Source organism: Triturus cristatus, chromosome 2_1 (genome assembly GCF_964204655.1).
Source record: "Triturus cristatus chromosome 2_1, aTriCri1.1, whole genome shotgun sequence".
NCBI classification, from domain to species: domain Eukaryota; kingdom Metazoa; phylum Chordata; class Amphibia; order Caudata; family Salamandridae; genus Triturus; species Triturus cristatus.
The window spans coordinates 327,017,800-328,171,232 of NC_140581.1; the positions used below are offsets into that span (position 1 = coordinate 327,017,800).

At 43.2% G+C, this 1,153,433-nt stretch overlaps 1 protein-coding gene across 2 annotated transcripts; it reads right to left on the bottom strand.

Annotated features, from left to right (window-relative positions):
- Positions 1 to 19,312: 19,312 nt before the first annotated feature.
- HCN1 (hyperpolarization activated cyclic nucleotide gated potassium channel 1) lies at positions 19,313 to 912,671 on the bottom strand. 2 transcript variants are annotated; one of them, XM_085631227.1, is made up of 10 exons: positions 912,083 to 912,671; positions 663,229 to 663,652; positions 350,524 to 350,685; positions 281,164 to 281,382; positions 236,415 to 236,561; positions 186,331 to 186,571; positions 139,352 to 139,516; positions 86,472 to 86,513; positions 81,751 to 81,781; positions 22,521 to 22,801 (listed from the first exon to the last, which is right to left on the bottom strand). In XM_085631227.1, exons 1-10 carry the CDS (start codon positions 912,436 to 912,438, stop codon positions 22,666 to 22,668), a joined length of 1,923 nt encoding a protein of 640 aa, XP_085487353.1. In that variant the 5' UTR covers positions 912,439 to 912,671; the 3' UTR covers positions 22,521 to 22,665. The 2 variants fall into 2 exon arrangements, with proteins under 2 accessions (XP_085487352.1, XP_085487353.1); XM_085631226.1 differs by lacking the exons at positions 81,751 to 81,781; positions 86,472 to 86,513 and having other exon boundaries at positions 19,313 to 22,801.
- Between the last annotated feature and the right edge of the window lie 240,762 nt (positions 912,672 to 1,153,433).

The following is a 1,153,433-nucleotide window of genomic DNA, read 5'->3' on the forward strand; positions in this document are numbered from 1 at the left end:
AGCGATCAACTGTCGAGACGCTGCAATATGTAATAGAAACAACCACGGGCCATTTTATCAAGGAACGGCGATAACATTATCGCTGCTTTAGCGGCAGGAAACTGCTGCTAAAGCGGCGATAATGGGCTTGATAATATGCCCTTGTGAATTCCCATAGAAGCCCAGGTTCTGTTGTGAGCCTGGGCTTCTATGTGAATTCACATGGGCATATTATCAAGCCCATTATCGCCGCTTTAGCGGCAGTTTTCGGCCGCTAAAGCAGCGATAATGTTATCGCCGTTCCTTGATAATATGGACCCACATTGTTTCTTCATTATGCCTCCGTACCAAACCCAGATTGTATGTAAGCAAACTAAAAAAGAAATACAAAAATACATTGTGAATCTTCACGAGAAATCATTAAATATAGCAGCATGTTTAAGAGCTACAATGAAATGGATGACCGCGGACCGTAAATGTTTAAATACCTGCATAACTGTAATTTTTCCAGGTACTTAACAAGCTAGCTCAGTCTTCTCGTAAATTCAGTTTGGCTTATCTCTCGAACCTGTGTAGATGTTTAGAAATGTGGAAGTCCTTTCTGACTTTGCTGTATCCTTTCACTCTCAATCGCAGTTAATTAATAGTCACCTGTTACAGTTAGCGCTCAGCGATCGGCATTGCGCGACTGGCGCTCACGTCGACGGACGTGAGAGTGTATATATAAATAAAGGGGCGGGCGAACTCTCGGCAGTTCGCGCCCAACCGCAATACCGCGTCTGTCTATTATTGACGCGCTGCGTGCGCGGGGCCCCGATAACGCAACTCGGCCCTCCCCCGCCCCCTTACTGTCGAGCAGAGGTGTGCAACAGAACACTGGCGACGAAGGTGGGCCCCTGCCCTCCTTTCATGCAGGGAAATAGCTGATCGGCACGTCCCCTGGCTGCAGAGACAAGAAGGCACACAATACCCTCATGGGGACCCACACCACGGGCCACAGTGCAACACACCCTGCAGGTAGGGTCACCTGGCAGTGGAACGGGGCGAAGCAGCCTGAAAAGTGGCACTAAGGACCAGTGGCACACAGAACACTTTTGCTGATGCAGCAGGCACGTGGTCCCGCGCCACCATGAGCGACGATGAACGGCCCGACCCAGCGAGGGTGCTGCCTCATCACCCCCCTTCAGGGGTGCCACCCCCATTCAGCAAAGCCGCTGACCCCACGATAGCTGCGCTGCGATGGCAGACCTGGCTAGGCAGACTGGAAAACTACTTTATCGGATCCCGGGAGACGGATGGGGCGGTGAAAAGGTCCCTCCTCCTACACTATGCAGGGGAAGAAGTATATCTCCTATTCAAACACCTGCCGAACACGGGGAACCCCGACGACTACACGGCGGCGGTGGCGGCCCTGAACGCGCACTTTGACCCCCAGGTCAATCCAGACTACGAGCATTTTAAATTCCGCCAAGCAAAGCAGCGCGAAGGTGAGTCTGTGGATGCCTTCCACACGAGGCTAAGAGCCCTCGTAGACACCCACCTACTAGGGGACAGGGCCAAGGAAGTAATCAGGGCACAGCTGATACTGGGAATTCGGAGCAAGACGCTACGAGGATTAATACTCCGTCAACCTAACATCCCGTTGAATGATATCCTCGTCCTAGCCAGGAAACATGACCTATCAGTGGCGAGAGCTGAAGAAATGGACCTGGCCTTGGTAAGAGGGACAGACAAGAGCGTTGAGGTGAAAACGGAGAAGACGGATGTGGTGCGAGTGAAGGAAAGACCACAGAGACCCCGTGACCGGCTACCCCCAGCACAAGCCAGGCAGTATGGCTACTGCGGGTATGAAGATCACCCAATCAAAGCATGCCCAGCGAGAGAAAAGACATGCACGAACTGTGGCATTGACAACTATTTCGCGTCTGTCTGCCGGAGGAAGACGCAGAAAAGCGGGAATGGACGGGACAGACCGCTGAGGAAGATGGTGAGGCAACTGTCGCACATGTCGCTTTCATCACAGCCAAAGTCAAGAAGTGAGAAGACCAGAGACTACCAAGACTCTGATACAGACACTGACGATGATGGGGAAACATACCTAATATCGTTCACCAAAGCCCTAAAGAGCACTAGGTGACCGCAGCCACGATGTGACATACTCGTAGCGGGGTCAGAAGTAAGCGCAGTGATTGACACGGGCGCGTCAATAACGGTGATGGGCGTACAGCAATACAACCGTCTCAGTCCAAGACCGGAACTCCGACACTCCAAGGCCAAAATCTACGCCTACAGGAGCGACACGCCGCTACCTCTGAAAGGCAAGATGACAGTAGCAGTGCGTTTAGAAAAGTCGGAAATTGTCATTGACATCCACGTCATAGATCAAGAAGTAGACACACTACTCAGCGGACACGCGGCGGAGGATCTAGGACTAATTGCGTTCCTCAGGAAAGTCCAGGACAAACAAGTCAAAGACCTGCTGGAGACATTCAAAAGCCTATTCTCAGGGCTGGGGAAGATCAAAAGGCCGCCAATACGCCTCCACATTGACCCCTCAGTAACACCAACAGCCCTCCGACACAGGCGGATACCGTTCCACCTACGCCCGTTAGTAGAGGAAGAGCTCCAGAGGCTAGAGGAACAGAGAGTAATCGAGAAGGTTACAGGACCCACACCATGGGTATCGCCAATGGTGATCGCCGAGAAACCCCGCCAGCCCGGGAAGATCCGGCTGTGTATTGATATGCGCCTCCCAAATAAGGCCATCAAACGGGAAAGGTATATCACGCCTACCATGGATGATATCGTATCCGATCTAAACGGAGCCAGATGGTTTTCAAAATTAGACTTAAACGCCAGATACCACCAGCTCACCTTAGCAACAGAAAGCCGATACATCACCACATTTAGCACGCATCTGGGATTGAGACGATACAAGCGGCAAAATTTCGGAATCTCATCGGCAGCAGAGATTTTCCAAAACACCATCAAAGACATTCTGCTCGGCCTGCCTGGTGTCTTAAATGTGAGCGACGAAATCCTCATATACTCCAAGACGGTGGATGAACATTACAAGCACATCCGGGCCACACTGTCACGTCTGCAGGAACATGGCATCACCCTACACCGAGATAAGTGTCAGCTGTTTCAGCAAACAATCGAATTCTTCGGCTATGTCTTCACCAAGGAAGGCATCCAAATGGACCCCCGGAAGTCTCACGCCATCAAAGCGGCCGCAGCCCCAGCATCAGTGGCGGAGGTCCGCAGCTTTCTGGGTATGGCCACTTACTGTGGACGGTTGATCCTGAACCTGGCCACCCTTGCCGAACCTCTCAGACACCTCACCAAGACAGATGTGATGTGGCAATGGACAGTCGCAGAAGAGACAGCATTCCAAGCGATCAAGGAAGCTCTCCTAGACCAGACAACACTGGTCTACTTTGACCTGGGCAAGAGAACCGAGATCCTAGTGGACGCCAGCCCCGTAGGGCTAGGAGCGGTCCTGATGCAAGAGCAAGGACCAGGGCAGTGGGCAGCTCTAGCGTACGCCAGCAAGGCCCTAACGGACACGGAGAAACGCTACTCACAAATCGAGCGTGAAGCTCTGGCAATCCGATGGAGCTGACGCCACTTCCACCTGTATGTGTGCGGGCACCCGTTCACTGTAGTGACAAACCATCAACCGCTAGTACCACTCTTCCGAGGGACAGCGCCCCACCCACCTCCACGGATAGAGCGATGGGCCATCAACCTCCAACAGTACCACCTGAGCGTGGTATACAGGCCAGGATCCAGAAATCCGTCAGACTTCCTGTCCCGGCACCCTGAGACCAGTAGCAAACCTACGCCAATGGATGAAGAAGAGGAGGCCGAAGGTCATTTGGACATGGTGGCTGCCCTGACGTGTCCCCGGGTGTTGACGCTAGAGGAGATCTTGGAAACAGCCAGACGAGACCCAGTAATGGTCAAGGTCAAAAACACAATCTTAGAAGGAACCTGGCAGCAGTTCCTACAAACAGCTAACTCATGGACCAGCGAAGAGAGGAATGACCTCCAGCACATGTGGAGGATACGGCATGAGCTGAGTGTGACCAGAGGGGGCTCATCCTACGAGGCTCCAGAATTGTTATTCCGGCCGCCCTCAGGACAAGGGCAACGCAGCTGGCACACAAAGGACATCAAGGGACAGAAAAGATGAAAGCTCGAATGAGGGAGAAAGTCTGGTTCCCGAGCATGGATGAGTGCGTAGACGATGCAGTTCGCAGCTGCCAGCCATGCCAGATAACCAGTGGAGCCCAGCCGCCAGCCCCCATCATAACCGAGGAACATGGACGATGTCCGTGGGAGAAAATCAGTGTGGACTTCGGGAGCCTGCCCAACGGGCGAGTCATGCTAGTGATCATCAACAGCTACTCGTAGTACCCGATAGCCGAAGCATTGCCGTCCACCTCCTTCACGCACGTAGGCCCAGCCCTGGAAAAGGTGTTTGGAATGTTCGGGTGCCCAGAAGAACTGAGGAGCGACAACGGGCCCCCGTTCCAAGGACACGAATTCGAAGAATTTTTTTAATCACACGGCATCCGCCATCGGCGCATCACCCCTCAGTGGCCACAAGCCAATGGAGAGGTAGAGCGGCTCATGCGCACCATCAATAAAACACTGCGCATCGCTGTGTACGAACAGTTAGACCCTGAGCGAGAATTGCAGCGGTTTCTGGGAGAGTATCGCAGCACCCCCCATTTATCAACCCGTCAAGCACCATGGACTTTGATGTTCAATGGAACTCATAGAGATGGGCTACCAGTCGCTCCAGGCTGGACAGCCCCGCCCTTCAACGAGGAGAGGGCGTTCCAGAGGCGCCAAGAGCGAAACGACAAAGTCAGTAAGGCGCGGAGAGCCGCGCCCAGAGAGGTCCAAGCCGGAGATACAGTAATTCTAGGAAAACGACGGTCCGGGGGAAAATTCAAGACAAGATACGAAAAGGGCCACTGGAGAGTGGTCGACCGGCAAGGAACCATGGTGACGGCACGACGAGGAGGAGTACTGGTCACCCGGAACATATCGTGGTTCAAAGTGGTGAGGAGCCCCGTGGACGACTATGGAACCACTGAGGTCGAAGAAGAACACAACCCTGGGGCCCTCCCAGCCGGCATACCCAGCCCCGTCTCCCAGGGCGCCCCTGGGTCAGACCCGAATGAGACCGAGAGTCCGGATGGTGAACCAGGGCAAAGGGCAACACCAACAACTCAAAGCCCGGCCCCTCGGGGGACCTCGAGGTATGTGCTGAGAGAGAACCCCAGGCCCAGCAGCCGGTTGAGAGACTTTGCGTGCCAAGTAAGTGACGCCGCGAAATAATGTTTGAACTGTTGTCAAGGACCGAGTTATAGAAGGATGTTACAGTTAGCGCTCTAGCCTCCGGCTAGAGCGCGATCGGCATTGCGCGACTGGCGCTCACGTCGACGGACGTGAGCGCGTATATATAAATAAAGGAGCGGGCGAACTCTCGGCAGTTCGCGCCCAACCGCAATACCGCGTCTGTCTATTATTTACGAGCTGCGCGCGCGGGGCCCCGATAACGCAACTCGGCCCTCCCCGTCCCCTTACTGTCGAGCAGAGGTGTGCAACAGAACAGTCACCCACCAAAAGAATCCTTTCTATGCCCAACCACTCGCTTTCTTTCTTTAACGATTGCAGTGTTTCTCTAGGCCTCTTCAGTGTCAGTGTGTACCTCAGTGCTTTACAGCTATAACTTCTGCAAATAGCAAACTGCTCAAAATAGGGTGACCAAGATTGTGTATAGTCTTGGGGGGGGAAAAGTGATTCCACCAGCCATGGAACTCCGTGTAATTTCACAGATTTCTCTGGTAACTCTGTGAAGATCCGCGGAGTAGGACTACTCTAGCTCTGCCCAGAGTTAGTTATAGACTCCCATTTCTCCTCCTTCATTGCTAATTTTCTACTCTTTATAGCTAACTGGTAGGACTTTCTGCAGGCTAAAATAACACTTTGATCTTTAGTAGATTGCTTTAAGGCCCTACGTAGCGATTTATTTGCTGCTCTACATTCGTTATCAAACCATGATTTGGCCTCTGGGTCTGGCTGGATAACAGGTTTAGAAAGCGTCTCTTTTATCTACAATAAAAGGTCTGTAAAATAAATCAAGGAAAAAGCTGGATTATAAATAACAGGGTTGCAGCTATTTACCAATGCCGTACTATTGCAGATTAAGTGTGACATAATCTATGACAGGTTCGCAGAATGCCACACCACTCTGCACCCGGCATCCTTGCTAAATTAAACCAGGGGAGGCATTGGCTTACACTTATGTCGCGCAAGAAGGGATCATTAATTGCGCAAAAATAGGGTTATGGTCACTATAGATCTGAGTGATGACCTCAATTTTTTTTTATAATTGGGGACATGCTCGAGGAAATAAAGATATAATCTGTAGTAGTCCCAACACCGCTCCCTATGAAGGTGGGAATGTCACAGCCAGCATGGTTAAGAACCTTGTTAGCCATACCCCATTCGGCCAACAGGGAAAATAGTGCCCACCCCCTAGTATCCATTACATTGCAATCAGCTTCACAGTCAGATGGTTCAGAAAAGTTTGATAATAGGGACAGCGAGTGTCCCAATTTGGCATAAAAGTTGCCTGTCACCAGCCTCGATTTCCACTAGCATATCAATTACTGCAAAAAGACACTGAAAATTACAATCACCTTTACAGGTGAAATTGTTATTTAAAAATTACCCATATAAATCTTACAATTATCATGCCAGCTGAGACAAAAAACCTGTGCCTCCCCCTGATCCAAGAAAAGAGAAATAGAGCAACTAATATTTCTTGTAAACCAAAAGGTCATCCCCCCTAAATCCATCAAAGGCTATCTTCTTCTGGTCCCAGGTTTCCTGCATATGAGCTATCTCATGATTTAGAATAAAAGATTGCCAGCCTTCAATCAGTATTTTTAAAGCTTGAACTGTAACATTCCAGCTTAAAAAGTTAAAACTTGCAAAGTCTGCGACACTTTCTGCCATTGATCCACTTGCTATTATCCATTCAGCGGGATAATTCTGGGCTGGGTTGGTAGTCGCTTGTGCAACGGAAGTCGTACCAGAGGCTTCCCCACCCTTTTCCAGAACACTGGCACAGTCATGCTCTTTACTGCACCATCAATCGTTATCCTCCAATCCAGATAAAACAGTAAATCTATTTTTCAGGGGTACTGTTGGCTGAAGGGAAGGTCTATAGGATACACTCTTTAAATCACTTGGCCCATCAATGTTATAGAATGGAGTGGCAAAACGTTTATAAAAGAACCAAAGGGGCAATATCTTGACCATGCTGATCTTAACCATTCCTACACTAGCTTTACACAATATATCTTGAACAACCATAGGGTTGTGTAAATTAACCACAATATCATCACCATTGTAACCTTTACCCATCCCATTAATTCCCCCACACGTCTAGCCAACAGTAACTCTTATATATATCCCAGTGACTAATTACATTAGCTTTCAGCCAGTGTTTAGTTTTATTCATGAGTCCCCTTGTGGTTCCGTGCTGCCAGCGGTAACGCTAGGAACATTCATCAGCACAATGACATAGGGAGCACATCAGATGCAGGGGGTAGATCAATCATGGGAAAGGAAACCAAACTGGGATCACTTTTTTCTAGTCGTTTGACACATTTTTTATCCATGGGATACACCTCGTTACTCCGAGCAGCTTTATTTGGAGCCAAACTAAGGTCTGGTACAGAGGCTTGATTTACTGCTCAACCCTGTGGGTAAAGTTCTGATTTGGGGAGGGATGAAGGTGCACTGTCTCTCCTGGGAGCAAGTAATTGCTAGACAATCAATAATGGGTCGTAATTTAGAATCCAATAGCTCGCCTATACGACTGCTTAGTTGATTCCAAGTTTCTTCAGTAATTCCTCATTGCTATGCCTATTTCGAGGTGCCGGTATACCCTTGGCAATATTTGGCGTAGTTTTTGCAATTTTTCTCCTACATTTGGGTTTAGGACTGCTCCCTGGATCCAGGCCACAGTTTTGGTCGCTAAGGTCAACTCCCTTTCCTATTGCTGGTAAATGTGACACCCTCCCGGACAGGCCATCTCTACATTAGTAACGTTAGTAACTTGGGCCATTTCCCGTGTGTGTACATATTTGTTTAGGCCAGGTGTACTCGACCGTGGGGGCTCTGAAGGACTTTGATTGTTAGTTTGGGGCTGGGGCAAGGGTCGAGCATGGTCCACTGTAGTAAATAAAAGGCGGCACTCTACCAATCTTATTTCATTTGAGACCATATCCACAGCCCGGTTTATATAATTATCGATAGTGGAGCACATGGCAGTGGTGGCGCTTGGGCACCAGGAGTTCCCTTCCTTTTGCCCATGCTCATGTATTGCAGTGGGTCTGGTCTGCAATTGTAATGCTAAAAACAACAGTAGTCCATAGGCCTAAAAAAAAAAACAACACACCAAACAGAAGATGGATAGTACCTCAAATGTTCTTGCAGATCCCCAACGGCAAACTTTTGGAGGGAGGCCTAGCCCAGCCTCTTCCCGACAATGAAGGGCTAAGACGGGCCCATCTTGGCCCTGTCTTGGCTTGGGCCAAGCCTGGACATGTCCAACGCTGTGGGATGCCTTACTTGCTTTTATGGCACTCTGGCACCTGTAGAGTCAGTTATAGCCCCTCACGGCCCCTCCTCTGGGCTGGCAAGGAAAAGATCAGCTGGTTAAGGCAAGACAAGTAAAAGAGCCATTAGCTATGTTGGTATTTTACATCTATTGTGCACTGTTGTGGTACTTCGCTGTTGTGAACTTGCTAAAAAGGCACCACCAGTACAAGGGTTTCATCATAATCTGCTCGACAGTGGTAGCACAACCCTGACAGCATTGGAGTCCCTATCTGCAACATTTTGGACCACCGCAGCCCATAAAAATGCTCCTCTGACTTCCGCAGACCATATGGAGAACACTCCGACCACCACAGTTGGCATGCATGCATGCATCGTAATACAGTGGGGGTAAGATTGGGGTCTGGGCGATCGGAATCAGACCAGGGCAATGGAGGTCAGCCGGTCGGTCCGACCAGCATTGTAATCAGCCCCTAATCTCTGATCGATGACCAGCTCTTAGCACCAACAATGATTTCCTTGTGGTGCCCCGCCAACGTGAAGCTCCGACTGAGGCTCTGTCTGTGGTACTGGGCTAAGGGACTGATTTAAATCTTGGCGGGACTCCTGTTGTCACTCCCTGGCAGAGTTCACAAGTACTCCGTCAAGCTGTTGGATTCCCGCCTGCCGTATTTAGCTGTGGGCTGGCTGATCATCTGTCAGCTTTGACAGAGTGTTTTCTGTCAGAGTGTTTTCTGTCAGGTAAGCAAAAGACACACAAATGATGAACAGAATTTGGAAGTCAAGAGATCTGGGTTAAATTTTCCTTTCCTTACCAGATCAACCCTGTTAAGACCCAGCCATATGCAAATCAGTGTTGAGCCTGCTTCTCATGGGAACAGTTCAGCCTGAACTGCCAAGCCAGGTCCTCCCTGGACCAGAAAAAAGCATCCTGGAACTGGTTTTGGTGTATTACCACCCATCAGTCAGGCTAGCTTGAATCCAGTGGCCAAGACCCACGTCTCGGCATACCAGGTGAACTTAGGGTGAGAAAGCAAAAAATGCACAAATGATGGATGGAATGCCGAAAAATCAAACATTCATCACTCCATCTTTTTTTGCACGTTATGCCAAGCCAGTTTGGACCCAGTCGTATGTAAATCAGTCACCCTTCATCAGCCAGGCTGGGGCGATACCCCGAAACCGGTCCCAGGATGCTTGTTTATGATTCCAGGGAGGATCTGGCCTGGAAGTTCCAGCTGGACTGTTCACATGGTGTAATATATAGACCTGACAAAAGCTCTAGCCAGGTCGGAACTGCAGTTTAAAGCTTTACTACAAGCTGCTTAAGAAGGTAGATTTGAAATGGCTACTTTAGTGAGTGGCTCCCCACTGGCAGCATTTAATTTACAGGCCCTGGGTACATGTAGTACCATTTACTTGGGTACATGTAGTACCATTTACTTGGAAGTTACAAGTAAAATAAATGTGCCCAATTTTGCAATTTTCTAAGGAAAGAGAGCACATGGCACTTTAGCACTAGTTAGCAAGGGTAAAGTGCTCCGAGTCCAAATGCCAACAAAAACGAGTTTAGCAAAAATCAGGGAGTGAAGGAAAAAGTATGGGGGAATACCATGCCAAAGATGTCAGGCCTAGCATTTTACCATCTGCTACACCTCCTCGGCTATGAATATTACACTCTAGCTCCAATCGAATTCAGTTCTTATCATCTGTTTTCCTCCCTATCCTTCTCTACTCCTCTGGGTATTTTATTGAAAACAAGTTTATATTCAAATTTCCATGGAAAATTAGTGAGGAAATAAGGTTTTAACTTTGCTGACCAGCTGTGTAGCCCAAATTCAGCACAGTACCTAGAATCCAGATGTAACCTTGATCTGCCTGGTTGGGAGAATAATTGCTGTGCTTCCCAAGTGGCAGATCAAATGCCCTTTAGGCAATAGTTTGACTCCAGGGGAGATTGTCATCTGCTGCTGGAGGAAGGGGCTTGTTAGAGCTCAGACTTAGCGTTTTCATTTGTAGGGGGCATTATAATCATAGGCAGTTCTCACCGCCATATAATCCTTTATTGTTTTAACGTGAGGTCATTAGAAAGTGAACTGTAATAACCTGAAAGGTGATGTGTTAGAGATATTTCAATGTAAACATGAAGAAATTAAGGTTGCAACTATATGTGGTTGGACGAAAATATTAACGTGCAGAATTCATACATGATGCTGACCATTATACTCATATTTGATGGGCTTATGTAACTTGTTAACTCAGATGTGCTCAGTAATAATGTTCATTTTATATGTGAGATCATGAGGCTATTGTGCCATTTCTTATATTGACCTAGTTCTGTAGGCCTGAATTGTATTTATCCCTCTGGAAGATCTCGATATTAGATTTGATAGTTGAATTTAATATGCATTTTGCATTTGTTCTTTCTCACATTTCTGTTGCAGGTGGAGAAATTCAACCTTGTTAGCAAGAATAATGTCCTTGTTTTAGGAGTTAGGCTTAGGGCGGAGAGGATACATTGAACGGTGATACTGATAATAAGGAACTGTTGTATTTTCTCATCGTAGCAAGCCTGGAAATCAAGGTCATCTCGCCAAGGCCTGGGAGCATCGCTGCCATGTGGAAAGTTACCTACAAGGAGGTGGCTTGATGGTGTAATGTCGTAATGTATCTTGGGATTCATTTGCAAAGTGGAGTATCTAAGTTAGGGACTGTGTCTGGGGATTTCTGCACTTGTCTTAGAGCATCTTAGAACAAGCTCTGTAGCTTTATGCTACTTGACCCATCTAACGTGAAGAGACGTCTTAGGAAGACTTCACGCGCTGACACCTTTATGGGATCTTGCCTTGGGAAATGCTAAGTAGGGATGCCATGTAAGTGGTAGAGTAGGGACAGATTAATGCTTTATACCTACGAACCTCCAATGAAGGGGAATCTTGATGTTGGTGCCATAATCTTCTGTATCCTGATTCTTGGACTGATTATTCTGTGCATGTTGCACCTCCTTAATTTCCCCATAGGTTCGGCTTTGTATTAGTTCCAATGTATTTCTACACCCCCATTTTGAGGCACTTGTATATCCAATTGTTCTTGGCTTTGTAATGAACTAACCAAACTCAATTGGGAGATGTGATTATTCAGAGTCGCAGTTCATTGGAACAGTAATGATTAATTGGATAACGATTTTCCTCCCGCCACGCTTTCATGCTGACAAAAAGAGACATCGGCCTGGGGTTCCAGAGTAGACCTAGAACGTGGAATCCAGCTCCTTCAGTTGGTAGCAGTGTTGGATGGTTGTCACATGAAGTGAGGGGGTTATCTAGAAAACTCTAGAAAAGACCTAGATCCCTAGAACCCCAAAATAAAGCCCACGGACTGAGAGTGGAGAACGACACACTTTGGCGGAGACTTACGGAGATTGATGATGCGGCAAGAAAGTGGCGAATGGCGGAGTGAGTATCAATAAGGATGCGTTGTGTGTTAAATTGCAGGAGTGTGTTGGTTGCTTGATGTCTGACAGACTTTGTGAGAAAGTTGAGTGAATGTGGTTTGGGCTGGACATGGTCCAAGAGTTTTGTTTTGAGGTTCAGGCCCCAAAGTGGCCTGAAGATGAGTAAAAAAATTAAAGCATATCAGGATGCGCGACGATATGCACAACTAAAGAGACGTAGAGTAGACACCATTGAGGGAGAGAGGTTGTACCCATTACTAGTGAAAGAGGGAGATACTTAGAATAGGAATGGATGAGAAAGTGGAAACGATGAAAGCTTGTTGGATAGATTATTGGCAGAGCATCCTCCACCTTATAATCCACATTTAGAAGAAGGAAGGTGAGAACTCGCAAATGCAGCTAGTGTGGAAAGACTCGTAACAGCACAGACAGGCCCTAGTACAGGTATGGTGGGAAGAATTTCAGTAGGAGTAGATGGGAGAGGGATACCAGTTTTGGGAGGTGCAGAGTCAAGTGGAGTCAACGCTGCTTTACAGTTGCCGGACGCCCTTACAGTACAGGTCACCATCAGACCTGTAATCTCTGTGCATGACCCGAGTTTAGTGGACAACGCTAGTCAACTATAGCCTGGGTTAGAAGAAAGGGTCAGCTCAGGGGAAATGTGACGGGAACAACCCATTTCTGGTGCCTGTAGAAGCTAGTACCCCATTGCCACCAACTGCAGATTCTTTGATAGTATGAGTTGGGACTTGTACCATATGATCTGTGTCATTAGAGAACTCAAATTCGGATTTGAGAATGTGGGAAGCTCCAGTCAGGGTACCCATGTGAAGGATACTAGAAGTAGGGACAGGTCAGGGAATCTCTGGAACCCAGCATATCTCGCAGACCTCGACTTCAGAAAATCAGGGTACCATGAAAGCTGCAGTACAGGCAAAATTGCTAGATGTAGTGAGATTGAATGCAGAGATGGATGAAATAACCAGTGGTAATTTGCCTTTGGAAAGGATAGAACTTTATGAACTTGATGAACTGTTATTTGTGGCGAAGGATGTCACACATAAAGCGAGATGAGCACATGAGAAATTTACAGAACTGGCCCAGAAATATGATGTAGACTTGTCTAAAACAAAAATGTCACTGGAAAACCATAGGTAGAATTACAATGAACAAGAATTAGAAGAGAAGAGGGTAACAGGCTTGAAAACACACATTCAAAGGTTTATCATGGGGATACGTGCAGAACCCAGGAATCCAAAGAATCAGTACATGCCTACTACGAATGACTGTTACAAGCCTTCAAGCAGTACAGTGGGTTAGATACTCTTGACCCCAAATGATAATATGGCCCTGAGTGTTCAACAGTGCTGTACTTATATCCCAGACCATAGTAAGAATTTGAGGAAGTATTAAGGAACATCACTGAGATACTTCATGAGATCCATGATTTGGCAACTGAGGGAGTTTGGAGCAAAGTTGGAAAGGGATTTTGAAATGTTAGAAGTTGGAAAAGCCTTGGAAAAGGAATCATTGGCCATATCTTGAAACCAATAGTGACAGTTGTGGTTTCTATAATCTTCTTGATGGGAACAGTGAAGGCTTACCAGTGGCATCAGTTGAAACAGGTTGAGAATTTTCTTAGAGAGTGAGAGAGGAGACTGGAGAGACTGCAGGACAGTCACTATGAGAATCCCAAGAACTTAGAAAGATTCCAGCAGGGGAGACTGGCTACAACGTCTGTTTAGGTCAGTTGCATTGGTTTCATCTAGTTGGCTCATTTAACTTTCCTATACCCCAATTGTACATGGAGCAAGAAACGTATAAGTGGCATAAAGGCTAGATATCACATGTGGTGGTGTAGTGTGTATTTACACTAAATATATAAATGACAAATATGTATGCCTTTAAAGGAAAATCATGGTGCTCTTACCGGCTGTGGTTTGAAAGCAGTTCAAAGACATACAACAAAGAAAAGTACATTTGCCATGTAGAGAAACTATTTTTATTTTAGATACATCATCCCTACATTTTGACTCATAAGCCCACAGAGCAGGTTTAATGCATAAAAAAGTGACATATTAGCTCTTGAGGAAAGTGTGGAATCACGGTGAAGAATGTCCAAAAAAGCTGTTTTAACTGTGTAGGTAAAACTGTATTTTCCATGATCAGGCTTATATATGATGAAAATCGCTTTTTAATATCCAAGCCTGAAAATTCTAGAGTGATGTTTAAAAGTTATTGTTTGATAAGTTTCAAAAATGTCATTCAATGTTTGAAACTGAGTTTTGATAGAGATAGTGGAAATTTAAATGAAAAAATGTGAAGCCTGGGAGAAAAGTGGATTAGAACTGATATGCCTGCACCAGAGACCCAGTAACATTCTTGATGGCTGACTTGCTTATCCTCTTCCTGAAGGATACCGGCTTGCCCTCTGGCAGTAGGAAGGTAGTAATGTTGTCTGTAACTGGCCACTTAGCAGAGATTAGTCATTTGTGTGGAGGACAGGACAAAATTGTGGAATAGAACAGCTGTGAAGGTTCTTCCTTTGCCTTGGAAGTACCACATGGGGCAGTCAGGAATTGTTTGCATACGTTGCAGGAGCCACCATAGACTTTCAAGCTTCACCCAGAGCAGGAAGGAAAACTTGTTCTGGCCCAAGAGGGGAGGGCACCTTATTTCCTTAGGGGAGTGCTTAGAGGAAGGACCAGAGGTACTGCAGGTGAAGGCTGACTAGATCCTTAAACAAACAAGTGCACAACAAATAAATTCTCAGTTTATATCGCATCATGTAATGATGTGATTTACAGTTTAAAGTAAGCCATCTTGTTTAGATACATTTATTGTGTACCCAAATACCAGCTCTTCCTATCAATCCAAATTCTTAAATAGTTTTTACATATCCAAATACCAGATGTCAAATCCCAAATGCCAACATGTGTGGCGCAATTCCTACTATCAATTCCTAAGGGTATCCATATTATCATAACTTCATCCTTAATATATATCGGTATATCAAAGCAGAAACAGTTTTTTGTGACTCTCAAAACATGTTTATACCAGTCCAGTTTGTGCTCATAGTGTTTTCAAAACCTTGTAAGGTCACAGTACAGGGCCTGCTGTCAAATGTATTCTGTGGGCCACATGTTGCCCTTCCAGGAGTCATGTAGGACAAACAAGATTGAACTTTAAACATCTTGATTGGGGATCCTGGGAAGGTGTGCAGTAAATCAGGAGATGAATGTGGAAAAGTAAACAATTGTATTGGGTGTAGGGAATCCTCCAATCACGAGCAAGTAAAGAGGATTGCACTGGCACTTCACCATTACCTTCTGGGAACACTCATAGACCTGGGAAGGAAACATCTTGCAAAAAGAAAACTTTGCCTGATAGCTGGTAGAAAGAAGAACCATAGACTGTTGACTTTTGACTTCTGGCACCAGAGACTGGAAGTCCTTCCTAAGGTCAATTGATGGCCTTCTGCACCTGATCCGGCCATGCAAAAAGCAGACGGTGTGCTGACTTCAAGAAGGCCCAGCTAACCACTGAGGGCTGTACCTTGCAAGAGCCTTTATTTGAGAGAGACCAAGTACCTAGAGGCTTGCCCTAAGGTCCTGAGGGATGCAGGAGTGACCAGGAAGAACTTTTAGAGCACTTACAAAAAAGTGTTGCTTCATCATATTTACTATGTTTGAAGTATCATACAGCACACATACAATGAGGGAAAAGTTTTAAAGTATGTCTAAGCATAGTATTGTGTACTGGGGGAGTACTGTTTTAGTTCAAAAGCTATGCTAGACATCAAGAACATATCATTGAACTATGGTGCAAGAAGATGTATGTGGGGCTAGGCAGGCTTAAAGATGGTGCAAGGGTGTGTATGTGGCACCAGGCAGGCTGCAAGAGCATCAGTGTAGGGGAGAGAGAAACAGCATCCTATCTTAGTAGATATGTCAGTGTTCTTCTCTCTCCCTTTAATGCAAGGTACCTTTCATAAATTGCTAGTAAATCTACCTACTTGTGCTTTTTGTCTCAAAACTTCCAAAATGCATATCTCCACTTCCCATTATTCTATTTTGATTATCTTAGTCTGTTTTTGCTTTTTAAATTGCTCTGTATTTTTTGTATATTGCTATGTGAAATGTATTGAGTTGTTTTTGTAACTATCATTTTAGTTACTGCCTCTTTTGTGATGAAATGCCTTATACGTGTGCCACAGAAACCAGGAGTTCAGCAGTGCTTCTCTTCGTACAGAGGCCTACCAGGGTGGGGTGTTAAGGTACGAAGGAATATCCTTTTCAAATTAGTTTCCCACTCTCTGATGAAGGAGATTAAGACTCACCTGCAGGAAAAAGGGGTGAGGTTGGAATCTCCATAATCTGAAACTGCCTAATAATTAAGGAGAGATAAGAATCCAGATGTTAACAATGGGGAAGGCTCATAGTTAGTTCTCTGGATGCTGCTAGCAGTACTTCCTATAAAAGAGTTTTGTAGAGAAGAGGTAGGTCTGAGTCGGCAAAGGGCTCGGATCAAAATGTGCCCTGAATTTAGATGAAGTTGCCATATTGTATTTTAACCAGAATGCTTTACAGGCATGGGACATGCAGTGGGCTGGCTACTTGAGTGCATGTAGAGGTAGGGGGATAATGCGGCATCATTGGACTGGGTGGGTGCTTCAACAATATTTGAAATCTCAACCTTACTTCTAAAACTCTTTAGCAGGATTGGGAAACACAGGAAGAGCCTGAAAAGGACAATGTAATATTCACTACAAACATTTGCTCTTGCCAGGAGTTTGGCAGGGCATCCACTTTTGATTTGTACTCCAGACGTCGATTCTCTCTATGATTGGTGGCACCAGCGCACGGACGGTCTACAAGAACCAGTGAAGAGTGGACTTCCTGGGGACCCTGAAATTGGTGGCATAGTGTACTTCTGTGTGGTTGATCATGTTGTGGTGTCTGAAGGATGAGAACTATTGACTCTTGCTTTTGCACGTTGTCATGGTGCACAAAACTAGTAATTACCTTGAGCAGGTGGTTTCCAGTGCTCAGCACCGGCAAATTGTAAGCACTGGCATTTATTACAGTCTGCCACGTGGTTGCATTGTTTATATAATTTAGAGATGGGCAGAACAACAGTTGAGTATTAATTCCTTAACCATTAAAAATGACTAATTCCTGCCGCCCAGGCCATTCTTCTCGATTTGGGGGCCTGGAATAGTCTGAATTGTCACACTTGTAGAAGTGTGACAGTTAATAGTTGTGTTTGTGGTTTATTAGCAGTGCTGGCAGGGGTAATAGGTGGTGCAAGCTTTAGTGATCTCCTGAAGAGGGCTCTGACACTTATGTTTTACAAAATGAAACAGGTCTTGTACAGCAGAGGAGAGCAGACAAGAAGAGTAGTCTGCCAGGGAGGACCTTTAGAGAGGGTGAATGAAGGCCCCAGCCCAACAGATCACCAGGGCCGGGCAGGAGGAAAAGCCCAAAGGTCTACAGATAAACTGATTGGTGAAGAAACAACAGATGATACATTCAATGAAAATCTGAGAGTCAGATGACACTGGTTGATGGGCCTGCATCAGAACAATGGAAACACTGCTGAAATGTGTTTGTCTGGCTTTAGGTAGTTTAAAATATAGTTGCCGCTCATGTTCTGCATTTTTTTAGTTCCAACAAATGCCTTTGAGCTGAAGGTATCCAATGACCTCACAAGATCTTGTGTGTAACATTGTGAAGCAAAGTTGATGTCCAGTGAACTGGGCGCTAGAATATACAAGCACCATGAATAGCCTAAAGAAAAACTGCCCTCATGGCAGCTGTCATCCCAGGCGACTGGGCGTTCAGCTGGCATTCTCAGCAGTGAGAGCTGTTGCGCCACAGATCAGACAAGTAGGCTTTCACAGGCAGAGCCTCGGGCCTTGACTGAATTGCTTTCCGCACTGAAGCCTATACGGGTCAGATTTCCAAGACAAGAGCAATGCAGTTGCTAAACGCTCCCATGTGGAGTGCTGCACACCACCCATGCGGATGGGTAGGGAAACAACTGGGGCAACTTGTATTAAAAATAAGTGAAGTGAAAATGTTAACAGACGGAAATAGTAAAATTGCAGCTTCATCAAAGACAGCAGCTCCCTCTGGAAGTACTAGACATTTGGGTTGCTATGCAGAGAAAAGCTATGAGTTAGCAGAATCAAGACTTGCTGGACTGTAGACTTAGATTGTTAATTTCACATTATTGTTTGCAAATAAACACTGTCTCTCTACAATAAGACCTCAAGTCTATGACAAAGTGTGTAGGATAATTTTTAAAAGTGGGCAAATAAGGTGACAAGGTCAGTAAGCTTTTCTTTTTGTAAAATCAATTGAGAAAGCCTGCAGGCTTAACCTTGAAAATTAGACCCTGGGTCACAGTGCTAATACCTGCTTGTATACAAAAATGTGACATGATAGCTTCACAAATAGCACAAAAAGATGAGGTTTTTGTGTGATCTGCCCCTGTGAGAAATATTAAGCTATGTGATTTGCTCCCTCATTAATCTGTGAGGGCTCTTCTTAAGAGGATCCATCCTTGTAATTCCAGTCTTCACATGGTGCACCCAGATAATGGAACACCACAGAGCAAACCAGGACCATGCACCTCAGTATTGGTCAGGAGATCAAGAACCAGAAATCACTTGATTAAGAGATGACATGTTTTGTGTCCATAGTCATAGTAGTGTTGGCAATTATCTAAATTTTGTTGTCCTGAATATGTGATTATAATTTTGTACATTTAGAAAAGAGATCTGTCACAGAGAAGTCTGTTATGCAAGAAAACTGACTTGCAAAAAATTCATTGACATAAAGGGATGCGCATATATTTATTGTAAAGCATAAGGACGTTCCTGGGGATACACTGAAGATCATTCTTCACCAGCTGCACTCCACAATCTCTGGTTTTACCCCATCTGTAACAGAATTGTGGCCTGCTGGGAAACAATAGGAGTGACGTTATCCTTAAAATGAACACAGTAAAATACTTTGAAATGCAGTGAATGAAATATAGCTCAATAAATAAGAAAATATACATGTTCTCTGTCTCTTGAAACGATAAAAGATTAATGAAGCATGCTAGTTATCAGACACCAAGAAGGCAAAATTCCTGTTTCAGGAAAGAAGGTAAGTGATTATAAACATGTTTTATGCCACATTAAATAAAATAGTCTAGATCAGGGCTGCATTTTCTGTTCAATTTATTATTAATCATTTGTATATATTATGGCTTTGAGTAAAGACAAAATCTAACTTCTTACTGATCATACAGTTGCTGTAAGGATCAGTGCACATATTGTTCCTCACAGCAGCGTTAAGATCCACCTTTTTCATATTACATGTTTCCTGTACAGATGTGAAATTCCATATGTATGTACTTACTTATGTACAGAGAAAATAAGTCAGTTCTTCAACTAACAATGGACCTTTATATTACAGGAATGTGAATCATTATTTTGAACATAAGTATATATATACATTCATACATATATATAGGCATATAATTTGTATACCCTGTACCATTTTTATGGTTTTTTCAACATTTTAACAGACAATGATACAAACCCTAGATTTGCTCCACTTTAAAAATTAATTAGAAATTCGTGTTATGGTTCCACTGAAAGACCAAGAAATGTGCAAGTCAATCATAATCATTAGTCAGAAAACTGAAAATTAAAAAAAGAAAGTTTAGAAAAATATTTCAATTTTAATCTCACTCAGACTAATGAATGTAAATCATAGACAGTTCAAAGGGTCAAAACATCATACGCATAATGGTTTCAAAAGGAGAAGATGACATGGTTTCTACTTTTAAATGGTCTTGCAGCATAGCCATAACTCTTAACCTTTTGTTTTATAGCTCATGATTAACCTTTTGTTTTATAGCTCATGATTAATATTTTTCCAGACCACTCAATAACATATCAGCAACATGTTAATGGCATAATTGGACTGACTTTTTTGGTGGTTGGGACGAGTTGAGAGGCATTATAAATACTATTTTTGATATTGGATTTCAGTAAAAGGCATATAGCAGCCTGGGATCTGGAACACCCAGCTGTAGAACATGTACTCTGTGTACTTTACACTTTTTTGTTGGGTTGCTCTTTTAGTTTTCGATAACCTACCTATTTTATAGCAGCAGCACTTAAAAAAAACAAGGATTCTCTTGTGTTCTATGTCAATAACTAGGGTTTGTTTTTCAGGAAATAAATATAAGCTTGGTATACAGTACATAATGCTGTTTATCGATATTACTTTCCTTATGACTTTTTTGATTTTTAATACATATTTACTGCGACAAGTTAGGCACAAATGATTACTAGGTAACTTCCATTGAGAAGAAGTTACTTGACTACAGTAGTTCACAAGAACACATAAAGATCTGAACAAATGAAAGAGGTGTTTACAAAACAGAATGCTTTCATCCTGCTTTCTTTTGTCAATTTCTCCTTACGGTAAAGACACTTAATACACCTCATATCTATGGGCTATGTTTGACACTACATGCCTTAGGATATACTGATCCATTTAGTAACATTATACAGAGAGCAAATCGTGCATTTCCAGACAGATTTGATGCTTTAGTATTTCTTTAAATGAACACCACAGTCAGCTACAAATCTACAGTGGAGACACAGAAAGCACTTGAAAGCTCAAATCAAGTTATGGTTTCACAAATAACATTTCAAATTCAAAATCTCTTTTGCTACGAAAACCAGAGATTCAAAATCGACAGTATGGCATTTGTTTTTAGGGATGTATGAGTTTTGTGTATTTTTTTGACATTTCTAAAATCTAAAGCACCCTGTGGTGCCCCGCATCAAAATGACTGACCCTACATTTCTTTAAAAGAATGAGCATGCAGGGAAAATGTGCATGTACTGCTAATGGCAAGGAAGAACCATAACGATATCAGTGAAATGCAAACACATTCCATGATCAAGCTTACCATTTTGCATTTTAACACTGCGTGTAAAAAAATAACATTGTAAGTATCTAAGATGATGCAATTACACTTGTTCTGCGTTTAAACCGAACCACTAAACTTTAATGTGAACAGACAAAAAAACTATATTTCAAAACAAAAGCTTTGCAATGATACACCACACAGACACTATCTTTGTTCGGGTCTAGAAAGTTATTTACAATTGACATAGTCTTGTTAATAGTCTTTCGCATATTGAACATGCACGACGAGTCCACAAAGAGTCAATAAAACAATAGGAATGACAACAGGATGTGATGTTTGACGAACCATTGCGATTTTGTAAGGTGTCCTATGTATGTGAGTTGTATTCTTCTGACATACCTGCTTCCAAGAACCAAGTGTTTTAATGTCAATAATTTCAACATATGGCATGGAGTGAAAGTTTCAGAACAATGCACCATATTTGTGCAGGAATATGGTGGCATAACACATTGAATGGTTATGTCCTTGGTGCAGCTTCTCACTTAGAGATTCCATAGAGTGACTTGTTTTCAAATTGTAACATTCTTGAACCTTCAACCACACTCTTCTAAAACCTACTATGTGAAGAGTTGCGTTTTTACTGCTTGTTTGTTAGTGAAGTTGAGTTTTGTACTCAAAACAGAGAGAAACAGAAAGAAAATGCACAGGAAAGTGTAGATTTCTTTTGCCATAAAAAGAAAGGAAGACTTTATTTATATAACAATTAAATCTAAAGAGTTTTTTTCAAACTTCTCTTTTTGGATCCTCTTTCTTTACATTCTTTGTGTAAGATTGAGCCATCTAAAATATTTCTCCATAATATACTTTAGGGCTTCATTGGGTAATAGATTAAAAATAGTTTCTGGGGATGGTCTCAGTTTATAACAGTGTCTAGATTTTACAGTGTTAATAAGGATCATAAATTTGAAGAGTATCGTGGTTTGTCTGATTCTTGGTCTGCATTTAAGACTGTAGTTGAATCCCTGTTTGAAGATGGAGCTGGTGGCGGTGGCGGAGGTGGTGGTGGTGCCCCTCGAACAGGGGGCAGTGCACCTGATGACATCTGCCGGAATAGTGACACCCTTTGTGGAACAGTACCTCTGCTCCCAGACTGAATGCCTGAACTTTGCACACCAGAGATGGGATGTGGAAGGGAGGCTAAAGACTCTCCTACTGTTGGATGAGGTCTAGAAATCAAAGTAGAGATCTCATGAGGCAATGAAGGTTGTGAGGCAGAAAGGGGCCTCACTTCTCTTGTCAGGTTTGTGTTGTGAAGAGCCTGCGTACTCTTGTGTGCTTCATTTTTGTGTGATGACCCCACAGACTGCTGCTGGTGCTGCATCAGTGACAACTGTGAAGCTGTTGGGGAGCCATATTGAAAAGTTCGCCCTGCTAGTGGGCTTTGTACTGGTGGGCTGCAAACTGCAGTTGTATAGGAGGATGGTGAGAGAATGGTTGCTTGTTGAGGTGTCTGCAGGCTTGGAGTAGGAGAATTTAGGTTTCCATGAGACCGGCTGGTGGCAGTATACACAGGTGGGGAGCGTGTCCTGCTTCTTAATGATGAAGTGGTAGTAGAATTGAGAGCCGGCATTTGCTGGTAGCTAGCTGAGGCAATGGCTTCCACCATCTCCCTGTCTTGTTTCACTATCTGCTTCAGAATCTCGCTCTCCTGATTGTTGAAGACTCCCGTGTTGAGATCCTTTTGAAACCTTTGCAGAAGAATCGAGTTCTTCTTCCCTGTCAAAGAAAATGTAACAATTTAGCAATCAATATACTGGTGATCAACTACTGTTGTATTGTATGGTAGTTCACTAACCAATAACAACAAAGCGTTATTCATAAAGTCACGAGACAACAGCCTTTAACTCTGAGTGGTGTCACAGACTAGATACTATTAGTGTTTTAGCAAAAATAAAAAATAAAAAACACCTCTAATCTGTATGTTGGAAAATTGGATTTTCAGGCATTGTTTTAATTTTATAATCAGGTATAGAAAGGGAAATGTATAAATATCACACATAATCTAGCAGCTTCCATTTTGAGACTTTTTTATTCATTGCAATTCATAGAAAGTGGACAGTAACTCATTCAATAATACCCAACTAAGCTACGTTTTGTATGTTTGAACATAACGCTTGAACACTAGGAAATGGTTCCCTGATGAACGTATCTATCTTTCTTTCAGTATGTCACTAGTCATGCCTGACAGTTCTCAAGAGCAACACCACACCACATCAGCATGACCTCAAGAGTAAATTGATCAATAACACCACTGAACTAAGACGTTTTGTGAATATTTACTTTATGAGTATTCATTGCTGAAATCATGACTGACAAGCAATTCAACCCTTGTGAACTATCAACGCATAGCCATTGTGTATTTTATTTCTATATGTAACTGTTGGACTTAAAGTAACTTTATAGTCAAAAGTTAATCAAATAAAATCAAACCATATTCAATAGGAAAAACACTTAGTTAATATGAAGTTACATTTTCAATGTAAAATGTCGAGAAATATCAAACTTGTGTCAAGTAAACATTTTTAAGTGCCTCTCAAAAGAAGGAATCCTTGTTTAAGATAAAATTGCAATGTTAACCTCTTAATAAACTTTGCTCATGATCTCATATATAACAAGTACCATTATAAATTACATAATACAAGATTAATGATGCATGCAATACATTTGCAGGAGGTTTCTTTAGATAGGCTACTGTTAACAATGATAACCTTGAGCGGTACTGGGAATAAATAGCAGGTTAAATGCCCATAGATTTGATTCTCACTGTAGGACATTGGGAACTGTACAGGATTGACTCAACTCCACATTCAGCCACAGCATATTCAAAACAGATCTTTCTGCCTCTATAATCGTGGCCTATTGCATGGTATAGATGTCATAAATTATTTTTCGAACAGGACAAAAAAGAGACCAGAGACCAATGGCTAATGCCTATAATGCTCCCCTAAGACGTCTATTTTCAGTCACCAATACTGTATATAGGCTCAGTAACTGAGCAGAAATTACAGCAAGGTATTGAAGGCAAGTAACATTAAAAAGGATTAGGAAATGTGACAAATGCTATGTGTCTATGCTTTTTATCAAACTGTGGAACTTAAGAGATTGGCTAATTGCTAATTGTGTCCATCGCTAAAACTATACCATTCTAATACAGTGCATTGTAGCAGCTCAAAGGTTGCAGTTGATTAATTACTACTTCCAGATGTTTTTCTTGCCTGGTTAACCTTTAGCAAGCTACCATAGTATAACAAACATTGAAAATGCAATAGATCTCGCATTTGCTTGAGTTACAACTATTGGCATTGTAAATGACAATGTATTTTACCTATGTGTTATGGAGTGTATGAATGTTGTGTGTAGTGGAATTATGTGGATTTGAATTGTTAGTTGTGGAAGTGTGTGGTGTGGATTTTTGTTATGGAATTATGTGGCATGGTGTGCAGTGGAATTATGTGGATAGTAATTATGTGGTATTAAGTATACGAGGAATTATGTAGAATGGGATTGTTTATTATGGAGTGTAATTATGTGGTATGCAGTGACAATTATTAGAATTTTGTAGCATGATGTGGAATTTTGTGGTGTGGGTTGGATGCACTGGGTTGTGTAATTCTGTTGATGGGGTGTGTGGTTTGGTGTTGAATTGTGTGGTGTGGATTGGAAATGTTTGGAATTGAATTGTGTGGTATGGAAGAATGTGGATAGCTTTGGCTTTTTGGTGGGAAAAAACAAATAGGTAGGCAGCATCAGAAGAGCTAGCCATTAAGAAAGGCAGTGTAGCATATGGGAGATGTGCTGTAACACACATGCACACAATTCCAACCCCCGGTATGCGGTCTGTTATGCAGTAAAGTCATCACCTGCAGTATATGCCACCTGGCCAAATTCTTACACTGTGCAGGATGTATCAATGCTGCACAATGCAGATTCCATTTATAAACATTTGCAAAAATAATGGCAGTACTGTAAACAACTGCCATCGCATAGATGGGGACATGCAAGGGACATTAGAGCACGACTGCCTTTACAAAATGCCTCTATTGCGAAAACAGCTGCCTTGAAGAAATGTGACCACAATACCTACCAAAAAGGGCACATTGTTAAGTGGACATACAGGGGAGCATGCAGTGATTCATGAAATTTCTGTATGTTCTCCCATGTCGACAATAGACAACAGTAAAATGTGTCAAGCTTCCACTTTGAAAATGCTTAGTGTCTGAGAAGAGCACTTGATAAATGTTAAAAGATGTTAAAACACTTTGTACATTTCCTTGCACTTTCTTCCATTCAGTGTTGTTTCTAGCCCCCACCAGTCTAATTTCACAATATCATGGGCTTCAGATCCTCAACCTGTATACAGATGTAGCCTACAGTGAATCTCGCATGGACAAACTAGAACATAAACTAGGAAACCTTGCAAATTTCATGAATTGTAAAATTAGGGAACATCACAAAATTTCACAGACCTACAGATAACACTGAAGAGGTTCTGCCATGTGGGAGAAAGTGCACAGGTGCAAGAAGCATCTCATTGGTGATCCCAGAGGAGTGTCAGGGGAGTGGCAAAGCGCTTATATGTACAGTGACATATGTAGCCATCCATGTCATTTTTTTAAATAAGGGGAACATTCAGGCCTTTTCCTAAAGGTAGACCTGCATCATTGTGCAGTAGAAGGAAATCCAATCTCTCGAAGTAATCACTGGTGCTTTCAAAATCCTCGGCCCTTTGTAGCACATCCTCTCTCCAGGATGGGTGAGGACGATTTAGGCTAACACGCTGAGGGCCCACACTTGCCAAGTAAGTCTATGAGCGATTGTTGTGTTGTTTCATTTTCCGCTGCTGCTAAACTCTATTGCAGTGCAATCACTGTTAAAAAATGCCCCTCTTGAAGAGTAACATTTACTCTGAACGTCTCCCCATCAGTCTCGGTAGATTAAACTTGCTTAATGTGTATGTTTTAATGATATTAAGTACCCTTTTACTTAGATAAAGATATACCTATCCCCTTATATCTGTTTCAAAGAAAACAAATTAAAAAAAACAATGCTGGAACATAAAGCACGGACTCCCTGAAACGGGCTTTTAACACAGAGTGGGAGGGAGAATCCAAACTAAACAAGCAGTGACTGGAAGAAAGCAAAATGTGAAAAAAAGAGTTCTGCCAACTAACACATAAAGAATGCTAGTACATGGAAACTGAAATTGGCCGGTGCTCCTCACCCTTAAACGGAAGCGAGGTATCGGCTGCAGGATCCAGTTAGGAGGCAGCAAAGAAGAGCTACGCTGCAGTGAGCCTATGGTAAGCAGCAGGCAGGAATAGAGTAGTAGTATCGGTACCAGCAGGTCTTGCAGACAATGCATGCACGCTGCCTAGGCTTGACCTAAAAAATTATATCCTTCCTGTTTTCATGTGTTGTTAGACTTGCCCTCTTCAATCAACAATAAACATGGCTAGGCACAAGAGTGTAGAATCAATTATTGAGCTTAGCTATTCTTAACATTAAAGGTATTTTCATAAGTCAAAATGTTAAATATTTAATTAACGGACATTTGAACTGTCCTTTAACTTCAACCACTAACTGCAAACATTTCAAAATATTACTTAGTTCCATTTACTCCAAATCTTTCAATAGCTTCTGGGGGTAGGAAAGTCAGGGGAGACAGAGGCATTGGCTAATATGTGACATTCCTAGAGATATAACTCCGGAGATATAGCATAGCTGACTCATCGTTTTTCCAGAACTGTTTCAACTGGGGTTAATTCTTACTGTCGCCAACAATATTGAGAGCTATGCAAACTAAGAGGCAGCTCTCTTGTCTCAGTCATAGCTGTGTAACCCAATTCAATATCTTAATAATTATCCAGAGATGTGTAACCAAACAGATATTTCAGGTAGTACCCTAGGCATATTTGTCCTTTTAAACATCTTATGAGACTTAAGTATTTTTTCTTTACTCAAGAGAAATCTCACGTAATTCTTGGTTGTTGCATTTCATCTATTTTGCATGACTTTATAGCTCTTGTTACTTTTTTTGCATACCTTTTACTCGCAGGAAACTGGTTAGAACAGAAAGTGGCTCATAGGAAACTGATGCTCATTGCAAGTGTTTTTCTGCTCTAACCAGTGTCCCACGTATTGCTTAATTTGAGCCGATGGCTGCTGGTGTGGCCCAGCTGCACTCATTCTTACAGTCCAGCACTTATTTTCTTTCATCAAGACATTGCCCAAGAACAAGAGAGTAAACAACACACAGAAAAAGAAAGAGAGTAAGATAAAAGGACAATCGATGTCTAGAAGTGGACTAAAGGGGTCTGAGGTGCATTCAAGAAAGTGCAGCCTTGGTATTCGGCATGCTGACGTTCAGCAGTGCCGGCCAAGGGCTTCTGGGCAGAGCCTGGGGCAACCGGCACTCATTCTTTTGCAAATTAAGCATTGCTCTCACTGATAGTTAGTGTGATTATTGTATCTGAGATATACCATTGGATAGTACTTTTTAACAGGGCTAATTTTTCTTAAAAGATGACCATTTCCTGAGAGGAAAAATCATAATTTCATCCTCCCCTAGTATGTGCAATCTGGACAATACCTCTGCCTTCTTCATATTTTTATGTCTCTAGTACAAGGGGAACCCTGAATTCAATAGGGACCTGGAATAATTAATGATATCAAGAGAACAGTGGTCCCTATGCTAACAATAATGCTTAACCAATAGCAAAATTATCAAATCAAAACAATATTTTAATCATAAAAAATATAGCGCATACAATATGTACAAAAAAGAATAATAGTGAAGTCGGGTGTGGTGGGGTGAGAAAACCGGCATGGCGCTCAGGCATCTTTGTAAGTTATGCAATGTTATGCAATGTCTGTATCACAATTTACATAGTATATATACAGCCCATTTCTTAAAAAATGTTATTATGTGAGCTGGTCTGTATTATTTATCGTGGGTGTTTCCATACTTATAAATGTAGGATCACCATCAGGACAGCTGCTGGAAGCCTAGTGCTTTGTAAAATAACAGCGTCCAACAAGGTATCGATCAAAATTCATATACAACATTTTGAGATAGGTAATCATTGTTCTCAATACACAATACATATGGCAACATGTAACAACTTTACAAGGCATGTAACCAAAGAACTATTCAGGAAAATGAGCCATGCATCTTTATATGCGACAGAGTGAGTCTATTAAATAAACAACAAATGAAAGTAGATGTGCTCAAAGTGTAGGGTGAACACACGGTGCTAGTGCTGCAAACTACAAACTGGTAGCCTGAAACTGTGATCAAGAAGTAAATGGAACAGCAGCAGACAATATACACAGTGCTTTAAAGAACATAGTTTCAGTAATAAAGTCCACAATATACACTTCTTTTTTCTCTTATGCTCTATGTTGTGTGAGTTCTTAAGGATATCTTTTTAGTCATAAGTGTCGATAGAATTTTGATTGTAAAGCAAATCACAGGATCACCATTGAGACAAGAACAAATCGTCAGAGCAATGTAGTAGTCCTATGTCATTATAACATAAGGGTTAATGAGTATGCAAGACCAAGTTATATCTAGCCTGTGGTCACATGGTAAAAAGGTAGAAACATTAGACTTAAACAGAGGTACCTAATATCTAAAGGAAGACAGATAAAGGAATGAGTTGGTAAGGAAAACACAATTGTGGAGAACATGCTTGTGCAGCATCACATGATGTGAAAAACACAAGATAGCCTACAAGGTGGTTTATGGGCTAAATCTACTCTTGTAGGGACATAACAATCTATCAAGTGCCTGCACTTGATTCATGAAAGAAATACAAGAAGGGATCATTCAGAACAGACATCAAGTTTTAAGTTAGAAGGAATCTTGGAGGGTGGCAAGAATTGAATTGGGGCATACTGTATACAGCAAAGATGGTCCCATGATTGGAAAGAAATTCCAAAAGCATGACGGAACTAATCCTGTCTAGGTGGGAAAGATCTGAAGTGACAAGCAGTACACAAAATGTTTTATGGGGCAAAGAAGGAAAGTCCCAGGGAAACCCCGGAAAAACGGAAAAACAGAAGCAGTGAATGGTGTGAATTTATGTCACTCATAGGATAGAAGCCCATCCATATGGCCCTTATTGCTGTTTCGATGTCAGTCGAGGAGGAAATATGGTGGCAGGTCAGTACACTGCTGTGGTTGTTGCTCACGCTCCCTCTCCTGATGTGACAAGCATAGATAGGATGACACTCTCCCTACCCACTTTGTCTTTCTTTTTCTAGCCTTAGGATCCATCAGAATGGCAATAATAATGCTAATATAAAAGTATATTAAGGAGAAAGATCAAAACTCTGGAGGCCCGTGCAGTGGTGGCCATATGCAAAGATAGGGCAACGGTTCACACCTGCAGGGGGCTAGAGGGCTAGAGCGCCTGAGGCAGCAAGGGCAGGACAAACAAAATGGTCCCAGGATAAGGCCCTCCTCGGAAGAGAGGAGTGGAAGGGGTGCAAAAAGATCCAAACTAAGAAGAAATGGTGTTAAACACCAGTGGCCAATGGGGGCACCCGGCAGCAGACTGTAAAAAAAAGGCTGTGGGTACAGCCACAAGCGGGATAAAGAGAAGAATAAATAGCACAATTAAAGGCACGGCCAGGGAGCCGAAGGGAGGTGAAGTTGGCTATGGTACCCATAAATATTCACAGGCTCAGAAAACTAGCCAACGAGTATGATTAAAAAGAGGATGCAAGGATATTGAGCGAAGAATTGACACAAGGTTTCAGACTCCCCTTCAAAGGGGTCATAACTTACAAAAAGCCAAAGAACCTTCAATCGGAAGGTGAGCACCCAGAGAAAGAAAGAAAATCAAGAAGGAGAAGAAGCTGGGGAGAGTGCAGGGCCTCTTAGGGAACAGCATCCCACAAGACATGGTCATCTCACCACTTGGCATAGTGCCCAAAAAAGAGCCAGGTTAATTCAGACTAATCCACCACTTCTCATTCCTAAAAGGGGGTCAGGGAATGATGGAATCAACCCCGAAGACTGTTCGGTGGGGTAGGCCTCCATGGAGGATGTGATAGAGATTGTGTGCACAATGGGGTGCGGGGCCTGATGGCAAAGGTAGACATTGAGTCTGCACTCAGGCTACTCCCAGTACACCCAGAAGGCTACCATCTCATGGGCTTTTAGGTTGGAGGGGTCACGTATTTTAAAAAAGTGTTATCCATGGGATGCTCAATATCTTTTGCCTATCTTGAGCATTTCAGAATCTTCCTGGAGTGGACACTACACAAGAGGCCCCCAAATGGAGGGAAACTACACTATCTGGATTATTTCCTGTGTGTACGTAAGCCTGTGGGGGTCAGAGTATGAGGAATTAATGGGAGCTTTTAAACACCTAGTGGCAGCGTTTGGTGTCCCCCTGGCAGGAGACAAGACAGTGGGACCAGCTACAAAGCGGGTATTCTTAAGCATTGAGTTGGACTCAACGGCAGTCACGTCCTGTATGCTGGTGGATAACATGCATGATATTAAAAAAGACATCAAAACATGGGTAGAAAAGGAGAAGGCCATGGTAACTCATTGGTAAACGGAACTTCGCCGCATGAGTTATCCCAACAGGGAGGGTGTTTGCCAGGACACTCATGGAATTGACAAGGGGGTGCAGAAAAATCACCATCGCACAAGGCTAGGGCTAGGGCCAGAGGTAAAAAATCACCTACAAATTTGGCTAAAATTCCTGGAAGATTTTAATTGGATCCGCATCTGGAGAGAGGACTGGGTGTCAGACAGGCAGTTAGAACTGTGCTTAGAATCATCATGCAGCCTTGGTTTCGGGTCTATGCTTAAGAGCAATTGGTGCACACATAAATGGCCCCAGGAGTGAGCAAGGACAGGCTTCACCAGAAACATTGCACTCTTGGAATTGTTCTCCATAATGGTGTTGCTAACAATATGGCAAGAGCAGCTAGAGGACATGAAGATCACGTTATGGTAAGACAACCAAGCAGTTGTACACTCCATTATCAAGGGGGCAGCAAGGTCATGCAAGTATTAAAATTACTCCAGTACTTGGTAAAAATGCAACTAGCAAGCAACCTAGACGTAAAAGCATGGCATGTCCCTCGGGGGAATGATGGTCAAGCAGATCCACTCTCTTGCTTCCAGGTGGGCAAATTCAGAACGTTGGCACCAGAAACAGAGCAGCAGATGATAGCATTGCCAAACAGCTTGTGGTCATTAATCAATGTGACCTGCATTAAATGTAAATGTCAAGGTACTTATAGAGCGCACTGTCACCAGACGGCCACCTTGCGGTGTCGCCTTTGCGGTTTCCTGGCGCTGATACTCATACCGCTGTGGAACCCCTCCTGCTTTCCCTGTGAAGTGTCCACTCCTGGGCACCCCCAGGGTGAAGCCAGGCATCCTTAGCGCTGTTGGGGCCGGTGTGGAGGCTAAGCAAGCTATTGCCCAGAGTTGCAGCGTGGGGCCCATGATTAGAATAGGCACCGAGGCGAGAATAGACAGGTCCGAGGAAATTGAGCCCGAGCCCCGCCGAGGCGGGAATCGAACCCTGGTCCCTGGCCAGAACTCTGCTTCAGGGTCTGCCGCTCTAACCATTGAGCCACACTCCTCCACCATTAGTCCAAATGCTATGCAGTATATGCTGAAACAGTCCAAAATGTGACAGGGCTAGTGACGTTCGACAATCACAAAGCACAAGGCAGGGCAACTGAGAGGTTTATACAATGTGCGTTCAACCAAAAGAAGTCAAAAATCATGGGCACAAACCCACATAATTGCAGTGGCACATTTTTGCAAAAAACTATCCACATACTTTGATGTGTTCTCCAGCAAGCTGTCACATGATGACACTATGGGTCACCCTGGTGGTTTACAAGTTGAGAAAAAAGAACTACTTAGGTTTATCACTAGATATAACAGTCAAGCCTGGGAGGTCAGAAAGAGTCTTAAAAAGTTTTGGGAGGTGCTTCGAAATGATGATGATCTGAGAGAAGATGTGGAGGAATATCCATCTCTTACATTCAGAAAACCCCTATCACTGCGAGATAGTTTGAGCAGGAATATGTTGCCAGGCAAGGATAAACGCAATGATATCAAGGGGTTTTTCACTTGTAATCAATGTAAGCCTTGCAGGTTCAGTACTAGTTGCAAATCAATCAAACTCTGCAATGAGAAGGCCCCCTTTATGATAAAAAAACATGTCAACTGCAACACTGAATATGCAGTTTATGCATTAAGGTGCCCTTGTAATAGATTTTATATAGGGAACACCATTCACAAAGGGAAAAAGAGAGTGTTAGAACACCTTAGGGCGATAAAGAAAAATGACAAAACGTATCCTGGCTGTCGCCCAACACTTTAGTGAGCACCACAATCAAAATGCTAATCTTCTAAAATTCTGTGTCCTTGACTGTGTTCCATCAAGGTTAAGGGGTGGGGGGGGACAGAACCATGGAACTTAGGAGATTAGAATCTACTATGATTATTAAGTACAACACCTGAGGGGCTTAACCTTGATGAAGAAATGTCCGTACATCTCTGATGTTTTCTTGTGTATGAACTTTGATTATTTTATCTCCTGCATTGTCTTTTAAGAATTTGTGTTCAATTTAATTTATGGTTAGTGCACTTGATTATTGGTTTTAATATCATCATCTTTGTTTTTTACAGATGACGAGTGGGAATGATGAGAAGCATGAATTTGAATTTTCTTACACGTGTTGATTTGCTAAAAATGATTTTTGGGCTCACTGAAGAATGACCCCTTTATGATTTATTGTGACAAGGTATCATTATGTTTGTTTTTAGATGGCATAGACAACAATGGCTCATATTGAATGCTGAGTTTGTCTTTCAGATGTTTTGTTTTTCTTTGATTAATTGATCCATTGCTGGTCTAGCCCACTAGGGCCTTAATGATAGTCAAACAAGTGTGTAGGCTGTACAAGTTTGTAAATTGTACATTATCAGCCCACTGGGGCAGTACGAATTAATGTATTAAGAAGCAGAGCCACGGAGCCGGACTAATATAAAGCCGAACTTATTTGCAAAATGTGAGCGCGAGTATTGCGCGATGTGGCCTTAAACTCTGTTACAATTAACTGCGAGGCTTTAAGACGTTGTATTTTACTTTATCAACATGTTTTTGTTTGATTAATTACGTTTGCTTTCATCTATGCCACTACAACTTTATTAGATAGGATGATGAACAACAGTATGTATTCTATGTTGATTGCACGTAACTAGCACTGGTGCTTTAAAAGAAACTGACAATGCACTTTTTCTTGCCCCTGATAAAGGAGTGAAGGAAACTCCGAAACGCGTCAGACCTAGTCGTTGTCAAAAAAAACACACTTTGGAAATTGTGGCCACGGCTCCTTTGTTGGTTTCTGCTGTAACTGACGAGCAACGCATTGGATTTTTTGTGGATATATATATATGTATCTATATAAATCTATATATATATATACACATCTATATATGTGTATATATATATATATATATATATATATATATATATATATATTCACTGAAAAAACCATAGGTTTCACACATGTTATAGTTAGCTGGACATTTTACTGATAAAAAACCAATGAAATTCCCCCGTTATAGTTACTGTAGGCAACTATAACTCACGCGACCGCAATCCTCTGCTGATGCTAATACTGTATTTAGACACTTATTTGCCCATGTCTTCTTCCATTAAATTTTAGCTATACATATATTACAAATATTCTTTTTTCATAAAGACACATATGTCATCAGCAGAGGATTACGGTCGCGTGAGTTATAATTGCCTACAGTAACTATAACGGGGGAATTTCATTGGTTTTTTATCAGTAAAATGTCCAGCTAACTATAACATGTGTGAAACCTATGGTTTTTTCAGTGAATTAGCAAGGTTTTTTAAATGCTAATTCCTAACTATAACGTGTGTGAAACCTATGGTTTTTTCAGTGAATTTGTACGGTTTTTTAAATGCTAATTTATTTATGTATTATTTTTTATATATTTATTTTACAATAAACTACGTATTAAAAATTATTATTATTTTTTTTTTTGGTTTTCACCCTGCGAATTATTATTTTTTTTTAGCAAAAAAAAAAATTTTTTTTTTGTGTGTTTTTCAGGGTGCGCGCACTGTGCGCGCACCCCGCGATTTTTAAAAAAAAAAATTTTTTTTTTTGCCTTCGGGGTCCTTCAGGGACCCCCTGACAAAGGCTAGGGCGTCAGGAACTCTCTACCCTGCCCCCTTTTCACGTTCGCCACCTTCCTTTTTCACTCTCGCACTGAAAACAAACAAAATGGCGGCCGACACTTCCTGATTTCGACCGATTCGAACGTTGACTAACATGTAACCACCAATCAGAATTACGCTCGCGCACGTTAGGGTGCTCGCACGGTGCTCGCACGGTGCGCGCACCCTGCGCGCATATATATATATATATGCTTTTAAATGCTATTTTCTCCGGAAATACTGAACAGATTTACACCAGACCTACAAAAGGCACTTCCTTGACCTAGGGACTACCTCTCTGCCAAATTTTGAGTAATTCTGTTCAGCCGTTCGGGCTGTAGCTCGTTCTAAAGGTCCTATGGAAAAATGCATGGGAAAAACGCGTTTTGGGACCCCCCTTTTATCTCAGCCCCCGCTTGACGGATCCCCCCGAGACTTTCAGGGTAGGAGCGGAGCGTAGCGCCCCACCTATTTTGAGAAATTCGCGAGGATTCGTCGACCGGCGCCAAAGTTATTCAAAATAGAATGTTGAGGTTTTCCTATGGAAACGTGGTCCTAACTATAACTACCTACTGGCGACCGCCAGTAGGTAATATATAAATATATATATATTGTCCCCAATAAAGATGTCACATCAGGGGGGGTTTGTAGCACAAACACCTGTGGCAGTGGCAGTGCAAGCGGAATCCCTAGCCTCCAATCTGCAAGTTTGTCCAAACGTGTTTCAAGCCGTAGCCCTTGTTCACTGGCTTTCAAATAGTAGACAGAGGCAGCATTACGTTTACAAGACACCTTTATTGAATTACTCAGTCCCGCTCCAGTGGGTGTCAGCAGGCATGGCATTATGGATCTTGCAGTCCGTGTGCCTGCTGAAACTGAAAGTTCCATCTAAACCCCAGTGGGTGTTGCTTCCTCCATTATCAAATCTGTAAATGTAATGCTGCCTCTGTCTACTATTTGCAAGCCAGTGAACAAGGGCTACGACTTGAAGCGCGTTTGGACAAACTTACAATTTGGAGGCTGGGGATTTCGGTTGTGCTACCACTGCCACAGGTGTTGTGTATATATCAAAATATATATATCATGTGTCTTATAGAGTGCACAGCTACTCAGTGAGTGTCCTGCCGCTAGCTAGGCCTGTAGACAGATCATGCACAAGAAGTTACCTAAATGCATTTTCAAACAACCAAATCTTTAAATGCCTTTTTAAGGGGAGTCTGTTGAGCAAAGCTGGGGAGGGAAGGAGAGTTACGGGTGGTCTCTGCGAGAAACGAAAAGGATTAACCATCCCACTTTTTCTACTTTGTCCAAGGGACCAGTGCTAACAGGGCATCTATAGAGCGCAAAGGGTGGTCCGGATGGTACAGCTAAATCCTTTCTATGAGATACTGAGGCCCAGAGTGGTAGAAGGCTCTGTGGTCAGGACAAGTCCCTTGAACTTCACTCTATCTTTGATGGAAAGCCAATGTTGCTCCTTAAGATGCTGTCACATATGCCTTCTTTTAGGCACTTTTAAAAGAAGCTGAACTACCACGTTCTGGATGACCTGCAGTCTTTACAGTTGGTATGCTGGTAGGCCCAAGTAAAGAGCATTCACATAATCAAATTGAGACATGATGAGAGCATGAACTATCCTTTTATGATAATGTCCAGGTAGAAGATGAAGGAATTTCTTCAAGGATTTTAGAAGATTTTAGAATGCTCCTACAACAGCACTGTCCTGTGTGTTCAAATTGATTTTATTATCAAATTTTTGCCCGCAGATTTCTTGCAGTAGCAGTAGGGACAGGTGGAGGAGGAATGTGGCTAGGCCAACAATACCCGTCCCATATCGGGAGGTGAATCGAACAGGAATATTTTGGTTTTACTGGTGTTGCATTGCAAATTGCTCCTGTGCATCCACTGAAACACAGCAGACAGGCAGGTAGTAAGTGGATTATGGAATTGGGAGCATTTATTTCTCATGTGAGAACAATCTGACTGTCATCAGCGTATGATGATCTTGTAGGTCAAAGGTGTTGACTACCACCACAAGTGGTGTCATGTAAAAGTCAAACAAAGTAGGGCTCAAAGCCAACCTTTGGGGAACGTCGAACTCTAAGGGCTTAGGTTCTGATGAGTAGTGCACCATTCAGACTGCCTAACTGCAGTCCGAAAGGAAGGAGTGAAGGCAATGCACTGACACCAATGTTTCCTAATTGATGCAGTAGGGTGGAGTGAGACACAGTATCAAAAGCAGCTGATAGATCCAGGAGTAGCAGTGCCACTTTCTTCACATGGACCACCGCCAACTTAATGGTATCCGAAACATCAAACAGAGTGGACTCTGTGCTGAATCTTGGTCTGAATCCAGATTGGGTGGGCTGTAGTAACTGATGTTGTTAAAGGTAATCGGAGAGTTGCATGTTAACCCACTTCTCCAGAATCTTGGAAAAGGCCAGTAACAGTAAGATTGGATGGAAATTAGCCAATACCAACCTGCTGATGATTTCTTCATCAGGGGAACAGGTTTTGCCTGCTCCTGACATATGGGAAATGTAGCCGAGCTAAACAAACTATTTAGGAGAAAGTTGAGGGTGGGGTAAATAGATTCACAGTTGCCCGCCAGAATATGTGGTGGGCACGGATCAGGTGATCCAAATTTAGAGTTTTTCAGCACTAGTTCAGAATCATATTGACAAAAGGGACTGAACTCAGGTAGGGAACAAGCCAAAGCTTTAGAGGTTATGAGCGTCAGCTCTTTCACCCCGACGAGTCTATGGGGCTATTTGTTCCTGAGAGTGCCTCCAAAATGCCACTAATTTTGTTGTTGAAGAAGTCTGATAGCTGCGAGCAAAGCTTTGGAGAAGGTTTGATGGGTATTTTAAGTGCATCTGGATTAGTGAATTGTTCTACTTTTTAAAGACATCTCTGTGTCTACAGTCCGAGTCTGCCACCTTACTGGTCAACTTGAGTCCTTTAATAGCCAGATGATAGTCTTTCAGTGCACATTTGTAAAGTTCTTTGTCTGCTAATTGTTAGGCTTTCCTCCAACTTCTTTCTAGTCTTTTGCAGAGCTTACACTGAGTCCTAAGTACATCATTGAACCAAGGGTTCAATGGCTCCATAAATTTGGAATAAAAAAACACAGGGCAAATTGTTGTGTTGCCTTACTTTGTGCAAGGAAGGCATTCAAAGGGTGATGCAAAGGTACTCCGTCCCAACTCCTATGGTGTTTGACGCTTTCCAGGATTTACCAGATCTGGTAAATCTGGGAAAGCACCAAAATGATAAGCCTTACCAGGAGAGGTGTAACAAGGAGAAATATCATATACTTCTTCATGTTGCTTCCTCTTTCTATGTGTGCTGAATGCAGCACACATAGAAAGATGAATATGACTCTCAGGATTGTTATTGTGCAGGAGGTTGTCCCTTCCTGCACAAAAACAATCATGCATGCAATTCAGGCACCCTTGCACCATGGTGCAAGACTGCATGCATTGGAGCTAGGTTGCCAAAAGGACACCAGCTCAGGGTAAAAGGCAGATATGCACCGTAATGCCTTAAATACGGCACATTCTGCCCTTTCTCTGGCATGCAGTGCAGCGCAACAAGGTGCTTTGCTGTGCTGCACTGTCTGACAAGTTCATAAATCTATAAAATATATCATTACATTGCCAGTGTTCTTACGTGTACCTTTCCATAATAAAAGATGGTTTAAGTTTCATTAGCATCTCATTTATATACTGCTCATTGGTTTGAGAGGTAGCTGCAATCAAACTAGCTTTCTGTCTCGGGGTGACACATTGACAAAGTCCTTAGTGCCAGTGAATCTAGAAAGTCTATTTCTGGACTGTGTGAAAGCATATCATTTCGTCCCCTGTGTGGGGCATGTTCTCATAGAACTTTGAGTAATTGTGGATGACAGAGTCAGTATACTAAATTATTACTAATAGGGGAGATGCCCATTGTAAGATTATTTTCCTCCTTCAGTACACATAGGTGCTCAATCTCTGCTGTAGGCTTGTCAGGCGCTTTACTTTGAAATGTTTATTCCCCATTTTCATTTAAATTGTTGAATCTCATGTTTTGAATCTGTTTTATATTAGTGGAACTTATTCGGATAGGGGTACATTTCTGGGCACCAGTTACAAAACCTCTCTTTTTTTAGGGGGTTTCCCTAACACTGAGTGTAGAGTAACTTTCATTGTATATGCACTTGCTACATACCCTTTTGAAATATTTTACTCCAGGATCAAGTTTTATGCTGTAGATATGAAAACCGTTTATGCACACAGGGCTACTGCTGTCCTGGCTATTTATGAACCCCACTGCAACTTCGTTCTGATAGCTTGGTAGGTGATCAAGAACATTGAGCATGGTATGGTGGCAAATTACCTCATATGTTTCAAAATAATAAAATGGGCCCCTTAAGTAATGAATGGGCTACATGGTCTATATGAACCCTGTATGCACTATATACTGATGTAACAAATCTGTCAGTTGCAAAATAAAATCACATACAAAACCAGATAGTGACCATTTATAGGTGACTACAACAGTATATTTGATAATCAACTGCTATTAGAGCATTTGTTCAAAGCCCTGAACAACGAGCTCATACCACTGTGCAGGCCATAAGTCCAGAAACTATTAATGTAATTATGGGCACAGTTCCTAAAAAAGAGATGAGATTCTGTTCTGGATTGTTCTCAAAACTAACCGGCTGGAAGTAGGTTATCCTCATAAAATACCCAGGAAAGACACAGGATGTTAAATAGGTAGGGTACCACCTTTGGAAGTCTGTAACTCTCGGGGATCAATATTTGTGATTATTTAGACTACTATGCATGACACGCACTCATTAGCGGTGTTATCAGGCAGTTTTAAAACAAGTATAATAAGAGCATGGAGCTGCATTTGCTCTAGATTTAGGAATTCAATTGATCGGTAATTATGAGACAGTTTCTTCAACAATTTTGAGTAATATTCAAGGAGAAACTGCACTTCTGGCTTTGTGTCAGTTGGCAGTGGTCCCCTACAAGATCATAGACAGGAACTTCTGAAGATTATTTCAGAAGCTTACACCTCTAGGAGCTGTGATGTCCTTAATACTTACTGGTCTACAGGATTTAAAACTTCAACTGAAAGCAAAGAAGGAGAATGATGGCTCTGGTAAGGAGAAAGATGCACTGGAGACTAAGAAAAAGAAGAAGGTTAAACATACAAGCAGAATTTGATCTTCTGTAATGCAGGAAACCAGTATGGGTGGATATAACTTGAAGGATCATGATAAAATCAGACAGCTAGGTAGAAATCAGTATTCTAACAGCTATACTTCCGTTTCTTTGCAGGACTGTGGGTGCAGTAAAAAAGACTGAAGGAAGTGGAGAGACGCACTCATGCTGTACAAAATGCTCACCATAATGGATTAATGACTAAAATGGATAGGAAAAACAGTAAAACAACATGTATCTAATAGATCTAACAGATTCGTAAATCAAAATATGGCACCTGAATCCTCTTTTTTAATCAGTGGTTTTGCATATGCTTATAGAAGATTGCCCTGGGTATCAGAACAACCCTGGACATTTTGCAGCATGGATTATGGAGATTTTACAAGAATATCCTATCATATTTTGACGACATCTATATTACACATGATGACTTGACTGAACCCCTGGTTAGGGTGGACGGGGTAGAAACACTTTTATCTTGTCATGGAAAAACAAATCAATTTAAAGAAATCTAAAATTGGATAGCATGCTCATTGTCCTCAGTGGAATTCCAGAAATGTACTATTCTGCAACATCTAAACACATTGCGGAAGTCACAAGCCCTCACTGGGTTTCCTAACTTCGGCAGAGTTTACTTGATACATTATGCTGAGCCATTTAGGCCTCTATGTAAATTAATTATTTCAATGTTTTCTGAAAATAATTAGATGAAAACACGCAGCTATGTTATGTGGGCTGCAAGTGACACAACAGAGAATAAATATTTACCGACACAGGACAACAAGACAAACCTATTAACTACTGTTGCTCGTAGCAGTTCATGCTACAAGTAGATGTACAGGCAGGGAAAGACTTCTCCAATAGCCTACAGATCAAATATTCCTCTTCTGAAGACCAATTTACTCCCACTGAGAAAATTCTCATTGCAATACAGACAGCGATATTGAAGGAGCTTCCTTTAGCACTGGGAACAGTAATCATTATAGTTTCCCCATACTTACACTAGAAACAATAGCCAAAGCTAGATTTCCTAATGTTCACACAATATGCCTTTTGGTGGGTGTGGTGAGCATCTTCTTTGAATGCTACTTATGTAAAATTTGAATATGATATTATGCTTTTCACTCAATAGGTTTTTGCAATACACATAAATTATTTCACAAATTCCAGAGGTTTTACCCATACTTGGGTATAAGAGTGTGGTCTACATAGATGCCTCTGCTTGGAGGTGGTTGGCAGTAAACAAAAATACGCTGTGGCTTATGGTGCAGTGCAGGGAACTTTTGAAGATGGTGAAATCAAGGCGTTACACCTGTACACTAACATTTTTGGTGATTCTATTGCATAGCTAGCAGAAATGCATGCCCTGCCATTTGACCTGCAAAAGGCTGATTCATCAGTACCTACACTTATTGTGTCACATTCAGTTTTTTGGGTATAATATTTTGAATGTTTACTACATTAGGTAATTACATGGATTCAGAGATTCAAAGTGGAAATCAATAATAATTAATCAACTTATGGAAAAGGTAGCTGCTCCTCAGGGCAATCTTCCTTTGGTCAATGTACAACACCCCGTGTCCAATAAAAGTGATCAAATTCACACTAAAAGGAACTGTGCAGCACATTTACCTGTAAAGACAGCAGTAGAAACCTACAAGGTGGCTGCTGTAATGCAGTGTCAAACTAAGGTCGATGTAGATACTTTAGTGGTGATAGCAACATTGAAAGAGGAAAAACCTTCTGATGATTTTCGCCCTAGATATTCTACACCATCATCAAAGATAATGTTTTCATGGTTTTCATATTGGAGAAGGAGATAGATGCCTCCCTAATAATGGGGCTAGATTAGATCTAATGTTGATGTTTATGAGGGGGAAGCCTTGGCACATGCTGTTATCAGTGCTATGGTATCAATGCTACAGCAGAGATACAGGTGGCCATATTTCCCAAAGTTTAGAGAAAATATGTGCAGTAATACGATATCTGTCAACAAATAAAACATTCAGCTGTGTACAACCAGCGTAGACTTCCCATGCTTTCTCCGGTAAATCATTTGGGGGAATTTTCTTCAATCATATCAGGCCACTTCCAATTGTTAATCAATATAAATCAATTCATGATAAGATTCCTTAGGATTTGGCCACAAAAGACTGCCACTGCTCAAGTGGTTATTAAAGGCTTGCAGGGCCTAGCAGCAATGGGAGCAGGTTATACCTTTTGTATAGACAGTGGTCCGCTGCTAAGGCGTTGATAGATGCTACATCTGCTCTGGTATTACGACTGCTATATTCACAACTATTCCAGTAGAATGAGCTAACGGTATGCTCAAACAAGCCTTGACCACTGAAGTATTGGATACAGGATTGGCATGACTACATACCCTTTAAGGGTTCAGAGAGTGCTAAATAACTTGCCTAGAGTAGTATTAGTTAGTCAAACACCATATGGGTTACTCTTCATTGTACCAATGTATGTACCTGATCTAGATGTCCCTTGAAGGGTGGTATTGTTGAAAACACCTGATGATCTATCCCACTTCAATCTGTTGCAGACTGTGCATGAATTTTGAGCTAAATTGTCCAAGATGAAGAATTCAGATTCTGCCACCAGCAAAGATAAAATTGCTAAAGCTGCTGTTCATGGATGACACCCCAAAGTGGGAGAGCTAGTTCAGGATAAAGTCCTTGATAAGCAAGTGTTTGGCCCCTTGTACCGATCACCTGTTCCAATTCTTGGGGTGAAAGGCACTTGGACAGTAATGTTGTTGCCACTTCCTGGTGTAAAAAATAATTGGAAAATAATGATCAATCACATTAAGAAACATTATGGGCTCGATTAAGAGTGTTGCCTCTGGGCCATGGGCATGGGGCAACTCCATGTGACCCCCGTGTGCATGCACCCCAGTTCCTGCACAGCATGGACTTTACAGTCCATGCTGTGTGGGTGCTGTTTTTGGCATTCCCTTGCGGTGACCATTTTCTGAGCCACTGCAGTGGGAATGTCAAATACCAGCCCACCAGGTAGGAGGAAAGTCCTAATCTGGCGGATGGCCCAACCACGACTTTGGCACTACGGAAGCATGGCAGTGGAATACCCCCCTCCTGCTGCATCAAAAGACGTAATCGGGCCTACGGTGTCAGTTTCAATGAGCAAACCTGATGCTGCTATAAAGGGAATTTCAGCCTTTTCCCCAATAGTTTATTACAACCCACCAACGGAACCATCATCAGATCAATTAAAATGATCCCACTGCAAAAAATTGTGCAATAGAAGAATGACACTGGACCAGACTTTGAAAGAAGAGAAATATTCATCCCTCGTCCAGTCAATCCATGATACAGATACAGGGAACTGCCTTGCTGTTAGTTCTTTGACAGATACCGTTTTCCACCATAGTCATACAATAAGATCACCACTGGGGCCTTATCCATTGTATTATGGATTATAATGTTAGTTACAATTTCACTTTTAGCATTTGAGAACTATGGGTCTGATTATGATGTCCGTGGAACCGCCATCGACATCCAGCATAGCGTTATGATGTGATCGGTCAGACAGCAGTGGTCGGAGAGACCAACCAGCGCTTTTGACAGGCTCAGGGAGCTCATCGGGGCATTGGCCGGATTGTAATCCCTACTATAAAGGTGGTGCCTGTGCAGGCACTGACGTTGGGATTTCGAGGTCTCTTTACAACAGCCTTTCCAGGGTGGTCTGACCACCATGGAAAAGCGGTCAGAAAGGGACTTTGGGGGGCCCCTAGCAGGGCCCCTGTCCCTGGGATCACCTGTGCTGCCCCCAGAAACATCCATGCACCGTGTGCAGGTACCACATGGTGCCTGAAGCACAGTGCAAGGATGTTTAAACAATATGCTCTTTACCATTGCAGCTTGTGCAGTGTCTCTTTTCTTGGGCCACAGCCCAAGCCTGAATTGTAAACAGCACTTTACAACTGCCTCCACAGCTGTCACAACGTAATTAGGCTGTTGGGACCGCCGACTCCTTGTTAGATGGTCCTGTGCCCGAAATGAATGAGGTCATTTTATGTGGTTCAATAATTGCAGCTGCATTCTTTTTTCACAGTGCCCACGGGATTATCAGTCTGTGGACATCATTGTGTATTCTGGGCTGGATGGTGTTATCTAGGAAAAGGTTCCTTCTCAAATCCTGTGTCCAGCAGAAATTATTTCATTATGTTTTGAAAGTATCCTTAGAAAACATAATTCCAGGCCCTTTTGCATAAATGTCGCGATTTAGGTTCTAATGCCTTTTTAGAGAATTAAGATCTTTATGTAAATGTGTAAATCATAAGGAGCTCGTTTGTTTTGATAACTATGAACATAATTACATTCACAAATCAAACAGCTACCAAGAAATATATAATTATATGCAGTGGGAGCATTTCCAGGCCCTGCCAGATGCATCCAGGAAAGATTACTTTAATAGGGATGAAAAGTCTGACCCATCTGCCTTTCACTATTCCCAAAAACCAGAAAAATTGAAAAAAGAACATAATTACTAATCACAGGTTTATTTATTCTACATAGTTGATTGATGCACTTACAGTCCAGAGTTATGCATACTGGAAAGAAAATACAAATCGAAAAACTGTGTGGCGAACCAAGTTTTGGCAAGTTATTGGCATAAATGCTATATTTAGTGGGTGTATGATTTCCAGAAAAGTAATATTTCTGAACAAAATAGTAATGCAAAGAACATGCAGGAGCTGTGCATCTTTTGGAGCTTGAAAGTCAACATCAATTGCAAAAATATTTTGACACTTTTCAGCCTTAGAATGGAAAGAACACATTACTGATAATGAACTGACTGAGATGGGCCAGAATGGAACATATAATTCAACTGTATTCAGTTCAGATGGTCTAGCAATATGATCAATAGATACTGACGTGTGTATGAACAGGTTTCTTTCCAAAGTTGTTGGTACATTAGCAAACAGACCAGATCCCTGATATAGCATATTTTCACATGTAGTGTTGACAAACTATGCCAGCAATGGTTAGCTTAGAGAACCAATGCTGTAAAACAACTTCTGTCAACACGTGGTGAAGACATGGATGTGAGAAATTTCCTCCTGTGGACATACCATCTAAAAAGTACTTAATTTTATCTTCCTTGATGTATTGTAATTGTAAATTGTATTTATATGCTGCCTACTATCCCTGTCAAGGAGTTAAATCCCTTTACAGACAATAGTACTCTGAATCTGGACCCAAAAATGAGAGTCTAATAGTTAGTGAATTAATAATATGAGCGTTCTTTTTTTCTTGTGTATTAGTTGTATTAAGTTTGTGCTCTTGATTGTTTAGTAGAGTTTAGAGTTTGAATTGACTGATGGCAATGTATTAGAAAAGGGGGAGTAATAAGTTGTTTTTGTAAGTAGTGGTCGTGTGTGCTTGTTAATTAGGTGAATTGGCTAAAAAAGGAGGGGGAAGTTTGATAATGACAATTGGGACTTCATAGCAGTCAGAAAGATTTGGGATCAGTCTGATAGTGGAGGGATGGGACAAAAGGTAAAGGCATGGACATAATTTACGGGTTGCCAGGGGTCACGGCTGTGACCCCTGGCTTGCCTCTTGCGACACCTTGATACTACCTGTGTAACCCCTGGCCTCAGAGGTGGCAAAATCAATGCCAGGAACACAGGAGTGACTTATCTTTATGGATGTTGGTTGGGGCTCCACTTTTTTTTGTTTTCTTTCATTTTTCTTTTATTACACCAGTAGAGAACAATGCTACATTATTCACTATTGGTGTGATCAATAAAGGAGTACAACTATCTGGAATTTGACTCTCCCTGGCAGCTGAGGTGGGTGAGAGCGTGTTTATGTGAGAGCCATTGTGTGTATATGTGAACGTGTGGATATGTGTAATTGTGTGATCATAGGGAGTGTGATGTCACTTCCGCTACCCCAGGCATTTTGGTGAATTAAAATCCAAGAGTTAAGGGAGTATATTTTTGTTTGTAATAAAAATGAAATGAACCTATACATACATATATACACATGACTCTTTGTAATGTTTTAGTGGCTGGAGTAAACCCCTCTATAAAATACCGATATGTACAAAGAAGCAACAACATTTACTCTTCTCCATACAATAAAGAGAAACAAGCATATTCTGGAAAAGAAGCTTCAAAAAGAATTAGAGAAACTGACAGACAAATTATACAGACCACAATTAGGTTATTGACTATTCCAAAAACTGTCAAAATGAATATACACAATTTCAATAATTATTTCTTCTGCCCTCAATCTCTCAAAAGAAAATTTGAATCTACTGCAACATGGGCAGGCTCAGATGGGAGCAGTAACACAACTGAATTGGGCTTTACTAACTTTGAAAATGTATAAAGTGCCTCGAAAACACATAATCAAATGTGCCATGTTTAATCCTTATCATTTGACCTCAAGGCAGATAACAGCCAGGAAAAAGAAGCATCATATACTCTTTTAAATATAGGAGAGATAAACAGCATCCCATTTTCTTTAGCAGAAGTCCTGCATCTTATGCGGCTCTTACTTGGAGTAATTTTATTGCCATTTACTGTCTTTAATCTTTAGACTGGTATGAAGAAATACATGAAGACTTCCTATACCAGACCTGAAAATTCCCTTTTGAATTCCAATGTTGGACAAAAGACAATCCCATATTACTAACCCACTGGGACTCTCACTCCTCTGTAATTCTATCACTTTGCAAGGGTCTTGTCACCATTTGAAGCCTGGCCTTGCTTGTAAATTACATGCATCAGCTGTTCCGTTCATTCCTTTTTATCATTCCTTCATAGATAATGGTTCTTATCTAATCGAACAAATGAAATTTGATGTGGGTTGATTCACAGTTACATTTTTATGTTTGCTGTCCAAAAACGAGTAAAATATTGTGACAATATATTTATTCAACTTCAAAGAAGTTGTTTCAAAGTGCTCCCTGGCCAAAAATACACATAATAAAAATACACTTTGATAAGTTGAATTCACTTGCTACCACCTTAAACATAGAAGGAGGGGCTTTAACTTCTGTGGCAGAAACATTTGCCACACAAACAGCCCGCTCTGCAACAAAAATGCAACAGCTTCCCCAGACAAAATGCCAAACTAATTTTGCTGATATATTGCACACCATTTTTCATGTATCAAATGCAAAAGGCATAGTCAAAGTTGTCAAGACATTTGGATATGGCCTATTGACAGGCTTCAAGACTATTTTTTTATTAATTCCTTCCTTCTTCAGTTTGTTGTTTTTTTTTTAATATGATTGGTGGAGTTTCAACTACACTTCTGATAATTGGTTGTGGAAGTGTCATTTTCTTCTTAGTGATAAAACAAAGCCAGAATAATTGCTACTATGAATGAAGGGAACATCTACTCCACTGAATAAAAATGTTGTGAAACAATGGCTTTCTACTTCATAGGAAAATTAATGAATAAGATAAGTGAAAATTGAGCCTTGACATTTGGCAAATTTCAAGCTCCTCAAGTAAGACCTGTCTTTTGGTGCATGAACTACTTTGCAACAATTTACTTGGCTGCGCCAATAGAGCAACCAGCATAAGTTGCATTTAGCATGAGTGAGGTGATTAAACCAAAGATAAAATATCAAACATAGTTAACTGCAATCTAATTAGTAATTGTTAGAAAGCCACATATGATGATACACCAGTGCTGACGGTCGATGCCAACTCTGGTGAGAAATGGATAAACAAAAGTCTCTTCCTTCTCTGATTCAATTGATGTCGCCATGGAAAATGGGCCCATGGACACTCATTAGGGCTGTGCTGTCAGACCCAGTTAGTGGGGTTCTGCAAGCGATTACAGCTTCATCTTTATCATCATTATCAATTATACAATTTTCACCAATGATCTTGACTGGCTCATTTTTTTAGAGACTTATGGAAACCACAGCATCATCGACAGCTGGAGAAAACAGACGAGACTGCACCAAAATTTTGGAACACTTGTTCCATGATGAAGAAACCATCATGGGCCTGATTCACAAAGCGCCTCCACATTCGTGGGGCAGGTCTCGCAGACGTAGGGGAGTCTCTGCACTGGGGTGGAATCCTTGCAATGAGAGTTCCCATTGAGGAGATTCCACCCTCAGTGCATATACTCCCCAACGACTGCAGGATCTTCTCCATGAGTGTGGAGGCCTTTTGTGAATCTGGCCTCATGTATTTAAAATAAAAATGATTTAAAATGGGACAATTTGCAGCTTTTACTTCCATTTTTTTTAAGTAGGTGATGTACCCAGACATTTATTTTGCCCACGTACACACTTCCATCATCTTTCTGGCGATGTTATAATTATCATGTATTTTCTTTTTAGGCATTTTTCCTTTTTTGAGGCATGTTATTATTTAATACAACATGATAATGTAATCAAGTCAGCTTGAATATATATTAATGTTATTTTGTAAATATCAAATTCTCGTGGGTGTGTCCAAGATGGCACCCATGCGGGAAAGACTGAGTTGGCCTCTGCCGCCCACTCCTGACTAACAGTGGTCATGGTGCACGAGTTGCTACCCTGCTGCTGGATTCTGTCAGTGGGAGCAAAGGTGGCACCAGGCAATACTTTGTTCAGCCTCTGGCACCCTTGGGTAGCACGGAACGTCGACACTTCAATGCCATGAGGCCTGGCACCTCGGCCCAGATGTCAGCGCTCCTTGGACTGCTTGGAGGTGAAAACTGCAGAAATGAGGGGCTGGAGGCATGCCCACCGGGTGATGGCGGGAGAGGGACCCTTTACAATAGCCTCCTCCCAAACCCCTGCCTTGGGGTGTGCAAACACTATATCCAGGCTCTCTCCCTCTGGGAGGCATGGTGCATCAGAACCATGACACAACAGGGTCCAACGCTGTGGCCCAAGATAGCAGCCAAATAGTTGATCCCATCCAGTCAGCCCCACCTGGAGGCGGCTGCTGCAATGATGATACAGGAGGCGTGCCATCTGGGTTGCAGTCGGACTCCCTGAATCAGCCTCACTACCGGCCCCCCATATGGGATTGAGTGTTCCAGCGCTTGAGACCAGACATCTCCACAGCGTGGCATGTGCGCCATTCAGGAGGCCCCAGACCGCTAGAGCCCCAGACAAGCACTGCATGCAACATCACATTGGAAGGCAGGCAGGAATCCCCGCCTGACCTGACACTATGCAGGTGTTTACAGAGCCTTGAGCAGATAGTCATTAAACAATAAGGAGAGAGGGCCTGGGCACTTCAGATTGGGTCACCTCCACACTGGCCATACAGACAAGTCCTCCCAGAACCTTTAGAGATCATCATAAGATCTTGCAATGCAGTGAGTGTTAGGGTGTGACTGCCACAGACATTGCCAATGCACCAAAGTTTCACTGGCAGTGGTAGGGGTCGCCTATTAGGGCCAGAGAAGAACTCAGAGAGAGACACTCAGCACGTGAGCTACACAGAGTTGTGGATCGATAACAGGGAGGCAGCTAACTGGGGAGTCTGAGATGACTATAGCCTAAGCAGCAGAACACCGCCTCCCCCTCCGAATCCCAGAGTAAGGGCTTGTGTGACACCTGAAACCCAGGCCAGGCGTCCCTCTGTTACAAACAGCTCTAGCGCTGCCTGGGCAAGGAAAGGAAGCAACATACCCTGCCTACCAGCCTCTAAAGTGCAGCACTATAGGCCATGGTCACATAAATGGCAACACACAGGTCCAAGAATGACAATACATTAAAAGGCATGGTCACCAAGGCTTCCACTAAAAAGCTAGATCACAGCCAGGATATCTACCCGGCACCACACTCATCCCTGACAGCACAAGCCAAGAATGCTGGATGGGCAATCCAATTATCCACGCCTTCATAAAGTTCCTCTTTATCTCTATCTGCAATGACATAGCAGTGCTGCAGGAAAAAGTCGCTAAGGATGTCAAAGAACTTAAAAGGGATGTAACAGACATAGGCCAGTGAGTGGCCATGCTGGAACAAACCAAATCATGTTATAAGGGAGGAACTCAGTAACCACAGAAGGGTACTCTTGGAGCTGCAGGATCAGAACATGGATCTGCAACTTGACTTAGAAGACTTTGAAAATAGATCCCACCGTTCTGACATAAGAATCAAGGGCATTCCATCAATGTGGACTCTCGCAATCTCTAAAGTTATGACCTCCACCTACTCCGACACATACTACCTGAATTTGCCGAGAAGGAAATCATCATAGACAGCACGCACAGAGCTTGAAGACCATCGCCTGGAACAACAGAGCACACATGTGGTCTCGCCATGCCACATCACTGATGAATGCATTGTTGAACAATGTCAAACATTCACCCCAGTACAGAGATCTGGGCCTAAATCCATTGTTTCTTTGCTCCCCATGCCATTCCAGTTTAAACCAAGCTCTATACAAATCAGTCTTGACCCTGTTCCCTATGGCAACAGCACAGCCCGAACTGCAGACCAGTTCCTCCCTGGACCTGAAACAAGCATCCTGGGACCGGTTTCAGGGTTTCACCCCTCATCAGCCAGGCTAGCTTGACTCCAATGGCATGGAGAGCACAGGACCCATGTCTGAGCACACCCATCCCACTCTGGATGACAAATGCAAAAAGAACAATTGATGGACAGAATGTTGAACAGTGTCAAACATTCACCCCAGTGCAGAGTACTGGACCTAAATCCATCATTTCTTTGCTCCCCATTCAATTCCAGTTTAAACCCAGCCATATGCAAATCAGTCTTGACCCTGCTCTGCATGGCAACAGTCCTGCCAGGCTAGGTCCCCCCTGAACCGGAAACAAGCATCCTGAGACCGGTTTCGGGGTTTCACCCCTCATCAGCCAGGTAGCTTAACTCCAGTGGTATGGAGAGCACGGACCCACGTCTGGGCATAGCCATCCCACTCATGGTGACAAATGCAAAAAGAACAATTGGTAGACAGAATGTTGAACAATGCCAAACATTTATCCCAGTAGAGAGATCTGGGCCTAAATCCATTGTTTCTTTGCTCCCCATGCCAATTCATTTTAAGCCCAGCCATATGCAAATCAGTATTGACCCTGCTCCCCATGGCAACAGTCCAGCTCGAACTGACAGGCCAGGTCCTCCCTGGATGGGTAACAAGCCCTGGTAGAAGAATGGGGCTAACCCGCTCAAACGCCATGCACATAAACCTTCAGCAAATAAAAGCCATCGCAAATGAACAGCTCTTCTCAGCCGGCTTCAGAACTAAGAAATTACCCCGGACCATGAATCTTCAACAACTCTTCATCCAGGACTGGAGGCATCAGAAATCTGAACCCTCATGACCCATCCAGTGGTACATATTCCTGACTCGGGGGGGCCTGGCCCTAGCACCAGGCAACCTACATCATACGATCTTGATATGCTTTGGGGTGAAGTGGCAAAGACCAACCCACCCGCTTCACCGCCATTCTACACAGACCCCCTGGTCTCTGACTTTCGACATTCCCATGGAGGCAGTGCATTGGACATTTGTTCATCTCCATTTCTTTGTATCTCCCAGCCCGATGGCTGGGAGGTACACAACTTTCCCATCAATTTATGATTAAGATTGTGAGCCTAAACAATTGCGGCCTAAATGCCCCAGCAAAGCGGCTGGACCTCCTTAACATGCTCCGAGACTCACAATGTGACACATGCCTCATACAAGAAACCCATCTCCTTAAAGGAAACTCAAATCACATGCGGTCCTGCTTTTTCAATAGACAATACTTGTCACCCACCCTATCAAACAGCCAGAGGTGGGGATCTTGTTTGCCAACTCCTTCCAAGGCCAGGTTCTTCAGACAGAGGCAGAGCTTCCCAGTAGACTCCTCTCATTAAGGGTTTCCATTAACATATACTCCTTTACACTGGCCACTCTCTAAGCCTCAAAGGAACGGCAAGAACAATTCGGCCTTAACACTTTGGAAATGCTTCCAATGATGCTGACCTACTGATTGGTGGTGACTTAAATCTAGTCCCGGATACCATGCTTGGCTGCAAAGTGCACAGAACAGGCCAGGCGGGAGATCTCACTCCAGAAGGCTTGCATTGGGTCCTAGACACAGTCCTGGTAGATGTGTGGTGGGTATATAATCTCTCAAGAATGGACTACACTTTCTTCTCTGCTTCCCATCAGAGCTATGCCTGTATTGACTATTTCTTGATCTACTCCTGACTGCAGGAGCACACCACAGATACATAAATTGGGGTAGCAGTACTTGCAGACCACTTCCCCATAGCTCTCTCACTGCACGTCCCAGGTCTTACAACACCACACAGGCAATGGTGCCTCAAATCCAAACTATTAACTTTCGACACCACAAAACAAGAAATCAAAGATGTGATTAGCACCTTCTTAAGCACCAATGACACTCCAAAAACCTCCCTGGCACTACTGTATAAAATGCTAAAGGTGATCCTCAGAGGTGTCTTGACAGCCATCCAGGTAAAGACTAATAGGGAGGGAATTAAAGGAGTCACTTAAGCGCTCAAGTTCCCATAAAGAGAGGCAACAACTAACGATAGGCAGAAAGCAACTCATTTGGAAAAGTGAGGTCCTCTCAGCCATAACATGCATCTAGTCGGGCAAGGCACCGGGCCAAGATAGATTCCCACCAGCTTTCTTTAAGACCTTATCCCCATAGTTGGCGCCCATTCTTGCCACCCTTGACACCATGAGGGAAGTGATCATCACTGAGATCCCCAAGCCTGGGAACAACCGCAGCCTGTGTTCCTCCTACCTCCACATACCCATCCTGAATATAGATGCCAAGCTTTTCACAGGCATACTTGCAGTGTACCTCAACCCATATATGCAGGGCTCAGTTGATCCCAACCAGGCAGGATTTATCCCAAAACGGAACTGTAGCGACACCAAATGACTGATGCTTCTTATTGGAAAAGTGTCTCCGTCCCAGACTCCACAGGCTCTCGTCTTCAAAGTCAGTATACAACGTCACTAGAGCTCAACCTCACCGAATCCATGGCTCATGCGAGAGTCAATGGGCTCACCTCACATGCATTTTCCATAACCAGAGGCACGAGGCAGGGATGCCCTCTGTCCCCTCGTTTGTTCATCCTATATATTGAACCACTGGGAAAACAGATTTGGACACACAAGCAGATCAAGGGCTTCCTCTTTGGCCATCAAAAGCACAGAATCATGTTCTATGAGGATGATGTTATGATTGTACTCACCCAACCCTGCAAGTCTGTGTCACCGCTCCTTCAGGAGCTATAGGCATTTGGTAGAGCATCAGGCTTCAAAGTCAATATACAAAGTCACAAGCGCTCAACCTCACAAAAACCCCAAACCGAGAAGGCCCTATTAGAGTGTCTGTTCCCCTTTTCTTGGACAACACAGTGGGTTCCATACTTAGGCCTAAAAATATACCCCACATTGGAAAAGATGGCGGAACACAACTACACAGATTTGTTGGCAGGGGCAGCCACCAACTTTAAAAATGTGTGGCACAGGAGCATATCAATGGTGGGTAGAATTGCTGCAATAAAAATGACCCTTCTCCCAAGGATACTATATTTAATGCAGACCCTGCCATTAAAGCCCCAATTTACCCCTTAGGGAAATGGCAAAAACTTAGGGAGACATATATATGGTAGGATAGAAAACAATGGCTTGCTAGGAAGGACGCCTTCCTCCCGGTGTTAAAGGTAGGTCTGGATATACCTATACCAGTATTACAAGGCATTCCATCTATGCTACCTGGTAGAATGCGGTCAACCCCTCACGGAGAAGCATTTGTGGTTTATCGACCAGGCCATCGCTGGGATATATGAAAGATTCAATGGCTTTCCAAAAAACAATGCTCTCCGGGAATATATGTCTCACCATTCGTTCGGGCAACAATCAGAACCTGGGACAGGATTAAGTCAGCAAAAAGGCTATCAACATACATCGCTCCATACATTGCACAATGGAAACCTTACACAGAGGACAGCTGCTGGTGTCACTGCGTCCTTGCAGGCATACTAACCTACCTTCTATAGTGGTGCCCCAAGCTTAAATGATACTGAGAGCAGGTAATCACTGATGTCAACGAGATCTACAACAGAGAAATAACCAGCATACCCTACATCCCACTAGGCATTCCCAGAGCTTTAACCTATCCCCTTCGCTCCTGCAGATATGAAGTCATCACATTAGCATTAGGTGCATCCAAGCATGTGATCATATCCAAATGGGGCACTGAAACCGCACTAACCCACACCAACTGGATACTCAAATTGTGGAATCTTCTTGGCATGGAACAACTGACCGCCTCTCTAGACATCAACATGCCACAATTTGATAAAATCTGGGGCCCATACATTCAATTGCGGTCACAGAACTTCAGAAGCTTTCTTGACCCACCTACCTCTGAGTACTGCATCTGCCAGAACCCGAAAACAACACAGCAGTGGCTCTTGGAGCTTGTCCCCAGATAGACTAACCCCACTCTCACCTAACTATGCAACTTTACATACCCTACACCAAAGATGCCATTGAGAGTCGGGCCATCTAACCCATATCCCTCCTAGCCCTTTAACCCCTTCAGTGCCACGCCCTTTCCCCACCCTGTGCCGGCCGTTGCATTAGCGGGCGGGGTTCATGACCAGATAGTCTCGTCATGGGCACAGCGCAACCGGGCTGGGCACTGAAGAGGTTAGTACCCGGCTTTGTTATTCCTCCTCCCCTTCCTCCCCAAGTTAACCCTCACCTGTATGTTGGTTGTAGGTGACAATTGATGTTGCTGTTATATTTCTTCAAACAATTCAATTAAAAGACATGAACCATTAACCAAATTCTCTGTTCTTGTGAGTGTTTTTATTAGTGAACAATGTTCAATAGAAGCTGTTAACTTTCCTTCTCACTAATTGTTGTTAAAACAAAGACATATTTCCACAGAAAGTTAGTGAAAGTATACCAGGGCATTTTCTGTAATTGTTTATTCTCTACAATGATCAGATGTGTTATACAAGCTAAGAGCAGAGTGTGATAGTGAGGAACTTCGTGGATGCGATTGAAGCTATAGCAAATGGCCATCTTGTGAGTGGTAAACCCCAGATATTTGTCCTATCTGTTTTTGATGGCTGTAGAATGCTGCATACTTTACCCTTGCCAACTAAAGTGCATATGCCCCCCTTCAACATGATGAAATATGCATACCCCCTAATAGGGATATTTAATTTACCTATACATTCTTAGTATATGGAACAACGCATACCCATAGCGTGTAAGTTTAATGTCAGCAGTGAAAAACATGACTTCAGGTGTACCATTGTTGTGTGATCAAAGCAGCTTTTAAACTGCAATTTGACCTGCCAAAATAAACCCTTTTGACAGATCTAAATCTTCAGTTTAAATATTAATAAGTGACCCCTAAGTAGACATCGCTGTCCGTGAAACAGGCTGGATGGTATTCAAAAGTAGGGTATAGTGAAATTTAATGTTAAACATGTAATTACAGTGAATAGCCCCTCAAAGCTATTTTCAATGTAGCAAGGATGGCTGTTCCATAGAGAAACACTAGGGATGCATTTGTAAGTTGTAATGCTATCTCCTGCTAGAAAACAGAAATATTTTGTATTCTTTTATTTAGTGTGGTATTGAAGAAACCCCCAATTCACTGCTAAAGTCAGAATTGTATTAAATATTACGGAAAAAGTACCTTTAGAAAAGTAACTGTTTCCCTTCCTTAAAGCTTCCGGAGACTAATTTGCATTAGTTTCTAGTTTCTAGTTGCAACATTATGAGTGCTTAAGCCTGAAATAAGTGTGAAAAATGCTCTGAGAGCAAGAGACAGAGACTTGGGTGTGGGGTGGTGTTTCTGTTCTTCTAGCAGCATAGACATTTAGGCAGTGCCCTAGAATCTAATTATCTTCAATAGTGCCTCCCCATCACAGGCAGATGTCAGATGACACCAGTAAAGGACATTTCCTTGTTCCCTCAGCCAACCAGGGTCTAATCACAGTGAAAAAGGAGCTGACCCTAGGACTGGTTTGTAGTGAAGCTAATTCCCCTCAGTGGGCACACCCTGGATTTAGATGGAGACAGGGCACTGTGGGATTTTATGTATTAGGGCAGTGGTTCCCAAACTGGGGTCCGCGGACCCCCAGGGGTCCGTGACACATTCCTAGGGGGTCCGCAGGCAGCAGTTTTAAAAGCACTGAAAAGTTCTGTGTATAATCAGCAGTTTTTGGGCAGCAATAAAAGTGTCAAGATAACTTGGGTGATTAATGTACCTGCTGTAGAGAGATGGAGGTTTTGTCCAGTGGCAGCTTTGACTCATCTTACGAAGTTGCTGGTGGTTAATATGCCTACTGTAAAGAATGTCTACCACGCATTTTTTTAAAAGCTGCATTTTGTTTTGTGCATAGCTCATTGGGTTCCTGCTTTTGCCACAGAGATTCTTTTGTTATTGTGCAGTTCACAAATTCCAATCGTAGTCTAGCACAGTGAGCTATGAACTGCCATCAAAGAGCTGCATTCAAACTGCAGGGTACGAGTTAGTAAGTTATGTTTTTTCCCAGTCTTTCATTATCCCGATGCTGCTAAAAAGGTTTGTTTGGGTAGAAATAAATCATTATTAAGGTCAGTGCTAACCCCTGGGTTATGTTCTGAATCCTGAGTATGTGCTTCTCCAGACCAAGCACTCTTAAAAAATGCCTACTAGTATTGATGACATGTGAATCCTACACCTTGTAGTCCCCTTTGCCTTATGTAACATTTTTTATTCACTGATTTGAAAGCAATCAATCATTTGTAGAGCGCACTACTCACCCGTGACGGTCTCAAGGCGCTGAGGGGAGAGGAGGGGGTGCAGCTACTGCTCGAACAGCCAGGTCTTGAGTCGTCTCCTGAAGGTGAGCAGGTCCTGAGTCTGCCGCAGGTTGGTGGGGAGGGTGTTCCATGTCTTGGCGGCGAGGTAGGAGAAATATCTGCCACCGGTGGTCGACCTGTGGATGCGTGGGACGTTGGCGAGGGCACGGTCAGAGGAGCGAAGCTGGCGGTTCGGGGTGTAGAAGGTGAGACGGTTGTTGAGGTATACTGGTCCGGTGTCGTGGAGTGCTTTGTGAGCGTGGGTGAGGAGCTTGAAGGTGATCCTCTTGTTGATTGGGAGCCAGTGCAGGTCTCAGGTGAGCTATGATGTGGGGCGGCAGGGGATGTCGAGGACAAGTCATGCGGAGGCGTTCTGTATGCGTTGTAGTCTTTTCTGAAGTTTGGCTATGGTTCCAGCGTAGAGGGCGTTGCCGTAGTCCAGTCTACTGCTGACGAGGGCCTGTGTGACTGTCCTCCTGGTTTTGGAGGGCATCCATCTGTAGATCTTGCGAAGCATGCGGAGGGTGTTGAAGCAGGAGGAGGAGACGGCGTTGACTTGCTGGGTCATTGAGAGTGATGAGTTCAGGATGAACCCCAGGTGGCATGCGTGGTCAGAGTATCGGTGCTGCTCCCAGTGAAGTCGGCCACAAAGAGTCCTCCCGGGCAGAGGGGGTGGAGCAGAGGATGAGTACCTCGGTCTTGTCAGAGTTCAGTTTCAGGCGACTGTTCATCACCCACTCGGCGACGGCCTTAATTTCTTCATGGAGGTTGGTTTTGGCGGTGGCAGGGTCCATGGTGAGGGAGAGAATCAGCTGGGTGTCGTCGGCGTAAGAGATGATGTTGAGGTTGTGTGATCGGACGATGTTGGAGAGCGGTGCCATGTAGACGTATATGATTCCTTGTCTCTAAGTGTGTGATGTAAAAGTGCTCTGACACCTATAGTGGTATGAGAGGTGCTATAAAACAAATTAAATACATGTGACAGAGGGGCAATGGAGAGATGAGAGGCACTGTTGGAAGGTAGTAGTGAGGGAATCATTGAAGATTGTCAATCACTGAAGATTGACAAAATATTGTTGTATCCTGGTGCATAGTAAGGTCATTGTTTACTATGCTTTAAAAGCTAATACAATGTAATATATAATGACAAATGTGTTGTAATATGCACCATTTTCCCACATATTTACGTGGGGGAGAGCTCCCCGAAGCCCCCTTTATAGTGGTCAGGCTCGCTCGCTGCACTTGGTGTGCGCTGTACGCGGACTGGTCTGACAACATTAGCCAGAGCAGCATTAGGTTTCCAGTCCAGCTTTGGCAGGAGCAGTAGCCTTGGGCTGCTAAATAAAACCAAACAATGAAAAGTTAATTGCAAGATACAGCACCAACATTCCCATTAGGATTTTTCAATTTTTGAAATATTTTTTAATGTAAAAATACTAAACTTTATAGTAATTCAAGTCTAGTCTTTGTTTGATGTGCACACGTGTGTGTTTGTTTTCTTCGAATTACAGTTTTGTTTGAGATTTAAATCATACAAATTGCTTGGGGGTCCCCGGATTCCAGTAGTGACTCAATGGGGGTCCTCAGGAGTGAAAAGTTTGGGAACCACTGTATTAGGGTGTGAGAGGCTGGCTCAGTATGTGATGTACACTTATGTAATGGACTCCTTGCACTGATCCAGGCAACCCTAATGGTGTTTTTAATGGTCTTAGACAACCTTAGAAAGCTCTCTAAGTGGTAGCTGTGGAGAACAGCCTTCAGGCTTAGTCCAGAAGAAGTGCCAAGCAGCTTGTTTTACCAGAACATAATCTTATAGGTATAGATTAAGTGAAAAAGAACCACACAGTGTAATTACAAAAATATGTATCTATTATATGCCACTCACTAACACATACAGATATCTCCTAGCCGGAGATATATACAATACACACAATACCTTGCCACAGAAACAGGTAAGTAGCACAGAATACACAGTCGTCTCCAGTGTGAGACCAAACCATATACTAAAATAGTGGTATGCAAACCACAAATTGAGTCAAGACAGTACTCAGCGGGCGTAGAAGTGCTGGGGACCCAAGGAACCACCCAAAGTGAGTATCTAGGAGCCACAAGGAGGTGGTGTGCAGTGTAGAAACACAACCGCGTTCTCCGTACAAATCAACATGTAAGTCGCGGTTGCAATTTTTCAAAGAAAGAGGACCCTTCCCAGTGGACCCTGTAGAAACCCCATGGAAGACAAGAGGTTGAAGGGTCACTCCACCTGTGGATACCCCTGGAACCAGGTTACCTGCACCAGGGAAGCCAAGTGCATAGGAATGAAGTGGTGTCAGAAACCATTGTCAAACTCAATGGAAGACTTCAGGAAGATGCTGCTGCTGGAGAAGGGGAAAGTTTCCGGTAGAATCCAAAGGTGGATTTAAGGTGGAGAGTACCTGCAAGCAGAGGAGACAGAGTCTAGGTCCCTCAGGGGTGACTGGGGACACGGAAGACGAGTGCCCACGATGACGCGTGCTGCAGGGAAGATGACGGTGACCTTAGAGCTGCAGCTTTGAGGACCAGGCGATGCTGTGGAAGACCAGGAGCTGTTCATGATCTGTCCCACGTCAGATTTCAGGAGTTGAGGGTTGGTGTCCATCGGAAGCAGTAACACACCTTAGCAACTGCAAACAATTTGGAAAGCAAAGAAGGTGCAGTGTTGGGACCAGTAAGGTCCAGGAGACTCACCATGAGTAGGGGAGTCAGGGAAGTCCCAGAGCAATCAGGGAAACCCAAAGAATTTAATGGATTCACAGTCCGGAGGCACTGTAGTCGCAAGAAGACCTCGAGCAGCTCACCCAAAATGCAAGCCCACGATGCAGGTTATGCGTTGAGGATGAACATCTTGGTCACTGAAGATGCTTGAGTTTGGGGCTACATGGAGCCGGAAAATCTTCTTGAAAGCAAGCCAACAAGCCTTTGCAATGGCAAGTCGACAGGGTGCACAGTGTTTTGGTTCCTGTGAAAACCCACCACTTGTGTTGCTGAGCCTTTCGGAGTCCGTGGGATCCCTGGATCAGCAGATGCAGGGAAGTGACTCCTTCACTTCAAGGGAGATTCCTCCAGTTGTCTTGGAGGCCCACAGGCCTTGGAAGGTTTCCTGAATGGAGCACAGGCACAGATGTTGCAGCAGACAAGCAGGGCGAAGAGATCAGGAGCAGCAGGATTCTTCCCGGTTGCAGCCTTGATGCCCAGAGCAAAGTCCAGTGAAGTCAAGAGTGCCCATATGGTCGAAGTTGAAGTGGTGTCTGAAATGAATCATGTACCACAACGAATCTAGGTACCCACCCTCAGGTAAGCCTTTAAGTACCCTAAGGAAAGGGTTGGGATGATTCAGGGTTCCCTCCCAGGGGAGGGGTTGGACAGTGGGAAGGATTCAACCATTTCCTTTGTCCAGTTACATGCCAGAGTGGGAGCCAACGACTCCCTGAGCTGGTTTGACCTGGACTATGCAAGGAGGGCTCCAAATATGCCCTTCAAGCAGACTGAGTGGTGCTGGCAAGCACTCCCACCTGGCCCCAATACACTAAACCCTGTCTGAGAGGTGGTTTCACCTCCCTGTGACAGGATACCTATTGTTTTGACTTCCTCTCCTCGAGATTGGCTCAGCAACAGGAGTGCAGAATCATTTCTTTGGTTGGCAGCAGCCATGTTGAGCTGTCCGGGTCTAGAAGACTGGTACAGTGAGGACTGAGGGCCTAATGAAGGGCCTTTACAGTGCTTGGAATCATGCCACCCACCCCTTTTATGGTGTTGTGGTATGATTCCAACATGTTTGATACCAAACATGACAGGGTTCGTTACAGCCAGTTTCGAGTTGGTCATTTCGTAATGACGCGGTGCAACTCTATATGTTCTATGGCTGTCTCACTTACAACCCAGGTGAATGGACTCTGTAGGTTATAGGGGTGTCCTGCTCATGCAGGGGCACTCTCACACTTAGAAGCGAGCACCATGCCTTCAGGATTGAAAGGCCTGCTTTAGGGGTGACTTATAGGTTTTAGGTGCAGTGACCTTAGATATAGGGAAACCTATATCTTTTGCAAGTGGTGCTAGCACCAGCTTTTAGAGGCTGCAATGGCAGGTCTGTAGTTACAAATTGAGTGGTCCCCCATGGGTGGCATAATACATGCTTCAGCCCATGGGGGACCCCCGGTGTACCTGTGCCCTGGGTACCTTAGTACCACATACTACGGACAGATAAGGTTACACCAGTGTCCAATCTGGGATGTACCTAAGTACTTACCAAGCCAATTTAGGGGAGAAAGAAGAGAGACAGGGGTCCTTATTAGCAGGATCCCAGTCAAATTAGTCAGAAACCATCTCAGCACCAGGCAAAAAGTAGGGTTAACCATGCAGAATGATCCTACCTTCCTACATAGGATACACATGGAATGCTGCAAATCTGTTATTGATGAGCTTGGAATCAACCCCACCCACAGGCTGGTGCTATTTTCTTTAAACTAATCAATTAAAAGAAATTAACCATAAACCAAATTCTCTGTTCTTGTGAGTGTTTTTATTAGTGAACAAGGTTTAATAGAAGCTGTTAACTTTCCTTCTCATTTATTGTTGTTAAACCCTGGATCTAGACAGAGAAGGGCACTGTGGGATTTTATGTATTAGGGTACACATGGAATACTACAAATGTGTGTTCCCTTGGGTACTTTCAAACCATTGGTTAGGGATGAGCTAGGAGTCGACCCCACCCACAGGCCGGTACTAGCCATAAATTTGGCCTCCCTAGTAAAATCCTCAACACACTTTCTTAACATGAGGAAGATCAGAAGATAAATGAACCTGCAGTCTGAGATCTGAGAAAAACAATAGAATGTTCTCTTCCTTATGACTGATCTCCTGTTGAAGCTAGAGGGACACAACAAGCTACAAGAGGCCTTTTCCTATAACGGCTCAACTGACTAGTTCCAAATGAACCTGCCCTCAGCCCTGCTGGTGGTTTCTGCTGGATTGAGATCTGACCCTAAGGACTGTTTTTCAAGTCCTGGAACCCTCTGCTGTATCAGAATATACTCCTCCAAACATCCTAAGAAACCTGAGACAGAACTTTTTCACTCCAAAGTCCTCCGGAGACCAGGGCAAACCTGCCAAGCTGATCCCATGATGCTTGGTTACTGCTAGGCTGAGATTCACGTTTCCCCTGGTCTGAGGTTTTCAACAGTGGCAAATCTGTGATTTAGTGCTCGTGGAGAGGATATATGGCGTTGTGGAGCCCTCTTTTACTAAAGCCAGCAGCTATGTTATGATGGAGGAATCTGAGCTCCAAAAATGTGACTATCAACAAATGTAAAATCTTCACTGGTCAAAGGCGCCACAAGTTTGTGGTTAGCGAAGGACTTTCTGTTGGAGCAAATTTTGCGCCAAAAGTCAACAGGTGCACTGGGACCTTGTGCAACGGGCATCCGACCTTGTGGATCCCCTTCTTGGCCACAGCTGGCTGCCGTGCCCCACTGAAGATTTTGGACTTCCATCGCGGTCGGCCTCAATCCCACCTAGGTGGCGGTCTTTTGGGACTAGTTGACTGCGTTTGGTGTTTAAAACCTTTTGTGAATATTTATATTTAAAACCTGAAAAATCCAAATCAGCCATTTCCCTTATTGCATTTCTGTCATTTTGTAGTCATTTTACTTATTAAAATTCGACTCAATTTTTCTAAATTGGTTTTGAATTTTTGAAGTGTTAATATTTGACCTTGGAATGTCTGCTCTGTGCCATAGGTACCAGGGGGTTGAGGTTAGGTTAATTTAGTGGCTTTAGTATCACCCTAACATGGATTGATGTTAGTAACCCAAAGTTCTTACTGAAACCATACAGAGCAATATTATCTTTCATTGCTGAAGGCCATCAAGAGTCACATTTATCCTTTGCTCAGTAGGATTATCAGTCTGCCCTCTGGCATAGTCAAGAATAGCAGATATCTATATACATTCCATTAAGGACTTGCACTTTAAAAAATAGCCTTGGAGTGCCGGGTTTCCTTTCCTAAAGTGAAGGAGGAATATTGAAAGTGGGATCTATCTATCTATCTATCTATCTATCTATCTATCTATCTATCTATCTATCTATCTATCTATCTATCTATCTATCTATCTATCTATCTATCTATCTATCTATCTATCTATCTATCTATCTATCTATCTATCTATCTATCTATCTATCTATCTATCTATCTATCTATCTATCTATCTATCTATATATATCTATCTATCTATGAATAAAACGTCATCATAATTAGATTATTTCACATTGTTTCCAATGGGGTGTAACTTTAAGTCACTATTTCTATTATTTTCTATTGGAGTGTTTTGCAGTGCCTATGAATGGCTTTGGGTGTCGCTAGACTTACTTCAATGCTGGGCTGCAGCACAGTGACCACTGGTTTTGTGAGCTTTAGGGATGTAATCATTTTAGAAGTGTAGCTTAATAATAGCAGTAGCCTTACTCTTTTGTGGGTGGGTGTTTGTATTAGCATGCCCCTACCTTAACTCCTCCCTACCCCTTCTAACCCTTCCTTAAATTTCCCTAAACCCTTCAATGTAGCTGTCAATATTGCCTGTTTTCAAGCCACTTCGCCTGGGCCCTCAAATATTTGATGCAAAAACAGACACCTATAAGTGCAGAGATCTCCGCCACATTGGTGGAAATTTCCCCAAATATAGGATAAGAGAGGCGGAGACTGAGGTCTCCACATGTAGGTTTGTGAACAGCATGTTGCAGTACATGAGTAGTGCCACTGTAGTACTCGTTCACATACCACAAAATGCCGTTTGTCAGTAGACCCCCAAATGATTAAAATATCCCAAACATATCGGAGTAAGCACTCAGTCAAATGAGACACAGAAAGATCTCAAAATGTAAGCCAGTCGGATGTGTTAGACTGAGATGCACTTTCTGAGGCTGACTAGCAATGGAGCATCTTCGAATAGAAGTTGGTAGTAGTTCCCAGCCAAAATGCTGATTTTCGAACTCATAAAAAATCTTGAGGTCAACATCTTCAGCAGAGCAAAGCTGGAAGCTGTAACTATGGCAATCCAAGGTATAATTCTTCTTTTTCACTGTCCTAAAGTACCTGCAAACTTCACAGAGCAGGATAATCCACCTAAACATAGCTCAGACAACTGTGTCTTTATGGATAGGCCTGGCATCTTGTCCTTTTATGGGGCCATATTATCAAGGAACATGGGCTTCTATGGGAATTCACAAGGGCATATTATCAAGCTCATTATCGCCGCTTTAGCAGCAGTTTCCTGCCGCTAAAGCGGTGATAATGTTATCGCCGTTCCTTGATAATATGGCCCTTGCTTGTTGTCTTCCGGTTGGACACTTCTCAAACCTCAGCAAAAAAAGTCTGCTGTGGAAAAATCCTTTTTGGGGTCGGACTTCGTTATTTCCCTTAGGCTTTGAAGCAGGTTTACTGTTTCGGGGGATTCAATATAGAGCAGGAGACTAAATCCCCGCCACAATTCACTATCAGGAGGATGGTGATTCATTCTTAAAGAAAGTTTACCTTTTCTGTTTCTGCAGGTACTTAGCTTTCAAGAGTTTTCAGACATCGGTGTTTAAGACATAAACGTAGTCAGTGATTTTTTTTATCAACCCCTGTACAAATAAAACTAAAGTTCTTGCTGCTTAAGGTTTAGAAATATTACTTTTTGTTAAAAGTGTCTTTCCTGCAACAGCTATTCCAAAATACTTTGTGTCAAATACAATAGCAATTCCAGAGTCCTTTGCACCACAGCTAACAACTATGGAAGAACTTTGATTACCTTCTATTACTCTTCAGCTGTTCAATTCTCTCCAAACGCCATCCAGTATTTTAATGCAGATTCTTAACATCCAATATTTCTACACATCTTGTAATACTGAGTTATCTGCAATTTTAGATTTTTCCTAACAAAAGTAAGACAGATAGGGTTACAGCCAAATGTCACATTTTAAAACAGCCACCTCTGCAGCCAGTGTACAGACCTCTGCCTTAAAGCACATGCTATCTGTATAGATGTTTAAGTGGGAAAACACCTTATTCAAGGTCACATGCCAATTTAAACCTTGTGCGGCTGTATAAAACAAATGAACACATTTACAGCTGACGTACCACAGAGTCAAAAATATAATTAGAGGACTAAACTGTTTCTAATTTTTCGGGAATAACTCATTCTGTTGCGATCAAAAATCAGGACAAAAGCAAACATGTCCTAAAATAACGACTTTACAAAAGAAAATAACCTCTGCAGACACAATGGACTACGAAAATTTGGAATTGATATATGATCTAATACTGTAACCATACCTAGAGTAAATGCAGCACAAGACTCAACTGGAGACAGGAATAACCCTCACATTACCCATTCAATGCTAAGAATTGACATAACTAAAACACATCCTCCTTCATTGTGCTTTGTATGATGGGTGAGGAAAAGGCAATTTGCCACAGGGCTGTGATCCAAAGACTTCACTAGCGACATGTAGCAATAACTACAAACCATCAATAGGACCTAGAAATCTTCCAAACAAATGAGGTGTTAATTTCCTTTCAACATCCAAGTCAGTCCTCATACCCTTGCCTATGGCAGAACTGTAACTGAAGCAATTACAACCTCCGCGTCTATAATGTACTTAGGAGCCTAAATCAGAGTATTCATATGTTATATTCTTTCTTTTATTTCTTTTGTAGTTTCCTTTGTTCCCTTCCCTCAGCTTGGAACATAGAACATAGTACCTGCGTGTGCATTTTATGTTCTATGTTCCAGCTTCGACAGTTGAACTGTTTTGATCTGGTTTTCTTTGCTGTGTGCTGTGCCTCATCTACTCTCCACTAATAAACCACTTATTGCTGATCTGACAATGTCCAGCGCATTTACTTTACAAATTTGGCGACAAGCGGAAGAAGACTCCTATCTCCATGTTTCTGAGGCACAGGTTATTGGAGTTTTCTGGACCCGCATTCACCTGTGTGAAGGTATACCATTAAAGAGTACTGGATGTGTTGCGGTACCTTTTTGGCGAAATCCCGAGTTTCCACTCATTTTCTCCGAGTTGTGAGGAAATTTCTCGTGTTTCACGAGTTTTATACTGGTTTCGTGGTTGCTGCAGACGTCATCAAGGTCAACATCAACGAGGTTGCTGAGATATGACAAGCGACGCAAGCTTTGTGGGTGTTGTAGACGTCATCTCCTGGGCAACGAGGTTGCTGAGATACTAGAAGCGACGTGAAATTCGTAGTGATTGTGAACGTCAAGGATTCTAGTCCTCCTATTGGCTGCGTTTTGCATCATCACGCGGGCGTCCATTTTAAAAAAAAACAAAGGAAGTGTTCCGAGTTGCAGCGGTGAATCGCTGTTCGTGATTTTGTTTAGCAAGATCCTGGTTATCAAGCAAGGGAAGTTTGGCATCATTTGCGACACCTGTGGTAAAATTCATTCTTACAATTGTTACAGCGGCGATATCTTTAGCGCAAGCAGTGATTTTAATAGCGCTATACCCGAGTAACTAAGTGCAGTAAATCTGGTGGAAGTTTCTGCAGACGGCGGTAAAAGATCGAAATATGTATCAGTGATAGTGACTATGACTTTGATCAAACTCATTAATTGAATTTACCACAGTAGATAACTGAAGCAACTCCATCGGAATCTCCACTCTTTCTAGCTGATATGCTGAGAGCGTGAATAACTGTCCCTGGGATGCTGGAAGCAGAATTATTTTGTTCACATTTGCTTGGTTCGTGTAATGTTTCAATTTGTGTACATCATTACACAAATTGATATACTTTCGTGATACACCTATTTCAGATGTCAATGGCAGTATTATCTTTTTCAAATGTGCTATTGTAGTATGCATTATTTCAAAAGATGTTTTGAGAAGAATAAGTTTGTAAGTTGGTGATAGGCATTCTTGGAATATCTGGATTTACTACTTTACTGTGGGTGCGTATATGCACTGATTTCTATTTTTGACTTCGTAAGTTTATAGTATTACGATGCAATTTGATCCTCCTTCTAAATTTTTACAATCCAAAGGGGAACCACCTATTCCATGGGCAAGATGGAAAAAGGAGTTTTTCACATTTCTTAAAGCCATTGATGGTGAACGAATGTCTGCTGAAAGGAAAAAAAATATTTTTCTTCATTCCTTAGGTTCTGAAGGCCAACTTGTGTATAGGACTCTTCCTCCAGTTAGATTTGGTGGGGATCATAATGTTTACGATGAAGCTGTTCTACGTATTGAAGGTAGGTTTAAGCCTACCACTAGTGTGGCACTCAACAGGTTCAAATTTTACACTAGAGCACAAGATGAAAATGAAAGCTTTGATGAGTTCTTAACAGCTCTCCGTGCATTATCTCTACATTGCAATTTTGGCTTAATGACAGACGAAATGATCAGGGATCAAATAATTGTTCATGTTAAAAGTAAGAAAGTTCAAGAGCAGTTGTGGATTTTGGGGGATCCAAGTTTAGAAGTAGCCATTAGTACAGCCAAAGCTTTAGAACAATCCGATAAATGGATTAAATCTCTTAACAAAGATGTTAAATCTGGCACATCTAATGAGATTAGTGTTGTAAATCCTAGCACGTCAAAACCTATGTTCAATAGTAAGAATAGTGTTAAACCTAAACAGTTATATTGTTACAGATGTGGTAATCCCGATCATATTGCTTCGTTTCCACATTGTCCTGCAATGGGGAAAGAATGCAATAAGTGTGGACGCACAGGGCATTTTTCAAAAATGTGTAAGATTGTACCCAAGTTTGGTTCAACAAAAAATGTTCAATCTTCATTTTCTGTTCCAAATAAGGGTAAAGTTTCTTATGTTTCTCATGATGTCTCGGTGGATGATAAATCTCAAAGTAGTATGGAGTCTGGTATTGTTGTTTCAATTCAAGACAACTGTGAAGATTCTGAGATTGACAGAATTTCTTCACCCAAATGTAGAGTTTATGTCATGGGAAAACAGTTGGAACTTATGGCAGACTCTGGATCACCTTGGACCATAATTACAAAAGATTATTGCTATGAATGTTTTGGGGAGTTGATTAATTGTGACTCTCTCTGCAAACCTGATATCATTGCGTTCAATTTTGAGGGTTCAAAAATTGATTTTATAGGATTTAAGGTTGTACCTATTAAATTCAGAGGGAATTCTACTATCATGAAACTGTATGTAACCTTCAAAGGTGTCAATGTTTTAGGTTGGCGTGATCAAGCTAAGTTGAGCATTGTTTTAAATCCGAGGTGCAAAGAACCAGTGTCAGTACTTGCAGTATCATTATCTGGAACAGAGATTATGAAGTTATATCCTCAAGTATTTTCAGATAAGTTAGGTAAACTTGTTGGTTTTAGCCATAGGATCAAAGTTAAGGCAAATGCTGTTCCAATAAGACAAAAGTTGAGGGGTGTTCCCATTAGTGTTAGAGCGGAACTTAAGGTGATGCTGGATGCTATGGTTAAGGATGATATCATTGAAGAGGTTGAGTCATCTGAATGGGTTTCTCCCATTGTTTTGGCTCGTAAACCTGATAATAGCATTCGTCTATGTGTTGATTTGAGGGCGTTAAATTCTAGTTTGATTACTGACTGTCATCCTCTTCCCAACATCAATGAAATGATATGCATGTTAGATGGTGCTTGTATTTTTTCTACTTTAGATCTGCGGTCTGCTTATCACGAAATTGATCTAACAGATGATTCTAAACATTTCACGGCGTTTATCACACCCCATGGGTTGTTCCAGTTTAAAAGAATGCCTTTTGGCCTAGCTTCAGCTGCATCTGTGTTTCAGAGAGCAATGTATCATATTTTTAAGGATGTGAACATGTTTGTCAAATGTTTTCAAGATGATATACTCATATTTTCTAAAAATATGGATGAACATGTTATTAATTTAAATGAGGTATGTTCTAGGTTGAGTAGATCTGGTTTAACACTTAAGGCTTTGAAATGCAAATTTTTTTGCAAATCTGTTGAGTATCTTGGTCATACTCTTTCTGGTGAAGGTGCGGTACCGAAAAAAGCTTTGGTTGATGCGATTGTAAAGGCTCCTGCTCCTGATAATAAGGAAAAACTTCTTTCGTTTGCTGGTCTTTGTGAATACAATAGCAAGTTTATACAAAACTTTGCTAATAAAATGGAGCCTCTTAGAGAGTTAACTAGGAAATCGTCTGATTTTATTTGGACTGATGTACAAGAAATGGCTTTCAGAGATATCAAAAAGGAGATTGTCAATGCACCTACTCTTAAATCTTTTTGCCTTAATAAAAAGTGCATTATCACGGTTGATGCCAGTCTTTATGGACTGGGTGGTGTTCTCAGTCAGTGCTCTGTGAAAGATGAGTGGTGTGAAGCCTTTGCTTCCAGAACCTTGTCTGCTATGGAAAGAAGGTATGCGGTAATTGAGAAGGAATTACTTGCATGCATTTGGGCTATTGAACATTTTCGTAACTACGTATGGGGTAGCAGGTTCCTACTCAGGACTGATCATAAACCTCTTGTTGGTATTCTATCTCCTGGGGGTGGGTGGAACTCCACGGCCCGCATAGCCCGTCTTACCTCCCGTTTACAAGAATATGATTTTGAGGTAGTGTATGTTCCAGGCAGGAATAAAGTCACAGCTGATTTTCTCTCTAGGCTACCATGCTCTGATGGGTGTGTGTCCACTATTGCACAAGATGTGGACATTATTGCCACTATAAAAGATTTTGTTTCTCATGAGTTTGTAAATCTGTCCGAAAGTGAGTGGTCTAGAGAAGTGGATGATGATGTTTTGTGTCAACAGATTTTTGAATTCATAAAAAAGGGATGGCCCAAGGAAAGGCTTGTGTCCGCGGAAATTGCTCCATATTGTCGTATTTCTGCTGAAATTGAAGAAAGTGGTGGTTTACTTTTTAAAGGAGGAAAAAATTATTCCTCCTGCTAAGTTGCAGAAAAAGATTTTGTTTCTTTCCCATCAAGGACATTTGGGTATGTCGTCAATGAAACGACTAATTAGGGAAAATTTCTGGTGGCCTGGTCTTGATAACATGGTTGACAAAACAGTTAGGGAATGTCCTGAATGCATAAGTAGTGATAAGATGCTCCAGGTTTCTTCTGCCCCTCTCAATCCAGTGAGTTGGCCAGTTCATCCTTGGCAGAAAGTGGCTTTTGATATTTCTGGGCCTTTCAAGCAATTACCTCTAAATGCTCGTTTTGCATTAGTCATTATGGATTATCACTCTAAATGGCCTGAGGTTAAATTTGTTGCAAGCATTTCATCTGAGGTGATCATTACCTTTTTGAAAGAGGTTTTTGCCAGTGAGGGAGCACCAGAAGTGTTGGTGACTGATAATGGGGTTCAACTCGTTTCACAGGAAATGAAAGAGTTTCTTTTACAGTGTAACATTAAACATCATACCACGTCTCTATACGAACCAAGAGAAAACGGTCTAGTAGAACGTTTCAATCGTGTTCTTAAAGAAGGCATTCAGTTGATTAATGGATCTTCTGACCCGTGGATGGAGATAGTGAGGAGGAAGTTATGGATGTATCGCATCACTCCTCACTCTGTAACTGGTGTTAGTCCTTTTAGACTATTGAAGGGTAGAGAACCTTCTTCTGATATCTGTCCTTGGTGGATTAAAAAAATTTACTCTAATAACAACATGTTTGATATTGATGTTGTTGCCAAACGTGTGGAAGAAAAACAAAACAAAATGAAATCTGTGTTCGATTCAAAAATGAAAGTCAAAGATCATGATTTTGTTGTAGGAGAATGGGTCAGAATCAAAAAAACTGTTTTTTTGATAAAAGGTCGTTCTAAATTCTACCAACCTATTAAGATTGTGAAGGTTTGTAAGAGTAGTATTATCACTCAAGATGGTAGGGTTTGGAATAGGAGAAGGGTTGCTAAATGCAAGGTTTTAAATAATGCTGGCTCATCTCCATTATGCAATTCTGAGAAAGTTTCTGCTGATGCTCTAGTGCATACGCAATCTGTTGCGTCAAGAGTTAAAGAAAATGTCCGTCCTAGAATTTTACCTGGTAGATATTTAACTTGATCATTACGATTTATGTTATTTTATGTTAGAAAGGAGATGTGTTATATTCTTTCTTTTATTTCTTTTGTAGTTTCCTTTGTTCCCTTCCCTCAGCTTGGAACATAGAACATAGTACCTGCGTGTGCATTTTATGTTCTATGTTCCAGCTTCGACAGTTGAACTGTTTTGATCTGGTTTTCTTTGCTGTGTGCTGTGCCTCATCTACTCTCCACTAATAAACCACTTATTGCTGATCTGACAATCTCCAGCGCATTAACTTTACATCATATTATCAAGCTCAACTGTGTTCAGCTCAGTCTGAGAATACATGCTGTATTTATTGGAATAACATTTTGAATTCAAATACAATCATTGACGGTTTAATTTTTGTATTTATATCAAGGGCTGAACTGTTGTAAATGCTATTTTAGGTAAATTGACACCTTGCTTTAATGGTATAAATACTGACATTCTAAATATTAGTTGAGACAAGAGACGAAGCAGAAACCTTTCTCATTACTGCCTCTCTTATGGGCAAAATGCAAACACTAAACAGTTTTGGGGAGTCAACTCAAAATCAGTGTGTTAATAAGAGCAGGTATTGTTGTTTCAGAGCCTTAAATGTTATAGGCAAACTGAAGCCCATGCTCATCCTAGAACCTGAGCATTAATATTCTCAAAGCTGGAACACTCAAACAGCCTTCTCAGATTCTCTAGCCTTCAAAAACTGCAACAAATTAAAGGCCTGGGTGCTAGATTAATTTGCTGTAATGGGAAAATATTTCTGCAGTTGACCTTAGCTATGCTGGCTATTCATTAGAACATGGATCCATTTCAAATACTTATGTCTAAATGGTAATACACTTAGGACACACCCAAGACTTAACATGCTCACTTACAGTTGAAGCAGCTAGCCTTAATTATTGCCCTGCCTGGAGACTAATAAACATGTTTCAGTTTAAATAAGGAAGCTACAAAGTGTTTAAACTACTATATAATGTTTCCGTTGCTTAGCTTTGTATTTAGGAGAATAGTTTTAAAATATCAAAATGCAGGTCTGACGTTAAATGCAAACTCATATTTTTGTAAAACAATCAACATACACCAAAACAATCCTAGCTAAACAACACGTCAACGCCCGATTTCTGAGTAAAATCTGCTCTCATTGCTAAACCAGGGCTCTTTGCAATCCCATACAACAACTAGAATTGGACAGCATCTCAATTGACACCCATTAAAAGTCAAACTTGCCTTAATGATATCCAGGCCTTAAATAAAAAAGGCAGCCAAAGTGCCACTCTGGTCTTTGCACCAATGCTCATTAACAGCAAGTCTTTTAACATGGAAATTTCACTGCAGTATCAATACCTCCTATGCAACAATTATACCTTCTGAACCAAGCCTGGGCTTTACACAGCCTCGCGCTCTGTCCAGAGACCCCATTGGTCACACAACCGTTGCACGTCATGTCTGGTGAAATGACCTCCGAACAAAATGAAATGCAATACCAACATTTGTAAAGCGCACAGCTACCTCCATAGAGGGGTCCCAGCGTTGGGGTCCGTAAGGAAGATTAAGCGAACCCCGTGGTCCGGAGTTAGGCACACTGGCCGCTGCACCAGACCTCTTCCACTTACATCTGGTAGTTCTTACCCCACTGTGTTTCCTGCCATGTCAACTGTCAGTGGTGGCTTTTGACATTTGAAAGTGGTTGGGCGTAAACTTTCTGTCGGAGTGCACCGTAGCGATCGAGCGCAGCAAGTGAGCACAAACATCTTAAGAGGCGTTGGGTGGCGTTCTCCTCCCCAAGAACATTTTGAAAAAAGAGTGGGTAAATGGTGCATCTTCAAGCAAACTTGAGAAGCAAGAAGGTTAAGGAATTGTGAAAATGCAGTTCTTACATTAATAAAGGGATGCCATATAACAACATGTAGATTCTACCACAAAGTATATAGCACAATTAATCAAATAAATTGGCTTGAAGCCATACAATATTCAGTCAGGTCTATGGGGGACAGCATGTAATATTGCAATAATTCAGGGTCTGCTACATTACCTAGGAGCTATACATTTCCAAAGCGGAAAATCATCTGCTTATAAAAATGTAGTGCCAAATACACAAATGGATGCAAAGTGGTGGCGCATTGGTGCCACAGAAAATGCAGTGCCGGCCTAGTTGCATCTCAAAAGTTGGAAACTTTGTGCCAGTATCTAATGCCCAACATTTTACATGTGCATTAAGAACGTGGGGCCCCATTCACAGAGCTAACTTAAGACAAAATCCTAAGCTTACTACCATTTTGGTATTCACAGAAGGCACTTACTCATTTTGGTATTCACAGAAGGCACTTACTCATTGATGCAGCAGTACCTCTTCATCTTCAAGCGCTATGTGGAATCCTTCCTGTGAGGTGCAGTTCACGCGGTATCCCTTCGAGAGCTATCCGCAGAATCACGGGCTTCGCTACTGCTTTGGTGGGAGTGGGTCACTACTGTGAGAATACACCAAAACCCCAAATGGAGTGGTCTCCCCTTGAAGAAATTGCATTCCACAAATATTCAGACCGGGGTCCCCGCTGGTGCCCACCCGGCCACTGCTGCCAGGTTCAGCCGTTCCCGTCATGTGGTAGCAGTGAACACGAGGTGTGTCTGCCTCGAGGAGGCATGCTCGCTCCTGGCTGGCTGGCAAGTACCGCGTGCATCTCAGCTAATCCAGACGCTGCTCCAGCAGCACCAAGATTGGCTTTAGCAGTCATACTTGCCGCTCATTAGGAGACCGGGGACTGCATCATGGAACAACCCTCGCTCTTCCAATAAGCAGCCTAGTGCGCATGTTCGGGCTGGTCGCAAATTTTTTAAGCCCTAAACAGAACATGCGCACTCTTGCTGTGCGCTCCGCCTACCATCTTATACAGATTATCGATGCCTGTCATCAGACACTGAACTCCTGCTGCCCCGCCCCCTTCTGAGCCGACTGCCTCGGGCGGCCTGGGATTGCAAATATGAGTGAGTGACGGCAACGCTTATTACTCGAGTGCCTCAAATTAATTAGTGGGCAATGCCCAAGCACCCTAATGAACGCACCAACACTGTCAACTGTTCTAAAAAGACATTCCAAGGCTACAAAACCTCCTTGCTTTTTAGAACAGATTGTGTACACATAAGCGGACAGACCCACTGAGACACACATTAATCGATAAACCTGCAATATTTTCCTACCCTGCGAGCTGCTTATAAAAGACATTGCAATCCCCCAATGCTGAAACATGGCGGCTGTTGAGTGTGAGTGAATTCACATAGCCTGATCAGACCACATAGCCTCATATAAACCAATTAGGATTGTACACAGAGTGTCTTGCTCTTTCAATTTATCTTGTGTACTCCCATGCAGCCCTTCATGTGAATCCAAGGCTAAAAGGAGACAAGACAAAATCTTCTGTTTGCTCCTGTTTTAGCCGAGGGCCAGAAAACCTTATTACCACACAAATTAACCTACTATCATGTACCTTCTGTCTTATTATACCCCAAAAATAATTTGCAGACATATTAGCAGATTAGCCACAGAGCATACCCACACATCAATTCCCATAAACCTCATGTACATCCTACTCACATCACCATGCTCATTATTGCACAGCAAACTATGTTAAATAAATCTCACACATCATTACCACACATTAACTAGATAGAATGTTAATCATTGCAACATGGTTCACCCACTTGCATGCACATCCCAGGCTTCCTCATTCCCACAGGCTACAACATGCAGCACATCTAAATTACACGATAATGATGGTGGCCTCATTGTCATTCACAGGCTAGCCTGGATATGCATACTTCAGGAACTTTTTCTCCGGGTCCTCTTCAATTTTCACTTACTGCTCAGCAACACAGATAATGTACTACTTGTTTGAAAATGTACTTTGGGGTGTCATCCAGGGAATTAAGTTATACATACAAATAGTGCTGCAATGCAATGCAATCTAAAGACCCCTCTAAATGTGTCCTAGTTTATGGATTAAATATTAGACCAATGTCTTGTCAAAGGACCTCAACCTCCCTGGCTGGAAATGCATCTATCAATGCCATGGTGAATGCAGAAGACAAAGACTCACCAAAGGAACTCTTTCCAAAGTCAAATTGTTCTCCTCAATTAACTTTCATGATACCTGCTGTAAGCTAGTACTTTTTATCATTGGACTTGAATGAGAATGCTGAAATCCCAGTAACACACCACGGATAGTCTACATCCACTTAAAGGAAAAGTAATTGTTCAAAGGCTTTCTCAACAACAATCTAATCAAAAACCTCTTCAGGCTAGCATAACTGATTATCCCCACAATTGTCACTGAGTTCTTCCTGAGCATGCTGAGAACCAAATCCAATATTCATGACCCTTAAAACTACTGTTACCAAAATGTCTGCTAATCCTTGAAACCCGGTACATCCAAGAAACCAGCAGCAGCAAATGAGCCATAAACAAACAAAAAAGAGAAGAGGACCTCGCAACCTTGTTTACTCTCCACTGCATCTAGCCTAAGGCCAACAGGTCCTTTTCATCTAGAAAACCCTCCACCTCACATGCAGGAGTTTCATCACAACAGCCAAAGGTATAATTCCTCTTTCACAGAAGAGTCAGACAGAAGAGCAAATGCTTATTTTGATTAGGGGCGGCTGGGTGTGTGATGAATTCTGCTCCGCTGGCAGAGTTGGCAGAGCTTTGGCCACGCCGCATTACGGTTCTAAAGCAGAGTTCCTGTCAAATTCCACCAAGTGCCACGGGGCAGAGTTTTTTCTTGCGTGTGGCTCACCAATGGCAAGTTGGCAAGCGCAAGCAATAATTGGTGTCCTGCAGCATCATTTTCAGGCCCTAGGAGGGCACCCAGTGAGATTTTGCCAACGCGGGCAGTCGCAACCATTTGCGGAGAGAAAGCTGCTACTCAAGTAGAAAATCTACTTGTGCTGCAGCAAAGAAGCAGTGCCCTCTGTCATGCAGCGTGGTGCCATTTGCACTGATTTTTCAGTGAAGAACAAGCTCCCCGTGTTAAAACTCAGCATGAGCAGCAAGCTATTCTGATTTCCATTGTTCACAAAACACCATGGAATCACGCTGAGTTTTCATGTATCTCTGTGGAATTCCACAGTGAAACTACGCAAGTTCTGCACACCCCTAATTTAGATCAGTTGAACACTGTTCAGCTCTAGATACGATTATCTGCTGCAATAGTTCCAAAAGAGTAAGGGCTTTAATGTGTGTATGTTTACATATATAATATGAGGGTTGATGTTGTTTCAGATGCCATGTAGATTAGGAGATGGCCATTGTATGCAGATTAGAAAAATTAGCTCTATGGTACTGCTGACTGTAATGCTAGAAACAGATGTTGGGGCAAGGATAAGACAGCTGGTATGATGCAAGCTCTAAGTGGCATAAAGTATGTATTACTGCTACCCTGCTCAACCACCAGCAGTACACATTAATTTGAAATCCGGATGATGATTCTAAAGTGATTTTGATGTTGTCATAGCTGTCAAGTAGTATGTTATTGGATACACTGTTTTGCTAATACAAATAAGACATGTAGAACTCCAGAAAACAATAGGAACCTTTAGTAGGACTACACTCCAAGTAGAGTAAGAGCTGACATCTGAAAAGCAGTGTGTCCTAATTACCTTTGTCTTTTCTGGTCATTTACAGTCTACTCTCTCATTTCAAGGATTCCTTACAAAACCAGCCAACCCACTCTTTATGGAAATGCTGACAATATTGGGACAGTGACTCTGTTTACATTGACATCATGTCCATTTAGCAAAAATTAGAATATATCAATAAAAAGAGAACAAGAGAGAAGACAAAAGTATTAAACAGCAGCATTTCTAAAAGATAAGATCATAATCTATTTTTGTGAATAATAGCAGGAATAGCAGCAATGGGTGAATAATGAATAGCTGCACAGAACAGTAGCAAGTACACAACTGGATGAGGGTGTAAAAGCATGAAAGAAGGCATACATAAAATTTGCAGGGAGAATTTTCTTAAGAAAGCACTGCATTTATATAAAAAGAATCAAGCTACAACAGCTGAGGAAAGCATGCCCACTTCCGGAACCAAACAATTTGATTCTTGATTCTTAAAGAACTAATGTACTATATTGTAAGTATGATGCTCAACAGAAGGAAGAGCTAATTTATTGGATTATTTCACAGTCACTAGGAGCAGTAAAATATTTCATATTCCTACAGTAGTTTGACAGCCATGGTAGGGAGATGGCTGAATTTTTTAGATCTAAAGATCAGATAACTGGCGAGAAAAAGTCTAAAATCCTTAGCATATGAAACTAAGGATTTTTTCACTCTTTTCAGAATATTGAAGATGGTGACTTTCGAATTAGGATTAGTACTAAAATACTCAGCTTGCTCATATGTGTGGCAAATACCTCAAGTGTCACCAATAACTATTATCAGTCCTAATGGACGGACAATGAATGGAGAGAGTGCAATATTTTGATCTTAGTTCACTAACTGCTTAGCATTATTTAGTTTGCGTAAATTCCAGACACACTTATATACTGATTATAGATTATCCATTATTTTGTTGATGGTACGTGAGTCGTCTGAGTTCATTGGAAAAGGAAGACATCTTGACCCCCACAGATAGCACAGTATCGATAGATTGTGCACATTAACTGAACGTGCTTGCATCAACTGTAGTAGTTTGCAATTTTTATTCACTCATCAGCACAATATCACTGAGAACACTAATGCGAGGAACATCAAATGTCACTTCCAAGATTTTTCAATTGCAGCCATATACCAAACAATGAAATGAGTGCTTCGCTACTGTAAAGCCAATATAGAACACAATGTCAGTTATTGCCAATGGGCCAAAATACAAAATACAATTACATATCTGTATTTAGGATATCACTTTAGATGTTGAAACGTTCAATACAAACTGCACTTAAATGATTTTAAGGAATTACAAGTTTCTAAATTAGAATAGAATTCTGAATGTATATATAGATTTAACTCAATATAAGATGATTTAATATTTCTGTAAGTTATAATGTGGCCTAATTAAGTACATTAATTAGATGTGCTTTTCATGATTGGTCAAAAAGTGTTTGTTTCATCAAAAAATTAAATTGTATTTTATGAATTACTGGGTCTGATTTCATATTATAGCAAAGTATGGATCATAAATGTATGAGTAGCAGCACAATGACTTTACAAAGTATCTTTATGGTACACTTGTAAATCCCTGCTGCTTGAAACATTAAACATTTGCAATGTTAATAATTTAACTTGAGTAAATAGACACATTTATAATAACTTGGAAGCAAGTGTACAGAAGATTACAATGGTATGCATAGATTTAAATTTGTATTTGCATTTAAATGACTTTACAGTACTGCTAAATACCATAAACCTAGTCTCAACATTAATTGAGGTTTATAGAGGCATAGGGCTGTTAAGTTATTTGATATAATTGATATATTTGTACACCTATAATTTGTCAAAATATTTGTGAAGTAGATTTTCTATTGCGAAAAACTTATATTTCATATCTCTGTTGGTACAAGCAGCTAGAGTGGAGATTTTTAATTACAGATTCCACACCAGCATACTTTGATTGGAACGAGAGAAGCTACATACCAATACATTTAATTGACAGCATCTTCAGCAATATCACCTACTTCTTAGCCCTTGTGGGCTAATATATGTGTCTCGTCATGAGAGGTCGAGATTACTTGATTAATTATTAAAACACTTATCTTGCCACAGTCTGTTTATATTATGTCTACACTGAGGTGCTCATACTGTCACTTAAAAAGGTGCTAAAACAGCATTCTTTAACATTGAAATGCCATATATTCACTGAATGGGGCTGCAATGCTATGACATGCATTAGATTGGAACATTTTAACTCAGAGTCCAGATTTAAAACATAAAAGAAACTTTTAAAATGATACCCTGGCTAATGCTAAATCATAACTTGTGCTATGTTTACACCGGAAGGAGGCAAAATGCACAAGAATTTCTCACGCTTAGGACAATTAAGACATTTGTATTATGTGGTGTGGTGACATTAAAAATAGAAAAATGCTATGACCTCAGAAAACATGATGGGGCCTTATTATATATTGAAATCTAAGCACTTTTGAAAATCTTTATGGAGTCCCATTTGTAGACATTTTCAGAGCCTATCATGAAGACAAAAACATATGTTTTATAGACAGATATTTTCTACCAAAGCAGTGTCTTACAATGTAGCCTTCTTAAGGCTAACAGATTAATTTGAGTGTTTCTAGAAAATGCACTTCTTATGCATGCTCACAGCAGATATTTTGCCTTTGTAGCTATTAGGACTGTGTGGCATGTGACACAAGTAATCAGTGATGGAATGTGTGTGTGCTGGCACTAAAATGGTAGTGGCAACATTGATTTCAGCCAAGGTCAGTGAAAAGATACACCTATGGTGTGCAAATTAAATGTTGTTTTTGGGCTGCAGTGTGTATTTTCATTAGCCACACACACGAAAAACAAATATATGTGTTCCAGGAGGCACAATGTGCTCTGTCCGATCTGTCTTTTACATGCACTGCAGTGACATATGGCAAGGAAAAGTGCCTTTTCCATGTTGGAAAAGACAATTCATAAGTCACCGCTAAAGTGTGTCTTGTAAGCCCATGGAGCGGCGTGCTGATATGTGAAGATAGGGCACACTACATATTGGGGTTAGTGAGCTCTCACACTGAAATAAAATATAAAAGACATTTAACTGTGTAAGCCTAGGTAGGCTTTCTCATGGATAGCCCTAGTTGGAATTACCGATTAAGGAAATGCTACATAAATACTTCAAAGTCATTTCCTACTTCATATTATAAATCCGATTTAGTAAGGAATCATATTATTGAGAACTTAAGTCAACATTAATTTAAAAAGGTACTTTAGGCTGTCTGAGCCCTAGCTGGCCTAAAACCAATTCTGCACAACATCACATCTCTAGGAGATAGAATATGAATTCTTGAGTGGGAGTATTAACTCAGCGAACAATAGCTGCAACTGAGCACAGAAAGAACTAATGGGAGCAGACAGGAACAGCTGATAGCACAATGGGCAGCATTAACACTAACCCTTTTGACTTGGAGATGCCAGGGAGGTCTTTTCCTAGTCATGCACAAGAACATGCTAAACAGCCAGGCTCTAGTTAAAGTGGAGGAGAAGACCAGTTCTGACAATATACCACCACATTGAAACATATAGTCCTGGGCAATCTTACAGTACTACAACAAGGAAGTGCTAAAAAAAGAAGGAGGGGGACTGTAAGAAAATACTTAGGATTGGGTAGAAGCATTTCGGCAAACACTGGCTAGTGTGTAGAATACATATGGCACCTCAACAGCACTTCACTGAATATTCCTATACCACAGAAGACTCCATATGTAGAAGAGCTCCCTGATGGAAGAACACTCCTGACTCTTGCAGGAAAAAAAGCACTCCCTTAAAGAATCTTACTGGCACCTTCAGATTAGAACTGCGCTCCAGTGGTCTGTACTTCAAGGGGCAAGTAGTTGGCCCCCACTTTGCCTTTTACAGGGACAAGAAACGTAACTCTGGCAGGGTCTGGCAGCTCAGTTGAATAATGCATCTACTTCAGAAAGATATGTTTAACTTTGTGATCATGGGTTCAAATATTCTTCTGGGTCCACTCGGCATTTCATTCTTCTGAGATCAATAAAATGGGTACCATTGAGTTAGGTAACAATAAACATCTGTTATTCAGTGCCACAATGCACTTTACGAATACATGTGTTTTGCTGACTTCAAGAGGACCCATTTGACCACAGAGGACTGGACCCTGCAGGAGGTATGGCTAGAGAAACTTGCAGTCCAAATGCCTGCCCTGAGGTATTAGGTTTGGTAGGACTGACTACAAGGAACTTTCCCAGTAGTTGGACATCAGGTGTTAAGAGAAAACCTCAACATCCTCTCCATCACTGTTGGCCTGAAAGTGAACCTGGGTCCCAGTCAACTGTGAACTGATCTTTTTCAATTTCACATTTTTTTTTTAGGTGACGTTTTCTATAACATGTCATAGCTTTCTATTTTTGGCTTCCCTAAACCCATTTTATTGATCATTTTATCTTTTTATTCTATAGTTTTTTTTTTTTTTTCTAGATTGGTTTGGGACTTGTATTGTCTTGTGTTCTTTGAAATTTTCGGTTTGGTACTGCTGATCTTAGCATGCACTTCTCTGGAGATTGCCTGCTGCTTGTGCCACAGCTACCAGAGGTTGAGCAGAGATTCTATCAGAACTGTGTTTTCAACCAAACAATGTGGGTTCATTGAGTTGAGTGGTATACTACCGTGGAAATTAAAACCCTCATCCTGCCAGTATCTATATTTAAAGGTAAAATTATTGAACATTTCCTAATTGTCTTCAATTGTTCAAAACTGTTCTCCTATGATTTATTTCTGCTTTCTGGGGTTTTAGTCAGCAATGTGGAGTTTCCTTCTGTATGTGCATTTGGAAACACTCTACTAAAACATAAAAGTCTTAGAATGCTTTAGAGTATGGTTGATTCTTTGTGTGTCTTACATTGTACTATTAGTGTAAGCCCCTCAACCCATGGACTATTGCTACTCTTTAGTTTCTCACAAACATTCTCTTTATTATAATTTGTGTGTATTTAATTCCTTTAAAGTGCTCTGATGTCTTTTGGATGAAGAAGCACCATACTGTAAATTGTACTGTAGTGTAAATTGTGAAAGTAGAGACATAGCATTTGTGCTGTGGATGATAAGAAACATGTGTAACTCACGTTCAGGAAGTGCTTTGCTCTTTGGAATTAAGTGTCTGGTCTTTAACTTAAAATGCACAAGGGAATTTCAAAATCCTACATCCCTGCAGATCCGACATCTTAGAGCAGTTCTCCAACTTAATAAATAAACATTGGAATAGGATGTGAAGAATTGTGCAAGGATAGATCTAATTTGCTGGGGCTATATTCAAAGTGAGAGTTATGAAGTGAGTTATGAGTTTCAGTCAAATTGTTGATAACCATACAGCAGTGACTTGCTAGGTTTTCTGTGCTTTTCATTTGGATAATCCGGGATACTTGCTTTCTGTCATTGACCATTGTTCTGTTTATATTTTCTCCAAATGCTTTCTATAATATTCAGTATTGAATACTACAACTGGCAGTAAGCAGACATAATGGCATCAGGAGGGCAACTTTATGAATTGTGCTTATGTAACACAGCAATAACAAGAAAAACTAATGCTTTTGGCTATTGCAAAGCTCAGAGGAAGACAAAAACAAACCTGCATTTCTTTTCCGACTGCTGTCTGAAGCCTGAATGCAAATTGCAATAAAAAATAAAAGTTATGAAATTGAACATATTTTAAAAGTTTTCAAAAAAAATTCTGTAGTGCAGAAAACACAATTGACTTTGTGGTGCTGTATATTCAGCAACAATAGATAGTAAAACTCCTGGTGGGAGTTCGATATATTTGGGGTGGATTCAAAATTTTGAATATTTTAAAAGTGTAAATGGATTACTTGGTCAATAAGGTTCATTCCAATCAGCATATATAGCTATGCTATCAGAACAGCAAAATGCCAACATAAAATGATTGTTTGGAATGAAGCATGGATCTTGTGACACTGTCCACCTACTCCTCAAAACAGCCCCTCAGAAGTATCTACAATCCCTCAGAAGGTAGTATTCGTATGGCCCAGTACCTCCTCTTTTGCTATAAATTCAAATTCCATTGATCCACATATTTAGTTAAAGTAAGAAACATTTTATCTAATTTCTTCACATGCATCAATCGCATCATGCAGACCTCAAGCCATAAATATATATTACACTATAAATGTCTGTGCATTCTTTTATTAATTTAACTGAAATGTTGGTTTTAAAAAACTTAAAAATAAATGAAGACAATTTAAAAGACAAACTGATATTTGATTTATCTAGTTATATAATGAATATACACTACCCAGAACTCAATCGGCACCAACATAAAAACTACCTGATGTACTCTAGCAGTGAGTGACCAGGACCTAAGTTTGTGTCAAAACCCTCCCTAATTATAAGATGAGTTTTGAAGGCCTTTCTACCTAATAGATGGGTCTGTGTTAATCTAAGGGAACTCATTTCACATTTTAGGAACCAAATATCTGAAGGATCTGTCTCAACACTGTGCAGTCTGTGCAGTCTTTATTTTGGATGATCTCCATGAGAAAATTATATTTTTGAACTTTTTTGCATCATGCACAGTATTTTGAACATGGCCCTTTGAGCCACAAAACAGTCAAACACTATAAATGTGCTGGAGCCTGGTCATTGGGTCATGTGGTCACATTAAATACAAAGAGTTGCAATAGTGCAAACAAATACATGCAGAAATAAAAGCATCATAAGAATCCTGCAGATGGAAATGAAAAATGTTCTTACGTTTTTATCTTCAGTTATCTTAAACAACTGCCCACCACTGCAGACACATGGTGGTCAAAGGTCAGACTGTCATCAATGGTCACTCACTGCCAGGATTTGACCTTATACAGATATTTAACTGCCATTTCCCCAAAATTAAAAGCTCTACCTTACTGACACCCAGATTTAATAAGTTGTACCCATCCATTGTTGAAGTCCTGCTAAGCAGTCATGGAGAGTAATAGCAGAAGTAAGTGCTGAATAATTTAAGCAGACCACAATCAGAAAGTTGCCAGTATTAGAAAAGGCATGAAAGCCATCAATGATTGCATATAAAGATTGAATAGCATAGAAGAGAGAAACAAGCCCTGTGGCACTTCATACATAATCAGGGCACAGGAAGATTTAAACGTGGCATATCTAAGAGACTGAAACTAATAGAGAACAATCAGATAATATTTACAGTTTAAGTATAGACAAATACATTATTAAAAAGGCTGATCAAATGAGTCTCAGTGCCTCTCTGCATTTTAAGGTACACAATCTTGAAATACTCATAACTAAATATTACACAACTTACTTGTGCTATCAAAATTGGAATTCCTGTGATATATTGTGACTAGTTCAATTTCTATAATAACTGTGCTGGATTTAGTCTTCTTTAAGCTTGATAAATTTGAAAATATTAGGTGTAGGTCTAAATTTGTCTCATATGTAATACTCTTCAGGCACCTACAGGGCACATTAGATTGTGGAGCAAAATAAAAATGAGTTTACTGTACGCTGAATCTTTCTCCTAAACAAGAAAGATTTCAACCTTTTGCAGATTAGTCACAGTAGGCATATTACAACTAGCCTAATAAACCCATCTACTTTTAATTTTAAGAAAGATTTACTATCACTCAAAAGTCCTCAGGCCAATCTTTGGGTGTCTGCAATAATTTCTCCAATATAGATTAAAAAATCTGAGTCAACACTGGGACCAAAACTGGAGTCCATAATTCGGACTCAGTAAAACGTAAGCCTGCTAGATGCAGAGGTTTCTGTAGGATCCAAGATGCATCACATTTCTCACACTTTCTTTTTGATATAGCTACAACCACTGTAGCATTGATTAGATATCAACAACAAAGATTTTAAAATGCACACAGATAGCCCACATATTCCTCTTAAAACAGGGAACACGAAATGCATTGGCAACATCTATAGTTATAGGAAAGGAAATTAGCTTTGCATTCATAAATTCAAAAGTGAGGTACTTTTAATAGGTCATGGTACGGGCAGCATATTACTGTTGACTTATCCTAGAACCGGAAAAATACTTCAACCTGGGCACCAAAGAAAATGGATTGAAAGTAGTTCTTAAATTATATCATCCCTCCTTCCTCAAGTCAATACACTGGTTAAATACACCTATTACCAATTACCAGTATTTCAAAGTGATGTTCCTGTCTTACAAAGCAACCTTTGTGTGTGATAGGACCTTGCCCTAATCATGATCTGACTGATCTACTACATAGTACAATATACTCTAAAAAGGCCTCTGCAAAACACCACAGAGAGTCTATGAACAGTACAAGGCCATCATGGAATTTCCACCATGCCCATGGCCACCAAGTAATCCATCACTGCACAACAGGGCCAGACCAAGTAATGAAAAGAGCTATGATTAAACACACCCCACAACCCTGAATCCTATTCATATTTCGATTACATCCAACCTTACTGATTGTGGATATTCTTCTCTAATTCTTTTATTTTTATTTTCATAATTCAATGCAAATGCCATCGAAGAGGAATTAAATAAAAAAATGCACTGAGTGCAACAACAGGTGTTTAGACTACATCTCAAGGTTAAACAACAAAGTCCTCACTAGAAGAAGCTACTTGTGAAATACGGAATAAAATTCAAAAACCAATTCCACCATGATAAATGTATTGAGCAACAATACATTACAGAAGTTATCTTTATTCCACAATGACGAAAATTTCAATTTAAGTTACACCATACCTGTTTGGAAAGCCAATTTCAAGCAGTTTAAATGGTGGCACAAGCATGACAGCACCACATGGACGTTCAAGAAACTTCTAAAATCATACTTGCAGCAGCTAAACCTTTGACTGCCAATATTCCACAAGAATCAGTGCTTGAGGCATGCATGATTGGATGGCCTAGTTCTTTCTGCTCTCCTTTTTCACCTAACTGTTATGAGTTAAGCTAATCTTTACTTAATAGAGTTATTTGACGTAGTCACATGGTGACATGTTTGGTACTTACAAAATAATAAGAATAAACATGTTTGAAATTGGATGCCTGGAGAAAAGAAACAATGCCCAAAAAAAAATTGTGTTGTATCAAGTTAGAAACACTTTCAAATAAATGTATAACCATAAATGTTTGCACTGAACAAAAAGTATATTTGTTGAAATTATGTAAGACAAAACTTTTCTCCCAATGAAACAATCAGGAGTTTATGATTCTGAATAAAGATGTGTAAAATGATGTGCTGGACATCTTTACCACTGTTGAATATTCTTGATGTCCCTTTGATGCATGAATGGCATGGATATGTGAATGTTGAAAATGTTGAGAGATGTATTGTTTGGCATTTTCTGTTACTTTTTCAATCGTAGTAAATAATGTACGTGGTGAATCTGCACTTCAGAAGTCACAAGCATAACCACATTTGTGTTACCTTCAAAGGGTGCATTTGTACATTCAGTATGTGCCCTTTAAAGCTATACACTAGAATCAACATTTGATAACATGTGCAATGAATGTGTTAAAAGTGGTACGTGCACTTTCGCAAATGATGCATCTCTATATACATCCCTTGAATTGAACCGATCTAAATTTAAACTCTTGTGCATATTTACAGGGATTCTACAATTCATTGAACATTTTGAGAGAAATTTTCTCATTTTACACATCTTTATCTCATGACTTGTCCAGAACACCTCTCATACAGAAGAAATGTCAAATACCTGCTGGGAATTTAGAATTTAAAACACAATTGTTTCTCAGTATAAGAAATTCATATGCTTGTTAAATTCTTCTTAGTCTTTTTTGGTCTGTAAAAAATCAGCATGGTGATATTATAAAGAGGAATAGTAAATATTAAGCAACAGCTCAATGCATGCTACAAAAATGAATGAGTTAGGTATTTCCAGTTGTGAAAGCAGCAGAAAAGTGTAACATGCAATATATTTGGATTATAAATTGGTGAAGCAAGGCAAATCTAATTCAGTATGTACATATGTTTTTCATTTTACTTGGCTAAATTGTCTTTACTCTTGAGTGTAAGTTTTCAGAAAATTGGTAGTGTCTAGGATGCCTGAATGGAGAGCTTTTTTTATAATTCTAAATTGTACTTTAAAATCAGACTCGAAATTTTTATGTAGGCACATAATTCCACATTTATCTTTGCAAATAACAAATGTGGATGCTATCATATTTATGTGTATTCTTTAACCAAGCTCCCACTTTGTCAGGCTTAGAGCTTACTACAACCACTGTGTTACAAAAGGTACTTGGAGCCACACAAAAGAGTGTATTTTCCAAATTAAATTTGCCTTTTAAGTATCTCTTCTGGTGTGTCTGACCTGCTTTTCCCAGAGGATGTCTACGGATGGGAAAACTGAGACCTGCAGGTAGTAGATCAGTCCCAGATTATTAACAGAGCAATATTTTGGGTGAGAAACAATTCTTTACAATTCTTATGCAGACAAAATAAGAGAAATAGTAGTGTCAAGTGTGATGGGTAGATATTAAGAAAAGATTAACTATGACCATTGTTAGCCTAACAGTAAAATAGTCTGAATTGAAATCTACTACCTATAAACTTGTCCCAATCAACCTCATTTTGAACATCTGGAAATCCTCATTGATAAATGCCAGGTACCTCTACTTTTGATCTTTTTTTATCATTTTGTTTTCTAGCTGTCACTTTTTTCTAAATTACAGAAGACGTTGTAATTTGGGATCTAGAGAGTAGGCTAAAAAATGTGCTTTGTTTTTTATTGAATATAGTGTATGCATTTTGCAAAGAAAGTCACAGCACAGTTACCATATGCACAATTTTTCTGCTGTGCTCTTTTGCTAATACAAACTTGAACAAATATGTACTACTGTCAGACTAATTAAATAAAAACTTTGTGTCAAGGCACAAATGGATTAACCTTTTTTTTACCATATATTGCCATATTTGGGGATAGAGCAAAATGATATTCCATTTTAGCCCCATCTTGCAAATGGAAAAACTTTATGAATACCTGGGTTTGTAGCATTTTGTATCATCATAATTAATATATCAATTACACATGTACATACATAACAGCATTTTAAAACCTTTTAGTAGACTGAGAGATGAGAAATATTTCAATTCTCTTTAAATTAATTTTAGCATTTTAAGAAATTATAGTGTTGCTATTTGCGGGATGTCTCGTAGTATTTTTTGCACAATCAGAAAGTAATGTTTGAATGAATTACACACCTATACTGATATTTTCTGTAGCATATGGAAATATTGTGTTGGTTTTTATTAACTTAAAACAATAAATTATTCCTCCAGGGTTATGGTCATGGAAAATGGTATGCATTTTAATATGGATCAAACAATTTGTTTGCTCCTTTTTTATCATACAAGCCATAAAAATGATCTACTTTACAGCACCTTTTTCCTCAGTTATAAAATTTGTTTAAAATGCCCCAGAACAACTGTAGCCCTTTCTTAAATGTCACATTTTATCATAAACTGTGCAGGGCCACCCTTGTGTAAATGTTAGATTAAACCAAAACCCATACTATGGCTTGTTTCTATAGCAAGGACTCCTTCTATAATGCCAAATTCTCTTCAGCTGTTCTTAGAGAGGCATATTGTGAATAGGGAACCATTTGGTTTACGAAGGGTATCTGCTGTTTACAAAGGGAAGTGCTCCAGCTTAGCCCAATGAAAGAGTCGCTAAAGAACAAATCCATTTTGTAGTACAATAAGGGATGAAGATATAGAATGTCTAAAGTTTTCCAAATTTCGCCAAAATTCTGATGAGAACACTGAGAGGCAACAATAAGAATTATGATGCTCAGTTACCTCCCACATGTGGCATGCCTTTAAATATCAATTTCCACCAAGGTTGAGGGTCCTGGCAATTTTTCAAATTTGTGATGCGGATCAATATCATAGAGATAGGTAATGTACTGAGTAAAGTGGTATGACAGCACCAGTGCCTATTGCACATGCCAATTCCGATGGTTCCAATGAAGTGGAATTTAATGAGGGTATTCTATGGCTGTGCCTATTCTCATTGCTAACATCAACCCCCACCCCCACCCCCACCCCAAAAATGAGTTTGTAATTTTATCTGCTTGCCACACTAAATCCCTGGGTTAAAACCAAGGCTGACCCTTACATAAGCCAAGGTAAGGAACAGCCTTTGGGTGTGACCTAGTGGTAGTGCTAAACAACAAGAAGTATCTGATGCATTTATGTTAACTTTCATGTAGTGTACTCAAATGCAAGCTAGAATTTTGTCTGGAGAGCTGAAATTCCTTCTGACTAAATCAGCTCTCTTTCTTTGCCATGCCATCCACTGCACAGTTGCAGGTCTCCTGATGTTTTGCAAACCTTCAGAGTGAAGGAAGCAGCAAATGGCAAGTGAGAATCTGCTGAGCCTGCCGCTGTCACTCACGTGCTTACTAAAATATGACTTCTGAGGTCTATGAATGAGTAGCTATGCTATGGATGCCTCTATATATTAGTAATGCTGCCATGAATATAGTAATTACAATGTTCCCTGATATTATAGCTGCGCAGAATGAAAATTGCTTTTTAAGCTGTTTCTTTATTTTTCAGGTTTGCATTCATAACAGTAGGTTACAAAAAAACATTTAGTATTGTCATCAGCAGTTAGTCCAAAGAGAACACACAAGAACATATTTGTTTGGGCATTTTAGGGAGACAAAACCAGTATGCCTCAAGGCTTGAATGTCTGAACCTTGTTTGTAAGTCCATGCATTTATAGAGCGAGGATTTGGGGGGGGGGAATGCTGGGTTTGATTGTTTCCCTAAGGTCCAGCATATGTCCAGCAGATGAGTTAAGTGCAGGAATGGAGAATGTTATAAGCAAGCTTTAATAAATATAAATGATGTCATGTCTTCTTGGCTATGATACTCTATGTTGATGAAAGCATTAAGAAGGCTTTCCCACCAGGGAATAAAGGATAATGATAAATATGTTCCTACAAGTGTCACTGGAAAACCTGTTCTACAAATTAATGGATTGGGCTTTCTAGATGTAGCAATATCAAGCATTTGCAGAATTAGTGGATAAACTACTTCTACAGTAGCTAACTGGATGTATATTTATTGAGTACAGGGAAGTAATATTCTGTATGGAACATTATCAACAGGAACCAGAAAGGAACATACTGTTTTCTTGGTGTGAATTAGGTATATTCTTATAATTGATTAATTCATTCTTCAGTGTCACTTTTCATGTCTTCCTTTGCAAGGAGGTTAAATGTTCACTATTTCCCTGCATAATAATTTGAACCATACAACCTGAAAATATTGATATCCCATACCATTATTGGAAATTATTTGGTTATGGACAGAAAGAGGATTTCTTCAGAATGTTAGATGCCCCAAAGGCCTGTGATATTTTGCAAAGACCAATGCCTAGATTGTGCTTTAATCAACATTTTAACAACTACAAACTAATGTGCTGCTTTTTGCATTTTTTAATTGACAGTGCCAAGCAAATACTAACATAGGGCTGTGTGCCCAAGTTTACTACATATTAGGACTCCAGATACTTGGTCTGTGACTGAAAGTTGCTATTCTAAGTCTCCTTCACTTTTGAGTAGATGTGCACAAGCAGTCAGAAATTTGCTCAAGTGAGGTGGTGTAGGGTGAGTCAAATTTAAATGAATAGGTTGCATTACAAATCGAATGAAGTATTCAATACACAATAAAGTACTAATACAAAACAGTGGTAAAACAAGGTCCCCTTGCTATGAACACAGTATACTTTTCAAGATCTATACATGATTCTGAACATTAGCACAATCCTAAAAAATGAAAACACAACAACAACAACACAAATTTTATAACACTGGAATGATCCAACAATGTTCAATAATGTTCATGAATAGATAATTACCATAACTTAGGCAATCACAAACTGTAAAATTGAGGATTTACAATACTCTTTGCATAACAGAGATACTCTGTAACATGTTCTCTTTATTATTTATAATCCTACTTCTGCAAAACACCACAAACATTATGAAATGGATAAAGCACGATGAAGGCCAACAAGCATGGCTTAACAACCTGCAAAATGAAGGGATAGAGTTAGAGAAAATGTTAGAAAGTGCCCTTGTGGCGTGACCAACTCCACCTTTTGTCATGATGCAGCTGTTTTTCGTCTCTGTACTGTGGTTTTAAAAGTGGGTCATGTACAAATTTAGGGGCGTATCTACAAGGGCGTTGAACCAAAGTGGCGTTAAGCCACAAAAGCGGCTTAATACCACTTTGTAAATATGATGCAGGGCAATGTCACTTTTACCAACATTAGGGTGGTGCAATGCCCTGCATCATATTTACAAAGTGGTATTAAGCCGCTTTTGTGGCTTAACGCCACTTTGTAATTATAGTACCCTTTCATGCAGGTATCTCTGCATGAAAGGGGTGTGCAATGGGTTTTGCTGTGGGCGTTCCACCGCAATACCCATTGATTTTGGATTCTGCCCTAGATTTACAAGCATATGTACATCTGGGGCAATGCTAAAAACTAATGCCATGCAATAGCAGGCATTAGAATTGCGCAACAATGAGAAATAGTATTATTCCTCGTTATTTTTACTTTTTCTATGTGTGCTGCATTCTGCAGCACACATAGAAAGAACAAAATGCTGTTAATGAATGTTTATGTGCAGGAAGGTTTTCCTTCCTGCACATAAACAATCATTAAATAATGGCGATTTGCTACTTCTGTGTGTACTCCATTCTGGTATAGTTCCAGGACTTTTAGGAAAAGGCATTGTAATTCAGCTATTGAAAAATACCAATCTTGATCCTCTCCTAACTTCTAGTTATCACCCTTTTACTTGGCACCTTCTTGCACCTTCTAAGCTTTTAAAAGCAAAGGTAGCAAAACAATTATATGCAGAAATCTCATTCTAGATGATTCCCATGTACTATTCTTTGCTTTTGGAAGCACAGAATTAACCCTTTTTGCAGTTGTTAATATTCTTTGTCAGGCAGAAGATGAGAACACTCCTTATGTTCTAATTCTTCTTGATCTCTCTGATGGATTTTACACCATTGATCATCCCTTTTTATAAAACAACAATAGACACAGAGGAGCCAAGTTCGATGTCGCTCAAAAAGCATCTGACCGCTAGTCGGAAGCTTTCCAACTGGGGTCGGAGGCTTTCTGACCGACACGGTCAGTTTGCGGTCCCACCACCCAATTATGATGTTGGTGATTGAAGCATAAACCGGACGGTCATTCTGACTTGGTTCCGACCGGTTTTAGGAGTCTTCCAGCCGATCAGAACTGCACCGTAATACCCTATGGTCAGGATTACGATGTTGGTTTCCCACATCCTTCTGTGCTGCCCTTTTCGAAATGGAAAGGCTGTCAGAAAGCAACTTTGGGGGCCCCTAGCAGGGCCTCCTTGCCTCCACGGTCTACAGTTGGTGGTCGAGGGAAAGCCTCAGACCGCAGTCAGAAAGCTTCCGACTAGCGATCGGAGGCTTTCCGACCGACATCGTAATCGGCCCCAAAGTATTGATGGCGCTATACTGAATTCGTTACATCACTTTTTTAGGTGTTTTTTGGCCAAAGTTTATATTCCTCAAAACATTTGTCCTGCAGGGTACCTCAAGGTTCCTCTGAATCACCTCATTAGGGTAACATCTATATGATATTATCAGCTACAATAGTCAATTTTTCTTGTCTAAAACTTTCCACCCATGCTGATGATTTTAAGCTTTTACTCAAACTCAGTTCTAATCCTATGGATTCTTCCTATGAAAAGGCATACTACTGACCATGTTAGGATGAGCCAGCCCTGGTAAAAAGCTCAAACAACAATTGATGGACAGAATGCAGAACAATGTCATACATTCACCCCAGTACAGAGATCTGGGCCTAAATCCATCGTTTTTTTGCTCACCATGCCATTCCAGTTTGAACCCAGCCATATGCAAATCAGTCTTGACCCTGTGCCCCATGGGAACAGTCCAGCCCGAACTGCCAAGCCAGGTCCTCCCTGGACTGGAAACAAGCATCCTAGGACCGGTTTCGGGCTTTCAGCCCTCGTCAGCCAGGATAGCTTGATTCCAGTGGCATGGAGAGCAAGGGACTCACGTCTGAGCATACCCTTCCCACTCGGGGTGACAAATGCAAAAACAACAATTGATGGACAGAATGCAGAACAATGTCATACATTCACCCCAGTACAGAGATCTGGGCCTAAATCCATCGTTTTTTTGCTCACCATGCCATTCCAGTTTGAACCCAGCCATATGCAAATCAGTCTTGACCCTGTGCCCCATGGGAACAGTCCAGCCCGAACTGCCAAGCCAGGTCCTCCCTGGTAAAAAGCTCAACATGAACAAAACCGAGATTCTTATCTCTGGTGCTAGCACTCTGATATGGCAAACTCCTTAATTACCAGACACAAAGTGCACATGTCCTCCACTCTCCAAACGGAAGAAGAGATTTGGAGTGAAAACTAATGCACCTTTGCAACTGGACTGGCAAGTATTGACAGTAGTATCAACATACACTTCTGGTTTCTGATATCTGGATTTCCGTCTGACTGCTTCTGCCTGTGTGTAGCGAGGTGGTCTCCGTGCTCTCCTTGTGCACCACTCTGATTCATGCTCTGTTCCTGTTTTGATCTGAAGCCTGCGAGGCTATCCCGCCATCCCACTTCCCAGTTACTGTCTGCCGCATCTCATCCACCCTAGGTACTCAGGGAAATAGGGTAGCTATTTCAAACCATACCGCCTCCGCCACGGAGCTCCGTGCGACAGTGAGGAATCTGAAATCGGGCATCATCGGATTATACCAGACAGCAGGAGACAGCAGTCTATCATCATCAGGGAATCAGTTGTGGATCAGTAAGATGGCATCGAGAGCACCCTGCATTGGATTCAGGCCATGTACCACTTGGGCTAGCGTACGCTCCCCCCCTTAAATACTTTCCTCAAAGACCTGGATGCTGAAGAGGCAACCCAGGGCAAACAAGTGTTAACCACGGTAACCAAGACAACAAAGGTGTGTACGTGCTGGGTATGTTCCCTGGCTCTGAAAGACAGCAACATTGCCACAGCTTGTTTGTACTGCACTACTCCAGCGGTCTCTCTGGGGACCCCCAGCCTGGACATTGTTGGAGCATAACCAAAGCCTCAGGGTTTAAAGTCCCACCATTTAGCCAACAAGATGTTCAATCACCGTGGCAGGCTAGGCCATGGCTAGGTGCAGACTAGTGGCAAATGTAGCACAAGGTGAGATAAAGGCCCCGGTTTCACTTTCAGCCCTGCCTATTGGCCTCTGTGCTCATTGTGCAGCCCTTGCCTGTGCTGTACTGCTGCTATTGCTGCTCAGTCCAGCCTTGTCTTGCTTATCCGCATATGACAGCTTCTTCATCAGTATGGTGCAAAGGTGACTCTTATTTCGGCCACTTTATCAAAATCGAGCAGTTTTGCAAGCATCAACAGCATTGAATTACCATCAACCATCAACAGCTTGCAGCACATCTAAAAATGAATGTGCACCCGAAGTTCACTATTACTGCTAAACAATACGAGCACTGTAAGAAAATAGAAAGCAGGTGCCAAAAAGTGTTGAAAAAATCTTAACCGCGACGGTGCTGATTTTGAAAAAAAGACCTTGATAAACTCCCCTCTCCCAGGACACTGGGATGAACAATTCAGAGCTTGATCAATCAAAGGTGACAACTAGCCAAGGCATGACCAATAAACCATAATTAAAATGTAAGATAGCAAAGGTGAATCCTACGGGAGACAGCCAGCTTCTTCCTGCCCTCATAGATTTCGATTTCAATGATGATTTACTATAAAACTTAACTTAGTTCTCCCAACTCCACTAACAACAAAATTAGTTACATTTGCTTACTACAAGTCAGTAGATGACAGGATATTACCAGTGGACAAGATAGCTGACAGTATCATCTGCTGATGTGAACGGCAGAGGAAAGTGACACATGAGTTCCTGTAGTTAAGACCATCAATGCAAGCATGTTAGCCGTGGCTCAGGATTACTGCAGGCCTTTAGCTGATAGAGTGACTGCAGACACTGTCTTTTGTCTTGAGACCGCCTGAAGAGACTCTGCTTCTTTACCTTATTCAACACCTCAGAAATTTAATTTAATTAATTTTTGTGATTTTAGTGCGGTAGCGTGTTGTGGAATTATAGGGGTATAGGGTGGGAAGTAATTTAATTATAATGTATTATTGATTATTTTGCATTTAATATTATTGATAATAGTTATGCTATTTGTGCTATGTAAATTTTATGTGCGAGTTGTCGGGATTATGAGGGTAAAGGGTGGGAAGTAATTTATTTTTAATTAATAATTAGTTGTCCATTTATATTAATTAATTAATTGATAATTAATTATGTTAATTGTGTAATTTTCATTTTTTTAGGTGAGGATTGTGGGGTTTATACAGGTAACTTGGTTCGAAAAGCATCTGACCGCTAGTCGGAAGCTTTCCAACTGAGGTCGGAGGCTTTCCGACCGACATGGTCAGATTGCGGTCCGACCACCCAATTACAATGTTGGTGGTCGAAACGTTAACCGGACGGTCATTCTGACTTGTTTCCGACCGGTTTTAGGAGTCTTCCAGCCGGTCAGAACCACACCGTAATACCCTATGGTCAGGATTACGATGTTGATTTCCCACATCCTTCCGTGCTGGCCTTTTCAACAAGGAAAGGCTGTCAGAAAGCAACTTTGGGGGCCCCTAGCAGGGCCCCCTTGCCTCCACGGTCTACAGTTGGTGGTCGAGGGAAAGCCTCAGACCGCAGTCAGAAAGCTTCCAACTAGCAATCGGAGGTTTGCCGACCGACATCGTAATCGGCTCCAAAGTATTGGTGGCGCTATTCTGAATTGGTTACATCTCTTATTCAGGTGTTTTTTAGCCAAAGTTTATATTCCTCAAAACATTTGTCCTGCAGGGTACCTCAAGGTTCCTCTCAATCACCTCATTAGGGTAACATATATAGGATATTATCAGCTACAATAGTCAATTTTTCTTGGCTAAAACTTTCCACCCATGCTGATGATGCATGCACGTGCAAGCAGTACTGGAACTTTTTTGCTGTTCCAATTCCGCTGCCTGTTTTCCAGGCACCGCCATGGGAATAGCAAAGAACTGTCAAATGCATTACGAGTTGAACATTTGCAACATTTGCAACTCGTAATACGGTTGGCGGTGCTTGTGCGACTTTGGCACAGCGGAGGCCACATTGCGCCTTCACCGCTGAGCCACAGTTGTAATCAGGCCCTTAATTTTTTAACATCGACATTTTGGTCTAGATATTTTGGCATGGGGATATCTTGAGGGTCGATATTTTGTCAGTGAACTGACTACCATAACTCCAGGTCTCTGCAGCAGGAGCTGGCAGAGGGAAGGTAGTGGAATTGAAAATAGGACGCCGTAATCCAGGTTAACAACTGTTGTAAGACCTGCAATGCAAAATTAGAAGGACCAGAGGAGTCAAATGATGCTCCTACTGCACCTACTGCTGCCGATCAAACAGGTGAAGGAAAGGTACTGTTGGTTAGGGGGGCAAGTGAGGCATTATAAGATAGTCGTATCCGAACCCATAGATACTGATGTGGTATGGTGACTCAGCCTCTACATGCTGATGTTCAATGGTCCCAAGCATAGTTCTGTTCCTGAGCAGAATCCCTTCAAAGGGCTATGGAGCAACACAACCATATGGCTGCAATGCTCCTAAGGGCTCACAATTATTATTAAGGGAAAATAAACAATATTAAATAAAATTTAAAAAAACTAGTGAAAAAACTTAGCAAAAAGTAGGTGCAGAGTGTCGGTTCTGGGCAAAATGTGTTCCCTGTATTCACCACAGTAGGGTTGACTTGTGGTCATTTTACTAACTCTACTTCCATTATAAACATTAATTCTATGAATAGTCTAGGTGAGAATGTGACCTCTGCACCAACTACACAGACTGGGTCTATACAAAGATCTGAGGACCAAGTGCTCCTGATTATCCAATCCAAAAACAGACTTGAGCGGGCAGCATCTCGAAAATTGAATTCACTAACCAATAACAAAGAACAATATTCACCTGCAGCCCTACCCGACCAATCCCCTCGTCCTTGAAAGCTGCTGAGGGTGTCACAACCCAAAAGTCAGGAAACAATTGAAGGTACTGCTGCAAATTGTGCCAGGCATAACAAACAGATCATTGGCAAGATCATGCACCATCAAAAGAAGTGGAGCCCACCCTATAGGCAGGCCACAGTCAAACAAGTTTGCCAGATAGTACAATTCAGCCAGATCACTTGTTCACCGTCAGCCAACCTACACATGATCCACCATGCATGAGCAAGGTAGAAAGTGCAACACATGTTGAAAGGCTGCACGCAGACACCCTTACTTCCCTGTTTGTCTCTGCTGGCAGAAGTCAGTCTCCGATCATGGTCCAATCATGTATACATAGCTGTGTGGCTACTCGAAATTTCCACAGAGCACTGAGCCAAAACAGCATGATCCACATTGCACAGCCATTTTAACACTATGAATCAATATTTTGATTTAGGGTATTGCCTCATAAAACTTCATGCAGAAAAAGAAAAGGAAAAAAATATATACATCCGAATTATAGCACACATATAATACAGTAAAAAACGTAAAACAGTAAAGTGCATACTTCAAATGGAAATCTCATTAAATGTCACACGCGGGTGCTTGGTGTCATAGTTTTACACAGGAATTCATTAAAAAAATACTGAAGGTTAAAAGAGATCTCCAACAGAACAAAAGTCTATAATAAAAATTACTTCACATATCATAAGGATAAAGTGTAGAATTTTTATAGCAGTGGGATAGACTAGTTGGTGCACGAAGTTAAGCATGAAGTGTCCAGTAGGCAAACTGATCTATTGCACCCAGGTGACTGAGAACAGTAATCCCTGCTTCTTCCTATGAAGTCAAACTGCATAACTATAGTAGGGCTAGAGTTCATCTGAAGAATCCAGAGACCTGCTTTATATTGTCACACACCTCACACTAGGCATTGTGGCCTTATCCATGACCTTCTTGGTCTATGATATATCGGATAGAAGAAAAGTATATTTTCATCATCCTATATGTAATCTGCGCAAAATATGCAATAAGACAAATTTGTAATGTTGGGCTTCCAATTTAGAGTAACCTTATAATCCAGCAAAATGCCAAACTGAAATTTAATTTCCAGTGTTCGGCATGGCTAGGCGTGATTGCATCCAGGTGGGGCGCCAGGGGGGATGGTATTTATTATATAAAAACTCCTCTGTGAGTCCTCCATTTATGGAATCACTATGGTAAGACTCGATCTTGCAATCCTAAAAAGCTTTTCTACCATAGCCTTAGTGCCTAGTTGATGTGGGTTCGCTCCAACAATATTGCTCAAAAACTGTTAAATGTGTTGAAACCTCCTTGGTGCATTTTTCCAGTGTTTATCATTTCTGTTATATCAGACCTGAAATGTAGCAGTTCAGGAGTAGACCACAATCTAACTGAATGGAAGAGAGGTTACAAGACGTTAGGTCTCATACTCTTTTAAAAAGAAAAGAATGAGGGAATTAGAATGCTGCTTTGAGGCAAGCTAATTAAAGAACTAACAAAGCTATTTTCCCTGTAGGAAATATTCCCCACTCCCCAAGCGACAGCCCCGTACAGAGCCGTGTTTTGTGCCTTTCCACGATGCACCTCTATGGCTGGGGAGACATATCTGGGGGTAGTAGCTTTGTATCGTTTAATAATAGCAGATGCACTTTGTTGGAGAATCAATTTGTAATTGTGATATCCATACATGTGAATTGTCTATTCTAACACCCCAATAATAAAAATTGTAAACACCATTCACTTCTAAACTTCGAGCTACACAAAAGTCATGAAAGCAGGTTCTGTAGGCCGATTGGGGTACGAGAGATCAGCAGGTTGTCATCTGCAAATAACAAAGCTATAACAAGGATGCTTCCTATCTTGGGTGGAATCATGCGTACAGTTTCATAGATATTTTATAACTTTATATATGTAAAGAGAGAATAAGGTGGTGGCCAGCACGCATCCTTGACGCACCCCCATGCTCAACAGGTATGCAGTCCGTGAGCTCACCCCCTCTTACTCACCTTACTTGGGCAAAGTTTCTCTTGCGAAGTCTCATCAAAATACCTAGCAAAACTGGAGTGACACCCATTGAGACAAAGGTAGAGGAAAGGGAAAGCCTAGGGAATACATCAAAAGACTTTCTTTAATTCACAATGGCCACATACATGAGAACTTTCGATAATTTCATTTACTTCCACAAGATGAGATTAAAATGAAGATCGGATCATTTGGGCTCACCACGGGGCAGATGCCTGCCTACAGGAGTGCGAAGATTTGAAATTCCACTACCTAATCCAGCAGTTTATCTAGAACTTGGTGGCCGAACACTTTTTGTAGATTGTGAATAAGATTGATGGGCCGGTAGTTACTTAGAATGTTCTTGTCACATTTCTTAAATATCAGTATGACCTCAGCACCCCACCATGAATCAGGGATACTCTCCCCTGCCATGTCCTTTTTAGACAATACATTAATATATATTGTTTTGTTTAAGAAATTTTTATTGAGTTTTTAGAAGAGGTAAAACACAAAAAATACAAAAGGAATACAATCAAATAAGAAACCAAAATCGTACTTACAAATTATAGTAAACCAGTTAATGAGAAGCAATATACAAAGAAAAACCCATAGAATGATCAAACAATAGCGGAAAAGAAGAAAAGAAAAAGAACTAAAGAGAGAAAAGGAAGAAAAGTAAAAGGAGAGAAAAGATTAAAGCAATAGAGAACATAAATCATAGAATATGAATCAAAGAATAGCAAATGTCCTGAGACCATATAAGATATCAGAAAAAAGAACCAAATTAGGGAAGAGGAGCATGTGAAGAGAGATAAGATGTAAAAGGTCGCCAGAGAAGATCAGATTTAATTTTTTGGGAAATGACAGAAGAAGAGACACTGGCAATCCGATGTTCATCGCAAATAAAATTCCACCACATTAATGAAGATATTTTCGAATTGTCTTTCCAGGAAGATAAAATGACTTTAAATGCTAATGCAATAAAAAGATCAAACAATAAAGAGACAGGTGTGGAATCATCCAAATCAGGTGATGAAGAACCTAAAAAAACATTATGAAATGACAAACTTAGATTACAATCAAAAATTATCATACATTTTGACCAAACTGATTTCCAAAAAGTCAACACATTAGAACAGTCATAAAGGAGATGTCTCAAAGTGCCGGTATGTTCAGAACAAGACCATCAAAGTGGGGACGCGGACGGTGAGAACTTGGATATACAAACAGGAGTAATAACAGCTCTATTATAAATAAAATACAAGGATTGAGTTATGCGAGCAGCCGCAGAGACTTTAAATAACTTGGACCATAATTTATCCCAAACATCTATAGTAAATGAAAGAGATAAATCTACTTCCCAAGCTAGCTCAGAAGAGGACTTAGATCTCTCGGTTGTATGTGACAACAATAGTTTATAGACAAGAGCGGCTTTAGGTTTATGCAAAGAAAATAGACTGCACAATGGTGTTGGGGGAGTAAGGGATGGTGCGGGTGTAGAAGAGTCAAAAGAGGCTAACTGTGTTTGTATAGCAGCTGAGACTAAAAGATACTCGGTAAGAGAGGTGTCAGGTAATTGGAATCGTATTTGCAAATCCAGGAAAGGAATAACAGAGTGTTGAAAAATTAATTGATGAACAAAAATAATGCCCTTCTCCTTCCAGTGTTTGTAATAAAAAGATTTGCCCTTGTATCGAAGAAATTTGTTATACCAGATAGTGGAAGATAGGAAGCATTGAAAAGGAGTTAAACCTTTAGTAAATGTATTGTATAATACATTTTGGGAATATTTTATAATAGGGTTAGTAGAGATGAAAGAACAATTAGACATGTAAAGCACATTCTGAAAAGAAAAATCCTTTAAAGAGGAACGCTCAAAAACAATCCACCATGGTACAGGAGTATCAGCAAAATCAAAGGATAGAGCAAAGGACTGTTTAATTATAAAAGCTGAGTGAAAAGCCTTAAAATCAGGAAAACGTACTCCACCTTCAGACTTAGGGCGTTTAAGTCTGATAAGGGAAATACGTGGATGTTTCTTATTCCATAAAAGTTTTACACAAATGGAATTAATTTGTGAGAGGTAGGAGATGGGAATGCGAATACGCAACATAGACAATATATAAAGGACATGAGGTACATTTATAGTGTCTAATCTACCCCACCAGGAAAGGTATAATGGGGACCAGATAAGAAGCAAAGATTGTATTTTAGTGATTAATGCAGCAAATGTAAATTTAATTGTGGCAGATAGGGACGCGGAGAACCAAACTGCAAGGTATTTAATTTTCGTGCGGCACCATGTAAAATTAGTATCATTAAACATATATTGATAACATAACGAATTCAGGGGTAAAACTTCTGTCTTAGAGAGATTCAACTTATAACCAGAAATGCTGGAGTATAACCGAACCTCATCCATGAAGGGGGGAAGGGATGTAATTGGATTAGCCATTTATACCAATATATCATCAGCATATGCGGATAATTTAATTTCTAATGAGTTATATGTAAAGCCAGATATATGAGGATTGACCCGAATATGCTCAAGGAAGGGTTCGAGACACAGGGCAAATTACAAAGGGGAGAGAGGACATCCCTGGCATGCACCACGAGACAAAGAAAAAGATTTAGAAAAGTGATTATTTACAAAAATACTGGCTCGGGGACAAGAGTACAGTAGTTTAACATATGAAATGAAGGATGGACCAAAACCAAACCATTGGAGGGATCTAAACATAAATTGCCAATTAATACGGTCAAATGCCTTTTCGGCATCAAGAGACAGTGCTGCAAGAGGAGATTTAATTTTTTTTGCATTAGATATAATATTAGCAAACATTTGAGCATTATCTGCTGCTAATCTACCCTTAATAAAACCAACTTGATCAGTCTTAACCAATAATGGAAGAAGACTGTCAAGACGACTAGCAAGAATCTTTGCAAATATCTTACAGTCATAGTTAATTAATGAAATAGGGTGATCATTTTTGCACAGGGAATGATCTTTGTCAGGTTTGGGAATGATAATTATTAGAGCGTCCATAAAGGAGCCAGAGGCCTTTGCATCATTAATAAAGGAATTAAACAGTGTCAGCAGCTTAGGGACAAAAAGCGAGGTAAAGGTAGAGTAAAACTCGACCGAAAAGCCATCTGGTCCAGGGGCCTTAGATTTTTTTAAGGATTTAATGGCATCAACAATCTCTTGGGCACTAACCGCAACCTCCAATGAATCAAATTCACTAGGTAAGGAAGGGGGAGAAGGAAGGCCAGAAAAAAAGCTATCTAAATTTTGATTGGAAGGATTGGTGTCATCAGAGTATAGGGCCTCATAATAGTCATGAAAGATATTTGCAATGTCGTCATCTGAGGACATTAACCGGTTAGTAGATTCGTCTAAAATGGGACCAATGTTTTTACGTTCAGATTTGACCTTTAAATAATTGGCTAACATCTTGCCAGCTTTATTTTGGCCCCCATGATATTTAGACTTAATTTTGAGAAGAATATTACAGGCTTCCACAGTTTACTAAGTTCAGATTCAGCTTTAATGAGCTCTTGCAGAGCCGAGGGTGATTTGGAGGTAAAATAATTATGCTCTAATAATTTAAGCTTTTGAAGAGAAGCTAGATACTTGTTCCTAACAATTTTCTTTTTCTTAGACACATAAGAAATAGTAAATGCCCAAAAGGAGGCCTTAAAAGCATCCCAATTATTAGAAACAGAGGTTGCTAAAGGATTATTAAACATGAAAAACTCTTTGACAAAGGCAGTGGCTTCTGTAATGAAAGTAGTGTCTGATAATAGAGCATTATTAAGCTTCCAACGACTAGATTTTTGGAGGCTTAATGAGAGATCCAAAACAGTAAGAACTGGTGCATGGTCAGAAATAAAAATTGACCCAATTTCCAAGGATTGAATCGATGGAAGTAGGGATTTGCTAACTAAAATATAATCAATCCTGGATCTCGTAAGATGTACATTGGAAAAAAAACGTGAATTCAAGAGAGTCCGGGTTGCATGTTTTCCAAACATCAAATAGAGGACGAGAGGTAATGGCCGATTGAAAAGCCTTGTGAGACTTGTCTGGTTGGAATTTGGACTTAGATTGTCTATCAGAAAAGGGGTCAATCCATTGGTTAAAATCACCAGCGATAATAATGTTGGGACAATCAAAGGTGGAAAGCAGAACCTTAATATCATGCCAAAATTTGGGGTCAGGTTTAACCGGACCATAAATATTCAATAATATCAAATCCTTGCCCTGTACCACAACCTTGGCCATTACCCATCTTCCATCATCATCATGCTGCGTAGAGACAATTTGCACAGACAACGATTTGTAAAACAATATAGCAACACCCCCTTTCTTACAAGAGGCAGGAGAGTGGACAACATGACCTACCCATTGTCTTTTCAACTTAAGAGATTCTTCTTCATTACAATGAGTTTCTTGAATGAAAGATATTTGAGAGATCATTTTGGATAAATGAGAAAGTACCTTCTGACATTTGACGGGGTTGCCCAGACCACGAACATTCCATGTAACAAACTTACACATACTGGAGGAACGGAGGGGTACAATATGGAAGGAGTTGAGACACTTCAGGAAAACAAATACATTAATATATGACCACCACAGGCCAAGTTCTGAACGGTTTAAATCACCAGAAACCTTATCTGGGCTTGGGGCTTTCCCTGCCTTTAATGGTTTTATAGCCCTGATAGTTTACACTAAAGTAAATTGGACTGAATCAGGACTGACTGGTTGATTGATGGTCTTAATTGAGGGGCAATTTAAATTACAAGTTCCTGCAGTAACTGCTGGTAGGATGCCAGATTCTACATTTTTGGGGGCATTCTTCTCTGTCAAATGATCCACTCCTTGTTGAGACTTTACAAAGAACTCAATTGGACTGCCAGAACATTTTGATGTCTTTTTGTCTAGAGACCACAACAAAAGCATTCCAGCTGGAGTCTATCCAACCCTGCTTAGCAAAAGCAACTATACACTTATGCTGGGAGCATGCATACTTTAGTGCTGCTCTACCTCTTGATTTAAATGCTTCAATTAAAATAATTCTGATGATAAAGCAATCATCTGCAAACCAGGGGCAAGACTGGCAGGTAATTAGTGTAGTAATAGTAGCTTTCTTTGTACATAAATTCTTTAATTTCCTAAACAGAGGGGCATGTAGGTCAAGTATAGGGATCATATTAGGCAGGAAGTTCTCAAAGGGTCTTTATTAAATTCTTTATAAATCTGCAATAAAAGTTTGGTTTTACTGATTAAATGTAACCATTTCACTGTTCTCATATTATTCCTGAAGGACATGACCATCGCTGATCGATTATATACATTTATTTTGTCTGAAAAAAAATACCTTCCAACAGTAGTTTTAGAGCTGTATGATCACTGTCAGCATTGGGTATTACTTCAAAATCCAATATAGTATGAATAAGTCAGTGTTCAAGATCATATAGTCAATACAACTCTTATAATTACCTATGTGTCTGTCAGATTTGAATCTTCGATTACAAGCATATAAATTATGTGTTGCAGTAAGGGACAATAGTTGGAGTGCGGAATCGGGCCAGGAGCATATGGTTTCTACATCGAGCTTCTGAATTCCCTGTGCTGCGTCTTCCATCACTAAGATAGATGAGACACTGTATAGGGGCTCGAATGTGACTTTAAAGTCTCCTGCGATCAGGAGAAAAGATATCTCAGATATACTGGCAAGATGTTTCCTAAGTGGGTTTAATGTAGGAGATTCAGTTTTTCTATACTTTCTAACAACCTTCCAGAAAGGCAACCAGCTCTAGACGGAATTGCATTGACGCTATAGTTTGTGAACCATGTTTTAAGTATGGGTTCCAATACCCATGTCTTATGCATTAAAAGGAAATCAAATTGGTCAACAAATGATCCCAATTTTGGTGTTGTAATGTTCCCTTGTAATCGTGCCACATTCCATATTAAAAACTGAATGAAGGGCAGGCATGCTGCCCTTGTAGAAAGTGACTGGTTCTGGCGGGGACGTGTACAGCTCAATGCAGATTTATGTGGATCATGGCTGATGGGCTACCACTGTTCCTGGTCTCGGGAACAGGGTCTACGGGAGGGTGTTTAGTGGTCTAGTGAAGAGATGGTCCAGCTTTTGATGATTGGGTGGGCAATGTAAAAAGGGTGTGAGCACCAATACACTTCTTTCTGACTTTGTCGGTATACAGTCAATCAACCTCTTCAAGGGAGTATAATCTGCACTCCTCTGGATGCTTGGCTTTTGTGACAGATAATTTTTTACCAAGCCTAATGTGCTAGAGGAGTCACAGGAGGGCAGTTGTGGCTAGATTCCTATGTGTGTAAATACCTTCTGGAAGCGCGGGTCTGCAGGGGTTGGGAATCTTAGATTATTTTTTAATTGGTTTTTAGAGCCAAAGGGTGGAATGGGATGCACTTTCAGGGCCAGTAGCCCATCCATTAGCTTAGGGTCTCTCAAAATTAAATTAATGGCAGGTGAATTAATGGTGCAGGTGCTACACGCTTCGCATAAACAATGGATTTGGGAAAAACAATGGCACTGGATGCATATCCAATGGATCATCTTATTTATTAGTGTCTCAGTGGTTTCTCTATGCCCTTCCCTAAGCTTTAGAATGTTAACCATGTAAATTAGGGGCTCTCTGGTGCCATGTGTGAAGGGGACAGGTAATTTATATTGTACTGAGGGTGAAATACCCTGATTGTATGCACCTGGTCATCCAGTGTGTTGTTTCGCGAGTTCAAGCATGTTAGATCTATGTGGGATTGGTTTAAATGATACTCTAGTGCAATTAAAATGTAAACATATCATCTTTGTTGTTTTCATGGCATCCTATTATTCAAATCTCAGGTGCCCGTTTGCTCTTGGCAGTTATTGCCCGTGATGTCCTGGGGTAGAAGAAAAACAGGGGGTTGCGAGGACAAGTCTCTTTTTCCAATGTCACTGTGGCCTAGTCAATTATCATCATAATTAGCTGGACTTAGGTTACAATTGATGTATTCCCGGTGACAGACAAGGTTTCACAAGTCTGATGGTTTGAGTGTTTCTTGTTTGGGCTTTTGTAGGGTGCCGGATTATTTATTAGCCATATAAAGATTCACTGTAATAAAATCAGTTCTCAAGCTATCCAAATGGCTTTAATGTAATATAAAGTTATAGCCTTGGGGGGCGTGGCCAGCCATTGTGGCCGTGAGGATGTAACTCTGCTCGGCTCTGCAGTGAGCCCCATGAGTTCGCTGATTGCACTGCTCAATTCCCTGTGAAAGCGCTCTGAAATGCTGGGACTGGGTGTGTGACACTGAGAGAACACCTCTGAATGCTCCCGATTTGGGAATGAAGACCAGCAGCGGCCCCCTGATGACCACGGCGAGCAGCGCTGCTGAGTCAAAATGGCGGCCGTTTACGGCTGATCCTAGTGCCGCAGTGGGAAACCCGTAGATAGACAAACCCTGCAATGGTGTGCTCCCCTGAGCTGAGATGGGTGGCATGAGGGAAAGTTTCTCCCTCTTCGTGAAAGAGGGATCCCGCCCAGCATAAGAGAGGCGATGCTGCCAGCGGAGAAGTGCATGGTCGGAAAGGGTGGCCCTCCCCGTAGTGCTCGTACCGTGAGAGAGTGATTCCGGGGGAATATTCTGATGATGCAGGCACGGTGGTGCACCCGCAATGACCCTCCCAGGTGGTTGCGAGCACCCACTTCAGTAAAGAACACCAAGAGTATCACCGGGGCCTGTGCCTGACTTCAAGATGGCCCCTGTTGCGATTGAATATGGATTCCTCTGTGAAGCCTGCGAAAAGGACTAGTGAGATGCATTGACTGTCCCAGGCATCTAGGTTGATGAAAAGTAGGCCCTAGAAATCTCACCCCATGACCAGACTGAAAGGTCTCCAATAAACACTTCTCCCCTGCTCCCTCTGTTGTGACAGAGTGTGACACTCCCAGTGCCCACACCCCAGCACCTGACCAACAGCTCACGCGACGTGCCTCTATGCCACCAAAAAAAGTGCAACCCAACAAGGTCTCCAGCTTCTTTGGGTCATCAAAACTGGGTAGGGGAGAAGAGGAAGAAGGAAATACAGACGTGGGAAGGATGGCGCTCACTCAAGAGGATCTTCTAGCAACCTTGAATTAGTTCAAAAGAGGACTGCGGGAAGACATCAAGGCAGACATGAGGGCCTCATTTGAGAGATGGGGACAAAAATAGTCACTCTTCAGGCAGGTCGATTGAGATGCGCACCCTGGATTTGGAAGCGAAATGTCAGGAACTGGAGGGCCGACTCCAATCTCTGGAAGAGGGTGCGGATTCTCTCACTGCCAAGCTGAACTCAGCTCTACTCAAATGTGAGAATTTGGAAAATCACTCTTGAAGAGACAATATTAGAGTGCGGGCCTGAAAGAAGGAAGAGAAGGATCAGATTTGGATGCCTACATGGTGGGCCTCTTCTCTAGTGTGCTGGGAGAGGACGCGGCTGAGGTACGACTGGAATGTGTGCACAAGGTGGGCCCTGCGCAACACGGAGAGAGCAGACACCCGAGAACCCGAAAGATATCCTGGCAAAATTCAACTCCTTCAGAGTCAAGAAACTGATCCTTCGGAAGGAGAGAACCAGGGCTTCTGTGGAGTATCAGGGGGAATTCTGTGCTTTCTCTTAAGATTTGGCCCAGGCCACACTCACTAGGCATCAACAATTCTGTCTTATCACAACGAACCTACGGGAGCGTCAGATAAAATAACGCTGGTCTTATCCATTTGGAATAGCCTTTTCCCCCAATAATAAACGGCATCACTTCATGGAGATTGAGGGGGCGGCGGTCCTCCTTGGCCTCAGGAGGTTGACTCCACAGCAGGAAGCAACAGCAGGGGACACAAGAATGGAACGGCCCTCTGGGTGGGAGGCCCCTGTTCCCTGGCAGACACCCAAGAGGAGTAGCATGACGGTGCCATGCTAATGACGGCAACACCTCCTTATCTAGATATTGATCAAAGGAGTAGCGCATCTATAACTACACCATAGAGGGACATGATAATGAGAGGAGGCTACATTTACAGAGGAACTGAGCTCTAGGTGCTCCAAAGTTCTGTGAAGCGGATACTGGGAAGGCCCTCTCGTCCTTTCTCTTCAATAGGAAAAATTTGCCTGCGATCATTCACCACCTATTTGACAAGGGCTCCCATTGGGATCACGCCAGAAAATGTGTCCAAAATTAACACTTGCGGGCCTCTGGGAGTGGGAATGGTCTTGCCCCAGAAGACGCCAGCAGATAAAGTCCATTTGGGAGTTTGCGGACTTCCGAACTTTTTCTTTTTTTTTTGGTTCAATTGGTTGTTAATGTTCTGTCCAGGGTGGCCACTATGACGATCGCATGGGGGGTGGGGAAATGGATGGGTAGACGGGGGGAGTTTCGGGCGAAGAGGTAGGACGACTTGGAACGGGGACCCTCAATGGGGTATCAAGCCGTGCCACTATAAATGGTAGTGAAACATATGTGTTGGAATGTTAGGGGTCTCAACTCCCCTAACAAACGGCAATGCCTGTGGACATTTTTGGGGGTTCAGCAAGCACAAATGGTGGCCTTGCAGGAGACTCATCTCAAGAAAAGGGATGATCATAGGCTTAAGCACAGGCAATATCCCATTATTCATCGGTCCACTAATCTGAAGAAACAGAATGGGGTGGCGCTATTGTTTCACTCTTCAATATCGTTTCAGGCTGAGGACACCAAATCATGTGGGGAGGGGAGATTCCTCATGGTTCAGAAGGAGCTGATGGGTCGCCCCTGCACTATTGCCACAGTCTATGCTCTTAATACTGGGCTGGCAGGCTTTCTTCTCTCTTTTCTTTGCAACACTGGAGGGATTTGCTTCAGGTGATATTATTTTAATGGGGGACTTTAACCTTATTTGGGACCCAAAGTTGGATACCGCTCACCCAAAGAGAGCTATGGGAGGAGTCTTTAGTAAAATGCTGAAATCATCCCTGCAACAAATGTGGCTGCTTGATGTCTGGATGGCCCTTAACCCCTTCACATAGGGTTATTCCTTCTTCTCTCACACCCATAGATCATACTCCAGGATAGATCAAGCCTTTATTAGTCAATCACTCCTACAAGTTTGCACGGATTCCCTCTTCCTCACCATTAGTCTCTCGGACCATGCTCCCTTGACTTGTCTACTAAACTGGCCGGCGCCATGGTCTAAGCTGACCAGATGGTACTTTCCCAATGTATTGTGTCGAGATAGGCTACATAGAGACGATCTACGGAAATCGATTGAGGATTTCTTCATTAGAAATGTCCCTGCCGATACCTCCTTCGTAAATTATTGGGATGCCTTCAAAGCCTTTATACGAGGGCAATGTATTGCACTCACTACCTCCTTGAAAAAACTCCAGACTAAGGAAAGGTTATCGCTAGAAAAGGAGCAGAAAAATCCCACAAAGGCTCTCCATCAGTCCCGTCTCTGAGGAAAGTCATGGCCCTCAGGGGTAAGCTTTCAGCCATCTACACCAATAGGGCAGAGAAAACAATTCTGAGGCTCCAGGCATGTCGATATGAAGTGAAACATCTAGCATGACAAATTAGGGCAAAACAGGAAAGGGAATATGTCAAACAGGTCATCGATGGGAAGGGGGATATACATAGAAGCGAAACGGGGAAGACAGGAGCATTCTATGATTTTTATAGTGCCCTCTATACGGCCCCGCTAGCTTCAGGTCAGACTAAGTATTTGGACTCAACAGTGCTCCCTCAGGTCTCCACAGCTGCCAACGAGTAACTAGGTCACCCCATAACTCAAGAAGAAGTCCAGGCAGCGATTGATGGCCTCATGAAACATAAAGCCGCAGGCCCTGATGGGCTCAAGGCGGAGTTCTGCTGAACTTTTGCCACCGAGCTAACCCCCGACATACTGATCTTTTTAATGATATTACAATGAATCAATCTGCATCCCCCTCCATGGGGGAGGCTCTAATCACGATAATCTCAAAGGCAGGGAAAGATCCCCAAGAATGTGCCTTCTACAGACCTATCACCCAGTTAAATTTAGATGCTAAACTATACTCTAGAGTCTTAGCTAATAGACTGGAAGAGGTCCTGCCCAATCTCATTCGCCCTGATCAGTTGGGCTTCATCAAGGGGCGCCAGACCCATGATAATCTTCGTAGGGTGTTCCACCTCATAGACAAGGTCCAGAATAAACATATACCCGCGGCCCTCCTATTCCTAGATGAGGAGAAGGCCTTCGACCGTGTCGATAGGTCCTTCTTGCTACATACTATACGCCAATTCGGGTTTTGCAAGACCTTCTTGAGGATGGTGAAAGCTAACTACAGTACCCCAAAGTCCAGGCTTTTGGCGAATGGGGTTGCCTCTGACTTTTTTAGGCTGGCACGGGGCACTAGACAGGGCTGCCCCTTATCCCCAATGCTCTTTGCCCTTAGTATAAAAACATTTGCAGCAAGGATAAGATCAAATCCAGAGATTAGTGGCATTGAGTTTGGATCTGATGAACATAAAATTTCACTGTTCGCATACGATGTCCTATTGCTAGTTACAATTCTCACCGACTCCCTAGCGGCGGCACAACTCAAATTGGAGCAGTTTGAATGAGTATTGGGGTTCAAGGTCAACTTTTCTAAATCCTTTCTTTTAAGTTTGACATTGACCCCATACATGCAGGAAGACATTGAGAGGTCATCCCCCTTCTGCTGTGCACCTAAGGCAATCACGTATTTAGCCATCCATATCACCCCCAAACTAGGTGACCTATACAGGGCTTACATCCCCCCCCCTGCTGCAACAACTCAAAGCCGATATTAAGAGATGAAGCTCAGCATATCTATCATGGATAGGACGAATCAATGCCATAAAAATGAATGTCCTTCCCCGCCTTCTCTACCTCTTTCAAGGCCTCCCTATCATGCTTGAGAAAGACCTATTTAAAGAGCTACAAACTATGATAATAAAATTCATTTCGCTGGACCAGGGGGGCACGTCTCCCCTAACGCTTTCTGATGAGACCGAGATCAGTAGGGTGGTTGGCTCTTCCAGATTTTCTGCGATATTACACAACTTCGGGTCCTGGGTGAATGGTCACTTAAGGCTTCGGAGAAACTGCGGCGCCACATGGATAGACAGGTGGTGGGTAGAAATATCTGGGATTTACCGTGGAAGCAACCCTGCCTTCCCCCCGGCGCTCGGCGAAGGGTCCTTTGATAGATGGAGAAAGGAAGGGTGCCTTATGGTATCGGACCTCTTCCTCAAGGGAGAGATGCGGACATTCACTGACTGGGCAGCCCGGTTCCAACTCTAACCCACTGAAGAGAATTAATATGTCCAGTTAAAGCACTGGGTTCAGTAGGCACACATGCGACAGGCAGCCACCAGAGAACTGCTCCCGATAGAAAGATTTGTTCAAACTGACACTACAGCTAAGGGCTGCATCTCCTTCTTATACACCGTCTTGCTCTCCCTTACCCCCTATCATACTCCACGTCACAAGACATTTTGAGAAGGTATCCTACAGACCCCACCTTTGGAGAAACAATGGAAGTCCTCTATAGAGTTATTACTAAGCACAATCGCTCCATGTTCTTAAGGGAAGCACTATCTTTCCCGATACTTCTGACCGATGCTGGTGGGGATACGGGCAATTAGGAGACTTCTGACATATTTGGTGGGATTGTCCATCTATCCAACCCTTCTGGAGAGAAATCCTATCCCAAATTAAACAAATTTTGGGCTACCCAATTGCTGACTCTCCAGAACACGTGCTCCTAGGTATCCGAGATCCTAGCCTTAAATAATAAACTCAAGGGGATCACTCCATTATGTGGCTGTGTTTGGGGGCAGCCAAAATGGCCATATCAGCAGCCTGGAAGAAACCGGAGGCCCCCTCACTTACTCAATGTCATGCACGTCTGTGGTGCGCACTGGCCCTTGAGCGGATAACAAATGTTATTGAAGACTCACGAAAAGGTTTTGACTATATTTGGAACCCCTTGGTGAGCTATCTGTCAGAAGGGCTGCCACTGTTTGCCTGTGGACCTCGGTTGAGAGCCATCCACCTTTTCTTGATATAACTGCAAGGAGCTCCCTTTGGGGCTGTGAATACTGACCCCCCCCCCCAGGCCTTCTCACGCAGGTCGTGGGAGGCGTTCGCCCCACCCCGCTCCTCCATATGGTACTGACGCAACTATGACACCCTGGAAATGTTTATTTTCTTTTTAGTTTTTCCTTTTTCTTTCTTCTTAATGTTCATGTTTCTCTGTTAAAAAGAATGGGGGCTATGCCCACTCCTTGAGGGGAGGTGTCTTCGCAATTGGAGATAGGGATGAGAACCTACTGTCGGATAATATGTGATATGTGATATGTTGTAAGAAGCTACGGTTTGGATAAGGCTTCTCATTCCTGTTAGAATTGCTATAGGGAAGCTTGAAAATTGTGTATAAACTGTACACATTCTTTAGCTATCTAATGCTCTGGCTATGTACTTGTGGGACGAGTTGAACGCAGTTGTGATTTCAATGTTTGCATCTTTGAAGATATTCAATAAAAAGATTTTGACATAAAGTTATAACCTTTGACAAAGGCTTGGGGGTGGGTGCCCAATTCATTTAGTTGTTTAAACCTTCAAGGGGTATGTAGCAATTTGAGCAAACTACAAGTAACATACATGTAGGGTGATCATTCACAGGGGCTGTTGATTGGAACTGGCCCTTTGTAGGAGATATCTGTGCGTCGTGCGTTAAAGCAGATCATACAGTTCTTTTCTCCTCATATGTTATTATATTAGCATGGGTACTTCCATAATGCGATTGCCAATGTCCTGCAAGGTAAAATTTTCAGATGCATGTCTCATTGGGTGCTTAAGTTCCTTTCGGGCGACCAGTAGGTGGTCAGCTGCCTTCCTCTACCATTAGTTAGGACCCACCTGGATGCAAATAATATAGTAAAGTACTTGATGGCAAAGCTGGTCTCATGGTGCCCTTATATGCTGTTGCAATAAAAAATAATCAATTAAATGGAAGCATACGCTAGGGTTTGTTTAAACAGAAGACTTTTAGCTGGTGACAAACACTCTAAAGACTCCAACAAGAAAGGAAGTCCTAGCAACTCAGTCCATAACGTAGAGCCAAGGAGGGTGGACCTGCCCAATCTCTTCCTGGCACGGAGAGGCATGGGTGGGGCCCCATGCCCTTGGCCCAGTCTTTGCCCGAGAATTGTCCATGCGCATCCTGCACAGCAAAAGGTATGCGAGTGCTTAGTAGAGCTGGGGGTAACAGGCTCACCTTCCCCTCCTCACAGACCCACAATGGTGCTTTCAGGGACAGTGGCAGCTGGGCCCTGGAGACCCCCTGCACAGCAATGGTGTCCCCAGTCTGACACTATAACCTGAACATGCTTCACAAGGGAATTAATACATATTGAGTAGCGGAAACTGTTTTCAGCAATACCAAACTTGGCAAATATTACCTCCAACGATATTGATTTCAAAGCTTTTATATCAGGCACAACAGGGGAAGTGAATGAAAGAACAGAAATACAATTTGTGAACTGAAGCATTGCAGCATAAAAACACAGGCTTGAAGAATAGAGCAAAAGAATCATTGACTTATTTAGAACCAAGTATCCAATGATTTTTGACATCACAAACCAGCAATAAGCTGATAGGTATAATGCTAGGACAGCCTCAATGAGATACAGCGATTGGTCTATTGGATAGTACACCTTGAATTCCGCAGAACAATCTAACAAAGTGCACAGACATTGCATTGGGTAGAAGGAAGTGCTTATTTCCAAATGCGATGGGAAAGAACTGTGCTTGGATATCGGAGTTTATCCATAATCAACCCTGATGTAAGCCCAAGACAGAACCCTGCTCTGCCTACTATGAATTCTTGGAACATCATGGGCTATGAAAGTTTGAGCTCCTCATCCGATTACTTACAATATGCATGAACCTTCAATATAGTTTGCCTAAAGAAAACATGGCAAATCATCCCAAATCCTTATTATACTGATTATAAATTGGCAGATTTAATGTCAGCTAAGGACGGCTGACCTTCGGGCAGTGTATCAATGTATGTTTAAAAACAACTTGGGCTATCAGTAAACATTCTGACTAAATCTAATGGTTAAGTCATTATACAAAAGCTCAAAACACATACTGAGTCACATGATGAAGATTGGCTTGACATGGTGAATCAACAATGGGGAATCCCACAGATAGTTTCTACTTTATCAACTAAAAGCACTATAGATTGTTCAAGACTAAACTCGACTTTGAACTATCTAGGATTCTGAAAGCTTAACGGAAAAAGCCATGCAAGCAAGATGCCTCCTACATTCACATGCACATCAGAGGCTGGCAATGCTTGTCTACCGGTAGGTATAATGTCAGCATTTTGACTGGTTTAGCAATTGAGCACACGCTAATCAGCGATCATGCCATCCTGTCATGCTCATTTCCCTTGGCAGCGGCTCGTTTGCAGAAAGAGTCCATAACTGGCAAACAAGAGGAGATTGAACCATTCGGAAGACTTCGCTGGGATGGTGAGATTAATGATCGCAAGCTAAACAAATAGAAAGCCCTTTTGTTTTCTCCACCAAATGTAAGTCCACATACCATTGACAGCTGGTCAGGCTTTGCCAGGGAGCATCTTAATTCTCTGGTCACCACCAAATCAGGCCAGCAGAAACATCACTGCTATCCATGCCCAAGCAAAGAAAATCATGAGCTTCTACTCCTAAAAAAGCAACTAAACAAGACAATAAGAGGGGTGAATAAAGATAAAACCAACTGCGCCCTGAAAGATTAATTCAAAAAGTACAGAAAGGGTACCGTCATCATCGCTATGAAGAAAACCTGCATGCAACATATGAGCAATGGATTGCCATATTTGCAGCAATCAAATCTAAAAAACCCTAGAAATGGTGGCAAATGGTAACAAAATGATTAGGACATTCATCAAGAGAATTGACTTATCTTGCTATGCTACATGTTGATTCTTCCATCTATCTGGCCAACCCAGTGTCCACTCATGCATCAGTCAGGAAGGGCAATTGTCACCCTGCATCTGAGCTGCTATCAGATGAGACGGTAGCTGACACATGGGTCAAGATGAAATCTGCAAGTGCCTCTGGTCCAAATCGTCTTCCAACAAGTCTTTTCAAGGAAGCAAGAACAGAGTGGTTATTCCATCTTACCCTACTGTTCAATGAATGCATGGCTAAGAACCAGGCCCTGGAGAGCTGGAGAGACTCTCATTTAGTCCCACTCCACAGAAAGGGATCCTATGACAAGCCAGAGAACTTCTGTCTAATTGCTGTACTTGACGTGGAGAGACAGTGCTTTGCAAAATTCTTGAATAAAGAATTCGAAGAAAGGGTGTCCGACTAGAAAATTATTCCCTCCTCGAAACAGGTTTTCAAAGGGGAAATGGGACTGAGGTTAACCTCTTATGCCTATCTGCACTTGTAGACCATGCCACAACAAAGTGGGCAAAGTCTTTATTTTGTGCATTCATTGACTTCGCAACAGCTATTTACTAGGTGGACAGAGAGTGACTGTGGGCCAAGCTGGAAGCCTCAGTCTTCCCCGAGCTACTTCTGTCCACCATTGTAAGCCTTTACTCAAATACACGGGTAAAGGTGAGAGTCTGAAGCAAATGGGCAATTTAGGCAAAGATCGACACCAACACATTTCTGGCATTTTGGGCAATGTGCTCTCAAACTTAGAACTGGCAGATATGAATGGTCATCTGAGTTCAGACAAAGTGTTCCCAACAAAAATCGATGGCACCAGCTTTTACAGTATGCAGAGGACACCATCCTATTGGACCAAACTGCAATAGGGTTACAACAAAATCTGCCTGCGCTAGCAGACTACTGCAAAGTCAATAAGCGTAGCATTAAGACAAAAAAACCAAAAAATTTATTTTTGAGACAAAGGAAAATCAAGTATCGTGCTTGGATTATGAATGATCGGAAAATCGAAAGAGTTGGCTCAATAAAGTATTTAAGGGTGAGGCTAAATAGTCGTGGCCATCGAGCCTCACAGATTGAAATCATTGGAGAATACTCTTACCTTCGCCTTCCAGTTTCCTTCTCAGCACCCTTTTGGGCCCAGACCTGTGCGCAATCTGCAAAGTTATTAAAAGCAAATTGATGCCTACCTTGACATATGGATCTTTTGTGTACAAAAATCACCTAGTACCTTGGCTGGCACGCAGTAAATTCCGTTGCTTCAGATGCCTTTTCCAACGGCCACTATGTATGTCGCAGGCTCAAATTGATCCTTACATGCCAGGTTTACAATGGCTGAGCACTGTTCCATTCTCTTTGTGCAAAAAGGAGAATCGCTGATCATGGTACACTTAAGCAGATTCTAGGGAGCATTATACAAGAGAAGGACTTTGATCTGCACAAAATGTATTTGGACGTGATCAACGGGCTCCTAATCAATGACTTGATGCAATTGTCCCACTCATAGAAATTGCTAGCAAGATTCTTTCGAAACAGGCAAGGCTCACGCCCATGGCGACCTGGAGGCAATTTGTGCTAGAGTTCACGCCATGCCATCAATCGTCCTGTATCGGCCTCTATCGCTGCCATCTTATTTATCTTGCCCTTCTAAATTGTCTATAAAAACTCAACTGCTCCGCTTGCGTCTTGGGCTGATCCCACAGACAGCATACAAATACAGCCGCTTGACAGGAAATCAGGATACTCCATGTAGAGGCTGTGGCTCATCAGTAGAGTCTCTTCTGTCTATTATCTGTATGTGCCCTACATTTATTACATCGAGACCCTACTGGCTTGTACGAATCCTTAGATGGATGAACATCAGAATTTGTAAAGTTGCGGTGGAGGAATGCTTAAAAGGGAAGTCTTTCCAACTACAGACAAGATTTTTAAAATACATGAAGGTGGCTGTAAAAATGTTGAATGCTGTGGCAAAATAGCAAAGCATTTTCACCAGTTGTTTTACAGCAGTGTGTGGCTGTCTTTATGCATCAGCACTTTAAGAAATCGGAGTGATCAGGGTAGTGGATGTTTCGTTGAATTTGCACTTTTACCAAAAAACAGGCTTCAATACATTTGCAGATGCTTATCATGACAAGGTTGAATGATTGCTTATCAAGCTGCTGGAGACGAGTTTGTTTTTAACATGCACTTCCTTAATTTAATCAGCATTGAAACAGTACCTCGATGGGCAGTATTGTACACCCCCTGACTGAGCTCATGTCCAGAGATCTACATTACTATGCAAGGCTTGTGTTAGTTGTAAATTATTACCTTCAGATGAACTTGAGGGGAACAGGTTCCCATTGTACTTTAAAACCCTTGGATGTGGACCATTTTATCCACCCACAATTTATTTGATTACCAAAAGAATGAGAGTTTTTTTCTGTATTTACACTTTAAATGGGCTGCCTGACATTTACATCACCAGCATCTTAGACTGAAAAAGGTATGATATTTTGTTTTGCTATCTTCTCTGCTGCTTTGCACTGACAACAGTTGCACGTTTTTTCAGGTGAAGGATGATGAGACCGCGTTCATTACTTGCACTTTTACCAGATAAGTGTCTAAAGGCCACACAGTTTGTTATCTTGATGTGTATAGTATTGGTTTTTAAAGGCTGCTGATATCAAATCGTATGTTCTTTTGATATATTTCCTTCCATTTTAACCAATTGTATCTGATGATTTGCAATAATTCGGATTAATCGTGCACAAATAAAGGAAGATACACTTTCCATCTGCACTAATTGCATTCGATTCTGCCTTACTTAACAACTGAGAGCAGATTTATAGCCATCAATGCCATCATGGAATAGAGATTGCACTACTGAAACAGACTGTACCTCAATATAAAAAGATCTGTTCTTCACCAGTTGTAATCTGTGATTAGCTGGATCGAATTGTTGTCCACAACAGGTAATACAGGCACTATCCTGTTAGGTGTAGTCAAAGGTTTCAATACCTTAAACATTAGCTCAACCCTTAAGAGGTATGGCATGAGCAGACAGACTTAACTTAGGGAACATGTGTAAAGCATTTAAAAGGACCAAAACACTTAAAAAGTTCAATTGATTTAAAAAAAAAAAACACAGGGGCATATCAACAACAACCGGCGATAATTATCTCTAAGCGCACTTAGTGCTAGGATAATTATCGCCGGCTAGCGTGAATTTTTATCGCTGAGATAGCGTGCTATTAGCAACGCTTATCTCAATAGCGATAAAAATCCTCACGCTAACAGGCTAACGTGAGATTATCGCTGGAAACCCAGCGATAATCTCGCGTTACCTTGTTGATAGGGACGGGCAAACTTAGCCGTGATATCCTCGTCCCATAGGATATCATGGCTAAGTCAGGAAAATACCAGACGTAAAAAAGCAGCGTTATGAGAGCAGCTCTCATTAGAGATGCAAGGGGAAGCGTAGAGTAAAAGGGTGCTAACATGCGAATTTGCATGTTAGCACCCTGTTGTTGATAGGGCGCTAGTTTTATCTCTGCTTTTTTGGCTTTTAAAGCCAAAAAACCAGAGATAAAGCCCTTGTTGATATGCCCCACAGTAAGTAAAATAAGACCAAAACAAGAGAAATCCAGTAAGGGGGAACTGAGGTATGAACTCCCACTTCAATTTTTAAAAAGAAAACATAATAAAAAAATAAGACCCAAACAACAGAAATCTGGTAAGGGAGAAATGAGGTATGCATTTTTAAAGATTTTAAGTGGCTAAAGCACCAAGGGGCATATCAACAACAACCGGCGATAATTATCGCTCAGCGCTCTTAGCGTGAGGATAATTATCGCCGGCTAGCGTGAATTTTTATCGCTGAGATAGCGTGCGATTAGCAACGCTTATCTCAATAGTGATAAAAATCTACACGCTAACAGGCTAACGTGAGATTATCGCTGGAAACCCAGCGATAATCACACGTTACCTTGTTGATAGGGACAGGCAAACTTAGCCATGATATCCTCCTTCCATAGGATATCATGGCTAAGTCTGAAAATTAGCAGACGTAAAAAAGCAGCGTTAACCGCGGTTAGCGCTGCTTTTTTTGTCTCTAACAGGGTTAGCGACATTCTTGATAATAGGAGAAATGTCGCTTAGCGACATTTCTCCTATTATTTTACTCTGGAACGCCCCCTTTGCATCTCATTAGAGATGCAAGGGGAAGCGTAGAGTAAACGGGTGCTAACATGCAAATTTGCGTGTTAGCACCCTGTTGTTGATAGGGCGCTAGTTTTATCTCTGCTTTTTTGGCTTTTAAAGCCAAAAAGGCAGAGATAAATCCCTTGTTGATATGCCCCCAAGAAGTGCAACGCACCAATGGTAGATGATTGTTGCATTAGACAGAGACCTAGGCGTCGTTTGAGGCAATACAGCTGGGAATGGATACACCAGTAGAGAAGTTGGAAAAAAGCTTTTAAGTCCCAATCTGAAAAGGTCATGTTTCTGACAAAAATCTCTTCTTCACATGGGACAAACCTGAAATTCAAACCGACGTCATGGAATTACGAGTAAGATACTTTTCACACTTGGTCCCCCTGAAAGTCTGGAGTTTTGGAGCAAAGGGTTTTTAAAAAGTTCCCAAACTACTTTTGCCAAAAGAGTGCACTTCTGAAGCCCTCGGGAGAGCCTTAGAGACTCGCAGGGAAAGTCCTCTTCACCTTCTTTATGTTCCTGCAGCCACAAGTGGAAGAGATCCAACATCCTCAGGTCTTTCTCACAAGTCACAAATGCCAAATTAAATCAGGTTCATTCTCCCTGGCATCCTTTTACCAGTCCAGCAGTGTTCTGATAATGGATTCTTGAGGTGCTATGGTTGTGCTTGGCACAAGCTAATGGTTGGGATTGACTTTTGGGCACTACTGAACCAATAGGGTAAATGTTCTCAGGGACAACACTACCCAGTGTTCCAGTAGTTCCTGTGTAATGCACTGTAAACAAGCCAAAAATGCAATGCATCAGGGCTAATCCAGGATTTAGAAGAATCAATCAATCAATCAGGGGTTTTTGAAGCGCGCTATTCACTCGTGAGGGTCTCAAGGCGCTGGGGGGGTGGTGTGCAGCTCCAGGTCAGTCGAAGGGCCAGGTCTTGAGGCTTTTCCTGAAGGTGTGGGGGGCATCTGATGTTGATTGGGAGCTCGTTCCAGGTCTTTGCTGCAACGTAGGAGAAAGCTCTTCCACCTGCTCTGGTTCTGCGTATACATGGGGTCTCTGCCAGGGTGAGGGCAACGAAGCAGAGGTTCCTTTTGGGTCTGTGGAAGGAGACTCTATTGTTGAGGTATTTGGGTCCGATGTTGTAGAGGGCCTTGTAGGCGTGGGTGAGTAGCTTGAATGTTACTCTCTTCTTAATGAGGAGCCAGTGAAGGTCTCGTAGGTGCTGGGTCATGTGCTCGTGTCACCGGTTTCCGAGGACGAGTCTGGCTGCGGTGTTCTGGATCGTTTGGAGCTTGTGTAGCAGGGTTTTGTTGATTCAGGCGTAGAGGGCATTTCTGTAGTCCAGTCTGCTAGTTATGAGTGCGTGGGTGATGTTCTTTCTACTTTCAGGGAGGATCCACTTGAAGGTCTTGTGGAGGATGCGGAGGAAGTTGAAGTAGGTGGAGGCAATGGCGTTGATCTGGCCAGTCAAGGTGAGGGAGGAGTCTAAAATGATGCTGAGGTTCCGGGTGTGGTCAGTCGGGGTGGATTTTATGTGCTGGTGGTATTCATTCATGGTGTTCCTGTAGTTGTTCTGTTCTTCAGGGGTTTTCCTGTTCCGCCAGTTTATCGAGGTGTCTGCAAGAGCGCCTGGCTTCTTGGAGGTCGGTGGTGAACCAGGCAGCCTTTAGGGAGCTCTGTTTGGCAGGGTGGCAGAGGAGTGCGGGCTTGTCAACCCAGCCGGAGATTCAGCGGTGTAGTTCTTTGGCTGTGGAGTTGGCGTCGGTTGTGGCGGAAGGGGAGTGGAGGAGGAGGGTGGTGAGTTGTTTCTCTGTGATCTTGCTCTAGTTCCTTCGTGGCGGGCGCGGGCCAGGTTTGGCTGCGGTGGTGGTGATGAAGAAGAACACACTAAACCTGCGCTACTGGAAGTGTGACTTAGGTATGTTGCTTTGCGAGCTATTCTAATCCCAGCATTCTCCTACATCAAGCATTACAATCCAGTTTGAAGCAGGCACTGTGCCCACAACAAATCCAGGGATATATAGTAATAGCAGGGCCCTTCAGCAAATAGTCATGGCATATATAAGAATTGTCATGACATCCTTTTCGCTCCCGTTAAAGTGCACTAACGTGTTACATGTGGGCAAACTGCCAGAATGTGACACTGTGGTGTCAACAGAATGCCACAGTCCCCATTGTGCAAATTCTATGGAGCTCAGAGGAGTCATCTCTGTCCATTTGGGTCAGCCTATTGTGTGCTTCTGGAAGACATTTCACATCTCTTTCACTGCTCTTCCTGGACTGAGCACAGACTGGGAATTGGCAGGTGCTAATGCTGAATACCCATCTGACTATTTAGACAGGTAAAGGGTAACATCCTAATGTTACATTTCCTTAACAAAGTTTAAAAATCCGACCTCACGATGGAAATGGATTTATAATAACTATTAAAAATAGTGGTTTAATTATTTTTCTAGTTGGTTCTCTAGATAAGAGTATTAGTATGTTAATCTGTATTCTGGGTTTCTACATAGGACTTCCAGCAATGTCACAGTGAAAATGGCTTTCTGTGACTTGTCACCATAGGTATATGTTAACATTAATATTCAATATGTCTCAATTTTAAATACCATGCATTCTACCTTGTGTGCTGCAACGTTTACATGGTGTATCTTACTAACATACAAAAGGTAGTTTTTTGTGTGCTAAAAAGGGTTATTTTAACAGATCGCATTGCAGTATTCAGGCTACAATGGCAGGCCTGAAGCCATGCTTACCTAGTGGATAGCACTATGTATGCAGCAGGTGCAATTTCCTGTGCCATAGGTTCAATTTCTGCACCCTATACTATGGCTTTATAAGAAAGTAAAATTAGGAAATCAGGCATGAACCAATTTCTATATGTGTTAGTGGGCGGAGAACACACATCTGGGCACTGAACAGCAGTGCTCCAGTGAGCAGAGCCTACAAACCATCAATATAATTCAGCAAAAAGTGGAATGACCACACAAACAGGTGCATTTTCTCACACAATCCATACAAATTGAAACTGCCAAATTGGTGCTGGGTAATCCTAGGTTTAGTCCCTCCCCTTCTAGTCGAAAAGAACCTCATTGGCTTCCAATCCAAAAATGTATAAAATTCTAAAGTTCTTTGTATAGTACGGTGTATTGTGTATGGAACTACATCCAATTTCACATCCAAGTAGATTAAAATATATTTACCTACTACACCTCTATTGTTCTTTGAATGGTTTGTTTTAAATGTTCCTAAATTTTATAAATCTTAGACCGAAGGGCACTTCTCTTCAGTCTACGTGCCTCAAGTCTGGAACAAAGCGACGGTTGCCTTGTTCAAATCACCTTTCAAAACTGAAGAAAACTAAAAACTTTGGGGTAGATTTACAAGAACTGATGCATCTCTGCATATCAGCAGAGATGCGTCAGTTAATTTGCGTCACGCAAAAGAAACCTTGCACCACCATGGATGCGTTGCATTTACAATGCAGTGCACCATGGCGCAAGCGCAACGCAACTCCAGCAATGCTCAGGGGCGGCCTATATTTATTGTGCTGCATCACTCCTTACGCCTGCTTCAAGCAGGCTTAAGGTTTTGATGCAGTGGTATCGTAAAAGTGATTCCGTGAAATCTTATAGATTTCATTGCGTCACTTTGACAAGGCTTTCATACGTGGGAACGCCCGCCCTGCATACATTAAACTTGATGCAGGTATAATGTGACGCAGGGCTTTACAACATCCCTAGATGCGTTAAGTTGCCAATGTGGCGCAATGTGGCGCATTGTTTAGGACGCCGCTGTATCATAAATGTGACACAACTACGGCGTTAAAGTGTCGCAAGGGGCTAGTAAATCTGCCACTATACTTTTAAAATAATTTCCTCATACGTTTAGCTTCTTAGTGCTCTTTTGGTAGCACTGGAGGCCATCAAGTGACAATGCGCTTTATAAATACACCTAATACAACACAACTAACCACTGCTTCCAGTCACTATATTTTGCTTTGTAAAAACAGAAGTAAACTAACAAACTGAAACAAAAATAACACACTTATTCTTCAGTGGTAGATCTATGTAAATAGTTAGAAAATCCTACAATGCCTTGAAAAATAAGGGGCATATTAGCAAGGGCGGGCGATAATTATCGCTCAGCGCTCTTAGCGTGAGGATAATTATCGCCGGCCAACTCTGAATTTAATCGCGGAGATAGCGTGCTATTAGCAACGCTTATCTCCAAAGCGATAAAATTCAGAGCGCAAGCTGCCAAATGTGTGATTATCGTTGGAAATCCAGCGATAATCACACAACTTTTGGCGATAGCTTGCTGATAGGGCCTCACATACTTAGCCATGATATCCACCTTACATAGGATATCATGGTTAAGTCAGTTTCAAAGCAGGCATAAGGAAAGTAGCGATAACAGAGGTTACCGCTACTTTTCTTGTCGCTATGCTGCTTTGCATGAGGCTTGAAAATAGGAGAAATGTCGCTTAGCGACATTTCTCCTGTTATCCTGGGGAGGAACGCCCACTTTGCATCTCATTAGAGATGCAAAGATAGGCGTTAAGGGAAATGGAGATCAGGCAAGGTTTCACACGATAGCGTGACCAAGCTGATCAGGCGATAAAATTATCGCCGCTTTTTGTCCGAAAACGGACGCAAAAGCGGCGATAATTTTTTATCACCTGCTTGCTGATATGCCCCCTTATCTTTAATATAAAAAATTGTCTTATGCTTTGCCTATGCTCAAAACAGATATCACGGTCATTTTAAACAGAGGTTTAAAAACACAGAAACAAGTGGCAAATGCTATTAAGATGTATGCTACAGATATAGGCAAAACACTTGACACGATAAATCAATGCTACATTTAGTGCCATCTTAGCTTTGGTATAGACCTTTGGAACCTGTAGAAAGTACTGAAGAAGGTCAAATGAACTGGAAACAAAAGTTTGAAGAGATTTCACGCATACTAAAAAATGTAACACTCTATATCCAACTTAAAACATATATACTGTATGGTTTCAAATGGTAAATTGTGTGTTTAGCATCCAATTTGTTGTAGAGTTCAGCACAATTTAAGACAAACAGTAACTAAATTGATTACTGCAGGAAAAATTGCACTAGATCTATCCTATGCTCTACATGAAGAAAGGATCACCCAAATTGAAGCATCTCTAGACATGAGAGAGATGAAAAATATATACAACCTTTTCATCTACATAAATGCACTCTGTATTCAATGTTGAAGATTTGAAAGCATTTCTAAATAAAAATGTAGTCCTTTTGTTAAATGAGCTAAACTCAATTCAGTGAACAGAGGTTTTCATGCCATCTTTTCCTTTTTTCAGCATTGGTTGTTTTGTATATATCAACCTCTGCAAGGGCTTGACTGCATTGATTTCCCATTTATTCAAATTATTGCTTGGACATTAATAATTTCTCACAGGTGACAAACAACATATACCCAATAATTGAAGGAATCTTTTCAAAAACGATTCAAACTAAGATGGATGTGGAAAATAAGCTTATGTCAATTTGGCTGAGACTTGTCCTGTTTGAGTCAGCTCTGTTAGTATGGGATAAACAAGATAAAAGACAAATGTTCCACCGCCCAATGGGGTTGATGATCCCAAAGCATGGGCCCAATAAGGGTGGCCCAGCATCTTCTGAACAATGAACGATGAAGGGTGAAGTGCAAAGTGCAGGGTAGTCCCGTCTCCTCCTCCCCCTCTCTTCTGACTTCTAGGCGCTTCTGTGGTCCGTAGTCCCCAAACACAGTCTCTTTGTCTATTATGCTGGAGGAGTATCAATGACACTCTATAGCCATAACTGCAGGGTAACACCGCCTCCTCATCCCCTTCTCTCCTGCGGGATCCTGGGGCCTGAAGTCCCCACACTGGGGGCCCTATTTATCTACGGGCTATGCTGTTTTTGCATCATGCCACCTCATGCATGCACGATGCAACCATAAAACGTGATTTAGCAAGCCACACATGGCCACTTGCGTGGCCCTGAGTGGCTTGATAAATCCAGAGAAAGGCACTGCAGTGCAAATCACTGAATTGCAATACTCTGACCCAGGGAAGCATTGCATGGGCATTTCATGGGTGTTCTTATGCAACACCCATCGATTTTGATGCATTCCAAGATTTACCATTGCTGATAGACCTGGGAATGCTCCAAAATGCGTTGCTTTCCCAGGTGATGTGTAACTAGGAGAAATATCTTTATTTATTTCACCAAAACAATCTTGCATGTTTATTAAAATTTTCTCTATTTTTATGAATTGGAGTTGTATTGTGTTGTGTTGTGTCTTCAACTTTTTAACTGTTTTGGTACTTCTAAATGGTTTTCACATTTTCTCCAGTTAAAACGTTTTGCTCTGTTTCGTAGCTACCAGGAACTGAGCTCAGGTTTAAATTATTGAATCCTTTACTGGACCTATCAAGAATCCACCCCAAGTAATAATCCACTTTCTTACATGTTCCTTGAGGGGGAGTCTGGCATCCAGGATGAGTTCAAGTGACTTGGAATTTTGTGAAAGTTGAGTTGAGAGCCATCAAGGTTTGAGCAATTGATCCATGATTGTACTATTGTGTGCTTGGTGAATAACAGGAATTCTGTCTTGGTGGAGTTCAGCTTCAGGTATGTGGTGGCCATCCAGGTTTGGATGACATGCCAACAGTGTATGAGAGGTTGGATGACTGGATTAGATGAGTCTTTAGAGTAGAGTATCATCAGCATATTGGTGAATTGTGATACTTTTATTTGTAAGTAAAGCCCAAAAGAGCTCCACGTAGAGGCTAAGGATGACAGGGGACAGATGTCAATCCTGAGAACTCTGCAGGTAATAGGGATTTTTGGGACCTGGAGGTGAACAAACTGTTTCCAGGTAAGAGGAGAACCTGTCAAGGAGATTGTCAGGGATTCTGATATGAGACTCCATGGTCATGGCGGTACAGTTGATTGTGCCAAAGGCAGCTGAGATGAACAACCATATTAGGCAGCAGGGTTCATCTTTATCTGTGGTCGGGAGGGCATTGCCTACAATGTGTAAGATAACTGTCTCTGTGATGTAGCATTATATGAAGCAGGACAGAGGTAGATTGTTTGGTGGTCCGTGGATGTCACGACTCCTAAGCTAGCCATCTCTTGAGTCAGTCACTGTAAGGAGCCTGAAGATATTGTTCCTGTAACCCTGTTACACTATGCAGACACACTACCCTCTCATATTTAATTTCAATCTCAGAGACAATGAGAGTCTGCCCAGTAACAGAGACACTACAATAGCCTACAGGACATCCGGAGACATTATGGGCAGTGACAGAGACACTACAATAATCTACAATGCATCCAGAGACACTACAATAGCCTGCAAGGCATCCGAAGGTGCAACTCTTTATCGTTAAAGAACCATGTCCTGCCGCCTCTGGTATCTGGACATCAACGATGTACCTGGGACTAAGGCAGGAAGTATGTCAGTTTTGGTTACACTTATTAAAAGCCCATCTCACAGACTGTCATTGTGGTGCAGCATATATGCAGTATGCATGCTTTTCTCCTTTATTGTTTAAACCATGTTCTAATTCACAGATTGCAATGTTATACCATTACTTCAAATTGTAATAATGAATAATATGGAATTAATAATGTATTTTTCAGTTAGTTAAAACTTACAATCTGAGACAGGTAAAACAAATCTTGTATAAATATCATTTTAAAAAAAACAAAAAACTAAAGTGCAATTAAAACCATCATGATCTTTTAAAGCTTCAGGCTTAAAAATGGTGTAAAACACACAAGATGATGGACGGAATGTTGCACATTGGCAAAACATTCACCCCCAATCACAGATCTGGGTTTAATCCATCGGTATTTTGCTCACCACGCCACCCCAGTTCAGACATGGCCATATGCAAATCAGTCTTGACCCTGTGCCTCATGGGAACAGTCCAGCCCGAACTGCCAAGCCATGTCTTCCCTGGACCGGAATCAAGCATCCTAGGACCGGTTTCAGGGTTTCACCCCTCTTCAGCCAGGATATCTTGACTCCAGTGGCCTAGTGAGCACGGGATCCACGTCTGGGCATACCCTTCCCAAATAGGGCGAACAGCAAAACACACAAGATGATGGACGGAATGTTAAAAATGGTGTAAAACACACAAGATGATGGACGGAATGTTGCACATTGGCAAAACATTCACCCCCAGTCACAGATCTGGGTTTAATCCATCGGTATTTTGCTCACCACGCCACCCCAGTTCAGACATGGCCATATGCAAATCAGCCTTGACCCCGTGCCTCATGGGAACAGTCCAGCCCGAACTGCCAAGCCATGTCTTCCCTGGACCGGAATCAAGCATCCTAGGACCGATTTCGGGGTTTCACCCCTCTTCAGCCAGGATAGCTTGACTCCAGTGGCGTAGTGAGCACGGGACCCACGTCTGGGCATACCCTTCCCACATAGGACGAACAGCAAAACACACAAGATGATGGACGGAATGTTGCACATTGGCAAAACATTCACCCCCAGTCACAGATCTGGGTTTAATCCATTGTTATTTTGCTCATCACGCCACCCCAGTTCAGACATGGCCATATGCATATCAGTCTTGACCCTGTGCCTCATGTGAACAGTCCAGCCCAAACTGCCAAGCCATGTTTTCCCTGGACCGGAATCAAGCAGCCTAGGACTGGTTTCGGGGTTTCACCCCTCTTCAGCCAGGATAGCTTGACTCCAGTGGCGTAGTGAGCACGGGACCCACGTCTGGTCATACCCTTCCCACATAGGGCGAATAGCAAAACACATAAGATGATGGATGGAATGTTGCACATTGGCAAAACATTCACCCCCAGTCACAGATCTGGGTTTAATCCATCGTTATTTTGCTCACCACGCCACCCCAGTTCAGACATGGCCATATGCAAATCAGTCTTGACCCTGTGCCTCATGGGAACAGTCCAGCCCCAACTGCCAAGCCATGTCTTCCCTGGACCGGAATCAAGCATTCCAGGACCGGTTTCGGGGTTTTACCCCTCTTCAGCCAGGATAGCTTGACTCCAGTGGCGTAGTGAGCACGGGACCCACGGTCCTAGGATGCTTGTTTCCAGTCCAGGGAGGACCTGGCTTGGCAGTTCGGGCTGGACTGTTCCCATGAGGCATAGGGTCAAGACTGATTTGCATATGGCTGGGTTCAAACTGGAACGGCATGGTGAGCAAAAAAATGATGGATTTAGGCCCAGGTCTCTGTACTGGGGTGAATGTATGACATTGTTCTGCATTCTGTCCATCAACTGTTGTTTTTGCATTTAAAAATGGTGTAAGACACAATCTACGATAGTTTCATCTCATAGGTCTTATTGCACATAATTGGCTGCGCAAATTAATTAATATGCAACATGTTTTTTGTAAAAGCGTTCAGTTCCTCATGCAACGTATTGGTAAAAATCCATCCTATTTAATCATATGTCGGGAAAAGCCAAGAGAAAAGAAAAAACTGCATTGAAATTATACAATATTGCATTTCGTTAACCTGTTACCCATTGATTAATACGGTGCACCTAGAGTCTGATCCTGGAATAGATGGACAAGAATATAATTTACACAGAAAATTAAAGTGTAACGTACCATCTATAAAATCATTTCTCAATTTAACACTAAGAGTTGGTAAAAAACCTATGTCAAAAAGAGCCAATTAGAAGATAGAACCACTCCGTACATTTATACCTCATACAGTTTACTAACGTCCCTGTCAGTAGGTATTACTGTTTACATTTTACAAGTTTTCCCTCAGCTATGGACATATATTTTAAGAATTTCCCAGAAAAAATTAGGTCCTCTCCCTGGTGACCAGCAATGACTGCTTGATGACATGTACATATAGTGTTCAGGTGAAAGTACTTTCTCAACAAGCCTTTTAGATCTTCTGCTAGAGCTTGGCAACTGGAGACAATATGACAAATGTCTTCTTTACAATATTTACATAGATGGCATGATATTTCATTACTCTGCCTATCCAGGCTGGTAAATGACAGCAAAATTGGAAATTACCTATCCGAAAAATGCAAGAGCATTAGTTTTGCATCTAATCAATTCAAGCCGCCCAGGTTATTATAGGGTTTTAATGGGCTGTAAGTGACAATAACCATCCATTTTTTAGCTCTTTTTGCAAACACCTCTCTATCCATTAAAGATGAGACCTTTTTACTAATTGCATTGTTATATGATATGCACAAGACTTACCTTATATAGGCCACCACAGGCTAGAGTTAGTATACTCACCCTGATCACTCGTCTGTTGTTAATTAATTTGTGTCATATAGAGCTACATATTTTAAACGTTTTTAGTAAAAGCGACCATCTCTGTGGTTAAATATTGTGCTAAGTTAAGTCAATTGTGTAACTCCTTTCTCACCTATTTCATTAACAACAATGTTTTCTGCTTTTTGCATTAATGTCATAGGTTATCACTAACTATGATACCAGTTGAGAGGTAGGCCCTCTGTTTATATCTAAGCCCACCCAGCACTTATGAATTGTAGTGTAGGGGGCATAGTCACGGCCCTGATGAATGCCTTTGACCCACTGCTGATTAGTGGCAGAAACATGTTTGTACACTGACACATACAGTTCATTACATCTAAGTATGCCTCTTGTATTTACCCCTTGGCGATCTTTAGTGGATTATCCAATCATTTTTTAAAGTCATAAACTGGACCTAAATCATTGTCCTGAAAGAAGAAATATCTAAGAACTCCCTCAGAAAAGCCCCATTCTGAGGTTAAGTCCACCATAGTAGTAAAATCTTACCAGACTGGAACTAGGTGGCAAATGGTGAAGCATGTTATATTATGTGAGTGAACCATCCTCATCGAATTCTTGGAATTGCCTTGAATTTAGGTAACAAACAACTAGCAGAACACAGAGAACTCACTGGGTCTCTGGTACTAACTGCTGACTTGCTGATTAAGCAAAGAGCATTTCTCTGAGGATATCACGCCAATCTTTGGGTTTGTTTGAGTTAATAAGGGCATTCATGAGCCCTCTAATGCCCATCTTGTCTCCCCTTTGTGATAGTATACCGTTTTACTAATACCATTAATAACTCTATTAAAAGCAGTTTGTGAAAGGGAAAGAGCCCGAAGTTCCTCCGCTTTAAAAGTAGAAGCAGCCAATTTGAAATATTCATGTGCTGCAATATTTCTAAGATCATTTATGGCCTCCCATACTGTTGTGCTAAATGTTGTGCTAAGTGTGGATCATGTGCAGTTTTTTATTTCATGACAAAGTTTCTAGTATGCAACTTATATTTTGTCTCCCAAGGCCAAATTCTAATCGAATTTGAGCTGGTGAGGCCTGCAGTGGCAAATTAAAAAGACGAGGATAAGTTCATACCATGAGGCTATCTAAGGTTTTCAGCTTTCCCTCTTAATACCTCCACACTGTATGCCAAGAAAGGAGAATGTTTGGCTGGCATTATTTGCAAAAGTAGTTTAAGGGACAAGCCTTATAAGGTGTTCCATAATGAGGCAAACGCTACTACTGTGAAATATTCCTTCTTGAAATTGGAGCACACTGATTCTTGAATGAACCGTTAAAGTCAAATATCACCCCCAAATATTTGAACTCTGTTACTGATACCAACACTTTCCCTTCTATACAAAATATTGGGTGAGAAACTGTTCCCCTTGAAACAAGCATGGTTTTAGTTTTGCTTAAATTGACTTTCACCTGTGATCTGCAGCACACTGTACAGTTGTGTTTATTAAATGCTGAGGCCTCACTTATTGTATAACTAGTCAAAACAATATCATACAGTAGATGGGAAACATTAAAACCAGCCACAGTCGAGGATTGCAAATTATTTCTGTTCAAACCTGAGGTAATATCCAAAAGTTATAAATTAAAAAAGGGGGGCCAGGACACAGCCTTGTTTTAAACCGTTCATTACAGGAATTTGTTTTGAAACTGTTGAGTCACAACCCAGTCTTACTCTCATCCAAGCATTGGTGCACAGAAATTGGATCGCTGTGAGAAGAGAGGGAGAAATATTCCAGTTCCTCAGCTTTACCACCAAAATCTTTCCTCTTACAGTGACAAATGCTAAATGAAAGTCAACATAATGCAGGTGAAGTTTAGTTGAGCATTGCATTGCTTGTTCTATTGTTAGGGACAACATCTGAATGTTAGTAGATGAGTCAATTTCCATTATAAAATCAGTCTGTTTTTTTATAACCAAATCGTTGGATTCCACCCCGATCGTAAGGTCGGCAAGGAGGCATTTGGCAAAGAACTTTGTCTCACCATCCATTAAGGCTATCAGTCTATAACTGAAGGGTAAAAAGGTTTGGTCTGCTTTGTGTATAGGGGCCAATATTGATCTCCTCCAGCTATTTCTTGAGTGAGGAGGACATGATTGAGTAAAGTAACCAACTTGCCTGCCCAGAATTGCGGATTATGTTTATAGAGCACTTGCGGAAGCCCATTTGGTCCCGGGGCCTTTTCTCGTCGACTTTCACTGATGATTTTTTCCACTGAACCGGTTCAGAATGCTGTAAATGCGACCTCCCAAACATTTGTTTGGTTGCCAACCTGTGGAGGTATCTTTATTGCAGCCATGCCCCTGTACATCTCTGCCAGATAATTTAACACGTGTCTTCTGAAATGATCGATGATGGAAATTGAGTTTTCCAGCTATTAGGTTGATTCACTAATTTCCAGAATTCTCTGGCATCTTTACACTTGGAGGCTAGTAGAATTTTGCACCAATACTGGTCTACCTCTGTTTTCAAACTGGTCTATACATCTTTTTTATATAGTGCTCTTAATTTTGGTAGAAATTCACTCCGTATACTTGAGTTTGAATTGTTTCTTAAGTTTCTTTTTTGCTATTTTGAGTTGGGCTGATGTTTTGCTAGGCAGGAGGGTCACCAAGTTGGTTATGATACCGGCTCTGTGAAGACCAACTTTATTCTCTAATATAAGCTTTGAAAATTGCACCTAATGGTCCAAAGGGTTGTGAGTCGATTCGCTTGAATTTTCCCATTGAATTCTGGCTTGATGTTCCACTTTGTCGATGCACATTACTGACCAACCCAGTTTTTTATAATTAGATGTTGTGGAGTGATCGATTTTAGGTGGGGAATGTTCATGCGATGTAACCTTCAGATTTAATCTAATCATTTGCGGTTGGCGATCGCTATTCAACCTATTTCCCAGTTTGTAATTTGTCACCATATGGACAAAAAGGCAGAGACACTAAAGTAAAATAATAAATGCCTTCGACTATTCTGAGTAATGCTTCAAATTATAGATTTGCAATGAAAGACTGAAGTTGCACTTCCAATTTGTTAAACTCCCTGTTAAAAGACGTGCTGTAGTGCTCTGTGATGTCTAAAAAGAGCGAGATCTCGTGAGAGAACACCATGGCAAGATTTCGCAAGATTTTCCAAATCTCGGCTGCCATCTTGAAAGACTTCCACTATAAATATTGGCCTCACCCGGAATCGGTAACTTGAAGGAATCCTGCTGCTGATGATATTCACCTGAGTCACAGCAGGAGCTAATGAACCTGGTAGGGGCTAATGAACTTGGTAATACTTGCTAATCTGACTCTGAAAGTAAATGGCTTTAGAAGTACCCCTGATGATGTATTCAATAAAAAATATATAGTTGTAAATACAATTAGTAGTACATTTATGTGTTTATGAAGAGGTTTGTATTTAATCTTAAATTATTTGTAATTTAAAATTATTCACTACATGCAGGTTGCTAGTAAAGAGTGTGACTTAAAAAAGTTACTCTGTGTGAATGAGGAATATATTCATAGTCATAGCCAGTAATCCACAAATAAATGAGTGAGTCAGTGATGTGGTATTGAATGCACATTATATTGAAACTTGTGAATTAAATGTAATAGCATGGAAGTAGCACAGTGAAGTGTCAGCATGGTATCTGTGGGGATGCTAAAGTCCACCATTCATTATTAACTGAATATTGTCCATCCACCATGATGTAGCAACCAAAGTAGCAGCTCAGTTGGAAAATCAGGGGCGAAACTTGGTCAGTTAGATTGGTAGGGTGTGAACATCAAATTTTCCAAACAATCAAGCAAGGCATGAGGGGAGGCTTAAGGGGCAGCCGTATTGCTAGACACAATATTTTTCAAACAAACCAACATTTTTTAAGACCTTCAAAACAGTCAAGAGAGTGAGTGTGTGTGTGTTTTTGTCTCTGTGTATGTAAAATTCCCAGGTGAAATCCGACAGGCAACTCACTCATACCTGACTGAAAGCACTTGTATTCAACTACTACAACATAATACATTTTTTAAGGGGGGTAACACCCCAAACACTCCCCTAAAGTTATGTCCCGTTGGAAAATGAGGCCACTAGATGGTCACACACCTGCAGAACCTAATCTTTGTTCTGTCCCACTCTGGACACCTGGATGGGGCTATGGTCCCGGGGTAAGATTTACATGTAAGCCCTATTTTATGGAAATGTTGTGCAACATGCATCAAGCAACAATAAAGATGTGCTCAATGATGGCTCACGGACGTATGCATACATTTATTACCTCTGATGTGTTTGAATAATGGAAGGGATGAAGAAGAGAAGTGGAGAGAGGGCATACCTGGCATCAGCTGCAACAAACACATTTATTATTTGATACAATGTGGTCCCCTACAGAATGTAACTTACAATCTACACATGCATGCAATCAATATTTTTGTTATGGGTGTGCATTGTAAATAGTTTAAGATATGAGTGAAATGTGTTTGTGATGCAATTCTCTTGATATACATACAGTGGCAGTCACATAATGTCGTTGTTGTAAGTGCTCCCATGAAACACACCATACACAACATTGAAAAAGTGGCTGGCATTGTAGACAGCTTCACATGATATAAGGCCAGTGATTTCTATTGCAATACTGGTGTTCCTAAGGACAAGGCGTCTGAAGTGCCATGTGAGTGCAATTTATTGCACCACATATCTGAGGGAAATGTGTAGTAAAGGGCAAGAAGCACCATTGCAAACTATTGCCTACTGCAATGTCCCTATTGCCTATTGCCTAGCGACTAGTGACCCTGGCATGGTGATAAACTGGTGCATGCATCTGAGTTCCAGTTGCACAGTGTGATTGGTTGACTTATGAGATGCCCATTGTTGGACATGAACCTTTTTGCAGGGTCACCCCCAAACATTTTGCCTTTGCCCTCCACGTTTTAGTGACCTCATTTTTGCTGGCCTTAGGACTCTGAGCATTCTACCACTGCTAACCAGTGCTAACGTGCTTGTGCTCTCTTCCCTAAACCTGGTAACATTGGCTTATACCCAATTGGCATATTTAATTTTCTTATAAGTTCCTAGTAAAGTGACACTACATGTGCCCAGGGCCTTTACATTAAATGCTCATAGTGGGTCTTCAACAGTGATTGTGCCACCCACTTAACTAGCCCTTTAAAATATGTCTAAGACCTGGCATTGCAGGATATGTGTGCAGTTCAAACTGCCATTTCAACCTGACAAAATAAATCTTTTGCAAAACCAAAACATTCCTTTTTTAAGTCACCTCTAGGGTATGCCTTGACATCACAGAGAGCAGGGTGAAATGTATTTGAAAAGTTGGACATGCAATTTTAAGTGTTACATATCCTGGTAGTGAAAAACTTTATTACAGTTTATAAGTGTAATTTCCAAATAGGAATAGGCAACTAGTGTATCTGTGGTGTCTCTGGAATCACAATTTAAAATCCTTACTTGGGGTGACTGGATGGGCCATAACAGGCAGGATGGGTGGGATGAGCTGGGGTCAGCCCCATTTAACACTTGAACAGGCTGTGTCCAGTCTCCAAACAAAGGGCTACATACCCTCTATAGTTAGTCTGGAGCCAGTGCAAGAAAGGCAGGGTATCTGTACACTTCAAATGGATGCCTCTAGTAGTTTCTCCTCACTTCAAAGGCACAAGTGTGCATACATTCTAGACCTCAGACACCAACTCTTCATTACACTTCTGGATCTGTGGATACTCTGCAAGGAACACGGACTGCTTTTCAGCTACAGGGCAGCCACTCTGCTGGACTGCTGCTCTAAAGGAATTTCAGACTTTTTGTGCTGACCTTTTGCCTGCTGCCCTCTTGCCTGGGGAAGAACTTGACCTGCAACTTCATCTTGATCCCAGGACCCCAGAGTGAGTCCAAGGGCTAATCTGCTAGCCTCCTGATATGAGCATCAAGGACATGAAAGGCCCCCCAACAAGCTCCTGGACCCAGTTCCAGCAGATTTCTGACCCCTAAGTTCCCCTAAGGTCCTGGACACTTGGTGTGGCTCAGTGAGCTTAAATCAAGCTTTTGGGATCTTCGTGACCGCAAACGAGTCAATTTGCACCCATGCTACCCATGCTACTCACATCCAAAACCAGTGTTAGCCTCTGCCAGCCTGTCTCTTCACAATGCAATATTGACACTCGCAGGGGATCACCAATGCACAGCTCCAGCCCACCTGTCCGTGACATCTGGCCTCCTCTTTGTGGCACACTGACAACCTCCTGTGACACTGTCCTAGCTCCTTACAGTCCTCTCCAACGTGAATGGGACACCTGCCACAACACCTGAGAAGGTAACCCTTCAGCAGGACTACTCTGGGACTGTATCCAGCCTGCAGTCCATTGCAATTGACCTAAACTTTTGACTTTGACCCGGTCCAGTGCGACCAGATAGCTGCATTTGGCGCTCTTTGCTTTTAGGTGCAATATTATACTTTATTCTTTAAAAAATCATAATTACTGTTCTACAGATTGGATCTTTGTTGTTTTGGTCGATGTTTCTAAGTTGGTGTGGGATATTTTTCTGTGGTGTTTTCTCTGTTTTACTGTTTGAAGTGTTGCCCAAATACTTTACACATTGCCTCCAAGTTTAGCCTGATTGCTCTGTGCCAATCTATCAGTGGGTTAAGCAAAAGTTATTTTGGGCTTCACTTCAGCCTTACCGTGACAAGGATTGTGGTTGCTACTTGACAGGTGCTCACACCCCAGTCATCCAATAACCCAATTTCTCACACCCATGGTGTCCCAACTGACCTTCTGGAAAGATCCAGTATGCAGGAAATGGATTGCTGCCATCATTTTGATATGTGCGGGTGTGGTCGGGGAGTGGGTTTTCGATGTAATATGCTCATGCTCTCAGTCTGCAACCATTTCCAATTCACATCAAGTAAGAAAGGGTATTTATAAATAATTGGTTTCCTGAACATGTTAATGTTGTTCTCTGTTTGTAAATCCAACATAAGGTATGCCTTTTGCTTTCGTATGCAGGCAGGCTTGGTGTGACTGGTTATTGTACTAGTGATTGTTCACTTCCGACCCTCTATAGTAGCAAGTGTATTGAATGAGAATTTAAAGTGGTCTCATTGTTGTGATATGTGCTCACTATTATTTGAAGACATTGTTATGTTGCATTGAAACAAACAATGAACATATTTATTTTAACTTTAAAAATACATTCATGTTCCTGGTTTTCCTAATGCCGATTTGCCCCTATGCGATATTGGTGTTGTTTCCAGTGGGGTTTGCAGTATCAGTGATTGGTCATGTGGTGTCTGTGACTTAATCCAAGGGCTGGCTGACTAGGTAAGGTTTGAGCATTTTTTTGTCTGTAGAAGATGTTAGTGCAACTTTGATGAACAGCAATGATCTTACTCTTCTGTGGGTGTGTTTTAGTATTTGTGTGTCTCCTTGAACCCCTACCTGCTTTTTCTCTTACATACACCCATTTAATAGTAGATATTCCCCAATTTGCTGTCACTCTCCCTTGTCCATTCCATATTCACTACTAAAATGGAGAACTACAAATGAGGACATGTACACACTTGTGGTGGATTCCACACATAAGTGATAGAGCAGGCATAGCAAAGGGCTCAAACTGGAGATTTTAGAATAGTATTTGCAAGTATGTACTAGAGATTGGCCACTAGACAATAGTTCTAAGCACTCAAAAATGCTTTTGTGAATAGACCCCAAAATACGTAAATGAAGAATCATCCATAGGACCATGCACAAACCAGTCAAAAATGAACAAACACAAATCAAGGCTATTTTCAACGTCACCTATTTGTTCTGAAAATCTGCTCCATTATGTACAATTTGCACAGTGTCATTATCTGTATCCATCAACACTGTTCAGCCCTTTGATCCCCTTTTATCACTACCATATTGATGGGTGTTTTTGTGTTCTCACTACCACAGTGGTGATAGGTTGTCATGCGTTTTTCACTGACTAAAGCAGGTTAATGCATCCATGGTTAGTAACCTACTCTGTCACTAATGCTTATAAATCCAAAGTGGAGGATTCTCTACTCATCTAACCCAAATCTGAAACATCAGGGCACTTCTACACAATGGTGCAGAATCACATAGCACTTGTTGTAGCATAATTTTCACTTCCATCTGGAAAGTGTCATATGTTAGGCATATGCTGCTTATCGCTACTTCACAAAACATGACGCATGTGTGACTGAACACAATTTACGTGTGCCTACACTAGACATAATCTTTGTGACTAATTTTGATCTTGGCAGAGGGGAATACTCTGTCACAAACCTGACAGATATGCACCGTCTTATGATCGCATTATATCCTATGGGGATCGTAATATGGAGGACGTGATGTCCGTCATGTTTGTGATGGAGTATTCCATCCGCCGAGATCCAAATAAGGCCCTTAGTTTTTAACTCACTGCCTAAAGTCCCAGAAAATGCATCAATAGTTTTAAAAGCATAAGTAATATGTAGTAAGGGATGTTCTCTATCGTGCAAATATTGCAAATGTATTAAAAAAGTAATCAAAGAGTCTTTAAATGAATCCCTCAGTTTTCCTAACCTTGTGCATGTGTATTGCAAGCAATGCTGTGAATGCATGGATAAAGGAATAGGTACAAGGGAGCCATGTATAACTGAATGCACTTAAGGTCTTACATCCCAATATTCATGATTCACAAATGCCATGGTCCCTATTGTTTGTTAATACACAAACAACTGTAGATTGCTATCACAATGACATACATGATGCATTCACATACTAACAGACTATGTTGTAAAAGGGATGCCATGTTTTACTGAACCCATCTGCCCATTACATCCCAGTGCCACCAGCTCCTTCTCGGTCTATCAGCTTCCAAAACAGTCTGAGCAGATCCCTATTGGCTGAGACTTTCAGTTCCTCGTGTTCACAGTCCCTAGATACCCTGCTTTCTATGTTCACAAATCTAAGAGGTGATAACCCGTGAGATCATCAGCAGCAGCATACGTGCATGACTCAAACTGTTGAAAACAAGATGAGAACAAGATGTAATAGCTTGACTATGTTCAAGTAAGGCAGACTTATGCTACAAAATGTGCACTATAAAACACACAAGGCCAATTCACAAAAGCATGTATGTATCTGTGAATAATAACTTCAGTAACACTCTGTAATGTGCTTTTAAATTCCTTTGTGAATGGACCCCATAATGTTTTCAATGCTGAAGAAATCCTTGAACATCGAAATCAATAAATATCTTTGGCTCAGCAAGCTGCAGTGGTGGCAGCTAGCACTAAGGTGATATATTAAACAGGATCATATAAGGACCAGCCACTCCTATATGACACAACAACAATTAGAGCAAAAAATGCACATGAAACAGTACAGAGACCTGGAAAGAAAAAGCAGTGAGCGAAATGGAAATGGAATTTACAGCAATGCAGGCATTCAAAAAGCAAGAGACATTAGGGGAAAGGGAAACCAGAAAAGTGCAAGTTCATTACTAACAGAGTTATGTTCTTTTTTGCATCGACTACTGTTACATTATGGATTACTTCATATTAAACAGATAGAGGATGATTCACTATGGTAAACATACACTTTTGTGTATGTTTACAATTTTTGGGTATTCACAAACTACAGGCCTCATTATGGCATTACTCATGATTTATGAGGTCACCCAAAGCCTCTCAGGGTGGCTCTGCCTGGCTTAATACATCTTGATGAGAGCCCGGCATCATACATGTACCACCTTACGTGGTACAAAAGTGACGCAGGACTTTTATAAATAAGCCCCGACGAGTTTAATTTTACTAGTAGTAATTTTACGACTGCAGAGACTCCGCTATCTGGAAGGAGAAATCCACACATGAAAAGATAGGGCAAGCCTATCTTTTTATGTGAGGATGTTTCCACAGTTGTAAAATTACCATCAGTAAAATGTAATTGGTGGTTTGTGGATACATAAAAAATAGCAAACCTACACAAAAGTGTAAGTTTCGTTTGTGAATCAGACCCATAATAAATGAACATTATATTGCTGCTGCACATAACTGGCTGGCATAGTTATATGCACATTTTGACTTGAGATCATATTAACAGTATTTAGCCATTTTGAAAGGAGGGCACATATTACATATTATAGAAAATGTGAGAGTAGAGCAGAATAATGTGCACCTAATTCCAATGATGTTGTGTAATCCTTGAATTAGACGAAGACAAGCAATGATTTCTTAACCTATCACATAATGTACATAAATATGTGGATATATACATTTTTGAACTCTGATCATACGCTGTTTCATAACACACAGTAGTGGTTCCTGGGAAATAATACTATAGCACAAGCAATATTCTTTTTCGGTTTCTTAATTATCTTCAGGCACATATTGCTAAATCCATCCATCCATCCATCCATCCATTCATCCATCCATCCTTCTATCCATCCATCGTTTTTTTGGAAAAAGTATTTTAAACCTGTAAAACGCAACAGTGTAAATAATAATGTGAACAACATTAGAAAACTGAATGCATAAATAAAATGAAAACAATACCTATCCTATCTAGTCTGTCGATCGCCACCGTTTCAAAAGCCCTTCTCATCATTGGGTACTCTTCCAGCACTTCGTTGAAATTGTCCACTGAGAGGGAATACAGGCGACAATACGTGTCTGCCCGAACACTGGCGGTGCGACGGCCCTTTGTCAGGAGACAAATTTCTGAAATTGAAAAACAAGGAAAACAGTCAAACAGTCATCGTCAATTAGGTGCCCAGAACGGCATAATAACTTTTAGATTACACAGTGCATATATGACCACTAGATTCTATGTCTTCTGCACTTCCTATGTAAATTGCAAAGCCATGTTGAGCAACTAGTAAAAGAAAGAAAAAATATATATTTTTTGCTCTTGTGACTAAGGGTAATTCGTTATGTGCCAAATGATTGAGGCTTTGACTGTTTGGGATTCAACATGCTCTCTTTAAATATGTATTTAATACTATATCATGAGGTTGGGATAAACACTCTGGGACATATTTGCTATTATTTCTTCATACAATGCAGAGCGGCAACCAAAGTTGTGATGCATTTCGTGAAAGGGAGAGAGCTGGACAGCGCCATATGGCGCAACTGCACTCTTAACAAGAGCTGGTGCACAATCAGGCTGTCGGGCGCCAGGCACAACTCTTTGCACCATACTGCAAAGGTGTATGCTAGGGTTTAGCATAGGGTAGGTACTGGTAGACTACACTTCCAGTACAAAATGCTATGCTTACACTAACTTTAAACCTGCTCTCACATCGGATCAGATTACAAGTTTGTTGGAACAAAATGAGTGCACGCTTTCTACATTAATTTCGCTCCACCTGATTACTGTTGAATTGATTCGGGTATTCCGCACCCAGTTTTCGGGGCGGTGGAAGCACCTGACCCCATTTTTCCAGCTGGGAAAGCTGGCAAAAAAAATTGCATGAAATTTTGGCTGCAGCAAGATCCAAGCGCTAGATTTACTAAGCCTTTTTGAGGTCGCAATTGGCCCAATTTGCAGAATTGGGCCATTTGTGAACGCAAAAAAGCATTCCCATACCTACAAATACCTAATTGCTATTAGGTAACCTGTTACCGAATCGCTATTTGGGTTTGCAAATCGATATTTGAAAGGGATGTGTTTACGGCATCCCTTAAAAATACAGAATTGCATTGGTATGTATGAATGTTTTTGACCGAAATGTGGCTGCAAAACATTCACACTTTACCACCAACTCAAAGTTGGTGGTAGCCCATTCGCATATTGAAAGGGTCCCCAAGGGACCCCTTCCCCTTTGAGAACGGATGAAAATATATATTTCAAGAGCAGGCAGTGGTCCAAAGAACCATTGCCTACTCTTAAAAAATTAAACTTAAACATTCCTTTGTTTCTCTTTTTGAATGTATTCCGTTTTCTTTTAGGAAAAACGGGCTACATTTAAAAAAAAAAAGAAAGGTTGCTTCATTTAAAAGCAATCACAGCATGGTGGTCTATTGATCCCAGGAGGACACCATCCCTGTGATAGCAGCGAATCATAGTGGGTCACCAATTGTGATCTACCTCATTAATTTTCTTCAGTTAGGTCAATTTGCTGCTCACTACAAATCACTATTTAGAGAACAGAGAACAAAATAACCCCTTTGTTCATTAGTAATAGTGATTACCAAATAGCGATTCACACAAAAATCACAATTGGGTAATCTCAACTACTATTATTCTTACATCTAGCCCCAAATATTATTTCACTTTATTGTTCTTACAGGAAAAAGTGAACAACGCTTCTACCACTGCAAAAATCCTTTTCATTCCCTCCCCTATTTCCTCACAACTCTCTCAAACCACACCAGACTATGCAGCGACCCCATCGCACATTTATTACCTGGTAGGAGCAGGTGGTAAATGTCTGCAACATAAGTGCATCTCATATGGGATTCTGTGTGGCTTTATGTCTAGATAAATCAGTCCCACACAAGTAGTTCCCAATTCCATGGAGTTTTAATCATAATTGCAAGATACTGGGATACTTGTACCGGGTGGAAATGTTAAAACTGCACACAGTTTTGCCGTGGACCCGGTACCGTGCCACTCAGAATCAAATCCCTTGTATGCATGCTCAAAAGTTTGGAAAATAACAACAATTTCCCCTCCTGTATGCATTAAAAACCAGGGGTGTCAGCTTTGGAATTCCAATGCAATACTCATGGGATGCGTCCTGGACACAGAGTAATGGAAAGTAGCGCAATCCACGGCTAAGTTGTTAAGTGAATAACAATTCAATACTTTCCACTGGTGGCATCACTTCTGGTGACTTTGTACTAGGACAAAGCATTGACAAAGCTGGTTCTGCATTCATTTTGAGAAGTGCAAGCTATGGAGTGGGGGGCTGGTATTTGTGAATCTAAACAAAATGTCTGTAAATTAAATATAGAGTGAAGCTTCATTTGACCTTTTACATATACCGTGGATACGGAGAGTTGTAAAAGACGTTCTTTCAGCCTGTCTGGAGTATTCTTTCCAAAGACGTTGTCTACATTACTTTCTTCACCGTCTTTGTAGAAAGTTTGCTATTATCACAGTATAGCTGCACAACACTGATTAAATGGTGAGAATTAATATTTAGCTAGTGCTAGCCAGAGGCAACTGCCATAAAACAAAAGTGAGGGGGCGGGAGACAGAAGGACGGGGGGACGAGCGAGGAAAATAATACTTTTTTTTTAAATTACCTTTTCTTTTGCTACTGCTGAATCTGTGCTCTCCCAGCAGTCTCTGGGAAAGCATGCTCCCTACCCAATCCAGATGCCGCTCTCATGCTTTGAGAGCAGCACCAGGATTGGTCTGAACGGCCTGGTCTGCCACTCAGACAGTCCGTGGAAGCCTGCGGCTTTTCTCCAACCCGCCTGTGAACAAGTCTGTGTTTGAGAAATATAAATGTCCATTAATAAATCAATCAATCAGTGTTCTTGTAAAGTGCGACTACCCACCCAAGAGGGTCTCAAGGCACTAGGAGAGGATGGGGAGTGGGTCTGCATTCAGTCGAAAAGCTGCGTCTTGAGGTCCTTTCTGATTGATTCGGTGCAGTAGCAGGGAGTTCCAGGTCTTCACAGCAAGGTAGGAGAGGGATATTCCTGTAGCTGTAGTCTGGCAAATCCATGAGATAGTGGCCAGGGCCAGTTGGGCGGAGCAGAGATGTCTGGTGGGAGTGTAGAAGGAGAGGTGGTGACTGAGGTATGTAGGTCCGGCAATGTGGAGGGCTTTGTAGTCGTGTGTGAGAAGCTTGAAGGGGATTCTCTTGTTGACAGGAAGTCAGTGAAGGTCTCTCAGGTAGCCAGCTATGTGGTTGTGGCATGGGATGAGTCTGGGGGAGGCATTCTGAATGGTCTCTAGTTTTTCGTGGAGTGTTTGGGTGGTGCCGGCATAGAGTGTGTTGCCGTAGTCGAGTCTGTTACTGACAAGCATATGGGTGACAGTTTTCCTGGGCTCTGTGGGGATCCACTTGAAGATCCTACAAAGGAGGTGGAGCATATGGAAGCAGGAGAATTAAATAGCGTTGATTTGGTGGTTCTTTGAGAGCGAGGAATCCAGGATGATGCCTAGGCTTTGTGCGTGGTCCATGGCTGTGAGGGAGATTCCGAGCACTGCTCTGATGAGGCGGTGGTGTGTGGTGACAGTGGATTTGAAGGCTGCATGGCCTGCCATGATCTTGCTGCTCCTTCATCTTTTCTCGAGCCATCTGCAGGTGAGCCTCAACTCTTGGTGGTCAGGGGAGAACCAGCTGGCTTTCTTGGTGCGCTGCTTGACTGAGGGCTTCCTGTGGGGGGGACAGTGTGTTGGTGCAGTCGGAGCTCCAGCTGTGGAGGTTGCGTGCTGAGGTGTTGGCATCCATGGATGTCTGTGGTGGGGTCTTTCTGAGGGAGGCTGTAAGCTGGTCTTCAGTGAACTTGTTCCTGCTTCTGTGATGATTGCAGTGGGTGTGGTGGCGTACGGTGGGTTTGGTGAAGGAGAAGTGGATCTAGTGGTGGTCAGCCCAGTGTGGCTCAGAGATGTGGCTGATGGAGATGTTGATGCTTGCTGGGAAGATGGGGTTAAGCAGATGTCCTGCTGAGTGGGTTGGCATTCTGACCAGTTCTTTGAGTCCGATGGTGACAAGGTTCTCAACTAGGGATGAGGTGCTGTGGTCTTCAGGTTGTCCAGGTGGAAATTGAGGTCATCGAGGAGCACGTAGTCCGTTAAGGCAAGAGCGTAGTGAGCGATTAAGTCGGGTATGGCTTCACTGAAGGAGGGTGGGGTCCAGGAGGTCTGTAGACAAGGGTGCCACGGAGGGTAGCATTCGGGTTGGTTTGCATCTGGAAGTGGAAGTTCTCCATTTTGGATCAGAGGTCGTAGGAGCTGGTTGTGAGGCGGAGAGTGTCTTTGTGTATGATGTCGATGCCAGCTCCCGGTTGGTTGACGTGGTCATTGTGGATGATTTTGTATTCGTCGGGGATAGCACTTGCGATGTCCGGGGCTGAACTGGAGTTCATTCAGGTTTCTGTGAAGAAGTTGATATTGGGGGAGATGAAGTTGAGCAGGTCCCAGATATCTATGGTGTGTCTGTTAAGGGAGCGGGTGTTGAGTAGGATACAGCTGATGTGGTCAGGTAAAGTTCTTGAGGGTCGTGCGGTCGGTGAATTTGGTGTGCGGAGGCTGGCAAATTTGTAGGTGCGGCAGATGAACGGAACTTGAGTGTTCTTCAGCAACACGCGGTGCCAGGCTCAGTGGCATCCAGTGTTGAGGGCATGGAGGGTGCTGGTGTCATGGCAGTGGATGGTCCAAGGACCAGGGTTCATGGTGCTGGGCATAGTCCAGATGTGGATGGGTGCATACGGACTTGCACCAGCGGCATGCCTGCTGCGTGTGCCTACTGCATGAGATGGACAGCTGGGAGGCAGAAAGAGGGAAGCAGGAAAGCCGCACTGGAGGGGGGTGCGGGACTAGCAGCAGCGAGGGACAGGGAGAAAAAAGGCCCAAAAATAGAAAAAAGTGCAGAAAGGGAATGAAAGTGATAGAAAAGCAGAAAAATAAAAGTAAGGAAAAAGAGAGATCAGATGAGAAAAGGCAGAAAGCAGAGAGACAGAGGGCAGAGCAGCACCAGAGCAGAGATGATCCCCACTGGACCACAAGGGATGAGGTGCAGCTGGGTGCCTGTGGGTGGAGAAGGGCCTCGAACTCGCAGACCTGCAAGGGTCAGGGGCAGCAGCTACCTGGCGGAGCAATGTAGGAAGGGAAGCAGTGAACTGACAAGGTCAGTGAGATTGCATGTCTGTTTGGCCGGCCTAAAACTTACATGTGCACTTCTAAGTCCCCAGCACTCCTCCCTGGCCTGCCCCGCCCTGCACAAATGCCTAAACCAGTCATAGAAAAATAAAATGATGTTGTTTTATTATCATTTTATTTTTCTGTCACCTACTCTTATGAGTGAGGCGATGCGCCTCCGCCATTATGGACGCGCCGCCGCTAGTACTAGCTGGTTTTGAGAAGCATCTGACACCTTTGAATTTTATCACTAAATATATATTTGAGCAATAGGAAGATTATCTCTTTTCACATTTGTATTTATGATATAAAGAGTAATTAGTTGTTGCTGCAACCTGCTCTTTGGTAAATGAGTTGACCTTCTCATGCGTTTTTTACTAGGTGTTCAAATTGGAAATCTTTGCCCACCACAACAGAAATTATTTTCCTAAACTATTAATCCAAAATATATAGGACTCTTTGCAAGAAATCCTGAGATCATTTGAGTTGTCATAATCATGTCCTTTACATTTTAAGGTATAGCTAGCTGGAGTTAATGAAGTTATTGCACATTAGAAACATGTGATCACTAGAGAATATACAATTCTATTGTTTAATGATAATCAAGTTGTTGGACCGGATTTTTGTTATTGTAGTGTCATTTTATTTATTAAAATTTACTTTTTCTAAATTGGTTTGAGGTTTTTCCTGTGTTGTGTTTTTACACTGTTACTATTTGAGTGTTCAATACATTCTTTACACATTGCCTCTAAGTTAAGCAAGACTGCTTTGTGCCAAGCTACCAGAGGGTTAAGAACAGGTTTTTATTTAGTGACTTTTGTGACCCTGATAAGGCGTGTGTTTATTACTTGAGTCACTTCCACCCCTCTCAACTAATAACCACATTTTTTACACAGTTAAATCGAAAACTAAATCATTCAAGTTTGGAAAGCATGAGGAAGAACTTGTGTCGGAGATGTCAGTAAGCCTTACCTTAAAAAACTCTGTGTGAAGCAAGACACATGTCCTCCTCCAAGTTTACATGATTTATAAATACACCCAATTGGATGCTTACATGGGTGGGTTCTTTACGAACAGTGCTTAACAACTAGAGGAACACATTTAGGAATATTGAGGCTTTATTGAAAACACACCTTTCTCTAAAATATTCACCCTTCTATCATGTGGTGGAAAATATTCTGCCTGCTTATCAATTTACAAGTGCGAAGATGATACCCTATCCTAAACGTAGCCCTTACATCTCTGGAGACATTTAGCAACGTTTTCCTCTCTATTTTGGGGGGTGGAGGGTTTGTACAGACTTGATAAATAGTACTTTGATGATATTATGGATTTTTCATTAGAATAGGGGTTTATCCAATTTTATTAAATCTTAATGTCGTTAGTATGTGCTTTATGTAAAACCTCGTCATTAATTCTTCAAAAAGGTACAGTAAGAAATATACATAAAGAGTGGGTAGTCTTTGGGTCATCCTCCTTTTTAACGACAGGTTTTCATGTGTTGAGCATGGTGTGCCATCACATAGATGGACTGTCCTTTTAGTGAAGGGTGCATTGTCTGATTTGAGTTGTCATTAGCTTATTGTGATAGAGTGTCATGTAATTCTGTCGATAGATTGCCTATGCAAAATGACATGTAGCTTGTAATTTAATCGGTGTGTAGATTTACTTTTCTATTGTGACAAATTTTTTTTGTCGTAAACAGTTTTTATTGTCTTTTATATATGTCATTATACACATGGGTCCAGCATTACAACACATTGTTTTAGGCATGTGCCTTTGTCATAGCTTACAGCAATTTTGGCTGCAAAACTTTACCATGAAATCAGTATCATTTAACGCACAATGCTACTAATTTTTCCACTCTAGTCATGTACTGTCGAATCCCTCCACCCCCAACTTTCCCCAACTACCCTCCACCCTCCTGTGCTGCTGTCAACTATGGTGTTGCACTACCTTCCTCTGGGTTTGGCTATGGGCAGATAGCTGGAGCATCGGTGGTGCTTACGAATGCCAAACCCTTCATGTGTATCTTAGTCATTGTGCACTTTTCTCTCTGGACGCTCGTCCATCCTGATCCCGGTTCCCGGGGCTCCTGTGCCAAGATGGTTCTATGAGGGTATTGGGCTCAGATCTCTGGTCCACATTTTTCAATTCCTCCACCAGCGCCTCCCAAGCTTGCGCCCTCTTAGCTCTACCTATAACCCTTCTCGCACTCCTAAGCAGTATTCTACCTTCGCAACTTGTCCATTTCACCAGCTCTCATTTCCATATATGGATACTGGGGCCAGCTGGTGCTTTCCATTTGCTGGTTATTTCCCACTTCACCAGTATGAAGGAAAGGTCTTGAAATCTAGCAGTAACCTTAGACTTAGCCGAGTGAGAAAACCCATTTAGTAATACATGTTCTGGCATGGACGGCACTATCCGCCCTAGTTGTGACAAATTGTTAATGGCTGGATTATGTTTTTTTGTTTAGTGTAGGAACTGATTGTTCTTTAAAGTGCTATTCACTTATCATTTCTACACGGTCATTTATTGTATTTTGCTGTCATATCAAGTTGCTAACACTTACAGTTTTTTTGTTCATAAAATAAAGATATGCAAACACATCAGCTTTCTCAAAGATACAATGGAAATACTGTCCCTTTTTAAAAATATGCCACTGCAAATGCTTTTTGCAATGCAAATATCATCTTTGGACTCCTGTTCCTAGCTTTCTTCTTTAAGGGTACAGAATTTGCTTCCTTATATAATTTTCATCATAGAACAGCTGGCTGTGAAAGTCAAGCTATCCTTTAGAACTCTATGTGGGACTAAGGCATGTACACATGTATTAGCATTCCTGCTTAAGTGGCCAACCTTTCTTTCAAGTGCACATCGCACTGCTAATAGGACAGAGGCCTAACATATAACTGATGCAGATACAAATAATTTCTCTGAATTAAGGCTACATCTATTTAATGTGACTGGTGCATGCGAATTGCTACTGTTGACTAAGACTTGGGAGAAATGTTCAGCTCTTCATACCAATTGGTCTAAGCCTTCTTAAGAATCATTACAAGAATACAGCTGAATCACAAGAGATTCTTTTTAATTTACAGTTATTTACAGCAACATGTTTTTCGTTCACAACATTAGCATGTTGAATTTACAACCATGAATTTGGCAAATTTGCTCTGTCCCTGGCCCGTTGTTAAATGTTGTATAAGCTGATGAGGAATTCATTGCTCATATTTTTATAATATCGTTAGTCAATGATTTTATCATATTTTTATTCAGAGTTTCCATCTTTTGTATGTAACCATTAAAGCTGAAAGCCACAGTACAATAGCATTGATTAAATGTACCCAACAGTTCACAAACTGTTTTTCCTTCAATGTTTATTAAAGAAATAAAGGGATCTGAGTTTAACTGTTTGGGGTTTCGTCCTTCTCATACACTCTGTGGATGTGACTTCCTCACAGGTTTCTAGACCTACCTGCTGTGTAGTTACACAGTAACACTCTTGTAAGATAAGATGCTAAAACTGAGGCACAGAGGTGGGGAACCACATGGTCATGAAGCATTCATTAATTTTGAATAAAGAATGACCAAAGCACATTGTCCAGTTTACAAGTGCATTCCATTTCGACAACAAACACATTAGTTTTATTGGCTTAAAAGTAGGTCTGTTTTTGGACTAGAGAATAATACTGTGAAGTAAACATCCCTTCCATACTCAATGGAACCAGACCCAATAGTTTTTTACCACACAATGGGGCATATTAACAAGACAGGCGATAAAATTATCGCCGCTTTAGCGGCAGGAAACTGCCGCTAAAGCGGCGATAATGGGCTTGATAATATGCTCTATGGAATTCCAATTGAAGCCCATGTTAGAGACCTTCACATTTAACATGGGTTTCAATTGGAATTCCATAGAGCATATTATCAAGCCCATTTTCGTCGCTTTAGCGGCAGATTCCTACCGCTAAAGCGGCGATAATTTTATCGCCTGGCTTGTTAATATGCCCCTATGTAACTTGCTTATTTGATTCATAAGAAACTACCATTACTACCCAAGATCCTCAAGGTGCGGCTTTCACGCATCTTATTTTTACGTCTCTTTAGTGCCAGTCTATCCATTCTGATATGCCTTCATAAAATTCAAATGTGTTTTACAGCTCTGACTTTTTAAACTCTAAGCTACGAAAATACTGTTTTATGGGTTGCCTTATTATAAGTTAAGTCGGCTCCAGCAGATGTGAGGATACAACTCCCCAACAGGCTTTGCGGTACTGGGTCCTATTATTGCAATGAACCCTTTTCAATGTAGTGCATTTTTTCAAGGCCTCCTACAATTTAGTACAAGTTTGATCATTTACAAATATTGTCATAAGCTCTTCATTCAATTCAAATAGGCTAATTCCTGTCATGGACATGGAACCAGCAAGTACATAGTGTTCTAGATAATTAGCAAAGACACTAACATTACTCTTTTTTTCACAAGACGTTCATGCACGAATGTATTTTCAGGGATATTGTTTGTAATCATGTATTACCGATTATTCTATATTAGAAGTATAGTTGGGTTTTTATTGTATTATCGATTATTCTATTAAAAAGTATAGCTGGGTTTTTGTTGTATTATGTAATAAATTCTTGGTAACTAAATTATATCACAACGCAATTGACACTAAGTTGCATTAACATAAGGTGTATTTGAAAAACACATGTTCACCCAGAAGAGTATCTTAACACTATGTAACAGATGCTTATTGTTGCCCAACTCAATAGTACTAATTTTTTCGACCTCAAATGGGTGAGTGGATCAGCCGTGATTTGAACCTGTGACCATGAGGTCAAACAGAGGCCCATACAGTGGATTGATTAGTCCACAAAGTAACCGGATCCGGACACATTAAACATGTGATTGTTCAGAGCATTGAAGACAATGGAGCAGCAGTGGCCAATAACAACTGGTATAGGCCCTCTGCTCTCAGTCTCGACATTTCAAAGAACTAACAAACAGCCACTGCCTTTCTCTTTCCCCTGCCTTTACAAAATACATGGAGTGGGCAGGGGAAGTGAAAGGTTGTGCTGCAAGGCACACCAGAGCCTTCTCCCTCACTCCTCCCTAGCTCAGAGTCACTTGTGCCACAGAGGGAGAGAGGGGGAATGCTGCTCAGCTCCTGTGTCTATCTGGCTCAGTTGAATGGGAAAAGGCAGTTTAGACAAGCTGGGGAGAACCAGGGGCTGACTTCAGCCCCTTTTAACAGTTCTTGCTGTGAATGTTGAACAGCTAATAGCCACGGCTCCCAAAATCACTCGCAGTTTGAGAGCAGTGGCAACACTGATTTGCATCAAACCTTAACCATCTGTCCTTTTCTTCTCAAATGTCCATATTCCAATTTTTCCTTCATTTTCTCACGCATTCGCCTCCATTCTCTTTCCCATTTCTTGTCCTTTCCCCTCCTTCCCTTCCATCTTTTCTGCTCCTTCCTGTTCCCATTTCTCTCCTTTTCCTCCCCACTTTTAACCTCCTTTGCAATTCAACCTCTGCTCTTTTCTTTATGCACATTTTTTCTTCTTTCACCCCTTTCTCGATCATTCCCCTTTTTTAATTATTCTTTCCGGCACACTCTGACTGTTTTACTCCCCTTCCCAGTCTCCTCTTGCTTCTTCTCTCAATTCCTTTTCTTTCTTCCCTCTCCTCTTTCCATTCTTTTCCTTCTCCACAGTCCTACTTCTTCTGATGCTTTTCTCTTTCTGTACTCTCTTATCTTCTGTGCTCCTTCCTTTACTTCTTTTCAATCCTCCTTTTACTAATTTTCCTTTAGTCATCTATTCCTTTGTGCTAAAATATACTCATGCCTAGCCTGGATTTGTGCAATTCTTCTCTTTTGAGGTAAGGTTGTTGTTGTGGTATGCAAAGGGCACAAACCAGTAGTGCCTACAGTACTCAGCACAACACTATGACACTAACATGACCCTCAGTTCATATCCTGTGCACTGTCAACACATAGAATGCACGTGATAGCCTTGAGTCTGTGTAGAGCCATTGGTCACTCACCCGATATTCACTGATGCTCAGAAGCATAGGGGTACATGTACTCCACTGTATTTTATCGGCATCAATGAAAAGAGATCTAAAGTATCTTAATGTGGGCTAAGTTTATGAGGCAAATCAGCAAAAAACTGATACTCTCGCAAAGATTCTATTTCCTAGCTTTTTCACTGACCTTAAAAGTGTCCTTGTGCCAGGGAAATCAGTACAGCTGGAAGAAATGTGGCTGCCTTATGCCAACGGGGTCTCTTCTTGTGGCAACAGTGAAGAGCTGGATTTCAAATCATCTGAAACTATGTTCTAAATTGTCATTGCCGATTCCTCGCCTGCATGTCTGAGGTGCATGTAGCCCTATTCTTGTACCTGTATTTATCTATTTGGCTGCTCCTACACAAGATACATACTTAGTTAACTGGAGAGCCACACAAGATCCTTTTGCTGCAATGGTGCTGCAACCATTATTCTAAACAGCATAGTGGCTGGGGAGTAATTAATAGATGTGTTATTGTTTGCTCTGTATTACTGAGGAATTTAAATATTGCTAGATCAAGATCAGCATTCTCCATACACTTTCCCCAAAATGTTGGTCCTGTGCAACCAATTTTGTGTAAGTAATTAATTCTTTATTTATCACCCAAATAAAACAAAGAAGAACACCGAAAGGAATGACAACATATCAAAATCAATTAATGCAAATTCAAGTAAAATATGAGGAGAGTCGTGGCCTGGCTGATTTGAAGATGGCCAGCATGATTTGGAGCTCTTGCCACCCATCGCCTTTCTATAAATACCTGCACCTGCACAGTGCCTAGACAGATGCCCAGCTGCCAGGAGTCTGCGGGAGACCTTTGGATGTGCACCCCATGTCCAAGGGTGAGACAGGATAAGGAGTATAGTTGGCAGTGAGCCCCTGTGCCATGCAGCCTACTGCTGAGTACTGAAGCAGCAGCTGCCTCAAATGACCATGCCCCCCAGAGTCATGTCAAAGAAAAATCTGTCAGACCATCCCAAGGATCTCCTTCCATTTGCCTTCACAGCCCCAGTCTACAGACCAGAGGCAGCCAATATCTCTACATGTTCTAAAGCTAAGGACCTGGAGCTAAGTGACACCATAAAATGTGTTATATGCCTTTTCACAAGAAACCACTGTGAAACACATAACATCACTGACTCTGCACCCCTTGGTTCACAAATGGGAAATGGGACCTGAGGTGTAGATTCTTGGAGCTGGAATTGATGGTTCTGACAACTGATGGCAGAGATAAGAAATTCTGAAACTTGAAGACTTAGAAGGATTCCTAGAATCACTGGAGACCTCAGCAATGAAAACTTCTGTGCACCATACTAAAGCAGAGGTGAATGGACTTGGAATGAGCAGAGGTGACGAGGCTTCAGAAAGCACACACAGCCGCCCAACGGCTGAAGGAGAGAGACTGACAGTAATTGCTAGAAAACTGGGAGGGCGAGAGAAACACAAAGTGGACCCTACTTCCACAGCATAACCATACCAGTAACCCACTCATTCTTCCATCCATTGTTTAGATGACTCCTTGCTATTGGAACTCTTCTAGAGAATGTAGAACACGTGAATGCACTCCTACGTTCTGAAGTCTTAGGCCAGCTCTCCTTGTACTGCATCCCTTAATTTTGAGCAAACTCATTATCATTGTACAATTACCTGGGGACACTTTTGCTCATAGCTGTCTCCATCTGTTTCTAATCATATTGCTCAGCTTGCCTCCCAGCCGTTCGTTTCTTGATTCAAGCACTTTTTCATAATGTCCCTACCATGTAGCGCTTATCGGCCAATCCCTGTGCTATGAAGTCTGGAGGACACGGGTGCAGTATCTCACCAGTTAGGAATGTAACGAGTATGCAGAGTAGGAAGACCTAGGGGGCTTGGCTTGCCATTAAACATTTTAAAAAGGTTAATTTAGTGCCAATACAGTTGATAGGTTATCTCCCTCTTTTTCTATGTATCTTAGACTTGTTCCTTCCATAAGGATAGGCTCTGTTCACAGGTGACATAGTCTGACCAGTCCCAGAGAGTCGTCCTTTTTTGGCTTCTATTGCCCGGCAAACAGTCTTTACAATGAGGTCTTTACCTCGTGGTGCCTTTACCGTGCATTTTTTAGGATGCATATTTTTACCACATGAATGCCTTTACAACGCATGCCTTTACCACGCATTTAAGGTAAGTTAGGGAAGTGGGGAGTCTCCCCCCACAAATACATTGTTTTTATATATAAAAACAATGCGTGGTAATGGCATGCGTTGTAAAGGCTTGTCCATGGTAAAAACATGCGTTGTAAAAAATGAGTGGTAAAGGCATACAATGTCTATACCTGCGTTGTACCGTCGTACAACCCTATTGGCCCATCTACTCTGTCTTGCTACTAATATAATGGTGTCACAACCTTTCATAGTGACATTCCTGTTGTACCCGCTATCCACACAATCTGTGGTTCCTCCTAATGTCAATGCCATGTTCTTTTATATAAAATTAAAAAGAGTTCTTTACTATTTCGCCACTAATTTAGCGGCTGAGTCAGAAAAACTGGAGAGGGGCTGCATGGGGAAGAAGATCAGCAGGAGTACAAAACAACACCAGGATAGCCCCACTCATGATTTGCCATTCCTTCATCCTCAAACACATCTTTCGAAAATCTTTGGAATACACTATACAAAGGATATGGGATGACCCAAATGGGAGAAATGCATTTGCCAAACTACACACCTGGAGCATTGTACTTGCAATGCGATCCATGGGGCATATTTGAAATAAATTGTCGGAGCGCGGAGCTGCGCCAAATTTGGCAGCGCCGCAGTCCAACATTTTAAAAACACGAGGGTGAACTGCATTTCACAAGAATGTAGTACACCCCGTGTTTCACCAGGCGCGGGCACAAGAAAATGCTCCAGAGCGCCAGAACAGGCCACTATGTTGCAAGGGTGCGTGCACTGCAGGGACAATTGTTTATGTGCAAGAAGGATTACCTTCCTGCACATAAACAATCAATTATGGTGATTTGCTCATTCAATGTGTGCTGCAGCATGTAGCACACATTGAAAGACCAAAAAATGAGGAGAAATTAATATTTTCTCCTCGATCTCGATTTTAACACCTGGTATTCCATGAACAACGCATGCCTGAACCACATGGTTTCAACCATGACCACATCTTTAACACTCAAGCCTTAACCACGCATGCCTTTACTATGCAATTTTGTGGTAGAGCCATGACTGGTAAACGGACATGTGTGCTAAAGATTATACCCCTGCCCCAAGACCTCAAAACTTTTCCATCTGCCCTAAGCCCTAAAAATCAACCTCATATCCTCAAAACTACCCCTACTCCAGACCCCTCCCTCCATGAGTCCTAAAAACGGTCCCCTACATCCCTAAAGTGCCCCGACCCAGTCCCCCCACCTTGAGGCCTAAATCTGCCCTCAACCCTTAAAACTGTCCCTTTTCCCCCACCCTGCCCTGAGCTCTAAACACTGTCCACACACCCTCAAAACGACCCCGAAATCAGTCCTAAAAACTGTCCCCTACATCCCTAAAGTACGCTGACCTAGCCCATCCCGTCCTGAGACCTAAAACTGCCCCACTTCACCTGCCCGCCCTGTACCATACAAAATATGGAAAATAGCGCTACGCGACGGGAGCATCAAAAAAGTAACGCTTCGGTTGCTATACAGGCTTGTTAATATGCCCCATGTATCCAAATTTAGAAGTGAATATATAAAATCAATTGTGTGCCTTCAGGTGAGTGAGAGTACATAAGGTTGCATAATTATAAACTACACAAATTCACTAATTAAGCAGAACTTTGTGCTGATTCGTCGATTTATATTTTTCAAAATTTACATTTTAACATTGCTCTACGAATGCTAACACCGCAAACATTTTTTGATACCAGAGGCTAAGACCGGTAAACAGTGCCAAAGAAGTTGACAAAATATTAAAGTGAGCAAAATAATGCATAACTTATTTTTATTTTATGTTATTTCCCCCGAAAATTAATTCAGTTGCTTTAAAATTGCAATTTTGAGCTTGTACTGTTTTGCTCAGCAAGCTCACACAGTGGATATTCTAAGGGGCATATTAACAACGGCAGGCGATAATTATCGCTGACCGTTCTTAGCGATAATTATATTATCGCAGGCTATCTCTGGTATTTATCGCCCTGGTAGCACGTTATTAACCACGCGTTACTCCAGGGCGATAACATTTCCAGAGATAACGAGGCTATCGCCCTTTTGCAGGGAACATCGCTGGTTTTCCAGCGATGTTCCCTGCAAAAGGGCGATAACCTTGCTGTTACGATCCACAGGGTCGTATCAACCTAATCCACCCCCTATGTTAGGGATGGCTAAATCAGGATTATAGCAGACGTTAGGTTTTGGCAAAAACGGCCGTTGTCGCCAAAATCTAATGTGTGCTAAAATCATGTGGGCTGCCTTGTAAATATTGCGATGTAAACATCAGCGATATTTGCAAGGTAGTCCATCTTGGGTACGCCCAGTAACGCCCACTTTGCATCTCATTGGAGATGCAAAGTGAGGCGTTGGGAAAAAGGGTGCTAACATGCGATTATGCATGTTAGCACCCTCTTGTAAATAGGGCGCTGGTTTTATCTCTGCTTTTTTGGCTTTGTAAGCCAAAAAAGCAGAGATAAAGCCCATGTAAATATGCCCCACAGTTTGTTTAACTAACAATCTAAGGTCACTCGATTGTAAAATGGGAGCAGGATCGAGATTTTTGTGAAACATAGGGGCATATTAGCAACGAAATGCGATAATTATCGCAATCCTCGTTTAGCGAGGTTTTTATTATCGCTGGATTACGTCACCCTGTTAGCGGCGTATTATCAACACGCCGCCAGTGGGCGATGTTAAATCCAGCGATAGGGGTGATAACCTGCGATAGCGGGAGAAATCCTGCGATAAAAATATAGCGATATGAAAAAGATTGCTAATATGCAAGTGTGGACTTAACCCATCAATCCACCTCCCATTGGAAAGATGGTTAAGTCAGGTTTTCAACAGGAGTTAAATTTCTGTGATAACCGCGGTTAGCGCGAGTTTTATTATCGCTTCGCAGGTCAGGGGCCGCATTGATAATAGGGCGATGTTGAGTTTGCGACTATTTTCATGGAGTTTAAGTAAGGAACGCCTACCTTGCATGTCATTACCGATAAATATCGCTGACATGCAAGGCGATGGAAAAAGTGTCTGAAAGCTTGCGCTAACGCATGTTAGCGCAGGCTTGCGAATAGGGCGATAAAAATAGCGCCACTTTTTCTGCAAAAAGGGGCATATTTACAAGCTGGCGAAAAAAATTATCTCCGCTTTTGCGGCCGTTTTCGGCCGAAAAGCGGCGATAATTTTATCGCCTAATTAGCATGGCCACGCTAACGCATGAAACCTTGCTTTAGCGTCAGGGTTCCTAACGCCCAGTTTTGCATTTCTATGAGATGCAAAGTGGGCGTTCCTGACCTAACATGACAGGAGAAATGTCGCTAAGCGACATTTCTCCTATCATCAAGCCCCACGCTATGAAGCATAGCGTCAGAAAAAGTAGCGATAACCCCTGTTATCGCTACTTTCCTTACGCCTGCTTCAGGACTGACTTAGCCATGATATTCTATGAAAGGTGGATATCATGGCTAAGTTTGTGAGTCCCTATCAGCAAGCTAACGCCACACTACGTGAGATTATCGCTGGGTTTCCAGCAATAATCTCACGTTAGGCAGTTAGCGTGAGGATTTTTATCGCTGAGGAGAAAAGCGTTGATAATAGCACGCTATCTCAGCGATAAAAATCCACGTTAGCCGGCGATAATTATCCTCACGCTAAGAGCGCTGAGCGATAATTATCACCGGTTGTTGCTGATATGCCCCAAAGTGCCGCAAAAGCGGCGATATTGCCCTTGATAATATGCCCCACAAATTCCTGCAGGCCTGTTTGAAGACCCATCATCGGTTGACAGAAGCACCGAGGGGCATATTATCAAGCCAGGCGATAAAATTATCGCTGCTTTAGCGACAGAAAACTGCCGCTAAAAAGGCGATAATGGGCTTGATAATATGCTCTATGGAATTCCAGTTGAAGCCCATGTTAGATGTGAAGGACATCTAACATGGGCTTCAATTGGAATTCCATAGAGCATATTATCGCGCCCATTATCGCTGTTTTAGCGGCAGTTTTGTGCCGCTAAAGCGGCGAAAATTTTATCATCTGGCTTGATAATATGCCCCCACGTGTGGACAATACTTTTGTTCTGAAATAATATTAAATAATCTTACTTGGAAGATAGTAACACACCACTAATAAAAGTGTCACTTTTCTAGTAATTCACCATCTCAATATTGCATTTAACAAAACATTTCAATTAACTGGTGTGTCTGTGCATCTAGACGTTAAGATGGTTGACTTCTGATACAAACAGATAAAGTAATTTAGAATATACACACAGGGAAGCTTTCAAGCGTGAATTAAGCCTCCTCTCTCGGTTCCATGCCAGTGAACATCAAATTCTTTGGCTGAAATGATGCTGTCCCAGTGAACTCAGACCCAGAAAGCTCAGTTCAAATGAGTCTTTAAATCAGTCTGCACATATCCGGGCCAAGATATGAAAGAATCAGCCACTCAAGCTGCAGCACAAGTCGTGACTTCAAGAGTCATTTGCAGTCCGGCAGCTCTATTCCCGTCTTTGAAACTTTCAGCCGTAATTCGCCGTGACACCCTGCGCGCTGGGGCCGCTCCTCTCCATGCGCGGGGCTGCGCTCTCTGCTGCCTCTGCGGTACGTCGAACGCGAAGGGATGCGCATGAGGTGGATAAAAGCCACGGCGGAGTCAGACGCCAACTACAGAATCGCTCGAGTTAAAACTATTTCCTTTTCCTTACATTGGAATTCTGTAATTATATCGCTATGTTATATTATTTTTATTTAAAAAAAATATGTATATGGAAGTACTTTCAATATTTAATTGACGCCGTTACTTTCATTCTATAGTTTTAAAAGTTAAATATAGATTGTCAAACCTTGAAAAAAAATATTTGAAGTCACCTCAGACAGGGACATTTATACCTGCTTCTACAATTTTCTTCTTTTTTTGTCTCTAATTTCAAGCAGCACTATGATCACAAACACATGTTTTCCCAGCGCCTAGTTTATGGAAAGCAAACTCGACTGCCCGGCATAAAATTTTATGCCATTCCCTTACAGTAGGCTCTCATGTAGGTAAGGGTCGCTGAAGACTACCACGTGCCTCTTTCTTTCACTATCATACACTTACTTTTCTTACTTTCCTCTCGTTGATTTTTTCCCCCATGCTTTCTCCCTTTCTAACTGTTTTCCCACCTGACTTTTCTTTAAAATGCGTTAGCTTGTCTTGCTCTGGATCAAAGTCTGATGATGAAAAGTGGAGTCTCAAAAAAAAGTCTTGTGCCCTCTACTTGCATCCGCTCGATTTGACAATTCAACCATGCTTTTTTTTTCTTTGAGATTATTTTACACCGCGAACTAGACCCGAAGATATCAGGTATCAGAGCACTTTACACGAGCACCAGTTTTTGTTACACAAGGACACATTCATTTTTTTTAGGCACGGGGAGAATACGTGATTTGCCCAGAATCACCGGATTTTGAGCATCGTTGCCGAGACTCAAACCCGCTTCCCCAGCCTTGAGGTCGACCACCCTAGCCGTAATGCCACATCGTCGCCCCACTCCAGTTAAAATCCCCTGTACAGCAGGCACATACAATCAGGGGCGTTGCTTAGTAAGTAACACTTGGGGGTGCAGATCTGTTGAGATGACCAAGCTTTGGGATAGATTGTTTCCATGAGGAACAGGATCAATACTCATTTACATTAGGTGGCATCCTCTTTCTAGAGTGGCACACTAGGCAAAAAAGGATGGGTTTATTTATTTATTGATTTGGAGTTTTATATAGCGCTATCTAGACCCGGAGGTATCAGAGCGCTTTACATAAGGAAACTGTGTGTTACCAGTTACAGAAATTTCACATTAATTACAGAAAAATTGCAAATTCAATACAGGTGTTATTGGCAAGACGAGTGTCAGGATCAAAAAGAACAGGGGAAGCTGGGAGTCCATTGGAAGGAGACAGCGGTGGAGAAAATGTCGAGACATATGTCCGAAGTCCGGCTGGGTAGGTGACGGCCAAAGCGGTGTGCCAGTGCCAATCTCCCCTATAGCTATCGGTGCAGCTCCACCAGGAATCGGCCATGATGTCCGGGCCTCTCCTTCAAAACCCAAGCTAGGAAGACGGTCGCCTTATGCTAAGGCCTGCTTAAAATGATCCATAAAGTACTCCCCTTACTCCCTTTCCCAGCAAAAAAGCTACTGATACACGCTCTGATCCTATCCAGGATAGATTTTGGCAACGCCCTTTATCTGGGAGCCCCAATGCAGTGGTCGCAAGACTTCAGATAGTTCAGAACACGGGGTCAAGACAGCTTACTGGTACTGGCCATCGCTGGTCTGCTAAGCCCGCACTGCGCTCCCTGCACTGGCTCCCAGTGCAGGAGAGAATCAATTTCAAAGCCCTCTGCGTGGGCCACATGTCTCTGGAAGGGAACGGACCACCCATCATCAAAGCCTTGATCTGTTCATATAAAGCCTCCAGAAGTCTTCGCTCCAATATGCTTCATCTGGCAGAACTTCCCAGAATCAAGAGAGCCAGAAGCGGGGGCAGGCTTTTTTCATACAATGCCGTCAAACTCTGGAATGCTCTCCCACTTCACCTCCGTAGGGAACCTATCCACTCAATCTTCCGAAAGCATTTGAACACCTGGCTCTACCCATAATTTCTGGTCGCTCACTCTGTTTTCCGCACAGCGCTGGGATGCTTCCGAGTAGCCATGCACTTTACAAAAACCCATTCCATTCCATATATATATATACACATATGTGTTTGTGTTTATATAAGCATATATTTATTATATAGTATTAAATATGAATGGACTTTATTTAATTTACATTACATTAAATGTATATCTTAAAATATTGGACATTTACTACTTTAAGCTCTATTTCTATATAAAAAATATAGATATTTGTACTTTTTTGTGAGATATTAGTGTGAACAACTTATATTTTTTGGATACATTGGCACGATATTGTGGTAAATGATATTTTGGACACAAAGCTAAGAATTATATAGTGAGTATGATTAAAACATTGTTTGGGTGAGAAGATTTGATGTGGCTCACACCATTCCCTCCTTTTGGTGGTTCCTCATGCTAGCCCTTTGCATTGTGGTACTACACCCAGAAGTCAAGATAATGATGTTAGCTCTCTATCCCACTCCAAGCTATGAGGAAGATGGAGTGAGGTGACACAAGCATGTTGTGGCACTCATGGAATAAGAAGGAGGAAAAAACAGTAGGTCATAACTCTAAAATCTGATCTTCAATTGCGAATTATCATCATTGACTTTAAAAAGCACACAACTCCTTAAGTGTTTATCTTGAACTCGCATGTGTAGTCAGAACATTGAATTTCCAAACACCTCAAAAATGTTCCCTTGCCTGTGATCATCATTTTGTTCCCCTTTCACATTAAACATTGGACCGGCATGTAGTATCCTAGTAACCTTGCTACTGTGTCTGTAGCCCAGTGATGGTTGCCAGCCCTCCAGTGTTTTGGAAGACTGGACTTCACTTGGCGGGGGGTTGGTGCAGATGAAGACATGCCCAGGGGTTGCTCCCATGTTACTCATTAAAGATATTTTTACCCTGATCACTTCTTAAAAGTGGCGACGAGAATGGCATCGGCGAAGGCAGATTAGACTGATGTGGACGGTCAATAGTCTGCTTACATCATGAATCGGGCAACCCCTGGCTGTAGAGAAGACCAAGTCTTGAGTGGCACTTTTACGTACAGAGTGCCTTGTAGGTCAGTGCCAGTGTTGGGCCCAGCATCGGGACATGCTCTTTATTGTGTGGTACACCTGAGGTTAGTGGCAAAGTGTTCGAGTGAGAGTACTTTGATTGCACCAGCGCAGGGTGTGGTGCACGGTGATTGCACGATGGATGTGCTCTGATAGCACCAGCGGCAGAGTGTGGCCAGAGTTTGTGCTGAGAGCGGTGGCCAGAATTTGAATCACCAGGAACTTGTTAAGCGGCTAGCTGCTGTGCTGTGTGAGACGTGCCGGGTGCATGTTATTATTTAAATGCACTCACCGGCAGTCCATTGATCTGTGCGAGGTGCATCTATGGCTGAGCAGTCCCCTTGTTTGTGATTAACAATTATTTACTAATTAGCTAATTTTTTCTTGATATGCTAATGGGCAAACTAATTCATCTACAGAAGGTCGAGCTCAAAGGCTTCATTCTGCCATAGGAGAAATGAGGTAAAGTAATAAAAAAGCACCACTGTAATTTATAAATTAACTCAAGGTCTTATTAAGAGAATTTATCACAATATTCTTCCATTTTAGAGAATAAGTTAGAAGGTAAAACTTCTGACTAGGATGAACTTGGTGTCTGCTCCATGGCAGTCAGCTTTTAGTCTTGCCTAGGTCCAATTCCGACCATCATTTTTTTGTATGCTTTAGTGTGTTTCTAAAGTAGGACGGAAATGCCCAGACTTCGGTCCCATGCACACTGTATCACTGGAACGAAGATGCACCTGGCTCATGAGCCCATAACTAGGGTGAAACCAGCCCTGGGTTGCTTACATTCTGGTTCAGGGAGGACCTGGCTTGGCATTTCAGGCTCAATTGTTCTGATGGGAGCGCAGTCAAGATTGATTTGCAAATAGCTGGGTCCAAACTGAGGTGACAAGTGATTGGGATGTGACTCTGAGTAAATACCAGTGGCTGAGATTTATTCAAGAATTCAATCCTTCATTTTTATGTATGGTTTATTAGGTCTCAGTCAAGGGCAACCAGATGACAACAGTTGGCACTTTATGCCTTTTGGGGCTATATTTATTTCTATCTCAGGTTCACTTATATCCCATCAGATATTTTCAGAGTTGAACCTTTTAAATTCTAATCATTCACAATAAAATACATTGTTGTTACTCATTTATATGATACTGCTAAAAAGCACTGACAAAGCCAATAGGTTTGGCTTGCTTTTAGGTGCATGTCCATTACTGTGTGATATATCTTTACGAAACAACAAAAACCTCGCAGAAAGAAACCAAAATATTGGTTGATACGCTATGGAAAACACTGAACTTTAGTTTACATTTGTTAAGTCATGTCCTTAATTAAATAGATTCCAAGTTACACTTCTTAGGACACACCCCTTTGAGAGACCCCTCCCCCACCTTTTGAAATCCCAGTTAAAGCCCTGGGTCTAGTTATCAAAATTACTAAGAAATGACAAAAACTGTTCATGCTTGCCCTACACCATTTTTTGTGCAAAACGTCAAATCGAGGCAAACCAGCCAAGTTGCTAATAGTCCTGTGAGAATTAGTGTTTCGATTGGATCTACAGTCTAAGGGCCAGATGTACTAACATTAGAAATATCGATTTCCTAATTGAGATTATCTCTAAATCGCAATTAGGAAACTGGCATTCCTAATGTATGAACCTTTCTTATTTTCAAATAGCGATTCCCAGTAGGTGAACAAATTGACCTACCTCATGAATATTAACAACGTATTTATCAATTTGTGACCCATTCATAATAGCAGCAATCACAGGGATGGTGGCCTATTGGGTTCAGCATGTCTGTGATTGCTTTTACATAAATCAATTTTAATCCTTTTGAAAGCCGTCTGTTTTTCTGAAAGGAAAATGGGATGTGTTTAAAGAAAGAAAATGAAATGTTTAAGTCTCATTTTTGAAGAGGCAGATGTGGTCTGTTGGACCACTCACTGCCTGCTCTTAAAAATATTTCTTTTTACATTCTCATATGAGAAGGGGTACTATGGGGCCCATCCTGTTTATGAATGGGTTAAAACCAATTTGGAATTGCTGGTAAAGTATTACTATTTTGTTACCGGAATTGGGTTGCACAACAGTAATACATACTGTCAGAAATTGGATAGCTGGTTAATTGGGGGATTAACCCTGAACAAGCAGCAACCACAATCCTTGTCAGGGTAAGGCACAAGCAAACCCCATATTAACCTGTACTCATTCCCTTGGTAGCTTGACACAGAGCAGTCAGGCCTAACTTCAAGGTAATGTGTGAAGTATTTGTGCAACACTTCAAACAGTAAAACGGTGTAACACCTCACATGGAGCCCACAACAGATTTAGACAAATTGAGTCATCTTAAATAAAAAAAACAAGACCAAAATTACAAAAATCCAATTAGTAGAATCAGAGATATTGAATGTTACATTCTTTTGTGAAAACTGCCAACAAAGTTTTTAAACTGAGACATGTAAAGGGCTACTTAAGTGGGTGGCATCAGTGCTGCAGGCCCACTGGTAGTATTTTATTTACAGAGCCTGGGCACATGTAGTAACACTTTACTATGGACTTACAAATAAATAAATGTCAATTGGGTGTAACCCAATTCTACGATGTTTAAGGAATGGAGCAAAAAACTTTAGAACTAGTTAGCAGTGGTAAAGTCTGCAGAGTCCTAAAGGCCAATGAAACAAGTTTAGAAAACAGGAGGTAAAGGAAAAAAGACTGGGGTTAAATCTGCAGAGAGGGCCAAGTCCAAAAACTCTTAAATGACATCTCAAAGAACATTATTGATGACATCACTGATAATATCAAAATCATATACAAGATAGAGTTACAGACTGTAAACGTGTGGATCTATAGAAACATGTCTATGTCACTTTACCCATTGTTTTTCTAATTATCTATCTGTACTTATTTATATTCACTGAAAAAACCAAAGGTTACAGGTACGTTATAGTCAGGTTCACATTTTAGTCAGACGAAACAATGCCACACTCACCTAGCCATCTAATGGTCTTGGGACCCTATTCCCTGGAAAATGAGTTCAACTCCCTGCCTACAGTCTTCCAGGCAGGGAACACAAGTTTGCTCCCACTTGGCAGGTGGAGAATTGAAAGCTAATACCACCAGGTGGGAGCAAACAAATCCAGAAAATTACCCCTGCACCTGCCATAGGTGCAAACAGTGGAGCCGGTAGGGCTTTGGTGACTCCTGAGGCCCAAAGCCCTGTCACTACTCTGTGTGTCCCAGGTGGGACCGGGGAACCCATAAAATTTATCGTTGAGACCCAGAGTGATGGAGTTCAAGGGGCAACATAATGGCTCAGGGAGAGAGTCCCCATGCCCCATCCCTTTAAATAATAATGTGAACTTAAGGAGACGGGTACCCGGGACCATGTAACGTCTTGAAGAGGAGGGACACATGCCCCATATACTTTAAATAATGATGCATAATGGCTTATGGAGGGGGCAGCATGTCCTCTCCCCTAAAATACAAAATCAGCAACCCACCAGCGGAATGAAAATGGCCGGAGCCCATCCTTTTTTTTTTACAGTACAGTGGATTCTCATATAAATTTTAAATCTATTTTGGCCACCAGGTGAAGAGGGTCCCGCCCTGTTTCACTATCTATTTTTTTCCTTCTTAATTGAGAGGGGACTGAGTCCCTGAGTCCTAAAATGGATGCTGCAACATCATTGGTGATGTTGTGACAGTCAATCAGATCTCATCTTTTGATCGGTTTTCTCTGTCAATCCTCCACGGCCTGAAATATATGTCAATTCTTAACCTTCAACTCTTAAAAATGACTAAACGTATTTACACCAAATCACAAAAAGCATGAATTCTGCATCAAGAACTAGCTTTCTGCCAAATTTTGTGTCATTTGTTAAGCCATTTTTGCGGTATTGCTGTTAAGTTTTGCTATGGAAAACTGCATGGGAAAACACGTTTAGGACCCCTTTTTCTCAACCCCCGCTTGACAGATGAAACTTCCCAGGAATTAGCAGATGAGATTGAGACTTTTTTGGGAGAGTTTTGTGAAGATTTGTCAAAAGCTGGCCTATCAAAAATCTATTTCCATTTCATATTTTATTTACTTGGGGAGGGGGCATGAGCACCCCTCCCCTCTCTGAGCCTTTCAAAGGCACTAGTACCCTATTTCTGGTGTGTTAGTCCCCTACCCAAGTCTTTTCAATTACCCAGGGATCTTATCCTCCAGAGCCGAAGTATTGTTTTCATTTGTGGAAGGGTGTGACCACCCTCACAGCTCCATATAATGGAGTACCCGGGTCTAACGGCAGCAGTGTCCCTGGGACATCCTCCCCCGGGCACTGAGTTGTTCCCTGTCTGTGAGGCAGGGAGACGTTCAACTTCCAGCCTGCACTCTCCCAGGCAGGGAACAGAGGTTTGCTCCCACCCGGCAGGAGAACCATGGAAAGCTGCCCCTGCCTGCCTGGAGCAAACAAATGCAGATGGCCCCCTGTGCACCTTGCATAGGTGCTGGCAGAGGAGCTCGAAGGACTTTGGTGACTCCGTGGCTCCTCCAGTCTCCCCAAGGCCTGTCATTGCTGTGGGTGTCCTGGGTAGGACCGGAGCACCCACAGCAATTTTGTATTTGTTTAGGCCCTGGGTGATGGCATTCCTGGGGCAATATAATGGGAAACAACCTTTACAACGCAATCTTTACAACTCACTACCTTTACAACGCAGTCATTACATCGCAACATCCTTTACATCGCATGCCATTACAAGGCAGCCATTACAACGCATGTCACTACAATCCATGCCATTACAACACATTCCATTACAACGCATAGATGTTACCCCTACACTATCCAACACTTACCCTACTGTTGCATTGTAATGGATGTTGCAATGTAAAAACTGCGTTGTAATGGCATGCGTTGTAAATGTTTGCGTTGTAACGTCATACATTCCAATATAATGGCTCAGAAAGGAGGGCAACATGCCTTCCTCCTCTTTAAATAATGTTTTGGTCACAGGGAATGCTACTTTGTAAATATTTGAAATCGTGTGCAGAAGACAATGATTTTATTTAGTGTTATTCAATGTCTTGCTTAATTTTGAGTTGCTAGCTCACTGCGCCTAATTGAACTAGCACTTCCAGCTCACTGCGCCTACTTGAACTAGAACTAAATTGTCCTGCCTTGCTACTTTGAGAGTCAAGTGATAAAAGTGGTACTTTTTCTAGGGTTTCACAGTATGGGGGACCCCAGGACACCAGAGTTCACACAATTGAGTCCTACAAACCTCCTGACTAAGATTTCTGACTGGAATTACATGGACCTAAGGAACCTGATGAACAATTTGTATTCACAAACCAGGGATGTGGTATGTGAATGTGAATGCAGTTTCAGATGCAACCTATGTACTAATAAGTCAGATAGCAAATTGTACATTTGCACAGGTCACAAAACTACCTGCCTACTTTGCAAATCAGATACCACCCCATTTAAGGATTCAGTTTCTGAGTAGAGGCCAAATGCACAAGCAGGCCAGAGATATTAGAGCTAAAAAGTGCTCAACCCAACCCCAATGAGAATTCCCAGCTTCAGATTTATTTTTCCATTTTTCCACATTCCCATCAAATCCTCTTTCAACAGTTTCCTTAAACATGTTGTCTTGAGTTTTGTCATTGACAGATAATTCCTGGACCCTATCTTTTCATTGTGCCTTTTATGCCTCATCTTTCCAAAATGTGATAACTTTCTTATATCTCTGTGAAATCATCTTGATTGTATTGCAGTTATCCTTGCCAGCATTCAGGGACATAACATTTTTCTGCAGATTGGTGTCTTGTGATGACTAGCCATACATCCACTATCTGCGTTGTATAGAACCATGGGTGGTAATTTTGAGAAAATATTTTATCTTGCAACCTGTCAGGTGATCCAAATGGACAGGATGTTTCTACAAATTCTCTAATCGCATGGCGTCTTCAAATTCAACCAGCAAAATCGTTCAACATGGTTTGCAGTATTTCCCATCCAATGCAGACAAAGTGCTCCATGATCACTAGTGCACATATGATCTAAAGAAGTTGCTAAATGGATTATTCAATACTGTCCAGACAGACAAAATGACTGACTATCACCTTGTCTCATCGTGTATTCTGGGTACAGAGTGGCTGTTATATTTTAGTGTATATCCCACTGGATGATATAAAGATTAAACATATTTTCAATATTTTTTGTGTGTGTAGTCGATTGCTCCTTCTTGTTACTACAATAAGGGAGATTTGCACTGAACTGTGTGAGCAAGTTCTGTCAATGAACACAAAGCGCTGCAGTCAATATTAGCTATCGAGCAATTGTGTGTCGCAATGTCGGATTGGGACAAAAAATAAACCAAGGACCAAAAAAAATTGTAGCTCCCATTAGCAAATCAGATTGTTATTATAGTGGCCTACATTTGCAAATCAATGCAGTTTTGAACTTACTTGTGAAGACATGTTATATTGTAATTTTCAGTGCTTAATTTGCATAAGAATAAGTGCCAGGCCCAACATTTTGTTCATAAGCCCGAAGCCAGTGCAATCGAAAGTTGGGATTCTGAAGACCAAGACAAGGTAGTCTTTGTTCCACCCCATGCCTCTTTAATCAACCAACAGACAATCTCTGTCCCTTTATCTCACTCTTGTAGGGTCTTTTTCATCCCTGCTTTCTCCCTTTATCACTGTTTTCCCATCTTTCCTTTCACCCTTCTTTGTGTTTTTCTGCCTCTTGCTTTTAGTCAGAGGTCACATGAGGAAAAGTACGCGCCGTTCCCCACAAATGATTGCTGGTGGGCCTCACCTGCAATCACCGGTTCAATTTAAGCACTGGGGATTTTGCATGTTATGGGACACTGTATGTATTTGTGTTTTCTGGATGCAATGTTTGTGTTATCAGGGAAATCAACATTAAAAACTGACCAACCAGAGCATAAAGGAAATCCATTAAAAAGCTAACAAATTGGCCTAGATACCAATCTTTCAGACCAGCCCTTGTGGCACAGCCAGACTGCCCTCTAGGCAGGTCCTAACCTGTGATATATCTCGAAATGCATTTCAGCTGGTGAGCTCTCAGTGCAAACAAATGATAAAATAGGAAGTGATGCATTACTTCTCTCTGGACTGTCCGCCTTGATATTGATTTAAGGCGCAGTGGCATGTGGGAGCCTGACAAGAGTTAAGCTGTTAGAAGAGCCCCAGATATTCTTGGGGGCAGGTCAGAGCATGTTTCCCTAATTGCCCCTCACTCGGGAGAAGGCCCGAGATGCAATAACAACATTTAACAAGTTCAAATGTAGGTAGTGCACTTAATGTGAAGCTGCGCTCAATTACATTGATCTTGAACTGTCAAGGAACAGAATCCATAACTTCATTCTCACTGCCGAGCTATTTTTACACATCTGCTGAAATACTTTTATATGACTCATTAATGTGCTTGTCTGCTCCATTTTCTTAGATATCCTGTAACAGAGGCATCTACAGAATCAATCTCACATTCCATGTACCAATAACGAGAGGCCTTTCAATAACATGCAGCTGATGCTGTGTCAGCTATCCTCATTTAGAAATAAGCTTGTGTTAGAAATTGGGTTTCTAGTTGGGAGAGGTATGCACCCTGTCCAAGCAGGAACCCCAATCCTAGGCAGGGTAGGTCACAAACACACCATAAAATTACTTGTGCTCATTCTCTGGTAGCTTGTCATAGAGCAGTCAGGCTTAACTCAGGAGGCAATAGACCCGATTCACAAAGGTAAAGTGAGACGAAAGTCTAACTTTACAAATTTCAGTATTCACAAAGGGCATTTACTACTCATAAATGCCTTTTGTGAATACTGAAAGTCGCAAAGTTTGACATTCGGTATTCACAAAGAGCATTCACGAGTAGTAAATGTCCTTTATGAATACCAAAAGTCGTAAAGTTAGACGTTGGTCTAACTTTACCTCTGTGAATCGGGCCCAATCTGTAAAGTATTTGTGCAACACATCAAACAGTAACACAGTGAAAACACAACAAAAAGGCTCCACACAGTTTCGAAAAATAGAGAATAGGTTTATGAATAAAGCAAGATCAAAACAATAAAAGTAAAATCAATGTAATTCGAGATATGAATTTTTAAAGGTTTAATGCAAAAATAGCAGTTAGAAGCAGCAAGCGCTTAAAGAGTTAAATGGTCGCACTGGACCACAACAAAATCCAGAGTTCAAGCTGACCGTGATGGAGGATGGGCCGGATATAGTACCCACGCAAGCCGGCGGAACAAAAGTACCTTGATTCTGGTTGCAAACAATGAGATATGAGGTGCAGCCGAGCAAGTGACGGTGATCCCCACGCAGTTGGGGTGATGCGCTGGATATCTGCATGCAATGGCGATGATGCATTGGTTCTGTGAGAAAAGCACCAGTTTTGAGGTGCAGCGGTTCTGAATGTGAAGCACTGGGTTTCTCCATGCTGTAGAGGGGATGCATCGATCTTCTCCAAACAGTGCCAGTGATGCATCAGTTCCGAAGGAGTGGTTCCGGAGTCGATGCAGCGGTTCCAAGTGTGATGTGTCAATATGGTTCTCGCAATGGCATTGATGCGTCAGTTCCGATCTGCGCAGCAGTGTCAATGCTGGGGTTCTGCCAGATTCAGCACTTTATGTAGAATTCCTACATCTGGATATATTATTTGTGACCGAAACATGGGCTTCGGCGGACTGTGCGATGGAACTCGGTTGGGCTTGCCCACCGGGCTACCTCATAAGACACACTCCTCGAGCCTCTGGTAGAGGGGGTGGAATAGGCTACATTTTTTGAGATTCAATCTACCTTTTGGAACTTGCGGTATAAGAGGAGTTCGGGTTTCAGTTTATGGGCTTTTCTATCACGGCCCAGAGCGGTACCTTGATGGCAGGTCTTTTATGCTACAGACCTCCTTTCTCGACCACAACAGGTCTTCAGTCCCTGGTCGATTTGATCTATGACCTCTCAAACTCTCATGTAAAACTTTTAGTATGGGGTGATTTTAACCTCTGGCCCTCTGGCCCTCAAGATCTGGCCTATAGGGAACTTTGCCAAGCTTGTAGCAATATTCAACTTACACAGCTGGTCCTGTTACCCACGCATGTTAAGGGGCACACCTTAGACCTGGTATTCGCTGAGAAGGAATTGGTTGTAGTGAAAGAAGTCATGGATCAGTGCTGGACAGATCATTCATTGATCAATATGTCCATTGCTTTGCCTGCTCCGCTAAAATCAAGCAACCCGGGCGGCACTAAGTTTAATCGACAATGGGCTCGCCTTCTAAGGGAGCCGATTCAACCTACTTTGCTGCCTAGGGCTTTTCTGGTGGAGGATAGTGTGGACAAGAGCTATGCTGCCCTTTGTCAGCAAATTCTGACATCTTTGGACGAGTTGGCCCCTTTGTGAAGGGTGAGGGACAGACCTAGAGGAGCCAATGCTTGGTTCACTGATGATCTTGGACAGCACAAGCTCCGCTGTAAACAGGCTGAGCGCACCTGGAGGAGAGGATATAAGGAGCTGGATAGGGCAGCATATAAAGTGGCCCTGCAGGTATATAAGTACCAGCTAAAAAGTGCTAAAGCTAAGTTCTTAGAAGACACTTTGGCGAAGGCTTCCAATAAATCGCAGACTCTTTTCAAGCTGGTTAATAACCTATCTAACCCGTCTTGCACAGTACCAGCCATTCCGGCTTCTCAGGAACTCTGCTATTCTTTGGCCCTCGCGTTCGAGGAGAAAATTAGGACCATTTTGAATGGACTCTCAGTATCCGGACAGTCTGTGCCGTCTTTAACTCCCCCCTTGGATTTCCCTGGCCATTTGGTGCCCGTGTGGGATAACAACAAGGTAGACTCCTCTCAGATGTCCTGTTTTCCTATTTTCTCGTTAGAGGAATTCTGTGCCTTGGCCAATGGCGTATCCTCAGGTTCACCACTTGATCCAATGCCTCATAAGATCTGGAAGGCATTTCAAGATGAGTTGTTTCCTCCACTCTATTCCATCTGCTGTCAGTCATTGACGACAGCGCAAGTTCCAGACAGCTGGAAGTTGGCAATAGTAACACCATTGCTAAAAAAGGCTTCTCTAGACCCTCTATGCTTGGCTAATTATAGACCCATCTCGCTTCTACCATTTGCGATAAAAATTCTCGAGAGGAGGGTCACGAGAGCCCTGTCCAACATCCTGGAAACAAACTTCTGTCTGGATGCAGCCCAATTTGGCTTCAGACCGGCCCACGGCACTGAGACCGCATTGGTTACCGTGTTGGACGATCTTCGAACGCGTGTCGACAGGGGTAAGTCAGCATTCTTAGTGCTGCTTGACATGTCGGCCGCGTTCGACACGGTGGACCATGAGGTTCTCTTGGGCCGTCTTCAAAGCGTGGGAGTAAACGGTCTGGCTCTAAGTTGGTTAACATCTTATCTCTGCAATAGACAGCAAGCTGTGGCATTACCACCATTTCGATCAGCCATACGACAGGTGAATCAGGGTGTCCCCCAAGGGTCAGCGATCAGTCCGATTCTTTTTAATCTATATCTCCGACCCCTGATAGATCTGATCAAGTCATTCGGCATATCAGTCATCAACTATGCCGATGACACTCAATTGATTTTTTCATTTGAGGGAACTGAGACAGTTTCGAGGGACACCTTTCACCGTTGCATGTCGGCCACAGCAGAATGGCTGCGAGCTAACTCTCTTCAATTTAATGGATCGAAAACGGAGGTACTCCATTGTTCCCTAGACCATCTCCCTCGCGTGCTACCGGATGACTTTTGGCCAACCTCTATTCCGGGCTCAGTGGAAGCCGCAGAATCGGCTCGTAATTTAGGAGTCTTGTTTGAACCTAGTTTACAGCTGGATGCTTCCGTAAATAAGACTGCGGCGACCTGCATGGGCCTGCTCCGTGCCCTACGTAAACTTCTACCAATATTGCCGCGGAGAGCCAGAGCAGAGATAGTGTGTAGTTCTATTCTCAGTAGGTTAGACTACTGCAACGCACTACTTCTGGGAGCTCCTAAGATCTTGATCCTAAAGTTGCAGAGGATCCAGAACATGGCTGCGAAATTGGCTCTATCTCGGCCGTGCTCTGCTTCTTCATCTGCAGCACTAGTCGATCTGCATTGGTTGCAGGTCCAGCAGAGGATTGCCTTCAAGGCGATATGCCTTGTATTTAGGGCTCTGCATGGACTAGGACCAATTCCACTCCAAAATCTTTTTTCTTGGTATCAAGCTGCCAGACCTTTGAGATCCTCCTCGGCGTTCCTGGTGAGGATTCCCAGGATTAATAGAGTGAGGATGGGCGGCCGCGCTTTTAGTCATACGGCCGCCACATTATGGAATACTCTACCTCTGACATTGAGGAGTAGTCAAGATCTGCTCTCCTTTAGAAGGGATCTTAAGACCTACCTGTTCCCAAGAGCAATGTAATACACCTTCCTGATGGTTAGATATGGTCTCAGCGCCAGGATACCCTTTCGGGTGACAGTTGCGCTTAACAAGCATTAAATACATACATACATACATATATTCACCACCAAGGGCCTAGGTCTGGGTTAGCACCACTTGGCAGGGCAAGACTTGCATCAGGCAAAGTCCAGATGCTGTTTTAAGTTGAAAATATTATTTGATATTCTTGAGACTTCAGAACAGGAGGCAAGCCAACAAGCCCTAGGAGATACTTAGGTTGTGGGGTATAGAGATGCAGGTCCAGTCCTTTTCACTCTCAGGCAAGAGGACAGCAGGCCAGCACAAAAAAACAGTCTAGCAGAGTGACAGTCCCTTCAGCAGCACAGCAGCCATTCTTCCTGGTAGAATGTCCTCAGTTCCAGAAGTGTTCTGAGTTGGTGATGTTCAGTACGTATACCTAGTTGGGCCATTGCAGTGGGGGAGACTTCTGAGAGATGTTTTTGAAGTGCAAAAGTCCCTGGCTTTCCTTCCTTGGCTCAAGACTCACTATAGGGGCATGCATCTGTTTGTGTGGGGGAAGGACGCTGCCCTTTCAGGTATAAGTGTCAGCTCCTCACTTACGTCCTGCCCAGGCTAGCCCATCAGGATGTAGATGACCCATCAGTTACACCTAAGCTCCCTCTGTGTGTGGCTGTATAAAGGGAATGCGCGAAGCCAGCTTTCACCCACCCCAGACATGCATTTAGAGACAGGCAGAAGGCACCAAATGGTTACAATAAGAAAATGGCAACTTTCTAAAAGTGGCATTTTCAGAATTGCAATTTAAAATCCAACTTTACTATAAATTGTGTTTTTAAATTGTTATTCCAGAGGCGCCAACTTTTTCGGTCCCATCTCTTCCCAATTGGAAATAACACTCATAAAATTCAATAAGGCAATCCCAATTTTATCCTATGAAAGATATAGTATTTCACCACCATGACATGTAAAACTTAAAAATACATGTCCTACTTTTTAAATACTCTGCATCCTGCCCATCAGCTGTCCGGGCCTACCTTAGGGGTGTCCTGTGTGTACTAAAAAGGAAGGGTTGGTCCTGGCAAGTGAGTTAACTTGTCAGGTTGATATGGCAGTTTACAACTGCCCACAAAGACTCTGCAGTGGCAGGCCTGAGACATGTTTAAAGGGTTACTTAAGTGGGTGGCACAATCAAATATGCCAACTTTGCATGAGCCAATTTTACCATGTTTTAAGTATAGAGCACATGCACTTTAGCACTGATTAGCAGTGGTAAAGTACCCATATTCCTAATGTCAGCAAACACAGAGTCACCAAAAATAGTAAAAACAGGAGCTCTGAATGCAAAATGTCAGGGGAAACCACGTCTAACAGTTGTTTTCATGAAGAAAGAATTACTTTTTTCAAAATTATAAATTATTTGCAAAGTAAATCAATATCTCATTATAAGTGTCACTCATAAAGTATTTGCAGTCCAGCAGTGTGATATACTATTAAGAGTATAAAACATTCATCTGATAGCTCTGAGTCTTCTGTACAGTGCTATGGGGTATGAATCTATCCTCCTAGTGGACAATTTTACTGTAGCATTGGAATTCAATAAACTACTATTTGAGGGGTAGTGGTTAGAAACTAGAAACATGTTTTTTGGACAGTATTCTATACAACTGGATTGTACAGGTCGACACCACAATTCCAAACACAGGGCGATAAGAGGGCCAGGATTAGAACCAAGTTCATCTGATTTCAAGGTCATCAACATTACATACCTGCCCTCTTTCACCCATTAACAGTATGGTATATTGAACTCATGCAAAAGGTGTTCGGAATTGAAAATACGTTAACAAATCGGGTCACAGTATAATATGGCTGTAATACCAATTTAGCTAGATGGTGGACCTTGTTAGAAAAAGGCATTTAATTGAGGGAAGACAAATAAAAAGAAAAACATACATGAGAACATAATGCCAAAAACGTATATCGAGTGAGAAGTCAAACAACAGAACAGTATATAAAGAGCTGTATGTGGGGGAAGGCAAGCTAGCTGAGCAAACATGTTTTAGGAATTATTCCTCTGTCTGCCATACAAAGTGACGGAAAACTCTAGAGTGATTGCTGGGCACCAGAGGGAAACCATGTGAAGCAAGTAAGAGAGACCCTCAGTGCCCATGGGTAACGAGAGACTAGTACCTCCTATAGCTGGAGGGTTGGCCCGCCCGATATTTTATTTTAGTCGAAAAAGAAAGTGCAGAAAATAATAAGCATAGGCAAATGACCCATGACACACATAGTCATAGGCCCTTCAAATCATGCAAGGTGTGTGGTGTTCTTAAGGAGCAAAGTAGAGTTTCCATTATGGTGGTTAAAGAGTTCTGTGCTGAAGAAATTGCTAGACACAATATTAGAACATTTGAGTGTTGGGAACTCATTATATTGGCAGTCACTGGCTATGAACCGTCCAAAAGCTCTAATCCAAAGCCTTTGCTGTCCCTTATGTTATGTTATGTGTATTTGTATAGCACACAACTCACCCGGGAGGGTATCCTGGCACTGGAAATATGGATATATATGGTTCTGGATGTCTAGAGTTTTGTTTGGGACATGAGAATTTCAGAAGCTGTTGTTATGGAAAGAATATGAGGTTTTACTTTCTTCCTAACCAAGTCTACGGACTCCTTCAGTCACTGACTCTGCTACACCGTGTCTGTGGGAGCTGTGGAGGAAGGAGTGGGATGCCTCAGTGGCTCTTGCTCCTCTCTGTGACAACATGAATGAGTGAAACTGTTTGACTTTAAAGAGGGAGAGGCCTGGGCTGAAAATACTTCATCCTTCTTTCTTCTGTTCCTCCCACTGTCTGTCAGATAATTACAGATCTATGTCAACCAATCATCCAGATGTACACCTACCCAGTAGAAACTGCTATTGGCAGCCATGACAGAAGGTAGGAAGAGTTGTAGGATTTTATTAACAACCCTATGCCCTTGCATATTGCTTCAATTAAAACACTCAGCTCTCAGGTTTTCTAAATCCATGTAGTCTCCCACAGAATGTTATCATGTCCAACACGATGCTGTTTAGTTGGTTTTTGGTATCATCTCGATTGTGGGCCACAAAACTATATTAGCTTATATATCAAGTATCTATGTGCATTACTTTTAAATTGTAGTACATATTTATCCCCTCTTTTCAGCATTGCAAGATCCCTGTATGTAAAATCCTTGCATTTAATTAGTCAAATAATAATGTTAGACCAGTCATCTTTAGGGTGGTCATCTCCCCAAACTTTTTGCCTTCCCATTTTGCTGAATCTTTGTGCTGGCCTTAGGACTCTCAGCACTTTACCACTGCTGACCAGTGCTAAAGTGCATGTGCTTCTTCCAGAAACCTATGCGTAATTTGGTGTATACATGATTGCCATATTTAATTTACCTGTAAGTCCCTTGTAAAGTGACATACCTTACACCCAGGGTCTGTACGTTAAATGATACAGTGGGCTTGCAGCACTGATTGTACCACTCACAATAGTAGCCCTTCAAACCTGTCTCTGGTCTGCCACTGAGTGTCTGTGTGTGCAATTTACTTCCCCTTTGACTTTGCCTTTTAAAACTCTTTGCAAAGCCTTAAACTCCCTTGTGCTTACACATAAGCCACCCCTAAAGTAGGCCCTAGGTAGCTCTAATGGCAGGGTGCTGTGTAAGTAAAAGGTAGGAAATGTACTTTTAAGTTTTGTTTGTCCTGGTAGTGACAAACAGCTAAATTTGATTTTTCACTACTGTGAGGCCTACCCTTCTCTTAGGTTAACATTGGGAACTGCTTAATACACATTTAAGCTGTAATTCCTAATTAGAGAGGAGTAACTAGTACATGTTTTATATGTTTGGAATAGTAATGATACATCTTCCTTGCAGGTGAAGTTGGATTTAACATTACTGTTTTAGAAATGCCACTTTTAGAAAGTGGCCATTTCTCTGTATTTACTGCTCTGTGTCTTGCAGCCTGTCTCCAATTTCTGTGTGGGGTGGATGACAGCTACACTTTGTGCATTCCCTCTAGACATCCACAAACACAGGAAGGCTAGGTGTATCCGAGTACCCAACTACATACATCTCCCTTTTGATGGTCCTGCCTGAGCAAGTTAGAAGGGAGGGACTGAGACTTCACTCAATAGGTAGGGTCCTGTCCCAACACAAAGGGATGATTAAACCCCTCCATAGAAAGCTACTCAAATCCTACTTCAAAGGCACATTTAGGTATAAGTACCGAGTCTCTGACCCCCTAAAATCAGACATTACTGGACTTGTCACTGAAGATCTGCCAGAAGACCTACAGTGCTGCTTAAAGGACTCAACTGGACTGCTGATCTGGAAGGCCTGTTTTTCTGTTTGTTGCCCGCTGCTTTCTGGCACTGCTGAAGGAGAGTTGGATGCTGCCTTTTCTCTAAGTGTGCCCCAGGGCTTGTTGGCTTGCCTATTGTTGCTTAAGACTCAGGGATATCAAAGTTTCTACCCCTGCTCCTGTGCCTGGTTCACTGAAAGTGGACTCTGATACTTGCAAAATGGACATCAACACATCTCCTGCCCGTGTGTAGCAGAACAGGTGCATCCACCAGTTGTAAGAGTAAAATCGGCGTGCCGCTAACAGAACCAATGCAGTGCTTTGAGGGCTCGACACACTGGAACCGGCATCACTGCCAGAGCAGCTTGGAGAGATTAACGCATCCCTTGACTGCGTGGAGAAACCTGGTGCATCACTCTACGGAACCGAATCTCAGCCTGGTGTCTCGCATTCAGAACCAACGCATCACCATCCTTGCGTGGAGAAGAATTGACCCATCCTTGACCTGCGGGATCAACATCAACACATCTCCTGATGCATCACGTAGTTGCAACCGGGAATGGTAGTTTGTTCACCGTTGCCTACGTGGGACCTGTAGCTGGCCGGTGCTCCATGGAGGTGAGCCCATACTTTTGATTTTGGTCATAAGTACCTCAAGTAACCCCTAAAGCGCTATTTGCTTCGAAGTGCTATTTTTCACTTATTCCTCTAAAATTCATGTCTCAACTTCTATACTTTGGAATTTTGTCATTTGGTCTAGAATTTAATAATCTTTTTTTTTTAAACTGTGTGGAGTCAGAGGGGTATTCATTGTGTTACTATTTGTGAGTGTTGCACAAATGCTTTACACATCACAGTTTTACATAAGATTTACTGCTCTGTGCCAAGCTATCAGAGATTGAGCACAGGCTATCTTTTAGTATGTACTTAGCTTACCTTGACTAGAGTGGTGGTTCCTGTCTGGCCTGGGCATATACCTCAGTCAACAAGGAATCCCAGTTCTTACAATAATATTAACCAAATGTATAATTTCAAAAGTTTACAATTAACATCTTCTTCCAGCACCTGCTAATTAGCATTCACCGGTGAGTCTGTGTATTGAAAAGACATCTGTATGTTAATAGCAACCCCTTTGAAATATCAAACAGAGAAATCTTAGGAGGAAGCACCATCAAATGTCCAATTAAGCCAGATGGTGAGGTGTGTTGTTCCCAGATCTAACCACAGAAGACCAGAAGGCTTCTCCTGCCTTTGCAGTAACTTTTCATAGGGATTCTCATTTGACAATTTTGCCACTCACTTTTGTACTGTGACATAATTCCTGATAAATAACTCCTGCCCAGGTTTGCTCAGAATACAACATATTGTTCCTTCCCTGTTGGAGCGCCCCTACTACTTTGAGATACCCCTGATGTAAAATCAGGCCCCTAGGATGACAATGAGAGGTGTCATATAATATATGGGTCACAATGCAAACCAATTGTAGATGTACGAGGTGACACATACATTTCCAGCTTAGAACATTAATCTCCCATATGAACAAAGCTTAGTTAAGCTAAATTTATCAATATACATTAGTTCTAATGAATAATGAGAATATCTGAGGAATTAGTTAGTGTCAGGATTCTCTGATATTTGAGATGTGAGGCAGGAATTCATATACAAGTTCACATATCCTCTTTTCAGTGGGATCTACTCAAACCAGAAAATGCACGAGTGTTCATTTGCAATTCCACCATGGAAAATGGGGGTAAGAGTAATAGAAGAGACCCAAACAGTGGTTCCAGCTCTGCTCTCTGGCTTTGATACCCAAGACTCCCTCTGGGCATCTTCTGTAAGAGGCTCATAAAGAGTCTCTGTTGTTTTATAAACCTCATGGTGTTAACACTATTCTACACACAGATAGCCCATATGAAATTTAGAAAACAATGAGGGTTATTGATTTATCTCTGCAAAATTATTTGATATATCACAACTTAGTATTCTCTCCCCTTACTCCACAATATAGCTGGAGACTAGTTCTAGAATGTACTAGTAATCCTGATATCCCAATTCGGGGAGTATTGAGAAGTCATAAGGAGTCTCTCGAAACAAGGACTGGAATACAAAAGGAATGAAGAAGCAATGCATTCAAGTAAGTTAACTTCTGCATCAGCTGGAAGCGAAACTGGTCCAAAGGGAATGGAAATAAATCAATGACGTGCAAGGGCACCTAACAGTGAAAAACACAAATGTCAGCGGGAACCTTACAATCAGTGAAAATTGTGAGTTATCACTCTCTTCCCTCTGGCTCCACTAACACTGCTCCAGAAGTACCTAATCCTCTTGAGGTTGATGCACCCTGACCAATCACTGCGCCCCCAACATCCTGCATGTGGCTACAGCACCCCAGATGCTGCAGACTGATCCTCCACACCATTCAGCTGACCTGGCTCTGTCTGGGATTAAGTGACTGTTCCCCTTAGCTCTGTCTCTCTACTCTCCTCATGTCTGTCCGCATCTTCATGATCTTGTACAGATTCTAACAGATAGCTTTTTCTGAAACGCACAAAGCAGTAGGTCGGATATCTAATTTATATATTTAAATATTACAATTTGAAATGCTAATATTTGCTTCAGCCAGAGATGAATGCCATGAATAATGGTATCTCCTGGGCTGTAGGTAAACTCAATAAGCTTGCATTCGTATCCCAGCTGTGAGCACTGTGAGCAATGCAAGTCCCACAGTTAAAAGGGTTCCCTGAACATGTTGGTAGACCTTTGGCTCATAGTCTTTTTACAGAACCTGCCACCTAGTATCTTGTAGGAGGTCCAGCCTGTTCGCCTGACTAGGATGGATTAATGTATTTTCTCGTTTGGAGGGCTGGTCTGGTTTCTGTGGGAGGAGTAAAGGAAGAGATCAGGCTTTGTAGAGAGCCCTGCATTGCTCTTCAGAAATGTTTCTTTGAAAAGTGCTCTGGACAACTGGTTGCTTCTAACCACTCTGTCAGAAAAGGAGCACCATCACCCCATATTGAAGGTTGAATGGTCAAGTGTCAGAATTTGTTCATCATAGGGCAGTATCGTTTACCAGGATTTTGATTTAAAATCTCCTTTATGCTTTTTCAGTCGCTTTCGATGCTTGCAATTCTGCTCCATGAAGAGACCCACAACTGGCTGAGTTAGTTTCCTGATTTGGACTATAAAAAGCCTTGTGTTGAAAGAGATGTAAAGGCCTGTTCATAAGTGTTAAGTATGGGCATACACAGTGGAGTGGTATTGGGAAGATTCTGTGAGGAAAGCTTGAAGACAATAGGAAGACTTCGTAGTCAACTTGTATGCAGGAAGGATGTCTGCGGACATGGCTTCAATGGAATTGAGGGCTATTTGTACATGACCTGAATATTCCTAGAAGAAAAACATCTAGGAATATTTATTTTTCTTTGGAGAGTTTGTTTCAATGGACATTTGCAGTTTTGTGACATAATATGTTTCTCTTTGTAGGTTCTGGACCAGCATAAACCAGGAAAAACTATTCCTCAAGGAGAGAAATGTATCACATAGTAGCACTGCCGTGCTCTGCTTGAAGCTTTTCAAAGTGCACAAAAAGTGTTTACCGGATCTGCCATAAATTTAGAATGTTCTTTTGGAGCCCTTAGTAGAAACTGTCTTTGACTTTATCCCACTGACCCTCAGGATCTCGAGAAAAATGTAAAAGCTCTAGCCAGAGAGAACCAGTATATTCAGGCTGCCACATACACTCGAGTGTTGGCATTGCATGGACCTTGCCCACTCAGTTAAGTACATTTCAGAAAAGACTCCTACAACACGACTCCTCTAACCACCCTAAAACACCATTTGGATATAGTTTCTACGTTAGCCTTACTGGATATGTTTTATTTTCTTTTGACATTTCTAAGTATGAAAGAAGAATCGTTCACTAGAACAAGCATGCAACTTTTGATCAGCCGTGTGAACGCACAGATACTCCTTCAGGGGTTTTTAAGTCCTGGACACCTCTATGAATGAGGGTCATTATTTTTCTTTATATATTGTATATAATGTTATTTTCCCAATGATTTTCATTGGTACCATATTTCTCTAATGTGGTTTGTAACTTTTGAGCTACTTTTCTATTTTTCTTAATCTTGCAATGGTTTGTTGTTAAAGTTTTGTATTGGTGCTTAATTTTGATATGGACTTTTAATCTCCTACATCCAGAATGAAGCCTTTTTTCGGGTTGCAAATGCCTTTTAATATGTACAAACTACAAATTGCAATTCGGTAACATGTTACAGAATCACAATTTGAGTATGCAACCGAAGTACGCACTAGGATTTGAAACGGGCATAGTTAGGGCATCCCTTCCAAATATCGAATCGTAGTGATATGTATTAATTTTATGCAACTGAAGTTTGGTCTCTAAACATTATTCCTTGACTGATTACTGAAAGGTAGTGGTAAGGCATTCTCAAACGGGAAGGGGACACTAAAGGGCCCATTTCTCATGGAGATTTTTTTTAAGAGTAGGCTGTGTTTCCATGGACCACTACCTAGTCTTAAACAAATGTAGTGAAACATTTCATTTTTATTTAAAAGCAGCCCATTTTTTAGCTAGTTTTCCTTTAAGGAAAACAAGCTGAATTTAGCGTAAAACAAAAGCTTTATTTAAAAGCACACATACATGGTGGCCTGCTGACCCCAGCAGACCACCATCCCAGTGATGGCAGCGATTCATAGTGGGTTGCAATTTACAACCAAACTCTTTATGATTCATGAGTTAAGTCCAATTGTGACCCACTACGATTTTCATTTTTGCAAACCGATCTACTATTACATAGGTCAGTTCACAAAAACAGAATGGATTCAGTAAAAGTCAGGGCATAATTTGCGGCCACTTTTATTGACTCCATTCTTCCTACAACTGGTCCTTTATTTTTTAACTGTATCAGGGTTGGTTTGTTTTTACAGATAACACCTTCACACATTTTCTCTGGTGGATCACCACAAAGCTCAGGCTAAACTACCACAGGTAAGCCATGGTTACACTAATCGAAATCTGTTCACATATGAAGGTCCTCGTGGCAGTCCTATTTGGCAGTTTGGAAACACCACATCAATCACTGGATAAGAAGGACCTCAATCGTCTGTGTCCTGGAAGATGGATTCCCTTTACCTCTTTCTCATTTTATGAACCACATGAGCAGAGTCTTTCTCAAGAAGAGAATCGAAGAATCATCCTTACACTAAGAGCATGATTATGATGATAGCTGGTTGAGCCACCTACCGCTGCTGCGGCAGTCAGGAGTCCACCAACAAGCCGCAGTGAAAAAAAGCACTTTGTGGTGCCTGGCACACGGTGCATTGATGTATGGGTGGGGCACTACATGTGTCCCTATGGGCAACTTTGCAGTGTCCCACGGGGGGATAGGGCTCTGTTTGGGGTTGCCAATGTCCCTTTCCAGCTGTCTTTTCATGGAGGTCGGACTGAAGTCAGAAAGGTACATCCTCATCCCTACGGCGGTGCCTGCGCAGTCATTGTTTCCATGGAAGGGATAGGATTTCGACTCCCACCCCGACAGGATCTTGAATCCTGTCAGAGGAAGCGGTCTTTACCCCGACCTCTGCTGTCCGACCGCCTGCATTGTAATGTGGTGGTCGGACCGATGGCCTGTATTGTATGTCTGTGGGACTGCCAATGACAGCCTGCCGGTGGTGGTCCCACTGACATCGTTATCTGGCCTTTACAATTTTAAAATTGCACCAACAGGCTAAAGTGGTAGGCCTTCAGTCATGTTTTGTTCTGTCACTCTAGCAGTGGAACAATGTGTATTAAAATCCACTAGTGACATTTAACCAACAGATCCTGCATACACTTGTACCATAGCTTGTTTATAGGGGTCATAGCATATGCAGTGGGGTCTGGTTAACAGAGTCCCAGCAGCATCAAGCTAAAAATATGGGAGGGATCATTCAAAAAGAGGCATTTTCCTACAGTGTTCCTTATTTCTCTCAACAAACATATCTTTACACATGAATAAAAACACTGGTAACATATATTGAAATGGTTTCATTGGGAACACTGTTTTAAATGATATATTCAGTTCCTACTGGGTAACTTTGTCATACACAAGATGAGCTTCACCCTTCACTAAGTGGAACAGACAACTGAGATCCTTCTTAGACTTAAGGTCTGATTTACTATTCGAGAGGGACAGTACTTCGTTTATCATGGTGAAGGAGGACATTACCTGGTCTCTTAAATTCAGAGATGAATGCTGGCCCAGCGGTCATCTCCGTACATTGAAAGGAGCCACAGTGACAGCAGTCCCTCTCAATACACAAAAAGTTTGATGGACAGCTACAGCTTGCTTTGACAGCCATTCGTCAAACCTTTCAAAATTACAATTTTTCAGAAACAAACTCCCAAAGTGAGAGTTTGTTTAAAAAAAGGAATGACCTCTACACTCTGGGAGTTATTTTCCAGTGCGTGGGGATCACCATTTGTTTTCTATCTCCCGAAAAAGGACAGATTATGTAATGTTCTTCTTCGATGACCCCTCCTCCATTTCGCCGCAGGAGGAAATTTTCCATTAACACAGTCAATGGGGGATTTGTCAACTGAAAACATAAGGTTCACCAGTCTCTAAATGAGGAATGTGATCCGAAGGTTTGGCAGACAGGGTACTCCGAAGTATTTGCAACAGAATACCCTGCCTGCCAGACTCTAAATAGGACCTTTGGTGAGTTACAGATCTGAGTTCCACTTTAGACTAAGGGCATTATTATGAGTTTGGCAGTCCATATGACTGCCAAACCCGTGGTGGTGATCCGCCCACCGCCACACAGTGGGATCACCTACTATATTAGGATTGCAGTGGTCAGACTGCCACAAGACCACCGGCACCGCCGGGATCAAGGATCCCACTGGGCTGGCGGCCTGCAACCACACTGCCGAGCATATTATGAGTTGCATTTTCATCGCTCTTTTCATGGTGGTGATCCCGCCATGAAAAGGGTGGAGGAAAAGCAACAAAGGGGGCCCTAAAGGGTTCTCTGCCAGATTTGTACCGGGGGTGCATGTGGGGGGGCTCATGAGGTGCCCCCCTGTTTTTGCACCCCCACTTCCTGCACGATGTGGCAGTTGGCTGCTGCATTATAGGCTCTTCTATGAGCCCTACAGACCCCCGCAGTCAGGCCAACGCCGCAACACCACCCACCAGACCAGGTGTCACCACAGGTTTGGCAGTCGTACAGAGGAAGGTGGAGGACCTCTGCTGCTGCAGGACCACTAAACTCGTAATCAGGCCCTAAGTGAGTCAGACAATTCTCCCATGCTTTTAACCATAACATCGAGCACAAGTTTCACAATAAAAGATTTCACTTCCTCAGGGGTGCACATTCTTTATCAGTAATGAATGTAGTGAATATGTATTGCTTTTAAGCATGGTTCAGTCCCTAAAGGGAAAATCCAATTCAGTTCCTCTGCCATTTAAAGAGATTAATTCAAACGGTTTTGCATGTAGACTTCACTAGATATTTATTTATATAGCGCCTGAATCGACCCCCAAAGGGGTACCTCTGCGCTTCGAATGGATGGCATAGACACAGAACTGCTACTACAACTGAATCAGAGACACAAAAGGGCAGTCTTCAGTCACTTCCCAAACTGTAGGTGGTCTGAACATTGTCTCTAGTGCAGAGGGAGCTCATTCCAGTAGCGGGGGCCAAGATAGGAGAGGGCCTTCCCCCCTAGTCTGGCCTTCCTGACTCGTGGAACCAGAAGAAGATGTTTGGAACTTGAACGGAGAGACCTGAGAGGTAGGTAAGGTGTAAATTTCTCAGAGAAATAGGTGGGACCAAGATTCAATAGTGCCTTATGGATAGTGCAGCAAACTTTACATTTTACCAGCTGGTGTATTGGCAGCCAATGGAGCTGGGAGAGAAAAGGACGGGAAGGAGTACTAAAAGAGGCATTGAGGACCGATTGCGCCGTCATATTCTGGACTACCTGCAGTCTGCTGAGCATAGCCTCATTTGCGGAGATCAGCAGATCATTGCAGTAGTCCACACGGCTTAGTATAAAAACCTGAGTAAGGGTAACCTGAGTAAGGATATAGTATTCATTTAATGTAAGAAAGAACCAATTCATTTTGCCTCTAGGAGACGAACATGAGCTAATGCACAAGCCTCCTCTTGCTATATATTGCCCATCCTACGTTTTTTAAAGATTTTTAATATAGGTCTCGCACAGTAAGAAGAATCATACAGATTCAACCTGTACCTCACTTATAAGGGTCAGATTTGCAATTCTCTTTGTTCTCATTCAGAGAGAACATGTTGACATCCAAGCTAAACTGCTCATTTTTAGGGTGGGACCAAGGCTTATTTGTATAACCTTGGTACTTTCCTCCATAGTCATAATTATCATGATGCAGTGTAAATCTCTGAGGGCAATGGCAGTGGTCTTGATTAATTCAAGCACTCTATTATATTTCTTGTTCTTCTTAGAAGTTATATCACACCCAACTTGTGGTTCAATGTATAATTTGTTTTGTACTGTCAGAACAAAAAATCAAAGCATGTCGACTTATACCATGCATTGGCAAAACCAATATTTCTGATTTGAATGTATTCACACATGCAAAATTAGCACTTTAGAGCGAGACACAGGAAGGGACTAACAGAGGCGACAGTGAGCTACAGCTAAGTAGCCCCTCAAGCATTTCAATGCAAACTGATAGAATCAGAGAGCCAATAGCATGAGGTGATAGGTAATACTTCACTAGGCTGAGCCAAGGTATGAACTACAAATTCCCAAGTCAAAGGCTGAAAGAGACAGGTAGAAAAAAAACGTAGTGGAAAGGGTCAGACCCACAGCCCACTCAAAGTATTAAGGGGCATATTATCAAGCCAGGCGATAAAATTATCGCCGCTTTGGCGGCAGAAAACTGCCACTAAAACGGCGATAATGGGCATGATAATATGCTCTATGGAATTCCAATTGAAGCTCAGGTTAGATGTCCTTCACATTTAACATGGGCTTCAATTGGAATTCTATAGAGCATATTATCAAGCCCATTGTCGCTGTTTTAGCGGCAGTTTTCTGCCGCTAAAGCAGCGATAATTGTATCGCCTGGCTTGATAATATGCCCCATAGTTCGCAATAGGTGTGTTCCGGATCGAATAACGAATTAATGGCTTGTCGCAGAGAGACAAAAACGCCCTGAATAACACCAAAATTGTACAAAGCACTCAACAAGAAGTTCTCTACTTAGGTGACATATTTCTGAGGGTATTATTGGAGGGTAAAACATTATTCATCTTACTTTGGGGCATATCAGCAACAACCGGCGATAATTATCGCTAAGTGCACTTAGGGCTAGGATAATTATCGCCGGCTAGCGTGGATTTTTATCGCTGAGAAAGCGTGTTATTAGCAACGCTTATCTCAAAAGCGATAAAAATCCTCACGCTAACTGCCAAACGTGAGATTATCGCTTGAAACCCAGCGATAATCTCACGCAATGTGGCGTTAGCTTGATGATAGGGGAACACAAACTTAGCCATGATATCCACCTTCCATAGGATATCATGGCTAAGTCAGTCCTGAAGCAGGCGTAAGGAAAGTAGCGATAACAGGGGTTATCGCTACTTTTCTTGCCGCTATGCTTCATAGCGTGGGGCTTGATGATAGGAGAAATGCCACTTAGCGACATTTCTCCTGTCATGTCAGGTCAGGAACGTTCACTTTTGCATCTCATTAGATCTGCAAAGATGGGCATTTGGAATTCCTACGCTATCGCAAGTTTTCACGCGTTAGCGTGAGCTTGCTAATTAGGCGATAAAATTATCGCCGCTTTTCGGCTGAAAACGGCCGCAAAAGCGGCAATAATTCTATCGCCTCCCCTTTCTGATATGCCCCTCTGTTTTTCCAAGAAACAGGCTTCTGCCTTTACCACCACAATCCATGCCTTTCGGCTTTTAATCACTAACCTCCAAAGTAAGAGCCGTCTGTCAGCTTCATTTCCCTGCTGGATTTCGTAATGACACCAGCGACTCCATGTTGTATGAAATACATCTTTTTCCCCACAGCTCCTTCACGAATGATGTAATCGCCAGGCTGGAAGACCTCGAAGCGCAGCTTGCTAAGCATGGCTGTGACAAAGTTCGGGTCTGCGTTGGCAAAAAGAGGCATTGTGGCGACTAGCTTTCTGCAGTTGAAGTTGACTATTTCCTAAAGAGAACAAAATGAAAGTAGATAGTTACACGTCTTATATTGACTACTTACTGTCATAAAAATGCATGAAAAATTAGGGAGTGGAAAAAATGACAAAATTAGTATATCAGTTACAAGACCAATGCATTTACATTTTCAGGTATAGCATTTTTGAAAATGCCTATTAGGCATACTCCAACCATTTCACATAGAAACAATTTGAAAGGAACGTTTCCTTCCACATATGCGTGGTTTCAGTTCAGAAGGAACGCGCAGGAAAAGGTTATATATTGAACAAGGGTTTGCATACACTTTCAATCATAAACCTTGTAATTTGGGTACCCGTCTCAGCCACCGAACTTGTTCTAGGATTTAATGCAACATTTAAGTTTTTTTTACACATGGCAGTAGGCCATGCATGCATATCTTTTATATCTTGAGGTAAAATAGCACCAGAAGCATGGCACTGAGAAATTTTTCTCCTCACTGTACTTTTGAGTGACGCTTCACCTGTGAAAATCACGAAATCATATTTATGAAGTCACGCAAAGCCACTTTATGTGACTTTGAATGCTCTCATAGATATGGAGTAAGGCAAGACAGCGAAAATCATGCAAGGGTCCCTGCACTGCGGGGAAAGGATAGGAATGCACCGTATTCTATAAATATGGTGCATTCCTGCCCTTTCACTTTTACTTTGAAGAAAATTGTTATCACTTTGGCCCTGATTAGGAGTCTGACGGTATGAGAATCGCCAGACTTGCATGTGACCAGTAGTGACTATCCAGCCACTTCCGCACCGGTGGTCCAATTACCCCATTATGAGTTGGGTGGTCGAACTGCCCGGGACCCCTGCCGCCACCAGGGAACCGCCATTTCCTGGTGGTGTTGTGGCAGTCATAAGCCGCAGTATGCGGCCGTCCTGCCAAGCATATTACGAATTTCCTCGCCGCATCAGGGGGTCATGGAGGGTCCGCCTCCATGCACACCATGGCAGAGAGAAAACAAAGGGGGGCCCACAAGGCACCCTGTGCCTTCCCCACATGTGGATGCACACAGGGGGGCATGACATGTGTTTCCCTGTGTGCATGCACACCAGTTCCTGCACAGCATGGACTTCCGAGTCCATGCGGTGCAGGAACCTTGTTGTGCAGTCCCATTTGAAAGAGGCACCGCTGCGGGACTGCCACAGTGTCCACCCGCCATAACACTTTTAAGTCGTAATCTGGGTGGCAGTGGGTCTCTGTGGTTACGGGGTGTAGCGGTGGCATACCGCCCGCTCCTGCACCACCAAAACACGTAGTCGGGCAGTTTGTAATTTTGCTAGTAGGTGTGTTTCTTTGGTGGCAATCAAGGTCCTGGACATGTGTGAGAGAGATGATTTATGTTGCAATGCAGATGATAATTTTCCCCAACGGATGTAGTGCTCAGGACAAAGCAAAATGCACTGAGTACGTCAGTCTCCTGCCTCCCCCTAGGCCTACGACAGTGCCATCAACAGTGGACAGAGTGACCATTGAGACTTTTGTGCCAGAACTGCAGGTTCTCTTCGTCTATTGGTACAGCTATATTCATTCATGGAATTGGCTTGAGGGTCCTTTTCAGTTCAAAAAGATGAAAGGGTCTGATACCACCACTATTGACTTGTGTGTACCTCAAGCACTGGAACATTTGTGAATAACCACAGAGTAACTACTGCGTGTTTGTATACCTTATTTACATTACATTTTCCTGACCGCTTCACCTAATTTTAATCTGAGAATACCTACTTTTTAAATAAAAAACAAAACTATGTGTGATTGTTCATGCAATGCAGAGACAGTGCTCGATTGACAAACTAAATCTTTTGAATATATAAAGTAGTACTACGGTACTTCAACTCACATACTAAAAAATGCAACTCACAAACGTAAGGCAGGAGACCTCTACCTCTCCTACCCAAGTAGCTACACTGCTTTATAGTAAATGTAGGAGGGACAAGGTTACAGGGACATTATAGTTAGGTTCACATTTCACTCACACTAAACCATTGAAACTCATCAGTTATAGTTACCTGAGCTAACTATAATTTACGCCCCCTGCAATGCACTGCTTATGACCTCAAATATTACATCACTCATGACATCTCAAATCACATCACTGATAACAGCATCCAGGAAAGTAAACTTCAATACACTTAATAAAATACTATTTCGAAAAGTAGGAAGAAGACAGGACACTGTGCTCGTTTTTTCTTTCAAGTTTCGCCAAATTCGGGACTCTGTCTGGTTTTTTGGCACAAATATTTTAAAAAAGGTGGACTCCAGGACCAGACTTAGTGGGTTAGGGTATTCCTACTCTGCCCCTTTTATTTTTTTTGTAACACTTTTTGGGGAATCGGCTGAAGGCGAAATGGCTGCCTACACTTCCTAGTTGAAGAATTCCCAGCCTATCAGATCTCTGCGCAAGATCGGCAGGGTTTCGTCGATAGATATACAAATTTGGATTTATTTTAATAACTCTAAAATTACTGAACGGATTTACACCATATAAGAAAAAGGGTGCTTTCTTAACCAAGACCTACCTTTCTGCCAAAGTTGGTGTAATTCCATTCAGCGGTTCGGGCTATAGTCGGGTTCAAAATCCCTATGGTAATTAACATGGGAGGGTCATTTTTTGCCCCCCACCACTTTTTCTCGGCCCCCACTTGACAGATCGGCCCAAAACTTTCCATGCATAGCTAGAATCAATCACGGGCACACTTGTTTTGGAAAATTTCATTAGGATTTGTCAAACGATGCCAAAGTTATAGGCAAGTAAAAAAATGCTTTTCCTATGGAAACTAGGTCCTACGATAGCTATCAACATATAACTAACTACTTATATATGTGTGTGTGTGTATAGTCATATGTCTATTTATACATGTATAAAACGTATATGTTGGGCCTCATTTACAAACTTTGGATGCACTGCAGGTGCAAGGCATGCAAGGGCAGCACTTACAAACGAGAGTACTTACATGTGGGAATTGCGATGCAAATTACCCAGCGACTAGACACTGGGCAAGAGCACATAACAAAAATGCTGATTTACTATCTTATTTTGGAATTGACAGGGTGCAGAAGAGTGCACGAGGACGAGACAGGGAGAAGAGACTCACGGTGTTGGAGTCAGAGTTCATTATTCCTCTTGTGAGCAAATCCCCTGTAGGACTGAAAGAAGACAAGGAATTGCACATCCATATCAGCTCACATGGGCCCAGTGGTTTGAGTTCTCTGGATCTATTAATTTTTCGCTGCAGCATTTTGTGTTGCAGGGGTTCTGTTTGATTGTGAAACTAACAACCTGATATGCTGTCTGGTTCACTTGTAGTTGTAACTAAAGGAATGTCATTCTGTCACGGAGCTTGGGGTGTAAGAAAATAGGAGATTTGAAGGGTGATAGACATTATGTATTTCTGTGCCAGTACTTTGTGAGGGCTGTAAGGCTAATGGCACTAGGACATTTTGCAAGCCAGTAGGTTTCTGTGATTGATTTGTCTACTGATTATAAACTTTCATTATTCATAATTTCTTTAGATTGTATGCAGCTGGCATGTGCAACTGGCCTTTTATCTAAGCAAGAAGAGAGAAAAAGAACCTCTCCCACATCATATGGCACTAGCACTGCCTTCCCCATAATTTGATAATTTATTCTTGTGTTTTCTTCATTTACCTAATAGTTTCTTGGAAATTATAGTGAACACACAAATACGACAGCCTGTTTTTTTCTATCAGAGCGAACTACTTCGCCACTTTCATCCATTTGACATATCCTTCCTGTTGGATATGAACTGACACCAGGAGAAAAATGCACTGGCATTCTCTAGTGGTTTGGGTGAACGATATATAATGGGACGTTATGCATTCCTTGCCATTCACAACATTTTGCTCTTTCAGCATCTTTCCTCTCTTGCATATACACATCATGCTGTTCACCTAAAAGTATGTATGCATGTACCACTTCTTGATTGTCTGTATTATCATGAATCATTTATTTATATATTCTTTCTCTTGCGAAATCAACAATATGCAATATTAAGATGAAGTTTGTAATGTAACTTACTGACATGATCGGTACTCTCTTTTTGTTCTTTTTGATTTTTAGTATGTCTATGAGATCATGAGATTTCCCCTCTTTCTAAAGGTGATGGGGCAGAGTGCAATTGTATTCAGGCCGAGCCCCAAGGGGGTGAAACGCGTTGCTGCAATAAATCCCTGTGGAATTGGAATCTGAGGTGTGTGAGTCATTTCGGAAACCTTTATCAGTTGACTCCATCTAATTGGATATTTAAAATGGGTCCTGCACCCATGTACTTGCACTGATCCTGATTGGTGGGCATGGTCGGGCTGCTGCAGGACCTTTGCTGAAACGCATTTACTTGTGGCAATAAATTGATGGAAGTCTACCCGCGAGTGCTCCGTGTCGTCCCTTGGGACAAGTATGTCAAATTCAAAAACGAATCCAGGTGGAAACTTGGAGTTGTGTTTAATTGTACAGTTCTAGACCCGCCATTCTTCATGTTGGAAGGCGCACCCCTGGACGCAGGAGGGTAGAAGACACAATATTTCTGGGGGGGGACACGGACAACATTGCAAGCTCGTGTATGTGTGCCCCTGTGTGTGCATGTGTGTCCATGTGTGCTTGCATGTATATGTGGGTGCATGCATGTGTGTGTGTTTTGAGGATGCTAGCTGCAAGAGTGGTGAAGCAACTAGGTAAATACTATATTTTCCCAAATCTCCTTACTTTACTTCTTCAAATCTTACTGCTGCCTTCAGCCCTGGGTCTTCAAGGCGGCAGGTAGAGTAGGGCTGAGGAGGGGCAGTATCAGACAGCAATCAAAAAGGAGCTCTCTTCTTTGGTTCTCAGAAGTGCAGACTACAGGCAGCTGTGGCTGAGATTATAAATAATTGCTGGAGGGTTGCAGTGCAATAAAAGTGTAGGGGGCTGGTGGCCTCTGTGACTGCCGGTTTAGTCACATGTAACTGGAGGCTGGTCACAGGTCATGGGCAGTCAGGGCAGCCTTTAGAGCTGGGCCCAGGCGCTGGGCACCAATTTTCCGCGGGCCGCATGGAGCTTTGTGCATCTGACTCCATGTATGACCTTCTCCATTTCCTCTCAGCCTGTTTGCATTTTTTATGCATCAATTTCAACTCCTCACTATACCAAAGGGCTGAGGGTTTCTTCCTGTTCTTCAGTCTTTTTACGGGGACAAACAGGTCCAGGGTATGATTTATATAATTACAGTACGTTTGATAGTTTTTCCCTACTGTTTCATTAGGGGCAAAGAGATTCTGATCTGTGAATGTCGGGTGTAATCTGTTTTTTACTAACTTGGCCCATTCTCTTCCCGTACGATAGGTCAGCGACCGATTCATATTATTCAACAGTCTACGCAGTGTTATCCTGAATTAGGAAATGGTCGGTCCAGCTTTGGGGCAGGACATCAATCACCTCTGTCTCATTCTGATTAGCAAACAGGAGGTCTAGGGTATGCCCTTCTTGAAGGGTTGGCTGATGTACCAGTTGGTGTAGGCTAAGGCTTTCGCAAGTTCGCCTCAGATCTCTCAGATGGGGTCCTAGATTCCCGTTATCGCAGAGATTAAACCCCCCTAGTATAACCATTCTTGAGTGTGTTAGGGTCAATGCGGCGATAGTGTCGAACAGTACTTGATATTGGGTATCTAGACCTGGGGGTCTATAACAGACTACTCCTGTTAGTAGCCTTCCTCTTGCAATGAAAAGCCCAATAATTCAATACCTTCGACGTCGTCAACATGTAGTGAAGTAAAATCCCATTTTTCTTTGAAGATCACCCCGACCCCCCTCCTCTTCTGGAAGACCATGGCTTATGGAAAATGTTATACCCTCCTGGACAAGCAAAGCCCAACTCTACAGAGGAGTCGGTGCTAGTCCAGGTCTCTGTTAGGAATTGCGCATCTAAGTCCATGCACTCTAACAAATTGGACACCTCCTGGTGGTGCTTCATCAAAGACCTGCTGTTAATCAGGCCACACTTTAATATATCACTGTTATTGGTCAAGGCTACTTGTTTCCCCCTAGCAACCCTCTCACCGATGTAGAGAAGTTGTTCCCTAGAGTAGCCTATTCTGCCATGTCCTTGACTGGAACGAACAGCATGGCTGGAGCTGAGCGCGACCGGAGCTCGGACGGGCGCAGACGGGCTTGCCTCTGGCGCACCTCCGGCGCGCCATTGGCGTGCCCGCTACGCGCGTGCGCTATGTGCTTGCATCGCCCTTCCTAAATAGGGAGGCGTATGCTAAGCGGCCAACCACTACAACGCTGACCAAAATGGCGCTGATTGGGGATGCGAGTGTCACTAATTCCCGCTAAACAGCGAGATGTAGGGTAGTTTTTAAAGTGCAGGTAAGTGGTCTAATTGGTGTTTATTTTAAAAGAATTAAAAGCTACTATCAGAAGTAAAAAACAATTTTATCATCCCCACTATTCCCAAACTCACATATCAGCCACAAACAGAATACTAACAGTTTTTAAAAATGCTTTCCAGCAGAATCGAGCGAGCAGCAAGTAGCGTATTGTGCTAAAGTCCATGGTGTTCTAGGTTTGTGCATGCTTGCATCGCCCTTCCTATTTGCGGCCAACCACTAGAGCGCTGACCAAAATGGCGCTGATTGGGGATGCGAGTGTCACTAATTTCCGCTAAACAGCGAGATGCAGGGTAGTTTTTAAAGTGCGGGTTACTGGTCTAATTGGTGTGTATTTTAAAAGGATTAAAAGCTACTATCAGCAGTAAAAAACAATGTTATCATCCCCACTATTCTCAACCTCACGTATCAGCAGCAAACAAAATACTAACAGTTTTTAAAAATGCTTTCCAGCAGAATCGAGCGAGCAGCAAGTAGCATATTGTGCTAAAGTCTATGGTGTTCTAGGTTTGTGAGACTGTGACACAAAAAACTCACCATTTTTTGCAGCTAATATCAAAAAGCACCAGTATTTCCATTTGTCTATGAAAGGCTTGATGATTCATTAGTGATCTGAGACTACATCGGACATTTATACATGTGAAATGCGGGTACCGACATTTGTTTTTCACCATGTTTAAATTGCTTGGGGGTCCCCGGCTTCCAGTAGTGACTCAATGGAGGTCCTCAGGAGTCAAAAGTTTGGGAACCAGTGATTTACATATATGTCTGTTGGAAGTAATAGGTATATAACGTGATGGCAGTAGTCCTCTCACACTGACTCTGAAAACACCCTCCAATGGGAGTACAGTATTTGCATTTAAAAATCGTTGTGCTTTTGATGTGCCACTGACAAGTACTGAAGAAGGCGAAATGCTAAAACTTGTGGCAATAAATTGATGGAAGTCTCCCCGCGAGTGCTCCGTGTCGTCCCTTGGGACAAGTATGTCAAATCGAAAGCGAGTCCACATTCGCATTACGGAGAAAGCACCCACCCTGAATTCAGCGAGTCACTAGGTGGAAACTTAATAATATATAATCGCTTTATATATATTTATATTTACATACTCAGCTCACCACAGAGCGAACAGACCAGCAGTCCAGGGGTTATGTCAATTCATTTATTTCCTAATCGAATAATGGTGCACAGTAATGTCAAGACGACATGTTGCACAGCCTTACTCATGGTGATAGCCATCATGTTTCAGATCAAAAGAAATACAAAGCTTAGTCTTTATGTCAAATTTGAGGGAAGAGTAAGAAAGAAAGAAAGAAAGAAAGAAAGAAAGAAAGAAAGAAAGAAAGAAAGAAAGAAAGAAAGAAAGAAAGAAAGAAAAAAGTAAATAATGTTTCTTGTAACTGAGGTCACAAACCCTCCTGGTAAATATATCAGAAGGTTTGCTACTACTACTACTACACTAAACCCATTTGGCAAACTAGAATATTTGTCTGAACGACTAAATGGGGTTAGGAATGTTTCTGAACCACTATTAGGAAATGGCATGTTTTGGGCACCCCTTCCAACAGTGTTTTGCACCACTGTGTATCAATGGGTACTGACCGTTTTGTATAATATGGACAATTTCAAATCTGAAACATGGTTTAATGTAACTGCAATTTCACTGTGTCTTGTTCTATAGCACTACTCTAAATGTTTCTCCTCCTCTATCCATCCTCCACCCAAGGACAGGCAACTTCCCTGAGCATGAAAAAATCATGTATTCTGATGCCAAGAAGTGAGGAGCATCTCTGTGTCTTTAAAATTCCTTCCTTGCAAAGGCAACACATATAATGACTCTTAATAACACACAGGCCTGGTGTGGATCTTGGCTAAATTACCAGAAAGGAAATTGTTCTGAGAAGTCTTTGAAGGTTGTTAGTTCAAGGATGATGAGGTGTGAAGGGCAGCAATTAGCTCTGAACCATGGGATGCTCTGCTAGAGGAGAAGTATTAAGTGGTCTGCTAACACTGACAAAAAATTATGGCAGTAACATGAAAGCATTTTAAAGCGATTTCGCTCAGGTACATAATTAAAACCAACTTTCCATTGCAGTTATTAAATTTAACTAGTAAGCCCCTATCAAAATCATGTCTGTAGTTAGTTCCTATGAGAGATTAGAGACAAAATGTGTTTATACATAAATGTTACTTTAAAGCTACAGCCGCTGCTAGTACTTGCACAAAATAGGGCTTGTAAGTCCATGTTCAATCAATCAGTCAAACAGTAATTGAATAGAGCGTCATTGTCACCCCTAGAGGTATATGGGCACTGAGGAAGCCGTGTCTCAGTCCAAAAGCTTGGTCTTGAGTGTCTTTTTGAAGTCCACCAGGGAGGGTGCAATACAGAGGTAGAGGGGTAGGTCGTTCCAGGTCTTAGCTGCGATGCAGGAGAAGGAATGGCTGCAGCTGTGTGAGGCATAGAGATGATGAGCAAAGGTGACTGGAAGGCTGATGGAATCTCAGTCAATGTTTGATGTAGGATGGTCCATGGCCCTGGAGGGTGTGCGTGAGGATCTTGAACTGGCATCTCTCTTGGATAGGGATCCAGTGAAGGTTTTTGAGGTGGGGGTGATGTGGGACATTTTGGGGAAGGCCAGGATGAGACTGGCAGCAGCATTCTGTATGTTCTGGAGTCTCTTAAGGAGCTGGGTGAAGATGCCGGCATAAAGAACATTGCCATGGTTGAGGCAGCTGATAACAAGGACCTGAGTGACATCTTTCTGGTATCGACTGGGATCCTTCTGAAGAATGAGTGGAAGCAGGAGGTGAACACAGTGACTTGTTGTTCTATGGATAGTTGGCTGTCGAACATGAACGCCTGATCTGTTGCTGGGGGTGGGTCCCAGTTCGGCTGGCCACACACTGTGGCCCCAGGCGGATGTGGAGTTTCCGAAGCTCAGTACTTTTCTCTTGTCACAATTGAGTCTAAGGCAGTTGTCTCATTACCAGTTGGCTACGTTGGTCATGGTGTTGGAGAAGTTGAGTCTGGCGTTGTCGGGATCCTCGGTGAGCAAGAGCATATGTTGAGTGTCCTCTGCATAGGAGATTATGTTGAGGCTGTGGTATCTGATGACATCTTCAAGGGAGGTCATGTAGGTGTTGAACAGGGCAGGGATGAGAGAAGGTCCTTGGGGTACACCACATATGATGTTCTTGGTTACTGAGGTGAAGGGAGGCAGCTGGATGCGATCCACTTGACGGAGTCTTGCTGTATGCTGATGCTGTAGAGTCTGTTGATTAGGGTGTTGTGGGAGATGGTGTCAAAAGCTGCAGAGAGGTCAAGGAAGATCAGAGCCACAATTTCTCCCCGGTCAAGGAGAGTACTGATGTCCTCCTACGCAGACCCAGGACCTACTGACCTTCAGGAGGCTACTCAAGACCTGGCTTTTCGAGTAGTAGCAGCACCCCTCCCCCCCCAGTGCTTTGAGACCCTCACGGGTGAGTAGTGCGCTTTACAAATTTCTTGATTGATTGATGTCATCTGTGGCGGAGGTCAGCGTGGTCTCAGTGCTGTGGTCGGCCCGGCATCCAGTAGATGGTTTTGTTCCAGGAATTTGGTTGGCTGTTGGTTGATGGGTTTCTCCAGTACTTTGCCCAGGTAGGGGAGCAGGGAGATCAGTCAATAGTTTTTGAGGTAAGTGGGGTCAGCGGTGGGTTTCTATAGGAGTGTCCGATCTTTGCATGTTTCCATTTGTCCTGGAAAGTTGCTGTGGAGATGGAGGTGTTAAGGATGCTTGTGAGTTCTGTGCTAATTCGGATTGCACCAGGGTTGAAGAGGTGGTGGGGCAGGGGTCTGTGGGCACCTCGGAGTGGATTTAAGTCATGATGGCTGTGGTGGTCAGGATGGTTAGCAGAGAACAGGTGTAAATTGTTTAGCTGGTATGCACTGGTTGGTTGAGGTTGTGGAGAACGAGGGGGGTGGAAGGTGGCAATCCTGTTGTGGAAGTAGTCTGGAAGGGTGTCACAGAGATCTTGGAGGGGTGGATGGTGTTCTCTGTGGCAGTTGGTTAGTATTCAGATTTAACCACAATGCATAACTTTCTAATGCAGATTTTCTGCTGAAATACTGTGAGAAAGTGAACTAATAATTGGGGTGGATTTTAATCAACTACAAGTAAATATTTTAATATTTTTGTAAGGTCATGTGAATGTTTCAGTAATTTAAATCTGAGCTTAACCCTTGGTATTTGAGCTCAACTATGGCACAGAGCAGTCGGGCTCAACTTAAGAACATGTGTATAGAATTTAGAAGTACTAAAACATTTAAAAAGACAAAAACACGGGGGCGTGGCCAAGCCGAGGGCTAAGATGGCCGCACGGCGTTGAAGCTCCGCCATCGACCCGGCGCAAACCCTGCTTTCCTCGCCCTCCTGATGCGGGCGCGGGACGCCAGACGCTGCCGCTGACCCTACTAAGACCCCGGAGTGCGCTGGGATACAGAGCGGACCTCCCGGGCCGCGGGGGCGCCCGGAGATGAGCACACCATCCTGAGGCCCAAGATGGCGGGCTGATCCGGGATCGGGGGACTCGAGTGCGAGGAGGGCGGGCGGCCGAGAGACAGGTACCCGGGGGGCTCGGAGGGGGGGGCATTGAGCACCGGGGTGCTGGCTGGCGGGGGCCCGCTTCTTTCTCCCTACGCCGTTGCGGGCCGGGGTGCGACCGGGCGCACGGCTCTGGCCCTGCGCTCCGGCCGCGGCCTCACTCGTTGTCTCCTCCCTGGGGCCCCGGACTAATCCGGTCGGGGAGCCTGGGAGGTGTGGCGGGACGGCCTGCTGGCGGTGGGGGGGGGGCGGTTGGGGCCCTGCGCTGGGCCCGACGCCCGGGTTGTCTCGGCCTCGTCGCTTGGGCCCTCTCGGGTTTTGCCATGTGCTCCGCGGCTGGTTGTTGCGTTCCTCCCTTGCCCCTCCCGGCGGCGCCGAATCGTGGCTGCTGACCACATCGCGATGGCGCACTTGATGTTCCATTGGGGCCCTGCTGGCTACACGGAGTCGTGGCTCTTGCCTGCTGCGCAGTGAGGACGTGATCTGTCCGGTGCCCGGTGGGCCCACCATCATCAGTGGTCCAGACCAGATTGGCTCCATCGCACCATTGCCTCCCTTGCGCTCCACACGTCTGGCGGTTGTGAGAATGGGTCGCAAGGACCCCAAACAGAAAACGCTGCAATTCGAGAAACTGTCTGAGCAGCCCACGGATAACCCCCCTGACATGCCGGACCCGGCTGATGGGGCAACCGGCGGCGCGACGACCCAGGCTCCGGCCCCGGACTGGCTACAGGAGATGCGTGCCGGCTTCAGGGCCCTGGATGGTCGCTTTGACGCCCTAAATAAGACGCTGGAAACTATGGGGGCCAAAATCCAGGCCCATGACAAGCGTTTGGGAGAGGCTGAGGCCCGGATCTCGGCAGTGGAGGATAAATCGGTACAGGAGATCAAAAGGGTGGACAGATTGGAGCGCATACTGAAGGAAGTGGCCAGCAAAAACGAAGATTTGGAATCGCGCAGTCGGCGAAACAATGTACGGATTATTGGGGTTCCGGAGTCCACGGCCACGGGCCGGCTGGATGTTTTTGTGGAACAACTGTTGGCTGATATCTTTGGGAGAGACTCCTTCACTCCTGGCTTCGTGGTGGAGCGTGCCCACCGCTCCCTGGGGCCGAGGCCTAACCCGGGGCTCCCACCTCGCCCCCTGATTGCCCGCATTATGAACTTCCGAGACCGTGACACGGCCTTGCGGCTTGCCAGAGAGAAGGGCGAGATTACTTGGCAAGGTGCAAGACTCTCATTCTACCCAGACTTCACCGCCATGGTCCAGGAGGCCAGGCGTAAGTATGCGGGGGTGAAGGCGGCGCTCCGGAACCTGGGCCTTAAATATGGCATGCTCTATCCGGCCCGGCTCCGGGTCGAGGTTGATGGCCGAGCTCGGCTATTTGACAATCCCGCTGCGGTGCAGGAGTTTTGCCGTACCTACAAGCCGCGCGGGGGCCCGCCGGGGGGAGATGAGGGTGGACGGTCTCCCCCTGGTAGTGGGTCTGCGGGCAGCCAGGACCTGTTCTCATCCTCCGGTGTCGGCTGAGACTGCGCCCGTTACTGAACTTTGCACTGTTTGGACTTTGGTTATTTGAGGACGTACTAACATTTGGAGTATATTGGTTCTGCAGCGCTGGGTTGATTGCGGATCGTTGTCACCCCCCTTTGGTTGAAACCGCTGGGATCGTTTTCTGTTACGATGCTCTACTTTTTGTTGTTTGGTTACACTGGGTATTCCTGCCTAGAGCTATGTTCTTCTTTTTTTCCAGAATTGGGATTGCCTCACGTTTGCGTGGTTTGGCTGGGCGGGGGGAGGGGGGTTGGGGTAAGCAATTTTGATTCTACTACTACGGCTATGTGTGAACGAACTTTATTGATACACAGTGACATCCTGATTTTGCTGCTCCCATCACTTGCTGACTGGCATCAATGGCCCACATAGGTTTGAATGAAGCTCCTCTCAATCTATCGTTAATGACTTGGAATGTCCGGGGCCTGAACAACCGGAGTAAATGCAAACAAGTACTGCATTACTTAAATCGGCATCAGGTGGACATTGCTTTTCTCCAAGAGACTCATCTGCATGGCCCCATGCCCTCCCGCTTTGCGGCTTCCTGGGGCGCTCACCGATACTTCGCTAATTATAGTAATTACGCCAGAGGCACTGCGGTGCTGATCCATAAGAGAGTCGCGTTTCAATGCCAAACGTTCCTAGGGGACAGGGAGGGGCGCTACTGTATTGTACAGGGGGTCTTGATGGGCCATGTTGTTACTCTTGTCTGTGTGTATGCCCCCAACACTGATTCCCCGGATTTTTTCAATGCGCTTGCGGCCCATCTGGTAACCCTGGCGCCGGCTGGCGTTTTGCTGGGCGGCGACCTAAACATGTTGCTGGATGTGGGGCTGGATAGCACCTCTGGGGCCACAGACTCTAAGCCTAGGGCAAGGCGCGCATTCCAGGACCTTTGCCGTCGATTCCTGTTGACGGATATATGGCGCAGGCGACACCCAAACACTACTGACTACACACACTTTTCAGGGCAGCACAACACTTGGACCAGAATTGACTACTGGCTCCTCTCCCCGGGCCTGTCCCCTTGGTTCCGCACGTTGAGGACGTTCCCGAGAACGTACTCGGACCACTCTCCAGTCCTACTTGGCTTAGACGTTCCTCGACCTGAGGGGTTTGAGCGGCAGTGGCGCTTCCCTGGGAGGGCGCTGCTGGATGACCTTTTTGTGCATGAGGTTTCCGAGGCGATAGAGGACTACTTCACCATAAATACTGGCTCGGTGGACTCGTGGGCAGTGCTCTGGGATGGGTTCAAGGCATACATCAGAGGGGTCTGCATTGCTAAGCACGCGGGGGTCCTAAAAGTATTGCGCGCCACAATAACACAACTGGAGACACAGCTAGACGCGCTAGACACTGAGGCGCAGCAAGCACCCGCGGACGAGGTATTTACCAGGCGCTTACGACTGTTATCTGACTTCCGGGAGGCCGCGGACAGGGAGATCCTCTATCTGGGGAAATACCAGGTTGCGCGTAGATATGGAGAGGGGGACAGACCAGGGCGCACGCTAGCGCAGGCCTTGCGACCACCATACAGCAAGTCCCTGATCGCCGAGGTGCGGGGCACGGACGGGGAGCTCCGCACGACGCCCGCTGAGATCCGGGACGAGTTCCTGGCCTACTACACAGATCTATACACCACCAAGTTGGGTGACTCCGCGGCCGCGCGTGCGGCCTATTTATCTGAAATCGCTCTGGTGTTCCTGGATAAGGGCATGCAGGAGTTCATGGCGGAACCTAGAACGGTGGCGGAGGTGCGGGGGGCGATCAAGGTGCTCCGGGGCTCTTCTGCCCCGGGCCTTGATGGCTTCTCCGCTGACTTCTACAAGGCCTTTTCGGATCTGCTGGCGCCCAAGCTAATAGAAGTGTATGCGGAGGCCTTGGAACGTGGCTCCCTCCCGTCAACTCTTAGTGAGGCGGTCATTGTGCTGCTCCCGAAGCCGAATAAGGACCCTACATTGTGTGGGTCGTACAGGCCCCTCTCCCTCTTAAACACTGACTATAAGATCTTGGCCAAAATAGTGGCCAACAGGCTTTCCCAGCTGGTGGAATTCATTATATCGCCCGCACAGTCCGGGTTTGTCCCCCGCCGCTCGACGCCGCTTAATTTGCGAACGCTCTTCACGGTTCTGCACAGAATTAACCCGACCACTCCGGCTGCCGCGATCCTCCTAGACACCGAAAAAGCGTTCGATTCTTTGGAGTAGTCTTTCTTTCTTTCCGTCATGGAGCGCATGGGCATGCCCATGAACTTCCTGGCGACCGTCAGACTCCTTTATAGTCGCCCTACGGCCCGTTTGCGTCTCAACGGCACGCTCTCTCGCCCATTCTCACTCACGCGCGGTACGCGGCAGGGTTGCCCGCTTTCACCGCTCTTGTTCATTTTGGCTATGGACCCCCTGATTCGGCATTTCCAAGAGCGGCACCTCCACAGGGGTCTCCAGTTTCGGACGGGCCCATTGCTGGCCTCTCTTTATGCCGATGACACAATCCTGTATGTCAGGGAGCCGCAGGCCAACCTGGCCCCCTTGATACAGGAGATCCTTCGTTTCGGTAGCCATTCGGGCCTGGGCATAAACTGGCATAAGTCCATCATCTTCCCACTGACTATCGGCACCTCCCCATGGCAATGTGAGTTCCCTCTTGAGTGGTGCTCAGACTCGGTGCGATACTTGGGCATACAAATACATTTGAACACGGACGAAATCATCCGCCTCAACTATGGCTGCGCGGTTGCGCGGCTGGAGACTCAGGTGGATGGGTGGTTGCGGCTCCCGCTCTCTATGTCCGCCAGGATAGCTATTCTTAAAATGATAGTGCTCCCCGAATTCTTGTATCTTTTCAATAACATCCCTATCCCTCTGACCCGGGCCTTCTTCTCCACACTGCGGTCCCTCATGATTAGGCTGGTCTGGGGCGGGAAACACCCCCGGATCCGCTGGGCGACCCTCACACTCCCACAAGATCGTGGCGGCCTTGGAGTGCCGGATTTATATTTATACTATTTAGTCGCTCAGTGTGCCCATGCCTATGCCTGGTATCGCCCTGATGCTCGGATCCCATTCCTTCGCCCAGAGGCGGACTTTGTCCTCCCGGGTCGCCTGTCGACGGTGTTGCCCAAAGGTGTCCCCAGGGACCCAAAGGACATTCAAACCGTGTCTACCGCCAGCTGGGCATGGAACAGGCTCTCGCGCTATTTGGCTCAGCCTCTGCTGTATTCGTCTTCCCTCCCGATACCCAACCCGGGGCTGTTGCCTGGCACGGATGAAGCACTGGTGCGACGAACGTTGACGAAATTTGACCTCACCAGGATCGGGGACTTGTACCCGGGTGGGCACATTTTCTCGGCGTCAGAGGACGCGCGATTAAGTGACGCTACATTCATGGACCGGTTCGTTCTTCGCCGGCTCTATTGCGCCGCCCGGGCGGAGATTCAGGGATTCCCCCTCGAGCCGGCCTCCCTTGAACCTCTCACCATCCTGATTGACGCCGATACGGGGGCACATATTGTTTCCAAGCTGTACAGGGCGTGCGCGGCGCGGGTCCCCTGTGCGGATGATCGTGCGCGGGAGGAGTGGGGGACAGACCTTGGTAGGCCTATCACGGATGAACAATGGACGGCATGTTGCAAGGTCACCGACACAGTGTCATTGAATAGCCGTCACAAACTCCTACATTATAAATTCCTACGCCGTTGGTATATGACCCCGGTTAGACTCCACGCCATTGATCCCGCGCGGCCGCACGCCTGCTGGAAATGCGCTGCACCACATGCCGATTTTGCACACATGGCCTGGACGTGTCCGAGACTGCAGACATTCTGGGCTCAGGTTCACAAGATCCTAGAAGAGATGCTAGGGCTTACACTCATTCCCACTCCTGAGGTCGCACTGCTGGGTTATACGGTCAATTTCCCAAAGAATGTCCGTAAACTGGCCTCTCTAGGGCTTCTTCTGGCCAAGCGGGAGATAGCAAAGCACTGGGGGAGGAAGACAGCTCCCACGTCCAAGACATGGCTTACAGCCATGGCTTTCTGCAGCACGAATAGCGAGATCTACTCTAGTCTCCTCCCAACGATAGCGCGTCCTAGGGACATCTGGGGCCCTTATAAAACATACATTGCAGGCTTGCCTGACTCGACCCCGCCATCCCCGAATCCCGGAATAGCTCCCACTGGAGTGGGGTAGGTCGTGCCAACCCACTATTACGAAGATGTAGGGGTCCTGCTGGGGTGTTGACGCGGGGATATTGAGCTCCTGGGGTCGGGTACTGTACACCGCGTGGCGTTTTTCCCATGTTAGAAATGAGGGCAGGGGAGGGGGACGTCTTTAGTACCCTGGAGACAGCTCACGGGTCAGGGATCCCCCTGGTTCAGGTTCGGGCAGGTGTTGATGATGGATTGGCAGATGGGGTCTTGTTGTCGGTTGCATTCATGGTGTGGTATTGTTTATTTCAGGACCGGAAATGTCACAGTGCTGCTACTGATTGGTTATTTGTGTATCGCACAGCCGCAAAATCTGTATTATTTGATTTGCCTAATTTCAATAAAAACTTTAAAAAAAAAAAAAAAAAAAAGACAAAAACACAACACAATAAAAAATACCATTCCAGCAGCTTGGCAGGTTGATCCTGGTCTTCTGCCAGTTCTCCTGGTAAATACCCTTTAAAAAGGTTTCTAAGTCCCAGGTTTTAGTGTTAGGAAGGAAGAGTATAGCCTGACACCAGCTAAGGAATCCATGACCTCGTGAACAGCACTTGGTATCAGAACAGAAGCCACCAGCAGGGTCTAAGGCAGATCCAGTTGAAAATGGATAGCTGGACTCTTTCAGGAAAGTGGGCTTCATGCAGCTTTTGTATCACTATGGCTTAAGGGGAGGAGAGCCAGCTGGCCCTCTGAATCCACTTAATGTTCCTGGGTATATGTGGGAGCAAGTACAGTATTTACGGTTCTCCTCACAGGTCTCAACAGCAGGTGTCATACTTCGTCTGTCTTACAAAGGTCCAGCAGTGTTCTGAAGAGGGTGCCCAGGAGTACCTTATTTATGCTAGGCACTAGCTTGTGGGTGAGGGTGACTACTTGCCCCTACCTACCCAAAATGGAAAAAGATCCCAGGGGTAGCACTACCCACTTGTGCAGCAGTTCCTGTTTGTGCTCTTGCAAACATTCCCATAGTGCCCCTCTCTACCTAGAGCCAAGAGGGCAAACACTTTATTCACTTCTGCAGAGCATATGTGCCCATTTCAGATGTGTTGCCAGGAAAATGAATCACCCCTTCTCTGTGGCCACTCAAAATAAGTTCTGGGGGCAGCTGCTCTCCGTCTGGGATTGGTGCTTGGGTGGCTTAAAAGACAAAAGAGGGATCAAGCCCAGATGTTAGCCGCATCTGTATGTGACCAGGTAGGCCTCTTTGAAGCTAATTGGGTTTCTGGGCCCTGCCAAGATGTTTATCCTGTGAGAGGGACAGAACATTTTTCCCACATCCAAAGCCTTTGTATCAGCTCACAGAGCAAGTTCACAACTCATCAAAGGCTATTCAGTTCCTTCAAATTGGCTTCAGCAGGCTTTAGGCAGGCAAAAGAGTAACTTTATTTAGTTCAAATATGACTTAACCAGTGAATTGGATTTGGAATAAATATTTTAAAAAGTCCAAGCATTAGATTTTTCCCTGATTCCTAGGTGGAGATAACATTATTTAATTTTAAATGTGACTCCTAATGCTTTATTATGGGAGAGCTATACCTGATACAATGAGAAAAATCTTTGGGAACTTGTCACTGTAAGGACATGTTACACACCAAACCTTTACATGTCCCCTGCTTCATTTGGCTTTAAGGCTTACTTAGGGGTGACTTAATAGTGCTTAAAAGTAAGGTTTAGGCCTGGCAAAAGGGGTTATTTTGGCATGCTGAATTGGTGGCTGGCCTGCAGTCATGTTTTGCATTGTCACTTAAGTGGTGGCACAATATGTGCTGCAGTACACTGGTAACATTTAACTTATAGACCCCCGGTACCCTTTGAACCATAAACTAGGGAAAAACACACTGAATGGCATTACCTTGCATTAATTGTCCATGCACAATTTCCACAAGTGCCTACTGTGGGGCATTTAACTTAACCTGTTTGTGCTGTGAAGCTGAACCGCTGAGACTTTGAGCATAAAATGTACTAATTGAAAAAACTCATCTTCCCCATTTACATGTTGTTAATGCTGCTAAAACCAATTTTAAACACGCCCAGATTAGTTTAGAAATGCACAACCAGACTAAAGGCATTCGGGCCTGATATCAGGATTTTCATGACTAGAGCATATGAGCTTTTAATGCTGGGCTCAGACAGTAGTCAGCCCTCCTGTGTGAACATGACTGGGGATTTAAGAAGACCCTCTGTTACCATCGGGGCAATACTAGCTCATTCATCGTGTGCTAATCCTGTCTGCTTCTTAAAAGGTCATTCATTCCTTCACAGCTTTGCTTTATATAATGCAGGCTTTTTAAAATGCTGCACACAGAGATTACCAAGCTCCCCGCTTTGTAGGTGTAATTTTCACAAGAACCTAGACTGCAAGCCTGAAATAGCTATCTGAAATGGGGGCTCATATGAATTGTGAACACTCCAGCAGGAGTTAGCTAGATTAGCCTGCAGTAAAAGAGCATAAGAAATACTCCTTTATCAAATGTTTAACTCATCATCGGTATCATCTTTGGCGGTGCGCCGGCTCCCTAAACAAAAAAATCCAATCTTTCATTCTATGTTGACATTTCTAATTTAGCTTCCGCATTAATTCTTTATTTTAGGACCGCTGTCCACTGTATTTTATATCACAGCTATTAAATATTATGCAAGACGGTAAGAGCAGATAAAAAGAAGGAGCGGGTCAGGGTGACAGGAACTAAGGGATATGTTTGCAATGAAATTATGCAGTGCTGCGCTGCAAGCAAATCTGCTGCGCCAAGCTGCGTCATTTAAATAATGCATGGATGCACCGTATTTACAAGAACACTGCACACCCCTCTATTTTCCCTTGTGCTGGTGTAAAGAAAAGTTGTCTAGCGCCAACACAGACAACCTTGCGCCATAGTGCAAAAGTGCCAGCATTGCAGGAAATCCTCCCTGCAAGGCCGGCATCGTTGCACTATGGTGCAAGGTGTCTGTGTTGCAAGGAATGACTGTTTATGTGTAGAAAGGGACACCTTCCTGCAGCTAAACAGTGCCCCTTATTTATGAGGCTTTGGCACTAGGCAGCGCCGCAAGGAATCTTGCCCCGTTGCCCTACATCAAAACAAAATGGCAGGAATACGCCACATCTATGAGATACCGCACATTCCTGTCGTTTCCACCTGCGCCGGCCAACAATGGGCTGCCATGGTGCAAGGGTGCCTGCATGGCGAGGCTGATTGATTTTGTGCAGGTATGGACACCTTCTTGCGCAAAATCAATCTATTCAGGCGATTTCCTCTTTCAGTGTGTGCTGCAGAATCCCGCTCACATAGAAAAAGAAAAAAAAAGGAGAAATGCAAACATTTCTCCTCGTTCTGCCTCCCAAATATGACACCTGGGGTGGCGTTAGATTGTGAGCCATTCCCAGGTTTACATTTTCGTGGGAATCTTTAGATTCCATGAGTGTTGCGTGGGAACACCCACAACAACACCCATGGAATGCCCCTTTCACACAGTATTCTCTGTGAAAGGGGCACGTATATTTACAAGGCCATGAAAAGCCATGAAAAGTGGCTTCACATGGCCTTGTAAATATGCAGCGGCAAGGAACGTCAAAAAAGTGACATTTCGGCAGTGCAAAAGTGCTGCAATAGGCCTCATAAAAGAGGCCCACAATCTTTAACTGAGATTTGCTCTTTCTATGTGTGAAAAAATGAGGAGAAATAAAAGTATTTCTTCTCGTTGCGCCAATGGCGTTAGGTTTTGGTGCTTTCACAGATTTACACATCTTTGTAAATCAGGGGCAGCGTCAAAAAGCAATAATAATCCACATTTGTAAAGCACGAACAATCACCCGTAAGGGTCTCTAGGTGCTGGGGGCCGTCGGGAAGATTAAGCAAGCTATTGCCCAGAGTCACATGGTGCTGGGCTAATCTGCCGCCGGGGATCGAACCGTGATCCCCAGATTCCGGAGTCAGTCGCCCTGACCGCGGCACCACACCTCTTCCTTGGGGTAGAATGCCCACAGCAGCACCCATTGCATGACCATTTCACTCAGATATCTGCATGAAAGGGTATCATAATTATAAAGCATTGTTAAGCCACACAAAGTGGCTTAACGCCGCTTTGTAAATATGAAGCAGAGCATTTCGCACCGGAATTTTAAAAAAAGTGATGTTCCGGTCGCATAATCCCCTTGTAAATATGCCCATAAGATTAATATATTTCATGCACAATCTAGATACAGATGCACCACATGTGAGGTAACTTTCATAAAATGGTCTACCTGTTTTCCCTTTGAACTACTTTTCTGATAGCAATCCTGTCTTTCATATCATGTACTCTGCACACCCTCAGGAAGAGCCTCAAAACCCGGCTTTTCGGCTGGCCCAGAGGTGCTACCCCCCAGCGCCTTGAGACCCTCACGGGTGAGTAGCGTGCTTTAAAAGCCCCTGATTAATTTATTGATTGTGAGAACTCCTACTTACATACACCTCGGTGTAGTTACTTGTCAAATGTAATACTCCACATTTTTATCATTTCTGGGGTTCTAACTCTCCAGAGGTGGATACCAGAAGGGCCTCTTTTTTGTGAGCTGCAAACACTTTGGGGGATATGTACAGGAAAATATTGGCGCTTGGTGTAACGCAAAATTTGACTATGCCGCACACTGACAATTTTAAAACGCAGGGATGCACCATATTTACAAAAATATGGCGCACCCTTGCATTTTCCCTAGTGCTGGTGCTAAAAAAGCTGCCTAGTGCCACAGGGGTAATTGTTTATGTGCACAATACATTTTTGCCTCCATTCTACCATTACCGCTCCTTGAAAAATGAAGGGAAGGATCGTATTAGGGGCTGCGGTAGGCGTATACAAGTTAAGCTTATTGAGGCCCAGTCGTCTTTTAAACTGCGTCAAGACCCTTAATACAGCCTTCAAGACTTTGCTTTTTGTTTTTTATGGTAACTTGGCTCAATGTTTTTTATCTCATAGTTTTCAGCTTTTTTCGCTAAAAGCATTTCATAGATTTTTGGGGTCGCAGCTTTAACTATATCCTCTCCCCCAGTTATTAAGATTGACATATTGAGTGAAATGCAATCCCAGTAATAGAAGGTAACATTGGGAACTACTAGCCCTTCCTGAACCCCTGGCAAGGTCATAAATCTTTCTGCCCTCCTAGCTCTTTTATACCACTGAACAAATCTAAAACATATGGGGGCAGATTTATGAGCCCCGTGCACCACATTTGTGCCGCCGTTTCGTCACTTCTGTGACGCAGCCTTGTCGTAAACCATGCGCCACGTTGCGCCCTATTTACAACGTGATGCATCTAGGGAGATGCGTCACGTTGTAAAGCCCTGCGCCACATGAAACCTGCGTCAGGTTTCATGTGGGCGTTCTGGCGCGGGGGGGCGTTCCGTCACAGGAACGCCTCGGAAAAGAGACTGAGTGAAATCTACAAGATTTCCCTCAGTCGCATTTCCGACGCTGCTGCGTCAAAACCTTGCGCCTGCTTGAAGCAGGCGTAAGGCATGACGCACCATGTTGAGGATAGGCCAGGTTGGAACAGTGCACCAGCACTGCGCCAACCTTACGCCGGCAGATGAGACACACATCTGTTTATCCTTGCACCATGATATGCCGTATTGTGTAAATGCAGCGCATCTGTGGTGGCGCAAGGGTAAACTTGCGTCACGTATCTTTCCTGGCGCATGCCTGCTGATTTGCAGGTATGCGCCAGGAAACATAAATCTGCCCCTTGGATTCTAACTTCATTAGGCATTTTTCATCAATCAATAATGGAACAGAACGAAATATATACAAAACCTTAGGAAGGACATTCATCTTCAATACATTAGATCTCCCTATTAGTGAAAGATGCAGATGATTGATCCTATCCAAGTCAGATCATATTTTATCAATCACGAGCCCTAAATTAATCTCAACCAAGCGATTTAAAACAGCTGTGATTCTTATCCCCAAATAAGTTGCCTCTGCTACAACCAGCTGATCTTCAAAATGAGGATGCTCTGTGCAAACTATCTGTATCTTAGCGCTATTCAGTTTGTATCCTGAGTTCATTCCAAACTGCTCAGCTAGCTTTTCTATTTCTGGCGGGGCAGTTGTTAAGTCTTGGGTTGCTACCGCCACATCGTCAGCATACATAAAAGCCTTATAATCTATTCCATTTTGACTTACTGGTTTAATAATCGTACTGCTCTCCAACTGAGTTAAAAATAAATTAGTATAAAGTGCAAATAATAATAGGGAGGAGGGGCATCCTTGTCTAGTCCCTCTAGAAATCACAGTCTTCTCCAACTCTATGCAGCTTTACCTTTATTCTAGCAGTATGTGTTTTATATAGACTCCCAAGAGCCTAAATGAACGCTTTCCTGAACCCTTTCTCTTTCAAAACCTCCCACAGATAAGCCCATGCCAGCCAGTCAAACACTTTTCTAGCGTCCCGTAAAATAATTGCAAGTAGCATCCTAAGGGCTGCTGCTCATAGAAAAGTGTGATAACTCTATGTATGTGGATTTGGTCCACAATTCCCCTTCCTGGGATAAACCCATGCTGTTTAGGTAAGACCAGAGGAGTTATAACTCTGCTCATTCTATTTGCCAGAACTTTAGCGTATATTTAGCCATCATAATTTAACAAAGATATAGGTCTATATGAGCTTGGTAACAAGGGAGATTTGTCTCTCTTAACAAAAACTGTTATGCTTGCCTCCTCCTACGAGGGAGGGGTAAAGCACTATTGTACCTCCCTGAATGTCAGCAACACTTCTTCCCGTAATTCAGAAAATAGCACCTTAAGGAATTCTAGTGATAGGGTACAGGATCCTGCAGCTTTTCCAGAGGCCAAAGAGCTTATGGCATCTAAAATCTCTTGCAGAGATATCAATAGATCTAACGCTATCCAATCTTCCTCGCTCACCTTGCATTCCCATTGCCCACAATAAGGGTATACCTTTAATAAGCAATCTATCTCTTCTGCATAGAGTTTTGCATAATAGCCCTCAAATACTTAAATGCTCTCTGCTGATGTTGCTACAATTTTGTTTTCCGAGTTTTCAATCGCTTTTGTACATCCTTTTCCCCACTTAACTCTAATATGTTTAGCTAGTAGCCTACCTGTGGCTTCTCCATACTCATAGCATTTTGTTTTATAGGGATGGTATTTCAGCGCAACTTCTTTACTACAATAGTGCTTTGTTTTTGCTTTCCTCTTAGGTATTTCCTGCTGGATATCATGACAATCCTGTCCATTCCTTATATTTTTAATCAATTTCTCTTCAACTTCCACCGCCCCACTCCAATACCACAAAAGCCTTTAGAAACCGTCCACCAGATTACGACTTTAGTTTTTTTGTCTCTGGCGGGTGGTTCTGTGGTGGTCTCACTACGGTGCCTATGAAAAAGGCACCACAATGGGAGTGACAAAGTCAGTTCCTGTATGGCAGGGACTGCCAAGTCCATGCCCTGCAGGAACTGGGGGTGCATGCATACAGGGGGGCACGCCATGTGTCGCCCTGCATGCAACTCCTGGTGCAGAGGTAACAGGGGGCCCTGGGGGGACCCCTTTGTTTTCTCATCATCACATTTTCCATGGCGGGCTCACAGCCACGAAAACAATGACAGTGAGGAAACTCCTAATATCCTTGGCGGTACCACAGTGACACCACCAGCATATTAGGGGCCTCATACTAGCAGGGCCACCTTGGATCCCTGGCAGCAGCAGTGGTCCCATGGCAGTCCAACTGCCCTACTTGTAATAAGGTGGTCGGACCACCAGCGTAGCAAAAGCTGCACAGTGGGTTTGGTGATCCATCGGACCACTAAATTCATAATAAGTCCCATAGACCAGTGTGTTCTAGCTTTTCACTTCTGATGTATTGCAACTCTGTCGTGGTGAGGACAAACAAATGGTTATGCCTGTAAAACCATGGAACAGTTTTTAAAAAAGTACCTTAACCTAGTTCTAATGGGCGTCAGCAAACAGCCTCTGCTTTTCACACCTCAGGAGAGCTGATCTGTGATGGGCTTCTATTTACACTAGGGTGCCACATTGGCAAAGTACATTTTTGGAGTCCTGAAAGATCTTCTTGGCAGTTCTTGAAAAGTTAGGAATCAAGAACCCTTTCCTTTTAGGACTTAGGGGCATATTATCAAGAAACTGCGTTTAAATTATCGCCGCTTTAGCGGCAGAAAACTGCCGCTAAAGCGGCGATAATGGGCTTGATAATATACCCTTGAGAATTCCAATAGAAGCTCATGTTCTGGTGTGAGCATGGGCTTCTATTGGAATTCTCTGCGGCATATTATCAAGCCCATTATCGCCGCTTTAGCGGCAGTTTTCTGCCGGTAAAACAGCGATAATTTAAACGCCGTGCTTGATAATATGCCCCTTAGGTTGCTATTTTGGTGAAAAAGAGCAGTTAGTTCTCAAGGGAAATCTGTTCTATTATATACTATATGAATACCTGGTTAGTGGAATTTAATTGGAGTGAGCAAGGTTGGATGACGTCACCACATAATCAGCAATTCACATAAACCACTTGCAAGAAATTGGGTTATTAGTTGAAAGTAGTGGAGCCCCACTCAAATATTAAACACAATCTTTGTCAAGGTACACCACAAAAGTCACTAAATTAACCTATGCTTAACCCTTTTGTTAGCTTGGCACAAAAGCAGTCTGGCTTCACTTAAAGGCAAATGTGTAAAGTATTTATGTACACAAAAAGTAATAAAGTGAAAAAAGAATACAAAAAAATCCGTAACCAATTTAGAAAAAAGACTTGTTTTTATTAAATAAACTGTCACCAAAACATATTAAATCAAATCTGTAGAACCGGAGTTATGATTTTTAAAAAAAATTCTGAAATCTAGCACCCAAAAGGTCAAAGCTTCAAATGTAGATATCTGGCCGCGCAACATCGGGTAAAAGTCAAATGTTAAGGCTGACCGTGATAGAGCACAGGTCGATTCAAGGAATGGGTTGGGCCATCTCCTGACTTACCTTCAGAAATTCTTGAAGGAAAGTTTTTGAAAAAGTAGAGTTCAGTGAGGTAAGGTGGTAGGCTTTGTCTGAGGATGAGCCATCAACACCAGAAAGCCACTGCATGAAGTCTCAGTGAAGCCATTGATGAGGGCAAGAAAAGCTCCTGGTGGGAAAAGCTGGATTCCCAGGCAGAGGAGGTTGTGGTTTTTAATGGGGAGCTGGTCATCATCGCGATCAGTGTAAATTTGTATCTTTTTAGTTTTTCTGGCAGTCAGAAACACCCTTTGGGACAAGGCTGCAGTTCGTAACTGAAGAGATATCCATGGAGCCAGATACCTTCACCAAGAGGTCCAGCTGAAGAGGATTTTATGCTACGGAGAAGAAAGCATCGGGAGCTTGTGTGAAATCATTCAAACCGGAGATGCACCCTGGGTGGATACGCTTGCAGGCATGTCCCAGTCTTCTGATGGCACCCCAGGCAGTATTTCTTGAATATTTCTTTAAGCCCCAGGTTTTAGGGTTAGACAGGAACACTACCACCAGCACCACATCCAGGTATCCAGGAGCTGGGTTCACTACCTGAGGGGTTAGGACTCAATCCACCAGAGAACAGCTGCAGGGTTTAAGGCCTCAGGAGCTTGTATGTCTCTGTTATTCAAACAGGAGGCCAGTGGAGTCACTCTGGTGGTCCTGCCTTTAAGGAGCTGGTCCTGTTATCCTTCAGGCAGCAAGGCAGTCCTTCAAGCACCAGGGCAGTCCTTCAGGCAGCAGGGTAGATCTTCTGAATCTTACACAGGTGCAGAGGTGCACTGAGGAGCTGTTCTGAGGGTCCAATATTTATACTTGGTGCCAGCCTTTGTGTGTGGGGGACACACTGTCCTACCCTCACATCTGGCTCTGGAAAAGTATTCCTATCCCCTGTGAATGCTCCAAGAAGCCTGGGTGACAAACAGCTTGTGTCAGGTTCCTTGGTATGTGTGCTGGAGGCAAGCCCTTTAAAGTGCAAGTGGGGTAGGGAACAACTCCGCTCCCAATCATCCCGGCAGGGTGACCCAACTTGCTCATATCTAGTACCCTTTGGGGAGTGTTTAGAAGCAGTTCCTTGCCCGCAATTGTTTGGGTGGGCACATAGGCCAGTTTCTAAGATATCTTAGAAACTGTCCCACTGTAGAGACATTTACACAGCAATCTGAAGATCTTTGAATCAAATTTGGAACGGCAGTCAGATATCTGACGCGTTGTCGCGTACTTTGGCTTTTAATTGTAATATGGTGCACCTGAGGGAAACGGAGGCGCTGCACGATATTCCTCACCTTGGCTAAGTAGTTGAAATGGAAATATGATACCTCATGTAGTATCCCGTAAAGTATCCGGTATTACAACAAGGGGTACAGTGATGATTTACGATGATCTAAGACGTGCATTATCTAAGAAGAGAGATTGAAACTGCACGTATGAGATTTATTGAGGAAATGGGGGCTACGGTAGCTAAAGCATGAATGAATATATGATGGCACGACCAGAGGTATGAATAAGGAGTGTGATCTACCTCTCAGCAAGAAAATGTCTTATGAGGCATGGGACTCATTTTTATATTGAGAATTTGTAGCAAGCACACATGATCACGGTATATGTCTCCACAGGTACAACAAAAAGCAACAGAAGTGCTTTATAAAGGGGAAAGTCTGATAAATACAACCCCCTGTGGTATGTTGGCAGCCGGTACAAATGCCCTTGGCTCCCACATGGTAAATCCAGATTGAGCTTGATTAAGGCTGTGTGTTATAAATGAAATTTATTGATTGACACTGTGCTGCTCTGTTTGTGTTTTTATCAGCCAATCCGCATCACAAGGTTTACTGTCCAGTAAGGCGAATATCAAACCTCGTCTGGACGTAATGGATGCAGAATTAGTGGCACTAAAGGCTCCTTTACCACAGGCCACAGGGGACAAACACCCGCTTACCACAGAACCAATGCATCCAATTACACAGGTTAGGTCCAACAAAAACCTGTTGACTCAAGCCTCATGCCTGCTTAAAACATAACATACCAGAGTACTGCAGGCAATTCAGGGCAAGCCCGAAGCAACACAGGGGCTTAGCAAATAGAAGGAAGACGGAAGTTTAACTCAGACCCTTGTCTTAGCAGAGCTCCAATTGCCTCCTGAGTGTACCCCTATTTGCTAGTCCTTTGGTATGTTGCAGTAATACCCAGAATGCAAATGAAGACTTTGGGGCTTTAAAAAACAGTCTACTGGCTAAAAACAGACGTATAATGGATCCAAGACTTATCCCAAGAAAAGATATTGGTAAGAAGATCTTCATGTCTAGGCATCCACCCCAAAGAAACATGGGGATTGTGTTTTAGTGAACTTCAAGTCCCCTCTAATTTAAGAATTACTTTTACAGCGATTAAACAAGATGACATCATTAGCAAGTCGAATAAGGGTCCTTCTTCTTGGGTATTTAGATAGACCACTCGCCTTCTCCTCTTCTAGCAGACAGGCACCCTAGGTTGATGGATCTTCTGGTAACTTTGGCCAAACAACAACTTTTAACATAGTCACAAAAAACTCTTTTGAACACTTATCACTTCTGGCTGATTTAGATGGACAGTGTTCGAACCAGGCCCCTGGTACATCAGGAACACTACTGGAAATGGGAGCTCAACAGAATGATTCTGTCAATATGTTGGCAGTCAACCTATATCTGGGGCATTTAGCAACAGAGCAGATTTACTCCCTCCTATAAACCTTGCTTCAGAAGGCAGTGAACTGCAACCAGGAATAGAAGGCCATCATATTGTCTTCGATAATGTTATGCTAGAAGCCCAAACCTGGTCCTAGAAAGCTCACTGCCCATGTTGGACCATCTTTTCCAACAAGCTCTCCTGAAAGCCACGCAGATTTGGTCACAGAATTTTCACACATTGGCGAACTATACAGTGGTACTGATATAACCAGACTCCTCTCCTGGAATGTAGCTGGCATCAAGCCCAAAGTGCTGGCATTGGATTGGTGGGAATACACAAAAATAACAACATATGTATGTATCAAGAGACTTGGGCAACTGAACCTTTGTTAAAAACTGGTTATACTACTTACCACGGAAATGCCTTGCCATCTGTCCATGGCAGGGCATTGGGGGGAGGGGAGGCTTTATGATTTGGATCAGAATCGATTTCAACAACCGCTCTGAAGTAATTAATGTTGACTTGTTGGATGTTTTGGTGCTAAAAATCCATCTATGTATCTATATATTATTTATTTCACGTCCAGAAGTAGAAGTGTGGAATCACCAGCTTTAACTATCTTGCAGAAGTTTGTTAGTTCGCTCAACTATAAGGATATGATTTTTAGAAGTGGTGACTTCAATATTAATTTTGAAGCTATATATGGATATGACCTGATAGAAGAAGAAGAGGATGAGAAGAAGAGGGCATACCCTCTCTTAGGTCTAAATATTATGTCCTGTGCTCACTGGCTACCATGCACCTTGACCTCATTACAACATCAAATGGATTGAGGGCATGTAACAGCAGGTCATTCTCCGAAAAACAGGGAGATCCAACATACAGAAGAAGTTCAATAGGATCTAAAATCGATTATATCCTGATCAGAGTCCCAATTTGGGACAGATGGGAGTACTACAAAATAGATCAGAGAGTAGGGCGTGATCACTACCCCTTATATCTTAACCTTCTGTGATGCCAATCTAGCAAACCGCCCGCCCTTGTAACAACTACTATAGCACCAATATTGGGGAATAACCAAAAGTCTCTCAAATGGCCTTCAATTTTGGGGACTGTGGAGACCCTGACTAAGCTATATAACCTCTTTGCAGATACCTTATCTGCATTATCTATTTCTGTCTCTCTGGGGTCCCTCATATCTGACACTCACACCATTCTGGCTGCATCCTTTAAATCGATCATGATACAACCCACTACTAGGAATTCTGAGTCCAGGGCCCAAAACGCTGATAGTGATCCGTGATACACAAAGGACTTCAGGAAGAGAAAAAAAAAGCTCTGGTGTACTCTCTAAAAAATGAAAAGTCAGGTGAGGTCTGTGTAGCAAGGAATACATATAAAATGAAATTAAGAACTGCACAGCACAAATGGGAGCAAGCTACTTGGAATGATCTAGTGGTGGTTGCTGGGTCCGGCGACAACAGGTCATTCTGGAAAATAATTGTCCATTGGAGTAGATGTTCTAATATGCAGATAGACTGCCATTTGAATTCAGGGGTCTAGGAAACCCATTTTACTAAACTATATGAGCTGGTCCCCATTGAGGTCACTTCAGCCACCTACCCCCTTTAGATTTCATCCCCCCAACTTTACGCTTGAGGAAACTAAGCAGCTATCAATGCTATCAAAGCAGGTAAGGCTCCAGGGCCAGATAAAATTCCTGGTGAATTATTCTGCCACAACATGTCAGTATGGGTGTCATGCATTAACTGTTTGAGTAACGATATTGCTTTGGGTGCCCCGTTCCCAGATACATGGAAAGGGGCAGAAATGGTCATGATTTGTAAAAAATGAAATCAAGGACGTCCTGGCAACTATAGGCCAATAAGCCTTCTGGTCAGTCTGCAGAAAATCTCTGCAAGACAGCTGCTAAACAAATTAAATGATTGGATTGAGGAAACTGACATTTTGACCCCTTATCAAGCCCGATTTAGACACAAGACCAGCACTATTGACCGAGTTCTGAGGTTGCTTGTTATAATTTGGATGTAGACAAAGTTTAATCTTTATATATCTTTCATTGACCTCAAAGTAGCCTTTCAGTTGGTCCCTAGGGGACTGCTTTGGGCATCATTAAAGAATGTAGGGGTCCCCAAAGTCATTCTTGGCCAGTTCATAAGATTTCATTACGATAACTATGCTCAAGTGCGATGGGATCGCTAAGGGCAACTTACAGCCCATATTCTAATATGTAGATGGGTTAGGCATGGGTGCGTACTGGCTTCTGCTATTTTCTCCATATTTAAAAATGATGTAGTTGAGGCCTTCAGCCATTGGAACATAGATGCTCCCAAACTAGAAGGAACTAGTGTCTCTGTTCTTTTATTCGCAGATGACCCTCTGCTAATCTCCCAGACACCTATGAGCCTGCAGCAATTAATGGACAATTATGATTCTTACTGCTTGGCCAGGGAACTGGAGATTAACATTACAAAGACAAAGTTAATGGTTGTCAGACCCCATAGATCATTAAGAAATGCATTTTTCTTGGGCAATGAGATGATTGAGTGTACCTTTAGTTAGAATATTTGGGGGTCATGCTGGATAGCAGGGTCTCGTGGTCTCCCTGCATTCACAAAAGAAGGGTGGTACTCCAGCACTAAGCTTCAGTTATCTATTACAAATTTCAGGGTATCACCACTAGAGCCTTACTACTGGCTATTGGGCTATACAAATTATAGGCCCAATCAGCAGCCTTATATGGGTTAAACTTTGGGGCCACGCAAATACAGACCCACTCAGTTTAAGTGAAAATAAATGTATCCACTCTCTTCGCACTCTGCCCAAAGGCACCCCGTTAATACCCATGTTCCTTGATGTAGCGCTCAAATGGTTGGGAGAAATTGCACTGCTAAGGCCAATAGTATACTTGGTAAGGATCTGGACAACGGAGGAGCTTAAGCCATATTGGAATATTGTGGAGGAACTGTTGTCATCTGACAAAGGTCTTTCCTTTCCATTGTTTAGTCCAATCATGGCTGAAAATGCTGGGCCTTGGATCTTTTACCCATGGGAGTCTGACAAATCAATTCTTGCTCATTAAAGATAGCTCATCATATGAAGCATTTTTAGACATCCCCCAACAACAATTGGCAAAAGTTTTGTTATGGTACACTTGTGCTAGGATCTTTTAACTCTGTGTTGAACCCTTAATAACAGCTGCCTAATGTGTTGTTTGCAAGCAGAAGAAAGCATAAGCCATGTCTTGTTTTTCTGCCCTGCTTATAATATTTACAGACATAAAAGGATCCGTCCACTTTATAATCACTTCGGCATCAGGAGGCATTTTGAAGCCCTAAGAGGGCTGAAGAGTCACACGTCTCTTTATATGGTGGTTGCCCTAAGTAAATGTCTATTTGCAGTGGACTTGAAAAGGAAAGAAAAAGGCCTAAGACTTTAAACTTCGATACTATGGGCATTTGAGGAGCATAATATAACACACTTGTCATAGCTGCTTCATCCTCAAGATAAATCAGGGGAAGAATGAATTGCTTTGCCAACTAAAACTTTGCTAACCTTAGGCGAAGGCTATTTCCCCATATGGAAGATTGACTTTTAAGAGAATTTTAATAAAAACCCAAATAGGATGCCTTTCATAAATTTACCAGTGCATAACTTGTATATCTATTTACTCTCCTCTGATTAGCTTCTTGGAAGCAAGCATAAGATTGCATAGGAGAGAAGTTTGTACATGGCGTGTTGTTTCTAATCATTTTTATCAGATTTTAAAGGAAATACACATAGGGGCTGATTCACAGAACTAATCTGAGATAAAATCCTAAATTTACTACTTTTGGTATTGACAGAAGGCATTTAGTAGAGTAAAGTTAGGAGTCCTAACTTTGCTACTACTAAATGCCTCCTGTCAATACCAAAAGTAGTAAGTTTAAGAATCTATCTCCGTTTAGTAGTAGTAAAGATAGGAGTCCTAACTTTACTACTACTAAATACCTTCTGTAAATACCACAAGTAGCAAGTTTAGAATTTTATCTCAGAATAGTTCTGTGAATCGGCCTCATAGTAGTTATAGCTACTTCAATCTAAAGCCCTTGCAAGCACTTTATCACATGTTAAAAAGAAACATATTATTGCAGCTAGTTTATGACGTGAGTTATGTAGAGGTTAGTCTGCTTTAATATATGTGTTAATACTTTTGAGAATGTCAAATCAAGAAATGTGCGCTAGTCGCCTTCAGTAGACAGTCCTTTGAAGGCAGAAGCCTGATAACGAATCATTTTATTTACTACTGTTGCACATGTTTTCTAATTCGGACGAAATCAGATTTTAATATTCTAACTTAAGTATGTCTGTATTTAAATATGAAATGTGTTTCTATGTGTATGGTTTATGGAGTGTAAATTACATCTTTTTTTAACTAGTCCCTTTTGGGAGGAATACACATTCCCCGACAGCAGAGCCATTCACAGTCATGTGACCCAGAATACTGGCAGAAGGCACAAATGATTAGAATAAGAAAATACCAACTTTGCAAAATTGCTGTTTTAATAATTGTGACTTAAAACCCCACTTTACAATTAAATAGGATTTTAAAGAACAATTAATATAAGTCTAAATTGCATATCTCTAGCTGCTCAGAAGCCAACGTTGACACCTAAATGCAATAAGGTAACCGAGTGTTAGAAAATGGGTCTTAAAGTAACAAAAGATTACTTTAGGAGTATTTCACTACCAGGACACGCAAAATGTAAGTACACATGTCCTACTATTCGAATACCATGCATCCAGGCCAATGGGCTTTTGGGGCCTACTTTATAAGTATTAAAAAGGAAGGTTTAGGCCTGGAAAAATGTTAATTTTGCTAGGTCAAAAAGGAAATTTAAACCTGCACTACAGGCTGCAGTGGCAGTCCTAAGACATTTTTTAAGGTGCTACTTGAGTGGGTGGCACAATGAGTGCTGCAAGCCCGCTAGTAGTATTACAGGCCCATGGTACCTTAAATACCATATACAAGGGATTTACAAGTAATCTAAATCATGTGTAAGCCAGTGGTGAAATGTTTTAGGGAGGGAACACAAGCAAGTGCACAGAGTACTAAAGCCAACAAAAACAAATCCAGCAAAACTGGATGGGTGAAGGCAAAACGTTTGAGGGAAAACCACGTCAAGGATGTCAAATCTAACCCACTTATTGATACATGTCTTTGAGGATAAGGAAATTAGCTCAAAAAAAAAATAAGTTTCACTGGTCCTCTGGGTTCCATAACAACTAAAATCCCATAACTTAAAGGTAAGTCCAAAAGCAGGTGTCTATCACTCACTCTTTTTATACCAACAAAGTGTAACAATTATTCCAAGTTCTACTTTGCTTCAGCATCTTTTTGCAGCAGTTCATTACATATCAAACTGAATTTCCACAAAATAACATCAAGAAATCAGATCCAGTGTCTCTCACTACCCTTTGGGTACCCTGAATGCCAATCCTGCAATGCACACAATATATGATACTGCCTGTAAAATAATGCCTCTTTTTGAGTGGTCACCTCAATTTTTATGCGCGGTTTGTCAGTTGCTTTTTAACTCTGCACACTGGGACACTGTTATCCAGTGCTCTGAATTCATATACACCTAGTTGGCATATATAACTTACCTATAAGCCCCTAGTATATGGTAAAAAGTGTACCCAGGGCCTGGGTTAAATGTAAGTAGTGGACTGCAGCACACATTTTGCCACCACTAAAGTGACAGCACAAAACATGACGGCAGGATTGCCACCAAAACACTCCTTTTGACAGGCCTAATACTTCTTTTAAATATGAATAATTCGCCCCTAATTAGGTCTTAAATGCCCATACGGTAGAGTGCATGAAATTGAAAAGTAGGACATGTAAAAAAGGAATGTTTAACATGTGGCTAAAGTGACAAAGACTTAAATGCTATTTTCACTGTAACAGGGTTGGTCGTTCCATAGCAAAGCATTTGGAGTTAATAGTAAAAATTAATTAATTTTACCTCTGCTTAATAACCAGCTGCAAACTTCATTCTTGGTTTTCTAAAAATATTTATTTCACAGCGAATTCACTGGTAATGTCAGATTTGTAACAAATATTTTACAAAACATATTAAAAAAATATATACCTTTATCCTGCCTAAAGCCTCTGGAATCCATTTGGGTGCACTTCCCGCTGTAAACCAGGTGCTGAAAAGCTACTTGATTAGGTGCAAATTGGCCCTCAGAGCTTAGACAAAGATCTGTGTGTGGGATAAAGTTGACTTTCCTTGACTGGAGGACCTAGGGGCTGTGCCAAGCTCCTTGCATATCTTCAAAGGATGCCTAGTGCACCCTGTTACTGGCAGATGCAACTCAGTCCTGGGTCTGCCTCCCTTTGTCTACCAATCCCAGTGGGAGATGAGCAGCCCCCAAAACCAGTTTTGAGTGCCCAAACTGGAGGGTCTGTTAATTTTCCTGTCCGCACCTCTAGGGTGGGCACAGGAGCTCTACATAAGGGAGGAAAGGCTCTGCCATGTTTCATGCAGGTAGAGAGGTACACATGGATGTCAATTAACCAAAATGCCAGGGGTAGCAGAAATGACATCACGTGCCATTTGACTTTTACTTACATTCACACTTACAAACACATTCAAACACACACACACAGGCACACACACACACACACACAAACATACCTCACACACTGTCTCTCGCATAAACACACTTTCACCCGAATGTACACATGCAATATACATTTAAAAGCATTTTTACTTACATCAGCTGCCAGGGAGGGTCATATTCCAGCCAATTGTACACCATTTTTTATCACACTAATAGTGAATACATATTATTCACTATCAGAGTAATACAAAATTGAAAGAAAACAAAGAAAGTAGAGCCCCAACCAACACCCAGATGGATGAGTTGCCCCTGTGTTACTGACACTGAATTTGCTACCTCTGAGGCCAGGGTTCTCAAAGGCAGTGCCAGGGGTCACAAGGAGTCGCAGCTTTGGCCCCTGATAACCCCTAAATGGCATCCATGGAGGGCACTGTGGGACTGTTTGAAGTAGGGAACACAGAACTGCTACAAAAGTGCATAGGGATACTCTTGGGGACTTTTTTCCTTTTGGTTAGGGAAAAGCCAGAAGCCACCTCCTCCCATAGGCTAATGCCAGCATAAATGTGACAACCCTGGGCACCCTCTTCAGAACACTACTGGACCTCTGGATGACAGAAGAATGACTGCACCTGCGGTTGTGAAGAGTGAGGAGAACCCTGGATGATATTTACCAGGAGAACCAACAGAAGATCTGGACCAATATGGCAAGCCTGTCCACAAAGGGAATATTACCGGTGGGTCTGCCTTCACCCCATTTCCCCGCTACATTCTTCTCTGCAGCAGCAAATCCGATACCTTGTGCCTGATGGCAACTTGCATTCATTGATGTTGAACCCTCTCTGGCTACTTGCCTGCAGCCTTGCCCCACTGAAGGGATCCAACAATCCAGAAAAGAGTCTAAGTCCGAAGTTAGACATCTTCACTGGACCCGATGCCGAGCTGCTTCGCATCAACATCAACGGCTTCATAACTGTAAACTTTGCACTTTTCCCCCCTTGAAGCTTTTCCCACCTTTGTTGATGGCTTCACTGAGACCTCGTCCTTCGGTACTCCGTCATTGATGACCCAGTCTTCGAATCCAGCTTGCTGCCTCGCCCTGGGAAGGACTCTTCACGAGGTAATTCTTTGGCCGAGACCAACCTAGTACTTGTATCTGACGCACAGTTCATTGTGGTCGGCCTTAAAAAGTTACATTTGCTGTGGTATAGCATGACCAGTTGCCCGCGGTTGGACCTTTAGGCTTTTTCGGTGCTATTTTTATTTAAAGCTTTAAAAATTAATATCTCCAGTTCCCCTCTATTGGATTTTGTTTTGTTTTGGTGTCATTTCGTTCATTAAAATATTCTCTATTTCGATTAAATTTAAGTAGGATTATTACTGGTTTGTGTTTTCATCTTCATCACTGTTTTGGTGCTTATAAATGCTTTGCACATTCTTTCAAGTTAGGCCTGTCTGCTTTGTGCTATAGCTACTAGGGGGTTGAGCTCAGATTTAAATTACTAACATTTTTACTGGACCTCACAACAACGGTGACATTATTATTTGTGGTGGACTCCTTGCCGCTCCAACTAATAATCCTCTTTCTCTCACTGCCTAAGCAGCAAATGTAAAAAATAAATGCATTCTGTGCTAAGCAATGTGAAAATCAAGCTCATTTTACTTCCATGCCCTTGAATGAGTTTACAGAGAGGAGATTAAACAATTAAGCTGATTAAAGGGAAGTCTGCATAAACTAGCATAAATTTGTACAGTGATTTATACTACTGCGGAATACATATATAACATTTTTAAAAGTCTTTATTAAAAGAAATGGTGGTGGAGGAGAAGATGGAGGTTCCTAACAACAATTAGCACAATTAGTTATTTACTAATAATGATGCATGGACACAAAGTAATAAGCCTAAATATACATGTAAGTAACCTGGCACTCTAGTGTATCAGAATTAGTATTAAGGACTGAGCAATATATTATCAAACATATTAGCAGTGTGTAAAAGACCAAAGAACAGGAGCCCATAGCATGACGAAACTCAAACCGCTACTATTTCCGAGTTCCTATGTTACACTAAAAACAGGGACACAAGCTTCAAGTTTGTGTTTACACTCAGGAAAAGTAAGCATCCACTTTAGCCAGAATCCGGTGGAAGCATTATGTGATGCTACTCATCTTACCTCCCTGCAGCATAACTTTCATGCCGTCTACAAATCTAAATGATAAAGGGCATAAAGAAACCCTCTGAAGTGAAGATTGAACTCTGTGGACCTAAATTAGAATTACAGTACATTTGACAAAAAGTGGTAGATGTGCTCCTTCATCGAGTGCTACTGGAATCATTGACTTCTTAATTCGGAGGACTGGACATCTCCCAGGTTTTGATTTATGCCCCACATCACCCATTTCTATATAACACCTAGTAGGTCTTGACGAAGATCAAGGCCTTCTTTACTAGAGTTACAGTAATATCAGGAGGTAAATTGACCAGAGACCTATTGATACTTGAGGTTTTGTTTTTCAGGTGTTGCATTACCTCCCCATTCATAGCTCTGTGACTAGGAATGGTAACTAACATGAAAAGGACGCAGTTTTCCTCTGTTCAAATCTCAGAATCTTGTGTTCTTCTCCCAACAGGTACTTTATTAAGTTACATCTCATCAGATTTGTGTGGGGAGAAACATGGAGTCGGTGTCGTGTTTGTGCACCACTTGTAATACAGATTTTGATGAAAATGAGTAACTCATAACTCACAATTTAAGCCTCACAAGAGATAACAAACGTTTTGTGTGAATACAAATGCAATGCAAAAACTAAATCCTTTCAAGGATTGATGTAGGACTACATAAAAAAACTTGCTGTCATACCCCGCTGGGGGGGGCACGGGGTACATAGGGGCTACTGGGCCACAGAGGCTGGCGCCATTTGCCTCTGATGCCCCATCGTCTATGCTACATGGCTGCAGGGCCGGGCTGGGAACCAAAACCGGCCCTGACAAAGTGCTCGGCCGGCCCCACAGGGGGTTGGGGGTGCGGCCGAGCTCTTTGTCAGGGCCGGTTTTCGGCCGATTTTGTTACAGGGCCGATTTTGCAGCTCTGCTGCAAAAACGGCCCTGTAACAAAAATGGCCCCAGGGAGCCAAAACCGGCCCCCACCCGTGCGGCACACTGGGGGATTGCCTGGTGCCCGCTACAGCCAGTCCGGCCCTGCATGGCTGTGCACATCTTAGTCAAGTGCAGCCCCGTCAGCACTTGACTCTCAGTGCTAGCGATGGCGAGCAGTCACACGCTTCTCAGACAGGTAGTTTGGAGTTGCTTAAGCTCAGAACTCAACAATCACCCTTCAGCACATTCACTTGTTGCACAGCTTTACCTTAGTAAAGAAAGGTGATTTAATACACACAGAAAACTCAGTACTTGAGAGATCAGGTTACGGGTACAAATGCTTCACTATCACTGGGACAAATATACCTGGGGTCCTCTGTCACCCGCCCCTGGGTGCCCAGCCTAAGTACATTAGGTGGGTGCCTCCTTTATAGGTTTGAATTCTTTCTGTCCAGATATCAAGGACTTGATACAGATTAACCTTGTTTCACTAATTCATGCAATTTGCTAGCTCAGTAGTGCCTAAGTGCTATTTCTCAACGTCGTGGAGTCACTCTTTCATTCTTGGACATCCAGCGCGAATGGGTAGCATATACGTCTGGTCACTCCCTCTTCCGAGAGTAGATGTGCTGGTTGGAGGTTTCCTGCACTCAGTCCAAGACAGCAGCAGCCAGCAGTGGAGGCCTCTGGTCAAAGTCTGTGTGTTCATGCAGGGCTCTGGCATTGACGCAGGCCTACAGCTGATGAAGAGCTCACTTTTGAGCTTCAGTGGAATGGGGATTTGGGTTGTGTGGCCAAAGGTCAAGGTCTCCTTGGTGCAGTCTCTGGGGCAGGGCAAGAACCCCATGGGCACCGTTCTTTGATGGAGTGGCACAGTTCATTGTTATAGTAGCACACTATGCCCAGGCACAGTTCATTGTTGCAGCAGCTTAGTCAATACAGATACAGTTTGTTGTTACATTGGCACAGCCATTCAGGCCAAGTTAATTATTGCAGTAGCACTGTCTCCTCTGGCACAGTACATTGTTGCTTCAGTTCCTGAATGGCACTACTCAGCCAGAGAGATGGTACTCATGTTTCCTTAAGGTTTCGATGGACTCTAAAATAACTTCACTCAAGCTGCTTCTGAATTTCCTTGGATAGTCACACATGTAAAAGGGTTGTCAGTCTTCCCTGTCCCAACAGGCATGTTGGATTCTAAGCACTTCAGGGCAGCTTTTTCTCAATGTCAGATTCTAGGAATGTCCTCTCAACACACAGCAGTCATCTGAGTATTCTGCAGAGCACTCTCTACCATTGTCAAATATGATTTAGAACTAGAACAGAAATTGGGTCAGTGGCTCTCACTTTTATATAGTTAAAGTAAACAAAAGACGTGGAGTCTCTGTCTGTCTTTTCAGAACCAGTTTGGGGTGGTTCATCCTTTAGATGGGCTCTCTAGGTTGTTTCCCCAGGCACGGTCTTTGTGTAGACTAATGTTCCTCAGAGCAGGGTAGTCTTTTGCCTTGAGTACCCACAACAGAGTAACATTAGAGTTGTGAGCTCTATGCACCTGGGTATCAACAGCCGTACTGAACAGTGATCAGGAAAGAGACAAAAGACAGGCTTCACCGAAAAGACCCGTCTCAACCTCAGCAAGTCCCTCTCTTCACCCCACCATTTCCTAAATGAGAGTGCTCAGGAACACGAATCAGCCTTTTCAGCAAAGAGAACCTATTGACATTTCTAGAGAAGCCTTTTTCTCTCTTCCCCCAGTTCAGTGTCTAGATCTCCTCCCTCCAACTTCAGAAATGCCAACAATACTCTTTCCACTTATCTCCATCATAATATGCACTTGGAATGTTAGCACTAGGAATGCTAATGCTTGAAATGTTCGGGCAAGAATACACTTGAAAAGTTAGCGTATAGAGGTGGTACTTTAAACAAATGGGACAGTGAGCATCCACTTCAGTAAAGGGCTGGTCACAACTACTGATTAACAAAACAGAATACACTGCCACCACCACTCTATATACAAATCTCACAACAGGTATTGTCAGTTAAAAAAGGACACAGTTGGTGTGCCCCTCCAGGTCTCTGGGCAGTTCCAGAACCTCACTCATGTCAATAAAGGGTCTATATCTTCACACAAACACTAGATTGCTCTTATGATGGGGCCAGAATAAGAAACCAGTATACCAGAAACTCTCAGTGGGTCACTCAGGGCAAGGGGACACATCCGGGAACCACGGAGAGGACATTCCTGTCCCACCACTTGTCCTAACAGATATCGCTAAGGGCGGAAAGGCGGAAAGGAATCCATCACCTTAGATTGATTAATTTCCTAAATCAGAATCCAACTAGCTGGTCTCCAAGGTAGCACCAGTGCACCAGTTGCTCGCATAGGGAAGCCGGCCACAGTCTCAGTACCAAACTCTTGAACTGGGAAAGGATGCCAGCTTGAACAAAAGAGAAATAGTATAGAAGCTGTGACCCACACTTGGCATTAGAAGGGTCAACTAAGCTGAACTTCAGTGTGAAGAAACAACCCCCCTCTCCACACTGACTGACTTCATGAACTCTTGTTCTCAGACTGCTCCTTCAGGTTGAGAGCAAAAGCGTTCATGAAACCATATCCTCATACAGAACCATCAGAACTAGTGCCTCTCACAAACACAACCACAAGACGTCCCACACTACAAGGAAGTAATACATTCTTCCACTCAATAACAAATGAAGTAGTGACGCCTGTTTTATATACTGTCGCCTATAAACAAAAAACTAAATCAGGGATTGGCAGGCACTCTGATCAATCGTATATGGAATCATCCTACGCATCTTTGGCTGCAGCCAGTCATGTAACCGGAAGAATCATACACAAATCCATTCCAGTTTCTTCCCATTCCTAAGTGCAGGTGACATCACATATTTTTCTATATAGTTAACGCATGCAGACAGACTGCACAAGCACACTACAGTACCAATGTGAGTGGCATACATACTCCAATGTTAACTATGGTGTAAACTGCTGCTTATTGAGAATAACATGTTAAGACCGCTCGAACAGGGCAGTCATCTAAATACACTCTCTAAATGTAAAAAAAGAATCAATGCACTCATTTATCCACTATTAACTAAATCTATCCTTCTGAACAACTGCCATGATATTGCGCTGAAATAAGAAAAGAAAAAAAAGAAAAAAATGTTGACACATTTTTTGAAAATAATGTTATCTTTGAATACATCTCCCCAAATATAATTTAGAATGCAATGGATAAACTAAAATAGTATGGAAATGTGATCCGCGTCATATGATAAACCTTCAGTAAAATGTCTGATTGTGCAAACCTGTTGGGAGGATACATAGAAACTGTCAGTGTTGGATCTAACGTGGGAAATAAACTCTGGCTTCTCTCATGGGTAATTTGTTCAGGCTGGAAATAAATCTTCCGGCCCACATTAATCAGTGGGTCAGCTTACAGTTGAGTTACAATGCAATTATCTTTCTGTCAAAGCACACACAATAAATCCACTTACATATGAGGAACACAATGTAACAAAATAGATGTACCATGCAGACATCATGCTTACAGGTTTCATGTAGTGTGTGGATTTAGACTCTGCTATTAAGAAATACAATTCTTTTTACCAGTGACTACCAGATGCATGCAAACAACAGAGTAAAACAAACTTCACATTTTGATTCAATACAGTATAAATATTAATATATGAAGGCATAGGTTTTGAAACATCCATACACGCCAAGCCATCTGTAGTCATTGCATTTATCTAAAATGTACAAAAACTATTTTTTTCTCAGTAATCGTACAAAAAGCCCCTTTTTAACTAATCGAGTTACTAAATAGAAATATAGACGTGTATTCCAGAATTTCAAGAAAAAATACAGTTGGTTTGTGGGCACGTACTTAATAAAATATTACAAAAAAAGCGGCACAAAAACAACATGAAAGTTGCAGTTCCACCTAAAACTAAGGGGCATATTTAGGAGCCCCATTGCTTCGCTCTTGCACAACGTAACGTGGTGATGCAAGAACGATGCAACTCAAAAAAGAGATTTATGAAGCCTCAAGGCCACCTTGTGGCCCTGAGTTGCTTCATATATCTCGAGTAACGCAACAAAGCACAAATCGCTGCTTTGCCTTACTCTGCACCAGAGAGCCATTGCATGGGCATTTCATGGTTGTTCCCACGCAACTCCCATGGTTTTTGATGTATTCCAAGATTTACCAGAACTGGTAAACCTGGGAATGCACCGTAAAAGATACACATCCCCGGATAAAGCATAACGAGGAGAAATATCCTTATTTCTCCTGGTTACTTCCTTTTTCTATGCTATGTGTGCTGTATTCTGCATCACACATAGAAAGAGGAATTTGCCTCTCAGGATTGTTTTTGTACAGGAAGATGTCTAAGAAGATCGATGAACAGTGGGTTGCTCAGGTGTGTTTGTACACCGGTTTTCAGAGTCGGTGTAAATTACCCATTCTTCTGTAGTTTGTTTTTTTCTTCTTGCATGTTCGGCATGCTGTCGTCTGTTCCATTTGTGTGATCTGTCCCACTGCTTGATGCTTCTACAGAATAATCTGGAAAGTTTGATGAATGACTCCTTGAAGTTATTTCAGTTTGTCTGTCACAATCCCAGATTGTCCCGGTCTTTTGTTTGCCATCCTCCACTGCCGATTGTATTGTTGAATCTGAGTATTTCATGTCACTTTGTCTATTGTGATATCTTGTCTCTGGTCTGCCTTTGCCTTCACTCTTTCTGGCTCTTTTGGTCTCTTGGACTTTACTCACTGATATGAGAAAAATCTAATTTCTCTTGTCTTCCTATCTTGCATTGAGGTGCAATTCTCTTGCTTTGGCCCGCTCTCGAGCTTCAGCCCCCCTGATGATTTCCTTTAGTGAAAGCTGCTTTTGAAGGATCTTGCACTTCGTGTCTGGTATTGAACTGCCCTCAATTACCCTGAGTCAAATTGCTTCCTCATTTGTGAATGTATTGAAATTGCAGTATTGTACCAGACTTTATAACAACATTTGTTAATGGTTCACCAGGTTCCTGCCGCGCTGCGTTGAAGATGAGGCGTTCGTGATCCACGTCTTTCTTTGTGTTGAAATGGGCACGTAGTGTCTCCTTGAGTTTTTCATATGTCTCTGCATCCTTTGTTGAAAATGTTCTGATTAGGCATCGGCCTTCATGCCCCACCAGCTGAAGTAGTAGTAGCAGATGTTTTTCGTCTCTTTACTCACCGGCTGTTGCTAGAAATTCATCCAGCGAGTTCAGCCACTGGTTCCATTTGGGACCCAAACGCCTGACTTCAAGATGGCCACCCCATAGACTTCAATGGACTGTCCCTCAACTTGCCTGACTTTAAAATGGCCGCCACTTGGCTGCAGCATGCATGGCTTGTAGCTCAGAGAATTTCTGCTTTTCTTCAATGCTGCATGCTAGCTGCAGGTAATTTGTGCTTCCTCAGCACTGGTACTTTCTTATGTTACTTGCCTCCCTTATCTGAAGACGTGATCTTCGATCCCACCCTCGTCACCAGTTGTTCTGTTCTGGATTGGTTTCTCTTCACAGCACTGGCAAGCATAACACTCTGCATAAAAGACAGCACCTGGTATAAGGCTATTAAGTCATCTTCATACATTTCTCAGCTTTTATACATGGCCTACTGATGTGGAGCTACTCTTCTCCACACGTCCTCTTCTCTCTGCTTCCCTCAATGTAGTGAGAGGGAAAACTAGTACTTCCTGTCTCCACCCAGGACGTTGCTGGCATCTCACCTCTGTCTGAACCAGCTAGACCGCTGACCTACTTATATAACAATGTCCTTTCCTGGAGGACATTACAAATGGGATATCCATATCCTTTGTGACATAACCTGTTTGCCAAATTCTAAATCAGGCCATCGATGTGCTGTGAAAGTAGGAGGAGCTGATCCAAGTAATTCTGGAGGTGCAGACTTGCTAACCTACATGGTCCACTTTCCATAAAACAGTTGCTTTTATGAGTTCTTCTACTGTGTTGCAGCCACTGACGTCAGACACTGCCACAGTTGGAGCTGGAGAGCTGGTGAGGCAAGGCTAGATGGGTGCTCAGAGCTTGGAGCACATTGAGTGCTGGGATTAGGGGAGCTGAGTCACCGCTGAGACATCCTTTCATGAATTACGGTAAGGGGTGGCCCTGCATTGCCCAGTGCAGTGGCCGCAGTGAAGCGCTGGCTTAATTGGAACAAACCATTGCTGCCCGCTATTTCACTGAACTGCTACATTGCTGTGTGCTATATCGGGTTCCTCCAGCATGTTCGCTTGCTCGCCCAACCCATCCCTTGCTAGCTTTGCCTTTCTGCCCTTTCTGATTGTCCTGTCCTGTTCTGGGCTGGCTGACCACATCTCCTCCACAAAGCCCTCAGAAACTTTGAAGGCCCCATGCTCAAGGAGCAAGTCCAGGGCAAGCGGATTCACAGTCCAAAGAGAAGACTTAAAGAAGACCAAGACAAGTTGAGCCCTAGAAGGCACTAGAAGGCTGAAACTGTGAGGCAGCTGTGGCAAATGAGGAACTTCAGCAAGAGTAAGTTCAGTCAGAGAGAGCGTGGTGGCGGTGTTAGAGCCAAAACCCCAGGGTAGAGTCAGAGTGGTGAGGAGGGAGGCGGGCTAGGTCTCGGTGCAGCATGTATCACTCTGCACACTCCTCCACCCCATACCAACATTCTGCAGATAGTAAGTTGGAACCTAATTAATTTTCTCCTGCTAGTAACTACAGTGAAGGATTGTTCATACGTGGCCAGTGGGAAAGAGTCTGAGCAGAGTGAGCTTGGTTAGTACTGGCTTCAAAACTCTTGAATGGGAGAAGACTGGGGAAAGCAGATTCAACTGTTAAGTGCTGTTATCTTTTTCTAATACAAAGATCCCAATGTATTTAATGAGATCTGGTGAAGAACCTTTGTAGGATCCTGAAAGTAATTTTCATAATTCCTTATATGGTAAGAACACTGCAGAGACACTCAAGATACTTTCTTGCTCTTTCTCGATATCAATATAGGCCCAATTGTTAAATAGCATCCCATACAAGGCACTCTGGGTTTAGATCCACCTGCGTGACTGCATGAGAAAAGCCAGGAAATGTAACAGTAGGATTACCCCAAAGATGCCTCCTGAATAGTAGAATATACTCTACCAGGGAAATCGCTGTTTAAAGCTGTCTCTTCTGCATCAAGTAAAAGTATCCCAGAAATATATATACGCCTTTAAAAGATAAAGAGAGCATCAATGGAACTTTTTTGTATTCTTTTGCCAGGGCTTAATCTATCTGAGGCATCAGAATGATCGTTTAATCCATCAGTGAGCGCCCGGTGACTATGTTTGCTTCTTTGGTACTCTTCAATGTCTTGAGAGAGTTCTGTTCTCCATTACGCAATTGTTGAAAATAACAACTGACAGCTCAGATCATTTTCAGGACATTCAAATTGTAATTCTGAAAGATCCCCCAGTCTCCCAAAGAAATCTGAGGGAGTCAACATATGCGTTGGACAAGCAGATTGTTCAAGTTAATGCCATTTAAAAGAATGATATTGGACTTCAAATGAGTTGTCCCACATCAAAATTGCCAACAATTACAGTTAAATCAAAGCTGGAGGTGATCTATCTTCATAAGAGCTTTTCTTCTAGGAGAAGGACTCTTCTCTCCAAGCAACACCAAAGGCATCTTAAGGCAAATATAACTCTTCTTCAGTACAATCCATGGGATTGGATGATTAGTAGTTTTTCCAATTTTTAAAACAAAAGGATAAAGGAAATGGCAGTTGAAAAGCCACTGATAGGTACAACTCCCAAAAAATTAAAGATCAGTAAAAGCTAACAGAAAGCTAAGAAGAGCTAGAAAAATAAAATTCTCTGAGGAAACTTCTTCTACTATATCCTCAACAGACCCTGAGGAAAGGGTGCAATCTACTATAAGGTTTGAGAATCCACAGACCATGGTTGCTTCCAAGAACCTCTGTTTTCCACGTAGGGTTATACGATCAAAGGAGCTGGAGTCAGTGATTAAAAACCATACTATCTTAGATAAGGAGGCAGAAAAGATGTCCTTTGATACGAAGATCTTTGTACCATCTGCTTATTCACATTGGGACTCACAAGACTTAACAAAGGAAATAATGTCCCCATCAGTTGTTCCATCTTGAAGCCTCTGTTGGTCATTGCTCTTTGTGCAGTGGTTGTGATGTTGACAGTGAAAATGTACAGTAGATATAAGGCAACGAAAGGAATATCCTGGAAAGGAGAAGATATAGCGTTGGAGAAAAATCTGAGTGATTAATGTGATGAAATTAAATGTTTGGAGGAATTCAGACGAAATGCAATTGCCAGAACAAGTAATTAGATAGGTTCATCTGATAAAATAAAAAGATGAGGTTAAGAGATTAGGTGATGGCTTGATACACCATCTGAGGGGGATTGGAGCAGCGTACTTTTGATTCCATCCTATGATACTGTAGAAGAGCATTCTAATCATGTGTCATCAGCACTCAAATATATTCTGTGTGATTAAAGTTACTAATGGAATATGGAGTATTGTATATTTAGGGTACTCCATGTGAAAACTCATGGGAAATATAAACTGTGCGCCTAGAAATGTGATCACTAGAGTTTTCTGCAAAACTTATATATTAATACTCCGAGAGAAAACTAAATGTGTCTCAGTGTAAAGTTTACAGTATGATATGTATGTGCAGACTAGTGTTTAGATGTTTATGCATGTAACAAGAAATTATATTCATGATGGTGTATTTTGAACTGACATCTTTTCGTAATCTTTTGCATTTTATTCTTTCATTGAGGGACTTTTGCAGTATCAGGGATAGATTCCGCACAAGCTTACGTTTAAGTCTAACATTTAATTTGTATTTAACTTTCAATCTAGAATGTGTTTGCTTACATTTCTGTTCCCACTGCAGGTGTAGACAAGGCTTCATTATTTGGTATAGAAGAGTTTGTGTTTTAGTTGGATCGCAAGGCATGAGTAGATGGATCTTGGCAAGGAGAAACATGGTAAAGAGCAAGGAGGTGAGTTCCCATTGAGGAGGAGTAGAATGGCGAAGGACGAATGGAGTAGCAACTTATCGATGTGGGAAAGGTGGTGCCAGAAACCAATTTGTGCTGGAATCGTGGAAAGTTACTAAGAGATGTTCACGTGTTTTACCTTGAATGCAACTAATGTCTTATGCTGTAATGTAGTGAGGGTCAGAGAGACATCTTAGGACTTCATGTGGTGGAGACCTCTACTTCTGCTTTGTGTGGCTTCATGCTTCTTGACCCTTAGTTGAGGTTTCTTCTACTTATGACTCTAACAGCTGACACCATTCTATTTCTCATTTTACTTATGCTTTTTGGTTTTGGGTTGTCCCTTTTAAGGCATTGTAAGGAGAGTTACTGTGCTGAAGCGTACCTTTCAATATTATTTGATGCAATTTAATGTTTAATTCTTTTCTCTTATTATTTGCATCATCATAACTAAATTAGTTGTATGTTTTTTGTTATATAGGGTAAATCTCTTTGGACTCATTTTGTTTGTCCTGTATTTTATACTGTGATGCTGAGACTGATGTATATCAATCTATTTTTGATTTTATTAAACCTTAGTAATCTCAGATCTAGGGCACGATTACAATGTCGAGCAGACCAACACCGACAGGCTATCGGTGGTGTACCACCCGACATCCAGGGCCATAGTCCGACTGCCAGATTATAATGTCAGCGATCAGAGCTCTGCAGTCAGGGGGAAACACCGCCACCTCCGACAGCATAAGAGATCCCTTTGGGGTGATTGTCGGACTAGTCATCCCTGAATGGTGGCGGTGCCTATCAAGGCACGTCTGTTGGAATTATGATGTCCCTTTCTGACAGCCTTTCAATGTTAGTCTGACCGCCATAGAAAGGCTGTCGGAAAGGGACATTGGGGACTCCTAGAAGGGCCCATGTCCCCCTGGGCCTCAGCTAAAAAGCCCGGGGGGCAACCCTGGTGGCCCCCGAACATCCCTGTCCTGTGTGCCAGGCACAATGTGGTAACTGGCACACAGGGTAGGGATGTTTGTAAACATTCCTTTTGCTATTGGGTCTTGTGCTGTGGCCCTTTTCGGGTTGCTGCACAAGCCTCAGGGGCAAAGGGCATGTTTCCAACTGCCTACATGGCAGTTGGATCGTATTTTGGCAGGCAGGACTGCCGCCTACCTGTCAGCCGGTCCCGATCCCACCACAAAGAAATTCCGGCGTCTCATTCAACGGGCGTAGAAAGGTACCATAAAAGAAGCCATTGCCAGCACATGTTTTACTTTTAAGAATTCAAATGACACCAGCTAGTGTTTCCATGTCTCTGAGACTAAACTTTCAGTTGGTTGGAAGATGCAAGTGGCACACAAAATGGCCATTAGCTTGAACGGAGACATGCAATATAAACTTTTTTCGCATAGCTTGGATACAAACCTCCCTGCAGCATGCTGCATCATAAAAGTACATGAATCATAATTGTGCCGCTCATTCTTTTCCCTGATTATTGAATGCTTCTTAATGATGTATTCAGCTACAGAATTCTCCTTGAATTGTATTTATAGTAGAAACCATGAGTGTGAATAGAATGTGGATGCTGAGAGGAGTCGGACCAACTTAAACATCCCTACTCAACCAAATGGTCTTTTTAGCTGCTTGAGAGGTAAGAGGGAGAAAACAATCACAATTTAAGTTTCAATACAGTGTAACCAATTGAGTCACACATTAACCCACTCAACAACTAAGGCCCTCATTGCGATGCCAGTCAGACCTATTGGATTGCAAATGCTTGTCATGACAGTCTTATCTAGTGCCTAAACCACAGAGAAATGTATTGGGCTCCCCATCCTCCAGACCCGTACCACATTCAGGACTAGTTGCATTATACAAGGGTGCCAGCATGAACTGAAGACATTTTCCCTCATATTCACTTAAAAAAAACAGACAGTCTTTGGGGAAGAAACCGAAGTATATTTCTATACTTTAAATGCGTGAACCTGTGTATGAAACCTCTCCACTGCTTGTGTGAATTCTTCAATAAAACTGTTGTAGGCACATTCAAATGTGAATATTAAAGCGTGAAAATTGTAATAAAAATTGCCTACCATGGCACATCTTGGTGACTCACAAGACACTACATTTTATCATAAAAATGGAATATGCCAAAATAAATTTGACAAAGTAATTGTCACATGAAGACAGAATACTGAGTGAAAGGAAAGAAGACTGATACAAAACGATGACAAAGATACAAGGAAAAGAGCTACAGACAGACACAGATGGTAAAATCTGTATAAGACACTGTGAGTGAGTGAGAGAGTAAGTGAGTCTGTGCATGGAATTACAGGATAATATTTTGCATTCCATAGCAGCTTAATTAGCTCTATATTTCATATTTAAAGATTATTTGGTGCAGTAGGGCTCAATGACACTAGAATTGCCTGACTTTAAAAAAGCAGTACATTTTAGGCAGTATAATCTTCTAGTCTAGCCAGTCATCATGACTCGACAGCAGAAGGTTTTTGATTTCCTCACTGAGGTGGAGTTACAATCTTTGCATATGAGAGCTGCATGAGACCTGATCCTAACCTTTAGCAGAAGAATATGTTCATGACATAAAAATAACTTGCTGATCACGCACAAATCTCATAATTCATAGCACTCGTCTTACCTCCCTCAGTGGGTCATTGAGCTCGCTGAGAATATTATCCTCGTCGAAGATCTTGCCTTGGTATCGGTGCTCATAGTAGTCATGGATCTTCTGCCGCATGTCTGAAGGTAACTTATGGAATGACATGTACTGTTCGACTTGTTTATACTATAAAGAGAGGAACATGTTAGAAGTCCATTATCAATGAAAGACAGTGATATATCCTAATGCACAGTCAAACAATTACTGTGAACATGATGTAACTCCGACAAAGCAGGGATTAAAAAACAAGCATATAAATTGGGTGAGTTCATGCTTAGTTTAATAAATCTAATTTCTTCAATCATATACAAGCAGCATCACTATATATGTCTTCATTGCACTCATATGCAGTGTGATTGTTCCTGGCATAACAGAAATAAAAACTGGACTTTTCCCCCTTTCATGGTCCTAATTTATAAATCACAATGGGTGATAGTCCTTATGCTCAGAATGTGTTCCAACTTTTGCAGGTGTACAGAGGCATATACTTTAGTGGAGACTCAAAGAAAAAAACAATACTGCATATATTCACAGAGGAGACAAGGGTAGAGTGGACCACAATCCTCCCACCAAAAATGGAATATTGCATTTTCTATGATATACCCTCAGATTGGTTGGAGATAAACACATAAAATACTGATCACATCAGTTGTGTAATATGCTCCTATAGCACCTTGCGTTTTTGCCAGAAGCCCTTAATTGGACCATAGTACACAGGTACCTGGTATGTACTCATACCTGTACATATGAAAAATTACTGACATTTGGCAGTTATGGTTAGCTCAGCAATCCATAACTCACACAACAGTTATGAGCTCTTTTAAGGCAGTTATGGTAATCAAATCCCAGAAATAAAACCATTTATGGTTAGTTTTACCGACTGTAGCATGTACACCTGCCATGAAATTCATAACTCATTCCCCAAATGCAATGCTTATCTCACCTTTGATGTACCAGATGATGTCACAAAATATGTAAAAGATCTCGCTAGTAACATGACATTATGAAAGAGACAACTATAAGCACACTATGATCTCATTGTAAACGTGTTGTACTTTTTAAATACGGTGTGAAGTTCACTTATTCATTGTTATAAATATTGTGAGATCATTAATGGTCACAGTAACAGTAACAGTAATGCGGAGTTCATACTGTCAAATGTCGCTGAAAGGCAGTATGATCCAGAAATGTTTTTTTTATTGATAGTGATGTATTTTAAGCATTGTGGTAAACCCCTGACAAAGCCAGTGGGTCTGTGTATTGTATTTGTTGCATTTTGTGTGCAGCACATAAGGGTGGATTTTTTTTATATAGTTCGGGACCTTCTGGTGCACAGGCGGTTAGTGGTGCACCGAGTACAGGAGTGCAGAATACAGTTGAGGGGTTCCCTGATCTTTTTTTAGGGTGCACCTGCTGTGTAACCATATAAAGCATGTAGGCATTTGTGCCTGCCATTTTTATACATATTTGGACATGTATGTGTAAGATTAAGTGGCGCATGTAATGAGCAAAAGCACTGCCTGTGCAGTGATTTTTTAAGTATTGTTTGTAGCATTGCTGAGTGGCGAGATTGTAGCTCACGGCACATCCCCGAGAAAGCCTCAGACTACTCTGCCTCAGTACTCTGACAGCAAGGTGCATGAAAATATGACGGTCCCAGTTCAGATCTGTGACTGGGGATGAGCGTCTGAAAAGTTTTGGCTCTCTGTCCATCACCTCGTTGTGTTTGCTTTGTTTGCCCTGGGTTTGCAGGGTATGTCCAGACGTGGGTCCCTTTGCCACTGGATTCAAGCTGGCCTGGCTGATGAGGGGTGTTACCCCGAAACCAGTCCCAGGATGCTTGTTTACAGTCCAGGGAAGACCTGGCTTGGCATTTCGGGCCGGACTGTACCCACGAGTCACTGGGTCAAGACTGATTTGCATATGCCTGAGTCTGAACTGGGTTGGTGACCTGAGCTAAAGAATGATGATGGATTCAACCCATGTCTCTGAGACTAAACTTTCAGTTGGTTGGAAGATGCAAGTGGCACACAAAATGGCCATTAGCTTGAACGGAGACATGCAATATAAACTTTTTTCGCACATCTGTGACTGGGGGTGAGTGTCTAATAAGTTTCAGTGCTCCATCCATCATCTCCTTGTGTTTCCTTTGTTCGCCCTGGGTTGGCAGGGTATGCCTTTCTCACTTTGCCACTGGATTCAAGCTAACCTGGCTGATGAGGGGTGCTACTCCAAAACCGGTCCCAGGATGCTTGTTTCCAGTCCAGGGAAGACCTGTGTTGACAGTTTCGGGCTGAACTGTGCCCATGAGGCACATGGTCTAGACTTTGCAAAGTTTAAAAGATTTACAATGTTCGCGAATGTTTGCATTATTGCATTTTGCATATTTTTTTAGTTATTTTTTTGCTCACAGATTTAATAAGGAGTTGCATTGTCCTTATGTCACACAAGGTGACGTAAACAGTGCAATACCTCAATTCAGCCTTGCAAAGCCACTCAAAAGGTGCATTGCGCCACCTTGCATGGATTTGTACACAAAAAAAACAGAACAGAGCTCCTTGAGCTACGTTATGTTAGATTTTGAACTTGGAGGTGTCCATGTCTAAAGCATGGGCATTCATGTGCATCTACCCATGGATTTGAAGCAATTCTAGATTTACACACGTTTGTAAACCTGGGTTAGTGTCAAATCTGTACGCCACTCAGATAATGGTGTAACAAGCAGAAAAATCATTTTTTCCCCTCGTTATTTCCTCTTTGGGTTGTTTTTGTGCGTGAAGGTACACATTCCGACACAAAAATAATCCTACCCATAACGCAGGCACTCTTGCACTCTGGTGCAAGGGTGTCTACGCAAGTGCTAGGCAGCACACAGTGTACCAGCACACAGAGAGAGCAGAAATGCTCCATAACTTTGTAAATATGGAGCATTTCTGCTTTCTCCCTTTCAGGCAATACAGTATAGCAAGTTCCCTGGCTGCGGAACGTTGCGTAAAATAATAGTAAATGTGCCCTAAGATGCAGTGCCAAGAGACATTATTTTCTTGAACCAGTCTCCAGTTAGGATTTCATCTTAAATAACAAAACAACCTTTTTGTTTTTAAAGTAATGACATTAAAAGCTTCTTTGCAATAGCTCCAAGGTGACTGGGACATGCAGAGAGCATCTAAAACAAATCTATACATAGTGAGCAGGTGAATCACACGGGACTTTTAATAAATGACTTCTGGCAAGACAAATGACAGCAGCCTCCTGCAAATAGAGCTGAAAAAAGTCATGAAAGCTAAGCATTTTTCTGCACCTGCGAAGTTTGCAATGTTATTTGAAAATGATGAGAATAAAATGTTCAGGATATTTTTAAAAAATAAGAGCAATAACAAGTCAAGGTAAACCATTTGACTTTGTCTAGAACACACAACCGCATCATGGCCGCACAACCTTCTGCAGGCAGGGCAACTGCACTGGGAAGATAAGGCTTATCTGCAAAGAACTTCCGCTGCGCCAATGATCTCATCCTGACCTAATGGCAGAATTATGCTGTTTAAGTGAAAGTGCGCAACCAGTCTGAAAGAATTATCCCGGCCTTTGATGTGTCTCTTTCAAGGAAAGCGAGATGTTTGTAAGGTTGCAAAAAGTATGATTTAGAAATAAAATACATGCAATAAAACGACAGAAACAGAACAGAGAAAAGAGAATTGAAGCGAAAGTTTTAATTAAATGACGCAACTAAAAATGTTTTAAATGTCCTTAAGAAACCAGAAGCCTAAACTGAAAGTTGCTTTATATATAGTTATTCATGTATGCATCTCAGGGGTGACATTTCCTCGGTCAGTTTATTTTTGAAGTACATTCAGTATTGTGTATTAAAACAGATTCCTAGCCCCAGGCATTTGTTTGAAAATAGGTTTTTACATGAATGGGGTGAATATGAATACCCTTCGAAAGAAGCAACCACAATCCCCATCAGGGTGGACAACAAAAGTCACTAAATTGACCTGTGATTAATCCTCTGGCAGCTTGCCACAAAAGCAGTCAGGCGAATTTAGAGGCAATGTGTAAATAATTTATGCAGCATACAAACAGAAACAAAGTGAAAACACAAGGAAAATCCCACACCAATTTAGAAAAATAGTGTAAAATTTGATAACTTAAATAAGACTACACCGACAAAAGTAGAAACGCAGTTTGAAAGAATTAGTTAAGCGTAGTGCCCAAAGCAGAAGCGTCATTCCCAGTTATCTGGCCGCACTACACTGGGGCAAAGTCACCAGTTCAGCTTGAGTGTGATTGAATTTGGGCCATATACAGAGGACAGGTTAGTCCTGCTAAAAAGTTACCTTTTCAAAGTCTGGCATGAAGAGTCTAGTTACAGTGGATGAGGCCGCAAGAAACACATAGAACTTGCAGATGGTTGTCGCAGTAGCGTGAAGAGCAGGCTGGACGCTGTGGAAGTTCTTCACTAGAACTTCATTTTGATGGTCATGGCGGGCTATTGAATGCTGTAGCACAAAGTACACATCTTGCATTGGCGGTCATTGTGAGCGGCAAGATCTCGGCACAAACGGGCCTATTCGTGGTTTCAAAAATCCCCAAACTTCAGGATTTCTCCTTTTCTTCTCAGGAGGTGTTCAATGGATGTCAGCCCAGGTTTCAGGACCTGGAAAGGCATTTCTTGAGGGGTCAGGAACTCACTCCAGCAGAAGTCAGCATGGCCCAGGCAAGTCCAGCTGCAGGTTCAGGCAGGGCCAGTGCATCAGGTCAGCAGCACAGTTGCAGAGAGGTCTCTGGAGCTTGCTGTGTACTTGTAGCTCAGAACATGAGTCTGCCACATTGTTAAAAAAAAAACGTCTGACCCCTCCACCCCTAGCTACAGTGACTTTTTATTTTTCTACATTTCTACAGGGACTTAACCAAGGCTCTAGCAAGACTTTTAGTAATTTTGAAAACAAAATGCCAATTTGAAAAATCTGAATTCTAAAGGCAATTTAAGAGTTCTGATATGTGATCAAGTGGTAACCATGTAGTCCAACAGATGAAAGTTTTACATCTCACCGCTGATCCACCAATGTAGGAAGCTGGCTCTGTATATACTATACCAAAGTGAGGTATAGTGTACACAGAGTCCAGTGGAACCCCAAAGGTAGGCAGAGGTAAAGTTAGATAGCACCTCACTCTCTATTTGTGGTAGTGTGGTCGAGCAGTAAGGACGTATCAAAGGACAGTGTTAAGCATTTGTTGTACACACTCAGTCAGCAAATGAATTCACACACTAAAAGACTGAATTTCAGACCAATTGTTTTTGTATAAAAATATTCTTTGAGTTATTTTATTTTCTAGAACCAAGCAAGCCTGGCACAGGTAAGTGATAAGTATTTTGCATTAAATATACAGTTGTAATACAGTTTGGATTTGTAACAGTATATGCACTTTGTTTTGTCTTACAGTATGGTTTCAGAGAAATGCAATACTTTGTAAATACAGTACATAGACTTGAATGGGTTTTTCAGTAAAATTACAGGTAAATTGCTTTTGAGATTACTTTTCTTACTCAGAGTAGTATACCTGGATTTTACTCTGGGACATTTCCTCAAACAGGTAAGTAAAATCGTTTTTGTTAGTTAGTGCAATTTTAAATAATTTCTTTGGGTTTAGCAGGAGCCCAGAGCACACTCAGACAAATTACATCAGCAATTCAGCAAAACATGGGGGCAACCATGCAGAAAGAGGGCACTTTCTCACATGAAGTATTTGTGCAACTCTTCAAATAGTAATATAGGGAAAACACACCACAAAAGGAACCCCTCCAGTCTATAAAAACAGGGCAGTTTTTAATAAATAAAACAAGACCAAACCAACAAAAATCCAATCAGTAGAACCAGAGATATGCAGGTTCAATGCTTTTAGTAACAATAGTGCCAAAAGGCATAAAATGGCAACTGTGGATATCTGGTCGCACCGGGACAAAGTCACAAGTTCAGGCCAACCACGATGGAGAATGGGCCGGCTATAGGGACCCAGTTAGGCCCTCTGAAAAAAGTACCTAAAATCCTGGTTTGCGGAGGTTGTGAGGATCCGCGTTGAGGATGCGTTTTGCAGCTGAGGGGATGCACTGGTTCTGAGATCCAGCAAGGCTGAGATGCCAGGTCCTGCATCATCATTGAGGATCCCGTCAATGAGAGCTTACGATGCAAAGTCCGGCATCGAAGAGATGTGTTGCGCAATCGGGGCAATGGGTCGGTTCCATGGAGCTGTGAGCTGCGATACAGAGTCTTTTGTCATCGTCAGGCTGCTGTTGATGAGGGATGCCAGGGCCTGCTTCGAGAATGCCTCATGCAGCTGCAGTTGAAATGAGGTGATGGGCTTTGATGCAATGCAGGTCTTTGTGACAATTCTGAGCCACACAGCATCAGCGATGCATCGTTTCTGTGTAGGGTTGCGCCACACAGCAGAGGAGATGCTTTGGTTCTGCTGAATCCACAGAGACTGGCTGACCACCTTGGGCCCAGTTCCTAGGGCCCAGGACTGGACTGACCACTTAGAAGGGTAGACTCACAAATGACAGAGTCCAGATGCTGGGACATAGATTTGGAGCCTTCTGTCCCTGAGGCTAACCAACTAACCCTTGGAGTTACTTTGGAATCATCGGTTCAACAGATGCAGGTCCAGTCCTTCTCACCAAGGTAAGAGGGCAGCAGGCCAGCACAACAGGATAGCAGTCCTTCAGAGCAGCAGTCCAGCAGAGTGGGATTTCCTTCATCAGCACAGCAGCCCTTCTTCCTGGCAGAGTCTCCACAGGCCTAGCAGTGCATACGGAGGAGGGGATGTCTGTGGTCCAATATTTATACCTTGTGTCCTTCTTTTGAAAGAAGGTGGTAGAAGCTTCAAGAAATTCCCTTTGAAGTCCCCATATGTGTACTTGCTCCAGGCTAATTACAGGGGGTATGCAACCCTTTGTATGGAGACAGGACACATCCTATTCAAGTGTAAGTAGGGCTAGTCCAGCTCCACCCTCCCAACTTTCTAAAGGTGTCATTTTCCAAATTGTAAGTTTAAATCTGACTTTATCATGAGAGAGGATTTTTCATTACATTTCCAAAGCCATCAAACATGAACTAGGTACCTGCTCGCTTTTGGATATTACAGCTTATTAAACGTTAATTAGGTAACTCCAATGTGATACCTGTGGGAGAGGCAGGCCTTTTTAAAATATACTGCACCCTACCCTCAGGGCTGCTGAAGGCCTACCCTAGGGATGACTTATATTTTATTTATTTCATTCTATTTTGAAGGTTTTACACAGCGCAAACATGACCCTTGCGGGTATCAGAGCGCTTTACAAGGGAAGAAAGATGAACAAAAGAACATTGTATGCCATAATTATGTCCTGCTACACAAACATCCCTTATGAGGCTTAGATACATTGTTCATGTGAGTTAACTCATGAGTAGAGGCTTTACTTCTTTCTTGAAAGAGGCAGTAGAGGGATTCAGTCTGGTTTCGGGGGGCAGTGCATTCCAGATCCCTGGAGCGATTCCAGAGAGGGCCAGTTTGTATGTTTTCTTTTTGGCAAATCGTTTTGGTTTCAGAAGAAGATTGCTGGAACTTCTGGAGAATCTGTTACCACACAAGAGCTCCAGTTTCTGGGCCAGATAACTTGTGGTATTGTGATGAAGGGCTTTGTGAGTCATGCAAGCGTTTTTTAGTTGAATTCTTGCTTCGAATGGTAGCCAGTTACGAGCTTTAAGGTCGGGGGAAATGTTGCAGTTTCTTTTAGAACCCATGATGAGCCTGGCCGCTGAATTGAGTGAGGCTCTTAGAGGCGCCATTGTAGATCTGGTCAGTCCATAGAGAGTTGCACTCCTGTGGTCTAGTCTGGGGATACTAGTGCTTGTACTGCCAATTTGAAGTCATTTGCGGGAAGGAAGGGTTTTAATTTTCTCATAATGTTCATCTGTATCTTTGCTCCTTTTGTTGCAGCACAGATATGTTTCTGCATGCTTAGATTCCTGTCACGTCTTAATCCCAATGATTTCGCTGAGTCGATAATTTGAGGTTGGCCGTTGAGCGCTGTTAATTGTTTAAGCTGTGGAAATATGGATTTTTCTGGTCAGTTATGTCCCCTATCTTGGACCCCAACGGTTCTATGTGCATATCACAAGTACATGTATGTTCCCTCCAGTTCCAGTTATGAAGACGCAAATACATGTGCGTCCAAGGTCAACATGTCCTCTGTCAGATCCGCCATGAATAGGCCGGATATTCCATTCCTAAATATGAAAGGCCACCAGCTTTATATGGTTCACTTATGCCATTTTACAGTCCAGGCAAGCAGGCCCTGATTCTGTCATCAAAACTCTTCTTGCTTTCTGCCTCTAAAAGCTCCAGTCTGAGCCTGCATCTGTGACCATGAACTTTGTCTCATTCTCTGCGCGGCTCACGAAGCCTGACATCAGCCTATTCTCTGCCAAGAACTGTATTTCACCTTCGAATTATCTGCTTCCCCCTCAGCCGATGCATTCCTGCCTAGTAGTTTAAGTAAACATTCTTCCAGTTACCGAGCAAAAGGCCCGGCTTCTCTGCCCTTATGCAAGTAATTCATAGCCCTGTCACCATGGAATATTCCTACCCCCTCGCATTCAGTGTAGACACTTAGACGCTTGTACACGCACGCACAGTCAGTATAGAATAGATTCTGTCCGAGAGTCCTTCTTTCTTGGATAACATAGTTCTTTAAACATAGGATGTTAGATATGATTTGGGACTAGGTTGACTTGACCCCCCAGACTTTTTGTCTCCACATGTAGAGCTAAATGTCAAGTCCCCTTCACCCCCTAGTTACACGTCAATTACACGTCATACTGCTGCGCGCGCATCTAGGCCAAGTATTATCTTATAGATCCACCTATATATGACATCATAACCAATTATGTTCCTTTTTACGCCTTATTACACCCATTTCTGGTTACGCAGAACAAATCGTCATTTTCTTTATCAATTGTTACGCCTTCTGCATTCACTTCATTGTCATGTATGTACTATAAAAGTCATTTCTTGTCAATAAAGTATGTACTTCACTTCCTGAACCCCCGTGGTGATGGAACTTGGAGCAACCGATTATAATCGAGCACTGGAATAAAGCCCATTCCGAAACTCTAATATCACGGATTCTGCCTCTCATTTTACTGAGCTATTTTATAATGTTTCTGTATCAAATTCAGTCCCGGTAAAGGAATTTTATTTACCACATGATGGCGCCCGAACAGGGACACTTTCTCATCTCACGCGCCGGCGGTGAGTTGCAGGCCCGGTCTCCTGCCACAGCTGGACGGACAATAACGCGTACCAGCAGGATTTCCTGTATCTCCCTCCGGTCAAGCGGGGGCGACTGAGACTGCGATCAACACCCAGACGAGGCGGTGAGAAGTGCGAAGTATCCCGACCAGAGCCTAGCTGAGAGAGCAAGATCCGAGGTATACAGAGACCCACCAGTTCGAAGTCAAGCCCAGTTTCCGACGAGTCGAGTCCAGTCCGGTTCAAGTTCAAGTTACCGAGGCCTTCCGTTTCCGAAGCTACCCGGTGAGTACCATTACTGGGGAGGCATTTCTGACGTGCACATAGGTTGTGCCGGTCAAGACGGGTTTGGGTACACAAATCCGGTCTGCACTGTTTTAGCAGTGTATCTGTACTGTTTAGCAGTATATCAAGTATTCCGAAGTATCTAGTTATTGTCAAAAATTAAGCTTGGTGATTAGTTATGCAGACGATCATCATTGTTGTTTCAGTTAAAGGTTTAATGTTTAATGTTTAATGTGTTTAAAAAACGTCCTGCATATTGTGGTATGAATGACTGTTCATTATCGTGTTTATTGTATTAAGTCTGTTCAAATTCAAGTATCAGGTCAGTTGGTCAAAATCAAGTATAAGGTCAGTTCTCAATATGCCGCTCTTTTCGAAATTAAGACAGATCACGACTAGAAAAGGGGTTCTCGAAGAAGCCGTCCCTATTCCTCCTAGGGACACTCCAGGGCACTTCATGTATCACAAACATGGCTTAGACGCTATATTATTTCTTGATTTATGGGTAGACTATACCAAGGGATTACCAGAAAGTCAGAGGTGGCCAGCAGCGGGGACCTGGGATGCAGAGTGCATCATGAAAGTCGAGGAAGAGTTATGGAAAAGGAAAGTCAGACAGTCACAGAAGGACGCCGTTGAGTTATGGCGTAAAGAATCTCATAGACGTACAGAAAAAGCACGTAGACAGGAAGAAAGGAATAAAGAAAGTTCAAATAAAGTTCAAGGAAATCTATTAATTGAGGAAGGTATCCGAGTGAAATCAGAACAAGTAGACAGACAAAGAAATGCCCTTATGAATGGTATGTATCCCCTTCTGGCCGAAGGATTACCTAAGGCTACTCCAGAGATACCGAAAGACTTGCCACCCCCATTATTCCCAATCAAGGTACATCCTAAGGGGCATCCTAGAACCGCAGAAGATGTTTTTCTTTCCTCATATTTAGATGACGCAGCTCCCGAGTATGCTAATTCCGCTCCACATAGACCGCATATCAGGGAGGTCCTACGCCAAGATCCAGTACCCGTATCCCTACAGCAACAAATCGAGTCACAAGTTCCGGCAAGCACATCTGTTTCTGTATCTGTTCCTACAGCTACTTCTATAGCTGTGTCCACACCTATAGTTGCTGTGTCACGTTCAACGAATCCTTTCACACCCGACGCCCCAGATGGGGCCACGGGAGGTGCTACCAATATCTTTTCTACGCCACCTAGAATAAATAAACTTACTTTTCAAGAGTCAGCGCATTCACGTACACCCAAATTCGTAAGTGCTCGTGCACTTAAAGAACTTCTCGTAGATTGTAGATATGACCCGGTGCCCGGTATAGAGGACGAAATGACCCTGGCCTCATTGCGTATCAGACGAGCCGCAGTGTATTTAGCGAAGTTACCAGGAATGACTGCGCATCTAGACGAAATATATCATTTTGTCCAAACAGGGCGAGATCCAGAATGTATTAACAGAGCTATGGAATACCAGAAAGTAGAGATACAGGGGGAACTGTTACGTTTCCTCATAAACTGTGTGATCAGAAATGTAGACCGACCGGGGGTAGACCCGGAAGCAATGAAAATTCTTACCAGATGGAGTCAGAATATATCAGAAGGGAGACATGACAAACAAAATTGTATAGTAGCCATGTGCCGAAAGATCCGTAAAGAAATAGAACGCCTACACGAAGAGAGATTAGAGGCAGACGAGTTCGAACAAAACGAGGAAGAAGGGTCAGGACTGCCCGCAGGACAGTCGGACACCATAGCCTATGTAGGTAGAGGAAGATCTTGTAATAGGAATCAGACTAGATGTCATACTGACTCAATACATCCGATATGTCCAGATAATAACAGGAATTTTCAAATACCTATAATTAATATAAGGTCTAACGAGCATTCGTTCCAAACCGCCGACAAACTACTCCGAGAACGAAGGGGTTATCATTTTCTCGATTCTATGGACGAACAAGATTTAGCCAGGGCAGCTGTCCATTGGGTGGACAGTCCCGGAAAATATAGTGATGATACAGTAGTACGCACATTTTTGAATCTCACCCCAGATGAACAGAGGTTAGCTGGGATTTATATGATTCAACAACTCATTATACTATATCGGAGTCAGCATTCGGACCCTGGTCCCTTACCTGACATACTGACTGAATTGCTTATGAATAAATGGAGAGGTCCAGGTACTAAATTAATTAAAGAAATTCTAGAATCAAGAAAGCAGTATATTGTTTTTGTATGCTCAGAGCATGTTTCATTGCCCGTCAAGGAAAGAACCACGTATCACATGGATAGACAGAATCCCTTACGAGAAGTGCACCCAATAAGAGGCGAGGACAACGAGTTTAGGCGCGTATTTGTATATACGCCCATATCAAAAATAGAATTGTTACAAATGAAGAAAGTGGTACCCAGTCATGACAAAGATCCAGCGGGTTTTCACCGAGAAATTAAAGACATGTTACTCATGGGAGAGTATACCTATCCTGACATTATGACAATATTAAAGGTATTGATGCCTGCTGGCATTTATGAAAAACTCAAGGAAAAAGAGTGGGAGGTAGGTGACCAAAAGATAGAATGGTCAGTGTTAGAAGCGGAAGAAAAGGCCCGAACTGCAGGAGCAGGACTTGGGGATAAAACTAAAGCATTACCAGGTTTACTAGTACAGGTACTGCCACGTTTATTAACTACGAAAAAGGAAGATTGGGGAACGATTTCAGCCTGTAAGCAGAAGCAAGATGAAGACACTAGTGATTACTATGCCCGATTTGAAAAATGTTTTGGTATAAATAGTGGCATAAAAGCCAGTAGCGAATCATACCCGCATCTGTTTGTAACAAAATTAGTAGAAAATGCCCTGCCCCCAGTAAAGAATAGAGTATTAAAATTCGAGAGTACCTGGCAAGGTAACACTCCATCACAAATGTTACAAATGCTACAGTACCATCACAATAGAATTAGAGAGGAACAAGAACATGAACACAGACGCATGAAAGACACGAAAATGAAAATGCTAGTTTCCCAGACAGTTCCAGCGGAAGGACATAAAAAGGGTATGACACATTCCGATTCAGCAGGACCTGTAAAAGGGACATGCAATTATTGTAAAAAGCCAGGTCATTACGTACACGATTGTCCAGTTTTAAAACATAATATCGCCATAGGTAAAACACAAGAAAGATCACGGCCACTCAGACAAGATCAGAATGAACAAGGAGCTATGCAACATGCCCAGGCCATGCCAGCCGCACAACAGCCAATACAGTTTGTGCCAGCTGCACCACCGTTGCCTGTTACTGCCACACAGACAACAACACGACAAATGTATCAGACCGCACAGTATGAATATCCCGAGTATCAGCGTTACGCATGAACAAGCCTAGAGAGGGAAGTTGATTTACCCCTTATCGAGATTCCTGTAGATCAAGAAGGACCTTATGTACATAGTGAATTATTAGGCCAAGATAGGAAATTTTTACTCGATACAGGGGCAAGTCGAACAACTATAAAACGTAGTGAAGTTCCAGGGGCACCCCTCTCAGGCTCTCAGAATATTTCCCTTGGTTTTTCAGGAAAACCTATTGTTAATGAAGTGTCACAACCACTGCCACTTACGATAGGACCTCTGACCCGAACTACAGATTTATTGCTTACTAAATCATGTCCAGAAAATCTGTTAGGAATTAAAACCCTGAAAGCTCTAGGAGCCATAATATGTTGTTCTCCGGAAGGTGTAAGGTTGTTTTTGCGTGATTTTAAAGGTCACTATGTGTCTAGAGACATGGATCCCCGACTGCAGACTTTACCTACACGTCTATGGGCACAAGGCCCTACTGATGTTGGATGCATGAATATTACACCATATAGAGTAACATTAAAGGCAGGAGTGGTGCTACCACGAATGCGACAATACAAGTTACCACCAGATGCTGTAGTGGCTTTACTACAAATCATTGACGAGCTCATTGCCCAAGGAGTAGTTGTGGAAACAGACTCCAATGTATGTAATTCACCGATAATTCCGATTCTTAAACGAACAGATCCAAAGGCCCCGCCAGTATATCGATTGGTTATTGATCTGCGCGAATTAAACAAGTGCATTGTGCCACAATTCCCTGTGGTCCCAGATATCTCGTCATTACTGACAGCCATTGATTCCGAAGCAACATTCTTTACTGTAATTGATCTCAAGAATGCCTTTTTCAGCGTCCCAATAGATCCGGAAAGCCAATATTTGTTCGGATTTAGTTTAAATGGACGTAGCTTTAAATTCTCACGCGCACCTCAAGGATTTACAGAAAGCCCCAGCATCTATAGCCAAGCACTGAAACGAGAACTCGATAGTATCCACATGCCAGTTAACACTGTTCTGCTTCAATACGTCGATGATCTGCTGATCACCGCAAGAAGCGAACCGGAATGTGAAAAAGCATCACTGACAGTTTTACAATTTCTAGCCGAAAAGGGGCACAAGGTGTCCCCTTCTAAGCTGCAATTCTGTGTCCAGCGAGTTGTTTATCTTGGACACTCGCTGTCCAAGGAGGGAAGGCAGCTTACACCCGACCGCATTCAGTTAATAGCTAACATGCCTATACCCAAGACACAAAAGGAGGTACGAGCTTTCATAGGCCTCACTTCATATTGTAGGCAGTGGATCCCTCAGTATGCATTTCTAGCAAAACCACTCATTCAGTTAACTACACAGGAGGCAGCCACATCGACTGTTCTCCCTTGGACTCAAGAACATACACAAGCTTTTGAAAGCCTAAAGAAAGCTTTATGCCAAGCACCTGTTTTAGCAACACCATGTTACAGAAAACAGTTTACACTCTTTGTTACAGAACGCGAAGGTACTGCCTTGTCAGTACTCACACAGGATCAAGCAGGAGCACACAAACCATGTGCTTATTTTTCTAGTACATTAGATCCCGTAGCTCAGGCTTTGCCTGCATGCCTGAAATCAGTGGCAGCAACAGCTTTAGCAATCAGACAAAGCGATGCCATAGTATTAGGACATCCATTGACAGTTCAAGTACCACACGCAGTAGAGGTTCTTGTAAATAGAACACAAACACAACACTTGACTATAGCGCGACTTACAGGGTACGAACTTACATTGTTTCAGCCACATATAGAAATCAGACGCTGTAACACATTGAATCCTGCCACACTTTTGCCAGTAACCGGAACAGACCCACTAGCTCATGACTGTATTGAAGTTATTACTGTAACGACAAAACCCAGACAAGACTTGACCGATGTTCCATTGTCCGATCCAGACCTGACGTTGTATGTAGATGGTTCATGTATGAGAACAAGTGCAGGAGAATTAGTGGCCGCTTACGCAGTCACAACAGACACTGAAGTCATTGAAACTAATCGTATAAATACTTTGTCAGCTCAAGCCGCAGAGCTCATCGCTCTGACACAAGCCTGTATTCAAGCCACGAATAAAAAAGTCAACATATACACTGATTCACGTTATGCATTCGGAGTTGTACACGACTTCGGCGTGCTGTGGCGAGAGAGAGGTTATTTAACTTCCCACGGTGCCCACATTCAGAACGGACCCCTCATTCATGCCTTATTAGATGCGATACATCTACCCACTGCAATATCAATTATGAAATGTAAGGCTCATACGAAGATTACTGATATCATTTCCCAAGGCAATGATCTAGCCGACAGAACAGCTAAACAGACTGCTCAAACTCAAACCCCCGACATGACAAAGACAATAGTCCCGACACCGACACATTGTATGACAGTTAAAGATCCTACTCTTGACGTAATTGACATACAGACACATGCTACACCAGACGAAATAAAGACATGGACTGAATTAGGAGGGATCCAAACGGACCAAGGATGGATGATGAAGGAAAAGTCTGTGTGGTTCCTTCCTGATTCAATGGTCCAAGTTATAATTAACACTATACATAGTCCAGCACATCTAGGAGAAAAAGCTATGCTAGACAGCATTCAACACATTTGGTTCAATAAACATTTACGAGCAGCAGCCAAACAAAAGGTCCGTACCTGTATGATCTGTTGCCAGTTTAACCCAGGAAAAAGCGTTCCCGTAGAACAGGGTGGATTTCATCCTCCTAATAATCCTTTTGAAGTACTCCAGATGGACTATATCCAGATGGAACGATGTCGAGGATTCAAATATGTTCTCGTAGTTGTCTGCGCTCTGTCCCGTTGGACAGAGGCGTACCCGGTTTCAGATTACACTGCCCCGACTACTGCCAAACAGTTGGTTCGAGAATTCTTCCCACGATACGGTTTACCACGTGTTGTTCACTCAGATAACGGCCAGCCGTTCTCATCCGAATTAATGAAACACGTTTCACTTCTGTTAGGTTATCAGTGGAAATTCCACTGTGTCCGACACCCCGAGGCAGCAGGTCTCGTAGAAAGACATAACCAGATACTGAAAATCAGATTGTCCAAAATATGCAGAGAGAAAGGTGTCGACTGGATAGTAGCGTTACCAGTTGCACTCTTTTACATGAGAATGGTAGCACACTCTCGAACAGGGCTATCCCCGTATGAGGTGATCTTCGGTAGGCCACCAAATATGTGGGGGACGCCCGTACCACGCAAAATAACTGATGTTGACTGTAATATGCTGACAGATTACTTGGCTTCCTTGATGTCTGCACTACAATCTTGTCGTTCACAGGTAGCTGCAGCCTTTCCCGACAACACTGAGGTGAAACCCCATGACGTAGTTCCGGGGGATCTCGTCTGTGTGAGGAATTTCGACCGAAAGACTCAGCTGGAGCCCAGGTGGAAAGCACCCAAGTTGGTCCTGCTGACCACAAGGACAGCCGTGAAGATCGAGGGCCGCAAGGGCTGGATTCATTCAAGTCATATCAAGAAATTTCATGGACTATCCTCGGATATAGACATTGTGCCCTGCACTCCCTCACAGACTGATTCAAAACTTCCTTTGGTTGAAAAAACTGAAACCGAACTTTACAAACTAAAGCTTAGGCCCAACAAGTCGAGCAATTTGATTGTTTAAGTCCTCTCCAAGGTGAAGCGGTTGAATTGTCTCCGACATGTATCCCTTGGACCTGAGTAGAGAAAATAGCCGGAAAATATTGAAACGACAGGCGTATTGTAAATCACTGCGTAGCCACTGCATAGTGACATTATTAATTCTGTTTTTATTAAGTCTTTTAATAATTATTACAAGTATGTTGTTGCACATATACTACCCTATTTCTAGACATGTTTATAATGTTGCTGCTGAACATTCTTTTAGTGACTTACCTCCACATGAATTGTCTTATAGACTTGCGCTGCGCAATAACACTTTCATTAGTATGTTACATCATTCCCATCAGACTAGTAATGCTACTAATTGTTGGGTGTGTGGTCGGCTCCCTCCCTATCAGAATTATGAAGGAGTCCTGCCATTCTTTCCACACCCATTTACACACAATGGCTCCTGTGGAGCATGGTTTAGTTTAATCAATTCCATAGACTCAGACACAGCAGTTTACCAAGATCATTGGGTATGGGGAAACCTGAACCTAGTTTTACTCAAGGTCTGCTACCCTGACAAGGAGGGTCGCCCCAAAAGAACAGGAACTGATCTAGAAAATGAAGTATATGGATTAGGTAATTTTACACCTAATCTCATGATTCTAAATGTCGTATCCGAAATTGAACTAGTCTTACCCACCATGTCAGTATTTCCAGCGAAGGGTGAATTGTGTGTAAGAAAGGTTGGTTCCATACATATGGGCCATAGTAAATGCACTACTATAGTAGAATTCAGTGATCAAGGCAAATCTTCATTTAGAGCTTCTCGCCATTCCTACTTTGTATGTGGTCAGACTGCATATATGCGTTTACCTCTAGATTGGGATGGTACCTGCTACATTGCATTCCTTTTGCCACCTGTTTTCCTAGCTCCTCCTGATTATTACAGAAATATTCATTTAGTACACAACAGAGAGCGGAGAGATCTCCCCATTGTCGATTACACTGAGACGGCATGGGACAAGTATGTAGATTTTAATAAAGGCATTTTTCCCTACATAGGTACCGTTACTAATAGTAAGCTGATACGTAGATTAACTAGAACCCTTGAAGCAGTAGTGAATGAGACTATTTCCGCCTTAGGCAATTTAACAGAAGAGCAGTCTGCTATGCGGATTGTTGTGCTTCAAAATCGTCTTGTCCTTGACGTCATCCTGGCTGATAGGGGCGGAGCTTGTAGGGTCATCGGATCAAGCTGCTGCGTATTCATACCAGAAAATTCGCCATCTGTATATAAAGCCATCACTCGCCTTCATAAGATTGTAAGCCAGATACACCAGAACCCAGGCACTTGGACTTGGTCCAGTTGGTTTTGGAATGTGATGTCAGCCTGGGGATGGAGAGTTTTATCCTTCCTAGGTATTGGCCTTCTCATACTATTCAGTTGCTGTCTATGTCTACAATGTGGACCAGCGATTTGTGGTCTGTGTGCCACATCGTGTATTCCACCACCAAGATTTCATTCGTCACGGAAGAAGAAAGAAGAACAAATGATGCTATATGAACAGATCAATGGATTAATGAAGATTGATATCTCTTGAAGGGCAAGTAGGGGACAAGGAGGGAATGTGGAAATATGGATTTTTCTGGTCAGTTATGTCCCCTATCTTGGACCCCAACGGTTCTATGTGCATATCACAAGTACATGTATGTTCCCTCCAGTTCCAGTTATGAAGACGCAAATACATGTGCGTCCAACGTCAACATGTCCTCTGTCAGATCCGCCATGAATAGGCCGGATATTCCATTCCTAAATATGAAAGGCCACCAGCTTTATATGGTTCACTTATGCCATTTTACAGTCCAGGCAAGCAGGCCCTGATTCTGTCATCAAAACTCTTCTTGCTTTCTGCCTCTAAAAGCTCCAGTCTGAGCCTGCATCTGTGACCATGAACTTTGTCTCATTCTCTGCGCGGCTCACGAAGCCTGACATCAGCCTATTCTCTGCCAAGAACTGTATTTCACCTTCGAATTATCTGCTTCCCCCTCAGCCGATGCATTCCTGCCTAGTAGTTTAAGTAAACATTCTTCCAGTTACCGAGCAAAAGGCCCGGCTTCTCTGCCCTTATGCAAGTAATTCATAGCCCTGTCACCATGGAATATTCCTACCCCCTCGCATTCAGTGTAGACACTTAGACGCTTGTACACGCACGCACAGTCAGTATAGAATAGATTCTGTCCGAGAGTCCTTCTTTCTTGGATAACATAGTTCTTTAAACATAGGATGTTAGATATGATTTGGGACTAGGTTGACTTGACCCCCCAGACTTTTTGTCTCCACATGTAGAGCTAAATGTCAAGTCCCCTTCACCCCCTAGTTACACGTCAATTACACGTCATACTGCTGCGCGCGCATCTAGGCCAAGTATTATCTTATAGATCCACCTATATATGACATCATAACCAATTATGTTCCTTTTTACGCCTTATTACACCCATTTCTGGTTACGCAGAACAAATCGTCATTTTCTTTATCAATTGTTACGCCTACTGCATTCACTTCATTGTCATGTATGTACTATAAAAGTCATTTCTTGTCAATAAAGTATGTACTTCACTTCCTGAACCCCCGTGGTGATGGAACTTGGAGCAACCGATTATAATCGAGCACTGGAATAAAGCCCATTCCGAAACTCTAATATCACGGATTCTGCCTCTCATTTTACTGAGCTATTTTATAATGTTTCTGTATCAAATTCAGTCCCGGTAAAGGAATTTTATTTACCACAAAGCCATTCTTCTATGATGGTTGTTTGGTTGGGTGGAACGATTAGGAGGAATTCAGTCTTGAGGGTGTTTAGTTTCAGGTGGTTTTCAGCCAGCCAAATCTGTGTTTTTTGTAGAGTTAAATTAAGAGATCTGATACCCTGCAGAGAAGTGACCTTTAAGTACAATTGTATATCGTCTGCGTTCAGGTGATAATGGATGTTGGAGGAGCTGAGAATTTCAGTGAGGGGTTCCATGATTAGGTTGAAAAGTGTAGGTGAAATGAAGGAGCCCTGTGGGACTCCTAATTTACTGTGATGGACATGGATAAGGATTGATTGACCTTAAATCTTTGGGATCTATTTTGGAGGTAAGAGGGGAACCAATTTAGTACAGATCCTGAGCCCATTCTATATTTCAAGAGGTCCAGAAGATTGTCATGTTTGATGGTGTCAAATGCCGAAGATAGGTCGAGCAGGTTTAGCAGACAGGCTTTGTTTTGGTCTAGGATTTTTAGTGCATCATCCACTATGTGGGTCATAGCCGACTCACTACTGTGCCCTGTGCAAAAGCCGGATTGGTATTGGTTGAGCAGGTTGAAATGGTCGATGTGGTTGCCCAGCTGGATGTGTACACATTTTTCTAGGAGTTTAGCCAGAGTTCTGATGTTAGAGATTGGGCAGTAATTATTTAAGTCTCTGAGGTCTAGGTATATGTAGTAAAAGGAAGGTTTGGCCCTGGCAAAAGGTTTATTTTGCCAAGTAAAAATGGCAGTTTAAAAACGGCACCCACAGGTCTGAGGCATGTTTAAAGGGCTACTTAAGGAGGTGGCCCACTAGTAGGATTTAAATTCCAGGCCCTAGGCACATGTAGTACCACTTTACAAGGGACTTATAAGTAAATTAAAATGCCAAATGGGGATAAGCCATGTTTTAATTAGCGAACACATGCACTTTAGAACTGGTCAAGTGTGCAGAGTCCTATGGCCAGCAAAAGCAAGATCAGTAAAAATGGAGGAAGAAGGCAAAAGGTTTGGGGGAAGACCACCCTAAGGCTGACAGGTCTAACAAGGAGCAACCAACCACTGCCTACGCCCCTGAGGCTGCCCAACACGTTTTCCAAAGGACACTAGAGTTAAGGTTACATTTTCCCCAATTCCATAAAGTGTTTTTGTAATGTATGTATGTATTCCTTCATCTTACTATTTAAATTAGTAACACTCACATGTATCATATTTTATAAATAAGAACAAAGAATTGTTACTTTGGTCACATCTTCATACCACAGAAAACATCCCCCCCCCACTGCCTGTGTTGAGTGAAGATTAAGAGAAAGGATCACATAATTTACAGGATAGCCATTATTATTAATCTATTTAATTTGAGTTTTAATTTGCACTAACCAGGTCCAAAAGTATAGGGGGGCAGGTTACATAGGAGTGTGATGTTCCATTAGATAAACAGTAAACAGCAGAGGGCACTGCAAAACCAAATCATTATGAAGTTACACATCAGCCCAGTAGGTATAGTGCTACTGGGTAAAAGCTTGTAAATACAGAAGTTGATATCAACCAATGTTGTTTTTAAATTGGATTTAACCAGAAGGGAATATATGATAGTTATCATATTAATCTCTGATGTCTCTTCAACGATAAACAATCTAGAATTGATTTCAGTTTCATGGAAATGAGACTAGGCATGGAATCGATCTTACCTACAGAGAAGAGAGTTTCTTGACTTCTTTGCTATTGGTCACTAATACGTGGTGAGTATATGTTTCTATATTTGTGTATGATTTATTTAGCACAGTACACTTGAAACTCTATGTACAATGATGTCCGCGATCGTTTCCTGACATACTCCTTTTTAAAATGCACGTTTAAGCTATGCACTGTCACTATGAACTTTTATATTTACCCAATTGCCAAGAAATGTTTCTTTCATTAATTCTTTGAAAGAATTTGAATTGCATTGTTCTTTTATATAGCTTTTTAGGTGTAATAGTTTTTATTACCAATACACTTTGATAATTTGATAATAAAAATGAATTAAATCATCACAGCTCAGTGCTTAATTTGAGCCAGTGTTCGCCGGAAAGGGCCACCAGCACTCGTTTTTAGGTATCAGCACTTATGTTTCCTCATCAGATGTTTCTCGACAGCAAGAGAGGAAAAACACACATAGTGGAACGATGGAGGTAGAAGAAAATGGAAAAATTATCAGAAAGAGAGAAAGAAGGAACCTGCAAGTGTGTGATGAAGGGCCAGCGAGTGTCTTGTACTGGATTATAGATGCGTCAGGTGGAATGAAGACTATGCAGATATTTAACAGCGCCAGCTGCAGACTTCTGAGCAGAGCTTTGGGCATTGGCACGCATTCTTTTACAAATTAAACACTGGCATGGCTGTCACCTGAATGTTACTTAGTGCCCATATTGAGCTGTGGAATGTCTGTAATGATGGTTTCAGCAATTGAGTGAAGACTTAACTTTGAGAACAATTGTTTAATATTTACTCTATTTGTAGCTGAAGAATAATTTTAATTGGAAGATAGTTCTTTTCCATATTCTATCTATTGTGTTTTTTGTAGACTTTACAAATAAGGGGCATATTATCAAGAAACAGCGTTAAAATTATCGCCGCTTTAGCGGCAGAAAACTGCCGCTAAAGCGGCGATAATGGGCTTGATAATATGCCCTTGAGAATTCCCATAGAAGCCCATGTTCTGGTGTCAACATTGGCTTCTATTGGAATTCTTTGCGGCATATTATCAAGCCCATTATCGCTGCTTTAGCTGCAGTTTTCTGCCGCCAAAGCGGAGATAATTTTAACGCCATCCTTGATAATATGCCCCTAAGATTTTTGTTTTATTGAACTTGCTTATGACTCTTCATTATTTGGAGTGTCATTTTAGAAAAGTTTAAGGAATGTTTGTATTGGCAACAGAGAACTGACATTGTTGTTGAAGGAATTAGCCTCTGCGAAGAAACTCCTTAGTTGCTCTTAGCATATATTTAAGAAGTAGTGTTCATCGTAGGTAATGAATCTTGTATTTGTACGCCTAAATAAGTGAAGGCAGTGTACTTTTGTGCCTATATCTGTATGAAGATGTATTATTCGAACAACAATTCTCAGAAGAAGCCATTTTAGAATTTACACTAGAGTCAGCTATTTTATATGTCAAGTTTCTAAAAGCACAGTGGTTAGTTACATTACTATTTCCCACAAACTAATTTCCTGGTCTTGGGCCTCTGACCTTCCATTGAAGAGAGCAGATGAATGGGAATGGAAAGACTCAGATATAGAGCAATGAATTAATCAAGCATTTGTAAAGCGCAGCAAATTACCCATGAGGTTCTCGAGGCGCTGGAGATGTTAGCTGCTACGAGGTGCAATGTTCATTCAAACATCCAGGTCTTAAATTCTCTCCTGAACTGTTGGAGCAATGGTGCGGTCCTGAAGTGCAGTGGAAGGTTGTTCCATGCTTTATCTGCCAGGTGCAAGAAGAAGCACCCTCTCCTATTGGTTCGGTAGATCAGGGGGTGTCTGCTAGGGAGTGATAAGAAGATTGAAGGTGTATAGTCTATGGGTGGAAGGTGAGGCGTTTGTTGATATATGCTGATCACTCATTGTGCAGGGCTTTGGAAGTATGGGTTAGCATCTTGAACTGGCATCTCTTCTGGATTTGGAACCAGTGTAGTTACTTGAGGTGGGGTGTGATGTGGGTCCTTCTAGGGAGGTCGAAGATGAGTCTATCCACTGAGTTTTTTTTTCTGGAGTCTCTTCAGGAGGCATGCAGTGATTCCAATGTAGGGTGGGTTTCCGTAATCCAGTCTGCTGGTGATGAGAGCCTGCGTGACGGTCCTTCTGGTGGTGATCGGTAGCCACCTGATGATCTTGTGGAGCATGCAAAGGGTGTGGGAGCGGGTGGATGAGACTGCGTTGACTTGTTTCTACATAGATAACTTGCTGTCCAGGATGATGCTGAGGTTGCGAGCATAGCCTGTGAGGGGTCGAGTTCAACAGGCCACCATGCATTGTTCCATGGTGAGGTATTGTTCCTGAAGATGAGGGCTTTGGTCTTGCCCGTGTTAAGTTTGAGGCAGTCGTCCGCACCACCAGCGGGAAAAAGCTAAGTGTATTTGTCAGTTGTCACACCTCAAAATAAATCAGAAGATTGTGCTGCATGCCGTCTGAGAATTAGACAACACGTAAAGGCTGTAAAGATAGTTGTTGCAAATTCATAGCATGCTGGAAAACTGCATAAGTACATGGAGCATTTTATTTAAGGTTGGCATTATACTATTCCCCTATGAAAACCAGATGAATCCCAATCTGAAGGGAAATTGTTTTATCGTGTGGCAACCAAATACCTACATAATTTTTATGAGCCACTGATAATTAACCACACTCATGTGAATGAAAAAATATTGAACAATAAAACATGGTCATCTAAGCTATCAAAGAGAGCTGAGCTAAATAAGTTTTCATGGGTGCAGCTACCAAAAGTGCAGCAGGGGTAGTGGCACTATGAACCCTGGGTGTTGGTGGCCCATTGCACTCTAATTACGTGTCTCTTTTACTGCACAACTGAGGGATATTGGGCCCATTTCCCTGATTGGCACCCTCTTTATGCCACAAGGCGGATTTAGCATTACACCACATTTGCACTGAGGAATGCTAGTTTGCAATACATCCAGTCCATTAGAGTACTGTATCTTCAATGTAAAATGAATGCAGCATTTAGGTCAGCTACAAATGATTCCTGTAGACTGATCCTTTAACACTGGCAACTCATGTGAGATATCCATACCATGCAACTATTTTCTCCTGGTTGGGAGAACATGTCTATTTATACTACGGGTAGATCCATTAATCCAATAATCCATTAGTATGCCTTTCGTTATGTTGTAGGTCCTCAAGCTGCAGGATGTCCTGCTGAAGTGTTTAATCTCCTGCTGCAGAGTTTACGCACTTACAGCATATGTTAATACCCTGACCCGAGGTAACAGCGTAGGGATCAGAATGCTTGCTCAAGCAGTCCAGGCCCAGACTTAAGCTTTCCAAATGATGTAATTAGGTCTTATTTCACCTTTCAAGTTGAGTGTTACAATCGAGGGTATATTTACACTGCCAAGATCCAAAATAAATGTAAAGCTTGTGATGACTTTGTCTTTGACAACTGAGTAAGTGAGAATGGACTGTAACTTTTCTCCTAATATGTTTCTTAAAATTTTGCTTATCCATAACCAGGTATTTAAAAATATTCTAAATGAGAGCAAGAACTCTATTCAGCGGCAGAAAACTACTTTCAAGGGACACGTGGTGTAAGTATGGAAAGCGAAGAGCTGGCTTAAATGGAATAATACCACTAGCAAGCAGCCAAAAGGGTTGCAGATTTTAATATGGTTAGCAAGAAAAGCTACATGAAATAGGCTAAAATGTATGTGAATTATGAGTATGAATAAACATGCCCCATCTATGTCACCAAAGTGAGGCAAACAGCAGTGCATGAGGGTGCGCTAGAGATTTTGTACAGGGCCGGACTGGCCTTAGCGGGCACCGGGCGTTTCCCCGGTGGGCCGATAGGGTGGGGGCCGGTTTTGTGTCCCTGGGGGGACCGTTTTTTTTACAGGGTCGTTTTGCAGCATAGCTGCAACCTCAGGCCCTGTAACAAAACCGGCAGAAACCGGCCCGGGCAAACAGCTGGGCCTCACCCTGAACCTCTCGGGGGTCCGGCCGAGCACTTTGCCAGGGCCAGTTTTGGTTCCCAGTCCGGCCCTGATTTTGTAGGTTCCACTGAAACTAAAAGAAACTTCAGTGATTCGAGAAGCTGACAGTAAAGAAACAAAACAATCAGTTAATGTTGTCAATTGTCCAGTTTGGAGTGGAAAAAGTCAAACAAAACTGGTAATGAAAAAAGAGGGGATTTATTGGGAAAAGTAAATACATCATAAAAAATAGAAAGAAGCCGTAATCATGCAGCAGAGGCATCAGTGCTTTCCAGCTACTGCGGACAGAAATGAATGTGGATGTGGCATCGATGAAGGTTAGGATTAGGAAATCATGGCAGCCACACTACGGTCTGTGAATGAAGTATATGAACTTGAGATCCTATCCGAGCCATAAACTAAGTGTTTGCTCTTTTCCTTTGGATTTCTGTTGGAGCATAATTCTGTCTGTAATTTCAATTGTTTGTCATATATGGGGATATTGTCACGTCATGTTTTGACGCGATACCAAAGCTGATGAAGACACACAAAGCCTCAAGAGACTGTGTGAGCGGTGGAAGTCTGTGGAAAGGGGGGCGCGAGAGCTTTCAGGCACACTGTCAGATGTTGCATGAAGGAGAGCTTCCACATTCAGGGGTCAGTGCATACAAGGATCAACCTCCTAAGTAAGATTTTCCAGTTGAGAGATCTGGTTTTGTGGACCTCTGGAGTAGCTTAGGTCTGCTGAACAAGCCTCAGCTAGCTTTTTTTGGCTTAAAGTTGTCATACCTGCTTCTTTTGTAAATCGGCTATATTTGCAAAAAAAACACTGTAGAGCTGTGCAAAGTGTAGCTATGAAGTGTTGGAATGTAAAAAAAAAAAAACTTTTCCACTGGGTCCTAAAACGTAATATAGTCTTTTGTTTATTTTGGAAAGGCTTTTTTTGTGAGTGCGTGTCTGTACAGAAAGGCTTCATAAACCGTTTTCAATACAGAACATGTATGAAATCTCTTGTTTGGTAAGGTATGAAAGAAGAGTGAGATTAAAGCCAAATACCATAAACCAACAAAGGAAGACCAATGCAGTAATCAGATTCCTATAATACAAACATATATACAGACTATAAGAGGACATCTTTACGACACTTTAGCGTCACTTCTGTGATGCAGCGGCGTCGTAAACAATGCACCACCATGCAACATATTTACAATGTGACGCATCTAGGAAGATGCGCCACGTTGTAAAGCCCTGCGCTACATTATACTTGCGTCAGGTATAATGTATGCAGCGTGGGTGTTGCGTCGCAAGGAAGCCTCATAAAAGTGACGCAGTGAAATCTGCAAGACTTCACAGAGTCACTTTTACAACCCCGCTGCGTCAAAACCTTACGCCAGGTTGTAGCACAGCAAGCAGCCCCAGAGCAGTGCTGGAGTTGCGTCGCACTTGCGACGCGACCCTAGCACTGCGTCACCTTTACACCGACAGATACGCCACGCATCTGTCTATCTTTGCGCCACGGTGTGCCGCATCCATGGTGGCATAAGGCTATTTTTCATCACTAACAAAGTGCTTAGACTAATTTGCCAAGTTCAGGGACGGTGGCTGGTTGCTTCTTCTTTTTAACACATAATTATAAGATCTAGGCTACTTAAAAGGATGCCCATAAAAGTGTCCCATCAATGAGGGAGATGACCTTCTAGTCATTCAGGTAAATGCACCCAGGAGAAGCTCTTCCAGTGCGCTCTGTGGGCGTGAACAGCAGTAAGAGGTGTTTTCCTGCATGAACTAGAGGACACAAATGATCTTGAAGTATTGGTGAATTTGGAGTTAAGAAATCGAAGTTGTGAAACCCTTCTAATAGCCAGTGCTTAATTTGAGCCAGTGGTTTCCGATGCTCAGCACCTGCACTTAATCACCAACACTGGCGCTTTTCATGAGCATCAGTTAAGGACACCTTCATTTACGGTGAGATTTAGTGATGTGCTTAGAATCACAGGAAGTTGAGCCAACGTCGAGACTCAAACCTGGTTTCCTAGTTGCGAAGTCGGCATCTCTGGCCATTACGCCACATCCTCTCCCCACTTTCATGGTTAGTAGTTGGGTCTGTTTTAGGCTGCGCTAACAGGAGAAATGGGCTGGTGCAAGCCGCCTCCTGATGAGTGCCACGGCTTTTTTTTTCACAAATAAACCACTGTTAACCCCTTGCGTGCTCATGACGGAACCACGCCGTAATTTATTCACTGTATTTCTTTCCTTTTATTGAAAATTTAAAGTGCTTTATCCCTTAAAAGAACCGTTGCTTTGTTTTATTCGTCCACATGTACTGCTGGAATATCTGCAAAGGTTGAGCCAGGTATTCCTCACAGAAATCACTTAATCTTTGGGGAATAAGATTATTTGTATTTCTTGGAGTTCAGTCCCAGCTCATACGAAAAGTGTGATTGTTCTTTAATAACTTCAAAGAATCCGATTTACTATTGTCACGTAGCTCAAGGGAATGATGGAGCACTACATATGAATATAGATCAACCAGTTAGAGTGCAGTTGTTAGAAATTGGGTTACTGGTTGACCGGTGTGTGAGCCCTGGTCAAGCAGCAACCACAAGCCTAGGCATGGTAAGGCACAAACAACCCCAAATTAACCTGTGCTCAACCCCTTGGTACATAGCAGTCAGGCTTAACTTAGAGGCAATGTGTAAATTATTTGTGCAACACTTCAAACAGTAAAACAGTGAAAATACCACTGTGTTCCATTTCAGGGAAGACCTGGCTTGACAGTTAGGACTGGACTGCTCTCATTGGATCAGGATCAAGACTGATTTGCATATAGCTGGTTCCAAACTGAGGTGACATGGCGTACAAAATATGGGGTGTGACCCAACTAATTACCAGTGGTTGAGATTAATTCAAGCATTCCATCCATCACTTTTTGCATACTTTAGTATGTCCTCCTAATTTAAACAGGTATGCTCAGACGTGGGTCCTGTGCACATTGTCACTGAAACTAAGCTATACTTGGCTGATAAGCTGATAAGAAGGACAAAACAGGTCCTGAGTTGCTTGTGTTCTGGTTCAGGTAGAAATTCGCATGACAGTTCAGGCTGGTCTGTTTCCACTGGAGAGGGGCAAGCCTGATTAGACTATAGCTGGGTCCAAATTGAGGTGGCATGCTAAGCAAAATAAAATGAGGGACTGGGATGCAGCCCTCAGTAATTACCAGTGGCTGAGATGAATTCAAGCATTCCATCCATCATTGTTTTGTATACATTGGTGGAACTTTATAAAAATGGCATTTTCAGATTTGCAATTTAAAATACGATTTCATCATATGTTGTGATTTTAAATTAGGATTATGGAGACATCAACCATGAACTGGTTATTTCCTCCCCTTTGGAAATGACACTTATAATATGTAATAAGGCAATACCGTTGTTATACTATGTGAGAGAAAGGCCTTGTAATAGTGAAAAACATACTTAAGAGTTTTTAAGTACATGTCCTACTTTTTAAATACATTGCATTCTGCCCTCTGGGCTGTCCGGGACCTACCCTAGAGGTGGCTTATATGCATTCAAAAGTAAGGTTTGAACCTTGCTAAAGGTTTATTTTGCCAAGTCGAAATGGCAGCTTAAAACGCACACACAGTGTTGAAAGCTGGCTCTCTATCTAGTGTACCACAACGAAGAGCACTATGCAGGGAGTCCAGTAGGTCCCCAATTGATTTAAAGAGGGTAAAGAGACAATACTAACGATCTCTTTTGTAGTAGTGTGGGCTAGCAGTTAGGCTTTTCAGAGGGGTAGTGCTAAGCATTTGTTGTACTCACAGAGGCAATAAATGAGACACACACTCAAAGAATGAATCCGAGATCGAATTAGAAAAACGTTCAAACCTGTGAGCTTTTACACACAATACAAAAAGGAAAAGTCAAAGATGCATAAAGGAAGATACAGTTGGTTTTAGGGGTTCCCCTTCAGGGTTCGTAGTTGTAGTGGGCCAAGGTCCAAAGTACTACCAGCAGTTCTTCGGCAACCACTCGTGTTCTATCGGGACATGTGTGCTGGTGAGGCTGATAGCTAGGCAGCTACGGTGAAAGAGTGCCACCCAAACACTGCACAGGGGGACTGTTGGTCAAGTCTGAGTGCTCCCAAACAGGGGCTTGGTTTACAAGGGGTCTCAGAGATTGGGGGCACAGCTGATTCGTCGGGACCTGGGCAGGGCGGGTCAAGTGCAGAGAGGTTTGGCCAGCTGGGCTGTGTGCGTAAAGATGCACCTCGCGGTCAGGAACAAACAGCTGGAAGAGGAGAATTCAAAGCAGTTGGGCCACTCTTGACGAGGGTCTCAGTGATTCTGATGTTTCTTGGTCCTGCTGCAGTGACTCTCACTGTTGGAACTGCATGGCTCCAGTTGGTCCTGGTCACACTCAGTAATGAGTAAGAAGATAGAGCTGACTTTCTAGAGCACAACTACCTTCTCCTGGTCGTCTGCGGTGTCGGTCGGGCTGGAGAGTTGCAAGGCAATGGACCGTACTCTGCTTATCGGTGTCTGCAGACTGCAGGGAAGTAGCACCTCTACTCCAAGGGACACTGTAGGTAATTTTTGAAGTGCTGGCAAGCTACCCAAGGCATTGGTAGGTATCCAGCTTGCAGGACAAGTCCCTCTGTCGTGATTGTCGAGTGTTGGCTAAGGACGGTAGGGTTTGAGACCAAAGTCTACATGTCTGCTGCAGTTCTTGCGAGGAAGTGACTATTCTTTGTCCCTCTTCTCTTGATTCATCAAATCTGAGTTCTTGGGTTCAGGGGTGGTGTTAAAAATGGGATTTCTGGTTGGCTAAGGCTTGCGCCACAGCCAGGCAGAAACCACCACTCTAGTCAGGGCAAGGGAGTTACACACTGAAGATAACCCCTGCTCACACCCTTGGTAGCTTGGCACGAGCAGTCAGGCTTATCCCAGAGGCAATGTGTAAAGCATTTGCACAACACACACACACAGCAGCAACACACTAGGCACACCACAAAAGAAACTCCACACAAGGTTATATAAAAATAGACTTTATATTATCCAAAACACATTAGAATCATAACCACCCATATACACTGTGCCAACTGGCACTGGGCAATATTCACAGGGGATTATATACATGACAGGGCCAATCGGGCCACTGTCAGAACCATCACAATCACAAGTAGTAAAAATATCACAACCAGTAACTACTGGCAAAATAATGTACTCAGCATTATCACAGCATTTGGGCATAATCATCAGCATAACCACATTATGCAATCTCTGTAGGCATACACACATTATACATAAACATCCTAAGCATAACACATTATGTCATAGGCATCACAGTAGGAATAGACACATTAGGAATAAACCACATTGGGAATAAACACATTATGCCTAAAACATGAGTTCTGCACCCCAGTACCACAGTTAAAGTGCACACAGCACCTTTAGCATATACTCTGAAATGACCCCAGGCCAACTGGCCTTCTCTAGGGCTCAAATGCCCTTTGTCCAAAATGTCAGGGCGCGATCCTAGGGCTCTCCAAGTGCCCCTTTTGCTGCCAATGCAGCCATAGCAAAGTGCGCAATGCGCTGGGGCAGAGGAGTGTATCTCACTCCTTTATCATTATGGAAACAAAATGCCCCCATGTTGCAGCTGCCCATTCTCTCTTGCGGTGCAGCTGGAAATCAGGCCTGGTACCACTGTGCCTTTTGAGCCCCACTCCGGGACTCTTAAATACAAACTTGCCCCCACGGTGCAGCTGTCCGCAACTGCGGCGCACCTGAGGAAATCCGCACCAACAGGCACTGCACTATGCCCAAAAAGAACACAGCCCCCACGGTGCATCTCTCTGTGCACCAAATGTGCTGTGCATATAGCCCTTGCAGCTCTGGACGAACCCCTCCTCTGCGGCGTCACTCATCCTGCACTCGCCAGACTCCTCCGGCCCCCTCCAACACGGGGGGGAGCTCGGCGGCGTCTATCGTCCGAGCAGGTGCGCGGTGCTTCTCCTTCTTCACACGGGGAGTTCCGGCCTACCATCCACGCGTGGGGCTCTCTGGCCACGGTGACGAGAGCCCCGCCTCGGTACAGGCAACCTTTTCCTGTTTGCTGCTTCCGGGGCTTTAGGTCACAACCCCAACCAGGCAAGATGCCTGACTTCCGGGCGGCGGTGGTGCCTTTCGGTGGCTCCTTTCTTCGAGGCAAAGTGCGGGTGGGCTCCCACCATAAAATAAAACACTAACGCGGGGTAGGCTCCTGCTGTGGAACACCAAATGTGGAGGGGGTCCTGCTGTAAAATACAACAAGTGGGGTGGGCTCCTGCCTCCTTGCCGGCAATGCAGGGGATTCCCCACATCGGGAGTCCCTCGGAATCGATTGCAGCTCAGCGCTGCAGAGGCACAGGCACTCCTCCTGTCCTGAAGCCACCGACAGTCAACGTGCAGCGCTCATGAGCCAGGCAGGCCAGCACACAGGGCCCTCCAGCAGGGAGTCAGTCCCTTGTGGTGGTTCCTCCTGGGGCTCAGCAGCAACAGGTCCGAAGGAAGCACACGAAGCACAACATTTTTATGGGGTCATAACCCCAATATTTATATACCACTTTTTCTTTGTCTGCCCTGGCACAGGGCTTGGGGAAATCCAGCCTCAACTGGTTTTGAGGGGTGTGGAGCAATTTGTTTACGGGGCTCCCACCCTCTTTTTTCAGGTTGGGCCTCGGTCATCAGACACACCACAGGGGGCGGAGCCAGCATTCACCTAGGCAGGCTCAGACCTATTCCGGGTCAGGGGACTACTCCTCTCAATACTCCAAATGCAGATCTCCCATTCAGCCTAGCGCTGACTCACCCTGCCCTCCCTGGAGACACACACACCTCACCAGTTCCTGTCACTCCAAAGCCAGAGATGCAAATCACATCAGGCAGGCATACACATAGCACACAGAAATGTCAACTTCTAAAAGTGGCATTTCTAAAATAGTGATAATAAATCTGCACACACCATTGCGCAGCATTTATTATTACTATTCCAACCATACCAGACTTGACCACGCTGCTCCTCTCATAACAGGAATTACCACTGAAACACTTATCAGGGAATCCACAATGCATTCCGATGGGAGGGCAGCCTCACAGCAGTGAGAAACCAAAACGGAGGTTTGTCACTACCAGGACATGTCACACACTTAAGGTACATGTCCTCCCTTTTCCCTACAATGCACCCTGCCCATAGGGCGACTAGGGCCTACCTTAGGGGTGACTAACATGAAGTAAAAAGGGGGGTTCTCAGACAAGGAACACACTTTAGGTGCCACGTCACAGCTGCAGTAACATTGCACGCACAGGCCCTACAAAGACAGAGGTGTGAGACAGGTTTGAAATGCTACTTTGGTGGGTGGCACAATCAGCGCAGCAAGCCCACCAGTAGCATTTAATTTACCAGCCCCGGTTATATGAGATACCACTTTACGAGGGACTGACAGGTAAATTAAATATGTCAAACAGGTGTAGACCTGTCTTACCATGTTTATCACAGAGAGCACACGCACTTTACACAGGACAGCAGTGCTAAAGTGTCCAGAGTCCAAGAACCACCAACACCATGTCAGAAAAAAGGCCAGGAGGAAAGAAAAAGGTTCAGGGATGACCCTGCAAAAAGGGCCAAGTCCAACAGGTGGCATCTAAATACTCAATTTAGGGGCATTTAAGGAGAGTGACGGGAAGTAGCAAATGGGCTACTTACCTTTTGTGTGTCTACACCCTCTATATGATCACTTCCTGTGGGAAGCGGGCAAAACTCTGACCCTAAAATGATAATTCCAATCAAAACAGGATGGAGGAATGTGAAAAGTGGGGTCTACATCAGCTGGCCCACCCTAGGGGTGGTGCTGTTTGAATGTGGACACACCTTCTTATCTTACTAATTTCCCCCTGTCTTGCTGCCAAAAAGTGGGGTCCAGACAGGGGGGTGGGCATCTCCACTATCCAAAGGCCTTGCATAACAAAGGCGGCAGGGCCTTTGAAGCTTCCTGCCCTGGAATGCACATTCTGCTTTGAGAAGATGTGAACATCTCAACGTAGAGCAGGCTTTGTTCCTGGCCTCCGACAGTTAAGGCTCTCAACTAGGGAGGTCAGAAACCTGTCTATGGTGGCTGGCTGGTCGAGACCAGTCAGTCAACACACTAGAAGTCAGTAGGTTTTCAGGGGGCACCTCTAAGGTGCTCTCTGGGTATATCTATTCATAAATCCAGCACTGGCATCAGTGTGGGTTTATTAAGATGAGGTGGTTGGTACCAAACACCTTGGGGTACAGGGAAGCCATCATGTAGCTAGGGAACTTGTAATCATGAGTGTACAGTCCATGTACTCGTCCTGGCTTTCCTGTGCACTCATAATATCTAAGGAGAAACTTAGATGTTCCAGGAACACAACCACTCCTGCATATATGCTCACACATGGGTACTGTGCATGCTGCCTTCAGGCTGTAAGGCCTGCTGTAGGAGTGACCTAAGTATACCTCATACAGTATTTTGCTGGCATGGTACAGAAAGGTGTGTGCATGTCGACTCTTCGGTTTTCTCTGCCCAAGCCACGCATGATGCAATGGCAGTTTGAGTGAGCTTGGTGAGAGGTCCCTTAGGGTGGCATAATTTGTGCTGAAGATCTTATGAGCCTTCTTTAGATTCAGGGCCCTAGGTGCCAGGGGTACTACTTACTAGGGACTTACAAGGATCTGAAAGGGATGCCAATTGTTGAACAATCGTACAGTTTAGGGAAGGAATCTTGGTACTGGGGACCTGGTAAGCAGGAACCCAGTACACTTTAGTCAAAGTTACACCAGATACCAGGCAAAAAGTGGGGGGGTAGCCATGTCGAAAGGGACACCTTCCTACACACAGGCTCTGCAACTGCAGACCTGAGACATGTTGAAATTGCTACTGGGTGGCACAACGACTGCTGCAGGCCCACTAATAGCTTTTAATTTACAGGCCCTAGGCACATCTAGTACCACTTGACTAGGGACTTACAAGTGAATGAAATAAGCCAATTGGGTATATGAGTCTAACATGTTTTAAGCAGAGAGCACACACACACACATTGGTACTGGTTAGCACTAGCAGTTACAAAGTGCACAGAGTCCTAAGGCCAACAAAAACGAATTCAGAAAATAGTGGAGGTCTGAAGGAAAAAGGTTTGGGGATGACCCTGAAGAAAGGGCCAAGTCCAACAGCAGTCTACATTTACAGTGACTATCACGGCTAAGACAAATCTCTGAAAACAAGCACAGCAGGCTGATTGCAGAGAATGATTTTGTAGTCAGTAAAGTTTGCGATGACTGACATATGAGTGTCGGCTGGTAGGTATTCTTAAATAAAAAGATCTTTTAGCAAATCAAAAACTCCCCATTTGTGTTTATCGTTAAAGGCTTTGTAAATGAGAAATTATGCTTTTGCCCACATTTTGTGGATAGAGGATCTACTTTTACTGCAAATTCATCTGATGCAGGATATGTGCCGGGGGTCCTGTGTTGTTAGAGGACAGACAGACAGATACAGAGAACCATGGAGATTGATGTATTAGTCTTCTGTAATTCATTTTTACCAAACTTCTAACATCTGCAGTGAAGGAATGTAGGCTTATCAAATAATGTTTCAAGTTAGGGTACAAAAGCTGAGCAATTGAGGAATAGCATGCCTGCCTAATTCCTCTTTCTGTTACATGCAGAAGCATAGGAGCTTGCATTAAGCATACCACTGGGCAATCTAAGCGCTGAAGCATGGACATGGTGGATACAGCAAATCTTCTACTTTTGTATGGTCACTCGATATTATTTGTCACATTAACCTGGGCCCTATTTTTGCTGGCTCTAGAATTATTTGCCTTTTGCCTCTGCTAAACAGTAGTAAAGTCCCAGTGCTTCCTCTCTAAAACCTATTCTGTAAATTGGATTGTCCCATTTGGCCTATTTAACTGGCCTATTTAACATTGTAAATTGTGCCTAAAGCTCATTATACCAAAGAAAGTTAAATTTCATACGTGGGCTGCAGTGTGCATTTACACCAACCACATAACACAAATATATATCTAGAATGAGCACCACTGTGTTCGGGGTAGGCTACAGTTTTAATGCAGTGATACATGGGAGGTAAAAATACACTAGAAATTTCTGAAAAAGGCTATTTTATATATTTGTTAGCTCTAGAGTGTGCCACGTAAGCCCAAAGGGGGTAAAGTATTTGTTGGCAATGGCCCTTTCAAGGGTGTTTTCCCTCGACATTTTGCTTTTGTTCCTCCTGGGTTTTTCACTGATCTATGTGCTAGCCTTAGAACTTTGAGTGCTTTTGACACTGCCATCCAGTGCCAAAGTACTGTACTTGTTATGTACATACTGGTGATTGATGTTTGACTGAGTTAGCTGCAAGTCCCTTGTCTAGGGGTAAGACATATACCTATGGCATGTAACTCAAATGCTCCTCCGTGGGCCTGCAGCACTGGTTGCGCCACCCACGGAGGTAGATCTTGAAATGTGCCACAGGTTTGCCCTGTGGGTATAACTACTGGGGATTTGTTAGAGTGAGAGGCTCTTTTGAAATTGGAACCATACTACGCTGGTTTGATACTAAGACATCGAAAAGAAGAACCATTGAGGCAGGAGGGAATGCAACTGGATTATCCGTAGGCTTGTGGTAGCCTAGGGCTTGTTGGCTCCAGGAAGGGGACTATCACTTAGTGGATTTTTCCTGGCTGTTGCTGGACTGCAATTAAACAAACAGGGGTAACCCTATAACCCAAGGAACCTGGGCTTTATCAACAAAAAATGAACAATGGTTCCGGAAGGGAGAAGTAATTATTTATACTAGAAAGAAATCAAATTTCATAGAACACAGCATAAGTAGATCAAAAGAAAGAATCAATCAATATTACGCAATGGATAACATTTGCAAAAAACCAAATAATTTATTTATGGAGATTCATTTTGATGTCAACTCAGTTATCAATTCATTGGAAAATGAACGAAACATAGAGAAGGCTGTATATACAAGAATTGACAAAAAAGCGACGCAGTGACAAAGTGAATAAGGTGACTAAGTGTAAATGTGAAGTTGCAAGTATTTACAATATATATAAGTGATAATTAATAAAATACACAAAGAGTTTTTGCAGAGATTCGCAAAAAACGTCCTCCGTTTGGTTATAGAGATAGGAGAAACCTTGTAAGCCACATGTCCTAATTGTTTTATAATACAAGGAGTTCCAATTGGTACAGTCCTGTACCAATTGGAACTCCTTGTATTATAAAACAATTAGGACATGTGGCTTACAAGGTTTCTCCTATCTCTATAACCAAACGGAGGACGTTTTTTGCGAATCTCTGCAAAAACTCTTTGTGTATTTTATTAATTATCACGTATATATATTGTAAATACTTGCAACTTCACATTTACACTTAGTCACCTTATTCACTTTGTCACTGCGTCGCTTTTTTGTCAATTCTTGTATATACAGCCTTCTCTATGTTTCGTTCATTTTCCAATGAATTGATAACTGAGTTGACATCAAAATGAATCTCCATAAATAAATTATTTGGTTTTTTGCAAATGTTATCCATTGCGTAATATTGATTGATTCTTTCTTTTGATCTACTTATGCTGTGTTCTATGAAATTTGATTTCTTTCTAGTATAAATAATTACTTCTCCCTTCCGGAACCATTGTTCATTTTTTGTTGTTGCTGGACTGCAGCTAATTGCCAACTGTCGTGGCCCAGGTCCATAAGCACTCTCCAAGGGTCAGTTGGCTGGCCTCCTGGCCACAAGATCCCAGAACGGAAAGGATATCCCCATTTCCACGTGATCAAAAGGATCGCACAGGGTGCATAGGAAACTGGTGGAAGTGATTGTGGTTTGGGACAAGGTCCGTTCTAACGTAAGCCATACTCACACTGTGCAGAGGAGTGTGCTCATAAAAAAGATCAGCGGCCCACCTGTGGTGCCAAAATTAGAGAAGTTCAAGGAGTGCTGGGGAAGATTGCAGAGTCCAAGGGACCAGTGCTTCCAGGTGGAAACCTGTGCTAGCTAGCACTCTGTAGTGTGTGGTGTCTGAGGTGTGTTAGGGGACATTTACCAAGTCCATGGGACCCGAGCTGGAAGCCTGGACTGTCTTCGACCTCCAGATCGGGAGGACGACGGTGCTCAACATTGCAGCCTCCATCTGAGGTCGCTGGCTCCCTCTACCCGGACCCATGCCACAAGGTAACCTTTTGTTGAGACTATCGTGACTGGACCTGGGGGCTCTCGTCATGCCTTGTGTGCACCCATGGCTGACTACCATGATCAACTGCAGCTCGCACCTCATCCTGAGGTAAAACATTTCTCGAATTGGGAAGTGCACCAGATTCCAGCCTCACAACCCTTTGCCTATGGAGCGATAGTGATCCCACACTTGTGAAGGTGCCACTGAGTGCCTGAAGGCCTAATCTGGAGGGAGAAAACCAAGTACTGTTTCCATTCACTATAGGTGGTCCCAGCAATCCAATCAAAGAGATGCCAGCAGGTGCAATGTGGCTGGTGTAGTTTGAGTGGCTGGATCACGAGGCATAGTCAAAACCTGTGATTTCTTGACCATTACAACTGTAAGGGGTATGCGATATTGGGAATGTTGTGTTTTATTCTAATTTTTGATCAGGCAAATGGAATGCCTCTGAACATCCTGCATATATGTTTCCATCACTTTTGATTTGGGAGGTATAGCTTGGATCGTGAACACCTCTGGGAAGTACACACATGGGTTTATGTTGCTTACGAGGCTGAGGGGATAACAGTGCAAGTGAATTCCTATGACTAGTAAATTTATGTTCATGCCGTTCTGCTGCTAATCAGAGAGTTTGACAATTGCATGTAACTGTAAAGTATATATCCAATTTGTATGTCATTTTGATTTCAATGTGTGCGTAGTATAAAGACCAGTGTTTTATGCATACGGCGCAGAGTCTTTTTGTAGTGTACTCAGTGTGTTGTGAGGGTGGTGTTGTACCAATACATTACATTTTGACCCTCAGGATAAGCCAGACTGCTCTGTGCCAAGGTACCCAATGGTGAGCACAGGTTATCGGACAAGTGGGTCATACTCATCCTATCTAGAACGGTGGATTCTGTCTGGCTTCAATACATCCCAGCCAGCCAGAAACAACTGGGTCTAACAGTGTAAATATAGAAGCTTTACATGAGCACTAGTTGCGTTACAGATGGACATATTAATTTTGTTAGGCGAGGGGAGATTAAGTGATTTGCCCAGAATCACAGGATGTTGGGCGTCCCTGCCCAGACTCAAACCTGATTCCCCAGCATCAAGAACGACCACTCTAGCCATTAGGCCACATCCTCATATATATGTATAACATATATAACATATAACAAACTCCGTGTTACACGTTATCCTTTCTTTGATCTGCACCGTAAGTCCATACATTATATGATAACTCTTGCTATTTACACCTTATTTACACGCTTTACATGAGTTGCACTTCGCAAAGCCTTCCTGGTTCCTTAATAACCATGATCCTATTCCTTTTATTAATATAGTGACGTGAGGTCAAAATATTTCACAAGTATCGTACTTTTTTTTATGTGACTTGTAGGCCTTTTTCAAACATTTCAGTCAGATGTTCATCATTCTTTATAACACACCAGTGTTTTGTTAGAACCTTCTTGATGCTGGGCTGTGCCAACCTATAGCAAACACAAGGAGATGATGGACAGAGTGCTGAAACTTCAGACACTCACCCCCAGTCACAGATCTGGGTTGAATCCATCCTTGTTTTTTAGCTCACTTCGCCACCCAAGTTCAGACATAGCTATATGCAAATCAGTCTTGAACCTGTGCCTCATGGGATCAGTCCAGCCCGAACTGCCAAGCCCTGTCTTTCTTGGACTTGGACTGGAAACAAGCATCCTGGCACCAGTTTCAGGCTAACAGCCCTCATCAGCCAGGCTAGCTTGAATCCAGTGGAGCAATGGACCCACTTCTAGGCATACCCTGCCAACTTAGGGCGTACAAAGGAAACACAAGGAGATGATCGATGGAGCGCTGAAACCTTTAGGACACTCATCCCCAGTTACAGATCTGGGTTGAATGAATTATAGTTCTTTAGCTCACTTCGCAACCCCAGTTCAGACACAGCTACATGCAAATCAGTCTTGACCCTGTGCCTCATGGGAACAGTTCAGTCCGAACTCTCAAGCCATGCCTTTCCTGGACCGGTAACAAGCATCCTGGGACCGGTTGTGGGCTAACAGCCCTCATCTAAGAAGAGTCTCTTGACGGCGTAGCTGTTCTCCTACTGAATCAAAGCAGGGGATAGAGAGACTCCTTTCTTGTGTTTTCTTTGGACCTATATATATATATCCACTACAATCGTTATTTCACCATACCAGAAAAGACGATGCCACAGCCACGTATTTCTTTTCAAAGCGTGTTTATTTGATTTCGTTTAGCCAGTGACTGGCTGAACGAAATCAAATAAACATGCTTTGAAAAGGAATAAGTGGCTGTGGCATCGTCTTTTCTGGTATGGTGAAATTACGATTGTGGTGGAGATTAGCCAACAACCAACAGCTTTGGAGGGAGCTTTGACAATGACGTATAAAACTTCAGGTGGCCCTTGCCTGAAACAGTTTTTGACTTGACCCCCTGGAAGATCTCAGCTTCCATAAAAAAGACGAAATCTAAAACTTTGACCTTGATGACCTAATTCGTGTGTAGGACCTCCACTCCATTTTAGTCGGCCTGATATCACTCTGACTTTTGATTGGTGCTTACTTTTCCTTGGTTTTATGCCCTAGAACTTTAAAAATTCATATCTCTGCTTCTTCTTAAACTCTTGTGATTACCTTGGAGCTTTTTTGCCCATTGATCTTTTCTCTATTTTTCCAAATTGGTTTCAAAATGTTATTGTGTTGTGTTCTTTACTTCAAAATTGTTGTCAGTGCTTGATCTTCGCACACAAGTATCTGGAGATTGCTGTTAGAAATGGTGGTTCTGGTTGGCTAGGTTAGGCACCTAAGCCAGGCAGAACCCAGCACTCTAGTCAGGGTAAGAGAGTTACACACCCAAGATAAACCCTGCTCACCCCCTTGGTAGCTTGGCAGAGCAGTCAGGCTTGTCCCAGAGGCAACGTGTAAAGTGTTTGCGCAACACATACACACACACACACACACACACACCAGTGACACAATAAATACACCACAAAAGAGACTCCACACATAAAAATACCTATCTGTATTGCATATACACATAGACCAAAACAACATAAACCAATAATCACTTATATTTATATATTGCACACAACATAATAAGATCACGAAAGGCACCATTACTGGGCATATCATAGCATCGCATTATATGTTACTTGTTACACTGACTATGCAAGGTATAAAACTACATATCACTGTGAACATCAATTACAGTGTGTAATGAAACACGAATCATCTCTACTGAGCATGTCTGTAAAATTAATTCACCCAAATATACATCATTACAACAGGAAATAAAAAGGCATTAGTTAGATACAGAGCATAGTGAGTCACCAAAGCACCATCAGATACACATGAATATCAATAGTCTCACGATCGAGCTGCACGGCACAGTGCTCCTGTGCTCATATCAGGTAGTATACGTTAATCCCAGATTCCTAACGTAGAGTTCAGGAACACCTGCCCTCCTATTAGGGACAAAACAATAAGGGCGCACAGCTCCTGGATTTAAACCACGGGGGTCTCCGCTGAGGCTCCCGGAATGCTCGCTAATGAACAACTAGTGCCCCTGAAATATGCCAACACTGGGCAGATACACATGGCAAGAATGAGCAGAGAGACCGCATTGAGTCTCTTGTGTGCAAGGGGAATCCAAGGCAACTACCCGTGAGCATGTGGTGCAGCTGCTGCAGGCACCATCTAACAGGAGCCTCTCCTAGTAAAGGGATTCCCTCTCAGCTGTAGGAGGGGCAATCCAGGTGAGATCCTTAGGTTTGGCCGCACACCCAACTGGAATGTGGCTTTGGGGGCACGATGGCTTTCAAGCAGCGGTGCTCCTCCACGGGGCACAAGCGGGTTGGGGCTGCCTGCCGGGGGTCTCTTTTGCACCCTATACATTGCGGTACCCTGTGGAAAAGGGCCGCACCAAGTACAAACACCGGGATCGGAAATGCTTAGATTCACACTACTGGGGGAGACGAGCTGCGCTCATCCTGCACTGGCGAAGGACTCCCTCAGAGCAATACCCACACTTGTCTGAAAAAACATTTGGGCAACAGCACAGCACCTTAAACGCACTTCCTTAAAATAGGGGCGCTTACCATGCACTCCCCTTTAGTGTAACAGAAAGTCCCCCTTGCAGCATTCCTCCAAACATGAGCACAGAGCTCAACACCTGCTAAGGGGAGAAAGGTTGGTGGCAGCTGGACTACGCGTCCCATGGCCAGTTCGGGGATGCCTTGCAAACCCCACAGAAACAGGGAGGCAGTCAACATTCTTGTGAGAACACTAGGAAGCATGCGCATGCAGCGGGCCGGCACACTGGTTTCCTCAGCAAAGTGGCATATCCTTTAGCAGCCAAGCAGGCAAGCAGGTCAGCACAACAAAGCAAAGTCCAAGTGGTGGTCTTCCTGGCAGTACAGCAATCCTCTGGTGCAATATACAGAGCCAGCAGCACATGGTTACAAGTCTCACGCAGGATCTGAAATCATGGGGTTAGAGCCCCTGTACTTATACTCAAAATGTCTTTGATGTAGAGGTTACTTCAGAGGTGCAGAACACCCCCATGTAATCCCAGCCCTGATTCCAGACACACTAAAGGGGGGGGAGACAGCATTGTGAGAGGACAGGCACTGGCCTATTCAGGTGTCAGTGACAACTCCTCCCACCACTCTAGCACAGGAAGACCCCTCAGCCTTGTGATGGGCCATCAGTATATGCAGGGCACACCTACGCTCCCTTTGTGTAACTGTCTAGAGTGAATGCACAAACAGGCCCCTGTCTGTCTAAACCAGACAATGATTGGAGTCGGGCTGCAAAGCACAAAGAGTCATAAGCACATAGAAATGCCCACTTTTCAAAAGTGGCCTTTCTAAAATAGATGTAAAATTCACCTTCACCAATAAGCAGGATTCATCACCACTATTCCAAACATACCAAACATGGCAATGCTACTCCTTCCAGATCAGAAATTACCACTGAAAATCATATTTGGGAATTCGCAATGCAAACCCATGAGAGGAAGAGCACACACATTAGTGAGAAACCAAATAGGCAACTTTGTCACTACCAGGACATGCCACACAATGAAGGCACATGTCCTAACTTTTACCTACAAAGCACCCTGCCCATAGGGCTACCTAGGGCCTACCCTAGAGCTGACCTATATGTAGTAAAAGGGTAGTTTCAGGCTTGGTAAGTAACTTCACATGCAAAGTCAATGTGACAGTAAACTGCACACAGGCCCTGCAGTGGCAGGCCTGAAACAAGTTTGAAAGGCTACTTCTGTGGGTGGTGCAAGCAGCGCTGCCAACTCACTAGTACCATTTAATTTACCGGTCCTCGGTATATGGGATACCACTGTACAATGGACATACAGGTAAATTAAATATGCCAGACAGGTGTAGCCCAATCATACCATGTTTAAAGGAGAGAGTACATGCACTTCAGCAATGATTTGCAGTGGTAAAGTGACCAGAATCCTAAAGCCAACAAATACAGGTAAGAAAAAAATACAGGACGAAGGCAAAAAGCTTGGGGATAACCCTGCAAAAAGGGCCAGGTCCAACAATTGCATTATGCTTGACCCATAGCTATCAATGTTAGAATAGGGATGCTCTAAGAACTGAGATTTTACCTGAACTAGGTGTGTTTATTGAGTTGGCAAAGATACTGCCTTTTCAAATTAATAGCCCCATTTCTTACCACGGGTAGGATGACTGACATCCATTTCATTGAGTCATTTAAGGTCAAAGTGAGGGACAAGCAGCTAGAAATTACTGACCATAATAAAATAAATGTGCAGATTCTCTGCTGCTGTCACAGCTAAAGACTGCACATATACAGCAGAGAGAAATTGAAAGACAAAAGAGGGTTGCAACATGGGTTACGCAGTTATTATCCTAGAGTATGTGATTGTGGCTACCCAATAGCCATCAATGCTGCAATTACGAGTGGGCAAAAGTTAGGTGAGGGGATACCATGTCATACCTGCACCTAAACCTCACAGAATGGCGATAACCACATGGGCCTTTTTGTCAGGGCCAAATTACACATGGAATTCCTGATTCCATAAAAGTTAACACTCTCATAAGCCTCATGTGATTTCACTGGCTGTATTTGTTTTTAAATCAGTCCCTGTGATCCCCAGGCAGGAAATTTGGTGCGAAACACCAGGCCAATTGTAATCAGTCGGGCAGTATTTAACTTGGAAATGCTGCACCTGCTTACTTGGAATTGGAGTCCAAGTGGAATGACAGATTTAAAAAGTGCATTTCTTTTTCTTGGTTTGGCAGTAGATCTACAATATATCTCAATTAAATAATAATTATAATTGTGATTAGAACATTATACTCAAAAACGTCTAAAAAAGTAATGAATATATGTTATGCAAATTATTTACTCTAAAGAAAATCTATGCATACTGGGTAGAATACTTCTTATCTGCATTGCATTAATTACTTAATTACATCTGCTGTGTTGGTCTTTCTGCACTAGTGTATGTGGCTAATCGTATACTCTGATATAAACAAGTTTTAACCCACAAAAATCTAGAAAATCTCATAATCTTTACATAGCAGCCTTTAATATTTGCACACCATGATACACCACTTGTGTAACTTGAACAAAAACTACAGGTCCTTTTTTACTAGGCCTGGGTGAAATTTTGACTCGCGTAAATTCAGTAACTACGCATTACTCTTGTGATGGAAAATTACCAAAATTACGCAACTGTGCCAACTTGAGTAATTAAGAGTAATTTGGGGCAAAAATCCAACCACAGGAATACAGAAACAACGAACTAAGAGAGTGAGTGACTGTGAGATACTGCTGTTTGTGTCTTTTAGGATTTAGTGCTGTTTTCTTAGCACAAAATGCACCCTCTGACCAGTTTTGAACGCAAGGGTGCCTTTTGCACAAAAATAGTGCTAAAAGCTGGATTGCATTTCTCACATAATTACGCACAATTACGAGTAATTTTGCAGTAATTACGACTAATTATGCTAGAGAGAGTTATGCCAGTTGCACCCACCTCTATTTTTTACCATGCCAATGGGCAAGCTCATCGGTCCAGTGTTTCTTGAATGGCCCATGGACCACTTCAATTGGTAGTGCCTCATTCCAGCCTGGCAGAACTCATGTATTTAATGCACCCGAGGCAACTTTTTAACTAGTTTGCAAAAATGCCAGGTTTGAAAAGCTAAACTGTAGAAATTATTTTTTAGAGCACCAGTGTCTTGTCATTTGCCCTGCTGATGTTGTCACTGATAGTTACTGGAGCTCAGAAAGAGATCAAAAGATTATATAAAAACAAAAAAGAACAATTGAACTCAAAAGAGGAAAAGCGTGACTCATGACAGAAACTGTAACTATAGCATGCAGAAAATAACACTTGTATCAAAGTTGAATATAGTAACCTTTTCTTGATATTGCCGCCGAGATGAATCCAAAGACTGTATCAAGGCCGTGGCATGTCCCACAAACATGGCATAACAGGTGGCCCCCACAATCATGCTCAGCATGGTAATCCAGAGGTCTGACATGCTTACTGGGGCACGCGCTCCGTACCCGATGCACAGCATGTGGCTCATGGCTTTGAAGAGCGCATATGAGTACTGCTTCCCCCAGGAGTCATTCTGAAAGAAAAGAAACCGAAAGTGACTGGGTCTGAAAAGATGCAGTGCACACGTCACGCTGCTATGTTCAAGAGGATCTTTAAAGAGGACTGTATATGGGGCTATCCAGCCAGCAATTTTCAATATTGTATTTATATAATGCCTCAATAAAACGGATCACACTTGCCTGAGCTGAGTAATATGAGAAACTGTTTGGACAAATGCTTTAAATATAAGTTTGATAATACCATCAAGTCCGTTGTGTTTTAAGGCTCTGTAGATGTTGAACAGAGCTTGAAACTCCAACTGTGTGCCTTCACTTGTTTTTAACATAATGTTGATGCATGGCTCATGCTCTTAACGGTCCTTCCATTTATTTTTGCTAGAAAGGCTTAATCCTAAAATCTTCCAAAATGTAGCCATGCCATTTAAGTAAGTATACCTTATGAAGATCAAACTTTATATTTTAAATTGTAATGTATTGTCATGTGAAAGCTCAGTCTACCAGTATGAATCCATAGGCCCCTGGAAATCTCTCAAGATTGCTTCTTCTGAATAATGTTAAACTAAAGGCGGGCACAGAGTGGATGCACCCTCAGAATGTGTCTCTGGGATTCTCATGAGCTTTGTATCCAAATCTCTATTTTAGACCAGGAGGAGTGTCGTCTAGAAAATACATTTTTGTACCACAGAGCAAGAAAAACTACAGTTCTTCCACATAATACTAAGAAATCTGATACAATATATAATGTATATATCAATAGAGTACTGGATAAAAAATGTGTAACAGAACATTGTGAATTCGTTGGAATGTCATAATCAAGAATTCACGGTGGGACAATATATTCTGCTTTCGTTATCTTGCTATTAAAAACGGAATGCTTCTTAATTTCTGAACCTGTCTATGTAATTGTGCTGGATATGACGGACGTATGACGTTACCATTACGTAATCTGCCGCTTGCAAGATTGCATTCATGGAGACATCTTTTGAGTTCATTTTATCTATACTCATCCAGGGGGAAATCCACAGAAGTGGGTTCTCTAGAAGCGAATTTAAGGAGGCACACACTGGGCCAGAGATAGTACCTGTGGGGCCATCTAAAAGACTATATATATATAAGGAGAAAGAGAGAGTGTGGGACATATTTACAACAAAATGTCCGGGTGCGGAGCTGCACCAAATCTGGCAGCGACGCGCTCCGACATTTCCAATAAGCAGGGATGCGCCGTATTTACACAACAATATGGCACACCCCTGTGTTTTTCCTAGCGCTGTCTCTAAAATTAGCTGCCTAGCGCAAACACAGGCACCCCTGCACCACAGTGCAAGGGTGCCTGCGTTGCAGGGAATGATTGTTTATGTGCAGGAAGGTGCCTCTTCCTGTGCATAAACAATCCATAATGGCGATTTGTTACTTCTATGTGTGCTGCATAGAAGTAGCAAATAGTCATTCTTTAATGATTGTTTATGGACAGGAAGGGACACCTTCCTGCACATAAACAATAATTTATGGTGTTTTGCTCTTTGTATGTGTGCTGTGCAGCACATATAGAAAAAGCAAAAAACGAGGAGAACGAGGAGAAATAAAAGCTCCTGCTCTTGCATGGCGTTAGTTTTTGATGCTGCTTCAGATTTACACATACTTGTAAATCCGAGGCAGCTTAAAAAATCAATGGGTGATGCGGTGGAATGCCAACAGCAACACCCATTGCACGCGCCTTTCACACTAACTGATGTGTCGAACGGAGCTGGATTTACAAGGCGGTATTAAGCAACAGAAAGTGGCTTACTGCCTCTTTGTAAATATTGAGAAGGGCATAGCGCCAGCAGAACGTCCCTAAAAGTGACGTTCTGGTGGTGCAATCCCCTTGTAAGTATACCCCTGTGTGTGTTGGTGGTATTGTAGGGCACTCCATTCAAAGGATCTGCTCTCCACCTAATCTTGGGAACAACCCAGAGTTACTAGTTTGCTTTATTGCATGATAAAATGATTTTAGAATATAGAATTTAAAGGAGTTGAGGATTGATGAGACATGGTGTGAACAATAGGAGAAAACTTGACATGAATGTTACAGCCATTCAGTATTGTCAATGAATATGCACTTCAATACTTGTGTTGTGCACATTGTGCATCTATTGCAGTTGCACTTTAGATTTGATTTAGAGATCATTAGCACTTGCACTTGAATGTCTATGTACGTGATAATTGTGCCTCCATTGCAAATGCACCTTAAAATATAGTGTTTTTGCACATATAAATGCACACTGTTTACAATCGGGACATAGGGCGAGCATTTGCACTTTATGACTTGAATATATATATATATTGCATTTGCACTTTAGTATAATGTATTTGTACAGAAAACTGCCAAGATGGGGAAATGTAATACTATCTGTCCTTCTTCTCCTTGTTGCCTGTAAATCAATTTGTGTATCAACTTTTAACATCTTTCTATTATTTTATCGTTTCATACATATTGCACGGGCACCTTGGATCTAATTATTTGAACATTTTTAATGCCTATAACAAATAACGAGCGGATACATCCTCCCCATTTTTCTTTGAATTTCTTTCTTTTTCTGATTTTTCCATCTTGAATGATGGAGGGTTGACTCTCATATAGCAAATAATGCCCCTTGCCTTTTAAGAAATTTTGAAATTAGGAGTTCCTCGGTATGAATTATGTTGAAATATCTGTTTTAATCACGTATCGCATGATATTTAGTATTTTACTATGATTTATGTTAAAAGATTTGTTTCAACTGGCCAACAAAACTGAAAAAAAAGGTATAAAACAAAAACAAATGCTACTATCTCTGCAAGGCATGCACACCGTCATTGAAGAGTACAAAATGTCATCTAAACACAGCATTTTCTCTATGACACAATTCAACATAAAAAATGTAAATAAATAAAGGGTTAAGCACTGTTCAGGTGCTAATGAGAGTACAAGATGGGCCTCTCGATTCCTCTTGCAGGGATAAAGTGAAAATCCTGACTACGGTACTCTCAATTACTCATATTTTATTAAGAATATAAGTGGTGTTAGAGCCATCTAATTGGTCATGGTGGACTTTCATTAGATCTGGGGATCAGTTGTAATAGCAGTGTGTCTCAATATCATAACCTTTAAGTTTCCACCCCATCTCCTGTAAAGTGACGAATATATTTAATTTGCTGATGTTACCCACTTGTGGAACGTGAATGCCATGTGGTTGTGCTAGGTACTTGTAGGTAGGGCTATCAGTCTTTTGTTCGTTTTACTAACAAGGCCAAGTAAAAAAATCTATGGCTGGCTCTCTCAGCTTTGGAGCTGTCGGAATAGGCAGATCTTAGGGTTACACAAAACATGTTTACTTACAAGTACAGTTACTATGTCTGTCACCGCCAACCAAAAGACCGGAAGTAAAGGAGAGGTCCAAACCATATGAAAGAAAGCAGCCTCGTCTTCTCCATGTCTGGGGCAGGAAATGTATCGTTGCTTTATGGGGCTATTGCTTTGCTGGAACTTACATAGAAACTCTCTGTTGTTTCACAATTATAAACACATGTGAATAATGCAGTAGTTAAATATCTCACAAATGTAATCCTGTCCAATAATTAACATTTATAAATTAGTTATGGAACATGCTAAAAATACCTTTTCTAAAAAGTAAATCTTAGCAAAATGGCAATGTGTAGAAAAATATATAAAAAAGCTAGCCATATCTGAGACCTATGATTCTTCTATGGACTCTAAAGAACGAATACTCCCTGCACAGTACAGCAAACTAAACAGGATGGAAAAGTGGGATTTAAGACTTAGGGTACAGGTTGGGGAAGGAGCAGCTAACACTCCGTACCAGAAAGAAGCAGGTTTGGATAGCTACCTGTGCATTTGATTAGGTTTAGTTTCTGTTTTCTTTTTCATTGCAAGCAACTGCAATCTATATGAAATTTTGATTTTTTAAAAATCATTTTCGTTTAGCAAAAAACAATCAAGAAACATGTTTTGCATAATATTTTCCTCAGAAACATAGGTGTTAATTTAGAATTTGGCTGAGTGCGTTCTCTGTTGCAACAGTGACAGAGTACTCTCTCCACCAACACGAAGGTGCACCCACCTGATTTACAGTCTGGCAGACCTTAAGTATGTTTCCAATGGAGACTATTCCATCTCTGTTGCTGATATACTCATCGACAGCTCAACAGAGTAAGGGCCATTGGAGGTTTGACAATTCGACTGCCTGAGTGATTTAAAGTGGACAGTCAAAGGGCCAGTTTTTACTCTTCCTTACAACTGTGACAAATGTAGTGGTAAGCACAGCAAAATATTTTACATGGCCCGCACACACTGGGAGAAAACTCCTATGCCCTCGGGTTTATTATTATTTTTTTTCAAAAACAAAATCCTGCTTTAGGATTTTGTTTTTGCAGAAACAGAAACTTGTTAAAAGTTTGTCAGGTGGCCGTCATGTTTTACGGAGCCTTTCATCAAACTTTTAACTCATTAACTGGAACCTCAGTGATTGGCACAGTACAATACTTACATCGAAGTCAAATGAGGCCCATGGATGGGTGTTCTGATAGCAGCCCAGACAAGCACATCAGAGACAGAGAGGTTTAAAAGCTCAGTGGAAAAACATGATGTACGCTTGACTTTTCTAAATGTTGGTGTACATTGGGCTTGGAGATCTTATGTCATTCAATCTTCTTCCATAAATTATTTTCTACTTAGTAAGGTTAGTTTTGGGCAGTACAAAGCATAATAATAACTGGTTATGAAACCAGCTTTAGCAGCCTTACAGGTTTTATGTAACCAATGCGCCCTCATGCATACCTTCCATTTATGAACATCTTAAAGTATATGTGCATCATGTGCAGTTGGCTTCATCAGCAAATACTTTGTATCTTCAATGACGTCAACCCTTTCATCCACTTCAAAGGAAGCTAATTTTTGTTCCAAAATGCGTCAGATGTTAACAGTTCAATAAAACATTTAAAATTCCTTTTCTTTATAGCAGAGAAGATAAACACTTCCTGCTCACTCTCTCACTTGACAAGATTTAGCTGTTCATAGCACATGCATATATCTACAATAGATCAACACATAGTAGCGCAAGGCTATCTAATGACTTTCAACCATTACTCTAGAGGAACTCTGGACCCCTCACTTTGATGGTGCATTGGTACATATACCTTAATCTTTACGTAAAACCATTAAAAAAAATCCCAGTTGGCCATATGGATCTTTGTTGGTTGACTTTAAGCTCTGTAAGGGCGAAGACATCAGAAATATATTTCTGACATGTGAAACCAATGTGACTCCACAATAAAAGCCAGGATTCACCAGTTATGATTTAGGGGAATTTTATTTTAGGGTATTAGTCAACCCAGTATAGAAGCAACATTTGAATATGTTCACAAGATACAACAATACAGCTCGTAACCTGAAACATCTCAATAGATTAAGCCGTGATAAAATGAGATATAAAATAGTGACAGTCACAATGCTAAAAATTTTTTTGTACATAGGTGTTTCATAAAGAAACTTCACCTCTCTTCTAAAGAGAGGTTGACTACAAGATCATCGAACCATAATTTCTATTTTGGGATCCTAGAAGGTGTCAGTAAAGCATAGAATCTTGTGGCAGTCTGGGAAAAATGAAAATTAGTTTTTAGCATAAAGCGTCACACTCTATGGAAAGCTCATCAAGAGGACTGTTTTCTCTCAGAATCTAGAATGAATCTGACTAGCTAACTGTGGAAACAGCAATTAAAATAACAGAATCTTCAAAATTATCCTTATCTCTACTTATACCGTCAGGAGGCAGCCAAATTGTTAACTGAGAGGAGCATCTGCACTCTCCCTTAAGTGGCACAACTCATTGAAACTGAGACTGTAGACCACAACCTTGAGCGCCCCATCATCCTGGCACCTGATAAACAGAAGGCCTCTTTTGACAATTATTTCACTAAGTTTGTTGCCAGGCTCCTCCCTGCAGGCCTCACTATCGACAGTCTAATGCAACCAATAAGCCTTTCTCTAGCTAAGGAGAAGCATGATAACGCACCTACAAAAGAAAAAAAATAACACACTGGCAAGGATAAACACATTTCAATTGAGGGCTGTGGTCAGGCTATGTTAACTCAGTAGTCAACCTATACTTCGAATACATGGTTATGCATACACACGTTTACATTGAAAAATAAATGCAAATGCGAATAACATGATTACATGATTCGGTTGAATATTTGTGCACTTGTATGTAAATCCCTAGTCTCTACAAAGATTACATTCTATCAACAGACCTAAATGCACCACACATATTAAGGAAATCAAGTCACACAGTGAATATAATGTTGTATATGAATATATAATTCTATAATTGTGGCATATAATGGATGAAGTTTAAATTGTGCTACTCCAAATTTAGTCTATTTTTAATTAGCTAGGAGTCAGTAAAGATAGCTTATAGTTGAAAATCGGTCGCCATATCTTTACAAAATCGGAAAAAAATGGGCACATTTAAATATTTTTTCCTTCATCGCTTTGATTTCACTACTTCGATAACGGCCTGGGCGGGTGGGTTTTCTCTGATGTTAGTGTGGGCCATGAACAAGATGGATAGTTATATCCTCATATATACTTGTAGGAATCATTAATTACAATCAAAGGACAATGTCGTTTCAACTTAATGGTTGCCCAGGGATCCACATGTAGTTCATGCCACTATGATAGCCTGAACGTTCTTATTTTCTCCAAACAGAGATGTCTTTCAATTCTACACAAAATATATAATTAGAATCAGATTTTGCTACATATTGTGCTTTAGCTTACTATCCCGTATCCAACCTATGCAATCCAACAGAGTTAGAGGAAATTGCATTAGGGAGCATTTTGGTATTTTAACCACTAATGTCCGACCAATTATACAAGTGAGAATTGTGAGGGCAGGACAAATAAGGCAGACCAGGGCAGAGGGAGGGAGAGAAACAGAGGGTGGGAGGAAGGCAGAAAGAAACGTAGAGAGACAGAACAAGAATAAGACGGAGAAAGTAAATAGATGGCATAGCGAGAAATGTGGAAGGTGCTCACATGCAAATATGCTAATTAAGTGTAGATAGTACATGACCTACTTAATGGATACACTGCCTCATTGTATTATGAGCAGTTACAATGTTTAGTTTACTATGCTCCCTAGAATGCATTAGCTCATCTCTAGCTTTATTCCAAAAGGCCTCCACCAATACACGACCATGTCATTAAAGTAATCTTACTCTAACTTGTTGTCACAAGTATCCCACAGAATTGCCAATTTAAGGCATATATATCAAAATACTAGACTACTGCAATGTATCATATATTGTTTTTCTCAAGATATATTATAAAGCTCTTGCGGCTCAGGAATTCTGATGCTTGTCTTCTTTAAGTCTGAACATAATGTATTTTCCTGGCCTCCATTCAATGTCTTCGCATTCCAAGTGATCAACTACAACGTTTTCTCTAGAGCAAAAGACAAGCTACAGTATGGAACCTCCTCTTTAGCACCCACAATTTCAGGACCATTCCCATTTTCCACTTGACCTTTACATTTGTCAATTCCATCTTTCAAGAAAGTCTGACATAGTGGAAGCTTGTTCTAAATCCACAAGGGCTTCACCAGGGCCTAAGGCCCTCATTTATGGGGATTTGTCCTAGGGTAGTGCAGCAAGTGCCCTATGCCAAAGTGAAAGGGCAAGAATGCACAGTATTTAAGCAATAGAGTGCATTCCTTTCCCCTGCACTGGCGTCATATCGGCAGCCTATCCCCATCGCAGGCACACTTGCACCATGGTTCAGCGGTGCCTGTGTTGTTAACAGGATTGTTTTTGTGCAGGAAGGTGCCCCTAAGAGGCGTTTCCTCTTTCTGTGTGTGCTGCTAGCAGTGCACATAGAAAGAGGAAAAAACGGGGAGAAATAAAGTTATTTCTCCTTGTTACACCTCACCTCAGGAGACATAACGATTTGGCCCGACCCCATGTTTACATGCTCTTGGAAATCTGGGGAAGTATCAAAATCTATGGGTGTTGCGTCTGAAAACCCACTGCAACGACCATGGAAGGCCTCCCGAGCGCAGAGTAAGGCAAAGCAGCAATTTGCACTGCCTTGCCTTTCTCTATATCTATGAGGCGATTCAAAGCCAAGTATAGTGGCTTTGTGTGGCCTCATAGATATGATTTTGTGATTTGTACCAACTAGAACTTCTCAAAAAGTGATGCTGAAGTGGTGCATGGGGCTCATATAAACCTCTATGTAACAACCCACTTCCAAACTATTTGTGACCCTCTGAAATTTAAAGAAGCCCTAAAACATGGCTGTATCTCCATTGATGTGATCCTGATCATCATATTCTAGAGCTCCGAGATGTCCTTGGAAAATAGTTTGCTCCCATACATAGGTGCAAGTGCGGGTCTTAATGCCGATCAATTTCAGATTATCAATTACATTTAAATGTAGAAGTGTAAAACTTTCTTTTTTAAGAGTAAGCACAATCAACTCATTTTTCAAATAAGTAGGTATACTATAGGTATACTATAGACATGCCTACGCAAATGATACATTGCATTCGTGGAGAGAATGCACTGCATAAGGCACAGTAGAAAAAGTCAAGGAACGTGGGCCCATAATTAGCATATCTTTGCATTAACAGAAGGAGACATTACAGAGAAGAGACATTAAGCACCACAGGTAAAACTGCGGCAACCCCACAACAGTAAATAACTAACAATGGTGTCAGAAGAGGGAAAACAATAACAAACGTGTATATCATCAGAATACTGGATGATATCTACACATATCAAATCTACAGAAGACATTGTCATCCAACCCATTGTAGGGAAATGTGCCTACAGTAAATACACATTTGGCAGATGATGTGTTGCAGGATTCAAATGAAGGATGGATGGAGTGGGATAAGACGTTAGGGTTAAACTGTAAAAGGTAGAATGTCACGTAAGAGTTTCTGATAAGATTCAAGAGGGATACAGTGTGAAAGAATAGGAAGTAATAACAGAATGATCAGGTGTGAGAACAGTATTAAAGTCTATAATAATAACATATGGTCCTGGGCACTGTCAGCAGCATAACATAGAATGTAATTAAGAGTTGAGGTATTGGTGTAAATGTGCTGACCATATAATCATCAACAGGATGCCCATGATGCGTGGAAATCCAGTGCTGAGTGAGTGAGCTGTAGGAGTGATAAAGGAGGAAACAAGAACAAGCATACAGATTGGTTGAATGAGCAAACAGCCAATTTACCATCACCATCTACATAGCAAACTGTAGACATAGGGGCATATTTATAAGGGCTTTGTGTCATGCTTCAACCATGCAATGTGGTACACGCACAACGCAAACCTCTCAGTCATATTTATGTGTGGCTTTGAACGGCTTCACAAATATGTAGAAATGCAATGCACTGCATACCGCAGCGTTGTCTTACTCTGAGCAAGGGAGATGTTCTATGGTTATTCCCATGCAACTCCCATAGTGTTTGAAGCATTCCCACATTTACAAGACCTTGTAAACCTGGGAATGCAACAAAATCCTACTCCTCCCCAGGTGAGTTATGCAGCACACATAGAAAATGTATGGATTGTGCTGGAAGGTGCCTCTCACTGCACAACAACAATCCTGCCTGTAACACAGGCACCCTTGCACAAGGGTTCACAGGTGCCTGCATTGGTGCTACCGAAACCAGCACAGGCGAAAAGGACGCGAATGCACTCTGTTGGATAAAAGTGTGCATTCCTGCCCTTTCCCTATAATGCAGGGCAGTGCAGAAAAGTAACTTGCTGCACTGCGATGCACCACTATTCAAGTAAATATGCCCCCTAGTGCATGCACTGGCCTGTAATGAAAGCATTTTTTTTGGTGTGGGATATTGCAGCCAAACAAAGACTACAGGATATGTAGTAGCAGCACTAAAAATTGTGTTTTTCTTTAAAGTGTAAAAACAAGCCTTGTGCAGGCAGAATGTTTAGGACAGTCAATGTATCTCAATAGAAAGTCAACACATGTGGGCAGTGCTTCATGTGTAACATAATGAGTGCTGGGGCACAAAGATTGCTCAGAAGCCAGTGGCCAGTGCTACTGAAGGTCGGGGTGCCAAATGCCAAGGCTGTTTAGTCTTGGTTCCACCTCATGCTTCTTTAATACACCACCTCTGTATCTACAATTGAAGGTACTTTTTCCTTCCTGCTTTCTCCTTTTTGTACGATTTTGTGTTTTTCTCTCTCTTGCTCTGGGCCAAAGTGTGTTAAGGAAAAAAAAGTAATGATCCCCAAAAATGAGTGCCAATGCACCTGAAGTGCTACCACTGGCTCAAATGAGGCACTTTATGTGGGCAACCCAGTCAAAAATTAAGAGGGAAACTGCCCATTACATCCAAGGTACCGGAACGTGAGACCAAATTGCCCAACTAAGGGCATCTTGAGCAAATTGCCCAACTAAGGGCACCTTGTCCCACTGACTCAATTCAATGAGAAGGGCAGAGACATGCTTACCCCATAAGGAAAAGATGAGCCGCTGCATAAGCTACAGAGACATAGCTCACTAAAATAGTTTTACGGCAAGTAACACATTTGGAAGTTGAAATGAAATACAAGTTATTTGTGGAACGTAACTTGCTAATGTGAAAACATTGAGTCAGTGAAGTTTAGGCTGCACAAAATATCTTACAAAGCCTTCCACAATGCCGGCCCTGCATACCTCAACCACCGCCTCTCCTTCAACACTCCCACCAGACTTCTCTGCTCCGTCCAACTGGCCCTGACCACTGGCCCATGGATCTGCAAGACCCCGGATAGTGGAAAATCCTTCTCCTAGTTCGCTACACCTGGAACTGCCTGCCTCTGCACCTCATGCAATCACCATCGCTTGTGCATTTCAGGAAGGACCTCAAGACCTGGCTCTTTGACGGAACAAAAGACACCCATCACCCCTCCACCACAGCGCCTTGTGAGTAGTCACACTTTATAAGAAACTGATTGATTGATTGATTGAAATGTTGGAGGCAACCAGACATTTCACGCTTCTAAGTAGCTCCTGTTTCTGCCAGATGTATGCACAAAGATACTTTATTTGACAGTATTAGATATATCAACACCATTTCTAAAATACATTATTAGCATTAAAAGACTGTATTCTTTGCAAGTACTGTTCTTGCGGTTTAGCGAAATAAAAGGCAGCTTTTCAGAAGATGGATTAGCTAGGCCTCGCAATACAATCCGAAAAATGTCATCTCCTGCCACTCTTGACCTTTTTAGTGTATGCAGCCACTATAATCTCTGTTGGATTACAGGATTACAGCTCTGATACATGCGAGTCATTTCACATTTGTCAAGATTGTTGTCTCACATTTTCTCCAACCGTTTCATGATGAACAGATTTGTGACACCTTTGCTTTTCAACCACCAAAATGCAATGACTCCTCTTTGAAATGCTCTGTATCCTGAACGTTGCTGATCCACTGCAGCCTGAAACACTGGTGATCAGGTGAACAGCATGACACTGAAAACTTTGAACCTTAGTGCTGCATGTGTTTCACAATATGACACGAGGGCCATTTCTCTCAGTACAACCTTATCGTTTGGGAGTCTGCAGCAGCCGTGAGGGCATCTGCAGTGCACTCTGATCTGTGCTACAGACAGGATTTTGATCGTCATAATATATGATTTGACAGAATGCATCTTTGTACACCAAGACCAGTGACACCTATTGCTCCAGAGAATCGCATGAGAAACTGAAACACTGTCTAGAAAAAACATTGAACAGACTGAAAACAAGACACCTTTTGTGTTGTAGTTGATATGTTGTTTATTTTTAATTTTGAACCGACTCCAATAGGAATATTAACCCCTTCGCCGCGGCGGGAATTCCGCCGCGGCGCTGGGGGGTGCGGGGGGGCAGCGCGGTGGCGCTGTGCTCATGACGGAGCCGCTCCGTCATGAGCCACAGTTGAGCTGTGCTCATGACGGAACGGTTCCGTCATGACTCCGCCCAGTTGCGTTGTCCCCCCGCACAGGCGGGGAAACAGCGCCGCGTGGGCGGAGCGGCCGCCAACGGTCGTGTCATGACGGAACCGTTCCGTCATGAGCACACGGCAACCGTGGCTCATGACGGAGCGGTTCCGTCATGAGCGGGGAAGGGGTTAATTGTTACCGCTCTGCTATCCATCACTTTCCCTACTGTTGCACTCATTGGAGTGAGAATAGTAATTTTTACCCCTCCGCTATCCAACACATTCCCTACTGTTGCACTCACTGGTGTGGGAATAGTAATTTTTACCTCTCTGCGATCCAACACTTTCTCTTCTGTTGCACTCACTGGAGTGGGAATACGTTTTACCTCTCCGCTATGCAACACTTTCCCTACTGTTGCACTCACTGGAGTGGGAATAGTAATTGTTACTCCTCGCTATCCAACATTTTCCTTACTGTTGCACTCACTGGAGTGGCCATAGTAGGTTTTACCCCTCCGCTATCCAACACTTTCCCTACAGTTGCACTCATTGTATTGGGAATAGTAATTTTTACCCCTCTACTATCCAACACTTTCTCTACTGTTGCACTCACTGGAGTGGTAATCGTAATTTTTACCCCTCCGCTATCCAACACTTTCCCTACTGTTGCACCTACTGGAGTGGGAATAGTAATTTTTATTCCTCCGCTATCCAACACTTTCCATACTGTTGCACTCACTGGATTGGGAATATTAATTCTCACCCCTCCCCTAACCAACACTTTCCCTACTGTTGCACTCACTGGAGTGGGAATAATACTTTTTACCCCTCCGCTATTCAACACTTTGCCTACTGTTGCACTCACTGGAGTGGGAATAGTATTTTTTACCCCTTTGCTATCCAACATTTTCCCTACTGTTGCACTCACTGGTGTGGGAATAGTTATTTTTACCCCTCCGCTATCCAACACTTTCCCTACTGTTGCACTCAATGGAGTGCAAACTTTAAATGTAAAGACTATTAAATATTTTAATGTTTTAATTTATAATATAATTTTGTTATTAGATTTTATGATATAGGTGTATATATATATACATATACATTATATATATATATATATACATTTTATATATGTATGTTTACCTTTTTTAAATTAAATTTATATCTTATATATGTTAAAATGTATATTAAATCCAAATCATTTTTTTAAAGTTACGTTTATTATTTAATATATTTAACATTATTTTTTACATAAAAAATAAAACAATATTTGGTCCAACGATATTTTTTCCATCAATATTTTTTTCGATATTTTTATACTTACCACTGTAAATATAGGATGTCAATATTTTTGACATTGATATTTATGATTCGATATTTGGGTATGGGGATATTTTGGGTGTTGATATTCTATCAGTGAACTGTGCAGCTGCTGTTTCAAAGCTCAGAGGCCCAGGGCCATAATTGGGATCTGTTGTTGGAATAAAACTGCCTTACAAATAAATATGATTCAAACCCATTTACAGCATTTATAGTTTTGTGCTAAAAAAGTACCCATTAAGGTACAAAATCTACCCAAAATGCTGCTCGTGTTAAAAGAATTACCCAAATTGTTCACCAGGCATCAAAATTTCTCTCAGAAATTACGCAACGTGTCATAATGGCATAATCTCGTCAATCGTGTGCAAATTGCACTACACGAAATTACCAAATTTATGCAAATTACTCCATCGCAAAAAAATAATTCCCCAAGCCTACTTTTGAGTTAAATATGAAAAAGTGATCATCGTGAAATGATTGACATAAGGACTGAAATGAAATGAGTGAGAACCTCTGCAAGTACATGTAAGTGATTTTTTATGTATACACTACAATAGTACCAATAAAATACTACTACTAATTTTTCTTACCGCATGCACACACAGCAAATAGCTCCACACATAAACTAAAACTATAGTTGCATGCAGAATGTAAAGTCAATATTGTGCTTGGGAATTTCACATGCCTCTGTTTGTCATCATTTTTGTGTGTCTGCTTGTTTTAAAAATGCTGATAGGGAAACATAATTTAAAAAAACTACAAGCAGACTAACGATACTGTATGATGCCTATTTTAATCAAGCATACACTGGACAACACATTTTATTGCATTTCTTTGTGTGCTTTCTATTAAACAGTCGTTTATTAAGGCAGCAATTTCTTCCATTAAAGAAGATATTGATGGCAATCAAGGAGCGATTATTATACTACCTTGAACCTAGAATGTTGCCATCTAATAGCCAAGACTCAGCTTATTGTAGGGCAACGTGTTCCTTTCAAACAACAATTAGAATTAATGAAACAATCAAGTAGGCACCTAAACTGAGCTGTATAAATCAGCAAGACTGAAAAATACAAATTGATACCTTAGGGGTGGTATCTGTGTGTGACTAACATTAGGGGTGTGGAAACCTTTTCATTTTATGAGTGAAATGTTGCATTATTTCCGAATAATGAGTTACCCACCATTTACCGTATTTCTGGGTATCTCCACTGTTCAAATAATTTTGCGCTTATAGGGGGTTGGTTCAAGAGAAAAATGTTTTGTGGGACCAGTGGAACAAAATCTGTGTTGCCATTACATGGGCAGCTCTAGCAACATTGTAACTCTAGAAATGTTATAGGCGATAAATGTTGCTGGTATCTTGCATGAATTTTGTATGTGAGAGCCTATCCTACATACAATTTGTATATAGGTGACGTGTAAAATGTGGAACTTTAGCAAGATTTCTGTACATTAATTGGGAAAACGAATTACAATTTCCCCCAGCCCTCCTGGAAGTCACATCTATTGGACCTATATCACCTGTGCGTATGCAGGTAAAGATGACGTGCTCAATTAAGCATTTGGTGATTCACATGGCATCAAAATATAAACACAAAGTTTATTTATTTAGAGCTTGAAAGATGCAGGACGTCATTCCTATTTAGAGTGGCGATTTTTGGCACACATCATACACCCGCCAAACTCGACATATCTCCCAAGTAAACAGCTTCTGTGATCTCTGGATTGGCACTGAGACAGAGGAGTCACAATGCGCAGCATCCCAGCTTAGAAACATCTTCTGTCTCATTAGAGACACACTCCAACGAAACCTAAACTGAAGTCAAGCTTGGTCACAATATCCCAAAATGGAAACCAGTGTTTACAGGCAAACCTCAAGTTGCCCATTTAGTCATACACTAAAGGCATTTTACCCACATACTGAGTCAATGATATTGATATGCCCAAACCGCAACATGTAGAGGAATACCAGTCAACCAATTATTCAGCATTTGCATTGCGCAACACTGTCACTGCTAGGCATATCTGGGCGCTCTGGGTGCGAAGTTTAAATCAAAGAGCCAGGTCCTGAGTTTCTTCCTAAAGTCCGCCAGGGAGGGTGCTGTTTGAAGATATGAGGTAGGTCATTTCAGGTCTTGGTGGTGATGTAGGAGAAGGAGCGGCCCCCACTGTGACTGTGACGGATGCAGGGGGTGCGCACAGGCTAGTGAGGAGGAGCGCAGGTGTCTTGCAGGTAGATAGAGGTTCAGTCGTTGGTTGATGTAGACCACTGGTCCTTGATCATGCAGAGCTTTGTAGATGTGGGTGAGGACCTTAAACTGCCATCTCTTCTGCATGGGTTTCTGAGGTTGGAGGGTGATGGGGGTCCATTTGGGAGGTCCAGGATGAGTCTGACTGCAACATCCTGTCTAAAGTTTTTTGAGGAGCTGGGTGGAGATTCTGGCGTAGAGAGTGTTGCTGTAGTCGAGGCGGCTGGTGATGAGAGCCTGAGTGACGGTCCTTCTGGTGTTGACTGGGATCCATCGGAAGATTCTGTGAAGCATGCAAAGGGCGTAGGAGGAGGAGACTGTGTTGACTTGTCGTTTCATGGTCAGATCACTGCCGAGGACGATGTCTAGGTTGTGAGCACGGTCTGTAGGTGTGGGATTTTGTCCGAGTTCTGCAGTTGTGTTCTTCCCGTAAATCAGGACTTCTGTCTAGTCGGAGTTGAGTCTTGTCGGAGTTAAGCCGGATGCTCTTTGTGCATCTTGTGAGCAAAGAGGCGATCCACTTGAGGATGTTTTGAAGAATGCCTTTGTTGTAGAGTCTGTACCTGAGGGTGTGGTCAGAAACGGTATCAAAAGCAGAAGAGAGGTCGAAGAGGGTCAGGCCCACAGTCTCTCTGTGGTCGAGGAGGGTTCTGATGTCGTCTGTGACAGTAATCAGGGCAGCCTCAATGCTGTGGTTGGCATGGTATCCTTGTTGGGTGGCATCAAGTAGGTGGTTTTGTTCCGGGTATTCAGTAAACTGTTTGTAGATTGCCCTCTAGAGTACTGTGGCCCGGTAGGGGATCAGGGAAACCGGTTGGTCATTTTGGAGTTTGCTGGGGTCGATGGAGGGTTTCTTTAGGAGGGGTCTGACCTCTGCGTGTTTACGTTTGTCAAGGAAGGCTGCTGTGATGATGGAGGTGTTGATGAAGCTGGTGAGTTCTGTGCTGTTCGTGTTGGTTCCAAGGTTGGGACAGGGGTAGATGGGTGCCCCAGAGTGAATGGATGACACGATGGACATGGTAGTCTGAGTGGTGAGCGGAGACCAAGTGGTGATTGCTTGGCTCGTGTGTGCTGAATGGTCGAGACTGTTGAGACTGAGAAGAGTTGGTTGGGGGTTGAAGTCGTTGTAGATAGTGGCAATCTTGATGTGGAAGGAGTCCAAGAGGGTGTTGCAGAGTCCTTGTGTTCTCTGCGGCTGCTGGGTTGGAGAATTCTTTGACTATTTTGAAGAGTTCTTTCGTATGGTTGGCCACTGTATCGATGTGGGCTGTGATGGCTGTGCTCTTGGCTTCCTTGATGCACTGATGGTAGTTGCTGAGGGCTGCTTTGTGAGCGGCTCTTACAGTGCGATTCCTTTTGTCGCTCCACTGTTTCTAGAGTCAGTAACAGTTGTGCTTGGTGGTTCTGAGCTCTGGGGTGTACCAGCTGGCTTGTTGGTTTTTGCAGGTTTCATGGTGGCGACTCTGCCTGTGTATTTGGTGATCCATGCAGAGAAGCTCGACAGCCTGGTCAAGGTTTGATGAAGCCTCTGGTTGGGTGGCACTGACGGCCTGTATCCACTGTGTTTCAGTCACCTTGCTCCAACTTCGGTGGGAGGTGCTGAAATGCTTGGTGTGCTGAGCATCGGAGATGATGAAGTGAATGGTGGCATGGTCGGTCGAGGTGAGTTCTGTGACATGGTTGAATTTGATTCTGTCACTGGAGGTGAAAATGGAGTTGAGTGTGTGTCTGGCTTTGTGTGTGGGTTCAATAACCAACATGAGTGAGGCCGATGTTGTTCAGGTTCTCCAGGAGGGCAGTGGAGTCGACATCATTGGGGTCATTGACATGGAAATTTAGGTCGCCATGTAGGAGGTAGATGTAGGAGTGGATGGCTAGAGGAGCGATGAGGTTAGAGATGGCATCACATAAAGTCAGTCGGAGTCCTGGTGGTCTGTATACAAGGTTGCCTCTAATCATGGTCTTGTCATTGGTCTGTAGTTGGAAGTTGGGGTTTTTCATGCACACATCGGATGGTTTCCTTGAAGATGATGGTGATGTCCCTGCCATGTTTGATGATGGCGGCAATGTGGTAAGTGCAAGGTAAGTGGTTTTATTCTTTTTTAAATTTCGTTTTCCCTATTCCATCATCTGTTGACTTCCCCCATCCTGTCCCACCTCTCTTACCTGCACTGGCCACACCTGCAGCAGAGGGTAACGGCTGCGAACAAGCTGGACAGGAGACTGACTCAGGGAGAACTGGCACGAAGACCTGCTCAATGGGGTTGCACTGCGCTCTCCATTAAGTAGGTCCTGGGGGAGGGCAAGGTGCTGGGTGGGCGGAGGAGCGAAATGGCAGAAGGAGGAAAAAAGTGGGACTAGGGAAGACATTAGCAGAAACAGGCAAAGTTAAGGGCAGAAAAGGCAAGGTAAGGAACATAAAACAAGCAGAAAAGGCAAAACAGAGAGCAGGAAAATGAGCAGAAATGCAAAACAGAGAGCAGAAAAACGAGCAGAAAGGGAAAACAGAGGGCAGAAAATGAAGGCAAATCAGAGGGCAGAAAAACAAGCAGAATAGGCACAACAGAAGGAAGGGAAATGAGCAGAGAAAGGCAAAACAGAGGGCAAATCAACAAGTAGAGGAGGCAAACACAGAGGGCAGCAGGTAGACAGGCAGCAGAGGGTAGCAGGCTAAGGGCAAGCTGGACAGGAGAGTGTTACAGGGGGAGTTGGCACGAGAACTTGCTCCAGTACACACAACATTGAATGAACCAGTCAATCTTACAACTACATGTAGGGGAAAATATCAAAGAAAACCCACTCGCTTTCTTCTAAAAGTAAGTAAATATAGAAACAGAATTCTGTTAACGAACAGTTCCACATTTTCTTGTCTGACCATGATCTCGCTGCATGATAATGTTATCCTTTCCTGCAGCGAAATGACTCATAAATATGTATAGTTCTTTATGGCTCTCTGGCACAGTTGCACATGTCAGCTCTCTGCTCAAAAATTGTTCTGATCTTACAAATTTTTACCTCACTTTTATTTATTTCATGTAGTCAATGTTTTGTCTTACGATTTAGTTCAGGAGGCACTATTACTTTTTCAATATATCTTTTTCAGTGATTACTGTTGCAGGGATTCTGCTCAGGAACAGAACTATGCTTGAGACCACAGAACATTGGCATGTAGGGACTGATACACCATACTACCTCAGTATCTATGAGCCTGTGTTTGACTAGCTATAGTGCCACAGTTAACCTCCTAACCTTTCCAGAGAAACAAGTGAGTTGGCACCCCAGAAAAAAAAGACTCTCGATCCTCCCAGGGATGGCAGGATCAGAACACACCCTTTTGCTCTCTCACTCATACTTGTACACATTAAGATAAACAAGAGGCACGTAGGAAGTTTAGAATATTGATTTAAACTATTGTGTCCTACGATGCAATAATTGTGCCACAATTAGAAGCAAAATGGTTAGCAAAACAATCGCTAGTATGCTTAACAAACCATATACCATAAAAAAGCTCTGTCATGTTATAAAACAGATTAGAATACCCCTTGCCCCCCTTTCCAACTGAAACTAAATGATTATTTATCAAACATTTCTGGGATCACTGGTGGAACCCGTACCTTAGCATACCTACTTGGATGTTCTACATCTCAGCTGATGCAGTAATCTTGCCTCAGGACCTTTACTCAATGTGTGTCGTTCAAAACTCCTGTCCTCAGTTATATGACAGCACGTGTTTGCTCACAAACAGCTATGGTGTTCAGACTAAATCACAGGAAAAGAACAGAACACATAAAATATACAGGTTCTGTGTGAAAATAAAATGTGGCGCAAAAAGAGAGTGTGCTTCTGTAGTAATGTTTGGAAAAGAAATGCAGCCTACAACCTGTACCACTAGGCTAACATAGGGAAAACAACATTGGGCCATGCAGGAAACACACAAGAACTGCTTTAGCCCTGCATATGGGAGGGCAGGATTGAGGTGAAATACTTACTGCACCTGGTAAACAAGACCACAAAAGTGTGAGGTATAAGATCCATTTCCAACTTGTTCAATTGTAAATGAGGCTACACAGTTGGAATTGGAGTGTACACTTCAAATTACACGTTTTGTCTTTTTAGGGGCCATTTCTCTTACACAGTTTGGCAGGTTTGACCTGCTGACACCAGTCAAGGAACATGGAGAGGCTGGGGTAACTTCACACATCTTCGAATTCTGATCCCAAAACAAAGTCCTGTTGGCATGCTATTAGAACTTTAATCAAGCTCTTAGTCATGGACTTTATTCTAATCTTCCACGGTGCTTTCTTCGATCATTACATTCCTTCCTATTATTTATAATTTATTTGCTAAAACATGTAAGCCTAATTTGGATAGTTACACCATTTTGTTTTCCTTTTGCTTGTCCTTATTTTTACTGGTTTTAGAGCTTCCTGCACATATCCTTGATAACAGAAGTAAAGTGCCTGAACCCCCCTCATAATTAGCATTCAATTGGCTTTTCCCTGACTGGCACACATAACGTGCCTTTAAGTCCCTAGTATAGGTTGTAAAAATAGTCTAAATAGTCTAAAAACTGCAGTAAGACCTTTTAAAATGTCTCTCTCAAGCAAGTTAAGAGCCCCATTTTAAATATTAATAAGTCGCCCCTATGTAGGCCTTGTAGTGAGTAAGGCAGTGTTCATGGTATTTAAAATAGGACATGCAGAAACTTAATATTACCTTGTCCCTACATTGACAAGATATCAACAGATATTTTTACTGTGGCAAGCCTAGCTGTTTTATGTCAAAAACCACAGTACAGATTAAAATATTAATGCTGTGTGCCGGGAATAGTAACAGCTAGAAAACTAAAGAAACCACTATTTTTAAAACCACGATATTGAATGGTGGAGTCTGATTTTTAATTAATACTAAGGAATACTAACTTTTAGAAAGTTACCTTTAGCCTTCCTGGAGTTAATTTGCATGAACTCTTCAGCAACTCCCACCGGTCCTCTGCTTGAATGAGGGGACAAAGAGGTATAAAATTCAACCAAGGAGCTACACAGTATATCTCGTGGATGACAGATTGACCAGAATGGAAAGGGATGACTCCTCAGGGACAGGGTTGTGGCCATCCTTTGGCACAACAGTCTTAATTCCTGCCTGACACTTCTGTCAGAAGAACAAGTAGCACTTTGGTGCACATGAATGGATGCCAAGACAATTTATGTTTATGCCCTGTCTGGTTGCGGAAAGACTCTGCTCTTGTCCTATCAGACTTCTGTTTCCTGGTTTGTTTGGGGTACAGGGCCCAATTCAAACTTGATTTTAGTGTTATTTGTGAGTGGATACGGGAGATTTCCCTCATCGACTCCCCTACACACCCCCAGCCCTCAGAGCCCAAGTTTAGTGTGGCCAAAGACTTTCAACACATTAATAGTTTGGGGGCTTTTTTGCTGTAAATCAAACAGGAAATACTGAAGGAGGGGTAGGGCTGCCCCTTGGAACCTATACCGCATTGGTTGGGGGTGTCCAGCAGTCCCCCCACCCACTAGTGAGAGCTAGAATCTCACGGCATTCTTCTCAGAACACTTTTATTGCCTGTAGAACAACAGAAGAGGTATGTACCTACTGTATGTGACCTGTGAGGAGCTTTGAAGGACTGGACCAGCTCCCCCTTGTATCCAGGAAAAAGACATGGACTTTGAGGGTCAGTGGTCTGGCCTGCTGTGTGTCTACAGGGACACAACTAGCTTAAATAGGCTTTTTCCTAACATGTCCAGCGGACCAGGAGTAGCTGGACTTCGCTGATGACTTCTGTCTGATACCCTAAGAATCTTTATGTGCTCTACTCTAAGGTACTAGCATCTGTATATTTTAACACCTATTGTTATTTTGGACCAGAGGACAATTTGAAAACACTGATAAACGTTTGCACTAGAGCTTAAGCTAAAAGTATCTGATCTGCAATTCCACAGTGTAGGATTGAATTTAAGCTTTGACCCGCACGAACATCTCCACATCAATGGAAAAAACAGCAAAGTCTCTTTCTGCATAAGGATTTAGATTTTTTTTTAAATAAAATCTTGAAATGCTCGAGGTCATCTGTGAAGTAAGCCTGCTTCAAGCATCTGAATTGCAGTTCAGTGGCAGTGACTACAGTTTCAGCCTTCACCCACGCAGACAGGATTTTTAACTGAATGAATTTACTAAGGCCATTTTTTAATTGGGATTTAGAACTTTTGTTTATCTTTTCAACTTCCAGGCTTCAGAGGGATTGATATGCTTGTTGTAACTGACCAGTGGTCCATTGCAGTTGATTTCAAATCATGCCTTTGTACAGGTCAACCACCACCAAAGACTATCACCGCCAATTTACGGCCACTTTGCACTTTTTGGTGCTATTTCTACTTAAAACTTTGAAACTTCATATCTTCAATTTCTACTTTTGGGTTTTTGTCATTTTGGTGTAATTTTGTTTATTACATTTGTATCTATTTGGTTTAGGAATTTTATTGCTTGGTGTTTAAACTTTATTAATGTTTTGATACTGCATAAATACTTTATACATTGCCCTACGTTAAGCCTGTCTGCCCTGTGCCATACTTATCAGGGGTTGAGCTCTGGTTAATTTATTGACTTTGAGGATTTGCTTTTACAAGAGTTGTGATTATTGCTTGAAATAATAATCAAACTTACTTACACTTATTATTAGGAAGCTTTTCGATTTTGCCCAAAGTACTATTTGACACTATTGGTTCTATATTTACTGTCAATACCCCTTTTTTCGTGCAGTCTCCGTACTAGGATCTCTGTGCATGCTTTAGCAGCTGTGTTCTGAGACTGCTCACTGCAACAAGGGGTGGCTACTTTTTCACATATTTTATCCCCTAGGCGTACCTTAGTAAGTGACATAAAGGTGAGGCTGAGAATTCCCAACAATCACTGTGACATTCTCCAATTACACAATGAAGAGAGGGAAAGGGATAGGAGTTGTCAGAGTATGTGCCCTGAAGTAGGTAAATACCGAAGCCACAGGAAACTCTTAATTAGAGTGAGGTCATGGACCCTAATAATCTAAAGGTATTCAGTCTGCAACAAAATCAGGGGTCACTTAGGTGCCCTTCACTCTCTGGGCTGACGTGGAAAAGCAGTCCAAGGCTTACAACAAAGTAATCAAGGTAACAGTATAATGTAAATATCCAGCCAAGGGTTTTGTGTACACAACACTTTTAATAATAACTCATACTTGATAAACATATTTACAGTTTAAACAATATTATATCAGATGGAAAGCAAACCTATCACAAAACTGCAAAATGCTTACCGCAATACCAAATGCCATTCAGAATGGCACAATGAGTCAGAGATCTTGTTACAGGACAGGCAAGCCCTAATATGGTCCATAGGCACAATCAGAGCTGATGTAAAGCACAATACTATACATTTTAAAACCAGAACCACTGACTAACCACTACATAATGTTCACACTTACAATTATCATGAAGCCGTATCATTCGCCTAACTTAGGGGCATATTATCAAGCACAGCGTTAAAATTATCGCTGCTTTGGCGACAGAAAACTGCTGCTAAAGCGGAGATAATGGGCATGATAATATGCCTGTCAGAATTCCAATAGAAGCCCATGTTGACACCAGAACGGCCGGATGAAGTGTAATCAATGGGCCCAAATACAATTTTTTTCAGAAAGGAACATTAGGAATGTGTGATAAATGGTAGAGGAGGTCCTGAAAATCATTTTGGGCACGGAAAAGGGTGTGGCAGGACATATCCCAGAAACGTTTGCTCCTTTGCATCATGGTACATGTAGTCCAAACACCTCTAACATTTATCGCACATTGTTAATGTTACTTTTTGAAAAACTATTTGAACCCTGTTTTCTGTTCATGATACAGGACTATTTTATTGCTGAATAGTGATTCCAATCATTTCCATACAACTTGCTGAACCTCTGCATAAACAATTAGTTGAGTAATTGTATTCAGATCAACAAGAAGAATTTAGCAGGGGTTGTCAACTGAACATGAATGCATATAGCGGCATGGCTTGGATGACTAACAATATGGCCGCATAGCTGCGGAGCTCTGCGTCAACGGTCTTGACAAGATTACGTTTTCAATGTAGAGGGGCATATTTTCCCACTGGTGGCACAGGAACTGGCTTTTGAAGGATAACGGTGAGTGTTTGAGCTCATTACTTGTCATGTTCGGATTGTTTTCATTGATTTTGGAGTTACACTCTGTTTTGTTCACATGAAAGCCACCATTTTGTGTTGTTTGCGCCGTGTCATTTCCAGGCCCTAACTATGAACTAAGAATAGCATAAAAATTATTAAAAATGTTAACACCAGAACAACAAAATTCAAATCAGTAGAACCAGAGATATGTATTTTCAAAGGAGTTAGGCAAGTACGGCACCTAAAAGCACAAAGCGCCACACATGGTCAACTTGTCATGCTAGACCATGGGAAAGTCACAAGATCAGACTGACCATGATGGAGCATCTTCATGTGCTCTTTTTCAGATATATCGGGGATCGTCCACCCTTGCCTTTGGGGGCTCGCCACCCACTATTTTTACTTTGTTTTGGATCTTCCTTGGCTCTGGCGCTTTGAATATCTGATCCCTGCACCTAGTTGATGCCCTGCAGGATCTATTTCTCACTCACACTGTAAATTGGTTTCACGTCAGTCAGCAAACACCTGATTTTGCGTTGGGGGATGTAAGGTTTCTTTCTTTCCTTCTATGCACGTCCCCGCTCATGCATATCCTCATGGAAGTTTTGCTTGTTCACTCCCACTTAATGCCCAGTGTTGCTTTCTCATGATGGCGAGGCCACGGCTTAAAAAAAAATATATTGTTTCCCTTCTAGGAATCCCATGCACCCGCAGTTTATTCTGCCTCTTTTCCCTCTGTGCCCTGAAGAAGGTGTGACCCACATGCTGCATCGTACACCGAAATGAGCGCTGGTGTCCCCTGATCTCTATGTCTCCTCTAATGCCATCATGTTGTGGACTCCTTTGAGGTTCACATGAAATAAATCACTATCTTCACCAAATGGAAATATATGTTGAAATGGTGACTTTATGACAAAATGGAAGAACTATAGAACACTTTGAGGTTCACTCTGTGTACAACATCCTCAAAGACCTTCCTGGGGAGATTATTGATTATTGGTTGGTTGATGCAGTGGACCCTTTGAGAATATTGTGATAGCTTGAATGATTGAGTATGATTCTGTTGAGTGCATGAGTTGGTAATGAGTATGTGTGTTGCGCCTGGGTTTCCATTATACATGTAAGTATGTGTCTGACTATATATTGTATCTTGTGGGGTATTTATTGAAGAATTATTAAATGTTTACTTATATAAATTGAGAATTGTTACAATAAACTTGATATATTTGTTATAATAACTATGGTCTCAGAGTAATAAAGTTTGAACGTTTGCTGCCTTTTGGCTGTTAGCACACTGTAATTTTGCTTATGGGGAAGTGAATTTGCAGTTCTTTTCTCTTATCCTTGATGTATAGCTTCTCCTTCAATTATCTTCAGGCAGTGGGCTTCCCTTATTGATTACTCATGATGGAGCATGGGCCAGATACAGGGACCAGGCTAGCTAGGCTGAAAAAGTCAACTTCTCAAAGCCCGGCGCAAAGAGTACTGTTCACGGTAGAGGAGGCTGCGGCGAGCAGGGAGAGCATCTTGGAGGATCATCTCTGTAGAGTGATGGGCAGGTCGGGCATCATGGACGGTCATTGCTGTAGTACGAAGATCCTGTCAGGTGTCACTTAAGGTCATTGCTGGAGCTTCAAGTTAGTGTTCACCACGGGCTGTCGATGCAGTAGCACGAAGTGCAGATCTCGTTTTGCTGGTCCCTGCTGACGGTCACTGTAGGACAAAGTCGGGTTCACCACTGCTTCACGTTATTGACCAGCATGGGTGGCAAGATCTTGGCACAAACAGGCCTGCTTGTGGTTGCAAGAGCCCAAAACATCAGCAATTGTGTGTTTCTTTCAGGAGGAGCTCAAATGATGCCCCATAAAGCATACAGGACCTAGGAGGCACCTCTTCGGGACCAGGGAACTCACGCTAGCAGATGACCAGCAGGGCTCAGGCAGATCCAGTTGCTGGTCCAGGCCAGTCCAGCAAAGCAGGTCAGCTGGGCAGTTACAGGGAGGCCTCTGCAGCTTGTTATGTCCCTGTAGCTCTGAACATGTCAGACAGCTGACACTCGGAGTCACGCCAGGTAGCCTGAGATGAAGGGAGCAAGTCCAGTCTTCCTTGTCAGGGCAGGCCTCAGGCAGCATTGTAGTCCTTAGGGCAGTCCTTCTGCTATAGTATCCACAAATCCAGGAGTGGACTAAAAAATTGGTCTAAGGGCCTAATATTTATATTTCATGCAAGCTTTGAAGCGGGAGAAACTTCTAGGCATTCCCCATTTCTTTCTTTCCCTCCCCCTGTGTCTGAGGGATGTGACAATAGACTAGTGTGAAGTCCTTTGTGAGTGTGCTGAGGCAGCCCCTTTCGAAGTGCAAGTGCGGTAAGTGACTGCTCTGCCCTTCTCATCAGGTCAGGATGGCCCAGCTTACTAACACCCAGTCCCCCATTGTGATATTGTCTAGGGAGGAATGCACAAAGGCCAACTATACCTAGACATGTGACTCAGGAACCAGGCCTCAGGCACCAAGGGCCTGATGTAGGTGGCCTGGCATTTACCACTTCATAAATACCGAATCATACCGATTCGGTATTTATGAAGTGGTAAATGCTATGTAGGTATTTATGCGGTAAAAATTACCGATTCGTAGAAATTCGGTAATTACCTAATCGGTATTTACCGATTCGGTAATGAGGCATACCTTCCCATTGATGGGAAGGTATGCCTCATTACCGATTCGGTAAATACCGATTCGGTAATGGGGGGACCACATGCAAGGGTGGCAGGGTGTCACATTGACACCCTGTTGCACCCCTGATTCGGCCATGTGTGCACATGTGGCGCACATACATGCCCTAAGGGCATGTATGTCTGCCACATTGCACACTTAAACGTGCACAAAAATGCTTTTTTACACCTATTCGTCATTTACCACCAACCTTTAGTTGGTGGTAAATAACGAATACCCACACCCACCACACACTCCCCCTACATCTCATTTCATGATTCGGTATTTACCGAATCGGTAAATACCGAATCATGAAATGATCCCCCTACATCTCAAAAGCCTAAATACCGGTCGGTAACGGTATATTTACCGAAAATCGGCCGTTACCGACCGGTATTAGGCTTCCTACATGAGGCCCCAAATGGTTAAGGCAAGAAAAGGCCAACTTTCTAACAGTACCATTTTCAGAATTGTGACTTTAAATGGAGGGTTTTAAATTATGATTCATTTGAGATCAAACTTCACATTCCTACCTGCTCCGAATCAAACGTATCACTTACTAAAAGTAATATGATGATCCAATGTTATTCTATGGGAGAGGTAGGCCTTGCAGTAATGAAAAACGAATTTAAGAGGTTATCACTACCAGGACGTGTAAAACCTAAAATATATATCCAACTTTTTAAATCCACTGCACTCTTCTTTTTAGAGACTAGGCTAGGGGTGACTCATATGTATTAAGAAGGGAGGTTTTGATCACCTGGCAAAAGGGTTATTTTGCCAGGTCAAAAAGACAGTTGAAAATTGCACACAGGCTGCCATCACAGGCCTGATACATGATTTAAAGGGCTACTTCAGTGGTTGTCACAATAATTACTGCCAGCCCACTAGTAGCATTTAATTTACAGGCCCTGGGTACATGTAGTACCACTTTAATAAGGACTCACAAATACATGTAATATACCAAATGGGTGTGGGTTAATTGTACTATGTTTAAAGGAGAGAACACAAGCACTTTAGCATTGGTTAGCTGTGTTAAACTGCACAGAGTCCTAATGCCAACAAAAAAGCAAAACAGGAGGGGTGAAGACAAAATGTTTGGGGGTTAGCCTGCAGAGAGGGCCAAGTCCAACATATGCTATTATACATTTATTTATAAAGATCACCAATTGCAGAGCTTCATGAGGAAGTAGTCATGCCACACGAAACCTAATGGGATGTCCAAGGGACCCTTCTTAGATATTTCATTGCTCCAACACCATCTACATCATATTTAACTGCATTGTACTTTCACAGTACCTTCACAATGATTATTATTTGAGGGTCTTTGTGGCCTATTACCTAGTACTAAAGTGAAATCTTTATCGTACAGCTGCTCAAAGTTTACACGGGCCTCACACTATGCAAAACATCAGCCATTTTGTTTTTAGGTTGGGCCTGCAGCATGCACGCGCTGTCTGCAAGACCTGCTGTAACAAGCAAAACCACTTTATTCCCTATTCACCATAGACTCACTCCCGCGTTGCTCTTCTTTGCTGGCTCCTTACCCGTTCACTCAGCTGATAGATCACTTCAGTTAAAGGCTGAGGAGCACCGGCCAAGTACAGTTTTCTTCTGCTCACATTCTTTATCTGTCATGTCAATCTCTTCTTCTCCCCGATTCACTTATGTTTGCCTGCACCTTTAAATCGGGCTGCAGTCACTCTCTTCCTCTCCCCCACCAGCTTGTGTTTGCCTGTGTCTTTAAATTGGCGATACAATGATTGGCTATGATTTTTTGTGGTGGTGTGTTTCCTGCACCCTCCTTCCCAGCATTCCTGCAGGGGTACTTAATCTCCCTTTGGCGATCCCCGAGTGCAACAGTCGGTCACTGGTCCAGCCGGTAGGAGTTTACTTGCATTGTGCTCGTTGACACCCATTGTGCGGACTCACTACCCAGTGGTCAGAAAACTTGGCTGTCTCTGTTCCCTTCATACAAGTACAAGAGCCATTGTCTAGGGGAACCTGACATGGAGACAGTGCACTACACAAAAAGAGAGAGTAGAGTTTCATCATTTGTCCATTAGCCTTTTATTTAAAGAACCATGGCTATGATTCTGTGACCTAATGCTCGCCGCTTTTAGTTTCTGTGATCTGCAGGTCTTGAGCCTCCCCCGCTTCCCTCCATAAGGTGGAGGCAGCTTTCCAAATTACCGAGCTACAGCGGAAATGAAGGGATCTTTTCGATGCAAATGACTTGAGCATTCTTACATAGATTTCTGTAAAGTCTACCAATCGTGCTTTATGCGAATAGTAACCGCACGTTCGTAAAGAGCTTTTGCAACCAAATTTTAATTTTGGCGTGTCTATTAGGGCTGCTTGCTGAGGTCTGTTGCAGTCTATAGCCATGCACGGTTCTGGTTAGTGGCATACTTAGAATGTTCTCTTAATTAAGTATTTCACTCTTTCAAAACTAGATGATGGCTGAGCGTTGTCGCTGTTTCTTACCGTTGAGAAAGCCAGCCACCATGTATCACAAATAGCAGAGACATGTCAGCACATGAAGAGGCTAAAACTGGTTCGTCACTCTCTAAAACTGTCATGATCAGCCTTAGTCACTTCTTTTTAATCAAGGCAGAAAAAGCTATAACTGTGGACAACTTCCCCATAACTGGTCTGTAACCCGAGTTGCAAGGTGCCAGTCTCTGACTAACAGAGCAAACTGAACGCGAATACTCGAACCAGGAGGCAATAAACAATATAAAAAAAAAAACAACGTGGCAGGGTCACGATGGAGGATGGCAAGGTTTATGACAGGGAAGGAGGTTTACTTTTATGGCTCAAAGGTCAATTCCCATTCATACATAAACATTGACAAGAATGTACATCCAATTAGTGTAATGTTCTGCTATGTAAGCAAAGGAACAATTTTAATTTTGTCACAAAATCAGTTTATCATGTTCATGCCAATGCTTACACGTCCCTCTTCCTCATCACAGCCCTTGAAAATGAAGTGAATTCCACTTCTAAAATAGGAGACTAAGATGACAGAGGGCTAGAAATTCTATCAGAAGTCCCACAGTTCACATCCTTGTGACATCTGAAGTTGTGTTAACTACTCACATTGATAAAGCCTTTGGCGAGGAAGGTGTGTTAATGTACCTCAGCTGTTACCATGACTGGGCATAAGCATTAGAAATGGCTCTACTGAAAAGAACAGTGAACTACCCTTTTATAGAGACTAAGAACATGAACAGTTGGCTTAGGTGTTAGCTAAAAAAAGAAAGAACAACAACCTTCAAAAATGTACAATACAAGCAGAGCAGATCAATTAAACTGTAGTTGTGAATGAATTATCTCCCACGAGCTGCACCATTCCACCCATCTCCCAACCCCTATATCCCATTCACAATTTCTTTTATAAAGGGCTAAATCTGCTTCACGGCATTGGACCAATTTCCAATTCAAGTACTGGGAACAACAAGAGGTTTTTTCTTCAGAATGAAATGCATTGTATTATGTTATGTTACTACTCCTTTTATGTTTTTGGTTTATAACCTGTGTGCAGCATGGCTGTTAGCTGTCTTCAATATGTTTCGCAGCACTACTCTGTGCTGCCTGAACTGAGGGTTGCTGCATGGTTCTCCTATGCACACTCACATTAAGTGAGGATCAGTGTGCAAGGGTTATAATAGTGGAGTTGTATCCGTTATTGAACTCAATAACACAATAACACAACAACATACATCCAATCCACACCACAAAGTTCCACATCATGCCACTAAATTCAACAGCACATCACATAATTAAACTCCACTACATACCACACCCCAAATTCCATTCCACATAATTACACTCCATAAAACATAATCCCACTCCACTCAATTCCATTACACTCAATACCACATAATTACTATCCACATAACTCTACTGCATACCATGCAACATAATTCCACTACACAAAGCCACTTGACACTGTACAATTCCACAACTAACAACTCTGGTCCAATCCACATAATTCCACTACACACCACATACATACAATCCGTAACATATAGGTAAAAGATATTGGGGCAGATTTATGTTCCCTGGCGCATCCCTGCAAATCAGCAGGGATGCGCCAGGGAAGATGCGTCACGCAAGTTTACCCTTGCGCCACCACAGATGCGCCGCATTTACAATGCAGCGCATCGTGGCGCAAGGATAAACAGATGCGTGACGCATCTGATGGGGTAAGGGCGGCGCATTGCTAGAGTCGTGTCGCAAGCACGACGCAACTCCAGCAATGTTTAGGGGCTGCTCATACCTATCATGCTGCGTCATGCCTTACGCCTGCTTCAAGCAGGCGCAAGGTTTTGACGCAGAAGCGTCGTAAAAGTGACTGAGTGAAATCTTATAGATTTTACTGCGTCACTTTTCCGAGGCTTTTGCCGATGGAACGCCCACCCTGCATACATTAAACCTGACGCAGGTTTAATGTGGCGCAGGGCTTTACACCGTGACGCATCTCCATAGATGCGTCATGATGTAAATAGGGCGCAACGTGGCGCAGGGTTTACGCCGCCGCTGCGTCACGAAAGTGACGCAACGGCGGCGTAAAAGGGGCGCAAGTCCCACATAAATCTGCCCCATTGTCATTTACAATGCCAATAGCTCTAACGCAATCAAATGCGAGACCTATTGCATTTATGACATGGTATGACAACAGGAATCTTTTAAATATAAAGCCTCTAACCACTGCAATTGATCAAACAATTTCAATACATTAGGATTATACTCCTTCATTGACATGATGAGGCAGCTTTGGTTATGACTTGAACGTGTTCCCGCCTGTCTCAACCAGGACCTGAATTGTATAAAGAGGCTTCACTTTAGAAAATTACAGATGAAGCCACACATAACATATACCTATTAGACAAAATGTTTTATTTAACGAATAGGAAGATAAATACACATATACACATGTAATGAATTGAGAATGTCAGTCTGCACAACAATTCCATGTTTATGAAGGTTTGAATGCGTGGAGGTTTGTGGAGCCGTGGCTCTCCGTTGAGTTTGATGTTTTTTGTGCAGTTAGCGACATGCCTCGCTCGACGCTTCTTGGATGAAACACATGCCCGGACAGGCCTCCTTCCTGCACTCTCCAGCAGCATCTAATCCGCTAATCTCTGTTTAACAGCTTCTAATGTACTGCCAGGGACGTCAAGCACGACATGTTTATCACGATAATTAAGATCGTTAGAGGCCTCCAGACATTCTTTTCTATCAAGTAGCAGAACCCGGAAAACAAGTCAGGAATCAAAGGGCGAGGGTCTCGAACGCGACCCTATAGAAATGTTAAGAGTTTGTAGGGAGTTTAAGCGCCCAAACCATCTGTGCGGTTCGACTCGCTGGAATTAGGAAGGGTTTCAGCTTTGCTGGTGTACAGACGACTGTTCCGACGAGGGAATCTCGTGATCGGACTAATCAATGCTTCTTCTGCGCCGCACCTCTCTCCCGCGAGGCAAATGTTACCTCCAGTCAGCCGCACCTCGGCATCCAGACATACATTGATTCAGAAAACTTGGAGCGGGCAGGGTATTTAACCAAACGCTCCAGAGGATTTCTACCGCGTTCAGTTCTCCTTATAATATATGAATTCCGACTTATATTCGGCTGCAAAGAATACTTTGCAATTCATTTTAAATTTCCTCCTGTATTCACTAGTGGGGAGCAGCACAATGCTTATTAATGTAATGAGAAATGCAACTAGAAACTGAAAAAAATAACATCGGTTTTTTTTAGGTTTTTTTGTTTCAGGGTTTTGGCATGCACCTACCCCACAGCCTTTTCAGAGCACTACAAGAAAATGAAGGGAAGAAAGCCAGGTATGTCTATCAGGTAGTAATTCTGAGAACCCGCTAAATCCTAAATCACAACGAGGAAGGCGGGCAATAAACTAAGGAGAACAGGAGTGATTTCAGCCTTGAATGGATCTTCCAGCCTGGGAGAAGCGGAAGCAATACAAGAATGAAGGGGCATATCATCAAGGGACCGCGATATAATTATCGCCGCATTAGCATCACTTTTCAGGCGAAAAGCGGTGATAATTATATCGCACTATCATCAAGGTCTCCTTAGCGTGTGAATTCATGCCTCAGCGCCCGTTTTCTGAATGCCAAGCATCGCAACGCCAATGAGATGCAAAGTGGGCGTATCTCTATGAAATTACGTGAGAAATGTCACTAACACGACTTTCTCCTATCATCAATGTAGCGGCTAACTCGCTTAGCGATGACAAAAGTAGCGCTAACCGCGCTTATCGCTCCTTTCTTTATGCCTGCTTTCAAGTCGACTTAGCCATGATACCCTATGTGAGGTGGATTGTGAGGATGCATCCACCCTGCCCTACGATCAACGATTCGCCTAGCGCTGTGCGATTTAAGCGAACATTTTGCAGCTATCGCTGGATTCTATAATGCATTGGAGATAAGCATTGCTGATAGCACCCTATCTCAGCGATATAACCCAGCGATAATTATCCCCGCGCTAAGCGCGCCTAGCGCGCTTGGCGCGCTTAGCGATAATTATCGCTGGCTGTTGCTGATATGCCCCGAAGTGCCTTGTAGCTAGAGTGAACTAGACAAAACCTTTATACTCACTCGACAAGGTGGGGTTTAGACGACTGACCAAGGGCGTCATTTCAAAGGCTAACATTTACAGTGGAAGCAGATAAAAAGTAAAGTTTACTTGTTATGGTTCAGGAAGATTACAAACTTTTAACTTCTCAAAAATAACAAAAATCTTGAAAGAATTTTTATATAAATGGGGCTCTGTTGAAGTTTCCTGGTCTCAGCAGGTCCTGTTTCCTCAGTAAGGGTATCTCCTGCAAATGGTAGGCATGGAAATTAGTCCTTGGGTGGGCTGCAGAGGTAGGAGGCTGTGTGGAAGGGAGTAGAGTGCTACATGCATTGCACGCCCCTGAGCAGCAGCAGAGGCTGCACGAGGCAGAGCCCCAGACCGGGAGGTGACTTTTGTGCTTGGGAAGCTGAGTAAAGCTTCTCAGTCACTCTGTTACTGAGAGCTGCCTGGGCACAGCTTTCTGACAATACTATGGTCGTTTTTAAATGTGTGGCAGACATACTCATGGGATCCATGTAGAGCATTCTAAGAAGGACTAACTTTTCGGTGGTCTCTTGTTTTCAGATAATTGTTTCTAAAATCAGAAAGGTACAAAAAAATGAATTAAGTGGCCCATCTGGCAAATAAGGAGAATTCCCCTACTCTTAAAAAAAGGACTGCGTCAGCATGTTCATTTCCGAGCCAAGCTAGGAGAGATATGAAATAAAATGAAATCAAATATATATTACCTTCAGATGGTTCAGTTAGTAGTCTGTGTTCTTCCTGTGGCTTGCTTAAAATCCAACTAGCCAGGGGGCATATCAACAAGGGCTTTATCTCTGCTTTTTTGGCTTTAAAAGCCAAAAAAGGAGAGATAAAACTAGCGCCCTATCAACAACAGGGTGCTAACATGCAAATTTGCATGTTAGCACCCTTTTACTCTACACTTCCCCTTGCATCTCTAATGAGATGCAAAGGGGGCGTTCCAGAGTAAAATATTAGGAGAAATGTCGCTAAGCGACATTTCTCCTATTATCAAGAATGTCGCTAACCCTGTTAGAGACAAAAAAAGCAGCGCTAACCGCAGTTAACGCTGCGTTTTTACGTCTGGTATTTTTCTGACTTAGCCATGATATCCTATGGAAGGAGGATATCATGGCTAAGTTTGCCTGTCCCTATCAACAAGGTAACGTGAGATTATCGCTGGGTTTCCAGCAATAATCTCACGTTAGCCTGTTAGCGTGAGGATTTTTATCGCTATTGAGATAAGCGTTGCTAATAGCACGCTATCTCAGCGATAAAAATTCACGCTAGCCGGCGATAATTATCCGAGCGCTAAGTGCGCTTAGAGATAATTATCGCCGGTTGTTGTTGATATGCCCCCAAGTTCTCTACTGCAACCACCACAACCTTTTGCTGACTCTGATTTGTCACTTTCAGTTTTTGTATGGTGTTTCTTGAGCTTCTTTCACCGTAACGTGAAAGAATGCAGAAGTGGGCAAGTATACCCCCAAGGACCTACAGAAGCACATTTTAATAAAGGAATTTGCCAGGCGATCCTTTCCAGACAAACCCATAAATCCGATCGACACACTCAGCTGCTGTAACCAAATAAATTTGCTTACATCACAGGCTGACCTTCACCATTTATTGATTTTCCTATTGGATGTACCAAACTGTGACTGAGACCTTCAATCCTGAAATGCCTTTTCTGTGTTATTTATATGCTTATGTTTTGTGTTTACAACATCTGTGTAATATACTTAAAGTTGTCTCTACCCAGACCAACTTAGCATTAGGAAATTTAGGTCTATTGTGCCAGATCGAAATTGCAGTTTAAAACTGCACACAGATGCTGCAATGGCAGACCTGAGACATGTTTAAAAGGCAAGTTAAGTGGGTGGCACAATAAGTTCTACGGGGCTACTAGTAGCATTTAATTTACAGGTCCAGGGCACGTGTAGTACCACTTTACACGGGACTTCCAAGTAAATGAAATATGCCGATTCGGTTTGAGCCAATGTTGCCATCTTCAAAGGAGAGAACACAAGCTCCTTAGCACTGGTTAACAGCTGTAAACAGCGTAGAGACTAAATCGAGAAAAGATGAAGTCAGCAAAAAGAGGAGATGAAGGGAAGAGGCAAAAACATGCAAAGAACATCAAGTCAACAAATATACTTAAAAAATGACTAATACCTGCCGCCCCAACCATTCTTATAGTATTGGGCACCTGAATAGTTTGAATTGTCACACTTGTAGGAGTGTGATGGTTAGTAGTTGTGTTGGTACTGTTATTGGCAGAGCTGACAGGGGCAATGGATGTTGTGGCCTCCTGATGAGCGCCCTGGCACTTATTTTGCTACAAATTTAGCGCTGGGCAGGCCGTATAGCGCTGATTGGCAATGGTTATATCACTGCAACACTTTATCAGTTTTTGAACATACCAATCCGGCTACCTTTTCAATCTTTTGGCCTAAAATATTTTTATTTTCTGTCTGCGTATATTTGAACAGTATACTATGGGTCTTTTAGACAATATTTTACCGTAGGGCATCGCCGCAAGCCTTCCTGCTCCGCTGCCCTACAGCAAAAAAAAGGACAGAAATGCACCATATCTATCAGATGCAGTGCATCCCTGCACTGGCATTCAATTCGCTGCTATGTGCCAACGCAGGCACTCTTGCACCATGGTGCAAGGGTGTCTGTGTTGTAGGGGTGATTGTTTCTGTGTAGAAAGGGAAACCCTCCTGCACAAAAACAATCAATAGAGGTGATTTCCTCTTTCTTTGTGTGCTGTGGAATGCAGCACACATAGAAAGATGACAAAACAAGAGGAAATAATGTGATTTCTCCTCATTGCGCATCCCCTATAGACTTTTGGTGCATTCCCAGGTTTACAACTTGCTGTAAATCTGGAAATGTGTCAAATGCCATTGGTGTTACGTTGGAACACCCACCATAACTCCCATGGCACACCTCCCTATTGCAGTATGAGCAACACAGCGACTTGCACTGCATTGCCTCCCTCCATATCTTCAGAGCCATGAAAAGCCATGCAGGGTGGCTTTACGTGGCCTTGTAGATATGGCTGGGCCCTGTGAGCAAAGAGTGATGTTCCAGAGGCACACAGGGCTTGTAAATGAGCCCCATCTTTGCCATGATGGAATGGTGACGAACAGGCTATGTACTAATGTTCAATAACAGTTTTTATGGGTAGCAAGGAAAGTGACACGTTTAAACAGGACACAACTACACTTTATTCTTCCTTGAATTCTCATGCTTTATGGAGAGAAGCATGTAATTTGCTAGGAGTTAGACCCCTTTTATATATGTTTTATATTTATCCAGGAGCATTTTTTACAAAGGCAATCTATTCATATTCACACTAACCTTTTTCTTCATATAAATGCATTCTGCAGATGTTGGAAGGCTATGGAACCAGTGCCATGGTTATTATCCACTGATTCCTGCAGTTTGTTGCGTTGTCGGCCTCATTACATCATTCTGTTTTATGAACTCTAGCAAGGAATATACTGTTTTTACCAAAACCTCTTGAGCCTTGAGATGCTCCTGCTGGTATGAAAATGTTCTCATTGTGACACTGCAGTTTCCTTGCAGCTAAATTGATTCTACATATCAAATACTAAGTTAAAAATTAGCACAACCTTGAGATCGCCCACACATGCATGCACCAATGCACATCTGTCTCACCATGTTGGAAACTGACTTTAAAGTGGACTCACAAAGATCATTGCAGCAGATGCTCAAACTTGTGAATTGTGGAATTCGAAACTATAAACTGCATGTAATACAATGTCTAGATCATGGGCCTAAATACCAATCAGATAAATCAGTTTACATAAATATCAGTAAAGGCATGGTTAGAGTGAAAAAATAATGAAAAAACATCAAGCGTGTTCCCTAAAAGAAATAGTCCCTGTTTTAAGTCACTAAGATTCAGAATTTATATAGAACCCATAAAGAGTTCTTGAAAAGAGTGAGATCAGTGGAGCATTTAAGAAGTCGAATTCACTATAAAGAGCAGTTCAGAAATACTCAGCGGAGTCTCCCTATGAGAACAGGTGCGGCAGGAGCCACACCCTATAGTCATAAAGAATGTTGAATCAGTAAAAAGTAATTGCCAAAGTGGCAGAAATAAAATCCTTTCAGCAGTAGCTTACAGCAAGTCTCAGAAAATCCCCAGTAGGAGAGTCCAGGGGAAAGCATGCCAGGAGTGTAATATGGGAATGCATTGCTCTAACTGGGAAACACACCCTAATATAAAACACAGGCAGATGTATCCATCCATTTCGGTTTTAGATCATCTCAAGCCAACGAAAAGCAATCGTCTGATTGCCAGCAGCTGTCAACAAGGTACAATCTAAATGTCAGCAGTCTCTAAACAATTGACCACTAATTCTTCCACTGTGTAACAATGAACTACTCTAAAGACAGAACTATTTTATTTGCAACATCCTGGTTAAATCATGGGATGCACGTCTTCATGTAAACATTATTGTTTTAAATATACTTTTCTCTATTCAGCATTGTATGAATATGCCGAAACTAAATCTAAAGCTAAACATAATGGGAGCATGTATTTGATAAAGAAGAAATACATTTTATAAAGTCAACACATTCTACAGCAATGACAAGTTTAAGCAAGCCAAGTTTAGGTCATCTAACGAAGACATTTGTGCATTGGTTCAGCACTCCTAAAAGGCATTTATTTATTAAAAGGAAAACAGGAAAATTAGACAAAGACGAGGGCCAGTCTGGCCCTTAGCTTATGAAAGTACAATACAAATGAACGCACAGTGTAAATAAACAAATGACGCGTTAATTAAGCATGTCTTTTTTTAAGGCGCATTTTCTTACATGTTACTCTGCAAAGTGGTTTCACGTTAATGTCTAGCTAAACTTTTGGTTATATAATTAGATTTATTTAAGCTAAATTTCCCTGCTCTATCACACACTGCAACCCGTTGGATATGTTCTTACCATCCGGGTCTGGTGGCTCAGTGGACAAATGCATCCACTGCAGGGTCCTGTGTTTGACCTCATGGTCACAGGCTCAAATCCCAGCAGGTCCACTCAGCCATTCATCCATCTGTGGTTGATAAAAGGAGTACCATTGAGTTGGGTAACAATAAACATCTGTAATTCAGCGCCAAGAGACCTATGGGTGAACGTGCCCTTTACAAATACATATGTTATGTTATATGTTCTTAAACTTCTGATTGTGGCTGCCTCTTGAGTAACTTAGTCAATATTTGTCACAGAAACTAAACAACATTATACACTAACAAGACAGATAACTAATTCCGGCTCTCGGCTCCTGTCCTTGAGTATGTACATTTCCACGCAAGAGGAGAGATTATAGAGTGGTTTAGCAGCAGGGGAAAAATGGGAAACAGAGCTAAAATTGACACTTATTAATGATCTGTGGGAATACTGCTGTCCTCAATCTTGTGAAATATCATAGAATAGTCAGAACAGATTCGCAGACTAGAATTTTTTACATAGCGCCTACTACACCCCTAACGATCAGTGAGAATATGAACTCAGGGAGGACACAACATACAAATGACTCCATGCCTCAGCTATGTTTTTTGAAATTTTACACCTGGCCTGACTATGCCTAACTGTTGCAGCCTAATGTGATGTGATGTTCAGTGATTTATCCCTTGTGATGAACTGACACTGTACCAAACTGTTTTATTAGCCATTCTTGGACAGAGTAGTGATATCCCATGCTAGAACATGCATCTTTGGCATGGTTTTCCCGGACTATTTGCCTTCTGATGTCCTCTTTTTGCTGACCTCATTTTTATTGGCCTTAGAATTCAAGGCACTTTACCTCTGCTAACCAGTGCTAATGTGCACATGCTTTTTCTCTAAAACATGGTAACATTGGCTTATCCACAATTAGCATATTTAATTTACTGATAACTCCCTAATAAAGGCAGTACATGTGTCCAGGGCCTGTACATTAACTTCTACTAGTGGGCCTGCAGCACTGATTGTTCTACCCACTCAAGTAGTTCTTTAAACATATCTCACACCTGCCATTGCAGAGCCTTTGTGTGCAGTTTTAAACTGCTATCTTGACATTTAAAGTTAACCCTCTTGCTAGGCATATACCTTCCTTTTTAATACACATGAGTCACCCCTAACGTAGGCCCTGGACAGCCCCAAGGGCAGGGTGCACTGTATTTAAAAAGTTGGAAATGTACTTTTAAGTTTTATATGCCCAGGTAGTAAAAAACTCCTACATTTGTTTTTCACTGCTGCAAGGTCTATCACTATTATAAGATTATAAGTGTAATTTCCAATTAGAAAAAGGTATATATTTTGATTTTGGTGTCTCTGGACTCACAAATTAAAATCACAACTTTTGGTAAATTTGGATTTTAGGTTTAGGTTTGCACGTCTGAAAATACCACTTTTAGAAAGTTGGCATTTTCTGACTTTAACCATTCTGTACCTCTGCCTGTCTCTGAATACATGTCTGGAGTGGTGACAGCTGTGCTTTTGTGCATGCCCTCTAGATAACCGTATACAAAAAGAGCCTAGATGTGCCTGATTGGCCATTCACATCCCGATGGGCCATCACCAGGCTGATGGGCCAACTTGGGCAGAATGGGAGGGAGGAGCTGACACTTGCAACTGAATAGGGCTTTGCCTATACCCACACAAAGAGATGCATACTCCTATGTAGTGAGTCTGGAGTCAGGGCAGGAAGGGCGGGGACTTTGTGAACTTAAAAGGCCTCACTTTGAAGTCTCCCTCACTTCAAAGTCACAACTGGGTACACGTACTTGACCCCTGTCCCCATCAACTCAGTACACTTCTGGACCTGAGGACATTCTATTAGGAAGAAGGTCTGCTGCGCTGCTGAAAGGACTGTCACTCTACTGGACTTTGCAGGGCTCCTGCATTGTTGTGCCTACCCTGCTGCCTTCCTTGCCTGAGAGAAGGACTGGACCTGCTTCTCCACATCCCGAGAACCAAAGTGACTCCAAGGGCTTGCTTGCCTGCCTCCTGTTCTGGAGTCTCAGCAACATCAAAGACTTCCAACAACCCTGCTACAGCTTCTGGACTCTGCCAACTGTGAGACCTGTACTGCCAAGTGGTGCCAATCCAGTCCTGAGCCATTGGAGGTGGGTTTTTCTGGATCTTGTCCTTCAAAATCCATGCATCGCCATCGCTACACTGGTCAAAACTGCCGCATTTCCCTTTGACACTGACACATCACTCCAGAGGACAAAGACATTGAATCGCCGGCTGCGTGGCTAGACAATGATGCAGTGCCTTCATTGAGAGGGGCTTGATGACGACGCATCTCTGACTGTACAGATCAGAACCGACTCATCGCCTACATCCAGCCGGATCAACACAATGCATCGCCTCCTCTGTTCCTTGCATCGGATCTTCGAGGACAACGCATCCTCCATCCAAAGAAACTTTTTAGCGTCTGTTAATCCTTGTATCAGACCCCCGCTCCATCACGGTTGGCGTGAACCTTTGGATTTGCCCCAGTAAAGTGCAACCAGATGCATCTGGTTAGAGCTTTATGCTTTAAAGCACTATATTTGAATTAATTTTATTTTAATTCATAACTCTGGTCCTACTTATTGGATTTTTGTCATTTTTGCCTTGTTTTGTTCATTAAATTAAGCTCTAGGTTTCTAACCTGGTGTGGATTATTTTTGTGTGGTGTTCCCACTGTTTTACCGTCTTAAGTGTTGCACAAATAGTTTACATGTTGCCTTTTAAGTTAAGCCTGCCTCATCTGTTCTAAGCTACCAGAGGGTGAACACAGGTTAATTTAGGGTGTGTATCTGACTTACCCTAACTAGGATTGTGATCCCTACTTAGACAGGGTGCATACCTCTGCTAACTACAGACCCAATTTTTAATATTCCATTAGAAATGAGCAAATGCACACTACTTTTGGAGAAGCCATATAAGCCAATATATTGGGCTTAAGGGCTAGGCCCTTTGGCCCCAAAACAGCAGAAAGATCTCATGTATTACAACAAGACCATAGAATTGTATGTACATTTTCGTCCACACATGGCTAGATCAATAGATATGTAGAGCCCGCCGCAAAATGTCCTTGTCATTTGAGACATAGACTAGGATCCTATTCATCCCTCATAAAAGATAATAAACGGTGAATGGGAACTGGGCATAATGTGATGTTTCTTGAATGACTGTCATATTGTAGTCTGTTACCTGCTGGAATACCTTTTGTGGTCCAACCTTTTATACGAGACAATAAGAGTTGATTAGAGTTCATGATTGGATAGAAGCTGTTTTCTGGGGCGGTGTATTGGATTTGGGCCATGTACCTATCAACAAGATATGGAAATTATCAAAGAGCATAGGGGATGTATGACTGCATGAATTGTAGTCATGTTTCTTATCTTTTTGTATTTGTACATGCAGTAAAACTAAATAGATACAAACACCAAAAATAAATGCTGCAAAGTGTTCAGTTAGTGCCACATGAATTAGCTTTACATTGCCACATAATTTACTAAACCCTGTGGCACAAATTAGTCTGCCAATGATGTTTAATTCCGAGGTCCTGGATATGATGGCATATTAAAGATGTTAGGTATGTTATTACAACTTCAATATTGCAGACATAATAATATATATATATATATATATATATATATATATATATATATATATATATATATATATATATATATATATATATATATATATATATATATATATATATATATCTTATGTGTGTTTGAATGGCGCACAACTCACCCAGGATGGTGTAATGGCCCAGAAGCAAGTGCTTCAAGAGCCAGGGTCGGTGCTAGGTGAAAATCCAGGCCTTCAGTTTCTTGTGGATTTCAAAAACTGAGGAGGAGACTCTCATGTACAAGGGTAGGTCACCCATACTTTAGGAGTTAGGTAGGAGAAGGCACAGCTGCAGGATCTGGTTCTGCTTATGCGGGGTGAGAGTAGGGGGCTGGCTGAGCAGAGGTGCCTGTTAGGTTTTTGGGAGTTTATGTGATTGTTGAAGTATGTGGGGTCAAAAAAGCTTTGTAGGTGTGCATAAGGAGTTTGAAGAGTGCTTGTTTGTGGATTGCGAGCCAATGGAGCTCTTTGAGGTGAGGTGTAATGTGAGTGCGGGGTGGGAGGTGGAGGGTGATCCTGGAAAGTAGGTGGTAGGATTCACAGATGAGAGGGTGCTTTTCTGCTTTTCAGAGGAGTTCTAGAATGGTATGCTGAGTGGAGTTTGGAAGCATACCAATTTTAAAAGTTTGGGGCTAACAAGTCTAAGTATGTTTTAAAAAAGTCAGGACCATATTTACTAAGGGCTCACGTTGCCCTTCCATGATGCAAGTCATTGCAAGCCAATGCAAGTCCTTTAGTGGGATTTACTAAGCCCCGCAAAGCCACCTTGCATGACTCTGTGTGATTTAATAAATCCAAAGTAATGCATGGCAGTGCATATTACTCCCTTGCAATACCTTGCGAAAAGTAGGAATCCCATGAGTGGAGTATGGGAGTTCCCATGCATCACTCATGTATTTTGGCACATTGCCAGATTTAAAAAGAGTTGTAAATTTGTGAATGTGTCAAAATGGTATGTTTCCCAGGCCCTGGCACAATAAGGAGAAATATCTTTATTTCTCCATGTTATTTATTCTTTTCATGTGTGATACATTCTGCATCACACATAGAATAAGGAAAGTGCCTTTAAGGATTGTTTTGGTGCAGGAAGGTGTTACTTTCTGAATGAAACAATCCTATCAGTAACACAGGCACCTTTTCACCATGGTGCAGAGATGCAACCATTTTTGCTAGGCAGCACTCAATGCGTCAGCGCAAGAAGTCAGCAGAAATGCTACGTATCTTTTTCAGACATGGTGCATTTCTGGTGTCTCCCTTTCATGAAACAAAGCGAATTGCTGCATTGCATTGTGTGAAATGTTAATAAGTCTGGTCCAAAATTCGTAACTCGTTCCTACCACTGACTTGCTTGTGCACAATTAGTGTTCTCTTTACCTCATGTCTGCTTCATCCAACGGGGATTCCATGTATTCCCAGGAGCATTTGGTCAACCTGAGAGCCTTGCTTTATGCAGAAGCTCTGATATCCTGTCAGTGTCAATCTGAATTAGCTGCACGTATAATTCCTGATTGAAGATCTCACATTTCTGAATAATCTCAAACTAATCTGTGATTAGCTTCTGTCTTACCCCCTTCATTTGTTCGCCATCCAAGTTGGCCCCATGATATAACACTCATAATACTGTTTTGGAGCGTATGCAATATTTTCCCACAAAACTCCCAAAATTGCTTTTGCTAAAGCCAAAGACCTCTGCATCACAGGCTCCCAGGTGTCTTTTCTCGAATCTCTTAGGGGCATATTCTCAAGCCCCTATCGCCATGGATACGCCACTTTTTATGACGTTCCCATGGTGATAGGGTTAGCACCTTATTCTCAAGGCAGCGTTAACTCAATTAACGTGGCTTTAAGCCACGTTAAGTGGCTTAACGCTGCCTTGAGAATAAGGCGCCTTTCATGCTAAATTTAGCACGAAAGGGGCATGCAGTGGGTGTTGCGGTGGGCATTCCACCACAACATCCATTGTGATTGATGCTGTCACCTATTATCAAGGGCGGCGATAATACGTGCAGTGCCGAACTTAAGACCAGAAAAATCCTGTAAAATTGTAACTTTGATGTGTGCTGCACGAAGCAGCACACATGAAAGTTACAAAATGGTAGTTTAGGATTGTTTCTGTGCAGGAAGTGGCACCTTCCTGTGCATAAAGAACCCTCCCCTGCACACAGACACCCTTGCACTCTGGTGCAAGGATGTCTGCGTTGGCGCTAAGTCGTGAAACTTAGCGCCATCACAGGGGGAAACGCCAGGCTGCACCACATTCTTGAGAATAGGGTGCAGCCTCGCATTTCTGAAGTGCAGTGAGAGGCGTTAAGTCAAGGAGGTTAACGCCTCTCACCGCCACTTCCTTGAGAATAACCCCCTTAATTTTACCCTAAAGAGATCATGTTCAAAAAGTCAAGAAATGACTAACTCGTGGCCTAACAAAATGCCAGTGCACTAACAATCCAGTCTGCTTGTGCAGGTCAGCCAGACAAACATCAGCAAAGGATGATCTGAAAATTTCATTTCCAAGCACTCCTCCTTCAGAAGCTTATGTATATGATTGGTTTTCACCCTTGCAAAATCAATACATGAAAATGTGTCATGGTGAACAAAAGAAGACCTACGCCACAGAGACTCCCGGGGCGGCTGCCTCCGGTCCTGAGCCTCGCGTGGCAGAATTTAGCGAAATCTTGCCTATTTGCACAATATCGCCTATTTGCCTATTTTGCACAAACTGCGCGCTGCTTCTAGTGCTTTTAATCTAATTTTATCTCATTGTTTTGTATTGTATTTTTTTGTATATGTCCTAGCGTCCTTTGCACTTAGCACTTTGTCTTCTTTCTCCTGAGGCGGAAAGCCGGGAGACTCTCGCTGTACTTTCTATTGTGGCTGGGGATCTCGGCTCTTACCGGAGGGGCTCTGGAGCATCTTGTTGGTGCTCCAGGGGTCTCGTCCTTGGTCCCACGCCTTCCTTTCTTCCTCAGCGCTGCCCGGGCGTCTCGTGCATTGCAGACTCGTGAATCGGGTCGGACGCTCGCGTCGCGGCCATCTTGGGTGAGGCAGGCTTGCCAGTCCGCGGACTAGGCTTGCTGCCTCACGGGCGGGAGCTATAAAGTGATACGGGGATGCCTCCGCGCAGCGGACGCGTTCAGCGGAAGCGCCTTTCCCGCGCCAAAGGAGCGCCTAAGGAAAGCCCGTCTGCGCCCGTCAGCGTCCCGGATGCGGACGGATGCGGGCGGGGCCGGGTTTTAGAGAGTCAACAACATGAGCATACCTTAGTCTACTCCGCCCAACAGCTTCTTGCTCTTGGGCAACACAGTGACAGCGGGTGCTGTACCTTTGACCCTGCTACTCGGCTTAGACATCACTGCACTAGCTGTGGCTGGTCACTGAGGGGTAGGTCGACGGATACAGAGGGTGCAAAGTCTAGCCATTCTAGAAACGCATCAACAGAGCTGGCCTCTGCAGCCCGTTCTTTCAGCTGTGCCCTTTTGAACACACGGTCTATGAGCAAACATGCTCTGGACCTGTTTAACTTCCTTGCCGATGCTAAGCCCGCCTGCCTGTTCCTCACAGAAACATGGCTCGGCGAAGCGTCTGGCCCAGATATAGCCAACGCCCTGCCCGCAAACTATTTCATATTAAGGAAGGACCGGAGCACAGGCAAAGGGGGAGGAGTGGCTTTGGTAATAGACAGACGCTTTGAGTGTTCTATTATACCTACTGACGACATTCGAGGGGCGGAAGCACTCGGCTTCTGTCTTACACTCTCCCCCGGCCAATCTTGTGTTGGTCTCTTGGTCTATAGACCCCCTGGCCCGGTTGGATCTTTTAATGAGGAGCTGGACGCTGTAATCTCAGGCATGACCGTTCAATTTAAGCATTTTATTCTCCTGGGTGATTTTAATATCCACTTTGATAAGACGGAGGCGTCTGATACTATCAAAATTCTGGATATTACTAGCCCACTAGGCCTTTTTCCCTATGTCATGCTGCCCACCCACAACAAAGGTCACACCCTGGATCAGATTTTTTCTACCACTTTTGTGACAGTTGTGCCCCCTCTCCCAGTGTTATGGTCTGACCATCTTCTGGTGGCCTTTAATATCCAGGCACAAGCCAGTAAGTCTAGCAGAGATGCGGGATGTCTAGCCCTGCGGTCGCGTCCTTTCCACTTAGTAACCGTGGAAATGATCGATCAGTATCGACAAACCCACCCCTGCTCTCTCATGGGCAATCTAGAATCAGACCTCGCGTGCTTTCAAGAATGGCTTGTACGGTGCCTAGAGGCTTTAGCCCCGCCTAGGCAGCTGTCAAAAAAATCCCAACGTGCATCAGCCCCATGGTTTACACCAGCGCTTAACTCTAGTAGAAGGCTCTGCAAAAAAGCAGAAAGAGCTTGGCGAGCAAAGTATCTGGACCCGCTGAAGGAGGCATACAGAAGTTGCGCCAGGGCCTATCATAAGGATATTTTCCTAGCCAAAAAAACCTATTTCGCTCATCGGATTGAGGAGGCTGCTAACACCAGCAAAGAAATCTTCACAATTGTGAAAGAATTTACCTCTCCAGTGGCTATTACACCTAGGCGCTCTTTCTCGGACCCCTGGGTTCGGCAATTAGCAAGTTTTTTTGCGGATAAAATTAAAAGCATTCAGGCTACCTTCTCTGCTCTCGCACGGGGAGGAGCCCTTGGTCCTGAAACTAAGGCCGCTACCTCGGACCTGGTAAATCCTAGTCTGGTGAGCTTCCCACCAATTGCACCCCAATCTTCACTGGAACTCCTTGCCAAAATAAGATCTGGTTCTCCTCTGGACCCATGTCCCGCAAAGTTTTTAGCTAAAATAGCTTGTGCTATTATCCCCCTGGTGAACCCTATTCTAAATTGTTCATTGCTTACAGGGACTGTGCCGTCTGCCTGGAAACAGGCAATGGTCATTCCGCTCCTGAAAAAACCGTCATTGGATCGGGATGTCCATGCTAACTATCGTCCTATTTCTTTACGCCCTGCTTTGGCTAAAGTGACAGAAAAGCACGTCCAGTCTGTCCTTTCGCACTCGGCGACAGTGCCGCCTTTGGATGTAGGAGTTCCTCAAGGATCTATACTAAGTCCGATCCTTTTTAATATTTATATGTCCCCTCCGGCGGCACTGGTCGAGTCTTTTGGAGCCCAGATTGTCTCTTACGCCGATGACACTCAGCTTCTTTTCACGTGCAGCAAAAATATGGATTTCAATGGAGACCGTATTAAGAGCTGCCTGGCTGCGGTCTTTACATGGTTCCATTGCAATCAGCTAAAATGTAACTGACAAATCGGAGGTTCTTTTCTTTGGCTGCCCTCCTGATCCGTGTTGGAGGTCTTGGTGGCCTGCTGACATGTTTCCCCCTGCGGATGTGGCCTTGGTGGCCAAAAATCTCGGCGTTAAGTTGGACAATTGTCTCACCTTGAAACCGCAGATCCAGAGTCTAGTTGGCCAATGCTTCGGCATTTTAAAAATGCTAAGAAAATTTCTTCCTGTTCTGTCCATCGCTCACAGGAAGATCACGGTGCAGGCCTTGATAGGCTCCAGGCTGGACTACGCCAATGTCCTGTACCTGGGTCTCCCTAAGTGCCTTCTCTCGCGCTTACAAGTCGTGCAGAATTCGGCCGCGTGAGCTATTTTCGGCCTTAGCCATCGCCCGCATGCCACGGGACTACTGCAATCCCTGCACTGGCTCCCCATTAAGAAGCGTATTGAATTCAAGGCACTTACCATGACATTTAAAACGCTTCATGGCATTGGCCCTCTCTATATGAGAAAGAGGATCAGTTTCTATCGACCCACCAGATCCTTGCGCTCTGCGTCATTGTTCCTCACTGTGGTCCCAGCAACTAGGCGTGCCCGGATCGGTGGGCGTTCCTTTAAATACCTAGCGCCACTCGCCTGGAATGCCCTCCCTTTGGCGTTAAGAAAGTGTGATAACTTGACGACCTTTAGAAAGAAGCTCAAAACTCGGCTTTTCGGCATGTAAGTCCTCCTCTCTGTTGAAGCTTTGTGGTCTAGGGTCTGTCAGCGCCGGGACACTCTGTCTGAGTAGCTGAGCGCTTAACAAAACTCTGGATAACATAACATAACATAACAAGAAACCATTTGCGGTCATGTTCAGCCCTCTCCACATCTTCAAAAGGCTTGCCTGCTTGATCACATATTGATATACTCACACGTTTTATCTGGTAGGAATTCAAAGAAATAGAAACCATTTACATTCACAGTACAAGTACATACAAAAAACTTCAGATGACCTCAAGATGTGGCCTTAAGGCTAGAGCGTTCGACCTCGAAGTTGGAGAACCATGTTTGTCTCTCGGCAGCAACGCTCTCAACATCCTGTGATTCTGGGCAAATCACTTAATCGCCCGGTGCCTAACAAAATGAATGTGTCCATCTGTAATGCAACTGGTGCTCATGTAAAGCACTCCTGAAACCTTCAGGTTGAGTTAGCGCTATATAAAACACAGAAAAAAAATTCTCCTTAGCAGAATCACATTATAGCGCCATGCAAAAAGATTTGATGTATATGCAATGGAATAGTTGGCTCATCATAAGGAAAAACACTTAGGGAGGAGGAAGTGAAAGTGAAATATCATCTGTTTCCACCACATTTTCTACTCGGTGTTGTCATGTTTCTTATCCACCATTTGTGATTCCTTTGTCATGGCTATTTTTGCACCAATACTAAATATAAACAGATCACACCATCGATGACCTTAGAATTCTAAGAAATTATATTGTGAGTCACAATCCCTAATGTTCATGCGAACGTTGGATGCCACACTACTACGCCGGCCGAGATACCACTCTGAAAGTTACAAATGGGATAACACGAATGATACTGTTGCCATTGGACAGGTTATTTATACCAACAACCTGCCTCATGACGAAAAATTAATTGATTTAATCGTCTTTTAGACTGTTCAGCACAACAGATAAATTTGCAAACTACTTAAAAATAGAAGGAGACACTGTGCAACGCTATAATCCTACTCAGGATAGAAAACAGAGTGTTTTGGTTTACCCTGAAGAAGTCCGCGAGGACGAAACGCGTTGGCTACGGTTTTACCTTGTCAGAAAAAAAAGAAGTCATCAATAAAGAATTTAAAGAACAACTCTGCTGAATTGCCCTTTTGTCTAAATATGAGATTTAAACATGTAAAATGAATGTTTAAGCTATGTCAAGGCTTACTTCTGTGTAACCAATGCATATTAACTTGAGAACCTGAATTAGGAGTGCTGAACCATTGTGTGGTTTTGGAATTGAGAGATTTTGTGCATCTCTGGAGGCTTAGGGGTATTGAGTGTCCGGTCCCTAGCACCTAGTACATCTCGATATAAATTACTCCACTAAAAAATAGGTACAATCTGCTTTGCCTCAGTCCCATCAAAATTTGCATTGTAGATCTACTCACAGTCAGTAATTAGTGTACCCTTTTAGAAGAACCTTACAATGAAGTTCTATGCAGTAGCCTACAATGCATAGAACGAATTATGCTTTGCTTTGACTTCGTAACCACTTTACCCTTTGTATGCGCTACCAATCTCAGAGCAAAAAACTTTTTGAAGACCAACCGGCACATGTTTTTTTGTCTTATTCTTGTGGTCCATGACTCACAAGGAATAAGCATAAGCATATTCAGTCAGTCAGTTACAAAACCTTTATTCAGCCAAATGTGCCCATAAAAGTACAGAGGATAAAAATATTTAATAAATAAAAAGAGCAGCATTACAAGGTTCAGGACACATCCAGGAGTATTGCAGTTATGTTCAAGAATGAAACTACATAGGGTGAATGCCTATGATAAGATACATAAAACTTATATAAAAGGGCTAGTGGGTTTCAAGTTAAAAACAAAAAAGTTTGAAAGAGTTAAAAAAAATTAGATCAGTTCCTAACATACCAATATCATAAGGGTGGGGTAGTTATATTGAGCCATATTTGTTTCTACCCCCCACTGACAAAATTTCCCACTGCCACGCACATTTTTTCATTCTCTAGCCTTTGTAATCACTCAAAATCCTCCTTATGGGAGTTCGTATTAAAGGAGTAAAAAATAAGGCACAAAACTCCTTTCCTAGCATGAGCATTCAAAGTGCAGAATACAATAAAGTACAATGTGCTTTGAGTGGCAGTATTATTGCAAGCGTAAGGAACTAGAGCAAAATGTTCTAGACAGGGAATGCACTACTTATGAAACTCAGAAAATGAGTAAAAGACAAGTAAAACATCATTGTCAATTTAACCCAACAGGGAATAAAGTACAACATATAAACATCTATGAGTTATCCGAAAATCAAACGAGTGAATCTTCTTTTGTTCTTGTAGCAGTGTTGATTTATTCACACTTCTATCAAAATCAAAGCGCAATTAAAGATGCATATATACAACGTAATGTATTACAAGTGGTATAGCTCAAATTTCATATTTTCCCAATGCATTTCGGGCGTGATGTTCGCCCTTCTTCAGGGGATATTATTGCAAGGGCATCAAGGCAGTGGTTCTCCCCAGACTATATTCCAAGGTAACTCTCATAAGCATATTAACATTACATAAACCACCAACCAAACTTTGATCCAAGCTATAATTCAGAATCCAGCACAAAATAGGAGACTTGATTACAAGTTGCTTTGCATTTCCGATGAAGGTGGAAACAGATGTTTTCCTACAGAATTGGAATGACAAGTGCATTTATATCAGGCAGTTGTTTTTATCTCTTGAGGCAAAGCTGCAATTCCTGATTAGAAAGGAGTAGTTAAACCCATGTTTCATATCTTTGGAATGGTAATGATAAATCCTCTTTAGTCGTAAAGTTGGATTTGACACTACTATTTTAAAAATGCCACTTTTAGAAAGTGGACATTTCTCTGCTCTTAACTTAGCTCTGTGTGCCTGCAGACTATCTTCAATACACATCTGGGCTGGGTGACTACACTTTTTGCATTCCCTCTAGACAGCCACAAACACATGTGGGTGTAACAGAGGACTTATCTCCATTCATTCGCATTCTGTTGGTCTTTCTGGGAAGAAAGGGGTAGTGGGAGCTAACAATTACGTCTGAATAAGCCAGTGTCCTGTGTCCCACACAAAGGGCTGATTACCTCCCCCCCCACAGATAGTCTGGCAGATAGGGCTAGGATGAAAGCTGACATGTACACTTCAAGGAGCTGCTTTAAAGTCACACCCCACTTCAAAGGCACATTTGGGTATAAGTACTGGGGCTCTGACTCTACCAAATCAGTACACTTCTGGACATGGGAAGAACTCTGCTGGAGTAATGATTGCTGTCCTGTAAGGACTGCCACTTTTCCTTGACTGACTGTCCTGAGGAACTCCTTCTCTGCTTTGCAGAGCTGCCCTGTTCTCTGCTGATCTTTGCCCTGCTGAGGGCAAGGACTGGACCCATCTTACTTGAACCCAGCATGCCTCCAATGGCTTGCTGGCTTGCTTCCTGTTTGCTAAAGTCAGGGACACAAAATACTTCTTCCAATCCTGCTAGTGCTCCTGGACTCTGCCATCTGTGAGTCCTACCATTGCCTGACGTGCCCCCTCCAGTCCTGGGCCTCAGAAGTAGGTTCTGCAGACGTTTTGCTACAAAACAGATGCATCTCAAGCTTAGCACAGACAAGAAAAGACGTTCTCAACATCAGGAAAGGCAAGGACACCCTATGGAACAACAAATGGTAGCCACCTAAGCTAGGCCCTACCCAAACCAACTGATCATGCCCGCAATCTTGGCATCATCCTTGACCACCAGCTATCCATTAAGAAGCAGGTGAGTTCCATCTCCTCCACTTGCTTTCTCACCCTCCAAATGCTCAGGTAGGTCTTCAGATGGCTCCTGCCCAACACCAGGTGAACTGTCACGCAAGCTCTTGTCACTAGCAGACTCAACTACAGCAACTCCCTCTACATAGGAATCACCACCCAACTCTTGATGAAACTCAAGACCATCCAGAACACAGCAGCCAGGCTCATCCTCGACCTCCCCAGACAGACTCACAGCACCCCTCACCTCAGGAAACTGCATTGGCTACCAGTCACCAAGAGATGCCAGTTCAAGCTGATCACCCATGCTTACAGAGTACTACTCAATGAAGGACCAGTGTACCTCAACAAATGAGTGAATTTCCCCCTACCTACCAGGGAACTCTGTTCCAGAGCCATCTCCCTAGCAGCTTCCCAGCACATCCGCCTGTCCTTCTCTCACCTGGCTGCAATGACCTAGAAAACCCTCCCCCTGCACCTCAGAGCAGCACCGTCGCTCCAACAGTTCAGGAAGGACTTCAAGACCTGGATGTTCAACCAACAGGAACAGGCAGTGTGATCCATTAGCAGGAACCCAGAGCACCTTGAGACCCTCACAGGTGAAGCATACAAATCCTGATTGATTGTTACCCTTGTGCAGATCGGAACTGATGCATCGCCTGCTGACTCAGAGGCTGCTCGATGCCAGCAGTTCTACAGCCTGCGTGGCTCGATGATGGTGTGCTGTCTTGTAACTTACAGGTACTCGTATCCCGCCTATTACTCTTTATATACCTGAAAGTTACTACCTGTGCCTTAGTAAACATTAGCATACCAATGTATCCCTTTTAACATTTATATTGTATTTAACCACTCCGTTGAAACTTTAAGAAAGCAACTTTATATTTTGTGAACTGCTGACTAGTCCATACTATATATAACTATTGAATAAAATGAATAAATATATGTATGATTTATCTAGGGTGAATTACATCCCTATATTATTCTAATATGCACCAAAGCATTTTAGATAGCTATTCATTGCATAATATAAGGTGTTCTACAATGTTCTATTCATTTTTGCAGCAGTCTGATTTGCTAAAAGAGACACTAAAGAATCAGGACCGATTGAAGTACAGAATACAAAATGTGCTGAAAGATGTCAAATTCCATGGGGCTTTTCAGGAATGCTACCCGGGAATGTCTTGTGACTTTTTCCGAAACTGATATTTCTATAATACATTGGGGGAATCAAAAGGCTATGTTCATCCCACATGTTTTCTTTATTCTTTTTTTCACTTGGAGAAACCCCTTTCACTGCACACCTACTCCCCCGGAAATGGATTTGTTCCAGTCCTTTGCAGGAGCAAAACTATGACATTTCCAAGGTGGGAAAGAGACGAAGGTGCTTATTTATGAGAGCCTAGCATCACTTTTGCAACACGAAAGTGGTACCTCCATGACATAGGGCTCTCCATTTGATTTTTGAGGCCACGCAAAGCCACCCTGCATTGCTATGAGTGGTCTCATATATCATGAGTAAGGCGACTCAGCTTTGAGTTGCCTCATAAATCATGTGTAAGGCAAGGCAGCTCAAATTGTTGCGTTACATTACTATGTGCCCAGGAGGTGTCCCATGGACAAGGTGGGTTTGCTGCTCCAGAATTACATAGTGATGTAAACCTGGGGAAGGGCCAAATCCATTTGCTTCCCAATCTGAGGCATAACGAGGAGAAATATGTTTATTTCTCTTTGTTTTTCCACTTTACATTTGTAGCATTTTCTGCAGCACACATAGGAAGAGGTAAACACCTCTTAGGATTGGTTTTGTGCAGGAAGGTGCCCCGTGCCCCTTCCTGCACAAAAACAATCCTGCATGCAATGGAGGCACTTTTGCACCAAGGTTCAAGGGTGCCTATGTTGGCCCTAGGCTGCTGAAAAGGCTCCAGCTCAGGGAGAAAGGACAGGAATCAGGGCCGGAATGGGAACACAAAGCAGCCCTTGCAATTTTTTCAGATCTGCTCCTGGGGATGGGGAGGAGGGTGGGGGGGAGACAAGTATGAAGCACTGGTGCTTTTGTTACTGTTGCAAAACTGACTCCCAGTAACAAAACCAGCCCCTGGCACTGTAAAACCAGCCCCCACCCTTCAAGCCTCACGCCCGATGCCCGCTACAGCTAGTCCAGCCCTTCCAGGAATGCACCGTATCGCTTGAATAGGGTGCATTCCTGCCCTTTCACTTTGGCATAGGGCAGCGCAGCAGGGTGCCTTGTTGTTCTGGCCAAACCCCAAAATCTCATAAATTAGCCCGTGTTTGTCAATACTCACCAGCTCGCACATTTGTATGTGTTCATGAATCATGGGGCTTATTTACAAGCCCCTTGTGCCGCCTGTGCGTCACTGGCACAAATTGACGTATTGACGGCGCATGTGACCTGTAATTAAGACCCCTACACTGGGAATGCCTATATGCCCCCATTGCATGGGATTGAGAACTGAAGTAATTAGACACAATTGTTGACGATCCGCGGCCGGACATCATGTTGTTTATGATCATAAACTGAAGCTTTTAGCTCAAAAGGTCTTTGTAAATGTAGCCATCGGTGTGTTTTTTGGGAACGACTGTAATCAAAAATAATGACTACCTTGTAAAAAGCACAATTTTATATTTCTCCGCAGATGGTACATTTGGTGTGTGAAGGTGGGCTAAAAGAGAGGCAGTGAACACCGCAGCATAAGACATGGGGTGAAAAATCCATTGTAAAGAATCGTCTACTAAAACTGAAAATAATAATTAAGCAGGAAAAAGAATGTAGAAGAAAATAAAGCCAAACGTACATCACTCAATGTCATGCATAAGATGCACAAACTCATCGCATTTACCAATTTTCTAAAGGTGCCTATCTTTTTGTGAGCGAGAGAGAGAGGACGAGACCATGGGGCTGGATGAAATTGCTTTCAGTCAACAATGTAGGAGGGGAGGAACAGCCGCCAGCACGGGAGAAGCTAACGCTTGCAATTTCTGATTGATGTTTTTATGACGAGAGGTGGCAACATGTGGCATTTTCATACGTGCCCGTATTTCTGATGAGAATTCGCAAGACACCGAGGCTGAAAATAACAGGAGGGAGGGAGGCGATCTCCCTAAACTATGAAAACACACTAAACAGCTGGGCATCATCAGAAATAAAAACGCCGGTGGCATTTGTTAGAATAAATGGTGTGCGCTGACATTCAGAGAGGAATCCGAGAATTCACAACCTGCAAGGCCCCAAGAAACCGAGCAACTGCTATGAATTCATGTGCCCCTGCCGCAAAGAGGACTGCTGGCTGATCACGGAAACAGAAAGCCCCGGGGTAAACCCAGAAGGCGTTTTGGAATTGAATCCCTTATCTATCACCCAGGAAAGTCACAAAAAGATGTATGTGTGTGTTTGCATGCCTGCATTTTAAACGCTACTTGCAGTCACTTCAATGCAATACAGCTAAATGTAATTTCACCTGAAACGCTCAATCACTTGGTCATATTTAGACTATTTCAATGTTGTGACATTAGTGACATGGGTTATTATTTTTACCTTACATGAGGACTTCTCACTGCTGCGTCACATCTCTGCCCTGACAGCGCAGTTTCACCTGACATGGAACTATGGTCTTCGTGGAAGAAAAGACGTGTGCCCAAGTTTCACAGTATAGACACAGAGTGCCCCCCAGAGTGGAGGGCGGTGACCTACTGCATCGAGCCGATTACATGTGGCTTTGGTGGTTGTCGTCCCATATGTTGGACAGGCAAGCGTGACATATTCATCCCATCCACCCAATCCACCATTTCCTGCTCCATGTGGGACATGAATTATCTGGAAATGAATGCACACTCCGCCCCTTCCCGCTGAATGCGGGGAGAGGCTGGGGAGGGATGGCCATAGGGAAATCTGCAAAATCTGCTTCTGGCTTTCATATGCACGCATGCGTACTTCTAAAACCTAACACCGACCTGCCTGGGGATAGCCTTGAGCCCTCGAATTACTCCCATAGATGATCCAGAGAACACTTAGCCTGCCAAGATCTCAATCTAGCCAAAGAAAAACATTTCAAAACAAGCTGCACTGCATTCGGGAGCATGTGATTGAGAGACCTCACCTTTTCTTAAACTAAAGGGCGTTGCACCAACTCTCATCTAATCACACAGGATAGTGTTTCCTTTATAAACATAAAGTAGAAATCAGCAGTGCAAAAAATAGTCATGCCATCTACTCTGATGTGGGCTAATAATGGTTTTCCATAAATAGGAAATAGCTTTTCTTGCACCTAGAAGAAATGATGGTTCATCAGAAACGCCTTACTCAAGGACATCTTCATTCACAAAGTACCATTACGCTATTAAAGGAACTTTATGTTGATGAAATGACATCAACTCACCAGATTCCTCATTCAAATGCCTGCGCTTGTCATGGTAAAATACCCCTATCATGTTAATAGCATTGTTGCATTATAATCCCTCTCAGGACTGAAGGCTGTTTAGAACTGGGAGGAGGGAGGGCTCGAAATGTAGTCTTGAGTGACCTCAGTCTAGTAGCAAGTGGCTGGTGTTTGTGAGGTTCCCCTTCTTCCCTAGTCTTCAGGCTTTGGAGATTATGACCATCCAAATATGTTGGTCTTTGTTAGAAGAGCAAAAAAAAGAGAGTCCAGTGGCCTTTTTGCCAGAGTGAGTATATTCTACAGTTCAAAAAAATCGGGTTGGCACTCAAAAACTCATTTTCTGATTTTTAATATTTGGTGATAAATCAACAGTTTGCAAACTTTGATCATCATCTGAGAAAACGCTATAGATCCCAGCCTGGTATACCAAAACTTTACCAGAAAACCATTACACCAGGGACAGTTTTAGGGATCCTTGGTGGCCATATACATATGTCTTAACAATTTCTGCTCCACAAGAAAGACCCAGTAAGAAGATAGCTTTCCCCAGACACTCCAGGATCTACTAAAACACGACTAGGACCCAATCAGTTCTAAAATTGATTTATTAAGAGTACATTGGTTTATTAAGAGTTTCATCCTTAATTGAGTCTTTTAATCTGACCATAGATATTCATGGGCTCTCAGCATAAACCTTTAATACTGAATCCCTTCCAGCAGTTTATTCTGATAGCTACCCCATTCAGCTCCTTGTTAGTGTTATTGCTACTTTTGAGTTATTTATATTTATTTAGTTCCTTATTTAGGGAAAGTCACAGGTTGCGGCCTTCAAACAGAGAAAAGCCCATACTCACCTTAAATCACTTCAAATATATATGAGTTTTTAAGGTAGGGAGCGGGGATTGTGACGATCTCAAGAAACTTGCTGTCCCTTCAATTGGAAGGGAATGGCATGAAACATGGGTTCAGGGAAGGCGCAGAGGCGGACGTAACACAATAAAGAGGAAAGGAGGACTAGGCAGGCTAGAAAGAAGATGACTTTAATTAAAATTAACATTCTCTCTGTAATGTGAATGATCTGGATAATAGAAGATAAATCAACTTGATCCTCTCATATATGGAAATAAGTGCTCCATGGCCTCACATACTCAACAATGACAGCCTTAAGGGCACCCCACACCACTCACTATGTCTCATCCAGGGCCTGAAGAAATATAATCACATAACCCCCCTCCTAATGGAACTCCATTTGCTGCCCTTGCTGGCCCAAACCGTTTCAAAACTAGCTACATCATTTTGAAATCCATCACGAGTGGCACCCCAGTTTAGCTTACCATCTCAGGTGTTTCTCTGCACACCCACATCCAAAACACCATCAAACTGCAGACAGAGAAGTGTAAAAAAAACAACAACAAAAAAACAAGACAGCAGGCTTGCTTTTTCCATCTATGCACCCAGGATCGGGGAAAACATTCCTGTGTTCATCAAAATCGCCCCAACGCAGCCCCTATGTAGGGAAGAGTTAAAGACTACATCATCTCTTTAACCCCTTCGGTGCTCATGACGGAACGGTTCCGTCATGAGCCACGGTTGAGCTGTGCTCATGACGGAACCGTTCCGTCATGACCACGCCCGCGCAAGAATCCGTCAGCACAGCGGCGGAATTTGCGCAGCATGGAAGGGGTTAAAGAACTCTACAACACAATGCATTAACTGTACACAATCCAGCTTACTCTCCTATTACTTGTTGACTTTATGTTTGTCTTTGACCATGGTTCGTGCTTTAGAAATACCACTTACATACATTGACAGTGCTCAGCTATATTGCTCCATATTTAAAGAAACGTCTTTAAGGGATAAATCAGTAAATCAATATTTTATGTGGAAGAAAACTGGATTACATCAAACAGCAATGCAACCGATTACACCTTTGCTCAAACAATACAGCTTACACACTATGGTAGATTACTTTGGATATTAGTGGACTGGTTCTCTTTCATACAAGAGAAGAAATGAGAAGAGAAAATTTGTAATTTAGCAAGAAAAATTGAAACCATGACTGGTTAGCTGGTTAAGTGTTTAATATAATAACGTGGGTTATACCCTGACCTAAAAACATATGTATGTGAGGATCAAAAAAGAGGTACGATTCCTGGGATTACTATACAGAAGTGAAGTGATTACAGTTTGATTGGTAGAATAGATGTTCATACCATTGGACCTATAGCAGAACCCCACAAGACTGAATATGAATAGCTGGGATTTTTTAAAATAATAATTTGGATCAGAGTGCTAATCTCATTAGGATTAATCTATTTTTTGGATACTCATCAGTTTTAATGAAGCCCATATATCATTATTTATTGCCATCATATTGTGATAGAAAATAGCTATTTTCTATCACAATATATAATTCACTGTGTTCATTATTATCTAAGAGGGAATGCCTAGAGGATGGCCTGTGTAATTATGAGAACACCTGGGGAAAAACTCACTCTCTCTCTTGAAAATCTTCATCTCAAATATTCAAAATGAGACTACCATGCACATTTTAATGAACAATCATAATGCTTTTGCTACCCGGCAAGGTCTCTACCATAAGCCTATTGAAATGTTGAAGCTCATTTCAATTACTTTATTTATGATGTGTAACAGTTACCAGTGCAGTTTATTGATCACCCAATTGGAGCCTTGAATGAAGACAAAAACCTTATATGGAATTTTGGTAACTCAAATGTCCATGGGGAAAGTTTTACCATCAGAGCATGTTTTATACCAACATGGACCATCTTGATAGTCTTGAAGGACTTTGAGTAATGGTGATAGGTCTGTACCAGAAATGCAATTGAAGTTCATAATTTCCATGGTTGTTTTGATGAGCTAAAAACGTACAGTAAATGCAATACTGGATGAGCATGCAGAATTACCACCAGTCACTTTGCCACTCACTCCACAACTACACATAACTACCATTAACAAACGTAGGACTGATTGCAGGTGTTGTTAAAATAAATACTGCTTGACAATTATGCATTGTCAGTAGTGAAAATATAGTAAACCTGAGTTAAAACTTACAAAGAGCAGTTATGAAGTAGACCCTGTTTGATACCTCGGCAGTACAGGAACATTACTAGTAAATAGGGACATTGCCCGCCCTGCCCCCTTCTTGGAAACCCCTTTAATTAACATTCTATAGCCATTAAAACTACATGCTACCTGTAGGGACCTAGTCAATATGTGAAGTTTAACTTCCAATGACTCATGTCATAAATTGCACTTCATCCTTATCCTCTTTCACAACAAAACCCCCTGTAAATATTTGATTCGCTGTCATCCCTTCTTCCTCTTGGCATGCTCTGATCTGCATGAGAAGTTGCACTAACCTCTCCACTACAAACATGATGGGCCCCCTGCTCAAATGAAAATTCCAACAGACTAAATAGATGTTCACCTTCAACTTTTACTATGCTTCCTATGATGATGACACAATCACTGATGCAATTAAATTAATCTTTGATCCCCTGCATTCTCACCATGCCTTTGAAACATTTGCCCCAAGACAAAATTAAAAGGAAAATCACTCAAAACTTAACTCACTTCATCAAGTGGCGGATGACTCCCATTTAGAATTATTTTAGGACTTGTAAGAATGGGATGACGTACATGGGAATCCCTCCACATTAACTAGACCTCAGCTCACCTTAAAACAACACTGCGTTAACTCTAAAACTCAATAAAGCCTGTCAACCTTGCATCCTATTTGTCTTCTATAATTTCTGTAATCAAGAATACTCACAGTACCTCCCTCACAATCCGTCCTCTTATTTTCCACTCACATCTTCTCACTCTGTCCCTCAACACTCTCCTCACTTTCCCTCCTTCTCACCCCTGCTCAATTGAAATCATTTCATACTCAAATCCACTGAACCCAGTGCATCACCCTTAATTGTGCCCTAACGTCATTAGGTTTAATGCACCTTCTTTCAGGGTATTCTCCTGCCTTTCACTCTTTCTTTCACATTATCTTTAGTCGCCATTAAAAAGATACATTATTTATAAAAAAACAACATCACAAAAAAGTCTTTAAAATGATTGCCACATACATAGTTGAGACCGGTTGTGTCTACTCTCATTGTATCTCACATGGGCCCCAATATCATTGCCAGTCCATCCGAGTTTAATACCAAACCATAAAATGATCTGCTCTAACAATAAAACAACAGCTAATGGTGCAGAGTGATAATCATTCCTCTAGACTTCGCACCCCCCTCGTAAATCTTAACTTTATGGCAGCTCTTAAAAAATTTGAAACACAGAAAAGTGTAAAAACATCTGATGACAACTTTAAAAACAGCAAGGCTACACATGCCTGCCTGAATCTACCACTTCTCAACAGGCCTTTCAGGAAAATCTTTCTGGGGTAGGTATAATATGGGCAAAGCAGGACAAAATGTAGGGTGTCCAGTGGAGACCTGTTGTCGCATCCACAGGGCACTCTATCTTCTGTGTTCCTGATAAAACCTGCAGGTACCGCCAATAAATGATGAATGAGGTTTAATCTAAAATGGGTATTTAAAAATCTATCATGCGCACTGGTTATTAATGTTAGGTATGGTTCTATACCTTGAGTTGACTTAACTAACATATGTGCTCTCACCGTGTGTTTAGAGAGTTCTTTAGCTTCTCTGTACGCCATGGTGTACTTAAAGTAGAGTTCTTTAGTAGCTGTCTTATCCTGGGTTCTCATTTTATCCGGTTTGAAGAACAGATCTACATGCCCTATTTGGAAAAATGACTCCTTGACATATTTTAACCAGGGAATTTTGAGCGCGTGATCTAAGGAAAGACAATCCTGGATAACCAGCCTACTCAAATCCGCCTCTGTATTTGACCATACCTTCTCCCAACAGAGTAGGGGTTTAACTGCCACCAGGTTGACGATATATTTAAGCCCAATTTCTTCATGAACAATGAACTCCAAGCTACTATGATGAAACTTTCAATAAACGCTTGAGATATTTGTTCTCTTCCCTTTGCAGACTGTTAGCGTTAAAACCTTAGAACAACAAATTGAATTATATAACTTTAAAATCATTCCTGGAGTCCAATATCCTAATCTTTTTGCATAATTAGCAATAGATCCTATGGTCCTGGTCAGGGCCAGGCACTTCTCCTCTAAGGAATGTTTAAAATTCAAACGTCCATAAAATAAAATACCTAGATAGGAGAAGGCTGGGACTTTCTCTAGAATGTGTGAGCCTATAGTGTAAGTGTGGGTTTTGCTTGGCTTCTTCCCCATTTCCATAATATATGATTTTGTGAGGTTGGGGGACATATACATCTTTCCATAAAAGTCACAAAGCCATCAATTAAAAAAGCTGCAAACCCTTTGGAGTGGGTGCAATGAGTACCGCATCGTCTGCGTAAAGCAGAACCGTAACGCCCTTGTACCTATACTCGGGGTGTCTGCTTTAATAGCACTCAGGGTAGAATCTAGGCCATTAATATATAAAGTAAACAGGAACGGCGCTAGTATACAACCCTGCCTAACCCCACCTGAGCACGTAAAATAGTCTGTTACCTTCCCTTCCTGTGTGTATCTAACAGCCACCGAAGTGTTAAAATGTAACCTCTTTAAAATATCAATTATTCCTGGGTCCACCCCCAACTCACTCATTATTAACCACAATTTACAGCGATACACACTGTCGAAGGCCGCCGTGAGATCCATAAAAGCTAAATACAGCGCCCCTGATTTACCTACTGTATATTTTGCGGCGATAAGATACAAATTGAGGCATTGATCTATAGTGGATTCCCCCGGTCAGAACCCATATTGGACGTCAGTAATACTGTGTCTAACCTCTGCCCATTCTAGCAACCTGTTTAGAGTCACCTGCCCCAAAACCATCACTGAAACGTCAATAAGTGATATGGGGTGATAACAGTATGGGCTATCCCTATCCCCTTTCTTAAAGGTGGGCATGTTAACAGCGATGGACCAGGATGCTGGCATTACCAAATTTATTGCCGTGTTCAATACCTTAGTTAAAAACGGGGCCCAGACCTCTGTATTATAACGAAAGAGGTCTGGTGGGATCCCATCTGGTCCCGGTGCCTTGTTCCTCGTGAGTCCCTCAATTCCTATTCTCACCTCCTCCAGCGAAAAGGTAATAGAGATGCGATATTGTACAGGAAATGGGGTCTGCAGGTGTTCCATTCTATGTGAGTGATTATACAGACCCTGAAAATGCTGTTGCCATTGGTCTGGTGACATGTTATTGCTTAACCCAGGTTTGTTCCAGTCCTTGAAACAGGAGTTATTCAACTCCGCGGCCTCTGTGAGCACCTCCCATGCTTTCCGCTGTAGTTGACCCTTTCTTCCTTTGACGGCTTGCATATAGTTTAAACGGCAAGTCACCACCTGTTCCCTGTCCCATGGGGTATGCTTAAGGGCCACTTTTAGCTCTCTTAGGGCCCTTGAGCATTGGCTATCAAACCATCTGGGGTCACCCTGACTGGGCGCATGTGCGGGGGATTTCAGAAGACTATCCGCTAGTTTCGCTATATTCCTGAAAGCATCTACTAATTCAGCCCCTTTCACTTCTGGATCTAAACATTTCAGGATATCCTGCATGCCTCTACTAAACAGGGCAGTATTGAAACCAAGAGTATCAACCTGGGACCAAAGCAACCTCCTGCCTTGGTCCGTTACAGCAATCGCCTTTCCCTCAGCAAATCTATTTGGAACTGAGGAGTAGTATGTTCCAACAAGAGATAAAATAAGTGGGTTATGCTCACTAAACACACTATGTTGAATATAAAATTTGAAATACACCTTTTTAATATAAAAGAAACAAAAATAAAATCAATATATGATTTACAACCTCTCCATTTAAAAGTCTGATGGGTCGCAAAACCATTCTTATTGATGATCAAGCCCATCGTATGGGTTAACCCATAAGTATGTAATAGACTACTCAATTCCATCCCCACCTGGGTGTGCTCCATATGTGGACCCTTACTTACTGTGCAGGATGGCCACTTACCCTGGGCCACCCTCAAATTTGGGCACAAATGGCAATTAAAATCACCAACTAAAATCAGTTGTGATTGTGACAGCCCTCTCTGTCGTATGTGCTCCAGTCATTTGTTTAGTTCTTGGAGACTGTCCAAACCCTGCACATTTGGCAATGCATTATAAAAATGTATCAAAACTAGCCTATAGATGCTATTCGAGAATTTGAGCCATTGGACGACATTCGAGTCCTATGCCAAGTTCTTCCGGCTTCCCTTAATTCTCAAGTCTATGAACACAATTAGACCTCCCTTTGCTCGGCCAGAGACAGATCTTACTGCTGGGCAAGCAAATGTTTTATATCCTCCAAGAAAGAAATTATTCCCTATCTCCCACGTTTCCTGAAGCCATATAATATGAAACTTCCTCACGTAGCTGAGCCACTGCTCATCCCTAAATTTGCTGGACAAGCCTGCTATATTCCAGAAAATAATTTTTATATCTCCTCCAATAAGCCATTCCCTAGAGTCCACAAGCACGGTACTATTAAGCCTGGCGACAACCCTGTCTGTGTTATCTGTCCCCCGGTTACTAGATTCCTGCACTCAATTGGGGTTTGTAATGTTATCCCAAGAAGGGGCTCCTCTCTCCTTCCTACTAAGCCCGTGTTAACCAGAGGAATCTCGCTAACTCTGCCCACACCCTCCCCTTGATGTAGTCAGTCAATATCATTCAAATCCCTCAATGGGGCAAATGTATTGCTTAGAGACAGAGGCCTACCACCCCACACTGTTCCCTCCTCCTGTCCTACACAACGTTGTGGGAAATTGAAACTGGGCGGCGGCCTATAGAAAAAGCCCAACGGCACTGGCTTAATGCCTAACTCTAATGCAAATAAATTAGCTGAGTGTGAGAGGATCCTATGCGCTAAGTCAGGGTATCTAAATTTAACAATTACACTATATCCTGACCACACTTTCCTCGACCTGCCAATCCATGAAACCCTCCTGGCCATCAAAATTTGCCGATGCTCTGAGATGTTAAATCCAGCATGCTTGCACATCCAGTGAGCCGCTTTATTAATTAACTGTACAGTGGATTCTTCATTTGTATTGTTATGTCCTGGCACACCTGTCAAGACCACTGTATATGGGCAGCAAGCTGCTGGGAGGTCTATTACTGGTAAATTGTGACTATTTGGGGCAGCTAGGGTATATTCCCCACTCAATTGTTGTGATTGTACACTTTGATCCCTTGGGGGCCTTTGATAGCCCTCCTGTTGCAACTTATCCATCCCCACCTCCACTGTCGTAACGTCCATTAGCCCCGTAATCCTCACCTGGGCCTTGGGGCGTGTTGCCACAGAGTTGAGTTGGGGGGTATGGATTACCGTAGCCACATGGTGTAATTTATAACTCCCTGCAGATGATGTCCCTTGCACCGGGCCTCTCACCTCAGGGGGGTCGGGAGCCTTTGGGGCCACATCTGGTACTTGATCTAGATAGTTACAATGACATACCCCTGTGTTGAGTGGAATAGGTGGGTTAGGTGGTGCACTATTTAACCATTCAATCTGCGACAATCTCTCCTCAATGAGCTGTAATTTACATAATTGAGGGTTCAAAAGCACCAACACCAATGTTTCAAGTCTTTTCCACTGGTCAGTATTACAATCGGAAACCAGCGGAATGTGTCTGGTGCTAGCCGGCATAGGCTTCTGTGTTGTCCCTTGTGTGCCATCTGGAGCCATGGTTAATAATTTAGATGGCTGCTGCTTTGATTTGGGGTTTTGCTTTTGCTTTTGCACAGTACCTCCCCTACTCCGCTTGGCAGGGGTTCATTAATGACTGCTACTGTCGATCCTGTCAGGCTGCCCCTAGGGCTACCCCTTTCATGTTTTTTGGATCTGGTAGAAACCTTGCTGATACCAGAATCTATTACCGTTAATGTTATGGGGGAAGCAGGAGAAATAATGGGCACGGTAGACAAGACCACTGAAGGAGAAGCAGCTGATTGCACTGGCACTACATCACTCCCCATTTGAGCAGGGACCATAAAAACAGAATCTTCTAAGGTAACAGAGACAGAGTCTGCTGGCAATGGTGGCAGATCCACTGGCCCCTCGAGTCTAACCGCTCTTACGGCCTCATCGTGCGGGTTCTCAAGTTCGGGAGGCTACTGGGGATTTAGCCAAACTTATATCTACCAGAAAAGATTGTTTTAAGGTGACAAAAGTGTCCAAGGAGAGTCTTTTTTCTGTGCGCTGTATTTCATGTGTCAGGATCGACTCGTGTTAGGAAAGCATCAAGGGTCCCCACGATTCCACCCCCAGCGGGCGTATGGGTATCCTTCCGCTTCTCCAGCCTTTTAGACATTCAACAGTTGATAAAGCAGAGAAGGAATAAGATGACTGGTACCTTAGATGTGTAGGTCCTATGCCTCGACTCAGATGTCAAGGGGGGGCCCTGCCCAGCCTTTGACAGGCTCAGACATGCCCGCCCATCAATCTTTATTTGCCTTCTTTCCTTTGGTATATATCTCTAGTGCTTTAAGTCTTTATTGATTTTTCACTACTTAACAAAACAATGTGTGAGCGCTTCTCTCCTTCCAAGAATTGTCCTGTGTTTAGCTCTCTTTTTTCTCTATAATGTTCTTGAATATCTGTTGTTCAACAAGCCCACACTATAACTACTTCCATTATTGCATTAAGCTCATTGCAGTATTGATTTGACTATCTTCACCATAGTGAGCAGAAGGTTAATTAATTCATTCACCTGTCCACCAAAATAATTTTACTTTATATTCTCCCCTCAGAAGCATTTGATATAGTCAGCTGCCCCCACTGCTATCTACTCCACTGTCACATTCTTAGGCACCACTTGAAATAAAAACTGATCATCCTCAGTTACTCTTTCTCTTCATGTTTCTTTTTTGTCAATTGGTGCTCCATGCTTGGGGTTCCAATTGGGAATCCTCCTTTCCCTCTCTATACCAACCTACTTGATGGCCTTAATTCTTCATAAAAAAATGATACCCCCATCTTGTCAGGTCCCTAATCAACACCTATGTTAACAAGCTTGATTACGGCATCATCTTATTGATTATACTCTCCTTGTATTCCCCTTCTCTTTTGAACAAAATTACCTACTTCACAGTCAACACACTTTTATTAACTCCTAACATATATATTCTTGCCTATTTTTGTAGTACTTTGGTTTGCATCCGTCAAACAAAGGACACTCTTCAAACTCCTAATTCTTATGTTTAAGGAATAAGACAATACAAGACTTCATACAGTCTCTTCTAGAACCTCTTGATTCTTATCAGTATAAGGAGCATTCTATGCAACCTCATCAATCATTCTGTCTACAAACCACCCTGCCCATGTCTCTGCCACTTCCTTCCCAGGGAACTTTGGGATAAATCCTCTCTCTTAAACCCACACTCAAAGTTTACCTCTTTCTATTTCTGTGGTCTCTTTAGGGATTACATTTCACAGGCCTTAGTATTGCACCTCACAAATCTGTACAATATTTTGCATATCAACAATAAGTATTATTAAATAAAAGTCTATGTACCTTTCCACACCAATAATCTTCAGCACCAGTGTATTGTGTGTGACAAATTATCTACAATTAAATAAAATTCACTGTACCATTAAAGTTCAATTATCCTCGGAACCCATCCATTGTGTGTATGTTCTTACGTGAGGTCATGATACTGAGTAGAGTATTTCTGCTCACTGTCTTGAATTTCTAAAATGTAATGAACAATGAAATATGCTGGGTCTGGTGGCTTAGTGGACTAATGCATCAACTGTAGGGGACTATGTTTGATTTTCTAGTCACAGGTTCAATTCCCATAGGGTCAGCTTAGCCTTTCATTCTACTGAGTTTTAAACAATGAATACCATTGAGTTGGGTAACAATAAACATCTGCTATTCAGCGCCATGCGTGATATGTGCACTTTACAAATACACATATTATGTTAAATAAAAATACATAAATAATGAAAGTTCATTAGGGATAATAAAAAACATAGTGATATTAATATTGGTCTCATTCTTTTATATGGTAGCTGACCATCAGTGACTTGTAATATCATTTTAATGTACAGTAGGGGTTCATTATGCACTACATTATGATATAGTATACATATAATGCATTGAACTAATAACAGTAACATATGCACATTAGAGATTTTTACATTTTACACCTGATGTAATCCGTTAACATGTATCAATTGTAATCTGTATAATTAGTCCCATATTCTAAAATTATTCCATTTTAATTACTGGCCCATAAGCCTTAATGTATTCAGAGATAGAGTTTCTACTAGTACTGCTATGCAAATGACATTAAAGAATTATAATCATTAACTAAAAGGGTTCATCACTTTTTCTAAGGTGGTAAATTTGATGAGTTCATTGCCGAATCATTTATCCTAACATAAGCATATCCTTTCCAAGTCCAAAAGATTAATTTTTTTCATCTGTCAAAACAGGCTTTTAGTCCCACTAAATGTGAAGTAGCTTAGTTCTATAATATTAAAAAGATCATTGAAAAATAACTGTGTGTCTCCTATAATGAAACTTATCACTTCCATCACTAAATTCCAAAAAGCAGAGGTTTCAAGAAGATCCAATACTATATGGCTATAACTCCCAATACTCTTGCTACACTTTCAACAAATGTCTGATTCAAGGAATTGTACTCCTGTCCAATACAACCTATGAGAATGATTTAGCTGGGTTAGTCTCACGAATATGTCCACTTGTAACTTTCATATTCCAGTTAATTTCCCCTACCTTTCCTTCTCCAACATATGTGTCCAATTAATTAGCCCAGCATCTTTGAAACTTTCAAAATACATCCAATGCAGTCAATCCTATGTAGTTATATCTAAAAGAAACCAAGCAGTTTTACATCATCCTTAAATATTCCACCTTAGATTGAAGTAATGTTGTTGTGTCACCAGTCCACCCACACAATGACAGAAAACTCATCACTGAACACTCAGGGATGGTGTAAATTGAACTTTGTGATCAAATCTCCTATCCTAGTCTGCCCTTTATCAATTCAGACTAGGAAGAACTTCTTACATAGTATTTTAATTCTTGGTTATTTAATATCAGTGAATATTTGCTTTTTCTCATTATGTCTCTACTATGTAGATTTAATCTCTAAAACACCTTTCTAGTTAACATTGATTTTGGGATTGTCACTAAAGTTGTTATACTTAATTTCCTAAACAAACATGATCCCTTCTTTCCTGGAGTCTGTAGATGTGAAATTGATATCTGCTGTTACTTCCCAGCTCATAACAGATCAAATATAGTTCTTTCAAATTTCAAATTGAAGCGTGTTGTTAAAGCTATGTTATTTTAGGGAGAAGTATCATCTTTATAATGTTTATGTTACTAGCGATTTTCTTTTTGTCTCTCTTTATTGTTATTCCAAGAAAAGTTATACTCTCTTTTCTTCTACCATAATTACCAATTTTGTTTTCTCCAATCTCTAGCTAATGTTAGAAACAGAAAAAATGAAATCTTACTTTAATTCATTATGTATCCTGAAATGTTGCTAAACCTGGGAACCACCTCTAAAATCCCTGGCACTGAATTGTCTCGATCGGATAGAGGCATATCACCTGCATATAATAATATGTTAATATGCTTTTTAAAACAAAAAGCTCCTTGAAAATCTTCACAATCTCAAATTTGTCACCACAGGCTCTATGCCAGTGTTGAACCCTCATGGGGACAATGAGCAGCCATACTTAGTGTTTTTTTGTTGTACTTCCATTGCTCAACTACACCTGTGTTCCTTAACCCAAACATAAAGACATGCATAATTCAAGTTTATGTCAGCAATATCCTTTTTAGTATTACTAGAAATTGAAAGAGAAATTGAAAGAGATTGGTCACCCTCTTTCAAATTATTTCTGAAAGTAGTGGGAAGCATATGATTTTATCTTGGCTAGATTTGTTCTAAATAATCCTACTTGATCACTGCAGACTACTTTCCTTATAATTGTTTAAAGAATGTATTTCACTGCCTGTTCAACACATACATTATTATTATTACAGATGAAAACAGAAAAGCAGACAGACAGAGAAAGAAACTTTACATTTGCAATCCAACACTTATTTAAATGTTGACTGTTAATGTATCTCTTTCCACACAGTCAGTTAAGTGCATTTATCACATCAATACAATGTAAGCATAATTTTTGAAAACACAATGAAAAATGAACAATACTTACAACCATACCATTTAGGGACACCCAGCAATCTGGTGGGAAGTCTTGAAGCAATGGTACTAGAAATTGAAGACAGCCATCCCAATGGCAAAGCAGAAGCATCATTCCAATCAGATTAAAAATTCTCACCACTGCGCTGGCTAGATCATACGTCATGTGGAAAATCTAGGAATGAAATAATAGATTTGAAATATTAACATTTGATTACATTTTCAAACATGTCTTATTTAAGTTATAGTTTTGCTGACTGAGAAGCAAAGAATTTCAAACACCACATCATGGTACAATACACACAGGTTAGGACTGGGAGCTAAACTCCATAGTGCTCCAATTTCAGCAATTTGGGGGGTTTCCTGCATTTTCCTCTTCTGATCTGTGGGTTTTCTCCTCCTACATTTTTATTTTTACATAACCAAATGATTATTTTGGAAGCACAACTGACCAAATATATTTACTTATGATGTCATTTTGCAGCCAGTTCTGAAGAGTAACTCATGACATATTTCAGTATTGCTATGTCTGGCACAGCACCAGAAATTATTTTCTCTGCAGCCGCAATCATATATGTGCCTAAAGACAATGAATTGTTTCCATCTAGGCCATTTTCAGCATGGTCAGCATCCCACAGTCCAGCAACCTCCTAAACGTTATTCCTGTCTCTTTTCATGGACTTCATTTAGGGGTCAACAGGCATTGCAGCTGCGATCCATTGTTTGACCCCTGAAACCACTGGCACTGCCACTGCCTTTGAGACACCTAGCCTTAGAGGTGGAAAATCAGTGCCAGGAACACAGGGGCAGCTCACTTTATGGACAGCAGTTCGGGTTCCACTTTTCTCGTTTTCAGTCACTTTTTTTAACTACTCTTATAGTGAATAATATTCTATTATTCACTATTAGTGTAATAAAAATATAGTAAAGTTATCTGGAATTTGACCCTATCTAGCAGCTGAGGTAAATAAAAAAATGATTTTAGATGTATGATGTATGCTTGCTAGTGGGTGAGAGTGTGCTTATATAAGAGAGAATGTGTGTATGAGTGAATGTGTGTCTATGTGCAAGCGTGTGAGTGTGAGTGAAAGCAAAGGTCAAATGGTGTGTGTAGGAGCTGTCCCTCTCTTCAGGCACACTCTCAAACCTTTTGCCTTTTCCTCTCCATTTTTGCTGAATTTGTTTTTGTGGCCTTAGACTCTCTGTACTTTACCACTGCTAACCAGTGCTAAAGTGCTTGTGCTCACTCCCCTAAAACATGGTTACATTGGCTTATAACCAACTGGCACACTTAATTTACTTATAGGTCCCAAGTTGAGTAATATAACAGATATATAGGGCCCATAAATTAAATGCTACCAGTGGGGCTGCAGAACGTATTGTGCCACCCACTTAAGTAGCACCTTAAAACATGTCTCAGGACTGCCCTTGCAGCCAAAATGCAGTTTTAAACTGCCATGTTGACTTGGCATTTAAATCCCATTGCTAAGCCTTTAACTCCCCTTTCATTACACATAAATCACCCCCAAGGTAGTCCCTAGATAGCCCATAGGGCAGTGTGCTGTCTAATTAAAAGGTTGCACATGTCCATTTAAGTTTTACATATCCAGGTAGTGGAAAACTCCCCAAAAAATGTTCTACCCCTCGCATAGCATAGCATTGGGAATTACTTATTATATTTAATAATCTGTAATTTCTAATTGGGATCATGTAGGTATCCCAGGATTGGTGTCCTTGGACTTGTTGTGAAAATCCTTCTTTAATGGTAAAGCTGGGTTTTTTATCACGATTTTAAGAATGACATTTTGGAAAGTTGCAAAAACAACAGTTGATGTACAGAATGCAGAACAATGTCATACATTAACCCCAGTACAGAGATCTGGGCCTAAATTCATTGTTTTTTTGCTCACCATGCCATTCCAGTTTGAAGCTTTGATTCCAGTGGCATGGAGAGCATGGGACCCACGTCTGGGCATACCCGTCCCACTCGGGGTGACAAATGCAAAAAGTTAGCATTTTCCTGCCCTCAGTTCTTTTGTGCCTGCAGCCTGGCCTGGGTCACAGGACTGGGTGTAACTGACAGACTTTGTGAATTCCTCCCAGATAGTGACACAATGGAGGGAAAAGGTGTACCTCAATGGGCCATCTGGTGGCACAATGGGGGGGTGGGGTGGTGTTGGAGCTGAGCTCAGCCCCACTTGCAACTGAATACAAAACTAGAGAGGGTAGTGATGGTTTATTGGCCGCACCTTTGGCATGTGCTAATATCTTTGTAGAGAGAATGACGATTTTCCAATTACTATGCAGAGAGAATCTTGATTTCATTAAAGACAATGGAGGCTAACAGTATGCATATACTTTTATTTGCTGCCCAAACATGCAGCCCTTTAAAGAACACTGAACACATCACAAAGTAAAAGAATGTTTAGACAAGCAGTATAAGTATCCTTTGCACTGCATCATCTTTCTCTTTTATTAGCTGCCCATCAAGATATGTACATCAGCTCTACTCCTCATTTTGGAATATCTTTAATTTGTTTTATTATACTTAAACCTTGATATAGTTTATTTATTTTCACTATATAAGTGTTGTACTCTATTGCTTTTATCTATGGTTGTTTTTATTACTTGATTAGATTGATGTTATTTCTTTTATCTAATACAACCGTTTTATTCATATATGATGTGCTGTGTTATTTGTGCCTTGTTTTTGTAAAATAGGGCCAGGTAGGTCACTTCGCTTCACTCAATGAAGGGTATATTCCTAGGCAATTACATTAGATATCAGCCACTAGGTCAGGTGATATAAAACTGAAAACGTTAGAAAAGCTGTTAATGAAAACCAGTGTACCATACAATAGTGAAGATTAAAACATTTTTTTATTTATTATTGACAATATAAAATCATATTTTGTGTTTAAATCAACGAAAAACTTAGACACAATTCAATTTCTAAAAATGTACATAAGTTTTAAAAAAAGGGAACAAGACTTTAACCAAATATCAATAAGAGTACAGACACAATGACATAAAAAACCTATTCAATAAACACAATGTAAAATAATAAGAGTGAATCAGAATATGGACATTCAAAATATATGAAGTTGCGGCAATGGATTATCTTCGACGCGCGTTTCGGCGCAATGGCGCCTTCGTCAGGAAAGCCACACAATGTTTCCTGAAAAATCAAAGGTACACTGGCTTAACATACAGAACAATTTAAATTTTATTGATGTCGGGATGACATAGTTGCCAAAGAGATTGGCTGTGGGGTTAAAATTAGCTCTTCCGAGTACAACAACTACGTACTGAAGTAGATGTGAGAAAATGAACCACATAGTAAGGATTAGATGATAGTGGTGACTAAATATAGACGTGAAAAGTAAGGGATACTTTGAATAGAATGTCTAAAGTGAACAGGGTGGATTAACCATAATCGTGACGATAGAATTCTTATAGGACTTGCGATAGATTGACCTATTTAGCAAAGAATAGTTTGAAGATCCCAAGAGTGAGTGGTGAGCACCATTGGTGCAAGAAGTGATAACCACAGACTGACCATCAAAGAGAAGAAGGGAAACTTACTCAGAAAAACAGTGAGAATGAGAAGATCGAAAGAAGTTGGGATTTGGTACTTGCTGATAAAGTAGTCACTGAAAAGTAATTTAGAGAATAGAGAACAAAGTTTATTCGAGTTAGAAACTAATGAAATAGTAATTATGTTTTTAAGTCTGGGTTTACACGTATCGATGAATTACCTTTTAGCTGATATTTTTCTCAGCTCTCGCACTATGGTAGCTGGGATATCTTAAACAGGTAACTGATGAAGCAACTGTTGCATCGATGGTTTCTATGAAGATATAATTATAAATGTAGGTGTAATTTAGCTTATTGATCACAATGTTTGTGCAGTTCATCAATATAAAATAGAAGGCGATAGTGCATACCCAGTTGAATTTGGCGACAAGGGTAGAGGGTAGTTCGTGATATATAGTTCTAATTTCTTTGACGTGCAGAAGTATATCTTCTTTCTTGGTTACTTTCTTTCTGTTTGTATCTTATTTTCTTTCCGCCAAGAGGTCTAAGTAATGGAGTATAGACGGGTAAATTGTATGATATTTTTAGTTTTTGGCAAAAAGATTCAGAGCGATTTAGCCTAGCAATGTGTCTTAAATAATGGCTTCGGTGATATCATTACACATTATCGTATTTCCCTAATGGCAGTAAGCAAGAATTATGCATTGTCATTCCTTCCTGATTACAGCACGCAAAACTATTTGACCGAGGAGATGATGATCGTGACGGATACGGGTCAACTATGTTGTAAATATTTGGCGGTGGAGTTTTAAATTCAAAGATATCTATAGCGAGCAGGTAAAAAAGCTAATGGGCTCCGTAACAGTAGCCTATGAATATGGAGCTATTAATTTCAATTTTCATGCATTACTGACGGCACGATAGAGAGCCGAGGGGTTCCGCAAAACGCTTACCTATTGATAGAAGATCCTCATAGAGGTTTGGGCGTATCTCACTGCCTTCTTCGCTAGCACATTCGTTACGCAAGCGACGTACCACCCTATTGGTTAAAATCCCTCTCTCCGTCCACCTGACATCAATGGCGGAAATTTTTCGAGAGTGGCGAAGAAGGCAGTGAGATACGCCCAAACCTCTATGAGGATCTTCTATCAATAGGTAAGCGTTTTGCGGAACCCCTCGGCTCTCTATCGTGCCGTCAGTAATGCATGAAAATTGAAATTAATAGCTCCATATTCATAGGCTACTGTTACGGAGCCCATTAGCTTTTTTACCTGCTCGCTATAGATATCTTTGAATTTAAAACTCCACCGCCAAATATTTACAACATAGTTGACCCGTATCCGTCACGATCATCATCTCCTCGGTCAAATAGTTTTGCGTGCTGTAATCAGGAAGGAATGACAATGCATAATTCTTGCTTACTGCCATTAGGGAAATACGATAATGTGTAATGATATCACCGAAGCCATTATTTAAGACACATTGCTAGGCTAAATCGCTCTGAATCTTTTTGCCAAAAACTAAAAATATCATACAATTTACCCGTCTATACTCCATTACTTAGACCTCTTGGCGGAAAGAAAATAAGATACAAACAGAAAGAAAGTAACCAAGAAAGAAGATATACTTCTGCACGTCAAAGAAATTAGAACTATATATCACGAACTACCCTCTACCCTTGTCGCCAAATTCAACTGGGTATGCACTATCGCCTTCTATTTTATATTGATGAACTGCACAAACATTGTGATCAATAAGCTAAATTACACCTACATTTATAATTATATCTTCATAGAAACCATCGATGCAACAGTTGCTTCATCAGTTACCTGTTTAAGATATCCCAGCTACCATAGTGCGAGAGCTGAGAAAAATATCAGCTAAAAGGTAATTCATCGATACGTGTAAACCCAGACTTAAAAACATAATTACTATTTCATTAGTTTCTAACTCGAATAAACTTTGTTCTCTATTCTCTAAATTACTTTTCAGTGACTACTTTATCAGCAAGTACCAAATCCCAACTTCTTTCGATCTTCTCATTCTCACTGTTTTTCTGAGTAAGTTTCCCTTCTTCTCTTTGATGGTCAGTCTGTGGTTATCACTTCTTGCACCAATGGTGCTCACCACTCACTCTTGGGATCTTCAAACTATTCTTTGCTAAATAGGTCAATCTATCGCAAGTCCTATAAGAATTCTATCGTCACGATTATGGTTAATCCACCCTGTTCACTTTAGACATTCTATTCAAAGTATCCCTTACTTTTCACGTCTATATTTAGTCACCACTATCATCTAATCCTTACTATGTGGTTCATTTTCTCACATCTACTTCAGTACGTAGTTGTTGTACTCGGAAGAGCTAATTTTAACCCCACAGCCAATCTCTTTGGCAACTATGTCATCCCGACATCAATAAAATTTAAATTGTTCTGTATGTTAAGCCAGTGTACCTTTGATTTTTCAGGAAACATTGTGTGGCTTTCCTGACGAAGGCGCCATTGCGCCGAAACGCGCGTCGAAGATAATCCATTGCCGCAACTTCATATATTTTGAATGTCCATATTCTGATTCACTCTTATTATTTTACATTGTGTTTATTGAATAGGTTTTTTATGTCATTGTGTCTGTACTCTTATTGATATTTGGTTAAAGTCTTGTTCCCTTTTTTTAAAACTTATGTACATTTTTAGAAATTGAATTGTGTCTAAGTTTTTCGTTGATTTAAACACAAAATATGATTTTATATTGTCAATAATAAATAAAAAAATGTTTTAATCTTCACTATTGTATGGTACACTGGTTTTCATTAACAGCTTTTCTAACGTTTTCAGTTTTATATCACCTGACCTAGTGGCTGATATCTAATGTAATTGCCTAGGAATATACCCTTCATTGTGTCTGTTGCCCTGTCCTAGGAATTTACCTAAACATTTACAGGGGGTCCTTTATACTTTCAAAAGATTTACCCACAGCCTGTCTGTGCGGGACTGTTGTTGTGTTTCTTTATCCCCACTTGTCAACCTTATATTGTAAAAAATCAGCTCTTCCCACTATCACAAGTTTTCCTCTTTTCTATTCTACATTTTGAAATAAGCTGTCTAATCTATACATTCTAACGGTTATCTCCCAACTTTTCTTAGACAACTAACTTTTTCCAACAGTAAGGGACTATCTTGATCCTATAGTAGCCATGGACAAGCTTAGAACTTTCGGATTCTCAGACGAAGATTTCGCTGCACTTGTGGGCAGCAGTAATACTTTCAGTAACAGCACGAATATTAATATGCAAAATAATGATGACATCTTAATAATTTCCAACCTAAAGAAAAAAATAAAAAGGATGGAAGCGCATGGAGAATTCATGATAGAATACCTTAGAGCTGGAATTATTCCCCAGGGGCTCCGTGTTCGTAACATTCCGGGCCTCTTTATCCAACACAAACCTTTTCTAGAAAAATGGAGCATGATAGCCAGTAGATGTTCAAGAGATCTGATGATCCTAATAATAGAGACAGCAAAAGAACTAGTAGCGACCCTAAAATTAGAACTCCTAGAATTAGAAGACAAAATAAAAAAAATGTAACAGCCTAGAGGACGCAAAAAAGAAATTAGAGGAATCGGAAAAAGAGTTAGCATCCTTTGCCGAGTATCTAAATAAACGTAAAACAGAGAAACTAACAAAAGATAAAAGGTTTTACTCAATAGAGAGAACCTATCCATATCTTGGAGAGCACTTTTATAAAGCCAATCAATACATAAATGAGAACACCTCCAAAAGCCAAAAAGTTAGGACCTTCTCTGACACGACCGACTCAGAAGGAGAAAATAATTCAAACTATTATGAGTCAGATGGTAGATACAATCCCTCTAATCAAACCACACGCAAGCCTTTTTTGGGACAGCGCGGGAACAACAGGGGTCGCCAGAGAGTCAGATTCCAACCACAGTCCAGAGAGACATACCAGAATTACCATCACCAAGCAGACCCTCAACCATTTCTAGAGACTCGCAACAAACAATACTGGAGATAAAAGAAACCATTCCCATCTTTAACCTATCATCCCACACATTAGATCCTACAACCAATACGGTATTATCAAAGGGACTCTCCTTCGTTCCCCACGCCTCTGTCAACAAATTTGAACTCTACAAAGATATTTTTTCGTTTTTTCGAAAGATTAGGTTGAAGAAGTTCTTCAATGAAGAAAAAGGTCCCTCCGAAGATTTAAATACCGTAAAAGAACTATCACTACCCTCTACCTTTCTTCCGTCTTTAGACCAAATTGGCCCTGAAGTCGCAATCTTCGAACATGTAGTTTTAAAAAGATTAGATCAAGCCACTCGCTTCATCCCTAAACCACTATATAATTTGAACAAAGAAGAATTCCTTTCTTTAAAAGCATTAGCAAATAACAAGGATATTGTTGTAAAAAGTTGTGACAAAGGAGGGGGAATTGTGATCACTGACACTGACAACTATAAATTAAAGATGCAAGCCATGCTTAATGACTACAAATTCTACAAAAAAATAACATCCAACCCAATGACGAAAGTAAGCCAAGAGATACAAACATACACAATGGCCGCCCTAGAAGCTGGCCACATTAGCAAAAAAGAATTCGATTTTTTAAACTCCTCAGATAAAAAAACTCCTTGCATCTATGGGGTCCCAAAAACACACAAAAACATCCACGACCCCCCATACAGACCCATTGTGTCCACTATTGGTTCGGTCACTGAACCAATATCAAAATTTCTAGATCACAAAATCAGACCATTTGTCTGCCAAATTCCCTCATTTGTGCAAGATACTTGTGATATCATCAATAAAGTAGAGAACCTCCATTTTAATCCAGCCACTGATATCCTAGTAACTTTGGATGTAGAATCCTTATATAGTAATATCCCTCAAAAAGAAGCGTTGGAATCGGTTCTCTGGTTTATTGATGAGTACAACATCCCTTGCTCTAAGCCTTTCCTCACAAAATGCTTACAGACCGTCTTGACAGAAAATATATTTGAATTTGACCAACAATTATATCACCAAACGAAAGGAGTCAGTATGGGAGCTTCAGTTGCTCCCACAATAGCCAACATTTACATGGCCCTATTCGAGAAGAAGTTCATATACAATGAAGTGGCTCCATTTTTTGAGTCTGTTTCCCATTGGTCCAGATACATTGACGACATCTTTTTGATCTGGACCGATGGGGAAGCTACCCTTGGGGAATTTCTTCTGTGGATAAACCTAACAGACCCAAATCTCAAATTTACAGCTCACACTAGTACACAACAGGTAGAATTTTTGGATATTCTAATAAAACATAAATCTGGTATATTAGAAGTTGAGTTATTCACCAAACCAACAGCAAAAAACACTCTTCTCCACTTTAATAGTTTCCATCCACGGTCCCAAAAAAATAGCATTCCCTTCTCACAATTTCTCAGAGTTCGCCGCAACTGCACTAACCTGGCAGATTTTGATATCCAAGCAGAAAAAATGAAAGAAAAATTCCTACTCCGTGGGTATCCACGGAGACTAATCAGAGAATCTTATAAACGAGCACGCTTCTTTGATAGAGACCATCTGCTTACAAATAACACACGCAAAAAGAAAGACCAACTAGTCTGTATCACGAGACATTCCACTCTAAACGCCACCGTGAAGCAAATAATAAACGCCAACTGGCATATCTTAAACAGCCACCCTGAATCAAAAAACAAGATTGCCAAACCTTTCTTTGCACACCGGAGAAATAAAAACCTTAAGGACATGATCGTGCATTCTAGGTTTAAGTCAGACATTCCTTTCATCCAAAAAACCATTGATGGCAAGAAACCGGTCAAAGGCACCGTGAGATGCTCCGCATGTAAATCATGCGCTCAGGTTTCAGAAGGTGAAACCTTAATACATAACAACTACAAGATTCAAGCATCACAGCTATGGAATTGTAAGACACAAAATGTGATTTATCTCATTTTGTGTCCTTGCAATCTGGGCTATGTCGGTGAAACTTCTAGAGCAGCCCATATCCGCATAGCTGAACATCGCTCTGCTATCCGTAATGAAAAAGTGTCTGCACCTTTGGTTAAACATTATATGGATGCAGGACACAAACCAGAAGAAATCAAATGGAGAATCCTAGAAAAAATTCATATCCCGGATAACAATGGTGGCGACAAGATACGCAAAAAAGAGAAGTATTCTGGATTTTTGTTCTGAACACATTCCAATGCGGCCTTAACAACGAATTGCCATGGGAAAATGCCATAGGATAGGGCCTCCCCCCATATTGTCAAATTACACCTTCAGTTTCTAACATTACACATTAAAGATGATCATTACTCTTATATAAAGTGAACGCCCCGCTTGCTATATGTATATAGACTACATATACTATATGTCATCAAAAATATAAGTAGTAATTAACCTTCCCTCAATACCTGCATTATAGGGCTTTTACTCATAAACCAGTATGCTAAATTTAAAAATATCCACTGAATATACAACACCCTTGCTAGGTTTTAGAAATAATGAATCACGATACATATTTCTTTATTGTATCAATTTTTCAACTATCTCTAGATACACTTTATATCCATATATTCAATACACTAACTATATAAACATCTTCTAATGAAGTATAGATAGAACATATTGCCAAACAAATAAAGATTTACATAATTCGGAAAAGGAAAAAAAATCTTATAAAAAAAAGTTTTAACAAAAAACCAACGTCGATTTTTAAGAGACATATTTGCTCCCTCCAGATCCAAACCTGCATATACTTCGCTGAAATTATTGATAAAATGTGCTTATATCGCTTCTCTGATAAAATTAAATTAAGTGCACAAAAGCGAATATTCACAAAATCAGGGAACGTTTTTCGTTGTCCCGTGATGTATAATATACATCTCCAAGTCATTATGTATTCTTTCGTCCATTCCGGACGTGTCCGTACTAGCACATTCGTTACGCAAGCGACGTACCACCCTATTGGTTAAAATCCCTCTCTCCGTCCACCTGACATCAATGGCGGAAATTTTTCGAGAGTGGCGAAGAAGGCAGTGAGATACGCCCAAACCTCTATGAGGATCTTCTATCAATAGGTAAGCGTTTTGTGGAACCCCTCGGCTCTCTATCGTGCCGTCAGTAATGCATGAAAATTGAAATTAATAGCTCCATATTCATAGGCTACTGTTACGGAGCCCATTAGCTTTTTTACCTGCTCGCTATAGATATCTTTGAATTTAAAACTCCACCGCCAAATATTTACAACATAGTTGACCCGTATCCGTCACGATCATCATCTCCTCGGTCAAATAGTTTTGCGTGCTGTAATCAGGAAGGAATGACAATGCATAATTCTTGCTTACTGCCATTAGGGAAATACGATAATGTGTAATGATATCACCGAAGCCATTATTTAAGACACATTGCTAGGCTAAATCGCTCTGAATCTTTTTGCCAAAAACTAAAAATATCATACAATTTACCCGTCTATACTCCATTACTTAGACCTCTTGGCGGAAAGAAAATAAGATACAAACAGAAAGAAAGTAACCAAGAAAGAAGATATACTTCTGCACGTCAAAGAAATTAGAACTATATATCACGAACTACCCTCTACCCTTGTCGCCAAATTCAACTGGGTATGCACTATCGCCTTCTATTTTATATTGATGAACTGCACAAACATTGTGATCAATAAGCTAAATTACACCTACATTTATAATTATATCTTCATAGAAACCATCGATGCAACAGTTGCTTCATCAGTTACCTGTTTAAGATATCCCAGCTACCATAGTGCGAGAGCTGAGAAAAATATCAGCTAAAAGGTAATTCATCGATACGTGTAAACCCAGACTTAAAAACATAATTACTATTTCATTAGTTTCTAACTCGAATAAACTTTGTTCTCTATTCTCTAAATTACTTTTCAGTGACTACTTTATCAGCAAGTACCAAATCCCAACTTCTTTCGATCTTCTCATTCTCACTGTTTTTCTGAGTAAGTTTCCCTTCTTCTCTTTGATGGTCAGTCTGTGGTTATCACTTCTTGCACCAATGGTGCTCACCACTCACTCTTGGGATCTTCAAACTATTCTTTGCTAAATAGGTCAATCTATCGCAAGTCCTATAAGAATTCTATCGTCACGATTATGGTTAATCCACCCTGTTCACTTTAGACATTCTATTCAAAGTATCCCTTACTTTTCACGTCTATATTTAGTCACCACTATCATCTAATCCTTACTATGTGGTTCATTTTCTCACATCTACTTCAGTACGTAGTTGTTGTACTCGGAAGAGCTAATTTTAACCCCACAGCCAATCTCTTTGGCAACTATGTCATCCCGACATCAATAAAATTTAAATTGTTCTGTATGTTAAGCCAGTGTACCTTTGATTTTTCAGGAAACATTGTGTGGCTTTCCTGACGAAGGCGCCATTGCGCCGAAACGCGCGTCGAAGATAATCCATTGCCGCAACTTCATATATTTTGAATGTCCATATTCTGATTCACTCTTATTATTTTACATTGTGTTTATTGAATAGGTTTTTTATGTCATTGTGTCTGTACTCTTATTGATATTTGGTTAAAGTCTTGTTCCCTTTTTTTAAAACTTATGTACATTTTTAGAAATTGAATTGTGTCTAAGTTTTTCGTTGATTTAAACACAAAATATGATTTTATATTGTCAATAATAAATAAAAAAATGTTTTAATCTTCACTATTGTATGGTACACTGGTTTTCATTAACAGCTTTTCTAACGTTTTCAGTTTTATATCACCTGACCTAGTGGCTGATATCTAATGTAATTGCCTAGGAATATACCCTTCATTGTGTCTGTTGCCCTGTCCTAGGAATTTACCTAAACATTTACAGGGGGTCCTTTATACTTTCAAAACACTTCGCTTCACTCTACAAACGTTTTATTGCACTTTCTCCCTTTTGACTTAATAGTTATGGTGCTTCAGTTTAATACTTCCTTGTTTCAAGGTTTATATGCCCCGATTTTAGGCCAACAATTCATTTGTCCTTAGCGAGGGCCCGATCGCAACATTTGTTTTGTTGCACGCCCTCGTTAACATCACAACAATTAAAAATATGCCGCATCTCAAACACTTACCTGTAACCGGGCAATGCTCCCCAGCAACAGAAAACTCTATTGTGCGCGTTCCGACCGGAGTGTCTCTTCTGGAAGGCAGATCCTTCCTCTTTGCTGACACTCTGTGCGGGAGGTTACCTCGCGCACGGGCTGTTTTTTTGTCAGTACGATCCCACCTTCACTGGAGCAGTCGGTGATAGATACTTTAATAATATTTAAAGCGTATGGCTCCCCCTTTTGGTGACTTACTCTTTTTAAGGAAGGAAAAGCATCCTCCTCAAGTGAGTGATATTTCATTAACCTCCCTTTTTCTCACCCATGCCTGTTATTTGGGGCACATTAAATATTATATTTTTTCTTATCATGGACTCTGATCCTATTATCCCTCAGAACAGGGGTACCATGGGGGAAAATATAAAAAAATTAATTGACGAGGAGCTCAGATCCTCGGTTAAGGAGGTGGTGGACACCACATTAGCCAACAGAAGGAGGGTGAGCCCCCCTGAGGAGATTTTTTCTCCCGCTCAGATGGGGACTCCCCTTCTACCTCTAAACCCCGTAAAAGGGAGAAGGATTCCCAAAAGAGGAAGCACCTTGATCAGGCCTCTGACCATGGCTTGGACTCTTGTAGCCTCCGTGCTACAACAGATTTTGGTGCTCCTTTCAGCACAATAGCGAAAGGCCACCTTTCAGGGGCCCCTAGAAAAGTTGCCTATAGCGGCATAATGGATGGAAGTGACTCTTGTGGCACAAGAGAGAAATGTGATGCCCCTGACTACCTCAACGACTCTCAATTAGATGAGTTCATTTTTGATCCATAAGATACCCTGGATACCTCTGATACCTTGGACCATGATTTTGAACAAGCGTCTCTCCTCTGGGATCAAATATCCCTTTGGGAGAGAGATGTTTGATCCTACAACCTTCAGGCACCCTCGGAGTGCCGAACAGTGGCCCATGGACCACATAGCTAAATTCCTAAATCAGTGGGCAAGGAAAGGTTTGGACAAGGACACCAGTAATTTAATGAGTAATGAATGCCCCAGACCCTCTATTGAGGGTAAAGTCTGTGAGACTCCCAATCTGGACCCGGAACTAATCATGTTCCTTTTCAAATATGGGAAAGATCCCAGAAAAGGCATTGAGAAATACCTCAAACAGGGCCAAGATAAACTCCTGGATGTATTCGGCCCGATCACTCGCATCCTGGATATGGCCGAAGAGGCGAGGGGAAACAACACCCATGTTAACATTGACCTCCTGAGAGTTTGGTCTCAACGTGCAATATGCCTTTTAGGCAATGCGCCTAAAGGTGGGGTCCAAACTTAAGTGGCATGGTGAGCAAAGTAATGATGGGTTTGGATGCTACCCCGAGCAATTTCAAGTGGTAAGACAAATTGCAAGCATTCCTCCCATCATTTTTTGTGTGGTTCATGTAATTTCCACAAATATTCCAATATTGTAGTTATGAATAGAAAATGATCTGGTCCTTGAAAATATTTGGGGGGTTAAATTAAAAGTCCCTAAACATTTGGAATTGGTTTTATTTTGTAATCATAACTTTTGTTTTAGAACATTTATGGATACAGAGGTTGATTTCCATAGATATTTAAGGATAGTTCTATGTATTATTTCTGGATTATGTTTTATACTATTTTAGGGCCAGGGCAGGTAGGTGATATATACTAAATTTGCTAAATGTGCATTTTGAAGATTTAGGTGAATTTTGATTACTGGTATTGATATAAAAGAAATGTATTTGGTGTCGAGTCATATTTGTAAAGTAACTGTAATAGACCACATATTACGAAAGGTCCACATGCAATTATCAATTATGTTCCGATATAATATGCGTGATATGCGTTGGAAAAGTGCATGCATTTGCCATAAATGGAAGCAAATCAGCCACAAGTACTGAAAACCCTTTGTCTCATGTGGTTCTATAAATTGATTAGAAAAGCCTTAATAACTATTTTATCTTCTAGATATTCCCCTTTCTGTTTAACGTAAACAAATTTTAAGGAGTTTTAAGATTAACAAAATATAAATTTTAAAAAAGGCAGTGATGTGCCAAACATGGTAGTACATTACCAGATTAAATAGGAAAAGTAATGGATTAAATTTCAAAACAATTATTTCAAACTCTTATTTTCATTTTCCATGAGATATCTTGCTGCATTACTTTTCAAATGCTTTTTGGTTACCATTCACTTTTTAAGCACTAGGTTAGGATGTTAAATAATAATAAATATTTTTAAATCTATTTCCCATTTATTAGTGCCATTCTTGAATGTGTTATCCATTAACGAAAGAGGGTTTGGAATTCCACTGTGTCCCTGGGACTGATCATTGCCAAGAAATGCTCAATGGGCTGTGCATGGGTTGCAGGGCAACTGGATTTCTAATCTGTATTGGCACCTTGACTAAATCCTTATGCCAGGGAGTTAGAAATCTGCTCCTTGTGACTCTGGTGCAGTACCACTCAAGCTTATTTCAGAGAAATGGAGGTTCTTGGCAGGCTTAACCATGTCAATTGTCAAGTGTAGCACTATTCAACTGCCTACAACAAAAGTCCCTACAGCATTAAAGAAAGGCTTGGTGTCTTCAGGCCCAGAATAATTAGGACACACGTATAGACTAGATAATTTCAGGCCTGAAGGCATTTAGAAATTAAGGGCTGTCGAATTTCATCTGGCGTTATCGCTGTGGGTGGAATCCCACCACTCACAATGAGGGCCTTTAAAGTCAAGAAATGGGACATTAATGCTGCCTTTATTGTTCAGCTGGCTGCAACACTTTCAAATCTAGCTAAATCAATTCAGTCACCACCCATCTATTAACACATTTGTCAGTCATCAACACCTACTCAGCAAAAACAGTGCTTCAAACCAGGACTCCTGGATAAATGTTTTTCATTATAGGCTATTGGTATCCCTTCACACAATATCCCTGGCTTCTAAATTCATGCTTTCTGCCCCATTTTCTCAACCATGGGTATCCTTTACAAATGCCACACATTTTGCATGGCATTTTATTATTGCATGGAAAATAGTGCTGTTAAATATTTTGCGAACAAAAATGATTTATTGAATAATCTTTGGGCAGACAAAACAAGTGTTTTGTTTGACAGGTTTGTATGAGGGAGATAATGTCGACAACAAGCCAGAGAACAAAGTTGTGGACTACTGGTAGTTGACTTTTGGGTTGCCCAGAAGGAAGCAAAGATTTACAAACAAAGAAACATAAGTGAAAATCAATGGATTGCTTGGAGGTAACCATCCTGACCCAGGCAGGGCAGAGAGGGGCATAGTTACAGAGAAGTGACGGAGCGCGCTGTTAGTCTGCTTGGCTTGACGCTGTGCTTCGCCACTTCTGAAACGCATGGCTGCACCGTATTTACACAACAATGTAGTGCAGCCCTGCGTTTCTCCCTGCACTGGTGCTATGTTTAGCCACCTAGCGCCAGCGCAGTCACCCTTGCACCATAGTGCAAAGGTGCCTGCGTTGTGCGGAATGATTGTTTATATGCAGGAAGGTGTCCCTTCCTGCACATAAACAATCTTAAATGGTGATTTGCAACTTATATGTGTGCTGCTTTGTGCATTAAGCATAGAAGTTGCAACTCATCATTTTTAAAATGATTGTTTATGTGCAGGAAGGTACACCATCCTGCACATAAACAATCATGCATGGCGTTTTGCTGTTTTTAGGTGTGCTGCACAATGAAGCAAAAATAAAAACAGCGACAACGTTGAGAAATAAAGCATTTCTCCTTGTTGCGCCCTGTTAAGACCAGGTTTTCCCTGGTCTTAATTTTGGTGCTGCCCCATATTTACGCCTCTCTTGTAAATATGGGGTAGCATCAAAAGCAGTGGATGTTGCAGCGTAACACTCACTGTAGCACCCATTGCCCATCCCTTTCACGCTAAGTATAGCGTGAAAGGGTGTCTTATTAACAAGGAGCATTAATCTATGTTAAGTGGCTTAACAATGCCTTGTAAATAAGGCGCAGCCTGTATCACCACCACAACATCAAAAATTGACGTTCTAGTGACAATGGGGGTTGTAAATATGATTCAGTGTGACTACTTACAGGAAAGGACAAACGTTGTTTAAAACACTATGAGCCTCATTTATGGCATTTTGGCATAGAGCAGCGCAACAAGGCACCCTGCTGTATTGCCCTACGCCAAAATCAGAGGGTATGAATGCACCATATTTAAGCATTTCTGTCCCTTCTGCCTGCGCTGGCATTGTTTTGGCAGCACAGCGCCAATGTAGGCGCAATTGCACTATGGTGCAAGGGTGCCTCCAATGTGCAGGAAGGGGCTCCTTCTTGCACAAAACAATCCTATGAGGCATTTGCCTCTTTCTATATGTGCTGCAGAATGCAGCACACATGGAAAGACAAAAAAAGAGGTAGAAATACACATATTTCTCCTGGTTACGCCTCACCTCGAGAGGCATACAGGTTTGACGCTTTCCCAGGTTTACATCACTTTGTAAATCTGGTGCAGCGTCAAATTCTATGGGAATTGCATGGGAAAACTCAAGACAACACTCATGGAACACCTCCTGGCACAGATTAAGGTGATGCAGTGATTTGCGCTTCGATGCGTTACTCATAATTTATGAGACCACTCAGAATCATGCAGGGTGGCTTTGCGTGGCTTCATAAATCTTTCTGAGACCCATATGTCACACATGTTCCACTTTATGGAAGAGGAAACAGGCACTTAAAGGGGAAAACTATGTAAAATGTGCAAGGACAACTGTGAAACTAAGGACCTAATTTGCAATGAATTGGTGTAGAGCAGCGCCGTAAGTGTTTTTGCAGCGCTGCCCTACACCAATTCGAAAGGGCAGGAATGCACCATATTCACAAGATGCTGTGAATTCCTGTCCATTCTGCCTGAGTCGATGCACAACTTGGTGCCGAGCACTAAATCAGGCACCGTTGAACCATGGTGCAAGCGTGTCTGGATTGTTGCAGGATTGTTTTGTGCAGGAAGGGACACCTTCCTGCACAAAAACAATTAATTGAGGCTTTTTCCTCTGTACATGTGTGCTGCAAAATGCAGCACACATTGAAAGAGGAAGAAACGAGGAGAAATTAAAATATTTTTCCTCTTCACTCCTTTCCTGGAGAGGCGTACAGTTTGGATGCATTCCAAGGTGTACAGATCCCTGTAAATCTGGGAATGTGTCAAAACCCATGGGTGTTGCATGAGAAAACCCATCGCAATGCCCATGGAACACCCCCTGACGCAGTGTAAGGCAACATAGCAAATTGCACTACATTGTCTTACACCATATTTACGAGGCCATGAAAAGCCACGTAAAGTGGCTTTGCGAGGTCTTGCATATATGGGTCTGCACTCTGCTCCACCGGAGCATCATAAAATTGACGCACTAGTGCCAAAAGAGGCTTGTAAACAAGCCACTTAATTTTCCACTGACAAAAAAATGTAATTATTGCAAACAAAATTAATTGCCCAATACATTTGATTGTTAGACTATGTACAATAAGAATGATGCATGGAATCCTTTTCTAGACGATCCTCGTGGAAATAGATTATCTTGAGTGATAACTATAGAACCACATTTGTAATTCTCAAGAAATATACCAAAAGTGTTCACTAGTAGATCACTATTTTTAGCCAGTAATTGTATTCACTGCAGGAAACAAATGTCAGATTTATACATCTGGCAGTCTGGAAAGCACAAAAGACTGGCACTGGTGAGTGACTTCAGTTGTATTAGTCACGTCACAGCAAATAGTTTTCGCACAAATATATATTTTAAACGTTAAAAAAATGTACCCATGCTATTTATTTTTCTGGCATTGAACAGCTGGTAGTAAAGATAGCTTCTCTCCTTAAAATACCATACCAAGTATGAGGACAAAAGAAAACACTTTAGTAAGATGTGTAACATTATATTTAATGGGCATTCACTTCAGCTACAAACAGAGAGCTTTTTATTTCATGACCTTTTCAAATCGGTTGCTTTATTTCTGTGGCCAAGCTGACATTTTCTTTCATCAAACTGGCGTAATTGATTCATTTCTGGGGGCGTTTGAATCAGGAAGCCTCCATATTACTTAAGCACACTATATAGTAAAGTGTTTCCAAAAGCTTATGAAGAAAATAAATAAAACATAATACGCCAACAATACAAGTGCGGAAAGGAAATGTGTCGCCCAAGGAAATATTATTTCTTCAATGAAATCAGGTAAATTGTGGATTTTGAAAGGTAGGATTTTAAAGCTCATCCTACAAAAAGTTCTTTTATCAACCACATGGGTGGCGAGATTGACGTATATTCATGTCAGCCATCCCTCCACACACATGGCTCCCAGCCCTTCCACAGATGGGCTCCTCAAAGGTCTCTTGTCCTGCACACACGTGGATACTTTATCAAATCCCAGCTCTCCCTTTGCATGGAACCATGAGCAGGTCCCAGCTCTGCACACACATGGATGCTTAAGCAGGACTCTAGCCATACCACACGTATGACTATGCCAATGTCTAAGGACCCGATTCACAGAACTAATTTAAGACAAAATCCTAAACTTACTACCATTTACTCATTTTGGTATTCACAAAAGGCACTTACTCATTGATGAGTTGTCTAAGCAGGGCGGATAAGCACAGCTCTGTACTTGCTGTCTAGAACACTTGCAACAGACTATACCCATTTGTTGTGTTTATGATGGCAGAGTGTGAATCACAGACATGTGACCGGATCTTTGAAAGAAGGACCATGATAAGAAGAATTACTTAACAAGCTATTAGGAAAATAAATAGGAAGCACTCCCAATGGGATAAAACAGAGTCAACAATCCATTATTATGCTTCAAGTACTATAATTGTAATGCCTATTAAAGGTGAAAGAGATACTCAGCATATAGCTATGTGTCTAAATGAGTTTTTAAAGCACACAACTCAGTGTTGAACAGTAAATTGTCAGATCCCGGAGTAGCAGTGGTGAAGAAAACACAATCAAATACTTTCATAGCTATAGTTAATAGAGAGCGTCTGCTGGAAATGTCACAATAAGATGATGGACGTGCATTTTTATGCTTCAAGCAAAGGTGTTTTCAATAAAGGCTGGTAAAACCCTCAGCAGATGACATAGCAGAGTGGATATTTTACTACTATCTGGGGCACTCATTTTGAATAACCAGAAGCAAAACAGGCATTTTTATAGCAAAAGAGTGCACATTGCTTGTGGGAAAAAATATCCGAGTCATTCAGGGACAGGCATAATTTGTTCACTAGGGACTGGTAAGCAGGTCAACAGCTACGTTTGGATGGGGCTCTCAGTAATTTATGATGTATTTCCTTGTTCATATTATTTTAAACCTTGTAATCAAATAAACTGAACACAATCACATCATATCTTTGCATTTTCTTTCATTTACTGATGCTAGCTATATATGGTTTTACTAAATCTGGAAAATAACACTGAAAATAATATCACACATCCTATTGTATTGTTATTCTTGTCTCTCTATGAGATCTAGGACTACTAAATCTGAATTTATGGTTAGAGAAATGATATGCAGCGATCATTTATTAAAAATAGATATTCTTTCCATGGACACCAGTGTATGAAATAAGCAGCAAGGGTGAGAATGTGCTGAATTGAGCTACTTTACATTTGGAAGGTTGAAAGAGAAGCATGGCAGATGGTGTTCTGTCCATTGAATTCCACCTATTACTACATGAGGTATAGTGTAAAATATTTATATTGTATTACATACTCTGCCACTTGAATGGCAGAACTAGTGCATACTAGGCCTGGGCGTAAAATCCCCCTCCGCTTGTGGAGTTTGTGGAGTTTTGCCCAAACCATGCTTCTGAGCATAGTTTTTCTCTCGCACAGCTTGCTAGTGTTAAGCTGCCAAGCGCAAGCGAGGAAAATCATACGCTAGACCACCTCTTGGCGACATTTCTCTATGTGGGCGGTCACAGCAGGTCACTGCCGCTTGCTTTGAGACCTGCTGCTCGTGTTGAGGAAGCTGCGACTCAAGTATAATATTGACTCGAGTGGCAAAAAGAAGCAACGCCCTCTTGTTCTGCCCACGGTGTTGTTCGCGCTGATTTTTACAGCACTGAACAAACTCCTTGTTGTCTATTTTTTGACAATATTTGTGTCAGCGATATTTTATTCTGATATTTTTGTACTTACCATTGTAAGTATAGGAGCACAATATTGGGGCTCATTACGATGTCGGTACACCGTAGCAGTCTGGAACTGCCCAACATTCGGTCAGCATTTCCGACCTCAGTATTAGGATGCAACTGCCCTTAGGGTGATTGGAAACATCCATTTTAATATGGGAGCTTGTGCGGCGGTCAGGAAAAAGGCTAGCAGCACAAGCTAGCATAGTAAAATGGATGTTTGGAAACATCCCTGCACCGTTTGGCAGGCACAGAGCCAGCCACACAGTACTGGGATGTTTAGGGCCAGAGCCTGACATCAGAACCAGCCCCTATTTGGTAAATTATATTTTTTATACAATATTTTTGTCAACGATATTGTTTACCACAATATTATGTCAGTGATCCAGTGGATACATCTGGGGAGGACAAGGATGCTATTCGAAATTCCCCCTCAAGTACAGTGGCCCCGTGAGATAGGAAGCTACAGCCACCAGTACAACCAACCACCCTCATAAATAGTCCAACAATACACAAATGTATAAGTCACCTCTGATGCAGATTTTCAACACTTCAAACACTCACTACATCAGACTTGAGTTTTCAGCACCTGCCTGAAGATGAATGCCAACAAGACAGAATTCCTGTTACATTCCATAAACAACAATAAGAAATAAACATGGATCAATGGCCTGGACCTCATTGCTGCCAACCTCAACTTTCTACCAATATTAATCCGCTTTAATTCATCCTGAACACCAACCTCCACTTCAAGGAAACAATTTCCAAGATAACAAATGCAGCCACCGGGCTTTTCTAGTGATCTCTACTAGAAAGAAAATGCATAACCCCTCATCGCAGGACCCAAATTCAGAACTGCTGTTCAAGTCTTCATACTTTAAGATCTGAATGGGGAAACACTCTTATCCATTGCTTCTCAGACTTCACACTGGCCCTATTTAAGGGCATCCTTTATACCGCAGCACTTTTTATCAAGGACGTGAAGAAAACTTACCACATCTCCCCCATTATGTTTGCAACTTCACTAACTCCCCTTGCCAGCTCACACCATCTTCAAAACTAGCGGAATCATTTCTAAAGTAATCAAAACCAATACCCCTGACTTTCTGACTTACAAGCTCATAATATCTGATGGGTGTTGATGCACCAGCAGAAAGGACACCATTTGACTGGAGAAAGAGAAGTGCAACGAAAGATTGAACATGACAGTAGGCCTTTTTCGTCTATGCTCCGAGGATCTGGAACAACAACCCTGTATCGATCCATATCACCTCTGTAAAGACACCTGCATCATGCTGCAGTAACAGTACACTTCTGCGCAAAGAAACCAGCTATCTCTCTAATCAGTCATTGACTGTAACTTCAGCTGCCCTTCTGCTAGATTTGTTTGTGCTATGCAAATAACCCATACATACATACACATCCATGGACCCATTCTTTATTCACACTCCTGCTTTATTGGCTACAGTCCTGGCAGGAACTCATAGACCTTCAACATAAACAAAGAAGACTGTATCTATGTATTTTCAGTGCTAAAAAATATTGGTGGGGGAAAGTCACACTGTGGGTATAAAATGTTTTACAAAATGAAATTTAGAAGCCACTAACTAGAGATCATATATGTATAATAGGAACAGATATTGTACAAAGATTATCATCTTGAAACAATTTCCCAGTGCTAAGCAAACCTTTCAGGACTACATTTCTGGCTCAAAAACACTTGGGTATGAAAAACCTGGCAGGAAAAAAGGGTTATAAATAATCAAAAGTTGGGGGAGAGAAGATCAGTTTAGATCCCCCAACTTCCCTTAAATGGCCGTATTTAAACCACAACGAATGGTCCCCTACGAGTCCTGTCCATCTGGGTGGTACGTGAGTGATTTTTACTATAAAACTCTCACCCTTCAGTAAATCCTGAAGGCATGCTTCATCATAGAGTTTTCACAATGGAGTCTAATACTTCCTCAGCAGGCTTCAACGTGACCTCTTTCAGGGCACACGTACAGATATTTCAAGGGATCCTAGCAGTAAATTGTTAAAAGGCTGTCTGAGGCACACCTGCAACAAGCTTTATTATCAGAATTTTGCCTTGGCATGGTTAAAAACACATGTGTACACTATGTAGGGTCTAATTACCCAAGTATCCTTCCTCACAGTCTGCATGTTTCAGCCTTCCTAGAAGATACTGAGGCTTTAGTCAGGACCAGTATTTCAAGGATCCCTGTGGGTTGCCTAATCCTTTCTGGGTCAAACAAGTGGTGAATTACCCCTACTGGCCATTCATACCATGCATAGACATTATGTTTATGTTCCAACTGGCCAAAATTATTGGTGGCGGTCTGTAGAGAGATAAGAAATATCACAACACCATTTTATGCTATTTTACTTAGTGTAAATCTACATAGACCACTTGTCTCTTGCTTAAACCTTCCACCAAACACCTGTATATAGTGTCAGACTGCATAGCCTACAGGTGAATATAGCTACGAGCTCCTGATGAGTTTATTTATTCATTTATTTATTTAGAAGTTTATATAGCGCTCAGCTACCCCCAACGGGGGGGTCCCGGCGCTCCGGACGGTTAGCAGTTGTAAATATTACTGAGCGGCTAAGGGTTAGTGAACAGCCAGGTCTTTAGATTGCATCGAAATAAGCATTCCGATTCTGTCATGCGCAGGGACAGTGGTAAGCTGTTCCAAGATTGAGCAGTAATGACTGCAAAAGCTCTGTCCCCCATTCTAGATCGACGAAACCGGGGAGTCCACAAGAGACGGAGATGATTTGATCTTAGTGATCGGTTGGACTGAGCATGCTTAAGTCTTGCTCTGAGATATGCAAGACCCTGATCCTGCATTGCTCTATACGCCAGGACCAGAGATTTAAACTGAATGCGCCTAGTCATAGGCAGCCAGTGTAACTTGTTTAAGTGTGGTGAGCTTGGGTGACGATATGGAATGTTACATATCATTCGAGCCGTTGCATTCTGCACAATCTGTAGGCGTTTGACCAGGTAAGCTGGCGCTCCGACATACATGCTGATCGCATAGTCTAGTTGTGATGTTATAAGGGCATGAATAATGGTCCGGCGAGAGTCCAAAGGAAGAAAAAGGAGAATTTTCCGGACCATGCGTAGTTTACTAAAACACGCAGATGAGACCCTATTTATTTACGCCTTTCAGTATAATTCATTGTCAAATCGGAATCCAAGATTCCTGGCTGATTCCACTGGAACCGGGGGGGGGGGGGGATTCAGCTCAGGCAGCCACCAAAGTAGGGGCAGAGGAGGATTGGTTTGTTTAAAAAACAACACCTCGGTTTTATCCGAGTTAAGCCTGAGAGTGTTGAGTGACATCCAGGTGAAGGTGTTGCTAAGACAGCGTCTAAAGTTAGAAAAGTTGGCGTCAGAGTGATCTTTAAATGAAAACACTAGTTGTGTGTCGTCTGACCCCACAGGATTCTGCCACTGTGGCCAACGGAGACCGATAGACATTAAAAACCAGTGGGCTCAGGGTAGAGCCCTGAGGAACTCCACAACTGAGTGGTTTCTTCTCCGAGACAAAAGGTTGAAGGGAGACCTGTTGGGTGCGACTGCCCAGAAAAGATCTGATCCAGGAGAAGGGGGAGCCCTGAATCCTAAGACTATGTAGTCTCTCAAACAGTATGGCATGAGAGACCGTATTGAATGCCGCGGAGAGGTCGAGGAGCAGTAGCATTGCAGCGTCACCTGCGTCCACTCATCTGCAACCTCCAAGAGTGCAGTCTCTGTACTATAGCCGGATCTGAAACCGGATTGCGAATCGTGGAGAAGTTGTCTGGACTCAAGGTAATTTTAGAGTTGTTCTTGAACTACTTTCTCCAGAATTTTTGCTGGTTTAGGTAAAAGGGAAATGGGCTAATTGCTAAAAACAGATGGTCGGCATCAGGTTTTTTAAAAATGGGAATTAACATGGCCTGTTTCCAAGTCGAAGGGAAGACACCAGTTTGTTAGGAGGTGTTCCAGATCAGGTTCAGTGGGTAAATAATAAGAGGGGCGAGCAAACTAAATAGTTGTGCCGAACATGGGTCCATGGGGGAGCCTGATTTGCATGCCAACAATTTTTGAGATGAGGTTTCAATAGAGATGGGTTCAAAATACATAAGTGCCTCCACCTTAGTTTCCCTACAGTCAAGAATCGGGGAAGCCGTGGAAGGGCTAAACGTGGAGAAAATGTCTAAGATTTTGTCATGAAAAAAGTCAGCTAGACCATCACAGATCCGTGGCTGGGGGGGTTGAACTGGATAGTGCAGGTGGGTTGGAAAACTCCTTCACTATTTTTAACAAAGTTTTTGAGGAGTTGTCAGCGGAGTTGACTTTCTTAATAAAGTACTCTCTCATTACCATACGTTTAAGTTTGTGGAATTTCTCAATGGCCGCTCTATAGGTAGATTTTGCCTCTGGATCATATGATTGTCTCCAGCTCCGTTCAAGTTTTTTGCAGAGGCTCTTCTTAGTATGCAGGGCGGGGGAGAACCAAGGAGCTGAGGGTGTTTGTCTAGAAGAGACCAACGGTCGCATAGGGGCAATAGTGTTTATTTCTGAGTTCTGATACTGGCCCACAATCCATGATAGTTCTAGGTAACCACTGTGACTTGCTGTTTCCATATCATTAGTAAGGTGGTTCTGCATCCCATATGCAGTCTCTAAACACACTCCTAACTGATATATTTACTCTTCACTCCCATCGACGAGGTAGGGTCATCTTTCTTATAGGCACACTCCAATTTTGTGTCGGAGGAAATGAAAAAAGAGAAATATTAATGGGATTTTATATTGGTTTATCACTACTGTTCTCTGTAAAACACAACTATGTCTTCTTGAAGATACAGTTGTTACCTCCATCACCTGTGTCTGTAATCTGTGCCCATGTTCCCTACTAAAAGGGTTAACATTGGCAATTCTAGGAGATTCCTTGAACTCTACCCTATGGCTGCTAATGTGGCATTTATGATGATAAGATTTAAACTGAATGAAAAAAAAGCAAGAAAGGTTTAGGAAATGTAGTCTCTGGAACCTTATTAAACCCCTATGTAAAAAAACGTGTAACAATAATTAAAAGCCAGTAAATATTTAACATTAAATAGGAAATTTATATTACAATCCATACAATGACACACGTGTTAGAAACTTCAAAATATAGTAGGTTGATTTGCAAGCTCTAGTGCAACTAATAAAGGTAATCAATTAACCAAATGCAGAAAGAAGTGATCTTGTCCAAATTAAATTGTGTGACTTGCAGGTGGAAGCAGATATCACAACCAAGCGTTTAACACACTGAGCAACCTTGCCAGCATGCATGAGGCTGCTGGTAAAGAAGTAATTAGTTTAAATGGCAATCAGTAGGAAGCAATTGTCTATGACAAAAAGTACACAAAAAGGCTCTTCTACTTAAATCCAGATGATAGATATGATGTGAACAAAGGCACCATGTTTCTGGTCCACACTTTAATTTAACAAGCAAAATCCTTCTGGTATTTGCATTTACAATTCATCACAGTTCTACGAACTGAATTAATGACCTTATTAAAACCCTGACGGGATGTAGCCTGCCCCACCATGGCAGTGGAAGCAAAGTATTTTGTTTTACAAATACAGACTCCCAAAGCGGGAGTTTGAATTTTGTAAATCAAAAGACAAAGGCATCTGACACAATCTGGCCCAAGTGTCTACAAGCTAATATTGTTTGATTGATAATATTAATTGACTACCAACAGTGGTTTCCTCTGCCTGAATGTTTTTAGAATGTATGTATTGGTCTTTGAATGATTTATGGACAAATATGCATTTGTTTTAGATTGTTTTATGGACAATTGTCCCAATACAATCATTGCTATTTCTCTCCCTTTGTACGAGATGGTGTTCCACATTTTGGTTTGATAAAAAAATGCTACATTCACTTAACATGTTTCACTTTCCAGTAAGGCCATGCTATGCTGCCTGCCATAGGACACGTAGCAGCAGCATGGAATGTGAATGTCATATGTGAGCTGTGGTGTATATTTATACCTCCAAAATGTATGGAAAAATGTCTGGCTCAAGGGGAACACCACTGTATCCTTGCTGTTGGCAGTTTTAAATCACTTTAAAAAAAATACTCTCATTAAGGAACATCGATGTTTATATAATATTTCAGTCACCCATATGTGTACTGTTAGACCTGCCACCATTGGCGTGGGTCTCCCTTCCATTTTTTGCTGTTGCCTCCTGTATTTTTGCTACGTGTTTTGCTGGTCTAGATGATTTGGGCACTGTGCCACTGCTATTCAGTGCCACAGTGCAAGTGCTCTCTATTGTAAAGTGTTGTATTTGATTAGTGACTCCATGATTAGTTCATTTGATTTACTTGTCAGACCCTAGTACAGTGCACCATGTGTGCCCAGGGCCTGTGAATCAAATGCTGCTGGTGAGCTTGCAGCACTGCTTGTGCCACTCACAAAAGCAACTTGCAAAGTGTGTCTCAGGCCTGCCATTGCAGAGCCTGTGTGCAGCCTGGGGCTGCCATGTCGACTTGGCCAGTGAATCCACTTGCCAGTCCCTAAACCTTACCTTTTCTACATTTTAGTCACCCCTAAAGACGGCCCAAGGGCAGGGTGCATTGTATATAAAAAGTAGGACATGCCCTGATGTGTGTAGCATGTCCTGATAGTGAATTACAGCCAATTTCATTTTTCACTATTGCAAGGCTACCTGTTCCCATAGGCCAGAATAGGCTCAGGGAACTGGGTAGAAATTCGAGTTTAGTATGTCTGAACTCAGAATGATAAAATACATCATTTAGTGAAGTTGGTTTTAACATTCTATGTTTGAAAATACCACTTTTAGAAAGTAGGTATTTTCTTGCCTAAACCTCCAAGCCTGCCTCTGCTAGGTTGTGTATTCCATGTCTGGTTTGTGAATGATAGGGGCTGGGGTGGCTCTAGGATACAGGGTAAGTCAGCACAAGGCTGAATAGACCTATCTGCATGAGGAGTGGGGGGAGGAGTAGCACCTGGGCCTGAATAGGGCTGTGCCTGCCTTCCACAATGCTGGCTCCACCTCCTGTGGTGTGTCTGAGGACCCTGGCCGACACTGACACAGGAAGAAGTTGTGCACTGGCAGAATGCACCCAGAACTGGTTTGGACTATGTACAGACACTCTCTGCCTTCAGAGACAACGGATTTTTGTGTATAAAAAGGGGGACCCAGACCCCAGAACTTTAGATCACTTCTGGGAATCAAGACAACCCTTTGCCAAGGAGAAGAACCAAGGAAACTGAAGGAGGAGACTGCCCCTGTGCTGTGCTGTTGGGATTGGACTGCAGTGGTTACTTTATTGCCAAGGAAAGGAGAAAAGGAACTTTGTGTATACTTTCACAATCTTGAAGAAGAATCTCCAAGGGCTTGAACTGTGCTTGCCTCCTGCCTGAAGTCTCATGGATACAATACTTCACCAAAAGCTCCCCTGAATTCCCTTGCTGAGGAATTCTGCCTGCAGAGAGGTGCCTACTGTTGTTTGGGCCCTCTGAAAAGACTGCGAGTCGCTTGGAGCTGGAAGCGCGACGCAACGAGGAGAAGCGTGTCGCCGTTGCAGCAGTTGCCGTCGCATCGCCGAAGAAGCATGCTGCCGCTGCAGCTGTTCGCTGTCGCATCGTCGACGAAGCTTGTCGCATCACCGGAGAAGCTTGTCGCCGCAGCAGAGGTCGCCATTGCATCACCAGAGATGCGTGTCGCAGGGCCTGTTGCAGCTCAGAAGTTACCAAGTTTACCGCAAGGCCATCGGGTGTGCACGCATCACATCCAACGTTGTCGCAACTCATCGAGACGCCATTTTCTCGCATCGCACCGGATTGTCTCATCGCATCGAGGCACCATCTTGTCGCATCTCACCGGATCACAGTAAGAAACTGACGCATCACCTCCTTCCTCTCCGGTAAGGAATCGACGCATCACCTCCCCTGCACTGCAGTAAGGAACTGACGCATCACCTTCCCCGAAGCAAGGAACAGACGCATCACCTTCCCTGCGACCCTTTTGTTTGTATTGCATGACGCATCCAAGGTACTTTGAGAGTAAAGTGTTGCATTTACCATCTACATTAAACTAAGCTATTTCTACCATTTTAAAGTCTATTTTTGATTACAGTATTGTGGATTTTTGTCGTTTGGTCTTGTGTTAAGTCTAGTAAAGATTACTTATTTTTCTAAACTGGTATGGTGTCCATTTGTAGTGTTTTCACTGTATTACTGTATGTGTTCACAAATGCTTTACACACTGCCTCTGAGATAAGCCTGTCTGCTCATGCCAAGCTACCAAGGGGGTGAGTAGGGGTTATTTTAGAAGTGTACCCCCTTACTCTAACTAGAAGCAAGGGTCCCTATTTGGTATAAGGTACCTACCTCTGCCAACTAGAGACCCCCATGTAAGCCAACATGGATGGCTGTTTAATATATATAAGTGGGATTCATTTGGAAGCGGACATGGTCAAATGCCATCACAAAGGGTGATAGCTTCCATTTCACATGAAGATCCAAGATGGGACTTGGGTGGGATTCATAGAGAGAGATCTTATAAGCAATTGTCTCTGCCCACATCAGGAGGGAAAACAGATCAGTAAGAGGGCATGGTTCCAAGTTTGGGACAGGACTGAGAGCACTTGAGGTGCAAATCTATCTTCAGTCAATTTGAATAGAAGCTTTGCATTTAGACGTAACAGAAAGTATGGAAAAAGGACTTGAGTTCTGATGGAATTTCGACAAGTATTTGTCCTAGGGAGATATCCAATCACTAGCTAGATAATAAGTGTAAACCACCAACTCCTGAGAACCACCATGGACCTGTTAGAGATTCTGAGATATCTGCTGCCGGAAAGAAGCCTGAAGGGTGCACTTACACAGCACTTACACTTCAGTCTAATGATCATCTGGTCAACCTCTTGGTTTCTACCTAAGGGACATTAAATTCTGAAACTGGGTTTCATCCTGTGTGGAAATATTTGCTGCCAAGTTTGAGTTTACTGCACTGGACACTGAGGAGGCCCTGACTGGAGAAACATGGACCTTAAGAGCCCACTCTAAGTATCTGGAGCTGCTGCTCTTCTACAGAAATGAACGTTCTTAGCATCCAGAAGTACTGGGACTTAGTTCTTTTTCTGAGTTCTGAAGGCCTGGGACAAGGAACCAAAGCTCTCAGTGATAGGACTCTGGACCAAGGCAGAGATGCGGCCCTCATCCTGCTTGATCTCTCAGCAGCTTTTGACACAATCGATCACGGTCTGCTGTTAAAACATCTGCGTGAAATTAATGTCACAGGCGATTCCCTGGGACGTATTGATATCATTCCTGTCAAACAGAGAAAAGTCAATCAGGCTGGATGATATCACCTCTCATCCTTTTTCCTTTTCATGAGGGGTCCCTCAGGGGTCCTCGCTTAGTCTAACCTTATTCAATATATACATCACACTCTTAGGTGAGGTAAGCAAAGGTTTTGACTTCTCCCTGAACTCCTAAGCAGATTACACCTAGATTGTCATCTCACTGAGCAAGGAGGATTCAGGAATTTCTTCAAAATTCTCCAACTGCATGTTGGCAGTCAGTGCACAGATGAGCGGTCATTGTCTTAAACCTAATTCAGGAAAAACAGAAGTGATGTTATTCAGAGAACAAACGTCCTTCTGGTCCGTCATGTTGGCAAGCAGAGATGGGCTCTCTCATGACTCCAGTCAACAAGATCTGGAACCTGGGAATTTTGATAGACAACAAACGGTGCTTTTCCAATCACGTCAGCGTCTTATCATCGTCTACGTTTTTCACTTTGAAAATGCTAAAAAGGATTCTTATGTTCATTCCAGTCTATCTTTAAAAAACTCTTATCACTACACTCATAATGTCCAAATTGGACTACTCCAATGACCTATTACTGACCGCACAGCAATACATCCTCAACAGATTGCAAATTCTACAAAACACAGTGGCAGGACGTTTGCTAAAATTTTCAAGACACCACTTGGTAGCCTCTGGAATTAGGCACCTTCATTGGCTTCCTATCAGACAGTGCATCACTTTCAAGGTACTCTGCATTGTTTACAAGGCACTTCATAGCTCAGGGATGCACTTTTTTGCAAACTGACTTTGAAATAGTATACCCAAGGTCGTACCTTGCGCTCCTCCATGGCCAAATACGTTATTACTCCCAAATTTAAACGCTTCACCTGGGGAAGCAGAAGCTTCCTCTTGGGAGAAATAGCTACTTGGAACACCCTACTACCCCACATTAAGAGTACACCCAATCTTATCTTCTTCAGGAGACTCATGAAAACCTGGCTCTTTAATGCCTGCCAATACTCTAGATCTTCCTGCTTGGCTCCTCTCCTGTATCATAGCTAGCACCAATACACCCTTGGGTAATTGAGCACTTTAGAAATATTTTTCATATAACATAACAGGAGTAACCTAGCCAGTTACACATTGACAATGCTCATCTGGTCTTCAAAAATACTGCAGGAATGCTAAAAAGAAGTATCTAGTCATGAAGAACTCTGGTTGGCTACAGTCTCTTGCTTTGCCCCAGTGGAGAAAATAAAGGGGTGAAAAGAGGATAAGTACAGATAGGACTTGGAGCCAAGGCGAGGTGATGAATTCATCCAAGGTGCAAGGAGACGTTGACAGCTACATAATCCAGCTTTGTCCTATTTTACATTTTTAACACTAAACCTGAAGGTTTCAGTGAGAGCTCAATGGCAGTGCATCTGACTTTGAGGGACAATTTCCAGCTTAAGCATCCTGGCTTGACCCGATGGAAGAAACTGAGAATCAAAAAAGTAACAATGTCTCAAGGTAAAGATTTTTTACTGACTAGACACACAAAGTTACCTCAATCCCAACTATGTCATGGTTGACCTGAATTCATACCCAAATCATGGCCTACTGTGAACAGTGACTTTTATAGTTCTTTTGCCATTTCTTGATGTTCTGCATTAACATTTTCAAACTGTCATCTTAAGCAAGAGATAGGGCAAACATTAATGTGAGCTGTGTATGAGCACTCAAACTGTCCAAATTGGAGAACCTGCAGAGGCAATCAAATCTGAATGAGTGCATTGTTTGCACACTTAGAGTGGTTTGATCTGAGAATCTGGGATATGTGACCTGGATGTAAGCACAAGACAAGTGTATTGTTGTACAACGACTAACAGTCCCATCTGTGTTTAAGGCTTGAAACCATATATAGTGAGATTCATGAATGTATTTGTGATTCTGGCTTTATGCATTGGCCTGAAAAATACTTTGAGCATCATGTCAGTTGCACCTTCAGATCCCAAGTTGGGACTGGCATTCTATTGGCTGGTAATGTGATTTCAAACCGTTTAAGAATGTCACGTATAATTAGTTCCATACACAGAAAGACACTCTATCATCAGAGTTTCCAATTTCACTCTATCATATGAACCGTTTGACCTGTTCCATATGTTATTAAGGGTAGTAGGTACATTAGATTGATTTGAACTATACAACCTTTCATTGATATATATGTTTTTTCACTTTCATTTTATTCAAATATGTCTCATGAAGAAAACATAGTACTATCACAAAGAAAATGTTTCAAAAAAGTGCTCGCTGAGATTGGGATTCCTCTTTTTATTGCAAGTGCTACATATCTATCTCTGGTGCTGCAGCTTTCGCAACAGTTGTTCACAATGAGGACCTCCCTCCCATGGCTTGTCATATCTGCCTCTTATTTTATTTTTCTAATGCCTCCAAAATGTATTTCCTGAACAAGGTATATTGATTAAAGGGCAAGTTCTAAACCTCTGCAGAGACATGGAGGCAGAACCCAGGAACTCATAGGGGCATATTCTCAAGAATGTGTGATAACCATCACAAAAGTTACTTAACACAACCTACAACATCGCAGTCCATCACGGGAATTGTACGCCGTGTTAACCAGGTATTCACAACAAGGCAGCACCATGGGATACTCACCAGATAACGTGTCAACTGTCCGTGTAATAAAAATCAATGCCACGCCGCAAAAATGCGAACGCCAAAAAAGCTGCGATGAGGCCAAGCTCCATACAAAAAGCTGCGAAAACCAGCCACAGGCCTGCAAATCCCACACGTCTGGTGGGAAAATGCAACATAAAAGCAGAGTAAACAAACCACGAGATGACAACATGCGAGCACAACCCCACAGCTGTGAAGCAGAACAAATGACCATTGTCCCAATCACATAGGCATTTCCCCACAAACAGTCACAATGCACATAGACATGGATTCAGTATGTAACCTGCACCAATCCAGAAAGAAACATGGTACACACTGTGAAACTACGAAAAGTACCCCCTTGTTACCTCTTTTTGGGATCTTGACTTGAAAACTCTACAGGATACAGCTTATTTGCGCCCATTGCTGTATTGGCGTAGGGTATGGACTACTGAGGAGCTCAAGCACTATGCTTTGGGTTTGAAGGAAATTATGGAAAAGGACTCCTTTCATAAGATAGACTGGCTGAGGTCTATAAGATCGCTACTGGACAGATTGGGAATGAGGGACCTTAGGGAAGATCCTCAAAACGCGGTTTTCCCTCCAAAAGAGACTATGAAAGCCAAATACTGGGAAATGATCTGTTTGGAATTATTCTCTAAGGGATGCTCATTCCATCTTACAGGCAGATTTTTGGAATTTAAGGCCTATCCTAAACCCGGAATTGTATTGGGGCTTGATTGAAATACCATGTGATCGCAAGCTCTACTTCCAGTTTAGGATAGGCACGCTCCCGATTCGATCATTTACATCCAAATGGGTCGAAGGGTCCCAAGATAAATGCCCAAAGTGCAGGGACAAGAATGAATCTCTGAGTCACTTCGTGTTTTCTTGTCCCCTTTACATTCTCCCATGTAAGAAATGGGTATTACCCATTTGCCGTCTAATTGGAACTCGAAGGCACGAAGAGGCTATGAGAATTTTGTGTTCGGACCCAAGCCCGACAATTGCAATAGCTATGGCAAAATACATAAAATGGGCTTGGGTAATTCGGTCAAAACAAATTAATCCCAAAGTGCCCAACGAATAGGTGCTCATATATAATTTTTAGGTTAGGATGTTCTGCTGTCTAATTATCTAAATCAGGGGAGGGCGGCATATTGCTGCATAAATATGAAATGTGCCTGTTTTATATCTGGATGTAAAGGCATTAGTCTATTTATTATAAATGGAGTATAACCTTGTCCTAGGCATATACGTACAAACCTATATTGATAATTGTATTTTAATTTGCATTTATGTAAATGGTTTTTATATGTTACTTTTATGACTTAATTGTCGAATAACGTTTTTTTGAATGAATGAAACTACGAAGAGTGGGATACCCTAACAACTTTGACACACAGAACTGGCAGTTAGAATATGTGACACCATAAACTGCCTCACTGCACAGAGGTGACACGCCCACAATCCATCAACAAATCCCTCAATTGAAAGCACAACATGTCGCACCCACACTTTTCTGTGTGAAGTGCCTGTACAGATAAGTGACATGCATGCAGGGATTGTGTATCGGAATGCTTTTATTAGCACATGCAGTGCCTGTGGCAGGCAACGTACTGTGGCAGTACTGAGAAGGACCCACACAATGTGAGGTCGACCAGAGAAGAAACTGTCAATGATGTAGTCCTAACGGGCAAATCCTGCTGTGGCTGCAGGGGGTGTGGTCCACCTGCCTCATCTTCATCATCATCGCCCGGTGCATCTGGCACTCGTATCCATGGGGCTTTGCTGTGTGCACATATATTGTGCAACACACAACATGCAACGATCTTCTTGCACACGAGGTCTGGGCTGTACAGGAGCTTTCCACCTGTGACATCCAGGCACCTGAAACTTGACTTCAACATGCCAAATGTGCGCTCCACGATGCCGCTGGTGCGTTTGTGGGCCAAATTGTACTGCCTCTGGGCCTGTGTGTATCAGGGCTCGGAGGGGTGTCATCATCCAAGCGCAGAGTGCATATCCTTGGTCACCTGTGACAGTGCAGAGAGACATGAGTCACGACTACATACCGCATGTTGTGTTGGCAGGCTCACTGGTTCATTGGTATGTGATATGTGGAACTTTGTGAATCCTGTATGACATTTACTGTGTGTTACAAATGAGCTGCATCACTGTACCATGTAGCCTCACTGCTGCAGCCCTCCGAGCACATTCACCAGTGTGCGCAGCGCAATCACATCTCATGCACCCCTACGGCACACCATAGACATGTCTGTCTGTGCATTTCTACAGGCCAGAGTACGACACAGTCATGATGCTGCGCCACGTGTGTGTAGACCCATTGCAAGGACAGTGCTGGAACAGATGTAGAACTCAACATGCAGTTGAGGGTACATCTTTGGCTCATGCTGCGCTAATAGCAACACACACAACAGTTGGCATGTGTGATCCCTGAGCCCGAGCAGGCATGCCCTCCCCCATGCACCCCTTCAGCCGACCACACACACAGGGGACATGCCACATAGCAACATTGTCGATTGTGTGACGGGTGGCACAGACACTGCAAAAGAGACACATGCATCAGCCACATCCTTGGCAAGGTCCACACTGAACCACACCCAGATCCACATGTGTAGGAGCCACACCCGTATGCAGTACTGTCATACGCTGGGACAGCCAACTCAGCTCACGCTTACGGGGGGCATAAAAGGCTACATTTCCCGGATCTTGCTCACAGGCTGGGGTGACATGGTTTCGTCCACTGTCCACTACACTACATACACCAGCGGTGTATGTTGACATAGATATGTGTGTGGTCTGCATACTCAAATCAGGCCAGCCCATCCACGCCACACTTAGCATTGTGTACATGCTTATTTATGGGTCACTTGCCTCCTTCGCACATGCCTTGTTCCCACCTCACCCTACAATTTGCTATTGTGTGGCTGATGTACCATGCCATTGATGGCTCATGTACATGGCTAGCCCAGGATACCACTGTAAGTTGTGCTGTTGTGTCTGGTAGGTGGGCATGTTGTTTGGCATGTTGCTTGTGAGTTTGTAATGTGTGCATTCCCAGAGTTGTGAGTTGCACAATTGTGGTGTTGAGGTGTGTGGTGTGTTTATTTGGTACTTACCGACGAGCAGGGCATTTCCGTAGGTGCCATCCTGGAAGCGCCGGTTGATGATGGACTGTCGGAAGATATAGGAATCATGCACACTGCCTGGGTAGTTGGCGACAACATTTGTGAAGAGTACCCGGTGGTCTACTTTTGCCTGCACATCGATGGAATGCATGTGCTTTCTGTTGCTGTAGTTGTGTGCAGTGTCGGCAGGGGGCACAAGTAGGACATGTGAGCAGTTGATTGCCCCCAACACGTGTGGGAATGCAGCTATGGTGTAGAAGCCTTGCTTGCTCTCCAGCTGTTCCTGCACAGTGTATGGGAAGTATAGATACAGGGGTACCAAGCTGAGGATGGCATCCAGGACAGGTTTGAGGAATTTTGATAGGGCTGGCTGTGAGACCCCTCTGATTCTGGCGATTGTTGGTTGGAATGTCCCAGAGGCCAACAGGTGCAGCACAGCCAGCAGCTTTGTCTGAGGTGGGATGTTGGTTATCCGCTGTGTTGGTACCATCAGCCTGTGGGCGATGATGTTCAGGATGCGGAGGATGGTTGTCCTTTTGGGCCTGTAGTGGGTAATGACATACTCAGGTGTCATGTCTGTGAGGCCGGTGCGTTTTCCGAAGGTCCGCTGTCTGTGTCTGCGCTGCCTCTGTGGTGGTCCGGGGGTGGTGCGGGGGATGTCCGGGGGTGGTGGCAGGCCTGGGGTTTGTGGTGGTGGTGGTGGGTGTTGTGGGCCTGTTGGGGCTCCGAGCTGCACGATGAGTAGCTCTGTGGCATCTGTTATTTTTCAGGTGTGGCTGTGGGCTGGGCTCACTTTTGTGGTGCCGGCTGCAGTCCGACGTTTTCCTGCTGCTAACGTGCCTTATCGAATGTTTTGTGGTCGTATCGCCGATGTGGCCGATCATTGAGAATGTTGTGGAGTGTTGTTGTGGCTTTTTGCACAGGTGCGCCTATTCTGCATCTCATTAGCGATAGTTGTGGGGGTCATCTGTGGTGTTGTTTTTTTAGGCTGCTATCGCAGGTAAACTGGTGCTATGGGCTGTTGGCACCAGCTTGTGAATGGGGTGGTAAATTTATCACAACTTTGGCTGCGATATAGTGCAGGTAACTCGGAGATAGCTCCTTGAGAATATGGCCCATAGTCTTATACAAGGATCTGGATTAACAGATGTACGCAGATACTACCTAATATGCTGTGCAAGTGGAGAGAATGACAGTGAACATAATTTACTGATTTCCTATTAGATGCTCAAAGATAACTGCAGCAGAGTATGCTGATTATTGCTAGGTGAAAACAAAATTCCTAAAAGTGATCAACTGACCTGAGTCTCTGGGTCCAGCACCACCAGCATATTTGGCAGTGAAGTGTTGGAGATTTTGCTTTCTGGAAGAAGTAATTGCTTTTTGTTTTCACTTTTAACATGCAAATGCTTTTTCTGAATTTTTGTGCTAGAATGACTTTAACCTGAACCACACATTTTGAATATGGAAAGGCACCACATTCAGGCTGTTTGATATATGCCTTTACAACTGGTGCAGTACAGCATAGTGAGAGGTATACGCAAGCTGAATTAATTAACCTTGGTATCACTGATATAGTAAAACCCCCACTGCAGCAGCTAAAGGCTAAGGCTGGGGCATACTACAAGTCTAATTAATATTTTATGGATCCTATTCTAATGTGGACGAGGCTTTTTGGAAAGTTTTGTGAAGATTCCTTAAATGGCGTCACAGTTATAAGCAAACAAAAAAAGGCTTTTCCTATGGAAATGGAGAGCTACCTATAACTACCCAGTGGCAAATGCCATACTTGTTTTAAAATTATTTGAGCATTGGAATGTTGAGAGCTCCATTTAAGACAATAGAGTAGCTTCGGGTTTATAATAGCTGGTCTAAGCCTGGGGCTCCAACATTCCAATGTTTGTCTTTATATTTCTCCATCTTTAATGTAGAATATTCCACCCTAAGTGAGTGGAATATTTTAGTAGCCTTATAGCCCTTCTGCCTTGGGCTATACCGGTTTTTAAAGTCCCTCACCCTCGTTATAGACCCTTGCCTGCAGCTCGGGCCTAGTACTAGAGTTACGGGCCTTTAACAACCGGTGTAGCCCTCGTCAGCAGGCTATACTAATAAACTTAATTTAAAAATAAATTAAACTTTCATTAAAACTTAAAAAGAATTGAAATTAGTTGAACCTGAATTTTAAGCATAAAGTACTACATATCAACAATTAATAAAAATAAAAAATGTGGAAAGGAATATTTGAATATAATGTATAAAAATAAACTCATTTATTTAGATGTATTATTTATATAATACAAGTTTAACTGGATTAGTTAATGTGCTGTAACATTTTATTTTATTAATTCTAGGTAAGAATTAGGAGAAAAAATTAATTAACGTCTAAATTGTACAATAAAATATTTTAAACACATTTTATAAGAAATAATACATTTCTTTATACTTTCTCATAGGGAGATTTCTGGTCACAATGACAAAGATCCTCACCTATGTGAGAAACTTACTAATAGTAATTATGATGTGGGAGTTGAGAAATATAAGTCCGTAGTTAGATGTAAATTTAAAACCAGAAATGGTGGGGGGTACAAACGTGTTGAGTCACACCTAAGTGTAGTAATAAATGTGCATGTGAGTAAACGCACACGTCTATATTTACCTTTGTGAATAGTCCCCCAAGTGTTTATACATTTCATTGGTTTAGATGAAAATAAATGCAATTTTGAATGCCACGAATGATCTTTTGCTGTCCAGTAAATCTCTTCTTAAGGAGGCAATGACATACCAGAAACATACAGAGGTGAGCTAAGCACTCTCTGCTGACAGTAACTGTACACATTTAGCCTCAGTCTATCTGTAATGCCAACATATTGAGGGATATTTATATCTTATGCAACTGGTCTTTGTCAAAACCCACAAAGCTGTTGGAATTTAATAAGTTCAGATAGAGGATCCTGCCTGGTGAATGCACGTCTACATCCTTTCGTTAATTAATATAGTGGAAACGTTTTTTATATCTATATATTTTACACCTGTGTGTGTGAAAATATGTTCTTATTCAGCTATTTTAGTCCTTAAGCAGTTATTTTTGAATGTCTTCTAAAGAAAGAATCTCTAGGAGCTCAAAAGCTTAAGCTGTATACCATTTTATTTCCAATCATTCCAAAAAAAACATAAATGCATGGCGAGTTTTAGAATGAGCACTGCTCTCAAACTTTCTTTGCACATACTTTGACCTATTTAGACGTTTGGATTTGGAAAATACAACCTGGTGGTGTTACTTGTCCTAGGGCTTTTTGAATATTTGATGAAACATATTGCACCCTCGATGCCAGTGCACTTGCGTGGAGAGCAGTTGGCTCAATATGTGCAGCTTGCTCAGGAAAAATAGGAGTTGCCAATGTTTTCCTCAATTTGGCCACCTCCCTTTAGTACAATTAATTGACTCACTACACCCGATATTGCAGTAGTAACCAGCCATATGCTGAAAAGAGTAACTAAATAACGCATCTTGCACCGGCAGATGGTGTATTTGGCATTCTTTGTGGCCTATAGCCATGTTGGAATTTTTCCCTCATATGGTAGGATTTAATGGAGGCATACATTGTTACTGTCGTGCTGCAACTGGAAGAGAGCAAACGGAAGAAATGCTTTATTATTATTTATTTTTTTAATGGAGGAAGTTATTGAAAGGAAAGGACATAATGCAGGGAAGTAAAAAAAAAGCAATTTACCCTCATTGTCTGCAAAGAGAATAGTCATTTGCTGCAAAACAAGAACAGAAAAATAAGCATTTCACAATGTGCTTTTTGCAGTGTGTTGCTGACACTGAGTTGCAGAGAGCGCATGCTTCCTATATTGGCTTGACCTTCCAGGCTATCCCTATTTTTTCCCAATTGGTTAGGGAGGGGGGTAGGAGGCAGCCTATCCACAGGCTACTGCCAAGCGTAAATGCACGGGGCACTCTCCTCAGAACAGTACTAGACATGTGAAAGACAGAAGAAGGACTGCATCTTCTGATGAGACCTGTGAGGGGACCACAAAGGCTGGACCTGCCCCAACATGTACCCAGAAAAAAGATGTGGACTCCAGCGGTAAGTTGGCTGACCTCCTGTTAAGTTACAGGGACACAACAAGCTGCCAGAAGTCCTTTTCTAGAAGAGTCCTGCTGATCAGTTTTAACTGAACCTGCCATGGACTTTGTTGGTGGCTTTTGCTTGAGCGAGTCTTGACCCCCAGTTGCTGTTCCTGAGGTCCTAGAACCCTTGACTGTGTCAATGTGTTCTCCTAACATCCTCAAAAACATGGGACTTCCATCAACATTAAATCAATTTCAGAGGGGTGTTGTGGCGAGTGTACCTGGCCTCTTGGAGCCCTTCTCAGCTACACCTTGTTGCCTTGCCCCTTTCAGGAATTTTGATTTCTATTTCATAGTTTTAGTCTGCAGCTAAAACATCCGACCGGCGTGAACCTGGTTTCTGTATTTCACACAGAAACAGTCCTGTAAACTATCTTGATTGTCTTAGATTTCCAGGAGTATTTCAAGCTCATGAAATGTAGTAACTCGAGAGGAATTTTGATTTGCACATGTAACACCTTTTTTAATTCCCAAATGGAAAATTACTTTGCCTGTGGTGAAATATATTCTGCTATATTCCTACATTTGAAAGTCACACTTTCCTGTCTTTGAGAGATGTACATTTGCTTGCTAGGAGTACATTTGTTTTCACAGTCGTTAACTATCAATTTGAGAACACCGCATTATGTTTGGTTATAGCCATAAGCAAGTTTTGCTAGTGATTTCTCCAAAAGATTATGGGGCATATCTACAAGGCGGCGATATGAAATTATCACCGCTTTTGCGGCCGTTTTCGACCGTAAAGCGCGATAATTTTATCCCTATATTAGCAAGATCACGCTATCGCGTGAAACGTTGTCTTAGCGCCTGAATTCCTAACGCCCATCTTTGCATCTCTAACGAGATGCAAAGTGGGCATTTCTCCCCAGAATAACGGGAGAAATGTCGCTAGGCGACATTTCTCCTATTATCAAGCCTCACGCAAAGCAGCATAGCGACAAGAAAAGTAGTGATAACCTCTGTTATCGCTACTTTCCTTATGCCTGCTTTGAAACTGATTTAGCCATGATAGCCTATGTAAGGTGGATATCATGGCTAAGTATTTGAGGCCCTATCAGCAAGCTATCGCCAAACTTCGTGGGATTATCGATGGGTTTCCAGCGATAATCTCACGTTTGGCAGTTAGCGCTAGGATTTTTATCGCTTTTGAGATAAGCGTTGCTAATAGCACGTTATCTCAGTGAAAAAAATCCACACTAGCCGGCGATAATTATCCTAGTGCTAAGTGCGCTTAGCGATAATTATCGCCGGTTGTTGCTTATATGCCCCAAAGATTTTTAGTTGCTTGCTGTATCATGCAGGGCCACTCCTATGAATACTTCATTCTTATCCATAATCCTAAACTAATGAAGGATGACAGATTTGTCATCACTAGAAGTGCAATAATTAAATAAATAAATAAAGTCCACAAGGTAAACATTTAAAATCTGTTATCACACATCCAAGTAACACTTAGGCCAAAAAATACTTATTGTCATGTAACGCAGCTCAGTATCCAAATTTGCTGCAGTGCTTTGCACCAGGGGGATAACATAGCATAGAGCTGTACTAAGTTTGCCATGCTGCTGGTGTCAAAACGGTCCCAGGATGCTTGTTTCCATTCCAAGAAGGGCCTGGCCTGGCAGTTCAGGCTGGACGGCTCCTATGGGGGGCAGGGGCAAGACTGATTTGCATATGGCTGGGTTCAAATTCGGGTGGTGCAATGAGCAAAGAAACGATATATTAAACCCAAATCTGTGAATGTTTTGTTTATTCAACATTCTGTCCATCAACTGTTCTTTTTGCTGGTGTCATCTCAGGCCTGGTGCTCAAACTTGGCTGACTTGCATGATGTACAACCTCGCTGCAGATGTGAGTGTGCACTGTCTAGCATAGCATTTGTACTGGAGGCATACCATAGCAGTACAAATTCCTATGCATCAAAAAACTAAGAGGAATGTCACACATGTTCACTAGTCAGCACACATGCAATGTCTATTTTTTTTAACTATAAACATTTCCCATTATTTACGCTGGTTTGAAGTAGGTGCTAGTGTTTGCAAAGTCTCGTTTGCCTGTCCTAGTAGATCAGACTGTGCGCACAAACCTAATGGTGCTTGCATTGATTAACCCCAGCAACATCCAATTAACACAAGAGAAACAGGCATCACAAACAATTGTTCACGCCGAGAAAATCGCACGTTTGCAGCGCCAAACATTGGTGCTGGGTAAAGAATAGTGTGCATTGCTTTGCATCTTCCTAGCGCTCATGAAAAGGATGTGAATCCAGGCCTTGGGTGTGAAACATTTTTGGGGACCTGGGCACACGTGATCACACTGCCTATATTCACTTTTTTTTTTAAAGAGGGCAGTAGAACCTCTGAACAATTCCATCACTTTCAAACATCTTGCTCATTTATTTAGAGAGTATATGACGCACACAAAAGCAGGTGATGCAAGCCGAGCTAGACCTACTACACTGGTAATTACTCATCCTGTCAGACGACTGTAGGCTCTGTTTTGTCAGTGATTAAAGAATGTTCCTGCGCCCAATGTCTGGGAATGACACTGGGAGATTCATTCACCTGTCTGCTAGCCACGAAATGAACAGGGAATGTAGGGCACCTTCAATGCTGGGCAACCTTCCGGACAAAACAAACAGTTCTGTTTCTTACAAAACCCTATAGTGCAGCGTATACGTGACCCCACCGCCCCACCGACTAGTTATTTATCACGCCTTATGAAGAAAACACAGATTTCAAAATTAAATGTGTGTATCATGAATATATGTATTGTATTCTTTTTTAACTATAGCTATTTCTACTGGAGAGCAATGTGATTGCTTGATGCTCATTCGTTCCTAACGTATGTCCCTGGGAAGCCGCGCCTTTAGATCTGCCAAAATGCACAAACATCAAGCCTCCTTCACCTGAGTTGTACATTACTCAGACCCACATTTCTCTTCAATTAGTCTAAAATAGCAGATACCTGAGACAAGGGAATAAACCCAACAAGGGCTATCTTAATATACCTTTATTTTAAAATGTATCAATAAATGATCAGGTACTATGAAAAAAACTGTCTACCCCAAAAATATATTTTACATACTTACTTTGCAAAAGACGATGAAAAGGTGGCTGTATATTTACCATGCTATGGGCCTAATGCGGGTCCTTTAGTTGTGCACTCTGTGGTTATTGAGCAGTATACTTTGTGGACACTGTTATCTCCCAGTGTCAGTACCTTATAGTTTGCTTTGTTTATCTTAGATTGCACCTTGATTTCTCGTCCTCACTAACTTTGAGACATGAGTAATCAAAAGGAATTCTAATGGTTCAATGGTAATGAGGTTCAGAGTTTAAACTGACACTTTACTGAACTCTTTTTTGGGTCACAATGAGCTAGAGGTCCAAGCAACACTAAGGGTGTCCTGCAAAAGACCTTCTATTGGCCCTTTCCTAGGTAAACTGCATGCCACTGATATGTATGTAATTACAAATTGCTGTTGGCTTTCTACCTTCTCTCATTTGGATGAGGATCCACCCCATTCTGATAAAGGACCTCTTTCGTATGAATGAAATGCACCGCTGCAGCGGGGCGTGGCCAAGCCGTCGACCAACATGGCCCCGCGGCATTGAAGCTCCGCCAGTTATACGCAGACCGGCAGCGATATCCTGCTACCAAACGAGCTACCGCCGCTTCACTCGGCTTCAGAGGGGGCCCCATTATGTGGGGTACACATTGATATGCCTGGACTATGATTTCGTTGAAGCGCAGTGAGGCTCCGATTACCTGAAGAGATGGGGGAGGAGCGCGCCTACGCCGAAGACTCTGCCGGCCTCTGACGACCTGCCAGGAGCAGAGACACATGCTGGAGTTGAATTCCCGATCCTCATACCTACCACACTGGGAGCTGAGTCTGCTGGGTGCGAGAGGCTGTTTGAGATCTCCCCCCCTCCTGGGCCCATTTATCTGCCGCCATGTCCCAGCCTGAGCAGACGTGCAGGCCTGCACTCTCTGCACCTCGCTTCCATCGGCCCCGCGGGGACAGGGCCTGCGGCGGGCCTAGACAGCGAGGAGCGCGTCCTTGAGGTGTGCAGACGGAGTGGTTGGGGGGGTTGAGCCGCCGCTTCCGCTACCTAGCAGTTCCCATGCCGAGGAGGGCGGCTGGCTGACCTGGAGCCCTACAATAAAAGGTGCGGCCCGAGGCCATTACCGTTCACCCGATGCTACAATTGAGATTCCCCGGTGGCATCTACGCTCATCTGTTGCCCGCCTCGCCGCTTGCTCGCCGTTGGGATGCTGAGGATCACGGGGAGAGGCGGCACTCTCACAGCACGCCCCCCACACTAGGCCTGTTACCGGTGGCCCCATTACATTCTGCCTCACCAGCGGTTGGCCCTGGAGTAAGTTGTTCTGCCCATCGCTGCAGTGCTCCACTCAGAGACATTGGTGTGGCCCGCTTTCTGGGCCGGCCCCGCTCTGACCAGCCCGCATTTCTATTTGATCGGTTTGTGCCTGTGCCTGTGAAGGGTGAGAGCCTGCTTCCCCACTGCCCCACTATACGGCACTTACCAGCGCCGCAACAACTACGCCAGGCCCATCCTGTTGGCAAGCGCCCACCCCACCATCTGCATATCAGAGGGCCCTGACCAGCTGATGGCGGGAGTCCTTACACTGGCCCAACAGACTTGAGCATCATCCAACACCAGCAGTATCTATCCAAGGCCAAATCAGAGCACGTAGATTGGCCTAGCGTCATAATAGCTTCCTCCACCCGACCCCACAGCGGCATGGGCCATTAGGACCCCAAACAAAAGACCCTGCTGTTTGAAAAAATCACAGAAAATGGGCGCGACAATGAATCCACCATGGCAGAGAGTAGTTTGGGCGCATATGGTACACAGGCTCTCACTGCGCAGACATCTACACTGCTCCTGAAAATGAAGGCAGGCTTTCGTGCGCTTAATGGGCGATTCAATGTGCTGGACAAACGCCTGGACGATATGGGGGCCAAAATGCAATCGCATGGTCGGCAATTAGATGTGGCAGAAGCAAGAATTTCTGACATCGAAGACGGAACGGCACAATCCCTCAAACGGCTGGAACAATTGGAGCGCATCCTTAAAGACGTAGCCATGAAGAACAAAGACATTGAGGCACGCAGTCGGCGCAATAACATTCGCCTCTTTGGGGTTCCGGGGACTACATCAACAGGCCGCCTGGGCCTCTTCATCGAGAATCTGCTGGCAGACATGTTTGGAAGGGAGTTCTTCACCCCGGGTTTTGTGATAGAGCGTGCTCACCGGGCCCCCGGCCGAATCCAGGACTTCCCCGCGGCCCATCATTGCCCGCATAATGAACTTTCGCGACCGTGACAATTGCTCTGCGCCTTGCCAGAGAAAAAGGAGACACTGACTGGCAGGGCTCTAAAATTGTGCTGTACCCAGACTTCACTCTCATGGTACAGGAAACCCGCCACAAGTTCAACGGGGTCAAGGCCACTCTCAGAAACCTACCCTGCAAGGCTGAAAGTTGTTGTCAACGGCTGTGCGTGCATCTTCGACACCCCGACTAAAGCGCAGGAATTTTGCCGCACCTTCAAGCAGAATAATACCTGCCCTGGGGTAGACGGGAAAAGATCTTCACCCTTGGGAAGCGGCTCAAACACAAGCATGGAACTGTTTTCCAGTGCGGGCACAGGCTTATCGGCACACCCTACTGGAGACTGTCTAATGGCATTATTAAGTTGGGATATTTATGTTCAGTTCATCAGTATGGTTTTAATGTTTGCTTGACTGGCGTGGCGTTGCCACCCCCAATGGTGTACACCCTTGGTTTCTTTCTTGGTACTTGCATATACCTTGGTGGGGTTCCTGCAATTGCAGCGCTAAGTCTATTGGTATATTGGGCTACGCTTCAAGTTTGGGGATATGTTTCCTTCCCATTTGGAAGAGGCTGGATGGGAGGTGATGGGGGTTATTGCGGATTTGTTACACAGTAGTTTACAGGGCTTGTCCCTCATGTCCTGGAACGTTAGGGCCCGAAACGACAATCGTAAAAGGAGGCATGTTCTTCATTACCTCATTAGGCATAACGTGGATGTGGCTTATATACAGGAAACACATTTATCCCAGATGGACCCACTCTGATTTGCTGAAAGTTGGGGCTCACACCGATATTTTGCCAACTTTAGTAACTATGCCAGGGGAACGGCCATACTTATTCACAAACGATGCCCCCTTTAGCTTAGGCTCTGCCGTCAGGGACAAAAAAGGTAGATACGTTCTAGTCACGGGATTACTCATGGGACATAGGGTGGCATTGGTGTGTGTTTACGCTCCGAACACAGATTCGCCTGAATTTTATCATGCACTACAAGCCCAGCAACTAAAACTCGACCCCTGCCTGTTCCTGATTGGGGGGGATTTTAATCTACTCCTTAATCCTACACTAGATAGCACGGCCTCCATCCCTGACACTAAACCGCGCTCCTGATGCGCTCTCACGGCCCTCTGTGACCAGCTTTCCCTAATAGACATCTGGCACCAGCGCAATCCCACCTGCACTGATTACACGAATTACGCTGGACAACACAACACCTGGACGAGAATTGACTATTGACTAGTTTCCCTGGCTATTTCCAACTGGTTTCAGGCTCTTGAGACGCTCCCTCGAACTTACTCACACCACTCGCCGGTTCAGCTTCATCTGAAGATTCCTTGTCCGGAGGGGTTTGAACGCCAATGGCGCTTCCTGAGCCAAGTGCTCCATGATGATCTTTTTAAAGAAGAAGTGCGCGAAGCAATTGAAGATTACTACACTATAAACACTGGGTCGGTAGACTCTCAGGTGGTCCTGTGGAAAAGGCTTTAAGGCAAATATAAAGGGAGTATGCATAGCCAAACACTATGGTGTACTGAAAAGTCTCCGCACCACCATTTCCCGTATTGGACGTGAACTCGCTGCTTTGGACGACGACACATTACACTCCTCAATCCCTGACACAACAGGTCGTTGGTTAGCTCTGCTGATCAAATTCTGTGATGCCACGGTCCGTGAGATCATATACTTAGGTAAATACCAAACAGCTAGACGGTACGGAGGGGGCGAACATCCGGGCAGGGTATATGCGCAGATGTTGAGGCCTCCATACAGCAGAGCTTGCATTACTGAGATACACTCTTCTTCCGATCAGACACTCACCTCCACTTCGAAAATTCGTGAGGAGTTCTTAGACTACTTCACTGCCTTGTAGTCCAATAGAACGGGGGGGACCTTTCGGCGCAGGAGGCTTATTTGTTAGATATGGCTTTGGTGTATCTGGAAAAAGACATGCAAGATTTCCTCCCTGAACCGATAACCGAATCCAAGGTTCTTGGTGCCATTGCCACCCTCTGTTGTTCCCCGGCCCCAGGTCTTGACGGCTTGACGAGGGACTTTTATAAGACTTATAAAGATTTGCTGGCCACGCAGCTGATTGAGGTATATGTGGAGGCCCTCGAGAAGCAGATGCTGCCCCCTACGCTTAGGGAAGCGGTTGTGATTCTTCTCCCCAAACCTTGAAAAGAGCCAACGTCATGGGGTTTGTATAGGCCCTTGTCCCTCTTGAACTTAGACTATAAAATACTAGCCAAAGTAGTGGCCAATCACCTTTCCCAGCAGATGGAATTCATCATTTCTCTGGCCCTATCTAGGTTTGTCCCCACCGATCCACTTCTTTAAATCTTAGAACACTCTTCTCGGTCCTCCACAGAATCGATCCTGCGGTTCTGGCGGCTGCCATCCTATTGGATACCGAGAAGGTCTTTGATTCTTTAGAATGGCCCTTCTTCCTCTTGATTATGCGCCGCATGGGCATGCTGATAGGCTTCATGTACACCACCGCCCTACTGTACAGTGGCCCCACAGCTCGGTTTCACATAAACAAAACCCTATCTCGTCCTTTCTCCCGCTCCCGCGGCACGCGACAGGGCTGCCCCCTTTCACCCTTGTTTTTTATTTTGGCCATGGATCCCATGAACCGTCACTTTCAGGAAAGACATCTACAAAGGGGCTTACAATTCAACACTGGCCCCCTTCTAGTTCCTCTATATGCGGATGACACCATCCTCTACGTTAGAGACCCCGGGTTAACTTAGAGCCCCTCATCAGAGAAATACTCTGGTTTGGCCTCTTCTCCGGCCTAGGCATAAACTGGCGTAAGTCAGTGATCTTCCCGTTAACCCCCAGCACGACCCCCAGGGAGTGCGAATTCCCTTTGGAATGGTGCACTGATTCCGTCAAATACCTGGGCATTCATATACATCTTGATACTGCTCAGATCCTTCGACCCAACTAAGGTCAAGCAATCACCACACTCGAATCTCAGATTGAGAGATGGCTACACTTGCCCTTGTCCATAGCTGGCCTAGTAGCAACTCTTAAAATGATAGTATTGCCCACATTTTTTTATTTTTTCAACAATATTCCTATCCCCCTCACTAATGTATTTTTTTTACAATTGCACAAACTCCTTATAAGACTGGTGTGGGGTGGTAAACAAGCTCGCATTCCGCTGGCCAATTCTTACCCTACCATACGATAGAGGTGGCTATGGCGTACCAGATTTCTAAATGTAGTATTTAGTGGCTCAATGCTGCTATGCCTACGCGTGGTTCCACCCAGATGTGCGGATCCCCTATCTTCGTTCAGAGCCAGATATTGTCCTTCCTTAACGGTTATCGACCGTGCTGCCCAAGGGAGTTCCCAGAGACCCTACTGACATACAGACAGTCTCCACCACTAGCTGGGCCTGGGATAAGCTGCGATGGGTCATCGCTGCTGCCATACAATACTCCTCCAACCTGCCAGTCCCAAATGCTCGTTGGTTTCCAATCACTGGCAAAAAGTTGATCCAGCGCACCTTAACCAAGTTTGACATTACTACATTTCGGGACTTATATCCTGAGGGGCATATTTTTTCCCCGTCGGAAGATGCCCGTTTTCAGGACGCACGTTCATGGACAGCTTCATACTGAGTCGGATCCGTTCTGCACTGCGAGCTGCTCTGCCCGGCTTCCCCCTGGAGCCGCAATCTTTCCCTCCCTTAACACTCATAATAGAAAACCCTACTGGGGCACATCTCATCTCTAAACTATACAAATCCTGCGTGTACTATGGCCCGTTCATGACGATAAAGTCCGCCGAGACTGGGAGGCAGATCTGGGCCACCCTATCACGGACGATCAGTGGGCTAAGTGCTGTGCAGTGACACAGGACATCTCACTCAACAGTAGACATAAGCTGATACATTACAAGTTCCTGCGTCAAATTTATTTCACCCCAGCTAAAGCACACAGACTGGACCCGACTAGACCGCACACATGCTGCAAATGTGCAGCCCCAGACGCTGCTGTCGCTCACCTCTCATGGACTTGCCCCAAGCTCCACACATAGTGGGAAGAAGTGCACAGCACATTAGGTGCCATGACGAAGTTGACCCTTACCCCCATCCCGCAAGTAGCGCTACTGGGATATACCGTCAACATCCCCAAAAATGTCAGACGTTTTGCATCCCTCAGTTTATTGTTAGCTAAACGCGAAATTGCTCTATTGTGAGGTCGCAGGACCGCTCCCACCCTGGCAGGCTGGTTACGCAGCCTGGCTTATTGCAATACAAATTGCGAGGTATATGCTGGTCTACTGCCCGGGACTTCTCGTCCTAAAGACATCTGGGGCTCCTACAGACTGTACGCAAACAATCTACAGCAAGATTCTAGCTCTCAGCTACACCACGGCATAGTCCCAGAAGTCCTCAAACATCCTTTGTCGGATATGTTCTATTTTAACAACACAAACGGTGTATCAGGAAGGTTTTATGACCTACGGTATCTGTGGATATTTAAATGAGTTTGAATCTTAGCTATTCAACGCTAATCAATGGGGAGTGCAGATGTGGGTTGGTCTGGAGGACTATCCTTTCTTTGCAATATAATATTGTTCAGCAGGGTATTAACAGCTTATGACTAGGCCTGGGCGAAGCACTACGCTACGCTCGCGTAGTTTGCGAAGTTCGCGCTACTTCGCACTACGCGAACTGCACGTAGCACAGTGCGAACACGCGTAGCGTAGTGTTGCGTAGTGCTGCGGCCATTTTTTGCTTGCTCGCGGTCCTCAACGTCAAGTTGGCGACCGCGAGCAAGCAAAATGACATCCTGGCGAGACTTTTTCCTTGTTCGCGATCGCGAGCATGGAAAATAAACCTCCCGGCGAGATTCCCAACGCGAGAAGGTCAGGTTTCTCATTGCGAGGGGTCGCGTATGCTCGCGACCGCTCGCGATGAGAAACTACCAGTTCGCGTTGAGAAAGCTGCAGCTCGAGTAAAAATCTACTCGAGCAGCAGAAAACTACAGCTCGCACTGTGCAAGATGCCATTTTCAATGATTGCACAGTGCCGGTTGCTTGTCCGCACTGTGCAATCATTGAAAACAACATCTTGCACAGTGCGAACATGTTACTTCGCAGTTCGCGAAGTGCTACGCGTAGCTCGCGTAGTGCGAACTTCACTTTGCGTAGCTTCGCGAAGTGCTACTTCGCGAACTACGCCCACCCTTACTTATGACATGTCTGTTTTATGGTAATAATGTGACACACATTCTAAATGTTTTCTCTTTCAATACTTATTTTTAATGCCATGATGTTGTCAATGACCATATATGCCTGCACTAACTTATCTCTTGCCAAAATGATAAATAAAGATTTTTTTTAAAATGCACCGCTGCAGCAATACTATTATGTGCCTAATGCCCCAAAAGTCTGGTAAGCCACTGTTCTTATGCCTGGTACCCAATACATAGTTATACATGGTAAATCAAGGTTTAATTTACAAAACTGCTTTTAGTTTTATTTTTCTGCTGTTTTGTAGCATTCTCAAGGTAGAAACCTATGACAAGTGACCCTTTCCTATTTGTTCATTCTTTAGAGGGACAGTTATTTAATGGTAAACAAAAGGAGGTTGAGAACAGGCTGCCACACATTCCAACACTCAGTTCACTCTAAAGCATTAGGGTAAATACAGTACATGATAACACTGACTTCTGTTACAGTCTTTAGTTTTTCACACATGTTGGTGCAACCAAAAATACAGAAATCCATTGAAGAAAATCAAAGGATAAAATGACATTATAGTTAGGTATGGTAATAAGATCTTAATTTAACTTATGTTAAAAAACCCACAAAAATACACTGAAAAAAAACCAAGAGTTAAAGTGATGTTATTGTTAGGTGTTAAAATGATAAGAACTAGTGTTTGAAAAACTGACACCCCTATCATGCACTGCTTATGACATCACAAATTACATCATTTATGGCATGTTAAATTAAATCATTGATGGCATCACTGGCGAAATCATTGATGACATCACTGATGTTATCTTAAATGACATTATCAATGATACTGCTATTTGAGCCGCCGCTTAGAGCCCTATGTATAGTGGACACAGCACTTGTGAGCTCCTGTCTAGCCGATGAAAAACACTGCTTAATCTGGCACCCGGTGCTCATGAACACCGGAAAGCTGACCCCCAAGAGGAGGGTGGTCTGGTTAGAGGCGGTCAGTGCCTGTTGGTGGTGAGAAACAGTGAGGCATAGTCCATGAAGATGGCAAAGACAAAATGACAACCACTCACCATCAGTGAACTAGCAGCAGCCGAGGACCTGGAGTGGTCGAGTTGTTGACTTGCCTCAGACGGGAATTGCCTGGTGCCTGGATTCTCATGGCCATCTGCCTTGGGAAAGAGAAGCCAGTGGGTGTCCAAGATCGGGCCTGCGCCCAAGTAGCAAGCGGGATGTGCAGACTGGAAGAATTGCAAGCACCCACAAACTCATAGGCTGAGGTGAGGAGGGAAGGGGCGTTATCGGCCCACACAATAGGCAGGACCATATCAAAGTGGTTGAGGCTGGGGATCATAACAGAGCACTGGGGAGGCCCTAGCTACTGCCCCCGTGACTGTAGAATGAAGACCCAAATAAGCACAACACATTACCATCTCAAAAGCGCTGAGAAGACCGGTGAGGAGGACATACCATGTGTGAGACCCTGCAGCGAGGGGCTGCCCTCCCTGAAGTGGCAGTGCAGTGACCAGGGAGCTGAGATTGAAATATTAACCCACTATACTCAGACTGCGAGCCCCGAAAAAAGGACTGACCACACCTTTACCTCACCCTGTAGGATCAGCTGCCACCGTCCACACTGACCTGGAAGAGGCATCTGCCCCCCAAGCCGTAGATAGATCACCTGCTACCCGGTCTGCGGGCGGTTCTAAGCCAAGATGAGTGCTAGGCAGAAGGGAAAGCTGCCTAGGGTCATGCCAGCCAAGACAGGACACGACCCCAGATGCCCATAGCAGGATGGGAATCTAGACACACACCAGTCCCATGAACTAAAGGCAGATAAATCTCATTGTAAAGTAGACAAGCTGGATAAAATGCTGGCTCTCATAGAGAGTTTCAGAGAGACCCTAAAAGTGAAAATAGACGCTGTTGTTGTGGATGTTGAGCTCTTGCCCTAGGACCAGAGGAACCGTGTCAAAAAGTAGCAAGGGCATGGAACAGACCTAACTACACGTGGCCCATATAGACACTGCGGTGGCGTACCTTTTGAAGCAGCTATCCATCTTGGAACCAAGACTGGATGATGCAGAAGGGTGTAACTGCTGGAATAACATATGAATCTTGGGGATGCCCTAAGGTGTAAAAGGCAGGGCATGGTATGTTATCTGAAAGCTTGGCTAACAGAGAAAGTGGCCCACCCAGGGCCCACTGGGTCCTTACTCGCCACCCCCACCAGGCACCCTGCCAATGCTGGTGGTGGCCCACCTACTGCAATATAGGGATGGGGAGATTGGCTGACCCACTAATGACAAAGAATAACAAAGAATTCATATTTCCAGTTACACTCTGTGACAAAAAAACAGTGTTCTTTGCTGCAGTGAAAAGTGCTCTTTAAGAGCATGGTATTCAATAGGCTTTGCTGTGCCCGGTCACACTAAAGACCATGTGGGAAGGCAAAATGAACTTCTTCACAGACTGTACAGTTGCATTGGACTGGCTAGAGGCTTATAAAACCGAATAGGGAGGACGCACATCATGCCCCCAAAAGACAACGGGCCTCGAGACAAAGGCGAAAGAATGACAAACCTCCCACAAAGGAACATATAGGAAAGAGGTGGGAGCCAGCCTTGCCTGCAGTGCTGATTCTCAGTTATAGAAGCTCTAGAGGAGACTCCAAAACACCTGAGTCTTCCATAGATGACTCAGCACAGGAATAAAGAGATGATGGAGGAATCTACCCTGCAAGCTTTTACACCTAGATCAGTGGATACCTTTGACATTATGTATGAGAACAATAAGCTGAAGTACTATGAGAGCTGCCATTATAATAACAATTGACTGAAAGGGGGTGCCTAAGTGGTGAGACGAGGCATGAAATAGGGTTGGTGCCTCTTGCTTGTATGGTTACTACATCTTCATCTCTTCTCCACAATTATGATGGGGAGGAACTGAACGTACTTAATCTTCAAAAAGCATTAGTTATGGATGGGTAGTTATTGTTGCCTGTCCTGGGGATCGAGAGTTGCTGGGAATTTGTCAAGTTGTTAAATTATCACTTACTGGACAAGATCAAATGGGAGACTTCTGCAGGTGGATGGGGACACACACAGTACACACATGATGAAGGGCTGGGAATATCAGCCTCATCAGCCTCACCACAGTAACAGAGGATGAGATATGTACACCTTGATGTTCTAGCCCAAATTATACACTATTAATAAGAAAAGAAATGTTAAGGGCCTGTGTTCAGTAATGAAAAGGTTCAAGGTTCACACCTACCTAAAGAGGAGGGAAGCCCATATCGAATTCCTCCAAGAAACTCATTTGGCAATGCAGGAAGCAGTAATGTTACAAAGACCTTGAGAGGTCAATTGTGCACCATCAGTTACTCCTCCTATGCCAGTGGGGTGCTAATAAGGGTCAGGCCAGGTGACCCATTCCAGGCTACTGAGATTGATAAGGACCCAGAGGGCAGCTACGTGCTGGTCTTGGGTCAGCTGCTAGATGGACAGGGCCTTTCACTTGGGTGTGTATATGCTCCTAATGTGGACCAACAGAATTTCTCTGGACAATTGACCACTCCTGCCCACCTTTGCCACTCGCTACAATGACCAGAATAGAACAAATATTCGCAAAATAGCTGCAGTATTGGAACCTAGATGACCTCTGAAGGACGTGTCATGCTCAAAGCTGGGAATATTGATTTTACTCGGCGCCACATGATCTGCATGTCCAAGCGGATCAGTTCTTAACATCTAGACCAGAGGTCTTGAAACTGTGGGGCGAGCCCCCCTGTGGGGGCGTTGATGGGTTCCCAGGGGGGCGCAAATGCCTCTGCGAGTACATGTAAAGGAAAATGGCCTGGAAGTGTGGCGATGTTTATTTGCTGCATTTCCAGGCTGTCTTCATTTACACCGAGCCGAGCCGTTGAAGTGAAAGTGAGAACTGTTATCGGAGTGCGGTGGGGGCAGGGGGCAGTGAGTGTGCTGGCAGGGTCAAAGAGGTTGCTAAAAAACTTAAAACTAAAAAACGTTTTGTGTTTTCACAGTAATTTAAGTGTATGTAAAATAATGCAATAATAGCTTAATTTAAAAATAAATGCAAGTTAAACTAACCTGTGATAAATGCACTTTTTTAGGTTATGAAACCTCAGTGAGGAACTATCATCCCTGCAGATGTCTGTGTGTGTGTGTGTGATAAAGCTGAGAGACACATAATTAACCCTAGTTGGCGCAGGGGAATGGTGACCTTTGTATTTATAGTCAGGGCAACTTGAATTGCGCAATTGTGCGGGTTTGGCATTTTGCTCATCGTTATGGATTTCTTGCATTTGCCACATAATTCATTTAACCCCCAAAAATTGTTTCTATCTCAAACAGATCAAAAGTAACTAAAAAATGCAGCAACACGTTACCTTTCAGCGAAAGGCCCTTTTTAAAGGTTGACTGGTCACTTTTCTGTTGCTTATTGATATATGTGGGTGTTAAAGTGGTACTTTTCAGGAGAAATATATGCCAGAACAGTGTTAACAAGTGTAAAAATGGTAAAATAATGCCGTAATGCTATCACAAAATATGCAGCACTATGCAGCATAATTCGCTTTTGCTTGCTGCATAATTTAATCAACCCTGCTGCATAATTTGGCTGTCTCCTGCTGCATAATTCCAGTGGTCCTCTTTATAGTGCTATGAGGTCCCAACCTGTGGCAGAAAGCATTATGAATATGTAAGTAATTAATTTAAAATAGTATTCACATAGTAGCTGCTGCAAAATGATGCAGTGATTGAGATAAAACAAGTTCTTTCAAAATATACTTTTTCGTAATAAGTAATCAAACTGTATCTAATGCAGACATTTTTGTAAGTGTCTCCGCTATTCCAGATCTCAACTTTGACACCCCTACATTACATCTCAAAAAGAATACATCTTTGCCACCATGAATTTTTAAGCAGAGCTGCTGGAATAATTCAGCAGGAGAGGACAACATTATGCCACAGAGTTGAATAAATTATGCAGCAAGAACTGGTAAATTATACGGCACAATGCGCCACATTTTATGGTTAGCATTACTACATTATTTTGTCATTTTAATTCATGGTAAAGATGTCAAGGGAAATATTTCACGTCATTAGTACCAGTTTAACATCCAAATACAGCAGTAAGCAACTACAGTATTACCATTCAAGCTTTGCGAAGGGCCTTTCACTGCACCGAGACACTTTGCCACGTTTTAAATAACATTTGTTCCATTTGAGCTAGAATTAAGGGCCATATTATCAAGACAGGCGATAAAATTATCGCCGCTTTAGCGGCAGAAAACTGCCGCTAAAATGGCGATAATGGGCTTGATAATATGCTCTATGGAATTCCAATAGAAGCTCAGGTTAGATGTCCTTCACATCTAACATGGGCTTCAATTGGAATTCCATAGAGCATATTATCAAGCCCATTATCGCCGTTTTAGCAGCAGTTTTCTGCCGCTAAAGCGGCGATAATTTTATCGCTTGTCTTGATAATATGCCCCCAAGTTTTTTTGTTGGAATCTGCAGATTATGGATTATGTAACAAATGTGGTGAACTCATAATTATGTGGAAAACGCTGCTGCTGCAGAAACCTATAATTCCAGTGGTCCTGGCTTTACGGGACTTAATCAATTAACGGCTCAAGAAGACTGGTTTGTTCTTTAACTTTCTGCACTACCACCACACCTTTCACTTTCAGGAAGAGGCTCCTCAAAATCAGCATTAACCATTCAGGGGCAGTTTCTTTGTGAAAGCTGAGTCCATGGGCTTGCAGGTAGAATTCCAGCAGGGTGGCATTCAGATGCATAGCCCTAATCCTCTCGACCCCTGGAGCCTCACAGTATTGGTCCATGAGACAGAGGAAAGGATTGAGATTCATATATTGTCAAAGAGAAGGCCCAGAATAGGGAGCACTGTATGGTGACTCATTTTTATGTTTATAAATTGCCAGAGACAGCTTCTTCAGAGAGATACCCCAAAGAAGGGGACAATATAAGTGGTCTCTGTTTTTTTTAAAGGGCTATTCATTAATGAAGCTGGTACTGCTGCCAGGTGTGTAAGTGGCCACTGCTGGTTATTATTAGGAAGCAGATGAAGCAGGACTGGGGCCCAGGGGTCTGAGGGGCCCACTGCATCACAATTATGACTGTCTACCTTTAAAAAAGGGGCATGGCAGCTTATTTTCTTTTCTAGCATTAGGACCGAGGTGATAGAAAGTCATGGTGTAGAAGAGGTAAAAGATGCAGAGGAGATAGCCTGTTACTCAGGACTGAAGTTATGATTAGTGCAGCAGGTGTAGTTGCATTGGGGTTCAAGAGTGTGAGGGGCTCATAACAACCCAATTACGGGGATAAGTATGTTTAGGATAATACATGTTTTTGTTTGATGCATTTTCTGTTTTATAAGTCTCATATTTAGTACGGTTTATAAGCTATAGAAAAAGTACTCCTGAAATCATCTCATAAACCCTTCCCCACGCACGCAGTCATGTGCCTCCTTCTCCCCAAATTCTTGCCATAAAGTTTTGGAGGGTGGCCCGACCTCAACATATTTTGCTTAGGTGGGGGTGCTGAGCAAAAATGTTTGAAGACCTCTGATCTAGACTAATATCCCTGATGATCACACATACTGAATACCTGGGAAAGACAATATCAGCCCATAATGTCTTCTTAATACATATGTAGTGGGGGAAACCACATCCTCCAACACCCATGTGGAGACTACAAAGCGCAATGCTCTTGGACATTGTTTTCTGGGAGGAACTGAGGCAAGTAATAAGTAAATGTTTGGAGGAAAATCAGGGCACAGCCTCCTCCCTAGGGGTTGAATGGGAGACATTTAAGGTGATGGTGTGGAGCCACTGCATCGGAGCAATAGTGAGGGGTACGAAAAACCATTAAAAACCATAAAAAGGGAATTGACAGCTCTGAAGAACAATCTGAGACAGCTGGAGAGGGAGGTTTTCACCAACCTGGAGAGCATCACACACTATAATACCGAAAGGCACTCTTAACATGATATCAATAAAATGTTCCTCGGCTACCTTCAGAACGTCTATAAGTAAGGCTCGCCAGCCTCTGACGCAGATATTCTGGACTTGTCCCGATGCCAGTTCTCATAGCAGAACAGAGAGGCAGTTTAGGCAGGACTATTTTGGAAGTGGAGGGTAAAACCGCCATAGACAATCTGGGGAAGGGCAAAACCCTGAGTATGGATGGGCTGCCAGCCAAATTCTGTAAAATGTATACACACATTCTCACCCCGCACCTCACCAGAGACTATGCAACTGCAAAAGCAGAAGGCCTGTTAACACTGACCCTGAGACAGGCCCTAGTGGCATCACTCCAGAAGGCGCACAGAGATCCAACTGATTTGACCTCATTTTTTTTTTTTTTTGTTTAAAATATTTTTATTGCAGGAATCCGTAAATCGTTACATAACCGGCCAACATTATATATCACGCCCGATCAATGAGACGCAACCCTCCGTTCCCCCACCGTAAGTTACTTACACAGCCATTCAGCCCACAACCCTAGGGTCGGGCGGCGAAATTCAATGGGGGCTCAGGAGGATGTCGAAGCTGGCCCGGAGAACCCGCTGTCCGTCATCTGCTTTTCCAAACAAACCCATAAACCCAAAATAACACCCCACTCTTAAAACACCCCAAACCCAGGTAAACCCTCCCCCCGCCATCAGCGCGCGGCACCAACCGCCGCAGGATCTCCAAAAGGACCCACGGGGAAAGCAATAGATCTGAAAAGTGCAATCGTCTATCGGGACTCAGGGCGAGCCTCTTCCTCAAGCTCAGAGTCGCTGGGGGCGCCATAATCCCTAAGGGCCTGCACCAATATCTCCCATTCCAGCGCTGCCTCCTGTGCCTTCTCATTACGCTGCCTCCAAGCTAGCTGGTATCTGAGCGTACTCTCCCCCGCCGCCCACTTCAAAAATTCGCTGCGCCACCGGCTTCCCGTCGGACCAGCTCGTGCCTTCCAGTTCCTGGTCACCTCCCGTTTAGCAAGGAGTAGCCCCAGATCAATGAACTTGCTAGAAATTTTATTTTTGGGGGTATGAGGGAACCAGTGCAGGAGGCCCACCGCCGCGTCAAGCGATAAAGATCTCCCCGTCGTCTCCTCCAGGGTCTTCCCCACTTCCTCCCAATAGGATGACAATCCCGGGCAGGCCCACAGCATATGGAGGAGGTCCGCCTCCCGGGCCGGGCACCTGGGGCATTCCGCCGAAGTCGTACCAAAATATCGCCTGATTTTCACCGGGGTCAAATAGGCTCTATGGAGCACGTAGTAGTGGACCAATTGAAAGCGGGCGTGGCGTGTGCCCTTCCAGGCCCTCCGCACTAGCTGGGCCCAGGTCGTTTCCGGGATCTCCCTGCCAATGTCCTCCTCCCAGCGGTTTCTCAAAGTGGTGAGGGGAGCCATCCCCTCATTGATCAGTCTGCCGTAAAGGCAAGTGACCGCCTTCACCGTGCCCGCAGACATCATCACGTATTGGCATACTGGGGATAAAGGAGGTTCCTCCTGCCCGCGTCTCCAGTGCGCCTGGATCGCTCGAACAAGGGCCGAGTGCAGCAAAAAGTCGCCGCGGGGAATCCCGAAGCGCTCGATGAGCTCCTGGAAGGGCAAGAGCGACCCGTCCTCGTATAGATCCCCGATTAGCTGCAAACCGGCGTCCTCCCAGGTCGCCAGCCGCGACCAATCACCCCCATGGGGCAGAGCCGTTAGCATCCCCAGCGGTATTTCAGGCGCGTACGGTGTTCGCAGGTGGCCCCGGGCGTGAGCTCGGTTCCAGCACAGGCGGATAGTCCGCTCCTCCATTGACAAGTCCTGCAAGGCCAACCGTTGTCTCATCGCTATGAAGGAGAGAACATGCCTGGCCATGCCCGTTCCCCTCTTTTCTTCGGGGCCCCGGAACTCCCGGGCGATCTCCTGGGTGAAGGCCTGGAGCTGCGCCGCTAAATAATACTTTTCGAAGTCCGGCACCGCAAGCCCACCCTCCTCCTTCGGCCTCAGTAGGGTCCTGAGGGCCACCCGCCGGCGGCCCGAACCCCAAAGGAATCCGACAATCATGGATCGTAAAAGTCGAAACGTGGTCGGTGGGACCCAGATCGGTAGTGTCCGGAAATAATATAGCAACCGGGGGAGCGCCACCATTTTAAGCAAAGCAATCCTCCCAGCCACCGAGAGCGGTAGCGTGGCCCAAAAGCCCACACTGCCTCGAAGTGCTCGAATGCCCCGGGCAATGTTCCCATCCAGGAGGCCAGAAGGTTCATGATAGACATACACCCCTAGATACTTAAAGCAGTCGGGTTCCCATCTAATCTCCCTACTCAGAGTAGGGGTAGGAGTGCCCCTGCGGACCGGGAAAAGACAGGTCTTAGTCCAATTCACTCGGAGGCCCGAGACCTCCCCAAACTCCGTGAGCGCCGTCGCAGCCCCATGTAGGGCATCTAGCGGGTCTTCTAGGAAGAGCAACAGGTCGTCTGCATACAGTGAGATGTAATGCGGGCCCGAAGGAGTCCACAGGCCCGTGTAATGGGCTCCCGACCGGAGATGCAGCGCAAGAGGTTCCACTGCCAGCGCAAAGAGCAGAGGGGATAACGAGCATCCCTGCCTCGTGCCTCGTTCCACCGGATATTGTGAGGATATCAGCGGTCCCGCCCGAACCCTGGCCGACGCCGAGGCGTACAGAACCCTGGTCCACCTGATGAAGCCCTCCCCGAGGCCGAACCTCCGCAACACAGTACAAAGGTAGTCCCATTCCAGGCTATCAAAAGCCTTCTCTAAATCCACTGAGAGGACAACCGGGCACGGGGCGTCCACAAGCGGTTCCCCTAGCAAGCGGAACAACCGGCGAATATTCATGGTCGTGTTACGCCTGGGGATAAAGCCAGCCTGGTCCTCATGTACCAAGGAGCTCATGTGGCCGAGCAGCCTCGAGGCCAGGATGCTGCTCAGTATTTTATAATCCACCGTCAGCATCGATAAGGGACGGTACGACCCCGGATCGGAGGAATCCCTTCCAGGCTTGAGGAGCGGGACCACCAATGCCTCACACATCGAGCCTGGGAGACGCCCAAGCCTCTTCGCCTCCCTGTATACTACCAACAATCTAGGGGCTAGGAGATCGGCATAGGCCGCATAGAACTCCACAGGAAGACCGTCCAGGCCCGGGGTCTTATTTCTCGCCATCTTTTTGATGGCGCTACGGATCTCTCCCAATTCTATGTCGGACCCCAAGGCTTTCGCCACGTCTCGCTCCATTGTTCGGATCTCTAAAGGCCGCAAATAGTTATCGAGCAGGTCCGGGTCTCGGACCGAGCGACTGCGGTATAAGCGCTCGTAATATTGCCGGTAGCAGCTCAGAATCGCAGGCTGGGTGTACACCTGGGTTCCGTCTGCCCTGCGCATGGACGTCGTCAGTGAGGACTGCCGCGTAGGGTTGGCCAGCCATGCCAACAGCGCGCTCGACCTATCCCCCTCTGCGATGGACCGAACCGTATAGGCCTTATAGTCAAAACAGCGGAGCCGTTCGACCTCCGCCGCCACCGCCTCCTTCGCCTCCGCCGTGCGCGCCTGCAATTCGGGCGCCCGGGGCGGCGTAACTCCAACTCGCGGAGTTTTCGATCCGCTGCCTCTAGGTCGGCGAGGATACTTCGCCTCACGCCGACCTGTTTAGAAATGCAGTACCCCCTCACCACCACCTTAAAAGCGTCCCACTCTAACGCTCTCGAGCTCGCGGTGCCACGGTTGGACGCAAAGTACTCTGAAATCGTATCACCTAGGTCCGCCTTGAAGACACTGTCCTCAAGGATCTCGGGCCGTAATTTCCAGGTGGGCACCGCCGGCACCCCGGGAAACCAGCCAAGGTCCAACAGGAGGGGGTTATGGTCAGAAATGGTCCTGGTCAAATATTCAGACCGGACCGCTGCTGAAACCAGTTCGGGCGAGCCAAGAAATCCGTCCAGTCGAACGTGCAATTCATGGAGGCTTGAGAAGTAGGAGTAATCCCTGGTTGTGGGGTGTTGCGCCCTCCAAATATCCGTTAGACCCCAGTGAGTCTGCCAGTCCCGACGATCCCTAGCCGAGCGACGAACCGGAGAATCGGGGAGGGGTGGATGCGAACGGTCAATATCTACATCCACTACTGAGTTGAAATCTCCACCGAGCAGGAGGGGTCCGGAGAGGCAATGGGCCAACGAGCCCGATAACCTGGAAAGGAAGGCAGTCTGGTCTACATTAGGAGCATACACACAGCAAACGTTTAGGTCTCTCCCTCCCAAAGTCCCCGAAATAGCCACGTAACGCCCCTCTGGATCTATCACTGTGTTCGTGACCTGGAAGGGAACCCCAGCCCTAACCCAGATCAGCGCCCCTCTGGCATACGCAGAGTACGAAGTGCAAAAGACCTGCCCCCTCCACCTACGCTGTAAGGCCGCCCCTTCCGCCTTGTTCAGATGAGTCTCCTGCAGCAGCGCCATTTGTATTCCCCTACGCACTAAGTAAGCGTGGACCTTGTGGCGCCTGGACATAGTGTGAAGCCCCCGTACGTTCCAAGTAACACATTTCAGATTAGCTACCTCAGCCATTGTCCCATATTGTTCTCGCAAAGTCTCCCCATCCGGGTCCCAACAATAACAGGACATCGATCCTCACAGCACTGATGGCGGCCATTTTCCCCAACCATAACTTAACAACCCAAATATGAATCAACTCCCCATCCACCCTCCCCAGAACAGGACCCAAATAGCACCATCTAGTTCCCATCCAAACCATATTCTCCAACTATACCCTACTAATCCTGCAGTCGCCACCGCAGGAAGGCCTTAAGGGCCAGGTGCAGGCCGGGCGGAGGCAGTGGGCCCTCGACGCTCAGGCCACCAGGACTAACCGAAGCCCAAAACAGTGTCACAAATAAACCCCCTCGGGGCAAATCCAGGGCACCCCACCCTCCCTACCCCGGTAGACAGCATCTCTGATCGACACCCGCCACCCCCTCGCCGGGCCCCCACCCAAAGTGAAGAAGCTCACCCCGTTACCCCTGCCCATCCAGAAGGTCCTCCGCCGATTGCGGTATGATCACCGGCGTATGGTCACTGTCAGGCACGGATTCCTCGGAGTCCGTTGGACCCTCCTCGTCCTCAGGGACCGCTTCCTCCGCAATGGCAGCGTCCCGTGAACCAGACAGCACTGATAACACCTCTAGTACTCCCTTCCGCTCTGTCGATGTCTCTACAGTTGAGGGACCCCCCGAGCGGCCACGGCGACCCCGAATCCTCCTGGATCTCCGTCTCTGCTCCGGCTCCGCCACCTGTCGAGGCGAAGAGCCGGATCCACCTTTCCCCGCTCTATATAGTTCGAGCCAGTGACAAACGTCCTCTGGGGTATCGAAGAACTGAGTTTTGTCATCGACAATTATGCGGAGCCTCGCAGGATAGAAGAGCGAGTATTGGATACCCTCGCTCCGGAGCTCGCGCTTGACCGCCAGGAAGGAAAACCGTCTGCGTTGAGTTTCATAGGTGTAATCCGGGAAGATGTTCACCTGGCTGTTCGCCACTTTAAATGGCCCATTATGTCTGGCGACATTGAGGATGAAGTCTCTGTCCCTGAAGTGCAATAATCGCGCCACCACCGGTCGTGGGGCACGTCCCTGCTGCGGTGGCCTCGCCGGGACCCGATGGGCCCGCTCCAGGGTGTAGAAGGAGGATAGCTGATTTGACCTCATACCACCCTTTGTCTATGTCCAGTATTGATACAAAATACTATGCAAAATATTGGCTGACTGCCTTCTTCCCATTATACCCCTAGTAAGTCACCCAGATCAATAACTGGGTGCAACACAGCAACAGCCCTGTCCATAGAGTTTAATACGCTAAATTGGCAGTTCCTACAGGCAGTCCTACAGAAACTAAACATGGGCGAAAGATGGTCCAAATTGATAATCCTGTTATATACTAAGCCTATTGACCAGGTGCATACAGGCTGAATAATATCTGGGTTCAGTGCAACTCTTTGCCGCCATAGTCAGGATGGAGCATGCCTCGAAAGGCGTGAAGTTGGCAGATGGGATACACTCCATCTCCCTCTACGCAGACAATTTGATAATCTACTTTAGAGATGGCCAGACAGATCTGGTTAAAACAGTGCTGTTACGGGAAGAATAGGGGAAAGTTTCTGGGCTCTTCGCGATCTGGCAAAAGAACATTGCATTTCCATTGGACCCACAGAGTGGGGTGGCACCGGAAGGCACTAGCAGATAGGGACCACACTTCTGATATCTTAATGTCAGGGTGTATCATGGAGATGACGACATTCAGAAGGGCAATCTGGGGAAGGTGTTGTAATCCTTGAAAGTCAGCATGAAGTTTTGGAAGGCGCTCCCTCTCTCATTGATGGGCCGGGTGGCGCTGACCAAGCTGATTATGCTGCCATAATTGTTGTACTATTTTGCCAAACTACCTGTGTGGGTTGGATCTTGCTAGTTTTGCGACATTAATAAAATCCAGCAAGATTTTGTAAAGGGAGTGGGGAGACATACGTTGATCTTGGCTGTGCTCAAGGCATCATTAGAGGGCGGAAGTCTAGGCGTACCCGATTTTGAAGCCTATTACTTAGCTTCCCAGCTACAGTTGGTGGCCAGAAGAATGGAGAATCAAAACCTGTCTGAACTAGTGGCTTTGAGGAGTAATACACTACCCAGAGACCTGTTACTCCTGCTGTTAAGATGTAAACAGGGCATGGGCAGCTTTCCACAGCTAGGGGCCACTGCTGTGAAATGTTGGAGCAAGTTTTGATATAAAATGAACAGGCGCACTCTATACTCCACTATCCCACTCAAAGACCTATGCTGACATGGTCTGAGAACCCAGCAGCTATACCGAGTGAGTGAGAGGACCTGGACAATCTCAAAATAGGAGAATGTTACAATAATGGGCAGTATTTCACTGGTGAGGAGATGGCAGAAGTCCTTGGGCTCCCTAGCATGCATTTTCTCTAATATGGGAAGATACCAAGTGCAGTGCAGGAGATGTGGGGTTCAGGACAAGCCTAGCCTGACACACACACCTGACACACACACAAAGCCTTACAACTAATGCTTACTATGGGAGAGGGAGCGATTATTTTCAGGGTTCTACAAAATACTACTTTACATGTTCACCCCACCATTGCGCACCCTTAGACCTAAATAGGAAACTGGCATGCAGAAAAAGCTTACAGAGAAACAGAGACTCATTTATGTGCAATTCAATTACCTCCATGCAACCAAAAGGCTCATGCGAATGTCCTCTGACAATGTACACAATGTATACAGCTGCCCGAGATGTGAGCTTGTGGAACCTGACTTTATGCACATTGTATGGGACTGTGAGGTGATAGGTGAGCTTTGGAGGGCATCTTTGGAAAACATTGACAAGGTGCTGGGGAGGGAAATGCCATGTATCTCCAAAATATGTCTACTTGGACTCACTCACTTGAAGGCAAAAGTGCAGGTTCCTCACACTTGCAATAACTTTGGCCAAAAGGCACATAGTCATGAATTGGAAGGCTCAACAGGCCACGCCCACTATGCAATGGAGGAGAGATGAGGTCCAATGGGCGCGGAGTGAAATTGTGGGGCTGAAATTAGAGGAGAGCAAGGGATGCAGGAAATACTCCATTGCAGAGACCTGGGGAGAACTCCAGGGGCTATTTGATCATCCAGACACAATACCACAGTCTGATTGAACCTCATAAGAGTAGACTATCAGTGCGTTGCCCCCCTGGTTAGAGCCCAGCACATGGGGTAACATTTACCAATATTTTGTATGATGTGCTTAGTTTGGCAAATTGGCGAGTTGATAAAGTTACATTGCAAAATATGGTCTGTAGCAGCTGTCAATCCAGAAACAAGTTACAAAGTGCAAAGATCTAGATGCATAAGAAAAGTCAAATAACCTATGTGGAAACTAATACTCTATACCAGATATCCCATTTTAGGACAATGTTCTCTTTTTTCTTTGTGGAGGTGTAATGTCAGTAAAAGCAATACATTGAACGAAAATAAATCAATAATACTGCTGTTCACATTACTTCATAAAGCCTTACATCATTTTGAAAATAAAGATGTTAATAAAGGGCCTATATATACAGCATACAATTACTGAGTGTACAGTTGTGGGTGCATAGAATGAAAAATAGCGTGAGCCCGTGACACTAGTGTAGTTGTGCATTTTGTAGGTTATACCGTGCACAGTTTACAAGTAGAGTTGTGGCTGCAGGCACTACTTCATGTTACATAAGGTAAACAATGCGCAACCTGCTGTGCATTAGACTGTTCCAGTGATTTGTTTTCCATGTAGTACCAAGGGTTTCAACAGTTTACAATTGATCTGGGAGTCCGAAGAATCAAGACTCTTTATGATAGCCAACCAACATGTTCAGATCCCCAGTTCGTTGAAAATGGATTTCAGCAGTAAATTCTGTGGCTTCTCTAAAGATGGGCATATGCAAACCAGATGTATAATATATTCCTTCGGGGGACCACATAATCTGCATGAACATTTGTATTTCCATGCTGGTTGATCAGCAAAAAATGACAAGACCCAAAACCTGATAGCCAACGATTTCCTCTCTAGATGCGCTGGATATGCCATGCTGAGCAGTGCTGCTGGTTTTAAAATTTTATACGATTGTATAGCCATCCAACAGCAGTGGATCAGTGCAAAATAAAGGAGAGAATTAGAAATAAAATAATAAAAAGCTTAAATGTAGACAGCAATAATTTATCAACCAATAAATCTTTTTTAATTAAAAAAAGTTAATGAAAATGCTATCTTTACAATGAACAATGTGAGTGATATAACAACACAGGGAGCCCTTAATATCATGAGGTGACTCGTAAAAATAAAAGTATAAGTAATCTTAGTACCCTGACAATATTCCACCCAAGTTAGGGCTCACTCAAACAATTAATACCGGAAGCACTCATTTATGACTTGCAGAAAGTCCAATAGGAGGGTGAGAGGCCTATTCTACACAAGTGCATCAGGAGTGCATGCATCCACCTTTTCGGAAAATTGTACTTTCTACAGAGCATACTGTAGTAATGACGTCCATGGCCAGGATGTAATTTCAAGTAGATTTATTAAGTTGTAGTCACAAGGTGTGTAGATCCAGTGGAACAGCCCCACCAGGAGCAGCCTCCCTGCTGCTCAGCCCATCTTCAACTGTCAACACTCAAACCTGGCACCCAAGCATTCCACAGAAGTCTATCACACCAACATTCCACACAGAACACTCACACTGGCTGAGCAGCTAGGAACAGTATAAACAAAACAACAGGATATTACACATACACATATTCATTAAAAGTATGAGTTAGTGCATGATCTGCTAACAGCCCAGAGTGGAAATGTGGCATGGTACATTCCTCCATGTATTTGAACTGTACTGTGTGCAGCACAGGAACTAACAGGTACAGTAACCAAGTCAACATATTTGGATTTGAGAAGCCTTTAAATATAGGAGCATGGCTCTTATGTGCTTGCACAGAAGGTCAGCATGATGCTGCTCTACAAGCTATCTTATTCCTAGGCACTGGGGGCAGGGGGATGGGTTGCTTTCTTTTCATACATCCTTCCAACAACAATTCTACTCTCATCCTGTTTGATACTCTCAGTTGTGTTTTTTGGCAGTTCAGATATGTAAGTGGTGAAATAAATATTGGAAACCATAACAGAAGTTGATCATTCAATTAATATACTAAGATAGTAGTTGACTAAAAGATTAGAAAATGATTTTTATGCAGCCTATTTATTTGGTTTGATTCATTGCTGTTATTTTATACAGTTTCTGGTATATTGGCAGAAGTCAATTTAAAATGGTTGAGTTGAGGCCAGCCCAGGTGAGACAAAGGTCTGTAGCTGCAAGGTAGAAAAGTACTTAACAGGCTTGGAGTTCTAATGGACAGTTTTGGGATGAAAAAGAATGTTCTTCACCAGCCTTCTGATCTTCAGGAGGTCAGATTTGAATGAAACACTGTTGGGAAGAGTTCTGAGAGTTTTAGAGATAAGAATCTTGGTATGGGAGAGATTCACAACAAAATGAATATACTTTGGCCATCGCAAAGACAATGTCAGTCTGACAAATTTGTAATTTGGGGCTCTCAAGAGAGTTATTAGGGAGCCCTCAATGCAACTATTTAGAGGATAGGGCATGGACCTTGAACAAAAAGGCAATCTAATACTAAAGGGGCCATCCAGAGTAGAAAGAAAAATTCCTTTCTCCCAGCACCACATCTCCAACAATCACCTACAGTAGTAATTTTAGAATACTGCTTTGATTGATGATGCCAGCGGTTTTGAGATATACTGTAACATCAGGGCAGAAGTCGGGGGTACACACGGGTGGACAGTGTCTACTCACTTTTTTCACAGGCTGGATCCCACCCCCCCTTGCCAAGAAGTTGGGCCCCAGTAAAATATGCTGAACTTGATCAGAGTATTTTTCTGACACAGGCACATGCTCAGCTGCGCCTGTATGTTGTCTGCTCTCTGTTGCGAGCAGCAATGTGCAGGCGGTGAGGGGCTTTCTTATTTTTACCTCCAGCAGGGCCCAAAACAAAGAAAGGTCCATGAGCCCTAATTTGGTTTGTTCAAGTACCATCATGGCTGAGAGCTATCTGGAGCCTAACACCTAGATGCCAGAGCAATAGAGGAGAACACACACGCACAGATTTTTTTCACTTTACTGGTACAATCTATGATTTGGAAGCAAGCTTTTGACTTTGTTCAATCCCTATATAAAAACGATATGCATGCACTGGAATATTAGATGCATTGTTATGTCTGACGACTGCCATGAATAATAATTTAAAATGCCACATGTTTTACTTAATTTGATTTCATAGTGCTACTCATCCCATCATAGGGTGTCAGAGCATTTTATATCACATGCACCTGTTATATATTGACAATAAATCATACAAGTGTGCAAATCAATGTGCAATATGTCTTATATGAGACCTTCACAGCTCATTGTGCTAGCTTATATGGATTGCAATGAATGAACTAAAAATAGCAAAAGGATCTCTGTTTTAAAAGCAGCAACCCAGTTACCAAGCTACATAAAATAAAATCTGTCATCTACATGATACGAATTGTAGTTTGAAGGAGACACATTAACCCTCTATGCTACTTTGAGTCCAAACTGTGACTAGACAAAACAAGGATCTCTCCGGCAAATGCATTAACCACCATAGCTATCTCACCATTATTATTCTCAGTGATTAGCTGGGTACACAAATATCTCTACAACAGGTGCCTTCACCTCATAAGATATTCTAAAATGTTCAATAAACGTATGAGTTGACTGACAGACTGCTTTCCATGACCCAGCCCCTCATGACTCCACCCTCAATGGTTTCCACAAATTCCCAATTTATGTGTTCCTGGAGAAAGGTTTTTCCAATTCCAACACTGCTGTAAGGATCACACACAGGGCAGGAGGAAGGCTGGAAATCCATTTCAAGTCTGCCTTGTTTCTGTACCTGTGAAGTTTCCCAGCATGCCCTGTTTGGGAAGCCGACAAGAAATAAGCAGGAAAGAACATAGAAAATGTCCAACTTGGGATTCTAACAAGATTCTCACAAAATTCAGAGTGCCAGGAAATCTTAAGATCAACCACTGATCTGACTGACAAGTTTAAAAATATTTTCTGCAATTATTAAAGTCTCACTCCAGTCCAAGTTCAGTATCTTCATTCAGATTAATCAGAATCCATAAAAGCAAAAAACATAAAACAACATTCATCAATTTATAAAAGAATCTGATTTCTGTAAAGTGCAAAATAGCGACTTAAAGTGTAAATTTACAGTTCATACAGTATTTTAGAAACGTCATATTAATCTCAGTGCAACTAATAAATCTCAAGTTTAGATAATTTAGACACACTTATAAAACCTCTCTAAAATCCATCATAAAAACGTTTTTTTAAATAAAAACGAGTGTGTGCATAACAAACACCAGGGATTTTACTCTGTCTCAAGACCTGCTAGTTTATCAGAATTTCCAATGACATGAAATTTAAAAACAGCTTTTTAAGTTTAAACATCATTGAAACCATAAATACAACCTAGACGGGGTACACAAAATGTCTCAAAGTAACATAAATACATTGGGGCATATCAACAAGGGCTTTATCTCTCCTTTTTTGGCTTTAAAAGCCAAAAAAGCAGAGATAAAACTAGCGCCCTATCAGCAACAGGGTGCTAACACGCAAATTTGCATGTTAGCACCCTTTTATTCTACGCTTCCCCTTGCATCTCTAATGAGATGCAAAGGGGGCGTTCCAGAGTAAAATATTAGGAGAAATGTCGCTAAGCGACATTTCTCCTATTATCAAGAATGTCGCTAACCCTGTTAGAGACAAAAAAAGCAGCGCTAACCGCGGTTAACGCTGCTTTTTTACGTCTGCTAATTTTCAGACTTAGCCATGATATCCTATGGAAGGAGGATATCATGGCTAAGTTTGCCTGTCCCTATCAACAAGGTAACGTGTGATTATCGCTGGGTTTCCAGCGATAATCTCACGTTAGCCTGTTAGCGTGTAGATTTTTATCGCTATTGAGATAAGCATTGCTAATAGCACGCTATCTCAGCGATAAAAATTCACGCTAGCCGGCGATAATTATCCTCACGCTAAGAGCGCTGAGCGATAATTATCGCCGGTTGTTGTTGATATGCCCCATTGTGTCATAAATAGAGCAATATAAGTATTAAAAAGACCCAACCCCCCCTTCAGCAGCACAGCTTTTGTTCCTTATTCTTAACGCACCTGACAAAAAAACAAGCCATATTAAAACACACTGCAGGGGTTTGCAACATTTACAGGTAACTCAAGGCTGTTTTCACCTGCACAAAACCTTTCCCTCTAAGTAATGTTAAAATGTAGCACTGCCACAAGGTACTGTAATTGTGAAAAAAAAGATAACATGAATAAGATGTTGGGTTGAGAAATTATCACAAGAACATGGCCTCTGATTTTCCAAGTTATGATCGCTTGAGTTTATGCTAAAAGCCAATGTAAAGGATTTAATCTAAAGTGATTTAAAAGAAAATGGTGTTGAGATGAAGTCACCCCACTCAGGTAGGAGTCCGCAGCCACGTTCACTGTCAGTGGTATGTAAACCCTAACCATAGGCGTTTTGAATTTTGTTTTCCTCCCTCTCGCTTTTGGCTCTAGTGAGGAACTGCTTTTTAATCCAGGGTATGTCTTTTTTCTTAATTTGCTCTTGCGCCCTAAAAAAATGTGGCACAGTCTATTTTATCCAAAGAGGATTTAATCTGCCCTGCCCCAGTAGGCAGAATGCCTACTAGAATACATCAGGGATTTAAAAAAAATAAAGCAAAATAACATGGGGTGTTCTATTTTTTCCAGCTAACTTTCATTAGTTTTTTATTTAAACAATTCGTTTCTTTGGGGAAATCAAGAGTGATCAATGTAAATGGTCCACTGCTGAATTCAGAATTATGTCTACTTTTCTCGGGAATGTGTAACTTTTAAGATTCACCCATAGGTTTCACGTATCACAAGCTACAAGTAGATAGAAAAGGTAAACAAAGGAAATATCGACTTCCTCTTAGAAAATTGAACAAACTTTGGTGAGTAAATTACTTTTTACAACTCTTGTTTTTCCTGAAGCTAGGAAGATGACAATCTTAGCAGAACTTTCATTCAACTTATGCAATTTTCGTTAGTTTAAAAAACAATATTTTCTTTCCCAGAACCTTTTCCTAATTTTTCCATAAAAATACAATTTTTTTCATTTCAGATAATTTCTTGCTGCCCTTGGGAAATTAAAAAACCTTGCTTACCATTAGAGTCATTTACATAAGTGAAAAAGGAGCAGGAACTAACCCAAAATATAAAAAAAAGACTTCAGCATTGGAGCAAAAATGCCTCAGTGCTCAAAGGGTTAAATTAGTTTCAAGCCAGCTATCAAGTTAAATATTGACAGTTTCAGGCTAAAGACAATGGGGCAGATTACAAGAAACTATCGCAGTGTGGTGCCGCAAGTCATTTTGCTGCGCTAGTTTCGAAGCACAGGGATGCGACATATTTACAATAATATGATGCATTACTTTGCTTCCCCCTGCGCTGGTGCAAAAACTGCTGCCATGCGCCTGGGCAGGCACCCTTGCACCATGGTGCAAGGATGCCAGTGTCATGAGGAGATTGTTTTTGTGCAAGAAGGGGTACCTTCCAACAATCAATTGAGATGATTTCCTCTTCCAATGTGTGCTGTAGAATGCAGCATGCTTTGAAAGAGGAAAACAACGAGTAGAAAAGAAAACATTTCTCTTTGTTGCACCTCGCTACTGACGCATTTCCAGATTTACAATTCCTCGTAAATCTGGAAATGCATCAGTGGACATGGGTGTTGCGCGGGAAAACCCATAGCAACACCGACGTCATGCCCCTAACACGCAAAATGTGGCATGAAAATGGGTGACATTTAAAAGTACATGCTAAGTCCCGCAGGGTGGCGTTACGTGTGCATGAAAATAACACTCAGCAGGTTGCGCCGCCGGTGCATCACACAATGTGGCTCACCGGCGGCGCAAGGGGCTTGTAAATTTGCCCCAACATTTTTGGCTGGTGCTAATTCATGTCCTTGATGGTAAGTAGGCATGGCTTGGTACAAACACCCATTGTCACATTATTATGAAAGTGGATTTCTGGAGGTGGTAATGTGTGACAAGAATGTTTGTACATATTTCTTGTGCTGCATTTTGTTGTGGTGGTGTGTTATGTTGTCTCTTTGCTGTTCTATACTTGTGCTTACGTATTGCATTGTGTTGTTTTATTTTACAGTGGTTGTTGTGTTGCATTCTGTTTTGGCTGATTTTCTGTGTGACGCCCTGTTATCTTTTAGTTATGTTGATATATTCATTTGTGTTCTGTTATGTTCTGTTGTTTGCTTGTGAGATGTCAACATATGCTCATGTATTTCCAGCCAAAACCAGCACATTCCTTTAAAGTTCCAGTCACAAATAATCAGTTAACATTGTCTAAGGATGCAAAATACTGTTGCTCCAGCTCTTCTAATGTATAAGATATCTGTTGGGCTAAAAGTGTGGCAGACACCTGTAGTACATTAGAGCTCCCAGTAGGTGTCGACATGCCAATCAAAGCGCAATGACATCTAAGTGCTCTGACAAGTGACTCACACTGTCGATTTCTGGTGATCGTGATGCATATAATAATTAGTGAAAATCCTAAATATCGTGAGGTTGAGACTTCATCATTGAGGAGTACCACGAAGTACTGCAAGTGCTCATTAATTAATTCTGTATACAGCTACAGTCTAATTTTAACACCGCTCAATCCTGCTTGTGTTTTCTTTTTAGCTATGTTGCCAGGGAACTGATCTTGTTCATCTTTCATGTCAGAATCACACATCTCATTTCCATATGGAAGCAAAATTTGGGTGGTAGACTCTGTCGAACAAACTGAACAAAAGAAAGGGGGGAGTCGCAAGAGGGGGTCTTTTGGAGTCATATAAGTTTGCAGCAACATAGGTGTGGGGTGGCATGTCACAGGCAGCTTGATCGGCCGCCCAGGCACTAGCACATCAATCAAGAGATATGAACAGAGCTTGAGCCAATCTAGAGTGAGATAAGGACCAGAGTGGTCTATTTAAGGAGCACTTAGCAATCACAAGGGCCACCTATTAAACACTAAGAGGTGCAACTTGAGATTTCATACCGCAGGGCAATGACAAGTAAGTGTTCCAGAGGCCTAACCTCATTAGAATCAATCGGGTTCTACCTCCCTCCATCCACACTGTTTGCTTGGCGAGACAAAGAAACAGCTCTATCGCAAGCCTCTCATTGTAGCCACTGATTTCTTTTGAATACCTTGTTAACACTGAAACCTTGAAATAATGCAAAATGTCTTAAACAGTGATTACTGTGGTGCTGGACAGTCTGTGGAACATTTACACAGCAAAAGTCCTCACTGTTGCTCCAAGTTGAAACAAGTAGCTATTATTTACATGCACATGGCACATTAGGGCAAAGAATATTAACACAAACAGCGTATAATTTAATAGTGTTTAATTCTGTTTTTCAAAAATAGATTTAAGGGGTCATTTAGACCCTGGGTCCACGAGGAAGATTGAGGCCATGGCCGCTGCCACTATGCTGTAGGATTGTCCGCCCGATTCAGAAATCCCACTCGCCTGGCTATATCGCTGTGCTGTGATGAATGATGCTGGTGATGTTGGGGATTAAAAGGGGATTCTTATGATTGACATAATGCTGTTGTCCATAATAGGGAACAACACTCCTTCCACATATACATGATTGGTACCATAGAGTCTCAGGGATATCTTGGGAATAGCCTAGGGAAGGTCGTATATGACATTAGGGGCTTCGGACGCTAGTCTCAAACGGTGGTTGTCGCTTTTGCTCTGTTTTCCAACAGATCACAAGGGCTCATGTGTCCAAGGACATTGAGGACTGTGCAAATTGTACCGATATGAACCAAACTGGTTATTACACACCTTGGGAACTACATTGTAAAAGTATCCAGGAACCTCTGTCAGCCTGTGCGCCTCATGCATGATGAGGGCAGGATGCTACTGAGGAGAAAGGAGAAAAATAAATATTTTCTTTATTAAATGCTGATGTTCATAACTAAAAGCAAGTAGAATTAATTGTATCTTAAAGCTTCTGATTGACAAACATTTTTGTTTAGACAAAAGAAACTACCAAAGTGGGAGTTTGTTTCTTCTAAACAAAATGAAATGGGCCCAAGACACAGGAAGTTTCCCTCCTGCACCTTGTGGGGATTTTGCATATTTTCTGCCCATGTCCACCATGCATCACATGGTGGACATAAACAAAGAAAATGAGAGTCAGTAGCCCTGCCCACGATAGGGTGGGATGACCATCTCTGTGACTTAGCAGCCCCTTGGCATCAGATCAGGGGTGGGCGGAATGTTTACTTCCGCCAACAGAATTGGCAGAATTCATGTTACTCTTTTAATATGGCATTCCACCCACATTCCGCCATTCGACGTGTTGCAGAACGTTTTGTCTGTGAGGCTCCAGAAAATTCAAGCTGCAAGGGAAATTTAATGTCCCCTAGTGTGATTTTCAAACGCAGGAGGTTGTGAGCGATCGTGGTCAGAGAGCTGCTTCTAGAGTAGATTTGCTGCATTTTGAATAGATGTTATACTTGACTGCCATCAAACTGAACTCAAATGACTGCATGCTCTTGGTGCCATTCACGCAGATTTTTCAGTGCTATTGCAGGGCGAGCAGCACAATGTGCATATTTCCGACCGTTGGCGGAACCCATCAGAATCCCATAGACTTTTAACTTTGTAACTGCAGAATTCTGCAGAGTGAAACTCTGTGAATTCCTCCCACCTCTACAAGAATTTTACACTGAGCAGACCAACAGATGATCCACTGATTAAATAGAGTTCGGGTACCAATGGATTAGGGGGCAGGAGCACTAGAAAGTGATGCATCTTTAGAGATGCGTCACTTTCCCTGTGCCACCATGAGAAACCCTTACGCCACCAAGGGTGCGCCGTATTTACAATACGGCGCACCATGGCGCATGTTTTGACAGATGCGTCAGAAATTCTGTTGGGGCAAAAGTCACGCATTGCTGGAGTCATGTCGCAAGCATGACGCAACTCCACTAATGCATGGGGAGGCTTAGTCCCACTACCCTGCGTCACTTCTTACGCCTGCTTCTAGCAGGCGTAAGGTTTTGATGCAGTGGCATCCTAAACGTGACGCAGAATTCACTTTGTCAATTTTACAAGGCTTTCCTGCATGGTAACGCCTACTCTGCATACATTATGCCTGATGCCGGTATAATATGACGCAGGGCTTTACAACTTGATGAATCTCCATAGATGCAGCATGTTGTAAATTGGCCGCATTTTGTATTCCGCCGCTGAGTCACAAAAGTGACGCAACGACGGCGCAAAAGAGTTGCAAAGGGCTTGGAAAATGGTCCCTAAGCCTTTATTCATTAGAGAAACTTCATATTCTACACATGAGTTTACTTTATAAACATTTTCATCTGCAATATAAGGACTAGGGTATACATCACACATGCTGCAACCTCAACAACATTTTTTACCACAGAGCTTTTTTTTTAGTGGGGGGGTCGCTTCTTACTGGAAAAGGGCACCAAGGACCTGTTTGTAACACTTATCATGTGCACTCCTCATGCAAGTCAGGACATTCGTTTTCCTGTAGTGCAAACTCCCATTATGAAAGCACGAAAAGAGCTCCGAGGGGCAGGCTGCATGTGCAGTCGGTGAGGTAGTAGGCACACAGATCACCCACAGAACTTGGCTTTTGATTTGGGGCAGGAACATCTGGTGATGCTCCAGAACATTCTTAGAAGGACTGTGATGAATGAATGAATTGGCAAGTATACAATCTGCACTCTTGCTTTTTTAGGGGGGCCCTCAGGCTCCCTCAATTAATGGTGTGGCTGACAGCACACCTGTCACGTGCTCCCCTGTACCGTTGTGTGGATGGCCTACACGCACTCCCACAGGACTATCTACATCTGCTCTCATGGCGGAGTATGCTGACAGTTAAGGCACACTGCTACTGTTTGCGCGCACATGCGCATGCCATCACACTGCATACCTCTTGATAGCAGGCTGTTCATTGATTAATGTTTATCTTTCGGGATGAAGTTTATAAGTACACATTAAATGATGAGTAATTGGTTGCAGTGTTACTTCTGTCATGCTGATGCTTACTATAAATGCGCATTGGGTTACCTAATGGCTTAGATTATATCTGCAATTTAAAGAATACATACAGGGGCATATTATCAAGGGCCTTATCTCATAGCATTAAAGTGGAGATAATCTTTTCGCCCTATTTACAAGGCAGTGCTAACATGCATTAGCGCATGTTAGCAGCCGTTTTCCTGACGCCTCGCTTTGCATCTCTAATGAGATGCAAAGTGGGCGTCACTGGGCGTACGTCACACAGAAAGACATGTAAAATATCGCTAAGTGCACATCACGATATTTACAAGGCAGCCCACAGCATTTTATCAGACGTTAGTTTTTGGCAAAAACCGCGGTTTTCGCCAAAAACTAACGTCTGATAAAATTCTGACTTACCTTAGTTACCCTATGGCAGGTGGATCATAAGGCTAAGTGCACCTTAGCCTATTAACAACGTTTTCGCCATCTATGGAGTAATTCCGGTTGATTTCCAGCGATATCCCCTCGATAAAGCCGCTATCACTGGAATTGTTATCACCTCGGTGATACGCGTTGTTAATAACGCGTTAACCAGGCGATAAATTCCAGCGATAGACGGCGATAAATCAAAAAGCGCTAAGCGCGCTTTGCGATATTTATCGCCATCTATTGATAATATACCCCATAGACTTGTTTCTTGTTTTCGTTCTTGTTGAATATAAATATTTGGTAGCTTGCCACAATTTCTTGTTGGAACTTAAAACTGTGCGGTTCAATACATTTTTTCTGAATCTGAACACTTCGCACAAGTGAATGCTAACTTTTTTTATGACAAGATTCCATTTCGATAGGGTAATCTATAAACCATTGCTGTTGCTGTTAAATTTATTGTACTTGAAAATCAATTATATTTCCTGAGAAGGGCTGAACTTTGGGGAATCTTCTATTTATCATTTGTGCTTTGGAGAAATATCTACCTTCTCCTTAAAAACAACAAACAATACATGATCAACAGACCAGCGAAGGCAGCCAAAAAACATCCTATAGAAAACACACACTGTGAACAGGAAATTAACCCTCGCGAAGGCTTTATACAGATTAGATGTCGCGTGAGCCGGTTACACGCCAAGTAAAATCAATAAATGTTTGCATCGGAAGGCACAGTTTGCTAACGACCTGCTGTTGAGTCGTGCTATGTTAGCAGACTGGAATTAGCATTTTCTGTTACAAAGAGTGCTGCATGTGGTTCGTATTACAGAGGAACTGTAAACAGCCGGATTACAGGATCCTGTACTTGAACATTCACAGCGGTAATGACGTCAGTGGGCTAAAGTGGTGTTTCAACAAATGAGCATATGGGCAAAATGCAAAGTAATCAGGAATCTATAAGGAAAACAAACAGTTTCTAGGCGGAAACTTCACATGCTCATAATTTAGATCCGTGTTTTAACGAATTCACAGGGAAATAGCAGTTTCTGTTCAGATTTAATGAAGGCTGAGAGCAGTATTGGCAGCATCTCCAAATTCAAGATGTTACATTCTTTGGAAGAAGGACAAACATCCTGAAACAGGTTTCTAGAGATTCACTGCACTGGCTGCACCATTAATGGTGACTGGTATTATCCACCACATTTACCACACTATGGGCCATATGTAGGTAGCCTCACATTTACCGATTCATAAATACCGAATTTTACCGATTCGGTATTTATGAATCGGTAAATGTGATGTAGGTAATGATTCGGTAAAGTTTACCGAATCGGAAAAATTCGGTAATTATGAATCGGTATTTACCGATTCGGTAATGAGGCATACCTTCCCATGGATTCCTATGGGCCTGGAGGCCCATAGGAATCAATGGGAAGGTATGCCTCATTACCGAATCGGTAAATACCGATTCGGTAATGGGGGGAGCATATACAAGGGTGGCAGGGTGTCACATTGACACCCTGTTGCACCCCTGAATCTTGCATGTGTGCACATGTGGCGCACATACATGCCCTAAGGGCATGTATGTCTGCCACATAGCACTCTTAATTCTGCAAAAAATTGCTTTTTGCAAGGTATTCGTTATTTATCACCAACCTGAATTTCTAATACTAATTTTCACTCTTTAGAGTGCTCCCTACATCTGATTTCAGGATTCGGTATTTACCGAATCGGTATTTTACCGATTTCTTAATTTCCGATTCGGTAAATACCAAATCCAGAAATCAGCCCCCTACATCGCAAAAGCCTAAATACCGGTCGGTATCGGGATATTTACCGAATTTCGGCCGTTACCAACCGGTATTTGGCTTCCTACATGAGCCCCAAATCTGGGCGTGTTGTTGCTGGTATGCTTGGCAGTTTTCTTACCCAGTGTAATAGCTAAACACAGGCCTTCATCTACCATGCTGATCAAGTACTCAAACTGGGCACAGCAGCATCACTTTATCTGGATTATTTAGTTCCCTCTTTGCTTGGAGCTCTTCTCCATGCAAAGCTGTGCTTCTGCATGTGTAAGGGCCATTATGCTGCATGCATTGAACACTGGGGGCAGTGCACCTCGCTTATGGGATACAGATGCCCACCAAGTTCGGGGAGGAAGAGGTTGCAATTTTGTGTTTTACAACTCAGCTGAATGTTTATGGAAAACTTACAAACTTCGAGATATAAGTTTGTTTTTGTCTTTGACACACCAATGTTGTACTTTTTGCAACAAATTACTATCACATATCTATCTTTAACATTAACAAATCAGTTCCGCTTGAAAACAGATCTGAGGTCATTCCAAGTTTGTTAGGCAAAATGCCAAACCGCTGTGCCCATCCTCCATCCACTCTATGGCAGGACCTCTGCATATTACAATCTTCCCACTAAATCTGGCAAAGTAAATGCACTTTGAGCAAACATTTAATTCAAGACGGGCTGCCATGTGATAGTGATCCATTCTACATATTATTTATTTTTTGGGAGCAACCACCTGAAGTGGGCTTTTGTTCCTGATTAGAAAAATGTCCCTGACGAGCTAGAAGATCTCTTCCCATTCATATGCTACATATCTGTGTTTTTTATGCTGAAGACCACAATGCTTTGCATGATGCTCATAAAGATGAAAGAGCCCAATTTAAAGAGCCATATAAATCAGCAGGCCAATATACTGTTGCCAGTATAGCCAGCACCCCTGTGGCAGACGTGTCACCAGCTGAGGGCTTCTCTGGTAGTCAGAGTTAGAAGATGTGCCAGTGTCAGAACCAAATTGTAAATAAGGCAGGAAAACTTTGGGTTTACCAAAACCAAATTTACCGGAGAAATATGCATATATATTGCAGCTTGTTTTAGTTTGATTAAAATGAAAACCTGCTGCTACACAGTGAAAAGAAGTTGTGTGGGGGATCGCAAAGGTAAGCTTCACAAACGTAATCAACAGTTACATTCTACACATCTCAATTAGAAGCCTTGTACTCTTTGGTTTTATTATATTTAGTGTGGGATTTTAGTCTACTCTTTCAACTTTTTTCTAATCATTCTCTGTCAGCCAATCTCTTGAGACTTTGTCGATAACATCTTGACCCAGCCCAAAGGAGCATTGCTTGCTCCCCTAATTTCATTATCTGTTTGTGTACATTCTCCCACCTCTAGTGGATGCTTCCAAAGCAATGCACAAATGTATCAGGTTTACCATGTGGCTGGGACGATTAAGACAGGGCTGAAGCAAGATTAGAAACAAGGTTCCCCCAAGTGCTTTCACAAAATTATATGAATCCGCTATTATCTTTGAAACATGCTTGCTTTCTTGCAGTTGCAGATTCTGCCCGTCGGTGTTAGTGATGTCTTCCATAGTGGTTCAGCTTGTTGACAGGAGTAGCGCAATTTAGGCTCCACCCTTATATCTCACAATTTTACAATGATATACTAATAATTGACATTATTTTCACTGTGTGCCTTAATTTTATTAATGTTGTGAAACATTTAAATGTCTTAAGGATTTGGAATCATTGTAGACACTAAAGGTTTACACACGTGCACACTATTGTTCAGTTTAAACATGTAATCATGTACTTTTATTCAAATTTTATATTTATTCTTGAAGATACACTTGCACATGTATAATAATGTATTCAAATTCATGCTAGTTGCTAACTTAACTTAGCCTGACTGCAGGCCTCAATTGAAATGCATTTTGCCTAGCTAGCATATTCTCTCTTTCTTTGCAGGTGTTTTATCATGATTCTCTTTAGTCAGCGAAATACTTATTGCTTATGTGAGGCCTGGAGGGAAGAACTTGGTAGTAAACGTGGAGAATTAATGATCGAAAGAGGCCTTCTGTTTATCATGTTCCCGGACAGAGAGATGTTCCTGGTTGAGAATTACAGTCCAAGTTTTGACACAGTGGGAAACTTAAGGGATGTTGCAGATGCACTGGAGTGATGATTTGGTTGGTTCCTGGTGGTGCGAAAGGAGATAAGGACGTTTCTAAATCTTCTGTTAATTTTTAATTGGTGATCTCACAGAGAGAAGGATGATGTTCCCCATACACTTCAGAAGGTACAGACCTCTCTGCTAGCCTTATTCTTGCAAGTGTGAGGATTTATGCAAAGTACTTTTTTACCTTTTTCCAAGATTTCTCCTGAAGACTGATCATGCTGACAACTTCGATGCTCCTTAAATTGAGACCCTTGGTAGATGATCCTATATTTGACTTAGTTTTAGGAGAGAGAAGGGATGTTTATTTATGGAGCACCTGTTTGCCTTTACCTGTTTCTTTATTGTTGGGGTTCAACCTACTGAGATATTTCAACTTATCTGCTGTATTGTTGTAATTATTGAACTCATTCTTGATTTACATATGTCCTGGAGTGATTGGTAAATCAAATTAACACCCTTTATCCAAATTTGGTGATCCCTGGTCCTCATTGTGGAGTCACATTGTTTTCACAAAATAAAAATGTATTATTGATTTTTCTCCCTTTCAATGCTTAACGTCAACCAACAAAGGTCTATACGACCAATGTGGAAAAATCTTTACGGACATTACAAATATATTGTGGTGTAAGTGCCTAAGCTCTTTTAGACATGACAGCTTACCTCCCCAGCATCTTTGCTGCCTTCCAGACATGCATGCTTTTTTCTGCATTGTTGGCAGCATCTGTACTGCTTCTCCACACAATCTAACACCTTTCCTCCTGCAGGCTGCCACCACCATCTCTACAAGTACCTTACACTCTTGCACAACATCCATTAATATCTTCTGATCTTAATACGGCTGCCAGAGGAGACCAACACCCACACTGTCAGACATTCCCTGACCCTGACCCACTCCTACAACAGTAAGCACAAATGTCTAGGATTCAAAGCAATTTTGCTTTTTAACTCACCTACTCTGGAATTATATTTATTTTGAGAGATGGGAGGTAAATATATATGTATTTGAATATTTTTCATACAAAACTGAGAATATGAAATCTAAATAACTAGAGTTGTGAAACATTGTCACATTTCCATTTTCACTGTGTTGCGAAATGTTTCTTCTCTCTTCTTTCTTTACATTTCTGATACTTGTTAGTTTACTTCCTTTTCTATTTCTGTGAACTGTGTGTGTATTCTGTAGTCTTGCATCTTTTTCCATACCAACAGACATTGGTTTGGACACACCATGTGAGACAAGTTGTCAAAAAATCTCCCTTTAGTTTTCAAATATTTTGTAAATTGAGTTTTTTTCTGATTCCATGGACTAAAGGTAACTCAACAATCTCTCTCTATTTCCATAAGCATACGTTTTCAGTTAGGCACGAGACAGGCGATATGCTACAGAAAACTAATGCCCGAAGGTGCAATTCTTTGAGTTTGAGGTGCCCTATTTTTTAGCAATCTATTTCTTGTACTGAGGAACCATATTACTATTGGGGTCAGCTAGACATTGTGGCACCTCATTCATAATATATGCTAATTGCCTTTGTCATGTGAGGGAGACAATTAAAAACGTATTTGTGTTCTTTAGAGGTGAATCTCATTGTAAGGGCCAGTGGATTTATGTGCAAGGACAGAGTCAAATGGTGCGTCAGAGTTGAGTAAATTATGCGGCAAGAAAAGGCAAATGTTGCTGTCTAATGCGGGACATTTTGTGATTGTATTACTTTGTTATTTTGTAATTTTTAAACTTGTTAACACTGTCTGTACATTGTATGCACCTCATTAGTACCAGAAACCCCAAGCCCCAAATATAGCAATATGTAAAAGAAAGGTGATCATTCCCCCTTTTCAAAGGGCCTTCCACTGTGCAGAAACATGTTAGTGCATTTTTTGTAACGTTTGAACCATTTAAGGTAGAAACTACTTTTTTCTTAAAATCTGCACATTATGCAGCAGAATATGGATTCTATGGCAAATGTGGCAAGTCTGTAATTATGTGAAAAACGCCGCAGCCACAAAAGTTGCATACTTCCATCTCATTGTGATGTGAAACATGGATCTCACCTGCATATACTAACTGAGCTAACTATTTCATGTGATTATTTTATAGAACAACAATAATCAGCTATACAGAATGGTCAAAAACAAGTTGATTTGAAACCCCGGGAAACACTCCTTTTATTTCAACAATATTGTAACCAATTTTACATTGAGCCTATTACTTCAACGTTTGTAAAGCGAGAAATATATTGCCAATGGATCAACATTAAAAACTGTCCATAAGAAAAGGCTGCAGCATTAGAACAATCCACTAGTTTAGCGGATGACAGGAGCTATTAATGCTCACCTAAATGGCAAAGCATGTGGCAATGACTCCATACCGACTGAACTATAGGCTTTCTTTTCTAAAAACCCAGAATATGTTTAACTAGAATTTGTTAAAAAAATAACTCTGGGAATGCCACTGCCCACATCATGAAAGGTACAAAAATTGGTATACTTCATAAAAAAAAGGAACATTTAAATTGAAGCGAGGATCTTATAGACCTATATCATTAATAATTCCTGATGTTAAGATCTATTGTAAAATACCTGAAAGTCGATAGACCAAAATCATATCCGGCATATCACAAGAACAAAAAGGCCTTGTGGCACTTTGAGACACAACTAGCCATGTCAATATGACTATCACATTATTTGATGCTGCCAAAATTCTGCCAAAAGATATAGTCATGATTTTATTGGATATTGAAAAAGCATTTGATAGGGAATCATGGCAATAGTGATAGGTGCAATAAGTTGGCATTGGTCACAATTTATCATATGGCTATATACGCTAATCCCCAATCCAGAGTTATCATTGATGACTGCTCTTTTCACCAGGGGTACTTGGCAAGGATGCACTATATCGCCCTTGTAAATCATTTCTTTATCTAGAACCATATTTAAGAAAGTTAATTGGCAATTTGTCTATAGGTCCTGCTGTATTTAACGGGTGTCATATAAAACCATCAGCATTTACACAAATGATGTAAGAATAGCCATGTATGACTTTAAACATTACTGACATGTGGAAGATTCCTTTTCTCTCCCTTATAACTAACAGGTGCAACTGTTACCAATTTTGGTGACCTTGGACATGTGGAAGATTGAATGTGCATCATCTTAACATATTGAAATCACAAATAGTTATGAATAACGAACTAGATACCATACTATTAAGCAAACTTGTTAAAAAAACTATTTGCAGAGGTGTACACATTTGTAGTGATATTACCTCGATTAGAAAAAAGAACTATGAAAAACTTAATATTGACTGTGTCAAGCAGATGGAAACATGGCATTGACAAACAATTAGTGTTAGTGGGTGATGCAACTTAATTGAATTGAAAATGTCACTCAAGTTTTTATAGTTGTTAAAATCTGAACCATTATATGTTCCATATGTTAATTTACAAAAATTAGAATCAGCAGTTAATAGTTTCATCTGGGCATATAAGAAAGTTGAACGGCAATACAGTTCTTAAAACTACCTGTATGCAAAGGTAGATTGACACTACTAGATTTTTAATGTACTTTTGGGCATCCATAGGGAAGAGAATGGCAACTCTATGTACTGACCAGTTATAGGGAGAAGAACGATTCATATATCATAATATGTTTAGGTAAAATTGCTAAGGACTACTTTCTGTAAAAGCTTTGATACAAAATACTACAAGAAAGACAAATTCAATGTAATTAGAGATAGTTAGATCTAAACTACAGATTTTGTAAAGCTGGAAGCAAATGCTACAGGTGACCATCATTATTTAATACACATTTAGGTAGAGAATCTACGTTTCCAGATGTTTTTTATATCAATGATGACAACTTTGGGTAAAGTAAGGACTCTTACTTGTGTGGGAGCTTTATATAACCAAAGACATTTGAAATCCTTTGATGAAATTCAGGCTATGTTTCAGTTACCAGGAACAAGTTTTTTCAAATATTTGCTAATTAGAGCAAAACTAATATTGGATCTGGGAACATCGATCTTAAAGAAAATTCTATGATGTAATTTCTTGTATGCAGTATTCATTGAAACATGCCAAGATGGCCTGGAAAACATATAAGCTAGTTTGAGTCACAATTTAGGTTTACAGAGTACAGAGTGGTGATAATGTATTCTGGTCAGCCAAATTAAGACATCACCATTATACATCAATCTACAGACTATAGAGACTACAAGCCAGTAAAGAGCTTAAGAGTAGTGTCAAATGTTAGTTCTCAGAGCAAGCGTGTCGAAGTTCCATAGTTCCACCTCAGAAACTGTCAAATCACCAATGTGAACAGCCAATGGACAAAAGTGATCGTTGAATTGTGAAAATAAAGATAATAAGGATGGAGAAGCAAAAGTTTTTTAGTGCTGAGTGCATGCCAGGCTTCTCACTGCGATATTCTGATCAAAACATAAAGCCTTCAAGTGACAAGCTACACTATCCCCAATAAATTAAATCTTACTAACCAAAAGTTTCTGTCAAAGACAACCTTGAGTACAACGTCCATTCTTAATTGCTAGTGCCTCCTTTTATCCAAAACTGACCAAATAATATTTGATAATCCAAACCTAACCAATGGTCCAAAACTAATGTATATAATTGCCAATATCGACTTCTTACCAGATCTTTCACTGTGGCTGCCATCCGTATATCAGGCAATTCTTCCAATTAAAAATATGTATATCCTTCTCTAACAAAGTAATTACTTCATAGCAGCAATCTCGGCATAACTATCACCATTATGTCAACAGGTCATGCTGTTAGTATGCAATCGATCCTTTCCTTTACTTAAAAAAACTCCATCACATACACAGCGACATGTTGATAAACTCTCGCTACATTATCTGTATGTGTATTCAGGAGACACTCCTCCCATAAGATGGCAGCCACAGTGAAAGATCTGGTAAGAAGTTGATATTGGCAATTATATACATTAGTTTTGGACCATTGGTTAAGTTTGGATTATCAAATATTATCTGGCCAGTTTTGGATAAAGGGAGGCACTAGCAATTAAGAATGAACGTTGTACTCAAGGTTGTCTTTGACAGAAACTTTTGGTTAGTAAGATTTAATTTATTGGGGATAGTGTAGCTTGTCACTTGAAGGCTTTATGTTTTGACTTTTGATCAGAATATTGCGGCGAGAAGCCTGGCATGCACTCAGCACTAAAAAACTTTTGCTTCTCCATCCTTATTATCTTTATTTTCACAATTCAGCAATCACTTTTGTCCATTGGCAGTTTACACTGGTGATTTGACAGTTTCTGAGGTGGAACTGTGGCACTCCGACAAACTTGCACTAAGAACTAACATTGACACTACTCCTAAGCTCTTTTCTGGCTTGTGTCTGCTTTGGCCACTTATGGTCCCAATCACTGTGGTGATAATCATAATTGGGTTCTAATGGCAATGTAAGTAAATAGGGTTAATTATTATTAATTTTGTAGCCCTGATTAAGTCAGTGGTGTACCTACCATAGACGAAACACGTGTTTGCTACATTTTCCTGTTGGAATTGTTGGACACATATGAATTTTGAAAATAAAGTGGAGCTTGCACCTACTTCAATTTTTCAGGACACTCGTAATTTGGACATTAGGGCTCAGGATAATTTTTAATGTAATTAGAGGGCAGCTCGTCTTCTGCTTGGAAGCATAGAGTGGCTGCTTAGTATCAGAAAGTAGACTACTGAAGATAGAACAATGCTGGTCTCATGTTTTGAAAACATATGTGCTTTAAAAAGGAATTTAAAAAACTACAAGACAGTGGAGTAATTGATGATTTAAATATATTTGGGGATTACTCAACCATTGTTTAAACAATTTGAAAATACTTGAATGCATAGTTACATGTGGTTGAGAGTTCAATATATATATACATTGACTAATATGGTAATGATGAAATAACAAATTAGTCGAAGTCTTGCAAATGATTTCATTTATCATATTGCAATTCATCAGGTGTAAAGAAAAGAATAAATTTGGTATTATACGGAATTTGAATCAGATTGTTAGTTGAATGCCAGATTTTTTCAATAAAAAAAGAACAATGTTAATGTGGACTGCTAATACAGGGTATGCCAACTTTATAATAATTGTTCTGCCATAAAATTAATTAACACCCACCCTGCTAAAGAAGAAACTGTAAAGTTTGCTGAAAGGACGTTTATACAGATTGTGTGTCATCCACTATCCACACACAGGCCACTCATCCAATCAGGAACCACCTCCAAACAGCAATTGCATGGCTGCAACATGAAGACTGTGCTTGTAATTTATTTTGGTTTAACAATATACATTTATGTCACGAAAACAGTTGCAGGCAGTAAAATCTCAAAAGTATTAATGCTGCCCAGGGTTGAGAATGTGCTTGTTGTGGAAACCTGCTGCAAGGCATGAAAGCAGAACCAAATAGCCTATCTCTTGTTTCTTGTCAGATAGGCAGCTTACATGACAGATGTAAGCAAATAACATTTGTAGACATGTTTGGCACAATCTTTCTTCAAAAATAAAGTCCAGAAAAAGTGTCCTGTCACACATCATTAAACCCCGTTTAAGACTCCATGCTGCACAGAAGCAAAGTATCAGCTGGCAATGTGCAATTTGAAGGCTAATGTTTACAGAAATCGTAATAAAAAATTACTTTTCTGAATATATTGCTTCCTGTTCAGGCACTTCTTCGATTTCTCGACCTTGTAACTAACACTATCTCTATTACCAATTTTGGTGAAATTAGAAAGAAGAAAGCCTCTTCGAGTTTTGGGTGACCTGCAACTGCAAAATCATTCCCATGGTATCTGGTGAACTACAACTGCATTAACATTCCAGTATGTAGGGCCATTGCAGAACTGCACCTATACTGATACAGTTACATTACATTCTAGAACACATGCCACCTAAAATACCCACCCCAGACCAAGGGTTGTATTTCCAAATATGCATTCACAGAGAATATGTATTTAAGAGCAATTGGTCTGGTTTTAATTTAATAATGGCTGCAAACACAGCCACAAATATTTCTACATGCCTCTATTTCTATCCATTAGCACTTTGTACCGAGACCTATTCAGTTTGTCAATGATTCTTGAGTGTGGCTGACAGTATTGATGCAGGCTATCATGCTTTACATGACACATAAACCAATATTGAGAGCGAAAACACAAATGTTCACTTTTAACAGATCTAGAAAAATTATACTGAAACTGAGAAAAGTTGAAGTAACGGCACCATAAAAGTGTGCTTGAGTATGTAAAAACAGTAAGATTAGTAAAATAATGAATTTAACATGTTTAAATAACTGATTACCTAATATCTTCACAAAGTCGTCATGAAAATTTAATAATGAAACTTAACATTTCTATTAACTTCATTGTAAAGCACCATAACAAACTCAACAATGGTGCAATTCATGTACGCAATGTGTTATATGACTGAAAGTTTCAGTATAACTGCTTAACATTATGAAGATCTTTTAACCATAGAAGCAAATTTATTTTCATGATTTTTACAAATAATTTACTTGCAGCTACTTTTTGAAGTTGTGGAAGTAGGCCATAATTGAAGTTGATAATTTTTGTCTAATAATCACTGACAACTTTATAAGAATTTTCATATAGGATATATTAAATTTATTTAATTACTCTTGAAGTTAATTTGGAGTTTATTTACTAAATAAGAAATGCTAAATTTAAAATGTATTTGAATTGACCTTTCTCCTTAGGCTGCATTATTTTATAACCTGATGTAATAGGCATTTGATACGTTTCCTTAAATGTTGCTTTATTTGTTCTGTTCATGGGACATTCCTTAGGCGACAATTGACTTTTTCAGTATTTCTTTGTGTGCGAATTGATGGGAACCTGACCTTTGGACTATATACATGAAGAGCAGCAAAGTAAATAAGTTCTTTGTCAACTTACCTGTAAGGAAGGAATGGACAATCGTTTTTCATGATGAGCATGGAAATGTATGTTGGATTATCATTTTGTACCTGGAGAAGAGAAGTATGGTCACTTGATGGTCAGACCATTGTATGGTGACTACTGATGTCACAAATGAAAAATATGAAGTATGAGAAGTGACTTTCTTAAGAGGAGGGAGTGAGCCCTTTCATCATTCCCCTCTCCTCACTTGTGGACTGCCTGCAGGACTATCTTTTCCTGCCCCTTACAATTTCTCCTTGCTAATTAACTTGCCTACTGGACAATTTGGTGGTGTCTGATGAGAAACCAGACTTAAACTTTCCTGAATGATGCTGCATTCCCCTTGCCCATGCCCTAGTGGACTTTAACCTGATCCCTTTGCTCATACTAAGAGAACTCTTGTGAAACATCCTCCTGCCTTTTGGTGGTATTTCGAGCTGTTAGATTTATGACAGAGCTTCTTAAAATGGTACTTATAATATATGCATTGATTTTGGATCGTTTACAAAATGTTGTTGTGTCTTAATGTTCATTTTACAGAAATGATGCCTACAATTATCTGATTTCTAAATTCATGATAGAGAAAGTCCTAGATTTTTTTTCAGAAACTCAGATTCTTTTGATCTCGTTTCTGTAGCCACAGAAGAGCTATTGGTTTGTATGATAATTGTCATTCTGAACTTCTTTAGGAGGTTGGGTCTTCCTGTGGAAATCCTCTATTTTTATAGCACGGTTTTGAGAGTAATATATTTGAACCTGATCCCAAACTTGTGAATTGAATGCTAATTATTGACCCTCATTGGGTGGTCGACAGCTGGACATCCTTATTTCTCACCCATCACTACAATGAAGAAAGGTCGATCAGAGGACCATCACCTCGGTGGGTGAAATATAGAATCCGAGAGTAAATATTTACTCATATAGGCCCAGTTCTAAGAGTGAACCCAATTTATTGCTTATGCTGCAACAGTGTATTTCTATTAATCAGCATGTAAGCCCACACAAGAGAAGTATTTCTTACATTAGGCCCAGTGTGAAGCCAACATTATGTCAGTTTGAAATGATTTCATTGTGTTTACATTATCTTATCTTAATGTGTTTGTATTGTCTTGTTGTATTATCGTGCCCCTGAATGAGAAGTCTCGAATTTGATAAACTGATTAATATATAGTGTCCCTGAAAGAGCTCTGGGGTAGATTTCAACAATCACATGAGGCATCTGGGACAGGAGAGGAGACCACAGGTTAATTTTGACTATATCAGAATAGTGACATTTTCGTTGTGTTTAAAGTATGGACAAATACCTAACAATTGTGACTTTTGTAGTGTTCCAATATAGGGAGAAAACCCTAACTACTTGTTAGAGTGTTTGTAGCTGCTTTGCTAGCAGGGCCCCTGCACATAGCCATAAGGTTTTTACCTATTTTACAGGTAAAAAGCAGTGGGTCAGTAAAATGGCCACTGGTTTTTAAAATGGACTAATGGTTTCTGATTATTTTTGTAACCCTTTTGGTACGAGTATTGAACATAGTAACACAGGAAAGACAAGTGTTTTTAGGTCATTCCTGTGGAGTGAGCAGAGTTTCACAGGGGCAGTACCATGCCCGTTTCAAATACTCACATACAAGGCTTTTCGGGCACCCCTTCTATATAAATTTGGTGTAAAGAATGGCTGCTTGTCTATAGGAATCATTATACAATTCATAATACCTACGTATACATAGATATGGTCCAAAAGGTAACATATCTCTGAGGCTTCTAGGTTGACTACTTGTGTACAGTAAATATGGATTACGCTTCTTAGGTGCATGATACAAAGTGGTTCCCAGTTTACCTTTGAATACTTTATTATTGAGATCCAAAAAGGGTAAGGTACATTTTCTAATTCACATGTGTTGGAAAGTGGGTTATTGGTAGGGGCAAATGTAGGTCTGCCACTCGCAATAAGGCCACTAACACATGATAGGACTCAGCATAGGTCTTAGGAAATTATTCCTATGCTTAACCCTTGGTAACGTGGCTGTGAGCAGACAGGCTTAACTTCAAAGACAGGTATGTAAAGCATTTAAAAACACTATTTCAGTGAATACTTAAGACACAACACATAATAAAAATCCAACACCACTTTATAAAAATAGGAATTATTTTTATCTTTAAAATGACACCAAAATGACGAAAATTCAATGTAGGGAACTGGAGATATGAATTTTCAAAGATTTAGCAAAATATAGCACTTAGAAGATTATAAGCACCATATTGTGATACCTGCTCCAGATAGACCGGGTCAAAGTCAAAGTTTCAGGCCGACCGGGATGGAGCCCTGGGCGGCTACAGCTTGCGGCAGGTCCCGGTCTCAGTTTCTACCTTCACACTTTGAAACTTTCTAGAGCTTTTCTTCCCAAGGGTCCTCAAAGCTCCCAGCCAGTCCGGATCTGGTGAGGGTTCACTGGATTGACATGTGACGAGGTCCCGGTCAACTTCCCTGGAGCAGACTTAGAATATTTTCCTTTAACGCTTCAGGGGGGCAACCCAAGAATCCAGGCCGACAAACAACGGAAGGCAGGCTTCTTGGCTTTTGTGGTTGCTCCCTGTCACCTTTTCTACGAGCGCACTTAGAACGTTTTTTCTGGAGCTTTTTCTCGCGGGGTCTCTCGATGTTCCTCATGGAGCCGGATCCGGTGAGGGTTCGCCGACTTAAGTTTTCTTCTAGTCCCGGTCATACTCTGGAAGTTGGACCCATGGAGCTTTTAGCGGGACGAACCTGGATGGCATGGCTGGCTCGCAGTTGAGGGCATGCGGCCTGGCTGACCAGGTTGAGTTGGTCCCTCTATGGAGATTTTTTCCAAAGTTGCTCCAAAGTTCTCCAAACTTCTTCCTGAAGTTCCTCAAGGAGTCCCAAAGTGTCTCAAACTCACTCTAAAGGTCTGGAAGCTCCAAGATTGGTCCTTGAAAGTTGAGGACTTCAGTCTCACAATCCACTGGTACAAAACCCTTACAAATCCATTGGTTGTTCTCCAAGGTGTAGATTTAGTTGGTGATGTTCCAGATGAGATCTTTTAACCTGTAGCTTTCAGGGAGTCCACTCTTTAGTTATTTTTCAGCAAAATAAACCACAGGGCTGTAGTTTAAGATGGTGCAGTTTTCAGAGGTCTGGCCTTGGAAATCTTTGCACAGCAAAACTTCTCAGCTTGGCAATGTCTTGGTTCAGTAAGTTTCAAGCAGCAGATCTGAGAGGCTCTGCCCTCTCAGATACTTATTCCATGTTCTCTGGGTCATGCAGGAGGTCACCTCTGACCAATGAGAGCAGGGTAACTCCTCAAAGATATCACCACATCCTGTAGAGTGTGGCATTATTTTGTCCCTGAGTGCATCAAATCTTCCAAATCCATAATGGCTGATTTTCAAGCAAGGAGGTAAGAGCTGGCTAAACACACCCCTAGGATGACTATTTACTTAGACTCTCCTCCCTGCATCTGTTCATACCTTCCTTAATTCTACCATCTGCCTAAGGTGGCAAGTTCAGAGGTGTAAATGACACTGGTCTCTGCTTTCCTCCTTGAAGAACATAGTTTACGACTCCTCCCCCTGGCCTGGCATTCCTATGGAACAGCACACTGCCCTACCAGCAGAGCTGGTTAACACCAGGGGCTCTTTTTAACACCTCTACAAGTCAGCCTGGTTAATCCAATTAACTCTGACCAATCAGGACAGACCACTGGAAGACTGAATTTGGACTTACAAACAAGAAAGTCTTATAACTTCTTTTATGTACACTTTATGGGAAATTAAAAAATATGATATTGTTGGATTTATGAATACCATTCTGGGAAGTCTTTGAATGGCATTTCTAGCCCTCTCCTATCAAGAGTTATTAATCCATAACTTCCTACCATGTTAACCTATGTAGGAGGGGATTTGCAATGGGAAAAATGACTTGGGCCATTTTTCCAGCACCAGGACTTACAAAAACATATTGTATAAGTACTTTTCTTATATCTACAGGACCCCCACCCCATGTGCAACTAGGGCAAACTTTACGGGTTCTGAATCAGTAGAAATATTGCAGATCCTCCCTCGACAGTGCTCCTAGCATCAAAGTCGAATTTGAGCAGCACTTTACCACAATGTGGGGAGTGAAATGTGAAATTTCACTTTACCCAGGTATAAAAAAAACTCATTTTTATAAGGGTGTACCTTATAAATACCTGACCCACACCCCTGGGATACCTAGGGGAGACCCTGGGGTCCCTAATATGCCAAATAATTGAAGGTTATCCATTCTCAAGTGCCCCAAACCCCAAAGTCGAGTTTGGGCACAATTTACTTTTTCAAAGTAGTCCTGGCACCCAGTGCTGCTTTTAAACTGACCTCAGGCTTCAGCAGTGAGCACATGCAAGTGCAAAAAGAGCTGCTGGCCTCTAAACTGCCATGCCCCAGGTACTAGGGACTTCTAGGTAGTTTCAATCTCCTGCCCTATTATATACTAGGGGCTTATAGGGTAGGTCATGTCAGTCACAGGGGTACCCCACCATACCATTGTGCACCCTAGTGTATGTAGGTGTTTTAACTGTATTCTAATGTGTCTCTTAAAGCATAGCACTGGCCCTGGGCCTTGTTATAGTCAGTTACCACCAGTATCAGTCAGCAAAAATGTTGGGGTTGCCTAGGGCACAGGATGACTTTGCAACAACATGTGAAAGTCAAGTGTTGATATGTGGCTTTCAACCAACCAAGCTAGTCAAGAAATCAGCACTGTCTCCCCAGATAAGTAAAACATCATCAATATATCAATTACAAAAACAAATGTTTGGGAAATAAGGATTTATGGGCATCAATATTTGACTAGACTCAAAGTTGTCTACATAGAGAATGGCAACATTTGAGGCAAAGCATGCTCCAATTGAGACACCCCTTTTCTGAAATAAAATGTATCCTACAGCAAAAAGTAGTTTCTGGTAAGAGCTATTTCTAAATGTTTGTTTAGAAAGAGAGAAGGTACTCACATGAGGTTTGATCAAGAGTTTAGTAACTTCATAATTATATTTAGGCCTTCCTGCTGAAGAATGTTTGTATATAAGGTTTCTATGTCCAGGCCAACTAGTAAGTCGGTATTTGTGTCATTATCCAGATTTTAAAAAGTGAGATCAGATACACTACCTCTTCCAGGGGACATTTGTGTAAATGTACACACACCAAAGGTATTTATCTTGCTTTTAGTCTTTTATGCCTTTTGAAACTTTCCATATCACTTATGACTAAACTTTCAACATCTCTGCCTAATGTTGGCCACATAAAATCACACAGCAACCTTCCTTTGTTTTTTTTCCCACTCCTGAATACCTTTCACTGGCAAAATGTAACATTTGTTTTTAAACATTTCTCGAGGTAGTAGTCTGGTTCCCCTTAGTAAAAGCCCTTTATCAATAGCTAAATCATTCCTTAGCAGCCATCATGAGTTTGAATATACCTACAACCTATAACTTATCATCTTCTCCTTTAGAAATTATTTGAATTACTCTTTTCAAAACAGCATCTTTGTCAATCCCTTGTCTCCACTCATCTACAGACTCCACACACTCCATGATAAGGCACACTTATTTCTTCACCTTCCCATCCTTGTTCAACACATTCACTGGAAAAGATAGTCTTTTCCACTTCTTCATTTTTAGCGTCAAATGGAGACAGCCCAACTGCAGAGTAATTGTATACCCAGGTATGTATTTTATAAAAAAAATATTTTCCTGTAAGCTTATTATCCATCTGTGAATTCTTTATGAAACGCAATGTAGTCCTTTTTTAAACTTCTACTAATGGTTTGTGGCCAGTTAACACAAATTTTGTTCCACTGACAAAATTCCGGAATCAATGAGTGTCCACTATACTGCTGAAACCTTCTGTCTATGAATGAGTTATAGTCAGCACCACAAAGAGCTCGAGAGGAGCAATCAAAAAGTAGCACTTGGCCTTCTTTTTTGTATTAATAATACGCCCAAACTAATTGTGCGAGGATGTGTAACAGTACATGTATCTTCACCTGGATTATACACTTGTAAGCAGGAGGCTTGCCCAGCTCTTCTTTCAGCACCACACAGTCTTTTCCTTATTCTTTTTCCCTGTGGAAATTTGCTCTTTTGTTCAATTATTTACTCATAAGTGCAGTTTTTCCTGAAAAGTCTTTGATAAACTTTCTGTAACATTTCGCAACACCGTGAAACTATAATAACTCTTCGTTACTAAATGGTTCACTTAATAAATTAATAGTCTTTACTATTTCTTTCTTAGGGCGTACTCTTTCTTCAGTAACTAGATATCCTAGGTAGTTCTCCTCTTTGCACCAAACTTCCACTTCTCAGCTTTCAAAATTACACCTGCCTTTTATAATATCACTAGTTCTACACAAACTCTTCTGTGATGTCCTTTCAAGTTTTTTCCAAAAACAAACATATCAGCCGGATAGCATTTAACTTCCTGACCACCCTTCAATACTGACATCATGATTCTGAAAAACAAAGGCTGCCGAAAATAAACCAACTGGCATTTATCTGAACTCAAATGCTTACATAACATAACGTGTATTTGTAAAGTGCATGTTCAACCCAAACTTAATCTTGATGCTGAATAAAAGATGTTTATTGTTACCCAACTCAATGGTACTCAAAGCTTTAAAAGGTATTATGAATGCTATCGGTTCATTACTTTGTGTGAGCAAGTAGTCTATGAAGATAAACATGATTCACAAATTGATAGTTTCATATTTTGACTATGGGTGGGCGTAACACATGTAAAATGGGTGTGAGAATTCATTTTGCACCAAGAAATAGCGCTAAATGCTACCGAACAGGAATAGTGGGTTCAGGGTGCTGCTCGCGCTAGCTAAATGTGCTCTTAGGGTAAGATTTTTCTCCCAACTAACTCCCCTTACTCCCTGCATTTAGCGCTATTTTCTTAGAACAAAATGCCGCCTCACCTCCAAAAAGGGCAAGAATACATTTTGTGCTAAGAAATAATGTTAAATGTGCTCGTGCAATAGGATTTACCCCCCCCCCCCCAAAAAATTATTTATAATTATGCAGCCTAGAGTAATTGTGTAATTATCAGTAATTCTGCTTTCAATGGTAATGCTGGATTACCAAATTACTCTGATTACTCTAGCATAATTGAAACTACACTCAGGTCTAATTTTGACGACAGCTTGTCCTATTCATTGAAATAATGATGACATACATATTCACTTTCCCCAACTGACTTCTGTGGTTGGAAGAGTTTTTAAATTCCCCTGAATGTTTGGTGATTTCTGTGTATTTTGAGAAAGTACATGTATCCTTTCAACTACAAAAAACTTACTAAACATGGACAATGTAAAATTGTAGACATTTCTTTAGGCAGCTTATTTAAAAAGAAATTTGTTGGCGACACTTGGCAAAAAGTAGAAAGCAGATCATGACTCTACTGCACAAGTCCTATATTAGCTGCCCCAATATTTTTTCATTTGGATTAAACTATGGCATAATTAACTCTGATTATGATTAACTGTTTTAAAGTATCTCCATTACGTTTCCTGACTCAAACTTAAACCTCTCCACAATCTGTTTGTTAATGTCTCCCTCAATATTGTATTTTGTTATTAAATGTGTGGAAAAATTATCTCTCCAATTGACCTCAAATTTGTATTCATATTTTAGAAACAAACCAGCAAAAAATGACATAGTAGTTAAAAAAGTGCGTCGTGTTGTGGATAATTTCTTCTTCACACATTTATGACTGGTTGCCTCCTGCGTCAATTCCTGCTGGTAACTATCGAACTGTGTAGCTGGTTCGTTGCCTAGCAACTATGCAGAACTCTCCATATGTAATTGTGTGTTTTTCTATAATGGCTTTGTGTATTGCTGCTTTAAATGGCAAGCATCCTCTACTTTACAATTCAACAATTACTGTGTGGTTGCAGCAATCCTGCCAATCAATGTCTGCACCAGTGCTAGCTATCCATTAACTTACATCGTAATTATGTTGTAAGAAATTCCACCTTTGCAGGGAGTTTGTCCAGATGTTTTGCTTCTGTACACCCAGAAGAGTATTTGATCTTTGCTGTGCTCTCTGAATTGGTGACTGGACCATAGAATGGTCCAGACAGCAGTTCAAAATGGCGCTCCCTGATCTCCCACTTGTGCTTTTCGCCAATCAGTGCGAAATGCCCCACATGCCTCTTTTTGGCACATTCAGCTGGACAACTTTAAATACAGTACAGCCTCGTTTTTTAAAACGTATTGGATCCAGAAATGTGCGCAGTGCTGATGCAGCCAATTTCATGAATTTCAAAAGGTTTAATTTATCTGTATCTGTTAATTTTTTATGAGTGGTACACACCTTCTAAATATGTCCTGCCAGAGTGGCTAAGGCTTAATTATACACTTGGAATGGAAAGGAAAGTGATAACCCAGGTGATTTATTGGGAAGCATCTGCCATTCCTGGCTTCAAAGGACATTTTACCAAACACTTGGAATTAAATGGTGGCTTTATTGTGATGAGAAAGAGGCCTTGCTCTGGGAAAAACACCTCAAGCATATTGATTTAGACAGGAAGTAATAGATCGTGCGACAGAGAATGTGTATTGAACATTTTGGCGCGCTTAACACAGATTATCGTGCTCTGCCACACAACTGCGTTCCATCTCAAAATGGCCGCCTCCTGCCAACGGGGATCAATTACATCGACAAAGAGATTCCAAATGCAGCTTTAGTGTATTTTAGGACCTTTGACGATCTGATCTAATTAACTAATAGAGGAGTCCCGTTTATAGTCATTAGATGATTCAAAATCCGTTCTTAATCATGAGGGCGATAGCAAGAGCACAACCGTTAAATATTTTGGGGCAGATTTATGTTTCCTGGCGCATCCCTGCAAATCAGCAAGGATGGGCCAGGAATGATGCTTCACGCAAGTTTACCCTTGCGCCACACATGATGCGCCGCATTTACAATGCGGCGCATCATGGCGCAGGAATAAACAGATGCGTGACGCATCCGATGGCGTAAGGTTGGCGCAGTGCTTCAGTTGCGTCGCAAGCGCGACGCAACTCCAGCACTGTTCCAACCCACCCTATCCCTAACATGGTGCGTCAAGCCTTACGCCTGCTTCAAGCAGGCGCAGGGTTTTGGCGCATCAGCGTTGGGAAAGTGACTCAGTCAAATCTTATAGATTTGACTGAGTCACTTTTCAGGGGCGTTCCTGCGACGGAACGCCCCCCCCTCTGTCGACACGCCCACGTGAAACCTGACGCAGGTTTTATGTGGCACAGGGCTTTACATCGTGATGCATCTCCATAGATGCGTCACAATGTAAATATGGCGCAACGTGGCGCAGGGTTTACACCGCCGCTGCGTCACAAAAGTGACGCGAAGGGCGGCGTAAAAGTGGCGCATCACCAATATAGATCTTCCCCTTTAAACGTCCCGCAGTTACTAGCTTTAGCAGGAGTAATTCTGTATGTCCTCTTCCTGGAAAATGACATAAACTGAGGAGCAGTGTACCATGTCGATTTTCATCATTTCACTAAGGAACATATACACTAGTTTGCTTTTTAAAATGACGGCATGCTAGAAAAATAAAGGAATTGCAGCTACACATAATTTTATTTTTTTTCTCTCTCACTTTTGTGATGACAAGAATCCATATTCCATAATGTCCTCCTTCAATATTTACGCAAAGTATAGCAGAGAAGAAGCTGTACTGAGGTATCTCGCCATCGTTTTTGGGATAGACAGGGACATAGGCAGGAGCTAGAGGTAGAGGTAGGGAGAGTTAAGCCTCGTTTCAGATACAATGGTTTTATACAGATTGCACCAATGATAAGTAATGGGCTAGTTCTCCTAGTATTCCCTTCTATAGAAGAAGCACATGCTTATGTCCTTTCATCTTCTTTGGTTTGAGGGTAAATGGCTCCAACATGAATTTCTTAAGAGGGAAGACTAATTTGTCATTAGTTGCTATAAATGAAGCAACCACTTGCTGTACTTAAAGTCTTCCATCCTGGTTTTCTTTGTGATCGATGTACCTCTAAGACTCTGACAATTGAGCTATGGGGAGTGGGTCCTTGCTGTTTACTTCTTGTCCAGCTGTCAAAATAGACAGACCCTAAGGAGAAAATGCTCATCATATGTGCTTTATAAATATTTCTGTTTAATCAATGGTGGACGAACCCAAGTATGTGTGGGATGATCACTGCTGTGCAGTGTTTGGGAACCCACTGGGTTGGTTAAAAGACCCCTCACACACCAACCTGGTTGGTGTCATGCTTCATCATTGGGGTCCCAATCGGGTGGCCGAATGCTCCCCGGTTGTGCTACGCCGCCTGATTACAGCGGAGCTGGTGTGGTGCAAAAGTGTGATGTGGTGTGGATTAAAAACACCTCTGAGAATCCTTGCCGTTCTAATTATATTACTGGTGGCTCAGGATATGGTTAAAACTTTATACGTGATGCAACTAAGAAAGAAATAATTATCTTATAGTTGTATGTGTGGTGGGTCTACATGTTTCAGCCCGCAAGGAAATCTATGTGGGGCTTCCTTCAGAACCAGAGAAAGTGGTGAGTGGCAAAGTGAGTAGTGCCACGTGAGAAGTGAAAAAATGAAAAAAATGTTTATACCTACACACTCGCTAAGGTGTGTGGAATGGGTGTCTACGTACTTGCGGACACCGAAGCGGGACCACGGTAGACCGAAATAGGTACAAGACGGATGCAGCTCTGAAACCAAAGTTTGACTGAGGAGCACACTCCTCCCGAACCCCGATCAGTGATCAAGCTCAGCAGTAGTGTCTTTTTCGCTTCGGTGTCCGCAAGTACGTAGACACCCATTCCACACACCTTAACGAGTAAAGTTTTAACCATATCCTGAGCCGCCAGTAATAAAATTAGAATGGCAAGGATTCTCAGAGGTATTTTTAATCCACACAACATCACACTTTTGCACCACACCAGCTCCACTGTAATCAGGCGTCGTAGCACAACCGCGGGGCATTCAGCCACCCGGTTGGGACCCCAATGATGAAGCATGACACCAACCAGGTTGGTGTGTGAGGGGTCTTTTAACCAACCCAGTGGGTTCCCAAACACTGCACAGCAGTGATCATCCCACACATACTTGGGTTCGTCCACCATTGATTAAACCTACATTATAACAGGGGATACGGACGCACCCTCTTCCTTTCCCTAGCTCTCTCATTGTTTTTTGACTTATAAATATTTTCCTCATCTTTGTTAAAGGAATGTTGGTTCATCTGCTACCATTAGCATGGTAATCTCCATCTACACAAGCAACACAGAGAAAATACTGTGATATCTACACAAATGTAGGTAGACACATCATTCAAACAACAATTGGAACACTGTAGAATGTCAAACACTAATAACTCCACTCTTCAATAGAAAGGATTGTGGATGAAACAAGAATTGTGGATGAATCACTACTGATCCCCGGGGGGGGGGGGGGGGGGGGGGGAGGGTTCCAAAGATGTCAATGAGAATGGTAGTGCAACTGGAGTTGTCCTTAACACTCTTATGGCACAATTCACAAAAATATTCTGATGGTAGTTGTATCTTACTGCTGTATCAGGTGTATCAGAAATGAATGTACGGTAGTTATTGTTATTCCAGATTCTGTTGGCATTTACTCATACATTTCCAGGAGTACAAATGCCTTATCATAGACCTGGTTAACAAAGCTTAAGTGAGTAATTCCAAACATCTAGGTCTAGGAGCTAACTGGGGAACCAAAAGCACTTCTGGCAAAAATGATCAAATTGACACCACTCCTTCCACTTCTCACTCTTTTTCTCTCCCCATCAATCCATTCTCCTTCCTTCCTTCTTTCCTCTCTTTCTTCTCCCTCTCCTTAATATCTCACTCTCTTGCCACACCTCTCACTCTCACTTTGCTTTTGTTATTCTTTTCTCTGAGTTATGTATTCTTCTAACATGCCTCCATTTACCTACTGTAGATTTCAAATCTTGGGAAAGGTAAACAAAGTATTTATCTACAGCAATCTTCTCCAATGAGTAGCTTGTAAGCTACTGGTAGCTCTCCCGCTACCTGTATGTTGCTTGCCTGTGTGCACCCCAGCCTGCAAAATGAGAAGCTTATGCTTGGATGGACCTAGCATATGTATCCCAAAATTGAAAAGCGTGTATTCGAGATAACAATGTGTGTATTTTCAGAAATCATAAGCTGATGTTTAAAGAAAAATGGATGGATTTCTAGCATATATTGAAGGTGATATTTGAGTGATAAATCATGAAGACATGTGGAAACGTATTACTAAAATTATACCTACTGTGCTAGGGGCATTACAGGTGTCAGGTATTAACCATGTAGAGTTGGCATTTCAAATTGATAAAGCCTTCTTCACATTACTGCTGGCACCCCTGCCCAATGCACTGAAGTGTTCGCTGCTGGCAATTTTGAATGTCGTGGCCACTAGAGTAACCCTGCATGATTTGGTCACTATTAGCACTCTAATAATATTATTAGCTCAGTATGATTTTCATTGAAAATGAGTAGCTCTTATTACAGAAAAGGTTGGATACCCCTGATCTACGGTGTGGAAAATATGGAGGTTGCTGTAATCTAATTCATTGTTTGGCATTAATTTACGCAGGCAGTTCGACTTGAACATATCAACATTTCTGAGTAGATCTTTAGTTTGTGTAGGGAGAGCTATCCATTTTTAGGTCATTTTTGAGTCTGCAGTCCAGCCCTCTAATGTTACTGGGGGTCAGGTATCTTAAGATAATCTAAATAGTTTGTTTTCAGTAATTTAGTAAAGTATGAAAAGTCTTACGCTGCCATCAGGGCTGGTAGGAGACCTTCCTACAGCTCTGGGTCCTGTACTTTCAATGATCATGCCATGTGCTCAGGCAAGATTTGAACTGTGGTGGACAGCTTGTTCCTGGGTCAGATGAGAGGTATACAAAGTTGCAAAATATTTCTATCACAAACTTCCAATAATTATGTGTAGGTGACTACATTTCCTGCATATAATGATTCATGTTAGAATTGGGATTGCCATACGCAGATGTTGTAAACAAAAATAAGGCAAGATTCAGTATCATAGGGTCAAGGAAAACTGTGTGAAAGTTCTCAGAAAATGGCACATCCATTTTGATTGCAAAATAGCACTCATGAGGAAATATTGGGGCCCATGCATCAATGTAGGCATTTGCGACTTCTTAATTGCGATTATTAAGGAATCGCAATTAAGGAATTGCAAAAGCCTATGCATGTAGGAATCGCTATAAAATTAGCTATTCCCAAACATTCCTTAATTGCGAGTCGCAAATTGCGAGTCGCAAATTGCGAGTCGCAATTAAGGAATGCCTCCCCATTCAGTCCTTAGGAATGAATGGAAGATTGCATGCGCAATTTGCGAGTGCCAATAGGTACTCGCAAATTGCACATGCAATTTCACGGGTGCAAGGGTGTCAAAAGGACAAAAGGACACCCTGTTGTACCCCTGAAATTGAACTGTGCACACATGTTGCGCACACACATGCCCCAAGGTCGTGTGTGTGTAACCTACAACTTTGGAAAATGCACTTAAGTGCATTTTTCAAAGTTTTTGCAAATTACCATCAAGTTCAAATTGATGGTAATTTGCGCCCCCATTTGGAAAATTTCTATTTGCGATTTCATCATGCATTGTATTTAAGAAATCGCAATTTGCGATTCCTTAAATGCAATCTCAATTTAAGAAATCACAATAAATTGCGTTTTCTGAAATTGCCAGAGCCTTTCGGTGTCATGCATCGCAGAGGCCCTTTTTGCGGGCGCAAACAGCCGATTTTTGTGAATCGCACTATTTACGCTCGCAAAAAAGGTTGATGCATGTGCCTGATTGTCTCTTACGAGGACATTTTGCTAGTTTGTGATGAAACCCTCGAAGGTGCTTATTTTTAGCAAAAGTCTCAATGTTCACGTCCTAAAAGTAAACAATAATCAAGAACTACGTTAGATTATGCTAGCCTAATAATATCTTCCCATTCCCCTAGTTTTAAAGCATGGCTCGTGGCATATCAGGTTGTATCCTGTACCCAGTCTCCAGAATGCTATGTGCATGGTGCATACAACGCTACGTTTGTGCTAATCTGTGATTCTACAGAGAACCCTAAGTGCACGGTTGACGTTGCCGCATCAGAGAAGACGCCGGTGTCAGTCGCCTCCAGATACCAGGACTCAGGGAGGCTTAACTCCGCTTCACGCAGCTCTGCAGCAGACATCAGCACTAGGGCGAAGGCTATTGGGTATGTATTTTTAATACCATGTTTTGCAGAAATCTCGGAAATATATATTTCTGGCAAAGGCCTAGATTCATGGGATACAACAGAGCATATTTATGTGTAGATTTTAATATTGAACAATATGGCGGAGTCATTTTTGCACACACTGCTGCAGATCAGCCGTGCACCGATAATGGGCGTGCGATTTCTCCGCTGCCTCTACCCTCTCTTCCCATCAAGCAAGGGGATGGTGTTGAAATGATTATTGTGGTAATGAGAAGAGACGTGCTGCGCGGGCTCCTAATCTCTTGTGGAGCAGAAACACGGCCCTCAAGAGCTTCTTGCCTGGTGACAGAGAGAACAATTTTGCTCATGGAATTATTTCAGTAACTTGCTTTTTTTTATATAAACTTCATCATCTTTCACTAAAATGTGAATTTACTGAAAATGACCTCTAAAAATGTAAACTCTGGCTTTTTGAATTATCCGAGGTAGCAGCAGCGCAGATTGCAGTGTATTGAAAATAAAATGTTGGACTGGTGAAATAAAAGGAGGTGACATAAAATGATTCACTACAAAAACATAAGAGCAAACTAACTACACAGGGAGCTCGATTAGAAGTATGAAGATAAAACGAAGATGAATGAAATAGTGATATTGCTTCGTAGGTGCACCCTCTTGGGCCGTCAGTTGCACAGCAGGGTCACGAATGGGCGCATCTTCCTGAAATATACAAAGCAGAAGCAATGGGAGCAGCCCTTTCTAAATGCATGAAAGGTTTTCTTCGAAAAGAAAGGCCCTCTGTGCCAGTGGGAAAACTGTGAGTATCCTACTCTTCAGGTGGCGGCTCCTGTAGGTAGACGGCCTTGATTTGCACTGTGAATGCTTGGTAATGTGGGTAGCCCAGTAGTGCAGGTGGTGGAGACGTTCGGTCCTTGGTGCGTGGTTTTCACCAGCACCATCCTTCAATTCTGCTGTAGGTTGACTTGCTCCTCATTGCCTCTAGGTAGGAGGGGCAACATTTTGTTTCTGCCAGGAAAGGGAACTCCTGTCTTGTTATTGACTATGGGTTTTTAGACCATCTACCCCCGCATCCTGCGTTTGTGCACACTACTGCGTGTGTATTAACACAACATATTTTTTCATGATTCCTCTCTCATGTGACTTATCAGTGCCTAATTGAAATGCTTTCTTGCTTAAGCAACTATTGAATATGCAAGCCTTTAATTAAGTCTCACTGAGTCTGCTACTAGTGACTTAGCCAAATAAACTATTGATCTATCATCTCATAACTCAGTGAAACTTCATTGGGCTAACTAGTAAAACACAACTTCATGCCTACAAGTGTAGAAGGACTCTTGCATCTTCTAAACCTACAGACAGATCTGCGAAAATATACACATTTTAACAGGAGGGAAACCCTTCTTTTAATATTAAGAAAGTTACCAAATTAGTAAGCCTTGTAGCCCAAAAGGTGTGCTAAGATGCCTGGTATTTAAAAGGGGAACATGTAAGTATTTAATGTTTGAATGTTCTTACAGTGAGCAGCCCCAAAATCTATTCTCACGGTTAGGGTTGTAGAAGGTGCTAAAAAGAAAAAGCGAAACTACAATTATTATAGTAATCACTTGTCTGGGATTTGGAATAAGCTACGGAGAAGGTTAAATCAGTTTCAATATTTTATTCAAAATCCAACTCAAAGGTTAAGTTGAATTTTTGATAAATGTATAGGGAAAGTAACTTTTAAAAATATACAATTTTCCTGCGTGAAAGCCCCTACTGGCTAATTAGCATAAGCCTGCCTGCAGCTGGCCTGTCAGTGCTGCTTTGATGAGGTGTGAAATACTGTGCTCTGAGCACAGACAATGGCTTGTGCCTAGCAGGATGGCTCAGGTGAGGGTGGGTAAGCCTGGAGGATAGGAGTCTTTAGATCACAAAGCACACTTTAGCCCCCTGGCCTTAGCTTCAGTGAATGACGGCGCTGGCCCCAAAACTAGTTTAGAGTGGTCAAGTGGGAAGGGGCTGCTGATTACCTTAAACACACCCCTAAGTATACCACAGGCTCTCTCAAGGGGAAAACAGATTTTGCGCTGCTGAATTCTATTGTTATTCCTAAGATGAAAACAGGATGCATATGAAAAAAATAGAAAATATTTACAAACTTAGGCAATAGTCACCAGGACCTCTGTCTACTCTTACAAATATTTTTTTGCCATTCACAAAGGGGGGAGGTCTCCTGGGGACTCTTTCCTGTTTGAGGATGTGTTACCACCTCCTTTGAGTTGGTGGTAAAATATTAATGTTTTGCAACCGATATTCAGGATGCACATTGAATGGCCGACCTGTCTAAATGCACCACAACTCTTTTAATTTCCACTAGATTTTGCTTGAGGTGACAGGCTGAGTCTGAATGGGCCCGAACAACCCAATTACTCATGACCACCAACTTAGTGGCCCAATACGACTGCCACCCATAATCCACCTACATAGACTAATTGGATACATATATCGAAGTCGATTCTTGACTGTTCGCCAGCCCATATAAAATTTCAGGCACAGGCCTGTATTTGATCAAAGACCTGCTAGGAGATTTTATTGGGGTAGTTTAGAAGTCCATGGAGGATCTTGGGAAAAAGGATTGTTTCATGTAAGGCCAGCATTCCAAGTTCAGGTATCGGAAGCCTATTTAAACCACAATTTTGCTTATCCTCCCACCAGCTGTGTCGTATTATGATGCTATCATAGTTTCTCCATTAAAGAATTAAAAACACTGAGGTATCTAAATCCAAGCATCAAGTCTGGAAACTTGGGGCCTGAATTAGAGTAGGACAGATGGAAACTCCATTACAAACATGAAAGTCCACTTTATTACAAGGGCATTATCTTAATTCACATGTAAAAGGTGGATCACATTAATGATGGAATATTTATCCAAACTCTAAATCAGGCCATTGGTTTTGCCAAGTATCCACCTGGCAATTGCCTCAAATAGGGACGAAGGCTAATTTGCTCTAGCTTATCCTTAGCCCGGAGGTCTCACTGTATTGGTCTAGGATTTCAATCAATCTCTTTCCTGTCTATTGGCGATAATGTAGAAAAAAGAGCATATCGTCAGCATAAAAACATATGCAATCTTCCATGTCACCATCCTGTGCATCAAAGTCGATCCAAGCCCCAAAAGTTCCAGTGGTAGTACAATTAATAAGGGAAACAGCGGGCATCCTTGGCCAGTGCTTCTCCCAAAAGGAAAGAGGAAACAGGGTGCCGTTGACATCGATTATAAATTGTGGGTTTTATATAATAGTTAGGTATAGGATGGAAATTGAGAGCAAGATTTCATTTTTTGAAGTTCCTGTCACAGGATGTTCCAGCCAATTGAGTCAAACGATTTATAGAAATTTACTAGCATCAATGTGCATGACCTGGTCAGTTCATGTATTCAGGCTAGGGTCATTTGAACTTGCCCGATGCAATATCTTTTGCTTCAACTTCCTTGGATACATTTTGGTCTGGGTGCACAAGCGTGTGAGTCACTTTGAGCAACTGGTTCGCCAATTCCTTCTCAAGGATTTTAATTTCAACGTTGATCACTGAGATTGGGCAGTATGATTCTCTTTGATCAAAGGGTATTCTACCCTTAGTTATAACGAAATTGTTGCTAATTCTAAGTTTCTTGCAGAGTCTTTTCTTGTCTGGCCTCCTCAAACATAGGTATAGGGAAAGGGTAGATGGCAAGTGTTCAAAGAACTTCAAAGGAAACCCGTCGGGTCTTGATGTCTTCCTGGACTGTATCTTAGATAAGGCCTTTAGGAGTTCCAAGGGGCTTCAGCACATCTTTATACTTGTCACTCAGCATCTACACTAGTAGATCCTCTATCAAAGGTGAAACAATCGCCCTTGTGAGCTTTCACTGCTCCTACAAGGAGTGGTATTAAATACCTAATATATATTTAGTCTGGTGTCCAGAGTGCCAAAAGTGCTTACCTTCAAACTAACCATTATGGAGATTATAAATTTGTAGTGGGTCAAGCCTGAAAAGTGTAGCTAAGAGGGCATCAATGGGCAGATACATTCAGTGAGCAGTGTTCCCTGCCATAGCCTTGAACTTCCTACCAAAAGATTCAGCGTGCCAAAGCTGCTAAGTTGAAGCTGAGGTTGCATCTTTTTTGGGTAAGTTTGACACCAATAGGGTATTTTTCAGAGTCTAATCTGTTTTAAGTCCTGGTAGCAGCATCTAATCTTTAGGCCTGTCTTTGAGAATTCAGTCGAAATTTCTCAATTGTATGATGGTTCCCACACCTCACCTTTTATCCTCACAGGAAAATCCAGTTCCAATAGTTCACTTTAATTCTCTCACTTTGATTCTAGCAGCCAGACAACAACTCCTGTATTTCAGGACAGTATGCATCCTTGAGCCAGAGAAAGGAGGTTTGACTTAGGCAGGACCTTCGCTCCCATTAGCCTTCTGGGTAAGGAGGTGACTGACATCTTGATTCATCAAGCCTTTGTTTAGACAGAGTAGAATTTTGCTAGTATTGAGAGTTTGATTCATGCCAGAATTCCAACGTAGCTGATTCCAGTTTAATTCATGCAAAAGGGATGCTGTCTAACGGGGAGTTAGATCATCCTGCAGGGATTAGGTAGATTCACTCACCATAGACATGATAGGTTAGAATGTGCTAGGTAGGAGTGCAATATATTACAGGACTTGTATGCATGCATATATTCTCTGTAATAAGCAAAATGATTGAACTGTTTATCTTTTTCACCATTCTCGTAATGCTAATCACATTATCCTGTTTCCTTCTAGTGTTTATTGCAGCACAAGTATTTTACTCAAGAATCACAATGGTTCAATAAATAATGAACCGCTTTACTATGTATTTCTTGTGTATCTCTTTGGGTATGTATAAGTAACTAAGTGAAACAGCTCAAGATCTGCTGCCACAATTTCCTTGGGGAGTCAGTGTTGTCATGTTCTGAGTTTGACCAATCTCCTTGTTACCCTGTCAGGGTACAGATGGTGCAGTGTGAACTAGCAGGACTTCGAGCAACATATTTGGACGTTGTGCTAGGACTCAGTCTTGCACAATTCTGATGGTTATATTGTCCAACAAATGCAGTTTTACTTTGGAAATTATAAGCCATACAACACTGTAAGATTTGACAATTGGTACTTACAGGATGTAAATTGAAGTACTGGGTATTTTAAGCCCAGCGGTGCAGGGGAACACACCCTATGACTTCGGGGTTCTTCCTGTTTCAGACCTACAGAAACACAGAGTCTTCTGGGTGAAGTCAAAGATCAGTTTATTGGCTGCAGACCAATTACAGGTATCCTAGAAGTACAACAGCGTGTATGTTCTCAGGAGACTGCTGAAAATCACAGAAACGGGCTTCTTCTTAAATACAGAATATCCTGCCTCAGGCATACATTCCTAGGTTTATGGCATGGTCATTTAAAGTATACATTACAAAACGAAAATGCAGAGTCATGATGACCATCCCACATTCCAGTTAAGCCAGCCCGCAATTATTTACCCAGCAAGGCTCAGATCCCACATCAGATATCGATAGGCCCCAATAAACATGAGCATCTCCTGTTTTGGGAAACAAGCCATAAAGCAGGAACAGTCAGGTGTGAAAGAGATTAGCTGGAGGCTTGTGTAGGATGAAAAGACTTTATGGTGTGTCAAGCCCTGATGCTAATCACAGGTGGCCAGAGGACGGGGAACTCGTGAGACCAGTTTGACCTGGGGCAGCGGAGCCAAGCTGCCCAGGTCACAGAAAAGTCAAAGAAAGGCACATGTGCTCTGAAAGGCCCGTTTTCGCTTCATGCTATATAGCCTATGTGAGGGCAACCATAAGATGGCCACTGATACAAAATGGAACCCACGTAGTGATGTGAAATAGCGTATACACAGTGCATTCATAGCTAAAACATTACAAAAAGCACTTGTACATACCGCATTAACCATTCGCGGTTCACTAATACCGGGATAGACAGGGGTAGGGCCCTGCCTCCTACGCGGTCCCAAATTCTAAAGTACGACAAAATAATTTATAATCCAGCAAGAGAATGGAAAAATATCTGTGCTCATCTTTCTGGGAGGTTATCACATTTGAGATGCTGACATCAATTACTGGAACACACATACAAGTATAACTTGTACATATTTTGCCTTGACCAAAACACTTTAATTTAATGTTATTATCTCAATTTTGCACAATGCAGGTAATTTGGTGGCCTATACCTAGAGAGGGTACACATGTACTCTATGCTTTCATAGTTTTTATACATACTTTACAATTGTTTGCACATATTTACGTCAAACGGTGCTATTGTTAGACAGAAAAAGACAATCACTATAATTTATACAAACCGCGTGTTTTGGTCAAGTGGGGAAGTTGGGATCAGAATCAAAATTACTGAGCTTTAAGTCTAGCCATTTAAGCCAATACACAAAATCTCCACATATGTATAAGCATGACCATAATATTAAATACATAACTGGCAACAAGTTCTTGAGTGGTTCTCACTGTGCCATATGTACTGTACATTTACACAGTCGTACAATAAAAAAAGAACACCAAAATAAATGCAGAACTGTCTCTCCCCCTGCACTGTGGCTCTCCATGGCCACCCTATACTGATATCATTTAATAATTAATTCATTTGGGCTACAATTCATATGGCCCCAATAGTAAACATAGTTTAGAAACCATCCTGAAAGAACCACTGTTCTTGACTCTGAACTCTACACTTCCTTATATTTTCCAGGCACACATGCTGTCTTGTATCTAGACACTATTTTTCCCTCTGATTCCTTTCACAAGATGCCTGACTTCATCACGTTCTCACCTGACATATGACTTATTGCTATTCATTCTGTGATTGCCTCCCACATGTATGGTAAGGGAAAACTAAGGCCATCTGTTAAGGAAGCAGGCAGTTCAGTTTTTGTTATGAATCATTCATTGAATCCTAGACATGAAATATGTTCTTTTCCTCACACTTTCTGAGAAATGTCCATTTGTATCTTTCTACTTTGTTAGATATTTTCTTTCTAATTAAGATTATAAATAGGAACATCTCAAATTAATTTAAAAAATATATAATATTGCGGTTCGTAAGAGCAGTTTATGGAGTGCATCCAAAAACTGCGCTCTGCATTAATTATGAATAAGTTTGTGGGGTTCACCAAAGAACTGACAATTGATTTTAGAGGCATGCTCCATTCTTGCCTAGTTCTTGCACTAGTTAAACACTAATTTATATTTAGTTAAGTGAGCATAACCGATAAATGCTCTCAAAACATGGAACAGAGGAACACCTGGTAAGGACCGATTTGCTCTATGAATAAACACACTTATGATTATGAATCAGAGTGGAGGGAACTTAATCCAAAAGTTGTTCATGCTGTGCATTTTAGTCACTCCTTTCTTGCTAGAAATTGGTTTCCACCAATATCATTGTTCATGGAGTTCAGGGGCCTGAGCTTCTCATCATTTTAACAGGCAACTCATTGGGAAGGGGTGCCCTAGTACCTGGACATCAGGCCAATTGGGAAGTGGAGCGGGGCGACTCTCGCATACTGGCAGGTGGCGTTTGGCTAGAAGGTCAAGTTGGCATTCAACAGTGACATGTTTTAATTGTCCTTCCATTTTCATGTTTCTACTTCCGGGTCACAAGTGATGATATCAGTACTTAAGACACCAGTAAGCAGCTGCTCCTTGCTTGGTGTGATTGTGTGGATTTCTTTGCACACTGAGATCATACGTAGACTTTTCTTCCCTGTAGGTTTGTTTTTTCTCTCTGTTGGCTCTCTGTTAGGCTACCGTGGCTGCGTGCTCTTCCTTCTAACTTTGCAAGTCTTCACTCACGTGCCAGCCTCCTCCAGTTTCCACAGGATATGGGGTTTGTTCCTCCTATTTTGTAGATTTTGCACAGGTGTTGTCCATATCTTATTTCGAGCCAGCGGTTGTAGGTGGGCCCCATGGGACTTATTTTTGGGGACCAGCACTTATTTTTTGCAATTCAACCCAGAGCAAGAAAGAGAAAAACACACAAGAGGAAAGAAGGAGGAAAAGAAAGACGCCAAATCAGTAATAAAAGGGAGAAAGCAAGGATGAGAAGGAACCTTAAAGCCTAGAATAAAGAACAGTGGATTGCCTGGTGGTGGATTAAAGAGTCATAGGGGTGGAATCAAGCAGATGTAGACTTGGTATTAGGCACTTGAGCAACAGCTTCCTCTGCATGATTTTTAATACAACCTTGGGAACCTGCACTTATTACTTTACAAATGAAGCCCTGCCCTGTCTAGGAAAGGTGTAGAAACACTTGCATAAAAGATTATTGCATTGGTATTGTACAGTGCTGTTTACCTTTTGAGAATTGTTTTCTCTCGTAGGTTGCTGTTCCCAGAAGCCTATGCAGTTCATTGGCCAATAAAAGAAGCCTTTAGCATATCGATGCCCAGCTGAATGGTCTTCGTTCTGATATTTGTTTCTCTCCCTTCCCTCTTATAATCTCAAACTTGCACCTACTACCGGCATTGTGTGCAACCCCCCCATATTGGTGTAGGTTTAGATGAAAGGTCAGTGCTACATCGTGTTCACTGCCATTTCACCACGATTCCGACATAACCCCACATTGGGGAAACAGTCAGAACACCGCGGTCTGAACCACAAGTGTTCCGACTACACAAGCTATACCATGCATAACTTAACTACTCATATGCCTTAACCATGCATATGCGTGGTTAAGGCAGTGCACGGTCTAGCTGCAGGAAGACGGAAGCAGGAAGACGCCACGGTGAGGAAAGTTGTGCTGTTTTTTGTTAAAGGCTAGGAGGGACTTGTGCCAGGTTTTAGGACAGTGGAAGGGGTTGGGGTAGTTTAAGGGACAGCACAGGGGGGGGTGAGGGGCCAGTTTAGTGCAAGTTTGGGTGCAGGGTTTTAGGCCTTAGGGCAGTGGGAGGGGAGTGGGTAGTTGGGTTAGTTTTTAGGGCGGGGTTCGGGTAGGTTTTAGGGCAGTGGATGGAGTTGGAGTAGTTTAAAGGACAGCGTGGGAGGCAGGGGGTCGGGGTAGTGTAAGTTAGTGTGCATGGTTTTAGGCCTTAGGGCAGTGGGAAGGAAATGGATAGAGGGGTTCTTTTTTAGGGCAGTGAGGCCAGGGTAGGTTTTAAGGCAGTGGAAGGGGTTAGGGCAGTTTATGGGACTACAGGGGCAGGGGGTTCGGGTAGTGTAGGGTTTTAGGCTTTAGGGCAGTGAGATTGAATGGTTAGTTGGGGTAGTTTTTAGTGTTGGGGGTTGGGATAGGTTTTAGGGCAGTGGAAGTGGTTGGGGTAGTTTAAGGGACAGTGTGGGGGGGCAGTTTAGTGTAAGTTAAGATGCAGGATTTTAGGCCTTATGGCAGTGGGAGGGGAATGGTAGTTGGGTTAATTCTCAGGCACACATACCCCTTTACCGTTCATACCCATACAACGAAATTTTGTGGTAAAGGCATGCGTGGTAAAGGAATGCATGGTTAAGACGCATTCATGGTTGGGCTGTGTGGTAGAGACACGCGTGGTAAAACCATTCGTGCTTCTATCATACAACCCCCACATTAAGAATACATTTGAAATTAAAATTGTTTGAGTGTTATATGGATAGAAAATAAACATTTGTATTTTCTTTACAATAAACAAAAAACCACATCAGGGCCAGTTATAAAAAAATCAACACACATCTGATGTTTAGCAATATAATTAAATATGTGCAATCTTTCTTTTTATAATGGCATATAACCTGTTTAGTCTAGTCATAAACATCTTTTTTGTGGGTTTATTTTACGATTTTATTAAAACTGACATGATAATAGCAATGAATAACGATTAGAGCTCGAACAAATTCACGAAAAAAAACAAAAAATTCATAAATGAAGAATAAAAAAAATTAAGAAACAAGAACCAGCACCACCGGCAAGAAAAATATTGCTATGAATCTCTTTCTTGCATTCGTGCTCATTAAGAATACAGGAGCATCACGTAATCTTCTTTATTCCATTACAATGAACGTCTCTAAATCCGGAAGATGTTCTGAATGGGTTCAGATAATGTATTTTGTGAATGAACACCTTCCCATAGACTACAGAATCCTATATTTTACTAACCCATTTTGTGGAGCGCTTTCCAAACACTGTTGACACATTTCCATTTGGTTTTATAATGCTGCTGTGCTGCCGGCATCAGCTGTTTTGTTGTCTCTGAACACTATTAGAGTCACTGCTGAGGTACAGCAGCATCCTGTGAATGAGACAATACAGATACAGCGTTCACTCCTGAGGGACTGAGCTCTGAATACAGCATCATCTTCAGGCTCAGAGGACTACTGCAAAGAAAACAGCCTCCAAGGCTCCAGGAACACCTGAACGCATAGTATGTCACCTTCAGCCCTCGTCCCATCCCTAATTACATCACATTTGCCACTCAGTCCGTGCTTCCCCGATTGCAGACTCACTCCCTCTTTTTATTTCGTGTCTTTCATATCCCTACACTTTCCACCTATCACCTCACTTTGACTTCTCTCCTGTGCGCTCTTTCTTCCTTTCTCTTCAGCTTTCTCTCTCTCAATATTCACTCTCTCTTCCTTGTTTCCCACCTAAATATTTTCGCCCATCACCCCTTACCAAGGGGCATATTAACAACGGGCAGCGATAATTATCGCTGGCCGTGCTTAGCGATAATTATATTATCGCAGGCTATCTCTGGTATTTATCTGGTAGAGCGTCATTCACAACGCGTTACTCCAGGGGGATAAAAATTCCAGAGATAGTGAGGTTATCGCCCTTTTGCAGGGAACATCGCTGGTTTTCCTGCGATGTTCCCTGCAAAAGGGCGTTAACCTTGCTGATACGACCCACTGGGTCGTATCAGCATAATCCACCCCCTATGTTAGGGATGGCTAAGTCAGGATTTTAGAAGACGATAACGGCCATTTTCGCCAAAATCTAATGTGTGCTAAAATCATGTGGGCTGCCTTGTAAATATCGCGATGTAAACATCAGCGATATTTGCAAGGTAGTCCATCTTGGGTACGCCCAGTAACTCCCACTTTGCATCTCATTGGAGATGCAAAGTGAGGCGTTGGGAAAAAGGGTGCTAACATGCGATTATGCATGTTAGCACCCTCTTGTAAATAGGGCGCTGGTTTTATCTCTGCTTTTTTGGCTTTGTAAGCCAAAACAGCGGAGATAAAGCCCTTGTAAATATGCCCCCAACTTCCCTGTCTGTCTGAGTTTCTATCTCTCTCTTCAGCCCTTTTTGAAAAATCTTTTTATTACAAGTGTTCGTTGAATGTAAAACGTGCATAGATCGCATCAATATGCCGAGGCTGTGGAAATGACGAGTGTTGTATCATGAATCATGAATCCACGCAAAGATCGCATCCGTTATCACTCATGTGCTATAGCATCTTTCAGTCCCAGTTCTATGAGGGGAGCGGTTCCAATGGCAAACCAGTGATATCTCGATTAACATCCCTCCCAACCCCACCCAATAAATTCCTCAACATTACCAAGAAAAACAGCTGAGTAGACAAAACAAAACAAACCAAAGGGAAGCGGAGGTGGCAGGTGCACTGATTCCATACATGGGAAACATAGATATCAGAAAGATGCAGGTGGGACCTTCTCCAATGCAGGTCTCACCTAGAGGTGCAGAGAGTATTTTTTGCCATCTCCTGGGCAATCTGTAGCAGGTAGTTCAAGGGTCATTTCCCCACTAATTCCATATTGTGGATCAGTTGGAGGCATCTAAGTCAGGTGGATGGAAAGCAAATTAATTCTGGTCTTGTCATATCATTAATAAGAGGTCGCCGAGAGCCATTGAATTTCTTTTCAGTGTATGAAATTCTGTGTGAGAATCACTCCCTTGACAATGTGAGCCAGAGCCTATGAACCGCAGCGAGATGGCAGCTGCTTCATTCTTCATCCAAAAAAGGGAAATAAGTTGTGTAACCACTCCAACTCTACTGAATACCAGCTTCTCGTCAGCATGTGTCATGGCTTTCAGGTCTGATTGCCATAATCCTAGGATCAAGATGCGAGGGTCAGCCGCCACCAGGTGACCCAGGGTTCCCCTGATAAGTTCCAGGATTCATGATGCACTTTAGGTATATTAGATCAGATACCTTCCATTGTTTGCCTGGATTTTGTACCCTCAAGTCAGTCTCCCAGTGGATCTAATATGGGTGTTCAACCAGTGTCTTTGAATCTTGGATAATGCAGGAGGTTTTGGAGATAAGGCCTTTTATGCCCTCAAATGAATAAACTAGTTTTTCAAATGATGTTAGCTGTCTTGTAGCTGCCATTGCACTTGGTGGATGCAGTGTCCAATCTCTAAGCTGGCAGTACTGAGGGCACGTTTTTTCAGAGATAAGAAAGTCCTTTTTACATTGCTCAGAGGATTTGACTTGCTCTCCCATGAATAGATTGCCCAATGTCCTGCAGTCGCCTTCTCCTACCCAGGGAACGAGTCAGGGGATGATGCACGCATGAATTCTGGATTTTTTGCGATAGGTGTGTTTGGAGATGGTGATGATGTAAAACCCCTCCGGATCGCAGACTAATCTCAAATACCACTCACTGTCCCAGTGGGCATGGCTATTTATGCACTTTTGCATCAATTATAGTGAGGAAGCCCAGCCAGGTACAATAATGATCGACACTACAGTGCGGTCCGTATGGAACCAAGGGTTTTGCACTCTTAGAACTACCCATTCTGATAAGTAGTGTTGATATGCCACCCAATAGTATTCCAACAGATTAGGGCAAGCAAGACCTCTGTCTCTCTGAAGCATAAGAAATATATTTACTATACTAGGTCTTTTACCTCCAAATGAATGCTCAAAGTTTATTCTGAAGGGGTGTAATATTGACTATGAAGATAGGGGTGGGAAGTATTTGGAAGAGACAAAGTATTCTAGGTTGTACATTCAATTTAATAATGTTTATACACCCTAACTTTGATGCATTTAGGCGGTGTCACCTTCTAGAGTCTTCCAGTATATTTTTTCCGATATTCAGTTTAAATGGCATTGATCGAACCCTCTAGGCAATTAGTTATATTAAGGCCAAGATATCGGATGGCAGGTGTTGCATATTGGAAGGAGGGTAGGGACTTTATATACATATCTCATGGGACGGAATGGCTAAGTTAAGGATCTGGTATTTTACCTTACTTATTTTAAAGCTTCAAACCCATCCAGGGCTCCAACCACTCAATGAAGTGATTCTGATAGGTCGGTTATTGTGAGAAGCCAGTCATCAGCAAATCAACTGCTTTGTTGGGACGTTCCATCAAAGGGGATCTCAGCTATCTTGTGGGAGCACCTTAAGTTTATAACCAATGGGTCAACTACTATGGCGAATAGGAGGGGGCGTATGCTGCCATGATCTCATTTGTCATAGGACAGAGTTGAACCTTATAAGGATGGCTTGAAGGAAAGTTCAACCAACTCGGACAAACACCAGCGGCAGCGCCTGTATAAGAGTGGAAGGGCACTGACTCACTGCTTTGATCCACCACGCACCTAGTGCATTTATGAACCTCATGTCTGGTGGGGCATCATACTGCGTCAGTGCTGGGCTGCAATTACTTGATTTTTTTGTTGCCATCACAAAGGGACGAAGCATAGCTGTTGCAATTGAGAGCTGTGGTGCTGTGTAGTTAAAGTGCTCATGATAGACTGACCAGTTTCTTGACTCAGCCAGTCTGACACGCATACATCAGGCTTCTCATTACAGATCCACTCTGCATTGAGGCCATGGGCTGGGACAGCAAATGCAGCCCTCTGTGTCGTCATTGAACTGCTGTGTTGCCTTGCCTAACCAATGCCAGCACAGCTTTCATGCTATTTTAATACATTTCATAATAGCTGCTTCTGGATTGGCTCTTGACTTTAACACAAAGCAACCCCAAGCTCGTGCACAGTGGCTTTAGAAAGCAAGGGGGCGGAAAAACATACAACATGGCTAACTATAATGTCATTTTCAGTGGTAAATGTAGGTGGGATTTGAGGGGAAAGGCATTCCCATACTTTTTTAAAATTAAGACAAACAGTTTACCTACTTTTTGTGGCAAGTCAACTGTCCTGGGACAATTAATTCTGACAGTTGAAATGCTTCAGCTGAAGTGCAAAGCAGGGAGCCGCCTGTGCTGTGAAACCAAGGGAGAGGCTGACAGCTAAACAATCTTTCTTGCCAGAGTATCCGCTTGCCTGAAAGAAATGTAAATGTGCATATTCGGTCAATCTGCAAATGTAAAGGGTGCTTGGAAGCCATTATTGGCTTTAATTGATGGAATCACTTGAAGTTTCTATTTGAAACTGTTTTATTCATCTTGAGTGGGAATGCAAGGGAGTTATCAGCTGAGCTGTGAAGTGTGTGCATTTAAAAGACAATAAAAAAAAAATCTGGGTATTACTAAAATCTATATTTTGGAAGCACTTTCTTATCTTTAACCTTTTAGCGCATTTTGTATCAGCCTATCATACTTATACTGTTGTGTAATGTAAGGTTAAAATAATGACTTACATATTCACAGAGCTTTCTGTTACAGACTGGGACCTCATAGCATTAAACACACACAAGTCACTATTCTACACTGACCCAACCAGGATTCACTTCTGTGGCTCTCTGGTTACAGACGTAGACCTCTGCAGTGCATTAACTACTAGAGGTTTCATATTGTATGATAGGGCATTCCCCACTCATTACCTCATTCTTCCAGAAACAAAGATCTAAGGCAATAAGAGGATGTGGCATTATGGCCAGGGCTGTAGACTTTGGACCTGGGGAACCAGGTTGGGGTCTCAGTGTTGACCTGTAATTCTGGGAAAATCGCATCACCCCATACCTAAAGAAAATAATGAATGTGTCCGTCTGTAATGTAACTGGTGCGTATGTAAAGTGCTTCAATACCCTTTAGTCGAGTTTGCACTATGTAAGTTGAAAGATGTTCCTTTTATCCAATGCAATTGTCTTTAAAATAAGGTGCTATATTTCAGACTTTAAACACTGTTGCCCCGCTATAGTATAATAAAACCACGGGAGAGAGTTCTAATGGAATTCTCTGATCACTTCACATATCATTGCTATCTCCTAATTGTATCCATATGTCTCATATATTCATTGTGTGGGCCACAAAAACAATTGGGTAATGCACAATTAAATAGGTCGCATCAAAGATGCATGCCTGGGAAAGTGTTCAGTGAAAAATGGGGTTGCTGCTAGAAATGTGCATGGCAAGAAGAGCTGTTATAATGTGCTGTGCTATTTCACAAATAGAGGGAACATGGTTGGTTGAACCACAAAACCCCTCGTGAAATACAGAATGTATAAGTTTCTTTCCAATGAATGACAATGCGTGTGTGAGGTTCCTCACCGAACACATGTGCATGTTTTGCTTGCCTTTCTTGTAAGGTTTCTGTGCGGTTACCCTGTATACAAGTAAAGCTCTTGCAGTCCCAGTACCAAACTAACACACAGTGCCAAGCTAGTATGCAATGACTGTGTAAGCGAAAGGACACTATTGTATGCATGTATTAACTGGGTAAATTATGACAAAGGGCTAAATGTAATCCATCACTGTTATACCTGTCAGCCTAAGGGTGGTCTTCTCCTCAACTTTTGCCTACCTCCTCCATTTTTTCTAATATCGTTTTTGCTGGCCTTAGAACTCTGCACCCTCTACCACTGCTTACTGATGCTAAAGTGCATGTGCTCACTCCTCAAAACCTGGTAATGCTGGCTTATCCCCAATTGGCAAATGCAATGTACTTATAAATCCCTAGTAAAGAGGTGCTACATGTACTTAGGGCCTGTAAATTAAATGCTACTAGTGGGTCTGCAGCACTGATTGTGACACGCAATTAAGTAACCTTTTGTCCACAGTTAAAAACTGCAATGTCGACTTAGCAAAATAAACTTTTTGCCAGGCCTATAAATACATATGTCACCCTCGCGTAGGCCCAGGACAGACCAGAGGGTAAGGTGCAGCTTATTTGAAAAGTTGGAAATGTACTTTTAAGTTGTACATGTCCTAGTAGTGAAAAACCCCTAAAGTCATTTATCACTACTGCAAGGCCTACCTCTCCCATAGGATAACATTGGAATTACCTTTTAACATTTTATAAATATAATTTCCAAGAAGGAATAGGTGGCCAGTTCATGTTTGGTGCCTCTGGAATCATAATCTAAAATCCTAAGTTATGGTGAAGTTGGATTTTACAATTACAATTTTGAAAATGCCAATGGCATTTTCCTGCCTTATCTCTTTAGTGCCTGTTGGCTGTAACTGGGTCACATGACTGGGTGATCTGACTGTTGAACTTTGTGAATTCCTCCTAGAGAGCCACACACAATAGGGAGCTTAGATGTGCTTGAATGGGCCTTCACTGGCAGGAAGGGAGGGAGGAACAGGGCACAGCCCCACTTACAGTTGAATAGGATATGTCCTGCCTCCTCACAAAGGGCTGAATTACCCCTGTAGTAAGTCTGGAGCCAGGACAGGGAAGGCAGGACCCCTGGGGACTTCACAAGGAAACTTCCAGAAGTTTCTCCTCCACTACAACTGGGTATACATACTGGACTCAGACACCAACTTTTCAGTACACTTCTGGACCTTTGGACACTGTGCCTAGGAAGAAGGACTGCTGTGCTGCTACAAGGACTGCCACTCTGCTGGACTGCTGCTATAAAGGAACTGATGTTGCTCCAACTATTGGGAGAGTCATCTATCAGTGGCTCTGGTTCCCTTTGAGTTGGGGAGTCCTCAGAGTCTTTAAAAGTAGCTGTGATCCTTGTCATGCCTGTAGATTGTCTGTTGGGCAATGATATGGAACACACTATCTGTAGGGAGGTAGAGCTCAGATCACACATGAAGATGTTGGGGTTGCCGGAGTGGGTCTGTATGACCACACAGTCCATTGCTGCTCTGGAACGGGGTCAAGGGCACCTGGGGCAATGGCTCAGGCAGCTGCCAAGAAGAGTAAGGGCAAGGAAAGCGACAAACCAGCTCCTGAAGTTCCCAAGGTCAAGTTTGATGAGGCATCTGAGGGGGATGCCCATGAGTCAACCAGGGAGGGCCTTGCCACCCTGGGTGACCTGCCTGAGCTTGCTGGTTGACAAGTTAAGGGTGGGCCCCCCAGGGAGGAGTTTTGCCAAGCACAGAAAGAGTGCCACACTCTACAGGGCTTGAGGTGGCAAGCTGCTGCCCATGCAACAGATGACACCTCTGGTGATCACCTGATCTATTGGGAGAATGACCTCTTCGGTAGCGAGCCTAAGGTTCCTGGATCTCAGGTCGTGCATGTACTGGAAGTCCACCAATGTTACAGGACCTTCCTAGAGTGTTTGGTTCATGACATTCCCCAATGGGAACATCTAGGGCAAGACAAGACCTTCAACAGGCTTGTTGCCCACTTCTATTTGCCCCGTATATAGAGGGCCTCAGATATATTCCCACGCCAGTGGGAAGTCAGGGAAAAAGCTCAAAGCTCCCTTGACGCCATTACCTGTCGTTGGCACTGCCTTTGAGAGGGTAGGCATCGACATTGTTGTACCTGTGGATTCCAAGACAACTTTCCGTCCTGTTCTTGGTTGACCCCAGAGGCAATCCGTCTGAGGTCAGTGATGTCACCTATGGTGGCCAGGGCCCTGATGGTGATTTTTACCCGTGTCGGGTCCCCCAAAGAAGTAGTGGCTGACAGAGGCACTTCCATGTGCGATGAGTGTGGTGTAACTAATAAGTTCTCTACACTCTATTACCCACAAACCAACATACTTGTGGAGCGATTCAAGAAGACCTCAAAGGACATTATAATGGGCCTACCTGAACTCATGTGGTTGAAGTGTGATGTCCTCCTGCCAAGCCTTCTTATTGCCTACAGAGAGGTGCCAGAGAAAGGGGTTGGTTTAGCCACTTCGAACTAATCTATTGCTACCCAGATAGGGGACCTCTTAGCCTTGTGAGAGCAGGGTGGGAGCAAACTGCCAGGAAACCCGCCTCAAGATGTGGTGAGCTACATGCTGGCCCTCTGCAAGCAGATGCACTGCTTCTGGAAAAAGGCGAAAAGCAACCTTGAGATCAGTCTACAGGCTTTGAAACTCTGGTATAATCTGAAGGCCACTCTGGTAGAGTTTCAACCTGGCCAGAAGGTGTGAATTATGAAGCCTGTGGAGCACAGGGCTCTCTAGCATTGCTAGACAGGCCCATAAGAGATGAAGTGGCTCTCAAGACCCTTAGTAACCCCTTAAGAGTGCTCCACATGAATCGCCTCATACCACACTTTGGGGCATATTATCAAGAGACGGCATTAAAATTATCGCCGCTTTAGCGGCAGAAAACTGCCGCTAGTGCGGCGATAATGGGCTTGATAATATGCCGCAGAGAATTCCAATAGAACCCCATGTTCTGGTGTAAAAAAAAAGCGGGTTTAATTTTAACGCCGTGCTTGATAATATGCCCCTCTGAGAGGTCTGAAATGAGTCTGCTCCTGGTGACAGATGAGGGAGTGGAAGAGGGGAGCGAGCCTTTCTCGGACGTCCTGTCTGCCCAGCAAAATGTTGTGTCAGTGGAGGGTATCAACCTCTCCCCTACTCTGGACCCAGAATAGCAGAGCGACTGTCATCATTTAGTTGAACCCTTCTTCTCTCTTTTCTCCCTCATCCCTGGACTCACACACCTGTGCATCCATGACATAGACCTGGGGATAGTCCACCTGTTAAAAATAAGATTTACAGTTTATCAGACAAGGTGAGGGCCAGAACCAAGGAGGAGGTCTCCAAGATGCTGGTGTTAGGGGTGATTGAACCCTCCAACAGTCCCTGGTCCAGTCATATGGTGTTGGTACCCAAGGCTTCTCCACCGGGTGGCACTATAGAACTTAAGTTCTGTGTGGACTATAGTGGCTTCAATTCCGTCATGAAGACTGACGCACACCTCATCCCCCAAGCTGATGAGCTCATAGACAGGCTGGGCACTGCCAAATTTCTCAGTACTTTTGATTTGACATCAGGGAACTGGCAGATCACTCTGACTGAATGGGCAAAGGAGAGGTCAGCATTCTCAACCCCAAAGGGCTACTTCCTACTTATGGTGATACCCTTTGGTTTGACAAATGCCCCTGACACATTTCAGAGGTTGATCAACAGGTTCCTAGCTGAGAATGATGCCTTCTGTGCTGCCTACCTAGACAACATAGCTGTCTACTGCTCCAACTAACAGGAACACCTGCACCACCTCCAGGAGGGGCTTCAGGCCCTGCAGCGGGGGGGGGGGGGGACTGTCAAGTCTAGTAAATGACAGATAGGGCAGGGTCCCGAGGTTTATCAGCGATCACTTATTAGATGGTGTTTTTTTTTTTTTATATAGCGCAAACTCGACCCAAAGGGTTTAGACAGACCACAGGCCCCTCAGATGGCTCATGCAGATGAGGGGAGAAAATGCCAAACTGTTGAGGTGATCCATTTCCCTACAGGGAATCAGACTTTATGGTGAAACACCGTCCTGGGTCAGACCATGGCAAAGCTGATGGTGTATCCAGGTTATTCTGCCTTAGTGATGAGAACTCCCAAGAAGTTGGGCATCTCTACCCACTTTCAACATTGGGACACACATGCTGCTCTAAAGGAACTGCTGCCCTGTTGTGCTCACCTGCTTCCCTCTTGCCTGTGTGGAAGAGCTGGACTGGTAACTTCATCTAGAACCCAGGATCCAAGAATAACTCCAAGGGCTAGTCTGCTGGCCTCTTGATCTGAACCTCAGGGACATAAAGGCTCCCCTCCAGCTCCTGGATCCAACTGAAGCGAGCTCCTGACCTCCAAGTGGTGCACCTCAGGTCCTATTCTATTCTATGAGCATTTATATAACACATAGCTACCCATAGGCATCCCATCACCGCCAGAGACAAAAAGAAGTTATCTATGGGTCCTACTGAATAACCAAGTTTTTAGTTGTTTCCTGAATGCAAGTTCATTCTTTTCTGCCTGAAGGGCAAATGGAAGGTCATTCCACATTCTAGCCACAATATATGAGAACGCCCATCCTCCGTATTTAACTTTTTGTATGCGAGGGAGCTTAGCATAGTAGGAAGAGTGCAATGTTCTCCTAGGTATGTAAGGAATTTAAGTGACCAAGAGATCATAGGTCCTCTGACTGGAAGTGACCCATGTGCAATACAAAGGGACTTGAATGTTATGCTCTTAGAGACAGCGAGCCAATGAAGAAGGCATAGAGATTGTCGGTAGGTTGATATCTAAGGATGTTGTAAAGCAACCGGGCAGTGGCGTTCTATACCACCTGCGGCTTTTATATGGTCACTTTAGGTGCTCCCAGATAAAGCAAATTGCATAGTCCAACTGAGAATGAATAAGGGCCTGGACAACCAAACGTTTTTCAATCTCCGGGAGAAGGGGAACAATCTTCATCAACACCCTTAGCCAGCCAAAACACTTGGCTGTTAGTTTGACGGCTTAGCATTCAAAACTGAGAAGCTGGTCGAGACACATTCCGAGGCCCTTTACGGACGATTTTGAGGTCTTGGACCTTTTGTGTGGCTCAGTGTTCTTAAAATCAAGCTTTTGGGATCTTTGTGAAGGGGCCAGTTCTTAAAGAGATCATGCCCATTGCACGAAAATTAGCAAGAGCCACTGCCAGCCCATCTCTTTGCACTGGCGACCACTAACGCAAAGCTCCAGCCCACCAGTCTGTGATGCCCGGCCTGCTCTTCGAGTAACAATGATCCTCTCCTTGCTCCTCATGACCCTCTCAACACGAACGGGACACTTAGCACAAAACTTGAGAGGGTAAAACTTCGGAGGGACTCATCTGGGACTGTATCCAACCTGGGGTCCATCACAGTCAGCCTGAACCTTTGACTTTCATCCAGTTCAGCATTCCTTCTCTCGAATGTAGCGTGCACTTTACGGTGCCCCTGGGGCACAATCAGGGACTGACTAGAGTGCTCCTGCATCAGCACGCACTCTATGCCACCCTCTCATGCTACAAGCAGGATCCACTCAAGCGCACCTTTGTATCTGGGAAAACCCAAATCATTTTCCAGGCAGGGAAAGGGAATGGCTTTCTCAATGTTAAAATAGCTTTCTCACAGAGGAAAGTTTGATAAAAATGTGCTGATGCACAATTAAATAGTTTAAAAAAAAAAAAGCAAATATGAAAAAAGCATATTTCCTAAAACTCTTGGAGGAGTACAAATAGAAGTGTGCAACTGGTTAGACATCACTAGACTTTAATCCAAATATTGTGCTTACATAATATATTTCAATTCAACATGCACGAACTCAACCAGAATGTTGTATCTTTAGCCCTCTTCAGAGCCCATAAAATGATTGCAGAATCATAAAATCTGCTAAAGTTAAATATCTTCATCAGCTACTACTTAAGGGACAAATTAGGTACACCGAGTATCTCCATCACAAACAGCTTTATCATAGCAATCAAACAAGGAAGAGAGCATTTATTTTTTATCATTTTGTATTCAATTTATCTCCAATCGGTACCTTGATTTATGGGCACAGTCAAGTATATTAATTGCACATCACTCAGTTAATTAAATATAGAACAGGTCAGGTATATGTCCTTTTTAGCTATTTACCAACCCAAAGCAGAGAACCAGACGACAAACCTAGTTGGTCAAAGACAGCTCAATGGAATTGCACAATGTTAATGACATCAATTATGGTGTTCACCAATCCGCAGACAAACAGGAAAAACTGGTTACATTCGATAGACGGTCTGATTACATGGCCCCGAACTCTGTGGCAAGGATGCTGTATAGGCTTGCGAGGCAGACCGTGGCCGAGGGTTTTCTATGGGACCTGCACTGGCTCCCAATTGAGAAACACATTCAGTTTAAGACCCTGTGCTATGGGTCCAGAGCAAAAGCTGGCGTTGATCCGTGCGATTTGCAGGATGTTGTTAAAGCTCTAGTCACTTATCCCTGTGTGTGGTCTCGACAATAAAACAGTCAATCATAGGAGGAGTTCTCTTTGCTTATCAGGGCTCCAAATTATGGAATTCCCTTCCAGAACAACTGAGACAATGTCCCTCACTAACAATTTTTCGTAAGCAGCAGAAAACATTTATTTTCTGAGTTCAGGTCCTGATGATCCCTTGCCTGACATATAGTCATTCTGGCTGTCTTCCGGCGGGCACAGAAAGCTGTCCTGTAATCTCGAGGGCATCTCTTTCCACCCTTGAGATTACGATCATGGTTTCTGACATGGTTTACATACCAGTCTGTCTGAAATGGAAACCATGTTGGTAAGCCTGTTTGGGGGCCCACAGCAGGGCCCCCTTTGGTGCACAGCCTCCGTATGGAGGCCCTATAGGTGCCCTCATTTTGATTCCTGCACCGTGTGGAAGGCACCTTGAGGTGCCTGCCACAGGGTACAGGGATGAAGCAAACCTCCCATTTCACCAGGGGAGCATGTGTTACAGCCAGTTTACGGTTGTAATGCATGCTCCCATAGTGAAATATAGGAATGCAACCGAACAGTGTTCAGTCGCATCCTAATGAGGCGGTCGGGACCCATGACCGAGTCAGTGTTGGGCGGAAGTAATTCCGCCCGACATCATAATAAGCCCCAAAGTGTTTTGTCCAGAATCACAGGATGTTGAGCGTCCCTGCCGAAGCTCGAATGCGGTTCCCCAGCTTCGAGGTCAACCTCGCTAGCCGTTAGGCCACATCCTCTCCCCCATTTTAACTTGTTGACATTAAAAACATCCTATAAATTACCAAGCACTCTCCATAACGGGGAGGGAAATTGTATGACTTATTGCAATGCCTGCGGCTGATTTCCAGCCACCTCCGCATGTCATCTCTTAAAGATTCGAATTACAGGAACCTGGGGCAATGGTCTTTATAAACAACGCTTACACTGGCTATGTAGCTCGACAGATCAGAAGACGCCTATTCCTGTAGGTGATGAGCGACCTTATGTTTCAGTATAAATCTTGCTTCTTTTTATCAATCACTGCTGTACTGGATTTTTTTTTAATTGTTTAGATGCTATAAACATGGTGGATTCATTTTAACTTTCTTTAAATGGTTGTTGTCATGCTTGAATACACTTGTATAAGAGAAAATGAATAAAACGTGAGTTTAATAAAACTATAATCCCATGCTCTTGTGCAATACCATATTTATGTATTTTTATTCTACACCTATTTATGAATTTGAAAGAATTATCTGACTGTACTTTCATTATTCATAATCATTTAATTTTAAGGTCACAGTGGGCTCCAAGAGATTTTTTTTACATCTATAAAGTATTTACTGAGAACATCCCTGTAGGTCTATAGTTCTGTGATGTACCCTAGGATGAGTTGAATGCATGCCACTATCTTCATTACTAATCACATCTGTTATCATAATTTCATTCTTCTAGTGTTCTAGGGATTCAATGTCCAAAATAAAAGCTGCATCCCAACTAACAATGTCACCAGTAAGTCCAAGAAGGGCCTCTGACACAGACACTGTCAGCAACCATGGGCATCTCCTGGTGAGCACCTCCGGAGTACTCCACGCAGCCTGGGAAAGGCCTGCTCACTGGGTTAGGCCGGGAGCAGGCAGCCATTCCTTGTTGATAGGAAAACTATGGCAAGAGTTAGAATTAAATAAAATACAAATATGGTAGAAAGCTTGCCCACAGAAGATGTAATGTGAATGGGTAGCATCAGCCCCCGGTGTTAGCTGCAGGAATTACGATGACGCACATGCGCAGCATGGATGCACCCAGACTGGGGGACCCGGAACTTAAAACTCCTTCCTAAATCTCTTAGAAGTAATCAATGAAGATGCAATGAGAGGTCACTCAGCAGGTTTATTCGGCAATGTAAAGAAATGTTCTTACTCTCTACTAGAAAGCATGATTTTATTTATACCACTGTCAATAAACTCGCTCGTTTTTGGAAGATGTTTTATGCCTTTGACGAAATTAACCATATATTGGAATGTTGCATAAAAACAGTAGTCTTCGGAGGATTTATCTTCTTTTCCTAGAAGGACTGATGTCCTATGTAGTTGGGTTTCTTAAGCTGCAGATGCTCAATGCTTCTGCATTAATGTTGTATTTATGTCTAAAACTCCAGAGAATAATATTTCTCTCTTACAACAGCTGTTGAATGTAGTACTGGTCAAAGACCTGTGAAAACTCTACTACTCAACAGCTCTGCAGACTACGAATGGATAGCTGGAGGGCAGGCGTTCTGCCTCGGCAGCGGCAGGAGCCGCGCCGCCAAGACCTGGCCTATAAATAGAAATTGACCTGTTTTTTGCGATACTCATGAAATATTCACCAAGTTAGCAATTTTGATACAACCAGCTGCCTTCGGTAGCCTCTTCTCTACAAATAGCTGACAATCAGCGGTGGATACACAGTGGCAGAAACACAGGCACGACAAACTGCTTACAGGTCCGGCCCTAAACTTGTGCAACTCCAGAGTTTGCGAAAACAGAAAAGTTTCTCCCTTCCTATGATTCCTGCTGGAAGAGGGAAAACATTTCAGTAACTGGACAAACGTCCAGATGTAACCTACATCTGTGCAGCAAATCCACAGAATATTCCTTATTCTGGCCTTTAAAACTCCTAATGGAATGTGAGAAACACCTTCGGGCAAAATGAAACCAAGATGTAATATTATTTTCCCGCAGCGGGTTTTACACCGCAAAAGTACTGCAGAAGTGAAATCAGCCTGCAACAGGCTATGGAAGTTGGAGGTAAGGTCCTCGTGAGAGGAGCATCATTTATGGCATGAGATGAAACCGATTAAAAATCACAGTGTGAATATTGTGAAACATAGGGGCAGATTTATGTTAGACTTGCGCCACTTTTACGCCGCCGTTGCGTCACTTTTGTGACGCAGCGGCGGCGTAAACCATGCGCCATGTTGCGCCTTATTTACAACGTGACGCATCTAGGGAGATGCGTCACGTTGTAAAGCCCTGCGCTACATTAAACCTGCGTCAGGTTTAATGTATGCAGGGTGGGCGTTCCATCGGAAAAAGCCTCGGAAAAGTGATGCAGTGAAATAAATCTACAAGGCATGACGCAGCATGTTAGGTATGGGCAGCCCCTAAACATTGCTGGAGTTACGTCGTGCTTGCGACTCCAGCAATGCGCCGCCCTTACGCCATCAGATGCGTCACGCATCTGTTTATCCCTGCGCCACGATGCGCTGTATTGTAAATGTGGCGCATCTGTGGTGGCGCAAGGGTAAACTTGCGTGACGCATCTTTCCTAGCGCATCCCTGCTGATTTGCAGGGATGCGCCAGGAAACATAAATCTGCCCCGGTATTATTTAAACTGATAAATCTACAACTCTAGGTCACATGTTCGGCAGCATGGCAAAGCCTTTATTTTATTTTAGTAAGGTACAATTGTGAGGTGCAGCTGTCTCTGCATTTAGCCTACCTCACAGTGCTATGCAGTCAAAAGAACATGTAAAGGGTTATATAAGTGAACTGTGATCCGAATGTTTAGATTCAAGATGACTGAGCTGTACTATTCGCAGAAGAGGACATTCTTCGGGACTTTTTTGGGCACGAATTCTGATATAGGGTGACGTTTTCAGAGGAAAGAAAGCCAAAGGACAGAGCCCTGTGAATGAGGGTTGATACAGGTTGGGGAGCAAAGGCGCTTTGTCCTGTATTAGTTTCATCAGGTAGTCAACATGACAGTGAAATGAACTGAGTACGGGGAGCAACGTTTTCGATGGAACACCCTTCTTCACCAGTAGCTGATGATGGGATCTCTAGCATGATGTGGTAACTCGACATTTACACACAGAGTGGGCACATCGAATGAGTCTGTGGTGTAACTAGTGAAAAAAAAATCTGCAGCGGTGTAAGCGAGAAAGAGAAAGCATCAGAAATAATATTATCAATGTCAAAATGTTGTATTTTGTGAATGTAACACACACCGCCCTACAATACTATTAGTGGTATGAGAAAGCTTAGGTTTCATTGTATTAAACACATCGCCCCTACTTACACCCCAGATACAATTGTGTGTGCAAACTGAACAAACACCTGCTAATTCTTTTTTGGTTGTGAGAAGATCCTTATTTTGAGAGATAACCCCATTTGTTTTTCTGGTTCAGATAATTATAGCATATATGGTCTCGGGGAATAATATTTCGGATAAGGAGACCGAAACGTCGATGCCTATGACACTGTTTTGATGCAATGAAATGCCATTTGATGTTCATATATGCTATAATTATCTGAACCAGTGGTTTGTGTCTTATGACCAATTAATAGTGGTGCATATCCATACAAAAAGTGTCAATAACTACTGTCAAGGTTCTACATTGTAACAGTAGTCTTGAGTTGCCAGTGTTCAAATTTTCTTTGGAAATTAACGAAATCTTTCAAAAATTAATTTCTCATAAAAATTTTACAAAAGAATGAACTATGTCTTCTGTATATTGTATTGTCTATGTCTGAGTATTATGGTAATTTCACTATATAAGAACACCAAAATAAATAAAATAACATAAAAAAATAAACGATTTCACAATATCACCAGATGCCCAATTCGCTGTAATCTCTACAGACAGCCACGCCCATACTGAAACTACGGTGATATGAAAAATGTTGGACCCTGGACATTCTATTTTATAAAGACAATGTAGAGAACCTTGAACCTGACACCTTTGGCTTCAGGAAAAAATTGCAGGCTAGTGTGGTTGGGAGAGGTATGCTGGAATACCCTTTCCAGGAAATGGAGTCACTTTTTACTGAAACGTCTGAATGCTTTCCATGTGCGTATCAGGTTTTGAACATCATACGCTGAGGGTACTGTATGAACAAGAGCCAACTTCTCAAGTTGCATCATATCTACAAAGTTGGATACTACATTGATGCTGTGGTCTCTGACTATGTTCGAGAGGGGCGTCGTATAGACATTGAAGAGTGCTGGGCTGAGCGATGACCCTTGAGGGACTCCGAAGATGAGTTTCTTGGATTCTGAGGTGTAGTGGTAAACCTTAATTTTTAAGATTAAATTTTTTGCATTTCTCTGCCAAATAGGGGTGGTAGTGAGGTCAAGTCATAAAAAATGACCAATGGGCTTTTCCTCTCCTCCGAGAACAGAGTTACTGTCATGATCCACTGAAGACAGCTTACACATTTGCAGTGTATAGCTGTTAGAATCATTACAAAAAGTCTCAACCCCACAGAGTATCAAATTCAAGGTCCACAGAGATGAACATGAAGTTTGTCAATAGAGTCCACTGTTTTGATTGTTATTTTTCAATTTCCTCCCATACCTTGACTGCATGTTTTCTCACAAAATGTATATTCGGGCCAATAGCAAGGTCCCAGCAACTTTGAAAAGGGCTGGTAACGCTCTTATAGCCCCCATCTAGGACTTAAAGGCCCACGCACATCTACAGGCCAATGTATTTCACTCTGGGACTCTACCTGCTGAAAGCAGCTGTAATCGACACGTGAACATGAGTGGGGAAATGAGGAATTACCAGATTCCGTGTTTACCATTTGATTCCTCATTTCACAGTGGAACCTCAGGCAGGGCCAGACTGGCCGCTGCGGGCATCGGGTGTTTTCCTGGTGGACTGGAAGGGTGGGGTCGGTATTGGAAATGGGGGGGCATTTTTTGTTACTGGTTTTGCAGCAGTGCTGCAATATCGGCCCGTGTAACAAAAGAAGTAGCAGTGTTTTACACTATAACCTCCCACCCCCCCCTCAGGGCTGGTCAGACTTAATTGCTTGGGCTGGTTTGTGTTCCCAGTCTGGCCCCAACCTCACCTGTAAGCCCTGTTAAGTCCACCGCAGGAGTTATCAATAACCCCAGTAATGGTACCTCTAGTGGGAAGGCACATCAGAGTCTGAAACAAGGACTTTATAATGGTGCCCTAAATGTTTTGAAATGCCCCACTTGTATGCTAATCCTGCTTTCCCAATGAATCAAAAAATGCTTATGAGAGTTTTTGGTTTGTCTGAATATTTTTATGTCATGACAATTACTCATACATTAAGGTACAGTGTAAGATAGAATAAATCCTATAAAACATGGAAAGAAAAAAAAGCCTCTTGTGATTGATTTTGTGCCGGAATGTTTCCCCTCCTGCACAAAAATAATCATTCCCGTAAAGCAGGCACCCTTGCACCACGGTGCAAAGGTGCCAGCGTTGGCGCACGCCAGCCCATTGTGTACCGCGGCAGCGGAAAAGGACAGGAATGTGCTTTATCTGCATTCCTGCCCTTTTCTTTTGCCATAGGACAGTGCAGCAGCAAGACCTGTTGCACTGCCCTATGGCAAAATAACCATAAATGAGGCCCAAAGTGTTTACTTCTGAAACTGCAGTGAATGGAATTTCTTTGGGGACTATAGAAGGGATTAAATATTCTGTCAACTGACGACACAGGAAGCACAAGCTCTACCCGGTTAGGCAAGGCTTATTAGTGCTTTTCTTACCTCTTTAGCGTGGACATCAATAAATGTACACACACTGTGGTGGCTGGGTTCATAGTGTGCCACAATATCATATTCATTTTAGGGGTTTTCACTTCCAATAAAGGTTTATATCAAATGTATAATACCAACAATGAGCTGCCACCTTTTCACTCAAACCTTGTGTCATTTGACGTGTGATGTGATGTGACTCTATATTTCTACAAGTTTCGTTTTTTAGGTCGAGCATTTGAGACCTCTTGTATATACTTTAGTATATACTCATATGTATATGTACTTTGTGGGCTCTGGAGATCAGCCCTAGGACTTGTCTGTTTCCGCTTAAGGACGTTTTTTTCTGTTCAACTGCCTCTATTTAACTGTCTTGATATAAAACGACCAGTAGAGGCCAGTAAAATACCAGAAGTGCTTTCTGTTGAGGTACTTTATTGTTTTTATTTTTCTGGAAACTGCCTCTATTTATCTTTCTTTATAGAAAACAACCAGCAGAGGTCAGAAAAATACCAGAATCACTTTAGCATTCTCTAGATTCCAGTCCATAGAAATTGTCTTCCACAAGCACCCGTAGACAATAATATTTTTTTTAAATCTTGTATTTTCAGTAATATGACCACTGAAGGCCCTGATTTTATATGAAAAACATAGCTTTGGACTATACCATTGCTGGCTGAAATGCAATATTTCTCTACATGTGTTCCCTAAACTGGCGTGTCACGCTGTTTGGTGCCTACTTTCCCTTCATGTTAAAGGACAGTAGATGTTTCAGAATCCAGGCTAATGTGCTCCATAGCTAAATACATTTAAGGTCCCAAAGGGGAGACCGATTGCATTGCAAATACTTGTCTACCTTGAGGAGCATATGCTGCACCAGTAGCAAAGAAAAGAAACGCCTGAGCTGCGTAGAACCAAAACGTGTTGAGGTATAAATACATGGCAGGAAAAAATGAAGGGGCATATTATCAAGGGCAATATTTCCGCTTTAGCGGCACTTTTTGCGGCTAAAGCGGCGATATTTTTAACTCCCTATTAGCAAGCTGTTGCTAACAGCTGGTAGCGACAGTTTACTGGCACTAGCGCCTGTTTTTTCGCCGCTTTTCATGTCAGCGATATTTATCGCTAATAATATGCAAAGTAGGAGTTCCTCACTAAAAGTAAATGGAAACAGTCGCAAAGACAAGTTCTGCCTATTATCAATGCCCGCATGGCGATAAACAAAGTCGCGCTAACCGCGATTATTGCTGTAAGCTAACGTCTGCAAAAATCCAGACTCAGCTATACATATAATGGGAGGTGGATTCTATGGCTGAATCCACATCTCCCTATCATCAAGGTTTTCCCTATTGCTGTAGGAATATCGTTGGATTTTCAGCGATAATCCTGCATTTAGCCGCTATCGCTGGATTTGCTATCGCCTTGGAGATAAGCGTTGATAATAAAGCGCTATCTCGGCAATGTACTCCAGCGATAGCCGGCGATAAATAAACTTGCGGTAAGCGCGCTTAGCGATAATTATCGCTGGCCGTTGATAATATGCCCCGAAATACCTAGAGAATGAGCAGACAGAAAAGGGCGGGGCCAGTGCATAACGAAAGTTTGAGGGGCACCCCTGCAATGGACACAGAGGGGCCCCTGCTCCGGATTTAATCCGGATCGCTTAGGCCCGAGTACTGTGCTCAGGGGGCCCCCTGAAGCTAGGGCCCCCGCCCCGCACCGCAGGGGATGGGGGGGCCTGTGTTACGCCCCTGGGGCTCTCAGCACTCCAACTTTAAAAGTAGTGCAGCTGATCAAGGCCTGCTGTTCCTGCAAGATGTACTTTGCCCTGTTGGCCTGTATTTTGCAGCAGAGGCTGGTTCTGTAACACAGCAAGCAATCAATGAAAAGCTTTCAAAAATCATCACAACAGCTTTCAAGTCGACCAGAGTTCACGCAATCAGTTTGTTCTTTCCTCTTCTTTCTGGCCTACTACAGATAACAGGAACTTGATTATAAATGTTCCTGGGTAAGTAGGACACAACAAGTATTGGCGGGAGAAAAATCGAGTACACTTAACACTTTGAAATGAAGGAGCGCGTGGCACTTCAATAACATCGACTTCCGCTTCCCTGGACTGTCGTCACGTCCACATTTGCTTTGTCTTGGATCAGAAAACAAAGTCGGTAGTTGAAAAGGGCACCCAATAGAATTGTTTTATTTTTCATTTACTATTTCTAAGGGAATTCCGCTCTTTTATTCTGGAGAATGCTCGTCCTGTCCATGACTTTTTGAATTCATGTTTATTTATACTCGCGAGTCAGTGTTTCTGCCACGGATGAGGTATTCATTTGTGTTCTTACCAGCAGAGGGCAGTATGAACCTCTCTCGAAGCAAGAGTGAAAAGGGTTACTTCGAATACATTTAACATCGCCTTGCAGCTGAATAATAATATGAAAAAAACATTTTTAGGATTTACAGATGTTGAAGTAACAACATTCGAATTATAGAAACGCCTTTTTGTGATTTTCTAAACCTGTTTATAGTTTTAAACAGATACACTCACCAAAAACTGCATAATCACATACAGCCATCCAGTTGAAGCTGGAAGGTCACTAACATTTACTAAGCTACCTCCAATAGGACCCGAGCACCTCCCGCCAATACATAAATAACTGTGGACAAGGACATGCAGGTAGATAACGTCTGCGATCAGTGCCAGACATCTGTGACATTCAGGGTTGAATTGATGAGAGGTCCCTGGCGGTGTGTGTTGTGGAATTCTGTCATTGTAAAGAATTCCGAAGGTTTAGAAAGCTTGACCAAATCAGGCTGACACAGCTTCATTTTGGAGAAATGATACAATGATGTACCTTTTACACAAATCTAGAATGCTTTCATGGAAAGCATACTCTTGGCCTGGGATTGAATTGCAGGACCCAAAACAAATTCTTATAGCTCCTTATTATAGAGAAATGTTAAGAATTAATGGTCATGTAGGTCATTTTTTTGTGTCTACCACATTCAAGTAGTTAAAAAAGCACAAAGGAAAATAGACGCTGACAGTGAAGTGAAGGTAAGAAATGAAAAGGGGATGGGATTCATGGGTGGGGGTAATGTTGATAGAGTGGGGGAGGTAATTAGGATGTAAAAAAACAAGAGACATCCAGTAGTACACCGAGCAGCAAAAAGGGGGTTTGAAGATAGGGCGAGGAAAAAAGGATTGGGGATGTGGTTTTAGGGGGGAATCAGCCATTAAAAGAGAAAAAAGAGAGGCCACTTCTATTGCCAGAGTGTGTGACCATCTTTCGCCCAGGGCACCGACTGCATGTGGGAGATACTGTGGACTTCTCAACTGAGAGTGGCTGTCTCTAGGCCCACAGCGTGGTCCAGGGCTGGCTACTCCCCCGCAGCCCAGAAACATTCGCCGGGGAGGCAGGACTTGGCCTCTGTGCCGGTGCCATTGTCTCTCATGAGACGCAGGCGACAAATGCAGAAAAGAAGATGGTGGGCCCAGGGGTGCACAGAGATACAGACGATTTGAGTGGTGCACCTCTGAGAGCATTGATATAGCCTGATGGTGTGAGCTATGCCTGTTCTCTACTCCTGCTGTGCCTGATCCCTGGAGCCGCAATTACGCCCTTCCATGAGTGGACGTTTGACCTAATTAGGAGGCCGCGCTGGAGGAGGGCCAGGTCTTGGTGCATTCTGTGCCTCCCCCAACTCCACTTCTGGGCCTCTCGGCCATTCCCATGTGCCTTCGTGGAGGGACTTTGTTGCCTCAAACGAAGAGGGCTTGGAATTTCACTGCTCATGCCGCCTCCCACTCTAGGCTGCGGTGCCAGTCAGGTAAGTCAATTGTTGTGCTCCATAATGAGATGACAAAGCAGCTGTGTCTCCTGCCAACCTCTTCATCATGGCCAAAGACAAGGCTCCCCCCTGTACCAAACAAAGTAAACTCAACAAATACGCTCAGCCATGGGGGTCCTTCTCTCTCGCTGGGGCGTGCGGACAGAATGCTCCTACTCCAGATAATGCTGCACTCCTGGCATGTGACATCATAAGGAGGCTGCGCTGGAGGAGGGCCAGGTCACGTCTTGGTGCAGTCTGCAATGGTGTCCCCCACTCCACTTCTGGGTCACTTGGCCATTCCTTTGTGTCTTCGTGGAGGGCCTATGTTGCCTCAAATGAAGAGCGCCTTGGTTTTTGCCTGAACATGCCGCCTCCCACTCTAGGCTGCAGTGAGGGTCAGGCGGGTCAAATTTGGTGCTCCATAATGAGATGACAAAGCAGCTGTGTCCCCTGCCACCTCATCATCATGGCCTGTTAGAAATAGGATCTCTGGTTGGCTAAGGCTTGCGCCACCACCACCAAACTCGACCCTGCACTCCTCTCACACCAGGAACTACCAGGGACACACATATCCCCCATGCATTCCTATGGAAGGGCAGGCCCATCTCACCACACATACACAGAGAGCACACGCACTTTACACTGGACCCCAGTGCTAAAGTGCTCAGAGGCCTAAAATCACCAACACCAGGTTACAGAAAAAGGCTAGGAGAACGCAACAAGTTTTGGGGTGAACCTGCCAAAAGGGCCAAGTCCAACATGGCCAAAGAAAAGGCTCCCCCGGTACCAAAAAAAGCAAACAATAGCCCAGCCCGGGGGTCCTCCTCTCTCGCTGGGGCATGCAGACATAATGCTCTGACTCCAGATAATGCTGCACTTCCGCCAGCTATCACTCAGTTGCGTGACATGCTTGTTGCTAAAATTTGAGCGGTAGGCATCAATGATACATTGATCCGCTAAGATCTATGGAAATCTGCTGAGGAGATTACAGAAACCGAAACGAGTGTCTCTGGGGTGGAAGACTCAGTTAACTCCTTGCAACAGACGGTGACCAATCCTACTGCTGTGAATAAGGACCTGGTGTCAAGAGTGGAGACTTGGACGGCAGGGCTAAAAGCAGGAACTTAAGGTTTGTGGGCTTCTCTAAGGGGTGTGAGGGTTCCTCTATGGAGCACTTTCTGGACCAATGGCTTTTTCCCCTGATGCCCTTGGAGACCCTGTCCTCCTGCTTCATTGTTGAGCAGTCCCACAGAACTTTTGGTGCGGCGCTCTCCTCCCAGGACTTGGCACAACCTGTTATTGCAAAACTCCTAAATTATATGGAGAGAGACGCTATCCTCAAACATGCCCGGCTCCAAGATAAAATTGTGTATCAGTCTCGCCCCATCATGATCCTCCTAGATTACACCAGTATCGTACACCAGCAACGTCAATCCTTCCTGGCTGCAAAACAGCAGGTCTATGATTTAAATATTAAGTACAAGCTATTTTACCCAGCTAAGTTGAAGGTCATGTATCAGTCCCAGATGCCTTTCTTTGAAACACCTATCGAGGTCTTTCATTGGACTGAAGAGAGAGTTTGCTTAAAGCCAAACACTCCCCCGCGCATGGATTCTGACTCATCCCAAAGGGACAGGAGAAAACCCCAGTAAACGGTACAACATGTTTCGTTCCTCATGGAGGAGCTCCAGGCAGTATGAGGGGACCTTGAGTGCAGGTGGTGACCCCCCAGAATTTCAGATGTCAACCACATTACCTCCTTAATAGTGGGGGAGCTAGCTCCTTGAGTTACTTCCAAAGAACTTAGATGTGCTCCACAATATTCATGACCCCAGGACTTTGAGAGTGGTATATTTGACTTCCCCAGTTGACTGTTCATGTTGGGTATGGAAATCCATTGGGATGGGCCTCCCGGGGTTCCCTGTTGGAGCCTAGCAATGGTCTCCCTCATGACAGATACTTCCTGTACTCAAAGTATGAGGGGTAATTGGGGGGTTTTGTTTACATTGTTGCTATTATTATCATTGTCATTTTTGTCATTTTTGTTTTGCATGCCTGCCGTGTGCCACTCTCATTGCTCAACCCACCTACTGGGAACATGGCACTGACACAATATGTGTGACCCAACAATGGATGGCCCCACAGACCAGCCTTATGTGGTGTTGTGGATCATGAATGGCTTACTTGATATGATTAAAAAGGGCCTATTCTGAAACATGCTACAAGGGTGTGGGCAGATGTTTTGCTACTTCATGAGATCCACCTCCCAGGCTTGCCCCAGGTTCGGTTTCACTCATGTATTTCACTCTGGTTTCATGAGGGGATTCAGGGGTACAAGCATTCTGATAAAAAATACTGTTTCTTTCCAGCATATTAATACATGGGTGGACCAGCATGAAAGACAACTATGAAGGTAGTGTTATAAGGTGAGTCTCTAACATTTCTCAGTTTCTATGCCCCACACTCCTCAGCCAGTGTTTTGTGGACCTGATGACAAGATTATGGGACGAACTCCCCAGGGGGTTCACTGTGGTGGAGTGAGATTGGGATGGCTTTACGGACCATTCCGTGGACCACTGGTGTCCACATGGACCACCTCCAGCGTCAGGGAAATTCCACCTGTATTCTTTTGCAACTGCTTTGGGTTTGGTCGATGTCTGAGGGATGCACCATTCATCTAGGGGGCGTTATACATTTCTTTCCTCTGTATATGGTTCCTTTTCCTGCATTGACTCTGTTTTTGTCCCGCAATCCTACCTGCATAGAGTCTCTGATGCTAACGTCTTGGTGCAGCGACGTTCTGATCACTCCCCAGTGACCAGTCAGCTCCATGTAGGCTGTTACCACCCGGCTCTCTACTGGCGCCTTCCACCCTGGGATCTACAAGACCCAGGATATTGGTTACATATAGAGCACTCCATTGAGGATTATTGTACACGTAATGTTGGCTCAGTAACATCCCCAGTGATGCTGTGGGATGCTTTGAAACCCACGCGGCAGGGAGCAGACATTAGCAATTCTACGGGGGAGAGACGGTGTCGATACATGGTTTTGATTGGAGGGATGGACTCATGGATAGAATAGTATTACATTCTGATTATTTCCTCTTCTTCCTAACTGCACCTGATGACTCGTGCCCCATATCCTACAAATCGTGTATTTATTTGGGTGAAGCTTCGGCTCTGTGCATTAACACATCTAAATCTACAGTGTTTTCGGCTGGTAATTGACCACAGGATTCCTGTTGAGCGTTGGGATTGCAGTTTGCCTGAGGTGGGTTAAAGTATCTGGGTGTCTTTGTTTCCCCTGATGAGACATAGGTGTGGTCACGTAATTTGGAGCATGTGTTGGCTCGTCTGCAGGAGGATATTAGGGTCTGGTCGGTCTTACCTTTGCCCTGACTGGTAGGTCTGCCATCTTTAAGATGGTGTCATTGCCCCAGTTTCTGTAACAATAGCAGAATTTTCCATATGCTATTCCCCTGCACTGGTTCCGCAAATTGAATTGTATCCTCACTACTTTTCTTTGGGAGGGCAGAACCCCTAATCTTGACCTCAGCAAACGCTTTCAATCCATTTATTTTGGGGGTATCGCTGCGGCGGATATCAAATTATTATCCTGCGTCGCATCTGCTGATCATCAATGACTGGTGGTATGACCTCAAAGGCGACCCCACTGATAACTCTAAGAATTTGGCAATGGAGGACACCTTTCTTAACTCGTATCTGTATGATGGGGGCAGAAGTGGTGATCTTCCTTAGGTGACTGGAATGGTCCTGAATCAATGGCAATGTTCTCTCAGACAGATGGGATGGTTGGTGAGGCTGACGGAGTGGACTCAGCTTTGGTGAGGCCTTCTGCTACTGCAGGTAGGTACATTGGTGGACTTTCTGAAATGGGACTTAATAGGCATCTCTACTCTGGGTGATGTTATGAGCGGTACGGTTCTCAAGTCCTTTCAGGCCCTACAGGTAGAATACTTCTGGGTGATGTTATGAGTGGTACAGTTGTCAAGTCCTTTCAGGCCCTACAGGTAGAATACCAGCTCCATTGTAGCTAGTTCCATTGTTACCTTCAGCTCTGCCATGCGCTGACCCCTTACATTATAGCCCTATCTAACTCCCAGAATTGAGTCCACTGGAAGGCATACTTCTTATGCATGACCTGGGTGACCACAAGGTTGAAAGGATATACCAGATGCCTATTTTCAACCATCCTGACACACTTAGTGTTCTACGGGGGCGTGGAAGGCTGATGTTCGGATTTTTGGAAAACCTGGATTGGACTGAAGCATTGAGGGCTCATCGAGTGGCAGCTTTTGCAGCCAGGCTAAGTTTGATTCAGGTTAAGTATCTTCACAGGGTGTATTCACCCTGTGGCAGATGGGGGGATTGCCTCCCCGACTTGCCTTAGATGTGATGTGGAGAACGTATATTTCTCCATATGGTTTGGAACTGTCCTGCATTAGTCTGGATTTGCCATGGGGTGACTTCCTGTCTGGGCGGGGCCCTGTCCTTGTGGTTTTGATGACCAGTAACATACTCTTCTGCATATCACTGACTCAATAACAAAAGTAACAGATACAAACTATCATTATTATTTCTGGTTCTGACTCTGGCAAAACGAGATATAACACGGGAGTGGAAGGCCAAGCCCCTTGTCCCTGGTGGTGTGGAAGCAAGGGATGGATCACTGTATGGGCTTGGAGGTGGCGTTATACAAGGTTTGTGGTTGTTATACAATGAATTACCACAAGGTGTGGCAGGTGTGGGAAGATTTTCGGGTCATTGAATTGGAACCTGTTCGTTCTATGTGTCAAATTGTTCAGGATGAAGTTTGAACGTTCATGGGACGAGGTCGGGTTGGGAGGGTGCGGTACAAGTGAGCTAATAGCTGGACCTGTTATGTGTCTTATTTCCGGAACGTGGGTGTTGGATTGGGAAATGATTGAATGTGCAGGTACTTGCTTTTGTTTCTACCCTTCTTTCCTTATGTGTTTTTTTTATTGCATATCAGCATTGCAGTCCATGTTTGCATTTTAAAATTACTTTCAATAAAATTTGTTTAAAAAAAAAATGGCCTAGCATGTGTCTGAGGTCTTCACTCCAGTCTCATTCTCCCATTCCCTACTCTCCTACCGTTTGTCATTTTGTACAGTTTGGCCACTATCAAAGACCTTTATCATATATGACAGTTGTACATACTCAAAGGGTTCTGTAGGGTAGTAAAATCAGCTTGTTTGCAGCACATCTCAACTGGTCAAAGTGATGATACTCGCCTTGTACATGAGTCACATCTGTGTAATTCTGCCGTACCCAGGGATCACGTAACTGATGCTTCAGCAGTGATAGGGATCACTAATTTACCTCCTAGATGTAGTGGAGAGTAAAGCCTACCCTTCTCTACAGGGGCCATCTGTTCATATGATGCTCAAGTCAAAGTTCTCACTGTGTCTATAAATCTCCTCTTAACATGCATTGTAGTTGGTAATACCCTCTGTAGTTTTTCTCAATCAGTGTTGTCATGATCTGCCACCACATGCGGTATAACAAAGAAAGGAGGTAGCTAGAAGACTGTTAACCCAGCAAACCCTCATCTTAGAGCAGTGCAAGTATGCCCCATTGTATTCCCAGCTGTTTCTTACCCAAAATCAGGTGGGTCTTCTGCAACTTGAGAAAAGTAAAACAGTACCCAAACAGGCACATGCATCAAGCATGCCATTTGCGATTCCTTATGAGCGAAAAATAAGGATTCGCTAATAAGGAAGCGCAAATGCCTATGCATGTAGGAATCGCTGAGAAAATAGCGATTCCTACAAATTCCTTAATTGCGAGTCGCAAATTGCGAGTCGCAATTAAGCAATCACTCCTAGGAATGAATAGGAGATTGCATGCACAATTTGCGAGTACCAATAGGTACTCGCAATCCGCGCATGCAATTTCAAGGGGGCAAGGGTGTCAAAATGACACCCTGTTGCACCCCTGAAATAGTGATGTGCACCCATGTTGCGTACACACATGCCTCAAGGGCATGTGTGTGCGCAACATTAAACTTTGAAAAATGCACTAAAGTGCATTTTTCAAAGTTTTTGCAAATTACCATAAAGTTCAAGTTCATGGTAATTTACGCCCACTATTAGTGAAATCGTTATTCTAAAGTGGTTCTTGCATTGCATTATAGGAATCGCAAATTGCGAATCCTTAAATGTAATTGCAATTTGAGAAATCGCAAATAATTGCGAATTCTCAAATTGCGAGTGCATTGAACCTTGATACATCGCAAATGCCCTTTTTGTGGGTGCAAACGGACGATTTTTGCGAATCGCACCGTTTGCGCTCGACAAAATGGTTAATGCATGTGCCTGTAAGAGTGGTAGAAGAAAATTAATAGATGTTACCACTTTGGAAATACAGCCAATGTTATAATGGCTATCATGCATGCTATTGACAGGGGCAGTCCTATCAATCTATTTGCACAGATTGATTCTCTAGGATTGGGCTTTAATTGTCTGCAATTACTATTTCTCGTAATCTATGAACCTTCATCGCTAAGTTTCAGGCAGAGTCAGAGCACCATTGAAATAGCTATTCAAATAGGGCAGGGGAAATGGCATTTGTCAAGGAAAACACTGTTGATGTACTCCAATTAATACATATTTCAGTATTTATACCAAATTTCACATCTGCTTAACACCAATATGTCATCAGCATATATGGATGGATATCAACAGTTGGTGTTCCCTATGAGAATGAAACTCACATAGTCCTTATTCCAAATGGCAAGGTCCTGGGGCCACAGTAAAATTGCATGCAATTTTACCGTTACCATGCTGCAAGCCTGCCCCAGTACTGTGGGAGTATAAGTTAAATAGCATTTAATGGAGACATACCATATGGGAATGATTTTTCAGGTTGAAAAACTACACAGAATTCCAGATCTGTGGGGTTTTTCACATACATTTATCACCTTAGTAGGTTTCGGAGTGAAGGATGAGGGGTGGGGGGAGTAGGGGAAGGAAAGGAAAGGTATTTTCTGGAAAGGGGGAGCATAAAATGTCAGAAACATAAACGGGGAATGGGGCTTGAGTGCTGCTGCAGCCAGAGCTTCCCTCGATTTTACTGTGCAGTCTAACCATACAGTAAAATCAGGCCTGGTTCCCCCAGAACCGGAGAAACCTACTGTGTAAAAAACTGATTTGGAATCAGGCAGAGCAGAACTCCATGAGGTAATTCCACTCCGCCTATCTCAAAATGAGGGCCCAAGTTATGAATGTGCCCCTTCCCACCCATGTACTCAAGTCTAAGTAATTTGAAATTCTTCTACTTACAAAGCATCCATTCCAGATCTAGCTTAATGAAACAAGAGCAGGGAACAGCATTTATGGCTCTGGGAAATGTAATAGATATCCAAAGGAATATAAAAATTATTCACTACTTCTAGTTTGTCTAATTTTAATATTTAACTCAATATTGAAGCTGACATTGGACTTATTGGATAAGTGAAAGAAAGAAAATCAATAATACACTTATAAGGCGGGCGTGGCTTGATGCAGATTGGTGGTGGCAGTGTTCCTCTGAGGCTCCGAGGGACGGCGCTCAAAGTGGCACAGTGAATACGCCATCCTCGATGTCTATATCTGCCTGCAGCTCTGTCTACGGTACGTAAGTAAGCAGGATGCTGCAGCTTTCATTTTTTTCATCAGGAGCACATAATTCTTTGTTTTTTGGTAAATAGTGTTTCTCTCCTCACTCGGGGGCCACCATTTTCTGTTTTGTTTGGGCAGAGAGACGCTTTTCAGTACAAAAAAAGGAAAAGAAAGGAAAACAGCAAATCACTCCATGCCAGCCAGTCTTCTCCTCAACTGTGAGAAGTTCATAACAGTTTTTATACCCATGACTCTCTTCCGACTGCAGCTTCTCTTTAGTGTGGTACTCTTTTCTCCTGGCCGGACTTGTGGCAATATAAAATGCTCAACTAATGCATGCCTCCCATTTCTACTATGCTTTCTCACAGCTGAATTATGTTTTTATTTCCTGCAAGCACGTTTTATATTGAAGCATGTTTTAAAGGGTCACCTATTGTTAGCAGGGATATTTGAAGTTTTCTTTTCAGCAATTCTTTTCTCTCCTGTTGGGCAGATTAAAAAGTCAAAAGTTTCAAATTAGACTCTCTTCAAGCAATCCTTCTAAATTCCCCTCTGGCATAACTTCAAAATGAAGGACTTTGTATCACATTAAAAATCACTACTGCTTCTTCCTCCTTGACTACATCCACCAATGGTGTACAGCCCAGTGCTGCTAAGACGTCCACTAAAAGCCTCAAGAAAGATCAACTGTCATCTTCTAAAACTTCTTCCGATGCTTCCCTCGACTTACTATTGGAGGAAATAAGGGTGTTGCATCCCTTCATGGAGGAGAGTAATGCCAAACTATAGAATCTCTCAAATAGGTGGTCACATATGGAAGAACAAGTCTCTACAGTGGAGCAGCAAATATTTGTTTTTTAAAGGACACTCCTATGCTGAATCTCCTTCAGGAACAAGTAATCACTTTGCGTAAACAAGTTGAAGACTTGGAGAATCGCAACAGAATAAATAACCTGCACATTTATGGTCTACTGGAAGGTATGGAAAGATCAAATCCTATCTCTTTTTTCAAAACTTTCCTGTCACAGGTCTTGAACCTGCCTGATAACCTGCCACTTAATATACGGTAAGCTTATAGACTTCTTCCACAAGTTTGACTACATCTAAGAAATGACCAGAAGTCATTTTATACTTTCTGGAATATACAGAACTAATGATGGTCATCTCAACTGCCAGACAACTCAAATGTAGATCCTGGTCTGGGCGTAATTTATTCTTCTCTCAGGATTATGCTAAGAGCACTGCGGATAGACGAAGAGAGTTCCTCAATATGAGACCAATGCTTCACTCTCTTGGTGCTCATTTTGGACTCTTTCAACCTTATCTCTTCAAAGTCATGTATAATAACATAATGACAGCATATAAAGACCCATCTCGTCTGACAGATGTTCTTGCAATCCACAAGCCAGGGAATAACGATTTTGTTACATCAGTTCACGCGTCATGATTACATTATGCTCTTAACATTTTACACTTCAGTTCTGCATTTGTTTCTCTCTAGATTCACATGAATCTGCTCGTCTCACATGTTGTGACTGTTTCTACTTTGTTCCTTTCTCTTAAGTATTATTGAACAATGTTCTTTTAACATATTTATTGACGCTTATGTTTTACTAATTACAACTTTTCTTGCAGGAAAATGCCTATATTGTTCCATGTCCCTGCCTCCCGTCTTTTGTCATATTACCCTTTGTGTTCCTCCCTCCCCTTTGAAGGTTGACGTCCATCTTCTCCTGTAGTCTCCCCACCTTAGCTTCATCAACGACACTCATAGGTATGCTTATTTTTATTGTTGTCTCTCTTTTTTAAATATTTTTTCTTGTTATTTAATTCCACCTTTTTCTCTTTCTCTTACCGTTCTACTCTTGTTTCATTTCTTTCATCCCCTTTTCTTTCCCGTACTACAGAATTCTTATTGTTCTGTTACATTTCTCTTTCATTGTTATTTGCTTTATCATTTGCAAATACTTGTATGTTGTTTTATATTTTCCTTACTATTTGGTCTGATTCCATCAAATGTCTGCCATATCTCTTATGACTTTAACAGTGGTTTCCTGGAATGTCAGGAGTGTAAGCTCCCCCATCAAAAGCCAAAGAGTTTTAACCCACTTGTCAAAACTCACTGCTCACATTGCTTGTCTACACAAATCTCATTTAAAAGAACATGAATGTTTGAAATTGTGTAAGAGTTGGGTTGGAGGGGTCTTTTTTCACCTGATAATGGTAAAAACAATGTTGTTATGTATTTAAAAGTGCAACTGATTTCACAAGAAATAGATATGGAAGGGATATGGTTAATCGTCAAATTATTGATCAGCAAAGTTCCTCTTGCTGTGTTCAATATATATGGTCCTACTGGTGCTGATTGTTACTTCTGGTCCAATTATTGCACAGAAACTCCTACAATTTTGGGATGATCATTTTATACTAGCAGGTGACTGTAATCATTTCATTGATTCCTTTATGAACAGACTTACAACTTTTCATAATTTTCCAAATAAATTGCAAAAGGCATATCTACATGCTATTCCCAAAACATCATTTGACTGATTGCTTGGTGCTCATGTAATTCTTGCCTGAGGTAGTACACCTATTTTTCCCCAGGACATCATACACAGTCTAGGATAGATTATATTTTTATTTCACACCACCTAACTCAGTCTCTACATGCTGCAGACAATGGTTCAATTCTAATTTTTTATCACACTCAGGTCTCAATCCAATTGGACTTATAACCTATATGTGCCTTTCCTAAGAGATGGAGATATAATAATTACTTGTTACTCGATAATAATTTTACTTCTTCCTTTACTTCCTTTTCCATGATTATTTTCAGTTCAACCTTTCGGATAACATTCTCTTTCATACTGTCTGGGATGCTTTTAAAGCTTCCGCTTTTGATCGCATAGTTAATTTTGCTTCTAAGAAAAAGAAATGTTACCAGGACCAATCTACAATGGTGCTTGAAGATATCAAATGTCTTGAACACACTTACTACACCTCATGAACACAACTCTCCTTACAACATCTCATTAATGCTAAACTACATTTTTAATAAGGTGTCTACAGACTCTGCCTCATCTTACCTTCTTAAATCTAGTGCTAAATATTATGGCGGTCAAAATAACTTGTTGTCAAATGACCTCAAAATTAAACAAAACAAGGTATTTATTGAATCAATTATTGAAGACAATGACCAGACTCATTCTAAAGAGATTTAGACATTGTAGAACAATTTGGTAATTTTTAAATTAACTTATACACACCCGAGCATACTCCATCAAACCTGGATATATTACAGTATTGCTCCTCTATCCAAAAAACGGATCTCCATCAAACTGATTTTGCATCTTCAGAGGAAAGCATATCTTCTATAGAACTGAATTTAGCTATGCTTTTCCTTAAAAAAGACAAAGCTCCAGGCCTTGATGGATTCACAGTGGAATTATATATTCACTTTTCTGAACTTCTTTTACCTAAACTAACTCCTCTCATTTACTCATTCTCCGATTCCTCTACTGCCTCTGGATCCTTTCTCGAAGCACTCATTTGTCTTATCTCAAACAAGGGTAAGAATTTGCGATATCGTAGGATCATAGGCCGATCTCTTTGGTAAACTTAAATTATAAAATCTTTGCTAAATCTTTGGCTTCTAGACTAGAATCATTCCTTCCCAAACTTTTAGGAAAGGAACAATCAGGTTTTGTGCCTGGCGGATTTCTCTCAGATTATACCTCCCTGTGAGACCGGCCTCACGGCGTTGCCATCTCCATCATCCAGCCAACCTGCAACCACCCTCAAGACACGACATCTCCGACTCCGGCCACCCCAGCCACCCCCGATCCGCGGGCCGGCCAGAGGCCTGACAGACTCAACACCCTACCACGCATGCCCAACCGAGGGAGCGGGAACCCTCGAGCCAGACCCAGAGGCGCCAGCCCAGTCACACCTCGGGTCGCCTTCCCCGGGAGGACTCAATCGGCCACCAGGCCCCTGGGGAGCAGGCGCCTCCCCTACCGAGCGTCTGGGGTCCCTCCCAGACCCACCTGAAAAGACCAAAGAAGTGAGCGGCAGGAAATCCCGCCGGACCCCCTCCGTCACCCCAGTCCCCCCTCTGCGAGCACTCCGGACTTCAAAGAACCAGCGGAGTATAACAAGGGGTGCCGGAGAAACAAGGACAGAGAAGACCTGGAACCATCTGAGCCTGCTGACGCTGTCGCGGCTCCTGAACGCTGAAGTCACCTGGGCCTGCTGAGTGACTCGCGGCCTCTCGCTATCGAACCATCTGAGCCCTGCGGACGAAGTCGCGGCTCCCGAACACTGAACCACCTAGGCCTGCTAAGTGACTCGCGGCCCCCAGCTATTGAACCATCGGAGCCCTGCTGACGGAATCGCGGCTCCCGAACTCCGACCACCTGTGCCTGCTGAGAGACTCGCGGCGCTCCCCTTGAGGACGACTCGGTAAGAGATCGCCCAGAGACACGACACCCTCCAGCTCGAGGATTGTGAGCTTCCGCAGGGTATTTCGCAGAGACACTATCTTGAAAGACTGTCCCGCTACCCCCATGCCCCACGACTGATTTGTGGTACGCTGTGCCACTGCTGTACTACTTGCCTTTTGGATCATAAAGATCCCTTGAAATCATCGATAAAAGAACCTATCGTCCTACAAAGAATACGTGTGGTGTCACTCTGTTCGTAGTGCATCTCAGGGTGTGCGCGCCTGGTTCGGCTTACTTGGGAGAGGTGGGTCAAAGGGGTGGGCAAGACGTGTATCGAACCCCCCTCCGGCGAACGCCTTTCCAACATTTGGTGGCAGCGACGGGATCCGAGCCGACACCGAAAGAGAGCGTGCAGTGAACGACTGACGCACTACCAAACAGAGATGGAAGGAGAAACCTCCCTGGGTGCCGCAGGTACCGAAGTAAGCTCACCGTTCCGAGAGGATCAATTGGACTATTACACGCATAGAGAATTAAAACAGTTTTGCAAAGACCTTGGCATCGCTACCACCGGACTAAGCACAAAGGAAGACTTCCAGAAAGTACTGAAAGCCTGGGTCGAGACGGGGGCGCCCCCGACCCAAACGGAAGGGGATTCTACCCATGAACCACCAAGCATCCCGGCGAGAAACAACGGGCCAGAGGGGAACCTGTCCCCCGAGGAACTAGCGGACCGAGAGAGAAGCCGCAACCACAAACTTGAACTGGCAAAACAAAAAATCGAGGGAGAGATAAAACTGGCAGAGAAGAAGTTAGCCGTCGAGCAGTTACGGCTACAAGGGGAACTCGAAGAGAAGAGACTCCAAAGGGAGCACGACGAAAAGAAACTCCAGCTAGAACATGAACGCGGCCTGAAGGAGATTGAGTGGCGGGCTAGAAACGAAAAGTCACAGCCACCCGGGAATCCACCGTCTGCTCCCACCGGGGAAACCAAAGTTCACATCCCCAAGGATGTGGTAAAGGAGTATTATAAGAACGATGATATCCAGCAGTGGTTTAAGGCCTACGAAGTCGCCATGACCTCTCACCGAGTCCCGCAAAAGGATTGGGGGGCTGGCCTATGGGGCCGGTTCTTAAGCGAAGGAAGAGACACTCTGCTAGATCTGCCCTCCACGGTCATGAACTCCTACAGCCACATGAAGGAAGCCCTCGTGGGCCGGTACGGACTCACCCCCGAAATGTACCAACAACGGTTCCGAGATTGCAAGAAGATACCGGGCACCACGTGGGTAGAATACGTGAACTTTTACAGCCGAGCCTTGGACGGGTGGATCAAGGGCAGCAAGGTCTCCACCTTCGAAGAACTGTTCGATCTGATTGCCTGGGAACATTTAGCGGCCAATTGCTTTATAGAACTGCGCCAGCATCTCCTGGACAGTAAACTCACCGACCCTCGGAAGCTGGCCGCTGAGGCTGATCGTTGGGTGAACACCCGGGCCACCCGGGGCCCCGTGGGGGACTACGGCCGCCACAGTCAGGGTCCCTCCCGCCAGAGGGGCGGAGGGAACCACGGCCGACCAAGAGACTTCCCCGGGGGGTCCTCAACCAGCCCCCCCAGCAGCCCACCAGCGGCGGGTTCAGCACAGTCCCCAGCAAGCACCGGAGCCCCAGGACGACCAGGTCCACGAGCTAAGATCACCTGCTTCCGCTGCCAGCAGCCCGGACACTACGCCAATGACCCACAGTGTCCCCAGTATCAGCGAACCACAACGACCAACCCCACGGCCCGGCAGATGGCCTCCGTGGCTCTGGGGGAAGAGATGGAAGACTCCGAGGAATGGGAACCGGCGGCCAAGGCCCTGGTCTCCCTTGGTGATCGGGAAATGGTCCCCGGGACACCCTTGCCCGCCAACACAGAAAAATACCGACAGCGGATGACCATCAACGGCCACCGAGTCGAGGGCCTTCGCGACACCGGGGCGAGTGTCACTGCGGTCCACCGCAGCCTAATTTCAGAAGACCAGATCCTAACCGGGGCCCTCTGTCCGGTCGTATCCTCCGACAATTCTGAGAGCCTCTACCAGATGGCGCTGGTGCCCTTCGAGTGGGGAGGGTTCTCCGGAGAACTGAAGGTAGCGGTCCGGACCTCGCAGCCCGTAGACTGCCTCCTGGGCAACGACCTGGAGAGTTCCCCGTGGGGGCAAGTAGAACGAAGAGCCCACCTGGAGATGATAGGCCTACCAGAATGGGTCTGCGCCACCACGCGCTCCATGACCGCACGAGTGCCTCCCTCCAAGGGCGGTGAAGCCCTCTTACCGAACACTATCCCCGAGAGCCGGGACCCCCTACCAGAAGCAGACAACCCTCCTTCCGAGGGAGAAGGAAACACTAACCCAGGAGAAGGACCGGAACCTTCCGCCCCAGAGGCCCCGACGGAACTCGAAGAACTGCCCGAGTTGGCCCAGTGGCGCTGCGAAGGGGGGCCCTCCCGCGAAGAGTTCTGCCAGGAACAGACCACCTGCCCCTCCCTCGAGGGACTTAGACAACAAGCCGAAGCCCAGGCCGCCGGTGACCGAACCGGAACCCATTGGATCTATTGGGACAATGGCCTCCTATACAGCGAGCAAAAGTCCGCCGAGCTAGGCGCAGCACGAGTACTGGTGGTACCCCTGCGGTTCCGGAACCTCCTCCTGGGCCTGGCCCACGATGTACCCTTGGCAGGACACTTAGGCCAAGACAAGACATACCAGCGATTGGTGACCCACTTCTATTGGCCCAAGATGCGAGCGAATGTAGAAGCACACTGCAAGTCCTGCCTCACGTGCCAGGGCAGTGGGAAGAGTGGCGGAAAACGCAAAGCTCCCTTACAACCGTTCCCCGTTGTGAGTACCCCGTTCGAGCGGGTCGGCATCGACATCATGGGACCCCTGGATCCGAAGACCGCCCAGGGCCACAGATTCATCCTTGTCCTGGTGGACCATGCCACCCGCTACCCCGAGGCCATCCCCCTCTGCACCGTGACGGCTCCCGTGGTGGGCCGGGCTCTCATGGGGATCTTCTCCCGTGTCGGATTTCCCCGCGAGGTTGTGAGTGATCGCGGCACTAACTTTATATCCCGCTACATGAAGTCCCTGTGGCAGCAGTGCGGAGTCACGTATAAGTTCACGACCCCCTACCACCCCCAGGGCAACGGCCTAGTGGAACGCTTCAACCGAACCCTGAAGGGAATGATCCTGGGCCTCGAAGAGCCCCTGCGCCGGAAATGGGACGTCCTCCTCCCTTGCCTCCTGTTCGCATACCGAGAAGTCCCCCAAAAGTCTCTGGGGTTCAGCCCCTTCGAACTACTGTACAGACATCCCGTCCGAGGGCCCCTGAGCCTGGTCAAAGAGGGCTGGGAGACAAGCCCCCGGGGACACCCCCTGATGTGTTCCGCTACATCCTGGCGCTCCGCAACCAGACGAGGAAGTTTAGAGAACTTGCAGAGGCTAACCTCGAGGCCAGCCAAGAAGAAATGAAGCGCTGGTATGACCAGAACGCAACCCTGGTCGAGTTCCAGCCGGGCCAGCAGGTTTGGGTCATGGCTCCGGTGAAACCCTGCGCCCTACAAGACAAATGGACTGGTCCCTTCAAGGTGGTCGAGCGGAAGAGCCAGGTCACGTACCTGGTCGACGTACAGTCCCCACGGAACCCCCTCCGGGTCCTCCACGTGAACCGTCTCAAGCCCCACTTTGTAAGGACGGAATTAAGTTTGCTACTGGCCACCGATGATGGGGCGGAAGAGGGCACCGAACCCCTGCCCGATCCCCTGTGCACGAAAGAACTGGACGGTTCCGTGGAGGGAGTGAAACTGTCGACCACCCTCACTCCCCAGCAGGCCGACGACTGCCGCCAGCTGCTCAGACAATTCGCAGACCTCTTCTCTCTCATTCCAAGGGTTACCGACTGGTGTGTCCACAACGTGGACACCGGCGACAGCCCGCCTGTGAGACACCGAGCCTACCGGGTGCCTGACCGGGTCCGCACCTGCATCAAGACCGAGGTACAGAAGATGCTCACCCTGGGAGTAATCGAACCCTCCGACAGCCCCTGGGCCAGCCCGGTGGTTCTGGTCCCGAAGGCGGCTTCCCCAGGGGTCGCCCCCGAACTAAGATTCTGTGTGGACTATCGGGGGCTCAATGCGGTCACCCGCGAAGACGCTCACCCTATTCCCCGAGCCGACGAGCTCATCGACCGCCTGGGGGCCGCCCGGTTCCTCAGCACTTTCGACCTGACCTGCGGATACTGGCAGATTGCTCTCACGGAAGGAGCGAAAGAGCGTTCTGCCTTCTCCACGCCAGATGGCCACTACCGCTTCAGGGTCATGCCGTTCGGGATGAAAAACGCCCCAGCCACGTTCCAGCGGTTGGTGAACAAGGTCCTGGCCGGACTCGAGGAGTTCAGCGCAGCGTACCTTGACGACATCGCCGTATTCAGCTCTCAATGGCACGAGCATCTCCAGCACCTCCGACAAGTACTAATGGCCCTGCGCCAAGCAGGCCTAACAGTGAAAGCCAGCAAATGCCAGCTCGGGCAAGGCTCCGTGGTCTACCTGGGGCATCAGGTGGGCAGCGGCCAGGTCGCCCCTCTCCAGCCGAAGATCGACGCCATCAAGTCCTGGGAGCCCCCCACCACGCAGACAGAGGTTCGGGCCTTCCTGGGCCTTACGGGGTACTACCGGAGGTTCATTAAAAATTATGGTAGTATCGCAGGGCCCCTCACAGAGTTGACCTCCAAAAAGCTCCCGCAGAAGGTGCAGTGGACCACCCCGTGCCAGCAGGCGTTCGACGCCTTGAAAACCGCCATGTGCACCGCTCCCGTACTCAAGGCCCCCGACTACTCCCAAGAGTTTGTGGTCCAGACCGACGCATCCGAACACGGCATCGGGGCCGTACTCTCGCAGTTCGACGACAAGGGCATTGATCAGCCCATAGCCTTCATCAGCCGAAGGCTGCTGCCGAGAGAGCAGCGTTGGAGTACTATAGAGCGAGAGACCTTTGCCGTAGTCTGGGCCCTCAAGAAACTGCGGCCCTACTTGTTCGGAACCCATTTTCGAGTACAGACGGACCACCGGCCCTTGCAGTGGCTAATGCGGATGAGGGGGGAGAACCCCAAGCTGCTACGATGGTCCATCTCTCTCCAAGGGATGGATTTCACTGTCGAACATCGCCCCGGGACGGATCATGCCAATGCCGACGGCCTGTCCCGGTTCTTCCGCTTCGGCGAGGAGAACCCCCCAGTGGATGGGTAGTTCTCCACGCCTTTCAGCTGGGGGGGACGCGTGTGAGACCGGCCTCACGGCGTTGCCCTCTCCATCATCCAGCCAACCTGCAACCACCCTCAAGACCCGACATCTCCGACTCCGGCCGCCCCAGCCACCCCCGATCCGCGGGCCGGCCAGAGGCCTGACAGACTCAACACCCTACCACGCATGCCCAACCGAGGGAGCGGGAACCCTCGAGCCAGACCCAGAGGCGCCAGCCCAGTCACACCTCGGGTCGCCTTCCCCGGGAGGACTCAATCGGCCACCAGGCCCCTGGGGAGCAGGCGCCTCCCCTACCGAGCGTCTGGGGTCCCTCCCAGACCCACCTGAAAAGACCAAAGAAGTGAGCGGCAGGAAATCCCGCCGGACCCCCTCCGTCACCCCAGTCCCCCCTCTGCGAGCACTCCGGACTTCAAAGAACCAGCGGAGTATAACAAGGGGTGCCGGAGAAACAAGGACAGAGGAGACCTGGAACCATCTGAGCCTGCTGACGCTGTCGCGGCTCCTGAACGCTGAAGTCACCTGGGCCTGCTGAGTGACTCGCGGCCTCTCGCTATCGAACCATCTGAGCCCTGCGGACGAAGTCGCGGCTCCCGAACACTGAACCACCTAGGCCTGCTGAGTGACTCGCGGCCCCCAGCTATTGAACCATCGGAGCCCTGCTGACGGAATCGCGGCTCCCGAACTCCGACCACCTGTGCCTGCTGAGAGACTCGCGGCGCTCCCCTTGAGGACGACTCGGTAAGAGATCGCCCAGAGACACGACACCCTCCAGCTCGAGGATTGTGAGCTTCCGCAGGGTATTTCGCAGAGACACTATCTTGAAAGACTGTCCCGCTACCCCCATGCCCCACGACTGATTTGTGGTACGCTGTGCCACTGCTGTACTACTTGCCTTTTGGATCATAAAGATCCCTTGAAATCATCGATAAAAGAACCTATCATCCTACAAAGAATACGTGTGGTGTCACTCTGTTCGTAGTGCATCTCAGGGTGTGCGCGCCTGGTTCGGCTTACTTGGGAGAGGTGGGTCAAAGGGGTGGGCAAGACGTGTATCGAACCCCCCTCCGGCGAACGCCTTTCCAACACTCCCTGTTTGTTTATATTATTCTGAAGTCCTCTAATCTACCTGAACCCTTGGCAGCCATTGCTTTAGATGCTGAAAAGGCGTTTGATTGTGTAAACTGGTCTTTTATGTTTTATACCCTTAATTGGTTCGGCTTGGGTCCTAAAACTTTTCATTTAATATCCCTTCTCTACTCGTCTCCCAAAGCTGTCATTTGTACCGAATGAATAATCTCTGCTTATTTTACCTTGCATAGAGGAGTACAGCAAGGCTGTCTTCTTTCTCCATTTCTGTTTAGGTTAGCTTTAGAACCATTCTTAACTAAAATTAGAAAAAATGCTCTTATTCACGGTTGTATACATACAATACTCAACAAATTCAATTAGCTGCATGTGCTGATGACCTTTTATTATTTATATCAAAACCTTCTGTTTCACTTCCAGCTTTTTTATCTGCAGTTGTATCTTATGCTTTAATTTCTGGATATAAATTAAATAATCATAAATGTGAAATCTTACCCATAAACAAATTTACTTTTAGAAATGATTTTTCTTTCTCGAATTTTAAATGGCAAACTAATCAAATTATGTACCTTGGTCTTCAATTTACTTAGTCCCTTAATTCTTCTATTATTCTTAATTTAGATGCTTGTATTTATAAGATTACATCAATAACAAATAGATGGTGGGGTTGGTTGGAAACTAATAAAATGATATTAGTTCCTATTATTCTTTTCACTATATCCAAAATCCTGTTATAAATTCCGCTCAAATTGTACAAGAACAGTTACTTAATTATTTCCAATTTTCTGTGGAACAACTCCCCAACGTGGAGGCATACTACTGGGCGGAACATCTCGCACCAATAAATGATTGGTTACATGCCCCGGCAGATCACCCCACGTATAGATTGGAAAGGGTGAAATGAGACCGTTGTACATGCCTGCACTATATATATGGAGGGAAGGGGAAGGCAGCACTATTATCGATAACAAGGGTGACCGTAGAGCTCTGGGATAGGGCGACAAGATGAATAAGATGGCGGCACAAACCGTCGAGACAAACCCCAATCTGGAAATGTGCATGGTTACGGGAATTACATAAGCTGAAAGGCCTCCGGCGGTGGGTCGATATTGGCATTTCCGTGTTGGGTGACCTCCAGCGCCGGGGAGCCTTGAAGTCCTTCCAGGAATTAAGGGCAGAGTACGGCCTGCACTTCTCTCAGTTCCTAAAGTATGCGCAAATACGCCACGCTTGGCAGGCAGAAGAGGCACTGTCGGACCCCTTGCCGGAATATGCTCCGCTGGAGGGCCGCCTACTACAGGACCAGGTTCAGGCCAGGCTAGTTTCCTTGACTTATAAAACCCTACTTAACAACATGCCGGACGGACTGGTGAAACTGAAGTGTGTGTGGGAATCGAATCTAGGGGAGAGGGACACGCTTGATTGGGAAACTGCCCTGATGCACCCTAGGGAAGTGGCAATAAAATCTCGACTCTGACTCATCCAATTCAAGATCCTCCACAGAGTCTACTATGATCGCCTACACCGGATGGGGCGGGCCACCGACCCTAGCTGTTTGCGGTGTGGAAATGCCGAGGGTAACTTTTACCACATCATTTGGGAGTGTGGGGTCCTCCAAAATTACTTGGCCAGTATAATGAGAGAACTCGGGGAAATACTTGAAGTGTCCCTACCCCTGGAGCCCAAATTAGTTTTACTGGGGATAACGAACGATATAGAGCTGACTCAACCCCATCTCATCTTCCTGAAATTAGCATTAGTGGTGGCCAAGAGGGATGTGTCACGGGAATGGGGAGCCCCGAACCCCCGAAGCTTGACGAATGGAGGAGGGGGATGGACATATATATGACGGCTGAAAGAGTTACAAAGCGAGGGGCTGCCCGAAGAAATTTTCCAGAGTGTGGGGGAAATGGCGACGTTATTATGGCCTGGATGGGGGGCTCTGAGGGGGTAGAGAGGGTTATTCTGGCAGCCTTATTGCATATGGGAGGGACTTGGATGCAGCTAATTTCCTACATGGATGGTGGGTTCTTCTATATCAATGCATTGATATGTTTTGCGCTATGCTGGGGGAGGTGGGCGGCGGGTGGTGGTAGGGTAGAAGGTGGTGGACGATTCAATGTGACATGCTTATTGTGTTTTGTGTTGGAAATGCAAATAAAAATAATAAACATAAATAAATAATAATTTTCTGTGGAACAAAAAAAAGCGTTGCATGTCTTTACTTGAATTTAAACATTCTAAGGCAGAAGGAGCAGTACATTTCCCAGATTTCGTTAATTATCACAAAGCCTTTCTGTTAAAACTATCTGCACACTGGATTATGTCTTCAATCTCTTTTACTCCCATTCTGGTTGATTTAGAATGCAAGTTTATATCTCCTTTCTCGGTTTGCAAACTTGTCACTTTTAAGCGAAACCCCCAATACCACGTACCCCAATTTTTCGATACACCTGTGAATTATTGGCTTCTGGCTATAAGGTCATGTGGTCACAATCATGAATATTTTCAATCTCGTTAAGTGCACAGAACTCAACAAATATACACTGGCAATTTACATATCAATGGTAATTTCAATTAAAGGTATACATTTTATAAATAATAAAGTCTGCTTAGCAATATGACTACGAAAATGTCATTTGAGTACAATATGTTTACGTAGGGAGAGCAATAAGTGATTTAAAGAGACCAGATTAGAACTTTTGCCTTCTGTGGTTCTCGTTGACATATTCTGCATCTGTCTGTTGTTGAACTCAATAAATTAAATTTGCATCTTACATTTATTAATATCATCCCCTTTTTCCTAATTTCTCATCCCCATTTAAGAAATTGTCCAATCTAGTGTTTAGGTATTACTTAGCTAAACAATAATATTACTGGCAAATTAGTCGTTGAGTGAAAGTGTTGTGGCAATACCGTGCAACTTTGTGTATTAATTTGCAAATGTACTATGTCATGCTTCTACCCTACTTTCTCTATTTTTTTTTTTTAATAAGTGGGAGTGAAAAGCACTAGTCAAAACACATTAGTAGGAAACTCACTCCATAGTCAAGGTATGAGAAATTTCTAAGTTTATGTATGAACACTTTGACATAAAATTTCAATCCTTGACTTTAATTCTGAATGTAGCTGAAAGTGAGCCATCGCTGACAGAAGCAGGTAATTTGAGATGTCATTAGTGATGTTATCAATAATGACATTTAAATATCAGGAGTAATTTAATATATGCAGGTTATGTTGGGAGTGCAAATTATAGTCAGTTCAGTAAACTAACCAGTAAATGTCACGTCTTTTTTTAAACATTACTCTTTATCTCATTTCACCACCTAACGGTAACTTCACTTTAACCTTTAATTTTTTTCTGTGAATTTCTTTTTTTTTTAAAGGTAAGATAAAGTTGTATCCTCACTATAAAGTCACTTTGACCTTTGATTTTTCAGTGAATTATGTTCTTTTTATCATATACACATTTAAGCATAGACCCAACCCCTTCCTGGGCAAACTATAGCCAATACCCCTGCTGTGCACGGTATTTCACAGTGCGCAGGGTGGGTGTTAGCCGGAGAACCTGCTATGGACATCCAACCTATGCTGTGTATAGTGTCAGCTATGTGCAGCAATGGGTTGGCTGAAGGCCTACTACACCCAACCCTGCTGCAGGCACACCAGCTCTCCATGACGCTCTTGCCAGACCCTGCACCCAACTCTGTTCCGGATGGCCAAACCTCTATTGCGCGTGGCCTCTGGCCAAGCCATTTGCCTAACTCCATCCCAGCCTCGCAACCACCTGCTGCACACAGACTTTGTCTGCACACAGTAGCGGGGGTTCTTTGCAGGGCCTGACCTCTGGCCAGGTCATGACTCCAAACATGCTGCAGCAGACCTCACTATTAACTGCCTATGCCTTTCATATTACAACATTCATGATGTGTTCTATGACATAATTGATAACATCACTGATGACAACTGAAAGAATATATGACGTTACATCGCGGACTTCACACCGCGATATGTTTACAACACAGGCATTACAATGCAAGTCGTTACAATGATTTGCGCTGGAGGGCGCTGGTCTTAGGAATAGTATGATTTACTATTTCAACTCCAGCCTACGTAACAGTAGGGAAGGTGTTGGAATAGTATACTATTCCTTAGTGTATAGCGCCATCCAGCGCAAGTTGTTCTAACGACTTGTGTTGAAAGGCCTGCGTTGTAAACGTGTTGCGGTGTGAAGACCACGATGTAACGGATGTCTCCCCAATTGAAATTACATAATTGATGACAAAACTGTACATGGCGAGGTTGCAAGTTTTTCAGTGATATTTATATACAGTATGGTTCAACATCGCTATTGAGTTGTTCTGGTGAAATCATAAACCATAAGGTTGAATGCAGAGTGGCGTTTAACTGTCTTGTAACCAGCTCACTAATGAGACCATTAATATCATTTGTGAAGTCACCTGTTACATCAACAGAATTTCTATAGCCATTGCAATTGCTCAGCTATTGGTCAGTCCACAGATGGCATGTAGCTACAGTGTGATTGATTGAGCACCATTTTTTCTATTTCTATCTTTGCACCATTCAAACAAAAACCTCAAGTTGCCACCTGAAAATAGAAATCTACATCAGGGACTCCCTATCCCCATTCCTAATGGATATTAGCAAATGCTTAACAATGATTTTCTGGGTTTTCCCCAATAGAAATAGTCACTACTCTTTGGATGCCCCTTAGCATCCCTAACAGAATTATTAAGAGATGTGTTTGAAAGAAAGATAGAATTATTGGAAGAGTGGAGATTATCAGGGCAGCTAACTTTATGGAACATCAGCATACTTTGGAATGCCATTTCTGTCTCTTGCACCAGAGGAAGGTGGATAAGCTGAATTATCTTATGCATGGAAAAAGACAGGTGAATCCTTGAGAAATGGTTCTATAAGTTGACTTCGAGGGACATTAGTTGCTTAGGCTCAAGTTTATATCCCTAGAGTTGTCAAAATAAGCATGTTCGAATATTGAAGGTTTATTTTTTAGACACACAGCTACTGATATTTTCTACCTCTGACATGAGTGGGTATGGAGTGCTGTGACTCTATAAGGGACACAATTGAATCTTCTGCATGCAGAGGTAATTTAAATTTATTTCACAGCATTGTGCCCAACATTCTGCTTGACATGATTCAGTAGCAGACTCATTGTGAAAGAAAATAAGATAGGTATCCTTCTCTTTTTTCCCTACCAAATTTGAGTGGGTTGAACAGTAACTTACATGTTCTAATTTTTACTTCTGGAGCCTATCCAGCTAGGTGTCATGCCCTAAAATTGTCTCCCATCCTGACTGCCATCATTGTTTTCCCTAGAAATTGTTAATCCACATTGTCAAGTGCAGTTTCTTGACTTAATATGATTAGGATCCACTATATGCAGCAGTTTCATGTATTCTACTCTGTTTCTGCATGAATGATGCTGACATCCAGATTCTGGAAGGAAATTATGTAATGTTGGTTACATAATTCAAGGATCTCCCTAGACTTTACAAGAACAAAATCATAGAATCTCACACTACGTTGGTTACTGATAATGTTGTCAGAGGTGTTGTGAATAGTTCTGGGAGCATGCAGGCACATATCTGCTCAAATATGTTTTTAAGACTTTGCTCAATGCCTAATGGCCCATGACTTACACAATCTTGAGTTTCCGTTTTCCTGAGTAACTTCTCTCTATGGATTGGCATTCCAAGGGATCCAACTTGAGGTGTAGTCAACTCTTGCATGTGGGTTTCTTCTATATATATATCTGTGAAGCTTTCAGGTCAATCACTCACCATAATGTAATGTTCTTGTTAGAATTTTCCGACCTCATCTTCTCAGTGATGGTCATCTATCACCAACATCTAGTCTTCCTTCTCTATCATGTCAACACCGAAATGTATTACTGCCCTTTACTTAAAATGCTATGTGACCCCCTGACTTTTCTGTCTCGTTAAACGCAATAGTCCTTTAGTGTACATGAATTTCTAGAACCTTCCGTCTAGTGTAACCTTGTTGCGAGCGTCTACTTGTCTAAGCTCCAATTATATCTTATTCTAGACAGTTGCCCTCATCTGATAGAGATGCAATGGTCGTTCCATAAACTGACCCCCTATTTAGGGATATCTGTGAATTACATAAATATCCTCATTAACATTCTTGAGAAAGATATTCAAGATACTTTTACTAATATCCCTTAGGGCAGTTTTATCCTGCATCAGGGAATTGTTCCGCCACCATATGTTGAGATTTTTGCTGGATATTATTTTCATTAACCATCAGGATTATTGGATAATGGTCCAAGAAAATAACCCAACCCAAATATTGCAAATCTTCCCTGGCTTGTAGACACATACTTAGCATGAATTGAACTAGACAGATGTGAAACCTCTGATCTTCAAATCAAAAGGTCTTTCACTCTTGCTTCTGCCTGCTAATGACTACAGGGCCTATGGATTGCAAACTTTGTGTTCTTTCTTCTACTCCCTGAATCACAACAAACATTTAAATCAACATCACTATCAGTTTTCCTTCATTCAGCCTAAAAAACTACAAAAGAGTGTCCTGCCGGAACTACTCATGGTTTGAATTAAGTGTATAGACAATAGATTATGTATATTTGGCCCCAATCTCCATAACCACCATCACACAGTATGATTCTTATCTAATTTGGTCAAACTACTCTCCCAAATTAAACTTAGAGCTCAGGATAGCTACCCTACATTTATTGGCCTTATTTGAGGCCATGAACTTCTGCGCAAACAACTTTGAATGGAGCCACCACCAGTACCTCTTCAACTGATGAAACTGCTGTAGAAGACAAGTCTCGACATTGGTGTGTTTCAATAGCTTCTGCACACTTAGGCCCCCATTAGGATGGCCTGTGGATCGCCACCGCCGGCCCGGTGGTGGCGATCGGCCCGCCAGATGGCCCTGTATCACCCCCTGCCATATTAAAATGGCAAGGGGCACTGCGGCAGATGGAAATACCGTCCACCGCTTTTCCGCCGGTCGTATTCCCGACCGGGCGGAAAAGGCCCTTGATATGGTGGCGGTGCCTTGTAGGCACCGCCATCCATATTAGGATGTTGCATTTACAAGGCATTTCCATGAAAGGCATGCAGATTCCGCTTCGGGGGCCCATTACGGGCCCCCAGGGGGGTGTTGGGCTGCACTTGGGGGGAACCTATGGTACCCCTCAACATTGGTATGGCACAAGGTGGCAGGCGGGTGCTGCTTGAAGCGCCACACGCCACAATGTTCAATATGTGGGATACAACCGCCAGGGTGGCGGTCGCATCTTTGATAGGCACAGCGGGACTGCCCCAACCATGGCGGGCGGTCCCGCACACCGTTACAGTGGCGGGCAGACTTTGTCCGCCCACCATCATAATAGTGCCCTTAATCTTTTTAGCGCAGTGTTATGGCCCTTTGCATTAAAACTAATGATATGGTAATAATATGTACCATAACAGCTCTGAAAGAGTTTTCAGATTTTCGTCATTACTCACAAATTTTTACAAGAACTTAACGTAAACCTCAACTCAGAACTTCCAAAGAGGGTAGCAAAATATCTATTTTCTGGGCAGAGATGTTTTTCTGATGGTGAATAACTATAGACATTTATTGATTTAATTATTTGCTATCATGTGCCACACACATGCACTCTTATGAAAATGCACTTGCTCTTCTCCAGGTTGTCATCCTCCCTTCTAGTTTGGACAACACTTCCACTTCTGAAATCGGCATTACATTTAGCTTTTGCTATCTCATTACTTTTCAATAAGGTCAACCAGAAACCTGGCAATCCCACATTGCTCAGCATGTCATTTACCTTAAAAGTAAACAGCTGTTAGTGTTAAAGGAACGACTTAGTCATGTAAGTTAATAGTTACTAATGAAGCTAATGAATATGCTAGTTTAATCCAGATGCATTATGCGACATTAATATGGCCTGTGAGGCGACTCAGTAAGACTACAGGATTCTCAACATCTAAAGGATCCATAATATTCAAAACCTGAAGGGTCTAGTTTCTGACAGCTTTTCTAATCGTTAAATGCTCCTTTCAGTTAGGTACAGACCCAGGTTTAATGGAAATACAGGCCCTCATTTACAGGATTTTGGCGTAGGGCAGTGCAGCAAGGCACCTTGCTACGCTGCCCTTAGTGAAAGCAAAAGTGGAAGAATGCACCATCTTTATGCAATATGGTGCATTCCTGTCCTTTCTTCCGCTTTATTGCATGAGAATTGTTTTTGAGCAGGAAGGGGCTCCTTCCTGCACAAAACAATCCTAAGAGGCATTTTTCTCTTCTGTGTGTGCTGCATTCTGCAGCACACATAGAAAGAGAAAAAACGAGAATAAATACAAATATTTCTCCTCCTTACACCTCACCTGGGGAGGATAGGGAATTGACACTTCCCTAAGTTTACATGATTTTGTAAATCTGGGCAGCATCAAAATCCATGGGTGTTGCTTGGGAAAACCCACTGCAAAGTCCATGGAACGGCTCCCGGACACAGAGTAAGCTGACGCAGTGATTTGCGCTGTGTTTCCTTAGTCATAATTTATGGGGCCACTCGAAGCCACGCAGGGTGGCTTGGCTTGGCTTCACAAATCTGATTGAGAGCCCTGTGTCATTCATGAACCACTTTCCGTGATTCAAAAGTGATGCAGGGCTCTACTGAATAAGCCCTACAATTTGTAACAAATACTTCCCCACAAAAGTGGGCCACATGCTCTTCCAGAATGTAGGGGAGTCAAAAGGATAACATCCCTGTCTCTCAAGACTGAAGTGTGCTGAAAGGACACCACCTGTGTAACTTTTACCTCTTAGAACCATCTTATGAGTGCTAATTTGTTCCAGATTCATGCACAAACAACTATATACACCTCCTACAATATTCCCAGGTGAGTTTTTGCACATTAAACCTGGTGACATTTACAAAGAGAAAATGCTGCCCAACATTGCAGTGTTAACCTTGGAATAGGTGTTAATTTTCGCACATTAGTTTCCGGGATATTAGATTGTAACGTTTGACAAATGCTACGATTATCGGATTCATGGCACTGGTATTGAATCTCTTAGTGAACAGCAGAAAAAGTTAACTGTCTACTTCTTTTTCATTATATTGTCTTTTTCTGCCTGTATCACAGGTGTTACAATGCATTCAGGCATTATCAGCGTACATGTGTTGAGCACAAACCATGGTGTTCTGTATCAACACATTGGCATTCTCTTCAAACTTTTATTCTATTTTGTTAACTTTCACTATTGTGAGAGATGAAGTGCCCCGGAGGTGGGCCTTCATGAACATTTATTTGATAAAACACTACTTAATGTTGAGCATGATATTATGAGGGACTCATCTGTTGAGAATTAAGTACACATACAAAGCCTTGATTTGTCACCCAGCCAAAAGATTTGTATCTGGTACAATGCCCACATTCCAATCTGGAAATTCAATCAGTTCAACAGACACATTAACCACTGTGTATCCCATTGCTAAGCTGTGTCAATCTCTTTCCACATACTCTGCAAACATGTTCCTCTATGGCTGGCAATAATCGAAATCTATCAGTGTCTCATTCCTCAAGGTCTTACAATGTGAACATGGATTCTGCCATTCTTGGATGGACCCAAAGTGCACAATCGGCACAAAAGTTAGATCCCAGATAATCAACAGAAATTAGTGCATGACCATTGTGGAAGTAAAAGGAGTACACACATCTACTTCTCTAACTATTCAACCCCCTCTTCCTGTTCTGCCCTCAGAAGCTGCTCTGTACAATCCAATTTCTTCTGGCCCACCACTGTTGGACTGTTGCCTCAGAGGCAGAAGTCACTATGCATGTCTAGAAAGGGATCCTTTGTTCATATAAATGAAATGAAAGATTAAGACTGATTTCTGAGTCTTATCATAATTATGATTAACTTACCCCCAAAAGAGAAACTGGCTAAGGCAAATTAATAGTTTGAAGTGAAGGCAGTATCCTGACATCAAAAAACAACATCATGGTCTTGTGACACACAGGCCAATCATTTGAGAATCACTATAATAATAGTGATATGATCATTTGGTGTGAAATAAATAAACAAAGCAGACAATGGACAATACCAGAGGTACTAGGACGAATTAAAAACTGATGTATAAACAACAACTAAAGTCTGCAGAGAAATCAACACACCCAGTGTCCTTATCATGCCATGTAAATCAAGACAGAAATTAGGCAGTTAACATCATTGTAAAGGAGACACACACCGTAGAGAAATGCCTCTTTTTGCATGATAACCTCCTATGTTTTTGGATAGATGCTGCTTGTTTTTTGACTCTGTATTTGCACAGAGTCCTGCCAAACAGGTCTCAGTACCAGTTCTCTGACACTAAAAAGTCATATGTCTAATTGGCTTACCTTCAATTGGCATACATTAACTTAATTATGAGTCCCTAGTTTATGGTTCCTGGGGTACCCATAGCCTGTAAGTTAAAGTGTCCCTCGTGGACTGAAGTACTTGTTGTGCCACAACGAGTGTGACAAAGCGAAGCATGTCTCCCAGCCCACCACTACTGACTGGCAAAGCAGTTTTTAAACTGCTAACTCCACTTTGCCATTTAAATCAATGGCAAACTCAAGGCCTTCCTTTTTAATATTTGTAAGTCAACCCTAAGGTAGGCCTACCAATGGACATGTATTTTATTAACTTTTTATGTACTGACAGTAAAAAGCCTGCATTACTGATTTTACTGTGGAAAGGACAACTCCGCAGTGCTAAATTCCAAATGGGACTAATAAACATGATACTTCAAGGTATCAAACAAACATTAAACTAAACCCAACTTATTGCCCAGTTCAGATTTAACATAACTTTTATTCAAATGTCAACTTTAGAAAGTTACCACTTTGTTGACCAAAGTTTACAGTAGCCATTTATGGTCGCACACAAGCTGTCATCTTCAAGACAGCCTTCTGCACTCCACAGAAGGGATGAGAACAACTCAGGAAAAGGAACAAAGGATCTGCCAGGGGTAGAGGTGTGACCTCCTCCAGGCGGGATGGCCAGTTTGGGTGTGAGCCCTTACTGTAAGCTTCATAGGGGAAGTCCCCTTTGAAGAGCAATTGGTAGTCACACACAAGAGGGGCTGCTCTTTTGATTAAACAGAATGGGAAGTGGGAAGAATGGTGCAAGCTAGATGTACCACTTCACAGGAAGTCATCATCAGGCGGTAAGGGACCTAGTAGCCCATTGACTAGTTATACTCCACACCCCATAAGCTCATAATGGGCATAAATGTGGCACCCCTGACATCAAGATCTCATATCAAGTCTCTACTGGTGGGAGGACTGAAGAAAGACTGCCCTGATTTTCCTGTGACCACGCAAAGAGAGGCTTAACTAAAGGGTGGCATGCACCTGCTGCATCTTGACCTAGGAAAGAAATGACCGTGTTTGTGCCCCACTCATGGAAAAGTTATTCTCGAACCACAGACAGAGAAGGTGACTCTAAGGTGACTCTAAAAGTCAGTTGGCTGACTCTTATTACAACCACACAGCCATAAAAACTGAGACGCGTATTCCCTTGGGAGTCAAGGACCAGGAAGCCTGATAGCCACCGGGCGCCATTGCACTGCTTGAGAGAATGAGTTCTAACCCTCAAATGTTACAACTGAGTCTGCTTGACCTGGAAGAGGCTGTCAGGGTACAGTTTGGGTCATCAAGCACAGAAGTTACTGCAAGTTGCAGGGAACCGCTGGTTTTGCTGTAACAGGAGACCATTATACCAGTGGCAACTGGTTTTCTGCTGGACTTCACTTGGGCTTCGTGGGACCCCAGAGGACAAAGTCACCCACCGATTCTCATTGACCAATGAGTGTCCACAGGAAAACACCGGACACTCTCTAAGCATATGCAGCATACTTGAGCATCTTCCGCATCCTGCATTGCTTGCATCAGAACCATTTCATAGACTTCTGTGATGGTTCACCTGTAGGACCTGGACCTGGACTGGAGACTATCAGAGGTAACTACTCAGCTGGACCTGACTAGTTCCTGTTACTAGCTCCCTTTCAGAGTTGGACCCCATAAAAATGCCCTAATAGCCATTATCAAGATACTTGCTAACCTGAAACCACAAGTCGATGTAGATTACAGCCTTCTATTGCCTTAAGTGACAAGCTGTGATTTATTGTGTCTTTAAAAATTCATATCTCCAGAACCCTCTGTTGAATTTTAGTTTTTGAGAGGTGAATTTAAGATAACAATACAACCTACTTGTATAAATTGGTGTCAGATTTTTATTTTGTTGCATTTTCTATTTATTCAATTGTTCCGGTACTTGTTAATGCTTTACACTTCCTCCTTTGATAAAGCCAGACTGCTCTGAGCCACGGCTATGGAGGACTGAGCTAAGGTTTTACAAACACCCCTGACTGGACTTAATACAGAATTGTGTCTTCACTACACAGTGAAGTTTATCTCTTCATAGTTGGAGCTAGCTGAGAGAAAGAGAAGGAGGAGCACAATTGGAGCTGCAGGCGCTCCCTTAGCAGCAATAGCAAGCAATAGAAGACCCAGGTATTGTAGGGAAATCATACAAAGATAAAGCAAGCATTGCAGAGCTCAAAGAAGGTAGATTTCATTTCATTTGAACTCTCAGGTTTCACACATGCACAATTCCATTTCTATGTGATCTGGGGACTTAGTGTACTATATTTATAAAGTCATAAACTGAAGTGCAAGTGCCAGAATGCATAGACAAAAAAACAGAACTGGATGAAGAATTAAATGGTCTAGAGTTCTTCTGACCCTTGTTACTGCTCTGCTTATAGTTTGCAGGCATCCATATAGGACCACTCAATTCATTAAGTTTGTGTTTGATCCTCTGTAATAGACTTTCTTGGGCCTTCTCACCTGAAACTCCCTACCTTCAGTCTCAATTGTCGAACTATCTATGAATTAAAATAAACATGTTTCTTAAATTGAATTCACATTTAAGTAGAGTAGTAAGGTATCAGACTTCTCATGTTTCACAGGTTCATGCTCTCCACCTACGTTTTATCCTTATTTTCTGGTACTTGTAACTCTCATATATGTGGTAAAGTATCCCCTGCCGTCCATTGTAAGAACACTGTAAGTCACTGAGGAGTTCCATGACCATATAGAGGGAAGAGGCTGAAGGTCAAGTTCCTTTATAAGGGCTTGCAATGTGCTTATCATGTATGGTATGAGGTATTTTATTCCTTATAAGACATGGTCACACCATCACCTTTCCCACATACCACTTACATTTTTGGTGCGTAGCTCTTTCATACGAAAGAGAGAGGGCATGTTTGCAACCATGAAGAATAAATATAATCTCTAGTGCACAATTAAACACATCAAAAAGCTGTTAGATAGTTGGTGCAAGAAAGCTATTAGAAGAAGTTTGATATGTCAGTCCTTTTTAAAGAAAAATGACCCATAGAAAAATGCAGAAAGATTCTAACTTCTATGATTTTCTAAGGAGTGCAAAAAATAAACATATTGCCATAAATGTCTCTTTTCTGCTTGTCATTATAAAGCCATTGAAGAAAGAAAAGCACATTTTTATGTTCCTTCTTTAAACAGCTGCTTTAATAATGCTGTGATTGGAACCTGCCTTTCCCCTCTGCTGCTGTCTCTGGCAGCATGCATTGTGATGTCTGAGCTCAACTGCAATAAGTTATTACAGTTGAGTTCTGGCAAACTTTCTTTATAATAGACGACTCAATGTGTCACAAATTGCCTAATATAGGGAAATCAGAGACAGGCATTTAAAATAGGGATTGTAGAATCCCATGTATTATAGCCCTATTATGAACCTAGAAATACAAGTACAAAATTGCCAAGCGATCTTTCATATACTCCACGCTGCTTGCACACTTACTCATGTATCCCTTAATGCATTACAAAAAGCACTTCTTACTACCCTATATAGAAATGGCATGAACATGCCCATAATTTGAAAAAAAGACCACTGCTTTATATTTTCTCAAATCAACCTGCACATGTTGCTATGTTTCAATGTTTTAAGCATCTTGCCCGTCGTCCTATGATGGTAAAAGTGCTTTCACACAGTCAAGATTAGACATGCTCACTTCTCCACATAGGGTCTCTGCCTCTATTTATTACACTCTCTCTGTCTATGGAAGTTGGTGATCTCTCAGCTACCTGCGCGCTTTCCCTTGCCACGATGTATTCTTGGATCCCGAGCCCACACTTTGACTGTATGGCTGTCAAACGAGTTGGCAGAGTAATTATTCAAGGCTTACTAGAGAGATTAATTGATTATAGAACAGAACTTTTAGGAGGTGAATGAATAACCGTGTTTATTATAGGGCATTTTCTTGAATGCTAGATGGAGGATCGTCAGCTTCCGATGAACACAGTGTTGCTGAGTAAATGTAAAGACGTAGGGGCATATTATCAAGCACGGCGTTAAAATTATCGCCGCTTTAGCGGCAGAAAACTGCCGCTAAAGTGGCGATAATGGGCTTGATAATATATGCCGCAGAGAATTCCAATAGAAGCCCATGTTGACACCAGAACATGGGCTTCCATGGGAATTCTCAAGGGCATATTATCAAGCCCATTATCGCTGCTTTAGCGTCAGTTTTCTGCTGCTAAAGCGGCGATAATTTTAGCGCCGTTTCTTGATAATATGCCCCTAAATGAGGCACACATGTGAGAATGAGTGATTTGATATGAGAATTAGACAAATAAGATGAATAAATGAATGGAAAAGTTAATAATTAGAAAAGGACATGAACAGGAAGATTAGAATGTGAATAATTAAATTGGTGAGTGAATGTAAAGTAAGCTGAAAGGGAGAGTGAGATGGGATAGTGAGAGAATCAGGGAATGGTTGAAGGCTAGTGAGTGGTTGAGGTTGAAGTGGGTTGGGTAATTGAGTAACGCATTTAGTGGTGGTGACTCAATGTGAGTTTGATGGAATGGAAGATATTTGTGGAGAAGCATATGAATGATGAAGTCTGTGAATGCCTTAGTGAGAAAGAGAGTGTAAGGGAGAATTGAAGGACATACACATTCTTCAGTATCCAGTATAATAGCAAATCTTCATTTACCCACGTAGGGATTTCTGGCATGAAAATACAGCCCGAAAATGTTAGGGGGTACTTCACATGTGTACCAAAGCCAGGCCAATGTACCTGGCATCTGAGAGGGATGGTGTGAGGAAGGACAGGCTAAGTAGTCAGTGGCAGTTATAGCAGCAAAGTGGCCCATGTCATATATCATCCTCAGCCAGTACCGGCCTTTTATCTAAACAAATATTCTATACTAACACTTAGGGGCATATTCTCAAGGACCTATCGCAGAGTTAGCGGCACTTTATCGCTGCCAAAGTGGCGATAAATTCATCGCACCATTCTCAGTCTGGTACTAACAGCCGATATCACCAGTTTTCCGGCGATAGCAGCAGCCAAAAACATCGCCACAGATGACACCAGCTACTAATGCTAATGAGATGCAGAGTAGGCGTTACCGTGCAAAAATCCGCAACAACACCACTTTGCAACATTCTCAACGACCATCCAGATCGGCGATAGGTACACAAAACATGTGATAAGGCGCGTTAGCAGCAGGGATTTAACACCTGCTCCTACCTGGTGTTAAGTCGGACGACAACCTGCACCATGAAAGGTAGCCCAGCCCAGAGCCATACCTGCAGAATGAAATGACAGATGCCATGGAGCCACTGATCATGGAGCTCGGAGCCCCAAGAGGGCCACAACACCCACCGCAACCACCCCCAGGACACCACCCCCCGCAGGCACGAAATCCTGAACAAAACAATTTGCCTGATGTCACGCAATCACAACAATCAACAATCATGTGTGGTCGGAAAAAGGCGAATCAGTCATTCATCTTTGAATTTCAAAACAAAGCAATTTATTCAAATTAAACAAATACAACTATGTGGAAGAGTCATGGCGGGTCTTCTCTGGACAATCTGTAAGTCACAGCCTTCAAGGCAAAAATTAAAGATGAGAAGGTGTGTCATGCGCTCATCCAAGGACAGAGAGCGAGAGAAAGAGAGTGAACGTGAAAGGGAGAGAGAGAGAGAGAGAGTGAAAGGAAGAGAGGAAGAGAGAGAGAGAGAGAAAGAGAGAGAAAGAGAAAGAGAGAGCGAGAAAGAGAAAGAGAAAGAGAGAGAGAAAGAGCAAGAAAGAGAATGAGAGAGAGAAAGAGAAAGAGGAAGAGCGAGAAAGAGATAGAGAAAGAGCGACGGAAAGAGCGAGAAAGAGCGAGACAGTGAAAGAGGGAGAGAGTGTGCCGACACTGTGGACCCCAGCCTCACTGCTCACCTGCTGCCACCGGTGTGTCTCCAACCACGTGCCGGTACACACTGCAGTTCACCAGGTCTCTTATCTGAAACAGATTCCCAAATCATGAATGGCAGAGTCTACATCATTGCACATGTCAATAGTGCTTGCCCGCACCTGCGCACACAGTCTGCTGCACACCAACCCCTCCCGAAGCCCAGCGTTGATTGCGCAACCAGGCTTCGCAAGCTCCAAGCCCGGGTACCGCGACCTTGGCAGCCTCCACATCATGCAGCCCCGCACCGCGGGTCACAAGGTCACACACCTGATTCTGGGTCTTGATTACACAATGGCAGAGATCATATCAGTGCAAAGGCATCATCGCAGGCTGCACACCCGCCCAGCTCTTTAGGTGCCACTAACTCTGTGAACTGCGATGCAATGCCACGTGGCGGTAGGCCCGCACTGCCCCCGACTCAGGCCTCCACTGCGGTCCAGCAGAGCTCACACAAATCCTTCGCAGTCCGGACCGCCAGGACGCTGCATCATTGCAGGCTGCACACCCGCTCAGCACTTACGGTGCCCCTACCTCAGTGCACCGAAAGTCACCATCCCGTGGCGGTAGGCCCGTGCCGGCAGCAGTGTATCCGGTGCCACCAACTCTGTGCAACGCAAGTCATGGACCCTCTATGATTGAGTTCAATAATATGCCAGGCAGACGCAGCCATGTTACCTCCGGCAGTGGGGAAGAACTGGGACACGTAGCGACATCGTCCCCCCCCTTTATATGTAAGCCGAGTGGGCTGGGTCAGCGTACGCCAGGCCAGCATAGGGGTGTGAATAATTATCCCTGGGCTCTGGGCGTGATTCATTTCTGGGATGGACAGGAAACCAACTTATGAGTGTGTCTCTGTCGCAGTGTCGGCGCCATACGGCCTGCAATCCACAATGTTGCAATTTTGTATGCACCCAGAGGGCGGGCGCACATGAAGGGAATGTACAAGGAGAGCAAGCCCGCTCGGGCTCTTGGATCATACATGCCAACATTGTGTATATTTCACCATTAGTGCACCATAAGCCTAAGGCCTAGCCTCATTTGCAGCACAAAAGCCACATCACATTTCCAGAATGCAAGCAGTTGTCAGACTAACATTAGGAATGAAAGCACCTTTGTCCCAAAACATAATGCGGAAGGACATCTGCACCTCCGTCCTTGATTTTTCATGCTGCCGGCACCCCCTGTGAGAGATACCATAGCAGGTGATGACAACTCCCACACTACGCACAGCGCAAATGAAAGAGCAACGTATCCACACCCCACACACAGAAGTCCTGGCTTGAGGTACTCTTGCATTGAATGCCCTTGACCCTTATGTACACAACTACCCGTACATCCAAACGTTGCACGCACACATGACTCATTGCACCGAGCTGTGGCATTTCATCCACATAACTGCCACAGGACTGAGGAGTGCCGGTCATACGAGAGCCAACAATGCACCGTCCGAACATCCCAGGCACATGCACAACGACTGTCACATGGATCTGTACCGTGACTGAATGATGCCTGTTAGTGTCTGATGCATTGGTCTGCATGTTGTGGCCCTTGTCTTGCACGTTCTGACACGCACATGCTAATGAAGTATACGCAACTTCACTAGTGTTAAATTGTGATGAGTGTTAATTGGAACAACAAATCATGTGCCTCAATGAGCATTGTCTGTACACAGTGAGGGACTGACTGACGCATTTCACTGAGGGGTGAGTCCCCATTGCCAGCTCCACCTCTGTGCGCCAGACATTGTGGTTGGGATAGTTTCTGATAGACCTGTGCTCCTACGTGTCTTCAGCAAAATGAGTATGGTGTCCAACTTCTTGCCATGTGGATCTATGTGATCCATCACTACAGGCTGTGTCCACCCAGTTGTGTGTGAGTTAGTATGCAAAGAGATGTTCTGTTGTCAAATGTGATGGGGGACACTACTTTAGGCCTGCCAACGACTTAGACATTACACACACAGCCTTATTTCTAACATTGCGTTGGGCAAAGTTGTGAAAGTGCGCGAGTGTTGTTTTTGTGCATTGAGGCCACAGCTAGTGCACACATTCCCAGTCATGTCACTGCCTATGTGTGTCATGGTCACACATGCGCATTGCTTTCCTTTCCCAGGGAGTACCTTTTTGTTCAATCAATGTCCTTACATTCATCCATACTTTCAAACTTGATCGATTATGGACATGACACCTCTCTGTCAATTTGAACGTTTTATTCACATTCATTGGGGTTGTCGAAGCTGGAGCAGTACATGGCCATGCAAACACCACATTACATTGTAGACCAGGATAGGGCCAGCCAGAGTCATTTAGGGATTGACAAGTACATCGGAAGAGGTGGAGGACAGTCCGCAGTGTGATTGTTGTGTCATTGTAGAGCAAACAGAACATGGCAGTCCATGTCGAGGTCCAAGGTGAGTGTCGCGGAGTGTTTCAGGGGACAGTGGGAGGTGTTGTTACAGGGCATGATGCAGAGGGCAGCACCAAGATGAAACAGGACATATGGCGGAGAGGATTGCTACTGTCTCCTTCTCACTACACAGGTGGAATCACCCGCATCCTCGTCCTCTCTGTCATCTGTCTGACATGTGGGTGTTTTTGTTTGGTTTGCAGCCCTGTGTGCCACTGACACATCAGGGGCCGGAGATGTGTGTGTGGAAGTACCAGCAGCATTCATCTACGACTGCCTTCGTGGCAGCAATGCCATGATGAGATTCTGCAGGGCATGGAAGATCCCAACAACTTTTCGCTGGTGTTCATCTGTGGCAGCCATTCTTTCCACATGCATATGCTCCATGTTCTCCATCATCCTCATCATCTGTGCCAACTCTCGGCTGACATCGCTGAGGCCACTCTGAGTAGGCAGTTGTTCTCTCAGAGGCATGACTCCAGTGGTGTCGGCCATGGATTGTTGGACATCATGGTGCAAACTGTGGGTGTCTGTTAGTGAGTGTAACTGGTCCCTGATGTGACTCAGAGACCCACGTATGTCATCCAGTTTGGCTGTCAGGTTGGCGAACCCCACCCGCACATGTTCAGTCATCTCCTTCTGGCAGTCTAACACCTGGCCTTGGAATGTAATGTGTTCTTGGGCGAGGTGCTGGGAGCCAGCCGTGGTGGTGGGTGCTTCCTGCTCTGTGGTCTTTGTAGGGGGTGGGGTCACCTCGGTGCAGCTGGGCTGCACTGCTGCTGGGGATGGGGTGCGAAGGGTGTCCACAAGCCGTTGGAGGCTGTCGGGGCAAATGTCCAGGGGGTCCTCTTCATCATCACTGAAGAGATGTCTGGTCTGCTCTGCAGGAGGTGTTGATTTTCCCTCTGCAATGTAAAGGGGAGATGCTGGTTGACAGTGTGTTCCATGTATGTTGACGCATTGTACATGTTTACATACAGACTGCATGACAATGTATATACTGACTGTTTGGGAGTAGCTGACTACTTCATGCTGGACAGTGGACATTTGAACTACATCAGGGATGTGAGGTTGTACACGTACACTCCCATCTCACAGTTTCCTGCTATGCCAGGTGTGATTGACCAGTTTCTACGCACAAGCGGAACCAGTTGTGTCCTCTGTTCTGCAGTGAAAGTGTTGTACTTCGTACCACATTGTCGTCAATGTTGATGTGCTGTTATTGCTATGTGTGTGTGCTGCATTGTGGGTGAGTCGCCTCTGCAGCTGTGATTTTGCTGTCACTTATCCCTTTGGGGCGGTGTGCCTTTGACTTCTGTGCTTCTATGTTGCAGACTTGGCTGATTTGGGCTCTTGGGCATGGTTTATCTGCAGATGTGTTGTTGCCGTCAGGGGTTGTGTGTGCACGTGGATGTGTCAGGGAGTGACCTGCTCCTTTATGGATGTGTTCCACACTCAGTCATCTCAGTGTTGTGGTGTGCAGCATGTCGTTATAATTGGACTGCAGCCATGCTATTCGTCATGCAGTGTCACTTGCATTGTCAGTGTGGCTCTCAGACACGCAGATTTGCTGGTTTTCACACGTGTGCATGGGTTGGTTGTGGTATTGGTGGTGTGGAGGGGACAGCTTTATGCTTATAGTGGACGTGGGCCTACTTGCTGTTTGTATGTGTGCTGCAGTGTGCCAAGGGGATCAGGGACATGCTCAAGAGTCATTGTGGGTGTGCAGTGTGCTCTACTTAATTGTGCATGTGTGCCATTGTGCCCATGTCCCTCCGTCCCCCCCAGTCCCTGTTCAGTACTCACCCTGGTGCTATTGTGTCAGGTCATGTTGTGCAGTGTCCGGACCCCCAACTCCTGCCACCGTTTCCCCACTGATGACTGTGGACAACATTCCTCCATCTCATCCAGCTCTTGGTGTTCAGCTGGACTGCCACTTCCAGTCTGCATTGCTGCTGATGGTTGTCAGCGAGTTTCTTCTTGGTTTTCCGCTTCGCATTATTCCAGCGCCTCTTGACCTCTCCAAATTTCCTCTTCCTCACTCCGACTGCATTCACCTTGTTCAGGATGACCTGCCATATTGCATTTTTATTGCCAATGGCATGTTGGAGGTGACGAACAGTTGTTGGTGGTGTTCTATCACCTCTGTGATGATGATCCTGTTTTCCTGCGGACTGAACCTCGTCTTTCTCGTCTTCTTCTCCTTGCCCTTCCATGATCCCGAGGTCCCAGACGGGTCCTCCTAGGGGCTTGTGGGGTTCTGGTCGTCCTCTGTACTTTCTCCAGCTTCCCCCATGGTGCTACGCAGTTTGTATTATTTTGTTTGTGTTTTTCGGTGTTTTTATAGTGCATTTTCCCGCATGAAACGTGGGAATTGCAGGCCTGTCGCTGGTTATAGCAGATTTTTGTAACGCGATTGGCCACATTGCAACTTTTTCAGCATTCGTGTTTTGCGTTTTTTAGGCGTCGCGTTTGATTTAACGTGGTCATTTGGCGCGTTATTGTGAGACTATCGCATTGTGGTAAATAATTTAGTTACCGGGACTTAATTTGATACAGAACATAATAAAAATAGCTCAATAAATAAGAGGCAGAATCCGTGGTATTAGAGGTTAAGAACGGGCTTTATTCCAATGGACGATTTCGAAATCGTGGACTCCAGGTTCCATCACCACGGAGGCTCAGGAAGTGAAGTACATACATTATTGATAATTAATAACTTATATACAATAGGCATTACAGCGAAGCAAATGCAAGAGGCGTAACAATTGATAGCAAAGATAACATTTCACATGCGTAGCTGAAGGAGGCGTAATTGGGAGTAACAAGGAAACGTCATTGGTTGTGATGTTACATATGGGTGGACCTGTGAAATAATTTCGCAATGTCAGCAGAAATACTTTGCAGAGATGCGCGCGCAGCAGCATGACGTGTGATTGACGTGCAGCTAGGGGGTGAAGGGGACTTGACATTTAGCTCTACATGTGGCGACAGATGTCTGGAGGGTCAAGTCAACCTAATCCTAAATCATATCTAACATCCTATGTTTAAAGAACTATGTTATCCAAAAGAGAGGCCTTCTTGGAGTAGAATCTTATTCTATACTGACTATACTGACTGTTAGTGCGTGTACAAGCGTCTAAGTGTCTACACTAGATGCGAGGGCAGGAATCTTCCATAGTAACAGGGCTATGAATTACTTGCATAAAGACAGAGAAGCCGGGCCTTTGCTCGGTAGCTGGCAGAATGTTTACTTAAGCTACTAGACAGGAATGCATTGGGCAGGGAGCGGAGCAGATAATTTCCGAAGGTGAAATACAGTTCTTGGCAGGCAGCAAGCTAATGTCAGGCATCGTGAGCCGCACAGAGGATGAGACAAAGTTCATGGTCACAGATGCAGGCTCGGACTGGAGCTTCAGAGATAGAAAGCAAGAAAAGCTTGATGACAGAATCAGGGCCTACTTGCCTGGACTGTAAAATGGCATAAGTGAACCATATAAAGGCGGTGGCCTTTCGTACTTAGGAATGGAATATCCGGCCCATTCATGGCGGATCTGAAAGAGGACATGTTAACGGTGGACGCACATGTATTTGCGTCTTCATAACTGGAACTGGAGGGAACATACATGTACTTGTAACATGCACATAGAACCGTTGGGGTCCAAGATAGGGGACATAATTGACCAGAAAAATCCATATTTCCACATTCCCTTCTTGTCCCCTACTTGCCCGTCAAGAGATATCAATCTTCATTAATCCATTGATCTGTTCATATAGCATCATTTGTTCTTCTTTCTTCTTCCGGGATCTTGAATGAAAATCTTGATGTGGAATGCACGATGTGGCACACAGACCACAAATCGCTGGTCCACATTGCAGGCATAAGCAGCAACTGAATAGTATGAGAAGGCCAATACCTAGGAAGGATAGAACTCTCCATCCCCAGGCTGATAACACGCTCCAAAACCAACCGGACCAAGTCCAGGTGCCTGGATTCTGGTGTATCTGGCTTACAATCTTATGAAGGTGGGTTATGGCTTTATATACAGATGGCGAATTTTCTGGTATGAATACGCAGCAGCTTGATCCGATGACCCTACAAGCTCCGCCCCTATCGGCCAGGATGACGTCAAGGACAAGACGATTTTGAAGCACAACAATCCGCATAGCAGACTGCTCTTCTGTTAAATTGCCTAAGGCGGAAATAGTTTCGTTCACTACTGCTTCAAGGGTTCTAGTCAATCTACGTATCAGCTTACTATTAGTAACGGTACCTATATAGGGAAAGAGACCTTTATTGAAATCTGTGTATTTTTCCCATGCTGTTTCAGTGTAATCGACTATTGGGAGATCTCTCCTTTCTCTATTGTGTACTAAATGAGTATTTCTGTGATAATCAGGAGGAGCTAGAAAAACAGGTGGCAAAAGGAATCCAATGTAGCAGGTACCATCCCAATCTAGAGGCAAACGTACATATGCCGTCTGACCACATATAAAATAGGAATGGCGGGAAGCTCTAAATGTCGACTTGCCTTGATCACTGAATTCTATTACAGTTGTGCATCTACTATGGCCCATATTTATGGAGCCATTCTTTCTTACACATAATTCACCTTTTACTGGAAATACTGACATGGCGGGCAAAATTGGAGTAGCTTCGGATTCGATATTTAGGATCATAAGATTAAGCGTAAAATTACCTAATCCATATACTTCATTTTCTAGATCAGTTCCTGTTCTTTTGGGAAGTCCCTCCTTGTTGGGGTGGCAGACTTTAAGTAAAACTAAGTTCAGATTTCCCCATACCCAGTTGTCTTGATAAACTGCAGAATTTGAATCTAAGGAATTAATTAAACTAAACCATGCTCCACAGGAGCCGTTGTGTGTGAACGGGTATGGAAAAAGGGGTAGAATTCCTTTATAGTTCTGATAGGGAGGGAGTCGGCCACATATCCAACAATTTGTAGCATTGCTAACCTGATGGGAATGATGTAACATACTAATAAAAGTGTTATTGCGCAGCGCAAATCTGTATGACAATTCATGCGGAGGTAATTCACTAAAAGAATGTTCAGCAGTAATATTATAAACATGTCTAGAAATAGGATAATATATATGCAAAAATATACTTGCAATAATTATTAAAAGACTTAAGAAAAACAAAATTAATAACGTCACTGTGCAATGACTACGCAGTGATTTACAGTATGCATGTTGTTTCAACATTTTTCGGGTTTTTCCTCTATTCAGATCTAAGGGATACATGTCGGAGACAAATTCAACCGCTTCACCTTGGAGAGGACTTAAACAATCAAATTTCCTGACTGATTAGATCTGAGTTTTAGTTTATAATGTTCGTGACTACCTGAGTCAACCAAAGGAAGTTTTGAGTCAATGGGTGAAGACACACGAGGTGTAGTTTTTATATCTGATGGTAGTCCATAAAATTTCTTGATATGACTTGAATGTACCCAGCCTTTTCTGCCTTCGATCTTCACGGCTGTCCTTGTGGTGAGCAAGACCAATTGAGGCGACTTCCACCTAGGATCCAGCTGAGTCTTTCGATCAAAGTTCCTCACTAAAACGAGATCCCCCGGAATTACGTCATGGGGTTTCACCTCAGTGTTGTCAGGAAAAGCTGCAGCTACCTGTGAACGACAAGATTGTAGTGCAGACATCAAGGAAGCCAAATAATCTGTCAGCATATTACAGTCAATATCAGTTATTTTACGTGGTATAGGCGTCCCCCACATATTAGGTGGTCTGCCAAAGATCACCTCATACGGGGATAGCCCTGTTCGAGAGTGTGCTACCATTCTCATGTAAAAGAGTGCAACTGGTAATGCTACTACCCAGTCGACACCTTTCTCCCTGCATATTTTGGACAATCTAATTTTCAGGGTCTGATTATGTCTTTCCACGAGACCTGCTGCCTCGGGGTGTCGGACACAGTGGAATTTCCACTGATAACCTAACAAAAGTGAAACGTGTTTCATTAGTTCGGATGAGAACGGCTGGCCGTTATCTGAGTAGACAGCACGTGGTAAACCGTATCGTGGGAAGAATTCTCGAACTAATTGTTTGGCAGTAGTCGGGGCAGTGTAATCTGAAACCGGGTACGCCTCTGTCCAACGGGAGAGAGCACAGACAACTACGAGAACATATTTGAATCCTCGACATCGTTCCATCTGGATATAATCCATCTGGAGGATTTCAAAAGGGTGATCAGGAGGCTGAAATCCACCCTGCTCTACGGGGATGCTTTTTCCTGGGTTAAACTGACAACAGATCATACAGGTACGAACTTTTTGTTTCGCTGCTGCTCGTAAATGCTTGTTGAACCAAATATGTTGAATGCTGTCTAGCATAGCTTTCTCTCCTAGATGCGCTGGACTATGGACAGTGTTAATAATGACTTGGACCATTGAATCAGGAAGGAACCACACAGATTTTTCCTTCGTCATCCATCCTTGATCCGTTTGGATCCCTCCTGATTCAGTCCATTCCCTTATTTCGTCTGGAGTAGCATGTGTCTGTATGTCCATTACATCAAGAGCGGGATCCTTAACCATCATGCAATGTGTTGGTGTCTGGACTATTGTCTTTGTCATGTCGGATGTTTGAGTTTGAGCAGTCTGTTTAGCTGTTCTGTCAGCTAGATCATTGCCTTGAGAAATGATATCAGTAATTTTCGTATGAGCTTTACATTTCATAATCGATATTGCAATGGGTAGATGTATTGCATCTAATAAGGCATGAATGAGGGGTCCGTGCTGAATGTGGGCACCGTGAGAAGTTAAATAACCTCTCTCTCGCCACAGCACGCCGAAGTCATGTACAACTCCGAATGCATAACGTGAATCAGTGTATATGTTGACTTTTTTATTTGTGGCTTGAATACAGGCCTGTGTCAGAGCGACGAGCTCTGCTGCTTGAGCGGACAAGGTATTTATACACTTGGTTTCAATAATTTCAGTGTCTGTTGTGACTGCGTAAGCGGCCACTAACTCTCCTGTACCTGTTCTCATACATGAACCATCTACATACAACGTCAGGTCTGGATCTGACAATGGGACATCTGTCAAGTCTTGTCTGGGTTTCGTCGTTATTGTAATAACATCAATACAATCATGAGCTAGTGGGTCTGTTCCATTTACAGGTAAAAGTGTGGCAGGATTCAATGTGTTACAACGTCTGATTTCTATATGTGGCTGAAACAATGTTAATTCGTAACCTGTAAGTCGCGCTATAGTCAAGTGTTGTGTTTGCGTTTGATTCACAAGAACCTCTACTGCATGTGGTACTTGGACTGTCAATAGATGTCCTAACACTATGGCATCGCTTTGTCTGATTGCTAAAGCTGTCGCTGCCACTGATTTCAGGCACGCAGGCAGAGCCTGAGCTACGGGATCTAATGTACTAGAAAAATAAGCACACGGTTTGTGTGATCCTGCTTGCTCCTGTGTGAGTACTGACAAGGCAGTACCTTCTCGTTCTGTAACAAAGAGTGTAAAATGTTTTCTGTAACATGGTGTTGCTAAAACAGGTGCTTGGCATAGAGCTTTCTTTAAGCTTTCAAAAGCTAGTGTGTGTTCCTGAGTCCAAGGGAGGACAGTCGATGTGGCTGCCTCCTGTGTTGTTAATTGAATGAGTGGTTTTGCTAGAAATGCATACTGAGGGATCCACTGCCTACAATATGAAGTGAGGCCTATGAAAGCCCGCACCTCCTTTTGTGTCTTGGGTATTGGCATATTTGCAATTAGCTGGATACGATCTGGTGTAAGCTGCCTTCCCTCCTTGGACAGCGAGTGACCAAGGTAAATAACTCGCTGGACACAGAATTGCAGCTTAGAAGGGGACACCTTGTGCCCCTTTTCGGCTAGAAATTGTAAAACCGTCAGTGATGCTTTTTCACATTCAGGTTCGCTTCGGGCGGTGATCAGCAGATCATCGACATATTGAAGCAGAGCAGTGTTGACTGGCATGTGTATACTGTCAAGTTCTCGTTTCAGTGCTTGGCTATAGATGCTGGGGCTTTCTGTAAATCCTTGAGGTGCGCGTGTGAATTTAAAGCTACGTCCATTTAAACTGAATCCGAACAAGTATTGACTTTCTGGATCTATTGGGACGCTGAAAAAGGCATTCTTGAGATCAATTACAGTAAAGAACGTTGCTTCGGAATCAATAGCTGTCAGTAATGAAGAGATGTCTGGAACTACGGGGTATTGTGGTACAATACATTTATTTAATTCGCGCAGATCAATAACCAATCGATATACTGGGGGAGCCTTTGGATCAGTTCGTTTAAGAATCGGAATTATCGGTGAATTACATACATTGGAGTCGGTCTCCACAACCACTCCTTGGCCGATAAGTTCGTCAATGATTTGCAGTAAAGCCATTACAGCATCTGGGGGTAACTTATATTGTCGCATTCGTGGTAGTACCACTCCTGCCTTTAGTGTGACTCGATATGGCGTAATGTTCATGCAACCAACATCTGTAGGGCCTTGTGCCCATAAATGTGTGGGCAAATTCTGCAGTCGGGAATCCATGTCTCGAGACACATAATGACCTTTGAAATCACGTAAAAACAATCTTACTCCTTCCGGAGAACAACATATTATAGCTCCTAGAGCTTTCATTGTTTTTATACCTAACAAGTTTTCTGGACATGATTTAGTAAGCAATAAATCTGTAGTTCTGGTCAAGGGTCCTATCGTAAGTGGAAGAGGCTGTGATACTTCATTAACAATAGGTTTTCCTGAAAAACCAAGGGAAATATTCTGTGAGCCTGAGAGGGGTGCCCCTGGAACTTCACTACGTTTTATAGTTGTTCGACTTGCCCCTGTATCAAGTAAAAATTTTCTATCTTGGCCTAATAATTCACTATGTACATAAGGTCCTTCTTGGTCTACAGGGACCTCGATAAGGGGTAAGTCAACTTCCCTCTCTAGGCTGGTTCATGCATATCGTTGATAATCAGGATAGTCATACTGTGCGGTCTGGTACAGCTGCCGTGTCGTGGTTTGTGTGGCAGCAGCAGGCAACGCTGGTGCGGCTGGCACAAACTGTATAGACTGTTGTGGAGCTGGCATGGCCTGTGCATGCTGCGGTGCTCCTTGTTCATTCTGATCCTGTCTAAGTGGCCGTGGTCTTTCTTTTGTAATACCTGTGGCGATATTACGCTTCAGGACTGGGCAATCGTGTATGTAATGTCCTGGCTGTTTACAATAGTTGCATGTCCCTTTTACAGGTCCTGCTGAATCACCGGACTGTGTCGTACCCTTTTTATGACCTTCAGCTGGAACTGTCTGGGAGACTAGCATTTTCATTTTCGTGTCTTTCATGCGTCTTTGTTCATGTTCTTGTTCTTCTCTAATTCTATTGTAATGGTACTGTAACATTTGTAACATTTGTGATGGGGTATTACCTTGCCAGGTACTCTCGAATTTTAATACTCTATTCTTCACTTGGGGCAAGGAATTTTCAACTAATTTTGTCACAAACAGATGTGGGTATGACTCGCTACTTGCTTTTATACCACTATTTATACCAAAACATTTTTCGAATCGGGCATAGAAATCACTAGTGTCTTCATCTTGCTTTTGTTTACAGGCTGAGATTGCACCCCAGTCTTCCTTTTTCGTAGTTAATAAACGTGGCAGTACCTGTACTAATAAACCTGGTAGTGCTTTAGTTTTGTCCCCAAGCCCCGAACCTGGACCTCGGGCCTTTTCTTCATTTTCTAATGCTGTCCAATCTATCTTTTGGTCTCCTACCTCCCACTCTTTTTCCTTGAGTTTTTCATAAATGCCAGCAGGCATTAATACCTTTAATATTGTCATAATGTCGGGATAGGTATACTCTCCCATGAGTAACATGTCTTTAATTTCTCGGTGGAAACCCGCTGGGTCTTTGTCATGACTGGGTACCACTTTCTTCATTTCTAACAATTCTATTTTCGATATGGGCGTATATACATATACACGTTTAAACTGATTGTCCTCGCCCTTTATTGGGTGCACTTCTCGTAAGGGATTCTGTCTGTCCATGTAATACATCGGTCTTTCCTTGATGGGCAATGAAACATGTTCTGGACATACAAAAAGAATGTACTGCTTTCTGGATTCTAGTATTTCCTTAATTAACTTAGTACCTGAACCTCTCCATCTGTTCGTGAGTAATTCAGTCAATATATCAGGTAAGGGACCAGGATCTGAATGTTGGCTTTTATATAGTATAAGAAGTTGTTGAATCATATAAATCCCAGCTAAACGCTGTTCATCTGGGGTGAGGTTCAAAAATGTGTGTGCTACTGTATCATCACCATATTTTCCGGGACTGTCAACCCAATGAACGGCTGACCTGGCTAATTCTTGTTCATCCATAGAATCGAGTAAATGATAACCCCTTCGTTCTCGCAGTAATTTGTCAGCGGCTTGGAACGAATGCTCGGGGGACCTCATATTTATTATAGGTGCTTGGAAATTCCTGTTATTATCTGGACATATCGGACGTATTGGGTCAGTAAAGTATCTAGTATTATTACAAGATCTTCCTCTACCTACATAGGCTATCGTTTCTGACTGTCCTGTGGACGGTCCTGATCCTTCTTCCTCCTCGTTTTGTTCAAACTGGTCTACCGCTAATCTTTCTTCGTGTAGGCGTTCTATTTCTTTTCGGATCTTTCTGCACATGGCTATTATACATTTTTGCCTATCATGTCTCCCTTCTGGCTCCATCTGGTAAGAGTTTCCATTGTTTCCGGGTCTACCCCCGGTCGGTCTTGATTTCTGATCACACAATTTATGAGGAAACGTAACAGTTCCCCCTGTATCTCCACTTTCTGGTATTCCATAGCTCTGTTAATACTTTCAGAATCTCGCCCTGTTTGGACAAAATGATATATATTATCTAGATGCACAGTCATTCCTGGTAACTTCCCTAAATACACCGCGGCTCGTCTGATACGTAATGATGCCATGATCATTTCGTCCTCTTTGCCGGGCACAGGGTCATATCTACAATCTACCAGAAGTTCCTTAAGCGTGCGGGCATTTATGAGTTTGGGGGTACGCGGATGTGCTGACTCTTGAAAGGTAAGTTTATTTACTCTGGGTGGCGTAGAGAAAATGTTGGTAGCACCTCCAGTAACCCCGTCTGGAGTATCGGGCGTGAAAGGATTCGTAGAACGCGATACAGCAACTATAGGTGTGGACACAGCTATAGAAGTAGCTGTAGGAACAGATGTGGAAACGGACGTGCTTGCCGGAACTTGTGTCAGGATTTGATGCTGTAAGGATACAGATACAGGATCTTGGCGTTGAACCTCCCCGGCCAACGGTCTATGTGGGGCGGGGTTAGCATACTCGGGAGCTGCGTCATCTAAATATGAGGAAAGAAAAACATCTTCTGCGGTTCTAGGATGCCCCTTAGGATGTACTTTTATTGGAAATAATGGGGGTGGCAAGTCTTTTGGTATCCCCTGAGTAGCCTTAGGTAATCCCTCGGCCAGAAGGGGATACATACCCTTCATAAGGGCATGTCTTTGTCTGTCTACTTGTTCTGATTTCACTCGTGTACCTTCTTCAATTAATAGATTTTCTTGAACTTTATTTGAATTCTCTTTACTCTTCTCTTCCTGTCTACGTGCTTTTTCTGTACGTCTATACGATTCTTTACGCCATAATTCAATGGCGTCTTTCTGTGATTGTCTAGCTTTCTTTTTCCATAATTCTTCCTCTACTTTCACGATGCACTCTGCATCCCAGGTCCCAGCTGCGGGCCACCTCTGACTTTCTGGTAATTCCTTAGTGTAGTCTACCCATAGATCAAGAAATAATATAGCGTCTAGGCCGTGTTTATGATACATGAAGTACCCTGGAGTGTCCCTAGGAGGAATAGGAACAGCTTCTTCGAGTACCCCTTTTCTAGTTGTGATCTGTCTTAGTTTCGAAAAGAGCGGCATATTGAGAACTGGTCTGATACTTGGTCTTGAACAAACTTAATACAATAAACCACGATAATGAACAGTCATTCACACCACAATATGCAGGACGTATTAATACATTTAACATTTAACATTTTTAAATGAGCAACAATGAAGATGACGATCTAAGAAAACTTAATCATAAAACGTAATTCTCGACATTAAACGGAATTATTCTGATTTTATATACTTGATATACTAGATATACTGCTAAACAGTACAGATACACTGCTAAAACAGTGCAGACCGGATTTGTGTACCCAAACCCGTCTGGACCGGCACAACTTATGTGCACGCCAGAACGCCTCCCCAGTAATGGTACTCACCGGGTAGCTCGGAACGGAAGGCCTCGGAACGGAACTGAACTGAACTGGACCGGACTGGACTCGACTCGACAACTTCGGACACTTCAGGACATCGGAAACCTGGTGGGCCTCTGTATACCTCGGATCTTGCTCTCTCAGCTAGGCTCTGGTCGGGATACTTCGCACTTCTCACCGCCTCGTCTGGGTGTTGATCGCAGCCTCAGTCGCCCCCGCTAGACCGGAGGGAGATACAGGAAATCCTGCTGGTACGCGTTGTTGTCCATCCAGCTGTGGCAGGAGACCGGGCCTGCAACGCACCGCCGGCGCGTGAGATGAGAAAGTGTCCCTGTTCGGGCGCCATTTATGTGGTAAATAATTTAATTACCGGGACTTAATTTGATACAGAACATAATAAAAATAGCTCAATAAATAAGAGGCAGAATCCGTGGTATTAGAGGTTAAGAACGGGCTTTATTCCAATTGACGATTTCGAAATCGTGGACTCCAGGTTCCATCACCACGGAGGCTCAGGAAGTGAAGTACATACATTATTGATAATTAATAACTTTTATACAATAGGCATTACAGCGAAGCAAATGCAAGAGGCGTAACAATTGATAGCAAAGATAACATTTCACATGCGTAGCTGAAGGAGGCGTAATTGGGAGTAACAAGGAAACGTCATTGGTTGTGATGTTACATATGGGTGGACCTATGAAATAATTTCGCAATGTCAGCAGAAATACTTTGCAGAGATGCGCGCGCAGCAGCATGACGTGTGATTGACGTGCAGCTAGGGGGTGAAGGGGACTTGACATTTAGCTCTACATGTGGCGACAGATGTCTGGAGGGTCAAGTCAACCTAATCCTAAATCATATCTAACATCCTATGTTTAAAGAACTATGTTATCCAAAAGAGAGGCCTTCTTGGAGTAGAATCTTATTCTATACTGACTATACTGACTGTTAGTGCGTGTACAAGCGTCTAAGTGTCTACACTAGATGCGAGGGCAGGAATCTTCCATAGTAACAGGGCTATGAATTACTTGCATAAAGACAGAGAAGCCGGGCCTTTGCTCGGTAGCTGGCAGAATGTTTACTTAAGCTACTAGACAGGAATGCATTGGGCAGGGAGCGGAGCAGATAATTTCCGAAGGTGAAATACAGTTCTTGGCAGGCAGCAAGCTAATGTCAGGCATCGTGAGCCGCACAGAGGATGAGACAAAGTTCATGGTCACAGATGCAGGCTCGGACTGGAGCTTCAGAGATAGAAAGCAAGAAAAGCTTGATGACAGAATCAGGGCCTACTTGCCTGGACTGTAAAATGGCATAAGTGAACCATATAAAGGCGGTGGCCTTTCGTACTTAGGAATGGAATATCCGGCCCATTCATGGCGGATCTGAAAGAGGACATGTTAACGGTGGACGCACATGTATTTGCGTCTTCATAACTGGAACTGGAGGGAACATACATGTACTTGTAACATGCACATAGAACCGTTGGGGTCCAAGATAGGGGACATAATTGACCAGAAAAATCCATATTTCCACAGCATGATGCCACCAGGTTGAGAGTACAACGTTAACACAGTGTTATTTTCCCACCATAGACTGCGATGTGCAAAGTTGCGTTAAGCTAATTTTGCGATAATTAACACACATTCTTGAGAATATCCCCCTTAATTTTGTATGCTATTTGTGGTTTTTGTAGAGCACAAATGGCCTTTTACAGTGCCCTAAGAGTGTTTTAGTTAGAAAGGAAACCTATAAAAGGCAAGGAAAGTAGCAACACAATACATTTGCAAATCCTGATGGTGAAATCAGTCAATCCTTTGAAAAGAGTTTTGCGGGAGTCTAGATGAAGGAGACAAAGCTAGCCACAGGTCTCGAAGTTACAGGCCCTTAACCATTATGGGTCATTCAACATTTTAAATCCCAGCAACCACAGGTGCTGTTGGCTCACAGGCTGGGTGGAGAAGCGGCACGGGCAGGGATATGCCTTTGAATTGTGCTTGAACTCACGCCCATTTGCTTTTCTTGCATTAGAGTCCATGGCAATCTTGCTATGTCACTACTTGCATTTAGAAGAATATTTCCCTAGCACAACATTCCCATGGAGGGCAAAATGTGTATGGGAACTGTAATTCAAAAACTGATTTGTAACATTCTGATGATTCTAAAAGAATACGCCTTGGCAGTGATCACAACACAGTTAAAGGAAGAACGCACTGTTAAATTCACCCGTAGAGAATGTATTTATGGAAAATGCTAACAACATTTGAAATTTGAACAACAGCAACTCTGAACGCACCAGAAACTGTTAGTCTCATCTCCAGCACACAGAACAATGCCCAATAGCGAACACAATCACTCACCCTCCTCCCTAAATCCTGCACCATGCCCAATCGCTCTCTCTACTGGCCCTTTACACAGCCACCGAGCAAAACACCAACCAAAGGCTCTTCACACTCACACATAACATGACTCGCACTGGTCCTCACCCAGTCCCATTATTCTTGTTCTTGCTGTTCTTGCCCTGGCTTAACCTGCAAACAATACAAGGTACAGAGCACCACCAACAACTGGATGCTGGAGAAACACACGTTTCTTGCATGAACTTTAAAACAATATCTATAACCACAGAATAATACCAAAGGAAATCTGTCTCTTTACTGCTGTTTTAACGCTACGTATATATTGTGCAGATCGTTCAGATCTGGCCTCGATCGACAGATACAAAGAAGGACTGACATGTCCTCTCTGGCGTCCACGGATCTCAACTGTAGTTCCTGATTCTTAGCCCTGTCCTGTTCTGATCCTGTTTGGGTTCCTGGCTCCCACTCCCTGGTACTGCCCACGCACGGCCGCCAGACCTACCCTTTCAATCACTGATGGGCTGACACCCAAACATGGAGCTGATAACAGGAGACACGCGCGTCAGACTCCTTCTCAAAGGCTCTCCTCGCAGACCCCGAGGCAGATGTGTCGCTATCAGCCTGGGAGTCTCAAGGAATGTGTGAAGAAGGGGAAACAGAAAGCAAAACAGACAGGAGGCAGATAGCGTGGGGGTGCCAGCAGGGCAACAATGACACCAACTCCAAGAATGTGATGTAACAGACAGAACAGCAAGAAAGAAACATGATTCAAGGAGAAGGAGGCTTCTCTACGGGGATGTTAATATTCTCAATTGAATTGCAGAAATAATAATGTAGAACCTTGTGCATTGCTGAAATGAAAGACAGAACGCGATGCAAATGTTTGCTGCTGGGCTTCAATTTGTGTATGCACAAAGAATAGCTTGGAGTTTGCTCCACAATGACTTTTTAACATATTTTATTAATTTTCTTGATATTGTAACCTCCTTATTCACTGATATACATCATTTTAAATCCACATTGATATTCCACACAATAGCAGCATAATGATGAACAGCCATGCCAGTGACTGTCAACTACCAGCAGCACTATACTTTCAATGTCCATCGAAATGTCTTTGGTACATGCATGCAGTGCAATATTAAAATGATACTAAACTAAACAACCCGCCACCCCACCCAAACACAAACCAACAATATCCCACCCCTCTTCTAAGCTTATCTCTGTTTACGTTGGACAGTCAGCATAGCAATGCGTACATTTATACTCCGTACCACAAATACAGCAAACAATTCCCAGATATGGCAGATGTATGTCCTCGATGCCACGCCTCAGACGCCAATGTACTACACATGTTACGGATGTGTCCACGGCTGACATATTACTGGTCAACGGTGCAAACAATACTGAATGGAGTGGCGCCAGGGGGAGGCGGAAACCCGTCAGAATATTGCATACTGGGATCAATCCTCGGAAAAAGAAATTTGGCCTTGATATTAGCAAAGCGTACAATTACCACAAGATGGAAAACAGATATGAGGCAGAACATTTAATCCATGGGACAGCTAGCTATATCTTTCAGATTAACACGGGTCCGGCCAATCAACGATGCCCACGTAGAGAGCCAGATTAGACAATACAAATGTGCACAAAATGTCTAGGACCACCACAGTATATTTGTTGGGGTGCAGCAGATTAGATACGAAATTAAAGAAACGGCTGGTAAAATGTAATTCTTTCAGTCCCACACTGTCCAAAGAGTTCCAGTCAGTATAGGGTCAAACATGCAGGGCCCAAATCCTACAAACGTAAACTGGTGCCCAGAATCATACAATGTTAAGCCAAGCTCTAAGGCTTGGGTTCGAATCTGGGTCTACATGTTTCAATGTCTGCAGCTCTAGCCACTGAGCCACATCTCAACCCGGATAAAGCATTTTAGATTTCATTTTTTGCGGTTTTTACTCGTTAGAAATCAAGGGGATGTTTTGAACAAATAAACAAGGAATTCGGTTTAGGTATCACAGAAAGGGACAGGATTTTTAAACGAATGGGTTGTATGTGGAAGATATATTGAAAAACTGTAACTTACATTGTACAAATTCGATATGCTGTGTGTGCATTTTATTTTAGAGTTGACGATTTTGATATTAATACTTTTCAGTTCTGATAGTGTTTTTAACAATATCAAATCATAAAATCACCTCCGTTAACCCACATTTCGCCTCCTTAGGTGATGAATTTCGGAAAGCAAAGCTACAATCAGAGAATGAATCAAGGAGGGTGGAACTGGGTTCTGCGAGGGAAGGTGCACTATTTACTTGTTCCAATGTAGTGTTCCTGAGGAAGGGTAGGGGAGGTCCTGATGGGGATGGAGATGTTCTTCCAGATACTTGTTGTGTCGGACGTAGAAGGTTTTGGCCTGTTTTGTTCTTTCTTGCAGCTCTTTGTCTGCAGTCCTGGCTGGAGGGTGTGCCGAGAGCCACCCAGTAAAGATGAGCAGCCCCTGTTGTAATTACAGTGATAAAGATGACCACCTCTTTGCCTCTAAGAGGGACAGTAGATGCATATAGAGGAGTAAAAAACAAAGTGAGGCGATATTGGGGTGCATGAAACAGCATAGAGTTACTGCATATACAACAAGCATTGGCATAGCCAATAGGTCTCGCTTTTGGGACCTTATAAGTATTTAGTTATGCAGCACAATATCCTTGGTGCAACAACACCAACCGTTGCATAGCTAAACACTTATAAGGTCCCAAAGGCGAGACCTATTGGCTATGCCAATGCTTGTTAAGCATTGCTGTGGTCTGCAGATAAGATTAAACTCTTGAGATAAAACGTAAAAGCTTAAAAAAATGCGATGACATGGATTTATGCTGGGTCAAGCTGCATTGTTTTGGAGCATTGATAACACAAATTGAATAGATCTTAAAATAGATCTGTGCATCATGCATATCAGTGTATTGCAACACCTGACTCCGCTATCAACATTCTGGGTGCTTCAATAGAGTCATTGAACAGCACAGGCACTAGAACAGACTCCTTAGGAACACCACTCATGACGGGGCTAGGCTCGAGGGTGACGCTACCAAAACTGACCAGATGCATTTGGTTTGCCAGGAAGGAGAACTAGCTCAGAACTTTGCTCATAATGTATATGAGGGTCTGAAGGACTGGAAGAGTCTATGGTGATCAACGTTATCGACAAATCAAGGAGAATCAAAAGACTGGCATCACCATTGTCTAAAATACTAGTGCATGTCATATACTTTTTATTTTTAGATTAATTAATTTATTGCACGATTACTTAAAATCATCAAAAGAATTGCACATCATGATAAATCTCAGCAATAAAAATATTTCAATATACATTATTAATACATTAGCAAATTATGTTTAAAAAAATCCAACTATATTTTAAAATCAATTATTTCAATCAAAGGTCCATACGGGGGTCATAGAGAATTTTTAGGATGCAGTTTCCGTGCTGCAGCCTATGTAGATGCTGATTAGATGGTGCTAATAACAAGTTATATTTCGTGAGAGTAGCAAGTGTATTAGCCGCACATTCCAAACACTTTGGCCAGCTATGGTACATTTGACAGCAGCCGATGGTTAGATGCTGACAAATACTTTATCATGGGCTCATTTGACCTGTTTTTTCGGGAATCCAGAAATATACCTTCTTTTAGAGAGTAATTTATTAGTTGGCACCACAAACAACACAACAGTTTAAATAATGTTTAACCATGGAGACTGGTACAAAATTTTAGTGATAGAAAGCTGCATTTAGTTTTTTCATTGTTTTGACAAATGTTCCTCAAAGAGAGGGGCATGAATTGACAAGCACTTTGGAATACAGTGGTATCAGATGAGTTTCCTATTGTGATAGGTCTCTTGTGAAGATGGATTTCCTGATTAAAGTAAACTTGTTATTGAAATACTCCATGCATTGGGCTTTCACAGAAATCACTTCAAACTTGCACTTCTTCCTAGCTGATTTTAAAGTTTATAAATAAATTAAATTTTTACTCTACACGTATATATACGTTTTACTTTACCGTCAATGCAGTTTACTCTCTTGTTCCACAGTCCATATTTATGCATTCATGCTTGTGTTGTTTTTTTCTAAACAATTTTTATTGTGCATGCTTTACACTCTATAAGCCCTCGTTACTGTACAGAGAATTGTTACTGGGAACAGAGCTGTTACTGTACGTAACCTGTGCTCTTTTCTACTATCTGCTCTAATACACAATTTTGTTTACCTTTGACAATTGCGTTACTGTACACACAGTAGTTATACTGCACAAACTGTCTGTCTGGCTGTTGTGTCTACACACTGTGGATCTCATGCATGAGAGATGTTCACACGAGAGTGCTGGAAGTCAAAGTTCTCCATGGCAGTGTGACATACCTCACCCTGCCGTCACACAGGATTCTCAGCTGTTCTAATGGGTGAAAGGTAGTTGTGCTGGGACAGTGGAATTTATGCACTGCACAAATATTTACATTTAAGAAAGAAACACTTTAGGTGCAACATTACTACTCAATAAAGGTGGCAAGAGAGAATTTTATGGAAAGCACGTAGCACTTTCATCCATCTTGTGAAAACTCCCCTCGTATACAAAGAACATGTACAGCATAGAGTGAAGCAGACCAACACAAACACAGAACAACAGAAATGATCCTTTGCCCACAGAAATGATACAGCATAGGCAACAGCGGTGTAGTATCTGACAAGTAGAATACGTACGGCATGGGGATTAGAAGTGAAAGCTTCTCTTACACACAAACACATGAAGCAACAATGCAGACTTTCCTTGCACACACTTAACAGATGCAAAATTAGCAATATCAGCATTAGAGTCTCTCACAAACAGAATAAAGGCAGAAATCGAAGCACTACAGTCACAGAGGATGTCAGCTGCATAGAAACCAAAAGAGTAAGGTGTTCTCAAACAAAAGACAAAAAAGAACAGGCAAGAAGCAGTGCAAGTTTCTTTGTGCAAAGAAGAGAAACAACACGGACATCAGAAGACCAAGTTTCCATCATACACACACATATACACTTACATCACAAGCACAGTAGTGAAAGCTTCCCCCTCACACACAAAGAGGGGATACAGCAGTATACTCTTTCTTCATACATACAAATCAGGTACAGCAATAGTCACACTTATACAAAACAGACATAGCCTGGGAAGCAGCTGCATCCGTTTTCCTGGCAAACACAACACAGGCACCGGAAATATAAGCTTCACTTACACACAGACACAAGTGCAACCTACAGAGCTCCAGAGCAAGCTTGCACCACAAAACGGGTACAGCAAGGGCAAGAGAAATGCAATCTGCCCTCAAACAAAAGCAAATAACAGTGACTTATCCGCAGCAGTGCCGGCTTCCTCTCACACACAGAAGAGGCAGAGCATGTGCAGCAGTGGTGTAAGCTTCACTTGCAGTACAGGTGTACGTCATTTCAGTCAGCATTAGCCCAAGGTTCACTTGGACAGACAAAATATATAGAGCACACGCAACAACAGTACAAACTTGCCTCACAGCAGAAGCGTTTGAGAGGCATGTAGTTGACCGGAATCACATCATTATTGTGCTGTATTGTGGAATAGATCCCGGGAATCACGGGGCCAGAGATTTAAAACTATAACACAAAATGTCTGCCTGTATTCCCAGAATTTATAGGTTTGATGTTGGGCTCTCAAATCCCAGCTTCAGGCTGCTACCGGAGTAAAAAGACATGCTAACTGAGAGCATAACTCGTGAAAGACTGTTTTCTGAACGCTCCACCCCCAGGGATTCTGCAATTGTGACTGTACTCTTTCCAAGCGCTGGTACTAACACATGGACCAGTATCTAACGTGTGCTTGTGCTGAGGCACCAGAATTACACCCTCTATGGGGACTCAGACTTCTTTTCCATCCCCAGTCTTCGACCCAGCAAAAGAGAAAAGGGCAGATTAGGGAGCATGAAGGGAAAAGCGGAAGACAGGAAAACAGTGACAAAAAAAGGAATCGGGCCAAAACAAAACCTACAAGAGTGTGGGAAGGAAACAGGAAGTGCAGGGTGGCAGGAGAAAAAGGCGTGACGTGGTCTCGAGTTGGCAGCAGTGTGCTCCTACGGAAAACATTGGGCGCTTGCACTTATTTGTCTCTATCGAGAGAGAGAGAGACATTACAAAAACCAAAGGCAAATGAAGGTGGGTAGTGGGTACATTTGACCACGAGAGTCTGAAAGGAAAGCGAGGATGGAGGCATCTGAGGAGTCTGTTACCTGCCGTCATGTGCAGGGGCCGCTGCTTGGGTCATCATCTCCGACTCCTGCTCTCCTAGCGGTGGAATATAATAACATCAAAGCGGCCGCGAAAGTGATCGCGATAAAACATCACAGCGGCCGTGCGGCCGCGAACGTGAAAGTAAACGCGATCAATCGCGGCGCGCGCGCCCGCGCACATGCACTGTAGCTCTAGGCTGGCCATGGTAGCACTTTTTGGAGCCCTCACAAAATGTCTCGCCAGACCAGCGCATGCGCAGGATCAGGCGAGACCTAAAAATCATTGGTGGAGAGTTACAATTTGGGGCCACCTTCATGCTGCTGCTCTCTCTATGTCCTACTAGGGGGACCAGTATAGAATCCCTAAAAATAACAGTGGGGGGGCACTTGCATCTAACCTTAACTTATGCTTTGATTACCTGTCCTGGTACTCATGGGACGACTGCCACACAATGCTATTCTAGCATTGGCATATATATTTGCTGTAGAATGTGAAGGTGGCTGACCTTTCCCTTTAACAACCAGTCAATGTGCTTGTAATAGGGAAAAAAACACTACTACCCTATCGTCATTTATTACAAGGCAGAAGTGGCTTTATAGTGCCAGTTGGTAAGCAGCCTCCTATTGCTAGGCACACACCGGCAATCAGCCCCCTCTCCTGTTCCCCTAAAATGAGATTGTAGTGAAGGCAGGATAGGAAATGCAAGCCATGGAGTGTCGGTGGTAAGTGGATAAGATTCCCGCAACTCGTGGTGGACCTCACTTTCTCTACCTGCCTACAAGCCATAGCAGTCTGAGGGCTGGGAATGCTGGGTGAGCGGGGCCTGTGAGCAGCTGCGAACAGGGATAAAAGACACCATACACGTCTCTTTCCCACCTTCCAAGACAAGCAGCTATGTGCTCTGCATGAGAACTCAGGCTGAGTAGGGTCAATGAATATTGTGGTACAGTCTTACAGTGTGCCATGCTCCAAGGATACATGGCCTAAAACACACTAAAAGAGAAGACCTGTTTCTAAGGTTGTGGTATTTGTTGTATCCACAAGTAAACTACTCAAAATATGACATGTTATCCTTTTTCCCATGACTGCATTTAGTGGAGTTTCATGTCGTGTGTTACATACTAAGATATTTCACATTTTAATCTGGCTCCCATTTACAGGGATCTTGCAGCTTGGATTTTCCATTATCACTAATGGTCTACAAATCCCAGAATACAAAGTGCCATGCTTTAAATTGTCTAGACTGGTTGAACAGCCCTGAGGCCCTTTATCAGTTTTGAACCCACCTGCTACAATGAAAGCATGAACTCACATTTTTGTCACAAGGGATATTGTAATCATACACAGGAGAAATCAGTTTGTAGAACTGGGCCTCGAATAGGTTAAACTACTCCGTTCTGACTGACAGTATCCTTATAATGTAAAATTAGGGGCTGTTCAACCCATGTATGGTTAATTACCTTACATAGGGCCATATCAGCAACGATAATTATCGCTGGCCGTGCTTAGCGATAATTTTCTTATCGCTGGCTATCTCTGCTTTTTATCGCCCTGGTACGCGTTATCATCAACGCGCTGCTCCAGGGCGATAAAAATTCCAGAGATAGCGATGTTATCGCCGTTTTGCAGGGAACATCGCTGGCTTCCCAGCGATGTTCCCTGCAAAAGGGCGATAACATCGCTGATACGATCCTGTGGTCGTATCAGCATAATCCACCCCCAATGTGAGGGGTGGCTTAGTCAGGATTTTAGCAGACGTTAGTTTTTGGAAAAAACAGCAGTTTTCTCCAAAAACGAACGTCTGTTAAAATGCAAGGGCATCATTGCTGATAGCGCAAAGACGCGTTATTGCTCTCCTGACATGTAGTGTATGTCAGGAACGCCCACTTTGCATCTCACTAGAGATACAAAGGTAGGCGTAGTGTAAAAGGGTGCTAACACGCGAATACACATGTTAGCACCCTCTTGCTGATAGAGCTTTGGTTTTATTTCCGCTTTTCTGGCTTTTAAAGCCAGAAAAGCGGAGCTAAAGCCCTTGATGATATGCCCCACAGTATTTTATCCACAAATCACCTTTAGCATTAGACCTGTCTTTAATGTTTATTGAAATGCTCTTTTCTCCTCGTTAGAGGTGACTCATTTTATTTTACTAGAGTACATGCAGACCTGATCGCTTCTAATTGCCAACCAGGGCTTCCATGCTTTGGTGAACTTAAAAGATCTCCGCTTTGTTTAGAGGTTAAAACATAGACCTGTTCATCGTTCCTCAGACGTTTCTCAATCTATCGAGAAATAGTGGAAACTCAACACAGTTACAAAGAGTGGTGTATCATTTTATTGGTTTGCATTATAGCAGCATTATTTCTAACATATGATTTGATACAGAGAACAATATGATGCCTGTTGTTGGGTTAAGACACCAGAACCCATAACATCTAACAGATGTAATGTCCTTGATAGCGCAACAGCACAACTGGTGAGCCAGACGCAAGCAGGGAAAGTGCCCCCTATTACAATCAATGCACTTCCCCCCAGGGCAGCTGCAAACTCAAGACAACTCTGGGTGCAGTACAGTAGTGAAAGGCAGAGTGGCTGATTGTAGCTGTCACACCATCTTTCACTCACCTGGAGGCACCCACCCATACCTCAAAGACCCCTTCAAGCAGGTACAGTCAGTGACATCACCCACCTGTAGCCGGATCCCTGTAGCGTCCGTAGGGCACTCTTTTCCAGCTCCAGGAGGCACGCTCATAGTGCACCACCTCTCTCTGATGCACCCCGTGCCTACATGAATAACACAGCAGGGGCACAGAGGCAAAGTGCAGAAGTAAAGTATTTCCTTCATTTGCATGGGTCACACACGCTGAAGATACCGCTGTGCTAAACAAGCACAGGTGCTTTCAGTAGTAAAGTTGCAGCTGCACAAGCGTGTGCTGCCCCTTCTGCAATACAACTGTGCTCTAGGGTCAGAAAACAGGCGCACTCACCTTTTGTGCCCCAGGGCACTGTGTGTAATGAGGCCCCTGGTTGTGATGGAGGCAGCAAAGGATGCAATTCATGCTGCACTACATAAGAGGCCATTTCTTCAGTTACCAAGGTCACTTAGCCACAACCATATCCCATTCATCTGCAGAAACCTGGTGTTGAGACATTTCTATTTTTGGTTGAGAGAATGATTTAATGAATCAATCTTTGGGATTAATCAAATACACATTTTAGGTGTTGACACAGCACAAGTCTAGCTCCAAAGAGCAGAGGAGCTCTTTACAAAGAACATTTATTGAAATAGGAGTATGTCAAACAAGAGGTGCGGAAATTAGCCATTAAAACATATATCACCCTCTTGCATTAGTTTAAATATTGAATATTGTATCTGTAACAACAGTATTCAATGACTTAGCTGTCTTCAGTGACAGAAGATGCTTATCTACAACGGCTGCTAAGGTTTTACCATGTATGCAGATCTCATTTTAATATAACAATAATAATCACATGTACACCACTTATATGGACATATTGTCAGAGCCTGGATGACACAGACCTGCAGCACACACTCGACGCAGTACACTAAATGTGCCTTAAATGAGAGGCCACTGAACAAGGGAGTTATAATCAAAGGGCCTATGAGGATTGCGATGTCAACTTCTCTGATGACATCACGAGCACAGACCAAAAAGAAAAGGAGCTCGGGCTCCTGCGCTTCTTTTCAAGGAAGGTCTTGGGTGGGCCAAATCCCGGAAGCACTGCTTTTTAATTATGCAGGTGGTATACTTGCTGCACCCCCATGGCCTAGGTACCACCACCTTCCAGGGGAAGGCAATAGTAAAACATTCCCGGAGCCAACAAGGACCGCCACCTTCCCAGGGCAAACAGTGGTAATAATGCGGGGGGCCCACACGGCACTCTGCAACCTAGGGGACAGCCACTTTCCCAGGGCTTTATTTGAAATCATAAGCAGTGCATTGCCGGGGCGCAAGTTATAGTTAGCTCAGCTAGCTATAACTGCTGAATTTCACTGGTTTTGTCGGAGTGAAACCTGAGCCTAACTATAACTATATCAGCTGGCTGCTTCATAATACAACATTTTGTGGCTGCCATCACAAGAAATAAGGAATCGGTCTCTGTGTCCTCAAAATGTAAATAGAATAAGATAGTAGGGGCAGCTTAGACCCCCTTGCCTTTATGGGGAGGGGGCCTAAATCAAAAAATCATTCAGAATAATATCCTTACCATGAAGAAAGCTTTTTTGATGGCTATCACCTCAGCAAGGAGATCAGGAGAATTTGGTGTGATTTTAAGTGGGCTTCCATTTCTTACTTTCTATGAGGGTACAGTTGTTTTGAGACAAGAGCCTTCATTTTTCTTGAAGATGGCTTCTTCTTTCCAGAAGGATTAGTAAGTATTTCTATGAAAGGTTTTTGATAAACCAGTAATGACGATTACCTGTAAGTTATAAGGGCAGCATATATTCACATCACTTTATGCTGAATTGTAATTAATTCTCTGTACAAGCTACCAAATACATTGCAACAGAATTATAACAGAAACGCTCCATACAAAACAACAAAAAACAAGTAGAAGTGGCAATGAAATGCACGGAAAAGTGAACGATATTCAAGGTCAATAGATGTATTTTGGCAAACAAGTGTAGAATATCCCATCAGGTCACATTCAGCACTACCAGAGAGGAGGATACCTCAAACCAAACATGTGGAGACAATTGTTCTGTTGTTTACACATCATTTCAGTCAATTCTTAGGTTCTTTTTACATTTGTTAATAATTGGAGAAATTAAAAATATTGGCAACGTAATAAACCTTGCTATACTGCACATATGATACTAGGTGTATTAACAATAAAATGCCAAACCTAATAAAACTTGTTGAAGAGTGCTGTCCTGAAAAGATACCAATAAATGTCAAGGCTTGTACATTTGTGAGGCAGGGCATTTTATTTTTGTGAAATAAATTCCACCTATATGCAGCCACGTATCTCATCATTATGATAGCATTTCATCTCCAACGAGTAGCTTGTGAGCTACTGGTAGCTCTCCAGCCTCCTGTAAGTAGCTCTCCTGTATGCAGCCCAGGCTATTCAAATAGAAACTTTTGCTTGGTTGAATTAATATATGTATACCAAATATTGAAAAAGGTGTACACAATATAAAATGCTTGTATTTTGAGAACACATAAGCAGATGTATGAAGAAAAATGACTGTATTTCCAAAATGTATTTGAGTGATAAATTATGTAGCATTAGAAAGGCTTATTTCCAATATGATTACCTTGGTGCCTGGGAAACTGCCCTATGGCTGTTATGTATTACCCATGTGGAGACATTTCAAATTGATACCAACCTTCTTGATTCACAGATGTGATCACTACTGACAATCTAGGATGAATGGTCACTACTACACCATTAATGTTAGTGACTCAACATGATTTTCATTGAACAAAAGTAGCTCTTAGTACAGAGGAGGTTGGAGACCCATGGTCTACAGCATGTCACAAACAGCAAAACAATTTTGCTACAGCTGCACATAGACCTGGTTATGAAGCATAAACTCACCTGTTGCTCTTTCTGTTGGAAGTACCTATTAGGACTCATCTAAGACAGCAATGATTGTTGCATGACATATTGTTAGCTTGAAGTCGGTTTACACCCTACCCATTGCTTACCATTGGCTGCCACTCACATCTGTTAGTTTATTATCATTCACCAAATTGCATGGGGTTTCCTTCTTCTTCTGGTGTTACTCTATTGCCTGGAGCATGGACCCATAACTTTTGTCCATCGGGGCTCAATTTTCAGGTGCTGTATTTTTCTACCAGCTTAAGCGCTCTATGTAAATACTTGTGGTTTCCAGCTATATCCCTTGTGTACTTTGTGTTACTCTTTGTTGCCCTGTGTTTCTCTCCTCACCCTCCCTTCCTCACTTGCTAGTCTTGTGTCTTCCCCGATGGCTCACCTTCTGTTGCTGTTCATGCTTCACCACCCACCCTCAGTTGTCCGTGTGCCATCCCATCCACCTCTATTGTCCATTTGCTTCCCCATAATCCATTGTCTGTTTGCTTCCCCATAGGCCACTGCTCCATGATTGATTTGCTTTCCCACCCCGGCCGCAGTCTGTTGTCTATGTCTTTCCCTATCCCCACCCTCCCTCCTTTGCCTTTGTTCTTAACCCTGTATTTCCATAGTTATCCACCCACCCTCTGTTGTCCAGTTGCTTCCCCATCCCTGCCCACCTACCGTCCATTGACCGTTGCTATTCAGCATGACTAAGAATCATTGCCAAAGCCAACAGGTCTAACTCGTGAGACCTATTGGCTTTTCCAATGCTTGATTGCACAAAGAATCAAACACTAGAATGCCCCTATGAGTCATGGGGCAGAGGGTGGCTCTACCTTGAATCACAACTCATCTTCCAGTGATAACTGGGATACGCCACATGAAGAGCAATCTGTCAAATAACAAATTCAATCACAACTGAAAGGGAGAGAATGTAGATTGACTCACTGGCATTGAAGTTCCTACCACCTCACACCTTAACACAATTATGATAATACATTGTAATATTTTCAATCTACTATTGCTTTAAGAAATGCCAGGACGATTTTCAAATGTAAAGGATCTATATGCATACTGCATTCATGTGATGCATGAAGGTTGTTTGTCTGGTAACATGAAAGAAAGAGGAGTTCTACCTTGCTATGGTTTTTGTTTCCTGGCTTTGAATGCAATTAGTACTTCATTGCACTTAGAAATCAAGTGGAAAAGGTGCAAGATGCTTACACTGTGATGGGTGATGTGACACTTCTTGGTGAGGCCACTTAAACCTTTTCCACAAAGACAATACTAATATAGACTTTCCTTACTGTGTCTACACTAGAAGGTGTGGTGTGGTGTATGGTAAGGTGTGGTTTATGCCTTAAAGCAGTGGCTATGGGGCTTCTGGGCTCTTTAAAAGTTAAAATAGGGGGAAAAGTTACAGTTATTTTCTCTAAACCGACACATTTTCCCACAAGTCTCTGGTATCAATAGGGACAGTTTTCTGTGTGGGTGATGATGAAAGGGACTATTTTCTGTGTGGGTGATGATTTGTGCTGGAGAGAATGCCATCACTTTTACAGAAGAGAACAAAGGGGCATATCAACAAGCAGGCAATGAAAAATTATCGCGGCTTTTGCGGCCGTTTTCGGCCGAAAAGCGGCAAAAATGTTATCACCTAATCAGCAAGGTCACGCTAACGTGTGAAACCTTGCTTTAGCGTCAGGATTCCTAACGCCCAGCTTTGCATCTCTAATGAGATGCAAAGTGGGCGTTCCTGACCTGGCATGACAGGAGAAATGTCGCTAAGCGACATTTCTCCTATCAGCAAGCCTAACGCTATGAATCATAGCGTCAGGAAAAGTAGCGAAAACCCCGATTATCGCTACCTTCCTTACGCCTGCTTCAGGACTGACTTAGCCATGATATCCTATGGAAGGTGGATATCATGGCTAAGTTTGTGAGTCCCTATCAACTAGCTAACGTGAGATTATCGCTGGGTTTCCAGTGATAATCTCACGTTAGCCATTTAGCGCTAGGATTTTTATCGCTGATGAGAAAAGCGTTGCTAATAGCACGCTATCTCAGCGATAAAAATCGGCGCTAGCCGGCGATAATTATCCGAGCGCTAAGTGCGCTCAGAGATAATTATCGCCGGTTGTTGTTGATATGCCCCAAATAGCCTAAGTGTGCTGAACCATTGCTCAATGCTGTTTGCTGCTGTGGGCAGATGAGAAATGTGGATGATTCTACAACAGACTAATGGATGTTGAGGGATGATTGTAAGGCCCTTTGTGTAAGTATTTGTATGGGGTATATACATTTGTTTTGTTAAACTCAGAGCAGAGAACTCCCCACATGAAAAGATGGGACAGGAATATTGTTTCATGAGTGGAGGCTTTGCCATTAGTGCGGAGGCTCCACAGCTGTAAAACGACTATTAGTAAAATCAAACTTGTAGTTTGTGAATACCAAAAATATAGTAAACTTACACAAAAGGGTAAGTTTTCCTTTGTGAATCAGTCACATCCACTTTTGCAACTGACACTTTTGCATTAAGTCCCTACTTTCATTATTTTTTAAAAAGGGCATTGCATTACAAATGGTTGCCCATGTGTGGTGCTGGACGTACTAGAAATGTGTGAGTTACTAAAAAAGTGAAGCTTGTGAAAAGTAGTAAACTTATTAAAACAAAGTTACCTTTGTGAAATTTAGGGACATTTTCTGGCCAATTAAAACGCAGGGGGCTTTGTGACTCAGTCTTTTAATTGCCCAGAAAATGTCCCAAAATAACAAATTAATGTAAGGGCTTCAAACTGCTTCTTTGTCATGCAAAACCTAATAAATATTGTGTCTTTTGTACCACAGATAAACACTCAGTTTTCATGACCACTTTCATTCTATCTAGATCGGACTGACTGCTGAAACAGCCTCTACTTAGACATGTCCAGCTATATTCCTCTGAAACCGCAACATATTCACAGAATCTGGCGTAAGATTGAACAAGTTTCAACTGCTTGGTAGAAGATTCACTGGCTGGCAGTGAAAGAAAGAGTGCAGCTCTAGCCCTATGCTTTACACACAGGGCTTTTCAATGGACTGGAAACATTGGAAACTATTTCTAAACTACTATCAAACACATTAACCTAGTCTTTAAATTCTGAGCATCAGTTGCTACAGTGTGTGAACCAAATGACTATGACCCAGCTTGGCATCACTCTTTACACCAACCAGCATCCAAACTCTGGAATAACTACTACAATCTAGAAAATAGGAAACTGAGTAACCGTGTGGTGTTTAGAAGAGCTTTGAAGAGTTTCCTATTTGGCTAACTTGTACATTCTTTTCCTCTTCCCCTCTTGTACCTATCAGTTTTAGCACAGAAAATCAATTTTTGCTTTTAGTGTGCTTTAGAAATAAGAACAGATTAATAATAAACTTGGGCACATTTGTGAGTATTTTAGCAATTTTTCTGTTGATTAATGTAGATATGTTTTACCTCCTCAATAATTATACGAAGCATATTTGAAAACTTTGTTTTATGTAAAAAGGAATTTGGGGGCATATGATCAAGCAAGGTGATAAAATTATCGCCGCTTTAGCGGCAGAAAACTGCAGCTAAAACGGCGATAATGGGCTTGATAATATGCTCTATGGAATTCCAATTGAAGCCCATGTTAGATGTGAAGGATATCTAACATGGGCTTCAATTGGAAATCCATAGAGCATATTATCAAGCCCATTATCGCCGTTTTAGCTGCAGTTTTCTGCCTCTAAAGCGGCGATAATTGTATCGCCTGGCTTGATAATATGCCCCTAAGAGCTGTATATTACGTTAAAGTCCTATTACTTACCTGTAATCTTCATTACTTCTGATCCTGTTGTCCTCATCCCATTCATCACAAGTGAGAAATCCTATCTTACCACACAGAAAAGAGCACAGAGGAATACCAGTATATACTGCCCCACCCCCTCCTACAGGAAGATACTTGAGCAGCAACTACCAAGCATTCATCCTAAACCACCAAGCCCCCACCATATGAAGGCTGGTCATCCATGAGGGAAGGAGGGGCGTAATGAATGGGACAAGGGGCCAGGAGTGATGCAGATTACCGGTAATAAATAGGATATTACCACCAGGTCCCTCTTGTCCTCATCCCTCATCACAAGTAAGAATACCCAAGCCAAGCAACCTGGCATTCATAGGGAAAGAAGCAAAGCACTCAAGGACACCAACACAAATTGGAGCACCCATAGTGATTTATTCATACAGACAGTCGGGCAATTTTTAAGGCCTAGGCACAGCTCGCGAAGTTTCACTCCTCTGAATTGCGCCAAGTAGACAAAAAACTCAGCCGCATTCGGTGGAGTTCCGTGAGTAGGCAGAGTATTGCTCGGCCACCCCTAATGAAGTCCCCTTGGCTGCTGAGGGTCATTGGGGGCCAATATCCGCTATTGCAACAACTAAGTCCCTCAACAGCCGGATTCGTGAGACGATGTCGTCGGCCCCACCCACCTCTCTCAACCACTCTTCACAGGAGCCTCCTGGCGCACTACTAGGTGGGGGATGAAGTCCCCTTACCCGCTGAAGGTTGCTGGGAGCCAAGAACCCTATTGTTGCAACAAGTAAGTCCCCCACAGCTGGATTTCTCAGACATTGTTGGAGGCCCGGCCTCCTTTCTCAACCACTCTGCACAGGGGCCTCCTGGCGCTCTACTGGTTGGGGGAGGAAGTCTTCTTGGCTGCTGAGTGTCATTGGGGCCAAGACCCCAATTGTTGCGACAAGTAAGTCCTGCTCAGCTGCACTGCTGAGATGTCGTGAGACACCCCGCCCCTTGTCACAACCACTCTGTGCAGGAGTCTCCAGGCTCAATACTGGTTGGGCGATGAAGTTCCTTTGGCTGCCGAGGGTCATTGTGGGCTAAATGCTATTGCGGCAACTAGCCCCCTACAGCTGGATAGCCAAGACGTTGCCGGAGGCCCAGCCCCCTTTACCCAACCACTCTGCACAGGGGCCTCCTGCTACACTATTGGTTGGGAGGTGAAGTTTCCTTGGCTGCTGAAGGTTGCAGGGGGCCAAGAACCCCTGTTGTTGCAACAAGTAAGTCCCCAACAGCCGGATTGCTGATATGTCATAGGAGGCCCCCTTCCCCTTTCTCAACCACTCTGTACAGGGCCCTCCTAGGTCACTACTGGTTGGGGGATGAAGTCCCCTTGGCTGCTGAGGGTTGTGGAGGGCCAAGAACCCTTATTGTTGTGACAAGTAAGTCCCTCACTGCCTTATTGCTGAGATATCGTCAGAGGCCCACCCCCTTTCTCAACCACTCTGAAAAGGGGCCTCATAGTGCACTACTGGTTGAGGGATGAAGTACCCTTGGCTACTGAGGGTCGCGGGGGACCAAGACCTCTATTGTTGCAACAAATAAGTCCTCCACAGCCGGGTTGCTGTGAAGTTGTTGGAGGCCCTGCCCCCTTTCTCAACCACTCACCCTTGGCTGATGATGGTTGTTGGGGGCCAAGTGCTACACATCTCGGACACCCATTTCATTTCTGCCCAGATAGCAGTGACACCTCGGGTGAACCTCCCTTGAATCCTTGTAGGAGAAGGAGTCCCAGACAAAGAATAAGCCAGAGAAATAAACTGCTTTATCCATCTACTGATGGACAAAGAGAAAGTTTTATCACCCCGAGAAGAGGGACCAAAAGAAACAAACAACGAATCTGTCTTTCGAAAAGGACTTATTCTTATTCAGACCAATCAATCAATCAATCAATCACTCAAAACTTCTAGAAAGTGGCTATTCACTTGTGAGGGTATCCAGGCATTGAGGATCTTTCCGCAGTGGCTCAGTCGACAGCCAGATCTTGATACCCTTCCTGAATTCCAGCAGCGAGGGCGAGGTCCGGAGTGGAAGAGGGAGGTCATTTCAGGCCCTGGCCACAAGGTAGGAGAAGCTAACCCCCACTGTGGCTTTGGCATATGCAAGAAGTGAGAGCGAGGTGAAGGGAGACGGAGCACAGGTGTCTTGAGAGTTGATGGAAGTTTAGGCGGTGGTTGATGTTTGCAGGTTCTTGATTGTGCAAGGGTTTGTATGTGTGGATAGGCATCTTGAGGTGCCATCCCTGAATGCGAAGCCAGTGGAGTTTCCTGAGTTGGGGGTGATGTGGGTTTGCTTGGGGAGGTAGAGGATGAGTCTGGCCGTGGGATGCTTTATGGTCTGGAGTCTCCTCAGGAGGTGTGAGGTAGTTCCTGCTTAGAGTATGTTGCTGCAGTCCAGCTAGCTGGCGACTAGGGCTTGGGTGATGGTACAACTTAGGTTAACTGGGAGCCATTTGAAGATCTTGCGGAGCATGTGAATGGTGAGGAAGCAGGAGGAGACCGCATTGATCTGGTTCTTCAAGGTGAGCTTGCTGTCTAGTATGATGCTATGGTTGTGGAGTCATTCCACTGGGTGATGTGGTTCCTGAAGATCAATGTTTCCATTTTATCTGTGTTGAGATTTATGCAATTGTCTTTCATTCAATGGGCAATGCTCATCATAAACATGTGGAAGTTGGCCCCATGGTGGAAATCTCTTCTGACAGTGAGAGGATGAGCTGGGTCTCATCAGCATAGGAAATTATGTTTAGTCCATGGATTCTGACTATGTCGGCCATGTGTTGAACAGGGAGGAGCTGAGGGATGCGCCTTGGGGACGCCTCAGATGATGCTGTTGTGTTTGGAGGTGTAGAGAGGAAGGCAGAATTTCCTGTGTTCTTCTGGTGCAGAAGGAGGTGATCCATCTAAGGGTGTTTCCTTGAATTCAGTTGTGGTGGAGTCTCTTGATAAAGGTGTGGTGGGATATGGTGTTCAATGCTGCTGAGAAGTCAAGGAGGATCAGAGCTGCCATTTCACCTTCAGTCAAAGAGGCCTCTGATGTTAGTGGCAGCGATGAGGGCCGTTTTGGTGCTGTGGTTGGCGTGGAACCGAGTTTGGGAGAAATCCAAAAGGTTGTTGCTTTCCAGGTGATCTATGAGTTGGCAGCTGCAGGCTTTTTCAAGGACCTTGGTGGGGAAAGTGAGCAGACAGATTGGACGGGAGTTCTTCAGATCGCTGGGATCGGCAGAATGTTTCTAGAGAAGGGGTTTGACTTCATCGTTTTTCCATTCATTGGGGAGGGTGGCTGAGATGATGGATGTGTTGAGGATGGTGTTGAGTTCATTGCTGATAGAAGGTTGAAGATGCGATGGGGACAGGGGTCATTGGTGCTCGTCAGTGGCGGAGTTTATGGTAACAGTGCTGTTTTGGGTGGTGAGCAGATCCAAGGGGGTTAGCAGGGGATCTGGGTTTGCTTCTGTGAGGGCGGTGAGGCTGAGGAAGTTGGCAATGGTAGGTTGGGGCTCAATGTTTTTGTCGAAGATCTTGTCATGAAAGAAGTTCACCAGGGTGTTGCAGGATTCCTAGGAGGAGGAGATTACATTTTAGGAGACTGAGGTGTTGGAGAACTCTGACATTGTTTAATAGTTCTTTACTGCGGTTGGCACTGGCCTCGATGCAGTTGACAAGGGATCTTCATTTTGTCTTATTCAGGAGTTCATGGTATTCGTTAAGCGTGGTTCTGTCGGATGCTCAGTCTGTGGTGTCCTTGCTGGTGTGCCACCTTCTTTCAAGTTGCTTGCATATGTGTTTTGTGGTTCCATGATGTACCAGCTGATCTGTTTGGAGGGTCTCTTTGGTTTTGTGACCTTGTTGGGGGTGACACTGTTGTTGCAATCAGTGATACAGGTGGAGAGGTTCTTGACAGCTTGTCCTAGGTTGGTTGCGCTCTCCGGTTGAAAGGTTGTTCCAGCTTTGGTGAAATGTGCTGGCTGGTTTGGTGGTGGTGCCATGGGGAACTCTGATGGTGAAGTGGACAATGGCGTTGTCTGTCTAGGTGAGTTCGGTGACGTGGCTGCAATGAATTCTGTCGCTGGCTGTGAAGATGGGGTTGAGTGTGTGTCCTGCGATGTGCATGAGGTGGATGACTAGTTGAGTAAGGCCGATGGTGTTCATGCTTTCGTGGAGGTTAGCAGTGTGTTGTCAGGGTTTTTGGGTGGAAATTGAGAACTGCGAGTAGGGTGCAGTCCGGGGAGTTGATGGCGAACAGGGCGTTGAAATCGGGGATGGCGTCACAGAAGCTGTGGCAAGGTCCTGGAAGTCTGAAGGTGAACGTGGCTCTTGATGGTGGTTTTGTCATTGGTGTGGAGTTGGAAGTTGAGATGCTCAATGATTGGGGTGGCTTAGTCTGTGGTGGTGGTGCAGTGGATGGCTTTCTTTTGGATAAATGATATCCCGGCACCGTGTTTGTTGATGCGGTCTCTATGAGTTATCTTCTAGCAATCGTGGGTTGCTAAATTGATGTCTGGTGCGGGGTTGAGCCAGGTCTCGGTGAGGAAGATGGTGTCAAGGGTGAGGGAGGAAATTGTGTTCCAGATCTCAGTGTCATGTTTGCAGAGAGATCTTGCATTGAGCAGGAGGTAGTGGAGATATACTAGGGTGGTAGTGGCAGGCGTGGTAGTTGTACAAGTGGCTGCTCTGGTATTGCAAGCGAAGCAGCAGTGCTGGCAGGTTAAAGTCCTGCTGTAGATAGAGGTGAGAGTCCAGGGCTTAGTGACGGTGTAGCTTTGGATAGCAGGAGAGCGTATGTTCCTTGCGCTGGGCGCAGTTCAGGTGCAGACTGGTGCAGACGGACTTGCCTTTGGCACACCTGCTTCTGCCTTGATTGAGTTGGTCCTGGGATGGGGAGGGGCGCAGGTAAGCGGCCAAGGATCGGGCAACATGGCGGGAAGTGGCAGGAAAAGGCAGTAACAGAAAAAGGCAAACAACAGGTGAAGCAGCTATGAGAGGCCAAGATATAACAGTAAAACATGTTATAGCAAAGTACAGAAGGAGCCTGTGCGATACAAAGATTGGTTATACAGGCAGAAATGAGATACAGTGTTACAGTGAAAGGCTATACAGACAATAGATAGCGATAGCGATATTACAGTGTGAAATGCAGGAAACAGTTAGCTCGAGGTGAGGGGTAGCTGGCATCGAGGCCCATCAAAAACCTCTTCACATCCAACAACGACCACTAGTCCTCCGAGGGAGAACCAGGCTCAGCGCAAAGACTGGAAAAATCGCTTCTTGTTTGCTATGAAATTGAGATGCCACTTTCTGCACAAAAGAAGAATCCAAATGAAGAACCACACCATTATCTGAAAAGGACAGAAAAGGTTCCCGAGCCATCAAAGACCCCAATTCACCAATGCTGTGGGCAGAGGTTATGGCCACCAGAAACACAACTTTGAAAGTTACAAAGTTAATATCCAACACCTCAAAAGGCTCAAAGGGAGAAGAAACAAAGGCTTTTCAAACCAACGGCAAATGTTACAAAGGAAACAATGGTTTCACCAGAGGGCATGAAAGAGAAAAGCTGCGTAACAATCGTGCCACCAAATCTTCCACATCTGCCAAGTTCCCCAGAGCGGACCTAAAAGCCTTACTAGCCGCCCACTGGTCTCGCAGGGTAGGAATCACCAGACATTTCTGAAACCCTTCCCACAAAAACTGCTGAACCTCATTCAGGTGACAGTTAAGCGGAGACAGCTGGTGAGGCCCACACCAATGTTGAAAACAACCCCAATGCGACCATAAGATTTCAAGGTAGATGGTTTACAGGATTCCTGACTAGCCTCAGCTAAATGTCGGGGCAGTCCCTTGCTCTGCAACACTCTTCTATCAACTTTCAAAACGAGAGAAGCAGCCACTGCAGGAACAGGATGTGGCATGACCTGAGAGGGGAGGGAGAACAAGGACTTATCCACGGACCCTGGATCTCCAAAAACATGAGCCTGGGGAACCATGAGCACCTGAGCCAAAACAGCACTGCCACCACCATTAATCTTGCTTCCCCCAACAATTTTGCTAGCAACTTAGGAATGAGTAGAGCAAGTGGAAACACATACCGGCCATGGAAGGGTCAATGCATCCACTCCCAATACCCTCTTGTGGACTGAACAGAACAGAACCTGGGAACATGAGCAAGGAGTCAGGAAGCAAAGAGGTCCAGAAAAGGCACAACAAACCCACAATACAGCTGAAGAAAGACACCCTGGTTAGAGACTTTTTCTGGGAAGGAGGAAAGAACCAGCTGAGAGTATCCACCCACCATTATCCACTCCTCTGAAGTGGACCGCCACCACGGACTGCAAGTGTACCTCCCCCGACTGAAACAGCAGGGTAGCAACAGCATACAGGGAACTGGACCAGCTCACCCATTGATTGTTCAGGTAGGCTATCATGACCTGGTTGTCTGATTGCACCACCAGATTGCAACCCATAGGAAGTTGCCGGAACCCCATCACTTCCCTGTAAACTGCCATTAGTTCTCGCCAATTGGAGGAGTGCCTGCCCTCCTGCAGGGACCATCTTGCCTGCAGTGACCTGTCCCCTAGTGTGGCTCCCCAATGAAAGGAATGGCATCCGTCGTTAGAACCAATGAATGATCCTGCTGTAACGCCATGCCTTTGGAGAGAGAGCCTGGCAGAGTCCACTACTTCAGGATGTCGATGACCCCTGTAGTCCCTGAAACCACACAGTCAAATTTCACTGACATTGGGTCCCAGAATGAATGAAGATAGGATCATAGTGGATAAAGATGAAACTGAGCCCAAGGAACCATGAAAACAGCCGCTGCCATGTGGCCCAGCAATGTCAACCATTGACGAACAGGGTAGGGTTGCAACCGATCATTCTCATGGCCAGAGAATTCAAGATTGCAGTCCTGGGAGCTGGAAGGGAAACCCCTGTGCAGATCCATATGCAACCTGGCCACTATAAAAATCAGATCTCTGGAAGAAACCAACTAGCAAGTCTCTCGATTAAGCAGAAATCTAGGAGCCTGAATCTGCAAGCAGACAAAGGCCAGATTGTGAAGGAGCTGTCACTCTGTGGAAGCATGGATAAGTCAATCGTCCAAGTACAGATACAGGTGACTTCCTAGATGAATACATGCCACCAAGGGTGCTACCATCTTCGTGAATACCCTGGGCACCGACTTGAGGCTGAACGGCAGCACCCTGATCTGAAAATGCTTCTCGTGAATGCAAAATCTGAGAGACTGTTGATGCTGAGGATGAATCCGGACATGGTAATATGCATCTTGGAGATCCAACGTGCATATCAGATGCCCCTTGATAACCAATGGAAGAGCTCTTTGCAGAGTTTTTAATTTAAAGGGCAGGGATTGCACACATCAGTTGAGAGCTTTCAAGTCCAATACATTCCTGAAACCCCCTGTTGACTTTGCCATGAGAAAGATGATGGAATAAAAGCCACTGCCCCACTCTGTCCAATGAACTTCCGGAATTGCTGCCTTCTGAAGAAGAGTAGATGCCCTGAGCCAGAGGCAGCCTCTTTAATGGCCAAGGAGTTGGCTGGACTCCTGATGGATGAGGCAGGTCCTAAATTTGTATCCAGTACCCTTCTCAGAGAACACTCAACACGCAAGTGTCTGAAGTAGATGTCTCCCACACCTAGATAAACTGCTGGATCCGACCGCCTACTGCAGTACGCATAGAAAGAGGAAAAACCGAAGAGAAATAAACGTATTTCTCCTGGTTATGCCACTCCTATGCCTCCCTTGGGGAGCCGTAGGATTCTGACACATTCCCAACTTTACAAAATGTCACAAATCTGGGAATGTGTCAGGTTCCATGGATATTGTGTGGGAACACTCATAGCAATACCAATGGACCTCTCCTTTCACACTGTCTAATGCGTGAAAGGGGCCCACATTTATAAGGCCATGAAAAGTCAAGAAGGATGACTTTACGCAGCCTTGCAAATATGGGCAAGCCCATTGCACCATCGCTGTATTTAAAAAAGTGATGCACCGGTGGCATAATGGGCTTGTAAATGAGGCCCTTGGTCTTTTGACTTTTGATCCCTGGAAATACCCACAACAAAGAAAAGGATTGGGAACTGTAAATCAGGCCAGACAGAAGATCTCAAAAACAACATTGCAGAGAGTCTGCTACAGACCCAAAGCCACCACTTACAGATGACAGCTGCAAACACCATAACAGTACCAATAGCCCAGGTAACTGCTGAATGCTGTGCTACACAAAACACTAATCAAGCAATCAAAACAAAATACAAGCTTCACTTGTGAAGCAAGAAGATAAGTGTGCAATCAAATAGATGCATTTGATGTAACTGTAAAAAACAATACTTCCATGTTTGGTGAGTTTGCATGTTCTCTAAATTTTGTTCGATGTTGTATAGACCTTACATGTAAGGCAGCTTAGAATAAGCTGAAGGTTGAGCTGTGTTCCTCTTGTGCTGAAAGCATTCTTCTGCATGTTATTCTCCACGGTAAAAAGAAAGGAACAATATGTGCAGCACCAGGTCAATGGCTTCAAATTGTTTATTCATAAACCAGACTCTAATGCCAATTTATGTTTTCTGGAAGGACACAACAGATGTAAACATTTTCCGGAATACTGTGGAAGCTTTGTGTTGGCATATTTAAAAACAGCACTGAAGCATAATGTAATTTATTCATGGCGGTAAATGTGCTTTTCCGTTGCTAAAGAAAGTTTCTAAAATTGCTATAATTTTCACCATACTGGAGAAGCCTATGTATATGAGTAAACACTGTAATAACACGATTTAAAATCACTGTTTATTGGTGTTTAGTCATTAAATAATCTTCAGAAATATTTTATATTTCTTATTTTTAACATGTCATAATTAAATAACAATTGAAAAACAAGTCATTACTTCTATTTCGCTTCTGCTTTCGAAACTTTTTGAAACCTGTCTTTTTCAGTGGAAGTAGCTGAATAATTTTAAACCAGAAATAGGGATAACATAGTATGTTACATTTGACTTGATTATTACTTAGCATTATTCATTCTAAAATATTGTCACTAAAACAAGCACTGACGAAGCAAAAAATAATCATCAGACTTTTTCATAAGGTGCCTCTTTGTAGACTGATACGTTTTCATCTGTGATTCTGTGGATGAGTGAGTGGGCGATCCGAGATTGATGAAATGTTTGGCACCATAGATGTGGAAGAGCATGGAAGGTTGATCAAAGAGATGTGTTTGTTATTTTTAAACAGCCAGGGGGCATGTTTTACCATTTACACACCATAATGCGAAAGACATCTATCTGTTCTAGAACCGACTAAATATTGTAACAAACCACCAAACACAGATTTATATACATGTCATGTTGCCAGGCGCGGCCGGCACAGGTTAGAGCGGTGATCGGGTGGGGTGAGGGTGGAGGAAGTTGACAGACAAGTGGATATGTAAAATTAGATAAAATAATAAATAAAACGATTTACCTTGCGCTTGCCACATCGCCAATGTGAGGAGCATAAGGTAAGGGGTTTGATTTATTTAATTTTACCCATCCCACCATCTGCAGACTTCCCCCACCCCGCCCTGCCGTCCCACTGCTGCACCTGCATGTTGCAGTTAGTGCAGGCCAGTGGATGCACCCATGCCCGCAAATAATTACAACTAGAAAGTCAGGCCTAGTAATAAGTCAAGAAGAGGTACCATCATGTACAAAATGCCCAAAATAAAGCCATCCTTTAGGACCATCATTATGGAAGAAACTGGTGTTACCATTTTGTGGGTGGCATCAATACGCCAATGATGATGAGCATTATGCCTAGGCCGGCATTGTGGTAAGGGGAGGCACCATACTGCCATGGAAGCCCACTTCACACCAAGAATTATGATCATTATGACGCTAATTATTACTTGCTACCCCACTGCTGAGTCCAGTGGCAGGCCACCTACAACTGTCCCTCCTGTTGAAAGCTGGGTGGTGGGTTCTGCATATTGGGATTTGCTTTCATGTTCCCCATTGCCTTGACCATTTGGAGTTGTAGGAGGGAGCTGCAAGTGTTCAGAGTGCATGGACCTATAAATACCAATGATTAACAATGCATGTGTTTGCAACAAGAGTAGCTCAGGCAGGTGATGCTGCATGAAGAACCACTTTCTGATCATGTCTGCCTTCTGCTGGTTCCTAACAGTCTCCTCGTAACTTTGGAATCTCCGTCATCATTGCAGAAGGCGGCAGAGATGCTGCTGATCTTCCATGGAGGGATGATGGTGGTGACTCCAGCCTCACAATCTGGCACAGTGGCTCCCTGGAGGCATAGTGTATGGGGGCATTTCAGTGTCTTAGGAGACAGTGTTCACCCTATATACAGGTGCTCTGCCAATGAAAATGCTGTATGACCATAAAATGATGATTGACAGTTAAATTACCGATGGTTGAATATTTGATGAATGTGGGCTGCCTAACAGGTGAACAGCACTTATTACAAGTTGCTGAAAGGGTTGACATGTTGCACCTCTCTCTGTGCATCGCTGCTGTAAGCAGTGTGAGACAGTTAAAGATGTCTGTTGCTAGACCTAACAAGTCTTTGAATCTTCTCTCGTGATGAAGGCAGCCTATTTAAATAGACGCAAATAGCAATAATTGAAACACATATGAGTTTTCACTTTTATTGTTTTTAAACAATAAATAACTCAATAGCAATAATAATTGACTCTTTTCTTTTCAGTTGTTCTATAAATTGATTTACAAAGGAACATCCTCATCTCCAACGTGGCTCCTTAGTACCTACCTTTGTAGTTTTGTAGTTTATGTGTCTTGTAGCAGTGGTTTCTAGTCAGTCACATACATTCCATGGAGGTGAGAATTTATGTGTAGCTCTCTACATCTATTGTAAACGGTTCTTAAAATATGAAAATGCCCATGCTCCATCTTACTTTGCCCCATGCTGTTGATGGAGCGGGTAGTTCCAAATTTTGTATACCCCCCTATTGCATGCCTATACTAATTAGAATAATCTATTAATTATAATGTTATTCATGTGTTTGCATGATGTTTAATCAACATTACTAATGTACGAAATACACGTGGGATTTGCATTTTGCATGGCTAAAATAATTGGTAATTAAAATATGCATGCATACTAACACTAGAAAATAGAATATCGCATGATATATGTTGCTTTGTGACGTTTTCGTAATGTTGCACCAGATGACATCAAATAGGTGAATATAAACGCTTTAAATGTCGCTATACGCTAGATAATTACAAGCACATAGGGGAATTAGTGAGGGTTTAACATTTTATTCATTATTTCTATGTATTAATTACTCTTTTATGTTTGTTTCGCTTAAGTTGTCCTTTGGGCCTAAAGCAAAGATGGCCCCCATTCCATGAGGTTTCGGGCGAAGTGCGCATGCGCTACAATTTGTTCCTGTGGCCTCGTCCTGACCCTAGTCGTACTGTGCTCAAGCAAGGACACGGTGGGAAGCCCGCCAAGTACACTAACATTGGACAGATGCAAGGAACCGGAAAGATCATGTACAGTGACATAACCTCCTGAACTGTGAGAAACCTCACCGGACGATCACAATCGACCAATGGGATAAGGTCAAATTTTGCAAAATGTAACTTCTTGACATTACTTTTATTATAAAAATTATGGTAGAATAGTGAGGGGCGATGCGTGTTTTCCTTTTGCTGACGGTGACGCTACGTGACTGCTGTGTTCCTGAATCTTTGACAGACTGAATTGTTACCCATTTCTTTGATGAACTGAGAACTTCCTAAAATCTATGGGCACTGATAGATGCTTGCACGTCTCTGGTCCTTGTCCATCCTTAGGACTGTAGCGTGCTGCATGAAGAACTTTCGAATTCCGACTGATTGACGACTAAATTTGATGACGACCAATAGCCAGATTAGGTAAATAGGATGTTCTGTGGTTTAATAAAATTTAATAAATGGAACTAAAATTCTTGCGATAATTAGATAAACAAATATTGATTAACAAGAAAATGCGTTTTGTCATTTATTGAGGGAGGTAAAGATCAAGATATTAAATGTGTTTTTAGCTGGTCTAAATCACCTTACTGATCCAACTAAATGATCCATTGATCACGTGGGAGGAGTATCTTGATAATTAGGATTAAGATCTATAGGCGTGAGGATATTCATGTATAGTTATGTAATATAATATTTTTGTTACAGGTTATAAGTAGGGGTGGGCGGAATTTGCGTAATTGCGTTACGCAAATCTCCGCAAAACGGTAACAAATCTCCGCGAACATGCAGAAATTCCACGAACACGCGGAATTGCTTGTTCGCGATGCTTTTTTCCTGTTCACAGTTGCTGTTTGCGTGCTCGGGGAGAAATATCTCACAAACACGCATTTTGAGAACGCGAACAAGAAAAAATTTCGCGAAGCCGCGGAAAGCAGAATTTTGGGCAATTTCGCGTTCTCCGCGGAACGCGAAATTACCGAAATTCCGCAAATTCCACGAGCGGAACGGAATTTACCGCCCAGGCCTAGTTATAAGATATTCCTTTCATGTCAGCGCTTGGAACATTCCTCTCTCCTGTAAGTGCAGACCAGTGTGAAGTGAAGTGAATGTTGGTGTTATGGGCCCCACCAATGATTGCATGTGTGAAAGCGTTAGTGTGATATTTGGTCTGTGAAGAAGGGAGGATATTTGGTACGGAGTTTTTGTACTGATTCCCGTTACCCAGGTTCCGTGCTACAACACTGTCCTGGTGGACATCTTGATACCAGCATTTTCTGATTGTGAATAGGATTCATTTACACCAAACAAGTACGGGGTGTGTGTTCACTTGATGACTCTATAGACCCTTACATTTGGACTATTTGCTACACCTCCAATTACATTTGTTATATTTGTTATGTAACTAATACATATTAGTTTTGTTTGATGGATCATTATGAAGTTGTGTTTGTTTAGATATTGATAATGTCCATGTTGTTGTAAATTAATCTTTCCATTCTCTGGCTAGCTGCAACATCATAGTCACTGCATAGCTTCCAGTTCTTTCTTTGGTCTAATACTATAGACATAGCTAGACATTGACATATGGCCAAACGCTAATTCCATGCACTCTACAACACCATAAACTCTACTTTGTTTCCAGATCTGTCTTTACCCTCCCACTATGCTAACAGTGTATATATGTAGATATGGTGGGATACGGATAAGTAAGAAATGAAGACAAGTCATAAATCACAAATAAATGATCCCGTTCTTTTAATACCATAGAATATATTAGGTCACCATTTCTATATTTGCTGTCATTCCACAAGGCTGAGATCAACCATTCACCACACTTACAGGGTTTTTTAGAGTCTGGTAAGTGGCCCATTGCCACACCAGGCCAGTAGACGTTATGCTCCTTATGAAATGTTAAGTGATCCATACCTCCATGGCAGGGATCTCTTTGCGAGCTGTCACTGTCAAAGAGCCACTTAAGGAGCTGATTTTTGCTGCATGGACACCACCTTTGAGGCACTTACTCATCACAGTATTTTGTGGTGGAAGAATAAAATCTACCAGCTCTTCACATCTGTAGGATATTGGGTTACTGGTTGAGGGCGGTGAAACACTATTCAAGCAGCAACCACAATTACAGTCAGGTTGAAACACAAGCAAACCCCACATTAACCTGTGCTCAACCATCTGGAGCCATTTTACATAAAGCACCCCAGAGGCACAATAGGCATTTGTGGCTGCTTTACATGCCCCCGGGGGCACTTTGGTATTACAGAAGGGGACACAGATGCTTGTGCGGCCCCTACTGTAATACCTGTAGTGCTGGCGCTATCTTCAGGGGGGTGTTCCCTCATTTGCATGGGGGCGTGCCTCATGCAAATGAGTGAATCCCTTTGCATCTGGGCCTGCTCCGTGTTACCGATGTGGTGGCTATGGGGGTCCTATGGACACCCCAGACATCCCCTTGCAGGTGGGTGCAGTCACTGTCTGCACCTGCCTGCAAGGGGATCTCTATTTGCCTTTGAAAGTGCGGGAGGGTTATCGTATGCACAGTGAACTGTGGAGCATCTGTAAAGCAGCCACTCCTTATTTCACGTGAATGCACTGCCCCCAGGGCAGCAGGCGTTTGTGGCTGCCCTGGGGGTAGGGCATTCCCCATAATGTGATGCTGTTTCCTTCATTGCGCCAGGCGCACCTTTATAAAGGCACAATGAAGGAAAATGTGCCGTATATGTAATGCGGCACCTGGTAGCTTGGTTTAAAAGCAGTCAGGCTTAAACTAGAGGCAGCGTGTAAAGTATTTATGCAGTACTTCAAACAGCAATAAAGGGAATAAACAATACACCAATTTGGAACAACAGAATAAATGCAATAAATGTTTTGAAACCAAAATGACAAAAATCCAATTGGTAGAGCTGGAGATATGCAATTTTAAAGATTTCAGGTATGTATAGATCCAAAAAGCATAAAGCAACCCTTGCGGGTATCTGGTCATGCGAGTCTGGGTGAAAGTTGCACATTCAGGCTGACCAAGATAGAGTGCACCCCAGATACAGGGATTAGCTTAGTCCCGCTGAAAGAGTTACCTTCAAAGTCCAGCAGAAGAGTTCTGTTCGCAATGAAAGGGGTGGTGAGAAATGGGAGAGCATCGTGGCTAGTTTTTGATGTAGCATGAAGAGCAGGCCAAGCGTCATGGTTGATCGTCACTGTAGAGCAAAAATCAATTGAGCATCATTGACAGTCGTTGCTGGGGCTTCGTGCTGGTTCAAGCTGTTGATGCTGTAACTCGAAGTGCAGCTATCATGTTGCCGAGTGTCGGTGACGGTTTCTGTGGTACAAAGAGTCAGGTTGACTGGAGCTTTGCATTGGTGAGCAGCGCAGACAAAAAGATATTGGCACAAACTGGCCCATTCACATTTGCAAAGATACCAAAACTTCAGGATTTTTTCTTTTCTTTGGAGAGTAGCTCTGCTGATGCCACACCAAGGGTCCAGAACTTGAGGTTCACCTTATGGGGGCCAGTAACTCACTCAGGCACGTCCAGTTGTAGGGAGCTTCTGCAGCTTGTTATGCCCCTGTAGCTCACAATGTTACTTTGGATTCACTTCAGCCTGGGATCAATGGTGCAGGTGGAGTCTTCCTTCTCCGCAAGCAGGGTAGCAGTCAACAGAGCATCAGAGTAAGCAGGGCAGTAGGGCAGAAGGGCTACACAGTGGGTGTCCTTCTAGCAGCAAATCAGCACAGCTGTCCTTCTGTAGCAACCACAGGTCAAGTAGTGTACTGAAAAGTTGGGTCTGAGGGTCCTTTACTTATACCTGGTGCCTACTTTGAAGTAGGGGAAGTTTCTAGGGAATTACGTATAAAGTGTTTGAAGTTTCCTGCCTTCCCTGCTTAGTGGTGCTGGAACAATATTTATAGTGGGGCGCTGCCATTAATATTATATCACTGAACGCTTAGGGACCGAAAAATCAAAACGTCAAGCAAAAATACTATTGTAGAAAATGTGTCATGCCAATTCACCAGGAAAGTGGTAAGGCTGCGGTATGTACACAGTCAGCACATTTTCCATTGAAATGATCAGTACATTTGCACAGATATGTAGTTTTACTGATAGAACTATATAGTGCAAAAATGCTAACATGTGGAAATTGGGTTTCAGTTAATATTTATCATTTTCTCTTCACAAATACTGTCTTGATTTGTTTTGATCCTAATAAAATGTGTCTTTCCGTAACACTTCAACATTAGAAAACATGTCATAATTTGTGCTTTCCTTATTGCTTAAATGTTGTTGTGTGTTACAAAATAACAACACGCTACAGCCTTTCTTTTTGTTTCCTGTACCCAAGAAGGATTGTCCCCTAAATCGCTTTTACATAATCTTCTCACTTTGCAGTCAGAGAAATAAAAGTACACTCCAGTTTTCGAATGAGCAGCAGTTTCTCAGAAGACATAGCCTAATATTTGAGCTTTGTCTTTGAATGTGCAGCAAATGTGACATGGTAAACACAGAAATTAAAGGCATGTTTACTGCTCATTCACGTTCTGTACTCCAGATGGTTATTTCTGGGGGTGGTGCAGCACACCTAGCACCCTAACTTACAGCGGCCTTGCCCCTCCCCTGACTCCAAGTTGGCTGCATGAACAATGCAGTGGTGCCAAGTCCTTTGTGCAAAGGCAGAGCACAGGCTATTCAGTTGTATGTGGGGCTGTACCCAGCCCAGTCCCCTCTATCCTACCAGTTGATGGCTCACCCGGGCACACCAAATCCCTCTATTTTGCGGCTATCTGGGAGGAATAGACAAAGTGCAACTGTTAACTACACCCAGTCATGTGACCCATGAACAGGCTGCAGGCACCAAATGGTTAGGGTAGGACAATGCCATCATTCTAAAAGTATCATTTCCAAAATTGTTGCTTAAAATCTGGCTTTTTCCACTAATGAGGATTTTTAATTACAATTTCGCAGACACCAAACATGAAATGTTCACTTGTTCCCAATCAAATGTTAGCACTTATTAAATGTAATAAGGAAGCACAATGTTATCCTACGGGAGAAGGAAGCCTTGCAGCAGTGAAAAATAATTGTAAGGTTTTTTAACTACCAGGACATGTAAAAGTTAAAAGTGCATATCCAACTTTTATATACACTGCGCTATACCCTACGGGCTTTTTAGGGCCTACCCCATGGGTGACTTGTATGTATTAAAAAAGGAAGCTTTGGGTCAAGCAAAAGTTTTATTTTGCTAGGTCAAAATGGCAGTTTAAATTGCACACAGAGGCTGCATTGGCAGGCCTGAGACATGTTTAAAGGGCTACTCAAGTGAATGGCACAATGAGTGCTGCAGGCCCACTAGTAGCATTTACGTTACAGACCCTGGGTATATGCAGTACCACTTTACTATGGACTTACAAACTTACAAGGAAACTGAATGTGCCAATTGGGTGTAGTCCAATTTCACCATATTTAGAGGAGAGAGCACAAACATTTTAGCACTGGATAGCAGTGGTGAAGTGTACAGAGTCCTAATGCCAACATAAGCGAGATCAGCAAAAATGGCAGGGTAAGGCAAAATGTTTGGGGGTAAGACCACCAAGGCTGATTGGTCAATCAACATCTAAATATGACTTTTCTCTGTTTCAGCTCAGTGAGTATTTTTAATCTCCTTCAGGCTACAACAGTAAGATCAAGAGTATCACACGATTCAGCCATTTCAACACGTTTTAATCATTTACTTTCGCCACTTTATTTATTAGGAAAGCTTTAACTACCTATGTACATGAGTCTATTGTTACAAATAAAATTTGCCTAGAGTGAGCTTTGGGTCAGCATCTTGCTCATGACTGGAAAGCTTGTTTTCTCACCAAGGTAAATGGTCTCCCAGTGCTGTGATTGGACGGGTTGTATCTGTTCATTGTTGACTTGATGGGGCTCAAATCTTTGTATTTAGCTCTTCAATGGAGTGCATGTTTTTCCTTGCTGTCTTTCTGCTTTTTTCTTTGGCCCTACATCCTATATTTTTTCATTTGTATATTTGTGAGGGCTCAGCAGCTGCAAAGTACCGATGGGTTGCTTGTTTCCTTTTGCTAACGAATGAGGGCAATATTCTTTTCATTATTTTACTTGTAATCTACCGGTTTAACATTAATGCCTGCCATATTAGATTGGTAAATTAAACATGGCCATTATGCGTCACTACGCAAACATGCATCAAGATATTCACACATCTGTGGCCATCTTGTAATGTGTTTTCCTTAAACGACAACCCATTGCAAAATTGACAGTCATGCATTCACATGCACCAATACGCACATGGTTGTGTGAGCCATGATGCATGTATTGACATGCTGGTAATAATAGCTTGATCTTTTAGAGCTGGGATCTTTTAGGCAATGCCTGCTACATTTGGCTGTCGGTAATCCAGCTGCATTGCGACTACTTACTACAGAAGAAATACTCAACTACTACTACACTTTCAAAGACAACCATCTGTTTCAATTGAAGGTTTTCATGGAAATTAAATTGTAGATATCTCTATGAATCTTAAGGCTGAATCCAACTAAATAAAGATTTTGTTATGCTCCACAGACTCTTCTTACTAGTGGAATTGTCTATGGCCACCAAACCTCTCACACATCTCTTCACCAGTCGCTCATCCATTTATCTGATCACGCGTTCACTTTTTTTTAGAGTTTTATATAGCGCAAACTCGACCCTAAGTTATCAGGTATCAGGGCACTTTACATGGGCACCAGTTTCGTGCAGATGAACACATTCATTTTGTTAGGCACGGGGAGATTAAGTGATTTACCCAGATTCACAGGATGTTGAGCGTCCCTGCCGAGACTCAAACCCGGGGGAGATTAAGTGATTTACCCAGAATCACAGGATGTTGAGCGTCCTTGCCGAGACTCAAACCCGGTTCCCCAGCTTCAAGGTCGAGTGCTCAGGCCATAAGCCTACATCCTCTCACTTGCTCACATCGACACACACATGCACCCAAACGCCTACTTCACCCTCAGCTTTTTACAGAATACAATGCTTGTTTTTGTGTTTGATTTTCTCCTTTTGTTGCTAATACTGAACTGTGGCCCTATTTGTGTCAGGATGTTCCTTCTTTTTTGTCCGTTAAATCCTCCTTCCACTCTTAGCAGTGACCTGACTCTCAGCATCTGTGGCGGCTTCTTTGCCACATTGTTGTTCTCTGTCTCCATTCTCTCTCCCATGTTATTTTATGAAGGTTGGTAGCACACAGGATGTTATAAAGTAAAACTAAGTCCAAGGGAATTCTGCGGAGAGCAACAATACTGTCGTTCTTCTTTAAGACATTTTTTATTTTAGGTTGTTACTGTGTTCAGATAAAAGCTTACTGAAGCTATAACCAGAAACAAGACGATTAAGTTACTAAGGGATTCCATGACCTCAGACCGCATGAGTTCAGCGAAGATGTTCTCCGGTGTCACCGAGTCCAGAGGCGGCTTCTTACAGTTCATCGTGTACCTGCTGGGCCCTTTCATCTGTGCTTAAGTTGTGGTGCAGCACAATGCTCACTTCTCTCCACCTTCCCCTTATGCTCGTGCTCCTCATCTCCCTTCCTTGCTAGCACATCATGCTAATGTCGTCTTTGTCTTTCCCTAAGTAATAACTTACAAAATGTTGTTTGTAATATGCAATTGGCCGTGGTACCTACTGATCTACAGTGATAGCATTCACCTGAATGATGCAGCGCTCATTGTTCTGTTCATCGATAAAACAACGAAATAGAGAAAAGTGTTAATAACATTCAGTTTGTCTTCTATGCAGTCAAGGCTGCCCAGCATGTGGCACATTTAGCAGATGTTCCAAATTTAAAAGCGTTTACCAAGTCCGCTGTAGTTTTCTTTGGAATTGTGTCGACTTAGGGAAAGTTGTTCATTTGATTTGCATCCGTGTGTTTTTTGTTGATTCATTTTAGTTCCTTCCAAACTCCCCGCGGTGCTCTGTGCCACACACTCTAATGCTCTCGTGGTATCTTAGGGCAGCCAAACATGGCAGGGAAAGTATCAGTGGTAAAGCCCCCTGCAGAGGCGACAAGACCGCTGTGGCACACTATGTGTCAGGGGCTCAAGCTAAGACTCCATGTCACCACGGATGCGGTGCTCTAGTGATGTGGTACTTTATTAATCTACTGCATTCTGGAAGCTGTGGTCCTAGTTCACTTAGCTGATCCAAAAGAACTGACACCTAAAAATAATGATTTGTTAAAGAAAAAGTAAGGACCGAAGCATTGCATTCTTGGTGACTGAGGGGCAGAGGTATTGTTTTATAGTTTCTTAAAGAACTCACACCTGTGGCCCTATTATTTAAAGGGTGCATTTTCCCTGATTGCACCCTACGCACCTTAAAACAGGTGCACGGGACGCAAACAGGGAAAGTGTGACCTGTTACATGGAATGCACTGCCCCCAGAGCAGCCGTAAACTCGCGCATCCCTGGTGGCAGCGCATTCAAGTGAAAAAGGGAGTGGAAGCCGCTCCATGTTTCACAGTGAAGGCGGTAACCCTCTTGCACTTTTAAGGGGGATTAGAAACCCCTTGAAAGCGGGTACAGTGAATGACTACACCCGCCTGCAAGGGGATGACTCGGGGTGCCCTCCAGAGGGATGCCATCAGGGAGGCGCACTGACAGTGCACCTCCTGACAGCTTCTATGCCTCTGCGCACGTGTCTATAATATGGCATGGACACAGAGACAGAGGGTTTCCCACATTTGGATGGGGCCACGCCCCATGCACATGAGGGAACGCCATCTGAAGATAGTGCTGGCGCTTTATGTGCACCAGTGCTATTGATATTACAGAAGGGGACACACAAGCGTCTGCGGTCCCTTATGTAATACCAAAATACCATGGGGCAAGCAAACTGGGAGCAAACACCCATTGAGCCCTGCAGCACTTCAATAATAAGGCCCATGGTGACCTGCCTCCAGTTTCGGAACATTTTGCATAGTAGAGTACACCTTGCCATCTCCTACCACAGTAGCCATGAGTTAAAAAAAAAATGAGAAAGCAAACTGAGTGATATCTGAAATTACCGTTTTTTGGTTACTGTTTACACCTTCTTAAATAATAAACTGCACGGTGGTGCTAACATCCACAGTGGTGCTATTTAGTTCCAAATTACATGCTATAAGAATTTCAATTTGTGCCATCACTGGTTGGACGGTAACTACAGATTTGTAGCAACAAAGTTTGATCTTTGTGACTGCAAATAATTGGTTAATGCAAAAAGAAATGGAACAAATTAGCCCCATCCGGCAAATTTATGTATCATGGCCCCAGTTATTTTATCAACATACTTTGTACTAAAACAGAATGCAGATTTTTTAGTGTATTGCAATACTTCAAAGATTGCAAAACTATCAATGCACTTCTGTTTGTTCATTTAAAGTGGCTTACGTATAGAACTGAATAATACTAATGCAAAACACCCTCAAGTGCATGACCTTCCAGCCTTCTCTTAGCCTTTCCTCTGTATAAGCATTCTTCTTCCCTCCGCTTTAGCTACCATTTGGTGCTCATTATTCTACAGGAGAATGTATCTCATGGAGTCCTGGCAGCAAATCTTATCACTCGTTCACCACTTGCTCGGACACATGGCAAGAAAAAAGGTAAATACAAATGAAATAAATAGATAACTTTTCAGTTTTCACATAGTATCCATTTCATTGCATTACATATAGGCGGGCAAGTAATTCTGTTGATGACACGTTTCTATATATGAAATTCTCTATGATCCATTTATGATCCTTGTATGAGATTGCTATACTAAGTGCTTGTTAGACCTGGCTTGTCCAGTGGGTTTATCCCTAGACTTTTTGCTTTATTGGCCTCTTGTTTCTGACCTGTTTTTGTTGGTTTTATGACTGTGGGCACTTTACCACTGCTGATCTGTGCTAAAGTGTATATGCTCTCCCGTAAATTGTTATGATGGATTGGTGATTCCATGATTGGCATTTTTGATGTACTAGTCAGTCCCTAGTACAGTGCACTATGTGTGCCCAGGGCCTGTAAATCAAATGCTGCTAGTGGGCCTGCAGCACTGATTGTGCCACCCACATAAGAAGCCTGTAAATGTAACTCAGGTCTGCCATTGCAGTGCCTGGGTGTAGTCTAATACTGTCATGTGGACCTGGCCAGTGCACCCACTTGCCAGGCACTAACCTTCCATTTTCTTACATGTGAGTCGTCCCTAAGGTAGGCCCTAGGTACCCCTGTGGGCAGGGTGCAGTGTATGTGAAAGGTAGGGCATGCCCTGATGTGTGTGGCATATCCTGATACTGAAATACTGCCAATTTCATTTCTCGCTATTGCAAGGCTATCTGTTCCCATAAGATAGAATGGGGAGTTTGCTCATAACATCTTATGAGCCTGACTACCCCTGGAAACAAGGTAGGAAAGTAATGTTTAGTATTTCTGAGCTCAGAATGTTGAAGTACATCTTTTAGTGAGGGTGATTTTTACATTCTGTGTTTCAAAATACCACTTTTAGAAAGTAGGTATTTTCTTGCTTAGCCAGCTAGTGTGCCTCTGCTAGGATGTGTATTGACTGTCTGGCTTTGGAGTGACATGGGCTAGGGATGTGCAATGGCTCCAGAGAGTCTGGATGAGTCGGTGCTAGGCTGAATGGGCCTGGTCTGCATTTGGAGTGGTGGGAGGAGTAGCACCAGCACCTGCTGTGCTTGCCTTCCACGATGATGGCTCCGCCCCCATGTGGTGTGTCTGGAGCCAGGGCTCACACTGACAATGGAGGTTGTTGTGTACTTGCAAAGTGCCCCCCAGAACTGGTTTGGACTGGGCTCAGAGGCCTGGGCCAGGAGAGAACAAAGAGATTTACTGTATAAAAAGAGGGGCCCAGACCCTAGACTTTTAGATAACTTCTGGCAAATCAACCTTAGCCAAGAAGAAGAGCTGGAAAAATTGAGGAGGAATAAAACCCCTGTGCTGTTTGCAGTCTGGGCTTGGCCTGTAGTGGCTACTTTCTGCCAAGGAAAGGGAAAATTACTTTGCTATTTGCTGTGTCCCCTGCTTGAGGAAGATCTCTAAGGGCTTGAAACTGAGCTTGCCTCCTGTTCTGAAGTCTTACGGACACAAAGAGTTCACCCCCAGCTCCCCTGAACTACTTCCTTGCTGGGAGTTCTGACCTGCCAAGACATACCTGTAGCTATTCTGGGCCTCTGGAGGTTGTTCTGGCTGTTGGGAGCTGGAAAAGCAATGCAAAAATGAGAAGCATGACGCATCCGCACCTGTTTCCGACGCATCACCGCAGAAATCCTCGCAGCGCCTGCCTGCAGCTCGAGAAATCGCGGCACACCGCATTAAGTGCACCGATCTCCGAAGTCAGAGTTCACCGCACCGATTCCAACGCAAGCCCTGCTGTGCGGCTGCAAGAACCCACATATCATCCTGGATCATCGCATCACATTAAGGCGCCAGGTCCGTCACATCATTGGGAGATGCAGTAAGAAACCAATATATCACCTCCCCACGCAGTAAGAAACTGGCACATCACCTCTGCCAACTAGAGATCCCCATTTCTAACAGTGCTCAAATGGGCATAATGGGCAATGCAAACATATTGGTTATTTTGTAAACCATGTATGGCTCCTAAATATTTATTACCAATTCTGGACATATGATCCATATTGATCCATATTAACCAAGAGTTGTAATCTGAAGTATCAGGGACACTGTCACAGGAACATTCTTAGCATCCAAAGCTTATAGTCAAAGCTCCTGCAGCTCCTATAGCCACATTTATGGGGGGTGATCTTGGAAAAACCTATACATATACATGTATATATGTATTAAAATGTAAAGAAATCTCTAAATATACCTACTTATATTATACAAATAAACTGGGGGTTGGAAGGTTACTCTCCAAAAAAGAGAATGATAATTTTAAAAACAAAGGGGGTTAGGTGATAGGGAGAGAGAAATGTTGAGATAAAAACAGGGGAGGTTTGGAGGGAGTTGTCATTATAAAGCGTCATGAGGAACGCTAGCACAGACATAAATTTAAAGTCTAGCTGAAAGGATTGTTCAGGCCACCACATCCAATAAATTAACATAAATGTTGTGCAACTGATTGTCCAGCCAGATTGTATTCTAAGACAGTTCTGGAATAATATTAGCAAATATGACTAGGGCTATGGTAAGTACATCTTATCAGTGTAATGTAACTAGTGAACACTATTGCCTTTTCTCATTCTGGTATTTATTTTTGTTATCTAATCAAATGCTAATGAAACAATGCAAATGTAACTCTTGAGAGTAGAAATCTACAAACATTTGATTTTTTTTTTCAATGCCAACATTTATATCTGCTGTAATAATAATTACAGTCTACTGTTTAGGCACAAAGGCAAGTCAAAGTAGCAACTGTGAGCCTCATTATTGAGAACTGGTGCATCACTGTGGGAAAGCAATGATGCAACACTTCTCAGTGCTCCCTCCTTGCGACACCAATGATGTGTCATATTTACAGTATGACGCATCATGTCGCAAGGAATGACAGATACGTCAATACTACTGACGCATTTGTTGGCGCAAAAGTGGCGCATTGCTAGAGCTGTGTCGGAAGCGTGATGCAACTCCAGCAATGTTTCTTTCACATAGGGCTTGCCCATTCGTACGCCAGCCATGAGGCAGGCGTAAGGTTTTGACGCATTGGTGTCCTAGAAGTGGCGCAGTAAAATCTCATAGGTTTCGCTGCACCACTCCTACGACCCTATCTTGCGGGGAAATGCCCACCCTGCATACATTATACCTGACGCAGGTATAATGTAGCGCAGGGGTTTTCAAAGTGAAGAATCTGCCTAGATGCGTCACTTCATAAATATGGAACAACATGGTGCATTATTTTCGCCGCCGCTGCATCACTAAAAGTGACGCAACGGCGGTGCAAAAGTGATGCAGGCCTTCATAAATAAGGCCCTGTGTTTGTAGCTAGCAACCAATAGTATCGGGTTGTTTTACCTGGTATTATGCAAGATTATCTCAACTTATACCTCTTTGCCTGCATAAAATGACATTGAAACTTAAATGTGCAATACTGCCTGAAAATATTCACATGAATGTACAGGAAATTGATCCATCATTGAACAAGAGTGTCCAGCAAAGGTCCAGTATGACAAAATGCGGGCCACATTTTGAGCACAACCTATTGTTGATTATGTAAATACGTTCTATTTATATTAATTGTCTGCACATTTATCGCTTGTGGTTATCCTGTAAATATTACATGGATTTGGCCCATCTAATAGTTCTTTTGAAAAGCTGAGTCGCATCAAAGCATCAATTTATTCCATTTTCGCATCTTCCATAATAATAAACCTGACAAGTATTTAGGGTTCTTAGACTCCTAGCAAGGAGCTGGGGATCACAATACAAATATTTGCTTTGACAAAATAGGTAGTAACCTTCAAATATGTTCAGGAGGCCATCTGCACCGAAAAAGAATTATAGTTTACAGTGGAGTGGGAAAGGTGCCTGCTGGACTTGGTATTGCCTCACCATACTCCTGTTATGTTATGTTATGTTATGTTATGTTACCCATTTTTATATAGCGCACAGCTGCCTCAGCGAGGAGGCGTACCTGCGCTGGCAGCAGTATCATTAAAGAAACCAGGGACTAAGCCACAGGAAAAAGATAGGTTTTAGCAGCCTTTCGGAATGTCAGCAGGCTTTCCAGACACCGAATCTGATATGGTAGGGAGTTCCACAATTTGGCCGCTAAGCAGCGAAAGGACCGTCCCCTGGCTCAGAGACGCTTCACTCGAGGGACCGTAACCAAATGTTGTCTCGCAGAGCGTAGCCGGCATGTAGGTATATTCGGTATCAACAAATTAGACAAGATCTCAGGGGGTGAAAGTTTAAAAATCTTAAAAGTCAAACAAAGGATTTTAAATTCGATCCTTTTGGTCATAGGCCATCAATGCAGACGTCGGATAGCCCCAGTCGCAGAGCAACTTCTAGGAAGCCTAAGCAAGACCCGAGCTGCCGCATTCTGGACTTGCTGCAGACAAATCACCTCTGCCTTGTTAGCCCCTAGAAGTAGCAAATTTGCATAGTCCAGTCTGGACAGAATAGCCACCTGAACTATCATCTGGTGGGTAGAAGGATCAAAAATCCCCAGCAAGGGCCCTAGTCCCCGAAGCAGGCCAAAGCACGTGCCTGCTACTTTCTTCGTGTGCTCCTGAAACCTGCGAGAGGAATCCATCCATATACCGAGGTTTTTTACTACCGGCTTGGGGATGAGAGCACTACCCAGAGTCTTTGGCAACCATTGCTCACTCCAAAGTCCCTGATCTCTCCCCACCAACAACACCTCAGACTTATTGGCACTGAGCTGAAGGCAGTTGGTGATCGTCCACTTCATGACGGCCGTCAGGCCGCTCTGAAATCTGGAGGCACCCCGCGTAGGGTCGCTGGAGAGGGCCACCACCAACTACGTATCTTCGGCATACGAGACCATGGTCAGACCATTGTCCCTGGCCACAGCGGCTAGGGGTTGCACGTACAGATTGAACAGTACGGGGCCCAGGGCCGAGCCCTGAGGAACACCCTGCCCGATGGACTGGGCGCGGGAGAGAAAGGGGGGGCAGATTCTTGGAATGTTTTGTCTGACAGGAAGGATCTAAACCATTCCAAGGCTAAGCCAACGACCCCGGCCTCCTCCAGACGATGTAAAAGGATTCGGTGGGAGACCGTGTCGAACGCGGCTCTAAGGTCAAGCAGTATCAGGGCTGCGGTGTGCCCAGCATCCAGAATGGACCGCCAGTGGAGAAAATCCAAATCTGAAGAACACCGCAGGAAATATCAACAACTTCATTTAACTTATATTAATAATATTAAATCCTCAAAAAAGGCCTCCCTTAGACAGCGCATTAACAACGCGGCCCATTCTAGTAAAGAATTATTTAAAATACTAAAGGAATTCACCATTCCCACGGTTAAACAATCCTCCTGCGTGCCCACTCAGGAGTGGGTTGAGTCTATCTCAGTTTTTTGACAACAAGATCAAAACAATTTACGCCTCTTTTTTGCCTCCAGAACCCATCCTGAGTGACCCTACGATCAATACCAGTGAACTTCCCCTATCCATTGAACTCACTAGCCCTCTCTTCCTTACTGAATTTGATCGGATAACAAGTTGTGAAGTTTCTGAAAGCCTAGGTAGGATTAAATCTGGCTCCCCTGCCGACCCTGTTCCTCCCCGTGCCTGTGCCAAAATTTTACCTTTATTTGTCGATGTCCTTACATCAGTCTTTAACCTATCTCTGGATCAAGCTACCTTCCCTCGTAAATGGAAATATGCACTGGTTAAGCCTATACTTAAAAAGCCTTGAGCGGACCCAAGTTTGCCTGTTAGTTATCGTCCCATCTCTCTGCTCCCTTATTTTGGGAAGGTCTTGGAACTGCTAGTGAATAAACGCTTGACAGCATTTCTTGAGACAAACAGGCTTCTTGATCCCTCCCAGTCTGGTTTCCGTGCGTCTCATAGTACTGAGACTGCTGTTGTTGAAGTAGTGGACAATATCAGGTTAGCTCTGGACCATCAAGAATCTGCAATTCTAGTCCTTTTTGACTTATCTGCAGCTTTCGATACCATCTCCCACAGCATCCTTACACACCGGCTGTGGTAGGTGGGTATCAGAGGGAAGGCCCTTAAGTCGTTTGAGAACTATCTGGCTGACCGTTTTACTATGGTATCTGTTAACGGTATTGCCTCTAAAACTCACCCATTTGCAATCGGGGTTCCGCAGGGTTCTATTCTTAGCCAATGTTATTTAATGTCTATCTAACCCCTCTTGCCGACATCATTAGGACTTACGGATTTGAAACAATTTCCTACGCTGATGATACTCAGCTGCTTGTTACCTGCAAGTCGGATCTAACGGATGTGCAAGCCCGTTTCAAAAACTGTCTGATCCGTATAAATGACTGGATGAATGAGAACAAGCTTCAACTAAACGGTAGCAAGACAGAGGTCATCCTATTCGGAAAAGCGGAACAGCTTTGGTCCAGTGATTGGTGGCCGGAGGAGTTGGGTATCTGTCTGCAGCCTAAGCAATCAGTGCGTAATCTCGGCATCATGATTGATAAGTCTCTGTCTTTGAAGACTCATATAAATCAGGTGCTTGGGACCTGCTTCGGGATTATGCAAATGCTGCAGAAGATTTTCAAGTGGCTACCCCCGGAATCAAGGAAACCTCTGGTTCAGGGTCTTATAATTAGCCGCCTGGATTATGGTAATGCCCTATTCACTGGGCTTAACCAGGATCTGCTTTGTAAACTTCAGATCCTACAAAATACGGCCGCCAGACTGGTTCTTGATCTTCCCCCTCGGTCCCCCTCCACCCCCACTCTCAAAACACTGCATTGGTTACCTGTCCGCCTAAGAGGGCGTTTTAAAATTCTCAGTCTTGCCCACAAGGTAATGTATGGAGCTGGTCCATTGTATCTTGCTAAGAAGCTGTGATGGTATGTCCCTGGACGCTCTCTGCGATCTAGTTCTAGATTTTCTCTCGCCTAGCCACGTATCCGTACGGTACGTAATGGAGGTCGATCCTTTTCCTATCTTGCCCCTTTTTGGTGGAATCAACTTCCTGTGGAACTAACCTCTATAACTAACCATCTACTTTTTTGCAGAAAGCTTAAGACCTGGCTTTTTGCTCTCTAATTTAGGCTGTGCTCTCAGTTTGATGTTCTTTTACCCTTTTGTCTTTGGCTGCAAAGCGCCCTGAGACCGTTTGGTGATATGCGCGCTATATAAAAATATCTGACATTGACATTGACATTGACCGCAGATGTTTGGTCACAGCTAGGAGAGCAGTCTCATGCTGTGACCAGGGCAGAAGCCATTCTGGGACAGATCCTAAAAGGCACTATTATTCAAGAAGCACGTGAGGATATTATTATTATGTGCCTCAGCGATTTTATCTACCCACGGCAACAATGATATAGGGTGGAAATTTTCCAATTTAGCTGGATCGAGTGAGGGTTTCTTGAATAGAGGGACCACCCTTGCCTGCTTCCACAGCCTAGGGACAACTGCTGTGGTAAGGGAGATGTTAATTACCTGGCACAATGGTGCAGGAAGCACACCCTGAAATGGGCCGGTTTCAGAGGATCTGTCAGGGAGACAAATTTAACTTTCCTACTTAACAAAATAAACTAATCCTGAGTGATGGGAGGAATGGCTGCCAGAGTATAAATAGGGGAAGGGCCATGCAAAACAGCCGGACCAATAATGTCCACTGGGAAAGATCTATAAATGGCTTCCACCTTTTTAACAAAAAAAGTAGCCAGGTCCTCACACTGCTGCCCAGACGTAATCACAGAGGTAGAGGAATCTTTCCTGCTTTTAAGGTCATTAAGTATTTTAAAAATGCATTTAGCTGGATTGTTACTGGCCTTAAATTAATTGGTGAAATGAGCCACCCTTGCAGAGTGTATGGCCTTATGGTAGCTCTTGATTGCACCTTGGTAGCATTTTTGGCCCCAAGGTCATAGTCCCTTCTCCAGACCCGTTACAGTCTCTTACAGGATTTACGCATGGTGGCCAAAGAGTAATTGAACCACATATTTGAATTAGAACAAAGGCCCTTAGACCATTTGGCTGGGATCAGGGAGTCTAATGCATGTAGAATCCAGTCACAAAGTGTTTTATACACCAGATCAGGATCACCAACCAGAGTAGGAGGGCCAAGTAAATCCTCCAAATTCAACCTATGCAAACGTCTAAATGAAGCCTTTGGGTCAGCTCTATATGTGGGCTCAGACAATGGAAGGAACACGCAGACCAGAAAGTGGTCAGACAAGCATAAACTAACAGTCCTGTCATGGTAGAGTGAGTGCTAAAAGAAATACTGAAGCGAGCGCATTCGCAGCAAGCCACATCCTCCTTAACAAATGAGCAGCGGTAGCAAGATTTAAAAATAACAGCGATGCCTCCGCCTCTGGATTCCCGATTTAAAGTCAGAATGCTGAAACCACGTTCAGCCACCATAGCATCAGAAAGCCAGGTTTCAGTTAGGAAGAAAACGCCAGGTGATTCATCCTGTACTAGGTCATACATCTCCATATAGTGTTTAGCCAGAGATCGGACATTAAGATGCAAAATGTTCATAGAGGGCCTAGACAAGGACACAGGACGATAGGGGAGCTGCCCAGGATAAGAATCGAAACCACAGCAAGAACAGCAAAAGGAACCTTCCACAAACCCCACCGATGGCTTACATGGGCTTACTAGCCTGCTGATAAACAACAATTACTCTCTGGTGCAAGATGGCATAGAGGACTCAACCCTGCCAGCATTTCTGGCATCTGGCGACGTCCAGGCGCGGACGGGCGCAGACGGGCTTGCCTTAGGTGCGCCTTCGGTGCGCCGCTGGTGCTCCCGCGCCATGAGCAATTTAAATATGGTGTGGGCGAAGGTTCGCAGAGAGACTAGACCACTATCCCACAAAAATGGCGGCAGAGAGACGACCCGCCAGAAGTGGGTTCCTCCGGCAGTGGCTGTGCAGTACTCCCTCCACACAAACAGCCTGCTAAGACTGCGATGGACCGGGAAGGTGAGCAGCCTAAACAAATACACACTGCTTCCAAAAAAAATCAAAAAAATCTGCTTTTGCAGCCAGCATTAAATAAATAAAAGTACTATTTCTAGCAAAACACTAGTATTTGCATTATGTGATTAATGTTGTTGATACAACAGAAATAGTATCGTCTACATTTCTTATGGTATATATTCTATTATGTTTAGCACAACAGACATAATAGAGATGCCTCATTGCACAAGATAGTTTTTGTGTTACCTCTATAGCCATATAGACATAAGGGAAATTCTGTATTTTACAGTTTACCAATGGTTAGCAGGAATAAAGAGTCATATGGCCAACAAATACGGATTCAGTTTACAAAGGCAAAAATCGGGGGGAATACCACCCCAAAAATTGTTAATTACCAGCAACATATTATTATGCATTAGGGTATTTCATTTGTATTGGAGTATCGAAGAGCAAAAGAGAGCTTCACACGTTCACTGCTAGACCAAGCCATAATACATGCCCGGCAGTGAGTGGGCATAAACCTACCTGGATTAGGAAAGTTTATTGGTGCTCTAATCCTGGATGGTGTATTTTGGAAAATCTTCCTCTTGTGTAGTTGCACGTTGCTGGATGTTGGCCATCCCTGGGAAGGGGCACCAGAAGCCCACTTGCTTAGGAGATACAGTCACCACATGCTGGCTCGTCATTTCCATCCCAGCTATTCCCTGTACCGACATGTGAAAATTACTCTGAAGATATAAAAAAAAATGGGCACTCAACACTTTTTACCATCAAATGTCCTTTCCTGCCCAGTGGTCATGTTTACTGCTTCTACGCCTCTGCAATAAATGTTAAGTGTGTTATATCAAGAGCCTCTTCTAACATAGTAGGGCACTCAACACTTTTTATCATCAAATGTCCTTTCCTGCCCAGTGGACATGTTTACTGCTTCTACGCCTCTGCAATAAATGTTAAGTGTGATATATCAAGAGCCTCTTCCCACATATTTCCTCATCCCAAAAAGAAATGTTTTTTAGATATTTCGAACTGTTCTGTTTCTGAGCTTTGATCCTCATGCATACGTTCTGTGTATTTGTACCCACAGTTAGTGAAAATAGAGGCCCTACACTTTCCAATACTGAAATATTATAGTTTGCCCTTTGCTATTGACTTTGTTAACTAACTGATGGGAAATTGATATTGTACGCAATGCTGAAAAGGTTACCACACAAAGGGCCATATTCTCAAGGAAGTGGCGGAGAGAGGCATTAGCCTTCTTGGCTTAACGCCTCTCTACGCCACTTTGGAAACGCAAGGCTGCACCCTATTCTCAAGGATAAGGTGCAGCCTCGCGTTTCCTGCTGCGACGGTTCTAAGTTTCACAACTTAGCGCCAACGCAGGCACTCTTGCACCAGAGTGCAAGGGTGTCTGCAAGCTGAGAGGTTTGTTTATGTAAAGGAAGGTGTCCCTTCCTGCACATTAACAAACCTTAAATGCCAGTTTGTAACTTACACGTGTGCTGCTTCATGCAGCACACATGTAAGTTACTTAACGGCATTTTTAAAAAAAGATGTGTTTATGTATAGGAAGGGACACCTTCCTGTACATAAACAAACCATGGCATTTTGCTTTTTCCATGTGTGCTGCACAAGGCAGCACACATCGTGGAAAACCAGCGATGTTCCATGGAAAACATTGCTATTGCTAGAATAATTATCGCCATTGGGCTGAGCGTTGTTAATATAGCGCTAGCATGGCGATAATTATCTGCGATAAGAGCGGCCAGCGATAATTAACGCTGGCCATTGATAATATGCCCCTAAATCTTTCAGATACTGTGTCATTACATAAACATAAATACCCTGCACACCCATAAAACATTTATTGATTGGCCTTTTTTTAAATCGCATTTTAAGTGCATTACAGTTTTTCTGTAATTGCCCCAGCACAGAGTTGAAATTACTAACCCACCTACATTACTGTGGATGCTTTTTATATTTAAAGTTTTTAAGTGCACTTTCTACATTGTGAGAGCCTCTTTAGTTGTATTCTTCACCAATGCTTGTTTCTCAGTCTGATATTACTAGTTCAAGGAAGTTATGGTACAAATGACTGTCTACCAAGGCACGATGCATTGGAAGTCTGAATTGGAAAGTGTAGCCTTCACAGAGGCTCACTTAACCTTCATGAAGATTTACATTAGCGGTGCAATAAAGCTTGTAAATCTTTACAGTAGCTGGGCTTTGGTCCAAGGATAGAGACAATCCTGAATGATAAAATCGCACTTGAAGTCACTTTAACCTTCAGTATGTTCCTGAAAGTGTTGTGGAATCCTATAGATCTTATTCATGTGTCTTGCACAGAAGGTGACCTTCGTGTATGTATGTAGTGACTCAATAATATTAACAGAATTCTAATTTACAAAATGGAATGTGTTCCTATCATACATCTGATAAAGTGACCTGGGTTCTATGTAGTTGAGGCAGTACACACACAAATTAGACTGTTTAAAGGCTGAAAAGGTTTAAACAAAAATGTTAAATAGAAAGCAATATAAATTGAGATGGAGAGCTATAGCAGAAAAATATGTTTATGCCAAGGAATAAACCCTTTATCAAAATTAGAATTTGAAAGGAAGACAAAATGGAACTGGAATAATACATACAGCAGTAACCTCATTCAGCAAGCTGGGAATGAGCCACTGGGCGACTATGAACAAGACCCTCATGAATGCACAAACCCCTATGGCTGGGCACAGCTGAGGGGACAAATAAGCGGAAGAGAATCGCTTGTGGTTCTTCTCTCAGACAACATACCAGGTGTCCACCGTCCTCATTTTGGTCCCTCCGTATGAGTGTGCCAAATTACTGGCTGGGCTACTGTGGGCTTACAATCGTCGATGACCACCCAACCTGTCACTGGGACTGCCCTGCTTCCATGGAGGTGTTCCTGCTCTTCAGGGTGTGCTGAATCCACTGGTGCCACCAAGGAGTGGAACTCAAGCCATGCTCAGCTGGCGGCTGACAGTCCTCCTGATGCACAAGGCCTGTCGGCCCCTGAGATACACTTTGAACAACTGTTCTTCTGGTTGCGCAGACTCTTCATTCACAAGGCCCATGGCAGCAGTGAGCCATGGTGCCTCGAGACCATGGTGACAGCACAGGTCCACTTGTCAGGCAGGAAGAGAGCCCCACATAGTTGTTACACATGAAATACCTTCTACGATCACAGAAGACTATGAATGATCATGCATGGTTGAAGAAACCTAACTGAAATCTATATCGAGACACCCCTACGTCTCCCTCTGAGCAATTGGATGCCCTGCACGGTACCAGGAGACATGAAAAGAGAAGTGGGAGAAAGGAGACAAAAATATTTTTAACCAACAATTGCGCTGTGAGTACACGGTGCATGCCCACTTTACCAGATACAAAGTAATATTAGTCCACATTATGGACATTATGGACAGTCAGCAGTGCCTGTGCCCCTCACTGGACCCCGCCCCCCAGGCGGGTTGGAGCCTCAATGCATGCATCCTTGGTCAAATTACCCCCATTCAGGGAGCTGGTGGATCCAGCCACCGCAGATCCCCTATGGAAGACTCGGGTTGCCGGTCTTAATTATTTCCAACCCACAAGGGAAATGGATGGTACAGTGAAATGTTCACTAATATTGCACTACAGGGGAGGAGGTTAGAAGCTATTGGAGAACCTTCCAGGCAGAGGGGCTGACCATGATTATGCCCTCAGGTCACATTTTGACCAATTGGAACAGTCCTTTGGGTGAATTTAATGTTGGCAGGCCTGACAAAAGGATAGTGAGCCGATGACGACCACTGCAAAGAAGTCAGTGCTCAAATAATATAGAAGTGCAAGACATCTGTACTACGGAGGCTGAATCCGCATCATCCAGGGATAAACCTCAAAGACATACTCACACTTGTAAGTTCGCCTCAGTTCTTCGATAGCAGGACAGATAAGAAGTGGCCCTTTGGCAAAACCCGAGCAATGTGAGTGCACTGAAGGTGAACACAATCAGAAGCAAACTTTCACCCAGACAAATGACAGAGGCACTAAAAGATATGTCACCAACATGTGGCAATTGTGGCTTGGAGGGCAGACCTGCTCAAAGTGATGACACTTAATCATTTTCTCTGAGTGTGTAGGCAGGAAAAGCAAAAAAGAAGAACCCTTGGATGCTCCCGTGCCAACTCAAAGTTATGCCATTTTGCTATTGAAGAGGACCAGCAGCCATAATCCCCATAAAACAGAGCACATAAGCAGCATAACCCATACAAGGACTCAGAAGTGGACATTATTTTGGCTTGCTTCACCAGCAAAGCAGTGGGACAGGGTGACCATAACCTATGTGTGAAGTCAAGATTATGACTACGATGGTGAACATGCTGATTGACATAAGGACATCAGCCAACAACAGGACCATACAGCAACATAAAACTCTTGCACCTTGACTGCCACTGGCCCCAGCAAACACTCTACTGTATGGGGTACCAACCCCTCAAAATGGCAGGCAGGATGGAAGATATTGAATGTCACAGCTGTCTTGGGACTCTAAATAGATTTAATGTCAGAGGGAAAAGGAACACTGCTAAGCTTCTTTACAGCAGAGGATCTAAGCTTGTTTGTGTGTACACATTTCTGATATCATTGTGATCTGGGGTGCACCCAATAAATGTGTGGTATTGAATCATAATGATTGCTAGTGTGGGCCTAGTCCTGACAACGTTTTGCACAACAAAAGGGTTGCTAGGGTTAAAGTAGGACCTTTCCCAGATGTGCATACTACTGATGTAATTTTAACACGGTTGGTCTTAGAACTGCTAATCAAATGTAATTTATGCCAGAAATACATGATGTTTTTGTTGTGTTAATTATTGTGTGTTGAGTTCAAACTTTATTTATGCACCACATGTGAAGAATCTTTTGTGATGATCAGTGTGTTTATTGTGTGAGAGTGCTGGGCCAATGCTTTACACATTGCCTCTGTGATAAGCCTGACTGCTCAGTACCAAGCCACCCAAGAGTGAGCACAGGTTATACAGTAAAAGTAACCACCAACCCCTGACGGAAGTGGTAGGTTCGGCCTGCCTAGGGCGCAGCCCCAGTCAACCACAAAGTACCAGTTCCAAAAGCCACTGCACCCATTTCTCAGAAAAAAGGGGCCTGTCTTTAAGGCTCCTAGTAATATAAAACGTTGACAAACAAATCCCACGAGTAATTAAATGAATGTAAAATAGAGGAAAAGGAATCCTAAAAAATAAGTTTGCCTCGGATTCTTAGAGAAGCTATAGATCGTATGACGAATGTCATGAGTGTATATCGCTCTCCTACCATGTTCAATGTGAAGACATCAAACGTCTAATACAAACTGAGGGAGACGGGCTGTACCAGCTAACACTGCTTCAGATGTGGCAAATCCATTATATATAATCCCATTAATAAGTGCTTGAGAAAGCGACGGTGATTGGAACAAAAACTCTAAAAAAAAGTATGTTACCAGTTGGATTGTATATCTCCTAATTATATTTTCGTAAGAAAAGGGATGCCTAAACGAAATAAGAATGATGTGATGAGGTGTCCATACCACCCTTGGTACATGAACAAACCTGTAAGCCACAGTCCACATAATGTACACTATGAGCCCAGGAACTCACTGAAGGAAACGTGAAAAATGTTCCCAAACTCTAGGCTTTGCACATGGACTTCACTCCCACATGTGACTCGTAGCCATGGCAGTATGCAGTCATGGAGTATGGGCACGACTGCTCTCTTAAAGAGCGACAGGACTACTGTAGGCTTAACCAAAGGGAAGGAGGGAAAGCAAGGGAGGGCAGGCCGATTTATTGAACCACTAATTGTGGGTCATGATAACTCCTTGACCCTATATTGTGAGTCTCCTGAATACTGACATAGACGCTGGAATCGTATCTCTGTTAGAGATGCCTCCCCACGCTTCAGATTTTTAGATTTAGTATAAAAATGGAATACCCGGTACACACAGGGAATGCAGAAAAACTGTTACAGGAAAATTCTATCTTCTAGGGGAGCAGTCCCACAGAAGATCCTGGTGCTTTTTCTTCCCTTCGAACTGCTATCAGAACAATCTTAAATTATCCCTTTAATGATGGAATACAGGTTGAAATACATATTATTGTATTGGTAACTGGAGAAGATTCACTGTCATATTTCATTACTTTTATTTGCAAAATAAAACAATGCTACTTATTTGAAATACTGCCTAGTATGTTGATGCATCACACCATGAAAATGAGGCAGAAAAGGCTCTGCTCTCTAAAGGGAAATTAGTAAATTAAAAGACGAAAGTTGACTTTTAGAGGCCAATATGATGCTCCCAAAATAAGTAGATGTGATGAAATCAGGGAGATGCAGTATTGGCTTCTAAATATAGAACGACTGCTCAGGGCACAGAGAGGAGAAATGGATAAAAGGTCATCTAGATATTGCAGCTAAAGATTGAGCTTTTTATATGGATGGGTCAGTTGACAAAGAGAAAATAAGTTTTGAGAAAGGCTCCCAAGACGTGTCTGGTACCCATAGTCTATTAGTCTGTTAGAGGCTGTGTTAGATTTGGGGGTCTCTAGTTGGCAATGGTATACACCTTTGTCCAAATAGGGACCCTTGCTTCTAGTCAGGGAAAGGGGGATACACTCCTGAATAACCCCAGTGCACCCCCTTGGTAGCTTGGCACGAGCAGACAGGCTTATCTCAGAGGCAGTGTGTAAAGCATTTGTGAACACATGCAGTAATACAGCGAAAACACTACAAATGGACACACCAGTTTAGAAAAATAAGTAATCTTTACTAGACTTAACACAAGACCAAACGACAAAAATCCACAATACTGTAATAAAAATATGACTTTAAAATGGTAAAAATAGCTTAGTTCAATGTAGATGGTAAATACGACACTTTACTCTCAAAGTACCTTGGATGCGTCACGCAAAACAAATAAGAGGGTCGCAGGGAAGGTGATGCGTCGGTTCCTTGCTTCGGGGGAGGTGATGCGTAGGTTCCTTACTGCAACGCAGGGGAGGTAGTGCGTTGTTTCCTTACCGGAGAGGAGGTGATGCGCCGGTTTCTTACTGTGATCCGGTGTGATGCAACAAGATGGTGTCTCGATGTGATGCGACGATCCGGTGCAATGCGACAAAATGGTGTCTTTTATGCGATGCGACAATGTGGATGCTATGCGTGCATGACCGACGGCCGTGCGGCAAAATCGGTGATCTTTGGAGCCGCTGTCCAGTGTAAAGTGCGTGTGCTTTCTGTGTTAAATATGTTAAGGAGTGGTCTACACCTGTTTGGCATATTTAACTTACCTGTCAGTCCCTTGTAAAGTGGTATCTCATATACCCGGGGCTGGTAAAATAAATGCTACTGATGGGCATGCACCCACCAAAGTAGCTTTTCAAACCTGTCTCAGGCCTCTGTCATTGCAGGGCCTGTGCATGCAGTGTTACTGCCTCTGTGATGTGGCATCTAAAGTGCGTGCCATGTCTGTGACCCCCCTTTTACTGCATGTCAGTCACCCCTAAGGTAGGCCCTAGCTAGTCCTATGGGCAGGGTGCATTGTAGGTAAAAGGTAGGACATGTACGTTAAGTGTGTGACATGTGCTGGTAGTGACAAACGGCCATTTTGGTTTCTCACTGCTGTGAGGCTGCCCTCCCATAGGAATGCATTTGGGATTCCCTGATAAGTGTTTCTGATGTAAATCCTGAAATGAGAGGAGTAGCGTGGTCAAGTTTGGTATGGTTAGAATAGTAATAATAAATGCTGCGCAATAGTGGGCGTAGATGTATCATCACTATTCTAGAAATGCCACTTTTAGAAGTGGGCATTTCTGTGTGCTATGTTTCTGCCTGCCTGATGTGGATTGCATCTCTGGCTTTTTAGTGGCAGGGGCTGGTGAGGTGTGTGTGGCTCCAGGAGGGACAGGGTGAGTCAGCACTAGGCTGAATAGGGCATCTGCATTTGGAGTAGTGGGTGGAGTAGTCCCCTGACCCTGAATAATTCTATACCTGCCCATGTGAATGCTGGCTCCGCCTCCCTGTGGTGTGTCTGATGACAGAGCCCCAACCTGACAAAGGGGAAGAGGAGCCCTGTAAACAAAGTGCTCCACACTCCCCAGAACCAGTTAGGACACCAGTTGTGAGCTGGCCTGGCTTGGCCCAGCCTTGTGCCACTAGAACTTTGCTTGCTGGAGCTGTGGCTCTTAGCGCCTCGTGCTATTTCCAGCCCAAGAGGAGAGCTGGTGCCTGGCAGAGTGCTGCTGCAAGGACTGCTGGGGGAATCCCGGCATGGGGACCCCGTGCTTCTGTGGGGCCAAGCGGGAGCCCGTCCAGCATTTGTGCTATTTATTTAGCGGATGCCCACCCCGCGTTGTGCCAATCGAGCGGAAGCCCACCCCGTCATTGTGGTGTGCCTTTGCGGGAGCCCACCCTGCAATGTGCGCTGCTTGGTATTTTTGCGGTGGGAGCCCACCCCGCAATTGCAGCCACATTTGTATTTTGGTTTTTTTAAGCGGGTGCCCACCCCGCATGTGTCCTCGTAAAGCAGGAGCCCACCATGCATTGCCCAGGAATCACCGCCGCAGCCCGAGACAAAGGAGAGAGAGCCGCCGCCACCACAAGCGACCTGGAAGCCAGGCAGAGGTGCGCCTGACTGTGGGCGGGGCGGGCAGCAACTACGAAGCCTTGTGGGCTCCCTCTCTGCCTCCTTTGGCCTCGTAGAGGCAGCCCAGCGGTTGCGGTCAGAGAAGTAAGGAGAGGCCCCGGGAGCGGGACCAGCCGAGGCACACTGTTGGTGCCTTCCCGCCAACAAGGAGAGGAGTCCTCAGCCAGTCCGGTGAGTGGGGGCAGAACGAGAAAGCTGAGTTGGTGCTCCCTGGGGCACCGTGGTGCCGGTGTCACTTTCTGCACAGCTGCCCTGCCTGTTGGCAGGCTGCTGCACTGCGGGGGCAATCTTTCGGCCTTAAAAGTCCTAGTGGGGGTTCAGGAGGCCCTACCAGGCCAATGGTGATTACACAGCTGCCCCAAGAGTGAGCGGGCAGCTGCTACGAGAGGTCCCGATGGAGGAGGATCTTCCGAAGAATGTTTAGTGCCAGTGCCTAAGTTGCGGTGCAGTGATTAGGTGTCAATTGAGGGCACCCAGAGGAGCCCAGAAAGGAAGAGCCCCCAAGGCACTGTAAGTGCCTGTGCTGATTTCATTTGGGAGCAATTGTGTATATAGGAGTCCCAGAGGGGGGCTACAGAGGTACGTTAGTGCCAGCTCCTGTTTTTGCTTTCCAGCTGCACCGTGAGACATTCATTTTGGTTTGCATGAGAAAGGAGTGAGATACACGCCCCTACACCCTGCACATTGCGCACTTTTGCTTTAGCTGTAAGTGGCAGCTTAGCACCCTGACATTCTGGACAGAGGGCTGTTTGAGCCCAAGTAAAACGCCAGTTGGCCTGGGGTCAGTTTGCAAGGTGATGAATGCACTTGGTCAGTGTACTGTGGTGCACTGTGTTTTATTGCAAAATGTGTTTATGCTTGTGATGCCTAATGTCATGCTATGATGTTTTAGGATGATGTCAATTGCGTAATGTGTTTATGCTAATGAGGTTTGGGCCTAATGTGTTTCATGCCAAATGTGATAATTCTGAGGTCATTATTATACCAGTAGTTACTGGTTGTGTTTTATGTTTACTACCTGCATTCTGATGGTTCTGACCATGGCCCGATTGGCCTGGTCCTATATATAATCCCCTGTGAATATTGCCCAGTGCCAGTTGGCACAGTGCATATTGTGTGATTACGATCTAATGTGTTTTGGATAATACAAAGGCTATTGTTTTATATAACCTTGTGTGGAGTCTCTTTTGTGGGGTGCCTAGTGTGTTGCTGCTGTGTGTGTGTGTTGCGCAAACGCTTTACACATTGCCTCTGGGATAAGCCTGACTGCTTGTGCCAAGCTACCTAGGGGGTGAGCAGGGGTTATTTTCAGCGTGTAACTCCCTTGCCCTGACTGGAGTCGTGGTTTCTGGCTGGCTTAGGCGCAAGCCCTAGCCAACCAGAAATCCATTTCTAGCAACGTGGCTGTCCCTCCTACCTTGGAAGAGACAATGATATATTAACTATTGCTGAGTATGAACAACATAGGACATAAGGCCCAGAACCTCCTTATTTTTCAACAGTGTATTTTGATTATGGGTGGACTGAATTTGCGTAGTCGCGCTACGCAAAGCTCCGCGAAATGGTAAAAAATCTCCGTGAGCACACTGAAATTCTGCAAACATGCGAAATTGTTTGTTCCGCCCGTTCGCAATGCTTTTTTCATGTTCGCGAACGCTGTTTGCGTGCTTGGGGGGAAATATCTCGTGAACACGCATTTTGAAAGAGCGAACAAGCAAAAAATTCCGCAAATCCGTGGATCGCGGAATTTTTGGCAATTTTGCGTTCTCCGCGGAACGCAAAATTACCCAAATTCCGCAAATTCCGCGAGCGGAACGGAATTGACCACCCAGGCCTAATTTTAATGTAAGGCATTCCTCCAAGGATTCCTCCCAGATCCCAGTGTCTGTTGCAAAGAACATGGTGTTTGTTTTTCACATCTTGATGCTGGGATGGATCTGTTGAGGAGTTTTGGTGCCTTTTCAGTGCTGCATTCTTAATCTTTAGTTAGTACCTTTGAATGAATGATTGCTTGGTATTTGATCATGAGGCTCACACGAGCCTTTGCTGTATGCCATCAGTCTGAGAAGCTCATATATTAGACTAGAATGGATTGACTGTCTTAGAGAAGAAAGATCAATTTCATCTAGGAAGTCTGCGCCTTCCAGGTATGTCCTAAGACTGACTAGGCTACTTTATTTGTTGCGTATAATTTTGAAAATGCTATCCCTGCCAGTCTGTTAGGATGGACGTATGTCCCAATATCTGATGAGTCCTGTGAATTCCTCCTGCCACTCAGCATCTTCTTGGTCTCTCTTTCTCCAGCCAGTCTGTCCCTTCCTTAACCAGTGACCCCTGCGGCAGCTGCATGTTTCAGTTGCAAGCCATTCCTAATCACCAGGCTAACTACCGGGTGATGCCGTGGATGAGTCAGTTATATTGTTTCACACTCTGCCTCTACTCTTCACCATTTCGCTTTAGTGGGGTGATTCATTCTTTCTAAAATCTGCCATATTCCATGGGTTTGACTTAACCAACAATAAGCAGTTATGTTATAAAAAAGTATTATGTTATATTTTGTTATGAAGTAAGAGAGGTAGGGATAAGGCAAAACTGAAAGAGATTTTACAACAAACAGACGGTTAAATAAGCATGTAAAGGGGAAGGAAAGTTGAATGACAAAAGGTGACATAAAAACATTGGCCATAGACGTGCGAAGATGCAGGAAGAGACATGGTAGGGAAATTGAAGGCTACAGAAGGGGAGATTAGAGAATTTAAAATTAATATCAGCTTGTGTAACCCTACAATATCGCACGATAGGATCAATCAATTGATCTAACTATCTAAGTGGAGACCACTTGGGTGCCATGCTGTAGGGTTGCAGACCGCTCTTAAACTGTAATTCCCATCCTAGATAGTTTTGGTGTGCAGCATTTGGCAGGCAACAAGCGTAAACTCTTGAGGTAGAATGACATGTTACACAGAGTGGGAATGCTATTGAAGAACTGCAGTTCCCATTAACCTCACCGGTGAGCAAAAGGGGGTAGCCTGAAAAATAAAATAGCCCCCACTTTAAACCATACCGCAAAAGATATTGGGCAATCTAGTTAGCTGTGTAGTCATTCATCAGGTTACTCTAATGCCCTCACATAGGGTGCACATGAAATTTCCTTTTTTCCCACGATCCTTCTTTCTGTGTTTTTCCCTTCTCACATTCCTTATTGTTGTCTTATTTCATCTTTCTTTCCTTCCTCCTGTCTCTACATCAGTCCATTATTCTTTCTTTCTTTCCAATCTTTTGTCTCATTCATCCACCTTTCCTTCCTTCTTTCTTTAAATCTATCGGCTTAGCTTCCCTTTCATCCATTCATCCATCTCTTAGTCCATTCATTCCTCTCTGTGCCCATTCCCTCTTCTTCCCATCCATCTGCCATTGATCCTTCCCTCCAACTCTCCATCCTTCCATCACTCGAGCCTTCTCTCAGCCCTACCGCCCTTTCTTCTTTCTTTTCATGCTCTCTTGTTCCACGTGTTGCCCCACCTTCATACTGGCCTGTTGCAGTGGTATTTATGAGCCTCAGCTTAGAGACCATAGGACTCCCATCAAAGTCAAAAGAAGCTGTAAGCAAACATGCAAAGGTTTTATACTGTTCAGAATTACTTACTGACCCCACCCTGGCTGAAACTGGAAAAATAGGGGGTTCATAACACCTCAGCACAGTCATGTGCATGACTGTGAGGAAGATGAAACTTTTGCGCAAATATCACCAAATCATATAGAAACGCCCTAAATAGTAAAACTGAAAATGCTTAATAGGTTGAAACATTAGAAAACGTGCTTTTATTTAAAGCATAAATGTGAAAAATGTTGTTTATTTTATTCAGAAAGCTTTAATTTCTATTGTTCTCCACTTGCTAGGCTACGCTATTTTTATTCTGATCTGTCTCTTTAAAAAAATGAATACTTTTCATAAAATAGTGATTTAACAATATAATTGAACTGTAGGGCTTGCCTTTTTGTGAAATGTGCTCTTACTTAAAAAATGTATTCCTTCTTGTTTTCTCACACCCTATGACTTCACTGTATTTAGATAGTATTCTTTGTCACATATACATAATGAACAAGTATTAATAAAAAGACAATGCTTGCTGAAGCTTACATCTTGTGATCTAACCAGGACATATCAGAATGTGAATGTTCCATTCTAGAGAGTAGCTCATTTTTATACAATGAGACACTAGACAGCTGACAGAGTAGGATAGCAAAAGGTTTGCATGAGAAAATTCATAGATGTAACTTTTTGTAATATGTTGTAGCCATTCTAACTGTCTTCATGCTGGTGTGGACGTTTACCAAGGCAACTGTGGACAAAGACGACAAATCATCCCAAGACCTCTCACCACTGGATGACGACGACACATTCACCCGTTTTTGCAACATGTTTAGCTGCTTTCTATACGGTACGTGTTTCTAGCGAGAGAGCTCGATTCCATTCCATGCATCCCGACTTTGCCATGCCCCTCTGCACTTTGCTGTGATCGCCAGACTTGCCATTGGCTACTTCTTAAGGTGATTTCTTTGTTTTGCTTACACTTTGTGAGGAGATTTTGTGTTTTATACTGAACATAGCTACAACTGTGCGTTTTTTCTTCTCACCTGCATAGACCCTTAATGGGGAGTTCAATCTTCCTTTTGTTATTCGATTTAGCTCCGAAATCCACACGCTCTTATCCAGAAAGATCTTGCTATGATAGGATAGGTCCTTTAGTTTACAATAGGGACTATACTCTGAATGGAGCACATTGTTTTAATTCTCTATACTTGTTGTAACCAATCTTATTTCTTATTACTTTGCTAATCGATTTTCCACTAATTTGAATAAGAAGATCGATCATACTGACCAGTCTAATGAAATGAGAAAATAAACTTTTAAAGCTTCACAAACTCTCTCTTCACTGACTGAACGTTAAAGGCAATGATTAATGCCATTGTTGTGTAAAGCTCTATTCTAAAACCGTGGCTAAGATTCATCAGCTGAAAAAGGCGCAGAACTTCCAGTTTCTCCAAGTACGTTTTAAGGCTGCATCATTTGTGGAAATGGTTAAATGCTTTCCGCGCTCGCAAATGCTTCCTGCAGGATAGCCGTCTGCTGGCTCTCTGGCGGTGTTAAATGAAGGAGCACTGAAGTTTGCGTCAGACGCAGGCTTGATGTGTGACTTTGCATTGTGCAAAGGAGAGTATCAGGATAGCCCTCGACTGCCTCATAATTTACTATCTGCCGCTTGTTGGAGGGATGCTGCGTTGCTTTGATTTTTATGATTGTCTGTGCAGGAAGGATCCTGGAGGGCCATCTTGACATTTTTCTATTACTTTGTGCCTGTACTTGATCCATCTTGCTACCTAGTGCTCTATGCAGGACACTTGCTTTCAGGAGACATGTGGGTTGCTACCCTCCCTCCCCACAAATGTCCTTCTTGTGTTTCCCTATGCCAGGGTGGACTGTGCAGTGATATATTTGAAATGTTATATATGAGTGGCAGGTTAAGCGATGGTAAAGCCTGTGCACACGGGGGACGCCGACTGGAACAGGCATTGACATCTCACACACCCCATCATATAAAAGGTGACTGCCCTCTGTATGTGGATTTCCTCTGTCCCTGTTCTAAAAAGCAGCACTGCATACATGAAATACGTTTTAAATATGTGCACAACCGTGTTTGTTTTTCTGTATTTCGTAGAAGAATTGCTTCAATCTGCGTCCAAATGGCACCTACATTTCAAAAGAGAATTCCTCTTCGAATGTTATGGAAAGCCCTTTCTTCCCTTCCCAAGAAGGTTAATTGCCGTAATGTGTTTATCTAGTTCCCTAACAGTAATGCCCTATGTCACATGGCAATATCACTTTAAAAATAGAGGCGATTACACAAAGCTCTTTACTTACCACATAAAAATAGCTTTAGTGGTTTAAAGATGTGCCGTGTGCTGGTGACTTTGGATCTCTGCCACTGATGAGTTTCCTCCATTCCAGTAATGCTATTTCAGAGCCTTCCTCGCGATGCCTCGTCGTGTTTCTACCAGTGTGGCGAGGCTCTGCCAGCGGCGGCTGGGAGATAACCTCACCGCGAACCAATGCCTTCAGGGGCCACCCAATGCAGCTTAATGAGATGTATGGAGGGATGTTCAAGCACAGATCAGCCGTTTAGTGCGCAAGTTATTTTACAATACGCTGGCCCAAATCAGGGACAAAGGTATCGGGAGGGAATCTGATTATGCTCGAAGGAATGGCCTTTCATTTTACTTTAAAAGGGTTCTGGCCTTTCTGTTTATGAATCTAAAAGCAGAGCGTGCTCTGTCAGTGTATCACTCTTAGAACAGACAAGATGGGAGTTAAAGAACATTCCGAGGACCTCTGTTCACATTAATCCGAGCTCTCCTTTGGAATGTCGCTCCGCTCTCAGTGGGAGCAGGCATGTGTGCTGTTCTTTTGTCCTTTCAAGTACTTCACATCATTATAAGGGCTGAGGCAGGAAGGAGGACCGAGCGGTTCATGTCTGACGATAACCTTATGCGTTCTGAAGTCTTGCGAGCGCAGCAGCACTCAAAGCTTGAAGTTCAGCCTCCAAAATCAATGGAGAGGAGGCACCGGGAGCCCTCCAACCAATTACCAGGCGGCGGGAGCAGGCTCGCAGGAGTCCCTCGCCTCCTAGAAGCCGAGCTAGGGTTGCTGGGTAACAGCTGCCGCGTGCAGGTTGAGGGCAGCGCGCGCTACGCCCGCAGACGCTGAGTCACATCCCAGCAGGTGGATGGATGCACTAGTTAAAAGCGAGCATCAGTGCGGAAGTTCCAGGAGTAGTCCTTCCAAGAAATTCTGAGCGTTGAGGTATTTAAAGACACGCGTAGTACACGCTCATGTGAGCGCATCTTTTCAGCACCTACAGAAACCTTTCAACAACTTTGACTTCCAGACTATTTGCAGCCCGGAACATGCTGCTCAGACACGTCATGCACTTAAAGGTGTGCGACAGTTAAAATCTGCCCAAAAGGTATTGCAGACTTAAGAAACTTTAAACTTCGTGAGGACTGTCGAGCTTTTCAGTTTTCAGCCTCACAAAATGTGGACTGTGAGCGAAAATACCCTTCCAAAACTGTTTTGCAAAATAATATCATGATAGATTTCTCCTACCAGAAGGGGGTACTTGATGGCTTTTTTTCTGCGAAAGGTTACTTTTTTACTTTTGATAATGTTTATTTTGGCTTGAAACTAAGTAGGTGCATTGTACATATTAGCAAAGTATGTACATAAAATCAAATTAATGACCATAATATAGTTTTAAACTCTTTTTAGGTTTCATCAATAAAAGAAAAAAGCTATTAGTAATCTGATGGTTAGAGAACTTAAACTTCGTATCCAACTACATGCTTAGGCATTTCAGTATAAGTGACTAAAACATGATGTATAGTTTTTACAGCTGAATCATTATGATGACATATGTTATGTCCATATGCTACTCAAAAAAGAAAGAGGAGCCCGCATCAGATCTGCATGGATTTGCTGGCCTGAATGGAACATCTCAAAACATCATTGTTACCAAGATAGTGTACCACATTAAAAAGGTCACAATGTGGTAACAAGATTGCTTTCCTCAAAGTGCGAATTTATCAGCTTAAATTAACCTTTTTTTTTAATGACCAACAAAATAATTCAAAGGTAATGTGTAGTCAACTGATGCCTGTTCGAGCTTTAAATAGGCCAAACAGTTTTTGCAAAAACTGACATATTTCTTTAATCGCTAACAGGAAAATGGGACAAGCTAAATCTACCCTTCAGGCACAACTATCACTACAAACTAGTAGTTAGTGGAATAACTGTGTTTTGAAAAAGATATGTTTTGGAAAAGTGGTTTATACCTAGTTAGGTCACTTTAAATGACTCCCTGCATTTTAGGCTCTTGCCTCCTAATGCATCGTAAGTCCCAGTCTATCTACAGAGAAACAATTCAGGATGTAGCCTTACGGCTACAGCAGTCGACTTAGGACCTGGGGAACCGGGTTCGAGTCTCAGCAACGATGCTCAACATCCTGTGATTCTGGGCAAGTCACTTAATCTCCCCGTGCCTAATAAAAATGAATGTGTTCATCTGTAACAAAACTGGTGCTCATGTAAAGCGCTCTGATACCCGATGTCTCAGGTCTAGTTCGTGCTATATAAAACAAAAACAAAAAAAGATAAAGTGTGTATGAGTGTCCATTTCGTGGCTACTGAGACATAGACTAGAGATAGACACCATGGGCCTCTAAAAGCCTCTTGCAAGGGCAATAGCTCGAAGTCCGATTAGCTTCACCCACAGATTCTTCTTATAAAGGCTAGATGTCTTTTATGAACCCACCATTTGGCCAGTCAAAGGAGTAGACTTTGACTGGTGACTGAGTGGACTCACCTCCCGTGTAAGTTTTATATAACACCTACAATAACACTACAAAAATATAATCTAATGCAAGACATTTACCCAATTATTCAGGTTGTATGCAACAGCCTGGTTAAGACAAATTATTGTGGTTACCTCAAAGATTTTATATCATTTTAGTAACTCTTAATGAAATATGTCATTGGTTAGTTTCTGTGCTCTCATAGCAACATATGTCCTATGCATTCATCAGGACATTTGAATTCAAATAATATTATGAGTACATTAAAACCTGGTTATAAAGGAAAGACAACCCGTGCTAACAGAAATATCCCCCCCCCAGCCATGCACTGTACTTAGGTAGTCTTGTTCACAGCCTCCAGTCAGTGAGGGTAATTCATAGACAGTCAAAACAATATTCTTAGTGCAGCAATTAGACCCAATCCCAATTCTGCCAAATTATATTTCTCAACTATGATGCAAAGAATCTGCAGCAGCCGACAAGAGTTAATACACTGTCCAGCATCAAAGGATCAGTTTCTACTTTGGCCAATACAAAAGATGTAACCTTAAATTTATTGGATTTCTTTTCCTGTAAATAAAAATGTGCAACATTCTTAAAATTTTAAGAAGATTGTAGAGCAATGTATGCAAAACATAGTTGAATTTCCTCGCTAATCATCTTCAGTTATGAAAGAAATGGCCAAATCAAATTCTTTCACTGTTACTAGAACTTATCTCCTCCTTGGATAGTCATAACATTAGGACTACGGGCCAATGTACGAAGCATTTTACCAGTCGCAAACAGCCCAATGGCTTTTTGTCATGTACCAAACCTATTATCGGCTCACACAATAGGATTTGCAAGTCGCTTTTAGGAAGGGGCGTCTTAAGGCAGTCCCTTCCTAATAGCGAGTCGCTCTGGAATGTAGGAATGTTTTGGGCCCGGGAATGCAGTTGCAAAACATTCACAGTTACCACCAACTTCAAGTAGGTGGTAAACCATTTGCAAATGGGAATGGGAAAGGAACAACTTTTTTTAAGAGCATGCAGTGGACCCACAGACCACTGCCTACTCTTAAACAAGCATTTGCAATGCAATAGGTCTCGCAATTGCGAGATACTGAGCTATTGGCATTGTAAATAACAATGCCTTTTATTTATTTTACAAAACCTGAAGTAATAAAAGGCTTTGTCGTTTACAATACCAATAGGTTCAAGTTTAGAAAATGTGAGACCTATTGCATTGCAAATGCTTGTTTACCAAAAACCTCGAGGTCGGCATTAACCCTTCAGATAAAGTTGCGTTCTGTACCAAAAAGTGGTGGGAAGGCATGTTGTGCTGATCGATTCTGCCCATTTGAACCACTGACTTTGTTTTATCTATAATAGATGAATAAGGCCGGGCCACTGTGTTTGGTTTGATTACCTACGTAAATTTCACAGGATTGTGAGCAACACCCTGCTGGTGCACATTTGCTTGACTCCCTGCCAGGACAGTGGTGTGGTGCAGCTTTGGCAGTTTTCATTTTTGGCCCTCAAATGCGCTCTCACCTTTGACACTCAAATGCACCCGTAGCTTTGGCACTCTAATGCACCCTCAGCATTCACACTCGAATGCGCCCTCAGCTTTGCCACCCAAAAACACCCTTGGCATTTAAATGCACCCTCAACCCCCGCTTTGGCACTAGACTGCACCCCAACCTCAGCCTTGGCACTCAAATGCACCCTCGGAATTTAAATGCACCCTCAGCCTTAGCTTTGACACTGGAATTCACCCTCAGCATTTAAATGCACCCTCAACCTCCGCTTTGGCACTAAAATTCACCCTCAACCTCAGCTTTGGCACTCGAATGCACCCCCAAACTCAGTTTTGGAACTCAAATGCACCCCCAACCTCAGCTTTGACACTCAAATGCACCCCAACCTCTGTTTTGGCACTCATATGTACCTTCAGGTTCCATTATACCCAGTGCTTCAAATGTGCAGGCACTGTCCGGTGCTGTGTACCTGCACTTTTTCAATTTGAAAGAGCGAGTACCAGCACTTCAGCACTGCTGCAATACATTTAATGGAAAGTACCGGCACTTCTCAGGAGCAAGCAGGCACTCTAAAGAGTGAATACCTGCAATTGTCCTGTTCCATCTAAAGCAGTGAATGACCACAGTGTTACAATCTGAATCTCACCTGAAACATACAATGGGACCACGCTGACGCATCACGAACCACGCTTAGGCACAGAGGCTTAACGTAAAATGGCGGGGCCCACCTGCCTCTCCCTAATATCCACCCGTTAGAGCGTATGGGATCCAAGGATGGTGGGAGTGACCTCACGGCGTGCTGCCCATCAACCCCACCCCGGCGTGCGTTATCCCTGCAGGCACTGTTAAAACCCACACGTGCACCACAATACTCCCCAAAACACAGCATTACTCCACAAAGTTCAGTTCCCCACACTAACCTACCTTTATGGTTGGCTAACGCGCGGTTGTGTAATCGTGTCCCACTAGCACACGCAGGCTGAGCTAAAATATGATAAAAAGTACACATTTACACGCCCCTACGGCAGACAGCGAACGTAGAACAATTTAACAAAAGGTGTGACGGACATAATTATGTTACAACATGTTAGTTTTGTAGGTAAGATTCAGATCTTACCTCCCACACAATAAAGGAAGTAGTAAACAAAGTGCTGCACGGCATGTGTGACATATTTAAAAAGAAACAATGCCACTGGCGAGATTCGTCGAGATGCAGCGAAATACAAAAGTGAAACCGATACATCTAACCCAATTAACGAAGCCCTGTCGAGTCCACCGTGAGAAAAAGAGACAACGTGCACATGCACAACTCCTGTTCGGGCAGGCACGGCAAACAGGAGACAGGGAGGGAACAAACATGACTCCCTTGCAATCAAAGGCGAGCATTTTTGTCGCACGCCAATGAAAAGCATGGGTGGAGTTTCCACCTTGCTTCCGAAGCAAAACCGCGGACAATAGTCTCGCAAGCAAGCATCGCATGCGCTGCGTCGCTAGGCGAGACCTAAAAATGAAAAGGTAGCTTTTTATTTTTATTTTTGAAATGCATCCCGCTTTACTTTAAGGAAAACGGGCTGCATTACAAAAAAATTTGCTTTATTTAAAAAGCAATCACAAACATGGTGACCTACGGACCCAAGCAGGCCACCGTGCTTATGAGTGCAGCCCATTCCCAATTGGTTGCAAAGCAAGACCTACCTCTTGAATTTTAACGAGGTAGGTCTATTTGCCACTGTTATAAATGGGATTTCTGGTTGGCTAAGGCTTGCGCCAAAGCCAAGCAGAAACCACCACTCTAGTCAGGGCAAGGAAGTTACATGCCAAAGATAACCCCTGCTCACCCCCTTGGTAGCTTGGCACGAGCAGTCAGGCTTATCCCGGAGGCAATGTGTAAAGCGTTTGCGCACGCACACAGCAACAACACCCCAGGCACACCACAAAAGGAACTCCACACAAGGTTATCTATAAAAATAGCCTTTGTATTATAATAAACACATTAGATCATAATCACATAATATACACTGTGCCAACTGGCACTGGGCAGTATCTACAGGGGATTATATACACACGACAGGACCACTGGGCCACTGTCCTAATCATCACAAATCACCAATTGTAAATATAGCACAAATAATAAATTTAGAGGACCACCAGTAACCACTGGTAAAAGGTAGGAACACACTATGCAATGATAATCACATTAGGCATAAAACATATTAGGCCTAAAAAGCCTTAGAATAACCATATTACGCACAAACATCATAACCATAAACATCATTAGAGGCATAGATCAGGGCATAAAGGCATTGCGCAGTAGATATCACATTTAGGCATAACCACAGTGTGCCCCAAGCGGTGGCACAACACATGAAAACTGTCCCCAGGCCAACTGGCCTCTCACAGGGCTCCTGGCCCTATGTCCAACAGTGTCAGGGCTGGCTGCGCATGCAGCAAATGCATTTCATTTTCATTTTCATTTGTCTTTATTATCGAATGTTTCATCAAAAAAGACAGATTAAAAAGGATTACAATCAAGATAAGTAATAAGAGCAAGTTCAGTTGACACATTTAAAATCAAGAATTAACAGTACACTAAAAACTAAGGCCTCCTATTTCTAATGACCCAAACCCAACCCAGAAATTTGGCCACAGCAACTACGACACATTCGCTTGTGTCAGATCTCAGAATTCTTAGTGCTACGAACCCCAGTCTAGTTCCCAATGTGCGGCAAATAGGTTTAAGCCATTTGGCCCGGGGGGCAGCATATGCCAGGCAAGCGAAAAATATGTGGCCCACTGAGTCAACACAATCAGAACACCAGCTGCAGGAATCGCTGGACACTCCCTTCCATTTTTTTGTAAAAGAGTTAGTTGGTAGGGTGCCAACCCTAAATTGATGGTAGAGTTTCCTGTCGCTGGGCCTGGTAATTGTGTCCCAGTAAGCTTCTAAAAAGGGTACTTTTTTAAACTCGGAAAACCTGCCAGACAGGGAATCAAGTGGGACTGAGGATAGATGTTTTTGGTGCACCATTGACCAGTAAAGGCTTTTAAAGTGTTTTTTAGGTGGAAAAAGGTTAGTAGCCGGATTGGTCCAGAGGGTGCCCAGTCCCATAGATTCCAAAAGTTGGCTGACTTGCCTAAACCAGTTGATGTTACCTGCTCCCAAAATAGAACGGACATCCAGGAATGCCATAGCATAGAGGCCTAATTCCGGGACCGTCCATAATCTCCTCCAGAATGCCAGTGGTCTAAACCTAGCAATGTCGTCAAAAGGATGACAACCAAGGTCCAATAGGAGCGGTTTCACTGGAGTGGAACATGGGAGACCAGTAAGCTTCCTGAGGAAGTTGTATTGCGCCTTGACCAGGGGAGATAGATCGGCAAATCCCCAAAGTTCAGCGCCATATAGGATCGCTGAATTGATTCTTGCATTATACATTTTAATGGGGGGGCCTATCATCTTCGACTGGGATTGCTTTTGTTCTTTTACCAGGCACCCTGAGAGCTGTGCAAATTTAAGTGATAGAGCATCTATTTGTGGCCCCCAGTTCAGCTTGTTTTCAAAGACTACCCCCAAGTAGGTCATAATGTTGGTGCGTTCAAGAATGTTGTTGTTCATGAGCACACGACCTTTCACACATCTTCCTTTGTTAAAAACCATGTATTTGGTTTTAGAAACGTTAACTAGCAGGTCAAAGTCAGAGCAGAAGTTGGAAAATACATTCAGAGCCCCTTGTAACCCAGAAAGAGTCTGGGAAAGGAGCAGGGTGTCATCGGCAAACATGAGGAGGGGGATTTTAGTGCCACCCAACATAGGGGCGTCCGTTGGTGTTAGGGAAAAATACTGCACCACTCTATTTATGAATAAGAGAAATAGAGTGGGCGCAAGGACGCACCCTTGCCTGACACCCCTACTAACCCTAAATCTTTCAGTGACCTGCCCTTGGTTCCCCCATCGAACTTGTGCAAAGTTATTTTCGTGCAACCTAATAACAAGGTTCAGGAGATCAGAAGGCATCCCCAGCTCCGCTAAGGCCCCCCAAAGTTTAGTCCTGTTAACAAGATCAAATGCTGACCTGTGGTCGACAAAGGCAGCATAGAGAGTACCACCACAAAGATATACCATTTTCCAGACGATCAGTTGAAACTTGAACGCCTGGTCGATGGTACTGGTACGGGGTCTAAACCCAGCCTGTAGGGGCGAGATAATGCCCTCCTGCTCAATCCAGGACTGGATTCTTGCTAGAAACATTCTTGCAGTGATTTTTTGAACGGAGTCAATGAAACTGATCGGGCGGTAGTTACCCGGGCAGGAGCGATCACCTTTCTTAAAAATAGGCAGGATCTCGGCGCCCTTCCAAGAATCCGGTATGGCGGCTCCCTTGGCTATGGCCGTTGCCATGTGTGCGATATAGGGCACCCAATTGCCTTGATCAGATTTAAAAAGATCCGCGGGAACACAGTCTATACCCGGTGCCTTGCCACTAGGCACCTTGGTTAGAGCTAGCTCTACCTCTTTGCAATTAAATTTGAAGTTTGGGGATGTGGACAAGTCCCTAATGGGGGGGGAAGCGGTCGCTACGACCAAATTAACATCCGAAAACTGGGACTTAAAATGCGTCACCCATAAGTCAGGAGGTACATGATTGGAAGGAACCTGCATACTCGGGGAGTTACCCCACTTGACTATATGCCAAAACAAAGTTAGATTCTTTAGTTTGCTGGCGGCCAAAAGATCATTCCAATGGTCATTATCCCAATCTTGTTTTTCACGAGCTTTAGCCTTGCTATAGTCTGACCTGGCTAAACTTATAGTAGCCTGATTTTTAGTTTTAATAGCAAGTTGCAGTTTGCTATAGGATTGGCGACAAGTTTTATTATACCAGGATTTTTCCTTTGGAATAGAGGATTTCTTGGCCTTGCATGGTTTGGAGAAGAGAGACTTTAGGCCTAGGAAAAGCGTGTCGTGAATGTGAGTAGGCTCACCAACAACAACTTCAGGACTCTGAGACGACTGTAAGTCATCCAACGGAAGAGAGACCATAGAACTGATCTCAGAGAGAGCTACACTATCAATAGCAACCTTATCCCAACGCACTCTCCGTAGGTTGTTGGTTAGAAGGGCGTCGGCGGTCGCTATCTCTGTAGATTGATTTCTATGGGCCGAACAAAACTGGAGGCTTAGGACCAAAGGGTTATGGTCGCTCTCGGGGCGGTCAGAGACCACCATGTCACTTAGAGTGGACCAAAACTCCACTTTAATTAGGGCATAGTCAATTCTACTGCAACGGCGACGACCATCAGAAAAGGTCTCTTTACCATGTTTATCCGACGCGGACCGTCCGTTGGCAGCCCTAAAACCACGCTCCATGCATAAGCTCATCCATTGGATAGCAGATTCAGTCCACCTCTTAATGGGGGGAAGATCCAAAGGAGGTATGTTCAATATTGTATCCACTTCCAATGTGAGTGAGTCCCAAGCAATATGAAAAGGCTCAAAGCAGCAATTTAAGTCGCCCAATATAACCACATTAGTGCTTACATTTACGGTATCCAGAAACCCATCCAGTTGTAAAAAGGTATTTGTACCTCGCCCACCTGGTAGTCTCCTATTGTATACATTGATGATCAAAATGTCAGGGTCATCATTATGTTGCATAGAAATGATCAATATATCGGGGCTATCGATGGCCATTTCAGTGAGACTATACTTGAGAGATTGCCTTACCCATATACAGAGACCGCCCGAGGGGCGGCCCCTTAGCCCACTGGCAGCCCCCTTATAGAAGTTTACATACCCTGAGAAATAAATAGGTTCCACAGCCCACGTTTCCTGGAATGCGAGAATATCATGTGTAGATACCCAAGCAGACCAATCTTCCATTATTATTTTACTACGGAGACCAGCAATATTCCATGAGGCCAGAGTAAGTGAGAGGGAACTATTGGAATCGACCAACAAATGGGGAGGAGTTAGGCCCAGAACGGCTGGGTAGGTTATGGTATTACCATGACCTGAAGACTCAATCACAGGGACACAAACATCAATAGGAGAGGTTGGGGGACTGTCCATACACGATAGACGAGTACGAGGTACCATCTTAGATCTCAAGAGGTTGGAGTTAACTGGACTTGTTCCCAGTGAGTTATCATTACACTCTGGGACTGTTAATGAATCGGAATTTTTAGAGGGGACAATATGCAAAACACCAGAATGTTTAGGGTACAAAACACCCATGTCCAAGTGTGTCCCCATTGACCCACCCCGATCAACAAGCCCAGAGCGTTCAGGACCAGCAGGGACCATACTCGCACCTCCCAAGTATGATGGTGTTAATGGTGGTCAATCAACCCCTTCTAGGGAGTTCAGGGTGGCAAAGGAATTGGATAATGGGAGATGAAATTCAAATCCGGGATGTCGGCGAGAGCCCCTATTGACCCTTTCCCAGCCAGAAAACATAACGCTGGGGATAGTACTTGGGCCATGGGGGTAGAAGTATGATAAATCCAAAGTAGATATGCCGGTGACACTCGAGGTGTTGGGATGGGAGCATATATAACTCACCACCCTAGGATTTCGAAAATTAATGATCACACAATCTCCCTCCACTTTCAAAAGTGCGCAGTCACACCGGCCTAAACGTAGCAGCTGCCCACTAATTGATGGGCAGCTGTAGAAATGAGCACGGGCCCTCTGAGCCCCTCTCTGGGACTCTGAAACTGGAATGGGCCCCCAACCATTGCGGCTGCCTGCGCCCTTCGCAGGGCAGCTGGGGAAACCGCACAACAAGCACTAGCCCTACACGTGCTAAGGGAGCCCCAATGCGGGCTTTAGATTGAGCCCTCCCAGAAGCAATCAGCGTGGGCACCACTGTGCCTTTGGAGCCCCACTGGGGCTTCTTAACCAAATCTGCCCCCCCACTTTGCAGTGGCCGGCTACGGCGGCACCACTGAGGGGAACTTGGCCCCGGCCCTGGGGACGGACTAGTCCTCACGTTGGAGTCCTGCTTGGGGGACTCGGAAAACAAGTGCCCCCGACGTTGCAGTGGCCCACAACTGCGGCGCCGCTGTGAAGCAAAGGGCACAACGGGCACAATCAGCAACCATGTGGAGTCCCACTCACCTGGGACTCTCGCATTGTCTCCGCTCGGTCCTTTGAGCAGCGCCGCTCTTCTGATTTCCTGCGCTGCTCCCGGGTGCGCTGCTCTTCGCCCGGTCCCTCCCCTGGGACCAGGGCCTCAGCTTGCAGCACACGAGGCGGGGCAGGCTTCCGGCTCTTCCTGACTTCACCCGGGCCGACGTGGTGATTCTCGAGGTCTCTTCCTCGCATTGCCGGGCACCCGCTGGACTTCCTCTCAATGCGGGGTGGGCACCCGCGGAATACACAGCACTGCCAGGTGGGCTCCGGCACTCGTCAGCATAAAGGGCGGGGTGGGCTCCGGTAACGGTGCAACAGCGCAGAAAGGCTTCAAACAGCGGGGTGGGCTCCCACTTGATAAATGGCAATTGCGGGGAATCCCCACGTCGGGATTCCCTCGGTAGATGAGGAAGCTCAGCGCTGCGGAGCCCACGTGCTCCTTGGAGAAGAAAAGCGCTCTGCACCCCAGTCAAGCACTCCTCAGCACCAAAGTCAAGCGCTCCTCCAGAATGAGAAATAAAGCGCTCCCAGGCACTACAGCCCCAAAGTACAGGGAAAGTCTTTCAGATTGAAGGGGGGCAAAGGCTGGGCTCAGGCAGGCCAGCTCATAGGGCCCTCCAGCAGGGAGACAGTCCCTTTTGGCGGTTCCTCCTGGAGCCCGGCAGCAGCAGGTCCCCCTCAAGTCAGGAGCAACAGAGAACATTTTCATGGGGTCACAGCCCCTTCTTTTATACACATTTTTCCTTTGTTCCCCCAGCACAGGGCTGGGGGAAAACTAGATGCAACTGGTTTGGGGGAGCTTTGGAGCACTTTGTTGTGCTCAGCTCCTCTCTCCATTGTCGGGTGGGGGCTAGGTGCTCAGACGCACCACAGGGGGCGGAGACAGCATTGTGGAGGGCAGGCACAGCCCTTTTCAGGTCCCAGGTGCAACTCCTCCCTCCCATCTGCATGCAGATCTCTCTATTCACCACTGGGCTGACTCACCCTGGCTCCTGGAATTCCCCACACCATCCAGCACCTGTCAATCACAAGCCAGACATGCACTCCACATCAGGCAGGCAGATACACAGCACACAGAAAGGCCAACTTCTCCACCAGTCACCATAAATCTGCGAACACCATTGCGCAGCATTTATTCATACGAGTTCGCACATACTAAACTTGACCCTACACTCCTCTCACACCAGGAATTACCATGGACACACATATCCCCCATGCATTCCTATGGGAGGGCATGCAATCTCACTAAATGTAACATAGAGCGCATGCACTTTACACTGGGACACAGTGTTAAAGTGCCTAGAGGCATAAAACCACTAACACTACATAGGGAAAAAGGCTAGGATAAATGCAAAAAGTTTAGGGGTGAACCTGCCAAAAGGGCCAAGTCCAACAGCCACCCACTGGGAAGTGCAAAATTTGTCTAAGACACATTTCTATATGGGTGTTTGCGATTTCCTAATTGCAACTCGCTAAACATTTGCAATCAGGAAATAGCAAACTGACTTTTTTGTACATCTGGCACTCTGTTCAGTACATTTGCACTTGGGCAGAAAATGGAGTGGATCTACTTTTTGTGCAGGCAATGCAAAATCCCTACAGATTTCCAACTGGACAAAACAGAAAGAAAATTGCTTTGCATGAGGTTTACTGAATACGCCATTAAGAAAGGGGGCATTTTTCCCCACACTTAATCCAATCTTTGGTAAATTAAAAATGAAGGAAAATGAGTTGGCTCCTTTGACTGTAAAGTTGTTAGCGATAATTTTGCAAAATCAGGTATCTCCAATTTTTCACACCTTCATGTAATGGGGATGAAATATGGTGTGAACTCTGTTTGCAGGGACAATGACGTAGATAGATTTTACAACTTACAATCAAGATTTTTAATGGGTATGTCAAAATGCGGTTCATTGTAAGTGGTTAACCTAATCCTGTTTGGGTCAGTACGAGGTGCAGCTATCTCAAGTCTGTCTGGCACTCAATTAATACAATCGAAGAAAATCTATTTCGCATTTCCAATTTCTCACTAAATCCATGGGGGTGTTGATAGAAACACATACAGCATACAGTCAGAAAGATTTTCTTACTGATTTGAAAATGCTCAGTGCCTTCCCAAGAGAGATGTACTTTCCCACACCTTAAATCAAGCAGTCCTCTAGCCATACCCAGTTGCACATTGAAGAAGATCCTCTGAAGGACAAGAACTTAAAAAAAGATCAACATGAGTACAGTAGGTCATTCTATTAACTTCATTACTTAACACTGAATACAATATACACAAGTAGTCCCAAATTCTTTGAGCGTCATCTCTCGTTTTCCAAGGGCAGGCCTCAAACTTGACAACCAAATAGCTTCCTGTTCCGTATAAAATACATTTGCTACATGACAGTTGTCTTTACCTCGCTGTTTGGAAACGTAATGCAGTATTTGTCTATGAAAACAAACACAAATTATACATTTGTAATAATGTGTGGCTATTTTAGAGCCAAAATTCATCCATTCGGATTGGTTCCCTGCAAGTAATGCATCACATTTTTGGAATCACTTTTGGAATTAAAATGACTCTTCCCTCTTTGTTTTCCATGACACCTGTTTTCAAAAGCTGTTATGCGGCTCAAGTGCCACAATGTTTGCTGTAGGAAATAATACGTCATCAACAGCTTTCTTCTTGTAAGGTGGTTTATTCAAGTACACAGAGGACACAAGAGCGGACTCTCCACAGCAGAAGCCAACCGCAACTGCTGTGGAAGAGAACCTAGAATTATAAGGCAACAGAGAACATAGGGAAAGGAACATTCTACTAGCATTGACAATACTCAGCATGTACTACACATCTTCTTTCTTTCTAATGAAAAAACAACACAAATTAACGTACAAAATCTTGCAAATAAACTGGAGCCCTTCGAAACCGTGGAACACGATTTGGGGCCAAAGGCAATGGTAGTGAAATGGAATCAGGAACAGACTGAACACCAGATGTGCACGAATCTCCCCACCCACCAACCACATGAGAGGCAGAAACCCCAGAGTTAGGCTCAGGTGGCAATGACGCCAAGAGATAACCACTGTTCTCTTCCAAGGGAGGAGATTCACTACAGCTGGGCGTTGGTACACCTCTTTTATAAAGAGCCACTCGTCTGAAATTCCAACACTCCCCATTATTGAGGATAACACAATGATCCAGAACTTTTTTGACAGTAAAAGGCCCCTTAAACTTAGATAGCCCTTTGGCAATTCTACCACTCTTGACCTTGACCAAATCCTCCACAAGGAAAGGTCGAAGAGGAGAAGTAGGAGACAAGGTTGAAGGATTCTTTTGCAAGGACACCACACGCTTCATCCAAGCTGGTACTAGTTTAGAACCAGGGACTAGCCCTCTCATAATCTGGAAAGGTGACAGCTGCCCCTCCACTAAGGGCGTAGTACGATAGGCCCACAACATTTCATCAACCATCTTCCTTACAATAGAACCATCGGAAGAAGCCATTTGTATAATGCCCTTCACCACCCTTTTGGCCCTTTCACAGATCCCATTACCTTGTGGGTTGTACAAGGAAGTGCGATGATGAGTAACTCCACAACTCTTAAGAAAGGACTGCATCTCAGAAGAGGTGAGTTGAGTACCATTGTCCGTGATGATGACCGAAGGAAGACCCTCATCCTTAAACAAGTTACCCAAAAATCTAATAGTTCTTTCAGTAGTAATGTTGTTGGTGAAATCGCCAAAATTGTAGTAAATAATACGTCATCAACAGCTTTCTTCTTGTAAGGTGGTTTATTCAAGTACAGAGAGGACACAAGAGCGGACTCTCCACAGCAGAAGCCAACCGCAACTGCCGTGGAAGAGAACCTAGAATTATAAGGCAACAGAGAACATAGGGAAAGGAACATTCTACTAGCATTGACAATACTCAGCATGTACTACATTTGCCACATAGGACGTGAGAACATTAAAGTATTACATGGAAGCTGTCATAATTCATTTTATTTATTAGAATGACAGGAGAACGTATAATATTGTAGTTCCATGTTGATGAGGATCTGTTAATTTGTAAGATAAATGTAAGGAGTTAATTTGTCTTGTGGACAACCACTGCAGGTTTTTCTGAACCCTGATTTTTAGACCCCACTGTGGTTTCATGTTCTTCTACGAAGAGGAAAAAATCTACACCTATGGGCAGAGCAGGGTGAGATTAAGAGTTAGGCCTTAACCAGTTTAGGCTTAATGATGTTAACATCTTTCACCAGATTTACTGAGATTTGCACAACATAATGCTGAGAGGAAACCTGCAGTGTTTCAGGAAACGTGCAGTGTTAAAGGAAACGTGCAGTGTTGCAGGAAACGTGCAGTGTTGCAGGAAACTGCAGTGTTGCAGGAAACTGCAGTGTTGCAGGAAACTTGCAGTGTTGCAGGAAATGTGCAGTGTTGTAGGAAACGTGCAGTGTTGCAGGAAACTGCAGTGTTGCAGGAAACTGCAGTGTTGCAGGAAACTGCAGTGTTGCAGGAAACTTGCAGTGTTACAGGAAACGTGCAGTGTTGCAGGAAACGTGCAGTGTTGCAGGAAACTGCAGTGTTGCAGGAAACTGCAGTGTTGCAGGAAACTTGCAGTGTTGCAGAACCATGCAATGTTGCAGGAAACCGCAGTGTTGCAGAAACCTGCAGTGTTGCGGGAAACTTGCAGTGATGCAGGAAACAGCAGCTTTGCACTGCGCAAATAGCAGACAATTGCACTGCATCAGCCATGTCGATCATCATGCTTGAACTAAATATGCCTGGCTTTAAAAACAACAGTCATTATGTACCGAAGGAACATTATTTCCTTTCTGCTGATTCTTTGCACTTGTTTGTGTTTACCACTAGAATTTAATTCAAGGCCAGGCCATGCTACATTATGTGGAGTTAGTTGTGCGGGGTCTGTGTGGAATTCTATCGGTGTTTGCACTGTTCCTGCGCAGGTGAACCCATATGGTTCTCATAGCTGCCAGTGCTGTGTTTTTTCAGCTTTTGGCACAATATACTGTTGTGGGCAAAAGTTGATTGAGGTTGTCATTTGGGCTGTATTGTGTTACATAGCACGTCTTTGCATCCCTTATTATCTGCAATTGCTAGTAAATTTGGGCCTAGCTTTAACATGATTTGTGCAACACGATTTTATTGGGAAATGTACAGCATTACATAACGTGAATTACGAAATATTGTGAATCTCAACATTTACTATTAATTGTGCGTCGATTATGTCATCAGTCACACTGACTAAACATGCCTTGAGAGTGCAGTGCTAAACATGATTTAGCGTTGTGCCAGAGCTCAGAGGCAAGCAAGCACTGTCTTGTGTGAGTTTTGCACTCAAGGCACATACCCTTCAGTAGAAATCTCCAGGTGCGGGCAACTGCCCAGTGTAATCATGTATGTTAGACCTGGCATTAACAATGTACCATGTATAATGATGCAGAAAGTATAAGCATGCAATAGGAAATAACTCTTGCCACCTGTTTGGGTCTGTTTTTATCTGACGCTAGGATTTCGTGAACCACACTTTTTGCTTATCGGGCTTTGCGACAATCCTAAGTATGTTTCTGCTGTTTGATCAATCAGACAAACAATCAAGGGCTTGTAAAGCATGGCTACTGACCTGTGAAGGTCTCATGGTGCTGGGGGAAGGAGGGGTGCTGCTGGTCGGAATTCCTACCTTGTCATGCCCAAGCAGAACAGATTAGCAGGGAATTCATGCTATGTGATTTGATTCTTGTTAGAAATGGGGGTCTCTAGTTGACAGAGGTAGGTACCTTTGTCTAAATAGGAACCCTTGCTTCTAGTCAGGGTAAGAGGGATACACTCCTAAAATAACCGCTGCTCACCCACTTGGTAGCTTGGCACAAGCAGACAGGCTTATCTCAGAGGCAGTGTGTGAAGCATTTGTGAACACATACAGTAATACAGTGAAAAGATTACAAATGGACACCACACCAGTTTAGAAAAATAGTAAATTGTTATCTAAACCAACAAGACCAAATACGATACAAAATCCAACATACAATACTCTTGAAAAATAGTACTTGTGGAAAATAGCCTTTAAATTGCAGGAAAAAACAATAAAACACAGTTCTTCCGACTCAGTAGCTCCTCCTGTGGCTACCGCAATACTAAATACGACAGAGTCTAACAATTCGAGCTTAAAGCGTCGACAGACTCGGACACAGTACATTTCTTGTTGCGACCAACATGTCGGTGCGTCTCGGTCGGGGCAAAAGTCGCAGTCGTGTTGTGAAGCGTAGTGGTGCGGCGGGCGGTGTCCTCACAATGCGGTACAGGCAGCGGTGAGTCGGTGAGACTGGGGCTTGCGTTTAAGAGTGAGATGGTGCTCCCTGCAGTGCTGACAAGTCATGGTGCAGCGACGGAGCCGGTCAATGTTGCGGCCGGGCAGCAACGAAGTCAGTGACATCCTTGCAGTGTGTAGCGAAGCGTTGCGGAGTGCGGTGCCCATGGGACGAGTCGGGGAGACCAGGGTTGCGTTTCTGAAGTGAGGCGCTGCTCTCAACTGTGCGTTCTTCTGCGGCGACGATCAGAGACGGTGTACACACTCACGGTGAGTTCTTTGCTGTTCCTGAAACCTCTAGAATAGGGGGCAAGCTCAGTTCAAGCCCTTGGAGAGGTTCTTCTTCAAACAGGGGAGAAAGCAAGCAGCAAAGTCTTTTTCTCCTTTCCTTGTCAGCAAGCAGCCACTGCAGGCCAACCCCAGACAGCAAACAGCACAAGGGCAGTATTCCTCCTCAGCTTATCCGGCTCTTCTCCTTCGCAAAGGTTCCTCTTGATTTCCCAGAATTGATCTAAAAGTCTGGGGTCTGGGCCCCTCTTTTTATACACAAAAATCCTTTGTTCTCTGAAGGCAGAGAGTGTCTGAACCCAGCTAAAACCAGTTCTGTGGGGCACTTTCCGAGTGCACAACAACCTCCACTGTCAGTGTGAGCCCTGGCTCCAGACAAACCACAGGGGGGCGGAGCCGTCATTGTGGAAGGCAGGCACAGCCCTATTCTGGTGAAAGTGCTACTCCTCCCACCAATTCAAATGCAGACCAGGCCTATTCAGTCCAGCTCTCACTCATCAGACTTCTGGAGCCGCTGCGCTCTCCAGCCCCTGTCATATAAAAGCCAGACATGCAATACACAAACCTAGCAGAGGCACACTTGTTGGGTACGCAAGAAACTATCTACTTTCTAAAAGTGGTATTTTCAAACACAGAATGTAAAAATCACCCTCACTAAACGATACACTTTAACATTCTGAGTTCAGGCATACTAAACTTTACTTTTCAATCTTGTTCCCAGGGTCAGTTATGTTTATAAGATGTTATAAACAAACTCCCCATTCTGTCCTATGGGAACAGATAGCCTTGCAATAGTGAAAAATGAAATTGGCAGTATTTCATTATCAAGACATGCCACACACATCAGGGCATATCCTACCTTACACATACAATGTACCTTGGGCCTCCATTAGGGGTGACTAATATGTAGAAAAGGGAGGTTTGAGGGACTGGAAAGTGTGTGCACTTGCCAAGTCAACATGGCAGTCCCAGACTGCACACAGGCTCTGCAATGGCAGGCCTGAGTCACATTTTACAAGCTGATTCTTTGGGTGGCACAATCAGTGCTGCAAGCCCACCAGCAGCATTTGATTTACAGGCCCTGGGCACACATAGTGTACTGTACTAGGGTCTAACAAGTAAATCAAATAGCCAATCATGGAAACGTATCCATAACACAATTTACAAAAGAGACCATATGCACTTTAGCACTGATAAGCAGTGGTAAAGTGCCCAGATTCATAAAACCACCAACAACAGGTCAGAAAAAATACAGGAGAAATGCAAAATGTTATGGGATGACCCTGCAAAAAGGGGTAAGTCCAACAATTCTGTTTGAGAGCTAGTTTTGCTTCGAGTTTACAGCCCAAAAATCGATTTATAATAAAAGCTGATGAGCGCTGTTGTGCCTACTTGTACCATGTACCACCCTCAACAATCCAAGAGCACCTGCACTAAAAGTAAGGACACCTGGATCTACATTTCCTAAACTATAGTAGTTTCTGCCTGGCAGTAAGTGAGATTACTGCATGAACTGAGCAATCTCACTTTCAGTGCAGCTTACCCTGTGGAAACATTCTGCTGTCTAGAGCTCATGGTTCAGTGGTACTATCATGGAGCCTTCTCTTCACTAATGAAGTCATGCTCATTCCACCTCTGTCTAAATGTGAGAAGAGTGTTACAGAACGGGTGGTGGGAATGTGTGTTACCAGACAGAACTCCAGCAGCCTTTTATGATCTTAAAATGGGCAGCTCCCCCATGTGATATAAATTTCCACACGCTTTGTTCAAGGTCAGTAGAGATCCCCTTCTCCTCTTACACTTATTCAAATACGTTTCTGTATCCACTGGGGACATTCATGCTCAAATATTGGTGAACCCCGAAGCAGCAATGGCTATACTGATGGAAAGACAAATTGCTTGGATTTTTTTAACCCACTGTAAAGTGAATACTTTTGTGATTACCTTAGACCTCTTGACATGAATGGCGTAAGAAAAAAAAGTCTGCATAGAAGCTGCAACTAGACAAACAACATGGAAACTTTGCATTGAATATTGGCTGCCATGATAATGTTTCCACTGCATGAGGCTTTTTTTCTTTTTACTTGGTTTTCTTTGTTGCAGTGAACATTTCATATTAAAATACATCCTTATGAGGCCTTTGAACACAGATTAGTGGGAAAAGATTTTGCTCCATCACAGTCACCCATACCAGAGGAAACCATCCCCACCAGGTCTAACCTACAATCTCTATTTGACCACACACCTGAAAATTGGGTTATTTTGATTTACTAGGGATTCCTTGAAAGACCCATTAATCAAATTCCATGCTGATTGAGATTTGGATTCAGTCTGATCGCTTGTCCTATCCAAAGGTTTTAAACTGATTTTTAGACTCCCCTTTTCCAGAATTTCAGACTAGTAAAATCTCTGTTTCCATGTTTGACTTTCAAATAATGTTTTAATGCTATATACAAATGTTGGAAATTGGAAGACTTTTGAAACCCTACTGAAGGAGCAAACACAAACTCTGTCAGACTGAAACACAAGAAACCCTAAATTAGCCAGTGCTTAACCCTCTGGTAGCTTGGCACAAAAGAAGTCAGGCTTAACTTAGAGGCAATGTGTAAAGTCATGTTGCAGCACTTCAAATAGTAAGTAAGTAAAAACACAATACAAGAAAAAACGCACACCAATTTAGAAAAAGAGAATAACATGTAATAAATTATTTGAGACCAAACCAATCAAATTTCAATCAGTAGAACCAGAGATATGCAATTTCAAAGTTTTAAATAAAAACAGTGCCTAAAAGCACAAATTGCCAATAGTGGTTATCTGGTTGTGCCAAACTGGGACAAACTCACGAGGTCAGGCTAATACAGACCCGATACAGGAATCCAGTTAAGCCCACTAATATCTTACATTGATGTTTCATCACGCTGCAGCAGTTTTGAGGAACTGCTAGGCTGCAATGTGGATGCTTTGTTGAGGATGCCGCCAACTAAGGGCTTGCAATGCGAAGTCCTGCATTGAAGACGCATCACGCGACGCTGGTTACAAAGAAGCTCATTGGCTGTTATGTGGAGTCCTGCGTCCTCATCAAGGATTCTGCTGACAAGCGGTTTACGTTGTAAAGACCTGCATTAAGGATGTGTCATGCAGTGGTGGTTCTGAGGAGACTACAGTCTGCAATGCAAGGTTCATGTTGGGATGCGTTGTGCTCCGGTGGATCTGATGTGACTTTGAAGAGATGCATTGGGCTGCATCGGTTCTGCTCACAGTACCACAGCCGGGTTGGCAAAGTACCTTCAGGCCCACTTCCAAGGGTCCAGGACTGGGGTGGCACTCACAGCAGACACAGTCCAGGTGCTGGGTTCAAGGTGGTTGGTGCCTTTTCTGTCCCTAAGGCTGTAGTCAGGAGGCCAGCCAACTACCTCTTGGAGTCACTTTGGTGGTCCTGAGACCAAGGTTCAGAGGTAAATTTAAGAGTAGGGTCCTAGGGTTCAATATTAATATCTGATGCCCACTTTGAAGTAAAGGAAGGTTCTTGAGGACTACCTTTGAAGTCCTTGAAGTTTGCTGCCTCTCCTGTCCTGGCTTTAAGATGGTAACATGAACAATGCAGTGACAAGTCCTTTGTGTGACGGCAGCACACAGCATATTCAGTTGCAACTGGTGCTGTGCCCAGCTCTAACCCCATCCTGCAAGCCAATTGGTCATTCCAGGCGCACCTAATCCCTCCATTGTGTGGTTGTCTGGGAGGAATGTACAAAGTCCAACTGTCACCTAAACCCAGTCATGTGACCAAGGAACAGCCTGCAGACACCAGATAGATAGGCCAGGAAAATACCAACTTTCCAAATGTGGCATTTTCAAAACTTTAGATTAAAATCTGAATGTACCATTTAAGAGTACTTTTAATTTCAATTTCTCAGATACCAAACAAGACATTCTATATGTTCCCCATTGAAAATTATTACTTATTAAATGTAATAAGTTAACCTAATGTTATCCTATAAGAGACGTAGGCCTTGCAGAAGTGATAAACAAATTCAGTTTCAAAGTTTTTACTACTAGGACATGTAAAACTTAAAAATACTTGTCCAACATTTTACATACACTGCATCCTGCCCTATGGGCTATTTGGGCATACCCTTGGGGTGACTTGAATGAATTAAAAAGGAAGGGTTGGGCCTGGGAAGAGGCTCAGCTTGCCAGGCCAAAAAGGCAGTCTACAACTGCACACACAGGCTGCAATGGCAGGCCTGAGACAGGTTTACAGTGCTACTTCAGTGTGCGGCACAAAAAGTGCTTCAGACCCAGTGGAAACATTGGGGGCATATTATCAAGGACGGTGTAAAAATTATCGCCGGTTTAGCGGCAGAAAACTGGCGCTAAAGTGGCGATAATGGGCTTGATAATATGCCCTGGATTTCAATAGAAGCCCATGCTCACACCAGAACATGGACTTCTATTGGAATTCTCAAGGGCATATTATCAAGCTTATTATCGCCGCTTTAGCGGCAGTTTTCTGCTGCTGAACCGGCGATAATTTTTATCTCCGTCCTTGATAATATGCCCCTTAATTTGCAGTCCCTGGGGTCATGGAATACCACTTTACTAGGGACTTATAAGGAAACTAAATGTGCCATTTGGGTGTAAGTCAATTTTACCATGTTTAACAGAGCACACACACTTTAGAACTAGTTAGCAGTGGTAGGGCTCAGAGTTCTAAAAACCAACAAAATGGGTTCAAAGAACAGGATGGTTAAAACAAAAAGTTTGGGGATGACCTTGCAGAGAGGGCAAGGTCCAACACACACTTCACTCTTAACTAGATGCCTGTTACATATAATACCTTCATAGCAAATCAAATGAGTTATTGTGCAACAGTTCAAATCTATACTGTAAAAGATTTGGATGCCATTGACAGATTTTGGGTTGTGAAATATGCAGCCTTGCCCAATCCTGTGGAGAAGAAAAGGTTGAAAACGTTAGTGCTGTTGATAACATCATCATAACCTTGGTACCTCTTACCTATCATATGGTGCAATCCTTTTGCTTATAGTGGTAAACTAAAGGAATATATACGGCAAGATGTTACCGCTTTCATATAGATCAAAATGATTCTAGAGAAGTCTTGGATTGTATATTAAAACCGAAACATTGATTGATGAGCTTCAGCAATCCATTCCGTTTGGAGCTATAAGAGTTGTGCTGCCTCCAAGTGTAAAGCAACTCTTTGGAAGGCCCACTCAATCACGGCCTCTGCTATCTCAGTTAATGTAGTGATGGCTACCAAGATTGAAGATCTAACACATCTACCACAGTTTTAAAACCATTGCCAACAAAATCAAGCCGGAGAACAAGTCACCCCATTGTACAGGTAAATGCTGTATTGATCGACGGTGTTGTTTTGTACAGAGCTGTAAGAATATGCAGTTGAATTTATGCATAAGTAGTGGCTGAAAAGTATCTGAAGGAAACAATAGCCAAAAGATTTTATTACAAATTGCCTTATCTTAACAGACCTCTGTGGTCTGCTGCAGCTGGCATACACTGTGGAAAGGGAAACATCTCCCTTGTTTAGTTGATGTGAAGTTGAATATCTCTGCTTATTCACTATGGATTCTGAGACCATGTGTGACTGGTCAACTCTGTTATCACAATTTCCAGTGATTACAGGTTTGATAGAGTGAACACACATTTTTAAATTCCTCTCTAGACCCACTTCCACAGATAACTATTGCCCTCATTACGAGTGACCAATTGAGAGATGTGACCATTTTTGTACCTCTTAAAATCAAAACCCTCAGATCAGAATTTTAAATTGAGCATAACGTGGGTGTTGGTTCTTTCCAACCCAGAGTCTGCATATCCTGATATTTGGTGACTTTTCCCAAGGTAAACTTCGACATGTTTGACCTGTCAACTTTTATCTGTAGAAAATTACAGGAGATGGGGCAATGACCTAAACACTTGTAGTCTGCATCCTGCACAAACATGAGTTTGTGTGGGGATCAGAAAAGAACTGCATTCTGGTATTGAATGGCAATGAGTGTTATGATGATAAAAATAAAAGCAATTAAAAGTTTGATAAATGCCTTCCAAAGAATAATCCACATAAAAGCCCTAAAAATATTGTTTAGGATATGGTGTCCTGGGTAAATGGGCATGGCCAGCTGGAATATCCTTTGTAGGAGAACCAATCCTAAATCCTGATGAATAACACAATCCTGACTCCCAGGCTTTTGGTTACTGATCTATGTTCAACATTAAGAGATTCAAATAGTACCCTGAAGTAAATACCCCCTGTCCTAACCAAGTATCTGCAAAGAATGTTCCAGCATTTTAAGGGAGACCACCTCAGTGCTGCCACCAGGCCAGATGTCAGTGTGATGTGAGTGAAGTAGGTCATTGCCCTTAGCATACAGTGCAAGTAGAGAGACAAGGCACATTTCTGCGAAATTGTCAAATATTCATATAGATCAAGACTAGATGATTGTGAATTAAGACTAGATGTTTTTAGAATTGATTTTATGGTTGCATGTCACAGTGATGACACTGAAATATCAATCTACATGCATATTGTTATATTGACACCTGAAATACAGGGTAAGTGTAGATTTACTATTATTGACTCTCTCATCACTATACTTTGGGAGTTGATATTATGGACTTGATATATCTGTAGGCTGATATTTTGACCCCGATATTGTGATACAACACCAGTTTCACCAATTCACTCCTAAGACAATCTGTGGACAAATGAAAAATTAAGAAATCGAAAAGCTGGTTTTGATTAGAGTAGTTGGTATTGGTTCTGAATCTCACAGTCAATGCAAAATTGGATGTTATCGGGTGCCCAACGTAAAGATGAAAAATCCAGCAAAACGATTAGTCTGCTATCACCTGCATGTGCTTTATGTTCTCCCTGAATATGGAGCCAGACTCAAAGCTTCAGATTCAGCGGGAAGAATATTGACTGGATTTAAAAACATTTCTAGGTTCAGATGTGCTCTGCAATTGTGTGTCAAATGTATGACTCTTAGAAAGCAGAAAGCAGTTTTCCTGGAAATCAATCAGATGTCATTTCAGCATTGATCCTATTGTCCTGGTGATGAGACATTGTCATTTTCTTTCAAAAGATTGAAGCAACCGTCACACTGTGTTCTTTATATTTATTGTCTCTTAAATCAGTCCTACTTTCAGCTGTCAAATATAAAATATGATGTTAGTAAAGTTTTTTTTAGAATTGCATTATTTTAAATAATTGTAAGCTAGAGCTAGTCGAGCAAATTCCACACCAACGTTTTGCAACCTCCCTGTAACTTTCCGATGTTACTTATGTACTAATAGATCACATCATAAAATACCCACCTGTCAAATATATTAATTAGGCAAGTTGCTGCTTGTGACCTCCTGTAATTGGCTGCCGATGCAGGTGCTGAGTCTGGAAGTACAGACGTTATCCCTCTATTTGCATTTCCAAATCAGAAACACTTTAAACAAATGTCAGTTAAATTATTAAGAAATGTGGTCTGGTACCGATGTTGAAACTTGACAAATAGTTTCTCACGCAGTTCTGACAAATGAGCATACAACTGTGTGAGTCAAGGCACCTCCTATTGCCTCAAATTATAAACATACGAAACGTAATTTATTTTACATTGCAGTTTGTGATGGTTTGTGTGGTCACAATTACCAGTTGCCACTTGTCCTCTCCATCACATTTTTTGTTGTTGTTGAAATTATTCTAGTATTAATTGAATCCCGCAAACCATAGTGATGTCTTATTGGCAATTTGTGATCAACATGGTCGCAGTAAAACAAAAATGTTCTACGAAAAACACTTGACTGCTCTTTGGAATAAACATAACACTATAACCACTGAAGAAAAGTATTAGAAAAATAAGACTTTGAATATGACATTCTTCCATACTTTTGTAAAGACGTAACATCAACAAAAGAATGATCACAAATATTGGTAAAAATCTGATTATTGCTGGAGCTCAGCTACTTATGAATCCTCCTATGGTCCAATTGGTTTCTCGCTCACTACCAAGTTGCATCAGTTTGAGGTGCATATGAACGGTGCAGTACAGTAGCATTGTTAAGGTATACATGACATGTAGATACTACTGCATATTCTAAGTAATTTGAATTCTGGTTGCTTACGAATGGTCTTTTAAGAACATGTATCACAAATGCACTTTTCATTTTCTCTCTCTCTCTACCCGAACCCGAAGCATCACCCCACACTACCTGGCTGATCAGTCCATAACAAGGGCGAAACCGGTTCTGGGTTGCTTGTTTCCTAGTTGTGGGAGGTTGTGGCCTGGCACTTCAGTCTGGACTGTTCCCATTGGAGCACGCTCAAGGCTGATTTGCCTATGGCTGGGTCCAAACTGGGTTGGCATGGTGGGCGAAAAACGATGGATTGGTATGCAGCCTACGTGATCGGCGGTGGCTCAGATTAATTCAAGCATTCCTTCCATCACTTTATGATTTGATGCCATAAGTGGAACGGCAGAGCACATATGACATCACGACTATATCGTGTGTGTATAACGCTGAAGCTGTATACAACTGGGCGGGTGTGGGAGACATGGGCAGCGGAGCAGGGGTTACGATATCAGACAAAATGTGGGCATATTGCTGCACACAAATACAACGCATATCAATCATTCAACTGTACAAAATCCTGCATTTTACATTTCTGTATCAGGACTACCTGTCGCCAGCAGCACTTGCAGCATTTGATCACAAAAGACCTGACAACTACCCAGTTGTACGTGTAAAGTTGTACGTGCCTACTGGGCGGCGGTGTTTGAACACATCTCAGCTATCATAGAAATTGAACTCACACCAGACCGCCCATTGGCATTGTTAGGCCATACCCTCACCATACCATGTTCCAAACGCAGATTGGTTTCTATGGCTTTATTACTGGATAAGCTGGAAATAGCCCTACATTTGGGGAGCAATCGACTGCCGGCTGCGGGAGAATGGATTGGGAGTGTGAGCCGCTGTGAGAATTGGTTGATGATTACACACACTTATAACACCCCACCTCACGTCCCAAGGATATGTGGGTGCCCTTCCATAACTACTTACTGTCTCTTGAGCACAACACCACTGAATGTGAATGTACTAGTCGGAAACACTGTGTTCACTGCCTCCCTGGGTGATGGGCGCACATATGTTCCTGGACCACTCCCAGTATATATAGCCTAGAAATTAATATGTACTGGAAACGCATTCTGGACTGTAACACATTGCTGCTTAATTTATTGGTGATGTGATCATGTCTATGTTTTCTTCTTCTCCTTGAATGACGTGTAATGCAGTGGTTGTTCATTTTGAAAATCAATAGAGAAAATTAAAAACAAAACATCACATTTCTCAACATCCCACTCTCCCACCCCAGAAAAGAAAAGAAAAGAAAAGAGAGGAGCAGTCCACATCAATTACATTTCACCATTAGTTTGTATGTGGCTTCCGGGCAGTATGAATAGCAGATAGTGTAACATTGGGGCACAGTGCATCGAATCACTACCATGTGTATGTCTACCAATTATTCATCTGAAGTTTCTCCATTCCACCCCAGTACAGAGTTCCCCAGTTCCTGCTGTAAGCGGAATTCCACTACTTCCACTAAGTCCTAGTCCATTTTGACCAATCCCACTGTATACCAATCTATGTTGCACTCCACACTTAACACGTACCCATCTAACCAGTTTCCACAACCACTGCCTCCAGGTGGGAAGTCGCTTTGTCATCCATCCTAATGCTATGCGTTTTTTGGCCACAGACATTTTTAATTCTAATACCTTCTCCACATATTCCGTTTGTTTGGTGCAGGGCATGAGCCCAAACAAGCACATTTGTACTGTCGGTTGTAGTGGTAACTCAGTGATTTCCCCCTGTGTCCCAACCACTTCACCCCAGAAGATTTCCACACCTAGGTATGACTACCACATGTGTATTTATTTCCCCACTACTGTACCACACTTAGGACAATGTTCTGGCTTCGAGGGGTCTAGCCTATGCAGCCACTGCTGTGTAACAAAGTCCCTATGAACGCATTTATAGTGTATCCGTTTCAGGCGTGCGTTGCTAATGACTTTTCTGCATTTACCCAGCATGACACCCAGGGACTTATTTACAAGCTCCTTGCGCTGCCGGTACGTCACTTTTCCCCATATTAAAAGTGAGACACCGGTGGCCCAAATGGCTTGTAAATAAGCCCCCCCAGTTGCGGTCTCTCAATTACACACCTTGATCTCCTTCGCATTGTGATTTCAGAGTTACAATGCGGGCAGTCATGCGCGGCCGCAGAAATGCATAGATCCTAGTAGCAGGTGGGCAACTAGAGCCAAATTTCCGGGGGGGGGGCCGAAAAAGATTTCAGGGGGGGGCTAAGTCTTCCAGCCATAGGCAGAGTGGCTGTAAGAAGGGGTGAAAACCCAACAAAAGCCTCATTAACGAGTAAATGGTCTTTTAAAGACCTGTGAAGTACTCGGGTCCGGCTGCAATTAGACGGACGCCAGCCCGCAAGGCTGTCTCAGCCGGGCTGACACACATGACGGGGGGCTGATGCCCGGTGAGCCCAATGGGTGTTGCGCGCCTGCCTAGTAGTGAGTTTGCCCCCTTCACCCATGTCGGGAGTGTCTGATCTAGGATGTGTGATGCTGGCTCTTGTGGAAGCCCCACCTAAACCTTGCGAAGAGTCACCACCAGACCAGCATATGCCAAGAAGCATCCACCAGCAACCCTCCCCCCCCCACCCCATCTGGCGCAAAACTCTGCATAACCACCATTGGACCATCCTCGTACAGGTCGCCTAATCTATGCAGGATATGTCCCTCTACCTATATTAGGAATATAGGTAGTGTTGGGCAGAACCTTGGAGTTCTGAAGTGAAGTGCACTAATACCTTTCAAGTCTAGCAGCACTATGTAAACCAGGTAAATAAAATAAATACATGAGCAGTTCTGATTAATTGATGTCAACACCTGGTATTTTTGCATGTCCTAAGACAAGTTGACGAGCTCTGGCTATCTCTTTACTGTGAAATGGTTTTTTAAAGTTAGTCCCAATAAAAATAAAAAAAACACATCCACATCAATAGTAGGATTTGCATATTTCATAATCGGTCAAAATGCAACTAACCACTATCTTCACATGAAATGACTACCATCACTAACATTTAAGGAAGAATAAACTTGAATCCAGGAGTAGGAGATACTGGGTTGTTAAATTGCGATATCTGTACAAACCAGCGCTTAATTTGAGCCAGTGGTTTCCAGTGCTCGGCGCCAGCACTATATTGTTAGCACCAGTGCTTGGGAAAGCCTGCCACAAGGTGGCGCTGTCTAGGTAATTTAGAGATGACCACAGCAAAAGTTAATTATTAATGCTATGTTCATTAAAAATGACTATTACCTGTGGACCAAGCCATTCTTATAGCTTTGGGGGCATGAAATATTCCTGATTGTCACACTTGTAGGTTTATGATGGTTATTAGTTGTGTTACTATCATTCGTACTATAGCAGGGCAATGTGTGGTGGAAGCTGCTATGGCCTCCTGACGAGAGCCCTGGCACTTATGTTTTTAAAAATTAAGCACTGGTACAAACAACTTAATCTAACTTTACTCACCTATTTTCAAACCTATTTTCAGACCATGTTCCCTGTTTTCAAGTGGTGTGATGCTTATCATACCCTATAATTACCAGATGCAATAAAATATGCACTCATCATTACATTTTGGCAGGTCTAACCTGCCAGATTTAAAAAGGGAACATGGCCCTGTGTTTCCCGTACATGCATGCATTATTTGGCGTGGTAAGCACCAAAATATACGTCACTGACCAAACGTTTGACTAGGCAATTATTCCTGCATCCAATAAATCCTGAACCCTTCAATATTGGATTTTTATCGTAAGCTATAATTATTGCATCCCCCAGAGGCTACTCGTATCGGGCCCACCATCTAAATGAGCGGAATCAGCATCATTACTTGTGACATTAAATGATTGATTCTCTTCTCTTTGAAGATACACAGAGAGAGCATGTTGGACCAGAAGCATGTTCCATCCCATCGCTGTAAGAGGGCACCTACATGCAGCCAGAGACACAGCGCAGTAAAAAGAATAGATTCCGCGTGCCTGTTCTGCCGCTGCTACTGTGGCTTCATACAAGAAGTATGAATGCAGCTGCCCCCTCTCAAGTAAACAGCATTCGATCTCACCTCACAAGCTGCAACAAATGCAACATGACATCACTGGGAATAGCCTTCAGTAACGAGGCCCATCCGGGCTCTGTGGCGGGCAAGAATTTCCCATCTCCTAATTGAAAGTCTTACTGATTTAGAGAACATTTTTCAGTTGAAAGGATGAAGACTGCACCAGAATTATTAGGAACAGTTTGTCTTCTTGTTGAAGGAACTGGATTAACGGTCAGAAATAAAATGTACAGTGAGACAGCCCTATCCAGAAGTGATCTCTATAGACAGTCCACGCCTCATCATTTTAGACTCGGTTTTCACTCCTGATTAATCTCTCTATATGTGATAACTATTGCATCTGGCACTTTAGGGAATCTGGTTCCCACCAGAGTCGCGTGTAGTCTTATTTATTGAATGCTCCCGCAGTGTATTTCATTCTGACTGTGGCTTTTATACCGTGATGGTTTTGAATAACTTGATAAAATAAATCTCTTATCTATGTATCTGTAGAGGTTGCATAGTAGCTGTGCTGCTTTCACACATTTCAAGAGAAAAACTCCAGGCACAACAACGAGTTTTCAAAGACCTGTGTCCTTAGGTGATGTATTAATTGCACCCAGCTATATTACAGCATTGCAGCTTCAGAACCAATACAAAGGGCTGGACGCTTGGTTGAAATTCTCCTGACATTAAGGATGTGAGCACACACATCCTTTTATAGCCTAAGGGAAATGTGGGTCGCGGCAGAGAGGTAATTAGATGTCCTGCTGTTTAGTGGTGGTAATATAACATCTTGAACAAAATCATTAGTGACAAAGAAGTTTTGAAAATAGTAAGCAATTGTTCTATACTCATGCCTGAAACCTTTCACATTGTTATTGAATATTCTATCAGGTAGGCTTGAAACTAAAAGAAAAAAACACCTTAAAGCAGCAATTACTTCCTATTCCTTAACTGCTCATAGCTTACATGGCAAACTTAATCTGACTTCCATCGTCTATTTTCAGACCATATTCTGAAAGCTGCGAAACTGGATCACCTTTTTCAGTAGTTCTCTACTAGATTTAGATAATACTTTGTGAGACACACTTCACAGTGAAGCATTAGCAAACGTCTATTCAACATGAGTAAACACTTACAGTGCTTCCAACTCATCATAAAAGTGTGTGTTGATCTGCGCCTCTCATGTCTCCTAGGGATATTACACTCAAACGTAACACAATTACACAACGTTAATAACCTATCTCCTGTGCACTGCAGATGGGCACCAGCTGTCTAGTATCACTCTTGTATTGTGTCTGTTTCTTTCCGAGTCCCGCACGCTAGCCGCCATGCTGTAGGTCAGCGTAGGAGCAAACCTAAAGAGTTCCTGTGGCATCACATGGAAGGTCACCCCCTCATATCAGTAATTCCCACAAAGTGTACCTCAAGGAGGTCTCGCTTCACATTTTGCTAAATATTCATCCCATGTTTGATAAAGTGTGCCACCCCGCTCATCAATTGTAATCCAGATAGAAAATGAATGTCTTCATATGCCCATTTATTCAATTCGCAACCTGGGGCTGATGGAGACTTCCATGACATAGCCACTTCACCAACAACATGTCTGGGCCTGCAAAGGTACATATTAACATACATGTATTGTATGCTTTGAAGTAGTTCCCTCTGTACCAGCCTACCTGTCACATCCATCACACTCCTCAACACATTTTCCCTTGGCTTCCGTGCACCGGAGGTACTCTGGGCTCGGGGGAAACATGCAGCCAATGATCCTAGGAGTCAAATATGTGTTGTGCAGGTAGTTGAACTGGGTGCATTTCAACACAGCTTTCCTGGAGATTGATTTCGTGGTGACTAAACACATCCCCATTTTTCATCAGGCAACTCCTGCCCTATGCGGACCTCCCACCATTCCTTAAGGTCACCCAGATTTGTGTCCTCCTGTTACAACAGGTTGCCATATAAACAGGTGATCACTTTCCTAGTGTCTGTGAGTCAATGAGGTTTGCAATAACAAAGAAAAAGTATGCATTTCATGAATGGCACTCCATATATGAGACAGCTATCTGACTAAGGCGTTGTATATAAGGAATTGTCCAGGTCCCAGTGCTTGTACCTCCCTCAAATTATCAAAGGATTTAAATGTCTTATTTTTTAACATATCTTCTTATACCATGAGCTTCCGTCCAGGGCCATACCTGTTGTAAAGCTTGCAACCATGCACAGTGCGGCAGTGACCATAAGGCCAACTCAGGTGTGTATATAGATGGTTTAGACTTTACCTGAATATCTGTTCCAACACCACTGGGCCACCTTCATGAGTATGTTATCCTTTGGTGCGCCCAACCTTGGCCTCAATAGCCACTCCAGTACAGTGTGCTCTTCTAGCTTTATATGTACATCATAAGGCTCCGGGCTCGGTTTAGCATTTAACCAGCGCATTGGCCACTATAATTGTACTACAGCGCAATAGAACATCTTACAAATGGCTATCCTACCCATTGATGACTTAGGGAGTGTGCACCTAAAGCGAAGAGATAGCTGCACTGCCATCAGTGATCTAACCAAGTTTCCGTCCACTATGTCCTGTGATATTCACTCCTAAATGTTTAATAGGATCTCGTCCCCAACGCAACCTATGGTTGGGTAATCCTGCCATATAATCTTCAGATAATTCAACCAGAAGGAACAAACAGGACTTCTCCAATTTGACTTTCTATCCAGATATCTCCCCAAATTTGTTCAGCAGCACTTTCAGATGTTGGTCAATGGTAGATGAGGGAAAACACTCACATCATTGGCATACAAGGGTATAACATGTCATCTGCCTTCCATGTTTATCTACCAGTCCAGGCCTAGAATGCTGCGGGCACACCAGTGGCTCATTGGTAGGTGGGAATATAATAGGTGACAAGGGGCACCCCTGTCTGGTCTGTCTTCATATGCATTATTTCAGGTATCGTCCTCCCTGTGTGAACTCTGAATGCAGGTGCAGTATGTAATAGTCACAAACAGTACAGGAATTTCAGTACCAAACCCAAATTGCGGCGCACACCAAACTGGAAGACACTCCCAGGGATACAAAACCTTTTCTATGTCTATGTAGGTTACACCATCCATTACCCTGAACAGTCTTTGTAGGTTTAGAAAAGTATTCCCGCTTGGGATAAATCCATTTTGGTCTGAGTCTACCACTGACTGCATTTTAGGTATGAGACACTTCGTGAACACCTTCCCAGGCACCTTCCAATCAAGGTTCAAAAGAGACAAAGGATGAAAAGAGCCAACATTTAAACGGTCCCTGCCTTGCTTTGGAAGGACCACCAGTAGCACCTCTTGCATAGGGTATGGCAGAGTCCCCTTCTCTCTAGCCACATTATATACATCTAGATGGTGTGGTGCCAGGTGCGAGCTGTAAGCAGGGTAAAATTTGAGGGGTAAGCAATCTGTATGGGAAGTCTTGCCTATACCACTTGGCTAAGTGCTAATTTGATCTACTTCAATGTTATTGGGTCCTTCAATTCATGACATTGTAATGCATTAATATGTGGCATCGGGATGAGTCATAAGTAAGCCACAATTAAGTGCTCCTTCATGCTCGGAGATACCTTATGAAGCTTCCTGTAATGTTCATTCCTTCACCCTGTGAGGTATGGACAACACCTATCAAGGGCATGGGATGACAGCAGCCATGCGATGTGAGAAGCTGCCCTACTTTGTCCCCTTCGGCATATTGGTGGATGATATACTTGTTAAAATACAGTTTCATCTAATGCCTCTTTGTGTTCTATTTCAAATTTGGTTAGTGTTTTAAATGAGTTATCCTTCGTGACACTTTTTGGTTTCCAAGTCCTGTATTTGCTTCTCTTTAGTACTCAAAACAGTTAGCAGTGTTTTCTTAATCTCACATGCTGTATTCATGCAAAGACCCCTCAGTACTACTTGGATAAAGGTGCCATTCTATTGTAAAAACTTTGCCTAAGTTTTCAGTAAAGTATTGACCTATTCTTTCCTCTATACTCTCCAGGAATACAAAATCCAAAGTAACTCTGTCTGGAGATTCCATGTGGGTATCTTCAGGTATGGTCTTTCCCAGACAAAGCATACATTTTTGGGTTGCGATCAGAAAGCATTCGACCCAGATACTCTGTGCCAATTAGCCTCATATTAACTTCATGATTGCACTATACTAGATCTATTCTGGTGTGCAGAGAATGCAACTCAGAATAAAAAGAATATTCCTTGTTGTCTGGGTGCATTAATCTCCATGTGTCTGATACTTGAATATTGGTTGCCCATTGTTTTAGGCAAGAGGCCATAATAGACTAGGCTCCAGGAATGGGAGGTGTGGATCTATCCTGATCCACCTCAGGCACACAATTAAAGTACCCACACCAGATGCAGACCATATTACTAATGAAGAATGGTGTTAATGAGTTAAAGAATACAGCATGAATTTCATTAAGGGCATACAATGTGACCAGGCCTAGTAACTTCCCATCTACATTCCCTTCTATCATCACATACGTGCTTTCAGAGTCTGTAGTGGAGAATTGTAACATAAATGGGTTCCTCTGGGTGATCCAAATACTTATCCCCCTGCAAACTCCAAGCACACCCTCCATATCATGTGAAATCTTTGAAGTTCTCTATTTGTGTGGTGTGTCTCTTCTGGACATAAAACATTTATGTGGCACTGTTGGACCTGTCAGCCTTAGGGTGGTCTCCCCCTATAGTTTTGCCCTTTTTGCCTCCCACTTGACCTCACATTTTTGTTGAACTTAGGACTCTGGGCACCTTACCACTGCTAAACAGTGCTAAGGTGCAGGTGCTCTCCCCTAAAAACATGGTGACACTGGCATATCTGCAACAGGCCCCTAATACCGCAGTGAGGCATACCTCTCCATAGATGAACATTGGGAACCCCCCTTATGGGATCACTTCTGACAGGGACCTAATAAGTATATCATGTTTGGTCTAGTTGGAATCATGGCGGGGAACCCTTTCCAATGATATCTGGGGTTTGGGCATTACTACTTTAGAAATCCCCCTTTTAGAAATTGGACCTTTTCCTGCCTACACTTAGTCTGGGCACTGCAGACTCCCCCCTCCCATCTACACACTGATAGCTGCCTGGGTTGGCAGGTGAGAGTGGTGATTCACACCTTCTCCACTTGAATGGGCTTTGACTGGCTGCCCCCATAGCCTTAACGGCCCTGCCTTTTGTCATTGTAGACAGCTAGGTCAGGGAAAGCAGGGAACACCGCAGAACCCCCTAGACCCTTCCAGAAACTCCTACCCACTAGACCCTTCCCGAGACTTCTACCCCCTTCTAGTAACTAGACTCCAGGGTATAAAAGGGAGGGTCCTGGCCACACACTCTTGTTACACTACTGGACCAGGAGGAATCTCTGCTGGAGTGAAGACTGCTGCACTAAGAGGATTGCCACACTGCTGAGGCTGAATGCTCCTAAGAACTGCTGTCCCAACTTGCTGAGCTGCCCGTCTGCCTGCTGATCTTGCCCTGCCAGGGAGACTGAAGAAACAACACCAGAGTGTCTCCCGAAACTACTACTGACCGTTCCCCTCCCTGGTGGGGAATTCAGAAAGACAATAGTGGTTTTTTCCCCCTCTAAAAACTACCTTTCTTTGAACAACAGCAATTTAAGGACTTGCCCCTGCAATGCTGTGCCTGCACTCAGCATCGCTGGCCCTGTGATCTGTAATAACTGCCACTGCAGCGTGGGGTGTGTAAGACTGGTTCACCGTCTCCCCTGAAGTCACCGCTGCCGGCCCGGGCGGAGCGTGCTCTCTAAATCACCCCCTCTGTGGATTGAGACCTGCAAGCGATCTACGGCGGCACCCTCTGACTGTGGGGCTCCGTGCCTGCCTCCGCTGCTGGCACGACTGCTGAGCCGTCTGAAATTAGCCCCGAGATCTCTGCCGTGGGCCCGATTCCAAGCACATCGAAATCGCTGCTGAAATCACCTCTGCGGCTGGGATTGGCTCCTGCACGGGGTGTTGCCCGGCAACGAGGGGCTCGTCCCGAAGCGAGGCCGTGTTGGGATTGCGGAAGGGCTGTTCCGCTCGCAACAGTGCAGCTCCAATGAGCCGAGGAAAAGAGCTGTGAGGGCTGGCTGCACCCCCGGCGGGCAGCGTCGCCGTGAGGCAGGCACCTTCTGAAGACCGGAGGAGACCCGAACTGCCACCGGCCTCGTCCGTCTCCCAGGTAAAGCCCCGTGTGTGTGCAGAGCCTCCCGCGCCAGTTACTGTCTTGGGCGGGATACGGGAGCTGTGTGGGCGGTTGTGTGACGCTCAGTAGCGGGGCCAATAGCGGGACTGCTGGGGCCTACGTGCAGTGTTTCCCGAAGCTCCGGAGACCGTGGGGAGTTCAGGGGCTGCCTTAATTTGATAGCGGATTGCCGGGTCTTTCTAATCCTGACACTCTTGACCCCAAGTAGATTGAAAACGTATCGCCTGTAATACGATCAGAGCAGAAGTGACACGCATTATTACCCCTTCGCACCTACATCACGGAGGAACTGTTTGCACTTGGTGAACTGTTGTCTTAAAGGATCAGAGACTGGCTTATTCTTCTAAGAGTGACTGGGGACTTGTTCTTGCCCTAATGTCTTTCAGCTAACGGACTGTCCCTGCTGGAATATCTGTAACAGCCATCCCCGTAGACACTTGACTGAAAGCTTTGCTTATCTATTTGTCGAGTCTTACTATTTTTGGATCTTGCATAATTTTTAGATAAAGATATTTTTATTTTTACATAAAACCGGTGTGGTGTCCCTTTTGTGTGTGTTTTACTGTGCTACTGTCGGTGTGTGTTGCACAACGACTTTACACATTGCCTCCTGCGTTTAGCCTACCGGCTCTGTGCCAAAGCTACCCTGTCAGAGCGGTGGTCCGTACTTGGATTAGGGTGCATACCCCTGCCAACTGAGACCCCGTTTCTAACAGGCACCCTTTGATATATGCATGAATCGTGTAGCTTTTTGTGAGCATAGTCATAGCTCTCACGTTCCACGCCGGGATATTATGTCTGTTTGAGTTCATACCAATTCTATATCCCATATGCTGCGTAAAGAATAGCCTTCAACATGTAAGTGTACCCTTGTGCTGCACTTCTGAGCCCTTGTCTGCTCCTGCAAACATAGTACATACTTTAAATGACTTGCTTTAACCATAAACAAAACTTCCTACCTCCCATTCCCAACTTAAGGTTCTCGAGGACACTCGACGAAACAACTAGCACTTATATCTCAAACCATCCCCCTTGGAAAATGTGGAAACCTGATTAACAGCAAGTGCTTGATAGTTCCATCCGCACTCCTACCCCCAGAAAAGGAAAGAAGCTCCAAGATTATTGTGCTGCAGCATGTTACCCTCTATCCCCCAACTCCCATAAAGGAGAAATGTGAAGACTAGGCTTTCAAGAAGAGATAACAGACATAAGCAATTAAGATCAGTGAATGAGCTCTGCTGTCATCGGAGTCAACTCTAAACTTCTGCATAACATCCTCAAATGTACGATTGCCCAGGCTTGTCTGTGCTTCCAGCCCAGAGTTATTGTGGCGTTCCACCACTGCCACCACACATGCTCGCTCATTGGCCGCATGTTCCCTGGTAAGTCTGCAACACAAACTCCTATTGAACCAACGCCTGCCCCTGCAAATGAACTAACCCTCACCATCATCCCAGCTTTTTAACAGTACAGTCTTTTGTGCATAATGTAAGTTCATTTGCAAAGCCGCGTCTTCACTTCAACTACGGATTCCCTTGTTTTTTGGGAGTATAATTACTTTGCTATTTTCCAGGAGTGAGTGTCCCTTGGAAATCACGATCTTTAATATTTAGTCCCTCTCCTCATAGTTAAATAGTCCTACTACCGCCAGCTTGGGAAGTGCAATGGGAGGCTGTAACCTGTCCAGAAATCTGTGGGCCCTCGTCACTAAGTATAACGTTGATGTTTTACATCCCCAACACTGTGTCCTCTAGCCACCCTTCTGCAAAAATCTCCATCCACAGACGCTTGAGCCACTCTGGCATTCCCACTATCCTAAAATTGTTACTGCGTGAGTGGCCCTCTGCATTGTCCACCTTCCTTCTCAAAACCTACACTTAGTCTTGCAGTTTTTTTATTTCCTCAAACTTGCCAGTGCGCTCATGGAGCGTATTTTTCCACTGTATTAAGAGAAAAAGACATTCCTTCTTCCTCAGCTGAGCTAGGTTCTTTCTTCCACAGGAGGCACCAATGGCCTGGAGCCTTTTGGTTTCACCATGATTCTCATTCAGGTTCACAGACTCAAACTCAAGAGGGGCACCCAAGGCACAAAGTATACAAGTAGAAATGTCCAACCATAGCCAGTTTACTCATTTGTACTAGAGTATTCTTTCCTCTGAGACATGGCAGCAAATCCACAGCACATTTGTTGCATAACTCTCAAGAGAGGGCCCTTCCCTCGAAATCGACATACCTGACAGCCGATGCCAGTGGAGCATCTATTTCCAGGGCCCTACCATTGTATCCTTTCACAGCTGCCACGCAAGATCTGTTGGCGTGTTTCAACCTGCCTCTTCAGGCTGTCAATTCCACAGCCCGGCGCTTTGCCATGGGTGAGCATCATACAGGCCAACCCACTACCACAGGGCATGGTTTCCAAGAGCCCGACAGGCTGCATACCAGTCTGTGCTTTGGCAAGTTCTCATTCCGTCCCCTCTGCAAAATGACACAAATCACAAGCCTCCTAGGGGGTATCAGGATGCCAGCAGGTGAACTATGGTGTTAGAGAGCAGATGCAGCGGGGGCGTGGCTTTGGAGCCGTTGGTGATGGCCGCTGATTTCGGGAGCTCCGCGGCGACGTAGACAGTGGAGAGCTTCCAGGCTTCTTTTCTTCTGTTTTGGGTCGCAACATCGACATGTCCTTAGTCGGAATACCTCAGCTATCGGTGTGAGGAATAACGGAGAGTTTCCATGCCGTTAAGGTGATTTTATTTCCAGAAATGCAGTCAGTCAGAACAACGGCCGCCATTTTGTTTTTTGTGACGATAGTTTACTGATGCGTTCGTCACCCTTTTTATCAGTACCATTCACTACGAGACTGATATTATAATATATGCACAAAGGTTTTTTCTTCATGTATGGTGTAGCTTCCGGGTTTTCTTTGTGACAAATTATTGGAGTACCTCCCGCAGAATCTTTTTTCTTCAGTTTTTCGTTCTCCTTTCATCAACGCTCTGTGGCAGACTTTTTCCAATTTTGACAGATATTGTTGTCTGAATCATCTCTACCTGGGACCGTCTCTTCCGTCATCAAAAGAAACTTTGTCTTCTGTTTCTACATGGCAATGCCGCGCGGTGCTCGCAGTGGCGCCCGCGCTGGGGCTCACCAAGTTATCTCCTCGCCACTGGCTGACAACAATCCTTTTAATGTCCTACGGGACACTATGGATGAAGCTTCTCCAGAGTCCTCCGATCATAAATCCTCCTCTTCGGCGGATACTCGCCCCAAACAACTCTCCAAATTACCTACAGCTCCGCCCTCTGGCAAACGGGCAAAAATTAACCCCCCTTCTCCTACTAATCCATCCTCTTCAGTCTCTATGGAGCTTCTCCTTGAGGAAATTCGTGCTTTGAAGCCGTATATGGAAGAAACTAATTCGCGCCTACAAAGCCTTGAAGACAACTGGTCTCACACCGTCCAGAGAGTTGTGGTCCTTGAACAAAGAGTTGACGCGTCCGAAGATACCCTACAGCAAGTACCCCTATTACATACAGAAGTTGATCGACTCAAACAACAAGTCGAACAATTGGAAAACCGCAACAGGCGCAACAACTTACGTATTTATGGTTTAGCTGAAGGCCTTGAAGGTTCCAATCCAATTTCATTTTTTCAGTCATTCTTACCGTCTCTTCTTGGTCTTCCTGAATCTCCTCCTTTGAACATTCAACGCGCTCACCGTTTGGGCCGGTTGTCTGCTTCTTCCTCCTCCTCAGCGAGACCTCGAGGTACTATTCTATATTTTTTGGAATATACGGACCTCCTCAAAGTACTCCAAGCTGCCAAACAAAAAGGAAAGATCTCTTGGCAAGGCTCCAATCTATTTTTTACTCAAGACTATGCCAAAGTGACTGCAGATCGTCGGAAAAAATTCCTGGAAATGAGACCTGCTCTTCGAAGTCTTAATGCGAGATATGGCCTTTTTCATCCATGCCTTTTTAAAGTGACATATAATAACAAGACTGTCTCTTATGAAGATCCAGCTGTTCTCCAACAATTTTTGAATAACTGTCGTCATGAGTCTATGGATGTCTCCAGATTATAATTATTTTTCTTCCCTCATGTAGAATGTTAGCTGTTTTACTGTATATGGTTTATTGTTCCACTTCGTTAACATCTGTATTTGGTCTTTTTTCCCCTTAGTTTTGGATACTTGGGCCCCTGTTTGTTATCCTCTTCAATTTTCCTGGATGCCGCCCTCCCTGCCGTCGTTGCCCTGTGGTTTCCCGTTCGGCGTTTCATTTCCCTGATGTGGTTCCAACACCCTCATCCTTTCTTGTTCTCCTGTGGTATGTCTTTTGCCATTGTGTTCTTATGTTTATGGAATTGGTTTTGTATGCTTTCTCGCTTTCTTCTCCTTATTCTATTCTCCTCTCTTACTCCTTCTTTCTTTTCTCAGTATCATTGTTTCATTCTTCCTTCTTTTACTCTTACCTATTGCTTTTTTCTTTCTTCTTCTCTCTTTCTCGGGGTTCAGTTTCTTCAATCTATCTTTTATCTTTTTTCCTTATTTGTTCATACCTCTTTCATTCTCGTTTCATCTCTGTATTCTTTGATTTTCTTCCCTTTTCAATATAATGTGTTTTATGGTAGTTCCTTGGTCGTTTTTATTATATTATGTATCTACTTTTCTTTCTTGTGTTTGATACTATCTCTTCTCCCTGCAATGCTTTGTCTTTCCTTTCTTTACTATTGTAAGGTTACTATCCAATTTTTCCCTATTTATGCTTTTCCGTTTTCCTTTTATTTACATTTTTCTCCTTCTATGTGAATGACTTTGAATATTTTATCCTGGAATGTTAAAGGTCTTGGGTCACCTATTAAACGCCAAAGAGTTTTATCTCATGTAGCAAATTTAAAAGGGGATATTGTTTTACTACAAGAAATTCATGTTAAAGATACTGAAATTCCTAAATTGCGTCGCAATTGGGTTGGTCATGTGTTTGCCTCTCCTGGTTCTGGGAAGCGCAATGGTGTTGCCATTCTATGCCATAAGAAGTTAGATGTTCAGCTTGTCAATCAAGATAACGATACAGATGGTAGGTGGGTAGCAGTTTCTTTGCTGATTAATAAAGTTCCTTTGACTATTATTAATATTTATGCTCCCACTGTTCCTGACAAAGTCTTTTGGCCCCATATTCTCTCCTTACTTATGCAAGTCACCGATGATTATCTAATTTTGGGTGGAGACTGTAATATGGTTGTAGACCCCTTTTTGGATAGAAGATCTGACTCTAGATTCTCCCCTTCCCACATGCATTCTTTGTTTACATCCACTATCTCCCAAAGAGCCCTTGTTGATTCGTGGAGGCTCTGCCACCCTACTCTTAGAGAGTATACCTTTTACTCACCCCCTCACTCTTCCCAGTCCCGGTTAGATTATATTTTCATTTCCAAAGCCCTCACTCAGCTAATTACTCACTCAGACATAGGTTCTATCCTAATTTCTGATCATGCTCCAGTCTCCTTAAGCCTGGAATTACTCCCCCCCGTGAAAGGCACTAGGAGATGGAGGTTTAATAATTCTCTTTTACTGGACCCACAATTTCCACCAGCTTTTATGGATTTTGCCTCTTCATTTTTTGTAGAAAATGACTCACCTCAGTTAACTCCTTCCCTTATTTGGGACACTTTTAAAGCCGCCTCTAGAGACTTCATTATTACATTTGTTGCCCGTAAACGTCGTAAAGCCTCTCAATCAGCCCAATCTCTTAACACACAAATTAAACAATTAGAACACTCCTTTTACCTTTCTAAGAAACAATCCGACTTAGATAATCTTATTAAGGCTAAGCTCTCCTTTAACAAAATTTCCACTGATTCTGCCAATCTATTTTTACTTAAGTCTAGTGCTAAGTATTATACTGCCCAAAATAAAGCCGGTAATCTTTTAGCTAGATACCTCAAAGTCAGGAAGGAACGTACTAAAATTGAATCTATTGTTACCTCCTCTAATGTTAAGGTCCATAAAGATGAAGATATTTTGGCCGAATTTACGGATTTCTATCAGCGTCTATATACTCCGGAATCCTCCCCAACCGTATCCGATATTACTCGTTATTTATCGTCCATTGCCCCACCTTCCTCCTCAGAAGTTGATTTTTCCCCTTTAGAGGCTGACATTACTCGCAATGACATTTTGGAGGCTATCCAAACTCTGAAGAGGGGTAAAGCCCCTGGCCCTGATGGGTTTACTATAGAATTTTATTCCCATTTCTCCTCCTTACTTCTTCCTAGGATTCACCAACTATTCTCATCCTTTATAACTTCCCAAAGATCAGAAGGTACCTTTCAAGAGGCCCTTATTTGTCTTCTCCCCAAGGATGGTAAAGATCACACCTTTTGTAAGAATTATAGGCCCATTTCCTTAATTAATTTAGATTACAAAATTTTTGCCAAGATCCTTGCCCTTCGTTTAGAAAAAATTCTCCCAAAATTAATTGCCAAAGAACAATGTGGATTTATCAAAGGACGTCACTTATCTGATAATACCCGTCTCTTCTTTAATGTTTTAAGTAAATCGCACTCTCATAAGTCGTCATTGGCAGCTATTGCATTGGACGCTGAGAAAGCTTTTGATAGAGTCAATTGGCAATTTATTTTTTCCTCCCTTTCCTGGTTTGGTTTCGGTCCTAAATTTCTTTCTTATGTCTCAATGCTTTATTCTTCTCCTAGATCCTTTATTCTAGCTAATGGCCTTGTTTCCTCTTCCTTTCCGCTTCTCCGTGGGGTTCGACAGGGATGCCCGCTGTCTCCACTCTTATTTATATTAGCATTAGAACCCTTTTTAACTAAAATTCGTATGAACGCTGATATTTCTGGTTTCCCTTATGGTTCTACACAGTTAAAGATTTCCGCATACGCAGATGATATTTTATTATTTCTCTCGAATCCCCATACATCTCTTCCAGCATTTTTATCAGAAGTCTCGAACTACGCATCAGTGTCTGGATATAAGCTTAATGTAGACAAGTGCGAAATTCTTCCTCTTAATAAATTTTGTTTTCATGCCGATTTTTTAACTTCTTCCTTTAATTGGAGCCCGAACAAAATCAAATATCTTGGTCTTTGGTTTACACCTTCTATTAAGGACACAGTGGCTTTGAATTTTAAAAATTTACTTACTGCTCTCACTACCTCTACGAATCAATGGCATCCTTTGTTCCTATCTTGGTGGGGTAGACTAGATTCTATCAAGATGATGTTGGTTCCTTTAGTTTTGTTTCTTTTGTCGAATCTTCCGGTTCACATTCCTAAGTTCTATTACAAGACTATCTACTCCATTTTATCTAAATTCTTATGGCAAAACAAAACGGCCAGAATGTCTTTCTCTAGACTCAAATCTCCTAAACACTTAGGTGGTGTTAACTTTCCTGATTTTTCGTCGTATCATACTTCCTTTTTCCTTGCTCACTCTGCTTTTTTCATTTCTGATCATACTTCTGACCCCTCTTCTTGTCCTCTATGGGTAGAGGTTGAGTCTTCCTTTTTTCATCCTTTTACGTTTGAAGAATTTGTTTCATTGTCACAAGCTCCAAAGAAATTTTCTCTTCCTATTCTCCAACATGTTTGCAAGACCTTTCAACCTATTATTTTACATAACCTAAATGACCGTGCTCGTTTTTTACAATCCCCTATTTGGTATAACTCCCTTATCAAGATTAAAAATAGATCTATCTTTTGGAACGATTGGCTCTCCCTAGGTCTCAAATGGACTCATCAACTCTTTCATGATGGTTCTTTTATTTCCTTTTCTGTTCTTCAGGATCGTTTCTCTCTCCCTCTTTCTTCTCACCCTAAATATATTCTATTAAAATCGGCGGCTCAGGCTACTCTGGATGCCCTTACGGATACTTCCATTCAACACAATTCCTCTCTCATTTCCTTACCATCTTTGCACTCTTCTCCATCGGCTTCTCAAATCTATAAAAAATTACGAGATACGTCTGCTAATCGAATGAAATCTCCTGTGGAGTGTGCCTGGGAATCAGATTTAGGGGATTGTTTTCCTCTTACTACTTGGGATAACATTTGGAACAAAATAAGGAAATCATCTAGAGCGGCGAATACAACCCAAACGCTATTTTTTATATACAATCGACTTTTAATTACTCCATCCAAACTACACCTCATTGACCCCTCTATCCCGTCCAGCTGTTGGTCCTGTTCGGCTTTAGTGGCTGATCTTAACCACATGTTGTTTATTTGCCCTGCTGTTCATCTTTTTTGGGGCAAAGTGTGGCGACAAATTAATTCCATTTTTTCTACCAATTTCCCCTTTTCTTTTTCTCATATTTTTCTTGGGAGTCTCTCACAAATATGGTCCCCCTCCAACACTGATACCTCCATTGTTGACCTCCTTCTTGCTGTGGCGTTTCAACAAATTACGAAAGCTTGGAAAGATACTTCCCTTATTTCCTATCAAGCATGGTGGTATGGGGTTTGTTATAACCATAGGCTAGATAGAGCATATGTCTATCCTATCTCCCTTGCGATTAAAAGAGACCTATTATGGCTACCCATTACCTCTTTTCTAAATTTGTCTGCCCAATCCATTCCCTTACACAACCCCTGCAGAGAAGAAGTATCTAAACCTCCTTGATGTTTTTTGTTCTTATTAATAATTCTGATAGTATTATTATAGGTAACTTTGCCAATTTGCTTTATCTCTTGTTACATAATAATTCCTGTATTATGAAATCATATTTGTTCCTTATACTACCACTTATTTAATATATTGTTGTAATATGCTTTTGATGATATCCCTTTTTCTTTCCCTCTTTTCTTCTTTCTCTTTCTCTCTCTACCTCTTCCATTGCTCTGATCTGATTTATAATGTATTTGTTATCATATATGTATATTATTATTGTATTGCAACTTTTTTCATTCTTCAATAAAATCCTCTTTAAACTTAAAGAGAGCAGATGCAGCTAGAGAATGTGTTATTTACTCAGTTACCATCTTTGCCACACACCCAAATCTGGATCACCTTTACCAATCAAAAGTTAAACATGAATGTCAACACTTAATTTCTCGAGTAAGAATATGCCGAGAAGGGCTGGCAGAAAACAAATGCAGTCTAGATTCACACACTAAGTTCAAAAAGCGTTTGGCATATCTATTTATTTGTGTCATTAGTCATTTCTAACAAACAGCTTTCTCCAAGCATGTCATGGTTAGGAAAGAAAAAGGAACAGAAAACAAGAGAGTAAGCAGAACAGGAAATACTGGACTAGAGAGGGAGGTTATTAGATTGTAGCATGGATGCATTTGTCCTTCAAATCCACTTTTCATGTTATATGCTGACGAACTATAGATTTTACTATTTGTTTTACACTGATTGGTGTTTTATATGTATACTGTATGTGTAACAATTGTAATGCTATTTTTAATTGGATAATAACCCGAATTAAACGATTGATTGATTGATTAACAGTTTCCACATTTCACCCGCAGATTTTCCTTGAGTATAGTTTATAGCAATTCATAAAACAAAACACGTGCACTTTACAATGAAAATTCGTGATGAACCTATTTCATGAGATGCCACTGCCAACACAGTATCGTGCAGAATAATGACACAAATATATTACAAATTATTCGAACATACTACGAAGCATACATTTTAGTTACATTAATTAAGCAGCCAGCCAATCAAATTACATATCAAATATGTCATGTGAACGAAGGAGATCAGAAAAATTGCAATGTATATTCGAAAACCACTGTCAGGTTCGGCTTCGATTTTTTAACTCTGAAGTACCAAACCTTTTGGAGAAACCAGCAACTATAGAAAACAATCTGACAATCACCCAATTTAGAATTTAACACATGTTCCTAATGGCACATGGATATGGTCTGAGTGCTGTGGGTCGCAAATAATCAAAGCATTTAACAAGCAACTATACACTCCTCCCCAAAAGACCCATGGAGAACCAAGGGAGTACTTGACTGGGGAGGGAGGCTGTTCAGGATGTCCCACAGTTGTCCAAGTGATGACGGTCTGTTCTTCAGTACCACTTTTCATGTTTTTATCACTTGATGATCTGTGGCTTTTTAAAAATGTTTGCCTGCCTCGAATCTACCACACCCATTTCTAATTACAGCACTTTTACAGATGTTATCCAAAGGTAGGAGTACGATTAAAAACGTAGGGACACATAGAGAAAGAAGCTACACAAATCCTAAACTGCACAATGTTTAGCACACTTCATAAGCATTGTCATATAAAGATTTAGTTGCCTTTTAAGAAGGGGAGCAGCTCTGGGGGCAGGTGCATGTGACGTAGGAATGGTAACATATTACATTAATTTGATGGGTACGACCAAGAAGACATTATTTGGTTATTCAAAGTAGTGCAACATATTGGAATACTAGTAAACTACAATAACTGCAAGGAACAGATCACCCTCATGAGGATGACACTGAAAGCCGTTCACAAGGCACCGATAGCAGAGGTCAGAGGCCAGTGTGTGCCATGGCAGGAGACTCACTAGGATCGTAGCACATTCTCCTGACCCCAAGTCTGAAACACTTTATGAACAGAAACACATCACACACTTGTGTTCATCTTTTCAAATTCAAATCTAATTGAACTTGTTTTTCAGATATATTTTTATGAGGATCTTTGAAGTCCTACCAGGACACCTCTCAATTTTTAATTTACTTTAAGTACGTATAGACTGACTTACATCTTTATCTTCATCATTAACTCGCTTACCACTGGTGCAATCTGCCCAATTATCAGAGACATGACCTCTGAAATCCAACACCATCACCTATTAGCGCCTTCAAGTGGACTTTGACTTCTGTGTTGCCAGTTCAGAGCATTCACCATCGGCAATGATAAGTCCCAGGAGGCTTCTGTTTGACGCTCGAGAGGCCAATTAGTGCATTTCTCTGACTCAGCGACTAACAAAAGATCCTTAAGCAGTAACTAGTTTACAGTGGAGGCCAGATAGCACTTGGTTGGCAAGCTTTGCCATCCATGGCTCTGTCAGCAATGGTCAGGGAAGATAACAGGGGCCATAGATGACTGTCGATCCCACTGCAGGGGAATTCACGATTTCAAAAGGCTCACAATTTCCAAATACATGACATCACTCTTCTTAGTAGTTCAATAGATTAAAAGGTTTCACGTACAAACATAGACTGCAAAAGCATATTATTCAAAACTTATTTCTCAAATATATGAATAGCCCAAATCTTCAATTTGCATAAATATCTTCCTACCAAAATGTATTATTTATATTGCAGACGTTCGCTCTATCCTAGATTTCTAGGCCAAATCTCTGAAATTCATCAGGGAACCTCAAAACAATATGTTCCTTCACCGGGATGCATTTGGGAAATGCTTCCTCTGTGCACTAAAACTTACATCTGCGTAAGATTTTCGTTCATCTGTTCTGGGTCATCCGTCCATGAAATGGATTAATCGCGCACTGACTTTCAAAGAGCCATGCTGTATGCCTTTCTCAAACGTCATCGTCACCTGTAGCTAATCTGCCGTGTTTGACTTCTAATCAGCCGCGGCCCGTGGAGGAAGTTCCGTGGGGCGGTAAGGCGGGGCGGGGGAGGGGCAGGGTGGGGGGTGCTAAAAACCGGAATATGGATAATTGCAGGTAAGTAAACAATTAAATAAATAAAACGAATTTCGTAGCGCGCCCTGCATCGCAAAATGCAAAATTCGCTGAGGGCGGGAGTCCCCTTTCAGTGCACAAAACACATTATAGATCCAGATGTCAGGTATGTGGTAATTTCTGGGTGATTAGATGAAAGGGATAAAATACTGGGGAGTATATATGCACCTAACTCGGACCAACAAACCTTTTTCTCACACCTCTCTTGGAAATTGGCCTCCATACTCACTGGATCAGTTCTATTAGGAGGTGACCTTAATTGCATACCAGATGTTGCCCTTGACCGGTCTCATCCTCCACTACCTGATGCACCCATACATAAAAAGGCAGAAGCATGGCGAAATTGGCAACACAGGTGGGGATTGGTGGATTCTTGGAGAGCCCAACACCCTGGGATCCGGGATTACTCCTTCTTCTCGGCAATGCACGAGCTACATGTTTGACTAGATGCCATACTGTGCTCTCCTGACGTACATGAGGGGGTACACAGCAGTGAATTCCTCACTCGGACGATATCTGACCACAATCCAGAATTGATAAGTTTGCGGTCCCCCCCTCCCCCCCCCCCCCCCAGGGACCCTACTGGCTTGGTTGGCTAATCCACCCTGGAGAGGTACGGTAATATTGGAGCTTAAAGGGCAGAGTGGTGAAGGGACCTACAACCAACAAGGTATTAATGACTTGTTTCTAGAATATTATACAGAGTTGTACAAGAGTAGGATTATCCCAGTAAAAGGAGATATGGATGGGTTCATAAGGGAAGTGGAACTACCAGTACTTGGCGTGGGACTCTTAAAAATATGGCAAGAAACAAAACACCAGGAACAGATGGCCTACCGATTGAATTTTACCGAACATACATTGATTTGCTGGCCCCCAGCCTGGTACAGCTATTTAATGATGTAATACAAGTGGGACACCTGCCTGTATTGACCAGAGAGGCGATTAACATACCGTTGCTAAAACCGGGGAAACCACCATGGGATAAAGTGGCATATCGCGCGCTCTCCATGCCTTACCTAGACTACAAAATCCTGAGTCGTATACTGGCCACTCGCTTACTCCCACACATGACAACATGACATAAGGACCAATCCGGGTTTATTCCCACCAGAAACGCAGCGCTTAACGTCCGGTGTCTCCTACAAGTGATGGAGGCATACTCCTATAGGAAAGATATGGCAACGGTCTTTGCAAAGGCATTTGATAGCCTTGAATGGCCTTATTTGTTCCGCGTGATGCAGAAGATTGGGCTGGCCAGCTCTCCTATATTCCGATTCCACTACTAGGATTAAAACGGGTGGGCTAATATCTGATACCTGCAGCAGAGGATGGGGAACAAGACAGGGGTGTCCCCCTCCCCTTACTGTTCGTCCTGGCAATAGAGCCACTTGCAGCTTGAGCAGGGCAACCCCACCAGGACCTTAATGTTTATGGACAGATCTACCACATTGCACTCTACGCAGACGACCTATTGATGTTTCTGGCTGATTCGGATGAAGCGCTTCAGGGCGCGAAAGAATTACTACAGGTCCTAGGTAGAGTAGCAGGGCTAAAGGTGAATTGGGCAAAGTCTTGTTCATTCCCAACGATGGAGGGCAGGACAGGCCCATAAGATACTTAAGGAGTGAGATGGTGCTTGACGTACCTGGGTACCCAAATATACCACACTCATGGAAACATACTGGAGGGCAATATAGGGAGAGCCATTAGAGGAGCAAAAAGCTATTTTGACTTTTGGGGCTCTTTGCCACTATCTGTAGCCTGCCGGGTAGCTCTAGTTAAAACGGTGACCCTACCGAGGTTGTTGCACTACTTTGGGACCTTGCCAGTCTGGATACCATCAAGATACTTTACCCAACTCGGGTCAATGATCACAGGTTTCTGTGGGAAAATGGCAGGCGGAGGTGGCACTTAACATTCTCATGTGACTGAGAGTAGAGGATGGATTGGTGGTGCCTGATTTTGAGGCCTACTACCTATCGGCACTAATACAATGGCTCACAAAGTGGGTGGCGAGTCACCTCAGAGGGACGGATGAAATGAGAGAAGACTCTGTGACTTTAAGACTGTTATCCCAAATTACATTGAGGCTTCCTGTTCGAACACCGGTCCTCCCCCCAGAACTAAGTACAGCACGGCGGTGCTGGAATAGGTGTCGACGACGGGCCAAAATTAGTAGCCCTTATGCCCCGAAATCCCGTTACTTATGTGTGAGGCCTTGCCACATGGGGGCAGTTGGGAGAGATTGACGACTTGGGCGGAACAATGGGAGACTTATATGAAGAGGGTGCCATGATCCCATTCAACAACTTCCAGGACCGATATGACTTACCCAGAAGGGACTTCTTGTTGCACTCTGCCCTCACTGCGGCCATACGAAAACACTGGGGAGAGGAACTTACTGAACCACAGATGTCATTGGGCTTCCAATATTTGGTGACGGCGGCAGGCACATTTAAGGTGATTACGTGTTTGTACAGGCGCATTACGCAGGAAACATAACTGCCCTAATCGGAGTTGCGCCTAAAGTGGGAGGCAGACCATGGAGAGGTTATTCCAGAGAAAACTTGGGGGGAACTATGGATAGGGCTTTAAAGACCACCAGAAATATTAGATTCTAATTGGTACATTTTTATATCTTACATAGAGCATACCTCACCCCGGAGAAAATTAATAATTATTTTACGACCCAAGCAGTGGCTTGCCCGCAATGTAATAGGGAAGGGGCAGATTTCAGACACATGTTCTGGGATTGCCCGTTCCTGGGTAATTTCTGGGGAGAGGTAACTACGCTGCTGGCCGACATCACCGACAGGGAAGTTGAGTCGTCTCAGAAGTACTGCCTGTTACACTGGTTTTCCTCACACAACCAAAACTCAAATCCAGAGTAAATTCTTAGACATGGGCTTACTCCTAGCTAAAAGAGACATCACCATGTACTGGAAAGCAAAACAGGGCCCAAGCATAGCCATATAGAAGAATGAACTCAGTAAGTGGGCACTATGTGAAGGAATAATCAGGATGCAAATAGCTAAAAGAACAGGGAGCGAGAGGGCGTTGGAGGCAGCAAGAGTATGGGAAACTTTAGTTGTACTACTTAAGATCCCAGATGACGATGGGGAGGAGGAATCAATAGGGGAACCTCCGGCAGGAGTAGGCTAGGCTACATACCCCTGAGCAAATCGTGGACCCTTGGAGTTAGGCAACAGACACAGTACACCACCACCCTTACTGACCAATGGATCCTAAAGTGCTGTCTCAAATGTGAAACCTAATTTGGAGCAGACGTGTATCGCAAACTAGTAATTTGAACACAAGCAACATGCCTGAGAGGAGGGAAGGGTGGGGTGTTAGTTGCAGTAAGGGAGTTTAAGGTCGCCACTGAGGGCATGTCTAGCAGCTCCAGAATTGAATACAGAACAGCCTATGTCCATTGGGTTGCTGGGAGGAGATTGGGAATTTATGCTCACTGTAGTGACCGCTATTCCGTTTGTTTTGCTAATGAATTATCTGTATAAATGACTGGTCAATTACAATCCTGATCAATGATAATTATGATGCATTGTTGACGCTTCGAACCTTCTATAAAACCCAATAAAGTTTGTTTTAAAAAAAAAGAATATCGATTTGAAGGTAAGTAATATCGATATTAAAACAGTAGAAGTCATTAATATCGTTTGCAAAAATATAGTTGTTTAAAATATCAATCTTTTAATACGTTATGTATTTTAGTATATATTTTAAATGTATGCTTTGTAATTTTTTTGAATTAGTATTGTTTATGTTTTTTAATACATATGTTAAATTTCTAGTGGTTAGTACATTTAATTTAAGTAATTTTTTTGTATAGGGAAAAGGGTGGGAAGTAATTCAATTATAATCAATTAATTATGTTTTTTTTAATTATAGATTTTAATTGCTATTCAATGGTCTTATTTGTGCTTCTAATTTTTGGGGGTAAATTGAATGTGTGGGTTGTGGGGATTATGGGGGAAAAGCTGGGAAGTGATTTATTTTTAATTACTTAATAATACGTTAATAGTTGCTAATTATTATTAATTAATTTTTGATAATTAATTATGGAAAACGTGTAATTATTTAGGTGTAGGGTTAAGGGGGAAATTAATGTATGTGTAATTAATTAATACTTAGTTGTCAATTAATATTAAATAATACATTGATAATTCATTATGGTAATTGTGTAAAAATAATTTTTAGGTGAGGATTGTGGGGTTAATAGATGCAAAGGGTGGGAAATAATTTATTTTTAATTAATTACTAATGTGGTTGATAATATCAATTAATTAATTGATAATTATGTTAATTGTTTAATTAAATTTTTTTGTTGTGTGGGTTTTGCATTAATAGGAGTAAAGGGTGGGGAGTAAATACATTTTACCTAATGTATAATTAGTTGTTAAATACTATTATTTATTTAATTGAAAATTCATTTTAAATGTGTAATTAATGTTTTTAAAGTTCAATTTTAGGTGCGGGTTGTGGGGATTATAGGGGTAAAGGGTGGGAAGTTAATGAATAAATTTGGCTTTTAATTACTAATATTTGTTTAATTGATAATTAATTATTTTAATTAGGTTCTGGGTTTTGTAGGGGCATAGAGTGGGAAGTAAATCAATTTTAAGCAATAAAAAATTGTATTAAAATTAATGAACATTATTAATTTGATAATTAATTGTGTTGTGTGTTTTGTGTGGGTATATTGTGGGAAGTACATTGATTATATTTAATTAATAATTAATGAATGAAAATTAACTTGTTGATGAATATTTATATTAATAGTGTAAATATTTTTTGAGGTGCAGGATGTGAGTTTTGTGGTGTTATAGTGTGGGAAGTAACTAAACTAAATGTATGTAATAATTTATGTTTTTTTTTAATAAATATTTTCTAAATAAAAATATTTATTTGTATGAATATCATTTTTGTATTTTATTTGTTATAATATTTGTAGATATTTGTGATATGATTTGAACATTATAATATATTTTTACTTTTCGAAATGTTTATATATTTTGTTTTCAACATATTTATATCTTTTTTTATTTACTTAGTTTTCAAACTATTTTAATTTTGTTGAAGATATTTAGTTTGATTTTAACAGTGAAGTGAATGGAGTGGGAATAGTAAATTTTACCTCTTCGCTATCCAACACTTTTCTTGTTATTGCATTTACTGGAGTGGTAATAGTAAAATGTACCCCATGGCAATCCAACACTTTCCCTACCGCTGTACTGACTGGAGCGGGAATAGTAAATGTTACTCCTCCACAATCCAGCGCTTTCCCTACTGTAGCACTGAGTGGAGTGGGAATAGTAAATGTTACCCCTCTGCAATCTACTGCTTTCCGTACGGTTGCACTGACTGGAGTGGGAATAGTAAATTTGACCCCGCCGCAATCCAGCTCTTTCCCTCTGTTGCACTCACTGGAGTGGGAATAGTAAATGTTACCCCTCCGATATTTAACACTTTCCCCACTGTTGCATTTACTGGAGTGGGAATAGCAGATTTTACCCTTCCACAATTCAACTTTTCCCTGCTGTTGTACTGACTGGAGTGGGAATAGAAAATGTTACCCCTCCGCCATCCAGCGCTTTCCCTACTGTTGCTGTGACCGGAGTGGGAATAGTACTTTTCACCCCTCTGCTATCCAACACTTCCTACTGTTGCACTCACTGGAGTGGGAATAGTAAATTTTACCCATCCACTATCCAACACTTTCCCTATTGTTGCATTTACTGGACTGGATTTAAAGCATCCTTAACCTATGAATTACATATGGGTTAAAACATATTTCCTGAGTACTTTTATTCACTGTGAAATAAGCACATGATAAATTTATAGTTTTCAGAGGGGATGGTATTTACGAGCCATAAAACCATTACTACATTGGTATTTTTAAATTGTTACAGAGAAACGGAGTTACGGAGAAATATTTTAATTTTTTAACGTTTTTTCCTCTTAAGCACACATAAAAAGAGGAAAACGCCTCACAGGATTGCTTTTGTGCAGGAAGGTGACTCTTCCTGCACAAAAACAATCCTGTCTGCACCAGAGACACCCTTGCACCATGGTGCAAGGGTGCCTGTGATATCGCTTGGCTGCAAATTGTGTGCCGACGTAGAGGGAAAGGACAGGAATGCAACGTATTTCTTAAATACGGTGCGTTCCTGCCCTTTCACATTGGTGTAGGGCAGCACAGCAAGAAGACTTTTGGCACTGCCCTATGCTAATTCCTCATAAATTAGGCCCCTAGTGTCACTTTTTACATTATAAATATTGTTGCATAACTTGTTATTGTATAGTGGCAATAAAGTACTTCTGGAAGTCCAGCCAAAACTATGGTAGAAGTAATTTTTAATATCATAATAAAATTGGAAGCTTGCGAATATGTCACTTGAGGGGAAATACTCATATCAGTGTCTCAAGATATACATTCAAACTTTATAAACACAATATTAGAATATACTTTTGAAACGTTAATACTACATTGCTTCAACACGCCTCACAAAGAGTGATTTAGTCGAATTCTTTTTTGCTTAAGTGTTGGGAGCGACAGTTTCTAAAGCAGTTTATAGTTTCCCAACAGATTTGTGTTTTTAAGGTTTTTAAGTGCCGAGCAAATCTCTGTAATGCATAAGGAATCTTTCAGCGATTACCGAACACAAGCTCCAATTGCACTGTCATCTTGATGGGGGGAACAGCCTCCGAAACAAAAACATTCATTTATTAATCAACCAGACCAGACATTAATCCAAGCAGATGTACACACGTGTTAATTCCATGCTCTGCAATTAAGAACACCAACTAATCCCTGGCAGCTGTTTTTCCAGTGCTGGGTCTCAGAAGAGAAACGAAGACCATATGAACAATGCAAATTCAATGCATGCTACCAGAGAAGGCCACATCCTGTCAGAAAGAGTTTAACAGCTAGTTCCACCTGTTCATAAAATGGGAGAGCTGAAACTGGAGTTTACAGAATGTGGGGGCATATCAGCAAGGGCCTGCGATAATTATCGCTCAGCGCGTTTAGCGCCAGGATAATTCTCGCAGATTGCGTGCTATCAGCAACACTTATCTCCGAAGCAATAGGAATTCATGCGTTAGCTGGAAAACAGTGTATTTATCGCTGGAAATCCAGCGATAATTGCACTGCGACCAGCGATACCTTGCTGATAGGGCAGGGTGGTTTTAGCCATATAATCCACCTCCCATTGGATTATATGGCTAAATCAGATTACAAGCAGGCGTAAGGAAAGTAGCGATAATTGTGGTTAGCGCTACTTTTATTATCGCTCTGCTTGTTTGCGTGCATCTTGATAATTGGAGAAATGTCGGTTAGCGACATTTCTCCAGTTATTTTGGCACGGAATGCCCACTTTGCATCTCATTAGAGATGCAAAGCTGGGCGTTGTTGTGAGGGGCGCTAAATCAGCAAAACACGCGATAGCATGTCTTTGCTGATAAAACGATGAAATTATCGCCGCTTTTCACCCGAAAACGGACGCAAAAGTGGTGATAATTTCATAGCGCCGCCTTGCTGATATGTCCCGTGTTCCTTCAAAGTGCTTTCTGACACTTACAGGTTTTGATATGTTTGCGTTTTGTTATCTCTAAATTCATGCAGGTGCACGTCTCTGTATTCAATGCCTGTACATATGGTGTTAGTAGCTGCCTGGCAGGGCACAATTCTCAGATCGGCCAACAACGTGGGACAAGGCAAAGTAAAACAAATGCACCTTTTCTGGTAAGGTAGATACTTAAATTAGATTTTTTTAAACTCAGAACTGAGCTCTTTTTTGAGATGTTTACTAAAATATTAAGAACACTGTTTTTCCTAACAGGGCCTTCCCAGGTACCGTGTGACACAGACTGCCAAAGGTTCACATAAAACAATCCAGTTGTTAAACTGACTCACAAGCAAGAACTTTCGACCTGAAAATTAAATTACACCTGCTGCAAGACGAATCATTTTTACTGAAAGAGAAATGCAAATCTGCATGGTGGAAATGGAAGGGCAAGATGGACCAATCAATAAATTCACTCTTTCTTAAATATGTTAGAAGCAGTATGTCAAAAACAAGAGTTAACATGACCTGCGATGTTAGTGACTAGTCTTCACAACAAATTAAATATGGGGCGTGGATCCCGCTAACATGCATGATAAGGACATAGCAAGTTACTGAAGGATCCTGTCACTTTATTAAAAGGGATGCGTGTGAGTTCCATCAAAACCTCTGGCAATTTTGAGGTTATTTGTGATACTTTTTACTCTCAAAAGTGAGAGTCTATGTTATATAGTACTTGGAAACCCCCAACCCCAAGTAATGTCTTACTCCATCTGTTACAAATAACGTTTGGTTACAGATATGTAGCCTAAGAGCAGACGCACATAGCTTTTCCTAATTGCCTCGTTTTGAATTAGTTAGTAAAATCAAACCAATTATTCTCATTACTGAATGGTATTAGCACCTCATTCACTGACCATTACAAGTATGAGGCCCACAATGGGCAATAACATCCAGAAACTGATATTGCTGGGCTTTTTACCAAATACCTTTCATGAACTTCAGGCCCGTTTCTACCTGCAAATTCCACAATGTTAGTCAAAAATAAATGCAAGAGGTAATAAAAGGTCCAGTAATAACGCTCAATAGAATCATACATGGTAGCACATCAAATCGTGCAGACTTGTAATACTAGTAAAAAAGATGCATTATGACCTTGGTTGTATGGGCATACATTGTTTACAAAAATATTGTGATCGAAAAATATTGTTAAGAAACATACTTTTACATACTTACCAAAATACTGTGTTAAACATCTCCTGGAATCGAATATCATAACAAAAGTAAGTATATTGGAACACTCAGTTGCGGCTGGTGCAGGTAAGAGCTATGGGGCGGAGTCGGCGATACGACAATCGCAAGGTAAGTGTTTTTTTTGTTTACATTTTATTTTCCCTTGTCGCTATCTTTTGACTCACCCCCCTGCCCACCCCCGTACCGCCCCATGGCTCCTACCTGCATTGGCCGCGACTGGAAACATTCATAGGTATATATACATACATATATGTATATATTTATATAATCATACGTAATTTTTTAAAAATATTCTACTACAAAATTACAATGAGATTACAAATGTATAGTTCTAATTTTATATATATATATATATATATCTTGAAAAAATATAAAAATAATGTTCAAACATTTAGCAAGATACATTACACATATTAACATTATTATTTAGTAATAAAAATGTTTATATATATAAATGTTTATATATATATATTATGTATATATAAATACAGATGCAAACTTAATGATATAATATAATTAATACAAAATAGTAGTATTTATTAATTCATTTTCCGATTGCTCCTTCTGTCTCCCCATGCCCCAGGCAGGCAGGTCGTTCGGTGTCGGCGGAGCGCGCCGACTTCAAGATGACCAAATATAGCAAGTATAACGACCACCACCGAGCCTTTCAATCACCAGATCTAGTTTATTTACTAATAAACTAGATCTGGTGATTGAAAGGCTCGGTGGTGGTCGTTATACTTGCTATATTTGGTAGTATTTATTAATGTGAACTAAATGTAAAATGAATATATAAACTTTAAAAGCATATAACGATTTTTGAACCATTAAAAGATTCAGCAAAATATTAACAATAACTATAATTAACAAATACATACATAATAAAACATATATCAAACTTAATTAAAGAATAATAATGAAACATCAAATGGAAAAACAGAAAAATAAACATAACAAACTAAACTAAAATAAACAACTATCAGATTTAGTATTCTAATTTCAATTCAAGCAAAAGTAAGGAAAGTGTTGCACTTCGGAGGAGTCTGATTTGCAATTTTCCAAGATAAACAATAACACGGAAAGTTTTGGAATTTGTAGGGGTTAGATTTAATATTATTGCTCTATTCTAAGCAACAGAAGCGAAAGTCTTGGACTTTGGACTGGTTAGATTTACTAATCCCACTCCAACGTAAGCAAAAGCTGGGAAAATGTTAAACTTTGAAGGAGTAAGATTTACTATTCACACTCCAATATAAGCAACAGAAGTGAAAGTGTTGAACTGTAGACCGGTTTAATGTACTGTTCCCACTCCAATGTAACTAAAAGCAGAAAAAGTGTTGGACTACAGAGAAGTTAGATTCGATTGACTATTTCCCAAGCAATCTCAGCACCAGTAAGGAAAGTGTTGAACTTTGGAGCAGTTAAATATACCATTCCAATTACTAAACGTTTTTGAAAAAAACATTTTAATTTATAGCAAAAAAATATATATTTAACACATTTAAATTGAAAACATATGTATTATAGATATAAAAAAACTAAATGTAATGGAAAAAACTAAATTCATAATACAAAATTATTTACAATTATAAAGTGAATCAAACTATTTTAAATAAATGCACTTCCATGGCCATTACCAACAAATCGACAGAACTAAATAAAAGTTATAAAAAAACTTTGATAAAATTAAACTACCTATTAAATAAAACTGATAAAAATAAAATAAAAACTTTGTATAAAACTAATTTTCAAAAATGTTTAATTAAATACACTCATCGAATAATTAACAAAACAAATAATCATTTAAAAATGTTGCAATATTAATTAGCAACTGATGTTAGACCTTGCATACTTGACACCGTTTCCGGTTTTGCCTTTAGACCTTCTGTTTTTGTTGACTATATTTTGCTGGCCTTACAATTCTTGAGCACTTTACCAATGCTGAACAGAGCTAAAGTGCTTGTGCTCTTTCCCTAAAACATGGGAACATTGGAATATCTGCAAATGGCACACTTAATGTACTTATAAGTCACTAGTAAAGTGCACTACATATGTCCAGCGCCTGTACATTAAATGCTAATAGTGGCCAGCAGCACTGATTGTGTGACCCGCTTAAGTAGCCCTTTAAATAATGTCTCAAGCCTGCCATTACAGACCATGTGTATGCAGTATTAAAACTCTATGTCGACCTGGCAAGTTAAACCTCTTGCCAGGCCCAAACCTTTCTTTTTAATTCATATAAGTCACCCTTAGCGTAGTCCCTGAACAATCCAGAGGGCTAGCTACAATGCATTTAACAAGCAGGACATGCATTTTTAAATTCTGCATATCCTGGTAGTTAAAAAACTCTTAAATTCATTTTCACTACTGCAAGGCCTGTCTCTCCCATAGGATAACATTGGAGTGCTCTTATTACGTTCAAATGGAAAGAGTTGACCCCTTCAAATTTGATATGTCTGGAATCACACATTAAAATACTAACTTATGGCGAAGTTGGATTTTAATTTGAAATTCTGATAGTGCCACTTTAAAGTTGGCACCCTCTTAATTTAGCCATTTGGTGTCTGTTGCCTCTCTCTGATCACATGTCTGAGAAGGGTGATAGTTGGGCTTTGTGTATTCCCCCTAGACAGCCAAACACAATAGGAGTTTAGGAGTGACTTAATGGGTCATCCTAGCAGAGTGGGAGGGAGGAGCTGGTCGGTGACATCACTGATGACATCTTAAATGACATCACTAATGACATCATTCAGTGAATGTGTTTTCTAAGGGTTTATGCCTGTTAAAGATATATACTAACCTCCTACAAAAGTTAGATTAGTATACTAGGTGCTCTACTAATGAGTTATACTACTTCTAACATATATTATGTTAGTGACTGTGTGTATCCGTATCTGAGTGGGTGTCTAAGTGGCTGTATGGTTGTGTGAGTGCCTGTATGGGTGTATGAGTGGGTGTCTTAATGGCCATATGATTGAGTGAATATGTCTGTAAGTGGCTCTATGGGAGAGAGAGTCTGTTTGAGTGGGAGTTTGATTAGCTGATTGGGTGTGGGGTTGGCTGTATTAGAGAGTGGTTGTATGAGTGGGTTTATGGTTGAGTGAATAGATGTGTGAGTGCTTGTATGGATGTGTGAATTGGTAAGTAAGTGGTTATATGGGTGTGGGAGTGGCTCTGTTGAAAGGCAGTATGGGGGAGTGACTGGGTGTGCAAGTAGCTATACTGGAGAGTGAGTGGGTATGTGAATGTCTATATGGAAGAGTGAGTGTCTATGTGAGTGGCTGTATGGGCGAATGAGTGGCTGAGTAAGTAGAAGCATGGATAGGTGAGCAACTGTGTAAGTGGCTGTGTGTGAGTGAGGGGTGTATGAGTGGCTCAGTGTTTGTATTGGTGTATCCGTGGGTGTATGAGAGGTTGTGTGGGTGTGTGGGTGATTCTGTGTATGATGTCATCAGTGATGTCATCACTGATGTCAATGAACATGTAATCAGTGCTGTAATATCTGAGGTCTAAAGCAGTGCATTGTGGGGGCATACGTTATAGTTATCTTAGCTCAGCTAACTATAACTGCTTAATTTCACTGTTTTTTTATGAGTGAAATATGAGCCTAACTATAATGTCCCTCTAAACTATGTTTTTTTCCAGTGATTTCCCAAGTTTTTTAAAAATGTTTTTGAATTGTATTGCTTAAATGTAACCACTAACCTTTGACAGCGACTGTGTGAGTGAGTGCATGAGTGTCTCAGTAAGTCTGTGAATGAGTGTGTGAGTCTCTGAGTGGGTCTCTGAGCCAGTGTGAGAGTGTCTGAGTGGGTGTGTGAGTGTCTGTTTTGCCCTCTTCTGCTCTGTTTTGCCTTTTCTGCTTATTTTTCTGTCCTCTGTTTTGGCTTTCCTGTTCATTTTTCTGTCTCTGTTTTGCATTTCCTACCATTTTTTTTTCAACCCTCTGTTTTGCCTCTTTCTGCTCATTTCTCACCTTTATTTTGTCTCTGACTGCTGGTTTCTGACATCTATTTTGCCTCTTTCAGCTTGTTTTTGACCTTTATTCTGACTCTTTCTCCTTCCTTCTAACCTTTGTCTGCCTCTTTCTGCTCATTGCTAACCTCTTTTTGCCTGTTTCTGCTTGTCAATCACCTTTATTTTGCCTCTTGCTGCTGGTTGCAGACCTCTATTTTCCTTCTTTCTGCTTGTTTCTCACCTTTATTTAGTGTCTTGCTGCTCATTTCTCACCTTTATTCTGCCTCTTTCTGCTCGATTCTCACCTTAATTTTTCCTCTTTCTGCTCATTGCTGACCATTATTTTGCCTCTTTTTGCTCGTTTCTCACCTTTATTTTGCCTCTTTCTACTGGTTGCTGATCTCTATTTTGCCTCTTTCCGCTTGCTTCTCACCTTTATTTTGACTCTTTCTGCTCGTTGCTGACTTTTATTTTGACTCTTTCTGCTCATTTCCCGCTTTTATTTTGCCTCTTTCTGCTAGTTTCTGACCTTTATTCTGCTTCTATTTTTCCCTCTATTCTCTCCTCTTTCTGCTCCCTTCTCACCTTTATTCTGCTTCCTTCTGCTCATTGCTGACCTTTATTTAGCCTCTTTCTGCTCGTTAATCACCTTTACTTTGCTTTTGCTGCTGGTTTCTGACCTCTATTTTGCCTCTTTCTGCTTGTTTCTCACCTTTATTTTGCCTCTTTGTGGTAATTTTTTGCCTTTATTTTGCCTCTTTCTGCTCATTTCTCATCATTATTCTGCCACTTTCTGCCCATTTTTCACCCTTATTTCTGCTCATTGCTGATGTTTATTTTGCCTCTTCCTGCTCGTTTCTCACCCATATTTCGTCTCTTGCTGCTGGTTTCTGACATCTATTTTGCCTGTTTCTGCTCATTTCTCACCTTTATTTTGCCTCTTGCTCCTTGTTTCTGACTTTTATTCTGCATCTTTCTGCTCGTTTCTCACATTTATGTTGCCTCTTTCTGCTTGTTGCTGACCTTTACTCTGCCACTTTCTGCTATTTTTTAACCTTTATTTTGCTCTTTCTGCTCATTGCTCACCTTTATTATGCCTCTTCCTGCTAGTTTTTCACCCTTATTTAGCTTCTTTCTTCTCTTTTCCCCCGGGACGGCAGTCTCAAGGCCCCATGGTCCCAGCCATCTCCCCGCCACCTGAGGGAGCCGGCATTGCTTCTGCAATAAAGGAGCTTCCATTCAGGAGCAATCTGTTTATTCACTTTCCCTGTCACATATCGGCAGGCAGGGTAAGAGATGACACCTCCACTTCCAGAAGGTGGGAACACTTTAACAGCTCCAACCTGCTGGGACTGGAGCTGTCAGCTCTTGCTAAGTGAAAGCAAACAGCTATTTTCCGGGGAGGGCACCCTGGGACATACCAGGATTTGGCCCTGGGGGGTGGCAGTCCTCAGGGAATCATGTATGGCTTCATGAGAGGGGCCACGTGGCCCCCCTCTTTTTTTGTGAACTGGCCTTCCCAGGGAGGTGTTGATCCTGAGGATTGGGAATTAACCAGGAGAGGTGTTGTGTGGCCCCTCTCTCATTCTTTAAAAAAAAATATTTAGCCCCGGGAAGGTGCTGGTCTGCAAGGCTCAGGGGGGTCCATGCGGCCCCCCTAACGCTTTATTACAGACCCGGGGAGGTGGTGGGCCTCATGGCTCTAGGAGCTTTAAGAGGAGGGCTCCGTGCATCCCCCTCTTTTTTTAATACATATCCCCAGGTCCTGGCCTAAACTGGTGGGGCGCTCCGGACGGCTCCTATCCTGAAAGTCTCTGGGTGATTCGTCAAGCGGGGGCCGAGAAAAAAGGGGGGTCCCAAAACGTGTTTTCCCCGTGCAATTTTCCATAGGAACCTTTAATCGCAGCTGCAGCCCAAACTTCTGAACGGAATTACACTAAAATTGTCAAAGAGGTAGCCCTTGGTTCACACTCGTGCCTTTTGGTTAAATGGTGTAAATCTGTTCATTAGTTGCTGAGAAAATCAAAAGTATAATCATAGATATATCTATGGCCTCGGAAGATCCGCGCACCCTAAGCGCACCCAGCGCGCACCCTCCCGATCACGAGCTGCATGCTAATTGGCTGTCAACTGGCTGTAAACACTCCAAACCAGGAAGTGTTGGCAGCCATTTTCTGTCTCGGTAGAAGCGAGGCTCAAGAAATCAGTGGATCAAGTGTGCAAAACGTATAAAGGGGGCAGGGTAGAAATACCCTGACCCTCTAGACCTCTAGTAATGTCATCAGTGATGTCATTTGAGATGTCACTGACCATGTCATGAATAATGTAATATGTGACATCATCAGCAGTGGATTGCGGGCGCGCAAGTTATAGTTAGCAGAATTAACTTTAACGGGGGAATTTCAATGGTTTTGTACGAGTGAAATGTCCAGCTACTTATAAAACCCCTAAAACCTATGTTTTTTTTCAGTGAATTTCTAAGGTTTTTTAAATGCTAATTCCTAACTATAACGCCCCTGAAACCTATGTTTTTTTCAGTGAATAGATATATAGATCTATATATGTAGATGTGTGTGTGTGTGTGTATATATATTATCTACTGGCGGTCGCCAGTAGATAGTTATAGTTAGGACCGAGTTCCCATAGGAAATCTGAAAATTCTATTTTGAATAACTTTGGCGCCGGTTGACGAATCCTCGCGAAATGTTAAAAACTAATGGGGCGCTCCACTCAGCTCCTACCCTGAAAGTCTCTGGGTGATTCGTCAAGCGGGGGCTGAGAAAAAAGGGGGGTCCCAAAACGCGTTTTCCCCATGCATTTTCCCATAGGACCTTTAGTCGAAGGTACAGCCCAAACGGCTGAACAGAATTACTTGCATTTGGCAAAGAGGTAGTCCTCAGGTCAGGCATGTGCCTTTTGCATATATGGTGTCAATCTGTTCAGTAGTTCCTAAGAAAATTGCAGTTAAAAGTACATTAATATCTATAGGCGCGCACCGTGCGCGCACTATAACGTGCGCAAGCGTAATTCTGATTGGTGGTTACATGTCAGTCAACATTCGAATCGGTCGAAATCAGGAAGTGTCGGCCACCATTTTGTGTGTGACAGTGAAAAAGAAAGGTGGTGAACGTGAAAAGGGGGCAGGGTAGAGAGTTCCTGACCCCCTAGCCTTTGTCAGAGGGTCCCTGAAGGACCCCAAAGGGTGAAAAAAACATTTTATTTTTTTTTCAAAAAATCGCGGGGAGCGCGCACTGTGAAAAAACTTAAAAAAAACAAAAAACAAATTCAACTGTTTATAAGTTTATAGAGGATATTAACTATGCTGTTCAACTTTATCCAAATACAAAAAAAAAGAGCTGAGCCATTCCATATTACAGGATACAGTCAATCTATAACTATATACATAGGTAGTTTATTGTAAAATAAATATGTAAAAAATATAATAATACATACATAAATTAGCATTTCAAAAACCTTACAAGTTCACTTAAAAAACCATAGGTTTCACACACGTTATAGTTAGGAATTAGCATTTAAAAAACCTTGCAAATTCACTTAAAAAACCATAGCTTTCACACATGTTATAATTAGCTGGAAATTTCACTCGTAAAAAACCATTGAAATTCCCCCGTTATAGTTAGTTCAGATAACTATAACTCGCGCGACCGCCACTCTATCACAAGGATGATGTCATCAGTGATGTCATGAGTGATGTCACTGACCATGTCATGAGTGATGTAATATGTGACGTTATCAGCAGTGGATTGCGGTCGCGCGAGTTATAGTTATCTGAAATAACTATAACGGGGGAATTTCAATGGTTTTTTACGAGTGAAATGTCCAGCTAACTATAACATGTGTGAAACCTATGGTTTTTTAAGTGAATATATATATATATATAGTAGTGTCGGGTGCATTAAATGACAAACCTTAACTGTTTTTAAATATATTGAAATTAATGTGTCTGTTAGTAACTGAATAATACGGTATGGAAAATAAATAACTGCAGTCACTCTTCAATAATGAATAAAATAATTGCCACAAGAATGCAAACAGGTTGTATTCCGTCCTATAAATAATGCTAAAGTAAAGGATAATAAAATACCAGGGAGAATTAGATTTCGGTGTTTGATTTGAACACAATGTTTTGAAGAGCGGCCTCAGGCAGCTGCTGTGGAGTAATAAGATATCATTCACTGAAATAACAGTTAGGGAGTAGCTTTTTCTTACCTCTTCCCACTGGTGGATGTAGCGTATCAACCTTGACAGCCGCAATAAGCGCAATAAACTGAGAATTTTTGTAAATCTGACGATGCGGAGGGCTCTCGCTGTCTTGTACACTTCCGAGTCCATCCCTTTCTCGACAATCAAGAAGATATAATCCACAGGTATCGAAGAGATGAAGTCCACCACAAACCAACTCTTCAGATAGTTCAGCTTGATGACCTGCGGGTCCAGAATTATTTCAGAACTGTCCTCGTTCACAATCCCAGTTCTAAAGTTCATGATTAAATCAAACAGAAAAACGGTGTCTGATGCTACATTGAAAATAATCCACGGGGTGGTCGTCTGCTCTGTGAAGAAGGTGATCCCCACTGGAATGATGACTAAATTGCCGACCATCATGATGAGCATTATCAGATCCCAGTAAAATCTGAAAGAGACAAAATGCAGGCATTAAGAAATCTGTATTGAAAGGAACACATTATTTTCCAGGTCACAATTTGTTAACTGAAATTCATGTTGTGGCTGTACCTCTCTGTAAATTTTGTTATATACCTCATTAATGTTACTACTCTATTGCCTTTCGAGTTTAGTTGATTATTCCTGCTTTCGGCCTATTACCTCTCATTCCAAATCTTGGGGTCCTATCGGTAGTCAAGCATTGTCTTATCTTCTCCTGTGACACACCATACTTCTTGATTTTGTGTCCCGTTGTTTCATACAAGGTGCAGTAGTACTGAAATGGGGGTTGAGTAGTTTAGTGGTACTTGCCTAGTGGTATGCATTGCTTTCAATGCTTGTGTGGTCATTCATTCTTTCTCATCTACAGGTTCATCATCCATTCCAGAATCAGAACGTAGTTCTCTTATCTGATCCTGGAAGTGGAGGGGAACGGTTTGCAGCTGGGGAGTGGTGCTCTGCCTTAATGCCGAGGTTCACTACAGATAAAATACTTGAAATTGTGTTGGAGTCTCATTGGATCTGCTCTTCATCAAGGCCAGCAAATTCCCTGGTTAAGGAAAAAGTCATGATAAGTCCGCGCCTGCGTGTTATTCCCCTTTTAGTGGGTCATTACCTCATAAAGGCGCAGCAATGGTGAGGAGATACCTTACAGTACAGCTCATTCTGAGCACACAGATATCTCTCTGCAGTCACTGTGCCACTGATTCGTAGACCAGTGATGTTTTATCACTTTATGCTTGCACTATGTGCCTGTAACGCTGTATAACTGTGTAAACTGCTCTGATTTCCTCAAGCATTGCAATCACTTTCTAAAACCTGATTAATGAATTCATATTATTTTTTTTAATGCAGCGTTATAAAGGACATAGAGACCGTCATCAAAAATGAGCATTTCGGTGTCTAGTCACCTTTTGGTTTGTGGCAGCGTGCAATTCTACTCTTTCATGATATTTATGTGAAACTAACATCACTGGACAGACGCCCATTACATGTGCATTTGATTAGAGACTGGTAACGAATCCAAAATCTGTGCGCGCTCTGTATGAAAAAACTTAGGCAGCCCCTATTTTTCAGCATTGGCCATTGGTTATCCAAACTAACTACGACACGAATTGCATAACGCTCTTTGACTCGGCCAAGCACGGCTGAAATACAATTAAGATAGCTGTTATGCCCTTCATTCGGAAAGGATTCACAGATCGACTGCTGGGGTTATAGTTGAAGGGCTTTCGATTCATCTTGATTTGCTGATCCAATCCTCAAATGTTTTTTCTTATCTTTGATCTGCCAAAATATTTATCCAATTGCGTATATGACCACTGTTTAATATTTTACTGGGTGATTGGGTGCGTATAAGAAATGGATGAAAGAAAAGTAAGGGGCGATCAAAGTTTTCTAAACCTCTTCAAGTCAGGAAGGTACCTTGTTATACCGTGTTGATGAGTGATGGGAATGTGTGGAACACAAGAAAATGGTGAAGATGGCAGATTGTTTGTTGGAAGGAGATGAAAGCAAGGATGGCACGGAGTTTCTTGCACACCAGAACCAGGTAGGAGTAAGTTGAGGAAGGTTTTGCCATACTCCAAAGAGGTTCAATAATTTCATAATGGATCATTGATTTTGTAGTAGGATGGAAATTGGTTCGTATTATTTGACTTGTATGTTGTCAATAAATATGCTATTGTATTATTTTGGTGGGATTCTCTTTTTTTTTTTTTAAATTTTTATTTTATTAGAAACCATTAGCACACAATAAAAGACATACAAGGGCCTACAACCACCAGGGCCGGCCGCTATAGAGCCCGAGGGCCCGCAGTGTAACGCCATACATTCAAATGAACCAGCGGCAAAGTACCCGGCAGTCCGTAAGCACCTATAACAGACCATGGCCATAGGCCAGGAGCGGTTTAAGACAACGGTTTCATTTTTTATGAAACATAAAACACACTCAAGGCAATGAGAGTCCGAGATAGCAGCGTGCTCTTCCCAGGACGGGGAACAACATACAGTGTCCAAAACGATTCTGGTCCAGAAGCGGTGAAGGGGGGCAATGGGAAAACAAAGCATGGAACACACATCACACACTCCCGCAGAATGCGCAGCTAGGGGGTCAAAGCAATATCGACCTCTAATGGCAAAGGCGGGGCGCAGATAAGTCCTCGATATAAATTCCACGGACCCCATACCCTACTCCATTTCCCTGGCTTACCTCTCGCCACATACACCGTCTTTTCCCTAAACATACACCAGTCCATATTCTCCTTCCATACATCAACCGTGGGTGGCCTCGGGGAGCCCCATAGCTGTGCAATGTTACGCTTAGCCAACATATACCCCAAGGTCACCCACTGCGGCTGTGCCGCATTGCAATCATTCGGTTCCCAGACATTCAACAAACACCTCCTAGCCTCTGGCAACAGGGCCACGTGCGTGACCCCCTCCAGTACAGTATGGATACCGTTCCAGAATCGCACAATCTCCGGACATTCCCACAATATATGAAGGAACGTGCCCGGCAGGCCACATCCACGCTTACACAATCCATCCATCGAATAACCCATATGCAGCAAACCGGGCCCTGTGACATACACTCTATGGAGGATCTTCAGCTGTACAAACCGGAGGCGGGCCGGGATCGCCACCTCCTTCGGGGAGGCCACCGCCGACACCCAGTCCTCATCATCCAGCTCTAAGCCATCGCCTGTCCATGCCTCCCTCAGACGGAGCAGCAAGTCCGCGCGATCGTTGATGAGTTTCTTGTAAATCAGAGAAATAGTGCTGTCGGGCACATAGCCATCCAACACTCTATCCTCCAGTGGGGAATACTCGGGGATGGCAGCAGCGTCTGGAAAAACCGAACACAGCGCATGGTGGACTTGAGCATATCGGAAGTACTCTCTGTCGTTCAATTTATATTCCTTTTTAAGCATTTCAAACGTTTTGAAAGCTCCCTTCACCCAAAGATCACCCACCTTACATATACCAATCATGTCCCATTTCTCAAAGCCTTTCGATCTCCACAAACAGCCCAACCGCCCAGAGGCATACAGCGGCGTCGCCCGAGTCAAGCGATCCCTCCACCCCATCGCAGCATTCGCCGCGTGCCACACACGCACCGCCACCCACGTGGGTCCCGTCAGCCGCGTGTCCGGGGTCACCGAGTACAGCGCCCTATTATAATCCCCACCCGGAAGCAGGAATTTATCCATCTCGAACGCCGGGTTTAAGGCAGGACCATAGATCCCGTGGTTCACAGCCGCCAACTGAGACGCCCAATAGTATCGTTTGATATCAGGGAGTGCAACCCCCCCATCGTACCAAGGAAGCGTTAACTTGGCGAGAGCAATCCGCGGCCGCCCATCCCAAAACAGTTGACGCTGAAGACCCTCAACCTCCCGGAAATAGCGGGCCGGTACGACATCCAGAGTATTTTGCAAAGCGTACAAAAAGCGAGGCAGCGACATCATTTTAAACAATGCTGCCCGTCCAAGCGGTGAAAGCGGAAGTCGCCGCCATCTTGCGACGTCGCCTTCAGTCGCTGGAGGGGAGGGAGAAGGTTTCGCTCATAGCGGACCGCGGGATCCAGTGAGCTAAAGATTCCCAAATATTTGAACCCCAGGGTAGCAACCTGAACAGGGCAGTCTTGCGGCAGGAGGGGGGCGTCCCCGGAGAGGACGTAGACACACGATTTGGCCCAGTTGATAACCAGGCCGGAGTAGCGGCCAAAGGAAGTCAACACGTCCACCAATACCATTAGTGACTGTCGGGGGGAAGTGAGATATAGAAGGATGTCGTCCGCGTAAAGGGAGACACGGTCTTCGAACTCCGGCGTCCATCTAATGCCTCGCAACGATGGCTCCCAAAGCAACCAGGCGGCGAGAGGCTCCAAAGAAAGCGCAAAGAGAAGGGGTGATAGCGGACATCCCTGTTGCGTACCCCTCCCCAGTGCGAAGGGAGCCGACACCCTACCATTCACGACCACCTGAGCCAGTGGGTCAGTGTATAACAATTTTACCCAACCAATAAACTCAGGGCCGAATCCAAATTTCGCCAAAACGGCCCAAATATATGGCCACTCCAAAGTGTCGAACGCCATAGTAGCATCTAAAGATGCCAAGATGGCCGGCTCCCGTATAAACTCGGCTCTAGCCAGCACACCGTGCAACCGCCTCAAATTTAGGGCGGTATTCCGATGGGGTATAAAACCGGACTGATCCTGATGAATCAAGTCGCCCGCAACCCGAACCAGTCGGTTAGCCAACACCTTAGCCAGAATTTTGGGTTCTGCGTTCAACAGCGAAATGGGCCTATAGGAGGCGCAGCGGTCTCGCGGCTTCCCATCTTTGTGTATCACCACTATGGTGGCGAGGCGCTGGTCAGGGGGAAGGAAGCCCGCCGCACGTGCCGCCGAAAACATGTCACGAAGATACGGCGCTATCTTATCAGGACGTAATTTATATAGTTCAATGGGAAGACCATTAGGACCCACCGCCTTACCAGACGCGATCGAGCGAATGGCCAAAGCAATCGACAACTTCGCCTCCATCAATGTTGCATCCGCCTCCGATAAGGTTGGCAGTGCGATGTCTCTAAGCAACAGATGAGAATCCTCCTCCGAACGCACGGAAACCGGAGAGTATACCCCGCGGAAGTGATCCGCGAAGCAGTCAACAATCTCCACAGGGTCAGTCACACGCACTCCATCCATTCTCTCCACAACGGGCACCACCCTGCTCGCTCTCTCCTTCTTATCCAACCAAGCAATCAACTTGCCGGCCTTATCCCCCACGTCATACAGACGCCCTTGCTGCTCTCTATACATCCCTTTAGCAGCTTCCGTGACTAGCGCTCTATAATCTGACTGTTTGAGGCTGAGAACATGCAATTTCTCATCAGTAACTCCTCGCTCCAAGTCCTCCTTCATTTCAGCTATTTCAGTCTCCAGGCGAACCACCTCAGCTCTCTCGCACCTCTTAGTATGGGAGATAAGGGACAAGGCCTGCCCCCTGACCACCACCTTATAAGCCTCCCATAGGGAGACGGCCGACGACACGACCCCACATTATCAGTGAAGTAGTGATCAGTGGACTTGACCAACTCCGCGCGGATCTTAGGGTTACGAAGATACCAGGGGCCAATAGGTGCCACTCTTCCCTCTGTGCCAGGGTCAACCCTCAGTTGCAACCATATAGGGGAATGGTCAGAAATACCTCTGGCTACGTGACACACCTCCCCAATCATCCCCGCTTGGGTCGCCGGCATGAGCATATAGTCGAGTCTCGAGAGACTCCCATGGGCCCCCGAGTGAAAGGTATACTGCGCTTGTCCCGGGTGCATCATTCTCCAGCAATCTACCAGTCCCAAAGTGTCCAAAAAACTCCCCAACCAGGCCTGAGCCCTAGGGAGATCCCTGGGGGGGTGACGGTCCTCCAACCCAGAGACCACGGCATTAAAGTCTCCACCCAACACCAAAACCCCCCCAGGGAGCCCCAGAACCAAACGCCCCAAGTCAGCAAATGTAGTCGTCTGCAACCCCGGGGCACATACACAGCCACCAGTGAAATGGTTCTACCCTCCCATCTCCCCACCAGCGCCACATATCGCCCCCTATCATCGTGAAGCACCTCGTCCACTGCCAATGGGAGGGAGGTCCTAACTAAGATGCCCACTCCCCTAGAGCCAGAAGTGAAACCAGAGTGAGCGGCAAGGCGATAGCCCCTCCTATTTAGGGCCTGGAAGGAGTTCCCAACCAAATGTGTCTCCTGCAGGAAAACGATGTCGGGCAAGAGCCGCTTCAAGAACTGTAACACCACCCCGCGCTTGATCCTGTCCCCCAGACCATTCACATTCCACGAAAAGATTCGCAATCCCCTATCCCCCATCCCACTCCCGCACATGATACCCACATCCCGGAGAGCACAACCCGGAGAAATCAGCAAACAACTTCACATTGCCCTGCGAAACGAAAAAACAACAACCATCCCCAACAACCCCCCTCCCCCACAGACCCAAAACCACAACTCCCCCCTCCCTGCACCCCTGCTTGAGCCCGAACAGCCCCCCCAACTTGCAGTGTGCCTGTCGCCCTAACATTTACCACAAAAGAACCCCAGAAGGAGGAAAGGACCCCAAAAAGCTCCCCGCAACCCCCAGACATTTGAAGGGCATGATGTGCCGGATTAGAGTGTAACTGAGCAAAGGTGCAATGAATAGTCAATCTAGTCCATCGCCAGGAACCAAGTTCTAGTCCTGCTCCACCACATCCCGTCCGCTCTCCTCCGCCCGATCGTCTCGATCCTGTCCCCGCGGTAGGGCATCCAACCAGTCACCAACCGCCTCCGGTCGGTCAAAAAAGTGGGAACGACCCTGGAACTCAACCCGCAACCTCGCCGGGAATAACATCGCGTATTTCAGCTCCATGTCCCTCAGGCGCCGCTTGACACCCAAAAATCCCAGCCGCTGTTTCTGGACCGCTTGCGTGAAGTCCGGATAAAAGCTAACATTGGAATTCTCAAACTTCAGCGGCCCAGCCACCCGCGACGCCTGAAGGATAGCATCTCTATCCCGAAAGTTAAAAAGTCGAGCGATTATAGGCCGCGGGGGAGCACCCACTTGGGGCGCACCACCCGGAATCCTGTGGGCCCGCTCCACCGCAAAGAACTTGCTCAATCCCTTGGGCGCGAGACGGTTGATCACCAGATCCTCCACAAAAAGATCAGCAGCAGATTCCTCCGATCTTTCCGGCACTCCGATGATACGGAAAGTGTTCCGTCTAGCCCTGCTTTCCGAATCCTCAAGTCGACGATCAGTCTGGTCACTGGCAAGCCGCAACCGACGGACCTCCGTCTGCAGGGCGGCCACGTCCACAGTTAGGCTCGACGCCGCTTGTGACAAGGAGTCGACCCGCTCGTTGGTTTTGGACAGGTCTGCCCTGACCAAATTCACATCGATCAGTACCGCGTCCAACTTATGTGCCAGGGTATCAAATCGCTGACCCACAGCAGCCTTCATCTCCTCAATGGCGCCCATAACGTCCTGCAGGGTAAATTCCGACGCTGGGCCCGCCAGCTCTTTAGACCGCTCAGGCGATTTATGCAGGCCAGCGGGGGATCCCTTTAGCTGCGCGTAGCGGTCCATGTTGTTGGCCTGAGCATAGGATCCCCTCCGGGTTGACTTAGATTTCGACTTGTCCCCTTCGAGTCTCGCCGCCATCGTCCGGAGGCCACCAAGGTTGGCACCCGCCAGCGCCAGGGACAGGGACCCGTTGGCTAAGTTAAGCCGACACTGCGATCGCAGACAGGACGTCCGTGGATAGTCCGAAGATCGGGCCAGACACTCCGTTGTCCGCGCTCCTCTGAAACACCAGGGTCCCTCAGCCGATCTCAAACAGCAGACTTGAAAACGAAAGTGAAAGTGCGGGGCACGGGGCAGGTCAAGCCCTGCATGCCGCTGTTGTTCACTTCGTACCCGGGCACCTCACCAACTCGAGACCGGGACCTAGGCACCAGCAGGCCGCAAACTTCGGAGGGCAACCATTCGGGTTCCCGGCGTCCGATCAGAATTCGGAAAACGGGTGGCACCTCAGCGCGAATGCATCAGCAAAAGCCCGTCAAATTTACCAGGATTTAGTCAGGATAGACGTGGGAGGTTGCGGAGGCCCTCAAGAGCCTTAAGCCTATGCGGCCATCTTGGTTGCGCGCTAGGCTCCTCCAGGGATTCTCTTTTAAAGAGTACAATTATTGCTATTCTTAAAAAAAATGTTTGTATAGGTTGTTTATATGTCAGTTTTGTTTACATGTTTTTTTCTTTATTGTGTATTTCTTTTGGGGCAAGGGAGATATGTTGCATTTTCTCAAGCTAAGGATGTGCAGCATGCTTTCTGTACGGTATAAACATTAAACTTCCTGACTTGAAGAGGTATAAAACTTTGATAGGCCCTTCCTTTCCTTCTATCCATTCCTTACATGCACTCAATCACCCGCTACAAATTGTTATGTGACATCACACTTTGATCTTCCGGACTCACTCTCACTACATTTTTCCATTTCACATCTTTCCCAAGTATCGCTCTGACTTTTCTCCCCTTCGTCACGTCAAATAGTACCTTGCCAATGGCACGATAAGGCATGGTGAGATACGCCAACACCACTTTTCTCACAGAATCTCTCGGACCCTGACACAAGGTGAACTATATGCTTTCTTTTAGAGTTATATTGCACCTTTCAACAAGGCAGTTAATCTGGGGGTAATATGCTGTACTGCATTCAACCTTGAAAAATCCTTCATGGCCTCTGGGGTCCACTGTGTATTGGTGCCACTTGCTCTTCTATGTCCAAAGTATTGCGTGCATTGTGAATATCTCCTAGTAGGAGATATTGTAACGTGTTAGTGAGTGATTGTAATAAATAACTATTTTTATAAGTACACTGAGTGGTTATTTTTCATTTAGCCTATACTAATGGATTAGATACTGGTAAACCGAGCTGCTTTGCCCTCCTCCTAGATTAAAGCTGAAGGCTGCTCTCCACAGCTACCACTTAGAGTGCTGTCTACGGTTATGTACACCACTAAAATCACCATAAGGGTCTCCCGGGTTAGTGCAGGGTGCTACACTTACATAAGTGAGCACCATATACTGACCCGGCTTCTTATAGTGTGGTTCAAATTAAATTAAATACAACAAAACTGGTCAAAAAGCAGTTTTACAGGTTATTATAAGATGGTAGAACCCATGGAGGGTAAAGCCTTGTAAAAGAGGCAGATTAGAGCGTGGTTTTGCCAACCGCACTAGGGTATTTGTATGGAGGTTGTGATTGACTGGCGGAACGGGATGTTTCATGTTCTGAGCAGGTGAAAATCATTTTAATTGTGAATGAACAGGAAGGAGGTGAACAGCTGCAGTATATGGCAAGTCTTATCCATGATTATTTCCAGATCTCAGACCAGTGCTTAATTTGTATAAAAATTGTACAACGTCAGATTGTTTTCTTAAGAGCCCAACACCCGTTCCCCTATCTTTTTTCCCCTTTCCCTTTCTCTTTTCTACCATCTTTTCTATTACTCTCAGTCAAAGACTGATTACGAAAATTAAGTTTTGGTAACCAAAAATGGGTGCTGGTACTAACTTCCTACATCTCTTGTACAAATGAAATACTGTCTAGGACTCAAAAGAAACTTACAGTAAAAATAATGAAATAACCCACTTGCACTATAAAATAGCCCACTTGCCAACAATCACACAACATAAAAAAGGTTCCCAAAACAAGGACAGAACAAACTTTGCTAGGCTCACAAATTGCAACACAGAAAAGGCAAGGTTATAATGCTCCAATTCTGTGGAAGATAAATAATAGTTTCATAAAGGTTTGAATACTTAAAATGACAGCTAATCAACTGGGACTATGAAGTCTTAGCATAGCACATTACAGCGAGTGCCAGTGTCTTACTGACCCTCCCTACATGCTACTGGGAAAATAATTATGGCAGCACATGTCGAAATCTTCTTGTCTTCTTGGATGACACAGAAAGAAAACCCTCAGGCTCCCTTGCCCTACTAATAGAGCAAACAACTGGATAACATCCTGTGTTGTTGTTTAACTGTATCATGAAGCTGGCTGGCAGTTATGGTAGACAGGCGTAGTCTACTAGAAGAAAAAAAGCAAAAGGAAAACAGTGCATACCTGTTCTAGGTCTGGAAGTCAGTTTGATCTATAACTGCTACAACAAATTTACATTTTATAAGGAAAACTGTATTCCTATTGGAGTCCTATTGGTCAAGCAACCATGACAATACATATGTCCCTTCCCTAATCTGCTCTACCTATTGTTCTAATGAAGTACCACAAAAGCCACCAAATTAATCTATGCTTAACCCTCTTGTAACTTGGCAGACAAGCAGTGTGCTAAGCTACCCAAGGGCTTTACTTAGAGGCAATGTGTAAAGCATTTATTCAGTATTCAAACAGAAGTAGTAGTAAATACTTTATTGATGATTAATTGAAATCATTCCAATATATAAAATCCAACAATGAGGCATGAGATTTAGAACTAATTGTACGATTTAAAGGAACTTTTCTGAAGCTAAGATCCAATGACTGTATGATTATCTAAAGAACAAAACCAATCTCGATTTTGGAATTTCCCGGGGCTTATATTTTGTGTCATTTAGGCATAAAAAAACAGCTTTATAAGATTCCTAATATCGTTATAAATATATTAATATGCAAAAAGTGCTTATGCAAGTGCAAGTGATACTGACTATGCCCATCATGTTGAGTCTGTCTCGGCGGCCTTCACTATTAGATTTTGAATCTCAGTCAGTCTAGGGCATCTGTCTTGCAAGATAGCGTTTTATTATTGCCCTTGGTGCAGCGGGTCACCGAGCAGTTTTTGCGACAGGCACATGTAAATAGTACTCTAACTCACCAGGGCCATGCTGAGCCAAAAGATAATGGCTTGCCTTCAGGACAGCAATTGCTGTTGAGAGAATACTAGTTTCAGTAGCTTTTTTCTGGGCATGCATATAATATGTGAATTACTGACTTCTGCTTGTACCCGCATAGGCAACAGTTTAAAACTGTCTGACGACTTTTCCAGGATGGGATGAGATCTTCTGTTTCGAAGTGTCCAAAATGAATCAACATAAACTGGTGCTTGAACATGGGTGAAAAATGGGTTGTTAAGTAAACTTGGGGCTTTAAGTGCTGATATGAGGAGATGGCTGAGATGTTACTTAGCCGATTGAATGATGCTCTTCCTATAGGGAGGGCCCAGGCATCCCTTAATCCCAGAGCAATTCTTGATATCAATAAATAGGGTCCCCATGATTTATTTGAGTATTTACTTATCTGAGACTCCATTTCCTGACAGCACATATTGTTCAAGGAGCCTTTTTCAGCACCAAGGGTCCAGCATAACTTTATGAAGGCTTTCCTTCTTGCAGTTCCTGGCTCTTTAGGCCAAATTCCAGCCCTACTTGGGAGACTGGCCTTGGCAGGTGGAAGATGTATTTGTTAACATTTGCTTGAAGAAGGTTTAATAAACCTGCCTCTTTTCCATGGGTGATTTCCAGGCCATATGAAACCTCCAGTAGAAACTGTGCTACCATTATTGTAAACAGATGTTGATATGATGGGCAGCTCATCTTCTTATACAGCTGTATGAATGCAAAATTTAGGTTGCGTGCTTGGGCATGCATCGAGGCAAAGAGCTGCTTAAATTAAAGGTCAGATGGCTCTCTATCACAACTCCAAGATATTTCTAGGAAGTTACGATGTCAATGCGACTACAATGCATGAACCAGCTGGGAAATAATCTCTTTGGATCAACCAGATGAATCACCTTTGTTTTTCCTGGGTTCAACTCAAGACATTGCTGCTCAATGTACTCAACCAATGCATTGATTGACCTCCTGTAGGACAATGGGAGTCTGACTTAGTACGACTGTCTCATCAGCATATTGCAGGTGACTTATTGTATCTGTTGCCAGCCTTGGTGGAAAACTCTTCACTTGTGCCAGGTATCTATCAAGGTTGGCCAAACAGTAATAAAAAGTAATATTCATTGCATGGCCTCATGGATATGGAGTAAGACACAGCAGCACAAGTTGCTGCCTTGCCTTACTCTGTATTACGGAGGCTTTCCATGGGTGTTGCAGTGGGTTTTCCCATACAGCACCCATGGATATTGATTCTGCCCGCAGAATTACTTACTCATATAAACCTGGGGCAGTGCAAAAACCTCACGCCTCCTTGAACAGGCGTACCAAGGAGAATTTTTATGTCCTCTTTCCATATATGCTGCACAAAGAGGAAGACGCCTCTATGGATTGTTTGTGTGCAGGAAGGTACCCCTTCCTGCACAAAAATAATTCTGCCTGCAACGGAGACACCCTTGCCATATGACACTCGAATATAAAAATAATCGAGTATTAAGGAATATTTCAGTCCTAATGGAACTTATTAGTGCACCATTTTTACTTGAAGGAAACTGAATAACAAAATAGGATAAATCAATCATCGTGGCTTCATCCAGAGTGTGCATTTTGACCATTTTATTTTATGAAAATCAGCTCTTATAAAAAACATTTCCTCCACTAGAAAGGCACAAGCACTCAGACAGTAAAAAACACATAAATAAATAACTCTACAGCAAGACATTCTTACCAACAAAATAAGTTTATGGGTACCAAGCTATTATAGTTAATGTAATTTCAGCAGTCGTTAATAAAATATGAGGTCCTGGGAATTCATGCTGAGTTTCTAAGGCCTTAATAGCTGAGGAACAAACGATAACAAAGTCTGTGTGACACTCAGTCTCTCTTAATGAAACTCCAGGTATAGTCCCATTATTTCATCATAGAAACAGTTTGTTTCTGAGTACTGCCCTGGTAGTTTTTCTGGCCTCTACTACTTTTATGGTGCCTTCAGCACATGAAACTATATGTTAGTACAGGAAGACTCCAGAAAAATAGAGACTGCATACTATCTGCAATCAAATATTAAGTCAGATATACAAATGATGAGTCAAATATATGGCTCATAATGTATGTGTATAAGTGTGACCGATCACTTTCGAGACGCGGTTGCGGGTTACGGTTGTAGGCAGAAGAGCTGATCTGAGTTTCCACGAAATTGTGGTAGAACTTGACAACGTGACCTCGGCATCCTCGAGGCACTCTTTTCCCGCAACGCTAGTACATTCCCACTGTAAATACAGGAGGGGACTTTTTATTCTAACCAAGGGTAGGGTACACCTTAGCGCGTGTAGACCACCCTGGTTAGCACCATCGGTCCTGAAGAAAACCTGGATAACTTTCCCTTAAGGTTGAAACATGTAGACCTACTTCACTTTCTTCTCACTTCATATTCTTTTCGATACCTCAGGTCAATTTACCCTCATATGGTATCCCCAATTCTTTTTAAAATTGTTCAATTGCTCCAAGAATAAAAACATTTATTTTTTTGCTAGAGAGTTAAATTTGACCAATTTTTAATCCACCTCTAGCACTTGCACCACACGAATAAAGAAAAAACACCAGCTCCACTGTAATCAGGTGTCGCAGCACACCCGGATGGCACTCAGCTATCCGAGTGGGACCCCGATGATGAAGCATGTCACCAACTAGGTTGGTGAGTGAGGGGTCCTCTATAAGAAAGGTAAAAAAAATTTCCTTTCTGTGCACCTCTCTTTATCCTTGAGGTATTGATTTACCTTTGAGGGTGTACTCCTTCCATTGTTTGCTATATAAGTGTGACCGACCACATTAGTACTGCCTTTCAATGCCTTTATGTATGGGTGCTACAATTACGCATCAAGTATACTTGTCTCATAAATCCTATTTCTTTTTTTTGACAAATCTTTTTATTCATGAATCCTATTTAAGATTTGGCATGGCAGTAATACATTCGTTTTAGCGTACAGACTTTCATTAGGAGTCAAGACGAAATTGCGATTCTGCTGGTAGCAGGGCTTAAAGTCAGGATTACAACTGTGAGAAACTAGAGCTTTTTGCAGTGTCCCTCCACTTTATTGCTCCCATTGTGACGAGATGCTGGTTTTCTGACTCTCATTGTGCCCTGGGGTCTGCTAACCAGACCCAGGGCCTGTGCTCTGTACATGGTAATTAGGTGTAATTATAATTGGTACTGACAACCTACCTGTAAGTCCCTAGTATATGGTAGGGCAGGTAGGTTTAGAGGCCAAGGAGATTTAATGCACTTAAGTTTACGCTACTGTGTTGCCTTCTGTTATTTTAAAGACAGCCCTGCTTTAAATGTCCCAGTGGGTCGAGTGCCTTCTAACTACAAGCAGAGACATTTTAAAATATGTTTTATATGCCCTGATGGTGGTAAAACCTCCAATTTTATTTTCCCCATTGTAGCACATTGGCTCCATAGGCTAACTTGGGAATACTATAATAAAATGTGGAATTGACAGGAGTGAGACAAAATATATTTCAAAGACTTAAAAAAAATTGTTATGATAAATCCAACAACTTGACTATGTGAGATTTATTATAACTATTACAGAAAATAAGTTAAAGAGCTTGTCTTTCTGATGTGCCAAAATCCAGCCTTCCAGCAGCCTCAAGGTGAAGTGGCCTGCATAGAGACAAGGGACATCTGGTGGGATGAGAACAGCAACTGCAGAGCAGAAGGCAGGATGGGGGTGGAGTAGCAAAACTGGTCTTGAAAGAGGGATTGACAGTTAGGACAGGCCACAGGCTCACCCCCACTTCCTGCACCCTAAGCCAGACAGGAGCCCCAGTAATTGAATTAGCAGAGGGGCTGGAAATGGAGTGTTAGGGAATGTTAACCACAGCAGTGGATTGGCTCAGTCAGACTTTAAACTCCAGGGGGGAGATTCTCCTTTTTGGATTTTATTTTTAACGTACAGTGCCTTCTGGGACAAGAATATAGCCACACTTTAGAGGAAGCTGTCATAATTCCAGGTGGCACCCGGTACCCTATTTGTCAGGGATGCCCCCTGCTTTTTACCCATGAACACTGGATAGATATGGGAGAGCTGCCCAGCAACTCAGACCTCTGCCTTGAAACTACAAGAAGAAGAGGGACTGCACTGCTGGACCCTTGGACTGAACAAGAGAGGATTGCGCTCGTAAGATAAGCACCTGCTGCACACTTTGGTCTACAGCCCAAAAAGGACTTTGCCTTGCCTGGAAAGTTGAAGGAGTGGACTCACTGAAAGCAACAGGTTAAAAGAGCTCTACCTGCAGCATATCCAGTGAGAAGAAACCAGCTTATCACCTTAAGCCGGACTTTAAAAGATGTGGCCAGGTGCATTGTGGGAAACATAGTCCCATCATCCCAAGAAACAATTCAGAGCTTCTGGAACCTTGGAATGGTGTTGTGGACACTTTGGACTCCAAAAGGATCTTTTGGAAGAAGATTGTGAAGTTTGGAGAAGTTGGGCGACATTCCATAAGGTGAACAAACTGACGACGAGAATATAGCTGGCAACGTCGAACCACGACTTGGCCTGAAATTCAGGTTTGCCCCACTGAAGCTGCGGAGCTTTTTATCCTGGACAAAACTTCCAGAAGATGACTGAGAAATCGTGCTGCGCCAAGCTGCTGTCGTTGGACTCAATGCCGGTGTGACAAGGAGCTTAGGTCGATGTCGAGCGGAAAAGCTCCAAAAGAGTGACTAAGTCAGAAGGTAAAAACTTGACCGGACCCTACTGCTAAGTGTATCCGACCAGCGTTCCATAGAGGGCAGCCTGAAACTCTGACTTTGTCCCGTTCAAGTGCAACCAGAGGTCTTAAAGTGGCACTTTGGACTTTTAGGCCCTAGAAGGTGTTTAATCCTTAAAAATGCATGTCTCCGGTTCCCTACATTGTATATTTGTCATTGTGGTGTCATTTAAATCATGAATATAGTTCCTATTTTTATAAATTGGTGTTGATTTTTTATTGTGTGTTGTGTCCTACTTATTTAATGTATTGGTGTTTTTAAAGGATTTACACACCTGTCTCCTAAGTTAAGCCTGCCTGCTCGCAGCCAGATTCCAAGGGTTGAGCAAGGGAATCATTTATTGAGACCTTGACTGGACCTTATATTGTGATTGTGGCATTACTACTAGTGATGGGTACTTACTTACCCCAACAACATTCGCAGGAACATTACAATGATCATATTCCTTAACCTTCGCACATTTCTCCAAGAAGAGGTACTGAGGATCTGCCTGGATGACTCAGTGATGGGTAACTGCTACCAACCAAATGTTACTCTATAGAGCACTTTCTATCTCTTGGCATCACAGTTCCTATGCATGGAGATGGTGTCAGTGTAGGTTCAGAAAATATAAGTGACCTTGTGTGGGTATTGTGAAGTGGGGTTGCTGATACAGATATTGTGTGGTGATACGGGGTCTAACCATCACATACTCAATTCACTTAATGTGCAAAGCTGCAGAAGCCAATGTATTTTTAGCTTGTAAATCGTTTAGTAAAAATATTGATTAATGCAACAATTTTTGTTTTATCCATTTGTATCCCCTCTCAAATAAAGCATAAAGATACCCATATAGAGATTCTATTAATGCACTAACAAATACACATGTTAATACCGTTGTGCTATCACTAGCATTAGATGTTGGCAGCAGCAGGTCTGCAGAACTGTTGATGGCAAACTACTCTCATGCACTCGTGTGGCAAAAAAGCTCCATTGACTCTGTTAAGGTGTCCCCCTGTTAACACCACTGAACATATCATAATACAAATCCCATCCACTGTGTCCTACACTCACTCTCCATGCGAAGAATATTGTTAGGAGTGGCACGCGCTGCACAAGTAAATGTCACCAATTCTCTCTCGGGACCTCACTGGAGCTGTTTGACTCTGGCCCAGGAGCAGATGTATTGACTCCAAAAAGTCCTCTATTCCTGATGGTGGATGGTGACATATCATGATTGTTGGACTTGGCCCTTTTTGGAAGGTCATTCCAGAACTTTTTGCCTTCCTCCTGTATTTTTTCTGACCTGTTGTTGGAGGCTTTATGACTCTGGGCACTTTATCACTGCTGACCAGTGCATGTGCTCTCTATGGTAAACTTGTTAAGAATGATCTACAATTGTTTGGCATATTTAATTTACCTATCAGTCTCTGGTACAGTGATATCCCATATACCCAGGGCCAGTAAATTAAATCCTTATGGTGTGCTCGCAGTGCTGCTTGTGCCAACCACCAAAGTAGCCTTTCAAACCTGTCTCAGGCCTCTGCCACTGCAGGGACTGTGCGCGCAGTTTACTACTGATGTAACGTGGCGTATAAATTGGTTGCCACATCTGCAACTACTGTTTTAATACATATCAGTCACCCATAAGTTAGGCCCTAGCTAGCCCTATGGGCAGGGTGCTGTGTAAGTAAAAGGTAGGCCATGTGCCTTAACTGTGTGGCAAGTCCTGGTACTGCCATCACCCAATTTGGTTTCTCGCTGCTGTGAGGCTACCCGCTCATTGGGATGCACTGGGGATTCCCTGATATGTGCTTCAGTGGTAATTCCTGACATGAGAGGGGTAACGCAACCATGTGTGGTATGTTTGTAATAGTAGTGATAAGTCCTGCTTATTGGTGAAAGCAGATTTATTGTTACTATTTTATAATTGCCACTTTTAGAAGTGGGCATTTCTGTGTACCATGTGCCTTTGTGCCTACCTGGATATTTATTGACCGTCTGGTTCTGACTGACAGGTGGAGAGGGGATGTACATTCACTCCAGCCAGTCCCTGGAGGGTGTTGAGGTGTGTCCTGCCTTGCCTAGGTGACTCAGCGCTAGGCTGAATAGACTCTTGCTGAATTTAGAGTAGCGGGAGAAGTTTTCCCTTGCACTTGAATAGGCCTGGTCTGCATTTGGAGTGGTGGGAGGAGTAGCACCTGCACCTGAATAGGGTTGTGCCTACCCTCTACAATGCTGTCTCCACCCCACCAGTGATGTGTCTGGGGCCAAGGCTACACTGTGAATGGAGGGTGTTGTGCACTTGCAATTGTATTTTTAAGTGCCCCCAGAACCAAGACACTTGAACTATAAGTAGAGGGGCTGTGACCCCATGTATGAGAGAAGACACTGTGGGGACTTGTGACTGGAAGGCTGCTGGACTGCCAGGAGGAACCGCCTTGGGACTTGGTTAATCTGGGGGCTGCCCTGCTGCCTGTTGGCTGGAATAAGGACTGCCAACTTGCACTCAGGACCCTTGGACTGGCCTGCCTGCCTACACCTTGCTGGTGGGCCCCAGTGCTCTACCAGGAGTGCTATTAAGCCCCTTGTCCTAGCAAGCTTGAGCTTATGGGGGAAGCACTTCAGCTTTGGCTACTGTTAGATCTGGGGGTCTCTAGTTGGCAGAGGTAGGTACCACTGTTCAAATAGGGACCCTTGCTTCTAGTCAGGGTAAGGGGGATGCACTCTTTAGATAACCCCTGCTCACCCCCTTGGTAGCTTGGCACGAGCAGACAGGCTTATCAAAGGCAATGTGTAAAGTATTTGTACCAACACTCACAGTAACACAGTGAAAACACCACAAATGGACTCCACACCAGTGTAGATAAATAAAGAACTTTTATATAAACTACACAAGACCAAAACGACAAAAAAAAACAACATACACAGTTCAAGAATATGGTTTCAAAAGAGTTCTTAGCTTAGCGACAAAATAATCCACATTAGCGTCGATTTTAGCCAACTGTACCTGGTGATGCGATAAAAGTTCCTAGCGGTTCTCAGGTGTCGAAAAACAAGCAACAGCGTCAGTCCTAAAACCCTGGGGAGGCGATGCGAAAACCCCGCTGCACGCAGCGGGCGTGTGCGACGAATCCGGTCTGTATGGGGAGTAAGGCGATACTTGTATGGATTCCAAGGTGTAGCTTCTCCGGTAGAAATTTACTCACAAAGGCACGAAATATGGCCCGCTAACGAGCGGTGCTCCGATCTTCGATGGCTCTGCGATGATGTTCGCAGCAACGAAATGCGACCCGCTAACGAGCGGTGCGACGATCTCACTCAGCGGCGGCAGGCTCTGTGACGATACTCGCAGCGACAGGAATCTTCCCGCTCCGGGGGCACTGCACTCCGAAGATGAACGCGGCGTTGACGTTGCAGCGGCGACAGGCGCTGCGACGATCTTCGCGGCGACGGAAAGTTTCTCGCTAAGCCGGCGCTGCGTGAAAAAGCTGCAGATCTTTTACTTCTTTTCTCTTGGTCAGCTTCCCAACAGCAGGCACAACTTCCAGAGGCCCCACAATTGGATCAATCACTCTAGGAAGGGCAGAACTCACACAGCAGAGTTCAGGGGGAAGCTGGGGTTGAAGTCCTTTTGTTCCTGGGACTTCTTAACAGGAGGCCAGCTCTACTCAGGCCCTTGGAGATTCCTTCAAGCCAGGGGACACAGCACACAGCAAAGTCCTTCCCCTCTCCTTGGCAGCAAAGCAACTGCAGGTCAGCCTTACAGCAGGTCAGTCCTTCTTCTTCAGTCGTCCAGCTTTCTCCTTGGCAGAGGTTCCTTCTTGATTCCAGGATGAACTAATTTCTTGGGATCAGGGTCCCAATATTTATATCCCCAAATCCTTTGTCCTCTGAGGGCAGAGGGGCCTTTGCCCAGTCCAAACCAGTTCTGGAGCACTCTGTTTACATGACTCCTTATTTCCTTTCACAGTGCAGGGCAGAAACATCAGATGCCCCACAGGAGGTGGAGCCAGCATTGTGGAGGGAAAGTACAGCCCTGGAGCACTTTGTTGACATGATTCCTTCTCTCCTTTCACAGTGCAGGGCAGAGACATCAGATGCACCATAGGGGGGGCAGGCACTGTGGGGGGCAGGCACTGTCTTATTCAGGTCCCAGGTCCAACTCCTCCCTCCCATCTAGATGCAGACCTCTCTATTCAGCCCTATGCTGACTCACCCTGTCTCCAGGAATTCCCCAGCCCCCTGGAATTCCCCAGCCCCTGTCACTCAAAACTCCAGACAAGGAATAAACAGCTTAGCAAAGGCAGGTTTGGATGGTTAGACATTAAAATACCTACTTTCTAAAAGTGGTATTTTCAAACACAGAATGTTAAAACCAACTTCACTAAAAGATGCATTTTATCATTCTGAGTTCAGGCATACTAAACCCCAATTTCTACCATGTTCCCTAAGTCAGTTTAGGATTATAAGATGTAATAATCAAACTGCCCATTCTGGCCGATGGAGAACAGGTAGCCTTGCAATAGTGAAAAACGAAAATGGCTGTAATTCACTATTAGGACATGTCACACACATCAGGGCTTGTCCTACCTTATACTTACAATGCACCCTGCCCTTGGGCTTACCATAGGGGTGACTAAAATGCCAAAAAGGGAATGTTTAGGGACTGGCAAGTGGGTGCACTTGCCCAGTCAGCATGGCAGTTAGCAACTGCACACAGGCACTGTGGTGGCAGGCCTGAGACACCATTTTAGGGCTACTCATGTGGGTGGCACAATCAGTGCTGCAGGCCCACTAGTAGCATTTGAATCACCAGCCCTCGCCCACTCAGTGCACTTTTCTAGGGACCTACTGATGAACCAAATCTGCCAATCATGGATAACCAATCATAGTAACAATTTATACAGAGAACATATGCACTTTAGCACTGATCAGCAGTGGTAAAGTGCCCAGAGTCCTATAGCCAACAACCAGTGGTCAGGAAAAACAAAGGAGGAAGAAGCAAAAGGTTTGGGGATAACCCTGCAATAAGGGCCATTTCCAACAGCTACTGAGAGCCTTCTTGTGCTGCAGTCCTGGAGAAATGACTGTGCATTGTGGTCTCTTGGGGGAGGTATCCTGAGTGCCTTGCCTTGAGGCCTTCGTGCGCTCTCACTTGGTCCCTTTCTGGTTACTCTCCAGCCATGTGTATACTGGCGCCACCGCAACAAGGATTCTGCCTGAGACCCAAGAGGCAACAGAAAGCTGGAGCGTCGCCCCTGCTGGTTGCCGTGGCAACGCAGGAGCTGCAAACTGAAGCGCCGGACGCACAACCGAAACCTCCCTCAGTTGGGCCCGACCCAGAAAATGAAACAAGAAGGGCGACTATACGTTGTAGCCACACCCCTCTGTGAAGGACGGCTTCACAGAGCTGCAGCCGTGTCTGGTCTAAGTGGGGCTGCAGGAGATGCCGCTTGAGAGCCAGAGAGGTGCACTGGATTCAGGTGCTGCACCGCTTGGTCAGGGGCAGCCCTCCCTTGTGTGAGTTCTGCTTACGGGGGACCCAGGGAGGTTTCCCCATTGGTGGCGATGAGGCTTTTGTGCCCCCTGACACCCCTGTTGCTTTCGTTCCCGCCTACTGAGTTGGGCCACGGTATCATGTTGCGCAGTATATGGGGAGCCAGAGGGAAGAACCCCACGCTGCAGAGACAGACGGTAATCGGAGCAAAGGAGCTGCTGTACTCTGCGTCGGGGCTGCTCCCAAGGATTACCAGATTCTCCGTTGTAGGTGGGTAAGTGGCCCAGTTGCCTACAGGAAGGACACCACATACCATATAATAGGATAGCAGGAGCCGCTCATTGGGGGGTTGATTGTACATTTTGTTGCACCTCGGGCCCTGAGATTACAATATGTGTTGTCTTGCCTTACAGTGAGAGGATACTGTTTATTATGTCAGGAAGTGACCTGTAAGTGCCTAAGGTGGGCATGATGTAATTAGGTGATGTATGCACTCTATAAGTGTTCATGATAGGGCACTGTTGATGTGATTTATGTCTAATGCTTTGTGCTAAATGCAATCCTACCAGTAGTTACTGGTTGCCTTAACTGTAATGATTTTGACAATGGCCCGATTGGCCTAGTGATTTATGCAATCCCTGTGAAGTCATGACAAGTGCCTGATGGCACAGTATAATATATATGATTGTGTTCTTTCTAATGTGTTTTTATGGATAATACAAAGGATATTTTTTTATAACCTTGTATGGAGTGTCTTTTGTGGTGCGCCTAGTGTGTCACTGCTGTGTGAGTGTGTTGTGCAAATGCTTTACAGATTGCCTCTGAGATAAGCCTGACTGCTCTGCCAAGATACCAAGGGAGTGAGCTGGGGTTATCTCCAGCATGTAACTTCCTTTCCCTGACCAGAGTGGTGGGTTCTGCCTGGCTTAGGCATTTGTCTTAGCCAACCAGAAACCCCATTTCTAGCAATGACGTAGGTACAATGGGAAAGAAGAATACATTATCCCTTCCTTGGGGCAAACTGTGTACACGGGCTTTACCGTCCAATATGCCCTCTCAAATTTGAAAACCCTTTACCACCATTGGGTTGATTTTAATGAAAACAAAAAGCACTGTGGGCCCCTGCACTAGGCCTAGACAACTTTCCTCATTCAGTCAATCACAATATCAGCTCCGCTGCTCATCAAACTGTTTAATCACTAAAGTCCACTTTTCTTCATAGTAGATAAAATATGCCATCATCTCACTTGCTTGCCTTCAGAAACAGGTCATCTGTTTCTTGACCTTCCTCAACCCATATTCAGACAACAAAGGTGGAACCTCCACTAGCTTCTGTAAAGTTTGCTTTCTTAGAAAAAGTGTGAGATGGCTACTCAGTACATATTCTGTGCTTCAAGGTCCCTTTCAATCCCCCACTTTGACCCTTTTGGGTAGGTTTTCTGAGGTTCATGCCTTCATCTGTCTGACATAGGGAGCTGACCAGTTGAACAGTAATATTAGGATAATATTTTCTAAAAGTGAAAAGAAAGAATGCAATCTCTATCTGGCAGGCTGTGGCCACTAGCTGTATCATTCCCCCTTCTCCTAGTTGCAACTCCACTGTGGTTTGCAATTGTAAGAAATTGGGTAATTAGTTGAGAGGGATGGAGGTCCCACTCAGGAAACAACCACAATTTGTGTTAGGGGAACCAGAAAAGTCACTAAATTAACCTGTGTTTTACTCTCTGTTAGCTTGTCACAAAGCAGACATGCTTAACTCAAAGCCAATGCGTAACGTATTTATGCAGGACACAAAAATCAATAAAGTGAAAACAAAACACAAGAACAATCCCAAACTAAGTTAGATATGTAGGGTATATTGTCATTAATAAAATGATACCAGAATGACAAAAACCCAATCAGTATAACCAGAGAAATGTAATTCTAAAGGTTTTAGTAAAAACAGCTCCTAAATGTTGAAAATACTACTCACAGTTATCTGGTTACGCTAGACTGCAGGAAAGTCACAAGTCACAAGTGATGGAACACGGGTTGGACACAGGGACCAGGTTAGATCCACTGAAATGTTACCTTCTCAAATCCAGCGCGAAAAGTCTTGTTCGTGTTGGAGGAGGCCATGAAGAGGAAAATAGTTTTTTGGGCTGGGGCGGGGTGCATTGCAGGTCTGGAGGACAGTTTTTAGGGCTCAGGGTGGGGGTCCGTAGTGTTTAGGGCTGGGACGGGAGAGAGATATTAGTGCTGGGGTGCGGTTTATAGGGCTCAGGGCAGGGGGGCTGGGTGTGATCTTTACCACTCATGCCTCTACTAACCATGCCTTTACAAAGAAATTCATTGTGAAGGCATGTGTGGTAAAGACATGCATGGTAAAGATGCAGTCATGGTTGAGACTACATTGTTTTGGCCTGCGTTGTTGAGGCATGTGTTGTTCTATCATACAACCAGCTGATGGGCCTTTACCAGGGCGAACCTGGTCCTATGGTGCTTGTGATCCAGTTCTGGAAGGACCTGCCATGTAAGCAGGTTGGAATCTTCCCATTGGAGCAGAGTCAAGACTGATTTACATATGTCTAGGTACAAACTGAGGTGGCATGATGGGCAAAAAGCGATGGACTGGGATGCAGCCCTAAGCAATTTGCCATTGGCTGAGATTAATTCACCTTGATGTTATCACAATTTGCGCTGTTAGCGGTGGTCCTTATCAGGGTAAAACCTTTCCGAGATTGCTTGTATTCCGGTTCAGGGAGGACTTAGCTTGGCAGTTAGGTTGGACTGTTCTCCCTGCAGCAAGGGGAAGACTGATTTGCATATCGCTGGCTCCAAACTGAGGTCGCCTAGTGGGTGTAGAACGATGAATTGGGATGTGGCCTGAAAAATTACCAACTCTTCAGATTTATACAAGCATTCTATTTATCACCTTGTTATTGTAGTCTAATTCTAAGGTAATTGTAATAAGGTAACACGGTATTATTATTATTCAATAGGAGAGCTAGGCCTCACTGTAGAGGAACACAACATTAGGAGTTTTTCATTACCAAGACATGCAAAGTTTAAGTACACATGCCCTACTTTTCAAATCTCATGCACCGTTCCCTATGGGCTTTGAGGGTCTACTTCAGCAGTGATTTATAAATATTAAAAAGAAAGGTTTAGGCCTGGAAAAGGGTGAATTGTGCCAGGTTGAAATGTCAGTTTGAAAGTGCACAACAATGGTAGGCCTCACACATGTTTTAAAGTGCTACTTCAGTGGGTGGACCAGTGAGTCCTGCAGGTCTACTAGCAGCATTTAATTTGCAGGCCCTGGGCACCTGCAGTACCATATTCTAGGAACTTCCAAGTGAATTAAATGTGTCAATCAGTGGTAAGCCAATTTTACCTTGTTTTAGAGAGTGAACAAGCACTTCAGCACTGGTAACAGTGGTAAAGTGCACAGAGCACTATAGTCAACAAAAACATATCCAGCAAAACAGGAGTAGCAAAGCGTTTGGGGAAATAACACGCCAAGGATGTAAGGACTAACAAACTCACACTGACATCCGTAGACAATGTGGCAGTCAAGACGTTAAGCCTAAATGTAGTGGGTCTAGTCCGACATTCCTTCTTTGCGCTAAAGAAGACTCATCAGGAGAGATAAAAGAATCTATCATGAAATCACATTAAACATGGCCAATTGGGCATGCTCAGAAAGTATAAGCGGGGATGTGTTTGAATAGAAGCAGCCCATAAGCTGGTGGGGCTATTTCCTTCTAACATTTGGGCATTCAAAATGTAAAGGTAAATGCAAACTATTCTCCAACTGTACCTCTTTTGCATGCAAAATGCTATTCACAAAGCTATGTGCTGAGTGTATGCCTCTACCTCTCCTATCTTTTTTGTGGGGAAATCTCCTCTAAATGCAGAGTCTTAGCACAGGTAAGTATACGTTTTAGTAATGTGAAAGGGACAGGGCAGAGTAGGTGGAAATGGGCAATACTTACTAAAAAAAGGGAGGGGTGCAAGGTGGAGTAAGGAGGGGTTTAAGAAGGGTCAGGGAAGTTTTAGGAAGGGACATCTACCTACTACATAAAAGAGAGAGCCCATTGACATTCACAAACTGCCCTTGTAAAGTTGCTGAAGTCACAGAGGGAACAAAAACAGTAGTAATTACCTCCAGCCCAGAACTGAAGTGAGTCCAACACCACACATAGGCAGCTGCTGGTATTGCAGCATCCTCCCAAAGAAAATAATGAAGGTGGGTACTTAAAATAAAGGTCAATAGGAAATAATGTTATAATAAAATAAATTATTCATGTTAATTATAAATATAAATAAGTACATAAATTGATGTACCATTTAATTATATTTCGAGAAAATGTATTGTTGCATTAATTTTCAACTGAAACAAAGATATTATAATTAAATTTAAAAATGTATTAGTTTTATATACTTTTTAAACATCAAATTACATTTATTTTTATTTGTAACTATTAACAATTATTTATTTTAAATACATTATTTCCGATGGAGTTTAGGTCCATGTGCATTAGCTTCTGTGGGATGGGGTTGCAGTGCAGTGTCTGGCCGTGTGGACTGCTGGACTGACACTCATAAATGTGGCCCCACCCCCTTTTGTCAGGGGGTGGAGACATGCAATATTGAACTATTGAATAACTTAACACTTGAATTTTGTGAATAGCCAAAAATAGTAAAGTTACTTAAAAGTGTAATAGCAAAGTTACTCAAAAGTGTAATAGTAAAGTTACATGGGTAAATTATCTCCAATTGTAATATACTTTTGTGACTAACCCTGTATGTTTTAAAGAGGCTTCATAAATGTACTCTAGCTCAAACCTGGAGTAAGTCCCGCAACACGCACGGCCAACCACTAGTACTGCAACACGCTGCCATAGAAAATAATGGAGGTAAGGACTTAAAATAGTAATCCATAGGAAGTAATGTTAAAAAGATTAGTTTATTTTGACTTTTTAAAACTATATCTACATTTGATTATTATTTTATTTGTAAAATAAATGTAACATTAATTAAAAAAATTTAATTCAATATAATTTACATTTATTCTATAAATAGCTGTTGGTAACTGAATACATGATAAATAAATATACAGATTTTACTATGGGTGGGCACTTTTTTTAAATAAATGTTTTTAAAAATAATTTTAATTTAAGTTCATATATTCAAATTAATATATTATTGAATACAAATTAAATTTAATAATACCTTAGCAGTCTGCTATTTTGTTTTACATTTGAAATAACTATATACATTAAACTGTAACATAAACATATTTTTTGTAATAGTTTGTTAGTTTAATAAACTTTTTACTGTCTCCCTATACATAGCCATGGGGATATCTCTGCCCCAGTGGTGGCAACCTCCACTTACCACCTATATGTGAAAAGTTACTAGTCGTAACTTTACCGTTGTAAATTTGATTCCACCTCCTGAATTCAGAGGGTGGAGACATTTTAGTCTTCACTTTGTAATAAACTTACACTTGCAAATGGTAAATAGCCAAAAGTAGTAATTTTACTACAAGGATTTAGAGTACATTTTCACATGTAAAATTACTTGTGTAAATTTTACTTTGTAAATCGGTTCTAAAGTGTGCTCCAGTGCAATGTACCAGTGAGCCTGTAGGGAGCCTGAAGGGATACTTACAGGCTTGGTTATTCCACTATCAGGGAGCCCACATCATAATGGGTCAGGTCAAACATTATTTTTGTATGATTAGTGACATTATTGCAAACAGCTGTTCAACAGGAAAGGAGGCCTGATTCAGGGACCATCGTGCGAAACAGCTATAAATAGAGCCATGAAATTTACCTCATTAGCCAAGCAATATACTGATACTAGTGGTATAATTTTGCAGCCTCTATTTGTCGAATGTCTAGCATTAGCTGGATCCTAATGCAATCAAAGTGATCTTTGTGGAACTGCAGGTCATTCATTTTATGTCAGCAGGATCAATTCTACAATGCAGCAATATTGTGTGCATCAAGTGAGACTGAGACCAGACAACAAAGAAGCAGAAAGAGAGCAGTATCTGGCTAATAACAGTGCATTTCTAGAAAGCAGATTGTACAGCTACAAGTTATAAGAAGGAATATTTAGTACCTCTGTCCAGCTAATCCATCCATCTCTCTCCTCCTCATAAACAGAACGGATACTGAACAGCGATCCACACATGTTTCACACGCTCTGTTGTACATATTAAATATGAATTTTGATATATATGTATAAATATATATATATGCATATATGTGTATGTGTGTGTATGTATATAAATATATATATGTGCACATATTTGTGTGTGTATATATATATATATATATATATATATATATATATATATATATATATATATTACCTACTGGCGGTCGCCAGTAGGTAGTTATAGTTAGGACCACGTTTCCATAGGAAAACCTCAACATTCTATTTTGAATAACTTTGGCGCCGGTCGACGAATCCTCGCGAATTTCTCAAAATAGGTGGGGCGCTACGCTCCGCTCCTACCCTGAAAGTCTCGGGGGGATCCGTCAAGCGGGGGCTGAGATAAAAGGGGGGTCCCAAAACGCGTTTTTCCCATGCATTTTTCCATAGGACCTTTAGAACGAGCTACAGCCCGAACGGCTGAACAGAATTACTCAAAATTTGGCAGAGAGGTAGTCCCTAGGTCAAGGAAGTGCCTTTTGTAGGTTTGGTGTAAATCTGTTCAGTAGATTCTGAGAAAATAGCCTTTAAATCAATATATATATCTGAGCCCGCTTACGGTACGCTTACCGTACGCTTACGGTAAGCGTACGGTGGCGTGCGCGAGCGCGATTCTGATTGGCTCTTAGATCTTAGTAAACATTCGAATCGGCCGAAACCAGGAAGCGGCGGCCGCCATTTTGTGTATTTCACTCTGAAAAAAAAGAGTGAAAACAAGGAAAGGGGGCAATGAGGAGAGTTACAGACCCCCTAACATTTGTAAGGGGGTCAAAGAAGGACAGAAAAGTACAAAAAAAAACATTTATTGCTTTTAAAAAAAATCACGGGGTACGCGTACGGTAAGCTTACGGTAAGCGTACGGTAGAAAAAAAAAAAAAAAAAAATGAAAATCAGATTTAAGTGTTTAGATATTAGGGGGCTCTAAAAAGAGCCAGACCCCCTAACATTTGTAAGGGGGTCAAAGAAGGACAGAAAAGTACAAAAAAAACATTTATTGATTTTAAAAAAAATCACGAGGTACGCGTACGGTAAGCTTACGGTAAGCGTACGGTAGAAAAAAAAAAAAAAAAAAATGAAAATCAGATTTAAGTGTTTAGATATTAGGGGGCTCTAAAAAGAGCCGTTGTGTTTATGAAATGATTTTTTAGTGGTACCTACAAGTAAGTACCGATGCAGAGTCTAAGGTTCAAGAGGAAGACTCTGTTCCCTTCATCATTGAAGTGCACACCATCTCCTCTATAAATGTCTTGCATGTCATAACGCAAGTTGTTGTGGTAAATGGCACCCATACCATAGTCACGGAGGAAAGCAGAAACAGATTTGTTGACGTGCTTTCTTGCTTTGTCATCGCACCGCGTGCCCACCGTGCGTGCACGGCACTAACTGCGTAAAGTGGGCGCGCGGTGCGCGAAGCGCACCGCGTGCTTACTGTGCGCGCACGGTGCGCGAAGCGCACCGTGCGCGCACGGAACGAACTGCGTTAAGTGGGCGCGCACGCCACGAATGGCGTAAAGTAACTTAGCATTTAAAAAACCGTACAAATTCACTGAAAAAACCATAGGTTTCACACACGTTATAGTTAGGAATTAGCATTTAAAAAACCTTGCAAATTCACTGAAAAAACCATAGGTTTCACACATGTTATAGTTAGCGGAAATTTTACTGATAAAAAACCAATGAAATTCCCCCGTTATAGTTAGTGCAGGCAACTATAACTCACGCGACCGCAATCTTCTGCTGATGACATATGTGTCTTTATGAAAAAAAAATATTTGTAATATATGTATAGCTAAAAATGTATGGAAGAAGACATGGGCAAATAAGTGTCTAAATACAGTATTAGCATCAGCAGAGGATTGCGGTCGCGTGAGTTATAGTTGCCTGCACTAACTATAACGGGGGAATTTCATTGGTTTTTTATCAGTAAAATTTCCGCTAACTATAACATGTGTGAAACCTATGGTTTTTTCAGTGAATATATATATATATATATATATATATATATATATATATATATATATATATATATATATATATATATATATATATATATATATATATATATATATATATATATATATATAATTTCCAAAAACTCCTTAATTCAAGAAGATTCCTGGACACTTAGGATCGTTGCAGCAACTTATTTTATTTAGCTGCACAGCAACGTGTTTCAGCTTACGCCTTGATCACGCTGAGTTTCAGGCGTTTTCACACATATTTTTAAATGCAGTGAATAAACATAAAAAACAGACAGTGAATACTTCCAATGTGAAAGTAAGAAAAAACAGAGGCCATCTTAACACTATACCCATTGTATCTGAATCCTCCTTTAAATTCATTCAAACCTATTTCAAGTACAGTAATTTGCAGGGCACAATATGGTATATAATGTATTATATTTTTACTCTCATAAACCAAATATCCTCTTCAACACTTGCCAATTGTGTTCTCTCAACATGCCAGTTGGTATAAATACCTCGTATCTGGTAAATATACAAGGAAATGACTAACTTGGGCTATAATTTAACCCTATTATCCTAATAATCAAAATACCTATAAGGTTTTGACATCACGTTATGCCTACACAATTCGTATAAAATATACAATTGGCAGAGAATTAACGTTGATCTCTGTACAAAGTTGAAGACCGCAACCGTACAGTGTCCAATTTTATAATCTCTAAATATTGAGGTGAGTTCATAAGTTCACAATTCAGCCCTAGTGAGCATATTCTCTGTGAGTAGTGATTACGAAGTTCAAACATGTGCAAAAACCTATAAAAGGGAAAGAGTGTAAGATTAAAATTTTGTAAACAAAATTAAAAGTGTTTTCTACAGCAATCTAGCAAACCCTACATTTACGCACCATCAATTATGCAGATGTACAGACAGTTCCTCACTTGAGTTTAATCCCAAGGGGGTCATTGTTTCTAAATCAACGATATATTTTGACTCCAGTTTTCGAAGTGTCAATAATCTATTCCCACCTCGTACATTTTCACAAACAGCGTCTATTACAACCATTTTCAAAAGTTTCTCATTCTGCATATGTTGTTCAAAAAATGTTGCGCTACAGGGTACTGTCTATTATTGTGGCGAATCGCCGTAATATGTTCCAGCACTCGTTTTATAGCATGATGAAACGTGCTACCTATATAGGCCTTGTTACAGGGGCATATGAGTGCGTAAACACAATACATGGTGTTACACGTGAGCGCTTTTTTAATCATCAGTTTTCTTTTTGTGCTGGAGATTTCTAGTGTGGTGCAATGAGTGCTGTTGCTACAGGCCTTACAATTTTTACAGCAGCGAAAACCAGCAAGACTGCCTTTACTTGGTCTATTGGTTTGTGTTACTAGATTGGGACTCAATTCGTCCCTGAGAGACCGATTCTTTTGGAATGTTATTTGGGGACCACTTGTAAGATGTTTTTTAAGGTGTTGATCTGTTAGCAATATATGCCAGTGTTTCCTAAGTGTTTGCCTAACATCATGTGCTTACCCAGAATAGGTTGTAATAAATCTGAGCGTATTGAATTCCTTCTGTTTATTTTTGGGGTGAAGTTTTTTTGCATGCCTCAGAGATGGATCTGTCCCCATAGCCCCTTTCTTTAAAGCGCTGCATCAATATTTCTTTTTCATTTTAATAGCTACTCTCTGAACTGCAATTCTGTTTGGCGAGTAACAATTCACCAAACGGAATGCTGTTCACCAATTTCTGTGGATGAGAACTTGAAGCACTCAAAATTCTATTTCCCGCAGTTGATTTTCGGAATAGTTTGGTGTTTATTGTATTTTCATCAATTTCAACTAAAATATCCAAGAATTCAATTTTAGTTTTGCTTATTTGTTCAGTAAAAACTAGATTGTAACAGTTTTCATTGAGTTTCGCAACAAAGGCCTTTGTCGAGTCCATATCACCATCCCAAATAAAAAATATGTTGTCTATAAAGCGCAGCCACAGGACACAATGTTCGTATTCTGCCAATTAGAAAGCAGCCTCCTCCTCCCACCAGCCCATAACCAAATTGGCATAGCTGGGGGCGAAGCAGGTGTCCATGGCCGTGCCCTGTGACTGACAATATATGACATCATCAAACAAAAAAAAGTTGTTTGTTAAACAGAACTCAATCATTGACAGAATCATCTCTGAGTGACCAAATAGTGAAATAGAGCGAGTTTGTAAGAAGTGTCTTATAGCTTGCAATCCAAATTGATGTTGTATGCATGTTTATAGACTATATACGTCTAACGTTACCAAAGTATATCTTGATTCCCAATATATGCCATCAATAACGGTCAAAAAATGGGTTGTGTTCCTCAAATATGATAGTAAACTTACCACATATGGTCTTAGGTAGTGGTCAATAAACCAAAATGTATTCTCAAGTAAAGAGCCCATCGACGAAACGATGGGCCTGCCAGGTGGATTTACAGGATCTTTATGGAGTTTGGGAAGTAAATACAATATGGGAATTTTTGAACGGGGCATTTTAGATAATTATATTCTTCCCATTCCAATAGGCCCTGTTCTCACCATTCAACCAACATATCTCTATATTGTTTGTTCGATCTAGATATGGCTATTTTATCAGCTATGCCATAGCATGTGTTATCTGAGAGTTGTCTATGTCCCTCACTTAGGTATGCCTGTTTATCTAATACCACGACATTCCTACCTGTGTCCGAATTTTTTAAATTTTACTTTTCGTAAATATATATATATACATATATATATATACATATATATATATATCCAGCTCTAGAGTCTTCACTCATCGAATGAAGGGGACCGCACACAGCAAGGTTTCTCGGTAATATTTTATTTCATATCCGAGATAGCAGCAGGACGCGTTTCGGCGTTCGCGCCTTTTTCGACTTGTATTACAAGGTGCAGTTGATTCGAGAAATTATATATCCGGATCACTGATTCTAGTTCCGGTTCAATGGTCATGAACAAAGAAAATAGAAAAAAGACTTAACAGTATTTTTCAGTCCCTATACAATTACAAAAAGACGGTAATCTTATCACCTAATCACATTTAAATTTCATATAGTTTAGTCTAAATGATATTTACATTTCATATTAAGTTTATCAGTGAAAACGTAAACAGACAGAATATAATCATGACATATATATAGTTAGGACCGAGTTCCCATAGGAAATCTGAAAATTCTACTTTGAATAACTCTTATCTTCATGAAATTTTCAAAAGTAATGGGGCTCTCCGCTCAGCTCCTACCCTGAAAGTCTCGGGGTGATTCGTCAAGCGGGGGCTGAGAAAAAAGGGGGGTCCCAAAACGCGTTTTCCCCATGCATTTTCCAATAGGACCTTTAGTCGAAGGTACAGCCCGAACGGCTGAACAGAATTACTTGAAATTTGGCAAAGAGGTAGTCCTCAGGTCAGGCATGTGCCTTTTGAATATATGGTGTCAATCTGTTCAGTAGTTCCTGAGAAAATTGCAGTTAAAAGTACATAAATATCTATATGCGCGCACGGTGCGCGCACCAAATGTCCGCGAGCGTAATTCTGATTGGTGGTTACATGTCAGTTAACATTCCAATCGGTCGAAATCAGGAAGTGTCGGACGCCATTTTGTGTGTGACAGTGAAAAAGAAAGGTCGAGAACGTGAAAAGGGGGCAGGGTAGAGAGTTCCTGACCCCCTAGCCTTTGTCAGGGGGTCCCTGAAGGGCCCCGAAGGGTGAAAAAAACATTTTATATTTTTTCAAAAAATCGCGGGGTGCACGCACGGTGCACGCATGGTGCACGCACCGTGAAAAACCCTTAAAAAAAATAAACATTTTAAACTGTTTATAAGTTTATAGAAGATAATAACTATGCTGTTCAACTTTATCCAAATAAAAAAAAAAAGAGCTGAGCCATTCCATATTACAGGATACAGCCAATCTATAACTATATACATAGGTAGTTTATTGTAATAAATATATAAAAAATATAATAATACATTCATAAATTAGCATTTAAAAAACCTTACAAATTCACAAAAAAAAACATAGGTTTCACACACGTTACAGTTAGAAATTAGCATTTAAAAAACCTTGCAAATTCACTTAAAAAACCATAGGTTTGACACACGTTATAGTTAGGAATTAGCATTTAAAAAACCTTGCAAATTCTCTGAAAAAACCATAGGTTTCACACATGTTATAGTTAGCTGGACATTTCACTCATAAAAAACCATTGAAATTTCCCGGTTATAGTTAGTTCAGCTAAATATAACTCGCACGACCGCAATCCACTGCTGATGACGTCACATACTACATCACTGTATTCACTAAGATACTGTTAATAAGTCAGTTATACAATTAATTTGACAAAAAAAACCATCCATTATTTTAGACACTTATTTACCCATTTGTTCTTCCATTAACCTTTAGATATACATATGTAAAATATATTTATTTTTCAGAAAGACACATATTCACTGGATGATGTCATCAGTGATGTCATTTGAGATGTCATCAGTGATGTCATGAGTGATGTCACTGACCATGTCATGAGCGATGTAATATGTGACGTCATCAGCAGTGAATTGCGGTCGCGCGAGTTATATTTAGCTGAACTAACTATAACGGGGGAATTTCAATGGTTTTTTCCGAGTGAAATGTCCAGCTAACTATAACATGTGTGAAACCTATGGTTTTTTCAGTGAATATATATATACATACATACATACATACATACATATTAAGTGAAAAAACAAAGGTTACAGAGACCTTATAGGCTGATATTTTACTCATAAAAAACATAGAAATTCAGCTGTTACAGTTAGATGAGCTAACTATAACTCGTGCCCCTGCAATGCACTGCTTATGACCTCACATCTTACATTACTCATGACATGGTGAGTGATATTACTGATGACATCACTGATGCCATTTCAAATTACATCACTGATGAGATCATCTAGTGACTGTGAGTGTTTTTAAAATGTTTATGAGTGTTAAAAATATATAAAACAAGGTGTATTGTTATTGTTGAATCAGTGGCTGTATGAGTGCCTGTATGGATAATTCAGTGGGTGTGTGACTGACTGTATAAGTGAATGATTAGGTGCCTCAGTGAATGTATGGGTGAGTGACTAGGTTTTAAGAATGTCTGTATCAGTCTGTCAGATGGTGTGTAAATGGCTGTATGGGTTGGTGAGTGGGTACATCAGAGCCTGTATGGGTGATTGATTGGGTGTCTGAGTAGCTGTATGGGTGTATAAGTGACTGCCTGCATGGATGATTGTGTGGGTGAGTCAGTGGCTGTATGGGTTAGTGAGTTCGTAAGTGAGGGGCTGTATAGGTGACTGAGTGTCTGGATGGGTGTGTTAGCGAGTGAATTAATGTGTCAGTGGTATATTAGTGAGTACCTGGATATGTGAAAAGCAGTATAGGTGAGTGTTGCAGTAAATGGATGACTGTATGTGTGAGTTAGGAATTATGATAGTGGTTGTATGAGTGAGTGTGTGCTTGTGTCACTGACAGTATAGGTGAGTGAGTATGTGTTAGTATCTGTATGAATAAGTAAGTGAGGGTGTATAACTGTAAAGGTGAGTAAATGGCTGTATGAGTGATCCTCCAGGTTAGTGAGCAGGTGTGTGAGTAGCTCTATGAGTGACTGACAGTGTGTGAGTGGGTGTATGAGTGGATATCAGTGGCTGTATTAATGAGCGAGTTGGTGTATGAGTGGCTGTATGGATGACTGAGTGGATGTGTTAGTAGACCTATGAATCAGAGAGTGGGTGTATAAGTACTGGTATGGGTGTGTCAATGGTTTTGAGAATGGTAGTGTGATAGTTGGAATGGGTGTCTGAAAGTTTATATGGGGTGTGAGTGGGTGCGTCAGAGATTCTGTGGATGATGCCATCAGTGATATCATTTGAGATGCCACCAGTGATGTCATCAGTGATGTAACTGACCATGTCATTAGTGATATATTATGTGAGGTCATAAGCATCATCCCATGACTCTAGGTTTTTTATAATTGTTTCTGAGACTGAAAGATATATACTAAGTTACAGTAAAAGTTAAATTACTATTCTTTCTGTGCTAGTAATTAGTCATATTATTTATAACATATCACATTTGAGTGGCTTTCTGACTGACTGAATGGATGTGTTAGTGGGTATGTGAGTAGCTGTATGGGTGAGTGAGTGGCTGTGAGAGTGTCTGTTTTGGAGAGTTAGTGACTGTGTGAGTGACTGCACAGGTATGTGAGGGGGTGTGTGAGAAAGTGGGTGTATGGGTGACTGAGTAGCTGTGTGAGTGGCTATATGGGTGAGGGAGTGGGTGGCCAATGGAGGGCAACAGTGAGACTATAGTGGCATACACACAGACAAGGGAGGAAAGGTGGGGGTCGGAGCAGCAAGCTGACCATGCAGAGCAGGTGGGAGGAGCTATGGCAGCACAGAAGACTATGCATGGCAAGCAGGATAATTAGTGGCAGCACGACGGTCATGGTGGCAAGAGAGAGGGGGTATGGGAATGCACAAAGGACCATGTAGGATAGAAAGGAGGGGTGGGGGCTGGAAACAGACAAGAGAGGGCAGGTGGAAGGGGGCTTCACAACAGACAATGCAGGGCAGACAGGAGGACAGCTGCAGCACAACAGAGCATCAAGATCAGAGGGAGTGGCAGCAAAACAGACCATGGAGGATAGGAGAGAGGGGTCAATGGCATGGAACTCAGACATGCAGGCTCAAGGTGGCAGGGACAGGTGGCACCATCTGTCCATGCTAGGAGAGGCAGTCCCAGTTCAACAGAACACTCACAGTAGATAGTATGGGCAGTGGCAGGTCCATGGAACATAGTGGGTAAAAAGGAGGGAGCAGGAGAATGCATACAGACAATAGAGGGTCGGGGAAGGAGAGTAGGGGCAGTGAGCTAAGCACAGAGGCTAAGCAGGAGAGCAATTATGGGGCATAGAACTGGGCAACGGAGGTCAAGAAGAGTGGGCAGGGACATCAAGCTAAGTGGAAGGTGAGGACAGTGCATCGGACCATGCAGGGTGGGTGTGAGGGGGCTGGTGCTTGGAATCAGACAACTGAGGGTGGGGAGGAGAGGTGGATGGGGTAGCAAAATAACTGGTCAGGGCAGGTGAGGACAGTCGCTCTATTGAGGGAGCAGAGGCATGGATTTGGACAATGGATGGCAAGGAGGAGGGGGCAGGAGCTGCAAGCTTGGGTGGGGCAGCACAATGCCTGATTTGGCCCAGCGTCCAGCCCCCCTCACTGTGCATTGCAATGTAGATCTAACTTAATGTTTAAAAAGAACTGGAAATTCACTGAAAAAAGAGGTTAAAGGGACATTAGTGTTAGGAAATAGAATGAAAAAAAGTCTTAGAAATTCACACAAAAAAACAAAGGCTCCAGGAACGTTATAGTTAGGTTCAGATTTTACATGCACAAAACCATAGAAATTCAGCTTTTATAAAACTCGTGCCCTTTAACTCACACCCTTACCATCCACTGCTAATTACCTCAGATATTACATCACTCATGACATCTTCCATGACATCATTGATAATATCACTGTGACATTTGCAGTGAAATTATTGATGAGAAAACTGTGCATAGAGAGGAATTATGTTAAGAAACTATAACTCGCTGCCTAAAGTTACTTAACAGCACAACTTATAGTTTCTTCAGATAAATATAACTATAAGTATAACTATAACTGCTAAATTTCCAAGGTTTTGTCTGGGTAAAATGTGAACTTAACAATAACATCCCTCTAACATTCAATTTTTTCAGAGAATTTCATTTTTTTTTAATGTAAAGTAATATATAATTACTGTACGTTGATTCAAGAACCACCGCGCACAACCTTTGGCACCCAATCCCATGCAATGAGGGTATGTGTGTAAGTAGGTGAGGTTTTTATTTCCATTTGGACTTTGGATCCATGGGTACCCGCAAATCCACAGAGGATCCATCTTCTTAGATATCTATATACCTTTTTATGTAATAACTCCTAAACTACTGAACAGATGTACCCCAAATCACAAAAAGCCCAATCTGTGGAACAACATCTAGCTTTCTGCAAGATTTGGTGTAATTTTGTTCAGTGGTTCAGGCTGTAGATGTGCCTTAATCTTGCAAAATCCCCATAGACATTGCATGTGGAAAAAACGTTTTGCCCCCGCTTGATGAATCACCCTGAACCTTGGCCTCTTGATGAATTAATGCTCATATGTGTTCCATTTGGTTGTGGCAACTCTTGTCATAGTCGCGGGGGCAGCGCGGGTCACCATTGAGGTCTCTGATGTGGTTACAGCATGGGACCTATGCAATACGTCATGATTTCTGTTATTTTTTAAGATTTGCTTTTCTGTTTTTTATCAAACAGAACAGTGCATATTTTAGACGTAAATGAACAGAATTTTATAATTGCATTATCTTTTCTCTTATTTATAAGTAGTACTCAGCCACAGTATCATATGTTAGTGTGGCTGCACACAATGTCAGGAAACTCACTCTCTCATTTAAACACACTCACCTGCACACACATACACAACATACATTTATAAGCATTTTTCACTTACCTCAGGTGCCAGACAGGGTCTTATTCTATCTAATTGTACTCCAATTTCTATTACTCTGATAGTGAATATTACATGGTTACAGAGCCGCAGGATTTTGCGGCTTAGGGTAGCAAATTTCATGGCCAGAAAAACAACATTTGTGGCCCAAAACCTCAAGATTCGCAGTATTTTTGCGAAGGGCATAGTTCTTTAGAATCCTCCTCTCTTTGAGAACTCTTTTGCTGTGCATCATATGCCAATTGTTGACAGCCATCTTCCTGCTCTTTACTCTACTAGTGTTACTTTGGCCACAACTATAGACCAAGGTACCTCTTAGAGGAGAGGACAGACCCAAATGATGATACTAATCACCTTCTGTGAGTGATGGGTTCTGTTTTGAAAGGGAGTTCTCTCTTAAAGAGATGTCACTGTTGACTGTAATGTGAGTTCGAGAAACTGCTAGCTACTTTTGTTAGACCCAAGGTGTTGTGTGGTAGTAATGTTTAATTGAAAGGGGAAATACACCTTGCTGGTCAAAATTTTTTATCCTTTGGACCTTCACACAAGTGCTATTGTTCTGACAAAATAGGTGCCTGCCACAAAAATGCTGGAGACTTGTGCTTTCAAATGGCCTCCAGAGTCCGCAGGGGTCACACAAAGGTGTGAGGCGGCCTGCACACTATTTGCTCAGGAGGGGGCGAGGTCCATTTCAAAGGCAGGCGACAGAGGAATTTATCACCTTGGCTGCCTTTAATGGCTCAGTGGCAGCACAGAGCCAGTAAAGAAATGGTGAACAGCAGTTTATTTATTTTTTTACATTTTTTGGGGGCACTTTTGAAAAAATCGCTTCATTTATGTAAAATCATGAAATCCTGGGGGTTTGATTACAGCCCCAACCTATGTCCATAAGGACGAGTTGCCCCTGTGTTCCTGGCATCGATTTTGCTGCCTCTGAGGCTCTGGGTTGTAAATGCAGTACCGGTGGTCCCAAGAGGCAAGCCAAGTGTCGCAGCTGCAACGCCTAGTCACCCCTAAATGATGTCCATGAGACCATATTTAGACATTAAAGCCATATCCACTGGCTTTGACAATGCTTGTTTTTTTGCCCTTGAGAATGCTTCATGAAGTTAGCATGCCTTTGCTCCGTCTCGTGGGACCTTCCTACATCTGAGTGCAGATGCAATTGCAGTGAAGACAATGTTTGCAGAAACCGATGCTGCAATGGTTGCAGACAAGTATAATGGTAAAAGTATTACAGATGCATTTTTGAATTCGTACGTTTCTTGTCTTATTGTTCTCTATGTCATTGCAAGTGGTACATTAATTCAAATAACTGTAATAGTTGTTGGCTAGTAACAGTTATAGAGAATACCAAATCACGTGGAAAAGCATTTCAATTGAATTCGTCGGTGTGGGATGTTGACAGTGTTCTGTGCTTGTCTGCAGTGTATACTCATGCAAAGTGCTCATGAGAGTGTGTCTAATGAAACTGTGAGATTTTACATTGCAGTACATTTATGCTACTGCTAGTTAGTGCCCCTTCCACAATGCAATCGAGAGTTACCAAGGGAACACTATGAAGAAGTGTCATGAACAGAACATTAAGTGGCACAATGCCTGCCTATAAAGCAATATAAATTAAAGTAGCTTCATATTAAATAGTGGTGAATTATTCAATCAATCAATCAATCAGTCATTTGTAGAGCGCGCTACTCACCCGTGAGGGTCTCAAGGCACTAGAGGGGGGAGTGATGCAACTACTGGTCGAACAGCCAGGTCTTGAGGAGTCTCCTGAAGGTCAGCAGGTCCTGAGTCTTTCGCAGGTGGACGGGGAGGGTGTTCCATGTCTTGGCGGCGAGGTGGGAGAATGACCTGCTGCTGTTGGTTGTTCGGCAGAATAGTGGGACGGTGGCGAGGGCAAGGTCAGCGGAGCAAAGCTGGCGGTTCGGGTGTAGAAGGTGAGTCGTTCGTTGAGGTAGGCTAGTCCAGCGTTGTGGAGAGCTTTGTGCGCGTGGGTGAGGAGCTTGAAGGTGATCCTCTTGTTGATCGGGAGCCAGTGCAGGTCTCTCAGGTGGGCAGTGATGTGGCAGGGGATTCTGAAAATGAGGCATGCGAAGGCGTTTTGTATGCGTTGGAGTCGTTTCTGGAGTTTGGCCGTGGTTCCCGCGTAGAGGGTGTTGCCGTAGTCCAGCCTGCTGCTGACGAGAGCATGGGTGACTGTCCTTCTGGTTTCGGTGGGGATCCATCTGAAGATCTTGTGGAGCATGCGTAGGGTGTTTAAGCAGGAGGAGGAAACAGCGTTGACTTGCTGGGTCATAGAGAGCGTTGAGTCCAGGATGAACTCCAGGTTGCGTGCATGGTTGGTGGGTGTAGGGGTTGCTCCCTACATGGTCGGCCACCAGGAGTCGTCCCATGCGCAGGGTAAGGAGCCGAGGATGAGGATCTCTGTTTTCTCAGAGTTCAGTTTCAGACGGCTGGTCTTCATCCACTCTCCGACGGCCTTCATTCCCTCGTGAAGGTTGGATTTGGCAGTGGCTGGGTCCTTGGTGAGGGAGAGGATCAGCTGGGTGTCGTCTGCGTACAAGATGATGTTGAGGTGATGCGCTCGAACGACATCGGCGAGCGGTGCCATATAGATGTTGAAGAGGGTCGGGCTGAGGGATGATCCTTCGGGTACACCGCAGGTGATCGTGGTGGCTTTGGATCTGAATGGGGGAGGTGGACTCTCTGGGTTCTGCCAGTGAGGAAGGAGCTGATCCAGTTCAGGGTTTTGTCATGCATCCCTGCGTCGTGGAGGCGTGTGTGCAGGGTGTGGTGGCAGACGGTGTCGAAGGTGGCCGAGAGGTCTAGCAGGATGAGGGCCGCTGTTTCGCCATTCTCCAGCAGGGTCCTGATGTCGTCGGTGGTGGCAATGAGGGGGGTTTCGGTGCTGTGGTTGCTGCAGAAACCAGATTGGGAGGAGTCCAGGATGTTGCTCTCCTCCAGGAAGTGGGTAAGTTGTCGATTTGCGGTCTTCTCAATGACTTTCGCCGTGAACGGGAGCAGGGAGATGGGTCGAAAGTTCTTGCGGTCCTTAGGGTTCGCTTTGGGCTTTTTGAGTAGGGCATTGATTTCGGCGTGTTTCCAGCTCTCCGGGAATGTGGCGGTTTCGAAGGAGCTGTTGATGATCTTTCGGAGTTGGGGTGCGATGATGGAGCTTGCTTTGTTGAAGATGTGGTGGGGGCAGGGGTCGGAGGGTGAGCCGGAGTGGATGGTGTTCATGATTTTTATGGTGTCTTCATCGTTGACGTTGTTCCAGGAGAGCAGGAGGTCGGTGTGTTTGGAGGGCAATGAGTCGGGGGTATCGGCAATTGTCGTTGGTGTCTGGGTGTCGAAGCTGTCGTGGATGTCTGAGATCTTGCAGTGGAAGAAGGTGGCCAGGGAGTTGCAGAGTTCTTGCGACGGCGGGATGTCGTTGGAGCTGGATTTGGGGAGGCGAGCTCTTTCACGATGCTGAAGAGCTCTTTGCTGTTGTGTGCGTTGTTGTCGATGCGTTCCTTGAAGAAGGTCCTTTGTGCGGATCGGATGAGTTGGTGGTGCTTGTGTCTGGCGTCCTTGAGGGCTGCGTGGTTGTCTGGTGTCTGGTCTTGTCGCCACTGCTTCTCGAGTCTTCGGCAGGTTTGCTTGAAAGTCTGGAGGTCGGCGTTGAACCAAATGGCTCTGGTGTCGGTGCGCCTGTTTGAGGGTTTCCTGAACCGGGCGAGGATGTTGGCGCAGTTGTCGATCCATTGTCTGAAGTTGTGGGCTGCTGCATTGGTGTCCGTGGGCTTGGATGGAGGGTCTTGGGCGAGGGTGGTGATGAGCTGGTCTTTGGTGACTTTGTTCCAGCTGTGGTGTGGGTTTCGTTCCGGTTGGCTGTGCGTGGCGTGTTTCTCGAAGGAGAAGTGGATGCAGTGGTGGTCAGTCCTGTGGAGTTCGGTGGTGTGGCTGAAGATAACATGTTTGTTGGCGGAGAAGATGGGGTCGAGCGTGTGTCCGGTGGAGTGGGTGGGAGTTGTGACGAGCCGTTTGAGTCTGAGGTTGGTGAGGTTGTCGATCAGGGTTGTGGAGGTGTTGTCATTGGCGTTCTCGAAGTGGAAGTTCAGGTCTCTGACGAGGACGTAGTCTGTGGAGGCGAGGGCATGCCTGCTGATGAGGTCAGTGATGGAGTCGCTGAACGGTGGTCGGGCCCAGGGGTCTGTAGACCAGGGTTCCTCTGAGGCTGGTGTTGTGATCGGAGTGGATCTAGAAGTGTAGGTGTTCGGCCGTGCTGCGGGAGTCTTTAGTGTTGGTCGAAATTCTGATGGTGTGCATGTGGATGATGGCGATACCTCCTCCTGGTTTGTTGTTGTTTCGGTCCCTGCGGGTGATCTTGTAGCCGTCCGGGATGGCTATGGCTATGTCGGGTGCCGAGGAGGCGTTCATCCAGGTCTCCGTCAGGAAGGCGACGTCTGGGGAGGAAGAGTCGAGAAGGTCCCAGAGTTCGATGGCGTGCTTGTGGACTGAGCGGGTGTTGAGTAGCATGCATTTGAGACTGGTGTGGCCTGCTTTGTTAGGAAGGGCAGGACGCGCTGGAGTGCGTTGGCTGGTGTAGTTGCAGCTTCGGTAGGTGAAGGCTCCATGGGTGAGCTTCGGGGCGGCCTGGAAGCAGGTGGGGTTTCGGGTGGCGTTGAGTGCATGGAGGGAGTTGGCATCGTATTGGCACGGATGGGCGTAGACGGGCTTGCCTTAGGAGCGCCTTCGGCGCGACCGCACAGCGGTCTCCATTAAGTAGGGGCGGGGGGAGGGAGGAACAGCTGGGAGTCAGGAGCGGCGTGGGCGGGAAGCAGAGGGCAAAGTAGACATCGGGGGCCACAGAAAGGAGTCAGCGGGGGCAGAAAACAATACAATCAGGACAAAAAAAAAAAAGTCACTTTTATTACATGTAAAAGGAGGAGAGGGGCTGTGAGACAAAAATACAGGCATAAAAGGTAGACCGGCAGAGAGAAAGACAGGGCAGACACTTGCAGGGGGATGCAAATGTGCCCAATGAGAAGAGTTCAGCTCTTTTAGATGAGACCCACTGCCCCACCGCTCTTACCTGCAAGGGCCGCGGCTGATGAAACCATTAAAATTTTACTGTCTAGTGCATTATTATGAAAATGCAATATCACTAGAATAGGGCAAGGGTGCCTGCATTACAGGAAGGATTTTTTTGTGTAGGAAGGGGCACCTTCCTGTACAAAAACAATCCATAGAGGCGTTTCCCTCTTTCTGTCTTTGCTGCAGAAACCAGCACACATAGAAAAAGGAAAAAAATATATATATTTCTCCAAGTTACGCCTCACCTGGGGAGGTGTAGGATTTGGATGCAATACCCTTGTAAATATGGAAATGCATCAAAAACCAAGGAGTTGCGAGGGAATACCCACCGCAACGTCCATGGAACTCCCTACCTTGTGCAGAGTAAGTGAACTCAGCAATTTGAGCTGCATTGCATTACTCCATATTTGTGAAAAAATTCAAAGCCAGGCTTCATAAATATGAGTGAGAGGCTTGCATCATGCATGTACCGTGTTGTGTGGTGCAAGCATGATGCAAAGCTCCTACATATATGCCACCTGGGTGGAGGTTGCAAAGTTCTGCGGCAGCACTATGTGGAATTCCGCAGGCAGCAGAGTGCATTAGGTCGCACGTTGGTGTTGAAATTTAGCCATGGGTGTTTGCCTCAGCTGGAATATCAGCGCGAACGGCACCATGTGCAGCACAAGAGTGTGATGCTTCTTTCAGCCGCTCAAATAGATTTTCTGCTCAAGCGCCAGATTCCTCAACGTGAACTGAAGGTTTCTCAACATGAGCGGTAACGGCCGTACGCGACCGCCCGCTTTGAGAAATCTCGCTGCGAGGTGGTCTGGAGTAAGGTTTTCCTCGCTTGTGCTCACCAACTTGACATTGGCAGGTGCGAGCAAGGAAAAATCTCTGCCCTGCTCAGTTTTTCAGACCTCCATACGTTGCATGGAGTGGGAATTACTCTGCAAACTCCATGAGCAGAGCGGAATTTCAAATCCAGGCCTAACTATCCCAACGTCTGTATGGTGTGGGTCTTCCCTCATGCTTGATTGTACAAAATTCTAAAGCTTGGAGTTCTGAGCTACCAGAACTCCTTCAGAATCCATCCACTTGAAGACCCTTCTAGTGATCAGAAATGCCACTGATGAGTATATGATCCTGTTTGTCTCATAAGCAGGTGCAGGTATGGACAGATAGCCTGCCACTTTATCCCAGTAGAATTTGTGTACGCAGAGACCCTGAATGTGATTTTTGCATCCACTCAGAGACAGGTGAGAACTTTCATAGCAAATTTGTGTTGGTCTCAACTCCTCAGTTTCTGCCACTGCGGATTGAGAACTATGAGAAAATGGAGACACACCAACCAACACCTAAAGGTACGTATGTGTAAAACAATCAAAATTATAACCAGGGCTTTAAAAGTGATCTAAGTTCTGCTAGTGCTCAGAACTGGCAGTTCTAAAAAGCAGGTGCTGAGACGGGTCCCTATCGGGCACTTTATTTTTGCCCACACCCTTGGGGCAGAAACCTCCGTTTTGTGTGACCCTTGTTTTCGCTGGAATGTCTGTTCTGATCCGCTGTTTGAAGAAATAATGCAGGGTATTGTGGCTCTTTTAACAGTGCAGCAAACTGTGCAGGACAGCAAGGCACTTTTTAATATAACAGGGAGTACATTATTACTGCGTTAACTATAAATGACATTTACATTCATTGTCCTCTACGAGAGAAGGTTTCGACCCTTCATGCGCTTCCATTCGTATGCAATCAAGACAACGATGATGCTTAAATGCTGTTGTTGCACAGAAGTACATATGCCTCATCCAGGACACACTGAGGTCAAAGTATGCTGTTTTCTGCTTATTTTGGACAGTTTATATAGCGCATTACAAGAAAACCATACTTTTTACATGAGAACTGCTCTGCACGAAGAATCGCTTCGAGTGTGTAAATCGAGATATTTGGACATATATTTTGTTATATGCCAAAATTGTTTAAAAAGTTGTGTGAAAAAACAAAAGTTAGTAGAGAAAGGCAAGGGTTTTCCAGCTTTAAACACAGGCAAAAAGTAAAAAACAAAAAATGGACTAATAAACTTCGCAAATCCTCCCTTTGATAACCAGCACACCTGGTGAGAGAATAAGACTTAAAAGGAAACTAATTATTTGAAAAAGACTGCTCACGTTCACCCTCAGATACATAGCCAATAGAAATACATACCATTGACAAAGCTGACAGTCCTGGTTTGTTGTAGATGTAATGTTATTTGTTGTATCATATATCTGAATGCAATGATAGAAGCACCACACGATGCAAAAGCACATATATTTAGCTTCAGCGTTTTTAAGCCATGCCCCTAATGACATGGGGCACGCCCCTTTGAGAGACCCGCCAGTTTATTCATCCCACTTAAAGCCCTGACTATAGCACATTGGCTTTTACTAAAGGCCTCCGGAAGCTAAGCTGTTGCCTCTTCCCACTAAGGCGCTTTGGCTGCCTGGGTGCTCCGTGGCACAATCCATTGATCGTACATCGCTAGCAGGGCTTCCTGACATTGAGTGCAGTCACACTCATAGGATACTGTGGCTGAGGATACTCAAAACAGCGAGCAAGTAAAACAGTTAGGGGCAGATTTACAAGCCCCTTGCGTCAGTTTTGCACCGTCGTTGCGTCACATTTGTGATGCAGTGGGAGCGTAAAAGTTGCGGGCCTTTTACAACGTGACGCATCTAGGGAGATGCGTCACGTTGTGAAGCCCTGCGCCACATTAAACCTGCATCAGGTTTAATGTAGGGTGGGTGTTCCATCGCAGGAAGCCCCGTAAAAGTGATGCAGTGAAATCTTCAAGATTTCACTGAGTCACTTTTACGTCCATGCTGCGTCAAAACCTTTGAAGCAGGCGTAAGGAGTGACGGAGCATGTTAGGCATAGGGCGCCCCTGAGCATTGCTGGAGTTGAGTCGTGCTTGAGACACGACTCCAGCAATGCGTGACTTTTCCGTCAACAGATGCGTCAAAATTTCTGACGCATCTGTCAATCCTTGCACCATGGTGAGCCGTATTGTAAATACGGCGCATCTATGGTGACGCAAGGGTTTTGCATGTTGGTGTAGGGAAAGTGACGCATCTCTACAGATGCGTCACTTTCTTGTAAATCTGCCCATTAGTAAGCATCAGTCTGATTAGTGGATCATCCTGGGGCTCTGCTGTTGATGACAACCAATAATGCAAATGCCTCTCCTGAGCATAATCGCTAGCACAGGAATCTGAAAGAGACCAAGCCGAAGACAGCTCCTAATCACGGAGAACAAAGGTACGGTTGTTTAAATTGCAGGAGCTGGAGTATGCATAGACGCACTTGACCCTATGCACGCAAATGCTTATTTTACCAAAAAAAACATATTTTGGTGGAAATGGTTTTTTAGTGAAAGAGCTGTGGTGTAGGTGTAATAAAGACTGTAGTTGTTGAAATGCCACTTTTTGTGCTTTGATTTAAAAGTACACGAACTGACAATCTGCATACTTTTTTGCATACGCCATTTTCCTCTGTAGAGGAGGGCAGTTTGTGCAAACATTCATGCATTACTGACATGAAGGCCGCTGCAAGCAGCGGTCATGGAGCACCACCAAACACGGTTCCAGAAAATTACAGTTGAAAGGCCATGTTGCTAGGGGAGAGGGAGCACACAAACAGGTAAATTACAGTTTATTTAGCTCTCCAGCGGGGAAGAACAGTGAGTGTGTGTTTTGTTGTGTCTGATCTCGTTATCTGGCCAGCCACCTTGGCTAAGGGATCGTTGTCAATCTCTTGCAGAACTTTAGAAAGGAATGTTGCAATAAAAAAGGTCCCCGTATTGCAGATCGCACCCTGCCACGCAGGTTGTGCGCAATGCTATATTTCATGAAACTCGGGATTTTATCCACTAATCTCGGCGTCTTCATCCTTTCACTTGTGCAACTAATACCATGACTCTTTGCCATCAAAAAACCAAATTACAAGTTTGAGATAGAAGTAGTAGTTGTCGTTTGTGTAATGTGGAACACTGGCAGTGGTCAAATCTGCCCCATATACTTTTTCATGCCATTGCCTATTTATCTCCTTCGGTGATCTGAGTGGCAATCCTTCTGATGAGCATTAAACGCCTGCATGTGTCCACCATCTTTAAGACAGGAGTCCTCATCTCTAAAGAGGAGCTGAAAGACTTTCTAAGTCGCGGTACACATTAAGGGTCCCATTTACAGAGGACATTGCGCCAATGGTGCGTCACCTTTTTTTACGCAACGTTGGCTCAGTGTGCCTGTCTATATTTACACGTAACGTCACCTTGCACGGCTTTCCATGGCCTGTAAATATGTGCCCCTTTCACACATTACTCTGTGCGAGAGGGGCCTTCCATGGATATTGCTGTGGATGTTCCCATGCAACATCCATAGAACCCGACACATTCCCAGTTTTACAAAGTTTTGTAAAGGTGGAAAGACGTCAGAACCTTTTTTTTTTCCTTGGAAGTCCTGAAGAAAGCCGGGGTAATGATTAATTGAATCTTTTTTTGTCTGAAACATGTCGACGTTTATTTGCAGAGTGGTGGGGTAGGTGATTCATTACAGTTTGCAAAAACACCTCCATCCACTGGTCACATTTTTGATCGTTTCCTTTTTATTCTGGGCAGGGAGTCAATAATTAAAGTTAGATTGAGGACATCCTTTGATCCAGTTTTATATCACTATTTCTGCACCTTTATTCACATTTTGATCCGGTTCTATGTACTTTTTGTATGTACTGTAGTGTCTCCCCCCTCCCCATTGCTCCACCTCCAGCGTTGGCTAGTGCGGAGGTGTGCCAGCAGCCCTGTTGCTCTGTGTGAGGGCAGATTTAGACACCTGGTTATCTTCCCTGGTACCTCAATACATTACAGTGATCTGGTTTTACGGGTCCTACTTCTCTGTTGGGTGTTAATGCCTCAGAATCCCATGCCTTCCCAGGGGAGGTATAGAAGTGGTGCAACGAGGAGAAATACTTTTATTTCTGCTTGTTTTTTCCTCTTTCTATGCATGCTGAATTCTGCAGCATGCATTGAAAGAGGAAAATTCCATCATTGTTTGGTTTTTTTTGTGCAGGAAGGTGTACCTTCATGCACAAAAACAATCATCTCCGCAACACAGGCACCCTTGCAACATGAAGCATGGCAGCCAATTGTGTGCCAGCACATGGATGCGTCATATTGTTGTTAATACAGCACATCCCTGTGCTTTTAAATTGATGCAGCTCAGTGCAACAAAAGGACTTGCAGCGCCATGCTGCGTAAATGTTTTGTAAATTATGCACTAAGCCCCCTCAATATTTTTAAGTATGTTGTTCAAGTTAGTCACTTGCACCTTTTGGATTGTGCAGTATAAACTATCCCAGAGATCCTCAACTGAATACTTTGGGAAAGATAAACGACAGAGCTATGGAAGAGCAATGGGCCTCTCCCATCTGGATTTCCCCAGGAGAAAGAATAATGGCAGCTGAGGCTACACCGGTGGGCTGGTTGCCTTAAGGAGAGTTGGCACAGGGATTGTGGTAGTCCTCTGGTGCCCTTAAGACCCTCTCTGCTGTTGAAGGGCAGCTCACTACACCCACCCATCATTGTCGCAGGTGCTGGTTTCAGATGGGACACGCAATTACTCTGTGCACTGGGACCCTGTTATCCAGGCCCTAGTGCATGTGCTCTGACCCCAAAAAGCATATTAAAATTGGCTATACTTAACTTACGTGTAAGTATGTGGTAGAAAGTTTACCCAGGGCTGTAAGTTAAATGTCTGTAGTAGACTGCAGCACCCACTCCAATGACAGGGTAAACATGACTGCAGGCCTTCCACTGTAGCCTCTCTGTGTGGTTTTGAAACTCCAAATTCAACCTGTGAAAACAACAAGTTTTGACAGGCCTAAACATTCCTTTAAAGTATTAATAAGTCACCTGTTAGTAGACCTTACTGTCCATAAGGCAGGGTGCATGATATTTAAAAGTAGGTCATATAAAAGTTTAATGCAGGGTTGCTGCTCCATTGGAAAGCATTGCGATACAATATCATATCTGATAATGTTATCTCTGGCGTAGAAATAACTACAAAGGTCCTTCTTGAACTTTTCGAAAAAATGTCTTACAAGCGCACTTCACTGTTGAATGTGTAAAACATATTTTGAAACGTTTTGTTTTAGGAAGTTAACTTTTCTATGCCTGAAGCCTCTGTAATCATGAACTCCAACTGTCACCTGGCAGCTGAACAGCCACATTTTAAGAGGTAAAAACTTGCACCCAGAGCAGGGAAAAAGGCATTGGTTGTGGGGAGGTGTTGTTTTACTTAAACAGGATGGCATCTGGGCTGTGTCCGGGAACTTAATTATCTCCAAAGAGGCTTACCATGGCATGGGAAAATGTTAGCTGACACCTGGACAGAACCTTCTTTAGCTTCCTTAGTCAGACAGACTCCAATCCCGGCGGGAGCGGAGCTGCCCACAGAACTGGTTTTAAGTGACCACAGTGCAGGTGTTACTCGTTGCCCAGGCCACACGATTTAGATGGGCACATATGCTCTGCACAGAGGGAGAAGGGTTCAGCCATATTGGATTTAGATGAAGAGGGGAACTGTTGAATTGTTAGCAGTAGGTCATACAGGAAGTGCTGCAAAACCCTGAAAATGGTTTCCATACTGGTTGGAGAGGGACCAGGAGTCACCCCACATCCACAGTATAGTGTCAGGCATAAACGCTGTACCCTTGGGCACCCTCTTCACAACACTACTGGACTTGTGGAAGGCAAAAGAAACACTGCACATGCTCTTGAGATCTGTGAGTGGTATTGTACTCAGGACAAAGAAGTGAACTCCAAGGGTCAGTTGGATGACCTTCTGTTAAGTCATACGAGCACAACAAGCTGATAGATTCTTTTCTTCCTGAAGAGCCCAGCTGACCACTTCCAACTGGACCTGTCCTGGGCTCTGCTAGTGGCTTCTGCTGAAGTGAGCCTAGCCCCCCTAAGTGCTTTTCCTGAGGTCCTAGGACCATTGGCTGCATCAAAGTGTACTCCTCCTAACATCCTGAAACACCTGGAACCTAACAAATTTGACTCCAAAGACCACAGTTGGACCTGTACAACCCTGCCAAGTCAATCCGAACAAGGTGAATAGCTGCTGGGACTAATTAGGCCAAACAAGATATTGTAACTGGCCAGGTTGTAACTGGTACATAGAAAAGGTGATAACCACTAAAAGACTTATATTTACGTTTATTAAAATCCAATCTAATGATTAAGTCAGATATTTAATAAATATGGAAAATGTAACTTTTAAGTAGTTACCTTTACCCTGACTGAATCTGCTGGAAGCGAATTTGCATTAGTCCTCCAGCCAATGCCCAACCCATACTTAGAATGAGGTGTGAAAGAGCAGTGAAAACTGAACTCAGATAATGGACAATGACCTGGGAGTGGTTAGATGTTTTCCCTCAGGAAACAATACCAGCTGGGCTGGACCCAGGTACTTAGTTACCTTCAAAGGAACCTGTCCTGTTACAAGAAAATGTTAGCTGACCCTGGAAAGGCCTCAGCTTTTATCACCCTAATCAGGGTAGCACCAAACCCACTGGAGGGAAAGAACCAGTATGGAGTGACCACAGAGGAGGGGACTGCTCATTACCCTGGCCACACCTCTGGGTGGGCACACAGGCTCTGTACAATGGGTGAAGGGTTTCCCCAGCTTGGATTATGACAAAAGGTGCACTGCCAGACTGTTTACAGTAGGGCTAACTGAAACGGCTGCAAAACTGGGTAGGGTTGCACCTGGTAAATTTGAGCCCCATTGGTTAGGGAAGAGACATGAGTCAGCTGCACCCACTGCTTGGTGTTGTGAACTTCCAAGTCAGACTTCATTTTGAAAATGATAAGTACACTGTCTGACTTTGGTCCACATTCAGCATACCATCATCGTTCACAGAACTAGTGAAAGTATTATTCCATCTAAACACTGATTTGTTAGGACATCAGCCAGCACAAGTCTGCTGCACGCTGCTCAAGAGCTACATCTCAAAGTTTAACAGTAGACATGAAAGGTAAACATGTAGATCGAGTGGTTTAGACCAGTTGCATTTTGAATTTTTTGAAAATCTCTCCTTGATTTTGCAATAAGGCTAAAAGTCAGTGATGAATAGGCCTTCACATCAAGTTAGCACAGGTGGTCCTCCGACACTGCCAGTGCATCCTTCCTTATGCCAAGAGTTGGTCCAGTGATGAGAGGAGCTGAATCTAGCTGATCTTGTGTTTTCTTTCTGAAGGAACACACTCCCAGCTGAAGTCTGACAAACACAGCTCACAACACAATCAATACTGTGTCTGTCCCCGTTCTTTCAAAAGGGCAATTATTGTACAAATTCTAAAGAAAGCAGGAAGAAACCCCATTTTTAGAGGATTCAGACTTCCTGGACCTGTGTCAAGCAGGATTCCGGCCGGCACATTCTACAGAAGCAGTGATCATGTCAGTAGTAGATGATATGTGAAAGGAAGTAGACAGTGGGAATACTCAAGCTTTGGTGTGTCTTGATCTGTCTGTGGCATTTGACACGGTCGAACATACCCTTTTGGCTGACCAGGTCATGCCACAGGGCTACAGGACTCAGCTTTCAACTGGATAATTTAATTTCTGAGAGATAGAGCTCAATCGGTGAGGCTACCTCTGTTTAATTCGGCAGAGATTCAACTAAATGGTGGGGGTACCACAGGGCTCCTCTCTTTCTCCCCACTGCTTCAATATTTACATTTACCCCTTGGCAAACTCTCTTAAAAAGAATAAAGTCAATATCTTCAACTATGCTGATGACACGCAATTACTATTTACGATTAACGATACCCCAATGTCTAGACAGCAGTTTAAAAACACTATGCTGTTCATCCATGACTGGATGAACAGTAATCACCTGAAGCTAGACTCTGATAAAACAGAGATAGTTAGCACAAAAATAAGGTGGATCGCTGGAGTCCTTCCCTCTGGCCCAATGAGATGGGTCCGCCTGCCCTGCCCAAAAAGGCGGTAAAAAGCCTTGGTTTCATCATTGATGAGGAGTTATTATTTAAGCAGCAGGTAGATGCAGTGACATCCGCAAGCTTCTGTCAACTCCGACGCATAAAAAAGATAAAGACATTCCTTACTAGCCAGGCCTTAACCCAAGTTATAATAGCTCTAGTCATGTCTAGAATTGACTATGCCAATTCTCTCTATTTGGGTCTCCCCAAATTCCTTCTACGTAGGCTCCAGGTAATTCAAAACCAGTCCGCCTGGCTGATATATTATCTGCCCAAATAGGGCCACATCTCCCAGGTGACTAAGGATCTCCACTGGTTGCCAGTCGCACAGAGAACAATGTTCAAGGTGTGCTGTGCAGTCTTCAAGGCCTTACATATGGACTGTCCTGCCATTGTTAAATCCTAAGTTAGTAAACACTGCCCTACCAGAGAACTAAGATGCAGCCACCTACACTGTCTGGCTATTCCTTCATTAAAAAAAAAAAGGACAGGAGGGTGTAGGTTCTCCGTCATTGCTCCTTGAGCATGAAATTCATTGCCACTGGAACTCACGACTACTACTAACTATGCTAGATTTAGACAACTACTGAAGACATGGCTCTTTAAACAGGCCTACCAATAATTGTGGATCAATATTGAATCAGCTTCCCAGCGCAAAGAGACTGTTTGGTGAATTTGGCCTCTAGAAATACACATTAACATAACATAACATAGCAGAACAGCCGATCCCTTGTGAACATGGATGCAGTGCACAGGGCCCCAAGAAACTCTGGAGGCAAGTTGGCTCTTCCAGGCTCTCATAGTGTACCACCAAGAATTAGTTTTAGGATGGTAGGCTCCTAGGAACAGTCTAAAGACATGTTAGAGCTGTTAATTTTATTCTTGCTGCTAGTGCCATGCACAATAGCTGTTTTAATTATATTCTGTCTGGTATTATTCATGTATTAAGGAACAGAATGAAACTGTTGAAACATGCACTTTTAAATATAGAGGGGTATATTCACAAGAACGTGTGATAACTACCGCAAGAGTAGGGTAACGCAACTTTCAATATCGCAGCCTGTGTCAACGTGGAATTCACAACAAGGCGGTACCATGCGATAGACACCAGATAACACGGACAATGTCCGTGATACAAACACCCCGACGGATATAAAAACACAATCCACAACACCAGAAAACCTGCGATGAGCCCTTCCGCGATGAGGGAAGCAGGGATAAGCGGTGCGAGGGCAGCAATTCTCACGCACAATGTGGGAAGAAGCACAAGAACAGCATACGGAAAATGCAACTGAACAAAATACAGCCACGGCGGAGTACCACGGATGCACCCTGGCCAACTGCAGAGGACAACTCGCACACCACAACAACCAAGCACTGTGGAAGGAGAGAACCGACAGGCACACTGCAAGAAAGAGACCAGTTCCAGACAAATCTGATCCGCTGGAGCGACACACCCACCGTGCAGCATACGCACATAAGCAGAAGTGCACCACGACATTGGCAACATCCCGGTACAAACAGCAACCCCTCCATAACTGAACACAGGACACACCTGGACCGGCAAATGTGCACAACCAGGCAAATCAAATCCGTAACCCCAGGGATATGTAACATGACAATGCACAATTCCAAATGTCAACCTGCAAACAGTGACGGCCCGTGTAGGGCGTTTTACCGGGGCGGTGATGTGGCACAGAGGAGGGGCAGGGTGGGGGGTTGCAAAATGCGGCAAACGGCCGATTTCAGGTAAGTTACGAAAAAATTAATAAAACGAATTTCGTTGCGCGCGCTGCATTGCATTTGGCGATGCAGCGCGCACAACGAAATTCGTTTTATTAATTTTTTTCGTAACTTACCTGAAATCGTCCGTTTTCCGCATTTTGCAACCCTCCACCCTGTCCCTCCTCTGTGCCACGTCACCGCCCCGGTAAAACGCCCTACACGGGCCGTCACTGCCTGCAAAAGTGTTTAATTCACACATGCAGAGCAATTGGACATCTACTATAGTCTCATGATTGCCACGGACCGACACACTGTGACATGCTCATGAGAAGTAGGTGTCAATGATGTAGTTCCTACGGGCCATTCCTGGCCGCAGCTGCAGTGGGATGTGGCCCACCTGTCCCATCACCATCATCACTGTTCGGTACCTCTGGTGCTGGGATCCATGGGGCCCTGGTGCGAACACCGATGTTGTGCAACACACAACATGCAACAATCATCTTGTACACCACGTCCTGGCTCTACAGGAGCTTCCCACCTGTGCCGTCCAGGCACCTGAAACGTGACTTCAACACACCAAATGTGCATTCAACGATGCCCCTGATGCGTATGTGGGCCACTTTGTACTGCCTCTGGGCGGGTGTGTTCGGGTCTCAGAGGGGTGTCATCAGCAAAGGGCAGAGAGCATATCCTTGATCACCTGTGACAGTGCAGTGAGAAAAGAGTCAATACTTGGTTCGGCAGGATGTGATGGCAGGCCCACCAACTCAGTAACGCCTGTGCTTGCTGTGTGTGGGGTGAGTGTAAGCCAGCCCTCAGCGAGTAGCCCCGGATGACCATGGAGTGGTGTAGTCATGTCTGGTACGTGGTCGTATAGTCTGACATGTCGAATATGGCTTGGTCACGTGTGCATCCCCACTGATGTGCTTTGTGCGTTCTTGGCTGTGGGATGTGTGGTGTGTTGATTTGGTACTTACCAATGAGCAGTCCAGTTCCATATGTGCCATCCTGGAAGTGCTGATTGATGATGGAATGTTGGAAGATAAAGGAATCGTGCACACTGCCTGGGTAGTTTGCAACGACATTGGTGAAGAGTCCCCGGTGGTCCACTATTACCTGCACATTGATGGAATGCGTGTGCTTTCTGTTGCTGTAGTGGTGTGCAGTATCCGCAAGTGGAACATGTGTGCAGTCAATTGCCCCCAACACGGCTGGGAATCCAGCAATGGCGTAGAAGCCTTGCTTTGTCTCCAGCTGTTCCTGCGCAGTGTTGGGGAAGTGGAGGTACTGAGGTACGAAGCTGAGGATGGCATCCAGGACTGGTGTGATAAACTTTGATAGGGCTGGCTGTGAGACTCCTCCAACTCTGGCAGTTGTTTGTTGGAATGTCTCAGAGGCCAACAGGTGCAGCACACCCAGCAGCTTAGTCTGTGGTGGGATGTTGGTCCTCCGCTGTGTTGGGACCGTCAGCCTGCGGGCGATGTGTGTCATCATGCGGAGAATGGTTGTCCTTTTGAGCCTGTAGTGGGCAATGACTCCCTTAGGCGTTAGGTCTGTGAGAGTGGGGCATTTTCGGTAGGTCCGCTGTCTTACTCTACGCTGCCTCTGTGGTGGTCTGGGTCCTGGAGGTGGTGGCGGTCCAGGGGGTGGTGGCAGTGGGAGTTGTGGCCCTGTTGGAGCTCCGGGCTGCATGATGAGTAGCTCCATGGCGTTGTTTGTCCTTCGGGTATGGCTGTGTGCGGGGCTCCGTAGCCTACTGCAGGTAGGCGTCCGTCTTTACACCTGCTTGAGGCAGGTGTTAAATACCTGCGGCCATCGCGACTTATCGCTAGTTTTTGGTTCGCTTCGCACTTCTGGCAGTTCATTGTGAAAGTGGTGTTGTTGTTTTTTCGTCTGTTTATGCATGGGTACGCCTACTCTGCATCTCAATAGAGTTAGTTGGTGGTGTCCGCCGTGGTGTTCGATTTTTGGGCAGTTATCGCAGGAATACTGGCGATGTCTGCGGTTTGCACCTGCTTGTGAATGGGGTGTTAAATTTGTCTCCACTTTTGTTGCGTTAAGGTTGGAGATAAGTCCTTGTGAATATGCCCTATAGTGTGTCTCTTACTGCAATACTTGAGTGTGCTGATCTAAAAACAAAATTTGGTTTGTATTACCACTGCATCCCTGAAACATTTAAGGGATTGTTAGTAAGCCAGAAAGCACAAGTCCCACATCTGCAGGCATGCTTGGTGGTTTGTGTAGGGCTGCGGTTAACCTGGACTTTCTTACTCAGGGATTGTGCACTGAGCTAAGTCCTTGCGCCTGCCGCTTAGGAATCCAAATCCTGTAAACCTAGGCCCTAGACCCCAGGATATGCAACACTGGTGGAAGGCATAAATGTAGCACATCCAAGCTTCATCTTCAGATCTCTTTCTGGACCTGCAGAAGAATGGACCTGCTGACTGTGACCTGTGAGGTGTCCTGGAGCACTGGACCTGCTCTCTCTTGTACCCAGGACAGATATGTTGAGTACAAGGGTTAGTCGGCTGACCTCTTGTGTAGTTACAGGGACGGAACAAGCTTAAGAGGCCTTTTCCCTAAAGTGCAAAGCTGTCTAGTGGCTTTACTGTCGGTGTTTGCCTGACACCATGAGAGCCTCTAAGTGCTGCCCCCTGTGGTCCTCTGGGTCTTATAGGTGTATTCCTGTTATTGTTTGGGCCCCTTAAGTAAGTTTGAAAACTTTCAAAAACTTTTCCTCCTGAGCTCTAGCGGGACCCGCAAGAAACATTATCCAATGAGCAGTTCCATGATGTTGAATTGGATTTCAGTTTCATCCCACTCAAGGCTACCAGCACCTCTGAAAATAGTCAAATTCTTTATTGGAACTTCAAACACATTCAGCACGAAATCTCCAAATGTCCATAGCTTCAGCGAGACCAAACTGCTTCAAGTATCTGATCTTTGGTTTCAAGACAGTGATTACAATTTTAATGACAGCCAGCTTGCTGAGTATTTTTCTCTCCAAAGAAAGCGACAAAGTTCCCTTCTGAAGTGGTACTTAAAAAGTTTCCAAACGTTTGGACTTCCAAGCTTTCAGGTGGACCAATCCACTTGTTGTAATCAACCAGGGCTCCATCGAAAAGCATCATGATGCATTTGTGCACATGCCTAATGACACATGCATCATCGCACTTTTTAAAAACTTCTTACTGATGCAATTCAGCATCAGCAATAACAAATATTGTGCATTTGCTAAATGGCATAGGCAAATGTAGAATTGGCAAAGCCAATACGTCTGCATAGGTGTACTCTATTGGCTTGGCCAATGTTTGTTTCCTTTATCAGAAACTGTAGCAACTGATGTGCATACAGTGGGGAGCTAACAGGGAATTCCTCTGGAAGTGATCATACAGGAAATACTGATTACCTTATGGCTGGTGCATACATTTTAATAGTGAGAATTGGAAGCTGTGGTAGTATACGAGCCTGGGCTTTGTCTTTGGAGCAAACAATATATATCTGTTTATATATTTGTGTAAGCTGATGAACTGACTCTTACAATCATAAATACACTTTTATATTTTAATGTGGTCCATACATGCATTAAATCTTTTATGCTTGAGCCGTAGTGATATGTTGGAAAATAAGAACTGATTTAATTTCTAAATCAATTTGGTTGATGGTTAGCAGTCATTAATTAGCTGCTACTATTGTTATCCAAGGAGGGAAACATTTATCCTAAAGAAGAATGATGTGTACTGTTTTCATTATATTTCACCGGGCTCTAAAGAGTGACAAGGGGTACCACATATTTAATGTTGTAACTTAAATGTGGCCACCACAGGCTTGCTACGAAAAATCCCAATCTCAAAAACATTCAGTGAGGTGGATGTTTTACAATTTCTTTTTTTTTTTAACCCCTTCCCCGCTCATGACGGAACCGTTCCGTCATGACAATCCTGTTGGCGGCCGCTCCGCCTGCGCGGCGCTGTTTCCCCGCCTGTGCGAGGGGACAACGCAAATGGGCGGAGTCATGACGGAACGGTTCCGTCATGAGCACAGCTCAACTGTGGCTCATGACGGAGCGGCTCCGTCATGAGCACAGGCCCACCGCGCTGCCCCCCTGCCCCCCCCAGCGCTGCAGCGGAATGTCCGCAGCAGCGAAGGGGTTAAAGCATTTCAAGTGTGGCATCCATTTTACTATTAGGCAACAAGATGACATTTTCACCCAAACAATCATGGACCTCATTTAGGGGTCGTCAGGGGTTGCAGTTGCAGCGCCTGGCTTTCCCCTAATAATCCATTCCGCTGCCTTTGAGACCGCTGGCCTCAAAGGTGGCAAAACTAGTGCCAGCAACACAGTGGCAGCGCGTCCTTATGAAAATCAGTTGGGGCTCCACCCTTTGTTTTCTGTCAATTAGTTTTTATTACACTAATATATTATTCACCATAAGCGTGATAAAAAAATGCATTCAATTAGTTGGAATATCACCTTCCATGGCAGCTGAGGCAAGTAAAATATGCTTTTAAATGTATGCTGTGTGTGCGCTTGCATGTGAGCGTGTGTTTGTGTTAGAGAGTGTCTGTAAGTGTGAATGTGTGTGTATGTGTAAGCGTGTCTGAGTGAAATTGAAGGTCAAAAGGCATGTGAGGTCACTTCCACTACCCAAGGCATTTTGGTGAATTCATGTGCATGCAATCCAGCAGGTATATTGCAGGCATCTACACTGTCACAATGTCAGTTTAAGACTTTAACAAAAAAACAGAATGTAAATTACCATTTAATTGAGCACCACAAATTCAGGCAAAGTCAACAGCAATTTTTTAAAAACAATATGTTAAATTACATTTAAAAAAGTACACTCTGAAAGAGCTTTGTCACTGATGAGAAAGGAACGTTTTTTAAGTGATGTGAACAATCTACACAGGCTTTGTGCAGTCACTCAAAATGAAATGAGCAAATGGATAAAGTGGGTTGACCTTTTGCTCCGTGGTGTGTGCTGTAGTGGGAAGAAGCTAAATGTTCCTTTCACCGCATCAACCCAATAACTACAGTACCCAGACAGATCTGTGAGCCAAGATGCTTTGAACTCCATGAGCCAGGTCCCGTAATATGTACAGGGTGTACTGTCCCTGTCTGTGCCACAGCTTACCTTTAATCAGGTGCGCCGGGTGCAAACAGGGATAATGCACATTTTTACAATTAATCTGCTGTCCCCAGGGCAGCCGTGAACTCATGGAAGTTCTGTTGGCAGCACATTCAGTAAAATACAGAGCAATTCCATACTGCGGGCAGGCGGCAGCCACATGTACTTCAAAAAGGGGACAGGCTCCCACTACAGATGGGTGCAGAGTCGACAGCATCGGCATGCATTGTTATTCTCTGGGGGGGTCCACCGGACCGCTTTTGCTGCTTCCAGAAGGCTGCTTTACAGGGATGCACCAACAGTGTGCTACCTTTCATTAGCACACTGTCGGTGTGCCTCCTGGGGGTCTGTTTGCATCTCAAGATATCACTGGTGCTACATGTATGCCAGTACTATCAGTATTACAGAAGGGGCCACACAAGGATCTGCAGGCCCTTCTGTAATACCATAGTGCCCCAGGGTGCACAAAATGGGTGCAAACACCTGTTGTGACCCCAGGCCACAATGCTTAATAAGGCCCTAGATAGTTAAAGTACTTGTCACTTAGAAGGACAATTTACCGCCATTGTATATCGCGGTGCCTGTCACCTTGTGCATGACAATGCACACAGTGCATTCCCAGCTTTGTGGCGGGCGGTGCTGTATGCTGGGAATGGAGGATCCCACCGCCACAGTGGTGGTGGCATCCTAATTGCAGGTGCGGGACTGCCGCACCACTGGCGGCCGGTCCAAGCACTGCTAGGGTGGCCATCCTAATTGGACCCCAAGTTCGTTGTAAAGTGGCTCTTGTGTGGATTGTGATAGTGGCCAAAGTCTTCAAAACCAGCCTATTGTTTAGTTGCCAAATAATAAAAACCATTAGGAAATGTGATCAAAAGGTTCCTGGAGCAATTGAGCAATATTCAACCCGAAGTCGCTTTATTGATGCTAAGTGATAACACTGCACATAGCCTGATTACATATCATCTTCTTTGTATGCCAAATATTATTCCTTTTAATTTATTCTGCATATCGTTCCAGTACAACACTCTACAAGGGGTAGGCCTCACCCGCCTCAAGAATGCACCTTCTGAATGCGAGGACCTTCCACCAAAACCCCTGTATCTCGCGACCTGTAGATGGTGTCAGTGTATGAGCCCACCACTGACAGTAGACCTTGGTCACCTAGAAGGCTGGTAAGGAGACACCGGTGTTTTAGAGCAATGGCCAAAGATCCATCCAAGACAAGGCTGTGCACGATCCCATCCCAGCTTCTGTCACTTTCTAATCGTTTTTTTTACTGGCAGTTTCATACATTTTCTAGCAAAATCTTTTTCTGTAAGAGTCAGGTTGCTGAAGGATTGCCATTGAATTGAGAGCTACGAAGAGTAGCAGGTGTGCAGCAATTACAGTAGGTTGAAATATATCAGGTTTCTGGATGGATTTACTCTCGGAGCATATGCCTGCGTTGATATTTAAATGCGAGGCGAGGTTTTCTGCAGGGAGTACTTTATTTTTCATTATTACACAGCAGTGCTGAAAACTCCGAGAATCACTCAGTTCTCAGTCCCGAGGCGCAGAAGATAGATTGCATTTCTTTGGGAAAGGCTTTTACTATGTTATCATTCTGCTCTTTGAATACCATTGCCGGAGACGCATACAATGGAAAGCAGCAGCTAAAACCAAAAAGTGCACTTTTGTGAATCATAAATATAAGCTTATTTGACTCTATATCATTAGACTGTGAGCACTCCCTAGAAATGACTACGGAGTCCTATACTATGTTTTGATGGCCTCATTGATGTCGATCACTATATATCCCAAGGGAATCCGATTTACAGCTGTGTTCCATCTTACCGTTGTTTTAAACTTTCAAAATTCCAGAATCCCTATTTGCACTATCAATTGTAAGGGTCGCAATCCCACATAAATTATTTATGCATAACTGAGATTTAACACATTTTACCTGATTTGCAGAATTGGCAGCTGACGCAAAACCAAGACTATAATTAAGGCTCCCCATCCTCCATTATAGTCCTGGGTAGACCTGTTGAAGGTTTGGTGGCAAGGGAGCCTTTTTTGAAGTCCTATTTGTCCATCTATAAAAAGGATTGTTTTGGCATGCAATGCAAGTATGACAAACAATGACTGCAATGGACGGTGGGAGGATACATCCAAAAAGCCAGTAGCTGAGGTAAGAGATATAGTCCCTTGGGGTTGAGCCAAAGCTTACTCCATGCATATAAGTATTAGTCATCCTATATGACTGCTGCAAAATTCTGCTAGAGATAAAAAGAGACATAAGTAAATGAGCCCTAAAAGAAAAGTTTGTGTGCATCAATGAATAAATTAAACGGAAACTAGCAGCTACAAAAGATTTCCCCATTATTACCATAAAATGACATCAGGGAGTGTATTAAATCTATATCACAAAAAAGATCACTTCTCAAAGGAAGGGTCATTCTATTCTAAAAAAGTTCCTTAATCCAACTCCCTCCAGGATATTTAAGCCTTTGTGGGGGACTACCAGATATAAAAGAAGGTGCAGCGGCCCTCCCAAGCACAAGCACCATATGGCGTCATGAAGTTCAACTTTCACCTACAGGAATGTAAAAACTGAGGAGGGTCCTAATCAACATGTGAAAGGTGGACGTCATCCCATCTTTTTTCACGTTTGAAGAGCCCTCTTACTGTCATCTCTTATATCTGGTAGGGTCTCTGCTGACAGGAGTGAGCACAAGGTAGAAAATGGGGAGAGCCAAGAAAGGCGACATCTCTGAAATACTTTCCCATGGACAAGTGTTAGAAGAGGGATGAAAAGGCTTCTCTTTAGAGACCTTCTAGCTTGGACTGCTTGAAAGAGGGGAGACAATTGCATTTTCAATGAATAGCTCATGCTCCCAGGACTATTCCTAAATGATGAAAGAGAACAATTACAATACTTAGTCCCAAACCTTTTGTGTCACCACAGTGTGTGAAAAAGGAAATAATGCATAAGAAAGAGAGAGAGAGAAAGAGAGAGAGAGAGAGAATGACAGAATGGTCACAAAATAGGTACACCACACTACACCCTACTTATGCATTCAGGATGGTCACATTCATGTTATCAGAGCCTTTTCTATTTAACTGCAGTAACATATGCAATCGCTTAGCAATAGTAAATCTAAATATCGGTCATTATCACCCACAAATGTTCTGGAAGTAAATCACAATTATGTTGAGTGTTACAAATCGAAAATATTTTGCATGAGCATGTATGATAAATTCACTATTTACTTGGGGTTCTAAACAACAATTATTTCTGATTAAGTAATAAAATGTATCCCTAGGAAAGGAGAGATAATCATTTTTCAATGTGGCAGAGCAGCATGAAGATGCTGTATGTAATGTAGGGAACTTTCTTGCCACTAGTTAATCCTTATTATTATTGTCAAAAGACTGAATGCAGCAATAATGACTCATAGAAATGGCATAACTACTGAATTTTCCAGCAAGTATTAACTGAGAGATTTGGTGAAACTAGAGGATTCAAATCTTGTGTGCTTGTAGATGTTTCATTCCACTGATGAAGCATACACGTATAAAAGACTTATGAGTAACTAAATTCAAATGTTTAAGAGCAGGGTTTCTCATACTCTGGGTCAGGATCCACTGATGGGTCGCCAGACGATTTTTGGTGGGTCGGGAAAGTCCAAGTAGTAAATCAAGATGACTCTATATTCTGTGTTATCTTGTCATATTTGGTGCTTCAAAGACAGAGGTCAAATGTCAAGCGATATCTACTGAAAAATTGCTGCTTATTCTTCTAACATAGAGATTGATGTATACTTTTCGTTGTCTGACTGCAAAGTGAAAGGAGTTTTTAAAGTGGATTATGTGACAGTCTTGCTGGAGTGCACGGAGTGTGAAAGGAAAGGCCGTAGGACGCTGCTTTTTTGTAATACACAGCAACATGTAAATACCTGTACATGAAACTAGATGCATCCAGCAGTTAGGAAAGTAAAAATGAACCATTTTTTTGTGATTCTGAAGTGTGCTGGAAACTGATTTTAGTAGGACCTAAACAAATCAAGACACTTTACTTGGTGATGTACAAATGATAAACATCTCCAGAAACCCCTTTTCCACACATTAATATTTGTATGTTGTATAGTTTTATCAGTGAAAGTCTGTACAAAGTTAGTGTTTATTTCAATAGAAAATGTGTTTCTGTAAATGACAATGGGCTGCCATATGATGCTTTAATTAAATTCAAAAAACGCCAAGCGATATGTCCATTAAAGGTAGGTGGGTTGCAGAAATGCTGCAATAGTTACACTGTGACCAGAAAAGGCATGCTAGCATTTTTTACATTATTATTTAGTTTTCAGATTTAAAATCTTCTCATGAATGTTTCCAAATTTCCAAAGTATAATTATTTTATATTGCAAAACTGTTTTCTCAATGCATCACTCACTCTCCCCCAAAATCTAATAATGTTCTAAGCTTTTCAACAGCAAATGCAATAGCATGCATGTGACAACTTTGTGAATTATTGGTGTGTGTACTAGTTATTAGTGTGCTTTACTCCAAAAAAAAGAGTGAACAACATTCACCCACTATAGACTTCAACAGCTACCGACTTCTGGTGATCATGAGCTACCCACTTCTGGTGATGAGGATCACATGACGTTACTCAATAGCCCAATATTTAAATCATGTTTTCTAGAGGACCATATCTACATGTTCCAGCAAAAAAACAATAGGATGTTCTGTGGAAAAGGGAACATTACAATCTGCTTCTCAACAGTTATTTAGATGATCATCAGGCATAACAGCAATGAGGACACATCCACTATGCCAGATTGAAGTGGTCTTAGCAACTAGTGAAAAGGAAAGAAGGAATATGCTTTTCCTTTTATTTTGAAAAAATGTCCTTTGTCCCTAATTTGAGATTCTATGGATGTAACTTATTATACGATAACAAAATTAAGTTGCACACTTCAGTCAAAGGCAGAATACTATGCTTTGGGAAGTGAATGCTGGAGAAAAAAGATCACCCCTCAAAATGAATGTGCTATATCTTGCCTATGTACTAATGTTACTCATTTCTTAACCAGTTCCTAGCTGCTCAGCCATTGTGAGTGTTCTGAGTGGAATGTGGGTGTGATAGAGATGCATGGAATGTTTGGGTGCCTGTGTGGTGAGGTGTGACAGTTGATAATGGGCTGAGCAGCTCCTGGTGGGGCTGTCCTACTTAGATACCATCCTGCTGTACAAAGACTATCAACCTGCTGATGTACATGTTTATCATCCTGCACCTAAGACAATAAAAATAACTACAGATACACCTCGGCTTTGTCCGGTACATCACAATATATTTTTGGCGATGACCTGGAGACAAACCCATGTAACTGACTCTCAAAGGAAGATTTAAAGCTAAAGGAACCTACAGTAACAACAGCTGCTGACAGTGCAGAGTACATTTCCATTAGGAAGATGTTCACAGGAGAGCAGACTGCGCAAGGTACATTTCCAAGGGGAAGATATTCACAGAAGAGTGCTAGGAGAATGTGGTTTACTAGAGACCAGACAGACAGCGCAATACACACTTCCAGGAGGAAGTTTTCACTGAAAAGTATAAGTATCCACAAGTAACAAGAGAAACACGAGCAGCACGCCTTGCAGCCCCACCAGTGTCCTTTACATTGGACGGCCTCAGCCCAGGCGTGCCGTGCTCACCAACTTTACATCTTTTGGACTTTGAAGTAACAAGTATAGCTTGCGTCATCAAGCTTAGCAATGTACAGTTTGTGCCTCTCATATTGCATTTCTGTGTGCTATGGAATTTGTCTGCCAGTTCTATGCAGTGCGTGTCACTCTCAAGTCTTGGGAACACACTGAGCATCAGGAAAGGAGTCCCTACACAACTGGCAGAAGCGGCAAATGAAATTAACTATTTATTGCCAGCTTGCACTCTACTGCCGTGTGCCTCTCTCAAATTTGAACTTTTCAGCTTGTGTTGAATTTTGATATCACTCGTGATTTCATTTTAGGTCTCGCCTGAGCCAGCGCATGCGTTGCTCTGGCGAGACTTTTAGTAAGTGGGCTTCAAAACGCTGACCACAGCTTTTTGTGTGGCCTAGAGCGTGCGGTTACGCGCACAGTTACGAGCACAGGCGCCATCTGGCTTTCCTGTCTCGTCATGGCTCATTAAGTGCATCGCTCGTTGGCACCCTTACAGCCCGCGATCGCGATCACTTTCACGGCCGCGTGGCCAATGCTTGTTGTATTTATGTGCCTTGAGGCGCATAATTTTGTTTGGGTTTGCCTCGGTTCGTTTATCAGCACAGTATCCGCTACAGGGATACTACGCTTCATGTTTCGGGTATTTGCATCTTCCAACCAGATACAATCCATTTTCAATTGTGCCTACTTTGTTAACTTTAACCTTTGAGGACAACCAGAAGCCGGGTGCTCCCAACATCAGTTTACTGTGCTCCTCGCAGCATAACTTCACTGACCCTCACTTGTGGCTTCAATAGTCAGGCCAGGAGCCATTCCTACGCTGAAAGTATTCCTACCCTTGGTTAACCAGCAGGACTTAGTTGGCGCAGGATCAATCTCCCCGAACCGCTTTCCTCATGGTCGAGGGCTACAGACTTCGGCAGCACAATCCCCAGCTCACTGAAACTACGGTAAGGCGTCTAATAGGCACGCATTGCATACTCAGTCATTGTTTTCCCTCTAAATTTGCAAACACCATATTTTATCTAATAGAAGCACACCAGCTTCTGAGGCACAGGCTTTCGTGCTTGTTTTTTCTCCTGGTTTATGGTGTGTCCGGTGTCCCATTCCTCTACATGGAGCAAATCCCCCAATCGTCCTCATCTCGAGAGGCCATCACCCCCGACAGGCAGCGGGCTTGCTGGCGTGAAGCCTCTCCTTGCAGCTCTTTGCCCAGTCAGCCCATGTTTCTTTTGCCCTATGTTTGCTATGCAAGCCTGCCCAATCCTCCCATAACCACAGCAGCTCTCACTGTTTCTAACACCAGATGGAACCCTTTTTTTGTGAAGGCCTGTCAGGAGGGTGAATCCCTCACCTCTGTGTGTGTTTTGGAGCTTCCTGCTTGCAGCTTTCTCTGGCTGCCAGTACTCTGATCACCTCTCTCCTCTCGACCTGCTGCTGCTTTATATCCAAGCCCCTGCCCTCATGCCCCTTTAACCAAAAAAATCTAACTTCCACATTACCACACCCAGTCATTTAAGTTTTGCTCTCCTGTTACTGTTTTTATGTATGGATAAAGTTTGTGGCGTGTGTGAAGCTGTAAGACATCATAGGTCAGGAGCCAGATGTGTACATTTTTCAAATTACGTCTGCCCTACGCTGGATAATGGATTTTAGGACAGATTCGCATCTGAAGTTTGAATTATTGCAATACAAAGCAGCCGGTGCCAAAAAAATAAAATAATAAAAATACCTGAAGCTTCGAAGCTTTGTAGACTTTTTTTAAAAAGCTTCCTGGCCTCTCTCAACTCGACGCGGGTGTTTATTTTAACTTCACTGGTACCTACCCACGAGGTAACAGACACTGTTATAAACATTACTCCCATAAACCCTAACACGTCAGCACAAGTTCTCTTTATATTCCAATGTTACACACCACCGAAGAGCCTCACTTTCAAAGGATAGCTTTTGTTTTCAGCAAACCTTTGTCAACAAGTCGTTTTTGTAACAAACATTTGTTACCACTGCTGTTCCTCCTCACGCCAGACTGGATACATATTTTGTTCACAGCACTGCTGCTGCACACCGCTCGGAGGCATCATGCTGCTCCACATTACCACAGAATTGGCGCAGAGTCGCACCACTGCGCACGGACGTCCGTTTCCATGCAACAGTTGATGTTGTTGCATGAAGGATATTATGCAGCATAACTAAATACATATAAAGCCCCAAAGGCGAGACCTATTGGCTATGCCAATGCTTGTTTTTTAATACTATCAGCAAGTATTTTGTACTATTTAAACTTGCTGCTCCAACAATACTGTGACATGTGGTATTTCATATGTCAAACGGTTTTTGACATATGAAATACCACATGCATGCCTTTGGTCACGGAGTGCTCACGGCGCGAGTCCATGACGCGTCTACTTTACCTTTTCCGTGGAGACATGCGGAGAAACAGAGTGTTCTTCTGTGATGTAGTGCTGCTTCCGACCTGACGTCGGACGCATGAAAGCTTGAATGTGCTTTGAGCCACCCGGCGCAGTGTCATCTAAGTGCCGCCATCTTGAAGGAGTTTGATGAAATGCTTGTCTAGAAAGTGCAACAACCATACAAGCAGAAAGAGCTACGGAGCGATCTACATTAGTACAAGCGAGGGGAATTTGTGACGTTTGTGTCTCATTTGGTGAGGTGTGTAAAAATCACATAGATGCCTGTGGACTATGCCAATTGTTTGGGTGGTAAGTAGCTGCCATCTTGAGTGCAGCCTTGCACATTACTGGGTCAAGATTCGCGGTGCAGCCTATTTGTGATTTCCAAGAATCTGCTTTGCGTGTCTGCCTGTCTGCGGTGGCATGCACACACCTTATCATCGGTAAGAGGGAAGGTTGTCTGTGATAAACTCCGGCATGTGGCACAGGATTGTGGTGACTGGCACGCCATAGACAGAAACATTGACGGCCTGTTTTTTCCAAAGGTTTCTCGGCCCCCGATACTGGGCTGTGCTTACAGTGCAGTTTCAAAAAGTGGGCATTTGTGTATTTTCACAAAGAATTGGTGACATTCACACTACAACATGTTTTTTTGCCTATATTTTCAAGACATGTACAATTGACATCATTTACCTTTCTAGTCATTGTGAGTGTTGGTGTGTTCTTTTCTATGATGCTAGTTGCTTTAGCCTGGGTACTCTTACATCAGGTAGGTCCTAGTGTCTTTCTGAGTGGCGTTCACCCATTCCAAGCATATACGGTACACACCATTACATTAAGGGTAAATGGGTTTCAGTTCCATTTTCACACATTACACTCCATTACATGAGGGACGGGTATGGATTTTAGCTCAATTTTTACATGTTACACTTACTTACATTTCTACATAGTACATTATGTGACCTCTACTTGGGGGTTGTCTAAATGGGTGTTGTTTCCATTTACACGTGTTTCCGTTAGTAACAAGTATGTCTTTATGGCTTATACTCCTACTTACATTATTTTCTCACCCTTACGTCAGTGGTAGGTTATGGGTGTCAGTCCCATTTACACATAGTAGATTAAGAATCCTTACACAGGGTGTGTCTTTGTTGGTTACAGTCCCATTTCTCCCAGTTTTTGAGCCTCACATGAGGGTTGGCTTAATGGGTGTTAATCCCATGTACACGGTTTACGTCAAAAACCCTTACAGGAGGGATGACTTTATAGGTTACAGTCCCAAGTGTTTGACCCTTACATGAGGGGTGTCAAGATAGGTTTTAGTCCCATTTTCACAGCGTACATTATATTCCTTACATGAGGAATCCGGTCTACATTTTTTTGTTTCCTTGTAGTAGGGATCGAACTCTCGGGGTGCGTGTAACAGAATGTAAAACTCTCCTTCATAATATTACTGTTAAGTGAAACCAACTAGAATATATTCCCAACTGAAAACTAGGCTAGAATGTAGTTTTCACCTGAAACCTAAATATATAGTCATCAGTAGATAACTGTGCATAGGATCAGACTGGCCTGTAGAGCAATCAGGCAGTGTTCGACGTAATGCTCTGAATGGTCACTGTGTGGGCTGTTTTTTTGGGCTGATTGTGGTCTGTAGGGCTATTTTTTACTGTTAACCTCCCTGTGATTAAAACAAACATTGCCTGCACGAAAATGAAATCAATGCAGTCTTCCATACCTTTCATAAGACTTATACAGCATGCCTTTCAAAACTGTCCTGATTTACAAACATGGGCCTTTTTTTAGCTATCTAATTCACTAATGGGTGCCACTTTTATTTTGGTGCCTGGGTCTATGTTCTGTCCCAGTCTGACCCTCAATTATGCCATCGCTGATATCTCTAAGTAGCTGAAATATTATGGGAAATGAGGTATGAAAAGCAGCAATTAAAATGACAATTGTTGCAGTATGCCACAAGGGTGGTTCATAAAATCCTAGAGAAGTGGCTCCAGTTAGCTCTTTATAGTACTTTGTTTCAGAATGTCTCTGAAACACTTAATGGCTGCTGGACATGTATCTAAAACCACTCACATTTAGTGATTCACTGTTACAAACTTAGCAGATTGCCTCATTGCCAAGTCATGGCATCAACCTTGAATGCCAAGGAGTAAATGCTTAACTGCAGTCCAGGAATTACTATAGTTGGTTGAGAACAGCAAATTGCATTATCTTGGAGATGACACAAGGTGAACGGGAACAGAACAGTAGAGCAATAGAGTTAATGTCCTTTATTAACAGTATAGATTAATGGTGCTGTAAACATCTTAGCCCACTGAGTTAGTGCATTTGTCAATCAATAGTAGGTGTATGTTCCCCCAAACATTTTGTCTTCACCCCTCCTATTTTTCTGACTTTGTTTTTGTTGGCCTTAGGACTTAGTGCACTTCACTACTGCTAACCAGTGCTAAAGGGCTTTTGTTCACGCCCTAAAACATGGTAAAATTTGCTTACACCTGATTGGAATATTAAATTTACTAGTATAGTGGTAAACCATATACCCAGGGCTAGGGAAATTAAATGCTACTAGTGGGCCTGCAGTACTTTTTGAGCTAACTGCTTAAGTAGCCCTTACAACATGCCCATGGTTTGACCTTACAGCATGTTGGCAGTTTTAAACTGCAACTATACGACTTGGCAAAGTAACCACCATGACTTGAACTGCCTTATTACATATAAGTCACCCCTAAAGGAGGCCCAAGGCAGCTCATAGTGCAGGGTGCATTGTAATAAAAATGTTTCTGTTGGCTTTGTAGACCTCTGAGCATTCTATCACTGATAACCTGCGCTAAAGTGCATGTGCTCCATTAAAATTATCAAATTGGCTTACACCCAATTAACACATTTAGTTTACTTATAAATCGCTAGAACTTATAAGGCCCTGGGTACTCCATGCACCAAGAGCCTGTAAATTAAATGCTACCAGTGGTCTTGCAGCACTTATTGTGCCTCCCACTTTAGTATCCCTGTAAACCTGTCACGGGCCTGCCAATGCAGCTTGTGTGTGCAGTTTTAAACTGCCTTTTCGGCCTGGCCAGATAAACCTCTTCCCAGGCCCAAACCTTCCTTTTTAATTCATATAAGTCATCCCTAGGGCAAGCCCAAATTGAACATAGGGCAGGGTTGGGTGTATTTAAAAAGTTGGACGTGCATGTTTAAGTTGTACATGTCCTGGCAATGAAAAATTCACAAATATGTTTTTCACCACTATGAAGCCTACCTACCATAGGATAACATTGGGTTACCTTTTTCAGCAGGAAGGAATCTAATTTCTGGTGTCTGAGGAATTGTAATATAAAATCCTCTTCAATGGTAAAGTTGGATTTTAAGTCGCAATTCAGAAAATGCCACTTTACCTGAGTCACATGACTGGGTGCAGTTGGCAGTTGGCTTTTGTATATTCCTCCCACACAGCCACACAATAGTGGGATAAGGTGTTGTAGGATATTGTGTTACTGGGTGAGGGGAGTGAAAAACAAGTGAACCCTGAATTAACCTGTTCATAACCCTCTTGTAGCTTGGTACAAAAGCAATCATGCTAAACTTACAGGCAAAGTGTAAAGTAGTATTCAAACAGTAATTAAGTGAAAACACAGCACAGGAAAAACCACACCAATTTAGAAAAATAGAGGAACATTTATTAAATTTTTGACACAAAAATGACAAACATCCAATCAGTAAAACCAGAGATACGCAAATTTAAAGATTTCGATGAAAATAGCACTTAAAAGCACAAAGCTGCAACTGTGGTTATCTGGTCGTGCCGGACCGGGAGAAAGTTCAGGCCAACCATGATGGAGCACAGGCCAGATAAAAGGACAAAGTTAGACCTGTTGAACACAGTACTTTAAATCCTGGTTGTGGAGCATTGTGAGATCCTGAGCCAAGGATGTGTTGAGCAGCAGTGGGTGCAAGGTCTTATGACGAGGATGCTTCATGCAGTGGCTGTTCCAAGGGGCTGCAATGCGAAGTCCTGTTTCATGGATACGTCGCAGAGCGGCTGTTCCAAAGAGCTGTGGGACTGCAATGGGAGGTCCTGTATCGAGGATGCACTGCGTACTGGTGGTGCAGAGGAGCTTTGAGATCCTGCGTCCAGGTTGCCTCGCACAGCGGTGGATGTGTTTCAGAACTGTGATGTGTCATGCTCGTCGGTTGTAATGGAAAATACCAAAAGTCACTAAATAAACCTGCTCTTATCCCTCTGGGAGCTTGTAACAAAAGCAGTCAGGCTTAATTAGATGCAATGTGTAAAGTATTGATGCAGCCCTCAAACACTAATTATGTGAAAAGACAACACAAGAAAAATCCCAAACCAATTTAGAAAGCGTTTAGTAAATAAAATGACCCCAAAATGGCAAAAATCCAAAAAGCGGGATCAGAGTTACGTATTTTAAAGTTTCAGGTGAAAAGAGCACCAAAAAAGAAGAAATCTCCACCTGGTCCTGCTGGAGTGGGTCACAGACACAAGTTCAGGCTCACCACAATGAAGCGTGGGTCGGAAATAGGAACCAGGTTTGTCCCAGGATAAAGTTGACTTTCTCACAGCGTTCATGTCCACACGAAGAGCTTCAGCTGGAGCTTTGTAGGGGTCATGAGGAGATGGTTGTCGGTGCAAAAAGCAGGTCATATCTGGAGCTTTGAGTTGGTGGGACACATGGGCAGTCATTGTCACAAAGAGCTGGACTCTGGTGGAGCTTCACACAGGCAGGTGACACAGGTGGTCATTACCACTTGTGGTTTTGAAGAGCTCAAAACATCTGGATTTTCACCTGTAGTTCAGTCTTTGCATTTTGGAAGTAAGGGGAGTACACACTGATGCCAACCGAGGGTTCAGTATCAGGTGTGGCACCTCTAGGATATCAGGACTCACTCCAGCAAAGGTCAGCAGCAGGACTCAGGCAGGTTGAGTTGGTGTTGCTCAGCTGGGGAGTTGCAGGGAATGTCTCTGGAAGTTTTTTGCGTCCCTGTAGCTCAAACAGGAGGTCAGCCAACTGGCCATTTGAATCACTTTTGGGGATCCTGGGTTCAGGGCTATCAGGTTACGTCTTCCTTATTCAGACAGCATGGCAGTCCTTCTTCTGATTTATCCACAGGTACAGGAGTGTTCTGATGAGAGGTTCTGGGGGGCCACTTTTATACTAAGTGCCAGCCTTTAGTTTGGGGTCTCGCTGTTTTCTGCCCCTAAACTAGATCTGGTCACGTCTGCCCCTTCCACAGAATCTGATTCCATACTGTCTAGGGTGACAAAGGGCAGGTAGGCCCAGGTGTCAGCTGCATTTGCAGGCACTTTCAGAAGTCAGGAGGGGTAGGAACAGCCCTCAGGGCATCCTTCGAAGTGCAGTAAGGCTAAGTGCAACCCCCAAGCCATCCTGCCCAGGAGAGGAACACCCTTCCCCACATCCAAAATCCTATCATTCCCTGTCTGGAAGGAGTACACATCACTTTCTAAAAGTGTCATTTTCAGAATAGCAACTATTTTGTGACTGTACCATTAAAGGTGATTTTAAATTACAATTCAAGCATTTCTCTCTCTGCTCCCAAACTGGTTATTACGTATCAAGTGTAATAAGGTAACCCTGTGTTAGTCTATGAGAGGGATAGCATGGCTATAGTGAAAACCAACTTTAAAAGTGTTTTACTTAAATACACATGTATTACACGTTTTAAATACTGTGCACCCTGCCTTATGAGCCTTTAGAGTTGAACTTAGGGATGACTTATAAATATTTAATAGGACAGATTAGGACTGGCAAAATGTTGCCAGGTCAAAATGGCAGTTTAAATCTGTAGCATAGGGTGCAGTGGCAGGCATGGGAAATGCTTTACAGTGCTACTTTAGTGTGTGGCACAATGAGTGCTGCAGCCAACTAGTAGCATTTAATTTACATTGTACATGTAGTACCATTTACTAGGTACTTATAAGTACATTAAATGTGCAATTTACGTGTGCACCACTTTTACCAAGTTTAATGGGAGAAAGCACTTTCACACTGGTTAGGAGGGATAACATGCACAGAGTTCTAATCCTAACAAAAAAAGCTTCAGCAAAAACAGGGCAGTGAAGGCAAAACGTCTGGGGAAATACTGTGCCAAAGATGTCAGGTCTAATGCCAAGGAATCCTGTTTCCTGAATGATTATCTGCACATACAAATGACTGGGAGGAACATTGTGAGCTACTATGCTGAAGCTTGTTACTGGTCTAATAAAATCAAAAGCGGCCTCCCTCTGCCATTCAGCTTAATAAACTGGGCGGACATAGACAGGGCATTTGCCTTTGTAATCGCTACCGGTTGTAAACCTGAAATACAATACGTCCGTGCTTCCATCTTAGCATTTGCTCACAGCCCAGTAACATCTAGGAAAGCCACGGATTTCATTAAAAAAAACAAAGATGTGAATGTCCGCTTTGTTATTCCTGGGCTGAGTACCTGTAATGCATTTAAATTATAGGGTTTTATGACTATAATATTCATTACCATACCTGTTCAAAACAACCCCACATAAAGAAGTGATCATTATTAATGTATTGAAGGGCCCTATTGACAAATAGACAAACAGCAGCCAAAACATGCATATTATTCCTGCATTTCAGTGGTTGTGACAAAGCAATGTATAATGTTCTTAAAGGGTGCATAGCGATACAGTCCTAAAGTCATCGCCTCAAGGCAACGGGGAGTGAAAGATAAGCTATCCAAATTCTCTGAAGGTGTTTTTTCCTTCATTCACATGAATATTTCTGTCCAGTGCTATAACATGGAATGTATTATAGAAAGGGTTGAACGTGTAAGGCAAACACATTACGTTTTCTACACAATTCCCCATAATTTCTTAAAAAATAACAAAAACAAGTGAATGACAATCCACGATAGAACAACGAATGTAAACAGACAGAGAACACGTAAAATAGAACACCTTGGAATTACGCATACATTGTAAAACATGGACATCTCTTCATTTTTAAAGTATTTCTGTAAATTGTAAAGAGTTGTGCATTTTGAGGACAAATGGAAATCTTCACAAGATTTTGTAGGTTTCCATACTCATTCCTCCCCTCACTGCTGAGGCTATTCCATAGGGTGGGAAATCAGTAGAGGTGGGCGGAATTTGCGAAATCCACTTTCGCAAATTATCGCGAAAATGTTGAAAATTATCGCAAACAAGCGGAAATATCGCGAAGATGCGGAAGTTTTTTTCCCGCATGTTCGCGAGATTTTCTGCATGGTTGCGGGTCGCCAACTTACCCATCTGGTTGCTCGCGGGCGCGGCCATCTTGTTTTGAGTTGTCTCGCGGTGCATGATCGCGAGAAGAAAGACGTGATCGCGCAACGCATGACGTCACTGCGGGCGCGAACTGTCGCGAGACAGCGCAAATGGCTAAAAACAATCCAACATCTCATGGAGAACGCGACCGGATCAAGAAAACTTGTCGGCGAACGCAGGGATTCAGGTAAGGCGGTCGCGCGCGCTCGAGAATGTATTATTATACAGCGCGAGCAAGAAACAAATTATCGCCAAGCTGCGGAAAGCGGAAATTTTGACATTTTCGCGCTCTCCGCGGAACGCGAAAATGTCAAATTATCGCAATTTCCACGAACGGAACGAAATTTTAGCCCAGGCCTAGAAATCAGGGAGTGTGGAAGATATGTGAAATTATACATCGTTTGTCTTCTTAATGATTCCACCTGGATTCCGTTACCTCAGAGAAAGCCCCGTTCCCTACACCATTGTGAAACATATGGATGTCTCGACTCCTCTCCCAACCTGGAAATGGAATCCTCCCGTATTTTGCAAAATAAGTTTTAGTTGCTTTTGAGGGTTGGTTGTGAAATGCACAATTTTTGCGACTACCCACAAATGCACATGCATTTGGCGCGCAAGATTACCTAATAAAAAACAACACAATGTCAAATAAAGAAAATAAGTTCGAACATGAATAAAACCTCTGCAATTATTAATATGTATAAAATACAGACTCCATTAGTGCTGTACTAATAAGGTGTTTAAATTGCTTGCTTCCTACAATAAACAGTTCAATTCCGATCACAATATGCATGTATTGTTCTGAAGCGCTACACTATTCTACAGTTCAGTGACACTTCATGGACACACCCAGGGGCTTATTTACAAGCCTCTTGCGCCGCCCGTATGTCACTTTTTCCCATGTTAAAAGTGACGCACCGGAGGCGCAAGTGGCTTGTAAATAAGTCCCCTAGGGGCAGATTTATGTTCCCTGGCGCATCCCTGCAAAACAGCATGGATGCGCCAGGGAAGATGCGTCACGAAAGTTTACCCTTGCGCCACAATAGATGCACCACATTTACAATGCAGCACATCGTGGCGCAAGGATAAACAGATGCGTGACGCATCTGATGGCGGAAGGTTGGCGCATTGCTGGAGTTGCGTCACAAGCGCTACGCAGCTCCAGCAAGGCTCGGGGGTGCCCTATCGTTACAATGCTGCGTCAATCCTTACGCCTGCTTCAAGTAGGCGCAGGGTTTTGACGCAGCATGGCCGGAAAAGTGACTACGTGAAATCTTGTAGATTTCACTCAGCCACTTTTCGGAGGCGTTCCTGCGCCGGAACGCCCCCCCCTGTGCAGGTACGCCCACATGTGGCGCAAGCTTTACAACGTGACGCATCTCCGTAGATGCGTCACGTTGTAAATGGGGCGCAACATGGCGCAGGGTTTACGCCGCCGCTGCGTCACAAAAGTGACGCAACGGCGGCGTAAAAGTGGCGCAAGTCCGTTATAAATCTGCCCCCTAGTCGTTCCAAGAGCTTTCTTTCATCGGCAGGAAGAGCAGGCGAAAGGCGACAGAGAAAAGTCTTTGAGTTCTAGTAAAGTTGAGTGAGCTTCCAACTCCTGATATGAAGGTCTAATTTAACAACTCGAAGAAATGCAAGCTACGGGACTATGATCTCCTTAACAAACAACAATTATAAATCGAAATATTTTTTCCCTTACATTAAATAGATAATCTATCACCGCATGCTAAAGTCATAATTAAATGTGGTCAGTCCATACTTTCACTACGGCTGCAAACATATCATGGGTCGACTCAGCCCTTTTCAAACATAGACGTGACCTCCAATCACTGATTGGAAAACGAATCTAAAAGAACTATTGGATGCTGCCACTGCTCGCCTGTGCACTGGTTGTTTTAAACAACAACGTGTTAAATAATGAATAATTCAATGGTTTATAGCAGGATTTGTGTCGGAGTTGCTATTTATGCCCAACTACTAAATTGTTCGGTTTAATACAACATCATTTACCTTTCTTGAATGTAAATTTGATCCTACAATTGATGGGAATATATGAATGCATTTGGGTATGAGGAGATGAGCACGTTATATCAGAGGTTGTAAACCAAAACAACATTAATCACCTATTAGTGAGTTTATCTGATACATTTTGGCACAAAACTTGGGATATTTACTGCACCACCAACTGAGAAGGTGAAGACTAATAACGAATCCCCAGTCTAATGTCCTTTACAGAGAATTATAAATTATAAACCCATCTCTTCAGAATGTATCTTCCTAATGACTTGTGTGTCTAAAATTTCAGCTCCTCTATTACACATGGTGTTTGTTTGTTTTTTAGTTAGGTGTGCCTACTTTTATTTCACCAACCAGAGAGGTACCATGATCAGGTGCACATGCTCAGGTCAGACACCTTCTCATTAGTAGGAAATTGTGAACAGAAATGGTCTTTCGCTGTTTCTTTAGGTCAGCTACATTTATCTATTTGACATAAAATATTTGTTGGATGGGCCAGACTATGTCCATTTGATGCACTGGCTCCTTGCTTTTGCTTTGCTTATATCATTGCTCTGTATGTTCGACTAAACTCATTTGTTTCACTGCCTCCTCTAATTTATTCATGCATTTATGAACGTGGTATGTATATTGAACCAACCGAGCCAAATGGCATGGGAATGCTGCACTGTGTCAATGGCAATGTGTTGGACCTGGCCCCTTACTCTGCAGGGTCACTCCCATACTTGTTGTCTTCCTCCTTCCCTTCTTACTGAATTCATTTTTGTTGGCCTTAGGATTCTGGGCACTTTACGACTGGAAACCAGTGCTAAAGTGCACATGCTCTGTTCTCAAAACATGGACACATTGGCTTATCCATAACTGGCATATTTAATGTACTTATAAGTCCCTAGTAAAGTGCAGTATGTGTGCCCATGCCCTGTACATTAAATGCCACTAGGGGGCCTGCAGTGCTGATTGTGCCACCCACTTTAGTGGCCCTGTAAACATGGCTCAGGGCTGCCACTGCGAGCCTGTGTGTGCAGTTTTGAACTGCCATTTCAACCTGGGAAGTAAACATACTTGGCAGGTACAAACCTTCTATTTTATTACATATTAAACCCGTAGGGTAGGCCCTAGGCAGCCCTATTGGCAAGGTGCAATGTATTCAAAAGTTAGGACATGTACTTGTGAGTTGGTAATACCCTGGTAGTGAAAAACTGCTACATTAGTTTTTCCCTACTGCAAGGTCTATCTCTTTCATAGATTAATATTGTAATTGACTTAAAACATCTTTTTAGTGTAATTTCCAATTAGGAAAGATAGCAAATTGGATTTTGGTGTCTGGACTCACAATTTAAAATCAAAAATGATAGTGAAGTCTGATTTCAAATTGTGAGTCTGAAAATGGCACTTTTATAAAGTTGATATTTTCTTACTTTAACCATACTGTTCCTCTGCCTTTCTCTGAATACACGTCTGGGTTGGGTGATAGCAGAGCTTTGTGTATTCCCTTTAGACAGTCACACAAAGGGAGCTGGGGTGTGACTTTTGCATCCCGATGGCCCATCACCAGGCTGATGGGCCTTCCTGAGGATGATTGGGAGGGAGGAGCTGACACTTGCAGTTAAATAGGGTTGAGCCTGTCCCCACACAAAGAGCTGCATACCCCCCACCTGTAGTGAGCCTAGATTCAGGGAAGAAATGGCAGGGGCCTTGTGGAGTCCAAAAGTCTTTTTGAAGTCTCCTCCACTACAAAGGCTAAAATGGGTATACGTTTTTGACCTATGACACCAAGTACTCAGTTCACGTTTGAGACCTGAGGAGATTCTGATAGGAAGAAGAGTTGCTGAGCTGCAGGACAGACTGCCACTTTGATAACTGCTTTACTGTGTTGGCCTACTGCCTGCTGTTAGCTGTGCTGTAAGAGGGACTGCCCCTTTCCTACTTGCCCTGCTGTATTGGCCTGCTGCCTCTTGCCTGTGAGTGAGAAGGACTGGACCTCCTCTCTACAACCTCTACAAATATAACTTAAGTAATCCAAGGGCTTGCTGGTGTGCCCCCTGCTCAGGAAGTTTTAGGGACATCAAAGACTGTTTTTCTCTACACAGCTGCTGGACTCTGGCATTATGAGTCCCACAGCTGAGTTTGTCTAAGATCAGTGCTTTGTGTCAAAATTGGCAGCTGACTTTGTCAAGGACCATTGCTTCGTAGCTGCGTGCTGATTGAAGTTGCGGCATTCCTTCCTGATGCCACGCTGAGGGGAGACCCTCCCGGTGCCTCTCAACAGCAATACATTGCCTGGATTACCTGGGCACCTATGTGAGGAGAACCAACACTGTGTGTGTGTGTGTGTGTGTGTTATGGTGGCGGCTCCCCCTCCAAAAGATTGGCGATGTAGGCCCTACCCACGAGGCCCACTGACACAACAGCAGTCTGCCATTGTACCTCGGGCCCCCTTGTGATACTGTGGACATTGGCGCCCCTGCCAATAAGGTACTGTGTGCTGCAAGACCTGTGGAGTGCCTGTAGCCAACCTGCACTCCCTCACGGGTGGCTGTATCTGTGAAATTACATCTGTTAAGTGACTGACATTAACCACTGATTCACTAGTGACGTTTGGGAGCATTGTTCCATCGCGATTGCGAGAGCAAGTCTCTCTGTAGAGCCCCTGCGGGATTTTTGTTGCTTTAACCCAGTCTAGCATAACCGCAAATAACCTTGTGAATTCATTAGTGACATTAAAGCACTGTTTTGCAAACATACTGTAAAGAAGCATATTATAAGATCCACTGATTGACTGTGTGTCGTTTTGGTCTTATTTTAACCAGTAAAGAGTGTTTCATTTTTCAAACTCAGTGTGGAGTCATTTAATAGTGGTTTCACTGTGTTACTGCATTTAAGGTGTTCACAAAGACTTTACACATTGCCTCTTATGTTAAGCCTGACTGCTCGGTGCCAAGCTACCACAGGGTGAGCCCAGGCTAATTTAAGTGTGTGACTGACTTACCCTGACTAGGATTGTGGCCCCTACTTGGACAGGGTGCAAACCTCTGTCACCTAGAGACTCAATTTCTAACACAATGAACCAGTCAGCAAGTGATCGGATAGATGAGTGGGTTCTAACAGCAGATCTGGACTGTTACTGCATCAGGATGTAGTACTCTTTAAAGTGATGATCCTTAAGCATTTTCTTAGAGTGAACCAGTGTTGGGGAAGTGTTCATTAATAAAAACGCTCCACGGTCCTGGTTGCACAGATGAAGAAAGGCTGGTTGCCTTGTGTTTCAGTTTTTTGTACTACTTTTTTACCCCAGTTTGACGATGTCTTGGTTTCGGGTGTATCGAGAGACACAGGAGACAATGAGCTTGTCTATCAGAAAAGATGGGTGATGGTTGTGATGGCTTTAAATATGAAGCAGCTGGTTTCGGGTTTTGAAGATGGAGTGAGCTGATAAAGGGAGTAAACAGACTTCCATCAGTTTTGGGGTGCTGTGATAATGTTTCCTCAGGCTCTGGATGAGAGCTTCCGTGGATGTAGGATACCCTTAAGGAGGCCAGTGTGGATTCTGGGACAGTGCATTGAGACCATTCAGATACACTAGTTCAAGGGATTGAACAGCAGTTCTGAAGTCACTTTCTGGGAGGAACAATTTCAGTTTTTTATAGAGTTCTGGACCAAGTTTATTTCGGGTTTCTTTGTGATGTGTCCCTTGATGGTAAGGCCACTGCCAAGGGTTATTCTGAATGATCTGGCGTTGTGAAGTTCTGGTTTTGCATGCCCATCCAGGTGCATGTCATTGAGCCATGTTTTGCCGAGATGTTTCTTGTTTTTGATGACAAACTAACAGGAATTCAGTCATTGTGGGGTTGAACTTCATGTGGGTGCTGGATATACAGAACCGGATTAAATGCACGCACTGTTTAAGGCGGAGGATACCTGGTTCAGAGAATATACTTGTTTGATACACTAAAGCTGGTCTATATAAGGCGCTTTTTAATGCTTTATGTGAGCTATATGACAATTCCAAATAAATATATAACGTCATACAAGAGCGGGAATTAGGTAGGAATCAATAAAATATAATAGTAATATGTGCATATATCTCCAAACAACATCTGAAGCTACTGGTCAGATTTGCACGTAATTAACCTATGGCACGTTTGGCATACCTACTGCTTCCCTGCACTCTTATCAAAATTAAATATGAAACCAAATACATTTAAAAACAAGTATTTGCAATGCAATAGGTCTCGCATTTATGCACGTTTAAGCTATTGGCATTGTAACTGACAATGCCTTTTATTTATGTTTTAAAAACCAAAACATAAATACAAGAAATTGGCTTTTACAATGCCAATAGCTCAAACACGCGTAAATGCGAGACCTGTTGCATTGCAAATGCTTATTATCAAGCTTGCGAATGTCACAGAAAGAGTAGTCTGTGCTTTCTGTTGTTTCTAAATTTAAAGTCCTGGAAAGCAGCCAGGGGTTTGGACATACTCGCCATAATGTATTTTAAAAACGCCCTCTTACAATCGAAAATATTCTGTTTTATTGTTTACAGTAAATAATTTAGAGTGAATTTGTGCTGTGTTTTTACTCAGTTTTCGAAATCCCTAAAAGTACCGAGCCTCAGGCCAGAGGAAACTAAGATAATGTATTACATTATTGATACTAAGGTATTACAATTTAGAGGAAAACAAGTCGACCAAAATAACACCTTTTTGTGTAGTATGTAGATTACGCAATAATATGGCTTTCACGCAGCAAATAATGTTTATAATTTAATAGCCATTTGGCGACTACATTCAGGGGCCACGCACTGACAAATTATCAACGGAGGCAGGGATGGCTCAGTCGAGTAGCTGATAGCAGGGGTTTTACAAATATATTTTACAAACGGTCCCGCCCCACTCTGCGCAAAAGCGTACATTGGCGCACATTGCCCTTGGTTATTTTTCATGAGCGGTATTTTGGGCTTTAAGGGGCCAGCCGTAATAAACGAGTTTGCAGGGCTACCATAGCAGTTCATACTCACATAACCTTCCAGGAGTAACGGCACATACAATTAGATCCCTTGAAACATCCGTCTTAAATCTAGTGACCAATAGCGCTGTGAAGCGTGCACTGGGCAAACTCTTAGCCAAGGAGCTACAGAGATGGTATGTCGTGCTCGAGATTCCCAATTAGCAAGGAAATGGTGTTCAACCTAAACCCTAGAGTCAAGCTTGGGGAGTCAGTAACACACACACGCACACAGAATCACACTATTTTCGAAGGCTGCGTGATATGTGTGTGTGAAACCAAAACAAAATACGAACAGGACACATTCAATCAAACACTGTGGTAGTAAATATCGTTCTGTAGTATGTGTGTGTGGGGAGGGGGGAGGTATCTCAGCCACTACAGAATACCACAAGTGCACTGTGCACAAGTGGTGCTGCGGCTGAACACACTCAGAGCAGTGGGAGTGCTTTGAAGCACTTCTTTTAGAGAGAGTGAGGTAGAGTTCATTTACCAGTCCACGATGGCAGAGACGATCTATTGTTTATGAATAATGTGAAACATTCCATGGTTTTGCCATTGAAGCCTGCTGCCCCCGTGTGTTTGTTCAAAAGCCTGGAGGTCGACAGTATCAAAGGCGGCTGGCAAGGGCAAAACCTAGGTTTGCGAGCGAGGACGGAAACAGGGAAGGAAGTAAGGAGAGCAAAATGAGGAAGGGAGGGAGGAAGGAAACCAGAAAAAGAGGACTAAGGAAATAGCAGAGCAGCGACGGTGAAAAGGAGGAAGGAAACAAGATGGTAATGGGTGAGTAATAGGGAGAGCAATAGGAGGAACCGGGGCAGAGAAATGGAAGTGGGAGCAGGGAAAATGAGCAGCATCGATGCACAGGATGAAGGGCGGAAGACAGGGGGTAGCGAATGAAGGAAGGGAAAGAAGAAGGGAAGGGCTCTTCATTAGTACTTGCAGCACAGGAGAGATCCCAACGGCGCACGAAGGCTGCAGCATTCGGGAAGGACGGAAGCCCGCTTCCGGATTGCCTTATCATAGGAGGCATCAGTGGAATACGATACCAATGAGGCCCGGGACTGCGCGCGCCCAGCTCAGCCCCGCGCGGACTGAGATGTATCGACGGCTCACCGGGAAATAACTTAGTAGATTTAACAACAAAGGCTGCCATTGTCCCAACTGCTTCGAAAATTAAAGTGGGCGTGGCGTGCCAAATGTAAGCAAGGCACGTCGTAGTGCCTGCAGAAGCTCAATAAACAAAAAAGTAGTCCCTAAATGAATAGTTAACAGCCAGCAGCGGAACTAAACTGTAGTTGGTCGGTGCTGCATCCTGCAAAACCGAGGCAAAACTAAAAGTGACATATCGGATGAAAAGCCAACCATAAGCCACAAAGGAAGACCAATGCCAGAATCAACCAATGGCAAGCGACAGGAGAAATTACCCCCCATATTTGTGTTTACTATAGGTCTTGCGACAGCGCATGCGCTGTCAAAGCGAGACCTAAAAACAAGCACGCATTTTCACAGACAATTACTTCAATTTATCTCAGTTCTATTTGTTTATCTGTTAGCATAATCAGAAACATAAATATCTATGTTCATGCGCTACAATTTGAGCAAATTTGATCCTGGGGATGGCAATAGGTGTTTCCGAGGGTGCAAGTATTTAAATGGTTATGCATAGTGAAAGTTATTTTCATTGTAGAGCACAAAAACAGAAATGCTAACAAATGCAAATGCATTTGGCAAGCACCTTTATGCATGCATAAGTATGAATAATAGAGATTTCACAACAAGAATTTCAGAAAGACTCCTTGGAACTTGCAACTGTCATACTTTCGCCCAAAAAATCTTTGGATCCTTTGTGAATTAGAACAAATGGAAATGTAATTCAAAAATAGGCATAAGTAGATAGGAACAAATGTCATACTTCTTTTAGCATTGGACCTGTGCTAATCAACATGTCCAGATACAGCAGCGAGATATGCATTGGGATATGGAATATGCCATTCCACAACTGCATCTCTATCAGTTCGATAATATTTTCCCACACGTTTCTTTTTATTTTGGTGAAATCCTTAGCTGCATTTGCAACTATTTATGCATATTTTACTGTATAATCCAGCATAAGCAGTCGCTCACACTAGTGTGTTTTATTTTTACACTTAGACAATATAGCTAGAAACCTTTAGCTCTGATTGTAGGTGTGGTCAACTGAATAATTGTGTCATATTTTTCCGACCTAACTTTTAAATCCACCAGGTACCTAATTAAAATTATTTAATACATATAGTATTCCACAAGGCTTGCTAGTGTGCTACTTTCACCTTTAAAGGTCACTGACCAATTATATATAACATTTAATAACTCATCTAGACATTTTGAAGCACGCACATTTTCTGCACTATGGTTATCCTTCATTAATTGATCTCTTGATACTTTCACTGCAAATGGTAACTCACTTTCACCAAAACGACGCATAACGATTATACGAATTACAGTAAAGCAGCCATAATAAGGACATATGATAGAATAATGGCAAATCAGAGAGGCTAAGCTAAAAACTAAGAAGGTTTTAATGTTTACACCTGGAAAATGTGTAACATATCTACCACCTTTAAAAAATGATACGTGGAATAAAGATGCTTAGTTAGAAAGAAAGAAAGAGGCTGGAATGATAAATCTATCAGGGCCAATGCACAGTTTCTTCAATAACACAGAAACTTGGCAGAAATCACCTGCTAAAAAGCCTGGCTCAAACATCTCCCTTGGTATAAGGCGAGGCTAGTTTCATCGAAGTGAGCAGGGTACTGAGGGGAATCTGGGGGCATATTATCAAGAAACTGCTTTAAAATTATCGCCGTTTTAGCTGCAGTTTTAATGGGCTTGATAATATGCCATAGAGAATTCCCATAGAAGCCCATGTTCTGGTGTCAACATAGGATTCTATGGGAATTCTCAAGCCCATTATCGCCGCTTTAGCGGCAGTTTTCTGCCGCTAAAGCGGCGATAATTTTAACACAGTGCTTGATAATATGCCCCCAAGTTCCTGACATGCCTCTCAGGATGTCCTGTTTGATTACAGTCCTCGCTTGTTCACTTTTGAAAATAGCTATTTGTCTCATGGCTGAGGAAGAGGGGTAATTACTTTAAAACAAGCTTAGGAATTAAATTGCTTGTGGAGGCATCACCTACATATCACTTAGGCATGCAGACACAAACAAAAGAGCGTTAGAACTGAAAGGAGGTAATCCTAAAAGAGAGATTATGTTCTCTCAGAAACACTTGACTCTGTCTGGTCTTCTAGGTGCCACAAGCACCAGGGCCGTCTCCTCTCCTCGCGCTGCCGACTCCGGCAGCTTCCTGGCTACACCAGATGCAAGCCCAAGAGGCTTGGCTCCCTCTCGCTGTCGGAGCACCACCCCCAACCAGGCCTCCTCTTGCCTGGCTTCCTCTCTGCTTCTTTTGGCCCGGGGAGCCCGTGAGGCTCCGTCTCACTCTCCTTTGTCACCCACAGACTTGGCAACATGGAGGCTCTCTCCGGCCAAGGGAGCCCCGCCTACAAACAGGCACAAGCTCACCTGACTTCCTGTCACCACATGGGCGATTGGCTGCTCCCGCCGGCCCCGCCTATGGTCAGGCTCATCCTGAGTTCGCCTGACTTTTGGTTTTTGTGGGCACAATTCACGGAGAGAGGTTCCCTTGATCTTGGGACCGGCGTGCCTTCTCGTTCTGCGCCTGGTGGGCGATCCTGCCCTCGAGCTCCGGTCAGCTCCCAAACCCCCAGGGCCCAGCAATCAGGGGGCGCTCTCCATTGCGCCTCAGATCTGCTGCTGGAGAAAGGGACTGCATGCAGCATGCACCAGTGCTCTCAACTACTCTATAGAGAGAGCGTCAGGCCCAAGTTCACGGGACTCAGGATGGAGCTCTCAGACCCCAAAATCACGCAGGGCAGAGATGGGCCCCGGCAGGCCAACTCACAGGCCCCTCCAGCAGGGTGGCACCCCTTTGTGGCGGTTCCTTCCGGCGCCCAGCAGCAACACAGCTCCAAACAGTTTCCAAGTAAGCACCTTTACAAGGGGTCACAGCCCCAATATTTATACCAGGTTGGTCTCTGTTCTGCCCTGGCACAGAGCTTGGGGATCCAGTCTGAACTGGATCTGGGAGGGTTTGGGAGCATTTTCTTTACAGTGCTCACACCCTCCTTTGTCAGGTTGGGCTCTGACCTGAGACACACCACAGGGGGGCGGGGTCAGCATTGGACCAGGCAGGCACAAACCCATTCAGGGTCAGGGGCTACTCCTCCCACTACTCTAAATGTACATCTGCTTATTCAGCCTAGCGCTGACTCACCCTGCCCATCTGGAGTCACACACCTCACCAGCCCCTGTCACTCCAGAGCCAGACATGCAATACAAATCAGGAAGGCAAAGACATATAGCACACAGAAATACCAACTTCTAAAAGTGGCATTTCTAAAATAGTGATCATAAATTTGTGCACACCATTACGCAGCATTTATTATCACTATTCCAAACATACCAAACTTGATCACCCTGCTCCTTTCATATCAAGAATCGCCATTGAAACACTTATCAGGGAATCCCCAATGCATTCCTATGAGAGGGCAGCCTCATAGTAGTGAGAAACCAAAATGGCTGTTTGTCACTACCAGGACATGTCACACACTTAAAGTACATGTCCTACCTTTTACCTACAATGCGCCCTGCTCATAGGGCTAGCTAGGTTATACCTTAGGGGTGACGGACATGCAGTAAAAGGGGGGTCACAGACGTGGCAAACACTTTAGGTGCCAAGTCACAGCGGCAGTAAACTGCGCACATAGGCCCTGCAATGGCAGAGGCCTGAGACAGATCTGAAAGGCTACCTTGGTGGGTGGCGCAATCAGCGCTGCACGCCCACCAGTAGCATTTAATTTACTGGCCCTGGGTATCTGAGATATCACTTTACAAGGGACTGACAGGCAAATTAAATACACAAAACAGGTGTAGACCAATCTTACTATGTTTACCACAGAGAGCACACACACTTTACACTGGACAGCAGTGCTAAAGTGCCCAGAGTCCTAAAACCACCAACACCAGGTCAGAATAAATACTAAGAGGGAGGTAAAAAGTTCAGGGATGACCCTGAAAAAAAGGCCAAGTCCAACAGTAATGGGATGCTTTCAGGACATTAATGATGTAAATGGAATGAAAAGACTATTTGTGTTCTAGGAAAAGGCAGTTGTAGGCACTCTGCTGGAGGTTACTGTATGGTGAAGATGTACCTTAAATAAAGGGACTGGAAACCACATATCATGTGTATGGAGTTACTACGCAAAGGACTTCACATGCAGTCCAGGGAACCACTGAGCTCTGCAGACTCACTGTGTTACTCACATATATATATACAAATGTTCATACAGAAATGTAACAAGGCCATATTCTGCATTCATAACAGAAACAAAACAAAAAGGATTTGCACTTAATTTGTTTTGTTTGCTTCTTTGTGGAATTTCATGGAAATCCTCTTTTCTTACACAGTCACTATTTTTGGATTAGATCCATCCCCTGGAATTCCTGGATATTGACTTATTCTACGCTTGCTAGTAGGGGTAGCCCTAACTTGTGCAATTCAGTGTAGCATAATCACCTGAATTGCCTAAAAATTCTGCAAGATAATGCATAATTAAGCAAGAAGAGTAATTCTGCATTTAGCAGTATTTCTTATCACAAAAATGCCCCCTCGCGTACAAACGGGCACCAGAATGTATTTTGCGCTAGGAAATAGTGCTAAATGCAACAGAACATGAATACCAAGCATGAGCAGCTGCTCACACTCGCTAAATGTGCTTTTGGGTTAGAATATTCCTCCAATTTACTCCTAGCATCTAGCGCTATTTTATTAGCTCAAATTGTACCCTCATGTTCAAAATGGATGTGAGAATGCATTTTGTGTGAAATAGCGCTAAATACAGCAGAACACAAATAGCAAGTCTGGTTGCAGGTTCTATTTCCAGTGGATCCACTCAGCCTTTCATCCTTCTATGATTTGGGGAGGGGATGTGGCCTACTGGCTAGGGTGGTCGACCTCAAATCTGGGGACCCGGGTTCAAGTCTCAGCAATGACGTTCAACATCCTGTGATTCTAACCAAATCATTTAATCTCCCCATGCCTAACAAAAAATGAATGTGTCCTTATGTAACGCAGCTGGTACTCATGTAAAGCGCTCTGATACCTAATACCTTTGGGTCAAGTTCACTCTATATAAAACTCCAGAAAAAAAATAACGATTGAGAAAATGAATACCATTGCAGAAGGTAGCAATAAGTGATTGTCAACAGCACTACAAACAATGATTAATTTGAGCCAGTGGTTTCTGGTGCCCAATATCAGCACTTTAATCTTTCACTGACACTTATGACAGTCGACCACATGGCGGCATGTCTAATTTTGAGAACACAACTGAAGTTTAATAATTGAATATGTATTCAAAATTAATAATTCCTGCTATCCACTCCATAGATTTTGGTACCCTGGAATAGACTGAATTGTCACACTTGTAGGAGTGTGATGGTTAGTAGTTGTGATGCTTCTGTCTTTGGCAGCGCTGGCAAGGGCAATGGATGGTTCAAACTGTAATGGCCTCCTTAGCAGGGCCCTGGCACTTACTTTTTTGCAAATTAAGCACTGGCTACAATACTCCTCAGGCATAAATGTGTGCTCTCCAAGTATGCCGCTGACGTTAAGGTCTGATACCCAAAACCACCTTGTGTGAGCAGATTTCATCACACAGAAAATTCTCCCATACTAGCATCATTTTAGATTTACAAAAAGTATTGCATTTATGGTTGTGGTGCCAAGGATTAATCACTCATGAAACAGTGGTCTGTCTTTCTCTTTTCTGGTGCCCACTGCCTGGATTAAAAACCTCTTGAGCTGTGCCTTCTAATGTCTGAATCAATATTTAAGATAAAGTTGAAGACTTGGCTCTTTGATCTGGTCTAACCTTCATTAACTCTGGTTTTAATAAATTAGCTTGGGTTTTTTCAGGTGTTGTGATGTCACTTTATTACTGTTTGTGCGCGGCATAAATAACTTACACATTGCTTCAATGTTAAGCCTGACTGTTTTGTGCCAAGCTACTAGAGGTTAAGCACAGGTTAATTTAGCGACTTATGGTTCACCTTGACCTTGAGGTTGTTGTCTGAGTGGGGCTTCCACCCTTCTAAATCAATAGCCCGACTTATTACAATGATAAAACTAATCTTGCAGACATGTTGTAGTCTGTGCCATCAGTTATAGGTCACTATCAATCTTGAATCCAAGATGCTCACTTGAGACACTGTAGAGGGACAGTACACAATGTACTGAGAGCAGACACGCTGCCCCACTGTGTATCTTCGGGTACCATTAAGGCCATGAGAATCACCAAGTCACACTGAAATAGTGCAGCTGATGAACCCAGGTCAGAAACCAGAAGGATAAAGGAGTCATTAGCATACCACAACATAAAGAAAGACATAGGACTGGATAAGCATTGGCAGCGGTTGAGACATATGCATTAAGCAATCAGGATGGGGCAGTGAAGCCCTTTGGATTGAATAGTCAATCATTCTAGAGTCAGATGTAAAGCAAGACAGAGACCCTGATTGGGTTCTATGTCAGATAAATAAGCTAAGTCAGGCTAGCATTGTGCTTCCAGTGCCAATTTATAAGGCTTTAAAGGCTAATAGTAAATCAAGTAATGCCTTGGCTATGGCTCGGCTGCAATGTAAATGTCTTGCAATATGAAAGAAAGTAATGATTCATTTTCCCCGTGTGCTCTGAAACATACTTTTAAATGATCCAAAATCTAGAATGATTCCACACGTTAATGAACAAGGATTCGTCAATCTTAGTTTCTTATTTGCATGCTTGAACACAGGAACAATGATTCAATAAAACTATTTCAAATATGATAACATGCGTCCGATACATATTTCTGAACAAGGCTCAAGCTGTCCCTAATTTGCCCCAGGTCTGTTTGCTATAGTTCACTGTCACCAAAGCTCTTGGAGAATCCCAAATGGGGAAGGCTTCTCTTTAAGAGTCAGAGCACTGTGCGAGGCCTGATCTCCTGCCCAGGCTACTAGTTCAGCCTTATGCTCAACAAAGAATATCAAAAGTAGGTGTCAAAGGATACAGCTGCCTCTAGACCCAAGCACTGGCCAGGACATCTCCACCCACTGATGTCCCAATGCTGTCCAAGAAAATGGTCTGTCTTAGAAAGAGCAGAAGAGTCTGACAGGTCCAGTTGCATATTTTAATTAGATTTATTTCTCTCCACAGATTGCTGTAATTTGTATTTAATCACATTGGAACAGATACCAAATATAAAACCTCTCATATAGTCAGGATGTAACTAGATTATTAACATCTAGGTTCATGATTGGGAGTTTTGAACAGAACTACAGAATCGATTAATATTTGTTGTTACAACAAGCTAGCTTTTAAGGTTTAAGAAACATAATACAATTTAAGAGAAGAACTGCTTAAGGAAAAGCTTGTCAGGTTCTTGTTTGACACAAATATATGACTCGAGAGGAAACATATTCCTAAACCACACCCACATAATTAAGACATAAATGAGACAAGATGGAAGTGTCCCCATGCACTGAAGATAATGCTTAGTAACTGAATGATGACTACTTCATTAGTCCGATTGTCATAATAGTGCCCTAATACAACATCAGGTTGGTTCCATGTCAATAGTTTTACACTCGACAAGTGGCATTGTCGCCATAGTGGTCTCACTCAATATCATGTGAGCCCCACTTTACGAGGAGCTGCATTGAGAGGGAAAGCGACACTATTTCAGCGGAAGACATAGTTAGAGGTGGGTGACATGTATTTTCCTGCCTGCAGAGCAGGATTAGGGTTGCTTAATGGGCAAAACAAAACTAAGCCCAAAGTCAACACAGTTGTTTTAGGGCCACTGTGAGTGACTGCACAACATAATGATAATTACATTAGGATATATACATTGCTAGAGACCTGACAGTGCTCTTGAAAGTAACCCCACTAGCAGGTAAGCCTGTATGCAGCACCATCCTACAAGGTCCTCCTCACACTCTAGAAGGCAGGTGCCACCCACAAGCTCTTCTCCTGTGGATCTTGATTCCATGCACTCCATGGGGCTGGAAAGTGAAATTAGCTTAGTACATTTACTATTAAGGTGATTACATTGCACAACCGCGATAGTGCTGGAACCCGCACAAGTATTCCTTGTTCCCTGCATTTCTATGTGCATGGGATGAGCAGTACTTATGCAGCGGTGCATTCCACCTGACTGACACCTTTTTTAATACAAGGCAGGAGGACTCAAAATCAGAGGAAACGGGAAAAATTGCCTTAAGTATCGCATACGGGTGCCAGGAAGGAGAAATCATAACCCCCCTCCTCCTTAGAGAGTGTGAGAGGCCTGTTAGAAGGCCTAATACCACAGCAGATGCAGGTATTCAGAGTCCAAAAGGTCAAACAAAATGGAGAAAAAAAAGAGGCAGACTGAGTAGTATTAGGATTAATTGTAGCAGTCGTATTAGTGGCACAGCTACTACTATGGCTACTACTACCACCATCAGCTGTAGTAGGACTATTATTATTATCATAATTAGGAGAATACTGATACAATTGATAACATTACTAATCAGAAAATTTATTTAAGAATAATAACAATACCATTGTTAATAATTATCAGAAGTGTAAAATGAGTCAAGAAAAAAATTGAGAGGGTCTTACATACACGAGCAGCTATCTTGATTTTAGCTCTCAAAGCCTTAACAGAGCCCACACATTCTTTATAAAAGACCACACAAGCAGAATGTTTAGCTTGCTAAACCACCAATTGGTGTAAAAAACTGAAGCACCCAGTAGAGTTGTAGCTTAATGTAAAACAATGCTGTGTTGTTGCAACCTGCAAGACTATTGAGGATTTCCTAAGCTGCTAAATTAAGTATCAAAAAGCAAGATGCAGGTTTTTCTTTACATGCATCTTAATGTAAACTGCTATTGATCCCAGTGAATAAATAGTTTAGTTTTGTGTTTATCGATTAAGGGTAAAGAGTGATTGATTCAAGTTTCCCCAATAGAGCTGCCTTGTTTAAATGTGCCACTAAGTAGCACACAGTACATCAGGAAATCGATTTTAAAAGACTAATAGATTGAAAAGCTCTGCTTACATGGTCATGATATATAGGTAGGCTTCCCATTACAAGATGTTTAGTCAGCTGCAGCATTATGTCTTGTTGTTCCTACTGATCCAAGGCTAGCATTTACTTTAATCAAGAGCTCTCAGAATGTGGCTTCTTGTTCACCAAGGTACTCGCCGATAGACCAGCCATAGCATCCTCAAGTACCCAGTGGCTCCCCACAATCCCCCTCTTTAGTGAATTTGGACCTTTCGGTGATGGTTACTGTTGCTGACCGTGAATTAATTACCTCAGCAAACCAGCTTTATGGCATTTGTGAAATGTTCTATTATCTTTAATTGATACCATGTTTTATAAATATTATCCAACCAAAGCGATGTAATTTTGAGTTTACGAAATGTTCCCAGCTCATGCTCTCTGATGATAGATTTGAGAACCACTATTATTGTCACCATGTCATGTTAGCTGATGATTGGTTCTAGATACACTGTTACTGGGCCCAGCTCATGCTGCCTGATGAGGGTTCAAGGTACTCTATCAATAGACCCAGTTCATGTTGGCTGGTGATTGATTTAAGGCACACCATCATTGTTACTGGTTCAGGATTGGCTGATGATAGTTCTGAGGTACACTATCACTGTTCTTGGTTGATGGAAGTTTCAAGGTATGCTGTCAATAGACCCAACTCATGCTGCCTGGTGAATGTTTGAAGTACACTAGCGATAACGTAAGTTAATGCCGGCTACTGAAAGGAGTGCCAAAGTCATGTTGGCTGTTGAACTATCAATGGTCCTTGCTCATGCTGGTTGATGAAAGGTACACGGGGCATATTTACAACTAAATGGTGCAGTGCAGCACTGCAAGCAATTTAGCAGTGCCATGCTGCGTCATTTCAAAAACACAGGGATGCGCTGTATTGACAAGAATATGGCACACCCCTGTGTTTCCGTTGCACCAGCAGTACAAAAGCTGCTGAGAACAAGCGCAGGCAACCTTGCACCATGGTACAAGGGTGCGCAGGCAACCTTGCACCATGGTACAAGGGTGCCTGCGTTGCTGGGATGATTGTGTTTGTGCAGAAAGGGACACTTTCCTGCACAAAAACAATCATTGGTGGCGTTTTGCTCCTTCTATGGGTGCTGCATTTTGTAGCAAACATAGAAAGAGCAAAAAACAATTGTTGGGAAGAGGGTTATTAGTAGGGGTAAACCGGCATCACCCACCGGCAATAAGGCGACTAACACAGTCTAGGGCTCAGGGTAGGTCTCAGTAAATTATTCCCATGCTCAACCTGTGGTAGCTTGACTGCGAGCAGGCAGGCTTAACTTAGGAGAAAGGTATGTAAAGCATTTTAAAACAACAAATTTGGTAAATAATTAAGAAACAACACAGTAAAAATCCAACACCAATTTAAAAAAAATTGGAAATATTATTTTCTTTAAAATGACACCAAAACAACAAACATTTAATATACTGAACAGGAGATATGCATATTTAAAGCACTACAGAGCACTTAGAAACCTATAGCGCTACTTTGGAACATCTGGTCATGCTTGACTGGGACAAAATCAAAGTTTCAGGTTGATCGCGTTTGAGCCCTGCTTGGTGAACCCCTTGTGGTAAGCTTTAGTCAAAAATTTGCCTTCGTACTTAGAAACTTTTCTGGAGCCTTTTCTCCTGCTATCCCTCGATGCTCTTCACCAGTCCGGATTCGGTGAGGGTTTCTGGCTTGCTTTTCAGGGAGCTTCCGGTCAAACTCTGGAAGTCGGACCTCCGTTAAGTGATATGAACCAGAAGGTCAGGCCGGCACGCAGTTGAAGATGGCCGGCTTGGCTCTCGCTGGTGAGTAGGTCCCCTTATGGAGCTTTTTCTAAAAGTTGCTCCAAGCTTCTCCAAACTTCTAGAACTTCTTCCTGAAGTTCCTCTTGATGGTCGAAAGTGTCCAAAACACATACCAAGGGTCTAAAATCTCCAAGATGGTCCTTGAAAGGTTGGTGCAACAATTCCCACAATGCACCCGGACAAAGCATTTACAAATCCCCTTGGCGCACCCCAGGCAGGGGATTCTTGGTGGTGATGGTCCAGGTAACCTGTAGCTTGCAGGGAGTCCACTTTTTATTCCTAAGTTGCATCCAAAGGGCTGTAGTTCCAGATAATGCAGCAGGCGCAGTCAGTTAGAATGCAGGGCCTGATGGTTTAAATCAAGTTTCCAGCTTGGCAAGCCTTCTTCTTCTTTTAGTTACAAGCAGCAGATCCGAGGGATTCTGCACCTCTCACATATTTGTTCAGTGTTCTTCGGGGTCAAGCAGTAGAGCACTCTTGTCCAGTTAGGTGTAGGGCAACACCCCAGTGCACGGCCACTTTCTCCACAGTGGGACGTAAACTTCTCCCAGAAAGCACTATTCCTCCAAAATTCAGTATGGCTGAAATCTCAGCAGAGGAGCAAGAACTAGTTAAATCAACCTCCAGTTTGGTTCATTTCCATATCTCTCCTCTCCCTACCATCTGAAAATTCCTGCCTTAAGCCTGCCATCTGGAAGGGTCAGAGGGGCTGGTGGGTAACTGGACCTGGCATTCCCTGCCTGTACTAGTCCCCCTTTGAAGCTTCATGCTTTACAACCACTCCCCCCTGCTCTGGCAGTCCTATGTAGCAGAGCTCTCTCCAGATAGCCTGCCCCTGGGGGAGCCACTTATAGTGCTTTGATGAAGTGTCATCAAAGCAGCCGGGCTAATCCTGTTATCTCTGACCATTCAGGGAAGAGGGCAGGAAGGCTGAATTTTGGCTTACAGACAATAAAGCCTTATAATTTCTTTCTGTATACGTTAGGACAAATTCAACAATGACATATTGCTGGATTTATCAATACCATTCTCCTAAGTCCTTAAATTATGTTTCTTTAATTCCTAGTGATATTTATGCATTCATAAGCTTTTGCCATGTTATCCTATGGTGCTAGGTATCTACAAAGGGGGAAATGAAATGGGCAATTTCTCCATCAGCAAGGCATATAAAACATCATTTATAAGGGCCCTGCTTATAGTTACATGATCCCTTACCCCTGGGACCCCTAAGGGAAACTTTAGGGGTCCTCAATATGCAACAATAGTTTAGATCCAAACCCCACAGTGCTCCTAGCACCAAAGCTGATTCTGGGAGGCACTTTATTACAATAGGGGTAAGTGAAATGTGCGATGTCTGTATCCCCAGGGCATATAAAACATCTTAAATAAGGGCCCTACTTTTAATGACATGACCCCCGACCCCTGGGACACCTAGGGGAGACCCAGGGGGTACCTAAAATCTAAAGTGTTGTTGTTTATCATTTTTTAAGTGCCATGCTGCAACACAGGGCTGCATTTAAAATTATATCAGGCTCTCAGCAGTGCACAATGCAAGTACAACAAAGGCTGCTGGCCTCAACACTGCCTTCTCGATTATATACTAAGGACCTAACTGTAATTTTAATCCCCCTGCCCCATTATATACTAGGGACGTATAGGGTAGGTCATGCCAATGGTAAGTGTAACCCTAATATATAGTGTACCCTTATGTATGTGTGTGTTGTTACTGTGCTTTCAACATAGCACTGACCCTGGGCCTGGTTAAACAGAGCCCATGGACAGTCAGAGACAGTTGCCACCAGTAACAGCCAGCAAAAATGAAATGGGGGTGCTCAAGGAACACAGGATGACTTTGAAACAATGAGGAGAAATACAAGTATTTCTCCTCATTGTGCTACTCTGGCACCTCCTTTTCAAAGGTGCTGCTTTTGGTGCTGCCTCAGATTTTCAGATCCTTGTAAATGTTTAGCAGTGTCAAAATGCAATGGGTGTTGCATGGGTACTTCCACAGCAACACCCATTGCACGCCCATTTGCCACAGAAAATGCAGGCAGGAGGCCCATATTTACCTAGTGGCATTAAGCCACTCAAACTGGCATAGTGCCAACTTGTAAACATGGAGCAGGGCATTGCACCACTGGAGCATCGGAAAAGGTGACGCTCGAGTGGCACAATGCCCTTGTATATATGTCCCCAGGTGCATTATCACTGGACCCAGCTCCTACCAGGTCGTGAAAGGTTTGAAATACATTATTAATAGACCCAGTTAATGCTGGATACTGAAAGGTGTGCCCAACTAATGCTGGCAGTTGAAAGGTTCGAGGTGCACTGTCAACTGGCCTAGCACAAGTTGGCTGATGAAAGTTCCAAGATACACTAAAAATAGACCAAGGGTCTGCAGCATACAAGAATTGTGGCAAATGAAGATATAAGAGGTCCTAGAGATGTATTAGTGCCTGCAGTTTGAATCTATTGTCTACAGTAATAGGCAAATGTTCTATTGTTTTAGACAGTAATCTCACACATTCTCTTTTTTCTTTTTTGCTTTAAAAAAAACCTCCCATAAGACTAAATTTGAGTTTTAAATTCATAATTAGATATGATATTTTCAGTGCTAAACACACACTGGGTAGACAGCAAAGCAATAAATCAAAGACATGAATGCAAGAGAATACCTTTCAGTCAATTGATTATATTTGCCATGACAAAGAGTTGCTTATAGACTACAAGAAGTGAAAGATCTTGATCTTGGTGGGAATAAAAAAGGAGACAAGTGAGATGCGCTTGACCAGGTGACAACTAAGGACAATGGGTTTCTCAACTTTTGTTGTAATTGTGCGTTTCAGAATGTGATAGTCCTGAGCCCCAGTACAGACTTGACTCCTTGCGCAACCAGCACCCAATTCAGGCAAGACTAGTGACATTCACCTTGGTGTGGCTGGTTGCCTCTTGGTGTGATAACAAACAATAGTGGGCACTACTTAGTAGAGTTGTCAATGATAAAGGTGGCAGTAATTACAGGACCCAGATCACATACATCACAACAGTAATATTAGACCTTTGTGCCTAGTATATCTACATCTACAAGCTAGTGGATACGTTCTGCGCTGGTAACGAGATCCACGGCTTTGACAATTGGTATGAGACCTTCATGCATTTGTGTTAAGTACTGTCAAAGATAAAAAAATCCATGAAAAATTTGCCCAGACTAGACAAACTCATCAAGCTCAAATCGGGCAATGGTTTAATGGAGCAACTGTCTACATAATAAAACAAAGAGACCCAGCATGAGGTATTAATAGGGGACATTTTATAAACAATCGCAGATTCACATGTTTCTGGAAACCAGCAAAAAGGTGGACAGGACAGACATGTCACAACTGTCACTACTGAGGTACTATTTCCAGAAAGTAGTATCTAATCACTCGGAGCATGTGAAGTAGAGTAAAGCCCACCAGCAGCTTCCCGTGAAGGTAAGAACAGTGAGGTTGGGTGGGGGGGAGGGATTTTGACAGACAACGACAATGGAGAATTAAATATTTATTTAATTTTCCCTCGTGGTCGTCTGTTGAATCCCCCCCGCAACCGCCATTGCTTTTACCTGCACAGGTCGCTGTTGATGCCCACACAATGAAGGCATAATTTAGATACTAACACAGTGCACACAACGCTTAGAAGTTTGAGCTAAGGATACGGATGGTCACTCACAAAGAAATAACATGAGAATTGTGGGGGCTTCTAAATATTTTCATTATTATTACTATTACTTTCAGCTACTGTTTATCATGCAATACGTGAAATATTTTGGCCCACATGGAGTTTGTGAATATAAAAATGACACCCTTTTGCAATGCTGACTTCTTCCAAACTGCTCCTGTTTAAATGTATGTTTTCTTTACAGCTTGGAATATTTATTTTTACTTGTATGCTCCTCAGAAGCACTATCTTTATGATGTGCCCTGAGGTACTGCCTTCACTTTGCCTGAATACTGTGTCATTCATTCCCCATAGGCAACTTTTCCTCCAGCCCCTCCTTCATTTTCACTCAGTAGCCTCTTCTTTCCAATCCCCCGAAATCTCACTTCCAGCATGCGTGTATTGTCTCTCTCCTCTGTCCACTGCAAGTGCTGTCTCTTCACTTTTCTTCTCAAGTAGACTATGCCTTTCATACAACTACTTTGCATTTTAGCTTTCCAGATACTGTTCCTAACCACCTCCCCACTGTTTATTTAGGTGTTTTATGCCTTAATTTGCCTTCATTTAACACGATTGTATTGATATGTTAAGTCTCAGTACACTTGACATTACAAACAAGCAGAGGAAAACGCTTTTCCCTTACAATGCCATCATGATTTTCTATGAAATGGGAATGGGCACAGTTGCATAAAAGTAGAGAATATCAATAGGTTGATGATTGTTTGAAAGGTAATTTGCATGCAATAAGTCATTTGCAGAAGAGTGAAAAGGAAGTGGTGCAGATAAGGATGAAGACCTGAAAATAAGCTGGGCAGTGATTGAGCAGGAAGTTGACTACTTTTCCTTATATTGAAACAAATGCTCTTAATACCTGATGGAGGTATGTCATAATAATGTTAGCAAGAATGCTGTCTGACAGAACTATCTTACCTTAAATATTGTATATAAAAATAATGTCCTATTGGGTGTAGATTGTCATTTATTAACTCCAATGAGGCAATTGTTTTGTACATAATATTTAGAGGAAGTAGAAAGAATATTTGTAGAGTGTGACTTACTCTCAAAGGCATTTTCCAGCGTATTAGCAAACCAGCTCAGACTTTTAAAGAAAGCAGCCTGACTTGCCCTCCATTCATCGCTAGGAAAGTTGCCCAGTTTAGCGGTGAATCCTCCATGACTGGGATCTCATTATTAGAGGAAATTTCCCTGTAGGTTATGATCATTTCATAGATCATCTTAATTTTTGCTGAAAAGTACATGGCCAGCTCACTGCAGAATTCTTTGGAGGAACCTATTGTACTGGATGTACAAACATGATTCCCAAAACATTTTATCGTGTTACAAAATTCCCTGGCAATTTGTGGGGAATTCAGGATAGTCAGGTTTTGCTACCTGTATCATCTCTTACAAATCTTTAACTGCTGTTTATGATTGTTAGCTCATTTTTATTACAGCTAGATCTTTATTTTATGTAATCTATCCTTACTCGTAGTCTCTCCAGTTTTAGAGTCTATCTACCACTTATTTTTTATCATGTTACAATAAAACGTCTTAGGCGCTTCCTTTTCTCACATCTTTACAAGTTCTTCATAAATTATCTCCCATGTTTCTGTGATAGAGTAGTAACTCAGATCACCCTTTAACATAAAGGCTACACTCATTTAAGCTTTCGCTATAGTAACCTTTGTCCATGCCAGCATCCATCTCATTGGACGTGCCCGGCGGTCAAATTACTTAGTGTCCCATAGTACAGAAAAATGATTCGCTGATGGCTGGTCCATGGGAGGGAAAAATATGATTCAATTTTAATTAGACCTTCTATGCCCCAGTTATGGTCAAGGGAATGTACCTTACGAGTGTAGCTTGAAGGACATGCTGAACCAGCCCAGAGGCCTCCATTGCTGTTTTTTTAATATATCATTGTATCCTTAATATGCAAATGAAAATCCCTCAAACAACCACATTTGCCGACTCGCTGCAATCAAATCATGCTACAAATGCTTCAAAATTACCATGGGTTACTGCATCAGTGATGAAATAGTTCCAGTCATCTACGTAATCAATATCCAGCCCTCTTCCCACCCGTCCTGCTGTATTTGCTTGAGTGATTTTATATTGTTCAGGTATTGAATAATTTACTCAGGACCCAATGTGTCTGATAACCAGGCTGCCAAGAACCCACTTCTGCTCCCTTACCAAATCTTATATTTCAGCTGCATACAAACAGATCAAGTCTAGCATGAAGTAAGCCTCCTTTAAATGAAGCAGGTTCATCCTACTTTGAGAATCCTTCTGGCAACAGACGAGCTTGTGGAAAGCGGAGCATGCTGTTAAAATCAGATACATCTACCTTCTGGCCCTGTTTCCCAATAACTTAGGCAGTATGTTCTGAGATTTCATGTAATATGTTATCCATGCATAGCAGTAAACTCCTAGGGCATATTAACTTACCACTAATGCAGGTGGTAGGACAATAAGCAGCATCTGCATAGACCTCACGGATTTAACAAGCTGGAGCAGGTGGGATTACCTTTTGCACACCTTCATTATATCCAGGTCCATGGGCCTTTTGCCCACCTTCAATATATCCGGGTCCATGGGCCTTTTTGCCCACCTTCATTATATCCGGGTCCATGGGTCTTTTGCACAACTTTATTATATCCGAGTCCATGGGCCTGCATATGCCCAGAAGCTTTTTAAGAACTACAGCACCCACCTCTCAAAATGTTTCCTGATGTGTCCCAACATAGCGGCTCTTTCTGCTAAGTCATAGAGAGAGAGCAGACCAGAAAGATAAAAAAATACAACTAACAAAGTTCTTTCTAAAAATCTGAATGAAAACTAGCCTATATGACCCCAAATCACTATCTAGCTAAAAAGAATCCTCTACCCCCAAAACTACCCAATACAAGAGAAAATAAAGCCCTATTGTGGTAATTACAAGCATCAGTCTTTTGCTCTTGTTACCTAAAAAGGCAGACGCACAACGTGTGTCGTTATATCTATGTCCATGGGCCAGAACATGCCCAGTAATATTCCAAGAACTAGGGCGCTAATTCAACAAAATAGCTCTGAATTTGCTGCAGGTTAATCTCTCTGCTCACTTCAACAGTAGAGGTTGACCAGAGAACGCAATAAAAGTCAAACTAACACTGGCCTTAATATTGAGAATGTAAGCCTTGCTGTCTAGAGTATCTCAATAATAAAGTCTCTATCTTGGCAGTGACATACAAAACACACTTAGGACACAATATTTCTGCCTATATTTTGGTTGTGATATTCTAATATACACCCACCCCAATCCTCAGACACAGAATTCCATTTCCAAAGATTTAAGGGGGGTCACTATATGATAGTTTCTCCATCCTCCTCCTCCTCTTCTACGTCCTCTACAATTTCCTTCAGGTCATCTTCTCCTCATCTTCATTAATTACTTTGCCAACCATTCTCAAAAGGTATCCTCCACCCTCTCATTTACTTCCTCATCTACAATCTCATGTACTCGCTTCACGAGCCTTAGCAAAGCACAGCACCCTCAGTGTTACTACTTTGTATTTTTACACATCTGCATACACACTGCCTCCCATACACAACAATCACTTGTCTTACATGGGCATCCATGTAGGCCAATAAAGGATTACCATTTCTGGCAACAACAAAAACTAGTATGGTCTAGTTTTAACACCATTGCCTTCCCTGCCTTTGCACAACGCTGAAACCAGTTCTTAAACAGAAAAAGACTACCTTTTAGGAAGTAGCAGACATTTAATCTATTTTGGAAAGTAACATCTATTAGATGTCATATAGCTTTCCTTGTTCTAAAGTAATGTGGTCATGTATCAATGGAAATAGGTAGGCAGCAGCTTCTCCAGTCTGAAACCCTGCAGGTAAACAACGTGAAAGCAGTGAATTTCCCAAACCTCTCTGCCAGACTTGCATTGTGCACTTTGAAGTTAGGTGCTGCTTTTTAAAGAAAGCAGAATATTTCAACAGGGCTTTCTTTAATGATCTTATGATGTAAATTATTTATACACAATGCTGTTCAGCCTGCGTTGCACTGTCACTTCAGCGGAAACATGCTGCATACTTCAGTGGAAGATATTCTTTGAAACAGAAGCCTTTACCAGTTAAGAATGTCACAGGGCACGTGCTGATCAGGTTTGGAAGACAGCGGATCAACCAGGTAACCCTGCTCGGCCTTAAAGGGGAAACGTCCCTTTCTCATTTGTCGGATCTTGAAGGCAGGTTTACTAAACAACCTCACGGCCCTGCAATCAAAGAGGAATCACAGTCTATCACTTCAAAGGACATAACCTTTATAGGAGCTGAGCCCAGCATCTGTAGCTGTTAATTCTGCCTAATGAAAAGACAGCAGGGGAGACAGGTATGGCAGACAGCTAGAGAAGATGTGCTCCGAATAGCACACCCCCATCATTGGCTAAGGATGCACCATTTCATGTAGGTGTGGAGCTAGCCAGATTCATTTGAATGAGTAATGTATGTGAACTCACTCAGGCCCTGATTCACAAAGGTAAACTTACACTTTTGTGTAAGTTTACAACTGTTTGGTATTCACTAATGGACTTACGAGTAGTATCTTTACGAATGCGGAGTCTCTGCACATAAAAAGACCTATATTTTTATGTGCGGAGACTCGTAAATATACTGCTCGTAAATCCCTTTGTGAATATCAACAATTGTAACCTCACACAAAAGTGTAAGCTTAACTTTGTGAATCAGGTCCTATGTAACTAGCACAACACCAAGATCAGTGTATGTTTGGTAACTGAACAGTAGTGTCTTATATGGCTCAAGAGCCTTTCAAGGACCATCCCACACTATAGTAATCAATCCAACTCCTAGTGGATATTGTCTCTGTAGTAATTTACAATGCACCAGTGTAAGGGCACCCTGAAGGTATTCAGATATATTCAGGGTGCGAAGGACAGCACCATCAGCAAGATGGACTAAAATTAGACAAGTGAGAGCTCATTCCACTAGAACTGCCTCCTTAGAATTCTCATAAGAATGTTTTGAATTATCCAGGGGTGGGTGCTTTGTATATGAAAGGTAGGACATGTACTGGTTTGTTTTACGTGTCCTGATAGTGAAATAACTGCTAAATTAGTTTTTCACTATTGCAAGGGCTATCTCTCCCATAGGTTATCATTGGATCTACCTTGTAAAATCTTACAAGTGTAACTCCAATTGGGCAGAGATAGAGATTTGGAGTTTGGGTTCCCTGAACTCAGAATTTAAAAACACATATTTCTGTGAAGTTGGTGTTTAAATTGTGTGTTTGAAAATTGAACTTTTAGAAATTGAGCATTTTCTTTCTTTACCATCCTGTGCCTCTGCCTGCCTGTGGAATCCACTTCTGGTTTAGACTGACAGTTGAGCTGTTTGTGCATTAAATCAATCAATCAATCAGGGGAATTGTAACCACACTACTCACTCGTGAGGGTCTCAAGGTTAGCAGCTCCGTTCAGTCGAAGAGCCAGGTCTTGTGCATTCACTCTATACATTCATTCACAGGAGTGCATTTGCTCTAGACAGTCACACAAAGGGAGCCGATGGGCCTTCATGAGCTACAGTGGTGGAGGAGTTGTCACTGACACCTGAATAGGGCTGTGTCTATCCTCTCACAATACTGTATTTACCCCTCTGTAGTGTGTCTGGAGCCAGGAGAGGGGCAGGGCAGGATATATGCACTACAAAGGCTATCCTTTGAAGTATGCCTACTTCAAATGCAAAATGGGGTATAAGTATTGGAACTGTAACCCCACATTTTCAGAACACTTCTGGACTGAGGACTCTTCCAAGAAGAAGAGCTGAAGAGCCACTTTGCTGTGTTGCTTTGCTGGGTTGGCCTGCAGTTGCTGCTTCCGTCTGTGAGCAGTGAAGGAAGAGGTCTTTGCCTTCTGGATCCTACTTTCCAAAGTTCTCCAAGGGCTTGTGCATGCTTGCCTCCTGTCGGGAGTCTCAGTGCCATCAAAGACTTCATCTGCAGCTCCTCTGAACTCCTGTTTTAGGAGTTCTGAGCTGCCAAGTGGTGCCAACTCCAGTTCTGGGCCCTTGGAGGTCGTTTAGCTGCTTCAAAAGGTGAAAATCCACGCATCGCCCATCAGCGCGGTACGGTTGACAAGGCAAAACGTCACCGCATTGCCTGTTTGTGGCTGGAAAATCCATCACAGCCCGAGTACAGAGCACCGTATCTCTGATACCCAAGACCCCCGCTCCAACTTAGATGCAGGCCCTGGTGTGCAACTGAAGGAATCAACACACCACCTGCTCACGGCTGGCAGAATCGATTCAGTACCTGTTTCGCCACCACATCGACCCAGTGTGCCTGGATTTTCTACTCATCACACCTCTGCACCGAGTTTCCATCGCATTGTCCCGTGGTAAGGAGTCGCTTTCAGAATTCGAAGCAGTAAGGAATCAAAGCAACACTTCTCTTGTGTGCAGCAGAGCTGACGCCCCTATTCCCCTGGGACTCAGCAATTGATGCATCGCTGTGTTTCCTAACTCTTCCCTCCTTGTTGCTGTTTTTCATCTTGGATTTAGCACATCAAAGGTACTTTGTGCTAAAATATACGTATCTGTAGAGTTCTATGGACTGAATTGCTTAAACCTTTAAAAAGTGATATTTTGAGTTGTGTATGTTGGATTTTTGTAGTTTTAGTCTTGCTTTGTTTAGATAATGATTGGTTATTTTTCTAAACTGGTTTGGTATCCATTTGTACTGTTTTCACTGAGTTACTGAGTGTTTTATGTATAAATACTTTACACATTTCCTCTGAGATAGGCCTGACTTCTCATGCCATGCTACCAAGGGGGAGAGCAGGGGTTATGTAGGGGTGTAACTCCCTTACCCTGACTAGAAAGAAGGGTTCCTACTTGGATAGGGTGCATACCAATGCCAATTAGAGACCCCCATTTTCTACAAATATTTCTTCAGAACATATTATTTTTGTTAGGGAATTTGTGTGCTCAAAAGTAATGGAAGAACTGGGAATTAATTCTAGCAGTCATATAGTGGATGCTTGGGTTGCCTTCCAATTCTTAAGCAACATGCATATCTCTTTACTCCTAATGTTGCCTCTGCACCTCTCTAGCTACTGCAAACAGGAGAGAGATGGTTTGAAATAAACTAGGCTGACAGACAATGAGTGATGGCTTGAGACTGGGGTATTTGAAAACAATTTGAGCAATGCTGCAATGTTGGCGAAGTAATTTCACTGTCATGTTCTAATGTAACACATTAGTGCTATTTTCCTGTAAACATTGCATTCATCGTATAATTTCATAAAAACATGCATCTTTATGATGATATGCTGCACAAGACCTATGTATTGAACTGACTATTCTCACAATGGCCAGTAATTGGGACAGAGATACTGACCAGAATCGTTAACTCCAGCCCAGGGATCTCCCCTGCTAATAATTAAAGACCATCTCACAATGAAGCTCAAAGTGGGATGTGCAACAGGTATTTATGACTCTCAAAGCCCAGCTTACCTTCAATTCCTCATAATATCTTTGAGAAGCCCAGAAGCTTGTGTCACAAAGACAGTGCCAAAGCACCGATGTGTGAGAGAGGGGTAGCAGTTGCTTCAGCTGACAACTGTTGTAATACTCAGTCTCAACACCATCAATATGGTAGGGCAAGAATATTGAGGGCAGACTATCAAGGGACAACATTTTGAAAGTGACGTGCATATAGGGAAGCAGAGATTTATTATTACTAATTCCAAATCTACGTACCTTAAAGATATATGTAGTGCGTAGCGACATGTATGTGAAGTTAGGAATAGAAAATATAACCGTACTTAGTTGCCGATATTTTTATTTTTTATATTCTGTGCTCGATATTGTGTCCCGTGGAAATAATGGTTAGATATTTAGGGTGCACCCTCCTTCCAATTTCCAAATTATATCAATATGATTGCAATGCTTGTATCTTTCCTAGTCCCCTTCCCCTCCAGAATCCATTAAGCAGCTTGCAGAAAGCACTGAAGACGTCAATATTTCTCATTGATTTCGATATATGTACATTTTTCGAAGGATATGCCTTAACATCAAGCAGATAGTCTAGGTGTATATATATGTGTGTTTCAGTTTTGAGAAGGCATGGCTTTATCAGATATAACAAATGGATTGTCTTCACTTTTCTCCTTGATGAATCAATATTGCTTAAAATGAATAGGAGTCAAACTGTTTTTTAGACGGTGCACATGAAAATGCTTAAAATACTTATACGCAAAAGGAAATACAAAATGTCCATTCTAAAATAGTCCTTATTTTCCCCCATCCTAGCAGCAGCCAGAGCCAAAGGGTGCTGTGTGCCATTAGGATGGTTAGACACACGAGCTTTTCAGTTTCCCTCTTGCTTGAATGATTTTTAGATGCCAAGCACAATCCTTTTATCGACCCACAGCTTTATAGGAGGTGAATGCCAATGCCCTTGAAGCAATATTTGTTCAAGTGGATGCACATTTCTTGTGGTTTTTTTTTTTAGGATAAACCCTTGATAAAGCTCAGAAAAATGCCAAATGCTTTCATAATTAAATCAAGCCTTGGAGTTTGGTTATTTTTAAATTGATTCGATTCAGGTATTAAATGAAAGAAGCGATCTAAAAATAATTAGTCTTCCTGTTTGTCTCAAAAAATGCCCCATGTAACAGCACAGGGAGGAATACACGGCCTTTTTTGATGAATGGAGCTGGTTTGTCTTAGCTAATTGCAGTCTCGTCTGCTGGTAATAAAAAGTGGCGGGCGGCGTGGCAGCAGGGGAGGGTGGAGGAATTGATCATTAAAAAAAAACACACCTGATGCTGCCGGCCACCTCTCACCTCAGTGCTCCTCTGCTTCCTGCTCCAACCAGTTCCTGGCACACCATCAGAGACTCCCTATCCAATCCCCACGCTGCTCTCATGCTGCATGAGAGCAGTGCTGGAATTGGCCTGAGCGGGGGCTGGTTTACTGCTCACTCAGGCACAGGGAGTCTGTGACGTTTCCCACCCCGCTGTGGAACACAGCTGGGTTGGAGAAACCTAACTGAGCATGTCTGTTTTTCTGGCCTAAAACGGGCATCCAAACTGACATGCTCACTTATAACTGCACTCCACTCCTCCTCCCTCCCATGATCCAGCCCCGCCCCTCCCTGCACATGCTTGGCTCAGCCAGCAGCAGAAAAATAAACCGATAATAAAATATAATTTTATTTTGCAGCTGTTGGATCTGAGCCAGTGAGGCTACGCTCCTCCTCCATTGCGGAGGAGCTGCCTCTGGCTAATTGTCTGACTATACCAATTGATGCAAGCATACATTGAATCTACTCCCCTGGTTGCTATTTACAAAAAGTCAATCATTCTAGAACTCTGTAATTATAATTTGTCCTGCAGCTTATAAGTGAAGCTTCTTCTTGGATTTAGGAAAATTCCTGGACAGATCTGCAGACAAGGGGCATAGCCATCAATAGCCCAGAAAGTGCTGTGACAGTGGGACCAAGGGGTTTTAGGGGCTCTCTGCACCCAAATCTGTGGCTATATTTTATTATCCAACCATTGGCATGGGGTCCATTTTCCTTGCTTGCACTGCTGCTAAATAACTTCTATTAATGGTCTTATCATAATACAGCATAGCTGGAGAATGAATAACTACTATATGTTTTAACAGCTTTTGCTTAAAACCTCGCATGATTTGGGTGAATGAAAATCATCATTCTTCCTTTCAGACCGAGGTAAAGGGTGTTTGTATATTGATCCATTAACTTCAACAAAGATCTTTGGTATATAGTTGTTGGACCTTTTACTGAAACTGATTTTACTAAGACGTATACTTAAAATTAACGTTAGTTAAGAAAAGCGTGAGCATTTTTATAGCTTTGAGCAAAACAGATTTTTACCAATACAAACATTTCCCATACATTGAAAAGAGTAATTTCTAGCCTTTAGTTACTATTTTGGTGCCATCACTAACTCCCTCATTACGAGTGTCCTCTTAATTTCGATAGATAGGAAACAGCAGTTACCAGCCCACTAGAACTGTGACACCCCCTTTGTTTCGAAGGATCTGTTTATTTTAACTTGGAGATTACAATTGGTGAAAACAGCCAAAATCTCTGTGTGAAAATCTGGGAGAAAATGAGGAATTACCAGTGAACTGGACACAGAACGACCGATTGCACGCTAAAGCTTGATTTTGAACAGGACCCTCAGGGTTCCATTTGTAACGGCCTTGATTTTACCCACTCCATGAGTTACTGAGACCATAGGCTTCAGTAACTCCAAGGGTGGGGACAATCCAGGACATTTTCTGGGGCACTTGGTCTGTGGCCTCTGAGTGTCATTCTAATTCCGTTTCATACACCGGTCTGGTGGCTTAGTGGACTAATGCATCCACTGTAGGGGCCTGAGTAAGACCTCATGGTCACAGGTTTAAATCCCGGTGGGTCTGCTCAGCCTTTCATTCTTCTGAGGTCGATAAAATGAGTACCATTGAGTTGGGTAACAATAAACATCTGTTATTCTACACCAAGATACCCTTAGGTGAATGCGCCCTTTACAAATGCACGTTATGTTTCCTTACATTGCGCTATAGAAGCACTGGACCTCCTTATTCATCAGTGTCAAATGATGACTAGGGAAAGGGGCATAGTAAATGAGCATTTGACAAATCCATAATTGTAGCCCTCTATGTGATCTCACTGATTGGTAACTTTCCCTAATTTATTTTTATAATTTTAAGACAGTTGTGTCATTTCTTCTGAAAAATTCATAGCAGACAAATACAGATATGCCAAAAAAAAACATTAAGGCAGGACTCTCCTGATTTTTAATGCCAAAACCAACTATATTTTTTTTTCTCCGACCTAAATTCCAGCACTTCATTGCAGTTCAATAGGGAAAATAAATCCCTCCCAATTATTTTTTCTAAATCTTTCCTGTTTCAAAATGTTAGTCTGTATGTTAATATAATCAAAAAACGTATGCGTTTTAATAGATATATATGTGAAATATTTTTGAGCCATCCAAGAGTGATGAAGTAATATTGGTTCATCCGCCATTGAAACATAAAAAGATAACTTTGCAATGCTTCTAAATGTCCCAGCCACCAGCAATAGCTCGGGCTGCATTCTGGTCCATATGCAATTCATACTTGACCCAGCTCCATTAGGGACATTCCAGCACGAATCCTTAGACCAGGTCTCCTCTGGATTGGAACACAAGTGACTCCAGGCAATTTTCGGGCTTTTGAGGCCTTATCAGTGAGGTGCAGCTTGAGTCCTGTGGCACATCAACTACAGGATCCAAATCTAGGCATGTACTTAGCACTTGTGCCTTTAGAAACACTAATTAGTGGCGGGTGCCATGCCTACAAAATCTACGTCACTGACAATTTATTGGGCCGTGTTCCAGTCCATAGTTTTTTGGACATTGAAGCATTCCAAATAAGGACTAGCTATTTGCAAATCAGACTGGGTCCTGCTCGGACATAAGCATTTGTGCCAACTGGAGTGGAACACAAACAATATTGACAATTTAGTTTTATCAATTATCTGTAGTCTTGCGGCACGGGGAGTATGGAGCTCACATCTCAAAATACCTGTCAGACATGGGACTTCACTCTTTAACACAAAAATATGAATGGTTTAATGCTTGCAAAAGTTTTAGCACTGGCAATTGCTCCAGATGCATTTCAGGTCCATCGTTGTTTGCCCACTATGCCACTAGTGGTCCACCACAGTAAATCAGACTTGGTCCTGCCCAACATCAAAAAAACAGCGTAATCTGGCAAGCTAGGTGCTCCAGTGCCCACCTCCTTCTGGCATTCAGTGCCTTAAATGCTGCTTACATCCAGATGTGGCACTTAACCATGAGACCCGTTTTGACAGGTCTTGCTTTAATTGCTAAAGTGTATGTAAGTTAGCGCACACCAACTGTGGACATAGAATCAATACATTTTGTACAAATGAACTAATGAAGCGTGCAACTCAGAATCGAGGAAGCCCACCTCGCGACTGAACACAAAAACTGCTGGTGAACAGACACCAGTATACTGAATGCACTGCTGGAAATATATGAAAAACAGTTATAACATTTTTTCTGGCGTAAAAAATTAACATGAATTTAAACTGTTAGAAACAGCAATCTGATGGTCAGTGAAAACAAAAAGCGTACCAAGAAAGACTGTATTTATAAGTCAATCACAAAGAGACAATAAAATTAAACATAACATCAATATGGAAGTTACATAAGAAAAGAAAACACATTGATACAATCAATGAAAGAACTGCGCAAAGGCAGTGAACTTGATCGTCAGTTCTTAAGAAATGGCCCAATGCATTTCGGGATGGGTCGCATCCCTTCTTCAGGGGAGGCTGTGGAAAAAAGAAATTACATTGGAAACTTATGCATTCCTGAAACTCATAATGCTTAACGAATGAACAATTACAAGATGCATCGTGTCTGTGACACAAGAGATGGAGAGCTGATCTGAATCAAGCAAAAGCAATTCAACAAGAAATAGCGTGAGGGCAATAGAGCTAACACCGTGCTTAAGTTTGAAACGAAAACGAACCCAGAGTGTGGTAAGATGAAAGAAATAGAAAATGTGCGCAAAGTAACCCAAAGACTCTCAATGAAAGTGTGACAAAGAACGGGCTGATGAGGGAGTGTGCAGTGAAGCTAAACGTAGTGAAAAGACAAGAGAAATATGAGGTTCTTACTGGTTGGGAAGAGACGATGAAACACAATGCGGGGTTCGCAGAGATGGACAATGGGTGAGAAGCACCAACATTAAAAACGCTGAAAAACAAGAGGAGAACTGAGAACCTGGGCCGAACGTAATCATTTGCAAGGCAAAAAACGGAATCAAAATGCAAACTTACTGGATGCACATCCACAGAAAGTGGACCTGAGGGGTGGTGACGTACTTCAACTCCGAGGGGCAGAATTTTAACCCAATGTGTGCATGAAAGCGCCGTGTATTCAGTGAAAGGATGGGCTCTGGGACACGTGGAGAAGCTTTATCAAGGATACCACTCACTTCCTATCTCTTCTCAATCAAGTTCATAATAATTTCTCAGAATCATGGTTGCTCTGTTCGATCGATGTGACATCTCTATATACATCAATTCCATTGTCTGAAGGCCTAGAAACCAGCGAATGGGCACTACTTCAGCTACCAGAAACTGCTATAGACAAAGTTTTCATCCTGGAGCTCCTCACCTTCTGTCTCCAACACAGTTACCTGCAGTGGAATAATGAGTTTTACCTGCAGATAAGTGGTACGTCTATGGGTTTTTCCGGCGCTCCTGCCTACGCAAATACGTTCATGGCCAAGTTCGAACATGATCACATCTTTTCTGACAGCCTCTGGAGTGACAACCTTGCATTTTACGCAAGATTCATCGACGACATTTTTTTAATTTGGAAGAACTCTGAAGCTACTAGTCCAACAAATTGGTGAATTAAACCAAAAAAAAAACACGCATCCAGTTCACGTATAACATCAGCACTGAACAACTGTCTTTTCTGGATGTATTGATTACAAAAAAATCCAACACTTTAGCTACCACAGTCTATACAAAACCAACTGACAGAAATAATCTTTTGCTTCATTCCAGTTTCCATCCTCCGTCTCTCATTCGTAATCTTCCGTACTCCCAGCTCATTAGGATCAAGAGAATTGTTTCTGACAGTCAACATCTGGACCCAGCACTTCAAAAACAAGTCACTAAATTCAAAGAGCGGGGTTATCCTGAAACAGTCCTTGAGACTGCCATATCCAGAACCTCCACCAAAACGCGTACAGAACTCCTTACTCCATCATTGAAAAATCCTCACAACCGTCATGTCTTTGTATCTACATTCTCCACGAGTTCACGCCGCATCCGTCAGATTATCAAAAACAGATGGGATGTTCTCAAACATGAACCAGATTTCAATGGGCTATTGTCCTCTGATCCCATCTTTGCATATACTCGCAGTAAAAACATCAAAGATATACTGTCAGTCACATCAACAGTCCAACATGACGAGTTCAAAGGCATGCAGAAATGCCACAATTGCGTTAACTGCCATAATGCTATCACTGGCAATGTCATTCACCATCCACGTTCAGGCAAAATCATTAAACTCAGATACACTGGCACTTGTGACAGCACCAATGTCATTTATACCATCAAATGCCCCTGCGGTTTAATGTATGATGGTAAAACTTCCCGCAAAGTGAAAGTTAGGATTTCAGAACATAAAAGTTCAATTCGCACCAACAGTCTTAAATCTCCATTGACTGTACACTGGCTAGAACACCACCACACTATCGCACAATTAAGATTCACTATTCTCGAAATGATGCCTCGCAACACCCAAACTAACATTGAGAGGCTCCTATCACAGAGAGAAGTGTGGTGGACCAAGTTCTTACAGACCTTGGTATCCTCCGGGCTTAATGACAGATTAGAAATGCAATGCTTTTTATAACATTGATGCGTGTCATTTTGTCCTTTCCTCCCCAGATTGTACGTCTGTTTCAGTTCGAGCAATTCAACACTGTTCTTCTTCCGGTTGAGTCTTGATTTTCTATTTTTCATTCTTGTTTCTGTAAATTCTGTCATTCTAGTGTCTATTTACAATTTTTCACATTGGTCATGTCTTTCTATTCTTTCACATTCTTTCACCTCTTGCGACTCTGTTTTCCCAGTATTCCCATCCCTTTTCCACCTGTTTTATCCAGTACCTTCCTACATTTTCAGTTTCTTGCCCCTGTTTTTCCAACTTCGTGGCACACACCTCTGATTGCTTCTCTGTGTTTTCATTTATTTCACCACAGTGCTCCACATTTGGGTGTTCTTGACTCACACAAGACTTTTTAAAAAAAAATTTTTTTTGACTCCACCATTGTTCTCTGTTCCATTTTGTTCCCTTTTCGCGTCATAGTGGTGCCCCTATTTGGGGTTTTAGTCCTTGTCTGGCTACACGGAACACTCTTTCACGTCCGTGGTGTCTCCACGTTTTGCATCACATATTCATCCATCACACGACAGTGTTCATTAACGATCTCATCTTTCGATTTTAAATGAATATCACTTTACACATTACAATTTCATGTTTTGCATTACATATTCACACATTTTACGACAGTTGCCTATAAGTGACCACATCTTCCCATCTTCTATGTACATTACTATCCATGCTCGCCTACCGGCTCGCGGTCCATGTTTACCCAGTCCTCTTTCTATTACCATCTGGTATAGCTTGTCATCACGCGTTCACGCGGGCGTGCATTTAACTTCCTGGTTGTGCAGGCTCGCGTTGTTTTCCTTATCGGAGGTTCCCAGTAGCTGTTACCTTCCCGTCCTCGCACTACACGTCTTAGTGGTAAGTTCTTTGTCCTACGTTCCCGGTCACTTTTATCTATTTCTCCATTAGAATGGTCTTTGACCCTATCCTCGTTTGATTTTTTCCTTGTGTCCCAGAGCCCATCCTTTCACTGAATACACGGCGCTTTCATGCACACATTGGGTTAAAATTCTGCCCCTCGGAGTTATAGTACGTCACCACCCCTCTGGTCCACTTTCTGTGGATGTGCATCCAGTAAGTTTGCATTTTGATTCCGTTTTTTGCCTTGCAAATGATTACGTTCGGCCCAGGTTCTCAGTTCTCCTCTTGTTTTTCAGCGTTTTTAATGTTGGTGCTTCTCACCCATTGTCCATCTCTGCGAACCCCGAATTGTGTTTCATCGTCTCTTCCCAACCAGTAAGAACCTCATATTTCTCTTGTCTTTTCACTACGTTTAGCTTCACGGCACACTCCCTCATCAGCCCGTTCTTTGTCACACTTTCATTGAGAGTCTTTGGCTTACTTTGCGCACATTTTCTATTTCTTTCATCTTACCACACTCTGGGTTTGTTTTCGTTTCAAACTTAAGCACGGTGTTAGCTCTATTGCCCTCACGCTATTTCTTGTTGAATTGCTTTTGCTTGATTCAGATCAGCCCTCCATCTCTTGTGTCACAGACAAGATGCATCTTGTAATTGTTCTTGCTTTAATTGCTACATATATCCTGATGTGTCATTTGAGGCATGACACTCTTTCACTGATTATTTTGCAATTATTCTAGTGATCAATAAAAATTGGCATGCATTATAAATCTAAGAAATGAACATTTTATTGTCATTATCATTAAGCAGTAATGGAACCTCAAAGTGCCATCTTCATTTTTTCCCTAATGATGTCTACCCATACATCCCCATTTACTACAAAAAGAGGTTTATTTTTAATTTTATCCAGTACCGGACATGCCTGTGACTGAGATCAGAGAATAGTAACAAATATTATCAATTTACTGCATTGGTGAAGTAAATACATTCTTATCAAAAGTACAGCCAAGCACAACACTGATTTACATATAACTCACTTTCAAAGTTTGACTTAAAATTGAGATAAGCAGAAAGCAAAAAAAAAAACAAGGCCGTAGTATACATTTTGGGATTAAAGATAGGGACAGCCCTAAGAGTAGATTTATTTTTTAAAATAGAAGACATGGTGCTTTTGTAATTGTTAAAATAATATGAGACAAAGTAGTCCTCCTAAATCAAATCCTATTTTGGCCTTTCTGTGGTGAGAAGTGGCTATGAGATCAAGAATGCTGCTGATGTAGAAAAGTTCAACTTAAAAGAAATCACCTAGCTAGATTCTCCTTGATCCAGGGCATGTGTCCTCTTACAGGAGTACTTAAAACTAGAGTATCTGTGAAATGGAGGTGCTCAAAGAGCATGCTGCTCGCATGCTGAAGGTGCACCAAAAACAAGCCTATCTGCTCCTATCTGCACACTAGCTGGGCACAGGGTAGAGCATGCTGCCTGTATTACAAGATGCATCTGCACTAACAGCTGCACGGATATGCTGCTCTTCAGGTGGGATCCTGTTGGTAGGCTAAGACCTACGCTCATGGTTGGCATCCGCTCTGCTCTGGTCAAGCTGCTGCCCTAAGCCCATTGCCTGTCCCTATCCAAGACACAACATTTGCAGATCTTACATAATCCCTAAGAACTGCTCTCAGTTTCACAATGTCCCAACTCCAGTTCTTAGTTCCTTTGCAAATACACCAACCTTGTCACTCTGACAGGACTTTACACTCATTTTCAGGTCTATAGTTTTTCACATGGCCCTCAGTACCCATTTTCTCCTGAAACATGCTGTAGAAGCACACAACTTTATCCTGGATCATCAACTTGCTATATTATTTTTACTATAACTGGGCTGATAGATCACTCCGGTTCTGATTTTATTTTGGCAAAGATCCCTGATTATAACACCTTTCAGGAAGGACAGACCAAATAGCCATGGATGTGGCAATTCAGTAATCAGTAAGGCCTGTGTTAATATTTTACTCTCTTCATTGTACACTAATTTGCCTGTTGAGATGCTCAGACTCATAATTATCATCAGTCCTCATATTAATATGAAATCAATTTTGATTTACAGACCTCCCTCATCTTTCGTCCTCCCATACTATTACTTGCTTTAGGTAATCTCTGCCATCTGCTTACAGTCATCAGATGTGATACTCCTTGGTGAATGCAATCTTTGGACAAATGTTTCCGCCTCCCAAATATGTACTTATTTCCCTAGATTCTTGCATCAGCTTGTTACCAATCCCATTCATATCAGCAGACACATGCTCAAATTACTTGTTTTAAGGTCATGGCGACTGACTATTATGTGATGACTTCTAAATGTTGGATAGCCAGCTGTTCCATAGCTTGGAAACATCAGAGCTTGGGTGCACCTTCAATCTAAAAGTGTTCCGTTCTCACTATGTCATCTTTCATGATTTTTAAAGGTGATCCTGATACTTGTTTCCCATAGATCAACAACTGGATCACTTAAGCTTTGGACTCAGCTATTCTCATTAGACGTATGATTGATTAGCTATAGTGTAAACCCATCTGCTACCTGGTTCTTTCCTATGGCAAAGGAGGCAACAAACTGCAAAAAACTAGAACATAAGTGTCCAATGAATTCCTTGTTTACCTTTTTCCTAGCAGATATACCATGTATTCAGTTAAAACAGCTTCCCTTTCACCTAGAAATGGTGGTGTTCACATCACATGCCTGTTGCATGCTGATCACCTTGTGATAATGGACTGTAGCCAGACTGGATTACAGAGGAAACTACAACAGTTCCACTGTTATTGTGAATAAAATAGATAGATGGTAAATATAGGAAAGAAATTACATTATTTAACCTCATATCATAACATTATATTTGGTATATTCGTAAAACACAAGTTGACTAAGCATCCCATTATGAATATTTGTGTGTAATATTTCAGAAAACACCTAACTAGAAAATGCACTTTGGTAAAGTGAAATCTAGAGCTTTTGGTTCAATATTTGACCTAAACAATTGTGGCTGGGGTTATGGTAGTCCCTCTCTTTTCCATCTGTTAACAGTATTTAATGAAAAGGTTAAACACAAACCTTTGTGTGGAGCAGAGAACGTTTACTTTGACAATGTAAAACCCTGGGATCAGGTAGAGGGTGGTCTCCTTAAATATCTGTTAGCTCTGCCTAAAACCACAATGGTGCAAGAAATAGGGCTGGAATTAAAGTTAATATCATACTATTATTGATCATATACATCCAAATATTGCTACCCTATTGTTTCAAAGAAGTGCAAAAAAAGTGAACTACAATGGGTCCAGGTTTTAAGAAAGCAGGTAAGTATAGCTAAAAGGCAATTAAAAAATATTGCTGATGAGACTATATTTCCTCTTAACTTATCAAAGTCAGAATTGCAAGCCGTGATACTTGAGAGATCTAAATATAGGGACATGACTAATCTTAAATTGAAAAAATCAATACGTGTTTACCTTTATTTTTACCTATATGTGCTTGACTGTACATTGTTATGGGGATCACAAAGACGTTGCTTAAAACCAATTCTAATTAAATCCAAAGCTAAAATGGTTTAACTTAAATGTGTTTTCTACATGTGGTAATTGCAACTGGATATTTTATAAAGAATGTAAACAGTACAGCGCTTGTATTATAATACATTATTTCGTGTCTATTGTTTTATACTTGGTTTTAGTACCCTTGTATATTTTGTAAGTTTAAAGGACTGTTGGTATAAGTAAAGTGAATCTGAAAATTGGGCATGAATGAAATGGTATATTTATTACAAGACCACTGACAAATCTATTTTTCTCAATCAGCTGAAGAGCTACAAAAAGCTCAGTATGTCGCTCTCGAGATGCATATTTTAGATACACATAAACATGGGCAAAAGCGTAAATAGAGACATCTGATTCTTCTTTAGGAATTTGGCTTATCCTTTTCTTGTGAAGCATCTTTTGTATCCCTCTTACAACTAACTGACTTATTAGAGTTGTTCCATTCCAAAAATTAGAATATTGTGCATTCTCTCAGACAGAAACCACCATACGTTCAGTCTTTAACAACTTTGAACTCCTCACTGAGGACCTTATAAAATCTAAAATTTAAACTATTTGATCTGGGTCTCCATTCGACCTTTGTCCTATTAAAATAGTAAAACCTCACTAGCCACCAAACCTCCAATAACACTTTGTATTCTTTCCCTTACTACAAGCAGTACTCATGGTATTTGGAAGTCACCTATAGTGCTTACTCTCTTGAAGAAGTAAATAGCTGATCCTTCAATCTTAGAAAGCTACAATCCCATCACATTACTGCTCTTCCCAGCAAAAAGCATAGAGATCTTTGTGATAGCTGCCTGCCTATATTGAGCTCAGAATATTCTAGATTTTGTTCATTCTGGGTTTCATGTGTCTTTTAGCACCAAAACTATTTAGGTTTCTGCTGTGAACAACATTCGTATGGTCCTAGATGCTTGCTGACAGGCTGTCTTTAATACTTTAGGTCTTTCCACTGCTTTTGAAATAGTATTTCTCTCAATTCTGTTGGATTGCCTAATGTCCACTGGTATTCAAGGACCATGGTTGAATTGTTTTTTTTTCCCGAACGGCAGGACTGAAGAGGTTTCTCTTTGCCCTTATCAATCTCCAAAGACAAGTAAACTAGTAGCTGCCCAGAACGGTAATGGGGGTACCCCCTCACACAAAGTCTAACACTCCCATTCCATGCATTCTTTGTCTCTTTTGTTCTGAACACCACATTTGTTGTAACACTCAGAAAAAAGTACCCGATCAGGGTAGTTTGGTTTTAATTTGTGCTGAGAATGGACTACAAAGTACAAGAAATGAGGCATCAGTTTGGGAAAGACTGGACAAACAGAAAAATGAGTGACCAAGAAATCAAGTAAGAAAAAGTAAATACAAAAGTAGGTAACATAACAAGAAAGTACGAAAGACCAGAAGAGCAGTGGGACATAAAGATGCAGCAAAGCCAATAGGTTTCACCTATGAGAAATCTATTGGTGTTGTCGATGATTTTTTTTACAAGGCTTAAAGTAAAATTTAAAGAGCGCTATGATGTGGCCAGCGTTGGCCGCATATTGTGATCTTTTTACCAATGCTTGTTTTCTGTTGCTGTTGTGTTAAAACACGGGGGGATTCAGTGATTCAGAATCACAGGGTATTGAGCCAATGACAAGACTCAAGCCTGCCTTCCCAGTTCTAATGTCAGCGGCTCTGGCCATTACACCACATCCTCCCACCTTTAATGCACTTTACCCTGGCAGGGAGAGTTGTAGCTCTGGAAACTGGACCTGAAAAAACTGTTAAAGAATGTGAAGGAGATACTGACATAAGGTCATGACACTATTTCAACGGTCTGTTTGCAGATACCGAAGTTAAAACTGAATCTTTCTAAGTCACCAACATAACACCCATAGCTAAGGCTAAGGTCTAATTATACCTTGATTCTGACTGCAATGAAACCTCTTGATAAGCAGTGGGGCTGGTCTGGCAGAGGAGGAGGGGGAGAGGGAGAGGAAAGGGGGGTCTGAGGGTTGCTGTTAGTGCAATTGGTAGAACCTCTAAAATGACAACGTGTACCTGATCAGCGGCCTAAAATACATACAGTCTGTGTCCATCCAAGGAGACCTAGTGCCTCTTTGGTGAAAAATGAAGCACACTGAGAAACGGTGCTGTCAAGGGATGGAAGTGCGATGCAGAGGAATACCAAATACATCTCACCTTGCACTGAGCGTGCACTACTGGTGGAGTGGGCAGGGCAACAGTGGCGGCTCAGAGACTTCAGGGAAAAAAATGATGATTGCAATTAGAGGAAGCATTCTGAGAGAGAAGGAAATGTCAAAGAGCAGAGAGTGGGAGGAGGGCGGGAGTGCAGATGGCGTGCTTGCTCGAAATTTAGATAACAAAGAGGTACAAAGTGGATGAAAAGGAGTACTTTGGCTATGGAGACTGATAAGAACACACAAAGAAGAACAGGGAAGGGTATGGTATAACCAATAGAAACTGGGGAAAAGTAAGTGGCAAGCATACAAACAAATGAAAAGTAAGGGCTGGTTGTAAGCCCCTTTTAAGATTTATATTAAATACAATAGATTTCACGAACACAGCGCAAGTGATGTGCAGGCGAAAAATAAAAAAAGTGGGCATTGTGGTCGAACATAACCAAGGAAACGGGAAAAAAATGGTGGGCGATATGAAGAGGGAACAAGGGAAGGAATCTTCTTGTAGACAATAAAATGCTCAGAAAGGTATGATTGAAAATGGTGAAAGAAGCAACTGGATAGATGATATATGAGGTCATTAACTAGGCTAAATTATTCACCTCCGGGATTATAATTAATTTTGAAAATTTCAAAAGAAATTTACTCAGTAAAAAGCAATTCCTAAAATATGTATTTATGTGTATCACCTAGAAAATAAAGATACATCTATATCTTGTTTTTGTTTATAATGGTTAGACATTTCCTTCTAACTTGTTAGCAGGCCCAAACATGAGCAGTGCATTAGAAAACATTTATTGAATAAAGACAGAAAGGGCCTAATTATGATGTCGGACAGGCCACCATCGACAGGTGGTGGTCCGTTCGACATCTGAGACTGCCCTCCGACCATTGCATTATGATGCGTTCCGTTGGAGGCAGCAGTGGAGGGGCCAACCGGTGACTACAACAGGCTCAAGGAGCCCCTCGGAGCATAGGTCGGAGCGTAATACATACAATGGGAGTGGTGCATGTGGAGGCACTGTCATGAGGATTATGATGTCCCTTTTCCCTCTGCCTTTACATCGCCATGTAAAAGAAGCCAAATTGGGACTTAGGGGGCCCCTAGCAGGGCCCCTGTCACCACTGGACCTCCAACAAGGGGCCAAGGGGGGCACAAGTGGTGGCCCCCAAAACATCCATGCACCTTATGCCAGGTACCACATGGTGCCTGGCACACAGCACATAGATGTTTGAAAACATACCCATTACTATTGCGGCTTGAGCTGTTGCCCTTTTTGGGATGGCAGCACAAGCTGCAATAGTAAAGGGTATGTTTCTGACTGCTGTGCTAGCAGTTGCATTGTAATTCAGTGGGTGGGACCTCCGACTCTTTGTCAGGGGCAGTCACAGTCCCACTACAATGTCAGTCAAAAGCTCGTTCGATCGGCATCATAATGAGGGACATAGTGTTGTTATGTTTTCTGAACAAACTGAATAAACATTGATTAGAGTCTTGTCAATCCTGAGAGAAAATGGTGACTCTGGCACAAAGTCTTCTGTATAGCAGGTCAAGAGCTTGAAATTGAGTTTTTTAGTAAGCCTATATGTGCAATTTCATCTCCAGTGTTTTTGAGGAAAAAAGTATTGTCCACCAAATAGTTTTATCATGAGATTGTGCTTTTCCTAAAATGACAATGGTAAAAGGAATTACCTACAGTGTAATTTTCACTTCTCACATTACTTACTCAAGTGTTAATGAGGCAATTTAATGGACATGAACTCCACGTCATGAATATTTTACAGTAAAGGGAAGGAGGGTGGTATTTAACTTTATTCCTTTCTATAATATGGATTGATGTTCAAAATGTGATTAAAGTAAAACCACTGATAGGAAGATTCTAAAATTAAGGATGCTGCTTCGCGATTGAATTTTGCTTTAGAACTATTTTCATATTTCAGAAAAGTTTCCACACTTTCTGTAGGATTCCTGGAATGGCAGTGTTATATTTGTAAAATTATATAATAATTTGTACCATTTATAAACAAGCTATAATTTTCCCTTGCAAGATTATGTGATGTAACAAATTGCTAGAGTTAAAGCAAATACTACTGCAGTTCAAATATTCCACAATAAAGCAAAAGCAACAACATTGATACTTTGTTTTGGAAGTTAAAGCGATTGGGTACCAAGATTCACAGACGGGGTAGTAGGTAGGCTATCTGTGGCATTTTATTCATGTCTTTTGCCTTGTATGACTATGTATACTGCAGCAGTTCCTAACCTTTTGACTTCTGTGGAACCCCACTGAATCTTTACTGGAATCCGGGAACCCGCACCGAGTCATTATTGAAAGATTAGGGTCCCCTGCCTAAGCAATTTCTATGATTTTAACTTAAAAACAAAACACAAAAATACAAAAACAAGTATACACCAAACAAATGCTCATATATTGAAATATTCTGTTTAATTACCAATTTCATATCGAAAAACTGTTCACATTTCCAAATGTGTTTGTGTGTGTATACACTTAATTTATTTTAATGTATTAATGTTAACATTATTTAATTTGGTAACACAGTCACAAACCCCCTAAGTAGGTCTTGAGGACCCCCCAGGGGTCCTCAGACCACTGGTTAGGAACCACTGGTATAGTGTATAAGTAATACCCTGTCCTCTGCATTTCTAATTGGACCTGTGATCATCAAAAGAAAATTCCGTCATGATTTTAATGAGAACCTGGTGTGTTTCTACTTTAAGGGCAATCTGCAGAACCTACTTTTTTTGTCACTTTTGCAGATTTGCTTTTGGCTTTTGGATTGCTTTGCCTCTTTCAAATGTAATACAACTAGGCAAATTTTCCATCTTTTGGAAATTGCGAGTGGGAGGCTGGTATCTTTCCACAGAGACAATACACTAGAGAGTTCTCTGCCTGGCACTCTATATCTGGAGAACAATCAATGTACCTTTTTGCTTTAACATAAACTAGCTATGTAAGTTATGTGAAGGCAGTGCTTGCAAGCAGCAAACTCTCACTCACATCTTTGCTCAGGTTATTTTGATCCTTCCACAGCTGCCTATTAAATGGTCATTTCAAAACAGTTTGAAAAAACACTGCAGGCATAAATCTCATTAGAAACTGAATTAAATAATATGTTGAGCCTCAGCCAGGACCTTCCAGTAGTATCTCCATCCTACCCACTGGTCTCTGACGCCAGATACAGATTCCCAGTGCTGAATACTGTCTGTCAAGCTAAAGTCCATGGTGCCATAATTTAGTCAGTGAGAACCCTGCACCAACATGCAATCTATGCAGGGCTCTAGTTGATGTTCTAAAGATTTCGGTTTGCACTAACTTTAACACTTACCATGTCCCCACCATAGTTTTTCAAATAGGAGAAACCAAGCAAAACTAACATCTATGGTACTTTGAGAAGTGGCAGTTTGACATACAGCAGATTTATGTCTTGTCAATTACTGCATGTCAATTGTGAGGAAGTGGTTTCAGAGTTGAGGGGAATGGTGCCCACAACATGTAATAAAGTTGTTGTTAGGACCAGCCACAGGTCTCAGTATTTTAAACCCAAGGTCATCCCTTGGCAGCTGTGGTACAAAGCAGACAGGCTTAACATAGCGAAAATGTGTAAAGCATTAAGTACCACAACTGTTAGAGATCAATGCCGCAATACAGTAAACATCCCACTCCACTTTATAAAAAGGCTGAAAAATGTAATAAGCAAAATGACCACCAAAACATCAAAGAGAAACCAATTATATACATTTTTAAAGGCTTAAGTGGAGAAAGAATGAAGGAAAAGGTAAATCACCAATGATAGTCAATGGTTATGGTAGACTGGGATCAGGGTACAATTTCAGGCTGACATGGATGGAGCCGGGTCAGATACACCAAGTGGAAAGGTCATGTTGAAACTGGGAGTCTAAAAAGTTTGAAAATTTGATAAGTTCCACTGGTCTGGAGGAAAGTTAAAAAAAGCTTCCAAATTTGTATCTAGAGGCCAGGGAACAACAGGAGTAGACTTCTAAGCTCCTCCGGGATCTCATGGGGCACCTAGAAACTCACAGGTTGTCAGTCAGGGGTCACCAGCAAAGTCCAGTCCAAGTTCAATTTGCCAGTGGTCTGCAGGAAATTTCCAGGAAAAGGCCTCTTGCAGCTTGTTATGTACTGCAGCCACAAAGGTCAGCCAACTGACCCTTGGAGTTTATTTGTTTGTCCTGGGCACAAAAGGGGCAAGTCCAGTCATCCAGGTCTCATCTCAGCTGTCAGCAGCAGGTCTAGACCTCTACTGTTCTTCAGCAGGCCCAGTGTTATGGGATGTGTAAGGTTGTCACATTTATGCAAGTGGAAGTTTGTGGGTCAAAGGTCCTCCCTAAAAAATGGGGGAAAGTTCCTGGGGGCAACCTTTCCCATTTTTTCAGTAGTTAATATTTGTGTTACTGCAAACAGGCCCAACATGCCATGTGCCCGGGCATTATCAAGATAGAGAAAACCTTCGGGCAGACACTAAAGTTGGCCTTCGAAGGTTTGGGTGTATCGGGGACTGGACAATGGGAATTACTAGTGTTCATCCACAACTAACACTAAAACCCAGTGTGACACAGACCCTGTGCCCACCAAAAAACAGGAGATAGAAGTCTACTGTGTCTTGCTGCAGCGGTGAGGGTTGTGAAGCCACAGCGCACTAGTTGAATTGCAAATAATACATTCGAAGAAGGTTGGTGCTCACTCTTCATGGTTCACTGCAAAACAACCACTCTTATATCAAAATATAATTCTGAGAGGAGGAGCGCCAAAGTTTTGATTAAGTAACTATTCAAAGCAATAATCCTTTTAGTAATAAATCGTCAAACAGTCAAGTTCCATTAGAAAGGATCTTCTTCTTTATTTGTTGTTCCAACGCAAAGTTCATCAGAAACAATATCCAGAAGATTATGTATCAGTCAAAATGTATATTCCAATTTTTGGATTCACAGTTAAACTTTTTGTGTCAGCCGACGCGTTTCATCCTAAATGGACATCATCAGGGCAGAATTTATAATTATAATGCTAATACCAGCATTGAATTCCTTGGTTGTGTGTCTTCAAAAAAAGGGAGTTCAATATCCCTGTTCCAACTTGTCTTGATAAATCCTTGGGTAAATTCTCTTATTCAAATCCAAATGCACTATTCTTCCGTGCCGTGTGTGGTCCTCGTCAGCGTGGCCCGATAAATCCTGGATATAGAAGTCATATAGGAGACAAAAACAGGGTCCTTTAGCTACCAGATTGAGGATAAAAAAGAATTGCACAGGCATCCTATTTGCTCCCTTTCAAGTACACCAAAGTATTTCATGGGGCTCCAACAGACCTGTCAGACAGGATATGACATTTTGCTGCCCACCCTTCTGCTGAGCTCAAAGAAGTCATCCTTGCCTATTGAAGTTGATCTAATAAGTATGCAAAACAGTGATGGATGAAAAGCTTGAATTAATCTCAGCCACTGGTAATCACTCAGGCCGTATCCCAATCCATTGTTTTTTTGCACACCATGCCACCTCAGTTTAGTCCCCGACTCACTGTGCCACTGCAACCAAGCTATACTAGGCTGAAGAGCCCTAATGATGGTAAAAACGGTCCTAGGTTGCTTGTGTTCCAGTTCATGGAGGACCTGGCCGTTCGGGCTGGACTGTTCCCATGAGGAGTAGGGTCAAGACTGTTTTGCATATGGCTGGTTCCAACCTGAGGTGGCATGGTGGGAGAAAAACAATGGACTGGGATGTGGCCTGAGCGATTGCCAGTGGGTGAGATTAATTCAAGCATTCCATCCTTCACCTTGTCAATTATGCATTTAGGTTTATTTGTCAATCACAGTGACTTATTGTGTACCCCCTGTGAGGAATATCACACCTCATTCATAGTTTGTTCAGGCCAAGTGCAGGCTGGGACAAGCTGGAGAGTTAATGCAAATTAGCGTCTGTGAACTTTAGGCAATTTAATTTATTAAAAATTAATTTAATTGGATTTTTGATAACTATGAAAAATAGATGTTTAATTATTTTTTTAGCTGGACCATTTCCGAGATACAGTATTAGTATTTTAATCTTAAAATTTTCTACATAGTACAGCTAGGCCTGCCACAAAGAAAATAGGTTTTATGGCCTTGTCACTTTAGGGACATGTTAACAGTAATTTTCTACATGTCCCATGATTAAATCAATGCACCCTACTTTGAGGACTACAAGGCTTAAATGGGGTGAATTACTAATATTTCAAAAGGAGATTCAATTTGACAACACCGCATCTTTTGCCTGTTAAAAAGGCTAATAAATGTTTGTATCTGCTTATAACAGTCATCCAGGCCTTGATCACCTCTTGGTTGGAATATGCCAACTCACTCTTTTTGGGCCTGCCTGCCTAACTCCTGAGGAGATTGCAGCTAGTAAAGAATGCTCGACTCTTTTTTGCATCTCCTCTTTAGAGCTCACATCCAGCCAGCTCAAAAACACCTACTATGGCTGCCTGTGAAAGAATATGTGAGGTTGAAGGTCTAGTTCTAACTCATAGAGCTTTTTGTCGTAAAGGCCCTCGGTACCTGTCCAACAGATTTACCCTGTATCATCCGGTCAGGTCACTTCGATCCTCCAACTCAATGCTAGTGGTAATCCTTTGATTTAGAAAGAAAACATGGGGTGGCAGCTCCTAATCTTATCTGGCTGCTAGGAAGTGGAACACTTTTCCACTACAACTTCGTGCCATTGAGGACATTTTGCTCTTCAAGAAACGTCTTAAGTCGTGGCTCTTTGGGTCAGCCTTTTAGTTCTTTGTATTTGTTGGGTTTAGATTTTACTGCTAGCACTGGGACAATCTTTGAGTAGCTGTTGCGCCATATAAATCCCCAAATAATAATATTAAGGTTTCTAACTGTCAAAAAGTTTTATTTTAACAGGTCACTCTGCAGGTTTTATACTGAGGCTATCATGCTATATGGTAGGTCTGAAGCCATGTTTTCCCTGTCACACCAGTTGATGGTACAATAAGGGTTACAGTCCACAGGTGACATTTAACTTTCTATGCCATGCATGCCTTGGGCGCTTCTACACCATATACTAGGGCCTTACAAGACACTTACATAAGCCAATCAAGGATTACCCAATTTCTACATGCTTTAAGTGGCAGAGCACATACATTTGGCAGCACATCCCCTTTATGCAGTCTTCCAACCAGCAATGAAATTAAACAAAAATTGGAGGTGACGATGTAAAAAGAGGCATATTCTCACAAATATAATTTACATTACATTAATGAAGTCGCATAATGCTGCTGTCACTTCACATACTCCTGTTAATACAGCTATAAATGAACGAAATTTAAAATACCTGGTGTATGTTTCACATTTGCTTTTTTACATGTACCAAGCCCTATTTGTGATTCAGTAACTTATCACCAAATTGCAACTAGGATTTGCGATTTGTTATTAGGAAGGGGCGTACTTAGGGCGCCCCTTTCTAAACTCAACTGGCAGTGGAATATATTAATGTTTTACGAACGAAATGTGGTTGCAAAACATTTGCATTTTACTACTAACTCCGAGTTGGTGATAACCCATTCGCAAATGGGATGAGTTCCCCAAGGGACCCTTTCCCCTTTCTGAATCTTGGTGAAAGCATTTTTAAACGCAGGCCGTGGTCCCCTGGACCACTGCCTACACTTGAAAAATGAAAAGAAAACTTTGTATTTGTATTGTTGTAACGCATCCCATTTTCCTTTAAGGAAAATGAGCTACATTTAAAAAAATTTCTTTATTGAAATGCACTCACATAGATGGTGGTCTGCTGACCCAAGGAGGCCACCATCCCTGTGATTTTAGCGATTCCCAAAAGGTCTAAAACCAAGACCTACCTCATGAATATTAATGAGGTAAGTCTATTTGCGACCCACTGGGAATTGCAAAATGTGTCAAAGATACATTAATACATGGGTGTTTGCGATTCCCAAATAGCGAACCACAAAAATTCACTATTTGGTAATCGCAAAGAGAAACCTAAATACATCTGGCCATAGGACACTGAACCAGAAAACTTGAGCTTGCAATGACAAAAAAAACAGAAGTTTTTTCCCCTTCTCCCCAGAGCAGCACCATATAAGCATTAAAGCCAATAAAGCAAAAACTAAAATTCCAAAACCACTTTAATAATAACAAGAATCAATCAAACAATAAACACATGACACTAAATGGTAAAATTGTTTCAAGGGAATTAGTGATTTGAATTTTCAAAGTTTAAAAGATATACGCACCAGAAAACACAATGTACCCAAATGTAAGTCAACAAGCGCGGTTGATCAGGTCTCAACCATATTTACAAGGCATCCACAATGGACTGTGGGTTGAATACAGTTCACTGGTTCACCATGGTCAATAGTTTTAAAGTCTGACTTAGAACATTGTATGAAAGTCCAGATGGTACAGCGGGCAAGACAAGGCACTTTAGTGACGTGATGCCACAAACTTGGACATGGAGCCCCAGTGTTGCCCTGAGTTTTGCATCAAAATCTCTAAGCAACATATACTTGCTATACGACCAGGTAGTTATAGTTCTATCTGCTTTTCCATAGAAATTGTGTTTTTTGGTGTGCTAATAACTTTGGCCACATTTTACAAATCTTCCAAAAACCTTTTCCAAAATAAAGTTCATGCACCTCAGCTCCTTCCTGGGAGGTTTCTGGGTGGTCCGTCAAGCGGGAGCTGAGAAAAAAGGGGGTTCCCAAAACACAAAATCTATATTCATTTACCACAGATTTCTTTCAGAAAGGTTTTAGCAAAAACTGCTCAACAGAATTACACTAAAGTTGGCAGGAAGCTAGATTATGGTCCGCAGATTGAGCTTTTGTGATTTGGTGTAAATTTGTTCCGTAGTTTCAGTGATATGGAGAGTCTGATTATGAGTTTGGCGGTCCTAAGAACACAGCTGCGGCGGCTGTCTCCCGCCTTCCCTTTCATGTTGCCACAGCTTGCCTAGCAGTGCTATTTCTGAAAGTGGGGAATACTTATTCATATGTGTCGATGCAGGTGTGTATATTTTGACTGCACAAGTGTTCAATTTTTACATATAGATGACACATGTAAAAAAATACCTACTACCAGTACTTTCCCATTGCTGAAGTCTGTACCATATGTACCCAATCCAGTCAATGGGTAAATACTGCTAAACTGACTTACCTGGATTTCAGTGCCAACAGGGTCATTTTATTTGAGGTCAAGAGGCTCCTGTGAAGGGGGGCCCTGGAGGAACTAATCCACATCTGAAACTAAAGGGAAGAAAAGGAAAATAAGTATGCACCCCAATTTCTTTGATTCTGCCACATCAAAGCAGGTAGTACTCCTGCTATGGTTGGCTCGACAGAAAGTCAACTCCTAATTTGGATGCAGTACTGCCCTCTGTCAGCTGATTTCCCCTACCTCAGTTGAGGCGGTCGGCAAATGTCTGCCGTTGGCAGTGTGCTCCGGTGGTCTTTTGTATCCAACATTGTAATATGGTGGGCGGACCGCCAATCGGGCGGCAGGGTTTCCTTTTTTTTTTTTTTAATTTTTTTTTATTGATTTTCACAGCAGCAAGTAAAAGTTGATCAGACACATTATTGTCCATTTAGTTATACGAAAACAGCAGGGTTTCCTATGCCATTTTGACAGATTTCCGCCAAACTTGTAATCAGGCCCTAAGGGTCCAAAATAATTGTATATTTTGGTAATTGGGCTTGCGAGATGCTTGCAAGGCTCCAGCAAGAGCGCAAAGTCAACAATGTAGTTCTGAGATTGGTCAAGAGGTCCTTTTTTCCTGCAAGCCTTCACTCTCAGAGGTTTCTATGAGTCCCACAAGAGCGAGATCTCTAATTGGCTGGCTGTTGGAATGTTTGAAATGAAATGGCCGCCTTTACTGTTTACTTTGAAAAATTGGAGCTGTAGAAATTAAATTTAAAAAAAGCTATATATGGGGGCACCAGAAAGTCATGCTGTCCCCTTAAGTTTAGAGAGGAGCTGTCTAAGGGATAACTATTGTGAAGAAAATAAATGTATATCATTTTTAACAAATTTTTACAATCTTGCAGGACTCTCACTGGGTCACGAGTAGTAAAAAGGGGTAGATGAGTTCTGAATACCCTCCATTAGTAGGAATTCATATTGTGGTGCTTGTGTTTGAGAGAATGTGTGTAAGAGATAAGTACTGTGATGAGTAGATGGTTATCTTTTATAGAGTTTTCTCAATCTCGCTTACATCCTGCAAAACTCAAATGGAAAAGCCTACCACATGTTGTTTGCGATCCTGTGATCCTCTTGCAAGATCCATAAGGAAAATTACTAGGCCTGACACAAGGTATTTTATGATCTCGCAGGAGTCTCGCTAGATCATATGGGGAGCAATACAAAATAGTTACTATTGTTCAAGAAATTCTGTGATGTGTATGGACGGAGGGACACAGATACCTCAGTTTGTCCTTGGTGCTTTGGAGGAAAAGGAATTCTGTTTGAATGGTGCTCAGCAGAAGTGACTTTATGTGGATCCTAAAGAGACTGGTGTGTTTATTTGCACTCCAAGTTGAGGTATTTAATAATATTCATTCACAAGGGATGCTCACCAATGTACCAGCCACATCCACCAGTCGGGGAGGGTGCAGGGCAGCAGGTCTAGGCCCTGCTTAAAATCAATAGTGGCAAACCTTGTCCATTTCACAAGATACACAGCCCTCACACAGCATGTCAGTTTCAAAGGAATTTAATGGCAACGCGTTTCAACCCAAATGGGTCTTTCCTCACGGCTAGGATTTGGATTTAGGCCATGAGGAAGACCCGTTTGGGTTAAAATGCATTGCCATTACAATCCTTTGAAACTGACATGCTGTGTGTGGGCTGCGTAATTTGTGAAATGGACAAGGTCTGTCACTTTGATATATAATAATTTATATATTTTATAAATTTTCGTTTGGAGCGTCAGTAAGTGTACCGATGTTGGTAAACTTATTCTACACTCTGTTTACAGAGAAAAAAGATGTTTTGGCAGTTGTAAAAGTGTTAATATAGCTTTTGAGAGGTATACATTACAATGCAGAGTGATGGGAGCAAGGTTTGTAGATTGTGTTAAAAATAATGTTTTTAAACTATATATACTTGTCAGTAACGGAAGTAGTGTTTCTTAAATTATAAAACAAAGGATGTAATGATACAAGCTCTACTGTTCCTATGAACCTCAATGTATGTATTTTTAGCACTCTGAGATGTTTGAGTGGTGAATTTAGTATTTTTAGAGTGAAGCACTGTGGTGAGTGTTCGCAAAGGTTTGTGAAGAGCAGTGTGTTACTTTATAAACTGTTAAGGAAGCAGAATTCATGGTCAGTTATAATTTAATTATAAAAATATGAAACTATACTGGCTGAAGGTGTGGACATTTTCAGGAGAAAGGAATTACATGTTTCTAGTACACTAGATAGAAATATGTGATTGTGGTGAAAGATTTAGTAAACCTTAGACAATATAGTGATGTCTCACTGTTATCAATGGTTGAACAGTATAATACTTTATATTTTTGGTTAATTTGTCTTTTTTTAGAAGGAAAGTGGAAACTTGTCCCTGAAGAAATAATGATCAGCTTACATATGCAGCAAATAAAAGCCTTGTTAACAAAAGCAAGATTATTGTGATGTTCAGCAATAATTAACTCTTGAAGCACAGTGTTTTCAAGTTGGAAGGATATGGCACTGACTGAACAGTTGTGCAGTTCAGCAGCACAAGCTAACTCTGCACAAGCTAGGCTTTGTGAACTGTAATTTATTGATATGGTGCTTTGCTGAAACTTTGCCACCTAGCCTGCTGATATATACCTGAAACCAAACATTCATTTGCAGGCTAAGGTGGCTAAAAGACTGGACAAGAGGTGCAACATTAATCAAATCTAGCAGGCACATAAAGCAAAAAGGGGGGAGACATTGGCACAGGCTAATGAGTGTAAAAAATGTAGTTGTTTGTTTTGTTTGTTTGATAGTTGTTCATATTGTTGGTAATATAGTTGTTTTTAGTTCTTTATTGATGTTACATTCTTTTGTTGTAACAAAAAAGTTTAAAGTTACTTTTGATTTCTTTGCTTAATACATATTATAAAATTTCCTTTTTATTATAGTATTGAAATATTCACCAAAACTGTCAGTTCCATCGTCAGGGACTGTAAATATGTTGCTGCATATATATGCATATCTATGGCAGTATGAACATCTTTTATTCTAGAGACACTTGGTAATGGATAAGGCAATTATTTTGTTATGCAGCTATGGTGACTTGTCATACAACAGTGAGGTGTCAGTTGAGAGATCATTCCTTGTCCATGCTGTAGCATAGGCACATCTGATACAAGAGAGAGGTCTTGGCACAGAGGGTAGTGCGTCTTTCTACTCTAATACACACTCCTGTCAGCTGCTGTGCACACAGTATTACGTATGACTGTTGCCAGGGAGATGTCTAAAAGAAACATGAGTATGTCTCCACAAACAAATATGGACATCAGTTATGCAAGACCCAGTTTCCAACGGAGAGGAAACTCTATATTATACTCTACTATGGACATTCATCACTATGGAGAGAGGTATGCACAGAGAGAACTGTATCTACCCACAGTCTACTTTGCACATATGTTACTCTGAGGAGATACCTCAGCTGACAGGGCAGTGTGCTTCTATACCATAATCTGTATAGTTGTTATGCAACAGAGACTTCTCAGCATAGAGGTAATCTCATCTCTACAAATGTACTTGTATATAAGCCTGGGCAAAGCACTACGCTACGCTCACGTAGTTTGCGAAGTTTGCACTACTTCACACTACGCGAATTGCATGTAGCACAGTGCAAACACGCGTAGCGTAGTGCAGCGGTCATTTTTTGCTTGCTCGTGTTCCACAACGTCAAGTTGGCGACAGCGAGCAAGCAAAATGACATCCCAGCGAGACTTTTTCCTCGTTTGCGATCAGCAACTTCAAGTTGCCGATAGCGAGCGTGGAAAATAAACCTCCCGGCGAGCTTCTCATCGCAGGGAGGTCAGGTTTCTCATTGTGAGTGGTCGCGTATGCTCGCGATGAGAAACTACCAGTCCACGTTGAGAAAGCTGCAGCTCGAGTAGAAATCTACTCGAGCGGCAGAAAACGACTGCTTGTACTGTGCAAGATGCAGTTTGCACTGATTGCACAGTGCGGACAAGCATCCGGCACTGTGCAATCAGTGCGAACAGCATCTTGCACAGTGCACTACGCTGTTTGCAAAGCTAGACGTAGCTCGCGTAGTGTGAAGTGCTTCACAAACTACACCCAGGGTTACTTGTATATCTGTCATCCTGGGGAGAGGTATGACCAGAGAGGTAAGCCCCCGTTTCACAGGCCAATTTGCATACCCATCATCAAAAAGACAGGTCACAGGAGAGGGGCCAGTCTCTCCCCACAAGGTAGTATGCAGACTTATCATGCAAGACTGGTGTGTCAGCAAACAGGGTAGTTCCTCCTCGCAGTCTACTATGTTTTCCTGTCAGCATGGGTAGAGGTATGAGCAGAGGGATACATTTTTAGGTCTCACCTGACCCAACGCATGCGCTGGTCTGGCGAGACTTATTGAGAGGGCTCCAAAAAGTGCTGCCAGGCCTGCCTAGAGCTACAGTGCATGTGCGCCGCTTTGATGTTTGATCGTGATTGTGATCGCAATCACTTTCACTTTCGCGGCCACACGGCTGCTTGGCATAGCCAATAGGTCTCGCTTTTGGGACCTTATAAGTATTCAGTTATGCAACTGTTGCATGGCTAAACACTTATAAGGTCCCAAAGGCGAGACCTATTAGCAATGCCAATGCTTGGTTACCCTTACTTTGTGAAGGCAGCGCACAACCTCTGGATCTATGCAATTTCCAGATTCGGTACTTGTATGCTCTTTCCCTTGACGAAAATTCTGCCGACTTTAATTCTTGAGATCAGCCCCTCCTTGCATCTCATTCTCTCAGTTTAACCCCTTGCATGCCCGCCCCTTTCCCCGCCCAGTGCCGCGCCTTCCATTAGCGGGCGGAGTTCATGACGAGCTGGACTCGTCATGGGCACAGCGCCACCGCAGCCCATGACGAGTCCAGCTCGTCATGGGCACTGAAGGGGTTAAAAAACACTGCTCAGGGCAGACACACAGCAGCAGAGCTCAGCTGGTCATGTAATAACATAGTAGGGAATTTCACCTTCCTAAAAATGTGTTCCACAGTTTTTGGACAGCCCTGTGATTTGTGTACTTGTTCAATGCAAGAAAACTCCCAGAGGCAAAGCTGCTGAAAACACTGTGTGCTGCTGTTGTCAGTGGTGGCAAATTTGGAAACCCTATCTGCATCAGAGGTTTTACAAGGCAGGAATGTGGGCGAACCCCCCAGATTTAACCGCGCTTTCGCCTCCTCTCCTCTCCTTCCTGATAGTTTCTCTAGGAATCTCTGATATGTTGGCTGCTCACCTGTTGTCTGGTATCTCAACGAGACTCGAATGCCTCCTCTGGTGCCCGCCCCGAGCTTCACTGGCACCTCTGCAGGGTGAAGAGTGTGGGCACCTGCCAGCCGCAGCCAGGGATTTAGGCTTGCAGCAAGGACCGCCCACTCCGCGCCAACAGGCAATGAGATTGGGTCCGGGGCCACCTTTTCCACCACCTCCTCAAAAATCTCAAAAGGGGGTGGGTGGGAGAAAGGAGGCAGAAGGGCCCAGACTGCCACAGAATGAAGAGAATATTTAGACATAATATGACGCATGGTGTTCTGTTTTTTTGGGTGTTGCGTGGCAGTGCTGATAGCCTAAAGTGCCCACTTCATCCTCGATCTCTCTCAGCCAGGCGACGTCCAAGGTCAGCATTATTTGTATTCGTGTTGCTGTCAGGTTGGGGTTTCTTTCTCTTTCATAGTATGACTCTATCTGCAGCCTTATATGCACAAAATCCATCCAGAAAGAAGGTACTTGCCTCTGAGTCACAACGCTTGGCTTGTGACTTGTGAGCCCATCAGTGTTGCATACCGGAAGGCAACATAGAAGTTTAACTTTTCACTTTTCTGCCTGGAATCTACTTCGCAAACATTGAAGTGTTTTATTTGGAAGTGCTTGGACTAAGCTTTTATTTATTTGTTTATTTACCAAGTTTTATAGCGTGCACACCCGACCCCAGGCACATTCAAAGTCCCAAACAACATTGCAGGGCCATGCAATAGATAGTTTCATACTATATAGACAATCTTGGACCAAAAAGTGACAATGTCATAAACTGTTAAAAACCGCACCTATAATCAGCTCTAAAAAATATCTACACATTGAGAAGTGTTATGGTTCAGGACTCAGAAGGCAAAAACACTTGTTAAAATATAAAAATGTCCTTAAAACGTAAAAGCTCCAGTTGAAGGGACAATATGATGAGACTTTAAGCCCTAAAACCACTGAGGCTACCAATGAACAATGCATAACTCACCCCAATGCACCACTACTGGTCTCACACATCATGTCCCAAATCATATAAAAAATTACAACATAAATGGCACCACCAGTGACACTCAAGTCCTCTATTTTTGGTGCAAGGCATGACTATATGTGGGCCACCGTGTTACCACTGAGCTTCACTTAGCGTTCGCGGTTTAGGTGCACGACCGGGCAAATACTGCGAGTTGCCGTAATAACGTGCTTTTTAAGTCTGGCCTAAAGACAGCATAAGCTGTCTTGCCAGCTCAATGTTTTGCAAAAAGTGTCACACAAAAATACATGCATGATGAAAGGCCCCCAATCAACACTTTTTCATCATTGGGATCTTGACATGTCGCTCAAATGACACTTTCTCTCACCCTAACAGAAGATATAGATCTACAGAGCAGGCCACTGAACCCATTGGATGATTTCACTTTGAGTGACGACATTTCGCTCATGTACATGTAGACATGCACCTACAAAATAGTTCCCCAAGAATAGAGATTGCTAAGCACTTGCACTTCACATTGACTGATAGTCCCTAAGTATAGTAGGGTTTCTTCAAATATTTCCGTAACTCTTAAGAAATGTATTTTAAATTACAATGTTGATTACTCATCGTTAACCAATTTTTCTATATATATTTGTCCTACAGAAAATGAACACAAGTCAGTATGGTACCTAGAGTGTATATGCAGTTTGAAACCACACACCCCTCAGTTTTGTGATTGACATTACAACCACTCATATCAGACAGAGACCAATAATAACTCCTTGTACAACTGCAGCTTTTCAAATGATTTTTTTGACTATGTTGAAGTGTTGTATCATGCCATTTTGGGAGGTTGCTACTCAGCTAGTCAGAGAAAAGTCCATTGCCTGACTGCTGATACAGCTTGGATCAAGTGGGGTGCAATCACTTTAATAACAAGCATTTAAAATGCAATAGGTCCCACCTTTGATTAAGTTAAAGCCATTTGCTTTGCTAATGGTATTGTATAGCAAAGCAAATGGCTTTACCTTAATAAAAGGCGAGACCTATTGCATTTTTAATGCTTGTTATGAAAGCCCCTTTCAGACACCTCCCATGCTGGTCAGATGTATTAGCGGACAGGTAACTCCCTTTTCAGACACCACTGTGCTTCCTTGTTGGTCTAGGGGAGAGGTGTCAGCAGAGAGGCCACTGCTTGCCCACACTGTACTGGTAATTTATGTCCTGCAGATAGGTGATAGTGGAGAGTGCAATATTTCCCTACACACTACTGTGCATGTCTGTCATGCTGGGGAGAGCTGTGAAAAGACTGGGAAATCTATTCCCACATGCTAATTTCTATGGTTATTTCCCTGGGCAGAGGTCTCAGGCTAGTACTTATTATACTTACTATGGAACTATGAGGGCTTACATGTGAGATGAGTACCTACCCACCCTACAATGCATACTACTGAACCTAGGTAAAGGTGTGATTGGAAAGGCAGTATATCTTTACACCCTACTCTACACCTGTTATCTTCATGCAAAGTGTCAGTGGAGAGGCCAGTGTCTTCCCATACTCTACTAGTGGGGGTTATAAGGGATAATGTATTGCAAGGAAGGAAAATGTAAATTCTCCTCCTAAAGTAATTTTATAATCTTGGAGGATCATATTAAAGAAAGAGGTAAAGCAGAACATCTGGTGCATATAAATTAGACATATTATATCAGGATATGTTCAGTTACAATGTAAATTCCATTCTGAAACTACGCACTCGCGAGATGCTAGTGGTGAGTGTAAAGCAGCAAACGCTGCCCTCTTGCAGTAGACATGGAGGACTGTGTGCCTGGCTCTCACAAGAGGCTTTTGAGAGGCAACAATGCCTTTTATGAGAGCATTGTGGTTCTTGCGAGTGTTGTGCAAGAGTCATCAAGAAGAAAAAAGAGGGTAACAGTACAAACAACATACATAATCAAAGTATAGGGTAGCTCTGAAAAGAGTTTTTTCAATTAACATTTTTTTAACAACTGTATTTTTTGTGTTTTTTTACATTTTTACCTTTTTGGGTGTTTTTTTCAAAAAATGGTCCAACAAAAACAACAAATTGGGAGTAAATATAAAAAAATCCCTTTGAAAACAAAGAGAAAAAACTAGGATTACTATTTTTTTTTAAACCCTTCGGCCCAGGTGTACATTTATGACTCTGGACAAGCCTCTCCTGTGCAGCCCTGCTTGTCTCTCCGAAGAAAAAATATTCTGCTTGCATAAGCAGCAAAAACAGACTTCAGAAAGGCAGAGTTATTATCTGGTTGAACTGTGAGTACATGGGCAGGCACAATGTCACCAGGTTGAAAAGATATCGATGCCTCTGATTAGATATCAAGCTCTGCGGCATCGTCCAACTCAGCCCAAACAAGGCATTTAAGGTGCATAGCCCGCCAATGTAGCCACATCCCGGCGGTACTCATGCTGTATTGCTTGTTCCTGCTGTCCCTGCTGAGCTCTGTTTAGCATGTTTTATAGAGGACATATGCCTCAGATACTTTTTTCCCACTGGGACTCATCTTAAAATATTTTTGGACCAAGGACTCCTTGGGTGGTTGAGGTGGCTAAGTTGCAGAAACAGCAGTTGAGTTCTCCTACTAATCTGAGGATGACATTCTGGTGACAGAAAATCAGCAATGTCAGCAATGCCAAAGCTAGCCAAAAAGGTCTAACCACAGCAAAACCCAATATCCAAAAAAAGCAACAAGGAAGGAATCTTTTTTTGCTAAACAAAGACATCATGAAAGGCCCGCAAAATAGTAAAAAAAAGAGAACTTTCTTAATATCTCCAATGCAACTGTTTTTCTACTTTAAACAACATTTCTCATGTCTTACTTTCTTCACAATGACAAAAATACACTGGTAGAACTCAATTCTAAATGTACGCTCTCACTAGCGGATTGTGAAGGAAGTGTAGCCCCATAGTAGTCCACGCAGGAAGACTGTGTGTTCGACTCCCGTGATCGTCATTTTGTAAATGAAATAATTATTACAATGTACATAGTGTACTGACTTTATTATTAAAGATTAGCACTCAATAATAACTGGCCACATAAACACGAAGGGGGTCTGAACCATAGAGAAAGTTTTGCGACTTTGCACTATGACTTGCTGCTGTATAAGTTTTAGCGGATTATTACAAATAATAATTTTATATTAAAATCAGAATGGGTTGGATGACATATGATAATATGTGAGATAGGGGGATAATGAAAGTGTACATACATGATCTTTGTTTTGTATGTGGTAACCTTTTGAGAGATTTTCTTTTTTTCCTGTTTACATGATGGTGTATTTTATGAAAATATATGTATCTTTTAAGGTATTACTCATATGCCGAATAAAGATTGTTATTATTATTATTATTATTATTAACTGACCACATAAAAAAGATTTATGTAAAGAGATTAGAACAAAATGTATAACTCTATGATCTCACGAGTCTCCCACCAGCCACCCTAGAGCCAATCACGAGAGTGATCACACACCTTAAGAATGCATGTACATTGTGAAAATACATATTTTACAGTATAGGAAAAACTAATCAGTGTTTTTTTAAATATATATATATGAGGTTTATGTAAAGATATGTACCAAGACTATGTAAACTATGCTGGGAATATTTGTGTATATGTGAGCTACATTTATGATATCACAGTTGACATATCAAATGACATCATTGATACATCACTGATGACATCCCTGATGACATCCTCTAAGCTTTGTTTTCCCACACATTGCTGTATACATTGTTATGGTTTTGCACGTCGGATCATTCACATTAACAATCAAGCACAGATATATGGGAAACTCTCATTAAGGACGATATTCAATCTGTGCTTAACTATTCATAGAAAGCCAAAATAGTGAATATCGTTTGAGATGTCATGAGTGATGTCATGAGTGATGTCACTGACCATGTCATGACTGATGTAATATGTGAGGTCATAAGCAGTGCATTGCAGGGGCATATGTTATAGTTAGCTCAGGTAACTATAACTGCCGAATTTCACTGGATTTGTACAAGTGAAATCTGACCCTAACTATAACATTCCTGTAACCTTTGGTTTTGTCAGTTAATTTCTAAACAAAGTGTGCTCCGTGTTTTAGCAAGCGAGAGCATAATGCTCTCTCTTGCTCAAAGCGGAGCACACTGTTTGTTATGGGATGGCGGGAGCAGTGCCCCGCCATACCATAGCAAGCTGCAATGTCCTGGGGGTGGGCACTTCTGAACATTGATGGAGCCAGTCCTGGGGGTGACGGTCCCCAGGACCATGTAGGGCTCCAGGAGAGGGCTCGCATTGACCCCCCTATACTGCTGAAATTATCCCTGGGAAGGGGGTGGTCCATGGGGCTGCGGGCGGGCCCAGTGGGTCCTCTCGCATGAATAATTGTAAGTTGCCCCGGGGAGGTGGTGGTCCCCGGGGCTTTGTTAAGCCCTAGGAGGGGGGTCCCATGCGCCTCTCTCCTATATTAATCATATGCCCCGGGGCTTGGCCCACCCGGAGGTTATTTTAAAGCAAGCGCTGGAGCCCCTACTTGCATTTTTTTTTTAAATGTTGGCCCAAATTCACAAATATCGCAAATTCAGGGCAAAACTATATTTTTTTTAATGCTTTTATGCTGTGGTGGGGTATTCCTACCCTGCCCCCTTTTCTTTATTTTCACTTTTTCCGGCGTGGGATTCGGCTTCAAGCAGAATCCCAAGATGGCTGCCATCATTTTCTGGTTGAAGTGTTGGCAGCCAATCACAGCTGTGCATTACCCTGCACCAGCTCTCTTTTTTAGCAAGGACTTCGCAACCAGAGATATCACTATAATTTTAAACTTCAATTTCTCAAAAACTACTGAATGTATTTACACCAAATAAGCAAAAGGCACTTCTATGAACCAACATCTACCTCCCTGCCAAATTTGGTGTAAGTCCGTTCAGCGGTTCTGGCTGTATGTGTGGCTAAATATTCCTACTGGAACTAACATTACAAATGTAAACTTATTTCGCGCTCCAAATTCTCAGTCCCCACTGCACTTTTTTGGGAAAATTTAATGAAGATTGGTCAAACAACGCCAAAGTTATGGCCAAGTCAAAAAATGCTTTTCCTATAGCAACATGGTCCTAACTATAACTACCTACTTGCGACCCCCAGTAGGTAATATATATTTGGTACATTCACCAAAAAAGGCTAAAGAAGGCTGATGAAAATCCCTCTCTCTGCACTATATGCATGTTGAACTACATTCATAGCATGAAGTCTCTGACACACATCTGCAGCTATTTTTAGGTAAAACCAGGGCCAAACGTGGATCACAAACCAGCCCTGGCAATTACGTCTGACTGGCCCCGGCGGGGCGGGGGTTGTGGAGCCGTATAGGGGGCTGGCAGGAACACTGCAGCTGCGCTGTTACAAGGGGCTGATTTTGCAGCACTGCTGCAAAACCGGCCCCCATAAACAAAACAGCCCCCACAGGTCTAAAAGCGGCCCACCGGAGAAGCACCCAGTGGCCGCTACGGCCAGTAAACCCAAAATAGCAGATTTAGTGCCAATGAACAGTCCACCTATCCTGAGCAGACGAGAAGTTCAGCAAATACCAGGTAATTGGTTTAGCTCGCTCTTGCGCCTCAGCAAGAACAGCTTCATATCCGTCTTCCTCCATCTTAAAGCCTGCCATTTCCGGGAAGCTTATCAGATGTGATGTCGTCTTAAACTCTCACCTGTCAGTGTTTGGAAACACTCATCTTGAACTACGAGCCACAAAAGTACGCAGTATACATAATTCATGTGCTCGCTCAGATCAGATGTCGCTGACCTCTGCTTGGGGAAGGAATGCATGCGAAGTCAAAGCATCGCATCTAAGTGCAAGGACCAGTCATTCTCACACCTCTAGAGCCATCCTGAAACCAAGCCAACAGCAATTCAAAAGAATAATAAAGCGGAGCACAAAAGACCAATTAGTCACAAGCAACGCGCCATCCTCATCTAGCATTAATTAGACAAACAGCACAGTAGTCCCTAAAGCTGACAGAAGCACAACCTTCCACTAAATAGCAATAGCAGAGAATGGAGGCAAGCTGAAAGACTATCCAAGTGCCTAATTGGATTCTTGAGGACATCCTCCTAAACTGTGGAAGCTACTTTTGAGTGTTGACTTGTAGGCATTGCCTGTCTTCGGCAGACCTTCGGAAACATTTGATTGCAAGGTTCTACTCTTGCATTTCGCTTTGCAGGAATTGTTTTAGAAAAGCAGATAAGGAATGAGTGATGTTCTTATAGCTTTAATTCAGCAAATACCATTTTACAGTAGGAGTTTCTAAACAAAGGCTGACATCCATTTCGTCAATATCTTCTTTTTAATCCAAAGCGGACATTTCAATTTTAACTAACACCAACTGTGTGCTAAGTCACATGGGGGCATATTAACAAGGAACAGGGAAAATTAATGCTAAGGGTGCTTAGCGTTAATATTTTTAACGCCCGCAATCGCTGGATAATATCGCCTTGTTATCGCGTTATTAACAACGCTAACCGCCTAGGCGATAAAAAATCCAGCGATAGCGGCATTTTGGGAGGTTATCCCTGTTAATGCAGCGATAAAACTACAAGGATAGGGATATCCTTGTTGATAGCCCATGGTGGACTTAGCCATGTAATCCACCTCCCATTGGATTACATGGCTAAGTCTGAAAATTAGCAGACATAAAAAAGCAGCGTTAACCGTGGTTAGCGCTGCTTTTTTTGTCTCTAACAGGGTTAGCGAGAAGCTTGATAATAGGAGAAATGTCGCTTAGCGACATTTCTCCTATTATTTTGCTCTGGAACGCCCACTTTGCATCTCATAAGAGATGCAAAGGGAAGCGTAGTGAAAAAGGGTGCTATCATGCGATTTTGCATGTTAGTACCCTGTTGTTGATAGGGCGATATTTTTATCTCCGCTTCTTTGGCTTCTAAAGCCAAAGAAGCGGAGATAAAGCCCTTGTTAATATGCCCCATGGAAAGTGTTGTAAATACTTATTTACATATTAGCCTTGTTAGTACTTACTCTGTTTCTTGTGTGTGAATCAAGCCTTCCTTTGTGTCCTTTCCCTGTTCAGATCCTAGAACGCTTGTAGCGTTCTTAGTACTAGCATGTTAGTGTTGTGGGGATTCCAGCTGGCGGCAGTTGGTGTCCGGTCAGCGGTTGTGGTGTACGCTTTGTCTGTGCTCTGCAAATAAACATCCTGCTTTATACAGAAGTGGTTCCTGCATTCCTTCATGTGTTTACTTACATCATTTTGGCGACGATTGGAGAAACAGACCGGACGTAGGAGCACAGGAATTGGAGGTAGCTGAGCAGACAGACAACGAGCGACAACAACCAAGGAGAAGCCACGACGTGCTATCCAAATTTTGTCACGACGGGAGGAGAAAAAAAAAAAGGCACTTCAGCGACTTTTGGGAGAGAAAGTGACGTCACGCCGTGAACTGTAAGCCTTTCGAATCTTGTGAGCGGCTACGAGAAGAAGCGCGGCCAGGCGTGAACGTAACAGCGTGAGTGCGTAACTACACAGCGCGTTACTAGGCAACAAATCCAATGCGCGTGTGAGGCAGTAGAGCGCGAGTGTTGCCTAGCAGCAGGACTGACTGTAACCACACAGCGCGTTACTAGGCAACAAATCCAATGCGCGTATGAGGCATTAGAGCGCGAGTGTTGCCTAGCAGCAGGACTGACTGTAAACATCAACTCGTTTCCGTGAGCTTACGCTTATATTCTCGCGCTACTGTGCGGCCGTCGCAGTTCTGGTTCGTGCATATTTAAGTACAGCTCTGGTGCAAAGTCCACCGCAAGAGGGGATTGAGTGTTCTAAAAGAACAAGTGTCTTTTCTCACAAGCGCAGGAAATAGTGTGTATTTTTAATCCCGTACGCAACCTGCTTTCGCTAAAGAGTCACCTTCAGAATATTGTCACACTTCAACTTCAGGGCAAACGGAGGCCAGCATGGCACAGCAAACTAACCAACAAGTCAATGTGACTCTTCCACCTCAATTTCTTAGCGAACCAGGTGCCCCATCAATCTCTTGGGAAGATTGGATACGTATGTTCGAGAACTATTTGGACGCATTAGATGGTCAAGAATTTCCTGCTAAACGGAAGAAAGCATTACTCCTGACTGCCCTGGGCAAAGAGGGACAACGAGAATTTCAATACCTTCCTCAAGCTTTACAAGCTAGTGGTCAGCCTATTCCTAACGAATATAAAGAAGCTGTTACGAGACTGGAAGTGAGGTTTGGTAAAGAGGAGAACCTTGTAATGAATAGATACAAATTCTACACTCACAAACAGCGCATGGAGGAGTCAATAGATGACTTTGTAGCACGACTCAGGGAACTGTCGGTTAAGTGCAACTTTGGGGTAATGAATGACGAGTTGATACGTGATCAACTCATAGTGCAGTGCAACAATAAGAAGATTAAGGAGAGATTGTGGGCGGCTAAGAATCCGTCATTGAAAGTAGCTATAGATTTAGCCAAAGTAGTAGAAGAGTCAGAGAAATGTATAAAAGAGCTAGAAGGTTGTAATTCACAACAGGGTTTGATTTCTGTAGTGGCCGACAAACCAAACAGTGAGTGTGAGTCAGGTCATGAAGAGAATGTAGCTGCGTTGGGTTACAAGGGTAAGAATCCCTTAAAGAAAAGTAATTTTGGGAAATATTCAAACGACAGAGGTTGTTGTTCTAGATGTGGTAGCAATAACCATAAGTCAGACGCAAAGTTTTGTTTTGCGAACAATAAAGAGTGTCTCAAGTGTGGGAGATTGGGGCATTTCTCTAGGATGTGCAGGACGAAAGGAAATTCTAGTGTAGCTTTCGTTGAAGACGAATCCAAGGGGTTAAAGCGTGATAAAGACAAAATTTTGTGTGTTGAGGATGTTTGTGTGAGTGACTGTAATGAGAAGAGAGAAGTGAGACCTAAAGCTCAGTTTGTGATTAATGAGCATAATATAACTCTGATGGTCGATACGGGTTCTAGACACACAATTATTCCCGAGCCTTTATTCAGGGGCGAGTGGGGTAGTCAACCTTTAAAGGAGAGTGACATCTCACCAACAGGTTATCAAGGAGAGAGGATAGACCTATTGGGCTACTTTGACGCGGATATTCACTTTGAAGGAAGATCAATCACAGGGAAAGTTTATGTTGCAGTTGATGGTCCACCAATTTTGGGTTGGATTCATCAATATGACTTGCACATAATAGTGAACCCTAGAGCACCTAATCAAGTCATGGTAGTGGACGAACACACTCTTAGTGACATTCTCAATGAGGCAGGGAGTGTGTTTAGGGATGAGTTGGGAGAGTTGAAGGGATATGTCCACAAGATAATTATGAAACATGACACAGTTCCTGTGCAGCATAAGGTGAGGAGAGTCCCAATTTCAGTGAAAGATGAAGTCAAGAAGGTGATTGAGGAGATGTTACAGGGGGGTGTCATTGAACCGGTGGAGGCATCTTCTTGGGTATCTCCGGTCGTTATCACGCAGAAGGCTGATGGCAAAATTAGGTTCTGTGTGGACTTGAGATCATTGAATAGGTATGTTGTGGCTGATACATTTCCTCTTCCAAATATAGGCGAACTTGTCTCAACCTTACAAGGGGCAAAATTTTTCACGAAGTTAGACTTAAAGAGTGCTTATCACCAAATCCGCCTTCATGATGAGTCTAAAGGACTCACAGCTTTTATTACCACTGAGGGCACGTTTCAGTTTACTAGACTCCCGTTTGGCTTAAGCTCTGCGGCTAGTGTGTTTCAACGCATGGTTTCAGAGATTTTTAAAGGTATTAAGAAAGCGGTGTTCTTTCAGGACGACATTTTAGTCTTTGGAGACACCATTACAGAACACAATGTAGTTCTTAAAAGAGTTTTGGGGAGAATCCAAGATGCTGGGTTGACTCTACGTAAAGAGAAGTGTCGGTTTCTTGTCCAAAACATAGAGTATTTGGGTTATGAGATTTCTGCTCAGGGAGTTAAGCCGAAGAAGGACTTACTTGAGGCTATTAAGTTAGCTCCGCGTCCTATGGATAAGGAGCAACTCAGGTCTTTTATGGGCCTCATCGAGTTTTACTCGAAGTTTGTGGAGAATTTTTCTAGCAAAACCATGACCCTAAGATCCTTACTCAAAAAGGGGGTGAAATTTTGTTGGAGTGCTTGTCATGAGGAGTGTTTTAACCTGATTAAGGAAGAGTTGTGTCAGGCGAAAGTGTTAACCCCCTTTGACATTAGACGTTCTTCCATTTTGATGGTGGATGCCAGTGCCATAGGAATAGGTGCGATTTTGTTGCAAAGATGGCAGGAAGGCGAAAAGACCATTGCTTTTGCTTCTCGCACCCTTTCCTCATCTGAACAGAATTATTCGGTTATAGAAAAAGAGGCATTGGCTGCTGCTTGGGGTGTCCAGTACTTCAGGACATATTTGTGGGGAACTAAGTTCCAGCTTAAAACAGATCACAAGCCATTGTTAAAGGTTTTGTCCCCAGGGGGAGCGGGAAAGGGTTCACCGAGATTGGCAAGATTAGCTTCAAAACTTCAGGAGTATCAGTACGATATCTCATATGTTCAAGGGTGGCGTAATGTACAGGCGGATTGTTTATCAAGGCTTCCTGTTAGAGAGGATGTTACGGTGAAGGAGGTGTCCGTTACGCATTGTGATGAAGCTGTTGCCGTCATTCAAGATGTGGTCGCCTTGAGCGATGGTACTTTCACCAAGGAGGAATGGTTGGATGCCATGGAAAAAGACATAGTTTTGCAGAAGGTGATTGATTTGGTGAAACTAGGCTCCCGGCGGGAAAGCTGTGTCCAACCACCGGTGCGACCTTTCATTAAGGTGTTGGATGAGTTGTCAGTGTATGGTGGTGGGATCTTAATGAGAGGCGATAGATATATTCCACCGTATGGTTTGAGACTGAAAATTGTAAAGTTAGCTCATGAGGGTCATTTAGGGCAAACTCTTACACAGCGTAGGTTGAAAATAGACTTTTGGTGGCCTGCCATGGACTCACAGGTGACTTCGTGGGTGGAGAATTGTTCGGTGTGTAAGGACAGTGAAAAGAGACTCAAGATTGGGTCTAGTTCTACGCCCAGCCACATTGTTGGTCCGGGTTTACCATGGCATACCGTGTGCTTGGACTTTATAGGTCCTATGGACGAATTGCCTTTTGCTCAACGGTTTGCCATTGTAATAGTGGATGTTTACTCGAAGTGGCTTGTTGTGGAGTTTGTTAAGGATATAACCACTGATTGCACCATTCAGTTTTTGAAAGGGGTTTTTCTGGATGAGGGGTATCCTTCGATTTTAATCACAGATAATGGTACCCAACTAACATCTCAGAAGATGCGTGTGTTTCTGAGTGGGTGTGGTGTGACGCATCACCGTACTTCGCTTTATAACCCGCAAGCGAATGGTGTGTGTGAGAGGGCTAATAGAGTGGTCAAGGGTATTATTCAGATGTCGTGTGTTTCAGGTGGGTTCGCACATGAGATGGTCAGGAACATGGTATGGGCCTATAGGACCACTGTTCATAAAGCGGACTTTAAGTCGCCTTTTGAACTCATGCGGGGGAGACGTCCTGGCACTAAACTTGCTCCCTCTTGGATTAAAAATTCAGCTCTTGGTTGTACTCAGCAAGAGACTATTGTTAAAACGGGGAGTACAATTTCTGAGGGTGACTTGGTTAAAGTCAAATCGGGGAGAGTGGCCAAGGGTCTTTCGAAGTTTAGGGGTCCACATGTGGTGAAGAAGGTTTTTCAGCATTATGTGGTGCTTGACAATGGGGAGAAGTGGAATCTTCGAAGGGTGGCTTTGTATAGCAAGTCTGCAGTGGTTAAGGATTTCACCACGCCTGTTGTTTCAGGTTCAACCAGTAGCGGTTACTTGTTTTCTACTCCGGAGGATCTTACTCCGGGTCTGAGTTCAAGCCGCTGTAGGGAGGATGGTGGTGGTGATGCTTGTAGTTCTTCTGATGTACAGAGTCAAGCCCGTGTTAACAATGATTCTGTTCACTGCGAGGAGACCAGAGTGGTGAGGTCTCGCAGACCTCCAGCTTATTTGGATGATTATTTGTGTCACAAGTAATGTGATCGCATCTTGGGGTATATCGTTTCTTTGTTTAGTTTAGGGAAGAAGATGTGTTGTAAATACTTATTTACATATTAGCCTTGTTAGTACTTACTCTGTTTCTTGTGTGTGAATCAAGCCTTCCTTTGTGTCCTTTCCCTGTTCAGATCCTAGAACGCTTGTAGCGTTCTTAGTACTAGCATGTTAGTGTTGTGGGGATTCCAGCTGGCGGCAGTTGGTGTCCGGTCAGCGGTTGTGGTGTACGCTTTGTCTGTGCTCTGCAAATAAACATCCTGCTTTATACAGAAGTGGTTCCTGCATTCCTTCATGTGTTTACTTACATCAGAAAGCTGAGCGGGACGTGAATTTGAGGCGTCCTCACAACAATCTGCTCAATGAAATATCGGCCATTACATGTCTGGTCACTCCTAGTGCCCTATCGTATAACGTTAGCACTACAAGGGCCTTCTAAAGAAAATTTCTGCTATTGTTTTGGCCAGATTCGTGCATTAAATTGTTGCAGTGCTATTTTACCTCCTCAGTCAGTGATAAGTAGTTGCTTGTCAGGAGAACTTTAAATGAATGTGCTGCATTTGGCTGGCAATGTACCAGCTTTTTTGACATCTTTAGGGTAGCACCAGAACATAGCACAATAACACTGCACAACAACCACAGCAGCACAAAGCACAACGGCACAAAAATCACCAGAACACATAGCAACCATAAGCGACCCAACAAACAGGGCAAACATTTGTGTAATACACAACTTCAGAAACATGCTTTAATAATATGGTGGTCAAACGTGCTTGCAGCAAGCACTGCCTTGCTTAACACCAAGGACATGTTCCAGTCATGTGTGTTTTCCAGTTCAGCCCCTAGTTGTGACTATGAGCAAAGAAACAGCCAGGGTTACTCCTTCAATAATCATTGTGTGTTGGCTCCTCAATTTAGCTCCTCAGTTCACTGCTCAAACATTTCTTAATAACGATGCCCAATAAATATTACCCTTTTGTAGTAGTAAATTCTATAATTATGGTCATTTTTGTTCACAACTCCTTAAGTGGAAGAAATTATTGAACAAAATGTGCTCTTGTGACTGGAGCATACTGGGCTGCAATGGAAGGCCTCATGCTGGTTATGTTGCTCCTTAAAAGCACATCAGGGGGACAGGGGTTGCCAGAGGTTTAAATAGTGATCATAAAGTCTAGGCTAGTCAATATCTAGAGTACCTAAAGTCAAGGTCACCTTTATAAAGAAGATTACTGTACAGCACTTAAAGCTAGAAATATTTCCATACAGATGATGCTACTTTCAAGTGGCATGTTTCTCCTTTTCATTGCTGCTTCCCTTTAAATGTATCTTAACTGTATTAACTCTGAGAAATGGTTTGCTAAGGTTCTGCTCAGCCTGCCAGTCACTCACTGGAAAAAGCACTGAGCTGTTTTCAAATAAAGCACCTGGCACTGCTCTAGTGTATCTATGGAATGTTTTTCTAGAGTTCATCGGTTTTGGTCTGGATTTTTCCGTAGCACACAAATAGCAAATGTGGCATGATCAGATAGCCAACTAGTTAAATGCTAAAATGTACAGAAATCGTGAACAATCGCAGATTGAGGTAGAAATTAAAAATACTTGAATGAGAATAAAATGTAAGGAAACAGAACATTTTCTTGAATTTTTATGGAGTTATCTCCAACCATATTCAGGATTACACAGCCTCATTAGTAAATTCTGCGATAGATTTTCAGCATTCGAAGAGTGGTTTGCCTTACATTTACTCATATTTATATTAACTAAAGTTATAACATCTTTAGCCAATAACACAGGCTGTTACAAGTTACTATTTATGATCATAACTAGGGCTCCCTGTTTTCCGTTTTTACTGATTTTTACAGATAAATACAGACATAAAACTATTTATATTCCTGTCTGTATTTATTTTTAAATACAGATAAATACGGAAAATAGGCTTTCTTGGATGAGTTTTTTCTACTGTCAGTCATGAGTGCCAGGTCAGTAGTTGTACCGTTTGGGAAGTAGGGGAGATGAAAAAAGACAATAGATTTCTTAATTAAGCTTAATTAAGAGCAGTTCTACAGTTATTCATGCTATTCTACAATGCAAGTGTTTTCAGACAACGCTATTGCACTGTATACCGTTGAAACCATTAGGACATTCAAATGCGAGTATACATTTACAATTTAAATAAATGTGGAAAAATACCTATTGCCGCTTCATTTATACATAACACAGAAAATAAAAATGGATAAATACAGAAAAAATTAGAAAAAAATAAATATGGATAAATACAGACGGAAACGTTGAAAAAATAAATACCATAAAACCGGGAGCCCTAATCATAACATACCCGAGCCATAGAGATCATCTGCATTTAGACAACCATGCAACACCACAGTGTATAATTCCACAGCTCACATCTGTATGGCTAGGTTCACACTCAAAAAATATGAATCCATAGATCTATGCATACATACTTACATATATACATACATATCTACATACAAACATAGTAAAGCATTGGCTCCCTTTGTGGGGGTAAGCTATCTCCCACAGAATACCAAACTCCTAACCGATTTGGATGATCATATGTCTTGCTGAGCTAGACTTATATGTATCCCATGTGTGCCACAACTTCTAAAATCTATCACATCAATTCCTTTCCTTGTAGCTTCTTTATGACCCTTCTTCATTCATTTTAGCTTATAACATCTTTCTTTCTCTTTGACACATTTTTAGAACACTATTTAAACATTCACTCCTTCTATCATCATTTATATGAAGTCCATATGGCCTGAAAGTATTAGAACCTAATTTCAAATGTTTTAATATGACAGTATTTTTCTCTGCCTTCAATTCTTTGCTACTCAATTTCATTTTTTATTCTATATGCTCAAACTCTTTGTGGTAATCACGACTCTTCCAATAAAATGAAGATTGCTAAACATTTTTATGATTATATGTGTTTCCTTTCGCCTTTTTATCCTTCACTAACTTGATCTGTCCATAACCCAATTTTTCAGATTTTCACCCTCCCATCGGACACTCCCCTATTTAAATCATCTCCCCAGTACCACTGACCTCCACATTCTCTGGCATTCTTGTGCACTAAACACCAGCACCTCCGTTTTTTTCCATATTTAGTTTAAGAAACGTTTCTTTCATCCACATGTTGATCTTGGTCATGCAAGAGTTAAACTTGTTAGCTATTGAGGACAAGTTGTCCGTGATGGATATGATAATCTAAGTATCATCACCGTATGGAAGTGCTTGAAAACTGCAGGAGCGTATCAGTTCAGCGAGAGGGGCGACACACAGATTGAAAAGAGTAGGGCTCAATGAGGACCCCTGAAGTACCCCACAAGGAGAACTAAAAGCCTTGGCTTTAAAGCCACCACATCTGCACCCTGTTGGTGAGGAAGGAATGGGAGAGATTAAGGGCTTTCCCACTGTTATGTGCCTGATGAAGACGCTGCACCAGGCGCAAAGGGTAAGACAGTGTCAAAGGCTGCTAAAGGATCCAGCAGCACCAGGACAGCTTCCACACCCCGATGCACCTGCCACCTGATACTATCTGTGGCAGCCACAAGTGCTATTTCTGTACTACGGCCACTTCTGAAGCCGTTCTGTGAGGGGTCAAGAATCTCACATGTATCAATGAGCTTCACTAATTCCTGATTAGGGTATTTCTCCAAGATTTTGGCAGGAAAGGGTAGAAGTGAGATAGGATGAAAGTTGTTCATATCATCAGGGTCAACCTCGGGCTTTTTTTGAAGAGGAATTACAGTAGCTTCCTTCCAAGGTTGAGGGAAAATACCTGATTCTATGGAATGATTGAGTACATCCTGTAAACTTTTAGCCATACAATCAGGTGCCAGCAGCAACATTTTAGGTGAACAGAGGTCCACAGGAGGACCTGATTTAAGGATCAAGAGAATCTCCTTGGTTTTCTGCTCAGAAATAGGAGGGAAAACAGAAAACTTAGAGGACTCAGTAGAGACGGCCAGAGATTCCATTGTAAAACTGAGTTCAACAAGTGGGGGAAATTCAGAGTAGATTTTAAGGATTTTGTCTCTGAAGTACATGGCCACTGCATCTCAAATATCTTAGTGAAGGGTCAGTTTGGCCGGAGGTGGAAGGCTGAGACAGTTCTTTGACAACAAACAGTTCCTTACAAGAGTTTCCTGCTATTCTCATTTTATCTGTACAGAAGTTGGATTTAGCACAGAATGGAGCTCTTTTATAATTGATGTACATGAACTCTGTAACTCATTTTATGAGTCTGATTCTGGTGCAACACCTACTTGTCAAGGGCGGCCCTTATCCAGTATTGAGATCCCTCAGCCGAAAGAACAGGTAGGGTGCCTACAAGGCTATGAGCCGAGACTAGCACCTGTTCAAGGCATTTTGAAGTGATTCTACTCCAGTTCCTACCAAGGACTTTCTTAGGCCTAGACAGACCCAAGTCCATCCCCTTAGTCATTAGTGCAGGTCAGCTCACATTAAAAGTGATTACATAGTGATCAGGGCAAAATATAAAAGGTACTAAAATGGCAACTTACAAAATTAATGGCAATATGCAGCACATAAGAATGAATAATTTCAATTGAACTATAAATAATCAACATCTATCTCACACCAGGTTACGTGAAAAATTATTTAGCTAATTTTTATTTTTGAGGAATCCATTTTCAATGCACAAAATAAACCCTGTGGATTGGGAAATGCACTTTGTAAAAAAGCTGGTGTCATTCAAACATTTTCTGTGAAGACTTTAATGCTGGAACTGACAAGATAACGGTGGGTCCTGACACGTGAAGGTAAGAGATTCTCTGGGCTTTTCCCAGGTTGACGTTCCTAAATTAAGAACACCAAACGTGGGGTTACCTAAGCGAACCATTGTTCAGAAAGGAACTATGGTCTCTTAATGGTTGACCTACTTCAGATTATACAGCACAATGCACATAGAGAGTTGATAAATGTACCAGCCTGATTAACTATATGTTGGACTTGGAGTCCTTGCTTGTAATCATTGATATGAGCATAGTAAGACGGATGGAGAGTGACCATGATCCTCTAATAGCAAACCTGAAAAATGGATTGGAACAATAACAGGATTTGAAACATCTACAGCTAGAATTATTATGAAGCTGAGTAGGAAATATATTCTAAGGCAGGCTGGTCATCACCCCCCAAAGTGCTATCACCGTGAAGTTGATAAAGAATGGACAGGGGAATGTGAAGAACTGCTAAAGCTGAGTGAGTCAGTCGACCCCGCAGTCATATCCAAGTTGGAAAATCTTCTCAAAATTACTCCAAAAGTGGTCCAAGATGTAAATTCTGCAGAATTGGGGATGGGGGACCCCAAGGCTGACCTCAGCCAGGGAAGGGGACCGTGTGGCCCCCTTCCCCTTTTTTGCTAAGGCCACGCCCTGGGGGATGCGGTTTCCGGGTCCAAACTCAGCTCAGGAGAGGGGCCCTCTCCCTGTTTTCTGAATCGGCAGGGCCCCAGGAATGGGATCTCCAGGGCCGACATCGGCCTGGAGTGGAGGGCCACGTGCCACCCCTCACCACAGATATATGCATTTCCTCCCCTCTCTGGACCGGGCCACTTGGGGGGGGGGGCTTAAGAATAATAAGCAGGGTAAACCATATTCAATTTTTTTTCTCCAATTTTGCCAAGATCCACGGATCGGGCATCCAAGTTGAAAAACAAATGTTGGGCCTTTACCTTTACATTTTTGTTTGGTACTTGGCTGAGTCCGAGTCCAAAGATGGCGGCCAACAATTCCTGGTTGAAGTGGTGGCAGCGAATCAGATCTCATTTTGAGATCTGCCTGATATGTGTGTCAAGATAAACATAAATCTTTTTTCTATAATAACTACTGAACAGATGTACACCAAATCAAGAGATATTTCTGGACCACTGTTTGGCTTTCTGCCACATATGCTGCAATTCCGTTCAGCAGTTCAGGCTGTAGTTGTGTCTAAAATCCTTATGGGAAATTCATGGGGAAAATTAGTTTTTGGGACTCCTCCTTTTTCTCGGTGCCCCCTTGATGAATCACCCCAAAACTATACAGACAGTTACTGAAGTGAGTGACAAATTAGTTTTGAACATTTCATGAAAATTTGTCAAACAGATTTAAGGTATTAGCAAAACAAAAAACACTTTTCCTTTCGAAACTAGGTTATAACTATAGCTACCTACATGTATATATATATATATATGTATTTATGATGGCTGTTGTTGGAGGAGCTGAATAAACTTCAATTTTTTTGCACTACATTGTGGTCCTTGCTCCGTTACTTAAACTGGTGGCAACAGGGATGCAAGCGGAGTGCTCCTGATATACATTTTGGTCATTATGTGTTTCTCCCAGTTTTTTTGCAAGGTCCATTTCTCATTCTTTGTGCATTTGGTCTGATAGAGGGATAGGTAACCAAATGCTGAATCTGGAGATAGTATGTGCGCTCAGAGTCCGGGAGTGCATATTCAGTTTTCAATCTATCAAATGGGATAATTCGTTCCACATCGAACAGCTGTTCATTTCTTCTGCAGCCAGCCTGCTGCCAATGGAGAGAGCATTTTGACTGGAGGCCTGGGCTAAACTCTGGGTATTCAAAAATTGGTGTTATCGAGGAAATGGTGGGACCCCACCCCACACACATAGCTACTCTGTCCTAGACAGCAATGTGGCGTGAGTGATACCGGAGCATTAAAGGTCCCAGGCCCTGTTTTTTGGGGAAACCGTGGGACTTTCTGTATATGCGTATCCATTATTGCCTGGTCCCTAAAGCACCAGTACTTCTTGGAGACCGTGCAGGCCCATTCCACCACATGATGCAGTTGTGACACCTGGTAATATTGACTTAAATTGGGCACACGCAGCCTCCCCTCAGTGACGGGTCTATAGAGAAGTTTATAATGCATACATGGCTTCTTCCCACCCCATATGAAGCAATTCATTTCAGCCTGTAATGTTTTCAGGGTGTTGGATGGAGGTGTCAATGAAAGAGCCTGGAATTGTAATAATACCTTAGGCAAGATGGTCATTTTTATGGCTACAATATGACCACACCACATGAGTAGATACTGGTACCATAGAGTTAAATTGGGCCTCACATGTTGGAGAAGGAGATGATAATTGATCGCCACTGTTTCCATAGCTCTTTGGACAATCTGTATACCTATGTATGAAATAGACATGGCAGCTCATGTGATCAGTACTGGGCACCAAGCTGGGATTGACAGGCCAGGGGCATGATGTAATTAAGAGTCTGTGATGTTGTTAGGTTAACTCTAAAGTCCAAAACATCCCCAAAGCATTGAAGCCCATCCAATAAGGCAGGTATGGAGCTAAAATGATCTCTGATTGCTACAATCACACCATCAGCATAGAGGGTGAGTGTCCCCCCAAACTCCTGTAAGAAGGGACTCTAGAAAGAAAGTGAACAATAGAGGGTACAAGGGAAACTCATGTTACAGCCATCTTTGTATTGGAAAGGCTCCTGAGGCAACACTATTCACCCACACCACCACCCTTGGAAGAGCGGTAGCCACATAAATTCCACTGCCAAAACATCTCACCAAAGCCAAAGTGTTTCAGGGTGGCAATTAAGTACAGCCAATGAAATCTATTTTTTGATATCGATAGCAAGCGACATAGACTTTTTAACTTTGTCAAGGATATGTAATATCTCTTTAGTATTGTCACTGTGGATAAACCCCGGTGGTCTGGGTCTACCAATGAGGGCAAAAGACGGTTCACTCTGGTGGGAACTATGCTAGTAAAAAGCTTTGCAATCATATTAATTCTGCCCCCTGGGGGTATCCATGGTCTAATACCCGTCAAAGTTTGATGAATTTGTACAAATTTAAAGCCTTGGTTAACCGGGACTTCGAATTTCCGTTGAATATTATCAAAGCTCATCAAATTGTCCCCTTCAAATATATCCCCTATGTTTCTAACTCCTTGCTGCTCCCACAACCTTCCCATCCTATCATTACTAAATTGCGGGAAAAGGCTGGAATTCCATAGAGGTGTGTAATAGTTAATTTTCGGGATTGCCATTGTTCTTTGTACTAGGCCCAGAATTCTCAAACACTATCTAGAACCTTATACCGCTTTTTGTTATATTAGCGTCTATCAGTTTTACGCAGCAGGAGCCCCAGGGCTTCTCTGCCCAGGAGCAGTTCGAAGATGGATGGAGGATTCAGATTGCCAAAGGGGGTATCAGACGAGTTTGTAGCAGAGTCAAATAATATTGCCATCTGGCTTAATAGACAGGCCCATTGATAGAATCTGATATTGGGAATTGCCAGCCCTCCCTTTTCCTGTGGGAGAGACAGATATTTCATGGACCGCCTGATTTTACCATACTGCCAGATAAAATTCATAAATACTGCCTCTGTAGTTTGCATCATGCCTTCCCCAATCATATACGGGATAGAGCGAAAGAGATACAATATTTTGGGAAGCATGGTATGGTAATTTTAAGCACATTGGCTCTCCCTATTATAGACAGATGTAAAGCGTCCATTCTTTTTATATCTGCCGCAATTTATGTTACCAACGGGGTAAAATTATCTTTGATAATTGTATCAGTTGCAGACTGCAGAGTTTATCCTAACCCCTAAATAAACCGCTGAATCTGAATATCTTCCATCATACCTTCTAATGTTATTAGTACATATTATCTGGGTCTTACTTTCATCCAAGAGGTACCCTGAACATCGTCCAAATTCCATGGCTATCCCTTTAATAGCTGTCAAGGCCATTTCTGGTTCTAGGGTAGTTATGGCTAGGTCATCGGCATAGGCCTGCAGCTTAGTTTCAAACCCCATACAAACTATTGGCTTAATATCCTCACATCCTAGTATTCTCCGTACAAGCGGATCAATATACAGGGCAAACAGGATTGGTGAGCAGGGGCAGCCCTGTTGTGTCCCCCGCGAAATAAAGACTTTTTCTGAACTACCTCCCATCAGCTGAATTCTGGCCTTAGGATCTGAATACATAGCCTTAATAGCTCTCATTATTTTAGGGCCAAAGCCCCTCCATTCCAATATCCCCCACAAATATTTCCAAGTGACGCGATCAAAGGCCTTTTCTGCATCCAGAAGGATCATGGCCATCTGTCCCCCCGTGACAGCCTGCACATCAAACGATGTGATGGCTCGCCTAATATGGTCTGTTGTCCCTCGGCCTGGGATAAACCCATGCTGCCACGGGGAAACCAGACCGCCAATGACCCCTCCTAGCCTTTTAGCCAAAACCTTAGCATAGATCTTAGTATCCGTATTTATGAGGGATATTGGACGATACGAACCAGGATTTTCTTTAGGCTTGCCTTTTGTATGAAACACAATAATATTTGTTTCTTTTCAGGATTCTGGGATTTCCCCAAAGCAGATTATACCATTAAATAAATCCAGCAGCAAGGGGGCTATTACGTCCTGTATGCATTTATATAGTTCAAGCGGAAAACTATCAGGCCCCGCGGCCTTCCCTACTGCTAAACCCTGTAGTGCTTCCACCACTTCCCCTATTACCAGATCATTATCCAGCACTGCTCTATCCTGCTTAGCCAGCTGAGGGCCTATATCTTCAAACTCCAGACTAGCAGTATCTGCCCTAATCTCCTCCTTATATAATTTTTGGTAAAAGTTCTTAAAAACCTTAAGGATATCATCTGGCTCTGTATATTCCTGGTCCCCTTCTCGTATATTCGTTATTGTATTCCTACTGCATCCCTGCCTAATCCTAAATGCTAGGAGTTTGCCCGCCTGCTCTCCTGTCTCATACATCTTGCCCCTATGAATCTGATATTCATCAGCAGTTTTTTGAGCTATCCACTTATGAAGTTCTGCTTTGATGATAAGAATCTTCTGTTGGCTTCCAGAGGTCTCAGTCTAATGAGCAATATCCTTCATATGCAGTTCTTCCGCCTCTGCCAGCTGGCCCACTAATCTCTCATTCTCAACCCAAGCCTCTTTCTTTAACGTGGCGGAGAAGCTAAACATCTCCCCTCTCAGAGCTGCTTTTAAATTAGTCCCAAACCATATTTCTAGATGCACTATAACGATTCATGTCATAATCAATTTGGGCCCAACTCCTTAAATACTCTACAAATTTGGGATCTGCTAATATTCTCCTCTTGAATGGCTCTTATTTAAAGTATGAATATCATATTGCAAAATTAGGGGGCTGTGGTCGGATATAACTTTTGGTAATTTTTGTATGCAAACTCTCTTCAATTCTGTCAAGGATATAAGAAAAGAACCCAGCTTGGTGTATTTCTTAAAAGGACATGAAAAATACGTGAACCCTGGATTATTGGGTTCCTTATCACCCCAAACATCCGCCATCCCATATGATTTAATTAATGAGCTTAGTGCTCGAAATACCTTAGGCTTACGGCCTATGTAACCAGCATTATTAACGACGTCTGTAAGGTCTGCAGAGATATTGAAATCTCCGCATACTACAAAGGGACTCGGCCAATTCGTTAATTCTACCTCCAATTGATCAAATAACTCAGGTTCATCCTGGTTGGAACCATAAATTGTGCAAAGTGTAAAACCCACCTCAAGTTCCACCAGTACCCATCTACCTAAAGTGTCCGCCAGTTGGCGTCTAGCCCCTCCCAAAATGTATTTAGCCAATATTGCCACCCCTCTAACAGTGGATGTCTGTGAGGAACAAGCCAGCAGATCAAAGCCTCTTATACTTAACAGATGTTTTTTTGCCCACGGTAAATGAGTCTCTTGTAGGCAAATCAAATCTATCTGATTTGATCTAAAAAATTGCCCCAGCCTTTGTCTCTTACTCCAGTCATTCAAGCCCCCATTATTAACTGAACAAATCTTAAGTTTCCCCATTTTTATCTACTGAATTATCCCATCTCCTTTGACCCAGCCCGTTCGAATATTTTATGCAGAAAACCTTAAAACAACCAAAAACATCATAGCACCAGGTATTTTCCTTTTTTCCCCTTCCTCACTTCCCTGCGACATACAACCCACCACCAACCCCCTTCCGCCCACCCAGTACCCGTGGTGCCCTCCCCCCCTCTCTCCACTACCTCATGTCATCCCACCACCCCATTGAGGCACTCAGACCATAGTCTGTGCATGAGATGTGCGCGGCACTAGCGGCCGGGGTCCTAAAAAGCCCAGCCATAAATAAAATATATTACACCCTTTCACATACCAAAGATCATAAATCTCGAACCACTCATCTGTGCAATACCAACATTTTCCCCATAACACCCCCCTACCCCCTTACCCCCTGCTCCTAGAACCCTTTATGTCCTACAATAAGTACATTCCTTCACTTTTTCTCACTATTAGATAGACCACAACAGCTTTATTTGTCCAGAGAGTCCAGATACTCCTTTGCTTTTATCTCCGATGAGAAATACCGCGTATGCCCCTGATTGATCACTTTAAGTTGTGCCGGGTTGATAAGATAGACCTGAATACTTTCATCCTGCAAAGGTTTTATAAGCTGTCTCAACCTCCAGCGCCTTTCTGCCGTTGAATGGCAGAAGTCAAGCCTCACAAAAAACGAGACCCCTCCGCTTGATCCTTTGGAATCCGGCCTGGCTTTACCTGCGATTGTTTGCCGCAGGAGGAAATTAACAAGAAATACTAATATGGCCCGTGGTCTATCACCCTCCTTTGCTGGTGCTCGTAGTTTAAGAGGAGTGCGATGCGCTCTCTGAATTTCTGCTGCCCAGTTCCACTCTGACAGTTCGGGGAAGGCGGCCTTAAAGAGATCGATTATATATCCCCTGGTGTCAGACCCCTCCATGCCCTCCTGGACCCCCAGCACCCTGAGGTTATTCCTCCTTTGTCTATTTTCAAATTCTTCCAGTTTCCCCTGGATATCTTTAATTTGTGATCCTTGAGCCTCCACCAGGGCTGCGGCGCTTGCAGTTTCTGTTTCAGTTGACACAATTCTCTCTTCAAGATTCGTCACTCTCTCTCCTATATTGGAGCAGGCTTTAGAAAGCTTCCTAACAACCCCCTGCATTTTTCTCATAGCTGCTTGATTTTTCTGGCTATCTTGGCGTGTTTCCTCCCTGTGTGCAAGGATAGCTTGGTGTATTATATCCAATGTAGGGGGGTCCCATTGGTTTCCACCGGTGATTTACTCAAAAGTGGGCATGATACCAGGGTAGCCGATGAATAATCCCATTTCAGATCTTTCCTCCCCCGGTTTTGAGTGACACTTTTCATGGAAGATTTTTTTGGCTGTCATGGGGCGATGGCCATCGCTGTCTTCAGGATCCGATTATAGACTATTAGCCCCAGGTGATGTACTCAAGACATCATCCGACCACTCAGCTCCCTCTGAAACTGAGAAGAAACAGTCACTAGGTTCTTTATCTAGTTCAGCTCTATTTTTATCCATTAGTAGATCAGTTGACATAGTCATTTTATTCAATTCAGGAGAAGAAATCACCGACTGCCCTCTATTTTGGCTCTCTTCTTGAATCGTTCCTATTTTGTCTGTTTTGCTACCATTAATTTCTCTGCCATTGTTGCCCTTATTGTCAGTGTTGCTTATGTCTGCTGTCCCTGCAGCCACCAGCCGGTCAGGGGGGGCTAATGGCACATTGCCTGCTTCTACAGCATTATTCTCCTCCAATACTACTGCTGAGCCATTCCCCTTCCCTCCAACATCATCCAGCCGGCGGAGGGAAGTCACGACCACCCTTTCCTGTGTCAGAGTATGAGTCAGTATAGTGCCCTCTGTGCTCTCTATGCCTGGATCACCCTGGATCTTCTCCCGGGTATCAACCAGACTCACCTCCTTGTTTTGGCTCCGCACGCCGCCTCTCTCACCTTTCCTGATGCCGCTCTCATCGCTCACAACCGCTGTCCCTGCCGCTGTCCCATCCTGCGATTACTTCGATCGCAGGAGAAGCTCCGCTACCGACGGGCCAGCCAGGCGGTTATTGCTGATTGCTCCGCCTCTTCCTCGCCTTAGCGCCGGCGGGTGAGGTGAGAGAGCCTGCTGCGGGCGGCCGGGTGATTGCTCGGCTACGCCTGGATCCATTGGGGTTTCTCCACAAATCTTTCGAGCGCCCGCCACCACCTTAGTGAATGCAGGATTAACCGCCACCTTCGGACCCATCACCAGACCGTCTCTGAGTTTCCAAAGCAGCAGTCGCGCCAGGTAATCCTCGATAAATCGCCTAATTACTCGCAGCTCGGTTCTGAAACAAATTGTCCAAATTTTATTACGGGTGTGGGGGTATTGCATAGGAGGGAGGGGAGGGAGTTTCAAAAAACCAAATTGAGTGGCTCTTTCCGACCTTAGACGGGTTTCAGATCACAAAACACCCTCCATAGCCTGCTAGTGCTGCTTTCGGCCTCCTAAGTGGCCGCCATCTTGCCCCGTCCAAGCTTTTTCGCATTGCCTGTATCTCAATGGAGTGTGACAGTGATGCAGTGACCCGTCTGCATGGAAAAGATCAGTACATCGTGTTCTCAGTGTCGACTCGTTGCCCCATTCAAGGTACTTTTTCAGCAGGACTTGCATGAATCTAGTAGCCAGCCTTCCCTTTATCGTGGTCTGCCTGAACTTTGGATTTACCCCAGTCCCTCGTGGCCTCATTTAACCCATTACAGCTATTAACTTCTAAGCACTGTTTTTGCTTTTATTCTTTAAAAATGTATGTCTTGACTTCTACCATTAGATTTTTGTTGTTCTGATCTTGTTTTACTCAGAATATTATTTTTTTCTAATCCTGGGTGGAGACTTTTTGTGGTGTTTTCATTATGTTACTGTGTGTGTGTTGCACAAACACTTTAAACATTGCCTCTCAAGTTAAACCTGCCTGCTCTGTGCCAAGCTACCAGTGGGTGAGCAGGTTAATTAAACGTGTGTATCTAGCTTACCCTGACTAGGATTTTGGTCCCTACTTGGACAGGGTGCAAACCTTTGCCAATTAGCGACCCAATTTCTAAAACTCCAGCTCCTCCCTTTTCTTCCATCAGTTTTTGGTGGCTATATATCTATTAGATCTCCCCTGATCACTGTCTTTAATGCTTTCCATAATGTATCTATTGGGACTTCTCCAGTGTCATTACCTCACTAGTTATAAGGCCACAATTACAATACAAGGTCAAGTCAAGGTCTCAATACATTATTCCCTTGCTCAACCCATGGTAGCTGACTATGAGCAGGCAGGCTGAATCTAGGAGACATGTTTAAAGCATTTATAGACACCAATACATTAAATAAGTTAGACACAACACACAATAAAGATCCAAAACCAATTTATAAAAATAGGAAATATTTTATGATTAAATTACACCAAAATGACAAAATCGAATGTAGGAAACCGGACATTTGAATTTTTAAAGAATAAACACTTTCTAGTGCCAAAAGCCCAAAGTGCCATTTTGGGACATTTAGTTGCGCTTGACCGGGACAAAGCCTAAGTTTCAGGCCGACCGCAATGGAGCGTGGGTTGGTTACACTCAGCAGTAGGGCCCTCTCAAGTTTTAACCTTCTGACACTGTCACTTTTATGAAGCTTTTTCTCTCGATGTCGAGCGATGCTCCTAATTAGGCCCAGTTTTGAGTTGATGAGAGTAGCTTGGTTCAATGCGAAGCATCAATAAGCTCTGGAGCTTTCATCGGGACTAACCTGACATCCAGGCCAGGCCACGGTTCCACGTTAGCAACTTTACTCTCATCGACAAGTCGGTCACATTATGACGTTTATTCACAAAAATTCTCCAAACTTCTAGATCTTCTTCCAGAAGGTCTATTTTGGGTTGCAAAGTGACCCAACACCAATCCAAGGTTCCAGAAGCTCTGTGAAACTCATTGGGAAGTTGGGACTCCGTCTTCCACAATGCACCTGGCCAAATACTTTACAACTGAAGGTGGTCAGCTGGTTTCTTCTGTCTGGAGCAAGACAAAGCCCTTATGGTTGTAGTTCCCAACGTATGCAGCCGGTGTAGTCATTCAGAGTGTAGTCCTCTTGGTGCAGGACAGAGTTCCAGCAGGGCAGTTCTTCTTCTTATAGTTTGCAGCAGGGATCTGAGTGGATGGGCAGCTCTCCCATATTTTTCCAGTGTTCTCGGGTGACAATCAGGGGTGTACCCACCCCTGATCAATGGGGTGCAGGGTGCCACCCTCAGCTATGACCACTTCCTGCAAAGTGTGGCATATTCTTGTCACAGAAAGAATTATTTCTTTAAAATCCAAAATGGTGAAACTTTCTCCTGGAAGTTAAGCTCTGGCTAAGCCAGCCCAGTACTGAGGCTACATTTCACTCACACACCCCTTTCAGCCCCTCTGTTAATTCAAATACTGGGGTTCATGTCTAGCTGGGGTGCAAGAAGTGAGGTGAGCCTGTGTCCTGTCCTAACTGTCATTCCCTCTCTGAAGACCGGGTTGGCTACTAAGCCCCCTTCCTGCCCTTTGCTCTGCAGCAGATCTCTTCCCATCAGATGTCCTATGTCTCTATGCAGGCCACTTAACACCTCATCAGAGCAGTTTGGCTCCACCTGCCAAAGGCTGGCCAATCAGGAGAGGCTGTTGGAAGGCTGGATTTTGGCTCACCAGAAAAGCATGTTCTATAACTTATTTTCTGTAATCGTTATAATTAATTTAGCCTTGGTAAGTTGTTGGATTTATTCTAATTACCATTCTAAGTCGTTGAATTATATTTCTAGTGGCTCCTGTCAATAATTATACTTTAATAAAGTATTCTCAGGTTAGCCTATGGAGCCATTGTGCTACAATGGGGAAAAATAGAATTGAAAGTTTTTCTCTCACCAGGGCATATTTAGCATATTTTATAATGTCCCTGCTTATGGTTTCAATGTACCCTACCCCTGGGCCATCTAGGAGAGATCTTAGGGGTGGCATATGTAAAAATAAGGTAGTTTAAAACTTTAAAGTACCTTTAATTCCAAAGTTGAATTTGCATATAATTTACTTTTTAAAGTAGTCTGCAAAGTAGGTCTACCTTTAAAATGAGATCAGGCAACACAGCAGTGCACACTTAGGTGCACTAAATCTGCTGGGTCTCTAACCCTACATGCCCCACCATAAACTAGGGCTTACAGGTAGGTTGTCATACTGGTGGACTTGGCCCTTTTTGCAGGGTCATCCCTAAACTTTTTGCCTTTCTCCTAGCCTTTTCTCTGACATTGTGTTGGTGGTTTTAGGACTCTGGGCACTTTAGCACTGCTGTCCAGTGTAAAGTGCGTGTGCTCTCTGTGTTACGTATGGTAAGATTGGTCTGCACCTGATTGGCATATTTAATTTACCGGTCAGTCCCTTGTAAAGTGTTATCTCAGATACCCAGGGCTGGTAACTTAAATGCTACTGGTGGACTTGCAGCGCTGATTGTGTAACCCACCAAAGTAGCCTTTCTAACCTGTCTCAGGCCTCTGCCATTGCAGGGCCTGTGTGTGCAGTGTTACTGCAGCTGTCACGTGGCACCTAAAGTGTGTGCCATGTCTGTGACCCCCTTTTTACTACATGTCAGTCACCCCTAAGGTAGGCCCTAGCTAGCCCTATGGGCAGGGTGCATTGTAGGTAAAAGATAGGAAATGTACCTTAAGTGCGTGACAAGTCCTGGGAGTGACAAACAGCCATTTTTGGTTTCTCACTACTGTGTTTCAGTGGTAATTCCTGTTATGAGAGGAGCAACGTGGTCAAGTTTAATATATTTGGAAAGGTAATAATAAATGCTGCGCAATGGTGTGCGCAGATTTATTATAACTATTTTGGAAATGCCACTTTTAGAAGTTGACATTCCTGTTGCTATGTGCCTGCCTGCCTGATGTGAATTGCATGTCTGGCTTTTGAGTGAGGTGTGTGTGACTCCAGGAGGATTCGAGGTCCCAGTGGGGTTGCAGTGGCACAATTTGCGCCAAGGGCCCAGTTTGTTCCACAACTGCGCCGCCGTAGTGGGCAGCTGCACCGATTGGCATAATTGGTTCTTAGGGCCCCAGTGGGGCCTTTGGCGATCTTAAGGATTCTGCCATTGACAAGTGCACCCTATCTTGGGCTTGTGAGGCCTCTCAGTTGATGAGTGCAGAGAATCTCTCACCCTGCCACCATCTTGGCCACGCCCCTCAACAATTTCAATTTTAGATGTGGAAAAAAACCAACTGCAGGAATAAATTCCAAGATCTAAATTTACACAAACAGGAGTTGAGAACATGTAGAATGTATTAAATTGTAACAGATAGAATTTAGTACTGCAGCAAATCTATTTGCAGATTTTCAGCAGTAGGCACTGAGTTAGCCAAAGGAAAGGATGTATTTCAGTGGAGGAAGCCATGCAAAATAAATAGAACACTGTAATATTGTGGGGATTTACGGCCATAACATGACCCTATTTCCATTCTATAAAAACAATCAAATTTACTACAAAACTGCAGTGTCAGTAATAATTTGATGGGAAGGTGGTCACCCTGTTTTTCATATGGAAGTAGGAAAGGAGTTTAGCCACAGGAAAAAATGGTTCTTATGAGAAGAAAGAGCAAAATGTTTTTGTGTGCTAATGAAGAGTCAAGAATCATTTTTGAAGTGTCACCCTACAGAAAGTTTGCAGAAGTAAGTTTGTCAGAGGAGTACTCATGGAAACCTGTGATGTGCTCAGGTTTCCATGAGCAATCCTGAATAATCTCTCAGGTTATTATAAATTATTACAAAAAATACTAGATCAATCATTCACAATCAGTGCCCGAATCGAAGAACGTATAGCACAGTAATCTAAGCTCCAATCATCCAATTCTAATGACCTACACAGTTAAAAAATAAGAGAAAATAAAACATTGGATTCAATAGAATATATTTAGGGAACAATTAAAGGTTCATTCCATGCATGCGATTATTGCCTAGGAATAGTTCAAAAGTATGCCATTATGCAATACATTTTACAGTTTAACACAATCAGAAATGAAACAAAGGGAAAGAGGAGGCCTCTTAGGCAACCACCCCTCTACCTGCTTTACTACAATTCCTAACATAGATATTATGAGAGTAATGGGCTTCATCTCGCATGATTGTATCAAAGGAGAAATATATGTATTACACTGACCACCCCTCTCCACAAGCTGAACAATGAGGTGTCGCCTCCAATATCCTCCCACCACAGTTGATATAACTTTAATTTTCTGTACATTTGCTTCCCAGAAAGGGATGAAGGAGCAGCATTTGAGGCAGTCTGAGGCACAGAGAGGTAGGTTTGGGGTCGGCAAGATACAGGAAACAATTTTAAACATAGACTTTGGGGGTATCCCTCTCCCCCAAGCAGGAAGAGGTCCCAGAGCAATTCAGCTGTGATATCTAGTCTGTTGAAATGTGCCCATGTCGATTTACCAGATCCAAATAATTTATAATGTTTCATGGCTGCACTAGCAATAAAAAGCTTTAGACAAGGCCAATGTGAACTACAGGATGGTCATTAAACTTCAAATCACTAAATTCCATCCATTTCACTTTCCAACCAAGTGGCCTAATCTCTACTGCTTCAGCTTCAGCCACATTCTCCTCAGACATAACAAAAATACTCATCCCTTCTGAAGAGGGTGGAGCAATACCTTACTTTCATCTCAGCTGTTGATAAGTATAAAAAGCTAAGCTAAGGCTATGATTGATGATTCATACTTCTATACTGTTGCAAAAATTGCATAATGAGAAGAGTAACAATTCTTATAATTCTTAGTTTCATTAGTTCCTCCTGATAAATAGACCAGACAGGATAAACATGGATGAAAATGTTCCCCTTTAAACTAAACCTGACAAACAAAGCTTCTTCTCTCTCCCATTGTGCAGTCTTGGCTGCCTAAATCCTCACCTCTAGGCATCTCATCATCCCGCTAAATCTCTCAGATTGATCACTAACCGGAAAGTAATTATGCAACTCTATATATCTAAGCTGCCTAAAACTGCTTCTTTCCCAATATACCTCCCAGGAAGCTAAATACCACTATCCAACTATCATGTTTCAGAAATGTTGTACGATCTGTAGTTCTACCTCACCTCGATAGTAGCAACACCCTGTTAAATGACCTCCCTAAAACCTCTGCAGCACCTCTCAGTGCCAACTTACTCTCTGCTGCAGACCTAGTCACAGAAGAATAAAATTAGATAGAATTTCAACAATTTTAAAAGACCTCCACTGGCTGCCTCTTAAGGCTAAAGTTGACTTCTGTACTGCCTAACTTATACAAAGGGTGATTCCCCTAGGTCCGTCCTCCTTTCTTAGGAAAACTCTACACCACGGGAAGATGGAAAAATGTCACAGGCAAATTGGCTCTACTACATCAAATCCCCATGACAAAACAATTATTAAATCTCAACAAGGCTCTCCTGCCTACAACTTGAATAATTATCCCAGAAACATTCAGAAGAAATTCTAACTTTCTACCTTTCTCAGCTACTCAGATGCTACCTGAAACCACATAATGAATGGACACATCTCATTACACTATTGTAGCTGTTACTTCTTATTGACTCCTCATAGTTTTGCAATTATGCCCCTATAAATATTTAGTTTGAATCTCTCTGTATTGTTATCTAGTTCTAGGCATTCTCATAGACTTCGATTCACCAAAATGACAGAGGTAGCGGAAGTGACATCATATACCCTTTGACCTTAATAATGTCACAGGAAGTGACATCATCTTACCTTTGACCTCATGCATCGCCCCAAGAAGTGATGTCACATAGCCTTAATCCTGATGACATTGCAAAAATTAACATTGCTGAAGTCCATTATTGCATAATTAGTATTATATATTCTTCTAGGGGAGAAAAGAGGGTGGGGGTTTCTCTTCCCTGAGAAAATGTAGAAAAAAATGGCCTTTACTAGTCCAAATGTGCTAAACAGCCATAGTTGTTAAAAAACACTAACTACATATTCAAGTAAGTCCTTTCATGGTGTGCCAAGCTACTGAATTTAGACAGTCCCCATGAGTTCACCTAAATATATTTTTTAAATCTGCTATGGTTGCCCCCTTATGTCAAAAATTATCTCCATTGCTAGGACCAGGATGTTGCCATGGTGCCACTTTTTATAACACTAATAGTGAATAATAAAAGAGTATTCACTATTAGTGTAATAAAAATGAGCAGAAAACAAGATTAGAGCCTGACTCTGAATATGTTAGACACCCCTTTGTTCTTTGCACTGATTTTGCCACCTCTGAGGCCAGGGCCCTCAAATGCAGGGCCAGGGGCAGCAAGGGGGAAGCTAAAGGTTGCAACTGTGATCCTTGGCAACCCCAAAATGACGTCCTTGGGCATTCTGTTTTTATGTGAAACTCATCATTAGCGATGTGGTGAAGTCCGCACTATATAAAGACCACAGTAATTATGCCACAATAGCAGCAGTTTCAGAAAAACACAAAGTAGTCCATTTATGTTTTGTACATTTCGGATAATCATGATTTTAATACTCAGAGAAAAAAGTACAATGTTATCTTTTGAATCAGCAAAACCGAGCAGAACCATTACACAGTTATTTATATCATATCACACTATATATTTCTGTGGTAAGGCATGTAGAAGACTGACACCAAGCAACATTGTGTTGCAAGCAATGTGTTTTGATTGCTTGCAAATTCATTCAAGGAAGCACTCAAATTAGGAATCTGCTTAGACCAGCCCCTAAAATGGATTGTACATAAATCAGCATTCCTTTTAAAAAGTGAATATTCAGGCAAAAAGTAATTGTTTCCTGCGGTACCGAAGGCCAGCGAATGTTAGAATGCATGCATTTCTGTTTTAATGGGAAACCAGTTGTCTGTTTTTCTTTGAATCCACTTTTTATTTTAGTACAATAAATTTCATTAGGCAATATTGCTATTTTCAGTTCTTAAATTTGCCATAGCTGGGAAAGGCATTGCATTAAAGAAACTGAAACCAGCGTGTGAGTGAGACGGGCATGCAGAAAACAAATGCACACATCAGAAATTACTTTTTTGTCACAATACTATAAGCAATCACTACTGAAAAATAAGTTTTAAGTTAGTTTGTGGTAAACCATTTGTCTGAATTATTTCGTTTATTTTCCTTGTATCGCACAGGTATGGTGTAATCATGTTAATAAGTAGGTACACCTAGAAAACTACAGTTGGATCACAAATATAGTTCTTTAATCAGAATAATAGTATTTCACACAGATAACATTAGAAATAGTTTTAGTCAAAGGACTGTAATAAGCCTGTATTATTTTAGCAATCTGATACAAATAGGGGATAACCCAGCAGAGACACCGCAATATGACAATAAAAAAACACTGACAAGATATTTTAAATGTTAATATGGTTCTTCACATGGGCATCTCCAGATTCCAGAAGATCATTATCACTTGCATAGTCACCCGCAGTTCCATATTGTTCCTCATCTTCAATTTCTACATGGAACCCCATGGGGCATATAGATTTACAAATATGCCAGACATACAACTCTGCTTGAAAGTCTTCTCCACTCCAGATAGCCAGCACACCAAACACTTCCTGTACCTCATCCAGACACGAATGTCCAGGACCTACCTAAAGCTCAACCTCACCAAGACAGAGTTCCTGTTATCTGCTAAGATAAACAAGCAAGAAACAGCATCAAACTTGCTCAATGACATGGACAGTGATATATTTGAACCCCAATTTTCACCTAATGACAAGTTACACTGATTCACCCTGTTTCCCAGCCTCATCTTCACCTTGCCCTTCACGGAACACATTGCCAACAGAATAAAAGCACCCTGGCACCAGCTTTATCTACTAAAGAATATGAAACGTTTTCTACCATCAACTGACGTCAGAGCTGCTTTTTAAGCCCTTGTACTCTTGCACATGGAAGGTATAAACACCCTGCTCCATGGCCCCTTAGGCTCTGCACTGGCCCTCCTTAGGGCATACTACATGTAACCTTCAAATCCAGGTAGCCTATTTATCAAGTGTTCACAGCCTGAACCCAACCCTCCCCCGCCGATCTGGCTCACAAGTTCACCATCTCTGATGGCTCACAGCACATTTTTAACCAAGACACCTTCAGACTACTGACGAAGAAACGTAAAAAAGAGAAAAAGACGGCAATATGCCTTTTCCATTTATGCACTCAGGTTCGAGAAAGAGATCCCATATCTATCAGGACAGCCTTAACCCTGTTGCAATTTGAGAAAGGGTTGAAGATGTACCTTGTTTAAGGAACATTATGGGCCTTATTATGACGTTGGCGGTGTTGCGCCGGTTTTGCGCTGGCACAGCATCGACAAAGCCGTGCATGGTCCACCCACCAGATTACGAGTTCAACTCTTGTCTGGTAGGCTTTTCTCTTGCTGTTCTCATGGCAGTGCCCTGAAAACGGGCACCACAATGCAAGTGCAAAAGCAGTACCAGCACAGGATGGACTGTGAAGTCCATGCTGTGCAGTAACTTAGGGTGTATGCCAACAGGGGGGCCTATGTTGTGTCCCTCCGAATGCATCCCCACGGCTGCCGGGGTATCCCCATGGCTGCCGGGGCATGGGGATGCATTTAGGGCCCCCTTTGTTTTCCCACTGCCAGCCTTTTTATTGCAGGCTCACCTCCATTAAAAGGCTGGCGGTGGGTAAACTTGTTATATGCTTGGCAGACCGCTGTAGTCCCGCCTTGCCTATTGTATACCCCTGTCTACTACACCACCGCCAGATAGCGGCAGTTCCCTGGTGCAGCCGGTGCAGTGGTGGAGGTCAGAATAGCTGCCTCATAATATGATGTCATCAGGACCGCCACCACAGTTCCACTGCGAGTCTGTCAGTCAAAGACTGCCAGATTCGTATTTTGGCCCTATATAATAATAAAGTAACAGTCCACAAATTAGCTGCCTCTAAAATCCCTTGTTGACTACATCATGACCTTTGATTCTGTGCATGCAATACTCTGCTGCATTTGGTTAGGCTTGCACTATGCGAATAACATATAAATGTACATTTATAGGCATGTAAATATATCTCAATCTAGTCATACTCATACATTGTAAGCATGACATGCCTCCAATGAAATCAAATGCAATATTCAAAAGTCAATAAGGTCAAAACAGAATGCAAAACAGACAATTTCAGAAAACAGGTGCAATGGAGACCCACTAGCTGAAAAAATACAAAATGGTTATTACAGATTCTTTTTTAATTTTGGGGAAAAAATATATAGTCCCTGTTTACAGTTGTCGGAAAGTTGATTATTGTTAGTAATACTCCCCAGTTGGGCTGCCTTGAAATTGTAGCCCCTACCATGAGCTTAAGGCTGAATACCTGAAACAGGTTTGTTCTATTGGAGATTTCTGGCTGAAAAGTTCTGAAGTCCCAGAGCAGAATGGGACGTAGCTATTCTATTTGGGAGGTGTGGGGATCCTTCAGAAGGGCAAAGCTAAAATCCAATCCAGTGCTTTTGAATAGCCAGTCAGATACTTATTCAAGTGGGTCCTGCTGAGCCCCTGCCAAAAAAGTTGTACAAATTTCCAGACAAGACCAGGAGCACATTTCTCTGTGGTTGGCACTTAGGAGACTCTCAGGGTGTCTGGCAGAGGCCAAGAGTAAAGTTTAGTCTAGGACCAGCTGCTGCTGGACATTTCCAGGAAACGTTTAGTGTGTCCCTGTAGCCAAGGGGGCTTCAGGTTTTCTCGCAGGTCTGAGACAGCAGGTCCAATCCTCTTCTGATCTTCTGTACGGCAAGAAATTGTTCTGAGGATAGTTTCTTGTGGTGCCACATTTATGATTGGCACTAGGTAGTTGGTGGGGAAGACACCGGAATGCTCCCTAACCAATGGGGTCAAATTTGCTGGGTTCATCCCAACTCACTTTTCCAACAGTTCCTGTCTGCCTTACTGCAAACAGACACAAAATGCCCTTTGCCAGGGCAATAGCAAGATGGCTAAAGTCTTCAGCTACACTGAACTTGAGCTCTGAGGGTTGGGGCTGTGTATGGGAGTGTCGTAGGGTAATTAGCAGTGTCTTCACATATAACACTAAACTCGAGTTGCAGGCAGGCCCTAGACCTATTCCAAACAGGAGACAGAAGTCTCTTAAAACAAAGCAGGGTGTCTCAGTGACGAGACAGGAGATACACAATGATTGTTATCAGGTCCTGTTTAATCCAGTCAAGCGCACATATGTTTTACATGTGCCTCAGACAGACCTGTCATATAGGATCTGACACAGATGTGTCAAAAGAATGACAACAGTGCCCACACTGAATGTTCATCGGAGATCACAAGAATCAAACCAGCCTATTCAGATCGACCTGTCATTCAAACTGACACGCTGTGTGGCTCCTGTCAGGAAGATCACACCTCAGTCACACCTCATTCAGGCCAAGTTCAACGAGCTGTCAGAGGCTAATGCTAATTAGCCTCCTGAATACTCAGGCAGGGAAAAAGTAACTTTTAAAAGTTACTTTCCTTTACTATTTAGTAAAAATCCAACTTCACCTTTAAATAATAAGAATTAAAAATAGTGGTTTAGTAATTGTTATTGCTAGTTCAGTTTCAGAGATAGCAGTATTACTATTTTAATCTGAACTCTGATTTTCTTGTTGTCTGCATTGGCTTGCCATAGTAAAAACAGCTTTTACATGCACATGGTAACATAAATTGTCTACGTGCCCCACTTTTAAATGCCATGCACCCTACCTTGTTGGGTATAAAGCCTACATAGGTGTGATATAACAATATTTAAAAGGGAAGTCTTTACCTGTCAAAAATTATGATTTTGACAGATAGCACTGAAGGTTCTACATGGCAGTAGTCAGGCTATATAGGGCAGGCCTAGGACCATGTTTTCAATGCCTCTGTAGTGATTGACGCAATAGATCAGGCAGTCCACAAATGGCATTCAACTGGACCTGGTGAAATGTAAATTACACTGGCACAATTTATGTAATTTGGTAGTTGTACATTACACTTGTTATGTGAAATTCCCCAAATTATGCTATTATGCTATTTCAGGTAGTTGCACACCACTCACAGTAAACATTTACTATAAACATGCAAATAATGAGAGTGGCTGTTCTTTTTGTTTGAATGTCTCTTTACAAAAATTTGATGCAAGGACATATTTTGAGCAAAATACAACATGAAATTACAGATTTCCAAAAGAAAATGTTGGGAATTTTGCAGATCCCTAAACTCAACTTTCCAATGCCATGGGTGTAATTCTGCATATTAATCTATTGCTCTATAGAAAAGTTAAATGTACCATTTAGGTTTTAAGCCATTTTTGTATGGTTCAGGTAAAACAGAGCATACATAGTGGACTGGATAGCAGTGTCCTGTTGCTAGATTACTAGCAGATGCATCCCAAAAAATGAAAAACTGGGAGTAAACACATAGGAAGGGATTAATTTGCAATAACAGGTAAATTAAAGTCAGGCTTCTGTTTCATGACAAAGCTGAATGTGCCAACACTTTCCGGTTTCTATCCACATTCAAGACCTCTTATGAGGGGCCTATTCATTCCAATAGAGATGGCAACAGAAGTTACTGGGCCCAGCAAAATGATAAATTGTGGAGTTTTCACACAGAGATATCAGTTGGTGATAGAAACTGAAATATTTGTGTAAAATATCAGAGAGAAACGTTTTGGGAGTCATCAGAGAAACACCTTTTCCTACATGTATTTCCCCCAAATTGTGTAATCCTTATTGCTTCCCCACCCACAGAATCACCAGGACACCCAGTAACAGTAATGCATATGAGGGCCTTATTCTCACTGATGGGCTGTTTAGTTCTGCATTATGAGTGAGAATTACACCAGCTATATTGTTCATCATTTTGAGAATGGAATGGATGTTGAACCTATAATAATAGATGATGGTATCAGAGTCCTCAATCTAGTGCTTGAACATCAGTAGCATAGCATTGATGCTGCACACAAGATCTCCACGAGGTGAGCTCACTCCGCAGCCAGACATCCTCATCCTAATGGTCCTAACTGTTGGACCTGTCTGTCTCTGCAGTGTCAGCCCTAAACATTTTGCCATCACACCTCTTGTTTTCTGAAACCCTTTTTGTTGATTTTAGAACTTGTCATACTTTTCCACTGCTAACCAGTGCTAAAGTGCTTGCACTCTCTCCTTTAAACATGGTAACATTGGCTTACACCCAATTGGCACATTTATTTTACTTGTAAGTCTCTAGTAAAGCAGTACTACTTGTACCCAGGGCCTTCAATTAAATGCTACTGGTGGGCCTGCAGAACTTATTGTGTCACCAACTTAAGTAACACTGCAAAACATGTTTCATGCCTGCCATTGCAAACTATGTGCAATTTTACACTGCGATTTTGTCCTGGAAAAATAAACCTTTTGTCGGGCCTAAATGTTTATTTTTAATACATATTAGTCACCCTAGTGTACCCTCTAAACAACCTATAGAGTAGAGTGTGTTGTATTTAACACTTTAGACATACTTTTAAGTTTAACATGTCCTGGTAGTGTAAAACTCTCAAATTTGTTTTTCACAACTGCAAGGTCTACCTCTGCCATAGTATAACATTAGGTTGCCTTATTACCTTTAATAAGTGATACCTTTTGTTTGGGAGCAGGTAGGAATATCATGTTTGGTGTCTGAAGAATTGTAATTTAAATCTTTCTTTTTTTATGTCACAGTTCTGGAAATGCCACGTTTAGAAAGTTGAAAATAACTGGTGCGCTATCGCCCACCAGCGTCAAGGTGTACTGCTGGTATTGGCAAAAGCCGGTAATCTCACGTTGTGAATCCAGTGAACTCGAGTAATCCATAATAAACCATTGTTATCCAATTCTAACTAAATTTACACAGAGGCGAAGTGACTTCAAACTTTTAATGTAGAAGAAATGCCCATCCAGGCGTTTTTCTGGAACATATTCGAATACTCTTTTGATCCTGGGTAATCATATGAATATTCACCCAATGAAGTTCGGGCAGAAAGCCCTTTGTCAGGGGTAGCTATGATAAAACAGGGGAATTTCATCAGAATAACTTATTTGCATCTTTTAAACATAAATCTCCAACTTTACATCTTTACAAAAAATAATGTTTGATAACCAAAGCACCTGTAAATTTAACCTAGCACTTATTGCAAATGAATAAACCATGCTAATGGCAACAAAATCTTAAATCTTATTGCCCCCATGCAGAACTGCATCATAAATGATGAGGACCAAACAGTAAAAAATTCAAAAGAAACTCACATCGTAACAGTGAAAATGATTAAATTGTGAGTGAAACAGCATCATGACCCACATTCAAGCCGCTCCTGACTGACATTCGTGTAACCAACAAAGTTATACACAAACTAAACGAATCTTAAATGGACTCCTCTAATAGGTGTTATATATCCATAGAAACTGGTCATGAGATTCAAACAGACCCCGTGACTGTGTTCACCAACCACAGCACACAAAATGTAGTGAAAAAAGTTGCCATTTTCAAAGAATAACAATTTGTGGCTGCAGTCAGTTACTGGGCCACATGACTAATGTTGTTGGCAGTTGGTCTTTGTGTATTCCTCCCAGACAGCCACACAGTAGAGGGTCTGGAAGTTGGCAGATGGGCCCCCCCGACTTGATGAGGGGGCAGAGCTCCCACCTGTCATACTTGCACTTCAGAGACACAGCTACACAGGGACGCTGCCCCTGCACACACCCAAATGTACTATAATATAATATAACCCGGTTTTTGTAAAGCGCAAACTAATTACCCTTAAGGGTCTCAAGGCCGTCTGGGAGATTAAGCAAGTTATTGCCCAGAGTCACAGGGTGCTGGGCTGAGCTGCCGCCAGCCCCAGGAATCGAACCGTGAGCCCTGTGCTCTGTGCCACACCAGTCCCACAAAGGACTTCACACTAGCCTATTGTGCCTGCAGACAGACTGGAACCAGGATTGAAGCAAAGAATTCCAGGCACCTCTGAAGAGGAAAAACACCATAGGTTTCTTCTGAGCACAGTGGGCACCAGGTACAAGAAAAGGACCCTCAGACCCACTCTTCAATACATTCCTAGGCCTAGGGATACTACAGAAGAAATATTGTCCTGCTGACAGTGGACTGCCCTATTGGCTGAGGCCTGCCCTGCTGTCTGAGAAGGAAGATTGGACTCAAGACTGAAGTAACTCCAAGGGTCAGCTCACAGACCTCCTGTCTTCAATACAGGGACACAACAAGCTCCAGAGGCAGTTCTGCAACTGCCTAGCTGACCTACTGTATTGAACCTGCCTGGACCAGCAACTAGACCTGCCTGAGCCTTGCTGACCTCGGCTGAGGTGGGGTCCTGTCCCTTAAGAGGCGCCCCTCAGGTCCTGGATCCTTGGTGTGGCATCAGTTGAGCTCCTGCTAAAAGAAAATTATAAATACTAAAGTTTTGGGCTGCTGGCGACTGTGAACGGGTCCATTCCTACCAAGATCTTGCTGCCCGCATTGACTGTCAGTGTGAAGCACCGGTGAACCTGACTGTTCGTGCTACAGTGACCACCGGCAACCACCGGCAATGCCAGATCTACACTTTGCGCTGCAGCATTGACAGCTCTTAGTGACCACCTGCGTAAAGCTCCAGTGATGACAGTCCGCAATCCCCAAAAGGATCTTTGTGCTACAGCGATGAACGTGATACGCAATGTTCTCCATGCCCCTTGTGGACCCTCCACCGTGAACTGGACTCTTTATGCTAGACTTAGAAAGGTAACTTTTTCAGTGGAACTAACCTGGACCCTGTATCTGACCTGAGCTCCATCAAGGTTAGCCTAAATTTGTAACTTTCACCCGGTTTTGCACAACCAAATGATCGTGAGTTGCACTTTGCACTTTTAGGCATAATACGTACCATAAATCTTTGAAATTGTACATCTGCAGTTTTACTGATTGGATTGTTGTTGTTTAGGTATCAAATAATGCATTACATTTTAATCTTTTAATATAAATTGATTTTCCTTGTGTTGTGTTTTCACTTTATTACTGTTTGTGAGCTGCATACATATTTTACTCATTGCCTCTAAGCTAAGCCTAACTGCTTTCGTGCTAAGATACCAGAGGGTTAATTAAAGGTCAATTTAGTGACTATTGGTGGTTTACCCTGACAAGGATTGTGGATGTTGCTTGAGAAGAGCTCAGATCCCCCTCAAACAACAACCCAGTTTCTCACAATAACTTAACAAAACTTTGATTACACTTTATTTAACTGTACATTCTAAAACAAAAATGGAAATCTTATTTCAATATCCTTATTTGGATCACAGAGAAGGTGCATGTTACATAATTGTAGTCTGTCATAGATGACTGCATTTGAAATACACCCCATGCATTTGTCTTCATAGTACCCTGGCTGGAAAGTTGTCCTAGGATAGATAGGAAGTAACATTTTATATAGCTTAGAAGAATATTGAGTACAAGTCCTGGATTGCAAAACAGTATCAAAGATACATGCTTGTTCAAATCTACTATGAACAGCAAGGCCCCCATCTAAAAAACAGATAGGCTACATAATTACAGTTCATAAACTGGCCTTGGAAACCATTGTAGGGGTCATAAAAGTATTTTTGTTATTAGTCAAGAAAATTAAACATTCACTTGATGGAGAATTTGGGACTGTTTAGATAACTATGGAAAGCTTTGAATATGCGGCGCATCTTCTTTGCTATACGGAGAGCATGGAAAAATTCTGACTGTAGTCTGTAAATGCCTCTATGTGTTCCACTTCTGGTGGTTGGTGAGCATGTAGCATGCAGGGAGAATCTGATGTTGTATTCCTGGCACTCTCGTACACTGACTGTCGGATCACTTTCCATTGCCGGTAAATTTCAGCTTAGTGAGTTGAGGTGTGTTTGGTAGTCTGCCTGGTAAACAAATAAATTCTGTTGTGCTGATTGCTTTGTATTTTCTATATTTCTGTAGCTTAGTGAATATTAGAACCAATTAGACATTAGTCTGATGGCTTTATAGCAGGGGTCTCCAACCTTTTCTGTAATAAGTGCTACTTATGTCTAATAAAAATTATCTTAATAATATTAGTGTTATAATAGTGACCACACAAAACAAGATTACATTAGTGGCAATCATATGCAAGATTACTAGCATTGATCACACCAACTCCTCAGGCATGTTTGCCTGCAGTAATATAAAAAGACTTTGTAAATTTATAATGCCTCTACAGGAAATAAATAACATCCTTTCAGTCTCCCAAATGCTACATGATTTATCACTCAGATATCACCTTTAAATATATTTTAGCTATTCAGACATTTTCCTACAAACATCAGCTTACAAGCTCTGAAAATGCACACATTTCATCAGAAATTCACACTCTCGATTCTGGAATGCATCAATTATGTAAGCCAAGAAAATACTTCTTATTTGGTAGGCTGGGATACACACAGGACTACTCGTAGGCGAACCCTGGTTTAGAGCTATGAGCATGCTTCTAATGGGTCTGTTGGTGGTGGAAAATCACAGCTGGATCTCCCTATTGATTCATCCAGCAGGAGGCCTCGGCAGGTCAGCAGTTCAGACCAATAGAGCTGTAAGCATCCTATCAAGAAGAAGGAGGGAAATTTACAATGACATCAGATGACCTGAGTGGCAGGTTAAACATGTTTGCTTCCTTCTAAAATATATTCACTTTGAATACCTGAAGCTGACTTGGTCTAAGGTCTGTAAATGACACTTAAAGTCCTCTGTGTTTTCCACTACAGAGATATGTACAGACTTTTTTTTAGTACCAAAAATTAAAGGATTGCTTTTAAGAAAGATTGAAATTGTTGAACAACATTTATAAATTGTATCTATAAATAAGCAAAGGACTTTGCATGACATCTACATCTTCTATATTGTGCTATGGGATGTTTTTGGCCACATCACATTTTTACCTTAAGTTTATTTTAAACCTAAGATGGAGGGAGGAATAGTAATGTCAGATATCCTTGCATGGTGATGATCTGCTATTTGGCAGAAGTGGAGGCCTCTGTGGGAAGGCTCATATGTAACTTCAATATATGTGTTCATTGCTCGAGGTTCAAAGTAATTGTGTGTAATTTACAGTATTCCTCTTCCTGGATAGGAGGCTGTTGGAAGTGCTACACTTCCTCCTACAAGTATCAAGTCCAAGGTCCAAGTACCTGGGCATTTATACACTTATTTATGGAAAATAACCTGAAGACTATACTGACTGTATTCAGCCTATTGATGGAAGCTATCACTATGACCGAATGGCCAAGCCACTATACTTACCTGCTGAAGTTACTGCATGTTGTACAGAATATGCCATTCTTGGTTCAGGAGGACTTTTGTGCGAATTGATAAGGAATTATGCACATTGATTTGGAATGGAGGGGCGTCTGGAATATCTTTGGCACCTCTAAGCAGAAGTCATATATGATGATAGAATTGCAATGCCAGACATTAGGGAATACTATTGCGCCTCCCAACTGATAGTGGCAAATGACTGTACATTTGCATGACAGCAGAAGCAATCTATACAAATAGAAAGGGATATATTGAGCAGAAGATGATACATGGCGAGAATATATGGTGAGCTAATACCTTAGATGTTGCTGGGACACATACAGGCAGTACTCAATACATTTGGGTGGTCCTCGCTTTGTTAGGATGGAACGGAGAGTTGACCCTAGAAACATCGCTGTGGAAAAGTGCTGTTCAAAAGGACAAGATAGGGTTAATTAGGTTTAAGAAATGGGACCTGATTGGTATCTCAAAAACAGGAGATGTGAAGATGGAAAAAGGGATCCAAAATGTTTGAGCATCACAAGATAGAATTTAATCTGGCTAAGTCATTAAAATCTAAATACATACAACTGTGCCATGGGCTAGCCAACCACTCCAGAAAGATAAGACACATAGAAAATAGTCCAACAATAGAATAGAGGGAATTATCCACTGAGTTTCACAAAAAAGGCTGTGTCACAAACAAACCACACTTTTATAAACAACACGCCCAACCCAATATATAAGCTAAGGCACATATGAGAAAATGGTCTAGGGCAGGTTGACAAGACGGATTCGGAAGAAGAAGCAATCAGCTATTACAGACAAACAGCTATCAAGTCTGGGTTTCGACTGGTGCCAATATACTTGGGGATTCAATGAACAACTTCAGAATGGCTTAAGACACACTGTACCTAGGAGCATGTGGGCAAAAAAGCTCCTATTACAATATAATCTAGCAATACTCCTGGGAGAGAGATACTGGAAAGATGTAACACAGCATTTAGCAGTGAAGGCTCTTTTGAAGGTTCTCCCAATGTACTATTGCCAAGATTCTGGAGCGTGGTGACACCCTCAAAATACAAAAAAGTGTTCTATGATGTGGTGCTTATGGTGGCTAAGAGGAATGTGGTCAGAAGATCGAGATGTAGCCATCACCTGCAAACCTTGGATACTGCTGTAAGTTGAAAGGAAAATAAGGATTGGTTCATGACAGCGAATAGACATTCTTTTTAAAAGCTGGGGGAAATGACAGCAGATTTGTGAAATAATGTTAATAAAGGGGAAGGTGGCTAATTGTATAAACAAGAATTATGCTTATACCTAAAATAATGAAATTGAATGCTGGCACTCGTCTGGGTGTTTAAAACGTGAAAGAAAAGTTGCATTTACAAAGAATGAAATTTGGCTTTTACGTTTACTGTATTATTGTGAAGTGGGTAGACCAAAATACCACAGGGAGAAAGATGTTACATATGCTTTCCATAATTTACATTTGAAAAGCATACTTATTTTGATAACAGGGTGAAAGCAGCTTCAATCGGTAACAAATCTAGATGTTCATAGCAGTGCCACTTATTTTCCACTATTTCAAAACTGTCTGTGTTATTGGATGAAGATGGTGCCTTATAGTTACAAATCATTTTTACCTTCTTTCCACCTAATGATTGCTTATCAAACTGAAGTAATTCCGAGCAACTGGCTCTATAGTCAGATCCGTAATCGAAACAAGACAATCATTTTCCATTACTTTGCAGTGGTATGACAGTGGGGATACATTAATATAAATAGTAAACAAGCATTTGCTTAGGAATCAGGTTTATATGTTTTCTGAGGGAAATACAGTGTAACATTTGATGATGGAAGACATAGCCAGAGAAGCAATAACAAGGATGTTTTAGCCCCAAAAAATGACAGAATTATCCTGGGGCAAAAAAGTTAAAAGTAGGAAAAGAGATGTAAGTTAACAGAAAGTATGGTGGAAGATTAGAATTTAAAGAACTGAAGACAGTGAAAGAAAGGGGTAATATTATGCATACTATTTACAGAGGACAACTAAGTGGAACTCAGTTTAAACACACTATAAATCATACAAATAGACAACCTAAAATCAGAAATAAGGGAATTTAGAAAACCTACAACCCTATTAATCTAAAGTCTAATTTCAGAAAGAAAAGCTCAAAGAGGAAGTTATTGAAAGCTATCTGTAAATGTAAGGGCATCATCAGTTACACAGAGTTAGAATCCAAGGCTGGATGTGGCAATTGCATTGCAGGAGATTGCTTTAGCCATTTCAGAATGATATTTGAAAACCCAGCAGCAGGCCTAGGTGGCCTTTCCTAACAATTCCATAGGGTCTTTGAAGACATCTTCAAGACTATATGTAGCCGTCCCTGTCGCAGTCTTTTACAGTATGTCATCAATGTCCCATAAAGGGGAATCAACTTCCTGGGACTGCATGCCTGTGGCCAGAAAGACTTAACAAACTCAATAACGTTTATCTGTTATGCTGTGCTTTCCTCCCAACATCTCTGGACTCCTTTTCTTGTGGAAAAAACTGCATGTGGGGTGACTAAAAGGTGCAAGGATGCATTTGTTATACAAGGTGATAGCTCAGAGAGCAATGCAAGGGTTTAAAGTTTGGAACATCTTTGTTATTCTAACAGAGTCCTTCACCATGTCAATTGTTTCCAAGTCCCTACTGAGTGACTTCAGTTGTAGAGAGTAGTGGGATGTATATGGGAAGGAGTTCTTAGTGCTATCAAAGGATGACTCTTATATGCCAAAAACAGTCAATCTTTGCACAAAGTCACTTTGAGAAAAGTCCAGTCCCACCAGACAACAATTACATCATACTGATTACAAATAGGGTGTAGGTCAATTTCTGGGTAGGCATTTGTTTCGCCATAGCTACTATTGTCAAAATAATGCCAATCCTAAAAGAGCCCTAAAAAATCCATTTGAAATTAGAACTAACCTAGAAAAGAAAATGAAGATGCTCTTCCATATGTTGAGAAGCAACATCCATAAATGCTTGTGAAGCAAAGCAGGGAGGTCATCTTAAACACTATTCTAAATCTCTCTCAAGGATAAGACTCAAGCAACATCATGAACAATTTAAAGTGTCTTAGACTGATGTCAACTGACAGCTCAGCTGGTGGAGTGCTGAAGGGACTAAAATGATATCTGTCAGTTGTGGAGTGCACACTACTTTATTTGCTCAGTTGACTAGGCTCTATGGAGCCAGTTGACCAACTGAGCAAACTATAAGACCAATAACTGCTTTGAAACAGTTATTTTCTGGAAATGTGGACTTCAGCAAGAGTTTGCACATTTTCTGGAAAAAAAGACTGTTTTTCAGATTTTCAGATTTTAGATGGTTGAAAATTTACTAGTAGTAAAATTATGTCTAAATTTTATCTTAGATCTCTCCACTCTCTGGTTTCATGGAGTGGAGATTCATAAGTCTTCACAAAGGTATTCATCTATACTTGGAAATGATTAATAGAATCATTTTATTAATTTACAATTAACTGCAAGATTAAATTAAATAGTAGTACATCTACACTTATTAATTTACCTTATATGTCTTTCTTTTTCAAACAGTCTTTTGAAGCATTTGGGTCTTTGGGTCTATATATATCTAGAAGATAGTGATAAAAGCTTGTCAAGCCCTGTCAAAAATAGTCTCTCACCTTCAAGCCCTTTCAAAAAATAGTCTCTCACCTTGTAGGTGTTAACTATCCTCTAGTGTCACATAGATCTAGCAATTCCTAATTGTGGGTCACACTCATTTGGCCACTAATTAAGACTTGCATGAGGGTAGAGTGTTGTTTGTTGACTTTACCCGTAATAATTGAAAACCCACTTTCTCATACTTATTTCAATGAGACTTATTTTTGTTGTATAATACCTTTTAGCCCATATTTGTTATTTCTTCTTTTTGCAAGATTTTCATAGTAAGTTCTTTGCATTTTTAACTAAAGTTGTTTCTTAACTTTTCTTGTCCTTTATTGTATTTCTTTTAGGGCCACACGTACAAAGGTAATAGTTTACTAAATAGCCTCTGTTTGCGATTTGCTGTTTGACACATTTTGCTATTCCCAGTGAGTCTCAAATAGACCTAACCCATGAATATTAATAAGCAAGGTCTCAGTTTAGCAACCCATTGGGAATCACTAAAATCACAAAGATGGCGGCCTGCTAGAGTCAGCAGACCACCATGTCTGTGATTGCTTTTAAACAAAGTAATATTTTTTGGGTTTAAATGCAGCCCATTTTTCTCAAAGGAAAATGGGATGCATTTCAAAAAATAAAATAAAAAGTTTTCTTTTAATTTTTTACGAATAGACAGTGGTCCCTGGTACCACTGCCTGCTCTTAAAACATTTTTTGCAAGCATTCACAAAGGGGAAGGGGTCCTTGGGAACCACTTCCCATTTGCGAATGGGCTACCACCTACTTCAAGTAGATGGTAAAATGTAAATGTATAGCAACCGCATTTCGGTTGTGAAACATTCACACATACCACCGTGATTCTGTATTTGGAAGAGATGCTCTAAACATGTCCTTTCCTAATACCAAAGTGCAAATAGGGCTTTATGCATGTTAAAAAGCCTTTTTGCATTCACAAACAGCCCAATTCCATGAATCAGCCCGTTCGCGACTACAAAAAGCCTTTGTACATGTGGCTCTTAGGAGCATATTTAGAGGCCCCTGTCTCTTCGGAAGAGGTCGGTCCAACCGCTGTATTACGATCCATGCATTGTGTACTTCGACCGACCGCTGAAAGACTGCCAACTCCGATAGCTTTTCACCAACCACCAAGATGTCGGTTGGACACAAACTGCTTTCATAGATCTGTACAGGGAACTCCGACTGCCATTTGGAATACGATGTGGGTTTCTGAAGACCCGACCGTGGCGGTACAATCGTGTGCCTCGAGTCATCAGAAATGAAAGATTTGGGATGCATACTCACCCAAATCTGCTTTTCTCCAGCAGTCTCCACTGTGGATCCTTTCCTCCAGGTCCCCCCTACACTTAGAAGCTGAACCCCGATGACCACGATCATCTGGGCGCAGGAATCTAGTTAAGTCATTTTGCGGTATGTGTCCCTATTGACTGGACTGTGCACATTCTGCCACACCCCAGCAATGGGGTACAAGGTGCACAGGGCATATCTCCACATATGTCATGCATGATATGTGTGTACATATCACGTTTTCTGTGAATTTTCTGCACACATTTGCAATGACATATTCGGGGATAAGTGCTCTGCGGTCAGAAATGGCTCGTGAAGACAGCTGTTGGAAGGTCTGTCCGACCGACATCATAATGAGGCCCTAGGTTTGTTTTTTAGGGCTAGAAGTGGATTTCATTGAGGAGAGAGTGCTGTTATGGGAATAAAGGATATATTAAACCAGTTTGATAAATATTGCTTTCAAGGAATTTTTTTACTTTTACACTGAGGATCTCAAGTAATGTGTGTATGTATTTGGTTCTTATTAAGCGCATCTGTCACCCCAAGGGTATCCTGGCGCTGAGACCCCATTTAAACCATCGGAAGAATGTTTACATTGCCCTAGGGAACAGATAGGTCTTAAGGTCCCTTTTGAAGGAAGTCAGATCTTGCTTACCCCTCAGCACTAGCGGAAGGGAATTCCATAATGAGGCGGCTGTGTGGCTAAAAGCTCGGCCACCTATCCTGACTCTAGTGATCCTTGGGATCCGCACCAGAAACGCCGATGAGGATCTCAAAGGCCGGGCAGCTTGGTACCAGGAAAACAGGCCCTGGAGTGGTATTGGTCCAAGTCCATGCAACGCCTTAAATACAAGACATGCCGCCTTAAACGCGATCCTCTGTTGTATCGGCAGCCAGTGTAGGTCAGCTAGAGCTGCAGAGGAGGAAGCAGAGCGTGGGCGCGATAAAGCCAGTTTCGCCACCATGTTCTGGATCCTCTGCAACCTAAGGATCAGTTTTTTAGGAGCTCCTAGGAGCAATGCGTTGCAGTAGTCTAATCTACTGAGTATAATACTCCGCACCACCTCTGCTCTAAAACCTTGGGGGAGAATAGGCAAAATTTTGCGTAGGGCACAAAGCAGGCCCATACAAGTCGCTGCGGTCTTATTAACTGAACCATCCAACTGTAGATCCGGTTCGAATACCACTCCTAAATTACGGGCCGATTTAGCTCCTGCCACAGAGCCAGGAATGGAAGGTGGCCAAAAATCATCAGGCAGCGCACGGGGGAGGCGATCAGGAGAGCAATGGAGAACCTCCGTTTTGGCCCCATTAAACTGGAGTGAGTTGGTTCGCAGCCATTCAGCTGTGGCCGACATGCAGCGATGAAAGGTGTCTTTCGAAACCGACTCACTACCCTCAAATGAAAAAATCAGTTGAGTGTCATCGGCATAATTGATGACTGATATGCCGAATGACTTAATTAGTGCTATAAGGGGTCGAAGATATAAATTAAACAGGATCGGGCTAATCGCCGACCCTTGAGGAACTCCCTGGTTCACCTGTCGAGTGGCTGATTGAAAAGGTGGTAAAGCCACTGCTTGCTGTCTGTCACTGAGATAGGACGTTAACCAATCTAAAGCTAGATTGGTTACACCCGCACTATGGAGACGCTCCAAGAGAACCGCATGGTCAACCGTGTCAAACGCGGCCGACATGTCCAGCAGTACCAGGAAGACTGACCTGCCCCTGTCGACACGCGTTCGCAGATCATCTAACACGGTGACCAATGCGGTCTCAGTGCCATGTGCCGGCCTAAAGCCATACTGAGCTATATCCAGGCAGGAGTTTAATTCCAGATAGTTGGACAAGGCTTTTGTGACCCATCTCTCAAGGACCTTTATTACAAAAGGTAGAAGCGAGATGGGCCTATAATTAGCTGGACAAGATGGATCTAGGGAAGCCTTTTTTAATAGTGGAGTTACTATTGCCACTTTCCAGCTAACTGGAACTGTCGCCGTCATCAGTGACTGACAGCAGATGGAGTAAAGTGGAGGGAACAGCTCATCCTGAAATGCCTTCCAGATCTTATGAGGCATTGGTTCCAGTGGTGAGCCCGAGGACACTCCATTGGCCAATGAATCAAACTCCTCCGATGTAGGAATGGGAAAGCAAGGTAAACAAAAAGTATCTACCTTGTTATTATCCCGGAGCGATACCGAGTAGCGAAGAGGTTCCAGTGAAGGAGGTAACGGTGACCCCAGTTGTCCGGGCACTGAGAGTCCATTCAAGATGGTTCTTATTTTCTCCTCAAATGCAGCGGCCAAAGAATCACACAGATCCTGAGAGGCCGGAATAGCGGGAGCTGTACAGGACGGATTAGATAAATTGTTGACCAGCTTGAACAGGGTTTGCGATTTATTCGTGGCCTTATCCAAGGTATCTTCTAAGAACTTTGCCTTAGCACTTCTCAGCTGATTCTTATATACCTGTAAGGCCACTCTGTACGCTACCCTGTCCAACTCCTTGTATCCTTTCCTCCAAGTACGCTCAGCCTGTTTGCAGCGGATCTTATGCTGTCTCAGATCGTCATTAAACCAGGCATTAGTCGCTCTAGGTCTCTCCCTCACCCTCCGCAGAGGAACCAATTCGTCTAGGGATGTCGAGATTTGCTGACAGAGTGCAGTGTAGCTCTTATCTACACTGTCCTCCGCCTGAAAACCCCTAGGCAGTAGAATAGGGCGAGTTGGCTCTCTAAGCAGTCGGGCCCATTGGCGCTTAAATTTAAAGCCACTTGTGTTAGTTGATTTTAACGGCCCAGGTAGACCAATGGAGATATTGATCAGAAAATGATCTGTCCAATCCTGCTCCAAGATCTCTTTCACCACCACCACCTCCGGCTCAGCAAAGATCAAATCTAACACGTGTCCCTTAACGTGCGTGGGTGATGAAATCAGCTGTGTAAGTTGAATATTACCGCACGATTGGCAGAGCTCTCTATAGGCCAGGTCTTGAGGGCCGGACGGCCAGAGGTTAAAGTCTCCCAGTATTAAAACTTTAGCATGGGAATTTGAAAGATCGTAGATTAAATCAACCAATGGCTGAAGAGAGGTTGTGGTCGAGGAGGGAGGCCTATAACATAGCAACCCTGTGATCAACGAGCCACCCTGGGACATAATGGAGAAGCCCATAAGCTCAAACCCCATTACTTCCCTAACTGCTAGCTCCACCAGGGAAATCGAATCTTTAAAGATGTAGCCTACTCCACCTCCCCTACCGGAGGTACGAGGTACGTGTCTGATAAGATAGCCCGGTGGGCAAGCCCAACCGAGTTCCAATCCACTGTCCGCCGTGGTCCATGTTTCCGTTACAAATAGTATATCCAATTGTAAGGATTCCAATAGCAGGGCTATCTCGGCATGGTGCTTCACAAGAGAGCGAACATTCAGTAGACCGCAGGAAAGATTTTTGGCCGCTGAAGGGCACAGTCGATGTTGAGCCACGTCCCCCGTGCGGTACGGTAAATTGTTGACATCCTCATGGTTGTCGACCAGATGAGTGGCCGGAGGCGCCCCTGATGCGCCCGGGACGCGAACGGGCGCAAACGGGCTTACCTCTGGCGCACCTCCGGCGCAACTACGGCGCGACCGCTGCGCGCATCCGCTGCGCGCCTGCTTTCCCATACCTATTAATAGTATTACGCCGCGCGGGCTTCCGGCTGCTAGAGCCTCTAGCCCCACCCAAAATGGCGCTGCGAATATCCAAGCCTCAGCCCTACCCAAGATGGCGGACGAAGCACGAAGCACCCCGACCCCACTGACTGAATCCCGCAAAATGCGGGTGAAGGCACAATTTAAGGTGCAGGTGAGCCTAATCTAGAACCCCCGCTTGCTGTCCCCACAGATGCTAGGTGGAATAACAAATATCGCAAGAGCAGCAGCAGCGCGATATAATAAAGCGCGATTTAAAAATACACAGCGTACGCCAGCTAAAATGCTGTCAGGCAGAACACGATGGTAGAAGTCTAAGGAGAGTTAAAAGAGAGCGATTTAAATAAGCTCTCCAATGCACGGGCTTCCGGCTGCTAGAGCCTCTAGCCCCACCCAAAATGGCGCTGCGAATATCCAAGCCTCAGCCCTACCCAAGATGGCGGACGAAGCATGAGGCACCCCGACCCCACTGACTGAATCCCGCAAAATGCGGGTGAAGGCACAATTTAAGGTGCAGGTGAGCCTAATCTAGAACCCCCGCTTGCTGTCCCCACAGATGCTAGGTGGAATAACAAATATCGCAAGAGCAGCAGCAGCGCGATATAATAAAGCGCGATTTAAAAATACACAGCGTACGCCAGCTAAAATGCTGTCAGGCAGAACACGATGGTAGAAGTCTAAGGAGAGTTAAAAGAGAGCGATTTAAATAAGCTCTCCAATGCACGGGCTTCCGGCTGCTAGAGCCTCTAGCCCCACCCAAAATGGCGCTGCGAATATCCAAGCCTCAGCCCTACCCAAGATGGCGGACGAAGCATGAGGCACCCCGACCCCACTGACTGAATCCCGCAAAATGCGGGTGAAGGCACAATTTAAGGTGCAGGTGAGCCTAATCTAGAACCCCCGCTTGCTGTCCCCACAGATGCTAGGTGGAATAACAAATATCGCAAGAGCAGCAGCAGCGCGATATAATAAAGCGCGATTTAAAAATACACAGCGTACGCCAGCTAAAATGCTGTCAGGCAGAACACGATGGTAGAAGGATGTGGGGCTTCTCATCTCATACACACTATGCAGGTAACAGAAGAACCGATCATTAGGGCATTTAGGTCTGGTACATTTAAAAGACCTTTAAAGAAGCAGAATTATTATAAAAAGGATCCTTTTATGAACTGGAAGCCAGGGCAGCTTATTGAGTGCAGCTGATACGTAACTCAGACTGGAAAGTTGCAAAACCAGTCGGTTGGCTGTATTCTGTACCATCTGTTTATGAAAGAGGTGTTTTATGCAGCCAATCAATCAATCAATCAATCAATCAATCAATCAATCAGGGGTTTATATAGCGCGCTACTCACCCGTGAGGGTCTCAAGGCGCTTGGGGGGGGGGGGGGGGAGATGGCTCCGGATCAGTCGAAGAGCTAGGTCTTGAGGTCTTTCCTGAACGTGTGCAGGGTTGGAAAGTGTCTGATGTTCACTGGAAGCTCGTTCCAGGTCTTGGCTGTGATGTATTAGAAGGCTCTTCCTCCGGTTTTATTTCTACAGATGCGGGGGACCTCTGCCAGGGCGAGGTCGGCGGAGCGGAGGTTTCTCTTGGGTGCGTGGAAGGAGACTCTCGCGTTGAGGTATTTGGGTCCGATGTTGTTGAGGGCTTTGTAGGCTAGGGTGAGGAGTTTGAAAGTGACTCTCTTCTCGACAGGGAGCCAGTGAAGGCCGCGTAGATGTTGGGTCATGTGCCCGCACCGTGGAGTTCCGAGTACGAGTCTGGCTGCAGCATTCTGGATGGTTTGGACTCGGAGTGTGTGTAGGAGAGTTTTGTTGATTCTGGGGTAGAGGGCGTTGCAGTAGTCAAGTCTGCTGGTTATGAGGTGGTTATCTGGTGGTTCATGCAGAGGGAGGAGTCGAGGATGATGCCGAGGTTCCGGGCATGGTTGTTGGAGGTGGGTGGGGTCCCGTGGGCAGACGGCCACCAGGTGTTGTCCCAGGCAGTGGAGCAGGGTACGAGGATGAGGACCTCAGTCTTCTCTGAGTTGAGCTTCAGACAGCTGTCCTTCATCCAGGCTGCCACATTCTCCATTCCTTCCTGGAAGCAGAGTCTGGTGTCTTTGGGATTCTTCGTAAGGGAAAGGATGAGCTGGGTGTCATCGGCGTAGGATACGATGATGAGTCCATGTTGTCTGACGATGGCGGCGAGGGGGGCCATGTAGATGTTGAAGAGCGTAGGGCCGAGAGATGATCATTGTGGGACTACGCAGTTGATATCGGTGGGTTCGGAGAGGAAGGGTGGGAATCTGATCCTCTGCGTTCGACCGGCGAGGAAGGATTGGATCCAGTCGAGGGCTGCTCCTTGTAACCCTGCGTCGTGAAGTCTGAATGTGAGTGTGCGGTGTGAAACGGTGTCAAAAGCCGTGGAGAGGTCTATCAGGATGAGGGCTGCCGTGTGTCCCTGGTCCAGTAGCATGGGTATGTCATCAGTGGCGGCTAGGAGGGCAGTCTCGGTGCTGTGGTTGCTGCGGTTTCCAGAATGGGAGGCGTCTAGGATGGAATTGTCTTCTAAGAAGGCGGTCAGCTGGGTGTTTACGAGACTCTCTGTGACTTTGGCTGTGAAGGGGAGAAGAGTCTCTAATTTGACCCCAAAATGTTTTGCAACCATTACAGCGGCTGAGCGGAGGAACAGAATTTGGCCACCATTTTGTGGGGGGAGAAACAGTTGGATTTGCCATAGAGGAGTATCTTCATCTTGTCAGAGTTACATTTACGATGGTTGTCTTGCATCCATAAAATGATGTCAGCCATTCAGTTCTTGAAATTAGTTTCTGAATTAACTGAGTTTTTATCTAAGGACAAAATTAGTTGGGTATCATCAGCATATGATGTTGTAGGAATCTCGTATGAGGCAATTAGTGAATAAGGGTCATGTTAGTATTAAAAAGAGTCAGGATCAAAGAAGAGCCCTGGGGCACACCCATCATGACTTCTCTTTCTGGTGATAGAAATTGTCCAAGAGATATTGTTTGTCTTCTGTTGTTCAAGAAGAGGATTTTAAACAGGCTAAGGCATTGTGAGGTATTCCAATATCCTGAATCGCTTGCAATAGAATGGCATGTAGGATGGTGTCAAATATAGAGGATAAGTCCAATAATATCAGCACAGCATTATTTCCTGAGTCCAGGGTCATTTTGATTGTTTCCTAGACTTCAAGGAGTGCTGACTCCTGATTGTTTGGGCCTAAATTCCGATTGTCAGGTGTGGAGTATTCTCAAGGAAGGTCATAAGTTGTTGATTGACAATTTTTTCCAGAATTTTGCTTAGTATTGGAAGAAGGAAGATGAGCCTTAAATTGGACTGAATGGCCAAGTACACCAAAGGTTTCTTTTGTAGAGGCTTGACAATTGTTAGTTTCCACTCAGAAAAACGACTGCTTCCACTAGTGAAATGGTTAAGATGCGATTAATAATGGGATGTACCACATCAATGGCTGCATGTAATGTGAATAGAGTGCAGGGATCGAGTGGAGATCCTGATTTACATATTAATATGGCTGGACGAAAGTGTGCTAGAGAGAGCTCCTGAATTTGGATTAATCCTAATTCGGGATAATATTACCAACAGTTGTGGGCAGATCTTTTGATAAGTCAATACTTAAAATTGGACTCAAGACCTGTTGGATGGTGCATATCTTGTCTTAAAAAAAAGGCTGAGATTTGGTCACAAAGAGCCTCGGAGGGAGGAATATTCCTGGCAAGTGCTCTCGATTGAAGGAATGTTGTTGCAACATTAAAGATGGCTTTTGAATCAAACCGGGCCTCTTCAATTTTGAAGGTGTAGTAACATTTTGTTGCTTTCGTGATCAAATTGTGATATGCTTTTGGGCAGCAATAATTCGATCAAAATCACCTTGTTTATAGGCTAGGTGCCATCTTCGCTTTAGTGATTTGCAGTGGTGCTTTAACTCATCTAGATCTGGAGAAGATCAAGAGGCCAAAGCTTTTGAGCGGCAATTGTTGAACTGATTGACTGTAGCAAATTTCGGGACAGAGTTAAGGATCCAGTTGTTAAATGAATGAACCAAGGTCATGCCAAGTTTTCCAATCAGAATGGGGGTAGTGTTAGTAAGACCATGGATTAAATTAGAGTTAGATGTCATCCCTCCCCACTTGCGGATCCTAAGGTTTCTGCCATTCTGATGCTTGTGTGAGTTATGTCTGGTGTGAGTTTGAATAAAAGCTGTGATCTGACCAGAGTTGAGAAATAGGGTATTCAATAGATAGCCTGGGGTGATTTGAGCAGATTCTGTCGAGAGTGTGGTGTAGCAAATAGGTGAGAGCAGTTACCCTTTTGGAGAACCAGAGCATCCTTACGGTATTCAACAAGTTGTTAGCTTAATGGTTGGATGAGTCACAGAAATAAAAATAAAATCCCCTAGGGCAATAAAGTTGGCGTAATGAACTAGGGAAGAGGCAAATGCTGAGAGAAATTACCTTCCGGAACCAGGGGGACGATAGAGCAGGCAACTTGCACCAGACAGAGAAGGGTTGATTTTAAGGCAAAAGCCTTTTAAAGAGGACAAAATCAAAGGAGCCACATTGCCATGAGTCCCAAATAATAAGGCTATTCACTGTCATGGCCTTCCTCTCTATCACGTCTGTTTATCGTAAAGCTCGAGAGGAGAGCAGTTGTGATATCAGGAGTAGCCCAGGGCTTTCACCAAGTTTCTGTAATGAATAAAACATTGAGTTGGTTGTCAATGATTAAATCATGCACGTCTTCTGTATCCTTACTTAAGGAGTGAACATTAATTAAACCACCCTGTAAAGAGCATCAGGATGAAGTATATTTAAATGGCCAGGGAATGGGCCACTCAGTAGAGACGTCAAACTCCATTCTACACCCAAAACAAGCAACCGGGCCCCATAAACAGTATGGGTTCCAGGTATGGCAGTTTGAATTTGAACTGGACCTAAGGCCCTTTAGAAAATTAGAGGTTAAGACTTCACCTAGGGTAATAATGGCATGGTGGCTGGTGCTGACCGCGGAATTGACGCAGGCTTTCCTTTGGCGTCCCAGTGCCCGCCAGTGGCGCATCTGTACCTAAGGCCAGCACATAAATGCAGCCTAGGCCCCGCCCCCAAAGTAGCAATTAGTGTTGTGACATTCAATTAAGCGTTCCCAAGATTTAAAATATGGGACAAAAATTAAAATGAACTGAACCTGAACTGAGGTTTGTAGCAGAAGGAACAGCCTGAAAGTATATGCCTACACAATTATGTAAAATTAAAGGAGGCAATGCAGAGTGCCTCGCACGGAGCACCTGCATTCAGGGAAGTTGAGAAGTGTAATAGTAAGAAAGTCATGTCCGTGCCGTGGGCCTGCACACAAAGGCAGCTTAGGCCCACCCCCAAAATAGCAACTAGTGCGGTGGTAATCAATTAAGCTTTCACCAAGTTTTAAGATACAGCTCAAATATTAAAATAAACTAAACCTGAACTGTGGTTTGTAGCAGCAGGAACAGCCTGAAAGTATATACCAACACAATTAGGTAAAATTAAGGTGGTAATGCAGAGTGCCTCGCACGGAGCACCTGCTTTCAGGGAAGTCGAGAAGTGTAATAGCAAGCAGGCCATGCCGCGGCCCTGCACATAAAGTCAGTTTAGGCCCTGCCCCCAATAGCAACTAGTTACGTGTTAATCATATAAGCGTTCTCCGAAAATAAAAATACGGTGCAAAATTTAAAATAAATAAAAAAGAGCTGATGTTTGTAGCAGAAGTAACAACCTGAAAGTATACACCTAAACAATTAGGTAAAATTAAGGTGGTAATGCAGAGTGCCTTACATGGAGCACCTGCATTCAGGGAAGTCGAGAAGTGTAATACTAAGCAGGTCGCGTACATGCCACGGGCCTGCTCATAAAGTCAGCTTAGGCCCGCACAAAATAGCAGCTAGTGTGGTGGTATTCAATTAAGCATTCCCCAAGATTTAAAATACGGTAAAAATATAAAAATTAACTAAACCTGAACTGAGGTTTGTGGCAGCAGTAACAGCTTGAAAGTATACGTCTACACAATTAGGTCAAATTAAGTTGGCAATGCAGAATGCCTCGCACGGGCCCCTGCCTTGAGGGGAGTTGAAGTGTAATAGAAAGTCACCTGGAAAGACTTGTGAAGGAATACCCTGCTCATGAACAAAGGCAGTTGCCACAGAGCAAGGTGTGACCTCCTCTCCCAGGAAGGACACTCGGTGGTAGCCCAAAAAGGGAGCTTCAAAGTGGAAGTGGAAGCTACCTTTGAAGGGCCGACTGCAACAGCACCCCTAAGCAGGATGTCTTTTATTCATGCAGACAATTAGGAGACAAACCTAGAGAGGGAAATCCCATCCTCAAACCGGTTTTCCAGTGGGTGTGTAGCACACAGGTAGCCACTCCTCTAGAGTGGGCTACTGTGCTCCTGATAACAAAAGAAGGGTAATATTATATTGAAAGGGGCAAGAATAGGACACTATGGGAAAGCCAGATGCCACACATTGCAGGAAATACATCATTAGAGAGGAGGGGACCCAGTAGCTCATTGGCTAGTGATCGTGTGGTCCACTTGGGGCTCTTTCCTGGGATAAATACGGCAACCCTGGAACCCTGCTCCTCAGATCACACTGGCATCAGAGAGAAGACCCGAAGGAGGACTACCCTGCTACCTTTGAAACAGCACAAAGAGAAGCTGCAACATTGGAAAGACTGCACCTGCTGCACTGTGGGATAACAAAATTTGAATTGTTTCTACGAGTCTTGTCTTGGGGAAAAGTTGATTCACAGCCCCAACCTACAACTGTGACTCCAAGGATAGGAGCACAAGAGCTGAAGAAGCCTAAACTGACAAGTTGGTAGCCACCGCAGGTGTTTTGCCTCTGCCAGTCACGGGCACACAAGAGGACAAACCTGAGACAGCCAAAGTTTGCACCCATGTGTGCCAGACCCAAGAGTGCTATCATAATCCGGATTCATTGTACTTAAGGGACACTAGGCCCCACACAAGGATTTCACTCCAACCGTGATGCAAGGAGACCAGTAGCCCAGCATCGACTGGCCTGCTACTGCATCGACTTCCAGGGACTAGGAGCTCTGTGGCCAAGGTCACCCAACATCACCTGTGGACCAAGGAACAACCACAAAAACACCCCCATTGCCTACACCTCAACAAAAGTCTCCTTTGAGCATCTTTTGTTTGTATCCTCAGCATCAGGACCACTCCATTGATGTCTATGGCGGTCATCCTGTAAAGTTTGGAAACTGTCCGATGGCCAGGTAATTGACCAAGGTATCCTTTCTGGACTCCTAGACCTTTTCACTGCTGGATGTGGTCACCCACCTCAGGCTGGAGTACCCGCACTAACTATTCCGAACTTTTGGAAAGTTTACAAACCTTTTGTTGACCAATGCCTGTTTGCAGTTGCATTTAAAAGTGATAAAAACCATCTAAAATATGTATGTCCAGAACCCTCCAGTGGATTTTGATGATCAAGGTCTCTAAAAATATGCTCTATTTTTAAAATTGTTCTTGTGTCTCTTTCTTGTTGTGAGATGTTCTTATTTCTCTGTTTGGTGCTGTTAAATGCTTTACACTATGGGGTATGTTTATGAGGGGATAGCGCCACCAGAACATCACTTTTAGTGATGATCTGGTGGCGCAATGGCCTTCTCCATATTTACACCACCTTGTAAATACGGCCCCTTTACAAACATCATTTGCGTGAAAGGGAGTGGGCAATACCCTTTGCATTTTGGCGCTGGCCCAGATTTACAAGGGTATGTAAAACTGAGTCAGCACCAAAAACTAACGCCATGCAATAGCAGGTTTTCGAATGGCACAACGAACGTGAAATGCTTTAATTTTCTTTGTTTTTGCTTTTCTTATGTGTACTGCATTCTGCAGAACACATAGAAAGAGTAAAATGCTGTTAATATTCGTTTTGGTGCAGGAAGGTGTCCCTTTCTACACATAAACAATTATTAAATAATGACGATTCACTGCTTCTATGCTTACTGAAGAATGCAGTGCACATAGAAATAACAAATCACCATTATTGATTGTTTCTCTGCAGAAAGGAACACCGTCCTGCACCTAAACAATCATTCCCTGCAATGCAGCTATCCTTGCACTATGGTGCAAGTGTGCCTGTGTTGGCGTAGGCCGCTATTCTTGGCACCAGCGCTAGGGAAAACACTTAGGTGCACCATACTGTTATAAATACGGTGCATCCCTGCTTTATGAATATGGCAGAGCGCAGCACTGCCAAATTTGGCGCAGCCCTGTTCTCCGCCATATCCTTGTACATATTTCCCTAAGTTCCTTTGCAAAACCGTCCTGCTCACATTCACATCTAATCACGGTTGAGCTATGGATAATTAAATGAGACTGACTGGACCCAAGACTCCACCATAAGGCCCCACAGGCATATACAGTACACCCAAATCTTCACAAGATAATTATGCTCTCACCATTATGATGGAGTGTGCTACAAAGAACAAGAGGATTAATTTGTCACATGATATGGATTTACAGAGGGAAATAAAGTAAACCTTTAAATGGAAATGAGCCTTATATTTAAAGGAGATTTCAGCTTTATGAACACATTATGGAAAACTAGTCACTATTGCATCTAGCATTTATGTTTAAGAAGATTTAGAAGCTGCTTGAGTTGTACAAGACCATGAACATTTTGACAAAGTTAGAGCCCACCCTGAGAAATTACTCATGTCTGAAAATGTTAATGCAAATAGAAAAACTAGAATTAGGTGCTACTGCTTTAGTGGAAATCCATCTGCATTGCTCTGTTTCTTCTTAATTTTCCATTGTAAATATAGATACTTATATCTCTGCTGTAGGCTTGCAAAACCTTCTCAGCCCAACGTGCTCTGCAAAAGCGATGGATTTGTCTCCTCAGTGTAGCTCTTACTAGGCTTTCCAATCTCTGCGGTCAGGGCACATACCTATCACCAGACCCTTCTTTGGGGCCATCAGTATTACTGTAGGACAGCATGTCATGTTGCTTAGGTATTATTTATACAAACTATGGAGCAGAAAACGAGTTAGGCTACACTTCCAGTTAGCTACTTTTGCATCTACAAAGAAAATCATATTACAGCAAAAGAGTGTCCAAAAGACATTTTCTATAAAGAAATAACTAATAGAAATATTAACCTACAGAGGAGGTTACCAGGACTTAGACAATCCATCCCTGTTATTCACATTGATTTTGATGTAACAAAATACATCTGCCATGTTAAGTGTGTTTCTAAATCACACTATTACCCATGAAAAAGAAACTGTGCCTTGCAAACAACTTGATTTCCAGACAGCTAATCTACCAGGACCATTAATTAGGGAAAGCCAGCTGCAGCAGCTGAAATCCCTGGACTGTACTTTGGTACACGTGACACTCACCTTGCTACTTTTGCTGTCACACATAAAGAAGGCAGAGGAAGGAACAGAATGTAAACATGGATCTATAAGCCCTTTTGATGTTCTGTATTTTCGGCCCTTGTCCTTCTCTCAGTCCCACAGACTTTTTAAAGAGGCTGTTAATGGGGTTAAAGGAGGGACAAGCAGTCAACACGTTCCTCTTCAGGTCTGTCAAATTATAGTTAATAATTGAATTTTTTATCCCTTTGTTATGTGGAGTGTGCAGGTCCAGTACAATCTCACTATTTGGAACTGGCTGTATTCTGGGTCATTGAGACATGTTGGCATTAAAGTGGAAATTTCACCTGTGGCTTTCACTACATTGAATAAAGTGGGGATCAAAGTTTTCAGGATGTAACATAAACAAATTAAGCAGAGTGAAGAGGTGCTGTAGAGATTGGGCTAACCCTCCTCTGACACAGGACTGTACACAAACTATAGAGCCCAACTTGATTGGATCAATACAAGAATCCTTACATCGACCTAAAGAAAAAAAATCCTTTTGATTTAAAGAACTCTTACACACGAGTAGTACCCCTTGGTGGCATGCTTCATCGTAGTGTTCCGTCCCGTTCCATTGCAGAACAGGGTGTGCTACAGCCCTTGAGATGCCCTTGAGATGCATGAGAGAACTTTGTCAGGAAAGGAATTGAATGGTGAGTGGAGGTAGGGTTAGTCTTTAAAAATACCTGTCTGGTAGCCCAAACGTTTGAATCTGGGTGCCAGCCGGTATGGGAAACATTAGGAAGTGCTGGAGCTTTAGATACCCATACTTCCTCTTAGGGACAACATGTTTCTGCCACTTATGTTACCAAATGCTCGTAGCTTTCATCAGGACCGATTTACTAACACAATCTACACCTATTCCATGTTGAAGTAACCAGTGAAATGCAATGTCCTGCAGCCCCATAGGCACGAATGGAGGTATTTTAGCCAAGCAGGCAGGGCGGGGACCTTGGAGTGACAACAGGTATGCCGCTCCTCCTTGTGCTTATGGAACACTATTAAATACCTTAATATATACCCATTTATGAACACCAAGTAGGTGGTTTGGGAGTGCTTGACATATGTATGGTAAATTCACCAGTTTCATCAGCATTATGGAATAGGTGGATTTTGGTAGTATAATCGGTCTTGACGAAAGCCACAAGCATTTGGGAACATAAGCATCCGAAAAATGTTGACCTTAATAGGAAGTAGGGGCAACTAACTTTTCCTGTTCTTAATCATACTGACTTTACCCCAGATTTAAACCTTTAGGGCTACCAGGAAAGTATTTTTAAAGAGTAACACTTTTCCTACTCACTACCGTATTTCTTTTCCAACAAAGTTCTCTCATGCATCTCATAGGTTGTAACATACCCCCATTCCGCATTGGAACAGGAAGGAACTCTATGATGAAGCAAGCCACCAAGGGGTAACGCTGGTGGGTGAGTTTTTTTTTTTTTTTAGAGCAAATTGATTCTTTTCTCTTTAGGTCAATGGGAGGGTTCTTATATTGATCTATTCGAGCTGTACCCTATAGTTTGTGAAAAGCTCAGGATTCAAGACACAGTAATGGTAAAATTTCAGTATTCACAAATTTTGATCATGAGTTCAGTCTGTAGTCCCTCCATGCAGGTCATACTTACAAAAGTAGATTAACACCTACAAACATGTAATCTTATTTACAGGCACACCATTTGTAAGTAGGTTTCCACCATGAAAGAAATGCTCCTATCAAAGGTAAGAGTAAGGTTTTCCCAGGTTGTGAAAAGAGAGGATACACCCCCATATTTGCAGGAGATACAGCAGAATTGATTTCTATCCAGGAAAAAATATCACCCCATAAAGAAATATAAAATGTTATGAGTGCTAAATCACATTTTCATTTCATTTTTGTTAGAAAGTCATCCTTTTTCCCTGTTCACTCCCATTTATTTGCTGAATGATACTGGCAGTAACTGACTCTGATTGTACCCTGGTCTCTGATAACCAGGCCCAGGGCCAGTGCTATGTTTAAAAAGGTACATGTAATAGGGTACACTGACAATTGACATTGACAGACCCCAAAAGTCCCTAGAAGATAATAGGGCCAGGGGGTTCAAACTACCTATAAGTCCCTAGTATATAATAGGGCATGGACGTTTAGAGGCCCAGCAGATTTCCTACACTCACATGTGTGCACTGCTAAAAAGAGCCAATTCATCCAGAGAGGAGTTTTGTCGGGGGCAATGAGACTGTCCCACCCATGAAGGCTTAAGGCGGATTAAAGTCGGTTCCACGGAGTCTACTGGGAAGATAGACTGCTGTATACTGAGGCCAGAAAACCTCAAGGAAGGGGCCACCAGGGGAGCGGTGGTGCCCCAGAAGTACAGAGAGTTCATCCTGACTTTAAGTCATGATATCCCCTTGTCAGGTCCTTTGGGACAGAAAAAACTTGAAACCAGTTTGGTGAACTATTTCTACTGGCCCTTTATGTCTGAGAAGGTAAAGGAATTTTGTAGCTACTGTGTCACCTGTCAGGCCAATGGCAAGACAGGGTGCAAGTCAAAGACTCCCTTGATTCCACTGCCAGTGGTTAGGACTCCCTTTGAGAGGGTCAGGGTAGGCAGTGTTGGTCCCCTAGAACCCGCACCTGCATCAGGCAATAAGTATACCATGGTGGTAGTGGACCGCGCAGCAAAAAATCCTGAAGCAATACCCCTCACCACAGTCCCTTCGTCTTCAGTGGTGAGGGCTCTACTTGGTGTGTTCACCAGAGTGGGGTTTCCAAAGGAGATCTTTTCAGATAGAGGCATAAACTTCATGTCCACCTACCTGAAAATGATGTGTGATATAAATGTGGTTTTATCTACAAGTTAACCACGCCATATCACCCCCAGGCGAATGGTCTGGTGGAAAGGTTCATTAAGTTCCTGAAGGGCATGATCAGTGGTTTGTCTGACAAACTCAATAGGAGATGGGATATTTCCTTCCCGTGCCTACTGTTTGTCTACAGGGAGGCCCCACAAAAAGGGCATGGTTGTAATCACTTTGAACTGTTTTTTGGTAACATGTGAGGGGCCATTGTGCCTTTTGAGCGAACCTTTGGACAATGTGCTTGACTATGTGCTAGTCCTGAGAACTTGTATGGCAGCATACAAGGTAAGCAAGAAACTGGAGGCCAGTCAGCAGCTCATGAAGTACTGTTATGTTTGGTGGCTGCAATGCAAGGACTATTGGTGCGGGTTTTGGAGCCTGTAGCTCCTAGGGCCCTCCATGACAAGTCGACTGGGCCCTATGCAATCACTGAGAAGAAGGGTGAGGTTACTTACCTGGTTAACCTTAACACCACCATGAACCCTCCAAACGTGCTGCATGTCAATAGATTGGAACCCTACCATGACAGGGCGGACATGCCTATGTTCCTGGTCACAGATGAGGGTGAAGAGTAAGAGACTGATGCAGTGCCTGACCGCCTCTCCAACAATGAGCAAGATGGGTCAGTAGAAGGAGATGTACTCTCCCCCAAATTGACAGGCCAGCAGCACGAGGCTGCAAGCAGGTGCTGGGGGAGTTTGCTGGTCTGTTCTCTTTGACCACAGGTATAACTGATTGGTGTGTGCCCCCAGCTTCGAGGTCGACTGCTCTAGCCGTAAGGTTATATCCTCTCCCCATTTTATTTAGGTATTTCTAGGGAAGGAGTCAAAATATCATTCAAGGATGTAAAAGATTGGTATTGATAAATTCAATAAGTTGCCACTGTTGAATTTACATATATAGTACAGAAGGTAAGCTATAGAACTTTCTCTTCTGTATGCCAAAATCCAGCATTCTAATGGTCTCTGCGGATTGGTCAGCCTTAACAGGCTACGCCAGGCTACTTTGATTAGGTGATAAGTGGTTTGGCCGGAGCAAATGTCATCTGATGGAGAGAGCTCTGAAGCTGAGGAGGATGGGTCCTGCAGAGGGGTCTGGGTAAATCAAATTGACCTCAAAGAGAAAGCAGATCATTAAAGAATGCCAGGAAAACCGACCCCCACATCCTGTGCCCCAGCCAGATGGCAGCCTTAGGGCAGGAATTTGCAAAGGTCAGGTGGAGGAGAGCTAAGGGAAATGAGCCACACTGTGGGGTGGATTAGCCAGCTTTTACTCCTCTGGAGAGAAATCATCCACCGTCACCTTGTGAATAAAGACCCATTTCATGCTACACTTAGCATGAAAGGGGTGGGCAATGGGTGTTGCCATGTGCGTTCTGCCACAACACCCATTGTTTTTGATGCTGCCCCATATGTACATGGGTCGTGTAAATATGGGGCAGCGCCAAAATTAAAATCAGGGAAAACTTAGTCTTAACATGGCGAAATGAGGAGAAATGCTTTATTTCACCTAGTTGTTTTTCTGTTTCTATGTGTGCTGCATTGTGCAGCACACATAGAAACAGCAAAACGCCATTGATTGTTATGTGCAGGAAGGTGTTACTTCCTACACACTAACAATTATAAAAATGGTGTTTCTGTGGCCGATGGCGATGCCTCCTCCGGCTTGGTTGACGTGGTCCTTCCGGGCGATCTTGTAGCCATCCGGGATGGCTATGGCGATGTCGGGAGCTGAGGAGGCGTTCATCCATGTTTCTGTGAGGAAGGCGACGTCTAGTGATGTTGTGTCGAGAAGGTTCCAGAGTTCGACGGCGTGACTGTGGATGGAGCGGGTGTTGAGCAAGATGCACTTGAGGTGGTCGTTGCTGGAGCCTGGCTTGGTGGGTGCGGTGCAGGATCGGGTGCAGGTGAAGTTGCAGGCATGGCAGGTGAATGCTCCGTGGGTGCGTTTCGGGTTGGCTTGGTAGCAGGCTGGCTGTCGGCCGGTGTTGAGTGCGTGGAGGGTGGCGGCGTCGTATCTCTGTTGGGTTGGCTGGCTCCGGCGGGGTCCAGGGGTTCTGGCGCTCGGCGCGGTCCAGGCGTGGACGGGCATAGACGGGCTTGCCTTTGGCACGCCTTCGGCACGCCCGCTGCGCCATATATGGCGAAGTGGGAGGGAGGAGCAGCTGGGAGGCGGGAGCGGGGCGGCGAATGGGGAGCGGATGCCAAGAGAAGGGGGCGGGGCCGCAGGAGAGCAGCGGCGGGGAGCGGAAGGGGGGTGGAAAGAGCAGGAAGACGGAGCGGGAGAGCGAGGGCAAGCCTGGGCAAGCCTGGGAAAGCCTGGAGAGCAGGGGCCTTACGGAGAGGCGGCAGCAAGAGAGACCAAGAAGGCAGCAGCAGCAGAATCTGGGCACACGGGGGCCGTGCGGAGTGGAGAGACCGGGTCAAGGGTCACTGATTGTTTATGTGTCGGAAGGGACACCTTCATGCACATAAACAATGCAGTTACCCTTGCACAATGGTGTAAGAGTTCCTGCGTTGTCTGTAGGCTGCTCCATTTAGCGCCAGCTCTAAGGGAGAGGCAAGGGTGCTTACTTGCGCTTGGAAACGTCGGAGACCGTTGTTAGCCTTCTTGGCTCAACGTCGCACTCTGACAGTTTCCTAGTAAATTTGTCCCTGAGGTTTGAAGAATAGAACTGGTGATAATGTGCAACATTACTATGTTTTCTCCAATTCCGACTTGCAGAAATCATAATGGAGGTAATACCACATACTGCGGTGTCTGTATTATCTGTGTACAATATGACCTCACCAAGTATTGTGCTACTTGTAGAAATAGCCTATTTGGCATGAACAAATAGATAGGAAGAAAATAATTATATTTCAAATGCCATAGTGATTGCTTTGTGTTGAGTAAATTACAATGAAAGAGTGAGGTATATTCACTAATACAAGCAATTGGACCTAACGCATTCCTCATATCTGACCTCATTTGAAGAGGCCCAGCAGTCTCGATTTGGGCACAAACATTGAAACATCACAATGTGGACATATTTCACATCCTGAGGATTCCCTAACCTAATGCCTCCAGATAATACCTGGAAGAATTTGTATGGGAGGAAAAACTAGAAGACACTGAGGGGCATATTTACAAGCCCCTATCACCACAGGAAAGTCACTTTTTTGATGTTCCTATGTTGACCGGGGCTTTGCCTTATGCACAAGATGGCATTAAGACGCTTCATGCAGCTTAACGCCGCCTTGTGAATAAAGACCCCTTTCACGCTACACCTAGCATGAAAGGGTGGGTAATGGGTGTTGTGGTGGGTGTTCTGCCGCAGCACCCATTGATTTTGATGCTGCCCCATGTTTACAAGGCTGGTGTAAATAGGAAGCAGCATCAAAATTAAGACCAGGGCAAACCTGGTCTTAACACGGGGAAATGAGGAGAAATGCTTTATTTCTTCTCGTTTTTGTTGTTTCTATGTGTGCTGCATTGTGCAGCACACATAGAAACAGCAAAACACCATAGATTCTTTAGGTGCAAGAAGGTGTCCCTTCCTGCACATAAACAATCATTAAAAAATGCTGAGTTGCAACTTTTATGTATGCTGCATTGTGCAGCACACATAGAAGTTACAAAATGCTATTACTGATTGTTTATGGTCAGGAAGGGACATCTTCCTGCACATAAACAATCTTTTCCTGCAATGCAGGCACCCTTGCACAATGGTGCAAGAGTGCCTGCGTTAGTGGTAGGCAGCTACATTTAGAGCCAGCGCTAAGGGAAAGGCAGGGGTGCACCGTATTCTTGTGAATACAGCACATCCATGCATTTGGAAACTGTCGGAGTGCGGCGTTAGCCTTCTTGGCTCAACGCCGCACTCCGACAATTTCCTAGTAAATTTGCCCCTGAATTTTAAAGAATAGCGCTGGTGATAATGTGCACCATTACTATGTTTTCTCCAATTCCGACTTGCAGAACTCATAATGGAGGTAATACCACACACTGCGGTGTCTTCATCATCTGTGTATGGTATGACCTCCCAAAGAACTGTGCTACTTGTAAAAGTAGCCTCATTTGGCATGAACAAATGGATAGGAAGAATGGAACAATGTTTCAGATACCATGGTTATTGTTTTGTGTTGAGTACATTACATGAAAGAGTGAGGTATATTCACTAATATAAGCAATGGGCCCCAACACATTCCTAATATCTGACCTCACACCAACCTGTCTTCTACTGAGATGCAGATGACCCATTTCACAAAGTCATTTGCACATGTGCCTCAAATTTACATCAAGAAAGGTATCAGTTTATAAGTGCAAATATCGGGCAAAATGTGATTGTGCAATAATAAATTATTTTACAAATGCACAATTGAACATATGATTGTGTAATACTGTAAAAGAGAAATCCAACTGAAGCGTTGGTCCACTGGCATTCAAGGCAGACTTTCCCTAGAAAGTTTGGAATCAACCATAAAATAAAGAAATTGGGTGTATCTCAAACTAGAGCTTGTGGTATTCTCAAAGGGTTCCCCAACCTCCTGCCCCTTAGAGATGATTGCAGATTCACTCCTGAAAATGGCAAGAGTGATTCCCCTTAAACAAGAAATGAAATAACGTAAAAATTAGTGAGGGGGTTGAGAAAAGGACCTCTTCACAGGGAAAAACAATTCCCCTGCTGTAAAAAGTCCCAGAATAGTCCAAACGGTGCAGAATTCGGCATGCAAGTATAATTTGGACAAAGGTGTAAATTTCAAAATGAGTAAATCGACACCCACGTGAAGTCATAAAGCTCTACGTGTACATATACTTATTTCTCTGCGAAATGGACTGAGAGATTACACATATTTGACCTTAAAAATGTATTTCCTAATGACCTTTCAGATGTCCTTTGCCCCATCCCTATTGGCCTGTCACAAACACCAGCTTAACTTGTCACTGATTAGTCTCCAGCTTTATTAGCTTCTCCTTAAGCTAGGATGACATTGACTTTAACCCAGCCCCCTCAATGTTTCAGGGACTTCAGTCAGACATGTGTCTGACTGTTTCCTGCACTTATCAGCTATTTGTATAGATATAGACATACAGATGCCAAGCCGGACTGTCACAAGGAGCACAGTGGCAGGCATCCATGGAGCACACCTCCTGGAGCCTTTTAAGAATACTGACCTGACCTTTGTCAGACACAGCCCCTGGCTCGCTCAATGAGCCTCTACTACTGCCAACAAGGGAATGTAAACATCACTGTCAGTGTCTAGGAGTCGCATGCATCACGGTCAGGCATGCTGTCCTGAGAGCACGTGAAGCTGCCTATTTGGCAAGGGATCCTCTTTAGTTTGCATGGGTTGTTGTGATTTTTAGTACATTCCTTAGTTTTCTCAGTAACTTAACATTAGCAACAATATTACAAAAGAGTTTGCAAAGTATAAATTCCAGGTCCAGTGGGAAGCTTGATGGTGCTGCTGTGTTTTGGCTTGGCTCTGCAGAATCACAGAGCACCCTACATAAAGGTGAAGCCTAAAAAATACATTCTGCCAGTGCCCTTTCAACTTGCCGTGCTATTTATATTGACAGTTCCATTGACCTCAAGGTGTGCTGATGGTCACTGACAACTGAATTGGAGTCAAAGATTTTCAAACTGAAAGGAGTCTCGGAATTCAGTGACCAGAAGCAAACGGGGTTTTGGCTTTAGGGCAGGTCTGAAACCTCACTGGAGCTCCATTTCATGGGTTCGAAAAATTCAAGATGTTTGGGGTGCAGCTAAGAGGCATGGGATTTTTACAAGCAGGCTCGACCTCAAGCCTATTTTGCAGTGGGAGGTTCACCGCTGGGGATCAGACAGCCTGGCTAAGTGCATATCTATGAATCATTCATTTATGAGCATGGCCTCGAGACAAACATGTGTCATTTCAGAACATGGGTGTATGAAATTGAATGGGCTATTTTCAACAACATTCTTCTGTTTTCTCCGAATGTCGAAATGCTACTGACAACCATCAATTTTAACTCCATATGGACTGTGGCGAAATCATAGCATGTAGGCTTGCATGTTGTACTCTGATGTGTCCATGACATACTGGCATAGATTCCCCTAGAGCCGGTGAGTCTTAGGTGGGTCTGTGTACCTACAGCCCCTCAGTATTTTTACTGGAATAAGCCTGCACCAGCTGTAGTTTAGATTGCATGCCAATACAGCCAGGCATCACTGCCAATGAATACCAATTGTGATGCAGAATTTTGCAAAATGCTCACTTGCTCCTAAGAAATTTGGCTGCAACAACTAACAGATTTTTTATGAGACATAAGCTGATCGCAGGAATGTGAATGCCGTGTCAGAACTGGAGAATAAGAACTGTGTGCTTTGTTGCAAAAGGGAGATAGATGCTTTAGAGGTAAGAAGGTCAAGCCAAGTGTGTCTAAGCAGCCGTCAACTGCCAATCAGCACTGGCTGTGAAGCCCTTTCACATGGAAAATGGCTTGCTCACCACCCACTGAAAGAAAGATGCAATGCTAATGTGAAAAGCGGCTGCATAAGAGGCTTTGCAGTAAAACAAACAATAACTGACACAAAACTGCCTGCCAGGAAAAGAGGAAGAGATTAACCAATTAAGTGATTTCAAATGTTACATTTAAGAAACACATGTACTATTTAAAAACAGATAGGAAAGTGAAATGCATTATGAATTTCGATGTGTGCTCTCTGAAAAGTGCAGATATGTATGAACAATTTATTTTCAGAGGCGTGTGTCCTAATTTCCATAATAACGAATTATGACCGGTAATAAAAATGTCCTCGCTTTTCGTCAAAATGTTTGTAGTAGCAAATGCAGAGTTGAAATATTATTATTATTATTATTATTATTATTATTATATATTTGATATGCTACAAATTGTTTCAAAACTCTAAGACTCGAGGCAACTTTCAGGGGCAGATTTACAAGCCCGCTGCGCCACCACTACGTCACTTTTCGTGACGTACTGGTGGCGCAGGGGGCTCCTCCATATTTACAAGGACAGGAAAAGCCACCCTGCGTGACTTTTCCTCTCCTCGTAAATATGGCCCCTTCACACGCAGCACTGTGCGTTGAAGGGGCGTTCCATGGGTGTTGCTGTGGGTGTTCCCACGCAACACCCATGGAACAAGACACATCTCCAGAGTTACGAGGAATCGTAAATCTAGAGATGCCTCTGAATGCTACGCCACCCTAGAGGTGGCGTAGCGAGGCGCAACGAGGAGAAATGTTTTCATTTCTCCTCGTTTTTCCTCTTTCAATGTGTGCTGCATTATACAGCACGCATTTAAAGAGGAAATGTGTCCCTTCCTGCACAAAAACAATCTCCCCGCGACGCAGGCATCCTTGCACCATGGTGCAAGGGTGCCTGCGCCAGCGCATGGCTGCAGTTTGTGCGCCAGCGCAGGGGGAAGCACAGAGATGCAACATATTCTTGTAAATATGTCGCATCCCTGTGCTTCGGAAGTGCAGCAGCGTGGCGCAGCCAAAGGGCTTGCTGCGGCACTTCCTTGTAGATCTGCCCCTCAGAGTCTAAGTACAGGGGGTCATTTAAAATGCTGTGTTTTGTGGATGAAGCGTAGGATGTCATTAACAAGCTAACCTACCCCACATAAAGCAATGGGCAGTGTCATGGAAATATATATCTAAAATCAGACTTTCTAATAGAAAGCAAACAGAAGAATACATAGCTTTTGTGGCTAGTCATGGTATATTGCACCTGTAGAGTGCATGGCCACCATGGGTCTCTAGCTCCTTCTAGCAAGATATGCAACCGTGAACGCTCGTGCAAAAGTCAAGATTTAATAGATTGTCTAACCCTAGTTAGTGACACCTCTGAGCATAACTGAGGAGGCAGAGAGTTCCATAACTTCCGTTCACAGATTGGGAAACTACGGCCCCTGGCCTGCACTTATGGTGCCTGGGAACCATTAAAAGATTTCTGGAGGCTGAGCAAAGGACTCTCAGAGGGCAGTATCTCTGGCGGTGCTCCTTAATTAAACCAGACGCCTTCCTGGAAGCACTTTGTGCAGAAGGCAGAGAAACTTAAAGATTATTTTTTCTTCAAAGGATGCTCAGTTTATTTTGTGCAGGATGGGCCTGGCGTGAGCATGCTGCAAAGATCCAATTACTAACAGTGCTGCTTTGCTCTGGACGAACTGAAGTTTATTGATCAAGATGAAGGGTGGCTCCAAAATAGAAGTGCACGCCTATCTGAGCAGCCACCGCAAATGATTGTTCTTACAGGAAAGATGAGATAAAAGTTCCTTAAAAGTCTGATATCATAGACGGGTGATGAGACTGTGGCCAAGAATTGTGGGCACAGAGCAAGCTGTAAGTCTGTCTTCATGTTCAAATTTTTCACCAATTTATCAGGTATTGGACCTGGCCCTCTCTGCAGGGTCCCCCAAAATGTTTTGTGTTCCTTTGCTAAATTCATTTTGTTGGCTTTAGGGGTCTGTGCACTTTGCCTCTGCTAACCAGTGCTAAAGTATGAGTGTTCTCTCCCTAACACATAGTAAATGTGGCTTACACGTAAGTGGCACATTTAATGTCCATGCAAGTCCCTAGGAAATGATGTTCCCCGTACCCAGAGCCTGTATAATGAATGTTACGATGGGGTGTGGGGCTACTCATTGTGCTACCCACTAAAGTAGCACTGTGAAACATTAGGCCTGCCACTGCAGCCTGTAGTGCAGTTTTCAACTGCCATTTCGTCCTGGAAAAACAAAACCTTTGCCACACCTAAACCTTTATTTTTAATACTTACAAGTTACCCCTGAGGTAGGCTCTTAAAGCTTCAAGGGCAGGGTGCATGGTATTTAAAATGTAGGGCATCTGGGTTTAGCAATGAAAAAATCCTAAAGGTGTTTTCACTTTTGTAGGGCCTGCTTCTCCCATGCATTAACATTAGGCTGCCCTATTACATTTAATAAACGCTAACTTTAGATTGGGAGTGGGTAGAAAAGTGCTTAGAGTAACATCGATTATATTTTTCTCAGTCTCAAGCCATGGCCCTTTTTAGTGGACATGGAAGTGATGCCGAGAACGGACAGCAACCACAATGTACTCAGCGCTTAATTTTATGAGGCACCCTGTGCTTGTTCCCATAAGGATTTGTGTACCCATGCAAACCCCCTTTTCAGTACAAATAATTGTAGGAATATTAAGTGGGGGCCCATAATAAGAAATGAATCCATGGTATGCAAGATCTACCAGATGCTTGTAGAAACCTTAGAGCCATACAAAAATGTAGATAGAGGCCTAATCAATTGTGTAGATGTCCACCTGGAGCTAAGTACTAGTTTATATACCTTCTTTACCAGTGATGAGAGGTAGCTTTAAACCCCTTGTAAACAAAGCGTTTGGTTTTCCAAAGAGTGCTAGATGGCATAGAGAGTTCTAGTTGACTCAATAAAGATGGAGAACAAGGGGGTCAAAGTCCTGGCAAGGAAGCAGTATAAGGTGATTCCATGTCTCAGCAAGAAGGAAGTGGGAGGAAGCCCAGTGGGACGATACGGCAGAGGCTCTATCAAATATTGGCCAATGGGAGCAGGGAGGTAATGATACAGGGAAGCCAGGGGATTGGGATGCACATTTTAAAGCACTTTATGAACCAAGGTAGGACTTAGCTCAAATGGCAGAGGATGCGGGGAATGGTCCTTTGAAAAATTGACTACCTTCGCATAAGGCTTTCTGATAACTAAGCCTGGACCCCTCAGATTGAGAAAAGTAGAACAATTTTTGATCCAAGATGAAAATTAATTTATGAGGTTTCTGTTCAATCCACAAACTAGCACCCCTTTGATGCCTATTAGTTTCAATCTAGACCTTGAGAGGTTAGACAAGGTGGTTTTATTGAGCACATTTAAATATTGGGGGCCCGATTCACAGAACTAACTTAAGACAAAATCCTAAACTTACTACCATTTTGGTATTCACAGAAGGTACTTACTCATTTTGGTATTCACAGAAGGTACTTACTCATGTTGGTATTCACTGAAGGCACTTACTCATTTCGGTATTCACAGAAGTTAGGAGTCCTAACTTAGTACCGAAAGTCTTAAAATTGTGATTTTTCTCAATTTAGTAGTAGTAAAGTTAGGACTCCTAACTTTAGGACTCCTAAATGCCTTCTGTGAATACCGAAAGCCTTAAAATTAGGATTTTTCTCAGTTTAGTAGTAGTATAGTTAGGAGTCCAGCCCGAACCACCAAGCCATGTCTTCCCTGGACCGGAAACAAGCATCCTGGGATTGGTTGCGGGTTATCTACCCTCATCAGCCAGGCTCACTTGAATCCAGAGGCAAAGTGAGCCAGGGACCCACATCTGGGCATACCCTGCCAACCTAGGGTGAACAAAGCAAACACACGGAGATGATGGACGGAGTGCTGAAACTTTTCAGACACTCACCCCCAGTCACAGATCAGTGTTGAATTCATCATCGTTCTTTAGTTCACTTCGCCACCCCAGTTCAGACACAGCTATATGCAAATCAGTCTTGACCCTGTGCCTCATGGGAACAGTCCAGCAAGAACTGCCAAGCCATGTCTTCACTGGACCGGAAACAAGGACAAATACTGTGCTCATGGACAAAGAGCTTGGATGTTGACTCTTACCAAAACTTTAATTATTTGAAGGCTTGCTGGGCACAGTGACTGCTAGATGTTCGGTAACTACCCGGTCAGTTGCCAGCCTGGCGTCTTTCTCCTTTTAATGATCATTCTGTCACGATTCCATGCAATCTGCAATGCTCATGAAGGCACGTTCCACTATCACAGAAGAGTGTAAATACACGCTACAACACAGAATTTCCAATTCTTACATTTGGAATGAAGGAAACAAAGTTGCCAATTAGTTCCATGTCTGCATGCCACCATGTTTGAATTTGCAGTCCTTTAGTCTTTCAGTGGACAACTTAATGTATTCTGGGCATTGAATCAACTGGGTGAACACAAGTAACAACAATGACTTGAAAGGAAAATGTCCACCTTTCAACAACCAATCAAGTGGATTCTGATAGCAGATTTAGGTATCGGGGAGCTAAAAAATTAAACTTAGAGATCATTCGAACAAAGAACTCCCAATTCAAATCACACACTTGTTTAAAAAGATCCTTGATAGTGTAAGAGCCTTTCAATCACATGAACGCGAAATCAATGAGTTATCTTTTTTTTTTAACATAAATACTGAAGTTGTGTTGGACTAAGCCCTTTCCCCCACAGTGATAGAGAAAAACAAGATGAAACATTAACGGAGGGAGGACTTCTGCAATATTTTCACTGAATGCAACATTAGGTGGTATACACCTGGGTCATGTACGACTCCAGGTTCTGACTTGAGTGTGTCCTCAGATAATGAGTTGGAGTACAATATTTCTGCACCCATGCTCTAGCTGTGCTTACTGGCCACTTCTCCGTTATCTTTCATGTGTCTCTGATATAGAGGTTCTTGTTTCAGAGCTGGCCTAACATGTACAAAACCCCCTTGAGAAAAAGATAATCACCAGAACAATCAGCATCAGAGCACACAGTTGTATGCATGGTCCCTGGCTGTACCTAATGTCAAGACTCAAACTGTATATGGATAAGGGTGTATGTTTGGCTTAATGCAAAATTGAATGCCACAGGAAAGCTTTCCAGCGAACTTCAATTACCACACTGACAAAGATTGAAGCAGTATTTTTGTATTTTTAGTCACAGCACCTCAGTGAGTTTATGTCAAATGTATATCTGATTTTGATGTGGTTGTTTTAGTCTGTGATGTATTTGAGATGTCTCCTTTCTCTTTTAATCCTTAATCATTCCCTCCTTCAGAATCAATTGGAGCAATGCTTATAAAATATAAAAAATACAGTATATAGAAAAAACTTTATTGTTTTAAAAGAACATTGTGTGAGCTGGTGTGTACGTGTGTGTATGTGTGTGTGCAGGCACATGTGTTTGTATATGTGTCTATTCACTGGAAAAAAGTTACACTATAGTTAGGTGTTGAAATGAGATAAGAACTCACATTAAAAAACACAAAAGCCACTAAAGTATGTCAGTTATAGGTTAGTCAATTTACTATAACTTGCACTCCCTTCATGCACGGTTTATAAACACACATTACCTTGAGACCCACTATATTCATTAGTAGTTTGAACAATATTGTTCTTAAAATCTAATAATCATGACATTAATGATGTCATTTAACTTGCCAGGAGTGAATAAGGTACCCCACCACTACTGCCACCAAAGAGCATGGCGAGGCTCTGTGGTCAAGTCGGCGCAGGTTCAGTGATGAAGGGTAGGGTGAGTCAGCAGATGTGGAAAGGGGATGTTGTACTTAAAGATGTCTCTGTCGTTAATTAGTTTTAGCCAATTTAGAAACAAATTATGCCGCAGATTTGTAAAAATCCAGAACTAATCTCACATTTTTAGCCTTCTGGTTTCATTTATTTAATCCTGCTCCTAGGAAAAGGCTTTATGTTCAACCACTCCTATTCTAACAAAATGGGGCTCAGAAGTGCCTCAGTTTTGTCTTGGATAAAAAAATGTTAGCTCTCAACCCCGCGGTCGCCTTGCTAGGATACACGAGAGGCCTCCCAAGGGCGGCGCGTCGGCTGGTGGATATGGGCATGTTAATAGCCAAGCGCAGAGTAGCTTTGTGTTGGATGCGGGGCCCGCTGCCCACGATGGCACACTGGAAGAGAGACGTGCTGTACTGCTGTACGCAATCGGAGACATTTAGTGAGCTGCTGCCTCCGAGGAGCAGGCCAAAGAATTTTTGGGGACTGTATGCGGAATATCTCAAAAACGGGGGAACAAGTGCAGGTCTTGATGCAGGGGAGGTGGAGAGGTCCGCACCGGCTCAGCAGGCAGGTTAAGGGAGACTCACGACAGGGGGGTGGTGAAGGGGCAAGTGGCGAGTGGGGGAGTATGTGTAAATGGCGGCGCGGAGTGTGAGCTGGAGGGTGCGCTGGATAGCCAACTGAGATTGGACTTTGTGCGCACCAGTACAGTGAATTAGGGACATAGATCTATGTGAGGAGCATGCTGGCACGGACGTTGGGTGCGAGGGGGAGCCCCTAGGAGCTGCTGACAGGTTAGTTTAACGGCTATGGGAGGGGTGGTGGGAGGGAGTGGCTAATGGGTCGGGTGAGTGGTGAATACGAAGACGTTGGGCTCTGTATAGGGCACAGATTGCGTGAATAGACATGGTTGGTGGCATTTATGTAGAGAGAGGTTGAATTATCACACATGTGCGACAGCGATGCCCGGCCTCCGGGATGTGGGAAACGCTAGACATGCACTGACTGTAAGGTACCACGTTGCCGGCCCTTCTGGGTTGTAGGCGAGTGGATGTATACGCACTGTTTTCTTATTTTTAATTTTCTCATTTCAAAAATAAATTAATAAAAAAATTAAAAAAAATGTTAGCTCTCTCATTGTGCATTAAATCTCTGGAGTGAAGCTGGAATTGGTAACAAGGGAGACAACTAGCAGGCTGCTGCTGTTGAGAGTACAAGCTTTAATCATATCAGGCTTTGTTCTCAAATGGCTAAACCTATAGAAAATGTGTTCTCATTTTAGCTTCTGAAGCACCTTCAATAACCTCTGTGAAAATTCATCAGAGAAAACCATTTTCTCTCAAACATGGTACATACAATTTTGGCTGAGGATCAGCATTTTTCACAGGATAAAACCAGTTTAAGAACACACCACAATTCATATAATCAGTATGGTACCACCAACATATGATTTATATTGTGAATAAAATCTGTTATCGCTCTTCATATGTGTTCCTTTTCATGACCCACAAAAACAGACTCCCACTACAACATATTTCAATGAAGACAATGTCACTGAGTCCTGACACAAGATGTTGACCATGATGTGGCCAGCCAATGGCCTTGGGGGTCAGGTTGTGCCTTTTATGTTTCTATGTTTTTTAATTCATTTTCAGGACACAGGGACCATGTCCTCAGTCCCGCAAGGAATGTCACAACATACTGTTCATAGTGTGCCAAGCCAATCAGGATTGACCAATTCCGTTTAGACTGGTCAATCAGAGCATATTTAGATACCAACGTTCCAGATATCATTAACTTTTTCTGATGGTTATCCATTTTATGTCCACCAGAGAACCATTTGAATGCTAATTTCTGAAAAATTACTGAACAGATTTACACCAAACAATGAAAAGCACACTTTCTAAGTAAAGTTGTAGCTTTCTGCCAAATTCGATGTCATTCCATTCAGCTGGTTATTCTGTAACAAAGAGCAAACTTTCTATGGCAATTAAAGAAGAAAATCAAAGTTTTGGGCACCCCCCTTTCCCTAGACTCTGATCGAAGCTTTTTAGGATGGAGCCAAACTGGAGGTACTTTTCACATCATGGTAATATATATATATAAATATATATATATATTGCATGAATAAATCCTAACTGGGATTTGAACTAATGTGAGTGCTGTTCCTTCTGTTATTTCAACAGCGGAGCGTTTTTTATATATATATATATATATATATATATATATATATATATATATATATATATATATATATATATATTCACTGAAAAAACCATAGGTTTCACACATGTTATAGTTAGCGGAAATTTTACTGATAAAAAACCAATGAAATTCCCCCGTTATAGTTAGTGCAGGCAACTATAACTCACGCGACCGCAATCCTCTGCTGATGCTAATACTGTATTTAGACACTTATTTGCCCATGTCTTCTTCCATAAATTTTTAGCTATACATATATTACAAATATTTTTTTTTCATAAAGACACATATGTCATCAGCAGAAGATTGCGGTCGCGTGAGTTATAGTTGCCTGCACTAACTATAACAGGGGAATTTCATTGGTTTTTTATCAGTAAAATTTCCGCTAACTATAACATGTGTGAAACCTATGGTTTTTTCAGTGAATTTGCAAGGTTTTTTAAATGCTAATTCCTAACTATAACGTGTGTGAAACCTATGGTTTTTTCAGTGAATTTGTACGTTTTTTTAAATGCTAAGTTACTTTACGCCATTCGTGGCGTGCACGCCCACTTAACGCAGTTCGTTCCGTGCGCGCACGGTGCGCTTCGCGCACCGTGCGCGCACAGTGAGCACGCGGTGCGCTTCGCGCACCGCGCGCCCACTTTACGCAGTTAGTGCCGTACACGCAAGGTGGGCACGCAGTGCGCTACGCGCACCGCGTGCCCACGTTACGCACCGTGCGCACATGGAGGACATATTATGCGCTTCCTTGTGATAGGTAATCTGTTAAATTTAATTTGTAAGTGATGACAATAATATGCCATGCACAGAGTGTTTTTTTTTTTTATTAAAATTTTTAGCGTAAGCGCACCGTACGCGTACGGTAAGCGTAATCGGCGAAATTTTCAAAAAATAAAAATTTACCGTTTTTGGCCTTGGGGGATCTTTGAGGACTCAACTAACATGGCTATGTGCATGGGCGCTGTCTAAACAGCCCCTTTATATGTTTTTTGCCTTTGTTTACAGCCCCCCCCTCAGAGTGCGAGAGAGAAAATGGCGGCCGCCGCTTCCTGGTTTCGACCGATTCGAATGTTTACTTAGATGTAACAGACAATCAGAATCGCGCTCGTGCACGCCACCGTACGCGTACGGTAAGCTTACGGTAGCGTACCGTAAGCTGGCTCAGATATATATATTGATTTAAAGGCTATTTTCTCAGAATCTACTGAACAGATTTACACCAAACCTACAAAAGGCACTTCCTTGACCTGAGGACTACCTCTCTGCCAAATTTCTAGTAATTCTGTTCAGCCGTTCGGGCTGTAGCCCTGTCTAAAGGTCCTATGGAAAAATGCATGGGAAAAACGCGTTTTGGGACCCCCCTTTTATCTCAGCCCCCGCTTGACGAATCCCCCCGAGACTTTCAGGGTAGGAGCGGAGCGTAGCGCCCCACCTATTTTGAGAAATTCGCGAGGATTCGTCGACCGGCGCCAAAGTTATTCAAAATAGAATGTTGCGGATTTCCTATGGAAACAGGGTCCTAACTATAACTACCTACTGGCGACCGCCAGTAGGTAATATATATATATATATATATATATCCAATCCACCTTCCGTAGTGCCAGCCAGTACCACTAAAGACACGGACACGTATTTGCTGGTGCAAAGTAGTGCTCAGTTTATTTACTAACAAACATTTGTTCGGTTCAGTCCAGACGCGTTTCGTCAATATATATATATTATAAAGTGGCAGTAGCCACTCTGTAGTCATAGTTGGGTGACCAGAGATAGTGATTTGTCTGATTTTTGTCCATTTATAACTTTTCACAGATTTGACAATGGTGCGTGAAACTTTGCAGACCTGCTGACCCTGTTTCATTTTGGGAGTACTGAAAGTTTCACATGTTCGGTCAAGGGGGTGCAAAGTGAAAAGGGGGGGTCCTAAAATGGGCATCAATTCCAACAGAATTTCCATAGACGTTTGTATTTTGTATAGCACAAAAATCTTCAGGAAGCATTTTTTTTTAAATTTGGCAGTATTACATATTAGGGGTGCTAATGATTCTGTGGGGGTACTGCAGGAAAGTATAGAGTAAGTAAATGTTAAGTTGTAAGATTTTTCAACTTAGTCATATCTTGTAGCACAATACTACTAAAATTAGCAAGGAAGCCCAAAAATAAATTAGACTGCATATGTAAATTTTCAGATTGACTAAATGAACAATTGAAAGACACATTTATGGTGACATGCTGATAGAAACCTATAAACAAATACATAATGAATAGAATGCATCCTAATATACATACATGTTTTTGATGGCTCTTTGGCCCACAAAATAAAACTCGCTCAACAAGTCAAACAAACTCCATCTTCCTTATACACCCCTGTGCAAAAAAAGGAAAATTAACCTGGAAATGAGCAACATAAACTAATATTTGAAGGGCATGATAAATGGCCCGGAGGAAAAATATTATATTCTTAATTTGTATAGCAATAACAATGATTGCCTTTAATTTACTTTGGCTTTCATAAGTAGCACAATACTACTAAAAGTAGCAAGGAAGCTAAAAAAATAAAATGGAGTGCATATGTAAAGTTTCAGATTGACTACATGAACAACAGAAAGACCTATTTATGATCGCATGCTAATGAAAACCTATAACCAAATTCATAGCATGTAGAATACATCTTAATATACATCAGAGTTTTTTTATGGCTTACAAAATAAAGTGGCCCAACAAGCCAAACAAAAAAACATTTTTCTTATGCACCCCTGTGCAACAAAATGAGAAATTACCCTTGCAGTGAGCCAAACAAACTATTATTTGGAGGACATGATACTTGGCCTCTGGGAAATTAATAATAATCCAAATTTATTTCACAATAAAAATGATTGTCTTTAATTCACTTTGGCTTTTATTTAGGACACAATCCTACTAAAAGTAGTAAGGAAGCCCAAAGAATGCATATGTAAAGTTTCACATTTACTATATGAACAACTGAAAGACCCATTTATAGTCACATGCTAATGGAAACCTATAAACAAATATATAACAAGATGAATACATCTTAATCTACATTTGTTTTCTTTGCATACCCTCTGGTTGACAAAAAAAGACTGTGGGAACAAGCTAAGCAAAAGCCAGCATCCTTATGTACTGTACTCTGGTGCAACAAAAATAGAAAAGTGACCTAGCAGTGAGCTACACAAACTATTCTATGGATGAGAAGATAATTGGCCATTAGGAAAATAAATAATAACCTTAATTTTATAACAACATTGATTGACTTCCATTCACTTTGGACTTTCTATGCAGCACAACCTTCCTAAAAGTAGCAAAGAAGGACAAAACATAAACTAGAATGCATATGTAATGTTTCAGAAATACTACATGGAGAAGTAAAAGACACATTTATGGTCACATGATTATGTAAACCAATAAACAAATGCATAACAAATAGAATAGATAAAAAGAAAAGAAATCACTTTACATCCTGAAGCAACATGCCTGAAGCTTAACAAGGACAAGACGGAACTGAGGATTTTTGGGAACAATACCTCCCTGTCAGACGACACCTGGTGACCTGTCGAACTCGGACCCACACACACACACCCGCAACCTCTCCATCATCCTGGACAGCAAACTCACCATGAAACGTTGGATCAATTCAGTCTTTTCTGTCTGCTTCCACACCCTCTGCATGCTTCGAAAGATCTTCAGATGGATCCCATCAGCACCAGAAAAAACGTTACTCAAGCCCTTGTCGCCAGCCGGCTGGGCTACGGAAATGCGCCCTACACCGGAATACTACCCAACTCTTAAAGAGACTCCAGACGATACAGAACTCAGCTGCTAAACTCATCCTCAACCACCCCAAATGGACCCACATCAACCCCCACCTCAGGAACCTCCACTGGCTTCCCGTCCAGAAGAGATGCCAATTCAAGATACTGACATACACCTACAAGGCCCTCCATGACTAGGGACCAGCATACATCAACCACCGCCTGAACTTTTACCAACATTACAGACACCTGCGCTTCACCTCCCTCTCCCTCTCATGCACTCCCCGCATCAACCAAACCTACAGTGGAGGTTGTTCCTTCTCCTCGCTGTCAAGTCATGGAATGACCTTCCCCTTCACCTTCGAACATCACTCTCTCTCGCAGAATTCAGGAAAGGACACAAGACCTGGCTTTCTGACTGAGCCCAGTCAGATCTTAGCACCTGGATACCCTCACCGGTAAGTAGCCCTGCTCTATAAATACTTATTGGTTTGATTTGATTTGATTATATCTGATTGCCACACTCCTCGGATATTATATCCCTAATAACTTTCCACCCATCTGACAAATCACCACAAAACTTTCCAGACCTATAGCATTTTCTACATTTTGAGATTATGTGAATTTTTGTGGTGAATCGTTAAGGGGGTGTACCGATGAAAGGTGTTTAACTGAGGTCTACCTGTATTACTGGATTGCTGTACCCTTGCATCACTCATAGTGTTGCATGGGCAATCCAATACTTAAGTCAGATTTACACAGGAACGCAAGGCCACCATGTGGGACCCTGCACTGATTGGTAATTCTTGAGAAATGCTAGGCAGCATAATTTGCTATTTTGCATTACTCTGCACTTCATAACCGACATTGCTGCTAAATTTCACACACATCCCTATTTGATGCCATTAGCCACTCCACTATATGTTATTCCACTTCATTGCACTCCACTCTATGCCTCTCCACTGTATGAGACTTCACTATATACCACTCCACTCTGCTCTATTACACGGTATGCAATGCCACTGTATGCCAATCCAGTCGCTGTCACTCCAATGTACACCACTCCAGTGGACACTACTCCACTATACCCTAATCCACTCACTGCCATTCTACTTCACGTCACTGCACTCAACTCTTTTCCACTGTATGCCACTGCCCTCTACAGCAGTACAATGTACGCTGTTCCACTGTATGCCACTCCACTGTACGCTACTCCACTTTACACCACTCCAGTGTATGGCAATCCACCATACGCTACTTCATTCTACACTATTCGATTGGACCCCACAGCACTTCAGTCTACACAACTCTATTATACACCACATCACTGTACGTTACTCCACTATACACTGTTACATTCTACTCCACTCCATTGTACAACACTCCTCTCTATGCAATTCCACTAAACACTATTGCACTGTACACAACTCCACTCTACGTCAGTCCACTTTATGCTATTACACTGTATTTAACTCCACTCTATGGCTCTTCATTGTATGCCACTCCGCTAAATGCTTCTCCAGTATATGCTATTTCACTCTATGCCATTCCACTGTATGCCACTCCAATCTATGCTATTCCACTGTATGCCACTACACTGTATACAACGCCACTCTATACCACTCCTGTGCATGCCACTCCACTCTACCTCACTCCATTCTATGCTATTCCATTGTACTCCCCTTCATTGTACTCCACTGTATGCTATTACACTCTACCACATTCCAGTGTACACCACTCTAGTCTATACCACTGCACTGCATGATACTGTACTGTACGCTACTCCACTATACACTATTCCAATCTATGCTAATCTACTGTTCACCACTCCACTCTATGCTTTTCCACTGTATGCCACTTCACTGTATACTACTCCACTCTGTACCACTCCAGTATACACCACTCCACTCTATGCCACTCCATTCTACGCAAGTCCATTGGACGCCACTCCACTCTACCCCACTCCACTAAATGCTATTTGGCTCTACCCCACTCTGCTGTGCACTGCTCCAGTCTACACCACTCCACTCTACACTAGGCCTGGGCAAACTTTCCGTTCCGTTCGCGGAATTTGCGATAATTTGGCATTTCTGCGTTCCGCGGAGAGCGCGGAAATGTCAAAATTTCCGCATTCCGCAGCTTTGCGATAATTTGGTTCTTGCTCGTGCTGTAAAATAATACATTCTCGCGCGCGATCGCCTTACCTGAATCCCCGCGTTCGCTGACAAGTTTTCCCGATCCGGTCGCGTTCTCCATGAGATGTTGTATTGTTTTATCCATTTGAGCTGTCTCGCGACAGTTCGCGTCCGCAGTGACGTCATGCGTCGCGCGATCAAGTCTTTCTTCTCGCGATCATGCACCGCGAGACAACTGAAAACAAGATGGCCGCGCCCGCGAGCAACCGCAGGGGTAAGTTAGCGACCCGCAACCATGCAGAAAATATCGCGGACGGGAAAAAAACTTCTGCATCTTCGCGATATTTCTGCTTGTTTGCGGAGATTTTTAACATTTTCGCGATAATTTGCGAAAGTCGCTTTCGCAAATTCCGCCCACCCCTACTCTACACCACTCTACTCTATACTATTCTGCTCTAGGCTATTCAATACTACACTATTCTACTTTACGCCATTCCACTGTACTGCACTCTACGCTGTTTCACTGTATACAACTCCATTCTATGCTATTACACTGTACACAACTTCAACATTTGCCCCTCAACTGTATGGTATGCTACTCTACCCCACACCACTTTATGGCACTCCATTGCACGCTATTACATTCTACCCCACCCCACAAAACACCACTCCAGTCTAAACCACTTTGCTGTACGCCACTCCACTGTATGCTACTACACTGTACGCTATTACACTCTGCGCAACTACACTGTACTCCACTCCAGTCTACGCTACTCCATGCTATTCTATGCCACCTTATTCCACTCCACTGTATGCTACTCCACTCTACGTGACTCCAGTGTACTCTACTCTACTCTGCATATCTTCACTCTACAAAATTCTACTACACTTTATGCCACTCTATTTAACTCTACTCCACTATGTCCCCGTATACTCCACTGTCCAAATTTGCACTCCAGTCTATGCCCATACACTATATTGTACAACACTCTACTCCACTCTACGACAGTTTCCAACACTGTATGACAGCACTCTACTCTACTGTATGAGAGGTCACTCCAATTTATAGCAAACTCCTTGGATCTTCGCTACGCCACTTCAATATATGCCACCTCACTCTATGCTGATTGACTGTACCTTACTCCACTCTACATCACTCCATTGTACACCACACTACTATACACTATTCCACTCTATGCCACTCTACTCTTCTACACTTGACTGTGCAGTATTCCTCTGTATGCTATTTTAATGTATGCTACTCCACTTTATAGTAATCCACTCTACGCCACTAGAATGCACGCCACTCCACTCTATGTCACTACATTGTATGACACTCTCTTCCACTCTACATAACTCTACTCCATAAAAGTCTTTCAAACTTCACTCTACAACATTATTCTCCACTCTATCACTGTACACTCCACTGTCCAACTATGTACTCCACTCTACCCTCCACCCTTGCACTCCAATCCACAACACTCTATTTCACTTTACAACACTTTTCTATACAACACAGCACTCCACTCCAATTTATAACAATGTACTATATGTGCTATGGCAGTACACTCTACTCCATGACACTTTACTTTACAACACACTAATACACTCTATTGTACTTTACTCCACATTATGTTACACCACTCCACTATACTCTGCTCCACTGCATGAGTCTTTAGCTTCCTCTACTCACCTATACAACAATCCACGCTGTGCTGCTCATGTTTCACACACTACTCCACTCAATGCAACTTCACTCTACAACACTTTACTACACTGAATAGCACTCTCTGACTCTTTACTCTTGTTTATGTCCCTTTACTCCACTATACAACACTGTACTATACTATATGCCCCTGTATAACACACTCTACTCTATGATGCTTTAGTCCACTATACAGCACCGTACGCAATTCTCTGTATGCCACTGCACCCGACTTTACTCCACTCTACACTGACACAGTTATCTAATACTGCCAGCTCCCGGCGCCAGAAACCCTGGCTCTCTTTCCACCCATTGCTATACCACCACCAAGTTCCAAACCCTGTAACCTGCAACAACAGCTGCTGCCACACTTCACCATGATTCACGATAGGACCTTTTGCCGGCCTGGCACTCCTACTCCATCTGCAACATTGGAGAACCCACATGCACTTCAACCTCTGCCATGCCAACCACAACCACCTACATCTCCACTGTCTCCTGCACAATGCACGATCTCTCTGCAAACACACCGCCGAAATCTGGGACACCATCACCTCCCTCACCCTCAACGTCATCTTCCACAGCGAGACCTGGCTCAGCCCTGCATCTTTGCCAGATATTGCCTCGGACATGACTGATGACTAAAGGATAACACCGAGACCACGTCAACAAACTTGGAGATGGAATCATCATCATCCACAAGGTATCCATCAACTGCACCGCCACCGCAAACAACACGATGCCTATCATGGAAAATCTCAACTTCCAACTCTACACCTATGGCAAGATTACCATCAGAGACACTCTCGCCAACAGAACTCCATAACCCGCCCCAGATTTTGTGATGCCATTGCCCATTTCATTGCCTCACTTGCCATTGACTCTAAGCACTACATTTTCCTTGGAGACCTCAACCTCCATTTTGACGAACCTGGTGACACTAACACCACCAACCTTGTCAAGAGCATGAACACTCTCTGCCTCACACAACTAATTACCAACCTCACACACATTGCAGGACACACACTTGACCCAGTCTTCACGGCCAGCGACAGAGTAAAGTACAGCCACTTCACTAAACTCATCTAGACAGACCACACCATCGCCCACTTCACCATCACACATCCCCCTGGCACCACAGCCAGACCACCCACAACCCCTCACCAAAGCTGGAGCAAAGTATCAGAGAGCCAATGGAACGATGCCCTCAACTCCTCCCACCCGAATACCTCAACCAACCTAGAACAGCTGTCAAGAACTTCTCCGCCTGGATCACCGATAGTGCCAACAGAGTTTCCCAATCAAGCCTGCAGAACCTAAGAAACCCTCCAAACAGGCCAGCTAGTACATCTTGGAACTAAGAGCTACAAAACACATTGGCAAGCAACTTGAAAGAAGATGGCGCACCAGCAGGGACACCACAGACTGAACCTCTTTCAAAACATTGCTCAGACAATACAACCAACTCCTGAAAAGGACAAAAAGGAACAGCCTTGTGTTAGAAATGGGATCTCTGGTTGCCTAAGGCTTGCGCCAAAGCCAGGCAGAGACCACCACTGTAGTCAGGGCAAGGGAGTTACATGCCAAAGATAACCCCTGCTCACCCCCTTGGTAGCTTGGCACGAGCAGTCAGGCTTATCCCGGAGGCAATGTGTAAAGCATTTGCGCAACACACACACACACAGCAGCAACACACTAGGCACACTACAAAAGGAACTCCACACAAGGTTATATATAAAAATAGCCTTTGTATTACCATAAACACATTAGAGTAGTAATCACACAATATACACTGTGCCAACTGGCGCTAGGCAATATTTACAGGGGATTATATACATGACCGGGCCAATCAGGCCACGGTCAGAACCAATAGAAAAGCACAAGTAAATGAAAATATAAAACACAACCAGTAACTACTGGTACAATAACGACCTCAGCATTATTACATCAGGCATAAAACATATTATACCCAAACCTCTCTAGCAAAAACACCTTACGCACTAATCACGGTGCAGAAATCATTGTAGGCATCACCTTAGGCATAAATCACATTAGGCCCAAACCTCATTAGCATAAACACGTTACGCCACCTCTGTAGGTATAAACACATTCGGCCTCAGGCATCACCAGCATAACTCACAGTAGGCGTAAACATATTATGCATCATCACTGTAGGTATAAATAGTGCACCACCATCACACTACGAAAGTGCACACAGCACCTTCCCTAGGGCCTTGCACCCTCGTGGTACACACAGGTGCCTAACCTGACCCTAGGCCAGCTGGCCTTTTCTCTGGGCTCAAATGCCCTATGTCCCGCAATGTCAGGGCTCTACGGGGACCTTTCACAGGGGCCCCCTGGCTGCCTCAGCAGCTTACACCAAGTGTGCACTTGCGCTGGGGCCTGGGGTGCTTCTTACTCCTTTCTTGTTGAAAACACTAATGCCCCCAAGTCCCACTCCAGGACTACTAGAGATGATCTCGCCCACAAAGATAAAAGGACACTGACACCAAGTGTGCTTTCGGGGTCCCTACTGGGATTTTGCAAAACAACTGTGTCCCCACGTGGCAGCTGTTGCCAACTGGCGGTGCAGCTGTGAAGATAGGCGCAGACACTGGCACTCACTGTGCCTAGGGGGTCCCCACTGGGACTCTATAAACAAAATGACCCTCTTGGTGCAGCTGCCCGCAACTGCGGTGCAGCTGTGAAATTTAACAGGGCAACACTGTGCCTGGGGAGCCCCTCTGTCTCCCTCACAGGCACCGACAATGTGCCTCGAACCGCTCCCAGCCTCTCACGATGCGCCACCACTCACCAGGCTCTCTGGGCGCTGATTTTCGGGTAGGGTCAGCAACCTGTGGGGCTCTCTCTCCTCACGAGAGACCCACCTCGAATCCGGATGACACTTCCTCACCAGCTCTGCAGGCTCCTCCGGTGGCTGGCCCTGCACTCCGGTCTTCTCCTCCAGTGCGGCGGGGGCAGTCTCAGCGGCGTATGAAGAGCCATTCACTCCTCAAGGACTCTCTTTTCCCACCGGCAGTGTACGCGGGGCTTCCCTCAGCTCACAGGAGCCCCGCTTGGCATTTCCTGACGTCCGGCCGCACGCGGCAGGCCCCGCCCCCAGTCAGGCGGACGCATCTGACTTCCAGGTCGGCCGGCGGCTCCTCACTCAGGCGCAATGCGGGGTAGGCACCCGCCTTTGTAATACCAGCATAAAGCGAGGTGGGCACCCGCTGGAAAGGTGCCCACTCTAGAGGCAACCAACGCGGGTTAGGCACCCGTAATCCAGATGGCAAAAAGCGGGGTGGGCACCCACTAATATTAGCACAACCAGTGGGGTGGGTTCCCGCTTGGTTTCATGGACAGGTGGGGGAATCCCCAGGCCGGGATTCCCTCAAGTCAAAGGGCAGCTCAGCACTGCAGAGCGTACGCGCTCCGCTTCTCTCCCTCAGGTGAACAAAATACAGCGCTCAGCCTGTCTCCCACCTGACACAATCAGGGAGCAGGCAGTCCTTCCTTTCCAGAGGTGCGCAGGCAGGCAGAAATAATGAGTCCATGGGGCTGGGGACCCCCAGGCAGAGTGCAGCCAGGCAGGCCAGCATGCAGGGACCCCCAAGAAGCTGCAGCTGGGTCCCACAGCAATTCCTCCTGGCAGAGTGTCTCCCCCCCAGCCCAAGTAAGCAGAGAACCCCCTCATGGGGCACAGCCCCTACATTTATAGGACATTTTCCTTTGTCTGTAAGCGCAGGGCTTGAGGAAACCAGTCCCAACTGGTCCTGGAGCACTTTGTTTACCAGGCTTCTCTTTCCTTTTGTTAGGTGGGGCTCGTCATCAGACACACCACAGGGGTGCGGAGCCAGCATTCGCTAGGGCAGGCACAATCCTATTCAGGGACTTCCCCTCCCACTACTCAGAATGCAGATGTCCCTATTCAGCCTAGCGCTGACTCACCCTGCCCCTCTTGGAGCTACACACACCTCAAGCTCCTGTCACTCACAAGCCAGAAATGCAATTCACATCAGGCAGGCAGACACATAGCACACAGAAATGCCAACTTTTAAAAGTTGCATTTCTAAACTACCCATAATAAATCAGCGCACACCATTGCGCAGCATTTATCCTCACAATTTCATACATACCAGACTTGACCACACTGCTCCTCTCATAACAGGAATTACCACTGACACACATTCATCAGGGAATCCCCATGCATTCCTATGGGAGGGCAGGCCAATCTCACTAAATGTAACACAGAGCGCACGCACTTTACACTAGACAGCAGTGCTAAAGTGCCCGGAGGCCTAAAAGCACCAACACTACACAGGGAAAAGGCTAGGAGTCAGGCAAAAAGTTTAGGGGTGACCCTGCAAAAAAAGGCCAAGTCCAACACAACCCCCTACCATCCAAAACGCAGGGTAGACCAATCACCACCTTGATGGGCTTACCTGCTTTGGGCGATAGAACACGGACGCGGGCCCGCAACTGCAGGGACACCCTCCTGTTGTACGCCACTCTGAACTCATGTGGTTCCCTCTGTAAAAGCTCTCATGACCAACCAGGCTACTCCACTGGTACTCCCTAGCTGTCTGCAGCCAGGACCAGACCATAGGCCATCCAGATGTATCTGGTCTTTTCCACCTCACAGAGTGGGGGGCGGTAGCCCCAGGCACATAGTACCCATTCTCCACTCTACCCCTCATCAGGACAGTTCTAAACTGCCACTGATTCTCCAGCCTAGGGTCCGCACCCTCAGACTGCCCAGAAGTCACGGGCGAGGCTCTCCTCCCCTACCTCTCCTTCTAGGGTTCCGCGCTCTCCTCCTTTGAGAGACACCCTCAGAACACAACTCTTCCACCAGTTCAGGACCTCTCTCCAGCAACTGGTCTACCATCCTGGGATCTAAACCCTCAGGCTGCACCAGGGTTAGAGGCGAGGACTCCCTCCCTCTGCACCAACTTCCAGAGTCCTGCACCCTCCCAACTGGAGTGGTGCCCCTAGAAGCTACATCGGTCAGTACACTGCTTACAGATGCCCTTCCCTCCAGGTCAGGAAACACCTGAACCTGGCCTCCCAACCTAGGGATGATACCCTTTGGTCGGACAATTGCCCGGTGAACCAGGACTTCCTGGGGAGCACGCATGCCCCCCCGAGGGTGACACATAACTAATGTGTTGTGTGACAGTCTGCCTGGCGCAGAGCTTGCGACCTCCTGGCCTTCCAACAGTGTGCGAAGATAGACCAGGACAGAAGTGGCGTCACCATGGCCAATCATTGGTGACTCAGCCCTTCTCGCTGGCCCCTGACCCAATGGTTCTTCCACTGGGGGCTCTTTCCCCCTTTCACCCCTCAATCCGGACTTCTGCACCCTCCCCTCAGAAGTGGCACTGCCAGACACCAGAACTGATGGAGGGCTGACTACAGGCACTCCCAGCTCACATAACACTGGGAGATCCCCCTCAACGGATGGTCCATCAGGACAGACTAGGCTCCCTACCTGGTGTTCCCTTAAGGAACCATCCAGTCCTGGAGACTGAGGTGGGGGCACTTTGGGACACATCCCAGTCTCACTCCCACTCCTGCGAGACAGGATGTGAGGCCCTACAACCTCCTCACTATCAGGGGACGTAGCTGGGCTTCTCTGAACCACTTCCACCATGCTGGGTTGGAAGATACCTGAACCATTCCTGTTATGGTCACTCCCTAATGCCTCTTCAGAACCTCTGGCAACCACCCAGAATGTCTGCTTTCCGTGCAAGCTCCCTGGGATCAGAGGACTCACAGCCCAACAGGATTTGGCACAAACCCAGAAAACAATGACTGAGCATGTGCTCTTTGACAACCAGATTGGACAGTCCTACAAAATCAAAATCATCTGTCGGGCTAACCAACACCCATTCTTCCAGCGCATCACAACATTCAACCACAAACTCCCCCCAAGACTGGTGAGACAGTTTCTTACGACCTCTGAATCTCAACCTGTACTCCTCTTCCTGGTAACAAGGTACCATGCTCTGGGAACTGGGAATGGGACTTCCTGCACTGGACTCCATATTGCTGCCACCACTGGATCCCACCCTTACTGGGGATTCCAGAAAACTACAACTGCACTCTGGGAATAATCAACACTCCCGAGCTAATTTCTCCCTGGCGAAGGCCCTCTCAGCCTCCGCCATCCTCTCCTGCGTTAGGACCCTCTCGGTCTCTAACCTTTTCTCCTCCACACTCAGCTGCACTATCTCCTTGGCATGCTCTAACCTGAGCTTCTCCAAAGCCAGCTGATTCTCCCTTTCTTCCCTCCTATCTACCCACTCCTGTGGGGATAGGGAAAGGGATGGGACACTGCCCCTGGCACTATACCCAGCAAGGGACTCCCTATCTAAGGGGTCCTGACTTTCTACTGGCATCCCTGCCCTGTCATTCTCTACCTCCTGTGCAGACTCCTCAGGGCCACCCTCAGACCTACCACCCTCTTGGTGGGTGGCCAGGGCCCTCTTCTCATCGTGCTCACGTTCCCATTCATCCTATTGCCACAGGATCAGGTTCCCTGAAGTTTTGACTCAGAATTCTGACCCACTCACTGCCATGTCTCTCACCTCACAGAACCCCACCAACTCCAACATACTGTATTTAAACAGATCATCAAAATGAAAGGCAGACTCCATTTTGGCAGGGCGCTTCAGACACAAGTGCAACACAGGAGACCTAGGTGCAAGAGCTGCAACAGGTGTATGTAATTCAAAAATGACACTTTTAGGAGAAAAAATAAATAAATAAAACTCACAAACAATAATCCCCAAACACGTGATTCTCTAAATGCAGAGTTTGTAGTGCAACCAGTTGTTTCTGTGGTACTGCGGAAACGCAAGTCCTATCCTCACCGCTGACAACCAATGTTAGAAATGGAGGGGCATATCATCAAGGCCCCGCGAAAAACATTGTCGCCGCTTTAGCATCCGTTTTTGGGCGAAAAGCAGCGATAATGTTATCGCACTATCAGCATGGACACGCTAGCGCGTGTTTCCATGCCTCTTCGCCATTTCCCTTAACGCCCAGCTTTGCATCTCTAATGAGATGCAAAGTGGGCGTTCCTTACCTAAATTACCTGAGAAATGTCGCTAACCGACATTTCTCCAATTATCTCATGCTAACCTGCATAGTGATAAGAAAAGTAGCGCGTCGACCCAGTAATTATCCGCAGTGACTAGAATGTGTAAACAGCTATGCAATCTGCGAAATCGGGTGAGACTCAGGGAGTGTTCAGTCACCCAAGGGAAATGCATTGTCGTTTTCCTGGTACAGGACCGTGCCATGCTGTGCCAGTGTGTTTACTGAGCCACTCCCCCAGTACCAGGAAAACGACAATGCGTTCCCCTTGGGTGACTGAACACTCCCTGAAATAAATTGAGTCTCACCTGATTTCGCAGATTGCATAACTGTTTACACATTCTAGTCACTGTGGGCAATTACTGGGTGCCGCCAGTCATCCACCCATCTCTGAAATTAAATAGTTTCATCCGCATCTGCAGATTTTTTGCTTCATCACCACTATCTATTTAAGCGGACTACTGCTGGGTGCCACCAGATGCCCATCCTTCTCTTAATTAATTAGGCACTTGAAATAAACCACGCGCTGCCCCATTGTTTGGTCCAATTATTCACATCCAACTGGGCTGTTTTCCTGTCCTGAAGAAGACCCGCCATGACGCTTCACTAGTTGTGCTTATTTCAAGGTCGAAACGTCGACGATCAATATGGTGCCAGTCCCTTCGGGTCTCTAGGCTCAAATTATAAAAGACATTGATACCCTTATAGTGACTGACATTTATTCACCAGTACACTGGCCATATTAAGGAAACACATCTTCTTTTTAAAGTTTTGCATATATAACGTTGGCTTGTCTTCACCTGTGTATATATAGCACCTATTCACCAATGTCACTTGAGCACTGATGTCACTTGTACATACTGCCACTTCAAAAATTCGTTTTTCGAATCATAAAACAGCCATATGAATTATTCAAAAATTCTTTTGAGAAAGTAAAAGATTTATGAATTTACATATACCATTGCCTTTTGGTGTGTTTCAGCTGTTTTTTCTTTGCAATTTTGTTGTTTAAATTATTCTATATTTTAATTCTGTAAAATGTAAATCAATTATCTTGACTGGACAACACCATTGTAGCTTTTTTGTAAATTCAGGAAAGGACACAAGACATGGCTCTTCGACTGAGCCTCTGCAGCAAGATCCTCAGCACCTGGATACCCTCATAGGTGATTAGCCATGCTATATATAAGTCTGGTTGATGGATTGATACTCCACTGTAGACCACTCCACTGTACACCACTCTATGTCATTGTACTCTATAACACAGTATGCCAATCCACTCTACAACAATGTTCTGTACTGTACACCACTCTACTCTACAAAAATCAACTAGACTCTATGTCACTCTAATCTACTGTACTCTACATCACTTTCCAATACTGCACGACACACCAGTACACTTTACTGTACAACACGGTACTCCAATTTCTGACACTTTACCTGACTGTATGCTACGTGACTCCACTCTACTGTACCCCACGCCACTATAGTCTATGACACGCCACTCCTCTCTATGACACTTTACTTCACTCTACAATACCCCACTCCAGTGTACTCCACTCCACTATACTCCACTATATTACACTTTATCTCACTTTATACCACTGTACTATACTCCATTCTGCGCCACTCCACTGTCCATCACTCTACTCCATTGAACACAACCCCACTTTTCAACACTGTATTGTGCTCTATGCCACTCTATGACAATCTACCCCACTCTATCCCCATGCACTCTACACCACTGTACTAGACTGTATGACACTCAACACCACCCCACTTAACTCCTCTCCATGATACGCCACTCCGCTCTACAACACTCTCCTCCACTGTACTCTATGACACTCCACTCAATGGTACTTTACTCTATGACGCTCTTACTCAGTCTACTTCACCCTGCTCTACTCTAAAACACTCTACTCCACTCTATGACAGTCTATGACACCCTACTCTCCTGTTCGACACGCCATTCCACTGTACAACTCGCTGCTCCAGTCTACAATACTCATAAGACACCATGTCACTGCGCTATATAACACTTAACTACACTGTACGATATACTACTACCCTCTACTATACTCCATTTGATTCCATACTACAATACTCCAGTCTATGACAATAGACTTTACAACACACACCTCCACTGCACTATATGACATTCCACATAACAACTCTCCACTTGTGACACTGCACTCTATGATTTGAAAACATTTTTATTATAAAAACTTAAATTGAAATTACATTTTTATTAAAGGTTAAAAAGCTTAGTTATAGTTAGGAAAACTTATTTTCCCTCTACAAAGTTTAAACTACACAAACTTAAAAAATTCTAAAGTTACAGTTATAACATTTATTTGTAATGTATCCACCACCTTCAAATTATTATAACAGGTGAAACTCGTCACACTCTTTTCGGCTCTCTAACCAGACAACACTAACTATAACTCACCACTCTCCCATGTATTCCCCATTGCAATTTCCAACAGGAACATTAGATACAGCTACAGTCAGAACAGCTGAATGGAATGACTCCACAATTGGCAGAAAGCTGGATCTCTACCCAGAACAAGTGCTTTTTGTGATTTAGTGTAAGTCTGTTCAGTAGTTTTTGAGAAATGATGGTTCAAACTGTATAGATATCTACTGACACAGGAGTACAGCGGAATTATCAGATCAAAAGATAAGATATGATTGGTTGCTTCTCATCAACAAATATGTTGGTCAACCATTTAAGGAAAGAGTCTCAGTCCTCATGTCCTGAAGTTTTTTTTTTTAAACATCCGGGGTGCAGAGTAGCTGGACCAAAAGTTGATATTTTATAACTCCCCCCCCCCTTTTCAATTTGAATTAACTCAGGTGTGTGTGGGGGTGCTGCATTATTTATATAAGGGGAGGAGGTTGTGTGCCCCATCTTCCTGAGCCATTTAATGGTGGCCCCAGGAACCCAATCCCCTGGGGTCTCTGTAATTATTTTTGGGGGGAGTGGGAAGCATGTGCTCCACCTCCTCAAGCCATTTAATGGCCCTGGGTATCCTTCCCCTGTGGTCCAATATAACAATTATTCAGGGAGGTCTGTGGGACTCCTATGCTTGAGTCATATAATGGCCATGCGGCCCCCATCTCCAGAGCCCAATTCCAGGAAGTGTCCCTGGGACCCCATCCCTGGGACACTGTTTTGTTCAGTGTCAGGGAGAGTGTGGCAGGGGAATCCTGAACTGTCACTGACGCTATCCAGGCTAAGCACCTACCGGAGAAGTAGAACGGCGGATCTTTGGCGGGGCACCCACGCTGTTTGTCTCCCCCGCTGCCCTGACGACATCGAGGGCCGCGGTGGGGGGAGACTACAGCTCCCGTGAGCCTTTACTGCCACGCCCCATCCCAGGTGATTGCGCGCCCGGAGGCGCTTTAAAATCAGCGGCTCCCTCGGTGGAGCGGGGGAATCCTGAACTGTCACTGACGCTATCCAGGCTAAGCACCTACCGGAGAAGTAGAACGGCGGATCTTTGGCGGGGCACCCACGCTGTTTGTCTCCCCCGCTGCCCTGACGACATCGAGGGCCGCGGTGGGGGGAGACTACAGCTCCCGTGAGCCTTTACTGCCACGCCCCATCCCAGGTGATTGCACGCCCGGAGGCGCTTTAAAATCAGCGGCTCCCTCGGTGGAGCGGGGGAATCCTGAACTGTTACTGACGCTATCCAGGCTAAGCACCTACCGGAGAAGTAGAACGGCGGATCTTTGGCGGGGCACCCACGCTGTTTGTCTCCCCTGCTGCCCTGACGACATCGAGGGCCGCGGTGGGGGGAGACTACAGCTCCCGTGAGCCTTTACTGCCACGCCCCATCCCAGGTGATTGCGCGCCCGGAGGCGCTTTAAAATCAGCGGCTCCCTCCGCGACGCGGGACGCGCGCGGGCGTCGCCGGGCTGAGCCCGGGCAGAGGGCGGGCCGTCTGTGGCCGTCCGGGGTCGCTGGAGGTCGGGCCGGGCAACCCCTCTTGGCCTCTCTAAAGTTGGTGCCCAATCGGAAGTCATCGTTAAGTTTGTGAGTAAAGTATACGTTGTGACTAGGATTTAATTATTTATTGTTGCTCAGTATACTCAAAACACTTATTGGAAAATGGGGAAAAAAGCTCCACCTGTGCTTAAACCTAGTCGTAGGCAACTAACATCTCCCTCAACTGCTACTGTTCCCACCCCGTTGCCTAGTTTGACCGCAATCGATAAAATGCTGCAGAGGACGATCGGCGCTGTGGCTTCTGCCATCCAAAATACTGAAAGACGCCTCTCGCTCCCACCAAGCACGCAATTACCTTTGCTGCAGGACAATACATTGGATTCCCTGGTGGCCACATCGGACATAACATCCTACGCGGGGCTACCAGGCACTGACTCAAATGTGAATTGTATAATCCTGGACAGTGTATCCCCTAATCATCGTACAATGGAAAATAGACTATCACAAACACCGTCCATGTCACGATCAAGCGTTAATAAGATCACTGATACATCCCTAATTAATGAGCAGGAAGGGATAGAACTATGCCTAGACACGGACGTATCAACTACAGATAAGGAAAAAAGCGATAGTACACCAGCACGAACAAGGGGACAAAAAGCAAGAAAACAAAAAGCAAAGCGGAAACAGAAACACTTAGAGTCACTAGCAGATACACGTAGAGAGAATGGTGGACGTCCTCAATTGAGTAGGCCTTTTTCTCCTGTAGTACAAAACCATACTCAAAGCGAGGTGCACTTTGGCAAAAATAATGAACAAAGTTCATTAACTAATGCAATGCCGGGTAATGAAGATTTTTGGGGGAGACTGGAGACCTTAATAACTACTCTTTTAGGACCTATTAGTCAACAAGTCCTTAATATTGACAAGAGGTTGAAGGCATTAGATGACCATGTGTTGAAATTAGGCACAGGGTGTAATTCTATAATTTCAACACACCATGTTGCATCCAACATTAATACACAAAAACTACAACACACTATGGCCAACAAGAAAAGTATAGTGGAGACTAATGCCTCTCCCTCCACATCCAAACTGAGTAGAAGTAAAGGTCAATCAAACACAGAACCCTTATCCAGACAGGCATTAGATACCAAAACCACCACAACAGTTAGTTTGGGAGGAAGGGAGAAATCCACTGACATAAACAACAGGCCAGTAACGAGACAAGTGCAGGATGCTAACCAAGACCACCCAACAGATAAGCCCGATATAATTGAAGTGACTAGCAAGAGACAGATTCCGGCCCGCATTAGTTTGCCCCCAGATTGCGGCCCATATGTTTTGATTTTAGCTAATGTCCCAAAATTGGAGGAAACCAAAGAGGAAAACTACACAAGCTTAAGAAATAGAACTCTCCACTGGCTTTCTGCAAATTGTAATTTCCCAATGGGAGGAGCAGGGGAAATTATTCATACACAGAGAGTAGGGTGGGTGGGTCCATTGAGGAAAAAGTTTGAAGGAGATTGCATCATTATAAATTTTAGATCTCCACAATGGGTGCAATCTACACTCTCAAAAGCCCCACTGCCCTCACCCTGGGAATTTAACACTACTCTGCTTCCTCTTGGGTATTTTTATAGACATTTAATTGACCTTCATTCTAATCCTGGGTTTAACTTTTTAACAGATCAACCGGGCATGAATCGTAACATTGCTAACGGCTATGAACATCCTTACCAAGAGTTTAATACTAATTTTAGGAACGGTTGTTCATTAGGCCAACGGATTATACCCCCACCATATCAATTGCCATATTTATCTTTCCCCACTCCCTCCTATCCCAATCCAAGGGAGAGACCTTACGTAAGGCCTAAACACAACTTTAACATGCCCCAGAACGAGCCAAGGTATATATACAATATACCAACGCACAATCGTTTTGAACACGCTCTCTCCAATTTGGAATGTCAAGATTGACTGGGGAAAGGAAATAGGGGGTGTGAGGATGTAGTAATTACTGTTAAGGAAAATCCCCCGGATGTACAATGTAATGAGATTGTGACAATGGCACCACGCATTGTTTTGACTATGTCCCCAGTCACACATGAGAACATAACTACTCCATCAATTCAACCTAAGCAGCCTAGTGGCTATAATGCCTCTTGTGCCCTAAAACGCCCTAAATTGTCCATCCTTAGTTGGAACGTTGCTGGGTTGGAACCAAGATTGCTTGACCCTCAATGGATCAAGCTATTGGATAACAAAGATATTGTTATGTTCCAGGAGACATGGGCTGTCAGCAATTTATTTATTGAGGGCTACCACTGTTTTAGTGTAACCTCAAAGAAGCCCATTTTTGGCCGTGCAGTGGGAGGATTATTTATAGGTGTTAGTACATTGGTGGGAGGTACCATCAAAGACCTATCAGAAGGAAATCCGAACATTCAGGTCCTCGAGTTGAAACTAAAATCCAGGATTTTTATAATTAATTTTTATAATAATGACTTTTATTCCACACCCAACACAAACTATATAGCCCTCTCTAAGACTCTAAGAAAATTGGAAACAAACTTGGAATCAGAGGGGGGGATAGGGATTCTAATCGGCGGAGATTTTAATGCTAAATTATCAAAGAAGTCTTGGACCGAGGACACAAACAATATCACGGACCAAGCTGAAAAAAGGGGGCTTGAAATAGCAAAATTATTGAGTGAACACACCCTTGGAAATGCCATGGAAGTATCTTTAACACCTGACATGGACTATGTCCCCACGTTTAGGGGGCGCGATTGTTGCTCAACTATTGACTTTATTTTTATGTCCCCCGATTTGCTGGACCGTGTTTTGGAATCCAAGGTGATAAAAACATCTTTTGGTGATCATAACCCCCTCACAGTTACTTTGCACTTAGGCTCCCGCCCTGTATATGCAAAATCTATTGGTGCAAGAGACATCACACCATCAGGTGACGGTCTGCGGCTGAAATGGAGGGGGATTGATAGCGGAGCTATTTTAGAAAATGTGCAGAATGAGCATTCCGATTTAATTAATTCTTGTCTATTTTTAAACGGAGATAATAATAGAATAATCTCTGACTTTGGCAAACTGTGTTTAGTGATTAAAAAATTGTTGTCAGTCCCACTGCCAAAAATAGCGAAAGAACCAAGATGGTTTGACTCGACTTGTTCTAAGGCAAATAGGGACCTACGTGAAGCATTGTCTTCTAACCCAAGGTGTATATTAGAGGTACAACTGGCCAGGAAAAACTACAAGCTAAAAACAACTGAAAGGAAGGCTGCCCTGCTGACAGAACAGTGGGAAACATTGGTTGCGAGTGCAAATTTGAAGAGTAGCGGCCCCTTCTGGTCAGCCGTTAGGAAGACGCGAGATATGGGGAAACAATTGTCCCCAATTAGCTGCAATATTACTAGTAGTAGTTGGGAGGCTCATTTTGCTAAAATATATGCTACCCCCTCTAAGGAAGTAACTATTCCTTCTTTGAAGGTGACATGCAATCTCAAGATTGACCTTCCTGAGATAGTCACAGCCATTAAAGAAAGCCTTGGTAACAAGGCCCCTGGTCCCGATGGGCTCCCTATAGACATTATTAAGTATAACACGGATTTATGGGCACCAATTCTTCTTAATGTTTTCAATAGTCTACCTATGGCGCCAATGCCTGACACTTGGGCGACCAGCACCATAGTTCCCATTTTTAAGAAGGGAGATAGGTCAGACCCAGCCAACTATCGTCCAATCTCGCTATTGGACAATACCTTAAAAATCCTTGGACGAGTTATCTATAATAGGATGATAGAGTGGACTGAAGATACTGATCTACTGGATCCGTGCCAGTTGGGATTCAGGAGTGGTGTAGGCACGGTGGAGCAGTGCCTAAACCTGAAATTGATTATCGATAAATACAATGTTGCTCGCTCTAGTCCTATCTACCTCGCATTTATGGACCTTTCATCTGCATTCGACCTAGTTAATAGATCCAAATTATGGCTTATGCTTTCTAACTATGGTCTGGACGCAAGTCTTGTTAATTTTCTGGCCTATCTCCACACGGACCTTAAAGCACAAGTTAGGATCGGGTCTGGTGGCGATGTGTCCGGACCCATAAAAATAGGTAGGGGGGTGAGGCAGGGGTGCGTTCTGGCACCTCTGCTATTTATTATTTATATTAATGGTCTTGCCAAAGCCCTGAAACAAGTGACGAGAGATGTTCCAATTATCCAGGGGAATCCTCTACCAGTTTTATTATACGCAGATGATGCGGTCATTATGGGCCGCACCCCTAATGCTCTTCGTTTGCTTATTAGAGCATTCGTCCAGCATATGGAGGCACTTGATCTGCGTGTAAATTTTAAAAAATCTTTTATCATGTCTAGCGGACCCGGGAAAAGGAAGCTCAATACGATAAATGTAGGTTCGGATAAATTAGAATCCGTAACCTCCTTTCCATACCTAGGATTGGTTTTCGCTGCGAACGGCTCATGGAGTGGGCACTCTGCCCACGCCATGGGCAAGTTCTCGAAAGCCACTAATTCTATATTGAGCCTCCAACGCCCGAAGAAAATAGGTGCCACTAGGGCCATTTTAAAAAATGTTAAATTACAGTGCATTCCTGTGGCAACGTATGGGGCTGAGGTCTGGGGCTCAGGGAGAAACTCAGGGATTCAACGGGAGGAAAATCGTTTTTGTAGAAAAATATTGGGTGCTCCTTTTTCAGCCTCTGAATTCATCTGTCACAAAGAACTAAATCTCCCCTATGTATGTGATTTTATCAGAGCCAGACCAGCCCTATTTTGGATTAGGATTTGGACAAATAACTTTGCGACCCTAACCAAAAACATTATATTGGATTGCCTAAAGTGTGACCACCATATGTCAATACCCTGGTTAGCCGAGGTCTCCAAAACATTATGTGCAGTGGATAAAGGCAATCTTTTCTTAGAACCCACAGGAATTGAGAAGAATGATAAGGTTGTAGTCAAACAAGCACTTTATGCACTTTTTAATTCAGAAAGAATGGGGAAGGAGCTATCTAAATCTTCTGTTGCTACATACATGGGGTACGATTTGTGTAGACACCCACTACCATCTTACCTAACTCTCCCCATGTCTAATTGGGAACGATCGCTGCTCTTTCGTTTAAGGGCAGGTTCTGTAAAAACCCTGTTGGCTTTCCCTTTGGGGTATCATCACACAGTAGAATACAATCCCTGCCCATGTGATGGAATTAGCAAACAGAATGACATTCACTTCCTATTCTTCTGTAAATTTTATTTAAAATATATTAACTAGTTTTTAACTCCCTATTTTAGAAAATTAAGACCCCTTTCACTGGGGGAATCATGTTCATTATTATTTTCCCTGGATACAGATGAATTAATTTTTCGCACCAGCACTTTTCTGAGATTAATAGTACACGCACGCAAAACGATGGAAAATCCCTGAAGACTATTTATGCTAGTTGTATATTTGCAAATGAATTACTGTGATTGTGGTGTTTTTATGGACTGTATTATTGTATAAATGTGTTGTTTTTCTTTGTTGTACTTTTATGGATTTTATGAAATTCGAATAAAGGTCTTTTGAATTGAATTGAATTGAGTGTGGCAGGGAACAGAAAGGTAACTCCCTGACTGCACTCTTCTGAGCAGGGAACATGGGGTTGCTTTCATCCGGCGAGGGCAGAAACAAAAACTTCTATCATGGGGCAGGAGCAAACCAATGCAGCTGACTCTCGCCGAACCCCATGATTGGTATTGGCAGTTTACTTGACAGGATCATTGAGGCCAATAACCTCCTCTGCTATCCCCAAGGTTTCTAAATGTGGGATCAAGTCACTCAAACAACGTAAAAAGGATGGTCAGCTACCTTGTGAGCCAGCAAAGTTAACAAGTGGGTAGCTAATGGTGCTGAGCAGAGCCACAGGACTCTCTCCATATCCCCAACACTTAACATATTTGTTTGGTTCCCTGGGTTGGACCAGGCCACCCAAAAAAAAAACAATATAAAAAATATGACATGAAATGGAGCTGAGTGGAGTAGCTGCTCAGTTTATATTCACGGCTCCCGCAGTAGTGCACCCCATAATTCCTTATGAGGGCTTTCTATTTGTATTTTGTGTTTCTCGTGGTGCCACAAGAAGGAGAAGGCGCATCACCAACGATTTTCCTAACGTTGTCGGGGGCTTTAGAGAGCACAGTAGCTCTACCGATATGGACATTTAGAAAAACTTTCAGTAAGATTCCTGGGTCATTAAATACATGACCCCCGGAAAGATTGCCAACTTTTTTTAAAACACTCCAAGTTGGAGATATATGCTCATTCGATGGAGTGCGGTAACCCTTTATGGTTGGTCCCATGGCTGCATTTTGGGGCTTCAAGGCTGTTAAAGAAAGACTCAAACACACATTTATAGATGTTTTGAATAGAAATGCTTTATTTGAAAGATTTTGTAACTATTAATAAGCATCTCTATGTGTGTGTTAATTAAATCTTTGGTTTGAAGTTATTGTTAGATTATTGTGGTGACTTTTTGACACACGCATATATATACATATATGTGTGTGTGTGTATGTGTGTGTGTGTGAAAAGTCACCACAATAATCTAGCAAAAACTATATATATATTACTTCATCACTCACCACATAATAAATTAATAGTAGATACTAAATTAATGTTTATTATAATGAATGACCTTAAGGGTTGATGGATTTGGCCCTTTCACACTTCCTGAATTGCAGGACAAAGTTACACAATTTCAGACAGCTTTCAAGGAATTATACTCACTTTATAATCTATCTGTTTCTGAACTTGCTGTAAACAAAATCGACTTTTCGCAATATCTTGGTTTCCACAATGTCCTTGTGAACAAGTCAATTGTCTAAATATCATTACAAATAGTATGAGAGGGGCCTTGTTGACCAAAGGGGCAGTGCTCTGTATTAGATCATCAAATCTGCAAATATTCCTTTTGGCTAGCGGCTTTTCCTTAACCACTAGCGCTCACATATCACAATCATCGCACACATCACTGGTCACTACTTGTTCACATATACATACATATGGCCCCACCAACAGGAGCATTTAGTGCTACAAGATCATTAATCATATATAAACATATATTTAATAAAAGCAGGCATACTTTATAAACAGTACTAATGTCTTCTATTGAGAATACATAAAAACAATTTAACAATGAGTGATACAAAAATTGACACACCACAATAAAAAAAAAAATCCGCCCTACAAGAAAAAGGGGACAGAAAGAGAGAGAGAAAACACACAAGACAATACTCTTTGTCATAAATTCATCAGCTGGTTTGTGTAAATAATCAATACAGCAACATGATCAATATCTCTCATCTACCGTGCCAATATTTTCTTCAAATGTAGCTCTATATATACAGGAAATACAGGAAAGACTGAGGTGATGGTGGTTGGCAAACAGCCCTCCATGTGGTCACACTTGTTGTGGCCGGAGGAATTGGGACCAACACTGACTCCCAAATCTAAGGTTAAAAATTTTGGAGTCTGGTTTGACAACACCCTATTGTTTGCAGAGCAGATATCAGCTGTGGCTAGAACATGATTAGGCACTCTAAGACTGTTGCACAAAATCTTGGATATACTGCCGTTAGATGCTAAAAAGACCACTGTGCAAGCCCTTGTCACGTCCCGTTTGGACTACTGCAACGTCCTCTATCTGGGGGTCACAAAAAGTAATTTGAACATCTTACAGAAGGTCCAAAATGCAGCTGCCCGAGTGATATTGAATATCCCTAGGCGGGTATCGGTGGGGGCAGCCTTGAGGAAATTACACTGGTTTCCTGTACAGGCCAGAATCACCTTTAAGGATTTGTGTTTCTGCCACAGGATTCTCAGTGAGAAAGAGCCGAGGCACCTGCACCCAATACTCACTGCTTATAGACCCACCCGGAATCTTAGGTCTATGGGCACTGCTAAGTTGGTATTGCCTAAGGTTCGAAAGGCACAGTCAGGAGGTGGATCCTTCGATTTTCTCGCGGCTAAGGCCTGGAATAACCTACCTATGGAACGGAGGATCTATCCATCTGAAACAATGTTTCGTAAAAAACTGAAAACCCTGGGGATTGGTCTTAGTATTTTGGTTGCAGGGTTCTTACGCATTTTAGGGCCTGTGGACCTTAGGGGGGGAGGGCTCTGTGGTCATGGTCTGTAATGTCCTAGCGAGGTGACACTCCGTTGGAGTAACCAGGTGCTTTATAAGCTTAATACTAATATATATGTATCCATGCGTTTCAGAGGTATTTGACCAATTCCAACCACCTTCTTCAAGATAGTTTCTAGTCAATATGAAATATTCATTGGCACCCGGAAGGGAATCTTCTTACTTCATAATAGTGCATACATATATAACACTCCTCATCTTTTAACTTAACTTATAAGGAATCTCAACACTGGAATTAAAAGATCCTCCGTGAGACCCAATTGGGGCGACTAATCCCTTTCACGTTTGTTCGCACTTGAGTTCATGGGCAACACCCTCTTGCCGTATCTCGCAACTGTACTACGAGGTATTAGCCCCTGACTGTCATCCGGCCCTGGTCTCTTTTTCACCTACTGGCCTCCCGCTATCTAGTTCACGGGCAACGTGGCTTGGTGGTGGTATGTCTAGTCTCTTCAATATGGTACCTGTTGGGGGGGAGATATGTATGTATATATGAGCAAGTAGTGACCAGTGAAGTGTGCGGTGATTGTGATATGTGAGTGCTTGTGGTTAAGGAAAAGTGAATAGTCAAAGGGAATATTTGCAGATTTTATAAATATCATTACATACAAGCACACATCTACATACAAACACAAATTGTCTGTGCACCCTTGCACAATAAAATTGTGATCATTTACAACACATTTTAATGTGACAATGCGCAATATTTCCTGGTGACACAATCACTGTCTCCTATGCCGATGAAACACAACGAACATGGAACTTATTGGCAAAGAAGATTTCCCAAAATAATATGCATTGCCAACTGCTATAAGGTAAAAATCAAGAGAGGGAAAGAAGAGGGAAATTAAGGTTGTGACTCACCCTCCTCATATATAGTGTTACAATCAAGAGAGAGTCAACTTTGATTCATTTAGCATGGACCCACTTGATATAGAGGAAAAACCTTTTTATTCAAGGAACTCCCAGTCACTGAATGTTATCCAGTGAAATGCTTCATCATCAAGTTTATCCCAACTCGATGAGGGTTGGGGCATGCTGTGACTTCTTTCCTTACAAGGGAGCACTGTTGTAAGGAAAAAGGTGTGGGGTCTATTTGAGGTAATCTTTAAAAATGCCTAAGTGGTGCCCAACTAAGAATTTATGCACAGGTCCGCCTGACAAGGTTAAAAACTAGGGAATGGGCTAGCTGTGGAGTTACTGTCACTCCATCGCCCTTACGTATAATCAACTAGTTTTTGCCATGTACTCCAATCCAGTGGCTTTGGTCAGGATCAGCATGTCTTTATTAATACCCTGTGGGAAAGGGTGACTGGTTATTTATTTAATCATTCATACCATGCCACACATGTACATGGTACACTACTGTAATACCCTTTTTTAGAAGAGGGTCCACCTGAGGATAAGAAACACATTTAGTTACAGCAGGGGACCATGAGTATGGTCCAAAACATGGTTCTTGTACGACCTAGATAAGCGGATAAAACAGAAAGGTATTGAGTGTACCACGAGGCCATAACATTAAAACAGACGCTGTGCATACGTCAGTGTATTATATCACTAAACACTGCAAACACAAGCAATATGAAGGAGGTTCAATGCATACACCCACGGATAGTTAAATGACATGCCCACTTATTTAGTGGACGCCTGGTGCCCCATAGGGATCTCCATAGGGCAGTGTGCCCAGTAGTCACACACTATAAGGAGAATGTCTAAACATCATTACATACAAGCACACATCTACATACATACACAATTTGCCTGTGCACACTTGCACAATACAACTGTGATAATTTACACCACATTATAATGCAACAATGCTCTATTTTTTCAGGAAACACCATCTCTGTTTCCTATGCCAATGAAACTCATCTTGCCTCAGCTCACCAAAAAGCAAAACTACTCCCTTTCTGCTTTCCATCCCATCGAGAATGACAGTGTGCTTCCTGGAACTTCATGTCTCAAAAAATGTAACTAAATGACAAAGAATATGTCCCAAAATAATATGTACTGCCATCCTCTATACTGACCAAGCTTGACTTCATATCCCTATTTTGTCAGCCAATCCTGTGCATTGTCTGATTTCCTAAGGTCAAAACCCTAAGAGATGCCATCAACTCAAGCACTTCTCTTGCACACATGGAACACACATGCCCAAAGTATCCGACCGCTACCTCTAATTTCTTTATCCTCCCCTTCGTCAGTGGAGAAGAAGATACGGTAGATGATGGAACTAGCATAAACCCTTACCTCTTCCTTGGCCTGTTAAAATGCGGAAGATCACTCATCCAACTGGAACAATTTGACACAGTCATATCTGGGACTGGTAAGAAGTACTGAGTTCCGATTTCCTAAACCTGATGATCACAGTAATGGCTTCAACGCTGCCTTATTCACCAATGGATTCAGAGAGGAATCCTCCAAACTTTTAAGCAAGAAACTGCAACACTGGATATTGCAGCCCACATACACCCAAAAATCTACACCAGAACCTAGGCATACTGCTATTCCAGAGGATATGAACACACCTAAGGCCATGTTCGGTGGCCAGAGAACATGCTCAATAAATGCACCTTCATGAAGACTAAACACATGCTGGTAAAAAAAAAGCAACACATTATTTAAACCTCTTTGCATCAAATTTTTACTAAACCGACATGATCTGAGGCAAATTGGTTCACAGATCAAGACAGCACAAATTGTTCAATCATTTTTTTCATTGCTCATTTTAATTCAGGTATGCTTGTCATTCAGAGATTGAAAGAATTCAAGAACCACGTTGGGAGTATTTATTGGGAGGTTTTTTTTTACTTTGTAGTCTAAATGTCATTTCTGGGGGCAGATTTCAGATATTAATTTAATATAATAAATATTAGTTTTCACAATTTTGTTATCTTGTAAAACACAAGTTTTACATTGTACATGTATTTTTCTAGTTGAGAAATAACAAATGAGAAGCAACTACAAATTCCTGGCAACTGTGTATTTGGCTAAAGAAAATACCATTCTCTCTTGGCTGTAAATCTCTGGATGTAACCATCTTCTTCACAAAGGACCACTACACTGGTTTTGGGACAATTTCATGAGAGAAGAGAAAAGCATAAACTATTATTAATTACACTACATTACAATTAATAAATTCCAATTCCAAGGGGACTCTCGGTGTAACTGAGCCGAACTAACTAACATGGTGCTCTATTCACAAAGACTGGTGTATGAGCAAGCGTGCATAATATGGTACTCCTGGCCTACTCATAACTCGCCCTACAATTCATGAGTACCACAAGAGTTAGTAACAGTAAATGTTTTGTGAGTGGGGCCCGAAATGTTTCCAGGGGAGATCAGGACGACTGCAATCATATCAGCCAACAAAATCAAACCAACTGAAGCCGGAAATGGGATTAGGCCATAATACATGAAGATATCGCAATAAAGTTATCGATGTGGGCGAGACACAATTTGTGTGATTCACATTTATTTCTGTTTCTGGGTAGATTTATTGCCAGAAAACTCCGTTCTGCAGTTGAACACGCGCATAGTGCCATAGTGTTTAAGAAATGTGCACAAGGATGAGCCACACTTGCATCACGTCCTCCATCGCCAATTGCCTTAAACAGACAACCGTAAATGACTGAATCACAATTTACCGTAACATAAAGTCCTGTACATTAGGCGTACATTTAGAGATGTGGGAGTCGTGGAGGGTACACTATGGGAAGAAAGTAGAGCGTCGGGAGAACAATCAATGTCAAACAAGGTCAAGTGGGGTTCCTACCATTAATTGAAATGATTAGGAACTTCACAAACACAGAATTCCCAGTGCTCCGCAGATGCACCTGCATGGGCTTGGTGTAAGCCGTGCAAAAATGGTGCCAAAGTGAGCCTTTGCATCCAATATTTACCATATGTCCATAGAGTTAGAAGGTATTGGAAAAATACCTGAAGGCAATGTGGCCCCGCTGATTGCGTTTGGGAAGCCGGAAATATTACCTAACCCTGGGCATGAGTAATGCGTGCCATGCGTGAGTTACAAAGGTGTCGCTTTAGGGAATATCGGCGAGGGGGACATGGGCATGCCGGGTTCCGTCGCTCAGCTCATACTTCAGTGTGTGCACATATGTCATGTGAAGCGTATGCCGGGCGCTACGGTAAATGTATGTGAATTGTGAAAAATAGCGATGGATCGACCAACAATTCTTTCGTTTCCTTATGTCTCTACTGGACTCTACGAAGAAACAAATCCAACAGTAAAACCTCGCATGTGAACCGTGAGATGTTTCTGGGATGTGATCTGTGCGTCCCGCTGTTACCATCAGTGCGTGTGCCAAGCTGAAGTCATCTCAGTGCCAGTGACGTCCGTGCAGCTGCACTGACGTGAGCCCCATTCATTGACACCAAACGGCAGCCAGCCCGTGGTCTGCCTGGGGGTGATTGTCCTGCTGTACTAGAAGAACGAAACTGATCACCCTATAGCATGAAGGTGGAATGTCTTACTGTTTCCATCAGATCCCAAAGTATAAAAGACATTTGCGTTGCCATGTCTGCATCTAATGGTGATCCTGGCATGGAGGGAGAAGAGGTGGGCTGGAATAGTTGGGGGACATTTGTGTTTGGATAAAGGGAGTAAAGTTGAAGTGGGAGTCACACAATTAGCACCTAGAGCTAACATGCTCACAGCTCACATGGGACATGATGACCATAGAATTACGCAGACGTTTCTTGCCCTTGTAATTAGTGACGCCTCCCCTGTTGGCAGACTTTGACAACATCACACCGCCCCAGTGACCCGGAAAGGCACAATGTGCTTCCCTTGAAGTTGTAGATGTGCTGCTTACATAGACAAAGCCAACTACAGCCTTGACTACGTTTCAGTGGGCGTGATCTCTGACCTTAGAGTCGTGACACCTGATATTTGCTGTATTTAAACAAAGCCATGACTGTGCAGACATATAAAACATATGCTTACCTCCATAGATGGGACAGAATATGGGTTATCCGAATGTGTCATTGGAGGTTTAAATTTACCCACGCCCTCGAGGTAAACAATCTTTAGAAGAGGCACTTGCGGACTCATTGCAGTGTCATGCCTCACACACGAATCACAGCCTCACGTCGCCTTTTTGTTGGCACGTGAAACAGTAGCGCCTTACATATGTACACGTAAGTGTTGGCTCTATATAACATGCAGGTTTTGCTCATTTTCCATTTGTAAGTGTGTTATAAACAAAGCGTTGAAATCAAAGAGATGACTCGGAGCTGTCCGGGCGACAGGGCAGGCCTAGCGTGAGGCCTCCGTTATAGTAAATGTGTCCACTGCCGCATGCCGTACTTTGCGTGCCATTTTGAAAGAGGCGCTTCAAGCCTAAAATATCTATCTAAAGGGAACTGTAATGCAACCGAGAGAAACGATAATTAATTTAAGTATTATCCGAAGACAATATTACCGCATTGGCGATAACACGTGCATCTCAAACACCCTGTTGGTCGATGCACAGACTCCCTGTGGCAATGTAGCCTGTGGATAAACAGAACACAGACAGGGTTGGGGTATGACAAAATATGCAGAGCGGCAAACTAATTGTAAACCCTTCATTATCCAGAATGATGAGATCCACGCCTATTAATAAAACATGTTTCTAAAGATACACCATAGAATTTAAAAAGGCATGTATGGTGGCAGTTACTGCTGCAACTCTATGGCAGTGCGATTTTCTTTGTCATTTGTCTTTAAATCACGTTTCCTGTAGCACTAGATACAATCCGCCATGTCAGGCACCCAGGACATTCCTTTGGCTCATCCTATGTTTCTATATTTAGGTGGCACATTTTGCTGGGTGATATGCAATGATATCCATAAATATAATACCCACTGGCTCATCAATTAATCAGAATGCTTCTCATGAAATTGTAATGAGTGATGTAACCTCAGCGTCATAATATTCGCAGTCAGTTCTGTCCGTAACGGTGCCCTATGGGAGATAACCTAGGCCTGTGCAGATACAGGCAGGCAGGCAGGCAGAGGCTGCCGAAGGCTCGTCAGAAGCGCCTAGAAAAGTCAGAAAAGGGCAAACCAAAAAAGAGAACAGCGCTATGGGCCAATTTGCTCTGTTTTTTCAGTCCTCAAATTAAAAGTGAAGAGTGTTGTTGCTGTTGTAACTGCACCAATGATACTGTTTTTTCTTCTTCTTCTGGTGGTGAGGTCATTTTAAGATACACAGGCAGCACGTAGCGTATACATTTAATATCTGTACAACACCAGGAACCCATCAAAAAGTAATCCTGCTCACAAAGAACAAGATGAATACTTTCGTTGCTTTCACTTTAATAGGTGTGAAATGTGTTTAGCAAAAGGAGTGGTAGTTGATGGTGAAAAACGCAGTAAAAGTGCATCTACACTACTTTTCGTGTGTTTTTGGAGGGGGAGAGAGCTTTCCGCAACACAGCTGGGGCCTAAACGGTACCCTTGCCTCTGGCATGTTTAGAAGCCGGTATGATGCACACAGGATATTTCATTGCATGTCATGTTGGTACAGAAAGAAGGTGTTTTAAAATAAATTATGAATGTTTACAGTTATGTTTCAAATGCCCTTTGAATAATTAGAATGAGGCCGTAAGCAGCCAATCGGCGAGCTGATAACGTCATGATTTATGGGAACTACAAAAGTAGCGACACTGAGATAATCTGAGTATGAATAATGCTGGGCATTTATAAAGCCTTAATGCACATTATTCGAGTGTAGTAGTTCTGTTCCGCAGAAGCATCGAAGCAAATCAGTTCGACAAGGCACGGGATTTTGACTTTTTTTTTTTTTAAAGAATAATAATCCTGAACATCCAACGTGCAAAAGAGTACACAGGAAAATCAAACTAAAAGTATCTGCTGGCCCTTTAAAGACATGTCTTTCATTTCACCCCTACCAAATTGCCTTTGGAGCACCCTTCTGGTGGTGCACACGTCCTTGTAAAAAGGAGCTCCGCATCTGCGGCCCTCTTTGAACACAGCTTGCGCCTGTGTACAACAGGCCTCCGGTGTGCCACGAAGCCAAGACTCGCAGCGTGTAAAAGTGAGTTTCTCCGCTCACTCCGCATCATCCTGCCCTACAAGTGAATGCACGCTTCACGCTAGACATTGCACACATGGAAACGGGCAGCAGTAGACCCAGGCCGTGAGGCGGTGACTTTCAGCACCTTGGACAGAGCCCAGGGGCTGCTGCTAGAACAACCATGGATTCACTCACGTCGAGCGCCGGGCGAGAAACCGGCAGGTACCTAAGCCCATCCGCGGTCTATGTGCTGTACAATGTGCAAGCCCAGCTCTGCAAAAGCAGCCACTTCCCTCCCCTCATGTGTCAGGACCTGAAGGTGTGTATCCCCCACTTATGGTATAATTAATGTACACACAACTACTGGTGGTCGCCCTCCCCCTGCCTGACGCCTGCAAGGACCGGGGCTCAATGCACGAACATAAGCCCAATCTTGTCCGAACTCCGAAGTCGGGGACGGGGGTGGAGGGGGTTGCCTGAGAGATCGATACTATGAGAGAGGAGGGGCAGCTACAAAGATAGAATTTGGCATAGTTCGAGAATTTCAGATACCTAGAGAAAGAAAGAGAAAGGAAGGCGGAATGGAGGGAGAGAAAAGAAGAAGAGAGGGCGGAGAAAGAGGGATAAAGAGGGGAGAGGGGGACGCAGAAATGGTGTTGGGGGGAGGGGAGAAAGTGTGACAGAAACAGAGAGTTGCAGATGCACATTGACAGAAAGAGGAGCGAGAGACGGAGTAAGAGAATGAGTCAGAAACCGTGATACGGAAATACATATATAGGGAGCGGTAAAGGAAGAGAATGTAGGGGCAGAGAGACCCGTATGGATGGAGAGACAGAAAGAAACGGACACGGACAGGTGGCGTTTGTGAGAGATGGACGGAAGGGCAGAGAGGCGTGCAGAGACGAACAGAGGGACATGAGAGACAGAGAGGGCTGGTGATCGATGAGGGGGTAAAAAATGGAGAGAAAGAAAGCCACGGGAGGCAGAGCGAAGGGGGGGGGGAAGAGAAATAGGGAGAGAGACACGCACAGACTGAAGAGGGCACGCAATGACACAGAGACCGAAGCAGGTGCAACGAGAGGGACGGGCAGAGGGATTGTGAAGGGTATGGGGGCGAGGGAAAGAGACAGGAGAAGTGGGAGAGACAGCGAGTGGGAACGAGTGAGTGTGTGTGAGAGAAAGACATTTCCTTGACTGCTGGGGCACACAGGGCAAAGGCACGGAAATGAAGAGTTTGCGGAAATGCAAACATTTGGTGACCGAAAGCAGGCCGTGGCTTGGGATTGCAGCCAGGCACAAGGGGCCGCACTCTAGTGATTCTAGCGCACGTGTGACGCGAATGAAATGATGGCCAGAGAGATGCCAACCACCTGTGCAGCGTGACGTTTCAATATTGTATTGAAAAGATGACTCTAACCTCCTTTATAGATTGCATTTTGAGGATCCTTCCATGCTTCATAACTTAACGTTACGGCAATTACTTTTTTTTTATTAGCAATAATCGACTCATCCAGCCGTTTGTGCAGGATCAGAGGGGGCCTCGTCCCATGGATTGTTAAACTTAATCCGGCTGCTGCAACAGGGGTCAAGGGTCAAGGAGGGAAGTCGGGAGTTCAAGAGACATGGTGGCGGAATCAAGGGACCCACAGGTGGTGCCGAAATTCCTAAAAGAAAGGGGGGAGGCCACACTTCGGATGGCAATCCAGGTAAAACCACTGGTCGGAGTCTGTAGCATTCTCCAAGAACATTCGCTAGTGCTTAGAAGTCACAGAAACAGCTCCTCCCCTGCACAGGCCCTAAAATGTGATCCGTATTTGGTCCCTGTGTTGAAGGTGGGGGCACGCCTGCAGGTTTCCTGGCTAATGTGAAGTTGCAAGATTGACTGATGTTCCAGGGACCGGCAGAGAAGGGGAGGAAATGGTTAAAAAGGAGGGAATTGCTGAAGATAGATTAGGCTGCTGCATGGAGGGAGGGAGAGACTTCCTGGGCGCTAATGAAAGTTTGGCGTCCAAGGTCATTGTGGTAGGAGGCTGTGTTTTGGATAACCCTTGGGTATTTCATTTTAAAGAGTAGGGGAACAGTCGAACCATCACTCACGTTTTCCTAAACACATTTCACTACCCTGGTTCCCACGTCTCCTTTCAAGCCAGGACACATTCTTCGACAGGTATAGCATTTTTCCAATATCTTTCCAGTACCCAGATGTCCAGGTCAAGAAATAAGAGAGGGCGGCGAGAGGCACCGCTCAGACATGGGGGAAAGGCAAGCTTTCCTACGCTTGGCTGCACTTTATTTTTTCAAAGTTTCTCCTCTTGAATTACACCCTCCGGGCTGGGCTTTGTTAGAGACCCAGCCAGGTGGAACGGGCGGCAGGTCCCTGCCCTGCAGACACCCTGTCTCAGTGTGCCAGCGGCACACGGCCGGGCAGGTACGGGGAGGGCCGCTCTCCTTACCTGAAATCACTATAGGGGTGGATGATCCAGAACCCTGCAGTTTTAACCCTTTCCTGCTCCGTCTCCACTGCCTTCTGGCTGCCGAACATGCGGAGGGAGAATTTGTTGACCCCGGGCTGGAGTAAGGAGCTGAACTGGCGCTGAATGAAGCCATACTGTCCTCTCTGGGTCCCTTCGGCGTCCTCGAAGCCCACTACCGGCTCCTCGGCGCCGTCGCCCTTGAAGCAGACGGAGTTCCCGTGCGGGTCCTTGCCTCCTGTGGCCGCCGCCGGTGCCATGCCCTTCTCGGTTTTGCCCGCGAGCACATTATTGCCGTCGTCCCGGCTGTTGGACGAGGAGTTGAGCTTGCTGTCCATGCTGGGGAGCGGCGGAGCGGGCTTCTCCCTTCGGCTCCTCTGCTGCTCTCATCTGATGCCCTTCAGCAGCTCGGCTCAGCTCTGCCGCTCGCTGCTGCTGCCAGCACTGGAGCCCAAAGTCTCCCGGCTCTGCCTGCTGCCGCCGCTGCGCTCAGGTGGCTGCTCCAGCTGGTGGCAGCCGAGCCTGCCGCTGCCGCCCTCTGCTGGCCGAGCGCCGCCATCGCCCTGCTCCAGCCCACACCGCTCTCCACCTTACAAATGCCTCATGACATTGAGCTCCAGAGTCCTTGAAGATTATATGCAGCGTTTGTGTCTGTGAGGGAGGTTGTATGCGGCTCGTGCACGCGCGGAGGGTGTGTTCTGCCTCTGTGCGGCCAAATACAAAAGAGGAAACTCTGGGGAGGTGCAGGGTGGTCTGTGAATGTCAATGTTTCCTTAGGTTTCGAATATACATCAAATTCCATTGAAGGAGAGACATGGAAATGTCGATTCATTGTGCAGGTGTACAAGTGGGTAGTCTGAGCACACTCACGACGTAGCGAACGAATAATAAGCAATATTCCAGCGTGTCACTGCCCAGATTGAACTCGAGTGGGTCTTGCATTTTAAAACAATTTGATTTAAATGACACGATTGCGTCAGAAGCGCTTGGATAATGATGGAGCCTCCTGTCATTTTCTAGGCACGTGTTATTACTGTACGTTGCAGTGCGCCGAGCATCGACGGCGTCCACGTGTGGACGTCAGGTACCCTTTCCCAAACAGCAGCCGCCCCTTGTCTCTGGACAGAGGCAGAGTAACCTCGGCAGGCTGACATGTAGAAGAGACATTATTGGCACGGAGAGCAACGCATTTGCATAAATGCAGACACATGGTTCGCACGTCAGTCTGTTGCATGATTCAGCCTGCAGAGCCCTGTCAGCTCCAGATTAGCTGCAGTACCAAACAGCGAGCCGTGCCAGGTGCTGTTGGTTTTACACTGAGTGCTAAACCGTCTGACAGCCCCCACCGGAGGAGGTGGGCGATTCCAAGTCAAAGGATGATATATTTCAATCTAGAGGCTGGGGAGTGTCCGTTTTACTTTCAATAGGGTTTCAAGTCGCTGCAATGCAGCTCTGTGGCACACCCTCTAAAGGGGCAATTGAAACAGGGAGGGATGCTTCGCACAGAGGGCAATCTAGGAGGGAAGTGCTTCCTAAGACAGAGAGGACGTGCCTAGTGGGGAGCTTGAGAGGCTGCGTCCTCGAGAACCTGTCCTCTGCTTTACCTGCGGTTAGGCATGTCTGCACAGGTAAACTAGACCAGGGAGGAGACAGGGGACAATGCTATAGAATATACGCCAGATGTAAATTAAAATAGGTGGCATTGGGGCAGTAGTGTAGCAATAATGCCATGGGCCCTAGTGCAAGCAAGGAAAATGGCGCATTTGACCAGTATGGTGGTAGTGAAATACGATTTGACAAGGTTCAATGGGACCCGGTGCCACTGCACCTGCTTCAACAATGGTCAATCAATTAAGCGGTACTTATATAGAGCAGCTTATCACCCAAGAGGGTGTCCAGGCTCGGTGCTGCCGGTATCAAGTGAAGAGCCTAGTCTTGAGTCCCGTCCTGAAGCGAGTCAACGTGCGTGAAGTACGGAGGTGGTGGGGAAGGGTGTTCCAAGATTTGTCAACAAGGTGGGAGAAGGAGCGTCCTTGGGGGTGACAGTGGCGGATGTGTGGTATCTGTGCGAGGGAAGGTGGGCAGAACGGAGGCTCCAGGAGGTAGTTGGAAGTTCAGGAGGTGATTCATGTAGGCGGGTCCATGGTTATGGAGGGCTTTGTAGGCGAGGGTCAGAAGTTTAGAGGTTTAGAGCGGCAGAACATGGCTACGTTGGCATTGTAGGGCCTTACTATTGGGGCACTCTAGGAAGGGAGGATCCTTCTGCATGGTTACGCCCACTTTTTGCCTGGTGCTGTAATGGTTTCTGACTAGTCTGACTAGGATCCTGATAATCAGGACCCAAGTCTCCGTGCTTTCTCCTTTAAATTGACATGGTAAATACTTAGGTACATCCCAGATTGGCTACTGGTGTACCATTATAAGTCCCTAGTGTATGGTACTGGGGTACCCAGGGCATAGGTTCACCGGGGTCTCCCATGGGCTGCAGCATGTATTATGCCACCCATGAGAGACCATTCAAATTGTGACTACGGGACTGCCATTGCAGCTTGTGTAAGCTGGTGCTAGCACAACTTACGACAGATATATGTTTCCCTATATCTGAGGTCACTGCACTTAAAACCTATATCACCCCTAAAGCAGGCCTTTCAATCCTGAAGGCAGGGTGTTTGGTTCTGAGTGTAAGGGTGCCCCTGCATGAGCTGGACACTCCTACAACCTACGGAGTCCATTCTCCCAGGTTGTAAGTGCATCAGCCATTACGATATATAGAGTGGCCATCCTCCATTACGCAATGTCTAACTCTAAACTGGCTGTAACAAACCCTGTCATGTTTGATATCGAACATGGAGGACAGTGTGGAAAGTATGATTCCATGCACTGTAAAGCTCCTCCGGTAGGCCCTCAGTGCTCCCGGTACCAGCCTTCTAGACCCGGACAGCACAACATGGCTGCTGCCGACTAGAGACACGTTTGTCCCCTCCTGCTGCTGAGCCAAGCTTGAGCAGGGGAAGGCAGAACAATAGGTATCCGGTCACAGGGAGGTGTGCCCACCTCCCTGACAGGGTTTAGTGTATTGGGGCCGGGTAGGGGCGCTTGCCAGCACCACTCAGTCTGCTTTAGGGGCACACTTGGTGCCCTTTTTGCATAGTCCAGTTCACACCAGCTCAGGGAGCTGTTAGCTCCCCCTCTGGCGCGAAACTGGACAAAGAACTTGGGAGTATCCGCCCCACTGTCCGAACCCCTCCCCCAGGAGGAAACCCTGAATCATCCCAACCCTTTGCTTAGGGTACTTAAGGGCTTACCTGTAGGTGGGTCCCTAGATTTGTCCTGGGACAAGATTCATACCAAGACACCACTTCTTCTTTGACCGTCTGGGCACGCTGGACTTCGCTGGACCTTGCTGTGGGCTCTGAGACTGCAAGTGGGAAGAATCCTGCTGCTCCTGGTCACGTCGTCATGTAAGTCTGACTGTAACTTCTGTGCCTGTGCTCCATACAGGATCTTCCAAGACCTGTGGACATCCAAGACACCTAAAGGAATCTCCCTTGAAGTGAAGGAGACAGTTTCCTGTATATGCAGGCACCGAAACAAAGCTAACCGGTCTGCTGATCCTGAGCTCCCAAGGCCTCTGAAAGTGTCAGCAACACAGATGATAGTTCTTCACATCCCTCAAGGCCTTGCCTGTCCTCTCATCAAGTTTGAGGCAATTAGTCCTTGTCAGAGCTGCAGGAACCGAACCCCTGTGCACTACATTGACTTGCCATTGCAAAGGCTTGTTGGCTTCCTTTCACCAAGATCTTTGGGCTCCAAGTAGCCACAAACTCAAGCATCTCCTGTGACCAAGATCTTTGTCTTCGCTGTATTACTTGCATTGTGGGCCTGCATCTTTGGTGAGCTGCTCTAGGTCCTCTTGCGACCGCAGTGCCTACAGGCTGTGGGTCCTCTTGAGGGTCTTCTTTGAATTCAGTGGGCTCCCCTGATTGCTCGGGGCCTACTCTGCCTCACCTGCTTGTGGCGAGTCACCTCGACCTTGCTGGTCCCAATACTGCATCTTTTTTGCTTTCCACGTTAGCTGTAGTTGCCAAGACTTGTTGGTGCTTCTGATGGACATGGACCCCTCAACTCTCGACATCCAAAGTGGGAAAGCTCATGAACAGCTCCTGGTCTTCCACAGCATTGCCTGGTCTTCACAGCTGCAGCTCCAAAGTCACCATCAGCACTACTGCAACACCCAACATCGGTGGGTATTCGTCTTCCGTGCCTTCTGGTCACTCCTGAGTGGCATAGACTCTGTCCCCTCTGCTTGCAGGTACTTCTCATCTTGAATCTACCTTTGGGTTTTACTGGACACTTTCACCTTCTCCAGCAGTTGCATCTTTCTGAAGTCCTCCATTGAGTTCGACAACGGTTTCCAACGCCACTTCACAACTATGCACCCGGCTTCTCTGGTGAGGGTATCCTGATTCCTAGGCTATCCATGGGTGGGGTGGCTCTCCAACCTTCTGTTTTTTACATGGTTACTTCAGGGTCCACTGGGAAGGGTCCTTCTTCTTTAAAATTCAGCCGCGACTTACCCATTGACTTGCATAGAGCCCATGCTTGTGTTCCCACTCTGTACGCAGCCTCTGTGGGGTTCCTGGTTACTTACCTCAGGTGGTTCCTTGGGTCCCCAGCACTTCTACGTCTTCTGGGTATAGTCTTGACTTGAGTCATGGTTCGCATACCACTGTTTTAGTATATGGTTTGGTCTCCCCATGGTGACCACTGTGTATTCATGCTACTTACCTATGTTTTTGCAAAGTAGTGTGTTCGTTGTGTATATCTCTGGGCAGGAGATATGTGTATGTGTTAGTGAGTGTCTTATAATAAGTACACATTTTTATAAATACACTGTATGGTTCTTTTTCACTTAATCTACACCAATAAGATCATGCTCTGGAAAAGCAAGCTGCTTCGCACTCCTTCTGACTAAGCCTGAAGGCTGCTCTCCACAGCTACCACTTAGAGAGCTTTCTAAGGTTGTCTAAGACCACTGAAACCACCATAAGGGTTGTCTGGATTAGTGTAGGGTGCCCACTTACATAAATGTGCACCATATACTAAGCCATCTTCTCACACGCACCCTTTTGTTTTTTTTATTTTAAGTAAGTAATACTGGGCTTCCTCGAAGTAATTCACCATAATGCATGAAGGTCACTTTGATTTAAATTAACTGACCAATCTTATACTTAAAAGGCATTGTCACACAAGCTAGTGGTGGATACGTTGTCACGCTTCAAAAATATATTGTCAAAATCTAGGGTATTAAGATCAATTAAACACAGTCATACGAACAATCAGACATATGATAGGTGCCACTCAGGGTAAGATACCCCACTACCCAGAGTATCAATAACACAAGCCACCAAATGACTTGCACAATGTGTACAGAAATGGAGACCCCGGCACTCTAATTATTTAAATATACAATTTTTGTATGGGAATCTTTCAAAACCAGAGAAATGATGTAGAGAAATACCTCCTGACACAGAGAACATCCAGAGGAACATATGTTGATCATTCAAACATTGATTTATTCATTGGTAAAAAACCAAAAGCATGATCAATGACATTACATCAGAGTGAAGTGAGTCTGGGGGGGCCACGTGGATACAGGACTAAGTGGGCCCTTTAATGAGAACACATCTTCGTCTTTTTTAGAAAGAGATGACATGGTTCAGGAAAGGTATCAGACAGATTTACAACAAACCAAATTCAAAAAAATAAGGAGGGGGCTAAACCGGAGCAAATATGAGAGAAGGGGCAATGACCAGATCGGTCTCACACAATCTGAAGAATTGAATCAGACTGTGTTTTCGGAACAGGCCAGTGGAATGGTGTTACCTAAATCATCTGAAGAAAATGTAACTATTGTCAATTTCTACGATTGTGAACGTACAAAATGCGATGTAGCTGTTTTAAGAAAGAGACTTAGTTTTAGTCCCATATCAATGCCAGACTTCACACGTATTCACATTGATTTATTTAAGTTTGTTCGCCGAATGAAATTAAAAAAAAAATTGAGAATAAAACAGCTTCTGTGCAATGTATGGAATTGATAGCAACACCTTGTAATAAAACAATCAAGGAGATACAAGACTTGCATTTGTTGTTATCATTAGATGACTGTTCTGGTACACCTCCGTCAATGTTAGACATTATTTCAGACTTGGATATTGTACCTAATCCCAGTCTAGTTAGTGGTCTAAAGCAGAAGTCTTCGTTTATACCTCCTTTGCCACCATATAATCTGGTGGATGCTTTTTATAAAGCAGTCACTTGTGACCTACATAGATTAGAGGATGCTACATCATCTTGCTCACAGTCCTCCAATTTCAGTCTCACCAGAAAAGAAAATAAGGCTTTGAAAGTTCTCGACAATAAGTCAGACATAATCATGCAAAATATTGACTATATTCAGGCGATTGAGAGGCAACTTTTAGACGGGCAGGCATACATTAGACTCACTAGTAATCCACTAGGCGATGTCACAAAACTTATACGGGACAAACTGACCAACTTGAGAGAATAGGGGCTCATCTCAGACATTGAATACAAATATCTGTTTAATTCTTCCCCCAGAGCACCATGTCTATATATTTTACCCAAAAATCACAAGCCAAGTGCTTTTCTGCAAGGTAGACCGATAGTGTCAGGTATTGGCTCTCCTACAGAGCGAATATCAGAGTTCATTGATGTCTACCTGCAACCGTTGGTACATAATCTATCCTCTTACATTAGGGATACGGGCGACCTGTTGAATAAGTTGGAAGATGTAGAATGGTCCAATGATTTCACTTTTGTGACACTAGATGTCTGGTCGCTATATACAAGTATACCATTAGAAAAGGGACTTCAAGCCTTAGGTGAATCATTGTAACAGAGAGACGCAACACTTTATGAACATACACAAATGCTCTTAGATCTTACACGCCTCATATTGGAGAACACTGTGTTCTTACATCAAGGCAATTGGTACAGACAAGCGGTAGGGGTCGCTATGGGTTCGAAGTTTTCGCAATCATATGCAAATTTGTATATGGAAACTTTGAACAGAGACATTTATGGAGAGTGGGTCCCCCAGAAGTGACTGAACATATCATATACTGGTCACGGTACATCGATGATATTTTCATGATATGGTCTAGTGATGAGAGCTGCCTTGTAAGATTGGTGGAACATCTTAACAACAACATGTATAAATTAAGTTTTACACACAAATCTAGCTGAATTGAAATTGACTTTCTAGATGTTCTTCTCTATGTGAAGGACAACAAAATCTTATCTAGACTTTTCAGGAAAGAGACATCATGTAATTCTGTCTTGCACGCAACCAGTGCACATCCTAGCTCCCAAATTAATGCCATCCCACTGGGAGATATGGCAAGGATCAGGAGAAATTGTACTGACCACTCAGTGTTTCTCCTGGAGCTGAACAAACTGGAGGAACGTTTTTTGCAGAGAGGTTACTCGCAAACAGTTTTGGATAAAGCAAAAACACGAATCCTCAAAACTTCCAGGCAATCATTGTTGCACAAAACATACAAGAAAAAGAGCAACAAATGAGACAGTGTACACAAATTGGCATTTGTCACCGGTTTCAACACCCATAGTCACGTAATTTACTGTATCTTACTGAAACTTTGGCACTTACTTCATCTGGACAAATCGTTTGATAAATATATCACAAGAAAGCCCAGGGTGGCACATAGGAGAGGTACCACTTTACGTAATATCTTGTGTCATAGTTATCTTCCTCATATAAGACAAAATACAACCTGGCTTCCGACAAGACCAGTGGGTTTTTACAAATGCACGCAGTGTAATGTCTGCCCATATGATATAAATAAACTGACTGACTTCCAATACAATACATTGACAAAGTATTCTGTCTGGGAACTCATAAATTGTAACACCAGATTTGTAGTCTACTGCATAATTTGTGTTTGTGGACTCATCTACATAGGCAGTGCTTTACGTCCCCTAAAATAAAGAATTCAAGAACACATTAGGGCGGTCCGAAATAACAACATGTACTACCCCTTTGCTGTGCATTTTAATGATTCACACCCATTGGCAACCATGACGGGTATCAGATTTCATGGTATTATCCAAATACAATCACAACAGAGAGGGGGAGATCGACTTCTCAATCTACACAGGACAGAAAATCAATGGATAAGAGATTGAGAGCGGTCGAACAGGGTTTAAATATTGATAGAGAGTTACATGTCTTTCTGTCTGAATAATTGTGAAAATTCAGGCTTGATCTCTAGTATGATGTTAAAGTTATGCTGTATTTAAAAAACATTAATATGAAAAGTATCAACATGTTCCTCTAGTTTCTTATAGGATTCATTTGAACATGTAGACTATGTAGGTAACATGTTTATGCTACAATTAATTATACCATGGAATATGTCATCGGATATAATTCAATAATTTTGGGAGTCAGGAATATTATGGAATCCATACAAAATTTCTTTGAAATGTTTTTTATCTAAAGTTGTACATTCAATATGAGTTGATATAATTTTAAGCTTAAATGTGTTAAATCATGATGCTGTCCAAACTTAAGCAGACATTTATAACCTTGGGCATGACGTTTTATGTCTATCTCCTTATTTTATACACATAAATGTTTATATTTTTTAGCAATGTAGCTGGTAAATCAAACTTGGGTGCTGTCTGATTTTTTAGACCCTACTGGTGTTGGGGATCTCCTTCCTCCGTTTTATCCCAATTTCTTCAGGCTCACACTTGTTCTTTAATTATTAAGTCCATTCTCAATCACATCTATCTGTCAGATCCTGGCTTTGACACGTTTCTCCCATTAACCTTTGTATTTCATACTTTTGATAGCTTTGGAGATTATGTTCATTTAAATTACAAGGATAAGATCCAAAGTATTCGGGAGCTTAGTCGTTCTAAGAGAAGTTATTTACCATTTCAATATGGCCGCTTCTTCTCTTGAAATGGAAAGTCCGTTTTCTAATTACGTGTTTTCCGAATGCTGACATCTGAGCTGTTCCGGGGAACATTTATGTTTAAATACGATCGCGACATGAGTCTCATTTGTTTTCACTTAACGGACGGCAGTGAGTTAATTTGTCGTGACTACATGGAGTAATTTCCCAGGTGAGTGAGAGCGGCAACTTGTTGGCATGAAGTCCATTAGTTAGTGTGAGCGTTGTTAAAACAAACATATATTCTCTCCGCTAGGAAATGTTTGGAGCTTCAATTTTCTGAATTACCGTCTAGGATATGGGACATTGCCGGTGCTTATAATGCATGCCGTAGTTTTGACAAGGTGTGCAATGCAAATACTGTTTTTGGGTTTATGAATTGAGTTTTTCTGTGATTGCACCTCAAGCGTAACTAGGGTGGTACATAAACTTTCAATTTGACATTACACAGACTGTTTAGGTCCGCATGAGACGTGAGGTGTTTTGACCTTTTAAATGGTTAATGATGTATCCGGGAAAATGGATCCAACTGTTTGCATTACGTCTAATGCTTTGTTTGTGGTTTTAAGTATTGGACAAGCCGTTATGATACATGTTTTACATAATGTTTAAAAAAAATGACAACTCTTGGCTTCTCTTTCGAGCATCAATGTCTCATCGTGTAATTGGAAGTCGCACACATTTTCGACTGTTAATTAGAATGTTTTGTTCTCCGCTAAATAATTAGGTCTGCCCATATGAATTCAAATCCATATTTACGATTTTTTCTAGGGCCTTATCATAGTACCTGGTTTTTGGACTCTGATCTTCCTCAAATACTTTTAAAGATGTTAGAAAACGTTGTTAGTGGAACACAAGTTGGTCAACTTTGGGGAGGCTTTAGGTAATTTTTAAGATTGATGTTAAAATTATCTTTCTTAAATAAGTGTTTTTTTTTCTTTCATTTTTCTTTTCTTTTTGAGCTACAGGGCCTTATCATAGGTCCCTAATCTGTGGATACATATTTGCTGATGACAGCGTGACTACTACCTTGTACTATTGAGTGTAAGTGTTTTTTAAAATCTGGTTAGAGTACAGGTGTTTGTAGGTCGAGTGACATTCGTGTTTGTGATCGGGTAAATACTATTGTATGTAGTAATTGTCTGCTTTGATATATCTCTTTGGTACTTAGGATCACTTCGTAATATCAATGGACATTTGAAAGTAAGTGTGGCCTCAATATTGGAATTTTCTTAACAAATGTAGGAGTAACATTTTAACAATATTTGAATATTTGACTTTATCAATCAATAGATATAGACGCAGCATCAAATAACGTCTGGAAGAACAAATCTTTGATACCAAAGTCGTGTTAAGGAAAGACAAGGACCTACAGCAGTCATCAGAAGTACACTTTTAGGTATACACTCATTCAGAGAGAGATCTTTGGCTTTTAGATATTATGTATATGTAGTTGATTCTAACCCGTTGGTGTTATACCACTTTCTACTTTCAGTCGATTCGAGGATCCGAATGTGGACCTAGGAATCTATATTTATTCGAGATTATTGAGTCAAAAGGGGAGCAGATACTTTGAGGCCCCCTTGCGAATATTACTTAAGGTTATTAATTTTATAGCTGTTAACTTTCGGCTTTTGGGCACCTAAAAAGGTCTCAATGAGGAAGTTTAAAAAATTTCTCTTTTCCTTTCTTTCTCACGTGATTTGTTTTTAAAGACTTACCGCAATTAAAAGTATCTCAGTATAAATCACTACACCATAGTGTTTTTGAAGTTGTGTTTTGGAGTCTTATTCACTTATTGGTGTTTTTAGATTTTAATATCTTTACTTGTCTTTTTCTGGGTTTCTTCTTCTCTTCTTTTTCTAAGGCGTGATCATCTTTTTCTTGGTTTCTATCACACATTATTTCTCTGTCTTGATACAATGAGACAATTTGTTGATGTAAATAAATAAACAAAAAAATTATTTTCTGTATATATATACCAATTTTTGTATTCATGATTATTTCTACAGCCTTGAGGATGTCACGGTGGTGACGAAACGCGCGTTGGCCGTTTCTGATGTTCTACATGATAAGAATTGGACTTTGAAGAACTTCATTGAAAAAATCCTTTTTATGAGTACTTTGATATTTGATGCAATGTCATTGATCATGCTTTTGGTTTTTTACCAATGAATAAATCAATGTTTGAATGATCAACATATGTTCCTCTGGATGTTCTCTGTGTCAGGAGGTATTTCTCTACATCATTTCTCTTGTTTTGAAAGATTCACATAAAAAAATTGTATATTTAAATAATTAGAGTGCCGGGGTCTCCATTTCTGTACACTTAAAAGGCATTGTTCAACTTGAAACTGGGAAGGTCATTGCTGTCTTTCCTTCCATCCTTTATATAATGTTCAGTCATGGTTGCATCAACATATTTGGAATATATTTATGAAGTCATTTTCTTCAGAATGGAGAGCACTGGCAGTCCCTTTACTTGCTCACAAATTAAACATACATAGGCGCACAGAAAGGTCAAGCCCATGGGCTCAGATTGAGCAAAATGTATCTGTTCTCTAGTTGTATATTAGTAGGTAAAACATACTACTCCCAAACATTTCAAAAGGAGAAGGCCGAGTCAAATGATCAAAGGTTCTTAAAAAGTCTAACACCTCATCAAAGGTTAAGTGATAAATTCTGATACCTGTGGAAAACCATTTGCACCAGAATCGGACTTACGATTTGTGTGATAATTATCACACCTTCACAGTTTTCCCCATATAGATCCCAAAGGGTTAACCCTGCTGAATTTTATCAAGGTAAAAGAAAGGAAAAAAGCAAAATAAATCACAATGCTGTGTGTTAAAATGCAATTCTGCATGTAATGCCCCATTTTCAAGTTTAAAATTCATAATAGAAGGTATTTATCACACGTGTAAAAAACTCACCCTGAGGTAAGAGTAGATTTCCATGTGAGGTAAGCAACCCACTCTTTTACAACCATCTTGGAATTAGAGCCGTAGGGATCCCGCGTGGGGGCAAGATGGTGGCCGTACCTTTGGCCGAGTGAGCTGGCGTTCAGGCGCTCTCCTGGATAATTCCACCCACTATTCCTATCTGGCTGAAATCTGATATATTCTGCAAAAGGGATTAAATCGATTGATTCTGTGGCATGATTCGGCGTTTGGTGTTGTTGTGGTCGGAGCCTCCTGTGTCTTCCTGTGCTGTCTATGCGGGACCCCTTTGCTTCACGCTATTTTCAAGGACTTTTGTTCGACTTGATGAATACAGGCCCCAGCTAGGCCCGCAGAGTACAAGGGTTCGCTCTCCTGTAACAAAAACTGGAAGGAAGTTGGCACGGAAACTGCAAAGTACAAAGACAGAGTTTATTAACCCTTAAGGGTGGTCCTACAACCTATACAACACTCTTCATAGAGTAGCACACAGAACTTGCGTACATGGTCCCCTTTTATACACAAAAGAGGGGCTCATAAGTGGGTGGATACAACATGAAGCGAAATTCATTACCTTTTATGGGCATTTTCGATACAGAATCAATATGTGGGCGGAGTAACTAATTTCCTGAGCCCGCGAAAACATGGTCAAGCAAGGACTAACTGATAACAGATGTGGTCAAGTCTGGGCATGCGCCAGACGGACAAAGGAGCTATTTATAGACTGTTACTAGGCAGATTACAAGAATAACTAGTAAAGAGGTAGGACTCTTCTCGTGCTGAGCACGTGGAGACACGACAATACAAAATGGAGTCCGGACATTAGTCAACATAAGACAAGAAACATGTTTCAACTAGAGAGAATTCATGTCTTTAGTGAATGCTTAATCAGATCGCTGTTTTAGTTTTCAACAGACGACCCTTTCAGCATTTACTGAAGACATTCGGCTTATTAGGATAATCATCATATATGTCAATTTTCATCATCTCTTCTACCTCTTTAGTTAAATGTTTTTAATAGGTGACATTGGCGATAGCTTTCTTATCAGGAATACAGAATGTCACACATAGGGAACAAAGTAAAGGACCACATTGGACACAAATGCAACAAGAAAACAGAATTGCTACAATAATACAAAGACCAGTCAAAACCTTCCACCCCCATGTGGTGATCATTGCCCAAAACCATCCAGACAACGTCCAAGTGCCATTTTCTGTATGGATTTCAGCTGCAATCTTATGTAACTTATTGATAGCATTATAAACTGATGGCGTATGGTCAGGAATAAACACACAACAACTACTTCCGATAATTTTACACGCTCCACCTCGGTCAGCTAACATAACATCTAATACCATACGATTCTGTAATGCAACAATTCTAGTAATTTGCAATTCTTCCGTAAGATTCCCAAGAGCAGCAGCGGTCTGATTTGTCACAGCCTCTACAACTCTTGTTAATCTTCGAACTTTCCTACTATTTAGGGCAGCTCCAACAAAGAAAAACAATCCTAAATTGAAATCAATATACTGCTGTAAGCTAGTATCAGTTTGATCAACGTCATCAATAGATAGAGTATGTTTATACCTATTTACAGTCACATTATTCAACAACTTCAAATCTTTATGATAAGATGCAGGTGCTAAGAATACAGGAGGTAATAAGAATGCTACATAACATACTCCGGACCAACCGGCCGGTAAGCGATAATAACCCTTATTCCCACATACGAAGTATGTGTTATGGGAAGCTAAGAAAGTACTTTTATTTAGCCCGTATATATTCAGCACAATGATACAATCACTAACACCGACAGGAATATGACCCACACTCTGGACACACAGGTCCGCTTGAGCTTGTGCCACCTGAATCACAAAGCTCTCTTGTCCTGTAGTGTCTCTGGTGTTGGTGAAGATGTAGGGAATTGATTTATTGTCCGGTCGATACTCTTCCCATTCCCATATTGTCCCATTCGCTTGTGGATAACCATCCTTATCTTGATGGCACTCCCTATTAAGTCTAAAAAGTAATCGTCCCACTGTAGGTTTCCGTGTGGCAAACAGCAAAGTGTACCATGCTCTACAGGAGCCATTATGAGAAAAAGGAAGAGGTATGAATGGCGTTCCTCCTTTCTTCTGATGAGCTGGCATCATACCACATATCCAACAGTTCGTAGCATTCGTGGCAACGTGAGTATGATGCAACATCTGGATGAAAGTGTTATTCAAATAAGACTGACGATGCTTCAGTTCTTGATACGGAAGTGTATAAAAGTAGTGCTCCTCAGGCACTGGAGTAGTCAAAACAAGCAACTCCCGGGCAGGAGTCACATCCTCAACAAACCATGTGGTTATACCAACAATAGCTACTGTAATAATAAAACCTGTTGTGCAAAGAATCTTCTTCTTCTCCATCTTAGAGTAAAAAGTCAATATCTTCCTGAAACTAAAAGGTTGTCAGAACTCTTCCCCTTAGGCAGCGGTTGATTTCTTCACCAGCGGGCCAAGACGGGTGTCGCTACACTAATGCAGGGCTGATCCCCCCCCTTGCCACATTGGCTCTCCGTTTCACTAACCTAAGGGCCGTTCTGACAACTTTGGATACAGCAGTCACTTCCTTGGTCTGAGGTGATATCTTCTTCCTCCAGGAATCGCTTGGTCCGGAAAGAGCTCCTCAGTGTCGTTCGGTTCCACAGCACGGCCTTTCTCCGCAGTCAGAATTTCTCGATGGTCGGTCAATACAGCAGGCTCCACCAATCCGGGCGGCACTTTGCGACAGTGCAAGGAATGGATCCAGTTCTTTCAATTGGAAACCCGCACAGCTGTCCTCGTTGCGAGCAAGACTTGCTCAGGACCAACCCATCTCGGCTCCAGACTGTTTGACCTTTCGAAAACCTTCAGCATCACCTGGTCCCCAGGTCGGAGATTATGACCTTCACCTGTGGACCGATCAGGGAGCGCTTCTCGGACCTGTTGATGAATAGAAACCAAATTATCCGTTAACTGTGCCAGATAATCATTCATCATTACACAAGGTACATCATACACGGACTTAGGTCTTGGTGGACCCCAAATATTCATTGGGCGCCCAAAGACGATCTCATAAGGTGTGAGACCGGTTTGAGAATGCGGTATCGATCTAATTGACAATAATGCCAGCGGTAAAGCATCTGGCCAAGTCAAAGAAGTCGAAGCTTGGATCTTAGCGATCTTAAGCTTCAGCGTACCGTTATACTTCTCTACCAATCCCGCAGACTGAGGGTGAAATACTGCATGGAACTTCTGGGTAATGCCTAGACCCTTCAGGATATACTTTATAACATCTGCTATAAAATGAGGTCCGTTATCACTCCATAGCAATCTGCAAACACCGTATCGAGGGAAGAACTCCTTCAATAGCATTTTGGCTGTAGTCATTGCAGTATTGTCTTTCGTAGGGTATGCCTCAACCCATTTGCTGAAGGCACAAACCACTACTAGAACATACTTCAGATTGTTACAGCGCTCAAGCTGAATGTAATCCATCTGTAAAACCTCAAAGGGTGCAGTAGGTGTTGCAAATCCTCCTGCTGGAGTTCGTGTACCCTTTCCTGGGTTATACCTCAGGCAAATCATGCAAGTCTGCACTACCCTCTTTGCCGTACTAGCGATCTCCGGATGCTCCCAAACCCGTGTGAGTAGTTTAACAATTGCGGAAGCTCCGACATGCGCTAGTCCATGTGCCATCTGAACCATAGGTTGTACGAAGGCTGTGGGTAACTTCCATTTATCCATCTGCTTATTTCTCCAACATCCTTCGTCATCTAATTCTCCATCATTGGACCATTGCTCCCGTTCCTTATCGGAAGCGGTCCTCTGTATTTCCAGCACCTCTCTCCTAGCATCGTGCCATCTTTCTGCCTGTGACTTCACAACATACATTGCAGTAGCACCAGGCTGCATCGCAGTCTCTCGTGCCACCCGGTCTGCCAAAGCATTCCCTTCTCCAATTTTATCAACCACTTTCTTATGGGCACTACATTTAATTATAGCAATCCTCTTTGGATATGTTAATGCAGTCAAGAGGTTGTGGACTAACTCCCCGTACATTATCTGCGCTCCATGTGACGTTAGAAACCCTCTCTCCTTCCAGAGTAGGCCGAAATCGTGCGCTACTTCGAAGGCATAGCGGCTATCTGTATAAACATTCACACACAATCCTGCACTGAGCTCACATGCTCATGTTAATGCTATCAGTTCCGCTGCTTGAGCTGATTTCTGTGGTATGCGTGCTGTCTCCACTATTGTTTGCAGTGTGGTGATTGCATACGCTGCTGAAGTCGTACCATCTGGTAGCTTCAGGCATGATCCGTCCACCCACAGTTCTCCATCTACATCTGTAAAGGGCGTATCCCGGAGATCAATACGACCCTTTGTCTGTTCCTCAGTCACAAGAATACAGTCGTGTGCCTTCCGTGCTTCAGACTGAGTTTCCGGGAACGGCAACAATGTGGCCGGGTTTAACGTTACACACCTCTTTAACGTAATATGAGGAGCCAAAAGCGTCAACTCATATCCCGTTAAACGGGCACTGGTCAAATGCTGCGTCTTTGTCTGATTAAGCAGGGCATCAACAGCATGGGGGACTAATACCAACAGTTTGTGAGATAACACAATTCCCTCACTTTGACGTATTGACACAGCTGTCGCCGCAACCGAGCGAAAACAACCAGGCAATGCTCGGGCAACAGGATCAAGTACGGCTGAAAAATATGCACAAGCGCGGCTTGTCGCCGTGCATCTGCACTAAAACCGATAATGCACATCCATCTTTCTCATGCACATAGAGTGAAAAGGGCTTCGTATAATCAGGGGTCCCTAACACTGGTGCTGAACAAAGGGCCTGTCGCAATTGCTGAAATGCAATTCCACACTCGTTCGACCAGGGAAGAGGAATTGGTGTGTCCTTTGTCAAAAGGGCTAACAATGGTTTAGCTATGTGTGAAAACCCCAATATCCATTGCCTACAAAAAGAAACAAGACCCAAAAATGCACGCACGTCCTTCTGTGTGGAAGGCACTGGCGTGTCCAAAATTGCTTGAATACGATCTGACGTGAGTGCACGCCCCTCCTTAGACAAAAGGTGACCCAAATACGTCACCTTTGGTCTACAGAATTGCAATTTCTTCTTCGACACCTTGTGATTGTGAGATGCCAAAAAGGAAAGCAAGGATAACGTACTCTTCTCACACAGCTCAGGAGTGTCAGCCGCCAACAAGATATCATCGACATATTGTATAAGGGCGACACCCTCGGGCAGAACAAAGGAATCCAATTGCCTTTTCAATGCTTGACTGTAAATACTAGGGCTTTCTGTATAGCCCTGAGGGACTCTACAAAATCTATAAGACCTATTATTCAGAGTAAAACCGAAAAGGTATCGGCTATCAGGGTGAATAGGGATCGAAAAGAAGGCATTTTTCAAATCAATAACTGAAAACGTGGTCGCCGTTGGCGGGACCAAAGTGAGTAGCGTCGTGATGTCAGAAACCACTGGATACTGAGGTATCACAATCTTGTTCACTTCCCTTAAATCAATGATAAACCGATAAACCCTAGTATCCGTATCTTTCTTCAAAATGGGTAAGATAGGACTGTTGCAAACATTATAGGGAACTTCTTCCACTACTCCCGCCTTAATCAAATCCTGCACAATCTGTATGAGTGCCTCCTCCCCCTCCTGGGAAATACGATACTGAGGGAGGCGTGGTAGCACCGCACCCTCCTGGACACTAATGTGGACAGGCGGAATCACCATCTGTCCCACATCAGTATCCGAAGTGGCCCACAAAGAACGAGGGAGGGAAGCTAATGCAGTCTCCTCCGCAACCACACACATCCGGTCGGTCATCGGGTGATTATCATTTAATATCACACGTACTCCAGCGGGGGAGCAGCGGATCGTAGCTCTGAAGTGCTTGAGCATATCAAGACCCATAATGTTATCAGGCGTGTTCGGGGCAAGCAGAAACGGACAGGGTGCAGAAAAGGGATCAACATGGAATGCAAGTGGTCGGGAAAGAGGGCTTCGAAAGAGTTAACCATCAAACCCTACCGATGTAACCATTAAGCCAGATGGGGGAGCCCTCGGAACCAATTGTTTGGATAGCGCACTGCGGGTCGCTCCTGTATCAACTAGGAACCGATCAGTAGAACCCAAAACCTTTGCTGAAACATAAGGACCCTTCTGATCAACCGGCACTTCAACTGATTCCAACCCCCATCCAACGCATTCCTATGCATGCCGCGAATCATGGTACCCAGAGCTGTCAATCCCTGACATTTGGTACTGGTGCTGTCGATCAAATACATTGGGTCTATCTCGCTGCTGCGCGTTAGGTTCAAAGCGAGCACGATCATTAGAATTCCCTCTGAAATTCGAAAAAACCCCTCTACCTCTCGCTGGACCTTGACCACGTCCCTGACGAGATGCATACAACACCGGACAATCTCTGGCCCAATGGCCCGACCGTTTACAATACGCACATTGATTCCTATTTACATCTGACCGACCCGAAGGGGGACCATAGAATCCTCCCCTACCTCTATTGACACCCCGACGAGGCGGACCATACACTTGCGCTAACATCACCTTTGTTTTCAAATCTTTCGATTTCTTCTCCTCCTGCCCCTTCGCCTCTTGTTCCTGACGCTCATAATACTGAGTCATAGTCAGGAGGGATGCCGGAGACGAAGTGGACCAGGAACTTTCACTCGCTTTTAAACGAGCTGCTATTCCCGGTAATAAATTCGCCACATATTTATCCACAAAAAGATGTCTACCCGTATCATCCGTAAGTGACTGACCACTAAAATCGTGAAATGTCTCCTCAAAACGCGTAAAGAAATCTGAGACTGATTCATCAACCTTCTGTTTATACGATGCTAACATATTCCAGTCAATCTTTTTAGGGGGAATAATTGTTTTCAACTTAGTCAAGATAGCAGCGGGAAGATCTAAAATAATCTGCGGTGGTTTTTGCACGGGTTTTCTTTCCCTATCCTCATCCTCAATTTCAGACCACTTAGCCTTAAAAACGGGAACATCATCCACCTTCCGCACAGATCTCCACATATCCGGTGGTAATATGAGCCCAAAGAACAAATCTATATCTGCTAAAGTCATAGTACAAGAATTCAAGGCCCCTTCGACCTCTTCATAAAAGGCCGCTGGGTTTTTGCGGGGGTCAGGTAAAGCATTCTTCAATGCCATAACATCAGCCCTATGCCAGGGAGTATAGACCCAATTATACACAAAATATCCCTTAGCATCGGCGGAAGTAATATCCGAACTAGTTCCCGCTCCATTAGGAGGAACATTCAAAGGTGCTGCCTCTCGCATCGGTTTAGCATGCACTAGTTCGCTCTTATCTGAGTGGGAGGTAGATGACTGGTCATCGCCGTCACGTGGATTCGACTGCTCCTGTTCCCCTGCCTTTTGGCGCGCTCTCTCCTTAAGGTCACTCGCCGCGACCCGTAATGCAAACAGCCGTCGAACCGCATCAGGTGCCTTAGAGGGAGAAAAAACACCGTTACGCAATGCTTTAGCATCTAATACTACATCATCAGGCTCAAAAACTTCTGAATATTTCCGAAAGGCAGAAATCACTTCATCAGAAAAGTGTCCCAAAAAATACAACTTCTCTCTATCCTGCCACTTTTCCCAAGAGTCCAACAATTCAGTGAGGGATAACTTGCCCTTAAGTGCACGGAGAGAAATTTTCCGAAGCTCACTCATACGCTCGACTGACAACATAGACCGCGTGTCTACCTTATCCGAAACCAATCCTGACTCCTGCGATCTCAGGGCCGACGTGCCAGCATAAAGAGGCGGAGAACGATCTAATAAATAAAAATCATCTTCAAAATTAGTAAGGACAGGATAGAGTGGCTGGCGGACAGCATATTGACCCGAGACTTGCAACCTACGCTCTTTCTCTTGCCTCTCCGCCAGTTCTCTTTCCTCCCGACGCTTCGCTTTTTGTGCTCACACATGATCATTCTTCCGTTGCTCTTTATCAAACAGCGCTTTCTCACGTTTCTCTCGCTCACGCACTTCCTTCACCCATAACCGTACACATTCAAACGTGTCTTGCCGAGCACGCCGTTTACACATACACTGTTCCACATACTCAATCTTACGCATATCAAATGATCCATACAAAGGCCAGCGCAACTCAGGATCCTTTTTGGTGTATTTCCTCCACACTGTGCTGTACATTATAGAAGAAAGACCATGCTTCACATACATATCCCTATTAAGAGTCCCCTCTGGGGGGGCTGGAGCAGATTCCACGAGGGTTAACCAGTTTCCAAAACAGCAGCACCACTTACGGAGTGCGCTAAAAGCAGGCATGCTCAAAAATAATGCAAAATATGCAGTATTATCAAAAATGGCACTTAAACGTTGCGCCGTTCAAATTGACACAGCTCCGGAGAATTATCTCCACATTACCTGCCTATATGTGTTGCAACGCATATATTCTCACAGTAATCAATACAAAGCATGACCGGTCATCACAAAACCAAACTCAAATAGCCAACCCAGGCTTCAAAACTCGGAGCAAGTACCGTACAACGGTTCTTACCAATCAAGAGTATCCAGATTCCAACTGCCAAGCTCCAAAATTTGCCCAAACGTTTGTCACGGCAAAACCGGCAGAAGAGGTCTCAGTCGAGGACCGGCGCCACCCAGAAGGTCAGCTCGGAAGGGAAGGAAAAAAACCTCGGGATGCCAGGACTAAAACGCCACTGGCAGTGATCACATCCCCGGCCAAATTCCTCACCTTCGTCACGACCAGTCCTTCGAGCATCCGAGTCGCCGATGAGCCCCACGTGACGGGCGCCAATTGATGAATACAGGCCCCAGCTAGGCCCGCAGAGTACAAGGGTTCGCTCTCCTGTAACAAAAACTGGAAGGAAGTTGGCACGGAAACTGCAAAGTACAAAGACAGAGTTTATTAACCCTTAAAAGTGGTCCTACAACCTATACAACACTCTTCAGTATTGCATAGAGTAGCACACAGAACTTGCGTACATGGTCCCCTTTTATACACAAAAGAGGGGCTCATAAGTGGGTGGATACAACATGAAGCGAAATTCATTACCTTTTATGGGCATTTTCGATACAGAATCAATATGTGGGCGGAGTAACTAATTTCCTGAGTCCGCGAAAACATGGTCAAGCAAGGACTAACTGATAACAGATGTGGTCAAGTCTGGGCATGCGCCAGACGGACAAAGGAGCTATTTATAGACTGTTACTAGGCAGATTACAAGAATAACTAGCAAAGAGGTAGGACTCTTCTCGTGCTGAGCACGTGGAGACACGACAATACAAAATGGAGTCCGGACATTAGTCAACATAAGACAAGAAACATGTTTCAACTAGAGAGAATTCATGTCTTTAGTGAATGCTTAATCAGATCGCTGTTTTAGTTTTCAACAGACTTACGTTTGTGATGGCGCCGAAAACAGTCCCAAAGGGCGCTAGGACCCGTGGTCCGCTGGTGGTGTCTGGCAGCCCAGGTAATGATGTGGTGAACGTAGGAAATGGAGGCGGCGGAGGATGCCGATCGGCTGCGGGGTCTGCCGGAAATGGCACCACCGCAAATTCACTGTCTGAAACTGGTGGACCCGCCGAGGCATTACCTAAAGGGGCCCGATTCAGGGGTGGCAGACGGTTCCCTCACTCTTCAAAGTGCAGGTCGGAAAGAACAAGAAATTTGGGGGCTCTGGCAGTGGGGAGAAAGGCATGAAGGAGCTTTCAGCAAGTCTGTCCGGAGTCCCTGCTGGATTGAAAGAAGCGCATAGCTCAGGTACTTTACCTCCATTCGCGACGGCTAAAACGAGTTTGGGAAAGCCTGTTAGCAATGGAAAGGGGATGAAGGATAAAAATGGCAAGAAGAAGGCACGGGGGGCTCATATGAGGACATAAGCTATATCGACCCTGTCTCAAGCCATGATATCGTGGATGTAAGTGCAGGACCATCAGCAGCTGAATCTGGGATCGGTGGCACTCTCCAAGAAAGTAACCTTATGGGAAATGTAGTCCCTCGAGTTGATAACCAGGAAGTTGGGTCGTTAGACTTTTTGGTCGGAAATACTCTTACTCCAAATACTGTCACAGACGTAATAGATCTGTCGGCCCCTCAAGATGAAGATTCTACAGAGCCTGGAAAGGAGGGGGAAGCAGGAGATACATTTTATTCTATGTCCGACCCCTCCTTATCATCAGAGGATGAAAATCCGGGGAAAGACTGGGCAGATGATGATAGCGATGTCAGTGGCTGGCGCTTCTGGGAGGGGGAATTGGGAGACACGCTTGTCTCTGAAACAGTTCGTAAACATAGTGAACAAAGGGCACAAGGGGATCTTTTATTAAGTGAGACCATCAGTTCAACTGGCTCAATGGCTTGGGACTACTCTTGTACTCCTCAATCAAATAACACTGAAGGCAATATTGTAGGGGCGGCCGTAGGTGCTCCAAGGCTGAGTCAGTGCATCCCTGCTGAGATCACGCTTGCTACTATCCATCAAATCATCATGGACCATCGGGTGGAGACCCGGGTGGAGAGTTCACGTACCCAGGGCGCCTGTCGTAAATTACAGAACTCCATTCGAAGGGTGGCTAAGACATGCTCCGACTTTGCAATCAGGATCGGGGAGGCCGAAGGTAGAATCTCCTTGTTGGAGGATGAACTTAGAATAATCTATGGATCCTAGGTGTCCCGGAGGGTAAAGAGGGTATCCGTCAGTTTGTGGCAGAGCTTTTCTCTGAAGCATTTCCGGAGATGAAGCAGTGGAACTGGCAGATTGAATTGCAGAGAGCCCACCGGTTCGCTTTCAAACAACAGCAGAAAACTGGACAAGCTATTGATAAGCCTCGAGCTATTTTGATTTGCTTTAATAATTTCTTAGCACGGGGGCAGTGTATGATCTGGATAGGCGAGAAAGGAAAAGGGCAGGGAAATGGTGTGAATTTTTTTTAAGGCCCGACTTTTGCCAGGTAACAGGTGAGAGAAGGTGGCAGCTTCGTCAACTGATTCCATCATTCCAGGAAAAAGGGGCACAAGTTTATTTGTTAAACCCTTCTAAATTAAAAGTGATATTTCAAGGTCAGATGCGATTTTTCGCTTCTGAAATACAGGCAAGAATTTTTGCATACAATGTCAGATGGGTAAAGTGAATATCTTTTTTCTTTGAAGGAATGTGCTAACTATTATGGGGATTAGCTGTAGTATTGTCATCAGAGCTGGGCCTTGCTCTGTGGTATTTTGTGTTTACATACTCTATTTTTCCCCTTTCTTTTGCCTAGTGGGGGGGAGGGATCCAGGGGGGAGGGGATGAACCCAGCTCTTCATCACAAGGGGACCTTCGGTCCTGTTGCCTCTTAAGGTGTGTGGAGGGGCGGAGGGTTGGCTCCTTCAGGGTTGGTGGGGCTGGTGGGGGAGGTTGGGGGAAGGTGGTATGGGTCTGGGGTTGAGGGCTGGCAAGAGGGTGGAGGAGGGGGGGAGGGGTTGGGGCTGGGTTGTAATGTTGTTGTTTTCTATATGTTGTCATGGTACTTGTTATCAAAGGAAACAAGTAAATATTGGTATAGGTATTATTTGTTAAGGTCTGACGAAGAATATGGTGCTTTCAAAGATGGTGGGTAGAAGGAGTGGAATATCTATATGATCTTGGAATATCTGTGGTTTGAATGACAGGAGAAAAAGAGGCTTATTGGCTAAGTGTGTACAATTTATGCAAATCGACTTGCTATGTCTGTAAGAGACCCATATACCATGCAGTAAAAGCAGATGGTTGAAGGAACTTGGCCTCGATTTGTTGGAATACACGCACCAGGGTACTACAATCAGGGGGGTGGCTATTTTGGCAAGGCGAGGTTTAGGGATTTGCAAAAGAGTAAAGGAGGACCGTTTGGGATGGTGGGTGATTATTTAATTTATAGTTAATGGTGTCCCTTTCTCAGTCTGTTCTATATATGGGTCAAATTTGGATGACCCGGAAGTTCTGAATTACATAAGTATAGAATTTGCCGTATGGCCACATCGCTAATCTTTTGCGGAGATTTTTTGTTATGTTATGTTAGGTTAAAAACAATTTATACAGCGCACGTTCACCAACGGTTTCTTGGCGCTAAGCGGGGTCAGTCAGTTGCTGGAGCAGTAAAAAAGGAAATTTTAGTTGTAGGCCTGTACAAACAGCCAGGTTTTGAGAGACGTCCTGAACTGAGGGGACATAACGTTGTAGTCTGGATGCAATAAAAACCAGGCCACAGTCCGAGAGGGCTTTGTAAATAGTGCAGACTAGTTTAAAAAGACAGCGTTGGCTCACAGGAAGCCAGTGTAAGTTTTTCAACACCGGTTTCACATGGTGAGATTTAGGTTGACCGTATACAAGCCTAGCGGCTTGGTTCTGCACCAGTTGGAGCCGGCGTAGTTGGTAAGCTGGAATACCGGTGTACAAAGAATTAGCGTAGTCAATACGCGACATCACCAGTGCAAGAACAACTTGAATCCGGGCCTCAAGGGTTAAATATCTGTTTATTTTACGAATTCTTCGGAGATGAAAAAAACAAGCAGATACCACAGTATTAATCTGTGCCTTCATTGTAAGGTCATTGCTAATCACGATTCTCAAGCTTTTGACTGAGTTGACAGGAGTTGGAGGGCATCCCAGGGAATGTGGCCAAAAGTTGGAATTCCAAGGATTCCCTGAGCCGCCCGTAAGAATCAGCTTGGTTTTGTCTGGATTTAACTTAAGGTGGTTAGCACTCATCCAGTTGCTGATGAATATCATAGTGGGCTGGAAGCTTTCTATAGATGAAGGGGAAGAGTCGATGTTAAATACAAGCTGGAGATCGTCAGCATATGTATACATGAAATCCTTTCTGTTTTCTTTGTTTTGTTTATGCTTATCTCATGAAAACAACAATAAAAACTTATGGAAAAAAAAAAAAGGAATTAGAGCCTTAGGGCCCTAAAGCAGTGAAGCACAACCCTCAGCAAGACACAGTTCACAAGATACCACTAAGTAATCCAAAGGACAGTGGGTCCTCCAGATTCTTTATTGTGTCCACTTAGACGTGACGGATGCAACTTACAGGAAGTGGATTCTTTATAACTTTCAGCCTAGCACCTGACTGATCATACCCAGTGTCATCCTTTTTGGATATGTGCCTTTCTTGACCAAAACAGTGTGCTTGACCCTTTTCTCATCTACCTCTGCAAATGAGACATATCCTTTTCACAAGTCTTATACTATGTCTTTGCTGATGACCCACAAAGCATAATCATGCAATCCTTCATATACATGTACCCTCTCTGCCATCTGATAAATGATGGGCCTTCTAATACGCAACCAGCGTAAACTGCAATTATTAACATTCATCTCTCATTTCCTTCCTTCCCAGCTTCACCCTTCCGTCTCCTTTATCCAATAGGCCCAGGGGTATTATTGATAACCAAATCTTACCCTTCCCTACTTGTACCTCCCACAATTTGTGTTATACCTGTTTTTCAGTTAATATCAGTCAGAATTTATGTGGGAAAAATCCTCTAAACGAAAGAAAATCTAACAGAAATCAGTGCACATAGACAGATAATTGTGTAATTCCTCATTCCAAGTGGGTAAAACTGTAGAAATACCTCACCCTGTAATCACATTACAATACCTTGCAATATTTGTAACTTCAGGTATGGTATTACACTATCAACTTTGAGCAAGGGCTGGCTACAAGGACCCAGTTAGGCTCACTGATCAAAGGAACCTTAGGTCCTAGTTGCGAAGCGTTGCGAGGTTCTGTGCTGAGAATTAAGGATGGTCGTAATGTTTCATTCCAACCACAGAATTGGCATAATTTGGTGGAATTTGGTGACTCTGGCCATATTCCACCAATAGCCGCGTGGCAGAATTTTTTTCCACGATGATCCAGAACTACGAACGTGTGCGGGATTTGGTAACCCTTAGTATCATTGGCTAATGCGGGTGGTTGCAGGCAGTCCCGAGCATTTGCAGTCATAGGGCTGCTTCTAATAATAATAATAATAATACTGAAACTTATACAGCGCAAATAGCTACCTCAATCAGAGGTGTCCCGGCACTCTAACAGCAGGCATTACGCGCATAGAGGTCCAAGCACTGGTCCCAAGCTTAGTCAGGCCTAAAGAGCCTTGTCTTCAGTGCTTTTCTGAAACAGGTTTCTGAATCAGCTTGGCGGAGTTTACCAGGCAGGGCGTTCCACAGTTTGGCAGTCTTCACAGAGAACGCTCTACCACCCAGTCGGGCTTTCGCAAAGTGGGGGGTACAAAGCAGATTTTGTGAGTTTGACCTCAGAGACCGATTTTGCTTATAGCACATAGCCTATATTTAAGGTATCCGGGGCACTTTCCCTTTAGTGCCCGGTATGCCAGAGTCATGGCCTTGAATTCGATTCTTTTGGCTACTGGCAGCCAGTGAAGTTCGAGTAAATGCGGAGACACATGATGCTGAAAAGGTATGCATCTGATCAGTCTCGCAGCCGCATTCTGCACCATCTGAAGGCGTTTAATCAAATATTTAGGAAGGTCAAGATATAGACCATTTGCGTAGTCCAGCCTAGATGTCACTGTGGCATGGACTACGGATTTGCAACAGTCTTCTGGCAGGAAATATAAACATTTCCGGAGGTTTCTCAATTTGCTAAAGCAAGTAGCAGAGACCTGCTGAATTTGAGCCGAGAAGGAAAGGTCAGCTTCCCACTTCACGCCTACATTTTTAATATTAGTGGCGGGAGTAGGGGGTGGGCCCATTTCTGATGGCCATCATAAATCTGGTGGTGGCGCTGGGCCCTTTCCAAAAAACAGCACCTCTGTTTTTCCGGCATTGAGTTTTAACTTGTTTTTATTCATCTATATGCTATATCTCTCAGACAACCTTTAAAGTTCTTAAAGGCATCTGCCGTCTGCTCTTGAAAAAGGAAAACCAACTGGGTATCGTCAGCATAAGAGATCGCCTTCACCCCCCAGTTGCCGATCTCTTAGGCTGAGGATACCCAGTTGATTTTCCCTTTTGTATGATGTGCATATTTCTGTCTGTTGGTAGAACTCTGCGGAATGTTGGTGAGTTTTTATGAAACTCCACAGAATTCTGCAGAATGAAACTCGATGAGTTCCGCCCACCATTACCGAGGATGCGCCGCACAGTCAGGGAGATGCACTGGGTCCGAGGTGCTGTGGAGCTGCGATGTGAGGCCCGTTGTCATTGAGGACCCTGTCAACAAGGGCTTACAATGCAAAATCTGGTGTTGAGTATGTGTCGCGCAGTCAAGATGATGCATTTGTTCTGAAGAGCTGTGAGCCTGCAATGCATGAACCTGAGTCGTCATTGAGGCTGCTGTCGATATGAGATGCAGTGGCCTGTGTCGGGAATGTTTCGCACAGGCAACGGTTGTGATGCGGGCTGCAAGGTCGATGCGGAGTCCTTTGCTTCAGAAGAACCTTTGCAGCAGAGATGATGCATCAGTTCTGCTTGGGATTGCGCCGTGAAGCAGATGAGCTGCGTCGGTTCTGCTTGGTCCACAGATGAGCTGCCAGCGCATCTTTAGGCCCACGTTCAAGGGTCCAGAACGGGGGTGACACCACTTGGTAGGGTAGGACTGTTAGAGGACAGAGTAAGGTTGCAGGGTTCATGGTTGTTGGAGCCTTCTGTCCCTGAGGCTTTAGCCAGGAGGCCAGTCAACTAGCCCTTGGTGTCACATTGGGGTCCTGCATTCAACTGATGCAGGTTCAGTCCTCCTCCTGAGACAAGAGGGCAGCAGGTCAGCACAGCAGGGCAGTAGTTCCGTCAGAGCAATAGTCCAGCAGAGAGGCAGTCCTTTCAGCAACACAGCAGTCCTTTTTCCTGGCAGAGTATCCACAGTCTAGAAGGGTACTGAAGAGTTGATGTCTGAGGTCAAATATTTATACCTGGCGTCCTTCCTCTGGAAGGTGAGAGAAGCTTCTAGAAATTCTTTTTGAAGTGCCCAGGCTTTGCGCCTTTCCTGGGTCCAGACTAACTACAGGGGGTATACAGACATTTGTGTGGAGGTATAAACAGCCTATTAAAGTGTAAGTAGGGCTGTGCCGAGCTCCACCCTCCTATCCTGCTAGTGATGGCCCATCCAGGCCTACATAAGCCCCCTACTGTGTGTGGCGGTCTTATAAGAATACACAGAGCCCAAATGTAAACGTCACCCTGCCATGTGACCCACAAGCAGGCTACATACACTGAATAGCTAAGGCAAGTACAATTCAACTTGTGGCATTTTCTAAATTGTACTTCACAATCTGACATTACCATGAGAGACTATTTTTCATTACAATTTCAAAGGTACCAAACATGTTCTAGTTACCTGCACCCATTTGGAAATTACAGCTTATTAAATATAATAAGGTAACTCCAATGTTATTCTATGGGAGAGGCAAGTGTTGCAGTAGTGAAAAACAAAGTTAAGAGTTTTTCACTGCCGGGACATGTAAAACTAACATGTCCAACTGCATCCTGCCCTCTGGGCTGTTAGGGACTTCCCCAGGGGTGCCAGACTGCTCACGGGCACATCTCTATTTGCCTCAGTAGCCAATGAAATAATTAAATTGCACTGGCTACCGGTTAGGAACAGAGTTCGCTTCAAAGCCCTCTGTCTGTTTTTTAAAGCTCTGCACGGTATGGGTCCAGAATACCTAAGACAGCAGCTCCACTGGTACATACCAAGGAGACAACTCCGGTCATTGGAGGCCAGGTGGGTCTCAGTACCCCACATAAAAAAGTACGGTGGGGAGGCAAATGTTTTGCTTACTGTGCAGCTAAAGCCTGGAATTATATGCCGTTCCAATTAAGAGATGTCTCAGATCTGTTGGCCTTTAGAAAAAGCTTAAAAACCTGGCGTTTTGCCCAATACATTTGTTCCCGCGCCTTGTCTAAAGGAGATTTAACTAGCGCCAGGCCACCCCATGGTAACTGCTGCGCTGTATAAATATAATTAACATTAACATTGTATATATTAAAAATTAAGATTTGGGCCTGGGAAAATGCTTATTTTGCCAGGTTGAAATGGCAGTTTGAAACTAAGGGTGGGCGGACCACATGGATTTTCACTACACGGAATTCCGCAGAGTTACATAAAAACTTATGTTGCTTAGTTTCAACTCCTTATAAAAAACAGAAGACAAAAGGCGTTTGGCCAAACAAGAACAGTTTGTTTAAATAATAGTTCAGACGGGAAAACAGTAACAGGCACTAGGTCTGAAGACTGTCTCATTTTACATTTGGTAGATGTCCTTCTTATTAAAAAAAATGTGAAAGATCATAAAAGCTTTTGGTGTACCACATACAGTGAGGAATGTTGGTTCCTGCCTTTTAAGTCATCATAAATTAATGGTCAAATGGCTACTACAGTTGGGTCTCGAACTCACGTGGACACAGTGTGGCCAGTGGTGCATGTGTCCAGTTGTCTGGCATGGCGGTGAATGATCACTATAGGTACTAGGTCCTGATTGGCTATATGTTCCTAACTCATGTGGTATCTACCTTTACAGTGTTTTTAGCAGCGCACGTACCCCCTCTGGCCATGTGGGCTTTATTGGGCAATCTCCCCTGACCATTGTAATGTCTCAGCACCTATCTGTCGGATTCCTCAAGAGATTCCTGCCCAAGTGTTGGCTTGCCAGCTATGCACCCTCCGACCTGTGACCCATCAATCAGGAATCCTGGGCACAGGTTTCAGGGCCTGCTTGACTGCATATTTGCGAGTCGAGGTAGATGGGGAGTTCAGAATGGGCAGTTCTATATCAAAAAGGACGAGATTTCATACTCATTTATGAATGCATTGGTTTACATATTAACATACCCCCTCTAGTTGATTTTTCAACCACACTATCTAACTCATGCATTTGTACAGTTACTTTATTTGGGGCCTGTTGTTCCTTATGCTTGCTTTTGACTGCAACTACCTTCCTAATTACTTGCATTCTTCCCAGTTTAAGGGCTGTGTTTTTACAGCAGGTAATCACCAAGTGCATAGCCCAGCATACCAATATAAATACAACAGTAACTGACAACAGTGATTTACATAAAATGGACATTCATCGTGGGAGCCCGGAGAACCAATTATGCAGTGTTTTAAAGGAAAGCATCAGTGTTCCATGCCCATGTCATTCTCTGTGATGAACGCGCAGCAGACAGCTCTGATCTGGGCACACATCCCTCCATCCATTGTGGTCATTAAGTCCAGTACATAACAGTGCTGCATTACCATGAGGTTTATGCCTCGTATTTCCCTCGCATTTCTCCCTTGATCGAATTGAGGCCGAGCTCAGTACTGGTCATCATTTTGAACATTTCCCACCGGGTAATTAGTAGCCAGCTGATGTTAGGTTTTGTATGCAGAATGAAGAATGGTATTGACCCCCGTGAACATAGCTGGGCTTCCGTGAACAATCAAAACTCTTTTGGAATGTCTTTAAATTGAGCCAAGTCAAAATAGTCAGCAGCTCTAGAACAGCTACAGGCACCTCTTGGCAGGTCAGGACTCCCAGCACGGAATTTCAAGGGAGCTGGGGGTGAAGTCTTTGTGTCCCTGAGACTTTAGAACAGGAGGCAAGCTCTTCTTCAAGCCCTTGAAGATCTTCCTCAAGCAGGGGACACAACAAACAGCAAAGTCCTTTTCCCTTTTCTTGGCAGAAAGTAGCCACTGCAGGCCAACCCCAGACAGAAAACAGCACAGGGGCAGTATTCCTCATCAGTTTCTCCAGCGCTTCTCCTTGGCCAAGGTTCCTCTTGATATCCCAGACATGATCTAAAAGTCTGGAGCCTGGACCCCTCTTTTTATACAGTAAATCTCTTTGTTCTCTCCTGGCCCAGAGCTCTAAGCCCAGGCCAAACCAGTTCTGGGGGGCACTTTGCAAGTGCACAACAATGTTCATTGTCAGTGTGAGCCCTGGCTTCAGACACACTACAGGGTGTCGGAGCCATCATTGTGGAAGGCAGGCACAGCCTTATTCAGGTGAAGATGCTACTCCTCCCAGCACTCCAAATGCAGACCAGGCCTTTTCAGCCTAGCGCTGACTCATCCAGACTATCTGGAGCAACTGCACATCCCAAGTCCCTGTCACTCCAAAGCCAGACTGTAAATACACATTCTAGCAGAGGCACACTGGATGGCTAAGTAAGAAAAGACCGACTTTCTAAAAGTGGTATTTTCAATCACAGAATATAAAAATCACCCTCACTAAAAGATGCATTTTAACATTCTAGTTCAGGCATACTAAACTTTATTTTCCTACCTTGTTCCCAGGGTTACTTAGGCTTATAAGATGTTATAAGCAAACTCCTGATTCTATCCTATTGCAAAACTGAAAATCGAAATTGGCAGTATTTAACTATAAGGACATGGCACACACACCAGGGCATGTCCTACCTTTCATATACACTGCACACTGCCCACAGGGATACAATGGGCCTACCTTAGGGGTGACTAACATGTAAGAAAAGGGAAGGTTAGGGCCTGGTAAGTGGGTGCACTTGCCAAGTCGTCATGGCAGTATCAGACTGCACACAGGCACTGCATTGGCAGGCCCGAGTTACATTTACAGGCTGCTTATGTGGGTGGCACAACCAGTGCTGCAGGCCCACTAGCAACATTTGATTTACAGGCCTTGGGCAAACAGTACACTGTACTGGGTACTGACTAGTAAATCAAATAAGCCAATTATGGAAACCCCAATCCATAACAGCAATTCACAAAGGGGAATCTCACACCAATGATGCCAGGTCTAACAGGGGACAGATGAGTTGATTGGCAGATTAGGTGTGGCCCAGTAGTTAAGGTACCCTCAACCTCACCTCCGGGTACTGCCAGATCGCCCTCATCGAGGGAGCCAAGGAGAAAACTGCTGTGTCCACTCCTGAAGGGCATTACCAATTCAAGTCATGCCCTTCCGGCTCAAGAATGTGCCCGCTACCTTCCAGAGTCTGGGGAACCAGGTCCTTGCTGGTATGAAGATCTTCACCACTGCGTATCTGGATGATATTTCCAGCTTCAGTAACAGTTGGGAGAATCATTTCTTTCACTTACACAAAGTATTCCAGGCTCTGTAGCAAGCAGGACTCACTATCAAGGTCTGTGAGTGCCAGATAGGGCCAGGATCCGTGGTGTACTTGGGATACCAGGGTGGGCCGGGGTAAAGTGCAACCTCTCCAGGCCAAGGTGGAAGCCATCCTGGCTTGGGAGCCCTCCAAGGCCCAAATGGGTATCAGAAACTTCTTGGTCCTTACCGGGTACTACCCGAATTCATCAAGGGATATGGCACTATTAACGGAGCTGACCTCCAAGAAACAGCCCCAGAATGTAATATGGACAGAGGCCAGCCAAACTACATTTGACTCCCTCAAACAGGCCATGTGCACAGCTCCTGTGCTCCGGGCCCCTGACTTATCTTGGGAATTCATTGTTCAGACAGACACCTCCGAACACAGGTATCGGGGCAGTGCTGTCATCGTTGAATGATGAGGGCCTGGACCAGCCGGTAGCCTATAGTTCCCAGAGATTACTTCCCCGGACATAAAGGTGGAGTGTGATAGAGGGGGAGGACTCCGCAGTGGTCTGAGCCCTGAAAAAGTTGAAGCCGTATTTGTTTGGCACTCACTTCTTGGTACAAACGGACCAAAAACTCCTCCGGTGGCTCATGCAGATGACGAGCGGGAATCCAAAGCTGTTGAAGTGGTCTATTTCCCTACAGGGTATGTACTTTATGGTGGAGAATCGACCAGGAGAGAGCAAATTCATCACTGATGGTCTGTCTAGGTTCTTCTGCCTTAGTGATGAGGACTACCTAAAAGCTGGGACGGACGCCTATTAAACCTGAACCCTTCAGTTAGGGTTTCTCCAAACATTTAGATTTTTCTTGCCAGGTTTTCCTGATTCTCTTAAGGTGGCCTTAGGGCACTTTCCCACTGTAAATACACTGTGAAAGTACATGCGGCTTCCTACACACATTAGAAAGTGCTGCTTACTTTGTGTCTTAAATACGTGTCCAGACTGCCATTATCTTTAATGGTCATCTAGTGCAGGTTTTTACCTGCGAGGGTTCAGTAACATTTATTGATTTCTCTAAAATAATAGATTATGTCAGAAAAGGAAACATTATCTTATAGTGAGGACTATATCAACAAACTAATACAAGAACAGGCAGAATTTGATTACCTGGGTACTGGTTTAACTCCAATTGATACCACTCTGAATGACAAACTATCACGTTTAGAGAGACTTGAGAAGAAGCTTATACGAACACGCTTACACGGCCATTTATTAACTAAATATCTACAAGCGAATATCATCCTGAAGGGGTTTCAAGTACGTAACGAACCGGCAATCTTTATTGATTTGCTGAAATTTCGGGAGGGATTTAGCTTTGTGGCAAACAACTGCTCCCGACACTGGATGGTGCTGGGCGTGGAAACAGCACTTGAATACGTGAAGAAACTGGTACAAGAGATATCAGATCTCAAAAGGGAGATCTTGGAGGATAGAAGTCTGAAAAACGCCAAAGAGGCACTTGAAAGAGCTGAAAAAGCCACGGCCGAATTTAACACCATAACATTAAATAAGAAGCTGGAGAAATTGGCTAAAGACATCTGTGACGATTACTATATCCAAGACTCTCAAGGGTACTTTACTAATCGCAACAGGCAAAGTTCGAGAAGATTTGCTACTTTTTCGAATTCTTCCTTTGGAAGTGGATCAGACAACGAACCTGAGCAGCCAAGCACAAGTCTTGAGGTGCGCCCTTATCCATCGGGACCGCGATTTCAACCACAAGAAAGTGGTTATCAGCAGGGACCTGTATATCAATCGCATAGCACATATCAAGATAACTTTGGTCCATCCACCTCTACGTCTTTTTTAGGGGAGCTCGCTTGGACCAACCGGGACCAGAATTGGAGGAGACCGCCCAGATGGAACCAAGGGAAGGGCAACCAACGAGGCAACTCGAGAGTTCGTTTCCAGACGCAGCCACCACAGAACCATGGCAAAATTCGGACCAGACGGCAGACGTACCATTGGTAATCTGTACGTCTATTGAAGAGCTTGGTAACGTACACAGACGGGAAATCGTACCTTCTACCACAATACAAGAAATACCAGGAAGTATTTTGGATATGAAAGATACAATACTCAATATTTCAAAATATACTTTGAGTAAGGCTGAACATGATGTGTTGTCAAAAGGACTTTCCTTTGTTCCGACCGCTATCCCAAACACATTTAACATCAAATTAGAATTGCAACAATTCTTTAGAAAGATACGTCTGAAATATTACTTCGTGAAGAATGATGGATATGAAAAGAAGCCAGCAGCAACCAATTTTCGTCCAATATCTACGTTTACACCAGCAGCGTATCTTATGAATGAAAAAATCATAGCATATGAGAAAATTGTTGGAAGCGAGGTCATGGAGTTACTGAGTAACACCAAATATATCAGACATAATATCACAAAAGACGAAAGACTAGCTCTTGGTTCATTAAATGAGAACAAATCGATTTTGATCAAGACTGCCGATAAGGGGGGAGCGGTCGTGATACAAGATACGGAGAATTATATTGACGAAATTAACCAACAACTTAGTTGTACGACCAGTTATACTCATGCCCCTTGTGATCCTACAAAGGAAATTGCCAAGTTAATCAGAGATCTCACCAATCGTGGCATCGAGGAAGGTTTCCTGTCTGAACACGAATGTAAGTTCCTCAATAAGATAAATCCCAGGATTCCTACAATTTATACCATTCCCAAAGTACATAAGAGGCTACAAAATCCGCCAGGAAGACCAATCGTATCCGGATGTGGATCGGTGTTGGAACCCTTAAATCAATATCTGGACTGTTTTTTACAGCCATTCGTTCAGGAGACTAGATCTTACCTCCGGGACACGATGCATACCATACAATTGCTTGAAGATCAACCCTTTGACAAATCCACACAGTTATTTGTTACACTGGACGTGTGCTCATTGTATACAAGCATACCACAAAAGGAGGCAATTGAAGTTATCAGTAAGGTATTGGACACTCGCCCTAACCACATTGGATTCCTACTGAATTTTTAATTCAACTGTTACAGATTGCCATGACAAAGAATTATTTCATCTTTCAAAATGTCTTTTACTTCCAATGCAAAGGTGTGGCGATGGGGGCTGGGTTTGCACCGTGCCTAGCGAATCTGTTTATGGATTACTTTGAGGATAAAAACATCTATTCAGACCAAAATCCGTATATCGACAATATATCAGCTTGGAAGCGATATATTGACGACATTATCATGCTGTGGTCGGGTACTGTGAATCAATTGATGTTGTTTCTTACATGGCTGAACTCCTGCAATACTGACATTCAATTTACCATCACATACAGTAAGGATTCAATTCCTTTCTTGGATCTGACACTGGAAGAAGAAGATGGCAGAATAGTGATGAGTCTATACAAAAAACCTACGGATAGAAACACACTATTACAATATAATTCCCATCACCCTAGGAACCTTAGGGATAATCTCCCATATGGACAATTTTTGCGGCTGCGTCGTAATTGCAGCAGGAGGGGGGATTACTTCAAGGAAACTGACGTCCTCATTAACAAACTAAGGGAGAGGGGGTACCCTAGGGGACTCCTCAATAGAGCCAGAAAAAGAGCCTGGTTACTTGAAATACAACCAAAAAATCAGGAAATGGACAAGTTGGTGTGTGTCACAACTTTTAATACTCGCAGCAATGAGATAAAGAGGGTCATTAAAAATATTGGAATCTGGTGGGTTCTGAAATTAACATGCCAGAGCAACCGCTGTTTGCATTCAAACGTGCAAAAAATATTAAAGATCATGTCGTGTCATCATATCTAGAACCACCACCCCACTCTGACATAAGATCACAATTGAGTCTACCACCTATAATTGGCCACCATAGGTGTGGTCATTGTAAAGCGTGTAATTACACTATATCTGGAAAAAGCTTTACACATCGGGGAAAAACATATGACCTTAATCAATTCACTAACTGCAATAGCCAAGATGTTATTTATGCCATTAGATGTCCATGCCAATTGATCTATGTAGGTCAAACGACTCAAAAGGTCAAGAACAGAATCCTACAACATGTAAGTAGATTAAAATGTAGGACTCAGGGAGCTCCCCTCGTGGAACACTATATCAGGAAGGGCCACACTCATGAACATATTGAATGAGGGGTAGTGGAAAAAATTGTGCTACATCGGAGAGGAGGGAACATTACTACCTCCCTTAATTATAAGGAATGCCGTTGGATACATGTCCTTGAGGCCGTTACCCATGGCCTTAATGAACATGATGAGACCAGTATACAATATCTGTTTATCCAATGTCAATTTAATTGCTTGAGAGTCCTTTCATTTGATGTTAATCAAATTGGTTGTTCGTTCAAGATATACTAATGTTGTCATTACCAGCGTGTATATTTTAAGACAAAAATGGTTCAGCTATCTCTGCCAACATATCATACCTGCTTTATAATGACAACGTATGGTGAATTGCATTTATTTGAATTAATCTCTCAGGTGACGCTGATGTCATTTATGCATCTGTACCTTTTGTCTACCGGTCCCCATGCATATTTTGCAGGGTAGCTACAGTTATGACACAAGTACGGTAAGGCCTGGTCACGTGGGTTCTTACTCTCTCCTGTCTTGTGCAGAGCTCACGTAACGTCGGATTCCTTTAATTGCGCGTTGCTGTGTAGTTTGAGCATATATGCTCATTGGTATGCTTACGGGTCAACAAAGTTTTTGTACACTGTTAGGCTGTGCACTTGTATTCATTGCCGTGTCTCTCAATAAAGTTTTAAAGTCTTAGATTAGAAATCCAGGCCATGTTTTACAGCGATTCCTCAGCAATTCACGCATGGTTACGCATAAAATGGGGGGTTGTTTCCCTCGCGGGCTGCTATTTTTTACACCCCCGCCTGTTGAAACATCGGACGTTCATTCAGTGTGCGCCTAGTAAGTATTGGACGCGTATTGTGGTTTAGAGTTGTTGATGTCGTGCACGCTTTAAGATACTCTAGGGATACATGCTGATTAATATAATATACTCCACGTACACGCACACTTTTCGCGTTGTACTTGGGACGGCAGGCACAAAGTCTTTGAAAACAAATTGGCATTCAAGGCTGCTCTCTAGTAGCTCTCCGTCAGTGCTGGCGGTTATGTAGAAAACATAAGAGCATTTTCCCTGCGTGGGGCCATTAATTGTTTTACCCTTGTACACGCTATTGCAAGTGTAGTATGACATTGTATATGCTTACTATCACTTAAAAGATTCATGCTAATTCTTGCATACAGTTGATTTGGTTATTATATTGGTTTCAGAGTAGAAAATCAAAAATAATTTTTCTAAACAAGTTTTTAATCGTGATTTGTGCTTTATGCTTCCTGGTGGAGCTATATGTTGGATGACTCCAAGATTAAGTAGTTACACATAAGGTTCATCATCCTTATTGCACTGAATAGATCACCCTTAAGGAAGGCGATTTGGCACTATGTGTAGTTCACCTTTTGTGGACTATACGAGATGCAATTGTATCATATGGATATATATTTTTAGGAGGACTTTTTGGCCTTTCTATTTGCAGATTTGGTTGATAGTTACGACGGCACCGTGTTATTTGCTGGGAAACAAATGAATTTTAAGGTATGTCTACACCCTGTGTCTTTCCAGGAAATGTTTGGTTATCCAAGGGTAGACTGCACATGATTATGAATTTTATTCATCACAGAACACTTTGATCTGACTGAGAGGTTGGTTGACATCTTCGTATGCGACTCTAGGATAATTCATTTCTTTCCTAGTTCTCAGGTGAGCATTTAGTCTCGGATAATTTCCTTCCTTTTTTAAAATATAATACACACACATAGTTTTGATTCTAATTTTTGTTATTACAGGCAGCCATATGTGTTTCTTTCTTTCCTGATGAAGACCCGCCTTAGATGCGCCAAAAGCTGCACTTCTTCTTAGGGTCGAAACATCGACGTTACCTGTTTAATTGGTCCATGCAATTCCACCATTTGAATCATTGAATAACTTTTACTGTGGTGTCATATGCTATTTGATTTCGGATCATATGTGTTTAAAGTATTGGTGTGTCACTATGTATATATATATGTTTCATATGTCAATTTACGTTTGAAGGCTTTGTCACTAAGCACTATTTGTCACTAAATGTTTTATGTTACATTTCAGTTATTGTTGGTTGGTCCTGTACAATAGAAGTATATAATTCCTGATTTAAATATAATGGAAAGAAAACTATGTTGTGTCCTTTAAATTGATTTATATGTGTGTGTCTATATAATTGCTGCCAAAGGAACAATGGAACAGTTATCAAATACATTTAGTGCTGTTTAAATTAATGTGATTCCCAACAGAACCACTGTTTTTGCTTCACAGACTGCCATTGCAGGCTGAGGTGCGCTTTGCACCGATGGTGCACTTAAGTAAGAAGAGGCGGCAAACTAAGAGGCGGCAAACTCCTTTCCACCAGCCGAGTTAACAGAGTTTTTGTCACTCCACTCTCTGCTAGGAGGGCAGAGTTTGGCAAAAACTCCACATAGTGGAGTTTACTCCTATTAGGCAACCACCACTTGCCATGGCGGTTTAGAGAGACTATAAGTTTTGCACTAACGTTTTCTCTCAGCAGTCTTTCCTCTTTGGTATGCTGGCTAAGCGTGTTCATGTTTCTTTTCCTGGCGATTGGAATTGAGCAAACTCATCACACCAGCCCAGCTTGGTAGCATGACCCGGCTATCATCACATGATATTATTGAAGAAGAGTCAGGTGATAGGAAGAGGCTGAGCGGACCAGAAAGAAAAGAGGGGGAAGAGGTAAGCATTTAAAGAGCAGCGTTGGTCAGTGGAGTAAAAGGGGGAATGGGAAAGTGGGTGCCATTGCATTATCTCACTACTAGTTTGCAAAATATATGGAGGAAACTACATTATGGGTGCTGACTGAGACTGAAGGATAGGAAGTGGCTAAGACAGCCTTCTGAGGCTTAAGGTTAACAGAGAAAGGGGCTGGGAAGTGGTACAATCAAGAAGACTGCTGAAGTGCATACTCTGTGATAAGTACTAATACGATGGAGGGCACAGCCGTGCCCGGCTGAATTCATGGTGGGGCACACTTACGGTGGGTGGAAAATGGGGAATACCGATGGTAGGTAGCTTAAAGGGATACACCGATGATAGGTGCATCAATGGAACACACAGCACTGATACTATGGGGCCGATTCACAGAACAAACTTAAGACAAAATCCTAAACTTAGTACCATTTTGGTATTCACAGAATGCACTTACTACTTCTGGTATTCACAGAATGAACTTACTACTTTTGCGATTCACAGAATAAACTTACTACTTTTGCTATTCACAGAATGGATTTAAGACTACTAACTTTATGTCCGCACTCGGGCTGGAAATTCCGGGCCGGAGGCGGGGCTTCCGGGCCGGAGGCGGAGCTTCCGGGCCGGAGGTGGAGATTTTAAATCTCCGTCACTGGCCGGAATCCCCACCTCAGGGCCGGAAGCTCCGCCTCTGGCCTGGAAGCCCCGCCTCCGGGCCGGAAGCTCCGCCTCCGGGCCGGAATTTTCGGCCCGAGTGCGGACGTAAAGTTAGTAGTCTTAAATCCATTCTGTGAATAGCAAAAGTAGTAAGTTTATTCTGTGAATCGCAAAAGTAGTAAGTTCATTCTGTGAATACCAGAAGTAGTAAGTGCATTCTGTGAATACCAAAATGGTACTAAGTTTAGGATTTTGTCTTAAGTTTGTTCTGTGAATCGGGCCCTCAGTTTGTTGATGGGACACACCGATGCTCGTTTCAGTAATTGGACACAACGATGCACGGTTCAATAATGAGACACACCGATGCTCGGTTCAATTTGAAATGATTAGCAAAGTGATTTGAGGGAAATAAATTCTATGTGGCAGCATGCATGCAGCACACCTTGCGTAACTTGTGAGCACATGATTTATCGTCGTGCACCATGTTGGGGTTTGTTATGCGTCACAGACTGTCTCATGAGAGGGATGAGTTATTTGTGTTTTAAAGGCTAGTGTTTGGGTTACAGTGCTGATGAAAGGGGTCAGGTTCTGTGTGTGACGTTTTGTTTTTCAGTGCAAAAATTAGGTGTAACTGGAAGTGATGACATTGGGGTTATGAGGGGGAGGGTGCTTATAATGAAATGTTTTACAATTATGCAATAGTTAAGAGTATTCTTTCAATAGGGTGCAATATTAATATTGCACTGTTAGTGGTGGAGAGTGGTGGGAGACGATCGCAGGTGTCTGCGTGGTGATATAATTTGCTGCCACACGGCATATCAGAGGACAGAGAGGGCGTTATGTTTTTCCATTTTATTGGATTCCATAGGCTTCGTATTTGAGCCCTATGCCCAATAATGTTTATATCCTGCCTTATTGCTGTTTCTAAAATTCACATTATAGCTCCATGGGGCATATCAACAAGGGCTTTATCTCTGCTTTTTTGGCTTTAAAAGCCAGAAAAGCAGAGATAAAACTAGCACCCTATCAACAAAAGGGTTCTAACATGCAAATTTGCATGTTAGCACCCTTTTACTCTACGCTTCCCCTTGCATCTCTAATGAGATGCAAAGGGGGCGTTCCAGAGTAAAATAATAGGAGAAATGTCGCTAAGCGACATTTCTCCTATTATCAAGAATATCGCTAACCCTGATAGAGACACAAAAAGCAGCGGTTTACGCTGCTTTTTTACATCTGGTATTTTTCTGACTTAGCCATGATATCCTGTGGAAGGAGGATATCATGGCTAAGTTTGTCTGTCCCTATCAACAAGCTAACGTGAGATTATTGCTGGGTTTCCAACGATAATCTCACGTTAGCCACTTAGCGTGAGGATTTTTATCGCTATTGAGATAAGCGTTGCTAATAGCACGCTATCTCAGCGATAAAAATCAACGCTAGCCGGCGATAATTATCCTAGCGCTAAGTGCGCTTAGCGATAATTATCGCCAGTTGTTGTTGATATGCCCCCATATTTCTAAGGCAAAAAGTAATTTATTTCCTCAAAATCACACGTGGAACAGGGAATAATTTGACTCAGTTAACGCTCACAGTGTCAAACCCTGTACATTAGCTAGAAACTTCACCAAATCAATGCCCGATTTCAATTTGTTCATACATTATCTGAAAAGCTACCTGCGTAAAACTGCTAGAGGCATAGGCTAAAGATCCCTGCTTGCTTTCTGTTTGTTAACTTGCACTGATGGTACTGCATTGTTGGGAAGGTCAGAGCTAGTCATTGAGACTTGAGAGTCTGCTTTCCCCAGCCTGCTGCAACCTAGTGGTGGGCGAGTGGAGCAACTCCACCCGCTCGCAGAACTCCGCGAAGTTCCACACTATTTGTATGCAACTCCGCAGATTTCTTCTTAGTGCAACTCTGTGAGCTCCGCTTACCCCTACTTTTAAGTTGTGTCCAGCCTGCCATTGTAGGCTGATGCACGGAATTACGCGTTTACTCGGGTTGGCCTGTGTGATTCACTAGCTATCCTGAGAGGACCTTTCACTTCCACTTGAGTACCCAGAGGGTACTCCTAAGTGGTGAAGCAAGTGGTAGGGGAAATTCAGGGCAGGTACACATTGAATCCCCTGTTCTGGTAGTGAGGAATAAACATGTGTGTTTTGCTACCTATGAGGTTTGCTTTTTCCAAAGGCTAACATGGGAAAATAGTGGATTGCAACAGAGCAGCCTCATGATGTTTTCTATCATTGGATTCGCAGTGACAACCCCTTGCCAGTGTTCAGGGTGGTTTTTGGATGATTTGTGTAGAAATGCCACTACTAGAAGATGGGCATTCCTATGCCTTAAAGGTCTTTGTGTACCTTGGTTCTTGGCTCCACTACACACTGGAGGTTGAGGGTGCACATTTGGGCATTCCCAAGTGACAGCTATTAAACACTGTGGAATGACTAACCTCTGCCATTTGCGGGCCTGGCTGTAGAAACTGTAGGAAGAGGGTTAGACACTTGGCCTCCGGATCCAGAGCATGGCCCCATTAAAGATTAAGATCTGCATTCCATGGCCTCATGGCAGATAGGAATATAGGCTAGACATCTGTTGTTCCTTTGACCCACCCCCAACTTCAAAGGCATAGTCCAGTATAACTATTGGTGCCATCCTGCAGCAAAGGGTGAGATACGATTGTGCGGTCATGGGATCGGAGAATCTGAAACTGCATGGTGCACATTGCCAGTGGACTCTGTTATGCATAAGGGGGATCACTGCCTTTGAAATGGACTGTGTGCCCATTCTGAATAGTGGCTGGCGTGGGCCAACTACCTGCTGCTGTGTGGCTCCCTGAAGAGCCATATAGCAGCAGGTAGTCGGCACAGGCGAGCCACTATTCAGAAAGGGCACGTGGTCCCTTTAAATGGCAGTGATCTGTGTGCTGTCAAATGTCTTGTTGACCTTGATCCCTGTTCTCTTGGCTGTCTCAGGGACATCAAAGATCTCCTAAGTTGGACCCACACCATCTACATTTGACACCTGAAGCATGTTGCCCTCTCATTTGCTCCATCCTCTGCTGGATTCCAGCTGGTAGGGCGGTGTGGGCGGTAAACTAGGATTTTGCCTGGAGACTGGAATGCCTTGTGCAGAGCTTCGAAGTCTGTCCTGCATGTAAGGCATGCAGCCCCTGCCTATTGGGGACCTTGCCACACATCAGCGTCTAATTGGAGGTAAAGGGATTCACCGGTTGCAGGATCCAGCGTGGCCCTCTTCGTCAATCGTGCTGCATCTCTCTCATGCGACACACTGACTGCATGCTCTTTGAGTGGGGTGTCAGATTCACAGTTTGCAACCCTCAATGGTGGGGGGTAACCGTAGTGCTGCTTCATTCTACCTCGTGAAGCATTGATGAACCTGCGTCTGTGGGTGACCTGAACTGTCTGGTGCGACCAATATCGACATGCACCCGACGTTGTGCCTTATTTCCAGGGAGCTACATAATTTGCAACTTTTTGATCGTGTGAGTGACCAGAGCTATCTGGTGAGACCAAAATTGATATGTACCGGATGCTGTACCTCATTTCCAAGGAGTTATGGATGTTTCAACACTTAATTTTGCGTGACCATAAAGGTCTGGTGAGACCCGTATCATCACACACCTCACATTATGCCCAGATTGCCTGGATGCAACAATGTGCACCTGGTTGGGTGCCTCCTTCTTCTGAGAGGCCCCCCTGCTTCATCCTCCATTCACCAACAGTTTCCTCACTTGGCCTTCAGAGTGGCCGACCAACTACTCTCTCATCACCCAGCCTACCCCAACGACACTGTGTTGCCAGGTAGTATTGCACGGCTCGGGCCTGGGTGGTGAGAGCGACTGACAGGGCTGGAGGAATGGCTCTGAGAAATATTGGAAGTGGGTCAAGAGACTGTGTCACTCCCTGTGTTTCACAGAACTGGGCTGGTGCCAGAAGACCCTTGGAGACCCCTTTGGTGTGCCCGTCTATTTCCCCCGGCACCTGTCTGCTCTGCAACCTGTAGGTGAACTTCTTGTGTGCAAGCGCTTATGTACAAACTTCATTAACAAAGGGGGGGATTTAGGGCTTTTGGAGAGGTCCAGCATACAGTGCCCAAGCTTCAATTCACAAAAAGGAGTATGCTGTTCCTCAAGGGTTAGATTGGTAAGAAAAAGAGAGATATATAAGAGAATGCATACCGAAAGGACAGTTATACCCATCACCTCCAACCAGTGAGGTGGGTCCTAAGGGGAATTCCCTATTTCGGAACTAGGGCCCTCACACACCCAGCCAGCTAGTTGTCATGCTTCATCATTGGGCCTGCTCCTCGTTGGGTTGGCGCTGCAATCCCCAACGGGCTCCCAATGAGGGGCTCTTTGGCGGAGATCTTTTGTTCCTTGCCAATTGGTGAGGTGTGAGTGAGGGGCCTAGAAAGTGTAGGTGTGTGTGAAGGGTGAAAGTTAAAACAGGTTAGGTAACCATTATAATTTTATTTAACTCTGGTTCCTACCTGATTAAAAGAAAAAGGAGAGGCGGTTTTGTCTGACAAAATGAATCAGAACAAAGTGACACTCTACTCCAATGGGTCAACATGTTTCTTGCCTTGACAGCCCTACCGGGTCTATGGCAATTCATCAGGACCAATCGTATAATGTGAGACTACCTACACACCGTGGTATATGTGAAAAAACTACCTACCACTTAATGTATTGCTGCCGGTTATACCTGCCTTTTTGCTGGACACACGTTTGCCACCCACTTTGACTAGCACATGGAATGATGATTATGTTTTTTGGTTATGTGGTTGTTTTACCTTTCCACGTATACACATTTTCCAGGATGCTGAAGCCGCTGGTGTCCTAGCCCGCCGGATACTGTTGAGGCGCGGCTTTTAGATTAAAATTGGTGAGTCCATGTTCCTTGAATAGAGCAATGTTTTTAACATTAACTTTTCTCTTAAGTTGCTTATTTGGCGACTAGGTCACTGAATATATATATGTATATATATTTTTTTACAAATAAAAATAATTTCAAGGGGAACTATTCCCTTAGAAATAAAGGGTTTACTTTCGTTTAAGCAGCTATCATTAATAGAGAGATATTGAATGCCAGTATACCCCACAGTTTATGTATATGCTGTAACCCTTTCTCTTTCAGAACACACTTAAGGGTATTCAACCGGCAGCAATACATTAAGTGGTAGGTAGTTTTTTCACATATACCACGGTGTGTAGGTAGTCTCACATTATACGATTGGTCCTGATGAATTGCCATAGACCCGGTAGGGCTGTCAAGGCAAGAAACATGTTGACCCATTGGAGTAGAGTGTCACTTTGTTCTGATTCATTTTGTCAGACAAAACCGCCTCTCCTTTTTCTTTTAATCAGGTAGGAACCAGAGTTAAATAAAATTATAATGGTTACCAAACCTGTTTTAACTTTCACCCTTCACACACACCTACACTTTCTAGGCCCCTCACTCACACCTCACCAATTGGCAAGGAACAAAAGATCTCCGCCAAAGAGCCCCTCATTGGGAGCCCGTTGGGGATTGCAGCGCCAACCCAACGAGGAGCAGGCCCAATGATGAAGCATGACAACTAGCTGGCTGGGTGTGTGAGGGCCCTAGTTCCGAAATAGGGAATTCCCCTTAGGACCCACCTCACTGGTTGGAGGTGATGGGTATAACTGTCCTTTCGGTATGCATTCTCTTATATATCTCTCTTTTTCTTACCAATCTAACCCTTGAGGAACAGCATACTCCTTTTTGTGATATGTACAAACTTGTCTGATATCTGTGGCACCCTGTAGCAGTGTGTGTGTGAAACTAACAATGGGGAAACCAACCATGATTCCCAACACTAGACGGCGGTTTGCCCGATATGTTGATTTCTTGCCAGAAAAGCATTACGTTTGACATTGGTTTTCCCCACGTGGCCACAGCACATGGTGCTGCTAAAAAGTGGTATCATTTTGTGTATGTACATATTTCTGATGTGGTTGTGGCCCAGGGTACACCATCTAACCGTGTGGTATTGAATTATAAGAATTGCTAGGGTGGGCCTGGGGTGGAGAATGCGGTGCACCGCATAAAGATGCTGGGGGTGTAGATTAGGATCTTTCCCAAGTGTGAATATTGCTGATGTCATTTAAACACGGCTGGGCCTAGTACTGTTAATAATAATTCCGAAAAAGATTTTGGTCCAGAAAAGACATGATGCTCATGTTCGGTTGATTGTTATGTGTGTTGAATACAAATGTTATTTACATGCACCACGTCTGAAGCCTGTTTTGTGACACTTAAGGTATGTATCTTGAGTGAGTGCTGTGCCAATGCTTTACACATTGCCTCTGTGGTAAGCCTGACTGTTCGGTGCCAAGCTACAAAAGGGATTGATATATGACTGTCTCTACATCATTATTGCCCTAAGGAAGTCGAAGGATGATGACCCATTGACGAAACACATGTTGGCTACGCTTATCATCTGGTTGTGAATGTACAAACCAATGTACCAACTTCACTGTAACAAATATATCATTGGATGTGATTTTTATGAACTGAACATTTATGATTAAAGAAGAAGACTTTTGTAGCCTTGGACATTATTATTCTTTACTCAGGATAAAGACTTTTTTTGCTACTGTTAAATTTTGGGACTTTTGTCCTCAATTCTTTGGGACGTGGGTGGCCGTTTCTCCTTTATCCTTGAGAACATTCAGATTTAATAAGGGGTAGCTACACTTTATTTTATGGTTATGCGCAGAGGTTAACCCAGCCACACTCATTATCCAAATCTCTTATAGCCCGTTGCTGCCAGGAGAGGGAGGTACCAGTGCATAGGGAGTGTAACAAGAAAAGCATCAATAATCATCATAATATTTGTGCGTGAGGAGTCTTTCTAGGAGCACCACTCATGATAGAAGCGTACTAATAGAAGCAGAAAGCTACAGACCTTATCAGAGTCAGTTCCTCAGGGCAAGATATATTATTTTAAGAACCAGCTAATTGAGTGCAGTGAAGAAATCATGTAGGTGGGTCCCTGAGGGTTTGGGTATCTGGCCGAACAAAGATGTCAAAGTATGATTTCCCTTCATCCTCCCTCCTGGCAGCCTGTGAGATTGTGGTTCCCTGGGGCACCAGCAGAACCAGGAGTACTGCCACACTGTTCATAAAAATACTTTCTCTGAGAGGTGTGGGACCACAATCACCATCTCAAGTAGCATCTGGGTCTAACTAATGGCCCTCTGTGGAGTGGGCCTTCCAGGTTCAAATGGCTCTGCTGCACAGTCCTCTGCTACCTGGGCTGAGCAATGACACACAAGTGGAGCAGGAGACAGTGGCCTTCACAATTAGCGACTGGAATAATGAGCACCATGCACCTGGAGAGATCTACAGGATCAGGTATCCCTGGGACCACTACATGGTCCCTGTAGAAGATTACACAAGAGCCAATAGAAATTAGCAGGGATATCTGTGGGGGAAACCTCACTAAGCAGGTGCATCAAGTGTTTTAAAAAGAGAAAAGAAAACAATAAGAAAAATGCACAGCCTGTTGTGCCATCACAAGAGGTTAAAATGCCTCTGGCCAAAGGAGTGCAACAGAAGCGCCACCCAAGGCCAGTCCAATTTGAATACCGTGTCAAATGGTGTCCCAAAAAGGAAGACCTATGGGGTCCAGTCCACATTTATGGGGATTGTTATTGTTATTGTTATTGTTATATTAGATTTATATCGCGCCCAATCACCTACAGGTCTCTAGGCGCTCGGAAATCGGTGGTAACAAACAATAAACTAGGCAAACACAGAATGAAAGGCACTTCCTGGTCTCATTTACACCCAGGGTTCTTTTAAACAGCAATGTTTTTAGCATCCTTCTAAACCGCAGGAGGTTCCCCTCCCTGCGCAGCACCTCAGGCAGCGTGTTCCATAGCTGAGGAACTAATACAGAGAAGGCTCTTCCTCCCTTAGTTACAAGTTTGTAACGGGGGCAAGCCAATAACTGAGAATCTGAGGATCTAAGTGTTCTCACTGGGCTGTACACCTCCAAACGATCTGTGATGTAGGCTGGTGCCTGACCGTAGATTGCCTTATGAGCCGTGCATAAGTTCTTAAATTCCACTCGCTCTTTAATGGGGAGCCAGTGCAGGCTGTGTAGCAAGGGAGAGGCGTTAGTTCTCCTTGGGAGTCTAAAAATTAGTCGTGCAGCATCATTCATCACGACCTGCAATCTGTTAGTGAGAGTTTTAGGTAGGCCAAGATAGAGAGCGTTTCCGTAGTCTATCCTTGAGATGACGGTTGCTGCTACAATTGAGCGCATCATTGATTGGGAGAGGACAGGGGTTAACTTCCGCAACTGTCGGATGATATTTGTACAGCTACCCACCACAGAGGAAATTTGACTGGACATTGACAGGTCACAATCCAGTTTGATCCCCAAACTTTTTACATTCATACTTGGTTTTGGAGCAGGGCCCAACTCCGCTGGCCAGTAGAGGTCACTCCAAGGTGAGGCAGTGGATGGGATCAGCAATACCTCGGTCTTATCTGGATTAATCTTCAATAGATTTTCAGTCATCCATTGTACAGTGTACCTCAAAATGTTCTGAGCATTGAGTTGCGCGGTCCTTGAATTGTCAACACTCAGCAACAGCTGTGTATCGTCCGCATAGTTAAAGACTCTACAGCCCTTGCTGGCCAGTGATGCAATCAAAGGTTGTAGGTAGAGATTAAATAGCAGTGGGGACAGGGCTGAGCCCTGTGGCACCCCACATTCCAAGGTCCCCACCTATGATGTTTGATCCCCCAGTTGTATCCTTTGTGTTCTTCCCAAGAGGAAGGATTGCAGCCACTTAAAGGCCAGGCCTTTGATCCCAAAGTCATTCAATCTCTCCAAGAGTAAGGCATGACTGACCGTATCGAACGCTGCTGATAGATCTAACAAAATCAGGGCGCTCGGTTTCTTACAGTCAGCCATGCCTCTTAATTCATCTAGCACCGAAAGCATCACCAGCTCGGTGCTGTGATGAGCTCGGAATCCTGCCTGCCGCTCATGGAGTAGATGGTGAGACTCCAGATACAGGGACAGGGATTTTAATACATGTTGTTCCAGTATTTTAGAGAGGAAAGGCAGTTGGGAAATAGGCCTGTAGTTCTTTAACACTGCAGGATCTGCATCGGGTTTCTTCAGTAGAGGCCTTACACATGCCTCCTTGAATTCCACCGGTAGATACCCTGTTTCCAAAGATCTTTTGAGGAGGGAAATAATACATTTCTCCAATAAGGGACGAACTGCACGAAAAACGCTGGCTGGGCACGGATCTGCTGGAGAGCCAGATTTGATTTTTCCCATCAGTTTCTCCAGACTCAACTCATCCAGCTCTGGAAATGCTGTAATAGTACAATCAGCTAGATTATACGGGGCCGAAGTTGTGGCAGTTCCATTTACCAACCCACTCTTTATTTCCGTGATAATGGCCTTCACTTTTACTAAAAAGTACACCTGAAAGGAATTACAATTTATAAGGGACTTGGAATTTTCAGGTTTTTTACTTAACTCTGACAGAATTTTAAACGTCTCTTTCTGGATATTGGCTGCCTTACTTAGGCGGGACTCATAATGTTCCGCTTTAGCTAGGACAGTGAGCTTTTTATATAAATTGAGGGAGGCTTTATAGAGATTCCTAGCTGTATCTTGCTTGGTTTTCCTCCAACCTCTTTCCAAGGCTCTGAGCTTTCTTTTATGCTCCCTTAATGATGGCGTAAACCAGGGGGCCCCCTTACCAGGTCCCCTTATCAACTGTGATTTTACTGGCGCTATCTGGTCAATAGCCTGAGCCAGGCTCTGTGTTAGATCCGTGTATTCTCGGTCCAGACTACATTCCAGGTCTGAGGACTGATTCATTGGCGATAGCACCTTGATATTTTGAGTACTATAAAATGTTCTGTTTACTATACCCGCTGTATTTTGTGAAAAAGTGTTCCCATTATTTTTTCCAGTTGCCTTTTTACAATTGTATGCATAGTATTTAATTTTGCATGCATTAAAGTACTTTTCCTTTCTGATGCGTAATCACTGACTATGTATTGATTTATTTAGTGTTATTTGTTGAGTTGCTGAGTTCAGAATTTCTATCCCACGTCACCCTGCTAGTAAACCTTTGATGTTTTGCTCTCTTGAAGCAGGCAACACATTGTAACCAGGAATTCCCTCCCACCATAGATTGTGCAAAAATGTATTATAAAACAAGGAGACAAGGGCTAGTCATGGCTTGGAATGATTGAATGATTCTTAAATATTTTATTTTATTTTTTTAAACTTTTTTTATTGAAAATTTAATATACATCAACAATCGTACAATACAGCGATGAATATTCGTTGGTGGACATCGACAGTAAGCCAGATTCTTTCAAGCGTGGCACAACATTGTGTATTAAAATATAAACTTCATAAACCCCTCCGTGGCCATCAAGTGAAATGTGCTGTGGTAAAGGCCTTGCCTCGTCATTCGTCCTAAATTAATCAATATCGTCCGATTCCTGCTCTGCTGGGGGAGGTTCACAGATGTCGCCCCGAAAATGATTCCATTTTCCCCATATTCGCGTCCATTTTTATGGGCAGCCTCGGTGGACGTACACTGATTTCTCCGTCACCCTTGTGTGGTCCATGTCCCGACACCACTGCTGATGCGTCGCGGACTGTCCTGAACCCCAGTGCTGTGCAATATTGCGTTTGGCTAATGCCGTCCCTAGTGTTACCCAGTCTTGGTCTGCGTGATTCAAAACCGTGGGCTCCCAGATGTTGAGTAAGCAGTGTTTTGGATCAAGTGGGATCACTTCTTTAGTGACTTGTGACATTGTGCGTAGAACAGCATCCCAGAAGGAGGTGATTATTGGGCAATCCCAGATTGTGTGGCAGAAAGTGCCTTCGGCACCACATTGCTGGAGACAGAAAGGAGTATCCGCCTTTCCTATCTTATGTAGCAGGGTTCTCGTGTAGTAGATACAATGTAGGATTTTTAGTTGAAGTAACCTAAGGGTGGAGGGTATTGCCACTTCCCTCAGGGACGCCAGGGCTGCTTGCCAGTCCTCCTCAACTAGGTCACCTACATCTGCCTCTCATTTCTCTTTCAGGGCCGCCGTGGGATTCTGTTCATTGTTTATTATTTTACGATAAGTTAGGGAGATGGCTTTTTTCTGGAGGTGTTCTGTGAGTAGTCTGTCCTCCAATGGGGAGGCCTCGGGAAATTGTGTGTCTGTCGGAATCACTGATAGTAAAGCATGTCTGATCTGGGCGTACCTGTAAGTTTCTGTTTGCGCTAGTTTGTAGCTGTCTTGCAGTTGAGTGCATGATTCTTAAATATTTACAGTTTATTCTAAAAGGGTACAGGACATTCCATTCATTCATTCATTCATTCATTCCATGAAGATTAAACTGGAAATCATTTATAAGTGTATAGTTTCAGAAGATCCAATACATTTTATGCAAAGTCCTTCACTGTGATACACAAAGAGCACACATGAATACACAAATGATGTGAAATGTATTATGTGAGTATATTGTGCTTTTTCAATGGGAAAATGGGGTTGAACTATTTGGGGGGTGATCTAGGCCCATCTGAGGAAGAAGAAGCCTCCTTGAGCATGTTTGAGAAATGTGCAGTCAAGCCTTATAATCTCTGGGAACGAGTCACAGGATTGTAGATCGCTAATTAATTGTCCAATGTATCTCTCTATTATTGGGTGTCAGTCAGTCAATGTAACTTTATTCGATCTTAGAGGATAAGATCATAAAAGTACAATGCATCATAAAATACATATTCATTCCTGCAATACAGTTCCAATAAGTTAAAAGAAAACACAGCTAAAAAACAAATAAAAAGCATAGGTGAGCTGTGTTAAATTCATCCAAATCACAATATAATGTGCAAAAAGACGCCATAATCACTCAAAAAACGGGATTAAAAGGCAAACAATCACATATTTGATAGGGCCATATATAGCTAAGATGCAAAATCATCCAGATCTCGGTATAATGTGCAAAGAATGCCATAACCATTTTTTTTTTTTTTTTTAAGTTTGAGTTTATTGGAGGAAAGAAAAAGGGGGGGGGGAGGAAAGGGGACATAATCATCATGTAAGCATACATAGAATAAGCAAATCAATTGAAGCATTCAATAAAGCAAAATATGACAAGCATGAAGGATACAAGAACAAAACCCAAGTGTAAGAATGAAAAAAATATCATATAATGCAGTAGAACATAATATCATAGCAAAAGGGAATGATAAAACAAGAAAATCATGGTGGCTTACGCACCTCAACTGTGTCAGGGTCTGGAGAAGCGTGTACTGGAGCAGAGGAGGAGAGATATGATACCAAAGGGAGCCAAATCAGGTCGCGTTTAACTGCTAGGGAAATGGGAGATACGTAATTAGTGTCTAGGCGATGATGGAAGCAAACTGCATTCCACCAAGAGTGATAGGAGACATTTGCAGCCTGTTTCCAATTAGAAGTAATGGTATGAAAAGCCACAGCAATTAAAAGGTCAAGTAATAGATAATGGGTAGGTGATTGTGGGAGTCTTGGCGATAGGGAACCTAGAAAAACTTGCAAAGGGGAGAAGGGAATCTGAAAATGGAATATTTTTAGAAATTTGCGTGAAGACCAGGTGCCAGAACGTGCAGATATGAGGGCATTCAAACAACATGTGTTTGAGATCTGCATCGGAACAGGAACAGGACCAACAAATAGAGGATGCGTCAGGTGAAAAACGGGATAAAGTGTGTGGAGTACATAAAGTTCTGGTGAAAATAAAATATAAAGTTTGGGTAGTATTAGCAGCTCTAGAGGATTTATGAAGCTTAGCCCATATTTTGTCCCAAAAAGGTAATGGCCAATCCTGAGAGAGATCTAATTCCCATGCAATCTCGGTTTTAGATTTTAGTCTATTGATGGAGTATCGAAAAGAATTAGAAATAGCAGAGGCTGAAGGAGATAGTTCAAATAATGAGGAGGTAGCCTTGCGATCCAGAGGAATAGCTGCAGAAGGAGCTAAGGAACGGAGATATGAGATCAGGACTGGGAGAAGGGCATTGTGTTGTGATCGAGCAGAGGAGGGCAATGAGAAAGAGGATTTAAGTTCATGAAAAGAGAGAGGAATACCCTGGGAAATTAGTTGAGAGATCCAACACAAACCTTTAGAGTACCATGTCTTCCAAAATATAGTGCGGTTGCGTATTTTGAAGAGAGAGTTATGCCATATCGGTTGTTCGTGAAGGGAAAGGAGGGAAGGATAAGATGATGATATATAAGGAAGAAGGAGAGTACGGGAGTAAGAAATAACAGGTGTACGAAAACGAACCAAAGGAGACGTGAAGGATAAGAACTTGCGAAAGGTAAAAGGGAAAAGAAGGGAAGATTCCATACTTAACCAAACGGGCGGATAATGCGGAAGGTCAGAAGAAAACCAACGGATCGATTGTTTCAATGAAAAAGCTCGATGATATTCTCTGAAATCTGGAAAACGCACACCAGACTGGGTCTTATCCTTGCGCAGTGAAGCCAAAGCTATCCGAGAGCGTTTACCATTCCATAAGAATTTCAGCAGTAAGGAATCAATCCGTCTAAAGAAGGAAGCTGGAATATGTACTGGGAGCATGGAAGTGGTATATAGAAGAAGAGGCGATAACATCATTTTTATAGAATTGAGCCGACCCCACCAGGATAGAAAGAGCGGGTTCCAGCGTTGGATAGCCATGTCCATTTTCTTAAAGATATATTCAAAGTTGAATTTGATCGTATCAGACAAGAGAGGGGCGAACCAAACACCCAAGTACTTAATCTTAGATGGCTGCCATGAGAAGCCCGTTTGGGAAAAAAGATGCTTTTGATAAATAAGGTTTAGAGGTAGAATCTCGCACTTATCAGCATTGAGGCGATAGCCAGAGACCGCGGAGAAGGAAGACACCTGCTGGAGAAAGGAGGGAATAGAGGAAACAGGATCAGAGCAGTAAAAAAGAATATCGTCAGCATAGACCGAGAGTTTAACCTGACGTGAACCAAATTTAAAACCAGAAATACTGTTGTCTAGACGAATTTTGGTAAGAAAAGGTTCCAGGGCTAGAACAAAAAGTAAGGGGGATAGAGGACAGCCTTGTCGTACTCCCCTGTGTAATGAGAAGTAATCCGAGGTCATTCCATTAACAAAAATGGAAGCCTGAGGATTAGAATAGAGTAAAGAAATAATAGAGATGAATTTGGAAGAAAAGCCAATCCAACGCAGAGCTTGAAACATAAAGTCCCATCCAATCCTGTCAAAGGCTTTTTCCGCATCTAAAGAAATAGCCGCGAAGGGAAGTGACAAAGAGGAAGCCTTGCTAAGAATATTAAGGAAAACACGGGAATTGTCAGATGAGAGGCGCCCTTTGACAAAGCCTGATTGCTCAGTACCAATGAGGTCGGGTAAAAGGGGATCCATACGTAGTGCCAAAAGTTTTGCCAAAATTTTGTAATCTGTATTGACCAGGGAAATTGGTCTATAATTTTTGCATAACGAGTGATCCTTGCCTTCTTTGGGAATGAGACAGATTACAGCCTGTTGTAAAGTAACGCTGGAAGAACCAGCTGTAAAGAAGGACTGGAATAAGAGTAATAGTTTAGGGAGAAGTAAAGAGGCGAAATGGCTGTAAAATTCAATAGTGAACCCATCAGGACCCGGAGATTTACCGTGCCGTAATTTAGAAACGACAAAAGAGATTTCAGAAAGCGTAATGTCTCGTTCTAAAGCAGTGAAATCAACATGAGAGGCCGGGGGGGGGGGGGGGGAGTGAATGAAAATATGAAAGAAGATCCGTATTATCCGGGATGTGTTCGGGGGTGTAAAGATTGTCATAAAATTTAACAAACTCAGAGAGGATGTCTTTATCCTTAAAGCAAGAGGTCCCCGTGGAAGTCTTAATGGACTCAATCTTCGAACGTTCCCTCCTTATCTTTAAGTAATTGGCCAAAAGTTTCCCCACTTTGTTTTTACCTCCATAGTATCTGGAATTATATTTTAACAAAAGTTAGAGGCAGCATCAGTTGTAAACCTATTGAAGGAGATTTTTGCGTCAATAAGTTTTTTAAGAGAGGTCTCAGACTGAGAAGCATGGTAGTCAAGCTCCAACATCTTAATATTGGTTAAGATGTGATCGGACTTGATTTCACAAAGTTTCTTTCGTCGGGCTACAAAGTTAATAATAAAACCCCTAGAGGCTGCTTTAAAAGAATCCCAAACAGTAACAAAAGAGGAATCAGGGGTATGATTGAGAAGGAAGAATTCATTGGCAAAGGCAGTGAATTCAGAACAAAAAGTAGGTTCCAAAAGCAAAGCGTTATTGAAACACCATCTGCCAGAGTGGGGCGAAAAAGGGAGTAAGTCAAGGTCCACATGAATTGGGGCATGATCCGAGATTAGGATAGAACCGATATCAGAACGTATGGCGTGCTGTGATAAGGGCTTACTAAGGAAAATATGGTCAATGCGGGATTGCGATTGATGTGGAGGAGAGTAAAAACTATATTCTCTAAGATCAGCATTACACAGTCTCCAAATATCCACCAGAGCATTATTTTGAAAAGTGTTAACAAATTGAGAGTGCATCCTAGAGGGGACAAATTTAACATTGGAGTGGCGGTCAAGAAAGGGATCAACAACTTGATTACAATCTCCCCCGAGAAGTATATAATCTTCAGAGAGGGAGGACAACTTGGTTGAGATAGAGGGCCAAAATGCTTTATCAATTCCAGTTGGGGCATACACATTAAAAAGGGTGATAGGGATATTATCTATACGCAGTGTAACAATAACCCATCGACCATCGACATCGTATTCATGAGAAACTGAAGAAACATTCAACTTTTTATGTAATAAAATCACAACACCATTTTTCTTAGAAACTGTGGGGGAACAAAAAACATGACCCACCCAACCACGCTTGAGTGTCAAAGCCTCCGATTCAGAGAGATGTGACTCCTGAAGGAGGGCAACATCAGATTTAAGTCTCGCTAAATGGGATAAAACCCTTTGCCTTTTAATGGGGTTGTTTAAACCCTTAACATTCCATGATGTAACACGGAATGGAAAAGCAAAAAGAGACAGCTAACAGCAACATGCTTGTTATCGCATAAAAACCAACTTGAAAAAACTGAGAAAGTTTAAACAAAGTGATGAAGGGGAGAGGACGAAAGAAGAAAAAGCGAAAAGGAAAAAAGGGAAAGGAAAGAAAAGAAAGAATCATTGTGAAAATGATACTGAGTTCAAGAAAAAGAAGGAACAAGGAGGGGTAGAAGGAAGAAAGGGAAAGCGAAAAAAGAAAGGAAAGAGAAAAAGGTAGGAGATCAGTTGTAGAAAAAAGGACAGAGACAAAAACCAACAAAAAGACAGTACACATTTGAAACGAACGACTGAAAAAGATACTTACGGAACGAAAAACTCAAGAACGAGGATGGGGCGATGGCGCCGGGAGACAGCGACGACAATCTTCAAAACAGACAAACAGACCTCAAATACCATGACTTCAAAAGCGCACTGTATAAAAATAACAATGGACATCAGGAAAGGAGGAAGGAGATGTCTGTGAAAACAAAAGAGATATGCAATTAAAGGGAAAGACGTGTCACATGGAAATAAGAAAACACAAACTACAATTAAACTATACTACACTACCCAACACTACAGAGGGGATACATGAGAGTGAAACGGCTGACGGAAGAGAAGACAATCAGGGATTTACAACATAAACGATATTGGAGAGACAACAGAATCATAATACAACAGGTTCCAAAAAGGAGAAGCAGGACTTGTCAACCAGGCCTGGAGACATCCATAAGGTCTGGTCTTTGGAGAAAAGCCTGTAAGTCCGCAGGATCTTCATACGTGGTTGTTTTGTCCTTATAAGTGACCTTGAAGAGACACGGATGTAGTAGTCCATATCTGGCGTTTAGGGCTCGTAACTGAGGCCGCATATCCAAAAACTTCTTCCTACGATCTGTAGTAGCCTTGGAGACATCTTGTGAGAGATAGAGGCGATGACCTTCCCACATAATTTGCTTCTTGAGTTTGGCGGCTGAGAGGACCTGTAAGAGGTTGGTAAATTGTAGGAACAGCATGATGACACCTCTGGGTTTACTAGCGACCTTCGGGCCTAGGCGGTGAGCTCTTTGAATATTAACGGAGGTTAAGGTCGGAGCATCAAAGATCTTGGCCAGAAAGGATTGGAAAAAGACAGTAGGGTTTGACCCTTCTGTAAGTTCTGGAAGACCATATAGGCGTAGGTTATTCCTACGATTTCTGTTTTCCAAATCCTCCGTCTGGCGTTTAAGTAGAAGTATCTCCTTCTCCATTGACGGAATGTGGGAACAAGAGGAGTTCAAAGAGTCTGTATAGGTTTCTAAGGTCTGAACACGCGACTCCAGAGATGACCATTTTTCTTGCATGGCTTGCATGTTCTTTGTGGTAGCCTCCATAAAGGGTTTGAACGCTCGGAGCTCTTCCAAAATTAGATCCATGGAAGCGGATGAGGAGTTACTCTCTGGGGATGGCGGGTCCTTCTTCAAGCGCTTAGAGGAAGCTAGAGAGGATGACAGTTTTTCCTTGTTGAACGCCTTTGGAATGGCTCCTTGTGTTGGATCTGTTTTTGGTGTCGCAACATCCACCATGTCTCGAGGAGGAGAATCTGAGTCGGAGTCCACAGGTAATTGAGAAGTAGTAGCCAGCTTTAAATTATGGAGTTTCCCCATGAAAATTTGTGTAGAATCGACGATTATAGTCTCGGGGAGCGGCAAACGAAATTTCTGAAGATACAGGAGACGTCCGCAAAGCAATCCTGTGGTTAGTCACAGATCAAGAAGCCTGTGAACACAAGTTATCGTGTCTTTTCCGGGAGCTTACACTGACACAGCTGCTCTCAATGAGTATTGATCACGATCCATCAACAGAGGACAGAGATAGTAACACGGGTAGCAGATACAAATGTCATCTTCTGCAAGGCCAACTACATTCATAGTAACTTTCCTTCAGGTAACGTTGAAAGTCAAGAAGTGCGCACCATACAACGAGAGAAAATTCCTTCAGTCTACTCACACCTTCTGTTGTTGCTTCTTCTCCCCTTTGTGGTATTCACAGAGAAAACTACGAGTCATTTAAGATTGGGAGGCAGACTGAGATTCGCGGTGAGACCCTGAGGTTAATTATTTCAGAATACTAGTACTAAATAAGGAGTAGAGGCAGTTGGATATAAAGGACGCACTACAAAAATGAGGAGCAATAAGTTAAAAAGAGATTAATGAGGTAGGTAGCGCGCCAAATTAATAAGCTCATTTAATATATTCCTTATTATATAAGTAAAATATATGAAGCAAAATAGTCTGCTGTGGTAGCCTCACATCAGCAATGAAGCGCACCTTCCTCACAAAAGGAACAAAGTGAAAAAATCCACAGAAATCAAGATATTCCTTGATATTAAAATAATGTCTTTTACATGTTGAGGCAGTTGGATACTAGGTGGCAGCATATAGTTATTGAGCAGGGAAAAACGGTCTGAAATTATGTTCCTGACGTCTTGTTTGAACAAATAAGATTCACGGGGAAAACAATGTCAGTTTATGGACAGAACTTGAAGTATTTCATTGTGGCAGCGAGCGGGAGTTCCAGTCAGCTGATAAATATGCCTGCAATGTGTGGAAAGCATCTTGAATGCGAAGCGCGGCAGAAATTCCTCTCAGTAATTTGAAATGGCGGCCGTTACTGACGGAGCTGCTCCGATAAACAAAAGGGGAAAGCGACTCTTACATTGCGTTCCTGTAGCCTGTAAACACCTCACTTAGTGCATCACCCCCTTCGCCAGATGAGCCGCGTAGTCAGAGGTCTGTGTAGGCGGACAGCGCTGCGTCAGGACAGTCGTTCTCTCCCGTAACCGGGGAGAGCTAGGGAATGCCGGCTATCTTCTGCGGGCGCAAGCCACGCCCCTCGCCATAACCATTTTAAGACAAGATTAAAAGGCAGCTGAACTCCATTTGATAAGGCCATGCATAAATAAGAGGCAAGAGAAAAACATACATATGGGTCAAGGAGCAACTGCACAATGGTCAAAGCTGGGTGACATTGTTCAAAACGATATTTCCGTAGTAGGGGGAGGATATACTTTTTTCGTTTGTGCGTGTAATATTTACAGAAAAATATGAAATGCAAATTTGACTGTGGAGAAATGGCATCACATGAGCAAAATGGCAATTCATTAATTGAGTACACCTGTCGGAAAACCCAACATAAACAGGATAAAATTCAAGCTAAAACGCACCAATACATAGCGGTGCCACATATTAGTCACAAAGGACAAATGTGAATTTGGCCCATTGGGAATTGTGGGTAGCCCCAAGTACTACCGTGGGTTTAGCCCAGTTTTGAACATGTCTTTTATTTTCCCTGTGTAATCTGTGGCGAGATTTGATTTCTGCTTTAACGGTTGACTGACACATGAGTGGCTCATTAAATAGAGAATCAAAGCCCAATATCGACAAGGGTTCTTTCACATTTTGCAGCCATGATATTATATGAGCATGTTTGAGGGTCAGACAGTCCCTGATAATATCTTTGGTTAAACCGACCGTCTCCCTTCGCCAAGTCGAATGACATAGTAAAGCAGGTAGGTGCAAGGGAAATCAAATCAGAAATATATGGAACTTTCAGTTCATGGTGCATGTTAACATCTTAACAACTTTTAGGAAGAGATAAAACTTTCCTATAAAAACCATCTTCTAACCCCTGTAAAACATCAGCCTTTGTTGCTCCCCAATTCCCTGCCCCATAAGTTGCTGATGCAACAGCTTTTGCAGTATATATCTTTTTTATTGGCTCTAACGGCTTTGTACCTAATTTTTCAATAAAAGAAAATATAGCCAAAATGCACTTTTCTAGTGCATTGCCTCTATTTGCAATCATGTTTGACCATTTGCCCGCACTATTAAAGAAGACATCCAAGTATAAAAGCGTCTTAGTGGTTTCAATCCTACGGGAAGCAATATTAAAAGCGGGCAATCTTTTCGGTTGTTTCCCCGTGATTAAAATGTAGGATTTAGTGTCGCTAACCTGGAGGTCCAACGAAGCCATATAGGACCATAATTGTCAATTAGCCTTTGTAATGCTAGGCCAGTCCTGGCTATAAGTACAGCATCATCGGCGTAAAGCAATATAGGAGTGTGTTTTTTGTTTTATCAAGGGGACATCAGTAATGAATTGATCCACTGCAGATTCTACACCATTGTGGGTTAAAGCAGCCTTTCCAAGATATTAGGTAAGTGATCGTGACATGGTCACTAAAATCTGTAGCGAGGGTTTCTATCTGAATAAAATATATTTTTGAAGTTAACGTGACCAACAGGTAATCAATGGTGGTACCATTTATTGTATCTCCAAAGGTCTTTGCTAAGGTACCCGTTAGATCATCAATTGGGTTAAGCATTACCAGGTTTCTTGTGAGCAAAAGCCTATTTAATTCATCACCATATGTGGTATGAGAAAAATGTAATGATACCTCGCCATCTTCGCCAGTTATGCCACATATGGGAGTTACTAACCTACTGCAGCTTTGAGCATCAAAATCTCCCAGCCAGACTACATTCAGGGGTTTATGATGACTCTTTATAGTCTTATCAATTGCACACTCTAATGACTCAATTACCTGGGACATGCTGCCCTCAAAGTTGTTATTATAGAAAGTGATGAGCAACATGTCTTCTGTTCCCGGCCCATTACAGACTATAAGGTGGTAATATGGGGACTCCACATCAGTTCTGAAAATTTTGACACATAGGGGCCGATTCACAGAACTAACTTAAGACAAAAACCTAAACTTACTACTTTTGGTATTCACAGAAGTTATGATTTTGTCTTAAGACAAACTTAAGACAAACTTAAGACAGACTTAAGACAAACTTAAGACAAACTTAAGACAAACTTAAGACAGACTTAAGACAGACTTAAGTCAGACTTAAGACAAACTTAAGACAAAGTCTCAAATCTGTCTTAATTTTGTCTTAAGTCTGTCTTAAGTCTGTCTTAAGTTTGTCTTAAGACAAACTTAAGACAAAATCCTAACTTCTGTGAATACCAAAAGTAGTAAGTTTAGGATTTTGTCTTAAGTTAGTTCTGTGAATCGGGCCCGTAGTGTGTTTCAAAGAAAGGTAAGTTTCCCCCTCTTGCTCACCCTGTTCTTGAAGATGTTGCAGGTATTTGAATTGAGCGAAATCCATTGATGTGAAAAGCCACAACTTCCCAGGTTTCTTGCAGGCATACCAGGTTGTATTGTTGGAAAGTCCTAAGCCAGTCGGTGGGCCATATTATCAAGGAACGGCGATAACATTATCGGCGCTTTAGCGGCAGGAAACAGCTGCTAAAGCGGCGATAATGGGCTTGATAATATGCCCTTGTGAATTTCCATAGAAGCCCAGGTTCACACCAAAACCTGGGCTTCTATAGAAATTCACAATGGCATATTATCAAGCCCATTATTGCTGCTTTAGCGGCTGTTTCCTGACGCTAAAGCGGCGATAATGTTATCGCCGTTCCTTTGATAACATGGCCCTTAGTTATCCCGTTTGGCTCTCAAGCCAGCAATGTTCCAACTTATGGATTTAGCAGATCACTTTTCTGGGTTGATGGTGAGTGAGCTAAGATAGGGTCAACCTGAGGATCACTATGCTGAATGAGCTGGACCGACCTAGAAGCCACCTGTCAATCACATGTATCAAGCCCTTCCAAAGCTGCACATTTATTAGTTAGTGGGATGGCTGCTATGTGGTTAGGTCTATGAGGGACAGCTGGACATAGAGTAGCAGGTTTGTTATCACGCCCTAAGCTACAGGACATAAAGCCCTGCGGTCTATAAAAAAATCCTAGCGATAGAGAGTAAATTTGATAAGATGCCATAGGACCTTTAGGAAGTATACCCAGAAGATACTTCACAAGGCATGGATTGTTAAAATTATGTACAATACAATCCCCCCTATTGATTAAGGGGAATTGTCAATCCAGTGAACTCTTCTGGCCATAATAATGTGGCTGGCTAAGTTAGAACATTCATAAGCATCTACGTACTTCAACAGCCAGTGTAACTATTTATTCAACAGTTGGTGTGTGGATTCTGCCTGGACATATTCCAACTGCAGGGTGTTTGCCAGGATAATCACATATGGACCGGCAGCCAGTGGGAGATTTAAATTAGAGCCATTCGAAGATGAATAACCTTTGCGACCCTCACCTGGTATATCCTGCCTAAGCCTAGGTGTGGATCTAGCGTCGGATACAAGTATAGACCGTTTGGGGTGCGGTCTAGGATTAATACTATGTATGCTCTGATTATTAGGGATGGTACCCCCAATGACCTGTAGACAAATACCCTACATCTTCGGCTACTAAATTAGTGGTATTAATTTGAGGTGGTGGCCGTAACCATGGTTGCATGTGGATGGAGCTAAGCCCTCCCCTAATGTGTGAATCCCTATCCTCCTGGATTTGTAGTGGTGCGGTAAAATGCTCCGACCTTTCAACAGGTTTGGAAATGGCAGCGGCAAGAATTTGAGGTTTATTAACCCTGATATCTACTACCCCGACTCATGAAGATATCCCGGACAACGCCGATAGCAACTTCAGAAATTGGATCACGACCTCCCTTGACTCTGTGCTCCCACTCAGAATGCGCGAAGACAAAACCAACAACACGGGCTCTGCACCGTGGTACACCCCAGAACTTCGTCAGCTCCGCAAAAACTGTAAAAGAGCCGAACGGCTTTGGAGAAAAGACTGGCATAATGCCAGCAAAGAGGCCTACCACTCCTCAGTCAAAATCTATAAAACTGCAATTAAGCTCTCCAAAGCCTCCCACTATGACACCCGGATAAAGGAAGCCTCAAATTCCTCTAGGGAATCCTACCTCATCGTGAAGGAGCTATTAAAAGTTCCCATCTCTCCCTTGCCCACCACCCCCCAGGTAGACAGAAGCAATGACCTAGCCGCATATTTCAACAATAAAATCGCCCGTATCCTCACATCCCTCCCTCCCCCTAGCCTCCCCACCCGCAGAAACATTACTCAGCCCCCCGATCAGACGGGAATACGTCCCCAACTCGAGACATTCAGGCCAGTAACGCATAACGAGGTGGACGCTACCCTGAATAAAATAAAAAGCGGATCTCCTTTAGACCCTGCACCCTTGAGATTTCTCAAAAACGTGGCCCCCGCTATCACCCCTACACTCACGGAGCTTATCAACTGCTCACTTGCACAAGGATCAGTTCCCGACAGCTGGAAAAGTGCAGTGGTGAAGGCACTCCTTAAAAAACCCCAGCTCGATCCAACTGATATGGCAAACTACCGACCCATATCCCTCCTCCCGGGGATTAGCAAGATCACCGAGAAACTGGTGAATAGTCAACTCTCCCGATTTCTCGAGACAAATAACATCCTACGGCAATCCCAAACCGGGTTCCGTCCGGGACACGGTACAGACACCGCCCTGCTTGCCGTCATCGAGGAAGCAAGGCGCATTCTAGACTCAGGAGGATCAGTGGCAGTGATCCTTCTGGATCTGAGTGCCGCCTTCGACACGGTCAACCACCGTGTCCTTCTTCATCGATTGGCGACAGCAGGGCTCACCGGGATGGCACTCAGCTGGATAGAGTCCTTTCTTACTGGACGCACGTTCCAGGTCTGGGACGGGGAATTCCACTCGTCCACACTTCCACTTACCAGCGGGGTTCCTCAGGGCTCCTCCCTGAGCCCCACACTTTTTAATGTGTATATGGCCCCTTTGGAAGATGTGGTATCACCATTCGGGATAAAAATCGTGAACTACGCTGACGACACACAATTGGTCGTCTCCCTATCCCAACTAGACGACCACCCAGACAAATTACCAAACTGTCTCACCGAAATTCACGGGTGGATGTGCGAATCGTCATTGAAACTCAACGGTTCCAAAACCGAAGTGATGCTCATGGGCAAACAATGGGCGACCATCCCCCCGGCGATCTGGCCAGACGTGTTCGGGGAAATCCCCTCCCCGAAACACGAAATCAAGACCCTCGGAGTCTGGCTAGAACCCGACCTTTCAATGAAGACCCAAGCGGCCAAAACGGCCGGGACCTGTCTTGGGCTTCTGCGGACTATCCGCAAAATCTTCCCTCTCCTACCGCCCGTGTCCAGGAAACTACTAGTTCAGGGCCTCATAATGTCGCGGTTAGACTACAGCAATATGGTCTACCTAGGTGCGCCGGAAGCTACCTTAGCGAGACTGCAAAGAGCCCAGAACGCAGCAGCTCGCCTAATCATGAGCGTACCTCCTAGAGTATCCGCCAAACCCGCTATTAAGGCTCTGCACTGGCTCCCAGTCCGCCAAAGGGTGGAATTTAAAGCCATGTGCACGGCCCATAAACTAATCAATGGATCGGGACCTGCGATTCTCAGCGGCTTGGTCACCCCCTACACAGCACCGAGAGCTCTACGGTCTGAGAACGAGCACCTGGCCAACATCCCCAAATTCAAGAGAACACGTACCGGAGGCCGACGTTTCTCTGTAAAAGCGTCCACTGGTTGGAACTCCCTCCCACGCTCCCTCAGACTGGAGCCCAACTACCTGACGTTCAGGAAAAAACTTAAAACCCTCCTGTTTCCTAAATAAACCCTTCGCCCTTATCCCCCTCAGCAGGTTTTAATCTTCACAGCGCGGGGATGCCCTCGGGTCACCAGGCGCTCTACAAGTTGCTAAAATAAATAAATAAATAAATAACCATCAAAATTGTTGGATTGATTGACATTATTTGATTGAAAACCGATGAAACCTCTGGGGTCTTAGAGGGCCCTACAGATATATTACACCCCTGCCTATTAATTAGGGCTAAACTAGCTTCGATATGATTCAAACTATCCACTAGGGATTACAGAAGATGGGAGATGGTTTTTCCAATACAATAGAAGTTATAGCAGACTCGACCCATTTAAGGGGGACCTTTTACAGTACCAGTGTTTGGTTTAGTAAGTCTGTGGGACTTTCCACCCCCCCACTTCTTTTTCACTGGGGGCTCAACTGGGGAGTCCTGGTTACCGGTGCCACTTGCTAAAGGTCGAGGGTTCAGTGCCATGTCACTAGTTAGAGGCAAGGGGTTAGCAGTGCCTATACTCGAGGTGATATCTGTATCTGAGAGTACTTGAGGGCTCTTTAAACTCACCTCTCCTCTAGACAGTCTCCATTCAGCCCTTTTGATTACCTTAGATAAGACATCCGCCGCTCTCAGGAGGAAGGATTCTAGAGTGTTAGCAGCCTCTGTCCCTTGATCACATGATTTGGACTTTCGTGTCCCCATTATAACTACACAGCCTAGGTAGGACCAAATGAGGGGGTCAAAATGGAGCCCACGTTAGAGGGGGACCTAGCCCAGCCTCTTCCGGGTTCCGATGGATGTGGACGGGCCCGCCCCTGGCCCAGGTGTCGCATGGGCGCGGGGCCGCGCGCATGTCGTGCAGCGGTGCTGCAGGGGTTTCTTGAGCGCGCTGAGGCTCACATAGGTTCCTGGTCAGGCGAGTCCTGGTGCAGGACTGTTCAAAACCCAGGATTGGGCGTTGGCGGCTACACTGGCTGCAGTGCTGTGGGCGCTTCTTGGGTGCACTGAGGCTCGCAGAGGCTCCTGGCCAGGCGAGTCCTGGTGCGGGACTGTTCAAAACCCAGGATCGGGCGTTTGGCGGCTAAATCGGACGCGGTGCTGCTGGTGCTTCTTGAGCGTGCTGAGACTTGCAGAGGCTCCTGGTCAGGCAAGTCCTGGTGTGGGACAGTTCAAAACCTGGGATCGGGCAATGAAGGCTACACCGGTCGCGGTGCTGCGGGCGCTTCTTGAGCGTGCTGAGGTTCACAGAGGCTCCAGGTCAGGCGAGTCCTGGTGCAGGATTATTCAAAACCCAGGATCGGACGTTGGAAGCTACCTGTCCAAAGTATGGTTAAAAGATAAGATGGAAGGGGTGCATGGGGGTGTCCCTACAGCCTCTTAAAGAATTGTTGATCAGTCTCTATGTGTCCCAGACCTTTATCAGGACAGATTCTAGACTTGTCCAGGAAAAGCTAAGGATTATCAAATCCCTGTTAGACAGGCTCAATATTATTCAGATAATACAACATATAAACAGACAGACATACTACAGAATGCACATATTAGGCAGCTGGTCTAGTCATGGATACTACTTTATAGGAAAGACTGGGAGACAAGCTCCTGTAGTCACACTTACATCAAGGGTACCATGTCATTATTTCACCTATTTTTTCACCCCTCTGATTAACTGAATTATGGTTGATCATTTGCAGCATTTATTTAAGGGCTTTTAAAGGTACTATATCAGCATGCTGAAAGATCCTCAATTGCTTCCGGGCTTTGAATGAACTACTAAAATGAGTGCAATTTCTTTGGCAGGTGACCAGTATGATGCTGACTATGCCTTCTTTTTAAGGAAGTCCTCCACAATTAGTTTTATGGAATGCACTAAACTCAGGGGGCCTCATTTATGAGGAAATCACACAGTGCAGTGCAGTGAGGTTAGTCTCCTTGCTGCGCTGCACGGCGTGGCAGGGAAGGGGAAGGAATGCGCCGTATTTAGGGCAATATGGCACATTTCTGTCCTGTCAATAGCGCTGTCAGCCTGTTGGCAGCCTAGCAGCATTGCAGGCACCCTTGCACTGCGGTGCAAGGGTGCCTGTATTGCATGAAGGATTGTTTTTGTTCAGGAAGGGGCAACTTCCTGTACAAAAACAATCCTGGGAGGCATATACCTTTTTCCATTAGAAACGAGGCGAAATAAACATATTCTTCTCATTACACCTCCCCTGGCAAGGTGTACATTTGTGACGCACCCCCAGGTTTACAGGTTTTTGTAAATCTAGTGATGCAGCAAAATCCATGGGAGTTGCATGGGAACACCCAAGCAATGCCCATGGAACACCTACCCAGGGCAGAGAAATGCAACAATGCGATTTGCTCTTAACTGCATTACTCCAGATTTTTAGAACCACTCCGAGTCACGCAAAGTGCGTTGTGCAAGAGTAACATTAACACCCTCATATATAGGCTCCAGGATTCCTAAGTTTCCTCCATCAGCCATGTCCACAACATTATTGCTATTGTCAGTGGCAACAAATCCAATGATAAGACCTCTGGGTGGAAGCTATATGACACTTTAGTATTAAGTTCATCCAAGATATTGGCAACTCTATACATTTTCACCCTGAGGAACATCACAACTTTTGCAGGCTGCCAAATAGCCCCATAAGCAGCGCTGAGACCAACAGTTAGCCGTTCCCTTCCTTGAAAGAGATGCCATGTGCAGCAGTGCACATATAATCTGTTGCTCAACAACAGGAACACATGTCCGTCAGGAGGTGGATAGAATTAACTGTTCTCTCTTTTATAGTGTCTCCATCCATTTGCAGCACATGATGGTGCAGTGCTGGCAGAGCAACAGTTGAAAAATAGATCCAGGTTGGAACCTTCTATTTTGGACAGAGGGTCTCCACTAATTCAAGTAACCCTTCTTCATCCACAAAAAAAAGGGGCTCGGTCAAGTACTAAAGGTTGTGCCAGCTTCTCATTGTATAAATTGACTTTCTCATGATCCCAGTGGTATGACGACTCCTTGGTAAACATTGCCCAGTTTGTCAGTTGATGTGACTGTCTTCTTCATGATATCTTCTGTAGTAGTGGTCTATGGGTATTGTTTAGTTCATAATAATACATAGGATCTGTGTGTTTAGACAACATAAACTAAGGGATTTGTGTCCAGATTGATTCCAGACACCCCCAGAGGATATGTTAGCATTTAGACCAGCTAGCTCACTGTGCCACTATAAGACCCCTCACTTTACCATGGAGCGAATAGTTTATGGCAACTATCGAACATGGCAACCCTTGTTCCTTCAGGGGTCGTGGAAACAGTACAGTAATTTTTGTTCAGTCACTCGTGCTCACTTCTCAGAGAGATATACAGAATAAATGATGGGGACGTTTTCAATAAGCATTTATTGAACCAGCGTTATTCTCGTATGAAATAAGTGTGTAGTGACAACCATTAGACAGAAACAGATATATACAATTGCAAGCACCGGCAGAGTAAATAAAAGGTAGAATTCTACCATGGCGCTAAAACAATTAATATATGCAGTCATATAGATACATAGCAATAATCAACCGTACTCCTAAGATGAGAACTCTGGTTAAGTGTACCCAGCATGTAGGTAGGTGTGAAGTCAACAATCCCCCTAGGAAAGAGCCAATCCCATTACCTGATGGGAAAGAACGAAGGACCCATCTTAGTCACGGGTTGGACACGATGCAAAGGATGTCAGACCGCTGCATGCTGAAGTTTCTGTGTTAAGGGGCTCCAGTGTCTCGTGTCAGCATGGAAGTTTCTCCTCTGGTTTGCCCAGCAAAGATGTGGTGCTTATATACCCTAAAGGTACCCTCAAGAGGCCTACCTAGATGTGTAATAGTACTGTGGGTCTGTCGTTCAAGGATGATGATAGAGGTGACTTTGTACAGAGTTATTATACAGAAGATGGTAATCCTGCTGTGTGATAGTAAGAATCATCATGCATAATAAACGAGGCTAGTTTTCTAGGAAAACCACAAAAAATGTATTTGGCACATTTCTAGGTTAAAGATCAGTGCCAGAGCTGTTGTGTAGAGCAATGTAGAACAAATGAAGGTAAAAGGCTGTTCAGCTAGCTAAGCCTATATTGGGGTACATTGGGGCTCATGACACTGGGAGCAGGTAGGCTGCTTGGGTACTTTGGGGAGACTATATCTCTCTGTCCCTGGTGCCACATTGAGGTTGCTGCGGGTGATGACTGAACACCATATTCAACAGTGGCAGGGCTGCTTGGCATGATGCTGACATCCACTTCTTCCTCAACATTACCTCATTCTATTAATTGAACTTCTTCTTTCTCTCACCCCCAGTAGCTATGGTTTTGGGGTGCTCTGCCTACATGATTGTGTGTGGATTTTTCAGATGGGTCAGTTGTCCCTGCTAGCACAATGTTCACTTGGTTGACCACAACAAAAAAATGTTGGGAGCAAATTGATCATTCTGCAATATGCTTACCATTTGACTTGAGTGTAAAGAAGTTCCAAAGTGGGGAGGAGAGTTGTTTTATGATGCTAAAGCCTGAAGGATTTGTTGATGTGGAGTTAGGCACTTGCGTTGATCTTTCTCTAGGGTGTGGTGTGACTGGAATATGGGTGATGGTTGCTGCAGGCTTTTGGGGTCTTGAAAAGACGGAAGTAGGTTGCGTTGGTGGAACTGTATGACTAACAGCAAGTTGAATAGAGGTGAACTGCACTTCCTCTGTGCCATTCACCTAAATCAACTTCAGAGTCTCTTCATCACATTTCTAATTTCGAAGACTTTTGAGAACATTCCTTTTCCCTCGTCTCTTGTGACGGGTCCATATTCAGATCACCTGAATGGGGCTTGGGGAAGATGGCAGAGTGTTCTTTCTTTTCCCTGCCAGAAATCATGAAACTGATGTGTCCAGTGAAAGAGAAGTCACAAAAACATTCTCATCTGCAGCAACCTCAACCTACGGCTCTACTCCTAGTTTCAGACGATCAGGTGTTGCAGGCTGCGGTTTCTGTTGTTGACTTTCCTGTGAAGTAGGTTGCTGGGACAATTCAATTTCAAACTCACTGCTCTCTATGACAGTAGTGACTATAGCACTGAGAGACACGGACTTAGGTTTTGGTGATTGAGCCATTGATCCAGGGGTTCGTCCTCCTTCCAGCCTCTATCTGTCCAAAGGGGGTTGAAGAAGGTATGTTGTGATTCCAGAAAAATGAGGAGGATTTGAAGTCAGTGGTGGCAACAGACTTCTGCTTCTCCTCACTGTCCACTTTCATTGAAGGAACTTCCTTCATTGGGTCCATCTTCTTTTATGGATTAGCAGCAGTACTTAGTAGAACACTCTGATGTTACTGTCAGCTAATTCTCTCATTTCTCTCCATCTCAGTATTGTGTGTGACATCTCGTGAACCTACAATCAATAAAAATGAAAAAGGAAGTCAATGAGACCTGGGCAATCTAGCCAATGTAGTACAAATCATAATTTCTCAGTTCAAAGACTTAATTCGGATAGCACCATATCCATAAAAGCACTGTACATATAGTAAGTTAAAATGCACAATAAAAGCAGTTACAATAGCATAAACGAAAATGCATAAGAATTAAAAAGCACAACGCAGACGTCCTTCAAAGATTACCCATCGATTTGCGAGCACAAACAGCTATTCTCAGAAAAGTACTGTCACGGAAGACTAACTCGTCATTTTCTAGTTTAACTATGCTGCTAAGTGCATCTAATAAGCGGATGGGTGACATTTAAAAAAACACAACATAGGCAGAGAATCAAGGTTTGCATTATATCCAAAAGGAAAACAAAGCAGATATTTTACAGTACTAGCCCTTAATCGGAAATGAAGTCCCCTCTCCCAATGACACATAGGCAGGATGAGGTAACTAGGCAAACAATGGCCGGCTTGCTCAATGGGTACAAAGTTTGCGACAGTTGATTTCTTGGATTCCCTCTCCAGTATTTCCGTACTATAAACGTGTACTCTGTACTGTGCTGGCCTAAGGGTTTTTTTGTGTACGGTCTCGGTTTTGTTAAGATTTAGAAAAAGACAGCCAAAATAAATACTTTCTAGGCTCTTTTTAACCCCTGGAAGCCTTAGAATATCTATCCCTTTCTCACAGTTAAGGCAGTCATCTATTATCTCTCTGGTCAAGGACGCTGCTGGATTTTTTCAGCAGGCTCAAGACTGATTTGCATATGGCTGGGTCCCAACTGGAATGGCATGGTGAGCAAACAAAACATGGATTTGGGCCCAGTACTCTGTACTGGGGTGAATGTATGACATTGTTCTGCATTCTGTCCATCAATTGTACTTTTTGGATTTTTCCATATGGCCAGCCAGAACAAAGCAGGGCGTCCCCTATAAAATCTTCAAAAGAGGTTAATATTAGGTTGTTGTGGCAAACATATTGGGAAGTAGATATCGGCATGCCCAATATTTTCCGGCAGAATCTGTTATCCTCTTGCTGAATGCTAAGACTTTTAGCGGTGCCCCAGACCTCGGCGCCATAAGTGGCTGTAGGTATGCATTGAGATTTAAAGATCTTTAAAATCTCTAAAATGACCCCGGTTCTTTTTGGGCGAGGGAGGCTAAGAATGGAGTCGGTTATTACAAAACACCATGTGTTCAGTCCAGGTGCCGTTCGCTGCAAAGACCAACCCAAGATATGGAAAAGTTCTAGTGCTTGTTTATTTTTGGTTCCCCACAGATATCAAATTTAAGGAATGCTTTCTAGGCCCACATGACATAATAAAAGATTTCTTAAAATTGGTGCACAAATCTAGACTAGTCATAAAATCAGTGAAGCCCTGTACTAAAGTGCGTAGTGCGTTAGGTGTGCATCCCATCAAAACCTCATCATCGGCATACAGTAACACAGGGAGTATTTTGCCTTTTACTCCAGGTACATCATTGGTGAGTTTAATGAATGATTTATGCAGATTATTAAAGTAAATATTAAAGAGAAAGGGGGCTAGTTTGAACCCTTGCCTGAACCCTCATGTCATTAGACACCTCACTAGCCTTCAAGTCGGTGTGTGAGTAGGCCAGGAAGTGCACCAGGGTCTCATCTAAACCATACACTAAAAGAATGGATCAAAATCGGGACCTGTTAATAAAATCAAAAGCAGTGGTCAGGCACAAAAAAGCTAAATAGATCGACGATTGCTGTGCGATGGTATATTTTCAAATAATTAAATTGATGTTTAGGCATTGTTCGTTTGTGCCTACTTTGCTCCTAAACCCCAGTTGGCGCCACTCTAAAATATTGTTTCCCTCAGCCTAGTTTAAAATATTATTATATAAAACTCTACCTAAAATGTTGAGGATGTTATCTATTATGGACCTCAGTCTGTAACAAATGGGTTGTGAGCGGTCACCTTTTTTTAAAAATTGGAACAATAATACTTGTAGACCATGAGCATGGTAACCGAGCATTATTTCTATTGGTTAAAACATTTAGCAACAGGTTTATGTCTAATGAGGTCGATCGGTAGCCCATCAGGGCCTGGGGCTTTGTTGCCGAGTCTCTGAAGGATGGCCTCCTCAACCTCAATTAACGATATTGGGATCATAGTTGGGATCCTATGCTTGAAAGGATCCAAAACTTGTGCGGGAGCTAGATAGATCATGGAAAAATGATTTTCCCGAGTAGCACTTGTCATATTGCAGCTTATCGAGGTTAATGGCTGTCTTATTGATCACAAATCGTTAGCAGTGGCCCAGAAAATATTCCCATTTTTTAAGCTAGCGGCGTTTACAAGTGCGTCCCAACGCTCTGTTAATAGTTCTTCCTTCCTTTTGGCGATCATTAACTTATACTTCTGCCTTAATATTTTGACAAATGAGTTACACCTCGGACTGTGTGACAGGGCCTTACGTAACTGTCTATTGGCCTCTGAGCATTCGTGATTGAACCATCTGGGTCCACGTTGTACTGTGGGGCTAGGTTTTGATAATAGTGATTTGATGGCCTCGCAAAATGTAATAAAGGTGTTAATTGCCTCAGGATGTGGGTCATGTGCCGACAGACAGGAGTCAATAAGATTCAAATTATCCCTGGCCATCATTCAGAACAGGTCAGTATAATTTACACCCAGCCAGACCAGCCTTAAATCATCAATAGAAGGTGATAAGTTCCTGGCGCTGCATTCAATGTTATGCATTGGCCTAAGGGATAATCTCAGTACAGATTGTGGTCCCCATAGGTTGTGGCAATTACTTCTGCTTTCAATAGGGAGTCCTCTAGGGCAGGGGAATTAAAAACATAATCAATCGTGGAAACAAAACCCCGCCCTCTAAATGTCGTCTCCGGGGAATTATTATCATTAGTTACAGCAGCAATTTCCATGACATTGATTAAGCTATGTTTGTTCAGATGTTCTACCAATTCCTTGCCTCTATGGCAAATTCATCCTCTACTGCATGGAATTTTACTGGGCCTAATGTGTGGTAATTTAGCATTGAAATTGCAGCCCAGACAGATTCCTGCTGTCTTAAGGCAATCTTTCGGACATTGAACAGAGGCAATAAAAAGATGTTTGTTAAATTCGCATTTGGTGCTGGATGGAAATCAATATTATAAAAATTAATTGAATAAAAAGAGACACCTCTGTTATACAATAAGACTTGAAAATTAGCACTAGTGGTACTTATGGCCTAAACGCTACCACCTGCGGCGATATTGACCAAAATCGATAGGCCTCCAGAGGGTCGGCCGAACTCGGGAATTGGAGCTACAATATTATAGCATTCAAACCCATCAATGTATAGATATTGGGTAGCCCAAGTCTCCTGGAACGTGAGAATGTCCTGCGTTATTACAAGTTTTAGCCAATCCGGCTAGCACAACTCGGACTGAAGGCCGGCAACGTTCCAGCTCAAGATGCTCAAATCTGGGCTCGCCAAAACCTTTGTTGGAGTATGTGAGTCATTAGTCTTGATTACTGGAAGAAGAATTATGGGCCCAACACTGAAATCGAGGGATTCCAGGGGTGGCGGTAGTCAGTCCTGGATGTCCAACTCAGACATGGCCAAAAACCTATTGTGTATGATAGGAGTAGAGAATTCATTTGCAGAGGGCCTGAAATTTGGTTTATAAAAATAGCCCAGCGGCAGTGAGCATTTGTTGGTATTGTTAATTGTAGTGAGCTCACGTGCTCTCAATAGGGTTCTCACCATTGATGGTCTGTGGAAGTTGATCACAATACAGTCTCCTTCAATGTTCTTTGGGGATGCGCCAACCCACCCAACTCTGTGTGCCATGATAATCTCACTTGTGACTGATGGGTGAAACCACCTGTTCATCATTTCTTAACAGTAGCTTACCCAAACATAAACTATGTTTAGCTAGACATTACACTGGAAAAGCTAATTTGGTGCCATTAGGGGCCCATGAGGATCACATGGCAGACAGAGACAAAATCGAACAAATTAATAAAAGTATAGCTGGTGCCCTGTGAACCCATTGGAGACACTATGGGAGAAGTGACAGGCAAAATGTAATAAATTAGTAAAAAAATTGGCTTGTATGACATCAGGGCACATGAGGACACATGTGGGAGGAGGAGGGCAAGAAAACATTGAAAAAATTATCGTTACTCTCATCAAAGTGGAGTGCTAGAGCGGTCGACCTCGAAGCTTGGGAACTGGGTTTGAGTCACAGCAGGGTTGCTCAACATCCTGTGATTCTGGATAAATCACTTAATCTCCCCATGCCTAACAAAATGAATGTGTTCTCCTGTAACACAACTGGTGCTCATGTACAGCGATTTGATACTTTTGGGTCATGTTTGCGCTAAATGAACCCCCGCCCCCAAAAAAACTGGCATGGACATCTAGATGCTCATGGACATAGGTGACACTGTGGCCCTTATCCTACTGGATCTTTCCACAGCCTTGGACACCATCCTTATCCAAGCACTGCATGAAGCCAGCATCAAGGGTTCAGCACTTCATTGGATTTGCTCCTTCCTGACAGACGCAGCTATTCCTTCAGTCTAGACCCCCCTCACCTCGGACACCATCAACCTCCTCTGCAGGGCTCCACAAAGCTCCTCACTTAGCCCCAATCTGTTGAACACATACATGTCTCGACCCACCAGCATCATCCATACCCACTGAATCAACATCATACCCTATGCTGACAAAGACCAGCTCATGATCTCCCTCTCCAACCAAACACGCCAAACACCTGGAACACTTTCTCCGCCTGCATGACCGAAGTCATGAGATGGATGAAAACCAACTGCCTCGAGGTCAACACAGACAACACAGAAGTAATAATGGCAAAGACACCTGTTTCTGGGACTCCACTTTAAGGCCTGCCAAGCTTGGACTCACACATCTCCCAGCAATACACACAAAGAAACTTGGAAGAGTAATTGACAGCCAACTCACCACAGCCAACCAAGTTGCTCAAGAAGATCTTCGAATGGCACCCCATCAACATTCACAGAACCATCACCAAAGCCCCAATCACCAGGAAGCTCGACCGCAGTAACACACTCTATGCTAGAATCAAGGCTCAATGATCAGAAACCTTCAGACCATACAAAACTCAGTGGCCAAGTACATCCTCAAACACCCACCCCGCTCTCACATCACCTGCATCCCAAAAAGCTCCTAATCCACAATCAAGCACAATTTAATCTCCTCATGCACACATTCAAATGCACCTCAACACCGATATAGATTTCCACAAACCTACAAGACACCTCCACTGCACTGGACTCCTATTCACCCCCACCCCCACATATGCAGAACCAGATCCAGTGGTTGCACATTCTCCATTCTCTCTCCTAAAATCTGGAATGCCCTGCACTCTCACATCAGACCACCCTCCTGTGTTCTTAAATTCTGCAAGAAACGAAGGAACTGGCTCTTCACCTATTCCCGACCAAGGTTCAGCCCTGCTTCAGCAGCAAACAGGTTGGGTGAGTTGTGTGCTATACAAATACATTTAACATAACATAACAAATAATTGCTTGAGTCCCCGCAGGGCCCATTGGACCCATTTGGGAGGCAAAGAAAGGCAGGCAAGATTTTAATAAATGAATTTCATTATTGGTGCTGTCCCTCCAGGGCCCATAGGAACCCTATGGGAGTCAGACAAAAATAAATTATTCATATAATTGCTGATTTTCTTCCTGGGGGCAGGCAAAAATCACATTAATGAATACAATTAATGCTTATGTCCCTCTAGGACCAAAAGGGACCTGATGCGCTACAGGGGGGCAGGCAAAAATAGAATACATTGAATAAATATATACTGGTGTCTCTCAAGGGCCCAGTGGGGCCTTATGGGAGGAGTGACGGGACAGGCAAAAATCAAATAAATGAAAAAATCTTGTGCTGATACCCCTCCATGACTGATGTGGATGCTATGAGAGGTGGGGGTCAGGTAAAACAAATACATTAATAAAATTACTGCTGGTATCCCTTCCGGGAACATGGGGACACTATTAAAGGCGTGTGTGGCAAATATTGAATATATTATTTAAATTATTGCTGATGCCACTCAAGGGTCAATGGACCCTTTTGGGAGGCAAGTGGAGGCAGACAACATTAGAATAAATGAGTTAGATAATTGCAGCTATCCCTCTAGTAACATGCTGGACTTCGTGGGAGGCAGGCAAAAATCAAATAAATGAATTGCATAATTGCTGGTATTCATTTAGGGCCCATGAGGACCCTTTGGCAGGAAGAGGTGTGGGCAATAAAAGGAATAATTTAGTTAAATAATTGCTGATGTCCTTACAAGACCCATAGGTTGTCCTAGGGGAAGCAAGCAAAAATTCAATACATAAATTAAATATTTACTGGTGTCCCTCAAGGGCCAATGAGGACCCCACGGGAGACAGGGGCTGGCAAAAACAAAAAGAATAACAAAAGTATTGCTGGTGTGTTCCTCTGGGGTCCCTGAGAAGACTCTGGGAGGTGGGGCATAGACAAAAATGGAGTACATTAATTAAATAATTGCTGGTTTCTCCAATTGCTGGTTTCTCCAGGCCCATGGACCCTTTTGGGAAGCAAGAGAAGGCAGGCAACATCAAATAAATGAATTACATAATTGCTGGTGTTCCTACAAAGGCTTAGGGACACTATGGGAGACAGACAAAATCAAATAAATGACTTAAATAATTGCTGATGTCCCTCCATGGCGCATGGGACAATATGGTAGGTGGAGACAGGGAAGAATTGAATAAATGAATAAAACTATTGCTGGTGCACTGGGTGGCAGAACTTCTGGGTTGTGCCTGGTGACGATGCTGACGATGCTTGCTGTTGCTGCTCCGGGAGCTCCTTTGCTCTTCAGCTACTCCACCGCCTCCAACTGAAAACCCCCTCACCGGGGGACACAGATCTCCAATGCCTGAAACCCCCTTGCCCTGGTGATAATGGACAGCAGACTCTGGTTGTTGGCATCAGTGTCAGTGGAATGGAACAGTGACAGTGGGGTTGTGGTCATGGCAGGAGCCTCCCGGACTCTCTGGACTGGATGAAGTGGTCCAAGCTGCAGACGGGGGCGAAAGGACAAGGCAGACAGGAGTTGCTACCTGGTTGCTGCTCCCACTAGAAAAGGAGGAAAGGAAAAGAGAGAAGAAACCTTCCCAAGGAGTTTCGTTTGAAACACCTGGCACTGCAAAATCTCTCGAGACAGTTGGTACTCCAAGTGCTGTGAGTGCAGGAGCCGTACTCGGCTCCTGCAGAGTGCGCAGCCCTGAGCGATCCGTGGAAGCGGCCTGGCTAGGACCAGGTGCAACTTGGGCCAGCTAGTGTGCCCCACTCACAGCACAGAGTGAGCCACCCACCGAAGGGTGGACAGCAGGAGTCAAGAGCAGAGTGCAGGAGCTATTAAGCCAATAAGGGGGTGCAATAGGCTGACAGCAGCTCCAAACCCAAAGGACCCACACCCACGAGGACCACCCCAGCACCCTTAATTGTGTGCCACCTCCATTGCCTCACCACAGCACAATACAGCAGGTTTCAGGGGGATACCGGGATGACAACATGAAGTGAGTGGCATCTGCTGATTCAGTACCTTCAGATTGATAGAATTACACTGAACTTTACTGAGTAGTACTGTGTTGTGTTTTCCTTCTGCGATCCATACTGTGTTGTGTTTAACCCCTGCGATCACTTCTAAAGCTGCAACGTAAATGTTAATTAGATATCACAGCACAGCACATTGTGCTGAGTCTGGTTTATAGTGTGGGGAGAACTGTGTTGTGCCGATACTACAGTGCTGTGAAGATAGGGTCTTTTTTACTCTGAAGGGAAAAACAGAGGTACGCATGAGGAAAGATACCAGTGAGCATTGAAACTTTAGCATGCAAAAAGCAGAGCGCACCGGCAATTACTTACAGGGTGGAAAGAAACATGAGATCGGGCCGGGTCAGGCAAGTATGCACCCCTCATAAACTCCACCAAAACAAAAGTCACACAAGAACCAGAATTCATCGAGAGGAGAACATGGCGCCCAGCGTCTAGCAGGTCGCGGAGGCACCGCCAGAGCGTTACAAGGATAGCTACGGTTCCATGTCTTGGAGAAGCTAAAATAGCAAGTAGAGTTTTGTGAAGACCGGAATACCTTCTCTTTAGTCTCTAGTTCTTAGTCTTATTTTAAAGATTTTCCCTCGTTTTCTCTATTCCCAACACTCACCGCGGACCTGCTGCTCGGCGATCCCGCTCGCCGTAAACGGAGCGGTGGAGCGGTGGAGCAGTGGAGCGCTCTCCCTAGGTGGGGGCCTCTCGAGTTCTTGAGATTGGCGCTTCGGCATCAGGGTGGAGGAGACAGTGGAAACAGTGGAGCAGCCGTAGGGGAAGGGCGGCCCTGGAGTTCCGAAAGGGAAGAGGCGCGGCAGCTAGAATCTCCTTCCGGGGAAGGGGGGTCACGGAGCCAGTGGGCTGGAGGGTCTGCCGGGGAGAAGAGTTGCGAAGCGTGCTGAGGAGGTTCTGGACACAGTCATTTGCAATTCGGATGAGTTGGTTGATTCGAATAAAAGTCAGTCGCAAGAGGTACTATCTGGAAGTGGGAGTTCCTGTAGTATTAGCCCTGTGTTAAATGATTTCCAAGGAAAGTCTCCTTCGGTTTTGCCTCCCTGCCTACATCCACATCCACACACACGATATCTTTTAAGGAAGATTAAGAGAGAGAGGGGGGTAAGGGAGGCGAAATAAAATTAATATCAGGAAGTGAAAAACTGGAGGGAGAGGAGGACAAAAATAAAACAGCGAAGAAAATAAAAGAAAGGAAGACTGCTGTTCAAAAGGGAAAATCTAGGCAGGACGTAAGGGTTACTCCCTCCCTAAAGACTTTTTTTAAGGCTATACCTCAAACAGTTTTCCTAGCAGAGAGCAGGATGGAGGGAGAGAAGGGAGATAAAGGAGAAAAGGCAATAGAAAAGAAGAAGAAGATCATAGAAAGTGAGATTTCTAATAATTTGCCTATAGAGGTCAGCGACTGGAGTGAAAACATCTCCCCTAACAGATACCAAATTCTGGCTGAGTCTCCTGCTGAAGAGGATATAACTATGAACACCCAGAAGCCCCTTGTGCCCCAAAATAAATTACAACAACTGTTGACTCCCAAGGTTCTGGTTCAAGACCTAGGAGCATCAGGAGGGACAGCGAGTGAGGAGTTGTCGCTGAGTGGGCTGTTAAAGGCTCTCACAGTAGAGATGAGGTCTAGGTTTGAGACATCAGAAGAGAACCAGAAAGAGATAAGACAAGCTTGTGATAACCTGGAAAAAAGATAGACGATCTCAGCAGTAGAACAGCCCAGTTGGAGGGGGAGGTAAAGGAGATGAGGGAGCAAGTTGGCCTGAATACTACTGAGATTACGAAGTTAAAATCCTCTGAGGGAGAGTACTTGGAGAGGGTTGAGAGGTTGGAAAACTTCCAGAGAAGGAATAACATAAAACTTCTAAAGGTCCCTGAAGGCAGAGAGGGGGAGGATATAAAAACCTTTGTAGTACGCATGATCAAGAAAGAACTACAGCTGGATGAGTCTGAAGATGAAATAAGTAAAGATATCCAGCGTGTACATGGAGATCCGTTCAGGCTAAACACAAATAGGACAAAACCTAGGAAAATTTTGATCAACTTTCTAACATTCTCCCTAAAGGAGAAAATACTTTCTAAAGCTTTGAGTTTGAAGTCAGTAGAAGTAGAAGGAGAAAAGTATGAATTTCGTTCGGATGTCTCAGCTGCTACCTCAAACATGCAATGGGAGTTAGGAAAAAGGATGGATCAACTGAGAGGCCTGGGAGCGGTGGTTCAGTTAAGATTCCCTGCTTATTTAAAAGTGATGATCAATAATAAAATGCTTATCTTCCATTCTGCCGAAAAAGTAGACGAGTTCTTAAAGGACTTTCAGGCAAATTTCTCCTGGTTATACCAGTAAATATACATACAGCCGTAAGGGAAGAATGGTGATGAGAAGAATGGTGATGAAAAGATGAAAAGAGAGGGAGAGTGGGAAGAGAAGAGATGGGAAATAGTTTTTTTTGAAGGGTGAAGTTGTAAAACAATGAGAGGGAAAAAAATATATAAAAAACTTCACAGGAGTTTGGGGTTAAAAAAAAAAAAAGGGAAAATATATACATTTGTATAGACAGGTTCTTTTCTCTAGGTTTCTTTCATCTTTCTCTCTCTCTCCCTAAGGGTCTTCTTAGGACATGGAAAAACACTTTTTTTTTTTTTTTTAAATTTGGGAAGTATACGCTCTGGGGGAAAATCCAGATGACCTATTGGTCATTGAGGATGTGGGGCGGGGGTTCTCTATGGGATGGGAATACACAGGGTGGGAAGCAGGGGGAAAAATTCAAAAAAATAAGTCCTCTATAACCTCTTTTATTTTTTTCATAAAATTTGGATACTTAATAGTATTAGAAGATGGGTAGTAAGAAAGCTGGTAACGTAAAAATATTATCTTGGAATGTAAATGGCCTACGGGTTAGAAGTAGGAGGATGAAAATATTTCAGTATTTGAAAGATTCTCCAGCCCATATTATCATACTTCAGGAAACTCACCTGACTGAGAAAGAGGCAGTGGAGATATTTAGGACCGTGAAATGGGTGGCACAGTTTGCATGTACAGCACAAACAGCAGTGACTAAAGGGGTGGTGATTCTATTGAAGCATGGGTAGTTGCTAAAGTTAAGACCTCAGCTAGACCATTTACAATAGCAGGATATTATGGACCAAACCATGATGATGTGATGCCCTTGCAAGATCTTTGGGAGAGGCTTTTAGACTCATCTGATTCAATTATTCTGGGTGGTGACATTAATGAGGTGTTGAATAAAACATTAGATAGGTCTATATGCAGCAAAGCTCAAACCAACCCTAATATGTTTAGATTAATCAAACAAATTATGGAACATTTAGGGTTGCTCGATATTTGGAGATGGAAAGCGGGTGAGAAAAAGGACTTTACTTTCTTCAACAAAAAGTATAGACACCAGTCCAAAATAGATTATTTTTTGGTGGACTATAAGATCAAAGATGAGGTACAGCAGGTTGAGCATATAGGAGCCCATCTGTCAGATCACTCGGCAGTAATGCTTTTATTAGAGTTCAGGAAGGCTGTGGTTCAGTCTAGATGGACCTTAGACCGCACAATTTTATTGGAGGAGGAGGTGATACAAACTCTTAAAAAAGAAACAGAAGAGTTTTTTTAGATTAATTGGGGATCAGTGGCCCCTGGTATTGCTTGGGATGCTTATAAGGCGTTCCTGAGGGGGAGGCTAGGGGCATTGGTGGCTGAGAAAAGGAGAAATTATTCTAAAGAGGTAACAGCACTGGAGGAAAAGATCCGTTCTTTAGAAAAATAATTGAGGAACTCTAGTATAGACGAGCAGACGAGGATTAGTATGCTTCAAGAACTGCTACAACAGAAGGTTAATGTGTCCATGGTAATACAAGAAAGGGTAAGAAAGAGATGGGAAGCTAGTCAAATGGCACATTTTGAGTATAGTGAAGGGTGTGGGAAACTCCTAGCATTGAAAGCAAAGAAAGAACAAATGAGAAATAGGGTTGAGAGAATTATTTGTGAACAAACAGGCAGGCTAGTTGAGGATAGCAAAGGGATTGAGCAAGCTTTCCATAATCATTTTAATAGAGTATATCAGGAGGATCTTAAGCCATCTAAAGATACTCTCAGTAAATGGGTAGGATCAGGTATGGGTAATTCCTTGTCAAGGGAAAAAGCGGATCTTCTTAATGGTAAAATAAAAGTTCAGGAAGTGGGAAATATAATGGAGCATCTAAAGAAGGGGAAGGCCCCAGGGCCAGATGGCATTCCACAAGAGGTTTATAAAATCTTGGCGGACACCTTAGTTCCCATCTTAACTAAAATGTTTAATGAGCTGTACATTGAACATAAGGTCATGCCAGCCTCCTGGAAGGAAGCCATGATAGCCTTGATCTTGAAACCTGGAAAATGCTCTAAAAAATGCGACTCATATCGTCCCATCTCCCTACTGAACAGTGATTATAAGATCTACACGAAGATTCTGGCGGATAGGTTAAACGGGCTGATGGTGGATTTAACCCATGATGACCAAAAAGGTTTTATTCGGGGAGGTTTTTGAAAGATCTGACCTTCTCACTGATTGCCACGATTGACCTAGCATCTACTTGCCTTTAGCCTTGGTAGCCTTGGATGCTACCAAGGCTTTTGACAGGATAAATTGGATATATCTGAAGGAAGTGACTACATCCCTGAACTTAGGTATACACTTTAGTAATGCTTTGGCTGGTCTCTATCAAGCTCCTCAGGCTCGAATTTTAATTAATGGCTCCTTTTCTCAACCAGTAAAGATCTCAAGAGGAACAAGGCAGGGGTGTCCCCTATCGCCCTTGCTTTTCAACTTATATATAGAGCCTCTGGCAAGGAAGATCAGAGAAGATCCAGAACTTCAGCCTTTTAGATTTGCTGGTTGGGAGAAAAAACTGGGGCTTTACGCCAATGATGTAGTGATCCTCTCTACAAATGTAAGGGAAACCTGGCCGCGTTTAATGGCCTTAACAACTGACTTTGGGATGGCCTCAGGTTATGAGGTTAATGAAGACAAGTCCGAAGTCATGACTTGGAATATGGAGAAGACACCTGGGAAGGATGAGATTAGATATTTGGGAGTAATGATACCACATGACATTGACAGGATAGCAAAACTTAATTATGATAAAGTTCGGAAGGAAATTGTTAAACTGTTGAAGTCCTGGTCTCATCTCCAATTAACAATTTTCGGAAGAAGTAACTTGATTAAAATGGTAATTCTTCCAAAGCTTACGTTCTTCTTTGATGCAATACCTTTACCTTTTAAAACGCTATGGCTCAAGAATCTACAAGGAGACTTGGGTTCTTTTATTTGGGCAAGTAAAGGACCAAGAATAGCTTGGAAGAAGCTACGAAGAAGGATTGAGAAAGGAGGAATTGCCTTACCAGATCTCCTCTTCTACTCATGGGCTTTTCTTTTGAAGAATGGCAAGTATCTCTTTAACTCACCTAACCCCCCAATTGTAGGAGGCTTGTGGTATACAATAGCGAACCTAGAACCGGGTGGGAAAGAAGGTTTTATTTTTAAGTATGCCGACCCCAAATTCTTTAAAAAGGTTAGGTTGAAGATCTTGAAAGGGTTTGCAGAGACTTGGTACAACGTTAGAAGAACCTTGTAAATTCCTTACTATAGTCTTCTAGCCCCTATCTGGGATAGCCCCAGCTCTCCAGAGTGGACAAAAGATAGCTTGGCTAAATCCCTATTACAGGGAGGCCTTAAACAATGGGGCCAGCTAATAAAGGATGGGAGACTTATCTCCTGGGAGAGCTGTAGCCAGATCACAAATTTTAGTCTCTCCAAATTTAAATACATGCAAATTCAGAGCTGGTTCGCTGATCCACAAACAAAAATAGGAGAACAGAATGAGTTAGAGTTTCAACTTAATCTGCAACTGCGTCGAAAAAAGGAGGTGGCGATAATCTACTGGTTACTGGTGGAAGCTGAAGATGGAGATTTTACGCTTCCAATGGAGCTGTGGGGAAAATACTTGCCGGAATCATCGCTGGAAAAGTACTGGCAAGTATCTATGGCTATGCTATTTAAATCAGTTAAGCCAGCATACCTGAGAAGGAACCATCTCTTTTCCATCCATAGAGCATACTGGTCACCTTTGAAGTTGTCAAAGTTTGGGAGAAGAGGAGAAGTTCCTTGTCCAAAATGTGGTAAAACGAAGGTAGATGATGTCCACATGTTTTTAGAATGTGTAAAGTTGCAAACTTATTGGAAAGAAGTGACTGAGATGTTATCCCAAACGCTTAAGCTGCAAGGTAAGGTAAGCGTCTTATTTGTCATATTTGGGCAATTGGAGCCTGAAGTAAAAACTACTAAAGATCAGGCGAGACTTACTTTTTACATTGCATTGCTTGCACGAAGAGAAATTTGTAAACTGTGGGTGTCTCCTCTCTCCCCAAATATAGATAACCTGCTACAGTCTGCTAATTATATAGTCACTTTAGATGGAAAGAGCACTAGAGATGTACATTTTTGGCACCCTTTTACTGAATGGTGTAATAATTTAAATAATAATAGGTAATCTCTTAATGGTCCTATGATTATGCCTACCAGCCTCGCTAGGCATTCGGGTTTATGGTATTTGTGATTTGGTCCTGCTTGACGGAAAGTGAGAAAGAAATAAGCGGACAAATTGACACGTTTCCTCCTTCTTTCGTCTTTTTCTCTTACACATACCTACCTGTATTGCCAAAACATAAGGGGGCAGAGGTGTCAGGTGCCCATCGCGATGTGCAAAAAAGGAAGAACGTTTGCTTTGTCTTCCTAATAAAGAGGCTTATGAGGACTAAAAAGAAAAAAAAAAAAGAAAAAGAACCAGAATTCATCAGGAACAGGAATGGCTGTAGCTAACAGATCACATGGGGCAGCAAGCCAGGCTAGCCCAATACTAACAACACTTCAAGCATACTTTGGTAAAACAATCGAACAACAAAATCAGTAAAGATAGAACAAATTTTCTACGGCAGCCATCTATTCACAAACTGAAAATATAAAGGATGTGCCCACCCCCCTTGCACCACAAAACCAGATTTCCCAATAAAGCATGGGGATCAGCAGCCAGGAGCATGTAGAAAAGAGCCTCCAAATTGTGGAAATCAAACAACTCCCCACCAGTTAAGAAACAATAAAATCACCATCCAGGTGGAGATGCACACACAAAACAACTGTAAGAATGAGCTAGAAATAACTAAGCAAGCATACCCAGAACCTATTGAAATGTCAAGTCTCCAGGAAATCAGGCAGCAGGTAAAGCCCAAAACACTAGAACATCAATACTGTACTCCAAATAAAGACAAGAAAGTTAATCGGAGCCAACAGCCAGAATACGGAACAACACCCTTTAAGAATATGGGATTAGAAATGGATGATTTGGGGGGCCTCTTGGCTACATTCTTCACTAATAACAGACCTTGCAAAAGTCTTGTAGATCAAAACAATCAATCAGATAAATCTTGAAACTACTGATGCTACACTGCAAGTAGAAAACTTATGCTATCACATAAACCAAACCAAGTCTACACAACAAATATGAACGGAACAACAAAGATTCCGATAACATCTTCAATTATAGAGATTCCAAGTCATTCCTCAATACAAACTCACATGGACTCAAAAGTTGGGTCAAAAACTGGAAACATTGAAGCAACATTCAACTCAATACAGGATCACTTGGGCACTCGGGAGAAACCCTAGAAGACTGTCTGTGCAGCAAAGTAATAATGCTGCTGGAATGCATGAAATTTACAAATCGAAGGAGCTCAGCCTACAAACCATTATAGAAAATATTTCATCCTTATATTCCTCTCTACTAAGTACTTTACAATCATCCATCACAGTTTTAAACATGCAATCAGATAAACTCGACCTCCGAATTGATTTTATGAACATCTTGGCAAATCACATTTCCAGTATCAAGACAAAAATAGAAATAGTTACTCAACAGCTTACTACCGTACAAGTAAATAAAGGACCATATCTGCAAGGGCACTGTAACTGTGACCAAATAAATGAAAAACTAAGCACTCTGCAGGTCATATTATCTGATATTTTCAACGTGATGAGACACCATGAAGACACACAACACTTAAAATTACCCTCCATAGATGGTAAAATACAACCGCAAATACAACAGACAGCAAACTCGACGGCAACAGGGAAACATCAAAATATTATAGAACAACATGACAACCCAAAAGGAGCAAACCAACTAGACAGCCCTAGTAGTGACCAGTCGGGGGCACCAGTGATGGAACCTATGCAATGAGGTCCACAAAGATAATTGCCACACACAGACAGCTTTAATGCCAATCCACTAACAAAATGACAGAAAATACATGCTAGGAAGGCAAGAAGAAACACCAATTGTCGAGCACAAAAGTACTAAATGTTTACCCAGTGTTCAATATAACACACAAAACACAATTTCCTCCAGTAACAAGACCAGCAGAGGTACAAACTAAAGACTTTGCACCAATGGATGTGTTAGTGAAGGCACCACCGGATTATGGATAGCATGGACGAGGAGATGATTAGCCAGAGAGAAGAATATAAGCAAGAGCCACGCAAACTAACTTTTCACTCAAATAAACTAAAGCTGAAGACAACAACCACAAGGGACGAGCTGGATAAATGGCAATTAGCAACATCAACCATTGATGACCAATCCTCAACAAAGGAACCACCATTAAAGAAAACACATAAGCTAGAAAAAAACCAACCGACTAGACAACTCAAACATACCAACTACAAATTGGGTAGAGCGGAACAACCCTGAAAGGGCTAGACTTACCAGTTGTAAAACAGTTGCCCTTTTAACAACATCAACGATTTCCATAAATAATAACAATACAAAAAATACGATCACATAATAACAACGGGACCAGAAGGGGCCAGTATGATCACCTGCATCCCTGGTAACAATTCAGTGGCCGGGCATTTTACTGAGCCTGATGCTATCTCAGCACCCGTTGATGGAAATAAATCAAGAAGAGCCATCTCAAACAATGTAAATTGAAAATCAGAAGGGAAATGCAGGACCAGGGAGGCAAAATACTCCACAAATCTTTAGAATCCTGTACACTCTTGCCTGTAAAAGATAGAGATTCATGACAAATCTTTGATCCCTCAATACAAGTCAAGTGGTCAACAGGATATATTAAACAGAGGAAAATCATGAGAATGCTAGCTGAAATACCAACATTATGCCACATTAAATCTACAGACTTACTATCAGTCAGGTTCCTGCCACATGAACACGATAGACAGACGGAGATAATTCTAACTTCATGGAAGTCGGAGGAAATACTTAATCCAATCAATGAAGCAAAAGATCAATTTTAAACATGGGGTATAGCACTCATGAAACCCATATTAAGGTGTTACCCACTCCCTCTGGCAAATCCCGAACAAAGACAGCCCATTCAGACACCAGTATCCTTAATTTTGCAGACTGCGCGAGGACCAACAGGTCAAGATATTAAGTCCTCACACTAAGCAATGGTAGAAACCCCACGGCACTGGTTAGCATCAGCATTAAATAGTTCTGATTCGCAATGACTGTCCCTCGAAAAATGCCATGTTAAGCATCCTTTCTTGGAATATCGCGGGTGCCAGATCTAAACTCATAGATAGTGATTTGTAAGACACCTGGGCTAAATATGACATCATAGCTCTACAAGAGACCAGGCTATCGGGCCCACTTCAATTGCCTAGCTACAAGGTGCATCAGGTGGATGCCAATAAAACGCACCAATTTGGAAGGCACAAAGGGGCACTATCGGTATACATATAAAACGCCATTAAGGCAGAATCAGAGCAACTACCAATAACAGCTCCAAATGTACAGACAATTAAACTCAACTTTGGTCGAAAGTACTTGAAAAGCCGATAATCCTATTTAATATTTATGCTCATCCAAACGCCCAAGAACAATCTTGAACATTTTGGCTTAAGAGTGGTCAATGGTAGAACGCGGGATGATAACCCTCCAAATTTGACATTTGATGGACCAGCATCAGGATCAATAACTGACTAAACCAATCTTTCACTACCACTCGTACAACAACTAAGGACGATTACAATCAAGTGTTCGATGGATAGTGACCACTCAATCCAGGAAATTGATATTAACATAAATACAGAAAGATATACAATTGGCACCTGCTGTCAGAGGGGGAAGCGAATAAACAAACCTAAAGTGTCTCAACTAGTCACATTGCTTTCTTCCAAAACTAGCCGAAAATGCGAAATTGCTTATGGAGGCCAGCACTGCGTCATCCTCAACTGCAATAAAAGCCTGAACCGAATGTATGACTCGGTTGACAAATGTAGTACCCAGTACTACAATCAAGAAGACACAAAACTCACGTACGCTCACTGACACGGTAAACATGAGAGCTAAAAAAGGAATTGAAAAGGGTGATGAGGAAGGCCAGAATATAAGGAACACTAACAGACGCATGGGAAAAATTCAAACAATTAAAAAGGGAATATAAGAAACATCTCTGGCAAGTGAGGAAAAGAACGACAGAAGAATTCTGGACCAAAGTATTATATAACTGTAAACAATCAAACACCAAAGCCTTCTGGGTAACAATAAATGGCATTGGTAGGGTGGCGAAGGTTACATATGCATCGAATGTCACAGAAGAAGACTGGGTAATCTACCTGATAAAGACCTTTGCTAATGATGAACAGCACCTACTGCGCAAAACTAATAACGTAATCAAGTTGATCAATACAAACGAGTTTGAGATATCGCCACTATGTGACAACTCAATTGACTCAGAGTAAGTATACTGTACATCACCAAGAGTGGAAGAAGTAATTAAGGCTGGCAGAGGTGACGATGCCCCAGACCCGAATGGCATTCCGCAAGCAATATACAAGATGGGTCCAAAATATTGGGCTAACCTGATAACTGCCCTGTTTAACGAGGTGCGCAATTGCAATAGCTGGAGGGGGTCGATAATAAACACAATTTTTAAGGGAGGTGATCGTACAAACCCAGCGAGCTACAGGTTAATAGCTCTTATCACCTCGGAAGTTAAATATTATGCTTAATACTGAAAGACTGAACCGAATGGTCAAGCACCACAAACTTGATCCCCTCTCAACAGATGGGCTTTAGGAAAGGGTAAGGCACCAACATCAACATGCTAACACTAACAACAATCGCGGAGAAGTGCAAGAGCCTAAAGTAAAGACTCCAACTCTGCTTTATTGACCTTAAACCAGCCTTTGTTCTGGTGGATCGAACCCTTCTATGACAACAACTAAGATAATGGGGCATCCAAGAAAAAACCTTGTCAGCAATCGAAATGCTATATACTAAAATGTGTATTCTAACTGAGGTGGCTGATGGTACACGATTATCCAGAAGAATACCAACAGTCAAGGGCCTTAAGCAAGGGTCTGTGCTTGCGCCGCACCTATTATGGCTGAGTTGCCCTCCCAGCTTGATTGAGTAAATTCCCATGCCCCGAAACTAGGCCCTCTAACCACATCACATCTTTCATATGCTGATGATATCGTGTTGCTAATAAATTTGAAATTAATATTAAAAAAACAAAAACCATGTTAATGGGTGGCGGACCAAACATCCCCTTGAAAATCAAATTGGGTGACACAACCATAGACGAGGTCAACAACTACAATTACTTAGGCTTTCACTTTGACAAAAAATTCGACTCTCAGAGACACCAACAGTATAAGATCAAGAAAAATAATGCCTTAATTCACGCCTTCAATGCACTTGTAAAAAAACTGGAAGGACTCTCTTTCCGACTACTGCTAGCAGTCATCAATTCAGAATTACTTCCATCACTATCATATGCGAGCACGGTGATGCATGGTAGAGATGCCAAACTGTTAGATAAATTGCAAATACACATAATAAAAAACTGTCTTCGGTCTGCCTTGCAACGCATCACCCGCACACATCCACTTGGAATTCCGACTGGCACAACAAGAAATAGTAAGGAAATACCATTCAATCAAGCGTTATGTCCAACAAACTGACGACGAGGGGTTATCCACATAGATTAATATGCATAACGCTGAAAAGAGCATGGTACTGTCCATGCGACTCCCTCCTTTCTCCTAAACCGGAACGTACCCAGAAGCGCATGGTCTGTGTCACCATGTTCTCACCAGTCTCCAATACAGTGAGGAAATATATCCTCAAACACTGCAGGCATTCTTAACCTAGAATGCCCCTTCTTTGCATTCCTCAAGAATAAGAATATAAAAGACCATCTGGTTAGAGCAGTACTGCCCCCCAAAAACCTGCCTTAACACTTAGTGACCATTGGGGGCTGGAACCCTTATCTGGACACGCCAAATGTGGTACTGGAGTGACTTGCCAATTTGTAATTGAATGTAAGGAATTCATGTTCGGAGATGTTAAGATACAATTGAAACATTTTTCCAACTGCAACCCTTCAAATGTGATTTGTGCTATCCTGACATGATCTACATTGGTCAGACTACTCAAAAAGTAAGGATCCAGATTTGCTAACATCGCAGCCGGCTCCACTTTAAGACACTGAATGCCCCTCTTGTTGAATATTTCTTGAATAAAGGACACACCGAGTATGACATCCGATGGCTTGTCATCAGTGTTATAAAACCACCACCGAGAGGTGCAGACTCTGGCCAACTACTGAACATAGAGGAACTCAAGGGGATCCTGTGCACAGGCAGTATACGCACTGGATTAAATCAACTGGAGGACTGGACCTCCTTACTCTGACCATGATGGACCATGATGGACCCTTCCTTTTGGACTCTGGAAAAGTGGCCTTGCATCAACCTTCTAACACCATACTGGACTCAAGTGCAGAGCATGGTCTCCTTTTACTGTCGTAGAAATGTCCGTTACAGCCCAGAATCCATGATTTTGCTTATTCTATTCTCATATTCAATACTTATTTGTATTGCAATGGATTTCAACTGTTTTTAACTGTTATCTTATTTGTTCTGTAAATCGCTTCCTTGCTCTATGAATGTGTAGCCATCGTCCTTGTTTTTCCCCATCCACTGTAGTGAAATAACCTTCCTGTTCGATGTCATAAGAACCACAATTCTATTATGTGTGCGGTTTTTAATCAACCAGGAAAAATCAAGGGTTAATTAATCATATTTATTCCATTTTACATGTGCCCTACCCAACATGCATATAATTTCCTCTACACCACTATACCACATGATGTCTTGCGTCACGGCCTTATGAGGCTTCTCACCGCCCGTACAGAGTATTACACCTGTACCCGTCCCAAATAAGACACCATTGAGCAGTTTTCCAAGAGCCATGAACGATCAATGCTCCACCAAACCATTCAGTAAGTCTTTCACCAGCAGTTTACTTCCTTCTGTAATGCACACTCCGTATTTTTCATAGAACGCCTGTATGAGTGACCGGACTCCGCAACTCCTCGTGGATCCCTGCCTACTAACGCGGATCCCTTCTTACTTTCGTTATGCCCCCATTGTCCTCACTCCCACAAGAACGACCAGGACGCCTTGATACGTTGTTAGTCTTTGACTCAACCCACTTTCCACTGTCCAATTTAGGTGTATGAGATAATTTACTTGCTTGGATATCCCTTATCCACTGCACTGCAGACCATTCCTACTGTGCAATTGGTAAGTTGACTCTTACGGTTGGCCAGTATTTAGGAGAGTAACAGGACATCGCTGTTAACTATCTTGTCATCGTTACCGTTAACTTTTTCGCTGCCACTCACCCGGAGGAATTGATCACTCCAGTTTCTCTTGTCATCGTTGGCCAGCATTCACGAGAGTAACAGGACATCACTGCTAGCTTTCTTGTCTTTTTAAAAAAAAAAAAAATATTTTTATTAGAAAAGGAGAAAACAAGAAAAGTAAATATTTTACATATCAATTTACATATCAAATAGCAAGGCCAATAAATTGCACAAGCATGTTCAACAATTAATAAAGAGCATTTCATGATACATATTCCAAAATCGACTGATAAAAAATCATCAAACTCCCACAGTCCTCAGCTAAAAAAAATCCTAACTGAACTAATTGAGTTATTAAATGACATTAAATACAAGTAACAGATAAAGTGACGTGTGCAAAGTACTAAGATAAAGTGCAAAGTGCCGTGTGCAAATCATTTTTTTTTTTAAATACCCTGTCCTCTATAAAATACTATGTGCAAATATGACTTGTATTTTAATTAATTCATAATCATCAGGCCTCAGCAATGAACCCGTAAGGTACAAAGGAACGCCAAATACCTCTAAATCTTGCTACCGCTCCTATACGTTTGGCATAAGCCTTTTCAAGTTTATAAGTCTTAGTCATTTTATTAAACCAATGTTCAATGCTAGGTTGTAAACTGGTTCTCCAGTTTTGCAGAACAAGTGATCTAGCAACTGCAATAGCAACTAATATAAAATATTGCTGATTTTTTGTAAAACATTTCACTTCTGCTGAAGAACCATATAGCACCAGCATAGCTGACGGACAGATTTCCAAGGATAGAATCAAAGAAATTTCCTCAAAAACCCTCTTACAGAAATATTGTATATCATTACATTCAAAAAATATATGTAACCATCCCACTTCCCCCTCTCTGTTACAGCGAAAGCATTTATTCGGGTAGGTTAAAAACATTTTTGATAATTTCAAAGGAGTAAAGTATAATAACCATCTAGATAAGAAATTCATTCTTTTAAAATTAGCACCTCTAAGAGCTTTATTAGCTAGATCATTTAGCTGAGTCCACTCTTTGGTATTAAACTTGCAACCTGTCTCTGAATGAATTTTTTGGAGCTCTTTTCTCAGGACCTCTTTTGAGTTGGCTTTTTGATGAAGTAGCTGATACCAGCAGCCAACCCCTACCATTGTATTTATTATCTGCTCGGCAATTGGCCTTATTGTCACATCTAGACTTGCATAGTTGTTTTTAAGTAAATTAGATATTTGTGCAAAGCTCAAGGCCAGTGAAGTATTTGGTGCATTTGCCTGAAGACAAACCGTTTCCCATATAATTAAGGAATCAAGGTTATAAAAATCCCCAAACTGGGAATTGCCCAGTTCTTGCCAGTCCTGAAAAAGCCTTCTGGAAAGTTAAAGACCTCCTAATGCCCCATCCTGTATTGGGGTATACGCGTGAAATTGGGGGATATTCCATGATTTAAAAAACAACTGCATTCTGTCTACCAGAGTGAAGATAACCTTATAACGTGTTTTTTAGGAAGTTTCGCCAAATGTAGGAAAGCTGGAAGTCCGATGGCACTTTCATTCAGCATATGTATCAAAAAGAAATTAGCAAAAACAGAATTTTCCTTACCTAATTGGGAGAACAGATTAAGTAAAGAAGCCTGATAATATGTTACAAACTGTGGGAGTGCCAGTCCTCCTGAAGTTACATCAAGTTGCAATATAGAGAACTTAACCCTAGGTTGTTTATTATTCCAAACAAACTTCCTTATTATTGGTCCAGCTCCTTAAAATAATAACTCAGGATTTTCATGGGCAGGTTAATAAATAAAAACAAAAACAGTGGAAGGACCGTCATTTTAACCATTGAAACCCTTCCCACTAAGGACAGTTGCAGCAAAGACCAATTATCAAATACCTTTTTAACTTTGGTAAGCAATCTAGCATAGTTCATAGAAAATAATTGTCCAAAATCATTAGTGACATGAATTCCCAGATATCTAATTGGATGCGGGGGTTTTAGATGGATGGTAGATGGAAAATCGAGAGGAGTTGTATTAAATGCTAAAATATAGTTTTTTGCATGGTTGACATTATAACCTCCAACTTGTGTAAAGTTTTGAATTTCATCCAATACATTCTGTAAGTTATCTACCCCTGACTTCAGATATAAAATAATATCGTCTGCATAGAGCTTAATTTTGGCCATACCCTCTATAGGAGGGACGATACTTATGTTCTTCTGGATCTTCTTGGCTAGGGGTTTAATAAGCAATGAAAATAGAAGATGAGACAACGGGCATCCTTGACGGGTGCCTCGTTTGTTAGTAACCTTACCATTTACTAAGCCATTGATCATAATTGTAGCTTCTGCCCCTCTATATATTTTTATTAACATCTGTATAAGTTGTTGTGGAAAACCACATTTTGATAAAATAAAAAATAACGCACTCCAATCTACCAAATCAAAAGCTTTTTCAGCATCCATAATCATAATCACCACATCAGTCTGATTAATAGAAAACGAATCGATAGCTTGCATTAAAAAATAAGTATTTGATGCCATTAAACATCCGGGAATAAAACCGTTTTGATCACTATGAACCAGCTGTTGTGCACAGGTAGCTATACTTTTTGCCCAAATTTTCATAAGAAATTTGTAATCTGTATTAAACGGACTGATAGGGCGGTAGGAACTTTGATCGGCAGGGTCCTTATCCTTTTTAAGAAAAACTATTACTATCGATTCCTTAAAACCTTTAGGGGTATCCATACCATCCTTAATTTCATTAAACAACTTTACCAAAAACGGAAGCAGTTCCGCCTGAAATATCTTATAAATTTCTACAGGAATACCGTCTGCTCCACTAGATTTGGCATTTGCCATACTATTTAATACTGCCTGTGCTTCAGGGATTCGAATTTGCGAGCTCATTGCTTCTGAAAATTGCTCTTATAGCAAAGGTAGCTCCAGTGAGTCATAATATCTCTCAAGATCTACCTCATCCACCCCCTGCGTTTCTCCATAGACATGATCAAAGTGTGAGCTAAACACCTCACCTATACCCTGCTTATCCTCTGCTAAGAGACCTGTTGATGGGTTTTTTATTTGAGAGATTAATTGTGCAGCTTTTTGTGATTTCGTGGACCAAGCCAGAAATCTACCAATCTGCTGGCTCTCCTCATATAATTTTTGTTGGTAGGCCTTACTTCCTGCAATTTCCTCTGTTAAAAAAAAGTCTTTCAGATTCTCCATTGCAGTAGCTAACTTTTGTTGCTGTGCCTTTATTATGGGCGCTGAGGAATCTGTAAGAGTTATCTTTTGTCTAGCCTCCTCCACGGCGGCTTGAAGTATGGCAATGTTATGTCTCCGTAGGTTATTAATTCTTGCTTTATAAGAGATAACCTGACCTCTAAAAGTGGCTTTAAAGGCCTCCCTTACCGAGAATAATGGGGCCATATTTACAATATTTTGAAAAAACTCCTTGATGAACTATCTGGTTTCTATTGACCAGGTCGTATCTTGTAAAAGGGTTTTATCAAATTGCCATTTAGGTCTATTTTTCACCCTCTTATTTAATAAAAAAGAAAAAGAGACTAGAGAGTGGTCTGAAAATGAGTTGGTTACAATTTCTACCTGACCCCTAACAGCTGATTTATCAACTAGAAAATAGTCCAGACGCGAGGCTGATCTAAATCTAACAGAATAGCAGGTGTATTGTGAGAGAGTAGGATTGGCTAATCTCCAAGTATCGACTAATGAAAAACCTTTTATTAGGCTGCGGATTATTTTTGCAGTTTTAGGTTTCAGTTGACGCTTTGCTTTATTTGATGAATCCAGGGCTAGATTCTGAATAAAATTAAAATCACCACCCAGAACTACAAGACCTTCTATGCTAATTACTAATTGGTAAATTTGGATAAGTGCTGAAGTATCGTCCTCAATAGGACCATAATAATTTACCAAATTCAGCAATGTTTCTTGCAGTTTAACCTTTACCCACAACCATCTGCCTTTCCCATCTCGCTGGACATCCTTGACTTGCCAGTCAAGCGTATTTGTAAGTAGAATCCCACCCCTTGAACGGCTACATTGGAGGGAGAGAAAAAAGCCTGTGTATACCTTTTAGGAAATACTATCGTTGGGTTATCAGATCTAAAATGAGTTTCTTGTAGAAATACAATCTCAGGGGAAAGAGACGTAACCCAATTTAAAAAGGCAGCTCTTTTACGTGAATTAAGTAATCCATTAACATTACAGGATACAGTTTTCACAGTCTGCATTTGAGCAATTTATCTATAAATCTGAACAATCCCAATTACCATGGCCTGCATCACATAAAATAAATCTGTAAATTCAAATACACATTTTTTTCCCTGTACATTTTTCCCTGCATTTATACACCCCCCCAGAACCCCCCTTTCAATCCCTTCCCTGATCCCCAATGTGGTCTCTTCTGAACCTGCAAACCACATTTCCCTTATTTCCCACCTATTTGGGGTGCCTTGGATCTGCACCCTAGCTGAACAGCCCCACCTCCCAGCCCGAGACAGAACTTGTGAAAACCTTCAAACATTATGTATTATATATTTTCGTGAAATGCCATTTCATCTCTCAGCAATTCCTGAACTTCTTCTACCCGAGAGAGCATATGGAATTTGCCTTTAACCAACACCCTGAGCTTTGATTGTTGTGCGATGGATGCCCGAGCCCCTTGTGCTTTAAATAAAAACAGGAGCTTAATGAATTCTTTACGTCTACAGGCTGCAGTTGCCGACATATCTGGGAAAATCCGCCATTTAGTACCCTCATCAATAGCGAATTGTCTCTGTTGAATTGCTTTAGTTAACGCATTTTCCTTTATTCTTTAATTGGAAAAATGTATTAGAATTGTACGAGGGTATTTGGAATTCGGTATGGGATGCGCCTGAACCCGATATACCCTGGTTATTGTAAGATCCCCTGTAAAGTCAGGAAGTACTTTTTGCTTAATAAATGTTTCAGCCCAGCTCAAGGTGTTGGTACCATCTTTCCCTTCCAGCACTCCCACAATGCGAAGATTGGAGCGGCATGAGTGATTTTCCAACTCCTCTACTTTGGTCTCTAAACCGATCTTATCTACCGTGACCTAATTGATTTTCTGTATTGTAGAGCTCATCTGGTCTTCAAAATGAGCTATTCTTGACTCTGCTTCCTCAAGCCTTGTGGGAGTGCCTGAGATAAATTCCTCGATTCTTTCAAGCCTAAGGTGTAGAATGGCTATCTCTTGTACCTGGGACTTTTTCATTTCCCTTATCCCCTCTAATATAAGGTTGAGCACGTCTTTTACTTCCAACTGGTGTGAGTTAACCCTAGAGGGTAGCAATTCCGGATTCACTTGTGAATTCTCTTGCACCTTTTAATTCCTATTCTTATCAGGCTGATTTAATGATACCTGGTCGTTCTCCAGGAGTTCCTGTAACTGCTGCAAGCTTTCTGGCTGTTGTTCTGAACTGCTTGTTACTAAGGAAGTTTGCGGTAGTGGATCCACTCCTGCAGATTCATTTACTGGGGAGGGTAATGTATTCTCCTCTCTTAAATTAGATAAGACAGAGGGTGTCGGAGCCGAAGGTGAAACTTCGACAGGAGGAGAAATGTGCAGCCTTGCAAAGAAATCAATTGTTACTACCTCATCTGGTGTTACAGGAGGGATTGCGATTGCTGCTAAAGGAGATAGAATTGGAGAGGACTGTACAGGCTGGGTATTTTTTTTAACAAACAGCGGAAAGTCTTTACAATTGCTTAACTCAGCCATTTTGCTTGCCGGCATAGGGGGGCTCGCTAGGTCCTTCCAGAACACCTTTGGATCCTAGGATGATATCTTCCTCCCCTTGTAATCCTTGTGTCTCAGTCATCTCTTCTGTGGAGCTCTCTGAACTTGAAATTAATCCAGAGCGATTTACAACACCTGGGGCTTTTGCCAGGGATGAGATCCCCTTAGCCAGCATGTTTCATTTTTTAGCTTTCAGTCCTGTTGCTGCTTCCACCCTAGCCACTGCATTTGCCTGTCTTAAATGCCTTCCCATCCTGCTTCAAAATCGTTTTGCTTAAGTTCATTAGCTTCTTTCCCCAACGGCACACCCGTACAAAGAATGTGAGAAAATTTAAATATCCAAGGAGAGAAAGACTTAAGCCGATATTTCCAAACAGCTTCTGGTTTCTGCTGTTTTTCTGCTATTTTTCTCGATCTCTCCACAGCTTTTGAAAATAAGTTCAGGAAATACAGAACAGCCTTCCAGCCTCCAGCCCTCCAGACCTCCGGCCCGGTTACTTGCTGTAAAGTTACTGTCTCTTCTATTATCCCCTGGTACCTGGCATGTGCACAATAGCCGTCTGCCACTGAACCAGTCCTGTAGCTCTGGTGATCAAGACGTTTATTTCCTTATAAAAGGCAGCAGTTATGGGCCTCCGCCGTTCTCATTTACATTCAGTCGAGAATTCCCCAAGCTAGGCACAAGACGCTGGCTGACTCGAACGAACACCTTTAGCTCCGAGTTTTATTTAGCTTCACAATCTCAGCATGCTTCATCATCGCCATTACCGTTTCACTGTAGTCTCTCCCTCTGGGAGGCAAAGTCTCTCACACCTGAGCTACGGAGAGGTGGGGATCTCCATAGCCGTCTTTCCTTACCAAGTGTCACTCCTAGCTTTCTTGTCATTGTTACTGTTAGCTTTTTATCTGCCACTCACCTAGAGGAATTGATCACTCCAGTTTTTCTTGTCATCATCACCATTATATTTCTCACCGCCATTCAATTAGAGCAATTGATCACTCCAGTTTTTCATTGGCTGCTACCCTCACTCACTGCATAGAAATCATGGATGTCATCTAATTGGTATTCCTATTCTAACCCTACATTTCCTTTCCCCCTCTCTTTTCTCCCTTCCATCTCTTTCCCAATTTTTCAACAGGCAATCCCTCAGGCATGTAACTGAATATCCTTATGATGAGCCTCAATTCTAGGTATGGATCGAAATGTCGTCGACTCCTTGACACCCTAACACAATGATAATTATTATTTTCCAATGTGTAATGGTGTCTTCCTTCATTTTTGCTTCCGAATTGTTGAAATTATTGCACACACTAAGTTTTGCCTGAGCCTTTTTGTTTTGTCCGTGTCTTACTTGACACAAGACTTTGTTCCCACTTCGTTTTTTGGCTTAAATTTTTTGTTACATTAAAGAGATTCCTGTCCGGCTGAACAGCACAATATAGATCTAATTGTATTTCTATATTTATTCCTTCTCTCTGATTGTCCTTGTGTGGGACCTTTGTGTTCATAGCATACTCATACTCATGGTCCCTGACCAATCTTATTGGGTTCCCTTCTCTTTAAATAATATAATATTCAATCAAATCTTGGCACAAAATAAGGAATCAACAGTCAAGCTCCCTAGTCAGCGCTCTATGGCAATCACTGATGAACGATGTAAATTCAAGCTAAGTACTATTTTCGTCAATCAAAAAAACCAACATGGCTGAATCGGCCTAAATTTGTCACACTCTACTTCCTGCCATGTGAGCATAAAGCGGCAAAACGTCATTCACTATTTAGAGGATAAAAATGTTTTTTCACATCGACCACATGCTTGGATGACAATTGCAAAATACTCCAATTTGCAACCTGCTGCATACCTACTCTTAACCTACCCGGTTTACTGCCATTTTTAGCGGACAAACCCCATTGGGGATACACAGGCCTGAAAACATGCAAGGCTATGTGGTGCTACCAAAGAGGATTTTACACACTTGGTTTGCATGTGCCCTGCATTACAGCAAGCTTGTCTCACACTGTTAGGACGATCATTCAGTGAGAGGGGGATAGGTACCTGCCGAACGGCAATAATGAGGAGTCTTAATTCCACAGACCCTGAGCTGAATTGTTAACTGTAAAAATTCTTGCAAGTTCATGATAAAGCTCTAAAACAGAGTACTGGAAGTACAGCCCGAGTAGAAGAAAGTGGGTCCGCGTAATATTAAAACAAACAGTGACAGTGAGTGGAAGACAGTGACATGACTATTTATGAGACTTCGCTATTTCTTATACAATTGAAATATAGCTTAACCCATCATTTTTACGTACAAACAGCACCTTATAAGAACTCAGTTGAAAGGTACAAGCCCCTTATCAGAAGGAAACAAAACAGCAACATATTTGCCCTACACTCCAGTTTTGGAGTATTAACTGTCGTTCCCTCCCGAAACAGAAGCATCATATCCATGACTTTATTGTTGATGAGCAGCCTGATGCGTTGTTTCTTACCGAAACGTGGCTCCAGGATTGTTCTGGTAATGACATCGCCGCTGCTGTGCCTAACAACTATGTTATGGTAAGACTGGATAGAATTACCAGAAAAGGGGGAGGGATTGCTATTATTTTCAAGGCAATATATACATGTAAGTTTGTACCTCTTCCTATGTCTGGAAGTGAGACTGCACTTTTTAAACTAACTATTAATCCTCAATTCACTTTATCGGGCCTTCTGATCTATCGCCCTCCTGGGAACGCTTTTTCTTGGATATCCTCATTAGCTGACATTATAGCTCCCCTACTTCTCAGGGCAGCCAATTTTACCATCATTGGTGACCTTAATTTACATCTTGAAGATCCACAGTGTACAAATAGCAAACGCTTTTTGTCTGATTTAGAGGCTTTCAACCTCTCTCTGCTTAACACTGGCCCCACCCACTCTGCTGGTCATCAACTGGATCCTATTCTTTCCAATCTTTCTTTTGACTGCTCTCATAGTGCCCGTCCTCTGGAATGGTCTGATCACTTTGCTGTTCATTTTTCCTTAATATACACTAAGAACCAGGAAAATAGAATCTTTGATAAGGGTGCACCTACTCATCGTTGGGGTAAACTTGATATCAATAAGTTTAATCAATACCTTTCAAACACTCGTCCCGAGGAATGCGAGAGCTCGGTTGTGGAGATGAATACTGCCGTCTCCCACTGGCTCACAAATGCTGTTACCACTCTTCTTCCGCTTACCTCTAAACACCTCAGGTCTCACCGTCCCCCTGCGCCTTGGTTTTCCATCGAATTGAAGACCTTACGTACTAAATGCAAGGCTTTAGAACGTAAATGGAGGCACTCTTATTCAATCTTACAGAAGACTATTTATAAAGAGGCTCTAAAAGAATACCATCTAAAATGTAAAACTGCGAGAGCTGCTTACACTCTAAACATTGTAACACAAGCTCAGAACTGCCCTCGTACTCTCTTCTCTGTAGTCAAAAAATTGACAGGAGCGGATACCATTCCAACACCTCGACCTTTAGATGAGGCCCAGTGTAATTCCATTGCGGAATTCTTTATCACGAAGGTCAAACTTATATATGATTTTATGAGCCCTTCTCTGAATGCTGGGGAACTTGGCTCTGCACAGGCTGTAGGGATCGAACTGCTTCCTCCCATGGTGAAGACGTCACAGTGGCAATTGTTTGATGATATCTCGTTCTCCACCTGTTTAAACAGTATAAAATCCGGTTCACCACGTGACCCTGTACCAGTTAAAATTCTTAAACTGCTGGATCTTGGACCTCGGCGAGTTCTTATGAGACTTTTAAATGCCTCATTACTTGAATCCCAGGTGTTACAGGATTGGAAGCACGCAATGGTTGTCCCCCTCCTAAAAAAAGCTGGAGCCGATGCGTCCAATCTTGCCAATTTCAGACCGATATCCTTGCTACCTGTACTTTCTAAAGTGCTGGAGAGGCATGTCAACACTCAATTATATAATCTAGTGGAATCTTCGGGATTTTTGCATCCATCCCAGTCTGGCTTCCGTGCTCACTATTCCACTGAGACCGCCCTTCTCGGGGTAACGGAGAGTTTAAAACATGGTATCGACCACGGGGAAACATCTGCGCTCATCCTTTTGGACTTAAGCGCGGCGTTCGATACCGTGTCCCATTCCATTCTTTTGAACTCTCTTCGATCCCTGGAATTGGACGGTCCGGCTTTGACTTGGATTGCCTCCTTTTTAAGTGAGCGCACCTTCCAAGTCTTTTCCACGAAAGCCACTTCTTCCACCTGTCCATCGGCATATGGTGTTCCTCAGGGGTCTATACTCAGCCCTTTATTGTTCAACATCTACGTGAGACCCCTGGCTTCTATTGCAGAAGACGCTGGGCTGACTATTTTTTCATATGCCGACGATACTCAAATTGTTTTCTCCCTCTCCAGCAGCGAGAGCAATGATATCTCAGTTCTGAAAATTGGGTTGTCACGTATAGCTGAGTGGATGCAGAGGCATCTCCTCAAGTTAAACGGTGACAAAACTGAAATTCTTATTTTTGGGAAGCAGAAAGATCTATGGGGCCCGCAACACTGGCCTAGCGAGATGGGACCGCTCCCTTAGCCACCCCCTGTGGTCCGCAATCTCGGCTTTCTCATTGACGATAAACTCTCCATGAGGCAGCAGGCCACTCAGGTGGCCGCCATTTGCTTTACTACTCTGCGTTGGCTCCAGAAAATTCTATGGATGCTGCCTCTAGCCACCAGGAGAACCGTTGTCCAGGCGTTAGTAACCTCTCGCCTGGACTACGGAAATGTCCTCTATCTTGGTGCCGATGCGGCCACTATAAATAAACTTCAAGTTGTTCAAAATTCAGCAGCTCGTCTTCTTTGTAACATTCCTAGGAGACTTTCAGCCACTCAAGCTTTGCGCAACCTACATTGGCTCCGGATCCCCAGTCGCATTAATTTTAAGGCTATTTACTATCTCTTTAAAATTAAGCAGGGTTCGGCCCCTAAATACCTGCAAAATCTGGTTCAACTCTATAAGCCAAATCGCACATTGAGATCTTCTGCTAACTGCGATTTTGTCATTCCCCGTTTTAAGCTTGTAAGAATGGGAGGACGAGCTTTTTCCCATCTTGCCCCCAAATACTGGAATGCCTTACCTATCACCTTGAAATCGGAAAATAATTTTTTCATTTTTAGAAAAAATTGAAAACCTTGCTTTTTAAATGATTTGCATGCCGCCTTAGCTGTTTCCTGGCGTTGCCTTATTAGTGGTCTGTTTTTCTTCTTGAGTCTATCCCTTCGCGCCGGGAAACCCACTGCGGGTAGCTGTTGCGCGTTATAAGCTCAAATAAATAAATAAATAAATAAACATCAGACGCAAAATGATTTTATTAATTTGTTTTGTTGCAAAACCATGTGAACATTTAAGAAATGGAAAAACTAGGGTAGTAAGTATGAAGTATTTATTTATAACAGTTTTTAATTTGTATTATTTGTAAATATTGTGACAGTTTTTTAGTAACTTATAACAATAAAATGAAATATATAGTATTGCTGGTGCACCTCCAGAGCTCAAGGGGCTGAATGGGAGGGAAAAGGCAACCACAAATTGAAGAAAAGATTACAATTATTGCTGCTACTCTTCTAGGGCTTTTGGGCGGTGGGAGAGCACACAAAGATTGAATAAATAAATGCAATTGTTGCTGTGCCCCACTAAGGTCCAGGGCCCATAAAAATCCTTTGAAAAGTAAGGGCAGGCAAAAAGTAAATAAATTAATGAAATAATGACGTGCCTTTTTAGGGCCCATGGGTAAGTTTTTGGGGCAATAGGGCATCAAAAATAAATACATGTATTCAATAATTGCTAGTGTCCATCCGGTGGCCCTGAGGCCCTTATAGTAGGCAGGATAAAATCAAGTTAATTAACAACATAACTGCTGGTGTCCTTTCAGAGCCCATAGGGGCCCTATGGCAGGAAGGGGTTTAGGCAAAAATCAAAATAAATGAATACAATGATCACTGGTGCTGCTCCAGGGCCACGGAGAGCACTATGAGAGGGAGGGGGACAGGAAAGAATCAAATACATGTATTAAAAATGCCTACATGGTCCCTGGGGCACTATGGGATACAGGCCCAAATTGAATAAATTAGATAAATAATTGCTGATGTGTCTCCATGGGCTCATGGTGACCCCATGGCAGATGGGCAACAGGCAAACATTGAAAACATCTATTGCTGGTGCCTCTCCAGGGCCAGTCGGAATACTATGGGAGGTGGGAGGTCAGGAAAACATCAACAAACAACAACTCTGTACTATACTGAGCCACACTGACAATTAAGTAGATCAGAAAAAACAAACACTTAAAAATCTCATGGGACTCTTCTGTCAATGTTGCTAGAAAAATTGGAATAAAACAATTGAAACACACACTGAGTGCACAAAATGGTGGTAGTTAGCTAATTCACCAGATTGCCACTGAAGAAGGCGGCATGGAAAACAAAGACAAAATGGTCACTAAACACTCACACACACTTTTGCTGGCTTCACAGTATGGCCACAACTGCATGGTCAGAAAAAAAGGAGACATGGAGAAAAGTCATAAAATGGCAGCCTATGACAAGCACACACAATGGGTACATACAATGTCCACCTCTGCATGGTCAGCATAGAAGAAGACATGGAGAACAAAGACCACAGGGTCCTATTGTGCCTTGAGCACCACCCTCCCAAAATAAAATTCTTTTGGCAGCGGAGAAAAGGATTGCACAGATATACCCAAAATTTGTCTGGGCCCACACATGGGACTGTTCTTTATCTACCACCAGTAAATCAGCAATGTCAGAAAGAAAATTAATGCACATTAAAAATTCCCAAACAGTAAACAGCCCAATGCAACCCCAAGTACTCTTATAAAATACCATTAAAGCTGGAGAGAAAAAGTGAAACACAATACCAATCATGTCAGACATACACAAACTCAAACCAAAGTACTGGGCAAACAACTTGGGAAGAAGGTAAATGAGAACAAAGAAACATGTCTTCCTACATGGACCTGATGTCCAGGAGCCTACAAGCACATGCAGGCAAAAAATAATCCACATTCTGCATTTAACACAAGGCAAATCACAATCCCTAAAATTATTAAAGACATGAAGCACGCCAGCAGTGAACATTTCAGGAAAACATGAAAAATACACTGTAGGGCAGACAGGGCCCTTATCAGTAAAACAAAGTAAAATCATTAAACATTTGTTTCAAATTCCCCCCCAAAAAAACAAAGAAATGTAAAAAAAAGTATTTGAAGATCCAGGCTTCCACAATCCCAAAAATGTACTAACATTGGGGCATATTATCAAGGCCGGCGTTAAAATTATCGCCGTTTTAGCGGCAGGAAGCTGCCGCTAAAACTGGCGATAATGGGCTTGATAATATGCCGCAGAGAATTCCAATAGAAGCCCATGTTCTGGTGCGAACATGGGCTTCTATTGGAATTCTCTGCGGCATATTATCAAGCCCATTATCGCCGCTTTAGCGGCAGTTTCCTGCCGCTAAAGCGGTGATAATTTTAACGCCGGCCTTGATAATATGCCCCATTATCCCTTAAAAGAGCACAATTCTACAAAGGCCCCTACTCCTAACTACAAGCCATGCAACATCAAACAAACAAAAAGGAACAAAGCCCTGACTCAAATTTTGGAAAGTACTGCATTAAACTTACTTATTTTTTCTCAAAAGGTAATGATTTCAGGCATGTGGGTGTAGCATAGACTGCAGAGAAACAGAAAGTGATGCTTTCCCTCATAAACCCAAATCCAAAATCACCAAGGAATGGACAAAGCAGAGGGAGGAGTCTCCAGGATAAGAAGAGATAATTGATACTGTAAGCACAGAAGTCTACTGGGCTAAGGCTTTGCATTTCTGTTAAAAAAAAAAACCTTCACGCTCAAACAATTACACAAACAGTCCATTCGGGTAAAAATTCTACTGGAAAATCTAATTTCAAGTTGAATTTCCAGTTGCTCGCATTTAAAAAACTATTAAGTAAAAAAATCTACCTGAAGTGTTCATTGACTGCCTATGTTAAAGGAACTGGTCCTTGAGTTGGGAAGATGCTGCTCACATTGGGAAGATGTTGCTTGCATTTGTGCTGACAGCATTGTTTCTCTGCTTCTTGTGTTAGGATCGCCACAAGCTTGAGTCCCATTACCAGAAGTGGGGCATTGGTATCATCTACGTAATTATAAGTACATTTGGTAATGAAAAATTACCAAAATTACGCAGGTATAATTACAATTGCACTCATGTCTAGTGAAAACAAGGGTGAAAACTAGATTGTCAGTGTGCAAGTAGATGTTCCTCATCACCTATGGTATTTAATTGATTTTCAACGCAATTCACCATGGCTTTCCCTATCCAAGAAAGGCTTGATACTGTTTAAAAGTTGAACAACATATCTGACTCAAGACTTTTTTGAAGAAGTCCAGGACATTTCTTTGGTTTAGTTGTTCATATTCAGGGTCACGTGATGTAGATTCTAAGATGACTTAATGGTGTAACTTGCTGCTTTGGGAAACTTATTAATGGAGGATAGATCATAGGTCGGAAAGAGTTCTAGGTGTTTTGAAATTTTGATGAGGGAATGTACCTAATCTTATTGGTAAATTACTGGAGGAATTCCTTACATTTAAGGCTTAATTGCGAGTTCCTTGTAATATTTCAATTTATGCTTAAACTCCTGTTTAAGCAAGGGTCAGAATTAAATTTGGTTTTATTTTACTGCATCTGATAATTATCAGACGTGTTAAATAACTCAACATTTGTTAAATTTTGACAGGTCATACCTGCCAAAATTAAACACGTGGAAATATATGGTAGTTACTGAAACATGCAGATTTCTGTGAGTCAAACACCAAAATACACGTTTTTCACCATGAATTTGTAATTGGTGTTATTTATCGCACCCAAACAATAGCATACTCCGTGGTATTGTTATTTATCAGGGGCGAAAAATAACATCTTAGCTCATAATCAGGCCCTCAAAGAGGTAGGGTGACAGTAAAAATTACAGGCATAATGTTGTGTTTATCTAAATGTGCCAGAAGAGAGTTCCAGATCTTTCTTTGCAAGATATTGATATGTTCTTAGATGAAGTTAGATTGAGTTGATTTTTTTTAAAACAAATTTTCTTGAGTTTTATTAGTATTAGAAACTGTGAAGTACAGCTGAAGTTGGATTATGCAGTTATACTCTCTTAATGTGTAACAGTAAAGCAATGTATATCACAGGTCGATGAGATTGAATATCACAGTGAGGTTAGTCCTCTAATATTGTAATTGACTACAGTGGAATCAATAACAAATGATAGCTACAGAGAGAGAGCTTGTAAACAATTAGCAGTACTACACCCCCACCCTAACCCCAACTTGTCTTCTGCCACATGTAATATGAAAGTGACCATAGAGAAGAAGAGGGGGCGGCAGGTGTGCAATGCATTCAAAGTTAATCACAGGCAAGTGTCTCTATTAATGATGGAAGTTGGACTGATCTCTGAAAGGGACAGCACAACGGTCTGGGAAGGAGTTGGAGGTCATCAGTAAGAAGTAATCTAGTGGGCTGCATCGTGTTCCTGCTTATCAGCGGTGTGGGATTTTATTGATTCCTGAAGAGTATTCCAGATCAGGGCATTAGGTCTCTTCCAGAGCCCAGAATATTACTCTCTGTGTAATGCGAGGCTCTCTGCAGTTCCCCAGTGGATAACCTTCCTCTGCCAACTATCTGCCAATAGGGCCATGGGGGATTTCCAGCACCTCATTATTAGTCTCGTGGCCAGTAGAAGGGCTAGGTCTAGGAGGTGAGAAAGGGTTTTGGAGTTCTTAGGACATGGATAGAGACCCAGTAAGGAGTTCTCTACTGTAGTGTAGTAAGGGGCTCCTGCCAGGTCTGCCAGGTCCAATTGAATTGCGGCCCAGTATGCTGCTACGGAGGGGCATGACCAAAGCAGAAGTAGGATATCTGTAGGCCTGTATGGCACCTAGGGGACAGTCCGGGGATACTGTGGAAAATATTGTGTTCAGTTTCTGCTGTGTAAAAAAGGCTCTATGAACTTGAAGTAGGGAGAACTGAATTAACTTGAATCGGGAGCTGCGTGATAACCTTTTGGGATATTCAGTTAAGGAACGCCTTTCTTTTTCATGCAGGTCACGGCCAATGATGCAGCGGAAAGGTGTTTGCCAAACATCTACCAGTCCCTTCCGCTGTGTCAACTAAAACATGTTACCAACTTCAATATTTATGTGGTCCTCTCTCTCCGATGGACCTTTTAGAGTTGTAAGGAATTGGCAAAGGTAGACGGAATCTAATCTTATGAGGACCTAAACATAGACAAATAATATAAACACTATAATCAAATGCACATTAATAATGTCAGACTCTGCTTTTATCTAATTTTAAAGAAAGTGAATGTTAATCAAGTGCAATACAGCTTGAATAATAGATCATCATACAAGAGAAATAAACAATGATTTAATAATTCATGATAAGCTCTCTCAAGAGCCATGAGTGAGTGGATAGGTGAAAAGACAAAAGGGCATTAGCAAATAATATTAATGCAAATTTAGAATATCATACGAACCTAGAAATAACTATAGCACGGAATGTTACTAATTAGGAAAGCTACCCTTCAGCCGAAAAGGTAAGCTGGGCACCCTCACAAAGATATGAGGAGCGAATTAAAAGAGTCAGGATCAGTAGAACATCCGCCAGCCAATTAAGTAAGTAAACTGCAACACAACCCTCTCCTCTAGCAAAGTCAAAAAGAAGTCTCTCCCTAAAATTCTAACACTAGTAGTTATACCCTAATTCTCTAAAGATCCAACCCCCCCATGCATCAAAACTCAAGATTTCAAAAATCTGGTTGATCTAGTTCAAAGGGTGTCCGATCACTCCACTTCCAGCACACCTAATTATAAACAGTTCTTTTGTCTGGAGGAAACCATCGCCATCATCCTTCAGCAGAGGAAACTCCGAAAATCTCATCCGCAGCTTGCACATGTCACTCAATTGCTTTGTAGCAAAAGCTTTCAGCACGATTATCCACAAGAACACTCTCCGGTCAGGAGGGAAATTCATTACTTCCTCCACATAACCATGGCCAGCATCAGGAACTATTGAAGGACAAAATACATTTCTTTGCAGCCTATGTTTTAGAAAGCAAACTAAACCTAAAAAGACTTTTGAGGCCATCTCTGCAGAACATTAATGTTTGCCTTTTCTCTAGGAAAAACAAATACACAAATAGTTATAAGGTCATAACAAAACTTCATTATTGATGCTCTAATAATGCTTTGCACTTCACTACTAATTATTTACATATTTTCAAACTGTCAGTGAAAAATAAATGTAACTTTTTAAAATTCATTGCTTCTATCATTATTTCCTTCTGGCTTTGCATTAATCATGTGCGGCCTACTAGAAACACTGGAAATACTGGTCTTTTTCCAGCACATTTGTGCAGTTTTCACATTCTGCGTAACTCCTTTCCCAAATAGCCATTTTATTTTTTCTCTGTCAATTTTCACATGACGTTTGTTAATAATCCACACAGTAAGAAGTTTGATCTGAGCAGGTTTCTATTTCGCAAAACCCTGCTCCATCACCCATATCTTTTTTCCCAGTGAGTCCTGAAGGATGCAAGAAATACCCGAAGGTGTACCTGCAGGCCTGTGTATAGCCATTTGATCAAATGCCTGGCATTACCTATTTTGTGGACTGATTGCATGAGAGAACGTGTCTCCAGGTCCATCCCCATCAGTGCCCAGTGTCTGCGAATATAATGAGAGACACAAGCATGTATGAGAAAGAGGTACCCCGGCAACCCATGGGCTTGGGCGAAGTCCTGATGGGTATAAGCTTTCCATCTGTATTGTAAACAGGGTCCACACCATGTGTATACCTGCCTCCTCCCAGAGTCTTATGGTAAGGGACATGAGAAGGCCCAATCACTTTGGTATCTCTCAGTGGTATATTAGCAGCATAGTGGAGGGAAAGTGTTGTGTATTAGCACCTGCCTGCAATATATACATTCCTTTTTTTTTATATAATAGTACACTGGAGGGTTACGTTGCTCCTAGTAACAACATTGTTTGCAGCGTACTGCGTTGTAAGTCCTGTTGTGTATAAGATATTTTCATCAGGCGCAATGAAAACCACTGAAATTGTCCTCCATAACAGTGTGCTCTAAAGTCTGCGGCACCCATTCCACCTCCGTCGTGCGGGACTTGCAGTTTAGTGAGGCTCATTCTAAGTCTGCCAGTGCCCCTTATTAGGTCAATTAGCAGATTATTGAGTTGTTAGTAGTATGATATGTGTGCCTTTTCTCTAGAAAAAACAAATACACAAATAGTTTTCAGGTCATAACAAAACTTCATTATTAATGCTCTAATAATTCTTCACACTTCACTACTTATTATGTACATATTTTCAAACAGTTAGTGAAAAAGAACTGTCTCTTTTTAAAACTCATTGCTTCTATCAATATTTCCTTCTGGCTATTATTTTGCATTATTCATTTGCATTTGCAGCCTACTAGAAACACTGTAAATACTGGTATTTTTCAAGCACATTTGCGCGGTTTTCACGTTCTCCCTAACTCCTATCCCAAATAGTCATTTTTTTTTTCTCTGTTAATTTTCACACAACTTTTGGTTATTAATCCACACAATAAGAAGCTTGATACAAGCAGGTTTCTATTTTGCAAAACCCTGCTCCATCAATTCCCCCTTTGCTGGTGACTCAAACCATCATGAAAACCCAAACATTTGATTACCATCTGATGATACAACTTAGAAAGCAATAGTTTTCTTCTGTTTCAACCTAACCCCATCTATGTCTTTTACGATTTCATAGTAATATCCCCTTTTGTCTTCCAACTCTATTTCTTCTCACTTTCTCTTTCTTGCTCTTCGTTTGGTCTCTGATGTTTGACTCTTACACTTACACCATTTATTTATTAATATCAGCATTAATATCCCAGTAGCAATAGCAATTATTGTCGTTAGTATTCTTCCTAACAGGCTATTATCTGAAAACCAGTTACCCACTGAAGAGAAATCCTTACCAACTTTCTTCCTAGCACCATCAGCCTTCAGTTTAGTTAAATCTACCTGTTGATGCGCAATATTCATGATATATCCCTCTAGGTTCTTACTTTTCTCAGGGATATATGTGCAGCACTGTTGGATTTTCAACATGCTACAAACTCCACCCTCTTTTGCCAATAATACATCAAGAGGTAGTCTATTATGTAAAACCATAGATCTCAAAGCCACCATCCCAGTATCAATCATTAAGAACCCACCAGCGGTGTCTGTTGATAAAGATCAACCATTGTGGACAATTTTCTAAATTTATGCAAATTTAAAATTGCTCCAACTGAAGGTATCAATGCTCCAAAAATATCACCCACAATTTCCACAGCACTAATTCACCTTTTATTCCCTGTTGGCCACTCTTCTTTTCGTTGGTTCCATGACTTTTATCCATGTGATACATTTTAGGGAATCTATTCCCATATAACAACACCCATACCAACGTATGGGCAACCTATAAGGCATTCTTACCACACACATAATATATACCAGAGAAAACAGGATCTGGATCACCTTTTATTCCCTAGCACCCTGTAATTAGCAAAGTATGTTCACATTCACTAGAAACAATGAAATAGTTGTTATATTCCTTTTTCTGTCTAAGTAAGCAAAGCTTTCCCCTATAATGCCAATCTAGGGTCATCGCAGCATATGTCTCACCCTTTTTTTAATTTCCTTCTCGGAAAGCCCAGGGAGGTATATGGGACTTTTGCTCAGCAGCCTGTTCCTTGAAACTTTGGGCCAGATGTACGACCCTAAATTGAGTTTGCAAATGGGCATTCAGCCTGTTTGCAAGCGCAATTTAGTGCATGGCAATGTGTAAACCTCATTTTGCGAATCAGTAAATTTTACAGATTCGCAAAACTAGGTTTGTGACTCTCTACTAGGAAGGGGAGTGCAAAGGACGTCCCTTCCTAATAGCGACTCGCATTTGTATGTATCAATGAAAACACTTGCAATTTACCACCAACTTCAAGTAGGTGGTAAACCATTTGCAAACAGGAAGAGATCTCCAGGGGACCCCATCCACTTTGTGAATGGTCAAAAAAATATTTTTTAAGGGCAGTCAGTGGTCCCAGGGAAACCGAGCTGCATTTAAAAAAAATGCTTTATTTAGAAGCAGTCACAGACATGGTGGTCTGGCCACCATCTCTGTGAGTGCTAGCCATTCCTAATGGAGTCACAAATTGCTCTGGCCTCATTAATATTAATGAGGCATACAATTTGCGACCCCATTAGGAATCTCTGAGACACTGTTGTACATCCCAATTATCGAGGCCGCAATTTGCGAGTCGCAAATTGGTGGGTCATACATCTGGCCCTCTGCCGCCTATCTTCCACTACATTTATGAATTCAATTTCTTCCTGACTCAAACTACAGGTTACCTTATTATGATGTGCATTCACATTATCTATTATTTTAGAAGTATGAAAAAACTCCCCAAAATATTCTGCATTTTTCGCACTACTCACCATATTCATATTCTTTCTAATAGGTGCTTCAGAAAAAACTAAATCAAAATTTGAATACAAATATTGCAAACTGCTTTTTCATAGAACAAACCTGTTAGTACACTGCACGAGTTTCCACAGGTTAAAGGTAGGTGATGATAAGTCAGGCCCTCAGACACAGATGACAGTAATTGCATGCACACCATAGTATCCACATATTCGTACAATAATTTGGTGAAAACATTTAATGAAAAATCATTAATAGGGCTATTTTGTTGCAAATTATTTCCAGTAAATCTCTTAATATTAGTCTGTGGGTCTTCTTTAAGATCTTCTACATCTAATTTCTCACTCACCAAATCACTAATATTATTCTTAGTAGGATATATAAAATAAGGCAAAATGACTATTAGGGCATCATTAGGATGGCGGGCGGACTTTGGCCGCCCACCATCCTGACGTAAAGAGGGACCGCCCGCCCTAAGTGCAGCGGTCCCGTGGGGGTGATTAGGATGCATCCACGACACTGTGCACCCCCACCCAACTTCCTGGGGGCCCGCAACAGGCCCCCAAATGTGAATCCCGCATGCCGAAAGGCTGCTCCCCGCCTGCATACAAATATGGATGGCGGTGTCTAGCAGACACCGCCACCATATTAAACCTTTTTCTGCCTGGTCGACTCGTCAACCGGGCAGAAAAGTGGAAGATGGTCTTCCCGTCCACCGCGGTACACCCGCCATACTGATATGGTAGGGGGGAAATGGGAGGCAGGCAGGGGATTATGTCGGGTGTGTCGCCACCGCCATGCGGGCGGTGGCGATCCGCCCGACATACTAATGGACCCCATTGTGATAACCAAACAAACATTATTACTGTTAAAGCAAGCATTAAAACATCTATGTTTAAAACCTTACTTTTAATATCCAGTCTCTTGAAATTTGCCCTTGCCATTTTCTCTAAGCACTAAAGAAAAAAAGAAGAAACAACAACAAACATGAGATAAAGAAATTACATATGTAAAGTATGTATATCCATTAAAAAAGTATGTGTATCCAAGCACCTTTTAGGCCTTCTTGCTTCTCCCTCTCTTTTTTTTGTCTACAGCTTTTAACTGAGTTCCAGCTTAATTTTCTGCACTTTTCAGAACAACTTTTTCATCTTCTGCACCCTAATTTTTAACACAGTTCCTTTAGGGTGGCTCGTAACACTTTCTGTAGCTTTTATTTTGCAACAGTCTTTTCCTCGCAATGAACTGTAGGTTCAACTCCTTTATCCACCACATATGTCCATTCAGGTGCTGTGTATTTCTTGTTTGGAACTCTTGCTCTTTTTGTTCTCCGAAATGTATCTTCTTCTGAATCGCTTTGTTCTGATTGGCTCGACTCTTCGATTATTGTATTTGGAACCTTTTTATTCAGAAAGTATTTCAGTCTTTTCACTCATCTTGGCCATATATCTCCTTCTCTTGCCTTTTTCACTTGCATCGAGTCACCAGATTCAAGACTTGACTCAAAACTTCTTTTATTTGATTCCGTACTTGTTTGCTCTTGCTCTTGAATAACACTCTTTTCTGCATCGTTCTTGACAACAGTCTCACGAGACCCAGTAGCCGGTGCCCACTCTACTCGATTCTGTTCAGACTCTCTTTGGCCTTCAGTATGTTCTGGATTTCTTTGATAACTTTCTCTCCTTCTTCCTTGATCAATTTCACTAGTTTCTGTTCTTTCAAGTGGACTTGAGATTCTTCTTGTATGGCTTGCATGAATCCAATTCGACAGCTACCACACTTCACTTGTGTCACCAGTATCATTTGATTTGGCCCATGCCAACGTGGTTCCAAACACAACTTTCTCATGTGTTTCTTGACTAAGACCCACTCTCTAGGGCTCAGGTCATGCACTTGTTCTGAGTTGTGGTTGCAACTTCTCCAACCTGATGAAACACAGAATGTACCACGTCAGCCAATCCTATGCAATAATTGAGCAATAGATCATCACTTAAATTCATTAGTTGATTTGCTGGAACTAATGGCTGTCTCATTGGTCTGCCAATAATGACTACATGAGGCGATAATCCAGTCTTTTCATCAGAATTACTCCTCAAACTCATTAGAACTAAGGGTGAAGCATCTGGCCATTTTGTTGATGCACACATTTTTTAAAGTCTTGACTTAATTGTACCGTTTATGTGTTCGACCACACCTGAAGCTTCTGGTCAATAGGCACAATGTATCTTTTGCTCAATTTGCAATGCTGCACAAATCATTCAAATTATTTCATTATTAAAGTGTGATCCACCATCGGTTTCTAAAGAGACTGGAATTCCAAACCTAGGTATTTATCTCTATCAGTAACTATTTAGCAACAGTTAGACTATCATTTTGTCTCGTTGTGTAAGCTTCCGCCCATAGAGAACAGACAAACCACCTCCAACGCATATCTCAATCCATTACGTGGAGGCAGTTCTATAAAATCAGCTTGCAAACGAGTAAATAGACCTGCTGCTTTTCCAATCTGTCCCCAACTGAAAACAGTTTTTCTCCCTGCATTTTCCTGCTGGCAAGTTATACATCTCTGGCAAAGACTTTCTGTGTTGACCCTTAATTTGGGATTGTACCATGTCTGTTTAAAGAACCTAATCCTTGCATCTCTTCCTACATGTGTTATACCATGATACATTCTAGCCGTTTGTGACAACAGGCTGTCTGTCATTATTGGTCTTTCATCAGTACAGAACCACACATCATCTTCAGCCCTACGTGAATAACCTGCCTTGATCCAAATTTTCTTTCCTCACTAGTTTCTTCTTGTAATTGCCTAATTTCTTCCCATGTCTCCACAGAAGAAAACATCAAATGACCTTTCTCATCAGATTTCTGCATACTTTTGTCGATTGAAATTGAATTCTGAGCACAAAATCGTGCAACTTGCTCTGCATAGCGATCTCCATTTGTATGTTATGTTATAAAATTCTTATGTAGCGCACGTACAACCAGTTGGTGCTGTTTCTATTACTTAACAAACCCTGTTGGAGTTATTCATAGGCTTGGGCAAACAGCCACGTCTTGAGGGATTTTCTGAAGATCAGTAGATAAGTGCATGAGCTGATTTCGAGGGGAAAGGAATTCCATAGTCACACCTGCAGCCCCCTTGACACTTCAGTTTAAAGGCAGGAGTTGCCAGGCGATGGAGGTGAGCTGAGCGTAGGTTGCATTAGGGAGTGTACCTTTGGATAAGGCTATCGAATGAATCTGGGGCTCTGTCCATGTAGAGATTTAAATACCAAACATTCTACTTTAAAAGCACAACACTGGGGGATGGGAAGCCAGTGCAGCTTCCTCAAAAGTGGGGTGACATGTTGCCACCTAGGTTACTGGTGAATCAATCTAGCCGCTTGATTCTGCACCATCTGTAAACGTTTAGCTAAGAACAGTGGCATACCAAGGTAGACTGAGTTGGCATAGTGTATCAGGAAATTATTACATTATATGTAATCATTTCCTGATTTATGTGCTGCACATTTCACAACTCCAATTTCTTTGGGCAATTGTAGTGTAACCAACAACTCTTTTACGTAATTTCTATTTCAGATTGGTGAACCAGATGAGCTTAAAAATCTACGTTGCAACCACAATTGACCAAAGTCATGAACAACTCCAAAACCGTATTAAATATGGTTATTCTCAAATGTTTGCCAGTGATGCCCTTGTTAATGCAACCAATTCTGAAATTTGGGTTGAACTTACTCCTTTCAAGCATGAAGCTTCAAGGACCATAGCCACTGTACAGACTGCATATGAAGAACGCAAAGTGCCTCTTTTATCCCTTAAACAAGATCCGTCCACAAACATTACACGTTCTGATTCAGATAACGGTGTATCTTTTATATCAGGCCTTGGTTTTGTACACAGCTCAGCCACATCCAAACAGTCATGATCAGCTTCATCCACCACTTCCTCACAACTTGGACTTTAAATAAAGTAGCTGGATTCAAATTCGTGCATCTTGTCACAGTCATATTTTCAGCTCCCAAAATCACTGTTTCATATTTTGTCAATCAACTACTTGTAAGGTGCTGTGTTTGAGTTCGAGTCAACAGGATTTCACCAGAATGTGGCACAAGCACTCTCAATGGATGTCGCATTACAATTGTCTCACTCTGCTCCAAACTTACACAAGTAACAGCAACTGCTTTCAAACATCCTGGTAAAGCTGCAGCCACTGAATCTAGTGTTGCAGAAAAATATCCTACAGGACGACGCATTTGCACAACCGTCTCTTTCACAGCAGAATAATGCAAAATCCTTGTTGTTATCTTGCATTCCTAATGCTCGTGCTCTAAAAGACTGTCTCGCAATTCCAAAAATGCCTTCAAGCATTCCTCATTCAATTGAATTGGATTGTTCACATCTTTATGTGTCAATCCTTGTAATGGTTTGGCTTTCAGTGAAAAACCACTGTTCCATTGTGTGCCGTATCCAACCATTCCCAAAAACATTTGAACTTCTTTCTGCGTTTTGGGTAGATTCATTTGCAAGATCGCAGTTATTCGATCTGGTGATACTTTCCTGACCCCTTTCTCAATTTTGTGTCCCAAATATAGAATTTCTTTTTCACAGAATTGTAATTTTGCTGGTGACACTTTATGCCCACCTACTGCCAAATGGTTCAGTAGAGCAATACTATCTGTCACACACGCTTCTCTAGTCCTTGATGCAACAAGCAAATCATCAATATATTGCAGCAAAACTGAGTCTTCTGGCATTACCAATGACTCTAAGCACCTCTTCAAAATCTGATTGAAGATAAAGGGGCTCTCTATATGCCCTTGAGGAACTCGGCACCATGCCTCAACACGGTCTACGAACTGGAACGCAAATAAATATTGACTATCCGGATGCAAAGGTATCGAGAAAAATGTTTGGCATAAATCAATCACTGTGAACCATTCTGCAACACATGGAATTTGGTAAAGAATCACTGCGGGGTTTGGTTCTATTGGAAAACAGGATATCACTATTTTATTAATTTTCCTCAAATCTTGAACTATTTTACACTTACTGCTTAGTTTTTTAATCTCCATAATAGGTGAATTACCAGGACTCACTTGTATTTCTCTCAAAATATCCTGTTCGATCATCAATTCAAGCACAGGTGTTACTCCTGCAATTGTTTCAGGACTCATTTTATATTGTGGAGTTGTTGGAAATTCTGCACCTTGTTTGACTGAAATTTGAATAGGATCATTCATGAATCCAATGTCTTTCCCTGAAAAATCCCACACATCAGTCAACACTGTATCTCTCAACTCAACAGGCAAATCCTTCACTGTAAATAAAGCATATACATCATTCACCTCTGTCCCTTGCCTTGCTATCATCATTTTGAAGACACATCCTCATCCTTCGTATGAAATGCTATTTCACCCAATGTGCAATAGATGGTGCAATTCATTTTGCATAGTAAATCTCTACCTAGCAAGTTATCTCGACTTGTATCACACACCACAAAACAATGCAAGTCTTGAAAGTCTCCAATTTGTTCCTTCATTGGTTTTGTCACTGGAGTTCTGATCAATTGATTTGAAACACGTACAACTTAGATAGTATTTCCCGAGAGGGGTAGGTTGGGGATTTCCACAGTTCTCACAGTGGAACGTGTAGCACCAGTGTCTACAAGGAATGTAATCACATTTCCTTTTACTTCTCCATCCACAAAGAGGCCACCCTGATCTAGCTCTAGAGATGTGCCAAGCACACACTCCTCCTCCCCCTCAGGCACCGTCATTGAGATGTATTTGAATCACTATCCTGGCACTGCAACCAATATTGTGGAGCCATTTGTACATTTTTATTGATTGATTCACCCGTATGAAAACCCACATTCGTACTGTATCTTTTTACTTGAACATTCATATTTTCATTTGGCATTGGGGCTTGTGGTATTTGAACCTGTGTTATTACCTGTTGTTGTTCTTGATTTTTGTTCATTTCGACCTGCATCTGCTGATTGAAATTCTGATTTACTAAATTATTCCCTAGCAAAGCCTTACACTCGCGTTTCCAATGCCCTAACTTGCTGCACACATAACACTGATATTTCTATTTCATATCCTCTCTATCACCTCTACCTCTTCCTTTCCTTGTGTGGGAAACACCACCATTCTTGTTTGAGAGAAATCTACAAAATTACCACCTTTCTATGCCACTTTCATCTGAGCTCACGTTAATTTCTCTTTCAACTTCTTGTGTCTTGTTTCGATATTATCACTACAATATTTTGAATACCTCAATATCTTATCTACACCTTTGCTCTGCCAACAAATCAAATGCTGCTGAATCATACAACTAATCTCTGGTTTCAATCCAAACACAAACCTGTATACAAAATGTCCCATATCTTTGTCAGTAATGTTCTCAATACCACTGTACTGTTCAAACACTTTATAGAAGCCTTTCATAGTAAGCATTCACTGTTTCTTTTGTTTCCTGAGTCGTTCTATCTATTTTTACACTATTTTTTCCTTTGGTGAAATCTTTCCCTTCAAATGGGTAATGACCTGATTATATTTTTTCATCACTTCATCTGATGGTGCTCTAGTCCTTGCATCTCTGGGATATTCTTCTTTAGGCCAGTCTACAGCAATCTTACACTCAACCCACAAATCAGCTGGAACCACAATATCAAACAAACCATCTAAGTCCTTCCACAAGACTTTTGAAATTTTCACGAACCTCTCTACTTGTTTATACCACTCAACTGGTTTTTCTCTCAATCTGGGGAACTCATTCGTAAAATACATTATATCCTGCCTTGACCAAGGGACATGAACATATCCACCTCCTGGTACCTCTCTCATTGGATTTATCATGTCAGTCGTTGTCTCTGCACCGGTCTCAATTACCGGAAACACTGATGAAGCCCCTTGATTTGCAACCATTTCTTCTTTCTTTTTATCCCTTCTACCTTTTTATCCCTTCTACCTTTTCACCCCATCGTCTCAATGTATTTATCAGCTCTTTGATTTGCACTTTCCAGAAGTAATTAAACTCTCCAAGTCCTTGTCACTAAAATCCAATCTATATGTTTTCTGTAAAGCCTTTGATTTTTTATGTCAACACCATAGGTCTATGCTACTTCAGCAAATCTCTCATGAAGACTCGCTGCTCTCATTGTAATATTTTTACATAAAAATAACAACTCTTCCTCCTGATATTTACTCAATCTTCCAGAACTAATCGTACCCAAAATCATTTCTTTCAGATCCACTTTTAAACTACCCACATCCATATTCATACTTGTATCGACATTATTAGACACCATCCCTCTAATCAATTGATCCAATTCCTCTGGAGATGGACCTATTGAACCTCCTGATGTAGATGTCACTGTCACTTCTTTCATATTCTGTACTAGTCTCCTTGGTTCTATTTGCACATAACGCTTAGGGGTTTCCACTGACTTTTCTGAAATGTCAATCAATGACCCTGTCTTGCTCGCACCACCACTAGTCCTATTGTTAACAGGCACTGTCAATGCACGCACTTGTGAAATATTCTGTACCTCACTATACAATAGAACTATGGAACCAATAGTCACAGAAACTGACAAAGCATCTGTATTCAAATTCAATTGAGTAATCTTTTTCGTTAAATCATCTTTCACCTGACTCACGGCATTTGTATTTTTCCTTAGAGAAAACTGAGGAACTTCCACTTGAATCAACGGAGCACTTGGAGTTATTCTTTCTTGTTCTTCCTGATATGGTGGAGGTCTATTTAACATTAATTTATCCAACAACTCATCATCAACCTCATTTTGATCTGGACACGTTTCCACAACATTTTTCTTTTTCTCTTTACAATTTCCTCCTTCATGATTCTCCGCTAAAACAACCGGATACAATCCTTCACCAACTGCTATCACATCTCTCCTCCACTTCTTCATCTGAGCATCCCACTTTGCCTCTGATTATCTACTCACTGTATTTCTGTATTTATTCTCAGACCTGTCTCTGTCTCTTTTGTGAGCCATATGCTCCCATTCCTCAAGCGCTTCATATTGCATATGTCTAGGATTTGGTCTCAGTTCATTCATTTGATGTCTCAGGTTTTCTAAAATCCTCACGTTAAAGGTACCATACTCTGGAAAAATCATATTCCCATCTCCTTCTATATATTTCACGCAATTTTCCAACCATGTACACTTGTGATATCCTCTTTATTAGGACATAAAAGAAGCAGGCGTACCCTCAGGCGGTACAGGAATTCCCGCTCTAATAGATATAGGCTCATCTTTTCTAAACAAGGTCTTCAACAATTTCAAAAACTTCATTTTGTTTCATCTCCTACACTAAAACCTCAGCGAAGTCAGATAAAATGATTCCGTATTTTCACAAACGCTATTCGCGCTCACTGACCAATACCAGCGCGACTCACACCAACCAACTATTAGCAGCACAACAATCCTCTGTGACAATTCTTACTAGCTGACCAATGCCAACACGGCTCTCTGTGACATCAATAAAACTCCTGCGACTGACCCTGCCTTTACAAAAATGTTCGGCAGTGAATTAAAGAGTTTTTCTTATAAGACAAACAGGATTAAAACATGTAAACAAACCAGCGTGTCTGCTCCACTAAAAGAAAAAAATAGATTCAATCACTCCAAGAATTCTTACACTATCAGCAGAATCTCGACCAGCACTATTCTACCCTCAATCAAGTGAAATGTTTCAGAACTTCTTCAACTGCACTTTCTAAAGGTACCTAAATAAATCCCCACTATACTAACTTCAAAGTTCCCTGTGCAGTACTAACAATGCAACTATTGTTCAGTACCGCATCAACAGCAGAAAACGCAATATCCCTTATTGTATGCCATACTAAGACACGCCCTTAGGCTAAATATCCCGGGATCTTAGGCCACTTCAGACCCGTTAATCAACTGCATTAAGGTCAAACGGTGGACCACAACAAATAACACAAATACATCACAATATTATTAATAACAGTAATCACTTCCGTCCTAATCAATTGCCAAATTAAATCAATCTAACCATCCAGTCAGCTACGAAAAACTGATGCAGCGGAAAGGGGTTTGCCAAATTTTACCATCAGAAACCAATTTCAACATCTACCAGTCCCATCCACTGTGTAATCTAAAACATGTTACCAATTTCCATATTTACGTGGTCCTCTCTCTCCAATGGATCTTTTCGAGTTGTAAGGGATTTTCAAAGGTAGACGGAATCTAATCTAATGAGGACCAAAACATAGAAAAATAATATAAACACTATAATCAAATGTACATTAATAATGACAGACACTGATTTCTTGACATGTTTGCTTGTATCTAATTTTAAAGAATGTGAATGTTAATCAAGTACAATACAGCCTGAATCAAGGATCATAATACAAGAGAAATAAACAACGATGCAATAATTCATGATAGGATCTCTCAACGAGCCATGAGTGAGTGGATAGGTGAAAAGACAAAAGAGCATTAGCAAATTATAAATAATGCAAATTTAGAATATCATACAAACCTAGAAATAACTATATAATAGTTAGGAAAGCTACCCTTCAGCCGAAAAGGTAAGCTGGGCACCCTCACAAAGATATGAGGAGCAAAGTAAAAGAGTCAGGATTAGCAGAACATCTGCCAGCCAATTAAGTAAGGAAACAGCAACATGGCCCTCTCCTCTTGCAAAGTCAAAAAGAAGTCTCTCCCTAAAATTCTAACAATAGTAGTAATGCCTTAATTCTCTAAAGATCCAACCCCACCCCCCATGTATCAAAACTCAAGATTTCAAAACCCCAATTGGCCTAGGCCAAGGGGTGTCTAATCACTCCACTTCCAGAAAACCTAATTCTCAACAGTTCCTTTTTCTTGAGGAAACTATCATCATCGTCCTTCAGCAGAGCTTATCCACAAGAACACTTTCTCCGGTCGGCAAGGAAATTACATTTATAACATTCATTACTTCCTCCACATAACCATGGCCATCATCAGAAACTATTGAAGGACAAAATACATTTCTTTGCAGCCTATGTTTTAGAAAGCAAACTAAATCTAAAAAGTCTTTAGAGGCCTTCTCTGCGGAACAGTAATGTGTGTCTTTTCTCTAGGAAAAACATACACAAATAGTTATATGGTCATAGCAAATCTTAATTATTGATGCTCTAATAATGCTTCGCACTTCACTACTAATTATGTACATATTTTCAAATAGTGAAAAATGAATGTGACTTTTTAAAACTAATTGCTTCTATCATTACTTCCTTCTGGCTTTTATTTTTGCATTAATCATTTGCATTTGCGGCCTACTATAAACACTGGAAATACCGGTCTTTTCCAGCACATTTGTGCAGTTTTCACATTCTCCGTATCTCCTTTCCCAAATAGCCATTTTAGTTTTTCTCTGTTCATTTTCACAAAACATTTGTTAATAATCCACAAAGTAAGAAGTGTGATCAGAGAAGGTTTCTATTTCGCAAATCCCTGCTCCATCACCTATATCTTCTTCTCAGTGAGTCCTGAGGGATGCAAGCAAATCCCGAAGGTGTACCCACAGGCCCTTGTATAGCCATTTGATCAAATGCCTGCCATTACCCATTTCCATGCCCGTCAGTGCCCAGTGTCTGCGAACATAATGAGAGACACAAGCATGTATGAGAAAGAGGTACCCTGTCGACCCACGGGCTTGGGGGAAGTCCTGATGGGTCATAAACCTGCCATTTGTATTGTAAACAGGTTCCACACTCCGGGGAGAGAAGTTGACCTAACAGCTAGGGCGCTCGACCTCGGACCTGGGGAACTGGGTTCGAGTCTTGGTAATGACGCTGAACATCCTGTGATTCTGGGCAAATCACGTAATCTTCCTGTGCCTAACAAAAAGAAATGAATGTGTGTCCTCATGTAACGTAACTGGTGCTATGTAACGCACTCTGATGCCTGATTGGATTCGGGTCAAGTTCACGCTATATAAAAAAAAAAAAAATGTGTATACCTGCCTCCTCCCAGGGTCGTATGCTAAGGGACATGAGAAGGCCAAATCACTTTGGTATCTCTCAGTGGTATGTTAGCTGCGTATTGTAGGGAAACTGTTGTGTATTTTAGCACCTGCCTGCAGTATATAAGTGTATTTCTTTTTGAATAATGGTATACCAGAGGGGCATGGTGCTCCTGGTAAAAACATTGTTTGCAGTGTACTGTGTCACAAGTTCCGTTGTATATAATACATTTTCGTCAGGTGGAAGCCGCAATGACAACCACTGCAAATGTTCTGCATAATAGTGTGCTCTAAAGTCTGCTGCACCCCTTCTGCCTTCATCGGGCGGGACTTGCAGTTTAGTGAGCCTCAATCTAAGTCTGTCAGTGCCCCTTATTGGGTCAATTAGGAGAGTATTGATTTGTTAGTAGTATGATATGAGAACTCCTACTGGTAAATTGGCAAAGAAGTATAACAATTGGGGGAGCATCACCATCTTTGAGAGTGCCAACCATCACAAAGAGGGGTAAGGTGATCCAGGACCGGATCTTTGAATGCATGTCGCAATTGCATTGTTGAAGTTGCCTTCCAGCAGATCAAAAGTAGATCTGTAGATTTGTTTTCCAAGGTAATGAAAAGTATGGGGGGCTATTGGGATAGTGTTCGCTCCTATCGGTATGATATCTCCAAGCATGCAGTCTTGAAAAGTAAATGCATAAGATCTGATATAATTGACTTGTAGGTAGGCCTAAAAGTTCTGTTAACGGAGTCAGTATAGTGGTGAATGGTGTCCTACTCACGGTGAGGTCACACATGTAAATTATAAGGCCAACTGCGTATAAGGAGACTGAACGTTGTAGTCCTCCTTGTGGTTTACACCAGTCGCTTGCCCTCTGTCTTATACTCTGCGCAAGTGGTTCTATTGCCAGCATGAAGAGGGGTGGGGACAGGTAGCATCCCTGCTAAGAGGAGGATATTTGTGTGCCTATTTGTGCACGAGCTGTGGTGTTAGTGTATAACCGTTTAATCCATTTGATATACGTAGGGGGATGCCAAATTAGTCAGAATTGCAAACATGTAATCCCAGCTGAGGGTTTCAAAAGCCTGCTGGCGGTCAAGTGACAAGCATCCTGTGACCGAGTATGCTGTTATGGCAAATTCTATTACCCGGTAAAGTCGTCTAATGTTTAATGAGGTACTACTTAGTGGCGCAAACCCATTTTAGTCCATGTGGGTTAGATACAGCAATAAGGGAAGTAGCCTTTGTGGCAGGACCTTGCTCAGTAATTCATACTAGGTTGGGAGAAGGGAAAGCTGTCTGTATGAGGACGTCATTTGCATGATGGGTGGGTTTGAGCAAGGACATGACTAGTGCCTGGAAGGCAGCGGGCAGAAGGAAAGCAGTCTCTAGTGATGTATTATACAACGTGCAACAGGTGGGTAGCAAATTCGGCATAAAACTCAATGGGTAAGCCATCGAGGTTCCGGGTCGCGTACTGCATGCTCCCGCCCGTTCACGATAAGTATTTCCTGTTCGGGAACGTGTATTACTTGTTTGCAATGTGCCAACTTGCCCACGCGGTCGCAATGGGCGCGGCCATCTTGTTTTTCATTCTATTGCTGTGGTTCTGGGCCTGCTTTTCAATCCTCCCTCTATCTTTTCAATACTTTGTTTGTGGAAACTTTTTTTGAACTTTTTATTTATTTATTATCTATCTCTCTATTTTCCTGATTCTATATTTTGTGTTTTTTTCAACTTTTTGTGTATTTTTCAATACTTTTTCTATTACCTGCTTTTTTAATTTCTTTTACCTACTTTTTTCATTACTACCTTTTCTTTTCCGCCCCGTTCTACTACCCAGAACCATGGCAAAGGGCCACAGGGCTCGTAGCCGTAGCCACAGCCGCGACCGCCTTCCTTATGGAAATCGGCGGCGCCAACATGGGGTGCAGCCACTGGCCTTATTCAGTGAGGCCGAGGTGGCCGCACTGGTTTTTTTTGTGCAGCGCCACCTCCCCTTAACCCTGGCAGCAGGTGGCAGGCCTGGGTCCAGGTACGGGCTCTGGGAGCGTCAGCAGCGTTGGGGAAAGGTGCGCCGTGCAGTGTTTTGCTGCTCTGGTGTCCGGCGCACCCAAAACCAGTTGACGCACCAGTGGTCGGATATCCTGGACCGGGAGCAGGACCTGCTAGGAGTGGAGGTCCCGGAGCTTGGTGAGTAGCTATTTAATATCGCTACTTTGTGTCTGTTCTTCTGCTCTGCGTTATACATTGAGAATATATTTTTTTCCGACCAACAAGAATGCTGCTGCTTACATTGCAGGTATATTATGTTTAAAAATCTGTGATTGTTATGACACAGGTGCTCGGCGCTACTAATCTTACTTGTTTGCAACTTTGCGCTCGCTGAGCGTGATTATGTAAGAGTTTCTTTTAGAGAACTTAAGTTAGGTAATGCTAGAGAGACTCTAGTCCTTCCTTTGTCCTCCTGTCACTAAGAGATAGTGGTGGATTGATACTTAGGTTTAGTTACTTATTAGTATGAGTTGGTAATTTTTTAGTGGTCTTCATGACTCACCCTCTGTTACGTCACGTGCTGCTGAGTGCTGCTTACCCCAGTCCTTAGTAGAACCTTTTGTAGTTTGTTTAGTGAGTGGTAATAGGCTTAGCACTAGCAGAACATCAGCAGCAACCAACCAACAATTTGGTGTATGCAAAAATTTAGGCATGTGTCCTCCATTTATGCATTTATGCATTTTTGAGGACTAAAATAAATGGAAATGCAGACTTAGTGAAAAAATTGGCTCGCCTGGAATAGGTGGGCTAGGTCAGGTGGTACTTAGGCTTAGTTGGTATCCTGGAATCAGAATGGAACACTGGATTAGTGTTGATAAATAATAACTAGTCGGTCCGCAAATCCCCCGATACTACTAGTCGACCAGATTAGATAGGTCAATTTTATTGCAATTGTTGTTTCCATAAATATTTTTTTGACCGCTTTTAAAAATATTTTATTTTTTTCACACCAATCATCAATGTTTGTCTCTTTCTTTCCTATATCTTTCATGATCAGCATACAGGGGCAAGAAGACGGGGTCGGAGTCGGCGGGAGCAGCTGGACAAGAACAATACCAGGGACAGAAGGAACAGGACCAGGACCGCTCCTCTATCAAGGGCTCTGCTGCTGGCCCCAGTAAGTCTTCCTGTTGTTAATATTAATAATTATTATTTCCTAACTTTTACTGCACCTTATTTTTTCCGAACTTTTGTTTCCGTTTCCTAATGTTATTTGTTTTACCAATTCGTCTTCGATGTAGACTATCTTTTTGTAAATTCTTGTTATCCCTGCCTCTACGATGACTCTCTGTACTACTACTATTCTGTCTGTAGCTAAGCATGCTCAGTTGGCCACTCTTTACTTGAAATGTTTTAAATAGAACTCAAATTCACCAATAGCTCAAGCCATTGAGTCCAGTCCTTTGGGTTGTCCTCTTCTACTACTTCTAGTCTTCTTAATCTTGAGGCTTTCTTAACCGTGGGGCTTTTCGACAATTCCCACCAACAAAATGCCCAACCAGATTTTACTATTTTTCATAGGATAGGACATACTGGTACTGTTGTAGAGATTCTGCACATACAGAACTTTGCACAAGAAAATAGGACGTTGGTGATGGGAGGGTGGACCTTCCTCACACCTCAATCAGAATCCACCACAATCCCCTGACCGACTAGTTATAGTGTCTCATTACTATTAGCGCTCCGAACCCCCATACCCAATGAGTAGACACCCCAGATTATAACACTCCCAACCTATCCGTCGCGGAAGCAATGCACATGCACATTGCACACCCTTTCGCTCACTCACTCGTGTAAGTCCACACCAAATACCACGAGTCTATGTAAGTTCAAAAGGTTTATTTTCAACTGACAAGCTCTGTACTTTGTTCTATAATGCAGCACCAACAGCAAAATGCATAAGATTAAAACAATAAACATTGTTACATTTAGTTACACTTACACAAACTAGAAGTAGAAGACAAAAGGCGAAATCATGATAACTGAACAGTGGTGGAAGCACCATCCTCCCCTTGGTAGGAATATAGTTTATATAAAATTATAAATGAAGATCTCTGAGCGAATTCTGGGGACCCCTCACCTTAGAAAAACCTAGTACTGGTTACATCATACGCTCTGCAAAGCTCTGGTTCATAGAAGGGAATCTTCTGTCTGTTATGAGAAAAATGGTGCGCGTTAGTACTATATTGCAAGCATTTCTCAGTCGTGCCAAAAAGTGTAGCATTTTTATGGATAAGCAATATGGACTAACACCAAAACTCCATGACAAAGTGGGTTGTTTTTTAACCTTATACACAGCGCGCAGACAGTAGCAGTATGAGCTCATGTGGGCTCAAAGGGGTCTTACACAACAAGCTGCGAGGTTACGTGCGCAAAAATAAACTCTACTACCTGATTTGTACTAGTGATGTGTGTTGTATATGTATTTATTAACTTTTTTTTCAATCTTGTTAGTGAAAAGTAGGGGGAGGTGTATATGGCATCTAAAAAATTTGTATATTTTTTTCTAGGCGTACTACCGTCCACCAGTGCCGGTGCCAGCGGCGAAGACGACGCGGTTGCTGAGGGCGGAGAAGAGGCAGCAGTTTTAGGAGGAGCTGCAGGGGGTGAGCCAGCAGCAGAGGCAGGTGGTGGTAAGCTATATTCCTAATCCTTACTTATTGACATTACACTCACTGCAAGAGTGTACTGTATACTGTACTGTTGAGACTTATTAAGTAAGAAGTTATTGTGAACGGTTGAAGACACCCTTTACTTAGCATTAGTATAAGCATTAGCGGCGGGAGTGTTGAGTAATCAATGGCCTCTTCTATCTGACTTCAACTCAGCTGTGAAAGTTTTATGGAGAAGGCTAAAAGTCAGATTAGATGACCTTGATGGATGGGTTGAACGAAAAGGGAAAAAAGGGTGGAAGGAAGAAAGACGGGCGAGATTTAATATTTATGACTGGCAGAGAAGGATATGTGGAATGCATGCATGCATAGGTGGCTGATAGGCATCAGCTTCATGGGTGATTGAATGCCTGAAACTCCCACAAATGTTATTGGCCGAGGAAGTGGGAGGATAGATACATACCACAAATGTTATGTACTGTGCTTGCTAGTGCTACTGTGCCGCTATTTGTAGAATTAATTTGTCTTACTGCTTTGCTAAGAGTATATTTTACAATAGTCTTGTTTTTTTTTCTTGATATAGCTACTCCTTCCAAAGGGAGACTTGACAGGAAGGAGCTGGCGCCAAGGCCCGGCGCCGGAAGCTTGAGGCCATACAAAGGGAATCCCGGTGGCTAGTGGTTTTGGCGGAGGAGGAGGCGGCAGCAGCTGCAGCCTCCTCCAATGCCCCGGGCCCCAGCCACCACCTCCAGCATTATGGCTCCACCATTTTGCAGCCGCCCGCCACTGCCCATCTTTTAATATCACTGCTGCCCCCTTCTGTGGATGCAATTGCTGCACGTTGAAGCACTGCGTGGCTCGGCTAGAGGAGCAAGTTCTTGTCCTCCTGGAGAGGCGAGCCCGCCGATAAGACCCTGTTAATTGCCCCTTTGTTATTTCTTCTTTTGGTGGGTGGGAATCGGGCGTTCGGGTTAACTTTCTTTGGACAATTGGACATTTCGTATAGGTTTCAGTTTTTCGTTCCGGACATTGGTTGGGGTTAGGGAGAGGGGTGGGTCAGGTGTTGTTGTGGGATTTTTTACATAGCTTATTTTTGTTAGGGGATTACATTATATATTTATATTTTGCATATGATGCTGTTAATGTTTTGTGGGTGGGGTTACTGTTTTACGTCACACTGTTTCCTTGTTGGTGCAGGGCCACAGCCAGTGTTTGAATCAAATAATTGGCTGACTTTGTAAGACACAAACAGATAGATGCGGTACTCCTCACTGAGTGATTTGTCCTACTAGTACTGTCAGTCTCTCCTCCTAGTCTATGCATTCTGCAACTGGACTCATCAAAGGGGTGTGTGAAATTGAATTAATGAAACAATTTCCATTATTAATAATGCCTCCCCCAAACTTCTTCTCTTACCTGTGCTTGATGTTTAACTTCGGCACAGCGATGGCTGCATGGTGATGATGGTTTTCCATCCCAACATGCCATGGTTGTGGTGGTAGTAGTAGTAGACACAGGCAGTAGCATTCGCAAAAAATGAGACAGTCAGTTGAAGTACTGGGTATTTTAAACCCAGCGGTGCAGGGGCACACACCCTATGACTTCTGGGTTCTCCCTGTTCCAGACCTACAGAAACACAGAGTCTTCTGGGTGAAGTCAAAGATTCATTTATTGGCTGCAGACCAATTACAGGTATCCTAGAAGTACAACAGCGTGTATGTTCTCAGGAGACTGCTAAAAATCATAGAAACGGACTTCTCCTTAAGTACAGTTTTTCCTGCCTCAGGCATACATTCCTAGGTTTATGATACGGCCATATACACGTGTACATTACAAACGAAAAGGCAGAGTCATGATGACCATCCCACATTCCAGTTAAGCCAGCCCACAATTATTTACACAGCAAGGTTCAGATCCCACATCAGATATCGATAGGCCCCAATAAAACACGGGCAGCTCCTGTTGATAGAAACAAGTCATAAAGCAGGAACAGTCAGGTGTGAAAGAGATTAGCCAGAGGCTTGTGTGGGATGAAAGGTCTTTATGGCGTGTCAAGCCCTGATGCTAATCACAGGTGGCCGGAGGAAGGGGAGCTCGTGAAACCAGTTTGACCTGGGGCAGCAGAGCCAAGCTGCCCAGGTCACAGAAGAGTCATGGAAAGGCAAATGTGCTGTGAGGCCCGTATTTGCTTCATTATAGCCTATGTGAGGGCAATCACAAGATGGCCACTGCTTCCAAAATGGAACCCGCGTAGTGATGCAGAATAACGTGTACACAGTGCATTCATAGCTAGAACGGTATACAAAGCACTTGTACATACCGCATTAACCATTTGCGGTTCGCCAATACCAGGATAGACAGGGGTGGGGCCCTGTCCCCTACGCGGTAACAGAGATTAAAGTACGACAGACCCTCCTTTTGCCCTTACATAGGCAATCACTATACTCATCTTAATCCGAGTCTAGGTCAATGTTCACAAAGTCATGAAGATGTTGCTGTAGCATCATCCTATTACTTAGCTCGTCCCTCGATAGAGGTTTCCTTACACATAATGTAGCACAGAGGCCACATATCGCAGGAGCACACTGTATGCACAGACAGAACAGGAAAAAGATGGCTAAGATCATTCCAATGACCATCAGAACTTTCCAACCCCAGGCAGATATCAGTTCCCAGAACCACCCCACCAGTGACCAATCTCCTTTATCCACGTGTATGGACTCAGATATTTTATGGAGTCTGGAGATGGCTTGATAGACTGTTGGAGCGTTATCTGGTATGAAAATGCAACAACTGGATTGGATAACCTTACATACCCCACCGCGGTCTGCAAGAATAACGTCTAGAACCATGCGGTTCTGCAAAGTCATGAGGCGATCCACTTGGAGCTCAGCTGTCAAATTACCGAGGGCACCAGCCGTTACATTGACAGTGGATTCAACCACACGAGTCAGTTGTCTCAGGTTCCTACTATTTACCATAGGACCCCAAAACGGCAGGAAACCCAAGAAGAAGTCTCCCGCTTCCTGACCGGCAGTATCCTCCTTACTAATTACGCCCCTCACAACTCTAGTCTTGTGATAGTCAGAGGCAGCAGTAAATGTTGGCGGTAGCAAGTTCGCAATATAACATGTGCCCGAAAAATCAGGGGGCAGCCATGTATATGCTCGGTCATTACAGATGAAATATGTGCCTTTGGCAGCCAAAAACGCAGGAGAAAACTGTGATGGGAAAGTGTACGTTTCAGTACAGTCACTTCTCCCTAGTTGAGCTCTAGGATTCTCCATTACCTTGTAAGCAGAACCGACCTATGTGGGGTACGACCCAGATTGGGGATGAGATTTTTCGCTGTCTTTCACCCAGACTTATACTATACCCCGTTGCGTTCCATCCTACATAAGGTCTCAATTCTTCCTTGGGTATGGACGAGTATGCATCGATATCTCTGCTCATATCGGCAACTCCTTTCATCAAAGCCTAATTATTGGTGATAGGTCTGATGGAACGCGGCTGTCGAGGGGAGTATGTATCTAGAGCATAAAGAAACATGGTCTGGAATGCCCATGACGATCCATTGTAACTGTACGGCAACACTAGATAGGGAATACCCTTATTGATGGTATGTGGCATTAACCCACACACCCAGCAATTGGTTGTATTCATTACTAGTTGGTGTTGGTGCAAGAGCTGAATAAACGAGTTATTTACAAACTCTGATCGTCTGGTTTGTTCATGTTCAGGCAGAGGGTGAAAAGAGTGTGAGGAGGCAGTAGAAAGAGGTATAGGCTGTACAGTGGGTGCAATGGGCTCTTGAGAGGAGAAAAATACAAATCCAATGATGAACATTATTATACTACATAGTATAAATAGGCACAAAAATACAAAACATTTACTCTTTATAATTTTACACATCCTTGCTTTAAAGTTCATTTCCTCAACGGGTCTCTCCATCTTAAAAAACTCCATCCTCTAATCGGGCCGCTCGCGGCGGATGAGTTTCTTCTGCTAAGGAGTACGCCTGTCAGTCCAGGGAAATGCCCTAGACTAACCAGAACCGTTGACCTAACGTCTTCGGCCTGTACCCCAAAGTCTTGGCACCGCGACCCTGCGGCTGAACCCGGATGGTGGTTCGAAAAACAAAAATCAAGAAAGTCCTTCAGATGGGAGAGCTTATAATGTCAAAAAGAAAAAGATAGTAAGGAAATCTTTATTTGTCCATAGGCCTTGGTCTCAGATTATAGCGGAGACGGCCAGGTGCTGTTTGATCCTGGAACAAATGTTCAGGCTCTGTGGTGTCCAATCGGGTGGCACAGCTTCTTGCAAAATATCGTTACTCTCTTGGTCTGAAACTGTGCCTTTTATGCGCGCATCACTGAATGGTACAAAACGAGGTACAGTGTCTGTTTCAGAGTCAGCGATACCCTCATGGACCCACTGGTCATATGGCAGGGGCAAGGGGACTACCTTGCAGTGGGTGCCATGGACCCAATTCTTTCTCCCTTTCACCCGGACCGCTGATCTCGTTGACAGGAGTACAAGGTGGGGGCCGATCCAACGAGGCTCGTCGTTGCTTTTGCGCTGGAAATTTCTAATCAGCACCCATGTGCCAGGGTCGATAGGGTGTCCAGGAGTTTCAGAAGCTTGGGGAAGAGTATCATGCACCTGTTGATGTAAAACACGTAGTTTAGCAGTCAAATCATACAAGTAATCGAGTAGTACTGGATGCTCGATCTCACTGAATTTCGTAGGCCTTGGTACACCCCATACGTTGGCCGGGCGGCCAAAAACCACTTCATAAGGACTAAGTCCCACTCGTGAGTGTACGGTCATTCTGGTGGACAGGAGTGCTAAAGGCAGAGCATCAGGCCATTTAAGACCGGTGCTCGCCTGGATTTTGGCCAGTTTAAGTTTTAGAGCGCCGTTGTAGCGCTCTACTAATCCAGCTGATTGGGGGTGATTTGCAGCGTGGAACTTCTGCCTAATACCTAGCCCCTCACACACATTCTTCATCACTTTACCCACAAACTCACTTCCGTTATCACACCACATCATTCTTGGCATTCCAAACCTAGGGAAGAACTCTTTCACAAGGGCTTTGGCTGTGGATAGGGCAGTGTTATCCTTTAGAGGATAGGCCTCTACCCATTTTGAAAAAGCGCAGACAACCACCAATACATATTTCAGGTTGTTGCACCTTTCCATGTGGATAAAGTCCAGCTGCAAAACTTCAAATGGGTATGATGGGGGTGCAAAATGACCAGCTGGAGTTGGGGTTCCCCTACCAGGGTTATATTTCAAACATACCATACAATTCTTGACCACACTCTCTGCACACTTGGGAATTCCAGCATTCTGCCATACTGGAGCCAACAACTTACAAATTCCTTTCGTACTGATATGTGCCATTCCATGTGCCATTGTAACTACTGGAAGCACATATGCATCAGGCAACAACCATCGCCTATGTTCTCTCAGATCAATCCAACAACCATTCTCATCCAACTTACCCACACTTTCTCTCCACTTGCTTAATTCTTTCTCTGTGGCTTCAGCTTGAAGGGACTTCACACTCTCTATCGTGTTTTCACACATTCCAACATCATCAACCCATCTTGCGGGGCCTGCAACATACATTCTAGTCTTTACATTCTGTGCTGTTTCTTTCGCGATCTCATCAGCAAACGCATTCCCACGTCCAACATCATCTGTGATTTTCCTGTGCGCACTGCATTTCATAATCCCAACTTGCAACGGTAGGGTCAGTGACTCAAGGAGATCATTCACCAACTTGCCATTCTGAATTTTAGCTCCATGCGACGTCAGGAACCCACGTTCTTTCCACAATCGCCCAAAACTATGAGCCACGCCAAAGGCGTACTGGCTATCGGTGTATATATTCACTCTCATTCCTTCAGACAACACGCATGCTCTTGTGAGGGCGATTCATTCTGCTGCTTGGGCCGAATTATGTGGCACTCGTGCAGTTTCCACAACCGTGTGTAAAGTCGTGATAGCATATGCAGCAGTCGTGTCACCATTAGGGAGCTTGAAACACGAACCATCCACCCATAAAGTACCATCACACTCAGTCAGGAGAGTATCTTTTAGATCTACTCTCCCTTTCGTCTCTTCTTCTGTTCTGAACAGACAGTCATGTTGCTCATTCTCATCTAGGTCTGCTGGATTTGGCAATAACGTAGCTGGATTCAGCGTGTTGCATCTCTTTATGTGTATGTGGTTTGCTAACAGTGTGAGCTCATAGCCTGATAATCGCGCACTAGTCAAGTGTTGTGTCTTGGTTCTGTTTAATAATGTGTCTACAGCATGTGGAACCATTACGATCAATGTGTTGTCCATTACCAAACCAGCAGATTGTCGGATAGACATAGCTGCAGCAGCTGTCGCTCTCAGACAGCTTGGCAATGCCCTCGCTACAGGGTCCAAGGTTGATGAAAAATATGCGCATGGGCGCGGTCTGTCACCAAAAGGCTGTGTTAACACTGATAATGCACAACCATCTTTCTCGTGAACATACAATGTAAAAGGCTTGCTGTAGTCAGGGGTACCCAACACAGGAGCTGAACATAATGCACTGCGCAATTCCACAAAACTTTTCTGGCACTCTTCAGACCATGGGATAGGATTCGGTGTGTCTTTGCATGTTAATGCTAACAAAGGTTTTGCCAACATTGAAAAATTTGGGATCCAGTGCCTACAGTATGAGGTAATGCCCAAGAAAGCACGCACTTCTCTCTGTGTTCTTGGCACACTCAACTGTGCAATGGCTTGAATTCTTTCTGGGGTCAGTTTCCTTCCCTCCTTCGATAAGAGATGACCTAAGTAGGTCACTTCTTGTCGACAATATTGCAGCTTTGAGAGAGACACTTTGTGATGGAAAGCAGATAAATGACGCAACAATGATAATGTGGCTTCTTTGCAGATCTTCTCAGTATCCGCGGCAATTAGTAAATCGTCAACGTACTGAATCAGGATAGCGCCACTAGGTAAAACAAGTGCATCAAGCTGCGCTTTCAAAGCTTGGCTGTATATTGATGGACTTTCACAGTAGCCCTGGGGAGCGCGTTTGAAGCGGAAGCTTCGGCCTCCCAGACTGAAGCCAAAAATGTCTCTGCTCTCCTCTGCAATTGGAATGCTAAAGAAAGCATTCTTTAAATCGATCACTGAAAACCATGCAGCAGAGGCTGGAATCATCGTTAACAAGGCAGTTATATCAGGGACAACTGGAAACTGTGGCACAACAATCTTATTAACCTCTCTAAGATCAATCACAAATCTGTAAACAGGTGGCTGTGAAGGGTCCGTTCGTTTTAAGACAGGTAAAATCGGACTATTGCAAACGTTGCCTCTTGTCTCTTCGATTACACTCTTATTAATCAAGTCGCTGACAATCTCTAACAATGCTTTCTGGCCTTCATTAGAGATCTTGTACTGGGGAATACGTGGCAGTCTGACATTAGCCTTCAAAGTTACAACGTATGGCGGTATCTCCAAGAGGCCCACATCATTGGGACCAGTAGCCCAAAGGACATCCGGAAGGGATGACAATTCAGGCGGCATTGTATTTTTAGACAGGTACATCGGGGAAATAACTTTCCTGCCTAATGTAAGTTGTACTCCTGATGGTGAACAATACAGTGTAGCATGCAATCTTTTTAACAAATCTAATCCTAGCAAATTCTCACCACAACCTGTTGTTAGGATGAGAGGTGCTTTTAGCTCGCAAGGTCCAACAGAAAGAGGCATAGGACTAGAAATCGGGTTCCTAATAGGCCTGGGCGAAGCACTACGCTACGCTCGCGTAGTTTGCGAAGTTCGCGCTACTTCGCACTACGCGAACTGCACGTAGCACAGTGCGAACACGCGTAGCGTAGTGTTGCGTAGTGCTGCGGTCATTTTTTGCTTGCTCGCGACCGCGAGCAAGCAAAATGACATCCTGGCGAGACTTTTTCCTTGTTCGCGATCGCGAGCATGGAAAATAAACCTCCCGGCGAGATTCCCAACGCGAGAAGGTCAGGTTTCTCATTGCGAGGGGTCGCGTATGCTCGCGACCGCTCGCGATGAGAAACTACCAGTTCGCGTTGAGAAAGCTGCAGCTCGAGTAAAAATCTACTCGAGCAGCAGAAAACTACAGCTCGCACTGTGCAAGATGCCATTTTCAATGATTGCACAGTGCCGGTTGCTTGTCCGCACTGTGCAATCATTGAAAACAACATCTTGCACAGTGCGAACATGTTACTTCGCAGTTCGCGAAGTGCTACGCGTAGCTCGCGTAGTGCGAACTTCACTTTGCGTAGCTTCGCGAAGTGCTACTTCGCGAACTACGCCCACCCTTAGTTCCTAACTGGGGCGCCAGAAAAACCTACTGAAACATTTATATCGCCAGACAAAGGTGCGCCAGGGAGTTTTGAATGCATGATTGAACTCTTTGCAGCACCAGTGTCTAGAGAAAGGGCTCCGTTACATTTGCTGTAGTCACCTCAACATACGGTCCGCTCTGATCCACTGGCACTGAAACAACTCCCTCTCTCTGTCTACGGCTGTCCTAGTAATCATTATTTTCTGCATCGCCGTCCTCTGCATAATAATCATTATTGTAGTACTGAGCTGTATTACTAATCGCGTTGGCTTGCTGATCAAAGCTATTGATGGTATTTTGAGGCGGAAGAGGACGCGCGTTCTGGGGAACATTTCCACGCCCTCTGCCTCTAGGAGCTTGCTGACCACCCCTCCCTCTTGTGCCATATGTATTGCCGTTACGCTGCATCAATTTAGGGCAACTATATTTAAAATGACCTTCCTCTTTGCAGTATGAACATTGGTTGGGACCTACAGGGACACGTGGTTGATAATACCCATTCATTTGCTGATTGTTCTGAAATTGTTGGGGTTGGTGATAGACACCTTGGGGTTGCCTATAATTATTCTGACCTCCACGTGGCGGATAGGCCTGCTGTAAAAGGACCTTTGTTTTTAGTTCTTTCGTTTTCTTTTCTGTTCTATCTTTCTCGTCTTTATCTCTGTTCTCATAATACTGTGCAGTAGCCAGTATTTGCGCTGAAGAGGAAACAGCCCAAGAACTTTCTGAATCTTTTAACTTTTTACACAGGTCAGGAAGTAAATTCTGCACAAATTTATCCACAAATAACCGTTGGCCACCCTCAGTACTCATATCTTGCCCACTGTGGTCAATAAACGTTTCTTCAAACCTGGTAAAGAAGTCTGACACTGTCTCATCTTTCTTCTGCTTGCATGCAGATAGCTTGTCCCAATTTACGCGCATCGCGGGCATTATTGTCTTCATATACGTGATGATTCTACCAGGGAGTTCTGCTATTAAAGGCTCTGGTTTCGCGCCACCAATCTGTCTAGCGTCAGCAGCGATGATGTTAGCCCATGTGTTCCCTAGTTCTGCAGCATGATCCATATTACGAATGGATCCCCACAAAGGCTGTGGAACCACATTCCCAAACAGCATATCTATATCAGCCAGATTCATTACACAGGATTCTGCAGTTTGTGACAACTCCTTATAATAACCGGTAGGGTTTTTACGGGGATCAGGCAATGTCTGCTTTAGTGCTAGCACCTCAGATCTTTTCCATGGAACATGTACCCAAATACGCTGAAAATGTGCTAAGACAGGTGGATTAGCATTTGGTTCAGCAGGTCTCCAAACTGGGGGAACCTCACGCATCGGATATTGGCGTGCTTTTACCCTTTTTCCCACAGGGACATCAGGTTCAAACAACGACTGTTGACAATCATCATTCCTGAAGGATAATACAACCGCAACTGCTTTATCTACATCGCGATCCACAATGGTACCAGTTCCAAAATCAAATCTCACTCGACACAACTCCTGCGGGCTTGGGTCTTTACCACTATCATTCAATTCCTCACAGAGAATTTCGCACATTTTCTCAAAGACATACCTCTGTTTTGGGGCATCCCATTGATGGAAAACGTTGACAACTGATTCCACATCATATAGTGAAGGGAAAACAATCCATCTACGCGCTATGCGATCTATTACCTTTTTCTCATCGGGGTTAGGCAATTGACTGCGCAATTGCTTACGCTGTAAGCCAGGAGTCGCACCGGATGACTCAAAGAGAGGCGACATTAATGTAGTAACCACATTAGCTAAACGCTGTCGCGCTGAAGGAGAAGTTGAGGCGAAAACAGGGGGATAAACAGAGGGGAGAAAAGAGGATGCAGACAAAGTCGCAGGAAGCGCGGGGGCAGTTGGAAACACAACTGGCGGCCCTTGAGAGGGCTGCGCTATAGGGATAGGAGCCGGCTGCGAAGCAGCTGGCGGTAGCGGCAAAGCTTGCAGAATATTAACTGGAGGTGGCATATTCACAAGCTGGGGAGGCGCCGTGGCATTTTGAGCATACGGGGGTGGCGAACTCAACAAATGCGACATCAGGGAATCTTTCTCCTTTTCTTCGGACTCATTCTGTTTAGAGTGCGGTAAAGCTGGGTAACATTTGTCTATCCCTAACTTACGCTGTCTGTGCAATTGCTCATTCATCTGCTCCTCCTCATTGTCTTTGAATTGTACAGCTGCTTGCATTACTGTCATACCTTTCTCTCTCTTATTCTTTTTCGCTAGCTTAATTTCCTTCTGTTTGGCTTCCTTCCGCCATAAGCGGAAGGAATCAAACATCGCCGGCCGGGCTTTCTTTTTAAACAATTTAATTTCCAAATTATCTAAAATATCGGTATCGAAACTACCATTTTGGGGCCATTTTAAAACACCGTCTTTTCTGGTGTAGTGGATCCATACTTCGTTATATGCAATGGGGCCTACGCCATGTTTTACATAGAGCTCATAAGTTGGAGTTCCAACCGGAGGAACCGGACATGATTCCTCCAGCTGGAAATCTCTTCCACAACCCAAACAAAACAATTTACCAAATATTCTAGAACCAGGCATCTTCGCTCACTAGTCTAGACCCAAAACGTCAAAGGATTATCGATTACGATAGTCTCGTGAATACACGAGTCCTCTGGCTTTGGCGTTTGCAAACTCCAAACTCCCAAATCAAAACGATCCCGAGGGATACCAAACAAATGGGAGATGCTCCACTTATACTTAACTGAATATTGATGATCAATGGCGTCACCAGAAGACTCTCTCGATTGTTTCGCTCTATCAAAACTCGTCAAGGGTCCAAAACAGGTCGATTAATCAGGTCAGCAGTCCTTCGTAGCCGTCGGGACGCGGAGAACCTCGCAGAAAAGACTTTCGGACCACGTCAACATGCAGGGGTCGATGAAGTGGCGGCCTTCCTCCGGAATTTCCACACGAAGCTCCTCACGAACCTCTGGCTTGGACTGGTACCGCTGAAATCGTCCCGAGTTGGGCGCCAAACTGAAGTACTGGGTATTTTAAACCCAGCGGTGCAGGGGCACACACCCTATGACTTCTGGGTTCTCCCTGTTCCAGACCTACAGAAACACAGAGTCTTCTGGGTGAAGTCAAAGATTCATTTATTGGCTGCAGACCAATTACAGGTATCCTAGAAGTACAACAGCGTGTATGTTCTCAGGAGACTGCTAAAAATCATAGAAACGGACTTCTCCTTCAGTACAGTTTTTCCTGCCTCAGGCATACATTCCTAGGTTTATGATACGGCCATATACACGTGTACATTACAAACGAAAAGGCAGAGTCATGATGACCATCCCACATTCCAGTTAAGCCAGCCCACAATTATTTACACAGCAAGGTTCAGATCCCACATCAGATATCGATAGGCCCCAATAAAACACGGGCAGCTCCTGTTGATAGAAACAAGTCATAAAGCAGGAACAGTCAGGTGTGAAAGAGATTAGCCAGAGGCTTGTGTGGGATGAAAGGGTTTTATGGCGTGTCAAGCCCTGATGCTAATCACAGGTGGCCGGAGGAAGGGGAGCTCGTGAAACCAGTTTGACCTGGGGCAGCAGAGCCAAGCTGCCCAGGTCACAGAAGAGTCATGGAAAGGCAAATGTGCTGTGAGGCCCGTATTTGCTTCATTATAGCCTATGTGAGGGCAATCACAAGATGGCCACTGCTTCCAAAATGGAACCCGCGTAGTGATGCAGAATAACGTGTACACAGTGCATTCATAGCTAGAACGGTATACAAAGCACTTGTACATACCGCATTAACCATTTGCGGTTCGCCAATACCAGGATAGACAGGGGTGGGGCCCTGTCCCCTACGCGGTAACAGAGATTAAAGTACGACACAGTCGCCTGAGAGGAGTAGTAGAACGAAGTACAGTACAAAACTTACTGCCAAACAATAATGTGCAAAAATCCAATAAAATATAATGGTGGTGGGAATAGCCTAGTACATAGAGTTACAAACTCTAGTTGTGTCAAGTCACTCGACTAGGTCTACAGTACACTCGACACAAGCTTAACCGTTAGTGCTCTGTAGGAGGATGACAACAAATCCAATCGATGCCGGCAATTAATGCTGATGGATTAGGTTCCTTTGGTAAAAAAATTACCTCGCAAATATACTGCTCATGGGTGGACAAGCAGAAGAAGATCCTCGCCCTGCTTTGAAATTGAATTAGTGTTGCTTTTACCACATCCGCCCCAGCAAGCGTGTGATAAATTATTGGTGTCCATTTAATTTAGTCACACCTCAATAAGTCACACAGACCGGGGGAAGAGGGTTAGTGTTTGATGAATGGTTGGGAAGGGGGGTTTAGGGAAAGGTTTGACAAAGAAAAACAGTATGCATGGACAACAACACAAGAAAAATCAATCTTGGCAGATGACCATATCCATAAATCTGTTAAGGGAGAAAAAGGAAATGCATGCATGATGATGAAAACTTGATGGTTAATGAAGTACTTACTAACTACTACTAGACAATTAGACAGTACAGGTCAGCAGTATATTATGCAATTTGCCTTGCCTGTCTGCCCTCAGAGACCCGAATTACATACAGTTTATGTTCTGTTGTACTGGCCCGGGCTTACTATTAAACATAGCAAAGGAAATTCAAAAATAGCTGTAGGGATGAAGTGAATTATAAGCAGAGAGCAAACATACTAATAACAACAACAAACAGTAGCAATGATTGAAGACAACAAATGAATCAAATTATTTAAAAGATGATGAAAGTTAATACTGTTACTGTATATTATCCTAGAGACAAAGGCAAAGTGGGGCTGACCAGGGTTCAGCACCTCAGTTCCAACGTTTAAAGAGAAAGTGCAAAGTCTGTGAAACTGCTTCCGGAGTCCGCCGCGCCTTCACTCCACTGGAAACCAGATAGTTCAATTTGTATAAAAAAAGGAAGGTGCACCAGAAAATAGTCGGTAAGCTTCAAATTAATTCAAAAATATATCCTTTATTGCTCTGTAGTATTAAAAATAATCATCAGCCAACGCGTTTTGTCAGGGCTCAAATGTTCAAATGAAAGTCCAGTTGACATATGTGTATTAATCAATATATTCCAAATACTGAATGGAATAGGTAGAAAACACAGTTTCTCTCCAATATTCAAAAGGAGTAGAATTGTCGTCAAACAGTCTCTCGCAATTTTGCCCAGCGCACAAGGTCAGTATAAATGTCAGTAGTCCTGAAAAATAATGATATCAACGAGCAGAATCCCTCGTCCGAAGTGTGGAGAGGAACTGTGTTTTCTACCTTGCTTTTGTCGATAGTGTTGGTTAGTGTTCTGAGCCAAATGCACTGCCCTCAGGCTCCGAAGTTGAACTTGACGCCGAATGCACTGCTGCAGTACTTGTTGTGGTTGTTGGTGTATGGAGCAGACTTTTAATTACCAGCTATTTATTTTCCAACTGACTGGCTACCTCAGCTATCAAAGTTTTGTACCAGGCAACATCCACTTCAGAAAAAGGAATTAATGTCTTACTTTTCAGTAACGATTTGGACCGTGGATCCAGAATTGTGGCACAAATGTATTGTTCTTGTGACAAAATCTTATTTTGCACCCTTGTATTGTCAGCTAAGCAACGGGATAAGCTCTCCACCAACTCATAGGCTTCTTTTTTTTCCTCTACACCTTTGTACACTTCAGACACCTCCTTCAGCTGTTGCTCTAGCATGTGCAACAATGGGATAGCTTGGCCCATAGTACAGTCCTCCTTGCTGACTTGATGCGTGAAGACCTCGAAAGTAAGAAGCATCTCAGTCAGGCATTTAACTAGGCACCATTGGTCCATCTGAAGGGTCATGCCTTTCACAGTAGCATCCCCTCTTCGCATGACATATTCATTGATTGGTCTGTACTGCTCAAACAGACGGTCAAGCATGTAATAAGTTGAGTTCCATCGTGTTGCCACCTCCTGGATGGGTACTTTGACTGACATTCTATAGTCACGTTGAAAGATCCTCAGCTGCCTCCGAGCTTTAAAAGAATGGCTGAAATAAGTGCATATTCTTCGGCAGGGGGTCAGTAAGTTGCTGACTGTGGCTTCTTTTTTCAGAATGTCTTGAACTATAATGTCAATGCAGTGCGCCAAACACGGGACCCTGAAATAGGAACCAAGATGCAGGGCCTTAAGTACATTACTGCCATTATCTGTGGAAACAAAAACAATCTTAAGCCCTCTTGGGCACAGCCATTCAAAGACCTTGCTTTGAAAATCTTCCAAAATGTTTATAGCAGTATGAGATTTCTCCATGGCAAACATGGCTACAGTTTCATGTTTCCGAGTAGCATTAAAAATCTCAGCTGTGTCAACAGCACCTACTTGCGATTGCTTATCTCTAACCCCCACAAAAGAGACCCAGTGTGCAGTGATGCACATGTAATCAGTGGCTTGGCAACTGGGCCACATGTCTGTTGACAGGTGGATATTGTGAACAGCACTCTGCTGCAAAGCTTGTCCAACCAATTCCAGCACATCGTGATGTAGTGCTGGAACAGCAACTCTGGCGAAATAGGACCGGCTGGGAACCTTCCATTTAGGGCAGATGACTGACACAAGTTCAAGGAAACCCACCCCTTCCACAAATGAAAAAGGGAGAAAGTCCAGTGCTAACATTGTAGCCAGCTTCGCATTGTACAACAGTGCCGTTGGGTGGTTGCGTTCGTACTGCCCCTCCGACCTAAACATGCAGAGAATGGTAGGCTGGATTTTTTTCCTTTGTGGTGCAGCTGTTTTCTTGAACTCAGTTAGGCTCAACTACACACTTTTTTCATTGCATTACTCGGTTGCCTTGGTGTCTCAGGCTGACTCTGAGTATGACTCTTACTTCAGTGCCACTGAGATGCTGCTGAGGATGTGGGTGGTACCACTACACTGATGGGGACAGGGCTAGAAATGTCTCCCTCTTGTTCACCTTCCACCGCCATCACATCTTCCCCTAATTCTTGATCCCCAACAACAGCAATGGGTTCAGTTTTAATTTTTTCGAGGCGAAGTAGGTGAGCCTCCCACTGGATACTGTGGTATATTCTGAGATTACTTGTTTGGCCTCCAGTACCATAGTTTGTACCAAGCTTACCCCGCCTAATAGCCTGTCGACAAATTGAGCATATAGCAATGTTCTCCTCCTTACTGCTAACCGAGAAGAAGTCCCAAACTGGGGAGGAGAACTTTCTGGCGCTGCTGGATGTGCCACTTTCAATACCAGATGAACTGGAGGGTGTGCCTGGAATTTGACTCTATGCAGTTACACTATCACTACCGACTGAGGTGGTCGTTGAGCTGGATGTAAGTCCCTGCCAGGCCTTTGCAAATATGGAAGCTGGAGGTCGTGTTATTGTTACCTGTGTTGGAGGTATCCGTACTACATCCCTCGCAGCGATTTTGAATAGGGTAATAATGTTGGTCTCCAATCTCCTCGGGCCGGGAGTGATGTTCATAATGACTGTCTCGTCATCATCATCCCCCTCTTGTACATCTACCTCCATAACTGTAAGGCTTTCTGGAACCTTCCTTTTCACTTGCCTTGTCTTGTGGCGTGCATCACTCTCAGACTGAGCTGGTGGCTTCCAAGTGGCATCAAGATCATCAGAAGCGGGGCTTGAAGAAGAAGATGATGGACTAACCCTCCTTTTCCTTTCTCGGGGTCTGGAAGACAATGGATCTTCTGAAACAGTGGCTTGCTCCTCTTTGTCTGCAGGAAGCTCGATTTCCTGAAATGCCCCTACTTCAGGAGGAACAACTACTAATGTGGGCTGTGGCTGCTGCTGTTCTTGCACCTGCTGTTGTTCTTGTGGCTGCTGCTGTTCTTGCGGATGCTGCTGTTCTTGCGGCTGCTGCTGCCCACTTATCTGCTTTGTTTCCGTCTGCGTTGATTGTGAACTACTTTACGATGATGACATTTCAACATCGCTGCTCGTTAGTAGACCGGCTACCTCTGCAACATTCATGGGCTTGGGCCTAGGTTGGTGGGGCTGGCCCGCTGATGCGCAGGTGCTGCTCCCAGCTTGGTCCCCAGACAACGCTGCTGCAGGCGTAATTTTTTGTTTACCATCTCGGGCGGCATACCACTCTTGGTAAGTGCCACTTCCTTTTTCTGTTCCTTCTTCTCCCTGACAACTTTCTTGGCACTGGAGGACCTGTTACCTTTCTTTGGGCCCATCTTATTCAGATGTCAGCAGGACGCAGGTGCACAAGTTGTAGAGATGTCTGATCACACGTGGACGTGACGCGGTGCGCAGCAGGATTCTGTCTGGCAGTACAACGGGTGATGATGACACCTTCTCCTCAGTCTTTTTGTGCACCTAAAAGCAAAGAAGCCATGAGAAGAACAGTGAAATGTTGAATTTTTCGCTGTGGTTCAATTACTACTAGTACAAACAAACAAATAAAAGATATAACTTAGTGTAGCCATTTGTGAGACTTTGTCAACAAGGGCTTTCATGGTATACTGTGTATGTGTAGTGTACACTCTCAGGAAGGATAAGAAAGAAGAAGAACAACAACAACAATACAAATGTAATGGAAGTGGACCCTGTTTAGCATTACATTATTTGCTCATCACATCATTCAGGGAGCTGCTGCTGGCAAAGGGGATGGATGGAAGCAGTAAGCCAAGAGGAAAACCATGCAGGCCTATGTGGCAAAAGCAGCACACTTATATAACTCCAACCAGAAATGGCCTCCAGCCACATGGACACTCACAAAATCACAAGCAACAAGCAGGAGGCCTGGAAAACAATGTACTGAGAAAAGGCCAATAATAGCCAGGCAAAGGATGCATGCTGTTAAACCACACTGCTTTGCCATTTAATGCAAAAAAATTCAAATACGAAAATCCACCGGGCTAAACAAGGTCTGCAAGGTACACAACAACCCACCACACACCACAAATGCATTTATTTAACACCCCCCAAAAAAGAACAGAAATACCCCCAAAAATACACATTGTGTAATTCAATCCAATGCCATCCATGCCCTAAATGATGTTTGAAATAAATTCAACACACACCAAAGGAACAGTTGCTTCATCATGCACCCACCCATGACTAGCTCTGGGCCTACTGGCTACCCACTACAATTAAAAAAAACCAATGATAAGTACCAACATTGTAGTTGCAGCAACTGTAATGCCTCAATCATACAAACAACAACACCAACTTACTTGTAAAATATCAAATTCAAAAGTCCTCATATCCAATGATAATGATGCAGCAGACACAAAGAGTGATCCTTCCAGCTCAAAATCCAAAGGCAGAATGAACAGGAGGTGGACAAAGCACTGGGAGGAGCCTGCTGGACAGGAACTGGAAGTTGGAGACTCTGTGGCACTTCCTCCCTCTCCCCCCAAATTATTGTTTTTTTTAAAAGGACTGCTTGCACAAAAAAGGACAGCCAAATGTCAATCTGAGGAGTTTTTTTCATCCACATCATCATTTACAGAAGGTTTTATGCTGCTCAAGATATTATTCTTCTCCAGATTGAAAGTTTTGCGTGTTCGGGATCACGAGCTTCACCACACTTCCGCCGGATGTCGGATGGCGTGTCCAAATGACGTGTTCGCGATCGCACACTCACTCTTGCGGTTGTGAATAATGTGTTCGAGATCGCAAACTCTCGCGGGATAGCACGACCGGCTATCAACATCTCGTGCCGCACGCGAACGTATCGGAAAACTCGTTGGGGAACATAGGGATCCCGGTAAGTTGACCGCGCATGCAAGAATAAATTTTTAAAGCGCGAGCGTGAAAAAAATCTACGCTATGCCGCGGATCGTGGAAATTTCGACATCTCCGCGTTCTCCTCGGAACGCAAAAATGCCTAAATTTCGCAAATTCCACGAGCAGAATGGAATTTGGCACCCACCCTTAGCAAGAAGGTTCGTTCAACAAGGGTGACAAACTTAGCAAAACAATACATAAACTTTAGCAACTGCTATGGGGGTAAGCTAGCAGGGTCTGAGACATTATGCAATTGGCACTTAACATAGTGAATAGAATGGAGATGTGAAGGGAAGGGAGCCCCCAGGGCACCCAAGGAAATAAACATATGGAACAGTCAGACCAGGGGCTATATTACAGAGTTGCCTCGAGGGCGCAGAGGGCATTTGCACCCACTTTGAGCACCCCCGGGACACTTTGGTACTGCAGAAGGGGCTGCAGATGCTTGTGCATCCCCTTCTGTAATAATGATAGCGCCGACGCACCTAAAGCGCCAGTGCTAGCTGCAGGGGGCGTGCCCTCATTTGCATGGGCAATGCCCATGCAAATGAGAGAATTCCTTTGCCTCTGTGCCCGTGTCGTATTACAGACGAGGGCGCAAAGGCAAATAAGCTGTCAAGAGGTGCAGCAACTAGAGCCAAATCTCGGGGGGGGGTACACAAAGGTTTGGGGGGATCTAATTCATCCAGCAATAGATAAACTGGCTCTCAGAATGGGTGAAAAAACAACAAAGCCTCATTAACAAGTAAATGGTCTTTTAAAGACCTGTGAAGTACTCGGGTGCGGCTCCGATAAGATGGACTCCAGACCAACCAGCCCACAGCAGCTCAAAAACTGTCTGTGTGTGCCCGGGAATCTGTCTGAGGCTGGGCTGACACACACAATGGGGGGGGGGGCTAAGCCCTTTGAGCCCTAAAGGCGTTGCAAGCCTGACTGACAGTGCCACATAACAGGTGGTGCTCTGTCAGGGCGGCCCCTGAGAGCAGCCCTCTGCAAGGAGTGAAGGGGGTCTTATGGTCCACCCAGACATCCCCTTGCAAGCGATTGCAGTCAATGATTGCACCCGTCTCTAAGGGGATCTCTAATCCCCTTTAAAAGTGCAAGGGGGCTGCCATCTACACAGTGAAACACAGAGCAGCTGCTTCAAAGCCTCTCCGTATTTCACTTGAATGGGCAGCACAAGTTTGCTGCTTTCTTGGGGCAGTGCATTCTATGTAATAGGGCACACTTTCCCTGTTTGCGCCTGGCACACCTGTTTTAAGGTGCGCCAGGACGCAAACAGGGAAAGTGCGCTCTATACATATTAGGCCACAGGAGGTCACTGGAGTTCATCAAGTATGTAACAAAAAGGATACTGAGTCCCATGAATATGACTAGAGAGAATGAAGCATTTTAAATGAGGGTGTCTGAGCTTTAAGGTGTCACCATGGGGAACAGTGCCATACATTTGTGTGAGCCTGAGCCCGATGGTACAACACTGGAGGAGTTGGATGGAGATTTTGAAGAGCGGTGCAACCTGGAGGAAGTCATTGTGGCCAACACTGCACAGTGTTCCTCCAGTGCTTTTTGAGGAGATGGAGTGGCCTGAGACAAAGGTCTCCGGGTGTACTCCTGTCTGAGGTGGTTCAGGGTGTGCCACGAGGGGCCACTGGTTACCCCCAAATCAGCGGGTCAATGAATATTCGGATATTAGGCCTCTATCCACCTATTCAGGGGTGCCGAAGAACAGCATTCTCTTTCTCTGGTCATGTATCACCCGTAGGCACACTGGGAACATTAATGCATAGATGATGCCTTCCGCACATAGTTTCAGTTTTGCTGCTAAGAAAGATGATTGTTTTTGTTGGACTGCCAAAGTATAATCTTGGAAGAGAGAGACAGTAGTGTTGTCAACAACATTTGGTGCATTTTCTCTAGCATTCTGCAGGACAGTCTTCCAGTCTCGAATGTTTAGGAGACTCGCTACCATAGGCCTTGAAAGTGACCACGGGGTGGGTGGCGCGCGCGTGGGCACCCTGTGCGCCCTCTCCATAGCACAAAGCCCCGAGAGGCCCTGATGTGCCACTTTGGTGCTCAGCCAGCCTTCTATGAACTAAGGGTCTCATTATGATGGCAGGCGGACTAGGTCCTCCCACCACATAGCGGTGTTTGGGACCTGCTGCCAGACATGCGGCGGTGCCACCACTGCTATTAGGATGTGCCCGCCATACTGGGGGGGCGCATCCTGGGCCTTCATCATTATGGTTGGTGGTGCTGGCTGCAGCACCGTCTGCAATGATAAAGGTACATGCACCGCATCTTCCTGAACCACGTGGCAGGCACCAAGCGGTGCCTGCCACTTGGTGCATGGAACTGCCCCAGCATACACCCCCCACACAGGGGGACCAACAACTGGCCTCCAAAGCCAGTCTCCACCTGTCTTTTTGCAGCAGGATATCCGCCGCAAAAAGACAGGTGGAAAGGGATACCGTAATCTCTACGGCAGTGCCTGCAGGGCACCGCAGCAATGTTGCCCAGGTTCCGCAAGGTAGCCGGAAAAGGACCGCCATCGCGGAACCATTGTGATTCCCACCCCCATCATAATGAGCCTCTCAGTTGGGTCAGGCCCCTGCGCTCCTTAGGGCATCCCGATGATGTGCACATTATTGTGCTTTATCCTGTCCTCCTTATCTTCAGCTCTGCCATGTCAGATGCTTAGTTGGGAACATAGGTCTTCCACTACTTCAGCATGAGTGGCCCGCTGTGGGGCCAGGGTTGAAAGGCCTATTTCTGTTGCTTTGACTCTGTCCTCTTTCTTGGTTTGTTGTCGCAGAATAACACAGGTCTGATGCCGGAGTGCTGATGCAATGTTCAATAGTGGCCCTGCAGTCCCAGATTTCTTGCAGGATAATATCCAAATTGTCTGGGCTGTTGTGGGGCACTGTAGGGAGAATAAAGTCTATTCCTGCATGATTCGATGAGCCATCAGAGCGGTTATATCTTGATTGGCAACTGTCACGACTTGGGGGGGCTGCTTTGTGCCTTTCCTGTGACCCATGGAAACCCGTGCCGCAGACGGTGGGATACAATTCAAAGTTGCGTCACAGCCCATTTTGCGCAGTCAACAGCCACTGCAGGAGACAATATTCAGGCCCTTCAAAGGTGGATTGTTCTATATGCAGGGAAGGACTAGAAAAGTTGATAGGTGGTGCAATTGTTACAAGAAGGAGGATCAGGTCTCAGGGATGGAAGGAGACAGAACACCAGGTGTGTAGGGTCTCTGCAAGTGGTGCAAGAGAGGAGTGACCGATCAGCACCGTACAAAGGCAAGTTTCGGATGCAGCTGTCTCTTACGACTGACGTGTCTTTAAATTCATGTACAGCAAGAAATAGCAACAGCAGTGTGAGCGGCCAGGGTTTTTTGCCCCAAAAAGGGCGCTCACAGGCAGCGCACCTTGACAGACTATACCCTCCTTAAGGTCAACAGTCTCGGGATACCCAGAGCTTAGCAGAAGGGCCCCCAGAGGCCATCTGGTGCAGTCTGGCACTTTAGGGTTGTTTGTGTGTTATAAGAATGCATTTGAGCTTAAGCAGTAGTGGGCTCCAATTATCAATCGGTAACAGGAGTCACTGCAATCCAGCAGCATGTCTTGAGGTGCCTTTGATTGAGAAGTCGATTGCCTCCAATGAAATGCTTTAGTAATCTGGGTGAGGCAAGGCCCTCAGGGCTAGTCCTTTACATGGGGAGGAATGTTATTGGTCATGCCTTGGGGGTAACAGATAGGCCACCATGCCAGAAGTATGGTGAGTGTATTTGGGACAGGGCACATCACACACCTGTCTGCCTAACACGCTCAAGTCCAGTTGCTCTGGCAGAATGGCCTGAGACCGGGAGCCCATCTCCCAGCTCGGGCACACCAGGGCCGCCTCCCTCTGGGGAGAGCCAAAGCACCCCCGGAGCCTCAGGAGTGCAGAGGGCCACAATGCATCCTGGGCACGACCACATCTAGGAGAATCCCTGGATCCTTGTCTCAGACTGGTCGGAGGAGCTGGCAGTGCAGTGCCCAGCAGACCATCAGAAAAGAGGCCAACCAGATTGGTGGCCTGTCCCTTGTGTCATCACTGGTGACCACGAGTTCATCGAGCCAGCGCTCCCCAATCCGGAGCTCGGTGCTGCAGTGAGGACCCCCAGTCACAGCAGCCAAGGAAAGTCCAGGGTCCCCTCGGCTCATCTGATGAACCCCAGCCTGAAAGGCAAGGCAAGGTGAGTGAAGACAGGGCTGTTGGCCACTTCAGAGCTGCTGCCACCCAGCCAAGACAGACTCCACTGCCACCATCGTCTATGTCGGAAGGCCACTCCAGGGAACATTTATGCAAGGGAATGATTTTGGTCGCTTCTACAGGCAGAATGAATATAGTTATTGTAGAATGATGGAGGATTTTGAATGTTTCTGGGCACCTCTTAGAGCCTCACAACAGTCCGTCCACCATCTTAGGCTGCTAGCCACACCCCAGTTAGATTTAGTTAATAGGTAGGAATGTTTGTAATCTTCTCCCAATCTTATTAGTTTCATGTGGAAAATAGATAATTTGGATGTTCACCCTTTATTTTCCACATTTCTGATCAGTTTTCTTCTATAGAATATTGTTTTGAAAACTGGTTTGCTTGACCTTTTTTGAGATTTTATAATTTTAAGAGGGGCTCTGAGTTGACAACTATATACATCATATTGTTCTAGTTCTTAACAGTGTAATAAATGTTGGCCAAAAAGTCCAGATGCTCTATTTTATAGTGAGTAATAGTATTTATTGATCAAATTCAACATTTTGTGAGGTGGATGTGGAGATGTAAATGTGGAAGGGAATGGAAATCAATACTGAAAACTCTAGGATCATATATAGTCTGCTAATGTAAAGGAAGAAACAATATTGTATATTTCAGTGGATCCAACAGAATTTTCGTTTTTTGGCATGTAAAGAATACATATGTATAAATATCTTCACCACTGGTTTTGTGATGGTTAAGGCTTAAGTGTCTACCACCTGACAGATTATTTCCATCGCTAAATTGTACATTCTAGTGCTAGGAAAGGAGTTCTCTGTGCTACATTGACCATGCTGCTTTTGTTTTAAAAAATTCTGTTTAAAGTTGAATGGAATACAGAAAAAGAAACTGGAAAAAAGTGAAGTGGATTATTATTTAGGATGGGCAGTTGCCCACCTCAAGGAATAGTACCCCTAACATGTTAAAGTGAATCACGAAGTCACTAAACTAACCTGAGCTCCACTCCCTGGTATCTATGGTTCACAGTAGCAGGCATGCTCAACTTAGGGCCATGGGTAAAGTATTTATGGGATGCGGGACCTGGGGGGCACCTAAGATGCCTCCCTACATATCCCTGTACCATATGGCAGGTACCGCATGGTGCCTGCCGCGTAGTGCAGGGAAATGTAAATTGTCCCTCTTTTGCATTGTGGCACACATTGCAATACATAGGCAATGCGACCGCCTCAGTAGCAGTCGCATTGTTATTCGTACAGTGGGACTGCCGCCTTGTCGGCAGGTGGTCCCGAATAAGAAACTAGGTTGGACTGACTAAGTCCATCCACCATCATAATCAGCCCCATAGAGTAATACAACAATAATTGTGTTGGGGTTGTCTATCTGCTCAGTTCTTCTGACTCTCATATTGAGATATTTCCCTGGCTTGTTCATTAGTATTGTAGTAGCATACTTTTCATAGCCTTTGTATGTGTTTTTACATTAAATTCATAACTATAATTCAGAAAAAGAGTAATCAGCTTTTTTAATACTGTATAGTATTAAATTTAATTATATAAATCATTTGTTTAAGTGTGTGATTATTTATTAATTAATGTTAATCTGTGAAAAGAGAGTCATTACTATATGGCTGTAATAGACATTACATTTTTTAAATGAGTGTTGACTCTCATGAGATGCTCACGTGAGTTGTACGCACAATCCCCTTTATGGACTCCGAGAGGGAAGTAGATCCTGATCGGCTCTCGTGACCTTCTCGCGAGATCATACATTTGGGATTAAGTTAAGAACAGTGTTTTTCTGTAATTGTGAACAAAGTAACTCATTACAGAAGTTGATTATATTAGTGAAATTGATCATAATTTGTTCCATTCAATATAGGAAGCAATAATATTTTTACAACCTTGTTAAATGCTTGCAGGAATTGAACACACAATCCCCTGTGTGAACACACAAATCCCTGTTTGGCTCTTGCGATCGACCTGCAAGATTGTGCATTTCCAATTGAGTTAATAACAGTGATTTCCTGTAATTCGAACAAATGAAGACATTAAAGACCACAGGGATGTGTAGACACCTGAGGCCAATGCATCTGCAAAGGCTTGCATGGGTAGAGTTGACTCATGCAGCGGAGCTAGACAACTCTACAGGGTCTTCAACATCATTTGCTGCAGGAGATACTGTGCCTGTGCAGATTCTAAGTACACAAGTGGACACCTTTTTTTTTTAACTAGTGCTATTTATCTGCTTGTGTGAGCAGAAATTTTTTTCATCAGAGACAAACAGGTTTGCTTAGGAGAAGCTTTCTCAAGTGCACCAATGACCCCTAAGCAGTAGGTTTTTTCTTATCACTCTTTTGTAAGCATGTCTCCTTTTTGGGGATGCTGTTGGTGTTTGTGTAACACTTCAAGCTGCATGTTTTTGTTGTACAGTTTTAAAAATTATTTAAAATAGCAGCAGCATTGTAAAAATGTTTAAAAACACAATTTATTTTATAGTTGTAAACTGTTAACAAATATGGCTCTCATCAGAGCTATGATATAGTTTAATGGTCTATGTTGTTTGTACTATGTTTTCCTTTCTCCAAAGTTCTAGAGAGAGACTTGAGAGAGAGCTGTTGAGGCAATCTCTCATGTGCAGTCTGGGGGGGCAGTGCTTTCTGGTTCATATTTTTTATAAAGGACTTTTCATTTACACTGACTATAATCTGATGTAGCATGTATAATTTATATACACCAGAATAGTACGAGTGTGTTTAGTTTAATGAAATGTGATCCAATAAATAATTGTGGGGAAAAATAAATCACTTAGATTTATGAAACCCACCTCTTGTTCTCTCAGATTCACTGCATTATGGGGGCCTGCTCAGCCTTTGGACCATAATGCACTGGTTCTCTCATTGCAGAGGCTCATTGGAATATATATATATTTATATTCACTGAAAAAACCATAGGTTTCAGGGGCGTTATAGTTAGCTGGACTTTTCACTCGTACAAAACCATTGAAATTCCCCCGTTATAGTTAGTTCAGCTAACTATAACTCGGGCGCCCGCAAAGCACTGCTGATGACGTCACATATTACATCACTCATGACATGGTCAGTGACATCACTCATGACATCACTGATGACATCTCAAATGACATCACTCATGACATCACTGATGACGTCATCCAGTGAATGTGTGTTTTTCTGAAAATTACATATGTTTTATATATGTATATCTCAAGGTCGAAGGAAGAATAAATGGGTATATAAGTGTCTAAATGGATGATTTGTTTTTGAAAAATGTATTGTATAACTGACTGATTAAGTGTATCTTAGTGAATACATGGCTTAGTGAGTAATGTTTAAATATGTAAATATCTGTATCAGTCTCTCACTTTGTGTATAAGTGGCTGCATGGGTTGGTGAGTAGCTACATGAGTGTCTATATAGGTTATCAGTTGGGTTTTTGAGTATCAGTATGAGTGTCTGAGTGTCTGTATGATTCGGTGGGGGGTATTACATAGTACATAGGTGCATGAATGAGTGACTCACTGTTTGTATGTGTTGAAGACAGCATGTGTGCAGGACTGTGTGGGTGGATGAGTGTGTGCATGGGTGTGTTAGTGAGTGAATGTCTGTCTCAATAGTGTTTTTATGAGTAACTACATATGTTTTAAACTAGTATATGTGACTATTGGTGTATATAAGTGAGTATGTGTGAGAGTGAGAGATTGAAAGAGTTCCTGTATGAATAAGCATGCGTTTCTATAAGTGATTGTTTAAAAGACTAAGTATGTGTAAGTTTCTGTAGAAGTAAGTGTGGTGGTGTGTGTATAACTGTATATGCAAGTAAATGGATGTTTGATTCTTTATTAGCATGAGTGACTATGTGTGTGAGTAACTCTATGGATGAGTGGCGTTGTGTAACAGGATGTATAGGTGTATGAGTACATATGATGAGTGAGTACATGTATGAGTGACTGTATAGGACTGTTGGTGAATGAGTGGATGTGTATGTGGATCTTAGAATTACTGAATAGGTTGCTGTAACTGATATTGGTATGTCCATTGTTTTGAAAATGTTAGTTTCTATTTTTGAATGTGTGTATCAAAGGTTATATTAGGGGGAGAGGAGGTCTGCCACTCTATAACAAGGACAATGTCATCAGGGATGTCATTTGAGATGTCATCAGTGATGTCTTGAGTGATGTCACTGACCATGTCATGAGTGATGTAATATGTGACATCATCAGCAGTGCATTGCGGGCGCGTGAGTTATAGTTAGCTGAACTAACTATAACAGGGGAATTTCAATGGTTTTGTACGAGTGAAAAGTCCAGCTATCTATAACGCCCCTGAAACCTATGGTTTTTTCAGTGAATTTCTAAGGTTTTTTAAATGCTAATTCCTAACTATAACGTGCCTGAAACCTATGGTTTTTTCAGTGAATTTCAAAGGTTTTTTAAATGCTAATTTCTAACTATGCCTACAGAGATAGGACATGTGAAAAAAGAAGAAAAAACGCACAGAAAGTAAAAAAAGAAATGCAGAAAGAAGCAACAGAAGTCCTCAAAGACGAAGAAAAGTGCACGAAGAAGGATAACGTGCAGAAAGAACAAACAGAAGAGCAGAAAGAAGCCTTGTTGCAAAATCATCCTGTACCCTCAACTTTTTCAGACGGATACTGTTGGTAACTGAGTCTGACTAACCAGTCCTAGAGCCAGTGCTATGTTAAAAGACACTCAGAATACAGTGAAAACACCTACATACACTAGGGAACACTATGCATTGGGGTCCCCCCGTGATCAGCATGACCTCCTCTGTAAGCCCCTAGTATATAATAGGGCAGGGGATTAAAACTACCTCTTAAAACGTGCCACAGGGCATGTTTGCACATGTCACCTCAGGCCCCGTCCCCTCACTTCCCCACTGTGTAAACACGCCCTGTGGCCGTTTTAAGTTGGGAGATTAAGTCCCCTTGAATCCTGTGGGTCCCTAGGGTCCAACTAGCCCACTAGGTACCTCCAGTAAGCGCCACAGAGCTGCGTTGCAGAGAGGTGTAAAAAGTGGCACGGCCTAGACCACCTTTCTGCAACGCAGCTCAGTGGAGCTTACTGGAAGCACCTGGTGGGCTAGTTAGCCCCTAGGGTCCCTTAGGATTGAAAGGGAATTATTTCCCCAACTTAAAAAGCGCCACAGGGCGTGGTTGCACACGTCACCTCAGGCCCCGTCCCCTCCCTTCACCACTGTGTAAACGCGCCCTGTGCCCGTTCTGAGTTGAGAGATTAAGTCCCCTTGAATCCTAAGGGTCCCTAGGGTCAAAGTAGCCCACTAGGTACCTCCAGTAAGCGCCACAGAGCTGCGTTGCATAGAGGTGTAAAAAGGGGCGTGGCCTCAGAACACCTGTCTGCAATGCAGCTCCCTGGCGCATACTGGAGATACCTGTTGGGCTAGTTGGCCCTCAGGGACCCTCAGTATTGAAGGGGACTTAATTCCCCAACTTACAACTGGCCAGGGGGCGCGTTTGCAGAGTGCTGTAAGGAGGGGGCGTGGCCTCTGGCGCGATGCCGGTCTTTTATTTTTTTTATTTTTTTAAGAAGGAGGGCTGTGTGACCCCCCTTCTTTTCTAATTTACTGGCCCTGGGGACCCCATCCCCCAGGGCCTGCACCCTAATTTTTTTTGTTGAAAAAAATAAATGTGGCCCTCCCAAGGCCCAACCCCCAGATCATGGCCTTTTTTTTTTTATTTTTTAGGAGGGTGCTGCGTTGCCCCCCTCCTCAGGCCACTTATGGCCTCAGGGACCCCATCCCCTGGGGCCGGCCTTTGTTTTTTATTATTTTAAAAAAATATATATTTATAGAAACACCTAGGACATGCTGGACAAACCGTATCACCATGACGATTTGCATGATATTCATTAAAAGGCGACTATGCATAGAATGAATCCACATGGAATGTATTTACACCGCTAGTGAAGCTCTGACGTGTCTGACGCCCTACCGTGCAAAAACCAAAGGAAATGATGGACGGAGTGTTGAACACTGCAAGCACTCACCCCCAGTCAACTGATCTGGGTTTAATCCATCACCGTTCTTTAGCCCACTCTGCCACCCCAGTTCAGACATATGCAAATCAGTCTGACCCTGTGCCTCATGGGAACAGTCAGGCCCGAACTGCCAAGCCATGTCTTCCCTGGACCGGAAACAAGCTTCCTAGGACCGGTTTCTGGCATTTCAGCCGTCTTCAGCCAGGCGTGCTTGAATCCAGGGGCAAAGTGAGCAAGGGACTCACGTCTGAGCATACCCTGCCAACTTATGGCGAACAAAGCAAAAACCAAAGGAAATGATGGACGGAGTGTTGAACATTGCAAGCACTCACCCCCAGTCAACTGATCTGGGTTTAATCCATCACCGTTCTTTAGCCCACTCTGCCACCCCAGTTCAGACATGGCCATATGCAAATCAGTCTGACCCTGTGCCTCATGGGAACAGTCCAGCCCGAACTGCCAAGCCATGTCTTCCCTGGACCGGAAACAAGCTTCCTAGGACCGGTTTCTGGCATTTCAGCCGTCTTCAGCCAGGCGTGCTTGAATCCAGGGGCAAAGTGAGCAAGGGACTCACGTCTGAGCATACCCTGCCAACTTATGGCGAACAAAGCAAAAACCAAAGGAAATAATGGACGGAGTGTTGAACACTCTACCCTACCGTGCCTAATCCCGGCACCCCCCGCCGGTGGGTACTCTCCAAGTAGACACCCTTGTCGTTTATTTATACAAACATGGGTAGCTATTGGCGGGCACATTTAATATACACGCACACCAAGCCATTCAAAGGGGATTCGACCAAACTATGCAAGAAACCCCCCTCACGGTTAATAAAATACACATCCACCGCCGGATGTGTAATACTTTTTATTTTACTCTCTGGAAAGGAAACAAACCTCACTTGGGAGTCACAGCGTGCTCCTAGCTGAGCCCAATGCTGTGTTACACCCACCAGTGCCCGCCGAGTGCCTCACATCTCTGTGTTGTATTCCACCAGCTAGTGCGTATGCTATGACACTCTCTAGCCCATGTGCACTGTAACACCACACCGTGAATATGTCATGCCACACTTGCCTTCACACGGGTTATATTGCCCCATTTAACGTGCCTTCCTCGATGCCTATGTTATAACGCACAGCGCTATGCCATACATATTACAATCTGGGTTCCATATCTTTGTCACAGTGCATATGCAACGTTACACTCCTCAGCACATATTTTATATTACAACTTTAGAGACTAGTTAGGTTACACAACACTGACCTGTGCATTCTACACTCCAAGGCCCATATCGCATAGCACACGCTTGTGCCTGTGCTATCTTGCGCTCTCCAATGAATCTGTCATTGCTCACAATGTATTGCATATTAAATTTCACACCCCGATTCATCTTATATCACACTTTTTGGTGCATAGTTTATACCATATCCTATATCTAGTTTTCATTTTCAATCGTGCTCTCAGGACTATGTTCTATATAACACTGCGTCCACCTACCCTTTTCACAGGCATTACATTTTGAGATGGGGGGTGGAGGGTCAGGGGGTGTTTCTGCCAAGTGAGTCCGGAGTCACAGTCACAAACGTCCTCTTCTTCCTGAATAAAAGTGAGATTATGCTGCATACTTGTTCATATTTTAAGTAGTTCGCACAGACACACATTTTAAAAACAATAAAGTTCCTAATACCCACCTTCTCTGAACAGTTAGCTTGCTGCCCCATCGACCTCCTCCCTATCCTCTGTTGTCTGAATCCATGGACTAGCCTCCTCCCTCCTGCCATGCATGGTCTGATGTGCTGCCACTGCCCTCCATTTAGCATGATGTACAAGTCCACTCCTCCTGCCCTCCATTGCCCAATTCTATGGCCCATTATTGACCTCCTGCTTAGCCTCTGTGCTTAGCTTGCTGCCCCTATTCTCCTTCCCCCTGCCCTCCGATGTGCATGCCCCTGCTCCATCCTTTTTGCCCACCATGTTCCATGGACCTGCCACTCCTATCTACTCTGAGTGTTCTGTTCAGCTGCCACTCCCCTCCCAACTGCCTAGCATTGTCAGATGACTGTAACCTGTCCCTGCCACCTCCACCCTGCCTATCCACATGCCATGCCCCTATCCCCATCCTCCTGTCCTCCATGGTCCATTTTACTGCCACACCCTTCTGTCCTCCCTGGTCTGTTGTTCTGCAACTGCTCCTCCTGCCTGCCCCACGCGGTCTGTTGTGAGGCCCCTTCCCCTAAACTCTCTTGTCTGTGCCCAGGTCCTGACCCTCCCTTCTATCCTACATGGTCCTTTGTGCATGCCCCTGCACCCTCCTTCTTGCCCATCATAGCCATTGTGCTGCCACTAACCCTCCTGCTTGCCATGCATGGTCTTCTGTGCTGCCATGGCCTCTCCCACCTTCCCTGTGTGGTCAGCTAGCTACCCCTGACCCCCTCCCTCCTTCCCTCCATGGTCTTTGTGTATGCCATCATAGTCTCATTGTTGCTCTCCATGGTGTGTCTTGTTTCTAGTGCCCATCCTGCCTGACCTCCATGGTCATCTTGCTGCTCCTGCCCTGTCCCCTTGCCCCCAGCCCTCTGTTTCCATGTACAGACCCCTATTCCCTCCCTCCAGGCTTGTCTGTTCCATTGTAATTCCCCTGATCCGTCCCTCCTGCCCTTTATGGTCTGTTATGCTGCAGCTTTCTCTCCTGTCTGTCCATTATGGTCAGCTACCTACCATTGCCTCTTTCCCCTCTGTTCTCTGTTGTCCATGTGCATGGTCCTGTCCCCTCCCTATTGCTTTCTATGGATTGTTGTGCTGCACTCCCGTCCCGCATGCGCTGTGTGGTGTATTGTGCTGCTGCAAACCCTGATGCCTGCCCTGTAGGGTCAGTTTGGTGCACCTCTCCATGTCCCTCCTGTCCTCTGTTATCCGAGTCCATGTCCCTACCCCAATTCCTCCTGCCTTCCATGATCCAATGTACCATACTTGCGAATATTTTGATTTTGGTAAGAGGGAGATTTTGAAAAAAACTGGGGTGTTGATTTTCTCCTTTGAGTTACATTGAAAAAGAAGAGATTGTAGACAGGAGACAGATCAAATAAAGCCCATTTGAACTTAAAAACATTGGACGTTTCCTGGCTGAAACGGGTCTGTTGGCATGTATGGTTGTACTACCACTGCCTCTTCCTTCTGCCCACAGTGGTCTATTATATTGCCGCAGCCTCCCTTGCCAGTCCTGTATTGTTAGTTTGTTGTCCCTGCCCCCCTTACCACTGCCCTCCATAGTCTGTTTTGCTGCCACTGCCCTTCCTGCCTGCCCAGTGTTGTCAAATTGTTGCCTCTGCACTCTCCTACCTGCCTTCAATTTTCAGTGTCCGTGCCCCTGGCCTCTGCCTCTCAACAGTATCCCAATGAACAACTAGATTGCTAACATTCTATATTTATTTCAAAAGTGTGGAACGCCTGACGTCATCTTGATGTAATCAAAACTGCAATACCTAGAGTATTTCCTTTAGAAATTACATATATGAGAGGGTCTTATTTGCATCAAAATTATGGTTAGTGCTCTAAAAAACTAAAATGAGGACATATTTTCTGAGTTTTCAAATAGCGACAAAGAACTTTTAAATTATTTGTAATCTTTATGTTTTTTTATCCAGTTGACCACTTGATTAAATGTTGCACCTAGGGGAGAGGATGTGGTGTTACTTCCAGAGCTGCAGACTTTGCAACTGGGGAACCAGGTTGGAGTTTCTGCTTCAGCTCAACATTCTGTGATTGTGGTCAAATCACTTAGTCTCCCCATGTCTACAACCAAAATGAATTTTATCTTGTGTGATGTAACCAATGCTCATGTAAAGCACTCCAATACCTGACAAGTCTGCACTATATAAAACTGCAAATACACAAAAAATAAGTGTTTTGCACACTTCTGTCTTTGGGCTACATGTGGGCTACATCTGGGTGATATTTGTGCTGCATTTGGGCTCTTTTGTCTCTGGTGGCCATCTTGGGAGATTTATTTGTTATGAAGTTTCCTAATTTCCTCATTTACTGCAGTCTCCTCAGTAGGAAATGCTTTCAGTTTTTTACTTTGATTCCATCAAGAAGGTATTCAGATATGTCACACATTTGCCATAAATTCTGAATGTTAGCACTCTAGTTGCTCATTAGATCACTGTAGTAAAACTACTACTCACCAGGGAAGTCTGCTGCTGGTATTCAAAGTGCATGTTTCAGACTGCATATCAGAATGTTTTAATGAAATAGAAGAGGATTTGAGAAGTCACTCAAAATGTGCCCTAATTTTTCTTTCTTCAGCACTAATCATAATTTCTATGGCAAAATGAACCCCCTCATTGTGTTCCTTTTTAAATTAAATGTTTTAAGTGTTACCAGTTTGTTCCAATCAAGATGGCTTCAGGTGCGCAATACATTTGTCTTAAGTAAGACAGTAAGCGCTCTAGTTGTTCTTAAGAACACTCTGGGACATTATGTCATTGGGCTATACTTGGGCTACATCTGGGTGATATTTGGGCTACATTTGGGCTCTTTTGTCTCTGGTGGACATCTTGGGAGATTTATTTGTTATGAAGTTTCCTAATTTCCTCATTTACTGCAGTCTCCTCAGTGGGAATACTTTCAGTTTTTTATTTTGGTTCCATCAAGAAGGCATTCAGATGTGTCACACATTTGCTATAAATTCTGAATGTTAGCACTCTAGTTGCTCATTAGATCACTGTAGTAAAACTACTGCTCACCAGGGAAGTCTGCTGCTGGTATTCAAAGTGCATGTTTCAGTCTGCATGTCAGAATTTGTTTATGAAATAGAAGAGGATTTGAGAAGTCAAAATGTGCCCTAATTTTTCTTTCTGTAGAACTAATCATAATTTCTATGGCAAAATGAACCCCCTCATTTTGTTCCTTTGTAAATTAAATGTTTTAAGTGTTACCACTTTATTCCAATCAAGATGGCTTCAGGTGTGCCATACTTTTGTCATAATTAAGACTGTTAGCGCTCTAGTTGTTCGTTAGAACACTCTGGGACATTCTGTCATTGGGCTATACTTGGGCTACATCTGGGTGATATTTGGGCTACATTTGGGCTCTTTTGTCTCTGGTGGCCATCTTGGGAGATTTATTTGTTATGAAGTTTCCTAATTTCCTCATTTACTGCAGTCTCCTCAGTAGGAAATACTTTCAGTTTTTTACTTTGGTTCCATCAAGAAGGCATTCAGATGTGTCACACATTTGCCATAAATTCTGAATGTTAGCACTCTAGTTGCTCATTGGATCACTGTAGTAAAGCTACTGCTCGCCAGGGAAGTCTGCTGCTGGTATTCAAAGTGCATGTTTCAGTCTGCATGTCAGAAATTTTTTATGAAATAGAAGAGGATTTGAGAAGTCAAATGTGCCCTAATTTTTCTTACTGCAGCACTAATCATAATTTCTATGGCAAAATGAACCCCCTCATTTTGTTCCTTTGTAAATTAAATGTTTTAAGTGTTACCACTTTATTCCAATCAAGATGGCTTCAGGTGTGCCATACTTTTGTCATAAGTAACACTGTTAGCGCTCTAGTTGTTCGTTAGAACACTCTGGGACATTCTGTCATTGGGCTATACTTGGGCTACATCTGGGTGATATTTGGGCCACATTTGGGCTCTTTTGTCTCTGGTGGCCATTTTGGGAGACCTATTTGTTATGATGTGTCCTAATTTCATCATTTACTACAGTCTCCTCAGTAGGAAATACTTTCAGTTTTTTACTTTGATTCCATCAAGAAGGCATTCAGATGTGTCACACATTTGCCATAAATTCAGAATGTTAGCACTCTAGTTGCTTATTAGATCACTGTAGTAAAGCTACTGCTCACCAGGGAAGTCTGCTGCTGGTATTGAATGTGCATGTTTCAGTCTGCATGTCAGAATATTTTAATGCAATAGAAGAGGATTTGAGAAGTCACTCAAAATGTGCCCTAATTTTTCTTTCTGCAGCACTAATCATACTTTCTAGGCAAAATGAACCCCCTCATTTTGTTCCTTTTTTAATTAAATGTTTTAAGAGTTACCACTTTATTCCAACCAAGATGGCTTCAGGTGTGCTATACGTTTGTCATAAGTAGGACTGTTAGCGCTCTAGTTGTTCTTTAGAACACTCTGGGAAGCTGCAGTAGAACACAAAGGAATCAACTGACAGTCTCTGCCCTTGTTGGATGTACATGTTTTACTGAGAATGTCAGACTTCATTCTCACATGACTGAGAAAGATAATGTGAATTTACAGAAGATATGCTCTCAGTTTAGCTTATAGATCACCTTCCCAACCTCTGTGGGAAAAGCATGAGAAAATAGTTTTCTCTCAAACATGATTCATGATATCACAGCAGAAGGCTTTTTCACATGGTAAAATCACCTTAGAACACACCACAATTCATAAAATGAGTATGGTACCATCAACAAATGATTTATAATGCAACTAAAGACTTAAAACCTTCTATTAACTGCAATGCTTTTTAATGAGGTGCTATCATGTATATTGGTCCCAAGATGGCTGCCAACACTTTTTGGATGAACTGCTGACAGCCAATCAGATCTCACGATGAGATGTGTGATTAGGCTTCGCCCAGATATATATGTGATTTTACTTTTGATTTTCTCAGGAACTACTGAACGGATTTACACCATTTAAGCAAAAGGCATGAGTCTGAACTGAGGACTAACTCTTTGCCAAATTTGGTGTAATTCCGTTCAGCACTTCGGGCTGTAGCTGTGTCAACAGGTCCTATGGGAAAATGCATGGGGAAAATGCGTTTTGGGACCCCCCTTTTTCTCGGCCCCTGCTTGACGAATCACCATGAAATTTTCAGGATAGGAGCGGACCGGAGCTGGCCAAAAGTGTGGAAACTTTCGCGAAGATTCATCAATCGACGCCAACGTTATTCTAAATAGAATGTAGCGGATTTCCTATGGAAAATAGGTCCTAACTATAACTACCTACTGGCGACTGCCAGTAGGTAATATATGAGATATATATATATATATATATATATATATATATATATATATATATATATATATATATATATATATATTTTTTTTTTTTTATACTATAGATGTATTTCATGAATTATAATGAACATCTAATGTATATATGTATTATAAACTGTGTAAATACATAGAACCATATATAATATCATAGCACGTTACAAGATGTCTGCCCAAAAAGAGATCTTACAGAGTGATAGAATGTTTCCCTCCTCTATTTCAATGATATAGAAAGAGCGATCCCCTCTCTCGATGTCGATGGAACTTTATTGTTTGATTTAAAATGACGAAAAAATGTATACCTTACCGACATTGACAAAGGCGTGTAGCCGAAACGCGTCTGTCGGATGTTTTCTTGTTCTGTTGCTAAATAAATCTTAATGAAGATATTTCCCATGGAGTGCGCCTCATTCATGATCCGAGATAGGATCAACGACTAGGAATGTATATATATATATATATATATATATATATATATATATATATATATATATATATATATATATATAACAGAACTTCCTGTTGGTGGTTATTAGGTGTACCCATGATCAAAACAAAGTTGGATTGCTGCAACGCGTTGAGGGAGACACGCAGCAGTCCATGTCCTGCGTTAATAAAGATAATCAGCTGTTCCAGAGTGCGTCTTGCCTCTCCTTGGACAAATTGAGAAGTTTTTGGAATAAATATTAGGGGTGGGCGGAATAACCGGAAGTGCCTTTCGCCAAATATCGCGGTAACGGCACAAAATCTCTGTGATCTCGCGATATTTCGCGAGATCGCGAAGATTAGTGCTTCCGGTTGGGTGCCCTCGAGTCAGCTGTCCGTCATAGTGGGGGAAAGGGCAGGAAGACAATGCCCACCGCTGGTGTGTGTAGCGGGGCTTCCATGCAGTTCACATGCCGCTTGTTTAAAGGGCCAGAGACCGATCAGAGCAGCAGACGAGGAGACAGAACCTCCTGGTTTCAGGAACTACACGGGGATTGCGCTCGAGAAAGTCGTGGATGCACAGAGCTCCATCGAAGATCACAGCTAATTTTTGACGGGAGAGATAAGATAACTGGACTCGGAGTACTTTCTACTAGCTAATCAGTAAGTGCTACCTCGTTGGGTAAATGTATAGTGCTTTTCCTATACTACAGCTGTGTAAAGGGCCAGAAGAGTTGTCTACAGTGACCATGTGTGTCTTTAATGTTGCCACGGCGCCGACGGGCCCCGGGGTTCCGTGAGTCAGCTGTCCATCATAGTGGGGGAAAGGGCGGGAAGACGATGCCCACCTCTGGTGTGTGTGGCGGGGCTTCCATGCAGTTCACATGCCGCTTGTTTATAAAGGGCCAGAGACCGATCAGAGCAGCAGACGAGGAGACAGAACCTCCTGGCGTCAGGAGCTACACGGGGTTGAGCTCGAGAAAGTCGTGGATGCACAGAGCTCCATCGAGGATCACAGCTAATTTTTGACGGTAGATGTGGGGAGAAAAGCACACCTGCCCAGCCTCGACCTAGATACTCCCGAATGTTTTGTGCTGATTAATGCATTACTGAATTTGAGCTCCAACTCGGGCACCTGCTTTATTTATATCTGTAAGTGCTTCCTGTTGAGGTTTAATTTTTGTGACAGGAGCATCGTGCCAGAATGAATCCTGTCCTGCACCTGCATATGTCCGTTCCGGTCGCGGATCGTGGAAGTTTCGTCATTTTCGCGTTCCACGCGGAACGCGAAAATGTCAGAATGTCGCAATTTCCGCCAGCGGAACGGAAATTCTCGCCCACCCCTAATAAATATATATATATTTTCACTGAAAAAACCATAGGTTTCAGAGACGTTATAGTTAGTTGGACATTGCACTCGTACAAAACCATGGAAATTCCCCCGCTATAGTTAGTTCAGCTAACTATAACTCGCGCCCCCGCAATGCACTGCTGATGACGGCACATATTACATCGTTCATAAAATGGTCAGTGACATCACTGATGACATCACTGATGACATCTCAAATGACATCACTGATGACATCACTGATGACATCATCCAGTGACTGTGTGTTTCTATAAAGTTTAAATATGTATTATATATATGCCAGGGTGTATTGAAGAATGAGTGGGTGTGTAAGTGTCTGGATGGAGGATTTAGTAGGTGCGTCACTGACCGTTTAAGTGAGTTATTACATGTGTCTTATTGAATGCATGGGTTAGTGACTAAACTGTACGAATGTCTGTATCAGTCTGTCTGCTGTTGTATAAGCTGCTCCATGGGTTGGTTAGTAGCTACATGAGTGTCTATATGGGTTATTGATTGGTTGCCAGAGTATTTGTATAGGTGCCTGAGTGTGTTTGTGGGTGCGTGGGAGGTGTGTGACTCTGTGCATACATGTTTGAGTGATTGATTCACTGGCTGTATGGATTCAATAGTGCATGTGGAAACAGCTGTATGGGTGGGTCAGTGTGTGTATGGGTGTGTTACTGAGTGAATGGATGTCTCAGTGGTGCATGTCCAAGTAACTACATATGTAAAAGGCAGAGTATGTGAGAGTTGGAGTATATAAATGACTATATGTGAGAGTCAGTGATTGTGAGAGTGGCTGTAGAGATGAGTGTTTACTTGTATCAGTGATTGTATAAGAGAGTAATTATGTGTTTGTTTCTGTTTGAATAAGTGATCTGTTGTGTGTATAACTCTATAGGTCAGTAAATGGTAGTGTGATTGATTCTTTGCATGACTGACTAGGTGTGTGAGTAACTCTATGAATGATTGGCGCTGTGTGAGTGTCTGTATAGGTATATGAGTGCATTTGATAGTGTTGTATTGATGAGTGACTGTATGTATGAGTGATTGTATGGGTGAATGAGTGGATGTGTGTGTAGACCTAGGAATCAGTGAGTGTATATGTAATAACTGGTATTTGTGTGTCGATGGTTTCGAAAATGGTAGTCTGTATTTTACAGTGGGTGTATCAAAGGTTATATTAGAGTGTTAGGAGGTGCATCTGATTTCCACATGGATGATGTCGTCAGTGATGTCATTTGAGATGTCATAAGTGATGTAATCAGTGATGTCACTGACCATGTCATGAATGTTTTAATATGTGACATCATCAGCAGTGCATTGCGGGGGCGTGAGTTATAGTTGGCTGAACTAACTATAACAGTGGAATTTCTATGGTTTTGTACAAGTGAAATGTCCAACTAACTATAACGTCTCTGAAACCCATGGTTTTTTCAGTGAATTTCAATGGTTTTTTGAATGCTAATTTTTAACTATGCCTACAAAGTTAGGACATGTGAAGAAAGAGGAAGAAAAGCGTAGAAAGAAGCAAGACAAATGCAGAAAGAGACAAAAGAAGTCCAGAAAAACAAAGAAACTGCAGGAAGAAGCAAGAGATGTGCAGAAAGAACCAACAGAGAAGCAGAAAGTCCTCCTGTGCCCCCAACTTTTTGGTAATGGGCGACTGACTCTGACTAACCAGGACCAGAGCCAGTGCTATGCTAAAAGACACTTAGAATACAGTAAAAACACCTAGATACACTAGGGAATACTATGTGTTGGGGTACCTCTGTAATTGGCATGACCTCCTCTGTATTTGCCTTGAGTTAGTGTCTGGTTCATTGCATGAGTACATGGGTAGTGACTGGATGATTAGAGTGCTGCAAGGACAGTGCATGGTGAATTTATACCTGCTTGGGTTTTGGCGGAGTGATTGGATAAGTACATGATGCTGGATGGCTGATTGTAGGAGTGCATGGGTAGTGACAGAGGGATTTCTGGAGTGCATGGGTACAACCTGGATAATTGGAGGAGTGAATCACTACTGTTTTGGTGGTTAGAGGTCTGCATGGGTAGTGCACAGGGGATTGTAGAAGTGCATGTGTTAGTGCCTGGATCATTCCAAGAGTACATGGGTACTGACTGGAAGATTAGAGTACTGCAAGGAGAGTGCGTAGTGAATTTATAAGTGATTGGGTTTTGGTGGAGTGATTGGATAAGTACGTGGTGCTGACTGGGTTAGTGAAAGAGTTCATGGGTACTGACAGGGCGATGGCTGGACTGCATGGGTAGTGCTCAGAGGATTGTAGCAGTGCATGTGTTAGTGTCTGGGTCATTGCATAAGTTCATGGGTACTGATTGGATGGTTAGAGTACTGCAAGGACAGAGCATGGTGAATTTATAAGTGCCTGGGTTTTAACGGAGTGATTGGATAAGTACATGGTGCTCGCTAGTTGATTGGAGGAGTGGATGGGTAATGACAGGGCAATGGCTGGACGGCATGGGTACTGCTCAGGGTATTATAGCAGTGCATGAGTTAGTGCATGAGTCATTGCATGAGTGCATGGGTAGTGACTGGATGATTAGAGTGCTGCAAGGAGAGTGCATGGTGAATTTATAAGTGTTTGGGTTTTGGCGGAGTGATTGCATAAGTACACACATGTCATATCAGGTCCAGCCCCCTCCCTTCACCACTGTGCAAACGCGCCCCCTAGTGCATTGTAAATTGGGGGATTAGGTCCCCTTGAGTCCTGAGGGTCCTTGGGGGCCAACTAGCCCACCAACTACCTCCAGTAAGTACCACAGAGCTGCGTTGCAGAGTGGTGTAAAAAGGGTGTGTGGCCTTGGACCACCTCTCTGCAACGCAGCTCCCCGGCGCCTACTGGAGGTACCTGATGGTCTAGTTGGCCCCCCGGGACCCTCAGGATTCAAGGGGACTTAATCCCCCAACTTAAAATGCGCCACAGGGCGCATTTGCACACTTGTCACATCAGGCCACGCCCCCCCTTGCACCACTGTGCAAATGCACCCCCTGGTGTGTTGTGAATTGGGGGATTAAGTCCTCTTGAGTCCTGAGGGTCCCTGGGGGTCAACTAGCCCACCAGCTACCACCAGTAAGCAACACAGAGCTGTGTTGCAGAGAGGTGTAAAAAGGGATGTGGCCTCTCACCATCAGCTCGCTGGCACATACTGGAGGTACCTGGTAGGCTAGTTTGCCCCCAGGGACCCTCAGGATTAAAGGGGACTTAATCCCCCAATTTACAATGTGCCAGGGGGTGGGTTTGCAACTTTGCACACTTGCTATGTCAGGCCCCGCCCCCTTCCTTCACCACTGTGCAAATGCACCCCCTGGTGCGTTTTAAGTTGGGGGATCAATTCCCCTTGAGTCCTGATGGTTCCTGGGGGCCAACCAGCCCACCAGGTACCTCCAGTAAGTGCCACAGAGCTGCGTTGCAGAGAGGTGTAAAAAGTGGCGTGGCCTCTGAACACCTCTCTGCAACGCAGCTCCCTGGCGCATAATGGAGATACCTGGTGAGCTAGTTTGCCCCCAGGGACCCTCAGGATTCAAGGGGACTTAATCCCCCAACTTAAAACGTGCCACAGGGCATGTTTGCACACTTGTCACAACAGGCCACGCCCCCTCCCTGCACCACTGTGCAAACGCATCCCCTGGTGCGATGTAAATGGGGGGGATTAGGTCCCCTTGAGTCCTGAGAGTCCCTGGGGGCCAACTAACCCACCAGGTACCTCCAGTAAGCACCACAGAGCTGTGTTGCAGATTGGTGTAAAAAGGGGGCGTGGCCTTGGACCACCTCTCTGCAACGCAGCTCCCTGGCACTTACTAATGGTACCTGGTGGTCTAGTTGGCCCCCAGGGACCCTCAGGATTCAAGGGAACTTAATCCCCCAACTTAAAACACGCCACAGGGCGCGTTTGCACACTTGTCACATCAGGCCACGCCCCCTCCCTGCACCACTGTGCAAACGCACCCCCTGGAGCATTGTAAATTGGGGGATTACATCCCCTTGAGTCCTCAGGGTCCCTGGGGGCCAACTAACCCACCAGCTACCTCCAGTAAGAGCCACAGAGCTGCATTGCAGAGAGGTGTAAAAAGGGGCATGGCCTCTCAACACCTCTCTGCAAGGCCGCTCCCTGGTGCATACTGGAGGTACCTGGTGGGCTAGTTTGCCCCCATGGACCCTCAGGATTGAAGGGGACTTAATCCCCCAATTTACAATGTGCCAGGTGGTGCGTTTGCACACTTGCTATGTCAGGCCCGCCCCCTCCCTGCACCACTGTGCAAACGCGCAGAAATAAAAAAAAAAAAATTATTATTATTTGGCCCTAGGGGTCCTTCTGGGATCCCCTGAGCAGGCCTAGGGGTCAGGGTGTTTCTACCCTGCCCCCTTCTCTTGTTTTACACCTTTGTTTCTTTGTTTTCTGGTGACTCACTTCTACCGAGCCACAAGATGGCTGCCAACACTTTCTGGTTTGGAGCGTTGACAGCCAATCACAGTGAAACTTGTGCACGGGACTTAGGCTCCGTCTAGATATCAAAACTTTTATTTTTCTAATTCCTCAGCAAATACTGAACAGATTTACACCATTTAAAAAATAGGTCGTACTCGCTTTCTGATCCAAGCACTACCTTTTTGCAAAATTTGGGGTAATTCCGTTCAGTAGTTTCAGCTGTAGACTTGCACAAAGTTTCCTATGGGAAATTGATTTTTGGAATTTCTCAAAAACTACTGAACGGATTTACACCATTTAAAAAAAAAAAGGTCGCTTTCTGAACCAAGCTCTACCTTTCTGCCACAATTGGGGTAATTTCGTTCAGCAGTTTGGGCTGTAGCTCGTCGCAAAATTTCCTATGGAAATTATCATGGGGAAAACGCGTTTTGGGACCTCCCTTTTTTCTCAGCCCCCGCTTCATGAATCACCCCCAAACTTTGAAGATAGGAGCTGACCGTAAAAAGTGCAACTTTTGGGAAAATTTCATAAAGTTTCGTTAAACAACGCCAAAGTTATAAGCAAATCAAAAAATGTTTTTCCTATGGAAACTAGGTTGTAACTATAACTACCTACTGGCGAAGCCAGTAGGAAATATATGTATTTATATATATATATCTATCGATGAAATGTCTCTTGAAATCTTCTCCCTCAGAAAAAGACAAAGCGAACCCAGGTATGGTGCAATTCATTTATTTTCGTCCTGTGCACCAGCCATAACGCGTTTCAGCCCTCGTGGGGCCTTGATTACATATATATATATATATATATATATATATATATATATATATATATATATATATATATATATATATATATATATATATATATATTACCTACTGGCGGTCGCCAGTAGGTAGTTATAGTTAGGACCCCTTTTCCATAGGAAATCCGCAACATTCTATTTTGAATAACTTTGGCGCCGGTTGACGAATCCTCGCGAATTTCTCAAAATAGGTGGGGCGCTACGCTTCGCTCCTACCCTGAAAGTCTCGGGGGGATTCGTCAAGCGGGGGCTGAGATAAAAGGGGGGTCCCAAAACGCGTTTTTCCCATGCATTTTTCCATAGGACCTTTAGACAGGGCTACAGCCCGAACGGCTGAACAGAATTACTAGAAATTTGGCAGAGAGGTAGTCCCTAGGTCAAGGAAGTGCCTTTTGTAGGTTTGGTGTAAATCTGTTCAGTAGATTCTGAGAAAATAGCCTTTAAATCAATATATATATCTGAGCCAGCTTACGGTACGCTTACCGTAAGCTTACCGTACGCGTACGGTGGCGTGCGCGAGCGCGATTCTGATTGGCTGTTACATCTAAGTAAACATTCGAATCGGTCGAAACCAGGAAGCGGCGGCCGCCATTTTCTCTCTCGCACTCTGAGGGGGGGCTGTAAACAAAGGCAAAAAACATATAAAGGGGCTGTTTAGACAGCGCCCATGCACATAGCCATGTTAGTTGAGTCCTCAAAGATCCCCTAAGGCCAAAAACGGTAAATTTTTATTTTTTGAAAATTTCGCCGATTACGCTTACCGTACGCGTACGGTGCGCTTACGCTAAAAATTTTAATAAAAAAAAAAAACACTCTGTGCATGGCGTATTATTGTCATCACTTACAAATTAAATTTAACAGATTACCTATCACAAGGAAGTGCATAATATGTCCTCCATGTGCGCACGGTGCGCTACGCGCACCGCGTGCCCACCTTGCGTGTACGGCACTAACTGCGTAAAGTGGGTGCGCGGTGCACGAAGCGCACCGCGTGCTCACTGTGCGCGCACGGTGCGCGAAGCGCACCGTGCGCGCACGGAACGAACTGCGTTAAGTGGGCGTGCACGCCACGAATGGCGTAAAGTAACTTAGCATTTAAAAAACCATACAAATTCACTGAAAAAACCATAGGTTTCACACACGTTATAGTTAGGAATTAGCATTTAAAAAACCTTGCAAATTCACTGAAAAAACCATAGGTTTCACACATGTTATAGTTAGCGGAAATTTTACTGATAAAAAACCAATGAAATTCCCCCGTTATAGTTAGTGCAGGCAACTATAACTCACGCGACCGCAATCTTCTGCTGATGACATATGTGTCTTTATGAAAAAAAAATATTTGTAATATATGTATAGCTAAAAATGTATGGAAGAAGACATGGGCAAATAAGTGTCTAAATACAGTATTAGCATCAGCAGAGGATTGCGGTCGCGTGAGTTATAGTTGCCTGCACTAACTATAACGGGGGAATTTCATTGGTTTTTTATCAGTAAAATTTCCGCTAACTATAACATGTGTGAAACCTATGGTTTTTTCAGTGAATTATATATATATATATATATATATATATATATATATATATATATATATATATATATATATATATATATTGTATTTCCTCATTATGCGTTCTTTCTCCAAGAATAAAAACAAGCGTAGACCCAAATCCAAGCATCTGAATTCTTTTTTTGCCACCAAGCTACTCCGCCATGCCGCGTTTCAGCCGTCCCACGGCCTTGATCACATGACACGGCTCAAACTGTGATTGTTGTTTTTAAAGTGCTAGTGCTCAATTTGCATGCAGTAGACATAGACAACATACTGTTATACATTGTAAAGAAGACCTTTCTGCATTATATGTGAATAAATAAATAAATATATGTATGTAGATATCTACAATGTGAAAGGACATTATCTGAGTACCAATACATGATTACCCATATTGTCCATACAGATCCCTGTATAGCTCAATTGTGTAATGTTGCCTAGACCCTACAATCACGGTATGTCCATTTTAATAAATGCTTAAATGCTTGATTGAACTGCCAGTCCTAATGAGTCTAAAGTTCAAGATGTCTGCAAAGATGCACTTAAAAAATATATGCCCTATAAATGAAAAAAGGAGAGGAAGAAAAAGAGAAAGTGCAATAATAAAATTAATAATATTATTAAAGTGCTATGTGCTCTGTGTTACTGTACATCATATGTTGTTATTTTAAGTACAACAGTATGTGAGTACATTAGTGACGTGCTAATGCACTTTGATTAATTTATTAAGTTTAATTAACGAGTAAGCATAACCATGAATTCCCGTTGTATATGGGCTTAAAATATTTTTTGCAATGGAATATGCTTATGGATGCAGAAGGTATCGGGACCAGGGAAAATGGATGTAAACATTATGGGTAAATGAAGTCCAGCAGCTTGGGGTTGAGTAATTGATTTCTCTTCTTTCATGTGGTGATACTGATTCAGCCACCTACTGCTAAAATACATAGAATTGTAAAATTGAATATAAAATACTTCATATGAATATTTACAATAAATACATTCATAAAATACTCAGTATAAATATAAATAAATATAAATACATATAGAATCAGTTCTCATAATCACAATATTTGTAAATAATTGCCTCAATACAGACAGAGCCATAATGTCTTGACATGTCTAATTCTTCCTTGGGCACAGATTAAACCAATCTCATCTAGAACTACATACAGTGCTAAGAATGTGCAAATAAAAGCGTCAATCCTAAAATATGATATCAAAATATTTACCAGTACTTCATAAAAATCCATATAATTAAAAATCACCTAAATACCTATAAACACTGATAAAATTTCTCTAAAATATCAATATGTCAACCATGAAATTGTCACGAAATCCTGAATTCATAAATATGTGTGCAAATCTTCTGTGGTGTTACGACCTCTGGAATGCTTAGAATCAAATTGTAAAATGTATCTGGTTTCTAGGCATCTTAATTTGCCTTCAGGATCCCCACCTCTCTTGTGGGGCCGTACTGACTCTATAGCATAATACTTGAAGTATTTGAGGTCATTATCTTGAAACTCTTTAAAATGTCTTACGACCGGGTAACTGGCATCGTTATTTGTGATGGCCCTCATGTGTTGTAAAATTCTTTTGTGTGCTGCCAGCTTGGTGCTCCCTATGTATTTTAAGTTGCAACTGCATTCCAACAAGTATACTGAAAATTCAGTCTACCGTGTAAGATGCTGTTTAATGTTGTGCGTTTCATCATCAAATGCAGTGCGATAGGTGCTGGTATTAATTCCCTGCTGGAAAGCTTTGCACGTAGTACATCTAAGAAATCCCTTCCTTGCTGTCAGCCATGTAGTTCTACTCTGATCTTCCGGGCTACTTCTTACCAATGCATTACCCATGCTGGAAGTTTTTCTAAAAGTGATGGAAGGATTGTTGGGTAATAATTTGCCTATGATGGGTTCATCTCGTACGCTTGGCCAATTACGCCTAATGATAGTTCGGAGTTGTTTTTCTTGTTTAGAGAAACCTAATATGAATCTGATTGGTTCCACTTTATTACTCTTGTCATCAGACTTTTTCTTGTATTGTAGCAGGTCTGTCCTTGCTTTTTGCTTGGATTTGGCTATAGCTGCTTAAATACCCTTGCTTTTGTATCCCCTTGCGAAAAAGCGATTGCGGCATTCTGCTTGCATGTTATCCGCATCAACCTTATTGCTACATATACGACGTATTCGTAGCATCCCCCCATATGGGATGCTATTGATGAGGTAGGTAGGATGAGCACTAGATGCATGTAATAGCGTGTTACCTGCTGTAGGTTTCCTAAATAATGTGGTTATAAGACAATTATTCACTATTTTGATTTGCACATCTAAAAATGTAACTTCATTTCTGCTAATAGCATGCATAAATTTAAGATTGACATCATTCACATTCAATTGTTTTATAAAATTCATAGCACTTTGTTCAGTTCCTTTCCATACGATAAATAATTCATCAATAAATCTTAACCAGTTTACAATCTGCGTAAAAGATGTATATTCATGTTGCCTCATGAAGACCAGCTCCCCCCACCAGCCCAAGAATAAACAAGCATAGCTGGGGGAAAAGATGTCCCCCATGGCAACTCCTTGTGTTTGATGATACATTTGATTGTTAAAGGAAAAAAGATTATTATCTAAACAGAATAGCAGCATGTTTAAAAGCATTTTGTTATGTTGTGCATATCGTATGGGTCTATTAGACAGAAAATATTCTACAGCCCTGACTATATATATATATTACCTACTGGCGGTCGCCAGTAGGTAGGTATAGTGGCAACTCCTTGTGTTTGATAATACATTTGATTGTTAAAGGAAAAAAGATTATTATCTAAACAGAATAGCAGCATATTTAAAAGCATTTTGTTATGTTGTGCATATCGCATGGGTCTATTAGACAGAAAATATTCTACAGCCCTGACTATATATATATATATTACCTACTGGCGGTCGCCAGTAGGTAGTTATAGTTAGGACCTATTTTCCATAGGAAAAGCGTTTTTTGTTTTCCTAATAACTTTGGCGCCGATTGACGAATCTTCGCGAAATTTACAAAACTTGTGGGGCTCTCCGGTCAGCTCCTATCTTGAAAGTTTTGGGGTGATTCAGGAAGCAGGGCCCGAGAATAAAAGGGGGTCCCAAAATGTGTTTTCTCCTTGTTAATTCCCATAGGAAATTTTAGACACAACTACAGCCCGAACTGTGGATCCTGCCACGAAAATAAAAAAAACGAAGTGCGGGCTCCTGCGCTTTGTTAATATTTAGACCCTGGGTGGGCCAAGTCCCGGGGCAGTGAAAAATTTAAATTGTGGGGGCCTCGGGGACCACCACCCCCTGGGGCTTTCATTAAATATTTGTGGGGGGGCTCATGGCCCCCCCGCAGCCCCAGGGACCACCACCCCCCGGGGATTTGCTTTTTTAATCTGTGGGGGCCTTGGAGGCCCCCCAAGCCCCAGGGGCCGCCACCCCCAGGGCTTTTAATAATTATTTAGTGGGGGTACATGGCCCCCCCCACTGCCCCAGGGACCACAACCCCCGGGGCTTTTTTTAATTAAATAATAGACCTGTGTGGGGGTGGCTTGAGCCCCCCCCCCACATTCCTCGGGGTCTGCCACCTCCCCGGGGCACTGATATTTAAATGCGGGGGTCCGTAATGGACCCCCGGCCCAGGGACCACCACCTCCCCGGGGCTGTGCAATTGTTGGTATGGGGGCCATGCGGCCCCCCTCCTGGAGCCCTTCATAACCCTGGGGACCGCCACCCCCCAGGGCCGGCTCCTGCAGTGTCCCGGGGTGCCTATCCCCGGGACACTGCTGTTTGCAATGACAGGGCAGGAGCTGTGCGGCTCCTGCCCCGTCATTGCAAACTCTGCTTTGCTTCATTGAAGCGAGAGCAGGGAAACCTGCTCTCGCTTCAATGAAGCAAAGCAGAATTGCTTTTCCATAAGGGGAGCTGCATGTCAGCAGCTCCCCTTGTGGAAAAGCAATGCTGGCTCCTGCAGGACGCGGGGAGCTGGCGGGACTGTGTGGGGATTGGGGACCCCCCTGCCCCCAACGGATAGGGCCGGCCCTGGGAGATGGGGTCCCCGGGTCCAGAAGTGGCCCAGAAGGGAAGCCATGCAGCCCCCACCCAACAAAAAACAAAAGGCAGGCCGGCCGCGTGGGATGGGGTCCCTGGGGCCATAATTGGTCTGAGGAGGAGGGCTACATGGCCCCCCTCTGAAAAAAAGCAATGGCCAGGCCCCGGGGGATGGGGTCCCCGGGACCAGAAGTGGCCCGGGAGGGGGGCCAGGCAGCCCCCCTCCCAAAGAAGAAAAACCAAAAAAATTAAGGCCAGCCCCGGGGGATGGTGTCCCCGGGGCCAATAGAGGCCTTAGGAGGGGGGCCACGCAGCCCCCCTCTATAATAAAAAAGAAAATATTGGGCCATGCCCTGGGGATGGGTCCCCGGGGCCGGAATTGGCCATGGGATGGGGGCCCACGTTTACATTAGATTTTTTTTTAAATGGGGCCAGGCCCTGGGGGATGGGGTCCCGAGGGCCCCAAAAAAGTAAAAAGAAGGGGGCCACACAGCTCCTCTTAAAAATCTTTTTTTTAAAACGCGCAATCGTGCCGGAGGCCCTGCCCCCTCCCAGTAACACTCTGCAAACACGGCGCATTTTAAGTTGGGGAATTAATTCCCCTTCTATACTGGGGGTCCCTGAGGGCCAACTAGCCCACCTAGTACTTCCAGTAAGTGCCACAGAGCTGCGTTGCTAAGAGGTGGTCCAGGCCACGCCCCTTTTTACACCTCTATGCAACGCAGCTCTGTGGTGCTTACTGGAGGTACCTGGTGGGCTAGTTGGACCCCAGGGACCCTCAGGATTCAATGGGACTTCATCACCCAACTTAAAACGCGCCACGGGGGCTGGTTTGCACAGTGGTGAAGGGAGGGGGCAGGGCCTGAGGTGACATGTGCGGAAACACGGCCTGTGGTGCGTTTTAAGTTAGGGAATTAATTCCCCTTCATTCCTGAGGGCTCCTGGGGGCCAACTTGGCCTCCAGCTACCTCCAGTAAGCGCCACAGGCCTGCTTTGCAGAGAGGTGGTCCAGGCCACGCCCCTTTTTGCACCTCTCTGCAACGCTGCTCTGTGGTGCTTACTTGGAGGTACCTAGTGGGCTAGTTGGACCCCAAGGACCCTCAGTATTCAAGGGGACTTAATCTCCCAACTTAAAACAAGCCACGGGGCGCGTTTGCACAGTGGTGAAGAGAGGGGGATGGGCCTGAGGTGACATGTGTGCAAACACGCCCTGTGGCACGTTTTAAGTTGGGGAATTAATTCCTTTTCAATCCTGAGGGTCCCTGGGGGGCCAACAACCCCACCAGGTACCTCCAGTAAGCGCCAATGCGCTGCGTTGCAGAGAGGTGGGCCAGGCCACGCCCCTTTTTACACCTGTCTGCAACGCAGCACTGTGGCGCTCACTGGAGGTACCTGGTTGGCTTGTTGGACCCCAGGGACCGTCAGGATTCAAGCTGGCTTAATCTCTCAACTTAAAACGGCCAGAGGGCGTGTTTGCACACATATCACCTCAGGCCCCCCCTCCCTTCACCACTGTGCAAATGCGCCCCGTAGCGCGTTTTAAGAGGTAGTTTTAATCCCCCTGCCCTATTATGTACTAGGAACTTACAGAGGAGGTCATGCTAATCACAGGGGTACCCCAACACACAGTGTTCCCTAGTGTATGTTGGTGTTTTCACTGTATTCTAAGTGTCTTTTAGCATAGCACTGGCTCTAGGCCTGGTTAGTCAGAGTCAGTTACCACCAGTACCCGTCTGAAAAAGTTGTGGGCACAGGATGATTTTACAAGAAGGCTTCTTTCTGCTCCTCTGTTTGTTCTTTCTGCACATGTCTTGCTTCTTCCTGCACTTTTCTTCGTCTTTTTGGAATTCTGTTGCTTCTGTCTGCATTTCTTTTGCTTCTTTCTGTGCTTTTTTTCTTCTTTCTTCACATGTCCCACCTCTGTAGGCATAGTTAGAAACTAGCATTTGAAAAACCTTTCAAATTCACTGAAAAAAGCCATAGATTTCAGGCACGTTATAGTTAGAAATTAGCATTTAAAAAACCTTTGAAATTCACCGAAAAAACCATAGGTTTCAGGCACGTTATAGTTAGAAATTAGCATTTAAAAAACCTTTGAAATTCACCAAAAAAACCATAGGTTTTAGGGAAAGTTATAGTTAGTTGGACATTTCACTCATACAAAACCTGTGAAATTCCCCCGTTATAGTTAGTTGAGCTAACTATAACTCGCGCCCCGCAATGTACTGCTGATGATTTCACATATTACATCACTCATGACATGGTCAGTGACATCATTAATGACATCACTGATGACAACTGATTTAAAAAACCTTGCAAATTCACTTAAAAAACCATAGGTTTCACACATGTTATAGTTAGCTGGACATTTCACTCGTAAAAAAACAATGAAATTCCCCCGTTATAGTTAGTGCAGGCAACTGTAACTCACGCGACCGCAATCCTCTGCTGATGACATCAGATATTACATCACTGATGACATATGTGTCTTTATGAAAAATAAATATTTGTAATATATGTATAGCTAAAGATTAATGGAAGAAGACATGGGTAAATAAGTGTCTAAATACAGTGATGTAATATCTGACGTCATCAGCAGAGGATTGCGGTCGCGTGAGTTATAGTTGCCTGCACTAACTATAAAGGGGGAATTTCATTGGTTTTTTACGAGTGAAATGTCCAGCTAACTATAACATGTGTGAAACCTATGGTTTTTTAAGTGAATTATATATATATATATAGCTCCAAATCTCTAGCCCACAAGGAAAAGAGAGACGGCACTCTGTCAAGGGTGAGCTTGGTTGCTTTATTTAGCTGAGCTGACAAACAGGACGCGTTTCGGCTTCGCACCTTCTTCCACTGTTACAACGAGCCAGATGTTGTCATCATACTTGTAGTATTAAAGTGCATTTACTTCCGGTGCAACTTAATTTGTTAAAACAAATAACAGACTGTTTAAATCACAGTTTCACAAGCGCCATCTTGTAATGTGAAAAACAAATCAAATTCAAATTCATTCTATTTACATTGCTAGCATTGTTATACATTAAATTGATTGTGATTATTCTGTCAGATCAAATTACCTATACATAAGTCTATACTTCACATTGGGCAGAACCAGGTTTAAGAATGCCAAAAATATGGTATTTATATGAAAACAACAGTATAATTCATTGAAAATGCAGTGCAAATCGATATTATTGCACCATTCAATTATGCTTCTCTGAATTTCAGTAACCGATCAATTCTATAACATTAGATTTCATCTTTTCTAACGATGGCACATGATTACACTTGACATGTTTGATACCATGAGTCCAAAATTAAGGCCTGTATGGGTATAGTTTGTTGTAGCAGCCAAATCAATTAATTCACAAATCTTTATGAGTATCTTCACTCATTTTCTATGAACTTAAATAGCAAAGACGAAAAGCAAGACATGAGGAAAACAGGAAGAGAAATGAACGAGAGAAGGAAGAGTTTGTGGTTCATAGTGACTAACGCTTACAGGGCAATCTATTTTAGTAATTTCAACATAATTCTATCAGGACAGTTTGCAGCTGTTTAAAGATGTATTGCTAGTTCTTCTTCTGTATTCAGGCCTGCTGGGACCTTAGTTTGCAGATCAATTATGAATCTTGATTCCAGCCTTCGTAGTTTGATTTCTCTTTTACCTCCCTGTTCATTGGGGGGAACATGATCCAAACAAAAAAAATCGCAAAAGATTTCTATTGCTATTATGACATTTTGCAACATGCCTAGATACAGGATACGTAAAGTCCTTTCTCTCAATTGCCCTTGCATGTTCTAATGTCCTGCATTTGGTTGGATGAATAGAACTTCCTACATATTATAAATTGCAGGGACATACTAAACAATAGACACAGTAGACACAGTAGGGTGTATTGCATGTTAGGAATGTATTAATGGCTCTAGGTTGTGGCAAACCAGGTACAGTGTAGGTCAGAGTTTTGGAACTGCTCCAGCAAGCCTTGCATGTGGAGCAGGGAAAGAATTCATTCAAAGGACCAATTCTTAGATTGAATGGAATAGATTCAAAATGACTCTGAACTAATTTGTTCTTAAGGGACCTACAGCGTCCGTATGATATTTGTGGGTAGTCATGTAAATTCTTCCCAATTACCAAGTCAGATTTCAAAATGTGCTAGTTACGAGAGAGGATCTTTCTAATGGTTGCTGACTCATTGGAGAATGTGGTTAAAAACCTAAATGTCTCCACCCCCTGTGTGTTGGGCTTTGTTTTTTCTTTTAGCAAACATTGTCTCAGAATCTTCTCCACTCTCACAAGGGTTTTTAGTAATAAATTGGGTGAATACCCTTGCAATTTAAACCTCTCTATCGTATCTAGGGCAGCATGTTGGAAGTCACTATTTCTGGTACAGTTTCTTTTTAGTCGAAGCAGTTCCCCATAGGGGATACTGTTTTTTTAGAGACGTTGGGTGACTGCTGTGTGCTTCAAGGATTGAATTCCCTGCCGTCTTTTTCCTGAACTGGGAAGTGCAAATTTTCCCATTATTTATAAAGACCTTAAGATCTAGGAATGCCACTTCTATTGCACTAATGTGCCCACTGAAATGTAAATTTACATCATTGTTATTCAATTCTTGTATTTATTTTTCTGCCTCGTCAATTGTACCCTTCCATAGGATAAATAAGTCGTCAATGTATCTATACCATCCTATGACATCCATTGATTATTATTTTCAGCCCAGGCCACCTGCTTCTCCTACCAGCCCACAAATACATTTGCGTAGCTGGGGGCAGAGCAGGTGCCCATTACCTTTCTTTAAGGCTAGTTCCTCATCTTTAGTTAGTTTCTTTGATGTTAGATTTATGATCGTCAAATCTTCCACAGGGGCTACTTCCTTGACCCTCTCTTGCTGTGTGTTTGTCCTGCCATGCCTGCATTCGTGCTTGTTGACACCCCCCCTTCGCATTTTTCTTGATTTCTTTGCCGTCCTTGTTCCGGGGGCTTGCCTCTTCCACCTCGTTGACAGGTTTGCCTCATAAGGTGGAATTCCTCATGAAAAAGGTTTCTCACTGGTGAGGCTACGTGAGGGTCTGTGCCATCTTCACCCGATTGTTCATTTTCTGTAGTTACATCTGACTCTGAGGTTTCCTTTTTTTCAACAGTTCTTCTGTTGATATTACTTCGCAGAGCTCGTCGCAGTGCATTAAATTTACGAGCAAATGTTAGGATTCTACCATGCATGTAGTTATGAGCGTCTCTGTTAAATTTGGAGTGTTTCCTCTGTTTGATTTTTTCTTCGTAGGCCATGAGGCTTTTTCTCATTGCATCTCAGAGATCATCTTTTGCTTGTGTGTCTTGGTCTTGTGAGATTAGGGCTTCCAAATCTTCAATCTCCTTTAGACATTTTTCCCGATCACTACATGCAAACTTAATAAGTATTTTCAGCATCCCTACAGAACCATCCATAGTGTATGCTGCCCATTCATCCAATAATTTAGGATCCAGGTTTTCGTATGCCGGGATGGTATAAATGCGCATACCGCTTGGAATTCTTTGTACTTCAATGTAATTTTGTAAGGAGGTGGCCTCCCACTCCACCGTTTTCGAATCTCTCATTCCAAGAGACGTTCCAGTTTCCTGAATTGGGATTTTAATGTTCCCTGTGCGTGAGATGCAATGTCTCGGTCCTTCCCTTGTTGGATCGGACCGCTTCTGAATAGTCCAGCTGCCGCCTCATGTTGTGACTCGTCAGGAAGAATGCTGATGATTTGGCGATGCACCCGACTCCAAGAAAATAATTAAATAAACAGACACCCTTGGCGCGTTCCAGCTGTGAGCACTGGGAAGATCCCCGCAATCAGTAAATCTAACATGCAATTATTTGAAGAAGAAGAAACAACAGGGGACTTGTGTGTCCACTGACTCACCCGTCCGCGCTGTTCTCTTCGATTACTGTAATGATTCATACGGCGGTGCACTGCGCGGCTTTGACTTTCCGAATTATATATATATATATATATATATATATATAATTTCGAACATCCAATGTTAATCTTCCAAGTAGCGAGGTAAACAGAAGAGGCAGCACACCAGGAGACTGCACAGTTCATTTATTGCACACCAAGATGACGCGTTTCAGCATTTAGCGTTTACCTATTGGCGGCCGCCAGTAGGTAGTTTAAGTTAGGACCTAGTTTCCATAGGAAAAGCGTTTTTTGATTTGCCAATATCTTTGGGGTCGTTTGACGAATCTTCGCAAAATTTTCAAAACTAATGGACCGCTCACTTCAGCTGCTGTGTTAAAAGTTTTAGGGTGATTCGTCAAGTGGGGGCTGAAAAAAAGCGGTCCCAAATCACGGTTTCTCCATGTTAATTTCCATTGGAAACTTTAGACAAGGCTACCGCCCAAACTGCTAAACGGAATTACACCAAATTTGGCAAAAGAGGTAACTCTTTGTTCAGAAAACTACCTTTTTGCTAAATGGTGTAAATCAGTTTATTAGTTCCTGAGAAATGTAAATATTTACAGATATCTATATATATATATAAATGGACCGAAAGATCTGTGAACCCTCCCTATCATGAGTCTTGCAATCTGTTTGGCTGCCAACAGTTCTAACCAGGAAGTGTTGAAAGCCATCTTGTGACTCGGTTGAACAGAGTCACAAGAAAAAAGATGAAAAAATGTGAAAAGGGGGCAGGGTAGAAACACCCTGACCTCCTCGGCCTGCTCAGGGGGTCCCACTGGGACCCCGAGGGCCACAAAAACTATTTTTTTTCAAGAAATTCAGCCGGATTCACATAGGGTTCATGAATCCCACTGACTTTGTTTTTGAAAAATGAAGCACGGTCTCCCATGGTTCATTTTCTTGACCTGGGGGGGCCAGGTCTTGGGGCAATGCTTAATTGTGATGCGGGGGCCTGCGGTGTCCCTGCAGCCCCGTAGACACCACCTTCCCAGGGCTATGCTCATAATATGCAGGGAGCCACGCAAGGCCCCCACAGCCATGGGGACGGCCACCTTCCTGGGGCTTTTAAAAAAATGTGTGGGGGCAGGAGCCCCCCATGCTGTAACCAGGGACTGCCATCTCTCTGGCATTTTAATGAATTTTGGGTTGGGGCCTCATGGGCCCCCCAATCCCTGGGGACCACCACCTCCTCGGGGCTTTAATTTATTAAATGTAGTGTGAGGGGCTCCCTTCCCTCAGCAGCTCCGGGGACCGTCACCTCCCAGGGGCTTATTTTAAAAATAAAGTGTGTGCCTCTTTCTGCACCTTGCTTGTCTCTTTCTGCAACTATCATACCTCTTTCTGCACCTCTTTTGTCAATTTCTACATCTCTTGTCCCATTCTGCACCGGTCTTGCTGTATACTGCATCTCTGTGCCTCTTTCTGTACCACGCTCTCTTCTTTCTGCACCTCACTTGCCTCTTTTTGCACTTCTCTTGCTTCTTTATGAACTTCTCTTGCCTCTTTCTGTAACTCACTTGCCTATTTCTGCACCTCACTCTCTTCTTTCTGCACGCCAACTTGCCTCTTTCTGTACCTCACTTTCTTCTTTCTTCACCTCACTTCCCTCTAACTGTACCTCTTTTTGCACTTCTCTTGCCTCTTTCTGTACCTCAGTTGCCTCCTCCTTCTTTTCTCTTGCCTCTTTCTGTACCTCTCTTGACTCCTTCTGTACTTCTCTTGCCTCTTTCTCCACCTCTCTTGCCTCTTTCTTTACCTCTCTAGTGTCTTAGTTTCTGCACCTCACTTGCCTCTTTCTGCATCTCAGTCTCTTCTTTCTGCACTTCTCTTGCATCTTTCTGTACCACTCTTGCCTCTTTCTTCACCTTTCTTGCGTCTCTCTGCACCTCTCTTGATGCTTTCTGCACATCTGTTGCTTCTTTCTACACTCCTCTTGCTTATTTCGGCACCTCACTTGCCTCTTTCTGCAAATCTGTTGCCACTTTCTGCACCTATCTTGCCTCTTTCTGTAGTTCTCTTGCCTCTTCCCCTCCTCTGTTGCTTCTTTCTGTACCCCTCTTGCTTCATTCAGCACCCCCTTGCCTCTTTCTCCACCCCTTCCCTCTTTCTGCACCTCTCTTGCTTCTTTCTGTATCCCTCTTCCCTCTATTTGTACCTCTCTTGTCTCTTTGTGCACCTCTCTTGCCTCTTTCTGCACTTCTGTTGCCTCTTTCAGCACCTCTGTTACTTCTTTCTGCACCACTCTTGCCTGTTTATGCATTCATTTTCCTTCTTTCTGCACTTCTCTCGCCTGTCTCTGTACCTCTCTTGCCTCTTTCTGCACTTCTCTTGCCTTTTTCTGTACCTTTGTTGCTTCTTTCTTTGCTTCTCTTGCATCTTTCTGCACCTAACTTGCCTCTTTCTGCACCACACTCTCTTCTTTCTGCACTTATCCTACCTCTTTCTGCACCTCAAGTGCCTCTTTCTGCACCTTTCCTGCCTCTTTCTGCTCTTTTCATGCCTCTTTCTGCACCTCAGTTGCCTCTTTCTGCACTTCTCATGCCTGTTTTGGCACCTCTCTTGTCTCTTTCTGCACTTCTCTTATCTCTTTCTGCACTTCTCTTGCTTCTTTCTGTACTTCTCTTGCCTTTCTCTGCACTTCTTTTGGTTCTTTCTGTACCTCTCTTGCCTCTTTCTGCACCTCTGTTCATTCTTTCTGCACTTCTCTTGCTTCTTTCTGTACCTTTCTTGCTTGTTTCTGCACCCCTCTTTCCTCTTTCTGCAGCCCTCTTCCTCTTTCTGCACTTCTCTTGCTTCTTACTGCACCTCTCTTGTCTCTTTCTGCAGCTCTCTTGTCTCTTTCTGTACTTCTCTGGTCACCGTTCCTGAGTAGAGAGAAAGAAGGGCAGTAAGAGGTACTCTCTTCGTGTCCTACTCTAATTGTGGGGGTAGTGTGTCCTCATCTTGATGCCCTCACACACCCTGAACAATGTCATGCTTCATCATTGGGCTTTTACTCCTCATCGGGCCGGCATTGCAATGCCCTATGGGTCCCCCGAAGGGTCTCTTTTTCTGAGATCTATCGATGAAGCTGTATGGGTATGTGGGTGTTAGTGGAAGTGAAGTCCTAGAAGGTGTATTAAAAAATGGCTGGAGGGAGAGTGGTTAATTTTTATCAAGGTGATCCCTCAGTAATTTTTAAAACAAAATGTATGGTGCTGCTTAAAGGGGTATTATGTCCCTTGGTAGCTGAGTAAGGCCATGTAAATGTTGAACAGTGTCGGGCTGAGGGAGGATCCCTGGGGTACGCCGTAGATGATCTCGGAGGCTTTGGAACAGAATGGGGGAGGCGGACGCTCTGGGTTCTGCCAGAAAGGAAGGAAGTGGTACATTCCAGAGCCTTGTCTCGGATCCCTGCAGCGTGGAGGCGTGCGCGTAGTGTGCGGTGGCAGACAGTGTCGAAGGCCGCGGAGAGGTCTAGGAGGATGAGTACTGCAGTCTCACCGTTGTCCAGTAGGGTCCTGATGTCGCCGGTCGCGGCGATTATGGCAGTCTCGGTGCTGTGGTTGCTGCGGGTTCCCTGACTGGGAAGGGTCCAGGATTCTGTTTTCTTCGAGGTATCGGGTTAGCTGTCTGTTGACGATTTTCTCAATGACCTTGGCCGGGAAGGGGAGCAGAGAGATGGGCCGGAAGTTCTTGCGGTCTCTTGGTCTGCTTTAGTTTTTTTGAGTAGGGCATTTATCTCGGCGTGTTTCCAGCTCTCTGGGAAGGTTGCGGTCTCGAGGGAGAGATTGATGACGTTGCGCAGGTGGGGTGCGATGGAGCTGCTTGCTTTGTTGAACACGTGGTGCAGAATGGGTCTGACGGAGAGCCGGAGTGGATTGTGCTCACGGTCTTGATGTGTCATCGACGCTCACGCTGACCCAGGCTTGCAGGGGGTCGTGGTCGATGGTGTGTGGAGGGTCTGTTGTGTTGCTGTCTGTTGGGGCTGTCTGGGTGTTTAAGCTGTCGTGGATGTCTGCTATCTTGCGGTGGAAGAAGGTGGCGAGGGAGTCACACAGGGCTTGCGACGGTGGGATGTTTTTGGTATTGGAGCTGGGCTTGGAGAGTTCCTTCACAATGTTGAAGAACTCCTTGCTATTGTGTGCATTGTTTTTGAGGCGGTCTTTGAAGGAGGTCCTCTTGGCCGCCCTGATGAGGTGGTGGTGGTTGCGGATGGCATCCTTGTGTGCGGCGTAACTGTCTGGAGTTTGTTCACTGTGCAATTCCTTCTCTAGTTTCCGGCAGGCTTGCTTGGAGGCAAGGAGTTCTGGGGTGAACCAGCTGGCCCTCTTGCTGGTGTCTCTGTGGGGGGGGTTTCTTCAGTGGGGCGAGGGTGTTGGCGCAGTCCTCGATCCAGCGTCTGAGGCTGTGGGCAGTGTCGTCGGTGTTGGAGGGTTCGGTGGGTGGGCTGAGATCGAGGATTGCATGTAATTGGTCTTCGGTGATTTTGCTCCAGCAGCGGCGGGGGATCTGTTGGGTGCAGTGGTGTGTGGTGGGTTTCTGGAAGGCAAAGTGGATGCAGCGGTGGTCGTTCCAGAGAAGTTCGGGGGTGTGGGTGACGGAGACGTGCAGGCCTCAGGAGAAGATGGGGTTGAGTGTGTGGCCGGCGGAGTGGGTGGGCATTTTGACGAGTTGCTTCAGTCCGAGGTTGGCGAGGTTATCGATCAGGGTTGTGGAGTTGTTGTCGTTGTTGTTCTCAAGGTGAAAGTTCAGGTCTCTGAGGAGGATGTAGTCGGCGGAGGTCAGGGCGTGAGTGCTGTTAAAGTCGGCGATGGAGTCGCTGAACTGGGGACGGGGTCCGGGGGGTCTTGTAGACGAGGGTGCCTCTGAGGATGGAGTTGGGTCTGTGTGGATCTTGAAGTGCATGTGTTCGGCAGTGCTGAGCGCGTCGTCGGTGCTAGTTGAGACCTTGATGCTGTTTTTGTGGACGATGGCGATTCCTCCTCCGACTCCGTTGGTGCGGTCTCTGCGGGTGATCTTGTAGCCGTCTGGGATGGCTATGGCGATGTCGGGTGCGGAGGAGTCGTTCAGCCAGAACTCTGTCATGTAGCCGACATCCGGGGATGTTGTGTTGAGCAGGACCCAGAGCTCGACGGCGTGTTTGCGTGCGGAGCAGGTGTTCTGTAGTATGCATCGGAGGTGGTTGGGGTCTTTCTTGGCAGGGGGTTCATCGGCTCTGAGGCTGGTGTAGCTACAGTTCCGGCAGGTGAAGGGACCGTGTGTGCGTTTCGGGGCGGCCTTGAAGCAGGTGTGGGTCCGTCCGGAGTTGAGAGCGTGCAGAGTGCTGGCATTGTAGTGGTGGCAGTCGTCGTGGCAGGTGCGGGGGCCAGGGGTTCAGGTGCTAGGCGCGGTCCAGGCGTGGATGGGCGCAGAAGGGCTTGCCTTAGGCGTGCCTTCTGCACGCCTCCGCAGCACGGCCACGCAGCGCGGGCACGCAGCAGCCGACATATATGGGGAGGTGGGAGGGAGGAGCAGCTGGGAGGCGGGAGGTGAGGGCAGCGAATGGGCAGTGGGCAGTCAGGGGGCGGGGCCGCAGGGGACGCTGCGGCGGGTGCGGTGAGGGACGATGAAGGGAAAACTAGTGGCACAGAAGGCAAAAAGGGCACAAAATTGAGGTAATACGAGTGTCACAGAAGGCAAGAGGGCACAGAAATACAGGGAAAAAACGAGTGGCACAGAACGCAAAAAGGGCATAGAAATACAGGAAAAATTAGTGTCACAGAAGGCAAGAGGGCACAAGAATACAGGGGCAGCTGAGAAACAGAAGGCAAAAAGGGCAGAGAGGCACAGGGGCAGCGAGGGGTACAGAAGGAAAAACCGGGCAGAGAGACAGGGGGACAGCGAGAGGTACAGAAGGAAAAACCGGGCAGAGACACAGGGGCAGCGGGGGGTACAGAAGGAAAAACCGGGCTGAGAGACACTGGGACAGCGAGGGGTACAGAGGAAAAACCGGGCAGAGACATGGGGGCAGCGGGGGTACAGAAGGAAAAACTGGGCACGGACCACGAACAGGTAGCGGGCGAAGACAGAATAACAGTAGTCACAGACACAACAATGAAATACAGGCAATACAATAAAACAGTAGAGCAGAAGATGAACAAACCTACAGTCTACCACTGGACACCAGGGATGAGGTGCAGGTGGTAGCCTGCCGGTGGTGGAGAGCTTCGAACTTCCTCAGCAGCAGCGGCAGCTGGGGCAGGGACACACAGGCGGTGCTCTGCGGAGGGGGAGCGACCTACCTGGTGGGGTCAAGGGTCGTCCCCACAATGCATCGCTGATGATGTCACATATTACATCACTCATAACATGATCAGTGACATCACTGATGACATCACCGATGACATCCCAAATGACATCACTTATGACATTACTGATGGCATCATTCACGTAATCTCTGATGCGCCTCCTCACACCCTAATATAACCTTTCATGCACCCACTCTAAAATACAGACTACCTTTCTCAAAACCATAGACACACCCTTACGGTTAATACATTCCCACTCACTGATTCATAGGTCTACACAAACATCCACCCCATCACCCATACAGTCACTCATACACACAGACACTCATCAATAGAGCCACTTATATATGCACTCATATACCCATGCAGACACTCACATACTGCCACTCACCTATAGCGTTACTCACACACCTAGTCAGTCACCCAATGAGTCAGTCACACTGCCATTTAATCACCTATACAGTTATACACACACCACCTCACATATTCACAAAGATACTAACACATACTTACTCTCTTACACAATCACTGACACAAGCACATACTCATTCATACAGCCACTCTAACATACAGTCACTTACATACTCCAACACTCACATATACTGCATTTCACATTTGTAGTTACTCACACATATACCACTGAGACATCCATTCACTCACAAACATTGCCATTCACACTCTCACTCACCCATACAGCCCCTTCCAGATGCACTCATAAACCCATACACCCAGTGAATAACCCACTCACACATCCATGCAGGGAGTCACACACACCCCACCGATCCACCCAGACACTGAGACACCCATACAGGTTCTCAGACAACCTATCATTAACCCATATAGACACTCATGTTGCTACTCACCAACCCATGCAGCCACTTACACATCAACTGACAGACTGGTACAGACATTCATACAGATTAGTCATTCACCCATTCACCCATGCATTCACTAAGACATGGTTAATCACTCACTTATACAGTCAGTCACGCACCCACTAAATCATCCGTACAGACATTCATACACCCACTCATTGTTCAATACACCTTGACTCATATATCTATATATATCTATATATCCATATATATATATATCTATATATCTATATATCTGAGGCTTCACAGTTCATTGATAAACTCAATAACAACAACCTTAACCTTATATTCACTGGTCAAATCAGCAGTAGGTCAATATGCTTTCTTGATGTAGAAATCAACATCCAGCACAATCAACTTCACACTAGAATGTATAGGAAACCTACTGCTGGCAATGCTATATTACATGCCTCTAGCCATCACCCTACACATTTAATCAGTAGCATTCCCTATGGGAAAATGCTACGAATAAGAAGAATATGTAGCACAGATAATGATTGCTGAATTGCACAAAAGGATTGCAGAGACATGTTTTTCAGAAGAGGTTACCTCCCAGAAGTGGTCGACAAAGCCATACTCAAATCAAATGAACATGGCAGACCACTGGCATTAGCGGGCAAAACTAAATCGGTACAAAGCGAAAAGACTGAGACGAGACTGATTCTAACCTATAAATATCAGCATAAAACAATTCGCAGTATTGTTAATAAAAATTGAGCATTAATTAAAAGTTATCCGGTATTGGGGACCCATTTGCCACGATCACCTAGTATCACATATAGGAAGGCACGCTTGATGAGCAATTGCTTAGAGAACAGTAGCCCTGATGTCAGAATCAATACATCTTGGCTCAATTGCAGCAAGGGGTTCATCAAATGTTCCGTTTGCAAAGCCTGCAAAAATGGAGTTAGTAAGACAGAATACATGACACCTTTCAGTAACAGACCTGTTCACATCCAGAAGAAACTTACTTGCAAAACTGAATTTGCGGTATACGTGCTGGAGTGTCCCTGTGGCCTGCGCTATGTGGGTACCACGAAGCTGCAGGTCCACAAGATGATACTCCAGCACATATGGGCAATCAACAATGAGGATTTTTCATATCCTGTTGCCAGGCATTTTGATGAATCATACACCAAAAACTCTGCTGATCTATAGTACTTTGTCATTGACATGGTCCCACCACTGAGAAGAGGTGGTGACCGTCAGTCATTGTTACGTAAATTAGAAACAAAGGGGCATATCAGCAACAACCGGCGATAATTATTGCTCAGCGCTCTTAGCGTGAGGATAATTATCGCCGGGTAACGTGGATTTTTATCACTGAGATGGCGTGCTATTAGCAACGCTTATCTCCTCAGCGATAAAAATCCTAGCGCTAACTGCCTAACGTGAGATTATCGCTGGAAACCCAGCGATAATCTCACGTAGTGTGGCGTTAGCTTGCTGATAGGGACTCACAAACTTAGCCATGATATCCACCTTCCGGAGGATATCATGGCTAAGTCAGTCCTGAAGCAGGTGTAAGGAAAGTAGCGATAACAAAGGTTATCGCTACTTTTCCTGCTGCTATGCTTCATAGCGTGGGGCTTGATGATAGGAGAAATGTCGCTTAGCTACATTTCTCCAGTCATGTTAGGTCAGGAACGCCCACTTTGCATCTCATTAGAGATGCAAAGCTGGGCGTTAGGAATTCCTACGCTAAAGCAAGGTTTCTTTCACGCGTTAGCGTGGCCTTGCTAATTAGGTGATAAAATTATCTCCACTTTTCAGACAAAAACGACTGCAAAAGCGGCGATAGTTTTTTATCCCCAGCTTGTAAATATGCCCCAAAGTTCATTTTAGAAAAGGACTGTAAACACCGTATGGATTAAACTCTAGTGAAGACTTTTACACTCATCTTTAATATTCTTTATGACTAAGATCTGATGTTCATGCTGCTACCTACCTACCTGATAATAAGGTTTTTAAGTTTTATTTTAGAGAATTCAATTTTAAATGTACTGTTTGTTTGTTTACACTTTTGCACATGGTGTTAGCACTTTATAATGTGACGTGATTCTACGTATTTTGCACAGACCATGTTCCCCTTTTTTTAAGCATGTTGACATGGACTATTGGCAATTGCCCACTTGGGCTTTATTTTTCAACATCTTAACCACATGATTATATTACATGTGCTAATGTTAGTCTTATATGCCTTTTGAATGATGCTGCTAAACATGATGAAAAGTTTTACATTGGTTTTACTTTTTCTAGCTTCATTTTATTCATTAAGATAAGCCTTTTTCACTAACTGATGAAAGTTTAGATCTGTATAGGCATAAATTGAGTATTTATTTATTTATTTATTTATTCAATGTGCTGCTATTTACTTGATATCACATCAGGTTTGCTCTATTTTGCACATTAGAGATGTATTTATACTCTCTGTGACCCAAGGTTATATTACCATTACGTGGTATAGATGTGTTGGTATTTTTTCCATGTCTATGCAAAAAAAGTTGCTGTAAGGTAAAACATCACTGAATTGCACGTGAAATCCTGCAACCGCTCTCTCAACAGTGTCATGTGATCAAGGCCCGACGCGGGCTGAAACACGTTATGGCGGCGGTGGTGCTGGGCATGAAATAAATCATAATTGCACCATAATTTGGGTTTGCTTCGTCTGTTCTACAGGATTGAGGACGAGTCCACTTGCAGGGTCCATACAGGACAAGATTTGTGTGCTATCCGGACCATATTTCCCACAATGCACAGTCTCATTCGAGCTTCCGATTGGTGGGAGTGCAATATGAAAATGGCGAAGTAGGTTCAGCGCTTGCACACACCGTCTCCGTTAAAGCCTCTGAAGAGAAGCATATGGAGCTTCGAAACGCGTCAGGCAATTCCACTACGGAGCGGCTTCTACAAGCGGATCCTCGTCCATGCCTATCATAAAGAAAGCTGCTGATCGAGTGCTGCTCACCTGGTGGACAACCTTTGGAGCAGAATGTAACACGCGGCCGTCCTGCCGCGGAGCTTGCACCACCCCGTAATGTTACGGGGGCCACCTGACATGGTAACCATCATGTCAGTAATGTGGGCCAGCAGCGGCAAACAGGATTGAGGACGAGTCCACTTGCAGGGTCCATACAGGACAAGATTTGTGTGCTATCCGGACCATATTTCCCACAATGCACAGTCTCATTCGAGCTTCCCATTGGTGGGAGTGCAATATGAAAATGGCGAAGTAGGTTCAGCGCTTGCACACACCGTCTCCGTTAAAGCCTCTGAAGAGAAGCATATGGAGCTTCGAAACGCGTCAGGCAATTCCACTACGGAGCGGCTTCTACAAGCGGATCCTCGTCCATGCCTATCATAAAGAAAGCTGCTGATCGAGTGCTGCTCACCTGGTGGACAACCTTTGGAGCAGAATATATATATATATATATATATATATATATATATATATATATATATATATATATATATATATATATATATATATATATATATATATATATATATATATATATATATATATAATCTACTGGCGGTCGCCAGTAGATAGTTATAGTTAGGACCGTGTTTCCATAGGAAATCTGCAACATTCTATTTGGAATAACTTTGGCGCCGGTCAACGAATCCTCGCAAAATTTTCAAAACTAATGGGGCGCTACGCTCCGCTCCTACCCTGAAAGTCTCGGGGGGATTCGTCAAGCGGGGGCTGAGAAAAAAGGGGGGTCCCAAAACGTGTTTTCCCCATGCATTTTCCCATAGGACCTTTAGTCCAAGCTACAGCCCGAACGGCTGAACAGAATTACTTGAAATTTGGCAGAGAGGTAGTCCTCAGGTCAAGGATGTGCCTTTTGTAGGTCTGGTGTAAATCTGTTCAGTAGGTCCTGAGAAAATAGCATTTAAATCAATATATATATCTGTAAGCGCGCTCCGTGCGCTTACCGTAAGCTTACCGTACGCGTACGGTGCCGTGCGCGAGCTCAATTCTGATTGGTGGTTACATGACTGTAAACATTCGAATCGGTCGAAATCAGGAAGTGTCGGCCGCCATTTTCTGTCTCTCGCACTGAGAAACAAAGGTGGGGAACGTGAAAAGGGGGCAACGAAGAGAGTTGCAGACCCCCTAGTGTTTGTCAGGGGGTCCAAGAAGGACCCAAAAGTACGGAAAATACATTTAATAATTTTTAAAAAAAATCGCGGAGTGCGCGTACGGTAAGCTTACCGTACGCGCACGGCAAAAAAAAATTAACAAAAAAAAAGTAACAATCACATTTATTAAATAAATTAAAGGACCCACAAGGGAGAAAAAAACAAATGTTACTGTGTAAAAAAAGGCAAGGCGCGCACGGCATGGACCGCGCGCGCAGGGTGTGCGCACAGTGAAAAAACAGAAAATAAATAAATTAATAAATACATAACTTAGCATTTAAAAAACCGTACAAATTCACTGAAAAAACCATAGGTTTCACACACGTTATAGTTAGGAATTATCATTTACAAAACCTTGCAAATTCACTTAAAAAACCATAGGTTTCACACATGTTATAGTTAGCTGTACATTTCACTCGTAAAAAACCAATGAAATTCCACGTTATAGTTAGATCAGGTAACTATAACTTGCGCGACCGCAATCTACAATGTGTAATTTCAGATGTCATCATTGATGTCATGAGTGATGTCACTGACACACGTGGAATTTCATTGGTTTTTTACGAGTGAAATGTACAGCTACCTATAACATGTGTGAAACCTATGGTTTTTTAAGTGAATATATATATATATATATATATATATGAATATGTATTGTATATTACCTGCTGATGGTCGCCAGCAGGCAGTTATAGTTAGGACCATGTTTCTATATGATAGGCGTTTTTTGACTTGCCTGTAACTTTGGTGCCTTTTGATAAATCTTCACAAAATGTTCTGCAAAAAGTGCCTTGGCCAGTGTAGTTGCGCATTTCTGGGTGATCAGTCAAGTGAGGGCTGAGAAAAAGGGAGGGGGGTCAAAAAAGTGTGTTTCCCATAGTCGCTTTAGACACAGCAGCAACCCGAACCGCTGGATGAAATGACATCAAATTTGGCAGAAAGCTAGCTTTTGGCCTACAGATTGTGCTTTTTGTTATTTGGTGTCAGTAGTTTGTGAGATATTAGAGGAAATCCAAATGTTTATTTCTACACTTGAAAACGCCTTCTTGAAGAGTTACAAGCTCTTGCAAAGGTCTGCAGACCTCTGATTAGCTACCAACACTTTAGCCAGGAACTGTTGCCAGCCATCTTGGGACTCAGCTTCAGCCGAGTCCCAAAAAATGAACTTAAAATAAATGAGAGGGGGCAGGGCATGAGTACCCTGACCCTCTAGCTCTGGTGTTGGAGTCCCAGTGGGACCAAACAAGTGCAAAAAAGCATTTTTATTGAACATATTTGCCATGAAATGGCTAAATTAGTGGCAACAAAAAAGCTTGCCCTTGTTTTGAAATGGGACCCAGGTGGGCCAGATCCCGGGGCCCTGCAGCAGTTTCATAAAAAATGGAGGGTGAGCATGTGGCCCCCACCAAGAGCTCACTTTGCCCTGTGACTAGAGAAAAAAATATACAGGGGCTCCCATGCCCCCCAGACTCTTGCAAACACCACCTCTCCAGGGCTAAAAATAAACTAATGGGGGCCTCATGGACCCACCTCCTGGCCCCAGGGGCAACCACTTCCCTGGGACAAATAAATTTAACAAGTGGTAGGAGGCTATGTGGCCCGACTCCTGGTCCATATACTGCCCTGTGACCACCACCTCCTGACTGTCCCATGAAAAGACTGCCACCCCACCAGGGCCATAACTATTTGCTTTTGCTTGGCAGGACCTGGCAGCCCCCGCCAAACAAAAGCAAACATAACTCTGCTTCCATCAAGCAGGACCTGTGAGACCACTTGCGCTTGCTGGTAGCACAGTTTTCATCCAGCTATAGATCTGGTGAGGGAAACCAGGGAACAACACATCTATTTCAGGCAATACACCTGCAGGAAAGTATCACATGCCCACTTGTGTTCAGAAATTGAAACTCTATGTATTTGAAAAATTACATTGACATTGAACCAAACATTGAAAACAAATCATATGCCAGTCAAACTTCTGAAAGTATTGAAGAAAGAAAACTGCATGAATAGTTTGTGTTTGAGCTCCTGTACCCCACCCGAGCAGTCACTAGGCCTGGGTGGGGAACTCTAGTCCATTCACGGAGTTTGCAGAGTTTTCTGCACTCCATGGAGCACATGGAGTTCGGAAAAGGAGTTTTTTCCTCGCTCGCCAATGTCAAGTTGTTGAGCGGGTGAGAGGAAAATCCCCCTCGTGGTGAAATTTTTCAATGCAGATGGTCAGATTTCTTAACGCGGACGGTTGTGAATGGTTGCGACTGCCCGTGTTGAGAAACCTTCCATTCGTATTGAGAAAGCCACTCGAGTGGAAAATCTATTCAAGTGACAGAAAAGAAGTAGCACACTCCTGTGCTGCGCATTTTGCAGTTCACGCTGATTTTATAGCACAGGACAAACACCGGACACTGAAAATCAATGTGAACGGTGTGACCAAATGCACTCTGACGCTTGCAGAACTCCATGTAGCGTGGAGCTCTGCAAACTCAGCCCAGACCTAGCAGTGACTTGGGGTCAATTCAGGTACCCCCCACCCTGTCCCATAAAGAATAACCCAAAATAAAACTTGGGGAGGCCTGGTTAAAATTTGAAGTCCAGATTCCTTCCCCCCAAAACTCCATCTACATACATTCCTTGGCTTATACTGTTTTCTACCATCCGCCCCATCGTGATGCTGCAACAACAGACCATTATGTACAGTCACACAAGTGCCTGCAGAAACAACACTTCCAACAATCATTATAGTGCATGTGTGTGTTTGTGTGCTTAACGTGCCCATGCAGATCAGGTGCATGTGATACATGTGTCATGTGCAGATGCAATGTGTGAACAGGTCTCCACACCTTTATACATGAGGGGCAATGCTCCATGCAGTTCACTCATGTCTATTTGTGTCTTACAGGCCCATCAGGTGCAAGTATGTGTCTTTGGCTCATACAGGGCCATCAGGTGGGTGTGTGTGTGATAAGTACATTCCAGATTCTCTGTGCACATGGAGACGTGGCCAGTGCAGATCTGGTGTGTGTTAGTTAGGAACCTTGCAAGCTCGCCTGTGTAGTTTGTGTGTACGTTGTACAGGCCCATCGGGGTGCACGTGTGTGTGTATCTGCACTAAATAAACCCTGGGTGCTCTCTGTATGTGTGTTACATGTAACCAGTGCAGGCCTGTGGGTGGCAATTGTGACTCTTACATGCTTCCCCTTGCGGTGCACGAGTGTGTGTGTGACTCGTCCATACACATAATGAATGGGTACAGTATATAAGTCATAGATGCTGTGTGTTTGCATGGTAGTTGTGACCCCGGAGCAGCCCACATGGGTGGCACTTGTGACTCTTATAGGCTTCCCCTCAGGGTGCATGAGTGTGTGTTGGCTCCATACAGGCATGTCAAATATGCATACAGTATATAACCCATAGAAGCCACGTGTTTGCATGGCAGATGTGACCAGCGCAAACCCCATATGATGAGAAGTGGTCCTGTGCATGCTGTAGATGTCTGTCATGCAGGTCCATGGTGTGTGAATGAGGGAGCTGTGCCTCGAGTCAGCTCCACACCCACCTATGTCCTGACTCAACTCCTGTTCCAAGGCCCCCACTTTAGGATTAGACAGAGAGAGCTCTGTTGTTGTCTGATAGATGTGGAATGTCTGGGTCCCATGAGGCTGAAGGGGGTGGTGGGAGGGGAGAGTAGGTGGACCCTCCGGTTGGAATGGCAGGTGTGGGAGTGGTAGCAGCTACTAACTCGCACCACAACTAGTGTGTCTGCAGTTGGCTACTGTAAATATTTTAGAATATTTCAAGCACACTCCAGCTCTCCTTCGTAGAAGAAAGACAAGTTCACGTCCCGCAGAACCTGTCAGATGTATGTCAACATTGCTTGACCACAGTGTCTCATGGAGCGGTCACTTTCAGAGGACTTGTCTCATCGGTGTTCAGGCGTCAGGCTCTACGCCTGGTCTGATGATATGTGTCACAGACCATGCGTGAACACTGATGCTCGGCTGCAGTTTATTACCATGCACAGAGAAATATACAAACTCAATGGCATCCATCTACTGCTGTGCCTTCACCAGGATCCTTCTCCAGTATGCAATAGAATGGAAAGAGATAGCAACCAGCCGGCAATGCAAGGAGGCAGGCCAGAGGCTGACTGGGTGCTATACCAAGTCAAAACAACATATAGCCCAGAAACATTCATAAAATAAATAGTTCTCTAATGATTATCTTTGAGCACGTACTTACACCAAATGTTGTGTGGCCGATCGATGGATTTTGTATGCCAAAACAGGTAGAATAAAGCCATTTTTGATATGGTCACTACAGAAGGCATTTAAATGCGAAATACGCCTCACTTACTATCTGGCAGTCTATTAAATGTTTATTTATTTACTTTATGTGACTAACCTCAGCACCACATGCCACCGGGGTCCTTAAGTGCACTTGGTTATGTCTTGTGATAAGAATAATAAAGAATTACTTTGCTTATTTTTATTTGTATCTGTTTGCAGGCTGGGTTGGAGACAGACGAACAGCAAACACAATTATATGCAATTATTTATTACCTCTTCAATGTATGTAATAATATTACTGTATATTGTCCTTATCAATACAATAATACTTGTTCACCTTGATAAATACTGTAAATTGTAATAAACAACCAGATTTTCTTCTACAGTGCATTTATGTGTTACTGGATTCCATATTTTTTGCAGCATGGCTGACATCAATATTTCACAATGCCTTATTTAATGAACTATCTGCTTTATGAATTGATAAGGTTGAGCAGCGCAACGTTCACCAAAAAACGGCATCCTGGCACTTTATTTCTTTCCTTATAATTTGTTGTGATTAAATGTCCTAATTGATGCGATTGTGTAAATGCTCTGATCAGGAGGGGAGAGAATAAAAGATTGTGCTATTAATAATATGCATTGTAACGAGATAGCATGACATATTAACTATTAACTATTGTTGCATGAGAGCATGATTGTGCTTCCTTTTCAGTTATCTCCACCAGATAAGTAGAACGTTTCTTTATTATTGGTCTTATTACATCTGCACCTAAGGTTTTTCCAGTCTCTTTTTGGCCAGTGGGCAGGTGAAACTGCCTGTACGGTGCTTGGGCCCAAGCAATGCCCTTGCACGGTGCTGGACACATTTCGTCACCACCCCCTTTTGTACCGACACATTTCGTGTGGCACTATGTGACTATCCCCATCCCCATGTGATGGGGGTGGAGGGGCTTAAACCAATGTGAGGGCATGAGCAGAGGGGGCACCTGGAATTTCTTACCTGCTCCCCATTTGCCCCTGGCAAATTTGGTAAAAGGAGACATGTTGAGGCAGGGTAAGAAAGCCTTACAAAGGGTCTGGGTCTGCAGCATCCTCCACCCCTGGGGAGCTTGCCGCTAAATGAATGTCCCAATGGCCTTTGTAATGCACGCTCTCACCTTTATTTAGCTGCAGCCCCTGACACCTTCAGTGCCTGATGACATGGGTGTAGGCCTGGGTGAAAGTTTTGTTCCGTTCGCGGAAATTGCGATAATTTGACATTTTTGCGTCCCGCGGAGAGCTCGAAGATGTCAAAATTTCCGCATTACGCAGCTTGGCGATAATTTGTTTATTGCTCGCGCTGTAAAATATTACATTCTCGTACGCTCGTGATCGCCTTACCTGTATCCCTGCGTTCGCCGACAAGTTTTCTTGATCGGGTCGCGTTCTCCATGAGATGTTGTATTGTTTTTAGCTATTTGCGCTGTCTCACGCCCGCAGTGACGTCATGCGTCGCGCAATCACGTCTTTCTTATCGCGATCATGCACCGCGAGACAACTGAAAACAAGATGGCCGCGCCCGCGAGCAACCACATGGGTAAGTTGGCGAGCCGCAACCATGCAGAAAATCTCGCGAACATGCGGGAAAAAAACTTCCGCATCTTCGTGATATTTCCGCGTGTTTGCGATAATTTTTAATATTTTCCAGATAATTTGCAAAAGTGGATTTAGTCCCTAATGAGGGGGCCTGATAATGACAAAAGGGGGGTCCTCAAGTGTCTCCATTAGAGGGTATTTATGGCCTGGTTGCCCTCAGAATGTCTGAGCCCTGAGGAACCTGTGCATTGGTGGCTGTGGGGCAGAGGGACAGCGGAGCACTGATGTGCGTGAGGGAATTGAGTGGAGACCTGATGGCATGGGCCCACGTCAGGACCAGTGAATTTGGGAAAAACCCCAAGATGCAAATGAGTAACTCAGCTCAGACAGCCGACACACGCTTGGGAACATGTGCACTTGTCATAGGTACATGAGTGAATCAGGGGCATGCACTGAATAAGCTATGTTATATATGCAAGGCATGTTTGTATCCATGCATCTAGGTCCCCTTTAATGTGTGTAGCACTGTATCTCCTAATCTACTTTTTATATCGGAGTGAAGCTGTACATCCATTTTTCATGTGTGTAGGTGTGTGTATGTGAATGCATCTATGTACCCATTAATGTGTAGTTGTATGTATATATGAACCCAATAACCTATCTTATAAGATGGACGCATGGATACATCTATGTTTCAGGTACATGTTACTGTCTAACTAATTATACTATATGGGTAGCTGCATCCATGCTATGCATGGAAGTGTGTGAATAAATGCATTTTTTATTTATGTTGCCAGCCCTCCTCTCCCATTAAAATTATGGCAGCCGGCCTTCCCATTTTAGAAGGAGAAAAACAAGGTGACAAGGAAAAAACAAAGGGCAGAAAAATGAGCAGAATAGGCAAAACAGAGGGCAGGAAAATCAGCAGAAAAGGCCAAACAGAGGAAGAAAAACGTGTGTGAAAAACAAAGGGTAGAAAAGAAAGCAGGAAAGGCAAAAGAGAACAGAAGAGTGCAATACAAAGGGCAGAAAAACTAGCAGGAAAAGCAAAACAGAGGGCAGAAAAGGCAAAACAGAGCAAAAGAGGGTAAAATGGAGAGCACTCAGACACACACACCCATTCACATATCCACTCACAGACCAAATGAGACACTCATACACCCACTTACAAACCCACTCACACACCCACTCACATATCCACTTAGAGACTCATGCACTCACTCAGAACCCACTCAGAGACTCATGCACTCACTCACAGACTCACACATCCACTCACAGACTCACTTAGAGACTCACACAGCCATTTATAGACCCACTCAGAAACTCATGTACCCATTCACAGACTGACTCACACACTTAAGGAGGCACTCACAAACCCACAAAGACTGTCTGACACCCACTCACAGACCCACTGTGAAACTCACGCACCTACTCAGACATCCACTCAGACACTCACACCCTCACTCAGACATTCATGCACCAATTCAGAAATACACTCATATACTCACATACCCACTCACAGATTCACTCAGAGACTCACACACCCACTCACAGACCTACTCAGACACACATGCACTCACTCACATACTGACTCACACACTCATGGAAGCACTCACAAACCCACTCAGACACTCTCACACCAACTCGCAGACCAACTCAGACAGTCATGTATCCACTCAGAGACGCATACACCCACTCGCAGAACCACTCAGACACTCATACGCTCACTCACAGACTGACTCACACACGAATGGAAGCACTCACAAATCTACTCATACACTCTCATACCCACTCATAGACCCACTCAGAGACTCACTCAGACTCTCATGTACCAACTGAGACACTCCTGCACCTACTCCACTACCCCTCAGACACTCGCAAACCCACACACACACCCACTGCAAACCTCAGACACTCACTCACACACCCACTGAGACACTAATGTACTCACTCACAAAATCACTCTCAAAGGTAAAGATTACAGTTAGGACATCACATGAAAAAAACTTAGACATTCACTAAAAAAAACAAAGGTTACATGGACTTTATAGTTCAAACATAGAAATAAAAAGAACCTTAGAAATTCACTGAAAAAATCAAAGCTTACAGGGCCGTTATAGTTAGGCTCACATTTCACTTGTACAAAACCATAGAAATTCAGCAGTTCAATTTACCTGAGCTAACTGTAACTTGCGACCCCGCAAAGCACTGCCTATGATCTCACATTTTACACCACTCGTGAAATAGTGGAAGGTCTTTACACTCATCTTTAATATTCTTTATGACTAAGATCTGATGTTCATGCTGCTACCTACCTACCTGATAATAAGGTTTTAAAAGTTTTATTTTAGAGAATTCAATTTTTAATGTACTGTTTGTTTGTTTACACTTTTGCACATGGTGTTAGCACTTTATAATGTGACGTGATTCTACGTATTTTGCACAGACCATGTTCCCCTTTTTTAAGCATGTTGACATGGACTATTGGCAATTGCCCACTTGGGCTTTCTTTTTCAACATCTTAACCACATGATTATATTACATGTGCTAATGTTAGTCTTATATGCCTTTTGAATGATGCTGATAAACATGATGAAAAGTTTTACATTGATTTTACTTTTTCTAGCTTCATTTTATTCATTAAGATAAGCCTTTTTCACTAACTGATGAAAGTTTAGAGCTGTATAGGCATAAATTGAGTATATATTTATTTATTTATTTATTTATTTATTCAATGTGCTGCTATTTACTTGATATCACATCAGGTTTGCTCTATTTTGCACATTAGAGATGTATTTATACTCTCTGTGACCCAAGGTTATATTACCATTACGTGGTATAGATGTGTTGGTATTTTTTCCATGTCTATGCAAAAAAAGTTGCTGTAAGGTAAAACATCACTGAATTGCACTTGAAATCCTGTAACCGCTCTCTCAACAGTGTCATGTGATCAAGGCCCGACGCGGGCTGAAACACGTTATGGCGGCGGTGGTGCTGGGCATGAAATAAATCATAATTGCACCATCATTTGGGTTTGCTTCATCTGTTCTACAAATCATTACCTTGGTAAAGAGATGAATTCACTGCATATATATATATATGTATATGTATATATATATCCAAAACTACAGGTTAGCCCCAAGAAGTTCAGCCACCGGAAGAAAATCGTTCAAACAGGTTTAATGAAGACTTGCCAGCAGGTAAATAGTAGATCACAGGCAACAGTGTAGATATTCGCCAAACGCGTTTCAGGAGTTCCTCTTTCCCTTCTTCAGTGGCGGTTAGACAAGTTTGCGCTGCAAAAAAAGGTGCGCTTTTGAATTCCACATCACCTGCCTCTGTGGGCGTGGCCGTCCTCACGGCCTTCTGGTAAGTGTAGTGCACCTTCGTATTCCCAAGTGGGTATGCTTGCTCTCTTGTACTGTTTTTCAAAAATGTTCAGCCCAAGTGGGTTCGTGCTCCGGACTACCCAAGTCCCTGCCATGCTTTGCAGTCTTCAAATTGAACATCCAGCTAGCACTTTCCCCCGCAAAAAGTACCAGTCACCTTCCTCCCATTCAGTACGGCGTCATTTGACGTGGCGCCTACAAGGGTTTGCCTTCAAAGCAACGGGCCGAACTCCGCGGCTGGGCATCAGCCGTTATAAATCCAAAACTACAGGTTAGCCCCAAGAAGTTCAGCCACCGGAAGAAAATCGTTCAAACAGGTTTAATGAAGACTTGCCAGCAGGTAAATAGTAGATCACAGGCAACAGTGTAGATATTCGCCAAACGCGTTTCAGGAGTTCCTCTTTCCCTTCTTCAGTGGCGGTTAGACAAGTTTGCGCTGCAAAAAAAGGTACGCTTTTGAATTCCACATCACCTGCCTCTGTGGGCGTGGCCGTCCTCACGGCCTTCTGGTAAGTGTAGTGCACCTTCGTATTCCCAAGTGGGTATGCTTGCTCTCTTGTACTGTTTTTCAAAAATGTTCAGCCCAAGTGGGTTCGTGCTCTGGACTACCCAAGTCCCTGCCATGCTTTGCAGTCTTCAAATTGAACATCCAGCTAGCACTTTCCCCGCAAAAAGTACCAGTCACCTTCCTCCCATTCAGTACGGCGTCATTTGACGTGGCGCCTACAAGGGTTTGCCTTCAAAGCAACGGGCCGAACTCCGCGGCTGGGCATCAGCCGTTATAAATCCAAAACTACAGGTTAGCCCCAAGAAGTTCAGCCACCGGAAGAAAATCATTCAAACAGGTTTAATGAAGACTTGCCAGCAGGTAAATAGTAGATCACAGGCAACAGTGTAGATATTCGCCAAACGCGTTTCAGGAGTTCCTCTTTCCCTTCTTCAGTGGCGGTTAGACAAGTTTGCGCTGCAAAAAAAGGTGCGCTTTTGAATTCCACATCACCTGCCTCTGTGGGCGTGGCCGTCCTCACGGCCTTCTGGTAAGTGTAGTGCACCTTCGTATTCCCAAGTGGGTATGCTTGCTCTCTTGTACTGTTTTTCAAAAATGTTCAGCCCAAGTGGGTTCGTGCTCCGGACTACCCAAGTCCCTGCCATGCTTTGCAGTCTTCAAATTGAACATCCAGCTAGCACTTTCCCCGCAAAAAGTACCAGTCACCTTCCTCCCATTCAGTACGGCGTCATTTGACGTGGCGCCTACAAGGGTTTGCCTTCAAAGCAACGGGCCGAACTCCGCGGCTGGGCATCAGCCGTTATAAATCCAAAACTACAGGTTAGCCCCAAGAAGTTCAGCCACCGGAAGAAAATCGTTCAAACAGGTTTAATGAAGACTTGCCAGCAGGTAAATAGTGGATCACAGGCAACAGTGTAGATATTCGCCAAACGCGTTTCAGGAGTTCCTCTTTCCCTTCTTCAGTGGCGGTTAGACAAGTTTGCGCTGCAAAAAAAGGTGCGCTTTTGAATTCCACATCACCTGCCTCTGTGGGCGTGGCCGTCCTCACGGCCTTCTGGTAAGTGTAGTGCACCTTCGTATTCCCAAGTGGGTATGCTTGCTCTCTTGTACTGTTTTTCAAAAATGTTCAGCCCAAGTGGGTTCGTGCTCCGGACTACCCAAGTCCCTGCCATGCTTTGCAGTCTTCAAATTGAACATCCAGCTAGCACTTTCCCCGCAAAAAGTACCAGTCACCTTCCTCCCATTCAGTACGGCGTCATTTGACGTGGCGCCTACAAGGGTTTGCCTTCAAAGCAACGGGCCGAACTCCGCGGCTGGGCATCAGCCGTTATAAATCCAAAACTACAGGTTAGCCCCAAGAAGTTCAGCCACCAGAAGAAAATCGTTCAAACAGGTTTAATGAAGACTTGCCAGCAGGTAAATAGTAGATCACAGGCAACAGTGTAGATATTCGCCAAACGCGTTTCAGGAGTTCCTCTTTCCCTTCTTCAGTGGCGGTTAGACAAGTTTGCGCTGCAAAAAAAGGTGCGCTTTTGAATTCCACATCACCTGCCTCTGTGGGCGTGGCCGTCCTCACGGCCTTCTGGTAAGTGTAGTGCACCTTCGTAATCCCAAGTGGGTATGCTTGCTCTCTTGTACTGTTTTTCAAAAATGTTCAGCCCAAGTGGGTTCGTGCTCCGGACTACCCAAGTCCCTGCCATGCTTTGCAGTCTTCAAATTGAACATCCAGCTAGCACTTTCCCCCGCAAAAAGTACCAGTCACCTTCCTCCCATTCATTACGGCGTCATTTGACGTGGCGCCTACAAGGGTTTGCCTTCAAAGCAACGGGCCGAACTCCGCGGCTGGGCATCAGCCGTTATAAATCCAAAACTACAGGTTAGCCCCAAGAAGTTCAGCCACCGGAAGAAAATCGTTCAAACAGGTTTAATGAAGACTTGCCAGCAGGTAAATAGTAGATCACAGGCAACAGTGTAGATATTCGCCAAACGCGTTTCAGGAGTTCCTCTTTCCCTTCTTCAGTGGCGGTTAGACAAGTTTGCGCTGCAAAAAAAGGTACGCTTTTGAATTCCACATCACCTGCCTCTGTGGGCGTGGCCGTCCTCACGGCCTTCTGGTAAGTGTAGTGCACCTTCGTATTCCCAAGTGGGTATGCTTGCTCTCTTGTACTGTTTTTCAAAAATGTTCAGCCCAAGTGGGTTCGTGCTCCGGACTACCCAAGTCCCTGCCATGCTTTGCAGTCTTCAAATTGAACATCCAGCTAGCACTTTCCCCGCAAAAAGTACCAGTCACCTTCCTCCCATTCAGTACGGCGTCATTTGACGTGGCGCCTACAAGGGTTTGCCTTCAAAGCAACGGGCCGAACTCCGCGGCTGGGCATCAGCCGTTATAAATCCAAAACTACAGGTTAGCCCCAAGAAGTTCAGCCACCGGAAGAAAATCGTTCAAACAGGTTTAATGAAGACTTGCCAGCAGGTAAATAGTAGATCACAGGCAACAGTGTAGATATTCGCCAAACGCGTTTCAGGAGTTCCTCTTTCCCTTCTTCAGTGGCGGTTAGACAAGTTTGCGCTGCAAAAAAAGGTGCGCTTTTGAATTCCACATCACCTGCCTCTGTGGGCGTGGCCGTCCTCACGGCCTTCTGGTAAGTGTAGTGCACCTTCGTATTCCCAAGTGGGTATGCTTGCTCTCTTGTACTGTTTTTCAAAAATGTTCAGCCCAAGTGGGTTCGTGCTCCGGACTACCCAAGTCCCTGCCATGCTTTGCAGTCTTCAAATTGAACATCCAGCTAGCACTTTCCCCGCAAAAAGTACCAGTCACCTTCCTCCCATTCAGTACGGCGTCATTTGACGTGGCGCCTACAAGGGTTTGCCTTCAAAGCAACGGGCCGAACTCCGCGGCTGGGCATCAGCCGTTATAAATCCAAAACTACAGGTTAGCCCCAAGAAGTTCAGCCACCGGAAGAAAATCGTTCAAACAGGTTTAATGAAGACTTGCCAGCAGGTAAATAGTAGATCACAGGCAACAGTGTAGATATTCGCCAAACGCGTTTCAGGAGTTCCTCTTTCCCTTCTTCAGTGGCGGTTAGACAAGTTTGCGCTGCAAAAAAAGGTGCGCTTTTGAATTCCACATCACCTGCCTCTGTGGGCGTGGCCGTCCTCACGGCCTTCTGGTAAGTGTAGTGCACCTTCGTATTCCCAAGTGGGTATGCTTGCTCTCTTGTACTGTTTTTCAAAAATGTTCAGCCCAAGTGGGTTCGTGCTCCGGACTACCCAAGTCCCTGCCATGCTTTGCAGTCTTCAAATTGAACATCCAGCTAGCACTTTCCCCGCAAAAAGTACCAGTCACCTTCCTCCCATTCAGTACGGCGTCATTTGACGTGGCGCCTACAAGGGTTTGCCTTCAAAGCAACGGGCCGAACTCCGCGGCTGGGCATCAGCCGTTATAAATCCAAAACTACAGGTTAGCCCCAAGAAGTTCAGCCACCGGAAGAAAATCGTTCAAACAGGTTTAATGAAGACTTGCCAGCAGGTAAATAGTAGATCACAGGCAACAGTGTAGATATTCGCCAAACGCGTTTCAGGAGTTCCTCTTTCCCTTCTTCAGTGGCGGTTAGACAAGTTTGCGCTGCAAAAAAAGGTGCGCTTTTGAATTCCACATCACCTGCCTCTGTGGGCGTGGCCGTCCTCACGGCCTTCTGGTAAGTGTAGTGCCCCTTCGTAATCCCAAGTGGGTATGCTTGCTCTCTTGTACTGTTTTTCAAAAATGTTCAGCCCAAGTGGGTTCGTGCTCCGGACTACCCAAGTCCCTGCCATGCTTTGCAGTCTTCAAATTGAACATCCAGCTAGCACTTTCCCCGCAAAAAGTACCAGTCACCTTCCTCCCATTCAGTACGGCGTCATTTGACGTGGCGCCTACAAGGGTTTGCCTTCAAAGCAACGGGCCGAACTCCGCGGCTGGGCATCAGCCGTTATAAATCCAAAACTACAGGTTAGCCCCAAGAAGTTCAGCCACCGGAAGAAAATCGTTCAAACAGGTTTAATGAAGACTTGCCAGCAGGTAAATAGTAGATCACAGGCAACAGTGTAGATATTCGCCAAACGCGTTTCAGGAGTTCCTCTTTCCCTTCTTCAGTGGCGGTTAGACAAGTTTGCGCTGCAAAAAAAGGTGCGCTTTTGAATTCCACATCACCTGCCTCTGTGGGCGTGGCCGTCCTCACGGCCTTCTGGTAAGTGTAGTGCACCTTCGTATTCCCAAGTGGGTATGCTTGCTCTCTTGTACTGTTTTTGAAGACTGCAAAGCATGGCAGGGACTTGGGTAGTCCGGAGCACGAACCCACTTGGGCTGAACATTTTTGAAAAACAGTACAAGAGAGCAAGCATACCCACTTGGGAATACGAAGGTGGACTACACTTACCAGAAGGCCGTGAGGACGGCCACACCCACAGAGGCAGGTGATGTGGAATTCAAAAGCGCACCTTTTTTTGCAGCGCAAACTTGTCTAACCGCCACTGAATAAGGGAAAGAGGAACTCCTGAAACGCGTTCGGCGAATATCTACACTGTTGCCTGTGATCTACTATTTACCTGCTGGCAAGTCTTCATTAAACCTGTTTGAACGATTTTCTTCCGGTGGCTGAACTTCTTGGGGCTAACCTGTAGTTTTGGATTTATAACGGCTGATGCCCAGCCGCGGAGTTCGGCCCGTTGCTTTGAAGGCAAACCCTTGTAGGCGCCACGTCAAATGACGCCGTACTGAATGGGAGGAAGGTGACTGGTACTTTTTGCGGGGAAAGTGCTAGCTGGATGTTCAATTTGAAGACTGCAAAGCATGGCAGGGACTTGGGTAGTCCGGAGCACGAACCCACTTGGGCTGAACATTTTTGAAAAACAGTACAAGAGAGCAAGCATACCCACTTGGGAATACGAAGGTGCACTACACTTACCAGAAGGCCGTGAGGACGGCCACGCCCACAGAGGCAGGTGATGTGGAATTCAAAAGCGCACCTTTTTTTGCAGCGCAAACTTGTCTAACCGCCACTGAAGAAGGGAAAGAGGAACTCCTGAAACGCGTTTGGCGAATATCTACACTGTTGCCTGTGATCTACTATTTACCTGCTGGCAAGTCTTCATTAAACCTGTTTGAACGATTTTCTTCCGGTGGCTGAACTTCTTGGGGCTAACCTGTAGTTTTGGATGTATATATATATATATATATATATATATATATATATATATATATATATATGTATATATTATCTACTGGCGGTCGCCAGTAGATAGTTATAGTTAGGACCGTGTTTCCATAGGAAATCCGCAACATTCTATTTGGAATAACTTTGGCGCCGGTTGACGAATCCTCTCAAAATTTTCAAAATAGGTGGGGCGCTCCGCTCCGCTCCTACCCTGAAAGTCTCGGGGTGATTCGTCAAGCGGGGGCCGAGGAAAAAGGGGGGTCCCAAAACGCGTTTTTCCAATGCATTTTTCCATAGGACGTATAGTCGAAGGTACAGCCCGAACGGCTGAACAGAATTACTTGAAATTTGGCAGAGAGGTAGTCCTCAGGTCAGGGAAGTGCCTTTTGCAGGTCTGGTGTCAATCTGTTCAGTAGTTCCTGAGAAAATCAAAAGTAAAATCATATATATATGTGGGCGGAGCCTAACCACACATCTCATCCTGAGATCTGATTGGCTGTCAGCACTTCATCCAAGAAGTGTTGGCAGCCATCTTGGGATCAATATACATGATAGCACCTCATTAAAAAGCATTGCAGTTAATAGAAGGTTTTAAGACTTTAGTTACATTATAAATCATTTGTTGATGGTACCATACTCATTTTAGGAATTGTGGTATGGTCTAAGGTGATTTCACCATGTGAAAAAGCCTTATGCTGGGATATCATGATTGAGAGAAAAAAATGTTCTCATGCTTTTCCCACACAGGTTTGGAAGGTGATCTATAAGCTAAACTGAGAGCTTATTTTCTGTAAATTCACATTATCTTTCTCAGTCATGTGAGAATGAAGTCTGACATTCTCAGTAAAACATGTACATCCAACAAGGGCAGAGACTGTCAGTTGATTCCTTTGTGTTCTACTGCAGCTTTCCAGAGTGTTCCAAAGAACAACTAGAGCGCTAACAGTCCTACTTATGATAAACGTATGGCACACCTGAAGCCATCTTGCTTGGATTAAAGTGGTAACTCTTAAAACATTTAATTTAAAAAGGAACAAAATGAGGGGCTTCATTTTTCCATAAAAAGTATGATTAGTGCTGAAGAAAGAAAAATTAGGGCACATTTTGAGTGACTTCTCAAATCCTCTTCTATTTAATTAAAATTTTTTGATATGCAGTCTGAAACATGCACTTTGAATACCAGCAGCAGACTTCCCTGGTGAGCAGTAGTTTTACTACAGTGATCTAATGAGCAACTAGAGTGCTAACATTCAGAATTTATGGCAAATGTGTGACATATCTGAATACCTTCATGATGGAATCAAAGTAAAAAACTGAAAGCATTTCCTACTGAGGAGACTGCAGTACATGAGGAAATTAGGAAACTTCATAACAAATAAATCTCCCAAGATGGCCACCGGAGACAAAAGAGCCCAAATGTAGCCCAAAATCACCCAGATGTAGCCCAAATATAGCCCAATGACAGAAGTGTGCAAAACACTTATTATTTTGTGTTTTTGCAGTGTTATATAGTGCAGACTTGTCAGGTATTGGAGGGCTTTACATGAGCATTGGTTACATCACACAAGAACAAATTCATTTTGGTTGTAGACATGGGGAGACTAAGTGATTTGACCAGAATCACAGAATGTCGAGCTGAAGCAGAAACTCCAACCTGGTTCCCCAGTTGCAAAGTCTGCAGTTCTGGAAGTAACACCACATCCTCTCCCCTAACTGCAACATTTAATCAAGTGGTCAACTGGATAAAAAAACATAAAGATAACAAATAATTTAAAAGTGTTTTATCGCTATTTGAAAACTCAGAAAATATGTCCTTATTTTAGTCTTTTAGAGCACTAACCATAATTTTGATGCCAATAAGACCCTTTTATATGTGTAATTTCTAAAGGAAATGCTCTAGGTATTACAGTTTTGATTACATCAAGATGACGTCAGGCGTTCCACACTTTTGTAATAAATATAGAATGTTAGCAATCTAGTTGTTCATTAGGATACTGTTGAGAGGCAGAGGCCAGGGGCACGGACTCTGAAGGCAGGTAGGAGGGTGCAAAGGCAACAATTTAACCACAATGAGCAGGCAGGAAGGGCCATGGCAGCAGAACAGACTATGGAGGGCAGTGGAAAGGGGGGCGGGGGCAACAAACCAACAATACAGGACTTGCAAGAGAGGCTGTGGCAATGTAATAGACCATTGTGGGCAGAAGGAAGAGGCAATGGTAGTACAACCATACATGCCAACAGACCCGATTCAGCCAGGAAACGTCCAATGTTTTTAAGCTCAAATGGGCTTTATTTGATCTGACTCCTGTATACAATCTCCTCTTTTTCAATGTAACTCAAAGGGGAAAATCAATACCCCAGTTTTTTTTCAAAATCTCCCTCTTACCAAGTTCAAAATGTTCGCAAGTATGGTACATTGGATCATGGAAGGAAATGGGGTAGGGACATGGACTTGGATAACAGAGGACAGGAGGGACATGGAGAGGTGCACCAAACTGACCCTGCAGGGCAGGCATCAGGGTTTGCAGCAGCACAATACTAGGGGTGGGCGGAATTTGTGTAATCGCGTTACGCAAATCTCCGCGAAACGGTAAAAAATCTCCGCGAACATGCAGAAATTCCGCGAACACGCGGAATTGCATGTTCGCGATGCTTTTTTCCTGTTCACAGTTGCTGTTTGCGTGCTCGGGGAGAAATATCTTGCGAACACGCATCTTGAGAACGCGAACAAGAAAAAATTTCGCGAAGTCGCGGAAAGCAGAATTTTGGGCAATTTCGCGTTCTCCGCGGAACGCAAAATTACCGAAATTCCGCAAATTCCGCGAGCGGAACGGAATTTACCACCCAGGCCTACACAATACACCACACAGGGCATGCGGGACGGGAGTGCAGCACAACAATCCATAGAAACCAAGAGGGAGGGGACCGGACCATGCACATGGACAACAGAGAACAGAGGGGCAAGAGGCAATGGTAGCTAGCTGACTATAATGGACAGACGGGAGAGAAAGCTGCAGCATAACAGAACATAAAGGGCAGGAGGGGCGGATCAGGAGCATTACAATGGAACAGACAAGCCAGGAGGGAGGGAGTAGGGGTCTGCACATGTAAACAGAGGGCTGGGGGCAAGGGGGCAGGGCAGGATCAGCAAGATAGCCATGGAGGTCAGACAGGATGGGCACTAGAAGCAAGACACACCATGAAGAGCAACAGTGAGACTGTGATAGCATACACACAGACCATGGAGGGAAGGTGGGAGGGGGTCAGGGGGTCAGGGGCAGCTAACTGACCACACAGGGAAGGTGGGAGGGGCCATGGCAGCACAGAAGACCATGCATGGCAAGTGGGAGGGTTAGTGGCAGCACAATGGCTATGATGGGCAAGAAGGAGGGTGCAGGGGCATGCACAAAGGACGATGGAGGATAGAAGGGAGGGTCAGGACCTGTGCACAGACAAGAAAGTTCAGGGAAAGGGGCCTCACAACAGACCGCATGGGGAAGGCAGGAGGAGCAGTTGCAGCACAACAGACCAGGGAGGGCAGAAGGGTGTGGCAGTACAATGGACCATGTAGGACAGGAGGAAGAGGATAGGGGCATGGCATGTGGACAGGCAGGGTGGAGGTGGCAGGGACAGGTTACAGTCATCTGACAATGCTAGTCAGGTGGGAGGGGAGTGGCAGCTCAACAGAACACTCAGAGTAGATAGGAGTGGCAGGTCCATGGAACATGGTGGGCAAAAAGGATGGAGCAGGGGCATGCACAAAGACATCGGAGGGCAGGGGGAAGGAGAATAGGGGCAGCAAGCTAAGCACAGAGTTTAAGCAGGAGGTTAATGATGGGGCATAGAATTGGTCAATGGAGGGCAGGAGGAGTGGACTGGTACATCATACTAAATTGAGGGCAGTGGCAGCACATCAGACCATGCATAGCAGGAGGGAGGAGGCTCGTCCATGGATTCACACAACAGAGGATAGGGAGGAGGGGGATGGGGCAGCAAGCTAACTGTTCAGAGAAGGCGGGTATTAGGAACCTTATTGTTTTTAAAACGTGTGTCTGTGCGAACTACTTAAAATATGCACAAGTATGCAGCATAATCTCACTTTTATTCAGGAAGAAGAGGACGTTTGTGACTGTGACTCCGGGCTCACTTGGCAGAAACACCCCCTGACCCTCCACCCCCTATCGCAAAATGTAATGCCCGTGAAAAGGGTAGGTGAACACAGTATTATATAGAACTTAGTCCTGAGAGCACGATTGAAAATGAAAACTAGATATAGTGTATGGTGTAAACTATGCACCAAAAAGTGTGATATAAGATGAACCGGGCGTGAAAAATAATATGCAATACATTGTGCGCAATGACAGATTCATTGGAGAGCGCGAGATAGCACAGGCACTAACGCGTGCTATGCGATATGCGCCTTGGAGTGTAATATGCACAGGGCAGTGTTGTGTAACCTAACTAGTCTCTAAAGTTGTAATATAAAATATGTGCTGGGGAGTGTAACGTTGCATATGCACTGTGACAAAGATATGGATCCCAGATTGTAATATGTATGGCATAGCACTGTGCATTATAACATAGGCATCGAGGAAGGCACGTTAGATGGGGCAATAAAACCCGTGCGAATACAAGTGTGGCATGACATATTCAAGGGGTGGTGTTACAGAGCACATGGGCTAGAGAGTGTCATAGCATATGCACTAGCTAGTGAAATACAACACAGAGGTGTGTGGCACTCAGCAGGCAATGGTGGGTGTAACACAGCATTGGGCTCTGCCAGGAGTGCGCTGTGACTCTCAAGTGATGTTCGTCCCCTTTCCAGAGAGTAAAATAAAAAGTATTACACATACGGCAGTGGATGTGTGTTTTATTAACCGTGAGTGGGGTTTCTTGCATAGTTTTGGTCGAATTTTTGTCGAATCCCCTTTGAATGGCTTGGTGTGCATGTGTATTAAATGTGCCCGTCAATAGCTACCCATGTTTGTAAAAATAAACGACAAGGGTGTCTACCGGGATCAGGCACGGTAGGGCATCAGACATGTCAGAGCTTCACTAGTGGTGTAAATACATTCCACGTGGATTCATTGTATGCATAGTCACCTTTTAATGAATATCACACAAATTGTCATGGTGATAGGTATGTACGGTTTGTCCAGCATGTCCTAGGTGTGACTATAAATATATATTTTTTAAAAATAATAAATAAGAGTGGCCGGCCCTGGGGATTGGGGTCAAAAAAATATAATTAGGAGACAGGCCCTGGGGGATGGGGTCATCAGGGCCAATAAATTAGAATAAGAAGGGGAACCACACAGCCCCCCTTCTTAAAAAATTAAAATAAATCAAAGACTGGCATCGTGCCGGAGGCCACGCCCCCTCCTTGCAGCACTCTGCAAACGCGCCCCCTGGCGAGTTGTACGTTGGGGAATTAATTCCTCTTCAATACTGAGGGTCCCTGAGGGCCAACTAGCCCAACAGGCATCTCCAGTATGCGCCAGGGAGCTGCGCTGCATACAGGTGTTCTGAGGCCAAGCCCCTTTTTACACCTCTCTGCAACGCAGCTCTGTGGCGCTTACTGGAGGTACCTAGTGGTCTAGTTTGACCCTAGGGACCCTTAGGATTCAAGGGGACTTAATCTCTCAACTTAGAACAGCCACAGGGTGAATTTACACAGTGGTGAAGGGAGGGGACGGGGCCTGAGGTGACGTGTGCAAACACGCACTATGGCACGTTTTAAATTGGGGATATAATTTCCCTTCAATACTGAGGGCCCCTGGGGGCTAACTAGCCCACCAAGTGCCTCCAGTAAGCGCCACTGAGGTGCATTGCAGAGAGGTGGTCCAGGCCATGCCACTTTTTACACCTCTCTGCAAGGCAGCTCTGTGGCACTTACTGGAGGTACCTAGTGGGCTAGTTGGACCCTAGGGACCCTCAGGATTCAAATGAACTTAATCTCCCAACTAAAAACGGACACAGGGCGTGTTTACACAGTGGTGAAGGGAGGGGACGGGGCCTGAGTTAACGTGTGCAAAAACACCCTGTGGCCTGTTTTAAGAGGTAGTTTTAATCCCCCTGCCCTATTATATACTAGGGGCTTACAGACGAGGTCATGCTAATCACAGGGGGACCCCAACGCATAATGTTCCCTAGTGTATGTAGGTGTTTTCACTGTATTCTAAGTGTCTTTTAACATAGCACTGGCTCTAGGACTGGTTAGTCAGACTCAGTTACCACCAGTATCCATCTGAAAAAGTTGAGGGTACAGGATGATTTTGCAACAAGGCTTCTTTCTGCTCTTCTTTTTGTTCTTTCTGCACGTTATCCTTCTTCCTGCACTTTTCTTCGTCTTTGAGGACTTCTGTTGCTTCTTTCTGCACTTCTTTTTTTTCTTTCTGTGCATTTTTTCTTCTTTCTTCACATGTCCTATCTCTGTAGGCATAGTTAGAAATTAGCATTTAAAAATCTTTGAAATTCACAGAAAAAAACATAGGTTTCAGGCACGTTATAGTTAGGAATTAGCATTTAAAAAACCTCAGAAATTCACTGAAAAAACCATAGGTTTCAGGGGTGTTATAGTTAGCTGGACTTTTCACTTGTACAAAACCATTGAAATTCCCCCGTTATAGTTAGTTCAGCTAACTATTACTCGCGCGCCCGCAATGCACTGCTGATGACGTCACATATTACATCACTCATGACATGGTCAGTGACATCACTAATGACATCACTGATGACATCTCAAATGACATCACTGATGACATCACTGATGACATCATCCTTGTGATAGAGTGGCAGACCTCCTCTCACCCTAATATAACCTTTGATACACACATTCAAAAATAGAGACTAAAATTTTCAAAACAATGGACATACCAATACCAGTTACAACAACCTCTTCAGTAATTCTAAGATCCACATACACATTCACTCATTCACCAACAGTCCTATACAGTCACTCATACATGTACTCACTCATCATATGTACTCATACACCTATACATCCTGTTACACAATGCCACTCATCCATAGATTTACTCACACACATAGTCACTCATGCTAATAAAGAATCAAACATACATTTACTTGCATATACAGTTATACACACACCACCACACTTACTTCTACGGAAACTTACACATACTTAGTCTTTTAAACAATCACTTATAGAAACACATACTTATTCATACAGGAACTCTTTCAATCTCTCACTCTCACATATACTCACTTATATACACCAATAGTGACATATACTAGTTTAAACCATATGTAGTTACTCATAAAGACACTATTGAGACAGTCATTCACTCACTAACACACCCATACACACACTCATCCACCCATACAGTCCTGCACACATACTGTCTTCAACACATACAAACAGTGAGTCACTCATTCATGCACCTATGCACTACGTAATACCCCCACCGAACCATGCAGACACTCAGACTGATACTCAAAAAAACAACTAATAACCTATATAGACACCCATGTAGCTACTCACCAATATGAGTACATATGATGAGTGAGTACATGTATGAGTGACTGTATAGGACTGTTGGTGAATGAGTGGATGTGGATGTGGATCTTACAAATTACTGAATAGGTTGATGTAACTGGTATTGGTATGTTCATTGTTTTGAAAATTTTAATTTCTATTTTTGAATGTGTGTATCAAAGGTTATATTAGGGGGAGAGGAGGTCTGCCACTCTATCACAAGGATGATGCCATCAGTGATGTCATCAGTGATGTCATGAGTGATGTCACTGACCATGTCATGAGTGATGTAATATGTGACGTCATCAGCTGTGCATTGCGGGCGCGCGAGTTATAGTTAGCTGAACTAACTATAACCGGGGAATTTCTATGGTTTTGTACGAGTGAAAAGTCCAGCTAACTATAATGCCCCTGAAACCTATGGTTTTTTCAGTGAATATGTATATAGATATATATATGAATATGTATTGTATATTACCTGCTGATGGTCACCAGCAGGCAGTTATAGTTAGGACCATGTTTCTATATGATAAGCGTTTTTTGACTTGCCTGTAACTTTGGCGCCTTTTGATAAATCTTCACAAAATGTTTCGCAAAAAGTGCCTTGGCCATTGTAGTTGCGCATTTCTAGGTGATCAGTCAAGTGAGGGCTGAGAAAAAGGGAGGGGGTCAAAAAAGTATGTTTCCCATAGTCGCTTTAGACACAGCAGCAACCCGAACCTCCGGATGAAATGACATCAAATTTGGCAGAAAGCTAGGTTTTGGCCTACAGATTGTGCTTTTGTTATTTGGTGTCAGTAGTTTGTGAGATATTAGAGGAAATCCATATTTTTATTTCTACAATCGAAAAAGCCTTCTTGAATAGTTACAAGCTCTTGCAAAGGTCTGCAGACCTCTGATTAGCTACCAACACTTTAGCCAGGAACTGTTGCCAGCCATCTTGGGACTCAGCTTCAGCCGAGTCCCAAAAATGAACTTAAAATAAATGAGAGGGGGCAGGGCATGAGTACCCTGACCCTCTAGCTCTGGTGTTGGAGTCCCAGTGGGACCAAACGAGTGCAAAAATGCATTTTTTTAAACATATTTGCCATGAAATGGCTAAATTAGTGGCAACAAAAAAGCTTGCCCTGGTTTTGAAATGGGACCCAGGTGGGCCAGATCCCGGGGCCCTGCAGCAATTTCATAAAAAATGGAGGGTGAGCATGTGGCCCCCACCAAGAGCTCACTTTGCCCTGGGACTAGAGAAAAAAATATACAGGGGCTCCCATGCCCCCCAGACTCTTGCAAACACCTCCTCTCCAGGGCTAAAAAGAAACTAATGGGGGCCTCATGGGCCCACCTCCTGGCCCCAGGGGCAACCACTTCCCTGGGACAAATAACTTTAACAAGTGGTAGGAGGCTATGTGGCCCGACTCCTGGTCCATATACTGTCCTGTGACCACCACCTCCCCGGGGCTGTCACATGAAAAGACTGCCACCCCACCAGGGCCATAGCTGTTTGCTTTTGCTTGGCAGGAGCTGGCAGCCCCCGCCGAGCAAAAGCAAACATAACTCTGCTTCCATTAAGCAGGACCTGTGAGACCACTTGCGCTTGCTGGTAGCACAGTTTTCATCCGGCTATAGATCTGGTGAGGGAAACCATGGAACAACACATCTATTTCAGGCAATACACCTGCAGGAAAGAATCACATGCACACTTGTGTTCAGAAATTGAAACTATATGTATTTGAAAAATTACATTGACATTGAACCAAACATTGAAAACAAATCATATGCCAGTCAAACTTCTGAAAGTATTGAAGAAAGAAAACTGCATGAATAGTTTGTGTTTGAGCTCCTGTACCCCACCCCAGCAGTCACTAGGCCTGGGTTGGGAACTCTACTCCATTCACGGAGTTTGCAGAGTTTTCTGCACTCCGTGGAGCACATGGAGTTCGGAAAAGGAGTTTTTTCTTTGCTCGCCAATGTCAAGTTGTTGAGCGGGTGAGAGGAAAATCCCCTTCGTGGTGAAATTTTTCAATGCAGATGGTCACATTTCTTAACGCGGACGGTTGTGAATGGTTGCGACTGCCCGTGTTGAGAAACCTTCCATTCGTATTGAGAAAGCCACTCGAGTGGAAAATCTATTCACGTGACAGAAAAGAAGTAGCGCACTCCTGTGCTGCGCATTGTGCAGTTCACGCTGATTTTATAGCACGGGACAAACACCGGACACTGAAAATCAATGTGAACGGTGTGACCAAATGCACTCTGCCGCTTGCAGAACTCCATGTAGTGCGGAGCTCTGCAAACTCCGCCCAGACCTAGCAGTGACTTGGGGTCCATTCAGGTACCCCCCACCCATTTCCCATAAAGAATAACCCAAAATAACACTTGAGGAGGCCTGGTTCAAACTTGAAGTCTAGATTCGTTCCCCCCAAAACTCCAGGTACATACATTCCTTGGCTTATACTGTTTTCTACCATCCGCCCCATCGTGATGCTGCAACAACAGACCATTATGTACAGTCACACAAGTGCCTGCAGAAACACTTCCAACAGTCATTATAGTGCATGTGTGTGTTTGTGTGCTTAACGTGCCCATGCAGATCAGGTGCAAGTGATACATGTGTCATGTGCAGATGCAATGTGTGAACAGGTCTCCACACCTTTATACATGAGGGGCAATACTCCATGCAGTTCACTCATGTCTATTTGTGTCTTACAGGCCCATCAGGTGCACGTATGTGTCTTTGGCTCATACAGGGCCATCAGGTGTGTGTGTGTGTGATAAGTACATTCCAGATTCTCTGTGCACATGGAGACGTGGCCAGTGCAGATCTGGTTTGTGTTAGTTAGAAACCTTGCAAGCTCGCCTGTGTAGTTTGTGTGTACGTTGTACAGGCCCATCGGGGTGCACGTGTGTGTGTATCTGCACTAAATAAACCCTTGGTGCTCTCTGTATGTGTGTTACATGTAACCAGTGCAGGCCTGTGGGTGGCAATTGTGACTCTTACATGCTTCCCCTTGAGGTGCACGAGTGTGTGTGTGACTCGTCCATACACATCATGTATGGGTACAGTATATAAGTCATAGATGCTGTGTGTTTGCATGGTAGTTGTGACCCCGGAGCAGCCCCCATGGGTGGCACTTGTGACTCTTATAGGCTTCCCCTCAGGGTGCATGAGTGTGTGTTGGCTCCATACAGGCATGTCAAATATGCATAAAGTATATAACCCATAGAAGCCACGTGTTTGCATGGCAGATGTGACCAGCGCAAACCCCATATGATGAGAAGTGGTCCTGTGCATCCTGTAGATGTCTGTCATGCAGGTCCATAGTGTGTGCATGAGGGAGCTGTGCCTCGAGTCAGCTCCACACCCACCTATGTCCTGACTCAACTCCTGTTCCAAGGCCCCCACTTTAGGATTAGACAGAGAGAGCTCTGTTGTTGTCTGATAGATATGGAATGTCTGGGTCCCAGAGGTGGAAGGGGGTGGTGGGAGGGGAGAGTGGGTGGACCCTCCGGTTGGAATGGCAGGTGTGGGAGTGGTAGCAGCTACTAACTCGCACCACAACTAGTGTGTCTGCAGTTGGCTACTGTAAATATTTTAGAATATTTCAAGCACAATGTAGCTCTTCTTCGTAGAAGAAAGACAAGTTCACATCCCGCAGAACCTGTCAGATGTATGTCAACATTGCTTGACCACAGTGTCTCATGGAGCGGTCACTTTCAGAGGACTTGTCACATCGGTGTTCAGGCGTCAGGTTCTACGCCTGGTCTGATGATATGTGTCACAGACCATGCGTGAGCACTGATGCTCGGCTGCAGTTTATTGCCAGGCACAGAGAAATATACAAACACAACGGCATCCATCTACTGCTGTGCCTTCACCAGGATCCTTCTCCAGTATGCAATAGAATGGAAAGAGATAGCAACCAGCCGGCAATGCAAGGAGGCAGGCCAGAGGCTGACTGGGTGCTATACCAAGTCAAAACAACATATAGCCCAGAAACATTCATAAAATAAATAGTTCTCTAATCATTATCTTTGAACACGTACTTACACCAAATGTTGTGTGGCCGATCGATGGATTTTGTATGCCAAAACCGGTAGAATAAAGCCATTTTTGATATGGTCACTACAGAAGGCATTTTTAAATGCGAAATACGCCTCACTTACTATCTGGCAGTCTATTAAATGTTTATTTATTTGCTTTATGTGACTAACCTCAGCACCACGTGCCACCGGGGTCCTTTAGTGCACTTGGTTATGTCTTGTGATAAGAATAATGAAGAATTACTTTGCTTATTTTTATTTGTATCTGTTTGCCGGCTGGGTTGGAGACAGACGAACAGCAAACACAATTATATGCAATTATTTCCTCTTCAATGTATGTAATAATATTACTGTATATTGTCCTTATCAATACAATAATACTTGTTCACCTTGATAAATACTGTAAATTGTAATAAACAACCAGATTTTCTTCTACAGTGCATTTATGTGTTACTGGATTCCATATTTTTTGCAGCATGGCTGACATCAATATTTCACAATGCCTTATTTAATGAACTATCTGCTTTATGAATTGATAAGGTTGAGCAGCGCAACGTTCACCAAAAAACGGCATCCTGGCACTTTATTTCTTTCCTTATAATTTGTTGTGATTAAATGTCCTAATTGATGCGATTGTGTAAATGCTCTGATCAGGAGGGGAGAGAATAAAAGATTGTGCTATTAATAATATGCATTGTAACGAGATAGCATGACATATTAACTATTAACTATTGTTGCATGAGAGCATGATTGTGTTTCCTTTTCAGTTATCTCCACCAGATAAGTAGAACGTTTCTTTAAGGTTTTTCCAGTCTCTTTTTGGCCAGTGGGCAGGTGAAACTGCCTGTACGGTGCTTGGGCGCAAGCAATGCCCGTGCACGGTGCTGGACACATTTCGTGTGGCACTATGTGACTATCTCCATCCCCATGTGATGGGGGTGGAGGGGCTTAAACCGATGTGAGGGCATGAGCAGAGGGGGCACCTGGAATTTCTTACCTGCTCCACATTTGCCCCTGGCAAATTTGGTAAAAGGAGACATGTTGAGGCAGGGTAAGAAAGCCTTACAAAGGGTCTGGGTCTGCAGCTCCCGCCACCCCTGGGGAGCTTGCCGCTAAATGAATGTCCCAATGGCCTTTGTAATGCACGCTCTCACCTTTATTTAGCTGCAGCCCCTGACACCTTCAGTGCCTGATGACATGGGTGTCCCTGATGAGTCCCTAATGTGGGGGCCCGATAATGACAAAAGGGGGGGGTCCTCAAGTGTCTCCATTAGAGGGTATTTATGGCCTGGTTGCCCTCAGAATGTCTGAGCCCTGAGGAACTTGTGCATTGGTGGCTGTGGGGCAGAGGGACAGCGGAGCACTGGTGTGTGTGAAGGAATGGGGTGGAGACCTGATGGCATGGGCCCACGTCAGGACCAGTGAATTTGGGGAAAAACCCCAAGATGCAAATGAGTAACTCAGCTCAGACAGCCGACACACGCTAGGGAACATGTGCACTTGTCATAGGTACATGAGTGAATCAGGGGCATGCACTGAATAAGCTATGTTATATATGCAAGGCATGTTTGTATCCATGCATCTTGGTCCCCTATAATGTGTGTAGCACTGTATCTCCTAACCTACTTTTTACATCGGAGTGAAGCTGTACATCCATTTTTCATGTGTGTAGGTGTGTGTATGTTAATGCATCTATGTACCCATTAATGTGTAGTTGTATGTATATATGAACCCAATAACCTATCTTATAAGATGGACGCATGGATACATCTATGTTTCAGGTACATGTTACTGTCTAACTAATTATACTATATGGGTAGCTGCATCCATGCTATGCATGGAAGTGTATGCATAAATGCATTTTTTATTTATGTTGCCAGCCCTCCTCTCCCATTAAAATTATGGCAGCCGGCCTTCCCATTTTAGAAGGAGAAAAACAAGGTGACAAAGAAAAAACAAAGGGCAGAAGAATGAGCAGAATAGGCAAAACAGAGGGCAGGAAAATCAGCAGAAAAGGCCAAACAGAGGAAGAAAAACGAGTGTGAAAGACAAAACAGAGGGTAGAAAAGGCAAAACAAATGGTAGAAAAGAAAGCAGGAAAGGCAAAACAGAGCAAAAGAGGGTCAAATGGAGAGCACTCAGACACACACACCCATTCACATATCCATTCACAGGATCACAAACCCACTCACAGACCAAATGAGACACTCATACACCCACTCACACACCCACTCACACATCCACTTAGAAACTCATGCACTCACTCACAACCCACTCAGAGACTCATGCACTCACTCACAGACCCACTCACAGACTCACACATCCACTCACAGACTCACTTAGAGACTCACACAGCCATTTATAGACCCACTCAGAAACTCATGTACCCATTCACAGACTGACTCACACACTTAAGGAGGCACTCACAAACCCACAAAGACTGTCTGACACCCACTCACAGACCCACTGAGAAACTCACGCACCTACTCAGACATCCACTCAGACACTCACACCCTCACTCTGACATTCATGTACCAATTCAGAAAGACACTCATATACTCACACACCCACTCACAGACTCACTCAGAGACTCACACACCCACTCACAGACCTACTCAGACACGCATGCACTCATTCACATACTGACTCACACACTCATGGAAGCACTCACAAACCCACTCAGACACTCTCACACCAACTCGCAGACCAACTCAGACAGTCATGTATCTACTCAGAGACGCATACACCCACTCGCAGAACCACTCAGACACTCATACGCTCACTCACAGACTGACTCACACACACATGGAAGCACTCACAAATCTACTCATACACTCTCATACCCACTCATAGACCCACTCAGAGACTCACTCAGACTCTCATGTACCAACTGAGACACTCCTGCACCTACTCCACTACCCCTCAGACACTCGCAAACCCACACACACACCCACTGCAAACCTCAGACACTCACTCACACACCCACTGAGACACTAATGTACTCACTCACAAAATCACTCTCAAAGGTAAAGATTACAGTTAGAACATCACATGAAAAAAACTTAGACATTCACTAAAAAAACAATACTGGTATGGCCCTGTGAATGGGTTTGTGAATGGTTGTGTGGGAGTGGCAGTGAATGTATGAAAAATTCTACAGGGATGTGAGTGGGTGCCTCAGAGATGCTGTGGATGAAGTCAGATCTGATGTCATCAGTGATGTCATTTGAGATATCGTCAGTGATGTCACTGACCATGCCATGAGTGATGTATTATGTGTGGTCAAAAGCAGTGCATTGCAGGGGGTGAGTTATAGTTAACTCAGCTAACTATAACAGATGAATTTCTCTGGTTTTGTATGAGTAAAATCCGCCTTTAACTATAATGTCCCTGTAAGCTTTGGTTTTTCCAGTGAATTTCTAAGGTTTTGTAAATGCTAATTCCAAACTATGACGTCCCGGTAACCTGTGTAGGACTTACAGGAGGTACCATGAGAGCTTCTTGGTACCCAAGGTCACTCTGGAGCCAAGGGGACGTTATCCTCCAACTAGTAGTGTTACAGGAGGCACGTTTGCAGAGTGGTGGAGAAAGGGTGCATGCCTCTGGCAACTTCTTAGCAATCCTGCTGTGTGGAACTTACTGGAGGTATCAATAGGGATAATTGGGCCACAGGAACATCCTTGGGGGCCAATTACTCCTCCTTTTGCCTCCAGTAAGTCCAATAGAACAGGATAGCTGAAATCTGATAGCAGGCCATGCCCCCTTTCTCCACTACTCTGCAAAAGCACCTCGTAGCGCACTACTAGGAGGGGGATGAGGTCCCCTTGGCTATTGAGGGTCCTTGGTGTCCATCCACCCTTCCTATTGCTTTCAGTAAGTTCCATACAACAATATTGTTGAGATCTGATAGCAGGCCACACTCCCTTTCTCCACCACTCTACAAACCCAGATCCTGGCACAGTGCTATAATCATGATCGCGTCCCCTTAGTTCTTGAGAGTCCTTGGGGGCCAATTAGCCCTCCTGTTAACTCAAGTAAGACCCACACACCAGGATTGCTTGGAGGTGGTCAGAGGCTATGCCCCCTTTTTCCACCACTCTGCAATCACGCCTCTGGGTGCACTGCTGATTGAAGGAAGAAGTCCACTTTAGGCCTGAGGCCATCAGGAGCAAGGGAACATCACCCCCACCAACAGTGCACCAAGAGGCATGTTTGCTGAGTGATGGAGAAAGGGGCATGGCTGCTGACCACCTCTCAGCAATCCTGCTGTGTGGGGCTTACTGGAGGTAACAGGAGGTCTTCTTGGCCCCTAAGGACCCTCAGCAGCTAGGGGGACTTCATCCCCGAACCAAGAGTGCACTAATAGGTACATTTGCAGAGTAGTGGAGAAAGGGGGCCGGGCCTCCTATGTGTTGCAGCTTTTTTTTAATGTATATTTTTTAGGAAGGAGGGGCCACATGGCCCCCCTTCCCTGGACCATTTCAGGCCCCTCTGACCCCATCTCGCAGGGCCCAGCCATTATTTTTATTTCTTTTAAAGTACAAAGGGAGGGGGGCCCTCCTCTCGGGCCATTTTCAGCAACAGGGACACCATCCCCTCGGGAAGGCCTTCAACAATTTTTTTTGTAAATAGGGAAGGAGCCAGTGCACCCCCCCCCCCTCCCTGGGCCGATTTTGCCCCAGGGACTCCATCCCTGGGGCATGGCCACCATTTTGGGAACTGTGGGAGGAACCTCAAGTCCCCCGTGATCCCTGACGGCTACCCGCCTCCTGCGGGAGCTGGAATTGCTTTTTGACAAAGGGAGCTGCAAACATGCAGCTTCCTCTGTACAAAAACAATTCTACTCCGCTTCATGGAAGCTAGAGCATTTTTACTTCTCTTGCTTCAATGAACTGGAGCAGAGTTTGCTATGGCTTGGCAGGAAGCCATAGCAAAGTGCAATGTCTTATGGATGGACACCCCCAGACATTGCTGGAGCCGACCCTGGGGGGTGGCAGTCCTCAGGACCATTTACAGCTCCACAAGGGGGGTTACGCAGCACCCCTCCAACAAATATTAAGCCCTGAGGAGGTGGTGGTCCCCGGGGCTGCATGGGGGTTTAATTTAATATAACCCTGGGGAGGTGGTGGTCCCAGTGCTGCAGGGGGCTGATCATTATTTTTTATTGCTGCCAGGACCTGCCACACTGGAGGCCTAAATTAAACAAAGCGCGGGAGAACGCACTTCGTTTTTTAAAAAACATTTCAGCCATATTCGTGGCTCCACCATGACTGCTGCCTAAAATTTAAAAAATAACATATGCTGGTTTTGGCACTGGATCACCCTGTGAGACCCCTGAACAGGCTTTGGGGAGCAGGGTGTTTTTGCCCTGCCTCCTTTTCTTTTTTTATGTTTTTTCTTGTGACTTGATTCAACTGAGTCACAAGATGGCTGCCAATACTTTCTGGTTTGAAGTGCTGGCAACCAATCAGATCTCAGGCACATGATCTGAAGCGATAGTGGATCCACTGCGGCCACAATTGTGTATCTGAGAATCTTTCATTTATCAGCAACTACTGAATGGATTTACACCATTTAACAAAAAGTGTGCTTTCTGCTCCAAGAGCTACCTTTCTTCCGAATTTTGTAATCCTGTTTAGCAGTTCAGGCTGTAGCCATGTCTAAAGTTTCCTATGGAAATTAACGTGGAGAAAAAGCGTTTTGGGATCCCCCCTTTTTCTCAGCCCACCCTTGATGCATCACCCCGAAATTTTCAAGACAGCAGCTGAAGTGACTAGTGGATTAGTTTTGAAAATTTCACAAGGATTCATCAAACGATGCAAAGTTATTGGCAAATAAAAAAATGCTCTTCCCCTGGAAACTAGATCCTAACTATGACTACCTACTGGTGACTGCCAGTAAATAATATATTTATTACCTACTGGCGGTCACCAGTTATTGTCCTTGGGAAGCAACTACCCCTCCTGTTACCTCCAGTAAGTCCCACACATTGGAATTGTTAAGAGGTCTTCGGAGGCCATGCCCCCTTTCTCTACCATTCTGCAAACACACCTCCCGATGCACTACTGGTTGGGGGATGAAGTCCACTTTATCTCTGAGGGACCATGGGGGCCGAGAAGCCCTCTTGGGACCTCCTGTAAGTCCTACGAAACGGAATTCCTGAGAGCTGGTTGGAGGCCCAGCCCCCATTCTCCACCACTCTGCAAATGTGACAGCTAGTTAAAAAACCTTAGAAATTCACTAAAAAAATAAAGATTACAGAGAGGTTATAGTAAGGAAAGGGAATTTAAAAGATCATAGAAATTCCCTGAAATAAACAAAGGTTACAGGGATGATATAGTTAGGAAGTAGCATTTTAAAAAACCTAGAAATTCATGGAAAAACGTATGGTTACAGGAATGTTATAGTTAGGCTGGCATTTTACTTGTACAAAACCTGTGAAATTTAGCCGTTATATAACTTGCAACTACGCAATGCACTGCCTCCTACATCACATATTACATCACTCATTACATGGTCAGTGATATTACTAATAACATCACTGATGACATCTAAAATGACATCACCGATCACTTCATCCACATAATCTCTGACACACCCACTCAAACCCCCATATAACCTTTCTTACACCCACTCCACCTTTCACACTACCCTTCTCAAAACCATTGACACACCCATACCATTACTTACATACCCACTCACTCATTAATAGGTCTACATACACATCTACTCACTCAACTGTACAATCACTTATACACCCACTCACACACTTATACAGCCACTGACATATCCACTCCTATACCCATACAGCCACTCATACAAGGTCAGACACTCATAGAACTACTTACACATCTACTTACTCACCCACAGAGTCAACCACACTGCACTTATTTACCTCTACTGTTATACACATACCAAATTGCTTATTCATACAGATACTAACACATACTTACTCACCTATACAGTCACTGACACAAGCACACACTCAACCATATAGCTACTTTCACAATCACTCACTCACACATACAGTCACTTATATACTCAAACTCTCACACATTCTGCATTTCACATATGTATTTAATCACCCATATACCGATCAGACATCCGTTCACTCATTGACACAGCTATACACACACTCACTCAACCATACAGTCCTTTTCAGATGCACTCATGAACCCAAACAGCCAGTGATCCATCCATTCACTCATCCATGCAGGGAGTCACGCACACCTTCACCACCCCACACAGAGAGTCATGCACACATACAGGTACTTAGACAACCAATCAATAACCCATAAATATACTCATGTACCTACTCACCAAAACATGCAGCCAACTGACAGACTGATACAGACATTCACACAGATTAGTCACTCACCCATACATTCACTGAGAAACATATAATCACTCACTTATACAGTCAGCCACGCACCCACTATATCATCCATACAGGCTCTCAAATACCAACTAATTCTTTAATACACCTTGGCGTATATATGTTTAACACTCAAACTTTTTAGAAACAGTCACAGTCACTGAATGATGACATCATTGATGTCATCAGTGATGTCACTGACCATGGCAGGAGTGATGTAATATGTGATGTCATAAGCAGTGCATTGCATAGGCGCGAGTTATAGTTAGCTCAGCTAAATATAATGGCTGAATTTCACAGGTTTTATACAAGTGAAATGACAGCCTAACTATAATGTTCCTAAAACTATTGTTTTTTAGTGAGGAAATATATATATTTATATATATATATACATATATATATGTTTTCACAAGGTTTCCTTTAAGCTTGAAAGCGCACTCGACTGCAGGCATAATAAAAACCAAACCGGCAGAAAGTTCGTCAAATTTCATTTATTTTCCTTACTCGTTTCGAGTCCACAAGCCTCTTGTTCACAGGATTTCCTCAGTCTGAGCAAAGGCACTGCAGGTAACACGTGTAACTATTCCTCATTAGCAATTTATAGCCCCATGGTGGGCAAATCCATTAGTATGCATTCTGGGACACGTAGTTGCTCACAGTTGAAATTTTCCCCTCTGGTGGGGTTTGCGCAGACTGAATTTGATTTATTTATTTTTAACCCTCCGGTGGGCCTCAAAATAAACCACTGTCGGTACCTTTAGATTCACTTCTGCAGTCCTGTGTAAGGTGTAGGAGCAGTTCCAAACCTTCGGACTCATTCCATTTAATTCCGAGTGGTGCAACCTTCCCCGACAAAGGAGGCCGGGTATACTTGTTTTCACAAGGTTTCCTTTAAGCTTGAAAGCGCACTCGACTGCAGGCATAATAAAAACAAAAACCGGCAGAAAGTTTGTCAGATTTCATTTATTTTCCTTACGCGTTTCGAGGCCACAAGCCTCTTGTTCACAGGATTTCCTCAGTCTGAGCAAAGGCACTGCAGGTAACACGTGTAACTATTCCTCATTAGCAATTTATAGTCCCCTGGTGGGCAAATCCATTAGTATGCATTCTGGGACACGTAGTTGCTCACAGTTGAAATTTTCCCCTCTGATGGGGTCTGCGCAGATTGAATTTGATATATTTATTTTGAACCCTCCGGTGGGCCTCCAAATAAACCACTGTCGGTACCTTTAGATTCACTTCTGCAGTCCTGTGTAAGGTTTCAGGAGCAGTTCCAAACCTTCGGACTCATTCCATTTAATTCCGAGTGGTGCAACCTTCCCCGACAAAGGAGGCCGGGTATAATTGTTTTCACAAGGTTTCCTTTAAGCTTGAAAGCGCATTCGACTGCAGGCATAATAAAAACCAAACCGGCAGAAAGTTTGTCAGATTTTATTTATTTTCCTTACGCGTTTCGAGGCCACAAGCCTCTTGTTCACAGGATTTCCTCAGTCTGAGCAAAGGCACTGCAGGTAACACGTGTAACTATTCCTCATTAGCAATTTATAGTCCCCTGGTGGGCAAATCCATTAGTATGCATTCTGGGACACGTAGTTGCTCACAGTTGAAATTTTTCCCTCTGATGGGGTCTGCGCAGACTGAATTTGATTTATTTATTTTGAACCCTCCGGTGAGCCTCCAAATAAACCACTGTCGGTACCTTTAGATTCACTTCTGCAGTCCCGTGTAAGGTTTCAGGAGCAGTTCCAAACCTTCGGACTCATTTCATTTTATTCCGAGTGGTGCAACCTTCCCCAACAAAGGAGGCCGGGTATAATTGTTTTCACAAGGTTTCCTTTAAGCTTTCCTTGCAGAAAACTGCCGCTAAAGCGGCGAAAATGGGCTTGATAATATGCCGCAGAGAATTCCCATAGAAGCCCGTGTTCACACCAGAACATGGGCTTCTATGGGAATTCTCAAGGGCATATTATTAAGCCCATTATCGCCGCTTTAGCGGCAGTTTTCTGCCGCTAAAGCGGAGATAATTTTAACGCCGTTTCTTGATAATATGCCACTACATTATTATCGATGACAACATTGCTTGCCGGCACCTGTACACCCAGGCTGCTGCACCCCAGCCCCTTCCCCCGCACTGTTCTCAATTGCAGCTCCTGCGCACCGAGGCTTCACTGCTCACCTGTCACCACCGGTGTGTCCAACGATGTGCTGGTGCCAGCTCCGAGTTTGGGGTGCCTCTCTCAGGGTGGCACAGCAGGTCTCTGGTCGGGGATGGTGTCTTGGTACCATGATGGAAGGTGTCAGAATGCTCAGGGCATCATCACAGGCTGAGTACCTGCTCCGCCGATTTTGGTGCAACTAACTCGGGGGCATATCAGCAACAACCGGCGATAATTATCGCTAAGCGCACTTAGCGCTATGATAATTATCGCCGGCTAGCGTGGATTTTTATTGCTGAGATAGCGTGCTATTAGCAACGCTTATCTCAAAAGCGATAAAAATCCTAGCGCTAATTGCCAAACGTGAGATTATCGCTGGAAACCCAGAGATAATCCCACAAAGTTTGGCGATAGCTTGCTGATAGGGCCTCACATACTTAGCCATGATATCCACCTCACATAGGATATCATGGCTAAGTCAGTTTCAAAGCATGCGTAAAGAAAGTAGCGATAACAGAGGTTAACGCTACTTTTCTCATCGTTATGCTGCTTTGCGTGAGGCTTGATAATAGGAGAAATGTTGCTTAGCGACATTTTTCCTGTTATCCTGGGGAGGAACGCCCACTTTGCATCTCATTAGAGATGCAAAGATGGGCGTTAGGAATTCAGGCGCCAAGGCAAGGTTTCACGCGATAGCGCAACCTTGCTGATATAGCGATAAAATTATCGCCGCTTTTCGGCCGAAAATGGCTGCAAAAGCGGCGATAATTTTATATCGCCGCCTTGTAGATATGCCCCTCAGTGTCTGAAAAGGGAGAAATAATATAATGCTGGAAACGTCTTGAGGTAAATGAAGGATTATTTCAAGCTTAATAGAGAGCACCAGTTGAGTGCATCTATCCTTCTTGAAGTATGATCAACCAACTGTTAGTGGTAATCATGGTTCAAAGAGGAGTTGGAGTATACGAGAATACCTAAGGTTAAATAATAATATGTTATGCCAACGTTCACATACAAAGGAACAGAGCGCATGCTAGAAGCATAATGTGCGTGTGTAATGCAATGGCGCAAGCCTGTGTGCATGAACACTTAGAAATCAGCTCACTACAGTGCCCGACATGTCTGTAGAGCAGCGCTGCACGCTGGCTCAGGCCTACAGTACGGTCCAGCAGGTCCTTAAAATGAGACATAGATGTGACTGAATGAGGTCAGATATCACATCATTATGCCCGGCAACATCGCTTGTTTGCACCTGTGCACCCAGGCTGATGCACCCCACCCCTCCCACAGTACCATGCTCAATTGCAGCCCCTGTGCTCCCATGCACCACTGCTCACCTGCTGTCATTGTTGTGTGTCCAAACACGACGGCTAGCAGGGTTCACAATTCAAATTGAGTTTTGATTGAGAGGATGGTGTACACCTCATGGATCCCTTTTTTTATTGTGCATTGTGATATGCGACGTGTATGCGGCCATATCACCTGAGGCAGTGTGGAGGAAATGGGACATATGGCGTCATCGTTATCCTATGTATACGTACGGAAAGTGGGCTGGGCTTGCATACGCCAGGCCAGCGAATGGGTGTGAATAATTATTCCGGGGACCTGGGCGTTGTTCAGTTCCTGCCTGGCCAGGAAGTGTACTTATGTGTGTGTCCCTGTTGCAGTTTTGACATCGCATAATCCGCAATTTACATAAATGTAGCATGTATCAGGAGGGCGGCAACTATCGCTAATGAGATGCTGTCCGAAAACATTGAATGGACAACATCACATGTCGTTGTCAAGCTTGTGCGCAGACACGCATGTTAATGGTGTGCGGTATTATTGAAAGTGTTGCTATCACGAAGCGCACACATGTGAATGTGCTCTAATGGAGGGAGGATCAGCAGTGAGGCTACGTCATAGGTTGATCTAGGATGTGCACTCTGCCCGTGGCTGATGATACCCCTTCGAGCCACCAATACCCATGCTGAAAGGCAGCAAAATAATGCGCACACACACACACCAGGGGCATCGTGTAACACACATTTGTCTTTTGATGTAACATTTCAGATGCATGCCCATCACACCTGGAAGGCTACTGTACAGACCATGAATATTGATCAAGATGATTGTTGCATGTTGTGTGTAGTATAAGATATGTGTACACAGTAAAAAACTTTTCAAAAAAGCTCTCTAAGCAGAAGAGGTGTCTCTCATCAAACGCAGTAGAAAGAATGACTATAATGAGTGAGGTCCTCCAACTGTTACAATGGGAAATGTTATGAACCAATCAAATGCTTTTTTTTAAGGTCACATGGCAATCGCGCACAGAGCGCGCAAGGAGTCCGCACCCGACGCGATTTTGAGAAAATATATTTACCATAATATAAGTTTATTACAGTTAGAAATATATAACTGTTTAAAATATTTTCGATTATCGCTTGCTCTCATATACACTTTAAACTTATTTACATATAGTTTTGAGACATGAAAAAAAATGAGGTAATGGCGTACTCGGAAACATGCAACTGTAGCCATGTTCGCCATGGAGAAATCTCATACTGCTGTAAACATTTTGCAAGAGTTTCGCAGCAAGGTTTTTGAATGGCTGTGCCCAAGAAGGCTTAGTATTGGTTTTGTTGCCACAGACAATGGCAGTAATGTACTTAAGGCCATGGATCTTGGTTCCTATTTCAGGGTTCCGTGTTTGGCGCACTGCATAAACATTATAGTTCAAGACTTTCTGAAAAAAGAACCCATAGTCAGCAACTTACTGGCCATCTGCCGAAGAATATGCACTCATTTCAGCCATTCTTTTAAAGCTCGGAAGCAGCTGAGGATCATTCAACGTGAATATAGGATGCCAGTCAAAGCACTCATCCAGGAGGTGGAAACACATTGGAACTCAACGTATTACATGCTTGATCGTCTGTTTGAGCAGTACAGGCCACTCAATGAATATGTCTGGCAAAGAGGGGATGCTACTGTGAAAGGCATGACCATTCAGATGGAGCAATGGGGCCTAGTTAAATGCCTGACTGAGATGCTTCGTCCTTTTGAGGTCTTCACACGTGAAGCCAGCAAGGAGGACTGTACAATTGGCCAAGCTATCCCATTATTGCAAATGCTAGAGCATCAGCTGAAGAAGGTGTCTGAATCATACAAAAGTGTAGAGGACAAAAAGGGAGCCTATGACTTGGTGGAGAGCTTAGCCCATCGCTTAGCTGAAAATACAAGGATAGAAAATAAAATTTTGTCACAAGAACATTATATTTCTGTCACAATTCTGGATCCACGGGCAAAATTTGGACTGAAGACATTCTTTCCTTTTTCAGAGATTGATGTTGCCTGCTACAAAACTTGGATGGCTGAGGCAGCGAGTAAGTTGGAAAATGAACGGCTGCTAATTAAAAGCCCGGAAGATCAACCCACAAGAAGTACTGCAGCAGGGCATGCAGCATCAAGTGCAACTTCGGAGGCTGAGGGCAGTGCGTTGGATCACAACACTCACCATCACAATCGACAACAGCAACAATAACTGGATCATTAGGCCCAGTAGAATCGTTAGATGATTGGTATGTACAGTTAGGCATTAATAAGCACAGTGCTGATGCACAGAGAAAAGAGCCCGAAAGCTTAGCAGCAGCACCCCTGAGCATTGAGCGGATGGTCCAGGCCTATCTGGACGACCCAACAGAGGTGTACATTGATCAAAACCCATTGCAGTATTGGTATAGGAAAAGGTCTGAATGGCCACTGTTCAGCAGGCTGGCGATAAGCTATCTGGCTTGCTCTGTCGCAAGTGTCTCTTCGGAACGTGTTTTCAGTGCTGCTGGTTCCATTGTATTAGTGAGAAGGACCAGTCTCTCGCCCAAAAACGTGAAGAGGTTAACAATGATCAAAATGAATCAGCACTTCATACCACCGAATTACACAATACATGAAGCAAGGGAGGAAGATGAGGACAGCGTCTCAGGTGACGGAAGTAGTGTGTCACCTGATTACCCACTACTGGCTGAACCCCCAGAGATTGAGGACGAGCTATACTTCCCTGACAATTAGGCTTGCACTTACTGTCTTCCTCCCTTTTTTTCCCTTTATTTGTGTGTCTGTCGTTCCGGTTACAAACTTGTGCATCACAACAAATCCATTACCACCGTCTTCTACTCTTCTTATTTAATATGCAAGTTTCAGGTGTCTGCAATTTAACAGTAAGTTCCTCCGAATCCAGCTCCTCCGCTCCATCATACTGAATCTCCCGCCTAAATCCATTGCCCTCATGAACGATGATTGGATGATGGAAAATAGAAGTCCCGCCAAAAGAAGTGGAGCATGAATCAGATGGCTACTATAGCTATCCTCCTTTCAGAGCAGAGAGAGACTGTCCATGAACTGAAAATGAGATGGAACAGGTAATGATTGATGCCATGCATTGGACGCAGAGTCGCAGACTGAGTGATGTTGTTGTTGTTTGTTGTGCATGAAGTTATGTCATTGTGCACTAATCATCTTTCTACAGTACACACTAAACGTAACTCAAGGTGAATTTTCCCCTTCTTGCAAATAAGAAATTTGTAATGCTCCTGCAGCCTGATACATTGCTTTTGATTGAATACAGGAAGGGGACTCAATCTGCTCCCTGAGTATGATTGACAACAGCACCGTCCATGCTGATGATGGTGAAAAAGACGGCCCGTTAACTTAAGATGAGAAGGAAGAGGTAATGAACATTAATGGCATGCATTGGACACCTGACTCTGAGTGATTGGTGTTTGTGTTTTTGTTGTTTGTTTGTTGTGCACGAAGTGAAGTCAAAGTGTACTAGTAGTCTTACTGTAAACACTAAAGAGTGACTCAAGTCAATAATATTTCTACTCTTGTTGTGTAATAACAAAATGTTACTTCTACTGTGAGCCGATCTTCACAGTCAGTCAGTACAAGTATCGGAGATGATTGGTGGAATAATAACAAGTCAGGAGGACGTTTCATGAGTGGCATAAAAGCCTAAAGGTAAACACGTCAACAACAACCACAGCAGACCCAAATGTCTGTGTAGAAGTGGAGTCAAGTGTGGCGGTGGGATGACTGCGGTGCATTGATTTACTAACTTAAATTGTAAAATGCTATGTTTGGAATGGATATGTGCTTTGCCTTTGTCCAACTCTTTAAAAAAAAACAGTACTCTAAACGGAGGATGTGCTAAGCAACGTGCCATCAGGCCTGTCACAGTGGGCCTGCTCTGTCCTGTTGTTGTTGAAGGTCAATGCTGGAAACAGACTAGAGTAGAGATGATGCATACATGCCGCCTCGGAAACTGTTCTTGTTGCACTAAACCATAACTTGTGCATTTGTTTCAACTTTGTCTTTCAATATCGCCTTTGTTTTTCCATCTACAATTACAGGCCGGGCCTTGCCCTATACTTGGGAAAACATTACAATGCACACTTACCTTACCAATAAATCTACATTTTTTTCCAGCCGGGCAGTGGCGAGTGGCGTCACCCAAGATTGATGGACGAGAGGACCAAGAGGAATGCCGAGATGCAAATCCAGTCCACATTTTTGACCAGGATAGCACAGTAAAACAGTATCAACTTTCATCTTCTTTTAAATAATTTGATTCATTTTTTTGTCTACAATCTTAACAAAAGTGTGTTCTTGTTGTTGTTATTATCATTAGGTTTGCTCTCTGTTTATTATTCATTCCTACCAATATTTAAAAATTCCATTTGCTATCTGTAAAAGTATTAAGCCCAGAACAACAGAACAAGAAGTGTATGTAATCCGGGTCTCCTTGTCAATCATCATCATGCATGCATTTCCTTTTTCCCCCTTAACATATTGATATGGATATGGTAGTCTTCAAAGATTGTCGTTTGTTTGTCCATGCATACTGTTTTTCACTTTCAAACCTTTCCCCAAACCCTCTTCCTATCCATTCAACAAATCCTAACCCTCTTCCTCCGGGCTGTGTGACTTATTGTCGAGGTGTGACTAAATTAAATTTACACCAATACTTAATCAAACGCTTGCTGGGGCGGATGTGGCGAAAGCAACAGTACTTCAATTTCAAGGCAGAGCGGTGATCTTCTTCTGCTTGCCCACCCATGAGCAGTATATTTTAGAGGTGATTTTTATTTAACAAAGGAGCATATACCTCAGCATTAATTGCCGACATTGATTGGATTTGTTGTCATTCCTCATACACAGCACTAACTGTTACGCTGTAGGCCTAGTCAAGTGACTCGACACAACTATAGTTTGCAACTCTGTCTAGTAGGCTATCCCCACCACCATTATGTTTTGTTGTAAAATATTTTAGCATGTTATTGTTGCTCGGTAAGTTCTGTACTGTACTTCATTCTACTACTCCTCGAACAGTCTCTCAAAGGAAAGTGACTGTCTCATTTTCTTTTTTTGCAAATGCTGCTGCCCTGCCAGTGTCTACTACTACTACTATACTACCACCACCACCCCAATCATGGCATGTTAGAAAAAGGAAACCATCTTCACCATGCAGCCATCGCTGTGCCTAAGTTAAACATCAAGCAAAGGTAAGAGAAGTTTGGGGGAGGCATAATTAATAATGGACCTGTTTTCAATGAATTCACACACCCCTTTGAGTCCAGATAAAGAATGCATAGACTACAAGAGAGACTGAAAGTACTAGTAGGACAACGCAATCAGTGAGGGGCGTCGCATCTATCTGTTTGTGTCTTACACAGTCAGCCAATTATTTAAATCAAACACTGGCTATGGGCGGACCTGCACCAGCAAGGAAACAGTGTGATGTAAAACAGTAACCCCAACTACAAAACATTAACAACATTGCATGTAACGTAGAAATATAGATTTAATGTACCCTAACAAAAATAAACTATGTAAAAAAACCACAAAAGCTGACCCACCCCCCTCCCTAACCCCAACCAATGTCTGTAAGAAAGTCCCAAATAGTCCAAAACCCCAACGCCCTATTCCCACCCACCCAAACAAGAATTAAAAAAGGGGCAGAAGACAGGGACTAAGCAGTGGGGCGGGATTGCAGGACGACACGCATCTGCTCCTCTAGATGGGCGACGCGGTGCCTGAGAGTGCGGCAGTTGCAGCCACAGTGGGGGGGGCACCAGAGATGGTATTGCGGGCGCCGCGGCAGGCAGACGGTGGCGCCGTACCGCTGGAGGGCGGTGGCTGGGGCCCGGGGCACTGGAGGAGGCTTGAAGTGCTGCAGTCTCCTCCTCCTCCTCTGCCAAGACCACCAGCCGCTGATATTCCTGCTGGATTGCCTCCAGCTTGCGGCGCCGTGCCTTGGCAGCCAACTCCTTCCGATTAACTTTGGAAGGAGTAGCTGTGTTTCAAAAAGAAAAAACAAGACAATTGTAAAATATACTCTTAGAAAAACAGTAGGAGAAGTTAATTATACACATAGTGGCATGGTAACACTATAAAGCACAGTACATAACATTTATTAAATCTAGCCCGTCCTTCTTCCTTCCACCCATCTTTCACTTTTTAGTTGAACACCAGGTGATCTGATCTGACTTTTAGTCTTCTCCATAAAACTTTCAAAGCGGAGTTGAAATCAGATAGATGAGGCCATTGGTTACTCAATGCTCCCGCCCCTATGCCAATTAAAGGGTGTCTTCACTCTTCAAACGTTCACAACAACTCTTACTTACTTAGGACATGAGGGCGGGGGTCCCATGGGGACTATTAGGATGCACCCGCCACAGTGGCGGGCGCATCCCGTTTGTTTAACATTGTGGTGGGCGGTGCCGAAAGCACCGCCCGCCGCAATGCTACAAATACATGTTGTGCTTTTCCAAGCATGTCGACTGTGCGGAAAATCAGCGGACGGTTTCTATCCGCCGCGGACCCACCAGCCATTGTAATATCTATGGCGGGGGTCTTTTCTACAGGGATGGTGGGAGGTTTGCCCCTGCGGGGTCGGTGGTGAGTACCGCCGGCCCGGCAGGGGCAATCCGCCCGCCATACTAATGGGGCCCTAAATCTCAACAGTACAGTATACATACAGTACACCCTTGCAGTGAGTGAAATGTCAACAATAGCTAAAGATTATGAATCTAACTTACCACCGCCCGCCACTGGTGCTGGCACTCCCCCTACCGCTCCATCGTCAGTATCGGCAACTGCCGCATCCTCTCCCTCCGTGCCACCTTCGCTGGCCCCGGCAATGGTGGTCGTGGTCGGTAGTGCGCCTAGAAAACATTACACATTTTTTAGGTGTCATATATACCTCCCCCTATTGGTCAGTAGCAAGATTGAAAAATTAGTTAATAGTATATAACATACATCACTCGTACAAATCAGGTAGTAGTAGATTAGACACTAGTAGTTATATATGGTCCCCCCTAGGGTCATTCTAGCCTTTGCTTAGTTAGCCCGAGCCATGCAGCTATTTTAACTTTGTGTCTTTTATTTTTGCACATGTGACGTTACCTTGCAGCTTTTTGTATAAGACACCTTTGAGCCCACATGACCTCACACTGCTACTGTCTACGCGCTGCGTACAAGCGGTCAACCAAAACATTAACAAGTCACTTTTTTATGAAGTACTGTTGTACTGTTAGTCCATATTGCTTATCCATAAATGGTACACTTTTTGGTACGGCTGAGAAATGCTTGAAATATACTAACGTGCACCATTTCATTTTTCGCATTACAGACGGAAGATTCCCTTCTACGAACCAGAGCTTTGCAGAGCTTATGATGCAACAACTACCAGTACTAGGTTCTTCTAAGGTGAGGGGTCCCTTCACTCAGAGATCTTCATTTATAAATTTATATAAACTAAATTCCTAGGGGATGGTGGTGCTTCCACCACTGTTCAGTTATCATGATTTAAGTCCCAATTGTAAGTAAGTGTAACAATGTTTATTGTTTTAATGTTATTGATTTTCCTTTTGGTGCTGCATTATAATAGAACAACGTACAGAGCTTGTCAATTCAAAATAAACATTTTGAACTTACATAGACTTGGTGGTATTTGGTGTGGACTTACACGAGTGAGCAAATTAAAGGAAGGGTGTGCATGTGCATTGCTTCCACGACTGAGAGGTTGGGTGTGTTATGTTCTGGGTTGTCTACTTGTTGGGTATCTTGGGGGGAGGGTTCGGAGAGCTAATAGTTATGACAAGACACTACTATAACTAGCATGTTATTGTTGCGCGGTAAGTTCTGTACTGTACTTCATTCTACTACTCCTCGAACAGTCTCTCAAAGGAAAGTGACTGTCTCATTTTCTTTTTTTGCAAATGCTGCTGCCCTGCCAGTGTCTACTACTACTACTATACTACCACCACCACCCCAATCATGGCATGTTAGAAAAAGGAAACCATCTTCACCATGCAGCCATCACTGTGCCTAAGTTAAACATCAAGCAAAGGTAAGAGAAGTTTGGGGGAGGCATAATTAATAATGGACCTGTTTTCAATGAATTCACACACCCCTTTGAGTCCAGATAAAGAATGCATAGACTACAAGAGAGACTGAAAGTACTAGTAGGACAACGCAATCAGTGAGGGGCGTCGCATCTATCTGTTTGTGTCTTACACAGTCAGCCAATTATTTAAATCAAACACTGGCTATGGGCGGACCTGCACCAGCAAGGAAACAGTGTGATGTAAAACAGTAACCCCAACTACAAAACATTAACAACATTGCATGTAACGTAGAAATATAGATTTAATGTACCCTAACAAAAATAAACTATGTAAAAAAACCACAAAAGCTGACCCACCCCCCTCCCTAACCCCAACCAATGTCTGTAAGAAAGTCCCAAATAGTCCAAAACCCCAACGCCCTATTCCCACCCACCCAAACAAGAATTAAAAAAGGGGCAGAAGACAGGGACTAAGCAGTGGGGCGGGATTGCAGGACGACACGCATCTGCTCCTCTAGATGGGCGACGCGGTGCCTGAGAGTGCGGCAGTTGCAGCCACAGTGGGGGGGGCACCAGAGATGGTATTGCGGGCGCCGCGGCAGGCAGCCGCCAGACGGTGGCGCCGTACCGCTGGAGGGCGGTGGCTGGGGCCCGGGGCACTGGAGGAGGCTTGAAGTGCTGCAGTCTCCTCCTCCTCGTCTGCCAAGACCACCAGCCGCTGATATTCCTGCTGGATTGCCTCCAGCTTGCGGCGCCGTGCCTTGGCAGCCAACTCTTTCCGATTAACTTTGGAAGGAGTAGCTGTGTATCAAAAAGAAAAAACAAGACAATTGTAAAATATACTCTTAGAAAAACAGTAGGAGAAGTTAATTATACACATAGTGGCATGGTAACACTATAAAGCACAGTACATAACATTTATTAAATCTAGCCCGTCCTTCTTCCTTCCACCCATCTTTCACTTTTTAGTTGAACACCAGGTGATCTGATCTGACTTTTAGTCTTCTCCATAAAACTTTCAAAGCGGAGTTGAAATCAGATAGATGAGGCCATTGGTTACTCAATGCTCCCGCCTCTATGCCAATTAAAGGGTGTCTTCACTCTTCAAACGTTCACAACAACTCTTACTTACTTAGGACATGAGGGCGGGGGTCCCATGGGGACTATTAGGATGCACCCGCCACAGTGGCGGGCGCATCCCGTTTGTTTAACATTGTGGTGGGCGGTGCCGAAAGCACCGCCCGCCGCAATGCTACAAATACATGTTGTGCTTTTCCAAGCATGTCGACTGTGCGGAAAATCAGCGGACGGTTTCTATCCGCCGCGGACCCACCAGCCATTGTAATATCTATGGCGGGGGTCTTTTCTACAGGGATGGTGGGAGGTTTGCCCCTGCGGGGTCGGTGGTGAGTACCGCCGGCCCGGCAGGGGCAATCCGCCCGCCATACTAATGGGGCCCTAAATCTCAACAGTACAGTATACATACAGTACACCCTTGCAGTGAGTGTAATGTCAACAATAGCTAAAGATTATGAATCTAACTTACCACCGCCCGCCACTGGTGCTGGCACTCCCCCTACCGCTCCATCGTCAGTATCGGCAACTGCCACATCCTCTCCCTCCGTGCCACCTTCGCTGGCCCCGGCAATGGTGGTCGTGGTCGGTAGTGCGCCTAGAAAACATTACACATTTTTTAGGTGTCATATATACCTCCCCCTATTGGTCAGTAGCAAGATTGAAAAATTAGTTAATAGTATATAACATACATCACTCGTACAAATCAGGTAGTAGTAGATTAGACACTAGTAGTTATATATGGTCCCCCCTAGGGTCATTCTAGCCTTTGCTTAGTTAGCCCGAGCCATGCAGCTATTTTAACTTTGTGTCTTTTATTTTTGCACATGTGACGTTACCTTGCAGCTTTTTGTATAAGACACCTTTGAGCCCACATGACCTCACACTGCTACTGTCTACGCGCTGCGTACAAGCGGTCAACCAAAACATTAACAAGTCACTTTTTTATGAAGTACTGTTGTACTGTTAGTCCATATTGCTTATCCATAAATGGTACACTTTTTGGTACGGCTGAGAAATGCTTGAAATATACTAACGTGCACCATTTCATTTTTCGCATTACAGACGGAAGATTCCCTTCTTCGAACCAGAGCTTTGCAGAGCTTATGATGCAACAACTACCAGTACTAGGTTCTTCTAAGGTGAGGGGTCCCTTCACTCAGAGATCTTCATTTATAAATTTATATAAACTAAATTCCTAGGGGATGGTGGTGCTTCCACCACTGTTCAGTTATCATGATTTAAGTCCCAATTGTAAGTAAGTGTAACAATGTTTATTGTTTTAATGTTATTGATTTTCCTGTTGGTGCTGCATTATAATAGAACAACGTACAGAGCTTGTCAATTCAAAATAAACATTTTGAACTTACATAGACTTGGTGGTATTTGGTGTGGACTTACACGAGTGAGCAAATTAAAGGAAGGGTGTGCATGTGCATTGCTTCCACGACTGAGAGGTTGGGTGTGTTATGTTCTGGGTTGTCTACTTGTTGGGTATCTTGGGGGGAGGGTTCGGAGAGCTAATAGTTATGACAAGACACTACTATAACTAGTCGGGCAGGGGATTGTGGTGGGTTCTAAATTTCTGATTGAGGTGTGTGAGGAAGGTCCAACCTACCATCACCAACATCCTATTTTCTTTTGCAAAGGTCTGTATGTGCAACAGTAGTAGTATGTCCTATCATATCACAATAGTAATAAATCTGGTTGGGCATTTGTTGGTGTGAATTGTCAAAGCCTCAAGATTAACAAAGACTCAAGATCAATAAGACTAGAAGTAGTACAAGAGGATGACCCAAAGGACTGGAATCAATGGCTAGAGCTACAGGTGAATCTGAGTTTTATTTACAACCTTTCAAATAAAGAGTGGCCATCTGGGCAAGCTTAGCTACTATAGTACAGGCAGACTGATAGTAGTAGTAGTACAGAGAGTCATCATAGCAGAGGCAGGGATAACAAGATTTTTGAAACAGTACAGATCGAAGGATAATTATTGGTAAAAAATAGCATTGGGAAACTGAAGCAACAGTTCGGGAAAAATATGCTGCAGTAAAAGTTATGGAATAAGAATTATTATTAAAAACAAGAAGACTTACTAGGGCCAGCAGAGGAACCCTCGTTGGTGTCCTCCTGGTGGTGTTGTTCTCCCGCCGACACTGTCCCACTCCCTGTCTGCCTGCCCCTGGGTGCTGAACAGGAAAGATATAAGAAAGAGACAAACATTGATGGATGGTGTGAAACAAATAAAATATTTTTAAAGAACGGTTAAAAAACACTTATGTAAACAACAATTGCAATAACTAAATTGACCGATCTCATCTGGTCAACAAGTCGTATCG

What these genes read in the sequence shown, in the direction of transcription:
- HCN1 (XM_085631226.1), bottom strand. Translation starts at nt 912,438, where the DNA reads ATGGACAGCAAGCTCAACTCCTCGTCCAACAGCCGGGACGACGGCAAT. An exon ending in GGCGGCAATATCAAGAAAAG is followed by an intron (nt 236,562 to 281,163) that starts GTTACTATATTC and finishes CTCTCTTTATAG; the next exon opens with TATAAACAAGTCGAACAGTA. An exon ending in AGACGGCTCTTACTTTGGAG is followed by an intron (nt 139,517 to 186,330) that starts GTTAGTGATTAA and finishes TTTCAATTTCAG; the next exon opens with AAATTTGTCTCCTGACAAAG.